We start from the raw sequence: 984438 nt of genomic DNA, 5'->3' as shown, positions 1-984438 counted from the left end.
CTTTACGCGGGAAGAGGCACCCTCTACGTGTGAATCAAAGGAAAATCAGAGAAAATACAAAGCAATCGCAAAAGAACTGCTGCCTTCTTTCCAAGATATTTCAGTAACTGCAACGAATATAGAAATAAAACTTACATCACTGTGTAGAGGAACATGTGCCCTTTCAGATGACACCTCGATTGCCTGCTTTGGACCATTCTCAGTCATTTTAGAGTCACAAATATGAAGCCAACTTTACATGGGAAGAGGCTCCCTCTACGTGTGAATCAAAGGAAAATCAGAGAAAATACAAAGCAGTCGCACAAGAACTGTTGCCTTCTTTTTCAGATATTTTAATAACTACAACAAATATGGAAATGAAACTTAAATCACTGTGTAGAGTAACATGTGCCCTTTCAGATGACACCTCGATTGCCTGATTTGGACCATTCTCAGTCATTTTAAAGTCGCAAATGTGAAGCCAACTTTACGCGGGAAGAGGCACCCTCTATGTGTGAATCAAAGGAAAATCAGAGAAAATACAAAGCAATCGCACAAGAACTGTTGCCTTCTTTTTCAGATATTTCAATAACTACAACAAATATGGAAATGAAACTTACATCACTGTGTAGAGGAACATGTGCCCTTTTAGATGACACCTCGATTGCCTGATTTGGACCATTCTCAGTCATTTTAGGGTTGCAAATATAAAGGCAACCTTACGCGGGAAGAGGCACTGTTACGTGTGTATAACGGTAGAAATCCAACAAAAATAAGAAGCAGTAGTACAAAAACTACTGCCTTCTTTCCAAGATATTTCAGTAACTGCAACGAATATAGAAATGAAACTTACATCACTGTGTAGAGGAACATGTGCCCTTTCAGATGACACCTCCATTGCCTGATTTGGACCATTCTCAGTCATTTTAGAGTAGCAAATATCAAGCCAACTTTACGCGGGAAGAGGCACTGCTACGTGTGGATAAAGATAGAAATCCAACAAAAATACGAAGCAGTAGGACAAAAACTACTGCCTTCTTTCCAAGATATTTCAGTAACTGCAACGAATATAGAAATGAAACTTACATCACTGTGTAGAGGAACATGTGCCCTTTCAGATGACACATCGATTGCCTGCTTTGGACCATTCTCAGTCATTTTAGAGTCGGAAATATGAAGCCAACTTTACGCGGGAAGAGGCACCCTCTACGTGTGAATCAAAGGAAAATCAGAGAAAATACAAAGCAATTGCACAAAAACTGTTGCCTTCTTTTTCAGATATTTCAATAACTACAACAAATATGGAAATGAAACTTACATCACTGTGTAGAGGAACATGTGCCCTTTCAGATGACACCTCGATTGCCTGTTTTGGACCATTATCAGTCATTTTAGAGTCGCAAATATGAAGCCAACCTTACGCGGGAAGATGCACTGCTACGTGTGGATAAAGATAGAAATCCAACAAAAATACGAAGCAGTAAGGCAAGGACTCCTGTCTTCTTTGCAAGATATTTCAGTAACTGCAACGAATATAAAAATGAAACTTACATCACTGTGTAGAGGAACATGTGCCATTTTAGATGACACCTCGATTGCCTGATTTGGACCATTCTCAGTCATTTTAGAGTCGCAAATATGACGCCAACCTTACGCTTGAAGAGGCACTGCTACGTGTGGATAACGGTAGAAATCCAACAAAAATACAAAGCAGTAGGACAAGAACTACTGCCTTCTTTCCAAGATATTTCAGTAACTGCAACGAATATAGAAATGAAACTTACATCACTGTGTAGAGGAACATGTGCCCTTTTAGATGACATCTCGATTGCCTGATTTGGACCAATCTCAGTCATTTTAGAGTCGCAAATATGAGGCCAACTTTACGCGGGAAGAGGCACCCTCTACGTGTGAATCAAAGGAAAATCAGAGAAAATACAAAGCAATCGCAGAAGAACTGCTGCCTTCTTTCCAAGATATTTCAGTAACTGCAACGAATATAGAAATAAAACTTACATCACTGTGTAGAGGAACATGTGCCCTTTCAGATGACACCTCGATTGCCTGCTTTGGACCATTCTCAGTCATTTTAGAGTCACAAATATGAAGCCAACTTTACATGGGAAGAGGCTCCCTCTACGTGTGAATCAAAGGAAAATCAGAGAAAATACAAAGCAGTCGCACAAGAACTGTTGCCTTCTTTTTCAGATATTTTAATAACCACAACAAATATGGAAATGAAACTTAAATCAATGTGTAGAGTAACATGTGCCCTTTCAGATGACACCTCGATTGCCTGATTTGGACCATTCTCAGTCATTTTAAAGTCGCAAATGTGAAGCCAACTTTACGCGGGAAGAGGCTCCCTCTATGTGTGAATCAAAGGAAGATCAGAGAAAATACAAAGCAATCGCACAAGAACTGTTGCCTTCTTTTTCAGATATTTCAATAACTACAACAAATATGGAAATGAAACTTACATCACTGTGTATAGGAACATGTGTCCTTTCAGATGACACCTCGATTGCATGATTTGGACCATTCTCAGTCATTTTAGAGTCGCAAATATGACGCCAATTTTACGCGGGAAGAGGCACTGTTACGTGTGTATAACGGAAGAAATCCAACAAAAATAAGAAGCAGTAGTACAAAAACTACTGCCTTCTTTCCAAGATATTTCAGTAACTGCAACGAATATAGAAATGAAACTTACATCACTGTGTAGAGGAACATGTGCCCTTTCAGATGACACCTCGATTGCCTGATTTGGACCATTCTCAGTCATTTTAGGGTTGCAAATATAAAGGCAACCTTACGCGGGAAGAGGCACTGTTACGTGTGTATAACGGTAGAAATCCAACAAAAATACGAAGCAGTAGTACAAAAACTACTGCCTTCTTTCCAAGATATTTCAGTAACTGCAACGAATATAGAAATGAAACTTACATCACTGTGTAGAGGAACATGTGCCCTTTCAGATGACACATCGATTGCCTGCTTTGGACCATTCTCAGTCATTTTAGAGTCGGAAATATGAAGCCAACTTTACGCGGGAAGAGGCACCCTCTACGTGTGAATCAAAGGAAAATCAGAGAAAATACAAAGCAATTGCACAAAAACTGTTGCCTTCTTTTTCAGATATTTCAATAACTACAACAAATATGGAAATGAAACTTACATCACTGTGTAGAGGAACATGTGCCCTTTCAGATGACACCTCGATTGCCTGTTTTGGACCATTATCAGTCATTTTAGAGTCGCAAATATGAAGCCAACCTTACGCGGGAAGATGCACTGCTACGTGTGGATAAAGATAGAAATCCAACAAAAATACGAAGCAGTAAGGCAAGGACTCCTGTCTTCTTTGCAAGATATTTCAGTAACTGCAACGAATATAAAAATGAAACTTACATCACTGTGTAGAGGAACATGTGCCATTTCAGATGACACCTCGATTGCCTGATTTGGACCATTCTCAGTCATTTTAGAGTCGCAAATATGACGCCAACCTTACGCTTGAAGAGGCACTGCTACGTGTGGATAACGGTAGAAATCCAACAAAAATACAAAGCAGTAGGACAAGAACTACTGCCTTCTTTCCAAGATATTTCAGTAACTCCAACGAATATAGAAATGAAACTTACATCACTCTGTAGAGGAACATGTGCCCTTTTAGATGACATCTCGAATGCCTGATTTGGACCAATCTCAGTCATTTTAGAGTCGCAAATATGAAGCCAACTTTACCCGGGAAGAGGCACCCTCTACGTGTGAATCAAAGGAAAATCTGAGAAAATACAAAGCAATCGCAGAAAAACTGCTGCCTTCTTTCCAAGATATTTCAGTAACTGCAACGAATATAGAAATAAAACTTACATCACTGTGTAGAGGAACATGTGCCCTTTCAGATGACACCTCGATTGCCTGCTTTGGACCATTCTCAGTCATTTTAGAGTCACAAATATGAAGCCAACTTTACATGGGAAGAGGCTCCCTCTACGTGTGAATCAAAGGAAAATCAGAGAAAATACAAAGCAGTCGCACAAGAACTGTTGCCTTCTTTTTCAGATATTTTAATAACTACAACAAATATGGAAATGAAACTTACATCACTGTGTAGAGGAACATGTGCCCTTTCAGATGACACCTCGATTGCCTGATTTGGACCATTCTCAGTCATTTTAGAGTCGCAAATATGAAGCCAACTTTACGCGGGAAGAGGCACCCTCTACGTGTGAATCAAAGGAAAATCAGAGAAAATACAAAGCAATCGCACAAGAACTGTTGCCTTCTTTTTCAGATATTTCAATAACTACAACAAATATGGAAATAAAACTTACATCACTGTGTAGAGGAACATGTGCCCTTTCAGATGACACCTCGATTGCCTGATTTGGACCATTCTCAGTCATTTTAGAGTCGCAAATATGAAGCCAACCTTACGCGGGAAGAGGCACTGTTACGTGTGGATAACGGTAGAAGTCCAACAAAAATACGAAGCAGTAGTACAAGAACTACTGCCTTCTTTCCAAGATATTTCAGTAACTGCAACGAATATAGAAATGAAACTTACATCACTGTGTAGAGGAACATGTGCCCTTTCAGATGACACCTCGATTGCCTGATTTGGACCATTCTCAGTCATTTTAGAGTCGCAAATATGAAGGCAACCTTACGCGGGAAGAGGCACTGTTACGTGTGTATAACGGTAGAAATCCAACAAAAATACGAAGCAGTAGGACAAGGACTAGTGTCTTCTTTGCAAGATATTTCAGTAACTGCAACGAATATAGAAATGAAACTTACATCACTGTGTAGAGGAACATGTGCCCTTTCAGATGACACCTCGATTGCCTGCTTTGGACCATTCTCAGTCATTTTAGAGTCGGAAATATGAAGCCAACTTTACGCGGGAAGAGGCACCCTCTACGTGTGAATCAAAGGAAAATCAGAGAAAATACAAAGCAATTGCACAAAAACTGTTGCCTTCTTTTTCAGATATTTCAATAACTACAACAAATATGGAAATGAAACTTACATCACTGTGTAGAGGAACATGTGCCCTTTCAGATGACACCTCGATTGCCTGTTTTGGACCATTATCAGTCATTTTAGAGTCGCAAATATGAAGCCAACCTTACGCGGGAAGATGCACTGCTACGTGTGGATAAAGATAGAAATCCAACAAAAATACGAAGCAGTAGGACAAGGACTCCTGTCTTCTTTGCAAGATATTTCAGTAACTGCAACGAATATAAAAATGAAACTTACATCACTGTGTAGAGGAACATGTGCCATTTCAGATGACACCTCGATTGCCTGATTTGGACCATTCTCAGTCATTTTAGAGTCGCAAATATGACGCCAACCTTACGCTTGAAGAGGCACTGCTACGTGTGGATAACGGTAGAAATCCAACAAAAATACGAAGCAGTAGTACAAGAACTACTGCCTTCTTTCCAAGATATTTCAGTAACTGCAACGAATATAGAAATGAAACTTACATCACTGTGTAGAGGAACATGTGCCCTTTCAGATGACATCTCGATTGCCTGATTTGGACCATTCTCAGTCATTTTAGAGTCGCAAATATGAAGCCAACTTTACGCGGGAAGAGGCACCCTCTACGTGTGAATCAAAGGAAAATCAGAGAAAATACAAAGCAATCGCAGAAGAACTGCTGCCTTCTTTCCAAGATATTTCAGTAACTGCAACGAATATAGAAATGAAACTTACATCACTGTGTAGAGGAACATGTGCCCTTTCAGATGACACCTCGATTGCCTGCTTTGGACCATTCTCAGTCATTTTAGAGTCACAAATATGAAGCCAACTTTACATGGGAAGAGGCTCCCTCTACGTGTGAATCAAAGGAAAATCAGAGAAAATACAAAGCAGTCGCACAAGAACTGTTGCCTTCTTTTTCAGATATTTTAATAACTACAACAAATATGGAAATGAAACTTAAATCACTGTGTAGAGTAACATGTGCCATTTCAGATGACACCTCGATTGCCTGATTTGGACCATTCTCAGTCATTTTAGAGTCGCAAATGTGAAGCCAACTTTACGCGGGAAGAGGCACCCTCTATGTGTGAATCAAAGGAAAATCAGAGAAAATACAAAGCAATCGCAGAAGAACTGCTGCCTTCTTTCCAAGATATTTCAATCACTACAGCAAATATGGAAATGAAACTTACATCACTGTGTAGAGGAACATGTGCCCTTTCAGATGACACCTCGATTGCCTGATTTGGACCATTCTCAGTCATTTTAGAGTCGCAAATATGAAGCCAACTTTACGCGGGAAGAGGCACTGTTACGTGTGTATAACGGTAGAAATCCAACAAAAATACGAAGCAGTAGTACAAAAACTACTGCCTTCTTTCCAAGATATTTCAGTAACTGCAACGAATATAGAAATGAAACTTACATCACTGTGTAGAGGAACATGTGCCCTTTCAGATGACACCTCGATTGCCTGATTTGGACCATTCTCAGTCATTTTAGAGTCGCAAATATCAAGCCAACTTTACGCGGGAAGAGGCACCCTCTACGTGTGAATCAAAGGAAAATCAGAGAAAATACATAGCAATTGCACAAGAACTGTTGCCTTCTTTTTCAGATATTTTAATAACTACAACAAATATGGAAATGAAACTTACATCACTGTGTAGAGGAACATGTGTTCTTTAAGATGACACCTCGATAGCCTGATTTGCACTATTCTCAGTCATTTTAGAGTCGCAAATATGAAGCCAACTTTACGTGGGAAGAGGCACTTCTACGTGTTGTAGAAATCAAACAAAAACAAGAAGCAGGACTACAAGAACTGCTGCCTTCTTTGCACGATATTTCAGTAACTGCAACGAATATAGAAATGAAACTGACATCACTGTGTAGAGGAACATGTGCCCTTTCAGATGACACCTCGATAGCCTGATTTGGACCATTCTTAGTCGTTTTATAGTCGCAAATATGACGCCAACTTTACGCGGGAAGAGGCACTGCTACGTGTGGTAGAAATCCAACAAAATTACGAAGCATTAGGACAAGAACTCCTGCCTTCTTTCCAAGATATTTCAGTAACTGCAACGAATATAAAAATGAAACTTACATCACTGTGAAGAGAAACATGTGCCCTTTCAGATGACACCTCGATAGCCTGATTTGCACCATTCGCAGTCATTTTAGAGTCGCAAATATGAAGCCAACTTTACGCAGGAAGAGGCACTTCTACGTGTGGTAGAAATCCAACAAAAACAAGAAGCAGGACTACAAGAACTGCTGCCTTCTTTGCACGATATTTCAGTAACTGCAACGAATATAGAAATGAAACTAACATCACTGTGTAGAGGAACATGTGCTCTTTCAGATGACACCTCGGTAGCCTGATTTGAACATTTGCAGTCTTTTTAGAGTCGAAAAGAAGAAGTCAATTTCATGTGAGAAGAGTGACTTATACGTGTGAATCAAAGGAAAATCAGAAAAAATACGAAGCAGTCGCACAAGAACTGTTGCCTTCTTTTTCAGATATTTTAATAACTACAACAAATATGGAAATGAAACTTACATCACTGTGTAGAAGAACATGTGCCCTTTCAGATGACACCTCGATTGCCTGTTTTGGACCATTCTCAGTCATTTAAGAGTCGCAAATATGAAGTCAACTTTACGCGGGAAGAGGCACCCTCTACGTGTGCATCAAAGGAAAATCAGAGAAAATACATAGCAGTTGCACAAGAACTGTTGCCTTCTTTTTCAGATATTTCAGTAACTACAACAAATATGGAAATGAAACTTACATCAATGTGTAGAGGAACATGTGCCCTTGAAGATGACACCTCGATTGCCTGATTTGAAAAATTCTCAGTCATTTTAGAGTCGAAAATAGGAAGCAAACTTTACGCTTGAAGAGGCACTGCTACGTAAGGATAAAGGTAGAAATCCAACAAAAATTCGAAGCAGTAGGACAAGAACTTCTGCCTTCTTTCCAAGATATTTCAGTAACTGCAACGAATATAAAAATGAAACTTACATCACTGTGTAGAGGAACATGTGCCCTTTCAGATGACACCTCGATAGCCTGATTTGCACCATTCTCAGTCATTTTAGAGTCGCAAATATGAAGCCAACTTTAAGTGGGAAGAGGCACTACTACGTGTGGATAAAGGTAGAAATTTAACAAAAATACGAAGAAGTAGGACAGGAACTCCAGCCTTCTTTCCAAGATATTTCAATAACTGCAACGAATATAAAAATGAAATTTAAATCACTGTGTAGAGGAACATGTGCCGTTTCAGATGACACCTCGATTGCCTGATGTGGACCATTCTCAGTCATTTTAGAGTCGCAAATATGAAGCCAACTTTACGCGGGAAGAGGCACCCTCTTAATGTGAATCAAAGGAAAAACAGAGAAAATACGAAGCAGTCGCCGAAAAACTGTTGCCTTCTTTTTCAGATATTTCAGTAACTGCAACGAATATAAAAATGAAACTTACATCACTGTGAAGAGAAACATGTGCTTTTTCAGATGACACCTCGATAGCCTGATTTGCACCATTCGCAGTCATTTTAGAGTCGCAAATATGAAGCCAACTTTACGCGGGAAGAGGCACTTCTACGTGTGGTAGAAATCCAACAAAAACAAGAAGCAGGACTACAAGAACTGCTGCCTTCTTTGCACGATATTTCAGTAACTGCAACGAATATAGAAATGAAACTTACATCACTGTGTAGAGGAACATGTGCCCTTTCAGATGACACCTCGATTGCCTGCTTTGGACCATTCTCAGTCATTTTAGAGTCACAAATATGAAGCCAACTTTACATGGGAAGAGGCTCCCTCTACGTGTGAATCAAAGGAAAATCAGAGAAAATACAAAGCAGTCGCACAAGAACTGTTGCCTTCTTTTTCAGATATTTTAATAACTACAACAAATATGGAAATGAAACTTACATCACTGTGTAGAGGAACATGTGCCCTTTCAGATGACACCTCGATTGCCTGATTTGGACCATTCTCAGTCATTTTAAAGTCGCAAATGTGAAGCCAACTTTACGCGGGAAGAGGCTCCCTCTATGTGTGAATCAAAGGAAAATCAGAGAAAATACAAAGCAATCGCACAAGAACTGTTGCCTTCTTTTTCAGATATTTCAATAACTACAACAAATATGGAAATGAAACTTACATCACTGTGTATAGGAACATGTGTCCTTTCAGATGACACCTCGATTGCATGATTTGGACCATTCTCAGTCATTTTAGAGTCGCAAATATGACGCCAATTTTACGCGGGAAGAGGCACTGTTACGTGTGTATAACGGTAGAAATCCAACAAAAATAAGAAGCAGTAGTACAAAAACTACTGCCTTCTTTCCAAGATATTTCAGTAACTGCAACGAATAGAGAAATGAAACTTACATCACTGTGTAGAGGAACATGTGCCCTTTCAGATGACACCTCGATTGCCTGATTTGGACCATTCTCAGTCATTTTAGAGTAGCAAATATCAAGCCAACATTTACGCGGGAAGAGGCACCCTCTACGTGTGAATCAAAGGAAAATCAGAGAAAATACAAAGCAATTGCACAAGAACTGTTGCCTTCTTTTTAAGATATTTTAATAACTACAACAAATATGGAAATGACACTTACATCACTGTGTAGAGGAACATGTGTTCTTTAAGATGACACCTCGATAGCCTGATTTGCACTATTCTCAGTCATTTTAGAGTCGCAAATATGAAGCCAACTTTACGTGGGAAGAGGCACTTCTACGTGTTGTAGAAATCAAACAAAAACAAGAAGCAGGACTACAAGAACTGCTGCCTTCTTTGCACGATATTTCAGTAACTGCAACGAATATGGAAATGAAACTTACATCACTGTGTAGAGGAACATGTGCCCTTTCAGATGACACCTGGATTGCCTGATTTGGACCATTCTCAGTCATTTTAGAGTCGCAAATATGACGCCAACTTTACGCGGGAAGACGCACTGCTACGTGTGGTAGAAATCCAACAAAAATACGAAGCAGTAGGACAAGAACTCCTGCCTTCTTTGCAAGATATTTCAGTAACTGCAATGAATATAAAAATGAAACGTACATCACTGCGTAGAGAAAAACGTGCCCTTTCAAATGACACCTCGATTGCCTGATTTGGACCATTCTCAGTCAGTTTAGAGTTGCAATTATGAAGCCAACTTTAAGCGGGAAGAGGAAATGCTACGTTTGGTAGAAATCCAACAAAAACAAGAAGCAGGACTACAAGAACTGCTGCCTTCTTTGCACGATATTTCAGTAACTGCAACGAATATAGAAATGAAACTAACATCACTGTGTAGAGGAACATGTGCTCTTTCAGATGACACCTCGGTAGCCTGATTTGAACATTTGCAGTCTTTTTAGAGTCGAAAAGAAGAAGTCAATTTCATGTGAGAAGAGTGACTTATACGTGTGAATCAAAGGAAAATCAGAGAAAATACGAAGCAGTCGCACAAGAACTGTTGCCTTCTTTTTCAGATATTTTAATAACTACAACAAATATGGAAATGAAACTTACATCACTGTGTAGAAGAACATGTGCCCTTTCAGATGACACCTCGATTGCCTGTTTTGGACCATTCTCAGTCATTTTAGAGTCGCAAATATGAAGTCAACTTTACGCGGGAAGAGGCACCCTCTACGTGTGCATCAAAGGAAAATCAGAGAAAATACATAGCAGTTGCACAAGAACTGTTGCCTTCTTTTTCAGATATTTCAGTAACTACAACAAATATGGAAATGAAACTTACATCAATGTGTAGAGGAACATGTGCCCTTGAAGATGACACCTCGATTGCCTGATTTGAAAAATTCTCAGTCATTTTAGAGTCGAAAATAGGAAGCAAACTTTACGCTTGAAGAGGCACTGCTACGTGAGGATAAAGGTAGAAATCCAACAAAAATTCGAAGCAGTAGGACAAGAACTTCTGCCTTCTTTCCAAGATATTTCAGTAACTGCAACGAATATAAAAATGAAACTTACATCACTGTGTAGAGGAACATGTGCCCTTTCAGATGACACCTCGATAGCCTGATTTGCACCATTCTCAGTCATTTTAGAGTCGCAAATATGAAGCCAACTTTAAGTGGGAAGAGGCACTACTACGTGTGGATAAAGGTAGAAATTTAACAAAAATACGAAGAAGTAGGACAGGAACTCCAGCCTTCTTTCCAAGATATTTCAATAACTGCAACGAATATAAAAATGAAATTTAAATCACTGTGTAGAGGAACATGTGCCGTTTCAGATGACACCTCGATTGCCTGATGTGGACCATTCTCAGTCATTTTAGAGTCGCAAATATGAAGCCAACTTTACGCGGGAAGAGGCACCCTCTTAATGTGAATCAAAGGAAAAACAGAGAAAATACGAAGCAGTCGCCGAAAAACTGTTGCCTTCTTTTTCAGATATTTCAGTAACTGCAACGAATATAAAAATGAAACTTACATCACTGTGAAGAGAAACATGTGCTTTTTCAGATGACACCTCGATAGCCTGATTTGCACCATTCGCAGTCATTTTAGAGTCGCAAATATGAAGCCAACTTTACGCGGGAAGAGGCACTTCTACGTGTGGTAGAAATCCAACAAAAACAAGAAGCAGGACTACAAGAACTGCTGCCTTCTTTGCACGATATTTCAGTAACTGCAACGAATATAGAAATGAAACTTACATCACTGTGTAGAGGAACATGTGCCCTTTCAGATGACACCTCGATTGCCTGATTTGGACCATTCTCAGTCATTTTAGAGTCGAAAATAGGAAGCAAACTTTACGCTTGAAGAGGCACTGCTACGTGTTGATAAAGGTACATATCCAAACAAAATACGAAGAATTAGGACAAGAACTCATGCCTTCTTTTTCAGATATTTCAGTAACTGCAACGAATATTAAAATGAAACTTACATCACTGTGTAGAGGAACATGCACCCTTTCATATGACACCTCGATTGCCTGATTTGGACCATTCTCAGTCATTTTAGAGTCGGAAATATGAAGCCAACTTTACGCGGGAAGAGGCACCCTCTACGTGTGAATCAAAGGAAAATCAGAGAAAATACAAAGCAATTGCACAAAAACTGTTGCCTTCTTTTTCAGATATTTCAATAAGTACAACAAATATGGAAATGAAACTTACATCACTGTGTAAACGAACATGTGCCCTTTCAGATGACACCTCGATTGCCTGTTTTGGACCATTATCAGTCATTTTAGAGTCGCAAATATGAAGCCAACCTTACGCGGGAAGATGCACTGCTACGTGTGGATAAAGATAGAAATCCAACAAAAATACGAAGCAGTAAGGCAAGGACTCCTGTCTTCTTTGCAAGATATTTCAGTAACTGCAACGAATATAAAAATGAAACTTACATCACTGTGTAGAGGAACATGTGCCCTTTCAGATGACACCTCGATAGCCTGATTTGGACCATTCGCAGTCATTTTAGAGTCGCAAATATGAGGCCAACTTTACGCGGGAAGAGGCACCCTCTACGTGTGAATCAAAGGAAAATCAGAGAAAATACAAAGCAATCGCAGAAGAACTGCTGCCTTCTTTCCAAGATATTTCAGTAACTGCAACGAATATAAAAATGAAACTTACATCACTGTGTAGAGGAACATGTGCCCTTTCAGATGACACCTCGATTGCCTGATTTGGACCATTCTCAGTCATTTTAGAGTCACAAATATGAAGCCAACTTTACATGGGAAGAGGCTCCCTCTACGTGTGAATCAAAGGAAAATCAGAGAAAATACAAAGCAGTCGCACAAGAACTGTTGCCTTCTTTTTCAGATATTTTAATAACTACAACAAATATGGAAATGAAACTTACATCACTGTGTAGAGGAACATGTGCCCTTTCAGATGACACCTCGATTGCCTGATTTGGACCATTCTCAGTCATTTTAGAGTCGCAAATATGAAGCCAACTTTACGCGGGAAGAGGCACCCTCTACGTGTGAATCAAAGGAAAATCAGAGAAAATACAAAGCAATCGCACAAGAACTGTTGCCTTCTTTTTCAGATATTTCAATAACTACAACAAATATGGAAATAAAACTTACATCACTGTGTAGAGGAACATGTGCCCTTTCAGATGACACCTCGATTGCCTGATTTGGACCATTCTCAGTCATTTTAGAGTTGCAAATATAAAGGCAACCTTACGCGGGAAGAGGCACTGTTACGTGTGTATAACGGTAGAAATCCAACAAAAATAAGAAGCAGTAGTACAAAAACTACTGCCTTCTTTCCAAGATATTTCAGTAACTGCAACGAATATAGAAATGAAACTTACATCACTGTGTAGAGGAACATGTGCCCTTTCAGATGACACCTCGATTGCCTGATTTGGACCATTCTCAGTCATTTTAGAGTCGCAAATATGAAGCCAACCTTACGCGGGAAGAGGCACGGCTACGTGTGGATAACGGTAGAAATCCAACAAAAATACGAAGCAGTAGTACAAAAACTGTTGCCTTCTTTCCAAGATATTTCAGTAACTGCAACGAATATAGAAATGAAACTTACATCACTGTGTAGAGGAACATGTGCCCTTTCAGATGACACATCGATTGCCTGATTTGGACCATTCTCAGTCATTTTAGAGTCGCAAATATGAAGCCAACTTTACGCGGGAAGAGGCACCCTCTACGTGTGAATCAAAGGAAAATCAGAGAAAATACAAAGCAATCGCACAAGAACTGTTGCCTTCTTTTTCAGATATTTCAATAACTACAACAAATATGGAAATGAAACTTACATCACTGTGTAGAGGAACATGTGCCCTTTCAGATGACACCTCGATTGCCTGTTTTGGACCATTATCAGTCATTTTAGAGTCGCAAATATGAAGCCAACCTTACGCGGGAAGATGCACTGCTACGTGTGGATAAAGATAGAAATCCAACAAAAATACGAAGCAGTAAGGCAAGGACTCCTGTCTTCTTTGCAAGATATTTCAGTAACTGCAACGAATATAAAAATGAAACTTACATCACTGTGTAGAGGAACATGTGCCCTTTTAGATGACACCTCGATAGCCTGATTTGGACCATTCGCAGTCATTTTAGAGTCGCAAATATGAAGCCAACTTTACGCGGGAAGAGGCACCCTCTTAATGTGAATCAAAGGAAAATCAGAGAAAATACGAAGCAGTCGCCGAAAAACTGTTGCCTTCTTTTTCAGATATTTCAATAACAACAACAAATATTGAAATGAAACTTACATCACTGTGTAAACGAACATGTGCCCTTTCAGATGACACCTCGATTGCCTGTTTTGGACCATTATCAGTCATTTTAGAGTCGCAAATATGAAGCCAACCTTACGCGGGAAGATGCACTGCTACGTGTGGATAAAGATAGAAATCCAACAAAAATACGAAGCAGTAAGGCAAGGACTCCTGTTTTCTTTGCAAGATATTTCAGTAACTGCAAAGAATATAGAAATGAAACTTACATCACTGTGTAGAGGAACATTTGCCCTTTCAGATGACACCTCGATAGCCTGATTTGGACCATTCGCAGTCATTTTAGAGTCGAAAAGAAGAAGTCAATTTCATGTGAGAAGAGTGACTGCTACGTGTGAATCAAAGGAAAATCAGAGAAAATACGAAGCAGTCGCACAAGAACTGTTGCCTTCTTTTTCAGATATTTCAGTAACTACAACAAATATGGAAATGAAACTTACATCACTGTGTAGAGGAACATGTGCCCTTTCAGATGACACCTCGATTGCCTGATTTGGACCATTCTCAGTCATTTTAGAGTCGAAAATAGGAAGCAAACTTTACGCTTGAAGAGGCACTGCTACGTGTTGATAAAGGTACATATCCAAACAAAATACGAAGAATTAGGACAAGAACTCATGCCTTCTTTTTCAGATATTTCAGTAACTGCAACGAATATTAAAATGAAACTTACATCACTGTGTAGAGGAACATGCACCCTTTCATATGACACCTCGATTGCCTGATTTGGACCATTCTCAGTCATTTTAGAGTCGCAAATATGAAGCCAACTTTACGCGGGAAGAGGCACCCTCTTAATGTGAATCAAAGGAAAATCAGAGAAAATACGAAGCAGTCGCCAAAAAGTGTTGCCTTCTTTTTCAGATATTTCAATAACAACAACAAATATTGAAATGAAACTTACATCACTGTGTAAACGAACATGTGCCCTTTCAGATGACACCTCGATTGCCTGTTTTGGACCATTCTCAGTCATTTTAGAGTCGCAAATATGACGCCAACCTTACGCTTGAAGAGGCACTGCTACGTGTGGTAGAAATCCAACAAAAACACGAAGCAGGAGGACAAGAACTGCTGCCTTCTTTGCAAGATATTTCAGTAACTGCAAAGAATATAGAAATGAAACTTACATCACTGTGTAGAGGAACATTTGCCCTTTCAGATGACACCTCGATAGCCTGATTTGGACCATTCGCAGTCATTTTAGAGTCGAAAAGAAGAAGTCAATTTCATGTGAGATGAGTGACTGCTACGTGTGAATCAAAGGAAAATCAGAGAAAATACATAGCAGTCGCACAAGAACTGTTGCCTTCTTTTTCAGATATTTCAATAACTACAACAAATATGGAAATGAAACTTACATCACTGTGTAGAGGAACATGTGCCCTTTTAGATGACACCTCGATTGCCTGATTTGGACCATTCTCAGTCATTTTAGAGTCGAAAAATATGACGCCAACCTTACGCTTGAAGAGGCACTGCTACGTGTGGATAACGGTAGAAATCCAACAAAAATACGAAGCAGTAGTACAAGAACTGCTGCCTTCTTTCCAAGATATTTCAGTAACTGCACCGAATATAAAAATGAAACTTACATCACTGTGAGAGGAACATGTGCCCTTTCAGATAACACATCGATTGCCCGATTTGGACCATTCTCAGTCATTTTAGAGTCGCAAATATGAAGCCAACTTTACGCGGGAAGAGGCACCCTCTTAATGTGAATCAAAGGAAAATCAGAGAAAATACGAAGCAGTCGCCGAAAAACTGTTGCCTTCTTTTTCAGATATTTCACTAACAACAACAAATATTGAAATGAAACTTACATCACTGTGTAAATGAACATGTGCCCTTTCAGATGACACCTCGATTGCCTGTTTTGGACCATTCTCAGGCATTTTAGAGTCGCAAATATGACGCCAACCTTACGCTTGAAGAGGCACTGCTACGTGTGGTAGAAATCCAACGAAAACACGAAGCAGGAGGACAAGAACTGCTGCCTTCTTTGCAAGATATTTCAGTAACTGCAAAGAATATAGAAATGAAACTTACATCACTGTGTAGAGGAACATTTGCCCTTTCAGATGACACCTTGATTGCCTGATTTGAACATTTGCAGTCTTTTTAAAGTAAAAAAAAAGAAGTCAATTTCAAGTGAGAAGAGTGACTTATACGTGTTAATCAAAGGAAAATCAGAGAAAATACGAAGCAGTCGCACAAGAACTGTTGCCTTCTTTTTCAGATATTTCAGTAACTACAACAAATATGGAAATGAAACTTACATCACTGTGTAGAGGAACATGTGCCCTTTCAGATGACACCTCGATTGCCTGATTTGGTCCATTCTCAGTCATTTTAGAGTCGAAAATAGGAAGCAAACTTTACGCTTGAAGAGGCACTGCTACGTGTTGATAAAGGTACATATCCAAACAAAATACGAAGAATTAGGACAAGAACTCATGCCTTCTTTTTCAGATATTTCAGTAACTGCAACGAATATTAAAATGAAACTTACATCACTGTGTAGAGGAACATGCACCCTTTCATATGACACCTCGATTGCCTGATTTGGACCATTCTCAGTCATTTTAGAGTCGCAAATATGAAGCCAACTTTACGCGGGAAGAGGCACCCTCTTAATGTGAATCAAAGGAAAATCAGAGAAAATACGAAGCAGTGGCCAAAAAGTGTTGCCTTCTTTTTCAGATATTTCAATAACTACAACAAATATGGAAATGAAACTTACATCACTGTGTAGAAGAACATGTGCCCTTTCAGATGACACCTCGATTGCCTGTTTTGGACCATTATCAGTCATTTTAGAGTCGCAAATATGACGCCAACCTTACGCTTGAAGAGGCACTGCTACGTGTGGTAGAAATCCAACAAAAACACGAAGCAGGAGGACAAGAACTGCTGCCTTCTTTGCAAGATATTTCAGTAACTGCAAAGAATATAGAAATGAAACTTACATCACTGTGTAGAGGAACATTTGCCCTTTCAGATGACACCTCGATAGCCTGATTTGGACCATTCGCAGTCATTTTAGAGTCGAAAAGAAGAAGTCAATTTCATGTGAGATGAGTGACTGCTACGTGTGAATCAAAGGAAAATCAGAGAAAATACATAGCAGTCGCACAAGAACTGTTGCCTTCTTTTTCAGATATTTCAATAACTACAACAAATATGGAAATGAAACTTACATCACTGTGTAGAGGAACATGTGCCCTTTCAGATGACACCTCGATTGCCTGATTTGGACCATTCTCAGTCATTTTAGAGTCGCAAATATGACGCCAACCTTACGCTTGAAGAGGCACTGCTACGTGTGGATAACGGTAGAAATCCAACAAAAATACGAAGCAGTAGTACAAGAACTACTGCCTTCTTTCCAAGATATTTCAGTAACTGCAACGAATATAAAAATGAAACTTACATCACTGTGTAGAGGAACATGTGCCCTTTCAGATGACACATCGATTGCCTGATTTGGACCATTCTCAGTCATTTTAGAGTCGCAAATATGAAGCCAACTTTACGCGGGAAGAGGCACCCTCTTAATGTGAATCAAAGGAAAATCAGAGAAAATACGAAGCAGTCGCCGAAAAACTGTTGCCTTCTTTTTCAGATATTTCAATAACAACAACAAATATTGAAATGAAACTTACATCACTGTGTAGACGAACATGTGCCCTTTCAGATGACACCTCGATTGCCTGTTTTGGACCATTCTCAGGCATTTTAGAGTCGCAAATATGACGCCAACCTTACGCTTGAAGAGGCACTGCTACGTGTGGTAGAAATCCAACAAAAACACGAAGCAGGAGGACAAGAACTGCTGCCTTCTTTGCAAGATATTTCAGTAACTGCAAAGAATATAGAAATGAAACTTACATCACTGTGTAGAGGAACATTTGCCCTTTCAGATGACACCTTGATTGCCTGATTTGAACATTTGCAGTCTTTTTAAAGTCAAAAAAAAGAAATCAATTTCAAGTGAGAAGAGTGACTTATACGTGTTAATCAAAGGAAAATCAGAGAAAATACGAAGCAGTCGCACAAGAACTGTTGCCTTCTTTTTCAGATATTTCAGTAACTACAACAAATATGGAAATGAAACTTACATCACTGTGTAGAGGAACATGTGCCCTTTCAGATAACACATCGATTGCATGATTTGGACCATTCTCAGTCATTTTAGAGTCGCAAATATGAAGCCAACATTACGCGGGAAGAAGCACTACTACGTGTGGATAAAGGTAGAAATCCAACAAAAATACGAAGCAGTAGGACAGGAACTCCTGCCTTCTTTCCAAGATATTTCAATAACTACAACAAATATGGAAATGCAACTTACATCACTGTCTATAGGAACATGTGTCCTTTCAGATGACTCCTCGATTGCCTGATTTGGACCATTCTCAGTCATTTTAGAGTCGCAAATATGAAGCCAATTTTACGCGGGAAGAGGCACTGCTACGTGTGGTAGAAATCCAACAAAAACACGAAGCAGGACTACAAGAACTGCTGCCTTCTTTGCACGATATTTCAGTAACTGCAACGAATATAGAAATGAAACTAACATCGCTGTGTAGAGGAACATGTGCCCGTTCAGATGACACCTCGATAGCCTGATTTGAACATTTGCAGTCTTTTTAGAGTCAAAAAGAAGAAGTCAATTTCAAGTGAGAAGAGTGACCTATACGTGTTAATCAAAGGAAAATCAGAGAAAATACGAAGCAGTCGCAGAAGAACTGTTGCCTTCTTTTTCAGATATTTTAATAACTACAACAAATATGGAAATGAAACTTACATCACTGTGGAGACGAATATGTGCCCTTTCAGATGACACCTCGATTGCATGATTTGGACCATTCTCAGTCATTTTAGAGTCGCAAATATGAAGCCAACTTTACGCGGGAAGAGGCACCCTCTACGTGTGAATCAAAGGAAAATCAGAGAAAATACCAAGCAGTCGCACAAGAACTGTTGCCTTTTTTCAGATATATTAATAACTACAACAAATATGGAAATGACACTTACATCACTGTGTAGAGGAACATGTGTTCTTTAAGATGACACCTCGATTGCCTGATTTGGACCATTCTCAGTCATTTTAGAGTCGCAAATATGAAGCCAACTTTACGCGGGAAGAGGCACCCTCTACGTGTGAATCAAAGGAAAATCAGAGAAAATACAAAGCAATCGCACAAGAACTGTTGCCTTCTTTTTCAGATATTTCAATAACTACAACAAATATGGAAATAAAACTTACATCACTGTGTAGAGGAACATGTGCCCTTTCAGATGACACCTCGATTGCCTGATTTGGACCATTCTCAGTCATTTTAGAATCGAAAATAGGAAGCAAACTTTACGCTTGAAGAGGCACCCTCTACGTGTGAATCAAAGGAAAATCAGAGAAAATACGAAGCAGTCGCACAAGAACTGTTGCCTTCTTTTTCAGATATTTCAGTAACTACAACAAATATGGAAATGAAACTTACATCACTGTGTAGAGGAACATGTGCCCTTTCAGATGACACCTCGATTGCCTGTTTTGGACCATTCTCAGTCATTTTAGAGTCGAAAATAGGAAGCCAACATTCCGCGGGAAGAAGCACTACTACGCGTTGATAAAGGTAGAAATGCAACAAAAATACGAAGCAGTAGGACAGGAACTCCTGCCTTCTTTCCAAGATATTTCAATAACTACAACAAATATGGAAATGAAACTTACATCACTGTGTATAGGAACATGTGTCCTTTCAGATGACTCCACGATTGCATGATTTGGACCATTCTCAGTCATTTTAGAGTCGCAAATATGACGCCAATTTTACGCGGGAAGAGGCACTGCTACGTGTGGTAGAAATCCAACAAAAACACGAAGCAGGACTACAAGAACTGCTGCCTTCTTTGCACGATATTTCAGTAACTGCAACGAATATAGAAATGAAACTAACATCACTGTGTAGAGGAACATGTGCCCTTTCAGATGACACCTCGATAGCCTGATTTGAACATTTGCAGTCATTTTAGAGTCGAAAAGAAGAAGTCAATTTCATGTGAGAAGAGTGACTTATACGTGTTAATCAAAGGAAAATCGGAGAAAATACGAAGCAGTCGCCCAAGAACTGTTGCCTTCTTTTTCAGATATTTTAATAACTACAACAAATATGGAAATGAAACTTACATCACTGTGGAGACGAACATGTGCCCTTTCAGATGACACCTCGATTGCCTGATTTGGACCATTCTCAGTCATTTTAGAGTCGCAAATATGAAGCCAACTTTACGCGGGAAGAGGCACCCTCTACGTGTGAATCAAAGGAAAATCAGAGAAAATACAAAGCAGTCGCACAAGAACTGTTGCCTTTTTTTCAGATATATTAATAACTACAACAAATATGGAAATGACACTTACATCACTGTGTAGAGGAACATGTGTTCTTCAAGATGACACCTCGATTGCCTGATTTGGACCATTCTCAGTCATTTTAGAGTCGCAAATATGAAGCCAACTTTACGCGGGAAGAGGCACCCTCTACGTGTGAATCAAAGGAAAATCAGAGAAAATACAAAGCAATCGCACAAGAACTGTTGCCTTCTTTTTCAGATATTTCAATAACTACAACAAATATGGAAATAAAACTTACATCACTGTGTAGAGGAACATGTGCCCTTTCAGATGACACCTCGATTGCCTGATTTGGACCATTCTCAGTCATTTTAGAGTCGAAAATAGGAAGCAAACTTTACGCTTGAAGAGGCACTACTACGTGTGGATAAAGGTAGAAATTCAACAAAAATACGAAGCAGTAGGACAGGAACTGCTGCCTTCTTTCCAAGATATTTCAGTAACTGCAACGAATATAAAAATGAAACTTACATCACTGTGTAGAGGAACATGTGTCCTTTCAGATGACACCTCGATTGCCTGATTTGGACCATTCTCAGTCATTTTAGAGTCGCAAATATGAAGCCAACTTTACGCGGGAAGAGGCACCCTCTACGTGTGAATCAAAGGAAAATCAGAGAAAATACAAAGCAGTCGCACAAGAACTGTTGCCTTCTTTTTCAGATATTTTAATAACTACAACAAATATGGAAATGAAACTTACATCACTGTGTAGAGGAACATGTGCCCTTTCAGATGACACCTCGATTGCCTGATTTGGACCATTCTCAGTCATTTTAGAGTCGCAAATATGACGCCAACTTTACGCGGGAAGAGGCACCCTCTACGTGTGAATCAAAGGAAAATCAGAGAAAATACAAAGCAATCGCACAAGAACTGTTGCCTTCTTTTTCAGATATTTCAATAACTACAACAAATATGAAAATGAAACTTACATCACTGTGTAGAGGAACATGTGCCCTTTCAGATGACACCTCGAGTGCCTGATTTGGACCATTCTCGGTCATTTTAGAGTCGAAAATAGGAAGCAAACTTTACGCTTGAAGAGGCACTGCTACGTGTTGATAAAGGTACATATCCAAACAAAATACGAAGAATTAGGACAAGAACTCCTGCCTTCTTTCCAAGATATTTCAGTAACTGCAACGAATATAAAAATGAAACTTACATCACTGTGTAGAGGAACATGCGCCCTTTCATATGACACCTCGATTGCCTGATTTGGACCATTCTCAGTCATTTCAGAGTCGCAAATATGACGCCAACCTTACGCTTGAAGAGGCACTGCTACGTGTGGATAACGGTAGAAATCCAACAAAAATTCGAAGCAGTAGTACAAGAACTCCTGCCTTCTTTCCAAGATATTTCAGTAACTACAACAAATATAAAAATGAAACTTACATCTCTGTGAAGAAGAACATGTGCCCTTTCAGATGACACTTCGATTGCCTGATTTGGACCATTCTCAGTCATTTTAGAGTCGCAATAACAATTTCAATGTGTAGAGAAAATACCAAGCAGTCGCAGAAGAACTGTTGCCTTCTTTTTCAGATATTTCAATAACAACAACAAATATGGAAATGAAACTTGCATCACTGTGCAGACGAACATGTGCCCTTTCAGATGAAACCTCGATTGCCTGATTTGGACCATTCTCAGTCATTTTAGAGTCGCAAATATGAAGCCAACTTTACGCGGGAAGAGTCACCCTCTAGATGTCAATCAAAGGAAAATCAGAGAAAATACGAAGCAGTCGCAGAAGAACTGTTGCCTTCTTTTTCAGATATTTCAATAACAACAACAAATATGGAAATGAAACTTGCATCACTGTGCAGACGAACATGTGCCCTTTCAGATGACAGCTCGATTTCCTGTTTTGGACCATTCTCAGTCATTTTAGAGTCGGAAATATGAAGCCAACTTTACGCAGGAAGAGGCACCCTCTACGTGTGAATCAAAGGAAAATCAGAGAAAATACGAAGCAATCGCAAAAGAACTGTTGCCTTCTTTTCCAGATATTTTAATAACTACAACAAATATGGAAATGACACTTACATCACTGTGTAGAGGAACTCGTGCTCTTTAAGATGACAGCTCGATTGCCTGTTTTGGATCATTCTTAGTCATTTCGGAGTCGCAAATATGACGCCAACCTTACGCTTGAAGAGGCACTGCTACGTGTGCATAACGGAAGAAATCCAACAACAATTCGAAGCAGTAGTACAAGAACTCCTGCCTTCTTTCCAAGATATTTCAGTAACTACAACGAATAAAAAAATGAAACTTACATCACTGTGTAGAAGAACATGTGCCCTTTCAGATGACACTTCAATTGCCTGATTTGGACCATTCTCAGTCATTTTAGAGTCGCAAATATGAAGCCAAATTTACGCGGGAAGAGGCACTGCTACGTGTGGTAGAAATCCAACAAAAACACGAAGCAGGACTACAAGAACTGCTGCCTTCTTTGCACGATATTTCAGTAACTGCAACGAATATAGAAATGAAACTAACATCACTGTGTAGAGGAACATGTGCCCTTTCAGATGACACCTCGATAGCCTGATTTGAACATTTGCAGTCTTTTTAGAGTCAAAAAGAAGAAGTCAATTTCAAGCGAGAAGAGTGACTTAACGTGTTAATCAAAGGAAAATCAGAGAAAATACGAAGTAGTCCCACAAGAACTGTTGCCTTCATGTTCAGATATTTTAATAACTAAAACAAATATGGAAATGAAACTTACATCACTGTGTAGAGGAACATGTGCCCTTTCAGATGACAGCTCGATTGCCTGATTTGGACCATTCTCAGTCATTTTAGAGTCGCAAATATGAAGCAAACTTTACGCGGGAAGAGTCACCCTCTAGATGTCAGTCAAAGGAAAATCAGAGAAAATACGAAGTAGTCGCAGAAGAAATGTTGCCTTCTTTTTCAGATATTTCAATAACAACAACAAATATGGAAATGAAACTTACATCACTGTGCAGACGAACATGTGCCCTTTCAGATGACAGTTCGATTGCCTGTTTTGGACCATTCTCAGTCATTTTAGAGTCGCAAATATGAAGCCAACTTTATGCGGGAAGAGGCACCCTCTACGTGTGAATCAAAGGAAAATCAGAGAAAAAACAAAGCAATCGCACAAGAACTGTTGCCCTCTTTTTCAGATATTTCAATAACTACAACAAATATGAAAATGAAACTTACATCACTGTGTAGAGGAACATGTGCCCTTTCAGATGGCACCTCGAGTGCCTGATTTGGACCATTCTCGGTCATTTTAGAGTCGAAAATAGGAAGCAAACTTTACGCTTGAAGAGGCACTGCTACGTGTTGATAAAGGTACATATCCAAACAAAATACGAAGAATTAGGACAAGAACTCCTGCCTTCTTTCCAAGATATTTCAGTAACTGCAACGAATATAAAAATGAAACTTACATCACTGTGTAGAGGAACATGCGCCCTTTCATATGACACCTCGATTGCCTGATTTGGACCATTCTCAGTCATTTCAGAGTCGCAAATATGACGCCAACCTTACGCTTGAAGAGGCACTGCTACGTGTGGATAACGGTAGAAATCCAACAAAAATTCGAAGCAGTAGTACAAGAACTCCTGCCTTCTTTCCAAGATATTTCAGTAACTACAACAAATATAAAAAAGAAACTTACATCTCTGTGAAGAAGAACATGTGCCCTTTCAGATGACACTTCGATTGCCTGATTTGGACCATTCTCAGTCATTTTAGAGTCGCAAATATAACGCAAACTTTACGCGGGAAAAGGCACTGCTACGTGTGGTAGAAATCCAACAAAAATACGAAGCAGTAGTACAAGGACTGCTGTCTTCTTTTTCAGATATATCAATAACTACAACAAATATGGAAATGAAACTTACATCACTGTGAAGAGAAACATGTGCCCTTTCAGATGAAGCCTCGATTGCCTGATTTGGACCATTCTCAGTCATTTTAGAGTCGGAAATATGAAGCCAACTTTACGTGGGAAGAGGCACTACTATATGTGGATAAAGGTAGAAATTTAACAAAAATACGAAGAAGTAAGACAGGAACTCCTGCCTTCTTTCCAAGATATTTCAGCAACTGCAACGAATATAAAAATCAAATTTACAACACTGTGTAGAGGAACATGTGCCCTTTCAGATGACTCCTCGATTACCTGATTTGGACCATTCTCTGTCATTTTAGAGTCGCAAATATGAAGCCAACTTTACGTGGGAAGAGGCACCCTCTACGTGTGAATCAAAGGAAAATCAGAGAATATACGAAGAAGTAGCACAAGAACTGTTGCCTTCTTTTTCAGATATTTCAATAACTACAACAAATATGGAAATGAAACTTACATCCCTGTGTAAAGGAACATGTGCCCTTTCCGGTGACACCTCGATTGCCTAATTTGGACCATTCTAAGTCATTTTAGAGTCGCAAATATGAAGCCAAATTTACCCGGGAAGATGCACCCTCTACGTGTGAATCAAAGGAAAATCAGAGAAAACAACGAAGCAGTCGCAGAAGAAATATTGCCTTCTTTTTCAGATATTTCAGATATTTCAATAACTACAACAAATATGGAAATGAAACTTATATCACTGTGTAGAAGAACATGTGCCCTTTCAGATGACACCTCGATTGCCTGATTTTGACCATTCTCAGTCATTTTAGAGTCGCAAATATGACGCCAACTTTACGCGGGAAGAGGCACCCTTTACGTGTGAATCAAAGGAAAATCAGAGAAAAAACAAAGCAATCGCAAGAGAACTGTTGCCCTCTTTTTCAGATATTTCAATAACTACAACAAATATGAAAATGAAACTTACATCACTGTGTAGAAGAACATGTGCCCTTTCAGATGACACCTCGAGTGCCTGATTTGGACCATTCTCGGTCATTTTAGAGTCGAAAATAGGAAGCAAACTTTACGCTTGAAGAGGCACTGCTACGTGTTGATAAAGGTACATATCCAAACAAAATACGAAGAATTAGGACAAGAACTCCTGTCTTCTTTGCAAGATATTTCAGTAACTGCAACGAATATAAAAATGAAACTTACATCACTGTGTAGAGGAACATGCACCCTTTCAGACGACACCTCGATTGCCTGATTTGGACCATTCTCAGTCATTTTAGAGTCGCAAATATGACGCCAACCTTACGCTTGAAGAGGCACTGCTACGTGTGGATAACGGTAGAAATCCAACAAAAATACGAAGCAGTAGTACAAGAACTACTGCCTTCTTTCCAAGATATTTCAGTAACTGCAACGAATATAAAAATGAAACTTACATCACTGTGTAGAGGAACATGTGCCCTTTCAGATGACACCTCGATTGCCTGATTTGGACCATTCTCAGTCATTTTAGAGTCGCAAATATGAAGCCAACTTTACGTGGGAAGAGGCACCCTCTACGTGTTATTCAAAGGAAAATCGGAGAAAATACGAAGCAGTCGCACAAGAACTGTTGCCTTCCTTTTCAGATATTTCAATAACTACAACAAATCGCAAATATGACGCAATTTTTACACGGGAAAAGGCACTGCTACGTGTGGTAGAAATCCAACAAAAATACGAAGCAGTAGTACAAGGACTGCTGTCTTCTTTTTCGGATATATCAATAACTACAACAAATATGGAAATGAAACTTACATCACTGTGAAGAGAAACATGTGCCCTTTCAGATGAAGCCTCGATTGCCTGATTTGGACCATTCTCAGTCATTTTAGAGTCGCAAATATGACGCCAACTTTACGCGGGAAGAGGCACCCTTTACGTGTGAATCAAAGGAAAATCAGAGAAAAAACAAAGCAATCGCACAAGAACTGTTGCCCTCTTTTTCAGATATTTCAATAACTACAACAAATATGAAAATGAAACTTACATCACTGTGTAGAAGAACATGTGCCCTTTCAGATGACACCTCGAGTGCCTGATTTGGACCATTCTCGGTCATTTTAGAGTCGAAAATAGGAAGCAAACTTTACGCTTGAAGAGGCACTGCTACGTGTTGATAAAGGTACATATCCAAACAAAATACGAAGAATTAGGACAAGAACTCCTGCCTTCTTTCCAAGATATTTCAGTAACTGCAACGAATATAAAAATGAAACTTACATCACTGTGTAGAGGAACATGCGCCCTTTCATATGACACCTCGATTGCCTGATTTGGACCATTCTCAGTCATTTTAGAGTCGCAAATATGACGCCAACCTTACGCTTGAAGAGGCACTGCTACGTGTGGATAACGGTAGAAATCCAACAAAAATACGAAGCAGTAGTACAAGAACTACTGCCTTCTTTCCAAGATATTTCAGTAACTGCAACGAATATAAAAATGAAACTTACATCACTGTGTAGAGGAACATGTGCCCTTTCAGATGACACCTCGATTGCCTGATTTGGACCATTCTCAGTCATTTTAGAGTCGCAAATATGAAGCCAACTTTACGTGGGAAGAGGCACCCTCTACGTGTTATTCAAAGGAAAATCGGAGAAAATACGAAGCAGTCGCACAAGAACTGTTGCCTTCCTTTTCAGATATTTCAATAACTACAACAAATCGCAAATATGACGCAATTTTTACACGGGAAAAGGCACTGCTACGTGTGGTAGAAATCCAACAAAAATACGAAGCAGTAGTACAAGGACTGCTGTCTTCTTTTTCGGATATATCAATAACTACAACAAATATGGAAATGAAACTTACATCACTGTGAAGAGAAACATGTGCCCTTTCAGATGAAGACTCGATTGCCTGATTTGGACCATTCTCAGTCATTTTAGAGTCGGAAATATGAAGCCAACTTTACGTGGGAAGAGGCACTACTATATGTGGATAAAGGTAGAAATTTAACAAAAATACGAAGAAGTAAGACAGGAACTCCTGCCTTCTTTCCAAGATATTTCAGCAACTGCAACGAATATAAAAATCAAATTTACAACACTGTGTAGAGGAACATGTGCCCTTTCAGATGACTCCTCGATTACCTGATTTGGACCATTCTCTGTCATTTTAGAGTCGCAAATATGAAGCCAACTTTACGTGGGAAGAGGCACCCTCTACGTGTGAATCAAAGGAAAATCAGAGAATATACGAAGAAGTAGCACAAGAACTGCTGCCTTCTTTTTCAGATATTTCAATAACTACAACAAATATGGAAATGAAACTTACATCCCTGTGTAGAGGAACATGTGCCCTTTCCGATGACACCTCGATTGCCTAATTTGGACCATTCTAAGTCATTTTAGAGTCGCAAATATGAAGCCAAATTTACCCGGGAAGATGCACCCTCTACGTGTGAATCAAAGGAAAATCAGAGAAAACAACGAAGCAGTCGCACAAGAAATATTGCCTTCTTTTTCAGATATTTCAGATATTTCAATAACTACAACAAATATGGAAAGGAAACTTATATCACTGTGTAGAAGAACATGTGCCCTTTTAGATGACACCTCGATTGCCTGATTTGGACCATTCTCAGTCATTTTAGAGTCGCAAATATGACGCCAACCTTACGCTTGAAGAGGCACTGCTACGTGTGGATAACGGTAGAAATCCAACAAAAATACGAAGCAGTAGTACAAGAACTGCTGCCTTCTTTTAAAATATTTCAGTAACTGCAACGAATATAAAAATGAAACTTACATCACTGTGTAGAGGAACATGTGCCCTTTCAGATGACACCTCGATTGCCTGATTTGGACCATTCTCAGTCATTTTAGAGTCGCAAATATGACGCCAACCTTACGCTTGAAGAGGCACTGCTACGTGTGGATAACGGTAGAAATCCAACAAAAATACGAAGCAGTAGTACAAGAACTACTGCCTTCTTTCCAAGATATTTCAGTAACTGCAACGAATATAAAAATGAAACTTACATCACTGTGTAGAGGAACATGTGCCCTTTCAGACGACACCTCGATTGCCTGATTTTGACCATTCTCAGTCATTTTAGAGTCGCAAATATGACGCCAACCTTACGCTTGAAGAGGCACTGCTACGTGTGGATAACGGTAGAAATCCAACAAAAATACGAAGCAGTAGTACAAGAACTACTGCCTTCTTTCCAAGATATTTCAGTAACTGCAACGAATATAAAAATGAAACTTACATCACTGTGTAGAGGAACATGTGCCCTTTCAGACGACACCTCGATTGCCTGATTTGGACCATTCTCAGTCATTTTAGAGTCGCAAATATGAAGCCAACTTTACGTGGGAAGAGGCACCCTCTACGTGTCAATCAAAGGAAAATCAGAGAAAATACCAAGCAGTCGCAGAAGAACTGTTGCCTTCTTTTTCAGATATTTCAATAACAACAACAAATCGCAAATATGACGCAATTTTTACACGGGAAGAGGCACTGCTACTACAACTACACTACTACAACAAATATGGAAATGAAACTTACATCACTGTGTAGAGGAACACCTCGATTGCCTGATTTGGACCATTCTCAGTCATTTTAGAGTCATTTTAAAAATATGACGCCAACCTTACACTTGAAGAGCCACTCTTACATGTGGATAACGCTAGAAATCCAACAAAAATACGAAGCAGTAGTACAAGAAAAATGAAACTTACATCACTGTGTAGAGGAACATGTGCCCTTTCAGATGACACATCGACTGCCTGATTTGGACCATTGTCAGTCATTTTAGAGTCGCAAATATGAAGCCAACTTTACGCGGGAAGAGGCACCCTCTACGTGTGAATCAAAGGAAATTCAGAGAAAATACGAAGCAGTCGCAGAAGAACTGTTGCCTTCTTTTTCAGATATTTCCAGAACAAAAACAAATATGGAAATGAAACTTAAATCACTGTGTAGAGGAACATGTGCCCTTTCAGATGACACCTGGATTTCCTGATTTGGACCATTCTCAGCCATTTTAGAGTCGAAAATAGGAAGCCAACTTTACGCGGGAAGAGGCCCTGCTACGTGTGGATAAAGGTAGAAATCCAACAAAAATACGAAGCATTAGGACAAGAACTCCTGCCTTCTTTCCAAGATATTTCAGTAACTGCAACGAATATAGAAACGAAACTTACGTCACTGAGTAGCAGAACATGTGCCCTTTCAGATGACACCTCGATTGCCTGATTTGGACCATTCTCAGTCCTTTTAGAGTCGAAAATAGGAAGTTAATTTCATCCGAGAAGATGCACTGATACGTGTGAAAAATAGGAAAATCAGAGAAAATACGAATCAGTCGCACGAGAAAGGTTGCTCGATTGCCTGATTTGGATCATTCTCAGTCATTTGAGAGTTGAAAATAGGAAGTTAATTTTACTCGGGAACAGGCACTGTTACGTGTGAACAATAGGACAATCAGAGAAAATAGGAAGCATTAGGACAAGAACTGCTGCCTTCTTTCTCAGATATTTCAATAACTGCAACAAATATTGAAATGAAACTAACATCACTGTGTAGAGGAACATGTGCCCTTTCAGTCTTCCTTCAGTTTAGTCTTCCTCGTTAACTTCATCAGCACTACACTTTCAATGGTATTAGTCCGCCGGCGTGTTTCTTAATAAAAACACTGCAGATCCTACTACAGTAGATCCATTATGGCGGCGTCTTTTCTTTCTTTTCTTTTCTTCGGTGTCTCTGCTTGGCCTCGTGCTTAATTTCATTTACATTTCAGCTACATTTTTGCAAGCACGTAATAATGATTGATGTATTGCATCTTAGAATGGATTTCCAAGAATTATTAGAAAACTCAGAATTAGATCAGGAAAAGCGTAAACATTGTTGTGGCTGACGTTAATGATATATATTTCCTGAACACAATGCTGATTAGTCACAAAGCTCGTTCTGATTAGATTTGATTTAAAAGGAAAGGAAAAGAGTTTTATTCAACAACTGAATCTTAATGAAAACACAAAGTTAGAAAGAATCCACGAAAAAGAACAACAGAATTAAGTTCTGGTACCTATGGCATGTACTGTGCAAGCACGGGCCGGGGAAGGAAATGAAAGAAAACAGTACAGGCGCCCTCTTTAAACACCATGAAGCTAAGGGCGACAGCACGCCGACGCGTCGCGTCGCGTCGTGTCGTGCGTCGTGCTTCAGGCGACGCGATACACGACACGATGCAACGGGCGACGGAAGGGTCGTCGTTTAGGCGGAAAAAAAATGAAAATGCAACAAGGAAAGGACCTAAGACAGCACGACGCGACGGGCGACGGCACAAGGCAACGCATGACGCGATGCGTGTGTAAAAACGAAATGGCAAGAAGGCGACGGTTCGACCCGACGGCACGACGCAAGGGAGCCGTCGTGCCGTCGCGTCGTCTAGTTGCATCTCCTGGAGGGAGGCAAGAGAGAGAGAGATAAATGTTTGTCGTAAATACTACACCATAATTTAGACTTTTCAGTCTGTAAAATTTTGTGGAAGAGTCTTTCAGGTTGACTTGACACGTAAAATAACATTGAAAAATAACGGCAATTTACCTCGAACTAATGTACCTGCAATGGTCGTATATCTGCATGTGCAGTGGGCGTGGTTTAAACTGAAGTGGCGTCAAGCTTGCGAACCCGATACTGCGTGTACTGTGTCGACTCCGCCGAAGTTCAACACAGGGAGCCTCGGTCTCGATGCCGATATGCGCAGACGGCGCTAATGTGAAATCCCTCTATTTGGAAATTGGGGGAAGAGACATAGCCCTGATAACAAACGCAAACACGAAGCCCTGACGAGCAACGTGGGGTCTGGGGCCCCACAAAATTTCTGGGTATAGGTGCTCTGTGGCGTGATCCAAAACTATTTTTTGCCACTTAAGTCAGTTTTAGAATAAATACGTTTGCAAAGTTTACAATTTCATTTAGGTTTTGAAAAAGGGACATGCTATCCACCCTAAAAAGTTAGGGGCTTACCCCCGTCCCCCACCTATTGACGCCCGTGGGTAGGAGAAATAAGTTCAAATAAAGATTATAGTTTGAGTCACTCGCACCTCCTATTTTTCCATTTCCACACGTATGCGTTACTTGATATTCTTCGATGGAATTAGTTGGTTCAGGTATCATATCCATGTATCATATCCATGTGCACATGCACGATATTGTACACGCTGATTAGGGCGTTGGCTCCATGGGATGTCGGGGAACGATATTTTCAGCATAATTCTTTCTTTCATAATTCTTTGAAGTTGAAGAAATGTCGTGAAAAATATCATGTTATAGTTAGTCAGGAATCCTAGTGTTCACACGTAACTTGGTCTGTTGTTCGATCAATGTTACATCTCTGTGAGCTTAAACAAAATCTTGGAATCAGCTGAAGGGGCACTGTTTCTGTGTCCACTAGTGCAAGTTTCAATTCCATATTTAAATATCAGGAATAAGCAGGTTTGAGGGAAACACAGAGCAACTGCGAATGCGCAGTACTTCAAAGACATACACTATCGGTCGTGTCGAAGGTTTACGGTTACTGAGTGCAACGTTTGTGTGAACATGTGCACATGCACGATATTGTACACGCTGATTAGGGCGTTGGCTCCATGGGATGTCGGGGAACGATATTTTCAGCATAATTCTTTCAAATTGTTCTAAACTGCACTGACGAGGAGCATATCAATAACATCGACCTAGCACAAAAAGCACGTAGTGAATCGAACCTTCAGAAGTTCACATGATAGCAATCACAATAATATTACTTACCTGGATTGGTTCTGTGGAGGGACGTCGCGAGTTAGTGGTTCAGGGCAGGGAGTAACTCCGTTGAAACTCCAGCATATTCAGCATAGCAAGCGGGAATACCACAGAATTATATAATCGAATACCAAACATGCCTGAAGAGGGTTGCTCGCGGAGACACCCACTCGTTTCACCATAAAATTCGTGTTATTATTAGAGAAGGCAATAGCTCGATTCGACATATGTTTTTGAAGACGAAAAAAACCAACCTGGGAAGCCGGAAATTGAACCCAGTTTGCAGCATTCTAAGGTGTTCTGAAGAAATGCATATTATCCATAGGACTATACAGACCCAAAACGACGACAGGCCGTAATTTCAAATACTAACCTTACTCTTGTGTGTACATCAAAAAGGGCGCTGTCTATTTGTAGCAGGCTTAATATCGCTAAGTTAAGTTTGGCTGGCGGCGGCTAAATAATATCTTATGTTCATGTTGATGTAAAATTGTTCTCAATAAGGGAAACATTACAAGAAGGAGTAACAATAAAGGGCACGGGCGGCCACAATGAAAGTACCAGAAAAGTAAAAGAAATACCAGAAATGAATAAGTAGCCAACTGGCCAACTCAAACTCGGTGCATCATTCGTTGATTTTCTTTCTTACAATCGGAAACACGGCCCAGTGGATGGGCAAACGTGTCCCCATTCCCACGACACCAAGACAAGATTTTTATCATAGTGAGGTCATTTAACGTAAGATATTCAGAACAAAACAATGACACAAAAGGCCAACTACTAGTGCGCTCAGTGCCGGACTGACCAGAACTCCTTTATTCGTCGATATTTCTCTCACGTTTTGAAATATATAAATGAAACATTCTCCAATGGATAGAAAAGCACGTACCCTATGGATTTTTTGGACCATTTTCAGATTGTTTAACCTCGAATGTAGATGCGAAATTTGGCACCAAAAACAAACCTGCCGACGTGAGCGTTCAGCAAGGATTTATTATTTCTTAAGTAGACAACGAAAGAGACCATGCAAGCTACAAACGGTGAAAAATAACTCCTTGACGACAAGACAGGCCGCATTTTCATTTTGGTTAACATTTATTCGTGTCGTCTCTTCAAAAACAGGCACAAAACACGATTACATGAGTCGTCGACAAACAAGCAGAATAGAATGATACAGCTTGCAATATTCACATTGTCAAAATGAGGAAATCATTGTTGAGGAAATCTGGGTATCTACTCCGCTCCTTTCGTTCAGTGCATTAATGTTTATTAACAAAACGTGTCATAGTTTACATAAAGACATTTAGATCCCATCTTTGGATAAACTGTGGCATTGACGTTTTTGTGTTTGTAAGTCCCCTACATCACCAAAGAGAGCTGGGTAAGAGTTTGAAGTTAACATCACACAAATGACATTTCTTTATCCGGGCCATGAGCTGTGGCCTCATCCTTCATCTACAACTTCTCCTTCTGGACAGCAGTAGCAAACCCAAGCCGGTTATTTCCAAAGTCGAACTCCGAGTAGTACCGCCTTAGAAACGGATCGCCCATAATAAGCAGAGGGGAGAAGCCATCTGGTGCGAAGACAGTGAAACAGATGGAGCCATTCTGCCGATAAAAAGAGAAAACTCTCTGAAATATTTATACAAGCGGCTGGGGCTGGGTCCGGGTCCGAATCAACTGTTGTACTTTAAAGGAAGGTCTTCACGCCACTGGAAAGACGCGGAGACGTGCAGAGAATGCGCCAAGCCGTAGCTCTGGAAGTCCCTTTCTGAGACAGCCTCAAGCAAACTCAAACCAATGAACCATTTCGGTATTCAAACAGCACATGCCCAAAATAAAGCACTTTATCAGAGGTCATTCGAACGCGAGTGTGGGGTCTACCTATCAGCGTGGGTGCACGTGGACTCGAGCGCGTGCTTTTATACCGAATGGCCATGTTTTTATGAAATACCGAGCTGGTCATCATTAATTTTCAAGCAGTTGGTTGGTCTCCTTTATACGAATGAAGTTCCACATTTATGTAAATCCCTGACTTGGTACAAAGCAGGACGGCAAAACCAGGTCACCCTAAGTAAATAAATGTAACTTTTTTTGGGGGGGGGTTGTTTTTGGTCGAAACGTGGCAAGCCAGTGGTGCCGGTGTAGGAGACAAAGCTGCGGCCCATTGGCCACAGGATGGAACCATCGGATAGCGTTCCATTCCGGTTACCCATGGGATTAGTAATGTTTGGTGTCAATTTTACTTCACTTGTACGGCCTCACAGCGGTTCAGCCATAAACTGACCTTGCTCGCCATTGCTCAGAAGTCGCCACATCACAAAATATACTCCCCACCCAAAATTTTACTACGTCTATTCTGAAAACAAATCCCTTCGGAAAAGTGATGCAGTGTGTGGAGCAACTGTTTTCCACGTCTTCTTTGACAACGCTGTCCACTGACCGGCGACTGGGAAAGTCGGGGATAAAAGACTTACGCAAATAACTTTTCCTTGCACACACCCACCTGTTCAATGTATTCCTTCGGAGACAAGGGGAATTGTGTGTTGGCGATCATGAATATGACGTCCGGAAGACTGCCGATTTTGTCACAGTCGATGAAATACTGAAATTGGGAGCATAGCTAACTATTTTAATTGTTAAACTACTGTTGTGTAAAAGAAACACTGGTGGACTGTGACGTCAGAGTTTGTGCTTGTCTCATTGATGTTCAATCAAGAGAAAAACAGTTTGCAACCAACATGGTAGAAACAGAGATAGATGATTGTATTTGTTTTTAAATGGCAATGAAGACATTTGTCCCTTCCCAGGGAAATTTCTGTCCAAATGTACGGAATAGATTGTTGTAAGTAATGCAATTCAATATGGGGTACTTCATTATAAAAGAAAAATATCATTTCATATATCAGACCGCTGTTACAAAAACCGCGGCATCGGCTGGGATCTCATCGCCTTGGACAGTAAAAAAGCTGGACTTTTTTTTTCTTCCAACGCAGGGTTAGGGTAGTAAATCGTCTGTTGGGCGAACAGATTGCCCAACTGCGTTGAGTCTCTCCTGGTAAGCGGGCAACTGTTCTCTTTTACCCAATAGTTATAACAAATGTTGTGTTACACTACCACTTTTTAACTCGGTGTTATGACTCTCTAGCTTCAAGCGATTCACCTGGGTTAAAGTGTTTTCACAGTGCGTTTTTGTTTCTTGTCATAAGAACAACATGTTACCTCCAGTGGTCTTCGAGGTCACCTATTTCTGGGTCTTGTTTATTCTCATTTATTAAAACTTCAAACTTACGAGCTGCTGTTGCGGGTCATATTTGGCTCCAAATTGGTCGTTGATTTTGGCAATCAGGGAAGTTGGTCCAACAATGAGGGAGGTACCCGTGTCTGCGATAGCCTGGCACCCTCCTTGGCACAGAGTGAGGGAACTTCCGATGTTGATGCTGAAAAACCAGCAGGAAATATATTTAATCGAATTAGCTTGTGTTTTCCGTAAATGGAATTTTCCATTGATTAAGCTTAAGTCAGCAAGACTGCGAAACATCCCATGACTTACGGAAAATAAGCTGACAGCTTTGAGTGCCAACGACATCCCGTAAAATGGACGATCAATTGCTACACAAACGGCAATTTAACTCAATAGACATGTCTATACGTTCTATGGGAAACCATTGGCACACAAACATGACTACCGGGCTACTTCCCGTTAGTGATTGGGGTATTTTCTAAGGGGTACTAGGAGAAATACTTTGTGTACAGAACAAGGTTCAGAGATTACAAAGACAACCGTTGACAACAATTGACCTTTCTGTTGGAGAAAAAACTAAAACATAAAATGAGATTAAATATTCCTTGAGTAAACACCAAATCAAAACTGTTTGCCAGGATCACGTTCATGAAAGTATACAGAGCATATGTTCGATGCTTAGCCTATTCTGACCCGTTTTACATGCTGCATTTGTTCCTACAAAAGAACGAACCTGTTTAAGGTGAACTGCCAGTACAGTGGTTGGCTGACCGGCACGTATGTGAATTCGCCCGTGTAGTGGCTTGGGTCTGATCCGCCAAGAACGAGTTCCCCACCTTTGGTGCCGTTGAAATTCCTGCAGTGGATAGCGTGTCTCAAATCACTTCCCTGACCCTTTCATCAATTCCTCTAAACATTCTCTTGAGCTTTTATTCAGTGGTTAAAATGGCAACCTTTTGAGCTTGTCACGACTCCATGTATCAGTACGTGTTTATGCTTTAACTTATCATCTACAAAAAGAGAATAGTATTCTCGGGAACAGTTGGAATCAAACCTGTCGTAATTAATTACTTTTGTTCCAAGTATTTATGTATGAAATAAAACCTTCGGCTGCACGTTTTCAATAAACAGATAAACATGAAGTGTTTTAATTAATGAACAGGAAAAGATTGTTCATGAGTTATCTTGCGATGAGTAGGCCTACATGTACCTCATTAAAAGTCTTGTGGTGGTCACTACTATGTCCAAATCACAACATTCTGTTTTGTGCGATGCTCTGACTGTGAATTGGCCGCTCGTTACCGCTTGGTTGTACTTGCCCTTGTTCCTGTGTCTGTTCTTGTCCTTGTTTTTTCCCCCTATTCTTCTTGTCCTCGTCTTTTTTCTAATCTTGTTTTCGAAGTTGCAACTGTCCTTGTTCCTTTTCTTGTTCTTGTCATTGTTTTTCTACTTGTTTTTGCCCTTGTATTTTTTTCTTGTTCTTGGTCCATGCCTTTGTTGGGTTGTTGTTTGATGGGTTGTTTGTTTGTTGTTGAGTTGTTTGTCTGTTGGGGTGTTGGGATATTTGCTTGTTTTTCGTTATTTTTGAATGGCATGTGCAATATCTTTGGTTTTTATATGTATAATTTTGTTTATTTCTCTAATCTTATCTTGTAATAATATATACATCTTTTTAATCTGTTAAAAATCCCTATAATTGGCGGCTTGCCGCTGTTGGTGATTTTTTTTTTATTTTTTATTTTTTGAAATAATTTAAATAAAATGTAGGTACAACTGCATGGGCATTGACTGCCCATCTACGTACTATGTACAACATATATGTGCAATTTTTTTTTTTAATTTAGAGTTGATGACCCGGATTTACTGATTCAAAAATCCTTTCAATGAGGTGTCCAAAAAATGCAGATGATAGAAATTGATACGACAGTGCATGGCGACCATCAAGTGCACCCAATGGTAGATTCTGGTCAATTTCATACAATAGAAAGTGTGACCTTAGTTAGATCAAAACACCCAGATTTGAGTGGGTTCCAGCCTCTGTACTTACACGCTCAGAAAGAACGAGAACACGGGCTTTGCAACGAGCCCCTCCTTAACCATCATGTTGAACACGGGCGTGACCCCGCCTACAGCTAAGCTTGGGTAGGCCATGCCAAGAAGACCGTCAATCGGCACACTTGAAGCAGCAAAGTCCTTGCTCATGTACGTCGCTTCCCCGAACGTCGTACCAACCACATTTAGGGTATCAACCTGTAAAAGTGGCACCATCACAAAAGATGTACATTCTGCAAAAGCCTGTTAAAAAAGTGTTAATTGCTTTCCAATGTAAAGCAAATTGTCGAGATTTTCGGCTAAAAAAGTATACACCGGAATGTCAGATTCTAACTTTTAATTCAACAAGTCCCGAAGAAGAGCTTATTCAAAGAGTGTGTTTTGCTTTGTTTTGTTTTATTTTGTTTTGGTTTTCTCTGTCAGAGTATCGATGTTAAACCTCCTAGCGTTGCAACCACAGGAAAAGTACAGCATCTCCACTAAGTTCCACGACATCGTAATAAAATCACTAAAACGTCTTCTTACCCGAACTACATCCTTGCTCAGGGTTGCAACCACGTTTCCTGTTCCATACGTAAGGCGAATAGTGGTTCCATTGGGTTGGTATGTGGAGGACCTGGAATGGTTGTATTTGTGATGATGTGCTGGATATTAATGAAACAAAGAGCAAAAGAGAAAATTGTTACCAGCTAACAACTACGCTGGCTCCCTGCATTGTGTGCCGTGACAATCCCGATTTGTCCCGGGTGCGGTTCAGGCCGGTATGCTTGGCGCGAAAGTGATTGCGAACGCAATTTCGTGACGTAATATCACATACTATCCACAATGCAAATCTGCAATGGCTGGCACTGGACCAATTAAAAGACCTTAGGGGTGCACCACTACAAATAAATTCCAATAGACGGCAGTGATAATTCCCCATACTTCACAAATATTTTAAAAATACTCACAACTCTCACAGGTGTTCAGGCTGCACAGAAAAATGATGTTCCACATGTCCTCTTTCATTTTCCTTTCAATTTTCGGGGGGTTGACCAATGAATTTTTGAGAAATTTTCACCAGAAGCAGACCACCCCTAAAATGCAGAAAATGTCCCTGTCCAGAAAAGTAGCCATTTTGAAAAACCCTCCCTCAGCAAAATGGCTCAAATAGTGCCACTTTCAAACCCGATTGCATCCAAATTGCTCAGAATTGGAAGTCCTGAGTCCGGCCCAGAGGTCCAGTCTCATATTTCTTCAATTCCTCATTTCCATGGCTCTCAGGACCCTCTAATATAGAATATTTTGAGTGTATAACTTTATTCATGAGCTCGGCGGACATATTTCTGGCCTAATTACCAGGGTGCACCCTTAGCAATGGAGGCTCGTTTGGTCGGAACTGAGCTTCACTAGTTCACAAACAACTACAAATTAAATGCACACATTAAAGTCATATCACTACCAGCAAATTCAACGCTCCCGAACATTATGGATCTTTTCAACCGATAAGGGGGTGCTTTTGCTTGAGGCAGATAGCTGACCACATTCAAACTCGAGCAAGTTTGCTTCAAAAGTGTTCCGATGTCGAATTCGCTTTGCATTGCATTGTCTAAACGTATGAACTGGCCCTAAAGCCAGTGACGTGGACATTCGGCATGTTAACCGACTGTCCCGCGTTTTATACGAACATTTTGGACTCTTGGACGCCATTTGGTTTTAACGGAACTATTTTTTTGATTGACGTCACAAATCGTCTGTTCCCCGGTTGTCTGTAACTTGACACCTTGAGTGCAGTCGGCTTTTGTTATGACTATAATCTAAACCTTTCTGTCAAGAGAGGGTGTGTCGAATACTCACGACAACCAGGCGCTGTGTCGGGGCACATCACAGACGGTACAAAGAGATTTGATGAACCCGTATCAAAATCCACCAGGAACGGCTGAGGTGGTGTGCCAATGCTGATTGGACCGTAATAGATCAGCTGGGTAAAGATACCAAGATCACTCAGATTTTGTTTTTTCCCTCTGTTATTGCAGTAAAGAGTTTATGGATATAAAAACTAAAATTAACGTAACAGAACAAATAAAATAAAACTAACTTAAACGCGCGAACCCAACAATAAAAAAAGCTTACATCTTGGTCATTTCTAAGTTGTTCTGGCCCTCTTTTTATGGAGTGGGAACGTCTCCTTGATGGCAACAGAGGGCGCTGCAAGCGTTTTAAAGGGATTCTGTGGAAATTTACAAGGAACGAGTAAATACACCAAACAAATCACCCTGCTGCATGCTCTCCCATACCTGGCAGGAGGCGTACTAATGACCCCTCCCGACTCATGCTTTTGTTAACGGCTTTATAAAGGGTACTGCGGTAGCGCTGTTGGAAGAGCTCAAGATTGGCACTCTGCGAGGAAATATTCCACGCCGGGGTGGGAAAAGGGTACAGTCCGTGATTGACCTCGTCCCAATTTTGTGCAAGGCATCTCAGCACGACAAGTTCGCAACATACTAAGCGTGAATCACGTAGGGGGTGGAATCTGAGACATTTCAACGGAAAATATCCTCCCGTCTTACCGTATGACACCCTCCTCAGCCTGAGCTCCGTTCGGCAGAGTCATCAGCCAGAAGCAACCCAGGAAAAATAGCGTTGTTCTCATGGTGACTGAGTGAAGTTTGTCAAGGCTCAGAACTACATGTACAACCTACCAAACCGAAACCAGGATTCAAAAATGGAAGGTTTTGGTATAGTTGACTATTTATACTTACCAAGATTTTGGACAATAATTCAGACCAAAGCTCAAGTATCATTACTTCACAATCCATGCCTTAAGAGGAAAACCAACAGCTATGGAGTATTTACTTAAGCGGGAAAGGTCTCTCACTGGGATGCTTATCTTTGCTTTAGATATAACAACGAAACGTAATTTAAAGGAAGCAGTGCTTGTGTCGTTTCAAAGTTGGGGTCAGGTGATTCTATTTTTTTCCTGAATGGGTTCCTTCTGGGTTTATTTGGAATTCTCGTGACCGGGCTCGTGACCACTATGATGAAATCACAATGATTGCACAAATTTATTTTTGGACATATATCTTCGCACTTTATATACTAAAGTATGGTCTTAAAAACTTTGTACAAATATGTACATGATTGCTGAGTTTGACGTTGGATTACTTTGTTGGGGGATAAGACTGAAATGACTCTTTCTGGCGCACCAAAAAAAACATATGCCACAAGGAGAATCAACCACGTTTTAAACTTTATTGTACTACATCGTGTTAAATCATGCTTTCAACAACACGTTGACAGTATGTCATTTTCTTTACAGCATCTGACTAGAAGAAATCCTGGTAAACAGCAATCGCAAGTCAATTTTGTGAAATGTGAGACAAAAAGTACGTTGGCAAAAGCACAAAGTATACATGAACAAACACCTACATGTGTACATGTACGTGTATATACATGTAAATGTATTATGCTTCCGGCATAGTGCACATGGGAGTGACACCCTGGACTGTCCGGTTTGAACATCTTAAAATGAAATATGACAGTTGATCAACACTGGACATTTTGATTTATGACTCAGGAATTTGCCAATGGGACACCATGGAAATTAGCCAGAGCCACAAACAAGGACAGGACCGTTGTTTTCAAAAAATCAGAATGGCTCCTTGGCCAATTCCAGCTCCGCAAATTTCAGTGGGAATGAGCGGGGAACCAGTCTCCAATGCTCCCATGAAATCTTGCAGTTTCACAAGTGGCACACGTACATGTAGAATGGAGAACATTTCTCTTCACCGGCAGGGCCGTACACAATCATCCCATAAAATTAAATCAACTGCAAATGAAACCAAAATAATATGCCTCCATGTATTCATACTGTCCAGTCTTCCAAAAGCATATGATTTTGCCCTATCTTTAATTTGAAAAAAAGGCTTTTTTCTCTTTTTTCTTTCTTCAGCTTGCCACTTTGAGCATGTCACATAAACTTTCAATTATTTTGGAGTGGTTTTCTCTTCCAAATGAAGCAATGAATATCCTCCAGAATTTACAACAAAGGAGATGAAGACTGATTTTCATGCATATTAACATTTTTTTTAACTTGGCCTATTAGTTACATAGAGTTAGAACTAATACTTAAAACTCAATTTGCTTTGGATACAGGAAATTATGTATTCAACCACTGGATTTCAAAATTACATGTACATTATTCGCAAAATGATTCACAAAATATTTCAAAAAGAAATCAATGGTACAATCCAATTAACAATACAGCTGCTAGTGAACATTTGTTATTCGGGTCATTCCATGACGTTGGGGCACAATTTGTGATGGTGTCCTTGTTACATGGGTAACTTACCACCTGTCATGACCCATAAAGTATGTGTGGGTCATTTACTCTGTAAAAATAACACACACTTCTGTATTCAGCCTTACAAGATGTATAATTTGGAATCCACATGCAGGGAAATATGGACGTCACAAACTGTGACCCAACCTCATGGAATGACCCATTCACAAAAAGTGTCTGACACGAGTTGATCACAAGTGTAAATGTTTTCCATAAAAAAAAAACACAAATAAAGCGAAACAGATTGAAATTTGTGGACGAATTAGGGCACAGCAACAAGGCTACTTTGAAGGTAAAAACCGAAAATTCCAATAATTTAGTTAATTGTTTCACGATTTCAGATTGTAAGTTTTTTTTTTTCAATGTTAACTCTTGACAGTGCCCCAAGATTTTAAACAGGTCAGGCCAATTCTGATGGGGGCATGGGCTCTAGCTTTCTGTTGTACAGTACTTTATCTACATGTATTCTTAAACCTGAAATGAATGATGGAAATGCAGCTTTCAATAGGTAACATGGTAGACCAAGCACTCTGCATGTACAATGTACATGTACATTGTAAAAATGACAAACACAACTGCATGAACTGTTTGGTGGTGATCTTTGATGTATGGATGTGAACTAGCAAACTGGAGCAAACTAAACGAAACTAAAATGAGACAGAAATTGCAATCAAGGGAATTCAGTCAGATTTTGACTGTTCTAGCTGTCGCAGGCCTTTCTCTCTCAAGCAAACCTGTTCTACGGCCAGGGTTTCCGTCGCCACTGCCTGCTCAAACTCAGTATTTGATCTGTGGACTCCTCGCTTAGAGAAGACGGTGCGCTTGTCCAGTAGGTTTCTGTTTCGATCCTCGCTGGAGGTGATTGGGGGCAAGACCGGCGGTGGGGTGGGCCTCAGTGTGTCCCGGCTGTGGTCTGTGCCTTTGGCAAGGAATGGCTGCAGGTTCATTATGTCAGTCCTAGAGTGGGTGGCCGAGTTGTGATGGTGCGGACCCGCTGAGCCTGAACGCCGCGTCCTGACTATGTACTGCGGTGTGGTCCCGGCTTCTGCCACATATGATGCATAGTCCAGCAGGCCGCTGTGGTCCAAACCGGAAGGGTGGACAGCCCGCAGGGGAACCTTGACGTTCTCCAGCCCGACAGAGGTGGAGCGGACTTTATGCCGGCGCATGTGGTGTGGCTTGTCCTTGGGCGGGGTGGGCGTGCCCGCCCACTCGTTGGCCGGCCCCACCTCCTCACCACCCCTCGACTGCTGCCGCAGCTTCAGCTGGTGCAGCTGGGTGGTGAGGTACGCAATGCTGCTGGAGCGCTGCTCCAGCTCCCGGCTTAGCATTAACACTTGCTGCTGGTGCTGCTTGATCACTGCCTGGTGATGCCTCTCCTGGTCCTTCACCTGCTGTTCCAGGCGGCTGATTCTGGTGTCGCGGTGCTCAATCTCCCTCTTCACTTCTTCACATTCGGTGGCCTTCTCTTTGAGCTGGGCCTCCAACACCTTCTGCTGCTTTACATATGATTCTGGTAGACAAAATAACGCATACATATAAAAACAGCATAAAACATCACCATACACTGCACATGTACATGTACAACAGTAAAAAAATTATAAAATGGGAAAAGTGTTGGTGGTTCTTCGATTATCTGCATTGAAAAATGACCATACCCATTGCCAAACAATAGCAATACAGGTAGGTAAACTGTCTGAGGTACATGTACAGTGTACTTGCAATTATGAACTACTGTACTTAAAAAGAAAGCACCTACACGAACAACGTCAACATTGCATAAACTACATTTGGTCAGTAAATTGTATTCAAGTAAGATCTGTGAAGCTGTCCATTCAATCTTTTAATTCTAAGGACATGCATACAAATATAAATTTTGTACAGGTATATGTAACATATGTGCAGAGTAAATGCTTTCCCATCACACTGTATACTTAATTATCGTACCACATATTTGTAACTAACGTTAAACTACAGGACAAAGATCTTTGAAATTGAGGGTATCTGTTCTTTGGTTGTCAATGATAATGTCCTCTTTGAAGTACTTGCAAGCTTCGCAACCAGCTGTTTTCCTAAAGTCATCAAACTGCAAATCATTTAAAATTGTTGTGTGCGAAAAAGTACACTTGTTAACGTTAGTTACGGTGTCCACCTTATTAAGATATCGTAAAATTAGTAACAATTAACATTTTTTTTAAAGATGACTTTCAGAAAGGAGGAAAAGCTTAACCACAACAATACAACTCCACATTGTTTTTCTTCGACTTTTATTATTGCATGGTTGACTGCAAAGTGGACACCGTAACCAACTTAACTTATGAGGCCCCCCTCTTCAGAAAGCACTGCATGGAAGAAAATTTCTTGGGCCGATTATCTTCCCATTGCTATTTTCTGATAGAGGGTGGTCCATTGTCATAATTTAAAAGTAAATTAAACACCTTTCACTAGATCGAATTTTTACCCATGTGTCCCATTTTTGTTAGCCAGTATTGTGTCCTTACACGTAAATGTATTTTCACACCACATGCACATCATTGGTTGCATAATAAACAAAGAATAATATGAAATTGAGAAACAAAGCTTAGTGGTTGGAAAAATCAACTGAAAGATGACAGGACATGTAATGATCCAGTTGGGGACTGCTCGGGCAGAGACATGCATCAGTGTTACCATGGTAACCAGGGTTCTCCCCACGTACAAACTTGCGTATTGGGCCCGATACGCAATTATTTCTGCCCGATACGCCAATACCCATAACGGGCCAATACCCATTTTTTCATCCCCGATACACACAAAATAACTATGAGAGTATGGCTCAGAGTTATCTTACATAATGCAGATTGCATGTCTGGAAAATTTAGATGAAAAAACAGTTTAGTCCTGCATTTTTCCATGTACTGTACATGCATTGTGCACCGTGTGTCGGCGGCCACACTGCACTGCACACCCTCACCCTACATACATCGGCACCGAACGCTCCTCGTGGCCGTTGTTGCATGAAATCTCAACTTCCGTCATGGGCGTCGTACATGCACGTGTTTTCTCTGTGCCGTGTGTTCCATACGCTACTGGGGCTGCATTTATGAAGGGTACAATTTTATACTACACCATTTGCAGAACTTACAACATCGATCCCACACACGTTCTTTTTTTCATGGCGGCAGCCGTAGCCCAGTGTAAGAGTATTAATGGCATCTACAACGGGGACGATATTTCTCGTTGCCATATCACCGCATTTTGCTTCGCGCACAATGGCAGAAACTCAATCTAAGGCCATGTCCAAAACGGGCTTCCAGAGCTACAGCTAGGTCTATTGTCTACGTGTCTCCCCGCATTTCCAATGGAACGAAGACCTAGACCTAACTCTAGACAAGAGATTCGGATGCAGCCAAAGATAGGCTCTTTTTTAAGCCAATAACTTCAGCAGTCTGCGCTGAGGGAAACCCAAATGAAGAGCCACCTGCAGCGGGTATTCTTTCTTGCCGATATACAAGAAAAGCCTTGTTGTTTATTTTATATAAAGACCAAATCGTTTTATATTTTTATGACATTTGTTTCTTTTAAGCTAATATTTTTGCATTACAACTGAATGGAGCTCATAGTTTCAGGTTTGATCAGCAAACGGAAAGGTTGAAGCATGTATTAAAATTAAAACTGAATAAATGGGTGTTTATATCGTTGATTAAACAGCACTACATGTTGTTGCATGTCTGAAACTTAAAATGACTCCTTTTGTCATTGTTTGTGCCTACAGGCCTAATTAGTAGTCCAGAATAGAAAACTGGTCATTTGTTAAAATACTAATATCCAAAATTTAAAAAAAAATTGAATTTGTTATGTTTTTTCCTTAGAAAAAGTACTTGAAAAACCCAGGAAAAGCTCTAAAATGCAGCTGAGAGCATCTATAAAGTCCCCAAATTTTCGGGGCCCTTGGGCGGGGTGTGAACCCCATGCCATCGCTTCGCAAAATGTTGGTAAACCACAACTGAAATCCCCCACACTATTGAAAAATCCTGGGGAGAACCCTGGTAACATTCATTTCCTGACACCTGCTCTTGCCTTTGAAATGGGGGGGGGTTGGTGTCATGAATAAGAGATGCTTGGATAATGGCAAAACCTTATAATACGGTGCCATGTCGTGCAAAGCATTCATTATGTGTAGCCCCTTAATAAACATTAATTCTTCACTTGTTGCAGGATTGAGAACTACCACAGTTAATGATACTGGCTCACTATCAAAGGAACCCACTGAGGACCCTGGACAAGTAATTTATTATTCACGAACATGTATGTACATGTAAATGTACCGGGGTATACTACGCACATCACACATGAAATGGTGCCTTTTTTATCACATGGCAGTAGATATTAGCTTACACACTTTCATTTTTTAAAGTTACCTTGCAACTTGGTCCACTTTCTTGAAACAAGTATCATTATTACATGTACATGTACAAGTATAGGAGTCTTGATCGGATCTCCCTAGGCTATGTGGTCTGAGTCTCCCTGGTACCCCCCCCCCAAAAAATGTTTTTTCTGTCCAAGAAGCAAATGGCACATTCTACATACATGTCTAAAGCCCTTGTTTACTATCCACACACACAGGAGCTGATAAACATTGCATGAAATAAACATTTCTCTTGGATTACATGCATGACTGATCAACCTTTCCACCATCTTGGAATGACCAGATGACATGAGAGTATACATGTACATGTACCCATTGTCTGATGGAGGGAACACTCTAGTTTCCCATGGGTTGTACTCCCACCAACAGACGCTTTACATACATGTAGAAGCCATCATGCAGGGCAGTGTACCACAGGGAAACCTCCTTTGCACTTACATGTACCCTGTGGAACAAAAGCACTGGCCTGCTACATGCTAGCCTTGCAAATCCTCTAGTGTGCTGAGGAGTGGTCTCATGTTGAAGAGCAACACAACGGAAAACATGTTTTCTCCGATTTCATCAGCTCAAATAAATATGAAAGCGTCCAAATCGAATGCAGTGTCATTTGTCTTCAGAGCTCAACTATAACAAGCTAAACAGGGCTTTTTTTTCTGTTCATGCCATGAATTTGCCATTGCAGCCATTGTTTGTAGCCATTGTTTGGCAAGCACGAGGGTTTATCCACTACGAACACCTTGTTTTCTCTGTTTTCTCAGAATGACGCAATCTACATTCAGCATGTTCAGAATTTGCATCTTGGCATGAACAGAAAAAAAGCCCTTTTTGGCTTGTTATAGTTGAGCTCTGAAGACAAACGACACTGCATTTGATATGGGTGCTTCCATATTTATTTGAACCGATAAAATCAGAGAAAACATGTTTTCCTTTGAATTACTCTTTAACGCTGAGCAACCCACTCAAGAACAAGCAGTATACAGTACATGTACTCACCTTCATCCGGCGCTTCGCTCTTCATGGCAAGTTCAAAGGTTAACTCGGCGCACTTTTTCTGGAGTTTTTGCAGTTCTTGGTGCAGGCCCTGCAGTGTCTTGGCGTGCTCTTGCTGCATGAACAAGATGGCACTCTCCGCATTGTGCAGCTGCACGTGCATAGGAGCAGCCATGTTGAATGATTTCCCCCTCTGTTAGGGTCCAATAACTCTGTCTCCCTATTCTTTTCCCTTCAGTATCTGTAACCAAAACATTCAACACAAAAGTAAGGGCATAAATTAAAGAAAGGGCCAGGGCATTGATGCTGGTAAGGCCATTAAGAATTTTAAAACACACAACCAAAAGGAAGAACTTTCTTCTGGTTTGGATATCAGTCCGGCTTAAACGATTAATCACAGTGTTACATGTATAGTTAGTATGCCAGTCTTTACAAATAAATTTGAAATTCTGGTTTTGAATCGTTCTACATGTACAACATGTACTACTGAGGAATGATAAACCCTACAATGAATATACATGTAGATCCCAGGCTACACATGAGTGATCTAGCCGAGAGTGGATAAGAAAGACATAAAGTTTCTTAAAAGAACGTAGCGGAACATTACTAAAATTTTGTTTAATAAAGCCTTAATGTACATGTAAATGTCATTACAGTACTTATTCCAATTTAACTTATCATTTAATTCAATTAACACGACTCCTAAGTACCTTTCACAGGAAGTGGCAGTTAACACATTATTATTAATATAATACGGATGCTGCTGGGAATGAACCTTTCTTGACATATTCATAAGTTTATACTTGTCGATACTGAAATTGATCTGACCATTTACAAAGTAAATTTCAGTCGGACTGTAAAAACATCACTGTCACCATCAGTAATGATGAGACGATATAAAATGCAGCAATCTACATATATATGTAACTCAGCGAAAAGTACACCAAATATTCTTAGAGATATCTTAGAGATGCATGTGTGATAGTTGAGTCTATTCAAAGACCTGGAGGAGAAAAACACAATGGACTGCCAACTCCTACAGGCGCCCCATGCATTGCATGTATACAATGTACATGTTCTGTTGGCCAGAGTTGCTGGCACAGGAAACTTCCGGTTGACCTTTGAATACATGTAGGTGTTTATGTGCAATTAACGACTGCGACCGTCACACGTCGCTGCACTCGTAATTTTGCCTTGGAAATCTTTATTGTTAAAATAATATTTAATAAAATAAAATAGCAAAATGGAGATAAATATATGAGATAGACAGCATACAAGTGTGTTATGATACATGTATGTGTACATGTATCATAACACATGTATGCGTACATGTATTCAGTATACCATAAAAGTTCAACTTCGGCACTTCTGGTTCATGCAAGATCGACGTGCACTTACTGGATATGGCAGTCCATTGTATTTTTCTCCTCCAGGTCTATGGTTTATTCAGAAAGTTTTAAAAGGGGGGGGCGGGGCTGATGGGGCTCTAATCACACTCCCAAAGTGCAAAACCTAACCCCACTAAGCCCCCCCCAAAAAAAACATGGGGCTGCCGCTGGTGTTTATAAACTAAAAATCATGGACATACTGCATCAGTTCCATATCACACCTCATGGACATGGAACCTTTCACCAGTTTGGCCTACAAGTAAACAAACATGATGAGGTTTGCTTCTGCTGGCTTCTGCTCCCAAACATGCATACATGTATGATGTAAAGATACAAGTGAGCATCTATGTGTATAAAATAAGACTGGTAAATCATTCAGGTTTCAACACAGACAGTGCCGGCAGACCACAGCACAGATATAGACCAGACCATGAACAGACACAAACAGTCATAACAGTAGGCACACATGTACATGTAACTTATAGTTTTAAGTGGAAATATTCAACACGTTAAATACATGATCTGACCTCCTCCATCATGTCCATAGTGTTAAAGCACGAGACCAAAGAAACTGAGGGTAAATGGCGACATAACGACATTTTACAATTTATCATTTACGAGACAGAACAAAAACAAACCCTTAATTTCTGCAAAATTTCGGTTGAATTTAAGTTCACTTCCACCACATCTACCGGCTCTCCAAAAATATTCATTTGCCTTGTTAACTGGTACTACCCATGCAGTAATTATCTTTGCTGGCGCAAGTGTTTGCAATCGGACACCAGCGCTGCTCAATCTCCAAAACGACAACACAACACATAAATAAAAGCGTAGTCTTCTTTCCGTCTCTCGCATAGCGAAGTGGAATACCCGAGAGGAGACTAGTCTATAATCGAGACGTCATTGTTGCCAAAGTAGTCTGGTAACCGCATTTGGATTGGCGGTATAATAATGCTGTTCACTTTATTCGCTCCAGGGATGCGATACGGGTGAGCGCGAGAGTCTGAAACTAAACCAATTACCAGCAAGCGTGAGCCGTTTTTAGATTTGTTACGGAGCTGAATGGACACGAGGTACGTTTTAGGAGGTTTCGTTTCCTCCAAATGTCTGATGTTTTACCTGATTCACGTGAGAAATATTATTAAATCAGTATAACATGCATATGCAGGTGCTTCTTTGATGACAGACTCTAATTAATAGAGAACATTCACCGACGAAGTTAAATCGTTTTGTCCAGAATTTCCAGTGACGCCATTTTTTTGTAGTTTTACAGACATGGTGATGACAGAGCACGAAATTAGACTGAAAAAGTGCTCGCACAAAATGTCATAACACAATCAGTTTTGTTCTGCCATTACGAGTTTTTGATCTGCCATAAAAGGTAGAGTTATAACGTGGGCTAATTTTATGGCATCAGTCCTGTCAGTGGGGACGAAAGCTTCCAAAAGTATCTCTAAACGTGATGAACACCTGTCTTAATCTATGTAAGAATTTTTACATACCGCAATTTACAAGAAAATTGTGAACCAGCCAACTGGCCAACAATGTCTGTGTATCACGTGGTGAGCTAGACGGTAAGACCCGTAAACAGGGCCCAATGAATAGCCTACTCCTCCGTCTTATACTGGGCCCTGTCCCGATTAATAGGGATTTCTTTCGAAACTTTATCCAGAACATCCAGGGGCATACATGTGTAACTAAACATCCGCTTAATTTTATGAGCTGAAATTGCACCCGTATGTTTACTACTTATGTATGCTAGGTTGCTAATTCAATTGTAGAAAGTCGCCTTTTCCTCATTTGGAGGGAAAAATATTGCCTTTTTTGCCATTTTCCCACTCCGTACGAATTTTCACCTGTTTTTTACATTACGCAGACCCCTTTGTATGGTTTAGTAATGGTACATGTACCATGTACGAGAGCCTGTCTAGTTTGGACCCAGACTTCAACACCTACACTGAACGTATCTCATTCAAATCTGCAAGAGTACCTGTTGATCTAAGTACTCGTAGAAAAATTACAGCTGTTTTGTGTCGCAGTTAATATGCAATGCCCTTGGCTGGTTCCCTGTCCAGTCGCACACTGTTTGCGGCAAATGGTAGCACGCCTCGCTCTCTGTAACGTGACTTGAAAGTGATGAAACAGCCATTGCTTTTGTGTAAGTGGGATAAACTTCGTCCGGAGTGGGAAAACAGCAAAAAGGCAACATATTTTCCTCCAAACGAGGAAAAGGTGAGTTCTACAATTGGCAACCTAGTGGATATTTTACAGCGTATTTTTGTGAAGTGGCAAATAGGAGAAATGACAATTGGGCAAAGTGGCAAATGGGCGAAGTACATGTACATGTAGTTGTGAGCAAAGTGGTAAATGGGGGAAGCAACTGTAAAACAGCTAGGCCCGTGGTCATGATGGTTGAACAGTCTGAAGTGTTTTTGTTTGGAATGATGTGATTGATTGACATGACCAATCATTGGCTATTGTCTGATCATGCTCCATGCGCTGCACTTATTGTAGTATTTATCAGTTGTTAATTTGCGCCGCCAGCAGTTGCTTACATTTTCTTTCTAATCAAATCCCTGTGCTGGATTGACTACTGGAAGATGGGAGATAATTTTAAAATGGTGAAGTAGAGAAAGTCTTTAATTTCTTGTAAGGTAGTGGATGTACATGCAGCGCTCAAATGTCACTGTTGCCATGGCGGTCAGTGCCCTAACAATAGGTCTTAGTGCCCTGGAAATTTCCACTTTGTCCACGGCCAAAGCTGGCCATGTGTCTCATTCTTCTTGGCAGTGGTGCCCTGAAAAAAAATACCCAATATTTCCTGTGAGTTTTCAACTTTACATTCACATGTTGCTGTCTACCGGTACACAATCGTCCTCACGCCACATGCATGACATGGGTGCATGGCCAAGGCAGCCAAGCTGGCTGGCCCCCCAGCTGCGTCACAGGCTTGCCTGTGCTACAGTTGGCTTTGATTTACAATACATTAATGTATGTGTACATTTATTTCGTTTTGAAATCCAACGTTCATTGGATGATTATTCGCTGCAGGCACTTGTGGATACGGTGCATGGTGCCAGCCAGCAAAGCCTGGCATAATGTGCAGTAACCCAGCTGGCACATGCATACATGGGCTTAAGCCGTGTCCGAAATATGCCTCCACAGCTTTGGCTAGGTCTTTTTGTCCCTTAATTTTGGTCATGTATGCATGCTCTCAGCAGACTCAACTTGGGTTGGTCAAATATACGGTGGGGGGGGTGGCTGGTAAGCTTGCACTGTGAAGTCAAAGTAGAGACGAAACATGTTGTCTTTCTTTAACCCTAACTGCCCAAAACCTGCCATACTCCAACAGCAGGTTTTGTGAGGTTTTGGCAGGTTTGGTACCGTACCTGAGGAACTTGTTGTTGAATTTTGTGAGACTTGGGATGAAAGGCCCAGGGAGATGGTGTTGGATTCTGTGTGAGTTGGGACACACAGGGTTCATTGTGTGCAGTGTCTGGCTTGCTGTACCAATTGTTGGACTATGCTTGATTTTGTCAGGTTTGGTACTGTTCAGTGCAAGTCATCCTATACTGCATAGACCCATCCATACCATATCACTCAAACTCCAACGGGCTCATTCTGTTGGAGTTTATCAGGTTTGGTACACCACCCTGCATGTACAAGTACATAGACAAGTACATGAACCTGTTGGATTTTGTGAGGTTCAGTATGCTTTCTAGTGCAGGAGCCTAGGAGGTTAGGGTTAATAAATGTATATGGTTTAATTCATTGGAATTCTAATTATATGAATTTCCTCTAAATTAAGAAATCCTTTGTTAGAAAATGTGCCTATTCCCTCCTGTGATATGATGTTTTGTCATTTGTAATAAAAATTTAAACAGGATAGCTCAAGCAACCACATAAAACACCAGTTTTCATTTTTCCAGTTTCATAACTCGTTTTGGAGAATATTTTACACCTTTGCCTCAGTGCCTTTCCTTTGCACAAATTTTGGCCTTGTTGTCCCTGTTACTGGCTAGGCATGGGCAGTATTGCCTTTTTCGATACCGCGATATCCATGAAAAATATACCAAGGTATTTACTAATACCGTGGTAATGTATTTGTTGCAGAAGGCATTACATCATCAAAAAGCAGTGGCAATGCTGACACTCAATAGCAAAACACAACCAGGGGCCAGCATAAAGGGGTTTTTAACGTCACAAAACCCCTAAACTTAATAAATATTATAATTTATATGTCCATTTGATGTCAAAAAAATAGTGTATATGTGAAAGAATAAAATCGTTGCTCCGTGATTCCTACATGTATCTATGTGGCCACTCATACATGTACTTTGTGAAAATCTGCATGTGTACTACAGTCAAGTTGGTACTCACCAAGACAGTTGTTATTGTAATGATTATGTGCCAGTCACCAGTGGCTGCTCCTCTTACATGTAGCTGCACCCTAACACTGCGCTTGTGCAATAGTAAGGTGGCTACCAGAAAACTCTGCAGCGTGGCAGTCAACTCTCGTTATTACGAAATTCGTTGTAACGAAATTCCAATTTTAACAAACTCAAAATCTGTTACAGCAAAATCGCATCTTACGAAATTCCTGGTATAGTGGTACCACGAAAGGTTTTCGTGACTCCATTGCCTGAAAACCATTGTTGATGGCCCATTCATAAAGCGTTTGCAAATCGCAGTGGTGAAAACATACATGTATGTGAGGTGCACCACACTGGTTCCCGCCAGGCCGAACCGTTGCCATTGAAGTCATCATGGAAATGCGGCAGCCAGACAATGTACAGTTTCTGCCAAAAAAGGGTCATACATATGTTCCACTGCATCGCATGCAACTCTATAGTTGCAAGTTGAAAAAACAAGTGATTTTTTATGTACTAAATATATGCAAACCTGACATCATCAGATGCACTGATTAAAATGAAATACATATTTTGGGGGGGCCGGCCATATTAGTAGTTATTATTAGTAAATGTAAGTCTACCTGATTAATAAATGTTTGCACGGTTGGCAACCACAAGAGCATTACATTTCTTTATATCTGCTCAAGTTTGAAAAGGTGGGAATAATATCCTGATGTGGGTGGCTCTGCAATATGTAAGAAAGATCAGCAGGAACTTGATTGATTTATTTTTTTGGGAGGGGAGGGTATTTATTTATTTATTTTTGGTATTCCATCAATCTACCATGCATACATGTACATATAGGTGATTCCCCCTTTGCAAGATGGCAACCCTCGTCGGTGGCTATGCCCTGGCTCCACCAGGCACCTATCCACCCCAGCCCAGTGTGGTCCCTCAAGAGGTGCCCAGCTACATGATGGAGGAGAAGCTTCAAGAAAAAGGTAGATGAATGCTACTTCCAAATTTCCAATAACATAAATTGTTCAATTGTTAGTGTAACTTCTGGTCTTTCAACAGAGTTTGAACACATGCTACATGTACTGGGCCTAACCTTCCCTGCTCTGTAAAATCCATGTATTTGAAAATTTTGAAAAATTTTTGCAGGATTTTAGAGAGTCCACTATGAAGGTAAAAATTGACAGTGATTGTGCCATTGGTTTTTTGCTCATTGCTGGATTTTGGCAGATTCAGTAATGTTTAGAACACAACAGCTGCAGAATGTTAGGGCTTATTTGTTTCTCAAAGCTAAAGCTGGTTTTAATATGTCAAACAAAAAATAGTGACACAAATTTTCAGTTCATACCAAAAAATTCTGGAAAAGTAAAAAAAAAAAGTTCTGTTGGGAATTTGTCAGTAATTGTTATAATTTTCCCTTAAAGTTTGTCAGTGATGCTGTGAACTGATGAATCCTGTTTACATCATGAGTGATATACCCGTATACATGTATTCATGTGTGTGTCACCCTATTACAAGCTATAGACCTTACATGTATGTGTATGACGTCACATTGGAGAGTCTTTCTTCCTCTTGAATAGGCTCGAGTAAACACATTGTGCCTTCATTGTAATAATATTGAAATAACAAGGGACAACCTCTGAGACGCCAGCAGCGCATAACCTTCATACATTTCTGTTCACAAGTGGTGTGACCAGGCAGCTGAATGCTGCAGAGATGTTTCACCATGTTGAATCTTCTTTGGCCTTAGCTCGAAAATGGCAGCAGCTGCAGTCCAAGCGTTATGCCGAGAAGCGAAAGTTCGGCTTTGTGGATGCCCAGAAAGAGGACATGCCCCCTGAACATGTGCGGAAAATCATCCGTGACCACGGCGACATGACCAACAGAAAGTTTAGACATGACAAGAGGGTATACTTGGGGTGAGTAAAAATAGCTCAGCACTGTTCAGTAATGAATACTGAAAACGAACATGATGAATTGTATCTGTTTTGTGGAGCTTCAGAAAATAACAAATTTCCATGTATAATCTGTTTCTACATCTTCTTTAAAAGTTCATCGGTATTTGCTTTACGTCTGTTCACTTGAGTCAAAGAGATAAGTAGTAAAAACGTTAACTGTACATTTTAATTTTAAACAGTTCCTCTTTGTGAAATTCATTTTTTACAGGGCCCTGAAGTACATGCCTCATGCCGTTCTCAAGCTGATTGAGAACATGCCCATGCCGTGGGAGCAGATTCGCGACGTCAACGTCTTGTACCACATCACCGGAGCCATATCATTTGTCAACGAGGTGGCCAGGATCATTGAACCCGTCTACATTGCACAGTGGGGGTGAGTTTTAAGATAACTGGCTTCTTCTTTTTTTTATATAATGACTTTCCATTCTGACGCTTTTGCCCTTGATCAGGTTGCTGACTACAGAGTCCACTTTTACAGTACGTTCCATTTTGTTGCTTTCATTGTAAATGTGTTGCCATTTCGATGTGTAGCATTTTGTTGCAGTGTTTCCATTCTAACAACATTTATGTTGCATGTTGGAGCATTTAATAGTTCACACATACTTTGATCATTTTCAACAAGTTCTCATTTTCAGTGTTTGACGTCTTGTTTCAATGTCATATTTTGTGTTCTCACAGAACCATGTGGATCATGATGCGACGCGAGAAGCGCGACCGTCGCCATTTCAAACGTATGCGCTTCCCACCCTTTGATGACGAAGAGCCGCCGCTGGACTATGCAGACAACATTCTGGATGTGGAACCACTAGAGCCAATCAACATGGAGCTTGATCCAGAAGAGGACGGGCCCGTCTACGAGTGGTTCTATGATCACAAACCACTAATTGACACAGTGTGAGTCAGTACAGACGCTTCTACTCCTTTCTGCTCACTTGTAATAAGTTTTGAGTTTCTTGTAGTTTTTACCAGTCCAATAAGTTTGTAGACACAGTTCTTTGTTTGCTTTGTCAATTTATGTCACTTCAGCAGGCTTGTGGAGCTTTCACACTGATCCTATGACATTGCCTTGTCAAACTTCCTTTGTGGAATGAATTTCCATTGGCATTGTTTCCTTTCTGTTTTACAAAAGGCCCCTCAGTGTAAAGCCACCTTTCCATATGCACGACAGCACTTGCGCCAAGCATTGAGTATCCGTTGCATCTCCTGGGGCGATTTTGGTGGCTGAATGCAACGCATACATGTGTTATGTTAATGGAGTCAAGTTTTGTGTCCGTGAAAGTGAAAGCATGAATACATCGCACATGCATTGCACCGTAAAACCATACATTATTGAAAGGTGCCTAAATGAGTTAAAATTTTGTGACATTTTACCCAAAATATAAAAATGCATTGCACTCCAAGTTTCATTAAATGGTTGCATCATAACCTGATAGTCTGACAGGAAAACAGTCTTCAATCCTTCACCAGTTTGAGCACTGAGGACTCTCAGGATTGGGTTCACAAACCCCATTTATTACCGCAGAATTTTTACAGCAACTCTACACAAACTTGCAAGCTGTGCTGAATTTCATATATTGTTTTGTACATGTAAGATTTAACCCCTCAAGCAGACTCTTAATTTATTGTTGAACTATTCAGCAATGTGAATGGCACCAGCTACAAGAGTTGGCGGCTGACCCTGCCCATGATGTCCACCGTCTACCGGCTTGCCAATCAGCTGCTGACTGACCTCATGGACGAAAACTACTTCTACCTATTTGACCTCAAGTCTTTCTTCACCTCCAAGGCCCTCAACATGGCCATCCCCGGCGGTCCCAAGTTTGAGCCACTTGTGCGAGACGCCACCCTCCTGTGAGTAGAGCTGTCTGTGAAGCCTATTCAACAAAGTTGTAGCCAGAGACATTACTTTTTTTTCTCACAAACATAAAGAAGTGTGATTTAGAATAAGCAAAAGAAAATTGGTGGTGGTAAAAAAAGGAGTTTTCCGTGTCGATAAAAAGTAATTTTCCATTTGTTACTTGAACTTAACCCTCCAGCATCTTTGAAAATCCATCCACCAGGTTTTGGATGGTTTTTAAAAATTTAGAATCATAAAGCGCATCCATGTTTGATTGACACTGGGCATGATTCTCTGTGGAAGTTGAATTGCAGAGAAGTCTTCCATTGGCTGCCCACATCTTTCAGGATTTTGTGGGATTCAGGAAAATTCATTGCAAGAGTGCCTAGAGAGCTATTAAACTTTTGTTGTGAACTTCATCAGGTCTTATTTGTGAAAACTCAATTTTCCTAAGTGATCAGTGCAAAAACTATTTCAAAGTTTCACCTACAGTGCTTCAAAGTAAAAACCCTCATGCGTCTATTGTTCATTGCTATGATCTTGATGCAGGGATGAGGATTGGAATGAGTTTAACGACGTGAACAAGATTATCATCCGCCAGCAAATCCGTACAGAGTACAAGATAGCTTTCCCGTACCTCTACAACAACCTGCCTTACTACGTCCAGCTGACATGGTGAGTAATACTGAACTTAATCAAGGCCAGCGAAGGCCAAATTCAGTCAGCAACTGGTTAATGACCACTGGTTGATATTTCCCTGGTAATCTGTACACAAACATGTAATCAATGTACCGGGCAAAATTGACCAGTGATTGATGGATTGTCGCTCATCGAATCTGACCAAAGGTTAACCATTAGTACTTAATACCAATAGAAAAAAGATGTTCTCCAAGAAACACAGTTAATATTGCAAAACAGTTTTTGTGTGGAATTTGATTTTCATTGTTCGTGTTTGCTCTTGTAGGTACCACACCCCAAGTGTTGTGTTCATTAAGACAGAAGATCCTGATCTACCTGCCTTCTACTTTGATCCCCTTATCAACCCAATCTCCCACAGACACAGCGGAAAGGTAAAAGCCAGACTATCCACTCACTTTGGGTGTTTGGCTTCTGGGAGGATATTAAACATCTGTTGATGTTGTTGATTAGTTAGAGTCGATAAGTGTGTGTCAAGAAATGTAGTGTCACTGAACTTAACTTGTAATAGTTGATAAAGAAAACTGCAGATAGTAAGTTCATGGTCTAAGCAAAATTCAGCTGGGATCTATTCATGAGCAGTGTACTGTTGCTAGTTTTTGCTACTGTGACACTAATTTTGTGCTTAACAGCTGTCTGGTTTCACCCATTGGTATCAGGTCTTGCCACATTAAAAGTAGTCATTTTTTTCTCGGTGTCTAGGTGGTTGAGCCTTTACCGGATGACGATGAGGAGTTTGAGCTGCCTGACTACGTCCAGCCCTTCCTGCAGGACAGGCCGCTGTACACAGACAACACGGCCAATGGCATTGCTTTGCTGTGGGCACCGAGACCCTTCAACCTGCGCTCTGGCCGGCACAGACGAGCAGTGGATGTACCGTTAGTCAAATCCTGGTGAGAGGTTTACCTCAAAAGAACAGTGGTCTGGCTACTATTCTGGCCCTAGTTGTTGGTATTTAGAACGTAATTCCTCCAAAAAAAAAGCCAACAATTTGAACACATTAAATCTCTTTGGGTAGCTGTCTTCATTCAACATCCAAGGTTAGAATACATGTTCATCTGCAGTGCCTTTGGTATTTAGTCAGAATTACTAGACAGGAATTTTATACGGTATCGTGCAAGTTAGGTGTCATAAACGTTCACCGATAGTTGAAACTTCATCTCTGCCAGGTACTTGGCTGTTGACAGACTTCTCACTCAGTTTATCACTATGATTGTTCCAGTGTACATACAGAATCAAATTACCTGAAACTTGAAAGGAAGAAATCATTACTTTGCAGCGAGACATGCTGGTTTAAACTCAGAAGTACAGCCTGTCCGTCATTGCCTATTCTTTCCATTTATGCCATGTTGTTGCAGGTACCGCGAACACTGCCCAAGCGGTCAGCCGGTCAAAGTTCGCGTCTCGTACCAGAAACTCCTGAAGATCTATGTCCTGAATGCCCTCAAGCACAGGCCCCCAAAGTCGCAGAAAAAGAGGTGGGTTAAAACTTTCAACCTCTGGATCTTGACCAACGTAGTTTGATCTAAGCATATCAGTTGTGTCTGTTGGGGCACTAAGCGCTTAGTGGGTAGAGATATTCAAGTATCACTCTAGTTTGCCGAACTGAATTTTCATCTCAGAGAAATTAAGCTTGCACAGTTTCTTTTTATCAGAATTTTGGAATAATTTGTAGGTAAATAACAGACAAACAATAGACTGCAGGCATGTATTGGTGCCAGTGCTACAAGACCAGTGTTAAAATCACTGGTTCAGATTAGTGTTGGGGCGTTCCAGAATTCTCAGAGCAGGCTCTGGCTCCGTCTAAGGACCGTGATTTTGAGTTAGAACCAGCTCCCAAAGATATAAAGAAAAACATAAGGTATAATAAAACACATTAAGAATCTGTCGCTGCCATGCCTTGCATATCACACCGGTGCCACTGCACTCACCAATGGCACAACAGACGGGCTTTTGGCCTTTCATGGGCTTTAAGATTATCCACAGAGGGTATTTTGAGTTTTATTTTTACCTCTTCATAGACTAGTCATGGCTGGAATAAATCTGCAACATGTATGTACAACCATGATACAACTCAGTACTGCTTTCTCCTGCACTAGTTTCCACTCTACGTACATGTATAAAAAGATTTTAATCAGAACAACCGATTTGCCGTTGCCAGTACATGTAACTTTACCCATAATACAAATGGAATCGTCGACCATGCCGTGGAACTTCATGTATGGACTGGATCACGTGTACTTATTGAACATGTGCCAACTTATCGTAAATGGCCATGGACCATGCATAAACTGGTCATTCGTCCACAATGGGCACATCAAAAACTCTGATACATCCACTATCTTGTAAGCTATGCCGTTGCATGGAATCAGCTCTGAAGTGACAAGTTGAGAACCGAGACCCTCACTGGTTCGGGCAACGGCTAGGCTATTTCTTAACCACGCGGCAATTTCACCTGGTGTCATACATGTATATGCGAAAAGTACAACACGTCATACGCAAGTACCAGGCAAAATTCACCAATCTTAAAGTCACAGCCACATGTAAGACATTCTTCGAGCTTCATGGCTTCCGGTTGTCAAAGCTCCGCTGCGCCGCATTTGCAATAACCAAGTGGTTTGGTACCCAGACACAAGGGTATTTTACAGTTCATTTGTGTACGCATTTTCCCTTGTGTGGAAGGGTGCCCTGCTAAATGTACAGCATGCTATACACTTACACATGAGAGCGGCGGTAACTCGGCTTTGATGTTTGGAGTCAGCTCTTCGAATGTGGAACCACCAATGGTGGGTACCCAAAAGCAGAGCAGCAGTCGATTCCAATTTTTTTGTGGAACCACGGTTCCACTCGGAACCGGGAGTACCGCACAAGCCTAGTTCAGGTCCACTGATCTTTCGGCTGTGTTGAACCCCATGGTGAGCATATGAGCCCCGATCTAGACCAAGAGATGGTGCAATTTTCCTCGCAGTGGAGGCTCTTTTGGTGGGAACTACACTTAACTGGTTCACAAACGACTGTGAAATGCACACATTGCAGTCATGTCATTACCCACAAAATGAACACTTCCTGCCAACATGTCTCTTTTCAACCGACGAGGGGGTGTTTCCACTCGTGGCTGATAGTTAAAAAAATTAAAATTAAGAAGCATTTATTTTGACTTTGTTCCTTTTCAGGTACCTATTCCGTTCCTTCAAGGCAACCAAGTTTTTCCAGTCCACTACATTGGATTGGGTGGAAGTGGGCTTGCAGGTGTGCCGGCAAGGCTACAACATGCTTAACCTGCTCATCCACCGCAAAAATCTCAACTATCTCCATCTGGACTACAACTTCAACCTGAAGCCTGTCAAGACGCTGACCACCAAGGTAGGCAAAAATGAGAAGTTTTTATGGATTTTTTTTTAAAAAGCTTATCAGATTATCTACCAATAGTTGCATAGGACAAACTATGTCATGGCTGTCAGAAGAAATTGGATCTGTATTTGACAAATGTGACATCCAAGTCTGTTGACTTGAGCAGTTTTTCTAAGGGGGCACGCCGAAACCCCTGACGGGGCCAAGCCTTTCAAAAACTGGTCATTGCCGAGACTATGCAGCCTTTGAACCTGTTTGTTAAACTTTAATCTGCGAACAAAAGCCAAGCCTGACAATCATTTATTGGGGGTTTCCATGTCCTACCCGAACGACCTGCCCAGCCACAAAGAGCTCATTCCAGGCAGGCTTTTGTCCATGGTTTATTGTTCACTAAAAAGGATTAAGTTGAAAAATTCCTTTGAGGAGCTGGCAATGGCAAGGCTGAAGGGACCAGATGAGAAAAAGAATATACACGTGTTCTTGCTCGGTTTTGTATGTGTTCGAGGAGACGTCAGTACTAGTAACTGATGTAAAGGCACAATGGACAGATATCTGTAGTAAGGCTTCCTTTGTCGCAGGTTTTAAAATAGAGACACTTTCTAATTTTCAGGGGAAACACCAAAGTTCTGTGAAACAATTTTTAAAAAGGCAATTTTACATGAAAGGAATTTCACGACAGCCATGTAGCCGTGCCGTTGATCGAAAGCCTTCAATTGCTGCAATGTCTCTTGAAAAATAGCTGTTTCCAGGGCCAGCTTTGTTGCATCCTCTCAGGAAATTTGGCTGCAGTGCCCTTTCATTAAAAGAGGAATTTAAAACTTTTTTGTCCATCTACGCCTACATTTTCCACAGTGCTCTTCGCGATCGCGACGGACAGCCACAAATACTGTAGCTTGTGTATTTTTTGCCCCAGCCCTCCCTTCACCGCAACCGCGACCGTGTGATCCCCAAAAATGCAATGCAGTATGATTACTGTGCTGCAGCCTACCATGCCGAAGTACATGTACGTGTACAATGTACATGCATGGTGCGTAAATAATGCATCCCACACTCGTTGTTATGAATCGGCTGTAACAAAATTTGGGTTATAACAAACGTGCATCTGTGGTCCCGGCGAAAATCTTTGGTTTCTATATAAATCTGTTACAGCGAAATCGCATTGTGCAAAATTCCTGTTACAACGAAAGGTTTTTGTGACTCCCTTGTCTGAAAAACCATTGTTGACGACTCATTCATGACAAGCGTTGTATGAATCGCAGTGGTGAAAACATGTGCTCAATGCAATTGAAGCAATGTTGCACTGGTTCCCGCCACGTCAAACCATCCGCAAAGAAGGCTTAATGGGAATTCATTAACCAGTCTTTGTACGTATCTCAGCCGGTTCAAGTCGAAAAAACACCGCCATGTACTGTACAGTGATACGTAGCTAGCTGTGGAGCCTGGCTCAAAGTGCAATCCTTTTGTGTTATATCCTTGGGCCACCCGGTTATTGTGATTGGCTGCCAGTGAAACATCAATATTCATGTGGAGTCAGTGGGACTCATTACAGCCGTTTCTCTGTGAGCGGAGGTTGTGACTAACAATCTCCACTGTAACTCATGTTAGCACACACGAATTTACGACTTGAATAAGGTTAGTTCATTTTGGCTTTCGCCGATTCAGGACTTCACAACTGGCGCAGGGCGCGCAATGTAATATGTGCATCATTTTGTACGTGCTATTGAAATATTATTGCAACACAAATGTATAATTGTTCAAAGAGGCGTTTACTTCAGATACAATCTTTGTCAAGATCAATCCTGCAGTTACAAATCTGCGGGGATAAAACAGTGGATGGAACACACCATAGACAGGCATTCAACACAGTCCGCGCCCGGAAAATCCAAGCGCCTGGGATGCAATGTGCATTCTTTGTTGTACCGAAGAATTGAAATTTTGAAATGTGGTTGGATCAGGTGGGAAAAGGGCCAGCTCACTCTACAAACCTCTACTTGACCATAGATATTACATTCTAGTTTTTGCTACTTGTCATATTCTAATCAAATTCTTTCTTACATAGCTAAAAAAAAATCATGAAACATCAAAATCACTTTTGAATTGAAAAAAATTTTCACCCTGATTGTTTTACCAAAACACTTCTACCAAGATACTTCCCGCCTACCCAACCTATTTTGTTTTCAGTGTAATAGGAAGCACAACTACTATTTTGTTTGCCCTTACATTCCGAGATAAGGTTTAATTTTGTCTTTAAATGGGCAACGGCTGATGTAAGCCTGCAAATTTACTACCTTTCTATGGTGACACTCGTTCCAATGATTCTTGCATTAATTATTCAAGCCAAACATGGATGTTGAAAATCAGTCAGACATCAGCGACTGTGTAAATTTCTTTGAATATGATCATTTTTAAATTTCACTACTAAAGGTCAGTCTCGATTTTTCTTTTAAGTTTCCAATATTTGGGTTCAAAATTCAAGTTGGGATTGTAAATTTTATTTCTAACACCTGCTTTCTAACTTTCACATTTTCTATCAACATAACAATCGTGACGTGTTCCTTGTATCTTTGATTTTTTTATGAAGTCTGGTGACCAATGTACAGCGTTTCCTCTGAAATCAGAAAAAATAGGAGATAATGTTTGAAGTTGTATTAAATCCATCTGAAACACAATCACATCATGTTTGTTTTAACCTTCATGATTTGGACAAGAAACAGATCTATGAGAAAGACAATCATAAATAGGGGAAAATGAATGATCACTGAAAAAAACAAACTAAAACTGCTTAACCCCCTCTCGGCGGGAATTTCTCTCCGAAAGCCGACTCCAAGAATTCCAGCCTCACTTGGCCACCTCCCAAACCGTGAATTACACAGTGAAAAGGCTGATTGTTTGGTGGCACGCGGCTCTACTCAAGCTTCCACATTCCTGTTGCCTCTTTACAAAGTGGGGACTGTTGTGAAGCTGGTGATTGTGATGCAAAATCGGTCTTTTCATTTCTGGGCTTCACACAAAGACCAATTACCATATACACAAGAGCCGAGAATAATAGCTGAAAAGGGGGCTGAGGATCTTAATTTTACGGCGGCTATAGCTGCCTCCCGGTGCAAAGGGGTTAAAAAAAAACCACAAAAACAGCAGACATTTGCACCTGGTAACAGCAAACAGAAATACTGCCATTACAGTGACAACATTATTAAGACTGCGGCAAGGCCCTCCTTTTCTCCAGCCCAACCTACTTGCAAAACGTCGTACATGTATCTGCCAGAATGAATCAAAAGCAACAGTGACTGCAAACATCAAAGCCGACCGACAATGGGCACCATGATTATTTTTTGTTGAAGTGGAGTGCGGCGGATGGGATTGACTCTGGAGTTGGAATGCCAGTTATGCGTGACTGCATCCAAAGGGGTGGGACTACCCATTGTCACTTTGATCAGGATTAAAAGGCCCACACACCAAGGCATATTTTATGACCAGTCTTTTAAAGGCTTGGCCCATCAAAGGTTTCACTGTCTCCCTAAGGTAACGAGAAATTTTAACAAATTACCTTTCTTTGCCCCCCCAATTGCTCAAATTCTTGTAAAAATGCCAACTAAAATTACAGACTGCGCTGTGGTGATCAAAGAAAAAGTCTTCTTTGTTTAAACCAAGCTAGTTAATGCAGTGTCTCTGGACAATGGGTATCCCTTTTTTGTCCTCAGGAGCGTAAGAAGTCCCGTTTTGGCAACGCCTTCCATCTGTGTCGTGAGATCCTTCGGCTGACCAAGCTGATTGTGGACAGCCACGTGCAGTACAGACTGGGCAACGTAGATGCATTCCAGGTACAGTTACATTGTTTCATCGCAGCTCCTCGACTCGAATCCTCCTTCCAAACCAAGTCACCATGTTAATGAAACAAGAGAAAACAGTGAAGGGGAAAGAGTAAAAAGGACCAAATGGCCAAGCCTTGGAAAAGTTCCTCCTGGTTTGGGCCAGCAGGCCTGAAATCTGGCTTTTGTTAACTTAAAAATTCCATGAAACATATCAGCTACCAATTAATAGAGCCATGTTTACAGAGACATCAAGGCTGTAGCCTTGCTGATTTTGTCTTGTTAATGCCCAAGGGTGCAGGCTTCCTTCAAGCCTGGCCCAGCTTTTGAAGACCACATTAAACCAGTGAAGTTTCCTCTTCTGAGTATGTGCCATAAATACCTCTTTTGAACCTGAAGCTTGTTTGACTTTCCCTCTTGTAACCATTTCAACAAGCGAAGGCAATCGGTTGCCCCCTCTCTCAATGCTTGGCCCTTCTCTAATTTTTTTTTGCTTTGTCTACATAGCTTGCTGATGGCCTACAGTACATCTTTGCCCACGTTGGACAGCTGACTGGCATGTACCGCTACAAGTACAAGCTGATGAGACAGATCCGGATGTGCAAGGACCTCAAGCATCTGATCTATTACCGCTTCAATACGGTCAGTAATCTGTAATCTGCAAGTGTTCTATTGACCTTTTTCTTGAATCTGTCATGTTTATTCTGTTGCACTCGATGATGCACTTGTCTCTTCTTTGCCATCACAGGGCCCGGTGGGCAAGGGCCCCGGCTGCGGGTTCTGGGCACCCGGCTGGCGCGTCTGGGTCTTCTTCCTGCGTGGCATCACCCCGCTTCTGGAGCGCTGGCTGGGCAACCTACTGTCCAGACAGTTTGAGGGACGGCACTCAAAGGGGGTCACCAAGACGGTCACCAAGCAGCGCGTGGAGAGCCACTACGACCTGGAGCTCAGGGCATCGGTCAGTAGACTGCTCACGTGAACACATTGCTAGATTTCATCACTTGAAATAACATTCTGGTCTCTTTATACACTCCAAAGAATCACTTGATGTTCCCTCAAAATAGGCTTGTGGAATTTCATACTGTCAGCCACAGTACCAACAGGACTTGTATTGGACACGTTTGAAATTCTGGCTTGAAATACATGTTTGAATTTTTGTTGTACTTAGCCTGTTGCTAGTCTTGTGTATTGCTATTGAAGTTCAGTGAAGTGAAGTTAACTTATCGAAGTACATTTCACTTCACCGAGTCGAAAGTATACCCTTCATCAACTTGTGTAAATCTGGAATACTGAAGCTTTGATTTTTTTATTCCTGGGAACATTTTTTAGACTTTTTACTGAATGTGTCACTACATGTATGTTGGTCCTTGCAGGTGATGCATGACATCTTGGACATGATGCCAGAAGGGATTAAGCAGAACAAGGCTCGCACCATCCTGCAGCATCTCAGTGAGGCGTGGCGCTGCTGGAAGGCCAACATTCCCTGGAAGGTGAGCCGGACAACTTCAGAATTTGATCAGATCTTTTCTTTGAAACTTTGATTTTGTCTTTGTTTCCTGCCTCACAAAAGAAATTGTACATGTAGAAAAGGCATGATGTCATTAGCACATTGGCCTTGAGGCTTTAGATTAACCTGGGTAAAATAGAACCAAAATTCAAGTCTTAACCTTTCCTAAGTCCATTCTTGAGTTGGGTCACAAGTAGTGGAATAAACAACAAAAAAGTGGTTTTTTTCACAGTTCATTTTGATAGTGTGTTACTTTGCCCACAGCTGCATGGCATATGACAGCCTTGTGGGTCCACGTACGTTTCATTCATTTGTTTTTTGATTTGAAAAACGAAAATAAAAAAACTACTCATTTCCCGTTTTTTTTTTTTTTAAAAACAAAAAATGAAAATTGAAAAACACGTTGTCTCTCGTTTCTCAAATTGAAAACCCCCAAAAAATGAAACGATAATCACTCAGGTCGGCCAGCCGACCCCGGCAAGCTCGGTGGTCGAGTGGTTAAGACATCTGCACTAGTAAGCAGGAGGTTGTGGGTTCGAGTCCCACCCGAGTAAGCTTGTGAGGTTTTTTCGCAAGCTCTCAGACAAGCACTGAGCATACAGTGCTTATTAATATACGTTGGGTAAGGGCAAAAAACCGTTATGTATATAATTAACATCTCCCCAACGCAAAAATACATCTTGAAAACCATTATAGTCTATTGCTGCAATATTTAAGAATGAAAAACAGTTCCATTTTCTATCGTGTATTGTAAGAATCATTTTTTCGAAATGAGTGATCAGCAATATAGATTTCATAGGGTTAGAAGACCTTATGTATCAATAAATCACAGTCAAAAGTTACATTTTTGTTTCAGGAATGACTCTACTGCAACTGATTTTTGGATCCTCATAATAATATACAAAGGTGATGCTGTTATTATACCAACTTGTTTCTCCCCAAAACTTGTTAATTAAAGGACTGTTCCTCTAATTTTGATATTCTCTCAGGTTCCTGGCTTGCCCACACCCATCGAGAACATGATCTTGCGCTACGTCAAGTCTAAGGCTGACTGGTGGACTAACACGGCCCACTACAACCGAGAGCGTATCCGGCGGGGGGCCACTGTGGACAAGACAGTCTGCAAGAAGAACCTGGGCAGATTGACTCGGCTGTATCTGAAGGCGGAGCAGGAGAGGCAGCACAACTACCTGAAAGTAAGCAGATTGTGAAAAAAAATTGTGCTTGAACATATCAGGATAATGATAGCAGTATGGCCTGCTTAGTAGGCAGGATTTCAGAAATTCATCTCTGAAAGCATAGTTGAGAAAGGGAGGGATGTGAATATGAGCACCAAGTAATTGCTAAGTGAGAATGTTGGCCGAAGATAAGCAGGATTTGGAGACTTATAAAATCTACCTGAAATGGATGTGAAAGAAACTGGGGACTTGAAAGTGAGAAAAAATGACTTGTGAATCAATGTGGGTTGGAGATGAATAGGATTTGAACCCTAACCTCCTAGGGAGCATCGAAATCCTGCATAACCTTGTCGGGTTCCGCATGGTTAGGACTATAATATAGATAATATAACATAAGGACCTGAAAGTAAGCAGCAATTGACCTGTGAAAACAATGTGGACTTGAGATAAGCACAATTCAAAGATTTTTGAAATCTCGCTGAAGCAGGTAGTGCAGCGATGCCACTTTTCCGATTTTAATCGGAAATCCAACTTGTTTTTAACATTGACAGAATTAAATAAAGAAGAAAAGACGGGAAGCAAATCTATGATGTGCACGTAACCTGCGCTGCGCGACTGGGTATTTAATCCTTAATGCAGTCGTCAGTATAGAGTGCTTACGTGAGTCATATTGTGCGAAATACTAAGGACAGTGTTGAGTGGTGTCGTCAGTGACTGGAAATACGTTGAAATATTGACCTTTAACGCGTACTAGCTCAATGCATGCGAACTGCACGTTGGTTGATGAACACGTGGATCGACTTCATGAGCGAGGGCCGACAAAATGCAGCATCTAATTGTCAACAGAAACGAGGATCTTCATGATATTGAAAGAGATGTCAAGGACAAATTTCAGTGGAGATGGCTCGAAGAAAAGGATAACAATCAGAGCGTGAAATTACTGTCGGACATCGGACATTTTCCGACTCCGAGCACTTACTGTGTTTGTCCAAACAAAATAAAAAATGCTCTGACAAATTGTGCAACATATCAATAACAGCTCTTAAAATATCAACTCAATATTTGGGATTGTGGCGTCCGATTTATTATTTGTTTTGTGTTAAAAATACACCCAAGACATTAATCAGGGCTGATCACTCATCCCCAGCCCATTTTAACTAGCGCTACGCACAGTCACAGTGGTGAAAACACGTGCACGAAACTCTATGCATTAAACATGGCTGCTCTGGTTCCCGTCGCACCCATGAAAAAGAATGCGTCATGCAAATGTAGCAATCAGTACCAGTCTGTACTTTACGTGTACTGCATGTACTGTACATAACCACTCTTCATTAGCCGTACGCGTCAGGCCAGAAAGACATCGATTGCTACATGTATGTTGTAAGTTTTCTGCAAGTTAATTCACAGAACCTGGTCTCTTATTCATGTATGTATTTTCTGTGTTCATGAGAAATATGAGGTTCTGCTCATTTTAGCGCCCGCCGGCCTAGATGCATCACGCATGCTTACCACGCGATACACGGACATTGTTGGCCAGTTTGCCGTCGTGATTGCCGGAATTGTTTATGATTTTCTTGTGAATTGCAGAAATTTTTACATAGATTAAGACAGGTGTTTTTCACTTTTTGAGATACTTTTTGAAGCTTTCCTCCCTACTTATGCCATTCAATTAGCACTAAATTGCCCCCAAACAAAAAAAATGTTCCGACCCACCGATCCAATTTTTGAGAGGCGTGCACAGCACAACAACATTACATATATTTTTTTGGCCTAGTAAAAGACTGCATGATGTAGACCTTAAATGAATCTTTGGCAAGTGTTGATCCAATTTGATCAAGCAAATTTTTGACATTGCCTGCCATATCGGGCAAACTATAGAAAAAAATAAAGTACATATCTTTTTGAGTAAAAAACAGCAGGCAGCCTACCCGTAGGCTGCAACTCGACCAGCAATGATCAAGAAAGAACTTTTTGTTTTTATGGGTGACTACATGATGAAGATGCAAGTTGTGTACATGTGCATGCACACAGACCCATGCATTATTCCTCCGACACTGTGCAAAGCGCTGTGGATATGTTGATTTTCAGATTTTTTTTTTGGCATAGGCTAGTGGAATCTCTGGTAGTGAAACAGGCTTTTGGAGAACTGGCAACCAATTGGCCCTGGGAAAAGCAGGATATGTAGACATCAATTCTTTTTTTTAATTCAAAAGCTGAAAGGCATAAGCACTATTTGAAATTGAGTATTAACAAAAAAAGCTACAGAAACAAGTAGTTACGACCAATTTTGCCAACAAGTTGTCTTAGTTTAACACTTCTGTCTCTGACAAAGATATTTGCTTTACTGTATTACTAAGCTTCAAAGGTTCTCTCCCCTTCCAGGACGGACCCTACATCACCGCAGAGGAAGCCGTGGCCATATACACCACCACCGTCCACTGGCTGGAGAGCCGTCGATTCTCCCCAATCCCCTTCCCACCTCTCTCCTACAAACACGACACTAAGCTGTTGATCCTGGCCCTGGAGAGACTCAAGGAGGCTTACAGGTCAGAACGATGAAAATCAAGACCTTCTTGATAAACAAATTTGATAGACTCTCTGCCTGTATTTTTACTGGAAGTTTCTTCACCTTTTTTAAGAGGCTGACTAAACAAGCCATTGTTTCAGTGCCAAAATTCAACCTAGTTCCCCATTCCGTGTACTTAATTAATTATGCTAGGAGGTTTACAAGGATTTAGCATGATTAAGGAAGGTTGAGCCTAGCCTCTGTAACTTTAGTTGGGAACTGATGCCTCTTGGAAGTTAATGCCCAAAACTTCCTGTGGGTTTAGTGCACACTGGGGGATTTTGGAAGATTCAGGAAAGTTCTCTGCAAGAGTGCGTAATGTTAAGTAACTCTGATAAGCAACTGTTTGTGTATTGAGCAGAACCTGAACAGCAGTCAAAGATGCAGGCTGCATACGGGGCCTCAGCCTGGTCTGGTTATTTGGAAGCTGGGCTGTATCGACTGGGCTAGACCTTTGAGGTAGTTTGGTCTAACAGTAGTATAGCTTCCTCATAAGATACCAAGTTCCTGGCGTGGCTTGACTTTTCAAAGAGTCACTGGCAAATTCTTGAAATGCCGGTAGGGTTTTATTGTCAGGAAACTGATTTGATTTGTCTGTTTTTTAAATGCAGTGTCAAGAGCCGGTTGAACCAGTCACAACGTGAGGAGTTGGGCCTGATTGAGCAGGCGTATGACAACCCCCATGAGGCCCTCAGTCGCATCAAGCGTCACCTCCTGACCCAGCGTGCCTTCAAGGAGGTAAGAAGCTCCACTCTATCGTGCAAATCTCTTCATTCTAACCCTCCACCATCCACACCCTGTCCATACAAATTCATGGAAATTTCATTTTTGTCGCAACTTTGCCGGTGATGTCGGATTCCCCTACCTAAATGTGCAGTATTACAGCACCTTGAGGAAAACCGTAACCATGTATACTGAGGCAAAGTTGCAAATAATCAACGTGTACCCGTTTTTGTTCAAAATTAACATTTTTGTTTTGAAAATCAAAATGAAGTGACCGCTGGTTGAGCCCCTTGTGATTTGATTTGACTCTCAATTTGTCAAAGGTTTGCAGAGTACTGTAGGTTCCTTCCACTGCAGGTTACTTCTGTCGTTTTTTATATCAACCTTGTCAGATGTTTTACGGCTAAGGCTGTGGTTTATGCTATGAGCTACTGTGGTGGATAACTGCAGCTGTAGGCAGCAGTGCCCTATTTTGGAAACACCCCAACGTAAATAATGGCAGATCAAAATGGTTTATAGGAAGTGTGCAAAATTATTAGAAATGTGAACCATTCCTGCAAAATGAGTGTCAGTGCCATTTTTTTCAGTAATTTTTGTTGTAGATTGCATTAGAAAGAGCAGAGATGTTTTGTTTGTATGTTTCACTCAGTTCAGCATCCCGAAGATAATGGACATTACGTGAGTGAAAAATGTGGAGATGTTTCATTGACTTTATAATACAATGTAGATCACCTCAAAGGCCTTCAACTGAAAAGTGACGACTTACTTTGTATTTTAAATCAAATTCCTGACAGGTCGGCATCGAGTTCATGGACCTGTACAGTCATCTGATCCCTGTCTACGATGTGGAGCCTCTGGAGAAGATCACCGATGCCTACCTGGACCAGTACCTGTGGTATGAAGCAGACAAAAGGCGTCTCTTCCCCCCGTGGATCAAGCCGGCTGACACCGAACCCCCGCCACTGCTGGTGTACAAGTGGTGCCAAGGTACAAGTCAAAAGAGATGCCTTTGATGTAAAGTTCAAGAGAACATGGAAGGTTTTGTAAATGGTAGAGCAGGCTACTGTAATAACTTTATGTATCAAGGTCCGACTTTGGTTGTCTTTTGCAATTGTGTAAAGTTGGAAACCCTCATTTATGTTGTCATTATCAGCATAGACTCTATGGAACATTACAAGCATGCAACAACGTGGAGCTTAATTTCAATTTTAAATTAAATTTGCCCATGAAGCCCTCAGCTGTCTGTGTTTCATGTGGTGCTTTTTTGTCTCGAAAGCACACAAATTAAAATCTTTATTGATATTATGCCTCACACTCAGAACATTTTAACCACTTTGTATCGGTGGCATTTATCAATGTTGATGATGCTGGGGTGGGATAATTATCATTTTTTTCTGTTTTCAAAATTCTTTAAAAATTAATACTGGACACTTACACCCACACTGAAGGACTGTCTGGTTCTTCTGTAATCTGACAGACAACATCTATTGACACTGATTTCAGCCAAAAGCCCAGATTTTGCCGTGTTACATAATTTTCTTTTGTCCATGAAACTGACACAGTGCGCTGCTGACCTCTTTTCAATAGGGGCCAGATTAGCGTGCAGTGGTACAATGTGGCTCATCGCTGCGGTAGGGGAGCGCTTTTGTCCCCGATGGTAATCCACTCGCGCTAAATCCCCCAAACTGTGGTATACTGTTTCACTACAAGGCTGGACTATCTCCACTATTGAGAGTGAAAAAATGTTGGTAATGCCCTGCAGCCTGGTCTTTTATTACGAGTACAGTTTTTTGTCATAAGGCCCAGTTTCGGAGACCCCAGCCACACCTATAAAGAATACGTGTCCGGTACTGGAAACCCCGGCAGCAAGTGGTTAAAAAGAGGATCTTGCATGCTGCTTTAAATGGCATTGTTAGAGCAAATACTAATACATCTTGGCATGGAATTTTGGTATTGTGTTTTCCAGACATATGTAAGATATCTGTATAAAGTTTGTAGAATTAACAGCACTCAGTGTTGCTTTAACACTGATTTTTTTTTTCTGTTTCAGGCATCAACAACTTGCAGGACGTATGGGACACTGCAGAGGGCGAGTGCAACGTCATGATGGAGTCACGCTTTGAGAAGATGTACGAGAAGATCGACTTGACCCTGCTCAATCGACTCCTGCGTCTCATCGTGGACCACAATATCGCCGATTACATGACGGCCAAGAACAATGTCGTCATCAACTACAAGGTGCAAAGTGCATTGGTGAAAAAAATAAACTGCTCTACTCTGTTGCCAAGAATTTCCAGCAGCGTCAGGTTTTGCCAGAATTGTCATTTATAGTGTGAAGACTCTGACTTGTGCACGCAGCTTACAAGTTTTTTTTACTGGGAAAGTGCCCTCAATCATCCATGCAGAGCCAACGGCTGTGTTGCCTGTGGTACATGTATTTTGCATGTCTTGTTTTTGTCTTTTCTGTAGGATATGAACCACACCAATTCCTACGGCATCATCCGCGGTCTACAGTTTGCTTCCTTTATTGTCCAGTACTATGGTCTGGTACTTGACCTCCTGGTGCTGGGCCTCCACAGGGCCAGTGAGATGGTTGGGCCCCCTCAAATGCCAAACGACTTCTTACAGTTCCAGGTAGGTCATACTCAACTATTGGGAACAAAGTATCAAAAGTCTTTTAAACAAAGATGCAGCTTTGAGATTTACAAACAGGTGACATAAAATAATATGGATCAGACGTGTTGTTTCTGCATACAATTCTGCTCGTGTTTACTTTCAGTAGAGTGAAAAAAAAAATTGTTCTGCTTTTCTCACAGGATGTTGCCACGGAAACGAGCCACCCAATCAGACTCTACTCTAGATACATCGACAGGGTTCACATTTTCTTCAGGTAAATAGGTGGCCTGGGTTTTTTTAACACCAATTTTGACCACAAATTTTCTCGTAAAAGTGTGGAAACTTAAAAGTGCTTTCATGTACTGCCACGAAGATGACATATTTTCAGAGGTAAAGGATTACCTTATCAAATGAATTAAACTGTCGCAGAAGGAAATGCAGTTAGTTTCAAATCTTTGCCGTAATTGCTGTGGAATGTGGCCGGTGCTTTTCTCTTTTCCATTGGATCGTGTCCACTGGAGCTTTCCGTTGAACAGTTTGTTGCATGCAATGTGTAGTAGCTGCAAGCCAGTCTTGTACATGACTAGCTCGGTCCGTAAGGCAGTGCTACAGTTATCTTATCAGGTCTTTGCATCGTTGGACGGCAGCATCTGTCCATTGCAATTCGCCATCCAGGAAATAATGTGATACATCTAAAGACTGTAAAAACAAAACTTTAACATCACCCTGGAATTTAAATTTGTTTGAAAATTTTGGATGATTAATTTCATCAGTTTTACTGATTCTGCATTTTTGTTTCTGTAGGCAATGTTTTTATGTTTTGCACAGCACAAATGCAGTATTCGTGTTTTATGTTTCATCCCTTTTTATTTCTTCAAAATTCTTATTATGCACACTCACGTTTATATTGCACATTTCTCTGGATTGAAAGAAGTAGTTGTTGATGTTACAAAGCAATTAACTTTGATAGAACCTTTACATTTATCGTCATTTTTGGTACAGATTCTCAGCAGAGGAGGCCCGTGACCTAATCCAGCGCTACTTGACGGAGCACCCCGACCCCAACAATGAAAACATCGTTGGCTACAACAACAAGAAATGCTGGCCTCGAGATGCCAGGATGAGACTCATGAAACACGACGTCAATCTGTGAGTGTCAAACAAAGGAACAACCCTTGAAGTTCACCAAAAAAGGGTTTAAATGCCCGGGTCGTGAAAAATTACCAATTATGTAAAAGTTGACTGGACAGTCAAGCAGCACGATAAGAGAAAATGTTAACAATGTGAATTACAGATATTGAATAATGTTTGTATAAACCTCATTTAAGAGGCAGATTTGGGTAGAAGGTGCACCCAAGGCTGCTGGAATCTTTGCTGTTTTAAAGAGTAATTTTAATAGTTAGATTTAGTTGTGAAGACGTTGAATCTCAACAATCTATATTTAGGGAATTTAGGGAAGAGTGCAACATTAAACCAAGGAGTAACTTGAGTTTTCCCAAGGTATCCCACAAAATCCTGTTGACCCGCGCAAAACCTCAAAGCAAACCTCGAGGTTACCCCTTGTTAACATTGAATTCAACAAGATTTCTACTTGACTGATGTCATGAAAATCCCTTCTCCCCCCTCAAGTGGTCGTGCCGTCTTCTGGGACATGAAGAACCGTCTGCCCCGTTCCATCACCACCTTCCAATGGGAGTCCAGCTTCGTCTCCGCCTACAGCAAGGACAACCCCAACCTGCTCTTCAACATGTCTGGCTTTGAGTGCCGCATACTGCCTAAGTGTCGGACGACTTCGGAGGAGTTCACCCACAAGGATGGAATCTGGAACCTGCAGAACGAGGTTTGCATTCAATACACAATTCACAGCAGAAACAATGTTCCATATTCACCGCTACGTACTATAACAGAAAGTCTTGGAACAGCCATCCAATCATAACCTACTAGAAATTCCATGTAGATCAGTTGCCAAGGCCAGTGTCACTAATGCCAAACAGCCTCAAGAGGCCTAGCCTAACAGTGACCACTTGATCTAATACAAGCATTCAGTGATTCTAGTTGGTACTTTCCCAGAATTTAGCATGTAACATTTCTACTGCCAAGCTTCTACTATGCACACTCTTTGCCCTGTCAGCTGAAATTTATTCCAAAATATCTTCACATGGCTTTTCACCCCTTAAGTATTTCCTTTGTCTGTACACTGAGTCCTACTTCATGATATTCCAGAAATTTTGTGTAAAGCACGTCAGATAGACAAGTTTCTTTACAGACAAAATGCCAAGTGCTCTGCAGAGGTCAGCACTCTGTTTTTTCCTCTCAGGTGACCAAGGAGCGCACTGCCCAGTGTTTCCTGCGAGTCGATGAGGAATCCATGCAACGATTCCACAACAGGGTCCGACAAATCCTCATGGCATCTGGGTCCACAACCTTCACCAAGGTAGGTGTAAATCTGAGAAACCTTATCAACCATTCTTTAGGTGCAAAAGACTTTCAAAAGAGAGATGCTTCTTCCAAGTTAACAGACATTTCCAAGCTGAAAAGGCTATCACAATTCCTGTAGGTCATCTGGTAAAGATATTCAAATTTAGTACTAAACTTTGAGGTAAACCTTGAGTTATCTCCTATTTAACTTTGCATTCTTGCCTCTTTATGCCATTGAAATGTGGAGAAATCTTTTCCCTCCCACTAGATTGTCAACAAGTGGAATACAGCCCTGATCGGCCTGATGACCTACTACCGCGAGGCAGTGGTCAACACCCAGGAGCTGCTGGACCTGCTGGTCAAGTGCGAGAATAAGATCCAGACCCGCATCAAGATCGGTCTGAACTCCAAGATGCCCAGTCGGTTCCCACCAGTCGTCTTCTACACACCCAAGGAGCTTGGTGGCCTGGGCATGCTGTCCATGGGCCACGTGCTGATCCCCCAGTCTGATCTGAGGTGAGGTCCCAGGGAAAATACCACTTTTGTGTTCTGTAGCTGGACAGTTCAACACAAAAGTGGAAATTCGATCACAATGTTACTGACCTTAAAGTAGTGATAATTTTCAAAGAAAGAAAAGTTTTATTAAAAACATTAAAGTGGAATTAAAATTGTTGTACTGCACATTAAAGAATTCTCTACGATCATTTAAAAATGTCAGGAAAGGGCGGCCAACGGAGGCTATGGCCCCTTACAAGGAGGGAGGGGGAGGACTTTTAAAGCCAAACATCTCGGTCTGTTTTGTTTCCCTTCAAAAAGTGTATAAGAAGCACCAAAATGCAGTCTCACCTTAACCGCAAGGATTATCAAGGCTTTGGCTTATCAATTTTCCAGGTGGTCCAAGCAGACAGATGTCGGCATCACCCACTTCCGATCTGGTATGAGCCATGACGAGGACCAGCTCATCCCCAACCTGTACCGCTACATCCAGCCCTGGGAGAGCGAGTTCATTGACTCGCAGCGGGTGTGGGCTGAGTACGCGCTGAAGAGGCAAGAGGCCAACGCTCAGAACAGGTAGGAGAAGGAAGTCCGGTTGACAGACCAGCAGACACCGACAAAGTCGATCCGGGCCAAGGAAGTTATGAATTTAAGAAAGCTGTGGCACAGCATGCATTTGATGGGAAGGCAGCCCACAGAAGTCTTTCATAGAACACAAGTTGACCTGTTGTCATCCTCAGCAGATAGTTAGACCTGACAAGCTAATAAGGCTTTGCAGTCAACCTCACAGAGTTTAAAGAACTATACTCTTCAATCCAAAAGCAAGAATTGGTTTGAAAAGACAAGTGTGAGCATTAGTGTGTTGAGGTACAGGTAAAACATTGCCATACTTAGTACTTTCTTTGGAGCGTATAAAACACAAACAGGTTCTTTAATAGCGACATTTAGTAAGTTCTATGTTTTTATTGTTCTGATCTTCTCAGGCGCCTGACTTTGGAGGATCTGGAAGATTCGTGGGATCGTGGCATACCTCGCATCAACACGCTGTTCCAGAAAGACCGACACACCCTGGCTTATGACAAGGGCTGGAGAGTCCGCACGGACTTCAAGCAGTACCAGGTCAGTATATAAAAAAGGAGATCCCAAGGTACGCCCTTTAAGTTGGATAGTTAAATATGCCTTTTACAAGGGACTTATTATCAGATATCTGCATTTGGCCTTTGGAAAAGCAAATTGTACCCTACACTAGAAGCTCAGCATACAAAACTTACAATGAGTCTGTTCAGTATTTCACAAAAGCAAGGTCATTCGGGAACAAAGCATGCGCACCATTCTGCGTGGGGCTGCACTGATAGGGCAAACCTCGCACACGCGTCTGAATGACCTCGGACTCGCTTCATTATGGGTGTGCATGGTTGGAATACTGAACTGGCCCATTGTGGCTATCTATCTTGTAGAATCCATGAGCATCACACGGGTCATATTTGCGACAAATACCTTCCTATGCACTGACCAATCACAATTTGTGATGCATACTGACATAGCTGGCAATCAAACCTTATAAACCTTTTCAATACTGGTGACTGATCTGCACAATAGTGCAGTTGCCTGCCCAGCTTTCTGTCATCAAACCAACTGCATCATACAGAGTTGGGGTGGTCTGGTACCCATTTGGATTGGTGGAAACCAAGTTTCTCTCTCTACACAGGAAACCTTCTTACATGAGTTAGCACATCCTAGTGCCCTGTCCTTGCTCCTGTTAAAAGGCCATGCAGTGCCCTATAGTCCTTCCACAGAGCCAATATTCATGTTGTACATCTCTCTCTCCTGCCTGCTACACCAGGTCCTGAAACAGAACCCCTTCTGGTGGACCCACCAGCGCCACGATGGCAAGCTGTGGAACCTCAACAACTACCGGACTGACATGATCCAGGCCCTCGGGGGCGTGGAGGGAATCCTGGAACACACACTGTTCAAGGGCACCTACTTCCCCACTTGGGAGGGTCTCTTCTGGTGAGAAGCCACAAGTTGTCTTTCCTCAATTCGGAATATTGCCATTGGCGGATGTCCTTGCTAAAGCTTCAAAAGTTTCAAAACTTCATTATGAAACTGTATTATACTGACTAATCCTCTATTTGGCATTTTTCCTGGTAACCTTGTGAATCGACCAATCTCCATTGTACAGGAAACCAGTGGCACTTTCCTTTTTAAACGTTTCACGCATCATCAAGTCTCAATTTCCTTATTCCTTAAATTTCCCTGCAAAAGCTCCCTTTGGAGTGAAGGGTGAGAAAGAGACAGAGTTGAGTACGGCCAGTTGGGCCATGCAGCAGTTCCTTTTTTTTTACAAATGATCAGTAAAATAGTAAACAGGGATAACACAACCACAGTGGATAAAAATGAACAGACACACAACACAACTTGTGAGGTGTAAATGATACACGTCTGTTCAGTGCCTCTGGAATGGCTTCCTTCATTTCCAATAAGTGTAGAGTGAATGTAAATGGCAACCAAGGAAAACATGCCTGCCTTGACCCCATGCCTGGAGCGCTGCGCCGCTTGCATATGTGGCCAGTCACAGCAGCGACCTGGGTTAGGCTGCGTTGAGGCATGATTTATTCTTCAAATATATCCATATAAGCCACCTGGAGTATAAGTCCCAGGGACATTTTTCAGCATGAGAATCAATGTATAAGCCGTGGCTTATATTAAAAAAATAACGGTTTTTCTAATTCTAAGATTATAGCCCCTCAACAGGAAAACTAATAGTCTTTCATGGATTTTGTTTTTTTAAATGATTACACGTCCATTTCTCTTACTGTCAATTCACCTTCCTTGTACGCAGGGAGAAGGCCAGCGGCTTTGAGGAATCTATGAAGTACAAGAAGCTGACCAACGCCCAGCGATCTGGTCTGAACCAGATCCCCAACCGTCGCTTCACCCTCTGGTGGTCGCCCACCATCAACAGAGCCAATGTGAGTTAACCCCTTCACTATGGATGACTGCTACTACACCACCTTTGTGTGAGCATTAGTGCATACCACACATACAGTCTATTCACCATGTAGCTGCTGGTTCAATGGGGCCTGCTGCTGGACAAAGCCCTCCATTCATGGCATGCCACAGCCCAGCTGTCGCAGTCAAAATAATCCCGCCGTGAAGGGGTTGAACAGGTCGTCAGAGGTCTTGTTTTCACTATGGACATATCACTGTTAAGGTGCTTTTTATCGGACAGGGACTATTGCTTCTCTTTGCATTCAGTTATCCTGCTTACCACCTTTACGTGACCTCACCAGTTTTTTTTATTTTGGCACTGTTCGAACACACATGACTGCATTGCTTAGATCTTTTCCCTATCCTTTTTCTAAACTGAAGCCCTCCCCACTTCTAACATCACATCCTACTCTTTTTTGTGGATGCATGTTAGTCTCTAGGTACCTCATAATCTGACAAGCAACTTCATTGATAGCAAAAAGTTTAAATCTCCATCGCAAAGATCTTCCCTACCACAGGTTTTGTCATTTTTTTCTCTCACCTGTCTCTCCCCAGGTCTACGTAGGTTTCCAGGTCCAGCTGGACCTGACCGGCATCTTCATGCACGGCAAGATCCCCACTCTCAAAATCTCCCTCATCCAGATATTCAGGGCCCACTTGTGGCAGAAGATCCATGAGAGTGTGGTCATGGACTTGTGCCAGGTGAGTCGGTAATAGCCTTTCAGGCTTGTACAAGCAGATCTTGATGTCTGCTGTCAAACGACATCTTCCCTCATCACCTTTTATCCCTCTCTGTCTTTGCTGTCGTGGAGTGGATAGTTGTTATTTTGTGCGTTGTTCTGTGACAGGTTTCAAGATGTACTCTATCCTGGCACTGAGCCTTAGGTCTGTGGTTGAATGAAATTCTTTGCTAATTTTTTGGCCCAGAGTACAAGTGATCTTGATCAAGGGTTTTTACACCTTCGTCTTCTCTTGATGGAACCCATCCAGGTATTCGACCAGGAGCTAGACGCCCTGGAGATTGAGACGGTACAGAAGGAAACCATCCATCCAAGGAAGTCATACAAGATGAACAGCTCTTGCGCCGACATCCTCCTCTTTGCCTCCTACAAGTGGAACGTTTCGAGACCATCACTCCTAGCCGACAGCAAGTGGGTCCACGTAATTGTCTCTTGAAGCTCAAAAGAAGGAAAGAATTTGTACAATTTGGGAGATACCTATACTCAATATGTTTACGTGTTCACAAATCCCAAGGGGCTGATATTCGCATTGGCTTATTTGAAACGAGGAGCCATCTCTCATGCAACGTGGATCAAAGAGTGTGTTATTGGAAATAACTCCATTGAATGTACCGGTATCTTTGTCTGTAGATGCATCTAGATTCAGTACACCAGTGAGGTGAAATATCTTTAACCGCAATCCATCAGGGAGTTTCAGAAGTTATGTTGGATTTGGAGGATGAGGTGATAGGGTTAACAACAGTCACCTGCTGCTATTTTTCCGTAATGGAAGTATCAGAAATGATGTGCTTGAGTGACTTTGAAACAGGGATACTGAAACTAGAATGCGCATATTTAAAGACACTATTCTTAAATAACCATGGAGACCTTCCTCTGTGTTACCTTTAAAAGTCACAGATCTGATCCGATTTACTTCCTTGCAGGGACATGATGGACAGCAGCACCACCCAGAAGTACTGGCTGGACATCCAGCTGCGTTGGGGTGACTACGACTCCCACGACATTGAGCGCTACGCCAGGGCCAAGTTCCTGGACTACACTACGGACAATATGAGTATCTACCCCTCACCCACAGGGGTACTCCTGGCTATTGATTTGGCCTACAACCTCCATAGGTGGGGTGATTTTTATGTAGAACATACATTTTACTTCTACAGCTTGGCTCAGTTATTTCCATGTTCTCCATACATACTCCATCACAGTTTGGTATGAAAATACTTTGACCTTTATCTTGTGTGTGATGTTGAAGTGGCATACTTTGTTGAAGTCTTTGCTTGTTTTGTCTACAGAAAGATGGAGAAATTTGTCTCTTTCCAAACTATGTGCATAAGAACTGTTAGCAGACATTTTGAGTTTTCTTTATTTTTCATTAATACAGGTCAGGTTGGCTTTATTTTGCTCTATTTCAGAGTCCTAAGTCTGCTAAACACCTTCACTATTTAGAAAAAATACCTTGAAACAAAAGCAGGTATACCAGCCAAAGCACTATGTTGTATGCAATACTTTGCATGGTTCCAGCTTTTTGGCTACTTAACACATAAAACTGCTGAGCTCTCGTCCTTGTTTACGAGTTTCATCTCTGAGCTGTGATTGATGGAATGGAATATGCAAGAAGTTTATTTTTCCCCCTTAAAAAATTCTCCTTTTAAATTTTTTTTTCCTAGTGCATTTGGGAACTGGTTCCCAGGTAGCAAGCCCTTGATCCAGCAGGCTATGGCCAAGATCATGAAGGCCAACCCTGCCCTCTACGTTCTGCGAGAGCGTATCCGCAAGGGTCTCCAGCTCTACTCCTCGGAGCCCACCGAGCCCTACCTGTCCTCCCAGAACTACGGCGAGCTGTTCTCCAACCAGATCATCTGGTTCGTGGATGATACCAATGTGTACCGAGTCACCATTCACAAGGTACATCTGTTCAGTAGAAATCTTATTACCACAGATGCCAGCAGAATGACGTTAATAGTAAATCTGATCCTAGAATGTATTGTTTGCCAGCCCTGTTTGTCTTATTTTGAATTTGGACATCCTCACCTGAAACTCGCAGAATGTGGAGGGAATGAACAGCTGAAAAAATTCAGTAGTGTAATTTAGATTTGTGGAATAAGGTAGATAAAATTATTACCTTTGGTAAGGAGGTTTCATAAACTGTGACAAGTAATTTCGAATCTGCTTCCACGTGATTGCCAGTTTGGTCAGGTAAAAAGCTTAAGGTCTTGTGAAAAATAGGTGGCAATTTCAAACTTGGTCTGATTAAGCCAGTTATATGTTTCAACTTTGCACGAAATGAGTTGCGACATGAGCCTGTTGGAATAAGCAGTGTATGCGTTCAAGCTTGGCTTATTCTGTGCATTCGTACACTGACTCACAAGGACTGAGTGATGCTCGGTGTTATCCTAAATGACCATTAGGTTGTAGGATTTGGTGATTGTAACCTCTGCAGTTTACTTGATTCCTTGGCAGACTTTTGAGGGCAACCTGACCACCAAGCCCATTAACGGAGCCATCTTCATCTTCAACCCTCGCACCGGCCAGCTCTTCCTGAAGATCATCCACACCTCGGTCTGGGCCGGCCAGAAACGTCTGGGCCAGCTGGCCAAGTGGAAGACGGCCGAGGAGGTAGCTGCCCTGATCCGCTCCCTGCCTGTGGAGGAGCAGCCCAAGCAGATCATTGTCACCAGGAAGGGCATGCTGGATCCCCTGGAGGTAGGCTTGTCATTCACCCATCACTTCAGCCCATTATCACTCCTAAATCTCTTCTTTATCCATTGCCAAGCATTCTACCTTGTCACACAATTTTCACAGCCCCCATCCCAAATCTTCATCTTTAGGCTACAAGATACCAGCTGACAGTTAAAAAAAATCCAACGTCTTAATTGAGTATATGTTTTGGGAACCAAATAGTTGTTGACACTCTGCTGCTACAGTTTTGTTTCTCCCGACTTGCTGAGATTTTAAGGAATTAGTTTTGCTGTTGGGTGAGAGTGGCAATAGACCACCAAACAGTAAGAACAGGACCTTGATCCCATTCCAAATTTGGCATACTAGGCCCTTGAAGGTGGTGTTCATGTCCACCTCTGATCTTCTGTCATCTCTCCCTACTCCTAGATCTTTTGCTTCTGCTATAATTATCATGCAGTTGATTCATTTTGATTCTTCTCTTTCAGGTTCACTTGCTGGACTTCCCAAACATCGTCATCAAGGGCAGTGAGTTGCAGCTGCCCTTCCAGGCCTGCCTGAAGGTGGAGAAGTTTGGTGACCTGATCCTTAAGGCGACGGAGCCCCAGATGGTGCTCTTCAATCTCTACGATGACTGGCTCAAGACTATCTCCTCCTACACGGTAGGGATTTCGTTTTTCGTTATAGCCAAGCAGGCTCCATTCCATTTCCTAATCACTGTACAATATATCCTCATCTTTAACTCATTAGCAACTGCACACATTCTTCACTGTGGTCATTTACTCACTGAAACAATTTAGGGAAAAATCCTGAATATGACAGATGTACAAAACAACTCCTGACACTACTTTTGCTGTCCACAGTTTTGTGTTGCAAGTTATTTTTATTGGGGCGATAAGAAAATAATCTTTCACATTATATGCAATTTATTTTTCTTCAGTGACCTGTATGTGTGACCTTTGACCTTGGAAAAACATAGAAGTTATCAATTTTGCCAAAATTAGCTAAAATTGGTTTTCATGGTGCTTTTTACAAATAAATAAGTATCTAATATAAATCATGTATCTAAAGATTTAATTTCTGTTAAGTCACACCTATGGAATTTGTTTTACCTCTAGTAGTTTGACCTTTGACCTGTGCAAAATATGACAAGGACTACACAAACCATTGCACACATTTATATGTAGTTTTATGAATGGTTGTTTAGTTTCAGTAAGCTGATTCGTGTGTATGTACATGCATATGCCAAAGAAAATGACGTTTAACGTTATTACACTATGACCTGTCTTGTGGCCTTTGACCTTTCAATACTTTTAGAGGGAAAAAGGATAGAAATGTGATATTTTGGCATTCTGCTACCAGTGCATGCATATACAAATTATTAAGAAACATGTAAAATAATGACGTACATGTTCAGTGCCCCCCCCCGTCCTGTGTACACGTGAAATGCCAAGCAATACTCACTTGCAGTGTCACAGAGGAACTACAATTTGATTCCCCATTTTGTGGCCTTTTTCGGCATTTACTGTTTCCATGACAGTCTTCCATTGTACCTTATCATCGCTTCATCTACTGACAAACCTTGGCCAGGGACAAACATTTGGTGAAGTGTTTGATCACGTTTTGTTACAAAGTTACGCACTTTGTGGAGGCGATCGTCTTTATCGTCATTATTATGCAGCAGGATTGCTGCAGTGGAAGTACTGTGAGAGTTTTTCGTATTTGTTTTCAGACATGATGGATAAAACGTAGCTGTCATTCAGAGCAGAATCATTACTCCAGTAGTTGTTATACCCTGGTGCTTGTTTTTCTTCCCATCAGAATGTTGATGCCTACCTACAAAGGCCCTCATTTCGAGAGCATTTGTTTTTGTCCAGTATCCATCTGATGTTGCAAATCTATCGTTGGGATCAACTACATCTGGTGGTTTTTTGACTGCAACGTTCATATTGGCGTTGTAGGCCAACATTTCGAATATTTCATCCCCAACAAGGCAAAGGAGGTAAACGATAGCAGGAGCATTGAAGGGAAGCCCACATTTAGGTCCGGGAGTTTCCATGTACGGGTGAACTATTGGAGGTGACAAAGTGTTCGTCCAGCCAGGTGGAGGAGTTACATTTTCGTTCTTCTTTCTTTGCACTCTGCGACTTCTCTGCTGGCCTCTACCTTGTGGCTTGCGTCTTAGCTAACTTGGACCTGGAGTATTTTTGTCACTCTCATCACTAGTAGGATGGTCATCCCCGTCCCCATCATCACCTTCATCGCTGCTGCAACTAATCTAGTGAAACAAAAGAAACACAAACATTGAATACAGCTTCTTTTCAGAATCAACTTTCGTCTTCACATTGCATTTGGGAAAGACAGAGCCAAGTAATGCCTCGAGGAAAAAGAAAAAAATGTAGTTTGAAGCCTGGTTTGCAAAAACAATTTAAAAAAACAAGAACTGAAACAAAACAAACAAATAAAAAACAAATACAAAAACTGGAAACTGAAACAAGAACTGAAGGACAGCTGACAGCCCCCCCAAAAAAATAAAGGACAGCACTGAAGGACAGCAAAAGCAAACATTAAAAAAAAAAAGACACAAAATGCACAAAATTTAAAAAAAAAAAACCAGCGTAATAAAAACAAAAGCACAGAAGCGTACAAAAAACGTTGCTTACACACTTGTCCTAAGAGTATGACAGTTTACTTCAAGAAAAAATCCACAAGGAGCTCAAAACATAAAAAGAAACGTCTAGACAGTTGAGGCCAGGCCTAGAGTTACAGATAAATCACCAGCTGATCTGAGTCATGTCAGAGGCCTAGAACAATTATTCATAAACTAAATTGTGGTACCATATACCTTTTGTAAGGGTCATGAAAATGGTATTTATCAGTAACCCCCCCCCAAAAAAGGGGGAAAAATTGGACGTTGAGAACACACTAATAAATATAGTCGCCATGACTACAACACGTACAAGGTCAGAACAAACGCTCGGTGAATGAGGTCACACGGCCGAAGGAATGCCATTTGTGAAATTCATGTTTCACTTTCTCAGTTCATTTTCTTTCCCATTACAAATTTTTCAGGCCTCGAATTGTCATTTATCCACAAGACAGTACATGTAGTTAGGCCTACCTGCGAAACTTCAATATCACTTTCGTAAGTTTGATCATCCAGTTCATCAACTCTAACATCAAATGCGTGCAACACTTGCTGCAGCGTATACCTCGACACCATGTTGAACGGGTTTATCAAAGATTCGGAAGGGCTGACCCCAGAACTTTAACAGCCAATTATGTCTTTTTTTTATAGCATGAGTACATTTTATCCATTGCATTAGAAAGGGAAAATCCCAAGCTGCCTGGCAATGTGCAACACTTTAGGTCGCTCTTTGAATTCATCGCAGTAAATCGATGCTGAAAGTACGGTGCGTCCTCGGGCGGTACAGCGAGTAATAGGCCGGGCGGTTTTGGGCGGTACAGTGACTAAAGGGTTAAATGAAACAGATGAAAATAGTCTATTTTGAAAAGAAGAGTTGGACTCTAAATGTCCCTAAAGAAAATTGTTGCATATGACATTCAGTCTTGAATACTATTTCCTGTCTTACAATTTACCTGGTTTTCTGGAGGGCTGTGTCATCAGATTTGCCACACAGATGTGCAGCAGCCTTTAGAGGTTGTTTCCCAGTTGACAAAAGAATTGCTTTAATCTGCTTCAAAATTTCCCAATATTCTCCCAACCTTGACTGTTTCTCTTGGTTGTCTCTGTCTAGGCCTTCTCACGTCTGATCCTGATCCTGAGGGCACTGCACGTCAACAATGATCGCACCAAGGTGATCCTAAAGCCGGACAAGACCACCATCACGGAGCCCCACCACATCTGGCCCACACTGACTGACGAGGAGTGGATCAAGGTGGAGGTGACGCTGAAGGACCTCATCCTGGCCGACTACGGCAAGAAAAACAAGTAAGTAAGACGTAGAACCTAAAACTCATCATGTTTGAACTACTAACAACATTATTACAGAAGAATGCAAAGTTACGCAAGGGATAACTCGAGGTATCAAGTTGTTTTATCCCAAGGTTCCCACAAAAACACCTCCTAAACCTCCTAAAATTACTTCAAGTTAAACCTTGAGTGTACCTCCTATTTAATTTTGCAGTCTTCTTTAGCCAGCCTTATTTGTCCTTTTTAGCCAACACACCGCTTGCTGATGGCAGTTATCAGTGATTTTGCATTTCTGTTGGCAACAGTTTTAGTGCAGCAGCTCCCTTCTCTCATTACTGATTACACACACTTGAGTCCATACACACTTTGGAGAGTACCGAAAACATGCCCTTAGATATAAGAGAGATTGATGAGATTTGGGGATAACATGAACACACGAGATGCCATCCACTGTCACATATCTTGCATCAAACCAGGAGCCTCTTTTTTTATAACAGAAAGTACTCAAGTGAACAAAGGTTAACATACTCCTCAATGTCTTGGCTGTATCTCGTGGTTACACATCCTTTCACCCTGTGGTAATCTATTGTCTCTTACCTTCTGCCTTCTTCAGTGTTAAGGTGTTTTCCCTGATTCAGTCAGAGATTGGTGACATCATCCTGGGAATGGGTATCTCAATGAATGCTCCCAAATCAATCTGCTGATGATCCCTTCTTGGTACATTTTCTTTCCAAGAGTCATAATCTTCTGTGTTATGTTCGCTATCCTCTCTCAGTGTGAACGTGGCATCCTTGACCCAGTCAGAGATCAGGGACATCATCTTGGGCATGGAGATCTCAGCGCCCTCGCAGCAGCGTCAGCAGATTGCCGAGATTGAGAAGCAGACCAAGGAGCAGTCACAGCTGACGGCCACCACAACCAAAACCGTCAACAAACATGGTGAGGAAACCATTATCAACCTGTTCCCAACTGTAGAGGCCCCCTTCTGAATTTCAGCAGCCACCAGACCAACAAGAAGTTTTCAGTTTCTTCACTTTGCAGTTTTGGTGTTAACGAGTCATTAGTCAGAATATCTTGAGTTCTAAACGATGTTTTTAAAAAACATTGGCTCGAATAAATTTGATCGTCCAGAGTAAATTTGCTGTTACTGTTCTTTCAGTTAATCTCCTTAGCCTGGAATGTTTTGGGTTTTTGCCATTTTGAGCTGTCTTTAGCTCTAGGCTTCTGTTCATAATACTTGAAAAGCTTGCTGAAAATATTTTCTTTTCCTTGTAGAATTCAAAGTTTGAACTCTTACTGAACATAATGGAGAATTCAAGTGACTTGTAGATGGTGTATTAGGACCAAGCCCCTTTCATAAGATCATCTTTGAATAACAAGGTCTCTAATCCAGAATTTCCTGATTCTATCCGCAGGTGATGAGATAATCACCTCCACAACCAGCAACTACGAGACGGCCACCTTCTCGTCCAAGACGGAATGGCGGGTGCGAGCCATCTCGGCCACCAACCTCCACTTGCGTACCAATCACATCTATGTGTCCTCAGATGACATCAAGGAGACTGGCTTCACCTACATCCTGCCCAAGAACGTTCTCAAGAAGTTCATTACCATCTCAGATTTGAGGGCCCAGGTGAGGATCTGTACTGCAAGAGTCTGTTGGCCTTTAAAGCGTGATTGAGGGCACTGTGTAGGTATCCACCACGAGAAGGCCGGTCCTCAAGACTGCTTGTGAGTTTGCATATCAGCCCTGCACGTGAACAGAGGGTGACATACTTGAAGAAGTTTCAGCTTCATGTACACAGAGTTACTTCATGTTCATTCCTTGTCAATATGTGTTCCTTCCATCTTGACACAAGTTCCTGTTTGCTTTGTATAATGGAAGGATATGAAGGGGGCTTCGTGGCAATTGATACGCTTGTGAATCAACCCTCCACAAGAATGGAGAGCAGTGTACTGGTATAGCTTTTCCTTCAGTTAGCACAAAATTGCAAAATTTCCAAATCAGCTAAACATTGGATGATTCCTTTTTATTTTCATTCTAATTGCCTAACCCTGTCCTGCCCCATCAGATTGCCGGCTACCTGTATGGCGTCAGCCCCCCAGACAACCCTCAAGTTAAGGAGATCCGATGCATCGTGATGGTCCCCCAGTGGGGCACACACCAGACTGTCCATCTACCCAACCAGCTGCCTGATCATGAGTTTCTGAAGGTGAGTGTGATCAAATTCACGCCATATCTTTATTTTGTTTTTCCCGGAGAAGGTGAGTGAGAGGGTGATTTAGATGAAAGCATGGCTTGATGCTGTCTTTGCAGTTAATGAAGTATATCTGGCTTGCATATGGGATGTTGTGCCCATCCAGTAAGTACTTTGGATTTTCTCGGCAGATACTAAAATGTCCTATGAATGTGTGATATCCCTGCCATCAAAAGTTGCTTTGGCAATTTGTTTTTTTGAAAATGTCCACAATGTCAGACACTTTGAGTGTGTTTTGTGCCTGTTGGAAGAATTTTATTGAGCTCAAGATTCAGTTGTGGAGTTGCAACCACCCTTGTGATATCAACATGCCGACGCTTTGTCTCTCTTGCAGGAGATGGAGCCCTTAGGTTGGGTGCACACCCAGCCCAACGAGCAGCCCCAACTCTCTCCTCAAGATGTCACCACCCACGCCAAGATCATGGCTGACAACCCAACCTGGGACGGCGAGAAGACTATCGTCATCACTTGCAGGTAGACACTGGTCATATTTGACTGTTGTTTGTTTTAATCCTAATTGTTTTCAATCCTCCGAAGTCCTCTCAGTGGCTTTTGGAGGGTTCGGAAGAATGAGACTGGAGTTAAAAATTTGTGGCCGGTTTGGAAGGGTGCATTGTGTCAAGGTTTGACATTAGACTTTGGGTTGTTTATATGCTGCCATGAATAAGTTCAGGCCTAGATTGATTCCACACTGCCCCAGGATATCTCTGCCTTGACATAATGACAAGATCAGCCAGAGGATTTTGAAGGATTGAGATGGTAGTCACCCCTTTAAGGAACACTTGTAAGAAATAAGGGAGGATTTGGTGGGCTATGGCTTTATCCATTTTGACCTGGAGACATTTGGAGAATGTTGAAGGACTTAAGATGCATCCTAGCCCAGTGAGACTGGGGGATAGGGTTATTGACCAAGTTCAAGCATGATCCACGTATATCTTGACATATTTTTGATTGTGCGTGCCATTCTGTCCAATAATTCGAGTGCCCCATGTGAAAACAAGAAACACACTTTCTTTTTTACTTCCGAGCAAGACGCCCCATGTACTTGCTTGTTTGCATGTGTCCAACATGGTGCATGCACAAGAAAAAAGAAATTCTTTAAGTCTTTATAGCACGTTTCAGTTAGCGCTCAGCAGTCAGCACAGATGGTAGTCAGCTGTCATGCTAGCCTTCCATTATGGACAAAGCGGATTGCAGTATCTCGTTTTCACTTTCTGAACACCACATCTCTCCCCTGCAGCTTCACCCCCGGGTCCTGTTCCCTGACCGCCTACAAGCTGACGCCCTCAGGCTACGAATGGGGCCGCTCCAACACGGACAAGGGTAACAACCCAAAGGGCTACCTGCCATCGCACTATGAGCGGGTGCAGATGCTGCTGTCAGATCGCTTCCTGGGCTTCTTCATGGTCCCCGCCCAGGGCTCCTGGAACTACAACTTCATGGGTAGGCTTTTCCCCCTCCTCCCCCCCAAAAAAATTCCGGCTTCGCCACTCTCTCTGGTTTTATCTCAGATTCTGCAAACAATAAATTCCACACAAGGTGATCATCCTTGCAGCGATGAGGCTGAATTACAATGAATGCAGCTACATTGCAGCCAAGCAGAAGTTATACAAAGTTGGCCGCCAAAAGACCCACATCTGACCATTGAAAAAGCAGCCAGAAATTCAAAGTGTTAATTTTTATGTTTCAACCATCGAAACTGATTGAATATACTCCACATTTCAAATGCAGAGGCACTACCAACCCAACCTGGTTACATGCCTGCCCCTAAGTGCACCTTTGGCTCGTAATGGGTACTCAGTGACATTTGATTTGGAGGATGCTACACAGCGTTGGTTAATAGTGATATCATTTCTGTCCATTTTTACCCATTTCCTAGGTGTGCGCCATGACCCCGGGATGCGCTACGAGCTCCAGCTGGCCAACCCAAAGGAGTTCTACCATGAGGTCCACCGGCCATCCCACTTCCTCAACTTCAGCTCCCTGGAGGAGACCAGCGACCTGATGGGCAGTGACCGAGAGGACATGTACAAGTGATAAGACTTTCGAGAAGAGTCTCTCTGAGTGGAATGGACAATTACAAGTGGAGGCATGTAAGTAGGTGGGTTGGTGATTACAACAGGGGTGGGATGGTGAATGGATGAAGTGGTTCAATTCCAGCAATGGTTGCATTCTTGAATCTTGTTCTTATAAAACTTTCATCTGTTTGGGATGTGTCTTTTGTGGGCAACACGAGATATAACTCATTCCTTAGAGTGGGGGAATTACAGACTGAGGACTGTAAGCAGGTGGGTCGGGATTTGTAAGGAGGGAGGAATCTGGTTCAATTCCAGCAATTATCCTACTCAACGATTAATATTTTGGCAGTGAAGGGACTTTCCTGAGCACCTCTAGGTGGGACTCGTTTCTAACAGTTTGCAGATTACAAATGAAGAATTGCAAGTAGGTGAATAAGGTTTCTAAGGGAAGGGTTAACCAAAATGATGGATAGATATCAGTAATGGCCCAAACTTTATGAAATCTTAAATCCTTTGCAGTGCACCAACTTTTATGGGAAGTCTCACAAAGTACCTCATTCCCTGTAGAGGTTTGGAGAAATAAATATTTTAAGTAATTGTGTACAGAGCTTACAGCCAACTGATAGTATGATGACAAACCTGATGGAATGGAATTAGAAGGGTGGGGTTTCTTTATCTGTGTTGTTTCTATACAAAAGGCAAATGAGGTTCAAAGCCATGAGAATTAATGGAGGAGGTAAGATCTTGTTTTAGTTTTGGGTGACAACTGGTCGCACTTGTAAAGCTGTCTCTGTCAGATTTTCATTGTTAAATTACCAGAGTTTCTTGTATGTACTTTAAGGGCTCTTTTTCAGCTGCTGTTATTTAAGAAATCAGTTTTTAAACCTTTTTTAATATTCTGAATAGGAGTTTGTAAGCCATTTCCGAAGGAATTAATTGGATAATTACTGGAGGAAGAAGAAATGGCTCTCAGAATTAGATTGAAATCATTAAAGGCAGCTTTCGTCTAGTATTCTCTAAACATAATGAAAAAAATGGTTTTGGGTTGATTTTTTAAATAATGAGTCACTGATACATAAATTGGAGGCTCCTGTGTTTTGACGTTCGGAGTTCCGGATAGAGCAGTAGGAGTGTTGTACTGTATGTCATCTTTGAGTTTTCTAATTAAAGGAAATACTACATTTAAAGCTGGATGCTGATGCTGGTGTAAAGTTTGACTAGAAATGAAATAGAAAACGCTTTTGTAAATCGTAAGATTTGGAAAAAAGATAAAACCAAAACGTTGCCATGCATATTTCAAATTGTCACAATAGATTTACGTGTAATAACTCGAGGCAAAGGTACATGTGGGTCGTATCAGATTTTTTTGCTGTGACAATTTTGCTGTTAATTTTGTTTCCTGGAAGTTGTCATTTTCGTTATTGTACTGTTTGTGTTTAGTGACCTATTGTGAGGTTTTCAGTTCATTGATTTGGATTATTTGTTTTGTTTGGTCCTCGTCATAGTTTTACAACATACTGTAGTGTATGTACGTTGTAGAAGCATTATGATTTACTTTGGAAATTAAACGCCTCGGATGTGTACTCAAAAGTTTGATAAATTTTGTTTTATTTCATTTTTTTCTGTTCCATTATTTGTGTGTATTTAAAAAGTTAGATGTGGCAGTTTTAGCCTGTGTTGAGCATATCTCCGATTCACAGCCAAGGAATTATGTACTCTGAATCGGTTGAAGAACAATGTTACTTTCACTTCTATATATAGTCGGGAGTTTCGGCAAATACATGTGCATACCGTGTGTACGTTTATTAGCTGCCAGACTTTCATGCGAAAGTGTGTCGACGCCCTGGGATGGAAGGGTTTTCGATTTCAGTCTGAGGACTGACCCTACTGCAATAAAATTGTATATGATGCAAGATGTAGGGTGGAGAGAAACCCCCCCCCCCGGTCTGTGTTGGTCATTGTTTGATCGGAATATCAAGAATTCTTTACATGCTTCTAGGGGGGGGGATGTGTGAGGTAACAATAATCTAGAGTGTGTATAGGGATTAGACATGGGGGTACCCATCAGCCCCATAGCGTGCATGGTATCTAAAATTGGTACTTACCCAAGCCCAGGCAGACTCCCTGACCGTACTGTGTTCAGTCGTAATGTGATGAAGACTGGCGTCCAAAATGAGCTTGATTCCCGATAAGAAGATGGGGTTGACCGGAACCTTTCTCGTCTTTTTCGTTTAACTAATTACTTATTACTGATTACTTAAGAGTGGAATGGGAAGTGGTAATGGAAACGTTTATAGTAGGGTGCCGGAACTTTAGGAAGGAGCGAGGGGTTTAAGTTTGGATAACTCGGGGAATTGTGTGTGGGATAAAGGGTCTGTGGATGCTGAGGGATTGAAGATGAAGATTTGGGGTATAGTATGAGCTTATCACGTGTCGCTATTGTAGCACAAAATTACTGCGCGCCTCTGTCCGCGCGCACATCGTGCCTATGCAACCTTGTCGCGTCTTTTAAAAAACAACGAAACGCGCTCGCGACAGCAGTAGTGCTGCGTTTGCACACGGTCCGCGCGTCTGTCTTCCAATCGCCAGTGTTCGAATGACTCGTTCGCTCATCGCTCTACTTGATGAGGTTGTACCAGATTTCTTGTGTTGGCGGTACAGTTCTGAAAATCGCCATGAAAGCGTAGACGGGCTTCTTTTGTCCAGGAATTGTTAATCAGTCGAGTGGAATTGTTTGCAGTTGGATGCTGAATGCGACACATCTTCTCTTCCATACTTTCGAAACTTGGAGGAGCAACAAGATGGAAGAGTCTTGAAAATTTAATCTGTAGTTGCTGAAAAACGACAGCGCGTTGCCTTTGCAGCGGACTTAGCCTAATCCTTAAAGAAGTAAAACTGGACTTTACAAGATATGAGTGCTTCGGAGGCGCCCTGCCAGACGCGACAGGAATCCCCCGCCAAAGAAACCCGGGGGTATCTCTCGGCATTAGCCGGCGGGAAAAGCCCCATCTCCATGCCGCCCATTCCGGCATGGATGCTGAATACCCCCATGTACAGTAAACTGCCGATGATCCCCGCCCCCAAGGGGAAGATCACCCTCTACACAACTGGACTTGGAGAGAAGGTAAGCCGCAGGCATGAGTCGTTCTTGGCCAAGTTGGTTACTGTTGTCTGTTGGGCTTTAGTTTGGATCGTTCTGTGATCTTTGATAATAAATTCTAAGATGCCTAAACGAACTGCACGACAAGAGCAGTCCTGTGTAGAATAGCGCCTGAAGACTGTAGGGACCTACTGACTTGTTATAAATTTGGAGAGACTTGTGATGAATTCAGCTACAACACCGTTTACGCAAAGTGGTTCGGGTAAAAACCTCGGTGAAATACATGTAGTGCCAGATTGAGTGAGCAATTATGTTTATTCAGTCAGTATTAATGAAAGATTCCAATATTGTTTTTTTTTTTTTTTTCAGCTGTACCCCACACCGGTCGGCCTGGACTTTGACCCCAGCGCTGAGGGGCTTAGCAGCGAATACAAAAGCCTTCACGACCCTCACCTGAAGAGCCATTACACACAGTCATCCACCTTCCACGGGCTGATTAGGAAGAAATTCATCACCCCAGAAGGAAAAGTGAGTTTTGAGCTTTGAAAAAAGCAACACTGAAATGACGTACGCCCGCTCCGCATGTGGAACGAACTTTAAATATACTTTTCCGAAGTAAGTGTACACATTTTCTGCCTTTAATACAACCGAGTTGAATTTCCATATATTATAATATATATATTGATAATATTCGTAATATATTCATTTTCTCTTCTTTTCTGTTAAGGTAATTTGCACCCTCAAAGAGTTCAATGACTACCACCAGTATCTAAAACGTGTCAACATCGAAAAACTTGCGCAAGACCGAAAAAGTGTTGTGAGTATTTTTAAGTAACAACCTTAAGTGGTTGGCCTCATCATGAGCCACGTGACAAGCCCACTTGATAAGTGGAAATACCTTGGTTAAATGCGAATGGTGAAGCCATAGTGCTATATATGGCTCAACGGATAAAGCCGGCCTCCTAACTAAAGGGTCAGTCCCAGTTTAAGAGCGAATCCAGAGCCAAATGTTTGGGACCAAACATCATTTATAAGGGGGCCGACAAATTCCAAGTAATCTTTATGGCCTTTCCAGTGGATTTAGAAATGATGCATTTGCTCACCTAACTGTAAAATGAACCACAGTGAGGTCCCCGTTTGTGACTGAACTTCACAAAAGCGATGTGCGTCTCGCGGCCCTAGTCCCGGTCATGTAACGCTTCGGTATTTTCGCTGTTCTCTTGAGACCAGCAATATCGAATACGAGAATAAACACGCCACATGATAAATTAATACGTTGCGTGTTTATGCCCATAATTTATGCGTCATAAATCAGTATGGGTAAATTTAAAATCGGAGGTTAGGATAGCATGAAGTTCACATTTGTTTTAAAAGTTGCACCTCAAGACAAACCCCGTTTATAACCATAAGTGCAGTTACGTTTAAATCTTGTGATCCTGTAGCCTCAAAAAGGAGTTGGTAGGAATCTGCTCTGTACTTTTCAGGCCACCAAAGAGCGCGAGGAACGACAGCGTCAACGCCAGGAATGGAGCAACAAGGAAGAGCTGAGCCCTCACGATAAGCAAGTCTTGGAGACACGGATGCGCAAGAGAAAGATGCTCAAAGAACATCATCGACGGTAAAACCTCTAAACTAAACACATCCATCTTGCTTGATATGAACTGAGCAATTTCTAAGAAACACGGAGTAAGGCATGCTTCTGAATATACATTAAACAAATCTTCGAATTAAGATACCTCTTTTGAAAAGTGCGTATGTAGGGGGGAGTAGGGGGCAATTTGTCTCCACCTTCCAACGGATTTTGAGGAAAACTTGATATTTTTCTCCCCCAACATCATGTTGAATGAGCCCGAAGCCGCATTCGCTTTTGAATCCTCCACACCAAAAGCTGGATAGGCTGTTGCTTTTGAGACAACTACCCATGTTTCCTTGTCTTTGCTCCATCCATAAAAATATTGATGACACTACCACTGGAAAAATCCCGAGGGTTGTGCCAGTCGGCCAGAATGGGAAAGGGAAATCAAACATCTGCCTTTCGCAGTGCAATTCCTTTTATATATATATATATTTATGGAGTTAATAGCAGTGGCGTATCCAGCGGAGGATACGCCACAAATGTAGGGGGCGAGTAGGGGGCAATTTGTCTCCTCCCTCCAACGGATTTTGAGGAAAACTTGATATTTTTCTCCCCCAACATCATGTTGAATGAGCCCGAAGCTCAAGCTCATGAGTGGGAACGAAAATATTCGGTATCGAATATTAGCACCAAATCCCTAAGACACACCAGAAATCAACACCAGTTTATTAAAGGATGTGGAGGTAAGGCTTTTGATTTTTTTTCTCCGTCATTTTGAATGAGGCCTAAGACAAATTGGCTTGTGGATTCCCCCCCCTACACACCAGAAGCTGGATACGCCGCTGATGGAGTGATGAATGGTTTTAACCTTTTTGAGCGCTGTTGCTCCTCTTTTTGAGAATACTATTACGAAAATAATGTTGAACACGTTTTGTGTTCCCTTACAGTTTGTGCCATCACCTTGAGGAGGACACGGTGAGGCACCACCGCGTTTTGGAGGAGAAACAAATGAAGCGGAGCATCGATAGGGCGCGACGCAACCTAGAACGGGAGAAGAAACGTAACAAAATACTCAGAGCGGAGCTGGAGGTATGTTGGGGTGTTTACTTCGACTAATCGGAGAGGACAGAATCCCCTTGAAATTATTCGCGTTATCTGCTGCTGTTTCATCCGTGGTAGTCCTTAACAATCTGATTTCAAAGTCCTATGTAAGGCAGCAGAGACTGGCTGATTTTTCTCGATGTCTGTTCATCAGGAGCATATCAGAAGAGCGACAAAGCGAGTGAATCTCGCCGAGGATGAAACCCGCCACGCCGAGCTGCTGAAATGCTACCGGATGAGTGTCAGTCAAAAACGAGAAATGAAGGTCATATGCCGATACCAGTTTGCAAATTTACCTTTGTTAGAGAAGAACACCGATTAGTTAGATGAGTTTGTTGATAGGATATGCTTGTATTTCCAAAAGTGTAATATTGCAGTTCAATTTTTATGCAGCCATGTTTTAAACGTACATTTTGAACTAAACATCTCACTGCCTTCTTGTAAATGGGGTGTCAGCCTAGGAACAAGTATTACTTTTTTTCAAACCAACTTTGAAAAGGGGTCCTTATACTAGCTTTTCTTTTCTGGAGCCAAATTGAAGAATTTGAAAGGTGTTAAAAAAAACGATGTTTACGTTCGTTACTGATAGGACCAATGGTCGAGCCGCATACCCATGCCGTCACGAGACAAGCGAAATTAAATTAGATTATTCAAACATTTTTACATTTTTTTGTCAACATGTCTGGTTTCCACCAGTTGGAGGAGCAGTGGAATCGCCACCAGAAGATACGCGAAAAGCACCGACTGGAAGCAGTGAGGAGACGCAAGGAATTACGTGCCCAGACAGAGAACAACATTGATACCAGGGAGCAGGCGACATCTGACAAGTGGTCTAAGCAACTCAGTGAGCATTTCCAAACTGAACATCAAGACACGCTAACCTTAAAACTAAGCGCCTTTGTGCAAATGTTTTTACTCAGCGGAAAATAGATTACATTTACTCACTGGAGAGAAATAAATATAACGATTCAAGCGTTTGTTCATATAAAATTGGGTCTAATCAACTGCATCGTGCGGAGTTGTTAGGCTGACACAAGCCGTTATTCATTACAGCAACCTTTGAAAATATTCGCGATGCGAGAGCCCTCAAGATCCAGAGGCAGGAAGCCAAGATCCAGGCTCGTCTTGAGAAGAAGTTGAAAGTTGTGCGCAAGCTTTTCGAACAACGGCGAAGGAAACCGGTCGGTCAGTGTAAATATTTGGATTGGATCAAAATATTAAGAAACTTGAAACGGTTGGTACAGCATTAAGATGATGATTATTCGATAATCTTCGGTAAATGTTGCCCCTTTCTCCATTTTTCTGATGTTTATGACCTGTCGGAATTCAAATGAAGTGCAGTTTTGTGCGTCAAGATCATGATGCCAATCATAACCATAGATCAACTGTACAAGAATAATTTTATGAATCTTAAAACTACATGCTTATCACGTTAGCTCACACACCGGTAGTCTTTAATACAAATATTAAACCAAACCGAAATAAAAAAAATGAAACAGTCCTTTTTCAAATTTCAAATAAACAATGCAATATAAAAATAATATAATGTCTTTGTAACATATTATGTAACACTGATTTGATTAAATTTAAAGAGTTAAAGGGTTTCATAACGAGAGAACTGGATTCTTCATCACCTTAGCGATCTCTGTGTATTTTGTTAGGTGGTAGGCGTCGCAGACCACCGCGCCACGGACTCGGAGGGCCGCGCCACTATAGCACCTGGCCGGTCGAGCACGTACTAGGCCGCATCGAGCTATCGCCTGCCGACGGTGTGTGGAAGATCGTGGACGACAGATACCTTACGGTGAGAAGTCTGAATTATTTTGTCTAAGTTCGGCCGTTTGAGAACAATATAATTAGCTCGAGCAACGTCTCCTGTACAGTTTATCAAAAGTAAATTTGAACAATCCCGACACCTTCTAATTGTTTAACACTGGCAAGTTTGTGCAAGCGAATCTGATATCAAACCTGACGATCAACCACGCCATGTAGTCATCGTGGAGAACACTCAGTATCAAACATTGATTCGGTGCTGGAGACAGAAGGGTCGCATTTATCACATAGCAACCTTTGCTTTAAATATCTTAGATGTATTTTTACAAAATGTAAAATCGAGAAATTGATCGCATAAAAATGTACAACTGTAAGTTTGCTCGGTATCTCCCATGTTCTCTGTTTTTTCTCCCCTCGATTAGACGGCTCAACCGACAGAGTTTCCTGCACCTGTATCTCCGACCACATTCCTGGAACCAACCGTTACCATCGAAACAAAGGAAAGAGTCCCCGAGATTGAAACAGTTAGCAGAGGCATCTTACAAAAGATAAAGGAAGAGGAATCTGTCGCAGATATCCAGGAAGATCGAAGTATAAGTTACAATCACGTTTTTCTCTAGATTTTTAGGCATCGTCCAAAATTTGATTCACATGTCTTCATGATTGCAGTGTGGGTGATGCTGAGATATTGCTTAAGAAAGTGAATGACTTTTCTGCACCTTGTCTTGTCTAGATAATTGCACTCCGACTTTAAAAGTAAAATGCGCTCTTTTGCTTGTTTGTTTGCTTTGGAGGTCGAAAATGGGTTAATTCTGTCACCAGAAATCTGATCGTCCCTTAGTTTTCCCTTTTACCGGAAGTTAGCAAAATATTCTTACAAACATTTTTTTCTTTTTCTTTCTGTTTGAAGTGTATTCGTCTATTGAGCTGGCTGCTCTCTTTGGGGACCATTACAGTTCATTTATCACCTCTGCTCGAGACCTCGTCAAAAATGTTTTCAATGCACTTGAGAGTGACAAGCGGTCAATGGAGCATGTTTCCAAAGAACTTGATTTTATCGAGTCCGGGATGGCAGTGTCCAAAGAGACTAAGTTACCTGATGTCATGCGGCGTAAGAGCGTGCTTCAACTGACAAACAGCACGGTGGCCCGCCTTGTTCTGTCAAACATGTTCAAAAGAGCAAGAGAGCAGATAGCAGCGGAAGGAGGATTGCCTCACCTACCAAGCGTGACGCCCACGAGAGAGGCGGTATCCGATACGCTTGCAGCTGCTGTAACGAAAAGGCCCAGTATCGGTAAGCAAACCAGCGTGCGCGAACTCCACCCACCTAGTCCCATTGCCAAGAGCGGCGTCATGCCTGATGGATCCATAAGACCAAAGGAGAAGCCGTCCCCGAAAGGCACTAGCAGCAGCCTCCTTGCGGCTGCCTTGGTGTCAGAGGCACTTGGAAAGGTCACACGAGAGCTTGAAGAAGAGGCTCAGCGCTCCGAAACGCATGTCCTTGCCGAGGACTTGGTGTGGGACACCATAAGGAACGTCACCAGCCAACTTCAGAAGGAACTGTCGGAAAAAGTCTCTCGGGAGCTTGAGGAGGAATCGAAGCTCTCCGACACGAGCATTTTGGCGGAAGATGTAGTTCAGACTGCCATCACAAATGTGACCAGCGAACTTCAGAAGGAGCTCATGGAATCGGGAATCACCCTCATCGCAGAGAGAGTCGTATCAGATGCAATCAGCAATGCAGCTAAACAGCTCAGAGAGATGCGTCTCATGCATTCCAGTTCCAGTGTGCTGGGTGCGGAGTTAGCATCAACAGCTATACGTGATGCCACCAGACATTTACAGATGCTTCTCCCTCAGTCCAGCTCCAGCATCATAGCAGAAGCTATTGCAGCTGACGCCATGAAGAATGTGATACGACAGCTCGGAGCACAGCCACCCCAAACCAGCAGCAGCATCTTGGCACAAGCTTTCACTGCAGGCGCTTTGAAAAATGCGGCCAGACGACTTCAAGGTGAGCAGATTGGCTACGCATTCCATCCACCTGCTCACACTAGCAGCAGCTTGTTAGCCCAGGCCATCACCAATGACACGCTCCAGAAGGTCACGCGGCAGCTCCAGCAGGAGTGCGAGGCTCTGCAGCCGCACACCAGCAGTAGTCTCTTGGCCCAAGCCGTCACTAATGATGCTCTGGCAAATGCAGTGCAACAGCTAGAACGGAGAGTGCCATCACCTCATTCAGACACTAGTTTGCTGGCACAAATTGTCACGAGGGAAGCACTACAGAACGCTGCAGTTCAGCTTCGAGTTGAAAAGTTGCTGCAGAACCCTCAAACGTTTAGCAGCACCGTTGCCCATGAAATCACGATTGATGCTTTACAAAACGCAGTAGCACAGCTCACTACCGAGAGAGCACAGCTTCACAGAACGAGTAGCAGTAAATTGGCTCAGTTAACTGTAGATGAAGCCCTGAAGACGGCCAAGGAGCAACTGTGGACGGAACGTGCCGGTAGCAGGTGCCAATCTCGCAGCGCGCACTCTGCAAGCCCCTTCTCTCCGGAGCTTGCTAAGAGTGCTGTCAACCAGACATCTCCAGAACTGACTCAAAGGGGGGCCAAAACGAGGGCTGTAGCCTCTGACATAATCAAAAGAACAGCTCTTGATGTGGAGTCTCCACCACCGACCAAAGACGTCAAACCACTTTCACCCTCACCTGCACAAGATGCCGCTGCATCATCAGTCCTGCCAACCAGTGTGGATGATGGTCTTGAGAAGGTGAGGTTGTATGTGTTCTCTTAATCAATTATTTACCAAATAATTTTGCATAAGCATGTAACTTTTAAGTTTATTCCCCGTTCGTAGTTCTTTAGTACTTTAGTGCACTTTTTGTCTGATTTTAGGTGTCACATGGCCTTTCGTGCCAAGCACAAACGGTAGTCATGCACGTGTTTGGGGGAGCTCTCGCCTCCTACCAACTCATAGACGACGAAGCAACTAAAATGAGCGAGGGAAATGATGGTGAAGAGAAACCCTTTGGTGCACGCAGGAGCAGCCTCCTCCTAGAGGCTGTTAATGAAGTGTTTCGAGAAAGTGAGATCGATTTGTCTCATCACCAGCACCACCCCCACTCAGGGGCCTGTGAAAGTGAAGGCAGTGACTCAGAGGAAGAGCCAGAGGAAGACGACAAAATAATCGGTGTCATAGAGAACGAGGTTATTGCCAAGGAAGAAAGCGTCCATTCTCTCGCTGAATGCCTTGAAGGGTCTCGAGTGGAGGGGCTAACCTCCGTCGTGAAGAAAAGCCACGACAGGACAGTTTTTGAAGGGGCCGTCATCCCACACGATAAGGCGCACGAGTCTGTCACTGAAAAGGTCCTCTCGGTTGAGGAGTTGCACAAGAATGGCTCAGGTCATTTGGTGCATGATGCCAGCAGTAAATCTATCCATAAGGTTGCAGAGAGTGGCGAGTATTCCCAGGAACAGATTCACGCAGCGAGGCATCACTACAGCAACATTGTCCCCGTCTATCACAGTCATCCTCTCAATCTAGATGAGGAGATCATCTCCCACAACCTGTCTGCCATCTCCATGAAGCCTGACAGCCAACAGAAGGTACCGTCAGCCTACTCGACAAGTTCTCGCAACTCTTTCCGGAACGTGTTCCACCCAGACTTGACGCACTGCCAAGGTTCAGCAAAGTGTTTAAAAGACACACTGATAAGGGAGCTTTCACACCCCCACCATCGAGAGCATGATCAAATGTACAGCGTCCTGGAGCAACCCCATGAAGACATCACTGCCCATTACTCAGACGAGGAGTTAGTAGGACAAGAAGAGGCTGGAGGAGTCTGCTATTTGCCGCAAAGGAAAGTATACAGGGTAAGCTCGATATTACACTTTTCCCTAGAAATGCTTCTCTTTGAACTAACCGAATCAATGCAAAAACCTAAACTAAAATGACCCTACATTTGGACTGTTATTTTTCACAGGTTCACGAAGTTGTGGAAGACGTATTACCAGAGGAGGAGGGCGAATATGTGGAAGCGGACAATTCAGCCTTACCACAGGCATCACCAGATGCCAGGGATACCCCTGCAGGTGGCGATTTTTGGTCACCCAATGAAGAGGAAATTGAACATACAGCCCCCTTGTCTCGTGCCAGTACTAGATCTATACGAAGCGGTAAATCGAAGGAAATCAAAAGTCTACACAGCAAAACTGGATCTCAAGAGGCAAGTGTCCATCTTTCTCCCAACAAAATCCAGTCTAAGTTAGGTGGGAAATCTAAAAGTACGACAGAGGCGGGTGTGTCCAGTCACGTGCCCGCATCCCGCAGCGTCATAGGAGCTGTAATAGACCGGATCAGTAGCATCTTTGGAAGGAAGCACTCAACAAAAGTCCATCCTGGGTCAACGGATAGCCACGCCGCTGATGCCACGGGCAGGCAGCCTCCATCCAGAGATCAGAGCAGCACCAAACCAGACACTTGGAGCAAAGCTGTTCTCAAAACACATCCCGGTGACAAATCTGACGTAAAGTATGAACCTTGTGATGGCAAAGAGACAGGTGTACGAAGCACTTCTGCACCCGAAGATGATGCACTGAAGCCTCTGGACGTAGATCCAAACCAAATTCAAGGCATGGAAAGTAGGAAGGAAGAAGATTCAGTAGTTCAACCCTGCACAGAGGAAATTACTGAGAGATCAGAGGATGACACTGTTCAAAGACCTGGTGAGATTGACTCTGAGCCGCCTAGAGAAAAATCAGAGCCAAAGAGTTCAAACAAAGAGAAAGAACAAGAAACGACAGAAGACCAAACAACTGTCGATATTACAAAAATCGTGCAGAAAGAGGCTGTAAAAGACGGCGAAGAAGAGGCGGTAAAAGCAGACGATGAAATAACAAAATGCACTGAACTGCATGAAGTGCATGTTGAAGCACAAGGTCCGTCGTCCTTCACTGGTGCCGAAACTATGCAGTTTCAATGTGGCAAAGATAGAGAGGATACAGAGGATAGAGAGCCATCTTCAGTACAAAAGAGACCCAGTTTTGCAGACGGGAATAAAGTAGACAGCAAGAAATCGTTTCAGACAGCTAGTGAGGTCAGTACAATCCTCAATAGTCAATTATGCTTAAAGATAGTAGGTACATATATTACTATCGTAGCTTCCTCGTTACAAAGCGCAAACAAGCTTTGCTGATATGGTGGTCTGTGAAATAAATTTTCTGCCGTTTTGCTTATTTTCTCCTAGTCGAGTCTCAAGGAGATGCATGCTGGTAAGAGTCGAACACTAAAGCCATATGTTAACTCGTTGGGCACAATATCACGGCCAGCCAAGTCATCTTCGGCTGCTTTGGGTCGTCAATTTCAACAAAGGTCACCTACTTCAGCTTCTCCCAAGCCAGGAGTGTGTACGTCCTCGCCACTCACATCCAAAGTCCACCCTGGTGCTACGAAATTGTCAGCGCACAGCTTTAAGAGGCCGATCTTGGGGAATGAGAAGCCATTATCTCCAGCCAAACCTTCTTGTGGTTCCTCTTTGTCAAACGTTGATCGGCGATCCCAGGTCACTAAGCCACCGTCGACTGGATCAGTCCGCCTGATTAAGGTCAGCCCGGCGCCCTCTATGTCCAGGGCCAGGCGTCGGTCGGGGAAGTTGTCGTCCTCAAGTGTTGGGAAACTGATGTCAGATAGGGCATCAGGCCGTTCCGTGCGCCTCATCAAAGTATCGCCCGCTGCTTCCACAGCCATAGGTCCTCGCAGGTCATCACGGAATTCACCTTCAGAGGCCATAGTCAAAGGTTCCGCCCTATTCCGTTCCAGTTCCACCTCAAACAGAGTGCAGCAGCTGTCCAGAGATAAATCAGTATCGAGACAGGCATCCAGTGAATCTGTTCAGAGTCAATGGAAAGACGCAGTGCTTAGTGTCAGATCACCACAAGGCTCTGTGGGGGATGAGGTGCGACAATCTCCAGCCAGCCGTGCTGAAAGTAGACCCCCTTCAACCAGATCGTTTGTCACAATCAGCACCAATCCAGAGACTACATCTGCGCTGCACGGCACGGTTGTTTCTTGTCCACCACCTACCATCACAGAACCTCTGTCAGATCAACAACAGTTAATTGAACAAGAACAAAGCATCAAACCAGATTTAGCACAACAAACCCAAGGAGTCCGTGCTGTTTCAAAAGGGGGCCTCCAGGAAGAGCACTCCGGAGAACTGCCAAGAGACAGCGGAGATCTGGGTATGCAAATAGAACAAAGTAACACGGACCAAACGCAAAATCTGGAAGGAACCATGGCCTCAGGAGAGGCGTGTGACGAAATGAGGACCCCGGTAAATTCGCCTATGGGGGGTCAATTTGGCGAACATTCTTCTCATTCTTCGGGTAGCCATGGGGCTAAAGCGAGCCACCGCTCAAAGAGCATCATCTCTGCTGTGATCGAGAGGCTGAGCAGGATGTTTTCTGGAGAAGCCGGTGGGAGCAAGACGAACACCACGGAGAGGCATCGCAGTGATGTCCAGATTGGAGCCGCGAGCAGCGACGCTGTGTCAGGAATGGAGGAAAGAAAGGTTCAGCAAAGCCAGTCATCGGGTGCGGTGCTCCACCAACTGTCTACTTGTCGTGATGTGCAAAAATACAAGTTGAAGCCGCAACTGCGACAGCGGAAGGCATCAAATACAGGAGGGGTAAGGCAAAGAGGATTTAAAGGTGGTGTATAGGATTTGCATGTACTGCAATTTGTCAAAGTTTGCCAATTTGGGGGTCTGTGATTTACTTTTTGTATCATTTCAACGACCTGTTTCATTTTTAAGTTCACTGCGGAGATGAAAATCGAAAAAACCCTGTTCATTTTTAACATTAAAAGCCAAGCTCGTGTAGTTTGTCTCGCAAAACACCATGGGCCACAGGACGTTCCTGAGTGCCTGGACAGTGCACAGGCGAGGTCGATCTGGAGATCAGTTATGGCCCTCAAAATACATCTTTTTTTCTATAACTTTGCGCAGGAATAGTGGTTGGCAAATTTACCTTCAAGTTTGTGTTTCCTCTTCAGCAATGCAACGCTGAGAATTTGTCAAATAAGCACCGTGTCATTGTGCAGTGAATTGACTGCAGTCACCACAGTCAATGCGTGACCAAAACCTACAATGTAGATGTACCGTACAACATGTGTACATGCACGATGGACCGGACTGTTCACTCTTCACACATAGCCTCCCATGTCGGTCAAAAACCGTCCACACACCGTCAGTGCCGCTACAAACCCGCGTTGACAACTCTGTGGCGACTATCCTTGCATGTTGGGTATAAGAGTCACTGTGATTAGAAAAACAGAAAGCTAAATGTCTCGAAATTTTGAGCAGCCATCTGGATCATACCGTTATCTTAAGGGGTGATACCGCGGTGATATATTCACGTGAGGTAAACTTCTACAGTTTCAGAAAGAATCTTTGATTTGAAACCAGTCCAAATTATTTTTTAGGCTTTTATGATTATATGTTTATCTTATAAGTTAATACTGAGTTTAGGCGTACCGAAGGTGCGTTGGAGATAATGTACCTTACCTGTTAATACAGACTCTTGCAACAGCTCAATGCGACACCCACATTTCATTGCGCCTGTCAACGGTTGCTGTATTTGAATGATTTCTTTTTTTAAAGATCTAAGAGAAAAAAAATTAAAAATTATCTTTTCTCGAAAATGACAGCATTCCTGGCGGTAATATTTCAAGGATTGTCTGACAATATTATGTACAGGTACTTACTTTACAGTGAGAAAGTTCATGATAATTCAGCAGTCCCGTGTTTGAGATCTTGCAAATCCTATGCACAGCCCTCATCAGGGTGTATGTAAAATCATATTGAAATCGGAGAATTTCAGAGTGTTAGGGTTGAAAATTCAGATCTGTTCCAATTGTTAATAGAGGCTACAATCATTTTGAGGATCCTCACTTTCTAATATAAAGGGATACGTGTTCTGAAATTCATCTTCAGTGTGAAACAGTTTTTGGCTCAATGCAGTAAATTTTTTAAAACATTTTGTCAAATACAGAAAGAAATGGATGGCACAATGAGCTGCAAACCCGAAACTTATGACAGGTATGTACAATTTGTTTGATATATCTGATTCGTAATATAAATAACATGAAGTAATATAAAATGTAGACTTACAGCATTTTGTGCAGATTTAAGCGCAGTTTCATTGGGCTTGCAATGATTTTGGGGGAGGGGGTGATGTTTCAATAAATTTTATTTGTTGGTACGTGTTGATAAAACGAAATCACTGAATTTTCAGAGAAGCGCCACTTGCTATCGTACCAAAATCTTCTGTCTCCGACTCTACTGCTCCGGCCGCTGAACAAGGAGCCCAAGTTATTATCACACACTCCGCTGAGCCATCAGAGCCCGGGCCCCTCTCCGCGAAGGACCCCGGCAATAGCAGCTTGCCACCCGTGGAAGCTGTAGAAACGCCGACCCAGACATCATCCTTCCGTGACCTAACGGTGTCTCCGAAAGAAATCTCGGATAATAATTAAAGGTGTTTCAACAGCGGTTGAAGAAAATGGTAAGACCATAATAATCGTGATCAGACTTACCTATCCCCTCCGAGCGGAACAAAAGAGGGCGTGTTTTGTTTTGTTTCGTTTCGTTTCGTTTCTGGTTTTGGTGGTTTTTTTTTTTTTTTTTTTTTTTTTTTTATTGTTATTCTCCGCATAGGTGCGCAATGAGATGCGCAAGTCCAAGCGCGTTTGACGCGGAGCTTGCTGAGTACTCGAAACTAATTTAATTTTACTCCTGCATGTATGGTCTTTGCGTACACTGACGCACTTCGCTTACAAGAACCAGCCTGTAACCACCTGTCTTTCTTTTCGCCGATTGGGGGTGCACTTCAACTCGTGGCGGATAGTTGCATGAAATAACATAAATAGCGTTGTGTTTGGCAGTATGGTTCATCATGTGAGACATTTAAAGATATGTAGTTGTTGATTATTGGGTGTTGTTTGAAACTCTGCTGGTAAATCTTGCATCACGAAGGGAACATCAATGCTAAACCAGCTCTCATCACATGCAAATTTTTGCTTTCAGGAAAAAAGAATGAACCAGTGCAGTCAAACTTAAGACAATGCCACTGAGCATCCATTTTACATTGGGCTGTGACAAGGTTTAAATACGGGAAATTGCGGAATTACTATTCTCAACGTTGCAGATTCAGAGCGAACAGAAGGAAAAAACGCCCCCTGTTGTCGGTAGACGTTTAACTGGCGGATATGACCTTTTACTTGATGATTCCAAAGGGCTCGCAATATTCAGAGCGCAAATATCGGTATCAACTTTCTCCGCCCCTGCGCTCACGTTTTCAGAACCTCCTCAAACACAATCACCTGAGTATTTTACAAAGGCAAGGTCATTCAAGAGCAATGCACCTGACGTTTCACCAGCTCGTATATGTTGTAAGTGTGTGGGTCAGCCCATGGCCATGGTGATAATGTGTATCCTCGCAGGTGCATGTTGATTTTCTCGAATGACCTATGCGATGCGCTTCACGTAGCTCTTGAAGTGAAATACCAAACTGCCACATTCCAAACCCTTTGAAGAGTTTCAGTCCGCGGAGAGGCATATCTCCACCCTTTCCTGACTTTATATTTTGGGAGGCAGCAAGACATTCAAATCGGACAGCGAGTCACAAAAGAGAACTGCAATTTCAAACTGGGGAATTTCAGTGCATAAATATTAGAATTTAAAAAATGCGGGCGGCAGCACGTAAAGGATAAGCAAAACAAAATTAATTTCAAAAAATTGGACAATATTTTAGATAATAAACATTTTTAAGTGGCAAGATTTTTTAACTGTAAATAATCTAGGTTCATTTTCATGAGCATGCGATCCCTCTCTTTATACATTGCTTCTCTAGGAAGCGGAGATTCTGTAGATACAATAACTGTTAGTTTTTTTAATTAATGGGAGACACAAGAAAATGCAAGCAAATGACATCTGGAATGTTTGATTTTTAATGGAATTACCGTCAAAAAAAGTTACGATTTGAGACACGGTGAACCGTTCAAATGAATAAAGTTAGAAAATGGCATATTTATTGTTCCACCGTTTATTTTCATTTCTTTCAACAACAGATTGAAAAGTTGAGATGTTAAAGCACTGCGATCAATACAATAAATAAATAAACAAAAATGAATCTGTGAATTCATTACAGAAAGTCATTACTCATAGAGTACTGAAATGTGACTTCACTGTGAACCAAAACGTGCAGTGTAAACGAATGGAGTACGTGCACGTGTTGGTTCACGCGCTGGTTCACGTGCTCATGCCTTTTACACACTAATTGTGCGCGTGACGTATTCATTTCGGTACTCTATTGCAACAATTCAAATTCAAACATAAACGTTTATTAACAACTCAAAATATTATTTACCTTCTATGCCAAAGATTTTGAAAAAGATACATTCTATTTATCAGGATCAAGCTTATTCTCTGGTTCGATAGAAAGCTATTCCGTAATCTTCCATGTATTTTCTCCCCACTACACATTCTTGACCTTGTGTATCATGCGCTTTAAACCTGGCAGGAAAAATAACATAATCAGTCTTTTGTTTTTTTCTCAACTACGAAGCCTTTCTTTCACTTCCAAGACAGCACATGGTTTTTGATTTACAACTGCTCTGTAGTCTACTTTCAAGAATTTAAATGCCACAATTCAAATGGAAAGAAAACCGTAAAGATAGTGGCGTCGTCAGAGTTCAAAAAGAAAAAAAGATCAATACCCATTTTTCTAAAACAAAACAAAACAAACAAAAAAATAAATAAATAGTTGCATGTATATACCATAGAGCCATTAAATGATTAAATATGCACATTTAAATAGATCAATCTCGATTGGTCAAAATTTTGAGATCTTCTACCCACAGCAATGGTATATGTGGCAAATGTTTTCCGAATCCAACTGTATTGATTTATTTAGTCAAAATCACACTTACATGTAGATTTGCTTAGAAAATAATCTGAGTAATTATAAAGCTTAAACAATCACTACCTTGAATCAAAAGGATGGGCTATCGGAGCACCGACTGTTGCTTAAAGACCAACTTCAACGGTTTCAAAAGTTTTGAAAATAAAATAAGTATTGTGTTTAGTGTGTAATAAACCATATATTCATTACCAAATCATGTCTGTATTGTGTATGTATTTTTTGTCATTTTGCCGAAAGGTTTGAACGGTGTATTCGAGTTTTATGAAATATTTCCACTCTCTGACCACTCGCAGCGCTGTTGAGAAACAAAATTTGTATTATACCGGAGAAAACATTGAAACTGGTAGCCGTGGCACGACTGGTTCCGCCACAAACGTACATGTACAGTCTTCCAAAATGTAAAACAAAGCAGTAGGTATTTCATTTTCAACTAAAAGAATTCAAACCAATTTTGTATCCATTCTAAAATCACATCCTCTTCAAAGTTACTGATACAATGCGACAAAGTTAACTACCAATTAGCGCAATTTTGTTTCTATCTCAAAACAACGATATCCTATGTGGGAAAACGCGACAAACATCAATCGTTTTCTGTGAAGAGTCCTCGCTAGGTATGAACAAAACCATAATATTTACAGAAAGAAAAAATCTTTGCCGTCAGAATGGAAAAATAACTTCCCAAACCAATAACTTCAGAAACTCACAGCAAACCTTTTTACCCTCAGATATTTCAAAATATATTTTTTTAAAATGGTTATTTTGCCCTAAACGTCACAGGTTGGACTCAAGGGAGTGCTACTCTGCCGTAGTGCAAACCCGCCTTAACCTTCAAAGTTAAACTGCGCAACGCTAGCTAGACCAGTAAATTTTTACTACAAAGATCCCTTGTGCTTGTGCGCAAATTAAAAGTGTGGCCATTTCTGCTTTGGGGCAAGATTATGGAGGGTAAATACCTTCCCTCACGCTGTGGGCTAAATTAGGCGTAGCCCTTGGAATGGCAAAATCTTCGGACAAAGCCCTGTTCTGCCAACGGTTACTGTTTTGCAATGGTGGAGGCTGCTGTTGGCAGGTGATAAAGGAGGGCTCGGAGTCGGCAAAACTGGCATTAATGCTGTATGGCAATGACTGTGACCGATGAGGATAGTATGAGGCGGTGGTGGGCGTTCAATTGGCCCCGTCGACGGTAGATGGATACGGTCCTATGAAAAATGCTCTCCCCGGACTGCCGTGTGGGCTGTTGGCGACGCCACCATCTCGCAGATTTTCGCTGCAGTCTGTCCCTCGGTGAGTCTTCACAGGAATCGTGAGCAGGAGGAATACCGGTAAGAAGAGCAGGCCGTGCAGCGCCCCCAGGGAGATCACGAGGAACATGGTCTTGAAGAAGGTGCGGAAGATGTAAGAGTCTGTGAAGGCGAGTACTACGACACCGAGTATGGTGGAGAGAGACCCTTGAACGATTGGCATGCCCAGAGAGTAGAGGCTGTGTACAACGTTGCTTCGACGGGAGCCTGTGTTGGCAGAGATGTAAGCATAGCTGATGTGGGCGGAGAAGTCCACGCTGAAACCTATGCAAAGAATGAGATTGGTCATGGCGATAGAGTCGAGGTTCACTTGCCACAGAGTCATGAATCCCACCACCCCTGTGACGATGGAGGCTAGGGAGAGAGTGACCAGCAGAGAACAGATGAGATTGGGAATCATCAACAGGGCCACGATCAACATGGCGCCCACGGCAATCCCCATATTCTGCAGTGTGTTGGGCAAAATGGCGATATACTGATCAAAGAAAATGAAGGCTGGGTGGTAGGCTATAGTGGGTAGCTCAGTCTCCTCGGCTATCTGCCTCAAGTCTGTCATCATATATCGCTCCTTTTCGGTGGAGTTTAAGTCTTTGGTGGTGACAAAGAATCGCGACGCAGCGATATCGGAGTTGTCAGTGTTGAAGACAACGTCCATCGAGTACTTCTTGAAGGCGGGAACCTTGAGGAATGTCTCGCGCAGCGTATCGATGAATTGCGCCTGGGTTGGGTTAATAAGGTTGATGGTCCGAAGAAAGTCAAGGTAGTCGCGCAGCCACGACACAGTCAGATTGTGATCCTTGCTGTAGGTGTATTCACTCGCCTCCATCTTTGCCAAAGTGTCCTCCATGAGACCTTGCTCCACGGGATTCCACACGTCTCTGGGCTCAGTGAGCACCAGAGAGACCTGGGGACCGTAGGTAGTGAAGAGCTCCCCCTCGTCATCCAAGAACTCAGCCGCGTAAGAGTTATCCCGGGCAAGGTTTCTGAGAGCGAGACCTTCTCGAACCTGGGTACATCCGTAGATGGCGGTGCCCAGATAGGCTAGAAACAGTACTATTGTCAGGGCCACCATCCAACAGCGTGTGACGAAAGGAGCGTAGTAATTTTTGAAGAACAGCATGAGGGCGTGGTCATTGGTATCACCTTCGTCCGTGTCAGAAGCTTGCTGGGATGAACCACCAGCGCAGAATATGGTGTAGGCCGTGGACGAGGATTCGCTTTTGGGTTTGACTTTGAGGCACGACATGCAATGTCGGTTAGCTGCCTCACGTCGGCCGGTGAGCACCATGCAGGCGCCGAAGAAAGTGATCTGAAAGACGTAGTCAAAGATAACAGCCACGCCCGTGTACATGCAGAATATGCGGACGGATCTGAAGAAGGCGATGGCTCCAATTCCGAAGGCCAGGGCATCTGTGATGGACGTGATGGTAATAGACATGGCGGCCTCAGAGAAGGCATGGCGCATGCGCTGTTCCACTGACCATCGGACGTCAGTCTGTCGCCAAGCAGCCAACATGATGAACATATCGTCAACTCCAATACCTAAAAGGATGGAAAGAACGAAATTATTAGTCGTATCTCTATCTTAATCACTCGTAACTGCAAACACTTTAACTGTCCTTTTTCCACACATTGACACGAACTTTATGCATTTTAGCGTCAGTGAGACACCAGTTCCATTAGTGTTCCCGTGTGCTTCCCGAGTGTAATGCAAGTCAAACTAAGTATACAACAAATAATTATTATTTTTTTTTATTTTATATACATATATTTTAATAATGTTGCATCAATTTCTACTGTTTTCAATTCGGACGATGAAATATTTTCTCCCGGGGAATTAAAAAAAGAAGGGAAAGAGTGTTTATTAAGGTTAAGGTTGGAAAACAACGATGGTAAAAATTATACTGCACACATTGTCCACTACACACAATAGTGTCAAACTCTTACTGACTATCAAGTTAAATGGTGATTTTGTTTTGCAACTGTTTCGGGAAATTTGTGAAGTAACATGTAATAACGACATATTCGTCCCAGAAAGGAACGGGTCAAAAATTCTTGAGGTAATTCATATTGTTTGAAAACTACACAAATACATAGACCCGGCAAACTGGGCCTATTCTTGTACGCTACGCCAAGTTTGCCCAAGAACAGGGCGACATGATGTCTTATATACTGCCATGTAACGCGCACGAGATTACGCATTGCAGACCGCAGTCTTCAACGCACATGTTGTTTGAGTATAATAGAGGGCTGTTGAAGTAATGCGGGCTTGTGGTGATATTAACCCCTTGCACTTTTTAGTAAAATGTCGTTTCATAAATTTTGCTTAAAGATAATATGACAAAATACATACTTGCACATTTACTCTTGGCGACATATTTTGGACACCAAATAGGATAATGCCCTGTAAGGATGGATTGTCTAGCAGGCGCAATAATCACAGTGAATGGCCCTATACGATAAAAGAAATTGCAACCAAACGGAAATACCACAGCCCCCAAAACGCAGGCTGTCATTAAAAAAATTCTCATAGATAGATTGTGGGAAAGCTTTGAACAAGCGTGTGTACAACCCAGCGTTTAATGGCGTTGTTAAACCTTTACTAGTGCCTTCAGCGGAGTGGAGCCTGGTGCGAAGTTCTTCAGTTTTATTACCCGGCCCCCGGTGTATTGACCAGGAAAACTGCACGTTATGACTTCTCTTTTGCCCATTTTTTAACAGTCTGCCAGCAAAAGTAATACAGGGGATATTTTTAATATAGAGTCTAGCATGTTTAGGAAATTGTATTTATTCGGCCATTCAGAGCATACTGGTAGGACAATATTCAACAAACATAAAAATCAATGGACTAAACAAAAGGGCATTACAAATACATGTAACAAGTACAGCCCACTCAAAGCTGGCAAGGATTGACAACAGTATACTTGACCATAACCCGAAAGCCTGTCAATCAAAATTTGAGGTGTTATTTGCAGATTAATAAACACCAACGATCCGACAGCTAGCCTTGAGTCATTTCTGTGCATTTTACATAAGTACATCTTTAGCCATACGCACGTACTAATCAAATAGCTTGCATCTTGATTTACACGGTCGGTTTGGGAATTTGTGTGTAATAGCATTTATACACAATCATAAATTTGTGATTTTTAAAATTTGTATATAATCAATACTTGTTCAGTGAATTCATGGGGATGAAATCTATAACGCGAATTGCCAGGTTATAACTACATGTATGTCGTACTGCTTAAACAGTATTTTGATGAACCCAGTATAGTGGCGATTTCAAGTCTGAATATTAGTTTTCCGCCACGGTATTTTCACGAAACTGCGTTGAAATTACTTAGATGGCTTTCTACGTGTTTCTCTAATGGTTTGAATGAGAAGTTGATGGACGGCCCATCACCTGCTGAACACTCTCCTCTGGAAGACGTAGGGGAACGTGGGCTTGCTTGGTCTTTCTCTAAAATGAAAACTTACCCAAGATGAGAAATGGTGCTGAGCCGACGACATTAATGTACGGTATGCCGATGTAGCTCATCAACCCGAACGATGACAGCACGGCCAGGCCGGCGGAGATTACGCCGCAGCCGGCCAGCCACGGCTTGCTTCGCACCCAGTCCAGCATCACGCAGGACCAGATGCTGAACGTGATCACGACGGTGAAGGTGATAGTGAAATCCTTGATCACACTGGAGCTAGCTCTGTCGAGCTCGGTTTCCAGTGTGGAAGACACCTTCCGAGTGACGCTGACAACGGATGAAGTGAAAGCCTCCGAGACTTCTAAGAACTTTTCTTCCCACAAGGCGCTTCGCTGATCCTCTACGTCGTCTTGGTAACGTAAGAAGTAGGACAACCGGACAGCGTTGGCTGAAACTACCTCATCTTGAGAACCCGATTCGAATGTCACGCCTCCTAATCCTCCACCAAGAAAATAAGGTACAGTGTCACCGACTGGTGTATAGAGGGGAAAGGTTAGAGAAGTCAACGGCACATTAGAGGCGTTGTAATCATATACGGCTAGTATAAGGTTCTCGTTACAAGTACCGTCCCATTTTATGCAGAGATTAGTGAATTTATATTCTTGGTTGTCGTGTTGGATGGTAATGTTCATGATCTGCTCGTGTAGATTGAAGATGTCCTCCATGGCAGCTTGTGTGAGGATATTGTGGCCATCCTTCTGCCGTATGATCACACTCCCTTCCCGAGGCAGTCTCGACAGATGTGACACTAATGTGTCGTTGTCGCTGTGTTCGGCAAACAGTGTTTCCACCGTGTTCCTGTCCGTCTTTGCCAGCCCATTTTCCGGAGTGTACAGATTCTCTATGTCGTTTTCTTCCGTCAGGAACATCATCCCGGCACCCAGTGCACCGGCCAACAGCAGCGGAAGAACAAGAAAGGGATACGGGTGTCTCGCGATGAAACCACCGTAATTGAAGAAGAACAATTTGACGATTTTCTCGACGCAATCAAACGCCATGTTTATTCAGCGCATCAAGGTACTGGTACGATGTTACTGTAAACGTTTAATTGCTGTTCGTGCGTTGTGGTGCTAAGGCCGCTTCCCACAGTAGATGACAATCACAGATGTACATGTGCAACAATCTCAATAAAATTCGCTTAAACATGGAATTATACCTGCAATCTTTATTACACTTAATAGCCGTCTACACACTACTGAGAAAATTTGTCACTAGCACGACTTCACCATTCATAAGCGCAGACCAGTCGTGTACGTGTACACACAGAGCTGTAAACAGTGAGGTCATCCGCTCAGCCTTCATGTCGTTTCGTCTGTGTTGTGCTAGAACATTTGTCATGCGCAGTAGGAAATATCAACTGTGACGCAGGTACTCTAGTTGGCATGCACCACGGGGAAACAAACACTTCCCACTCCAGGTTCATTCTGACTGCTGATTATGGGTGTATGCAAATTAATGTTTACTCCCGGTTTTACGATCTTTCTCGAAAGTTAAATTTTACTAAAAACTCCCAAATGTTTTACAAATTGATGTTCGAATCTAAAGATGCCGCAGAGTAGACACACCTAACTTTCGTTTGGCATCAGATTTTATCAAAACATTTTGAGTGTTTTTTGTTGTTCAGGAATGAGAAGCTATTTATTCATCTAGATTTTATTTAATTTCCTTTGAGTTAATAAATTCAAGTTTCCTTTAAATGAGCGTTTTTACAACGTGTGTAATTCATAACTAATCATCGCATAGTATTTTCGGTCTCATTCATTACAGTGAGTATTTCTGAAATAATGAATTTCCAAATAAAGCAATCTGTTTAGATTCTGTTTCTTCGAGTTGTTATCCAGGTTGGTTTAAACACACTACAATTTCGCTTGTTTTTGGATTTGTCTCAGATTTTTTCTTGTTAATACATGTATGTACCGGTATTTATTTACTAAGAGCACCTCGTGTTATTCGTACAACGTCAACTCATGTCTGATATGGTCGTGATCAAAGTCTTTTTTTCCGTCTTACTACCAAGCAGTGAAACCTCTGCCTGTAATGCTTCTTTGCGTGTAATGCTTCTCACTGTTTAAACCTTGTGTCAGTTGTCATTTATACCAGAATTCAGTGAAATACCATGAAATAGTTAGATTCATTACCGGTCGTTTGACACGTTACGGGGCAATGCTGTATGTGCGCTGACTAAAATATTCTGGGTCCCATACGTTTGTGGATTTCCACAAAAACGTTCTTCGACCATGACTTAAAAATAAGCACTGACACCATATAGTGGGTAGACCAGGGCCAGTTCCCTCATTGTTTCCTCATTTTATGTGTTTCTCTTTACGCCAGACTGAGCTGCATTTAAATAAAATGTGTCCAGGACACAGTCGCAGGAGAATTTTTCTCAGGCTGACACAAGTAAAATCTCCTATTGTTCGGGGTTTTTCAATCGCAAAAACAATGGGTCGTATGAATAAAAAGCACCGCACCGACCGCACAGTTGATGTTTGGCGGTTTGCTCTTGAGTGCTTTGTCCCCTCCTGATGACGCCCATGTAAAAACAAGACGATCTGTTTTAGTACGCTAGAGAAAGAATATCTAGTCTCATGACCATGGGCGTAAATCCTGGAGGATGGGGTGTATATTATAAAAATGCCTTTCTGGTGAATTATTATTGACATCACCTCCCTAGATAGTGTCATGTGGTGTCAACCCCCCCCCCTTTTTTTAAATTGTCATGGCTGGGCAAATCACCCACACACACGCAATCAACTGTGTATTAGCCTGCAACTGGGGACCCCCTATTGTTCCTCTTTTGTTTGTACTTTAACTTTTTTAGAAGACCACCCATATGTTTTGTTCACAGTTGTCAATCGGGGACCCTCTGTCAATCGGGGACCTTATTGTCCTCTATTGTTCAGGGTCCCCAATTGCATGCAGAAACAAACTCACGCACACACATGTACATGTGTGATATTACGTGGCAACGTGCGTGCATGTTCCAGAAATTACAAAAACTGCTGCTTGCCGATAGTAACCTAAAATACAAATTACAAAAGTGGGAGGGTCTTACGTTTCGAATCTTTCATCAAATCTTTCTCAAAGACAAATGATAAATGGACGGAGACATACACGCAAGCAAGGAGAACTGGACTAATAGAACAACGCCCTCGGTTGTCCAGGAAAGCAGGGAAAAGTTCAAGAGTTAAAAATGCACTTTTCAAAGCATTTAACCAACATAAAAGAGTTTTCATGAATTGAAGAGGAGTACAAAGTTGCAGAAAAGTTGGGTTTGAAAAAATTTCATTGTGGCTAACCTTTAGGTTTATCGTGCAGGCTTGCGGACCAAAAGGGCTAGGTTCAAGTCCAATCCATCTGGCCCTTTGCATTTCTCATCTTTTTGCTAACTCTAACGGGAATAAAGTTCTTGGTCCGAGTACTAATACGTTTTGTCCAATCTTTTTTTATTTGAAAAGAAAATGCGAAAAGGAAAAACGTTTGTTTTTTCAATTAAAGTAGGAAAACTTAAAATCGAGACGAGTCATTTCTCGTTTGTCAATTTAGAAATGAAAAATGTGGAAAAAGAAAAGAAATTAGTTTTCGTTTTAATTCTTGAAACAAAAAGGAATTGCTTCTGAATTTCGTTTTAATCAGAATTTGGCTTTACATGACACACTGGATGCTGGTTCCCTATCTCAAATAGAGCATTCAGCAAAGTAAAGGAAGGGCAGCATACTACTCGTCTGTTGTCTTTTAATATCCAGTGTAATACAGTTGTGTAAAACCTGAGATCTTTAAGCATAAAAAAAATTGAGGAATTGTTTCAGAATTGCCATGCATGTCAAGAAATCAGCAAAGCGAAGGAATTAAATTTTACACTCTCCCACTATTTGTGGTTAGTATCGCCAGCGTACTTCCCAAAACCCAAATTACACTCAACCACGATCTTACTCAACAAATGGAAGAGCGTGGCAAATCGTGGTTAATATTGTACACATTGGTAAGAACTCGGTGATAGCAACGTGATAGGGTCTTTTTGAACAGGGAGGTAGTGCCAAAGTGTTGAGCAGGCTTCGATGCTAAAAATTCACGCAGCAAGGTCGAAGTGGCTTGAAATTGCAGTGACAGCGTATTTACGCCTCAATTTTCCAAGCTTTGTCCCCTCCTATCCACGTTTAAATGCATTTTTATAACGTAGCGGGCCTTCCTGGTCGCCTTCAGAGTGTGATGGGGTCGTTAGATGGACGTTGCTTGTTGAAATGTAAAGATTTTTGTGCTTTGCTCCTGCTCCTTTGTACTTTAATTCATCGTTATCCTCTGTTGCTGCCATTTTTACTTGAAGACTTGTCTCATGTAAACAAAATTTAATTTTTTTTTTCTAATCTAATCAATAGATTAGATTAATTCGTTTTCACATGAAATACAAACTAACTTTCGTTTTTGTTTTGATGTTTCGATGTTGCTCATTATTTTGGTTCAGATGACTAAGTGAGAAAAGACTCAACGTGCTTTTCTTTTCCAAATTGTTAAACAAAAACGACGGGTTTTTCAATGTCTGCTGTTCGTCTTCAAATCAGCACTAATGTACGAAATGTGTACAAGGGCCAATTTCCTGTTGATTTGTAAAAATGATTGCTATGGTTCATTTCTTTGCTTTCCTGATATTTAGCTTTGAATTATGTCTTAGATTTTTAAAAAGACAAAATCTAAATATGTCTGTATATAATATAAACATATGCGATTTTTCTCGTAGCAAACAATGCAGAAAAACCCCACTTCTGTTGAAACAGACAACATCCAAAGGTTTTCTAGGCTTCCTCTTTAAGTCACAAAATCGTTAAAAGTTCTTGTTTCTTCGACGAAAAGGTTTGTCTAAAAGATGAAAGTGGCTTTTGGAAGAGACCATAAAATTGAAAGGTGTGGCAGATGTCACGGCCCAAGAAGGACACAGTTTGTACGTAACACAAACATTTATCGCCGAAAAAATGTGGCGATTCTGACTTGTTTAATTAACAAAATAAGATGATACAGGTGCAGTAAAAATATGGCAGTTATGCCACATTGCAGATTCAAGGGTCATTGTTAGTTTTAAAGGAAACGTGCGCGATCAAGACTTGTTTACCAGAAAACACATACAAGCGCAATTTCTACAATGTTGCGGTTCATGCCATTTTGCAGTTAAGTCATGGCCATTTGTAAGCTGTTTGTAACGGTGAGTATGAGCACGATTGGGCCGTTTCCCGAAAAGTAATAGGGATTTCTGAAATGCCTCCCGACAGATTTTTTTCTTTTAAACGTCATGCACTGTATTTATTTCACCTTTCAAAGTTTTTTGTCTATCGCCTATATACCAGGGTTGCCATTGTCTGTTTCTGTATTACCCCATTTTCAATTGGCTGAATTAACAAAGGTGACGTGAGTTTGCAAAAAACGCAAAACCTTTATAGGATGTTTCTGGATTCACCCCTGCTGAGGTGCCCCTGATGTTTTGTGATTTTCTTCACATTTAAATCGCAAAATGTTCTTAGACAAACTGCAGAGTGAGCCCACAAGATAAATTATACTTCATTCCGAGCCAATTATTGCCACATATACAGACAGCGTGAACGACGTGGACACTGACTCTAGAGGTTCAATTTGTTAACTTCTGGCCAGAGCAGTTCATTGCCGAGTCAGACTAAAATATGAGTTGGTTCCAGGTCGTTGTTCCCCTGTGGAATAACATAACATGGTATCTCCAAAGCGTTTTTGATCTGGCATGAATGATTATAAACTTGTGGGGGGAGAGAGGTGTTTGGGGGTCCCAGGCCGAGCGCCCCTGGAGAAACTTGAAAAAGTTGCCCTAACACAGCTCTCTTTCATCCCGTCCAAAGCTGCCCCACAGAAACTGGCTTAGCTGGGAAGCCAAATGTACAAATGAGTCACTGACAACCCGCACAAGAGGCCAGTGGTCTGCTGGCGTGGGAAAGAAAAATACTAAAAAGAAAAGTAGCATATGATACTGCACCTCAATCCAACATTTCGTAAATTATGCCGCTACAAAGTTGTGCAACATGTGGATATATCGGCGGTTAACGCCTGAAAGCGAAAGGAGTTCGAAGCCCACAAACTGCAGGCGCGCTTTACAACAGCTGTGAATTGAAAACGGGTCACAGGATTCCATGTAAATGAAACAGAAAATGGATGGACTAACGAATGTGTTGCTAAAAATGGACAAGCTGAACTTTCTTGAGAAACGACTGGTATTGCAATAGTGCAACCCTGACCACATTAGTCAGTTTCTCAATATATTTTTGTTGATTTCATTTTTTGTAATGAAACCAACAGAAGAAAACAACCATTTATAGAATTAAATCATAGAAAATATGACAAAATTATAATTAGAAATAAAAAATAGATATTAGTCAATGTGAAATATATCTACATAGTTATAACACATCAAAACCACCAAAAAATGTCAGTTGCAGAGGATAAAAGACACCTGTAAATGTCCCCTGTAAACGGAAGCAGTTTGGTGAGGAAGCACCCTTACAGCAAACATGAAGTTCAACCATGTCACCACTGGCAATATTCCGAAGTGTGACGTCGGAACGCCGTAAAGGGACTCCCATTCCGGGATGGGCGCCGTGATTTCATCCACATGCAAGAAACCATATACGACGCAATGCTGGAGGGGGCGAGCCCACTGACAGACAGAAAGACAGTAAAGTTAATAATCTGCGATGACCATGGGCGCTGTGAATATTCGGTAATGGCGTACAACAAACCATCAAATCCATTGTCAAGCACTCCGATAAACTGAATGTCTACGTGGTGCAACCGAATCAATAATAGCCCATGAACTTCTAACTGAAGTATTTCCAAAGGTCTACAGGCACAGGTGTCATGACAGGGTCTGCCCCGTGCGTCAGTTGCCGAATACGAACCAACTGAAATTGGGAAAGAGCATCAGCAATACTGTTATCGATGCCAGGGGCATGCAAAGCCTTAAACATTTTGGATGTTCTGCCTGAAACACTGTAAAACAAACGTGAACAAATTTCATGAATCAAGAGCAACGGGATGTTTGGTGATTGTTTCTAGATACGACGGCCTCACCATCACACCAAAATATTACTCACTTATCCAGGACATTGCAACCCCATAATTGTAACGTTAGCAGGATGGGAAAAAATCCCAGAAAGGATGTACTGGACAGTCAGAGGGAGCGAATTTGCTCAGGCCATTTACATTAAACCTAACTGCCGTTAAAAAATGCACCATTACTAATTACTGTTGCAGAAGTGTGTGTATTCAAGTGCATGTTATTGCTTCAGTGCAAAACTTCATGGGCCACGCTAATATATCGGCCCCGTGCACCTGAGGAAATACAAACACGATAATGCGGTCGCTAGTCAGATCAAATAAACGACGAAACGACCAGGCAGCTAGCTGCCTCACAAACAAAACCCAGGCTCACCTGAACGAAATGCAGATCGTCAGTCTTTCAGTCTCAATTGTCATGAGCTAGGGAAACACCGAGTCCTAAGTTACACACTACCCCCAAATGAAATAAGGGCTCGTGCACGCTTTGACAAATTGGGATGACCGGCAAATAAGAAGTCATCCTTATAATGATCTGAGCTCAATACTGGAAGAAAACGTTCGACGTCACACAAGATATGGAACTGCCCATACACTTATCGTACAATAGAAATCCCCTTTAACAGAAAAGAAAAACACATCAAAGTAATTTGGGTGAACATGGAGTAAACGGAATGCTGATTTTTTATATCACATTTTGGTCAACAGGCCCCTGTATCAAACTTATAAACCAGTGCAACTGCAACGTCGAAACTCGTGTAAAAACCGCTTTATTGACTGGGTCAACGTTATCATTGCCAGAGTTACCCAACAGGGATGATGGGTTATTAAGCGAAATTCCACAGTTACTTGCTTGGGCACCAAACAGACAGGTGAGCAATGTAAAGTGGAAAAGGGTGAAAGGGGCTAGCAATCCGAACCAACCACAATTCCTTATCAATTGTTTGCTTTAAAATGGTGGGACGTTCACCGCACACCAAAACTAAATTGCGGGCAGTAGAACTAACTCTTGGTCCTTCATAACCAAGCCGAAAACCATATGAAAAACCTTTACCATAAAATTTGTATCCTGACTGTTAGGATACAAATTAAGAAAGGGAACCATCCTATTTATTTGGAGCGTTGTTGGCAGGTGATTGTGGGCGGACTGGCTTTTAGGCTGTGACGCGGTTGAAGGTACGGCATTCATTAGCTGAATGGGATTTGCAAGTCGCCAACTTGGGAACAACACGACACCCAACTCTGATGTAGCCACAGCTACTGAAGTCGAAGCAGATTTCTGTGTCCTGAAAGCGCTGGACCTGACATCGCGACCAGCACTGCAGTTTCCTGAGCCGGCATGCGTGTGCAATTGGCCGTCCCTTCTGGTAGAGAGACAAAAAGTAGGTTTCTGTGTTGGAGTTCCCAACAGCGTAAGCCACAATTCAGCGTTCATTGAAACCAAGAACGGGTCGGCGCACGCGCTTGTTTTAGGCGAAACTGAACATAATGATCAAGCGATCCGAATCCTGTGTGCCGGAATGCCGCTGAACGAATAATGTCAGCGGATTTGAGCATTTGCCGTTCTTTAGTTGGATGTCGAGTCAAGTAAATTGAGGCGAAAAGTAGAAAAGCTTAGGTTCAACGCGTAAATGATGTTATACGGAGCGGATGGTAGTGGGACGAATTTGCCAAGCCGAGGACTCAGGCGATGCAGTAGCTAGCGCGGAGACACTTCGGTGGGGACGCAAAATCAAACCAAAGCCTACAGATTCCCCATTCCATATTCTGTCTTTGATATGCTGGAGAATCTCCGAACTCAGATCATCGCAAATAGTAGTGAGGAGCAAAATGCAAGCATTGGTCAGTGGTGAAGAAGACACGGACAGAACTGACTGACCCACTGACTGACCCACTAACCCAATTGAAGTGGAGCAGTCCCTTAAGAGACCACTTTATTCCAATTTCATAGACAATGAAATGTACTGGCATATGGAGCAAAACTTTGTGCTTAAAATTTGTGTTATTGTAAGCAGTGAACCTCTTCTTTGACTTAGAATGTTTTAGATGGGATTCTAGAGTACTCAAGGTATTCTTTTCTGTACAACAAAAAGCACTAGGTGGAAAGCCAGACTGGCGGACGCGCGACCCGACGGACGGATAGGAATCCGTAGGCTCGCATTGCTTCGTATCTCGCCAAAAATGATTATTGGCTTTCCTACAATATTTTTGGCGCAGTGGATTTTGAAAATATCATATACGTTTCGGTATTTATGTGATATGAATCCAAGTCCAACTCCAATTGTCCGCTGGAAGGGCAAGTTTTTGTGGAAATAGACTGACGACGAAGTCACTGATTCAAAGCAAGAACGCTTTACCGTCTCATGCATGAAAACTGGTAAATATGATATTGTCGCTTTTCGCATTCAGTGTTTTGTGCCAGTATGTGCAAAACACGACTGGATAGAAGTGCAATAGAAGTGTTGGGTGGTTTATGCCAGTTTAAAGTTTAGTCGGGCCAACTGTTAGTTACAGGCTACACATTTTTGGGTATTTGATGTGAATCAAAGTCTAACTCCCCTCTCTCTGACTGGACTGACAAAGAAGTGTGATTCAAAGCCGCTATGCTTCATTTTCTCGTGAAAACGGGAGAACACAATAAGAGCATTTAGTGCGTAATGCAATAAAACATTTCCTCCACGCTCTCATGCAGACCTCACTCAACATACACTGATTGAAAAAAAAAAGCATATGGAATCTGCGTGAACGTGGCAAGCAGACTCAATAAAGCCACGAAAATTTTAAAAATAAAACAGCCGAGGAAAGACGTATCCCCTCCCGTGAAATTAGCAAGAAAAAAAATCGGGCGAAGATGATCTCCATTGAGCTGCAGGCAGAAAGAAGTTTGCCATATGTAAAAAATCTTTCCAACGGTCAGCTCTCTAACATTGAACTAATTGCTTTAGATCAGGGTTAAACTTTATTCCCACACCCAGAAAACCTACAAGATCAACTAGCCTTCGCCATTCTCGATCTTTCCTCAGAAAAATGAGACTACGACTGAAGATAGCAGGGAAAGTTAGACTCTCTCATCCACCCCGTTCCAACTGCCCTCAAACCGGTTCCCTAACCCACCTTCAACTTGAATCATACCTTGTTAGTACTTGGAGGAACTATCCCAATTTATTCAAAATGTGCAGTTTAACATGACAAAAGCAGAACGCATGGCTTTGGCCGGCCTTAAGAACAAATGAGACCTTGTCGTTAAACCATTTGATAAAGGCGCGGTGTTTGCGTTTTGAATAGACAAGCCCACACTATGAAGAGATTGATAGAGACATGACATGGGAAACTGCAAAACTGGTCTCTCAAGGCCTTCGCAAATCGTGAAAGAACAAATTCCAGAAAACAGTTGAATTCCACAGTCATGACAGCCACGACATTAAAACCCCATGCCTCTACCTCCTATCAAAAGTTCAGAAGGAAGCACCCAAAGGAACAAGGTTTGTGGGGAGGCCAATTATCAATGGTTACGGAGGTCCAACTCAATCGATTTCAAAATGTATGGACTACTTCTTGCTTCCAGTAGTCAAACAACAAAGCACATACACACGCGATCCTGCGCATATGCTTAACCTTGTGAGGCGTTACGTAACACTGTTTTATTTGAAGTCACAAATGGCATCTACCGGCTGGTCGCTCTTGTGACAGTGTATATTTTTTCGAAGGCATTTATGTTGCTCCGTAGGTGTCTTCCAGCCCCTACAACTATGAAAAACCAGTCTGCTGAATTTGAAGTGCGGGGGGGGTCCCTAGGAACCAAGCCTCCACCATTCATCAACTGCCAAACCACAGCTGTCCTTTCCCAAAAGCCAGTCAATAATTGTGAGACATCGGAGAATGCCGCTGATCTGCCAGACATGATATATGGCAGTGAAGCAAGATAGCCGACTTATCACATTGGATATTGCTTCCATGTATACAAAGTGCCCACAAGAAGGTGCAATTAAATCGGTTTCCAATGCGCTTGAAGAAGCCGAAACCCAAACCAACGAGAGCAGACGCACGGTGTATGTAGGAACTTGTCATGCATCGATATTTGAGTTCAAAGGCAGGTTTTTCAAACAAAAATTGGCTTGGCAATGGGAAGCAAATGCAGTCCCGAAATATGCGACATAACCCTGTTCAAAAGTGAAAAAGAAATCAATCTCCCTCGCAATCCCTCAATTTTGAGCGACATGAGATACAGAGACGGTGTTTTCGTAATATTTGATGTTAGTAAAGATCAAGCCGTTGAACTGGTTAGAACTCTAAATCAAATTCACCCAACGCTCAAGTTCACGCCAGAGATTTTACTCCCATGCAGGAACCTGTAAAATGTAATGCATGCTATTACCTGAAGATTTGGTGTATTATCTGTGGAAAGAAGAAATATTGTGAAATTGTATATTTGTTTCCTTGTTTCCTTTTATTTGGGGATAAATCTGCTTGACAAAATAAAAATATAATACTCTATTTCATAAAAAAATTATAATGACGACATGTCGGTCATATGACGTCATTGTTTGTATGTAAACTTAAAGCCGCAACAACACAAGATAAGTTGGTCTGATTGGGATGAACTTTGTATGTGTAGCATGAAGTGGTTTAGATGAAAATGTGGGCAAAGTCATGACGTCATAAATTGCTTTCCAATAAATTCTTTTATTTTCACTATGTTGATATTATTTTCATCGTGTATTTCGATTTAAAAAATATATTTTCAAATTCTTTTTCAAGACCTTAAGTATGCCACGTGGATGTGTTGGTAGTATTGAAATACGGCTTTTTCGGTTTTTAGTTTAAGATCATATCTGTGACGTGACATTATAATGACGTCATTACGTGGTTTTGTATATGTTTTTAATATTTATTGACCTTGCACAGTTTTCAAGGAATCACTTTAGTCATTTTTGCAATTTCACATCTTCATCAGATGCATATCTAAAGCAATAACTTCACAATGTCCCAATTACGTAATTTATTACTCAGTGGTGAATATTTTGCTAAACCCATTTTTCACAGGTTTCAAGAGAAAACTTTGTTCACTTTGCTGTGACAAGTGTGAAAATGTGTTTGACGACTCTATACACAGTTTTCAGGGGCCCCTTTGCAATGTTGTATCTTCATTAAGCACATCTTACACACTACTTAAAGCTACATCAAGGCACTACATCAGGGAGCGTTTTTGCAAAAGACCGACCAAGAAATATGACGTCATGATGACGTAATTAGGTGATATCATTGTAATTTTTTTATGGCTCACTTGCTTTGTTCAGATTTTTGAGGGACCGCTTTGTTCATTTTCCACTCATGCATAGATGGTCCTAGACATATGACGTCATGAAGTCTAGCTCTGAAGTGATTTATTAAAAAATTTTGAATATTTATTTAAGCCAACTAACTGTATACACACAGTTTTCAGGGGCCCCTTTGCAATGTTGCATCTTCATCAAAATGCACCTAGTCCAACGGTGTGAGTACGCGGGTGTCTTGGCTCAGAAGCTGGTTTTTTGGAGGGCATGATTCGAATTCACTTCAGTATTCTAGACTTGATCTTATAGCAGTGGGATTGAGATGATGACATCATAGGAGGCCACGTGACATGCTGGCAAAGTTGAACACTGATATAAAATATATAATACTTCTGGAGCAAGTATTCTGACTGGGATGAAACTTTGATACATTCCCAACCAACGTCTGTTACATGTGGCACTGGGGTGGTGTCATCCCGTGTCGTGACGTCTTCTTTCTTACTTTTATTAGAGACTTTAAATGTGCAGAAGCCAGGGAGTACATTGCGTTATGACCAAATTGACGCGTGGACCAATGGTAAATGATCAGGCTGCCGACCAATGAGCCAGATTAGATTCAAGTCATTTCTCGTCTTTTTTCCAACCCAAACAGGGTCAAGGTGTTCCTTTAGATTTTTACAATTGATTCCTATAAGTCATTGCTTTCCCTCCTGATGTGCAGCTTTGAATTGTGGCATACAGTTAAAAGCAAAATTTAATATGTACGTATTCAGTTTGAATATTTTTTTTAAATTTTTCTTAACAAAACGTCTCAAAGAGCCTTATGTTCTGTTAGAACAGAAAAAAACCTCCAGTTTTTTTTCCTTGTTTTCTCTATAAGTTAGAAAATTGTTACCTCCTTTGACGAAAAGGTCAGAAAGATGAAAGTGGCTCATGGAATAGAGTATAGATAGTAGAAACGTGGAGATTTCACGGCCTTAAAAGGAAACATTTTTTATTTTGGGAAGTATTTTTCTGGGAAACGTGTAGATCCTGACGTGTTTATCAGTAAAACAAGATGCAGGTGCAGTAACAACAGTGTCACTTTTCAGTTTACGACTGTATGGCTAAAGGTCTGCCAAATCTGCCATTAATCTGGTGTATAAAACTACCGAAGTCCCGTCAGAAAAAATGCATAAAATCTAAGGGGTAAAAATGCACCTTCAAATTCTTGTCACTTGATTTGCGTTTGAATCGAGAATTTAACGAAAAAAAAATTGTTTGATATTTTGAATCCTGGCTATATGTGTCATTAATCGAAGACAAAAAAAATACGATTTTGAGTTCTCATAGTAATCTTCGGCTGAAGTTAAGAGCCGCCTAGTTTAGGTGCACAAAACCTACTGAAACATTTAATTCAAAAATCAATAACAAATCATATGATCATGTCATCACTACGCGAGTGTTCTAGGACCATTTATGCATACGGGTCCTTGTGTGATGCAAGTTTGAGGGAGACCCATATAAAGCAAAGGGGCTAAAATGATAGGTGGAAAACCTGTACAAAGTGAACTTTGGAACAAAAGAAATATTGAAAATTCAATAACAAGTCACGTGGTGATGTCATTGTTCTAGGACCACCTATGCATAAGGGTCCTTCATTGGTATAAGTTTAGTGAACATCCAAAGTTGCCCAGGTACCAAAGTTGAGGGTAAAAGCAACGAGCACAAATGGAATGGGCTTTTAATAGAGGAGGAAGAAGCCAGAAGAAAAAAAATCAGAACCAAAAAAAATGTCTTGTTTTGCAAAGTTGCCCAAAATCCTGAAACCGAACGAATCGAATCCCTTTTTTGCTAAATTGCGAAAAAGCCAAAAACACCACAACTAGAAAGACATTTTCGCAAAATTCGAGAAAGCCAAAAAGGCACCATTGTCGCGTTTCGTACCATTTGGAAGTTGAGTCAGGCCATTTGTAACGGTGAGTATGAGCTCAATTTAGCCTTTTCCCGAAAGGCAATGGGGATTTCCGAAACGCCTCCAAACGGAACACTTTTTTCCCTTAAACGTCACTCTCTGAATTTATTTTTTCATCATTAGTTGTTTGAAAGGGGTCTGTACCCAAAGCTCCCCCGATAATTTCGAGTAAACAAACCTCATTATTTTCTCACTCACGTTTCCATTTCATTATACCGTTAAAAATATGTAAAGAGCCACCTTTCCCTTCAGTGGAATTGCTATTAAACAAACATTTCCCAGTCCCCAGCAAACAATTTTGGACCGCCTTTAAGGTTTCAGGTAACTATAACAACATGGTGTCCTATTCGAGGTTTTATGATTTTATGTCACATTTAAATCACAAAATATTCTCAGATATTTTTTTTAGTCTGGGAAGATTTTTTTTACAGGGAAACGTTCAGTGATCCCGACTTGTTTATCAGTAAAACAAGATGCAGGTGCAGTAACAACAGTGTGGCCGTATGCAACATTTCGGTTTATAGGGTCATTATAAGTTTGAAAAGGAAATGTTGTGATCATGACTTGTTTACCAGTAAGAAAAAGATAAGAGCGCAATAGCAACAATGTGGCGGTACATGACATTTTGCAGTTCAGTCGGGCCTTTTGTTAGCTATTTGTAACGGTGAGTATGAGCACAATTGAGCCGTCTGCGGAAACGCATTGGGATTTCCGCACTGCCTCCCGACGGATTATTTGTTTTTCCTTCAACGCCGTGCTCTGTATTTATTTCCCCTTTAGTTGTTTGTCTACCGCCTATACAACCTGGGTTGCCATTGTCAGTTTCTGTATTACCGTCATTTTTCATCTCTTTGTATTTTACAAGGATGGCATGAGTCCAGGGAAATAGAGAAAAAAATGGAATGGGAGAGTTTTTCTTAAAAATGGAACAGGATTTGCATTGAAGAAAGGGGTCTGTACCCAAAGCTCCCCCAATAATTTCAGAGTAAACAAACCTCACTATTTTCTTGCTCACATTTCCATTTCATTATACCGTAAGAATTAAGTACAAAACTACCTTTCCCTTTAGTAGAATTACTTACAAATATTTCTGAATCCGCAGACAACAATTTTGGACCGCCTGTAAGGTTCGAGGTAACCAGAACAACGTGGTTTCATATTCGATGTTTTATGTTTTGTCACATTTAAATCAAAATATTGTCGGACAAATTGCAGAGAGACCTGCCATGTTTTTAAGAGAGAAAGATGAAAGGGGATATTGGAGGAGAACATAAATATAAGCATGTGGTGATTCTACGGCCTATTAAGGAAACATTTTTTTCGTTTGGGAAGTATTTTTACAGGGAAACGTTCAGTGATCCCGACTTGTTTATCAGTAAAACAAGATGCAGGTGCAGTAACAACAGTGTGGCCGTATGCAACATTTCGGTTTATAGGGTCATTATAAGTTTGAAAAGGAAATGTTGTGATCATGACTTGTTTACCAGTAAGAAAAAGATAAGAGCGCAATAGCAACAATGTGGCGGTACATGACATTTTGCAGTTCAGTCGGGCCTTTTGTTAGCTATTTGTAACCGTGAGTATGAGCACAATTGAGCCGTCTGCCGAAACGCATTGGGATTTCCGCACTGCCTCCCGACGGATTATTTGTTTTTCCTTCAACGCCGTGCTCTGTATTTATTTCCCCTTTAGTTGTTTGTCTACTGCCTATACAACCTGGGTTGCCATTGTCAGTTTCTGTATTACCGTCATTTTTCATCTCTTTGTATTTTACAAGGATGGCATGAGTCCAGGGAAATAGAGAAAAAAATGGAATGGGAGAGTTTTTCTTAAAAATGGAACAGGATTTGCATTGAAGAAAGGGGTCTGTACCCAAAGCTCCCCCGATAATTTCAGAGTAAACAAACCTCACTATTTTCTTGCTCACATTTCCATTTCATTATACCGTAAGAATTAAGTACAAAACTACCTTTCCCTTTAGTAGAATTACTTACAAATATTTCTGAATCCGCAGACAACAATTTTGGACCGCCTGTAAGGTTCGAGGTAACCAGAACAACGTGGTTTCATATTCGATGTTTTATGTTTTGTCACATTTAAATCAAAATATTGTCGGACAAATTGCAGAGAGACCTGCCATGTTTTTAAGAGAGAAAGATGAAAGGGGATATTGGAGGAGAGCATAAATATAAGCATGTGGTGATTCTACGGCCTATTAAGGAAACATTTTTTTCGTTTGGGAAGTATTTTTACAGGGAAACGTTCAGTGATCCCGACTTGTTTATCAGTAAAACAAGATGCAGGTGCAGTAACAACAGTGTGGCCGTATGCAACATTTCGGTTTATAGGGTCATTATAAGTTTGAAAAGGAAATGTTGTGATCATGACTTGTTTACCAGCAAGAAAAAGATAAGAGCGCAATAGCAACAATGTGGCGGTACATGACATTTTGCAGTTCAGTCGGGCCTTTTGTTAGCTATTTGTAACCGTGAGTATGAGCACAATTGAGCCGTCTGCGGAAACGCATTGGGATTTCCGCACTGCCTCCCGACGGATTATTTGTTTTTCCTTCAACGCCGTGCTCTGTATTTATTTCCCCTTTAGTTGTTTGTCTACTGCCTATACAACCTGGGTTGCCATTGTCAGTTTCTGTATTACCGTCATTTTTCATCTCTTTGTATTTTACAAGGATGGCATGAGTCCAGGGAAATAGAGAAAAAAATGGAATGGGAGAGTTTTTCTTAAAAATGGAACAGGATTTGCATTGAAGAAAGGGGTCTGTACCCAAAGCTCCCCCGATAATTTCAGAGTAAACAAACCTCACTATTTTCTTGCTCACATTTCCATTTCATTATACCGTAAGAATTAAGTACAAAACTACCTTTCCCTTTAGTAGAATTACTAACAAATATTTCTGAATCCGCAGACAACAATTTTGGACCGCCTGTAAGGTTCGAGGTAACCAGAACAACATGGTTTCATATTCGATGTTTTATGTTTTGTCACATTTAAATCAAAATATTCTCGGACAAATTGCAGAGAGACCTTTCATGTTTTTAAGAGAGAAAGATGAAAGGGGATATTGGAGGAGAGCATAAATATAAACATGTGGTGATTCTACGGCCTATTAAGGAAACATTTTTTTCGTTTGGGAAGATTTTTTTTACAGGGAAACGTTCAGTGATCCCGACTTGTTTATCAGTAAAACAAGATGCAGGTGCAGTAACAACAGTGTGGCCGTATGCAACATTTCGGTTTATAGGGTCATTATAAGTTTGAAAAGGAAATGTTGTGATCATGACTTGTTTACCAGTAAGAAAAAGATAAGAGCGCAATAGCAACAAAAATTTCTGATTCCTCAGACAACAATTTTGGACCACTTTTAAGGTACCAGGTACTAAAACAACATGGTTTCATATTCGATGTTTTATGATTTTTGTCACATTTAAATCACAAAATATTCTCGGACAAATTGCAGAGGGACCTTCCATATTTTTAAGACAAATGATACCTCAATCGGGTATTTCAATATTCCAAGTCATTCGTAGGCATTTGCTACCAATTACAACATGCTTCTGAAATTTGGAAACTCCCGCTACACCAATAGTCTGTTTAGTGAAGTTAAATCAGTCACATACAACGTCTCTATGAAAGGTTCAAAGGTACAGATAAAATTCTATGGACCTGTATAGCAAACAAGACGGAAGACTCGCAGCCAGCCTATGGGAAAATTGGTACAAAATTTCACTCAATCGATACCGCTAGAAAAAAATTCCCGTCACCCAGACAGTGATTGACCTCTTCGCTCCGTTCTTTATCCAAAACAGCGACAGAATAGTTAGTTTTGTTAGTTCCTTTGCCACGATAAGTGTGCAGCCGCAGAAGTCTGCAGTCGACTTAATTTTGTACAAACCTTGGCAAATGCGTGAGAACTACGGTTTGGCAGTGTGGAAAAGACCGTTTTGCTCAAGACAATGTGCACAGCTTCTGTGCAAATCCTTGTGGACAAATTTCGAGACATTTATTTGTTTACTATTTATACCTCCTATTTGCCTATCATTTGGGTTCACAAGTGTATAAAAGTCAAGGAAAGTACCGAAGAAAATTTAGGTTGAGCAGTCCCGTATTCCGATTTCATAGACACTGAAATGTACTAGAGGAAAACGTTGTGCTCATACTTTGAGTCTCAAATAAAGTTTGTTTTGTTGAAAGCAGTGAACCTCCTCTTTGACACAGGTTTTTCAATACATTCTGCCATCAGAAAGTTTAAGATGGGATTATACTGTATTCAAGGTCTTTTTTTCTGTACCACAAACATTAGACAGGTGGGAGGACGGATGGACGCCCTTTGCGATGGGCAAAGGGATGGAGGGATAGGAATCTGTCGGATTTGCTTCGCAACTCGCCCAAAATTATTGTTCGATTTCTTACAAGATTTTTATGTGCAGTGTATTTTTAAAAATGCCCTATACGTATCAGCATGTATTCAACTCCAATTGTCCACTGGGAGAGCATTTTTTGTGTGTAAAACTGACAACGAAGTCACTGATTAACATCCACTACGAATTTATTTTCTAGGGAAATACGGGTAAAAAAGTTGTTGGATTCTGCATTCAGTCTGTTGTGCCAGTGTCCGCAAAATAAAACCGGATACAAGTGCAATAGCAGCAAATTGAATGTGGAGGCTTGTGCCAATTTGCGATTCAGTCGGACCAATTGTTAGTCATAAAAGAATTGTGTTGATCATGGCTTGTTTACCAGTAAAAGGTGATACAAGTTCAGTAACAACAATGAGGTGTTAATTTATATTACGGGTTTTGCCCTTACCCAACGTATATATTCATAAACACTGTATGCTCAGTGCTTGTGCTTTTTTCGCAAGCTCCCGGACAAGCACTGAGCATACAGTGTTTAATAATATATACGTTGGGTAAGGGCAAAACCCGTTTTATAAATTAACATCTCCCCAACGCAAAAAAAATACATCTTGAAAAACAATGGGGTGGTTGTGCCGAATTGAAATTCAGTCGGGTCTACTGTTAGTTATAGGCTATTGACCTGTATGTATTGGATGTGAATCCATGTCCATCTCCGTTCGGTCTGACGATGAAGTCGCTGATTCAAAGTTGCATCGCTTTATTTACTGGTGAAAACAGGTGAACATAGGTGTTGGCCTTAGCATTCCCTACGTTGTGCTAGATGTATCGCCATGAATGATGTTAATCCGAATGGCCTTCTAGTACTTGGAAAATGAAGAGATTGTTTAACTCTTTCGGAGGTTAGTGAAAACATTAGAACTTATGATGAGATTAAAAAAAGTAGCCATGTACAAAGAGAATAGGAAAGAACATGAGGCTTTCAGACTTAAGATATAACAAGAACACAAGCAACTACGAGACGAAAACAAGAGACAGGCAAGACATAAAGACTTGACAATACAATACCGGTAGCCGACCACAAAAAGTTATGAAAGTTTTAATATTTGATGACAAATAAAAAAACTAAAGAAAGAAGGAAATAAAACTGTGTTACATAATGGGAAAGGAGGACTCTTTAAAATGAGTCCACCAATGACCCACCAATGACTTCATTCTGATGTGATTTTGGATTGCATTCACTTAACGGGGACCGAAAAACTGAGGGGTGTTAAGAGAGAGCAGACAGTGCAATTGAAGGGAGCATGTGTATTTTTATGGAAGAATCTAGTCGAGTAACTGTGACCGATGTAAAGAACGATAAAGAACAAATTGCCTACAATTTGCACAATTAATGCATTATTGCATAATTAAAACGTTAATCAAATGTATTTACAATATCTTGTAAAAAATACTTCACAGGTTGAAAATTAAAACGTTTTAGTTTTACGATGTTGTACTAATATTTCATTCGGAAAAGTATTAACATTTGCGAATTCAAAACATGTTTCTTTTAAAATCTATAAATCCTATATAACAAATTAAAGTATTTCAGTGATTGCATCTGTAAAATGTTTACAAACATTACTCATTAAAAGTTTGCATAATATATATACAGTTTATAATATGACATACTGAAAATAGTTTCCTCTCAGTTCAAAATTCTGTAACTATGTTAAAAATTTAATTAACAGAATTACATTTAACTATGTTCTTAAAGAAAGCTGTGGTGAAACTTGTAATCATTACGTATTCAATGAATACATATTTAACAACAATGTTAATTTAAGAATTGTTATTTGAAGTTCAAGCCTACACATGTGCCAGCCCACGTGTATTGAGCACCATAGTGGAAAGGTACACGTTATTCGCGGACCTATATCTAGGAAAAATGGGTGCTGTGCAAGAACTTTCCACAAAAGGCTTGATTTTCACACGATTGGTGTGAAACTAAATGACTGCAGGTAATACATGAAAACTACTTAAGGCTCCTAAACTCCTAAAAAAACACAGATCAGTTATTGGAACAAAATTGGACGGGTTGCAGATTTTAGCCCGGCTCTGTCAGAGTTAAACAATTACATTTCAATAGCATTTTAAATATAATGAAATAATCATTACTAGTCACGTTTTATCTGGGTTTTTTTTCACGTTTTGTTAAAATCACCAAAATATTTTCTTAATACCGTAACAATACCACCACAATATGTTTTGTGGGTGGCATTTTAAACATTTTCTGGTTGTTATAATCATGTTTTTTGACTTGCTGGGTAGGTGCAAGGGTTTGTGCAAGAGAAAGCCATACAACATAATCAGGGGCGGCCTCTCTCAGAACATGTGAATTTTAGAACAAAATACCTTCCTCGTTTGTATGGCTAGACCACCGTAACTCCGTTAAACCTAGTCAGACTCATGAATTAATGTACGTCATTGGTACACCTTAGTACCACCCAAAGTGGGAAGTCCCATCACGTGCTAGTGTTCAGAGGGTATAAATAAAGGTGACGTATTTGTTGGACGAATGTCCGGCGTTTGTATGTCAGAAAGAAACTTCACACTCATTTTTGTAAAAAAACCTACGGTGAAACTACTAGATAACGGTAAGATTTAATGTCTGAAGAAAAAATGAAACATTTAGTGAAGATGCTATTCCGGCTAGGTTAATGGTTTTGAAAGAGTATGCTTTTGTGAGATTTCTTTATGAAATCCCTTTTTCATTTCAGTTTTATCCACTTCAATTCAAGTTATTTTAGTGCCGAATTTGAGTTAATTTGTACTGTTGGTTCAGACTCACCGTAACATAATGAATGTAGTATACCTTGAACATATCAATGGCGTCTTCGTCATTGAAAGATAAAATCTTGATTTCATACTTCACCTTTTTATATTTTTATTCATATATCATTTATTGAGTTTTTAAAAGAAGTTTCTCCAATTTAAGGGAAGTACTCAATACAGATATTATTTTTCTGCATTGAATTTTACTCACAGTCTGGTTTTAAATCAGGCTTGTTAACTCCATCTGCCTCTCACTGATAAGAACCATGTCATCCTACGGGATTTTATGTGCGTGTATCTTTTTCCGTGATACGCCCCAAATCAAAATTATTTGCCTTAGTCATACATTGCAACATTTCTCGCAATCTAAGTGCTGTAACAGTGGGTATTATTTCTGTATAGTTCTTGTATTTAGGCAGCGTTGTCATCTACAAAGACTGAAAACTGCAGTTTTGTATTGAAGGCATGAACAATAAAGCCCTTGGTAATTTTTGGAAGTTTGTTGTTTTCAGTGCAGCGTGCAGTTGCTAACTATACATATAGAGTCAAGACAGCGGTTGGTCCACAGTGGTTAATATATTTGAAGCTCTTTCTTCTGAAGAATAATATCATCCGATTTAATGTTTAGATAAATTACTGGTGGTTAAATAAAACGTTGTTTGGTAAAAATGTACCCCCTTTCTTGAATTTTCCAGTAATTACAGGCAAAAAAGAAGCCACTTCTGCCTCAGATGGTTGAAATATGGAGGCAGGACGCTCCTGGGAAAGCCAGAAAGTTGCCATAGTTGGCATAGGCTGTCGCTATGGCAACGGTGTGGACAATGTCAAGAAGTTCTGGGAGATGTTAGTGAAGGGGCTGGACTGCACAACGCCCATACCGCCAGATCGTTTTGACGCTAGCTACTTCCTGAGTCCTGGGGAGAAGATGGCCGGCAAGATGTATATCCAAAATGGCGGTTACATCTCTCAAGATCCGTACATGTTCGACAGGCAGTTCTTCCACATGCCACCTGGTGAGTTCCATAAAAGCGTGATGTTCAAAAATTCTTATTTACGAAGTCTCGTGATATTCTTGAAAGGCATATCGGTTAAATTACACCGAAAACGGCATTTGTAGCGGTTATGTCAAAGTCACGAAATTCAATAAAACCACATAAGCAAGTCACGATGTCCACACAAGATTTTAAATACCCAACAACATGAAAAGCGTCCTGCGAAAATATTGTATCAGTTAAGTCTACTTTAAAATTTCAGCATTGGGAAACTACACTACATGATTATGGAGATCTGAGACTGGCTACTTTTTTCAGTGATTACCGGAGTCACACATTGCATATGCAAAAGAGAAAATTTCTAGCAAATTGGGATGAAGTACCGGTACATATTGGAGCAATGCTGTTTTAAGATAAAATATTACATGAAATTACAAAGAAAAAAACGAAGAAAAACAAGGCAAATATGTCAAAGAGCATTTAGAATTTCCTGAAGTTTATCCCGCACCTCTCAGGGCTTTATCCTCGTAGGCAAACGCCTTAGTGTCACTGTATTTTGCTCCTTTTCTATTTCTTAATCAACAGCTTGCATATATTTCCACAAATATTGAAGTCATTTGTGTTCAAATTAGTCCCAACAACAGACTTGTTAGTACTTTAGTCCCTCTGTTGTTAGCGTTCAAAGTGGTTCTTTACCTGGAATGCCCTAATAACAAAAAAGGACAGATAAACTTTAGAAAGGCTGAAAAGTGAAACTTGACAAACCTATGTAAAAGATGTCTTCCATAGACAACCTACCAGTACTAATGACACACCTTCTTTGCACATTCGTCGATTCTGCTCCATCCACTCAAAGTAATTTGACCAGGAACACGCCAGAGTTCCTACGTCAGTTGCTCCCAGGATCATGACTTTACTGGCATCTCACTGTACTGACCGTATGCGCCCTTCGTCCGTGGCATATGGGTTAATAGTCATTATGTGCATGAAGTAACGTTGTAATGTCGTCATCTATTGATGTTAAATTAAGTTTCATTGTTCATTTTCACTTTATTTTCGTCTACAAGTAATTTGGGCACAATGCCAAGTCAGATTCGTTTGAAATATCACAGATGTTAAGTCTTTTAAAGTAAGGACGTTATGATGACATCAAGTGTTTTTTATAAGATGTTTACATGTTTACCCGATCTCCGTTTACTTTGGTCACGTTTACTTCACGTTAAAATCTTTAAATAGTAGGTGTGATTGCCATCAAATTTGTGTGTCAGAAATTCAGTGAAAATAAGTGATTTTTAAGTTTCATCAACATAAAAACCATTAGCAAGGTAAACGTCCAACTCCTGGTCGTACTTTTAATGTAACGTCATGTCAAGATGATGACTGTATTTTATTTTTTCGTAAATTTTGAATATTTTTCCTTTTTATCACTCGTTTACACGTTTTTTTCCAACCAAATGTACTTAATTTTAAAGTATCAAGATTCATAAAGCATTTGTCCCCTGAAGTGACTTAATGGTGACGTATTCCTGGAAAATTTAATAAATTGTTACACCTTGATTGTGAAAGTTGCACGTGAACCGTACACTGTACATGTACTTCAGCTGTATCTTTGTGTGGCGACTCGTATGCTTTACAGTAGGTTTCGATCTTGACTCCACTCACTATGCATTGTTAGAAGCTGTCTGGAAGGCCAACTCCACAGCCGTACACCGGCCTGGCATTAGGGGAATATGGAAAAAAATGTAAAGAAAGTAAAGGAATAAAGGATTTGAATCATTGAATTGTAATCAAACCTGGACATTTGAAGCCCCAAAAGTTGACGTGTAAATAAAACTCTGCATAATTTGAGACAGTTGCATTAGTACTCTCTCTGCACGTCTTTCTTTGCCTATGCGTCCTGAAACTAATCATTCGAGCGGACTTAAGCGGATCTTAAAAGATGGCCTGTCATTACATTACTGTCGAACCATTTTACGCGAAGGTGGTCTTAATTTGTCCACGGAAATTGGAAAGACATGTTACTTCCATTAATAGACCATTAATACAATAGGATGATTAGTAACATTCGTCACTGTATTCTCTGAAGGTGCGGAAAAGGTGTCCCTTTGTCTGAATGCAGACAAAATTAGAGATACGAGAAGAGCTGAAAGATAGATTGGTTACCGAAAAACAGAATTACAATCGGTTCATCGACCAAAAACGGGAACAAGAACACTCGGACCAATTTGGGGCATATGCCTGCTGCAGCAGGCATAATATGCAGTATGCATATAGCCACAAGCAACACTTGATTCATGTGGTTCCGATGCGTCTAGTGAAACCAGTTAAGATTAGTTAATAAACAATTCTTTATATGATCTTGCAGATTATTAAGTATTGCTATTTTCAGTCAGAGTAATTGTGATAGCATATGCTTCGAGATAAAAGACATAGAAATCGTTGAATGCTGTTGTGGTACTTGAGAAAACCACGTAGGATTACACATGTGCATACAATGTACATGCACTCTCGTTTGACAACAATCAAAACAATGCCAAAAATAAGCCGGTTAGTGTAGCGGCATCACATCCACTGGTTTGTATCTATTTGGGTGGCCATGCTTGTGTGAGCTTGTTTCAGATTTCCGTGTGTTTGATCAAATTTTGTCGCTAATTTAGTGATAAATGTGTCGAGTGAAAGTTTCGATTGATACGATCCATATGGCAGCAATGATCCACTCATTGATGTCGAGTATGACTGTACGATACCAGCTGTTAAGGATCATGGTGTCGCCGCCGTAGTGTTGGGGGACTCGCTGTACTTGGAATTATCGCTATATGAGCGCTCTGCCAGTGGCACGATCCCTGAGCCAACACAATGGGAAGGAGGGAGCTCTTTGTGGGTATTCGCCATAGTTTGCTTCCACTAATTCCCGTCACCCCAGTTGCCTCTGCAAGATGCATAATTCATCAAAGCAATCTTCCGGAAATGTTTTTGGCAGATCAGCAACCACGGGGAAGTTTTGAAACTGCCTTCGTTGTGTTAACAAAAATGTCCAGGACGCGTATCATTTTTTTTTTTTTTTTGGTCTCTGTAAATCTGAAGAACACCACGTCCAAGTTTTTGTGGGCATTTCTGTCACAACCATTGGGGTTGGGGCACAAGATTGGGGCATGTTTTACTTCATCTCTAAAATGCAACAATTAGGCCAGATAAACTTGAAGAATCAAGCAATTGGTAAAGAGAACTAGGACACAATTATCAGCGTCCCTTCGCTGCGGCACGTGTATACATCCTTACAAGCACTTATGCACACTTACAAGTCGAGTGTGCTTACTCTCTGTGTCTCCCAATTACGTTACGGAGTAACTTGCATACCGTTAATACACAAACGATTTTACCATAAACAAGAAAACGTTGACATTTTTTCATGTTTATTTCCGATGCTGGTCTTGTCACCTATTGAAAACAATTATCGCCAGGGTTTCCTTCATGCCTGTTAAAATTAAAGTTTGTATTTTTTAAATGTTACGTGATAATAAAAACAATTTTGAGCTAACGCAGAACTAACACTGCGATATTTCAACATATTTTTCAGAGCAAAAATACTTCCTTGAAATATTGTCATCAATCGTTCATTAGCCCTCTTCGACCATGGACTGGAAAAACAGAGATTATGGAACATTAAACCTTACATTTACCATACACATAAGGGAGTGGATTTAGCAGTAAGTGGAACGTTTCTTGAGTTTATCCATAGAGCAAACACATAGAGTAACTGTTTTTACAGGGCTTTGAAACCTTCTTTGTTTACGACCTGCAGACGAAGCGAGTCATCTTGATCCACAAGTTAGACTGCTTCTTGAAGTCACCTGGGAGGCTCTCGAGAATGCCGGGATACCAGCTTCCTCTCTTCGGGGCTCTAACACTGGTGTCTACATGGGCGTAACAGCACAAGAGTACTTATCACTCACCTGTAAGCCGTATCACAACATAAATCAGTACTCTAACTCTGGCACCAACTCATGCATGGTATCCAATCGTATCTCCTACGAGTTTGACCTCCGTGGGCCGAGTTTCTCAGTGGACACAGCTTGTTCTTCATCCCTCTATTCAATCTATTTGGCGTGTGAGGCGCTGAAACAGAAATCCTGTTCAATGGCTCTTGCTGGCGGGGTCAACTTAATTCTTACGCCTGTCACCACTGTTGGGTTTTGTCAGGCTGGAATGTTGTCTGCAGACGGAAAATGCAAAAGTTTTGACCAGGCAGCTGATGGATATTCCCGAAGCGAAGGTGCTGGAGTTTTGGTTCTGAAACCTCTTCCTGTGGCTCAGAGAGATGGCGATCGTATTTACGCTATCTTGCGAGGAGGTGCACTGAGCAACGATGGCCGAACACCGGGCATTGCAAACCCAAGTTTTGATGCACAGGTTGATTTGGTGAACCGCGCCTGTCGCAACGCAAGGGTAGATCCCCTTCATATTGTCTATACAGAGGCTCATGGTACAGGAACACGTGTCGGCGACACTACAGAAGCTGGAGCTTTGGGTGAAGCTTTGGGACAAAGGAGAGGGCCTAAACATCCTCCACTCTACATTGGGTCTGTCAAATCTAATGTGGGCCACTCTGAAGGCGCGGCAGGAGTGGCTGGCATTATCAAGACTGCTCTGTGCCTGTACCAACGAAAGATTCCACCCGTCGTGCACTTCAAAACACCAAGTAAGAACGTTGACTTCAAAGCACTTAAAATCAACGTTCCTTCTGCGCTGATACCTTGGCCGGATAAAGAAGGCCGGCTTCTATCCTGTTGTAGTTCCTTTGGCTTCGGAGGAGCGAATGCTAACCTTGTTCTCGAGGGGTGTTTCAGTTACCACGTGAACGGTCATTTTCAAATGAAAGGCCCACGCTTGAGTTGTCTCCTTCTTTCCGCAACCAGCTCTGATGCCCTCCGACAGAAAGTCAAAGACTGGCTCAACTTTCTTTCGGAAGATCAACAAGTGACAGACACCACTTTCTACTCGTGCTTATATACGGCTGCCTGCCGTTATCAGCACCACACTCATCGATTAGGATTTGCAGTTGACTCTAAGCAAGATGCAATCCATCAACTTCGAATGAAACTCTCCGAAGAAACCCAGCTGGCGTCGTCTCAATCTACTGAAGGTGTGGCTCCGTCAGCCCCTGGCGCAGAACAGCAAATCGTGTTTGTGTTTTCTGGTATGGGGACTCAGTGGTGGGGCATGGCGAGAGAGCTGATGTATTCACAACCGGCATTTGCATCAAAGATAAAGGTGAGCAGATCGTTCAGCTTGCGCCAATGGCCTCTGCGCAACAATCACACAACAGCGTTGCGAGTTAAAAGCGTGAGGGGTGCGCTGCGTACGTGGATTCAGCCACTCTTATGTAACATCATGTACGTACTGTGCTTTTACACCACAGAACACACGAACTAGTTTCACTGCTAGGATATAAATTCTTTCAGGTAATATTGATTAATTCTGCAGATTATTGACAAGTTACTTCAGAGCTGTGGAGCTAAGTGGTCTTTGGTCAGCATGCTCTCTGACGAAAAGGACCGTGATAGAATACAACAAACTGGTAAACAATTTTTCGATATAGTTTTTGTTCAGCAAAGCAAACGTTCCAGAATCTGTCTCACAAAATAATATCAAAGTGTCAAACTGATAATCAATTTTATATTTTGTCTTCACAATAGAAGTCAGCCAGCCCTGCCTGTTTGCGGTTGCAATAGGTCTTCTAGATCTTTGGAGGTTGCGTGGTGTGGTTCCGGACGCAGTGGTCGGGCACAGTGTGGGTGAGGTTGCAGCAGCCTACGCAGCAGGTTTCCTCAGCCTAGAGCACGCAGTAAAACTGATCTACCGTAGAGGAAGGGAACTTCGCAAGACTAGTGGCTCAGGGAAGATGGTGGCTGTCTTGCAAGGCGTTGAAGACGCTCTCCAGTATGTTAAAGGAAGCAAGCATGGAAAAATGCTTGATGTAGCGGCTATCAATAGCCCAGGTCAAATAGTCTTCTCTGGTGAGAATACCGCGATTGAGGGTTTAGCTAACGAAATGAAATCAGATGATATTAAATGCGTAGTGCTTAAGGTAAACAATGCTTTCCACAGCAAACAGCAAGAAGTGGTAAAGCACACATTTGTCAAGAACGTAGGTAAGTTCCTGAAAATTCAAACTGCAACAGAGAGGAGACACACGATTCCAATGATGTCCACCGTTACAAAACGGTATTTGACGGCCGAGGAGGCTCATTCACCAGACTACTGGTTTCGAAATGTAAGATACCAGGTCTCCTTTATGAACGCCATTCAGAATCTAACTAAAGATGGTTATCGGGTGTTTGTCGAAATAGGTCCTCATCCATCACTCTTACCAGCAATTCGAGACACTTTAGATGACATTCAGACTCCAGATAAAAAATTCATCATGACTAAATCTCTACTAAGGCCAAGAGACACCAGCATGGTAGCCAAAGATTCCGAGAATCTGCTCTTGTCACAGATACAGCTTCATGTAAATGGTATACCCACGAAGTTTCACAGTCTGTTCGATTCCACTGTTCGTCGAGTTATGTCGATTCCACATTACCCGTGGCAGCGGGAAAAATGCCTTGACCTTTCTCATTCAGCGAGGGAAGAGTTTCTCTTTCCTGTTTCGGTGGGTCAACACATGCTTCTTGGAAGACAGTGGGAAAGCTTCTATCTGCGAGGAAGTCCGGTGAAGATTTGGCGCGCTGACCTGGACGCGTCTCGGGTACCCTGGGTGAAAGATCACGTCCTGCAAGGTGCCGTAGTTGTCCCTGCTGCTGCTTACACCGAGACTGCTCTTGCAGCAGCTCAATCACTAAATGGCAAACGCTACCCAGTAGTTCTCAGTGGGCTGATGTTTGATCGGTTTATGTTTGCTCCAAACGCAGAGGGCTGCCTTGAGACAACAGTTGAGGAGAAGGCACCAGATCAATTTCTCTTCACACTAAGGAGTCATGACGTTTCCAGACACACTTGGACCCAGCACTGCCATCTCAATATCATTCCTCCTTCAGCCAATCAAAGTGAGCTAAAAACATCAGGTGACACGATTGACGTAAAGAGTATCCTCAAAAGGTGTGAAATAACCAATTCATTTGAGGACTTTTACGCGAAGGCAAAAAGTTCAGGCTTTGAGTTGGGACCTACGTTCAGAGGTGTTCAGAAGATATCAATGTCGGGGGATTTTAGAGAATGTCTACTGTATGCAGAGGCTCCTGTTAGTGTTCAGAGAGAATTCCATCATTACGTGTACCACCCAGCTTTTATGGATAGCTTCTTGCAAGCCTTTGCTGTTCTTCTTTTGGTAGCAGCAGAAGCGGCAGAGGGACTGCTCGGTAAATCACCCCAAACCGTCTACAGAGTTCCCAGAAGCATCAAGACATTTACCCTCTCCGGACCTGCCTCACCACTTGTATATATTCACATGAAGATCAGCGGAAATGATGAGCCCCGTTGCGATATTGATGTGGCAGATGCAAACACAAAGAAAGTATTTTGCTCAGTTGGGCAACTTGCATTTGAAACCATTCAAACTGACAGAGTGGAGCCTCAGGTTTGGAGTGTAGCTTGGAAAAATGTTGGGTCTCTAGCAATCACAAATGAGCCAGCTGAACTTCGAACAGCCAAGAGGAAGATAATTATCTTCCCGGATGACACAGACATTAGTTCGTCCTTAATCGGGTCCTTGATGAAAGAAGAGGTCTGTGATGTAACTGTAGTAGATGCAAAAAAACCTGAAGCTTTGCAACTAGCCACTAATGTTGTCGCTGCCAATCAAGATACTGATGCACTCCTCATCATGATGAAAACGGAAGCATCTGAAATTGATTTGGATTCTGGATCAATCATGTCGAGAAGTGAGTTTGAGGAATGCCAAGAAGGTACGCTGTTTTGCTACTACATCCACCAAGCCTTGCAAAAGGAGAGGTTGAAGGTCAAGTTTCTACTCTTCACAAAGGGCGCGCTTTGTGCAAAAGACAAGGACAATGTCAATCCATTCGCAGAGATATTAAGTTCTGTTTCCGTGACTGTACTGCACGAGGAACCTTTAAATCGAATGTTTTCCTTTGACTTGCCGGTGACCAACAGCAGCACAGAGTGCGCCCAGCTCGCAAAGGAAGTTATTTACAATGAGGATTTTTACACAAGAGCTGAAGATGTAATCGCTATACGAAGCGCAATGACCACAAACAACCACAACGATACCACATGGCACCTCTTTTCACCTCGCCTGTTAACGAAAAATCTCTCTAAAGTTTCTGGAGTTGTGCCAGCAAGATTCTGGTCAGTTAGCCAACAGATTTTATCTGATCGCACTCGTATGTTCATCCAAAAAGCTCATCCAAAGGAGTGTAATCAGAGTGACTTAAAGTATACTTTGGTGAAAGTCGACGCTTTCAGCGTTTACAAGGAGCACAAAGAAAACCCATCTCCTTCACAAAATGAGGGCGGGCAGTCGGGATCGTGCATATTTGTCTACGCTGGTAATGTCAACGGATCAGCTTCCAAAGATGTTCCTGGTTTATACTTAGGACTAACTTCTTCTTACGAAATTCAGGCCGTCATGACATCTCCCTCAAAAGGTTTAACAGAAGTGCCTTCCCATCTCACGGCGAGCGAGGCAGTCAGTATCGTCAACGATTACCTTCCTACGGCCATCTTCTTCAAGCAGAGTGTACCAATATCTGCAGGGATGTGTATCAGTTTCAGAGTTGATTCTCTCGACACTTGTAGTCTTGCAACTATGCACCTATCAACTAAAATGGGAGCTAAAGTATTCCTGTTGAAAGATGGTCTTGATGATCGTGATTTATCTCATACGGGGATATCTGTCAAGTTCCTGAATGAGTTGGTTGATGCATCCGTTGACGTATTATTTCTGTCTCTGACAGAATCCTCCTTGGATCATGCACTGCATTCGCTAAAACCAAAGTTGAGAAGAAACGTTACCGTTGTGATCATGCAGAGACAAGGATACAAAGGAAGACTTTCTGTGCTCCCTTCAAAGGTGAAGGTTGTTACGTTCGATACTGATCTCCCATCAGCAGTAGATGGATTATCCAGTGCTGAGATTTCAAATACTTTGTCAGAACTCTGGAAGATGTTTCACTCCGGACTTAAGGATGGTCATCCGATATGTGAAACGCACAACCTTAAGAAACTGTCTTCTCTGGCAGCAAAGAACGTGGACATTCCTACAAACGAAGTTATCGATGTTCAATCGACCGAGATACTGCTACCACCTTCTCCAGAGAATGACTGCTTTGTTGCTGATGGACAATCGTCTTACTTCATTACAGGAGGAACAAGAGGATTTGGTCTCCGCCTTTTAGAGTGGTTGATATCAAGAGGAGCTCGATACATATATACTGGTTCAAGAGGGGAAATGAATAACGACTTGAAAGAGGTCATTCAGAATGGAATGAAAGTCGGTGCGCAAATCCAGCACATTCAGATGGATATTTCCAATGCCTGTGATGTTGAAAGAGCTCTGCAAAACATGAAGGATGGGCGTTGGCCTGCCCTTAAAGGCATATTCCATTGTGCCGCCGTCTTCCAGGACGGCTTCCTCCAAAATATCACTGCAGAGTCTTGGAATAGAGTCATGGCTCCAAAGGCCTATGGAGCACTTCTGCTACACCAGCTGACTCAAAAGCTTGATATCAAACTCGATCATTTCATCATGACTTCTTCTATTGTATCTCTCATTGGCAATGCGGGACAAGGCAGTTACTGTGCTGCCAATGTCTTCCTGAATGCTCTCGCTCATTATCGTCACAGTCACCATTTACCTGCCACTGCGGTACAGATAGGTGTGATTAATGGTGTTGGGTTTGCAGTTAGAAGCCGTCTGGTTCAAATGTGGGAGAAGATGGGAGCGGGAAGTATGAGCCCAAACGAGGTTCTGGCTGCCATTGGCTGTGCCTTGTCGGTTCGTCAACCGCAGTTTGGCATTTCAGGTTTCTTTAATCTGAAACTTTGGGCAGATAAGCACCCTGGCCTCATGACTCAGCACTTCAGAGAACAACATGGAACCGTATCCATAATTAAAGAATTGTTTCATGACAGAGACCCATACCTTTCTGCCAATAGCGACAACTTTCTTCAGTCAATTGAGAAACTTCCATTCCAGAAAGCCAAGGACATGGTAGTCAAAACTTTGTCCACACTTCTCAGTCAGCACCTTGGGTTATCTGACGAGATTCCTCACGACGCGTCTCCCATTTCTCTTGGCTTAGATTCTCTCATGGCTGCTGAAGTCAGTCAGATAATAAGTCAGCAGTTTGAGGTCACTGTTGGGGGCTTGGATCTCCTCAACGACAAGAACACCATTCAGGAACTTTCAACAAACATCACGAGACAAATTCTTGGGAAGGCTAATTCTCAAAAACCTGATGGTTTGGAGGGCGAGGAGTCAAAACGAAAAAACTTTGTAGTTGAAGGTGAAGTGCCAAAATCGTTGGCAGTGAAGCTTGTCTGCTTTCCTTCAAACGGCGCTGGACCTTCACTGTTTACGCACTGGATACAGCTGTTGCTACCATTTGGCATCCAAATTTTGATGATTCAGCTGCCGGGATGGGAAGGGCGTGAAGACGAAAAGCCACTCACCAACTTGAAAGACATCGTACGCCTTGTTCACAACGAGCTCAAACCACATCTGTCAGACGGACCCTTCGTTCTTTTTGGCCACAGCATGGGGAGCCTGATTGCATTTGAGGTTGCTCATCTCTTTTTGATCGAAGATAATATCAGCCCCCATCATTTCTTCGTGAGTGCATGGTATGCTCCGACATTACCCTATCCTCATCCAGAGGAACTCAACATCTCGCCCGAAACCTTTGACAAATTGAGGAAGACGCTTAGTGACTACCCCAAGCTTTTTGCGAATCTGGTGAAGATTACAAAAGTGAAGTTCAGTTTCATGGATGACAAGGCCGTCTCTAACACTGCTTTAATGCGACGCTTGTTACCCTGCTTAGAGGCGTCAATGGAAATGGTTAAGGCCTACGACGGAAACCATAAGAATCCACTGCAATGCAACATCACAGCTCTCGCGGGGAGGCAGGACGATTTTGCTCAACCAGATCTACTGGATGGCTGGGGGCAACAGAAATCGAGGAAGCACACGTTTAAGAGGATGACCTTCCCTGGCAAACACATGTACATTCTGACTAACACTACCGAAATTGTCAAGGAAATTTGTGTTACCTGCAAGAAGGTGCCTGCTAAGTGAACGATGGTGGAACCAAAGGGAGTTTTTAAAGAATGTATTACACTGATTCTCGACATGCTTCCCAACTGTGTATTTGTAATTTGCAACTAATAGTTGGAGTTGGGACTTTTTACGAATATCATATACGTGTTAAGCCTGGTTCCATATTGACTTAGAGAGACGCAAAAAAAAAACATTTTGTAACAGTCCCCAACGACAAGCAATCACAGACGCAAATACGGACGTAGCAAGTCGGCAACTTGTCGGCTGTCTGCGGCAAGTCATCAGAGTACGCCCTTGGTGATTCGCACGATAGCATAAAAGTCGTTTGCCAATGTCCCTCTTGGCTGTGTACATGTATCTAGTCCACTTTCATAACAGACATTGGACATCGATTGTTGGCAAAATTGCTCTCCACAACTAAATACATGCACATCAAAAATACCACTGTATCCTCAAGAAATTTTTTTTGTTTTGAATGCCATTTTATTTCTGTTATTTTCGTCTTGTTTCTCACCGGTGTTCCACACGTTTTGGGCCTCAAAGTGCGTCTTGACATTTTGCACACTGTTGGCGACCGGTGCGACCACAAACAAACTAGACTTTAAGACAAACCTAGAAGGTTACTGCTCTTTGGTTGCTACAAATCGGTTTGGGTGGCTCTTTCTTAATGTTAACGAACTAGTGCAACTTATATATTCTGATCATTGTGTAATGAGTTTGTGAACCCATCCTCAAAAATCATATAAATACCTTTGTTTTGATGACAAAAAAATGAAAATTTTAACTAAAGGCTATAAGATGTCAGCCAGACGGCATCAGCACTTAATGCAGCGTCAGTGGTTATAATGCTTGTAGTTTAGTATTCTTAAATGCTAGGAAATTTAAAATACAATTAATCTAAGCTTACACGTAACGCCAAAATTATTACTTGAGCAGTTATTAATTTCACGGTAGATTTGTGGTCTCAAATGAGATATGCTACTATTAACAGTGAAAATATAACTAATTAAATTAGCAAATGATCTTAGAATGTGTTCATCGAAATATGAAGTCTTTCAATGTAATGAAGAACTATGGCCATTAGAAGTTACGTTTTCAAGAAATCTTTAAGACTGAAAGCATCCTCTATTTGGTAACTCCACTTAAGCATGACTATTTTATTTGTTTGTCTATTTTTATTTATTTTTTGTTTTTAATAAATCTCAGACGTGCATCCGGTTCGGTTGGTGGTAATCCGCTCCCGCAGTTGATTAACAAATTTCCTTTATTTTAATTTGAATATTGTTTTTATTTATTTTTAGTGACGAACGTCTACAGGTTGGAAGACAAAAGGCACCAACCATGCAGGGGTTTTATTTTGCGTGTACAGTTATAATTATAAAGGTGATTAAATGACTTCGCCAATGGCCACAAATGCACGTACTAACCCCCTCCTCCCCCCCCAAAAAATAAAAATAAAAGTTGAAAAACCCCTTAGCAAAAGATTGTAGATCCGTCTCGCTATCTCGAAGCAAAACAATAAGCATTTGCATTTCTTTTTACTCAAGAGTCTTTTTTTATAATTTCTTAAGTCAGAAGGGAAAATTGATTGCCAAAACTATATGCCAATCCATAAAGCTTATTTACAATTTGGTAATGTATATGGAAGGTTGGAACAAATTATCAAATAGAATATGCTTTGCTGTACCTTTCTTTAAAACACATGTGTATCGTAACAGGTTATTGTTTTTTACTGATTAACAGTTAACTAAATTTTATTCATAATTATTTACTACTGTGGCCAGCAACAACTTTACAGAAGGTTTGTTTTTGGGAAGACCGCTGCCAGTACAGCAGAGGCATTTTTACGCCTTTTTTACCCGAAAGACTAAAATATCGAGGAATCTGTATTTCAAGTCACAATTTGCAACAGACATCTAATTTTCACAGTGACAGCTGAACGCGCAAAAATTAATTATTTCACATTCAAATGAATATTTTAATACTTGCGCCGTCTGTAGATGGATACAATTAGTATAAACACCGATCCGAGACCACAGACATATGTTTTAGAAATTAGCAGGTGTACACACATAAAATGCATGCAGCGTGGATTTTACACGGTCATGACTTATCCTGTGTGGTGTGGTATTAGCCAACAAAACTTGAATCACATGAAGTATCCCTTATTTGAAAACGAAGTACATATTGGCTTTTGTGTTGTTCTCGATACACAAATCTTTACTCATACTTTTTTTAGTCGCTTTTGTTTATGATTATATTTGAGAATAAATATTGAATTCCCCGAACGGACAGAATGAGCACTGCTAGGGAAGAAGATTGTAACAATTACTTGTATCACGCAAACACAATAAGTTATAGTAGACATTAGTTTGAATACAATAGAGCCGATGCCAGATGTTTCTAAGCTATGTGTGGCACCAAAATTAAACAGAAAGCCAGCTAATTTCTAGTGCATCTACTTAAAGTTAGGAACAAAGTAGAATAATATCCTCAAAAAGGGATTTTTAGTTCTTATTTGAGAGTTCTGTTATATTAAATTGACTGGATTACGAATCCCTAAAATACTGTGGTTAGTGATTGATTATTGCATCGTACATCTAATCAATACTATTCAATTAAATGCTACGCAAATACGCACTCCATACCCACCACTCCTTATCCTTTGTCCATATCCGTTGTCCGTCCTCCCTCGTCCTCTTTTCTTTCGTTGTCCATGGAGGTACTACAACGAAAATCTTTACACTTGACACAAAGGTCTTGTGGCATATAAAAGACAGTTTTCGTTTTTACTTTTGAGATTTACTTGCCACACCTGCATGAGAGCGGATGGGGGCATGGTGTTATAACGCGATGTTATGTTTGTGAGTTTTCAAAATAATGATACCATCATCACGGAAGTTGTTAATAGGAACAATTTCGAGATCATCATTTTCCTCTTGATCTGATTTCGTTGTTTAGTTTACTTATGCTTCAAAGATATTCACTTAAGTAATAGTCCACTTCTCCTGTCTGGATTTCAACTGATACTACTAATAAAATTAATGTCACCCTTGGGGATTTCAGTTGGTGAGAGACAGTCATGTTAAATCCCAGAACTAGGTCCTGTAAAGGGGTATCTGTGTTTGCTGGAGTCCAACCAGAATCTTTCCAGGATAGCAGTAATCCAAAATTTAGCTATGCTAAAGGAAAAGGGGCCCTGTGAGAATATAGCGTTCCTCCATACGTTCGCATTCAATCAACAGTCTGTGCCTCGCTGGGGCACGGCTGATGGGTAGGTAGCCATTCCACTGCAAACAGCTGGCCATTAACGTAGGGATTTGCGTATTAATTACTCTCGATGTTGAGCCTGGGAGGGCGCTCTTTCAAACTTGCCTCTTCCCCTTTCTACTGGAAGTGAACGCGGGCTGGCCGAAACAGTTCGGTAAATTACTCTTTCTTTCACTGTTTTCAAATATGATTACTGATACAAACGGTAAATTATTAGTGTGTTGAATGGTTAGAGAATCGGCTGGGATTGATGATTACCATTAACGTGTGTAACGTGTGTAACGTGCGTGTACATGCATGGGTGTGCTACGCCCGGTCTGCCACACGTGGGTGAGTGTGTGCCGGCTTATGGAAATTTCCAGTGGCCTTTGGGTCGCGTCCATGTGCGTGCAGCCTGGCTTGGTGAACGCTGATTTTGGTAGTGCACGCTGCTTTAGCTGTAATTTTATTATCATTTGCAAAGCATGATTGCAGGTTTTATATTGAAATATGGTATGTTTTTCCAAGCTTATGTTATGTGTACACAGGGTTACCATTTCAGCCCAGTGCAGTGGGCCACACCACACTTACCTATAACTGTAATCCCATGAGTGTTGGGTGAGTTGAGATACTAATTATGCAAATGCTAATGTACTCCATCGCATATTAATTACACATGTATTTTTATACTTTGCAAATTCTATCTATTTATTGAACCCTAACTCCCTAGTGTGCAAAATTATATTAAAATTGGAGGATTCCGGGCTGTTAGAGTTAATGTCAATGTCATGAATTGTTTTTCAGGGATACGAAAAGAAATAAATCAAGATCAGGAGGTCTGTTTCGTCCCTTATTTATTTTCTGGGAATTCTCTTACCGGAGGACACACGTCCTTCACCCTGAAGGGTACTAAGTAGCTCCTTCCCTAAGGGACACTGATACCTGGCGTTTGCCCACAAGCTTCCAATCTTACATTAAGAACTTTCGGTTCTGTATAATTGGGGAAGTCCGACATAGGTGAAAAGTGGGCATGGACCTAGACATGGGAGTTAAGGATGGACCTTTCCCCAGGAAAGTAATCAAATATAATAAAGCGAACAATGAAACTTCTCGACTTGCTTATAAAAAACTTACCCCCCCCAAAAAAAATTAACCCCCATGGATTAGAGGTTTGTTACTAACGAGTACTTTGGCCCACCAGAATCAACCCGATAAAAATACTTTGCCCACCCCCTTGCAAAAAAACAAAGTCCTGATGATGCCCGTGGACACGCTTTACCCAATGGAAACACGAACCCACTGGGAATTTTGACAGAATAAAGTCCCAAAAGTACAATGATAAATATTCAAAATTTAATTTCAAAAGCCACAATGATGTTGTCATCACGTCATTTCATTTTTGGCTTAAGTGGCTACAAAAGACTTTGATGATCACATACGGTCTAATGTGGGAATCAAAAATCCACTTTATGACGTCATGTGACCTCACAGAATTTTAAAGCATGTCTACTTGAATTAAAAGTTCCTGCAAACTAAATTTGAAAATATTTTGCTCCTGTTGAGAAGATAGATTCAAAAAGAGTAATAAACGTAAGAAACTTTTTTTAATCATTAAAAAACCGTGATGGCTTCATATTGACATCACTTTTGTTATGTACACCTTGAGATCAGGGCCAATATTCTCGTAAGTTTCAAGTTAGTACGTTGTACTCTGTGTCCTTCCTCTGTGGCTCTACCTTTTAGAACAACGCCACGGAGAATTCTTCTACAGCAAATAAAAGAACACGAGACAGGACGCGTTTCAATAGCAAACACAGGTGATCGGGCAATATTGTTTTCTGGTTGGGTGAGCATCAAAGAATGAGCCCGATCGTAGAGGAAGGACACAGGAGGGGTTATAACTCCGGCAATTCAAAGTGTTTAACGATAGTCGCCGCTAGTCAGACAAATAATAAAAACAGGGCCATTCTAAAAATTCAGGGTCCAGAAGTGTGACTGAAATATCACTGATATTTAAAAGAAGTTCACTTGTTTGGCAGGTCATTCGCAGTAATTCATCACTCTTTGATATTAGAGAATGCATTCTGAACTTACAAAGTCATATGTCAGGTGTGACAGGGACAGGAAAAAAATGGACCCCTCATTTACAAAATGACCCTGCGGCACTAGGGGGACTCGCACGCATGCCTTGTTCCCGATTGAATATGCTTTTTGGAAACAGCGGACAGGATCTGTTTTTTTGGGGGGGGTGTTTGTGTGTGTGTGTGTGTGTGTCATCAAGGAAAATTTAGTTGGTATAATCAATATTTTTCTGCAAGACAACCTATTAAGCGTAGCTACATTTTTTTCCAAACGCACAGATGTTCCCAAAGTTAATAGCCAATGTAGCATTTGATATTTTTCATGTCACGAAACCGCATTGTTTGGTTTCGAGTTACGAAAATCATGAATGTACATGTATTGAATTCAGTCAACGTGAAATGAATATGGAGTTGACGTTTCATTTGGGGACCAAACTAAAAAGTTAAGTTTGTTACAAACTCACACCGGATTACACTTACAAGAATTTAAAACTTGTGATAAATGTTTTAAGCTGCAAGTTTAAAGTGAGGCTTAAAACCCAAAACAGATTAGCACTAACCCTATTAAGTTAATTATGTGTTACTTGACTTAAGTTCCTTTTCAAAAAGTCTCATTGACTTTATATGGAACAAACCTGTAGAAAATCATTAAGGGATGGTCTTACAACAAAAGCAACACGATGACGTCACCTCGTGATTAATTTTTGAATTTTGAATATTTTATTCTTCCCTCTCTAATTAGGTTTTGTATACGTTTTTCAAATGGAAAGCTTTCGCACTGTTATCGATCAGAGTTCGTGTAAGGGGCACACACTAACGACACGCTAGAAAAGGTTCCTGATGTGCTAGTTCTCGAAAGTCACTATATCTCGTGAAGTACATATCTGATTGGGTTGAAACTTTGTGTATTGCTCGAGGGGGAAGGGTTTTAGGGCTAGATTGACCTCTTGATTCTGACCTCACCGGGTGAAGTCACATGACATTAAAGGGCACCTCTTCAAACAACTATATCTCGTGAAGCACATGTCTGATTGGGTTGAAATTTTATCTATGGCTCAAATGGGAAGGGTTTTAGACCAAGATTGACCTTATGTCATGGTGAAGTGATCACGTGAGAAGTCAAGTGTTATTAGAGTGGCACTCTTTAAAGTGATATATCTCTTTAAAAACATGGTCAATTGGGTTGAAGCTTCGTGTATAGCTCAAAGGGGAAGGGTTTTAGACCCAGATTGACCTCATGTGATTCTGATGTCAGCGGGTGACAATTCACATGACATTAAAGGGGAACTCATCAAACCACTATATCTCGTGAAGTTCATGCCCAATTAGGTTGAAAATTAGTAGAGAACTAAAAAAGGAAGGGTTTCAGATGGAAACTGATTTCGTCTGTTGGTGGTATCACTATATAACAAGTCATGTGACATACATCGACATGACATGGATTTAAAATATTTCACTGACCAATGTGTTTTCTGTATCGTCTATCGTCCAGGGCCGAAGCGTTTGTCCACAAACACCCTCGTTTAAAAATGCAATTCTTGTAGCTGGTATCACATCCATGCGTGATGACGTCATCAGTCTAAGAAGTCGAATATGTCATCTTTTAGTAACTATTATAATTTTCAAGCAATTGGGCGATGGTATTTAAGGTGCAAATTTCAGAGGCCTATATCTCCTGAAAAACATTCCTGATTGGGTTGAAACTTTGCAGATATTCGAAAGGGATGTACCAAAGACGAAAACAGACCACATGTGATGATGATGTCATCAGTACTAAGTCACGTGACTTTAAAAGTGCAGTCTTGAAAGCCCCATATCCCCTGAAGTACGTGTACCATCCGGTTGAAAGTTTGTAGATAACTAGAAACTTATGGGATATAGACAAAAAATGTCGTGATGTGATGATATCGTCATCAGATGACAAGTCAGGTGACATTAAAGGTGCACTCTAAAAACCCTATATCTCCTGAAGTACGTGTCCCATCGGGTTGAAACTATGTAGATAACTAGAAGAAGAAAGGCTGTAGACGAACATTGACGTGATGCGATGATTACCACATCAACTGCCAAGTCACGTGACATTAAAAGCGCAAAGCATAAAGCCGTATATCCCCTGGAGTCCATGTGCGATTGAATTGAAACTTTGCAGATACATGTAAATGAAAAGGGAAGTGTTTGATTTGGCATTTAACGTCCATTCTTTAAAGTCCTATTCTCTTTTCCATAAAAATCTTTCGAAATGCGGAAAAGCCTTATATATAATTTGTTCTCGAACAGGCAGACTTTTGGTTTGTTTTCTTTTTTTCCCCCACTTTTCCCCCATAGAGATAACACGGGGTAGTTCTACACACGACTTGTGCCCCTTCCTTTAGTCCCATCCCAGTCAGACTGAAGATGTATGCTGAATCATGACGTCATCACCCGAATTATTATAGATTTTTTTTCCCATAGGCCTATGTTGTGTACACGTTTTTCAACGGCAAGACTTTGGCACTTAAATCGTTCTGACCAAACACATATAAGTGCACACTCTTAGTCCACCATCTGGAGAGGGTCCAGGAACTAAACCGTCGTAATGACGTCATCAGGTGTCATGTGGCATGCCGTCTGAGGTGCAAACGTCAAAACTTTATCTCCTGAAGTGCAGGTCGCATTCGGTAAAACGTAGCAAATAGCTAGAAAGGGAAGTGTTATAGACGAAAATTGACATCACGTGATGATGTCGTCATTACGTGAAAAGTCTCCTCGAGAACATTTCCCAATTGTTTGAAACTTTGCAGATCGCTAGAAAGGGTAGTGTTATAGACAAAAACTGACATCATGTGATGATGTTGTCATTTAAAGACAAGTCACTTGTCATTAGAGGTGCATTCTTTAAAGCGCTATATATCCTGAAGTATAAGTCCCACTGAGTTTATACTTTAGAGACAGCTTCATAGGGGATAGTTATAGGCCGCAGTTGACATCATGTGATGATAACGTCATTGGACGACAAGTCAAGTGACAATTAAGGTTCATCGTTTCAATCATAACTTCTACAGTGCAACATTTCAATCATTATATCTCTTGAAGTAGTACTGGGGACTTGAAGAGTAGTGTTTGATTGCTGCCAATTTCAGCCTCATTTTTTTTCTACATGGTGTTAACATAAAAGTATACCTAGATAAAAATTACTTTATATATGGGAAAGAGAAATATATTTCTAGAAAAGGCAGAATGCCCTCTTTGCCATGGTATACAAGGCATTTGGTATTATTCACACTTGCATGGTCCTGCCATGTTAATCACATACGCAAACTTGTCACAGTGCCGATTTCAGTAACCTCAACGTCGATCTAGTTTGTTCACTCATCTGTGTCAATAACATCACAAGCTGTATGTGATGGTTACTGTGCCAGGGTACTTTAATTCTGGTTGTAAAAACAGCACTGGGCACTACTTTTTTTTTCAATTATTATGAATAAGAACTTCAACTCAAAAATATAAATTTGACAATAAGCAGGAATAAAAGGGATTGTAATACAACAGGCGGGTATAAGTACTTTTGAAAGGTTGTTTGAAAACACAGTCAAGTATTGTATTCCTTTTAACGCAAATGTTGTGTTCTTTTTAACGCATGAATACATGTACCCTTTTCAGTTTAAAAGGTTTCTTGATTATAAAAGAAGCTAATAAATTTTGAATAGTGGCTTGACCATACAGAAGTATGCTTAATCATGCGAACGTTTTTAAAACGCGTTTGCTTAATAAATTTTTGTGTTACGATGCACGGAAGTATTTCCAGAAGTATGTTGGATTATTTTATGTTTAAGTTGATCGGTTGAGCTTGTCGAAAAAGTAATCCTTTGCCGACAGTTGTACTTAAACGATTATCCTACACAGGATGACTTATAATCGAAAAGTGTGTCAAACACTTCCCTCGCTATGTATATAACCAGTTTCAACCCAATCAGCAAATACTTCACAAGGTATACTACTCAGAAGTGTGCAACAATAATAAGGCGTGCCGTAACACCTGATGAGGTCATCATTACATGATGTCAGTTTCCATTGTAGCACCTCCCTATCAGTATCTCCCAGGGTTCAATCTCGACACATTTTTCCGAAGATACAGTGCTAGGAACAGTGCAACTTTAGTGTCACTTGGCTCGTCACCTTATGACGTCATACCGTGTGCTATGTCAATTTCCATCTTTTTAAATACTTAACAGGACTCCATTTCACGCCTCTGCTTAGCGCACAATAACAAAGGCTCCACGTATTTCATGCAGACCATGAGCCTTAAGTACAGCCAAAGCGTGCTAACCTCGGAGGAAAGATTTGCTGAAATTTAGAGACGTTACAAAATAAATCTGTATGTGTGCGTAGTCCTTAGCAGAACTACGCCGAGCAAGTACTCGGAGTATTTTAGGTTAGACATTTCTTTCTGATATAATTAGCACGACTTTTCTACTATTTATCAAGCAGATCTGTGTATTTGGGCCCAGGTTTCAACCTGTTTGAACTTGATGTCATATCACATGGCACGTGATGACATCAACATGACGACTTCTCAGAGACCGTCTACGGCTCGTGGATTTACGATGAACCTAATATGATGCCAGATTGATAACACTGCTTACATGTTTGGCTTTAGAGAAACGCATATAAAGCATACGAAAAAATCTTATTTTACATGACCCCAGATGACGTCATCGGTATGAATTCCTTTTAGGGCCATCCTTAGCTGGTTGTCTGAGGGTCTGTCAATTATGAAGAGTCACCAAATTTAATTTAACTACCAAAGTAGAAAAACTTAAACAAACAAAAGAAGAAAACTAGAGATCCTTTGTCTGTTTGCAACATACCAGAGGCCTTTTCCGCATCCTGCATAAAGATGCAAGCTGCAGGTAATTTTTGACTTATTTTTTATTAATGAAAAATTATTTTTGAAATATTGAAATATCTACAAATTATCACTTCACTACGTCATCGTAAAATCACAGGAATTGGTTAACACAACAGAACTCTTTCAAGAAAATAAACTTGAAATATCCTTTGTTCTAATTTAATTTATCATCGCTCAACAAATTTGTCAATATAACGGAAACACAAGAAAAAACAATGATCGATTTGATGATATCGTTATGACTTCATCCCTATTTTAACATACATAACACATACTTGTTTGGCGGTCCATGCAAAGCGTCCATCTTAGTGGGATTAATGGTTGTAGAGATATTGGCCTGCCAAGAATTCAATTTTGGAGGCATAACATGTTGATACTATCACGATTTAACTATACCAGAACAATCTACGCACAAAAGCTGTTCCTTGATGTCACTTAGATGAAAAAGAAAAACTGCAATGTGACCACATAAAATCCCTAAGAAAACTGTGCACATAGTCAATGTCTTTTATTAGTATTATTCATTTAAAAATAAATTGCCTGATGACGTTATTGTCACGCATCTGCATGAAAATGATCGTGCTGATCGGATGCTGTTTATAATGTGTTTGAAAAACCGTACTCGTGCCTTCACAAAATATTATAAATTACCCACAGTTCCATTAGGCATAGTAAGCGTCTTGCAAATAGAATTGTAACGTTATCTTGTTTAGTTACAATGTATTTTGACAGAAAAGTGAAAATTACGAATAGAACATTTTATAAAAGCCACTTGATGACATCATCATGACATCACCTTAATTTTAATAATAATATATCTACAAACAAAATTTTATCCCAATCAGACCTACCGTTCATGAGCTTGAAATTCAAACATAATGGATGACTTCACAGGACCGATAATCACGTCATCATGTTATCATTTTTCCAAAGGACTATTTCATCTATTTTCTACTAAAAAATTAAGATCCAAAAAGGAAAATTCTATTTATACGATTTATGGATGTTTCCCCGCTTTCAATTTCGCTACAGATATCAACTCCAAATACCTCTGTATTTTTATCCTGCAACCAGAGGGCTCAAATATTGCATGATTTCACGGACTCACGTTTTGAAAAAACTTTATGCTTGGGGACAAGCACCGTTGAAAGTAAGTTCATATTTGTTACAAATTTTTAATAATAAAACATTTTCGGTTCCCACCAGCAAGGGTCACGCAATTTTACGTACACGAGATAAAAATGAAGACCAAACTTTATCACTTCCGCAGAAAAGATGATGCCGGAAGATATGGTTGATCAAATTGATTGGTATTGATTAGAAATTTTAGAATAAAATTGCTTGTACACTGTCACCTAATGAGGTCATCGTGATATCATTCTATGAACATCTTTGTATCAAAGGCTTTGCTTCGTGTTACTTTGATGTAGATGCAAGACAGCAAATTGATAAAACGATTTCAAGAAACTGTGAACAAAGTCAATGGAGGTGTAATGACAAAAATCTGTATTGCATAATAAATCTGTAGAGCCATGTATGCATATATTTATGGGTGTTTCTCCGGTTGAACTTTGGTGATGATACGAGATTGCAAATGACAAATCTGGCTTCTAGAAAATCGTATACAAAGTCGAGTGGCTTTTTATAGGGACTTTAGGAAACAAAACTTGTGTTTTTGCGAAACAAACACAGCGTTTTGTCGGGAATGTTTTTCTTTGAGCCTTTTACTACTGACTGACAGGGATCGAACCCAGTACTCATAACACATTTTACCCCGTAATGGGTAAAATATATTACACTCGACGCCACCTGCTGAAAAGGCTAAAATACAGTTTAACCCAGAAGCGCGCATCGTTGAGGGGCACCGCTCGTGTGAGGGCAGATGATTTCTAGACTGGTCCTTTGGATTGGCCAATAAGAGAGAATATTTCTTTCTGCCGTGTGCAAGCGGCCGCCTACAGCGTCTGATTGTAAACTTTGCGGACGTGATATTAGCAGCCAAGGAGCAGTGCAAAAAACCTAGCGCTAACCAATCAGCGTATGGGGTTCAGTGGGAGCGCGCGAAATGAGCTAGGGCCAGTTCTGGGAATGCCCCTTTTTGTCTCTGATTCACGTATTCCGCATCAGTGGTCACTTGTAATAATTTAATCCCGTTTTTCATTAGCGTCTCTTGTCGAAAGATATTTCGGGTGCATATATGTAACTTCGGGAGACATTAGTACACTTCATAGACGGACTCGGAAAATCGTCTATTGAGTTATGCGAGTATATTGAGGAATTCTCCGAGAGGGTCCTGATTAGTAATACAGCGAAAGGAGGAAATGCCGCGTGGTAGGCCAAGGTGCAAACGAGCAGCTAGACAGCCTAGTTAAAGCAGGACCACAGCCCCGCCAGAGACCTCGCAAAACCCCGGGTGCCACGCCAGAGGGATCGGCACGTCAGGAAGGACAGAGCCGCGATGTCCCAGGTGGGAGCCAAGGCGGGAAAAGTGCCAATGATGCATCACGTCAGGAATCAGCGGTGGCCCAGCCCTCAACGCAGGCGACAACGGCGCTCCCTGCACCTGTCGGGTTAACAACTTAGGCTGCGATGAGTGCAAATGTACAGTACATGTAGTCCAGCATGCGCCAGTGGTCCTAACCATCAGACTACAAATGCAGTGCCGCATGCATCGATGGGGACGACGAGTCAGTATGGAATTATCAGCTAGCATGCAAATGCAGTCAAGCGTACACCAATGCGGATGCCTTGCCAGCTTGCCAGCGTGCTCCAGCCCGCACCGGAACAAGGAAGATTGAATCAGCCCACACATTCTGCAGCATTCTTGACCAAGGCGATGGCGCCACTTTCGGTCGCAGCCAGGAATGGAGGAGTGCCTGGACTTTAAACTGTATTTCAGCTTTATGCCTCGTGCGGTGTTGTCCTACCCCTGAAACCAGCCAGAGGCAGGCGGCTCAATCAGTCACGTTGCCGGTGAGTTCCGCCAAATATTGAGTAATGCGCCATTTAAAAGTACATTTAGTACAGATTATAATTCGGGGGTGGGGGGGTGGTAGTAGTTTCCTGTAGCCCTGTCGTTAGTTCTCCATCGTTTACGGCAGGTGGCAGCTCGTGGACAGTTGACCAGAAGTAGTCGCGCAACTGAAGTTGCGCTTGTCATTGATTATGATAAAATGTTCTTGCGTTTGACTGGGCCTAAATTACCCGGCAAGGCAAATTTGATTCATGGGACAATTGGGTCTCAGCCTTTCATACATTCGTGTTTACTTGATGATGTTTCCTCACTGGGTCAACAAACTTCTTAAATATACAGAGATTGTGTGCACGGCGTTGGTTCAGTTCCCAGGCCGCGGTTGGCGAAGTATTGTGACGAACAGTTTCGTCTGCGGCTAGAAACTCGGCCTAACAGATCATGAGGCGAATAAGATTTTGAATTATGGCTGACAGTAGCTTCCTGTGATGCAACTAGGGTAACACTAGCAAGCGGGGTCCGTCACGGGTGGGGAATACCAGCGGCTTGTGGTTTGCTTTTAACAGTCCGAACTGATGCAATTTAGGGGGGGGGTGTAAATATCAACACAAATGCGCGCGTTCCGGGCATGGGGCATCCGTTTGCCGAATGCAGAACGGTCAAAGGCGTTACCAATCAGGAGTGGAGAGAGGGGGCTTGGCAAAAGGATTAAGTGACTCCCCGCTACAAATGTCCCTATTGGTACCCAAGAAGGTGCAATTACGTCAAATAAAAATTCAACATCTCTCCCAACTGGCAAAGCCAAATTTCGTTCTTCCAACGCCAATTAACTTGACGGTCTTGCTTTCGCTACTGAGCGATGATCATAACATTTCAGATAGAGCATTTTTTATTGAGGGGTTTTCCCAAGGGATTTCCGATTGGGTACACTGGCCTTAGAACGTATAGAGTCTCGGACTGGCTGCGATCGGCTGCATTATGACCCGAAATGGTACAACAGAAACTTGCAAAAGAGATTCAAGCAGGTAAAATCGCAGGACCCTTTGCGTGTCCCCCTTTTTAGAATTTGTAGTGCTCCCCTATTGGACTTGTGCCAAAGAAAGTGCCAAGGATTTTCAGGTTGGTACATCATTTTTCATTTCCAAACGGGGGTCGATTAACGACTTCATTCATTGACGAATGATAAGGTAAAGTATGTGTCGTTCGATACAGCGGTCAAGTTAGTCGTTCAGACGGGCAAGGGCAGGTGACTAGCTAAATCAGATATCCAATCAGCCTTTTGCCTTTTACCAATTTGCCTTTTACCAAGTGTGCCATCGGAAATTAACTTTCAGGCTCTAAAGGTGTCCGTGACCTCCACCCGATGTGGACGTCCCATCATGTGGGAATTATCAGATTTGTTGTCCAAAACGACTTGCGGGAGAACCACTGATAAAAGGCTGACATCCCCAGAAAGATGTATGGAACATTTAGTGGAGAGGCGCATGTCGTAGGTTTATAGCTTTTAAAACTGTATTGTAACGTCGGCGCAGGATGACGTACCGGTGAGGGCGCTAGCACGGATCCATGATAGAGCTGTGTGGTGGGCCCCTAACGGTCAGCCTGGGAGACCCGTTACCGCAGCACTGGCGCAATACCGTTGTGAGAAACTAACTGTAAGATGTCAATATATTAATGTTGATATTGAAAGCTTTCATTTCAACCGTGTAAGACTTACAATATACAACATAAGAATGCTACTTAGTTGGAACATATCATTGACGTCGTCATCATTGAGAGACCAAAACTTGATTCCGCGTTTGCAATCGTTTTGGTTCATCCTCTGGCAGGGGAGGTGAAACCACGATCAAACACTCACTAAATCTATTGCAAAAAATAACTACAATTAATTTGAAGTGGACCTGTGCTTGTCAGAGTCTCTGTCATGTTGGCTTGATGTATTGACGGATGATCTCAAGCAAAGTGTAACGACTTACACGCTCGTAAAGCTGATCCTTGCTTACAGTGGTTTGGTAACACTTTCGGTCACGCCAGTGTCTGTGATTGCGAAAAATATGTTTGCAAATGGATTTCACTAAAGAATATGTGTCACCGCATTAAACCGGCCTTGTATGGAAGGGCACATTATTTTTTTAATTTGACCTTCGTTAATAAGTTTCTATCGAAGTTTTTACAAGTCCTACATACAAATATTGTTTCTTTAATTAAGATTTACTGTACGTCTAATTTAAAGCAGCACTTGACCAATAATAAAATTCAGTTTCGAAAACAATTTTCATTGATAAAGGGCCATTCTCATTATACAAGAGTATGCATATCTTTTGAGTGAAAATACCTACAATCAACATTGCTAGCTTGAGGCTTACAAAAAACCTTTTCCGCAATCTTACTGCTGCAGTCTATCGATATTACTCTGTATAATTCTTGTGTGAAGGCAGGGCGTTTGTTTACAAAGATATTTTATTGAAACCTGGAAACGACAGTCTTGCACTGAAGGCACATACAATAAAGTTTTGGATAGTCTCTTGGAAGCTTAAAGTTGTCGGTGTTGCTTATTTCAAATGTTACGGTCAAGAACACTGGTTACTACACTGTAGTTGATTTATTTAGAGCCCTTTCCTCCATAGAAAGAAAAGCATCGATTTTAGGTGCCCACAAATTAACTGATACATTGTTTGGGGATATATACATCCTTTCTTGAATTTCCCCGGTAATTTACAGGGCGACTGAGAAGCCAATTCTGCCTCAGATGGTTGAAACATGAAAACCGACAGGTTGCCGTTGTCGGCATACGCTGTTGCTATGGCAACGGTGTGGACAATGTCAAGAAGTTCTTGGGCATGGGCTGGACTGCACCACGCCCATACCGCCAGATCCTTTCGATGCCAGCTACTTCCTGAGTCCTGGAGAGAAGATGGCCGGCAAGACGTGCATCCAAAATGGTGGTTGCATCTCTCAAGATCCATTCGTGTTCAACAGGCAATTCTTTCACATGCCTCCTGGTGAGTTCTTACAATGTTCTTTTCAAAATTTCTTATTTCTGGGGTCCTATGAAATTCTAGAAAGCATCGTCGCTTAAAAAGATCTTGAAACGATTTCTGCCGTGCTTTAAATTTCCCGAAATTTAATGAATCAGGACAAATATCAGGATAAGGATTTAAAACAACCAAACAGCAAACGAAGTGTCCTTCGAAAATATTACAACAGTAAGTAGGCATAGGAAACGAATAAAATACATTGAAAACGAAAATCAAGAGTTCTTGTTCTGGAATGCACTCCTGACAAAACAAATCCAGATACCCACTAGAGTGTTTCTATTTACAGTGTAACAGCGATTTGGAAACTGGTTTATTATTAAAACTACAGTTTACAACAGTGGGTTCCATTTTTCACGGGTGTTCACCCATGGTCTTGCAACTCTATTATTATCGAGGTCAGCTTTGATTTTTGTGCTAACTACACTGGTCTGCTCCAGTGAAGATCGTGGATTTTTAGAAAGTCTTTCTTTCCCCAAACCATCAAAACCCAGCTTAAACCCAAATGTGAAACCATCCATTAGATACTGACAAATTTCCGGATCGTATCCTTTTAACAAGGGTTGTAACATTGTTTTGTTTACTGGAGTTGTTGGTTTGTCCATGGGTGGGTTGGCCCCGCCCTCTTGAAGCACCACCCCTTGGATTGAATTTTTTGGGTACCGTTGTTGACAAATTTGGATTGCTGTTGGCCGAATCCGGCCATTGTAGGTTTTGTGAATGATCCCCTTCCTGGTGATCTACTTGGGAAGGATTGAGGCCGTGCTTGCCAGCACCGCGCTGCAGAATGATTGAAACTGCATGGCCCGTCGCAGTATTGCCCTCGAATGAACCGAAAGCAGAAACCCTTGAGGAGACTTGAATTAGTGGCACGAAAAGCAAGTTTATGACGAGCGTTGTTGTTTCCCACACCGTCAGTGAATCGGAGTCCCCATGGGAAGGCTTTAAGGTATAGCTCAATGTGGAACAGATCGAATGAAAGCTCTATGGTTCGGTGGAGCTTTCGAAATGTCACGTCACCGTGGTTAAAATTGCCCCCTCCGCTCTCAGTTTGGCGGATAACTTCACCATACTTCAGGAGCTTTGCTACTTCACCGGGGAATTTACTTGTATGTACTGATCTTTTCTTATCGCTAGTTTGCTGCTTCGGCTTCATTGCCGAAACAGATACATGTATTACTTTCGTTAAAGTTTTTTTCCTTTTCAGACATTTCTCCATTGGGTTTGTACACTTAATTTTTTGACAGGGGACTCTGATAGTTTCATACTTCTTTGATAGTTCTTTAATAATCTTATCAGATTGATTTCAGACTTAGCAGACCTTTAGATGATCATGTCAGGTGCGGTTTTGCGATATTGAATTGGCAGACGCAAACACAAAGAAAGTATTTTTCTCAGGCAACTTATTTTGAAACCACTTAAACTGACAGTGTGGAGACTCAGGTTTGGAAAATAGCTTGGGAAAATGTTGGGTCTCTGACAATCACAAATGAGCCAGCTGAGATTTAAACCGCCAAGAAGAAGCTAGTTTTCTTCCCGGGTAAGCAGGAAGTAAATTCATCCTGAACTTGATGAAAGAAGATGTCTTTGATGTAACTGTCGTAGACACAACAAAGTCTGAAGCTTTGCATCTTTTACAGTTTTCCATGGAGTCGGGGCCATACATTTGTCTACACTGGTATAGTCAACGGATCAACTTCCAAAGATATTCAAGACTTATAATTAGGACTTAAGCCGTTAAAGCATCTCTCTCAAAAGGTTTAACAGAGGTACCTTCCCACCTCAAGGCCAGCGATTGCCTTCCAACGGCTATATTCTTCAAGCAGAGTGTACCGATATCTGAGGGGTATGTATCAGTTTGAAGGTTGATTCCCTTGATAGTTGTAATTTTGCAACTATGCACCTATCAAATAAATTGGGTGCTGAAGCATTCCTGTTGAAAGATGGTCCTAATGATCTTGATTTATCTCATACTGGGATATCTGTCAAGTCCCTGAATGAATTGGTTGAAGCATCCGTCGACATATTGTCTCTGTCTCTGACAGAATCCTCCCTGGATCATACACTGCATTCTCTACTGCCAACGTTGGGAAGGAACACTACCGTTGTGATCATGCAAAGAAAAGGATACGAAGGAAGAATTTCTGTGCTCCCCTCAAAGGTGAAGGTTGTTACGTTCGATACTGATCCTCAATAAGCAGTGAATGGATTATCCCAGAGCTGAGATTTCAAATACCTTGTCTGATCTCTGGGAGATGTTTAACCCTAGAGTTAAGGATGGTCACCCGATAGCTTAAAAACACAACAACTTGAAGAAACTGTGTTCTCCGGCAGCAAAAAAGTGGACATTCCTACAAACGAAGTTATCTATGTTCAATCAACCGAGATACTGCTACTGCCTTCTCTAGAGAATGACTGCTTTGTTGCTGAGGGACAATCGTCTTACTTCATTACAGGAGGAAACAAGGGGGTTTGGTCTCCGCCTTTTAGGGTGGTTGATATCAAGAGGAGCTCTATATTATGTGGGTTCAAGAGGGGGAATGAATAACGACTTGAAAGATTTCAAGCAGAAGGGAATGAAAGTAGGTGCTCAGGTCCAGCACATTCATATGGATATTTCCAATGCCTACGATGCAGAAAAAGTGCTGCAAAACATGAAGAATGGGAGTTGGCCTGCTCCGAGAGGCATATTGCATTGCGCCCAGTCTTGGAACAGAGTCACTGCTACAAAGCGCTACCAAAATATCACTGCAAAGTCTTAGAACAGAGTCATGGCTCCGAAGGCTTATGGAGCACTTCTGCTACACCAGCTGACTCAGAAATTTGACATAAAACTCAGTCATTTCATTATGACATCTTCCATTGTATCTCTGGTTGGCAATGCAGAACAAGGCAGTTACTGTGCTGCCAATGTCTTCCTCAACGCTCTCGCCCATTATCGTCGCAGTCACAACTTACCTGCCACTGCGGTGCGGATAGGTGTGATTAATGATGTTGGATTTGCAGTTAGAAGTGGTCTACTTCAAATGTGGGAGAAGATGGGAGCGGGAAGTTTGAGCCCAAACGAGGTTCTGGCAGCTATGGGCAGTGCCTTGTCGGTTCGCTAACAGCAGCTTGGGTTTTCGGGTTCCTTCAAATTAATTTGAAACTCTGGGCAGAAAAATACCGTGACCTCATGATACAACACTGCAGAGAACATAGTTACGGAACCATATCCATGATGAAAGAATTGTTTCAAGACAGCGACGTGTACCGTTCTAACAGTAATGACAGCCTTCTGCAGTAAACTGCGAAACTTCCGTCCCAAAAAGCCAAGGGCTTGGTCATCAAAACTTTCTTCACACTTCTCAGTCAGCACCTTGGGTGCCCTTAAAACAGCGCAGGACCTTCACTAGTTACGCACTGGATAAAGCCGATGCTTGTATTTGCATCCACGTTATGATGATTTAGCTGCTAGGATGGGAAGGGCATGAAGACGAACAGCCACCCGTCAACTTGAAAGACATCGTACACCTAGTTCACGAAAAGCTCAACCCCATCTGTCAGATGTTCCCTTCGTTCTTTTCGGTCACAGCACGAGAAGCCTGAATGCATTTGAAGCTGCGCATCTCTGTCTGAACGAAGGTAACATCAGTCCCCATCATTTCTTCGTTATTGCATGCTATGCTCCGACATTACCCTACCCTCATCCAGAGGGACTCGACATCTCGCCCGAAACTTTTGACAAATTGAGGAAGACGCATGATGACTATCCTAAGCTTTTTGCAAGAAGATCACGAAAGTGAACTTCAGTTTCATGGATGACAAGACCTTCTTTAACACTGCTTTAAAGCGACGTATGTTACCCTGCATAGAGGCCTTGATAGAAATTGTCCAGGCCTACATGGAAAACCATGAGAACCCTTTCCAATGTGACATCACAGCTCTTGCAGGGAAGCAGGACGGTTTTGTTCAACCAGATCCTCTTGATTGCTGGGAGAAACAGAAATCGAGGAGGCACTTGCTTATGAGGATAACGTTCACTGGCAAACTAATGCACATTTCTACTAACACTGCCGAAATTGTCAACGGTGTATGTGTTACCTGCAATAAGTTACTCGCTAAGTAAACTATATTGGAACCACAACGTCTTCTTAATATTTTAGTACACTGATTCTCGACTTGCTTCCCTTTAATGTGCTTCTAATTCGCATCTATTACTTGGAGTTGTGATTTTTCAGGAGTATGATGAGTTAAGCCCAGTTCCATATCGACATTGAGAGACTCATAAAACATTTTCCTGACAGTTCTTTATGATAAGCATTGACAGACGCAAATTCAGACGAAGCTATAGTCGGCAACTTGTCGGCTGTCTGTAGCACGGACGTGTATAATAAAATCTGGACTCGCAACGCCCTTAATCAGCTTATAGAGTCATTGAATCCACTCGCAGCCATTTTACCGAGCCGAATACAAAGCTTTCCTGGTAATGCCCGCCTTTGTTCTTCCTGACGTCAATAGTAGGGAGCCAACCCACGCCTTTGTATTCGGCTCGGTAAAATGGCCGCTGGTTGGCTTCTTTTTCATACAAAGGCGTTGCAAGTCCAGGTTTTTTTTATATACGTCCGTGGTCTGTAGTAGTCAGAAGTATGATCCTTCTGATGCCAAAGAGAGAGGTGTAGAAAGCACGTCTACTCCCGAAGATGATGCACTGAAGCCTCGTGATGTAGATCCAAACCACATCCAAGAGATGAAAAGTATTAAGGAATAAGATTCTGTAACTCAACCCTACACAGAGAAAATTACTGAGAGATCGGAGGTTGACACTGTTCAAGGACCTGATGAGACTGACTCCGGGCAACTTAGAGAAAACAAAGACAAATTCCAAACAAAGAGGAAGAACAAGAAACGACAGAAGAGCAAGCGATTCTGGACATTACAAAAATCGTGCAGAAAGAGGCTGTAAAAGACAGCGGAGAAGAGGCGGTGAAAGCAGACGATAAAATAACAAAATGCACTGAACTGCATGTTGAAGCAATAGGTCAGTCGCCCTCCACAGGTGCCGAAAGTATGCAGCCTAAAGGTGGCAAAGATGTTTATAGACAGCCATCACCAGTACAAAAAAGACCCAGCTTTGCAGGAGAGAAAAAGAGTATACTTAAAGATGATAGGTACATGTATTACCATCATAGCTTCCTCATTATATTTTGTACAAAGTACAAATAAACTTCATGATATGTTGGCATATATATTCTGCCATTATGCTTGTTTATTATAGTCAAGTCTCAAGGAGATGCATGGTAAGAGCCGGACACTAAGCCACATGTTTCCTCGTTGGCCACAATATCACGGCTAGCCGAGTCAACTTCGGTTGCATTGGGTCGTCGATCTCAACAAAGGTCACCTACTTCAGCTTCTCCCAAGCCAAGACTGTGTACTTCCTCACTGCTCGCATTCAAAGCCCACCCTGGTCCTGAGAAAATGTCTGCGCACAGCTCTTAGAAGCCGATCTCGGGGCATGAGAAGCATCAAGCTCCTGCCAATCACTGAGGTGGTTCCTAAGAACCAAACAGCGATCCTGGGTCACTAAGCTACCGTCGACTAAATCTGTCCTCTTGAACAAGGTCAGCCCAGCGCCGTCAGTATTCAGTGCCAGGCGTAGGTCGGGGAAGCTTACGTCCTCAAGCGTCGGCAAACTTATGTCAAATAAAGCATCAGGCTGTTTCGTGCGCTTCATCAAAGTATCACCAGCTGCTTCTACAGCTATAGGCCTTTGCAGTTCATCCATGCATTCACCTTCAGAAGCCATGATCAAAGGGTCCGCTCCATCCCGCCCTTGTTCCACCTCAAATAGAGCGCAGCAGCTGTTAATAGATAAATCAGTATCGAGACAGGCATCCAGTGAATCTTTTCAGAGTCAACGGAGAGGCTCAGTGCTTAATGTCAAATCACCACAAGGCTCTGTGGAGGATGAAGCGAGAAAGTCACCAGCCAGTCGTACTGAAAGCAGACCACCTTCAACTGGATCGTTTGTCGTAATCAGCACCCCACTAGAGACCACATCTGCGCTGGACAGCACAGTTGTATCTTGTCCACCGCCTACTATCACACAACCTCCGTCAAATGAATAAACTTAAAAACTTTCACTTTTTGTGTGCCACCATTTATTTTCATTTCTTCCAATAACAAATTGAAAAGAAAAGTTGACTTCCGTAATTCACCCAAGATGTTAAAACACTGCAATCAATACCAAACAAAAATAATTCTGTGAGTTCATATCATAGATATCGTTACTAATATTTCCAAAAATTCACATTGAGTAATAAACGTTTTTAACAATGCAGCAAGAAAATTTCTGTATTTACCTTGGAGCACGTTTAAGACCGGCCAAGCACATTTTATTCCCTTAGTATTCCGTTGATTTCCTTCCCATGCAATAAACCTTTCTCGACCTTGTAGAGAGTGCACTTTAAACCCGGGAGGATAATTAAGAGAATTATTTTTTTTGCTTTTTCCCACCTCCAAGGCCTTTTTTAACTTGCAGGGCCTGAAATCTCATAGTCTTGATCTGACCATTCCTTTGTCTAATTCCAAGAATTCGAATGCCAGAGTTATTGAACAAAACCGTAAAGATAGTGCTGACGTTAGACTTCAAATGAAGAAATTAAGATCAATAAAGAAATTCAGACTAATAACCATTATTCTTTTTAAAAATATAGAAAAAAGGGAAACCCAAAATACGAGTCCGAATAAAGGGATATTTATATACAGATTCATATATATTAATTTTGATTGATCAATATCAAATGTGGCTGGAAAGGGCCTCTTTTACGTGACTTTTGGGATGTTTTATCCGGCAATGGCGTACATGCACAATGGCAAAAAGTACACTTTACTTTTAATACAAGCATGTTGACATCATATTTAAATGTAGCTTTGCTTAGAAATAATTAAGCCATTGTATGTCTGTGATTGGTATCAATTGTTTAAAACGATATGGCAAACAACACTTATTGATGTAAAGTCTCTCAAAATGTAAAACAAATCAACAGGTATTTCTTTTTTCAACTGAGAAATTTGAAACCAATTCTTTTCATCCATTTCAACAACTGTCACTGTTGAAATAATGCGACAAAATGAACGTGCAATCTGTGCAGTCTCGTTTACTTAAAAATCGTTATCATACGAAGGAAAAGTGACAAACACCAATCGTTTCTGAGAAGGGTCCTTGGTGGATAATAATAATGTCATAGTTAAATACAGACATAAACGAAATCTTTGCCAACAGAATGGAAAAATAACTTCCAACACCGATTACAATACACACTTTAGAAACTCACAGCAAACGTTTTACTTTCAGCTTTTACAAAATATATCATTCAAATGATAATTTTGCCAAAATGTGGCAGGTTGTACTCCGGGGAGTGCTCTGCTGTAGTAAACCCTCACCTGAAACTGACACAGCCCTTATAAATAAATTTTTCGCAACGTAGAGCCCCAACTGTGCACGTGCCCAAATTAAAAGTGAGGCCACTTCTGCTTGCTGGATTATGGAGGGTAAATTCTCTCCCTCATACTATGGGCTGAAGTAGGCCTTGCTCTAGGAATGGCAAAATTTCCGGACAAAGCCCACTTCTGCCAATGGTCACTGTTTTGCAATGGCTGCTGGTGGCAGGTGATGAAGGAGGGCTTGGAGTCCGCAACACTGGCGCTGATGCTGTATGGCACTGACTGTGACCGATAGGGATGGTATGAAGCGGTGGTGGGCTCTCGATTGGCACTGTCGACGGCTGACGGATACGGTTGCATGGCAAAAGCTTTCTCCGGACTGTCGTGTGGGCTGATGGCGAGGCGACCATCTCTCAGATTCTCGCTGGAGTCTTGCACTCGGCGAGTCTTCACAGGAATCGTGAGCAGGAGGAATACCGGGAGGAAGAGCAGGCCGTGCAGCGCCCCCAGGGAGATCACAAGGAACATAGTCTTGAAGAAAGTGCGGAAGATGTAAGAGTCTGTGAAGGCGAGTACTACGACACCGAGTATGGTGGAGAGAGACCCTTGAACGATTGGCATGCCCAGAGAGTAGAGGCTGTGTACAACACTGCTTCGACGGGAGCCTGTGTTAGCAGAGATGTAAGCATAGCTGATGTGGGCGGAGAAGTCCACGCTGAAACCTATGCAAAGAATGAGATTGGTCATGGCGATAGAGTCGAGGTTCACTTGCCACAGAGTCATGAATCCCACCACCCCTGTGACAATAGAGGCTAAGGAAAGAGTGACCAGCACAGTACAGATGAGATTGGGGATCATCAGCAGGGCCACGATCAACATGGCGCCCACGGCGATCCCCAGATTCTGTAATGTGTTGGGCAAGATGGCGACGTACTGATCAAAGAAGATAAAGGCTGGATGGTAGGCTATGCTGGGTAGCTCAGCCTCCTCGGCTATCTGTCTCAAGTCTGTCATCATGTATCGCTCATTTTCGGTGGAGTCCAAGTCTTTGGTGGTGACAAAGAATCGTGACGCCGCGACACTGGTGTTGTCAGCGTTAAAGACAATATCCAGCGAGTACTTCTGGTAGGCGGCAATCTCCAGGAATGTGTGGCGCAGCGTGTTGATGAACTGCGACTTGGTTGGATTAACGAGGTTGATGGTCTGAAGGAAGTCAAGGTAGTCTCGCAGCCATGACACGGTTAGATTGCGATCCTTGCTATAGGTGTACTCGTTCGCCTCCATCTTTGCTAGAGTGTCCTCCATGAGATCTTGCACCACGGGATTCCACACGTCTCTCTGCTCAATAAACACCAGCGAAATCTGTGGACCATAAGCCGTGAAATACTCCATCTCGTCGTCCAAGAAGTCGGCCGCGTAAGAGTAGTCCCGGGCAAGGTTTCTGAGAGCGAGACCTTCGCGAACCTGGGTGCATCCGTAGATGGCGGTGCCCAGATAGGCCAGAAACAGTATTATTGTCAGGATCACCATCCACCAGCGTGTGATGAAAGGGCCGTAGTAATTTTTGAAGAACAACATCAGGGCGTGGTCATTGGTATCACCTTCGTCCCTGTCAGAAGCTTGCTGGGATGAACCACCAGCGCAGAATATGGTGTAGGCCGTGGATGAGGATTCACTTTTGGGTTTGACTTTGAGGCACGACATACAATGCCGGTTAGCTGCCTCACGTCGGCCGGTGAGCACCATGCAGGCGCCAAAGAAAGTGATCTGAAAGGCGTAGTCAAAGATAACAGCCATGCCTGTGTACATGCAGAATATGCGGACAGATCTGAAGAAGGTGATGGCTCCAATTCCAAAAGCCAGGGCATCTGTGATGGACGTGATGGTAATAGACATGGCGGCCTCAGAGAAGGCATGGCGCATGCGCTGTTCCACTGGCCATCGAACGTCAGTCTGTCGCCATGCAGCCAACATGATGAACATGTCGTCAACTCCAATACCTTAAAGGATAGATAGAACGAAAGTGTGAATCGTGTATACAATATCACTCGAAAGTGCAAATACGTATAATGTCTTTCTTGCATGCATAGACTTAAAATTTAAACTTTTAAACCTTACTGAGACACCAGTTGCTATGGTGTTTTTGTGTGCTCCAAGGTTGTAATTCAAGTGAAACTAAGTACAAACATTTTTTTTAATTATTTTTCCTTCAATTTCTACAGTTTGCTGTTCGGACTTTTTCATCCTTTTGGGAATTGAACTAAAAACGAAATCGTTGTTTTCATGTGCACTTCTCGGGACGAAGATGCTGCAGGCAGTATAAATTCCTTCCCAGACATTTTTAATGTCTGGGAAGACATTTTTTTTATTTAATTTTCTTTAAGCGATGCATTTGGATGTAATTATCTTCGATAGAGATCGGTGATGGCGCGCTACCGGACTTTTTCACGGATAAAATAATTCCACTTGGGGAACTGAAAAAATAAATCATTGTTTTCATGCGCAAGTCTTGGGACGAAGATGCCACAGGCAGTATGAATTCCGTCGCAGAAATGTTGAATTTGATTTTCTTTAAGCTATGCGTTTAAATATAGTTATCTTGAAGTTCGATAGAGATCGGTTGATGGCGCGTGCTAAGGTGGCATATGGGAGGCTTTCGGGGACAACATGTTGCGGCTAATTATCGTAGTGTTAGTGAAAGCTGACAGTATTTAACAAGGATAAGGTTGGAAAGCAACGATGGTCAAAATAATACTTCACACACCATTGTTGACGACACACATTAGCGTCCAAATCTTACCGACTATCAAATACATTTTGATGTTGATTTTGTTTTGTAACCGTTTCAGGAAATTTGTGCGGTAAAATGCAATAACGGCTCATTTGTCGTAGAACGGAAGTAAAATAGTCTTTAGGTACATCAGATTATATAGAAACTATAAAATATATTCATGTAGATCCAAGTAATTGAGTAATGCGTGTAACCATATTTTATGATTAGCATTTCAACGTATTCGTGATTGCTTTACAAAGGAATAACACTGAAGCTAACCACTGACAAAACAAGGATTACAAAATACACCACGTTTTAAAACAAAGTTTAAAACTCCTAAAAATTGCTATATTTTGGCTTCAGACTGGGTAATCAGAAAATGCAGCTTAAGTTCTATTCATGTTTGGCTATTATTTGATCACGCAAAAAAAGTTCATTACCGACACCACTAGACAGAAAACCTGCGCTGTCTCCACAAGTTGTAGAGAAATCAGTGTTAATATTTCCAGAAAAAAAAATTATTTGATAAATTGATTGATTTAATAAACATACGGAAACATTCATCTTTTTTATTCACCCAGGCGATTAAGTGATTGCAGCATCACTACAGTGTGGTTTAATTTGAAGCAAAGGATAGCGCAGCTAAGACCCAACAACAATGTATAGAGCAAATCGCGAACCAGGGATATAAACTTGCACAAAAATTATGAAAAATAACAAGCTTGCAACAAGTTCTCTTAACTGCATATTCTGGCACATTAAAATAGAATATGCGCCGTGTAACGTCGGATTATCCAGCACCCCAATATTCACGGTTCCCAGGCTCTCTACGAAAAAGAAATTGTGACCAATACAAAAATACCACAGTTCGCCCCAAAATGCATGCAGTCATTTAAAATACTTACGTTCCTCTTTGAATTTTAGATTTTGATGAGGCTTTGAACAACGTGGGTATGATCCAGCACTTAAATAGCGCTGCATGTAAATCCAGTATTGAAAGGAGTGTAGCCCTCGTGAAGCTAGTATTCGGGTTTGCAGTATAATTAACCCGGCCACCGGTGTATTGACCGGGAAAACCATGTTAATTTCTTATCTTTTTTCCATTTTCATTCTAGCAATAAACGTAATGCAGGGGATAATTTTATGATTACAGTAGAGACTCACATGTCTCAGGAATTATTTTGTGACACGTTTTACGTGACTTGCTCGCTAAATTTCTTTAACCTATAGGCCTAGGCGTAATTTTTCGTGTCACGATTTTTCTCTGTTGGGGTCAACCATCTCATCTTGAAGAAAAACAAATTACACCACTTGCGTATAAAAGTTCACCTTTCCAATACATGTCAAATATTAAAGAACCACTTGACCGCAAGAAAATCTTCACTCGGAACTAAATTAAAGCAAACACCCCAAACCAAGGCGTGTTTTGACACTAACACATGTTAAAGTGTAAAGGGGAAAAGGCGGCATTGATGCACTTCAACTCATGCATAAGGGTAGTTTAATGCTGTTCGATTTATTAGCGCACGAAACTCAGTTTTGTGCATCCTGAAAAGCTCGTATAGTTTCCTTTGTCAAACATCATGAGGCATGAAGCGGTCACAAGCAGCGCTTGCGTTCCACTTCTGCATGGGCCTAAGGCAAACTAGATCTTCCAAGTCCACCATTTTGATGACGATGGCAAATGTGCAATGTTCAAATTAAGGCTGCACAGTTTGCTATGCTGCTATGATGAAGGACCAACAGTTTTGTGTTATCGATCCTAAAGATACATTATCGGGATCATTGATTAAAGGTCTAGTATAAGAAACAAGTAGTTGCAATATTAGTTATCACACGAGCGCGAGTGGAACATGGAATAATGTAGTGCATCTGTGTTTCCCTCATGGCACGAGGCATGAAGATAAAGCAACTAGTATTATATTTAGGAATGATTACAAATTCATACGCAGTAAAGAAAGTAAAGGGCCTATGCGCGCTTTACATAAAAAAGAAGACAAAAGATATCATACGGCGCGCAGCAAAAACAGTAACACCGATTTACCGCAAATCTGCAATTTTATCTAGGGTGTATGGGAATCATTTGTGTTTAAACTTATTTCGGTAAGAACAAAAACAACAGGGGTTGCACTAAGAAAGAACATTGTTGGAATTGTACGTTCATATAAACACATATGACGATCAGCACGGGCAAACCCGCCGTTTTTAATTTACAGTCATGCAGATGTGCGTTTGCTTTTAGCGTAAAATAGCGCAATGCCTTGAGTTCACGGACATACATTTATCAAAGCATAGACCGCCAGTCTTGCGCGTATAACTGTGATTTGGAAAAGTATGGGCAAACTATGAGAGGAACAGTGGACGTTTAGTGCGCATTACGAGGAACGCACGTATATTTCCTGTATTTGTTTACATTTGCTTCCAAATACGTTCATCTTTTTTGCTTTTCGATACTGCTATGTCTTCTTTTCAACTGTTGCAACCGCATTTGTTTTGAATACTTATCGCCCAAATTAAGTAAATAGAGGGGTTTTTTTACAATACAAAAAATGGCTTCATAGAATTTTATGGCTGGAATTCTTCAGCTGTGCGTAAATTCCTTATACCAAGGGGTGAATTTGCTTGTAGTTTTGATTTTAGTCGGGCGCCGCGCAGATCACGAAAACCCATGTAGTTTTGAATAGGACTTGGCGGTCTGCGCGTTAATATATCTGTGGTTGAGTTAGTACAGCGCATTACGCAGGATTTGATATGAACCGCGCAATACGGTTAAATACGTGTACCACAAATTTGGTGCCATAGATCGACCAATCAGAACTGACAATTCAAGTTTGCCTGAAGATAAGGCACCTAATATCATATTTAGGAATAATTACAACCAGGGATACGGTATTATTGTTTTTCTATTACCTGTTGGAAGTGTCACTGTATAGATGAGCAAGCACAGAACGTTTGAGAGCTCCTTATGTAAAAATAAACTCTTTTGTTAAAAAGTAATGAATTTGAAAATAGATAATGTGAGAGAAGCTCTCACACATTCAAGCAGTGCATTTTCTCCTAAAGACGAATTTACAACGTGTGTCTTAAAAGATGGGTATATTTTGTGCAAAGTAGCTTGCAGCGGGCTTTTTCAAATCCCAAATTTTCCACGACTTTTCATCCACCCGGGCTTGTACAATGAAAAACCTCTACGCGCTACAATTGTAGGCAATGACAAGACCTCGTTAGTAAAACCGTGCAATTATGTACAGTACAACTTGCAGCACTTTATACACATTCACTGTCATAATACGTGACCGTGAAACTATAAAGGACAGTCTTCGTTACTGTCCTTGAATGTTACGCATGTTTTTAACGGCACTTGTGCTGCAATATTGTGAGTGCAGTTGCAAAAAAAATTGCCCTCCCTCCGCTTTGGCTGTCCCGGTTCAAATTTTACTCAATGTGCTATGATCCGGTTTGAACAAATTTTCTCATGGTTTCTCGCTTCCTGAGACCCACGAGTATCATTATGTTGGAGCTTAAAAGATGGAATGCAATATTGATCGATTTGTACTTTCAAGGTGTAAGTTGAATAGCCTCAGTGAATTTGTAGGCACTATGCAAAGGTCGGACTAAATCTCAATCAATCCGTGGCTAGTTAGTTGGAAATAATTTAATAAACGTGTACAGAGCTAGCCTTGAATCTTTTCTGTGCATTTTATAATACTTACAGCTTTCGCCATGTGCACTCGGATCACTCAGAGAATTGCATGGTCAGATTTTGGAATTTGTGGGTGACAGTAGTTAAATGAATCATTGTGGGATTTTAAAAAATCGTTTGTATATTTATTCGCTAAGTGCATTCATGCTGGAACACTGTTCAAGCAGTATTATGATATCCTTTACAGTTTAGTGGCGATTCGAATCTGAATATAGCTTTTCCGCCACACTTTGTTTTTTCACAAAACTAAGTTAAAGGAACCAGGAACAGAATTTTTCTTGGAATCAATTTTTGTGTATCCCTGCACTCTTCTTCAATGAATGAAGACTGTTTGACATCTTTTTTGAGTTACGTGAACTGAACGGTGCAGTTTTTCAAACATTAAAAATTGACCAAGCATTTCTGGACAGGTGAGGGCGCTTTTGCTTTGATGTTAATTCAGGAAGACGCGGTTCAGGTTGCATGTTTTCATGTTTAAATTGTGAGTCCCAAATTTGCTATCTGGGAATATTTCTGTGAACAGGATTTTTGCTGGATTATTGCCATATATGTACACAGCAATAAATTTCCAAAGAAAATAAAATCTGCCATAGCAGTGGTTAAAAATAATCTAGAAATTTTCTGTGCACTAATAAGTGCAACATTGAAATTCAGTGCGTTGGATGACATCACAGTTCTGCTCATGAATATGGAAATATGCATGAGCATAAAAAAACAAAAAAATCAAAATATGGGTTAAAATTGCAAAACAAAACTTTCAAACAAGGTTAATTGAAACCCAAAGATGCTATTTCAAGGGTTTTTTAGTCAAATTCATAAAAAAATATTTCTATTTCCTGATTCCTTTAATGTTCTGTACATGCCTTTTCACGTGTTTCTCTGATGGTTTGATGAACGGCCCAATCTATAACCCGCTGAACGCTGAATATGTGAATTACACAGAAGGAACAATCTGGGTTTGCTTGGTCTGTCTTGGGAATAAAAACTTACCCAAGATTAAAAATGGTGCTGAGCCGACGACATTTATGTATGGCACGCCGATGTAGCTCATCAACCCGAACGATGATAGGACGGCCAGGCCGGCGGAGATGACGCCGCAGCCGGCCAGCCACGGCTTGCTTCGCACCCAGTCCAGCATCACACAGGAACAGATGCTGAATGTGATCACGATGGTGAAGGTGATCGCGAAGTCCTTGACCACATTGGAGCTCGCTCTGTCGAGCTCGGTTTCCAGTGTGGAAGACACCTCCCGAGTGACGCTGACAACCGATGAAGTGAAAGCCTCCACGACTTCTAAGAACTTTTCTTCCCACAAGGCGCTTCGCTGATCCTCCACGTCGTCTTGGTAACGTAAGAAGTAGGACAACCGGACAGCATTGGCTGAAACTACCTCATCTTGAGAATTCGATTTGAATGTCACTTCTCCTAATCCTCCACCTAGAAAATAAGGCACGATGGTACCGGCTGGTGTATAGAGTGGAAACGTTAGAGAAGTCAACGGCACATTAGAGGCGTTGTAATAATATACGGCTAGTATGGGGTTCTCATTACAAACGCCGTCGCATTTGACACAGAGATCCGTAAATTTATATTCCTGGTTGTTGTATTGGATGGTGATGTTCGTGATCTGCTCGTGTAGATTCAAAATAGCCTCCATGGCAGCTTGTGTCAGGATATTCTGGCCATCCTTCTGTCGTATAATCACGCTCCCAGACCGTGGCAGTCTCGACAGGTGTGACACTAATGTGTCGTTGTCGCCGTGTTCGGAAAACAGTGTTTCCACTGTGTTCCTGTCCGTCTTTGCCTGCCCATTTTCCGGAGTGTACAGGTTCTCTATGCTGTTTTCCTCCGTCAGGAACACCATTCCAGCACCTAGTGCTCCGGCCAAGAGCGGAAGGAGAAGAAATGGATACGGGTGTCGTGCGATGAAACCACCGTAATTGAAAAAGAACAACTTGACGACTTTCTCGATGCAATCAAACGCCATACTATAATTCAGCGTATCAACGGCATGTCCAATAAAGACGCTAGATTTTGTTTATGTGAACGTCAGGGCCTCAGCTTGTAATTGCTTTTCATGCGTTGTGGTGCCAAGGCCGCTCCACAAAGCAGCTGACAATCACACACGTACGTACATGTATCACATTCTAAACAAAATGTACCTGTACATAAAAATGCAAGTGTATCTGCATGTCCTTTCTATGCACAGATCTCTATTCCACCGAATGATCCTCTGCACAATGCTAATTACTAAGACGACTTCACTTTGTCTAAGCGCAGATCAGTCGTATCCACACTGGGATGTAGGGAGCGAGGTCATCGCCATATTCTTTATTTCACTTCGTCTGTGTTGTGCGGGTACAGTTGTCATGCGCAATGGATGATTGTCAAGTGCAACGCCATTGGACGGCGAGTTGGCGTAAATACAATACAACGAGGGAAATAAAATAATAAACACTTCTTGTTTCTGAGTAATTCTGAGAGCTGCGTACGCATGGTAGATAGTGTTTTAAAAACTGTGTTTTTACTGATACGTCATTCACACGAGAATTCGGCGAAATAAAACAAAAGAGTTTGATGAGGTACTGTCGGTCGTTTGAAACATTACAGTAGATTTTGGGTTTGGGAAGATCGAGTGTGTTTCGGTGCTTTATAGACGAAGAACTGCGTCCATATTACATTCGCGTGGGCCACAATATTCTGCGACAGGACGTTTGGTTTCCAAAAATTATTCTCCGACATAACTTCAAACTAAAAACCAATACCATAGGCCTAAAGTTGTTGCACCAGAGGCGGTTTGCTAATTGTTTCTCCTGTTTATATGCGTGCTTCTTTGTGCCCTAAACAGCTGCTTTTAAATAAAAGTGCTTCTCAGGCTGTAACAAATAAAATCTGCATATATTCAGGTTTTCCCAATTTCATACACGTTGTGCTATATGTTTGAAGGCGGTCGGTGTCATGTCCTCCAGCCCGCAATTTATTTCCACTCGAAGCACCGTCGAATCTGATGTTTAGCACAGTATATTCAGTGGTCTGCGTCAAGACGTTGTTGTGAGGTTGATACGCGAGAGGGTGCTCACAAGACAAATAGCTGAACCGTGAATTTGAAAAGTATGGGCAAACGAGCCATGCATGCATATGCGCAGGAATAACGTCTGCTCAAATAAACAGTATCCTTTCGAACAGTGTAGGAAACCCGTACGTATGATGTACATCGCGCGCGAGTATAGAATGTTAGTCAAGGCTCATTGTTGTTAATAAAGAGCCTAGTTAAAGCAACTGTTGTTTGGCGTTAATTCAGTTCCAAAACAGAGACTAATTTTCCAGTAAATTAGCAAAAAAATAAGAAAACAAGTCAAAAATTTGACTAGGTTGTTTTAGGAGTGTATTGGTCGGAAACGTTGCAAGTTCACTTCATAAAAAGGGAACTGATTGAGTTTGAAATATAGAACTGATTGAAATGATGAAGGTCTAAGGAAAAAAGTCTGCAAAACCTGTCCCAGACAAATTTCGGGATGGGTCCTTAAAAAATTGTCGGGCCCAACGGAGGTTGTGTCTTTTCACTGAGTTCACAAGTGTATGGAAGTTGAGGAAGTTACGAAACAAAATTAGGCTGGGACAGTCCCTGGCCCTTCGGAGGTCACAGTATTCTGACTTCATGAAAACTGTGTCTTTTGCTTAATCATCGGTTACTGGGGGAAAAAATTCCAGTTTTCTCACGCCATGTTTCGCCCTTGACCTGTTCACTGTGGTTTTCATATTTACGTCAACCATTTGAAGTGGTTCACTCGAAAAACAAGACCGCCGCCTCTGTTGATTTTCAGCCATTGATGCATGGGGGGGACTCATGCGTGACCTTGTTTTTCAAGAAGAAATTTATACTGAATCTCAAAGCCAGCTGGAACAAATCTGAAGGCCAAAATGGACACTGTATCAAAAGAGTCAACCATGGTTGATTAACTCAATAAATTACCAAAATAAAATCAATTTTCAGACGAAAAACAAATCTGTTTCCATGATTCTTCTATGCAAGTACGTCATTGCAATATGCCATGATCCCAACAATTGGTGTCCATGACCTCTACCTGAAGTGGGACGTCCCATCGTGTGGGAGTGAGAGGGTAGGGTTATAAATAAAGGTGACCTCACCAGCTCGACAAATTTCCACTCATTTGGCCAAAAAGACTTGCGGAGGAAAACCAACAGATAAAGGTAAGACTGAAAAATCTTTTTTAAAGTATTAAAAATTTAGTGGGGAGGCGTATTTCGTAGGTTTATGGCGTATGTTTCTGTGAGATTAGGAATGCCTAAAAAAAATTTTCTGTCTCATTACGGGATGTTTTCGTTTAGGTTCCGGTGAGAGGTAATTTGTAAAGTTGTCTTATTGCAACCGTTATAAGACTCACAGTATAAGTGACGTCTTCGTCATTGGAAAGACCAAAAACTGATTCCGCTTCTGAAATCGTTTTGGTTCATCCTCTGGCAGGGAGGTGACCACGATCAAATACTCGGTAACTCTTTTGCGAATAATAACTGCAGTTAGTTTGAAGTGAAACAATGATTATCACAATCTCTGTAATGTTGGCTTGATGTATTGACAGATGATCTCAAGCACTGCCATGCAACGACTGATTTGCTCGTGTAGCTGCCTCTGCTCACAGTGGTCACGCCAATTCCCATTGCAAACCAATGGAAATGTCCTATGTCGAGCAAACAACATCAGACATTCGCTGTACAAACCTATGGGAATGTCAAATTATCAATATCAAACTAACTTCACTATCATCCATAATCAACATTGTTAGCATAAGGCTTACAAAGCAACTTTTCCCGCAATCTAACTGCTGCAGTATATTGATATTGTATCATTCTTGTATTAAGGCAGCGCTTTTGTGTACAAAGGCGTTTTACTGAAAACTGCAGTTTTGTATTGGAGGGACGTTCGATAAAGTTCAGGATAGTCTTTTGGGAGGTTATCGTTATCGATGCAGCGTCCAGAGCTAATTATACCACATAGTCCTAATTCAAATTCTACGGTCAAGACACTGGTTGCTACACAGTAGTTGATTTATTTAGAGCTCTTTTCTTTAGAAAACGCACCGATTTAAGACGCAGACAAAGTAACTGACACATTATTTGGTGATTTATAAATCTTTGAATTTTCCCGGTAATTCCAGGACAGATGGTTGAAACATGGACTCGGGACGCTCGTGGGAAGACCAAAAAGTTGCCATAGTCGGCATAGGTTGTCGCTATGGTAACGGTGTGGACAGTGTCAAGAAGTTCTGGGAGATGTTGGAGAAGGGGCTCGATTGCACCACGCCCATACCGCCAGATCGTTTCGACGCCAGCTACTTCCTGAGTCCAGGAGAGAAGATGGCCGGCAAGATGTATATCCAAAATGGGGGTTACATCTCTCAAGATCCGTACATGTTCGACAGGCAGTTCTTCCATATGCCTCCTGGTAAGTTTGTGCAACTTACTCTTCCAAAAACTAGGCTGTCTTCTGCTGGCGAGAGGATGTTTTGTGTCGCTGGTCCCCGTCTATGGAACCAGCTTGAAGTTCATCTTAGAGAGTCTAGGAATGCGGAGAGTTTTAAGACCGGGCTGAAGACGCACCTTTTTAAACAAGCATTTTTAGTTTCTTAGTATTGATTTTGATTATGGTACATCTAGGTTATATTTATTTATTTATTTATTTATTTATATTTTGATGTACAGCGCCTGGGAGCAGCTTGATGGATTGGGCGCTTTATAAATGTCAATTATTATTATTACTCTTATTATTATTATTAACTTCATTCTGTTCAAAATTACTCATTTCCGAGGTCCTGTGAAATTCTAGAAAGCCACGTCGCTTAAAATGATCTGAAAACGATTTTTACTGTGCGTTAAAATTCACGAAATTTCATGAATCTAGGAAACAAATCAGAACAAGTATTCAAAATAACCAACAGCAAACAAAGTGTCCTTCGAAAAAATTACAACGTTAAGTTGAACTTTCAGCGTTGACAACGGATAAACTGCAATGGAAATGAAAACTTGGCATGGCTTTTTTTTCTCGATGATTACTAAACATTTCACATAAAAAGAGGAGCTTTCAAGCCAATTTGGATGACAGGTCGTAGAGCTAGGCTGATTCAGGACTACATTGCGTAGCGCCAAAGGAAAAGAAGGGAAATTTGTTAAGAGTATTTGCCATTCATTTCGTTTGTACTGCGCCTAAACAACATTTAGTCTGAACAAGAAACGTTGTACATGCACTGTATTTTGTTTAATGGCCCAATGTAACTTGGGCCTGTTACTTCTTAGTTTCATTGTTTTTAGCGTTCAAAAGGGTTATTGCTCTGGAATGCACTCCCAACAATACATAAGAATCCGGATTACTATACACATTATATTCGCTAAATGATTTGCAATGTAAGAAAGGGTAACGGTGATTTGAAAATTGGTTTATTATTAAAGTAAGATTTGCAGCACTGATTGCCACTTTCACGGATGGTGAAAGTTCATCCATCCGTCTCATAAACTTTTGTCTCAAAACAAGCATTTTCGTGTTAAAGTCAATGGTAATACTAGTAGTGTACGAGACCCAGACAATTTACACTTACTTTACACCATACTTAAAGAGAGGACTTAAATTTTGTCCAACTGTGTCAATTGATTTAAATGTGGAATCCGATTTCAAATATTCAACACTATATTTTACTTTTGTTAAAACTAGGCCAACGTACCATAGCACTGAAACAATGAGTTACATTTTGATACGTAAACAGAAAAGGATATGCCATGGGTGATTATTGAGGGATACAATGATGACGTCATCACGTGTCACATGACACCCACAAAGTTGAATTTGAGAAGGCCAGGTAGATGCGTGGGTAATTAGGAAATTTTTGTGATGTTGCGTAACTACCCCCTCCCCTCGCCGAATGCCCATGCCCCCAGGTGCCCCCCCTAACCTGTGCAGCGGCTCAGTGTCTTTGGGTGCCCCTGGAAAAAAATGTGTGCATCCCCGAGTGCCCCCAGACTAAACAGCCCAAGTTACCATTTTTTTCCTATAAATTTTGAATATTATGTCAGTTTCTTCCAATTGCCAGTCTACACATTATCCATTTCACACTTTGGATTACACAGAAGAGGTTTACACGTATCGTCTGTGACAACATGATTAGTGACTTACTTAATCCTGTGAATATTTGTAGACTCTTGAAGTTTTCTTGAAAATCTCAGAGACTGTGTACCAGGAAAAGCCCCATGTTCTGTTGTCGTATAAACATAGACCTCTAGTTATTCAGTGATTTTTACTAGCTCTAGCCATGGTCTACCGGACATTGAGTCACTTCTTGACACAAACTGCAACCAATTACTGTCACATATCTTCGCCGTTTTAACGTACAAAGAGCCGCACGTAAATTTGAAGAAAAACTGGTTATCTTGAAAATCGCCAGAGACGTTTCTTCTAGTTTCAAAACTGCAAAACAACCGATACAAAACATGGTTTAAACAGTTTTAAAAACCTCAAATGATTCATTGATAGTTAATAAACTTTTGCTTGAACCACTGTACTAAAAATGAACACAGTGGTTAATTAGCCAAAATCAATCAATAAAGACGTGCGTCCGTTCGTGAAATCGAAACTTCACATGTCCCGGCTTTTAACCTTTCTGTTCAATGTATTTTTACATGAGGAAGGGGCACGCATGTTAATTTACGCTTGCACCACTTGTGAATGTAACAAAGACGTGTGGCTCTCTGTGAAAACGACAATTTTATTTGACCTAATTTTCGGCCTTTCCAGTCAATGTGTTTTGTACGTGTACGAGGAGCAGTAAGATTTGTGTCCCTCCGTGAAAACTCAAAGTGCAGTTATCGAGATTTTCCCCATACACAAAACGGTGTCTTTGTGACTGAATGCAGATAAATGAAAAAATACTGTAATAACATTAATTACATTTTCTGTATGTATATAATTTGATGAATTTAAGGTATAATACTAAGTGATAGGTTTACTATGCTAAAGCAGAGGTGACACTACGATTTTCAGCAACTTCTAGAAGCAAAAGTATCTTGTTGAAACATTTTCATCGACTGTGTCACTCAGCAGTCCTCTTCAACCGTGAACGTGGTAAAATAATATTTTGCGAGCATTTACATTTACCAAAGGAGGTTTCATGTCAAGGTGAGTTTGAGATTGTGTCTAGCGTTTTATGAACTCATTTTGTTGTGTTTAAATTGGCACTAACCAGTTGTTCTTCAAAACTTCTCTGTTCATTTTCTGCAGACGAAGCGGCTCATCTTGATCCACAAGTTAGATTACTTCTTGAAGTCACGTGGGAGGCCCTCGAGAATGCCGGGATACCGGCGTCCTCTATTCGAGGTTCCAAGACTGGTGTCTACATGGGCGTGACAGCACAAGAATACTCATCACTCACATGCAAGCCGTTTCACAACATGAACCAGTATTCCAACTCGGGCAACAACTCGTGCATGGTATCCAACCGTATCTCCTACGAGTTTGACCTCCGTGGGCCGAGTTTCTCAGTGGATACAGCTTGTTCGTCTTCCCTCTACTCGATCTATTTGGCATGTGAGGCGCTGAAACAGAAATCCTGCTCAATGGCTCTTGCTGGCGGGGTTAACTTAATTCTTACACCAATAAGTTCTATTGGGTTTTGTCAGGCTGGCATGCTATCTGCAGATGGAAAATGCAAAAGTTTTGACCAATCAGCCGATGGATATTCCCGAAGCGAAGGTGCTGGGGTTCTGGTACTGAAGCCTCTCTCTGCGGCTCAGAGAAATGGCGATCGTATTTACGCTATCTTGCGAGGAGGAGCACTTAGCAACGATGGCCGAACACCAGGCATTGCAAACCCGAGTTTTGATGCGCAGGTCGACTTGGTGAAAAGCGCATGTCGCAACGCCAGGGTAGATCCCCTCCAGATTGTTTACGCAGAGGCCCATGGTACAGGAACACGGGTTGGTGACACAACAGAGGCTGGAGCCTTGGGTGAGGCTTTAGGGCGAAGGAGAGGGCCCAAACATCCTCCTCTCTACATCGGGTCCGTCAAATCTAATGTGGGCCACTCTGAAGGCGCGGCAGGTGTGGCTGGTATCATCAAGGCAGCCTTGTGCCTATACCAACGAAAGATTCCACCCGTTGTGCACTTCAAAACACCAAACGAGAACGTCGACTTCAAAGGGCTAAAAATCAATGTTCCTACCACCCTGCTACGTTGGCCAGATAAGGAAGGCCGGCTGCTTTCCTGTTGTAGTTCCTTTGGCTTTGGTGGAGCGAATGCTAATCTCATTCTTGAGGGGCCTGTCAATTACCACGTGAACGGTCATTCGCAAGGGAAGGGACAACGCCTGAGTTGCTTCCTTCTTTCTGCGACTAGCTCTGACGCCCTCCGACAGAAAGTCAAAGACTGGCTCGACTTTATTACAAGAGACCCACAGATGACTGACACCACCTTCTACTCGTGTTTGTATACAGCTGCCTGCCGTTCTCAGCACCACACTTATCGATTAGGATTTGCAGTCGACTCCAAGGAAGATGCAGTCCGTCAGCTTCGAATGAATATCGACAACGAAACAGAGCAGAGGTCGCCCCGGTCTGTTGAAGGCGTAGCTCCGTCAGCCTCTAACGCCGAACAAGAAGTTGTGTTTGTGTTCTCTGGTATGGGGGACTCAGTGGTGGGGAATGGCAAGGGAGCTGATGCATTCACAACCGGCATTTGCCTCAAGGATGAAGGTGAGCACATCGTTCAGTTCTGCATAAGACTCATAAACAGCGTTGTGAGTGACTCACGGAAGGTTGTATTATTGTTTTTGGTATGCGCAATACAAACGCATATTGGGTCAAGCACGTATTACGCCATTAGCGTACCATTCACCTATCACGTGAATGCACACAAACCGAAGCTAGCGGCAATGGTGCTTTAGTCTAGCCATCCCGCTGTCAACGACTAGGGGTCCCTGTAGCGATGTTAAGAAACTCTTGGAAATATTGGAAAGCAAAGTCAATGACTTTTTTATTTACTGCGCTCTAAGGGTCCTCTAATGCACAGCAACTGAAACAACTAATTATTAAAAATTGGTTTAACTGTTAAACATCATTCAGTCTCATTGAGTGTAATTGATTAATTATTTTTGCAGGTTATCGACAAGCTTCTTGAGAACTGTGGAGCTAAATGGTCTTTAGCTAGCATGCTCTCTGACGAAAAGAACCCTGAGAGAATAAATCAAACCGGTAGGCAGAGTTTGCCAGCTTTATCTGATATAATATTTGTTTGTTACTGTCGAGGCACGCCTAGTGGTGCGTTCCCCTGGGTAAGCCTGAGTGTGTGCATCCAAGCTGGTGTTGGGTGTGTACCCGAATGTTCGGATAGTTGACCACCAAATTAAATTAGACTCAGTAATGATCACAGAGATGTGAGAGGCTACGTGCAACCTAAGTCACATCTCGAAAACTAAGTCACATGCATAAATAACGCACAACATGTAAGCAATGCATCAGAAATTCACTGTACAACTGTCAGAAAAAAAGGGGTCAAAATATCTCTAATCAGAAGGGCTACAATTTATACAAACTAAAGAACAAAGTCTACATACCCCTACACCACACCAATTTGAAAGTTTCGAATTGGTAATCCTTTTTTTCTCATCATTAAAACAGATATCAGTCAACCTTGCCTGTTCGCCGTTGCCATAGGACTTCTAGATCTTTGGAAATTGCGCGGTGTGGTTCCGGACGCAGTGGTCGGGCACAGTGTGGGTGAGGTTGCAGCAGCTTACGCAGCAGGTCTCCTCAGCCTGGAGCACGCAGTGAAACTGATCTACCGCAGAGGAAGGGAACTTCGCAAAACTAGTGGCTCTGGGAAGATGGTGGCTGTCTTACAACGCGTTGAGGAAGCTCTCCAGTATGTTAAAGGAAGCAAGCATGGAAAAATGCTTGATGTAGCGGCTATCAATAGCCCAGGTCAAATAGTCTTCTCTGGTGAGAATACCGCGATTGAGGGTTTAGCTAACGAAATGAAATCAGATGATATTAAATGCGTAGTGCTTAAGGTAAACAATGCCTTCCACAGCAAACAGCAAGAAGTGGTAAAGCACACGTTTGTCAAGAAAGTAGGTAAGTTCCTTAATGTACAAAACTCAGCACAGAAGAGACGCACGATTCCAATGATGTCCACCGTTACAAAACGGTATTTGACGGCCGACGAGGCTCATTCACCAGACTACTGGTTTCGAAATGTAAGACAGAAGGTTTCCTTTATGAATGCCATTCAGAATCTCACTAAAGATGGTTATCGTGTGTTTGTAGAGATAGGTCCTCATTCATCACTCTTACCTGCACTTCGAGACACAGTAGATGACATTCAGACTCTGGATGAAAAATTCATCATGGCTACGTCTCTACTAAGGCCGAAAGACACCAGCATGGCAGCAAAAGATTCCGAGAATCTGCTCTTGTCACAAATGCAGCTTCATGTGAACGGTATACCCACGAAGTTTCATAGTCTGTTCGATTCTACTTTTCGTCGAGTCGTGGCGGTCCCACATCACCCATGGCAACGAGAACAATGCATCAATCTTTCTTCTTCAACGAGGAAAGAATTTCTCTTTCCTGCTTCAGAGGGTCAACACATGCTTCTTGGAATGCCCTGGGAAAGCTTCTATTTGCGAGGAAGTCCAGTAAAGATTTGGCGTGCAGACCTGGACGCGTCTCGGGTACCCTGGGTAAAGGATCACGTCCTGCAAGGCGTTGTGGTTGTTCCTGCTGCTGCTTACACTGAGACTGCTCTAGCAGCAGCTCGGTCATTGAATGGTGACGGCTATCCGATAATTCTTAGTGGACTGACGTTCGATCGTTTCATGTTTGCCCCAAACGCAGAAGGCTGCCTTGAGACAACAGTTGAGGAGAAGGCACCCGATCAATATCTCTTCACACTAAGGAGTCATGACGTTTCCAGACACACTTGGACCCAGCACTGCCATCTCAATATCATTCCTCCTTCAGCCAATCAGAGTGAGCTAAAAACATCAGGTGACACGATTGACGTGAAAAGTATCGTCAAAAGGTGTGAAATAACCCAATCATTTGAGGACTTTTACAAGAAGGCAAAAGATTCTGGTTTTGAGCTGGGACCTACGTTCAGAGGTGTTCAGAAGATATCAATGTCGGAGGATTTAAGAGAATGCCTGCTGTACGCAGAGGCTCCTGCTAGTGTGCAGAGAGAATTCCATCATTACGTGTACCACCCAGCTTTTATGGACAGCTTCTTGCAAGCCTTTGCTGTTCTTCTTTTGGTAGCAGCAGAGGCGGCAGAGGGATTGCTCGTTAAATCTCCCCAAACCGTCTACAGGGTTCCTAGAAGCATCAAGACATTTACCCTCTCCGGACCTGCCTCACCGCTTGTATATATTCACATGAAGATCAGCGGAAATGACGAGCCCCGTTGCGATATTGATGTGGCAGACGCAAACACAAAGAAAGTATTTTGCTCAGTTGGGCAACTTGCTTTTGAAACCATTCAAACTGCCCGGGTGGAGCCTCAGGTTTGGAGTGTAGCTTGGGAAAATATTGGGTCTCTGGCAATCACGAAAGCACAGACTGGAATCCAAACCACCAAGAGGAAGATAGTTATCTTCCCGGATGACACAGAAATTAGTTCAGCTTTAATAGGGTCCTTGATGAAGGAAGATTTTTTTGATATAACTGTCCTTGATACAAAAAAGTCTGAAGCTTTACAGCAAGCCATTGACGTTGTCGCTTCCAATCAAGATACTAATACACTCCTCATCATGATGAAAACGGAAGTATCTGAAATTGATTTGGATTCTGGATCGGTCATGTCGAGAAGTGAGTTTGAGGTATGCCAAGAAGGTACACTGTTTTGTTACTACATCTGCCAAGCTTTGCACAAGGAGGGTTTGAATGTCAACTTTCTACTATTCACACAGGGCGGTCTTCGGGCAAAAGACGAGGACAATGTCAGCCCATTTGCAGAGATCCTGAATACGGTTGGAATAACTGTACTGCACGAGGAGCCTTTGAATAGAATGTTTTATTTTGACTTGCCGGTGACCAACAGCAGCATGGAATGCGCCCAGCTGGCAAAGGAAGTAATTTACAAGGAAGATTTCTACACGAAGGCAGAGGATGTCATCGCCATACGACGTGCAACCACCACCAAAGACCACAACGATGCTACATGGCACCTCTTTTCACCTCGCCTGATAATGGAAAATCTCTCCAAAGCTTCAGGGGTTGTGCCAGCAAGACACTGGGCAGTTGGTGAGCAAAATTTCTCTGATCGCACTCGTATGTTCATTCAAAAATCTCATCCAAATGAGTGTAACCTGAGTGATCTGGACTATGCCAGGGTCAAAGTCGACGCTTTCAGCATTTACAAGAGTCACAAAAAAAAACTTGTCTCATTTACAAAACGAGAGCAGGCAGTCGGGACCGTACATATTTGTCTACGCTGGTAGTGTCAACAGGTCTGTTTACAAAGATGTTTCCGCATTGTACTTAGGAATTACTTCTTCTCATGAAATTCAGGCCGTCGTAACATCTCTCTCAAACGATTTAACAGAAGTACCTTCCCACCTCAAGGCCAGTGAGGCAGTCAGTATCGTCAACGATTACCTTCCAACGGCCATCTTCTTTAAGCAGAGTGTGCCAATATCTGCAGGGATGTGTATCAGTTTCAAGGTTGATTCTCTTGACACTTGTTGTCTTGCAGCTATGCACCTATCAACTAAAATAGGAGCTGAAGTATTCCTGTTGAAAGATGGTCTCGATGATCTTGATTTATCTCAAACAGGGATTTCTGTCAGGTTCCTGAATGAGTTGGTTGATGCATCAGTGGATCTGTTGTTTCTGTCTTTGACAGAATCTTCCTTGGATTATGCATTGCATTCACTACGACCAAAGTTGAGAAGAAACGCTACCATTGTGATCATGCAAAGACAAGGATACGAAGGAAGACTTTCTGTGCTCCCATCAAAGGTGAAGGTTGTTACGTTCGATACTGATCTCCCATCAGCAGTAGAAGGATTATCCAGTGCCGAAATATCAACTACTTTGTCTGATCTCTGGGAGATGTTTAACCCTGAAGTTAAGGATGGTCATCCGATATGTGAAACACACAACTTGAAGAAACTGTCTTCTCTAGCAGCAAAGAATGTGGACATTCCTACAAACGAAGTTATCGATGCTCAATCGACCGACCTACTTCTACCGCTTTCTCTGGAGAATGACGGCTTTGTTGCTGATGGACAATCGTCTTACTTCATTACAGGAGGAACAAGGGGGTTTGGCCTCCGCCTTTTAGAGTGGTTGATATCACGAGGAGCTCGATACATATATGCTGGTTCAAGAGGGGAAATGAATGACGACTTGAAAGAGGTCATTCAGAATGGAATGAAAGTCGGCGCGCAAGTCCAGCACATTCAGATGGATATTTCCAATGCCTGTGATGTTGAAAGAGCTCTGCAAAACATGAGGGACGGGCGTTGGCCTGCTCTAAGCGGTATATTCCATTGCGCTGCCGTTTTCGAGGACGGGTTCCTCCAAAATATCACTGCAAAGTCTTGGAACAGAGTCATGGCTCCGAAGGCTTATGGAGCACTTCTGTTACACCAGCTGACTCAGAAGCTTGACATAAAACTCAGTCATTTCATTATGACATCTTCCATTGTATCTCTGGTTGGCAATGCAGGACAAGGCAGCTACTGTGCTGCCAATGTCTTCCTCAACGCTCTCGCCCATTATCGTCGCAGTCACAACTTACCTGCCACTGCGGTGCAGATAGGTGTGATTAATGATGTTGGATTTGCAGTTAGAAGCGGTCTGGTTCAAATGTGGGAGAAGATGGGAGCGGGAAGTATGAGCCCAAACGAGGTTCTGGCTGCTATTGGCTGTGCCATGTCAGTTCGCCAACCGCTGCTTGGCATTTCGGGTCCCTTTAATCTGAAGCTTTGGGCAGAAAAGCACCGTGGCCTTATGATACAACACTTCAGAGACCAACATGGGACCATATCCATGATGAAAGAAATGTTTCATGACAAAGACGTGTACCTATCTGGCAATAATGACAGCCTTCTGCAGTCAATTGCAAAACTTCCGTTCCGGAAAGCCAAGGACGTGGTCGTCAAAACTTTGTCCACACTTCTCAGTCAGCACCTTGGGTTATCTGACGAGGCTCCTCATGACGTGTCTCCCATTTCTCTTGGCTTAGATTCTCTCATGGCTTCTGAAGTCAGTCAGGTAATCAGTCAGCAGTTTGAGGTCACTGTTGGAGCTGTGGATCTCCTCAATGACAAAAACACCATTCAGGAACTTTCAATAAACATTACGAGACAAATTCTTGCGAAGGCAAATTCTCAAAAACCTGATGGTTCGGAGGGCGAGGAATCATTCGTCTCAAAACGAAAAAACGTTGTAGTTGAAGGTGAAGTGCCAAAATCGTTGGCAGTTAAGCTTGTCTGTTTTCCTTCAAACGGCGCTGGACCTTCACTGTTTACGCACTGGATACAGCTGTTGCTTCCATTTGGCATCCAAATTTTGATGATTCAGCTGCCCGGATGGGAAGGACGTGAAGACGAACAGCCACTCACCAACTTGAAAAACATCGTACGCCTTATTCACGACGAACTCAAACCACATCTTTCAGACGGGCCCTTTGTTCTTTTTGGCCACAGCATGGGAAGTTTAATTGCATTTGAAGTTGCTCATCTCTTTCTGAGCGAAGATAACATCAGTCCCCATCATTTCTTTGTTAGTGCATGGTATGCTCCGACATTACCCTACCCTCATCCAGAGGAACTCAACATCTCGCCCGAAACTTTTGAAAAATTGAGGAAGACGCTTAATGACTACCCCAAGCTTTTTGCAAATCTGGTGAAGATAACGAAAGTGAAGTTCAGTTTCATGGATGACAAGGCCTTCTTTAACACTGCTTTAATGCGACGCATGTTACCCTGCATAGAGGCATCAATAGAAATAGTCAAGGCCTACAAGGGAAACCACGAAAGTTTACTTCAGTGCGACATCACAGCTCTCGCGGGGAAGCAGGACAATTTTGCTCAACCAGATCTTCTGAATAGCTGGGAGCAACAGAAATCGAGGAAGCACACGTTTAAGAGGATGACCTTCCCTGGCAAACACATGTACATTCTGACTAACACTACCGAAATTGTCAAGGAGGTGTGTGTTACCTGCAAGAAGGTACCCACTAAGTGAACAACATTTGAACCACCAGGTTTTTTAAAGAACGTATTACTGATTCTCGACTTCCTTCCCTTCAGTGTCTCTCTAATTGGCATCAGGAGTTGGGACTCTTCCCGAGTATCATATAGTATGTGTTAAGCTGGTTGCGTATCGACATTGAGAGACTCACTAAACATTTTCTAACAGTCCTCTATGGTAAGCATTGTTATACGCAAATACGGATATAGCTAGTCGGCTGTCTGCCGCAAGTCGTCAGAGTGCAGCCCAGGCGATTCGGACGATAGCACAATAGGCGTACACCGATGTCCGTCTGGACTGAGTACATGTATCTAATCCACTTTTACCACAGACATGGAACCTCGACTGTCGGCAAAATGGCTGACCACAGCTAAAAACATGCACATCGACTCTAAGTGCCACAGTATCCTCGAGAAATAGTATGTCCACCTTTAAAAAAATACAGAAATTTTTGATGCCTGGGTGCCATTTCATTTCTGTTCTTATTCTTGTCTTGTTTTGTATCGGTTTTCTACATATTTTTTTGCTGCAAAGTGCGTGTTGACATTTTGAATACTGTTGACGATCAGTACGAGAAAAAAAATAAACTGGACTTTAAGACAAACCTAGAAGTTTTTTGATCTTCGGTTGCTAGAAATCGGTTTGGATAGTTTTTTAATGTTAACGAAGTAGTGCAACTTATATATGCTGATCAATATGAAATGAAAATGAAAAAATCACAAAACAACCTTGTTTTTATGTCCAAAAAAGTACTGAATTTTAACTGAAGCTTACAGGACGTCAGCCAGTCGGCGTCAACACTTAATGCAGTGTCAAAGGTTAAAATACCTGTAGTTTAGTATTCTTAAATACAAGGAAACTTAAAATACAATTAAATCTAAGGTTACAAGCCAAATTACCACCTTCGTAGCTATTAATCCTTCCTTGGATTTGTGGTCTCGGAGTAACATATAATACTCTTAACATTGAAAATGATATTAATTGAATTCGCAATTAACGGTTATCGAAAACTTGATAATTTGAAATACCAATTCTTTCCATGTAATGAAGAATAACTATTGCCACAAGAAGTTATGTTTTCAAGAAATCCTTCAGGCTGAAAGTATCTTCTATTATTAAAGTAACTCAACATAAGCTTGACCAGTTTTACTTTTTTCGTTTAATTTTCTCAGGTGCAGACCTAGTTGGGGTTGTGGCTAAATCCACCCCCAGTTGATTGCCAATTTTTCATTTATTTCACTTTTTAATATTTGTTTATTAATTTTTAATGACGCACGTCTATAGGTTGGACGACAAAAGACACAACCATATACGGGTCTTGTTTTGCGTGTACAACTAATTATAAAAGAGATTAAATGGCTTCGCCAACGGCCACAAATACACGTAGTAGCCCCCCCCCGCCCTTCCAAAAAATATTCCAACCCCCCCTTAAAGATTATGGGCCCGTCCCCCTATTTCTATCCAGAATTAATCATTTGCGCTTCTTTGGACTCAAGAGTCTCAATTTATGAAATCCTTGACACGCAAACTATGTGCCAAATCCAAAAAAGCCAACTTACAATGTTGGTAATGTATTGTTAAATGGAATATGCTTTGCTGGACCTCTCTTTGAAACACAGGTGTATCATCGTAACAGTTTAATATTTTTTTTTACTGATCAGTTTAATATTTTGTTACTGATTAAAACGTAATTAACTTTTATTCATAATTATTTCTACTGTGACCACCGACCACCTTACAGAAGGTTTTGAAATCCTTTATTGTTGGGGGAGACCGCTGCCAGTTACACCGGAGAAGTTTTAACGCCTTCTCCCCTGAAAAACTCGGATATTGAGGAGTCTGTATTCAAGTCACGGTTTACAACAGACATCCAATCTTCACAGTGATAGCGGAATGCACAAAAATTAATTCTTTTATATTTTAATGAAAATTTAAATACTTGTGCCGTCTGTAAATAGATACAGTTAGTTTAAGCAACGATCCGAGACCACGGGCATATGTTTTAACAATTTGCAGGTGTACACACATAAAATGCATACACTGTGTATTTTGAACGGTCACAACTTCTCCCGAATACGGTTTGATATTAGCCAACATGAATAACGTGACCACGGTGGAAAACATGTATCCATGATTTGAAGACGTAGCACATGTTGTTTTTTATGTTTGTCTCGATACACAAGTTTCCACTTCTAGGGTTTAAAGTCTCCGTTGATTATAATTATATTTAAGAATAAATATAGAATTCCCCAAATGAGCAGAATGAACACTGCCGGGGAAGAAGGCCGTAACAGCTACTCGACTAGGCTTTGAGGTTACTCCTTCATGCAATTAAATAACAAGAAGGGAGCATGCAAACAAATACCATAAAACACAGTAATCAACCTATAGTAGACATTAGTTTGAATACAATAGAGCCGATGCCAGATGTTTTTAAGTCGTGTTTGCCAACAAAAAAATTGCAACAATGAGGCAGGTAATTTTAGTGCATCTACTTAAAGTTATGAACATATAATATCATTATAATATATAATATTATATATATTTCCAGAGAGATGATAGATTAGAGTCTAAAGGAAAACATGCAAAGTTTGGTTAAGATGGGATTAGAGAATATTGAATTATGGGACGGTAAAGTTTGAAATATATTGTGCACGTTCCTATGGGAATGTCTCCCAAGTGACCCATTTTCGGTAAAAAGTAATATTTTGATAATATCCTGCAAAAATGGATTTTTAGTACTTATTTGAGAGCTGTGTTATATTAAATTGACTTGATTACGAATCCTTAAAATACTGTGGTCTCGTAATTGATTACTACTATTCAACAAAGTGCTTCTCAAATACTCACTTCTCTTTTTTCAGAAACGTCAACCGTGTCTTCACTTGAACATTCTCTTAATTAATGCGGAGAAAATAGAGGGTCGTGCAGCTTTTAATCTCTTTATCAACGAGGTTTAACTGTATTTGCTGTCAATGACAGAAGCGAAACGGTTTTTTGAGTCACATGACGTCATTTGCACCGAACCAATAGGTAAACGCGTTCATTCGTTCATCCACTTTTGGACAACCAATTGTCAAGATCAAGTTTTGCCGCAGTGGTCTTTGACTAGGTGCCAGTCAAGTCGTAGGCAAAATGAGAGTGGTATATTCCTGAATTCAGGATTGTACGTGAGGAGGGTACATTTTAGCAAAAATCTAAAAAATAAGTTTTTGTACTTTCGTGCTCGAGAAAGCACCCCAAATTAGCGGTAACTAATTAACTATTTGTTCAGAGTTAAAAGAAGAAAATAACTAAAGTAAAATGTAATCTGACGTGACCCCAACTTTGTATTAAGCATGACATAAAACGTTTACGTAGTTGAAATTACCGTTTGTATAGATTTTGCTTACTGTTTTGTATAGACATCAGCCCAATGTGAAAACACTGCTGCAAAAATAGGGCTTATTCATTCACAGTTGTGGCTTGCAAAAGGGATTTTACTTTATGGTCTTCAACGATCAAAAACTGGAAAGCTTTTTCTTGGTACTGACAATAACTTGTACTTCTTTCTTTCACGTTATGAAAAGCTGGATATTTTTGCAAAATGATATGGGGTTTCGATTAGATCTTAGAGTTCGGTTGATTCATAATGGATAATCCTTGACATAAACGTGATTTTCTTAATGAATATGTGTACAACCGTAAAAACCCCTTATAATCCACGACGTTGTTACATCTTGTAGGTGAAACTTGACAGTTTAGGTTCCGTTACGAGTTAGCACTTTACAAGGACTCTTGACACTGAAATAGCCTGATCTCTAACTCGAAACATTTGTAATTTATAGATTTTGTTTTATATATATATATATATATATATATATATATATATATATATATATATATATATATATATATATATATTATATAATATATATATATATATATATATATATATTATATATATATATATATATATATAATATATAATAATATATAATATATATAATATATATACATATATATATTATATATATATATATATAATATATATATATATATATATATATATATATATATATATATATATATATATATATATATATATATATATATATATATATATATATATATATATATATATATATATATATATATATATATATATATATATATATATATATATATATATATATATATATATATATATATATATATATATATATATAATATATCGATCTTCAGTATGTTTTAAAAACTCTTAACTTTTAAAACAAAGAGTTCGCAGCAAAAAGGTATCCAAAAAAGCCGGTAATATGAGCCATTATACCCAAAGCAAATACCTTTTAACAAAAAACCTTGGGTTTTTGAGTCGGCTGCCCTTTCCTTCTGACAGCTGCAAAAGATGAAAATCGTCACTACAGGTACTTTTATTACCGGCTATGCTGGTAACATTTGAGTGTTCTCAAGTTATTTTTGTCTTTAAAGTGCGTTATTTGAAACTGCTATTCAACTTCCTATTTATTTAAAAAGTTTATTTGACAACTGTCTGTAAATTACCAAGCCTATGCGGGCGCTATTTCTACTTCTTAGAGGTATTAACAACTAGGCACTGATTCCGTTCGATAACTGCATTCCATAATTCCGGGCAGATCCCTAACACCTGCACGTACCCTTTAATATCACTTATGAGAATGGTTTAATATCCAGCCTTCCGGATTTTTGTTTTTACTTTTTAATCTTTTTAATCTTACGTAGTAACCTACTTTGTCTTCCGTATTCCAATATTTTATACTAGAAAAATTATGTTAAGTCCGAACATTTTCAACATTTGTGTTCGATCCATTGCTTTGGATTTTCGTTTTATATGCCCTGGCCCTATCTTTCATGTCGTAATGTTAGATACTTATATCACAGTTCTAGTCAAATTAGATAGGTACTCAGGCCGATTTCTCATCTTTGACTGAAGTTGAAGTGTCTCCGTATTGAAAATCTAAAGCTTCGGCCATTCCTGTGAACATTTCATAGTTCAAACTATTACCAAACAATAGATACTACATTGGTCCTGATGATTTTGAAATTCAGATAATTAAGACACGTAAATACCGCTTGACTTCTCAGCTTTATCAAGTTGATTTCAGGAGACACGTGGGTCTATCATATGCAGAATTGTGAGCAAATGGGTTGCCTTACGTATTTCCTAAGAAACACCCGCTGTAATAAGATATACTTCCAAGGTTGCGTAGCAGGACTTTCTCCATGAAAATACATGAATTGCATATACGCAATGCGTTGGACACGCTCAGGAATAACGGCTATTATAAGCTTAATATTATAAGAGCAGATTATTAGTGAAGTCAGTACTACTCAGTAGACATGTTGAATTTCAAACAACGATTTTCTTATCTCCCTCCAACTGAGCGCCGCGGTGTACATTTGGGACTTGTCATCAAGTCTACTCAATACTCGGTAATACAATGAAAAAAGTATAAAGTACTTTTACAAAGCGCTGTACAGTTATTCTCTTGATTTAAAATTTTGTGGCAGGACGAAAAAAGTCACACTTAATGCTTATTTTTATCTGTCAGCATATGTTATCCCAACTTAAAAACTAAATGAATTTGAAATCAGCATATGCTTCATAAAATGCAAGGACGGGGAATGTTCCATAAACTTTTACAACAGTTTATTTCATTTTGGAGTGCCCGCGTGACTAAATAAATTGCCCGAAGCGGAATTCTCTGCACTGACCTTACTGGATAGGTCTATAGTGAGACAATTGGACCTCCCATGCACCATCCTTGTGTTTTATGCAAAACAGTTATATATGCTTATTAAAAATAGATGGCCTCGTTTAAATTTTTAGCGGGGTTGGACTGAAACTTAAAAATAGAGTTTTGACGACAATAAACGTACTTTATATGTCATAAAATTTTCAAACGATCTCACAAACTATGGTACAACCGATGGTACCAGTATTCACTCGTAATGCCTAAAGTTTTCTTCATTTTTTTCTTTAATAAGAAATATATCTGCAACCTTTTTGCTCAGTGGTCCATCCTCCTAGGTCAAAATGTCAGGAGATATCCTTTTTATATTTGACAGGATTTACACCCCTTTGGTGTCCATTACAGGCCCATTTACGATCGCGCACAATAACAGAAGGCGGTTATGCTGCTCGAAATTTGGCGATATTTTATACAGGAGCAGAAATTCGTCCGGTATTTGTATCAATAATATTCAACAATAAAGGCGTAGCAGCCATACCCAATGAAAACACCAAGTGGCCAGAATTCACAGTTTCAGCCCAGTATCCTTTTTTAAAAATCGAAGTTCAAAACAAAGTGGTTTTATTGAGCGACTGCGCAATTTTTCCGCTGGGCGTGTAAACAATCTAGCATGTGTTCTACATTTTGACCGCGAGGAATCCCGTTACCGCGTTTTAATTAAATGGTTTTTATACAGACATATGGTAAAGGCCGTTCGTGAGGCACAAAATATCGAGCACCATGGTTTCTTGTGGAGATGTTGGCACTCAGACAGGACAAATCGCACGCGATACATCCCTCTTTTTAGAAACCTGAGCAGTTTTTCACGAACCGCACTAAGAATGGTATGAACGAGCGTTTTATCAAAGTGCCTTCGATTTTTTCTTTGGGGTCGTTAATACTGTGATTGCATAAAGTCAGAGAGTCAGTAAACCCTTCGCGTTCTGTCTTGGACGTGACTGCAGACGTCAGAGGCAAGAGGCCCATACCGGTATGTCGGTAACTTTTTGTGGCGATGGTGCCCTGCCGTTGGAAACTACAGCATTACTCCAGAAAAAACGGTATGCGTTAAGCGTAATGAACCTTTCAAGGGGCTGGCAGCCGCGCCATTAATATGTCAAGCTTCATATTGCGCCCAATCAAAAACATCGACAACACAAGAGTTAAGGTCTTTATTGGATATTGTTAAAGTTGAAAGCACGTGATACTCTCATATAGAACTCCATAGTGGAGGACGTGTCACGGTAATTCTATGTGAACTCGTGTGCCAATCAGATCTCGTAAACTGCGCAACTGGTAACCTTTAGCAATACAATTTTATCTGGTTTCCGTTCGTGTGCCAGCGTTCCAAGGTGAGGCTTATAAATACGATTCCAACTGCTTACAGTAGCAACTGGCAACGCCGTGATACCATTTCGGTACTCAAAACTCAAGCAGACAATCTAACAAGAGCAACGGTTTTGCCAACGTCAAGGTAAGCCAAGTAAATTTGTGTGTGTCCGCTTTCACGACATGTATGAACCGGTCTTTACATTTTGCCGCTGAAATCCTGCGGACAGGTATGTTTACGACATCAATTATTTATGAAAATCACACCAATCACATTTGCTAAATGTCGTTGTTTTCAGAGATCGTGAAAATAAAACGTTCATGCATGGACCAACACGCGTCGATGTGTGAGCCAAAATAACCAAATAACCGCAGAAGCCAAACCTTTCATTGGATTGAATTTAAATTTTGAAGATGTAACGAAATTTTCCCTGGAAAAGCGGTATTTCCTCGCACTCAAATTCCATTGCTCAATCTCTGAAATTTGGGTACGTTAGGGCAACTATGTGATTTTTTCACAGTGCAGAATGTACATCGACAATGATTGTTTAATACGTGGAAACGCTGGATATTAAAAACAGATTATACTCTAAATTAAAATTATTCAGTTAAATGTATGAAGCCGAGACAGCAAGTGGCATTCCCAGAACTGGAACCAGCTCATTTCTCGTGTTTCCACTGAACCCCAAAACGCTGATTGGTTAGCGCTAGGCTTTGGCACTATTACTAGGAGTGCCAATATCACGTCTTTTCATCAGACGCTGTAGCCGGCCATTTGCATACGGCTCGCAAGTAATGTTTTTCACTTATTGGCCTATCCAATGACCAATTTAGAAATCGCCTACCTTGAGACATGTGCGGTGCCCCTCAATGATGCACGCTTCAGCAGCAGGGTTAGCCACATTTTAGCTTTCCCAGCAGGTCGCGTCGAGTATAATATATTTTACCCATTATGAGGTAAAATGTCTTAATTGGACTCTTGTCAGGAACAATTCACCATCTGTACCTCCCAGCTTCTTTTTCCTCACGTTACTGCAACCGCTTTTTAGTTTCGATGGTATTATTGCTATTGTACGGAGCTCTGGAAGTGCCATCCGACTTGCTGAGATCCTGACTTATTTTTTCTCGGGAAGAAGACATCATATAGGCGGGATGTCGATATCCTGAGATAATTTCTCATGGGATGCTGGCATCCTGAGATACTTTATCACAGAATGTCAACAAAGACCCTGATACAAGAATTAATGTAAGGAAATGACGTCCATGATGACGTCATCATGTGATTTGGTATTGATTTTTCAATATTTAATTTAGCCCATTGACTTTGTACACGTTTTCAAGCCATCATTTGGGTTAGCTTGAGAGGTTTGATCAACTTTTAAGTTACAGATAACAAAGGCCCTGATGACAGAATTTTGCTAAATTTATGACGTAACGATGACGTTATCACCTATTTTTAAATTAAATTATGGATATTCAATCTTCCCCCCATAGGTTTTGTAAAGTTTTTCGTCAGCCTGTCCTCGGCCCTTTGGTTAATCTGAATTATTTCGTTCAATGTACACTTGAAGTCCCTCACGAAAAGAGGCTCCCAAAGAAAAATCGTCCAAATAACATCATCAGGGGTCACGTGACATGAGCTTGAAGCTGCAGTTTTCCCCATAGGTTTTGTACACGTTTTTTTACTACGCAATATTATCGATCTTAATGAAGGTAATCCTGAACTTCGGCTGAGAATTACTATAAGAACAAAAAAAATCGTAATTTTCTTTCGTCTTCATTTGATTACATGTATACTTGCGAGTCTGAATATCAAATAATATTTTGGAATTTTCTTTCAGTTTAAACGCAAATCACATGACATAATAAAGGAGCAGCTTTTTGCATAGATGTTTTCAGTCCATTTAAGTGTACACGTTTTCAAGCCACTACTTGGAAACCTTCGCGATGTTTGATCGCTATGAAAGTGATATCGAACAAAGACCCTTGTGCAATAATTCTTCAAAAGGAATGACATTATGATGACGTCTTCATGTGATTTACTAGTAAATTTTCAATATTTATTTCAGCCCATTGACTATGTACACTTTTTCAAGCTACAATTTGGGCAATTATCAGCGGTTTGATGAACATCAAAGTTACACGCAACAAAGACCCTCATGAAAGAATTTTCCTAAAGTTATGATATCATGATGACGTCATCACCAAACAGAAAGTTCCGAAACAGCTCAGTGGTCATTCTCAACCACGTTCCTCTAGTTGTGATTTTTATGCCCAATATTGACATGTAGTAATTAGTTAGATAACTGCATTAACGCACCAAAACGTGCTAGTACCTCGCTTGCTGATATAGTTGAAGTGCTATTCATTTAGATTACACAAATTTTAGGGCTGTAAATCAAAAGATTTATGTCACTCATTTGAATCAACTTTTATTTTGAAAAAACAAGGTTTTTATCATTATTTGATATTGATGATTTATCACTCTTCTAGTATTTCAAAAATTAAATGATCTCTCAAAGCCGGGAGCATTTATGAGAAATGTTGTTCCATTTATGCTACATGTTTGGATTCGATTCAGAAATTAAAGAGTTATTGTCATGATTTAATCCACCTTTAAGTTTAAAAGAGTACTGTATCACTACACGACTATGCCATTTTCTCTCTACCTATTTGGGATTACAAAGGTTTTCTGTTATGCAATGATACCAAAACTCTGTATCAACTTGTTCTTGGAGTAATGAGTTGTAATCAGGCGGAGGTCGTTACTCATTAAATACCGAGGCATCACGCATAAACCCCGTAATAACATCAAAAAGTCACCTGAAAATTGTAAGATATATGTATTAAACAACTGCCAAGGGTAAAAAAGCCTGCCGCGATAGAAAATATTTGTACTAAACAGTCCCTTCATTTTTAGCTCTTAGCTACTGTCAAATTCTGTTAACGAGACTTCTTTTTACAAACAGTGGAACCTTTTAAAGTTTTAGCTGTAGGTTTCTGCCACGTATACTGAACAAGAAGCATATACATGTTTTGGATGGCATTTGTCACTCCTTGTTGCGTTTTATAGCCGCCGAGTAACAAACCCAGTGACCTCCATTTTTTAACAAAACTTAGACCATGGTTTAAATCTTTTTGATTTTCCCTTGGTACCTGAGAGGTATCTGGTCTACAGGCCAAAACATAATATATTACATGCATTTTATGTTGGCGTAAACAGTATAGGAGATTTTTAAGTTAAAGTTGGCCATAATTTTTGATTGAGCAAAAAAATTAATCAATATAAACTAATGCACGTACTTCTAAATTTGCTCACGTTGGACAGTAAGGCCAACTTATCTCTAAACACAAAAAATAAATTTTAAAATTTGTACTTAAATATTCACAAAATTGTAACTTTTTATTTCAGGCAATATATATTTACAATTCAGAATATTCAAAAATCCTTCAAAAATTCAAATGGACACGACGTCTTTGCAGGTCTTCTTTCTCATTTGTCTTCAACAACAGGATATTGACATGGACGAAGAAACCTCCAAAAATCAAAAAATTGCCATAGTGGGCATAGGCTGTCGCTTCGGCAATGGGGTCAACAGTGTCAAAACGCTCTGGGAGGTTTTAGTGAAGGGACTAGATTGCACCACGCCCATACCACCCGACCGTTTCGATGCAAGCTACTTCTTGAGTCCTGGAGAGAAGACAGCCGGCAAGATTTACATCCAAAATGGCGGGTACATTTCTCAAGACCCATACATGTTCGACAGACAGTTCTTCCACATGCCACCTGGTAATTTCTTAAAATTTTTTGGAATAAGTTTGGTGAATTTACTTAAACAAGATTGGCAAAATGCCCAATCCTGATTTACTGGAATTAATTCCACATGTGATCGCAAGAGGGCATGCACAGGTCCAGTAACCTTATTGTCCCGTGAATAAAAGACGGACATACAGTGTCTCATTAGGAAAGTCATTTTCACCGACCTTTTTATGCCAGACCACATTTGACACTTGATATGAATTGTCCAGCTACAGCACAAAATCTAATACTCTTTTGTACCTATGAGGTTTTTGATGTGGACGGTTTGTTCACTTTTAAATATCCTGCAGACGAGGCAGCCCACCTTGATCCGCAAGTTAGACTTCTTCTTGAAGTCACGTGGGAGGCCCTCGAGAATGCCGGGATACCACCCTCTTCTCTACGAGGTTCTAAAACAGGTGTCTACATGGGCGTGACAGCACAAGAGTACTTGTCCTTCGCATGGAAACCATTTCACAATATGAACCAGTATTCCAACTCGGGCAACAACTCGTGCATGGTATCCAATCGTATCTCCTACGAGTTTGATCTCCGTGGGCCGAGTTTCTCAGTGGATACAGCTTGTTCATCTTCCCTCTACTCGATCTATTTGGCATGTGAGGCGCTGAAACAGAAATCCTGCTCAATGGCTCTTGCTGGTGGGGTCAACTTGATTCTTACACCAACCACCACTATTGGGTTTTGTCAGGCTGGCATGCTTTCTCTCGACGGCAAATGCAAAAGCTTTGACCAGGCAGCCGATGGTTATTCCCGGAGCGAGGGTGCTGGGGTTTTGGTTCTGAAACCTCTCGATGATGCTCTGCATAATGGCGATCGTATCTACGGAGTTATACGCGGAGGGGCACTTAGTAATGATGGCCGTACTTTGGGCATTGCAAACCCCAGTTTTGATGCACAAGTTGACTTGGTGAAAAGCGCATGTCGGAACGCCGGGGTAGATCCCCTCCAGATTGTCTACGCCGAGGCTCATGGTACAGGAACAAGAGTAGGCGACACAACAGAGGCCGGAGCCTTGGGTGAGGTTTTGGGGCGAAGGAGAGGGCCCAAACATCCTCCGCTCTACATTGGGTCCGTCAAATCAAATGTGGGCCACTCTGAAGGCGCGGCAGGTGTGGCTGGCATTATCAAGACGGCCTTGTGCCTGTACAATCGAAAGATTCCACCCGTCGTGCATTTTAAAACACCAAACGAGAATGTCGACTTCAAACTGCTAAAGATGAATGTTCCTACCGAACTGATTTCTTGGCCACACAGAGGAGATCGTTTCCTTTCTTGCTGCAGCTCATTTGGCTTCGGTGGAGCGAATGCTAACCTTATTCTTGAGGGACATCTAAGTCCTTCTGGGATTGAGCTTCCTCAAATGAAGGGTAAAACTCTGAGTTGCCTCCTCCTGTCTGCAGCCAGCTCCAATGCACTTCGTCAAAAATTCAAGGACTGGGTCGACTTTCTGACGGAAGACCCGTCGATGAACGACAACACTTTCTTCTCTTGTCTGTATACGGCTGCCTGCCGTTCTCAGCACCTTGTGCACCGAGCAGGATTTGCTGTCTACTCCAAGGAAGATGCTATCCACCAACTTCGAATGAAACTTGATAACGAATCTTACCACAAGACGTCGACTCGACATGTCGAAGGCGTAGCGACGTCAGTCTCTGGGGCCAAACAGCAAATTGTGTTTGTGTTCTCTGGTATGGGGACACAGTGGTGGGGAATGGGTCGAGAGTTGATGGAAACACAACCTATTTTTGCTGCAAGGGTGAAGGTAAGAACTCTCTTTCAACTAAAGCTGCGTTTTGTCGAGGTAACGGACTTGTATTTCAATATAATTTTCTTAAAATTCAAATTCAGCGTGTAGTTTATCAAGTACGATAATTGCAAAAAACGTATTGCCTGTATTCACCTTTTAGCGTTTTCCAAATTGGACGGGCGTCAAATAAGGTTACAGACGGATTATTTTTTCCTTTTTTTTAGTTTCCTCTGCTTGTAGGCTATTCTACTATTTTTTCCTTACATTGAAGAACTTCCTCAATCAAGTCTCATCTTTTGGTAATGTGTGTACATATAGGTTATTGACGAGCAGCTGAAGAGGTGTGGGGCTAAATGGTCTTTAGTCAGCATGCTGTCTGATGAAAAAGACCGTGAGAGAATACATAAAACAGGTAAATCATTTTTTCCTCAAACACAACCAGAATAACACACCCAACTCAAAGAATATGTAAACAGTATCCGTTGATGATTGGTTTTTTTTTACTATCTTTACGACAGAAATCAGTCAGCCCTGCCTGTTTGCACTTGCAATAGGTCTTCTGGATCTTTGGAAGTTTCGAGGTCTGGTTCCGGATGCAGTGGTTGGGCACAGTGCAGGTGAGGTTGCAGCAGCATATGCAGCAGGTCTCCTCAGCCTGGAGCACGCAGTGAAGCTCGTCTACCGAAGAGGGATTGAACTAGGAAAGACAAGTGGCTCTGGGAAGATGGTGGCCGTCTTATGCCACACTGAAGAAGCTCTCCGGTACGCCAGGGAAAGCAAGCATGGACAAATGCTTGATGTCGCAGCCATCAACAGCCCAGGTCAAATAGTCTTCTCTGGTGCGAATACCGCTGTTGAGGGGCTAGCTAAAGAATTCAAAATAAATAATATTAAATGTGTCGTGCTCAAGGTAGACAATGCTTTCCACAGCAAAGAGCAAGAAGTCATAAGAAGCCCTTTCCTCAAAGAGGCGAGTAAGTTCCTTAAAGTGCAAAATGCAGAAGAAAGAGTACGCACGATTCCAATGATGTCCACCGTAACAGGGGGTTATTTGACTACCGAGGAGGCTAACACGCCAGAGTATTGGTTTCAGAATGCTAGACAGCGGGTTCTCTTCATGAACTCAATTCAGAAACTCGCAAAAGATGGTTACAGGGTCTTTGTCGAGGTTGGTACTCACTCGTCGCTCTTACCTGCTCTTCAGGACACTTTGGCTACGATCCAGTTTACAGATGATAAGTTTATCACATCAGCATCTCTACTTAGACCTCGAGACACAATAACGATTGCAAAAGACTCCGAGAATCTTATGGTATCGCAGTTGAGGCTCTATACAAGCGGTATACCTGTGATCTTTGACGGCCTATTCAACTCCACCTATCGGCAAGTCATGTCGGTCCCACATTACCCGTGGCAACGAGAAAAATGTACCAATATCTGTCCCGAGGGAAAGACAGACCTTCTCTTTCCTGTTGGTGAGGGTCAACACGTACTTCTTGGGGAGCCCATTGAAACATTCCATCTGCAAGAAAGTCCGGTGAGGATATGGCGAGCTAAAATGGATGCGTCTCGGGTACCGTGGGTAAAAGATCACGTCTTGCAAGGCTCCGTGATTGTGCCTGCTACTGCTTACACTGAGACCGCTCTTGCAGCAGCTCGATCAATGAACGGTTATCGCTACCCGATAGTTCTCAGTGGGTTGATGTTCGATCGATTCATGTTTGCCCCAAATGCAGAAGGCTGCCTTGAGACAACAGTGGAGGAGAAGACAGCAGAGCAATTTCTCGTCACGCTTAGGAGCCATGACGTGTCCAAAGGAACATGGACACAGCATTGTCACGTAAGAATCATTCCTCCATCTGCCGCAGATCCTGGTGTGATGACGACACTGGGTGAAATAATGGACGTAGACAGTATCAGCAAAAGATGTGAAGTGTCTATACCGGGTGAGGTGTTTTACAATAATGCAGATGATTCTGGCTTCGATTTGGGATCTACGTTTAGAGGAGTTCAGAAGATGTTAACGTCACAGGATTCACGTGAAAGTTTAGTATATGCTGAGGCTCCTCTCAGTGTTCGGAGAGAATTTCATCGTTACGTGTATCATCCAGCTTTCATGGACAGCTTCTTGCAGGCATTTGCTGTACTCATTTTGTTAGCCGAACAAGGAGGTCATGAAAATTTAGACAAGAGATCTCAACCAGTACAGAGAGTTCCAAGACAAATACAGACGCTCACATTTACCGGTCCGAGCTCTCCGCACGTTTGTATCCATGTAAGGATTAGCGGAGGGGACCATCCCAACTGCGACATTGACGTGGCAGACGCAAACACAAAAGCAATATTCTGCTCGGTTCGAGGACTTGTGTTTGAAACCATTCAAAATGACAACATGGAACATCAGATTTGGAGTGTCGTGTGGGAAAATGTTGGTTCTGTGGATATCAAAAACGGACCAGTTCAGTCCCAAACCGCATCAAAGAAAGTGATTGTCTTTCCGGACAATACAGATGTGAGTACTTCCTTAATCGATACTCTTGTAAAACAAGAGGTCTTGGACGTAACCGTCATTGATGTGGAAAAGGCCGATGCCGTGCAAAAAGCAGTTACCATGGTTGCTGCCAATCAGGATACAGAGACGCTCCTGGTAATGATGAAAACAGAGGTATCTGACGTCCACTTGAATTCTGGATCGGTCATGTCAAGGAGAGAGTTTGAAGGCTACCAAAAAGATACATTGTTTTGCTACTCCGTCTGCAAGGCTTTGCAAAGGGAGAGTTTAAAGGCCCAGTTTTTGCTTTTCACAAAGGGCGCGCATCATGCAATAGACGGTGATTACGTGAATCCATTTTCAGCGATCCTGAATACGGTTGGCGTAATTGTCAGTCATGAAGAGCCACTGCTTACAATGTTTTCTGTTGACCTACCGATTACAGAGAGCAGCATGGAGAGTAGTCAGATCGCTTGTGAAATTATTTACAAGAAAGATTGCCACCTTTATGAAGAGGATGTAATTGCTGCCAGAAAATCACGTTCCACGAAGCGAAACCATAACAGTAAGACTTGGGATCTCTTATCTCCGCGCGTGAGAATGGAAAATCTTTCCAATGCCCCGGCAATTGTACCAGCCAGGCTGTGGTCAGTGGGAGAGAAAAAGATGTCTGATCGTGTCCGAGTCTTCGTTCGTAAAATTCATCCTAAAGATTTGGAACTTAACACTGACCAACGGTTTTTCCGGGTGAAGGTTGAAGCTTTTGGTCTTTGCAACAACCAGCAGTTCGAAGTAGACGGCCGTTCAGGAACAAACACATTCATCTATGCCGGTAGCCTAGACGGATACAGTTCCAAAAAGCAAACCAAAACATACTTAGGCCTCAGTTGCACTGACGTCCAGACATATATGAAGTCTCTCTCACAGGACTTAATAGAAGTGCCTTCGTATCTCACTCCAAGAAAAGCAGTCAGTATCGTCATTGATTACTTACCACCAGCTGTCTTTTTCGAGCAGGCTGTACCAGTATCTCCAGGTATGCGTGTGGGTTTCAAGTGTGACTCTCTCGACAGTTATGACCTTGCAACGATTCACCTGTCAACTAAAATGGGAGCTGAGACAGTCGTCTTAAAAGATGCTCATAACGATCTTTTTGCACTTTACAATGAGATATCTGTCAAATCCCTCAATGAGTTGGAAGAAGCATCCATTGACGTAATGTTTCTGTCTCTGAAGTCATCCTCGTTGGATCGCACACTGCATTCATTGCAGCCAAAGTTGAGAGGAAACGCCACCGTCGTGATTATTCAAAGACAAAAACACGAAAAAAGGCTGCCAATGCTTCCGTCAAAGATGAAGATTGTGACGTTCGACACATATCTCCCATCAGCACTTGATGGATTATCCAGCTCCAAGATTTCGGCTATTTTGTCTTATCTATGGGAGATGTTTAACCCCAAGCTGGAGAGCGGTCATTTAACTTGTATTACAGGTAATCATATCCGACTGTCTTCCCTGGCTGCACGCAATGCTGACATTCCAAAAAATGAGGTTATCGAGGTTGACTCAGCAGAATTGCTGTTACCCCCTTCTGTGGAAAACGACGGTTTTGTGGCTGACAGAGGATCGGCCTACTTCGTTACAGGCGGAACCAAAGGTTTTGGTCTCAAACTGACAGAGTGGTTGATATCAAGAGGTGCTCGATATATATATGCAGGTTCCAGAGGGGAAATGAATGAGGAATTGAAAGAGGTCATCGAAAAGGGAAAGGAAGTCGGTGCTCAAGTCCGGCACATCCGGTTGGATGTTTCCAGTGCAAGTGATGTCGAAATAGCGCTGCGAAAAATGATGGTTGGGCAGTGGCCCGCTCTGAGAGGCATATTCCATTGCGCTGCCGTCTTTGAGGACGGGTTTCTCCAAAATATCACTGCGGAATCTTGGAACAGAGTCATGGCTGCGAAGGCACATGGAGCACTTCTGCTACACCAGCTGACTTTAAAGCTTGGCATCAAGCTTGATCATTTCATCATGACATCCTCCATTCTGTCCCTGATTGGCAATGCAGGACAAGGGAGCTACTGTGCTGCCAATGTCTTCCTTAATGCACTGGCCTATTATCGTCATAATCATAATCTACCAGCGACGGCAGTGCAGATAGGTGTTATTAATGACGTGGGGTTTATAGTTCGTCGCGGTCTCGTTCAAGCGTGGGAAAAGACGGGCGCAGGAAGTATGAGTCCCAAGGAGGTTCTTGGGGTTATCGGCTCCGCACTGTCGGTTCGCCAAACACAGCTTGGCATTTCAGCTCACCTTAATCGGAAGCTTTGGGCAGAGAGACACCGTGGCCTCATTATAAAACACTTCAAAGAAAAACATGGAACCTTGTCTTTCATGAAAGAATTGTTTCATGACAGAGATGTCTACCTGGCCGCCATAAATGATACATTTCTGCAGTCAATAGTAAAACTTCCACTAACCAAGGCCAGAGATTTGGTCATCAAAACTTTGGCCCAGCTTTTCAGTCAGCACCTTGGGCTGTCCAATGAACCCCCGCATGATGCATCACCGATCTCTCTGGGTCTGGATTCTCTCATGGCGTCAGAAGTCAGCCAACAGATAAGCCAGAAGTTTCAGGTCATCGTTGGAGCGGTCGATCTGCTCAATGACAAGAACACGATCCAGGAGATTTCAAAAAACATAACAAGGCAACTACTTGCAAAGACAGCTTCATCCAGCCCAAATGGGTTGGAGGGTGAACGATCAGCTGTTTTAAAACAGAAAACAGTTGTCGTTGAAGGTGAGGTGCCAAAACCGTTGGCAGTGAAGCTTGTCTGTTTCCCTACCATTGGCGGGGGACCTTCACTGTTTACCCACTGGACACAGCCGATGCTTCCGTTTGGTATCCAGGTTTTGATGATTCAGCTGCCGGGCTGGGAAGGGCGTGAAGACGAACAGCCACTCACAAACATGAAAGATATTGCACGCCTTGTTTACCACGAGCTCGCACCACATATATCAAAAGGTCCATTCGTATTTTTCGGTCATAGCATGGGAAGTCTGGTCGCGTTCGAAGTTGCTCACCTCCTCTATGACGAGGACAATATCTGTCCCCATCATTTGTTTGTCAGCAGTTGGTACGCTCCAACTTTGGCCTATCCTTATACTGAGGAGCTCGATATCACGCCCTCGACCTTTGACAGACTGAAGGAGATCCTGGAGGATAGCCCAAAGCTCTTCGCAAGCTTAGCAAAGCAAGCGCAAGTGAAGTTCAGTTTCATAGATGACAAGACCTTCTTTAATACTGCATTTATGAAACGCCTGTTGCCCTGCCTGCAGGCCTCGACCGAAATAATAAGAGACTACAAATGCAAACATGAGAACCCGTTACCATGTGACCTTACGGTTTTTGGAGGTAAACAGGACGCCTTTGCAAAGCCAGATCTCCTGAATGGCTGGGAGCAGGAGAGATCCAGGAAGCATTCTTTTAATAAGATAATCTTTCCCGGAAAGCACATGTACATTCTGACCAGCACGGCACAGGTTTTGGAAGCAATTTGTCTCACGTGGAAGAAAGATGAAAATAATTCTTATTAGGTCTAAAGATACAGGTTCGTGTAAAGGGTGGATTGTTTCAATTGTGTCTCAATACAGTGATTCTTGCCGTGTTCTGCTTTCCCAGCCGATGAATGGGTTCTCATTATTTTACAATGCCAATAAGTCATTCCAAAAATACATGAAAGGATTATGAGCCGCTTGGAGCAAAACACTGTGCTGAAAAGCCTATATACTTTCGATAATGAAAAGGCTGCTAGATAGAAAAAAAGAAAAGCGTCTTCGTTTCTAATGAAAAATAAAGATTTAGTCCTAATAACACAAATACCTATATATAATAACAATGAAATGGAAAGGAGAAGTAATACGGAAGGCCAATTTTTAAAAATTGGACAAGAAAGTCGTGAGCGCAAGTAATAGGGTTTAGCATTTTCGACCCCCGGTTTGTTTTGTCTAAATCTTTTATCCAGATACACATGTAGGCTCACACTGAAAATTAATAACCTCTGGTATTGTTAAAGGGACGTTTGTAAATGTTAAATCGTAATTAGATTGGTTTTAATGTTTTTTGGTAACATTTTTACGAGGTATGCAGGTGGTAATTCTTGGATGAGTTTACTTTTCACACTTTTAGAAATAGGTTTAGCTTATTGTGTCTACGGTACATTTCTGAATTTCTGAAAGCATAATATATATATATACAACCTTTAAACAAAAAGTGAGGATTTCTGTTTGGAGTGTTTTGGGAGGTTACTTGAGTGAAGGATTTTCATCAATTTTCTAAGAGCTACCAAATAGCAGATATAAATATAAGAGTTACTTTTTTTTACAGCAGCACGAATTGAATTGGTGACAATTACACAGTAAATCTTGAAATACTAGCGGACCTTTAGAGGAGTCTGGAGCTTTTTACAGTCAAAGGTTTTTGCCCTTTCTTTTAATTTTTACATCACAATCACATCATATCTTTTCTGGTGATGTCATAAGTACTTTTGAGTAAATTGATGACTTTTGGGGTTATATAGGAGTCCTTTTTATATCAACAAATCAATTGATATTGTCCCAAGGTTATTCAAACCACGTTTGAATTCACTTTATATTATTTTGAATGGATAAGGGTTTGGATCAGGTGTCACTGCTAAAGATATCATTTTAAGATTTTAGTTGCTTTTAAACCTGTTGCATTTTGTTTTGATAAGTTGAAAAAGGTTTACATACTATTTATTGGCCTCTGACACATGCACAAATGAATTGGGAATAGTTTTTCCACCCGCAACTTCGTCGACACGTAATTTATTAATAATTTCAATTATTATTCTCAATAATTCGTGTTCAGAATCTTCAAGTGATTTACAGATTATTTAATATGTACAATATTCACAGATATTGTTTGATTATGTATAAAATCATTTAAAATTATTTTACCCAACGGCCGATGTTAATTTACAATGAATTGAGTTAATTTTCACCGGCTGATATCAAAAATCGAATTGGTTGATCTGTTATAGTCTTTATATTCAAATCGGATCGAGTCACTAATCTAGCTATCTAATCATGCAAACCAAATTCAACCAGAAGAGTTACTCTTACCCTAAGAAACTTAAAAAACAATAATAATGGTCTCTTAATCAAACGTATCAGAAAGTAAAGAATGTAATCCTAATCTATTAGAAATTAAAGAATGAACTCTATAGTAATTATAATAGATGCCCAATAAATAATCCTAATCTTGCCGGCCAAAAAAATCAATGGACCCATTGTTTTTGATGTAAAATCAGTTTTTGCTTTGGTTTGTGTGCTTGTGAGGATGGTCTCCCTCTTGACTGTTCAGATGTCCCTGTACACCACCCCTAGGTAAGTAGGCTTAATATTCAGGGCACCCGTCACCGGGCTGTTGCTTTCCGTAGGCCAGTCTGCCTCGCAAAACGGATAGTCCTCACACAAGGTAGGGAAAGTTAGGCCGTTCGTGGACTTGTCTGCCTCGCCCAGTACGGACAGTGAGAGGATTGCCCCTATCTAGACAAAGTTACCATCTAATTTTCACAACTAGCAATGATATATACACCCTAAATAACCACTTCTTTTTATAATCTATTGGAAGCAAGATATTTGATCGCCTTCCATCGTTACAAGATGTCACAATAAGTGTATAATAATTAATCACTGCCGGTCAAAATTTAATTAAAAATCCATGTACCTCAAAGAAAATGCACATCATTCATTATAAAGGTTTGGTTCAATGTCCAAGTATCATATGATGCTTGATAAAGACGGGTCAGGATCTTTAGATAAAAATATAACTGACATTCAGTGTTCAAAATGACACAAACTGTACAAGAAGCCAGTCTGCAGCCAAAGATATCGCATATTGTGTCCACCGCCTGCCCACTACCTGGTCACCGGCGTTTTCATTAATTTCTAACAAGCTTCCGAAACCATAATTTGCAAGGCTTCCAATGGTAATCAGTGTTAGAGTGGCGTATTTTTATTTTATTTTTTAACTGCTGGCTTAGATCACATGACTTCACAGTTCAAAAGACGATCCTTAGAACGCCCAAGCGAAATAAAAGACCAGACCAGACCAAAGTGAACTTAAAGACCAGACAACGGCGATATAAAGATTTATCCGGAATCAGGCATTATTGGTTCTTACACTGTAGATACAGTCTGGGTATACATGTACAACGAACACGCACAACATATACAGTCTACAGACACGGGACATACAAGTAGTTTACTGAAGCATTGCGGGATCTGTTGTCGAGACAACGCTGACAGCTTCATGGAATATTTCCGTTCACTGTAATTGTTCTCCTCTTTCGTCTCCATAGCACTCTACATAATCATTACCAAAACCAACACTGTATTAGCACATTTGAAGACCCCAACACTGATAGGGGTAATAAATACCTAAAATTGATATGACAGTCAAGTTGGGCAGAGGGGGAACTGGGATATTCAGCAAATGTTTGTTTGGGGGACCGTATCCCACCCGATATGTCCTCGAATACAGTCGGTATGCACGTTTTGTGTCAGAATTTCAAGTAGTTCTTAAGTAGTATCTTCCTGATATTCTGCGGTTATTCTCTTCATCTATTCACGTACACTGAAAAACACGGAGAAGCCACATGAGAAAATGGATAAGCCTAAACAAAACAGCGTGAGGGAAATCCGCTTGGCACATGCATATATAGAAGTTATAAAAGAACAATAAGCTGAGAAGAATTGCAATAAAGTTTGACTTGTAGGCCCATGTTGACTATTTCTATATCATGACTACGGCTTAACATTTTGCCTATAACAGGGCTACATTTGGGATGGCAAGGAGGATGTACAAAAACTATACACCAAAGAAACCTGCTGATTCTCAATACGAATGTTATGTAGGAGTGCACAAAGGTGGTGGCGAGTAGGGTTTTTTTCTTTTTCTCTTTTTTTTTTAAGTTTTTGCAAGTCCAAGTCACGTCACAAGTCAAAAACTGATACAGGTCAAGCTACGTGTCACAGAAAAGCGCTTGAGTCCAACTCGAGTCCAAGTCGAGTGACTCAAGTCTACAATTTTGAGAGTGCTAAATGACTTCTCGGTGAACAGGGATATGATGTCCACGTTACAATAAATCTTTCAGCTTCACTGCTAAAAACTCAAAAGGCTACACTCATTGTACGCCAACTCCTACACGTGTGTGGGACCGGACCACTGCCTTGCTGAAAGACAGTAACGGCGTTCTGAAACAGCGCCGCCGACAAATTTGGAGGGCAAACCTTTTGCCTGTGTCGGCCCAAGGCAGAGGGAGAATCGCGTTCAACACGTCAGGGCGAATCACTTCGTTAGCGTTCTAATTCTGCCATTCAAAAATACTGCTGAAACTCGCCACTCATTCCTTATCTAGACTTACGCAAATGTCAAAAATCTTCCGATGGTGTTTGTCAATTTAATGCACCCTGACATTCAATCGTAAACTTGTTTTAGTGAACAAAAGAGAACTATTATGTTACGCGTAGATGATATAAACCATTGAAAAAAACGTAAACCAGTGTTATCAATAAAATTGCCAGACATCTCTAGGTAGGCCTATGCCTCAATAAAGAGTATACAACGAACTCAATAATGCCGGAAACGTTTGAGCTCAAAGTAAAAACGGGGTGGATGGGTCCAGCGAGGGAGCACCTACCCACACACCCACATCCACACCCTTTTTTTCACCGAAAAAAAAATTCAATGAATAAATAAACAGAAAGAAAAGGAGGGAGGGAGAAGAAAAAGAAAGGTCGTACTGCCTGAAATCGCACCACAGAATTGCACCACAGAACGCCTAGAATTACACGTGCCTAAACCTAAAACATTATTTGTGACAAAACATGCAAACTGGAAACAGTAAACTATGACCTGACAGTATTTTTATTCATCCTTGTGTTTCGCAACCATTCATAACCATAATCACATCATCGTTTAAAGCAACATCAAAATGTAGTTCTGTGAAAAGTTTGAAAAAAAGTAATAAAAATCGGACTATTTTAGGGACTGTTCGACATCCCTTTGTCCTTTGCCCCTTACCCCCATTTTTCCCCTCAAGTTGGTCCTGGATCCGCTATATGACCCCAAGGACGCCAATTCTGTGATGACCTAAATAAATGGAAGCACTCTGAAAAAGGCTTGGCACCGGTTAGTGTGAACATGAAGAGCGCCCTCTGTGTGTCCTAGCAGCCACCGGTAGCAGTTTGACTGAGGTACTGATTTCCGGAAGACAAACTAGGCCAATCCAGAGTTGTTAGAAATTGTATATTAAAACAAATTTTGGTATGTGCCTAATGCATTGAGTCTGATTGAATTATGTGGATATGTGAAACATAATTGTGCAAAATATTTTTTTCAAAGCCTATTGTACAGATGAATTCCCACAATCCTCAGCCGGGGTGAAGATGAATTCCGTGGAATTTTGATTTTAAGTTTGGGGATATGGTCTCTTCCCAATCCTAGGTCAAAGTGTGTGTGGGGGGGGGGGGAACTTTCCCCACCCTGGTCCTACAGCCGTAAGTTATAATTAATCTGCCGCTGTGATATAATATTAGTCGTGGTAACGGATGAAGTGTCAAACTCTGGGGTCCGATTGCGAATTCCCAGATCAGCTTTTGGAGCTGCGAAGGCAAAGGTGACTTTTCTCTACTATTTTAAGATAGGATGTACATCATTCATAATTGTTCGGAAAAAAGTGCTTTAATGTGCGTGCCAAGTTTCAACAGATCAGGCATGGGACAATTCTTTAGGGAATTCTCCCTCCCCCAGCTGTGAGATGGTCCCTGAAAGCCCGGTTAAAGTTTAGGGCTAAAGGTAAGGTACACCATTGGTTTTTTGTTGTAATTTCACAAGATTCGGTGCAACTTACATTCCACAGACTTGTTTCGTGTTTGAGTCAACTGGTTTGTAAAGAATCGGGAAAAACAGCGCGGCGTTTCCAACAATTAAATCGAAGATCTTATAATTTATCCTGTGTAAAATCTATGAAGCACAGGGCTTTCGCAGTCAGCGAACAATACCCGTTTGGACAGGGTGGGGAACGAGCATGACAGGTTTTTTTCTCTCTTAAAAGGAGCAGTTTTCAACGGCCAGGAGTAATCAGTAATGCTCATCCTCGATAATAAAGCATTCTTCATGAAAGAAAACTTTATCCAGGACTGCAGTCGACTCGTGTCCCTGACCCTGAAATGAGTATTATGAATAACGCACGTGCGTCACGTCACGAAAGTCTAAAAATCCGTTCTTAGTTGAATAGCTAAATAATTATAAGCAAAAAAGGAAATTATGTCTCGAAACACGGGAAAATCCTTTTGCTGGGCAACTCGGAAACAGCCAACATATTTGAACCGCATCATTATGCCCTAGGGTTGACTCAGGGTTGGCAAAATCTTCGCGTTAAGAAAATCCTTTCCATTCACGATGATCCAATCTATTTTATACTTTACACCTCACACTCAGTTCCCATGATTTCAGTTTACAATGTATTTGTGGTGTAACCCACCTTTAATGCGGATATGAGAGTTGAAGTTTAAGCGAAAAATCCATTTGGCGTATTTCACTGTCCCTAGGGAAAAACACATTTAGAGTGAAATGGTCATTGGAGTGAAAGACCTCTTGGGTTCAATCAGATTCCCCCATCTGGTCATTAAACCGAATTTCGATTGAATGCTTATCATCCGAGATGTGCGCCATCTACAAGTTAAAATAAACATTAAAAAAACACTGCAGCGCAACATCGACTGATACTGAGGGCCTGTTTGTTTCACGCGGGCCCAGATCGCGATCAGTGATCCAACGTTGGTTCACTGAGACCAGACGCCTATGGAGCGAACCAGCTTTGGGATCACTGATTCTGATCGAGATCCGTGTGAAACAAACAGGCCTTGAGCAATCGCGGAACTTCCCGCAAGCTGCTATCCATCATGTCTAAAATCCGCGAATCCGGCGATGATAACGTTGTGCGGACAATGCCCCTCTGACATTTTGGGGAAAGCCAACTGATCATATGTGCTTTTCGGGCTCAGGCGCGGCTTAGGAGCAAACACGAGTGCGACAGACATGTCGTCGGAAGCATAAATTGCCCAGTGCATAAAGTGTGTGTGGGGGGGTGATGTTGGGATCGATATAGAAATCAAAACGGCCTTCCAGTGTCAACGACCTACGACCTTTGGCTTGAAGATGAGATTATTTGTGCGAGGGAAATTGTGCAAAAGGACGATTTTTCAAGAGAGCACTGGCTTTAAATGCCCACCGCACGATAAGCTCTAATTTTTTGTGTAAATTGCTTCCTGGCCAAGGAAGTGGCTAATACAGACAGCGCTGCAATCAAAACATAACTTGGATCCACTCAAACACGGGGCAAGCGAAGTATCCTTACGCCAGGAGCGTTTTCAATTCGCTGTTGCGAAAAAAATTTTATTAAATAGTTCGAGAAACTAGATTTCTTGATTATGGAAAATATTTCTGCATACGTACAAACACTGCCATAAGCAGCACCGCAGTGGTAAAAGAATAAGAATGTGCCCTTCGCCGAGTTCGCTCGTCCTCAGCGTTCTTACAGGGCGCGGGGAAGGGCTGCTGTTACAAAATGCATGATGTAATTTTGTGGAGCACTCATTTGGATAGGACTCATAAAATAATAGACCTTTTCACTAATAAATTCATAGTATTATGCACGCAGCGCACAAATGGCCCTGGTAGCATGAAGTGTGAGCGGGGCATTGAAAATTTACAGGAGTGCAACTTTGATGATCATTTTCTTTCAGGTTTTCTGGATTGGTTCAGTTTTTTCCTTCAGAAACTCCCATTTACTCCCACGAGACCGCCGTTTCTTAGTATGGCCCCCTTCCATCATAAGTAGTATAAACTACGTTGTTAGTGTTCTTGGAGCCAACATTGTGTCTATGGTCTTGCACAACCCCAAACACAACAACTTCTTCATGTACATGTACATGTACATGCACATGTACATGTACATTGTAGGCGGCAATAACCCGGGTTACTGTACGCGTGTCTGTTGATTCGACCTTTTTTGGACGTCCTTCGTCCGCAAAATGTGTGTCAAGCAGCAGCCCTCAAGTTCACTTGTCGGACGTGTACGCTCGGAAATTGTTCCCATGGATTCCTTTGTTTAACCCAAATTGGGTATACTTTGCTTCGAAACTGGAGGCCAAACAATGTAACGGGTAAGCCTCCATAATCACAACCCCCGCGGAATTAAGGCGTGGATGACCTCAACAAGTGCTCCTTCAGTTCATTTGCCAACAATACTTCAGCCGTGACATTTGGTTGACACGGCGAGGACCAATGACACTCCATTCCGCGGAGTGAATTTGCAACACAACAACCAACCGCTCGTATGCTTGCAAACTGTGAAAGGCTATTCAATCGTTGGATGACTTGATTATCCGTCTATGCCTTGGGATAACGATGAACCTATCGTGTATGGGGACTTGGAACCGGTTAACAGCAATTACCAAAATTAAAATTCACGCCTCATTGAGTATGTTAGCAGGCCCGATCATCAAAGGAGTATTCTTCTCTTCACCAACATGACTAGAATCTGATCAAAGCAGACTTTTCGACTGGGAGAATTGTGGCACCTAATCCAGGCCTATTGGGCATGATATCATTGCCCTGTCTTAATTAAACTCTCACTCTTTGCCCTACCGACTTCCAAGCTCAATTCCCGTTTGGAATATTCTTGGCGTGCTTCTAATTCTCATCTTTCGTTTTGTCATGCCAGGTGTTTGCTCATCATCAACAGTTCTCATGGGTCTCGCCGTAGCATTTCAATTTTGTGATTTCGCCCCGCCACGCGTTACTTATTAGTCTCTGCGTCAGTCTGTTGACGTATCTGTGATTGAAGATGAAAATCTTCTGAGTAGTAGTTAATGCACCGATGTGGATATAAACAACACAGGCAACGTAACATCGTTTCGAGGAATTGTATTTCTCTCAACTGACACGATCTACTCGTTCTAAATCATCGTTCTCTCGACCTGAACTCGGCTATCGTATTTTCTGCGTTGCATATTAACAAGACCACGTCCCCAAATTAATGCTTGACAGTCCTAGCAGGTAGTGAGATATTGCAGGATCGTCTTTCAATTCACGCCTGTTTCGCTCGACCAAACTTCAGAGAACCGTTACTTTTCATGGCAGTAAAAAGCTGGCCTATGACTGCACGCCGTGCAACGAGCAAAATATATAGAGATAACAAAACGGAATTGGAACAGGACCCACACATAATTTGAAACGAAACCGCTCTGCCGGGACCGCGCAATTATGATGATTGCGCGCGCTGTTCATTTCCCTCAGCACTATGTGCCGCTGTAATGGCATACACGTATGCCTGCCGGTAGACCGCAGTACCATTAACCTATATCAGTTTTCCTGTAGGCTCCACGTGTGTGCCACTCGTCTGCAACTGCTGTGAGTGATTTCAAGTGGTCGAATTCATACCGGCCGTGGTTATCGGTGAATTCCTGGTTTGTGAATAGCTGAATTGTCGTGTGTATCTTCGGTGTCCATGCAGCATGGCCGTGCAGATCTCTGGTTCCTGCCTCACGAGTTCATGGAGGAATAAAACAGGCTGAATCGAGAGCGACTGTTGACGAGCGCCGCAACGCACAGCAGGTATTCATCAGAGCTGTTTATTAAGACGATGTTATCGAGGCAATCAACCTTGAGTGCGATATATTGCTGACTCCGTGGCTGCCGTCATTAGGCCGTCGACTCCCGTGATGTAATTTGTTTTTGAGACAGGAATCGTTTCTATCGCTACTGACGCGGAGTCTTTTGTGCACGCCCTGGTGTCAAACGGGGAGTGCGCGGTGCATCAGTTTCATCATGGCGGCTGGGCTCAGCAAGCTGCTGCGACAAAGCAACCGCGCACCACCTAGCGCCCGACGGAAGAGGCACTCATTTAGCCGCGTCAGGAAGCTCCGTATCGGCAACCAGGAGAGTACGAACTCCCCGGAGAACTCTGTCACAGGTCCCATCAGCAGTGGTGTTGGAGGGGGTGGTGGAATGGGCGGCGGCGGGGATAGTGGTGAAGGAGGGGGAGGAGAAGCAGGGGTGGGGAGCGGTGCACGGTCGAGGGTCGTCGCGCACAAGGAACCCGACATACGGCGGGAGATTAACACCGTGCGCTTTAGCGATGACTCCTACAGCCCCTCGGAACACCACGGAGTGACGCTGCCTGGCATGATTCCGGCAGACACCCCGGCGCCCCCGGCCTCTGTCAAAGCCAAGACTGCGCCAATACTGAAGCAACAAGCGGGCGCGAGCACGTCAAAATTCAAGCCGGCCGGGCAGGACATTTCGTCTTCGGCTCTCGAGGACATCCCCCAACCGACCAAAAAGTACGTGTCTAACGTGCGCACGCGGCGGGTAATGAAGGAGTTCGAGGCTACCAACCGAATCAGCCAATCCGAGGACCCCATGTTCGAGGTCAGTCTGGTGTCCGATAACCTCTACGAATGGTGTATAAAGCTACTGAAGGTGGACCCCCTGTCGCAGCTTCACAGCGACATGAAGGCGACGAACACTACCTCAATCGAATTCAACATGACGTTCCCGGACAACTTCCCCTTCGCCCCTCCTTTTGTCCGCGTGACAGCACCCCGCATCGAGAACGGCTACGTCCTGGACGGCGGCGCCATTTGCATGGAACTGTTGACCCCCCAGGGCTGGTCCAGCTCGTACACCACTGAGGCCGTAATCCTGCAGCTGGGGGCCACCCTGGTGGCTGGCCACGCCCGCATCTCGCAGAGCAAGAAGAAGCTGTTCGGCGAGATACCGTTCAATAAGCAGGAGGCTCTTGAGAGCTTCAACAACATAGTGGAGACCCACAAGCGCTACGGTTGGCTTGATCCACCTGGGGAGTTCAGCTGATCACACTTGATGATTACACAAAACTTCTTCATTGGAAACACGATGTCAGAGAAGACAGTGCAGTTTACAAAGTCTGCACCATTCACGGCGCTCTCAAGTGCAGTGCCTAAATATTTTCTCGACTGAAATGAGTCGATCAGAACAACGTGGTGTTTTCAGGCTGTGAGAATTGTAACTTCCACGTTGAAGGTACCAGTCCAACATTTACTTTCGGATACTGTCATTGACATCTGGTGAATACTATCTGACAGACTGGTGAAAGACTGATGTCACACATCTGCAACGCAGAAAATCTTGCTTACCAAACTGATGTGCTAAGTAAAGAGTGGCAATGAGCCTTTCACAAGTAAAACCAAAACCGCACTTTTTTGGCTGGCCTCTGTTTTTGCTAATATTTTCTGCATTGGGTAAATTTCCTTAAAATGGGCCATGTCCAAATTACTTGTTTGCGGTAATTTTGAAGTACACACTACTGTTTTGGGAAATGACCATAACCCTTACCGCGTGCGTAATTTCAAACTGCAGATAAATGCAGAAAAGACCTTGGAAGCTGGACATTATCCTCCAAACGTGCGCTAAATCCACATCGGACCTGCCGTGGCATCGGAGTGCCTTTATGACCACCAATGTCTGAAAATGTGCCTAGTGATTAAGTAGGGGAAAAGTTAAGTTGCATCATGGAGTTAAGTTCAACAAAAGTTCCCCAATCTGAAATTTGTAAAATCCCACTTTTTTTTTTTTTTTTTTTGGGTTTTGGATATGTGTAAAATGATTATGTATAAGACAGTGTGTTTATTCAGTAGGTAGGAGTTTGCACTGCGTCGTCTTTCGTTTTTCTTGTCGGTGAAGGCATTGAGGCGCGGGTTTGGTAAACTCGTACCAACAACGTTGCTTTCTAGTTGAGTACCTTTGAGAATTGTAAATTTGAATTTAAAAACAATATGTACGGCTCATATTTTGTTGTTCCACCAACCAACAAACCGATATTTTCTCACCTTTTTTCAGTTTAATCTCTAATCGTTGTGAAGGTTTGGTGAAGGTTTGCGCTTTATGACTGCCTGTGATCGTGCGCAACAATGAAACCAAACGGGGAAAAAACAGAAACTCGACATGCCTATTTGGAGGAAACCTGACAAATTTCATTTAAAAATTTCCTCTCAGAAGGACTTCAGCGTTTCATGTTCTGTACGTCTATTACGAGCTACTCACAGCGAGCGTTTAAAGACACAATAATGGACATTTGTACGAAAAGAGCTCAAATAAAGACAATAAGCCACTTGCATGTTAAATTTGAATAAAATCTGGTACACTGTGTTATCTGATTGCACAGAAATGTAACAGTGTGAATTCCTCAGACCAAAGACACTGTTGCTATACCTTATGATTCGGGGCAAGCTTTTGCATAGCGGCCACCATCTCTGGAATGGGCTGGCTCCTTTGTGCCGTTCTTATCCATTGAGAACAGTATATTGTTGCAAGGCGTCTCTTATGTAACTAAGCAAAAGCTTGCCCCCGAATCATGAGGTATAGCAACAGTGGTTTAGTATGGAGAATTCAAATTGTTATGTTTACGTGAATTTTAAAACTCAGTGTATCAGATTTTATTCAAATTTAACTCGCAAATGGCTTATTCCCGATACCATGGTAAAGATATCGTTGGTCATTTACAGTGATCCCAACCAATGGCTGTAAACATTGTGGTAACTATTGTGTGGAGCCATTGCTCTGCGACAGTTGCTCCTATAGAAAACCCAACGCAACACTTTCTCCCATGAAAGGAGGCTATCGCAAATGTCCACAGACTAAATAAAACGCTATATCTGTGGTGGCACCGCACACATTCTTCAGCTTAACGTGCGCGTGTATTCGGGAAATCAGGGCACTCTATTGGTCAAAGAGGCATGTAACGCGCGCGCATTACCTGTGCACGAGCTGCGTACCACTGCAGTTATGGCTTCTAATTCACACTGTCGAATTACACCAAACTGAGTGTCTTTTCCGAGGCCCAGGGAGCACCATTCGATTAATTGTTGGTTTTCCACTCATATTCAACTGCCTCAATATCATCGGCTAAAAAGTTAAAGTGTCTTCGTAACACCTGTTCACAGCTGTTGTGACTTGGCTTGATATAAACAGTGGTTTCAGTCAGTATCTGCATTTAGCTTTCATCTGCCCCTTTGTGATCGTAGGCCCTTTATATATGTTATGTTGGGTTTTTTTCCTCTCGTATCAAGCGTGGTCAACTAATTATGATAATGTATCTTGCATTAACGCAGTGGCTACACTTAATTTTATACGATCCGAGCATGTGTGGACTTTGCTCTATCGTGCTTTTGTGAAATTGTTAGCTGACTTTTCGTTTCATTAGCCAGCAATATTCCGCACGCAGCTAAAAAAAGGAAAAGCTCTAAATTGAATTGTGTAAGTTCAAGTGTTTCATTGAATAAAATCAGTTAAAATGAAATGTATGCGTCGTTAATGATTTGGCATTTGGAGCTGATGAATCATTTTATTGGGAATTGAATCGCATTTTTAACCCAAATATCTTTGCGCAGGTCGCGTAGACTAAATGGTTTGATACAACGATAAAAAGCAGCAAGTCGATTTTTAGTGTTGTATGTTATAATTCCAAATTCACAAGTGTCTTTTTTTCCTTTTATTCCACAAAAAGCCAAAATCAAACCCATGTCATGTGAAATTTCTCTCCAGGCGTGTACATATTTAAAAGAAGAAAATTGGTGGCAGCCATCTATTGTTTAATGATCAAAGCATTTGTTTAACAAGCATACAAATTCTGTCCTTCAGACATGTTGCACTAGCGTGTTGTGATAATACAGAGTTGAAGCCAGACATTAAAATCCTAGGGCCATACCTAAGATGAATAAGGTTTTGGTTTTCATAAGCCGAATGCACTACTGTGACAATACTTACTCTACCCTAATTATAATAATTGTGTTTGCTTTTCTCTCACTAATATTAATTTTAAGTGCTACCCGGCGCTGTCTCCCTTCCTACAACGAAAGGAAACGCCGATGAGTTAACGGTTCTAAGAGAAGAATGACAACAGGGCGCTCCATAATGCGAGCCCTAATGTCTCGTTGACATTAGTTGCACTTAATGTATGTCGGTAGATAATATCAACGAAGAGCTGATAAAGGCATGCACAAGTCCATTAAAACCTGGCCCCTAGCACTGTGTTCAAATTATCTCACAAGAAGGCACCTTTATAAAGTAACCGTACTGCGGGCCAGCGATTTATGAATCACTATTAAGAAACACAACTATGCAGATGTAGTGTGGACTATGTTCACAGGGGAGTTAACATCACTTTTTCTGCTCGATATCTGATTGCCATAAAACAAAATGATCTGTCAGCTCATTGAAATGTCACCATCGAGATGACTGGCATGCAGTGTGTTTGAAAAATTCCCTCTTTAGAAATTCCCTTAAAATCGTAAAAGAATCGAAAAAGCATTCCACACGCCCATTCCCGTCCCTCCCGAGCCCACACTCAATTTAACGATCGTGATTCTTGACAATATTCATCGATTCTCTCGGAGTTGACATCCTCTAATAGCCTTTCGTATGGATTTCTATTGAATAATTTTGCTGGGCATACTTTATATGTTTTGCTGATGAACGAACAGCGAAGCTACTCAACAAAACCTTTTCATACACCTGCTTCATGTCTGCGCGGCTCGGGGATACACAAGCATTTACTTTTAAAACTTGCCACTCTTTCAAATCATTCAAAAGCAGTGGCTTAAATCCTTTTGCCAGAAGTGGGGTTTTGTCGAGGGGTTGTCTTGCCAGGCCATGGAAATCTTGCACCAGAACGGTATATTTATGACTTTTTTTACGTCTTCTCTATTTTGAGTACTTTTAAATACATGTTGGTTATTGGGAAGTCCGAAAAATAATTCAAATCCGCCTTAATTTTTTTCTCACTGCGAAAAAAGTGGAGAGGGGGGCTCACTCAATAGCCAACCCCCTCCCTTGGTCATAAAGTGGAGGGGAGATACATGTATACCCCATCCCCTGGTATTTACGCCCATGATCAAAAGACAGACCCTTGCACGGGAGATCTTTTCAGAGTGTTATCGTTGTAAACTGTATCGCTGAGCACGTCGTACTGTTTGCAGTTTTCTGTTCAAAAAGAGTAGCTTTTCCAAAACGTTTAATAAGTTCAAATTTAGTTCATCAAATGGAAATTGGCTTAAGTTCAATAAAGCACATCGAAACATCCAATCTGTTTGACCGCAACGTAGCAATTGTGCTTAAAAACGCTCAATTTTGCCATGCACGTGGACCCAAACTCGGCCTCGACTATTTTTGTGCATGCATTTGTGTACTAAGACGACCAGATTACATGTATTCCACAAAACTGCTCGTCGGTGTTTTGTTTGTGTAGGAATGGATACAAATCAGGCTTAGCCAATTAAAAAGTTGCATTAACACAAGTGAAGTGATTTGCAGTTGTCTATCATTGCATTTACGTTGATTTGCCCATGGAACTTGGTGTGTCACAAGAGACTTCATTTCTGTCGTTCTGTTACCAGACTTTTTTCCACCGCACAAAAATGGCTCGGCAAACCTAGCGAAGCCAGCACAAATGACGGGGTTCAGTTGGGACAAATAAAGACTCAAAGACTTGCAAAAATGTAGTTTGGTGCATTTGAGTTTGCTTTGTACTCGAAGATGAAGTGGAAATTACTTGTCATTCCCGAATGGACATACATGTATTGCACGTACTTATTTCTTCTCTTTTTTTTTCAAGAACCCAAAAATTTTGAAGTGGAAGACATTGCAAGTGCAGTGACTGTTATGTTTGTGTATAAACTGTATAAACATTCTCAGCACCTTCGAAGTAAAGCGTACTCAACATTTCGTGGGAGAGGATGGGAAAGGACCCCCCCCCAATTTCGTCCCTATTCTCCATCATAACCTCGCCATGGTGTATGATAGGCTGAGGTAACTTTTTATTACCTACTTTTTATACAACACAGGCGAGGTGTATTTGATTATTGAACTTTATTGCATGAGGTTAAACGGGTATTTGATCTGCGAGTCGTTAAGATCCAAAAAACAAACAAATACCCTAATGGTTAATTATTCAATAAAAAAATTTTTATTGTTTTTCTGTTTTCTTCATTACATCGGTGTTTTTGATGGTGTGTTTTTGCTTTTGCGTTTTCGGTGTTCTTTATTATCATTCCTAAGCAAACCGTTCCCCGAAAAAAGTGAGCAAAATGTCACCAGACTTGCTCAGTTCACTGATATCGCCACGGGTGTTACAGAAAACAACAGTTGGGGTGCTTGAAAGACATGCAGTATTGACGTCACTTACTTTGCAACACCTAATTAAGATTTTCCATATGACGGTAAGGTAAGGGAATTGGTGAAAACCACTTCAACGGCTGCCTCACTGGCAATTAGTGATTGTAAAAGCAAGACCGTTCTTCCAGAGAAAACAGTTTTCTAGTGAGCATCGTTTTGAAAGATTACACTAAAAGTGCAAAACTTGAAGAAAATATTCCCACGCTTTTTAAGAACCGATAACACAAAATACGTAACCAAACTGAAATTGGTGCATCTTTGGAGAATCACCAATACTTAACTCCACAAAACAAAAGAATTCCCTTAAATTAAAGCATAATGTATTACATTATTTTTTAGCGATTGCATGCCGATTCGGCACCTTTTCGGTGAAAATTCCCCATCCATAACCTGATTATGCCAGACATGTTACAACTGTTGACTGCATTTTATGCAATTCAGCTAGTTTTATAATTTCTTGCCAAACTAGCACTTAAAATATGTACTTTAGTGAAGTGATATTTTGTTGGATGTCGTAATTATTGCTTTAGGGGTAAATAAGAGATTTAGACAATATTGAATCTGTGGCATACAATACCCATGTCACAGGCAACTTTTGTCAAAATGAAAACTTGTGTAAAAATAAAGATCTTCGTGCAGGCTCCGCTTTTGGTGAAAATTGTTGAATATTGTTATGGATGTCAAGTTACGTGTACTATTATTCTCACAGCCGAAAGGAATGGAAATTCTTATTTAGCGTACAGTGCTGTTTTCACTAGACTTCTTTGGTACGCTTGTATTTGGGGGGAATACCCTTTGTAAAGATGGTAGGTTCTCTTGGTTCAAACATAGGGCCTGCAGTTAACCATTGTAACGTGAATGGGGAAACATTTTTGTTATCTACATCGAAACGTGAATGGGGAAAACCTTTTGTTATCTACAATAAGGATGTTGGAGAAAAAAGTGTGAAGTAACTTTGCATTCTTTGTGTTTCTACAAATTCTATTTGTTAAAAGCACAACACTGCTGGTATTTATTTTTTTATTCAGGCTTCCAGCAGCTCTTAGAGTATTCTCTCGAATAAACGTCACGACTCAAATTAGGGAGAATTATGGGGAATTAATTAGCTAATCATCAATTAAAATAATGGAGCTTTCAGGACAACGAGCAATTAGTGCCTAATAATTGATGGGCACAAGAGACTGGCTTCGTAAATATTCAATGAAAACCACTTCATGTATTGCTCTCCAAATTAAAAGAAATTCGTTTAACGAAAATCAGTTTTATCAACAAACGTTTCCGCCTTGACCATTAATAGTTAGCAAATTTTGTCGTCTGCGTATTAAAATAAAGGTTTAAATGCTTCTTTAGAGCGTGGCATATTAACAAGACTGCAGACGATATGTGCATATAGAATCTCCGCGGGGGAAAAAACAGCCAAACTGACCAAGCACATATGGTTGTAGAATCCACCATGCATGTTTTCCAGTTAACTACATCTCAGTATAAAAATGGTATTAAGGAAAGCTTATTTATTGTTATAACAACACTTCATCTCCAAGAACCCCTTGATCAAGGAGAACAGTACACAATTATTTTGCTGAACTTTATCTTTTTCACATTTCAATTTTTAAGCCTCTCTTATAAAATACTGCCTTAAACGCATCCTCTGTTTTGGTCCAGTTCCCAGAGGCAGACAACAATGGTGAGAAAAAAGGCAATGAAAGAGTAACCGTGGCAACAGGCTGGATACGTAACTATGATATTATAATACGCGCGTGGCATATCAATATTCAACAGGCGTCACTGTGGTGTGCTGGAGATATATCGCCCGTGTGAGTGTTAGCATTACATTACCTAGCATTACATTACTATAGACTTCTCTACAGTAATTCGGAAGCGACCAAGTGATTAACCTGCAATTAGCTTCGTCTAATTAGAAGCAGTTTTCAAATTTGTGCCGACCTCTTTATCAGCTTCAGGTAAAAGTGAGCCTCGTGTGAGATTACGCACGAATTACAGATAAACATGAACGAACTGGAATATTCTCAAGCAGTCATCAGAGGCGTTCAATCGATCACAACTGAAATTTTGTGCATGCACTCGTCTTGAAATCTTAACTTAAAACCATTCTTGGTCGGTGACTTCAACATAAAAACCGTATCAAACAACTAAACACAATCTTGCCATCACTTTGTAAACTTGTAAAATCCTAAACATCAATGTCCAATAGTTACAGACTGTCAAAACAGTGAAAACAGTCAAATTTGTCAAAACATGTTTACGAACTGATGGCAAGAAAGTGCTTAAAAGCTGCAAACAGTTTTTACAGTGCACACATTGCTTGTCGTCTGTTTTCGCGTGCCCAAGATGAATAAAGCATGCTTTTAACCTTCAATTGTATTACTTTACAGTTGCAGTTATAGTACTTGTCAAAGATGTACTATAATTTTTTTAAACAAATCTGAACAAATATAACTGGAGGTAAGAGCGTTTGGCTACTCCCAACTAGACATTCGAATTTATAGCTGCCACGTCAAATATGACACATTGTTGGTAATATTATTATACCAACCTCGGTAATTTACATGAAACTCAGACACGGGCATATATAATATTAACCATTAAAATACAAGCGTCAAAATGACGCACAACTAGTGTTTGCCTGTCCAATATTTGCTGTAGAAGATTGAGTGTAGAAACAACTCCTATGTGCGGCAGCGTGAATGCTTTTGTTCGATAGTTTAATGTCATTTCGCGTCGATATTGGAAATGACGTCTTGGCCCTTTTTTTCGTACCGTCTGCTACTTGTGAAAGCTGATAATGTCCACATGTAGTATGCTGTGTGGTGTTTTGGCATATTCTATAGGCCTACCCATCAGTCACAAACGCAGCTCCCTTCATGTATTTGAGATGTTTGAAAATAAATGAATTATGCAGTTATTCTTTAAATGGGGAGGGGGAGTATTTGCTACATTGAAACAAACTCAAAAGATGGAATGGACATTATAATTTAAAATGCGGAAATGTTGACTCCAATGCTTTACTTAAAAGTTGCCACAGGCCCCTAAAGCTGTAGTTTTTCAGATTAAATCTGATCCACTTGTGGCTGTTGAACGGAGCCGTTGTGAAGAGATTTAAGCTGATATATGGCGACCGGTAAGTGCGGGAAGAAGCCTCTGGGCGTGACAACTTGTCAGCACTAATACACGTTTTCCAGTTATGTTGATTCACGGACAAAATGGAGTGGTTTACAATATCAGTCGTTTTCTTAGTGACTCAAGTAGCTGTGCATGTACATAGCATTTTTAATACATAAATCGACGTATTGATAAATGGCAAAAGAGAACCGACATATGCGCCTTTTTCGTTCTTTTTAGTGTTTTTCTTTTTTTCTTATATTTTTTTCTTTCTACAAATACAGCGTAGGCCCCTATACATTTTGGACACCGCATGCATCTCAACGTGGTGTGGTGTGAAAATTTTCCTTTTCAAGTGAGCATTCAGATTCCTCAACTTCATACAATGCAAATGAAATTCGCTTCCACTTAGTATCATTGCAAAAATCCAATACTGTCTTGCTTCCCTTTGCAAATCGTGAATACATGAATCTTCGGACGTGAGTTTCTGTGCGTGTTGTTTTTTTTTTTTTTGGTTTTGTTTTGTTTTGGTTTTTTTTCTAACATTCACTCCTAAAATATCCTGCGGAAAGGCACGGGAAATGTGGGTGTCGGGTTTGCACAAATACGGTCAGCTATTGATTATTCTATTTAACGTGTACGGCCTCAGTTCTGCTTATTTTGAAATTGTTGTCTTTTTAAAGTAATATCAATTTCTTTCCATCGAGGAATTGCATGAATGGTGGGATACGCGTGTACAGTCCAAACTGGCACTTCGCAGTTCTTACAATAAAAACACTTTCTTGAAAATAATGGACAACCCCTTTTACCCGTAAAACTGGTTAAGATTTACATTTTTTCCCATAGGTGAATTTTGAATAGATTTTACCTACAGGCCATGCGTCCCAAGTGTACATGCAGCTGAGCATTTTGCGCACAACGTTTTTGCATAGTTCAACTTTTAAATCAACAAGAAAATCAACGGGAAAAGTCCGAAGAATTCTGGTCACGTTTCGATGCTCAAGCAGCCGGCCATAAAACGCAGTGTTTAGGTCGAGTTACCAATACAGAGTTTGGGTCTAAGCCCTTTGCCGATGTGATTGAGTCAATGAGCCACTTGGGGATTAAATTGCGACTCACGTCCGAGCTCTGGACTCAAGCCAACTGTTTTGCTCATAAACCTGAAAATTGGAAAAAGCTAAAAGAAACAAATATTAAACAGCAAAAATACAAAATAGGCCCCACATCGCCCTTGCCAGTGCTATACAGTGACCGGGAATAAAAGTAAAGGCAAAACAGGCGTTTTTCATTGGTTGCATTTGAAACTACAGTTTATCACACTGGCCCTAAAAAACTGACAACCTTCATGATCAATCACATTTGACAGGATGGAAAATACCCTAATATTAAACATAGCTATCTGCGAATGAAACTTACATATGGGGAAAGCATGACTATTAGAGGCACAGATTAATGAAACAACACAGGAGAGAGTGGATAAGGCTACATTGTGTGGGCGGGCCGGTAGAACTTGTTGAATCTATCGTTTCGTCGAACAGCGAATGGCACTGGATTGGAGTGAACGCGTGGTGCGTTCGTTTTGTTGTGTGTAATAGAACTGGTATAGTGATGGTGGCCGAATGGTCAAACACTCAGATCTTTGTAGTCAGAAATTCTCAATGTTGTACCCTGGCTCTTTTTTCATAAATGTGAATTGTTGCATCGGATAGTGCCAGACTACATGTATTTGATGATTGGCTTGCCTTCAAAGCCTCACTTTATTTCTCCACAAGAACACTAAGGCATGTTTAACCACAGAAATTATTCACTAGATGAGAGAAGTACTTATTTATCATGAAATTAATCTTATTCTTATCGATTCTACTCTCAGCTTCTCGTAATTAAAGTAAACTTCGCTTTCAACTTGAAATGGCCGACTCGTGAATAACGTCACTACGATCACTGGAACCATGAAATCAAGACAGTACATGGAAACAATCGTGTTTTCTTGTCAACACAAGTCCACTTAATCGATTTATTTTGTTCGTGCAGGTGTTTTTGTTGAGAACTACTTTGTATTGAGAAGAGCCTTCTGTTACGAGGCACAATATAGTATATTTTGCTGGGATATTGAATCGGCTCCGTGGGCTGTGTCAAATGCCACACCGATGGCTGTCTTTATGACTCGTCCAGTATTCGGTATTATAGGCAAAATTCAATCTAACTTCGTCCACGAGATACGTCTGGGAACGGAATCTTGTGTAGATTCTAGTCAGCCAATATTGACATTTCACAGACAGTGATCGTAATTGGATTCTGCTGGCAGACTTCACTTCCAAATAATGTTCGCGAACTATCTGTTTTCTATTTAAAGACAAATCGTACCACATGACCAGCATGCATATTGGATGCCTTATTAGTAATGATGATAACAAATAATGTCGGCCATGCCTAGAGAATCTGTCAACTGTGGTTATTTTGTACAACAGCTGGCTCATATAGCTTCCAGCAATATGAGGTGGCCTCGAAATGTGCATTGATCGCCTGGCGGATTTGTCCATGAATTCTGCTCTGTTATTATGGGCAGGATGATGTTTTTGTGTAGTCATTGTTATATCAATACAGACCCTGAAAGTTGACCCCTGATGGCTCGCTTCCAGAACCCTCAGTTAGGAAAATAACTTGCAAAGATTTTAGAATTTGTACTGTGTTTTCGTGCAGTTACTTCTTTTTCCCACGCAGAAATGGGGCTTTGGAAAAATATTTTCTAGTATATCAGTTTATAGGAACTGATAAATCACCCACCTCAAAGATAAATATCCTGCCAAAAATTGACCCATCACTTGCGAAAATCTAAAATACACGAAGAACAGTGCAATGCGGCAGTCTCATATATTCGCAGATGAACATTTATTGTTAGCAATTTTTTAGTCTGTCGGTAAAAGCCAAACTAAAAACAGATCGTTTTATAACCTCGTTATCACGAAAGCACGGGGAGTGAAAACAAAGGTGCATGAACAAGGAGACCTAGGTACGATATCGCCGGACGTGAAAGGTCGTTGTAGAAATTCGTGTTTTACCGATCTCCAGTTGACTTTTCCTAAAAAATTACTTGAGGAAGACAAAGATAAAACTCGAACATGAGTGTTTAATAAGGGGGTTCAGTTAGGAATTAGGTTTCCAAATATAATCGAACGTGATAGGACGGCCCAATGTAATTAAAATCCCCATGGGCGGACCTTCAGGCTCTATTATCTGAAGAGGCCTTTTTTGTCACTCATTTCGCAGTTTCCTGTGTTTTCCCTTTTCAGTCTTAATTCGTGAAGCTATAGCGAACAATATGGAATATCAACCAGACTGTTAACAATTAATGCTTCACGGAAATTTGCGAAGAAAAAACATCCTTGTTTCTGTACAGGCCTGACGGTGGGTTTTTTTCGGTATAAAAGGAAGGGAATAAATATCAACACTTGTGACATGAAAACGAATCGAAAATACCAATTTTTATTTAAGTTTCAAACTTAAATAGCCCTACTTTTTTTATTCATATAACATGTATGCGATTTAGTGGAAGTTAAAAATAGCAACGATATTTCTTTCGTTACCAGATTTTTGCGTTAGTGTCATGCACGCAAATGTCACAGGTGCTGAGCACATTCGGTGCTAACACTCATTTTTTAATGAAAAGAACCATCAATCATCTTGCTTTAATGTCAGCTGATTGGACATTTATATCCTTACTAACCTTATTAACTCTGGTTCAATGTCTATGCACTCTCCATATAATATCATCCAATTCAAATTGCTTGTGTTACATTAATCGCAAAATATCGGAGATAGCAGCTGCCAAATGACAGTTTTTTGTGATATGTTTTATTAAAATAAGAATAAAATATATGACATAGTGAAACACAGATTTTGACAACCAGTACTTCCATCAACTCCCACGGTTCCCTTAGGAGAAAAAAACAACAAAGAAACATTTAAGTGGTGACCCACTGAATTCGATGAGAGTTGGAAAACTGTAAGTCAGATTTAAAGTCAGAAGATTTACTGTCCACAGAATTTGTTTTACTGACGACAAAACAAACAATAAAACATTAGCATGAGCGATACAGTTTCCCTTGTAAACGCGACAAGTGGATCACGCACTCACATCTGAGACCAAACTGAACTTCCCCCGTAGTATATATATTTAAATTCACAATAGGAATAAATTAATTCATTGCCGTCTACATTTCATTTGAAAAAAAAGTTGGAACTCTATTGAAAAACGCATCAACTTCCACCGCACAATGAAATAAGAGTACGGTTGCGGAGGGATAACTTGCAGATTTTCGCCTTTTCTGTGTGTATTCCGATTAAATTCATGCCTCCTGTGTTTAATTGGATGGTTACCGAGACACAAGCAGATGTACAGTTCGGGTATGCTGGTACAGCACTGTCACTGAATTGAAAAGAATTTTGAAATTTTGAAGAAAAAAAACAACCAATGAAATGAAAATATCTTTTAAAATTGGCACCCTCGTCTAGTGTCATATTCGGGAAAAATTTCCATTCCTCAAGACTTAAAACTGGAAAACTACATGTACAATAATTTGCCATAGTATAAGGAGAAATCGTAAATTCACGTTTTATTCCACGTATAGACAAATTTATCCATATTTCTAGTCAGTTGATTATGAAGGCATTAAATTGAAACCAAACGCATCCGTCAGACCAGTCGATATTAACAGTAGAAAGTCACTGAGATCAAAGAGCTGACTGCAGAAAATTTAAAAAATAAAAGATCTTTTAACAAACCAGTTCATTGCGGACTTTCACCTTGGTGAAAATTAGATTTAAACCATTCTGAACTCAGATTAGAGAGCTTACTGAGCTGTAAACCAATGGGAAAACTCGAAAATGTAAAACAAATCTGATTTTTTGTTGGAACCTGCATATGGCTATTTAATTTGGCTTTCAACCTGTGAGCGAATATAGTTATGCGTGGCCGTTAGCTTGTCCTAGAAAATACTATGAGGTTTTTCTTTTACAAAATTGAAGGAATGACTGAAGATAAAACTAACCCAAAAAACCCAAGCCCTGCAAACAATGGACATTGATATCATGATGGTATTTCAACTTCCATTTTTGTTTTTTTTTTCTTCGATTAAGATGTCCCTTTGGTTATCCGGGCTGGAAATTTGTTAGCCTGTTCCATATACATGTACTTGTTTACGACAGTATATTTGAATGCCATGTTTATACGGTCGTTTTGATAAAGTGTTCCTTTTTCTCGCAAGGATGAAAAGCTTAGCATCCAAACACTCCCTAGCTGCCTCCGTTGTGAGGGAAAAAGGTTGCACGGGATGCCACACATCATTCATAACGCGCTAAGCAAACTTCGCTGAGAACCTCTTGACGCTCGAGCTGCAAACAAACCCTCATACCCCGGGCTGCTATCTGTCTCCTCGCCCTCGTGATCAATCGCCCACGTGACCGGCTCCCGCAAATAGACCGCAGCGTCGTTGCCATGGGGAACGATTTGGAGCGGAGCAGACCGCATCGCCACTCCATTCCATCTAGGCTAGGCTTCATTTATATGCAGTTTCTTTTTAATCCACCATAACCGTTCTCAGACATTTGGGTGTTTTTCCAGGGAAATGTTTTCGCCAATTTAGGTATTACCAGTTAGCGGTGTCTGTAAATTTTGTACATGCTATGAACCACACAGTATTCTTTTTTTTAATTTGATAACTGAGTAACCTACGCTCCCCAAACGGCATGGGAAAGTGGTGGGAAAGATTTTCATATCAGGAGCTTAATGATCAAACCTGGAGGAGTGCGCTACCGCTGTTGAAATAAGTCGGTGATATGAGTATCGTCCAACATACTGAACGGCACATAGTAGAGACGGAAAGCATTGGTGGGGTCTAGTCTGGCAGACCCTACACGAACAATACCTGGTGTGATATTTCATTTCAGTTCCAGCGTCTGCATCCTGTTGGCCCAATATGTCTAAGCTTCATATATCAGCCGTGTGCCGTGGGAGTGCTTAATTCGTGCACGCGTATGTCACGGAGACCGGCTCATTCGATGGAAACATCTGCTATGTATAGTACCAAAAAAGATGAAAAGGAACAGTAAATTACCTTGCCTGCATGTCGTCAGAGGTGGCATTTTTATTCAGCAAATACATGATCAAAAAGGCCGGTGTATATCGTTTATTCATTATGATGCCCGAACACGTACATTTAAAATTCCAACCACATTTGCAAACATTATTAAATTTTATCTCCACCGCGAAATGATGTTGACAACGTATTTTAACTAAAATTTTAAAGTTGAGACTGTAAAAGAGAAAGGAATAAGCTCAGGCCTGAGGTCCTCAGATAAAATAAAAATGCTATAGCAAACATGAACAGGCAACATATCAGCATGTGCAATCCAACTTACTTTTATACATTCTATTTATTGGTTGGTGCTCATCAGCATTGGATATTACAAACATTTTAATCCCGGCCATGCACAGCATGGTGAGTTTTAAACTGAAACCCATACACAAAAGGAAAATAAATTGTCGGTAAAGAGCTTAAAATATAACCCATGACCGTGTACAAGTATAATATGATCTGCATGCGTGCGAGTAAAATTCTCTCCATCTCTCCCTTCGATTTGGCAAAAGACAGTTGTTTTCAAGCAAACTGAGAAAATCTAAATGACCCATTCCGGATGTTGCCGGAAATTAAGCGCATTGCTCCTCCTAGGAACTATCTATCATGTCCCACTACTACGGACAGGCAGCCATTTTGTAAACATAGTTGCCGTCTTTGAAGAAATTTAAAAACAAAAAGAGCATATCAGTGTCAAGGGTTGGTCTGGGGAACCAACGGAGGTCATCTCCCGAGAAAAAAGCCCAACGATTAAAAACAAAAAAAAACCAAAAAACAAAAACAAAACAAAAAAACGGAAGGGTGGGTTTTTTGCTTTGTCGTTTTTCTTCCTTCCCTCTTAAGCAAAGACGTCCAAGAATGTAGCTTCAACCCCCAAGGAAGGCCATAAAATGTTACATAAAAATAATGTCCCAAACTATTGGCCACCCTAACAATTTTGCCCGCGTCAAAAATTTGGTCCGGATACGCCCTCAGTCGCGGGGGGGCGGGCACCCACTGAAGCGACATCGAAAGACTTCTGGATGGTGACGCAGGTACTCATCAAACGAGTACACGTGAGGTCATAAAGACATGGATTTCACAGCTGTCGAAATTGCTCATGACAGCAGCATGCAAGGGTGGCTACAGAACCATTTGGGGGAGGTGTTGTTTCTTAGGGGCCCAAAAATTTGGATTTTTTTAAAAAACCTTTTATGGCCTCACTTTTGGGATTAGGCTACATTTGGGAGCTTCTTACCCGCTTTTGAAGGGGAGGGAAATAAGATAGACCTAAAATCGCCTTTCTCTCCTTATTTCTTTTTTTGGGGGGGTTGCTTTTAAATTTCTGGTGTGTACGTCATTCCCTTTCAGGTAGGCCTATACAGGTCAGTACCAAACAGCCCTGAAAGGGAAATAACACTGATGTGTTATGTGCAGTATGTGCGTACAATTGTCAATCATTATGTTTTCCATCCAGGCTTAAAAAAGAGATTTTAAATAACTTCAATTCTTCTCAATCACCATAACAACGCTAATGTATGTACACCCTTTGGGAATTGCTCAGGCTACTATTAGCAATCAGTTAAGCATGCAATTAAAGGCTGCATCCGCAAGAGGAATCTCCCGCATCTGAAGGGCGATGGGTCGGACGCGTCGGCACACGCGGAGAATCTCGCCCGGCCCTGCTAGCCCAGACACGTTGAGTTGGGGGCCCAGGGTGGATAGTTGAAGACGTCATACATGGGTATCGCCAGCGAGTTGATAAGGCCGTTCGCCATGATAAGCCCGATGATGTTCATCACCACTCCTGCCTTGGCCTACCCAGGGCAGAGAGAAACACAAAATGGTGACTAGTTATTTCAACGAGATAACCTGGCTACCTTGCTGTGAATATCACGTGCCTTCTACCAAGGTTGTGACTGGATTTTGAGATAGCAAACTATGTGGAATGGGCACTGTCAAACTACAGAGCAGGTTCCTTGCTCTATGGTCGAATTTGGAATCGTATATGACGTAGTAAAGAAAGTCAAAGAAATGCATTAAAATTTGTTTGCACTCCACAAATAAAATACACAGCATCTCAGCCTGTTTTCCAGAAGGGGAGTAACCCTGTGGACCTGCATTATGTGGACATCTTTTTGTTCACGGATCCACACTAGGTGTGTGAGATTGTACACCCTAACGACTAACGAATCTGTCTTCGGGTGGAGAAACGACATTACTCACCATGTCGACGACGGTGATTGTGCCGTAGGAAAACACAATAGCATTCGGGGGTGTGGCAACAGGAAGCATGAAGGCATAGGAACAAGCCAGGGCCGCCGGAATCATAATATAAAGAGGATTCACGCAGATACTTTCAGCCTGAGGAGAAAAAAACCATAACACTTTCTTGATTTACTGCCAGGAATTTCGGATATAAACTCTGAGATTGGAGGGTCCAGTTGTGGAAAGTTGTGGAATGTGCTTATTTCCTGTTGCATTTATATTTGTTCCTGCTCCTGTTGTTCCTGTTCCGGATCCTAGTTCGTTATTTTTGTGGTTCTTGTTGTTGATATGGTTGTTCTTGTTGTGTAGTTTTTGACGTTAGGGGAGGTTTCGAAGAAAATGATTTTCATCTTTTCTGAGTTTATGTTTCATAAAATGGTTTACACGTTTCTCATGCAAAACATATTAGTTTTCATCGATAACTTTATAAACTGAGTTTTTATTTTCCTTAAGAGCTAGAATTTCTCTGCTTCACCATATCCATTTTTTTAGACAACAACCACACTTATGGCGAAAATACAGGTCTCTTTGCAAAACATGCACTGCTCTGTACAAGGATAAATTAGCAATATTAAAGTGCTGTTTGAGTTACCATGGCAACGCAACGAAAGATCCACAGCCCTCACAGACATATGAAGGCCGATCCACTGGTCTGTAATAAGCAAAACAGCGTGGTGCGTCTCTTAACAAACAACCATGATGACGCAAATGAAGGAACTTTTTGTTTCAATGTTATATGTCTTCCAATTCGTGGGCGTGTGGCTTTCGCCGATGCTTTGCTTTCGCTAGGGACACCTGATTCTACCTCGCAGGGTAGACACGCTGAAATTCACATCAGCTATGCGTTGCCTTTAGCAATTTTGCTTAATCTCAACCAAGCTCGGTGAAACACCTGCTGGTATCTTTCAAAAGATACCTTTTAGCCTCTGGCGCTGAATGTCAGAACTGTTGAAATGAGTGAAACCTGACCCTGGCATAGGGTTGAAAACTTACATCGTCGGAATTTTCATGATTTGCTCCAGGAAAAACTCTGTGCTTATATAGGTCTCCCATTTTGTTCTGGAAATATTCTACACCTCAATCTGCCGAAATGACAGAGTTTTATACATTTGGTCATGTGGTCTGTCTGCATGTCGTTTTCCAAAGATCGTACTTTTGATAGCTACTGGGTTGGGACACTCCTTAAATTTCATCATGTCCCACCCTGTTGAATGATAAATGGTAGTAAAAAATGATGTGTTATATCCTGGGCTGTTTTCCAATACTCAACTTGGGCTCCGTCTAAGGCTTCAACTGTTTTTTTACTAGCTGACTTTCTAGCTGTAAGCGCAGTAATTAGTCTAATAGTGCCTCATCAAATAAGATGCAAGAGAACCAAAAAATACAGTAATCCAATGTAATTTAAACGCTTCGGGCGCACAGTAGGAGATTGGTTTTGGGAACGAAGCCTGAGACGGAGACGAAGTTGAGTATTGGAAAACGGCCCTGTATCACAAAATGATGCGGCTAACCATCATTCTGGAACTCGGCCGATCATTGAATGCATTCTGTCACGGTTGGCACTGAATGGCCAACGTCGATAAATTCTATTTAACACAAGCGCCAGGCCAAGTCGCAGTTCGTGAGAAACATGGCAACGGGTAACACGCAGAGACGGGGCTCTCGATTGTGATGCACAGCTCTACTGTAAACTTCATTTCCAGCCATAATAGCCGGGTATTTTTCGCTCAGCACCGCGCCGATCGCGTCGCGACGTGATTGGCAGATACCGCACTCTACCCATGCATTGTGTGACAGACAATCTCCAATGTGGCAACTTGAAACTCGGTATACTTGATATTAAAACTGATGTAACCAGCGCTGCGCTAGCATAGGGGCGCCGACGGACAAAACACAGCCTGCAACCTACTTAAAACCACGTCTAATGCTCACCAACGACGCGAGGACAGGCAGGAAAATGGTTGCCGTGGCGACGTTGCTGGTGAACTCTGTGAAGATGCAGATGACGATGGTAATGACGAGGACGAGGACTGGCGCAGGGATGTTCTGGAGAACTTTGAACTGATCGGCCAGCCACTGAGACAATCCGGACTCCTGGAAATTAAGTTTCAGAATGGACACTAGGAGCAATAAACTGTCGAAGTCCAAGAAGCCACAGATATAACTTCGGGAGAGAACAACAATATGCAGCATTAATTCAACAACACATGATAACAATGCTGTATCACACAATGTCAATTCAACACCAAGGGATAGCCATTTGACGACACAGGGTTTTCATACAACGCTGGGTGGTATTAATTCAACACTGCACAGGTTAATTCAACACCAGGGAGTTGGAATTCAACCCCACACTTTTTATGGGACACAACTCGTGTATTGAACGCCACATGGTGTTGAACACACGCGATGGTGACTCTCGACTGAGCCAATCCGCCTCGAGTAGAAACACCCCCCTGTATTCATTTTGTTTGTAGAGATGCGACCGTAACGCATGCATTTCATAGTTGTTCGTGCAATAGCCACACACGTGACCGAGTCAAATTTCAAACCCTTGTCGCGAACCGCGTATGTTCTTGCCCCTCACTTAGTTTGTACGCATGCGTACTGAATCCCATTATAGAAGCCAGTAAAGTGGCTCTTGACTCGGGCAGGTGGACCCCAAAAGTAATCGATCAACATCAAGCTCAGATATAGTTGTTTGCCCCTTAATTATAAACCGATTAGTATTTGACCACTCCCTTTTTGCTAACTTGCACACGATACAAAACCATTTTCTGCCGAATTTTTGCCCATCTTTCTCACGTACTTCCAAAGAATTATAGAGTCAGAAGTTGGAAGTGAAGCCAACATTTCAGAGGGGATTTTTTTTCAGTTTGGTCGGGTTTCCCCTGACATTTCTCTACTTGTGAATTAATAGTGAGGAATATCATGAACGCTAAAATGAGAAAGTATCGTGCAAGAAGGAAACCGTATGAATGAGACCGGAATGTTTTGTCTGTGCCATTTAGTCGGGCAATTTGGCGTCATTGTAGTGCAATGCAGTAAAAGTCAACTGGTACCTAAACGCTCTCGTATCCAGGGGTGAAGTGTGTGTGGGTGTGTGTGTACGTGTATGCCATGCCCAGAATCCGGACATCTCATTTTGGCCGCTGTCGGACATGTCGGACTCAGTGCAGAAATTTGAATCTGCATGAAAAGGGACTGCATTTCAGACAAATGGCTCTCGATCTTGAAGAAATGAACTAATGGATACAAACGATCCATCAGTTTTCCAGACAGTATCATCGATGACCTGAGGGGACTCAGAAAAAAGTGTGAAAATTGGGCACTAAGTAAGGTGAAAAACACGGAAAACGACGAATATTGGGTCCCAATGAAAAACGAAGTGAAGTTCAAAAAAGGTTCTTTGCCTAGAAGTAATAAACTGTTTGATCATAGGAGTTAATAGTCTTTCGTGTGGCATCAAAGTTACTTGAAGGTAAACCGGGCAAAATTGTGAAAATTAGACACATTAAAGTACGGTAAAAAGCGATGCTTTTTTCATAATTATCCTTAAAATCCGTAAAATTGACATTTTTCACTTATCTATTTTCCGGAAATCTTTCTTATCAGAAGCTATTAAATATCAATATTTGGTAGATTCTTGGCAATTCATTCACACACGAGGTCTTCAAGGGAAATGGCAGGACAAATTCCTCACATGGGTCACCACCGATATGCGTCGTCCGCGGGACTCAGTTTTCAGGCCGACGACCATATGGTACAATTGCGCATGCGCAAATACACAAACTAAATGCATACACAGTCTATGGGGAAACGAAAATAAGTGGAACTTTGAAAAGTATTGGATTTGGAAAAAAAAGCAGTCATCACAGAGGGCAAACTGCAAAGCATTTTGAATATGTGATGTTGGGTTGCCAAAGACCTATTGACATCTTACCCTACAACCGTCTGCCAAGGCAAACCCGCCACCAAGGAGCAGTACAACGTTCCACGGTAGCTTCTTTTGCACGATAGACCATGTCAACAACGGAGTGCGGGGCCCAAGTTTGGTGCCGTCTACAGAAGAAAAAGTAAAAGTGACGAATATTGTTCATCAGAGACTATTAAAGATCACAGGACAAACTTAAAAAGCGACCCCCAAGGCGAACAGCGTTAAGCATTGTAACAGCTGTATAAAAAGCGTCATCGACATGCTGTGCAGTACCTGACAAAATGCTCCTTCCATGACTGAAAGGCTCCAACATGTGTGACATGATCTTTTGCTCACAATTTTTTATTAGCGATGTTTTTTTCAAGCAACCAGTCGGTAACTGAGGTTTTTAACACCCGCTAGTTTTGAACTCCCTAGTCAGCTCTTCGTTAAAGAGACTGCTCCCCCGGTGGTTTCACGGCGTATACAAGGCTTCACTGGAAGATAAACCCTCAGACCCGAGACTGTCGAACTAACCTCGCCAGCAGAACATGTTTGGCAGCGTGGAGGGGAAAAGAAACAGAAGGAAACAAATGAATACGACCGCCGTCGCGTCAGTCACGTACCTGAAAAAGGAGCAGACATGCAGGTCAATCCTTTTCGATATTTGCTGGGGATCATTGATCATACAGTGTTTTACAGCAACCCCAGTCCTTTCAATTCAGTCGCTAGTTACTCCCTTGGCGATGCATGACATTGTAATAATTTAATGCTTCTCCAAAAGTAGCGGAAAGTCAATAGCCAATATAAAGTTTACATCAAAACCAGTTTGCTCTTCAGTGTGTAAGTAACTGGCACATAATTATATAAATACATGTGTACTTCCTATTACCACACCTCACAATATCATAAAAATAAAAATACACATAATCCAGATCAAAATTCTTACTGATCCGGTAGAGGTCTAGCACACAAGCATAGTAAGTTGTCAACAACGCGTACGCTAACATCGCCTCCGGAACATATGACAAGATGGCGGCACACATCGTTTTCCTGTGCTTTTTGATGCTGTAAAACTATAACGCTATTTATTTGGGGACAACACGATCACCTACGGTGCCTTGTCGACTACCTTCATTCAAACCAAACGTACTACAGTTATATATTATATCCAGTTTTGTCTTCTTTTCAATTTCTCCTCTCTGAGTGGGAGTATTTCGGGCGTGTGATGGCGTCATACTCACAGTGGGACTGGGAACAGCTCCGCCCATCCATTGGCGTCGGGAATAAATGCCAGTTCTTTCGTGAACCACAGGAGCGCCAAGGCTATAAAGTGGATTAGCACCCAGACCTCGGCCCACCTATTATCAAGGAAGAAGGAAACAAGGGCCTATCTTTAACACTGTTTGTTTTTTGAGGGGGGGGCAATGATTTACAGAGATAATTCTGAGAGAACTTTGAGGAACCAATCTAAAGAATGTTCAAGTGACACTTCAACTTTAATTTTATTTTTTCTTATACTTGCTAAGCAAGATAAAAATTTTACAATAAAAAATGCAAAGGCAACGTCCTAAGAATTAAAAACATTATGTTTTATATCACCTACAAGCTGCTTTGGTTCTTCAGTTCAGAGCTGTAGGAAATATACTTATTTCATGACACGCAACGGCACTGGTAGCGAGAAAGGAAGTGAACGTGACTAAAGTTCGACCGAAGTCGCATGAATGATGGATGGTTTGATTATCTTGTCGACCATTTAGAACCGTGCACTCCGCCCATCATTAGCATCGCTAGTTACCAATGGCATTTTTCGGAATTCAGCACAAAAGAAATCATCCATATGAGATACTTTTGCAAGATGGTAGAGGCAATCTCATCCTTTATTTAATAATTACAGTTTCAACAAATCAGGACTGCGCCTGTGCGTTTGGAATTCGGAATTTGGAATTAAGAAGCATCCGACCATTAACTGATGCAGACTTACGACATTGGACCGAGGGCGTCGTACTGCTTTTTAATCACCGCCCGAATGGTGGCGGCCTTTGCGTCATGATTTTTACGCGAACAGCAGGAGCGAAGTTCTCGACAGCAACCGAACAGACTGAAAGAGATGAAAACATAAGTAAATTAATTCACGCTAAATTATTCAACAAGATCAACATGTCATGGTCATTCTGGTGCCATTCAGCAATTAAGGGTTCTGGTACTCGGCATAGGCTTTGTGCGTTACGTGCATGGGCGCCAATCGGTGGTGGACGGGGGACCCACTTTTCCAATGGGGGATACTATATCACAATAGCCCCCCCCCCCAACTTTTTCCAAAACCTAAATGAAAATATAAATAGCTTGCACAAGCATTTGTTAAAACAACTAGCTAAAGTAGCCACAAATTGTCTCAGATCACACCACAGAGCATCTATAGGCCTACTCCAAAATTTTCCGGGGCGTTGAGCGCGCACGCATTTGTTCTTATCAGAGCTATGCCCCCCAACACACACACACACACACACAAGTGGGGACATTCCTTTGTTCTCCTGTGGTTAAGGAAACGTGATTAAAATGCTCCTTTTTCTCCAACTAGGACAACTCCTTCGAGCTGGATTTTTGTTGATGATTTTACCTTCTATCCAGAAAGAAAAATTGCAACCAGAACCACGCACAGAAAATGCTGAGAATCATGGCCGGCAGAGCAAAGACTATCCACGAGGCGAAGTTGATATTGGCAGCATCCCCGTACAAACTATACATCATGTGACACAGAAAAAGAAACCATGAAAAATGACCAATATTAGCTTATTTTGTCAGCTCTCAGATGCTACGGAAATTTGCACAGAAATGTTCAACACCAGGACGGGACGCAATGCAAAAAAAAAGGAAGGAAAAACTCCAAAAGAAATCAAGGATTTGTTGACTTTCATCGAAAACTGTTATGCACTAGGCGACCTTACTGCCTTATATAGATAAATATAATAAATATATAGAATTCGCACAGAATTCATCAAGAAATTGCTTCCCGTTATAAACTTCAACGTAAGGGTGACATGTTTCTGTAATTGATTGCTTCTTTTTTTACTTGGGAAAATTAGTTCATATTCAGGTTTTGCTACATTTAACTAGTTCCTAGTAGGGTAAAAATAGTGTAACTTTTTGGTAGCATGCTCACACTTACTCGCTCACAACCTCGTTGAATACCAGGTTGGTGCCCGTCCCAGTTAATGTTGCCGTGCCGCCGAAGGAGGCGGCGGCAGACACGCACAGCATCATGCCCTTGCACATGGAGTTTTCCGCAGGGGACAGGGAGGCGAAGTCAATGTCGACGTTGGCGGCGTCGTCACCCTTCGAAGTGACATCCTCCGAGGAGCCCTCCTGTCGGTCTGCATTCTTTTCGTCGGTCTCGTCAAGGTCCGTTTCTCTGCAGTGAGGAGAGCGAAGCAGTTTTCACAATCGAGTTTGAAACTGGTCCGAAAGGCCCGCTACAGAGCCTAAAGGACATGCAAACACATCCTCGAGACTGGCACCCGTAAATAAATGAGAAAGCAGACAGAAAGAAAACTTATCAAAGCAAAGTTTTGAAACTAAGAACATCGTCTGCGAAATCTTTTTTTAAGTTGTAAAACCAGAAAAAAGGGCAATGATAAAGACTGGACCCAGGCCACAAGGTTCATGGAAGCCGACAGAGGAAAGTTCGAGCAGCATCGAGTAACAGGTAGAAAATGCAAGAAAGCGGTTATAAGATTATTCAGGACATATACAAATGTACAGAAATCCATCTCTTGCGAGATTAACGTTTCTCATAAGACGCAGAATCTTCGAGTATAAAGATCTCTGCAGTAGGCTAGGGATCATAAATCCCCAACTCAAAACCCTCATACCCTTTTGGTTTTAAATTAAGCCCAAGAATGCTAAGCATTCGTCAATGGGAAGAGTTGTCAATTCAATTTAAAACCAGGATAGGAAATTTGCGTCTCACGATGCAAGAATCGAACAGCATTGTCCAAAGCTCAATGAGTTCACTTGTATTCAGTATTAATTAGCTGCTGATAACTAACAACCTTCAATACTGGCAATGATGGTAATTAAAACATAACAACGGAATGAAGGGTTTCCACCTTGTTTTATAAATCCCATTCGGTTCTTCAGTAGTTACACTCTGTGAAGAGAAGTTGTTTTCCGGCATTTGAGTTCCCTTCTCCAACTCTAACTGTACGCCGTCGCAACTTACTGCGACTGCGTCGGCATTCTCCAACGTATCGTCCTCTTTCTGTAGATATGAATATCAGGTCACGTCTTGTTAATGATGAAGTTAACGCAATATATATTGTCACGTTTATAAATTTTTTAGACAGGCCTTATAAACTCAAACAGAGATAGAAATACGGAGTTCGGCGGGCGGAAATTCAAATCCCCAGACAAGAACATGTATCAAAGTTACGGGACGTACAATTGCCTGCACACGAAAAGCATAACAGCCTCTCATCCTTTTTAAGGCGAGACCCCTCTACGGCCTCAATGGTTTAGGTCTCACATGTGTCCCAAATATGGCGACATTTAAGTTTTATTCGAGTAGGCCTACTTAAATGTCGCACTCAAAACTACTGGCACCCCTCCAGCCAGACTGTATTTATATTCTACAAACACACTTCTCGGTCATAGGGAGGTTTAAAAGTGCTGGCCTATGGTGTGGCCGCTCAGACATGTTTCCACACTGCCGTCAAACTCACCTGCCCATCTTTCTTGACCATTTGGGCCAGGACCGAGTGAACAATGGGTACCATCATGGCGGTGGTGGCGGTGTTACTAATCCACATGGACAGGAAGGCAGTCACAGCCATGAAACCCAGCATTAATCTGGCATCAAATGACAGCACTTTCGATCATCTGCTACAGGGCTATAGTCAAGTCATCAACGATCAATCGTGGGTCGATCATAAACCTTCAATTATCGAGCTTAATTCGAGAACAAACGTTTTCCCTTGACAATAATTGCGAGTTGAATATCGGTTACTTACAAGATAAATAAGAAATGCTTGGTAGTTAACATCGGTCTGATTTATGGTTGACATTTACTGCCAACTCTGATTAAGAGAAGTAAAGAGTTCTGAGCATTTTTCGTAAAAAGGAAGCTCCAGTAGTTTGATAAATAGCAAAAGTAATTCCAACAACACTCCCTAAAAACCGATTTGTTAAGACCACAAAAGATTCAAAACAGTAATAATTGGGCACAATATCCACCACAATTGGTTATTTCAACCAAATTCTTTTTAGAAAGCATTTGGATCTGAATTTATCTTTATCAATGCATTAGATACCTTCTGGGCTGGGATCCAACCAGGAGAAGGACTCCTAGTGCGATGCGACGGTGAAGGTTCCAGTGTTGGATTGCCACAGCCACCATCAGACCGCCCATGGCCAGGAAGTTGGTGTCCTTCAGGTAGTTTCGGCACACATCGTCGGAGTCTTGAACCCCCAGCAGCGGGAAGAGGAGAACGGGCAGGATAGACGTGACGGCAAGGGGGACCACCTCAAAGGTCCAGTAGCCCGCCATGACGATCACTACCCAGCCGCATTTGGCTACCTGTGAGAGCGAAAATGCAAGCAATTTCGATTCAGTTGACGCAGGTAAACGAATAACTACCTGCCAACAAGTTGGCAAAACTGTCCAGCCAGTATACCATAGCCAGCCAGTCAATAAATCAAACGAGCATGCAGACAGCCAGGCACATGGGCAGCCAACAAATAAGCCAATAAAAATACTGTACAAGCAGTTAACCACTCGCGCAACAACGCAGCCACCAACCAGCTGAGGGTGCAAGCAGATCGGGGGACAGGGGTATATACGACGTGTTCACATTGACGGGTACCGGGACATAGGGGATCCCCAATTTTTCACATTGACAAATAGAGGTACCGGTAAAACGGTAAAAGCCCGGCCAATTTTTCAGCAGAGGCCGTGTTTGACCAGCAACAATTTATTGACTACTGGTCAATTCTCCCTGGTAATCAATGCACAAAATATAATCTATGCCCAAGGTTAACTCAACCAGTGGGTGACTCAATGTCGCTGATCGAACTTGCGCCGTGTCCGAAACGGGCTTCCAGAGCTACGGCTAGGTCTATTGTCTACGCGTCTCCACGCATTTCCGATGGAGCGAAGACCTAGACCTAGCTCTAAACAAGACATTCGGATGCAGCCTTGGCCAGAGCCAAGGATGAAATCGCCAAAAAGGTGTTCATCTCAAAGAGACAATATACTTACACTATCCCCAGATACAATCAGCAGCGGTGATGCCAGTAGAGGGATCAGTACCAGCAGTATGGTGGTTCTGAACGCCCACAGCACCTTGACGACACTCTTGCATTTATCCATGTATACGGACAACTACTCAGATCAAAATAGACGTAGAGACGAAACAGTTTAAAGTGAAACCTTGCACTGATAGATTTGCAAGACAACCCTAATGCCATATATATAACGGCAACAATATTCACCTGAAACATCCATAACGCACTACAGCCACTAAACACAAACATGAAATCGATTTGTTTATATTTCGTAACCTTTGGACAGGTTCAGTGTCTACTTGCGCTCCAGATCTGCAAGTGTTCCCATGGACAACCCCCTGCATGTCCACGCCAAAAGTTCACGACATCTTAAGGTAAGGTTTTAGACTTCGTGGTGCATAGGCCTACATTCTGGCGCAAACTTTGCATCAAAAACCTGACACCCCACTTTCGCTGCAGGATACCAGAACAGTTACGTGAATTTTACATGATCGCCGTGTTAAATACCACCTCATTGCAAACCGAATTCAAAACGTTCGAGCTATTATAAACCCTGATCAATAGACCAAAATATCGATTTCTTGTAGGGCAGCACGCCGCAATCACAGTTTTCCACTTATCCATTAATATGCCTGAGTAGAGATCGCGAGGCAACCAGCTTTTGAGAGTTAAATTTGAATAAGATCTGGTACTCTAAGTTCTTTAAATTCAAATGAACATAATTTGAATTCTCCATACTAAAGACACTGTTGCTTTACCTCGTGATTCAGGGCAAGCTATTGCTTTTATTTCTAGAGATCCACTCAAGAGATGCCAATGCTTGCCCGAAAATAGAGTCTCTAGTCTGGGGAATATCAACTTAAATTGTTCAAATTTCACTCGCAAAAGGCTTAATGCAGTACCAATCGTATTTGGACCCACATACAGCACGAATCATTAACCGCTGAGTTAAGACACTGTAGTTTTTTTATTTGACTTCACGAAATGTTTAGTGAGTAACGATTTTGTGAAATCCTTTTCATAAGACCGAACTGCCTTGCATGTTTTTCTAACTGTAGAGGTGTACACCGCAGCGATGGAGCTATTATGTTTGTAAACAGGGTCAGGAAATGATAGGCTTATTTAATCTTTACCTCGATGCAGCGCATTTCAAAACGATAACAAGTTTAAGAACTATAAAAATACAAACGCCGTCTGGAAAGTAAACAAGTTAGCTTTAGTTTGCACATAGATGACATCACACATACACGCAACACGTTATCAAAAAGTAAACTGACTAAACTGGGGTGCATTTTGCAGGGACACTTGGGGGCGTTCAATTTCTTAAGTGGGCATTCAGTGGGTTTATTCACAGTTAACCCTCCAGGTGGCTGTACCAGTGGGTTTTTTCTTCTCTGATTTTTGAGCTGGGGCATGGAGGAAGCGGTGAGGGCACACGAGGGGCAGAGGCCTCGAGCAGCAGGCGTTCCCCATGCCCTGACTTAGTTACGCAAATGGAACACGTACGCGGTTGAATTCAACACCTGCCATGTACATGACTACCTTTCCGCAAGGGGGGATCGGGAACGTTTGTCCTCAGATTCGGATCGAACGACCCCGGGTTTGCACTTGTCGATCCTCCTTTAATCTCCCTTGCAGGTACAGATCCTCCTTCGTTAATCTTTACGAGATCCTGTGTAAATGCACTCTACTTGTCCCATTCTGGATCCCGCTGAGACCGACGGTGCGAACTAAAATAACCCAGTAGTTTTTGAAGTGTCGTGGTAGATTGAACGGTCTTTGAAAGTAAACAGGTCTTTTATCTCCATTATTTTATGACAACCACTTTTTATGACGAATGCTTTTATCTCTTATTATAGCTCATATCAAGATTCAGAATTTGTCCATTTATCTACAGTGAACCTGTACGGCCACCTGAATATAAAATGTATAGACTTAGCGTCGAGGTTTTTTTTTTTCAAAAATATAAAGGTCGGTGTTTCTACTGTTCAAAGATTTAAAAAGTCTCACAAAATGGAAAGTCAACGGTGGTGTGAATAGTTTGTAGCACGGTTCAATAAAAGTTTTTAAAACGTGGCTGATTCCATAGGATTGCACGGTAGGGGGCGTGATATATTGAAAGAGACCCACTGTCTAAATTTGAAATTTCCTCCTCCCAAGTACCTACTTTATCTTCCAATGGACTAGTTGGACTTTGGTTTTCTACCTTATTTTACCTGTGGTGAGAAACTCACGCTGCTAGCTTCAAAAAAAGAAACGAGCCGGGACCATGAGTTTTCTCTCATTGACTGGAGGGTCTCAACAATGTACTCGCTGGACGGTTGTAGCATGTGTGCCCGTGCAATGCCTAGAGCCGTAAAAATGTCTGGAAAAATACTCATCCTTCTCGGACGTATAATCCAGGTCTTGGGTCGGGGAGGGGCAGAATGGATTTTTTTCTTAAAACGACTGCCTTTTTTTCATTCGTAAAAGAATCGTCAACCATCGCCCCTCCCGCAGAAACTCTATCGTTTCTAAAATGCTGGCGCATTCATTTCTCTACCCCAAAGGCAACTATGTGGGGGGGGGCTTTCCCCTGCCACTCCCCCATACGCCACTGATGTAAGGAATACAGCGAAAGCTACATGTATATGCTCAAATAACTTTCCAAGCTGAACGAAAATTAACGCAGATGTGGTTTGGTCCCGTATGGACAGCCATCTTTACTTTTGAACTCCAGATTGTGAGTTGGACTGAGGCCTATGCAAAGCACAGGAAAACGCAAGGAAGCGTGGGCCATTTTGTACCACTAACCTCCGCCACACGCCATGCATGTCAAATACAGTCGAACTGATGGTGTCTGGTTAATACGGGGTCTGCAACTACTATGTAGTGGGGAAGCTTAAAGGGCTTAGTCACTGCACAAAACAATCTAAGCTTTCTCTTCCTGCTCTACATTTTGAGAAAAAAGGCCCGCGCGTGCCCCTTTAATACACTATTATAATCCCAACAGTATACAGCTGCAATTTTGCTGAGCATTCAAGTCAAACATTCAGTTGGCTATGAACTTCAGCTTGAACTCAATTGAAAGATAAGATTGGAAACTTGCAATACTTCACCCAGGCTATTCCCCAGAACTTTGGGGTCCAGCTTCTGGTTCGTGCGGGAGCGGGGCGGAAGCTGGACTCCACAGTTCTGGGGTACTATACCTCGCCCTGTGCAACACAATTGGGTGAAACTGACCATGGAGGTACCTCCATGAACTGACAGTTAAACATACCTTTGTTTACAGTGAGCCGTTATCTTTGAAGGCAAAAACCCTCGATCGTCACAAGCTCTTCAATCGTTCAACTTTTTCTTGCAAAGCTGGCTTTCGATAGAATTAACTTGGTGGGCAGTTAAACAACACGTCAGCTGAGCGGTACTGTGATTCTCACAAATTTATTTGTTGTTTGTAATCAGCGTACCGGGACCTAATTTGCAACACGAGCAGTCGCCAGGGTGTACAAGGCTTGCTGAGTGAGGGCAAAGTAATCTGAGACACACTTCGCTGGTGCCCACCTGTCTCTACATATATGTTGGTGGTCAGGCTGTCTCATGCAGTCTCTGGCCCAAATTCAGTCTGTTCGGCCATACAAAGATCGGGTTTGTGGGCAAGCTGAAGAGTGTGTTGTAACTGGGTGAAACTCCAAGGCTTGTATGTAGGTCTACAGTGTGTCCCAGGCTCATCCCCCAACACACGAAAGGAACAGACAATACTTAACTATCGGACACAACAATGACAAGTGGCAGCATTTAAAACTTTCAAATCCTACATGGTGCCAGCATCCAGTCCCCTCACCCCCACGCTTGCCAAATTTCCATGGCTGGCCATGTACGTCATTTGCCATCACCACCCACAGATATTTATGCGACTAATATTGACTTTTTGTTGATACTACAATAAATTGTTATAGACTTTTGCCGAGGTTCGTGCAGTGTAATCGAAACCAGCCCACGATTGCTGGGAAAATAAAGTTGGACAAGACAAAAGTTGGATAAAGTGCAAGGGTCACTCCATGATCCCCGGAGAAAAACTGCATTGGCAAGAGCTAATAATTTGGAGGTTTTTTCCAAAAAGGTTGGAAGATAATAGGCTTATGTTAACCTGTTCAAATATGCAACCAGGAAATACCGACCATTCTGAATGAATTTTATATCCGGCGGCCACCATGGTCCCGTGGATTTCTCCTTGTCTCCGAGAATCGATAAGAGCCGAATTTTTTCAAACTTATTTCGTTGACATTCTGGGACTGTTGACTACTGTATTGGAAAGTGTTTAACGTATACATGTACATTTGTCAATGGTTCACTTTGCAGATTTTAGCACATGCATTTCATAACGCAAAACAATTCCTCAACTTTTCTGGGTACTTCTGGGTAGATCTTCACTATTGTACATGTACAGTTTTACGCTGTCCGTTAACGGACTTAATTGTGAAGTCCGAAATAGATAACTTCAGACTACAGGGGGCGCTGTATTTGCTTGGTTCATTTACGGCCATCATGCATCCTCAACTCATATCCGGGTTGAAACCGAGGCTCTCTGTGCTAAACATATGGCACGGCCGCGCGACGTACGAAATAGCCACTGACAGTGTGCGTGTCACCGTAGCACCACTCACCATGCAGTCACAGGTACGTAGCTTCACCGTAAAAATGCAGTCTTCATTTCTTTTATCTTGTAAATCATTATTTAATGCATGAATTCCCCAACCCCTTATGATGTGCCCAGAATGGGTTGTCTGTTGATGGTTATATAGGAAATAATTCCGAAGAGTTTTACCCATTTTGTGATCACTGGTGATCAAGCTTTTTTAGCCGGTCATGTCGGTGTGCAGTGCCGCGAATGCAGACTGCTTGCCTTAGTGCGTGTTCCTTCACCTGGCCTAAAGGTAATCCTGCCAAAAATTGACCTATCCCTTCTGAAAATATAAAATACATGAAAAACAGTTCAGTGCAGTTGTCTCGTACGCAGACGAACAGTTACGGAATTATATTTCATGGTAGTCTTTGGGTAATAGCCAAAATAAAAACAGACCAAAATACATTTATTTTAACGAATTTGTAATTTAAAAGGAAATAAACTTGTAACAATACTCTGCTTTTACAAAGGATTCTAATGTTTAGTCTAACTTTGCTGACAAGATGGTCTCGTTAGGTAATTGGACTGAATCTACGGTTGCACTATACACTCCAATTGTTGAAAACAGTGCAAAACCAGACCGAAATAGCGCTGCCTGTAGACTCTCGTGAAGAGGTTGGAATCCGTTTTTTTGCTGGAAATTCAAGATTATGGCCAGACAATCACTTTTCGTTTCAATTTTATGGGGGTTAGCCACGATTTCTTTGTTCATTCATATTTTCCCGAAGATACCCTAAAATAGAAGTAAAACTACATGTATGCGCTCAGCTCTGAATGTAGCCCCTGCCTCTATCCAATAGGCCCACAATTTGGGACTTTTTGTGAAAGAAATACCCCGAACCGGAAACTGTCGGTCCCATATTTGGAATTTATAGAAATATTTCTATGATCCCTCCTGATTATGGCACGTCTTATTGTGAAAACCTGTGGGATCACAAGATAGTAATGAGCTCACGCGCAGAAATACAGCCATTTGGTTGAATGCACCCTTTAATATCACCTCGAGGGCCGGTTTCACAGTAAAAATGACTCAAAACGAAGAAAATCTATTGAAAATAGAAAATACAATTCCTTTCTGAAGAATGATAAAACAGTTTGTCCGTTGCCACTCTTTTAAAATGTGGTTGTGTTTTGGGAGCAATGAAAATCTTATTCGGTAAACAAACGAAAACTGAAAATTAAACATCCGCAAAACTGCGGGACACACAGAAGAAAGACTACCAGAAAGGTGAGAAAGAGGACAAACGGACAGAATTAATTATTGATTGAAACTTTCTAATTTCTGTTTCCCCGGCGTTCGACTTCACTCACCCAAGTACAGCCGTCGTGGCCATTCTAAAGTTAGGGAGGCGAATAAAAAACTGCTGAAAGACGACGTTTGATGCTGAAACTGAATTTCATTTCATTTATTTGCCAGATAAAAGGACATACAAAAATACACAAATTACATACAAGAGGCACACCTAAAAACATCAAAATACATTACATGAGAGATAAAAATAATTGCACAGTAACTAAAATACATGTACCAGAAAAACACCTCACCAGCCAGACTACTCTAGCAAACTATCAACACAGCACAAAAACGCAACTACCAACCTTCAGTGCAATGCAGCAATACTCACACTCTCTCACACATCCCGATCATGTCCATGAGGGAGATTACCAACAACCTCTACACATATACAGACAAACAAAAACATTCGATCTAGGAGAACCTTTGGCAGGGATAACCAAAACAGTGACAGAGACACTTTCAAAGTGTTTAAACCTAAAATTCCCCATGAAATGCAACAAGGACAACCCAAACAAGAGAGCAGTGTTGTGGCTTCTCCCTCATGGAGGAGACAGGGAAAAAGGAAAAGGAAACAAAAAGAAAAAAGAATATGAAATTATTATTTTATGCTAGTTAAAAGCTTTCTTTTTCTCTTTAAACCCTGAAATACTAAAAAGAAGTTGATCACTCAAATTTGGCGGGAGTTGATCAAAAAAGGCTGAGAACGATCGAAAGCAGCAAATTTATAACCATCAGTGTGAGCATGCATATGAGAGAGTTGAAAAGTACCAAAATATGACGTGAATCAGCAGAAAATAAAATGAAAAGAGTGAACATCAAATACCAAAAAGCACTTGGAAACAAAAATATGACAAAATACCCATAGGTATTATAAAGGGACATTAGATCTAGCATCTTAAAACAAATTAAAAGAAATAAACCATCTAAAAACTAATTTACAAAATTTTTAAAAAGATGCCTAGACATTGTAAAACAACCAGGTGGTGCTTTGCCCACGTGACCTTTACGATGAGAACAAGACGTAACGTACCCCTCCTCCTGAAAATGAGGGGCTTCCCACGTTCATCTTTTGACCATAAGGATTTGGCAATTTTTTTTATTTTGAATTGCAGCCTAAGTGATTTTGTTTTGTATTAGACATGGCTGTCCGTTCTGGGTTGACCACTCATCACTGTCTGGCTGCTGCTAACAGAGGGCGACATTGCAACATGGTCTGGTTCCAAGTACTTCTGACATGGGTGGTTAGTGACACACGCGGTACATAGAAGTGGCATCACACTGCGACATTTTCCTACCAGTATCACTGCCAGCGGACTGAGGTGCTCCCCAACCCGCAAAAGGCACTGCAGGTGATGTCCAAGTTGTACAATGTATGAGGCCCATGTCAAACGTCGTGCTTTTGCCGTGTCCAACTCAAATACTTTGAAAATCTTCAATTAAGTGCAGCAGAAGCACGACGTTTGACAGAAAAGTTTTAAATATGAGTACTAGACTACATACATGTAGGCCTACGATCCTGCCAATTCTATGCTACACGTACATGTACACCACAGCGTCTGACGTGCTACACGGTGGGGTCCGGACAACTGGACCTTTTGCCAGGGTCGTGCTATAAGCCTTATCGCAAATACTGCACAGGTGATTTTGCCCAATGGTAGAAAGGCATTGTGGGAAGAATAAAGGAGCAAGCATTGCCCCTTTTTCCTTCCTACAGTGCCTTTCTACCATTGTGCAAAATCACCCATGCAGTAGGCCTAGGGCCTATTTGCGATGTTATTTGATGCTAGTTGTATGTGTTGATGCTTGTTGACGCTAAATAGCATGACCGTTTTGCCAACTTGACTTCAGACAACTTGACCGTTGAGACAACTCGACCATCCGTGCATAAAAAGGAGAGACAAGTAGACCGTTGAGACAGGTCATCTGGTGAGACAAGTCGTTTGTTGAGACACCCTTGTCCGCTCAGCCCAGTCGTCTGCTGAGACGACGGTGTGAAATACTATGCCTTAATAATGGAAGGGGATTTCTCATAGTAGATATACAAAATCTAATTTCTGAGGTATAATAAAAATGGTGACCGTAGTAAGTGAATCCTGTGCTGACCCAGCCACATATATATATATGTATTACAGTCATTTTCCTAGTTTTGGATCTCTTGAAATAAAAACCTAGGCCTACCACGGCATTTTAGCTAGTGAGCCATGCAGCCCTGTTTTGCACGGCAAGTTTCGTGAAATCACGGCCCATTTTTTCAAGCACGGCCTGGCGGTGCAAATCAAGCCATGCACTACTTAATTTGAGTCTTGTGTAATCTAGATCCCCAAAAATATGGTAATAAAATCTGAGATAAAATTCAGTCTTTTCCCATGCTTTACACTGCAGTATTAAAAGCACGTCACGCTGGGACTACTGTTCGGACGTTTGGTTTGAACGTATCAACGTTGGTAGGTGGGTTCCCTTACTTACAAATAATGAACTGTAGCACCGTATCTATCAATTTGTAACAAAATGAATACAGGGAGTCATACTTGTTCACCAGCAATCGATCGTACATGTGATCAACTTCATTCCCATGGCAATCGTTAGCCGCCATATTGCACCCACTCACACACGAGGTAGTCCATGGGGACAAGGTTGACATACAATCGCTTTGGGGCTTGTGCTGCATGCTCACTACATGAAAATCATCCAGAATGAAACGAAAACTAACGGAATTTCTTCTTGAAGGCAAGGGCTGGCGTACACGTAATCTTTGTTATTGTCAGTAATCAGCATAACGCTTGTTTAGGTTCTTTTACCTTGACGATGGAAAACATTGTCGAACTCTTCCAATGCCATATTCAGACTCGTGCACAAGCGCGAGCACGTGGCCTGCCTGTGGCGTACGTGTGTGTGTATATAGTTAGCACACTACGCATGTACGATGTCTTTTTTTCGTCCACATTGAAGTCGAGTCTTGTACTCAATTCGCTTTTTCTTAGCCAACTTGCCAAAGGAAACATGTATGTAGGAATACTGGGATTCATTATTTTTGTTTGCTTATCACATAATAATCTAAATATACTGTATTGCAAACAAAAAGGAAAAAACGTTTGTCAAATACTGACCTGCAATATTACCTGCGTGTCATTTTTCTAAAAAGAAAATTAAGTGGTGATAAGAAATCTGTTCCAAGGTGTTTGTCATTATTTGCTTCTTTGTTTCAGGGCTGTTTAATCACACTATGTAAAACAACAATTGCACACAGTTTTACAATTTAATTTTTTTTCCTAAAAGCTGGGTTTTTTTGTTCGAAATGGCAATACTCTCAGAAAAATTGTCAGAAATTCATCAGAGACCACCAGAGAGCATCTGAAACAGGCAGAGCTTCCAGAGCCCTAACGCAAGCCTTGGATCCCGGCTGTAAGGGACTTTGCGCAGCGCATTCATATTGTGTGCTTCAAGTTCGTGCACAAATTTTGGACTCTAACAAGATTGCACTCCCTGTTTTTCAGTTTGCACTCCCACTTTTCAAATCCTAGCTAAAACACTGGCTTACCACCTTATGTTCTTCAGTTTATACAATCTCAGACAAGTTCTGTTTAAAAGGTGAAATGTAAGCATCTTGTTGAACAAAACTTGTTCTCAGAAAATTTCATGAAAACAATATTTGGCCAGATTTCTGATTACACTGTGACATTTTCAACGGTTTGTAAAAAATTGTGATAGCGGAAAAACGAACGAAAACGAAAAGCGAATAAAAACAAGCATGTTTCTCATCCCTGTCTGCTTCCTTTTTGGAGGCCGCCTGGAATTTTTTGTTATTTTCTATTTTTGCAAAATGCAGTAAAAAAACCAGAAAAAGTCCACAAATTCATCGGAAAATAAATATTTGCTAAATAAGTGAGTCAAGTTTTCAGTATAGACTCTTTCGGTCACTTTGTACACCACATAAATCGACGCGCGATTGCAAAACATGGAAGTTTTAAAAAATGCGGCTCTGGCGTTCGTTGAGTGCTTGATAAACACAATGGAGCACAGCAGTTCACATGGACCATTCGGATGATAATTGGAAATTTTTTTATTTCTTTTTCCTTTTTTTCATGTCAGGTCGATACTCACGCCATATAGTTGTATATGTTACACATAACATGTCACATCGACGCGTTCCTGCAACATCCCCACCTTTCACCCACAATGCACCGCAGTAAACACTGCATTACGTCATTATGTTGTAGGCCTGTTCTAGACAAGATGACAGGAGCTAAAAAAGTGAACCTAATCACTATTGCCAAAAGGCAAGAGCCCCAAACAAGAAGTAAAAGACAATAAGACATTCATCAATAAAAAAGTCTAATGCATTATGTTACCTTTCAAAAGATGGATAAAGAGTAAGACTGCAAAATCATCATTAATTGGGCATGTATTGTAGGAAGCCAGGCCAAAATGCCAGGAGAAAAGATAAAATAACATACAGAAAAAAGGTTAACATTATATTTGAAAAGATAAAGAGTAAAAACATCTCATAATCATTAATAGGACAAGTACATTATATAAAGTCAGGCCAGAAAGCCAGGTAAGGAAATAAAAATGAAGGTTGTTATAAGAAAGAAAATTTGACTGAGCATCAGACGAGCCAGGTTCAACTGCTGATCATGTGATTAAAAAAAAAAATAGAAATTACACATTGGTTTCGTCAAGGTATAGTTTACACTAGAGACACGGTGCTAATTAACAATTAGAACCTACATGTAGGAACACATTGTGGATTGAAAATCTCTAGTTTATTTAAACAGATAAATCAATGAAATATGACACTCATCCTTAATAGACACCAAACTGGAATTTTTTAAATCGTGTTAATTTATTTTACACCACAATTTCAGCTGGAGAGAGAACCCATCGGTAAGGCAGTTCGAAGGGTTTTGGGGAGTGTCTCCCATAGAGGAGGGAATACATGGATTGGATTATGATGTAAGCAATCGTTTCTAGCTACCAGATGAGAAAATCTTAAATTCTCAGTATGCCAGGAGTTAATATGAATATGTTCTACCACGAAACTACATGTACATGAAACTTCATGATACAAAGTTTTAGCTATAAGAGAGATCAGCAGATAGTCCCGACAGGACTGTAGAGAACACGAGTTCAACTGTTTAAGTCAATCGAGGTAGGGCATCTCCATTCTCCTCAACTCTTGTCGCCCGTCTTTGGACCTGCTCAATATCAGCAATCAATGTACTTCGTAGCCAGAATGTGACCGGTATGGGACTTGAAGGCATTTTGAAACGAATTGGTTAGGCTTGGTGTTGGGTTTCACTGGTTCCAGTCAGAGCCTCGCATGCAGTTTGGAATGGCTGGAATCAGCGAAGCTGGCAACTAAGCTTAATCCACTTGTTTTGTAAACACTCTGAACTCAGGCTCGGGCAGTGTTTAAAGAATTCACTCACACAGCCGTACTCTGGTTCCCGATACCATTTTCATCGATGCATTCGGACTTAGAAATTTGCAGGGGAAGGGGCAGGAAACAGTCTAGTGCAGCCAATGTTTTCTGTCACTCATGCATAGCTGCATGCTCATAAGCCTGAATCTTGTTTTGTTTGGTTTCATCACAGCGCAAGGCACCAAACTTGTCAAACAGTGATGGATACATTGTATGTCACAAGTCCAAAAGGTAATGTTCTTATTTACTTGTCTTTCATTTTAACATGTCTTTGAAGAGTGGAAACTCTAACTGTTGCAAGAAATTTTAAAATGGCAGCCATCTTGAAAAAAATGAAAAGCCCTCTTTCCTCCTTTTTTTCAAAAATCCGGATGAGAAACTTGTTTTTTTCTTTACTTGCCTAATAGTTGCATGGTGATTATGTGTAGAGGCCATGGACATATGGTTAGGGTTCACTGTTTGTTCCAGCCAGAGCTGTTCATTATTTATTGGAGCCCCCCCCCCTTTTTCTTTAAGTACTGTCCACTCCTGTTTGGTGCTTAGCTGTGGTGTGCAACATGAAACAGCCAGAGAGGTTCCAGCTGGTGGCCATGTGGTGGAAGCCTTTGTTCTTTGAGTCATTCTGACTCCATGCTTGAGTAACATTGACTCCACACCACAGCTCACACAGTGTTTACCTGATCTGTTTTTATTACAGGTATGTTGTGTTTCATTTATTTTGATGATGACTGACAAGAATTTATAGTATTTAAGTCATGCAATGAAGATGTATTTACACTTGCCTTGGGGTTTTTAGAATTATTTTCTTTCCATGACTATTCCATGTTTGACAGAATATGTCTTTTTGTCACTCAACTCGACAAGTATTGAGTTACATGTATACTTCCTTTTGAACTTGATCTATGCCAATGTTGTGCTTCTGGACATTCAGGATATCCAGCCATTCGTGAGTAATAATTTTGGGAATGATTTCTATAATTTTAGCACAACATGTATGTACTTAAGAAGCATACAGCCCTTGATTTGGATTTGCTCATTAGAGGTATATATAGTTTACATGTAGTTGTGAATTCATCTGAGTTAGAGTCATAGTGCATGAACTTGTGCCTGGTCCATGTACGTGTGTAGGTTAACCACTTCCAGCTGGGGGCTCCGGTACTGGAGGCATAGGCCTTATATTTGTGGCTGGGGTCTCCGAAATCGGAACTTTACTGTAAAAAACAAAAAGTTGCTGGGTGTTTCTTAAAAAGTTTGGCGCTGTCAGTTAAAAAGTCTAGGCCATCATTGGAGGTAAATAAATTGGTCTGAGGCAATAATGGGTTGCTGGGGCCGGAGAATTGGGACTTTTTTTTATAGCCGGGGTGACCAAACTTATAAAAAGCCTGTAATAAAATTACGAGCTGCTGAGAGCTGCCAGGCACCGCCAATCAACCCCCGTATTCTTTCAGCGCAGAGCGCTGCAATTAGCGGAGGTAATCCGTGTATTGTTTGTGCAGAACGCTATTGTTCGCGCTGCCGGGCACTCGCAGCGGATTATCGCTGCACTGCACTGAAGACAAAGCGCGGACTGTGCGGGCTCATTATGCACCTGTGCCCCATGAATGACCCGGCCCGGGCGCTGCTGGCCCTTGCCACCTTGACTGACAGGGCTAGGCCCTCGCTGCTTGAGAATAAAATCGCCGTGCAGTGGCTTATGTGTTCATATTGGGTATCGTGTTATCAAAACACAGACAACATGGCTGAAATTATATCCGGAGAGTCCAGTTCTTCCAGTAAAAGCGAGTTTTATCTCAGTTCAGACGAAGGTTCTTCGTCTTCTTCATCACCGCCATCACCTGCTCAAGTACAGAAATTGACACAGTGATGTGCCTTTGGCGGTATATGCCATGCGCAAGAGACAGTCCCGTACACAGACCACCGCGTCGACCAGCAGCAGTGCTGCACCGTTCCGAGGGACAGATGAAGACAGTACACTGCTGAAATACGGTTTCACCGGTAATGGTGGTGCCGTTGATCCCCACCTGCATCGCAGCTCGACCTGCAGTGAAGCCTTTGAGCTGTTTTTTGACGACGTTCTCTACAACAAGAGACCAACCGGTATGCCGTGCGGGCCTCTGCACGGCATACCGGTTGGTCTCTTGGTGTACTGTCTTCATCTGTCCACCGGAACGGTGCGGCACTGCTGCTGGTCGACACGGCGGTTTTTGAACGGGACTGTCTCTTGCGCCTGGCATATACCGCCAAGGCTACATCACTGTCAATTTCTGTATGCCGTGCAGAGGCCCGCTACGACATCGGCGCACATGCACTGATCTGAACACTAGAGGTCTGAAGGCCTTTCTGGGCCTTTGCATAATGACGGGCATTGCAAAGCGCCCCACCCTTCATAGCTTCTGGTCCACTGACCCACCACTGAAGATGAGCCTATTCCCGTCCTTCATGCCCCGAGATTGCTTCCTTGCCATCCTGCAGTCCCTGCACTTCAACGATAACACCGCCATGCCGGAGGACTGCACCGACCGCCTCTTCAAAGTGCGCCCAGTTGTCAACCATCTTGCTCAGAAGTTTGCCACTGTCTACATTCCTCGACGGGACATTTCCGTCGACGACTCCCTGTTGAAGTTTTGCGGGCGTCTCTGCTTCGCTACTTACAACCCCAGAAAGAGGGCCGGCTTCAGCATCAAGATGTACAAGTTGTGCCAGAGCACCGGGAGTGCCGCCAGGTACTGCTACAACTTCAAAATCTGCACCAGCCAAAGTAAAGGAGACCTCCCAGCAACTACACAAGTGGCGATGGACCTGGTGAATGACCTAAGCGGCAAGGGCTACAACCTTGCCTTGCCCTCAACCGGGCCTTCAGCAGTCCCGATTTGTTTCGACGACTTCACAACCAGAAGTTCAACGTCGTCGGCACCGTCATGGCGAACAGAAAAGGGACGCCAAAAGACCTGCAGTCCGTCAAGCTGAAGCGGGGTGAAACAGCATTCCGGTCAGCCGACCTGGGCGTCAGCGGTTCTCTCCTGGCCATGGTGTGGCAAGACAAGCGCAACATCCGTATGCTCTCCACCATGCATACGGCAGACATCCGTGGCTCCGGCAAGCAAGACAGGACGGGGGAGGAAAAGCAGAAACTGACCTGCATCATCGAATACAACGCCCTGATGGGGGGCGACCAACTAGCGGCAAATCATCGAGCTACTCGTAAGTCCCTCATGTGGTACAAGAAGCTCTTCTTCTACCTGCTCGACTTGACACTGGTGAACAACTACGCCGTGTAGCTGGCCGTTGGTCACCGCCTCTCCTTCCTCGACTACCGCTTGAGTCTTGTCCGTGAGCTGCTGTTGGATGAGCCCTTGCCCGAGTACTGCCCTCAGCATGATACTCTACCAGTCACCAACTCTCGCTTTGTCGGCCAACACTTTTCCGTGGACTTTGAGAGGACCAGCTATGGCGACTTCCGCTACCGGCAGTGTGTCCTCTGCGCTTCCCGTGGTCGGCAAAAGAAGACATACTTTGAGTGCGACATGTGCCACCAGCCCCTCTGCGTCGCCCCCTGCTTCAAGGAGTACCATACTGTCCACTAGTTGACACTTTGAACATTTACTTTCATGGACATTTTCATGGACATTATATTTTGTGTTTTTCATGACTTGATGCCCCACTTATCAGGTGTAAAACAATATATTATTTACTGGTGGTTCAACCTTTGAAAAAAATGACAAAATAGACAGAGTTTCTGGAAAGTACTGCTTTGAGGATGTTGTATTTTCATCTCTTTAAAAGGTGGCACATTTCCTTGTAACGGTTTTACTAATTGGTCATGTTTTCAACCTTTGAAAAAAATGACAAAATAGACAGTTTCTAGAAAGTACTGCTTTGAGGATGTTGTATTTTCATCTCTTGAAAAAGTGGCACATTTCCTTGTAATGGTTTTACTAATTGGTCATGTTTTCAACCTTTGAAAAAAATGACAAAATAGACAAAGTTTCTGGAAAGTACTGCCTTAAGGATGTTGTATTTTCATCCTTTTCATTCCTTGCACCGGTGTTAAGAGTTTGCTCATTCTTGCCTTTTTTTATGAGTATTGCTTTTTATTTGATTAGAAAGAGTGGAAATTTATTTTACTACTTTTATGAGTTCAACTATTTCAATGAGAAATGAAAAGAAAACACAAGAGAAATGACAAGAAGAAAATAAGAGAAAAAGAAGTTCTCTCCAAATATTTGTCTGTATGTGTATTTCTATGTGTACTTGATTTTATTGGTTTCTACGATTTTACTTGAAATTGTTGGGGAAATAAAGTTTGGGAAGGGAAATATCCATTTTGAACTAAAACTTACACTGTTGGAGGGACAATGAACAAGTTGGCAGATAAAATATGAGAGTAGTTTGGGGGAGATATAAGTTTGGTAGATGGGAAAATATATAACAGAAAAAACCCTAATAGCTTCAAAAAATAGCAAAAGTTATATGCGGCAGCGCCGCAAAAAACCCACACTTTGAGACCCAATTTTTTACAGCATGATTCATTTGCCGTCATTGCCCGCACTCATTGAACAGTTTACAAAGCCCAGCTTCCCATTCACTCAGTGCATATTACGCGCTGAGGTCTTGACCGTCAATCGCTCTGCATAGCAACACGGCAGTATAGCAACGCGCTGGGCCAAGGCCCGGAACAAACGTGCCCTCATGTAACACTACACAATGGGGGCTCTATACAGAGTGGGCGGCGTGGCTGCAAAACCGAAGGGTCAATGGAAGTTGCTTGTAAGGGCTAGACTCGCCACGGGACACTAATTTTATGGGGTTTGGCGTTCAGAAAAAAAAGATACGAATTTTTGAAGATTTTTGAAAAACAAAAATATGAAAAAACAGCCCGGCAGCACATGTAACGGTTAAAAAAAGCACCCGGCAGCAAGTGGTTACACATGCGGTGATCATGGTCTAGGGGTCTTATGCAGAATATTGAATAGAAATGTCTGTGGCACACAGTACTCACATTTTTCGGATCTCGATGTTGAAATTGGCATTGTCGAATAGGAAATTGTATTGTGCCAATTATTTTGATTAGGATCTTGTATTTGACATGTGTTTCTTGAATACTAAGGATCAGTCCTATTCTATATTATTGTTTATACTTTTGTTTAAGTCACCTGCACATGTGCTGTACAACATACAATGCATAGCACTTTCATGTACGTGGTCAGCACTATTACCTGGTGTAAGGACAGGCGTTTCCTGTAGTGGTATACACTCTGAGAAGAGCATGAGAAAACCGCTCGTGCATGAAAACTGTTTAGCGACTCATAGATGGACTGCATCCAGAGTAGATTACACCACAGAATCGATCCTCCATTATTTTGACTGATGTCATAAGGAGTCGATATTCTTTTTATCAATATTGGAATCGATTTAAGGGTTCTTAGGAAGTGTTTCATCATTTATTGCCACTGTTTTATCTACTAGATTTGAACGAGTCCAATAATGTTATTTTTCATTTCACATGGAACCCAAGATTGTTGGAGTGATCCGTGCTACATGTATATCTGTGGGCTCTCCTCTCTGCAGTTACATGTACCTCAAGGGTAGGGTAGAGTTCTGCCTCACCAGTCTCCGCCACGTCCTTCTGTCGCGCTATCAAGAGAAGAATGTGACGGAGCTGTACTAGCAGTTGTCCCGGCTGACATAAGAAGGGAAGGAATCTCCACAGGGTTTCCTCTTCCTGGCCCTTGACCTGATACAGAAAGTGATCTTTGCAAGTCAGGAGGTTGGATCTGGATTGAAGTATGAGCCCTTGCTAGTGCAGAACATGTTCTTACATGTACATGCTCAGCTGACTGGCCTAAGGAGTGATTCCAGTGTTGTAGGTGCTGCGGTACTTACAGGAGAAAGAAGTCAAACTGAAGCCCAGTAAGTGTCTTTTTCAGAAGGAGGTGCGGTATTTGGGTAAAATCATCTCCAGTGATGGATACAAAATGGACTCGGCAGACTTGGAAGCAATCAAAGCACTTAGGACTAAGACACTCACTACCATTGGCAAGTTACTTAAACTCCTTGGTCTTCTAGGATATTACCGCCAGTATATCAAGGAAAGCAAAGTTGCAGTACACCCTCCTAAGAAACTCGACCATGAACAGCACTCAACCAAACAGGGACAACGTCACCCAGGAGAAAGCCAAACCCAAAATGGTTCCTCATAAGAACACCGGGCAGTTGCCATCTAAACAGAAGATAGTGTGGACAACGAGGCATCAGCAAGCCTTGGAAAGCTTAGGGCCGGCGACCATTTAGACCCCGTTTGAAAAGGGCCCCCTGGTAGCCCGCCCTGTATAAAACCTGCCTGGTATTCAGGCTACTCCAGGCCGGTATCAGGCCTGTCTGCACATAGGCATTTCAAAGTCCCTAATGGAAGGCTCTCCCCACCATGCTTCCACAGATGAATAGGGTCTAAGCAGATTATTATAAACATTGTATAGCGCTGAAGGATTAAAAACCACAAGCAGGTTCCTTCTGGGATAGATTACATGTACCAGTACTTGCAAACAATAGACCCCAGGATGGAGAAGTTCGAGATCAACAACCAGTCCAGCATTCCAGGACGATAGCCAAGCCGGTATGAAAGGAGTTTTTGCAACAGGGCGAGCTTACCGGGGGGCCCTTTCCAAACCGGGTCTAAATGGTCGCCGGCCCTTACTGGACTGCCTAACTCATCCACCAGTGATGGGTTTCCAGGACCATGACAAACCATCCTGCATACGGATGCCTCGAGTGATAGACTTGGTGCAGTTCTCTATCAAGAACTAAACAGAAAAATGAGTGTGATCAGTTACGGGTCAAGAATGCTCAGCCCTGCAGAGAAACACTAGAATCTTCACTTAGGGGAACTAGAATTTCTTGCACTGAAGTGGGCAATCACAGAAAAATTCTATGATTACTTGTTCTATGTGCCCTCATTCACAGTCCTCACTGACAATAATCCCCTCACTTTATCCCCACCACTGCAAAACTCAATACTACTGGCCACAGATGGGTGGCAGACCTGGTTTACTTCAATTTCAAGATCAGATACCGCCCCAGGAAATCCAACAGGGACACACATGCTCTCTCAAGGATACCCCTAGACATTAAGGCCTACCAGGAGCAGTGCACCAGAGAGATGAACTCAGATGAGATCATTACGACTGTCCAAGCAGTAAAGGCAAGTGGTTCTGGATTTTCCCATAGGTAGCTGCCATGTCTGCGTCCACCTCCAGTGCTGATGATGGGGTGTTATGTCTCCACCAGTTAACAAAGGCAGAGCTAAGTGCTGCACAGCGTGAGGACGAGACGGTTGGCAGAGTCGTCCAGTACCTCCAGCAGAATCACCAACCCAGTAAACAGGAGAGGTCAAGAGAACATCCAAATGTTGTAGCCCTTCTACATAAATGGGATAAGCTGGAACTGATTGCACAGGCATTCTACATTGAAAGACAGGTACCACATTACAACTAGTTCTCCCCCGCCTGTATCACCATATGGTCTACAAGGAACTGCATGACGAGATGGGACACTTAGGTGCGGAAAGAGTTATTCATATGGCACGGGACAGATTCTTCTGGCCTCACATGCAACGGGACATAGAGCACTGTGTTTCCATTGTCTGTAGATGTCTGATGCACCGAAAACCAAACCGCCCCACCAGAGCTCCTTTCCAAAGTATCGTGATGACGGCACCCTTCAAGTTGATCTCCATCAGCTTGTTCATCTGGAGAAGAGTTTGAGTGGATATGGGTATATTCTGGTCATTATGGACCATTTCACAAGTTCAGCTAAGCTTACCCCACAACAAACAAAGCTGAAAACTGTTGAAGACAAGATATTCAGTGACTATTTCTTGCAATTTGGATTCCCCACAGGCTTCATCATGATCAGGGGAAAGAGTTCGAGAACCAGCTCTTCCAACAACTGCAGAAGCTGTGCGGCATCTCCCCTTCAAGAACGACACCTTACCATCCCCAAGGCAATAGACAGGTGGAACGTTTTAATCATACAGTACGTTGTTAGGGATGCTGCACACCCTCCCTGAGGAAGACAAGGCCCATCAGAAGGATTCTGTAGACAAAGTGGTACATGCCTATAATTGTACCCGATCTGAGGCAACAGGTTTCTCCCCCTTCTGTCTTCACTATGGACGCCATCCTCAACTCTCCATAAACCTTGCCTTTGGCCTTGGACAAGACACAGCATGGTCCAAGGACTACCATGACTACCATAGCAGGTGGAAGAGACAGATGAAAGAGGCTTATGAACATGCGAGACACAGTGTAAGCAAGTCGGCAACCCGTAGGAAGCGGGAGTTTGATAGAAAGGGGAACAACCCTGTCCTACAACCAGGTGACAGAGTACTCATAAGGAATCTGAACTAGACTGGGGGCCCAGGAAAGCTGCGGGTCTACTGGGAGAAGAAAGTCCATGTCGTTCGTCGGCGAGGAGATGATTTCCCTGTCTCTGAGCTTCTTCCAGAAGACAGCAAGGGATGCAGCGGAATGCTTAATGGGAACGTGCTTCTGCCCTGTGATGAACTCAGCAGCAAGCCTTTCCCAGCAACTAAGACATTTCGTCAACAGCTGGCATGACAGACTAGGTGACAGGAAGGGGCAAACATGCCAGAAGACACTGACAGCGACTCTGATTGTTCAGATGAGATCATGATCCACCCTCAGTCTGGTAATCAACAACCAGAAGGCACTTCTCCTCTAAACTTAGGAGCAAAGCCGTTTGTCCCCATACAGCACCTAGATCCCACTCTAGAACCTGCTCCTGAGACCATGCCAGAGACTGTTTCAGAACCTGCTCCAGAGACTGTTCCAGAACCTGCTCTTGAGACCATGCCAGATGCCACCCCAGAATCTGTACCTGGAGCCTTTCCAGAGACTGCCCCATAACCAGTCTGAAGCTCAGTCTAGCCCAGTTCCTCAACCAGCCCCTGACTCAATCTTTGATCCAGTAAACCCAGCCCGAGAAGGGAGGCCTGAGCGCCAGACAAACTGACCCCCTCCCTCTGGGAGCACAGACATGCACCCTTGACAGATTGATGATGGAGAATGTTTCCCGACAAGAGAGAGGAAACCACCCCAGAATTTGTCCTACGATCAGTTGGGCCAACCCCACCACGAGCCAGCACTCAACAAAGTCAGAAACAGTTACCCACTGATGAGCCTCCTTACATCACTGAGTTGGACCCCTTCGATGGCTCCATCATACCCTGCTCCAGTGTGGCCTACTTACCCCATGCAGTGGCCTGCTTGAGTGATGATGCCTTGGCAGATACCCCAGATGCAGACCCCACCATGGCAACTGGGATATGCTACACCAACCTGTCTTTATTGAATGACATTGAACTGAGTGAGATAGTTATCATTTTTGTTTGTCACAGAAATGTTGAGGGCAACATCCTTTTTTTCAGGGGAGAGTTTAGAGGCTATGGACAGATAGTTATTATTCACTGTTTGTCAGAGCCAGAGCTTTCCATTGTTTATTTGAGGCCCCCTACATTTTTTTCATGTACAGTTTTAAGTACTTTCTACCACTATTTGGTGCTTAGCTGTGGTGTGCAACATAAAACAGCCAGAGAGTTTCCAGCTTAAACACTTCTTGTGGAGGCAGGACACTGTGGCCATGTGGTGGAAGCCATTGTTCTCTGAGTCATTCTGACTCCATGCTTTGAGAGAGTAACATTGCGCCACACCACAGCTCACACAGTGTTTGCCTGATCAGTTTTATTACAGTTGTCACCTTTTGGAGTCGAAGATTTAATGTGCCCCCCCCCCCAAGTGATTCCATTCTGAGTCACCAGGGGTGCAACATATGTACATCACTCACTACAAGTGATCCCACATACTTTTTCTTATGCTCAACAGTCATATAAACTTTTGCATGTAATGTTTGTTTAATCAAAATGACTTTCAAAGTTGCTGTTTTATTGAAACTGGCCAAAAAAGTGAAGGCATATTGTTTCCTAGTCAGGATCATACATTAGAAAGTGCATGCATGCAATATATGTTGCAAACTCAACTTACTCTACGGACGTTGCAGAAATGTATGTGAGGTAATGGGTTCTCGAACTGAGCGACACAAGGTAGTATCGTTTATGGCTCATGCTGTGCAGCAGAAAAAGTTAAGTTGAAATTACTCAAGATCCCCTTTTTAATTGATTGGAATTCTTATTTATAAACAAATTTTTTCAAATTTTCTTTCTTGCATGATTACTTTCCGAAAACTGATCCAGAACAAGGAAAAGTGTCGTCGCCACTTTCGACGAACCTGTACAGTTACAATATTTGAAATTAATTTGGTAGTATCTGTAACTCACAAGGTGGACAACTGACCACATTTCACTGGAATTTGAGGATTTTTTTATGGCTGCAATGTGACTGAATAATTTTTGCAATCTGGAGCTGGAAAAACAACTATTATGTGAAGAGATCTCTTTTTCGAGTTGTCCTAATGGACAACTTGGCAAACTATTGAGTTGTCTGAACAGTCAAGTTAGCCAAAGTTAAGTTGGCAAACAGTCGAGTTGTCTGACATCCATACATAGCAGCAACAGAGCATGGTGTCAAAACGTCATGCTGTTATCATGTCCATTTAAATGAAATTTGCGCTTCGGCTTGACATATTTGTGATGCACATGCGTAGCAACATACTTGAGGCTGAAAATTTAAACTCAAGCTTACAAACATAACAGGGGTTGCAGCAGTGTTGGCCTAATTGAAAGCGAGTCATCTGATTTTGCAATTGCAGGAAAAATGAAATTAAAAGTGGCAATTTTGTTTTGTTTGTGCAATGCTTCTAGAACTGTTTAGAAAAACCTTAGTTTTTAACCTGGGCAAACTTGCAAACGGGGGAAATTAAACAGTTAACATTTTTTTGCTGAATGAAACAGAAGGGCCGAAAGATGAATCAGTGTGCATCCATAAACTTGTAGAACAGAAATTTGAAACTGAACAACAAAATGGTGAAATCGTCGAAATGGATCATGAAATTACAGAATCAAAGGGTGAATCTGGACAAACTTGAATGGTGCACACTGCACTGTCGAATTGAGTAACGATGCCTGAGAGGAAAGTAAAGTTACTGACTGGAAAGGTCCCATTGCAGGATTGAATGATGAAATTGCCAAATTACGTGGTGAAAATGATGAGTTAAATTCTGAAATTGGGGAATTGAATGGTGAAATCATCAATGGAACACGAACCTAACTGTAAAACGAAAGGTTATGATTAACAAAACCAACGCTGTACTTCTATTTGCTACCGAAGATAGCAACAGCATTCCATAAAATCATGTAGGCATCAGTCTCTCTTTCTCTTCACCAAGTCATCTTCAATTAAAAATTAAATTTAAATATGACCATCTTTCGATAATTAAATTTGACATTTGACACCAATGCTGACTCTGTTGCACATTTGCTGCACTTGAATGAATTGCATTTTACACGGCAGAAGCGTTTGACGCAGGCCTCACTTAGCTGGAGGAGATGTTGATCTCTCGCATCTGTTGTCCTGACACCATGTGGGCTAGTGACATCTATGCAGGTGCCACAGTCAGGTCTGATGCAAGCACTGAAATCTCTAAGGAGGACGAAAGCATCTTCAGGAGGATTATTATTCCGGAACTCACTGATCTGAAGATGGAAGTCATCTTTAGACTCCGAGCTAGAAGCTAGGGTACATGTACGTGCATAAGCGGAGGTCAAGGAGATGTAGCCCGAGCTTAGACCCTTCATAGAGACATGTGGCAAGGGGAGATATATGGGAGTACCATCGATCTGGATACATTTTCCCAAAATGCCCACCATGCTGGGCATCAGAAGCTGAATAGCAAGACTGTTGAGAGCCATTGTGATTAAAAGTTGCCAAGCACTAAGACTAAAGGGGTAAGAGAGTGATGTTTGTAAGGGACAGTCGAGTCTGACGGAATGCAGAGGGCATGACGGCAGGAATGAATGGAGACCAATCTGCAGTGTGAAACACTGCATTAACTAGTCATTGGCTCCCTTTGAGCTTATCCACTCAGTGGGCTGCCAGGTATCCAAAAAGCAGGATGCGCACTACTGCCAGCCCCTGTGGCTGACAGGTGTTGACTACCTGTACCCCTCAACCTGTCTGCCTCAGGTGGCCCTGCTTGGAGTATCTGCTTCAAGCAGAAGCCCCACCTCTCCTCATCAGTGTTAGTGTTCAGTACATGTAAGTGCAGTCTTGTTGGTAGGAATGCGACCGTGATGTGTGTATTGCAAAGTTGTTTGTAAACCAGCAATTGCCTTTACCACCAAGGGAACCGCTACTCTTGAGAAAATTGGGCCCTCTCTCTTGGCCCTGTGCAGGTTAGTTTGGAACTCCAGTCAGCATACATGTACATGTAGCTCTTGGGTTGAATGAAGAGGACAGACTCCATTTAGCATTCCAGAGAGGAGCAGTCCATAGCAGTGCCTTAGAGTTCTCCAGACTATCATCACTTTGCATTGCCCCCTCTCCTTGTACACAGTTTACACAGCTAAACCACAAATCTGGCAAATCCTAAGCTTCCGTAATGTATTCTGGATGATACCACTCCTACTCAGGACACTGATCTTGTAAACTCACACTACATGTAGATTGTATCTTTTCTGTGACCAGTCTTCTTGTGGCAAGTGCAGTAACTAGGGGTGAGTAGTTTCATGCTTTTGAGAGCTTTATCAGTTGTCATCTTGCTCTTTGGCGATTTACCGTACCATAGTACAACCAACCCTACTTCATATTTGAGAATCTTATCTTGATCTCCCCTGGATTATATGAGTTTAGACAACCATCATCCTTTGCGGCATCACTGATGCCTCCCAGCAGTTCATCATCCCTTAACTCAATTTCTTCTTGTTGGCTGCAGGCAATGGCCACTCATTCAGTTGGAATGTCCAGCTAAATGAACTCCAAATCTTGGGCCAGAATTCTCAAGCCATTTTCTTCTGTGTCGATGTTTTATCTGAGGAAGGAAAATCTACAGGTGTGTCACTTGCTTTACTAAGATGCCAATCTTTCATGACTGTCGCCAACAGCTTGCCATCTGCATGTATTGTATACTCTACCAGGTCTTTTGCATGATTGAAATTTCCCATTAACATTTTTGTTACTGTCCCTGTGGCTAAAATCCTGCAGAACGTGAAACATTGTACCCCTCTCTGCCGTATCGTCAACTTCAAAGAAACGGTTCATCATATCTTGAAGAGGGCCCCACTTGTAGACTTTGCGAGGGTTCAGTATAAATCCTTCAAATCTGTCTTGAGGGTGCCGTGCACTAATTCAAGATCTGCTGAGCTCATGGCCATAAAAAGTGCCCCGACAGTTTTTGAAAAGGAGATTGTTTTGCCACAACAAAAATGGAAGGATTGTAGAAATGTAGGCCAGGATCAACACCCAGGGTTTGGGGGCTTCCATCCAGGGGTAGAGTTAAATTAAGGATTGAAAACTGTCTTCAGTGCCCGAGAAAATAGAGGAAATCCCTTTTTAAAAGATCGCTGTGACTATATACATGTAGAACTATTGCTTTTCAGGGGTGTGTGAATCATGGACGTTGTAATTGGTTACCAACCCAAAGTTGAAAAAAAAGTGAAAATACTGCAGACAAAAAGTGAATTAGTTGTTCCAGGAACACCAGTTCATGATAGTTTGCATGTTATTGAGCCTTAATCTTTACGGGCTTGGATGAATTCATTTCACCTTTTGTTAAATTGATACTGTTTCCAGTAGAGCTTGCATGTAGATTAGTGCTCTTCACCCTTGAGGCATCTCTCCAGCAGCCCTTGACCTTTTGTTATCTGTCATTTGTTCAACAGAGAGACACCATCCCCAAAGCCAACTACAGCATGCATGTCATCACCATCCTTTGATTGAGACAAACCTGTAGCTGCAGATTTTTTTTTGATGTGTCTTGTACCAGCTGTCCTCATTGGATCCTCTTCCACAAGTCCAAGGTTGCCAATCTCTTCTCTTGTTTGCTCTTGATTTTTTTTTTCGAAGTATATGTGAAGTGGGTGGGTCAACCAGCATTTTACGGTACACTCTTCAGAAAAGGTAGGCGGCACTTCAAAATATATTCTAAGGTGTAACACAGCAATATCCACCTTTCAACTCAGCGTCAGCAAGTCAAATTTACCAGGATACAGTCAGACATTGATTTCATTAGTTATCACACAAGCACAAGTGGAACACGGAATAATGCAGTACGTCTGTATCCAGTATGTGGAACTCAGACTACATTATTCCTTGTTCCATGAGCGCAAGCATGATAATAAGTTTATCTTGAAGCAAACTTGACGCACAGTAAAGAAAGTAAAGGGGCCTAGGCGCGCTTTACATAAAAAAGCAGACAAAAGATATCACACGGCACACAGCAAAAATAGTAACACCGATGTACCACAATTCTGCAATTTTATCCATGGAGTGTGGGAATTATTTGTGTTTTAACTAATTTTAATAACAATAATGACAGGGCTTACACCAAGAAAGAAAATTGTTAGAATTGCACGTGCTATTAAACGTGACGATCAGCACGGGGCAAACACACCACTTTTGAATTTACTAGTAATGCAGATGTGCATTTACTTTTGGTGTAAATATAGCACAATACATTGAGATAGAACAGCTCATTATGCAGTGTTTGATTAAACTGTGCTATACAGTTGTATATCACACTGTTGCGATGGATCGACCAATCAGGACTGAGAATTCAAGTTTGCCTGATGAAGGTTAATTACATTATCCTGCTTTATAGCAAGATAAATTGTAGGTTTCCTTACATCTTTTCTTTCTTTGTTTTCAAACAATATGAGGTCCCTGTTACAATAAGGTAATCTGTAAAGTCCCAATAGCCTTGTTTCTTGTCTCTGCCGCTGGTTACATCGTGAGCGGACCTACATGTACATCATGAATAATTGCTGTACCACAAACTGCGGGTATTGTGTGTACGAACTCTGGACAGAACGTCATTCTGTGGTTCACCAAATAATTTATACACATCACTACGCGATGCACTCAATGATACAAGGGCATTCGATTGTACCTTGAGCCTCGATAATACCGGTTCAGGTTTATGATTGGAGGGAATTCTCTTCTGTGCTGGAAAGGTTGATTACCCACAACTTGAATTTCTTATTACGTTCACAGCACTGATGCCATGACTAGCGTGACATGATTGAGTATCCTTGCTCATCAACCTCTGTGCCTGTAGTACTAGCGAATATCCAGATGCTCAGGCGTGGCAGGGCACCTGTTGGAATCACAAAGCATTGTACAGTAGCACACAGCAAGGTGGAGGGGTGAGATTTTTCAGAATTTTCCTGATTTCTGGATTTTTTTTAACGGTCTCTCTCAAACTCTACAAAATCCTGAGTTTAGCACTAGGGTTTATTTACATATACATGTAAAAGTTGATATATGGGCAGTTCCACGGTGTTGGACGTACATTTTGGACACTTCAACAGTGTGTGTTATTATACTTATAATCCTGAAGCAGATTTTGATTTTGATAAAAGACATCAGCTAGTTGGTACATTCATTTAATAGCAAAATTTCCCACTCAGAATTATTATCCTTGTAGAAACTGACTCATAACATGGTATCGATGTACTCAGAGAAAGTTAATTTTTTGAGTTTTTATTTTTGTATCACAAACTCTGTGAATTGCTACATGTAGGACCTCAAGAAGTAGTTTTCCTGTGTTTAGTTTTAGCAGACCCTTGTTAATAAACTTCAAGCAAGATACATTTTTATCTTGTTGTGACTTTCAGATAAAGCATTTATTATATTGGTGTCGGACGTACATTTTTGGTGTCGGACGTACACGTCCAAACTGACTTGTCAGAATAGAAGGTAATCAGTTCAAACCCAAGCTTGCCTCATTTTTTTACCTTCATGTGGCTTTAGTAAACTTTCCAAACCAAAAGAAAATGCCATGCCATGCAAAAATAATCAAAAGCAACTAGAAAGGAATTGGATGATGGTGCATTCAATGAAACATTATGAAGGAAAATATTGTCTATTTATGCAAATTTTGCTCATTTAAACAAGTCATGTACTGTCAAACATTCAATCTGAAAAATATTTTCTACAGTTGACAATACTTTAGAGAAATAAATCAAATTAAAAGAAATTATTTTTAAGTTCTGTAAAGCACTTTTCTCCTAAGAACGGGCTTAGTTTCATGGCACTGCTTAGCAGCAAGCAAGTTGTGCTGACAGTTGTAACTGAAAAGTTGAACTACATGTAAGTTGAACAAATTTTTTGTCGGAGGAACCGGAAGTGTGTCCTTTGCTATGCTTACTGCTCACAGTCTTCATTAAATAAGCGGAGCCTTTTTCAGCATAAAATCATGTGGCAAGCAGGCTAGGAAATCGTGCCTTTATCAAGAGAAAAACGGGGATTTCAGAGATTATCTGTGAACTGTCTTGTATTTTATTTATTTATTTATTTATTTATTTGAGCTATTAACTTGTCCGATTTCACACTCTCAGACATAAGTCTAGAGGCATTGTGTGTGGGGGGGTTGACATTTTATTCCATTGTTCATTAGAAAATGTACATTGTACAGAATGCACATCTAAAGTTTCAAACAGGTATCTGACTCATGCGCACCTGTACGCAATAAGACTTTGTCAGGTTTGCATTCACGGTTGTATAATACATGCAGCAAAACTGAAAAGGTTGTAGTTTCTCATGTTTTGACCCAACCTGAACTTTTCATGTTTCTCGTGTTGGACATCCATGGAAACGCCCATACGTGAGAGACAATGCACAGGAAAAGATGACGTCAGCAAAAGTCCACACTTTCTTCATGTTCACGTTCATGTAAGACATGAACCTAAACCTCTTTATTGATCTGTGTGATTGCTTGATTGTGCTTCATTATCATTTGATCAATCCTTTACAGAATCTTGTGATCCTTCCAAGCTATCACTAGTCAAAAGTTGTAGCGACAGTATAGTTTTTGGAAATCAAGGTTGTGGAAGATCGTTTCAAAAAGAAATTATGCTTGAATTTCCTACAGATGAGACTTCCTCCATCCATCCTATCCACCAATAACATTTAGCTTTCAGCCATGTACAGGTACATGTAACACATTAGATTAAGAATTTTGGTGACAATTAATATTTTGCTCTTGGTGAATTCTCAAACCCCTTGACCATCGGCAGCCATATTCCCCATTGGGGCCTGCATTCACTTACATCCATTGCCTTTTTACTTATTCCCGGTTCCAGTGTGTGCACCTTAATGGTGCTACTGCTCTTCACATTGTTAACATTGATGACTCCACTGATCTACAATAGCCATGATCTCAAGACCATTTTATAACCATAGGCATCTACCATAAACTGAAAGAACTACATGTAGGTATCTGTGCTGTGAAACCCACACGATGGGGCCACAGATCATGGGCCAAACAACAGAAAGGCTAATTCCTGTCTTAGTACCATCATTTTCTAAGCAAGAAAGTAAACAGCACTCGGAACAGTATGGTTCTAATCCTACCAACCTTGTGCATATTTCATCTGACACAACGCTTTCATCTGACTGTAATTTTGCTCTTTGGAATGCCCGGTCAGTGAAACGTAAGACTGCTATGATTTATGATATGATAGCACACAACAGCATTGATATCTGTGCTATTACAGAAACCTAGTTGAGTGGTGATCATCGTGATCACCATACTCTAGCTGATCTTAAGAACACCTTACCTGACTTTCAATTTTATCACATCCCTCGCATGAACAGGGCTGGAGGAGGGGTTCTTGTATGCCTAAAAACGGGTTCCATGTTTGTCAGCATAAAGTAACAGTATATGATGCCTTTGAACACATCAACTTGTCCAGTAACTCACCTTCTAATGAACCTCTCCAACTTATAGTTGTATACAGACCCCAGAGATTGTTCAACCAAAAGCCAACAGCTACACTTTTTATGCAAGAATTTTCTACATTGCTGGAACATATTGTCTATGATGCCAATCATTTAATGATAGTAGGAGATTTCAACTTTCATATCGACAATCAATCTGATAGAGAGGCGTCTACATTTCATGACCTCCTTGAATCTACAGGTCTAAAACAGTACATGTCTGGTCCAACACATCATGATGGTCACACATTGGATCTTCTTTTAACAAGGTCTTTTGACGGTTTCTATCTCCCAGCTGACCACAAGTGGTTATCTGCCATCTGATCAGGCTTGTGTCATCTGTAAGTAAGGCATTGGTCACCACGCTGCAGCCAAGGTGGACGTCCAGACGCACAAACTCCATGACATTGACTTAGATACATTGTACATTTCATCAGGACATCTTGAATTCTCCAATGTGCACATCCTCTTCCACGGATCTTGACACATTGGTTACTCAGTACGGGCAAACTCTCAGAGATTTGCTTAATAAGCACGTACCCCTACAAAAACTTCAAATCACAGCCCATCCTCATGCGCCCTGGTTTAGCAATGACATATTCATTCGGCCAAGCGTGAGCTGCGTCGTCATGAGCGACGTTGGAGGTTCATAGGCAGATTTTCAAAGAGCAGTGTTGTCGCTATAACCAACTGATATCTGCTACAAAATCTAACTATCATAGGAGCCAATTGAAAAACTGCAACTCAAATTGTCTGTTTCAAATTATCAATACAATGAGTACACCGACATCATCATCGCAAACTCTCCCCTCCGACATAATGTCTGAACTGTTACCTGGTAATTTTGCAAACTTTTTCTCAGACAAAATAGAAGTCCTGAGAAATGAACTTGACAACTCAGATACAGATTGTGCTCCTGTCCATGATCCTGGTCCCAGTGCATCATTTTGCCAATTCAGCGCGTTGTCTGAGAATATAGTGAGACAACTCATTATGAACTCGAAATCCAAATCATGCAATCTCGATACTGTACCTATCTGGTTGCTGAAGCATTGTTTGGATGAGCTCATTTCAACCATAACCAACATTATCAATTTGAGTTTCCAAAATGGCTGATTTCCCAAAGCATTAAAGTTTGCCAACGTCATACCACTTATCAAGAAACAGAATCTAGATCCTGACAATCTGAGGATTTACCAACCAATTGCCAATCTATCTTTCCTCGGGAAAACCATACAGCGTGCTGCGGCTTCACAAATACAATGCTACCTTGCTACTAACAATCTTACAGGTAAAATGCAGTCAGGATACCGTAAATACCGTAGTGTGGAAACAGCTCTTTTAAGTGTTTACAATGATCTGCACTCCCTGCTGACAAGGGTCAAGAGGCGGTTCTTGTGCTTCTTGATTATTCGGCAGCTTTTGATATGATTGATCACCATATCATGCTACAACGCTTACATCATCGCTTTGGCATCAACGGTTCTGCCTTGGAATGGTTCACTTCATATTTTGCAAATCGTCAACAATCTGTACTCGTCAATAAGATTTCATCTCCCCCTCATAATGTCAACACTGGCCTGCCTCAGGGGTCTGTCCTTGGTCCACTATGCTTCACACTGTACACATCCCCACTGGAAGAACTCATTACATCATATGGCGTTAACTGCATGATCTACGCTGATGATATTCAACTGTACCTCACCATGACAGAACAGCTTCCTGATGCCATTCAGTGATTGGCATCATGCCTCACACACATACATTCTTGGTCCACGGCCAATAAGCTGAAATTGAATAGCGACAAAACTGAAGTCATCCACATCACCTCTCAGTTTAAGCAACATACTCCAATTGAAAGTATCTGCATTTCTTACTTCTGCACCGGACCTGTTACTAGCGCTTGTGACCTTGGAACCATTGTAACGTCAAACCCTCAAATGCAAAACCAGGTCATTAAACATATGTCACTCTTCTTATTTAGCTCCTTACAAGATTGGACAAATTTATAAATTTCTTGATCAACAAATGATGGAAAAGCTTGTTCATGCTTTCATCTCTTGCCGCCTCGATTTCTGCAATAGTCTATTACACCGTATTCCTGATTCTCAAACTTCGAAACATCAGCACATTCAGAATTCAGCTGCCAGACTTGTTACACGTTCATCATCTAGGCAACATTTAACTGCTATGCTTCGTACTCTTCACTGGCTACTAGTCAATGAGCGAATTGCTTTCAAAATTCTACTCCTCACTCGCAAACACATCCATGGCTCAGCACCAGCATACCTTCGTGAACGTATTCAAGTATACCAGCCACGACGCCGACCTCCGACGACCTCCGTTCTAGCTCAACATTGCTGCTCGATACACCGATCACTTTCACTAAGACTTATGGACATCGTTCCTTCGTGCATGCATCACCATCGCTTTGGAACTCTCTTCCTCACTGTATCCAAATTATCAATAGCGAAAATGAATTTAAAGCAGTGCTCAAAACTTACTTGTTCCATTAATTGTTCTTAATTGTTGTTTCTTGTAAAGCGCATCGAGACCTTGGTGTGGTGCGCTATATAAAAACTGTGTTATTATTACTATTATTATTATTATTGGACACGTATCTGGATTCTTAAACTGGTTGTCCAAGTTTCCAAGTTTGTTTTGAAGAATAGCAAACATTGGCAAATTTGCACAGTTTGAGCTCATCTGATTCAAATCCAAAAGGGACCGACATTTTAAACAAGCAACCAAAGCACAAGGTTGGCTGATGTCACTCTTTCTCTGGTTAAGTTGGAGTTAATTGTTGTAAGAAGTATTTTACCCAGTTGTTTTACATCTTTCTTTTTCTTTTTCCTTACCAGAATTTGCTTTAAGTCTTCTATTAAAAGTTTCTTTCACCAGCAAACCATCACAAGAATGACTGTCCAGATGTTGTGACTTGTATGTTGCTGTAAGTATCTTATTTCAGTGTCATGAAGAGTAGTGGTGAAAGGTCTTGCTCATGGACACAAGCTCAAACTAGCAGGTTAACTTGAGCCTCTAAAACGATCCAGGCCTGAGTGTCAAATCCTAGCTCTAGTCTCAACAACATGAAACATTAGGTAAATTTGAGCCTCCAAATAACTGAGCTTGACTGATCAGTCCTAGTTTTAGTCTCAGCAGCATGAACCAGCAGGTGGACCTGAGCCTTTAACCATCCAGGCTTGAGTGACCAATACTTGCTCTAGTCTCAGCAGCATGAACCAGAATGTTGACTTGAATCTCTAACCATCAAGGCTTGAGTGACCAATCCTAGCTTCTGGCAGTTTCATGGAGAGTTCAAGAGATCAGAGTTGTTCAGAGTTTAACTTTAAAAGCACACCCAATGAATTTGGAACTACATGTATGAGCTCAAATGTCTTGTGTTTCTTCAGTTATTTGCGAACATCATGAACACGATGGCTTGAAATTGAGAAAGATTTAACAAATTTGATTGTTCTTTTATTCCTTTCAGTGCTGATTTTACTTTGGTCTGCTTTAATGGAGATGTCATCGACTGGCTGAAGGAGCATAGGTGATCAACAATTTTATATGCAAACCCTACAGAACAGGTCACAATTTTAGCCGACACACTATCACGATCAGTGAACCTGACACGCTGTTCAATACATCCTTTGCAGTTTTCACTGTGCATTGCTGGGCCAATGAACGATAAGCCTGACCCCGGACCTCATTATCTTGGCAGGGCTTGTGACCGCAGATTGCAAAGGTGACCGACAACGTGTAGTGAACCACTGCACACGCAGGGCCATCGCTCCAGCTTTGTGTATGCGTGTACAGTGTACACTGTATGGCATAGCAGTGCACTGAATAAATGAAATCATGTAGTGCAGTGCCTGTCTGGCAAGAAGGCTATCTTGAAGTATTAAAATATGTATCACTATCACAGCCATTTTCTTTTTGTCTTTGATCGCGAAAGTTGTTCAGTCGGATTACATCTGGAAAATGTCAAATTTCAGTGAAACTGGCCAGTAGTCCACCGTGTTTGTTTAGCTACTACAAACTTTTTCCCAAATGTAAGCTTTGAAGTTTAAACTCACTGGATCGACTGGAGTGACAATGACACTTTTCTCGCCGGTTCTAATGCTAGACCGGTTTTAAGCGCAAGAACTTTTTCACAAATAAACAGTGACCACGAAAGAAATCCATTCCTCAGCCAGAATTATTATAACAAGCTGATTTACAAAGAGTTTTTCTAATTTTGTGGAAATTTAGTTCATGTGTCAGAATTCCAGTAAATTAAAAAAAACACCCACTGAACTTGCGTAAATTTTAACTTGACTTTTTCATTTGCTGCCACATGTGCCGCGACCATGCAATCACGAAACTACAACCACTCCAGTGCTTTCATCACAACCACCAATCATAAATTGAAACAAATGTAATGCATATTCATTTTCATACTGCGCCGACAAATGCAAAGCTGCAGCCCTTACACGTCACACAACCTGCATATTTAAGAAGTTCACATGGGTGCTACATTGTCCGTCATGTGCAGCCAGTGCATTCATATATGTCACTAGCACTAGTGCAGACCCAACTTCCTTTCATTTTGTTACGATCTTTGCCATTCAGTTTGGTCCTAATATTGTCACAATCAGAGCGATTTTTTAAGGTAGGTTTTCCAACTCAAAGGTCGAAAACTGAAAGGAAAAGTCCCCACCTCCCATCGACTTTATATCCACGCAATTTTGAACACACTGAGCATGAGTGTGTATGCTAGGATCGCCGCTGTGGGGGCCGTCTTGACTATTGGCTGGCGGACCAGCGAGGTCAAACCCTGTTTATTTTTTGTGGATTTCTTTCAAAATAGTTTTCTCTAGTTTAGGAAATACTTTGTCATAAAAACTGCTAGTTATAGTTGTTTCGGTTGAAAAATTGATTTTACGCTCGAATATTTTCTGTGCCTAATTCAGAAGTTTTGGGAGAAAGTCAGACCTAAACCAAAAGTGTTGCCTGCATGTCACTTTCATTGATCTTGTATGGACAAGCAAAACGCTTTTATCTTCGAAAATGATTTTGTGATGCCTGCAACATACAAGGTAAACTACTGACAACATTTCCCTGGAATTTGAAGATAACATACGTGAGCTGCAGTCAAACAGAATACTTCGTTGTGGGAAACTAGGAAAATGACTGCTGCGGTCAATGCAGGCCTGGCTGTTCTGGAGTTTGCGTGTAGCATGTGCATGTTTATACTTGGCAGATCGGATTGCAGTGTCGTCGTTCTCTAATATGCAGGGGTCAACGTGTTTCGTGTTTGCAGTTGTGTCTGTTTGACTCGATACACGCTGACACACTAATCATGTTTGTGTGTCGGCTAAAGTTCTGACCTGTACTGTACATGTATGTTTGATATTGTGAATAGTGATAATATCTTCCCATATGTTCAAGTTACAGATTATCATTTGTCTGATCCTTTGTGCATAATATTCCCTTGAGGCAACAAAATTGCTCAAAATCTAAAGAAGGTTGTCTAAGGCATGAGGTCAAAATACAAATGCTTTTGAAAGCATTCAACGCTTAGTAAACGCTAAGCCCCACCGACGGTCAACATGGAACAGACTAACGTTTCAGCAAGGCTGGCCAAACCGTTCACAGTTGAGTGCAACACGCACTCTTCAGCTTCCAGTAAACAATGGACAGCTTATCGCATTACCCCATCATGGGTTTCTGCCGTCTGGTGGATTCATCACAGTAGCTCTTTACTTTGCAGCTCTACAGGAGGATTTAGATCGGCAGACTGTTTTAACTTCCTGGTAAAGTATATGTATCGAGTAGTTTTGTTGCAAATAAAGTGTGAAATATCTGCGCTGTCGGATACTAGACCAGTCTTTTCAGGTCTTGATACCCTGTAATCTTGATATTTTGTATCAGTATCGTGAGTCAAACATACACCTAATTGTATACCTGTAGAATCAATTCTGCTCACTCAAAATAGTATTACCTGAATCGTACATGACGTAGTGTTCTATTCATTAACGTATAGTTACAGATAAAACCTCTTTTTTTGCCCCTGTGTGCAAGCTGGGACTCGGCATTACGCACTTGCAGGTTTTCATGTGTAGGATCGAGGAGATACGTACGCACTTTCACTTTCACGTATGCACTTTCCACTTCGTGGCTGCACCTGCTCGATTTAAGGATACATGCTTTTTCTTCAAGTCAATAGTACATGAATAAACGTTGCATTTTGTTTTTTATGGATCTTTTGTACTTTTTTACACTTTGTGGCTGCACAAAATTTGAAAACAAACATGTCAGATTCTATACTAATTTCTAGTGTTTGACTTTACCTATTAAACTCTAATGCACAGTAAATAAAAACAAACACAGTTTAATCTGCTGCAGCAGGCGAACTACCGAACCAAACCAAAAATCATCAAACAAGGCACTTTCGAACCGAACCAACCCAAATTGCGCGGTTCAGATGTTCGGCTTTAATATGGCATTTCATTGAGGCACGCGGGAATGCATACAAGAAAACTTAATAAAATTAAACACAACAAAAAATGGATAACAAGTTGTACGGCATGCCCCAAACGTGCGTGAACATTCTAAAACTTACAATGGCCCCGCATCATGAGATGGTTGTAAAAAGCATGTGGTGAGAATCACTCAAAAATCAACCTAGAACATGCAACATACTGCATTGTTGCTGCATAACAATTTTAAATTCTCATGACAATTGTGCTCATGTATATTCAGATTTAGTATCATATTTGCCTATCTCCGGTAGTCGCGCTCTTACATTCCATTTTAGGCTAATGATGTCGTAAATGGCCATGCCAAATGAATTTTGATTGGATGCTGATCAAAGTCCGACTCCTGCTTGATCGAAGGCATCTCCGGAGGGAAATTTTGCCCAGTGGTTCAGTGCATGCAGTGCTTCAACCCAGCGCACGAGAAGAGTTTTGTTCGCGCGGTGGCCTAACTTGCTTTCATTTGATCATGAAGGGTCTGATTGTAGTGGGAATGCATTGTAATGGAACTTTTGTAAATAACAAAATGCTGTTATCCCTCCGAAAGAGGCTGATGGACAATTGCCCCTTTGGTCACATGGGCGCCGTCCTCGGAAAGGTTCCTCCTCAGATATGCAATAAAAGCCATATTTCATAGTTGAATCTAATTTGCAAAAATAATCAAAACACAATTTGCTCGAGATCTAATTTGATCTTGTATCCTGTACTGAATGAGGAAAGTCCTAATGGAGCATGTTTTTTTTTTTCTATTTGCACATATCTTAAGATCATTTTGTTGAGTCAAGTGGGGTCCGAACACAACCACTTCTGGCCGGCAAAACATGGCCAGAAACTGTCACACCTCCGGCAGCAACTTTATATAGAATTAACTCGTAAACAAACTCTGGGAAAACAGTTTTGAAAATATATATTCAAATCAAAGTTGTTCATGGATGGGGAGAGATAGAAGATTCATTACTTGTATGAACATATATTTTATACGCAGAAATACTTTATAGGCCTATGCGGCACATTCGAAGCGTGATCTTCGATGTCTCAGTGTGTGTTGTATTGTACATACCCAAACTCTAACCAAACCGGAGTTTGGCAACAAATTTCCGAACCGTGTCTAACCCGAACTGAACCTTGACACCTACGTGCAGCACTACATGTATTTGATATGGAGTTTGACTTCTTCTATTACTTTCAAAGTATATTGGTAAACCTGACTGAAGTTCAAAATGAATTTATATTGTGTCTGTGGATACTTCTCTTCAGAGACGATAGATCAGGTAGTAAAATAGGTAACTGTGCTTGGCAATTCCCGTGTTTCCCATATAAACTTCTTCATTCCCAGTCTAAAAACACTAAAGACGAACATTAGTCTTGTGGTGCTGTCTTTTTGTCATGAATTACCCACTCAATGTCTGTAGCCTAGAATGCAGAAGATTTTGCATCTCATCTCAATTCTTACGGCCAGCCAAGGAGGGCTGACTCGGGCCCACTGAAGATCTCCTTGAATAGGATATATTGTTCACAACTAGGGCTGTGTAAGCCACGAACTCCATTGTTGTCAAGGTTGCCCGTGCAGCTAGACAGTCCAGGGCAGACGGTTCTTTTTAAACTGTAGAACTGTCCCACACCAACTGACAAACAGAATGAAGGGGGATTAACAGCAACCGTTGAACTGTTTCTAAACCGTCTGTATTTTGACCTCACGCTTAAACCTGATGAAGTTTCAACTTAGTAAATACCATCTATTCCGAGAAAAACAATATCCTAGGATTTGGATTCCTAGATAAAAAGTTGCTGAGTCATGTTTTAAATTGCACCTGAATTTTAGCATCTGGGACACATTTTCACATTCACTTGAATACAGCTATGAAGTGTCACACACTGAACTGACAAATTATAGTAAAACTAGCACAGGCTTGTGTCACGCCAAGGTTGATGCATTTTTAATGACAATTTTCCAAAAAATTCATCTTCAGATGCTTTTTTTTTTTCAAAATGACAGCTCACCGTAGAGAATAATTTCACATGGAGTTTAATTCCCTAGCCATCTTTCAACCAAGTATGTTTTTCAACAGTAATTTCATCAGTTCCTTTTTTGGATTACTGCAAATGATGGACTGTGACTTTAAAAGAAATATGTAACCCTCCATTCTTAGGCAGGCACAGGTTTGACAAGAAGATTCCTGACAAATTAGCCAACTGTAAAAATACGGGTCTCCTGCATTCACATACCCCTGCCCAGCCTACATGTGCAAATTGCCCATGTGCCTTTAACAATTCGCTGAAAAGACTTGATTATGCATACTGCTCCGGATCCTTGACCCTCCACAATGCACTACGGTCCCGCCGCCATGTTCATTCGTCCTTTGCTCAGCACCTACATGTATCATTTACGGATGTGTCTTTATGGCATTTTCGGAGTTTCGAGTTCAATACCTTTTGCATTTGTGAATTGACTTGATTCCTGTTTACGAATAAAGAGTGATTTCTTATCTATTGGTAAGAGTGCATATTTTTTTTATCATCTATTTCGTATTTTTTTGCTCTTTTTGCCCCTTTTTTCTGTGCATTATCTACAGGTTTGGGTGTGACCTACCATCGTAGTGTGTTGTGTATGGCCGTTGAACAGGGCTGGGCAGCCCTTAGTTCTCTGTGTGCATTCGAATTATAACGGCTTTGCGCTGTATGGTCTGTCCGTGGAGCAGGGCTTGGCAGGCTGCTCCACTCCTTGGGGGTGCGGTTTATCTGAGATTAACAGCCTTGATGGAGAGAGACCTAGTGGAGGGAAGAGGCAAGGGTTGAGCGTGCTATGCCACAACACAACCCCGGACCTTTATGTACATGATTGGGTTGAGCGTGCTATGCCGCAACACTACCCTTGACCACGGTTGACCAGAGCATAATGAGCTGTTCCTTTCTCCATGCTGCAGGTACTGGGCGTCACTACTTACCACATCCCCGAGCAACTCTACTGACCAATGGCCCAGCGGGGCTAGCGGGGCAACGGTCCTCCGTATGCCCCAGGTCCCTCACCAGCTTCTCAACTCCGTCCAAGCGGGCAACAGGTTCCACAGTGGGTTCACCACACTCCACTGCTTCTGCCACAGGCGAGTCTGCCATACAACACGGCGCTCAGCCTCCCGTTGCATGGGACGATTTTAGCACTTTTGGAATGCTACGCCACCAGGGCTTTCATCCGCCTCACCCCATCTGCAGCTCCGGTCTGCCGATGGTCTCTGGCAATGAGGCCACCAATCCTGACCTGGGACGCTCCTCGCAGAATACGACCAACCATTTGGGGGACCCCCACCCTGCTGTACCACCAACCGTCCCAGCCTTTGGCTCCCCTGTATCAGTGAAGGCTAAGAAGCACAAGGCCAAGTCATTTTCTTCAGCTTCTTCCTCATCCAAGGCTTAGAAGAAACGCTGCTCAGATCCGGATCCACCCCGTGGAAGATGACCCTCCAGTCTCTCTCGGAGGCCGTCAACTGTCTGGCCCGCAAGGTAGACTCCAAGCCTCAGCCACCAACAATGGCACCCTACCCGGATCCCCTCCCGGCTGTCCCTCCTCACTCGCAAGGAGCATTCTCAGAGGCTGAAGTGGTTTCTGTTGTCCAGCCAGAACCACTTCCCGAAAGGGACCAGGCTCCGGATCATGTCCCGAATCATGGTGGCTCTCTCCGTTTGGAACATGGTTTGGCTCTACCCTGCGTGAACCTTCAACCTTTCTCTTCCAAGGATGACGACATCGACTCTGTTGCTGGCCTGACTCAACCCGATGGCAGCCTCTGCCTTCTTGAGCATGATATGATCCACGTCCTTGGGCTTCCTGTCGCCCAACCCTACACCTGCAGAGCAAGGACACACTTCATTCAAGCGTCACCCTTCACACCTCAAGTTGGCTAAGCCCATCTTCCCAGAGATGCCCCTGCATCGCTCCTGCATGGAGATGATGAATGTTCATGTGAAGGCTAAGGGCTGGTGCACAACTCCTCTGAGGGCTATGTCTTACTACCGCTTTCTCCAGGAGGACGTCTCTTACTTCTTATCAACCCGGGATATTCCTGACGCTGCCAGAGACTAGATTTTGTCGATTCTGGCAAATAAAACACCTTCATGGATAAGAACAATGCCAACTTTGACTCAGTTCTTGGTCGCCTAGATATGGCTTCTTGCCACAGCCTGCAATGTTCAGCCTTCCTCCTCCTCTCAGAATATATTGCCCGGGCCTGCGAGGAGGAATCTCCGGTCTCACCAGACTTTGCGGCCCTTGCCCTACAAGGGCTCGACGAGGGACTTAACTCTGTCTTTGAACAGTTCACCCACATTTCGCTTCTTGCCAGTTCCAGCTGCAGAGCCAACATGGTGGATGCCATGCACATTCCTACAAGTCAGTCAAGAACAAACTGCTGGATCTGCAGCTTCTCGTAGATGACTTGTTTGCCAGGAAATGTACTGAGGTCCTTGAGTTGGAGGTGAAGCGCATGGAGACCACCAAGAAATTTCACTTCATGAACCTGTGGCTCCCCCACACCAGCAGCCACCGCTGCCACTGAGACGACAAGCAGGTACGCCCCCAACCTCAGGCCACTCCTTTAGTCACCAGCTCCAGTCAGCTACTCAGCCATCAGACCCCCCTCGAACTCCACCCCCAACTGCTCCTAGAAGACTCCAGCCACATCTCACTGTTTGCAGGTTTGCGGACCGTGCCCCTGGCCCCTTCGGGGGGCAGTGCTGGTGACTACTCCCCTTCACCTTCAGCAGCTGTCATTTCCAACCCATTGGCAGCCATCAGGGCAATTTCATTGGGTTCTTGCTGGAAATCACCGCAGACAGCTGGGTTCTCCCCTCCATTGCCCACGGCTGCACTTGCGAATTCAAGAGCTCCCCACCATCCAAGATGGTTTTCCATTCTACTCTCCCTCCATGCAACCATTGTAAGCACCTGGCTCTGGAGGAGATTTCAGCATTGTTACGCAAGTGAGCCATCACACTGGTGCACCCAAGCCAGTTATCCACTGGCTTACTCTCGTCATTATTCCTGATACCCAAGAAAGAACCGGGAAAGTGGTGACCGATATTCAATTAGAAACCGCTCGACAAATTCATCAAGCTAAAATGGTTTCGGATGGAGACCCTGAACATAGTCTTGCACTCCCTACCGGTCCCAAGTTGGGCCGCCTCCATAGATCTGCGGGATGCATATCTTAATATCCCAATACTTGAACAGGACTGCAAGTTCCTTCGCTTCAAATATTGTGGCCAAACTTACCAGTTTTTAGCTCTTCCATTCAGCCACTCCACTTCACCAAGGGTCTTCACCCAGTTCGCCAAAACACTCGCCGCCCATCTACGACAATGCGACATTCTCATCTTTCAGTACCTAAACGACTGGTTTAATAATCATTGGCCGTTCCCCCGACGAGGCAAAGGCCTGCACTTCTCTCACCCTCAACATCACAATGCGCCTGGGGTTCCTCATCAACTACTACAAGTCGACCCTCAATCCATCACAGAGGCTGACCTACCTCGGAGTGATCCTTGATCTCCACAAAAGCATTGCAGCTCCAACGCCGGAGCGCATCCTCAACCTGCGTCAATCCGTCCTCCAGTTTCAACGGTCCAAGGCTCCTCCAGCATAAGCCTGGCTTTGTCTCCTCGTGTTAATGGCCAGCCTGGTCAATCTCGTCCCATGGTGTTGACTGCGGATGCTGCCACTTCAACTGCATCTCCTATCACGGTACCGTTCCAAGAATGACCCGACTACTACCTTGGTCCCCCTTCTGTTGGATATTCGCAATCACCTTTGGTGGTGGACCATGATCAAGCATGTGTCGGTTGGCCTTCCTTTTGTTCCTTCAAGTCCGGACATGACTGTGACGACAGACACATTGCTATTCGGATGGGGAGCCTCCCTTCCTCCACTCCACGCCTTCAGAGTCCGGGACACTGCCTTCCAAGGTAAATACATCAATATGTTGGAATTCCAAGCATTGTTCCATGCTCTTTGCTACTTCCAACAGCATTTAGTAGGCTGCCCTATTCAAATATAGAGCGACAACTTCACAGCAGTGGCATACATCAACCACCGAGGTGGCACTCGCTCTCCTCAATTCTGCATCCTTCCATTGCAGTTTTTTATGTGGACGAGCAATCAAGGGATCACCCTCAAGGCTGTCCACATAGCAGGAACAAGCAACAGCATAGCAGACACACTCTCTCAGGCCACTGTCTTCCCAACACAGTGGACTTTCCATCGGAGTGTGGTCAACCAGATTTTTGCAGATATCGAGCATCTTCATATCAACCTCTTTGCATCTGCTGACAATGCCCATCTTCCGACATTCTGCTCCAAGTTCCCTATCGCATGAGCAATGGATGCCATACAGGTCAACTGGTCGGGCCCTCTGGCATTCACTTCTCCTCCAATCTCCCTCATCCAACAGTTCCTGTCCAAGATAGAATGGGACCCATGTCAGACCCTCCTCCTCGCTCCGTTCTGGCCTCGCCAACTGTGGTTTCCAAGACTGTTACCTTTGGCCGCTAGTCTCTCCAGTCAGGGGGGACATCCTTCGTCAACCCAAGTCAGGGATCCTCCACCCAGCACCGTAGGGTCACAGTGTTTCTCCAATCGAAGCTCCTGTGAGTTCCATCACAGACTTCCTCATGTATCTGTTTCACTCAGGCCTTCAGGTTGCCACCATCCACAGCGACCGATTGGCCTTGGTGGCTGTTCACTTCGTCTTCAGCGATGGATCAACTGTCTTTGACAATGCTGCCATCCACCATCTCCTTCGAGGAATGTTTCTCAAACGTCCCCAAGTCAAACACCTCATTTTATCCTAGGACCTTGTAAGCGTCTCACGTGTTCTTGTTAGTCTTCCCTTCGAACTGCTGTCTGACATCCATCTCGGCATCAAACTGGAGTTCCTCCTTGCAGTCTGTACATTGAGACGAGGTAGCGAACTGCATGCTCTATTGATTGCTGATGGTCACATCCACAGGGAGCCACATCGGGTTCGCCTTATCCCAACCTTTGGGTTTTGGATGACAAACCAGATGTCTCCCAACATAGCCAAACTCTCAAGTGTTATCTAGCCAGGACCAAGCATCGCCAAGAATCTAATTCCCAGATCTTCATCGGCGTCAAAGGACACTGATGTCTGATGGATGGCCTCGGCCATTTTCTTCGCTGAGAATGGCCGGCACACCATGATGAGATGACCCAATCTCACGTCAGGGTCCACGATGTTCAGGCCACCTCTGCATCCTGGTCGTACTTCAGAGGAATTCCTCTAGCTGAAACCTGCCAGGCCGCTTGCTGGCAATCTACCTCCACCTTTACCGAGTGCTACCTGAAAGATGTTCCGCAGAGCCCATGGCAGAGCGACAGTCCACACAATGTCGAGTACTGCTCTGGCCAGGCCGGATGGTGGATACTTTAACCTAAGGGTTTCTCCTGGTGAGCGCTTGCTCTGGTGACACCCATCTTATGTTTCTATTAGTAACTACACTCCCGTCACTGACCCACCGCCAGGATACGGTGCCACTCTGCATATGTACATGTAGGCCGGGCAGGGGTATGTGAATGCAAGAGACTCCTCCCCCACATGGATTGGGTCGGGTCTCCTAGTGATACTCACCCCTGCTCAGCCGCTCCCGCCCATCCTTCCCCACTTTTTTACTGCTTTGAAAAAGAAGACGAACATGCTGGCAGGATCACAGTGCATTGTGAAGCGTCGAGGGGCGGTATGCATAATTAAATCTTTTCAGCAAATTGTAATAAGCACGTGGGGAATTTGCATATGTAGGCTGGGAAGGGGTAAGTATCACTAGGAGACCCGACCCACTCCACGTGGGGGAGGATTTTGACAAGTTGGCGCGGTTTTGACAAGTTGGCACAACTTAACCAGATTTTAGATAATTTATTCAGTGACCTTTATTTACAAGATGGCCATTTTGGATTCCAGATTCACTTTATTCGTCATCCACTCTAAAATCAGAAGGAGCCTGACTATTGCACTTCCGTTGCAGGTAAAGCCTTTGTTCTTTTTTTTTAATCAATAATAATTCATGACTTTGAATTATTAAGGCCAACCGAGATGAAATTTTGCTTGTGCATGACACGTACATGCGGAATCCGGAAAGAAAACACAATCTCACCACAAGAAGGCACTATTACCTACAACCTCAACGTGAGACACAAACTTGGCCAACGATATTGCTACAAAACACTCTTCTTAGACACTAAAGCCTTAACTACAACACATTGAAATAAACATTCCACACCTGGGTATGGGCAAGAATAAAGTGGATGAAGTAACAGTGAAGGGACCGAATAAAAGGCCCAATGACAGGATAATTTATGCTCAAGTTCCACAGAAAATACGCATTACAAGGTACGTGTACGTAAACCGGTTATGATACGTATCCCATCCCGCTATGAAACCTTCCCCATTTGTCCCTTAAATTATCCCCCCACATCTACAAACTAATACAAATGTCTGCTACAAACGAGTAATAACAAAATGGCTTACCGCTGGTTTTGGATCAAGGGTCTTAATGAGCTCCAAATGACGGATTTGATTGATAAATTGACTCTTAAATGTGCAATAGCTTTTTGGGATCCTGATTGCGCGCTAAGTCTAGCCCCTTCTGTCAAACTTACATGCACACTTAATAATCTCACAACATCCCGGCTCCTTAAATTCGGGACCAAAGGTCAGGAGCAATTACTACAACAACTACAATTATTAAGCTTAGTATACTAAAGTAATCATAAGACAAACACTGGTTCAAGGTTTCTGCAAAAACAGTCTGATCTGAAGCACTTGGATCTGAGGGTGGCTTGTCTGCTTCCAGCAAGAGGCACAACTTGGTGATGGGCCTCCTCAGTTTTGATGACCCTGTGCGTACTTTTGCGCTTCTCACCAAACCATTCTCACTCAGAGAAGCCTCAATGATTCATCCCATAGGATATCTGTTCCGTACGAGGTTGCTGTCCGCGACGAGGACCACATCTCCAACCTTCATGTTCTGAGTCTCCTTGTTCCACTTCTGCCACTCCTTTAAATTGACCAGGTACTTGCGGCTCCATCTGCACTAGAAGATGCCTATCAGGTACTGCACCTGCCTCCACTTCCTCTTCAAGTACAGGTCTTCCTTAATAAAGATGCCAGGTGATGGTCTTTGGTAGGAATCCGGGCACAGCAAATGGTTGGGGATAAGTGCTTCTTCATCTTTATGGTCGTTTGAAGTCCTGGTGATGGGTCTGCTGTTCAGTATGTCCTCCACTTCGCAGAACAGTGTCTGGGAGGCCTTCGTCATCGAGCTTGATTGGCTGTTCCTTCATAACGCCATACAGCACCTTCCATGTTGAGCAGATAAGCCTCCCCAGGATCCACCGTGGTGAGAGGCTAACAGGCAGTTGAACTCCCACTGTATACATATCTGCTTTAGGCTGGAGTCAATCTTGTCTTGGTTCCATTTCTCTATCTCCTGCCTCATATCTCGCTCTGCACCGACCAAGTTAGTTCCATTGTCGGATCTCGGGAACTTGACGGTTCTTTGTGCTGCAAATATTCTCACTGCATTGATGCAAGAGTCAGTGGAGAGGTCTTGTGCTACTTTCAGATGAACTGCCCGGCTAGCCAAGCAGGTGAAGATTACCCCGTAACATTTCAAAACACTGCGCCATCGCTTGATGTCAAACGGCCCGAAGAAGTCAACACCAGACTTCATGAACGCTGGCTGGTCTGGTTCTCAGGTAGGTTTGCCATTTTCTGTACTTGAAGGCGCCCTCGGTATCTACGACACAGCACGCTCTGGGCAATAATGCTGTGCACCAGTAGATTGGACCTCGGGATCCAGTACTTGCGTCACAATTCTGTAAGGGTGCTGTTGGCTCCAAGGTGTCCAACTCTCTGGTGGGCACTAATGAGTATCAATCTTGACACATGAGAGTCCTTGGAGAGGATTATTGGATGCTTGACATCTGCTGGCAGCTTGGAATGCCTCAGCTGTCTGCCAACTCTCAGTAGTCCTGTTTCATCTGTCACAGGGTCAAGTTTTCTTTTCGACTCGGCGTGGGCAGGACTCTGCTGTACGTACTTGATGATCTCAATGCCTGCAGCCTCTAGCTTGTCCACGGTGAGCGGATTTGGACTCTTTTTTTTCATCTCCTGCTGCTTTCGGCTGGACACTGGATACCTGGCGCTGTTTAAAGAGCATCTTTACGTGCAGCATCCATGCCACTGTGGTCTTCAGCTGCTTCCAGGATGAGCATCTATCGATCAACTGATCAACAGTCACAGAACCTTCCTTTGACTTGAGATTGGTGGTGTGAACTTGCTTGACCTCTGGGTCCTTGTCTAGCAGCTCCCTGACAATTTCCAACCTTGGCCATCTGGATTCTGGCTCCCCAGAAAATGACGGCCCCTGAAACCAGAGGGTAGGATTCATCTTCGGCTGTATCCCCCTTGAAGCTATGTCAGCCAGGTTATCCAAAGTCAGAACATGCCTCCACTGCTCAACGCTGGAGCCCTCTTGTATGGTAGTGACTCGGTTTCCCACAAAGGTGTGGAATCTGGTCATCTTGTTGGCAATGTACCTCAAGACAGAGGTACCGGCAGTCCAGTAGTAGACGTCAAAATGCAACTCCATCATTAAAGTAATCCATGCGACAAACTTCACTGAGAGACTGGCTGCTGTCAACTCCATCCTTGGGGTAATTACCCTCTTGAGAGGGGCCACCCTCGACTTCCCCATGAGCAGGTTACAGAAGACTCTGCCTGAACTGTCCTCAAAGCGTGTGTAAATTGCGATGCCGTAGCCTTCATCTGATGCGTCAGAAAATGCATGAAGTTAGCAGGTCTCAACCTCCACAAAGTCGCTTGGTCGCAGACTTCTTGGTACCAATATTCGCTCTAGCTTGATAATGTCCAACAGCCACTGGTTCCATAACACCATTTCTTTCTCTCCCCAGTTCTGACCATGCCCCATATTATCCATCCAAGGACTGATCTGGCTCCATGCGGTTCATGTACTGGTCCCGTTCTCGGCTCCTGTGGTGTATAGGCAGCTGGGAAGTTATTGCCTATCAGCAACTCCACCTCGGCCCGAAATAATGGAAGCTTAATCCCTCTAAGGTGTTCATACCCATCAATGTCTTCTTGGGTAGGCATTAAGTTTCTGATGACGGGCGTCTCAGATTTGGTGTAGACCACTGGGAGCTTCACGGCAGCTTCTGATTCAAGTCCATAAACTTCTAGTCCCGAGATACGGTGTGTGGTGAAATCCTGGGTCTGTCCCATGGTGCGTAACTCCATGGTAGTGGCCTTGCCAGTTACTCCAAGCTGCCGGGCAAGGTTCCAAGCGCAGAAGGTCATGTTGATACCTGGGTCCAGGAATGCGTAGGTCTTCACTGTGGTATTTGTGGATGGAGACCTGACTCTTTCTGGTATTATGGCCATAGTACAAAGGCCTGTGCCGGCTTCCATATCGGAACTAGCCGTGTCCTTGCCTGAAGTCATGAACGTGGAACAGGAAATGCCCTGGTCTCCAGTCTTGGGGGTTTCTGATTTTGCTGACTCGTCATCCTTTGTGTCGTGCTGCTCCCTTTCTTTGTGAAGCACGGCCGGGTGCGGGCTGCTGCACTCTTTGCATTTGGCTGTGGCTTTGCATTGTTTGCTCAAATGGCCATACTTGAGGCAACCAAAGCAAAGTCCCTTTGACTTCCAGAAACGGCAATCTGTCCTCGATTGACTTGGCTCTTAACTTTGGCACTCTTGCATTGTGTTTCCTGGTCTTTGACAGAAACTGCATGGTTTCGAACTTGCCATGTTGGGCGCTGACTTGGTGCATGCATCTGTGTAGACACGCTTCTCCTGTTTATGGAGGTTGGTGAACTCAGTTGCCCCAGAAGCACATCCAATCTTTCTGACTGGTGGTTTGGGGTGCCCTCCCACGACTGCTTAGTGTCCTTTTACTTGCTTGCGAGTGCAAGTCATCCATACACTGGATGAGTCCCCTTCTTGGCCTCTCTTTGTATGAAGTCTACCAGATAAGTGAAGGTCACTGGTTCATCGTTTTTTCTTCTTGCTCATGACATTTTGCCATTTCTCTTGAAAATAGAAGGGGAGTTTGGAGACCAGCCGCTTAATGTTCTCATAATACTCTAAGACTCTTGCTGCATAAATAGCGTGTACAGCATTTTTACGCTCCACCAGGAATATTGCAAAGGCATCCAGTCGAGCTGGGTTATCAGATTGGATCTCAGGCCATCCAAGGGCTCTCTGCACATAAGCATTGGCCAGAAGATTGACATCACCATAACATCTTTCCATTGCTTTTAGTGCAGCTGGGTAGCCTACGTCTGCAGGAAGACAGCTGTACCCATTCATAATATGGCGTGGCTCTCCCTCAGTGAACTGCTCTAAGTAGTTCGTTTGTTCATCATCAACTGTATTTCCGACTACTCTGGCCTTAAACTGGCAGATGAATCTTTTATACTCAAGGGGATCTTCTTTAAACTTTGCGGGGTCAGAGGTCAGCTTTCTGATTTCCTTCACTAGGTGTGTACCACAGAAATGGTAGACTCTCCCGAATGGGTCTGACCTTCACTGTTCTTGTGATTGTCACCATAGTGGTCAGTTATGACTTGATCCTCCATCTTGGTTTTGTCTGCCTCAGCTACTGTTTCAGTGTTAAGCCTTTTCATTTCTTGCTCACAAGGGTGTTCAGGGGACATCACCACAGCACTCATGGAGCCATCTGATAGACAGGTGGGGTCCAAATGATGTGTTGTAGTTTGACTGGTCGCTTGGGATTGAGGTGACGCGTTGGGTGAAGCGTAACTTATGCTGTTACAGGGACAAAATGAGCTCGAGCTCTTCTTCTTTCTGTTTGAGCTTGAGTTCTTCTGTCTTCCTGGCTTCAGACTGGAGTCTTTCTTCCTCCAACTTTCCTTTCTCTTGGAGGGCTCTCTTCTGGCTAACAGAAGCAGTCTTCTGATGCTCCATTGCTCTGGCCATAGACAAGGAACTGGAAGTATGGCTTGTAGCAGAGAGAGAAGTAGGTGACCTCACTGACCTTGTGCTGTCTCTATCACATACTCTAGTATGATACACCAGCCACTGATCCACTGTAGTCTTAAAGTCCTGAAATCTGTTGAGCTCAGGCTGCAGTTCTGCCTCTACCATAGGCCTCTCGTGTTCTGTAACCAGTGCTATGTATTCACCGTGATGAGTCAAAAATCGTTCGTATTCCTGAAGCCATCTTGGGTGCATAGCTCTGACTTCTTCAACATGTTGTGGAAATGTTACAGCAGAGGTTGTATGCTGTCCTTCATTTCATTCAACCCCTTGGCAGCATCTCGCCGACTCTCCATTGCTGACTTTACCTGAGCCTGCGTAGCCGTACTCAAATTCCTCCACAAATGATCATGAAAATGACTGTTTCTTTGGTTCTATTACTCTGGATTAATCCTCAACGTTGACTGTAATGTCGGTTTTTAAAAGAAACACTGTGCTTGTTTATTTCTTTTCTCTCAGTGGACACCAACATACAACTGTTCTCAATGATGCCACTACAGCTGCCTGATGTCACATCAACAAAAATAAAGAAAAACCGAGAAAGAATAAACACCAACATGTAATGAACATCCAACCAAATACGGTAAAATCTCTATAAGTCGAAGCCCATTACGTCAAAACTCTGTTTACCTCGACGTCTTTCTGTATTCCCAACAAAAGAATAGGCCTTTATGTACAATAAACTATTCGTAACTCGAAACGTCAATACCACTAAAGCCGCTTATCTCGAAGTTTTGGCAGGTCAATTAAAAAAAAACACTGAAGAATGATGAATAAAAAGTGATGAAAGAACGCTTGCCTTCATTATGAGTCATCACTGTCACACGCACGGCTTTCCTTTGATGAGCCGAGCATTTTCAAACGGGCTGCCATTGTCATGTCGACAAGCACTGGGTGGGCATCAACCGCAACCGTAAAGGCCGTGTCCGAAACGGGCTTCCACAGCAACGGCTAGGTCTATTGTCTGCGCGTCTCCATGCATTTCCAAATGGAATGAATACCAAGACCTAGCTCCAGACAAGAGATTCGGATGCAGCCTAAATCAGGCACGAATGATGCGCCCTCAAGCGCTTTGTACATGTATCACGTGACCCAGCATGGAAACCCTGACCGACTGGCCCGCGCACTGCATTATGCGGTAACAGCCCAATCAAGCAAAGCAAATGAATGAATTCTCAAGACGTAGACACAGGTACAGCTACATAACTTCATTGGTTTATTTTTTTATTAATGTACCACATAAAACATGTTTAATGATGATGTTTGAGGAAATCTTGCTCAGTAGGAATAGCCTAAAATCCACTTCGTGTTCGACTCAGCTTGCAGGACAACTGGCATAAGCCAGTAAGGTTGCATTTTCACTGAAGCATGTAGCTTTCGATAACTCGAACGTCGGATATCTCGAACTTTTCGTCCATTCCCACTTATCGAAATTTTACTGTAATCACAACAATAACTGAATCCGAAAAAAAACACAATCTCACCACAAGAGGGCGCTGTGACCTACGTTAACGTGAGACACAAACTTGGCCAACAACATTGCTACAAAACACTCTTCTAAGAAACTAAAGCCTTAACTACAACTCAGCAAAATAAACATTCCACACCTGGGTATGGGCTAGAATAAAGTGGATGAAGTAACAGTGAATGGACGGAATAAAAGGCCCAATGACAGGATAATTTATGCTCCAGTTCCACTGAAAATATGCATTACAAGGTACGTGTACATAAACTGGTTATGATACGTATCCCATCCCGCAACGAAACCTTCCCCATTTATCCCTTAAATTATCCCCCCACATCTACAAACTAATATAAATGTCTGCTACAAATGAGTAATAGCAAAATGGCTTACTGCTGGTTTCGGATCCAAGGTCTTAATAAGCTCAAAATGACTGATTAGATTGACAAAATTGACTCGCAAATGTGCATTAGCTTTTTGGGATCCGGATTGCGCGCTATGTCTAGCGCCCTCTGTTGAACTTACATGCAAACGTAATAATCTCACAATGACAGATGACAAATGTATATGTACATATATTTTCCATATTCCTTTATTCATGTACAGCGGTCCATGATGATAAATGTTTTAACACATTACTCAAGGATAATGGACGCTTCTACCAAGATAACATAGAAGAAAATACAAAACAAATTTTAAAATTCGGACAAAAATTAGTTAAACGAAAAAGTTGCTGATTTGACAATCACTTGTGATTTGTGTTCCTTATTGCTGCGAATCTTGCTCTTTTCGAATGATTAAATCCAACAAAATTGTGACTTTTAACAACCCTGCACATTTTTTGTTTTCTGTATTGCCACAAATCTCTTCAAATAATTTACTGTAACATAATGCCCTGAAAAAACTCTTTCCATTTTTTTCATCTGTGCAGGTTAAAGAACGTCAGCGAGCCAAGCAGGCTGAAATGGTTCCTGTCTACTGTGGTCCTTGGAGGGGCGTTACTTCACAAGCTTGGCCAGTGCAAACGGTGTTCCAGAGCTCAAAGATTAGATTTGCAAAATTAAAGTATCCATCATTGCCTTGACGCAGTAAACATGGTTTCAGGTTTGCAATGTAGATGCTTTTTGTCAGAAAAAGTAAATTTTGCAGACAGCTGTGGTGTCAAGGGTGTTTTTTGTCTAGGAAAAGAAATAACCTTAATTTAAAGTCTAGCTGCAGTGCATTTTTCTTTGAAACAAATTTGTCTGGAACTTTGAACACTTATTCTATGTGTAAAAACTCTTACATTCCTATTTGAGTACATGCATTGAAGAGTGCACTTTTGAAACACTTAAAATTATCCATGCCTTCCTGGACAATTGATGAGGGCGCTGTTGCTGTAATGTCGAGGGAAGATATTTCAGCGCATAGGTTTTTAACATTTCTGAAAAAGGGACTGATGTTTGCTTATTGCTATAGACATAAATAAAAGTTGAATCAGCAGAGAAGAAAGTTTTGTCGAGCAAAATCTACAAAAATACATCACTTTTGTGAACAAATTAATTTAACATAGGGCTTTCTTCTCGGGATGACATCACAGTTTTGCTCATGAATATGAAAATGTCATTAGCATAAAAACCCAAAAGGCAGTAAATTGCCCTTTGAAACTCTGAAACAAAAGTTGAAAATCACGTAAACTGAGACACAGAGGATGCATGTTGAGGTGTTTTAGTCAAACAAATTGATTGCAGCCACCCTTGAAGTTGGTGTCCAATCGAATTCAGTATTTTGTGCATTGGATGGACTAATTTCGGTTTCAAATTTTTTTCTTCAGATTTTCCTTTTTTCATCAAAATACAAAAGCAGGCATTGTAAATTCCTCTCATATTCCAAATCACAAGTAGCTCGAACATGAGGTTTATTATTTCCATCATAGTTAAAAGTTTCTTTTTCACCAATTGATTTTTTTTGACGGATACTTGTACATAATATCAAAATGAATACATGTAATTTTGAAGCAGTTTGTATAGAAGTGCTTACCCACTTGATTGACGCACAGTTATATTAAACTGAAATACATCAAAGTCGGTATTTAGCAATCCATTTCTACCCTCATTGGTATGCTGTCTCTTCCGTGTTTGCATATTCAAATTTTGCTTATTTAAATATATGCAGATGACCTGTGTCCTCTGACCTTTTTCTAAATTGCGCAATACTAACCTTTAAATATAAGTTCCGAATTCTTATTTATCAAGAAGCAATTGGCCTGGTGGTTAGCGAGCTGGCTGCCAGGCCAGGGGATCCCGGTTCAATTCCCCGGGGTCCCCGGAAAAGGAGGTTTTTTTTTTTTTTTTTTTTTTTTACTAAGTTTTTTAACAAAATTGTGCATGCCCACCTGGGATTGAACCCAGGTCCTTGTGCATTGCAGCTAGTGTCCTTAACCGCTATGCCACGGCACTTTCTTGAAGAAATGTGCTCGTTTCTAAATGTTAAACCTTCCATTGTTTGGACTTAGAATATTTTTCAGCCAAACTCTGTACTGGAGATGGGCAAGGGTGGAAGTCCTAGGGGCTGGAAGTCTGAGAGCTGAGAGGAAGGGTAGAGTGGACGGCTGAGGGCTTGGGACTATCAGTATTAGAGCTCTAAGGATCCCATGGGGTTGAAGGACATAGCTTCTTAATGTTCCATATTGCTAGTGGGTTTATTATAATTCTTATAGGATCAAGACTGAAAAGGCTCCAAGAGGGAACTTTATATAAGGAGCTTGGAAGATGTTTGAGACTGCTTGGAAGATGTTTGAGACTGGCAGGGCTTAGGATTAGACTGCAGTGTAAAAAGATGGGAACAGATGTAACTCTGGCAGTGTAACATGATTGAGAATGGGCCAAGTGGCAAAGTACTACATTTTCACAAACAGAATTTAAACAGTTCTGTCAGTTGAAACATTTATTTCATAAAAAGCCCAAGTAAAATTGAAATGGTTCTGAAAACAATAATTTTGATATTAAAATATACCTGGAAAAGGCGTATTTCCACAGTAAGCTAAAATTTGAAAACCAAGCAAATTTCTGATTTAGAATGTTTATGATAATTACAGTTGGAAAGGCTAATTAAAAGACATTAGGAGAATACAAGGGCACATGGAAACCATTTCCGTGGGGTGATAAAAAAAACTTTTAACAGTGAGGTTTGGAATGGAAATTGGTGAGCTGATCAGTGTTGATGGGTACAGAATTGGTATTTTGATTGTCTGAATGGGAAAAGGGAAGATGTGAAATTTGCAGTACACTCTCCATTTTAAAAAGCATGCGAATTCCTAGCACACTAGGCTGTAGTCTTTTTAAACGGGGACTGTTTTATGGCACATATCCGTCTGGTCAGTGCTAAAAGGTCATTACAGCAAAAATAAAATTTTTGAAAACTCTTAGGGCCTTACTCTGAGCACGAAGATAATGCTGTATTGAAAAGACAACATGCGTTTTAATTGTATTTATCAAACTAGTTTTTAGGGCCAACATATTTAAATTTAAACAAATTTTCTCATCCAATTTCATGTTTAAAATAAATAGTATTTTCCAATAAGGACCATTTAATGCAGTTTTTCAGAAGGGACCTTTTAGCACTGACACAACAAATACATATAGTTTTTAAAGTAAGGCATAGTGATGAAGTTAGGAGTTTATTTTATTTTGGGGAGACAGGTTGGCACGGTGATACTTTCTTCACCTTCCACCTCAGCAACCCAGAATCAAATCTTGTCCGAGCTGATTTGTGGATTGGGTTTTCAGTCTCTACTTGATTCCTTGATTTTCCCCTTGAACATTTATCTGCCTTTTTCTTCCCACCTCTAAAAACTTGACACTAGCCCCATCTTACATATAAAAAAGTGCAACATATCTCCTCACACGCTCCACAGTTGACGATAATGGTCCATTGAAAATCATCCAATAGAGATTACTTATACATGTACATGGCTGCCATTAAGAGTTTACTGTTATTTATTACTATTCATTCAACACACAATCAGCAGGATGATTATGAATTGTAATGAAGGGAAAATAAATCTTTAGTTTTTAGAGGTTATGGGCCTAGGTGGGATTCGAACACAGGCCGCTGAGGTGGAAGATAAGGAAAGAAACACCACACCAACCCGACTCCCCCAAAATGTTTATAAAGTAAGAAATATCTATCTATATCTATCTATCTAAATATGAGAGTAATTGTACCATGATGAAATCATTTGGAATGGTTGAAGAAATGCAATCCGTCCAACTGTTTATTTTAACTTTAATAGGAAAATACCTTTTCAGTCATGAATTTAGATGAAAGTTATCACTGACATGGAATGAGTTCCATACACGGACATCACTATTTTTTCCCTGTGTGTTAAATCAGCCATCGGAAAGTAATAACACACCCTGAATATTTAAATTTAGCAGCAAAAATATTGCAGCATTTAATTAGACAATACTTTAAATTTCGTAGACCGGCCTCATGGGGTTTGAGCACATGATGTCAAGTGATGCTCATGTATGGGACTCTTTCCTCCTAATATACAAACGCACAAAGACTTGCGCATAGGGTGGCTGGGGCATAAATCTAAGGAGCGGGCGTTACAGTCAGACCTTGTTAATAAGAGGTTTTTCATCTGCAGATTGCCTTGTATTCATAGGAACCTTATATTATCAGGAATGAAAACAATGACGAACAAAGACATTGGGACCAAAAACTGTCCTTTTAATGAAACAAAGTTGTATCAACAGTGCCCTCGTTTATGAGGTTTGACCAGATACCCCCCCCCTGCACTTTTTGGAGGATGCACTATTACTGATTCAGTTTTGGACAGTGACAAAAAGGCAGACTTGGAGGTTTTATTCAAATTTCCCAATGGCTAAAATGGGAGGGGTATCTTACGCGTACATTGTACCATGCCCAGTGCCCACTAGTGTCCAGCACACCCACCCACCCCCACCCCAGCACAGATTAACGTCACTGTAAAGCAGAAGCGAGGAAGCAGTCTTTTCCTTTTTCCTTGCCTGTGTGAACCACTGCTTGAGATCCTGCTGTGGAAATCTTCCTCGGTGAAGGAGGCGAGGACTGACATCTCCTTGATGTTCTCGGGAATCATCTCTGGGAAGTCCCACAGGATACTGTCCCTCCATCTTGCTTCTCTCGTTGAAGCAGGCAAGGGCCTCCTCAGAAGCTTCATAGATCTGGTTCTCCTTGAATGGGCATGTGCACAGCTTCCGAACGACAATGTCTGGGGAAGAAATCAATCACAGAAAAATTATAGTACAGCTGTATGAGAAACAGACGTTTTGATAAAAAAGTCACAAACAGAATACATGTATATGTCCTTTTACACTAAAAATTGACCAAACCTTCATATCAGAGCTACTGTAACAACTGAGGGGGCTGTTAACCACTTGCTGCCAGGGGACCCGTTTTCAAGCACATAGGCTTTATACACGGAGCCAGGGAACCCGAAATGGGACAAAGGGAGCTGGGCCTTGTAACAAAAGACCAGGCTACTGGACATTACCGACATTTAATAGTGAAGATAATCCTGTTTTGGAACAGTATACCACGGTGTGGGGCATTTAGAGCGAGTGGATGACCACCGGGGACAAAAGCGCTCCACCACTACAGCAATGAGCCACACAGCACCGCTGCACGCTAAACTGGCCCCTACTGAAAAGAGGTCAGCAGTGCACTGTGCCAGGTTCTTGAACAAAAGAAAGTTATATAACACCGCACAATCTGGGCTCATTTAACAAGGATGCAGGCCTGGCTGAAATACTCGGGTGTCAATAAATTTTGTCTGTCAGACTAGAGTGGCCACCAGACAGTAATTTGTGTGGGTGTAAATGTCCATTATTTGAAATGAATTTTTGAAGACTTTTGAAAACTGAAAATCTTGGAAAAGTCCCGATTACATGTGTGTGTGCACTGCATTTTTTAAACCACCCGGCAGCAAATGGTTAAAATATCTAGGAGGAAACACTCGTTTAATTTGACTCCATATTTGCTATTGGATTCTAAATATTACAGGTACAGTCCATCATTTGTAGGTTTTAATTAAAACCCTGGGAAGAGGGAGCGGCCTCTTTTGGCGAGTCCATTGGAGCTAATTAACGTTTAATTTTTTTTTTCGTCCAAATGCAAAGACTACTTATCATATCCTACCCCTGTACATGCTGAAAAATCTGGTTTAGTCACTTTACAGCCAGGGCCTCCCCTAGCCAGAAAAAATGAAAAAAATCCAGCCGGCCTTGAGCCAGCCTCTAGCCAATTCCCATAGGACTGTGTGCTGTGTACAATCTAATGGGTTGTTTACAAAACGGTACCCGGGGCAGGCAGTAGAATGTTTTTTATCAGTGACAGCTGTCTGGAACTTGTCAGAGGCCTCTTTCAGCTGTCTTTGAAGTTTTATTTTTGTTGGGGGGTGTGGTGGTGGTGGTATGGCTTGGCTGGCGTGTGGTGAGTCCCCCCTCAAATTGGGATAGCCTGGGAAAACGGCCCCCCACGGTACTGTGATGCACTTTTGGTGGTTTTTAAGAGCTGTAGAGGCTAGGGGACAACCACTAAAGCATTAATATACCTTTAGGACGGACTCAGGGCTTCGCAACCCTGAAAAATGAAACAGACTCAACAGAATAGTCTGCTCCAGCCACCATGCGAGTAAAAATTCGTACTGCCTCGCAGGGAAAAATTAAATGAGACCTACATGTACTTAGGTGTTGAAATTTGATTGTAGGTCTATGCCGCTCTCTGGGGGCAATATTAGGAATTACATGGGTATACGTTACGCATGCACCAAGCCAGACTTTAACAAATCCGTGGGTCTGGTTCAGGAAAATGTACCAAACCCTACCATGTACACTATTTTGTATAGTTGTGTTCAAGGACTGTTTACTGTATAAGACTTAAAGGTTTTCGTGGTGAAAGAAACTAGATCTATAGTAAAGATTGCGGTAACACCATGTATTTATCTCTTCTTTGAGTATGTGTGGTTCTGAGAAGAACCGGGGAATAACTCGACGTTTCGAACAGTGTACTCTGTCCGTCTTCAGGAGACTGCAGGATTCTAACTGGGAGTGGAGCTTATATGGTGTAGAGAGGGATCCAGATGTAGGGATTAGCTCGGTGAGGCGTTAAGGCGGGAACAGTGATGGCGGGAACAATGGATGCTGCACTAGATCCTGGGGCTGCATGCCCTGTGTGTGTGTTTACCGGAGCGTGTCAGTTGGAGTTGGCAGTGGGAGAGTGAATAGCTGGGTGCCAAGGGGTATAGAAGAGAGGAGCCAAGCTGAACTTATCACCAGCATCGAAGGATGGTATCCCCGCCGCATTAGAGAAGCCATGGAAATCATCAAGCACGACACAGTTCCCCAAGACATCGGCTTCAACATCAGCGATATCTGGCGCCCCATCCTCACATCCCAGTCCAATGGGTCTCCTATACCCTAGGACTCCCTAGTTAGGTTTCCCCCTCAGTCAGCCTATGGGTCTTCTATACCCCTTGGCACCCAGCTATTCACTCTCCCACTGCCAACTCCAACTGACACGCTCCGGTAAACACACACACACAGGGCATGCAGCCCCAGGATCCAGTGCAGCATCCATCGTTCCCGCCATCACTGTTCCCGCCTTAATGCCTCACCGAGCTAATCCCTACATCTGGATCCCTCTCTATACCATATAAGCTCCACTCCCAGTTAGAATCCTGCAGTCTCCTGAAGACGGACAGAGTACACTGTTCGAAACGTCGAGTTATTCCCCGGTTCTTCTCAGAACCACACATACTCAAAGAAGAGATAAATACATGGTGTTACCGCAATCTTTACTATAGACTGTTTACTGTGTTAATGTCAGATCCAAGATTTTTACCATCATGAGAAAATCATATAACGTAGACTGAGGGTGGGATGGTGGGCATGTAATTCCTAGTAGAGCCTCCTGACAGCAGCATAAAACTACAATCAAACTTCAACTTCTAGGTACATGTACATGTATGTCTCGTTTAATTCTTTAATTCTATACTGCCCTCTGGAGGGCGATAGGGAATTCCATAGGACTTCAAAGCTAAATACTCTGGGCCATGGATCCAAGTAGACAGAAGTAATCAATCAGCTCCAAACAAGTGAAAAAACTCTTTGATTTACTGTCATAACATTGTACATGTTCGGTGATACAAGCCCAACTTCTGAGCACAACGTTTGAATCGACACTTATACATGTTTGTAAACATAAACCAATTTGTTCTGACTGTAAGCCCTAAGCCTGCAACTTTCTTTTTTTTTTCTTTTTGTTTAACATGAAATCATCAACTTCTTGAATTCAGTAAGAGAAACCAAACCATTGGTAATGACTTGTAGTTGACTACAAAGTCCTTTACTGTGATGAAGTAACATTAAGCTTGATAGGCCATTGATGCTGTATTTCTACCTCATTTAAGAGCTAAGGATCTTTGTGGCCATGTCATGTTGTAGTATTTAGCACAAGTACATGTAGATGCACACTACTCCAACCTACTGTGCTTAGGATATCATCCAAAGAGACTCCTGCTTTTTAGTGCTTTTGAGAATGAAGCTGATCTGACACTGTGCTGTGTACTTTGATGTATCGGTACCAGCCTTACTCAACATACTTGTAGTCTTCACCCGGTGAGCAAGTGTTGAAAATGTCATGGCTTTGTGTGGTCACACAAAGCTGATGAAAAGCCTTGTTTCTCCTTGGCGATGAGGCATTATTCCTGGTGAAATATTCGGACATGGCCCTGTGCACACAAAAACCCCTGTTGACTAAATATGCCCTAAGGCAAAGGGGGATAGCCCGGTCTGCTTTGTTTAAGATCGGCTGTTGCAACAGTGAATGAATATGCTGATTTGCTCTGAGTCATATTATTCAAGTCTAAAAGACTGAAATTTTTTAGCTCTAGCCACCAACAGTATGGCTACAAGAGAGGCCATCTTCAAGGTCAAATCTTTAAGAGATAAATACCTCACTGGAGACATGCCCCACAATATGTAAAGCAAATCAGCTATATCCCATGTATCAATGTATCTTGGTGTAGGGGGGTCCGAGGGTATACACTGCCCTCAAGAATCTTATCACCCATGGGTCGGACCCAGTCTCTTATAGTATATCCTCCCAGGAAATCCTAGAAGGGCAATAAACCTTGCTCCAGACTCGTTTACACTGAGTGGAGAGCCAGGAGGCATTCAATCCTGGGCTCTGGCAGTCATTCAGGGCAGTGAAATCACTCCACAGTGGCTTGCTACACTGTCACAAGGGGGAAGGGCACTTTTGTACACAAACATATGGGAGTGCTGGGGACTGGGTATCTTCCCACCAAACATTTGGCAATACCAAACTGACCTGGAGGGTGAAACCCCTTCTTAAAGGAGTCGCTGGGTCCAACTTGCAAAGTCAGGAAGTGTGGGCCAGCTGCTGCGTTGGATTTTTCTCATGTGATATAAATCATGTGATTGCGGCTCAGAGTGAGTCACGCTCACTCCACGGAGGGTTTCAACACAATGAAAGTGCCTTTCAGTGCAAAAGTTGTTCCATTTGCAGATGTAAACACCGTACTGTTTATGAGTCCCTGATTTCCAGGCACTGAGCATGATTTCTGAAGTTCTCTCTGAAATCTTAGATTGTCTGAGTGTTTTCCCGATACATGTCCTGCTATCAGTATCAATGTTTCTCGTAGAGGATGAAGCTTCTGACTGAATCGCAAGGTTAGGAGATTGACTTGTGGTAGCTGCACAGGCTCCTTGTCAAGCAGTTCCAGGAAGGGAACAAACCATAGCTGGGTTGGCCACAGTGGTGCTACCATACACGCCGACCCTTGGTCGCACCATTACTTTTGTAGGCATCTGCCGATCAAGGTGAAAGGGGGGGGATATATGCATGACATTCTGACCATGAACGCAAGAAAGGGTCAATAAATTCAGCTTCAGAGTCCCTTCGCCAAGCAACATACCGTTGGCACTTTGCATTCAATCTAGAAGCAAAGAGGTCAATGTCCATTGGACCAAAGCCTGAGTAAGGTTATGAAAAACATGATTATCCAGGGATCATTCGCATCTATCATTAAAATACCTACTTTCAAAATCAGCAACTACATTATTGGCACCAGGGTTGTGTGATTTCGATAATACTGTTGGTAAGACACCAAGACCACCAATTTTTGGTTATATCTTTGAGGTAAGATTGCTTTCCTCCCATATGGTTAACTAAGCAACAGCTGTTGAATTATCCATTAAGAGCTGCTAATGTTTACATGTATCAACAAATTTGTCTTGGAAAGACTGTAAAGCATAAAAGACTCCCAGTAATTCAAGGTAATTAATATGACATTCCTTTTCTTCCTCATTCCATCAACCACCGGTTGATTCATTAAGACATGAGCCACCCCAAGCTTCTAATGAAGCATCCAACATAATGCTTACTTCTGGGTTTTGGTGATTATAACCTTGCTTTGTATGTATTATCTATCCACCATTGCAATTCTTGTTTCAATGTGGCTGTTACGGCCATGGAATGTTCAAAATTACCGGTACCTTTCATTCTGTCCCGTTTTCGAGATTTCAATAATGTAGAGGGCTTAGCTGTACAGCTGTGAAACTGGCTACTGCACTACAAATGACTTTAGCCATATTGCGTATAGAGTCCTCAGATTTCTGCAGCAGATTCTTAGCTTACGAAACAATTTTGGGTGTTTTTTTTCTTCAGGTAAGGTAACCATCATAAATTCTGAATCTTTTTCAAATCCCAAGCAGGTAATCCTGGTTGTGGGTTGTAGTACTGATTTTTCAAAATTGATTGTAAATCCCAAAGTTTGCAACATTGTTAAAACCTGTTGCATAGAATCAAGCAAAGCTGCATCAGCAACAACCAATGTACTCTGTATCATAAAAAAAACCAGTTATATTGTGCCCCATCTACGTAGTGTAAAATATACTGGCTTGGTATATTTTCTCGGGGCACATGACAAGCCAGTAGGCAAACAGGTAAACTGCTAAAGCTGTCCAGTCCAAATGAACAAGAGGTATTTTCTGAAGCACTCATGAATTGGGACACCACAGTAAGCATCTTTGAGATATATTGATGCCATCAGGCATCCTGGTGTTATGAGATTCAATGCCCCCCATGCTGCTGTCAGAGTTTCCATTTTGAAATGACAGTACTGAACATTCCGATTGAATTCTTTCAAATTAACGAATTGTTCCATTCTTGTTTGGGACAAGAAAGACAGGACATATAAACTCTCCTTGCTCTGAGCTTGCCAATTCAAGCACCTGTTTCTCCATAACTTGTATATCTCTTCTCCATCACTTAATGTGATTTTTTAAATCTGGATATCTGAACATTTCCGGTTTGTGCTGGGACAGTATCATTTCTGAAAGGAATGGTGCAGCCTGCAACTGTTGGCAAAATGTCCTCATCTGATGTTATTTCCTTCCAATTTTGGATGAATTGTTTCAGGTTTCCTGCCACAAATTTACATGTAGGTGTAGGCCTATCACTACCTCACCTTTGGTAACAGTTGAGCTCGAGGATTGTCCTGATTTGCCTTCATGTATAGGTGTGGATGCATATGAAGGCACTCATCGGTAACCTGACATGGAATACGATTGTGGCTGCCACCTCACACGTGCATATCGATGAGCCCTGGCATATGGATACAAGTACCCAGGTCCACACAGACGATAATAAACCAGGCCACCTCTTGCCCTGCCTCCTGTAAAGGGTGGAGTGGATCATGGTCTTGTGCTAGGCTTCAGCTGACCCTACACCTGATTTATATTTCCTATGTCCTTGATCAGCTTTTCTGGCTGAAAAGAGAAGGCCATATTTCCATGCCACATGGGGCTTGTGCAGTTCACCTCTCCTCAGGCACAGATTGTGGAAACTATGGCCTAGCATGGCAAGGCCATTCATACCAAGGTCAGTTACATGTAACTTATCCAGGTCATTGATCAAATCCTGTTTGCCAAAGGTGTCTACCATCTGGACGATGCTCAAGGCAGATTTCGCCACAGCAAATTGTACCACTTGTATTCACTCGTCAAACTTTTTGTTTGGCTCAGAGACAAGAAATTCCAAATGAGTTCATTAACTCACACTTGCTGTAGTTCCTTGCAATTTTCGGGCTGCCCTACTTCAGAAGTCGTAGTTTTGAACTGGTCATAATCCATGCCAGATGTGAACATGTTGTTCACTACGATTGCTAAACTTGGTTCGACTGGATCGGTGATCTTTTCTTGATCCTTATGAAACTTCTTAAGGAGTTTGTCGAACTTGCCTGGTGGCTGCGACATCTTCCAGTCTTTTGCACCTTCTGCACTGACATCGTCAGTGTCAGGGAGTGCCTCCGCCACTGATTTCCTCTTTTTCTGCAGGAGGTTCATCGGCTTCATTGTTGCTTTTGCCGAAATAGGCACCGCCATCTTGTTCTGTCATGGAAGGTGCATAACCTTCCGTAGCGCAGGGAACATATTTCTGCTCATAAGGGTACTCGTAGTGCTCTGCATCATACCAATTCATGGGACTATAAAGACTGGGATTTTCCTTCTGTTTTTTGAGTTCATGTACTGTAACTCTGCCATCAGCTTTTTTAGCTCATTCATCATTGTTGTTAGAACACTTTTGTCCTTGTCACTCGTACTCTTTGAGCTTGAGTTTGTACGAGAAGTCGACATGTTACATTTCTGTTTCGCTTGTTCCAGTCATACATGCCCAGAACGCATAGCACTGGTGCTCGCATCACACAGAGCTGCACTCTTGGCAGGACTTTTGATTTCGGATTTTTCCACATTGGGGTTTCTTCTATCCCTTTCTTTTGATGTGACAGCGCCACGGTCTTGTGCCATTTTTGCCTTCTGAGTTTAAGGCATAATCCGTCAAAGATTTGGGTTCAACTCCAAAGGAGTTTAAATAATTCAAGATTTACAGCGAAAATCTTATGAGAGATGTTTTACCCGCTCAGGCAACAAACGTAATCTGGCGCATGTGCAACGTATACATGGAATTCCATATCTCATATAATGAAAAGCATACTTGGCTTTGTGGGACACTCCCTGCCAAATTATTTTTCCAAGTTATTATTTTGAAATAAACAATGCAGGAGGCCATTTATGGAAACTGCTCTGACAAGTACGCGTGCGCGATTACTCTCATTTGGTGGTTCAGTGCGTGACATCACATAGCTGCATTCAACTGAACATTAACATGTGTCCCAGATGCTGAATTCGGGTGCAATTCAAATAAGACAGCAACTTTTGATCTGAAATCAAAATCGAAAAATATTGTATTGCAAAATATTGTTTTGCTCAGAAAATGCACTGAGCTAAAACTCAGATTTATTCTAAGGCGTCCTTTCTTCAATTTGAGTAATTTTCTGGTCTGAACCCTCAAAGAGCCCGGTTATTTTAGCCCACCATCTCACAGCTGCCAGAGGGTGGGGAGGGTGCACACATTCCACTCCTTGTCATTACAAACTTGAAGTTTGAGGTCAATCTGGCGTCTGGTTTTGTTGTTACAGTCATTTGAAGTTCAAGGCTACATGCGCGCCAGCCCGGGTGCATTGAGCTCCAAAGGGGAAAACGCATTCAACTCTAGCTGACCGATCTTGGAAATATTGGCGCTGTGCAAGAACAGTATGTTTAATTTGTACAAATGGGTGTCAAAATAAAAAAATATATATCTCCGCTATAATGTCGAAGGGGGTTTACCCATTTCACACCGAGACATTTTTCAATGTTGATGATGCTGAGCCGGCATTACTATTATTTTTTCCGTTTTCAAAATCCTTCAAAACTTCAACATTTCATTTAAAGGTCGTTTATAGCCGCACAAAGTAATCTTTAGGCACTACTCTAATAAGACAGGTGACTTTCATTGACGCCCAAGTATTTCATCCAGGCCTGCAGCCTTGTAAAAAGAGCCCAGATTTTGTGGTGTTATGCAACTTTCTTTTGTTCACGAACCTGGCTCAGTGCACTGCTGACCTCTTTTCAATAGGGGCCAGATTAGCGTGCAGCAGTGCTGTGTGGCTCATCACTGCGGTGGTGGAGCGCTTTTGTCCCAGTGGTAATCCGCTTGCTCTCAATGCCCCAAACCCTGGTATATGGTTTCAAAACAAGGCTGGATTATCACCACATTTGAGAGTGAAAAATGTCAATAATTCCCAGCAGCCTGGTCTTTTGTTTGGAGTACGGTCTTTTGTTACAGGGCCCTGTTTCCTTTGTCCGAGTTTGGAGACCCCGGCCACGCATATAAACCATACGGCTCCAATTCCGGAGTCCCCAGCAGGAAGTGGTTAAAGGTTCCAACATAATGCACAACTGACAATTGATGGACTGTACCTTCAAGTTTAGGGTCTTCCCCCCCAAATGTCGATGCTTTCTTTCTTATGATGTGCATATTTATTGTTTACTAGCCAAAAGACACTCTTACCTGCCATCATTCATGACGTAGCCTGCATCTTCAAATTTGGAGATTTCATCCCTGGTCAATCCACTAACACCACGATGCAAGATATCTTCGCCAGCTTTCAACACAGGCACATCTGACAACAGAAAAAATCAACAAAAAAGACAAAGAATGATAACCTTTAGCTATATCAATGTCACAGGATAAAAGGCACAAAATAAGCAAAGGTGTCAACCGAAGGGAACATCCAGCAGCAAATATTCAGAGTGGAGGGGCAGCAAACTTGTCTTTTTTGAAGGGGCTCACCTTTTAACATTTTTTAGATCATGTAGCCTTTTATGGCCCCTCTGGGGCTGAGAATTCATTTGAGGAAAGATAACTAAAATAAAACCAACAAAAATTACATATAAATTTTTCTGTTTTAAAATTCTCTGGCTCTTTTTGGGGGTGGGGGCTAGACCCCCCCCATCTGCCTTTGCAACTGTACTCTGTATACTGTAACTATGTTCTTTCGTATTATATTATAGGGTGTGCATATCCAGGTATTTTACCCGTTTTTTGTCAACATGGGAACCCGGAAAAGAGATCACTTAATAACACATGGCATTGCGTGCAACCCCGGTGGACCATGTGCCCGTACATAGGAAGCAAGCAGCACATTGTTTTAAAGGTCGAAGTTAATCTCTCCTACCTTTTTATCAAACGAAATTGTTACGTTCAGGTTACAAATTGTCTTTTTGTGGGTATATGAAACAAAAAAAAAATTCTCACGAGGAACATCAAAACAAAGCACAGAGCTGCAAACCACTTATGCACCAGCAATCGCTCAAAGGAAATGTCCCGGATGCTGCATGACCACGTAGACGCAGAATGCACGTGCGCAAATGGTGAGCGCTGGTCGTGTCACGTGTGGACCAGATCAGTACCTCGGTACGTACCACTATGTCACGGGTTAAAAGGAGTCATCACTGTCAAGTGCATTTCTTTTCTCATGGGGACCAGTTGTATGCGTGTTGCATAAACCAACTTTACCTTAAACTGCAACAAATCCTGGCTTTCAAGCTACTGAAGCTATAACCTGATTGCTAACACAGACCCAATTGTAGTCCCCTTCAGGCAGTCCAATCACCGACACAGCAGCGGCCATGTGACCGCAAAAGGAAAGGTCATGTGAGAGAAAAAAAATAAGACTACCGGTATGTGCAGCACTTCACCTTGTAAACAAGACCAAGCAATACCACAGTTTTGCCACACCAAGGTACCACGATAAAGTGGTTTAATAAATAATTTTTTTTGATAAGTCCATTCCCCTGAGGTATGAGTTGTTGAAATTTTAATGTATAAGTACTTCGACAAGTGACTTTTGATTGGCCGACTGTAATGAAAAAATACTTATATTTGAAATGCTTTTGTACATATAGAAAACATCCTTCCTTTGTGTTTTGGAGATACCTCAATTTTTTTCAAAATCTAAGCTTTTATATTTGGACTCACAGGATCGATCGACGAAAGAGACGATGACACCCTTCCTAGTTCTGGATCGGTTTAGGATCGAGACAAAAACGTCTCCACAAATAAAAAGTAACCATGCAAAAAGTCCATTTCAGCAAGAACCATTGCAAAAAGTTGCTTTTCTAATGAAGAATTTCTTAATTTTAAGAAAATTTGATCCAAAATAAGAATTCCAATGAATTAAAAAGTAGAAATTAACTGTACAGCGAGCTATCAATGGTACCCTCCCCCATGCCGCACAGTTGACAAACCCATTACGTCACATACATTTATGCTGCACCTGTGTAGTTGAGTTCGCAAGGAATTTGCGTGTTAATGTCGTGCGATCCGAAAGTAGGGGGAAAAGCTTTCAGTTTTCTGTCAATTAACAAAACAATGGAAACTCTAAAAGTCATTTTGATTAAGCAGACATTAGATGCAAAGGTTATGACTGTTCAATCTAAAGAAGTACATGTATTTGAAATCACACATAGTGAGTGACCTATTGCCCGTGAATTTTAGTGGGTTTTTTTCGCTCTTGTGAACTAGTAAAATGACTACAGTACAATGGGCGAAGTGGATAACAAAAGTAGCTGTTGATCTCTGAACTGAAGTTTCATGTATGACCACGGGATCAGGTTTTCACCGGCACAGTGATTTTTTAGCAAGTCTGCCCTTCGGAATGAAATTTCACAGACATTTTTTACATGGATGTTTGTTTATAATTTATTTACAATTTTATTTTTTTTACAGGTACCCGGCCCGAAAAAATGGCACCAGGTTTTTATATCAATGGGGGGTACCCGGGTACCCGGCACAGGCCTATTATATTACGTGGCTGATACATCCAGAAAACAGTGCTTGGCAGTGCAGGGAGTAACCGGCTGGGTGGGTTCTAATGGGTACAGGAACTGATAGGCAAAAGCAAACTGCTGCAAGGACCAATGCACCCATGGGCGGGGGACCAACCACACTGCTATTGCCTTACTCTGTCAGGGCAGTGATGCCAGAAGATGAGCCCACAGGCACGGGACCAACCACGCTGCTATCACCTTACTCTTTCACCTTACTCCATCAGATCAGTGATGCCGGAAGATGAGCCCACAGACAGGGGACCAACCATACTGCTATCACCTTACTCTATCAGAGCAGTGATGCCAGGAGATGAGCCCACAGGCAAGGGACCAACCACGCTGCGATCACCTTACTCCATCAGGGCAGTGATGCCAGAAGGTGAGCCCACAGGCAAGGGGCCAACCACTCTGCGATCACCTTACTCCATCAGGGCAGTGATGCCAGAAGGTGAGCCCACAGGAAAGGGACCAACCACGCTGCTATCGCCTTACTCTATCAGGGCAGTGATGCAACAACATGAGCCAAAAGACAAGGGCAGTGATGCCACATGAGCCAAAAGACAAGGGATCAACCACGCTGCTATCACCTTATTCTATCAGAGCAGTGATGCCAGAAGATGAGCCCACAGGGGACCAACCACACTGCTATCAGGGAAGTGTTGCCAGAAGATGAGCCCACAGGCAGGTGACCAACCAGGCTGCTATTGCCTTACTCTATCAAGGCTCAAGGCAAGGTCTGTCTCAATCAGATGACACATATACGAACAGGAGATGGTACCAAGTGACTGTTTTCTGTTCTCACACTGCAAAGATGGCAGCTATGTGATTTGAGATTTCAAGTAGGCTCTTTAACAAAAGGCAAAGGATATTAAGCCATCACTGGCAAATGTCACTGAAAGGACTTTTGCCAGAATAGCATGTGCAGTTTCTGTTTTGGGGACTTAGAAATTCTTACCACAACAAATCTTTGTCTGGTTCTGTGGCAACATAGTCATTGTGATTTTGTGTTCAATCACACCATTTTGCAATTTCTCACTTTTTCCAAAACAAAAAAAACCTCTTCTTCTTCGCTGCATTGCGTATTGTGTCTGCATTTTTCTGAATCATGGCTTTACACAGCCTTTGGATGTTATCTACTTTTTCTGTAGGTAATGCTAAAGTCATTGAATCCGAGTCAATCTCAAAACCCAAGTGGATTAGCCGTTTACAGGGATGGAGAACTGATTTATCCCAATTTATGGCAAATCCTAATTGCTGCAGAGTCTGCACGACATATGAAACTGAGGCTTGCAATTCCCTCTGCGTATTGGCTACAACCAGCATATCATCCAGAAAAGCCTCTCTCTCCCTGCCCTGCTTCATCATTTTTGTATATTTACGAGGGGCACAGGAAAGCCCATTTGGTAAGCAGGTAAACTGAAACACTTTGCCATCCCAGATAAATCTGAGGAATTTTCTGAAATCTTCATGCACCGAAACACTGTAATAAGCATCCTTTAAATCGATTGAGGCCATCAAACTGCCTGGCGACAGCAACTTCAGCACTACGTCAAAGGTGTCCATCTTTAAATGGATATAATTAACATGGATGTTGAAGTTTTTGAGGTTTAGAATTAACCTGAATGTTCCATTTTTCTTTGGCACAAGGAAAATTGTGGAGAGATATTCCCCATCAACATGAGAGATTTCCTCAAGAACTTGTTTTTCTAACAAGTGTTTAATCTCGGCGTCCACAATTTTTTCTTCTTGACACTGAATTTTGATGTAGGTTTGCCAACCTGTTAGGGAACAACATGTTCAAACTCAATAGTGCAGCCTGTGACCGTTTCGAAAGTCTCTTTATCTGAAGTGATCTCTTGCCACTGTGCTACAAAGTGTTTCAGTCTTCCTGCTTCAAATTGAGTGGCTTTAAAATTAATTAAGGCAGCATCACAAGAAGTCAAATCTTGGGGGTAGCCTACCTCACTTCTGGGTGCTGAGCTCCGGGCACTGCCACGACTAGAAGCTCCTCTCATGGTGCCTCTTCCCTTGGGAGAGGGGCAGTACTGGGGTCTTCCCCGATACATGGCACCACGCCTGGACAGATGGGGCCAAACCTAGATGGTCCCCAATGGTAGCTATATCCATCAAAATGGCCCGAGTACTGTCGCCTCGGACCCTTGGGGTATGGTTTGCCACCAAGTCGAAGCTGGCTGCTTTGTTTTACGTCTTCGATGACCTTTTCAACATTGTCCTTTCCCCCATGGAGGTAGTTGTTGTGTGGAACATCTGTGGAAAACAGGTTGTTGTACTTCCATGCAACCTCTGGTTTGTGTAATTCACGCCTACGGAGGCAAAGGCCATGGTAAGCATGACCCAGCATAGCCAAACTAGACATGGCCATCGTGGTCAAATCATCCACCCAACGTGTTCCTGTATCTTGGAATTCCGGTTGAAACTTAACAACTGCGAGGCTCTTCTGCATTTTGTCAACCAATTTAGCGAGGTTACAAGCGGCCTTAACCACAGCCGCATGCACCACTTGAAGTCTCTCATCAACTTCTTGGTTGGGCCTTTCAGTAGGTTCCACACAACTTCATCCACCTTGACAGCAGTAAGTGCCGTGCAGTTTTTTGGGCGTAAAATTGCCGATGTGGTTAACTTTAACAAGTCGTATTCCATCCCAGAAGTGAACGTTTTGTTCATCCCTTTTTCCAGCAGCTCAGCAATAGGCCGTCCGGTTTCTTCCTGGTCCACTATGTTCAGTTCACTTAAAAATCTATCGTATTTAGATACGTTTGGGTCTTCGCTTGTCCCTAGTGAAGAAAATTGGTCACAATTGGTCGCTGTCATGCCTTTCAGTTTCATGCTCCTGACGTTCACGTTGTTTGTGTACATCGCTAGTGCCTTGTGAGTCATCGAGGTCACGGGTCATGCTTTGCGAAACCGAATGGCGGTCACCATCGTATTCATCCACCATGTGCCAGCCGGCGCCGTAAGTGTCATAATCATCACGAGGACAAAAGTAGTCCTCTTCATATTCCCGAAATTGTGTGTACTCCCACTGTTCTTTTTCTGCAATCTCCAGTTTACCGACTTCATCAGTCAACTGCAAAACATTTGACGTTAAGAGACTCAAGTTCTCGTTCAACTTATTGGCTGCTTCTTCAGTCCTTGATTTCTTCAGCGTGTCTTCGATACGCACGGAGCTTACCAAGCAGTGGGAACACTGCCAGTACCAGTGAGTTTCTTGCCATGTGAACTCACGTTTTGTTTGGCGTTTTCATTCTGTTTTTCTTTCACTTTGGGGTCGCCATCGGCACCCCTGGGTTCCTTATCATGTTCAACACCCTTGACCATCTGGCTCGGGTAAAAGGGACTGTAAATCCCGTAATAAATCACCAAGTCAAAATCTCTGACTGGACGAACTCAAATGTTCGACTGTCTGCTCAAAATTGCAATCGCAATCTGGTCTGCGCATGCGCAGTCGTCTCCCATGGAATTCCATTATCACAACTCTAGAGGGCAGTGTAGAATAACCTTTATAGGTTTACTCATTCAAAGGGGCACTGTCTACTCGTAGCTGACAAAATACACTTTAATTAAATTTGCGGATAATGGCTACATATCCACTGCCTTTAATAAGAGCACATCAGAACTTTTAGACCTTGGAAAATTCCATGGCCAAACGTACCAGCAAAATTCATTTCTAAACAGACGGCAAACATGACTGAAAAGTGATAGCTTCTCTACCTGCTGTTTTCTCCATCCACTGTTCTTGTTCCTTGTCACATCTGAGTTGCTTTCACTTGGGTCTTAAATGGAACTCACTTATCTCTTGAGCCTGCTTCTTACACTGTCGGAATACAAAGGAGATCCAAAAAACAAATTACTTCATTGAGTCTACGAGTTACATGTAACTTCATCCACAGTTATAATGAGTCACTACACTTTGTAACTCCAGGCCAGTAAGTATAAGACTGTGACTCAAGTAGTAAGTTGAACATAATTACTCCGGTCAAGTCCAGTCAGTGTACATGAAGGTATATACACGTACAAAAGTCGAGTCTACTGGGTATCTACAAGTAGCTGGAGTTAACGTGAGTCACAACTGAGTACAATAAATAAACACAAGACTGCTCGTTTCCACAAGCCACAGGTGTACTTCAGACAGATTCCCATGGCCTACATGATAGTGGATACCAAACATCAACAAACATGATGTCCTTCCCTAGCAAAGTGTATCATAAGTGTCAATTTACTACAAATAAAGCTGACGTTCAGCAAAGTACTTAGACTACTGATGTGCTGGGAACTATACAGAGAATCGGCTTCAGTTTTAGTAACACTTTGCTATGGGAATATGTATGCCATATTTGTTAATATCGGATACCCACTACAGGCCACCTGACTTTGGTGGGTTTAATTGATTCTCTTCAAAACCTACAGCACACTCTCCCCCAAGTACTGGACCAGATTGCTCAATTGGCAACTCTAAAATGGCAGTAGGAATGCTGAAGATTTGTCTTTAAAAGTAATCACACACATTTCAATTGGGCAAAGATACATGAAATTGATCTCATGTACTGTGTAACAAAATACTAACACACACCTCTTTATGAAGTAAAGTTTGTGATATGCTCTCTCTAGGGACCGAGCAGTGAGATTATTCTGCTATGGGGACTATGAGCTCCTTGCAAAGCTGTATGGAATCAGTGGATGAAATGATGGGTTCATGTTGCAAAATTGGCAATATTGATATTTGTGAGTAGCACAGTAAATGCATAGTTAACAGGTGTACCTCTTATTTTCATAGCAAGATACTGCTGCATCTATTGCCACGCCGACAAGCAGGAATACGAGCAAGGTCCATGCTAAGCTGGAACACTGGCTTCTATTACTGCCAATCTGAAGGCATTTCATGCAGACCATGGGGGAAAACACAGAGCCAAAGAGGTTTCTTTCAGTGTGGTTCATGAGTCAATTATGCTCACTGAAATTGAGCATGTAAGTTTAAAATAGTGATTTTTAGGGAACTGGGAGCACAAAACTTATATCTGATTAGTCTAGTCATTCTTTGCCGGGAGGTAATTCTGAAACTAAGAAACGGTTTTGACGTATCAGTGTCGGCTCAACATAAAGCTAAATATCTAGAGTTGGTCGAGTTACTTTGTTTCAGAAACATAAATTTTATTCTCTCTTTGCTTTGTCATTTTACAGGTGGTTATGCCTAGTCTCCACGTCTCGCTTGGTGTCCACAAGAAACTCTTTGATGCATTTGAGCATTCATGTCACAAGCCTGACCATCAGTTGTGTCATAATTAGGCAGAGCATAAAATAGTGGAAGAGGCCTTCCCAACTCGTTTCAGGAACAAGTTATTGCTGAAGCCAAATGGCAGGAACTGATCCAAAAGTAGCTTACCCAGAAATGTGAATGTCTTGAAGAAATCAGGGAGGAACTACCTCTCCATATTCTTCAGAACAACCCAGTCAGCAGATGAGCAAGCTGCAGACCATCGGCACGCAACAAATGAAGCCCTTCAATTGAGACAAGAAATCGAACAACATGTAACTAGCACAATAATGACAACAATCAAGATACATGTACATGGAAATGCCTGTGCATAGAGGTATCAAATCATCCATATCAAATCAAATCAAGTGGCTTTGTTTGAAAATCTCGGATCACTTCACTTTTTTGGGTCATCTGTAATTCCTTTCTACATGTACATGTACAGTGTATGTGTGTATTTACGTTACAGGAGACAGACGCAGCAACAGTAGGCCTGACATACACGTACATGTACATAGTCAACTTTCTGAATCTACAGACAGGCATGAGGGAAAGTCCTCTGTGGACAACCACCTCCAAGAGTGTGGCAAGGTAATGAATGATTACATGTACTGTACCCACATGATCACTGCGTGTGTTGTCTTAAAATGCATCATAACATTGCAATACAGTTCACTTTTTGTTTCAATTTTTTATTGGGGTTAGCCACGTAATTTTTTGCCTTTCCCCGAAGATACCCTCAATGTAAGTCACAATTTCAATTACTGTCTTAATTCTAAATTTGCGGCTTGAAGTAATAGAGGGACTGATATCTGTTCCATGACAAAAGGTTGAAGCCCATCTGAGAAATTTAGACAATGTCCCTGTGGCAGTGCAGACGCAGCTGCTTCGTAAGGCATCAACTTGCAGGAGTAATTTCACAAAGTTGTTTTGTGAAATTTGCAGGTGTGTATCACGCCATCAACCATGCAGAATACATTTGAGGAAGATGACATCCGTTGAACAGGTACTGTACTCATAACCCGAAAAAGTACTATTTTTCAGAGCCTTTAATGCTTTATTCTTATTTGTTCCCCAAAGCTACAGAGATCACCATCAGAGACTTCATGTATGCATACCGGCAGTTGCTCAAGGATGAAAACATCACACCCAAGCTGCACTTGCTTGAGGACCATGCCACTGAGTAGCTTCAAAGATTCAAGGTGGGCTTTGACTTTCATAATTAACAAGGGGGAGAGCTTATCCACACAGAGTTCAACCGGACAGGTCGAGCTGTTCATGGCATGCATGACAACCTTCAGAGGTTGATGACCATCCTGAAACGTCATCACATCAGTACAGCACCTGAAGTTTTATCAAGAGTTGTCAAGCCTGCCTTAAAGCAAAAGACAAAGAATTGTTATAATTAACATCGACTGCAAAAATAGTTTTCAGCTTCTGGTTTCTTTAATAGCATGGCAGCAGTACAAGGACAAAGTGAATATTTTTGGTTTTTTCAGAAACACAAACATCCTACAGTTAGAGTTTTCATGGATTAGCAGATACATGTAAATATATGTTTGATTCAACTGTACTGCTGCTCCTTTGCAAATACACTAAATCAAATATTCAAAAAGTTGAAGCTTAACTGGTCAAGAATTTCATACAAGTGCCACTTAAACTTAGCATACCACAGTCGTTTTGTTTGAAGAAATAACTAGGCCTACGGTGCATGTAAATTGTTGACAATATTTTGGCATGTTTTTAGTTGCTTAAGTTAAAGATGATTTGGACACGCATATCTCCAAGATAATCATGACTGTCAGGAAGTTACACATGTACAGCAGTTCATCTTTTCTACTACTCTTTTTTTTCCCCCTGTTTTGTTCTTGTTTCAATTTCTTTCTGTCCTGTTCCGTTGTATTATTTGTTATATAGTTTTGTTCCGTTTCGCCTTTTTAGGGCCTTTGTATTGCTTTTTTTTCTTCCATGGCTACACCCTAAATGGAAAAATAAAGTTAATATACACAGACTGAGTATAATAACAGAGTATAAGAGAGCTATATACTGTAGAGAGCTGGGCTGTTCTGGTGTGGGGTGTGGAGGTGCTTGGCCCGCCGACAGAGCTCTTTTAGCCATGGCACTGACTGGGCAGGGCCTTATTTTGTCCTTGTTTTGGGCTCGTTAAGCTGATTATGCTTGGTCGAATATAATTTGCCTCTTTGTCCGTTAACATGTTTTTGCCGGCTGGCTAATTTTCATTGTATAACTGTGCTTAGCTGTGCTAATGTAAATATATTTGCTTTTATGCTTTTGCTTGTCCAAATTTACGGTGTTTTCCATGAGAAGTTTAAGTTGCAGAAAACCACTAGATTCACTTTGCTTTAAGGTATTGTTTTACTGGTTTAAGTTTATGATTAAATGTTATTTGAAATTAGTTCCTTTGCCATCCTTTGCCCTTATTTTAGAGTCCTTGTTCCCCTCTTTTGTTTTTCTTCTGCCGTACGTTCTCCGCAACAGAGTATAATAATCTAAAGTTAATAATGTAGGCCCTAGCCTCATATAACTCCATAGCTTAACAAAGTAGGCCTCATCTTTCACAGCAATTCCTTTCTAAATTGATCAGTATTAATCTGTATTTGTGTGAAATATGTCAGTCTGAATTTTACCTTCACATGCATGCATCGGCAATGATCGGCATGAGTATTATTAAGCAGGGTCTAATTAATATCAACACGAGCAGTTAAATTTTAAATGGACTTGGGCCGATCGGCTTGGCACGCGTGGTTACAATACAGCCTCTTCGCTACGCCGAGAACTGTGGGGTCCGACATCCGTTCCTCTCCCACGAACGTTCATGGGAGGGGGTTCTTTACCATTAGCACCCTGTTCCTATAATAAGGAAACAAAGCCCACTTTCTCAAACCAACTGACATTTTGACCTCAAGGAACTAAATTTTGACAATATTTAAAAAAGCAAGAAAACTTCAGATTTCTAAACCAAGTTTGGCAAAAGACAACCACTCAGTCGAATGATGCCATTTTGTTTTTGTCTGGATACCCGACTCAGGCTTTTTGGATTCATTAAGACAAATCTTCATCCAGGTCAAGGAACCAGACTACATTCCCTTATTTGTTGTGTACAGCTCTCTCCGGGGCAGTTACCTATGTACGCTGCCGTTTTACCCCAAAATTTCCCTCAAACACCAAAATCCCTGTTCTCTTTTCTTTCTGATATGAAAGAGGACATCACCAACAACTTGTTTAGATAAATTATTCATCTCCCCCATGGGAGAGGAGCGGACGTCGGACCCCACAGTTCTCAGGGGAATGTTGGTCAAGTCATCCCCTAGTCATGTCGTCCCCTAGTCAAGTCGTTCCCAATATATATAATTAAATTACAATTTTACTGCGGAAATTTAGTTTGGGGGGGATAATATTTTTTTTAATTACTCCTCAAGTTTTTACTGCAGCAATTCATATTTTGGAGGGGTAATTTATTTATTTCCATTTTTACTTACCAAGTTTTTACTGCGGCAACCTACATGTATTTTCTGGAGGGATAACTTATTTAATTTTTTACATATCAAGTTTTTACTACAGTAATTTATTTGGAAGGTGATTTATTATGACTACTGGAAGATTTGAAATTTAAAGATGTTCAAATTATTTTCAAGATATATTTTTGCGTTGGGGAGATGTTAATTATATACAACGGTTTGCCCTTACCCAACGTATATTAATAAGCACTGTATGCTCAGTGCTTGTCCGAGAGCTTACGAAAAAAAAACTCACAAGCTTACTCGGGTGGGACTCGAACCCACGACCTCCTGCTTACTAGTGCAGATGTATTAACTACTCGACCACCGAGCTTGCCGGGGTCGGCTGGCCAGTCAGAGTCAAATGAAGCAGCCGGTACCGCGAACTATATTTCGCAAAAAAAATGCAAAAAATACATCTTGAAAATAGTTCACGGTACCCACTACGTGATATACGTTGAGTAAAGGCAAACCCGTTATATAAAAATGTTCAAATTACATGTACTTTGACAATTCAAAGAATAAGCCTAAGTGCTGTTAGTGTTACATTGGCACACACCAGGAATCACCCTTTTAATAAATGTATGTGGCAAGTCTTGGTCACCATAGATTTCAAAAGCCGCCAGCTAGCTGCATAGAATGAATGAAAATTGTGGATACATGTACGAGACTCTCTCTTGTTTTCCTTCTCTTCTAGCTTCTACATATGGTTGATGCACCTAAAAAGAAAATTACATGCACAGACAACACTTGTAAAAACCTAGTAGTGGGGGGTGACTTGACCCTGGGACGATTTGACTTGGGAACGATTTGACCCGGGGATGACTTGACCCGAGTATGACTTGACCAGGGTTTCAATTTTGGGGGACGACTTGACTCTGGGAGGACTTGCCCCAAGGATGACTTGACGTTTCCTTAGTATCTGCATGTTCTGGGGGGTACTAATTCGCCCCACGCACCTCCATGCACAGAGGAGGCAATGAACAACCAAGTAACAGACAAGACGGATGTTCACGACCAACTTAACCTTCCCCAACCAAAATAAAATGTCCAATACTTACCACTTGTACATGTGCATGTATTACTAGTAGCGTCAACATGGTCAACAAGCGCACGCGTCAACATGGTCAACGCCCTCTAGGCCTATGACCTAAGTAGGCTATTACTAAAGTAGCGTCAGCCAAAATCTTGAAAATATCCCCTACAGCTTTCAAAGTGGTTTTATCTGTGTCTTATCGTTCTTGTAGGTTGTACTGTCCTAACCAAACTAGACTGAAATCTGAGGTTGCACTTCACCAAAACAGTGCAAAATCCACACACATACATGTAATTTATTTATGTCTGTTAATATTATGGCTATATCAAACCGAAATAGCGCCCTCTGTTGACTCTCGTGAAGCGGTGTAAGATCGCGCAAGGCACGAGAGGACGCAATAGAAATCGGCGCGCGCGGCGTTGCACCATATAATAGAAAACATGCAAACTCAGACCGAAATAGTACCGCCTGTTGACTCTCGTGAAGAGGTTGGCAGCTGTTTTTTCACTGGAAATTCAAGATTATGGCCAGAAGATCACTTTTCGTTTCGATTTCATTGGGGTTAGCCACCAAAAAAAAATTTTTATTCGCCTTTTAAGGAAGATACCCCCAAAACAGCAATAAAACTAAGCGCTCAGTTCTGAATGTAGCCGCCCGCCTCTATCCAAAATAGGCCCGCAATTTGGGGCTTTTTGTGAAAGAAATACCCCAAACTGGAAACTATCAGTCCCAAGTTCGGGATTTATAGAAAAAAAAATCTATGATGTGGTCGAGTTGGAAATCAAAGATGGCTGTTCCCGCGCTTGTCTGGGCCAACGCGTGGTTTTATTCCTAAGGCTAATTACCAGCAAGGCCCGGGTTTCGTCGACGCAAATCACCAAATAGCAACCAAAATCCACCACAAACGGTCACAGAAACCCAACTTCTGCAGACCACACAGATACAGACAAGCAGATACAAGAGGATAGTCACTGTGCGCAGACAAGTTCAAAACAAGTTAAAAACACACACAAGATATGCAAGACGAGAGCACGACAACACATCCGTCCCCAACGCGCACAAATCACCAAATAAATTGTAATAAAATGTATGTTGTTTAAATGAGATACTAAGTCGTTTAAACGAGAACAAAATACACGTATGTTGTTTAAACAAGATAACTATGTCATGTAAAAGAAGATCCTTTGAACGAGATAACTCGAACGAGATGAAATAAATTTTCGCGCGTTGGCAGCAACACATTGCCGTAAGAACCCAGCCTTCACGTGGGAAATTTATGCCTTATCGAAAGAGGACTGTTGGTATTTATACCGTTGAATCAAAGCTGAGTTGCGACCTATTAGGGCCTATGCGTCAGTGCAAATGGACAATTAGCACACAGTAGCTGCATGTTGCACTGCACGCAACAGCTGATTCGGTTCCAAAGTCTGCAGTCGGTGCTTCTCTCTCTATAAACAGCTGTGGATTGAATGTTAAATGTACCCAAAAATGGCCAAATTAACTGCGATCACAATGCTCGCCCACATCGATAAGGATCGATGCACCACACTAAATATGCGCTAAAAGAAAACAGCAAAATCGGACAGAAATAGCGCAACCTGGTGACCCTCAGAAGCAGGGTCGTCTCACGTGTTTCACTGGAAATTCAGCTTCAGACAATGGCCACAACAAGATAAGTTTTCTTTTCAATTTCATAACGGTAGCCACATTTTCAGGCTACCACGATCCCCCAAATTACCCTCCAAATAGTAGTAGAACTCTGCTCTCCGGTACGTCTGAATGTAGGCTCCTGCGCCTTCAAAATAGGACCACAAGTTGAAGGTCCAAGCCTCAAATCTCAAATTTGTAATTTATAGAAAACCTTTACGATTGATTCAATATTGGTACCTCTTATGGCAAGTAACCCGTGTAATCACGAATATTAATGAGGTCGTGCGCAGAAATCTAGCCATTTAGTGGTATGCACCTATAATGGCCGTGTATATTTTCTACGGAGCTCCCTGGGTGCCATTAACTATTTAGATAACAAGATCACGTCGTGCTGGCATATCATGGGTAGCACGACAACTTATGGACACGACCTATTTTGCCATGTCCACTTTGCAACAGTAAAATTGGCGTCTTGTTATGATGAATCAAATCGTCAAGCCGATTTCCTGAAGTCAAAATTACAGCTCAGCTGTAAATGACGACTTATTTATTAAGACTTGTCAAATGGTCATGTCGGCTATGGTAACTCGACTGAACAACATCATGCCCCTGCTGAAGTAGTCATCTAAATTTTAAGGAGACTTGGCAGGATAGTTCATATAAGCACCTTGCTTTCAGCATTACAATAGCATGAGGTGAGAAATTGTTTAGTGTCTAACGACGTGGATGGCATTCAAGGAACATGGTAGTTTCCAGGTTTGGCACATAATTAGAGTCACTGCGAGCCAGACTCTCCGCGGGCAAAAAATGCATAATTATAACGACGTTCGTTATTCAGCCGTCAATATGCTGGTTCACAGGACGTGTGTGGATGATTCCCTGACAAATTTGCCTTCATGTACCGGTACAAAAGCCCTTGAAGATTTTATTTGTGCACCGGTGATGCGCTCTGAAACAGCATGTTTACTTATGGTCTTAAAACTCACCGATCCGTGCTGTGTGTTGTATTGGGACGGAGGCTATTAATGTGCAGTACACGACTCTGAAGACATTGCCACGACAAGCAAGGAGGTAAGATGAAGGTCCGTATGTTAATGCGCAACGTGCAGACAAGTGTTCAGCTCGACTGAAGAGTTTGTAACCATTGAATGCACAATTCAGACTTCCTGTTTCTGCACATCAGTGTTTTGAAAGGAAAGCTTACCGACTTTACACATCTTTGGGATACATTTTGATGCTTTTCTTGCCTAGAAATTTCTGTGAAAGATATGCAGAGGTCGGAAGTTTAGGTGAAGATGATGGATAGTCTCAAATACAATGACCAATGACAAAAGTGTCGAAGCAACATCACCAGATAGATTTTTCCCAATCGTTTTATAAATGTCTTCATTAAATATTCTTTTCTGTAAGGGAGGTTTGCTTTAAATTTGCTGGTACTAAAAACTCTAAAGGAAAGGTCGCCGTCTGTGCAGTAAATTTTCAAGGAGAGACCACTCTTCATGAGTAAATTTAACTTTTTTACATTTTATTGACGGGAACGGTTGAGTTTTACTCCTGTCTAATTATAACAGAAAGTTCCAATGAGGTAAGTTTAAGTACTCAGCCAACCGGGCGAGTTGATTAGGTGAGCGGTATGGGTTGGATTGGGTCTTCCTTATGAAAATGAGCCTGTATAGTCGCCAACTATGCAGGTAATTCATGAGTGCAATATTGAGTGAAGAAATCGTTACTTAGGCTACTGAGTACACTGCGTAGATGATGGCAATCCTTTGACAAACGGATTGGGGCCTCGAGGCGTTTGCTGTGAAGGCATATGTGAATCATGGTCCATTCGTTTGGGCGCTGTGTGCATGTAACAAAACCTTTACAATCACTTCTTTATTTCCTTTGACGTGGAGAACAACATTCAACACACGCTGAGATGTCTGACTTAACTCTGCATGGGGATTTAAAAAAATGTTATTTTTCCTTTTTGGTTTGGAATTCAATAGAGTTTACCTTGTTGGGTTACTATAGATTGATTAAGCCACGTAAGAAGTACACAATACAAGCACTGAAAAATTCATTCACACAGCCGCCGATACACACTGAATGTCCAACGAACCGGAGTAAGCCAATATTAAACTGAGTTTGTTTTTCCCACTTGACAGAACACACACTGAACTGCCTAGCAAGGACACAACGAAATTAAAATAAAAAATCTGCGCCAGGAGACTTGTGAGGCAACGGCAAGTTTTTTTGCGTACTCCAGTGCCAAATAGTAAGATGGCGAACAATTGCATCGAAAAAGTCATCAAGTCATTCTTCTACTATTACGGGGGTTTCATCGCCCGACACCCGTATCCCTTTCTTGTCCTTCCGCTACTGTTGACCGGCGCACTGGGTGCCGGGATGATGTTCCTGGCGGAGGAAAACGACATAGAGAATCTGTACACTCCGGAAAATGGGCAAGCGAAGACGGACAGGAACACAGTGGAAACACTGTTCGCCCAACACGGTGACAACGACACGTTGGTGTCACATCTGTCGAGACTGCCTCGGGAAGGGAGTGTGACCATACGGCAGAAGGATGGCCAGAATATCCTGACACAAGCTGCCATGGAGGACATCTTCAATCTACACGAGCAGATCATGAACATTACCATCCAACACGACAAGCAGGAATACAAATTCACCGATCTCTGCATCAAATGGGACGGCGTTTGTAACGAGAACCCCATACTAGCCGTATATGATTACAACTCCTCCAATGTGCCGTTAATCTCTCTCAAGTTTCCCCTCTACACACCAGCTGGCAAAACCGTTTCTTATTTTCTTGGCGGAGGACTAGGACGAGTAACATTCAAATCAGGCTCTCAAGATGAGGTACTCTCTGCCGATGTAATTATGTTGTCCTACTTCTTACGGTTCAAAGACAGCATCGAGGACCAGCGAAGCGCCCTATGGGAGGAAAAGTTTTTAGAAGTCATGGAGGCATTCACCTCTTCCGTCGTCAGCGTTACTCGGGAGGTGTCCACCTCCATCGAGACGGAGCTTGACAACGCCAGCTCCGGAGTGGTGAAGGACTTCGCCGTAACATTCACTATCCTGATTGCTTTCAGCGTCTGTTCCTGCGTGATGATGGACTGGGTACGAAGCAAGCCCTTACTGGCCAACTTTGGGGTGGTATCCGCCGGCCTGGCTGTGCTGTCAACGTTTGGTCTCATGAGCTATGTCGGCATTCCTTACATCAATGTTGTCGGCTCCTCACCATTTCTCATCCTCGGTGAGTACTTTTTGTGACAAGACAAAAGTGGCAAGGACTGTGCAAATATGTGAACAGTTCTCCCAAGAGTTTGAAGAATGAATTATTTTTGTGAGAGATAAATTCACCTAAATGACAATTTGCAGCGGTAAAAATTTAGCATTTGCTGAATCGGTCCAGTTCCTGCTTTCTTAAGTTCTTTCCCACTACTAGTCCCTGCATCTTCGGTTCTCTTTTGTTGTCTTTTTCTGTTTCGGATAATCATCCATTCAATTGTGTGCAACCGTTTTTGTATGCGATTAAGCATGAGTAACAACAATGCTAAAGATTTGTGATAGTTAACGCAGAAGCAAAAATGAATGCACTGTTTATTTTGATAGCCCTCGTGAGGAATACAAATACAACCACTGCTACATGTATGATGATTATGCAGAACTACGATATGTTGTCATTTCTTTTCATTTGTATCTACAGGTATTGGACTAGATGACATGTTCATCATGTTGGCTGCCTGGCGACAGACTGATACCCGATGGCCAGTGGAAAAACGCATGCGCCATGCCTTCTCTGAAGCTGCCATGTCTATAACCATCACGTCCATTACAGACGCTCTGGCCTTTGGAATTGGCGCCATCACGTTCTTCAGATCCGTCCGCATATTCTGCATGTACACGGGCATAGCTGTCATCTTTGACTACGCTTATCAGATCACTTTCTTTGGCGCCTGCATGGTACTGACCGGCCAACGCGAGGCAGCTAACCGGCATTGTATGTCGTGTATCAAAGTCAAACCCAAAAGTGAATCAAAATCCACAGCCTACACTGTATTCTGCGCTGGTGGTTCCTCCCAGCAAGCTTCTGACAGGGACGAAGGTGATACCAATGACCATGCCCTCATGCTTTTCTTCAAGAATTACTACGGTCCCTTCATCACACACTGGTGGATGGTGATCCTGACAGTAGTGCTGTTTCTAGCCTATCTGGGCGGCGCCATCTACGGATGCATCCATGTCCGCGAAGGGCTCAACCTTCGTAACCTCGCTCGGGATAGCTCCTACGTAGCCGCTCATTTAGAAGCTGAAAACACCTATTTTACGGAGTACGGCCCACCTATCGCATTAGTGTTCACGGAGCCAAGAGACTTTTGGAATCCGCTCATACAAGACTTCATGGAGGAGACTTTAACAAAGATTGAGGCAAGCGAGTACACGTTCGGAAAAGATCAGAACCTGACCGTGTCCTGGCTGCGAGACTATCTAAACTTCCTAGACTCCATCCACCTCAGTAACCCCACCAGGTCCCAATTCATGGACGTCCTACGCAATACGTTCCTGCAAATCCCAGCGTTCCGACGGTACGCGCTGGATATAGCCTTCAGTGACGACAACCAGACCATTCTGGCGTCGCGCTTCTTTGTTGCTTCAAAAGACCTGGACTCTGAGGACAGGAAGAGGTACATGATGACCGATCTGAGGCGCATAGCGGAAGAGGCTGAACTACCAGCCATTGTTTATCACCCGCTCTTCATCTTTTACGATCAGTACCTGCAAATCCTGCCCAATACGTTCCAGAATATAGGCATCGCAGTAGGGGCCATGCTCATCGTAGCTGTGCTGATGATACCCCATCCAGTCTGCTCCCTCTTGGTCACTCTTTCTATTGCCTCAATTGTCACAGGGGTGATTGGACTCATGACTTTGTGGCAGGTCAACCTCGATTCTATCGCCATGACTAACATTATCATCTGCATCGGTTTCAGTGTGGACTACTCCGCTCATGTCAGCTACGCTTACACGTCAGCCGACACTAGCTCCCGCCGCGAGAGCGTCATCCGTGCACTATACTCTCTGGGCATGCCCATCGTGCAGGGGTCTGTCTCCACCATACTCGGCGTGCTGGTTCTTATCTTCACAGACTCCTACATCTTCCGCACCTTCTTCAAGACCATGTTCCTGGTGATCTCCCTGGGGGCGCTGCATGGGCTGCTCTTCATCCCTGTGGGCTTGTTTCTTACAGTCCCCTCCAAAACTCGTAAGAAGGCTTCCTGCAAGCGCAGGAATCGGCCAGATTGCCCTGCCACCGACCGACCCAGAGAAAGCCAAACCAGAAGAACCGTCACTGGACCTTTGTATTTAGGGAACAGGCATCCCACCCGTTACCAGCGAGGATCCGACCCGTTTAGCATAAGTAAGAAAATGAACAGTTTCCAACCCTCGCTCGCGAACGACAGGCATCAATCACGGCCATATCAGGAGAGTTGTTTAGGTTTGGAAAAAGCTTGACTGTAATCAAAGGAATTCTGTGATCGTGATAATGAACAGGTTTGCTTACAATACCCGGAATGGATCTTTCCCATGAAATATGCAAATACAGCAGGCGCATGCGCGCTACTACAACTGCTTGACAAAGTTGCTTAAAGTGTAGCTGCAATGATTTTTTCCTCGACACAACTTTTCTGCATCTATGTACTTTTCTTCAGTGTATGAAAACTCTTCCACGCTTCTATTTGGTTACATGCATAGAAAAGTGCACACTTTTAAACAATTAAATTATCCATATTTTTCCAAACAACTGAGGGCACTGTTGCTGTGAAGTCATCTAGAGAAGACATGGTTCAGTACATAGTTATTTCCGTTCAAATTGTGAACCCACAATTTACTAATTAAAAGCATTTCTGAGGAGAGAGGGATCGATGGTTTCTTATTGCTGTGCACATAAAAAACAATGAATCAGCAAAGAAGAGATAACCTAGTCCAAGAAAATCTACAAAAACAAAGAACTTTTTGTGTGTACAACCCAATGTAACATTGAGGCTTCTTCCTGAGGTGACATCACAGTTTTGCTCATGAATATGGAAATATTCATTAGCATAAAACCCCTGAGCATTAAAATACCCTTTGAAATAATGAAAATTGGAAATAAGGTTTGCTGAGGCACAAAGTTTTCGTTTTACAGGTTTTCAATCAAGCACACTGATTGCAGCTACCCTTTAAACCAATGACGTAACTCTGTACTAGTATGATTTGACACGAGTACAAGACAACAAATTGTCACTTTCTAACCTCAAGACATGGCCGAATTCATTTAGTTTCGAGAAACGTGTGCTGAATTATCAGAAAAGGGATATACTACAGTCTTGATTAACCTTCAACGCACAAGGTTTAATGGTTACAGCAGTTCTGTACACCGTGCCCGCAGTCTTGACGGCTGCGTTTAGCATGCATGCATGCACCTCTCTAATCTGCACATTTAATGGAAAAGGCCCTTTTTTGCTCTTCAGCTAAAAGAGGGAGTCTTTTTCGCTCGCATGCATTTATTTATTTACTTGGAGTTTAATGAGCCGCACATATTACCGTAGCGTGGGTTATAAATTTTCATGTTGAAAAGAGCACGTAGATTCTCATATTGTTTTAAAAAGGTCAGTTTTGACCAAGTGTGTCCTAAATTGGCGTAAATGTATCTACTTCCCAACTTCTGGTCACAAGGTGTTCAACCGTTGGGTAAATCTGTTGGACAATGACCAACTGTTAGGAAATGTCTGGACAGTTTAGTTTTACCCAACGTCTTTTGCCCTACGTTTTAAGTATCTGTGTGTGTGGGTTATATTATATGTACATATAGTTTGTTAATTTTAAAATTACAGTGTAAGTGGCAATATAACCCAGCTTGATTACTTTGCAAATACATGAAACTGCATGCAGTGAGGAAAATATCACAATACCGTTTGCTAGACTTCTGGCATAATGGCTCTTTGAGGGTCTCTTTGTTGGCAAACAGACAACCTTTCAAATCAAGTTCATTGCCCCCGTGAGGGACTCCAAAGAAGTTTAGGTATACATTTCCGAATGACCTTTTAGCATACGTCTGGGCTGTGGATTGAAACCTGTGTCTTTCATTCGATGCACAAAAGCTCTCATTATGAGGTATGAGGAAGTAGCATGAGGAAACTTTGCAGGAACATCTGCAACACCACCTCCGATCTAATTGCTTCAGCAGGGGGTCCCGTTTCGCAGTGCCACTGACTTCTCTCAATTGTTCACCCCGGTGAAAAGAAATCTTTGTTCCCAGGGTAATTGCCACTGCAGACCAGCTGAGCTCAGGTCGGCAGCACTTCATGAAGAATGGGCAATCTGCGATTTTACACTGAGGAAATTATTTTAAAAATAATGTATTTCTCATTCAGTGTGTGTATGTTGATGTTTTGTGTACATGTGTAACTTTTGTTCCCAGTTTCCTGCACTTCTCACAGCCCGCCACAAAGTCAACAAACACGATCGGCACAAAGATAATCTTTAATCTTTGTAAAGAATTAACAAAGATTTGCTTGCCATTGTATTTCAGATGCCACTGAAATTGTTACCCTTTTTTGGCATAAATTATGTAACATGGACAGTCTTGTTCAAGAACTGATAACCCTTTACACTTGTCTAATATTAAGCACATGATAGTTTTAGTGGCTCTAGTAGCCGACTTTCTTGACGTACATGGCGGCAATCTGAGATGTCGGTTCTTGGTATTTTCATATTCTGTCTGTTTGTGGTATACCAAAAAGGTATATGTTGTAAGCTTTGTTGGGGTCTGTATGATTAATGTTGACAAAATTTGATGAAATATAAAGTTTTTCGAAAGACTTGTTGAATAATTATGTCTTAGTCTACACAGTAGAATTAAGTAGTGGCAAGCAAAATACACAGTTTTGTTTATTTAAATAAAAAGTACAAAGCTTTCAATTTGGCGCTTTGTCTACACTTCAAGTCTTAAGCTTGTTTTTAGATTAATTTCTTGACGACATTTTCCTCCGTAATGTTTGACCCCAGACCGTATCCCCCCAAAAGACACTGTAATCTACGTGGTGTCAATTCAAATGCCATTAATGGCAAAGGGTAATGGCAAAAGACGAAGCCCCAACACTCGCAACTCGGACAAGGCATGGCATCACAGATGGGAGGGCAGCAAAGTATTGTGGGGAAAGTTGACGTTTAGTGCAAATGATCTCTACCCTGAGTTCTGCCATGATTACTCTTGTTGCAAAATGATATCAAGCAAGCATACCAATGATGTTAAAATAAAGATACTCGGAATTCAGTATAGCATTATTCAAAAGTGCTTCACAGGAGGGGAAATTATGCCTGATATTGACCACTTTAATGCACTGTGAAAATTGGCGTCTCCATGACAGCCTCTTGGTGACGCATGTACTGCATTGTTAATTAATCACCCGTATTTACACAGATAGCAATGACTGCGACGGCAATGACGGAAATTGTTATGCAGCGTGATATGTGGCGAAGCTGAAAACTGCTCGATATGGTGACTGCTCAGTATGCTGACTCTCCACAATAACAACAGCCCAAGACGAGGAGGCATTCAAGCTGGCAAGTCAATCCGTGACGTCATACTTGGCGAGATTACTGATTTGTCTCAACGTGTTTTCCCAGCGCGATATATTTGTGATATCGCCCAGTGTTTCCACCATGCCACACGTATTCTCACTACACGCGAAGTGATTCATCGACGGTCGAGCGAGTGTCCAAAAATTAACTGCTCTATTTCATCTTTTTAATTGGCAAACCCTATGTTAAAATCGTGTTATCGCGCAGAATATCATTAATAACCCTTTTGACGTTCGCAATGCACTATGAGTTTGGATGACAAACAAGAAATGTATTTTGTGCACAACCCTATGGGGGAAGTGAATCAGTCAGAAATCAAATTACATTTTTCTACTACATGTAAATGTTTTTATGTATCTCCTCATCAACTCATCAAGTTTTCAAATGTTTTAAGAAGAAGAAATTACACTTACTTGTCTTTTTAAGGGCACCAGTCACTCCACAGGCTGAAAATGAACATGACTGGTCAATGCGGGATGAATGAGCTGCAAGTCGTGATTTTGATTGGACAATACCAGAGCATTAATATTCAAGATCTTGGTCTTGCCCCCCCCCACAGACTTTTAAGTTAAAACCTTTCTGCCGCTGTTGGTTTGCAAAATCTGTCGACCCTTTCCAAACCCGCATTGAGTCGACAGATTTCGCGCATTGTGGTTGGCCAACGCTTTGCAAACTCTTAGAGGCGCACTGTTGTGAATCGCCCGTATTGACAGACAAGACACTTCCTTATCTGAAAACTTACATTTCACTCGTGACGAACCTTGGATAACTATGTAAATTAAACATTTAATCTGTAAGCGTCAGATGCCATTCCACAAAGTGGACTTAAGCTTACAACATGGGAAAATATGACTGTCCAAACTCTTTATCTGTTTATTTTTCCACTTCAAATGATGTTAGTATAACCACTGTCATAAGGTGTACGTGGTTGTGCAGTTGTGTGGTTCACTGTAATAAACCAACAATCTAACAAACCGAGATTTCAACCCTATACGTGTACACTACACTTTAAAGCTCTCCAATAAAGTCTGATTCTATGCCCAAATATTCATCCAAATTTACACCTTTAACCTCGCTAAATGCCCCAAGTACACTTGAATTGAACTCTTCAAGGTTTATATTTTATGATTTCTAACATTTTGGACCTAATACATACCGATTGTGTCGAGCGGGGGAAATTACACCTGTTTCTGGAAATTAACGTTAACCCTTTTCAACCATGACAAGAAAGTATAACATGCGCGGCCCTTGGCCTGAATCTTGTGACTGAATAAATGGGGCATCCTATCAAAACTATGATAATTACAAATCTGGCAGGTCAACGTTACATTCCCAGCCCCAATGAATCAGCTGGTAAGATGTTCATTTCCAAAACCTCATGTAACATCCTGACACAGCTTGAAAGCTCAGGCTTAGTTCTTGGCACAATCTACGAGGCACAGCTTGGTGATCGGTCGTCTCAGGTAGCTCTCCATTAGACGCTGCCCTCATGGTCTGGGTAGGTTTGGCTGATTCTTCCCAAAGGCCAACGACCGCGAGACACATTCTCATCAGCCACCAGGACCAGATTTCCAACTTGAAGATTTTGTTCCCGCTGGGTCCACTTCTGATGAAGTTGCAACAAAGGCAGGTAGGCCTACTCAAGCACCAAGCGTCTCCAAAACTGATCAGCCAAATACTGAACTTAACGCCAGCGTCGACGGCGATGCATCTTCCTTCTGGAACAAACCTGGAAGAAACCTAGGACTACCCACAACAGCAACAAATGATTCGGTGTCAGATGCTAACTGTAACCTGGACCAGAACTCAGCGGGGTCAGCGGCCTCGCACTGAGAATTGCCTCAACCTCTGCCATCAAGGTAAGCAAAATTTCATCGGCCATCACTTGCGTGCAGATCGTATCGTTCTCTCCCATACAACACCCCTATGTCTTGCTGCTGGAGGATTAAATCGCCTCTTTATAGCTTTCTGCAGTAGAGGGTCGCTGACCTTCTGCTGGTTCAGCTTGTAAAAACTCTCTCTCAGCTCGAGCTCTCCCCTGATGAAATTTGTCCCATTGTCACTCATTATTATCTATGGTTTGCCCCTTTTTAATCGTCAAAGTGCATTGATGAAAATATCAGTGTCGAGAGAATGAGCAACTTCAAGGTGGATAAATACGTGCAAACACACCTGTGTCGTTTAAACACAACAACATCCTTATTTCACGTAGATGGGCCCAAAATAGTCAACTCCCACTGATGTGGATCATCTGGTGTTACTCTAGCTGCTGCTAGGTCTGCCATGAACTGATGTCTCAGCGGAGCATTTCTCTTCTTGCACTCAAAGCAATTGCCAATGGTACGTCTGACAGTTGCACCACCTCTGATGACCCAGAACCATTCCCTCAGCGACGACCATGTTATTCCTACACCAGAGTGACCAACCTGCAAGTGATGATGTATGATAATCAGCTCTGTCACCTTGTGGTTGCTAGATAGAATGATTGGATGCTTGTTCTCATCATCAACTGGCGCATTTCTGAGGCGACCACCTATTCGCAAGATGTCACCCATCAAAACAGGTTGTATCCTGTGGAGAGAGGACTCTTGCCCCTTGCATTTCCTTTCGCTGTTGGCACGACCTTGCCTCTAGCTCTGTGAGGCAAGAGCATCTATCTCCTTGGGGAATGCTTGATGCTGCACATACCGAATTATTCCCCATTATGCAGCCTGGTACTCTTCCAATGTAAGACTTCACTGCTTCAGGGTCTCTCCTCTTGCCCTCCCCTTGATGTGAAGGTAGTCTAGTCTAGTCTAGTCTAGTCGGTCCCATGACAAATACTTGATAAGGAATTTGTCGATCCTTGGCTTCTCACACACTAAGGCTGTCCGGGTCACAACTTTCTTGACTTCAGGATCCCCTTCAAGTGCATCATTTACTGGCGGGACTTCAGTTGGGACTGGTACAGTCCCCTGCAAAATAACTGGAGGAATTGGCCAGTGATCCTCATTCAATATCGAGAACTGTGGCCCCTTCAGCCAGCGGCCTTCTTTGATCATCTTGTGAGCACTCATTCCCCTGGATCCCTCATCTTCCAGGTTTGACTCCGAGTAAACGAAGCGTCACTGTGACTCATCAGTGCAGTGGCATCTTGGATTCTTGCAACTCGATTTGCCACGAAGGTGCGGAAGCGCCTATTTTCATTCCTTATGTATTGCAGAACTGAAATTGAGTCAGTCTAGAAGACGACATCGGTAATGCGCAATCTAAGTTCTTCTTGAACCATCTTGCTAAGCTGGACTGAGAGAATAGCCGCTGTTACCTCCAAGCGCTGGATGGATGTGGACTTCTTGGGGCACAGCCTTGCCTTCCCCGCGATGGAAGAACACGTAGCACTTCCTGTACCATCCACTGTCCGCAGATAGGCAAAAGCTGTGTATCCAAGCTCCGAGGAGTCTGAAAAGAAGTGCAGCTGACTGACTGCTGTGCCGTCTAACTCCCCTGTTAATTAATGGCGAGAGCTTCCAACCTTGGCAAATCGTCCAACCAGCGCTTCCACCTGAGAAATTTTCGCTCTTCGATCTTCTTGTCCCATCGTAGCCCTTTGCAGCAGACATCCTGAAGTAAGATCTTGGTTGTATGGGCGAATGCTGCGAGAAATCCCAGCGGGTCAAATAGTGAGCTGACAGTTGACATGAAAGTATAACATGCGCGAATCTTCACCTGGCTTTTGTGACCGAATAAATGAGGGCGCCCTGGTGGGTCGACGTTACATGGCCTTTACCCTATGGAGGAGATTATAACAGTCTGTGCTAATCAGTATGGCTGAAGCGAAAAGAAATCATCATTCCACCAGGGTATTTCCACCATTATGAAGAAAGCTGCTTAGTTTTGACAAATTCTCAGGAAATAACAATGAATCTTTACCCATTCGTTTGTGATATATCAAAATCCGATATCTTATTCACTTGCTCAATAATGCTTAGTCGTGAACTGTGTGTCTTATGGTCTGTTTTTAATTATGTTGCTTAAATGGTAACTTGCCATTTAACTCTTCACGTGTGATACGTTTTTAGTGGATTTTAATTTTTTGTAATTAGTCTTTTGTAGTTCATATGTTTGATGTAGCTATATTTTTTCTTAATCTAATGCACTGTCTGTAATATACTCTTCTTTTAAGACCTTTTAAATTGTAAATCATGTTTAATTAAGCTGTTGCTGCGATTCATGATAATAATAAACCAAATAATAAAAACGGTAATTACGATATTCTGGTTTCTCTGAAGGTCGATGAGCAACCCATCAAAAACCCGAACGCCTAGGTCAGTGCGGAAAATGTTTTACCGAATCGTAGGCCTAATAATCATTAACAGCATCTGTTTTATTACTGTGTAACCGCCATCTGTTTGGCTGTATATGCCGCCATCATGGATATTGGTTGCAACTAGTTCAGACTTCAAAGCAACTTAGGTGGGGGTACATCTGATATCATCAGACGGAAGAATCTGTTCCGGGATAATCGATATTCATCATAAGTATAGCTCGGTCAGCTCTAAGTGTTTCTAGGAGTGTGGCGTCGGCGTAGGGCCAGATTTCTGCATGAATTTGTAGCGGAGGATGTGTCCACACACGTTGATTAGGAGAAATGGCTGGTCGCATCAGCCCTTCATCACAATATTCATACACAAGTGTTTTGAACCAAACTAGAACTGATGATTCCGCAAGGTATAGTGTTTATAATAGCGGCAGTGCAGGTGCAAAAAAACAGAGAGAATAAAGAAATTGAATAGGGAATCGTCCACGTCATTGTTAGAATTGAACGGGGTCCACTGAGGTAATACAAGAAAGCTTACTAGCACACAGTTTTGGCATGGGAACATGTTAGTTCTGCAATGAACAGCTACAGCTCTCCCCACCCCCCGCCATCATTGGCATGGTTGTCCTTTCCCGCCACAAGTGGTCGATGCAATGAATGAATTTCTCGGGTGAATTTTTTCTGGTCATTATCGTTACACAGTGACCAATGTAGAGAGGCTCTCTAGGAAGAACCATCTGCAATTCGATTTGTCAGAACCCAGTGGCTCTGGTCTGCCCGACAGGTAAGTAATGTTTCCCTTCCTCTTCTTATAAACTGTGACCTTTTGCTGTAGACATCACGTGGTGCAGAAACTATACATTCCATGCAGTTCTGCCTTGATTTGACCGTTCGATTCACGCGCCTAATTCTCTTCAACTAGATCAGTAGGACTCCACAAATCCTGATGCATCCCTGCGACTATAGGCTACACCTATACAGTCCGTCCAAATATCCCACTAAACAGATGTTTTCGTCTTGCCTTGGCTCTGTCATTCCATACCACTGCAGTTTCGGTGTTGATGAGTTATACAGAAGACAAACTCCGTATTGCTTATACGGCGATGCAGTTGTGTGTTTCTACGAAGGACTTGGTCGTGGTGATGTATGTGTGTACTCAAGCTTCGCATCCCGGCCGCCATTTTGTGCCTGCCGAAATAATGGAGGACCATGGTACTTGACAACTACAAGGTAGGCCTAAGTAAAAAAAAATACAGGCAATGGAAATGATGCAGTCTCTTTACGACCAAAGTGCTCAGTTTCGGTGTTTGGATAGTGTGGGTTTTAAGTTTTGAGATTATAAGTATATCGCTGGCTAAATTCTTTGGTTTTGGAAAAAAAATTTGCCAGGGCATCCACCTAACAACAATAGCAACTATTGCAAAGTCTTCAGTCCAGTTGACGCAATCGACTATGGGTGATCACATGAGCAAACCACAGCGACTGCCTCTCCCACGACACCGGGTGGAGAGCACACGACAGCAGATAATCAGGTAACGAAGACATCGGGTGTACAACCGGGGACTGCCGACGAGCAAACAACACCTCCGGCCAGTCCATCAAACGTCATAGCCATTGTCATTGGAGTTGCCTCCTTTCTTGGCTTGCTAGGACTTTTCACCGTACTGGCTGCCTAAGAAGAAACGGCGTGCTATGCCAAGGCCCGCAAGAGAAAAATAAGCGAGTAAAGAGATAGGGCACTTGACCTCTATGTCGATCTGTGAAAGTTCTCTCGGACCGTCGACCCTCATCGTAAAAGTATATTCCCCTTTTGACTCCATTTGTGTTGAGTTGTCGACATGTCCTGTTTCTACTGCTACGTAGGACAAACCGTACAAAATAGACAATAAGCAAGGCGTGCGTCAAATCAGTGGACATACTCCGCCTTGAGCAGAAGCAACCCTCATCGGTTGAGAAGAGCCATGCCGTTGAGGAGTGTTCGGTTTTTTGATAGCGATGCATACGCAACTCCTGTGTATCAGTCGTTCGTGAACCAGCGAAATGGAGTTCTTTTCAAAGGAGCCTCTGTTGCTAAGACACTCGCGCCCTCTCTTGGTCCCGCTGTAAAACAACTCAGGAGAAAGGGCAATACGAAAGGGCTGCGTAGCACCGTGATCAGAATATCGACAAGAATATAATATCAAATAAGCGCTATGAAATATGTGATTGCCGAGCTTTCGTTAACTGAGTACCTTCTTCAAGGCAGGCACATTCAGTTCTGAATGAACGCGGAAAAATCCACGTTCATTCCCCCTTGATGCAGCGTTCCGAGTTCGAAAATGACGCGCTGCTCCAGTTCCTTACGCTGTACATCAGATGACCCTTTCCGCAGGATGCAGACGCTTACGTCACCGAGGGTACGTGGCGGCGCACACAAAAGTGCTGCGCAACAATGAGACCAAGTGTTTGTTGGCGCACACTGCCCAAGTGTTCCGCGAAGCGGTCACCAAGGCGACGCTTGGTCTCTCCGATGTACAGTTTACCACAGCCACGACATGTAATGCAATAAACCACATTACTAGTAGTGCATGTATGATCCCCGCGTATTCTGATCTGAAGCTACCGCGGGGGCCGACGACCGACGGGCTGTTAACTATGTATGGGGCAGGTGTTACATCTGGGGCGCTACTGTGACAAGGGGATTACTGCCTGCTTTTGACGGAGAAAGGGCAGCAGTCCTCAACTTAATATATGTACTATGTAGAGAACTTTTGCTTGAGCCAATTTCAGACGCTGCATCTAACTGAACCGAATGGGTCTATCCGACCTGAGTTGAAGTGCATTCTCACCTGCGATTGGTACAAAGTTTTCCAACCGGGTTCTTGCACGCATTCGGCGTGCAACATATATTTCCAAAATAAATTCGTTGTGCGTATTCAATGTGCTCCGCGTCATACGCTCATAAACGTGCGCGCCTATGTGGTGAGTTTATACCAAAGACAGAGACTTAATTCATTTGAAAACACGCCCTCCCCTCTTTTGTTCCCACTCGGAGCGGATTACCACGTGCATTGACATTTAGGACGTCATGTTTTCGAGACGCGCATGGGCTACGGCGTATTTCAAGGATATTTGGATAACCGCACGCGCGTGTAGAGCATATTTTGCACACTGTCTGCATACGCGCCTGATGGTATTGAATACGTAGCTGTAATTTCTTACGAAGACAGCATCTTGTGAGAGAAATCTACATAATAAAAGACAAATGTAGATAGATATCAGTGCATACTGTCATATAAATGAAAAAGCAAATCCCTAATATTTGTGCATTACAAAAACCAATTCGGTCATCTCTCGAAAACATTTCAAGACAGAAATTTTGACAAGATTTTGATTTTTCCAGCGTCCTGTTGTGATTTTTTTCTTTCAAGTATGCTAATTTTGGCATAAAATTGCTTTAAAAATACACGGTTTATCACAACCGGTTCTACAAAGTTTGTGTTTTTGTTCTTTATATCTTGTTTTGTGAAAAAAGAAAAACTGGCCAAAGCTCTGCTAACGAATTGGATCAAGACTGTAAGTTATAAAAGTAACCTTTCAACTCAGAAAACATTTTCGAAATAAATTATACAGAATTGTTTAATGCCAGTGGTGATGTTCCTGAATGTTTAACTGAACCCTTTAATGTTTCCAAAATGCACATTATCATTATACAAGAATTACTTTTTGCACCTCTTTAAGCGCTGAGACAAAAATACCAGACTTGAGTTCAAACAGAACTGTTTTGTACAAGTCAGTGTCGTCAGCATCGTATCACACTTTTTGTACATGGTGTTATGTCTGTTTGAGAGTGCATATATTGTCATTATTTAGAGTTATATACACGTCTTAAAATTCTTCACTTTAGATGCTAAGCCCGAACCCGATATGCAGCTTCACGTTTACGAACAGCCAGCTTCCGACAGCCCCGAACACGCTTATTCGTTGCCTGAACTGCCAGGGCGGATTCCGGCTGAGGTTCTCCCGGGGGAGCCGCACACGTACTCCAACGTAAACCGGAAAGGGAAGGGGAATCAGGCAAATGGTTGGAAGGGGAAATCGGAAGCTTTGGTCCAGCAACGTGGGGCCGCTCTGAGCTACACAAGTGACAGGGCCAGGAATAATTTGGAGCAGGAGGTGTCCGACAACCCGGAATACGCTTATGCATAATGTACCCGCCCGGCCCCCGCAGTCACTGGCACCAGTCAGTTTTCCTTCGGTAGAGCCACACCGGTACATAAATGTGAAGAGCCCAAAGGACTAAATCAAATAATATGGGCCATCTTAGGATACTGCGAATTTGGAAAGTAGTATTCGTATGGAGGTCATTTGCGGGCCTTTAATGTTGGTGTTAGAATGTACAGTGTACTTATCTACTTTAAGAGCTGCTTCAGCTAATTTTCAAACAAATTACAAAATAACATTTTGTTTATACTGAAAGTGGCTTGATTTAAATGAATTGATATGATCACGAGTATGAAAAAAAAACCTTGCCCTACTCATGTACATGCTGCCTCGGGCTGGTGAAAATGAACACCTTTAGCACTATGTACATGTGAGTGATGCAGAGTGCACAAAAATGTTCGATAGGGCGGAGCCTTGAACAGAAACCATACCAAGTGCAGTTGTTTGATTTGAGGATATTTTTTTAAATTTACGTGAGGTTGATATGAAGTCAGGAAATTTAATATGGATTTATAATCATTTGTTACCATTTTAAATAAAGGCCTTTGCAGTAATGTATCTTCTCTTACTCTTAGAGATAGCCAATCAAAAGATCTCTTAAAATAGTCGGCGTTGAGGCATATTAAATTAGTCCACCTACCTTCCCTTTCGCTCCACGAGTTTAAGGACACTTCATAAGTTTCAAGGACTGCACAATTTAAATTTAGTGCCAGATTGAAAATACCCCCTTCTGGGTTTAAAACTAGCGCCCTCTTAAGGTTTAGTGAATCACTGACACCACTGTTTAAAAATTCCAGGTGTGAACATCAAAGTGGCTTGGAAATATTGTTAAATATGACCTATACATGTACTTACAGAAAATAATGGCACCTGTGGTGGTGGTGGGGACATCATATTCTACATCGGTCATGTCATAGGTATCACATAGTTGTAATGCCTGCATTAAAAAGGAAGAGTTGTAACTGAATTTCACTAACAAAAGCTTAATTTGTGTAACTTTTAATCTGTCATGCAAATGAGCTTAGCGGTTTCATGTCACTCGCACGTGTTGTACATTAAACGCGGCAGGTTGGGAATTTGTCTTCGATGTCAGCTTTCGATTCTTTTCGGTTCTGCGTAAGCGCGCATCTCCGGACTCGAAGAACCTGTTTTTAAAATATACCGTGCTGTGTAGCGTCTCTCGTTCTCTCCCTTGTTCCTGCTCCCGAGTCCAATTTGTGATGGAAAAAAGGCTTTACACAATACGGTACCTGTTTATAATTGCCGATTCCCCTTTTTCCCAATATTAACTATTATTCGAGTAAACAAGCTGCCCAAGTCATTTTTTCAATTATTCGCGTGGATGAAACATGTCTGGTCGGATCCAAAGCCAATTTTTTCCCCCTTGTTAAAATGCTACCAGCAAAGAAATACCACACGTATACATCAAATTGCGGTAAAAATTATACCCTTAACTGGTAATAATTTATTCAGTCAATTCACAAACTGTTGTACGAAACCATCCAATGCATACTTCAAGATGTATATCATAACACGCCGTTTCAACAAGCCTTTCTAAAGATTTTGAGAATGACTAAACTGTTTACCGAAAAAGCGCTACAAACTCGACAAGGCTCAGTAGAAGAAAGCCTAATCGGACGTTAATACCTCGGCAACTGATGCACCGGGCTCACCTAATATTTCGGTACAAACAGGAAATGTTAGGTTAAATGCAATATTAACTAGTCGCGCGTAAGCACAACAGTATGACAAGCGAGAATGTGAGCTGTGCAACTCACTGTGTCGTGTTCTCTCAAAACGCCAAAACTGGTCCTTAGCGCGGCGTACTTCTTATCCGGTATCGATGGCTGATGTCGATAGGTGAATAAGCGGAAATGATGCTTAGTCAACATCATCTCACAACAACGCAAAAGCGATGAGCATCGTGGGTGGAATCCTCTGCTTTTATAAACTTGTGCGCTCTCAGCAACAATACCAGTTATTAAAACAAGCTAACAAAGAACAACCTAATACATGTACACACGTTTGTATTGCTGAGTGGGAGTAATTTGCCGAACAGACATAAACATAAACAGCACTGACGACATTAAGTTGCACATTCAGCTTCCGGTCAGGGGACTAACCAAGATGTGCACTGTGTACAGAATACACCACGCATGCATCAAACCCGATAGTAAATACGGCTGCATTGTGTAGAGATATATTTGCACGTGCAATGGAGAGACTGTGCGTCCTGTGTACACGGACCGCCAATTCTGCTCTGCATTTAACGAGAATGGGCGCATGATCTGGCAAACTACCAAACAAACTACATTGTGAAATTCTATACTTTCCATAATCAAGCATTATATTATAATTATTACAAAAGATTATTTTACAACTCAATTACAGTCAACCTCGATCATGGCCGCGTGCTAGAAGGAAATGCTACGCAGTACCAGTGTCGAAGTGATTTGTCTCTGGCACTAAGATTAACAATCCACATTCAAATATCACTCCGCCCCAACAAATCGCTAAAATAAAAGACCATGTATACGGTGAACGAAATAAACAACCACTACTATGTACAAACCAAATACACCTCCCTGATGTGGCCAGGAAAAAGAAAAAACAAGATGAAAACATTAAAATGTGATAAATGAAACATTTCGTAAAATGTGGGCCATGTCATCCCCAGCTTAAAATGAATCGACCCGAGGGTACACGTGTCCAATCGAAAATCGTGTGTTAAACAGCGTTATCAAATCAAAAATGAATACAGCGGGGGAATTTTTGCATAGTCCAGAAGCTAAGGCGTGTAAGGTAAGCCAGAAGCGCGGATGGATACCGACAAATTAGAAGAGGTTTGCATGACTCAAGTAAGAGTGTATGCAATTTGACGTCTGAGAAAGTAGGGCCAAACTTCAGCTATCTTGGAAGCGCCCGCGATGTGCGATTGAGTGCCTGAGTCCCCCTTGGTAGCAGTATTAAAACTTAGAAAATTGTAGTCTGGGAATGCGCAAAACCCTGTTAATTTTTAAACAAACCTGGCCTTGGCAACCACATCTTCTTCCGAAAAACCAATGCACACCCACCTTTGGTCTGTAACCGTAGCAATCAAGGCCGTGAAATTAATATGTACAAAAATTACAACAAAACTATACTTCATAAATCGCAAGTCCAGCAAATGACACTAATACAGAAAATTATATGAACACTTTACACAAATTCAGTAATTCCAAACAAAATTTTCGTGAAATTTCTACGCGAAGGTGCAACAAACGTATGTTTTTCAATGGAATAGCATAGGCTAAACACTGCCAATACCACTTAGATGAAAACCGTTAAACCACGGAACGTGCGACTAGGTTTAAATGGAACTTAATCATGAGACTGAGACATTCAAACAAGAAGGAAATAATTATCTCGATTTCCTGAATCAAATTTATCGTTTACAGTCGATCCAACAAACGAAAAGACTTTGTTGAAGGCATGAAATGGCTTACCACCTTTTCCTCTTTCAAACTTAGCACAAACTATCAACAGAGACAGGCGAGTGTTGGTGTTATGTGAACACTGCGCATAGGGTGGTTTCATGCGGATATTACAAGGTGTAAAGTAAACGCCACGGTTTCTATGGCGTTTCAACTCCTCTGCCAACTCCTCTGGCGAGAATTTACTGTGTAATTTGGTCATGTTTGTGCTTTTTAAACAGACAATAAAAATTAACTGAACAAGACTGCAAGACTATCTAAAACCCAAAAAAAAAACACTATCAATAAATAAACACTCTGTAGTAGCGCGCTATGTCGATCGGGGGGAGTAGAAATTTCTTAAATTAAAAAATCTTCAATTTTCAAACAACACGTTACTGTTCCTGAAATGAAGCAGGAATTTATCACACTTCCTTAAATAGCCTTTACGTTTATGTACATTATATACATAAACAATTTATGCAGGCCTTTGTTAAAATATCGCAGGGCCTCTAAAACGCAAATGATGTTAAGTGGTTCTGCTGGTTTAACTCGTATGAAAAGGGGTTTATTCCAACAAATTAAGTAATAAGGCGATTTGACAAGTCAAATTATATCAAAAACAAGCTTTCGCCGTTTGATACGAGAAACACAAATTTACACACATATTGGTATAAACAAACTGGTCAGCCGAATTACTTTGACAATTTCGTGGGACATAAAACGAAGTACGTAAAAAGGAATATGACGACTTTACTAGTCAAGGCAGCGGCTTGCCGAGGATATTTGTTTAAGACGTCTGCTTGGAATTAAATTTCTCACTTCCTTTGTTATCACGATGGCTTTGGAGAGCATGAGAATCGGTGCTGCGATTATGATCAAGACTGGTTGCAGAGTCGCTGCTGACCACTTTTCTCAATGTATTTCCAACGCGTACAGATGATTTCTGCATGGTGGTTACGAATTCACTACCTATCGTTGTCTTTCCCGGTCATATGGACTTCGATGAACAATGGACACTAATGCTGCCACCACGTTAGGTTTCAATCAGCATAATGGCTGAAAATGGATGCCAGCTTTTCGATGTAAAGTTTAACCAAAAATTAACGCGAAAAAAGAAACCATTTGATACTGTTCCTCAGAGGCAAAAATAGCACTAGCGTACAAATTCCATTTTTGAACAACGTTAGTACTCACTCAACTACAAAATACCATAGCACCTCCCCACTCGTGATAAGTCCATTAAACCCTATGTTTGTGGTTAATGATGGGCTTTGTACACTGTTTAAAAAATACCCACATGTTCCCGAACCACACACTAAATTTCTTGTCAACATACAAAGTGATTTTTTTAAAAAAGAAAACGAGCATCTGTAATTATAATTACCAACCCAAACACCTAATATTGATTTCCCGAAGGCTACGGAAAAAGTGATTCTCCTGGATCAAAAAGGCACCTTGTGTGACCACTGGCTGACGTCCATGGTGATGTCATCCAATGGATGAACTCGTTATGGATAGCAAAATACCAGTGAAATTAGCTGGATTCGCGGTCCAACTCTCACGTTTCGGCTTGGTTTTGACCACGTGTTCAGTTCATGCGTAATGATGCCAGCTCCCTCAAGTGCATGGTGAGTTGTACGAGCTCCCTCTGGTGCACGGTATCTTGTATCCACGGTTCGGTCAGCGATCGTCGTCAGCGATCAGTCGGTCTTACTGTGCAGCGCCGGTGCTGTTTATACAAAGCCAGGAATACATACATACCCACACGCGAAAACCAAGTCAGCCAACCTGCAACAAACTCAACTGGCCCCTAACACGTTGCTTGGTGGCAGCAGACTAGTCTATCCAATTTCCCAAGCGTTAACAGCAAAATTACGGAAGTTGGGACGTGGCACCGGCTTTAGTTCAGTTTGGAAATTTGGAGGCCTAGCACATTTTCAAGGGGTACTGGCTCAAACCTTCGACACAATTTGCAGGAAACAGGGTAAGTGCTAAAAGGTCGTAACTTTCAGCAAGGTGGGGGGGGGGTATTATACTGAGAACATAAAAATATTTCAAGCTACAGTCCATTACGACCTTGGATGAATAGTACTCTTGGGTTTGTTTTGTTGATTTCTTTACACTCCATGCGAACTTTCAATAACGTTTTAATCTCTGCAGCTTCACTGAGTTGCGAAATTATGGAATTGAGTAATTGAAATGATTCTGGAAATGGTTTCCCGGAGTCAGCAGGCAACAAGTGCCCATAATGAACGCGTTTACAATTACGGTCACTTCGATCCGGCTGAATTGGTGAATACCGTCGGTTTGTGAAGCTGTCGGAGCGGAGTGGCGTGTTCACGCCTGATGAACTGCGTCTTCACGGCGCGTCTGCAGCATGACAAATCCAGTAAACCTCGGGAGCCCTGCTGCACTCTGGCAACATGGCTCGGCAAGTTTAGCAATTGCAGTTGGCTATTCAGCCGGAATCTAGCCGAAAACCCATTGCCCTTTGGAATTAATTTCTATCTGGGAAGATTTCTGAGCAGTCTGGTCAGCACATGTAGTCGAGTCCACAGCAGGTCATCCAGTCTCCAGCCAATAACAAGCTACAGTCAAATGAACTGTAACAAAGGCAACTCGTCGAGTGGAAGACTTCTACTGGACTCGACTACAGTACTGAAGATGGTCCAAGTCGGACTTTATTTTCTCTGCCGTTCCGGCATGCTCTTTCCCCCCAAGCTTTGGGCGCAATTTGATAGATTGATCGACGGGAAACGAGGACAGTCAGCGTTGTACACAGGAAGTGCTCATTCTGCAACGTAAACATGCATATCTTTCATACCGTGAGAGGGTTTAGCAAAAATTGAAGTGATTCTGTGTGTGCTGGGATAAGTTTACCTTAATGTAAACATAATGTCAATCTACGTGTACTCATCAACTGCACGTACTGCTTGAACGATGGGATAGTCTAAAATTTGTTTGCGATCAAACATGGCGACGTTTTTTGACAAGAGAGAAATCCATAGTGAAAATATTAAATGGGTGGAAAGTCGAGAAAAATGGAGTTATTATTTTATCGGGGGCGGATGGTGTGAATGAATAAATATCACCCAAATGCTGAAATCTAATAAAGCCTTCCATTTTGTGGGAGACAAAAACAATAATTCAGTTTAACAATTGGGACATAAATTTCCATGGAAAGTTCAGGAGACAAGCAAGCGAAACAGGGAGGTACCGGTAAAGAATAATTTCAGGAAAGTCTGATGATGCAAAAGAAAACTGCGAGGCTACTTTTACAAGCTTCAAGCGTTAGCCTTAAGTTTTCCATTCTCGGGGATACGCTTTAGAAGTGGACTTTTGAAGCAAAAAAATGCAGGAACTGAAAGAAAAAGAAAGTGTCGTTTTCTTTGTCCTCCTATAAAACAAATTTGTAACAGTTGTGCCGCGTAAAATATGCGCGTATCGTGTCCATGCCATTGCGTGCAACTGCAATTATTGTGCACTTTTTTCCTAAAAGAGAAATACGTATTTTACTTTCGTTCTTTCGCTAGGAAAACTGAAATAACCTATACATTTAAACTTTAGGTCCTATTATCAGAAGGAAGCGTGCAAGTCGGCCAAGTATGGGACTGGGTTAGATTTCTAGCCACATGCAGAGCTAGATGTGCAGTGCTCAATTTAATAAAAAAACAAAAAAATGAAAAACAGAAAATTAATCTGACAAGCCGAAAAAGTTCATTAGCATGCATTAGGCGTATGAATATTTAATATAGCATGCAAGTACATAAACAGTTGTTTCTCCCGCATAAATGGGGTTGTGAAAGTTAAAAAAATGGCTACCGGGTGGAATTCGTGCAGATGGAACAAAGAACTATGACGTCACAATCACAAAAACACACACCTGTTTTCTTCTCTTCAAAATCGTTTTCTGTCGATTCTTACGCGTAACCGTTATGTATTGACGCAACCGGTGACAAATGGCTAGAATCAACCAGTTAAGTTGTATTACATATAACTGGAATTTTTGCCACGGTGCTTCAATTATCGGCAAATCACTCGCTAGTTGATACAAACATCTTTGGGAGAGCATACAGCTATTACATAACATTGGTTTGGGCCCATCAGCTACGTCGCTGGTATGCAACACAAACCAAAAGTTTTAAAGGTCACACCACATGACTATCTCTTTGCATCGAGCAACAAATTACAAGCAGTTTTTCTCGTTCAAACTGACAAACTATGAAACGGTTCAGTCTTGTGTTTCTGCATTCAGCGCAAAAATGTCTACACAAAATACACATGACTGAACTGCAAGTTACCGCTTTGCTATTTTACATACCAATTATCCCAAGTTCAAATCAAAACAATTCACTAAAATCTCGTTTTGATTATTCAAGATACAGCAAGGCTATGAAGACTAAACACACCAAATCGGCATTGTTAATTGCCCGCAGGCAATTTTACTTCCACCTTCTCTTGATTATAAAGTGTCGTGTTAATGTTTCTAAAAAGTACTATGTGCAGTAAGTTTATGCCACCAAAGGTTAAGTTGTCGTGTAATGAAAACTGTACTACATCCGAAGGTAACTTTGTAATGATATGCTGTTGATAAGCAAAACAAGACTTCAAAACCACTGGCCTCAGTTGCCCACCGGGCAAAGTACACGACCCCAGACACGCCATCTTGCTTATGCAGAAGTGACGAGTCCAGTTATAGATTTTGATTCGTTATGTGTGGTTTGAAAATGAAACGATGGTTCAAATTAGTAACCAAAGGTCTGCATGCTCTTGGTTGAACTAGAAAACGAAAACATCCATTGCTGTTTCAACCTTTTAGAGAAGTCTTGTCAAACTAACGTATTTTGCAGTGACAGGGATGGACTTTTTGTGGTTCAGTGTATACCGTTAGCTACAATATTAGAGAGAACTTTAGGAGAGGTAGAATATATATTGACCTCGATACGACCATTGAACGAGATAGGTATACTGCCAGTCTGTTTAACGATTCTGAATGAAACCCTCCTACAAAAACATCCAACACTCCTCGGATTTCCCGACAAGCTCACTTGATAGGAGGGCATGTACCCCATAATGAAGTCTTGTATCTGAGCTGCGGAATTGAGTTGCTGCTTACTCTGTAATGGATTAATAACTATCAGTAGTGCAGTATGGCATGGTGCAGTCTATGCTACTGCTGGGTCATTTGACCAATGATGGGAAAAGCTGAGCTCATCTCTACTTTCAAGGCGACTCTCCCACAAAAAAAGCGAGGTCAATAATAGCTTTTCCTGATAGTGTTAACGCGTGCCAGGACTCCAAGTTAGTCTCTCTTCGGCCCGCACTTGCCAATCGGCGTATATGCAAGCGAAGGGGCTTTATAACCAAGGACGTGTTACACGTGTACCAACTCGACAAGGAACTGACTGATGAACGACAGGGTTAGAACGAGAATGGTTTTATGTGTACATAAAAACAATCAGTTTTTTTTTTATTTTCAATAAAATCAACTGCAATCACAGCACAGACGAAACGACATTTCTTTTTGTCTCACAGGGAGGGGACTCGACCAAATTCACAACTATTGAAATGTTTCTGACTAAAAAAGAATATTTCCTGCAATTGTCTTCCATTTCAGGGTGATATATTCAGAAAAATGTCTTTCAGAGGAAATCTGAATGACTTGCAAGGATTCAGGTTCTACTATAAAGGGTAACTAGTCAAATACATTTCTACATCTCCTTAATTATTTACCGCCCGCCATCGAAGAACAGAACAAGGAAATGATAAAAATAAATCGCAATAAATAAATACCTGCATGTGTGAACCACTCAGGAAAACTGTAAATTCTAATCACCTAGGGGAACTTCATTCATTTCTTTGTTTTGAGATTTCAAAACTATTGACAGATGCCAAGTCAAAAGATATTTGTTGATTCGATGCCTAAATAACTACTGGAAAAGGGGGGCAAAAACCAAAATCTGGACACTTACGAAAGTTGTCCAAAAAGCCCAGAAATATAGAATGGTAAATCTACGTAGTGCACCATGTTGACTGCAAGGAAAAATAAAGGGTCTCCTTCCATGTTGATATCCAGCTAAAGCAAGTTACAGTGAGAAAACATTGTCAATTTTCAGTTGACGGAGACGCCTCTTTGGAAAAAGCCATCAAATTTACAGCATTCAAATGTTTTACTAGAGGTTTTGAATGGAACAAAGCCAAGAATAAAATGTATCATTACCGAGTGATTAAATAACAAGCCACATGTGATGGTATGCTGCTGTACAACACGAACCATATTAAAAATCTGCACTTAACAGCTTCAAATCCCTAACTTTCCTTGTCAGAAGAATAAATACTAGAATTACTGTTCTCTTATAAAATCTTACCTATTAAAGCAGATATCAAACATTAACAAACATACACCACCAGAACGTCCTTACATTCCCAAAACCCAGGATTACCCACTTAGCTTTGTGATTATTTTTCCCCCTGCGCTGTCACCTGTCTCTCTACACCAAAGGTGAACCAGAAAAAAAAAACTTGAACATCGACCAAAACCTCGGCGACCCCTGAAAGGCTACCGATCAGCAGCTGTTCGAGCTTTGGTCAGTGTTCTGAAAGCAGAAGCTACAGAAAATGACAAGAGAGTGTGGCGTGAGTACACGTACAGACAGGTACACAGCTACGGTGCTCTGTAGAGTGAGGGTGAGGTGACCTCCGTCTGCCTAAGTCAGGGTATCAAACAGCTAAGCTTGCCCTGGAAGGGACTATGAGTGACAAAAAAATGCCTTTGAGAAGTTTACGCCTCGAAACTGCTGTCGGAAGCTTTTTCTCTATTCATTTGTAATCATCTATCAAAGTCGGTTAATCCATTTCTTTTGAAGACAGGCTTTCCAGTACAATTATCAGTCATAACTGTGGGTTGGTTTAATATTTTGGTTAATGTGCAAACATTCCTGCACTTAAGGTCTAGTACCCTGTCTTACGCAGTCAAAGAGCCAATGGTGTAAATGATTAGGTGCTTCGTCTACCAGGTGTGGGGAGGGGGGGAGATGGCCCCTCTTCTTGTCAATCTACCAAATTAATCCAAAACACAATCACCCTCATGCAAAACAAACCAATGAATCCAGCGCACCACAAGTCTGTCTCGGTAAGAAGCGATAGTGAGTCTGTGGTTCAGATTTTTTGGGAGGCACCATTATCTCCAAGGATAACTTTCACCTTTCCCCCTTTATATCCAATCTGAACATAGCCAAGTATTTTTTTCTCCTTTTGGGAGAATAGGTCCTTTTTCTGGTCCACTTATTTGCTCCCATCAATTTCATTTGTGACAACCTCAGACATTTCCTGTGAACAGCTTTTTACTGGTAAGACCCAATCATCTAATTACATTTCTGAAGTGTACAAAAAATTGATTTCATTGGCATGCTAGCTTGGGGGATGAACAAGGATGGCTTCTTACCGTAACTTCTCTCGTGTGCAAAATGCAAATCACACACACCTTGGCAAGCCACCCACCCACAAAACAAAGCCCACAACAAAAATAACTCAGAGAAAAAAAAAATGATGTGAATGACAAGAAGTTATGTGATTGCGGCACGGCAGCAAGAGAGCAATAAGAAGATGAAAAAAGAACAATCTTAACAAAAATAAAATGGAATAAATTAAAACCAAAGTAGTAGTATGTGAGGAGCAAAACATCCTCTTTTTTTTTTTACATGGGGAGGAGGTAGAGGACAGCAAGGGCTATGGCCACACCGGCCACCAGCCCGTGCAGGCCCACGGAATAGCTTTTACCGTCATTGGTGCGGCGGGCCACAAACTTCAACATCTCGTCAAGCAGGATGACAGGGAAGGAGATTTTCAAAACAGCCATCCACTCGGTGAAGTCCAGGGGCGTGATCTGGAATACGGTCTGCCAAGCAAAGATGGTAGTCAGTGGTATTAATCAGTCGAACAGTTGACTTTGTTGCCAGTGTCTCATGCAGCCATTCAGGGCCTGCAGTTTTTGCTGGTACAAGATTTGTAAACAACCATCTATTTCACAAATCTTTAACAATGTGAATAAATCTTCATAACTCAATCCACGGCGTTAGGCACTATGGAAATAGGGGCTTATATAGAATCAAGGGTATCACTTTGCTGGGAGAGAACAGGTGGATTTTAACATTGTAAGAGAAAAGACACGTGCATATTTGAATCCCAGATGAAGCCCTGTTTGTTGCCTTCAATACTGATGGCTGAATGAAACGGCTCCAGGCCATTTCCCAACCTTCACTGAGCCATCTGGGCTGTCTGATATGTTGGTAAGCATTCTATGCACTACCCAAAACGTAATGAAGTCACACTCTGTGTCCAGCAGGTTGACTTCTGGATGCCAAAATAGGGGGTGGAAGTCAGAAAGAAGACCAATGGATAAACAAGTCCATTTCAAAATAGCTTGGGACCATATACAGACACTTACGACTATCAAAATACAACTGCCGACCAAATACTGGGCAACATCACTGTGTCTGGTCCTCAAAAGCCAATGCTACACATTTGGACAGTCACAAAACATTTTGATACTGTTGAGCAACCATAAAACAAAACAGTGTTTGGGAACACAACTTAAATCATTACTGGTAACATACAATAAAACCCACATTTACATATAACTTTTAAAAATGCCTGACTTTACAAAGAATTCAATGTGTACATCTATTGAAACAGAATATTTTTAATCCATGTCCTTATCATAATACAGAAGGTTTGAAAAATTCCATACCACGATTCTAAACAAGATTAAGTCATATCACTTGTAGTTCCATTTTTCTATCTACTTATATAATAATACTGGACCGACTACTTACAGACATGATGTCAACGTAGAGGATGACAAAGTGAAGACCCATGGACAAGATGATGGCTCCGATCAGCCAAATGTTGGACCAGGGCGGCATGACCAGAAGTGACTGATTCTCACTCAAACTGTAACAAAAACAAAATGCAATGTCACCAGTGTTGTCTTCGAGTCCATCACAAGTCGTTCAGTCTGAAGCCAATTCACAAGCAATTCAAATAAGCTGTGACAAAAGCATTCCTTTGTCATTGTTCACCCTACTTACAACTGGCCTTGTGAAGGGGCTTGTGAAAGGACTTGTGATGGACTCAAGAACAACACTGGATGTCACATCCTCCCTCACAAAAAAGCGAACACGTCCTTTATCTTTTTGCAGGGCATGAACTTTTACATAACATGCACAAGCCTGTGCCTAGTAATTGTGCTCAGCACCTTCATCAAATTGGGTGTCCAATAACTAACCTGGACTGACCTCCACCTAAAACCACATTCCCGCAATAGACTGATTGTGCCCACTAAATCATGTGACCTATGGTGGGTATCAACCCCATAGCAACGTGTGTTTTGAGTGCAAGTGTTGTTTATAAACAATACAGCCAAGTTGCAATATAGTACCAGCACATCAGTAGTCCGAGTGCAGTACCTACCGTTGACTTTATTTTTGGTAAATAACACTTATGACGCACTTTGCTTTTGGTGGACGCCATGTTTGTTGATAATACCCAGTGTAGGTCGCGTGACTTATCGGGCGCAATCAGTCTGCATTAGGGCTGTGATCCTATTTGTCACAATTCCATGCAAGTGAACAGTCATCCGGTCCCGGTCGAAGCCGCAAACTATCAAAACGAACTCTGACATAAGCACTTCCTTTGTCATTGCCTTCAGCTGACAATTGTGACTGGGCTTGTGGAAGGACGCAAGAGAGGACTTGGGACTTGACAAATCCTCACTTAAAACAAGTTCCCCAATCAATCTGCGGAACCACCCGGATGGAGTGTCACAGAACAGACAGAAATCACAGGAGAGGCACCGGTGCGACAAACAGGATGGGGCTAAAACATCACAGATTATCCTACCAGATCTGAGGCCAGCATACCTGTTTAGCGCATTCAGCATTTCAATGGTGACTAGCACGGACAGGGCCATCGTCATGTGGTGAGGGTCGTCGAAGATCTCGCAGTCCAAGCCCTTGAAATTTTCCGGCTCCAAGGGGCACTGCATGTGATGGGTCTGGCAAGAGATGAACAAACAAGAAATGTGACTGCAACAGAAAAAAATGGTCCGAGATGAGACTCAGCTCGTGTCAACTGACTTGGCCACCGGACGGCAAGTGACAGGTACTTACCAGCTGCCAGAAGGACAAGCCAGGACCATTTTTGTGGTACATGAACCACCAGGCAGACGCACCGACTGTTGCAGCACCAACGTAAACTATAAGAAACAGAAAAGTCAGAGAACTTTTAACTGAAGCACCAAAAAATCCACACAAGTTTTCTTTATAAAAAAGTATTTTGGAGAATGGAGGAAGACTTCTATTAGGGCGTTATCGAGAAAAAAAAAAAGCTTCAAACACTGACCTCCAATGGCCATGTATCTGAAGAACAGCAAGCCGCTGATAAGGGGCTCATTGGCCTTGCGAGGTGGCTTCTCCATGATGTCAATGTCTGGGGAGTTGAAGCTGAGGGCAGTGGCCGGCAAGCCGTCCGTCACCAGGTTGACCCAGAGGAGTTGGACCGGGATCAGAGCCTCAGGCATGCCCAAGGCGGCCGTCAAGAAGATGCTGTGGGAGCAGGAAGGGTAAGGGAATAAAGTCCAGATTGGTTTCGTGAACAGAGTGGATCACTACGAGCAGTGTTGGAATCGCGTTGGAGTTGAGAACTGTCCCAGTCCCACAGCCCGTCCATCCCAAGTTGTGCAGTCGTACATCAAGCCACAAGCTCTTCAGATTAGCTTGGTCAAAAGCACTCCTTGATCACTGTGTCGACCTGTTAGTTGTTAGGTCTTGTAAAAAGGACTTGCAATGAACTTGACAAAACTGTCCCCAAAGGATCATAAATAGTTTCTCAAAGAACTTAATTTGAGGGAAGCCATCGAAGAGCTTCACCTTTGCCAGAAATTTTGCACAGCTCAGTAAACCAAGGCAGAGGTGAAATCACTGCATCGGGATGCAAAATAACAACACATACATATAAGATGCGATACACAGCTAACCGAAACAAAACGAGCAGAGTTGCAGTGGTACCTACGACTGCAAAATTAAACAAACGGTTAACTCTAGATTTACCAACAAATTTTATGAGGTTTAACAGGCTTTTTCTGAGGTACCCTGTGAAAACAACCTTAGTGAACCCTTGTTTTATTAGACATTCTTTCCTGTGACTTTGGACTAGACTTTTTTTTCTTTGGGAAGGGGAACAAACCAGATATATTTGATTCACATCAAACTTTCCAGGAGGGGAGATAGAGAGAGGAAGCAATTATTCAAGACTCCTGTGGTTTTTTTACCTGACCACTTCACCGATATTTGAGGAGATGAGGTAACGGATAAACTGCTTCATGTTGTTGTAGATGGCACGACCCTCTTCCACAGCCGTCACGATGGTGGAGAAGTTATCGTCGGCCAACACCATCTGTGCTTTCAGGAGTCAAGGATCAAGTGCTTACATCCTGAAATCTAAGCTCACTGGACATTTTTGGTTTTATAGAACCCATCCTGAATCCTCCAAAAACCAGCAATACAAGGGACCCACATGTTCTTGCTGTCTATTTATTCTTTTAAAGAGACCAACAGTTTCAAGTCATCAGGTACTCTGTGAGCCGTACCTCCATTTTTGCAAAAAAAAATCCTCACAAACCAAATTGCCAATTTTGAAGGATCCGAAGTAAAGGGTGAATATATACCTCCAAAAAAATCTGTTTTATGGGTTTCATGCAAAGGATATCTGAAGCACTCTTGGCCACTGCTGTACCAGAGCCCATGGCAATGCCAATCTCAGCTTTCTTTAGTGCAGGGGCATCGTTAACACCATCACCAGTCTAGGCATGGCAAAGGGGGAAAAAAGAGGTAAAGACTTCATGAATTGTTATGAACTGGATGCCAGTACAGCGAAAAGTAATCCAGTCACAAGCTATTAAGATGAAGCACAACAAGAACAATTCCCTTGCCAATGTTCACCCTGTTACTTGAAGAAAGTCTTGTGATTGGTCTTGACTACAACACTAATCAATAAAAAAGGGAACATTTCCTCCTGATGTTCTCTCTGGGAAAAACTTCTTCAAACCAACAGGATCCAGTGTCATGAGTGCTGTTACTGAATTCAATTCAACTCCAGCAAAATCTCACTTCACGTTCTTGTAACGGAAAAGAAGCACTACTGATATCAATACACAAAATAAGAAAGAAACAGAGTTTCGGTACTAGTTTTCCAACTGACCATGGCAGAGATTTCGCCCTGTGCTTGCAGGTACTCAACGATCTTGCTCTTGTGAGCTGGCTCAACTCGAGAGAAGAGCCTGGCTTCCCGGCAGGCTTGGCTCTGGGCCTCTGGGGTTAGGTCATCAAATTCCCGGCCAGAGTATGACAAGCCTAATCAGGCAAAACAAAAAAGAGCAGGAAGAAATTGCGATCATTATCCTGAACCCATCCTGATCGCCTCACACAACAGAGAAGGAAAGTGAGTAAAATCACTTGACATCAATACTTAGTTGATACAAAATACGACAATGACTGAAGTAAGGTCTGAACTTCCAACAACTACGAAAAAAGTACAAGTGTTCTTTCAAGAGTTGTCAAGCCATCCCAATGTTGTTGGAAGCTATAAAACCCCATGCATGTATAGTGTTCAGCCAAATACTGCTCCACTAACGTAAACACAAATGTCTCTCATTATCTGTGAGCCTCAGAAACGAGGAATTCGTACAATCTTCTTCCGCAAAGAATTGCATCTGAAGGGAATAATCATCACAGGCTCTCTATTTCCCTTGGGGGTGGCTACCCCTGTGATTGTGTGTGAGAGTAGGGCGACTTTGGGATTAATGTTCAGATGAAGCTCTAGTTGAATTTACAAACTGTGGTTTCCACCTGATCAGGTGAAAGCCAACGTGTCATTTGGGATATTTCTGAACAGCAACAACTGGTTTCCATGCCAAATAGCTCACTAGAAGCACATTGTTTGTGGCAGTGATTTGTATCAGCTAATTTTGTCCAGTTACCAGACTGACTTTTCACTACTGTCTACTAGTGCCAAGACACTGTGTCATGAATGCTGTATTAGTACATGGAACGCCACAGCAGAGGGTGAAACATCAGCCAGACAATGACCACTTCCTGGCCGCAAGAGTGCACCTTATTTGTCCAACAAAATGGAAATGCTTGGTCGTAGTGTGCTCACGGCACACAAAGGTGACTTCAAGAATCTCTTGAACCCATCTCTCCGATTCCTAAAATAGATCTGGTAATACAGTAATAGCACACAACACACAGCTTAACACTCTGAACCTGGAAGTTAACGCGACTTTGATACAGGGCAGACTGGGCAAGTGTGATCACATCCAATTACTTTCTGAGTCGAATTTTGCCCACTGTGGGGTGCACTCAACCTACCGGCCGTGCTCTCGGTCTCGGTGAATACCCCAATCCTCCGGCAGATGGCCTCCGCCGTGTTCTTGTTGTCACCCGTGATGACGATGACCCGGATGCCGGCCTCATTGCAGGCCTCGACCGAGTGGATGACCTCCTTGCGGGGTGGGTCCAGCATGCCCACGCAGCCCACGAAGGTCATGTTGGTCTGTAGGTGAAAAACCCGACAGAGAAATGACAATACAGTAACACAAGAGTCACAATAAGAAGGCAGACGTAGTGCGAGTGCAGTTGACAAAAGAGAAATTACTTCATCCGTTCCAGAACCAAGTTCCGACCTATCCTAGATATCACATCAGGTCTTGAACTTCAAGGCAATTCAAAGTTACAAGAGCTAGGAACTCACCTCATACTTGATGAAGTTGTTGGCATTTTCCAGGTCCATGTCCTCCTTCCTGGGTGGGTTGTCCACGGTGGCCAGACCAAGGCAACGCAGAGTGTCACGGCCTTTGGACAGGCAGGGAAGACAATTGGTAACTGACTACTTCTCATGCATACTACTATTAACCACTTCCTGCCGGGGACTCCGGATCCGGACACGTATGCTTTATATGCGTGGTCGGGGTCTCCGAACTCGGACAAAGGGAACAAAGCCTTGTAACAAAAGATGGTACTCAGAACAAAAGACCAGGCTGCTGGGCATTACGGACATTTTTTCACTCTCAAAAGTGGAGAAAATCCTGCCTTGTTTTGAAACAGTATACCATGGTTTGGGCCATTTAGAGCAAGCGGATTACCACCGGGGACAAAAGCACTCCACCACTGCAGCGATGAGCCACACAGTACCGCTGCATGCTAATCTGGCCCCTATTGAAAAGAGGTCAGCAGCATACTGAGCCAGGTTCGTGAACAAAAGAATATTACATAACACCCACAAAATCTGGGCTCTTTTTACCACCAGACATGCCTCCACGTGCTTGTAAGTGTCCAGTAAATGAAGATAGGAATTGTTAAAGAATTTTAAAAACAGAAAAAAAATGATAAATATCCCACCCCAGCATCATCAACACTGATAAATGAATGCCCCAGCAGGAAGTGCTTAAAAAAGATGCCACAGTTCTACTGGTTAATATCAAACAGCTTTGGGCACACACAAACATATATATCTAAATATTTCACCATCCAAAACATACTCAGAACATGACCCGCCTAAAAAGAACAGCAAAGTTTTATGACCTTAAGATTAGACAAGGAAACAGCTTTCATTACCATACCATGCATATTTAAGAGTTGAACCAGTTCTTTCATTTATCGATCATCTAACAGATCTGGAAATTACAAAAAGCTCAGTATATAACATCCTCTCTTTGCATCAACCCCCTGGGTTGGAGAACTTTTCTGTAGTCAAAAGATTTCCCTGCCGCTTTAATTCATTGAATAGAATTAGACGGGCAGGAGAAAATATAAAAGGCCCCACACTTGATATTTCGAAGAGATACGGCATTTCATGTAGGGATCAGACGGGGTTACCTGTTCCATATTCAGTGATCTTCTCGATAATCTGTTGCTTGGCGATTGGGGTGAGGGGCACCTTGTTCATGCCGATGCGTAAGTGGGTGCATCGATCTAAGATGCTCTCTGGAGCTCCCTGGACAATCACAGAAACAGCGTTACAATCGTTACCTCAGTAATCGGCAACAACTACATAACTTTATTGCAGGAGTTTTGATGATTAGAAAGATTCAGCCTGGAACCCAACCCTCAAAGTTAAAATCATACAGAATCTTGTTGATTCAGCACAGTTAGGGTTAAAACGTTAAACAAAGGCTTACAATTTGATAAAGACCTTCTGTCAATTTCTGGGTGCTTATTTTCTGAGGATTTCACCTTGCCAGCAGTAAGTATCAAACACAAATCAAGCCCAATTTAAAGAATAAATCAAGATTGTGGGTTGTTTGAGAGAGAAGTGAAGATGGCTTTGAAATATCATCAATCCGATGAGTTGGTAAAGGACGGTGAGCCTCAGAAACGAGGAATTCATGTGATCCACAGCGACCGACCCCGGAGGGAGGGCATAGGATGGGAATGAATCATCACTGGCTCAGCTTTATAACTTGGTTCAGTTTGCAAAAAACCAACAACGTCGGCCCCCTTGTCAGGAGTAAATAGGCTGTGTTTCTCTTGCAGACTCTTGGAGCATGACGGCTGAATGGCCAAAAATATGTGGTTGATTTAAAGGATGCACCATGCCAAGGTCCTGGAGTTGTCTACGCTCAGTCATACATAAATTTAGGCCTACTTCAAATCATATACACTGCTCCAAGATCTCATTTGCATCGTCTCAACGATTCGGAAGGAACAGCCACAAGACTAAGGTAAGAACATCTAAGAAAAAATTAGGATGTTAGAGGAACAAAGCTGTATTCAATTTTTAGCTAGAGGCAGATGGAGGGTTTTGAATGATTGAGGATGCATCTTGGTAACAAGGACCTACAGGGCTAGTATTGGTGTCTCAATTTCTCATTGAAGCATGTTCTACTGAACTAAATTTAAAAATCGAATCAAAGAGCTGAGGTGATCTCTCACCTTGACAAACATCTTGTTGCCGCCAGCCGACCTGGTGATCTTGGTCGGCGTGCAGTAGCAGCTCATGGACTTGCGATCGCGGCTGAACTCCAGCGTGAACTCCTTCTTGTACTGGGAGGTGATGGCCAGGTTGCAGGCGTTGGACAGCCGGTGCTTATCCAGGCCGGCCAGGTCAGTGTTGAAGATGTTCATCTTCTCCACCAGGACCGTCAGTGCCGTCTCCGTGGCCTCACCCACCTTCTCATAGACATTCTTAGCCTTTAAGAGGATGACGACGAGAACAGAGAAAAAAAAAAATTAGTTTTACAAATTACTGTCAAATTATTCTTTCTTTGCAATCGATCCGCGAGGCTTTGTGTGGCTTATGATGGCAAATGTGAAAAGTCATTTTTGATGGCATAAACCACCTAAAGTTAAGTGTTCCACCGTTGGGCACTTATCAGCACATGGCTACTCAATGGACACAACATGGCAGCATTGCTGTCAACAGCTTCCCAGTGGGGGCACAAGAACAGAACCCCAATGTGAACAAGCTAGAACCAACTGTGCACTAACAGCAACACAAATGAGGACACAGCAGAATAAAAGAGTGGACAGACACGATGAAGAACCCAAATGTGACAACACGAGAGCCCAACTGTGAATACACCCAGTTGGGGGAACAACGTAGCCAAACTGTGGATACCAGCCAACCCCAGTGTGGACATTGGAGAATCCAGGTGTGTCTTCCTTCACAGTCAAATTTATTAACAATTTATTACTGGGTTACACTTGAGAGTTTGGCCAGAAACAAGGAATTCATAGGATCCTCAACAACCACAGGGGTTTAGCATCAGATGGGAACTAATCATCACAGGCTTTGGGCTTTGATCACAAAACCAGACATCTGATTTGCAGCGCTCTGAAAGGTTTATAAATAACCACAAGCAGTAATGATGGATATATTCAGTTTGATGCTTTGAACTATTAAAGCCGTACCCAAATCAACCACTTGTGGCTGTGCCACAGATCTATGGCAAGCAGCCACAGCCGCAACCACTAATCTGTGGCTTCTCACAGGCATACATGTCCTTGCTATTTCCAGCCTCAGCCGCAACTTTTGGACACAGCCACAGGCCGCGTCTAAATTACAACGCTGTGACTTGACTCTGCGGGAACTGGCTGCAGCCACTGTCATAGACTTGTGTGTAATTTCTAGCCACAGCCAAGTCTGTCGCACAAGGCTTTACTCATTTCCAACTTAAACATTCCGATAAGGGCCATCTGAAACAAACAGCTCCACAAATGCGTAAAGTGATATTCGAATGATTTATTTTAGTTTAATACCTCATTGTAATCAATGCTGGACTCGTTGCACAGGGCACATATGGTAGCCAGCTCTTGAAGGGCTTCATAATTGGCCAGGTTGGCCTTGCTACCATTCATGTGTCTGCAAAAAAAGGAAAGAATCATACATTCATTCTCTTTATTCGGCATTTGACTTTGAGTGACAACGAAGAAATGTTCAGTTTTAGAAGTGGAACGAAAACTCTGGAAAAATATTTCAGGAAAAACCCATAGGGTAGGGAATGAAAACCCAATCTACATGCAGACCTAGTACCTACATGTAGGTGGGATTCAAACCCCAGCCAAAGAAAAGTAGGTATAAGAAAAGTAGGTATATAAGGAGCCTATTATCAGCGCACAATGCAGTGTCACAAAGAATAACTTTGCATATGTAACATCTGAAATGTACAATATTACCAATTTTGTATGCCATGGGTCCCTAATAGGGCAATATACATGTACATATTCAATGACATTTCTAGACCTTTTTCATGACAGCATAATGAATGTCTATGACCTCAAGGGTTGTTCATCAAAGTGCAGATCACAAACTGTAAAACTTATTCCATAAAAAAACTGCTTCGGTCTTTACTGCTCAACCTCAACGCTTGCTGCTGGTACCCTGAAAGGCAGAAACTACTAGTAGTGTCCAATTAATACAAAGATCTCCCATCAAACAGCACCTTATGACTTGTTTTTCCCCAAATCAACAGCGCCTGTGAGTCATCCCTCCGAGGACTACAATCCTCAGACAACAAGGTCCCTAGAACATCTTGAGAAATTCCGAGGAGGAATAACTTCAACCGGAAAGTTCATCACGGGCTTGTAGTGTCTAACGCTGGCTCATTAACCCCTTAAAGTTCTTGTGGATTGGCCAGGAGCATTTTTTGGTACAGTTTAAACAATCATTAATAATACTGTCATGGGCCACATTCCTGACAATGAAGCTACCCGGTACAGTATGTGCAGTACACAAACACATATTTTTCAAGGCTGAAAATGAGCGGGTGCTGAGACAACCGGCGAGGCATTTGTACAGTTCTGGATCACTGCAAAAGCCAGCCAAAAGATTTTCAAACGTTTATTGTAAAACCTACTTGCAAAACCCTGCTGTCAAGTGTCTTTCGGCATTCAAAGGCAATTATTTAAGCGGGAATACAGAAAAGGCAAGGAAATTACACTACATCAGCACAGGTTTTCAGGAAAATCTACCCCCCCCCCCCGAAAAAGAAATGGGGGGAAACAGTTTTCATTTTCTGAACAGAACGAAAATTACTGAAGCATGGAGAGCCTTGTTAGAATACTTACACCTCGCCCTTGGGTTCGTAGGTGACCCCGCTGACCTCAAATTCATGGAAGCTGGACTTCTCACCAAGGATCTTGTCCATGACAAACAGCTGCAATGGGAGAGAAGAAAAGAAACAATTCTTTAGAAACTCAAGTCAGGATCGAGTTGGACAATATTTGGCCTGGGCCTATCTCCGCGATGTGTTGTTTAAGCTTTGTGTCTTGAGAAACTTTCTTGTTTGCATGCAGAGACCTCAGAACGAGGAATTATAGAAATCTTCAGGATGTTCCGAAGAACAGAATCGGATGGGATGTTCATCACAGGCTGCAAGCAAACTTTCCCAATCATTTGCCAAAGAACCTATAACCTACAGTGGGTGCAAAAGTCTGATCCTTTTGCAGTAAACACCCGGAGCCCATTATGACATCAAAAACAATGTACTGAGTATTTGGTGTACTGTTCATTTATTTTGGAAACCATTTTGTGACGAGAAAGGCTTCCTTTCAGAGAGCTCATGAATGCATAAAACTATTCATGCTTAAAGTCTCAAATCTGGACCATGCAGGTAAGTAACTCTTTCCAATGAGAGAGACAACAACTCATAGACTTTAAAATCTGGTTGAAAGGTACTGATGATGTGCAGAAAAACTGACGCTATTGGCACCAGAATACAAAACCAAAAACCAGCAAACATACGTAAAAGATTTGAAGTTTGATTCAGTAAGAACTGTAATCAAAAATCTGGGCACACGCTCCCACATGGCAGGGTTAAAACAAAAACCAAAACCAACAAAATTGGCTACAATGCCAATATACTACTCCAATGTTCCTGTCTAAGTCCTAATTGTTCAAAAGTTCAAACCAAAATGGCCGCCACTTACTCTGCTGACAGACATCTGGTTGGTGGTGAGAGTTCCTGTCTTGTCGGAGCAGATGACTGACGTACATCCAAGGGTTTCAACAGAGGGCAGGCTTCTGACAATGGCATTCTTCTTCGCCATGCGACGAGTACCTACACAGCAATGACGACAATATGAGGTGTCATTTTCATGACAGTGATAATGAGCTTTGACTCTGACCAAAGGTTCCAGCAAGAATCAAAGGCAGGCCATATTCCTGATCAGCACAACATCTTACCATTTTGAAACATTTCTAAACTGTTCTTATCACTTAAAAGCACTGCAAAAGATCAAAGTTAGTCACGGTTTGGTTAGTTACATTAAAGCTTGCCCATGTATCTTGGAACAAGTCAAACTGTACATGTACATACGACACTAATAAACCAAAAAGCTCCTTTGGCAGCGAATATGAACCTTTCTAACCTAATGGCCAAAACTTTTAACAGCACTCATGTCTTACATGTTAATCCCTTCACACCGGGAGGCGGTCATAGCCGCCGTAAAAATTGAGATCCTCAGCCCGCTTTTCAGCTATCATTCTCGGCCCACGTTCGAGCGAACAAAATGAAAGAAGGCAGACCCTGGCTCTTGAGTATATGGTAATTGGTCTTTGTGTGTAGCCCAGAAATGACAATAGCCCCCACTTTGAAAAGAGGCAATGGGAATGTGGAAGCTTGAGTAGAGCCGCACGCCACAGAATGATCAACCTTTTCACCGTGTAATTCAAAACGTGCAGAGCACGCTGGGCCACAAACTGAGAATTTGCAGTTTGGCAGTCGGCCTTCGTGGCCAAGCGAGTCTGGAATTCTTGGAGTCGGCTTTTTGGAAAGAAATTCCCGCCGAGAAGGGGTTCAAACAAGGTATCAAATGATTACCAAAATCAATTCTTTTGGGCTCATTTTTTAATCGAAAAAATTCCATTGGAAGGCATTCAATTTCATTGGTTTCCCTCTCACGTTTACTATTACCGAGTACCAGGGGTGACCAATAACACACAGACACCAAATAATAAACATTGCAGGACTCAAAACAACAGAAAGAAAGATTTGCAACTCACCAAGGGCCAGGCACGTCGTGATGACTGTAGGCAGGCCTTCTGGGATGGCAGCCACGGCTAGGGCCACGGCGATCTTGAAGTAATAGATGGCGCCGCGCACCCAGGACCCACCATGGGAGGGGTCGGAGAAGTGACCAATGTTGATGGCCCAGACAGCCACACAGATGATGGAGATGACCTGAAATGAAACCCACACGTTAAATACACCTTAACATTTCAGTCTTTGGGGACCACCACATCATCCAACAAAAAATTAACTGCCCCTGTCCGATTAACATCAGCTCAACAAAACTTTTGGATGTACATATCAGCCTCAGAACGAGGAATTATGAGAAATCTTCAGATATTTCCAAGGAGGAACGACATCCGAGGGCAAGTTCATCATGGGCTGGTACATGAAAATAAACGAACAAACAGCACACCACAAACAATGACACAGGCTAACAAAAATATGAAACAACACGGAAATAAGTTGAGTACTGATTGGTTCGCTTAGGTTGCTCTATATGCACTGGTACATGTACCGGTGCACTGTACATGCACAATGATGGTTTTGCACATCCGAACATACGTAAGAAATTTAAGTTGCAAATTCTGCATACCAACAACACGTAAGCACTAGGAACCCAACTTCGGGTAAAACCAGATTCAAGGGTCAAGAAGTTTTCTGGAAGGTCAAAATATTTGGAATTTTCCAGAAGGTAACATTATACAGCCTTACAGAGGGGTGAGAAGAAATTCTGGATCTCTTTGGACACTTAAGGAAAAGAAATTAAATAATCTGAAAAAAAATCCATGACTTTTCACGACTTTCTAGGGTTATAAAGATAGCTGGTATGACAGCTTCCATGACAATGAAAAGAATTTTGAAAAGAAAAATTGTTTGGTGTTATGAAGCGCAAGACTGCCATAGCCACTACTATCGACTGACATGGATAGCTTGTAAATTTATCATTCCTCCGTACACACAAGTGGCCCATCAGAAGAACAGGTAGCCTTTGTATGATTTTCATTCCTATGACTTTTTTCCCTCAGACAAGAGGATTCAAGGGACACCCTACTTTTAACAAATTTTCCATGACCTCCCTCGACAGCTTTTTTCCAGAATTTCCCTGTAACCGCGGGAACCCTGAAATCCCCAACCCCCTTCATTTTTACCCCCTTATTGCACTAAACGACACCAGTTGCACCACCGCTTATCACAGCAAGACAGGGAAACACAAACTGCTTCCCGGACAGACGGACTGCCACAGTATGTGATAAATCTGCTCAGGTGGGAATTACGTGCCATTCTGAGAAGAAACGTCAAACTAAATATTTCAAACAGCCCACTGTTTGTTTCTCTGAGAGTGTCTTGATTTAAAGCCAGTCAAAACTCCCGCTGGGGGAGGAAACAAGCACAGATCAAAAGACAGATTCAGGACTGCAAGAGAGGTTCATGGCTTTGTAAAAATAAATAACAATTCAGCTCTTTTATTACCCAAAAGTTTTGGCTATTGATATAATTGGGTTTTGACCAATCCAACATGACCAACAGAATCCAAGGATAAGAATTACGTCGGTAAAATGAACGACCAAATTCCTCAGGATGCTGCTAACTGTGAAGAGTTGGATGGAGTAGGGCTAGGGGTGAAGGCGAGACAGGCGCGACTGCCTTTCTAGGGTTGACCAGCTCCAGAAACTAGGCCAGTTACTCCCTGAAGCTGTAAACCCAAGCCGCAGATTACATGTAGCTACTGACATGAGTCTAGGGGCAAGATTTAACTAACGCACCTTGGACAGCTGCTCGCCAAACTCATCCAGCTTCTGCTGCAGCGGGGTGCGCTCGGTCTCGGTCTCAACCATCTCCGTCCGAATCTTGCCTGAAATTAACAAAGAAAAACAGGGGGCACTACTTTTAATGACTACATAAGGTATTCCATCACCACATACCAGTGAAAACTGACATGCATAACTGCAATGCATGAAGCCTGTACGATTTTTTGCTTTCTTTTTCTGAATTTTTGGGTGGTAAGACCAACTCTGCAAAAATTTGGCCCAAACATACGTATATGTACATGTGCATACACATGTAAAAGTACAGGTATATGGACTGGGGACCAGATTGAATTTAATATTGTGCATACATAAACATTCAGCATATGTATTGCCTATGGTGTTTCACACAAGGAGTACCTCGACAAATACATTCTGGCATACATGTACATTAATGTCAACATTCAAAATGTAAGTCTGACAAGCATGGTCAGTTATTTTTTCAAGGTACCAGTACACCAAGTTGCTAACTACGTGTTTGTGCACGAACCTTATGATTGCAAGGGATTTTGAGTGTACCCAGAGGACTACATCAAAGCCTTCTGCCATGCTGGGTGCCAACTGTATGGGCAAAAGTGGGATGGCAAACACTGCACGGATTGGAGGGCCACTTGCGGCCTTTACCCAAAACTTTCAAGATGAGACAGTCTCTTTAATCATTCTACCGCCTACGTGTAAGCATCACTCCCTCAGATTCAACCACGCATGCATGCATGTGCGTACACGTCCCAGCGATGCACGCACACGGACGAACACCTGTTCCCAATATCTTTCCACCGTCAATCATCATTATGATCGGTTTGCATGTTTTGTGAGCCATTATTGACTCGGTTTACGGCCGACAGCAGAGGCCAGTGTTCGCACTTGACTCTGGAAACAAATAAAACCTTAAGCATTATAGGTTTTGACGTTAACACGCCGGCTACTGATGCCAAATGATAACGTCACCCCAACACCTGCAGGAACAACTTATGGATTCAAACACACTGTGTGTATATTCATCAACATCCACATTTTATTTTCTGTTCCCTTGCACCAAGTTCCAGGAATTTTATTCAGTTCATATGCACTGTATTTTGTGTTTATGTATTTCAATCCTAGGGAGTGTCAACTTGGGTTGTGTCGAATATTTGAATATTCACTCCAACATCAGCATTCAAATATCTATCTTTGGAATGTTTAGAAGTGACATATACTCAAACAAGCCCATTTCAAACTTGGCTGTTGGAAAATTAAAAGAAGCCAAGTGATACATCCAACACAAGGGACAAAAAAATTTTCTTCTCCAACTGACTATGCTGGGTGACCTGATGTTCACCAACAGGCTTTATGGAAATATTAACAACTTAACAAAAAAAGGCAAGATAGGAAGTTGACTTCTGATTACACAACCTGCTATTAAAAATCTCAGCAATTGTCATGATAAAATGCTTTGTTGTATTTATTTTCCAATCTTCCATCATTCTTTTCAGATGCCATTTTTCTACATTGTGTTTTCCCACGGTATCATCAGGGAATTTGGGAAATCTAATATCGCACAATATTCAAAGTAACCAAGGAACTTCTAGGATGGAGTTATTTGCCAATTGGACTCACTCAACAGAATAAAGATGGGAACAGCTCATGATGGCAATAAGACCTTATAAAACAATATCCACTAAACTGAATTCGTGTTATCCATTCACTCTATCAAATCAAAAGATTCTCCCTTCACAATAAACTTCAGGAACATGTACATGTGCAGGCTCTTTCATGTTAATTAGACTAAGCAGAAAGCGGTCGTGTTTGGTTTGTCAACATGAGGAGACTTGAAGAAGATTGCCAATATCCTGCCCTTGCAACCCTTCCTTGGAGTACGAGTCTTTCATCTTGAAATATGTCGTTCCAAATTGCTGCAGCACAGCTTACGCCTTCGCTTGCTGGGAAATGCCTCCCCTCTGTGCAGGAGTGACGTCGGCTATCGCACAAGCCGTCAATGATGGAGTTATTCCATGAAATGGCCTTGCCTTCCGAGCACAAATTTTGATCAAACTGACCAGTCATTAACCTCTGACACAAGCAGCAAATATCAAGGAAATCGTGTCATGTGCTCATGTATTGAGGCCCTATAACTAGTGTTGTTTTAGGAATTTCCGAGTAAGCCTTGTCAAGAATAGCATAGTGGGTCATTCTATCAATTTGGGATCCAACATGTGACACTTTCTATCTGACTTTCACTCAAACTTTGTAATTTGATATGAGCTAAATCACTCAAATTGATTTCAAACAATTTTTATTTGTTTTAATAGGGAATCTATATTACTTAAGCACTCTTGGAAGTTAAAGAACGTGTCCTAAACCTTCCAGAATTGTACACCAGATGTAACAGGGACTGGAAAAAAATTAGACCCCAAATTTATACAAAGACCCACGTTTTAATTAATACAACAATGAAATAGGTTTCGATCTTGACAAGTACATGTATAGTATACTTTCATATTTTCAAAGCTGTTTCAACAAGTACCAGAACATTTTTTTGGAGCGAGGTGTGCTTTTTCACAACAGAAAATGCATGCGACATGCACAGGCCTGAACTGGTTGAGATGAGGTATGAAGTGTGCCCGTACATTGTATAATCGGTATGTGTGCATGTACTTGACTGTTGACGACCACAGCCGTGGATTTCCTCCATGATTGCGGCTGTCTGGTCTCCATTCAAAATAAATACTAAGAGGGGGAAATATAAACGAGCGTGTTGACGATATACACGGCTGGCATTGGGCAGATGGGTTGCAGTGAGAGAAACGTCGCATATCATCACGTAAATTTGAACAGATTGATTTATCAGTGCATTAGAGAGATTATCAGGCAATCTGTTTGCCTCATAGGGGTGATCTTGAAACCTACTTTTCAAGTCTCTTTCTCTCTTTCGTCCTTTTTGTTTTCATTTTTCGACATAACCTTTCCTGACAGTAGGGTGACCCGAGATCCATTTCAAGGAATTGACACATGTGGCTGCATCATATATGTATTTGGAAAACTCAGATGAAACTAGGAAGTATCATAATTTCTGGGTTTTTGTTAAATAAGACTACGCAATATCTGGGAGACTCGTTCGCCTCAAACTGTGTGCAAAATTTCCTCACAGAAATGGATTCTTTTTCCAACCATTTCTGTGAACAAAGCCTATCTAGAACACTCTCAGCATTAGTACTAATGTTTTTAACCCCCCCTCCACATGCACACACACACCATACAGGTACATGTATGTCCACTGTGTCTGTCCATTTTCAGAGACATTCTGCCACGGCTGATAAGCAGGATTTTATTATTGCAAAATAACTGAGGCAGATCCTAAAATCACAAGTTATGCCTTTACCATCCCGGATCCATCAAAATCCTCACAGACATTTTAGTAGAAAATTAGCTCAACCACCACTACTACGTACACTGTATATGTACAAGTACACGCAAGGCTTGATGCCACATGTTCTTGGATTTTTTCATAGTTCTGAACAAGTGCCATTGGTTTCCTGCACAGTGTGGAATTTTGAGACCCGTTAAGAGGATTTATACAGAAAGGTTACACAAAAGGATGCTAAGGGAATTGTACATGTACACGTATTAATCAAACAGATCGCGCATTTAAATCAAAATCTGCATCATTTCCAGGGGTCAGGAGTTGACAGAAGATGAATTTAAATAATCACAGCTTGGTGTCAGCACAGACATCTTCCTTGTAGCTCATCAGGCTCTTCCACTGCGACAGTTGTCATCGTGCAGACTGATGAGCTGTTGCACCGACGGTAACACCCCGTCGGCCCACTGCCATCGGTATGTCCGCCTGCTGGCAATCTGAATACGCCGTGCTGCACAGGCCAAAAATACGGTACTCGGGGGGGGGGGAGGAGTGGACATTAAGCAACCAAACGCACTGCAGCATGCCGACGCGACGGACCAGCCGTCCGGGTGACGTGAAACAACGCTATGTTACCATCGTGTGTCAATATATGCCGGCCGGCGACTGCATCTGGAGTGACTGGGTGCATACCATAGGGGAAGGGGGGAGCTTAGGGGACCAGAAAGCAGGGAGTTGACGGTATCAACCACACAGCTGTGCACCTGTGTCAAGGTTTTGACAACTGACCAACTGAAGCTCAATAGACAGAAGGGAGACTACACATTGTACTAGGCAAAAGTTAAAAAAAGAACAAAACCCTGTCGGTGATTATCATTCGTCCATGACAGCGAATAAACCAAGTGGGAAACTGGCTTGACACCAGGATTCAAACCTACAGCCTCAAATTGTCATAGCAAGAAACACTGCTAACCAGTCCGGTCTCCCATTTTGTCAGTAAGTTTGACTCAGTTGTGGACTACTGTAGCATTTACATTCACCTAGTAGAACAGTGTACATGTAAACTGTACATGTGCACTAATGAAATTGCACTGAGGACATGTAAGAAAATGAAATCAACATACATGTACTGCTCTTCCTCTTCTTCAACAGAAGACAATTTTCAGACCCAAAATATTCCTCCTTATGAACTTGTGGGCCTTACTTGGCAAAAGTTATGTTTTGGGGGTCTGTTGTTCAGAACATACATGTATTTCTGGGCAGATGACGCCGGCCTGTGCTTTGGGCCTTATGAACCCTAAGGAAGTCAGATATCCAGCCAGTAGCTGGCAGGTCACTGACCAGCTTCTGGCTTGTTTCTCAAGGCACCTGGACAAATCCACATCAGATCCCAAGTTTGGTTCCAAGGATTTTGTCTTCATTCAAACACGGGGATTATTAAGGAATCCTTGCTAGCCCAAACCCCAGAGTGAGGACATCAAGCGCATCAGTCCTCCAAACTCATCTGCTCCCAGTTTATCAATGCTATCACTGTTTGTTTTTAGCCTCCGCATCCATTAAGCGAGCTTATCAACCAACTCAATGATTATTTTTATCTTTTGGTCAGTGACAGGTGACTGGTGACACTTCTCCGGAAGGAAAGAATAAAAGGAAACGATATGGCTCTTGCCTGAAATCTCGTTAACTAAAGGTCCCTGAAATGCTATCAGATGGCTCTTTTCAAGTAGAGGGGGGAGGTGCCAATGCAATAAACTGCAGAGTAGAGTATGCATGAGATTCTTTCGGCAGGCGATACGTACATGTAAATTTTGTAGTTGCACTTGCTTGTAAATTTAAGGCACCATTTCCAAGACAATTAAATGTAGCCTTCTATTCTGCCCTCTTGAAACAGCAATTCAATACTGCTGTCTCGTCAACTACACTTATCCAGAAGTTGATATTTCTAAAGACTTCCAAGATGAGAAATATGGATGATTGGCACTGTTAATGTATGCTGTTTGAAAGCGATTCTTTCAGTAGTGACTGATTAACCGGTTTCTCTCATCAAAAACTTCTTGCATGTGTGTGCATGTATATAATCAGGCAAGCATATTCCAAGTCTACAATGTGCATTCTCTATGGTGGCCTGCACCTGACTGTCCAGAGTCCAACTCCCCTCCAGCCACTATGGGAGTCTAGCCAGATTTGCACCGCGAGAGCGCGGCGCACAATTATCCGAGACTCTTGTGCTCTCCCCAGTGGATCATTAATCATTCTTGCAAACGATGGTCTCTTTTCAAAGGGGCCAGCAAGATGCTGGATGGGGCAATCAAACAAGGACAAAGAAGGAAACAGGTAAGGTCACCGCTAAACACTGTGATTAGATGATGGGGGAAAAAAATTAGAAGATGCTTCCTACCCGCAGTCAGTGCAAAGCCCCTTGGGTGTTTTGAGGCAATTTGAAGGCCTCTGTTTCCACAGCAACTGGTTTGATTTACAATTTTGATCTTGAAATCGAAGTGCTTAAAAGCAACATCAAAGTTCCTTGCAGTTACTCAGCCCAAGCTAAACCTGTGCATAATCTTAGGGAGCATGAAGTTTTACCTTGCTTGAAAATGAACACACTGCCTTGCCAATGTGCAGGTACATGTACATGGATTTAGTACATTGAGTCATTTTTCGGCAGAACACTGCAATACCACCTCTTCCTGACTACAGCCTTTACTGCAACAAGCCTTTTGTGAGTTAAATTTGAATAAAATCTGGTACACAGAGTTCTCTACTTGCATATTAACATAACATTTGAATTCCTCAGACTAAGGACATAGTTGCTACACCTCGTTTATTCAGGGAAAGCTTTCACATGGTGACCACCGCCTCTGGAATGGACTGATTCCTTTGTGCCCTTCTTATCTATTGAAAAATGTGTACTGAAGCAAAGCGTCTCCAACGTAACTAAGGAAAAGCTTGCCCTGAATCACAAAGTATAGCAACAGTGTCTGTAGGGTGGAGAATTCAAATTGTTATGTTCACATGAATTTCAAGAACTCAGAGTACCAGATTTTATTCAAATTTAACTCGCAAAAGGCTTATTACATGTACATATACAGCATACTTTTGAAATGCTCCCTTAAGTCAATTTTTAAATTCTACATATAACATTACCGCAGCCAATATCATCTCTGATTTTCTTTCAAATCATACCTTCATTCACAATCTAATATCCCAACTCCTCGCTCCTACACAAATATCTGATATCCAGTGTGGATCAAATTTCAAGAAACAGCAATACAGTTCTGGAGCCCCCAAAAAAATCTCCCAAAGAAGCCAGCACATCTTTGCATTGCCAAGTGCCCGTAGTAGCTTGGTTAAGTTGTCCACATGTTGACATAACCATAAGAGCCTCCCTCTAAATTCCTAGGAACCTTCTGAGCACCGACAGCCAGGCAACAAAAAAAAAACATCTTTTTTTGGTTGAATGAGGCCACTCACCTATCTCTGTGCTCAGACCTGTTCCCACCACAACGCCAGTGCACTTGCCAGAGGCGATGTTTGTTCCCTGGTGACACAAATAACGGAGAGAGAAAAAGAAATGAGATGCTGAGAGTTATAAACTTCAGGCTTGAGAGCGGTGATACATCAAGCAACAAAAATGTGAAACAAATCCCAGATAGAAATCATCATTGCAGATGTTAAGCAGAAATATCGGCGGTAGCACTTAATGGATCAGGTTAAAATCATTTGCTTTTAAAAGCTTAAGGCTCATTTTAGTTTGACATGTTTAAAATAGGACAAAGGCAAGCCCTCTTTTTTCAAGTTTTATTCCAGTACATATCTAAGCGCTTAGAACAGATGTAAGCTGATGAGGACAGCTTCATAAATGTGTATTTAAGCCCACACTGAAATGCGCCCCAAGTAAAAAAAAACCAAGTTAAAAACTGACTGACACTTAACTGAAATTCATAAAATATTGTAAGTCTGGAGCACATTCTAAAGCAAACTGCCTGCCCACTAAAAAAAATTCAAGTCAATTTCAATGATAATTTTTTTGTAAAATTAAACAATTCAGTCTAGCATCAACCCATTTAACAGATTACATCAAATACGTGTATAATAGATTCAGGGAACCAGACAAAAAATGGATTTGCCGTGAACAATGTTTATCAAAAATTTCAGATGTAAGCAGACCTACCGAGAACAGCAGGTTCTTCTTGTCCTGGTTGACGGCCCTGGTGTCGGGGATGGTGTCCGTGTGCTTCATCACGCTGACGCTTTCACCTGAACACAAAAGTGACAAAATAAGGAAACGATCAGAGACAACAGATACATGTACCAATTTACTCCACGCACAGTCCCATTTCTGCAGCAGCAGGACTATTCTTCTCAAATCCTGGTTTGAGATCTGGCTTCTGCTTCACCTCTATGGTCATCTTCACTCATGTACCATTGGCACCATGCTCAGCCTAAAGGTGTCAGATGAGGGGACTGTGGCCAAGCCCGAGTTGAACAAGAAGCTTGAAAATCCTCCTGGCAACAAATTATTTTCAGGGCACATTTTGTTACTGTTCATACATGTACACAATCTCCGTGGTTCCTTGGGCTTTGTGTCACATTCCACGTGTAAAAGATTTCAAAATTTAAGAAAATGGGGGGAAGGGGGAACATTTTTTATGGGTACATATGAGAAGTCAAAGAAGAGGAAATCAAAGAAAAGGCTTTGATGCTTGATGCACAGCATTTTTCAGTGACAGCACGTCTTCCAACAATTTCCTGGCTAAGCAAGTTTAAAGTTCAGTTTAAAGACTGACGTCCACCCTGACTACCGATACATGCATACATGTACCGGTACAACAGCAGCAACACACGCCGACACACATACCGGTACATGAATTAAAAACAGAAATTTCTTTTTTTCATTCGAAAAGAAACCCAAGCATCTACAATTTGCATTCAGAGAATCATTGCACCGAGACTAAAATTGGGAATCAATCAATTTCCCATAAAATCTGATAGAAAAGGCACGTTAAAAAAAATCTTTTTTAAAGCTGAGGACTTTAATTCTTATCCAAGCACCCGTATGTGCATTTTTTATGTACGTACAATGTACGTCTCTTACACTCAAGACAAGCACTCAAGAGAGAAATTTGATTAAAGCATCGTGGACCTTAAGAATGAAACTCTCCTCGAGCGCTCAGATCCTGGGGCGAGTAAATTTACTGCGAGACTGGTTGCCAGAGAGATGTACATGTATGGCATGTTCAGTCCTTGACACAAGTGGGTAACGGGTATTATTATTAGATTGATGAGGAACGTTGCTGAAAGAAATAGAGAAATATACTCAACAGATTAACAAACAAAAGTGTATGCAATTTGATGATACTTGGAGTTTAATTTCCTAACTTGCGTCTCGAGACTAGATTTATGAAAAAGGAGACCTGTCATTGGGTGCCGCAATTATCCCCTACCGCATGGTGGTTCTGCTGAAATCTAGCAGAGATCTCTACAACGAAGCAAAGTCATCACTGCTTTACTTGAGGACTGAGGTCAACTTTGGTTCTGCTACAAAGAATGTATATGTTCATTCATGTACATGTCTGGTATGTGAATGTAGAACTGGATAGCAATACTGTTCCCTCTAGCTGGATTCTAAAGATAATGGAGAATGCCTCAGGGTTTTAGGGTGATGGATTGATCAATAACTTTATAAATGCAATCAAATGTTCACTAAGCTGAAACACACTCAGCAAGCAGTGTTTCCTTAACATAAATGTCTGTGGTAACAAAAGTTCTTATAACTGATTAATCAATGACACAGGTAAGTGACTAACTAAAACCACAAATGAAGAGATTGATGGATTAATCAAAGATCAATCAATATCACAGTAAAAACTGGTTAGAAAATGCCCCCCCCCCAAAAAAAATTAACTGCTGGTTGTCAAACATGTACATGTACATATGGAGAGATTTGGCAAATGACATTGGAACAGGCATACTCTTGGGCATATCCCTAAAATCTGTACATCAAGTGACAGGCTGCATCGCAACAGATCACAGAGATGCGCTGGGTTATCTTGTCACTTGGCCCAATGCCAATTCAGTTGAGTACTGTATCATTCCCGGTAAAGTCTGGAGTGCGTGGGTTGCTTTACTTTAGAACTCCGTGAAGAATTGCAGCGGCAAATTATACAAAGTGCGACCAAGTTGGACAGGGGAGGGCGTTTGTTTTCTGTTTTTATGTCCAAGACATTGGTCAACGAACCCGTAATCCAAAACCAGGCCGAGGGCTTTTCCATTAGGCCTTTGAGGGAGAGAAATGTTAAATCAACCATCAACAGATGGGGACATTCCTAAGCAAACATGAAGATGACGGGCCATACACAGAGAGATACGTGTACCTGTGCAGTTGATTTTCTCAGACTTTTTTTTTACATTTCATAATTTTGATTGACTCATCTACTTGTACTAGAAACAATGTGACGGCTGAGAAAGGGCAAACCAAGTGTTTTATTTCACAAATATTATTGGCAGAAAGTTTATATAAACTGCCCTTAGTATTCTTAAGCCAACTGGCAAGAAGTATTTCAATTCTAACACTCGGACTTAGCACAACCCTTTGAACACTAATCTGTTACTCCAATATCTTCACCGATTCTTCCCTTTTCTAACAATGTTAACAGTTGTGAAATTACACATGGACTGGACTTCTTCACCTTTTGTAGCATTTATGTCATTAGTACTTAAACCAGGAGCCTGACCAACATTTCAATGAGTTTCGGTTTCAACCAAAATAAGGAGTGGAATGAAAGATCAGAACAAGTCATTCAAAAAAGAATTCCTTTGTTCCACTTCATATCTTCTTCACCTGTTTGCACTGATATTCTTACAGAAATTCAAAGAATCTGTTTTCAAAAGTTTAGTTGGCCTTTACAATAATCGATTGTTTGGTTATCAGGACTTTGATTGACTTCTGAAATTGGACTGTGAAGATCAATGAATGAAAGCTGTCTGTTTGGATTTTCTAAAGGCGAAGAGATTTCTTTCTTTTTTTTAACCGTAAGGCATGTTTGGACTTGATGCAGGACTTGAATGAAATGCCAGCAATTGCAAGATCGACATTTAGCATAAGAAGACAAGACGTACGTGTACAAATGTATATGCACATTGATAGGGACCTAACAAATACCAGGCATATCAACTGGTCTCCACGACTCTCAGACGAGCACACACATCAGAGATTACGCCAAAGGCCAGTTAGCATCCTGAACGGTCCAAGCTGTAAGCACAGAGGGCAGCCGTCTTCCAAACAGCCAGCAACATTCCTCACGGATGATTGGGAACATCTCGGCACAGGGAAGTTTTTTTTTTTTTTAGGCCAACCAGCGCAAGAGAAACCTCCCATGGTTTCAGTGAAGCTGATATCCCGTACATCATACCCCGGAGGCGGGGGGTGCCGGAATGGCTTTTAACAACTAAAAAAGCCAGCTCTGTCAAATCCAGCGCATTCAGTGCCTCATTAGCGAATCATGCTGCCGAAGTACAGGGCTGCCAAGTCTTAATGAAAATTTGAGCCTCATTACTTGCATCCAATGCTCAACGTCAAGAAGGGGTTCAAGAATTTTTTTTAAAAAGCACAGCCAGTGAAAGGAGCAGCTGAATATGGAGCTTCCTCTTTGTTGTCAGAAAAATGTGGTGTGATATTCTTAACGTCTTAAGGAGTCCCCCCCGCCCCGAAAAAAATCCCTGAATGGTAGTCCAGATCTGAGATTCCCAGTGGAGTTACCAATGGAAGTCATATCAGAGTACTGGTTCCCTTCCATGTTTCCTCGGTGGACCAAGGCATGTACATACATGTAAGTACATATACATAAACAGGTTAAGTGGCAAAGCATCGGTACAGCTCAACGGCACTGACAAGATCGGGAGCCCAACCCTCTGAACACAAGTCAAATCAAGCAACGGTGCACGTACACATAAGTAAGCACAAGAAATCCCACTCAAAAAAAAAAGAAGTGTTGTTGATCAATTACCAACCTGTGAGAAGAGCCTGATCCACACGTAACGTAGTGGACTTGATTGTGGATATCCGAATGTCAGCAGGAATTTTGTCACCAACTGCAAGAGAACAGAAAAAAGCAGGCAAGCTTGTCATTAATCATGCAGTTGGGATTTTTCATATTCTGTCAGCAACCAATCTTGCAGATGTTTTTCACAGAAACATTTCCATTACATCTATTGAGAAATACTTGAAACATCTGAAAAACATGGGTATTTGTTCTTTATTCGGAGAAAAAAATTACAAAATCAACAAGGGATCATTCCTCATGAAATCACGAAAAGCTTAGTGTACAAGAGCCCTTATGATTTAGATTCTTAGAACAACTCATCTAATTTTCAATTACCGCAGTATGGCAATGTTTTTGTCAGATATGACAAAATATTATTAAAACTTAAGACTTTGGTTCACTTTCTTTTCCAATATTACAAACACCTCGATCCAAAGCTGCCTTCATGCACAAATTACACACTCCACATGAATGCATACACATTTCTCTAACTTGACATTTCTTTCATTTGCCTCTGTAGGACACCACCCATTCTGAGACTTCCCAATAATATCTAAGCCCATCCCATTTCTTTTTGGTAACATCGGCACCCTGAAAATGAATTGTTTTTAAATGAAGTCCCTTGTAATAAGCAACATCTTGATACCAGCACTTTGCCTAGTGTGTATACAGTACATCGCAATTGAAAGTGTACACTGTGACTTGAAATGAGACATTTTGTGAAAGGATTACATGTATGTTGACATTCACATTTCACAAGGCATTAAAATCATTTCCCACTTGAGCAAAAAGGCATGAAAATGTTTCCCCACGGGTGTGAACCCTGTTAAATGTTTCCATTGTGTAGAAAAAGTTTCTGGTGTTATGAAATGAACATGAACTCCTTGGGAAAAGACGGGTAAAGAGAATTTCCTATTCCCAGGTTAACCTTCAATTGCAATGCACTGTACGTCTGTCAAGTGTATCACTGCACAGATCAACAGATGCTCAATACAGCAACCATGACGTCCATGGGCAAGACAATGGAATGACGCGATAGAGGCCAGGATACACACAACTCCCCCCCCAACAACTCTGTGGTGGCACGCTGAGCTAACCTTTAACATTTCAGGAATGACTTTGGAGGAAAAGCCACCATAGCAAATATTTCTGTCTCTATGAATGGGGCTCAAAATATTATACAATGTAGTGACTTGTACATGTACGTATGAGAAATTGTACAGTGCAAAAGAGGCCATAATACATTTGTTCATGTAGGCCAAGAAACTTTGCTTCGCCAGAAACTGTTTAAAAAAGGAAACTCCAATAAAACAAATCAGGCCAAGAAACTTTGCTTTGCCAGAAACTGTTTTAAAAAAAAGGAAACTCCAATAGAACAAATCAGGCAAAGAAACTTTGCTTTGCCAGAAACTGTTTAAAAAAGGAAACTCCAGTAGAACAAATCAGGCCAAGAAACTTTGCTTTGCCAGAAACTGTTTTAAAAAAAGGAAACTCCAGTCTACAGCAGTTTCCAGAAAGTAATTTTGTCAATTCCGTGTTTCAACCAGGATGCTTTGGTCATTCTCAGGAGAGATGTACGACAGTGCTTACATATAAATGTACATGTACATATGTATAAATTTGTACTGTACATGTATCCAACATTTCCTTCCTTCAAGTGTGAACCAGGGCTTCATTTTAAATGAGCGCACTCACGCTCCTCTGCGCTCCTTAATGTTTTCCAAGGAGAGCAAAAAAAAAGCGCTCCTTAAAAATTTAAGGAGTACATGTTTTTTTCAAACCAGCAAATGTTGATTTATGACAAGCCCCTTGAATCTCGTTGGGTCGACAGTAGCAAACGAGTCCAAAGATTGGATGTGTTAAAACACAAGGGCTGGTGATCAAAGTCTTTGAGTTGTGCGCGCGTGCTTGAATCCCGCATCGCAACACACAAACATGACAGCACATATGGGCGGGCCTAGTGCGTGTGGGCGAGCCTATGGAATTCCATGGACGCACTTGGCCGCGCCCGGCCGACCTCTCTCCCAGAACGGGTCGAGTTCAGGCGCTACATTCTCGGCCGTTTGTGAACAGCAGAAGTGAGTTTGTGAAAAACCCTGTCGTGGCTGGAGTTGGTGTGTGATCCTGTTGCGTGTTCATGTGTCGAGAACAGAAAGTATGTCACAAGAAAGAAAAAAGTCTCTGGCGGGTAATGTGCTCAGTGTTCTATATGAAAATGCACTGGTCAAAGTAGTATTGTGAGCGCAGGAAGGGATGATGAATACAATCTGCAGTGGACGTGCAATACGTTTTAAAATACCAAAAAGAAAGGATGCACATGCACAGTATATTCAGAGCCCCTCTAACGGCGAAATGGATTGCCGGGCGAGCGAGGAGACTAGTCAAGTTTTGCACCCACGTCCACCAAACCAATGTACGATGAAAGACTACATGACGGACCCACATGCACGCCCACAAACAATGCAGTAGATGCCATGGATCGAGCAAGTTCGCACACAGAGCGAGTTCAAACGGGAGCGACATCAGAGGCGGATTTTCCATAAAATTTTCTGCAAATACGTTGACCATGGACATGTTTACCAATTCATAACCACTGCATTGACTGATTTTCGGCATAAGGAACATTTTGACGAAATTTCAGCAAGCTCCATCAGGTGAAAAAAAAGTGGGAAAAATGAGTAAGATTGTAGAAATCCATATATTAACCCTAACAGTCCAAATCCTCCAATTTCAATACAATTTTACATACATCCTGGGGGTTAGGATTAATTTTTCATTATTTTCTTCGGTTTATAAGAAAATGGGTGCACCAGTCTAAGTCACAGGCTGAATGTTATCTTGGAGCCCTCTAAGACTTATCATTCATAATCACAATCCAAACTCCATTGCATCACATGTTGTCTGAATATATGAAGTGAGAAGAGAGATGGTTTAACTGATTAAAGTTAACTCATTGTATTCAGTAAAAGAAGTTAAATTGTGTTAATTTTATTGAGTTTGTTTACATTAACTTGGTTTTTGTTAGCAAGAGCAAATCACTCCCCTTAATTCACTTTGTTGATTTAAGGAGAGCACTTATTAATCGCTCTCCTTAACCAACAAAGTGAATTAAGGAGCAATTTTTAGCTCTCCTCGTATTTATTAAAATGATGCCTTGGTGAACCCCCCAAAAAATTAGGGAAAAAATGGGTGGTATGGTAATACAAGTCAGAAGTGTAGATATGAAAACGGATGGCAAAAACCTGACCAACAAAAAAAATTTCCTGACATCTGTACTAGCAAGCTTCCTGGAAGCATTAAATTCGACCCGCTCATCACTGAAAGACATCACTGACTGATATCACTGAAGGTCAAAATAATACACTTGTGGCTGGGCTGTGCGTTCACGAATCTGTCAAAGTAATTACCAAGTCAGCCACGCATTTTGATGGATCTGAGGAACAGCCCACTTTGATGGATCGGAGGTGTATTTAACACTGATTAAAAACCACTGTTAAAGTCCAATCCCAGTGCCTGTGCTGCTGAAGGAAGAGCACCCTGCCTACATTGAACACAGTGAACACATACAAATGGAAGACAAAAGGAACAACATAAACACCAATTTGAGCTCTACATGTTACTCTGGATACACCTGATCATCTGGGCTTAAAGAAGATCAGCCCTCCATTTAGACCATGGTGGACACTGCGAATTTACACTGTAAGTCTGTATGGTGCATATACATGTACATGTGCAACCTTAATCATGTGCATACATGTAGATATGTGTAGCAGGTACATATACATGTACATGTATACACAGTGCACCATGTACATGTACACTGTACCATACTATACATGTACATGTTAACTCAATTTCTCTGTGTCTCCCAACTACACAATGCTACACTTGGTTAATTCCTGCTTGCTCCTGCTGGGTGTGAAAATCAAACACTTTTTTTACGTTCCAAATCAGCTAATATGGAATCGTACAGGTACATGTACATGTATCTTGAGCTGTTTGCACAACCCACATTAAACAGGGCATTTGAGGGTATCCAGGACACACCTCTCAAATATCCACCCTTCCCTGTTTGTTGATCCCAATCCTCACGGAGAGCACACAGAGTACATGTGAGCACACTACAGTCCTACGACACAAATACGTTGACATCAGCAAAATTGGTAAGAGACATTAGGTATACATGTAAAACAAACTCTTCCATGTACATGTAGAATTTCCAACTGAATCAACAGACGGACTGCGCCGCAGTCCGTCTAAACGGCACCAAACCATTACGGCATCTTTACTGCACATTATTAATTAATACAAGCACAGGTTGGAAAGTAATTAATGGCTGCACGGCCAGCACTCGTTAACAATCCTTTCACAGGTGGTCCTACAGTATTCATGAAATGACATGTATCAACATCATCAATGTGAATACCGTACATCAACTAAAATTCAAATATGTGTGTCTATAACATATTTACATGTACATGTACATTACAATGCATACTGTACATGTGCATATTGTACATAGTCGATCTTACAACAAGGCTGTCCAAGTGTGAACACAGTGCTCATATTGTGTCACGTTACTATGCCTAAGTGATAGTTCTGCTCTCTATCCGCTCCGAGCAGAACAAAAGATGGCATGTTTTTTGGTACTCGCTGCATAGGCGCGGCATAAGGAACGCAACGATATGCACATTTGACTCAGAGCACGCTGAGTACGCTGAGTTACTCCGGCATGTACATGTACGGTCTTTGCGTACACGCAGAACGCGTGCAAGAACCCCCTTGTAACCACCTGTCGTTCTTTTGGCCGATTGGGGGTGAACTTCAGCTCGGGACAGATTACATAGACATGACACTTGAAAACCAAGTGGGTGCTGGTACAATTAAGTAGGGATTTTTTTGGGGGGGGTAGATTTCTTTGCATGGAGGTACTGATTCAGTATGCAGCTTAATGTTCACTTGCTAAAAAAATAACAAGAGAGGTCAGGTGGCATTTATTTCAAATTAAATGAACACATTAACACGGTATTGGTTGCATGCATAAATACAATGTCAGTCCATTCCATTATGCCTTTCTGCACCACATTCAAACTTCAATGGGCACATTTTCTCTCTCCATTTCTAATTTCATATTTTCCAAAAATCCCCCACCCCCCCAAAAAAAGAGATCAAAGGTTACACTGTCAGAACAGGGTACATGTACATGTACCTACGGTGCATGTGCAGACCAGAATATTGAAAGCATATGCAAGTTTTCTCCTTGCTTTTTTCATCCGATCATGCATGCAAGTATTTAACTTTAACCCATGTACGCATACAAGGTATGTCCAAAGCAGATGGAATGAGTGAACATGCATATTTACATGAATTTTGCCTTGAAAGCAGCCAAGAGTAAATGAGAAAGTAATCTGCGTGGCACGCACTGTACTGAGGTTACTCTGTTGCCTCCCAGAGAGCTCTCGAAGAAGTAACCAAAAAAAAAATGCAGGCACTGGCAATTTCAGGGGGAGGGGCGATAGATCTCCAATATCTTTACACAACGGTTGTCACCTCTATCATGGCATGGCACAAGGGCATCCCGTTGCCAAAGCAACGGCCATAAAAGTGGCCACAATGTAAGCCAGCACACTGGGCTCCCATAATTATTATCTTTCTGCCTGGGAGGGGAATCACCATTACATAAATGCCCTGGCCTTGGTTAGGGGGAAGGGTGAATGAAAGTAGAGAAACACACACGTAGGGCACAGCTTCAACCATCCTTATATACATGTACCATAACGCTTACATGTAAGTAAGTACATGTACATGTGCATCAAATGATGTGACTTCATCTGGATATTCTTGTAACAAATCTATCTTTTCGTTTTGTTTCAACAAGGAATATGTGCATGTATGTTTTTTTCCAAGCAAGGACAGCACAATGTACATGTAGAAAGAGTGTGTAATCAGCATACCAGCCACTACGGGAAATGAAAATATAGGAACAGACATTTATAATGTGCATACATGTAGTTTCAACATTTACTTTTCATCACAAAACCCCCACATGCATACTTTATGTACATGTACACTGAACTGTAGAAAGGAAGACTGAACAACCGTGGTGTCAATATATATGTACATGTACTTGCACATGTTCCTTGCTCTGCGCACTAGTAAAGTCTTTCAAACCTTGGCAAAAAAATATTTGCAAAGTGTCAGTAATTTTCCTGGCCCTGTACTGAAATACTTTCTTTCCCAACACCCTGAGCTCTGCTACATGTACATGTAGTACAGCGTACATGTTTGCTAATCACGAGCTTTCTGTGAAATGTGAGATCAAAAAAATTCACTCCAACCCAATGAGAAGCAATGTAACCTGTATATATGCCTTGCTGTAACTTTTATGTTCATATATTCAAACCTGACAAATACTGTCTAAGTAAATACTCTGATATACTGTACATTACAGACATGTGTGCGTTGTTTTTTTGTACATGTACATGTACTGTACAGTGGAACAATGTGTCTGCGAGTATATTCACAGGTTGTGGGGATATTCGTGTATAGTACATGTACCAGTAAGCTTGTCTTTTCACCTAATTCATGGGGAATGCAACAATGCTGTGAGTGCTCGTTTTTGTCCCAACAATTCGAACCCACATTTCCAAACAAAAGAAGATGTCCCCTTAACCCTGAGAAGCCTACCCCCCACAGACCGTACTGTTTATCTGCTTGAAAGAAGGCATGCATCAAAAATAAGACAACCTTTTAGTTTTTTCCACATGTTCTGAAAGACACAGGAGAATGACGGGTCATGTAAAAAAGCTGTATGACTTTAATAAGCAGAATGGTTCCCCCCCAAAAAAATGGACGTGATTGCAAAGCTAAGTACCATCGATTTCTCAAACAAAAAAGCTACCCTTATCTATTAATACACAATTGGACAGATTTTCTCCTAACCAGAGTGCCAGTCAGCCATTGTTGTGCCCTGCCGTGTCATATGATTTGGGCTGTGCACACAACAAATCCTGCATTTTTCACCAATCTGCATTTTGCTGACACGTCCTTGCACTGCACCCAAAATAATACCAGAAAACTGCCTTAACAGGACACTGACCCACACTGCAAAAACAACAGACATCCCTGGGAAAACGAAAAAAGGAATGTGTGTTGACAAAAATGCCAACCCCCTCTCCAAACAAAACATGACAAACCCTACATAAACCCAATGCTGCAATGACGTCAATGTTGCCCCTGGCAACCAGAGCAACCCCTGGGTCTTTCTGCCAGGAAACCTGGTCTGTGTCTGAATGGGAAAGGCCCTGCAGAAGCACAGGTCTGTGGAAACACAAGCGGCCATTGTTTATCAGCGGGCCGCCTGTTGATAATCTAACTCTTTCAATTCTGGGGGAGAGTCCAGTGAAAAAGAAACACATCTATTATTGACGCAGAAATACCAAGCCCTGGTAAATTTAAGCCATTTAACAACACGCCATTTTATACCCAGAGCAAATATGTGTAACACGCATCATGCACAAAAATACATGTATTAACCCTAACAGCCCTGAATCCCCCAATTTTAATATGATTTTGCACACACCCTAGGGAGTTAGTTAATTTACATAGGGACTTTAAAACCCCAGTTTATGCATATGAAAACCCCATGCACTCTCATGCACATTTAATTGCACATATTTTAAGTGATATGACTGAATGTACCAGGGAAAAGGAATTGTATACTCTGCACATCGATTACTTCTTGAATGAGCTATAAACTGGGGCTTCTACACTTAAGCCGTGTTTGTACTTAACTTTTTTCTGCTGGTTTTACCGAGCTAACGGTCAAGCAAAAAATGGATATTGTTTGATATTGTTGGGTTCAACATAGTTAGGGTTAAATCCTATCTAGTGCAGTACTCCCATTGAAATGATGCATGTACATGTACAAATATATATGTATACGGTGTACACGTAAATTTGAGTTTTCACAGAACCTAGAATACAAATCCAATCAATGCCACGTGTGCTTGTTCAGTTCTAGCTCCAGTTATCAGAACGATGACATGTATAAGTACAGTTTACATGTGGCCTTTTCTCAATTTGACAGCAATCTCTACTTTAATTCAATATTAGTGAGCGACTGAGCGTTAAGTCTTTCCCCTTGCTCACGGTCTGACATTTATTGCAATTGCCCTAATACAAACAAAATAATGAATGGCCCGCCTCCTTGACAAGTAAAAATCTGGGTCAAATCGAAGGAGGGAAATCACTATTGTGAGTGCTTGACAAAGCTCCCCATACTTTATGTGTACAGTTCAAGGTACATGCATATTTTACAAGCATTGTCACATTACCAAAGAGAGAGCTGGTGGACACGTGCTGTGTACGTGCCAACATTTCAGTACACGCACATTTTACAAAGCAAGAAAGAGAGGGTCCCAGCCAACGTCACACGTGATGCTTGTTGCCAACAAAAACACGCAAAAACTCGGTCGCGCAACATGATTTTTTTTTTCGCCTCATACCTTCTGAAACCTGGTCCCTGATGGCAGCTTTACAAAAGAAGGCCCTGAGCAGTACTACACCTAAATAGCTTACAAGCTGCCCACCAGATCAATTATAATATTTCACCCCCCCCCCCAATAAAACCTACTGATTTCTTTGATTTCTTTGAATGGCATCTACAATAACAGCCACCATTCAGTCGTGCCCGATATTGAGGACGGTTGACAAGGACGGGCCAAAAAAGCCAAAGAAGCCTTGACCCATCAGCAGATTAAGGATAAAATACACGATTACCTAATGGACCAACCTGAACACAGCCACTCCAGTTTGAGGAATACATGTACGGTATTCTCCGCTTGGCTCCCAGGCCATATTTTGATGCTGAAAGGGCCACTCTAATTTTGATTGAGTACGAAAAGAGCACGGCCAGGTATGACTGGCCCCATTTGACCACCTACATGTACACGTACAAGTACATGTATATTAGACATCCATTAGATTGTCGTAAGCGATGTATTTCAGTATGCTGAGGTAATTCTGTATAGACTCAGACTCAAGTGCACAAACAAGAGAGGCTAATTTTACCTAGAAATGATGTCCTGTTAGGACTACTCAAACATCTCACATGTATTTTTAAATACATGAAAGCAAGGGTGATGTTCATGTACATGTACACGTAGGTCTATAGTGACCGTTTCATTCATGCGCATGTACATGTACCATGTTCAAGGCCCTGCATGTATATGTGTGTATGACCCACAATATATACGTGTACATGCAGTGGTACCGGTAGGTCTGCATAACAACGCCACCTGATAGATGATATTTGCATGTAGTGCCACTTTGATAATGCCAGTAGTGGTCCCTGATAAGGCCTCTGGATCAAATGAAAGTCAGCCATGTCCAATTCAACCATAGAGGAAGGACACAGAAGGAGTTTGAACTGCCCGGGCTGTAACATCTGGCCAATTATCACTTTTTGGCATGCCTGGTATGTCCATAGCCAGAGCGCAGCAAATGCTTGCAACACACCATCTGTTTCACAACCATGAAAACCCTTTGTACCTATGATCGCCGTCACCATTTGTCAATGGTAATCTGCATCCTTAAAACTTTGTGTACTGAGGTATAAGAAATTGAATATTCATGCCTTTGTTGGTGCTTGGTATGATCTCATGGCAACATCAAATTTAATGCTTGCGCAGTTGCTTGCATTATGCTGTCTGCCCTTAATCAATATGTGCATTCATTGCCATGAATAAACTCTTTCTTCTGGAGTTATTTTGACAACAAATGGCCCAGTTGTTTACAAGATTTTGTGTTTTGTTTGAATCGTTTTTATTATGCCGTTTGTAAAAAAGCGTATTTTATGAGATTTCACAATCACTCCCTGTGATGAAATAGCACATTTTTGTTCCTAATGAACTAAGCTTTCCAGTAGTAGTGAACATTTTTGTTGGCTTGTGTTAGCCAAATTTGTACAAACTCTTTGAACATTGATGGATTGGATGGAGGAGAATAACATTACAAACTTTGCATGGATAATGAAATAGAATATCAAAATTTAAAAAGTTTATTTACGATGGCAAAAGTAGGTCTTATATCAGGAATTTTTCTCTCTCTCTTTCTTGGTCACATCAATAATTTGTATTAATCGCAAGCAAAAATCTACAAGTATTGCTGGATATTACTGGCCCCGCTTGTTCGGCTAAGATGCAGGCAGTAATCAGGCATTTTTGGAATGTTTTCTATTATTTGTCTGACCCGGCGGCGACCATCATTGAACACTTTGAAGTGCCTGAGTTGCAACTCCTTCTGTGTCCTTCTCTCTATGATTCAACTGGCTAAGGCCAGCAGTAAGAAATGTGCATACTTTATATACATGTACTTGTACATACACCTAGTACATGTACATGTATGTCTATGGACAGTTGCTGCAACTACATACATGCACACTGTACATGTACAGCACAAGCCAATGACTTCCCATGCATTTTATCTATGTGGGTGCACGTTGCTTCAAGCTGGTACAGCCACAACTCTACAATGTACAGTACATTTAGGCTTACATACATGTACATGTACAGCCTTGAGCAGCCGGATACCAGACTGATCAAAGTGAAGGTTAATAGCACACTACTGTGAGGAGCACGGTGTGTCTTGGTTGGCTGAAAGTTTTCTTTGCCCAGCAACGCTCCAGCAATTTTAAATGTGCCAAAGCATGTGACATACAGTACAAATGAAACAATTTTTGCATTGTTGCCAGTTGCACTGACAGAATGTTCATGTACTGAGCATGTAGGGTGCTCTAGAGCAAAAACGTGGAGAATAGACATTTTAATAATACATGTACTTGTACATGTACACCCAGTTTAACACCCTCAGGCCTTCGAATACGCAGGCTCAAACTGAAGCAGAAATAATAAAATAGTTTGCAAAAAGGATCACGTGTATAATGGTACTTTATGTGTGGGAAATGATAGCCCATTTATTGGACATTTATCAAAATAACTTCACTGAAAGCTATTGGGACAGATCACTTGACAGGACTCAATTCAAGAATGCTTTCCAAGTCAGAAAACAGAAACATGCAGAATCTACTTCACAAATCCGGTTGGAGCAATGGAAAATTTGGTAATCAGTCCCTTCCTAAAGCTGTGGGTTTCACTTGGAATACAATTCATGTACCTACACTGTACATGTACAAGTATAGATTTGGGGGGGGGGTTTATACCATCTTTGACACAAAACATGCCGCCATCATCACCTCTCTGCACTGCAGGTTTCTTCAGGCTTCTGAGCCAGCATGACATGGGTATCTTTGAGAAAAGCTTGACTTCCATTCAACCAGACATACAGGATCTTCAAAAATGGCTTTTGGGGGGATGTTTTTGTTTCAATGCTTTGGAAGCAACTCTACAAAATGAGTCTGGCTAAATCTCACTTCGGCAGGTCACTTTCCTGGATTGCATGCACAGTCAGATCGGTGAGACGACAAGCCTAGACGTGAAGCATGACAGGGTATGATCTGCAAAATGTGCTGGTACCGCAAGAGAAATAAGTGGTAATCCCTGGATTTCTGGTGGGTCAGATGCTACATGACAGATGAGCAAACACTGGCAACAATCTACCGAGTACCGATGATGTTCAACAGTTCTCACTGCTCTTTAATGCTGAAAGTATCAGTGAGTGGTGGTTTTTTGTTTTTTTCCACATCAATGAAAATGACTGGATAAACTGATTGAAAAGGACCGTTGATCATTGTCGGATTTTGAGGCAAGGAAAGAACCTTTAACACTTCAATGAAATCATTTATAATTCAATATGAAGTTTTCATCACATCGGTCTGCATGAATCGAACTGCACTGCCGGCAGAACGCTTTGTGCACTGATTGCCACCTGTGAATTAAGCCCATTCAAAATTAAGTGATTATTATCAATGGGAGATGCTTTTTCCCTGTGCACGAGAGTTGCACAAGGCACTTTGATTAAAGTAACATACATGTACTTCAAAGTTATAAATTAAAAGATCAAAAATTTATCAGTTCAGTGATTAAAGTGTCAATTAAACGATACCAGTAACAGTTAAAAAAAGATTAAGTGATATATAAGTACCCACAAGTGCCCACTTCTCCTACACGTTTGGTGATGCCTTTGGCCAAGTAAATTTGTGTGTGTCTCTCCATCAGTAGTCTTTATGAATATTATCTTTCAATGTGTACATCTGCCTAATACCGGTACATACATGTACATTGTACATGTACATGCACGGCACAGAGTCAACCTTTACCAGTAGTTACAAATATGCAGAAAATTTGCAAATCTTACTAAGTGAACTGTACACCTACCTACTCGTACGAGTTATGGTACAGGAAAGCCTGTTCAAATTATTATATACATGTAACCACTTCTGAACACCATACAAAAAAGTCAGATGACATAACAATTGTAAAAATACATGTACATGTCGGAAGTTCACATTTGCTAGACTGTCTGCAAAGAGACTGTATGGGGAAGGTTCGCCTGGGCCCAACCAGCCAACCAGCGTGTCTCTCATATTTCACATGCCCATATCAAACATTCCAAGCCAAGGGACTGCCTGACACTGAGGCTCTGCTCCCCATAAGGCTATGCCTGCATCCATGTGGGTCATCTCCGTGTGAGTCTAAGACTGCTTGCCTGTCTGCCTGCACTATGCACTGCTGTGTCTTACTGCACTGTAATCAAAGTTTGCCCGCCTGCCAGCCAGCATGTCTTTACAGCGAAATCAGCTCTTTGTCAATGTACCAGTACATGTGCATATACATGTACCCATATAACACGCCTGATTTACAAGACTGCCCCACCAATGAAATCCAATCAAAATGCTGGCTTAGAGTTCAGAGACAGCTCTGCACAATGACAGAGACATTATATCTGTCTGTATCTGTCGGTGGGCATTTGCTGAAGTTTTATGACAAGGCACTGGAGTAAGAAATGTACAAAAAAGTTCCATTTGATGACACTGATGTTACATATTGAATATACTTTCAGAAGTCTTAGGCCATGTCCGAAACGGGCTTCCAGAGCTACAGCTACTGTCTTTGCATCTTCACACATTTCCCAGACCTAGACCCACATGAAGCTCTAGACAAGAGTTTGGGATGCAGCCTTATTCTTTTCTGAACACTGAAGCATGTCTTCCCTGATGACTTCACAGCAACAGCACCCTCAGTTGTCTAGAAAAGCATGGATAATTTTAATTGTTTAAAAGTACGCACTTTTCAGAGCATTTAACCAAATAGGAGTGTAAAAGAGTTTTTATACAATGAAGAAGAGTACAAAGATCCAGAAGAATTGTGTCTAATAAAAATTCATTGCAGCTACATGTATACTTTAAGCATATAAATGTTTGTACAGACAGTTTTGTATGCACTATGCCAGGTCACATCCTGTGGCATGAGCAATAAACTGGTCGGAGTTCTGTGGAGGAATAAGGTTGATGAGACAGCAAGGACTCCAGCATCAATACAAGTACTCTGGGGCCTAGCTGCATGACAATCCCTACTGATCGCAGTCATCGCTCGCAGCGGGGACGTGATGGAACGGCATTTGAGTTGGGCATGTCACTTGAAAGAGTGGGCAGGGGAGGAGGCAGGCAGGAAGGGTCGGGGATAATGGAGGGAGAGAAGAGATGATGGATGAGGAATCAGTTAGGGATCAACCGATGATTGGATCGGATCGGACACCAGATCAGGTCAATGTTCGGCAACATCGGTAGAACATCGGATCTGCAAAATTTGACCTTCCTTGCTGATATGAATGCCAATTTTAAATTGAAGAAAGGGACAAACTCCGCACTCAGTTCTAGCAAACGTACATGGTACATGTAAAACTCATAGTTATTTGAGCATGAACAAAAACGGGGGTGTTTTTCATTTGGTGAAATAAATGAACAGTTATACCATGGTTAAACCCATGTAAAGTATCCCCCCAAAATTACATCTGTGTAATCCGCGCCGCAACATCTCATGCACGGCCCGCAGACCCAAGAAGCAGTCAGTGTACACTGTACATGTTTACCATTTGTATTGAAAGCCATGAAGAGAGCCAGGGAACTTCACCACATGTGGCACCACAAGGTGCTGTGTGACCAGTCTGAAGGGAGCCCGCAATTTAGCCTTTACTCAAGGCGTGTGTGGCTACCTGGACACACCGCATGTACATGTACCTGTGCCGTTTGCACAACAAAGACACCAATGCGAGTGATAAAGCCATGCGCCCAGCATGGCGCATTAGTGCCATGTGCGCCCTAACTAAGGGCTAGCCGTGATTCAGCCCGAGGTGCTTTGTGTCTATTATGCATGTATGCACTACGCGCGTTGGATTTGAATACAATGGAGCACTATATCGTGTGAGCAGCGATGTGATTATACACAATTCTCTCAACTCAGTGACAGTACATGCAAAAGTTTAGTTTTTATAACTAATCCTATTACCGGTAATGTGTAAACGTACATTCTAAGTTTTAAGGGAAAACACTGGTTTTGTGTTGTTAGGAGCAGGCCTACAGGTACACGCACATCCTCTTAAGGTTACGTTTTCAGTTATTGTCAGTAAAAACATCAGATTGGATCGGTCATCTGACGATGTTCCGATTAAAGCACTGGACATCGGATCAGCAGTTAAAACCTACAGTGCATGCACACTTGGGGAACTGAACCGCTAAACAGATTAAACCCTACACCTCAGAGCTAGTTTCACTGCAAATACATGTACATTTTCAGGTCTGCCCCAAACTGATGAAAACTGAAAATTTTGTCCCGTTTCAAGATTATGCAGTGGGTGAATGCAAATGTACATCACTGAGGGAGAGACAACATTCTTCCCTTTTCAAAGATCTCTTTTATGGGGTCCAAACTTGGGGTTCATTGTTTTCATGCCCTGTCACATCTGACATGATTGTGTAAGTGTAGAACATGTTTTTAATGCAAATTACTGCTAATTACCTACCAAACAAAAAAAATTGAAGTTAAGTTTTAATGATACATGTACATGTATATCTATGTCAAATTTAAAAGGTCAGCAAGGTGTAACAGGGACACAATAATGACACACTTTTGAACCCCGGATTTTATACTGGTACCCCAGCACAATTTTTACGTCGTCATGTCAGTCAAGTCCTCATCGAAATATTGCATTAAAAGGTCCATTTACTTTAAACATGAATCTGGCAAGAAGATTTGGTAAAGTTTAAGTATACATGTAATGCCGCCCAATAAACTAGCTGTACAAATGTTCTGTTTCTATCAATCACAGAATGAGGCCCAAAAACATTATACATGTAAGTCTACAATGTAACACCCTGCATGATACATTTTAGGATATAATAACAATGTATTACAATGTGTGCATGTGTAAATTACACTTGTATATATATATACATGTATATGTAATGCACAGATAAGATTTGCTACTGTCTTGTTCCCCATGCAAGCAAGCACCAAATGCACTGTGCAGGTACAATGCACCTCCTGTACATTGTTTGTGTATAAAAGCCTAGCTACCACTTGATTTTCTATTTTGTCCGGCACTAATTGTAGAATAATTGGTTTTTGTAAAATGCACGAAGGACCGTGGCGGGCCCAAAGTTTGCAGTGGTGGATGGTCGGATCGATACCTGTCATCCTCAGGTTCGTTGCCTGCCAAGCTTGGATATACTGTATGCACCATCAATCCAAGGTTGGATGAATTCTTTCAGCACTCGCGATCAATTTGGCAGGAAAGATCAAGGCTTTTGGGGAAAGGTGACATGGAGCACCAGAGCCTCCATATTCAACGTCCACAGGACAGATGTTTAATTTGATGGAAGGAGGGGAGACGTTCTGAACATCCCCCCAACTGCGTACTTGTACATGTACACAGCAGTTGGCTGATCACAAAGCATCACTACATGTAGAGGGCCATTTTAGTAAATGAAGGGTCAGTCTCTGACTTAGGATCATAGAGCTAGGGTATATATAAAAACTAGAGCACTAACTTCTTTCTCCACACAGAGAAATTTTAACGCTGTCCTGGGCGCACACATTTTTAATCCATGTGCGAGCTTGTAGAACAGTCAAAATCAGACAGAATGAATATTGAATAATGTATTCTAAATGCAAGGCACAAGTACAACATATGGGAACGTCAGTGCATCTTTAGAATAAGACACACACACATACAGAGCAATGAAGCATGTTTATTTACATCCATAGCTGATTATTTTAAAATGATTGTTTCCCTAACATTCCAGCTACCGGTAGGTTGTCCGATTTCACATGCATGTACAGTATTTCAATGGTTGTCTTTCAATGAATACCGTTCTGCTAAATTAAAAAGTCTTTCCCTTAATTTAGTCAGTATTAAGCGAGTTGACTGCTCTGGGGCAGCAGATGTCGTGCGTGCACATCGGGTACTGATAAAATGCAACTTAAAAAGAAAGGTCACATCAAAAATCATGCGCAGCGCATATACACTCGCATTTTTTGGCGCGGAGCAATTAATGAAATGCTCATTTACTGATTGTGCATTCAGGTTGTTGATGACTGGCTTTGCTAATGTACCAGCATCATTTTAGAATACAGACGCACACATGTACGCAACTAGCCGTACAAAAGCCATACACAATGTCAAATTTTCCACAGGTTTGTGTCAAAACATGGATGTGGCCAGCAGGCATCATTTTGTACATAAGTCAGCACTATAGTTTTTATATATACATGTAGCTCTATGCTTTGGATTCATCTTCAGCTCTAACTAAAAAAAATTCCCCCTCAGGATATAAAAAACAATTCTGGCCTACCAGAAAAGGGAGAGGGTTCCCTCGTTTTCTCAAAATGGCGCAATCTAGATTCAGAATTCGCATCTTGGCATAAACAGAAAAAAAGCCCTTTTAAGCTTGTTATAGTTGGGCTCTGAAGACAAATGACACTGCATTCTATTTGGATGCTTCCATATTTATTTGTACAGATAAAATCTGAGAAAACATGTTTTCCTTAGAGGTGCTCTTTAAACCAGGGCTTCCAAAGGAAGGAGTGTAAAACTCATGAAGTTGGACACCAAGGCCAAAGCCTGCCTTTGGTTTGGAAAAATCCCACGGACAAAGCAATGTGCACACTGTTCATGTCATCCATTATGCCACGAAATGACATACATGTATACACCGTACATGTACAATGTTTTTCGGTGTACCGTCGACAGACTTTGTACACCCGATACAACAGCTGATGGTGCAGAAACTATGCACAAAACATCAGTTGTGATGCAACCTACATGTACGTGTACACTGTATGATGTGTACACGTACACATATGCACTGACAAAACTATTATACACGTAGGTTTCATAACACCACACAGGCAGCTATGATTCCTCCCTCCTGCCTGTCTCAATTACATCACTCCATTCAGCCTGTTGAGATTTCACTGCGTAGGTAACGGTACATGTGATTTGGAAATGCAGAAATTCATTTACCTATATACTGTACGTAATGTATACTGTATGTACACTGTACATTACTTAATATAAAAATGAACAAAATGGGTCTGTAGAAAAAACACTCCCTTTGAATGGAAACCATCTTCATGTACACCTTTCTGTTTAGCAACATGTACATGTATGTATAAAATACATCTGGATCATTTCCACGACAGCCTCAGGTGCCACTTGCCAATATGACTAGCAGTACTTGCACTGTATTCCCAAGAGCCAAGAAACGTGTGCCCAGCTACGTACACAGTATCACACGTACGACTCTCCGCAGCGAGAGGTGATCATGGCAACACACCGAATCAATGGCAAGTCCCACCTGGGGAATTTGCTAATCCCTCAGTAAGAGCAAATAGCAACGTCTGTCAAATATCCGTCAACTGATCAATGTTAAATTCACAGTGTACATGTACGAATATGACGGTAGTTTCCATTTTCGTATCTGTTTACTTTTTTTTATTATAGTACAATAATAGCCTACACTGTACCTTGTAATGAAATGTTCTTGCACCCTGTTCAAGTTTTATTTTTCCCTGCAGTGATGTCTGCAGTAATATCAGGAATACGGGTACATTTTAATCTACAGTAAGCCAAAATGCCTGACGCACTGTGGAGAATCATGACTATTCAGATATATTTAGAAAGGATTTTGAAAAGAAAAAAAAGTATGACACTGAAAGTGGCTATCTGATGAACAAGGTAACAAACACGATCGATATCCATATCAAATTTCTAGTCAACTATACAAAGTAAGTTCTCATTACAGTATCAAACAGATACCGCAGACACATAAATACATGTACACGTGCCTAACACATATCATATTCCAAGCAGACAGATGCATACTACATGTAGTTGTATGGCAAGTTTCATGCATTGTATGTGTACACGTACATGTATGTACATGTATATGAAAGCAGCTACAATTGCCAATCTCACATTTGCAGGCAGGATACGTGTAGTTTACACTGTTCATTTGGCAATCTCTCTTTGTGCTTGAATCTCAATCAACAACTGGCAAACAAGACTTCCCTTTCCGAAAACAGTAATCTTCTCACACGTGCTGTACAGTACATGTGATTTTCCCGAACTTCTTGGTATGCTCGGTACAATGCACATGCAACACTGTACACCTCTACATAACATGTCCTGCACTCTGCAAAGATACATGTAAAATATGGCTCTGTTTCCAATTACTTATGGCATGTGAAAACAGGGTCGGTGCACGAAGTACATGTAGGTACATGTAGGAATTTTTCACATTTTAATACCGATTCAGCATGCGGCTAATGAAGGGCTCACTGGTTAAAAATAAAAACAGCAAAAGAGGTCAAGTGGCACTTTGTTTCAAGTGAAATGTGCATAATCATATTAAAGCTCAATGTGAACATTCAAATGCAGTTTCATATAAATCACAGTGGCTACAGAAAATACTAATCCTCCTACTGCAAAAAAAAGGGATGTGTTGGAAGGACACCAGCCTAGCTGACAGTGTGAATGTTTGTTTGATCACCAGCACTACAGAAGGGTACATGTACCGTAAGTGTGATGCATCATGAAATTATTAATTTAAAAAAACAAGAGATGCACTCCAGTATAAAAAAAAAAATTGCTTGACATACACATATTTGCTCGTCACTATGAAACTGTCACTTTTGTGATAAATGTGGGTAGGGGCTGTGCGGGAGAAAACGGAGGGAAATACTGGAACCATTCCCACCGTAGCCATGCCTCAGGCAATCACGCGTATGGACCAGAGAGTGCCTGGCCAGTTTCCGACAGGATGAGCACAAAATGCAACACCACGGCAGCCACTGTGTGCACATTCTCTCTTCACATTAGCAGATTACAAAAGGTGTGCATCTAAGCATAAAATGAGAAGAAAGGTAAATGTACCACTGCTAGTGTACAACATGGCTTTTACTGCTCGAGTAAACGTAACGGTGCTCGTCGTGCATAATTAGCATAAAATGTATACATGTACATGTAGGGTCATCCTACAAAGCCACATGTACATGTACTAGGTACATACATTTTGAGTAATCAGGCACTGATGTAATTGTCCACCCATGACAATATGCAACTCTCAAAAGCATTTATTAAATCAAATAGAAGGATCTGGGCGTAATTGTAATATGAAGCAAGAATAAAATCAATCATCTGGTTTTTCAATACAATGTTTGTAAGAATCCTATACAGTACAATATGAGAATGCTGTAAAACACAGCAACTAGCAGTAAGTGTACCCGGTATGTCAGACCATGCTACACAGTAATACATGCATGTATGTACCGGTATGTATGTATGTACTGGTACGAGTACAATGTGCACCAACATATGCATGAATTAACGTCAACACTGAGGTCACTTTTCCAGGAACCATCATGAAACCTCTACAAAATCTTCTGCTTTTCACGACACCGATGGCACATTCTCTGTACTTCAACTTTTAAGGGGCACCCAGCCCCAAGATAAAGAAACAGCAGCTGGGTTCTGCCTGCCTCGGTCCCGGAAGATTCTCCTACATGTACCAGTATGCTGCACAAACACATTATGAAGACTTGCAGAGACCTGGGAAGGTTAGTATCAAATTGAACGATTCTGCTGGTTGAGAACAAGGCCAAAGAATTTGGGCATTACAAGCTACGGTACGGGCCGTACACTACCATCAATATCAGAGTCTGCATAATGAATTCAGGTGGACAAACTTCAACGACCATCTGGACTTGGCACAGAGGAAAATGCGTACCGGTTCCAAGTCGCAATGGCCGTTTCCACGACGGACACGCACACACAATTGTTGTAGAATGTGCCTGACCACACTGCAATTAACCTCAATTACTACTGTAGATGGGGTTTGGCACGTTCACACAGGTCCACTGATACTTTGATTACACTGCATACATGTACATGTATACAGGTACATGCACATACTGTACACGTACATGGAGGAACATGTCCATGAATTTACACATGCACAATGAGGAAGGAACGGACAGATTACTTGTAAAATTATGCATTTATCAGTACATACACAATGGTTACCATTGAATGACAGCACTTTGTCCAAGACAAGAATACATGTATTTCTATCCTATAAGGGCATCTGTTGTATTTTCTATGGTTCTCATTTCCAATCAACCCTCATTTGCGGCTCTGACTGAGGAAAAAAGATTTTTGTTTTATGCATCCAACAGTGTCTGGAATTGACCACCAAGGAAAAAACATCCGAATACAATGACAAATTTAGGCATTTCTGGGCTTAAGAAAGTAATTTTTTCACTCCCTCCCCTTTTCCCCTGAATTACCGATCCTCCCTCAAGGCAAAAAACATATGAAAATCATTAAATGAACTACAGACACCCTAATACAAGGAAGCAATGGGACAATGAGAAAAGAAGCCACAAGTGAAGTAGGCAACAAGGAATGAAGAAAGCACAAACAGACTGATAAATCAGGTTGATACATGTACATGTAAATCAAAAGCACTGCAGAAATACTGCACTGGCAAGATGCTGGCTGTCATTTAACATCCCAGCCCAATTAAGAATCATACTCTTACAACATTTTTATCAGGTACACCTGTCAGGTAGGAAATTAAACAAACAAAAACAAAAAAGACAGAGAAAAAAGAGAGAAAGAAAAGATAGAGCTGGCCATACCTGAAACTTCTACGACATCGCCGGGCACCAGGTCCCGGGCGCGTATTCTCTGCACGCCGGACTTGTCCATGCGGATCACCTTGGCTATCTCGGGCTCGTATTCCTTCAATGCTTCGATGGCGCTCTCCGCGTTCCTCTCCTGAAATAGTGATGGAAGTAAAAAGCTCAAGTCAGTGTTAGACACAGTGACCTGTCAAGTACCCAGCCGTATGAAATGAAAGAGGCAACTTCCATCATACTTTTCATAGGAGACTGAGGTTTCAGATGGCAGAACACCAATAATGCTCTCTGCAGGTTCAAAGCTCGAATGAAATGAAAAAGGCAACTTCCATCATAGGGGACGGAGGGTTCAGATGGCAGAACACCAATAATGCTCTCTGCAGGTTCAAAGCTCGAATGAAATGAAAGAGGCAACTTCCATCATAGGGGACGGAGGGTTCAGATGGCAGAACACCAATAATGCTCTCTGCAGGTTCAAAGCTCGAATCCCAATACAGTCATTTCTTGTTCACTGAGATACTGATTACACTGAACCCAAGTCGGTCTCCCATTGTGGTTAATGCTGATGACTTGACAAGCACTTTAATGTCTCCTTCTGACCTTTTGTTAAATAGTTGGAGAGGTTCATCTTGACCCTTGGTTGGAATACCTGTACTTCACCCTTTAGAACAGCCCCACCTTTGTTGGGGACAGAGATTTACATCTACACAAAATGCATGGCACGACCAATTTTAAAAAATGCATGTACATGTAGAAACCTAGGATTCTGAATGAGTATGTTGATTTGTCAAGAAACCAAAGTCCATGTGCCTTTGTACACAACCTCTCCTAGATAAATTCTTCCCAATTCACAAAGTTCAGTTTTGACTTCAACAACTTCTGGAATTCTACTCTACACCACACACCAACACATTCGATACTTTGGTGCCATTGGTTACCATGGGTACGACTATTTTTCCCTTTTAAAAATACATATAAGCCGCCTCTATTTTTAATAAAATTGCTGTGACACATCACACTTGCATTAGACGTACAAGAAACTCTTCTTTCATTAATGGCTCTTCGTGAAACTCTACCCGTAAACATTACAAGCCTTTCACAAGCTCGACATTCAGATGTGCCTGATCGGAGTGAACAATCGCACGGATTTTCATTAACTTGGGTAACCCGAATCCCAACTAGGATTTCTGCAACAGCAAATGCATTGTAAACGTAGCATACAAGACCAGCACACAACGCATTTACTAATGAAAAAAAAAGCATCTTATATTTCAGCGAGCAGCTATGCTGACCTTGAGGAGGCATTGTCCACTTTTGAGTGCTGCATATTTTTAATGGTTGCTATGAAAATTATTGACTTCATTCAAATGCGGGAACAAAAAATGTGAAGGGTGCAAGAATTCAGCCATTAAAATGAACGGGTCAGTGAATATCAATTAGGCACTCATTTGAGACTACACGCACACATACAATATAGCTGGTGAGAATAATGCAAGGAAAGACCATGGCCACGGAGCTGATGAAGGCGAGCAAGTTCCTGTACATGTACATGTAACTTAAGTACCACCATTCAAGAATTGCGATTATAATATACATGTAGCATCTGGTCAGATGTCTTATATGCAAGGTACGCATATACATACATGTATTTTTAGTTATCACACAAGTGCAAGTGGAACACAGCAACACACACTTGCGTGTAGTGCATCTGTGTCCCGTAGTCCGCTCAGTTTAAGAGACAGACGCTCTACATTATTCTGTGTTTCACGAGCATGAGCGTGATAATGCATCTATCTTGAAGCAAACTTGATGCGCAGCGAAGATGGCCTATGCGCGCGAACACACCACCTTTGATTTTAAACTAAATTTAGCAGTTGTGCGTTTTGCTTTTACTGTTAAAAGAGCGAAATGCATTGAGTTAGAACGGCGCATTACGCGGGGTTTGATATGAACCGTGCAACACAGTTATATGTCACACCGCTTGTTGCCATGGATCGACAATCAGAAATGAGAATTTAAGTTTGCCTGAAGATACAGTGTACACTCACTCACTACGAGACTACTTTATAGTGTATGCAAAAATACCATTCAAATTCCTACACGGAAAAGTACCTTGAAGGGACGACATCAACAATATGTATGCCCTCAAATCATATACTGACAAACTCTGAAGTGGCAAATGTACACTCACATGTACATGTGTGCCATGTTTTTGTGTGGAACAAGTTGAAAACCTATCAACAGTTCGATTGGAAAAATGTCCACCAATCAAACGTTGCACGCATGAAGGGATTCATCCCTCCGAGCTACATGTGCAGTACCGGTACATGCAGGATGTATTTCCAGGAATGTATTTTATTAGTCTATCTTGCATCCAATTTTAATGGGGCAACAAAATGAGCTAAATATAAAAAAAATCCATTGTGATAACAACAATGTGATTCAATCTCATGACCTGCACAGAGCATCACTGCTGACAGAGCGTGAAATTACATGTAGGTGAAACAAGTGGTCCAACTTGAATGTATTAAGCACAATTAATTCCATTTTGCCCTTCTCCGCTTTTAATGTATGTATACAAGGTCACATGAGAACACATTCTCAGTTGAAATGTCATAAGCACAAAACCCAAAGTACACACATGAACAGGATTGGGGGGCAAATACATGTACCAAGAGCGGTCAGAAAATGCCTAATGTCCCACTGTTACTTCAAGCTCTGTATACATGTACATGTACAATGTATGTATATGATCAAGAAAGAGTTCTGCTGGAACATTTCCCCCCTCTCCCAACCTAAAAACAAAATTAAACCCTGCCAGCACAGGTTGTACTCTTTGTGTGCACCGTGCAGTGTGAAAATATCGAGCTTCACCAACAGAAATTCTCAAATACTCATGCTGTTCACAATGTCACGGAATGCGGTAATCAAATCTTTTCCAAACGTTTCAAGGCTTACCTGCCATACTCCGACTATTGCATTAGCTATCAGGATCAGAAGAATGACAAAAGGTTCTACAAACGCTGTGACTTTCTCGTCTTCGTCCTCCTCAAAAATGGCTAGTATCTGGTCAGGAAGACATGAGACGGAAAAAAAGTTGTAATACCTTCACTCCAAAGCTGTCGTGGGCAGTTAACAAAAACCTGTTCTGATTGGTCAACGTGTTCATTCTAATGAATTCAGATGGCTTCACACTGCTGTTATTTGGTTCTAATGGAAACAGAAGACTACCTGGCCCAGACTTCTAGAAATGAAATGCTTTGAAAATACGCCAGCCAACCTGCTATTAAAAAAGAAAACACAAAAAAAATGAGCAATTTATTTGTCTAGCACTGAAACTCCTGCAAAGTTTGACGAGCAATTCTACTGAACCAGTACATGTGGGGATGGTACAACATGTATCGTACATAACTGTACATACATGTAAATGTACACTGTAGGCATCAGTCAGTTTTTTTTTCTGTGTTTGGCATAAATTGAATCTGTTACACATATCTGTGGACGTTATCAGTACGAGGTTCCCATTACAAAGTACATAAACATGTACATGTACAGTGTACATGTAGAATCCAACACAGTACCAGGACAGTCTCTGTCAAAAAATGGGTGTCATCTTACAGAGCTTTTTGCTCAATAAATTCTCCTTCAACGGGTATTCGGGGGATTCAGCGGGGAAAAATGAGGAAATTCCCAATTACACGAGATCTTGTGCATTGTTTTTCAACTTGCAACGGCACGCTTGTAAATATATGTTCACAGTTAAAAAAATACAATAAGGATATAAACTGATCCAAGTAAAAAGTTGCATCCTGATAAAGGAGTGCAATGCAATGATTTAATGTGGATCCACAGTCTTTAATTTTAATGCATATGAACCCTCAGAGCCAGAATACTGTGTGGCCCATTCACAGTTGGGGGGTGGATTCTGTGCCCTCCCCTTCCTAAATTCAGCTGTGCCAGACTTGATATTTTGAAACTTGGCAAGCCCGTGAAGACACTTGTTATCATTATCAAAATAAAGTTTGAATTCAACCAAACATACATTTTTGTAGTTTTTTGTAGTTGCATGTACCTGCATGCCAGCCTATACATGTAGCTGTACCTACATTGTACATGCCAGCCTGTAGCTGTACCTACATGTCAGCCTGTAGCTGCACCTACATTGTACATGCCAGCCTGTAGCTGTACCTACATGTCAGCCTGTAGCTGCACCTACATTGTACATGCCAGCCTGTAGCTGTACCTACATGTCAGCCTGTAGCTGCACCTACATTGTACATGCCAGCCTGTAGCTGTACCTGCATGCCAGCCTGTAGCTGTACCTACATTGTACATGCCAGCCTGTAGCTGTACCTGCATGCCAGCCTGTAGCTGCACCTACATTGTACATGCCAGCCTGTAGCTGCACCTACATGCCAGTCTGTAGCTGTACCTACATGCCAGTCTGTAGCTGTACCTGCATGCAAGCCTGTAGCCGTGTATGTATGCCAGCCCAAGTGCACTGAGCACTGCAGTACTGTGGAAAAAGTAGTTTTGGTTGACCAGTCTTAGAAAAATGTGGGCTGCACAGGAATGGTATGTTCAATTTTCACAAACTTGTGTCAAAATGACTGCGAGGAGTTGACTCTAAAAACTCACAAAAAAAGGCTCAGCTCCTGGCCAAAATACAAGCCAGCAATATTGGAAAACACATGTACATGTATGTCAAGAGGAGACAGACCCCCCTCCCTTCTTAAAGGGTTAAATCTTTCATACACTGCATTAAAGCAAACGAACAGTTTCACAAGTCCCCAAAACTAAGAAAATAACACCTGCGCGGTATCAAACTGCATGAACATGATAAACACATGAGCCAGTACAGTTTTCAAGGGCACACAAAACATCAGACTTGTTGACAGCCATTTTACAGGTTGGCCAGTTATATGTGAATTTCTAGAACAAGACCGGTTCTGTGCAGATAAATCAGTAAGAAAAAAAACCTTAACAGGCCTGCCGCCCCACACATCTCAAATGCAAATGTATCTGCCAGGCATGGTTAAGGCGCAGCCCTTCAACCCAACTTCCTGATTCTGGTGTGGACATTAAAACAATTTGCTGCATCACCCTTGGAGTGGGGCGAGGGATTGCTTTCAGGGCCGCACGCCTTGGCCCAATTTGCTATTTGATTTGCCAAAGGAAAGCTGTAGCCACTGCATGGTAAACAGACAGGCTGCCATGGCAACGAGCTGTTCCCTGTTTTGCTCTTTGGGCCAGGGAGCCTTCAGGTATAAAACCAGTATACCATTTCTGTGGATATAGTCGAACCTCGTTAATAAGAGGTCTTCAGACTTGGCAAATTACAATGTACCTTGTTGTAACAGGAACCTTGTATTATCAGGAATGAAAACAATGAAAAACAAAAGATAGGGACCCAAAAGTTTCCTTGTTGTTACAAGCAGAATCTTGTAGTAACAGTGCTCTTATTAATGAAGTTCAACTGTACAGACGACCGTACATACACGTACAGTATGAAATGTACATGTGTAATGCCATTGGATACATGTACACTGTAATTCAAATACAAATCAACATCAAAGGGTACACTGTACCGGTGTATTCTACTGAAATCTTAAGAAAGATTTGAGATGGAAAGAAGTTCTCTGGAATTATTTAACCCCAAGTGTCCAGGTACACGTATTTAGCAGTACCATCAGCAAAATCATTTTGTCACAAGCACACAAGGTCCCATGATACAGCACAGAAAAAACCTTGCTCTATGGATACAGCATGTACTTATGTACATGTGCACAATGGATATTATGTAACTGTAAACAGAAGAAAACATGCAGATCTAATCAGCACGGCTTCTGTCATGTTAAATGGCATGTAATTACATACACATGTACATGTACATGTATGTACTGTACATGTATACATATACAAAATGTACAGTACATGTACTGTATGTGTGCAATGCCCAGATGTGACTGTGCAAATGCAGGAGGGAAGGTAATTACAGGCAGATTACAAAGCTGACAAGATGGTCACTGGGCTGGAGGGTAAAAGAAACCTACAGCTGTCAATTACATGAACATGTTGGACTGAGGACAGTCAACTAGACAGTGATAACAGTAAATGGTACATGTACATGCGCTAACCTTACATACCTACTGTGGACTTGTGAACAAAAGATGTCCACACTATGCAGGAAAGGAAGACGTTCTGTGGACTAGTTACATGTAAACATGTCCACAGGAATAGTCAAGGAAACCTTGTACAAAAAGCCAGCTGAAAATCGTGTTCTCAGTTCAAGAAAAACAAGTGTTTTCACTGAGTTTTCTTAACTGCACAAAAAGAAAGGAATGTGCACACCAGGTATGTAAGGTAAATGTGGTGTACGCACATGTGCATAATGAAAAATGCCGCAATGATTAAATGTATTCCGCCAGTTTTGTTTCATACTCAATTTCACTCAAGCGAATGTTTAAATCATTTGTTCAAAGCACACAAAAAAACATGTGAACAAATACCTACATGTACAAAGGTAGGCTTCAATAATTTAAATGTGTAACATGATGGTTTAGAAGAGATCCCCGGAACACTTGAAAACTTGTGGAGACTGCAGTCACTCAAAACTGGGGTAATTCCCTTACAAACCAAAATCAATATTGCCAACTAATAGTGCCTACGGTACGTGTAGAAATGTTCTTGAATTCCACCTCAGGAAAATAGACCATCTACAGTGTACATACATAGGATGATACAAGACAATGCATGCACAGTACGCGTACACCGAGTCTAACACAACAGTCATGGATGCTTCAAAGTCCTTCATCCAGAAAAGGGTATCAAGTGTCCTGTTTAGTGACAGTACTGTAGCTGAGATGCGTATACATACATTGTGTACATGTACAATCTACATGTGCTTTCAGCAATCCTACAATATAACCCCAAACCTCCTAGGGGATTTTTAAAGATCAATCCCAGAATGTTTATGGGTCAGGAAAAGAAACATAAACCCGTCAGAGATTTTATGAAAACGTACAAGGAAAAATGGGCCTTTTTCTTTCCTGATAAATGTTTTGTCATTAAACCAGCATATCATTTTATTTTAAAAAACAAACACTAAGAGCCAAGCATTTTTCTGGATTTCCTGATTAAATTGACATAAATCAAACCAACAAAGCCGATCAGTCTTCCAAGGGTTCATTTCCTCCTTTTTTACACCAAAGCGGCATGCAGGAAAACACTTCTCAAACAGCACAAGCCCGCGGGTCTGCGCTGGATAGGCCGAGAGCAGTTCACACCAACACCGTGCTGGTGGTGTCACGCCCACATGACAAGATATCACCGAAGTAGGAGATTTCACGCCCCCACATCACCTCTCAATACCGCTCCCATCGCTGATTCAATGAGCAGTACCGTTAGGTCAAAGGCAATAACACGTCCAGCGTACAGGAGGCGCACTTAATGGCAAGGGGCCTGCATGAAGGATTTTCTTCCTCTTCAGTAAGAAAAAAACTGAATGGCATGTAGATGTATGCCAGTTTTAAAATGCACCAAACCCAACACGGACATTTGACTTCCTTTCAAGCCATCCAAAAGCTCTTTAGGGATGAGGGTGGGCTGGTGTACAATGTATGGTACACGTACATGTAAAATGCTCGCAGTAACTTAATTTTATTTTTTTTATTTTTTATTTATATCTGTTCATTCAGCAGTGCATTTTGCGCCAATTACAGGATGGCAATGAGTGAAGAAATGAAGAAATATTCAGTTTCAGAGGTGGGAGGAAAACCCCAGAAAAATGTTTTAGGGAAAACCCACGGACTCAAGTAGGGACTGAAAACCCAATCCACATGTGGACCAAGCCGAATTCAAACCCAGACCTCAGAGGTGGAGGCGAGGCAAGAAACACTATGCCAACCCGACTCCCCAACTTTTGCATGGAGTAAGAACAACCCTGCTTTGGATTTCAATTTCAAACACTGACTCTTGTGGCATTTCTGCTAGGAACCACCCCTAAGTAGTCTTCCAAAATCTGTCACTCTGCAGGAAACCAATGGCGCTTGCTACTTTACTTAACTTCATGAGGGAAACAGACCCTCATCATAAAGTAACCTTGGCCAAGCTTTACCTGTCGTCAATCCTGCAATTTCCCCCCCCCCTTATGGATTTGAAGGATCTTGGTGATTTAGGGACAATTTTATCACAACTTGGCTAACTCCCCTAAAATCTGACACATTGGCATGTTATCGTTCAACGGATTAGGGACTATCCGGCCTAGCACTATTGGACGAAATCGTAAGGCTATAGCTGGAAACAACCTGCCTGTGGCAGCTGAGCTACATGTACTGTACATTGTGGCTGCCGCCATTTCCCATAGCCTTGTGCGCATTATTGTGTGTCATAGCTGACGGCTTCACTTCACATGGGACTTTGTGTCTCAACCTTGGTTACGTACGCTGTGCTAACATGAATGTACTAAAACTGTGCCATTGGCAAAATGCACGACTTGGGCAGATCAAGGAAGCAAAACTGCCCGTGGTGTTAGAGTTAATCTCCAGCACTGCACAGCTGTTGGGACTACGTTTTAACCCCGTCCTCGTCTGATCACCTCCAAATGTCAATCCAACTGATAATGCTGGCCCAGGGCTCTCCCATGTGCAAAAGTCATAATAAAAAATGTTGCCCCTCACAAGCCAAAACATGACAATGGGCTTGATATTTAGGTGACGAGGAACCACAGAGTAGTGAGTGGCTTTTCTTGAGGAAATGTCAGAGTGGAGTACATGTATATACTTTTCACAGCCTTCACTCCACAGTGTAATCGTACTGAGGTGGACAAAAGGTGAAATGCATTCACTGCCTCTGACGCAAGATGTATTCAGATACATTGGCAGAGGAAGAGGGGGCCTACAAATGCAGAGCAGACAAAGGAGACGTTACCTGTATTACATTAGGGACAAAGCCACGCTGGTACATGTAAATGCATGTTATATTCAAAGTGGGGTGGCCATTTCTCACTGTGCTAGGGCTTGCCAAGCTCATTCGATTTTCTTAGATTACAAAAAATTAGTGCTTTGCATGGAGCAAAAGAAAAAATGTTGGCACTCGTAGGAACCTTCTGCTCGGTAGCTTGCAGTGACACCATGTCATAAGGGAAATTTGTTTGGGGGGGTGGTCTCTAATCTGTACCATTTCTACAACAGTTCCAGTTTAACTCTTCCTCATGATGAAACCAAGGATTTTTCACAGCCCCACCGGGCAAATATCACAACAGAAGACAACAATGATCCGTTTTCAAAATACTGGAGATCCGCTATACCGTATGCCACAAAGAACTTACCAGGGAAGGTTCAATTGTTTTGCAGTGCACTGTGGGAAATGGTTGACAAATTCTACTCACTGGTTGCACACTAGGGACTTGAATTATTCCAAATGTTTGTGAGGATAGAGGATTCATAATGTGCACATTCTTAAACAGCAGTTTTAATTAATACCTTCTTTTTCCTATTGCACAGAATGTTTAGTTTAGTTTATTTATTTCCATATCTTAAATAAAAAATCACATGACTTTAATATCAAAATAACAGAAATGATATGAGGATTCCAAACAAAAAGTGAACGCTTGTAAGAGATCTGGAACCTGTTTCTAATTATTTAAATAATGGGCTATTAATTGTATTACAAGGTCAGAAAGAGAATAAATTATCCATGTTTGCATTAATAATCCTGTTTCATATTAACTAAATAAGAGTCTACAACAATAACTACAAGGGATGGAGTGAACTACTCAAGTAAGAAATAATGTCTAAATTTTAAAAGAAAAATTCCCAAAGTTGATTACTGACGTACGTTCAAATGCTTTTGTCCACCGTAAATTCGAAAAATGTCACTGTTAATTGCCTCTGTTGGCAAAAAATCATAAAGTGACATTTTGGGGAAAGCCTGTAAGATCAGACAGGGCCTAAAAGCCCAATCAACATGTTGACCTGGGTGGGATTCGAACCCCCACATAAAGATGTGTGTTGAATGCACCACTAAACAGTCAGTGCCAACCTCTAGACTCAGCAGGTTTCAGTGACAAAGAGAACAGTCTGTTCTGAATAGCCAATTAACAAATTCTTTAAGAACAGCTACACGTGCATGTATGTCTCTTCCTGGCACCTCCAAAACACCTTTCCTGCATTCAACTATGGATGAAAGAACCTATGACGTCAAAAAAAGGTCATCAGCATCCAAAGATGTCAACACACTGATTCTAACGTCAAACTGTCTCGCCCGACCCGACCCGACCCAGGCAAGACCTAATGAAAGAGTTAGCAGAGAAGGCAAAACATTCAAGATGTTGTCTGGAGACTCGTCTCCTTTTAACTGTACTGTACATGTGCAGAGAATTTTTTTTTTTTTAACAAGACTGGTCCAAATTGAATGATAGCAATAACAGGAAATACAGTTGACATTTAGCTCAGCTCAAGTACTTTATACCTTAATCACTTGGCAACAACCTAGCTTTGAAAGTACATACATATAACCTCTTTACCTTTCAAACTCTCAAAGTGTATAATTGGTATCAGACATTGAAAAAATTGGCTAAATAGTGAGACTCCACGGCACACTGTCTTTTAACAACACCAGACAAAATTTCATGATGTCCCATTTGTAAAAATACATGTAACAATGATTATTCAAAATGGCCTACATTCAGAAATCAAAAACATGCAGAACATGAAAAAAGTGGGGGATCCTGCTGGACCTGCACATACCAGACATTTTTTCTGGGGCATGCCTCACATTCTACCGAGCCCAGGGACTTAAATGTCATCTAAGTGCAGGGCCAGACCCCAAGCGGCTCGGTATGAGCTTTCTGCAGCCCAGCTTAGCGCCCCGATAAATGTCAAAGATGCAGATGCTGATGGGTAGTAGCAGACTGCCGCATTCAACAGGGCCCGATCCCGGGGTTTTGAGTCTGGGGAGGAAATCTGACATCTTAAGGGGGGGAAGGGGGAAGGTCGCCTGTCTATGCCCCGCTATTGTTTGGCAGCTTTCTGTAATGGCAGCATCTTCTTTTCTCCCCGAAGGCTAAGAAGGAACACTATGTTGATTGATGGCATCAAAAAACAGAATTGTCTATCTCTGTAAGACTTATACATGCACATGTACGTGAAGGTGTTCAGTAGGGTCTAGGGCAGGTGAATTTAACCTTAACTCCCCAAGGGTTGCTAGCCCTAACCTTCCCCATTCACACAAAGTTAAACACCCATATGGGACTTTGTGCACAGAGGCTGTTGGACTTCGTTTTTCTGAGGTATGCCAAACCCAATGCAAAAGCCAACTGTTACGGGCCTATCCGCACAGAATTTAACACCTTACCACTGTTTAATTCTGTGTGGTTGGGGAAGGTAAGGGTTAAAGCATACACATGTACTGTACATTCATGTACATGTATACACCAGAACATACACACTGTGAGAGGACGTTGGTTTGCAAATTTTACCCCAGAACTATATGTACAGATTAATAGCAGTTTGACTTCAGAAAGAGAATCTCACTGCTGCATGTTTAATAACCACCGGCACTGTGCACATCTGTAAATGTCATTTATCCACCAGAGAAACCATAGCCTCCTTAGGGAAGGGCATTAAGTCTTGTTTTCAAATTACTATTTCCACTAATCATCATTATGATATAACACTTATTTCTTTGATTTCATTGCTGCAAAGAGTGTCACTTCATGAGCTCCGCTTCGGGACCAGATGAATGATCTGTAGAAAGTATACATACTGTACTTCTTTTCCTGTCATCCCGTGTAAAATGCTCATGTACACCCTGCCAAACCTCTGAAATACTAAAATGTCTTTCAAGCTAGTGCAAAACCATACCACAGATTCCAGAGGAATCAGGAAATGGAGACTGGTCTTTGTTGACAGAGAGTTCGACCGAAATACATGTACTGTAGATGTATGCTACTTCTGAAAAGTTGAGGATACCGACATCAATAAATGTAAACCGTGAATGCAGCAATGCTCATCAACTCAAGCATCAATACCGCGAGATGTCGGCAGAGAAACAGCTTTGCAACTGAAAGGTTACGGACTGTTGCATTTTGCCTCTGTAAGGCATGCTTTGGGCATATAAATAGAGCCTTGGTCTATGATCAGTGCTCTATAGGAAGGTAGGAAAAAATATGGTGTAATTGAAACACAGTATTTTGTCCAACACTGCACAGCTGGCAAAGATCTGAGTTTTTACATAGTTTCTTGACATCACAGACAAGTACATGTACTCCATTAGAGCAGCAGAAGAATGCAAGAACATTTGCAGTTCTGTCCTCAGTGAAGGAGGAAAAGTGTTTACAATTTGAGGCACTGGGAAGACGAGTTACTTAACTCAAGATACAGGGTCCTTTTTTTGCAAACTTCTGTTGCATTCTTTTGTATCCATTGGTAGAAAACTTTAATGCATTTCAAGCAGTGTTGTAGTCGAGACCTTTATGTCCGAGACTGAGACCAAGGCATTCGAGACCGAGACCAGCTCTTTCAAGACCGAGACCAGAACTTCGAGACCGAGACTTTTGCAGTTCGAGACCGAGACCTCAAAAAAAGGTCTCGAGACGGTCTCGAGACCGAGACCAGGTCTCGAGACCTCCAACACTGATTTCAAGGCGACAAGTGAATGCAAAGACAAAGGGAAGCAAGAAATGAGATACTTACAAATGAAATCACAGCTGCTAGAAGTAGAATTTTAACCAAAAGATCGTCAAACTGTTCTAGAACGAGTTGCCAAAGAGCTTTCCCTGAAAAACAGTAGGATTGATAATGACTAGTTAACAACACACACAGGTAATGGAGTGTATCAAAATTATCTAAGAATTCTTCTCTTAAATACAATACTTTAAAGACACAATATTTTGATATTCAGTCAACTGACAGTAGCAAAATCATGAGACAAACTGTTTCTCCAGGCAATGACCTCTGTGTTTAATTAAGTTATTAATCAACACCCTAATACAGTACAAACTTCATGGAACACAACCAATGAGTGAAGCTTTGTGAGAACAACCTCTGCCATTCTACATGTAGCGGTACATGTCTCTGTTGAGACAAAGTTTCTCCCTGTGAAAATGGCACTGAGTACTGAACATTCTGCAAGTGCATGTCTTCAATCTGCTACAATCCTTTTGACCAGTGTACATATGCAGTTCAACTATGACTCCGCCCAGTAATAAGTCATATATTCCATTACACTCTGGCAAAGACACAGCAGGCTGACTTACTCTCTTCTGCAGGCAGCTCTGTTGGGGAACACAGTCAGATTGAGAGAAACAAGAAGAAAACAAAGGTTAGAAGTTGAAAGAAGTCAAAATGGAAAAAAATGTTCAACAAATTTTTGAGGCAAATCAAGAGCATTTTGTAGGAGTCAGTTGTGACCATTTGGTAATCTTCCTTTCTCTATGACAAAGTAAATGCACATGGGTAGAGATAAAATATGCAAGTAAGCACATACATGTATGTACGTGTAACTGGTACATGTTGGTGCCCAGTCATATCATGAATAATCAGGCAAAACATTCAAACAGTCAAAAATCTGTGTTTACACGTAACAAGTTAAAACTTCAAACTTCGTCTGTAATTTGGACTAAAGCAAATACCAAGCACAAGGAACACGCAAAAACAGTTTGGCATCCAAAAATACATCTGCAGTAACTATGGTAACATTACCAGGCCACAAAGGCCAGACTGGTAAAATTGGGAAATTTACCTTAGGAACACAAACAGCCTGACAACTGAAATAACAGACAATACCAGAACATTAAAAGAAATATCCAGGCCCTGGAAAGAAAGAATTCCATTTACAAAGCCACAAATTCTTCCCTGCAGTGATTTATTAGTCCCTTGAAAGCAATCAACTGTCCTTAAAAAGTCCAATTTAGCAGTGAAAATATTGAGGTATGCACATTTAGAAACACAAAGGTAGACATTTAGAAACACACCAGTCTTATGTGTTCATGTACAGTGCGACAAGTGATGTCCGTATATGGAATTCTTTCCCTTTGGAATTACACTATAAAACAGCACTAATGGAAATTTCTAATGAAAACATTATTATAAATCAATGACAAAGTTCACAAAAGTCAGAGTGAAAGAGAGGAATAGGAACTGACCGTTTGGGCCGTATTTTTCCTGGGCAGCCTTGACTTGTGTTTGTGACAATCCCTGAGATTCCTTGACATTGAAAAACTGAAGCGTTTCCGCTATAGTTTTTGTATGAGCCAACTCCATAGTGTCTCTGTTAGATTAGATCCTAGTCTTGTTTAATTCCACCACTACAGGTACCTCTGCAAACAAAATGAAAAACCTGTTTATGGAGACAGTCTGGAAAGAGTTGTGAAACACTAACAATGGTTTAACTCGGCCCCAGCAATGAAAATCTCCTCCCTTTTTTATAATAAAATAAGAAATCCTCATCTAGGCAACAATGAGCAAAATATTTTTCGAGTCAAGTTTACAGGAACAGGCATAGGCCAAGGCTCTGGGCCTACTAGATTATCATTCTTGGTGAAAACTTGGGGCAAGGCTAGTCCGAGTAAGTTGGACCCTACAAATCGCCATTGTTGCCATCGAGCTCAAAGTAACCATCTTGTCCAAAAGAGATTTGAACTGTATGATAATGTCGTGGGGACGACGTCACAGCGCGCTGGCCTGTAGCGGACCATTCACAAAAAGCATGCTGTGTCGGCACACGCACACTGCCGACTGATTCCCGAGTGCCGCAATGTCCGTCGCACAGTTTCGATGTGATCATAGCTACTGGACATACGGTGCTCAGGAATCAGTTGTCAGCACGTGTGTGCCAACAGCATGCTTTATGTGAATGGTCCGCTAGAGGCCGGCACGCTGTGACGTCGTCCCCAGGACATTAACATACAGTTCAAATCACTCCCTGAACAAACGGATGACATCGTACTCGCAAACAAGACCGTTTTCGATTTGAAGGGGAAATTTCTCTTTTCTTGCCAAATGAGAGTAAACCTTTTCATTATTAAAATCTCTGATTCTCATTTGATCCTCACCCGGGCGCATTAGACAGTAAAAGGACCATTTTGGAGGTGAATTCGGAGGATTTTGATTCGGTACAAGCTATTTTGAGTGAAATGAATTAATGGAAGCAAAAGCCTATGGAAGGTACTTGGACCCTACTGTCGCCCGACCATGTCCAAATGTTGAAAAAAAGGCGATTTGTAGGGTCCAAGTTACTCGGACTAGGGCAGGGCTAAGCGCCCTAGGCAGTATTGCCTTTTGCGTATTGAATAAACATTTTGTAAAAACCACATGATTCAATCGTTATATTATCAATTGCCATTAGCATCCTGTTCCTTTAATAAGGAAACAAAGTCTACGTTTTCGAAACAACTTTCATATCAGAAAGAAACGAGGGAAAGGCTTTGGTTTTTAAGGGAAATTACAGGGTAAAATGGCAGCGTAAAATGACGCGAGAAAGAGCTGTGAACAAAGACGAATCCGCGCATGTAGTCGGATTCCTTGACCTGGAACCATAAAAGTTTCTTTTAGGGTACATTCCAACAAATCATTGTATTTCTGAGCGCGAGCTCATTAATATTTTGTGATCGCACAGGATTTTTACAATAAAAGAGACCATAATCAGGAGGGTTCATAGAAATATTTCTATAAATCCTGAATTTGGGATAGTTTCCAGTTCAGGGTATTTCTTTCACAAAAACCTCAAAGGCCTATTTTGGATAGAGGCGGGCGGCTACATTCAAAAATGAGCGCTTAGTTTTATTGCTGTTTTAGGGGTACCTTCCTTGAAAGGCAAATAAAAAAAAAATTTGGTGGCAAACCCTCATGAAATTGAAACGAAAAGTGATCTTCTGGCCATAATCTTGAATTTCCAGTGAAAAAACGCAAACCAACCTCTTCACGAAAGTCAATAGACGGCGCTATTTCAGTCCGATTTTGTACTGTTTTCTATGGGCACGTATTGGTGTAGTGCAACCTGTATGAAATTCAGTATCACAATGGCCGAGTCAGTTAACCAGACGTGAAACAAAATGGCGTGATGCGGTCGTCTTTCGCCAACCTCAGATTAAAAAAAAAATAGTTTTCTAGCTTAAAATTTAAATATTGTCAAAATTTATCAAAACTAGAGCTACTCTACTAAGTACTTGGTCTAGGATCAAGGAATGGATCCTCAACATGGTCTGAATGTCACTCAGTTGAAAAAATTGACTTCGTTTTCCTTATTATAAGAATAGGGTTTTAATTGTAATGAACGCCCGTGTACACTGTTGTGTAATCATGAGACGGCATCCATACTATCACAGTATCAGTGTCACGCGATGCCACAGCGCAGATTCAATCATTGAACATGCATGAGTGAATGAACGTGGTGGCCAACCTATGTACACAACTAGTACTAGTAGTAGCGCCGCAAGCGCCACGCAGCATGTGTGATGCAAGCCTAGCGCCTACACGCCGTACTTAAAGAATACCGGTGAATTTTGGAGCCATTATTTCACTATCTAAGCGCGACAAAATTGCAATACAAACCTTCAGATCGATTGATATGAATCCCCTCCACACGGACCAGTCGTTCCTTTCGACCCTGCCTTGATAAAGAAGAAAATTGGCTCCAAATCATCCACCCCGGCCGCGCATTTCGACGACATCCATGTGTACACAACTGGCAACAGACCTGCTTGCAAGCATGCAGTAGTATAGTTGTACGATCAGCATATGCGCTGGCAAGATTGCTGTCCCAGCATGCAACGTGGTATTAGCCGAAATGTTTAGTGTGGCTTTTTCTGATTGGTTAGTACAGTGCGTGTGCGTTTCATTATCGCTTTTGACCAATTGGGAAAGGTCATAGTTCCTAGTGAATGACGTCAATGAAAATTTTGGGCGAGGGATATCCTTGCGTGATTTGCGTAACCACGTTCCGAACTTCCGACCTATATCCCCAGTGTCAATTTTTTTAAACATCGATAGGCAGATTGATTGAATTTGTTTCCCACTTGCAACAAGTGGCAGTGAAGAAGTATCTTTCAACGACTGTAAAAAAAAACACTTATTTATACTCCTGGAAATTTTTCTCAGGACATAAGGGGCATTTTTTAAAAATAATTTAGCTCCTCACCTCATTTTTCTGACAACTTTGATAAAATGGACAAAGTTGAGTATCATTGTTGATTACACTGAGGCGTCATTGACTTTTTCTGGAATTAATAAGTAAGATTTACGTATCATTTAGGGCAGAAAAAGCTTGACAAATAATGTTGTTGTCATGTGGGGAAACTCAACATTATCAACGCGAAATAAACAAATTATATGTGCCTTATGATCTTGGCAACAGCTAAGTAAGACATTACCAGCACTTCAACAACTGGACTAGATTTTTTCCTTTCTTTTCTTGTTCATATTAGTTTCTCTAAAAGCCGATGTTTTTGCAGCCTTTTAAACCAGGCATATATACATGCACCTTAAAAAAAAGTCATTGTCGGATTTCAGAATTTTGACAAGAATTATTAGGATTTCGAATCGAGAAGTTTATAGTACTTACATGCTCCCGAATTAAGATGTACGGTAGGCTGTTCTTGTGCTCTTTGTGGAACTGCTGTTAGCTGGTCCTTTAACAAATAATTATGCAACCTGACGGTTGATAGCCTAGTTGACGTGTACTAGCTGCACCTTTCACTGCGCATCGGTTTTATTGCCTCCATGAAAACCGCTTTGCAAACCGTGACCCACCACGCACGGGTCGCTCCATCCGTGATTCACAGGGCATGGGGGGCGGTCTGTGTAACCTTAATCAACTCTTTCATCATCTCTATCGGTATTGATTGCTTCTCAAATTATTCGAAGGAATTTCGGTATTATTCCTTTACGTGGTCTTTTTGGCAGGAATTGGAACTTGATTCCAGGGTTGGGGGAGGTGCAAAGTTCAACTTCCAGGTCACTCCACGAAAGTTTCCTTCTATTTCTCGGTGACCTTTAAAAATGTACCGTATAGACATGTCCTTCAAAACTTTGGGCCTGAGTGATTTTTTTCCAAGAATGGACCAGTTACCAATATCTGCACAAACGTCAAAAGTAAATTCCAAACCTACTTGCAAATAGTATTCTACCAAGATGAGACAAAAAAACTTAATGTTCTCAGCTTTAGGCCGCAAGGGGGCGCTACAATCAAACGGGGGCTTGAAATTACGGACACGTTCGGGGAAGGAGCAATTCTTGTTTAGTAAAGCTGCCATCTTTCCACTTTAATCAGTTTCGTTGCAAAGATGTAATATGCACTTTATAGACACAGATGTATCGGAGGTCAAAGCACATTGATTTTGTAGCGAAAATGATTCCTCCGGCACACAATTCTCATCAATATTTACCAGTTCTTTACTGTTTATACTGAAGAAAGTTTACACGAACTTTTTAAAATAATACCAAACAGAGAGATTTTCCACAGATTCAGATTTTACGGGGTACATTTATTTAACAACGGATCATCCCACATAGCCACACGACTGCACTGTTTCAAATTAATGTCTACGTGATTATAATTCGCAATAGATATAAATATACAGGGCCTGCTGCAGATTGGTAACGAAGTGTCCGCTGATCTCCGGCTGAGGTAATGACAGCGGTATGGGTCAGAAAAGAGCACACAGTGGCAAAGGCCAGAAACATTACTTTTACTGCAGCGAGGATAAGGATTTTGATGCGGCGATTCCTCTAGTTTTCTACATTCTTGCCAAATTTCAATAGTTGGTTGTTTTTGTCCGTATTTTTTTCCATTATATCAATCCGACTCTGTGTAGTTTGATCATTCAAGTTTATCTTATTCACAAAAAGTGGCTTGAATTAGAGTTTTCACAGACCTTTTCCTTACTACCCAAAATAACCTCCTTACTTTATAGTAACCACTAAAGCATAAGTAATAACCTTTTATATGCAATCCAAACCATTACACAAAGGAAATACTTGAACTTTGTATTCAGGTGTGTAGAATAAATAAATATTTCAATAAATAATCTTCAGTTAACTAATTCTTCATTAAACAAATGCAAAATAGACCTATAAAGTGCCGGATATCCCTATTCATTTATTTTTTTGTTTCGTATAGACGGTAACCTTTTATCTCATTGAGTAGTATTACATATTGGAAATAGATTGCCTTTTCTTTCTTTCTTTTTTTTATTCGTGACCGTGTTAATGTAATAGCATGACAGAATCTCTAATAAAAACGAAGTAGGCCTATAAACAGCGCGATCTTTTTATGCTAAATAATGAGTGACCCGTACGATAAAAAGTGGCAATAAATCTGTGATTTCCTTCTTAAAGAATCCTTATCTCCAATTGACGTTACTTCAACCACTTTTTGATATACCCATGCTACCCTTTTGGAAGTAATTAAGGTTTATGCATGCATAGAGTTTTGTTTGCTATTTCAATGATTTTCCCCTGTGGTTGATGACTATTTTATACTCTCTCTTGATAAACTACTGCAGAATTTGGAGCAGTGAACAACTTAAATAACCTTAGTATGTACTGAGATTGGCAAAGGGCGGATTTGGGGAAGGGAGGGGGGAGTTGTTTTCATAGGCCGAAAAACTGGGGGTTTTCCTGTAACCTTTATGGTCCTTCTGCATGAGGGGTGAGATTTGGGGGTTTCTTTTAGTTTTTTTTTTTTGAGGATGGAAAAGAAAACAGACCAACAAATCGCCATTCTCTCATTTCTTAAAAAGCTCTAGGGGGAGTATGAGTACCATTGCCCCCCCCCCGATCCGCCCTTGGGATAGACCCATTAAAACCCATGGTAATGATACATTCAGTGCGAGAAAAAATACTTCCTTTTAGTGTCCGAACTCGCTGAACGCGATACAGTCTCGATTCCAGTCTGCCGAACGAATTCAGTTAACCTCCCCGTCAAACAACTGTAATGATCGCTATCAGCACCACGAGCGCCAAAACTCCAATCAAACAACCGATCAGAACTTGTTTCTGTAAGTAGAACACAGTTCGACGGATCGACAAACAGAAGAAAAGGAACATAAACAGACGGTGAGGGGAAGATGGAAGGAGGACAGTTGACAGAGAGGGAGATATTTAGAAATATGATTAGTAATGGAAGTGGTTAGTAGGCCTATTTTGTTAAAATAAAAAGAGAGCCCAAAACGTGTAACGTCGCAAAAAATTAATGTGACACCCATGGCAAGTAATCAGTCGGGCCCGGCCAGGGTGTGCATTGCCAAGAGGCAATTTTCCTCTTTTCTTCGGTAATTACTGGCAATTACTAAAAATTGGTGGTTACTTTTCTTTATGACGGGCTATATAATGTTCGACAACGCCTCTATTCGTCCCCAAGAACTTTGGTCTCGCCCACGGCAGCAAAATAGCGGGCCAAGAACACGGGATTTCAAAGAAACGCCACAAACATTACGCTTTGAGGCTTACACGAGGATGTTTTTTATTTTAATTTGGGTGAGGGCAAAATCAATAGTTTGTTGATTTCCAAGGCTGTGTCTGAAACCGGCTTCCAGGGGCTACAGCGTTGTCTGTCAGTGAGTGAACATTTCTCAACCCATGACGCTCTAGACATGCACAGCCTGTAAAAATGGGGCACAAAATGTCTTTGATCCATTCACTTCGAACATTACAGGCCTCAAGCGGTTTTTTGATGTCTGAGACGACGAACGTGCGTGGTTCGAAGACGAAATTAATTTGTGTCCTTGAAAAACCTTAAATTCAACTTGGAGTGTCAACAGAGGGCGTTTGGATATAACTGGTCCATTAGTCGCATTATTGGTCCTCTTGTGCATAATTAACATTTAAGAAACTTGGGAAACTGTTTATTTGAAAACGAATACAGAAATTCGGTTTATGTACAAAGGTGTTTATCAAGTCAGATCTGACACAGAGTGGAGGACGCAGAAGACAAAACACTGAACCTGGCCTCAGAATGGCTTGACAGTGGGTTCTCTCTACGTGTATATATTTATTATAGCACATCATCGTCGTCATTTTTTTATCAGCGAACCACAAAAATTTCATGAACGATGAAGTCATTCCTATACGAGTACTGTGATGTGTCGATTACGAATTAAGGAATAACCCCCCCCCCCCAAAAAAAAATCAGTTTCGACAACAATGGTAAAAACACGGGAAGATAACAGTCATTAGCTGTCCTGCCAGGCATAAAATAATGCTCTCTCGTCTAAAATACTCTGGGCACAATAACCAAAATTCTTTGTTTTTGTTGCCTGACCTTCTAATAATTTACCTCACTTCGACAAACACAAAACGTTGGCGTAGTAAATTTAAACAACTGAAAAAAATTGGCTTGAAAGAAATCAACTCAACTTCTTATTTCAACCCGTCTGTCGAAATCTGCAGGCCCACGTTAAGTTTTGGACCAACCACAACGGACATTGTTTAGCGTAAGAAGTTTGTCACAATGTGCAAGCCGTGTCCGAAACGGACTTGCAGAGCTACGGCTATGTCTGTCGTCAGTGGGTGCCAAGTATTTGGTGACAGACAAAAACCTAGCCCTCGTTCCAGATAAATTTACTAATGGGAAGTGGCTACAATTGACTACACACTGAATCAGTGGACGCTACAAGCACAGACGCCACGTCGTAGTTTTGTGCCCTATTTATACCCTAATATATAAAAATATGCATTACACAGGGAATTTCAATAGAAGTTTGTCATTTTGTGCCATATTCATGTTTCAGAATTAATACCAAAGATATCGATACCTTTTCTACAAAGTAATAAATCGATTGAATGTGTACATCACATAATGTCAATGACTTCGAAAATAATGAAAGGAAAAATTAACTATGTAACAAAAGTAATTTAAAAGTCATTATTTACTATAATACAAATGAAATACATACATGTATCTTTGTATTTTACATATAATCTGTCAACATAATGATTGAAATTGTCTTGCCACGAGCTTGTGACATAATGGATAACAAAACAACTGATGCTAAAATAGTTACTATTGCTAAAAGATAAACAAACGTCAGCAAATGTCTGTTTGTTGGCTTTAGGTTACGTGAGCAATTTAAAGATACAACAGAGGCATCTAATTCTGGTGCCTGACAGTACTGAATCGCCAAATGTAGGGTAAATTACCGCACCCTAGGCACCTGTCTGAGTACACGTGATCACAAAACCAAGACTGCCGATACACGAAGAAAATGCCCACAGAAGTCATTAGCAAAATAACCATTTCCTAAACTTTGCATGGTGATTTTGCAAAGTGCTTGCTGGGCCTTTATATTCAAAAGACTTTGATTTAGTGTCACTTGTTTCTTTGCAAATTTGATCAGTAACAAACCAGGGCACCACCTAGAATATTAAACACAGGCCTAATACTAGCCAGCCTGTGGTGAAAACCTGGTAGACTTCGAGAAGTTCTAACAATCGAACCCTGGGTCAAACCAACAACGTGATAGATATCCAGGCAACAGATTTGCTCTTTGGGATTTTTATCTTCTACACTCCAAATCGCACCAGCACCAGATAACAGTTTCAGAGAGTTACATAAGTGACAGCTAGGTTACCATCTGTGCGCTCCCCACCTCGCATTAGTTGGGTGTTGTGGCACCGTGTAGCAATAATTGAACCTGTCCAAACAAAATAGGGCAACCCATCTGTCACGAGGCAGATGGTCCAAACAAGGTACATAAAAATAAGCCTTTTGCAAATTAAATTTAAATAAAATCTGGTACACTGGGTTATCTGATTACACAAAAACATAATTATTTGAATTCCCCAAAGTTCTATACCTCATGATTCGGGGCAAGCTTTTTCATAGCAACCACCATCTCTGGAATGGACTACATGTAGTTCCTTTGTGTCCTTCTAATCCACTGAAAATTATCGGTGCACACTGTCTTTTAAACTAAGCAACCAGTTGCCCCAAATTACAAGGTAAAGCAACAGTGTCTTCAGTATGGAGAATTCAAATTGTTATATTCACATAAATTTAGAGAACTCAGTGTGCCAGATTTCATTCAAATTTAACACACAAAAGGCTTATTCCATCTTCATTTTTTCTTTAAAAAAAGACCAAATTTCACAGCCACAAGAGGACTGGCCAAACTAAATTTCACTAACAAGTTTCAAATATTCAAATTATCATTTATATCAACAAAATCACCAAAAACCTATTGGTAAAAAAAATATTTATGTACAGTTACACATTGTGAACAGGTAAATTTTGTGGCCAATTGCGCGTATGCACAAATTCGGCAGTTTCTTGTTTTTTTGACTCTGAGTTTGGGGGCTGGTTAAATGAAGTTAACACAAGCAACAACCACAAAGATGGTCAAAATCCATTTAAATACTGCAAGTTAAACAAAGAAAGAAATATTAAGCTGAAGTAAGTTGCAAAAGTTTCTAATGGAAAAAATTATGTTTATTTGTGAGACAAAACTACTCCGACAATTTAAAGTCAAATTAGCAGTGTAATTCAATTGCACTAGCAAAATTGACACTCACAAAAGCTTTTTGAGACATTTTACAAAACCACATTCCTACATGGACACGTAATTTCCCTACTGGGACTGACATCTCAGAAGAAAGAGGTTGACAGTGATCCGACACCAATAAAAATCTACCATACAAACTAAGCCACAAAAACACCAAATAGACACTGTGACAGGAAATGGCACTTCCACCTGATAACTTTTACAAGCACACTGCCTTAAAAAAGGGGACAGTAAATTTTGAACTGAATATGTACAAACTTGTATTGGCATTCCGTGGACGAACAGACATTTTCATGTGAATGTGCATAAACCTGTAATGGCTTGTACGGCAAAATGGGAATCTTCAATCTTGATATTCACCAACGTATAATGGTTTGCACAAGGCAAGAGCAACTTTCACCTTAATGTGCACAAACTTATACTGGTTTGCATAACAGAAATACAGGCAGTAATTATTAGCGGCTTGTGCACAGACCAGTTCCATCTTTTGCCTGAGAGGAGCATAACCTGTGCATTCACGTTCGGTGGAAGTGGTATTTTTCCTGCTGCGGGTGTACAAGCAGCTGCGCATAGAGGCCACGGGGCTCATGTGGCTTTCCAAATCCCGGCATAAGCTCCAGGCTTCAGTCTCATGAATTTGGCCCCCTGAAGTTGGGACCCTTGGGCAAAACACACAGCTACATTTCCTGTGACTGAGACGGTCAACTGCGTCACACGAGGCAAAAAATTTGGAGAATTTACATTTGGCCACAACAGTGTAAAAATTCCCGAGAGGAATTGTTGAGCTGGAGACGAAGCCCTCACAGAGACAATACCAAGATGTGGAAATAGCCATTCATGTATCGCCTATGAAATTACACTGGAATGTAAATGTATTATTTGACTTTACCTTGCAAATCTGAGGAATTATACCACTTAAACATTGACATAAACCTGAGCATGCACTACTAGTGGTGGCAAAACATGAGGAGGTAAATTCACAAATATTCCTCCATTGCTTTACAATTAACAAGAAACCTTTATTTCAACTAGTCATCCGGCTCATCCCACAGACAGCGTATGTTCTGTTTACAATTCAACTCTGTCAATTTAAAAAGCTGCTCTGATGAGCTGTCAGAGGATGCCTCTCAAGAGGTCTCATTTTACAAGTCCCTACAACCTTAAAACTACACAGGTATTATTATATTATATTACTGATGCTTGATGCAAAGCTTTGACGCCAAGTTTTCTGATCAACTGATTCTCAAATTGGTGCCATTATATGGGAAAAAGTCCTGACATGTCTGTCATTATATGTTGGCCACAGTCACACAAGTCACACCACTAGCAGCACACACTGTTAAAAGATAAAGTGTGGTGTAACATAATAGCCAGTTTCTTTTAAGTCAATAGAACAGTGGTAAACCACGTGCACAAATGACAGTTTCTGAAAGCAGTTGACAAGATCCTACACGGGAAAAAACCGGGGCAAACACCCACGGTGTGATCAGAGGACCATACCAACACTTTTCACTGGTGTTATTTTAGTGTTATTTCAACACTCTTGGTGTTACTTTTAACAACTTCCAGTTCATTGTAACACATGAAGGCAAGTAAAGTAACAGCAGTGGTGTTAAAGGAACGGACATAGGTGTTGTCATCCGATAACACCAAAAAGTGCTGTTTTAACACCACAATTTCTGCAGTGTAAACAGAGTTTTTGCAAGATGTACACACTTGAGTGACTGACATTTTTGCAAACCCCTCAGGAAAAAAATGAGTCAGATGTCAAAAATTAAAAAAAATTTCAGTGGATTAATGATTTAAAATTTTCAACTGATATCCACCAAACTGCTGTCATTTCCATCTCTTTATGATTGAGTTATTGAAATATTGTGGGATTTTTGGCAGAAAATACGCTGTAAAACTTTCCAGTGAGTATTACCAATTAACCCAAGTTTTAAAGTTTTTTCCACTAACTTTATTCATTTGAACTTTATCAACTTCGTTATTTTCCGATGAATCACTTGGACTTCAAAATCACGATAGCTTCCATAATGTAACAGGAGAATCTTTGACAATGTATCAATGAATGGAAAAGCCAATCATGCAACTTGTGAATTTTTTACACGAGGGGTTTGCATGTCCAGCAATTTAAAAAAAAAAATGGCATAGTAATTGAAATCTTGTACTGTTTTCTCTTCAGAATGCACCCTTTGTGTCTCAAACTTGATGCCTGTTTGTCTTTCCCAAGCTTGTCAACCAGTGATTACAGTCGAGCAAGAAACTGGGGGGGTGGAGAAAACGAGGACAAATCCCTACTCCATGGTGTGCGTGCGACTGACAGCATGCAAGGTCATTGGTGGGTGTCCAACGGACCCCTGAAGACGGGAGGGGTGAGGAGATTGACTGGTGCCCCAGTAGAACCGATGATCGTGTAGGCGGTGTGCACCTTACCCAGAAAACAATGGCCCAGCCCCAAGAGGTCAGAGGCCAAGTTTATACATTTGGGACTATCGAAGCTACAAGAATTACTACCACAGCTATTAGAATGCCACAGCATATGAGAATGTATATCTTTTTCTGTAGACGGGAAAGACAAAAAAAAGCAAAGAGAGATATTTAAAACAATTAGAACAATGTGCGTGACATCAAGGTTGTGAATGGTGGGGGAGGGGGTAAACGGAAAAAGAGGGTGATAATGGGGGGGGAATAAATCAGATGAAAAATTTCAATACGGTTAATTCACAAAAGTGTGCCTCCAAGAGTTTGCAATGTGTTGACCAATCACAGTGCTTGAAATCTGTCCACCTGATACGCATTTGGACAGGGTCGACAGATTTTGCACACTGTGATTGGTCAACGTGTTGCAAACTCTTGGAGGCGCACTATTGTGAATGGCCCATTTCAATCTATATGATGACATAAACTGTGCTGAAAGGAACATTTGAATGAGTGTTCCCAAATGGAGTGAAATGGCCTGCAACATGGCATAACTGCAACTGAATCATCATTATTTTCATAAATGTCTATAAAATATTTCCCACTTAAAAAATGTCTCATTTTTCGTGTGATTCATTATATCACGTACAATGTACAAAGAACATTGGGTAGAATATACAAATCACACGTTGCCTGAAATGAACCGAGAACTGAAAACTAACTGATCAAGGGGTTTTACCTGCAACTTGGTGACAAAAATATCAATAGATAAAAATATGAATGCATTTAAGCCCTTGAAGGTGAGCCAACAATTTTGCAGAATTGATTGTCTTCACAAATAATTTAATCTTTGCAAATCGTTTCTCTCGTAATCTCTAAATACCATCTACTTCACGGTAGAGGATTAATTCAACATTTTGGATTCAAACAACCACCACTACCACCAAACCAGTGCTGAGAATCGGAAATATAGAAACAGATATCACTTCAGTGCATATGCTAATTCCCACATAAATGTAATGCACCATTGAAACAAGTCTACTTCCATTAGCAGAAATTTGCCAAAAGTGCTCCTTTTGTATGAGGTGAAAACTGGTGAATTGACAGCTTTTTTTGTCGGGGCAGGGAAGGGGGCGCATGCCTAAATGCCCTTCAAGTTGGGGTTCTGTCAGCATGGAGGAATAAGAACACATTCCTCCATGCTGTCAGTGTACGGTGATGGATTTTTATGCAAAGGGCTCCCAACTGCGTCAGCTGTATATATTTTTATGGTATAGCATGTGAATAGGGATGAGATTGGGAAAGGATGAGAAATCCTCAAAGCATACAGCAGAGGGCATGGTACAATGATGACAATTGAATATGAGGACATTTCACTGCTTTTAAAATCTATCAAGGCACATCCTAAGGTTTGCTTTTTTCCAAATGGCTGCAACAATGTGAATCTTTCATTTTTTTTTCTTTTTTGGAGAAGTGTGCCAGAAAGTAGCAAACACACAAGTGTTTTCAACTTTAAAACTCCAGAATTGGAGTAAAAAATCAAGAAATTAAAGACAAACCCTCAGAAATCGTGTTCCTGATAACATAAAACAATAGACAGATGATAACAAAGTTACGGGACAACATGTGCAGGAAGTCCATTCATTTTGAAGATGTACTGCATTGTGAACCCCTCCTCCTAACACGAACAAAATCAAATGAAAACAAGATCATTGAGAATAAAATGAGTGATAGATTACCGGGAAAAAAAATCTGGAGGGAATTAAAAATCAAATTAAAAAGAGCAGGACACCTGCTGGCTGAGAAGGGTGGCATGCAATGTGACAAACTGAAAAATCCCTCTGCCAAATTCCAGCTTTGAGAAATTAAAAAAAATTGCTATGAACGTGTGATGTTTCCCGACAGATGAAAGGTGTAATCTAAACATGTTTGGGTGTTACGAGGTTCAAATGCTCCTGTACATAAAAAGATAATACATGTACTTTTACAGGAATATTTCAATATGGATGACTAAAATTTTCAACATTTCAGTTGTTGGTGACTTGCAACTTTAGAGGTAAATCAAATCATTTATCATTACATGTAGGCCAACATGCATTCACATCTGACACAGAACACTTGTCTGTAATGTTTGCGATAACAAGCATTTCAGTTATCTTCATTGGCTGTGGAAACTTTTTGACATTTGTGACTGAACTGACACATTATATAAAAAAACCAATCTATTATGAGAAATTATAACTTGTGACCTTGTTTTAACAGATTTACCAAACACATGTTCAAAAAAGGGGGGTTTTATCACCGATGACACCAAATCAAAGTTACAGTAAAGCAAGTTGATTACACAAAAGAAAAGTTCTTGACAATATTTCGTAGTATTACTTGTATAGTAGGTACAGCATTTGGTGCAAAGTTGGTGTGGAAAAATACAATAGACACATCTATCTCTGAAACAGTTAATGCCCAAACAAAACTCAAGCACATGTACAATGTTTGTCAATGGTCTGTTGACTAAAATATGCTTGTTGCTGCAACAGGACCAAATATTTTCCCTTTAAGAGGGTAAACTTTTGCCAACATAAACATGTTTTTGTGGGAAATGACGCAAATATCATGGCATAATTCACACTTGGAGCAAATGAAGGGACAAGAGATTAATTTGACGTGTGCTGCTTGTTTGTGACTTAGGCATCTCATTTCAAGGCCCAGAAGACCTCACACGTAAATGGTGAGGCTGCAGAATTCTTAATTGTTGAGAAATCGCTATTTAAAGACAGTGACTGGAAAAAATGAAACCATGCAATGAGCCTGAGTGGGAGGACTAATTTCTGATTGAGAAAAATGAGAGGATGAATAAAAAAAAGGCAAAAAATGGCTAATGCGTGCTATCAGAAGTTTACTTTGTCGCCTCGATCAAGTTAGAGTGGTAACTAAGATAATGATGAGGATTCCAACCAGGACAGCAATGCAAATGCCGATGACAATCATTTTCTGCAGCAGCAAAATAGAAATGGAAAGTTGGGGGAAGGGGCAAAAGAAGGGTACAATATCAATTGCAAAGACACATTATCGCAAACACAAACAAGCCAAACAAATTACGTGTATGATGAAACTAATCGATTTCTTTTCAAAAAGGGCGGCAGGCCCTTCTTGCGTGGCGTCCAGTCAACATAGTGAGCTGTGCGTGGTAGCTTTGCATGTGCCGCAGGCTGCACACGGGCAGATACGGACTGCCTTTTGTGATTTTCTCCCTGGTTGTCATGTGTTCATAGTACTAACCGCTTTTCCAAAAGAAATAACATGATTATTAAACATGTAACACTCTTTGACAACCTTTCTGACTTTCTCCTCTTGATTTCAATTTAAAAAGGTACATTCAAACAAATTTTGAGAGATTATGGCAACTGTGCGGCTAGACATGTACATGACATGCATGTACATGTTTAATTGGAAACTTCAGACTTCACAATAAATTTTGATGCCCTGCATCTAGGCTTGACATATCTGACATCCATACTTTGTTTTTCTGACATTTCAAAAGTTTGAGAAATCATGGGTATTGAAATAATGTTTAGAGCAATAAGCTTTTATTCATTTCTTTATTTTTAGTGGGAGGACCTCATACATCTAACTGTAAGTTTAAGCATGGTTGAGCAGAAGTTTCCCTTTGTGCTCAAAATTTTCCAATAATTCCCAACGTTCATTCATAATTGGGATTGACTGGAACAGTACTGGTAGTTAATTTAATAAAATCTACGAATATGTTTATAAATTCTGTTAAACTTACAAAGAAATTGAAACAAAACACTTGATGCTCATGCATCAGCAATGCTAGATGTACATGTAGGCCCTAGCAGTGTAATGTATGTCAGTGCACTAAGGAAATTGAAAATTGCTGAATATTCTACGTTAACATTAATTTTGTTTTGCTTTAAATACTAGAGCAAACGAAAATGACTTAAAAGACAGATCACTTTTGAGGAGGCAATAACACTGTCAGAAGAAATTTGAAAAATAGAACTTTGCAACACCTGCCTATCAAGAGATTGGTCAATTCAAAATCAATGTAAACATATTTGTAAAACATAGTGAAAATAAAGAACTTAGTTATTTTTAAATCTGTAATGTGCAATTACGAGCGAAATGCTCAGGAAATGCTCTAGAATGCACCCGAAAGCATCTGAAGTTCAACCCTATGCCACCGCTTCGCAAATTTGTCATTGTGCAAACACAAAAATTCCCCACACCTCTGAAAATTCCTGGGGAGAACCCTGCTGAAATGTAAACGGAAGTCTGCAATGTGAGAGAAATCAAAATGATGGTAGAGATTTCAGGACAATCCGAGTCGGAGGATGCTGGCTGCCTCGGAAGGAACTGGCGGCAGCTAGGTAAAGTACATGCACCTATGGGGAGCCACTAATTCACAGCTGAAGTCCCTTCCCGCAGGCATATGTGCTGCCTTCAGCCACAGCCGAAACGTTTGGATGTAGCTTCGCCACTCTGACCGAAGCCACAGTAATGGCATGGTACCCATTGCTGTGTTGACAGTAGAAAACATATTGAGGACGACATACACGTATATAGAAAACTTTGTGATTAACTTAGATTAATGCAATGGAAATCTAAGCAATACATCACAAAGTGATGCACAGACCTTAACTAACAAGAGGCAAAAGAAACTAAAATATTTTGTCTGCCGAAATCAGATCAAATAATATAGCCGACAGCATCTGGGTAGAGTACTTAATATTTTATTTCAGAGAAATATGGTTCCACTGAATATTCTACAATGCCTTGGGAACAAGCAGGGCAAATTTGCTGATAGCTTCAGACTACTCTCTACATGTACAAGAAGATTTAAATAAGACATCGTTAACGACTTCGTCTATTTCTTTTTTTCTCCTGCTAGGCTACGGTGAAGTACATGAATACTCCAATATACAAACAGTATACAACATTTGAACACTGATAAAACATGTATGTATTTATATTTTGACAAAAGAAAAACAGTATTTTTATAATGGTTCGCGACCACAGATGGGAATAAATGGATGCCAAATAGGATAAATGTGGAATGTATTTTTTACAGCGATGTGAACAACAAATAAAAGAAAGGTCAGTTTGGCTCAGCTTCGGTTTTCAATTCTAAAACTCTGATTTCATGTAGAAGACCAGAGTTTTAGAGTTTATCATTAAACCTTTATTTGATTTTCCTGATAAAATAAATTCTTCCCTCTTTTTATTGGGGGAGGGGATTAAGAGAGAGAATCACAGAATCAAACAGCCCCCTCTATTGGCTAAAATGACTTGACTGTTTCCAAACAAGACTGAAGAATTCCAGAAACTTTCGCAAAACATTCCCGCAGGAAAGTGTGTCTCTTTGGTAACAAACTAAAAAGAAAAAGGAAACTTTGTAATTTCATGCACTCACTACACTGTAAGACAAAAAATGGAAACAACTGCTGGAACTTTGTTCTTTAAAAATGACAGGTTTTTACAAAAACTCTGAACCCCTATCTCAATCGAGCTTACGCTGTACCAGGCTCAACTACTGCTAAAACTTCCAAAACGTAAACGGCACTGACACCTTACATGTAAAAAGGTTGAATATATATATATAAATATCAATGATTACATACTGTAAGTTGTATTGACAATAAATGCTTATAATATGTACAAATTCTTTTTATCTTCAATCGCTCTTCATGCAACCATACTAAGAATAAAACGTGCCTCTAGCACACACACAAAAAGTAATGGCAAATTAGGATTGGACTGATACCAGTCTTCTGTCCTTTTTTTGGGTCTTTTCCCTGCTTTAACTTTCATGAAACATCTGCCAGCAAGTTTTTTCACTACAGCCATGCATAATCTGAGGGCAGATTTTGAGGAAGGCGTGTCCTTGACCCACCCCCAGCAACTGTCGTTGGCTTTATATTGCACGTTCCTATCTGATGGAACTAAACATGCCCTTTTTTTCCCAAACTAAGACATTGTATTTTCTCACAAAATGTTATCCGGAATGGTTTTAGAGTACTCGGTACCCAAAGATTTCTGACACTGTGACGGCTTTGTACCGTTCACTTTACACAGGTGTGCGTATTTATCAGTTTACACAGTGGCATGGGAAGATTACCCCATCCTCTTCTGTATGATATGGGCCACTTCGGTATTTCACAAAGCTAAGGTCTATCGGGAATAAAGCGCTCACATGAGTCAGCATGGGGCTGTGCTGAGAGGACAGACTCGCCCCCATGCAGCTGTTCCTGAATAGTCTCATATTAAGCATGTGCTGATGGGAGTAAAAAAACTGGCTCAGTCCTGACTCCAATTTCACAGTGTACGACTTACAAGATATGGGTAATTCCAGATATTAGGGGTCCGTTTTTTTTCCTGTGCCCCTGTCACATCTACATGTAACATAGGATTTTTTCAGTTCAGAACAGACTTTCTAATTTCCAAGAGTGATGAATTCATGGAAATTTACCTACCAAGCTACCAAATACTAATAGTTAGAAATCAATGCTGGTGATATTTCCCTGTCAAATAACAAAGGTCAGATGTAACAGGGACACAAAAATGTCCCACTTTTGTAACCCTAATTTCTGGAATTACCCATATGCAAATAGCTCTCCCACGATGCAGCAACGTGTGCTTGAGGAATGTGTGTCACAATTTGGTTGAGATGTTTTTTGGATCAAACTTACTCCTACGTGTAGCCTTGAGGTCGAATAGGGTTCGGTGAGCAATACTCATGCTGACGTGATGGGTCGATCTGTGTCAACGATCAAGCTCTGCGAGATCAGCAGATTTTATTCCATGCTTTGTCAAAAATTCTGTGAGCAGCCATCAGCCTTTTCTAATTTGCAGATGTGGAAGATTGTTTTGTTTTCTTTTGTTTTTTTAAGGAAAGTAAAGTTGGAGATTTACAACAGGATCTGCCAATCACACAGCACGATCAGGTAATCATGCAGATTGTCAAATCACGCTCCATGCTAATAGTGAACTTTGGCCTTTGGAACCAGTTGGTTAACTTCCAGCACCTAAGGGAGCCAACATTGATTATCCATCCCAGAAGGAAAAATGTAAGATGGAAAAGGCCCATGCTCAGTTGTGTGTATTAGCCCAAAGTGATTGGTCAAAGATTGCTATGAAACGTGTATGCAGATGTGCTACATGTAAACTATCACTGTAGGCAACATCCACAAAAAAACACGCGTTCGTGTGCTGTTTTTTTAAACCTGCACGAAAATAGCGAGAATGGCAGTTGGCAGGTGATGGTAAATGGACAAACAAGACAAATAAGGATTCAGCTCTCAACTGTGAATATGCATGAGGAACAGCAATAACATGTACTCTGCGTGTTTGCACTCTGAAGGCACACTTTTAAATGTGTTTCGGTTGTACAAACTGACAGGGTTTTGGCAGCTTTGTGTCCTTGCTGGTACCTGACACTTTAGGACATTTCCATTGGTTGTACTAAATCTAGAAGCGAAGAAGATGTGCCTTACTGCAGCAGACAAGTCCTTGCCGATGGTGGGTGCATCTCAACGGTCAGTGAGGAGTATGAGATTTGCAGATTCTGCGCTTTCGGGGATTTCTTTGCAAGAATGATGTGACCATAAAAAGCCCAATTTCTGTGGTTAGCATAGCCATGACACTGGGTTCCACTGTCATGAGGCACTCGAAAATGTTCTCATTGGACATCAGCTAGTTCAACAGAGGGCCAGTGGACAGATGTACTCTAGTCCATCACAAAGAGTAATCACACATCACGCCCAGTTTGCCTACAGGTACATGTCTAGCTAGTCATGCCACAAGTGAAGTCAGGTGTTTTGGGAACGAACGACAACAAAAGGAGGCCTTCACCATGGTTCATGTGAACTGGTCACATGATTTGGCATCAGATGAATTGTGACTGTCTTGCAGTGACGAGATCGCAACACCCACTGCGCATCTGGCTGTTCATGATTTGATTCATCATCGATTTGATTAGCGATCAAAAGTTTTGTGACCAGAGAAACAAAGATCAGCCTAGTAATTCTTACGAGGCCAAATACAAATTTTTTCCATTCATAAAAAGAAGGCCCAACCTACAAGTACTTTGTTCCATATCAATGAGGCGATGGGGTAAACACGGGGGGCAGCATCGATACACACATCTCAACATCTTCACGCCAAAACAAAACTTTTCTGATAAGAAATCCCAAACAATCAAATTCTTCATTTAAACGCGACACTGATGCTCACTTTGAGGGGAGACAAAAACTTCCCCACTTGCATAAATGATAACAAACCTGGGGTTTCTCTACGTGGAAATACAAATCGGCTACTGAGTAAAATTTACACTGTATTTTCACTTTTGATTACAAAGATGGAATATACACTTTCCATGTGTAAATGTAGGTTACACAGTAACAAACACGTAGTGTTTGTGAATTCTACAACTTTTCACCTCAAAATGTTCGTTTTTTTTATAATTCACTCATATTTCAATCACTGAAAACTATTTTCTACATGCGTGTATGACACATCCTTACAAAACTCAGGCCAACTGATAAATCATAAATGATTCTCTCATATATCTGAGAATCAAACACTGAAAATTATGCAGATATATATATATTTAGGTAAAAATGTCCAAAGCAACTCCACGATAAAAAACCTAAAAATAATCTCACGGCGCATCCAGTACTTAAGCAAAAAACTGGAGCAGGATCTCTTCTGAGATGGATGAAAGAATCGACAAGGAAAAAAAAGTGACAAATCAGTAACCTCACACACGCTTAGAAGGATATCCGATGAATATACATGTATGTAGAACTATTTCTTCATAAATACAATTTAAGCATCTGTAGAATATTCTACTTTGTAATTCTAAATAGTTTTACGACTTTATTTCTCTGAATTACAAGCAGCCTTTTATGTTTCCTTTGATACCTCTGCCTCATTTTGTAGGGCATGTCGGTTTGACTCCCACAAACTTGGCAATATACATGTATATGCACATCCAGACGTATTTATACTTGAGAAAGAGTCACCAGTCTGTACCCACAGAAAAGGTACCGGACAGTTCGCTACATTGACACGCCAGGCGGGGCTTCAGAATCCAAATCTGGATGACCTTACACAGTTTAGCCAACTCAGGAGTAGATGATACAGTTGGTTGTGGGTCACAGTTTTCCCAGTAAAGTCCTACTTCTAGAATGACGATCCTGCCAAAAATTCAAGACCATGGAGGCATCCTGCAAACGTCCGTGCAGTGGACACAGTGGAGCGAAACAGATCCTTACATTCTAATCCACATGAACATATTCAACCCCCCCTTTCCTTCCCCCCAAAAAAAGCAAAACAGCCCCACCAACCCTTCCCTTTGGTCTTCACATTTCCTAATGGTATCATATACTAGTCTACATGTATTTAGAAAGTCAAGTGGAAACTGATATTACGGTAAGTTTCATAAAGAGAGTCTCATTTTACAGAATAGCTACAAGTAGTCATGTGATAGTTACTTTCTTTCCCATTTTGCTTGTTAAATATTCCTGACCTCAAATTTTGCTAGCTTAAGTTTTCCTGTTTTCTTTGTCTTTGCTTCATGTTTTACATTGTACCTTCAAAATCTCAACCAGTGCCACCATTTTCCACAAACTTTTCTACAGACGTTACGGCAACCACCCCCACTGGGGAAGGAATGGAATGATGGTCTAGTCCCCCCCCATGCCATACCGACCCGCACAGTAACAGGTACAGTGTCCAGCTGATTCGGAAATGGTGCAGGTGCCACTTGGTCCCACAAGATGGAAAGAGAGGAGGTGGTCAGATGAAGTGCGCCCTCATGTGGTGGGAAGCAGTATCACGACGGAGCAACCGACGAGATAATGACAATGACTATGATCGTCAGCAGGACCCCACAGCACACCATGATACAGATCTTTTTCTGTAGGGTTTTCATTCAGGCAGACCAGGGAGGAGGCAGCAAGCACAAGAGCAAGGGAGAATGGAGCACAGGAGCAGGTTGGGAGTGACATTTTGGTGGGGCAGGGTATGGTCCAACAGGGAAGAAGGGTGGGCGAGGACAGGAGCATGAGGTACAATGGAGGCAAGGTATGGAAGAGTAAAAGGGGTGGTGAAGCAAGGATGGGTGTGGTCAAACACGGGTGGGGTTGGCGATGTATTGGATATGGCAAGGAATGGGGTGTGGCAGAGGGTGGGAATGTTTCAGGGAGGGCAGGGAGTGGGCATTGGGGAACAGACAGAAACAGTTGTTCAAAACAAAAAACGGAGTGGCGTGCCAACAAGCGGTTGAAGAGGGCGTGGCAAGGTATGGCGGACATTTTACGCAGAATAGCGGTGCGGCAAGGATTGTAACAGCAGCAATGTCACGGCAAATCATCACAACACAAAATGGAGGTGAAGTTAACCAAAATAAAAGCCAAAATGTCAAACCAAAATGCCGAGAAGAGGTTTGCACACACAAGGAGGCGGAGCAATGGGTGTGAGAGAAGATGGAAAAAAAAAAAGAAAAGAAAAGAAAAACACCCGTTAGAGCCACCCTGGTTTGAATGAGATGTGAAAATGCAGGCAAAAGCAGTGTTTTGGTGAATGCAAGCCACGAGTGTATTGAAGGCCGACTCAATCATGGCAGAATTTCAATATCAAGAATTAATGATGGAATTTCTGTCCACAGCCCTTTGAGGTCACCGTTTGGCAGGGTGTTCATAAGCAAAAAAAGCATTACAATACAGGTGATTCACAATACAGTGAGGTTAAGAGGGGAGGGCCATTGTTCACAGTTCCTTTTGGGAAATGGCCAAATTCTATGCGTGGGGAACTTGAATTGTTTCCACTGTTTATTCGTCAGGGGAGAAGACTTGTAAGTTTAGTTTGAGTGGCAGTTTGTATTAACGATTTCTTCTTTCCATTGCATGGAATGGCCCAACCTATCAAATATTTCCCCAAGTGTCTTCTGGCATATGCTCAAATGCAATGAGCGGCAAGGCGGCCATGTTTCAGTCGATGCTAAACTTGAAACCTGGCCTCTCTGTGGCAACCTCTTGGTGGCGCTTGGTATTATGAATTGCTTCTAATCTATCAGCCTGCCAAATAAGCACACGATGGTGCTGAACACCATGGCAACTCTTCAAGTGATTGAATCAAAACGCACTTTGTCTTCAAGAGCTTGCAACTCGAAACTGGGATTGGCAGATCCACTTTGTGCAATTGGATTACAAATGTCGAATTAAATGAAAGCGGATGGAAGCCCTCCTATATTGTCATTACCAGCATCAATACACTCTCTGGCCTGCATCTCCAAACAGAATCATCGGCAATCAATAATCGTAATTAACGCTTCTGGAGAACTGCTGGTATTAATGAATGGACCCTTTTGCTCTCTACGGCCAGCAATGCAGGTCACTCAAAACGAGTCGCTTCGTCTGTGCAGCTAACACTACTAACGGGACCCTCAACCTTCCCTTCACAAGCAGGGCCCAATTTCATGGCATAGCTTAACAGCCAGCAGAAAAGTCGTGCTTGCTATAGCATAAAATTTTGCTAACCGTGAAAAGTATTCTGTGGCGGTGCTTGGCATGGTCATCCTTACACATGGGCGCTCAGAGATTCATAGCAAAGAGCAAAGCGAATCCTAGCAAATTGTTTCCTCTGCGGTAAGAGTGCCTTCTGCCCTGCTTACTCTCTGTTAGCACAAAATCATTTGCTCATAGCAGTGCCATGAAATTGGGCCCTAGTTTTAAAGCCCTATATTGCTCTCTCTGATGACGCAATGAATACATGTCAGTGCCCAGGAGGAGAGAGGCAAAGTGGCCAGTGAGGAGATGGGTCAAGAATTGCTATCATCTTTAACCAAATGCCAATTTTTTCCCTTAAGAAAAGCTGGTTCATACTCAATGTGAGCTACTGCTATTAAACTTTATCAGGAAGAAATTGCGGCAAAAAATTATGCCACAAGGTTCAACTGTCTTCCACTTTTGCAAACTCGCCGTACAAATACTTGTCACACTGTCACAAATTTTTTGGCCTTTTCTCACAGAGAATGAACCAACCTTTAAACTTAGGAAAATGGACAGGAAGAAAGTCAAGCAAGCACATAAAGCAATGACAAATTACCATGGTGCTGTGGAAATGATCATGGAATGATTAGCAATAATTAACGAAATCAAGGATTGCTATTCGTGGATATGAAGAGCTTTTCCTTCCCATTTTTAAAAACATTTCACAGAGAATACAGTTAGTTTTTGATTAGAATGAGTCAATGAATGATTTCTTTTATTGTTAAATATGCTGCTGAACTGTTTGTTTCCAGCACAGTGCAAAATACGCATTGAAGCAGTCGGGAAATATTTGAAAGGAAAAATTCTGCGGGGAGTAGGGGTTTCTGGAACCTCCTTTAAAATGGAAAAGAATCATTGTTAATAAATATGTTAATATAAAGATGTCCACGAATAAGCATCAAATGCATAATCAGTACAGTGGGTCAGTTGATCACAGCATATGTATGAATACGGAAACAGCGCACAGGTACATTGTGACCACTTCACCACTCTCCACACAGAAAACCTCTCCACAAAAAAATACATCATCATATAATACCAAATTCACACACAAATGTCTATATCATGAGAACAGCGTTTCCCATTTACTGGAAACCTTCATTCTGCATTCTTTCACTGTCACTGGAAAGCTTGAAATGTGTTTTTTTCCCCTGGATTATTCCAGTTGAGATTTGTGGGCTAGGTTAAAGACATTGCAAAAGTTTTCATTTCGTTGGCTGCACCAGCAAGTGGCACAGGTAGGGTGCATGTTTCCATGCACAACAAATACGACACTGTGTGGTTCAACTAATGATTAGCAGGCAAGAAAAGAAGTTTACATTGTGGAGAGTTTTCCTGTGCTTATGAGACTATTGCACTCACAGACAAGCCACAGACAAGCAAAATCAAAACAGTAAAATGAAACACCAAACAGCAGTACATGTACATGTATGATGCAAAAATGGCATGCAAAAACAGAAAAAGACATCAATGATGTGACACCCAGACAACTGTTTCCTGTGTGTCTGGCATGGAAATTAGTGTCTTTCGTGTGACGATTGTGTATTTTGGTCATTGTCAACTGAGTAGCTGAGATTTAAGAGAACTGCCTAGAAATACAACTAAACTTCTTGGATTAAAAACCCTGAAATCAAGGTCTCACTGGTGAAAAAAAACACTATGCAAATACGGTAGCTATATGACCAGTAACAAAGACGAGTGCCCTTCCATTGCAGCATGAGCTAATCACACCATGTTTGGTTCAACCTCATACCCAGGGCAGAATTCTCAATCGTCCGCAGCTGAACTCGGGGCCAATCTTCTTGGATTCCAAGATGGAAGATGCATGATATTCCTAGTTGATAATGTCGGATGCAAGTACAGGAAGCCCTTCCTTTGGGTTAGCGTCTCATTGACGCATCATCAAAGAGACAACAGCCACGCCCATTTCAGATGACCTTCAGGTCCTTTCCACAATGTCAATGTCCCTATCCCTGTCAGTAAACTCTGTATTGCACTGTTATCTTACACATGTACATGACCCCCAAAATAAACTTTGTTTGTTGTCAAATGTCAATATGCATGAATGCATTTCCTAATTTGACTTGCATAGTCAAACCAAACTCAACTACATGTATGAAATAAAGTATCAGTTTACTACAGTTATGTACAACTATTAAAACAGAGATAGAAGGAAGCGAGGACTAATGTGTTTTGGGGGAAGACTGGGGAAAGTCTAAGATTGCATAGATGTGTGCTAATCTGTCAACTACTACTGCATGTTCATGTAGAAGCCATTACTGGGGTGACATTACGCTCGCAAAAGGTCAAACATGAAGTACCCGCTCAAGGTTAGTACTCCAAAAGTGCGCTTTTACAACTTTCGTACATATTACTCCGATTTGAAGTGCCGTGTTGTATGCACACTTTGCACAGGAAGGGCATGATTTTAGGGTATTTTAGGGTTGAGGATTCTAATTTTGTTGGCAGGATATCGGGATTAGTTTTTCACAACGCACAAAAAAGCCTCAGATTTTTCGTCATTAGAATCAGAACTCAACCTAAACTGTCTGTCTTTTTAGTTGAAAAAGGACACACTGTCTGTATACATGTAATTGCAAAAATCTGCAATTACTCTGAAAGGCAGATGTTGGTATTTTGTTTTCAACACAAATGTGCACAAGAGGTCACTACCAACACATACAATGTAAATATTACAGATTCACCAGACAAAATCAAAAGAAATCTACATGTACAAAATAAAATCACTTTTTCGATCCACAATGCTGATACCACAGTGCTTATTACAGCAAAACATCGACACAGATGTTAAAGCAAAAATAGCAGTCTAATAAAAGAAATTGTATGTTCACTGTTGATGAGTATGTCTTGTATCTAGGAGACACGGTTACAAAATCACAGCACTATTATGCCGTGGCATGGGCGGGATAAGCAGAAAAGGATATGACAGTGTTATGTGATGCGTTTGGTAACGTGTATAAAGTATCCTTTGGTAAATTCCACACTGCACTGGGTGAAACTTTTTACTCCAAGATTGTGAAGTCATTTTTTCTATTTGAAATTCGCAATTCTATGTGAGTGGAATTGGTATTGAAACAAAGGGGTAGTCATTTGGCGACACTACTGAAGACATTTACTCGCTTAGCGAAACTGAGCTTACAGAAGCCACATCCCAACACACATTCACACCAACTTTTTTACTGAGAAAAATGCTTACCAATTCAACATCGTTGCAAGGTTACCAGTTCTCCAAAATTTGGCTACCATGTATTTTACACTCATCCAATGCAAAATGCGATACCTACCCACGGCGGTCTGGCACCCAAAGTACTTACACTGTGATGAATGACTATTAGTAAAAATGAGAGTAGTCTGATTGCTTACCCGCCTAGCTTTGCTTTGATACTTGACAGCTTTCTTGGTGTCCATCTTGGCTGTTTCTACGTAGTCCACTGATTGCTCTACGTTGTACTCAATCCTGTCAATCATTTCTCCCTAAGGAAACCAGACAATTTAGAACTTAAACCTGAAGCATAATTTTTCCCTTCACTGAAGCTGTACTTGAGCCAAATTCCAAACTCCAAAGCAGCCAACTGCTTAACATGTTTTCAAAAAACCCCAGAATGTCTGAAATGCATGCAAAAGAATTCCAAAAGCTCATTTACACAGACTGGAGGTAACAGACTTCCGCGCAATGATAACATATCAAAGTCGGTGGTTTTGTCTGGGTTTGTTCAAGCCCAGGGAAGATAAACTGTAACCACTACTTTCAGAGGCCTGAGCGAGTTGAAAAAGATACTGCATGAAGATCTTCATTCTGGCCAATCAGCGGTGTCGTTAGGTATGATGTCACAGTCTGACAGGTATGGTCGAGCACTTTCTTGTTATGTCTTCAATTCTTCCTATGGGATGCCATTGTTACTGTAGAGAGTCTTTAACATGGGTTTCCAGGTGTAATTGTGTATGACTGTGCAACTTGGTGCAACATACGATTTTCCACAACCGATTTCTGTTACTGTTCACGACCATATGTGGGTCCTATGCCCCTAACAGTTGTGTTCTGGATCCTTGAAATCTTACCAATGGACACAGGCAAAGCAATGCCACCAGCTCGATTTGAACCCCGAGTTTGGGGCATTTTGGAATCCTGAGACTGAAGCACAAGACAGTCCTACCCTGTGCTCACCTTGACTAACCGAGTCACACACGTACATCACTGGCTAGTAGAGTTACCTTACACAGACAAAAAGCGACAAAGCGCCAAGAGTGTTTACCTGACTTTCTACCAACATGGCCATGTCCATGAACATGTCGTGCAACTCTCGGATGCTGTTCTCCAACTTGATGATGTCGTTGTGTCGGGCTTCGATATCGCGCAGCGTCTGTTTAGCCTGCTGCGTGTCCATGATGATCTGGGGAGAGATTAACGGACAGAACGACCGGCTGAAAGAAATTTGCCGTGATCTGGAGGCATCCAGCGTTACTAAAACACTTCATACACAGGGTACTTTTACTTAGTAGCAATATCCGATCCTGATTTCTGGAAGCTTCTTACTCACTCAATAATTTCAGTCAGTTTTGACACTTTTTCAAAGCACATCAGATTTTCAGGCAGCATTATTTGAGAAGTTTGACTGTTCAATTGCATCATTGGCTAAAAATAGAAAATAGAATTTTGGGGGAGCGAAGGGGCGGTCAGCTTACACCAGATGTAAATATCGCAGGGTTCCCGCTCTCCAACATGTCTTCCAGCTCTTCGTCTGTAGTGGACTTTCCAGCTGCAGAGAAAAAGAGAGACAAAGTGCCATGGTTTATAGTGATAAAACTTGTTTGAGAACGTGCAGGGGTAGTTCTAGCACGAGTGGTGTGGAGCTACCACATTTCTGGACATGTCTTGCAGGTGGCTGACTGCGTGCGGGTGCTGAAAGTGAGCGGTTTGCAGCTGCAAAAACTGAGCACCAGACTTGGACTTCAAAAGGATACAGGCCATACGCACTTGTGGCTTGAGACTAAACTTACTAAAGTACATATGTTTATTCAATCCGGACATCCCGTCGATCACAGATCTAGGGGTTTAGGGAGTGTGACCTGAAACCAGACTCAGAATATTTTGAGACTTCAGGTCGAAGCAAAAGCCTTAGTAATTGTGTATCTACACTGTTGTGCGTATGGAGGTTTGTGACTCACAGGCTCAAGCCTGGACTCAAAATGAGTGTTTTAAGACTTGAGGTCAAACCAAACTCCTTAGCATTTGTGGATCTGGGGTTTAGGAATCAAACACCCCCATCAGCAAAAAATTTTTAAAAAAGGAAACAATTGTGTGAGTATGCATGTTAACCCCCTCCCCTCGAAATGCTTTGATGGGGACTCTACTAGTACGGCCAGCAGGACCGAGGTCAAAATTTTCACAAAGGATGGAACACACGAACTCCACTGATACAATGTACATGTACATCAATCCCACGATCCCTAGAACTCTGTAGCCTCTGCCCATACAAGCTACAAAAATTGCATGGTTCCTGCAAAAAAAGGTAGATTTCTTTGACCTGTGCACAAACATTTAGAACTACAAAAATTGCCATAAAAAACATGCCAGAAGGAAAACAATAACAAAGTTAAAAATCTAACTCTAAAATACTTGAAAGATATAAATATTGAGGATTGACACCACAGTACATGTACACCATTGGTAAGAATTCTCTATAAAGCAAGTAGATATTTCTTCTGCTTGGATATCTTCCCCCTCTCCTTTTTATTCTTTCGATCTAAAGGTTCTTCAACAGTATTCATGCCTGTCTACATAACACAATGTTTCTGTACCACAATCCAAAACTATGCATGCACTGTAATGTGCTTAATAACTCAAGTCATTACTTAAACATGTGGCACTTTTATTCGCTACACTCCTCGGTAATACTTATTCATTTAGTATTAGAGATACATTCCATCTCATAAACTTTCTGTGCAGAAAAACATTAACAAATATTTACTTACAAAAATCAATATTATTCTGAAATATCATTTTTCATTTCCTTTCTCCTCAATTTGGATTATTCAAAATCTTGTGGCAAGATCCTAGGTACAAGACTGGAAGCTTTACATGCAGGTATCTGCAAGTGGAATTTCTTTAAAATATGACTCTGTGGCATTGACATTCACTTTCCAAACTTCAAATCTGCTCAAACTTGAAAAAAAAAAGGGTTTTCTATCCACACTTACTAATAGTATACATGTACTACTGCCATGGCCAAGTGGATAATATTCCAAAAACTTTGTCTAAAAACCTGAGAAACTGCTGAGAAAAATCATTTTCCTGAGCACTGTACAGAAGAGGAACATGTTGGTGTCTGAAAGCAAATGTGTGGTTAGCTACATGTAGAGCTCAGCTGGAACCCTGCACGTACATGTACATGTACAAATGTGCTAAAGTATCCAAGGAATTGTGAGACCGAACGAGAAATTCCAGGTGATTTTCATTTACCAATGGTGTACCGTGTCCAGAGGTTGGAACAAGCCAATCTGGGCTGCAAGGAACTGCAAATAAACGGGGTCACATGATCTTGCGGAGACATGCGAGGGAGATTCAAAAGATGAAGAAAAAAATGGTCACACATATTCTGGAGGGGTATCAGAAAGATAAAAGGGGGGGAGTTCAGGATAAAATGGGGTTTATGAAATAGGCTTTTTATTTCCAAAAATGTGTAGTTTGAATTAGTTCTTTGCTTGGTAAATTGAATGTTGTTAGACAATGACATTATTGGAACAATATTGGATAGCTTGATGATTCAAAGGATAGTGAGCTTAACGTTTTGCACATCATTTAATACAAACAAGCCAACTCATTTTTCAAAGATTTCACCTGTCAGTGAAAACCCCAAACATTTGGTTAGTGTTGTACAAGGACAAAAGAGTGTGCTCCGATTTGTTTATATGCATACTGCAATACTTCACTTTGCCACTGTGCACAGATGATGTGTACAAACTTTTGTTCACTGTTGTCTGTGTATGTACATGTACCAAGTTGCAGAAAAGGTTTGGCTCATTTTGCACACATGACAGTAAAACTTGACAGTGGGGCACAAAGTTTGGCTCCAACTTGTATAGGTAAAACATGGTTGGCTACATGCTGATTCTTTTGTTTGGACATGTGATTGATTTAAATACAAATTTTGTTCCTCAAACAACAAAACACTGTTTTGTTTTAAGTGCTTGCAGAAAAACTGTGCCAATCTTGTATATCTAGTGTGGACTCGTTGATAAGCTTAAAGGTCTGCATAATGCAAACTGTGCCAACCTTGCATATCTAGCGTGGACTCGTTGATAAGCTTAGAGGTCTGCATAATGCAAACTGCGCCAACCTTGTATATCTAGCGTGGACTCGTTGATATGCTTAGAAGTCTGCATAATGCAAACTGTGCCAACCTTGCATATCTAGCGTGGACTCGTTGATAAGCTTAGAAGTCTGCATAATGCAAACTGTGCCAACCTTGCATATCTAGTGTGGACTCGTTGATATGCTTAGAAGTCTGCATAATGCAAACTGTGCCAACCTTGCATATCTAGCGTGGACTTGTTGATAAGCTTAGAAGTCTGCATAATGCAAACTGTGCCAACCTTGCATATCTAGCGTGGACTCGTTGATAAGCTTAGAAGTCTGCATAATGCAAACTGTGCCAACCTTGCATATCTAGTGTGGACTCGTTGATATGCTTAGAAGTCTGCATAATGCAAACTGTGCCAACCTTGCATATCTAGCGTGGACTTGTTGATAAGCTTAGAAGTCTGCATAATGCAAACTGTGCCAACCTTGCATATCTAGCGTGGACTTGTTGATAAGCTTAGAAGTCTGTGTAATGCAAGCTGTGCAAACCTTGCGTAGACTAAGCTGGTCCGCAAAAGGTTAAATCCTTTGTGGAAAATACCTTTATTTTGGAGGCATTTCGGGCAGGGGGTTTCAGGTTACGTGTAGCAAAGGAAGAGGGATGGTCAAGGAAACCCTCTATAAAATTCACACTAAGAGAGTGTCGTTCAAAGTGCCCAAAAAAACCATTATTTTCACAAGGGCTTGCCACACTGCTCAATTTTGTGAAAAAATGACCACTGTAACATTTTGTGCATTTGCATCAAGACAGTTGTTGCTCTTTGTGAAGACTCGCCAACACTTCATCATACGTGCGTTCAAATCTCTACAGGTGTACAAAGTACAAAACCTTGGTCAAGGTTGTGTGTGCGTTTCACATACATGTACCCACAAATGTGTCCATATGCATGTAACTGCGATGTATTTATACATGTGTCAGGTATTTGTATGGGTAATTTTGGCGCAACTCCATGTTGTGGAAACTGGATCTGTTTAAAAAGATCCACGTTTGCTACAACTTGCAAACCGAACTGTGTTTGATGTGGGAACAAGTCAGGTCAAGAGCTTGTGTCATCTTGCACACAAAAGTAGAAGAACGAGAATCTCTCTCTCTCTCTAAAACATCAAAAATGACCACAAGATAGAGCTGCTTCGGAGGGGAATGGCAAAAGGTCAAAAAAGAAGATGAAGAAGCAAGATCAAAGAAATACTTACTAGCTATTTATTTGAAAGCAAGGCAAGGAAAGAAAAGTAAATACTTTGTAAATAGGGAAAAAAATTGAAGGTGTGTATTGGGCGAATCAGACTTGGAAACTCAAGCATGGCTAAGGTATGGAAATAAAGACACCATTATTGCAAATGGTGGAGACAAAGTAGATATCGTTGAAAACAATTCGATTTTCTGACGGTGTGTAAAAGAAATGGAATCAAGGAATTTATGAATAGGGAAGAGGAAAATTTCTGAAATGTCAGATAATATTACAAAATGGAATGGAAAAAAGTTACACCAGGTAGTGCAGAATGTGGGGACCACTGAAAATAGCAATAGAGAAAATTGGTTAATTTAACAAAGATGCCAACTATCAGCCGCAACCATATTTTGCATATAGGTGAACTCAGCTCAATGTAATTCCAGCATGCATGCCCAAACTATTCAACCCTTTCTACCCTTCTTTTTCTATTGGTATTGTGCATGAGTATTCCGCAGAAAGGAGAGCCTGGGCTTGAACACAAAACCTTGGCTTTAAAAAAGAGAGCATAATAAATCTGGCAAACCTGTGAGCACAAAATGCACTTCATTAATTACACTTGCATATCTGACCACTGGCCACGGTAGGTTGTCATGAGATGGTGACTGGCCATGCGTGATACTGGCCAACTGACCCTCAGGTCAGAGTGACCAGCAACTCTCCGAAATACTCTCTCGCATCTGGCACGGCCATTTGGAGAACCCCCTCGTATACTTACTGATCTCCAGCTGTCGTTGGATGCGCCCCTTACACCTCTCTCGGTAGTCCGTCTGTGTGTTGTTGTAATCGGTCATCACTTCTACAAACTTCCGCGAGAGCGTTGAGTGCTGGATGGGATAAAGGAAGAAAACAAATAATGAAACTATCCAACTCGCTGGGGACTCATCTATGCGTGAGACAGAGGTCACATGACCAGTCAAATCAATTCACAATTTTCCTGTTTATCCCAAACAGTTTATTCCGAAGAAGGTCTCACCTTGTCCCTTGTGCATAATTAGAAAATCCATGCACACTTGGGCAGCTTAAGGCTTCCATGAGTTAGGTTTTTTTTTCCTTTCTTGTCAGTGCAGGCTACCCGACCTGTAATTATTGTAATTACTATAATTTATTAAGAGATGTCTGAGATCATCGGGTCAGGGAACTAGACTCAGATAGTCACAGACAGTTGCTCGTGCCCACTGCTCATATATACAGCATTCTATGAAAGAAATAAGGCTGCATCCAAATATGTTGTCTACAGCTAGGTGCAGGTATTCACCCTATTGGAAATACGAGGAGACACACAGACAATAGACCTAGCTGTAACTCTGGAAGCCCGTTTCAGACACGGTCTAAGTCTCAGTGACGGACATGCAGAACAATGTGGGTTACTAGCTGTCCTAATCTTCCACTCAGTACACAAGCGGTAGAACCTTGTTATCTTTCCAACGGGTAACCGAAAAGAACTACATCCATGCATCCTGAGAAAGTCATCCTCCCACTGGGTAAAAGCAAACCCTGACCTGTCCAACCTGTGACCTCGGTCAAGTTTTTGGAATTCTGTGCCACTCAAAGCATGAAGACCAATGAGAAGAAGCTACTGCTTAGCCCTAACTCCTACAACATTTCTGCCAAGCGGCTTCCTAACCCCCCCTCCAAAAAAAATCTTTCCAAAATCTCAGTGTGGGTTTTGAAAGAACTCTGAGGACTAAAACTACCAGTACTACCAGTAAAAGGCAATTTTGTACCTGGGTCTTTCTTATCCTGACATCAGCCGAGTTCATCTTAGAGTTTTCTTCCTGCTCGATACTCTGTTCCATAACTGAAAAGGGAACCCACGCATGAAGCAGGTCAGTGGGTGAATGCACACCACAGAGAGGTTAACTTGTTGTGTCCACCATTACGTGGAACACAGCATGATTTACAGGCCTTCCAAAATGGCCTGTTAGATATAATTTAAAATCAAATTTAAAGAGCACCTCTAAGGAAAACATGTTTTTGAAGATTCTATCTGTTTAAATAAATATGGAAGCATCCAAATTGAACGCAGTGTCACTTGTGTTCAGAGCTCAACTGTAACAAGCTAAAAAGGCTTTTTTCTGTTCATGCCAAGATGCGAATTCTAAATGTACAGCAGATTGCATCATTCTAAGAAAACAGAGAAAACGACAGGAACCCTCGCCATGTGTTCATTGTGGATAAATCCTGTGCATGCCAAATAATGCACGTAGCCATTGTTTGGCATGTACACAGGTTATCCACTACGATACAGACAGAATCATAGAAGACATGTTTTCCTTAGAGGTGCTCTCTAATGTAAGAATTCGAACAGCATCTGCTCGGCCCTCACATGTTCAACAAGAAATTACTGATCAACAAAATGTACTCAGGCCTTCTGAGATTGCTGGGCCTGTCATTCAGTACCCGCTGAATGTACCTCAAACCAACAGCACATTCCGTCCCTCCCTGGAGGTGCCTCGCCCAAATCAGATCCAACCTGATTGGTCAACTCCAGACAAATGTGGCAGTTGAGTGGTTTAAGACATCCCCAGAACTAATAAGGAAGTTATGGTTTTCTTGGAAGCTGTCAGATTGTGCCATGGGCACTGCGAAGGGAGACAAGGGAGACAATTGACCCCTCCCCATTGAAAAAGAAAAGAATGAACAAATTTTTAAAAGACGGAGGGAGGGGATGAAAATCACCAGTTTGGTCGAAAATGCATGTACCTTGGAATTGACCAGCGATAAGTACTATGCCTGGCAAACATTCAGAACTGTCATAAGTATGTCTGTACTTACAAGTACATGTACTTCTGACATCTAGCAGGTACCGGTTAATGTCCCGGTAAAACAATATTATGGTAGAAATGGTTCTTGCCCCGTCCCCTGGAGCCTCGTCCAGTGACTCTGCCCCCTGCGAGTAAATCCCAATGTGGTGCACTCTGCATGCATACATGTACCACAGCGTCCAGGCCACTCACCCTTTAACTTTCCCCTGACTTTGTTTGCCGTCTTCTTGATGTCGGCCATTAGTTGCTCCAGTTCCTCCTTCACCTCTGGAAAGACAACAGCGAAGGAAAAAAAAACACACCAGACATGTTTGGTTAAAGCCAACTGCCAATTATCATCTGTTCCCAGGAGCACTGTTGACTCACTCATCAAACTGCTGGAAGCCTCACCTCCAAGTTTTTCTGTGCGCGAGTAAAGATGTCAATTTGTAGAATTTCAGAATGAATCTTGTTTTTGATAATTGGTATAATTTAACTTTTTTGATATTTTCATGTTTGAACTGTTTATCTCCAAACTAATTGGAATCAATTTAGTGGGCCCTTTAACTCTTCCTTTCACTTGACCCCTTAACCTCCCTCAGCACCCTTTGGATGATATTCAATGTCGTGGAACAATTTGGCCTATTTCTTTGTTTACAGTCAGTCCGTTTGTCTGTCTGTCGGTCACGTGTCATGGCTGTTAGGCTGTTTGCATTTGTGCCATTTGTGTCTGTTGATTTGTATTTCATCTGCCCCTCTGTCCATGTCTTGCGTTTCAATGTCCGTTTTGATTTTGTCAGTCTTTTATGAACCTGACCTAAGTGTGTGTCCAATCTCATATCCATCCAACTTAAAATAGTACATCTTACATGTACCTACTGTTTTTCTATTATTTGACTAATGTACACCTATTTAATTATATATTTTCTAAAAAAATTTTTTATAGCATATAGATCAGATATTTATAATTTCTATTCAATAATACGTGATGCCTTTAAATCTTTATTTAGTTTTATTTATATTTCTGTGAAATGCCTTGAGCGTCGACCTTTCATGGGTTTGGTGCTTTACAATAATTATCATATCATTATCATATCATGAGTACTGAGAGCAAAAACAAAAAAATTAGAGCCAAAGACAAACAGGAAGTAAGTAACTGAGATTTGAAATTTGGGAGAAATTTCAGGTGAAATTTGAGACCAATACTGTATTCAAAACAAGTTAATGCTCATCAACAGTGTCAATAAGTTACCTAAAATTTGAGGAGGAAAAAAAATGAAGCCAGCCCAGCATTTGCAAGATTTCTGGTACGTGTACAGTGGACACGTACATAAGTTGTACATGTACATCCCTGAACCACAGGATAACAATGACAAGAGAAAGTACATGTACGTACTAGTACTTGTCACACTTCAGTTTGTGACTCCGCTCGCTCGCTCACTCCCTCACTCACTCATTTATTTATTTATTCATTTAAGGGAAAACCTTTCAGTGGATCACAGTTTTCCAAGGGTGCCCAGCTAACACAAGCAATTAACAATAAAAGAATAAAAATATTAGATAATCAATTAATAACAACAAAACAGCAATGATAACCATTGAAATAACACTTAATTGATAAAACACTAAAACAGATTAAACTACTTAATTGGTCGGTACATTGGCAGTAAAAGCAATATCGGCAGCCATCGAGGAGATACATCCCCATTAGAGGGGGAGTGCATGTATATACGTACATGACATACAAGTGTATACACACACTTGTGCACTTACACAAATATACATGTACATATACCCATAGACACAAACATGCACATGCTCACATGTCCTTGTAGTCCATATGTACCGTTAATTCTTTAAAAATCAAGTTTTTGTACTGGAGCTTGAAACTTGCTGAAGGGAGAGGCAAGGGGTGTTTAAGTGTCGCAGGGAGATTGTTGAACAAACTAACCCCACGAGAGGCAAATTTACGTTTTCCTGAACTAGATCTACATACAGTAGATACTGCGGGCACCGAAAACTTGTGGTACCAAAGGCTTGTGATAGACTTGCAGTGACTTTTGACAATTTGCGGACAGATGGACTTTTTGTCCATTTGCAATTTGCCTGTGTTGCAATGTTACTGAGTGTACGCACACGGTGCACTGGCTCTGATGAGGTAAAAACTGGCCGGCTTGCACATTTCGACACAAGGGTACCCATCACGTGCGCGTGTGCAAAGATCTCCCGACCAAACTGTGTATCAGTACCCATGCTGTGTCTATGCCTCATATTTCCCCCCCCCCCAATCAGCAGAGTGGAAGTTCTGCGCAGCGTTCCAGCGGAAACGTAATTTGCCAGATTACGACTCCCTGTTTCCTTGTTGGATGCGGGGCAAGTAAACCGATTAAAATCAATGCTCTCTTTGGACCCTGAGGAAGATGCACGAGAGGGGCTTGGGAGTAGGGAAATGATGCAAGTGTGGAACAGATGAGTAAAGGTCAACAGTGCAAAGACAACACAATGAATAGGATGAAACTGGGCTTTTAGATGACACATGAAAAATAAATGATTAAATTTGTCTTAGATTACAAAAATCAAGGTGTCTGTGTACAGGGCCAAGTTTTAAGGCACTGCTTACTCCAAGTAAAAATTGGCGCTTGCCATAGCAGAAAATTGTGTGCTTATGGCAAACGTATTTCACAGGTTAGTGAGGAATTTTGGCTTGCGTGCATGCGTACATCCCGTAACTAAGGATTCTGTGCTTAAATGGTTAGCACAGAATTTTTCGGCTAGCGCGGTTAGTGCAGAATAGAGATCAAAAGTCCAGAATTCTGTAGTAAGCAGTGCCATGAAATTGGACCCAGGTGCGCATCACGGATGTGTGTTTTGAGGGGGCATCTCCCTTCCTAGAAAGTACACAAATTGACAACGTACGAACTGTAAAAGACACTTTATGCTCTGTGCCTCTGTGCTTAACGTAGGTCCATCATTATCATATTTGATCTTTTAAAGGTGTACATACGGGTACATGTACATTACACACAGACACCAATCCCCCCCCAGCATAGTTTGTACGTACTCTCATCAGAATAATGACAAGAAAAAAGGTACACATGTACATGTAACCCTTTAGCATGGTACAGTAATTTGCAAAAAATGGATCGGCAGTGTCCAAAATGGCCTGCAAGGTGTCCGCAAGACGCCAGGCACTCCATGGCGGAAAAAGTGCAGTGAAACTGCATTGAACACTGACACTCCTCAATTTCATTACCTGAATGAAGTGAGTATAAAATCGTCCATTCTCACCACTATCACTGGGCATGGCCAAAATTGCACACATGTACTGGTACACACACACCATGTCAACAGCAGAACTGAGGTCTGTGTATTGTTTTCTTTAGTCCAACATGGACATCTATGCACAAATGCACGGGGATGTGTTTGTACGTGTACATATACCTGTACATCCACAGTAAGGAAAATCTCCCAGTGGCCAGCTGACGTCTTTGGCGTCATGAAAAATTAACGGCGCATTTGTTCTATTGACTGTGCCTGCCAGTAGGTCAATGCAGCACACCCCTGCATGCATAATTTTGGCCAAAAGCTGGTGGTGTTTTAATTTCACATCGCCCCGGACCCTTTAACATGCATTGTGTGTACACAACTACTGTACATGTACATGAACTGAGCTACATGTACAATGTACAAAGTACATGTGCATGTACACTGTACTGTCACGTTCTGTGTATCTTGAACTACGTGTATGTACATGTACATGTAGTTACATGTACAGGCACACACACACATCCACTCTACATGTACATGTACATGTAGACCTGTATTAACATGTACAGTATACGCCATGCGTACCCGTAAATAAATTAATGGCAATAACATGTGCATGTACAATGTATGTGTAAGTGTACATGTGCCAGTACGTGTTTATGAATGACAGCCATGGGTGTTGGACAGAACCAATCAACATTTTTATTGGTGCTGGGCAACTGCAATTTTACTATAATCCAGACATGCACAAATATGAGATCAGTACCAATTTCTCCAACATGTACATGTACTTCATGTACACGCTACATACATGTACACATACATTTGAATGTAATTAGAAAATTCTTTTTTGGCAAAAAACTTAACGCCTTAACCATACGTGTACAATGTTTGGCTCGTCTTGTAAGTGTACATCATGTATATTTAAAGACAATGTACACATGCACCTACCGGTACGTACCGGTACCAGTACATGATATGCAATGTACAATACATAAAATGTAATTTACATGTATCTTAAGATGAAAATATTTATTTGTGTGAAACATGTGTGTGTGATCATACTGATGTCATCAGCAATGGAAAAGTCAAACATGTCTTAGGGGTCATGTTTGAACAGAAAAACATCTACATGTACATGTAGGTCCCACATGTTATTTTAGTCTCCCAGTCTGATAGAAAATGGCCTGCACCTTACATTTAAACCTACATGTACGGTACATGTACATGTAAGTGCACTGCTTTCCAAATCAAAGTGCTGAAGTTGTGCTGCCCAATATTTACGTTCTGGCTGAAGCCTTGTGGCAGTGAACTGGCTACCGGATAGCTCCCTCGAACCGGGTACTAGGCAACAGGCCAAGTGAGGAACACACTTCCCCTTTCCTCACTTTCTACACATGATGCCAAGTTTTGGGAGTGAAATTCTAGTTCTGTGAGATACTGTGGTAAATTATACATTGTATACAATGTACACGTAAATGCATCTGTACCAAACACATCATGCATGCAGGCCTACGGCCAAGTGCATTTTTAATGGGCCTTGTCAACAATATGGCCATTTCAGATCATTTCCTTGAATCAACTTCATTTATTGAACATGATGAAATCGGCTGGAGCATGACTATTTGCTACCAAAACAGGTATAGTCTCACTCTTTGAATTTTTACGCCTGCGGAATATAAAGGTGACATGACTTTTTATTCATGATTTGGAATTGCCGGTATGAGCACAAGGGTACCCACTGGAGTACAAGGGTACCCACTGGAGTACAAGGGCACCCACTGGAATACAAGGGCACCCACTGGAGTACAAGGGTACCCACTGGAGTACAAGGGCACCCACTGGAGTACAAGGGTACCCACTGGAGTACAAGGGCACCCACTGGAGTACAAGGGTACCCACTAGAGCACAAGGATAGTAATCTATCATTTTCCCTATTGTATCATCTGCATTCCCACATACCGGTATAACAAGTCCTCCAAACATTTTAACAGTACATGTACCAATACTTGAATCTCCTAGCTTTCGATTAAAGATGGCTGGCTCGAGATATAGGGCCATTTACCCAGTATGTGCAGAACTGATATGGCAAACATCCTTTGAGACAAGTGGGCAGATGGATGCAAATATACATGTACATGCATGTGGAATATCATAAACACCAGATTTCCTGTTGAGAAGAAAAATCGCTAAATACACAACACAGACTATGACTAATGCAAAATTTAATTTGAACTGAACACATACTGTGTACTGCATGTTACTTAGTTGTTAACATTAAGGAGTTTTGGGGTCCATGTTATAATTCAGCTACAACAAAGTACATGTGCATCCTTGTATACATGTACATGTGAATGTGCATGTACAAACTGTACAGGCATTGAAACTACAATGAACAATTCCACTTACGTGCATTTTGGTACATGTATTCATGAACATGTACACATTTCCATGTACATCATACATGTGCGTGTATACACACTGTACATGTATGTGCCAGTCACAAAATCATGCCGCATTATGAACATTACTGTACTTCTTTCTCCCCACGAAATCCCTACGCACACATGTAAGCACACACTTGACTGTACCGTACTTTAGCTGGCCAAGTTGCATGGCAACGTAAATGTCATTGCTGCCCTACATTAATAAACTGATCGTCAAGGTTACCGCCCAATTGGCCGTGGCCGTAACCACATCTCAAACTGCCGACACTAATCCCTGCCGGAAATAAAAAAGTGTGGAAGTGGTGTCTGCCTTTTAAAAACAAATGCCATCTTGGAGGAAAAGTGCACAAAAAAACCTAGGGGCGAAAAGTGTTTATCCATTCATGTACAGTACATTGCAATTTACAATGCAACGTTTACTGTGTTTACCAAAAAAACTGATCCGTTAATTCAGTTGAACAAGCCAAGTCCAGCATTCATCAATTAAGAAAGACTGAGACACAGGTGCATTTGATTGGCTTTAAAAAAATAAATGCAAAACTACATGTACCGGAGCATCTCCTCAACTAATCTGTGCAATAACTGATCCTACTATTTTATGACATTTGTCACAGACCAACAGAATATTTCAACCTTACATGTACATGTGCTTTATTGATATCGACCACTGGGACATGTATTTTGGAGCCTTCAATGCATGTGAACTTGTAAGATACATAATTACATCTTATAGTACATGAACACAGCTAAAACACGTGCTTTGGAAAGGTCAACGCTGCATAATTTTTCAATACGGTTATTTCCCTGCACAGGTACATGTACCAGTACGTATACATGTACATGTCGTCCGGCAACTTTACTACATGTAAGTGCTGATGGGGGCGGAGACAAAGATGGGAGTTGGTCGACAGAGGATTGTATACATGTTTCCTTTCTACTTTCTCATAACCCACCCTACAAAGTCATTCTTGCTGGGAATTTTCCTGTATCTTTGAAAATCCTTCCAAAAAACCAATTAAAACCAATGTCCTGTACCTCATGCACGTGTGAATTATGTACGGTAGGCCAGTTCATATGGTGCTTATTGCAATTTTAAGTGAACACGAATGCCACGTTGCGATGTGGCATCAAATGTTTGTGCTGTGAATTTGCCAAAGTTGAGCACATTGCAATGAGCCTGTTCGGTATTTCATCAAGGCACGGTCAATTGAGAGAACAAAGCCTACGTGCAAAGCTGGCGTGAGGCCACCCTGATAGGACGAACATACAGTACATGTGTACATTTGACATGGGTATTGCTTTTCCTAAATGACCTCGGACTTGCTTCATCTGAGCATGCGCTGTTGGAATTTACCAAATACATGTCCGCTCAATCATGTGAACTTCCCTCCAAATTCTGCATCTAGGTATCCTTTATCCTGCCAACTCCTCCAAAACCTCTTGGTGAATTTTGAAAGAATATGAGTCACTTTACATGTACATGTACAAAGAAGACAGGTCCATTCCAGTTATTTTCCTCCACCATTCATCACAGTAAAAACTGCCCATCAACATACTTCACGGCTCATAATTTAACGCCAACTCTGGTCTCTCTAATTAACTTCTACAATGATTGATTTCTTTCAATTTTTCTAGCAGAGCTTCATGTACAGTACTCGGCTTAGACCATCCACAAATTAAGTCTAAAATGCCATGATCGACCATTCCCCCCACCAACATTGTTCAAACAGCCGTCTCACCCAACATGGTACATGTACACAGGACAGACCAACAGAAATTGCATGACGTGTACATACTAACTGTTTGAACATGTATGGCGTGGAGCCATGTACATGTACATGTATGTTACATGTACCGGTACATACATGTACACATGTATAATGTACATATGCATGGTATGACACTGTGTCAGATGACTGGTACATGTACATGTATGTACAGTGTACACGTACTGTACCTGGTTCAGCCAACCACATGGCTATTTCATTAATCATTTTAATTAAAACTGCAGACAATATACATTGTACATGTATGACACCAGTATATGATTTTAAACAAGAATGTCAGGCTGGCATACATGTAATATATATCATGAGACTTGTGGGAATTGTAATTTTTTCATCAATCATACAATGGCAGTATAATTATTTTTAGGTTCAAACTTTGATTTTGCCATTATTTTGTGCATACATATTGTGCACATTTTGTACGGACTGTGGGTGGCTGGGCTTATGCATGATGAATGTCAGTCATCAGCCATGTGATTACTCCTCGACCAATCAGATTTTGCATTTTGGGAAGGCACATGTACCGCTATACATCAATACAATGTGCAGTGCACTTGTACAGATAAGATACTGTGCAGTGCGACCTTTATTCAGCAAATATGAAGAGTTTAAACAATTAAAATCGGAACCTGACTTGTCCATTGAGATCCCTACAAAAAAAGAAGAGATACACGTACATGTAATAATGTAATGGAGATGTACATGTACCAGACTACTGGTACAGTACATGTGATGGATATTCAAAACACTTCAAAAGTACATGTACCATACATTTTCCAGGCAGACTTCGTCATTTTTCCATTGCAGCTGTAGAACTTCACAATTTGATTCCACTGGGTAAATCTAAAAAAAAACTGTCTGAACTATTAACTATCATAAATATCACTGTGGCAGCGATAACAGATGTTGTCTTTGGAGTGTAATGACAAGTGTCATTTACCGGGGTATGTACATGAATATATATGTCCTAATCTTAATCTCGACAACGATGTCAATTAAACTGGGGAGGAGGACAAACGCCAGTACTGTTAGGACCTACATATACATGTACCTAGGATATGGGCTTTATTCACAAACTGAACTCAAAATGTAAAGAAAAAGCATACACGAAAAGGCATTCCACCTGGTACAGTAGTCTTGTCTTCCCAAAAATGCTCATATCAGCAATCTTTGGGCATTGAAACTGAATCTCTAGTTGTACAGTGATACAGATGGAAACTCCTATAAATATCTTCTTCATTGTCTGAAAAAAATTACTAAGTAGTTTTGAACAGTTGGTTACGGGTACCTGGTACTATAATTTAGACCTAGGTCCTGACACCAATGCGCCGGTGCTCATATTTTTGATGCACACCCCTACAAAAAAGTGCGTTACATATACTGTACCGTACTTTAAAGTCAAAAATTTTGTGCTTTTGAAAGTCAAATTCTGCTTTCTTTCGCTTTACTAAATTTTGTGTACAAAAAACTGTATGTACAGTGTAACTGTACAGTACTGTAGGCCTATATTTACTGTACATCTACAGGTATCTTTGGCATAATGATACGTGTAGGGCCTACACGCACCATGTCACTGTGATCTTGGACTGGTCCCTGTTCCCATTGATTTATTCATAAGCTGTGAAACGTCTGGGCACTATGTCAGGAATGGGGACCAGTGTGATCTCCGCGGTGCAGAGCCGGAGGAAATCAATACCAAATTCGAATTCTGCGATTTCGCAAAGGAAAAACAGGAGGGGAAATGCTACCCAATGTTGCTTTCAAAGTGAGTTAAACAGTGAAATTGAGTTGTCATTCCTAATTTGGGTTCATATTTATTTGATTAACTGTGCAGAAACAATCAAAAATATTCATTTGTTTTTTTTTTACGAGAATTGCGTTTTCTGCTTTCTACCCGCAAATCCGCAATTTTTGCAGATTTTCCGCAAAGCCGAAAACTCTGGACTTTACTTTAGCGACTGCTGAATCTGGACTTCATGTATAATGAGACAAGCCACACTGTACTCTACTAGTACATGTAATTTTGATGTTCTAGGGAGATTGGAACACTACTGTCCAGGATAAAAATTATCTAAAAAAAAACCCAAAAGTGTCATTCATGTTACAATAGGGGAAGAGGAGCGCTAAGGGCCTGTGACGTACCAAGGAGAAAAAAAAAAGAAGGACCCGCGGGAACACACAGCTACGGTTTGCAGTCTCTGGACAGAAAATCAATGAGGCAACATGAGCACCCGGCCTCTGCACAGCCTGTCTGCTACCTGCTCCAAGCACACCACTGCGTGACTCTGACACCCTGCGCATAATGTGGCGGGCAAGCAGTGGCATACACTGCACACCCACACACACTGCAAGTACATGCAGCTCCCTGTGCCATCACGGAGGGCCTTTTTAAAGAGAACTGCTAGCAGATAGAAACAAAAACCACAATCGATATCGGCAATCAGCCTGTGACTCCAAAAGTGCGACTGGCAACGTCAATAATTTTCAATTCAATTTTACAAACCTCCCAACCTCCACCCCCCCATCCACCTTTTCTTCCCTTGTGACAAAATTATAAGATCAGGTCCTGGGTCACTTTACTAAGTGGGGAAGACGCTACATGTATATGTGTGAATGGCAAGATACATGTACATGTATGCACATGTACATGTGTCCATGTACCTGTGTACTATAAATGTATATCTGTACTATGTAAATGTACATGGATAGTAATGCAGGGCAGCAGGACTCGGCCATCAGTTGAAATTTCAATGTAAATTGTTGATACCTTTTAAAGAAAATTCACTGGGTTCCAGTAGTTTAATCATGTGGTCTACCTCCATGGTTTAATTCAAGTAAATTCATTTAACTTCGAAAGTTACTGGTACATGTAGGTATGTCGATGACAACTGTCAAATATGTACATATAGGTGATGCACAGGACTGCTGTCAGCAGCTGAGAATTGGGTACACATTTCTATATGATTTCAACAATTTCAGTGTAATACCGATATTAGTTGTATGTAAATTGTGTCTGTAGCCTGGCCCACAAGATGCTCACAAACCCACAGGCAATACAGGGTACACTATGGGCAGATGGGAGAGTCTCTTTCAGTTTCACACAGTACATGTGCATGTACATACTGTACATGTACATTACATGAACAGGTACAAGTACTTGTCCCTGCTTAACAGCTAAACTGCAGTAAGTTTCACGCATAGATCTAAAATATATATGTACATGTACATGTAACATGTACAGTGTTCATTTTTAATGTACAGTGTAGATACCTGCAGAACACACACAAAAAGCAACTGCATTAAGGGTTTGAAGGTACAGTGTGTAATGTACATCACTACACTGAAGTGCATGCAATCTACATGTACATGTACGGTATGGGTACACACAGTGTTCATGTACATGTAGGCAGAAATATTCCAAGTCCCTACATGTACATGTAAGAGTACAGTAAATCTCATATGCTGGGTCATCTTTCAGCATCATACATGTACATGTACATGTACAGTCATGTGTACATGTACATGTTTGTGTGCACTGGCAAAATAACTTGAGCGTTCAGAATGCTAGGAATACTTGTGCATGCACATGCAGTGTAAGAATGTCGAGTACCAGTCCGTACGTGTGTGTGTACACGTACCCAACATGTACACCCATTCAATATTCCGGCACATGTACATGCATGTATAGTGTACCTGTATCTGAACTGTGCACTTGATTATCATGTGTAATGGTATGCACATTCAGTGCTCCCCATGCGCGCACAAACAGACACAGACTGTACCGCCAATACTAATGATGTACATGTACCAGTACTGGTGCAGGGATAAGCTGTGTACCCACTGTGAAAGGTGGCCATGACTAATTATGAAATCATCGCTGATTCACTTCTAATGCGTAAAAAATTCACAATCGCCTTCCGACTCCCCTCCAACGCCACAGGCAGTCTATTTATTTTCTGGGCGGTTGCATAACAGCCCTGGGTCGTAAGAAACTGCCATGGGTGCAGTGTCATCTCACGCAAAAGGTTCCTTAATGAAGACTGGGAAACGGGGTGACGGGAAACCCGAACTTCTGAGAAAATTCGGTCTTAAAGGGTACATGTACATGTACAGGTAGCTGCAATCAATTTGTTTCACTACAAGCCTCCAAAATGCACCTATGTGTCTCAGGTAACCTTATTTTCAACTTCTGTTTCACTCTTTCCAAAAGGGTATTTTACTGCCTTTTTGGATTTTATGCTAATGACTATTTCGACATTCACGAGCAAAAATGTGATGCCATCCCAGGAAGAAGCATCAATGTTACATTGGTTTGTACAGAAAACAGCATTTTTGTAGATTCTGCTGGACTCTGCTTTCTCTTCCTTGCCGAGGCACTGTAAGGTAATTTATGTGCATAGCAATAAGAAGGCATCCCTCCCTTTCTCAGAAATGTTGTCAGTTAGTTCTGGGTTCACAATTTGAACAGAAAAGCCTATGCACTAAACTATGTCTTCCCGAGAGGATTTCACAGCAACAGCACCCGCAGTTGTCCAGGAAATCATGGATTTATTTTAATGGTTCAAAACAGTGCACCAAATGGGGAAGTAAAATAGCTTCCACTGAAGAAAAATACCGGCACAAAGTTGAAAAAAAATGTGTCCACACGTAGGAAAACTTCACTGCAACTACACTTTATGGGGTGCACAAATCTGAGTGCTACTTTGTCTGCTCGTCCAACTTCCGCTGCAGGCTGCCACCCCTCCCCCCCCTCCCGGATCTTGGATGTCCCTACATGTACCCCATCTTCTTGACACTTGGCACGCACGTCCCACACATGTACACGTACCAGCACTTACAGAGTTTCATCTTGGATTAAAATATCTACATGTCCATGTACCTGTCCTTTCTTATGCAATGTTTAAACTGCCTATCCACTCCCAGCCATTTTTTTGGAACTGTTAACCCCTTGATGCTGTCTGAGCGCATATGCCATTATGCTGAATACTTTAGAAAAAATTATACAGATTCATTTTGAAGAGTGTACCGGTATTAAAGATATATGCGAAATAAATGGGGGCTTTTAATGTGCAAGCAAAGACTACCGGTACCTGTCCTGAATAATTTTGACTCAAGACTGGTGGACAGGTGGCTAAATGTGGCGCTGCATGTACAGTGTACCGGTATAATGCACACTCAATTGCGTACAGTTACATGTACGCACATTTGCAGTCTGGAGTATTACCATATTTGGACGGCCTATTACATGTATATCACAAATCTCGCACAATCTGACCAATCACAAGGCTTGTTCTATCAGCCTACATGTACAACAGAATGTGTGGGTGTTTTCATGTTATAGGATACTTTTCTTAAATGTTGCAGCATACATGTATGGAACAAAACACGAACAAAAATTGCTGTACCGTACATCAGTAGGGAAAGGTCACTATGCCCATATGTGGTACTAATCTAGACTGACCTATGACGTTTCAATTCAGTCGAATGTCACCAGGTTTTGCTGTTACAGTCATTTCAAATTGACACCTTCACACATGTCCGCCCAAGTGCATTCAGCATGTCAGTTAACATTTTAGAATGACCTGACTTAGAAAATGGAATATTTTATAAGAATGGTAAGTCTGATTTTTTTTCTAAAATTGTTATCAACATGATTGTACATGTACACTGTGCAACGTTTTTTACTGGAAAAACTCCTACAAGGATTGGAACCAAAACATGTGCACTGCAACAATATCAGCCATGACATCCTATCCATCATGAGTTTATTGCCTGTCCTCATATTCATGTGAGGTTCTGATGCAAGGAGGTCAGGTGACCAAATCCATCAGCGACCGCACACTTTCTGCGGTAATGGCTGCCTGTACATCAGGTCACACTGTCAATATTTATATTCATGCACCTGGATATCTGTAGGATGTCTTGGCCATGTAGGGGTAGCACTACCAGGAGAAACTACATGTATATGTATGTAGCAAACAGGCAGTGTACATGTACATGTAGTGCCTTCCAGGCTTAGGGATGCACCACCTGTTTATATAGCGGTACCTACCTACTGTCCATATCATGTATCCAGATTCTGAACCAGTATATTTGTTAATGCATGTATACAGCTGTTTCACTTCCTTTTTCTTTTATGAATATACATATACATGTATGCTGTACACATGTACGGTCATTACAATGTCCATGTGTGTACACGCTGTATACAAATGCCTGCTCTGAAATAGTGTTTTTTACACTGAATGTGTACACATGTATGCATTAACTCTATCCATCAATCCAGTGATTGTTTTACTGTACATGTACATGTACGTACTGTCATTATTCTTTCAAATTTCTCTTGCCTGTTTTGATCAATAAAATTCATTCCCAAACCTCCTAAATGTACTCCATGGACCAACATTAAACTTTCAATGTAAAAAATCGTGTCATGAGAAAACACAATCACTGGAACTGTACTAATTTATTCTACTGTCAATTTAACCCTTCATGATGTACGTATACATGTACCCAGTAGCTGGGTAGCAACCCAGTAGCAACTGACAAAACGAATTACAAACAGAAGCAGTGGAACAAATCTTCTAAATTTGAAGTCCTGTTTTAAAAACTCAAATGGACAGAAACTAGCAAATATAAAGTAATTATGCATACACGTACATGAACTCAAACTTGTGCAGCAATTTAGAAAACAAACTGGTAAAGTAACGTACATGTACATGTATGTGTAGGCCTGTAACATGAATGGACCCATGGTGAAAGAAAAGAGGTCATACTGTCAACTTTGACAGTTCGAAATGTGTTCATGGCACGTGTACATGTACCTGTGCATTACATTTGTGTACATGTACACTTTATCTCCATATCATGTGAGGTGTAACTTTACAGAGCAGGCACAGATCCCCCGCCATTTGACAAGCAGTTATATGTAGAGATACATAGGCAGCTTAAACACACAGTACATATTGGCTCAATATTTGGCAGGTGGGGCAGAGTAAATGTCATTCCGGTGAGCAGACAGGACGGAGGCTGAAGGCCAGTTGGGGATGAGGAAAATTAAAATCAGCCGTTTCGTGGTACATGTGCATAAATACAGCTACCATAGTTTGGACACATGCTCATTGTTCAGTGACTTAGCGGTACAATTCCAAAAGAGCTGGCATTTTACTACCGCTATACACTGTACCAGTGTACCCGATAGGCATGTACATGTACCACAGATGTGAGGACTGCACACACAGTAACAAGTACTGTAGTGTACCTTGGGGGTCAATTCATTGTGGGGACAAATTTCTGTCCCCAAGGAAATAGTCCCCTTGAGGCAAGGCATGGCACGCCAAGGCACATGTACATGGACTGTATACATACATGTACCGGTATCCGTCCGTGCAAAAACAGCTTAAACAAAATGTGCATGAAGGCCTAAATTTAACATACAGGTACATGTGCCAGAAGTCTATGACATGCATGGATCATGGATTGTCAATTGAAACAAAGTATTGTATAGTGTGCAGTGTGCACAATGATTAGATGCAAGAAAGTACAGTCACATGAACAAGGCAAGGACAATGAAAGTACCTTGTATGTACATGAACATGTATGAATACATCTAGTGTATTCTGACGCATTTTGCCCAAACTTTATTTCACACAGCAGTAAAATGACCCCTTGGTCGGGTACGACTGATCACAGACAATCCAAACTGGCCATAATCAAGATTGGCTTTGTTTACAAGAGACACACCTCCCCACAATCCCCCCCCATCTCCCTCACACCACCAATCCCAGCCCACATGCACACCTGTCCTCTGCCCATCCACCATCCCCACCCCCCATCCACTGGCCAGACATGCACACTAATTCATGTCATAATGTCATTACAAATTCCAATATCTGCAGCGATACTCGACAGATGTTAGATATGACAGATGTTGGATGTTGTGCTGTTGTTGTAAGGGGGGGGAGTGGGACATCACAAAACGGTTCAGCGCGGCTCACACAAATGCACATACACTGCACACTGTGCATGCAGGATTAGGCCCCGAATGCGATCAATACAGCCTCTTGCTTTCAATTAATAAAAAGCCTATACACTGTATATCCATTACATTTTATGTAGGGCACACATCTACTGTCCGATGTACATGTACATGTACAGTGTAAAAACATGTACACTGGTAAATGTACATGTACATGTATCTTTCTTTGGAGACCTGTAGTATAGTAAATTTGAACAAACACGAGCACAGCAAATATCTACAATGTTCAGTACCAGTGCTAAAAAGTATCTAAACAATTTTTGCATACATGTACGGACTTGTACATGTACATGTACATACATGTCCAGTACATGTACATGTATACATGAATTACATACCGGTACAAGTAGTCACAGAAATGTATACACGTTTACAATGTACATGTAATTCAGTACATACATGTATATACTACACTGTACATACATGTACATAATTACGGTACATGTATGTACATGCATACATGTATCGTACATGTACATGAACGGTACCTGTACATGTATACATGTATGTACATGTACATGTATGTACTGTACTGTGTAGAAGTATACAGGTACCGGCACGGTACAATAGACCACAAAGGAGTACATGTACATGTACATGTACCGGTATGCCTACTGGCATGACCAGTACATAGGAATGTACACGTACATGTACATGTTTTACTGTGTGCATAGAAATTCAGGTACTACATGTACATGTACAGTAAATCTTGTACAAAAATGTATTGGTATCGGTGAGTACATGTACATGTACACGCACTGGTAACACACTCGTACATCTGGCTAACATGTACAATGTAAACACGGCAATGTTTTGCAAGCAGGAAAAGCAATAACACCATACGGCACACGAAAGTTTTGCCAAAAATTAACTCAATGCACAAAATGTCACAGCGCTATTTACATACACGTATCAAGCGACAACAGTTGGCTAACCTTTCCATTAACCGACAGATTGAAATATCATATACATGTACATGTTTATGTATGTGATTGTATTCATCATCAACATGCTCATCGACAGCCCCCTACATTTTTTTCTAAACCGCAGAAATATTTCGAATAAAATGAAACGAGCAGCCAGGAAAATATTAATTTCAATTGATTTTCAAGGGGATAAGAATACCAAATGCTTGGATAGAAGGATGGAAATACATTTTTTGTAAATTATATAATTTTTGTATCAAGAACATACATGTACATGTACCGGTACATGTGTACTTTAGGGTGTCCTGGAGGAAAAAACTTTATCAATATGCGCATTTGAAACATCTGATAACAAGATGTATCAAGCCACTGATTACATTTAATAATCTCATATATTCGAATTTGCCATTACATATCCATAGTGCGAATATCATTTAATTCAAAGTACCCATACATGTATGTGTGTTCTGTTGCCTGAAGAGCCAACTGATCTGGTGAGCGCAAGATTTATGGAACACACTGTACTGGTATTCCATGATTCAATGTCACGATGTACATGTATACTGTATTTTATACTGGCATGCTTCAATGCACAACTGCATAATGTGTAATATACTGTTACATGTACATGTACATAAACATGTACACATGTGTACATGTACACTGTAGCTGGTAACAAGATGTGTGGATATGTGTACATGCACATGCAGGCAACATGTCCTTTCTCTATGTTCCTTCACATACATGTACAAAAATCCCTGTACATGTATGTTTTACACAGTCCCTTCCCCGTGGTTTATCACTTCTCGGTACGCAGCGTGTGAGCAATGAGATGTGAAAGGGTCGGTGTGCCCAGCCACCCAAGCACCAACACTCGTGAGGTTTTTTTTTTTTTTTTTGCACATCACTGCTCCCTCCATCATGCCGCGCATAATCGCTTGCCGTCACAGTAGTTTCTCGGCTGAGAGCAATGAGGAGAGGAAACGTGAATGAGAAGAATCGGCCCAGATTCCTTTGCTGCCCTGTGCTGCATGCCTACTGGAAGGAGGTCAGGGTTTAGTGTGCCTTTATTTTTCAAACCGAGACTTGGATTGATTTATGTATTGAGATGCGTACAATCACTGGGTATGAATATGTCTGGGACTTAGCACGACACGTACAAAGTGTACGGTGTACATCTGTGCATCAATGCACATGCATACATGTACTGTACATGTACTGGTACACTGTAACTTTTAGTTAGGCAAAGATTTGTTTCAGAAAACCTAAAATCAACAATACATGTACCCTTTAAATGGAAAATTTTTTTCAGGTTTGTTGCGTTTCGTTTCTTTAATGCTGTTTGCTGTGTTTGGTTTTGCTACTTTGTTTTGTGTTAGTTTTTTTTTATTTTTAGTTCTGGGGAGATCAACATACATGTATTTGGATCAATTTGGCTTATTCACATACAGTGTAGATGAGAGAGACTCTGCTACACGAACACATACCGGTAAGATTAAAACATCAAACCCTCTTTTTTTGATTTCTGATATGTTTATTTTACTTCTAATGTATTAAGATTTCTCAAAAGAAATTGTCAAACAAAATCCTTGCACACTTTGATAATTTTTTCCTTTGACAATATACAGAGTCCAAAGACGTACATGTATACATGTACCAATATTTGCAGTGAATAGGATTTTTACCTGAAGCCTTCAGTGGAACTCCCACAATGCTGTTCTGCATTGCATTGTCTTATTAAATAAAGACATCTTGGGATTATTTAAGAAGTCAATGAGTCTGTCAACAGATATGGTGTGCAGAATACCGGGGTATCTCATCTGCTCATTAAGTTTGTATGTACTTGTACAATAAACATGTTTTCCATCGTTATAAAACATATTTTACAGGACTACAATATGCGTCATACCCCTTCAAACAAACAATGATGCCTTGAAGTCCAAATCTTTAAAGCCAAATGAAACTTGACATCAAGAACGTTTACACGGTGCACACAAGGTTCTCGGTAGAGGCTAGAGCCCATACCGAAGAAGTCAGGGTGACCAACTATGAATTGAAAACTGAAACCTCACTTACTCTCATCAGGCTGCGGAGCTGAGAGAATGTCGCTGTGCTTCTTCTTGACCTCCTCAACATTGCTGGCAATCTTGTCAATGTTATTGCGAATTTCTTCCACCTAACACAAGAAAAGGTACCGGTAGTTGTAATAAAGCACCTCCACAGGCAGAAAACCATCTTTGAAATGTTTTTTTTTTAACTAGAGAAACCAATTCTCAGAGCTCATCTTAAACCATCCTAGCAGGACTGCCAGATTTTATAATTAAAATTTCAGGGTAGTCAAAGAAACCTGTGCCAAGTAAGTTTCAGTTTCAGGAAAAAATTGTTGATGCAAGTCTGCATACACATAGCGGGCAATCTTGCCTGACATTTCCGGATTACTTGTAGTTCCAACTTAACGGTGGTTAACTGACTGTAAACTGGGGATGTTTCAAATCAGATGTATCAAAATACATGTACATGCTTTCAATAATTGACTAAAGATTCTAGATACATGTAAATGTGTACACATGTGGGTGACATCTATACAAACTGTAGTCAATATGGCATTGCCTTGGCACTTATAATTTAGACCACCTGATCAAAGACAAGATGTGGTTTGGAGAGACTAACTGGAATATGTTCACTTACATGTACAGTAACATGTACAGTATGTACATGTATATGTAAATTGTTTGCATACTGTACTGGTGCGTGTATTTGCAATTACAGAGAATGTGTGATGACAGGTAGACTTAAAATCTTTCCATGCCTGACTCAGACTCAACAGTTGGCATTGAGTCTTCTCAGGTCTGAATTTGTGAAGGTGCCTCACATACAAAGGTACATGTACATGTATGTACAAGAACTGAACTTGGCCTGCTTACTGTAGACATCACTTTGTACATGTACACGTCTAATGTGTACGTGAACATTAAACACAACCCCCCAAGGGTTGCTGGCCTTAACCTTCCCATTCACACAAAGTTAAATAGCCATATGGGACTTTGTGCACAGAGGTTGTTGGACTTTGTTTTTCTGAGGTATGCCAAACCCAATGCAAAAGCCAGCTGTTATGGGTCTACCAGACCTATCTCCACAGAATTAAACACTTCGCTGCTGTTTAATTCTGTGTGGTTAGGTAAGGTTAGGGTTAAGCTGGAGTATCATATGCAAAATGGCACTAAGTGCAAGGATCTCTTGCGAGGCAGACATTAAGCAAGACTTAAAAAACACAGTGACGTCACGCTTTGTGTACCTGTGCGCATTCCTATGAGGGTGCCATGGATCGTGTCCCACTTAAGGAAAGCGTACACATAAACAAAGCGTGTCATCATAATGTTGTACAGAAGGTCTCCTGACCTTGGCCAGCTTTGGACTTGAGAAGGGATTAAGCAATGGAAGCGTTTGGAAATTATTACCTGCTCAAAGAACTCATCCATGTACCTCTCGCTGTCCACGTTGACCGACACATCATCTGGCCCCACATCATCTTCATCCCCCTGCAAAAGAATACAAACACTGAAGAGTGAAACCTGGGAATGAATCCAACAACCCTGGGCCGAATTTCCAAGGGTTGCTCCTAAAGGAGGCGGTACTACAGAATAAACAAAAGTGATGAGCAGAAATGAACACGGAAGCTGTCTGAAGCAATTACTCTGGGTTCCTAGACCAAAAGATTCTGGCCAAATACATGTATTTCGAAAATTTTAAAAACTTAAATGTACGCAAAACTGCCTTTCTTTCATTACAAGTATTTCCCAACACACATACAGGTGCATACTTAATTTTGATAGCCTTTTTCCAGTTTTCTTAATTTCTCAATTTGATCTTGACTACGGTACTTACTGGCACTTTTGTATAACTTCTGACAATGTTGACTTTTAAACTAACAGACAAATGCATCCTGTATCCCACACACATGTATTATGCGACACACCATTGTGTCATGTTCTACAAATACTGTCAATAGTAGCTACATGTACCAGACCTACACTGTACAATTTATACATGTCTGAAGAATGGTCAGGTCAGGGAACCAGACTAAGAAGTGATATGCTCAATGTGCACACTTGTTCATGAAATTCTACATGTAGCTGGTAACCCAATTCTCCAAAAGAATTCATGTACATGTACTAGTCAATGTACATGTATTTCCCTTGCCCAGCAGATTTGCATCCTCAGCACAGCCATTTTCTTTTGAGCAACTACCAATAGCTCTTTTCAGACTCAAAATACATGAAATATTGGTACTATGCTTACATGCATGTAGTTTAGCATAATTTTAATCCATGTCAGTACAAGTAAGTTTCAGACATCTGTCACTTTCCATTATTGCAAAATGCCAAATATTTAAAAACTTAGGCTATCATCCAAAGCAAAATGAAGGGCATCTGTGATCATGGAATAGTCTGCGAGTAAGGTCTACCCTATGAGAAGGCCGTATGCCAACTCCCACACATGCTCTGTTCCCCAATGACCTTGCCTTTTGGAAGTACATGTACTCAGTACTGTACCAAACTGACTCATCGGCAGGAATTTAAAAAAAAAACAAAATGAACATGTACTGTACATGTACCGGTGCATGTACACCATGTACATTTAGTGCATTACATTTGATACACATGCACTGTACATGTATGTATTTTGTTCCAAAAGAATTTCCCATTCAACCCCACCAGAGTTCCTGCATTTCATAATTTCTAGTGTTTAGATATTCCAGGGATTTTTTTATTCATGAGACTAACAGGCAATGAAAGCAGGCCAAAATTTGTAAGACACCGTCCAAGTTTCAAAGTACATGTACCAGCACACTGCTCTTTTCACTTACTTTCCTATAGTTCCACATGTGCGCACGTACATGTACGTGTACAATGTACACGTACGTTTCGGTACATGATGTACATGTGCCTACACTAATGTACACAAACAAAAGTCTACATGTAAATAATAAGGGGATGGGCAGATTAATTCAATACTACTTTTGTCCTTGCTCATATAATAGAAAAAAAATTGCGTATACATGTACATGAACAAAAGTATACCTGCAGAATGTACAACGTTCGTGAATGAATACATGTGCGGTCTTCCTATCACAAAACAGACAGCTAAAACGATGTGACTTCACACACATGTTACCTACATGTACATGTACTGTAGGTACAGTACTGTACCGGTACATGTATTGGTACTAACATACATGTAAATGATACCGGTATGTTAATGCATATTTGCATATTTGCTTAGTCGAAAGAGAGGCCAGAACAGCAAGCTGTGGCATAATGCATGTATTCTCAGCTTAGCAACATGCTTGCATCAATGCACTCGTAAACAAGGTAAATGTGGAGTGTACTTGTGCATGTACATGTACAATGCACATGCACGGAGAATACTGGTACCGTAGGAGCGCCCATTACATGTACATGTATGTATGTGTACATGTACACATATAGATAGCAACTTCTATCCAAACAAGCGCTAGATTCCCTACCCCAGCTGATGCTATTCAGGCATGGCCTAGCATCGCAATAAGCCTTTTGCGATTTAAATTTGAATAAAATCTGGTACACTGAGTTATCTGATTGTACACTCCGTACACTAAAGACACTGTTGCTACATATTACATGTACATGTACCTTGTGATATGGGGCAAGCTTTTCCATAGCAACCACCATCTCTGGAATGGACTGGTTCCTTTGTGCCCTTCTTATCCATTGAAAACAGTGTATTGGTACAAGGTGTCTCTTACGTAATGAAGCAGAAGCTTGCCCCAAATCATGAGGTATACATGTACAGGTACACTGCAACAACAGTGTCTTTAGCATGGAGAATTCAAATTATTATATTCACATGAATTTAAAGAACTCGGCATACCGGATGTTATTCAAAGTTATGTTTACATGTAACTCGCAAAAGGTTTATTTAGTAACAGGTCTGTGAACATCATTTGACACCCTGTGCACAAAACCTATGAGCAGGTTTCCCTGCTAAATGTGACCTATCAGGACTTATCACTTTCTGGTGGCTGATATGACATTGCAGGGAAACTCTCCTCAAACATTGTAAGGTAAAATTAGTGAATGTCCATGTCCGGAACTCTTCCCAAACACATTAGCGAGGAGTTAAGCACATGTGGATGTGATCTCGCCGAAGCTTGACACGGACGGCCACTCTTTAAGCTCAGCATGCATGCTTGTACACGAAGCCCGCCTTGTGTCATGTGTGTTTTCTCAATTACTTCATGCCTCATAAATCCAGCTTCAATTTTTCAGCAGGTCTTTTCTTTCGAACAGCACGGAAGAATATTGCAGGTACATGTACCTCTAGGGTTTGTTGCAATGAATTAGTGTGGATCTCTGCTTTCTACATGTATTGTTTTATATGCGCATGTACAAAGAGTACATGTACCTGTACGTGTACTGAGCATAAAATATTTCTGAAGTACCCAAAATCAGGACATGGCTTTAAATGGAGACATTGCTCAGTGAGATGAGTGAAGATGTTGATTTAACATGAAGTTGATATTACACACGTGTAAGTGCGCATCATGAAACAAACCCTTAGGTTTGTTATTCTTTTTTTTTTTCAGATGTGCCAGCATGGCACTGAACATGTGCACTGGGTGTTCTGGGGGTGTGCAGAGGGTGTTCTGGGGGTGTGCAGACGGTGTTCTGGGGTGTGCAGAGGGTGTTCTGGGGGAGAGCTTTAAAAATTTCACCACCAAAAATTTTTGTCTGATGCCATGCTTTCATTGTCATTGTGAATAAAAAAATTTGTATTCACGAGATGTGATTCAGACCTAGGGCAAATTAAAACTTGACCCACAAGAAAATCCCCCAAAGTGGCAAATCATAAAAACCGTGCAACATCCTGTAACTTACTTTACATGAATGAACATATTCAAACATTTTTAAAACCTTGAAACTGTAATCTAGAAAAAGTATATCATGATCCATGAATCCAACCCAGACCTTCATGGTACTTCCAGAGCTGTAAGGTTTATACACATGTACCTTAGAGTTCTGGAAGTACCTTCATGGTATCTGATGCTACCAGTACATACATGTATACATCACAAAATCCCTCAGGTTACATGTATGTCAGCATGGTTTAACACGTTTAACCCTAACACCCCAGAGTGATTTAGGAACCACACCCATTCAAACAAATTCCAACACCATATGGCAAACTGTGCACAAAAACTGTTGGACTCTGTTTATTTTGGGTATGCCTTAACCCATGTTAAAGCACAAGCAGTTTATGGGTACAGTACCCAGTGTTACAAATTCACACACTTTACTGGTGTTCAATTCTGCGTGGTTAGGGAAGGTTAGGGTTAATGCTCAATGCCGACTGCACACAAAACATTACATGTAACCTGTTCACTACTCATACATGCAAATGGAGCTGGCAAATACATGGCACACTTTGTAAGAAAATATCCAAAAGCCATCAACTGGCAGATTTTTCAGAAGTATGGCATTACCGATACCCCATACAATGACATTTGCAACATACTCGTGCAAATTACGGTAATGTAGGTTTTATGACAGACGATCCAACCCGTTTGCAGACGACATTGTTCCTCTTGCTTTGGTGACATCCCATGTTCTTCATATTATTTCATATAGGGTTTTACTCAAGCTACTAAAACATTTAGTGTAGGCCCCAGTTAAAGAATAAATTTTGGTCAAAGTAGGCCGTACTACATGTACCTGCACGAATTAAGGGGATGAGCCGACATTAGCGTGATCACATGATATTTCACATACTGTTACATGTAAACATGTAGGCCTATGCTGTAATCATGGCCATAATGGTCATGATGAAACTGCCAACACAGTCATTCAGTGTACAGTGATGTACCGCACACCTAAATCATATGCATTGCAATCAGATGCACAGGCAATGGCTAGCATGGCTAGTGTGGGGATTTTTTTCTTGACACAAGCTCAGTATATTACCCTCTTAAACGATCCCAGTCGGTCTCTCATCTTGAAGAAACCACAGTAATATTCCTACAGAGATGATCACGAGTGTATCTTCCGAGGAAAAGCAGCATATATCCGGCGATGAAGGTTTCCCCGCCCGTGCCCACACCTAACGATTTCACCCAGCGTAAACCCAACGTCCGCCATTCATCTTCGGTGAAAATTCGGTGTAGGCGTAGTGCTCTGATTTTGGCAGTGTAGTTGGTGCTAAGCGTGTTTTTGCATCAGTAGTGTGGGGAAAACAAAATGCGGGTAGGTTGGTGTATGGCAAGCCATGCGGACTAAATTCGGGGCAGTGCTAGTTGACAAAGCTTTCGGGTTCTGTCGAGAGAATAAGCTTGATATGCCATGATGAACCCATGCCACAACAGGTATGACGTCATAGATAATGAAAACGGCCACTTGTCCCAATACGGTGATGTCGAGAAAATGGCAAAATCAAATTTTGTGGGCCAACTTCAAAAAAAGAATAAACATTAATAATGCTCTGTAGGCATCATCGGTCTACTACCGTAATAGCTTGTCACTGAACACCAAAATCCTGGTCACGCGCCAGTGCCATAGCGAGGTCATTTTGACTGGGGAGTCAAGGGTAAAATAAGATGGGGTGCTGTTTCTTGCTTTTCTTCTTTCTTAACTGTTTCTTGTCCTTGTTGTTGTCGTCATTGTAACCACCTCCACTTGATCTTTTCCTCGATCCATAAAATCGAACAGTGGGGATGGGTGGTCAACATCATGTTTATTATGGCTGCACTTTTTCATGGCTGCAAAATTACTGAAGTCCACACGACGCTAAAGGCAAAAAGTCAGTACAGGGTAAACGGACGCTCGGGAAATAATGGGCACTCGTGGGTAAAGTGGGCGGGGGCGGGGTTAAAAAACACCTTCCCCCAATGGTTGTTACGCCACTGACTCTGAGTCTAGAAGACCTATTCTTTCAGAAGCAAGAACGCATACAGTCCGTCGCGCCAATCTCTTGCGTACCCCACACCTTTTGTCAACAGTTCAATTACGAGGGGGGTATTGATTTCATTACGAACAAGATTATTCTGAACAGAAGAGTGGTTATAATTCAGTGTTTATTTGCAATAACCCGGATGAATAGCGACCGTGACTCACGGTGGGAAACAACCCTTGATTCGGCTGCACCTATCCAAGTTTGATGGAAAGCAGAACGTGTAGTTGGTATTTTTTTTCCTAAGAGGCCCTCTTTCGGCCCTCTTCGGTCAGTCCGAGTACCAGCCGCTTCGGCGTGTCGGTACAACAAATCGCGAATGGAATCAACTTAATTGTTCATCGGAGAAACTATCAACAGAACGATCAACAAGTGACTTGGTCACAAAAATTGCTTGTAAAAACTCTGAATAATGAGCATCATTTCGAGCTAAGAAACTGATGGGAATTTTTTTCTGTAAATACTTCAAAATAATGGTCAACACTGTTTAACTAATTGTATACACATTAAACGGTTTGATTAACCCTAACACTCCTCAATCCTTCACCTGTTGGAGGACTGAGGAGTGTTAGTGTTAATGGTATGACACTTGTATGCCGTGGTCACAAATTTCAGGATCTGAAAACTCCAGATTCTGGCTTAGGGGGAAAAACAGTCATTCCTTTCTCTGTTCTTTCTCTGTTAAACTTCTTTATGATGTGCAGTATTTTCAGCAAGTCGACGAAAGAATACATAAATACCACCAGACTTTGCAAGGCTCTTTGTATTGAAATTACACAACATTACAGATAATCAGGAAGTTATTGAAATAGCAACGGTAAATTAATTCTTTCATCCACCAAAAAGAGAGGTGACAGTTACGCCTGAACGAAAATAAAAGTGTAAATGTTTTCTAGGTTGGAACGAGAACGGAACGTGTTAGAAATTTCAACATGTGAACCGGGACGCTTAGGTGAACTCGAGACGGTGTTGTGCAAAATAGACCGTGAAAGTACAATTGAGGTTGTAAAAATATGCAATAAAACATAGAATACTGTAAAATTCTGGAAGTATTCCTAAATTAACTATTATCATTAAGGTATTTTCGTGGCCTAATTTTGTAATTCATTCCAAACAGGACTTACATTTCGGGCGAATAACAAACAATGACTATATACTTGCTATTCTCTCCTTGGCCGAAAGCTCGAATCAACCGATGACTAGAACTATAAAAATTCAAAAGCCAGTACCTAAAAATGACAAATAAACGATGTGAAAAAGGTGCCTCACTGGCAACGGTTAATATATACATTTATTTTTGTCAAATAACAAGCTCTTCGCTGTATTATGTTCTAGAGGAAGGACAAATTCAATCATCGTCTGGGAGATCTGCGTTTGGGGCATCCTTTAATAGATATGAGGGATAATAAAAGGCATCAACAGCAGCTCCATCGGTCGTCGACATTTTGCCAAATATGTAAGGAGTTCTGGCGAAATGACAGAATTGAGCAAAAGCCGAAATTCTGTGGTTTTATAAAGAGAATAAGATTCTTCGCAGAGTGCCGTTTGCTGCATTTGAGCAGTGCTCTCTTTTGAAATCTTCCGACTGTTTAAACGACGCAAATAGCGATCCACCAAAGAAATATATTGACAATTTCAGGAAAAAGACTTCCTGTCAAATGGAGGTTAGCAGTTTAAAAAAATGAATTCCCCTTTTTAAAGTCAGGTCGTTTCACATGTAATCGCACGAGCGATCTGTGCATCTGTATAATGAGCAGCGCCCTCTATTGTATGTCCATCCGCCCCGGTACAGCCGGGCAATTTATCCTTTCTCTCTCCCTCCCCCCTCCATTCGCCGGCACAAATTTATGCCACTGGATGTGATCGAGCTCTGCTCGCCTTAGAGCCTCGTTATAGTGATCGTTTTTTTTTTTCATACTGAGTGCACTTTCACGTTGGGGATCGCAAAGTGAACAAGTTACATTCAGGAAACCAAAGGTTGAAGGTATACTTACCTCGATGTATTTCTCCAATTCTATCTCAAAGCTTGATCTATGGAGACTGCAATGGCTCTACACAGACTCAAGTTTGGGATCTCCCGCCAGCCTGAGCCTGTAGGCCCGGGCAGCAACAGGACCGTGGATCCAGTGCAGAGTCAGACGCAAAGAGTTTTTAAAAACCAGAGCTCCTTTGCTTCGGTGATTATTACTTTTATTTATAAAGGGTGGCCTTATCAGTTACAAAACTGCTTTCCACGAGGGCCCTGATTTGATTTGAAACATAAATTGATTAATATGTGGTAATATTATAAATAATATTATTGAAGATAACCAAGTAAAAAAAACGGGTTAAGTTTTAAAAGAAGGGGAATAAACACTGTAAAGCACAGAGAACAACTAAATCTAGCAAATAAAATGTTAAAGGCAATACATTATAATGAATAAATATTACAAACCACAATACAAAACATTAAAATTCCGTTCGCCCGGGATGTAAAATACAAAATAAATATATTTAAGAATAAAAGTGGAGTAAAAACATGGAGTACCGGTGAAATACGGAAATCAAAAACGAACTTCAAAACGAGGGATAAAAAAAACAAAACAGATAAATATCTTTAAATACCACGTGACAAAAATAACTCAGAAGAAACTGTTAAATATGTTAAGTTGATAAGTTGAAAACTCCCTCAGAGTTCGTAAAAGCAGGAAACTGCTGTGAAAAGTTTGATTCAAAATAACGATATCCGAGACTCGGGCAGCGTTTTTACTTCTCATCTTGGACTTGCTCTGTTATTTGGGCCGGTAGTCATCAGGCGTCTATACGACAAGTGACTGAGGAAACCAGAGAAAGTCATCGCCTTTCACATTATGTCAGGCCTGTTGCCCAAGATCTCCATACATACTAACTGGTGGTCACGTCAAAGGCTGAAGTTCGTAGGTGGCGTCTCAAGTCCCAAAATATTAGAATTAATTTCCTCGTTCAAAAGTTATTGATTGTGTTATCCAAATCATGAGCTCTGAATCACCATTGGCTGTCGTATTATGAATGTTACAGGCCGTGGAGTTAATATTCTACGCCAGCGTATGCATCTTTAACCCGTAAATTCTTTAGTTATGCAACAACTCGACTCCTTAACTGGTCGCGAAATGTTTTTAGTAGCGCTGAATTTTGAGTCTCAGTAACCGAACTCGAAGCAATCGTCCTGGCCCAAGTGCACGGACAATTCAGACTTAAAAGAAGTCTTTGTTGACAAACAGAAGTTGGTTAAGAATACGAGTTTCTTTTATTCTCAAAACTTCGCCTCATGCCAAGCTCTTCCCAGTCAAACAGGGTGTTGGTGACGAATATCCTCCTGTTTGCCAACAAGTATTTCACCGCAGCAAAATACTTCACATATCAAGTATTTTCTCAACATGAAGACACTTCACAGGCTCAAAGCATCGAAACTGGTCTCATCAGACTTTAGCTCTCTGCTCGCAAAGTTCCAACTCGATTTCTCAACACACGTTCAGGGTTTTTATACTCTACAAATCTACTATATTAACATAGTTACTGAATGTAAGTCACAAGTAAATTATGCAGTAAGGTTACATCACCCTGCTCTAAATTGATGACTAATTCCATTGACCAATCAGAATAAAAATGATGTAAACACATGACTTATATCAATTTCTTAATAATGCTGAACATTTAGACACCACAACATCAAGAAATCAAAATATCAGGAATCAGGATAACGTGAAACCAAGCATCAGCATATTGCATGAGGATGTCACTTCATCAAGATAATGATGAGGCTAATTCGAAACTGTGCCTTTATTTTGATTTGTGTTTTCATTATTCACGCTATTAATATTACAACACTAAGAACTAACATTACAAGACGGTGTTTCCAACGTTATTCTCTAAGAATAATGCTCTGGAAATGCCGTTCACATTCCTGCGAAAGACAAGAGAAAAGAAAATGAGTGCAAAGTGGACGCGATTCATAAATAAAACAACATCCATATAATACTGCAACCCTGGGGAGGCAGGTCGGTCTTTGATAACACATCAATACAAACATCATGTCAGTTTGTTACAATTTACCATTTATCTGTGATTAAGCATGTTACCATTGTCTGTGATGACGCTTCCAATACATCACTTGGCAAAATGTAGCTCATTTCATCTGCTATGTGCGACTAAATTATTGGCTAACGTTTAAACGGTGTGTAATTGTTCCACTGAACTTTTTTGACCGAAATGAACGCAGGCTACATACAACCTTTCGTGCGGGCGCGTGACAGCTTGGAGAGTACTGCCGAGAAGCGGTTACATACCCCTTAAAAACAGGTAAATACGTCTGAAAGTTGTGTTGTGTGCGCAAATGATTCAGTACAAAGAGTGGGTCATGCGTCCATGCATCTAGAAAGTCTTTCAAAGTTATGTCATGTGACTTCGAATTGTCGAAATTGTTATATGCTGATTTCCTCATTAACATAAAACCGTCAGGATTCCTCAGGAATTGTTACTTGCTACCAGTCTCTACTTTCGGAGGATGTTTGTAAGACGTCTGGAGACTACGTACAAGAGGGGAACGAGTCTATGTGCCACCGCACTATATTGGTTGCCGAAATTACACTTTACGCGCCTTCCAGTCTCACCTGATCTTGGGTCGTAGTTGATCATTATTTTCCATCCTCTAGTACAGTTTGGGGAGGACTGGCTGGTATGTCTTGCTGAGTGAAACAACTTTAAATACACTCAGCCTGAATTTTGAAGGGCACTCACCCCACAAAGTCTTGCTCCCATTTTTTTAAACAGAGATTAGGGAATCGTGACCTCGGGTGGCTCCAAAGCGGGTACATCTACGAACTAAAGGTCGGGGTCTCCCTCCAGCCAGTTGTAGCTAACCTTGTAGCGCTGACGTCGAAATACTGCAGTGTTTCAATAGAAGATAACAATTAACATGTCATTCATATTTCCTTACCCTTTCATATCAGTGATCCTGAGTACTCTAACATCTATTACTCTGTAGTAAAACGACATGATATTGACTACATGTTCCAGATTTCACGCCTGATGTGAAACGGTGACGTAATTTCAGACAAGCAACGGCGTACAGCTTGTTTGGCGCTTAACGGCTCACTAAACACATCACAAAATCCAGTCCCTTTAATTTGATTGGAAAGTTTTTTAAGAGGTGTGGGAAAATTGCAAAGATTACCAAGGCAAGAAACCGCTTTGGAGAGTTTCAGTGAATGTTTTGTGTGAATGGCTAAGGGCGAATGTCACTCTTTTGTTCAAAAAGGAAATCACTCAGAGCCAGGGAATTATCGTCCACTCTCACCATCCATACCTCATCCATACCTTGTAAATTACTGGAGCACATCATCCATTCAAACATGGATCTAGAAAACTGGGATGCCTAAATGATCAGCAGCACGGATTCCGCGGGAACTAGTCATGCGAATCTCAACTTGCATTGACCACTGGTGACCTTACTAATAAGATCTTCAACAACAAAGGCCAAGTGGATGTAATTATTACGGACTTTAGCAAGGCCTTCGACTACGTTCCGCACGAAAGACTCTTAGCTATAGCCATTGCGGGAATAAATGGTTCAGTCCACACTTGGATTAGGACATTTCTTACTCAGAGATCTCAACAAGTTGTCCTACAGTGTGAAACTTCATCTTCCGTTCATGTATGTAACATCTGGCGTCCTACAAGGTACAGTCTTAGGCCCTATCTTTTCTATACGTGAATGACATCTCAAATGGAATTACATCGACAGTACGTCTATTTGCAGACGACTGTATCCTTTACAGACAGATAGACAACATCAACGATACCCAGGATCTTCAAAATGATATTAATTAACTACCTCTGCACATGGGAACAACGATGGCGACTGAAGTTCAACAAGTCTAAATGTTACACCATGCAAATTACCCACAAAAAGAAGCCAATTTAAGCAGAAAACAAGTTGGGAGATACGACACTTCAAACTGTAAACAACAGCAAATTAAGCTGGGCAACTCGTATCAAAGTATTAGGCAAAAGCTAACCAAATTCCAGGTCTGCTAAGTAGAAATCTGTACAGCCGTTCTTCCGAAGTAAAAGCGAGGGCTTATAAAACACTAGTCAGACCTCGTCTAGAGTACTGTTTATCAGTCTGGCATCCCCATCATAAGGAACATAAATTGCAACAGGAAGGGGTTCAACGACGATCTGCCAGATTTGTCCTCAACAACTACAACAACACAAAGAGAGAGAGCGTCACCAAAATGCTGTCTCAACTGGAATGGGAGCCCTTGGAACATCGTAGAGCTGCCCAGAGATTGACCCTCCTCAACAAATCTGTCAAAAAAATCGTTGCCATCAATACGGACTCATACGAAGTCAAACCATGGTCAAACCAAACCATTCAACAAGACAACAGGTAACAATCTCTTTCATCAAACCATCCACAAATAAAGATTGCTACAACAGTTCTCATTATTTCCAAGAAATTTTGCAGAATGAAATAATTACCACAACATGAATAAGCTGCTGTGCCGTCTTCTCTGCAGCAGGAGGGGAAGTTTAAGCCTTTTCTAGCATTGCTGTAACAAAGCTGGTCCTACTTTAATGTTGAATGGTAGTACGCCCTGGACAGCCTCAATCTTGTCGATGTGTTTCTTTGTATGCGGAGCCTATACAGAGCTACAATACTAAAGGTGGGGTCGAACGAGACTATTGAAAGCCTGGGCTTTTTAATGGACTGGAGCATTACTCGGGTTTCTAGGAAGGAAGAAGATGACACGTCCATTTACTTCTGCTGTGACAATATCTATATGTTGATTGAATCAACTTGATTCCGTTTCATGTCAAATGAAAGGGTAACACCAAGGTATTTATGATGGTTTGTTCCTGATAGCTTATTACCAGACAGTGAATAACTGTAATGAGTTGGAGACCGTTTTCTTGTGAACCGGATGATGCTACATTTCTCGGGTTTGAAGTTCATCTGCCAGGTCCTTTTCCATTTTTCAAGCTTATGGAGGTCTTTCTGGAGGGCAAGGCAGTCATTTCTGTCTTCAATAGGACAACAGATTAAGCAACCATCTGCAAACAGGCAAACCTTGGACGATATACCATCTAGAAGGTCGTTTATGTAACACAGGAAAAGGAGCGGCCCTAGCACTGTGCCCTGTGGAACACCTGAGGTTACAGGTTTGGACGATTTACCCCAAACAACAACAGTTTGTTCACGTTTTGTGAGAAAATCTGATACCCAGGAGAACAATAAGCCACGCAGACCATACAATTTCATCTTGTGAAGCAAGCGTCGACGTCTGTGGGGAACTGTATCAAATGCTTTGCGAAATCTAAAATGACGGCATCTATACTTGCTTGACTTTGTCTGCACCGCTAAAAATATGATGAATGGTAGATAATACTTAGGTTTCGCAGGAGCGATGCGACCTGAAACAGTGCTGGTGGTCGCTCAGGATATTAAATTTCTCAAGATGATTCATAACATGACAGTAAATGACGTGTTCCAATAATTTGCAGATCATGTGAGCGATGTGGCTGGGTCTTTCCTGCTACCCTTTTTATATAATACAAGTCTATACATTGGCACATCGCCAGTCCCTTGGAAGCTTCCCGATTGTGATGCTTTGGGTGAACAGGACCTGAAGCATCGAGCAATCTCTTCTGCACACATTTTCAGCACATGGGGGCTGATTACATTTGGTCCAGGGGCTTACATTGAGCCCTTTTAGAAGCTTTGTAATACCGGTACCATGCAAGCTATAATTGTGGGACTTGGTATTTCTGGGAATGGACTCTTCCCAAGAGGTGGGCTGTGAGAGGTGTCTTCCATGGTGAAGATTGACTCATAGTGTAAGTACCTCGGCTTTGCTGGATGCATCGCTCTCCAACGAACCTTGGCTCCAAAGTGCGGTGATACCACATGTGTCCCGTCTGCGGTGTTTGATGAAGCACCAAAACCTCTTGACATTTGTCTGTAGTGACTCAAAGATAGTTGAAGAGAGATACTCCTGTTCAGCCTTCTGTAAGACACATTGGACTTGTTTCCCGAGTGCTTTGTACCGTTTCCATAGTCGATCGGTGTTGGATGATTTTGCAGCACAGAAGGTCCTATTCTTCTTTCGTTTCGATCGTTTGAGTGATCTGGTTAGCCTAGCCAAGGAAGATTGAATATTGAAAACTTCAGCGAAGAGGGTACATGTTCATCAACTGAATCTCGTAGACCTCTCACAAAACTCTGCAAGTTTTTATTGATTGATTTTGGGGAGCATTTATTCTCAAAGCTAGTTCTAGACTGGTTCAAGCTTTCCTTTAGGCCATCCCTGTCTGCTTTGTGCCAATAATAAATCCGTCTTCTCTCACAACTCTGGACACAAGGTGTAGCTTCAGCATCTGCGGTGACTTTGAAATGATCTGAAATACCAGGCTCGGTCTTGAGGGGTTGGAAGCAGCATGGATTTAAAACACAAAACTTGAGGTTGAGGGTATTCTGCACATTAGGTGATCTTGTTTGCTTATTATGATTAGGCTCATGTGCAAATTAAACAAGGGAAAAATCAAGTAAATTCAGGGGCTAAGTCGTTAATTCAGCTGGGTGGTTGCATTCGGAGCTGAACTTTCGGCAAGGTACTTCCCAGTAGGCATCCGGCACATTAATATCACCCCAATCCAAACTGTAGGGTTCTTCTTCCAGTCCAATTTTTCCAGTGAATTTCGGAGTTGTTGGATAGGATCAGATCGTTGGTTAGGTGGATCGTAAAAACAGCAAATGTAAATTGGCTTCGTGTTGGCCATCTGGGTAGAAACTCATATCAACTCTGCCTTTACATAAAAAACTCAAGGTGGGTTGCGATCAAGTCTTTCCTTACAGCAATGGAGACACCACCTCCCATTTTCCCTTCTATCTTTCCTGTAGATTGTATGGTTATCTGAAATGCACTTATTAGGCTATCATTAATACCAGGTTTAAGCCATGATTCCGTCACTAAGATGATATGGGATTGGAATCCTTTACCGTCTCTACAATTGCCTCTTTCTTCCCAAGAAAGCCATTACAGTTTGTGATCATAAAACGCATGTTGGTGTTTATTTTGGAAGCTGTTTGCTTAGGGAGTTAACTGGCTGATTTAGGTACTGGGGAGGAAGTGGCTTTAAGCCTGCTGAATTTTCCTGAAGACTGAGTAAGCTTGTATTTAACAGGCTTGTGATCATAAAACTGCAGTGCAGTCGCTCAAGATGGAAAATAAGTTTTCATCAAAGAAACTGGATGAACTAGATTGCCAAAATAAACTGGAATTGAAATTGGGGATGCCGCAGGAGAGGCATGTCCATGATAAACTGGAGTGATCAGCAAGAATCCGATACATGTCCTCACTCGTGGGGATACGCTCGCGGTGCATACATACGTTACAGTGATCACAACATGCAACATTCTAGCCATATTTGATAGCTTTGTTGCAGATACCACATGGATACTTGCAGCCGGGTCCAGGGTTAGGATGAACATCACCAGACAAGGATAATATCACACGTACTTGACATCATAGACAGCTTACATGGGGATGATATGGAGTTATTTTTCATCAAAACTTTTAAGCGCGTACTGATGAGTGTGTAACTTAGGGAAAGAATGTCACATCCCACGAACACGTTTCTTTTGCCAAGCTTTTTACTAAGTGCAGGAGCAGTTGCGAGATTGCCTAAGAACGTAGGGACTGATGTTGTAAAAACACAATTTGTTCCCCACATAAATACTTGCAGCTAAAAACATTTGAAAACTGTTCAAGTTCAGCTAAGCACCGCATATCACTGTTATCAGAGACATCATCCTGGTCATGACTGCAAATAAAGATATGCCTGCTTGTCATGCTTGCAGAACACAAAATTGCATATCACGAAGGTAATTGAACAGGGAAAATTATTAGGAAAGGTCCAACCTGATACATATTGCTGGACGGTCAATACTGGGCTAGGGATACCACAGAAGTTATGATAAGTGTTGTGCAGACTTGTAGCTAGGAGCACACAGAGCACTCAGTAACACAAATGTCCATAAGTGTACGCCGAATTTTCCCGCCTTGCCGGCCGCCTTGAATGGTCCAATGTAGCCCAGGCTCAATAAAACGCTCTTAAAGAAGGTTGAAATATCCGAGACTACGTTCAAACGAGACACGATAAAAAAACTACTTCAACGACGTAAAAACTACAAGATCAGAAAAAAAGGAAGTAAGAATAAAAGTAAAAAGCTGCAAAATGATCGCAGCGGAATGAACAACACGTCCGTCGTCCGGTAACACACCCTTCATTTCATGTAAATATCTGCCACCTCGCGCCTGCACAGTACATCCCTGATGAGGAGATTATGCAGTATTCCACCAGAACCACACCAAAGCTGTGCGTGACTGGAGTTGCTGCTAAACCACTTGGCTACGAAAAGTAGTCTTACAGTAGCGTATACAAGAATTAGCTACACAGACGTCCCCGTCAGTGTGTTCCAAAGAGCCGGCCCAGGCGTAGCAAATCAGACTTCCAGATGCAGCCCGATCCCCTGCCATATGATTGGAATTATAAAAGACCTAAGGAGAAGAGACTCACTTTGTAATGTTAACCTATATAATACGGTCTGATCCACCCTTTAAGAAAAAAATGAAATATCCCTTCATTGATAAAAATGCTAAAAAAGCTTCATAAAGGACAAAAACAGGCTTGTGACCTTTGTCGGTCCCTTGCCTTGGAGGGATTTTGTGCGCTTAAGATACTCATCAAGCGTCTTAACGATACTGTCTGCTGTCAGGCGAATAACTGTGCACAGCAACAGTTTGAACTGGTTTAGATGCAGTGGAAAATTTGGATGGTCAAGATGGAGACAAGGTGTAACCGTCGGCAGTCCTCTGCATAAATTGCAAGTCAAATGTCGAAAGAGATGAACAGCGCCTCTCTGTGACTTGCGCAAGTAACATGCACAACTTCAGCGCCAACAACCGCAAAGGCAGTTTGCCATTTGCAGGAAGGGAACGAAGATACCTCAGGAAAGTCCCCGAGTCCCAAGTTGCCCTACACATTGTACTTGGGTTGTGGAGGACGGACATTGAAGACACTCTTAAAATATCTTGTCATCAATGGCACTGACCAACAGAAATACCATCAACGGGATCATGAGCGGATGAAATTGCTGATTGATAAACGTTAAGTGTTCGATATTGTTCAAGAGACTACATGTACGAAGAAATTCAAGGACATCAGCTAAAGACGCTTGAACTGAATTAAGGCGTCGCAGAAAACACCAGCTGTTCCGTCGCTTCCATGCAGAGTTGATTTGAGCATTGTCCCCTGGCGCCAAGAGAACAACATGACCGAGGCCACTCCATCTGAAAAACCACTTGCTGAGAGGGATCGCCTGATAGCATCCAGCCTGCTAATTGTAGGTCTTCCACACTGGATGGCCCTGATTGTTGTGATACAGGGACAGAATGTCAGGTCGACGAGGAAGTAAACCGGACTCCGTATGGCGAGTTCCAGTAAGCGAGGGTACCAAGGCTGTGTTTTCCACACAGACGCTATGAAAAGAACTGTGGCCCTGTCTACTGATATTTTTTGGAGGCAGCTAGGGAGAACAGCAACGGGAGAAACAGGTAGCACCCAGGCATCTACTTGCCACACCGGAGGATCTGGATGCCACGACACATGCTCTGGGAGTTGACTGTTCTGACGTGATGCAAATAGGTCGACTGATGGCTGGATGCCCATTACTTGAACCAATTTTGCGAACACCTCGAGATGCAGGTGCCATTCTATTCTGTCGTTGAACAGTCGAGACAACTTGTCTGCTGCACCGTTCTGTAGCCTTGGCAGATATTCTGCTACAAATGTTATGTTCCTTACTAAGCACCATGTCCACAATTGTACCGCTACGTTGGACAGTTCTGGGGAATGCGTACCCCCTTGTGCTTGATGTATGGCAGGGCTGTTATGCTGTCAACCTGGAGACGAATGCATAAGTTTTGGCGATGGCTTACCAATGACCAAACAGCATGAAAGACTGAGAGCAACTCCAGATGATTGATGTACAGAGATTGTTCCTCGACTGACCAGCGGCCCGGCATAGTTTTTCTCCAAAACAGGCACCCCGACCTTGGAGTGATGAATTTGTTTGGATGGTGATGTCTGGAAATGGGTCAAGCAGAGTCTGACCGTTCCACTGCTTAATACAGGCCAGCGTATCCATTGTCTCCAGTTTTAGTTGAGATGCATGCGACAAAATCACCCGAGTCTCGTAGGAACGTTGCCTGTGAAGGGCAATGTTCTTGACTTGTTGAAGGTGACTATAAAATAGTGGTGCGGGGAACACAGCTTGGATTGTCGATGACAGACGGCCGAGACGTTTTGCCAAATACCGCACTGTATAAAACTTTCAGTTCCAACACTTCTCGGTTGTGATTGATAACACCGAGTATTTTCCCTGCTGGCAAAGACAGAGTCATGGTTCTGGAATTGATGAGGAAGCCGAGATATGTCACCTGTTGCAATGGAACAGACTGCGATTTGTCGTGATTTGTCACAAATCCTACCTGCTGAAGAAGGTTGACTTGTCAGATTGCTCCTGCATTCGTCGGACGATTTGTCGAGAATCAGAATGTCGTCGAGGTAAAAAAAAAACCACAACAAATTCCCATCTGGCGGAGGTGTGAAGCAACCTGCTTGAGGACTTTTGTGAATGTTCTGAAAGTCTGGAGAGGCCGAACGGAAGGCAAGCAAACTGGAATACATGTGTCTGATCTTTCCAAAAGAAACGTAGATACTTGCAATGATCCTTGTGAAGTGGCATCATGAAGTATGCATATTTGAGATCTATTGACCCCAGAAAATCCCCAAGATGTAATAGATCTTTTACCAATTTTATCCCCTCAATCTTGAAGTGATGATAAGCAACGAAAGCATTTAGAGGATGCAAGTTTATTTATAGGCCGGAGTTCCCTGACTTCTTGGGGATTAGGGAAGAAATAAATTGGCCATCTACTGGTGCTTCCAGCGTAACGGCGCCATTCTGTAACTTCTGGGCCTCAGTATGAACAATATCTTGTTTGGTACTCTTTCCGGTAACTGAAATGGCGGCTGAAGAAAATCTATTCTGTGGCCTTGAACAGTCTGAAGAGCCCTACTGTCTTAAGTGAGAGTTCTCCATTGATGAATAAAAAATATGAGACGACCTGTCCGAGGAAAACAATCCACTTTTTTGACTTGTCTTCAGTGGTGCGGGTGGCCTTCAGCTTGCTTCGAGCCAGACCACATGGGCCGTTTGAAATTCCCGAAACAGGACGGAACACCACTTGAGTGCCCACTGTGAAAGGAGCGCCCACTGCGAAAGGAGCGTAACCCTTGGAAGCGTCGGTTAACTGCTGAGTAGTACGGGGACCCCCCCCCCTCCAGGAAAGGCTTGACGAAGAGGCCCCTTTGTGACCTTAGTTTTCAACTTGCCGGCTCTCTCAGCCTCCTCAATGTCTTTCAGAAGATTTCCTCCACAGAAAAACACCATAGAAGGAGCTTTCTTCTTCAGGGATTCAAATCGACAGTCCACAAGATCATCAAAGGCATGCTGACGAGCCAAGGCGTGGCTCTGACCAGCAGAGCCCAAGAGAATTAAAGCTGAGGTGACATATTCCTTAACCACAGCCTTGTCAACCCTATCGGGTCATGATGAAACAACAAGGGCATCAAAAAGATGAAACTTTAGGCAGTGCCGATTTCAGGAGACGACCATGGGCATCTTTCAGTCAGTCAACTTGTGGAACCAAGGAAGATCAAGTTTCTTTAAAGGTTGGTCTCACCTGGCTGGGAATTTCTGGTGCCTTGAAGAACTTTTCTTGCTCGGCTGGATGAGATTGTTGGCCAATTCTTCCTTCATTGCCTCATGGCCCAATATATTTGAGCGAAGCTCTCCCCACGATGACAAGACTCTGTCAGTAACTGGAGTACCAACTGACTTACGGTGCGGGATGCAAAAGCCCTCTTGACCATCCGGGATGCTAAAGTCATCGTCGACCACGTTAACTTGAATGCCGAATCTAAATGAACCTTACAATGTCGGAGTTGGCTTGCTTGTTCCCATCCAAAGATACCGGACTTCATAGGGGCCGTTGGGCCACGTGACTAACGACAGGATCTGTTGGACTGGTTGCCAGTGGCTGTTGTTGAAAAAGAAGCCACTGCTGAGCGGCAGGAAACCCAAACATGTAGGGCGACATACCGTAAAATGGCGGTTGTGTGGAAGTCACCATGATGGAATGCTGCCCTCTCGTGTCGGAAGACATGACCGGTAGATTCCAAATTGGCCGCGGCGGAGGCTGTCGGAAATTTATTCCCCGGAGGACCTGACAGAGAAGGGGCAACCCAAGGCGAGGTTAAACAGAAGCTGGCGCCTATTCTGAGTGAGGTACGGGCGAGGGGAGGCCAAAAGTTGACCGTCATACATAGTTTCAAACTGCGAATCGCGCGGCTGATGTGCTGAACTCCTGCCCGAGGCAAGGCAGCTTTTTTCCTGCAAGGTCGGTCAACCCTAGGCCGAAACCGACACGGAAACATTCCGAAGGCTGGAATCTCCACCATTAATAACACTTGAAACTGATTTATCCTCAAGAATTGCTGTGGTTTGGGTCGTGGACTGCTTCGCTTTTTTGCTAGAAAACATTGGAATCACGAAGGTATCGATAGATATGTCGATGTATGAAGAGTGGAGCGTGGACTACACGCGACCGTTTCAGACCGCACCACTTAAAATAAAGAGGTGGGGCTCATTTGCATTTTTATCAATGAAGGGATATTCCATTTTTTCTTGTAAAGGGTGGATAAGACCGTATTCTGTAGGGCAATGATACAAAGCGAGTCTTGATGATTAGAGCGGAACATACATGTAATTATGTGGCCCACCACTCGAGAACTAGGCTGAAGGCTTCTTAGCGACTATATAGAAAACGAAATCAGCGTACAAATGATCACAAATTTCCACAAGCCTCGTGCAGACCAGATTGATTGATCACTTTAAAATACACGAATTAGCGGCGAGGGAGAGGAACTGTCAAAACATGAAAATCTCCTACTTCAGCCTCGTTTTTTTGGGGGGGGGGTCAATAAACATTTTTGGGCCAATACTAATCCCTTTTTGAGCCGACTGAGAATTGAACCTTTTGTGGGCCAATATGCCAAATACCACACTATTTAGTGCTTTCCATCACCGCATTCGCTCCGTCTGTGTAAATTGGGCCAAACACAGGAGTTCAAAAGCCCAAATTGTTGAACTTTCTCCAACTGGTTGTAGCTCTTACAAAATATCCAAAAAAATTAAAAACTTGGGCAAAGGAGCCTGCACTGTCATTTATTTAATTCTTTATTTTATTTGCCATCTCCTTTTCCATTTTCGAATATCCAAACACATGACTGATTGTCTACACATGCCATCCAGGGTCAGGTGTGGAGCCCAAACAACACCTACATGTGGCCGACTCGAGAAAAGGATTAGGTCTAATTGTGTTTGATTTCAATTTTAGAGCATGTTGGTACTGTCAGGGACGTCTGGAGCAGAGCCCATGCTAGGATGAAGTGGATACCATAGATGTATGGTATTTGGATACAATGAGAAGTAAAAAAACAGTCTTTCGTGACTGCACTGACTTTACACAAAAGACATCAAGACTGTCTTGAAGAAACACGGGTAGGCCTTATCCTTTATGTTACTTTGTGTAAGCCCACAAGTTTCTTTGAAAAGTTACAGACAAACCACACTGACAGTCAAAGGAAACGCACTGGTATATTAATTTCAAAGTCAGTACCTGAAATGGTATCAACTCACTTTTTCTTAAGATGGGTTTTGGGGACGAGATTAACCAGGCAATTAACCAGACGATAGGCCTTTTATCCACATTACTTATCGGTAATACAGTTGAACCTCATTAACGAGGTCCTTTGGACTAAACAAATTACCTTGTTATAACAGGAATCTTGTATTAACAGTGCTTTTCTTGATGAGATTTGACTGTATCTCCAAATGTATTATTGCGGATCCATTCAGCAAAACCGACTGAGTGAAACGTGCCATATTTAGTTTTGCTGTTGTAGACCTTAATACAGCATAATTTCTCAGCAATTTGACGACCATACACCAAACTCCACAACTTTTTCCCAAAACCATCATCAGATTTTAATAAGATTTTTCCCACTTATTCTGTGTATCGAAAATTACACAATATTACAAGTAATCACTAAAGTATTTATGAAAGTATTTATACGGCCAAAGAGAAGTCACCTTCGGAAAAATCTTAAATACGTACAACTGTCTAGCACTAGTCACTGCTTCTATATGAGTCAATTACAGGGGTTTAAAATTTTAGAGATATTTGTCTTTGTTTGCATGGCTACCAACACTGCATTTGAGCTTTGTACACATAGAAATAAGTCTACGCAGCAAGTACATGTAGTTTTTAAGTGGGTTTAAGTGCATTTTTAAAAAATGGGCCACACAGGATGTACTACAAAGTTGTGTGCACCTTTGACCCCTCCCCCAAAAAACACAATTCAATGCAAGTATTCAACCATCACAACACCCTTGTTTTGAGTACAAAAAAAAGACGCAGGGTATACAAATGCATGTTATTTCATTGACAAAACTAACAAAATGAAACAAAAATTTCTTTTAGGGGTTTTTGGGGCTATTTACATGACTTATTACGAACATAACCCCGAATTTCCTTTTTGTGAACTTGAGAAAAATCCCAAACGTCTAACAGCATGTTATACAAATTTTTTCTATCTTAATCTAGTTTGGACGCTTAAATGTGTGGCTTTGTATCACTATTCAAAAGGGTCAACTTTCAAAGCATGAATTACTGGTAAGGCGGGAATACCATTTTTTTACCGAACAAATATGGCCACAGTTTCTTTATTACACAATTCCTGAAAAATGAAATCTTCATGCTATGTACAACACCATCTGCAGGTCTATCTGTGCTTGCAGCCTGCTTCTAGCTAACAATGACATTCTGTGCCGTTCAGTGCCAACACTGTCAGCCTGGAAATTTGGTTCCTCCTTTGAACACAGAATTCCTTACACACATAAACGTGTGGTAAGACAAAATTCTTGATGAGCCACTGAAATAAACACGTTTTTATCCCTGATTTCTCTGCCATTTCATGCAACGATTATCAAGGATCTACCAGTATACATGTAAGCAGCCACAGCAAGTGGAGACAGGCCCCTGTCCACGATCAATTGACTGACGACCAGGTCAATCAATCACATCAATCATTCGCAGGCAGTGTTCAACATCACCTATTTGCCCCTGTATAATTCTTGGAAACCACTACTCCCCTTGAATTGCGAGGTTAAGTTACTGAGGTTTTTCTTCATTTGGTTTCATTTTAACAGTCTTCATGCACGTGACATGGTACGCCAAAATCAGGTATACCTGGGCAAGGAGTCAAGTTTGAGAAATTGCGTTGAGCTCTCTTTTCAAAATTGAATGGTCCAGGAGTCCAGATTGCGTTGAGCTCTCTTTTCAAAATTGGATGGTCCAGGAGTCCAGATTGCGTTGAGCTCTCTTTTCAAAATTGGATGGTCCAGGAGTAAAATATTTAAATGTTGGAATAAGACTGATCGAAATGCCAAAAATGAGAAATAAACTTTCCAAATTTGAATTTAACCCCTTCACGCCGGGATTCTTTTGACCGTGACGGCTGGGCTGTGGTATGCCCGGTATGCAAAGCTCTGTCCAGCAGCAGGCACCATTGAAACTGCAGCTGTGCCCGATTCCTCCTGGTTTTGACATGCCACACCGCATGATCTTGGGTCAGTCTATGTTCATATGATAACCATGACCCGTAATAACACAACATAAATAGTAGACACCTCCTGTGCATCAAAAGTGAGTATTCAGGCTTCAAAATGACTCTCAAACAGCCAGGCCACAACAGAATTTACAAAGTTAAGGTTTGAGCGGCATTTCCATTAGAGAGCTGGACTACGACAACAAAGAATCACTGTCGCTCTCTGTGTGGAGGGTGGTCCATTTCGCTTATAGCCAAACTCCAGAACATTTCAAGAGAACTGAAAACGCCGGACCAAACGACATGAACAGGGAAAGGTTGTCCCACTAATATATGTAACAGTTTTTATTTATCTTTCGTTTTGTCCTTAACCGGATCAAAATAATATTACAAAGACCTGCTTACAACATTATTCTATTAAGAAGTGCCCACTTGTTTACAACTCCTCCTCGTCATCTGGAAGAGCTGTTCTTTGAGCTTCCTATAAAAGACAAGAGAAGAGACAAAAGAAGACAATAACTGTAACTCTTTGGTGTCTTTTTTACTAGGTACTGGACCAAATCATCCACATCCAACACTGAGACACTCCCCGTGCAATCTAAATTGCTTGCTAGAAAGTCCACCACTGGCGTGATGGCCATTGTTGGTGGATCTATTACACACGGCTTACATGACATCATCAGAACTGTTGCCATGGCAATGAGCACCGAACGCCCTGGCAGTGTTTCAGGCTCCTGGACTAAGTCTATCAGGATTCATCAAGAGTTGGTCACTTTGGGCCTTCTCGGCCAAGTCCATCAAAAACCACCAATAAGTGGAGATTAATTTTAATGAATTTGGGGTGGTAAAGGTTAACGGCTGCTTCACCAGACCCTTCACAACACATCAGCATTTGCCAACAGCATTCACCCCTAAGAACTACATTATCAACAACTGCCATGTTATAGGGAGGTCAATGATGCCATTCTTATTCAAAACAGCGTAGGCATAATTTTGTCGCTGCCCTTCCTAGACTTTCACGACAAGGCTTGTGAACCGACTTCATATGTCGGTACTGGACTCGACCTGAACACTAAAGGGCATCTCAGCTGTGCATGGTGGTATTAACACGTACAGTTGAGCGCACACCATCATTTTTCACCAGAATGAACATAATCCCATTAAGCAATCCCAAAGCAATGAAACTGTATGTGGCTGCCCAGCCACACTGATGGACACGTTTATAGGAATATGGGAAGTAAAACCCAAATTTTATCTGAATTGCACAACCCCTGTGCTTCCCATAGTAATGCATCTGACTACAGGTGCCCTGCAGCAATGATGCACTTACTGACATGTATATCATCACCCTTTCACTCAGAGACAGAAGTCCCACCAGAGAGTAAAAACAGAAAATACCCATTTGTGAAACGGAAAATCATTGGCTCTACACACTTGTCTGTGAAAAGGCTTAAATTTGTGTTACTTTTTTTCTCTTTGTGAAAGACACACACAGTACACCCATTTGCCAGGTGAAAAATTGTATCAAACATTTGTATACATTTCCAGAGTCAAATTTGTCTCTTTCTTAAAGTGGCAAAACAAATGTTGCCCATGCTTTTGCCCTTTTTGCTGATGCGAAAGCTATGGAAAACAACTTTCTCTCTTCGTGAAAATGAAAAATGCGGTTTAGATGAATGTTGTCCCACGGAGATTGTGATTTGGCTGATTTCAGCGAATTTGGTCACCTACTCACCTCAAGGTCTTGGCTGTATTTGAGGAGGGTAGCTGGGTCAATCTTGACCTCGGGTGGCTGCAAGGCAGGCATCTCCACAAACATCAGGTTAGGGTCTCCCAATAGCTTGCGGGCCAGCCACAGGAAGGGCTTCTCAAAGTTGTAGTTACTCTTGGCGCTGATGTCATAATACTGGTGGGGGGTTCAAGGGATGAGAACAGCTTGAACGCATGAACAGCTTTTCGGATTTCATGGATTCCGCGGCAAACACAATTCTTTCCCGGTGACATGACCAGCTGGGTTTACAAGCGCCTCGGTGGCAAAAATCATCCAAACAAGGAAACTGACATTTGAAAAGTTTGAGCAAACTACTTGACTTGCAAGACTGAACTGTGACAATTTCCATGATCACTGCTGTCATTTTGAAGAAAATGGTTGCTTGGTATTATGAACTTCAGGGCTGCCACAGCTTCATCTGTAGACCGACAAGGATAGCCTTCAAGTTTAACTATTATTTTGTTATCACAAAAAACCCGTCAAAATAACCCTTACACTTTTCTGTGACATTAAAGGACAAGAATTTCCCCAGCATTTCTCAGGATATTCCATGATTGTGCAAACCCTGCCAATGACCCTTTCCCCCCACCTCTCCCGTAAAGCCTTACCTGCAGGTTCTTTTTCCGGTGGAAGGTGATGTTCTTGGCTTTCACTTTCCTGTCCTTGATGTCCACCTTGTTCCCACACAGCACAATGGGCACGTTCTCACAAACCCTGGCCAGGTCCCGGTACCAGTTGGGCACGTTCTTGTATGTGACTCTGGACGTGACGTCAAACATGATGATGGCACACTGGCCTGTGAAATATGGGAACGACGTGTCTGCACTCAAAAATCCCTCATGATGAATCCCACAGAATCTGTTTAACTTTCTGCACACCAATGGATCGGTTTCAATTCTTAACGCTCAAACAATTTGATGGACTCGGTCATATACAGAGCGCACACCTAAATTTTAACCTCAGAAAGAGTCATGCTGACGACCTGAACAGCACCCAAGTTGCTCAGACCACCCATATGAACCCGACAAGGTTATGCAGGATTTCAATGGTCCCTAGGGGGTTAGGGTTAACAAGAACCCTGTTGTACTAGGAATGGCAAAGCAAAGTGAAACAAAAGCACCAAGAAACTTCGCTTTTAGAATATGTTCTTTATAACCGTAATGCATTATAGGCATCTTGATATTAACGATTGACTGTACCACATCTGCACTGAACACTTCAAAATCAGGCAAAATCCTGCCACGCCGCCTGCAATACTTATGTATGGCTATTCCAGCAAAGGTGACTGTACAGTAATATACAGTGCTTTTGATGGGACTAGCCAATTAATCTAGCAAACTGGTTCCACTCTGATAATGACAAATTCACATTACCGAGAGGTTTGTATTTGCTGGCTGCGACGAATTTCTACCGCAATTTAGATGAGAACCATCACCCCCAAAATGGCAAATACTACAATTTTTTCCCCTCAATTTTTGGTATCACCTACTTGCTAAGCCTTCAATGCTAAAAGCATCACACAAAATCCATGCCACAATATAGTTTGGCATTTTCTGATGATCAAAATTATGCAAAGTTTCTGTAAATCCCTGAATTCTGATTGGTTGCCATTCCCCTTTCATGGAATTCTTTGTTTAAACACCCGGCTGCAAGGCAAGCAAACAGATGTTCTCTTTGGGGACTTTCTTCTCACCTTGAATGTAGTAACCATCACGTAAACCACCAAATTTCTCTTGGCCCGCCGTGTCCCAGACGTTGAACTGGATGGGACCATGATTCGTGTAGAACACGAGCGGGTGCACCTCAACACCAAGGGTGGCTATAAGACAGAAATATGGGGGGAGGGGGGCATGGAAGGAAATGAAGATTACGTTTGATTATTTTTGTCTAGCTGAGGTACTACTGTTTTACACCATTTGAGATGCTAAGAATTCCACTACTTAACCCTAACCCTGCCAGACACAGCCTGCGAAATCAACAGCAGCCGAACTAGCCATGTTGAGAAAATGGGAGCTAGTCCCATTTGGACAATACCACTGTTGGATCTTGTGGTGACTGGCAACCACAGACTCCCAGGCTGTTTGGCCTTGGGGAGAGTTGCCCTGTTGGATCTTGTCACACTGGGCAGGCAAGCCACTTTGACAAATGATACAGACTGATGTGTCTGGCACGGTCTCTAGCCAAAGTACACTGGATGGTTAGGGTTAAGACTGTGATATCAACAGTGTTGTAGATGAGGCCGTCACAAGACCAGTCACAAAATGATTAAGAGGACAAACAGTGACAAGGGAATGCTTTTGTTACAGTCTGTTTGATTAGGGTTACATTTTCTCCAGAACGCCGAACACAGTAAGACTCACCTACATATTTTTTCTCAAACTCTCCTGATAAGTGCCGCTTTACGAATGTTGTTTTTCCGGTACCTCCATCACCTACTAACACAAGCTGTAAAGAGAAAAAAGTGAATAAATATCCTATTTCTAAAACGTAATTTGTATGGCACTGCTAGCCTCAGCCATCTCTGCTATGTACACAGTTCGTGGCTAAAGTTCATGCCCTTAGTTCCAATAGAAATGTTCCTCCTTTGCGTTATATTCTTTCAAGCTTCAATCTTGAAAATCGTCCACCAGCGGCCACTGCTGCGATGCTCCAGTGAATTGCCGTGATGCCCCTTAAAAACAGCGCGTACCTTTCGGCCACTTGGCCAACATGCCCCTTTTCAATGATCACTAGGCGCCTATTTGTATTTTAAAGTTGTATTCAACTTTCAAGTTACCGTTTAGCGCTAGCGTTTCTGTCAACTGGTTTTGCATCGCCCTGTAGACAACATGGTATAGCAACCATATCAACGTAGTCGAGTTGTGTGCTTCTAAAAACGTGGCACCAGACTACTTTTATACATAGACTGGCTACAAGTCGCAGCACAGAATTACACATTCTGCACCAATTGGATTCTGTGCGCTGCGCATATTTGAGGCGGAATCACTATTATTTTGGGATTGAGGACCGGAATACGACTCAGTCTATTTTTTTTTTCCTTGCTATTTTACTGGTATTCACGTGGGCACTGGACATGGGCATGATAGCAGGCTTCTATTGGATAAATGTTGGTGACCCAGTGACCGACTTGCTTGAATTGCATGAGTAATTACATTGATTTTTGAAATACAGTGTTAATTTCATGGCATCATGAAAAGTGATGAGACACAACACCAAATGGTAAATTAAAGTTAGTACAGTATTATTTATTTTTACTTTTTACAATTCACGCAGACTGCTCAGCATGTAAACAGAAACAAAGAAACTAACAGGTTGACAGTTCAAAACCATGTTGAAATTGAAGGAAAGTCTGTTAAAGTCACCAACAAGTCAAAAATTCGAAATGGCCTTGGTGCCCTTTGGTTTATGGGAGCATTCAACGCCAAGTGGCCTTGACCCTCTGAAGCTTAACCCTAACACTCCTCAGTCCTCCAACAGGTGAAGGACTGAGGAGGGTTAGGGTTAAGGTTGAAGCCTCTTCTTTGCCAATATCTTCTCAGCTGATGACCAACTACAAGTACATGTACACTACACCCAGGTATTGCAAATCAGATGAGTTCCTAAGTCCAGTTCTGTAGTCAACCATAACCCCAGCCCAACTCAAAAGTTCATGTTAACTTTGGGTTGATTTGCCAAGTCTGGTTCATGAAAATGTGGAAAGTTGGTCACGTTGTTACCCATCCCATCATGTATATTCTTAAGAGAGGTTTTCTTTTTAGATTTGTTTTAAATTGTTCAATATAGGAAATTCAAAATACCACGTGCCACTAAGAGGTTGTCACAGAGAGCCCTTTCCTGCAGTGCATTGTGGGAAAATGGTCGACAAAGCTCTGTGTGCAAGCTGCCCATTTTTTCTCAGACTGTCTACTGACATCTGCTCAAATGCAAATTATGGCAAGTCGGGCATTTTTTGAAGACTGTAAGCTTCAAAAATGGCCTCTCTCTAACAACCTCTTGGTGGCGCACTGTATTGGGCATTGCCCGTACCACCTCAACTAATTCAACTTTCAATTTTTTTTTTTTGAAACTTCTTTGTGAATTACAATCCAAAATGGGACTGGCAGCTAAATGAGCAAATATCCACTTTGTTCAACGTCAACTCAAACCTTCCCAAATCATCCGAAAATTCTCTCAGTAGTTCTGGAGGATTGAGGCTATATGGTGAGACAAAAGAGCCTATTGCAAAGGACGTCCTGTGTCAATGTCTTGGAATGGGCTGGGCTTTGCATTTTATGCACCGCCATGCACACGTCCATGCCTTAGATTATGTGTGAAATCATCGACACTGCTCCAGGGTTGCACAGGGACTGCAGTAGGATTTTGAGGGATTGGGACAATGGGCTCACCTCCAAGGGACACATTCGAGACGAAATGGAGAATTTAGGAGGACTGAAGTCATCTCCAATTGTTGTGAGGCAGTTGGAAGATATTGCAAGACTGAGGTTGCATCACAGCGAAAATGTCTAGGGAATTAGGGAATTACTGCCAAAGAGTTCAGTTGTGTTCAGTTTTGATCCATCTGACCTGAAAATGTAGAGATTTTCAGTTTAACTGGAGCACAACGTCAAGTAAAAAAAGCCTCCCCCTCCAAACATGCCTACCATTTCTGCCCTCATCGTTTTTCAGGAAAATGGGAGATGGACCATTTACTGTGGCTCGGTAGGGGCAAATCCATACTCATGCTTACCTTGAAAGTAGCCAGCGGAGCCTGTTTTGTTGCAGAAGCATCCTGTGCCAATGCCATGGCTTACAACTGCAAAGGACACAGGAGAACCAGGTGTGATAAGGTAAGCCAGAGGCAAGCATGAGGGGGCACTGTACATGTGATGTGTCAGTTCAAATAAGATGTGAATTTTTTTGGTAGTAAAAAAAAAAACAGTTTCAGGGTCACAGTCTGCATGCATTGTACAAGACAAATATGTATGTACCAAGATTTGTTGATGATGTACATGTACCAATAAACAATGAAATATGGCACAGTTCATGGGAAGTGGCAAATGGTAAATTGGTGAAGTGACCGACATCAATCACAAGTACAACACAACTTCATTGGTCGTCCAGCCTTGAGCCAAGTCTCAGGCTAGTCAACTAAATTGCAACACTAACAATTTTCCTTTGTTGCTTCGTTTTTCATGAATGAGTCTGTGTACATTGCGAAAAGACTTGTGACTGTCTCAACTGTAACAATATGAACGATGAACACTATATAATAGACATTATGAGAAATGTTTCTACTTCTGTTGGGCATGATCGGTCTATCAGCACAAGCACAGTGTGCTATCAGTTGAAATTGTACGAAATCTTTGAATTTACTTCCCTTTCTTGAAACAATCTTCCACAACTGCGAGACAGAGGTGAATGGGTGATGGTAAACTTACCAGCAAATTGAGCGTAAAAATGAACAGATTATGCAAAGATCAAGATTGAACGATTGCACCAATCATTTGCACTCCAATGGGTAGTAACTAACAGGGTGAAAAATCACTGTGTGTAAATGGATAAGTCCAAGGCATCTGTTACTGGGGCAAAGTTTCAAGTTCCGATTCAATGAAACATGGTTCACAAACATGACAAAGAAAGCCAAGGAATGTTTCAACATTTTAATAACATTTTTTTGAATGCAAATAAATACACACAAGTACTGGCATGATTGGACTTATTTTCATATGGTATTCATATCTTGGTAATATTTGGGATGCTCAAAAAGGTACACAAATAACATAAATATTGTAAGACATATATTAGGAGTCCATTTTTTTTCTAGTAGGCCCTGCTGGTTATTATGCCTAGAACGACAAGAAAGGCAAGTGGCAAAACAAATAACCCTTTGACTTAAATAAGACATCATCACAAATAACAACACCACCACCTATGTTTCTCTTACTTGATGGATGTTTAAGGATTTGATGGATGCAAATTGTAACGACAGTTACTAACACGACAAACACCTGGGATTTACGTCTGCAGCAATGAATGGCAAGGTAACGTCACTCAGGTGGCGCAATAACCACACAGTCTGACCAGTTCAAACCGGTACATTCAGTCTTCAACAATAAAATCATGAAAGAAATTTTCCTATTGATATTCACTAAAGTCTTTTACGTCAAAGAAAACAAAAATATTAATTGCTTCGCAGTGGAGAAAGATACAAACCTTTCCAAATAAAGCGGCCAGTAAAAATTTGAAGAATAAACCCGGTTCCTTTCCCGCGGTTCACGAGTTTTCCCAACTGTACAATGGAGATTGGTATGGTTCCTGTCTCATAGTCACACCTAGTAAAGTAGATGCGGCCCTTTGGCGTGTTAACCAGACTGTCCTAAAAACGTGGGTCAAAAGAAAAGTTGGATTTAAGAGGGCGCTATTTGGGGTAATATTTTTCCGCCGTACGCGGGGGGCGCAACCTCTTGATTTCGATGGTGAATATCTTGATTGTAGGTCCCCGACTTAGAATTTATCATCTCAAATTGGTCCCATGGCAGCGTTTGGTGGGGGGTTCAAAAGCGAAAGCGGCTTTGGCTTCATTCAGCATAACGTTGGGAGAAAAACAATATCAAAATCATTGCTCAGTGCCAATTACTTTCTTTCCTACTCACCTATGAAGTATTACTTGTAAAAAAAAAATCCATCGGCGAGGGGAGGCCCCCCTGCTGGATATACCACTGGCTCATGGGCTTCATGTGGGCAGTTACCAAAGTTGAAACATAAATAAAGGAAAGGGTGGGCCAAAGATATGGAAAAAGAGATAACGGAATAAAAATTACCACTGTGCTGGAAAAAAAACTTCAAAATTGCCCCCCCCCACAAAATTTCCCCTCTGGAAAAACATAGTTAGCCCCCTCAAACAAATCCTTGCAATGCCCGTGACTGGGTCAGCTTCTTGGCAACTGGAACATCACATTGTAAAATTAAACTGAATGGGTCTTTTAGATGAAAATCGAATTTGCGTCTTGGCATTATAAACATGAAAATTTTCGATTTGAGCCCAATTACTAAGCATACATAACACAGGAAAACGGTGACAGGAAAGGCAACTTCAATCCTTCAATTCAGAGGCATAACCTTTCAAGTCCCCAATCCAATCTGGTTATTTTTCCTCCATAGGCCCTTATTGCTTCACAAAAAGAAATTCCAGACCAACTTTCCATGGCAGAAATTCCAGACCAACTTTCCACGGCAGAAATTATGACAGGATTTGCTCCTGTAGTAAAATCCAAACAAGTATCCCTCATCAACACACAACATCAAAATTTGCATTGGACAAAACAGATGACAAAGTTATTTTGGCAAAAACAATTAGTTAAGCCGACACCCTAGAATGAAGACCATAGCTCAGACTTCTTTCCTTATGGTTCTTAACAGCCATAAAGTTTATTCAATTCAGAATTTTTGAACTATTTAGGATTACACTGACACTTCATGAGATTTGACAAGGGTACATGGGTTAAGAGTGATAGGCTGTGAACTGGTAGTGAATGAAAACATTCACAAGAATCAATCACACATATTAATCTAAACAAATTCCTGATCAAGTCTTGCAGACCAATCACGTAATTCTTAATAGATCATTTGCACTTCTGCCAATGATTATCCATCTCTGTGAACCTCTTCAATCTGCTGTCTTGAATGAAAGGCCAGACCAGATAATGACACTTTGGTCATGCCAAAAACTGACATTACAGATGTCAGGTCATGTCAGAACTGTGGATGTCAGACGATGCCAAAACAGCACATATTTGGATGTGAGGCAGAGTCAGCAACTGAATTGACTTTTGGACATTAATCCACATCAGAAACTGACATTTCTAGTGGCTTTTGTTAGAAAGAATTAATGATGCAAAAATTACTAGTTCACTTTACATTTCCAATTCTGCTTTTTGAAGAATATACATGTATGTGGCAAAACATGGAAAGGTTTTATAGTGGCTTCAGCACAATTAGGATTTTCTTTTGACACAAGATTTTTTATACTGTATGTGGGGTCGCACTACTCTCGCGAAATACTTGTATATAAATCTCAGCCTAACAGTGGCATCTGAAACGAACCACAATTTAAAATATTTCATCAAATTTATAGTAAACTTTTGAGCCAAAGCAAACGTGTTGATTTCATCTATAGGGTGCTCTTGTGCTATACTACATGTTCAACATATGAAGGTCACTGGACTGTAATTTCTAACGATCACTGATTATTCTGTGTCTTGCCGTGCCATACTTGCAAGCCGCCCTCAGAATTTTCCCGGTCTCCGCCTACCAGTGTATTTGGAGTCTGGTTTGACATCCCTACAAAAAAGCATTGATACCAGCAGAAAAATTTAAAATTGATAACAAGGATGAAAGTCCACTTTTTACTGAATGGATTCATGAGTTTTGTTTATCAAATACCAATAAGCTTGTCTCTAATTTAATATTTTATGCAGGTTTAAATGTGGTTCCGAAGTTGAACTTCATAATTTATTAGATACAAAATAATTTCAATAATTTAAGAAATAAATTAAATTTCTTCATTCCAAAACTAGTTTTCCTTTTCAACAAATTTCAAGAATTTCATTGAAGGGTGTTTGAAAACTTGGAACCCAAGGACACTCTTAGCAATCTGAGAACAATTTTATAAAAATTTCAAAGGTTGGACAGAGTTTGTCATTGAATAAGTTTTTGTAAAGTCACACAGAAACTCCATTTTGTAGCATTTAGTAACACTACTTTGATGATTTTATTAAATCATTTTAAAGGTTGTGTTCATGTCTGGGCAAAAGCCATTTTCCCTACTGCACACATATTTGTGGTAATCAATTCATGGAGCTGGTGTGCTTGCGAGCCATGTGAGACATTTTTTCCTTGACTTTAAAAGCTAAATGCTGTGAAATAATTCCATCCAAAAAAGCAGGTTGCCAAGCCAAATGCCATGGAGTTGATATTGCTGTTGGTCGGTTCCAACCTGTTTTTTCCTCTTATCCAACAAGAACCAGGTTGGGGTAGGGCAGTAAGTTTAAAAGTAGTGGAATGGAAATGGGGGAGGCAGAAAAACAGAAGTCTGGTTCCCATACCAAAGATCCAAACGTGCGCTGCACTTAGGAACGGAAGGGAGCATGCCAGATATTATGTCAATCTGAATTCTTATGGTTGACGACTACCTGCTATGATATTATTAACGACAGGAAACCAGCTTGCAAAACGCAGTATCTGACTAGGTCTTACCCTTTTCCTTGCCGACGCCTCCTCTCCTTCTTCTCCTTTATCCATTCCCTGCTCTTCTTGGGGGGTTTGCCTTTCATCTGCTTAATTCGCTGCCTGCTGTCGCTGTACTTCACCTCGGTGGGGATGCCCCTGTCCCCTTTCCCAGTCCCGAGGCCCTGGAATTGACAGTTGAGAAAATAAAAGGTCGAAAATTCGCAGTAGATTACTTCCACAGATGTGCTTTGTGTCACAGAAATGTTCATTACTATTGATCTTTTTTTTTGAAGGGGGGGGTGGAGTTAGACTCAGACCATCCAATCGACCCGGCAAGCTCATTGGTTAAGTCCCACTTGAGTATTTTTTGTGTTATGAACATAAATCGGTGCAAGGGCAAAAAATACATGAAAACTGACACCAGATTATCAAATTATTTCTATCCTAACAACTTGCTCATTTGCTACCGTTGGAAAGAAACAAAAAACGGGAGAGGGTAACCCAAAAGATTTAGGTAGAAGGTTATCTAGGTTCTTCCTGGACACTATTAACAATATTTGGACATGACATTGTTATGCAACCACTCCTAAACCTCTGCAACTCGGAGGCCCACTTTTGGCCAATCCAAAGCAAATTTGGGATGCTCAATTTTCCAATTGCTGGCCAAAACGCTGGCACATAAATTTCAACTGCTCCCCACACAACCTCCCAAGACACAAACCATTAACCCTCAAAACTCCAAAAAGCATGTGAACTTGTAAAAAAAAGATGAAAAAATCCCAGTAAAACTCATTACCTTCGGAATCTGTGGATTTGCCAGCCCAGCAAAGAGACACAGAAACATTCTGCAAAAACAATATGAATAACAGCTTTCTCCATGTGACCATGACAATAATGACACACAAAATTATCTGTACTGTCCATACTTAAATTTCTTAAAGTGAGATTTTGGATTCGCTGGGTAAGAATGTCCTCTATGCATTCATGTAATGCAGTTGGAATACATCCATTTATTTACATGTACATTGTACGTGGGTATTAATCAAGGTAGCCTCTCCAATTACCACAGAACTGCTCTCACTGGAAGCAGCAAGGACAATTCAATGGAGAAATATTCAATTTTAGGGCGGGAGGAAAACCCAGGTGAATGTTCTGGGGAAAACCAATGAAATCAGGTGGGAACTGAAAACCCAATCTAAATGTCGACCTAGGCAGGATTCAAACCCAGAACGCAGTGGTGCAAGGCGAGGTAAGTCCCACTCTGCCAACTTGGCTGTTCATAACCTCACAACTGGGGTAGTGCAAATACGATGAACGTAGATGTGACCAAGTGCACTTGAGTAAGTGTTTGATTTTATGGGGAGTTGGGTGGGTGCAGCGTTCTGTCCTTGCATTCCACCTCTGTGGTCCGGGTTCGATTCCCAGCTTGGTCTACATGTGGATTGGGTTTTCAGACCCCTATCCAATTTTGTTGGTTTTTACCCAAAATATTCCTCTGGGCTTTTCCACCAAATTCTAAAACTGTAACTGCTTCTCATTGTCTCTTCTCTACAGGTTTCTTCAGGACTGTGAACTACGATATCCCAGGGCACTTTTGAGGAATCCTCGATGTCATTACCAGAAATAATTACAATGTAATAATAAGAAGAATAATGTTTAGTCAGAAACACATCTCTTTTTTTCTCCATTTTTTTTTTCATACTTCTTCGCCCTAGTGCTGTTCGGGTAGTCCACCACAACACCCCCAGTGAAACCGGCTTTCATTGCTTGGGACGTGATGAGTTCCAACTGTTGTGAGTTCTCAGGGTAGAACTGAAAAACGGCGCGGCTGCCGCGTCTCTAAAAAACAACATGCAAAAGGAAAAAAGGTCAACCAATAAGAGATAATTCTTAAGCTTTACCCTAACCCCCTGGGACCACTGAAACAATGCATATGCTTGTTGGATTCAGAATGGTTAGGCTTAACAACGGGCAAACAAGACAGAGACTTACTTGGGCATATTCCCAGTATCGAGTTCCCTCATTTTAACCCCTTGGTGATGGGATTTTCTTTCCGAAAGCCGACTCCAAGAATTCCAGCCTTGCTTGGCCACGAAGGCCATCTGCCAAACTGCAAATTCTCGGTTTCTGGCCCTGCGTGCTCTGCACACTTTGAATTACACAGTGAAAAGGCTGATTGTTCGGTGGCATGCGGCTCTACTCACACTTCCACATTCCCGTTTTCTCTTTTCGAAGTGGGGACTATTGTGAAGCTGGTGATTATGATGCAAATTCGGTCTTTTCATTTCTGGGCTACACACAAAGGCCAATCACCATATGTACAAGAGCCAGGGTCTGCCTTCTTTCACCGTGTTCGCTCGAGCATGGGCCGAGAATAATAGCTGAAAAGCGGGCCGAGGATCTTAATTTTTACGGCGGCTCTTGCCGCGTCCTGGCGCGAAGGGGTTAAGGGGTACTGTAGCAAATTATTCACCATGCTGTCAATGCAGGCAAACTTATAACGAATCATATTGATGGAGTTAAGGAATATTGGTCAGCAATAAATCTGTGCTAAGCAAAAAATTAGCTGATATCTAGCTTTAGACAATTCAATTGACTAACATTTATTCAACCCGCTCTTGTTCATTGCAATACTTTCTGTGCTTATCCGCTCTCTGCATTGGCTCTAAGGATGTAACAACCAAAATCCGGCAAAAAGCCTTAAAATCTAATAAAATCCCATTCACACATTTTCAAAGGTAATAGCCAGAGGATTAGGGTCCTCGCCCCTGCAAGAAAGTTTTCAATATTTCAGTTGACACGATTTCAGGGAACCTGCTCCTAGATCTAAGTGTAAAACTTATTAAACCTATTTTGCAGACACAATTTAAGTGAAAATTACTGGGATGCTAAGAAACCTTTTCTTGTCATACAAATGCCTTTTCCTTGTCTCCAGACAATTCAGAAGTATGGCATTTTATTTCATTTTTCAATGTGGTTTTTGACATAATGTGAACACAGTCTCAGAGAATGACTTACAGTACATGCGCCTAGCCTGAATTCAAAGTCACAACATGTCACCTTCTGCAACAGACACAAAAAAAACTGACGCTCACCATTGCACTATACAAGGTACAGAAAAACCTATACAGCCTCTTGGGTGGATGATGGGACTTCTTGTCAGCGTTGCATAACCACTGAAGTGCTGAAATGCTGAGGAGAGATATGCCTGAGTATTACCATTCAAAACCAAAGTGAACAGGGCAAATTACATACAGCTGTTTAATTAAAGCAGAAAATATTGCTGAGCAAACTTTCATGCTGGGCGATATGCAACAGAGGGCAAGTCACAAGAAAAAGAAAACAAGAATTTTACACAGAATTTTCATCAGAATGGATACAAAAATGTTGTTTGGAACCCTGCAAATGCTGCACAAAGCGCCTATGGGGAGTATGGTAGATCTTCAGATCAAACGCTCTTTGGGGCATTACATTTCAGTGTTTGTTTCCCAGACATGCCAGATGGATTAAAAAAAATCTGCAGTTTTTTTCCCGATGTTATCTTTGGTACCTGATTACGCCGTCAAAAGTTCCTGGTTTGAAGAAAACACCCTGACCCATGTCGCTCACAAACAAGTCCCCTTCCACCTCCCGCTCTAAGGCAATATCTGTTAAACAAAGACAAACAGACCTAAAAGTTATGTCCAAAGCTGTATTACACTTGCTAAAAATTGATGGTTGGGGTTCACAGTAGGGTAAATTAAGAAGATACACTAGAAAAGCAAGGTTGAATGGGAAAATGAAGATAACCAGAAGCCAAAGTTTTTGAACAGCGCGGACCACCACAAAAGGTTGTTCAGCTGAAAAAATTCTGCTTAGCAAAAACAGGTTACATGACAATAAATCCGATGATACATACTGGTAGTGAATGGTTCTCTTTCTCTGCTTTCTTGTGCCTGGTCTTGTGCCTGGTTTTGGGACTGGTCTTGTGCATGGTCTTGTGCCTGGTTTTGGGACTGGTCTTGTGTCTGGTCTAGTGACTGGTCCTGTGACTGATCCTTTGTCTGGTCCTGTGTTTGGTCTTGTGCCTGGTCTTGTGTCTTGTGTTGCGACTTATCTTGAGTTTGGGCTTGTGACTGGTCTTGTGTTTGGTCATGTGACTTGTCTTGTGTTCAGTCTTGTGATGATTTCAACTACTGCACTGGCTTTCACCGTTTCTCACCTAGCATATTTGTACTGATGTCAAGCCCCATCCAGTAATGTCCCTGCTCCGTTAAAGTTTCACCACTCAGGCCTGACCCACAGCTGTAAATCAAAGATGAAACAAAGCTCTTTTGTTGTACCAATATTTGAACATTCAAATATTTGAATGATTATCAAACATTCAAAGTTGAATATTCAGAGGTGAAAAGTGGGAGGAAAAAATTCATTATTTGGTTAAAAATTGCATTCTAACGACAAACTTTAAGATGAAATTTGCCTATTGCCGAAACCTAATTTTTTTCTTTTAGTATGCGTATTGTACATATTTTGTTTCTGCTTTATGGCAATTTGGTTCTACTGAATATTCAAATATTCAGTTGAATTGAAGGTGAATATTCAAATATGCAATTACTATTCAAATTTACTTAGCATAAAGCAGAAGGGGTTTCTTTTTTAAGCAACATACCCTACATCCAATACGTATGACGGAGTGTCCTCTGGAAGGTTGAGAAGTTCTACTGCACGCTCTGACATTGTCATTTGAATTTCTATCATTCTGGAACTGGAAAGCATATGTTATCAATATCAACAAACTGTTTCAATTATCACTTATTGTTCAATTATGACAACTGATTTTCAATAAAGAAAGCAAATCCCTGATATAAAAAGTACCCTGTCTTGGTGTATTAAGATGTTTCTACGAAATTGTACAAACTGAACATTTAAAGACAATTTTGAAATGACTTTGAATAAAAACTGATGATTATAACATTGGTAAACAGATCTAATTGAAACAAAGACTTACTTTGATGTGTACTTTCTTGCTTCTTCTTCGTTGTAAAACTGTAGTTATTAAACAAAATGTAATGGTTCTCTGACAATAAGGTTTAACCAGTCACAAAGTGACCTTCATAGGAAAAATTCAAACTATTTGAAGATGCCTTACAGGAAAATTATGTAACAAAAGTGATCCTGGTGCACTAAAATTCACAGATAATAAATAATGGTGATTAACCCTGACAATCCTCAATCCTCCAAAATCCTGCATCCTGAGGATGTAAGACAAAATTGAGCGGCCGACTGCAAAGGATACATTGTGTCAAGGTCTTGGATTAGACCTTGGATTGTTCACGCACTACCATGCATAAACTCAAACCAAGACGCGTGAAATTATGAATCTCGACTGCTTTAGGCATGTCAGGATATCATTTGCACTGCCTCAACATAATTTGCTGGAGGATTGAGGCAGTGGTCACCCCTCTCTGGAGTAAATCTTTATATCAAATAATTAGAAGGTTCCTTGATGGCCTAACACTTCATGTGCCATTTACAGTCAAAATTGTTCTGATTTTTTGTCTATGACCTAAGTAGGAATGCACTTTCCCTTTCTAAGAATTCAAGGTATTCGTGTCGGAAAACTTGTGCTTGTTATACATGTTTTACATACATATGCTTGTAGAACAAGCATACACGTATGTAGGCCTAATGGGTAATTCCAGAAATTCGGGCTCCAAAAGTGTGACATTGGCACGTCCCTGTTACATCTGACCTTTGTTCTTTGACATGGAAATATCACCGGAATTGATTTCAAACTATTATAATTTGTTTGGCAGGTAATTTGCATGAATTCATCACACTTGGAAATTAGAAAGTGTGTTCTGAACTTACAAAACCATATGTCAGAGGTGACAGGGACGCAAAAAATGGACCCCTAATTTCTGGAATTACCCTAATACAATGAACTTAGAATTTGAAACACTAATGTTTCTGTGTACTTTTCAATGAATTTTTTATGTAAAAGTGTCAATGTGGCGGACGCCAGTTATTTTTCCCTACAGTGACCTATTAGCCATTAGAAAGCAAAAACATGACCAGAAAAGTTCAATTTAGGAGGAAAAATACGAAGTCATTTACTTAGAAAACACAATTTTTCAGACCAGTTTCATACGGTTTGTGCACGGGGTGTCAAGTGGCGTCCGTATATGGAACTCTTTCTAACATTTGCATGCTACTTAGTACCACAAACATCTTAGGCAGTATCATTTGGTCGACATCCTGACAGTGATAGTCAAGAGTCAAACATGTCAAAACAAGTAATAAGCCTTTTGCGAGCTAAATTTGAATAAAATCTGGTACACTGAGTTACCTGATTGCACATGAACCATATAATAATAACAATTTGAATTCCCTAGACTAAAGACACTGTTGCTATATCTTGTGATTCAGGGCAAGCTTTTGCATAGCTAGGCTAACACCATTTCTGGAATGGACTGGTTCCTTTGAGCTCTTCTTATCAATTGAAAACAGTGTGTTGGTGCAAGGTGTCTCATGTAACTAAGCAAAAACTTGCCCCGAGTCACAAGGCAGGCCTATAGCAAGTAGCCTAGCCTGCCAATGGAGAATTCAAATTATGTTCACGTGAATTTAAAGAATTCAATGTGGGCCTACCAGATTTAATCAACCTTTTCGACGTTTGCAATGCATTATGGGTTTGGATGACAAACAAGCAATGCATTTTATGCACAACCGTATGGGGGGAAGTGAACCAGTCAGAAATCAATTTACAGTTTTCTACTAGTACTAAATATTTTTTAAGTATCTGCTTATCAACTCACAGATGCATGCGTATTATCAGATTATACAAGAAACATATTCAAATAAGTTTTCAAATGTTTGTAAGAAGAACAAATCACCCTTAATTTTTTTAAGGGCCCCAGTCACTCTACAGGCTGAAAATGAAGGTGACTGGTCAATGCGGAATGAATGAGCTATAACTTTGTATAAGTCATGATTTTGATTGGACAATACTAGAGCATTAATATTCACAATCTTAGTCAAAGTACAGTCCATGACAAAAAATCTGTTGTTGGAAGGGATTCTCTGAATTTTCCTTTTCTGCCAAGCTTTAATTTGAACTTTAAAATTTGTGAATATCTTCGTCCCAAATCAATAATGCAACACTGTGTCAGAAGGGGACGACTTGAATTGGACTATGAAATAAAACGGAAAAAGATTAACGTTTTGCAGGTACACTTCTCCCATAGGGTTGTGCATAAAATGCAATGCATGTTTGTCATCCATATACCCATAGTGCACAGCGAACGTCGATAAGGTTTATTCAAATTTATTCGCAAAAGGCTTATTTTTATGTATGCTAACTCAGAACTTTAATACTGTACCATCTCTGGGGGAGCCTTGTGCTCCGGTCTTCGGCAAGACGCCATGGTGGTGTGAATTACACGGGAGTTGATTGCCACGGCCGATAAACATAAACTCGTTTCTCTGGCGCTCGATCTGAAGTACAGGTTGCGCGATCTGAGTTGCTGGTGTTGAAATCTTACCAACTTCAATTTCCACTTCTTAAACTCTGACAAAGAGACTTCAAGACTTGTCCAACTTTTCCGAACTGGAGCTAGAGAAGTGACTGATTTACAGGAAACTATCAATCTAAATGCCATACACGGCAATACTCATTTCTAACCCAATTTCAGACATGTCAGAGAGTGCTCGACGTAATGTTACCATCAAGTACAGTACATCAAAGTGGAACAGTGCACATGGCGTTTGGGAAGATCCACGTATTCTGATTTAGGGAGTAATTTTTTTGTAATTCTATTCAAGACGAAATCATTCAAAGGGTCGGTTTCAATATTTGTTACTTTGGTCCTCATTAAAATTGTTACAAATTATTAAAAACTTCTATCTTGTTTTAGCGGTGAACATTTGGTATATGCATTCAATAGATTAATTTTTTCCACTCTTACGGTTTGGGAACTCCCATTCTAATATAGACGTACCCGGAACCGGAGTAATGAAATAATTCGCGAACAAATATATCGTAAATCATGATGTCAAGGGTCAAACCGGTGTTGTGATGGTAAGGGCTGGCTGCTTTCGTCAGAATTTCCCCCAATTTGCGGGTTTTAAATAGTCACTAATGCCTCCCCTGATATTAACCTAGGCGGTCCCTAGTCTTACATTCCAAGAGATCAAGTTGTCTTTCGGTTTCATGGGATTTTAGGCAGTGATTAGCCAGTCAGAAACCGGGCAGATGGAAATCGGCCTGATGAGCGATGACATATCATCATCATGCAACCATTCTAATTTAATTACAACACACACAATACCGGCACCACACGGTCACCACACCGTCAATGCCTCTATGCCTCTTTTATGTCTTTAAGTTTAATAAGCCAATTTTCTGTTCCGTCGCCATGTTGATTTTTTAGCGTCTCCGCACCAGTAAGTGAACAAAGCTAGAGGGGAACAAATTGTCTACAACAATAACAATCACGAGTGTCCATTTGCTAAATGTTACGCAACGTTGTCATGAATTTATTTTTGCACATATGTGCTTGAATAACTTGTTGACGCTTTGTTGACGCTCGCTGATGCTTGTTGATGCTAAATAGCATGACCCTCTGATTTAACTTTTTAACTTGAGTTAGGGCTAGGCTAAGCCAACAAATGGCTGTGTGGATCATTAATATATTAAGTCCTATCTGTTATCATGTAATAATTTGAGATCACACATATCAAAACGGCAAGTTGATGGTATTAAAACAGTTCAATTCTTTTAATATAACAGTGAATTGACATGGCTTTAAACTGACTTATTCAATAAGTTTTAGCTGAGGTAATTTCAAATCACCCAAATCATTAAATATTTTATTTGATTCATACTTTTAGAGTGTGCCAAAGGATAAAACAACCAAAACATTTTCAACACAGCATAATCATGTGTTTTTTTCTGTGCAATACAGTGTTCAGGATTGTCATCAATCATGAGGGTTGCTTGGTCCAGGCCAAGGCCAAACCAGTTCCTGTCTGCTGTCTCTCTGCTATGCTGCCGGTACCAAGTGAGAGGCTACAAACATCACAAGCACAAGAAGGCTGAAGCCCGCCTGAATTTCTACACCGTTCTCGGAGTCTCCCCGAAGGCCACCCAGTCCCAGATCAAAGGGGCCTACTACAAGCTCTCCAAGATCTACCACCCGGATGTCAATCAGGGCAGTAAGGCTGCTCAGGACCGGTTTGCCGCCATCAGCGAGGCCTACAGCGTCTTGGGCAACGTGAAGCTGCGACGGCGCTATGACCGTGGAATCTTCTCCGAGCGGGACTTGCACAGTGAGAACAAGGAGAAGGTTTCCCACCAGGAGAAGGACAGCTCCAGGAAGTACAGCGTCTACTACAACACCCACGGGGAGCGCATGTTCGACTTTGATGAGTTCTACAAGGCGCACTACGGCGAGGCGAGGCTCCGAGAACAGCGGGAGCGTGAGGCCCGCAAGCAGCGCTCCGAGGAGTGGCGCAAGGTACAAGAACAGAATAAAACGCCACTATGGGTGCTTCTGACTTTATCTTCTGGAGTGTTGGCATTTTCGTCATGGTTATTACGGAAATGGTGATCAGGACAGAATTCTGCCATATATAACCGTTTTAATTTATGCGTGATGTAAATCTGTTTCAATCTATAAAGCCACTTTTGAAGTTGAAATTGACAGGTTGCTGTCACAGTAACAAGCAGCTGATTCTCAGGTTGTCTGGAAATCAACAAGGGGGCTGATTTCACAGGGCTGCAAAGTGGTCAGCAAAATGTAATTCATGTTTACCAGAGCAGGATTATGCTAACCACACTAACCCCTTCCAGGCTCTTTCAACTGTGATACATCCTCAGTTTCTAAAAATCCAACATTTTCCTGGTAGAAATTGGCTGCATCTTCTATCCTCCAGAATCCTCTGTTTTGTCTTGAAAGTGTTCCTTGGAGGGGTGGTTACTGCCTTAATCCTTCAGAACCCTCCATCAGTTTCTGAATTATCACATCAAGGCAATACGCCTGATACATTTATCTTGGAGCAATGGGTGGACAACATGCAGCCTTCAATATCTGCCTCCAAGTTTTGCCATAAACACTCTGCCTCAGTCCTCAGACGTCCTCCAAGGATTTGGAGGATGAAAAATTAGAGAATTTATAAGCCTGCATCACAGCTTAAGTTTTAAGGGCGCGTCCCCGCAGGTATGAACATATTCTGTGCTTTGCCCTGGAAAATGGTCCCAATCACCCTGGTGAAAAGTTTTAACAAAGCCTTTTTATTCAAATGTTGAACGTTGACCACAGAGTGTGCAAGTAGTTGACCAGTTGTTGAAATGATCTGCAGAATTACAACAGCTCATAAGTGAAATGTAGCAAAGTCTGCCATGTAAAGGGACTTTTTTGTGGTTCTCTTGTAACTTTGACAAACCCAAGATCATGTGAAATTATTATGGGTGTCAGTCGCTTTTCATAAGTGGGGTGGGGGGGGACATAACCTTGATCAGAACTAATGTGAACAGGCAGCCCTAACTGCATGGGTCCGGGGCCTGAAAATTTTGCACTCTCCATGCTGTGTGACTGTGGTGTGATCAGAGACAATTTCTGACCTCTTTTTTTTAGCAAATGCTTGGGCAAGATTTTATTAATTATTCATTTTTAAAATAAGTAGTTTCTTTGAAATTTTATGCAAGTTTGGAACCCTTTTTTTTTTGGTCGTTACCACTTTTTCCCAGTCACCAAGAGAGAGGAAATATTTGGCATATATAAACAGCTGAATCTGAAATATGAATCAAATGTAGGCCCACTTCCCCTGCATTTTTTATTTAGGGTCCAGAAGAAAAGGGGGGATGGAAGGGACAAACGATTTAATAACCCCCCCCCCACTGTAGAAGTAGAAGGGCATGTCCCCCACAACCCCCAACGATTAACATCCATGGGAATGATTTATCTTTGCATCATGTCCTCCGTTAATCTCTTACTTGGATGGCAACCAGTACATGTAGTTTGCACAAGAAATTTAGGCAACTCTTATTTTTTCTCCACAGGAATCTCGCATTGATATGATTTTCCAGATGTGACCTGGTTGGAATCAAGTAACTCTAGCATTATGCGTCCTGTTAACAAAACTGACACTTTTGGCACCATCCATGTAAACTGCAAGCAAGCAAATCTCGTTTGACCTTAAATAGTACTCTAAACTGCAAAAGTCATAAATGTACAAAATCATTCACCTTATCATTCACGCATATTATGAACCAAACAAATTTTACGTATTTTTTTAGAGTGAACTGTTCAAATGTACAATGCTGAATCCATTTTAATTATAACTTTAGTGCTCTCAGGATGACTGAATAAATAACAAATGTAAGTCAAGCTGTGTTAAATTTCCAAAGAATATTCATTTTATTTACAACGTTTACTATCACATGTATAAACAATTTGTTTTTCAATGTACATGATGCATGCATTTCAACAATCAAAGGAATATATGACAGTGAAGCAAGTTCCTCTACATCAGTGAAACAAGTCAAAGAATGATCGTGACCACAAATCTGAGTCAGGGAAAAATATCTAAATAAAAACACAAAAGGGAGTATCTGATGAATTACGGAGCACACACCATACGAAATGTTACAACTTTGTGGCCATGCTGGTCATGTCTAACAGAAATTCACTTTTTAATCATATAGTTCGGGACCTCCAGATATGACCACTTTGCTTGCATGGTTTTTGTGGCAAGTCAAACGTGGTTGATTCAGTAACTCTAGGCCTCCTCAAAAGAAAAAAAAATGAAATGAATGTAATTGATTAAAATGAATTTCCCATGTTGAATTTGTCATTGTACTGAAAATACAATTACTGTGATTTCCTGTATTTTGGTGAATGAAAGACGGGAAAAGTTAAATACGTATACCTACATGTCAATGAAATTCCCATCTGATAATTAATTTTTCAATCCGATTAAAAGGGCAACTTCCTTGCCATAAATGGAGCAAATACAGGGGCACTGAATCCACACTATCTTTTGGAAATCAACTACTTCCAACCATTATCCCATGAATAAAATAAAATTCTGCATGCACACTTGGGCCAAATTCTATAAACAAAGTTATAAGAGTAATCAGCCCCAACAGCGAGATGTTGATGAACGTGCACAATATCCGCTACACATTCCTAATTCTAAACTGGAAAAAAACCCACTGAAGTAGATGCATGCAAATGGTGCACCCACTTCAAATGAGAAGGGGGAGCATGGGGGTGGAGCTTAAGAGTTGTCTCCCCCCCCCTTTGGAAATAGGAAAGGGGAGGTTGAGTTGGGTATTATGCCCGAACCCATTGCCCCTTCCACAGAAAGGTGTCTCTCCCCGGTAAGCACTACCCAATTTGCAAATTTTTAAGAGTACATACAATCGCGGCATTTTCTACATCTCTATGCTGCTTACTACAATGCTTACAAAGGAAATCACCTCTAACCAGACTGGAATAAAGCTATTATGTTTTGCTCACTGCAGTAGTTTAGCTTGGCTTAATAAATCAGATTACATGGCGATTTTGAAATCTGGTCAGAGTAATCAAACCACGAGAATTCAGGGAAGTGGGCTTATTTCTTCCAGATTATGGTGCTGCGGAGCATGTGAAATTGCTGATTTTCGATAGTGTTTTCAAGATGTAATTGAAAGTGTGGATGAGATTGCCGAGGCAGAAAGCAATCTGCTGAGCTGCGACTCAGTGTTGTTGTTGAGACCTCTGAAGACCACCACAAGACCAATTCGAGACCTCCAGTCTGAAATCAAGTTGCAAGCTTTTCAATTGAGCAGCAACAAAACCATTCCGCTGGTCTTTTTTATCCTGTAACTTGCGTCTGGTGTTTTGATGGCCTCGACTGCAACACTGCTGCAATTGTGCACCGGGCAAAATGCCAAACAGTGCATATTATTTCTGCCTGGTGCTCCACTAAGCGCAGAAATCTGCAAAGCACATGAACATATTACCTGCAAAGAAACATTCTACCAGCCAAAAAACTGCTTGTATATATTGCTTATGACCGGTTCCCTGATAACTTTTGCTTGCAACAGAAACTTGCTCAGCAGCTCCACACAGACTTAGCCCTTTTGATAAAAATCTTTGCTTGGCAGCCAATCAATTTGGCTTTCCAGGGTTGGGGAATTACCTGCCGCATAAATGTGCCAGAGAAAATAAGGGGCTTGGTGTAAGTTAGTGAAAAAATCTACAAGACTGCCAAGCATGTGCTAGGTTTTTGTGTCTGGGCCCAGTTTTGTGGCTTTGCTTACCGTGGCACTCTGCCCTCGTATGATCTTCTTTCTAAGGTTACAGCACATGCCAGCATACAAAATATTGTGCTGAAACCATAAGCATGGAATCCTCAGTTACATTTAAGGGACTGACACGTATGCATGCGTGTAATCAATGGAATATGCTGCAGGGATACCAGAGCCTGCAAATACAGCCAGAGGAACCTAACTACATGTATACAGGTACCTTGTAAAGGCCTGAAATTAGTCCGTTTTATATGAAAAAGCCTGAAATCCCCGATGCTGCCGTTTTTTTAGGCCCTGGTATTCCTGCAGCGTACATACATACGAGTGGAAATTCTTCACTTGTGGTCAACCAAAGCCACCATATTGGGGCGTGGGCATGCCTGAGCTTAGCTTTAATTTTCTGTGCACACACACACACGAGGAAGAAAACTGGCATTTAGTGCGGATATGAGCCCAGCGTGGGCATCCTGGGTGGGGCCCCTGGACCGTAGTTGGGACCCTGGTAGGGTAATCTGGGCGCTGGCCTCTGTGGTTGGTAGCTGTAGGGCGGGGCACCGTGCGTATTGTGCGGGTAGTGGGACATGGAGGGCGGGGCATGATGGGGTTGACCGTAGGGCGGCATGGATGAATGTTGAGAAGTGGCACCTACCAAGAAAAAAAAAAAGCATGAGATTTAGAGACACACGTAGTTCTCATTTTGTCAAATGAAAAAAACAATTATACAGACACGCATGTTCTGTAGTCCACAAACCTTTGATTCCAAGGCATGATAGATGTACACAGCACAGATGACTTGAGTAAAATACCCCTTGCTTTTCTTTGTCAGTTTAGAGCAACAAAGACAACGTGTCACTCCACACTGTATGCCTAAATTCTTTGCACACAGCACATGCAGTACGCCCACACAATATTTTGTGCAGGAGTGGTACGTAAGTCCGTAAGTCACACAAATGTGTTATGAACCACCAAACTAGCAAAGACCAGATGCCTTACATAAAGCGGGGTCAAAAGCAAACAGGAAATGCAAGGATAGGCAACAGTGTTTTGTTTCATCAATTCCACATGCAAATTGGCACCTGCTGAACAGTTCAGCGTGAAATCTGTACTCATTTGTTAATGGGAGGTAGATGTAAGCATACACTGTGCTATCTCTATTCCTTAAACAGGTTGCACTATTAGTCGGTAGTGTGGCAAAATTCTCAGAAATGCAGAACACTTTCCATCTAAAATTTTTCCAGAATTCCCAAAGGGATGTTGGGAATTGTTGTAAATTTTGGGAAAAACTGTTGGGGTATTTTTAATACCTGCTGTGTCAAAAATGTTCCTAAAATTCAGCTCACCACGTTTTAAGCATTTATGGATTGGGGAGTTTATAACCTCAACAAAAACCGAAAATACAGATCATTCGCATTCAGGACACAAAAGACTATCACTTGCTGATGAAGCATCATTTCAAAGTAAATCTCAACCCATTTGCGTGCACAGCAATATTGAAGTCAAAACAAAGGTTCTTTCATTTTACGTATAAAGAGAAAATATCAGCAAAAAAGTTCTTTCTAAGGGGTAAATTACAAGTAGATTTTACCTTTACAACACTAAAAGCCCTCAATTTCTAAATCCCAGAAAATTCCCCCCACCCCCCAAAAATGTATGGAATAATACCCCTTGGTAAGTGGTTGAGAATATATTTTAATGCTGATCAAATTTCTGACCCTGGCAGATCTGGTGAAATCGGAAACCCTGCTCAACGTACCTTGTGGGGCAGAGGAGGTGGCAGTCTGTCCCCGCCCCTGCTTGTTGAGTATCTCCTGCATCTTCTCCGCCTTGATGTGCCGCAGATGGGCCGTCTGTCGCATGGGCATGAACTTCTCAATGAAGTCCTCTACCGACAAGTCTCCCTTTAGGAAGTCATCGGCGATTTCCTAAGGAGTACGACACAGAAAGTTTAGAAATCCAAACACAGTCAGAGTAAAGGCAACCTTCAGGGCTTACTCTTGTTACTTAGAGGGGTATGGCCTAGTTGTTGGGGTTTGCGAGTCGCAAAAATGGGATCGGGGTCTGAAATCTAGCTGCTGGACACATGTTGTGACCTTGGACAAGTCACTTTATCCACACTTGCTTCTCTCCACCCAGGAGTATAAATGGATACCAGTGAGGGTAGAAATGGTGGTTGGCACCAGGAATGCCAACATCGAGTGGCATACTCCCAAGGGAGCTAAGATGGCTTGAACCCTAACCCCCTTAAGGTGTATGTAAAATCATATTGAAATTGAAGGATTTGGGACTGTTAGGGATGTTAGGGCTATGAAATGTTTATTGATCCAGTGAGCATGGTTAATAATGATAAAAACATAACATATAATCAGTGCTCAGAACTGTGTAATTGCCGAGCTCTCGGTAACTGAGTACCTCCGTCATGACAAGCAGATTCAGTTAATAATAATAATACTGGTAAGCACCTTGTTCCTGTCAGTTTGGCATTCTACAAACACACAGATATGAATGTGACCTTGTATTGTTCTACAAGTGCTAAATCCTCCAGTGCATGTAATCATGACTTTTGTTTTTTAAATGTGTTTCTTTTCAAGTTAACGGCACTGAACAGTGCTTTCTACAGCTTGTAAAATTCAATGGAGGCTGGAGACAAGAACCTCTGGAATTCTGTTGATTTAACATTCTGTTAACATTTGGGGTATTTCAAAACGCTGGTATTTGATACACATATATGTAGCTCACTTTTTTCAGTTTCACCGTGCTTGATGCCTGTATGCACACTTACACTATGTATTCACACTCACGTGCATGATTTACACTGTATGCTATGTACATGTCTTCACACTTCCTGATAATATACAATGTTGTAATTATTGATTGTATTGACTGGTCTTTCATACATGCAGCAGACAATGATTCTTAATTAATGCGAGGAATTAATTTCTGCATTTCAAAATTCCTATTAATTGGTTTAATTCTTCATGGTGACGTTTTGAAAGGAAAATGTTACGTTTCAGCCAAGGCCATTTGCTTCATTTTCAATCAACAGTGACAGGTTACGACCAAACGGTACTTGTACCTGCTATGAGTACATGTATGTAATCAATTTACAAGGATGTTTGCTTTCTATTTTATTGTGCATTCCATCCAAGTTAACCGATGTTCTGTCCGGGGTGATCAAATTAACCTATGTTCTGTCCGGGGTGATCAAGTTAACTGATGTTCTGTCCGGGGTGATCAAGTTAAACGGTGTTCTGTCCCGGTAGATGTTGGTGAGCATTTGGCACTGACTAGATGAAACAGACTTGGTTCATTTTTAATTACAAAAATCAAAACATTTGAGATACATGTAAATAAACTGCATACAAATCTTTTACTTTCCCTTCATGTTGGAAAAAAAAATTGCTTATTGTAATCTACATGTGATATGGTCAATTGCAACCTTCCTGATTTGGTATACACGACCTATTTTGCCTCCACTGCTGAAATTTTCCAACTGTGGTTTCTAAACTACAAACAGGGGTATAGCGATCGGGGAGGGGGTATGTGAGGGTGCGGTGCCCCCCCCAATAATTAATCCAGTCGGCAAATAGAACTTCGGTCGGCACATGAATCCAGGAGTAGTATGTAAATGATATATATTGGCTGTCGGCATTTCCTCTGAAGCATGACATGTAGCGTACCACAGAGCACTCTGTGAATTTTACACGCCACAAGGCTGGCGAACAAGTTTGAAGTTGGCATCTTGTCTCTGACACACCCACCCCACAGAAAATGCCTTCGCTACGCCACTGGCTACAAATTCCAACCCACTACATTTTTTGACTCAGCATCGCCCAGCTATCCAACTGGATTTAAGCTGCATTTCCAATATTATGTGGCCAACAGGGAACTTGAACATTATCCGAGTTAATTCTCAGCGGAGAGATAAATTGGTGACCCTAAGTTCTGTCATGTACATGCAGACCTGTGTAAAGACGCTCCTTCAATGGCTTCTTTGTTCACTGAGTTTACGTGTTTGGAACTCTCAACAAATTCTATAATAGAAGGTGAACTCTCATCTGATCATAAATGCAGCTAGGGTTATGGCTCATTTCAAAGTGATGAATGCAACAATACATTAGGTCCTCAAGTTTGGCTAATTTTGGAAAGGACTTCTGATAAGGGCTTCTCATATATCAAAGCCAGACGGAGGTTACTAGATATTTATGAAACAGGGCATGACGTGTTAACAAATGAGTTTATATTACAAGATATCATTTAGCCTTCCCTGAAATAATTCATTCAGGACTCACTGGTCCATTCCACTTGCCTAAGATGAACCCCATTGTCGGCAAAATTTACGTTCACTTTGCAGGATAATCTTACTGGGAATAAGACCTGGACAACAGTTTATTAAAATATATACAAATGCACCATGTTTACAGTGTGAGATTTTGTTCAAAGGCCAACAAGTTTGGCATGACAGTGGTTCTAACGACTTATTCCTCCTTTTGTTGGGTGGGGTCTTCATTGCGTGTTTGCTTATTGATGGCATGGCCAACTGAGACCTACCGCATGGTGTGCCAAAATCCATGTTTGTTTGTGAAACCTGCAAATCTCTGCCATTTTTGCCCATAAACTACCCATGTATTTTGCGAATGCAGTTCTCGTTTGAAGTTAATTCAACACACCAAGCCTACCTCCGAGTCGTCTTCCGCCTTTGCCGTGTCAGCTTGCATCAAGGCTAGTGCTGCGTCCAATGAAGTCTGTTCTCTCACCGACTCTAAAAATCAAAAGGAAAGCAGCATGTATTGTAAATAAACAAGCATACAGATGTATTATTTCCCAGCTGAAACAGTACCATAACCTGCCCTCCTACTTCCAAATCTTCCCAAACCTTCAAGTTTCAAAGAACGAGGAGAATTAATCCCTGCATGATGCAACAGGACTGCTTAGCTTGGGAATTTGGTAAGCGCATAATTTTTTTCACTGAGCAAGAACAGCTGTCCAGCAACAACTCACAGTAGGCATACTGCTTTAAGACTGGAACTCTGCTGAGTTTTTTTCTAAGGACTTAAATCTGCTACGCAAGATTTTCTGCTAATGTCCAAATTTTCACCCAAGGTGTGATGGCCAAGTTTTGTGCATAAAGGTGTCATCTGCTTACATGTTGGAATTGGAGTTTCTGGTAGGTTTGTACACTTGATTATTTTTTGGATCAATTAAATGTTCCCTTTTTGATTACAGGCTTGATAAATTTGACAGCAGCTTTCTAATGTGCTCATTTCCAAGCTTATTTCCAAGGTTTAATCAACAATAATAAAATAGTACCCAGTCTGTCTTAAGGCTTTTTTTTTTCAATCATTACAAGCCTTGTCATTCAACTGTAATTTTCAGTGACAATCTTTCCTTGTTTTCACTTCATATTCTTTGCTTTAGAACACAGAACTTGAGATGTTTGGTTCAAAAAGTTTTGGGCCATTCTGCCTTCGGAAAGGAATACTTTTAAACAATTTACAAATAATCGAAAAGCAGAATGTTACCACAGAACGGATTCACATTTATCAATCCATTAATCAACAGACTAATACTTCCAAGCCTAGTTTCTGGCAAAAAAATAAATTCCAAACCAAATTCTCACCGAGCTTGGCTTTCCCCATGATGTAGGAGTCTCTGATTTTCTGTGCCTCGTGGAGGCGTTCGATGAGCTGTGCCCGGCCCTCGTTCAGGCGGGGCTCCCTTGAGAGGTTGAATTCGGCCAGGCTGCGGTTCTCCGCCATCGCCATCTCCTTTTCCAACTTCTTCTGTTTCACCTGGAAAAAAAAACCCTCAGAGGTCTTGTAAATGTGGCAAAACCATGAATCTAAATAGACTGTATTCATGTGTCGGCCATCTTGAATTGAAAGTGAGGCTAACTTTTCATTCTGGGAACCTGAAAGCAATGAAAATAAACATTCATTTCAAGTGTATGCCAGTTTACGTTTAAAATAATAGTCTGGCACCATCTCATTTAACAGACTGCACTGAATGTGATAACCTCAGGGCACAAAAATTGAAAATGGCTTCCCCGGGAATGAGGTCTATTCACTTTTTTAGTTTATTTCCAACAGTCAATAAGCGTACATGTTGTATGTAGGATACAGCAAATGATTGAGGTATACTGTTTCTATTCGCTCATAGCAGGAACAAGAGAGGGTGTATTTTTACTTGGAAACTGGAAACGACAGTCCTTTGGTGGGCTCTTGCTATATGAGTGTGCAGATTTATGCAAGTCTGGCATGGGAATGCCGAATTCGCACAACCAAGTATGTACAGTTTGAGCTTGTGGTCTAGTGGTTAGGGTTAGTAGCTTCTGATCACAGGGTTAGGGTTCCAATCCAGCTGGTGGCAGCATGTTGTGATCTTGGTCAAGTCACCCAGGAGTGAATGGGTACCTCAGAGGGCAGACACGGTTATGTTTAGCCGTTTGCGCCTTGTTTGCAATGGCAGCATGGGACTAGCATACTCCCCTAGGAGTGAAGATGGTTTCAGGAATGCTTAGATGAGGTGAGCCCAACGTGCAGGGATGATAATAGTGCATTACATTCCATGATATGTGCTTCATAAGAACTACACCAGGAGTGTCACAGTGTAACAGACATGGTGCATTACAACATACAAGTATATGTCACTATGTGTGCCGAAAGCATGCACGAGCTGAGTTGAATGACTAACGACAAAACCCAGTGTTAACATCCTCGATGCAATGCACTACTAATGTCGTTCAAGCCAAAAGTAATTCAGACACGGTCCACGTCCTGTACCTCTTCCATGTTCGTGACCACCTCACTGAATTTCTCCTCGTCTTCCAGGAGAGCGCTCAGTTCCTCGCTATCCATGCTGTACAGCAGCACAAACCGCGGGTCCCCAATCTCCTGGCTACCCGGGCTGCGGTCTGGTTCTGACCTCTGCAGCAGGGGCATGCTGACGGGCACGTTGTCTACGGGTGTGTGCTGAGGGTAGCGGGGCGGCTCCGGCTGGGACGGGGATGGAGTGGGGAAGCTTGGGGGCTGAGGGTATTGCAGTTGGGGTTGGGGAAAGTGCGCGGTCGGCTGTGGCGTGTAGGAACTGTACTGCGGAGGCTGTGCGGGCGGCTGGTGACTACCTATCTGGTATGGGTAGTTATGGCTGCTGTAACTACTCATTCTACAAGTAGTACAGGCAGACTACCAGTGACACTGCCAACTTTTGTACAACTTCCTGTGAATGAGACACAATATGTATAAATCAGTTAAGCCCTTAAAATCTAAAAGAGAAATTAACGGAAGGTAAAGCTGCTTGCTGGCCCACTAGAAAATCGATACATGTCAAGTGTGACCCATTGGTTATACGCAAGTCAGGTACATGTATACATGATCTTCATTTCTTAACGTCTTTCACTAGTTGGCCTCCTGTGACATACAGCAGTATAAATTTTTGAAGATTCTGAAGGTTTCAGTGCAGCTAAAATCACACAAGTTGGATCCATTCAAACCATCCACGCCATAATTTGCTTCACAAATTTTTGTTGCACATTTGGAAAGAGTTCAATATTATACGGATAACACTAATTTTCCCTTCAAATGTTACAACAGCTGTTGGAAAGGTATAACATGTCCGAACAAGTGAAATGACCGATATTTTAAACAAAAAAAACATAGATTCATTAAGAAAATGTGTTAAATGTTAATCATTACGTGCAAATCAGTTGCACATGATTCTTCAAGCAGTGTAGCTCTACTGAGTGGAGCGTTAATATTCCTCTTTTTCAAATTTTGTGCTGAATGGGAAATTTCGAAAAAGAGGAATTTATTGCTAGCCATGGCCATGCTAAATGCTCCACTCAGTTGAGCTAAATCTGAACTAGTCCGACTAACTTGGACCCTACAAATCACCTTTTTTAACATTTGGACATGGTCGGGCCCTAGTATCGGTCATAGGGCTAGAGGAACAGATGAAGTGTCACATTTAAGTGTGAGACACATTGACTTGGATAATGTTGAGACATTTCCCACCACTGCCCACAGACGTAGACATTGGTCAACAATACTTGGGCCAGCCCAACTGCAGCACTACAGTTGGGACTGTCCTAGCCCAGGTTGGACGTCTACATTGAATTGCGATGCAATGTAGACGTCATCCAACCTGCGCTAGGACTGTCCCAACTATAGTTGGGACTTATGCTATGGTTGGGGCGTAACAGTTGTTGTACTACCTGTATTATAGTAGTAAGTACTACTACAGAAGAAGAAAAGTCACGTTAGCTATTCTCATTTCAATGTTGATCAATTTAATGTGAAATAAAGTACCTACAAATTATTAATTTTCAACCAGCCAGTTGCCTACCAACGATCTGTATCCTCGAGTTCAAATTAATTCCACAGAGTCTGTCAAACATGTCAAAATCGACGACAAAATAACATTTTGCAATGCAATACAAACAAAACCAACGCGAAGTAAAAATAGAAATGACGAAAAGCTAGCACAGTGATATAAAAGTGCGCCCTCTGTTGATTTTTTTCTACTAGCAACCAAACAATGTAGAATCCATGTACTACAGTATTACTCGCAGTCTGATACCCTCCTTATTTCACATAGCGAAAGGTTCAGCTTCTACACATTGTCGGGTGCAGTACCTGGACTGCTGGCTTTTATCATGGAGGTAGAATCACACATGCAGCAAGCGTTGACCCGGGCGCCCGGGCGCGGGAGGCCTGACGCATGGCACAAGACAAATACAGATATATACACGCGCAATCGACGGGCGCGGGGCGAAACGTGAACGCTCGGTTGTCTGCATCTCGCATCATAAATCTTTTCCTACTGGTCAAATTCTGACAGCTTGTAAGACAATGGACAGGCAGAACCACGACAAAGCCAAAGTAATGTGGACGCCTGATCGGAAGAAGCAGACAAACATGGATGCATTTCGAGAAGACGTGAATCGAAATTACAAGTTGAACCTGGGTGAGTGGGTCCATGCTCTATGGTGGGTCGTATCAGCATGTGGGTCATGGTTCGAACTTTTTTATTAGCAGAGAAAACGACTGTCTTTAATTTTCCTTGTTTGTTTTTCCCCAAAGCTTCATTTCAAACAGTTTCCAGACTTTTACTTTTAATTGTTCCTTAATTGAAATCATGAACCCTTCCATAAAATTTCTCCTTCGGGTCTTTTTATAGCGCAGGGGGACGGGAAATCACGCCACCCATGGGGTGACTGATGATTTATTTATGTGGGTTGCTGAACCGTGGATTGGTAAGCCAATCAAAAGAGAGAACTGCGTGACACACCCACAAGTTTGCCTCTTTTAGTTTATTGACATTATAGACTTGTTCAAGTCGTCTGTGTATACTGTGTATCACGATAATCATCCTCTTTTCGCTAATTGCAGGTTTTATAGCTGAGAAAAGATGATATTTTCCCTTAATTTGAATGGTGGATAAACACTTGTGAAGTCATGCAGGAAGTTTTGGATTTGTTTTGGAATGGAAAACATTTGTTGGAGCAAGTTTGCCTCTAGTTCCAAAAATAATGCATTTTTGTTGACTTTTGGAAAAGAAAAATTTTGACCTTTGATTTTGCTTAACTTCAAACTTGCCCTTGATAAGTTTCAAGTCAGAGTAAGTTGCCCATTATAATTTTTGTTGTTTGGATTGACAGTTTTGCATCTGGCTATAGGAATATAGTCAAGATATTCAGTCTTTAATTTGTTAAATTAAGTCTTGCACAGTGAAATGCATTTTGCAAATTCTAAGGTACATATAGGCACTGGGATGGTGTAAATGATATTGTATTGAATTAAACCATGTAATTAAATCATGTTGGTCAAAAAGTAAAACTAACTTGTTAATTTCATTCTGTATTTCTCCAGCTAACAATTACATGTAGTTGAATTATTGTGATAGATTGTGATTACTTATTTTTATCTTGTATATAAATGTGTCTAAATGTTTTTTTTTTTACTTTGGCAGTGGTTTATTGTTTCTCAAGTTAGTTTCACAGACTGAAGCAGAAGAGTTTAGTGCATTTAATATTTGTGTTTGGCAGTGTACAAGTAGTTATACCTTTCATTTTGTTATCAAAGGAAACATTTACAAAAAATTATTTCGGATCTTTCTAAGTTAATGTTTATCGTAAAAAAAATCTCTGCATCGGTGCGCCAAATGGCAGTCCATGCTGAAATGACCTGAAGATGACCCAGCCTAAGGAGTTACTCATCTATAAATTTATGCATTTATTCATCAGCACACGTATGTTTAAACCTAACCTTCCAAGTCTTCCATTAGTCAACCAGGTCGCCTGAACCATTTAGTGGATTGAGGCCGTGTGTGCTGCACGTTACTTCAGGATTGGGGAGGGGGTTAAAAGTGCACCAACGGCAAAAACTGACTGCCGAGAGGGTTTGGGGGACTTTCCTATTGAGTACTAACAGTCCACAATTTTTCCTTTTTTTAATATTTGTAACAAACCCAAGGGAGGTTCAAGTTAATACTTTGCTCGTTGTAAATTGCAGCAGAGGAAAATGAATTGTTTTCAGTACATAAATCCATTTTTTTTTCCAAGAATGCTAAAAAAATGTGTAAATCTTACTTTTTTAAATTGTGTATGTTTCTATGCACTGATAAAAACTGAAGGCCGTAAACATTATCAACTTATTTTCTATTGTTAAAGAATGACTATAAGCACTGTACACCCCGGATAATTATAAATGAGGTCTCCATTTGATTCTGCATATTGCTTAAAAACCCAGAACACCCTGTACTGAAATGCAGCTGTCAATATTCAACCTACGAGTACAGTACTTAACATGTACATTGATTGGTGTTGAGTGTTGCGTTTGTGTATGTCACAAACGGGAAGCAGATGTGCATGGTTTTATTGATTTTTGCTCTCTCAAAATAATTTGGCTTTCATTTTCATTCCGCTTAATCGAGGAGATTCTAGTCCGTTCTAATTATGGAACATGTGAAGATCAATTAAAATTTTATTATTTTTGGAACAATTAATTTCAAGTAAAGCTTTCAATTGATAATACATTTTACATGTACATACATCTTGAATGAAGTGCAGAACAGAGGAGGTTTTAAAAAGTCCTTAAAACGGTGCAGAGGTAAAAGAATGTTTCTCTTGAGAGATTCAGTCCCTGCAGTCATACATTACATGATGTGCTCACACATGTACATGTATGCTGTTATTATTTGTAGCTTCTTACTGTGACAGTTAAGATGAGATTTCATACAAGCACACTGTTAGGGTTAAAGTGAATACATGTATTTGGCTTCATCATTTAAAATTTTGAAAAGATCCGATTTGTTACACGTATATTTGTTGTAAAAGAGGGCTTCCGCCCATAAATCTGCGTGCACTTGAGGAGCTGGTATGCATACTGTGCAATGAAGATACCAGCACTTTCTCAATGTACCATTCCGGAAATCTGGTGTGGGATCCCTACCATGTGAGAAAATCAATCCTTACATGCTGATGGCCTTTTTTACATGTGCATCCCCCCCTCTGTGTACCTTGGGTAGTAATATTCTCTGCAAAAGAAATTTCAATAAATGCTTTCCAGAGAAGGTTGGCCAAGTCACAGCTTTACAGCCATAGGGCATTCAGCTTAAGGAACATATTAAGGCGAAACCCAAAAATAGCTGTGTGTTTGTATTTCAACAACCAGCTGCTTTACTACTCAATCAGGTCAAACGTCTTTCAATTAAAGTCTTTCAGAAATCGAGTCTTTCATGAACACGGTTCCAACTGGCAAATGAAAAAAAAAATTGAAGTATTCAACTGACTGTTACTGAGGTATTTTGCCATATTTGTTTCATATAAATTTACCCAGTACAGTTACTATCAGAATTGTAAAAATGAAACAAACTGGCTGTGTTACGGGAGTGAGAAACTCACATTTATTTGACCATAGCATATTAACATGAGATGTAAATTTATACAGCTTTGCATTCTACAAATACTGGTCTCTTGTGCAGTGAAGTATTACACGACCTCACACAATACAAACTGTCTGGGGTGGGGGGGGTTCAATTCCCAACTTAACGTGTGTTAAAAGCCCCCTAAGTCAGCCTCACTTTTTAGACAGGTTACATAAAGATCTCCTTTTTTTATTTCTTTTCTCTTTTTTAATGGGGGCTCCAAACGATCAGCTCCTGCTGGATGGGTTATCCTCAATAAAGATGGTTTAAATAAAAAAACAAATAAAACGAATCACAGTGCTGATATGTAATTTTGACGTGCACATGTGCAGTATTAATCTGACACTGACTTAGTACCTTTTACAAATACACCCCCCCCCCAAAAAAATACAGACCATCATCCGACCCTAATTTTTTGGGCTATAAAAATTTAGAGTCAAAAAATATATTACCCAACCAGCCACCCTAATTTGTTTGTCATTGTAATAGGAAACACAACTAATTTTTTGTTTGGCCTAATGACAATCACTTTGAATTTCAGGTGTGCCGTGACTGAAACCTCACAAACATTTTGAAAGATTTAGAAAGTGAAATACTCCAACATTCTCCTTGAGGCAGGAATCCAACACCATTCATATGGCATTCTTTGTTTTATTTTTAAAGCATTAGTCGACAAGTACCATGCAAAATACTCCTGATAGTGGCTTGAATTTTATGTTCCTTCTTCAGTTCAACAAAATCCTCAAAGGCTGAAAAATTATCAAGGATTTGAGAGTTATAGGATTATAAATTTGGATGTTTTTGATACCATTTGACACAAGAATGACCAATTCAAGGTTCCATCTTCAAGGAATTAATTTACGATTTGAAAGATGGAGGTTCAATTCAATGGGGATTTTTCTTCAACATTTCAAAACAAGGGAGTCATTCCTCACAGAGTAGGGAGCAAAATCCACATTTGACCTTCTTTGCATTATGTATTTATTTAAAATATTTCATTGCCCTTTTGTCATTCTCAGAGACTTATGATGAATTGTGGAGGTGGTCAACTGAGAATTATGCCGATTTCTGGGAAGCTTGTTGGAAATTCGTTGACATCATCCATTCAAAAAGTTATGATAAGGTACAGATAAACGAAAGTTTAATTAAAGCTCATTAAAAAGAAAAACCCAGATTTATTTGGAAGAACTTTTACAAGGTTTTAACTTCTTTTTACGGAAAAAAAGCCAAATGTTATTGTTGGATGAGCAGCTTTACTGTGGAAGTTTAGAGCCAGTTCTTTGACACTCAAGCAAACATTCACATGGTTTATTCATAAAATTGATCATATATTGGAATTCCCCCGACCCTGCCATTTGATATAAAGGTTTTTTTTATTATTTCATTTTGGAATGTTCAGTAATGTTTAAATTCACTTCTAATCCCCATTTGGCATTTTCACCCAAAGTATAAAAATCCATTCACCTGAAAGAGAGATTTGAAATTTTGGAGTTGCGATCCCCTCAACATTTTGTAGCCTTTTGTTTCCACGTTCATTGTAACTGACATCGAGACTATTTGCTTTCTATTACATTGCCTTCAGGTGGTGGATAAAGACAAGATCATTTTGGACATCCCAGAGTGGTTTGCCGGGAGCAGGCTCAACTTTGCCGAGAATCTGCTTCGCCACACGGACGACAGAGTGGCCCTCTACGAAGCAGGTAAAAATAGTAATGACCTACATTGCTATCAGTATTCAGAACACAAAACAAACAAGTCAACACAAATAAAAACAAGAACAAAATAAAACAAAAACAAATGCATGTTGCACTTTAGGTATGTGTACTTTAAACTTATGAAACAAAAGAGAATTATTACATTGGGAAAGTTGAATGTAGATGCAGAACTTAACACCGCTTGCATCCTCATCATCAAGATAAGTTATAGTGAGAGATGCATGCACATAATTTGAGCTTGCTTGCATTAATATATGCTAGCATTTTGTATCAACACTTGAATGCACTGACCATTTTTGAATCAGAAATCTGGAAACCTCTCCACAGCTCTAGTTGTCCATTGCATGGATAACACAAAAAGCTTGTTTTAACAGTGGCTGTGATCAATACAATTATGCCTGACAGCACGCAATACCATGAGTGAGTGAAACAGTACAGTGGTGTAGTATTCACCACCCTGCATATTGACCAAAGTTTGGATGGGGAATATATGTACATGTGATTGTAAATGCATATAATGAAGTGCAACATAACAGTACATGTATGTAACTCACAGAATGCTAGTAGAAGTCACTTATCAGTTTTTCAGTGCTTTTTAACTGCGTATTGCTTTGTCTCGAAACAATTGTAAAAACTGGAAAGCTTGATTCCTTCTGTTTGTTGACAGACCTGCAAACAGGCTGAGGAGACCTGAAAATACATATACCGAGTGGGCATTAAATGTACATGTTCAGTGTATCACTAGCAGTAAACCAAAAAGCAAGGGACAAAAAATTATTGCTGAAAAGCATACTTGGGTTGAAGATGATCTGGGCATTGGGACTCAACTCCCTGTGAAATAGTTCTTTCTGGCAAGCTGTTATTTTGAAGAAGACAGTGAAAGAAAGCCACAAAGGTCCAAATGATGGACTGTACCTTTAAAGTTAGAGGGCTTAACTTGTTGGTCTTCCATGCATTACATTAATCTTTCTTAAAAGGCGGGACTTTGATATTGACACCGTATTTTAAAAAAAAGCATCAGACTCTAGGCTGTGCCCTGTCAATTTGGTGTCAGTCTTGTAAAATGTTGTAAAATTAAATACTTGACAAGTCCATAAGTCATGTACATGTAAGTATGGTCTTTTACTGCCGTTACATCAGTTTGCTGTTGGCAAATCACCATGGTTACGCAACGGTGATATCTTTTGTCCAGCATCACTGTTGCATGACATTTGTGCTATACACTTTGTACAGAACCCAGCAGCATACTTTCTGCTGGGGGGGGGACATTGGGAATGAAACGTGGCTGGATTTTTGTCTGCATATCGAAAACAGCTGAGCTGTTTTCTTGAAAAGTTTATTTCAGTTCAGTGGATTTTATGATCCACTTCACTGGTGATTAGTGATTTTTTTTCTCAAAATTTGAACCATGGGATAAAAATGTCCTGCCATGTGACTTTTTTACATTGAACATTTATAATCTTTATACCTAATTATTAAAAAAATTCCTCGGACTTGATACAGAAGTTACAGTTTAGTCAGACTGGAAGACAAAAGGTAGTCTTTTAAAACTGAGTTGTTCAGCTTTCTGTTTGTTCATTGCAGCGGAAGGTAAAGACAGTGTTGAACGCATCACCTACAATCAACTCAAGGACCGAGTGGCTGTCTTGGCCTCAGCCATGCAGAACATGGGAATCAAGGCAGGCGACAGAGTGGTTGGTATGTATGTGTACATTTTGAGCCTATTCCAAATATCCCAGATGCAGCTTAGAACGGCTTTTTTCTCTTTTCTACTTAACCTCAGTCCATTGAGGTCGTGGCCTTGTGTGATTAAGGTTTGTGACTCGTAAGGAAAGTGTTCGAATCCAGCCACTGGCCATAGGATGTGGCCATGGGCAAGCCACTTCACACCCCCCCTTCAAACGGGCACTAGTGTTGGCTTGGAAGCAACCCGTGATGGTCTGGCATCCCATGTCAGTGGAATAGAAGTATTCTCTGTCATTTCATACCGATAATTACAAGGTTACTTGAAACAGGCTAGCAATTGAGAGTTGTATCTAGAATTGATTCCGGTCCTTTAACATGATTACAGTGTACTATATAGCCTTAAATTATATTCCTAGTGTAACCTTACAATTCGAGGATATCACATGGTCATCCATATTTTTAGAAATACCGACTTCATGGTGCACTGGTGGCATTTCAAAACTTGGCCACAGAGACAGACAAGGTACAAACTTGCATCAATGTACCGGTAACTTTCCCACAGAATTTTCCCCACAGGCTCTTAACACTCAAGTTGGGGATATAGCAAATCTGTAGCAAGTCAAGTAGAAAGACCAGAAGCACATTCCAGGAATTCACTTTTATAGTTCTACTTCCAGCAAGACTTCTGTGGTCCAAAGTTAAAACTTTGGCAGACCCTTACAAGAAAACCGATAGCAGCTCAGCAGATTCACCCAGACTGCACCTTTTGATATTTTACTCAAATCCTCCTTTTTTTTCACTTTGCAGGTTACATTCCTAATTGTGCCCTCGCCATAGAAGCGATGCTAGCTGCGGCCAGCATCGGCGCTGTCTGGAGCTCGACATCACCAGACTTTGGCGTCATGGTATTCAATATACCCTATCATTCTTGATATTACTGTAAAATTATACTGTTATTGATATGAAACTTTTCAAGATGAAATATTATTGCTAGATATTGTTCTAATTGAGTTCATAACGAGTTAAGTCAAGTCCTTTGGTAAGTCCGGTGAACAGGCTAAGTGGGGACAAAGGAATTTCTCAATCAAAGTTCATTTGAGTAGCTCATGAATTTGACTCAAAATTGGATGTCTTGTGATGAACTCATAAAGATGTCAACTACCAGTGTTGTCGTCGAGTCCATCACAAGTCCCGGCAAGTCCATCACAAATCAATCAGTCTTTACGTGCTATTCAAATGAACTGTGATAAAAGCATTCCTTTGTCATTGTCCACTCTGTTACTTAAGAGTGGCCACATGAAAGGACTCGTGACCAGACTCAACTCCAACACTGTCAACTACATTGTACAACAGTGGTTTCATAGCCCCACCTCTTCCTCCATCTTTACCTCAGGGCGTCCTGGACCGCTTCAAGCAGATCCAGCCCAAGCTCATCTTCTCGGTGGAGGCGGTTATCTACAATGGCAGGACGCACCCCCACGACAAGAAACTCCAGCAGGTGGTCATGGGACTGCCGGAGCTGGAGAAGGTGGTGGTCATTCCCTACGTGAAGCAAGAGTCCGAAATCGACATCTCCAACATTCCAAACAGGTAATAATGACGAGGTCCTGTTTGAACAAGCCAAGATCATTCATTTGTTCCACATTTTGCGCGTGCACCTCTAAACCTACCCGGGTATGATGACACTATGGGTAAGCACGATTGACGTTATCAAACATGTTGATGTTGACCAAATTTCCTTTCCTCAACGCGCAGCATATTCCTCTCAGAGTTCCTGGCATCAGGCCAATCAGCTGATGGCATCACACCCCCTCTGGAATTCGAACAGCTGCCCTTCAATCACCCCCTGTACATCATGTATTCATCCGGAACGACTGGTGCGCCAAAGTGTATGGTCCACTCTGCTGGGGTAAAAAAATAATAAACAATTCTTAATATACTGATGAATACTTAACAATATAAAATGATAACTGGAATTAAACACAAGTGCTTTCATATTTTCAAATAAGTTAGTTTTGACAATATTATATAAACAATGCTCCTGAGTCTGCCATATCAAGCAAAAATCAAAATAACTCGGTCTTATTTTACTGTTGTCAGGGAACACTCATACAGCATCTAAAAGAGCACATTCTCCATGGCAACATGACAAGAAAGGACAACATCATTTACTACACCACTGTAAGTAGAGGTTTAGTTGTACTTGTAAAAATATGCTTGTTTTTTTAAGAGGTGGTTTTTTGTTTTAAAACTGAAATTTTAATTCATTTTAAGTAAAAGTAACACTCTTATGCTAATTCTCATGTGAAGCTGTTATAATAGTCCATTCCAGTTTGAAGTTGATTATTAGGGACAGGAATATATTATTGTATGGAAATGGTTTTCAATACAACTTTTCATTGGATCACCAGATTTTTTCTTCCTTCCTAGTTGCCTTTACGTTCTGGGATGGGGAGGGTGTCTGGTGTCTTTCAGGTGATGGCATTTAAAAAAAAATGTATGGCTTTTATTTTGGCCACCGACTTTTGACCTCCGACCTCCATTGTCTCTTTCACAACAGACAGGTTGGATGATGTGGAATTGGTTAGTGTCTGCCCTGGCCGTGGGTAGCGGAGTGGTGCTGTACGACGGCTCACCTCTGGTGCCGTCTGCCAATGTGCTCTGGGATCTGGTCGACCAGTTGGAGTGAGTTACCTTCTAGTGTTAATTTCTTGTACTTAGCAGACATGCACTGATTATTACAAAAGGTTAACTATATATTCTCTCTCAAGCCTTCAACCCCCCTCCCCATTCAGGGGTCAGTTTTCAGAGAGATCCTTAATACCAAATTTCTAACCAAAAAAGGGTTTTTTCCTTATATCCATGAAAATTACAAGGGAGCTGTGTTATTTTTAAAACTGTTTAATACACGATTCAAGGCTGTCTACAACTTGAGTTATGCTCTCGGGCTTAAAGAGTTTAAAGACTACTCAAAATTGACGGACCAACACATTGAAAATTCAAGTTGATAAGAAAAACTCAAAATTGTCAAAAAACTGAGGGACTATTGTGGCATTATCTCCAGAAGCAGTTTGGCGACATCCGACGGGTTTTCCAACATTACATCATTCTCACCAACTGTGCATAAGTCATGAGAGAGCCTGGTGGAAACAAGACATGGCCATGTCCAAATCAACCGGTTATGGCTAAAATTTACACAGGTGTCTATGGGAAGTGGTCTAGCCAGTGGCTAGCAAGTAGACATACACATGTTATTAAAGCCACCACCATAGCATTCAGACACACTTCATTGAATGAAGTTTGGTGTAGATCATTCTTGTGGTCACACATCAAAACATGTACTTGAGTTTAATTGTTTTTTTTTTTGGTTCACTGATTTTAATTTTCAGAATCAGCATTCTCGGGACTGGTGCCAAGTGGCTGTCGGTGTTGAATGAGAAGGATGTCCACCCAGGTCAGATTTAAGGCCGGTTCGCTCTTCACGTGAAAGCGCGGCGACTTTGAACACCACCAGACATTTGCAGCAAGATTCTCCTGAGTTGAAATATGCTGAATTTTTGCAAATTCGCAGTGCAAACATTTGAAAGGACGTCACAGTTTCACATTGGTCTATGCTTTCACAGCTAGCATGAACCGGCCTTTAATGTAATAGCCACTCCGCCTCAATTCACAATATATGACTTTCATCAGTTAAAGGTTAAGTTTAGGTAGAGATTCCCTTGGTAATTGAAAGTTGCAGCATTTTTCTCCTAACACTGAGCACCGGGGGGGTATACAAGTAGACTGAAATGTGTATTAAGCAGGAGTGACTTACAATGCAGTCCCATGCCACTGGATTGGCATCTGAAGGTTTCTTTTTATTGTATAGTTTTTGTCTTGTGTCATAATCCCTCCTCAGCCAGTACACACAGGCTGACCTCCCTCCACACCATCCTTTCCACTGGCTCGCCACTGACTCCAAGCTTGTATGACTACGTCTACTCCAAGATCAAGGGGGACGTCTTGCTGGGATCAATCACAGGTATGGTGGTAAGCTAGGGACGAGCCCGTTCTAGGCAATCGCTCACGGGATGACATAATTGCAGACCAGAAAAAGCTGGAGAAAAGGGTGGAAAGAGACATGCCATCTGCTCTTGAAAGAAGTGGTAACAACATATCTTGCACCTGCACCCAAATATAGAAGGAAAACCTCTGTACTTGGAACTGTAGTCAGATGTCACTATGGCAACCCATTGTCCTGGCTCCCTGTAGTACATTTTAATATGTGCAACTATTGATAACCAGTGATGTGATTATATTAAAAATAATCTTTGATTATTCCTTGTTCCATCAGAGTCGGTTGAATTTAATGTGAATAACAGCAGTTCTTGACAAATGTGCTTAAAACTTACTGATATTTGCTGATTTTGCCAAATCATTGAACACTGCCATAGTTGAACATCACATGCCACATTTGTGCTTTCAAGTGTTCTTGCTTTTTGATATTAGAAGCCTTATTGCCTTGACGTCAAGACGTCAGTGAATTCTTTCTTTTCTGTTCCTCTCCCAGGTGGCACCGACATTGTCTCCTGCTTTGCCGGTCAGAACCCCACCCTGCCAGTGTACAGAGGGGAGCTGCAGAGCCGCAACCTGGGCATGGCCATTGAGTGCTGGAATGACAAAGGTTGGGCAAAGTTAGAATTTAGTATTGGAAAGTCAGGGAAAGTCATGAATTTGGTTTTCAGATGTCCATGGGAACCCCAATGAAAGACCAAAGAAAATTCAAACTTGTTGTTTTGGACTATCAAAGAAATATCAAGTTTTGTCTTGTGTCTAATTCAGGCAAAGCAGTTTACAACGAAAGTGGGGAGCTGGTCTGTCTCCAACCGTTTCCCTGCATGCCAACGCACTTCTGGAATGACCAAGATGGGGTCAAGTACAAGAAGGCGTACTTCTGTAAATACCCAGGTGAGAAAGTCTTAACATAGACACATCTTGTGAGCATGTGAGAAGTTGGCTGTGCGGGCACGCCATTTCCATCTGAAATGTTTACTTTCATGCACAGATTTGTATGGAAAATTATGACTGAGGTGGTGTTGTGAGCCCTGGGCCCTGTGTTAAGTCTTGCTTTAATCAAGGCATTTATTATCACCATTCTCAGCTAGCACACTTCTTCATTAGCACAGACAATCTTCACCAATTTCCTACAATCTTCAAGTCAGACATCACTCTCCTCCCATAAAATATGTTGTTTTCCCCTAAAATTTAGAGGGAAGAATTTCCACTTAAACTTTGCAAAAAAACTCACAAAAACTGGGCCCTGATCAGTTTTATTTTCAGTGAAATCAGATTGCTGATCTTGATAAAATGTAGTTTATTTATGTAAACTGCAGAGAGATTTTTTTGTACATTTCTGTTGGATTTTTTTAAATGCAGGTGTGTGGGCACACGGTGATTTCTGCTTGATCAATCAGGAGACAGGCGGCATCGTAATGCAAGGGAGAAGGTAGGAAACCCCTCTTTTTTCCAACCCTCCAATCAGTCCAACTCAGGAGAAGATGTAGCCTTTTGCAAACCGAAAGTCACTGATGCTAGCCTTAGCACTGGAAAGCATTTGCAGTACATTCTGCAACTTTGTCTAAGGAGGGGCAGGGGTGGTGGATCTCTTCCTAAGCCTTTCCAGTGAACAGAAGCGGACGTATTGGGGAAAAAGAGATGTTGGAGGCACACAGGGCTGGTATCTCTCCGTTGCGCCTGGTAAAGTTGGGAGTGTCTTGAGTCCTAAAATGGACCAACCAGCACAGACTAATGAAGGATGTGCAGGCGGTGAAGATAGAAGGTCACACAACACATAGCCTGTGAGACTTTATGCATATTAGACCTTGTAGATGGTGTCAGTGCACAACCTGAGTATTACAAGGGGGATACAAAAACCCTGCTAAACAATACCAGTACCAACTGTAGTAACAAATATAATAATTAATTCTTCATAGCTATGCAATATTTTCCTGACATTTGGATAATTGATTCCTGGGTCTTTGTTCTAACCTTTTTGTTCCCTGTACAGTGATGGGACCTTGAATCCAAATGGAGTCAGGTTTGGAAGTGCAGACATCTACAAACTGGGTAAGAAAACTACCCTTGGGTCATTTTCATTTGTCATTGAGTCATCGATGAAGACAGTGTTTGCCTCTTTAGACTTTGCTAGGTTTTTTCCATGTTAACCTCTTATCTAGTACACATGATTTGAGTTTATAATGGATTGAGATACCACATGAATTTAATGTACCAAATTTTTACAAAAAGCTTGATGTTGAGATGAAGCACTCACTCGATGAAAAGAAAAAAAATTTAAAAATTCCAGAATTGATTTAAACGAGGGGGAAATAGGGTAAATAACATTCTCAATGTGAAACAAGAGACGGATGAGGAATTGTTAAGCAGTAGATTGAAGCAAGCAGTCAACCAGTCTCAAGGGGTGTACAATGCATGGAGATTGGCTGGTAGTGCCGCTTTAGCTGATGAGCAATGTTTCTGCATGAAGAGCCTTGTGCTTTGCAATAGCCCTATGTACTGATGACATACCACAGCTTTTACTGCAGTGCATTGTTTGGCTAGAATGTGGGTCATCAATTTATACACTGCTATCATAAGTGAGCACGATTATCTCTTTCTATAAGGTATTTTTCGAATCTTTCAAGGAAATTATCCTCTGCCACTGGAAACAGTAAGATTGCGACTTTCACTTTCTTGTTATCAAATGTGACTTGACATGCGCTATTTCTCCTACTTGTAGCATACGAGGATTTCTTTCTGGCCCACCATGCACTGCTGTAAACACTGATTTGACATTAGTACGTATAGGGCTATTCTTGGGTTAGAACACGACTACTACTGTCAGATTTGTGACTTGAAAAATTTCTGCCGACCAGTGGAGGACTTCAAGGAGATCCAGGACAGCCTGTGCGTCCCCCAGCGCAGCACCAACAACGAGGAGCGCGTGGTCCTGTTTCTCAAAATGGCAGACGGGCGCGACTTCAGCCCGGAGCTGGTTCAGCGGGTCAAGGTGGCCATCAGGTCGGGCTTGTCAGCCAGGCACATCCCAGAAGTCATTCTCGAGACCAAGGACATTCCAGTAGGTTTTTTTTTAATCGGAAATGGAAAGGGAGTTTTCAGCCTTCAGTGATCAAGTTGGCAGTTTTGACAAAAGATTGAATTATGGGCCTGTTTGTTTCCCGTGGATCTGGATCTTAATCAGTGATTTGCTATTGGTAAAACTCACCTATGGAAGGAGATCTAGTCAAAGCAGGTCCATAGTAATTGTCTGGAGAAGGATTTGAACCTGTGACCCCTCAAAAACTGCACCAGGACTCTGCTAAGTCCATATCCAAATGACATGGCAGACTATACCCCCTGTGTCTACAAAAAGCTTTCTGCAGCCGTTAGCCCTTGACTTCCAGGTGCACATGCTAATCCAGTCCACAAAGAAGAATTTCATACAAACCTTAACTTGGCCACCCAGCCCTTGGTTGAAATTGACCTAATTGCAGTAGAATCAAGTCAGTGCAGCTTGTGAAATATTGTCCAAGTACCTAATGTACAAAATGGATGTGGGATGCACAGAAGCTAAGACAAACAAAACTTGGCTTGAAAATTCTGCAGGGTTGTCTAAGGGGCGTGGCTCACTCGCAAACGGTGAAAGTCAATTCTCTTCAATGACTATTTTTTGCTCAAGTACCACTAATCAGAAATTGCTTGATTTTTTTTTAACAGTACACCATCAACGGTAAGAAGGTTGAGGTGGCTGTGAGGAGGATTATCTCTGGAGAGAACGTCCAGCAACGTGGAGCTCTCGCTAATCCCAACTCCTTGGACCTCTACTCCAACATCCCACAGTTACAAGGTTACTGAAATGGCACTGTGTGTGATTTACTAATGTCCAGGGTCGTGGTCAGGTCTGTCAGAAGTCCATTCACAAGCCCATTTGCAGGTAGCAGGTTTGAGGAATGACACGAGAATGCTGTTGTCACAGTTCAGTCGGATAAATTCTCTTGATTTGAGGCTGACTGATTTGTGATTGAAGATCAGGGACATTTGAGGACTTGCGACAGACTTGACCACTGCACCATGAAAGGCAGAGACAGAACAGGAGAGCAAAGAGACAAAAATGTGTTGCTCTCAGTTGGAGAAATCAACTGTGTGTCAGTCTACAATTCAGGTCATTGTTGAGGTCAAAGTTACAAAATAATTTCATATCTGCAGAATACAGGTGATTCACAATGCAGCATGCCACCAAGAGGTTGCCACGGAGAGGCCATTTTTGCCGCGCATTGTTTGGAAACAGTCAACAAAGTTCTACAGTTGTTCCCAATGTTTGTTTTTCTGGGATGAAGATTCATACATGTTTGAGTATTGGTATCTATTAATCAAGATGGTGGTTTCCGCGAGGCAAGGAATGCCCTGATTAAGCAAAAATCTCCTCATGTTCTCTACTGACATTCACTCAATGCAAATCATGGCAAGTCAGCCATGTTTTATGTTGACCATAAACTTGGAAAATGGCCTCTCCATGTCAACCTCTTGGTGGGCTGCTGTATTTGGAATAATCCATATACAGCATGGCATGATGTCCACTGGCATAAAGAGTGCTGTTATGTAATCTAGAAGATGTACTTGTTCCCAGGAGCATTGCTAATGGGAATATGTAGGTGTGTGACACTCCTTACTCATTTTGTTTTCTCCTCAAATTGTCCTAGTTCTCATTTCCTTACACTGTCAGGTTCCTTGCGCCAGCACTGTGAATAAACACAGTGTTAAATTAACACTGTCTCTTGTGTAGCGCTTAGAAAAAGGGCATACGTTTGCACCTGTCATTTTGAGCTTAGATCAAACAAACGGTGGAAAGGTTTCTTCCATACTTCCAAGAGACGCAGAAATGTCATTGTCCTATGTATTTCTTTTGAAGGGCACAATCCGGAAGCAAGTTGTCCATGCTCAAATAAGTTCACTCTCAAAGCTTTATCATATAGTTTGATTGTCTGCCTGGTTATGGATATCATGGTATCAGAAAGCTGATTGAAGTGAGCTTTTTAATCAGATTTTCGTTACTTGTATTTTCAATTGAAATAATGAAATTGGCGTTATTGGGGAGATTTTTAACTAATGAACAGCGCTGCTGGTAGTATGCATTGGATAAATATTGTTAATAGATATTTCACCAACTGTGAAGACAAACTAAACTAATTTTGCCTAGAAATTCCAAAAAGTCAATTTAGTACCTCTATTTTTGGTTGATATATACTGCAACACTTTGGCCATATTTTTTGGCTGCTTCATTATGGAGTTGACCTCAGTAAGTGGACTGTATTTAATAGTTTTCAAAATGTTTCCTTGTTCTATGTTGCTTGGCTGCTCATGAGCCTTGATATGAGGTAAGTTTGGAATCGACTACCATTCTCATTCACATTGTCAAAAATCTCTACATACCTGCATCATCTTCAACCAGACATGTTGTCCATAACATCCAATTCTCATGTCATAAAATGTTTGGTTTTGTGAAAGGTATGGTGTAATGTCATTTAGCACAAGAAATATATCCACTAAAAAATTGCATCCATCTATTAGGAGCTGAGTGTGGGCAGATTGTTTACATTTCACAGGTACATATACAACAGCTACATTTGTTATGTCAAGATTTGAAATCCCATCTCTAGCTCATGATAGTTATAGAAACGCTTTCACCAATCCTCACATTCTCCCCAATCTTTATTCTGTAACACCCTCAGTTGAGCTTTTTAACTATTATTTCAACACCCCATAGTATCCAATTTCTGTCAACCGCCTTTCCTTCCATTTGCACAAGAAACTTTGAGAGACAAAAATGGCCAGCTAACAGTTCAGCCCACCACCATGTATAGATCCATCATCTTTAAATTACTCCAGTCAAACAATAATCAACATAATCAACTAAACAATTGAAGTTAAAGTCAGGCTATCCATGCGTCATCTACCATACTACTTGTGTGTACTTGCTTCATGTTGGTGGTGGGGATCATCACTTGAAACAACACCTGTCATCTCGAAATCAGATTACTCTGCTGTTCTCAACTGGCATGTTTTACATTTGATCTCTCTTTCCAAGTCAGACTGTTGGTTTTCAAGTGTGGGTTTTTGTTTGTTTAGCTCCTCGGAATGTATGATGGGACAAAATCAAGTTCACATTTTAGCTCCTCAGAAGTTTTACTTGATGGAGTTTTTGTATTGAATTATAAAAATTGGTTTATCACCCAGCCCCGGAAAATTACAGCGCTACTAAGCTTTGGAATTTGTTCATCACAAAAATTCTTACAGAAAAATAGAAAGAGAAATAGAAACATAGGTCATCATTTATTTTACTTTTGTCACGTACGTGCAGCTCTTTTTGGTTGGTCCCGAGCAGAGGAATTCTCTTGTACTGCAACATGAGCCATTGGAAATTGTGTGCATTTTACGTACACAATTTGTGTTGTGATATGTTGTTAACACAAAAATTGAATCTCTTAAGACCGTCACAAGATAGAGTGATAGACCAACACAAGACCTCCAGTCTGAAATCAAGTCACAAGCTATTCAAATGAACTGTAACAAAAGTATTCCTTTGCCATTGTTCACCCTGTCACATGTGCCTGGTCTCATGACTGGTCTTGTGATAGTCTCAACTACAACACTGCAAAGCAGTGTGGAGTAAAAGAAGGCATTCTTTTTGTAATAATATCCAACCATTGTAATCATCCATCCAAGAAAGCCAAGTTCTGATGGAATCCTTTTTTTCCCCACTAAATCTGTTCTGTTCTTTTTCTTTTCTTGTCCAAGGTTATGAGGGATCTCGCTCTCTCAAGGAGTTCCAAGTCGTGGGATCCCCAACCAGATCAAAGGCGCAGCATGAGCCACCAAGCCCCAATTCAGGATCACCGTCCAAGAGACATCAGGTTGGAAGCCCGACTGAGAAGGGTGACCAAAGCTAGAGGCAGAGGGATTAGTTGACATTGCCAGCTCTGGTAAAGGCCAGATATTGTGGTTGAAAGCAAATGGCCGATCTGTCACAAATTGTGTTGTGTCTTGGCACAGACAGGTGCGAATTGGCAAAAAGTTTGATTAGCTCTATCACATGGGAATTTTGCAGTAAATGCAAACTTGCTTCATGTATAAGACTTGTGTCAAAATTTATGTGTTCTAAGCCATTGGTCTGAAGACTGTTCTGGCAGCTATTGTGACATTAATTTTATGTCAAACAACAGGTTTAAACCCTTTATTGATCCACATACTTGAAAGTTTTAATTTTATTGTTCAGTAATTTCTCACCCTTAGACTGATTTTTCTAAAGTTTGTCAAATCATCCAATGCTGCACAAGCATTGGTAAAGTGGGGAAACTTTGCAAAATAACAGGGAATCTACTTGTCTTAAATCAGATAACTTCTCTGCCTCTGTGTGCCATTTGCAACCTTTTTTGAAGAAATCGCACCAAGGGTGCCAATGGATAACATTAGTTTGAGCATTGTAGAAATGAAACAGGATTGCCGCTAACCGTCCTTGTCAATGTGCCTTTTCGAGAAACTACAGTACTTTGTGTACTGTAAGCCACTGTTACACATTTTGCCTCACAAATGACATCAAGGGTTATTATTACTCACATTAACCCACCAATTGGCATAGTTATCATCAGTTACTATAGTATTGTCAGTCATCCATCAATAAGTGATTGGCTTTCAAGGCTTTTTGATTACAATTGTGCAGTGATAAGTGCAATATCATCATTTTCTTTTGAAAGCTCCATCAGACTGTGAATCTCAGAATAAAATCCTTAAGTTTTGAAATTAGACTTATTAATTACGGGTGACTGTTTCCATTCATCCTTGGCCCCAAGTATTCGCTTGTGAACCTTTCAGAGAATATTCCCCATTTTCAGTATATAGCAGTATTTGTTAACTTCCTCTAACTGTAGGTAGTCCTTTAAGGCTATACCTTTTAAGGTCAGAGGTCAAGATCAGAGGGCATTGATGAGATTGCAGAGAAAACAAGAACGCTTTACAAAGGTTGAAGCCAGTTAGAATGTTTCCATGAAGTTCTAGCCGAGTTCACTTACTGTCTCAGAAAGATCTGAACTTAGTTCCTGATGATATGATAGTTCCGCTATATTTTTCTCTGCCATATCCAGAATCCTTGGAATTCTGTTTATTATTGGTATCAGTTCGGCAGTGCATGTGTATTGCGTGTTATTTGTTCTCACTTCATTTAATCAAGATTTTTCCACAAAGCCATTTAATTTTTCAAAGAAAACGGTTGGTTTAAGCTGCATTAAAATAATGTAGACATATCCATATTCTATGATATTTTTGTTGGAGTTATGGAGTAATATGTAACTACGGTTTACAACAGACTTTTCCATCAGTAAGAAATAGTGTTGACATTTGGAAGAGAGCATATCAGTTTTGTCCGAAGGTATATTAAAACCTCGTCTTGGTGACCGTGACTTTTTTAATGAATCGAAGTTTCCCCCTACATACGAGTCATTTCTTCAGTGTGAAGGTATCAGAATTTAACGGAACTTGACATGCATTGTGTGTATTCAACTAAATCAGCCAGCATAAGAGTCAAATTCAAGCGAACGTTGTCGTCTGAGTCGTTTAAAATTTACGTTCATTCAGCCCGCGCGGGGTGTATGCTGTGGACCACTTTGATTGACTAAACACTACCGTTGAGGGCGCTATACTTCTTTGCTAGGCAAAATTCCCGAAACGGCTTTCAGGGGCTACGTCAGTCGTCAATTTTGACTGACGTGCGCAACCGGCGTATCCGCTCCGTGTACGTGTGTGAACAAGTTCACGACGCGGCGGCCTCATTTTCATCAAAGAATACTGCGAAGTGTATGAATTCAGGAAAAATGGCCTTTGTGGCAATATGTTGGCGTGTGCACGGCGTTTCTAGTAACACTATACACATTTTGCAGGGAAAAGAAGTGAAATCAAGTTCATCTTAAAGATGTGATGAAGGCAGGATGCATTAACTCAGCACCTATAGTAGAACATGCAACATGATCTTTCGCCCAACGTTCCACATACTTGTTTGCAGCCTCATTCAGTCTGAAAGTAGAAGTGACACAAGTCATAAACTTTTTCGATAGCTACCGGGGATTTTTTCGAACAATCTTTTCTTGATTTTTGCATCTCGCTTCTATAAAAACAATTAGTTGAACAGCTGCTATTGACTTTTTTGACAAGATGTTCAAAATCACTTTGTTTCTTACTCAGGCTAATCATGTGGAAAATGTGAGATTCAAGGGCCAATTACCATACCCAGCATACTTTTCAAGTCTTCCCATTTCACCCATTGCTTTCAAAAACTGTTATCTGGGCGGAAACAATTTGGGGCACTTGAAATAAATTAGCCATAATGAAACCCTGGCATAAAGCTCTGTATGTGCCGCTGAATGCGCGGCGAGTTTTAAATTCAGCCACAGTAGACTAAAAAAAGTATGCCTGCAAAGCTTTCATTTAAAGAGGGCTCCGAACAAAATTCTTCGCCGTAGCGATAATGTCGGTGATATATCATTTATTCCCATATAATAAGCTGCCGTCCGCCTCGACAAGCCCTAACGGCAGCGAAGGCGTACTCGACCACCACAAAAGACATGAACTGATCGCCCAGATCCAGTCCAATCAATTTATTTTTCAATCATGCCTTCCTCCCGGCAAGTGCACATAAATATATGCCCCGGAAAGGAACGGGAGGGGGGATGTGTATCGCCAGAATGCCATTTTTGTGAGAGAATAGTTCGTGGTGTTTTTGTCGGCTTTTCGGCGTGAACACAGTCACAAAGCGATCGGATTACAAAGGTTGAATTGAAAGCCACAGCTTGGCCATCCAATTACGCTGGATGAATGGCTTTCTCTCTCCGCCGCGAGAGGCCTGTAAACCGTGGCCTGTCAAGTGATAAAATGTGTTACATGGGCCCATTTTGTGCCGTCGAAGATTTTGGCTTCTTTCAAAAAAATAGAACAAGGTCACAATTTTCACCCCAAACGCTTGACTTCCCTGTAAAGTTGTAAAGTGAAAAAACGTCGAAAATGCAACGCTCTTATTTTCTTTATGTGCCTCTTAGTTAATGTTTGCTTAAGATTAATTTGATTTGAAAGCAGAATACATAACCCAAGATAAAAGGAATCGGATAATTGCTTTATTGCATAAACAATACAAGAAAAAAGGTACACAGTCCAACAATATTGACGCATTAAAATAAATTAACGCTGTGACAATGTTTTATAACATCGAATTTGAAATACATGTAGGCCTATTTCAGTTTACCTGTGAGGTTCACCAATTATCCTTCGATTTTCTAATTAAAAAAAGAACCTCTACAAGGTTCTGGAAAGATGGTTTTATTGCGGTGGGAACGGCGGTCTGCTTTGATCTCCGAAGCAGAACTGTTCCATTTGGGAGACTTGATAGTGTGCTAATTAAAAACTCAATAATTTCTCCTTCTATCCCAAATTGTTGATGTCACTCGGTGTCCTTTGAAGGTATTCGGTTATTCAGTTGCAATTCAGTCTCAGTTAAATAAAATGATAAAAAGTAGAATAATATATCCTTCGAGGGAGGTGATTGAAATACTGTGTACATGTTTTTTTTTCTCTGCGGGCCTCGCGCATGCACAATGTGTATCCCTGAGTGAATCAAAACGCAACACCGCATTTTGTACACAGACGTATTGTACACAGAAATCGGTGAGCACACAAATCATACATTCACGCACGCGTACATGCGCTACTCGTGAGATAGACTAGTCGCTCATCCAGCACGGGACTCTAATCAGGCCAGACGGATTGCAGAAATGCTCCCAAAATAATTGCTCTTCCCCGCCAATCTCCGAATTTTCTCTCTAAAAGAAAGGAAGGCAGGGATCATCGAGGATCTTTTCTGAGTGTCTGATTGTCCCCCAGCTCTTGGATTTCTCTCTGTGTGGCGTGGTTTAGCCGTCAAAAATATGGCTGGACGAGCGAGCTGGTGGTTTATGGTTGGGATCGTGGTCGTTACCGTGCACGGAGGTGAGTGTTATACCGTGTAATTTCCAGTTATTTCGGTATGGTCGCGGCCCTTAACGCAGTGGCGAGTAGTGCCGCGTGTGGGCAAGTTGCATGCCGTACCGTGCACAGAGAGTTCAGGTGTACGTGTGGTCTCGGTTATTAAACAGCTCATTAGTGTTTTTGATTCTTGAAATTCGACGTCAGTTGTGTAAATTTTGTCAACCTTGTTTATTGTTGAAGTTCTGTGTGAGTTGAGGTGTGTTTTGTCTGTGATCGTTCAAGTGTCGAGAAACAAAGTCATACCTTACATTACAGTTACATGTACATGTACAGTCTGATAAAGTTCTTTTGCAATCTGGATTACCAGTTTGATTCAGAATAAATAAGCCTGTGATATAAAATACAGAAGTTACAGAATAACATGAATTGCTTAACTGGTCCCTCCTCCAAATTTACATCATGCATGTGTGCATTTTCATCATCTTCCATGTCTTCAAGAGCTAAATGAACACTTTAAAATATCTTCCAGAAGAATTTTTGTGCAGAAGAAAAGTCACTGCATTTCTGCCTAGAGGTATCGAATATTAAAATCAACTGTAAGAATAAAGACAGCTGTGCCAACTTTATGTGCAATGACACCAGTACCACCACAAAGAGCACTGTGTCAACATTGTTTGGTAATATTTTGGTAATGACATTTAATGCAGTCTAATCTGGTAATTTTCACCTTTTTTCAAGAGATTCAGTTCAGTGTGAAAACCTTTAGTTCCACACCACTTCACTATTGTGATCTTTTTTATATACATATTTATGAAACTGGCATATTTGCCAACACTTATTTGCCTTGGACTGAACTTCTGTTGGAAATGCATGAACACAGTCAAGGTTGTAAAAATTGGACCTTGCCACACATTGATGCATCATCTCCTGTCAACCCTCTAGAGAAAGCGCGCCCTGCAATCGTGAAGTTATTCAAAGTAATTTCCGCTCGGAAAGACACAGCGTCTATATGTCTGCCCCTCACCCAACTCTCTGGTGGAAGAGAGATTCAGGCAATGCCTAGGTGGGTGTCTTGTTTTCTCTGCCATGATGAGAGGAGTTTCTTGTTACATCTAACTCCTCCCCCCTCAAAAAAAAAGTTAAGGAAAGGAAAAATGCTTCTTGCAGTGGATTGTGGGGATTTAACCTTCCCTCCAGGGATTTGGAGTGGAATGTATCCATACTGGTTATTATTTCAGGCTTGTTTTGGATCCCCTACCCCTCTGAGTCATTAAAGGTACACATGTCTTCAACTGCATGTACATGTACATGTATTCACAAGGTGCTCATGCATACATGTGGACTTTTGGGGTGAACTTTCTGTCCTAACAAACACAGTTTGCAAACATGGTACAGCATGTTCTGGGACTTGCTCTAAGTAGACAGGAAACTTGAAATTAAAAACTGAGTTACAACTTCAACTTCAGTGTGTATAGTCTTGGCTGACATGTAAACCTTCATAAGTTAAGTAAGCAGTAGTATAACTACAAGGTAGTTATATTCACGAGCAAGAATTTGCACTCGTAGCATTTTGATTGAATCCTTTCAATTGGAGACATTGGAAATTTGTAGAATTTAGTTGGTAAAAGGTTTTTTAAAATGGCCTTTGGAAGTTGATTTTCCCCAAATTGGTATGAGTGCTTTTCAGACTTGGGAACAAATTGTTAAAGCCAGTGTAAAGGGTTTTTCACATGTGAATTTCTTTAGAGAATGGTGTTTTTTTTTCTTTCATGTTTCACATAAGAAAGGAAGATTATGTATTCTGCACATGTTTTGAAGTCAGCTGAGTTGAGTTCACTGGTGCATAATCTTCATGATGTGGATTTAATGTAAACTACCCTGATGTTTAGTTTTGAGTCTAATCAAATATGTCGTGATGCCCTCTCCCCCTAGAATTTTAATGAGATTAGTCGCCTGCATAGAAATAGGAACCATTTCAGAGCTCTTTGTAGACAAAAGAGATCTACCTGGGCAAGAGGCTCTCAGCTTAAAGAAAATTCCCCCTTGGCCAATTGATCAATGTGAATTGCACCCCCCCTCTCCCATCCACTACCAAGTTGGCTCATTCTTCCTGTGAGAAGCACTTGGTCATTCATGAGGGGATCTTGGGGCAGTGAGTGATATAATAAATAGTGGGAATCAATACACTGTCTCAAGTGCCTGGAGCTCTGAGAAAAGGGCCGGACAGTTGTCCTGAGGGGAAAAGACATTATCATAGTACATGGACAGTATTAGAGCATATTTACTGGCCGATTTTGCTAGAGTAAAAGTCAGGGATAGATAAGATTTGTGATTGCTTATTGGTTTGTGTACAAGGACAAGACAAAGAAATAAACCATGATTCGTGCATGAAAGCTAAAGACAGTCTTAGTCATTGCAATTTATATGAACCTAGGCTACATGTACTCTATTGTCCTGGTTAATCTTAAATGACATGGGAGGTCACCAGAACTTTTGAAATAGACAGTGGAGGCTCTGTGGTTACAGGTTTGTCCGAGAAAAAAAGGCTGATTCAACCTCAAATTTCTTTATATTTGAAGAAGCAGTTTGACAGTGTTGAGACCTGTACTTGTGCTTGCAGTTTTTTTTCTACATAGTAACTAGCATATATCATTGTCCTGTGTTTTGTAAGCATACATGTGCATTGAGGGATTGCTCAAAAACGGTTTGTTGTGCGCCACAAAAGTACATGCACCTTTTGCTGTTGTTGCTTTCCTTTTAGCACTATTGACATTATTAGTTATCACAAGCACAAGTGGAATATGGAATAGTAAAGTGCATCTGTGTCCGTCATACCACATGTTCGAGGACCAATGATGGGTGGGACATTTTCTTATTTTATTTATTTATTCTGGCAAAAAGACAATTTATAATAACAGTCACAGTACAAAAACACAAAAATACTAAGAATAGTAAAAGGCAGAAGCTGTAACAAACAGCTTATTCCCCTGGGGTTCCTCACAAAAAGAAAAACATTGATATAATACTAAAAATATTAAAAAATACACTGGTGGTTAACATAGATTTTTTTTTGAAAATGTATAAAATTTTGAAAAATAACCCACAAATTCAAAATTTAAATTCTTTATCACATGTTCTCATGTGATAAAAAATTGATTTTAAATCAAACTTCATGAAAATAATAATGAAATTATACCAAATGTCAATATCAGTGGACGAGTGGTTTGCAAAACATTTTAGAACAGTTTCATTGGCAGTCCTCCTTGCATATGCCATCCTGCAAACAGTCGGAAATTGCAAGCAACCCTAGAATCGTAATGAGGTGTGCGGGCATTTGAATGCGTCAATCAGCATAAGAAACAAACATCCCACTTTTGAATAATTCACAGTGAATTCCGCAGCTGTAGCATAAAAAGCATTTGCACAGAATAAGAACAGTGAAGCACATCAGGTGTGATATCGACCGTGCAAAACACTATAATATCACACTGGTGGATCGACCAATCAGCATTGCGGATTTAAGTTTTGCTTGAAGGTAATGGAAAATGCATGTATCCACCTCTTAAATTCTCCTGTATGTTGCATCATACTGTGCAGCTTTGGAACTGGTTCTTTCTGCTTTTTTTTCCTTGAGCAGTTTGACTGGAAAAGGAAGTCCTTGGTAAATTTAGGGGTCAGCAGCTGGCAGGCTATCTGCCCAGAAGAAACTTGGTCTGGTGCCATAGTCACTGCAAGGAAACTGACACCTTTTAGGCCGTGGACAACACAAATGGGCAAAGCAAAGTGGGTCATGCAGTGGCATCACAAGAGCAATCAGATACCAGGATCAGATCCTGATCGGTCCCATAGGAATGGCAGAAAATATTGAGTGGTTGTGGTTGCAGATACATACACAACCTACTGGCCAAGACCTGAGGCTGTAGCCAAATCCCATTTTTTTTTCACCATTGGCTTACTACAGTGAAAGGCCATAAGCCATGCTTTCAGTGTCACTGTCAGACTTGGCTGATGGAAGTCTAGAATCCAATTCAGCCTTCTTGGTAATAGACATACAAAATTGAGTTGGTGAATATCAGCATTTGTCATCTGTATAATTGACTTTTCTATTTCCATACAAGTGTGATTACATATATACTGCACATACTGTACATGTACCTTTGTTGCATTGAGGAAAACTACTGAATCATTCAGTCTTGTTTATAGTCCCTCCCTGGGGGGGAGGGTGGGCTTGGTTTTGCTTCCATCTCTTCCATCAGGGTCCCCATAGGGAGGCCACTACCAGGGCAGATAAGATTTCAGTAGGACTGTCAAGGCATGATAGCTTCCAGATCCCCAGGATGCTAATGTGGGCCACACATTCAAAAATAATGTCCCCATTGCAATGTTGAGGGAAGGTGCATAGTTTTAGGACGTGGATCATTGTATGTGTTGCAGGGTCATCCTTGGCCATTTTGTAATGTTTTGATCAGACTGTCCCTACAGAATGCTCTGCATTAGATTACTTTGAGGTCTAGGCTAGATGAATAATACAGGCTTTGCGTGGCAGCCATCTTGCAGGGCAGCTTTTTTGTTCAGACAGAGAAGCCTCTGTTGCACATACTGGTGAACAAAAACACTGGCCCGCAGGAATTGGCAGCCATGCAAACCCTCTATAAGACAGTGTCGGTGTCTTGAAACTTAGAACCTATTTCGTCACATATCCCAGAGGGGAAAGTGCATGGCGATCTTTCCAACTTTAGGCAAATTGTTATCTCTTTGGCTGCTGTTATGCAGACAGGAAATGGTATTTTGTTTCAGTACAGATCTAAAGTTTGCATATTGGGGAATGACTTGTCAGTCTGCACATTTCAGCCTTGAGTGAGGAGTTGTACGTGGGCTTGCCATTAAGTTACTGATTTCTTTTCATAAACTTTTAATTTCGGTGATCGTTAACTAGCTTAGGATGCTTGGGGGTGGGTTTTGGGAAGGGTGATATTTGGGGAAATATATTCAATGTTTTGTGTAAATGATACACTTTGCAATGGGTCTCAGTCAATATTTCTGCACAGCATAAAACAATTTTTAAATATTTTTGTTCCGAACTTTGAGTTTGAAGTTTGTGGCTGCATTCCAACTCAGTATGAACTCTGGTACTCATTGAGAGAAAACAGCCGGTTTCCCTTTTTTGCAATTTTGGGCTGAAAATTAGGCCTGAGATAATCGAATGCATCTCACAGTAGAATTTATCCTGCGGTTTGTGGCCAGAGTTTGGTATGCCATGCTTACTGCGGAGTTGATGCTGTGTTGGCAGCGCACATTCTAAGAAGCGTGTTGCAACATGTTTTATGCATAGCTCACGTCATTGATACCTGTATCCTTTTGCTCCACTGACTAGTTGGAGACTGCCCGGTCAGCTATCAGCAGGGGACAGGTGCCAAAGCTGACACTGTCACCAGCTGAGAGGCTGGTACTCTGACACCTTCCCAGACACACAAAAAGTGACAGGTTTCTTATTCGTTTTTTTAGGGGGCGGGGTTACAGTCCATACTTTTTGAACTCTGCATGGATAGGCACCAGGGTATTCTCTGCTCTCTGGGTGTTTGACACCAATAATGCATCGATTTTTTAGCGATGGTTTGTCATTGAATGATGCTTGTTGCAGTCTGCTGATCATGAAAGTCAGCCAGTCTGGAGTACAGCCAATCATTCACAGCATTGATCTTGACATGAACTGTAGGATCTGAGCAAGTGCAAATATGTATACATTATGTAAGACTTCTTCAGCTTCCTTTAGTGTTCAGAGGAATTTGGTTTTCCGTGGTGGTTTTATTTTTAAAGAACTTTTGTGGGCACTTGCAAAACAATCAGACCATCTGCATCTTAAAATTGCCAGTGTTTTCTAACATCTGATGTACACCAGTTACATACATGACCTTGTACACTTGCTTGCTTGTAATTTATGATCTACAGGCAGCGTTGAGACTTCATGGCTATGTTTTGTTCTTGTACATGTACTGTGTCTGTTGTATGCATTGCCTTGTCAGCAAGTACTTATCTGTTCATCTCAGTCTTCCATTTTCCAACTTTCCAAGTACATGTACTTATTAAAGTAATAGACCCCTTGTACTTGGTGACCATTCCTTTCACATGGCGTGGAACCACTGAAAAACCATTAAGTGTAATCCCTTTATAGTAGGCCTTACATGTACATGTACATCAAAGTACATGTACTACAATGCCCATATATAAAAATTGCATGTACACATAGGACCTACCTGTTGTGGAGACAATTTGCATGAACTCGAAAACCTTTACAAATCCCCTTTTTATTCATCTCCAGTCAGACACTTGGAAACTGAAACGTTGAATTGCTTGCCGGTTGACCCCAGGGTAAAAGCTATTCCCTTGGCCATCCAATCTTTTTTAAGGTCGTTGGCAGTATTAATGATATCAACCTCAAAGCGTTCTTTCCTCCTTGCTGGCTCAAAGGTGGCCCTGCATCAATCCATTACAGTCCTGAAAGGGGGCTGATGGACAGAACGATAATTCTGACAATGGTAAACCATCAGCATTTATTAAAGGGAGGGGGGCTGGTTTTATTTCCTACTCCCTCCCCCCAGTACTCATTGTGATGGTTCCCAACTTCCCCCTCCACCACCACCAAAAGAAAAGAACTTTATTGGCACTTAGCTTGACTAATGCTTCAAGGTTTTTTTTTCCTGTCTACTTCATCCTTCCCCACCTTCACTCCCCCCCCCCCCTTTCCTCACTTTCTTAAAGTTTTCACTTCAGGAGTGCAAATTGCCTTCAGGATACAGTCTTGGCAGACACAATGGTTCTGCCGTCATGCTCAAGCCACGTTGACAAAAAGACAACCCCCGTCAGTGCCCTGGGGTCTAGAAAAGCCGGGATGTTGGGAACAAGAGGCAAGACCCCTTCATCCCTAGAGCAAAATCCGGACAGTTATATGTTCTCTCTGTTTTGTCAAGTGCACGCATAGTTTGGGGGTGTTTTTTAGGAGTTTTTTTCACCCCAATGTCTGTGTTGTAGGGTTCAGGATTGGATATGATTGAAGATCTGCCAAAAAAACTGACAGCGCCAGAGAAAATTGATTTGAACAAATCTCCGACATTTGTGTGTGTCTGTGTTTTTTTTTTCCTTCAACTCTTGCATCGATTGAATGGAGGAAAGAAACTGGCGCAGGATTTTTTTTTTTAGCTTTTGGCTTGATTTAGAATCCGGGTTCCAACAATCCTAACTGATAATGCCCACCAACAAAAAGAGTTTATGAACTCCTTTTGTTAGTGTTTTATTGAGCCATTTTTCGCAGGGGCGCCTGTGGGAACAAAAATGAAGAATGGAGCAGTTTAGGATAATTGGAAACAGTAAAAAAAAAAGTAATTTAGTAAAGTGAATAGTGGAATGACTGCGTGGCCTTTCCATTCTTTTCCAGGGAGAGTTAGAGGGACTGTTTGCAAAGGGCTTTTGTGGGGCCCTTGAATGCTTGGCCAAGGAGGTTTGAATAGGAGGGTCAGTGTGCCGCGAACAAAGCTAAGAAATTGCCTTGTTAATAGGGGATAGGTTGTGTGAGAGGTTTTTTTGGGGGGGGGGTTGTGCAGAATTAGAGGGAAAGTATCAAATAAAAAAAATTCCAGCCTATTGTAAACTGGTCTTGAAGGGTCAACCCTTGTGTTCTATTTCATTTCCCCTCAATTGACACCAGCAAGAGGGAGGATGCTCTGTGTGAACACCCTGCCATTTGGGGGCTAGCACTGATCGGTGACAATGGCCCACGAAGGCTTGTGACAGACCCATTCACCAGCAGGATTGCCAGTGTTTAACAAGTGTTGGCCTTGGATTGAAACATATCTGCAGCCAACTGGCTTATAGGTGGTTTGACACAGAGAAAAAACAGAAACTATTATGTTGGACTGTGTGACAGCCAGTTCCCCACCTGTTGTCGGCATCCGGGACAAAGTCATCTCTCTCAGCTATCTCCAGTGTAGTATGAAATTGGAAAATCGCCGAACCATGTCACTAACTGCCTTGCCTGGAAATTATGGTATATATCACAAAGTTGGATGAGCTTTGAAAACAGAGGGTCCTCTCACACTGTTCAGGATCCGTGTGTTTTAGTCCCAAGTCAAGTGTGGAATTGGTGACCCCCATCTCTGCTCTGGTTATAAAAACCCAACCTGGATTCCCTTCAAACACATAGGCCTAAGACTCGCTAAATGTGTACTTGTGCTAGTTGTAGTTTCTCCCTTATTATATTGATTGCACTGGTGTACTAAATGGTCGTATATTGTGTACATTGAATGTACTCGTACTTACACATGTACATACCCACAGCCAGCAGCCGTCCTAATTTTTGGAACAGTCCCATGCAGTCCCACAATTTTAGGATCAGTTACACTTTGGGGGAAGAGCTTGAAACAATCATTTACATAGATTTTCTCAGACTGTTTAGGTCCTTTTGATTTGAACATTGGACTTGGCTGTAGAATGTTTTGCTGGTCTTTTCACTTGACATATTAATATGGTTATACTCTGAAGCCTTGTGTTTTGGAAGTCTTTTGGGGCTACACCCAAGAAAGTGCATGTTTAAATGCTCACTCTTGAACCGAAAATCAAGACTTTGAAAGGGACTTGGTCCTTGGTCAAACATTATTTCATCCCATCATTATACATGAAAAGGCATCACCATTCTCCAGTACACATCAGACAGCATTAACCCCTTTAATCCAGTAAGCCTTTCTAAACAAGAAACCTATCCCTTCTCCCTCAACCCCCCCCCAAGCAAAGACACCCTCCATCTTGAATTTCCAATGCCCTTCCCCTGTGTTTGAACAACCTCCACTGTCTGGAGTGGGAGCAGGCCTGGCAGTAAGTACTCTCACGTGGCCAGGAAAAAGTCCCAGACAGTAGTGAAACTTGAGGCTAGCAGATGTTATTGGAGGTTTTTTTGCAGGTATATAACCCACCCCCCATTTGTCAGGGCAGTGAAAGACCCACCATGTTTCAAGGTTGGCTTTTTTGTCCATAGGTTATTCATAAAATATCTTTAAAAACCAAGGACTGGAAAATAGACTGGGGGTGGAAATAATGTAGACTGCAAGTATAGATGTATCTAATTTGCATTACATTGTTGCAGTAATTATTACAGTGTTAAATTTCACATAGAGATGTTGTCGGTTTTGTATTTTGATTTCCTGAAAGCCATATTTCTTACAGCCCTCACTATTTTGTCATGTATCTTAAAATGACGAGTGTTCCGTATTCATTCTCAAAAACCAGTTTAGGTAGTTATATTTGATTTTTGCCTTCAAGAAATGTCACAAACCACAGAATTTCAAAGGTAGCTCAGTTGGTAGAGCACTGGTACGGTATTCCAGAGGCCGCAGGTTCAAATCCCACTCCAGTCAATTTCTTTGTTCATCTTTATAATTTCAAAGGATGTTCATAAAAACCATGACGGACATGTATATAAGTATGCAATCTTCTGTGTTGAAAGAATTGTGTAGTTTTTTTTAAAGGTGTGATTTTTAAAGCCCAAAGCACTCCAGCACACATAAGGCAAGGTTTCACTCAGAGGGATGTGTGGGTAAAGGAACTGGTATAAATGTGTATACCCCAAAGTCCATATTTACACCTAGTTATTGTTTTGAAAATGCCTCACTTGATTTTCAGTTCCAAGTAAAATAGAATGTTAAGTTTGCACATAATTAGAACTGTGGCTTGAAGTTGTTATTTTTTTTTTCAAGCCTGCTCCTACAGATTCCCCATTATCCTCTCAAGAGAAAAACCTACAGCTTAATTTCATCAAGAAGACAAAGAACAAAGCCATGCTCTTCCCTGCGGGAAAGTGGGAGGTGTCAAAGTTGGCATTAAATCACCGTTTTTGTAACAAAACCAGCGAGAGCCTGATTGACTTATACAGGTTTAGAAATTCAGCGCTCATCCTCCAGTCTTTGTAAGCCCAGGATTGTGCAGTTATGCTCCACAGTTATACTGCCCTTCCTGGGTGTAATAAAACGGGGCCTTGGAATGGCCAGCCATAAATTTTATGGCCCCCAGGTTCTGCAAGTTTTTTTTCCCCTTCCCTTTTTTACTCCAATCACAATGCATTTTACAACTTTGTTTGGCCAGAGTGTGTAATCACCAATTTAGTCACATGGTTTGGGATGTTCCATTTATTACCTGGAAGGGTGTTTCCTGAAATGGCCAAAGGATAATGTAATAATTTTATTCTTCTGACAAATCTGTATGTATAGTCTGGTTATTTATCATTATTTATTTTCAGTGAAGTTAAATGGTTGCTTTGATGAAAAGGCAGGTTAATTTTTAAAACTTCTTTTTCTCAGATATTATTCAGGAGGCTTAACAAGTACCTGTACGTGTTACACGTTTGAAGTGAACCCAAGCAAATTTTGCAAGATTTCCTTGATTTCGGGCAGTCAATCCTGTGAAATAAAATTAAATGCATGCCACGAAAAAACCCAAAGATCTGAAAAGTTGAAATGATCAGATGTATGCATACAGTAGTTTAAAATTTACAGGTGTTCTGCACGCATTCATATACAGTGTACTTGGATCTTCAACTTTGCACTGGATAACAGCATTCCCTTCATTCTTCTATTAAAGAAAGTGCAAACTTACAACAGCCAGCAGGACTCAACCCTGCCCACCAGACAACGATGACAAACCAAAATAGAATTTATGTTCCTCTGGCACCAGCCACTAAAGACCGGTAGTAAAAAAAATCTTCCACTTGAGAAATCCAGCTTTCAAATAGTGCACTAAACCCGAAACGGCAAAATGAAGACTAAAAAGAGAAAAGAAATTAATGAGAGATACAATAAAATGCCGCAGTTGGGTCCGGGAGGGAAGGCGAAAATATAATTTGGCAACGTCACCATCTCCAAGTCCGACCTTTGGTCATATTAGAGTTGACCACTTTGCTTACATAGGGGAGGGATGGGGGGTGGTTTGGAGCATCGATAAAAACTCGTCTGAAACTACAAAGGCAAAGAGTCGTTCGCCGCCCCACCATATGTAAAGACATCAAGTACGGCGTTAGTCATTTATTTTCCTTTTCAAAAGGTTCACAGTCCTATTCATTGTGAACCGTTTTGTGTTTCCCCCTTTTTTGGGGGTGGCACGTTTTCTTTTGTGGCACAACCCAATAGTGCAGGTCATTATTAAGGCCACTGTTGGTTTTTTTTTTAATAAATGCCCATCAAGGATGCATTCATTATCTTTTGCCCTGCGACAGTCAAGGAGGATTGTATCCTCATTGGCAAAGTGCAGAACCTATATTGCTTTTAACGGCTCGTTGTGGCTTTTCACAAAAACTGAAATCTGTGAATTATTTATAAATGCTGTTTGTCACCAGCATTTGGCAGATGGGTGCGAAAATGAAAGTAAATGCATCTGACCCTTCTGAAAAGATTATCTTTAGTAGTACAACACTTAAGTCAGCTGTTCCTCTCAGAAATTAGCATACATTTAAAAAGACTGAGACAACAAGTTTTTTCTCATTTTTAACCATTCTAAACATTTGGGGGGACCTGATATATCTTGACAGTTGTAAAGTAAATGGAAGAAATACAAGTCTAGTTCAAATACCATTTGTTATAGGATTCATGCCAGTCACGAGCAGTATACATGTATGTGTGCACACATTCAGATGTGCTCCCCCAAACGAATATTCAGTTTTCAAATTAGATGTACCGTGTATATTCAAATAGAATCATTTTTTCTTTTTGTAATCATTTCTTTTTAATATCAGAGAAAAAAAATACAAACAACCTACTCCTATCCCTCCCCCAAAGAGGGTGGCAAAATATTCGGCAATGGAAGCAGCTGGGACTCATCATCGTGACAACGAAAATTTCTCATCGCCAGGGCAACCTGGGCTGGCCAAGGCGACAGGAAGAGAGATGCCCCAGAGCTAAGGGGAGGGGGGGAGAGAGGTTCAGTGCACGGCAGAATATTCCACTCCACAGGGTCATCTCACTTCTGGCTCGTTGAATAATTTGTCACCGTCAGGCCCCTTTGTTCTTGCTGCACTTGGGTCCACCAGCTTGCATTTACCTCATCATTACTCAAAATGCTGCCACAATATTTATTTTGAGCATGGTTAACATTTTGAAATGTGATAATACCATTTACCAACATGTAGGTGTACACTTAGACTATACGCACATTCAGTACATTATGAAAATTGAGAATTACAATCTGTAAATAAAAAAATTCTGTTCAATTTTCCCCCAACTAAAGGAAATGAACTTTAAATTAAAGTCATTTTATTTCCTGGTCCCAAGTTCACTGAGCTGCTGAGTAGAGATTGTTGCTGAGCACATTTTCTTGCTTTCAGAAAATGTTGCCAAGAAATTTTGACTGGTAACCATGGGCTTTTATTGTACCATGTACATTTTTTTTCAAAATTATGTTTTTCCTGTAAAATCCGCTGGATACATAGCACCTTGTTAAGTCCAGTTTGCAGAGATGGTCTTTGGGGTGCTTGCCCATGTGTTCAAAAGGGTGTCTCTGAGTACATGTACATGTACATGCCTAGACTTGAATCAAGTTGGACTTACGTTGCTCTTCCCTAGTCAGCCATCCCTTCAGCCGATGCGGTACATACTACACGGTCGTCACGCTCGGCCTGGCAGCTCGCATAACCCTTATAAGGTGCCCTTATTTGATAGCCGTTAATGCACAACGTTCACCAGTCAGTAAGTCCGACTTGACGGATAAGCCAATCAGAACCCCCTTCGGTGATGTGTAATTATTCATAATTGAATATGAACGACATGATCTTGCATAATGTATGCGGAATTTCCACCAGTCAAAGTAGTCAGACTTGTAGACTTGTTCATTACAATGCAGGTATGAATGACGTAAAAACAAGTCCCGCAATTTGATTGGCTGCTACCACTAGATGAGCCCATTCGCTGTGTAAAAACAGTTGGCAGATTCGTCATGTTGGAATTTCTGAACTGAACTCATAGTAATAAATGAACACAAGAGGACACAAAGCAAGCAACGACGCGCGGTCTCAATATGTATCCAAAGCAGAAATGAAGACGTCACTGATATCCCGACTTGAGTCAAATGTGTCTAGTAGTGTACATGTGTACATTTTGCACATCTAGAGATGCACTTGAATTCAGCCTCCACATGTAGAGACAGTAGATACATGTAGTTACAGTAGATACTACATTTACTCATAAGTGCTTTCTCTTGTGACCTTAATGCATATGTACATCATAACACAGTTTCCTTGTACATGTACTGTATATGTACAGTGTACATGCTAGCTGACTTTAATAGGGCTTCACTGTCCCAATATGTCAGATGGCTCAGATGGTAAATAAATTACTCCATCCTAACCATTTGCATAAGTACATGTACATGTATGGGTACCTCTTGTACTGTGCATTCCTGGACAGTCCTAGGCTACAACTTTATGCATCTTGCAGATGGCCGGCAACCAGAGGTCAGGGGTTAGAGAATTCCTTTAGAGAGTCCGGTTGTTGCCAGACTGTTGGCTGCCTGTAATCCATACCCCAGCAATTTGTTTTGTCGTGTAACCTTTTTCTTCTCTGATTTTTTTTTTCTAGTCTCTCTTTTTTTCCCCATCAGCTTTGTAGGAGTGCATTTTTGAAGTAGAATAGCATGTGCTAGCCCATTTCTTTGTACGAATTATTCGTAAATTTCTGGAGACCAGGTCGTCAACTGAACTTGTGACGAATTAAGTCTTGTTAGCTGGTCCCAAAGTCTTCAGTATGCGTAATTAATGAGCCTTTTGCAAGTTAAAGTTGAATAAAATTTGGTACACTGAGTTCTTTAAATTCGCATGAACATAACAATTTGAATTCTTCATACTGAAGACACTGTTGCTGTACCTTATGATTTGGGGTAAGCAAAAATTGCTTAGTTACAAAAGAGATGCCTTACCACACTGTTTTCAATGATTAGGAAGGGTACAAAGGAACCAGTCCATTCCAGAGATGATGGTTGCTAAGAAAAGTTTGCCCCAAATCACAAGGGATAACAACATAAACTTTAGTCTGGGGAATTCAAATTGTTATATTTATGTGCAATCAAATAACTCAGTGTACCAGATTTCATTCATATTTAACTTGCAAAAGGCTTATTGCGATTTGTAATAGGGTGTCTACGGACATTTTCAAAATGACTGGATTTGGGTTAGACTTTGGTTTCGCTGGCTCCGGCCATTTCATGCAGCGTTGAAAACCACATGCTCTCACTGGAACCAACAAAACCGAAGCCTAAGCTGAATCCATTCATTTTGAAAATGCTGTATGTGCTTCAAAACAAAAAGGTACATATACGTATTCATGTGAAGAAATGAAAACAATGGGGTGTACATATGTTTTGTGTGCTTTAAAAGGCTATTGAGCATTCTTCAAGTAGACTCACAAATTTCTGAAACGATGGAAACCTCATGTAAAAACTGTCAAACTCTATTTTAAATCCTCGTAACGAATTTGCCACTTTCTGTCAAATACAATTTGAATCAGTTGGTTACATGTTTGACATCCTTGCACGGTTTACGCTTTATTGGTAATCAAAGTGAATCAAACATGATTAATATTTTATTCCTCAGACTCCACAAGAAGCCAATTTGGCACGGCCAAACTGGACATAATTTTTTTTCCTCCCATTCGCTCGAGCGTCAACAACCAGCCGGCTGTTCTCGCAAAAGAAAAGTGCAGTACCCGCGTACAAACACTCAGGCACTTGACACAAACCAACACGCTAGCCATTTTTATCCCCCCGGTGCGACACAAAGTAGCACTTTGCACAAAAGAGCTTTGTCGTGTGCGGTAGCGCTGCGGGGACCAAGGGCCGTTCCACACAGGTCCATCCCGATTCGTGACATCACATTTTTAATTTTTTTTCTTCATCCCAACAGTTTTGTGTATACACACAGCAGCAGCAACGGGTACCCATAAACCAGATAAACTCATGTTCGACAAGCCACCCTCAATGAAGAAACGCTGAGTGCGTGTTTGAGGTCAGATGGAACCACTGATTAAAAAAACGAGGGGCTGGGTGCTTGGGGAGGCCTGCGAGCTAGGGTGTGTTGTTGATACCGAAAAGTGGTGGCAATAATCAGTTGGCGGTTATCTGTATTCCAAAGGTCGAGCCATTAGTAAGGTTTCTTTTGACTCATGGCTGGTGTACATATGCACTTATGTTGAAAATGCACACGGCCATGTTCATTGTATGTGTATAATTGCATTGACAGAAGAGCTGTCGTGTGCACAGCGAAGCCTGTCACAACAAATTTGCCACAAAAAAAGACCTTTTGTACCAATAAAGGCGAGACCCACATGGTGACTCTGAAAACTTCATGTGAGGTTTCACTGCAGATCAATAAGGGATTTTCCTTGATAGTATAAACCCTTACATTCAGCACACCTTCTGAAGAATGTTCGCACCAAATAGACTTGCTTTTTCTGAAGAGTAAACACAAATTCCTGGCCACAGAGAGCACAGCGATGACAAACAATAACACTGGTACACATTCCAATATTTATGCTGTCGAACTAGGCCTGGATTTCAAAGATTGTCTCTTTTGATAATGAAAGAAGGCGCTGGAGCAAGATATAAAAAAAAAAGAGAAAAGACTGTCTGCTGCTCTCAGAACAAAATAATAAAATTTACGATCCACAGCTTTTGGCTGTGGGTCTGGGCCAATCAATCACGTCAAACCTTGGCCATGTGTTTGATATCACAACTGGTTTAATTGGCCCAGCCCAACTCCCCGCTATTAAAAAAAAAATGGCAAAGTTTACCTGCTGCTCTCTGGGCAAATAACGGGCGATAAATTTCCTGGTTCCTGCCGCAAGCAGGTCTTGCGACAGTCGGCTATCCTCAACTACACTTTGCATGAGGATATGTCAACTGTTGTTAAAAAATGCCTCCCTCAAAGAACTTGGGGAGGGGAAAAATAATGCAGCTACGGAAATCGTGAACCAAAGGTAACAAGCCTTGTACTTTTTTTTTTTTCTGAAAAGTACAATCGACCCTTCTCTTCATATTTCTCCCCTCAGTGTCCCCTGTGTACTTCCACGACACATGCAGATTTGACGGCTCGTGCGTGTTTATTTAATGTTTGATATTTAAAAGAATGACAAATTACCGTTACTTGTTTGGTCGCATTTGAAGCATCTGTGACGCAACGAGGAATTCTTGTCATCTACGAAAGGTACAAGTTCACTAAAATGCAATAAATAGTCTGTTGTTGAAAATTCAATTGGGTCAGGCAGACAGGTACATGTAGAACATGTACATGTACACTGTATGTTACAACACCCTATATAATGAATTTTTTTTAACATGACTAAAGCTTCTAGAGAATGTTTCAAGGAGACAGACCGAAGTGGTTTTTTTTTTCGTGCCAGTTTCAAGCCAGTGAAGAAAGATCGAAACATTAAAAATGGGCGCTTCCCTGGTTTACTGCTCGTGCTACATGTAAATGGGCTAAATACATGTAAATGCAGTGGAACCAGTGAAAGGAAGAAAGAAATGCTCTTACCCTCTGTAGACATGCTGCCACCTCCTTCTTTACAAAGTCATTGTGGGACTGAGAACCACTTACAGCCCAATTTCATAGAGTCATTATTAAAGTAGAAACATTACTCAGCAAAATTGATGTGCTAAGCAAAACTTAGCAGGCAACTGGTCTCAAGTAATATATCTGGTGTGCCTTTTGCAAATAACCAGTAATTTGCTGAGCAGATATATTCTGTGTTGAGCAATTTTTGAGTTAAATAGCTCTGTTAAATTGGCTCCAGCATATTGTGGGCTTAGTGTGCTTTCAGTTACATACAACAGTGCCCTCAATTAATGTTCACTCTGGGTCCATTAGAAATATGTCATAAAGTATGTACATTACCAGTTTGTTTGACACGTGCAGTGCATTAGGGCCCAACCTGTGGCTTCAGATTTTTTGGGGGGGGGATGGGCATTTGGTGGGTTATGCTGTAATTCTTTGGAGAAACTGCAAACAGAGTCATCCACACCAGCACTTTGATGACCTTGTCATGCTTCAGTGCACAACAAAGATTTACACTTGACCCCTGACCCCCTGATCCATCACCGGGGCCATCAGGCGGCATGCACTTTGCTCCTTGGCAGGTGTGCCTAGTTTAGTATGAGGGTTTGACAAGGAGTTTGGAACTCTTTGAGTGTATCAGAGAAATTCTGTGGGTGCAGTTTTCTTCAATGCATCAACCGTAATGCGTGCACTTGCATTCACTCAGCATACACTTAACGTAGTCTAAACCTCGTGTACTGGACACAATTTGACTAATATCATTTGGGGCCGGCAACGTCATCTTTGTAATAAACATGTTTAATGCAGAGTTATGCTCAACTTATAAAAAGTTTTGTAGCAAAAGTTAACAAGTTTGGCTATTTTGGGTGGTCCCCAGTGTAGGGGGTCTGCAGTATTCAAGAATGCAGATTTGGCAGTCAGTTCGCACAGTGCCCGTGTATGCACGCGTACTGTAGAGCACGTTTCATGCATACACTTAGGAAGTGTTAGTACTTGAACTTACTACCTGCACCTTTTGGTGTCATCTTTTCAGCAAAACCACAAATCCAATTGACCAAATATGAGCAAAGTAGGAAACGTTGCAGAGTTCAAATCAAGGAATGCTGTGATAAAAAGTCATTGCAGTTCTCTTTGTTAAAACTCTTAAACCCTATGCACATAGGCGTTTTTGGGTGTCGTCTCTACCTGCTTTGCTGGGTGCATGTTTATACAGTACTGTCAACCTTGCCCGTATCATTTTACCCCATCCCAAAATTTATTGGGGGGAGGGGAGGAAGAAGCGTAACAATCTAACAATCAAAACTGGGTATAAACGGGTGGCAACATAACGGCAGAAAGTAACAGTGTACATGTACATGTACCTGTTTTCCATAAATAACTGTTTACACAATGACAGCCTAGGCGTACACAGTATTCATTGATATATTACGATGTGCTTTGGCAACTTAAGCCGATTTTTAATATCATGCGTGTAAATCTGTTGTTGCTGCGCTTTTTTCCCCCCAGATATTAAATTTTTTCAGTTGACGTCAAGGGGGAGAATTTGTAAACACCATGTTACGACGCCATATACACTCGCCAAGTGTGAGAGATTTGTCGCAGATAGCATGGATGCTCTGCTCTGTACCTGGCTAATGTTTTGGGAAGTACCAAGGGCTTGGCAGGTGTGGAATTGTTTGGGACAAATTTACGAGCAATTTAATGCTTACCCAGAGCTAGCAGTCCCCTCTAAGTAACCTTTAGTGATGTGATGTCAAGGCTAGGGTAATGGTCTAAAACTGGGTCAAAATTCTTCAGCTCATGCATGTAATGTAAGATCTAAGAATAAAAGAATGTAATATTTTTCAGAATCTGAAAAATCAACAAACAAGGATAGAGCCTGTACACATGGTGTGATAAATTGTTGAAATGGAAGATTTTAGGGACACACCGAAGAGGCATTGTTTTTCCCCAGTATTTTTCAGCTTCCTCAAATCTCACCCCGTGGTTGAATTTCAAGTTTCAACAGAATACCTCTGACTTTTAATTTCTATACTCCCTGTATTACAGCTTCCCATAGACCCCATCTGCAGTAGCCCCTCCATGTATACACTGGGTACTTTCATTCTCCCAGAATTTGTTTAAATGTGTCTTAAATTTCCCATAACATCAGGGTTTGAAAAAGAAAGATTTACTCATCGCATAAATGTTCAAAAAGCTAGGTGCAGGTAACCTTTCTTGTCAGTACAGTGAAACTTTAAGCAATCTGACCAGTTCACCGAAGAGAGGAAAACAAAGAAAGATTGACTTCTGTCGCAGAAATCAAGAATAACACAAGCTGACAGCCACATCTTGTAAACAGCCTCCAAAATCGTTGGCGGGGCCCCAACATTTCCAGATAAACGAGTGGTCGAAGCTCGAATCGATTAACTGCAGGGAACAACCAGACAAAGTGGCATTGGCAGGCCTGCCAAATGTATCTGTCCAGTAGGAAATATGGCTGCGACCGGTCAAAAGTCACAAGTCATGGAGTTCAACAGAAACTTACCCAGGGACTGGTAGGCCCATTGTACCCGGTCCGTTGGGGTTTCTTTTTTTTTTAAATGGAGACAAGATCTGGAGAAAAAAAAACTGATGCAGGGGCCGATCCTGCAAATTGCAGTCTCCCAAAAATGATCTATTGGTGTTCAGAGACCCAAAGTTTGGAGAGGTTGGAGTCTTGTCCATTTACGAGGGGTTTTAGGGGAAAAAGGAAAATGTAATATCATAAGTGCAGAAGGGAATCAAGAATTTTGTGTGCCTTGAGTGGTGGATGAGTTTTGATTCATACATGTACATGTAGGCCTACCTGTCTACATTTGTTTAAAAAACTGGAAGAACTACACTGTACATACAAAGAATTTGTGTACCCTTTTCAGTGCTTTCTCTTCTCTGAAACATGTATATAATCCAATATTGCACCCTAGCGTTGACGTCCTCCAACATTGTCTCATTCATGTTTTTCTGTGTTTGTGCTTTCGCAGATTGCAAAGCAATGAAGGGTAATGGGACAGCTTCTTTTAGGATTGTAACATAATTAATCAGTAACCGAGACAAATTTTATGATTGAAGTCTTTCAAACTTTTTTTTTACTCTTGCCTGTTCAGGTAACGTGGAAGCCAAATTCCGCCGTAGTGACATCCAGAGTGAACCTTGGGCTGAATTTCCGGTTCACTTTGCCCCGCTGAACAGCCAGTCCGTACTCTTGTCCAAGATGGCCTGGAATTCCTCCAGTGTCTTTCCATCCGGGCCCAAGCCTGGCCAGGGCGGACTCTATGCTGACCAGATGGTGGGTGTAGTTGGACCCCATTCAGGGGCCGTGCGGGCAACCTACGGCCCCTTCGTCGTGGAGGGCAGTCTGGAGAAGCATGATAATGATTCACAGTCACTTAGCTACGACATCATGGCTGAGCTAGCCACACAAGAATTTGTCTCGCCCCACAGCTCCCGCATCCAGGTCCTGTTCCTTGTGAGACCGAAGCATCAGAGTATGGGGGAACCGAGGACTTTGCCCTGTCTGAGGACAAGAGCCTGGTACGGTGAATCTGAGGCAGGGGCCAGCTGTTTGCCATCTGCGCAATCCCTATCCTGTTTAGCCCAGATCGCAGTCCCACCAGCATGGTGGCGAGATGTGGAATCAACTGGTATCCAGTCTCTCACAGTGTCTTACTCTGTGCACTCACCATCAAGCTGCTCGCGGGGGACTGAGGACCAGCCATTGTTCCCCGAGCACAGCTTGGGGAACGTACAGTTTCAGCAGCGCCAAGAAGTCCTGACTACCATCAAGGAAGACAAGAATGTTTGGCTGTATGTGCCAAAGACGGACGTTGCTGTTGGAGAACGTTTTCAGATTTCAGTGTCTATTCATCAAAACTTTACAGCCCCAGGTTGTGTGATCAGGTAAGTCAATCACTTGCCTTTCGTCTCCTTCAATGTAAATCAGAAATACAGATTTCTACCAGTGACATAGTACCATGTACATCACATACATGTACTTAGTTTTGGTTTGGCTTGAATGGCAATTGCCTCATTTAAAGCGTGTGGGGCTTGACTTGGCAAACCCACCGACCAGCCATTCCAGGATCAGTACCGGTAAATCCAGGGCCAAATTTTTGTGCAAGTGTTCATGAAGCAGTAAACAGGGGGAAAAAGGCATGCTTACCTTGGAGGAAAAAAATCAGTGACAAAACAGTGGAAATCTCAATGAGTACACAATTACAAGCACAACTGCTCTGAGCCATGCCACGGAATAGTGGTTACGGTAAACAAACCTTTCTGACTTTTCTGCTACATGTAACTGTTAAGTACATGTACATGTAGCACCATGAAATTTGGTCCTGGACCTGCCCAACTGCTTGTTGACATTGCCACAGGAAGAAAACGTCTTTTTGTCAAAGCTGGTTGAAAAAAAGCCATAACAGCATTTAGATCTGAGAATAGTCTAGTTATGAGTTACCCGTACCCTCCGAGCTTTGAGGATTGTGAAATGGTGCCTCAATTCTCAACAGGTTCTCCTCTGTGAAACCATTGCCCGGAATCACCTCTTGTCATTTATTTCTGCCAAGTTGGCTCTCCGGTGCAAGCCTGGACCTGGACCGAATTAGCCAGAGCTTGCTGGTTACTGTTGCTTGCCTACCTTTGATGAATTGGTGTGAAGTAAACAGGACTGTCTCAGCCAGTGTACCTATGAATGAATGTGCCTTGCCGAGCACATACACTCCCCTTTGATGACTGGAGGTGTTCAGTTTTCACATGTCAAAACAACAGTGGCATAGAATGTCACCACTGTGCCTCAGTATTGGACTAGGTGGATCACAGGCGAAAACATCCCGCAGGACATCAAATGTTTCTCTGAAAGTCGGACTTTATTTTCTCCTTTATCCCCAAGTTCCATCCGCAACTCTGCATTGTGCAGAGCCAATGGCTGCAGCAGTAGGAGCAACTTGCAAAACTTGGAGGCAAATTGCATTGCTGAATTTGTTCACTCAATCCTAGTCCTCACAGAGCCTTTAAAATCCACCTCCAGGGTTATTTTTAAGGGTCAAGGAAGTTGTAGAGACTGGCCATTGGTGCTTACTCTGCAAAGGACTTTTTGCCGCATGAAGGTATTTAAATATGAATTTGCAGTTTGGTTTCCTGCGCAATCTTAGTTTTATGAGGATTCGGGAAGGTTCCTTGCAGAAATTCCTTTTTCTTTTGTTGGTTATGAAATAAACCAAACGCCTCATAACTACATGTACATGTAATGCACTGCTGTGTTGAATAGCTCCTTTACAAGAACAACATCAAATCAACATTTTACAGGGTTTCCTTAAAGGGTCTATGGTTTTTTCTTGAACTCTCTTTTTGTGCATTAATAAATTCTTTGTCAGTGCAAGAAAACTGTTTGAAATCTCGTTGGGGTTATGCGTATTGAAAAGTGCACATTTTTAAAACTTTGGAAATCGAGCATTTCCAGACGAGTGAGGGCACTGTTGCCATGATGTAATCAGAAAAGATACTGTTCATTGTGCATGTTTTCACGTTCAAATTTTTAAACCCAAAAATTAATCTTTGAAAATGTCTCCAAGAAAAGGTTGCTCACTGGCTGTTTGCCACACACAACAGTAAATTGCAAAAGGAACAGAAACCTGTGGCAGCTAAATCTAAACAACTCCAGTACACAGTTTGGTGCACAAATCATTAAGGTTCAGATCCTGGGAATCATGAATATGGAAATTCACATCGGCAAAAAAAACCCCAAAAGGTTGTTCAAAATACAGATTAAAACAACAATGCAAAAATTGAAAAGATCAACAGATACACTAAGGTGAGTGTCAAGGATTTTTGTAACATAATTGTATTGCATAGTCCCTTTAACTTCAAGTCAGCAGCAAGTTAGGGGAACCTCCTGTATTAAGGCATGTTGCATGCCTGGTACTGGTAGTGAGCAGTGCTGGTAGTGTTTATTTTCGTTAAGTTTACAGGCTTCACTTCAGAGCCTCTTATTTTGTTTGGTAAATCAACTCAGTACCTTTGGTAAGTGTCCTTTACTCCTACTGATATTACCTTACCAGTAACTGCCTATTCTTTGCAGAGGGAGGCAGGACGCAGACCAAAAGGGCACTTTTCTTTCTTTCTTGGACTTTGTCTTTGCACATACATTCGGACTTGCACTGAAGGTTTTCAGACTTTGAATGCTGCCCCAGAAAAGATGCACAAAATGAGATGGAAATCATTGTGGTCGTGCACAGAATAACTTCAGCCCTTCCTTTCTTGCGAAATACATTTATGAAGACTTGTATGATTGCAGCATCATGCCAAGAGCCAGTGTCAGTTGGGAAAATTTTGAGATGTTTTGCCCCTTGAAGTTTCTGCTACATGTGTACGCACATGTGCGTGTGGCACTGTTGTGTTGAGGCTTTCCCAGTTGCTAGTGCACAGCATCACCACTTAGCCTGGATCTATTCTTAACTGATCCCTCATACTTCAAGGGCCAAATGACTGAACCAGTCATCTCTCCACCATATGCAGTGTTCATATTTTGGAAGCGATTTATGGTAATTGCAGTGCCATGTTGTAACCAAGTCATTTTTTTTTCTATAAGTTTAGTCACGAGTCGTTTTTTTGTCAAGTTCAGTCGCATGTCTTTTTTTTTTCCAAATTAAGTCTCAAGTCAAGGGCCAAGTGACTGCCCTCATACTTCAAGGGCTAAATGACTGAACCAGTCAGCTATCCACCATATGCAGTGTTCATATTTGGGAAACAATTTATGGTAATTGCAGTACTATGTTGTAACCAAGTAATTTTTTTTTCTATAAGTTTAATCACAAGTCGTTTTTTTGTCAAGTTCAGTCGCATGTCTTTTTTTTCTTCCAAATCAAGTCTCAAGTCACAAAAGTTGTGACTCAAGTCCAACTTGAGTCTGAGTCAGCAAATCAAGTCAGCAAGATAACTCGGTACGCGGCAATCACTTTCTTAGCTATTCTCCTTGTACGTGGGGTATATCTCATTGTACATCTATTGAGAATCCAGGCCGCTCTGGCATGGCGAGAGTGGCAATTATTGCTGTGTGGGCCCGGCCCCTTACCAGTTCAACACAAAGGAAGCCTGGCCATTAAAAAAAACAAGACTAGTACAAGGGTGAGTTGGACCACCGTGGCCAGACCTACCCAGTGGCTTTCTTCTCTAAGCAGCGTGTGTGGCTGGCTTCCCTTGGACCAGCTAGAAACAGTGTTGCGATAACAGCAAAGTCTCTCTGGCTCGCTCCCCACTGTTCTCCGCCCGCTGCGCTCGGGAATGTTGTTGTTTTGCACCCGTGGTGAAATGTGACCTGAAATTGTTTGTGAATGAGTTGGGTTTCAAGAAAACACCCTTTCAGTTTAGTTTTTTTTCCTTTCATTTTGGATAATCATTGCTCTTTGTTTGCTGTTACACGTAGGTTTGCTGTCAAGAAAATAAACAAAATGTTTGAGGTTCCCTTTAAAGTTTTATTCCAAATCTGATCACGTACATGTACCGGTAAATTTATCAAGCCCAGTTTGGAGCCTTTTGTTTATTCAAATAAGAACACATGCATATACTGTAATTGTACTGGTTTGAGAGGGCACAAGTTAAAAAAGTACACCGACCTTGTTTGCAAACATCAGTGATTCCAAACTGTATATTCTAAACATGGACAGGCCAACAATTTTTCTTCCTTTGCTACACCTTAAAAAGATTATTTTCAGCAAACTTCCACGAATCCCACCTTTCCACTGTTTATGCAGTCCACCAACGGATATTTATTTAAGCATACATTGGCATGTGTATGCAACCCAAATACGCAGTCAGTAACAGAAGAGAGAAAAAAATTCAGTGAATCAGGTCCTTCAGGAAAGTTGAAAGTGACGGGAAAAAAAACCGATGTCACGAATAGAAAGGTCTTTGTAATGGACAGTGCACTGTATATTTGTAGATCAAAATCTTGGCCTTGCCTCAACTGAAAAAATTATGAGACGGGACTGTAAATATTTTGAATGTAAAGATTCTTTTACAAAGAACATTGCACTGTTCAAATTCTCGATCTCTGCCAACACAGCGCAAATGCACCAAAATGAAATAGATGTCACTTAAAGCTATGCGACTTTCAAAACTGTTTCCCCGAGGAAAGGTTATTTTTAGGCGTGTGAAATTCTGTGATAAGCCAGTCATGCATTGGCATTTTTTTTCTAAATCCTGGAACTGTGTTGTTTGGAAGATTATATTTTTCTGTAAGTGCAGGATGTACTTAAGCAACTGAACTATGTGTGGAACCATTTATTTTTAAATGAGGGGCTGCTTCAAAATTGAAATCAAACTAAAATTTTCACATGAATCATGAGCATTTTCTGAAAGTTTCTTAAGAACCTTTTAAAATATTCATAGCACCCAAGTCCTGTATCTGAACACAGAAGGAACATGAAGGAAATGCTCACGTACATCTGTAAAATTGGTAAAAATAGACCATGTAAAATTTGTTACATGTTTGATGAGATAAACTCTGAAACTCCAAACCACGTCCTCTGCCTTCGACAACTTTCCTAAATTTGAAGTAATTTTGCATGTTCATAAAAAAGAACCGGAATTTAATATGAGATATTTTATGTAAAATGAGTAATTTTGATTGTATGAAGATTTTCTGGTAACAAAAACTTGGGGAAAAAAATGTCCCTTTCAACCCAGAGGCTAAAGATCCAGAATCCTTGGCAGTTTGTTTCTCTAATAACTTAACCCAAAACCCATTCACGGGAGTAGACTACCCAAAGTTCACAGAACTCTTGCAATTTTTTACCCTCGTTTTTTGGCCAGTTTTAAGTGAATTTATGGTCCTCGGCTTTTTTCCCTTGCCTTGGCTACTCATGATCTCAGTGAAACAAAAACAGAATCCTTTTTGTTCTTCCAGGCCCTTCCTCCGATTAGTCGACCTAATCAGTCTGTCAGGAGAAATTTGATCGTAAATAATTCACAATGATAAGAAAAAAACCTCCCTGGCCAAACTCCAAGGTAGATTGGATTTTTATTCTTATTAGTTGTATTTGACAGACCCCAGTCCTGAAGTGCGGGACTCTGGTTTGTTCTAACCTGGGGAATAACTTCCTCTTTCTTGAGAGGGTTATTAGCTTCTGGGTCCATGGTGTGTGGCTTTCACTTCTCGTTGGAATCACTCCTCTGAGTTTAATTTCTGGCCCCCTTTTTTCCCTCCTTGGAGAATGGGGAACCCTGTTGTCTTCAATCAGGGAATAACTACATCAATCAGTTCAGCTTGGTAGACAACACCAGTAATCAAAATTGTGGTTTCAGGAATTTTTTTTCAGCCTTTGGTTCCTGTAGTCTCAGCCCAGCCTTCATCCTTGCTCATTTGACTCAATCAGGAAGCACACAGAAGAGATGTGTTCTTGTGTTTTCATTCACCTCGTAATTTCCTTTGCTGGAAATAAGCACAAACACGCTCGGGTTATTTCCCAATTAGGCCTCGGTGATTGGTCTGAACTTATACGCTAGCATTGTGGAAAGGCACTGCTTTTTTGAAAGACAATCACCAAAGAAGAGAAAATTGGGGCATAAGTGAAAAAAAAAGGAGAGAAAAAACTCCTGGCCTCCCAGGAGTGGCGAGAGTTCCTTGGCGGTCCCCTCCGTCACCGGTCTCTGGCAATTACACGGTGCGAAGGAAGCAGCAGGTGCAGCAGCAAGGCACGGGGAGGGGGTCTGGGCACCCCACCACCATCCGGGACTCGACCGCATCCCTGCACCAGCAAGGGGCAAATCTGCGTCCATCAACATGTAATTTGCCACATTTTCCCCTCTCCTATTCAGTAATGCATGCCAGTTTTGTTTTTCAGAAACTGTTACACTTCTCTCCCAGTCTCTCTCTTTCTCTTTCTGTCTTCATTTGTTTGTGCTGAGGCCGTCAACGGCGCCCCGCTTCTCGAGAATGTTGCCTGCTTTGGCAAATATTTGTTATTTGGACTTGCCCCTCTGGTGATAATCACAAGTGCATTTGTTTTGATTCAATTTTGGAAATTACGGGTGAATGTTGGTGGGCAGAAACGGCAACACTGCAAGGGATCTACATGTCTCCACTGATGCTTAGACCATCAAAGAGCATGAGAACCTCCTCCATACACAAACCTGGATTTGCAGCCTACACGAAACTTGCTCTGCGGTCACACTCTCTCCCCTTGGTCACACTCTCTCCCCTTGCCGTAAAAGCCACCGGCGTCTCTTTTTGTTGAGCCTTGTTGCTTGGAATGACAGCACCAGACTGTTGTGTTCCTAGACCACTCCTGAGGGTTTTTGAATGGGTTTTACTTGACCAATTACTTCAGTGATTCTCATTAACTTGTGGCCACCGGCTAGCCAAGCATTGTTGTGGTTAAACTTGTCGTAAAAAGAGAGACAGCTTAGTGGGTACTGGATTAATAGAATTAGGCAGAGATGAGCCTTTTGATCCCCTTTTTAATTTCCTACAGTGTACTTAAGGAGAGGATGTGTTTGGTCTTTTTACATTTTCCAAGTAGGGGGATTCCTTCCAGGTTGATCACAGTTGGAGGCGAAACCTTGGCCACCTGAGTAAGAGGTTCTGTTTCCCTATGTAAAAGCAAATGAAAGAAGTACACAATTAGGACACACTTTCTCACGATCAGTAATCAAGTGGAATCTTTTTAAGTTCTTGATGCAACTAAATGTTGTTTATTTTTAGAAAATCAAATGAATGAAAGAAGTCAATAACTGGAAGGTACTCTCCCACAGACTGTGAACTGTCAGATTGAATTTGGAAGCTCTTGATGTGACTACATTATTTGTTTGTTTTTTTTTACACAAAAAGACCCCCCATCATTGAATCGCTTGTAGTTAAAGACAATTTTGTTCTCCTTGGTACTGGACCTTGCTAGAAGTTAAACCGCTGATGGCGTTGTAACCCTCACCATTCACTTTACACGGAGTGTGCACTGAGAGGACATGGTACTTGGTTTTCAAGACGCATTAACTCCCATGCAGAGTAACTGAAGAAATTGGCAGGCTGCATCTGTCTCAATTCTTCCAAGCTGTCCAAAACCTGCTAATGAATTTTGAAACATGGGGGGAACACAAATGTTTGAGGCGTGGGCTGCATCCAGTTTGCACAGTATGTTCCAGATAATGGCACAGCTCTTGGCCTGCATGTTGTGGAAACACTTGTCGCCCACTTCAAAGATGAGTCAAGTGCTGTCCACTGACAATGAAAACACAATCCTGTAATGACCCCCAGCTTCCCCAAACCACTGAATGGTCAGTTGCTCAGGGACTGCCTTTGATGTGGTCCCTCTTTTGTAGGGAGAATGTGGTGTCTATGGGTTGCGGCCAGGGCGCACAGGGCTAGACCATCATTACTTCTGTAGACTTACCATGGTCTAACCATGGGGGGCAAAGTAGATTTCAGCTCTCAGCAGGAAAATCAAAGGACACCCCCTTCTCACAATATGTAGCCCTCTTGTTTGTCCATCTGCCCCACTTACTGTTGACTCATTCAAGGGGATTATGGGATAAACCCCTGGTCACCATTGTGGAGGCAGGAGGTCTTGTTGGAACACCAGTTAGTGTTGACTGCATGCTGGCCTGAATGAGGAGACGACCTTTAACCTCTTGTCCACAGGCAACCTCAAGGTGGTGTTATTTTGTGTCTCCCATTGGGTGGGTTCTTCATCAAGGCTAATGCAATTGTGTATACAACAGGTCCTGTTCCCTTCCTGCTATTTAGGGTCAACAAGTGTCAACACACATAAGTAGCGTCAACAAAGTATCAACAACTTGAAAATATCCTCTTAAGGTGTCAAAGTGGTTTTATCATATTTTACAGACTCTAACATGTTCCACTGTGTAAGAAAAACAAGGTATTCCAGATTCACGCAGGAAAATGAAAATTTTTCGCAATGTAAGGGGGCCGCCATCTTTCTTTTCTCTGCCGTCCACATGATAACAAGATGGCAGCCGATTTGGTCGCGTGAGCAGAGAACCGACTTTGTCTCTCAATTTCCACACTCAAATATTTAGGTATGTAGACGTCCAGTTAATATTGTATCAGTACGTATAATTTTTTTGCATAAGTATGCTTGAATAACTTGTTGACGCTTTGGTGATGCTACTTGATGCTTAAGTTAAATAGCATTACCCTCTGTTCCTGCCACTTCCTGGGGAAAGAATTTTTGCTGGGTGACTAATACTCTTTACCTTGAAATAGCCTGTGGTAATGGATGGCCAATTATAAATTAATGGATTTTTAGTTCCATGAGGTGAACCAACAGCATTGAAATTACTGTAGCAACATTAACTTCTAATCAGCATGCAAGAAAACAAGGTCCACTTGATAGTTACAAATAATGGACCATGACCCATTTTTTTTTCCTCTGTGCATTTCACACAGTGCACTTTACTACATACATGTGATTGTTTGCTCCAGAAAACTACATGCATAAAACTTGATCCCTAAATTCCAATTTTGGCGACTGTAATTTCATGGCATATTACTGAAGCATGTGGCTTTTTTGGAAAGCAGAAGATATACGTGCATTATCAGATGTACCAGCATAAAACAAATTGTGAGTTTCAGATTAATGCTATTGTCACAACATTATCATGTCATTGTTTATACATATGTATTATTTATTGTTGAAATGATGGGGAGACATTTTTCAATGGAGAAAACAACGTTATTTTCAGATGGAGACAAAATCTGAACTTGTTTTTGTCAGATGCTGCACCCCATAACCCTGTGCTTCTGCTTCTGTTTACATGCCTCTCAAAAGTAGGGTCTGCAGGTGAAAGTTTTCTTTGGTCATTTTTTTCTCCTGATTGAATGGCATGAACGCAGCGCTGACGAAAGCTTGCCACAAAAAGTGATAACAATTGCCGTAATCTATGTAAATATTTCTACAGTCGACAATTCTTAAGAATTATGAACAATTTATACCACTATGCACAATGCTAGTCAGGTAATTGTGACAGCAAACTGGTCAACAATGTCCGTGTATCTTGTAGTAAGCGTCCGTGATGCATCCAGATGGGGGATAAACCTCATGCCACGGTAGGAATTTTGCGGAAGCAGGCTCGCTTCAAGCACAAGCAAAACAATCTCAAAATAAACTCGTGAACATAGAAAATACGCACACAGACAGGAGATTAAGTTCTGTCAATTAACTTTCAGAATATTCTTGCAACATTGATGTTTTTCGCAGTGTAGCTGTAGAGTTGTGTGCGAGTACGGCTGCTGTAGCGTAACGACAGCTCTTTGTGTAGACTTGTTGCCACATTCCGTCATGCGTTTTTGCATGCGCGCGGTGCAGCGGGAACAGACAGCATTGCTTTAATGCATTGAGTTTTGCATATGTGTTTTCACCACTGTGATGGCAAAACATGAAGGAACTCGTGAAATAATGGAAGTTTCTTTTCAAAAGTGGCAAACTTGTAGCAAAACATATATAAAAGCATTTTAACATGAAAAAAGGTTGTTAAAAGGGCATTTTGCAAAGACAGGAAAGACAACAGGATTTATTTTAATTTTTTTAATTTTCTTAAATTCATTTTTCTAACTTTCCAATAAAATTTTTAGGGTGCACTGAAAAATAAGGTTCAGTCAGGAAACCAGAGGCAGAAGTATTGGGGCGGGGGCCTTGCATGTATGTACAGTACCACAGCCATATTATCAGGCATGTTAGTTACCACACAGGTAGTAATAATAAAAGTGAGTCATGCTGCCCAGCTGAAACCCAGGTATTTATGACCAGGAGTTTATCACTTAATTACCTTTCCATATCTTGTCTGCACCACAAGAGCAAATGCTGGGCTTTTTACCCTGGTCAAAGTGAAGAGGTTGGCAGTCAAACTGCTTGACTGGCTGAGAATGTATCCATGTACATGTACAGTGGAAGTGCATTCTGGAAATTCTTTGTGGTATTAAGAAAGGAAGGCTTGGATCAGTCCATTTGGGGAGGCTTATGATCCCATATGACCCCCTCCCCACTCATTTTCTACTACATATTTCCATGGATGCCATGCAAAATATCTGCATGCCTAGAGCCCTTATCCGGCCCACGTAGGTCATTGAAGCCATCAACGGCCATCTTACTGTGCCCAAAATAAAGGTAATTGAAGGCTTGCTTGCCATTTGTCACTTTAATCATTTGTAGCAGCAACAGTTACATGTACAATGGCATGTAAGCCAACAAGGCTGTGTATCTAGCAGGATAAGGTGGCCATTGATGGCTTCAGTGTTATGAAGCCATCTGTTGACCCCAGCTGACTACCCCATAGAAAAATAGGAAGCCAGTTGCATCAGTCACCATTTCCTCCCCAATCCTTGGCTTTTACCCATTTGGTCCCCCACCCCACCCGGAAGCAGTTATTTCTGTGATGAAATTATTACGTTTTCTGACATTTCTTCCTGCACCTCCTATTTGTCATCAGTCACCTCCTCTGCCTCCTCTGAAAATCAGCAGAGCAGGAAGAAATGAACCAGTCACTATATTTGAAGTTTGCCTAATTGGACATTCAAAAAATGTCTCTGCTGGCAACTCATACTTTGGATTGTGGGTCCATCTCAACACACTCGGGGATCTGCATGTAACTTGGGCTCAAGGTCAAAGAATTTAACCTCACACCAGGTTAAGGTTCCATGCTTTTTTGTGTCAGGGTCCAACCAGAGTTTAGTTGACCAACTGGAACTAATCACATTTGTGCTTTTTTCCACCGCTATCTGTTTCATCTTCAGGGCTAAAGCAAGGCGTGGCCTTCGCGTCATCAACGTCCACCCAACCAATCAGGACGCCTGGGTCATCTCATACAGGGTCAAGCAGAGGGGCGGCTCTACCATGGTGACAGTACAGAGGGGTGAATCCACTGACACCCCACCCACCGCGCACAGGTATGCGAAGAGGGAAAAAATCTCATTTTCACACCTCATAATCTAAAGATCTGAAGAAGATTCTGGAAGGATCAAAGTGCAGGCTCTCTCATTTTTTGATTGGCATCATATTTTCACCCAAAACAATCCAACGACTGTTCCCAAAACACACTGACCAAAGAGAATCTTGGCATTACAGCTCTCAAAAGTGAAGATACATGTATTTGAGAGTTTGGAAAGGAACGAAGAGAGAGAATTCAGTGGTAAGATGAAGACAGAGAAAGATTTAGTAACATTTGAGTCATCTCATGCCTGTGTCTGTGACGTCGATCAAATTTTGATCTAAGTGCATGTAGTTCTTCGTAATCTCCATCTCACAACCTGCTCTCCGGTTACACGGAATGGGGCATAGTCCCCTTCGATTTGCAGCCAAGATCCGGAGCGGGTCACCCCACTAACTGAAATGGAAGTAGACCCGTTGGCTGATGCAATCATCTTCAATTTCCTCTCGCGAAGGAACGGCGTGTACGGAGAGTGGAGCATGGTTTTTATTTTTAACTTGACTGTCAGCAGGGCTGTGCAGTTACTTGGCTGGGAAACATGATGTCAGAGGATCAGAGATTTGGAGAACTAGGGTCGGGAAAAATATTTTTGAAATTGGTCCTGTCTGAGTATAATGAGTCAAGCAGAAGTATAATTGTAGTGAAGCTCAGATTGCAATTCATAAATTGAACAGCGTACATTGTATGCAACTCAAAAATGTAAACTGAGTAAATCTTAGGCACCACCCAGAGAAAGAACACACGCAAATTAAAAAAATATCAACTTCTGATGTTGATTCTGTGACACTATTCACTTTGTTGGATTAACTCTACAATCAAGTGTCTTTGAAAAAGGGCTTGGCTTGGAGTGCCTAAACAAATCTGACGAAAACCTGTCTGGGAATATTTCTCAGAGATTTAATACTTTGTTGTTTGGATTCGCTTAAAAATGAATTCGAAGTGGGTTTTTATTTAAGACCCCACTGGGATGCTATAAATACTTCTTATGTCTTGTTAGTTCGGTTGGTTTGTACTCACCAGACAAATGAAAAATAAAGGGGAGAGCAAGTCCTCAGATAAAGCGACGCCAGCGCTCCCCCAGAAGATTTAAAGGAGGGCTTAGCTAGAAAATGAGTTCAGCTGAACTTTCCATCCCTAGATGAAATACCGTCTTTATGCCTCAGACTGCATGGCACTTAAGGGAAGCCAGCTGTTTGTAACTTGGGCAGCAGGAGACTGAGATTAGACATGGGCTACCAGACTGAGAAAAAAATTACATCACAGTGGAATACACAAGGGGGCAAGCATGTAAGGGGCAGAAATTCAGGCTGGCTTTTTCTTGGGGGAGGGGTTGATTTATGCCGAATGCAATCAGCACAGAGGTTGAAGTTGAAGCTGTCTGAGTATTTAGCTTTTTTTCTTCTTTTGCCAGTTCAAGGCTTGAAACATTGATTTCATGGCAGTAGCCAGATGCTGTAGGAGCACAGTGTTTCTTGGAACCTCGGTGACATTATGAAGCAACAAAGTCTGTCGTAAATCATTCCCTTGCAGCTACTTTGCAAATCGTAAAAAGAAAAAAGGAAATAGCTAGTGGCACGCTGATAGGACCATTTGCTAACGATAAAGTTTAAAAGTGAAACAACCTTTTTGGAGTCTACAGAGGGAGACACAAATACATACAACTGTTAACTGGTTCCATTAGTTTAGATTCTGATAACAAAAACTCTTGAAACTTAGCCCTTCCGTTTGTAATTACACTCCAAGTTCCCGGAGACCCACCTCCGTCAGGTTTTTTTCTCCCCAAACCAAACTCAGAGTGGAATAGATTGCGGGAACAAACTGGGCCAATTGCAAGGCGATCCTTTCCAATTTGAGCCACCCGCACTCGGAAGCTTGCTCCCCTGATCTTAGAGCTATAGACTTTCATCCGGAGTACCTTCTCGTTTACCTCAGCCATAACATCCGATCTCTGCACTGAATCCTCCCACCCAAAAAAACCCTCGGAAATTGGCTAGAAGAATTGAAAAACTCCGAGCCGGTCTGTAATCAAATCAGAGTTACATGTAATATAGTTCAAGAAGAGTAAATCATACAGGTACGTGGCCAGATGCAAAAAAACACTGTATAGTTGCGGGGGTACCATGCAGCTGGTTTGCTACTTTGGTTAATTTCCTCAAACCAACGGTTTGAGGAAATTTGTTGTCATTCCACATTGGAGTTATCAGACATAAGTATTTTCTTCATACAGTAAACTCTCGATAACTCAAACAGCAGGGGAATAGATAAAAATTTGAGTTATCCGGATTTCGAGCTAATGAAAGTTCCCATGTCTTGCCCACACATACACGCACAGTGCACAAGTAACCCTACTTGATGCAGTGGCAGTTGGAGACATGATAAGTGGTTATTTCCTTATATCCAAGAATAAATTTCTTCTAAAAATCAGTTTGCTGAGATTTCATGTTTTTGTTACATATACTTTTCTATTCTACTGATAAGTAAACTGTAAACCACCAAAACTCTGTACCTTTTTTGTGCAGTGCGAAGTGCACAGCCCTTTGCTTGCGTGCCCTGGGTTTTCCTGTTTGGACACATGGTCTTTCCTTGTTAATCGCTTGAGGGCACACCATTTTGCGTTTCAAAACGTTTGAGTTTTAAAAAAACTGAAGAAAATTTATTTGTGTGTGTTTGTCTTTAATTCCCTTATTATTACCTTTCCTTTTTTAAAAATCGGAGTGAAATTTGGCGATGCAAAACAGCATTTCCAGCACCGTGCCAGGAATGCATGTTAGTCAGCATGTGAGTGGCACACAAGTGCTGCAATTGGGCAGGCAGCGGCAGCCAGGCTTTAGCCGTGGCACACACAAAGCTTCCTTCAAAGTGATCACATGGCCACCATAAAGAAGTAAAGGTTGGACTGCTTGTGTGCGGGCTACATTTGGGCCGCGATGGCAATCAGGCTTGCTTGAAAGCTGGGATTTGTTTTGGTTGTGGTTGCGACGAGTCGATTACAATGGCACTGGCGGCAAGCATGCTTGTGTCCTCATGCAAAAAGACAAAGTGCGGTTTGCAGAAATGACTTGTAATGAAAGTCTACACTTTCTTTTTCTACTCATTGTCAGTAATTTGGCACCAGTCTTTTTGGATCTGCCTTTAAAAACTTTGAGTTAAGCAGATGTAGTGGTGTGAGCATTTTGAGTTTGTACATACATGTAAAAGCCTATTCCTTGGGCAGGAATGAAGAATATCATCGAGATAACCGGAGTTTCGAGTTAACCGACTCTGAGTTATCAAGAGTTTACTGTAATTATGCCATATCTCAACACATGAGTTTTAAAGCACAGTAGAGGGAATTACATGTACAACAATTACCTTCATTTCATGTACAGTTTCCACGCACCTTTTCCAAATAAAAAATTTACACACCAAACTGCCCTTACAAGTTACAACTCATTTCATTTTCAATAACTATTTCAAGAGAGATGCCTTCAAAAGTTATGCTAATTTGAATCAACCAAGCAACCCATAAGGTGTCACTTTGATAGGTTTCCTAATATACTGTATACTCTGCATTGACACCGTATCCTTGAGATTTATTGTGTTAGAAAATATGTAAGCAGCGTTACAAATTCCTGACACAGGAGTAGGAAGAAACATGGATACATTTCCCTCAAGATTGCCGCTGAAATGAGCAGTGAGTAAAGATTCAGTAAACAAAATTGTTTTCTGCGACCAAATTACGCGAAGTATTGAAGTTATTCCCTAAAATACCCCCACTCAAATCCCTGTTCTCAGTATTTATCTGGTTGGATCAAACCCTCAGAGGGTCCAAGAAGACGGAGAGAAAATGAAAACAGCCTGTGGAGGTCAAATGGGGTCAAGTGTGCTCATGGCAGTTAATTTGGTGTGATGAAAGAAATCGTCCTCCACTCTTTGGGGCATGTTCTCCCTCTTTGGTGTTCTTTTCTGCAAAGACCAGAAATGCCTCCCTATTTTTTTTTTTTAATCTGGCCTCAATGTAACCCAGGGAGACTGTGATTACACAAATAAATTGGTGAGGGTAGAATTTTTCCCCAAACCTTTTTGGTTTGGGGGAAAGATTTTGAAATGTAATCACACAAAAAAATCTATAAAAGATTGTCTTCAGCGATAAGATTGCGACAGATAACAGGACCCACGATGATAACACATGCCTGTGTTGTGTGATCATTATCAGACATTTTCAAGTGAATAAAAAAAAACATGCGGCAACTCTGAGCTGGCACAGCACAATCATTTTATTTTCCTGCAGTTCTTTTGTTAGCCTCCATTTTTTAATCCTTCTTTTTCCCTCACTGCCTTTGTTGCCACGGCGCCATTTATTTGAACAGGGCCATGACAACTTCAACTGTGACAGATTTGTCTTGACATGTAGGTTAAAATAAGGTTCTTACTAGTTCTGCATGACAAACTTCAGTTTCCTGTAACTGATGTTCGATTCTTTCACTGAAACGTGAGAAACAGGGCATATAAACAGCTGTTTCTGTCGGAGGATATTGGAAAAATCCAACCAGCTCTACTTGAAATTTTATAAATTCTTGTCAAGAATACATATATATTTTGTGAATAAGTAGGACATAGGGCAGAGAAATAGGTCTGTCAGTCAGTGAATGTGAAGGGAAAACTCAGTAAAACTTATTCAAACATGGTATTTCTCTCTAATAACTACAATGTAATGTGTATTGGCAGTGTAATGTTGCCGTTAGCTCCATGCAAGAACTATACCATATAGTTGCCATTTGGCCAATTTACAAGGTCTAGGTAGGACATGCTGTGTTCACACACACATCTTGTTTGTGTCTACAAACAGCACACACTGCATTTGTTCAGTTTTCAGTTGAATGTGTACAGACAGGCAGTGTCCTTTTCAGCTTCATGCATAAAACCAATCTTCAGGAGAATGTGCAAAACTGGTAACACCTCTTTTTCCTCAAAACCTGAGCATGAAGCTTCATTCATCACAGTCTTCAGCCCTCCAATTTGCTGGTGTGTAGAGTTTCTTCCCAGACATTATCGTTTTCCGTGTAACTTCAAGGAAACTGAATTTCCCAATCTTTTTTTTCCCTCCTTCCTAATTCAGTGAAGCCTTGGCAGATGTCCCCGCATTCACTGTCGAGTTTGAAGTGGAGAACACCACCTCCAGCTCTCGGCTTGCCAACTGGCGCATTGACTACGAACAAGAGCAGCACACTACCACCATCGTCACAACAGTACCTGTGGCCTCCACTTCTGGGCAGTCTGTGATCCCCGTTGTTTGGGTAAAAAAAAATCCCAGTGATGTCTTTCATTCTTTTGTTGTTAAAATGTAGGCGTCAGGAGCAACCCCTAATCTCCAGACACGAGATGCGGGGTTGCCAGTTTCTTTAGGAAGGTGAAATCCTCTTCAGGAAAATACATCTGATACCAGCATAATCCAAGGAGAGGCCGTCACTACCGTGGCATTACACCCATGTACTTGTAGACATGTTCTCGTACCGGTATTTTTGGCAAGATGCAACACCGTATCAGTCAAAACTGTATTGAATGTGCAATTGTGACCTGTACGTGAGCATGTGTTAATGCAGCACCTAAGCAGCCAGTTCAGTATTTCCAAAAAAAGTCAAGGTCATTGGAGAACAGAGAACACACGCATCATGGGAGTTGGCGTACGGCGACACAAGCGCATATCTGTTCCTGAATGACCTAGGACCTGCTTCAATGTGGGCACATACTGATGGAAAACTGAACTTGTCCATTCTGATAACAAGATTTGCCTACACAAGGGGACAATCCAGGTTTTTACGAGAGCTTTGCTGAATGTAATGAAGTCTTTGGGAAATGTTTTTTCATTAAAAAAAAGGGAAGGCGTATGCGTACAGACAGAACAGCTGCCTATACCATTCGAGCCTTGTAGTGTGAGCAAGCTTGATGGTCAAATGGTTAAAGTGGCAAGACTGCATGTGCCTTCTTGAAAATCCTATTGTAACAAGCCTTTACGATTCCTCCTGGTGGGATTTCAGGAAACACTTGACATAGAGTACATTCAGTCTATAAAGGGCAACCTGCACACTGTATATTTGAATCTCGGCAATCCTTAAAAGCTGTGTCACTTCCTGTGTTTGCATATAAACATGGAGATGACCTTTCTAGTTGTCAAATTTCAAAAGTACATTGTCTGGATGAATACATCCCCCCTCCAAAAAATGTGAAGGGAGAAAATCCACCATTATTAACGTGGCTTAAACATTGGCGGCCGGCTGGGCTGTCTTGTGATTTAGGTTTGTGGACAGGCACAGGAGCTGCCATCACTGCATGTGCTAATGCGGAACCAGACTAGAACATGGCATTCCACGGGCAAGTTCAGGAGGAAACTGCAGCTCAACCAGTAGTCAGTTGCTTTTCAACGCTGCACATGTGCATTTCAGTTACACAGCGAATGACCCTAGTCAGCCTATTTTTTTTTTTAAATCTTGTTATTCACATTTCACCATTGGCTGCGACTCTCGCAACGTACATAGTTATTGAAATCTCGTTCAATTATTTTCACGTGAATGGTTTCTCTCAGTAATGATAAATGAAATCGGCTATTGATAACCAGTGATGCGACCATACCCCAAGGTCTGGTCTAAATGGTCAACTGGATAGTCCAAACCATCCATCATTCGGGTGGTGTAAGTTGAACTGTAGTTTAGTATGATCACTACTTGAACTTGCCTTACGATGCCCAGCATCATGAGGCAGTGACCAGATTAGCTGTTGAAGGCCGTGCTGCTCGTAAAATACAACCCTTGTCACTGCCTTCACCTTCCACGGTGCCAGATTTTTATCAGCTGCAGGATGATGATGATCAAGTGTTCAAAAGACGGTCATGAGATGTTATAATTTTTTGTTACCATAATATCAAACCCGGTGTTTCAAAGTGACCTTCACCGTTCCAAACACTGACACACCCTGATTAAGAGTTTCCAAGTCAGTCTGCAAAACTTAGACTGGTTTACTGTATTTTAGACAAGCTTCCAAGTGCTCAAGTCAGTGTTAGCTTTCCTACAATCAGGCTTGGAACTTTGACTTCTGCATTTAAATCCAGGCACTGGACTCCCTAATCCTTTGTGGCCACCAAACCAGTTAGCACCTGACCACAGGTGTTTACGGTGTGGTGAGTTACCCTCCAAAATATCCTTCCTTCCTCTTCTCCCCTTCCCCTTCTCCCCTCCCCCAAACTGACGAACACTCAGTCGGAGACTCGGTGTCTATCCACCCCACCCCACACACCTGTTGCTGATCTTTGTGTGCACCCCTCACCCAAACTTATTCCCCTCAACCAATAAAACCTACCTGAGGTGCATGCGGTGGCGTCACACTTAATTGCCCTGCTGCCAGAACGTCTCGCCAGAAATGTGACACAGCGCTTCTCTGACCAACAAGGGATAATGCTGTAAGGGTGTCCAAATTTCACAGGGCATAGGTGTTTACGAAGCAAAGAAAACACTTTCAGCAACAAGTTAAATTAAGCAACCGTGAGGTATTTCCAAACGCCATACTCAAAGCCCCTAATGAAAATGATACAGATTTCCCACTCTGTTTGTCTTCCAGTTCGAAGGACAACTAGAATGTGTCGTGCAAAAGCATGCCCAGTTGAACTTGTTCAGGGTCAATACTTGTATGTACCTGAGTTGTAATAAATGCACGCTGAAACATCACATGCAGTTTGAAAAATGAATGACATATTCTCTACACTTAATCATCACTACTCAAAAGTACATGACATCTGCCTGAAAAATATCTCCCAACACTACTACACGTACCTTCCTTTGTCAGGCCAAGGATAATTTTTAGTTCTCATTTTTGCAAGATTTGACATCAAAATATTGGTGAACATTTATTTTAACATTGTTCAGCCAAACAAATGTACACATTAATAAAGCTTGTTTCATTTTCAAAACCTGTTTAACAGAAACTTTTCTTTTACATTCTGGAAAGAGAAATCTTCATTTCGCATTGAATGCGATGGAAGTTATGAATGAAACTCATTGAATTCATTGTTGAGGCATGCCAAAATTTTTGCCCAAGGAATACCCTTACGCAACCTGGGATATTCTCGTTGTGAATGGAGATGCTGCAAACAGGCTTTCCTGTGCATTAAACAGATCATTTCTGAGCCGCTTGCTTAATGCCCCTTTTCCTGTCTCTCTGTTTCACAGGCGGATGACATCGTCAACACGGCCGTCCTGGACGGCGAGAGGGTATCGCTGCCCATGAGCGTTGTCACAGTGACGCAGTCTGGACAGGTGCAGAACATCACCGCCTCTGCGCAGTGTACCAGTCTGGATCCTGATGTCCTCAAGGTAACTTGCTGCAGTTAACAACATGACAAGGCACCCTGCTGCATAGTTTTTTGGCTCTGACTAACTTCATTATAACATCCATAGTTATCCAAGTCACGGTTTCATCTTCTGTGCAGATCCTTTGCACACTTCATGTCCCACAATCCTTTGGGGTCCTCCATTTTTTGATGTTATACAGGGCATTTTGTGTCAGTGGCTTTGCTTTTTGCCATTAGCTCAGCATGGAGAGTAGCCCTAGCCATTTGACAGCAGTGCCTATTTCACACACAGCCTGACTTCAAATATGAATCAAAGATGATCTTGCAAAGTGAAAAAGGTTTTCCCTCTTGTGGGCACCACTTGTACTGCAAATTTTTTTCCCGAGAAGGAAGAGTTTCTTTAGGAGACCATGGGCCTTTTGAAACCACTGTTGCTGTCCTACCAACTGTGTTTCCCAGCCCTGTGCTGATGGTTTCCCCCCATTTGTCAGTATCTTTGTTGGGGGGGGTATTAGAGGCCTCTAGAAAAGACCTTTGTTTGGTCAGCATCATGTTTTCCCTGATATCTAACAACTTGAAATGGCCCTCCATCAACAACTCATAAAAAACTTTCTGGAGGTCACCAATTTTGAGCCAAATATCCGAGTGTCCTTCAGCGTGAAATTAGCTTGCAGCCAGTCAAAGCTTTCCGAATTTGGACTGTACAGAGCACCATGAAATAACCCTTTTAATCATCAGGATCGTAAAAAAGAAAAAAAAACCTATCTGACTAAATTTTTTGTTGGAGGTTAATCCAAATTGGTAATTTCACAGTAGCTGATGTTGGAGGTTATTCAGATTACCTGAGAGGAAATTTGTCTCTGTGATTGAAATTCACTGGGCATTGGCCTGGATGGTTTATTGATGAAACTAATAATCATAAAACTAGTACAACATTTTATGATCTGGGTGGTAAATAAAAATTAAAAGACAGGTGTTCCCTTTAGCGTGTCCATAGGGAGATTCAAATTGTGGAACATTTCCATTTTATTTCCCCTCTGCTCCAACATTAAGATTATGAAGGTTTATTATGCAACTCTTTACTGACTGTTAAGCAATCAAGTTATTTATTTCCTCTAGTGTAGTTTGTTATTTTTTGATGAATGCTCTTAATACGTATTATGCGAAAGGTCAATCAGAGGAATGTCTTTTGATCTGGCCTGCAATTCTGAGCGTCATATTTGCTAGTGAAACTAACTGAAAAGGTCAGGTGTCATCAAATCACTGCTTGTGCTGAAGCTTAATTTTATTTTCATCAAAAGTTGCTCAATTCGATTGCACATTTCCATGTGGACTCAAAGGGTCCGTCATGTTGATGGATTATGGTTAAACATAGAGGAGCCCTCTTGTGATTAGTTTTTGTACAGTGTGTATGTTCATGAAGGGTTAACACATATTTTTTTTAGGCTGACTTGAATTAATAAACTGTGACAATCACAAGATAGTAATTTTTCTCCAAGTCACTCTGTAACTTCATCGTAGACTTTCCTGCAGTGTGAGAATTGACTCACATCATTTTTTGCCCACAGGTCAAGCAGGACTGCAGTGCCCTCTATGTGGATGGGACCGAAACGGGCGGTGCGGTCGGCAAGAAGATTCGTGTGTCGTTTGCCGGGCAGGAGGTGTACAAGGCATTCAACGTCTGGTACCCTGAGTTGCCGCTGGAGGTTGTGCTGTCCGACCCCAAACTGAGCCTGATCAGAGGGTGGAAGATCCCAGCTGCTACTCAAAATCGGTGGGTTGGACAAGTATTGCTGAAGATAGAAAACCAAATTGCTAGCGGGTTGCTGCCGTAAAAAGTATAAGAAGTGAATCAGATAAGATACCATTGCTATGTGGACTAAGAAGGGAGCTGGATATGTGGCAGCGCTCTCGGTATGACAAAAGCATTCTAACATTAATGGTTTTCCGCTATAGTGAGAATGATGATATGAGAGCAAAGAATTTACAGTTACAAGTACAGAAATGCAGAAATTGAAATTTTGCTCAGGTATAATATACAGAGAAAAGGATAGCATTTGATTAATGAGCCTTTATCAAATCTTGTCAGTACAAAAGAAATAAGTACACCACAGAAGTGTTCATTCAAGAAAAGGTAAAAGTCATTGTAAATGACACGTTTTTCATGTCAGTAGCTTATCTTTGTCAATAGAGGGCGGCATGAACAAACTGTAGTTTTCACATTTCCACATTTCATTCTGATTTATAAAGTTGGAATCCATGCAGAATGGACTTTCTTCCGATTTACTGTTGTCAATGTGGTGAAATGTAGTACAGTACAGTTGTATATTTCCACAAGTCAAAATTAAGCAAAGAAGATTGAGAAGCTTTGTTGGAAATTGACATTCACTGTTTTGTTGTCTATCTTGTGAAATGAATTTCAGGTCCAGACGGGATGCCCAGCAAACGTTGGACTTAGGGGCGGAGACATTGGGGTTGTTAGGTCCCGGTAACCTCCAACCAGACACCGGAAGGGATAACACTGCTAAGGGGAAATGCAAACTGCGGTACCAGCAAGCCAAGGTGGACGTATACACGAGGTTCTATGCTCCGCAAGCAAATACAGGTGAGGAGACAACTCGTCCATTACAGAGTTGTACACTCAGACTTCCCATGCAGACTTCCCAGGCAGATTTACAATGCAGACTACCAATGCAGACCACCAATGCAGACTCCCGATGTGGACTTCCCATGTGGACTTCCCATGCAGACTTCCCATGTAGATCTCCTACACTGACGTGCATACTGTACAAACCTGCCACACATTTTTTTCTACTAAGTGGAGTTACGCCATTGTGTAAAGTTTCGTGAAATTGGCTGCTGGCTCAACTTAAGCTCCAGCTTTGGAGTCCTCTGAAATATTTAAAGAAAAAAATTGAAAAGATTTCCATAGTACGCCAACTAAAATAGGCCAAAAAAGTAGGCCAACTAGACCTTCACTCTTTTTCCCCAAAACTAAGCTTCTGTTGTGCATCCATGCTCTGAAAGTCCTTAGTGCTAAACATTTTACTTGACCCAGTCAGTCGGCATGCCACACATTGTTATAGGCCAAACCTTTTATTTCACTACAAGATATTGTTCTCTTCTGTATGTTGACAGTCCCGCGCCTTACCGGTCTTAAGCAGTACTTGTACGGGGACGACATACGCCATCATGTGACTCATCACACCCGACACCAACTACAAGCTGTAGATCAAACCATCATTCTTGTGGAAGGCACAAGGGTCACAGGTCTGGCAGAAGGGATGACCCAAATCCAGGTAAGACGTGAGGAAACCTTTTGTACATGGAGTTTTAGTCGTTGAATTGAGCTTCAATGACATTTTTTCTAAGACACAGCATTATACTCTACTTTAGGTGTATGAAAATTATTTGATATCCTGCCAAATTAAATAGATTGAAAAAGACCCTCAAAGTCTACAATTTTGCTGAGCTGCTGAACTCAGAAGTACTCCTAGTATATCTGATCCCTGTACTTCCCATATATCTACTGTTTGTATAGTCCTTGTTCTTGTCCTTCCCAGGTCGGGGTACAAAAGCTTTTAGCTTCACCCACTTGCCTAGATATTGCCCTCTGTTTTTGTGCTTAAGTGTTAATATTATTTGTAATAATTTAATTGTTTAAATGCCTTTTGAATCTAAATACGTGCATTCTTGTCTTTTAGTATAGCAATGTACTACCTATGTGTCTTTGTAGGGCAATGTTGAAATAAATGTTTTTCCAAATTCAAATTCAATACTCTGCTAAGCCCAAAAAATACCTTCTCAGCAAAAAGTGGTCACCACCTGTGCTTTCTGTGATTTGTGATTGGTCCCTAACCAAGTTTTGCTCAGCAAGTAACTTCCCAGAGCAGTTCCTGCTGTGATTGTCTTGCCTGACTGCTATAGCAGTGACGATTCTGATCCCTAAGTAATGCCCATGTATACCGCCCTCTCTAGTCCACATGTGAAAGTGCAGGTTTGTGTTTGCTGAGATGGTATAGTTCGATTAACCCTAAAAGAGCTGGGATCCCCACTCCGCCCAGAACTCAGCTGTCCAGTGCACAATCCTAATGAAACATACACATGCAGACACTATCAGTGCAAATTTCGACTAATTCAAGCTTAAGGTTTTGTTGTTACGGTCATTGGAAGTGCAAGGCCTCGTGCATGTTGGCCCATGTGCATTGGGGAAGTCAGTGGAATAAGTATGCAGTTTTGCTGACCTGTCTCGAAAAAAATGGGCATGGCGTGAGAACTGAATGTCTGACTTCTACAGAATAGACCGATTGCGCCCGCTAAGTCACATGACCAAGAGTGGGTATCAAACATCAGCAAACATGGTGCCGTCCCATCGCAGAGTGTGTCGTCAATGCCTTTTACTAAACTAAAGCCAACGGTCAGTAAAGTAATCAGACTACTGATGTGCTGAGCACTATGCCAAAATTCGGCTTTATTTTTGGTAAACAATATTTATGGCACACTTTGCTATGATACCCACTAAAGGTCATGTGACGTAGCTGGCACAATCAGTCTGTTGATGTGCAAATAACCACAAGATGTTACTTCCAAAAGATGACTAATGAAGACTTGGTGGATGAAAAAATACACTAAAATGACATTGGAGGAAACGTCAAGGTGGGGTGTGCTGATTTCGTCCTTGTGATTTAACCATAAAAAAGTTGGGCAGAATCAATCCCCTTTCCCCAACTCTTCTATGGTTAAATAACAAAGACACAGATTTTCAAGGCATTTACCAGAATGCCAGCTTTCTGGAAAGGGCTTTGGCTTATTTCTGTCAGCACAAATTTTATGTATTCTTCTCATTAATTTATTAACACAGAACTTGTCATTTGGAATACCCAAAATGTTGAATTTTTTTTGTAAAAACAAACCAACACATTAGTTGCCTCTTTTCATCTCCTTTGGCACAGGTCATAGGTCAAGACGGCCAACAGGTGCTGGGCGAGGCTACCATTGCAGTGTCAGACAACAAAGTGGAAGTGTCTGAGCTCCACGTTGGTCTGGTCTCCGGACTCGCTCTGCAATCGGTGCCTCTTGCCCCTGAGAACAGTGGGAGAGACCGTAGCCTGACCAGGGTCTCTTCCAACAGGGCACTCTTTGCTGAGTTCCAGGTGCGTGAATTGTCAACTCTGTCTCAATTAGCCTAGAGTGCATCGCACAGAGTTTTGTCATTCAGTTTAGAACTGCTGCCTCATTCTGAAAAGTGGTACATCCATGGCAACCAGTTCACAGTTCAGTTAACATCCTGAATTGCTTATCTGAATGACTGCACACATGCACATACATTAGGAGTAGGTTTCTGGCACAGATCAAAGGCTGGTTTATACTTCAGGTAAAAGCGAACGAATTTGACGTCACAAAAAATTTGTAGCAAAATTTTGAGTTGAAATGTGTTGAACTTTTAGGAATTTGCAATATTTGATCTGACGTCACAAATTCACATTCATTTCTGCTTTCATGCAAAGTATGAACCAGCCTTAACTTTATGCTGCCAGGGAGCCTGGTTTGGGCACTTACGCTTTATACACAGAACCAGGGAGCCCGAAACCAGACAAAAGAGCTAGGCCTTATAACAAAAGACGGTACTCAGAACAAAAGACCGAGCTGTTGGGAATTGCTAACATTTTTTCAGTTCTCAATAGAGGAGGAAATCCGTCATTGTTTTGAAAGATTATACCTCTGTTTGTGGCATTCAGCGCGAACGGATTACCAACGGGGACAAAAGTGCTCCAGTGCTGAGCAATACAATACTGCTGCATGCTAATCTGGCCCCTGTTGATAAGACACCAGCCGCGCACTGTGCCAGTTTGGGGAACAAAAGAAACTTATGTAACACCACGCAATCTGGGCTTTTTTTACCAGACGGCAGGCCTGGCTGAAATACTCGGGCATCAATAGATGTTGTCTGTTAGATTAGAGTAGCCACCAAACAATCATTTGTGTGGGTGTAAATGTCCAGTATGAAGTTATGATTTTTAAAAGAATTTTGAAAATGGAAACTGTCCCAGTTTCACGTCATTCAACTTCAAATTCCACCCGGCAGCAAGAGGTTTAAGTTGGACAGAAATGATTTTAATCCAGATAAAGTTTGGAAGGTGTATTTTGATAATTTTGATGTTTAGATACAAGTATGTTTCCAAGCATATTACTTCCGTAATCATGACCAGCTCAGTGCAAGGCAAGGGGAAATGCAACAAAAGATATCATATTGAATTCTGTTCTTCCTTACATTCAATTTTTTTTCCCCTGGACTTTGCCCATCAGGAAGCTATAATGGATGCGAGATTGGAGTTTGATGACGGCACGGAAGTGGCGCTGCAGGACGTTGACATCAAAGACTTCGAGGCCGTCATCACAACCTTGAACCCAGAGATGGTCACTAAAAGCCCCGGGTCCACACCCCACCACCCCGCGGTGATCGCTGTGAGGGAGGGCTCTACCACACTCATGCTGGAGGTTGCGCTCCCGCCTGAGTGCCAGCGTCGCAAGCGCAATGGCGCCCTTGCCTTCGACGTCATCCCCGTCAACGTCTCCTTTGCCGACCGGCCCAAGCAGTGGTGGCCGAGCAGCATGGACGAGGACTTGCTCGGAAATGCAGACGGCAGCCACGGACGGATCCGGCTCACTCCTGAAGCAGCTTCTGTGGATTATGGTGTGGTACGCAGTGACTATGACCCAGACAAGAAGAGACCAAAGCATGGTGGAGGAGGGGGCGGAGGCACAAAATCGGAAGGTGGGATCATATCCATCCCCATCGACATTCCATTTCCTTACGATCCCGTCGATGAATTTGATCAAGCTGACAACGCTAACATTGATGGCTCTGAGGAAGATACCAGTGATTATCCTTACACAGAGGAATCCCTTAGCCCCTTAGAGATTGGCATGTACATCGTTTTGGGCATCTTCTGTATTGCCATCCTAGCTTTTATGATCAACTGCGTTCTCTTCATGGCACGCTACCGCCGATCCAAAAAGGTTCCTGATCCCTTAGGGGGTACCTATCCCCAGAATTGGGTCCTGTTTGGGACGGAATTTGACGGGCGAACTATGCCTGTGCCCCACCACAACGAGGAGAGCATCCCAATGAGGGACTTCCGTGATGACAGTAACCATGGCGATTGTGGCAGCCGGGGTGAGCACACCTGTACGGAGAGCGAGGTGAGCGTGGAACGGCACAGCGTGGAAGAAGACGAGCAGAACAGAGCGTGCCTGGAGGAAGGCGTGCTGGAGGGAAAAAAGATGGCTGCCAGTGAAGGCAGCATTCCCCACTGCCACCACGCCTCCTGTGCTGACCTTGATGACCCGGACTGCTGCATCACAACTGACAGTCACGAGACTGCAGCGTTCATTGCATGCCAGTGTCAATGCCAATGCTACACTGACAGCGATCCCAACGTCAACAATGACAGCACAGCTGAAGAGCGGGACGACGAATCTCAGTGCACAGACACTGAGAGGACACCGTTGAACCCTCCAAACCTCCCTCAGGATCCAAGCAGTACGCCCCTGGCTGGGGCCTGCTGTGACCTCCCAGGCGGGGATAGGGACACACACAGTGACACACTGGGTGATGCACTCACTGAAGCACTCTCAGACTCAGAGCTGAGGATAACAATTAATCTTGGGGAGGGGACTGAATCTGTCCACAGCAGCTTGAAATCCCAGGAGGTTGAGGATCTAGACCAAACCTTGGATTACCTTGACGATCACCCCAGCACTTGCTGATAGACAAGCAAGATTTGCCACTTCGAAAAAATGGCCAGTCTGTGCTTAGTGTAAAGATTTGTTCACCAAGTTTTGTGTCAAGAACTTAACACCACTTTGGCAAACAACAACTTTAAACCCTGCTTTACAGTTGCAGTTTTTTAAGATCTATGTCATGTGCGGCATTATTGAGTGTTTTGTCACATTGACACCAACATGTGGTGTTTTCAGTTTTTCTTAACTCTAGCCCGTTTTTCCCCAAAAGCAAATTTTAACCGATTTAGTCTACATGCTCAGGGGGGTTCCTAGATTTTTAAAATATGGCCTTAATGTTGGTCATGAGAGGAAGGGGGCATTATTCATCCAGGCAAGTTTAACGGTTACTGTTGGTTGAGCCTCAGGCACATTGTCAATATTTTAGGCAAAGGGGAAGCCACTCCTAGTTCTTTGGCCAGGGCTAGAGAGGTAAGTGATTGAACAGGGGCACCTCAAATTAGTAGAAAAAAGAACTTGGATCTCTGTACTCGTAATCAGGCCCAGTTTTTAGACTAAGACTTTGCATGGGCTCCAGGTGTTTGTTTTTTTTCCTTCAAATTTTAGACAGTCATCTCTTAAAAGACACTTGGTGTGAATTTTAAAATTAGTTGTTCTCACTGAACCTGGTATAACTGTTAAACTTACTGTCTTTAAAAAAAAGTTAACTTTCTGTCATTTAGCAGCATTTTCAAAAGTCAGTTGACAGAGTAAATTATTCGAAATACGCCTATTCCATTTGAAAATGTAGGTTTTTTACACTTTGTAATGAGTATTTGGCACGCTGTATCAAGCCAGTATTAAAATTAATCTGTATTTAAAAAAGCCTGTACAAAGGTAAATAGTGTAAATAATGTACATATTTATTATTATAAAAAAAGAAACCATATATAATTAGAATTTAACCAATCTTAATCAAGGAATGGATGAAAACACAAAGCATTTAAATATTTTTAAAAACTTATAAATTGTAGTAATAAATTGGAAAGATTTAGGATTTTTTTATTCTGCCGAAAATGTTTTTTTAAATGGTGCTGAGGTAGATGTTTTTTCCACTCCTTATTTTTGAAATTCAAAGCATTTTGTCTTGGTGAAAGGAATAATACTTGCGGTTAGTATTCATCATGTAACATTTCAAGGCCAAACATTCATGAAAGATTGTCCATATTATTTGGTTATGTAAGACTAAGTCACATGTTCTCATTGCTTTTCGTAGTCACATCCCAAAGAGGTTCATTTGAAACATAAGTACACAGAACGCTGAATCATAAATCCGTGTTAAATACACAGTGTGTATTTTGCATTATAAATGGAATCATGCTAATCAAATGAATGTGCTACATTACCAGTGTTTTTTCTGCTTTGAATTTAGACTTGCAGAAGCACAATCTAGTTATTAAATTTGGGAAATTGTTTTATTATCAAATTGACTCAACGAGCAGTCCAATCGCTACAATGATTCTCCCGACTGAAACAATTTAGAGTCACTGCAAGTGTCTGAACAGGTTAAATATTGATGATATGAGGAGTAATTGGTTGGAAGTTACCGCTTATACAGCAGTATAATGTTTAAAAAGAAATCAAAACTTACAAACCTTCTCGCAGTGACATTTTGTAATTTCAATTTTTTAATTCAATTTCAGTACCCATTGTTTAATTCCTCTAACTGGGTTATGAATATTTTGAAAGGATTCGCATTCATGTCCGCCGAGAGCAATAAGCTTGTGTCCTAGTTGCAGACTTCGCTCGTTGATATTGTTGGAAACACTTCCATTTTGTCCCTCAGGTTAAAATGTCGGACAAGTCGTAATTTGATTGGATATCCATTTGAATCCGCACTCCAGATGAGATGTTGCCTCTGGAATGAATTGACAAAGTTAAAAATGCCAGTTTTGACGTAAAAAAGTTTTTAAGTTTTGGTATGTCACAAAATTCAACCAACCAAGTCACTTTTTACCCGAGATATTTTTCTTGCCATCTGATCTTCGCCTAATGCGTATTGTTTCAATATAAATTATGCTATCTCGCCTTGGTTACTATTACTTTTATTATTTGTAACCATGTTGTACAAAATGCCATGTCAATTTGTACGATAATCCACCGTTGTGTAATTTTGTATCATGGACGAGAATATTCAGTTGTAGGATGTGTTTTCCGTGGACACCATAATGGCATTAGTGAATAAAATTATTCGAAGAAAATGCTGTCTGAACTAATCGATGCTATTGTGTGTCATGCGGATATCGTGCTGTGGATTGAAAACATTTTCCTGGCATATGATGGCAGCGGTACTCTTCAAAAGTGCAGGTACAATTCAAGGTTACTCGCGACTATAGTAAGTTATAGTCATTGTACATGTACAGTACTGTTCAGTACGCTGTCGTGTGATTAGTTGAACCGCCGTAATTCTGGTTTGTAACCGCAAGAGGGCGCTGTGGTTTGTTACTGCTTTAATTTAAAGCAGGGGCAGGAAATCAAATTGTAGAAAGATAAGGTCCGGTTCAAGGCGGGAAAATTATTATTTCCTGTTGAAGAATTGTGGTGGAACGAGAGATTTTCGAAATAAAAAGACATATCGAGGACCATGGTCTTGAAGTAGACCCTTTTTGTCCCACCTAAATAATTTCTGCAATGCCAAGTTGTCAACTTGTGTCAGCCTGGTATTTTGTTTCCAAACTCACTGTGACTGCCCGTCTTTACTTTTAAAAAGCGCAGCCAAGATTTTGAACGCAGATTTTGCTGAAGACAAAGCAGCCGTTCAATATCACACTCTAATATCATATTGAATATTTCATTGCTTGGGAAATGGACATTTTGTCTCCAACGGGCAGAAATTCCAGGGGAAACTTCGTGTCATGAGCGATTGTCATGAGAATTTACACCTATTTTTTCCGCTCTGGAAAATAAATACAAAAAAGTCATGCAATGCACGATTTGAGTCAGCGAAACTTGAGTTAGGAAGTGCAGTGTTCAGGTGGTGCACTCTATTTCACGGAATTATTCGAGGAAGTGAAATCTCACCTTTGTTGGTCTGGAATGACCGAATGATTTAGTAATCATGACATGCAAATAATTCATCTGTGGACTCAACTTATGTTCAGGAAATGCTGGAAATATATGCTGTGTCACATGGTTGCGCAAAGGCACTATGAAATGGCATAGTTCGGGCCAGGGCTCGGTTTATTGATGAGGATATAGTTATGTTTCCAGATTTGGGGGGTATTGTTCATTGTTCTCCGCACAGCTGGTGCCGTGGACTCATGCTGATGGCGGAAACTGATTGCACTATTATCTCTTCACCAATCTGTGTCGATTTTGCGATGGTAAGTGCGCTTTGTGATTACAGCTCATTAGCATAAATATTACCGTAGAGGAATCTTGGGTTTAAAGGGGCAACACCAAAAAGTCTTTACAAAATTCAACAGTAACTAACAGAGAGATCATGGCCAAGTAGAATGCTTTGACTACATCGAAATAGCCATAATGCTAAAATGCAAATTTAGCTTAATGCAGCACACTGTATCCTCTGAAAATTTGGTTTACTCGGAAAAGAAAATGTTCAGTGCATTTTTTGCGACTATTTCAAATACGATAACCCATTAAGCAAAAAAAAACCACAATAAACAAAAACATTATTTTTCATATCATAATTTAAACTGTTTCCCATTCAAGTTTTCTCCTTTTTCTCAATCTCAACTGAATTTCTTTTCGGTGAGCACTTTCATGAAGAATGAATAACATGTAAATTAAACATTACAACATGCAATGTAATTTCAATACGTACTTTTCCTGTAATTCATTCACAACACTCTTCATGTAACCGCAAAGATTTTTCCATGCGATGCTGCTCCTTTAAAGCAGTGGGTAAGCGGCTATTTATAGCGCGCCACGCGAGAGAGACCTGCATTGCCTTTGTTCGGCCGCGGCAAGTTGGGAAGAGTAAAATTGCACGCATCTTGCAGTGGCGCTCGTAGTATAAACAGAAGCACGTGGTGGACGAGTGCACGCGAACAGAGCAGACGATTCCAAGTCTGCACTCAGTTTCTTGCACAAAAGGAACTCTCTGGTTGTTTGGAGTCCCTGCATTCAAAATACTTTTGTCCAGTCGGTGCTTTCTGCCCAGTTTCTGTCGCCAGAAATGCCACATTCGGAAGCCACGGCTGCTACTTTTCAGTAGAATGAAATGTCGTCTGCACTGAGATGTTACTGACCCAGTGGGCAGAACCTAATCACAGTGTGTGTCGCCTTGTCTTCACCAGAAGTATTGACGATTGAAAGCAGCACAGTCTAGTAGAGCTGAACTTCAAGCTGCAAGTTCACTGCTGAATTTTACGAGGATCTTTTCTGGCCAAACTTTAGAAGGGCCTACTTCCCTGAGAAACCAACTGAAGTTAACATATTTTGCAGATATTTTTCAACTCATCTGGAACTTTTTAAAGAAAACATCAAGATGGTTTTTCTTCCGTTGCAGAGGTGCATTTTGAAAATCCGACAGGTAAGAACGTTGTTTTTGTTTTTACTCATGCAATTCTTAGGAAAAATACTCGAAAATATTAAGCGGTGAAAACCTTTAGTCACAGAAATGCTTTGATAAAGATATTACTGAAACAGATTTAGGGATTTGATTTTGATTGTGTGAAGTAGACATTCACCGACAACGGTTGATTATTTAGCAGTATTTTTGTGTACATGACATGTATTAAGTTTCGTTTCATTAGGTTATATCGAGCCATGTCAGTCTAAAAATTAACTGGTATATGATTTCATCGACACTGAGTTTCGGGATCGAGTTGGCTGTAGGCCTATATCAACATGCATAATGGAGTTCAGTTTCATTATTGGGTGAACAAATTAATGATTGAGGAGCGCGTTCAGGTGGGGCGGTTGTGAGGTGGAATTTATGCTTTTGTCGGTGTTTGTGTTTTAGTTTGGTGTCAATGCACTCTTGTTGCTGTTCGAATAGAAGTTTGAGACAAACGTAACCGGGAATACCAGTAACTTTCACATTAAGTCAAAAGCAAAATAGTATCAAACCATGATCGAACCAACAAAGATAATAAAACCTGGTGTAAACGTCTGAGGACGGAAGTCGTTGGAAGGTTTGTTCTAGGTCTAGGAAAAAGAGCTCGTGCACGGTCACTTGTTGCGGTCATGACTGCATCCGATATACACAAGGCCTGTTCAGTTTCGGTTGTCGTACTATGTGAAAACAGGTCTGCTTTCAATAGTGCGGTGTCTGTTCCTTTTTAATAGCTCCACGGTTAAGCCCTCGAATGCTTAGCACTGATGATTTTACCGGTCACAACCATGGACTTTACGGTGGAAAATGCATGTATCTTCTATAAACGCACCTAAGTTGCCCTGAACGTCTGGGGCAGGTTCGTGCAACCATGTGTTCCTTCCTCCATGGTGCAACAATTTAAATTTGAATTAACATCTGTTCTTGAGGAACCTGTATGGCGAATTAACTTCATGCTAGTGTGTAAACTGCTTATGCTTCATCTGTAGTCATATGGTTGTTTCATATTCACATCAAAATAATTTTTAAAAAATCTACTGGATTCGTGCCTGTAGTACAGACGTCTAGGCCTACTTCTCCAGTGTAAAGTATTCTCAGACCTATAACAAATCCCCCATCGTAATGAAGTTGCCAAATGGACGGGAAAGTTTTCGTTGCAAATGCTTTACTGCCAACAAGCACGGTCATCTTTGCAATGATTGGGTCACATGCCGAGAGAGGGAAGGGTCACCGGGTCATAGTTTGTAATGACCCCAATATACCCACTCACCTCAACGACCTCACATTGTACAAATCCATTAGCATCTGCATGTACATGTACATGCCACGCTTATGCCAATCCAAATATCCCCAAGGCCTGGGCTAGTCAAAGGCCGATGTCTCTCACGGAAAAAAATCCACGGAAATCTGTTTTCCATTTTTAGTAGGCCCAGAATCCTTTTCCATGAAAACAGTTTCACAGAGACCCTCTTCATTCTAGGCTTCCACGCAGAGCCGTGATCCAGAACAGAATGCTCTCTATTTTTGACTGCCCCGGATACCTTCCTTGTTACGGGACGATTTTTGTCATGGCCTCCCACACACTCATCCCCTGGAGAACATGGGGAAAAGCCCGAAGATATTATAAGTCTATACGTTTGCGGTTTGCCATAGGTACGTGTTCAAACGGACTCCACTCAAGATAGCTCGATGCGTGCATAAAACAAGAGCCTGAGCCCAATTTCATGGACTTACTAAGTAGCTTGGCAGTGCATTATTGCAATGAAAAACTATATCGAAAAATCAGTCAAAATAATATAGAACATGTGACATCTTAACTGGTAACCTATTTTTACGAGGCAGATTTTTTTTGCTATCACATCAGTGTACTTTGTTATTGCGCCGTGAAAAAGGATCAGCCACAGTACTTAGCTGTATACTGAGAGATACTGCTCCACGAGGGAGATGCGAAATTAATTTTCTTTTCCCGGTACGGGACCTCTGGTAGTCGTCTCTCGTGACTGCTGTACTTACTGCATGGTTATTGCTTCATACAGCGTAATTGTCAATCACGCGAGAAGTATATCAACTGCAACGACACCTGACACCGCCTGTTGCTCTACTGTTACCTTGAACACGGAACCTTGAATGACATTTTAATTACCTATGGCCAGATAAAAAGAGAGAATTTTAGCCCCACCAAGAGTAGGCTGATATCCATGTCCCGTGGCCCACGGGTCCGCCCAGGATACGGACGGCAAGAGACATGCTGACCATATATGGAAATTTAAGAGGAAGCAATTGATATACGGCCCAATGAGACAAAGGGCCGGCCTTATGAGAGAAAGGGTCGGTGCTTCCATGTAGCAACTGCAAGGGTGCCTGTAAAGTCGTGGGCCATGCGTGGAGTATTCGTAGACAAAAAGGATTTGCAGTTTCATTCGAACAAGTAAAGACAAAGTGAAGAACTCATAAGATAAGACATACACATATTCCTTGTCATTAAAGGTCTTTCTTTATGACGAAAGAAATGTTCTCAAACAGCTATCTTTGTGTTCTGTTTTAGTAGTAGCACCAAAACGAAACAAAGTTTGTCGTCTGCATTTAATTATTTTATGCCAGACAGGTGATGAGTTAGTTAAGTGTGGACGACTGTATATCTGTGTATCCTGTAAATGTAAATCTTTCCGTCAGTTTACAATAGACAATGAAGGTATTAAAAACGGGACAACACCTGCTCCCTGCACCTTTATAGGAGTCAATTTGAATCTGCAGTTACAACGTCCAAAAATCCCTACAACTAAGCCAGCTACAGGTGCAATACCGCCAACCGAATGCGTATACCCTCCCCCAGCCTACCCTCTGCATCCATGTCCTCACGCTTTCTCACGTCCAACCAACGGACCGCTGAAACCGAACTCAGATTTTTTGTTCGAAGTAACCAGGATGTTCTCAATAATGCTTTCCTTGGTAAAAGGCTTTGGACAACTGCCGAATTTCCCCCTTAGAAGGCTACAAAAATTAATGTAACCCATAAGCTTAAAACGCCAACAGCTGTCAACCCTCATATGATCAGTGTTGTTACTCTACTTGATCAGGTTTGACAAAAGCTAATTGCCTTTGATGTTTTATGTACGAAGCGTTGGCTTTATAGTATCGTGGTTACGAATATAATTTTCCAAACTTTTTGTCTGTGACAAAAATTGACAACATGCATTGAAATGGCACTCTCACTCCTGTACAGCCTTACAGGAGTGACGCGCGCCCCATAGACTTGAAGTTTCAGCCATATAATTTCCCCCTGTGTGGGTTCTTGACTCCCCTTTCTGGAGAGGCTCCAACCGCAAATGGGGCACGTCATAATTCTTGATTGGGCTTTTGAAAGAGAAAAAAAGTGATTACAGGAAGTGCACAATTTTTGGCTTGAATGGGTTTGCCACGCGCTGGCATCGGCGCATTGCCAACTCCGAACGCAAATCAAGACCGGCCACATTTTGGGTTCAACTTCCGAGCTTTGGAACTCTCTCAAGTTTCCGCGTTTTGTGCAGAACCTGATGAAAACAGATAAGAGGTCGGTCGAGTGTTGTCAAAACACTGATTGTATGACGTCATGTCACGTGTCCAGCTTTCTGGCTGTTCACCATGACCGAGCAGTTCGAGATAACTCTGGAGGAACACAGCACACTCAACTAATTCCAGGGTGCCGTACGAAAAAGTGACATAATACGATTCAAAAGAATGTGTTTAATTATGTAAGAATTTTTTTTTATTATAAGTTTCACAATGACGCTAGTGAAATTGAATTTTATTCTGAGTAAACATCAAACCTATGCCATTCTTTGTTTTTGAAGTGCAGTTTATATACAGCTTGGTCTTTCGCCAATTGAAGCACCTTCCACAGTTTAAATTGGCATGTCACTTCCCACAAGGAACCGTTGAACGTCTTGTTGCTGTGTAATATTTGCAAAGTTCGGGAAAAAGAGTTCAGACTTTTTTAACTACCGAAAATACACATAATTCAAAGATCCCCATCCCACCAATTGTATTCCGGTACCCTAACAAGAAAATTTGAATTTATTGTCGCGATGTATATAACGTGGCAGACGTGTTCTTGACATCCAATCAGTCACTGAACCACGTTTTCATTTAAATCTTGCACGCATACTGATAGTCCGTAGGTTTTATTCCCTTTTTTGCAATATTCTTTATTGCCGCCGAACAGACCATAATTAAATTACTCTTGCGAACTGTTTGCATTATAGTGATTTAAATCAGATTTCTCTGAGTCGAAGTTAATGGATTTAAGCAGATTATTGACTAAAAGGCTGAGGAGCCGCGCAACGTTATTTAGGAGAGACAGGAATGGCAAACATGTAGATCGAAAATACAATACATGTAATGTGTTCCTTGCCAAGCCTAGAAGTTGACACGACAACGGACCCGACTTACAGTGTTTAACTCCAGAAAGGTTTACCATTCAACATGCACGCATGTACCAGTATTTTGTATCCTGCAAATGATGTAGATGCATAAACAAAGTGAGAAGGGGGACAAAGGTCAAAAACGTTTCTCAAATATTACACTTTGTGCAGTATCGACCTTACATGCTTTAGTAATACTTATGTTACAGATATTGCATATATGTCAAACATGCTTATACCATACGTTAAGCAATCACACGAGACAATAGTCGAACTCCATGATTTCCGGTTAAGCATTGTCTTGGCCGTTGTTCAATACTAATAATCCAACTACACGACCGAGTACAGATTATTGTTCGGCATATTTGACTGTGGACTCGTGACCTTTGCAAATGGGCTTAAATTATTTTTCGACTCGGTTAGAAAAAAACAGCTGATATTGCAAGACGAAACTGCAAATAATGCAGGCTGTGAGAGATTCCGTAAATGAAGCTTTCTTCCATCAGTTCGGAACCTTGTCCCCTTCCCCTTAAAAAAGTGAGCCCCCTCCCGGAAAAACTCCTGGTGACGCTACAGGTGCCCAATACAGCCCATTCCTACCCCCTTCTGTCTTGCCCCACCCTCTTCCGTCTTGCCCCACCGGAAGTTACGAATTGGCAGTGCATATATATTCCCTTGCCGTTGGTACTCGACAATAGTTCCTTTGACGTGACAAGGAACCATTGAAGTGCAGTCCCGCTTTTTATTTTGGTCCTTTGTTTCCCACCCACCCCCCCAAAAGGGGGGGGGCATAGTGAAACCATTTAGATGATGTAAGGTCAATTGCCTGGGTAATGTTTCATTTTGATAACCTCTAGCTTCATATTCACTTCCACTGTAGTTTCTAATGGGATGACACTGTGGTTTATACATATAATCGATAGTTTATTCGTTTCAAAATCTCCACGGCAATTTTTAATGAAACTTCCTCCCTGAGGAATAACCGTCAACGTGAAGAGATCGTTAAAGAAGGCTCGACATTGGCCACAACAAAACAAAATCAAGCGCAAACTCAACCTCTTGTCGACTATTGCGTCGTCGTATTGCGGAGTATCACGACCAGGAACAGCCATCGACAACTAAAGGCACGCCGTTCTTTAACACACAAGATCTGGAATGCGAATGTTGAATGCGGTTTTCCGGTTGACTTTTGATCCATTTCTGCTGCAGGAAAACGATCTGCAACCACAGTCGTTTGATTATTTACCTGCCGTGTCCACCTCATGAATTGTCTTTTCAATTACAAGTAGCTTTGTATATAAAAACACAGGATTGCAAAATCAGTCTTTAACTGCCAGTTAAAATGTTCCAAAGGGCATGTGTATACTGTTTTTTTTGGCAAACATTAATAGGCATTTTAAGTCTGACCGATCTTGGAAACGAATTTAATGGAGACTAGCCGACATTATAACGAACACGTGGTAGTGGACAACGTGACTATCGTTTTGCGCTTGTTCGTTTCCTTGTTCTTGTTTTCTGTCTTGGGAACTTGTCTTACTCAGACACATGCACGCGCAAATAGGGGAGGGTTGGTGGTGCGTCGTTTTGGGGTGGGACGGGGTAGAGTGGGGATGGAAGTTATTTGGAAATCCAATTATTTGTCTTCATGTTTTTGATCCCTTACTCCTGCCCGGACCCCCACCGTCCGGCGTTGGTTACCGGCCATATTACACCACTGGCCGCATTGGCCAATTACCAAAGGCACACTCAGGAAAAGGGGTTCATCATGTATCCTGAAAAGTCCCATTGTTAAATTAACTCTCAAAAATCAGAGTTGACCTAGTGTCCATCCCGACTGTCAGACCCAATTCTTCTCACGAGAAAGGTCAGCTTGACCTGTATGTGTATAATTTGTGCTTAGTTCTTGGTGCCGGTTACGTCACACTGGTATTAAATTATAATGAATCCCTTGATCCCAACCTTGTGCCTTTGACGTGGTAGCTTTCTTACCTTAATGGCGAATACCCTGTCTTTGCTTGTCGAAACCAATCAGGGCCAATTGGCGTATAAACAAGAGAAGGATGGAGACATCTCGAACCCCATTAATCGCGCGCGAGGAACGTGGTAACGCGCGAAGGTGGCAAATTAAGTAAAATGTTTGCAGTGGGTAGCACCGTCCTAGGATATCCTTGCATGGTGCTACTGCGAACTAAATTTAACTCAATTAACAACGAAGGTTTATATTTTGACAACAGCAGAATTGGCCAGGTTGGGATACAAGACAAAAGCTGTAAAGTATTTTAAAAAAAACAATTAAAAAGTAGATTTAAAAATGTAGGAAGGTATATGCATTGTGGGAGTACACAGAAAACCAAGTGAGTAAAGTCGCTCTTATTAGCTTCAGGTTGGTACTCTTTCACTGAGTCAGTAGTACAGTATAGGCCCGCTTTCTTAAATGAGTTCTGAAATAGGGTTGTGGCATTTGGTCATTGACACCCCTTTGTTACATGTGTTCATCTGCGCGGGATATCTGATATCATTTTACGGGGTACAATAACAGCAGAATGGGGCTGTTGACGGGTTGTTTGTCGAGTGAACACAGCAGACGGAATACCTGGGTGCGTAGCATTCATTGTCAGCGAGTTTTGCACAGGTACGTGTGCCCCGGACACCAACTGATAGTGGACATTGAGAAGCTGCCTTTAGGGGGCGTGGCTTCATCCCTTCGTTCCAGTACCATGCACGCACGACCGTGGCGCACCACTTTTCATACCCGTCAGCACGAACATTGCATTCGACCACGATATAATGGGGCAAACTGCGGCTGTAGAATCTCTGTCTTCTACGGTTTGCCCTGTGCAACCTCTATCACAAATGCGGGTACAAGAAAGATTAATCGGCTGGTCTGTGGTGTGTACACAGTGACGTAAGCCGAGTAAAACATTAATTAATGTTTTACGCTCAGTTTCTGGACAAGGGTGTTTGCAATCGTCGGTCATTGTCATGCAGGGTTGGTCCCAACGCTGTCTTCGTACCAGCCGCGGCGTCTGCCTCTCCGCACGCTTTATCCATGTTTTGCCATTACGTGATGTAACTTGGCTTAAAACTTCAAGTAATTTAATATTTTAGGATACTGTTGGTTATGCACTGTGTGTCGTCTCCATTGTGGTTTGCAGAGGTTACCTGTCAGAAAACAGGAACTCACCATAATGTCAAGTTGAACCGTGTATACAACAAGAGGATTAATTCGTCATCCTATAGCATGATGACGAGGCAAGATGGGACATGCTGTCTTGTCAGTCAGGGTGTGACAAACTGTCACATCATGCATGTAACATAATGAAGCCTAACCCGTCTGTGCGCGTATTTCCAGTACACTTCAACGTCTCTGTAATTAGACTTGACCGAATCGGGATCCTGTGTGACGTTTGTCTGCGTCAACGTTTATGTCTTTATAATATGAGATCAATGATATGGAGGTCGCGTCACTTGCTTCGCGCCCTCTTGTGTCCACTTATTACTGTTTGTGGACTTACCTGACTGTTGGCGTATGGTATAAGTTGTAAAGCTATCAAATGAGGGCTGCTGGGCTGAGCACGACGACCCTGTACTGTGTACAGGCTGAAGGGATGGCTGATTGGGAAGAGCAACGTAAGTTCGACCTGATTCAAGCATGGAGACATGATTCAAGTCTAAGTTTCCTTACATTTTGGGGGTTCGTATCCCGCAAAGTTTTATAGCGCAATTCTCACGGAAAACGAATAAATAGGTGTCTTTTACAAGCGTCTGTCATTTCTGTCTTATTCAGTATGAATTACACGAACATTTTAGGAATTTGTGATTTGATGATGAACGATCCCCACGCTATTATGTAAACAAAAGCAATTCTATATCATCGAGGAACCTATAGCCACAGAAAACATTACATTGAACTTTCATACTGTGCCAGGTTGACCTTCGACTGCTTCGGTGTTTTTTCCGAAGTCCACATTTCGACTCCATAAATTTACCCACTGCAGGTCAGTCCTTTTTAGTGTCGTTTATCTCCTCAACGAATCTGTAAACGATAATCAAAGAGAAAAGTACACGTAGTCGGGTAAAAACGCTCAAGTTCAAATTTGTCGTGTGACTGACGATATGCATGACCGACACATTAAAAAATGCCATATTTTTTTTAACGCCCGCACCGGCTTCTACTGGTCTGGAGACAATGCACATAATCAGCCGGTCTAAAGATCGTGCGTGGATCTCGCAGGCTGTATACCGGTGTTGCAGTGCAGATCACGATTTGTCTAGGTGTGGCTAATACCAGAAAGCGTGAACGGGTAGAACACATACCGTGCGCAACCCTGTCACGAGTCCCGACGCAGTGTCAGTAACGTACTCGATCCCCATGCTATCGCCGTTGATTTCCACATTAATTATTACGTGCATGTGAAATTTTCCAATTATCCTTTCTGTACATTCGCACGCTTCGTGTATGCGAAATATGTGGTGGGAGAGGTTAATTCGGCGATTAGCAGTAATCTCCCTTTTTTTAAATCTCCCATTTTTAAATTGAGAGAGGACGAGCATTGATGTTGGAGGTTTCATATGGTCTGTGTGGGTGTCTGAATTTGCGGATTACGGGTTCCCACGTGACTGAGAAACAGTTAATAAAAGGAAACGAAACGGGACAGTGTGCCCAACCCCAGAAGAGTAAGTTTAAAACTCATTCCAATAAGTCAAGAATTAAAGGAAACAATAAGAATTTAAAAATTCTTTACATCTACACACAAGACACACCTTTGTCATTTTCATTTTTTCTTGATTCATAGTCATTAAAAAATTCCAATCATAGAAACTGACATTCCATTAAATTGGCATGCTGAATTGTTTTCATTGCGAAGACAGGATTTTTTGTCGTGATTGATTTCCTAACTGAAACTGGTTTATGAATAACAACTATTAACAAGGGACCACACGGAAGTCTACACATATACAGTGTGCCGTCATCATTGGGAAACACCCAACTGAAATTATTATCGAACAAAAATACCACCCACATATTTTAATATCATTTCTCAAAGCTTGAAATCTCAAAACGGTTTTGCATAATAATAGTATACCCTCACATGCATGCATCACCATTGGCTCAACCCAAGGACGGTTACAAACCGCTGGTCCATAGGGCTTATCATATTGCACGTGTATAGTCTAAGCTGATTGTCTCCATGGTTCAAACACGTGGTTATCGCTCTCATTATCGATGCATCACCGCTTAGCGACGTCAACTGCACGGTGTTATTGTGCCGGCGTGTTAGTGCGTGATTAACTGTGAGCGCGTGCTCTACACTTGCCTCCCCAGTGCGCCCGAAGAGGATGGGCACTGCGCACATTGAGATCTCGCCGGATGAGATGCACGCTGGAACAATCCAAGGGAATTACGGTCCTGTTTTTCATTTTTAAGAGAAGGACCCTATTCGATCGCAAAGATGGTCTTCCTTGAGGTGCAGCGGACGATCGTCGTCGTGCGAACGGTAGGTACATGCGTTGAGCTTGATGTCTCAGGCTGGCAAAGTCGATCGTACTTTTAGGAAGAGGGCCTCGCATAATTACCGTGCGCTACGATAGACCTCACCGTAAGGGCCGTCATTGATTCCGTATTGATCAAAATATCGTCTGGTGTAGAAGTGGTTTGAGAAACACATCGTTTTTCATTCATGGGGCAAATGTTGCATTGATTACCTGTACTATCACCCTTGCTTGTTTGAATACTGTCTCTTCCTTCGTGACCTGCGGTGATGCCTGATGCTCATAAGTCATATGGACGCCGTGTACATGTATTTAGCACGCCGCTGCAGCGACTGTAGCTTGTAAAGTTGTATACCTTTTGTTTACACACTAGACGGCCAGCTAGACGGCCACTTGTTCCTTGTTCACCTGTTTGCTTAGGCCAAGTATACCAGTTTTTCCTTGACCATTTCGCATGTAGGGATTTGTCTGAGCAGCAATATATCGTGATACGATAATGCTAGTGCTTTGCTAATGTTAAACTGTGTGGTGGGAATGATATTCAAGACCACTGAACATTGCAGGAAGTTCATAGAGCCTAGGCTGTAGGCCTACATATGCGATAACAAAATACTCTCTGTGGATTTTTTTTATTTTGTAAAGCGACAGGAAGCATTTTACGAATATGACGTTATATTCATCAGTGCACAAACTCCTGGAGGCTTAGCGAGATACCAGTGCATTCCAAGATATAGAGGCTTTACGCGGTGGCCATCTTGCAGTGCAATGCTTTTGCTCTACAGGGAGACCTCCGTTGTGCATACCCCTTGAAACAAACACCGGTCTTCAAGATGACGGGTATGCATGCAAACGCTCTATTGGAGAAACTGAACAAGGACAGAGTCCGCCGTTGATCTCTGACGTCAGCGAATAATCAACAATACATTTTGAATTGTCATAAAATGCATAAAAATAGCTACTGAAGGTAGGCCGAATAGATATTACAGTAGCTCCGCAAACGAATGTAATCTTCCTATAGAAATGTTAATTTTTACGGACAAGGGACTCGTAGCAGTATACTACGCGTGAAAACATTGCAATGGCTTTAATACATGTAGGCCCACTTGCGCGCAACGTTGTCGCATCACAACTACCGGCAAATGCTAGATCATATATTTACATATTTTATACTTCTCTGGTCTTGTTTCTTTCTCCAATATACTCATCAGTGAAAGAGTAATGTGTATCCATCCGTCATCGACAAGCGCTTATCAAGCTGGAATTAGTCACGCGTTTCAGTCCATACACCATGTGGTTTGTAGATCCTAAAATCACTCGCTCGTGACCGAACTAAAATGGACTAAAAAGTACTTTCAACCCATGTAGGAATTTTCCATACAGTGGGTAAGTAAACCGTCTGTTAATGGTGTTAGCACCGTCATTGTCGCATATTGAATTTGAACGACGCCCAGTGGTATTTCCGATTGGTGGGCAAATATACTATAGTGGCAGGTCTACGGGATAGGAGTTAGTCGTACCCTAGCCCTGGGCCCAACCCAAGACTACAGGGGTGTGCATGTATATTTTAAAATCGTGTTTTGTCCATTTAGAGGAAGGAGTAAGACTTTTTAGATATGCACTCATGAGGAAGAATTATTCTACACAGTTTTTTACATTTCACCCTTTAGGGAAAATGGGTTTGAAATTTTTGGAGAAAAAAAAGCTGAAGTGCAGATTCATATGATGTAGCCTACACTTTCTCCTCTTTGCCGTCCGTAGTCTTGTTGGAACAAGTCGAGGCAAGCCTGCCTTCAGAATAAACTTTTATAATCATTGCCATAATAGGTTGGTTATTATTGCTTGTTACAAAAGAAGCTGGCCAGCATGTCCCGTGTAAAATCGCTTTCAACCGACCAGTGCCAAGAACTTCTACCCCTGGGCCTAGCAACTGGGTCCCCTATACTGCTCGCGATGCGGGGGGAGCCCTTCTGTAGCGCTCTCTACAATCTTCTTCTTATGACTCCCAAAAAACAGAACTGCAGGTTGCACTACACCAAATGCACGCGCCCATAGATTACAGTGCAAAATCGGACCGAAATAGCGCCGCCTGTTGACTCTCGTGAAGAGGTTGGCCTCCGTTTTTTACTGGAAATTCAAGATTATGGCCAGAAGATAACTTTTCGTTTCAATTTCATGGTGGTTAGCCCCATCAAATTTTTATTTGCCTTTGAACGAAGATACCCCTAAAATAGCAGTAAAATTCATTTCTGAATGTAGCCGCCCGCCTCCAGTTCTATCCAAAATAGGCCCGCAATTTGGAGCTTTTTGTGAAAGAAATACCCCGAACTGGAAACTATCAGTCCTAGATTCGGGATTTATAGAAATATTTCTATGATGCCTTCTGATTATGGCCTGTCTTATTGTAAAAATCTCGTGGGATCACAAATTATTAATGAGCTTGCGCGCAGAAATTTGGTGGACGATTTGGTGGAATGCACTCTGCAGAATTAGGCTGTATACGGATCTCTTGTCTAGAGCTAGGTCTAGGTCTTCGTTCCATTGGAAATGCGTTCGGAGACGCGTAGACAATAGACCTAGCCGTAGCTCTGGAAGCCCGTTTCGGACACGGCCTTATTTTGTGCAGTGCAGCGCCCTCTTCAGTCGGGCACTGTCTCTTCTTACGTCAATGTTTGAGGGCGCTTGGTTTAGATACACGGAAGCGGACTCGTTGCATGCCATGTCGCAACGATGATTTCAGATAGTCGTATGATCGTCCATGGGTTTAAACGAGATAGTAAGCCATTCAAACGAGACAGTAAGTCGTTGGGGTTTAAGCTTTTTTTTACCTTGGCAGCTTTACGCTTCCGTAGTAGTATACGGTGAGATCAGGGTGTCAAAATCTCTAATCGGCAGATTAGGACCGGTATGGAGTAAACCTGTTCCAAAGTATTAAAAATATTTTGTTGTTTTGGGGGGAATACTGGTAAATTCTTGCGCTGTGGAAGTGTCCACAACTACGGACTTGACTGTCGGTAAAGGGATAAAGAGACACTAAATAATAAAGTGTGAACAGTATCTTCAAAATAAATGTCTTCCCGGTACTTTTTTTGTTGTTCAAAATTCAAGTATTTCAGCTCATCAGATAGAGGTACCAGACTATGAAGTTTGAGGTTGCTTGGAGAAATCTCATAGTTGTAAGTAATACATGTATATTGTTAAATTTAGAGCAAGAGTTTGTTTTTCGAACAGAAGACATTTACCCTGTGCAACGATATAACTCGATAGTGAGAGTATATTCTGGTTTATATCTGTTACATTTTATCAGCAACTCAAAAATGCATCACCTCAAATATTTCCTTTGATAAGGGGTAATGGCTGGCTGGATTAAAACAAAACCGTCCTCCTCTAATGTCTCATAAAACCTGGCTATGGAATCCGGTTGTGTAAACCAATTTCGGTCCCACAGGGTCAAGTTGTGAGCGTTTCACCGACAGTGATGTGTAACTTTATACGATAACTCGGGGGTCAAGTCACCACTTGATAACCATCCGGGGGAGCGCCCGGCCGCTTAGTTCCCCAGCGCCCACTGCGCTGCGGCGTTGATGAAGTGCGTGCGTTCAAGTTTAGTATTTAGATGTACAGAGTAAAAGACGCCGAGTGCAGACGACAACGTCGAGTCCATTCCAGAACCCATTGTTTTCGTGCGTCTTCCCGTCTTTGGTATAAAGTTGACGAGTTGTTGTCTTTGAAGTAGTGTCTTTCGGAGTAGCAGAACCTTTACAGGATAGGATGGATTTTCTGCATAAGATGGTAGGATTCGATGTTCTGTTATGTAGATCATGAAGTGTGTGGATGCTGGTTACTGCCTTACTGGTTAACTTAAATACGAAGCTTTCGAATTAAATTTTGCTTGAGTTGTATTTGTTGAAGGTGATTTTGTACTTTAGGTTCAGATACGAATTCTTTGGTTAATTCATTAACGTGGAGTCTGAGACTGTAGCTTCATACTTCTGAGACAGTGCTCTTCTCAGTAGGCCTATTGCCACCGCTATCACGTCACTGAAGTTTGCAGTTATGACAATAGGCTAACGTCTCTCACTTTTGACTTAATTAACAGAAAACACTGATGATTATACATTCCAAAGACGACAGAAATTCAACGTGCTTTGCCTCATTAGCAAACGGAATTGGTCAATGATGCACATGTGTATACAACCATGAATCGTTCATGCAGGAATTCACCGGAACCACTCTCCTTTTTTATAAGTCAGGTATAAACTAGATGTAAGTGAGCAGTAGGCGTCACATAAATATCCTGAAAAATGGCATGGTGGTTAGCAGAGACCGACGCTCGCCGTTTTGCGTTCAATAATTCACCTGGGCCGCGAGCTACTCTGTTAAAATGAACGACTGCTGCTGTAAATCGTCATCTTGCCAGTCCATACAACTAGGATCAGGTTGAAGAATGGTTTTGTGGTTGGTGATTAATAGGTGTCTGAAGATTGGTTGTGTTCAATCAATCACCGTTCTTATATATCTTCAAGATGTTTTTTAACAAATCAGATTTCGTAGCGCCCAAAATGCATACTTTTTGAATGCTGCGGGAAAATACAGAAGGTGAAAAATATTGAAGGCTGATTTTGACCGCAAAGAAAATAATTTAAATGGACCAAGGTTTCACAAATTTTACTTGCTTATAATACAATTCTAGTGCCTTACTGGTACAAAGGAGTGAAAACCTTCTTTTTTTTTCAACAGCGCTGAGCCATCAGAAGGGCACAGCGTGCCACGGCAAAACAATACGAGGCCTCTTTCCATAGAGCCTGCATATTATTTGACCAACAGGATGACTTATTTCGAAACGTTTGCCTGGTCGAATAATAGCTGTCTGTAAAACACGAAGCAAGTCAAACGAACCGAGATCCGTGTACATGAAAGCTGTGTATAATATATCATTTTTTTGGTTTCAACCTGTGCTGGTCACGACCCAATGTTGAGGGGATATTTGGCAGATGAATAGAAAAGAGAATAGGGAAGCCGTTTGTATAAAAGACGGTGTGGCTCCAGCTCACGGGCTGAAGACTGACTGCACTGAACAGGAAAAGAAACGGTTGGGCAAACTTGTCTAGACAAATCATGGACTTCTCGTTTCCCCTTGCACACATCAGAGTTTACATAAATCGCGCGCCCTTTGAGGCACGGTGACGAGACACGAAAGGTAAAAATGTGTGGCTCCTGAAAGTCGGCTTATTGGCTGTCAGGTTTCGGTATTGACGTCACAGCATTAATCATCCCGATTTTTAAGCAAAACTAAAACCTGGGCAGCACAGACGGATGATTTTTATTTTTCGAAACCGGCAGCGGTGTGAAGGTTGATCCATCCGCCCCCAACGGCACAGGGGTCCGAGAAAAGGGGAACGTCGTGCTGTTTGCCCTTGTCGCCGCGTCACACCACCCGCTGGCAAAATGTGGATTGAATCGCTTGCTTTCCGTATTATGACGTCATTCTCGGAGTTCAAGACACTGTGCATACTCTTTTTTTGCATTTGTCCGTTAGCAAAGCATGATTGGGCTGTTCTGTACAACTGAACAGCATCTTTTGCAAATAAAAATTGTTGGTTTACTTTTGTTTGAAAATAAGGTATTCGTGGAATCAAAATTGCGCATCACGATCAATTGATCTTGCATCAATCATAGAGCAAGGAACAGATTCGTAACTTGTCCCTCCGGCCCCTTCAGCCTTTCCACAAGCACCCTATTCTTAGATCCATCGACACCTGTTCAATTCTTAGTTTTGTTTTCAATAAATTCCAATGCAGCGAGGAAAAAAAGTTGGCCTCTGACCCCCCAACGCGGCGGGGAACTTTTTTTTCCAATTTTCCACCTTTTGATCTTTTTATTCAATTCGGCTTTATGCCACGGAATTTTTCCTGGTACATGTAAAACGGAACTGACGTCCGGACAATGCCGCGGGCTGAAAGTTATGAGCAACATTTTTGACGGTTTTGCTGAAGAGAAAATATGTTCACGCACGCATAAAGAAGAGTTGGTTTACCTCTTAGGTTTGAATGTAAAGCCCAGTTTCGGGATGTCGCCCATCCACAACTGTATCGACTCACATGTTTCTCTTCATAAATTTGGTTGTTTGCCTGGATGACAGCTGTGCCACGCCTTCCAGGAAGGGTCGTTTAGCGATCCCAGTGTCTCCATCAACAATTTGATTATGTTTGCTACAGCTAGGGGTTTGAATTGTGAGTCCTGATTGTTTGGACCATTTTGTATCGTGAGGGTTTTCGTTTGGCTCTTTTAAATTCTGACTTGTTGCTTTGGATCTCGTTACTTAATGTAGAGGCTGTTTAATTTTGTTTGTGATGAGAAATAATATTCACAAGACGACTGTGTTGGGTTTGGCTCCCCGAATCTATATGTATTTTATTCATTATACCCCCATGATTTGGGGAAGTATCTGACTACATCATGGATATATACAATTTTTGTAATGATTGCAGGGATCGTCTCGCTGTTGATACAACATGGCCGATTTGCGCATAAACAGTCGTGGTTTTTCTCTTTCCCGCTTAATATTTCAACAATTAAACGACTGCTCCTTGTTTGAGAGAGGCTCGTGCCGTGTCTGCCGCAGAGCCCCACGCCTTGTTGTGTTTGCTTGATGTCTGCCACTGGAGGACTCCAGGCCCCGGCCCTACATAAAAGACAATGAACACTCGCGGATGCTTTCAGCGCAGAGGTCAAGTTTGTCACTCTCGTACTCGTTTCTGTTTCCTTGGTAACGGCAAAAGAAAATAAATCGCAGGTGAGGAGTGTGACGTCAACGCAGGCTATTCCATTTCTAACAGTCTCTGTTTTGTGGAATAATCTGGTGGGTGGTGTGAGCTTGTAGCTCGCAACACTCTGGTAACATCGATTATTTTTTGTCTGTGCGTGAGAGATTCTTTTCACGCGCTTTCGATTTGCGCCTTTTGTGACACAAACGTATGTCAACAAGTGCGGGAACGCTGGTCGCGTGTAAGAGGGCATACCAGGAAGTCACCGGTTTTTCAGTGCAGTCCGTGACGAAGCATTAGAACGGCCAGCACTGCCCCAGCAATCGGGCGCGAGTGTTACAGGAGAGCGCCACTTAGCGCTGATGCCACGGTCGAGTTTTTTTTATTGGACATTTCCGCCAGTGTTGATTGCAGCTGAACATCTTGAGGCGAATCATGGACACATTGAACAAGTATCAGGTAGGTTCGGTCAGTTCATTTGGCCAGAGGTGTTATTATACCCCCGATGCAGTCATAGCGCACCTGTTGCTTCTTGTAATAATTCTATCCGTCGTTCCGCATCCCATGGTTATCGAGAGGACGCTTGATCAAGTTTGATGCGATATCCATAATCTTACAGGCATGCATAAAATTGAATGGTACATGTACACTTTGTCTGACTCGTATTTCCGTGGATGTGGACAAACGACAAATTTCACCAGCACGATGTTGAAAATCACCGTTTGCCCGCGCGATCCCGCTCAATAATTTTCTGTAAAGGTACCTTCATTCTGCATGTGTTGTTTACACTACCTCGACTGCGCTGCGCCCTATCCGATATTTGGTCGCGGGGTGGGGATCTGGGTCCTCTTTTCAGCCAATTTTCAACATCTTTTCCAGTGCTGCAGTACAGGCAATGGTATACCACGGATGGTATTGACAGTAAGTAACTCACCTATAGGGTAGAGTAGCCCGAGACGGGAGAGGGGAAACAGTCAATTAAAAGATGTGTCAAGGAAATGGTGGATGGACACTTCCCTTGGCAAATTACCCTGTCGCTGAAGTCTGAAGAGTCAGGTCGTATCATATAAAAGATTTGCATCTGGTCAGACAAAATTCGTTGATGACCGATTCGGAAGTGGCTCATAAAGGGTATTAATCTGTGCGCTGGCGAAATTGTCGGTTTAAGCACGTCGAGCGGCGTTGTGCTGTATGGACGGACAAGCGGCATGGAATAGCCTCAACTGCGGAATAACACAGCAAAATAGCCAACTTTGGTCGCAAATGGCTAAAGAGCGTAGGCGGTATAAAAGATTTTAGCCACAAGTGTGTTGAAAAAGCTTAGCATTAAACTGTGAAGCAACAATTGCACGTTTACAGCGTGTACAGAGATTGCTGACGCCCAGGTTGGGTAGGGTGGAAGTCCCACTTTTGACATGATGAAATCCTCGGTGCAGCTTGGTCAGATGTTGGTGCACAGAGAGACCTCCAGCTTTTCTTTCAGCCCCCCCCCCCGTGTTCCTGCATATGCTTTCGATCATTAGTGTACAACCTTGATCTCGCATAATTGCCGATTAAATGTGTGTCTGCGTACCGTCGTCGTTCTGCGCTGCTGGGTGTACACGAGCCCCTAGCTTGTTTACCGCCTGCAGTGATTATCGCTGCAAAACGACGCTGTCTCGTTGTCTTCGCCGGTGATTACGAGAGAGACATGACGAGCAGTGGGTTGCCTTTGCTCGTCTTTTGGCTTGTCTGGAGCCGATGGGGAAAGCTGCCATCTGAACACACCGTTAACAAAAAGCCAAAAATTGCCACACTAGCCAGATTAGTCAGGGTATCTCATATACGTGGCAGGATTTAAATTGTTACCTCGAGAAGATACTGTTCGTCAGACAAAAGTGAGGCACATTTATACGCGACATTAAATCAACTTGTCAGGACGATGAGCGCAATCCTGTCATGGGGGTAATCTGTAAACTTTGTCAACATGATACATTCTTGTTGCGTTGAACAAACGACGAAGACTGCCCATTTTTTGTCTGTCGTCCTTACACATTCCAACGAGTGGAGGCGGTGACATACAGCTGGGATAGATTTTAATGTTCCATGACTTTGTTGCTCTTCGCATATTTAAAAGGTTTATCTTCTTAATTCCCACCAGGAGGTTACGGAGAAGGACATTGATCCAGCAGACATCCCATTCGGCCGTCCAAGCTCCGCCCATAAGCGACTGAGCTACGGCGAGAGCTTTTCGGGCTCTTCTTACTCCGGCTCCTCCTCAAGCTACTCACGGACAGATTCGGGCTCCGAGTCGGACTCCTGCTTCTCCGAGGAGGAACAGGACGAGGAGAGCGGCACTGCCCGGCAGGCCTACAAGCTGCCATACCGCCGCTACACGGAGAGCGTCTCGCTGACCGAGCGCCCGCCGTACCAGCGCCGCCACTACGGCCTCGAGTGGGTGATCCGGGACAACCGGCGTTTCCGCGAGGAGGTGCGGCTCCACCTGGGCGCCAAGCCCACCACTACTTACAGCACCACCACGCAGTGCTTCCCCAACAGCAAGTTCCGGTGGTACCGGGACGCTGTCTACATGATCCCTGGGGCCGCAGCGCTGACGCCCCCGAAGACCTTCACCACCACGGTGTTCGTCTTTCCCAAGTTCCCCCAGAGGAACGTGGTGAGCAGTCTGGAGCATCACTCGGCCAAGATGGTCAAGAGGTACCGGGTGGCAGTCGAACTGGAGGCCAGGGACTTTGTCTCCGTCAAACTTGTCCACCTCAGCTATTGATCCAGGACTGCAATCGCCTCACAGAACAAAAACCTACTGTGTTCGAAACCCCCTGCGGATTTTGGCTGTACAGGTTGCTGCCGTACGTTGTGTATAACCATTAGCCCACGAAACAACTCCACTGTAGTCTGCAGAATTCATTTCCAAGGAGCCGGTAAGCAGGGAAACCAGCTAACTATTATGGAAACTGTTAAGTTAGCACAGTTAAGTTAGCATCAGTCAAAAGTTCATTTCTTATGAATGGTTCTCAGCGGGAGTTCGCTTGCTAAAGCAACATCGTTTGTCACGGGGGAGAATCCGCATAGCAGTCGAATTCTTGTGAAGATTTACAGGCTTGCCTTAGTTTCCAGCGACCAATTTAAAGAGGCACGACGATTATGACGTAGCTATGCATAACCTTTCCTCTCTGCGCGGGAAATTCTGGCTGCTTGCATGAGCACATCCGATCTCGAAGCCAGAACACGCACAACTAAGCCATCACAACCTTGCTCCGGACATCTTAGAAAGTCTTCCGTATATATTGTGTCCGTATCGACAGTTTAACAAACTAGTTTTTATTTTTTATTTTTAGTAGGGGGCGGGCAGAAAATATTGCCCACGGTTATGCATTCCTTATCACAGTTGGGGGGAGGCTGAATCACAATAATCGAAGCTATTGCTAATTAAAATTTCGCTTTGAAAAAAATTAAAATGGGAATCCAAAACAGCCATATCTGAATAAATTAGAATGTTATGTGTTGTGTATGTAAATTTGCTGTGTTTCTATGTACACCATATCCTACAATAGGCAGAGTTGAATTTGACTTTTTAGCAGTAGATATGGTACTTCATTTACATATTTACCTGAAGTTGTGTAATATAAAAAGCGGAAAAGACCCTGGATTTTTAGTAGCACGTCTTTGAGTCAAATCAATGCCGAAAAATACTGTAGTGAAACAGAAAAAATGGAAACGCATGTAGTTGACATGTACTCAGGTAACCGTTTCAATTCTGAGACCTCTGGAATAATTTCCATTTTATCATTTCTTCAGTGAACAGTAGTTATATTTATGAAGTTTACAGCGCCGCCTGTGGTTGTATCTCACTACTAATTTTTGACAGGTTATTTTGTTTATGGGCCTACTTGTTTCACACGGATACGAATTTCGATCAGTAATCTGTCGTTGGTTCACGATCACTTTCACCAGAACCCGCATAATGGAAGGACCGAGCCAGTGTTGGGATCACAGATCGAGATCCAGATCCGTCTGAAACGACCAAGTCCTTTATTAAATCGTATTTTGTTTTAAATGATGAACTAGCTGCAAAATATATGTAAAATATTTACGATATAGGCTTGGATTGGATGAAGTAATTTTCAAAACGACAGGGCAAGCAGGCCAGTCTATTTACAGGATAGGAAACTGGACTGAAAGGGTGGCAGCCGTCTTGCTGGCAGAAACAGCCTGTGCTCGGAAGCGCAAGCCAGAGAATAAAATTCGTGCTTGTCTCCACTAAGGTGATGTTATCAATCGATCCGCTATAAAGCCCCGCCCAATGCGCGTCTCCATTAGATCACTTTCATATGCACAGGACACATGCACAACCCTCCTAGAAAATTACAACTGCGTATGCAACGCATATAGAGATCTATGGATGCGTTCGATTAGCTTACGAAAGCGTTCGTTTAGCCATCACGTGATCTTCGTGCCTGCTCTGGTGTCAGCCACCACTACCCCGGCTGGCGAGCAGGTCTGTGGGGGCTGTCCGAGTGTAATGACGTCACGGATGGACTGTTAGAGCATGGATGTGTTGGAACTGGCGAGGACTTGACCTTTTTCCCAGAATGCCTTAGCGAATACACTGCAGCGTTCCATTAGCCTCATTTCGAGGCTTCCCTTGCGTATGACGCTGGTGTATTCAGGGAAGCTAATCGAACACACCGATAGTAAGTTCTTCTTATGCGTGATCTCTTTGATTCAACGCCATTAGGTGCGTGTACGTGCGCGCAGTACGCGCTGTACACCCTTACGTGTTGATCAAAATACGGCGTGCCACGTAAATATGACGTCCAAAATGCCGACGCACGTGGCAGTCTGCCAGAGAGGAAGTAATGTCATTCGAAACCGTACTACACATGTATTCTTCACAGAGATGGAGATCGGTGTAGCTATGGTACTCTCCATTAAACACTCTATTAAACGGCAGAGATTGGTCAGTGTTCAAATGCGACGAGGCTTCATGGATCCTGCCTAGTGGGCCAAAGAGATGATATTGCTGCAGTTATGACATACCCACACCCTTCATTGAAATACAAGGTTCCCCCCCCAAAAAAACGAATTTCACGTATTGTGATTGCAGCGCTGTTGACGTATTTGTTTCGTCAAATACACCCTTTTCTTTTCTTTCCCTCAATTTGGAAAGCAAATACGGAAGTACATGTACACTACGGCATGCACATAAACTTTAAAAAGAGTTTTCTATTTTAGGTCAGGAGACTAAAATTAATAAATCCCCGCTACGTACGTAGGCCATTTCTGTTTCGAGCTATTGACAGTTGTCTCAATTCTCAATGCACGTACGTACATGCCAATCCGTCGACATTTGACGATGGGAACCAAGCACAAGCAGGTCGAAAAGTCTTTTATTTACGGATTTGCAGGCGCAGATTTCTTACAATTTCTCAGAATTCCGCAGCAATGGGAATGAAAATGTTCACGCAAATGTAAATGCAAGGTATAAAAAGACCCTGTTTGTTATTTATGGGTGCTATGTAACAGCTTGACATGACATGAACTTCCGCAATGTTTCGCATTCCTTCAATTCCTAACTTCAGCCTGTATCACAAATCAATACAAAGATGTGGCTAGTCTGTTGTCAATGTTTTATCAGCATTTATCAGAGTGACCTTCTGAGAAAATTGGGGGTACACCGTGGAAAAAATACATGTATGTAATTTTATTTATTCAAATAATTATATGTTATCAGACTATTTTATGATTTTTCTTGAAGGTAGAGATTACTGATTGGTTAAGATTATTACTAAATACAGAGGGTGACCTTGCTTTGAAAAACAAAGACAAGTGTTTAGCTGTCATTACTCTTTCATGTTTTACCCATCCTGGCAACCACAGTGATGCCATTTTCGTTTTATTTCCTGTAAGAAATCCTACCTAAATCATAACATTCCTGATATATTTGCAGCGGTTTTTAGCGTCGAAAATTGGCCATTCCAGATATAACCGGCTTGTGAGATATTTTGTTTTAACGTACATGAACATGGTTCCATGTTCACGTCAGTAACAGTTCCGGTATCGAAGGTTGTCTTAAAAAGCCTTACCTTAAATGCTACATAAAGAGTTTATTCACACTTGGTGTGCACTAGTTTACATGTACTGCGTATATATGGGGCATTCCTTCGTCCATGTTATGTGTGGTTACCAAGATGTTACATGTGTATATTCCATGGCTCCTTGAAGAGCATTTTACTTGATTCAGGCTTCAAACCTAAGCATCAGTTCTGGCTGTGGCTTCTGCCTCGTGGCTTCTGCATCATGGTACCCCTGATGAAGCCAGGGCTAGGAAAGAAGATGCGGTTTAGAAAAATGGCCTCGGTGGCAAGGTTTGGAGATTTCAAAGGAAGGTGACCACTTCACACTGGTCAGCAATTACCAGTGAAATGTTCTCCCTTCAGTTTTTTTTTCTCATATGGCATCATCATTGTAACATTGGCCAATCACTCATCAGATACTGTCTTCACACAAGACAATTCCCCTTTTACAAGAAATGCATAAATCAATGCATGATAAAAGTCGATCGAATAGATGTTGTCATTATTGTGGTTTGTACTTTTATATGTATGCTGTTTTGTATTGTGTATTGTTCCAGGTGACAATTAAATTATTAGTAAAAAATCCAACATTATCAGCCTGCCTTGTATTTTTGTTTACATGATGAAAGAAAATTCAATTGAAACTCGGAGAATTTTTCTGAATGCATTTATTTCTTTAACAAACACTTCTGTATGGATTTCGAAATATTTCACATTTACCCTGTTTCCAGGAAATGCTTTCAAATTTGAAATTCAATAATTACTCTAAATTTCTTGAAATGCATATGCATTAGAAGTTTAGAGACCTCCTTTGAAGTCTAATTTCAATAAATAGACATTTTTGGTATACACCATCTGACAAAACAATAATGCTGGAAATTAAGAAGTCTTCATTTTGAACGATTGATAAAAAAGAACTCTGCAAAGAAAAACGGGGGCAAACAACAAAGTGACCGACATGTATACACACACTGTAAAAGTTCACAAGCACCTAACTGAACTATCTGTACTGCAAATCAGAAAAAAGTGAACAACCTCAAAAATTTCTGCCTTGTCGCCATTTAGAAAGCTAGATTACATGTACGGTATTTAGTGCAGCCACAGCAACTCATGAGAGGGCATTGTTCGGAAGATAATTATAATTATGAGATACATGCAATTAGGGGACGTTCCATCCACTTAGCTGCGGTTTGAAATGGGAAATGGCTGTAGCCACTAGTGTAGACTCATGCATAATTTCAGGCCATAGCCGAATGACTTGGACATAGCTTTGTATGGGACTTTTAACAATGCCTGTCTGCTGAAATGGAATCATGAAAGACACTTCAAAATGCACATCTCACATTACACACATTTAAAAAAATGCACAGCCTGCAGCCAGCTGTGCATGAACAATGGCTATCTCTTTATGGTTTCATGCAGAAACTAAGATACTTAAGCTATTTAAAAAACCTTGCACTTTAAATATGAAAAAGCACTTTTGAAAATGAAAGCACTTTCACAGAAGTACTGAAACATTTTGTTCTTTTTGGCAAATGTGCAGGTGTGTAGTTAAATTACCTTCAGACTGTGACATCTTTGTTTTGACCTGTTTGTTTTCAAACATCATAAATGTACCAGTATTGAAGCTGCCAAAGCTAACCCAATGTCAGCAATTCAGCTGCTTACAAAATCACTTCTTGTTTTATTTCATACAAGCCCTTTTCTCTCAATATTACAAAAGTATTTCAGCCAAAAAAAAAGAAAAAAAAAAGAAAACTTCTATCACACAGGGAAACTTGTCAACTAGAAATTCAAACACTTCAGCGCAGGAATCTTTTGTCAAAAGGACTACAAATGTTCAGTTAATGTCTTCTGAGATAAAAAGCATATTTGATATGCCAATTTTCAATCTAATGAACATAACACCTGAGTTTTGCAAAGAAGCATTTTTTCTTCTTCCTTTTTAGGGGGAGATGCCCTTGATCTACTGACATACATGGACATGCATGAGCAAGATTTTAATGTCAGGATTCAACACCAGCCCAGTGGAAAGAATGTGGATAGTTCACGAGGGGACAAACAAAATGCAGATTGAAAAGAATGTTCGACTTTGAGTAGGACATAGACAACACGGTAAAAATTATAAGAGCACACACAGTAAGAGGTTCCACACTTCAGACAAAATGTGTTTCATGTCACTCGTGGCATTCCCACCCAGCTCATGTGTTTACCGACAGGGACCCATCCCTGGCACTTGAAGTGTTTGTTACCCCCCTAAAAATGAGATGGTGACTGAAGGGTCAAATCGGAGTGATAGGGTACCCATCAATCACTGCATCTCTTGAACCCTGGCACTCATATTCTTGATCAATTTTTTTTTTAACTCCTTGAACATTCCAATCAACAGAGCAAATATGCTGCTAAGACACCCTGCATTGACTTGTTTATATCTAATTTGGATTGAATGATGGCCACCTATCAACTCCTGGGCTAGGCTGGCAAGTGCACTCAAAAAGATGAATAAATGCGCAATGAAATTGGAGCATCCGGAAAAGCAGTTAGTGTGTATTTAAGTACCCTGGAAACCCTACAATCGGTAAATGGGGGGGGGGGATACCTTCCAGTTAGAGGGGTGTCTGTCCATTGTTTCAGTACCCAGCAGGCCATTTTGGTCCCCATATGTATGCATACATGTAAGCATAAAGCCTAATTGGTTTTAAACGCTGACCAAAACAGAAATCTTTACCAGGGTCCTTTTCTGATCGAGAAATACAAACCTGCCTCAAACCCCCTGTTGTACAAAACCCCAAACTCCTGATGATAAACTTTACCCAGGTTGCTGACTTAAGCTCAGAACACATGCATTGAGGTATACATGTACTTTGAGCACACATCTAATGCTATTGCTCATTTACCGGTACCTGGGAAATTCCAGACTGCAACAAGGGTAATCTCTCTCTCATTCACTGCATACCCTACCAGTACATGTACATAAATCCAATGATGCCTTGACAGCATGCAAATTTCCCTTGTAAACAGGTGAATAATGGCTGCTTCAGGAAAAAGGCGCCCTCTGCTGGTTATACACAGCAGATGCTAGCTGAAGTGGTGTGGGCTGCAGCAGACATATATGCCTGGTTCCTCTAATCAGCTTCAAAACAGCACAAAACCGACTAAGTTCTTCCCTGAACTTCCAATCTACGGCTGTCTTTCACCGGTCCTCACAGGCGGCGATCTCCTTGGCAAAGCTCAGCACACTCTCTTTGTCCTGCCTCTTGCGCAGCGACTCAGCCAGGTAGCGCTTGCGGCGGTTCATCTTGTAGACCCGGATCCGCTCAGCCTCCTGCTCAGGGTCTGAGCAGACGTTGTCCCAGCGCAGGCTCTCGTCGATCTTGGAGGTGGCCTCACCAAGGTCCGATTCAAACGAGGTCTGTGAAGTCCGACTCTTCACAGTGCCAAGCGACTCCTGGCTGGTCTTCCGGGGTCCATCAACCTTGTTTTCGCTGCCGTCGCCCCTACTGTTTCTCCGCATGCCTCTGACCGGTGCTGAGGTAGAGCCATTTGTGTTGACATTGGTCAGACTGATTTTAGTTGTGGTTTCCAGAGTTCTGGGCTCTGCAGAGTGGTTAGCATGCTTCTTTGATTGCCGCTTGGCTGTACCAGGAATGGAGAGAAAGGCAACAAAATAATTGCTCATATAAAAGAAACTCGTATAAAAGAAACTCTCCCAAAAAAGGCAAAAGGTAAGCCAGGTTAAACCAAGTTTATTGGTACACAGTGGAGTCCATCACTCTTCCTTTCACAAGTAATGTCTGCTCACAAGTCCTTTCACAAGACAGGTCACACGTATAAGTAATGGGGTGAAACGGACAAAGGAATGCTTTTGCCACATTTCATTACATTTGAATGGCTCGTGAGTTGGCTTGAGACTGAACGACTTCTGATGGACTTGCAGGACTAGCAATAGACTCAACTACTGCACAAGACCGAAGTTAACTGTGAACAGTAACGCATGTTTTATTAAAACTTATACATATACTTAAAGTAACACATGTATTCTCTAATTCCTTCCCTGAGACTGATCCTTTATTGACACAGAAAACAGCACCAGTCAGTTCACAGAGTTTTTTCACAAGGCTTTCCTATTCTGGACGCAGGGCTGCATATGTACCACTGCATTCTTACACGAACAATGGGGTGGAAGGGGTCACCACAATCCCACACCTCTTGTAAGTTAGAATTTTTGAGGCTCTTCAATGGGAAACAACAAAGTCACCCCTGAAGTCAAAAACACCTGCACACTCTTGTAATATGATCATACTGAGCTCCTTTCTGGCACATCTCTGGGGTCGAGTGGGGAGAGATGTTTCCAACTGGCCCACACTAGCATCATCTGAAATCATTCAGATGACAGAAAACTATACAATTTCTACAATTTGTCTTCTCTCAAATTGACTGCCTACTTAGTGATGGGGTTCAGAATGCATCCCCTTTGACACCACTACGGGGTGTGGATTACGTATAACTACCGTCCTTGACAAGAAACGAAATGGGAATTTCCATATGTCAGCCCTACTAACACTGGTACATATAACAACTCTCCCAGGGTGGGGGACAGTTCTCATTTTATCAGAACAAAGCAACACACGTCCTCCATGCAAAGTTTTTAGTGTACAGTGTACACACTCCCACGCATTTACATGTTTGCATTACAGGTACCTACTGCACTGTACTATGTACTTTGGGCATTCCTTTGATTTCATGCAGTCAAGAAAACTACGTGAAGTTACTCATTCTCCCAGCACTGTTGGCATCTTTTAATCTGGATTTTTGTCAATGGTACTTCTATTCTTTCATGGTGGTTAACTGCTTATCCTCTTCCTTATGCCACAGATATCCCTACAGTGTAACCCCCCCTCCCAAATACCTCTAAAACTGTTGCAGGGATATAAAACCTTGCATGGACCTGGCTTGGTCCAAACAAGCATGCGAGCTTAGCTGCTGAAAACAAAAAATACCTACACGATCTGGGAGGCGGGTCGGAGCGAGCCCTCTCGGGCACCCCCTTGGGGGTAGGCTGATCGAGTTTGGGCAGGTGGAACGGCCTCCGTGGGCCCGCTGCCGTTGGCTTGCTGCTGGCCCTCCGGAGCCTGGGAGTGTGTGAGGTGACGCTTGTCATGAAGACAACCACTCAGGCTGTCACTGCATTGAAATAACGTTGTCATCAATCACCAAAATCCCCAGGAAGGAGTTCTCCATGTTGCTAACTGAGAAATGTACATGTACTTTGACTTTGCCAAGTCTTTCCAGAATTGGTTTCAACAGTACTGTGTGATTAACTTTACTGAGGAGCAGTACAATACACTGCCGATTCATGTACATGTACCTTCCAATTATCCTTATGTACAAACAGCAGTGCATGAGATGAAGCGTCAATATTTAAGAAGCACTCCACTCCCCCTGACACAGTTTTGAGCGTCTCATTTGCTTTTCATCTGAGTATCCCCTGCCAAGTACTGTAGAAGGCCATAACGGTTCCACAAACCCTATCCTGTTGACCCCAAGACCTTTAAGACAAAAAACCTCTGTGGATTGCCACGGTTCTTGACAAACAGAATCGCGAAGGTCCAATGTGCGAGACGCATGGAGACAATGGTCAATTTACAGAAAAATCAGACCCTACTTTGCAAACTCAATCTGTCATTCCTTAGGTGGGTTGAGCAAAGGGCATGACAGGGTGCTAACTGCCTAGCTGCAATCTAAATCGGCCCACATTCCATATGCACAGTCAATTCTGCAATTAGACAGGCTGGTGAAATTCATACAGCCACCATGTATTGGTGACAGCATCTGTGACTCCTGATTCCAAAACAGTGTCAACTGATTAGGGGAAATGTCACCTTTTCAACCCTGTCAGTTTCAACAAACTGTTAACATCTAGCAGTAGTGGCCTGCACTTGTTGATCCAAAGGGATAACCTTTACATCTGGATAGTTGCAGTTTCATTACTTGTTTTTGCTCCACTCACAGCCATTAACCCCTTTTCCCCGAACTGGAACCGGCTTTGCTGGCTGTTCTCAGACAATGCAAACCAAACCCAGTGCTGTTTCTCAAGGCAACTGATGCAGTGAAATCTTCATCTTGTTCTCCCCTGTGCCAACTTTGGATGGCCTGCAGGTGTTGTAGGTCTCCCTCGGTATGAGCTCCACTGTGATTAAACCTCTATCGGTGCTGGAGCTTCTTGCACCCAATGGCATCCACTCAATGAATGAATTTTCCAATTCACCACTTGACACTGTATCAGTTCCTTTGAATTCCTGCAGGGGTGGAGTGCTAAGCAGTGAATGATTAAAAGAGATGAAGGATTGATGTAACAAATCTTTCACGACTGGCAGCCAATACAGTTATCATCCACACTCTCCTGCCATGGATTTCAAATGGTCAACAGCATCCAAAACCAAGGCTTAGACAAAGTCGACTACAGATTCTTCCCAAAAAGGAAATGTTGCATCGAGAACAATCCATCATCTCGGCACCAAAAGCGAGGGAAATTTAAACTCCTGAAATTGTACAACTTCCTGAACTTTCCCTGAGAGGAACGGCAGGCATTGACCAATTTGTGTGCTCTCTTCTTCAGACAACCTCCTCTCCATTCAGGCCATGAGTGGCCGGGACAATGGCTAACGGTATCATTGATGGTGGTCGGCAATTGAAGACCACAAGGGCCAAGCGGCCCTTTGACTTTAAGTGGAGGGTGTTACGCAACTTGAGCTATAAGCTGATTATGAAGCAGGCCTGCTGTGTCTAGTTTCCATTGGAGACCTGACCATTGAAAGTGTGTCAACTTAGATTCGTGCCGGACTGCAGCATTCAATACAGAAACCTTGTATGAGACAACGTGTGAAATATTTAATGACCATGCATTCATTTGACACTTGTCCACCAGAGCTGAAGTGTCCTTTCATCGGGATCAATATTATATGACTTCAATGATACATCGTGTTTCCATGAAGCACAGAATGCATCATAGCCATCGCATGTCCCTGATGGGGGGGGGGGATGGCTAGGTACGCTCAATGACATTTGGTTTAAGGGATTAGAATTTAAGATTAAACCATTCTCCTTGTGAATAATCCTTCTCAGACCAGATAAAGGTTTATACAGATTCGGTCTAACTGTGATCCCCTGTTAAGTGTGTCATTGGGAACTTCTTAACGTGCACAGTTCTATTCAGGCAAAGAATAATATTTGAATTTGCCAGTAAACCACTGAGAATTACATGTAAGTTCTGATTATGGGTGGGAGCAGATCCTCTTTCAGGGTGGAGCCTTTCATGACAGACTGAAAGTCAAAAGAGGGAACAGTTCAGTGCTGTAGTCAAAACCATCACAAGACCAGCCACAAGTCACAGGGTAAACAGTGAAAAAGGACTGCTTTTGCAGTGACTTGAATTCAGACTGGAGGTGTTGTGTTGGTCTTGTGATGGTCTTGTAGGGTCTTGTGCTGGTCTTAAATGTCTTGACTACAGGTAAGTGTTGTTGTGGCTGATGTATACACAAAACTGTCCCCTCTTTTATCTTTTCCACACTCTCAAAATGATACGTCACAATTTACAAGGAAAACTAGTGTAATGTAAACTAACTTTCTGTAAAGTTCAGCAAGGCAGAATCCCCCCCACACACAAACCCTCCCAAAAAGAGTACTTGTATGGCTAATGAAATCAAGTGATCATCTTCATGTACAAGCAACAAGAATTCTATCATTAGAAAAAGAATATGGCATACATGTATTTACAATTATACAGTATAGTATCCCGTGTATTTATATACGATGCGTGAAAAGACTTATGTATATAAATAGCCTTGTGATTAACATTCCTACATGAAAAATGGATCTTGACAAGCCAAGTCCTGCCCTTCCAGAAATATTACATGTTCCAGTGTCTCCCTCAGTATACATGTACATTACACATAGTGACAAATAAGGGGATGTCCCTCTTTGGGGGAGGGAAGTTACATGTACATGTATGTTTTTGAAGGCTAAAATCATAAAAGGAAAAAAATAAATGGAATATAATAAAGTTATTCATACATGCAGTGTATACATGAAGTACAAAAGTTGCTGTCCTTAATGTTCACAAATTATACTATAGTATGTACATTTTTTAATAATTTTTTATTCAGTCTAAATCACATATTCTGCTCGGAGATTCCATGTGTCCCTACTTTCTATAAAGTCATCCCAGGGGACCAAACCGTACAATGTAACCTACAATTCTTTTCGTGATCACCTCTGCATCACAAGAATATACATGTACATGTATATGTTGCATGCATAAATTTTTGTATGGAAAATATTATCTAGAAGTGGAAAGACGTTGCACAATTGCAATCGATATGTAATCTGAAAACAAGCAAGGCGCATTCTACACCGCACATTACCTACAGTTACACTGTACATGCGACAAAATCCGCCCCAGCATACAGTGTACCCATAGGATGGTGTGTACGGACAGGTATGCATACCTTTCCAGTTTGGATGTACACAGGAACTGCCCATCTGCTTCATGTCTCTGCATTGGCTGGGGAGCGTTCAACAAATGGTGTGCCTCAGGCAGCAATGCGGCATTTGTCAAACTCAATTCCGCTTCAATGTCCCCCTTCATTTCCGGGTGGTTTCATGTCCAATGTGAATGGATGGATAGTGCAAGCCATCTAAAACTGCTGACAGCATGTTTTTTGATGGACTCTCTGAACCAGGGCAAGTCCCTTTAGGTGATACACACAGAGTGTTTACCCCTTTTCCCATCATTCAGAACACCTCTTATTCATCATGAACCTAACTGGGTGTAACCTTTATGGTGTCCCTGCCAAATTTGACATGACTTTGTTCTTTAATTTCCAAAAGCGATCAAGTAAATTGCAAAGTACCTGCCCAACAAATAAAAACAGTTTGAATATACCGGTATTTTACTGATATTTCCATGTCAAAGTACACAGGTCAGGCGTAACAGGGACATGAAAGGTCACACTGATGGACCCAAAATTTAAAGAATGACCTATAACACATACATACATGTATAGGTACACACATAAAGTTTGAATACTTTGTATTACTCCCAATGGGAAAAATTGATTGAAAATAGACCGTTTGTCTGCAAATACTGCAAAGGTCAGACAAAATGTTGTAGATAAACAGTAATTGTAAAAAGACTTGAATAGTGCACAGGTTACCAGATATTCTGGTGGTTCATGGGGTAACGCTGAACAAAATTTACAAGTATCCTCTGAAAGAAATCAAAATGTCAGCAATCTGAAAACAAAGACTTAAACAAACACATGCCAAGTACATCTCATCTGCACTGAGGATTGTTTGAAAAATATGGTAACTTCAAAAACATTTTGTCTGGCCTGGACAACGGTTTCCTTCACATCAGACAGTTTGTTTTCTTTATACATGTTCAGACAATATCCAACACGCAATACAAGTCCCAAACCTACATGTACATACCGGTAGATACAATATGAATTTTAGGCCTTTGATAAAATGGTTTTACTATTTATTATTTGTTTCTCGGCAATCATAATGCTCATCATGCTCACGGTATACCCAAGAACTGTGGGGTCAGACGTCCACCCAGCTCCCATTCGTGGGAGTGGGCCGACGTCGACCCTACAGTTCTGGGGGTACATGTAGCTCACGGTAGACAACATTTTAAAAGCACACTGACTTAATAAAAAAACACAGTAGGCCTAGGCCCTAGATGTTTAAAACTTGATAAGCCAAATTATCACTTCTAAATTTCATCTTAAGAGTAAATTTAGGCAAAAAATTTTCTGCATGGTTAAAATATGCCGGTCAAAACCTTCCCACGAATACCTGAGAGCATTCTGAATTGGGGCTACCTACAATTTGACACAGGCTATAAATAGTTTAAGTGGATACAATTTCCTAATCAAATTTCCATTGTTCCATCCCCACAACAGTTATTAATCCCTTAGAAGTTCAAGCACTGACTCACCAAATTCCAGCGCACTGTCTGAGTTTGTCTCGTCTGGGCTTGAGGACTTGAACCCCAGGTGATGTTTGCCAGACGGCCGCTTGCGTTCGGCTTCCCGGTCTTTGTGCTTCACCTTCCTTCGTTTCTTTGATGACTTTTTCTGCTTATCTCCAGACAGTTTCCTGGCAGATGATTGCTTCTCATCCATGCTTAGGTCATACGTTTGATATAAGTACGATAATTGTATGTTGAAATTGCTACTTTTCTGCGAAATAATGCGACATATGTGATCAGAAATTGAACGAAAGGGGACATATCTCCAAGGTGAAAAACGCTCGTTAATTATGCGACCTCTGACCGAGTGACACACGACCTTTCTGCACAAGCTGCCGAAACACTATCGAACTAACTGTAGTAGTCTGCCGCCGCTAATAAACATAGGGCTACAAATCAAATTCATTTAACCTTCCTGATAAATGAGAATATTGTATTACAGAATGATGTATTGAACTTTTCTTTATAATGCTTTAACGCTAAAAGTAAGTTCTTTCCATCGAAATACTAGATTTGTTCTGCGGAAGAATACACCACAGACACAACTTGCACAGTGTTGCTTTCGAATTTGCGGGAATATCAAGTGTGCATGCATGCTGTTAACCCGGAAGCAAATTGATTTCTTCTTCTTCCAGGACTCCAGGTGGTGCGTCAACTTCATAAACTTGAAGTTTAAGACTCAGGAACAGACAAAGGTCGGTTGATAATCCTTGGTTTTCCCCCAGGCTAAGTGGTGGGTGGTGGAAAGCTGATACTCATCATGGCAGAAGAAGTTCCACGCCCCCAGGCTAAGTGATGGGTGGTGGAAAGCTGATAATCATCATGGCAGAAGAAGTTCTTCGCCATCAGCAACCAAAGGTATGACAAGCAAATGCAAAAAGTACTGACAACTTGACCGTTTGCCAACTCGACCGTTGAGACGGGTCATTACTAATCAGCGTCAACACACCGTCAACACATTGATAGTAACGTCAACACACCGTCAACACTTACAAAATGCATTGAAAACAGAAAATAGACGTATCAAACTGTAAGGTATATGCTTGGGAATAATTTCTATTTAATCGAGTTTACATTTTACTACATTTCAAGGGAGTTTTTTCATGCGAAAAAATTGTCTATGAATGAGCAGCGCCACCGTTCACTGCCATCTTGCCTTCTCACAGCGTTTGGACCGTACCATGGTTTACTGTATAAAGGTGACCCCCCGTATCATAATGGTATGGTCCATCTGACCGAGAGGCAACATGTGTACCGTCTTTCGTGGCTGTGCGGAGGGTGTTATTTTCGTGAAATAAAACGGCTTTTTCCCCACTGTTATTAGCCAAATTGTATTTTAGGCATTATATTGCTATCGAATTTAGAACGTGATTTGGGTGTGTTGACGTTACTATCATGTTGACGCTGTGTTGACTTTAATTAGTATGACCAGTTGAGACACCTCGACCGTTTGCCAAGTCGTCTGTTCCCTTACGACAACTCGACTTTTGACAGAGCTATACATGTAACTCGACCAGTGAGATCTCTACACATATGCCTAATGCAGACGTTTTCCCAGTTCCAGATGGCAAAAAATGTTCAGTCAGACTGCAGCTACAAAAAATCCTCAAAATCCAGTTAGGCCATAGTAAATGTGGTCAGACAGTAGGCCACCTTGTGTGCTTGAGTAGCTCTACTAAGTGGAGGCGTATGACAATCCTGTCCAAAATCATAAAAGAGGAATACTAACACTCCACTTAGTAGAGCTAGTGTTTGAGATACTACCAAATTAATTCCAAATTTTAAAGTTTTAATTTAGATGTACCTACAGGATCAAAAAAAGTGGCGACAACACCTTTCCTCGTTGTGGATCAATTTCCAGAAAGTAACCACGCGAGCGGCAAATCTATTTTCAGCCAGAACCATTGTAAAGAGCTGATTTTAGTACTGAAAAATGTCTTAATTTAGAGAAAACTAGTAGAATTCCAGTGAACTAAAAAAGAGGATCTTGCGTAAAGTTTGATTCATTTTTTTCAGCTGCACAGTGCAAGCCATCAACGATAAGGTTTCGAGTCAACTCAATACCAACTCGGACCCACCCCGAGTCAACTCGGACCCAACCCGAGGAACGTTTAGTTATCAGAGTGTTCTAAAGGACACTTTTCGCCTCTATTTTATTCAACCTTTCATTATTTTATTCAAATTTTAAAAAATCTTAAGTTTTAGATTTCATTTGTCCATATCTTACTTCATTATTCCATTCCCCATAATTATGTACACTGTATTACTGTGAAAAATTGCGATCAGACCTTAGCCATGCTTAGAAGTAAACACTTCATCATGTACCGGTATGTAGTGAAAATCTGCAGCTTTTTAGAAACTTTCAGACATTAACTGTACCAACAAAAGTCAAAAGTAATTAAAGTGCTGTCTTCTGATTCCTGCGTAGGCAATGAAGTTTGATGTCCACTGGAATGTGAAAATGCTTCACATAACTCAGTCATTAGATTGATGTCTAAACAGTGCGGTACGGTACAAAATTCTTTATGAAACAAAATTTAACGTTAATAAAAATGATAAATTATTATCTTTTACACTGCAACTTTTCAGTGGATACACGTGTACGTAAACCCCAGCTTTTAGAAACAGGAATGATTAGATTTTGAGGAAGGTTTTACATGTACATGTAAAGGATTATCTAGTATACTGCTTAATTAAAAGAATTGAAGTGCGCAGAAATCGTCTCGGTTGCAAACTGGAACATCTCTAGAAGCAAGACTATTTTGGGATCCACGCTGAAAGCCTCGCTACTGGGGCTGTCAGGCTTTGCTTGTTTCATTTATTGTTACAAATTTGCCAAAATAATTTAAGGCTCGGTGGGCCCAAGGTGACTCAGGGTGGGTCCGAGTCAATTATGTGTCCGAATTAGTTGTGGGTCGGAGTTGGCATGGGTCTGATTTGGCAGTCCAAGTTGGTTTGGGTGCAAGTTAAGCTGATCCCAATGATCCTACCTTGCGCCGCACACTCCCCAGTTGACAAACCAAGTTACTTCACTTAAATTTCTGCAACTCGGCACCTCGGCAACTTGTCACCTTTCAAACTTGGCACCTGGTCGGCACCTAGCCAACTAGGCACCTAAATTTTGCCTCCGGTCTGCATTTTCCAACTCAGCACCTGACCGACTCGGCACCTTCACATGTAAAAGGGAAGATTGAAGGAAACCATATTTGAAATAAAAGTCCGGTTTTAATTTTTAAAAGAAAAGAAAAATAACCCTTGCCTTATCCTGGCCATTCTGTGAAAGTTTGTGATTGAAGTTGCCACCGCTTCCCTGGTTCAAACCCCAGCCAAGTGGCTACTAAGCTCCGACAAAACTTTTCCTAGTTCCAGATCGGGGTCGCTTCATCCAGTTCTGGATCAGGGCCAAAAACTTTGCGCGTAAAAATACACCAGCAAATAATTTTTTATTGAGCTAAAACCACCTAAACAAGCAGATTTTCCAATGAAGCAGCATTTTCTGATTTATAGGAATTCAGTCAGTGTAATAAATTTGTAAATGTCCAGATGTTTAAAAGAGAACTTGCATTAGGTAGAACTAGAAGCACGTGCACCCAAATTGCTTTAACAGCACCGAAAGCATCATCACCAGGCACAAATTATGAGCATGCTATAAGTACTGTAGTAGTTGGGACATACTTTACATGCGCTATCCCAGCCAGAACTATGTGAACGAGGAAAATGTACGTTTATTCTTGGCGGATTTGTAAATAATGGGAATCCTAAAATTTGATAGTGATTTGATTCAAGAACCTTGATGACTGTGGAGTACATGTATGACAAAACATATTTCAAATTGCTGTTATGTTGCAAGTGAAGCTGTTAAAGTACTGCCCCCAAATTTGTTCGATTCACGGCCTTCCCCAAATTTTTGCAAACGATACTATATTTATGATATTACGATATCTTGTCTCCCTTTTATACCCCAAATGGATTACGATAATTTTTCTTCCCCTTTTTCCTGTTTTTCTCACTGTTTGGACGATGTTAAATGCCAGGGAGGTTTGTTCACCTTATATCATTAAAATGGTAAAACTCGCAAGCATGGTCCCACAAACAAAAAGCTGGATGATTAATTTTATTTTAACACTTTGATTTTGATTTCAATTCTATTTGTTGTTTGTTGTGCAGGGACCATATTACGGAAATTCCCTAATCCCTTTGTCCAACCCTTTGATGGTAATGAACAATCAGGAGCTTGGTGATGTGATGATCAGCACGCCCGATCAGTGGGTGTTTCTGCTTGTTGTACAGCGGTGACCTGTCCAATCTTCCGCCCACACAAAGCAAACCGTCATGTAGAATGAGATTCGTCCTCCCCAGACCCTTCAAGAGATTTTGTGACCTCTTCTTATCCCCAACATCTGACTGAAACTCGCTTGGGAAGGACTGCCTCTGCACGAACTTGATTATCTGCCTTTCAGCTGTCTTCAACTCTTGAACAGTAGGTGACGTAATTCAAAACACTAACAAGAGGTGCAAGTTCATTTGCAAGTCCAAGCAATGCGCCCGCCCCTTAGGCTCCCCAAAAGAAGCTAACCTCAAACACACACATTTGATCAGAGTGTATTCACTGATTTTATTGAACATCTGGAACACCTGTGTTCAGGGGGCGCTGTAGTACGATGCCATTTATGTCCTACTTACTAAACACGGTGGGGATTTTTCAATGCAAAATTTGACCCATTTCGCTTTTACTATACCTGTGTAATGTCGTAGTGCGTTAGTGTGGACCGATCTAGTCCAAAATTTGAAAAAAAGGAATACTTACGCTCCACTCAGTAGAGCTAATGTTGGCATGAGTGGTGCGATCAGCTTCTTCTTCCAGGTGGTGCGCCAACTTCATAAACTTGAAAACTGAGGCACATTTGCCTTGTAAATCATCATCTTGTTAATTCTAGCATGTCCAGCATTTCATTGGTTGTATGCGGTGGCAATGATCACAAATGTTTATTTATTTTTATTTCTAATGAAACAGCAGTTACCCGCCACTTACAAGCATCCATAGGCCCCTTTATTATAGGCTTTTAACTGTTTTTGTGTCCATCATTTCTCATGTTTCTTCAAATTATTATTTGTAATGCCGATGGCCATCAACTATTTTGGGCTGGTGTTGCACTTAGCATATTGCTGTCAACAAAGGTGACTGAATCTGCATTCGCCAGCACATTCATGTAACTTGTCAATCAAATGCATTAATTATACCCAGTCCGAGTAACTTGGACTCTACAAATGGCCTTTTTTAACATTAACCACTCCCTGCTGGGGTAGATGGGGCTCCTTAGGCTTGGTCGGCAATCCATCTAGGAGAAGGAAAACTCTGAATTCAAACCTCTGCTGCCTTGTGGATACCTCCAGGAGGAGGAAGGGCTGAGGAGTAAACCCAACAGAAATCTGGTCCGGAGCACCTAAGGCAGATGGGCGTCATTTCTGACTTCCTTCTGACAGCTCCTGCAGCCAACCTTGTGCCAAATGTATTGCCCAACTTTCCTTTGAACCACATCAGCGAGGCCAAGAGGGGGATTTTGGAGCATGGGCAGCCCTGAATCTCCATACATCTTGCCCAGTTCTGCGCCCTGGAGAGGTCACTTCGGTGCTGCTGTATAGCAGCTAAATCAACACGGGAGGCAACAGTTTACAAGTGATAAGTCCAACCTGATTGTCGTAGGGTAGGACGCTACGGGTTGCCTCCGCCGGTGGGAGGGACCATCGTGTCCCACTGGTCTGCTACCGCCCGCCTCAAGCCGGGCAGCCCCCGGCCAGTAAGGTAACGACCCGCCACGGTCTGCCTGCTTCAGTGGGGGCCTGGAGCTTAGAGAAAACTCGACAAGCAGACGGGAACATCGCACCAAATAAAATAAGAAGAAAAGAAACTGCCAGCCCTGCGACTCGCGACCTGGAATGTCAGGACCATGCGTTCTGGCTTATCCGACGACTTGCATCAGATTGACGACTCTCAAAAGACGGCCATCATCAACAGTTAACTTCTAAGACCCTGGCCCTGCCACTTTCCACCTCTGCAGGTTCCACCACCATACCGAGCGTCTACGGGCCAAAGCTCTGTTTTGCGCCAGAGGACAAGGATCAGTTCTACGAGGAACTTGGTGCCGCTGTATGCAACATCCCAGGCTCTGAGCACTTGTTTCTGCTTGGGGATTTCAATGCCAGAGTGGGAGGAGATCATGACACCTGGCCTGATTGCCTTGGACACTTGGCTAGATGAAGGAGAACGGCCAGAGACTGCTGGAACTCTGTTCCTACCGCAAGCTGTGCATCACCAACATGTTCTTCAGCACCAAGCCATACCACCGAGTGTCCTAGAGGCACTCAAGGTTGCACAACTGGCACCAGTTGGACTTGATCATCAGCAGAAGAGCCCAGCTGCTCACACGCAGCTTCCACAGTGCAGACTGCGACACAGACCACTCATTGGTTTGCAGCAAAGTACACCTCTTGCCACAAAAGATCCACCACTCCAAGCACACAGGACCCCACGCATCAACACTGCTAAGACGTCTGACTCCGAGTTCTGCAGTGAGTTCACTGATGCTGTTTCAACAACCCGCGGGGACGAGCCGGCATTGAGACTGCAGAAGAGAGATGGAACTTCTTGCGAGACACCATCCACAGCGCAGCCCTGTCAACGTTCGGAAAGAAGGAGCACCGAAACACAGACTGGTTTGAGGAGAATCTCCTAGAGATGGAACCTCTTATCAAAACCAAGCCTGAAGCTCTGATGAACTACAAGAGGGAACCGTCAGCTAGGAACCTCGCTGCTCTGAGAAGTGGCAGAAACAATGCTCAGAGAACTGCACGTCACTGCGCCAACCAGTACTGGCTGAACTTGTGTCGCAGCATTCAAGAGGCTGCTGATAGAGGGAACACACGTGGAGTCTATGAAGGGATGAGGAAAGCCTTCGGACCTACTGCGAGGAAAACAGCTCCCCTGAAGTCATCCTCTGGTGAGACCATCATCGACCACAGCAAACAGATGGAATGGTGGGCAGAGCATTACCAAGACCTCTACCTGAGAGAGAACGTCGTCACAGAGACGGCCATCAACAGCATCCCCAGTCTGCCCGTCATAGAGGAGCTTGACAACTCGCCAACAGAGGAGGAGCTCAGCAAGGCCATTGACTCCCTCGTTCATAGCAAGGCTCCTAGAAACGATGGCATCCAGGCAGAGGTGTTGCAGTGTGCTAAGCCCACTCTATTACACCACCTCCACGAGCTCCTGTGTCAGTGCTGGGAGGAAGGCTCCATACCCCATGACATACGCAATGCAAACATCTTGACCATCTACAAGAACAAGGGAGATCGCAGCGACTGCAACAACTACAGAGGTATTTCGCTGCTCAGCATCATGGGGAAGGCATTCGCTCGTGTTGCACTGAAAAGGTTGCAGCAGCTCGCTGATCGAGTATACCCGGAGTCCCAGTGCGGTTTCAGAGCACAGAGGTCCACCATCGACATGATCTTCACAGGGAGACAGCTGCAGGAGAAGTGTCGGGAACAGAAACAGGCCCTCTACATCGCCTTTATTGATCTGACCAAGGCTTTTGATCCGGTCAGCAGGAAGGGTCTCTTCAGGCTCCTGGAGAAGATTTGATGCCCTCTGAAGTTGCTGAGTGTGATTTCGTCCTTCCATGACGACATGCGGGGCATAGTGTAGTCTGACGGCTCATCCTCTGCCCCATTCCCCATCAAGAGCGGAGTGAAACAGGGATGCGTCCTTGCCGCCACACTCTTTGGCATCTTCTTCTCGCTGCTGCTCTCGTCAGCTTTCAATTCTTAGGAGGATGGGGTCTACCTCCATACACGGTCAGACAGCAAACTTTTCAACCTTGCTTGTTTGCAAGGTAAGACCAAAGTCCATCAGCTGCTGCCACGTGAGATGCTGTTTGCTGATGATGCTGCTCTGGCCTCTCACTCAGAGGCAGGTCTACAGAGACTTATTACCTGCCTTGCACACACCTGCAGCGAGTTCGGCTTGACCATCAGTTTGAAGAAAACAAATGTGATGGGTCAGGATGTCAGCCAAGCGCCCAGCATCGGCATAGGTGACCACACCCTGGAAGTGGTTGAGGAGTTCACTTACCTTGGCTCAACAATTGCCAGCAACTTGTCCTTGAATGCTGAGATCAGCAAGCGCATTGGCAAAGCAGCCTCCACCATGGCACGCCTGTCAACGAGGGTGTGGGAAAACAGCAAACTCACTGTCAACACCAAGATTTCGGTGTATAACACCTGCGTGTTGAGTACACTACTGTATGGCAGCGAAACCTGGACAGCGTATGCCAGACAGGAACGGCGCCTCAACAGTTTCCACCAGCGTTGCCTGCGGCACATCTTGGGCATCTCCTGGCAGGACAGAGTACCAAACACTGAGGTGCTTGAGAAGGCACCCAAAGCATGTTTGCGATGCTGTCCCAGAGACGTCTGAGGTGGCTGGGACATGTTCGCCGGATGGAGGAAGGACGTCTGCCAAAAGACGTCCTCTATGGCAAGCTCGCAGCAGGATCCAGATCAGCCGGTCGCCCCATGCTGCGCTTCAAGTACATGTGCAAGAGGGACATGAAGGCTGCGGAGATCGACCCAAGCTCATGGGAAATGGCTGCTGACGACTGCAACAACTGGCGTCATGTCGTCAGAACAGGTGTCAAGAGAGGGGAGGAGAGAAGGAAACAGCAGTGGCAAGACAAGAGGGAGCGACGTAGAGCAAGAGGAGCCCCCGCACCTTTGCTGCCCAGTGCCTACACGTGCAGGCATTGTGACAAAAACTGTCAATCCAGAATTGGACCTATCAGCCATAGCCGGCGCTGCTCCACAACAAACTGACTTTTTCCAGCGCAGATCCATTGTCTTTTAAGACAGAAGGAGAAGAATACTACTACTGCTCCCTGCCGATGATTCCGGATCCGGACATGTATGCTTTATATGTGTGGCTGGGGTCTCCGAACTCTGACAAAGGGAACAGGGCCTTGTAACAAAAGACTGTACTCGGAACAAAAGACCAGGCTGCTAGGAATTACCAACATTTTTTCCCTCTCAAAAGTGGAGATAATGCAGCCTTGTTTTGAAACAGTATACCATGGTTTGGGGCATTTAGAGCGAGTGGATTACCACTAGAGACAAAAGCGCTCCACCACCACAGCGATTAGCCACACAGCACCGCTGCATGCTAATCTGGCCCCAATTGAAAAGAGGTCAGCAGCACATTAAGTCAGGTTCCTGAACAAAAGAAAGTTATATAACACCACATAATCTGGGCTCTTTTTACAAGGCTTGCAGGCCTGGCTGAAATACTCAGGGATAAATAGATTTTGTCTGTCAGGCTAGAGGGGCCACCAGACTGTCCTTCACGTGTTTGTAAGTGTCCAATAAATGAAGATACATGTAGGAATTGTTAATGAATTTCGAAAAACAGAAAAAAATGATAAATATCCCGGCCCAGCATCATCAACATTGATAACTGCCCCGGCAGGAAGTGGTTAACACATGGTTTGGCGATACATGTGGAGTCTAAGTACTGTAACAGGACAATGTACCAATCTGATTGTGAAGTGCATTATGGGAAGGCAAGTCTCATTGCTTGTCAAGATGGCTCTTGTGAGTTGATTATACGCAAGGGTAAATGTGACTGTTGTTGACTGTAATTAATGAACCTCCCATAATGTCTCACATTGCCCACATTGCCATCCAGACCTGCAGATGGTGATGGTATGCATTGTTACAGTACCTTCCATATGTTTTTGCTTCCTCAATTCATTTCACTAAAAATGTAGCTGGTGCACTGTCGTACCCCGAATCAAAATCCTCTTAATTCACCTCCAAATGCCCCTGGCCTAAGATTAAGCAAGAATCGGAGGTTCCAATAATGATGGTAATGTTTACTCACATTTGAGAAGAAAAGAAAAATTTTAGCGATTCAAACTGTTTGCAAAAGTGTCTGAAGATTCTGACCAAAGATGGTCACAATGCACTGGCCATGTGCCGAGCCAGCTGACAATTTCACAAAGCAGTGTCGGCACACACATTCTGACAACTGTTTCCTGAGCAATGCAATGTCCGCTGTACTCCTCAATGTGGTTGTCAACTGAGGAATAACATTGTGGGTCATTTCTCTCTTTTCAGAGAGAAGGAAAAAGTTTTAAAATCCAAACAACGGAAAGACGGACGAAAAATGAAGGAAATGGAAGTCTATCCCGTCTTTTGTAATTGGTTGTATTTCTTTTATAAAGTCATTGGTATGTTCTCATTGCGGAAGTCAACTCTCAGAGTCAGTGATGACATATGGTTTTTTATATCTCATTTTCTTCTTCTTAAGAAGCAAGCGCAGGAGAGACTCAAGCTCCAGTGTGGACTGTGGTGATGGGGATGCCGACTCTGACAGTGATGAGGAATAAGAACAGTGGATGGAGACAACAGCAGGTACACAAGCTGTCACTTTTCAGTCATGTTTGTTTAGAAATTAAATTTTCGCTGATACGTTTGGCCCTTGCACTTTCTAACGTTGTAACACGAAAAGAGCTGGTTTTTTCTATCATCTTATAGCCAAGGGAAGGGGGGGGGGATAATGCCCTCAAGAACTGGACTGTCCAGTTCCTGTCCAAGGCAGGCTTTCCTCCCCCCTCTCAAGAACTCGGTTGTCCCATGGCCGATTTTTTAAAATCCAGTATGCATGTAAAGACATTCCATACATGTATTAGTACAACATTAACTCAATCTGCCATAAGGGTTTTGTTAGAGTCATTGTAAGTTGAAGGCCACACACGTGCTAGCCCATGAGCATTGAGCACAGCAGTGGAAGAGTATACGTTTTAGGTTGAACCGTCTCAGAAGAAAGAGTGCTGGGCTAGAACAATTTGTGGGATTTTTCACAAAAATTGTGTCAGAATGAACACAAAGAATTACTTGTAAATGTTAAGGGTCCCCACCCCATCTCCTTTAAGAGGGAATTGATTTGTTGGGTTGGGTTGGTTGCTGTCGGGCCAAAAGGAAACTTTGCTCGACGTGGTCGGTCAAATCGGCGACCTGGTACATGTACATGTATACACCCCTGTCCAATGGGGCAACTCTGTCAGTCTTTGTTTGGGCGAGTTGCCCAGCATGCACGTGGACTAGTGCTCGACCGACAGAAAGTGTCTTTTTTAGGGTCAGTCAGTTTATTACTATCACTGCACAGTTGATAAAATAGAAGATATGAAGAACAATTCTCCTTGAACAGTTAACAAAAACTAAGTAGTGGATGAAGCTGGCAAAAATTAGGTAGAAGACATAGGAAAATTCCAGGGAGAACACATGTGCGAAAACAATATGGCATAGAAAGAAGGTCATTTGCATAAATGGTCATTTGTTAGTGTGACTTTTATAGGTCATGGGTCGCTACAGATCTATGAGAGGTTCTTCGAGAAACCCCCCCTCACAGTCACAGATTTCACTATTTGTACAACACAGAAGTTACTGGGTACCATCTTTGTTCGTTTGGTTACCGGCTTAAGATACACCAAATCAACTGGCTAAGGCTGATAGTAGTTCATAAGTCTATGGGAAATGACTGAAAAACCTTAAAGGTAACCTTTTCTTGTTATTTTTGTCATTTTTCCCCACTTAGATTTGGGAAGACCTTGTCTCCTGTTGAAGGTGGTGCAGTGGCTGCCTACGTTCAGACCGGCTAACGTATCCCGCATCCTGGTGCAAGTTGAAGGACCAGCGATGAAATCCCCATAGCTGCAGACATAAGTTATGTCATAAGTAGCACAGGTAAGAGTCATGTGTTGTACATGTATGTGATGGCTTTCAGCAAGGGTGTATCTGGGAAAAGGGGCCATACCCCCTCCCCACAAAAGGCAGCCCAAAAGGTAATGAAGTTTCCCTTTCAAACTGTGTATAAATAGGCCAAACCCCTCAAAAAAATTTCAAAAGCAAAACAAATCCACTCCCCACTACGAAATTGTGGTCCTGGATCCCCCATTGGCTTTTGGTTAGCAAAAAACAACGAGTTCTTTTGGGTTGCTTTAACATGGGGTAACCCTGACCTTGGGATGGCTGTGTATGCCTTGTCAAGCAAGACGGTGGGGACGAGATTCACTTGTCACCCAGTGCCTGAACAGGGTGCCGGGAAGGGCTGATTGAATAGCACTTTGATTGGCTACATGTACGTTCTACATAACCTTTGACCATGAGGTTATCACTTCTGTTAAATATTTTGGTTAGGGCAAAATGTCAGCTATATGATAAAAACAAGGCCTTGGTACAATCACAGTGTGGTATTACGGTATCACTGATCATGTGTCTTTTGGCAATATTTTTACAATCATTGGTTATCTTGATCAATTTTGGATGAAAATATTTAGTAGTGAAAATATTTTCAGCAATGAGGAAGAAAAAGAAAAAATATTGAATTGATAACTTTCCCTTGTATTTCAACGCATTGAGTGAGCTCGTGCACCTCGCAGAAATCTACCCAAAATTCTCTGCACGTCGTTAGCTGTGACCCCTTGTAACATATTTCCTTCACTACATGTAGAATCTTTGCAAGGCCATGAGCCCTTCCCAGTGCCCTGTTCAGTCACTGGGTGACGAGCGTAGGGACAAGACAAAGATTAAATCCTTGTAACCAGGGCAAGCTAGTTGAATGCACCGACTGTACTGGAATTGTTCTCATTTCCTGGCCTACGTTTTCTTTTCCTCGCTGTTTCATTGCAAATTACCAAAGATCAATGGTCAACATTTCCTGAGACATGTTCAAGGAGTAAATTTTGGTTTCAGAGTTTTGATAGAAAAACTCATAAAAGAAGCATCTTCCCTGTTGGCATAATTAAATGCCGAAAGATTGAGATTACAGCGGCCTCAGTCGTCCAGAAAGGCATGATGTCACTTTTTAGTTCACTTCACTCCAATGGAATATTGAAGTTTTCAAGTTTATGATGTGCAATGCTAGTTTAGTCCGTCAGCTCCTATCATGAGTAACAGAGTCTTTACTTCATTGTTCATTTTCTGACTACATGTACTAGAAAATGATAGACTTACAGAAACTTAAGTCGAGTTTGGGCGGCCCACTCTTAATGGCAGCCTGTTCTTGTTCTCGCACTCCAACGGCAGGAAACAACCAGAGAATACTGTTCTCGGAACAGGATCACACACCACCTCCATGCAGGGTTGGCTGATTTACAAGTAAATCACCTTGATTTCAATCGCCGATTTTAATCGCGATTTAAATCAAATGATTTTTGTAAAAAAAATTACTGATTTAAAGCAACATGTCTAATTTTTTTTGGAAAAAGGCAAAATGTTTCAATCTTTAAATTCTTTTTAACTGATTGGCATGGCATCGCGATACAAAAATGTGAGTTGCAATATTTGGGGGAGGTGGGAATTATGATAAAATGTGCAGTAAGTTGAAAATAAAGTTAGCCCTAATAAAAATTTGAAATATATAGCTTTATATTTTCAATATTGCCTGTACTGATTACTCTTACATGAAATAGTTTGGATGGGTTTAGCATCACGGACAAATTGCCACACGTACATGACATAGGCCTACCTGGCAATAGAATGCACAAGTGATGGTTGGGCATGCATCATGCCGCCAACCTTCACACCAATCTCAGTGTCATGAGGATATTGAATGCGTATCAGACTTTATCCTTTCATTTGTTACATAACCTTTTAGGGCAGGACAGAGAGAAATACCGACAAATGATTTTTGTTGTTGTCTTGATCAGCTTTTATTGTCTAACAATGATTTTGTTTTGCCAAACAATTCAGCAAACTTACAATCACAGTTTAATTGAAAAAGGATATGATCCAACTGGTCAGTCAAGGAATACATAACAATAGGGCCTAAGATTGTGTAAATGATATGGCTAGCCTGCAAAGCAAAACAATCTATATTCAGATGTCTTTGGAGACTGAGGTCTAGTCTGGACCTCCAGTTCTCTACTGTTGTCTGGGCTGAGAACTCCCACAGGGTCAACTTGTCCAGCACCTGAAGGTGGGAGCAGTCCCCGACTCCTTAACAGGTTCACCCCACTCCAGCAGTTGTAGGCACTATCTCTGACTAGACTGGTCAATTGCAGTGGAGTTTGCTTCCACTAGAAGGCTGCTAGCCGACATCAACTGCTGAATGTGTTCTCACATGTGAACATGTATCACTATGTGAGATCTGAGAGCCAACAGTATGCTGAGCAGCAAAGATGGATTTTTTAAACGCCTATCCGTCGATTATTTGAGCAAAAACCAATTTTTTGATAGGATGTCTCAGAATTGAACCTGAACACAACTTTCAGCGATAACTGACTTTAATGAACAGTGAACGGCAAGCTGAACTCTTTTTTTATCACTAGAGGGCACTGGTGACTTTTCTGTACACAACTCCTTGAAAGCAGGCTAATACAGTTAAACTGCACCAGTTTATCAGGTTTAGACAGGTTTTTTCTTCCTTGCATGAGTGCTGTTTTTGTACGTGGTGCAATACAATCTTTGGTTCGAACACCGAACAGTACCAGAGCTCCGTAATGAACACAAGTGAATCTACATCAAAATTACTTTTTAATTTTAAAAAAAAATGTCTCAGGATTGAACCTGCATCCCTGTTTGGGGACTCTAAAGAAAATGCAACATTAATACATGGAACACCCACACTCCCGACTGTTTCAGTCTTGTCAGAATCATTGCTAGTAGACTGAGCATTGAGGTCAGCGGCTTCACAACAGGTACTATTAACTGTTACCAGAGTGTCCGCGGGATCTACAACCCTTATCTCTGTGGTCTCCGGCAGTTGCTCGTCTACTCCAATAGTTAGGGAGCTGCCATTTAGCTCCTAACTCATACGTGATTCCTGGAGGAGAGATTTGGGAACAAAAACTTTGGCATCTGCTCTCAAGTCACTATCTGTGCTCGCAACAGACCTGGGACAGTTTGTTTCAGGGATGGTTTCTTCAGTTGCATTAAGGTCAACCTGGGATTCAACATCAGGGTCAGGATTTTCAATATTTGGCCGAGTAACAATCAAGTCTGCCTCCTCATCAGAAGCTTCATCTACAGTGTATCTCTTCAGTCTGGGAAGGAATCTCATCTGATGATGCTTTCACTTTACTTCTCTGGGCCTTTGGGGTACCTGCCTTGGAACCTTCAAGCCCTCTGGTAGGAGTGTCAGCTTTAGCAGCAATACTGCCAATGGGCAGCATCATATTCCTATGGAGGGTTCTCACAGTACCAGTTCCTGTCTCTGGCTTAACCCTGTATACTGGAACACTACTGTCGGGTTGCCCAAGAACAACAGGAACCATCTGATCCCATTTGTTCACAAGTTTATGCGGACCTTGGAAACCAACATTCCTTAACAACACCAGGTCACCAGTCTGCAATTCAGTCCTTTGCACTTTTGCATCATAACGACTTGTTGGATTCATTCATTGCCAGCTGCTAAGCATTCTGCAAGTTGTGCTTGAGATTCTCAACATACTTGGAGTGCTGTTTGGTTTGTGTGATACACCATGGGGAGTTTTGCCAAAACACACATCGATGGGTAGTCGAGCCTCCCTCCCAAACATGAAATGGTAGGGGGAGAAACCTGTGCTGTCATTTCTGGTGGAACTGTATGCGTGTACCATACATGTAGGTGTAATGAATCTGCTCCATGTATACTTCTTTTCAGCTGTTAGAGTACCCAACATGGTCAGCAATGTGCGATTAAACCATTCAGGCTGTGAATCGCGGTGCAGGTGATAGGGAGTTGTCCTTCACTTAGACTCAGAAGCGAAGCAAGTTCCTTGATAAGGTTGTTGTCAAACTCTCGACCTTGGTTTGAGTGGACACATTTTGGTAGTCCATAGTGCAGGAAAAAATGTTCCCACAACACCCTCGCAACAGTTCTTGAATATCTATCTCTCGTTGGAACAGCTTGGGCATATCTAGTGAAATGATCCGTTATGACTAATATGTATTTGTACCCACTCTTATCAGGCCCCAACTTAAGAAAATCCATGCACACCAACTCCAGAGGAGATGTTTACCAAGGGCGCAGCTACTTTTTGTGTTGTCTTTCAGGCTACACATCTGATGCACTGAGAAATCTATTGTTTTATCTTAGAGGTCATCTTGGGCTCGTAAAATCATTGTCAAGCCAACGCAACTACATGTATCCTCTCTGCTCCCATGTGATCAAGTTCATCATGAAGTCCTCGTACTGCCCGCTTCTGAAAATGTTTTGGCAACACCAACTGGAACATCTCTTCACCACCTGAACTGATGATTCGGAGATACAAAAGATAGACTGGCAGAGACAGCACAGATGACGTCCATATCACAGTGCTTTTCAATGTCTCCATTCTCATCCTGCAAGCAAACCTCAAGGATATGAACCTGGTCCCTCTGATTATCAGCATTTATTTCTATGGGATGTGGCCTCCGGGACAGTGCATCAGCATCTGTGTTACAGGGTCCGGGCTTATAGTGCAGTGTGAATTCGAAAACAGTGAGTGCCACTAGCCAGCAGTGGCCCGTAGCATCCAGTTTGGCTGTGGTGAGTACGTATGTTAGAGGATTGTTGTCTGTGAAAACTTTTATCCTCCTTGCTGTGTACAAGAAGTCCTTTAACTTTTCTGTGATTGACCATTTGAGCACCAAAAATTCCAATTTGTAAGCAGGGTTGTTCCATTCAGTAGCTTGGATGAGGTACCGGACGTAGCTTACCGGATGATTCCTGACACAAGACAGCGCTTAGTCCATCCTTTGATCCATTGATATGCAAGATGAATGGTTGAGTAACATCAGTAAAGGCCAACACAGGAGCAACACACATCTTCCCCTTTAACCACTTGCTGCCAGGTGTAATATGAAGTTGCATGACGTAAAACCGGGCGACTTTCAAGATTTTCCGTTTTCAAAATTCTTTAGAAAATCATAACTTCATTTGATGGACATTGACACCCCTAAGAATAACTGTCTGGTGGCTACTCTAATCTGACAGACAATATCTATTGATGCCCGAGTATTTCAGCCAGGCCAGCCGCCTTGTAAAAAGAGCCAAGATTGTGTGATGTTATTTAAGTTTCTTTTGTTCCCAAAACCGGCACAGTACCTGGCTGGCGTCTTTTCAATAGGAGCCAGATTAGCGTGCAACGGTATTGTACTACTCATCACTGGAGTTCTGGAACATTTTTGTCCAGGGTGGTAATCCACTCGCGCTGAATGCCACAAACAGTGGTATAATCTCTCAAAACAGTTGTTGACAACTAAAAAAAATAGCAATGCCCAGCAGCTCGGTCTTTTGTTCTGAGTACGGTCTTTTGTTATAAGGCCTAGCTCTTTTGTCCTGTTTCGGACTCCCCAGTTTCGCGTATAAGGCCTACGTGGCCAAAACCGGGTAGCCTGGCAGCATGCGATTAATGTGAGAAAAGTATCTTCACACTCGACAGTCCATGAAGGACCAAGTGACAACCTACTCTCCCTGTAATTGTTGGGAACAGAACGGGACGATGACTCCTGCCTCTGGAATTCTCCAGTGAGCTGATGCAGAGGTTTAGCTATTTTGGAAACCTTCAGTAAATTGGCAGTAGTATCCACAAAACCCCAGAAAAGAGCACAACTGCCTAACCTTGTCGGGATGGGGCCAAGATTTAATGGCATCCACCTTCGCAGAGTCAGTCCAGACACCTCCTGTGACACAATATGACTGAGATATTTCACTAATATGCAGCACAGCTTACACTTCTCTGGTGCTACTTGTAAGCCATACTGAGCAAGACGGTCAAAGGTTTTCCCCATCCATATCTCCATTTCCTTGAGTGTTGGTTGCAAATACTATAATGTCGTCCATGTAGACCAGGACCTCCTCAAAATTTAAACCAGCCATACACCACTCCATGAACAGCTGGAACATCGCAGGGGCCCCTTTGATTCCTTGAGGCATTCTCTCCTATTGGGAAAACCTGGCAGGGCACACAAAAGCAGTCTTTTCCTTGTCCTGAGACTTCATTGGACTGACTGAGAACCACTGACTCCCATGCAGGCAGTCAAGGACATCCTGCACAACAGGAACGGTATACTGATCTTGCAAGGTGCGAGAATTGAGAGTCCTGTAAGACCAACACCCCATTCATTTCTGGAAAATACTTCAGACCTACGGTAGGCTAGTTTCTCAATTCGGTACTGCCATTCTTTGTTTATAGGACCCTATACAAAACTTTGGCAGTTTGGCCAACTCCGCTTCGGTAATAGATGGTTTACAACTATTTTTCCCTGGTGGAACTGATGTACCGGTACCCACAGAAACTTTGCTACACTTACCACTCTCACTGCTCCTGGTCATGCTTGTCCATGCAGGTATGAATGGCCCTCCCAAGACACGCTTGTTTGGCAGGGGTACGCTTTGTCCTGTTGAATTCATCAAGTACACACTGACCTTGTTGAACCCGGCATCAACAGGAAGAAGAGAACTCACCACCTTCAATCCACCAGGCAACCTGGGCAGAGAGGCAGCGTCAATTAACACAGTAGTCGGTGTCCCAGTTCTACATTTATTTCGAGGCGTGCCAACAACAATCTTCATAGAATTGGGTGGAACTTCCATTGTGCCCTTGCTAAGTAGACTTATCAATCCCGCATGCCCATCAGGTCGAAGCTTCTCTTGAAATGCAAAATTATTGTAGATTTTGGCACGTTAGGTAAACCTCTCCATCATTCGTCTGAGCACCTTGAAGAGAGTCTTTCCCCAAAATAGTGTGATAACAAATTTGGCAACACACCAGACTTGGTTCCCACCACCAGCTGATGCCTTCTAAATCTCTGACATCTGGCACCACCAACACTAATGTCTGGCAAGACTCCCTTGTGCCACAGAACTCTGCATCCCGTCTAATTTCAACTTGGGTCCAGCCAAGATACAGCATTGTGCCACTTCCACCATGCCACAAAACTCAATCACTCATTGGATACAGAGCCCTCTGTAGTTGCTGAAAGAAACTGTCACATGTAAGTGTCACTTGTGACCCTGTATCCGACAAGCAATGGGCTATCTTGCTGTCAAGATGGCTTTTCGTGATCAGCTGTCCAATCAAGCCATCAGGAATATCAGTACCACTAGTACAACTGGATTTGGGCCTTACTCTTTGGGCTTCTGAGCGGCCCTCCTCAGATGCCCTTTCTCGTTTCCCTGGATGAAATTTATCAACAGACCCTTTACTTTTTCTACGTTTGGCTCATTGGTGCATTTGGCCTTGTAGTGCCCTTCTAGACCACACTTGTAGCAAAACATTTGGGTTGGCTGTTTGTTGGAGTCTTCTTTTTTCCCTGACTTCCTTCACACCTGCAGCCTGATGGAATGTCTTTGCCTCCCTTACTGGGGTATTGACACCACGATGAGACATTCTTACCATCTGCTCTGCCTCCTCGCGTCTCACCATTTGCAAAAGTCAGAGGTACATGTAGGTGGGAGGTTGCGGCACTTTGCTTTCAACTGCAAGATAAATAAGAGCTCTTCATCATAGAGGATACCCTTGATGAACTGAGAGAGTAACACCCTGTCTTTCTTCTCTTTCTCTACTCCACCCTTTCTTATTAATCGACGCAGAATATCTTGAAGGTGAACTAAATACTCTGATGGTGTCTTCCCTTGTTTCTGGTGGAAAGCATGGAAAAGCACATTCAATTCAGTTGCTGACTCAGTTCCCCGCAAAAAGCTAACCCAAGTGCAGCCAGGTAGTCTTCAGAGCTTGCTGCTGGTTGATCTTGTCTTAAATCTGATATTATGTGGGCTGTTGGGGGGCGGAGGATTTCTGTTATTCTCTTTCTTTTTTCCCGATCATTTTCTTCTTCAAGTTGTCCCTTGGCAAGTTCAATCCAGACATCAAAAATATCTTCTTCCTTTGCCAATGTCTTACTTCCAGAAAAGGGTTGTAATTTCCTACCACTATTTAGTGTGCAACGTGCCAGTGCCTCAGTTATTTGACTTCTAGACTCCCCAGAAGATGGCCTTTTCTCTTGGGCTGGTATTAACCCCTTGGCAACCAGTTCTTTTAACTCTAACCTTACTCCGAAGGATGGGCCCCATTCAATGAACCTTGAGAATTGTCCTGCCAGAGAGACCCACTACAACCTGACCCAAAGGGGGCAGTGTCACGTTGCAGACACATTTTTCGAACTCACACAAAAGTTGGGTACCTACACGTAGATTTCTCTCCCCATGCGAAACACCAATTAAATGCTGAACGCTTTGGGCCAGTGTGACTGCAATGTCTTCAGCGGCGTCATCAAGAACTGTTGCTGTGCCAAGGAGAGCGTGGCTAGGACGAATATCCTCCTCCTTTCACCACTCCAGTATCTCAGTTTTCAAAAGAGCTTCGCTTGCCATTGCTTACATATACTTGCTGCTAGAACTGAAATTAGCGAATTGAAATATCAAGCTAGAAATACACTCTACTAACAGCGAAAATGAGAAAATTGCAACTGTTGGCTCTCAATACATGTGAATAAATTTCGTAAATTCAAAGATTCAAAGCTAATTATAAGGCAAAAGAGACATTCTCTGCTTTACATGTATAATTCCAACCCTAAACAAATGTGTCGTGGCAAAGTCGCCAAATACGTAACCGTTTAGGGCAGGACACAGGGAAATACCAACAAATGATTTTCTTTTTTTTTTTTTTTATCAGCTTTTATTGTTTAACAATACTTTTGTTTTGCCGAACAATTCAATTAACTTACAGTTTAATTAAAAAGATATGATCCAACTGGCCAGTCAAGGTATACACAACAATAGGGCCTAAGATTGCACAAACGATATGGCTGGCCGGCAAAGCAAAACAATCCATGTTCAGACAGTCTTTGGAGACTGAGGTCTAGTCTGGACCTCCAGTTCTCTACTGCTGACTGGGCTGAGAACTCCCACAAGGTCAACTTGTCCAGCACCTGAAGGTGGATGCAGTCTCCAGACTCCTTCAACAGGTTAACCCTGGAGTGGGGTTAACCTGTTGAAGGAGTCAGTCGTAGGCACCATCTCTGACTAGACTGGTCAATTGCAGTGGAGTTTGCTTCCACTAGAAGGCTGCTAGCCGACATCAACTGCTGAATGTGTTCTCACATGTGAACATGTATCACTATGTGAGATCTGAGAGCCAACAGTATGCTGAGCAGCACAGATGGATTTTTTAAACACCTGTCCGTCGGTAATTTGAGCAAAAACCAATTTTTTGACAGGATGTCTGAGGATTGAACCTGAACACGACTTTCAGCGATAACTAACTTTAATGAACAGTAAATGGCAAGCTGAGCTCTTTTTATATCACTAGAGGGCACTAGACTTTTCTGTACACAACTCCTTGAAAGCAAGCTAATACCGTTAAACCGCACTAGTTTATCAGGTATAGACAGGTTTTTATTCCTTGCGTAAGTGCTGTTTTTTCTACGTGGTGTAATACGATCTTTGGTTCGGACACCGAACAGTACTAGAGCTCCGTAATGCACACAAGTGAATCTACATCAAAATCACTTTTTGATTTAAAAAAAATTCTCCACCCTACAATTTTTGACCCAAAACTTTAGAAACAAAAGAGATACTACCCACCTACCCAACTTATTTTTTCAATGTAATTGGAAGCATAGCTATTATTTTGTTTGACCTCATGTTCATAAATCAGAAACACTTAGAGAAATAAATGCAGTTCTGTATTTAATTTTGTGACTCACCTAGCAGAAGCTTCTTGTCCTCATCACCTATAAGCTTACCATTGGTGAGTTACTATTGGCAAGTTACCATTGGCTGGTTACTATTGGTAAGTTACCATTGGTAAGTTACCATTGACAAGTTACCATTGGCAAGTTAACATTGGCAAGTTACCATTGGCAAGTTACCATAAAAAAAATAAAATTAATAAAAAAAAATTTTATAAAAAATCCCCAACCTTGCAGGCTCGTTATCCAGGTTTTACAGGAACAGACGGAATAACTCGTAAGATTTTGGATTTTGAACAACTGCACAAAATAGCGAGATGGCTTACAAAGCCAGAGACAGTGGGAAGTTTTGCAAAATTAACATTACTAATTTTGCATAAGACAGAAATGAATATTTTTAAATAGAAAAGAATTCAGGACAGTTATCCAAACATTAACCATTGGAGAGCATACATGGACGCCTCCATGTTGCTCGCCACCAACTACCAGCGATAATCAGTTGTCTGTTCCCAGCATTTGAGTGGCGGACCCATGATTAACAACTCAAGCTGTTTGTGAATATATGAGTGCAAGCTGCCCAAACTCAGCCTTAGTGTCAAATCCAATTAATAATTATGTATGAAATAAGGTGTAAACTTAAGGACTGTACAAAGATCCTTTAATGTTTGTCAGAATGGTCTCAGTACTTTGCTGTAACTCATTCTTCTGTGTTTAATTTCATCCTAGACATTGTTGACATGGAAGCTGTGCATAAGAACTAGATCTACAGTGCCGATGAGAAGAGTGCCCTCGCTTCCTTCAGCAAGGAGAGAAGCAACATGGAAGACAAGATCCTGTAGGACTTCCCAAGGATGATCCACGAGCACATCAAGAAGAGGAAGTAACTCAGATAGATGCCAGTCTTCACCTACAGGAACAGTTTCCAAGACTGCATGAGGGATCCTTATCAGAATCGTAGGCATTGATTCCAAAAGGCAAGGAAAGGACTCAATCTTCTCAGAGATGCTTTGCTTCCATCTTAGTACGTGATGGACCAAGTCTATCAGCATTTGTACACTACTCAAAAGGGATAAAAAGACCAACATTTTAAAAAAAGATTCCCATTGTAACATGAGTGTCATTTAATGTGGTTACGTCTGGCAACAAAACAAAACCTGTATTGGTTCCAGTCCAATGCAAGCTTTCTATACAGAGTACTGAAGTCCAATGACACTGAAAAACACTTTGGTCAGCACCTTGGCCAGGTCTCCTACACAGCCCTAAAAATGATGAAAGTGGAGTTTATGGAGAATATGAGTTGCTAGAATGATATCCTAATAACGTGAGGGCGCTGTTTATGAGTTAGAATGATTTCCTGATAATGTGAGGGCGTTGTTTATGAGTTAGAATGTCATCCTGTTAATGTGGAGAGCTGTTTACGAGTCAGAATGATATCCTGATATCGTGAGGGTGCCATTTATGAGTTAGAGGCTGAGTTCGGGTGGCTTGTTCTCGTATGTTCACGAACAGCTCGATTTGATGTTCGTGGGTCGGCCGCTCGAACGCCGTGAACAAACAACCGGTTACCAATGGTAGTTAGTGACAAGCAACGTGCTCTGTTTGTGAGTTAACATGTTATCCTGGTAATGTGAGGGCACAGTTTATGAGTTAGCGTGTTATCCTGATAATGTGAGGGCGCTGTTTATGAGTTAGCATATTATCCTGATAATGTGAGGGCGCTGTTTATGAATTAGTATGTTATCTTGATAATGTGAGGGCGCTGTTTATGAATTAGCATGTTATCCTGATAATGTGAGGTTTGCTATTTATGAGTTAGAATGATATACTAATAATGTGAAGGCACTATTTATGAGTTAGCATGTGATCCTGATAATTTGAGGGCGCTGTTTATGAGTTAGCATGTGATCCTGATAATGTGAGGGTGCTATTTATGAGTTAGAAGGATATGCTAATAATGTGAGGGCGCTATTTATGAGTTAGAACGATATCCTAATAATGTGAGGGCGCTATTTATGAGTTAGAATGATATCCTGATAATGTGAGGGCGCTGTTTATGAGTTAGCATGTTATCCTGATAATGTGAGGGCGCTGTTTATGAGGTAACATGTTATCCTGATAATGTGAGGGCGCTGTTTATGAATTAGTATGTTATCTTGATAATGTGAGGACGCTGTTTATGAATTAGCATGTTATCCTGATAATGTGAGGTTTGCTATTTATGAGTTAGAATGATATGCTAATAATGTGAGGGCACTATTTATGAGTTAGCATGTGATCCTGATAATTTGAGGGCGCTGTTTATGAGTTAGCATGTGATCCTGATAATGTGAGGGTGCTATTTATGAGTTAAAACGATATCCTAATAATGTGAGGGCGCTATTTATGAGTTAGAATGATATCCTGTTAATGTGAGGGCGCTGTTTATGAGTTAACATGTTATCCTGATAATTTGAGGGCGCTGTTTATGAGTTAACATGTTATCCTGATAATTTGAGGGCGCTGTTTATGAGTTAGCATGTTATCCTGATAATGTGAGGGCGCTGTTTATGAGTTAGCATGTTGTCCTGATAATGTGAGGGCGCTATTTATGAGTTAGAATGATATTCTAATAATGTGAGGGTGCTATTTATGAGTTAAAATGCTATTCTAATAATGCAAGGGCACTGTTCATGAGTTAAAATGATATCCAGATAACGTAAAGGTGCCGTTTATGAGTTGGCATGTATCCTGTTAATGTGGGGGTGCTATTTATGAATTAGAATATTCAAATAATGTGAAGGTGCTATTTATGAGTTAGAATGATATCCCGATAATGTGAGGGCGATTTTAATGAGTTGGGATGTTATCCTGTTAATGTGGGGGTGCTAGTTTGTTTCTAAAATTATTACAGCTGAGAAACAAAGCAATTCTGAGATGTATGCATCGCAACATGAAAAAAAAACTGTTTAGACCTTGTTTTTAGAAAATTGATGCATACATCTGTACCACATACAAATGTATACCACAAATCCCAAGTACTTACAAAAATGACAACTGATACATTTCCTATTAATGAATTATTGTGACCAGCAAAGTTCATTTCTGACCAGAGGACCCTCCATCGCAAAGAAATTGGGCCCTCTCTTGGTCTCGCTCAGTGGACTCTGAATTATACTCTTGCATACTTTGAAAAATTGAACGGTAAATTATGCAATTCACATCTGTTTTCTATTCAGGCAGCCAAAATACCTGCCCTGTTCAGCCAACCTAGTGGCCATTCTAAACCACACTTCAACAAGTATTTCCTTGGACAAAGTTCTATGTGCATTATGTCTTTTCCAAGTTGCACATTGCCAGAGCATTAGAAAAAGTCTTTAACTTTAAAGTACATGCATCACAAAACGGTAAGTGATAAATTGTTGGCTCAGTGCTAATAGGTCATTACTGAAAAAAAAGTAATTTTTGAAAATACAGCCTCGGTATGAAGATATCTTTTATTGAAACAACCATTTTGTTAACTGTAAGTCATAAAACTAGTTTTTTTTTCAGTTGATATATATAAATTTCAACCAATTATTCATTCTCAAATTGATGCTTTCAACAATATTTTTCAGTAAGGACCTTTTAGCACAGACACAAAATTTGTTTCATTTGAAAATATTGCCTTGCAAAAATGCCTTTATTTGTATGTTAAACAATCACCATTTATTGCTATAACCAGTTAATTTCTATTTGCAAGTGAAATAAATGTTCATTTATTTAAACTAACAGAACAACTTTTGTTTGTATAATCCATTTGTGAAATGTAGTACTTAGCCCTTCCACCAACCACCACTTACATCTGTTTCCCATCTTTATATTTTACATTGCAGCCTCATCCTAAGCTCTGCCAGTCTTAAACATCTTCCAAACTCCTTATATAAAGTTCCCTCTTAGAGCCTTAGTCTCAATCTTACAAGGGCTACAATAAACCCACTAGCAATATGGAACACTATTAGAAGCTATGTCCTTCAACCCTATGGGATCCTTAGAGCTCTAATACTGATAGTCCCAAGCCCTCAGCCATCCACTCTACCCTTCCTATCAGCTCTCAGACTTCCAGCCCCTAGGACTGCCACCCTTGCCCATCTCCAGTACACAGTTTGGCCGAAAAATAAACTAAGTCCAAACAATGGAAGGTTTAACATTTAGAAACGAGCACATTTCTCCAAGAAAGTGCCATGGCATAGCGGTTAAGGACACTAACTGCTATGCATAAGGACCTAGGTTCAATTCCAGGTGGGCATGCACAATTTTGTTAAAAAACTTAGTAAAAAAAAAAAAAAAAAAAAAAAAACCTCCTTTTCCGGGGACCCCGGGATTTGAACCGGGATCCCCTGGCCTGGCAGCCAGCTAGCTAACCACCAGGCCAATTGCCTCTTGATAAATAAGATTTCGGAACTTATATTTAAAGGTTAGGGTTGCGCAATTTCAAAAAAGGTCAGAGGGCACAGCTTATCTGCATATATTTAAATAAGAAAAATTTGAATATGCAAAAGGCAAGGATTAGACAAAATATTCAGACCTTGCATGTACTTCAGTATATTGTAGGTCCACAATATATTTGCAAGCCTTTAAATTATTTAAACCTCTTCAAAATATCCATTTCTACACGTAAATTATGTTTGTCACAAAAAAATTCAACTGTGGAACATATGAGATCGAGATTCTGCAGAACTGAAATTTCAGGGCGTCTGAATTTTTATCTTTTGGGGGCATATATAAGAAAGTTTGGTACTAAGCCCCTAAGTCTATCTTACGATATGCTTTCTAGGAACATGATGGGCATATTTGAATAAGAAGTTCCTACAATTTGAAGAAAATTATGCATAAAATCTCGAAAATTCAGGCGAAAAATAAAAAGCAGTAAAATGGTAAATCTGCTAATTTCTCCAGGTTTCTCAAGAATTTATGAGTCGTATTTCACAGCTTAATTAAAGGGATGATAGTGATTACTTTGTGCTATCATGAACAGTACACATGATGGACATTTTGAAATGTCTCCACTTGAGTGAACAATTTGTCTAATGCTTTGTAATTTTTATTTACTCAGATATGACATTTAGAAAAAAATAACTTAAACATGCTTGATTTCTTTATAGACAAAAATACACCCTGAAAAGCAGTTCTAAAAATATGGGACTGTTATGTAAAACAAAGTTGTGTTATGTTCAACAAAAAAAATCTACTCGTATTCCCGGTTCCAAAAAGCCTAAAACTGTTCCAAACAAGACAAAAGCCTTTAACTATGTTTACCATTGGAAGATAATCTGTAAACTTTATTTCTGCAAATCTAATCTTTGAGCATTGTAGCATCTGGTTTGAGCTGTCTAGGTTTGTCATGGGATGCCCCGGCTAACACCACAGCAAACAGGAACCACTTCAGCCTCCCTGATGTTTTTTGCCTACAGGGATAAGAAAAAAGCAAGTGTTTCAGGACATTTATACACATGTAGGACAGTGGATGTTTAGTCACTGTCATTAGAAATTTAACTAGCAGTATTTAGCAGGCTACAAGTAGACAGCGCCCTCTGTCCTACATAATTAACCACTTGCTGCCAGGTGCTTTTTTTAACCGTTACATGGGCTGCCGGGCCGTTTTTTCATATTTTTGTTTTTCAAAAATTCATTTTTTTTTCTGAATGCCTAAACCCCATAAAATGAGTGTCTCGTGGCGAGTCTAGCCCTCACAAGCAACCTCCATTGACCCTTCGGTTTTGCAGCCACGCCGCCCGCTCTGTATAGAGCCCCCAATTGTGTAGCGTTACATAAGGGCTCTTTTGTTCCGGGCCCTGGCCCAGCACGTTGCTATACTGCCATGTTGCAATGCAGAGCGATTGATGGTCAAGACCTCAGCGTGTAATATGCGGTGAGTGAATGGGAAGCTGTGCCCACATGCACTGGGCTTTGTCAACTGTTCAATGAGTGCAGGCAATGACGGCAAATGAATCATGCTGTAAAAAATGGGGTCTCAAAGTGTGGGTTTTTTGCAGCGCTGCTGCATATAACCTTTCCTTTTTTTGAAGATATTGGTTTTTTCTGTTATATATTTTCCCATCTACCAAACTTATATCTCCCCCAAACTACTCTCATATTTTATCTGCCAACTTGTTCATTTTTCCTCCAACAGTGTAAGTTTTAGTTCAAAATGGATATTTCCCTTCCCAAACTTTATTTCCCCAACAATTTCAAGTAAAATCTTAGAAGACCAATAAAATCAAGTACACATAGAAACAGACACAGACAAATATTTGGAGAGAACTTCTTTTTCTCTTATTTTCTTCTTGTCATTTCTCTTGTGTTTTCTTTTCATTTCTCATTGAAATAGTTGAACTCATAAAAGTAGTAAAATAAATTTCCACTCTTTCTAATCAAATAAACAGCAAAACTCATAAGAAAGGCAAGAATGAGCAAACTCTTAACACCGGTGCAAGGAATGAAAAGGATGACAATACAACATCCTTAAGGCAGTACTTTCCAGAAACTTTGTCTATTTTGTCATTTTTTTCAAAGGTTGAAAACATGACCAATTAGTAAAACCGTTACAAGGAAATGTGCCACTTTTTCAAGAGATGAAAATACAACATCCTCAAAGCAGTACTTTCCAGAAACTATGTCTTTTTCATCATTTTTTTCAAGGGATGAAACAATGACAACTCCTAAACCACCAGTAAATGACAAATAGTTTTACACCAGATAAGTGGGGCATCAAGTCATAAAAAACACAAAAATAATGTCCATGAAAATGTCCATGAAAGTAAATGTTCAAAGTGTCAATTAGTGGACAGTATGGTACTCCTTGAAGCAGGGGGCTGAGGGGCTGGTGTCACGTGTCGCACTCTAAGTGTGTCTTCTTTTGCTGACTATGGGAAGCGCAGAGGACACACCGCTGGTAGCGGAAGTCGCCATAGCTGGTCCTCTCAAAGTCCACGGGGAAGTGTCGGCCAACGAAGCGGGAGTTGGTGACTGGTGGAGTATCGTGCTGAGCGCAGTACTCCGGCAAGGGCTTGTCCAACAGCAGCTCACGGACAAGACTCAAGCGGTAGTCGAGGAAGGAGAGGCGGTGACCAACGGCCAGGTACATCGCGTAGCTGTTCAAGAGCGTCAAGTGGAGGAGGTAGAAGAAGAGCTTCTTGTACCACATGAGGGACTTACGAGTAGCTTGATGATTTGCCGCTAGTTGGTCGCCCCCCATCAGGGCGTTGTATTCGATGACGCAGGTCGGTTTCTGCTTTTCCTGCCCCGTCCTGTCTTGCTTGCCGGAGCCACGGATGTCTGCCGTATGCATGGTGGAGAGCATACGGATGTTGTGCTTGTCTTGCCACACCATGGCCAGGAGAGAACCACTGACGCCCAGGTCGGCCGACTGGAACATTGTTTCGCCCCGCTTCAGCTTGACGGACTGCAGGTTTTTCAGCATCCCTTTTCTGTTCGCCATGGCGGTGCCGACGACGTTGAACTTCTGGTTGTGAAGTCGTCGAAATAAATCGGAACTGCTGAAGGCCCGGTCGATTGCAAGGTTGTAGCCCTTACCACTTAGGTCATTCACCAGGTCCATCACCACTTGTGCAGTTGCTGGGAGGTCTCCTTTACTTTGGCCGGTGCAGATTTTGAAGTTGTAGCAGTACCCGGCAGCACTCCCGGTGCTCTGGCACAACTTGTACATCTTGATGCTGAAGCTGGCCCTCTTTCTGGGGTTGTAGGTAGCAAAGCGGAGACACCCGTAGAACTTCAACAGGGAGTCGTCGACGGAAATGTCCTGTCGAGGAACGTAGACAGTGGCAAACTTCTGAGCAAAATGGTTGACGACTGGGCGCACTTTGAAGAGGCAGTCAGTGCAGTCCTCCGGCATGGCGCTGTTATTGTTGAAGTGCAGGGACTGCAGGATGGCAAGGAAGCGATCTCGGGGCATGACGGACGGGAATAGGCTCATCTTCAGTAGTGGGTCGGTGGACCAGAAGCTATGAAGCAATGCCCGTCATTAAGCAAAGGCCTAGAAAGGCCTTCAGTTCTCTAGTGTTCAGATCAGTCCATGATCGCATGTGCGCCTATGTCGTAGCTGGCCTCTGCACGGCATACCGGTCGGTCTCTTACACTATCTTGTAGAGAACGTCGTCAAAAAACAGCTCAAAGGCTTCACTGCAGGTTGAGCTGCGATGCAGGCGGAGATCGACGGCACCACCATTACCGGTGAAGCCGTCCTTCAGCGGTGTACTGTCTTCATCCGTCCACCGGAATGGTGCGGCACTGCTGCTGGTCGATGCGACGGTCTGTGTAGGGGACTGTCTCTTGCGCTTGGCATAAAAATACCGCCAAGGCTACATCACTGTCAATTTCTGTACTTGACTGTACTTGAGCAGGTGACAGCGGTGACGAAGAAGACGAGGAACCTTCGTCTGAACTGAGATTAAACTCGCTTTCACTGGAAGAACCAGACTCTCTGGGGATATAACTTCAGCCATGTTGTCTGTGCTCTGATAACACGATACCCAATATGAACACACAAGCCACTGCACTGCGATTTTATTCTCAAGCAGCGAGGGCCTAGCCCTGTCAGTCAACGTGGCAAGGGCCAGCAGCGCCCGGGCCGGGTCATTCATGGGGCACAGGTGCATAATGAGTCTGCACAGCCCGCCCTTTGTCTTCAGTGCAGTGCAGTGATAATCTGCTACGAGCGCCCGGCAGCGCGAACAATAGCGTTCTGCACAAACAATACATGGATTACCTCCGCTAATGTCAACGCTCTGTGCTGAAAGAATACGGGGATTGATTGGCAGTGCCCGGCAGCTCTCAGCAGCTCCCAGCAGCTCGTAATTTATTACAGGCTTTTATAAGTTCGGTCACCCCGGCTATAAAATAAAGTCCCAATTTTCCGGCCCCAACAACCCATTATTGCCTAAGACCAATTTATTTACCTCCAATGATGGCCTAGACTTTTTAAGTGACAGCAAGAAACTTTTATAAAAACACCCAGCAACTTTTTTTTTTAATAAAGTTTTGATTTCAGAAACCCCGGCCATGAATATAAGGCCTATGCCTCCAGTATCGGAGCCCCCGGCTGCAAGTGGTTAAACCTTAAAGATCATCAGATTATCACAAAATTAAACTATGTTCGGTAATCTGGTGAATAGCATGCACATCTAAAATCACAACATATTCTCACAGCTGGCTGAGTTCAATCCAAAGCTGTCATCCTTTTTCATCCCGGAAAATAAAGAATGTTTTCGGTTATTTTTAAATTGACTACAACATTTCATAACAGAGGGTTATATTTTCATGTAACCAAGTCTTAAGGAAATTTTCTAGTAATATCTTTCAGTCACTTTGATCCCAATTTGGTGAAAATCAGACATATTTGTTTCTCGAGCTGCACCTATTTTTTCAAGAGAGCTCATCAGCCAACAATTTCAACTTTCCCTGCTGATGTGCATGGAAACCGACACAAACATGGTCTTCAAATGACAGCAACAATAAACCCATACATCAGATGGACTTGACACTTCCCATCTGTGCTGATAATGAATGCGTCTATGTGCATGCCAAGTCTAAAAAAAGATTGGGCATATAAAACTCAAGTTCAAAATGGGGTGTGGGGATGAAAAGGCCAATAAAATAGTCTGTGAAATTGTCTGAAAAAAAAGCTATTCTGGGGCTTAATAATATTTTCAATTGCAAAATTTTCCAAAAGATTTTCTTACAGCACCTTTGCCTGTGAATTCAGTGTTGCTCATTTGAAGAAATAATGAAGCCAACATAAAAGTTGCAACATAATAGACACAATCTGTTCCTTACTTCTATTAAACATTTCCCAGAGGTTTGTGAAAGAATCTATCACTACTCACCCACAAATCTTCATCAAGAAAATGGACTCTTCAAGATGGCGGACCACTGTAAATGCAGCACCGAAAGAAAGAAGGGAATAACAAATTTGGTGAAGTCCTCAGTAATTTGATGCAATCACTAGATATTTGTAAATAACTCATACGAAAATCTTCAAATTTACTCTGCAATGTGTGACTACAATGCATGATATTATTGAGACTAGAGTAAGGTTTGGTCTCTCAATTCGGGGTGGTGTCAGACTCATGGCTACCTGCCCTTTTTTGTTGCTAGAGCTAGAACGAGGATTGGTAACTCAAGCCCGGAGTGGTTAGAGGCTAACATTCACCTGCTGGTTCATGTTGCTCAGACTGAAGCTAGGATTGGTCAGTCCAGCCTGGATGGTTAGAGACTCAAGTCACCTGCTAGTTCATGTTGCTGAGACAAGAGCAAGGATTGGTCAGTCCAGCCTGGATGGTTAGAGACTCAAGTCACCTGCTAGTTCATGTTGCTGAGACAAGAGCAAGGATTGGTCAGTCCAGCCTGGATGGTTAGAGACTCAAGTCACCTGCTAGTTCATGTTGCTGAGACAAGAGCAAGGATTGGTCAGTCCAGCCTGGATGGTAAGAGACTCAAGTCCACCTGCTAGTTCATGTTACTGAGACTACAGCTAGGATTGGTCAGTCCAGCCTGGATGGTAAGAGACTCAAGTCCACCTGCTAGTTCATGTTGCTGACATTACAGCTAGGATTGGTCAGTCCAGCCTGGATGGTTAGAGACTCAAGTCCACCTGCTAGTTCATGTTGCTGAGACTAAAGCTAGGATTGGTCACTCCAGCCTGGAGAGTAAGAGTCTCAAGTCCGCCTGCTGGTTCATGTTGCTGAGACTACAGCTAGGATTGGTCACTCCAGCCTGGATGGTTAGAGACTCAAGTCCACCTGCTAGTTCATGTTGCTGAGACTACAGCTAGGATTGGTCAGTCCAGCCTGGATGGTTAGAGACTCAAGTCCACCTGCTAGTTCATGTTGCTGAGACAAGAGCAAGGATTGGTCAGTCCAGCCTGGATGGTTAGAGACTCAAGTCCACCTGCTGGTTCACGTTGCTGAGACTAAAGCTAGGATTGGTCACTCCAGCCTGGAGGGTAAGAGTCTCAAGTCCGCCTGCTGGTTCATGTTGCTGAGACTACAGCTAGGATTGGTCACTCCAGCCTGGATGGTTAGAGACTCAAGTCCACCTGCTAGTTCATGTTGCTGAGACTACAGCTAGGATTGGTCAGTCCAGCCTGTATGGTTAGAGACTCAAGTCCACCTGCTGGTTCACGTTGCTGAGACTAAAGCTAGGATTGGTCACTCCAGCCTGGAGAGTAAGAGTCTCAAGTCCGCCTGCTGGTTCATGTTGCTGAGACTAAAGCTAGGATTGGTCACTCCAGCCTGGAGAGTAAGAGTCTCAAGTCCGCCTGCTGGTTCATGTTGCTGAGACTACAGCTAGGATTGGTCACTCCAGCCTGGATGGTTAGAGACTCAAGTCCACCTGCTAGTTCATGTTGCTGAGACTACAGCTAGGATTGGTCAGTCCAGCCTGTATGGTTAGAGACTCAAGTCCACCTGCTAGTTCATGTTGCTGAGACAAGAGCAAGGATTGGTCAGTCCAGCCTGGATGGTTAGAGACTCAAGTCCGCCTGCTGGTTCACGTTGCTGAGACTAAAGCTAGGATTGGTCACTCCAGCCTGGAGAGTAAGAGTCTCAAGTCCGCCTGCTGGTTCATGTTGCTGAGACTACAGCTAGGATTGGTTACTCCAGCCTGGATGGTTAGAGACTCAAGTCCACCTGCTGGTTCATGTTGCTGAGACTACAGCTAGGATTGGTTACTCCAGCCTGGAGAGTAAGAGTCTCAAGTCCGCCTGCTGGTTCATGTTGCTGAGACTACAGCTAGGATTGGTTACTCCAGCCTGGATGGTTAGAGACTCAAGTCCACCTGCTGGTTCATGTTGCTGAGACTACAGCTAGGATTGGTTACTCCAACCTGGAGAGTAAGAGTCTCAAGTCCACCTGCTGGTTCACGTTGCTGAGACTACAGCTAGGATTGGTCACTCCAGCCTGGATGGTTAGAGACTCAAGTCCGCCTGCTGGTTCATGTTGCTGACACTACAGCTAGGATTGGTCACTCCACCTGCTGGTTCACATTGCTGAGAGTAGACCAAGGGTTAGTCACTCTAGCCTGGATGGTCTGAGGTTGAAGTCTAGCTATTTCTGAAACTAGAGGTGGGGTTTGTTATTGAAGCCTTGATGGTATGAGGTTCAAATTCACTCAAGTCTCATAAAAGGCTAAAGAACTAGGACTGGTCAGTTCTGGTCAGGACTCAAGCCAAGAGGGTTTGAGGCTCATTCCAACCTGCTAGTTCACAATGCTGAGACCAGAGCCAGGATTGGTCACTCACGCCTAGATAGTTTGATGCTTAAACTTACTCAAGTCTTGTAAGAGGCTCAAAAGCTAGGACTTGTCACTCAGATCATGCCTGGATGGTTTGAGGCTCAAGTCCACCTCATTGTTCGTGTTGCTGAGACTAGACCTAGGGTTGGTCACTCAATTCTGGATGGTTAGAGGCTCAAGTCCACCTGCTGGTTCATGTTGCTGAGACTAGAGCTAGGGTTGGTCATTCATGCCGGATTGTTTAAGGCTCAAATTCATTCAAGCCTTGTAAGCTTAGACTGGTCACTCAAGTTTGGATGGTTTGAGGCTGAAGTCCAGCCATTACTGAGATTAGAGCTATGATGGTTATATTCTCAAGTCCATCGGCTGGTTCAAGTTGCTGAGACAAAAGCTAGGTCTGGAAAGTTTGACACTCAAGTCCTCCCGCTGGTTCACATTGGATCCAAGAACAAGATATTCATCATTTGCCTCAATCCAAGCTTGTAATGAAAGTGTAATGGATGGGGCTCTTTACTGCGATACTTACAGAAATGTAATATAGATGATCACTCGTCTAGTCAAGGATTCACGAACAATCATGCACTTGAGCCTGGTACTACCAAGGTTAAGGTTCAAGATATCCCACAGAGTCCAATTTCCCCCAGTGACCCTGACTGGGAGACATGAAAGCTAAATGCTGCCGTGTTGTGGAACACATTGTGAATGTTGCCCCAAGAGTACGTGGAATCTGAAGTAAAACTGAAAACGTCAACCTTAGATTAGTGGGAGAGGAGTCATCTAGTACAACTGGTACCACACATCGTATATAAGCATCTTGGAGTGGATGTGAAAGTTTGTCACAAAGGATGGTAATACGTCCCAAGGTTTGCTTTGGGGATGGTCTCTCTCTTGAACAAATGACAGATGCCATACAATAAGGAGCTGCTGAGGAAATTCCTTATGATAGATTTGAAGATTTAAAACAGTGCCCTCATGAATTCCACAGATGGTGCTGCCTTCTTCAAGATTTGACAAACTGTTTCTTCAAGGGTTCCAGTGCAAAAGACAAGGATACACCGTTTCAACTTTGGCCACATTTCAACCACGGGTCAGTAAAGAAAAAGTTGATGGAAAGTTCAACCATGACGACCTGGCAGAGTTGACAACACATGCATAGCACACTGTCAATGATGTAAGCTCCAGGTGGGCATCTCAGTAAAAGAAGTGATGACACACCTGTAGATTTTCATTCCTTGGACAATTCATCAGAACTGTAAGTAAATGGCTTGAGACTTTAGCATACAGATGCGGTACAGGTTCTTTGGCCTGACATTCCAACTGAAGGGGTCACCATTGTCTGTGGCCAGCAAGAAGACACTGAGATGCACAAATCACAGGCATGGTTGGTACATGAACTACGTGTAGCACTACAGTTGCATCAATGAAGATAACGAATGGTGATGCTCTCTCAAGCGTGAAATGACATATTCCCACAAACATGTACATACTGCACCTGCCGCTAGAAGACTGGTGAGGGGAAAGATGTGATCTAGTGCAGGGCTTCCTCTGCCCATTCAAATGTATAAAGCATCCAATCTCATTCGTTTTAGTGACCATGCACCTACCGGTATAAGCAGTTAATTTCTGGCCAATGCTGCCACCTTGCAAAAAAAAAAAAATTAAAAGCAAAAATTTGGAAGGGAAAACAAATAACTCCAGTCTGAGGCATTCATGGAATGGTTCTCTTTCACACTGTCCTGAGTGGCTAAGAAGGTCACAAAATGCAAGATTGGAGGAAATGAAATTAGAGTGAATGTTCAAGGAGAAATAAAAAGCCATTAATTCCAGTCACTTTGATCACAGTAATTCGTCTCTTTTTCACAAGTTCACACAATACTGGGAAGAAATAAAGTAAAGACAAGCTTGCCTGGGGCTTGACTTGAACTGACTCGGATGGAGCTCCTTGATGTCACAGAGGTTAATATCCTGGTAGTCACAAAAGGGAAGGGCGGTTGTTGGAGAGGTGAATTGGATTGGCTCCATCAAGGTAGACCTATGGGACATCTTGTACTCTGTATCGACAAAGCACAGGAAATATGAGGTGATAGTAAGAAGTTAAAGACAAAGCAACTTTTGGATATTCCACCCGCTTCCTAACTCAAATGAAACTACGAAGCAAGTTCTTTGAACTTAAAAGCCATTTTTGCTTTAATATCTGAGAATCAATCATATCATAAAATACAAGAGTAATGCAGATGAAATCCTAAAACGGTATGGAACTCTTCTAAAATGAAATTCCAGTGGTTCAGTTCTGTAGCAATTTTCTCTCCCATTCCAACCGGAGTTGCAAACTGGACTGGTCATCATTTTATTTGTCATTATTTTTATTTTCATTTGTAACTATTTCTGGTAATAGACACCTCAAAAGTGCCCAAGGCACTGTACATGTAGCTCGCAAACCTGAAGAAACCTGTAGAGAGGAGACAATGAGAAGCAGTTACAGTTTTAGAGGTGGGAGGAAAACCCCAGAGGAATATTCCGGCTAAAACTCACGGAATCAGGTAGGGACTGACAACCCAATCCACATGTGGACTGAGAATCGGGAATCGAAGCCGGACCAAAGAGGTGAAAGGCGAAGAAAGAACTTGGCAATTGACCATTTGTATTTCTATCAAATGAAAGATTTCTTTTGTTCACCACTGTCCTAAATATCGTAGCACTTTTGGTGGCACTCGCTTGTGTTCAGGCGGTTCGAGAGCCGCCTCAAAGAATGTCTATGTTCAGTACGGGAACCGCAAATGCCTATTGTTCTCTCTCTTTCAGCACTGGACACAAACAGCTTGATTCGGTGAGGGAAAACCGCAGCACTGTTCTACTGTATATGCATTAATTACGGAAGCACCTTTCAAAATTGAATGGACTGGCTGATTGACAAATTGCCTTAAAAAAAGCTTGTGCTAAATAGACAGATAACAATAGATTTGCACTCAGCCAGTGTGCAAAAAAAGGTCGTCTTAACCGAAATCTTGTAACATCCGAGCTCGTATTACGCATTTTGTCCCTCATAGGAATGTGTATAATTCAGTCGGGACTGGCAAATATGCACATCTAAACCGGAGTCTCGTCTACCCGAGCTCGTAGTACTGAGAGTCCACTGTATTCACAGCGCTCTTATTAATGAGATCCAACTGTATTTCCATATTTTGTCAAAATCTGTTGCATGAAATACACGTATATCATGAAATTTTAACTCCAAACCATGCAAGGTTACGTTGCAGCATGGTTATAGACATCGATCGACAGCCTTGCGCGGTCTGCCAAAACACACATGCACGACCGTGGAGCAGTTGGTTCCCGACTTGCTATGTACAATATTCCTATTCATACAACCACTGCGATCGGGAACCACTGACTGACATGATAGACTTGAATTCAAGGCTATGTGATAAATGACCTCAGCATGCCCTAAAAGCCCACAAAAGGTGCACAGGGCGGCGAAGTGCAGCAAGCACAAATCGACTCATACACCCACACAAGGTGCGTGTTTAGACAGTTCACTGTGCTGTGCAGTACTTGGTATGCATGGAGCTGCTGGATCTCCGGCCCTTTCAACGATCATGCAGACCAAAGCAGCCTTGTTTTTAAGGCTACTACAGGAAAAGAACTGTACACATGCATGCCGCGTGCCACTGTTATTGAACTGGAATTTATAGAGGTAGAACTCCATGCATTCACGTTTGTGGTTTTTTTGGGCCTTTTGTTTTGAGTCAGAAGGGAAAATCGGAATTTTGGAGGTCTGTTTGACAAAAAAGGGAAATCCTGATAAAACTGAAAAAGTGGCATCTCTGACTATTACATCATCCATTCTGCCAATCTGCAAACGGCTACAAAGAGAATGACGTACCACTGTACCGATGTCGACAGATCCTAGTCATGCAGTATTCTGTGCACGGCAGACTCTGCAGCCCCTGGGGTGGTTCCTGCACAGCCTTGTTCTCAGGTCAACTGCATCAGTTTCTGGACAAGGAAACACAATGGATATTCTTCCTGCCACGGTTGCTATGGGAAGGGAAACCAATCAATGCCATCCTTCAGTCAACTTTATTTCCATGTTAAAAAATTAACACAAAGTCTTCACGACACTCCTATGATTGTCGTCACACTTAAAAGTCATTAGGGTCAAGTAATATCCCATGATCCCCGTTGGTTTGAGTAAAATCTTCAATTTCTGTTTCCTGACAACATTTGCCTAGTGGTTATTCAATAATGCAAAGTAAGCATGTTAAGGCCAAAAGAGAAAAGTCTCCAGGTTTCTTGTCAGGGGCTGGCTCCAAAAGTGGTGAGGCAACACCTTTTTTTGGCCCTCACTTTTTTTTCGTAGAAGTGATGTACGTGTAATGCACGAATTGCGACTGCATGCGTAGGTACTGCCACTACCAACACTGAAATAGACTGGCCCCCTCACTAATTACTGCTTAAAAGCATTTCCAGCTTGTAGATGTACACAGGACATAAGATCATCTCGTTTGTGTGGTTCCCAGATATAAATGTATAACACAGAAATGACGTAATCTGAAAAAAAATGCCGGGCTAAATGTATGGGGGCCTAGAGGGCTCCTTTACTGTACATATTACTGAACCGTACCCCATCTAAAACACATTAAAAATACACAGTAGCAGGATTCCAGTCAATCAAGCAAGTTTGGCAGCTTTTGGACTTCGTATTAGACCAAATTAAAAACTTTTCATTATGACGATGTGCAGGTCTACGATGACATGCACGCTGACCAGAAACCAAAGATTTGGGGGGGGGGGCCTTAGAGGAGTTCCCTGAAAACAAACGCCTAGGGAGAGCCAGTCACAATAGCGGGTTTGCCGTACCCCAATGGTTGCGTATTTCACCCCGCAACATTTATGTACATACACTGGCATGCAGGTTGTAGTTTGAACATAACAGTAGAGCACTTCACATGTGCATGTATAGTGCATGTCTTTCCAAAGTTGTTGGTCCCCTCTGCAGTCAAAAATGGACAGAATTTACCAGTCATTTTCGGCTAAGAGTAGGTTTGCAGGTACACCATGTGTAGAATCAATCTCCTCTATAAGAAAGGTGGTTCTGGCAGAGAGTAGGTTTGTGAGTACACCATGTGTAGAATCAATCTCTTTTATAAGAACAGTAATTCTGGCTGAGAGAAGGTTTGTGGGTACACCATGTGTAGAATCAATCTCTTCTATAAGAACGGTGGTCCTGACAGAGAGAAGGTTTGTGCGCAATCTGCTGTATTTTTGGCAGCAAGTTTAAAAGGAATGCAACTGAAAGTGCTCTGACGTTGTAACCAGGAAAGCGGGCAACTGCAATATAGGGAATTAGTTGGCCTACTGGAAGCACACTTTGGTCCGGGCCAAATGGCCAAAAATTATTTGATGGAATTGCAAACACGAAGACAGGGACCAAAGGAATCCCCAAGAGAACTGGTTCAAGCAATCCCTGAACTCGTGGCCCTGGCATACCCTGAATTGGCTGAGTGTGGCCGTGATCGTTAGGCATGAGCCAACTTTGCCAACGCAATTGATCGGCAGTCAGTTAGAGAGGGAATTTAGGGCAAGACCCCAAAGCCTTGATGAAGCCATTAGGGCTGCTTAACAAACGGAAACTTTTGAGCAGATGGAGGCCGAGAAGGATCCATCCCCCAGAAAGGCTAAATATTGCAGAGCCAGTGGGAGTAATGGTGGTTGACTGGTCAGCCTAGTCAAACCATTACGAGTTTCGCCCCGCGACAAATTCAAACGCCAAGCTGTGAATAATGCGTCCATCCAGATGGATGTGCAGCATGAAACACAAACAAGTGACGTGTCACATTCCGAACTGACTTGTTATAATTGCGGGGGTTGGGGACACTTCGCAAGACAGTGCCCTTCCCCAAGAATGCAAGGTATACAAACTTCTTCAGGAAACAGAAGGCAGTCTCCTGTGGGACCCACTGACAGACTGCAACTGCAAATGGCGGGTCCGAAGAGTGCTTCCCAGAACAGCAGCCCAAACTAACAGTAAAACAAGTAGAGAGGAGAAAAGTTAAAGGACCCAAAGAAGGGTTATACGTACAAGGTGTGGTTCAGTGCGTCGATGTACAATTTCTTGTTGACACTAGCCCTACAGACACCATTATGTCAAGGTCCATTTATCATAAAATCTCTTTGGGTAGGCGACCGAAATTGAACACAGAGAATATTCAAGTCTGCCAAGCTGAAGGCAGCCCAATGGGAAATATTATGAGTATGGCTGACTTGGAAATACAGGTTGGTCACACGGTTGGTCCTGTTAGAGCAGCTGTTGCTGATTTACCAGTACCAGGAATTCTGGGAATGGATTATTTACTCCAGACTGGTTGTGTTTTGGACTTTGACATATTGTTTCTGCACTTGCGTGATGAGACAGTTCATTGTACAAATTGCATTGGGTCCTCTTCCTGCTACCGTGTAGTGGTAGGTGCCATGACAACCATACCGGCAGGCCACAAGGCTGTAGTGCCCAGGTATGTGAAAACTAAACCAAGACCACATTTCACGGCTTGGAATAGTAGAACCAGTCCCAAATGGTGGAGAACTGATGCAATGGGGCCTAATTTTAGCAAGGACACTTGTCAAAACCGATGAAGACAAGTTGGACTCGGGGTACTAACCCCAAGTAGGAGTAAACGTGTATTGCGTTCTGGGACCACAGCGGGCATCCTCACAGCGGTAAAAAAAAAGTGACATAGAACCCGAGTCTGCTGAAAGATCTGCAGTGGGAGTGGAGGTCCCATCTCATCTCAAAGAGCTTTCCGATAAAAGTATTGAGAATTTGGAACCCAACTTCGAAAGTGAGGTCAAGCAACTGTTGGTTGAGTTTGAGGATGTCTTCTCTGAGGGTGAAGCCGACCTAGGTTGGACAGACCTCGTTAAGCACACTATAGATACTGTCAACGCCCGACCGATTAAACATCGGTTGCGGAGGCAACCCGAAGGCAATCAAGAAGAGATCTGTCGACAGGTGAAAAACCTCTTGGATAGAGGAGTAACAGAACCCTCAGAAAGACCCTGGGCAGAAAATGGGATTCTTGTTATTAAGATGGCACAAAAAGATTTTGAATGGATTACTGAGGGTTAAACTCGGTTACAATAAAGATGCATATCCTGTCCAAGGATAGACGACTCCCTAAATGCCCTGTCTGGAGCAAAATGGTTCTCGACGTTGGACCTACCGGTATCTTCTGGATATTGGCAAGTTGAACTCGACAACGAGGCAAAACAAAAGACTGCATTTGTGGTGAGGGGAGGCTTATACCACTGGCGAGTACTGCCCTTCGGACTTAGCAATACCACATTTGAAAATTAATGGAGTGAGTAGTCACTGGGTTGCAATGGCAGACACTGCTGGTATACCTTGATGATGTGATTATATATGGGAAAACAGTTACAGAAGAGACTGACCGCCTTAGGGAGGTACTTAGCCGCTTCAGAAAGGCAAATCGGAAGCTGAAGCCGGCAAAATGTTTCCCGTTTCAGAAAACAGTGAAATACCTAGGACATGAAGTATCGGAGAGAGTGGTATCACCACTGACCCTGACAAGATTAGGGCAATTCGAGACTGGCAAACCCTACCAACGTTGAGGAGGTTGGAGGTTTTGTGGGCCTCGCCTCCTATTATCGGCAATTCATCTGCAATTTCGCAGATGTAGTGAACTCCTTTCACAGACTGACCGAAAAGTCTCGAGATTTCCTGTGGGACTTGGAACGTGACAGATCATTTGAAACCCTCAAGAGGTTTTTGTAGGAGGCACCAATATTAGCCTACCCTACGTGTAAGTCAGAAGACCAGTATATACTGGACCCTGATGCCAGATGTGTTGTGCAGGGCATGGGAGTCTGATGATGGCAAAGATCTGAAATGGAAAATTATCCTCCCCGAGTCCCTGTGGAGAACGGCAGTAGAAGAATTACATGCTGGAAAAACAAGTGGACACCTGGGGTTTAAGCAAACACTTTCCAGAGTAAAGAATCACTAATAATGACATGGCATGCATGCCGACGTCCGTTCCAACCTCAGGGCGTGTGAGCAATGTGCGAAAAGAAAGTCGCCACCCAGGCAGAACAGAGCCCCTTTATATCAAGTTCCAGTGGGATATCCAATGGAATGGGGGCACTGGATATAATCAGCCAGCTACCACTAACAGACAATGGGCACCGTTGGATACTTGTGGTGGGTGATTACTTTACCAAGCGGGTGAAAGCTTACCCACTTTGTGCTACGAAAGTTGAAGCAGTCACAGAGGTCGTTGTTACCCAGTTTGTATTCCGGTACAGGGTTCTAGCAGAATTCCAGTCTGATCAGGGCAGAAACTTTGAGGCAGATGTGTTTGGTGAAGTATGCCATATCCTCAGCATAAACAAAACCCGAACGATGCTTTACAATCCCAAATCCGATGGCCTAAAAGAGAGGTTCAATCAAACCCTCATCACCATGGTCGCCACCATGGTAGAGCCAAATAGGTAGCGAAAGGATTGGAATTTGCAACTTAGGTGACGTTTGCCTACAGGTCTACCCCACAGGAGAGCAGTGGGGAGACACCCAACATGATGATTAACCTCATGACTGTTCCCTTCTAACAGCCTGTAGGTGGTGGACTAGACTATGCAGAAGAGTCTCTAGTGCACACAACAGGGCACGTGACCACTTAAGGACCAGTACCAGGAGACAAAAGAAAGGCTATGACAGAAATGTGTCTTGCAAGCCACTGAAGAGAGGTGATTTTGTTTGGGTCAATGACCCAACCAAGCACAAAGGAGTCTGTCCAAAAAGTGAAAATCCAAACTCAATCCACGAGATTGACGGTAGGCGGATAGAAATTCCTCCTTCTGATGATATGGATGCAGGTGTGGATTTGAGCACTGGTGAGTTTGGGGACAAAGGTGTAGCCAAAGGTGGGTCAGATGCTGTCACCTCTGAGAAGGTAATGAGTGCAGACGAGGTGACTCGAGAGATTGACTTGGAAAATAACATGGTGTTGGTGGATGAGCGGGTGGAGACCCCTCTAAAATCTCGTAAAGATGTGATGGGTGATCCAAAACCTGTAGATTTCCAAGATTCTATGAAACCCTCCAACATAATGAGGGGTAGGTCACGAGTGAAACAACGGCACTTGCCGTCGAGAACTTGTAGATTGCCAGTGAGGTATAGGGATTAGAGGGTAGCAGTGTTGTAGTACTCGTACTCAGTACTCGTACTCGAGTACTACTCAAGTACCGTTTTCAGAGTACTCATACTTGTACTTGGACGTCCAAGTACTCGTACTCGAACTACAGTTCTTGTACTTGGGCTACAAAATACTTGGAACTCGACATCCAACAATTGTACTCGAGCATCAAAGTACTCGTACTCGATTAACAGTACTCAATAAAAAAATCCTTCAAGTTAACTTACCACGGCCGTTAAAATGAGGTACAAAAATATCGACTCCAATGACCCGATATTCGATACGGTTCTGACACAGAGAAGGCCGAACGTGAGGCCATTAATGTATACGACCCATTCGCCGTCTGTGCGCGTACTTAACCAATCACGTACGCAAATTATATTGTGGTACTCCAGAATGGTCCCGCGATTTACTTGGGCATTGGTAGTCTGGTTCCTGGACCCGAAAATTCTAACAACGAACCCAGCATACAGAAAATCACAGGCATGTGAATAATTGAGTCTGGAAAATAGACTTCACCGCGCCGTGCACGTTGTGTCAACTGCTGCAACGCACGTGTAGTGACCGTGACATTGCTAGCCAGATCACTTGTTCTTGTAGCCATGTCATCTGCATTCGGTGTTTCTTTTACACAGTGGCAGGTCTTAGAGTCTCTAAATTAAGATAAAACTACTTTTGAATTAGAAGTACTTGTACTCGGAATTAGAAGTACTTGTACTCGTACTCAGAAACCAGTACTTGTACTCGGCTGGCAAAGTACTCGACCTGTCTTTGTACTCGGCAGTCAAATACTTGACAGTACTTGGTACTCGGAAAAAGTACTTGACTACAACCCTGGAGGGTAGTGTTTGGTTACCACAATCCCTCTGTTCTTGTGTCTTGTTTCAGACCTTGCCTGACTATGACTACCCCAGAAGACCTGGATACTACCAGGCTACTTCATTGCAAGAAGTGCCCGAAGGTATTTCTACAAAAGAGGAGTCCCTACAGGCACTTTCAGGATTGTCATGGGCCCCCAAGATACCTTGCCTGTCATCAATGCACTTCCCTGTCCAAATGCCGGGATAATCTGCGAAAGCACTACAGGAGGGCTCATGAGCAGTTCCTGGGTGACCTCCAGACGGACAACCATCGGCAGCTCACTGGTCAGCATGGTCAGGTGCAGAGTGCTGAAGTCCCTTAGAGCCCAAGGGCACTGTCTGCAGCCTCTGTGGGCTATCGACAGAGGGGGCAAGTTCAACTCTTGGTGCCACCACCTCCTTGGCCCATACCACATAAAGTCTGGAATGGAGTTGAGATCACCGTGGCTGAAGAGGCAGTCATCTCTCCATTAGCGTCGATGTCACTCCTGCCAGCAGAAGCCGCTAACGAAGGCTAAACCACCAACAACGAAATCCCCGTCACACCAACTACCAAGACGGCTCTAGTGCCAGCACCAGTGACAGGCAAGCCACTAGCCTGGCTGAGGAGCCAAATGCTGCTGTCACCACAGAGTGGCTCCAGTGAAGAATCTGGCGAGAAAGAGATGCTTGAGAAGAATTCCTTCATCACCATTGCCTTCGAAAATGACCTCAACAGAGTGACAGATGTTGTCACAAAGACGAAGTTCCAGGCTGGAGAGAAGATTTTAGAATGGACAAGGACCAGGACCCACGAGGCGGGAAGCAAGATTTTGGCCCAGTGCTGTTTGTTTTTGAACAGTTGAACTGTTTATATCGATTTAAATGTTCTTGGTGTTGCGGATTCACATGGACTCTAGTGCCAACTGAAAAGAGAAAAGAGTCAACAGTTTCTTCCTACTTGCTATATCTATGTAACGTTTAGTTGTTGTGGATGGGAAAATTCTTTCTATTAATATAAGTCAGTTGTTCAATTTAACTTTATCAAATGTAAATTTTGTTATTCTAGCAGTGCTTCCGCAATTTAATTCTCACCAATCATTTCTTGCCACACAAATTTGCTTTGTATTCATTTTTAGCCTGTATGAACAGGGACCGTTTAGGCCTTGAGCGGGGCTATGTAGCGCAAATTGGTGAACACTCATTTCATGCATGCACAAAGACTCTCCCATGTAAACAGTTTCATGTATCGTTCAGCGTAGGTCACGCATGGCTCTCTCCATAAAGTGTTCGTTTGTTTGTTTTGTTTGTTGGGTTGTTTGTCGGGTTGTTGGGGTGTTTGTTTGTTTGTTTGTTTGTTTGTTGGGGTGTTGGGTTGTTTGTTTGTTTGTTTGTTTGTTTGTTTATTTATCATGGTAAACCTAGTTTTGTGCACTTTAACTGCTCCCTTAAATGATGCATTGGGCTGTTTTTTGTGTGTGGAGCACAATCGGGCGTATTAGCGATCCTATGATGTTTCGAGCACCCAACGGGCTATTTCTGATGCCCAAATTAGAGCTTGTCATTCAAAGTTGCTAGGTGAAATTTTAGACTTGTTCACTTGCTGTTTTGTTTATTTGATACAGGTTACAGTGCACCGAACACGACAATTGAGCTTTTCAAACTGTAAGTAAGCATTAGTGTTATTTCCACTAAGACACTTTTCAGAGCTATTAAATTGAGGCGAGTCTGGCTTGGATTTAGCTCAGGCAAGGTAATTTGTGGTTCTGTAGTTTTTAGTTGGTTTTAAGGAGGAAAATAAACTGACAAATTGTGGATTATTTTTTTCTGGGTCATTAGCGGAGGTCCTATTGCCTCCCAAGGTAACTGAGGCCACAGTATAGGAGGTCAATGTACCTCCTTATGTTTCATTGAATAAACAGATGAGATAAGTTATTCCTCGTCTTGTGTGCTAGTTACTTGTCTGTCCGATAGGGTTGCCTGCAAGTGTGGATATACTTTCCACAAAAGGACACATCCCCCCGGGTTGTTGAGAACCCACCGCCCATAGGAATTCCCACCGTGCGTGGAGCTGCTCCAGCGCGCTACTTTATTACTCAATAATTTATTTTGTGGGAAAAGAAAAATGCCACAATATGTATGGACAACATGTCACCTTTTAATTACCATCTATTACCATAGTATTAAGTCGACGTCACAAGCAGGCCCTAATTACCTCATGCTACATGTACGTGTATATGTACGTACAAATTCCATGCAGACATGTAAACCTGTGCTGGCACTGTGTACTCATTTGGGCAGATGACATCAAGCATACCTTGATGTGTACTTCAACTGATGTAAGGAGATGTCCGCTATCCACCATGTATCGTGTAGTGGTCTGCATTTGCACTTGGCTGTGGCGCAATATCCAACTGTAGCAAATATTGCTCCATGATAGGGCCTCAGAATGCAATCAAGTACATGTCTGATCCTCAAGATTTACTTTGTTATGTGTATGTCTGGTGAGATCGTGACCTCGCACCACGAGTATACATTTGTTTAGCTGAACTTCATTTACTGTGTCCGTGAAGAGTGATTTATTCACATCATTTACAGTTTTACAACAAATGCCTACATTATATGTAACGGTTTTGCCCTTACCCAACGTATGTTAAAAGCACTGTATGCTCAGTGCTTGTTCGAGAGCTTGCGAAAAAACCTCACAAGCTTACTCGGGTGGGACTCGAATCCACCACCTCCTGCTTACTGGTGCAGATGTCTTAACCACTCGACCACCGAGCTTGCCGGGGTCGGCTGGCCGACATGTTAGCCCACGAAAACTTAAAGGTACACATGAAGCCTACATGTACATGTATGCCATGTGAAACATTATTTGAAAAAAAAAGAACATGGCATGAGATTGAGTCCAATCATGGTGGTGAAGACTGGCTGTACATTCACGATATTTTGAGAAGCACAACCAGTGATACGGTTTAGATAACAAAAAAAATCAAATTGTTCACAACAGGTCAACCAACCCAAAGTCATAAGCTTGCGAATGTTATTTATTTAGGCCATAAACTAGGCTTACGACTACAGCTGCTCGTGGAGCGCTAGCCCTTATATGCCTGAAACTTTTTCTGTTTTGTTTTGGAAGTGGTCTTGAAAGTTGCAGAGGACGCCAAAAAATTAAACATTTGGAATTGGATAGACTAGGCTAAAGTAAGTTAGGTAAACGGTGCGAAACGATCTTATTTGTACCAAGCACATTCACATATCACAACAATCATCAACCGAAAATCAAAGTCAAGAAACAACCTAAGCATGATGTTAGGTTTAACACATCTACAGGGTGTACATGTGCATGCACATTTACGTACATACAGTCATGTATGCAATGTTGGTGCATAATTTAAACACATGAAAATAATGAAATTTAAATCCCAAATACCAAAAACAATCCCGCTGTAACTCGCCTTATTTTTTCTCCAAGAGACTGAACAACTTGCCTTTCCCAATACAGACTGGCTTTCTTTTTTCAGAAAAAAACTCAAGTTTTCTTTTTAAAATACTTCTTACTCGCACATCCTGACACTTTTTTTCTGCAAGCCTCGTGGAAAAGGATGTACACACAAACTTGCTTTGCACCGCACGCTGGCGAAGTACACAAAGCACTAAATATCGCCACTGAGGGCGCGCCATTTTTTTCTGTGGAAACTGATGTGAATCCTGAGGGTAGAATTAATATCAACGTCTTCCTCAACGCTTGAAAGGACAACTTACAGTCACTCCAGGACAGACAGCACATGTTCCTTCCACTCTCACTACCGTCTCTGCTTCTATCCACTTGCCAACAAGTGCCCTAACAATAAAAACAGGAAAATTGGGAGGGAGAAATAAAGCTACCAATTCTGGCAATTAACATGAATGATTCCAAACCAATTGTCACATAATTAAAACAAGCACAATATTGTTTAGCCAGAAACATGCAGACAGGACAGACTGCATCATTTGTCAAAGTGGCTTGCCTGCCCAGTGTGTAGCCTGGGAGTCTGTGGTTGCCAGTCACCAGAAGATCCAACTGTGGCATTGTTCTATGGGACTAGCTCCCATTGTCTCTACATGGCCAGTGCATCTGGCAGGGTTAGGGTTAAGGTCAGTATTTGCAAAGTGACAGTTTTTAACTTTTTTCTCCTCATCCTCCAATTCTGAAGGAAGTAAGATGCAGGCCCTCTTGATTCCACAATCTGACCATCTTGATTGATCCTTAATCAATGCTCCAAGAGGAGGTACTATCATGGCAACAAGGGGATTGGTGTGTGGAGTAAAAATAATCATAAAATGGTTAAAATAATAAAAAAATTTGTTACAAAAACAATGTGCAATCAGATAACTCAGTGTACCAGATTTTATTCTAATTTAACCTCGCATGGCCTTTTAACACGGAACCAAACATTTTTTGACTGGCTGCACCAAGTGGCAACTTCAACTTTAGTTTAAAAATGGAAAGGTATTCAATTTATACCTGATCTTCCTGACCCAAGAGGGGAGGGGAAAGGTTTCCCTTCCCCCACCACACAGTAACAAAATACCCCCTTGCCACATCAAGCAGCCCCCTTCCCCCTTTCAAACAATTTCTTCCCCTCTTTTTTTCCCTTTCATGGGTGGAGCGTGAAGCCACCACAGCTGCCTAGTTACGATTAAATCAGAAGGGTTAGCAGGTGTCAAGTATGTATGCATGAGCATTATGTCATGTCTTGACTTACATGTACGTACCTCCATCCAGTCATCTCTTACCTGAATGAGATGCATGTTCATTACACAGCTGCACGTTATGTGCGCAGGCAGAGTCCAGCATCAATGTCTGCCTGTGTGCAGGAGAAGTATAGGACGTGTTCAATTAGCAAATGTAACTTGCAAAAATGGCACGCTACGAAGGAGGAGAAACTCAATCTGAATGAAGAATCTTCAAGGGAAAAGTTGCAGGGAACTGAATTAGTAAGGACTTGGACACCATTCTAGATGTACATGTATCAAAACCAAAACTATCAATCAATCAATACCACCCCCCCCCCCAAAAAGACGTAACCCGAAAAATTAAAACAGGTTAAAAAACCAAGCACTACAAACTATAACTACAAGTTAAATCATAAAAAGAGCCGGGGAAGGGGGCTGTGGAATCTCCCTACAACATATTTTCCAATATCTCTGCAGTGGTTTTTCTCATGAGCTGAACCTTTAGGCATTTCTCAATAACTCTTTGTGGTCATTTTGACATCAATTTTGTGAATATCAAACATTCCATTCTTGTGCAGTGCCCATTTATCCAAGACAGCTAGATCAGTCTAAATTTAAACTTCTCCACTACCACACTCAATGAAAGCGGCCAGCACATACATGTATGTGGTCTTGAACTCCAAATGACCATAACAACAAAACCATACCTGTACGTTGAACTGACTCTGAGCGCATGTAGTTTCAAAAATGTGGTGTGCTTTAATTAACATTCTCTGACATCTCCACAACTGCTGGCGCCTGGAGTTGTAATGTGTTCATCACCAGTAAAGATCTTGAGCAAATCACTGTAGAACGGTGTCAAGATGACAACATTATAAAAAATTCACCAACAGGCACTATGGTCAGAGAATTTCAGTTTGGGCAAATGAATTAACATGATAAACTGCTGGGTGAATTAATCAAAAAGGCAATTGTAAAATGTGTGTATGTTGCTCATACCGTTCATGGCTGGGGAGCTTTTTCCCAATGTTTAAGCCTTCCTCCACTTGTTTCCAGTTTAAGAGTAGGGCCAAGGATACGGAGGTACCCATAGTTCGCTAGACTGGCCCTAGTATAGTTGAGTCCTCCAACATGCCGCTCTTTGACCTTTCCTTGACTTTCCTCATGCATCCTTGCCACATCTCTTTGCTGAAACACTTTAAATTCATTCAGTTAAATAATTATATTATAACCTTCATAACACATGCTCCTGATCACCTCTGTCAACAATTTTGGTGTCATGAAATTTAACAGCCTAATATTAAAAAAAGACAGCATCCTGACAATTGGCACAACTCCAGCTGAGTGTTCCCTAATGCGGTGCACTAGAACGAATCTCTTAAAATCCCATATACCAGGTACATGTAAGAACTTCCTGAAAATTGATAAATTATAGTAACCCTAATACATACAAAAATATTTTTGTGGTTACAATTTAGAAGTGTTTATTTTGCACTTAAAAAAGGGGGAAATCAGGTCAACAGGCCTACATATTGATGTAATTGCAAAGGTTTTGGAATCAGTGGCAGGTGTATGAACTCATGTATGATGTACATGTAGGCATGATGTATATTCTCCCGGTCGCAGGTTGTTCCATAAGCCTTTTTCACATCTCATGTGCACAAACTCAGAAGACTTAACAGAGGGGAACAAATTCATGAAAATGTTGCATAATGTAATTTAATGGCTCCTCATGATTGTTATGGTAGACAATTTGCTCCCCTCCAGCTTTGTTTACTTACTTGCGCAGGGGTGCTAAGACCAACATGGCGACGGAACAGGAAATTGGCTTATTTACTGCAATCACGTCTGAACAAAGAGGTAACTTTCCATTCACTTTGTACAGGGATTTGCATTTTTTCCTCCTTTTTTGGTTTATTATGATAATAATAACTGAAACCTTTTCGGTATACTGTGGGAGAATCACAAAAACAGTGAAATTTCAAGCATACTTGATAGAAAGGTTGCGAGGTTGCGAGTTTCGTCAAAAATTCAGAATTTCCCCAAAGACCATGACACTACTTTTGCCCCTTTGAGTTTCGAGTGTGAAACATGGAACAGCCACCAAATGACCAATCAGAGAGAGGAATCAAGATGCAGTGACGTCATCCCGACCACGAGAATGTCCATGAAGGCCTATGGACCAATGAGAGGGGATGTCGGACAACTTGACCGTTTGTCAAATTGCCTGTTAGTACAACTCGACTTTTACAGAGAGACGACTCGACCAGTGAGATCTCTACACCTAATGCAGTCGTTTTCCCAGTTAAATTATTCAGTCAGACTGCAGCAACAAAAATCCAGTTAAATGTGGTCAGTAGTCCATCTTGTGTGTTAGAGACACTACCAAATTAATTTCAAATTTTAAATTTATACAGGATCGACAAAAGTGGCGACGACACTTTTCCTCGTTCTGGATCAGTTTCCAGAAAGTAACCGGGCGAGCGGCAAATCCATTTTCAGACATTGTAAAGAGTTGATTTTCTAATGAAAAAGTTTTTAATTTAGAGAAAATTAGTTTATAAATGAAAATTCCGATGAATTTTAAAAAGTGGATCTTTCGTAAGTTTTGACTCATTTTTTCAGTGGCACCAGTTACCAATACCTTCTTGCACTGCACACTCCTCAGTTGACGAACCAAGTTACATTACGTACATTTCTGCAACGTCCGTATAGTACGTTAAGTTCGCAATGTATATTGTGTGCATGCACTTATGCGCGATTCAAAACTAGGAAAAAATAGGCCGGACGTGTTCTGTTTTTGGCCAGTTTTAATAAAACAAAAACTTTGAAAGTCATTTTGGTTAAACAGACATTAGATGCAAAAAGTTTATTTGACTGCTGAGTATGAAAAAGTATTTGGGATCACTCGTAGTGAGTGACATGTCGCCCTGTAACTATTTGTTGATTTTTTCCTTGCTACCATGATTTTTGACAAAGCATTCAAAAATATCAAAGTGTGAATCAGATATCTGGCCAAAATTTTCTTTCCTAGAAATTTTCCAAGAACAAGTTTTGTTCAACAAGAAACTTACATTTACATTCACCTTTTAAACAGAGCTTGTCAGAGACTGTAGAACTGAAGAACAACACTGGCGGTTGCAGATCTTATTAAATTCACAATGTGTGTCTCGTGCAGAATGTTCAATCATTAGCTCTGTGATGTTCACTTTGTTTTTTCACTTTATTCCATTGTTGCTGCTCAACTGATTTATTACTGGCTCTTAGATTCACAGAATTACAAGGTTCAAAGGTTCGAGGGTCATAGGACACAAATCGCCCACAGATCACATTATAAATCACTCATGGATTACTGGCAGATCAATGGCAGATCACTAACATTCATGTCACAGATCCCGTAAAAACTGCAACCAAGAGAAGCACAAATAATCCTAAATGCAAAAAAAAAAATACTCAAATTACTAATCTAAGTGGAGAACTAGCTTTTTGACAATACGACACCTTCAAAGATCTACATGTAAAATATGAAACAGAAGTAACTCAAACGACACATTAGAATATGAGGTCAAAGGTTATCTCAACATGGCCCCACACTGGGGTCAGTCTACTGGATGCGGAGGGTTACACTACACCAAGTAAGCGCCCATAGAAAACAGTGCAAAATTGGACCAAAATAGCACCGCCTGTTGACTCTCATGAAGAGGTGGGCCTCCGTTTTTTTACTGGAAATTCAAGATTATGGCCAGAAGATCACTTTCGTTTCAATTTCATGGGGGTTAGCCATGAACATTTTTTTAATTTGCCTTTGAACGAAGATACCCCCCAAACAGCAATAAAACTATGCACTCACTTCTGAATTAACCGCCCGCAAGAATAAGTCTGCAATTTCAGGCTTAGAGTTATTTCTATGATCCCTCCTGATTATGGCCTGTCTTTTGTAAAAACCCCGTGGGATCACAAAATGTTTATGAGCTTGCGCGCGGCGCGGAAATACAACCATTTGGTGGAATGCACCCGGAGGGAGTCCAGTAGACTGGCCCCCAGTGTGGGACTATCTCAACAGTGAAACATGCACACTTGTGCATACAGCAATGATTATCACGTGCAGATTATGTCATGAAAATTTGGTCTAAATAATCGCCTTAAATCACACCTTTATGTAAAGACAATTATCATGTTAGATTCTACAATAATTAAACTCTATTTACCTGTATCCCCGGGTCCTTGGGTTGAATAGTTATCGAATTATACTGGCAAAAGTACATGTCAAGCCTTCAGGCTTTTGCACAAGTAAGAAATGCGATAACAACGTGGTGGAAGTGAAGAGCGCCCTCCTGCGACAGGGCTCAGACATTCTCATCGGGGAAAAACCTGCAAGAAACTAAGATTGTATTATTTATATAGCGCGGCGCTTAAATTTGGTTACAAACACAAAGACGACGGAGGTAACTGTTTTGAGCTGTACATGTATATGCAATCACACGTATGAAGCCAAACCACGGCGATCTGCTACGAAAAATCCGGACGAGAAAAACGACTGTAATCACATATACGTGGCTAGGTCAGTGCGGGTGCAAGATCGATTGATTGCAATTTGCACAAAGATTTGTTAGTATGACTAGGCCCTACTACTGACAGTACTGTACTAGGCCTAGGCTACCTCAGATATGAGATGTGATGAGCTTGTCAACTACGTGAAATTCCCTTCCATTATAATCAAGGGCACCGCATAGTATTCCACACCCAGCAGACGACTGGGCTGAGTGGACAATGTCTCAACATTCGACTTGTCTCTCCTTTTTACGCACGGACGGTCGAGCTGTCTCAACGGTCGAGTTGTCCAAAGTCGAGTTGGCAAACAGGCCAGTTGTCCGAACCCCCCCTCCCCCCGATGATGCAAAGATAAACACAAACGACTGTGCAGATTCAATGCCATCTTGTCCACCAGGGGCAAAACGATTCAAGCCCAACGTGGAGAATGATGGGCAGGAGAAGAGTGATCCTGGAGCAGTACAACTACACGAGGTTTTCAAGTGTAAGGACATTATACAGCAGTCCTTTCAGCCTTAGTGTCAATGAATGTGAACAGTTTAGCTTGAAGTTTGCCTGGCTTACTCAGTTTGAGTGCGAGCATTATAACTTCAGCAGCCTATGACATGTACATGTATGATGTACAGCGGTAGGCCTACTGTTGTTTAACCTATCGATCCTACTCATGCTGGTCGTAGTACTCCTCTTTTGCGGGTTCACAAATGTGTAACCCGATACACACTAAGGGCCAAGATGGTCCTGGTTTATGAAGAGACATGATTATGTTAGTGCTAAATGATGGCGTGTATAATGTGAGGGATCAAATCCAAACTAGGCCTGTATCACTCAGAGAAAAAGTTGCATTCCATGGCATGCCATTAGCATAGTCATAATGTGCAAGAACTAGTCTACTCTACACTTTGACAATGTTTGATGATGGATGCAAATGACATGAATGAAGCAATTAACTTTGGGTCTCAAGATGATGCTTTGTTTCATCAGGCTCTTGACGCCCTCGAGATGATGGATGAAGCAGGCCCAATGAATGTCAAAGATGCTGGCGATTCCCAAGAATCAATATCTGAGAGTCAAAACAGAGCTTTGCAGCATGCCTATGAAGCAAATGAGCAAAGTGCTACTCGCATGTCCAGTGTTAAATTCAGTGACCATAATATCGGCTCTGAAAATTTGACTTGTGGACCTTCATGTAATGTCTGCTCTGCTGGAACTGGTTCCACCTCCCCTAGTTGTAACACCAAAACTGTAGATTCTGAAAGTTCTTTGAATGCCTTCAGTGAAGTTGAGACGGACCGCAAGCAGAAGCTGCGATTGGGGAACACCTACTTGACTGTGTCCAACCTGGTAGCGCAGCTGTGGTGTGAGCAGCAGATGGTGTATAACTTTTGGAAGCCCGACTTGGAGCTGATTGTGGAGTCCACGTCCACCATGCCTGCCGAACACAAAGCTGCTGTGAAGGCAGTGGTGGCTGCAGCCAGCAGTGGGAGCAGAGTTCATGAAAAGCGAGGTGGGTTTGTGATGTGGAAATTGTCGCAGGGCATCTGTTACTTCGTCGACCCCAACAGGGTTCAGCCAAAGGTATATCGGGGTGGGGGGTAGGAGCCCTGGCCCCCCTCCAAGGAAGTCCCCCTTGGGGGGGGGAGTAATGAGGGGCAGGCAATTTTTGGTTGGTTTTCGTCTATTTTATTTTCTTTCCTTCAAAAAGTGCATGAAAACTAAAGCCCCCAAATAAATGTAGCCTCGCCTTAACCCTCAGAAAGGCCAAAATGTTGCATAAGAAATAAAATATTTGCCTCCCTCCCTCAAAAGAAAATTAGTGCTGGATCCGCCCTTGGTTTCAACAGCAGAGAATCTTGATCAGATTCTGTTGATCTTGGCAGGTGGGAAAAATTGGCCTAGATACGCTCTGCCACCAGAGGTAGCTCTGTAAGCTTGAGGTCAAGTGAACTTCAAACTACAGTAAATGCTGTTGTTCAATGCACTGTGAATGAAGAGTCCATGGAGGAGTCTGGTGGCATACATCATTAACCCTAACCCTCCTCAATCCTTCACCTGTTGGAGGACTGAGGAGTGTTAGGGTTAACAACTGAAAAAATACACGTACAGTATTGTAGCAATAGAGACGAGGTGCCACATTTTCCTTTTTACTGTTAATTGATTTCAATGTCCCTAGTATACCCATGTCAGTGTTCAAGATACATGTATATCTTTTGATCTGCAGATCATGAAGTTAACAAGTACATTCCAGTCAAAGTCAAGACACGAGAGGATAATTATGGCATTCGACTCGTCAACATCATGGTCTCCTTGAGGGGGCTGCTCCTGAGGGGTGAACCCTGTGCTAGAGAGATCCCCGTCTTTGGGTTGCCCCTTGGCCATGGATTTGTAGTAGTGGGTACTATCGATGAGCTCCGGTTCGACAGTCAGGGACGATTTGAGCTGGTCGAGTTCAAGACTCGGGGAGACATTTCGCGGCCGATACGCAGACAGCAGATGCAGGCCTACAAGATGCAGATGATGATGTACAAGAAGATGCTTGAAGACCTGGGGCGAGGGCACGTTGATGGTCTAGCAGTACTCCATGGACTTAAAATGGATCCTCATCAGCTCCTTACTGATGAACTACTCGAGTACGTTAGGCAGCTAGGCGATGCAAGCAGAACGAGTGTCACGCTCGGTGAGCTGATGAGTGAAGTGATGCAACAATTTGAGTTCCTCCCGTATGTGGATGTCCTTACTCTGGAATTCAGTAGCCGGGATGACAGCGCAACCATCACCACGGAAACGGTAGACTTTGATGCCGACTGGCTGCAGCAGCGCCTGGACCACTGCCACGCATTCTGGGCAGAGGAGAGAGATGCGGAAGGCGTGGACATTGAAGACACGTGGAAGTGCGGGATTTGTGCATTCTACGACAGGTGCGAGTGGAGACAAAGGATGAACGAGATCTGTGCACAAAAAAACATTGCTAGAAGGCTGCAGGGAAAGTAATTAATCTTCCCAAACCCTTCCCAGTCTTTGTGCAAGGTTTTGAAAGGTTTACGTTATTCAGGAAGGGAGAACCCAGCCTCTACACGTGTAGTATGACATGAGGCTTGATGCCTCTTGAAAGTTTGAGAATGCACCGAGAATGTGCCATTCTGTTACAGCACACTGGGCGATTTTAGACAATTTGGCATAGCCATTGACAAAGTGCGATACAGATAACTTTTTAATCCATATCTTTAAGTTGCACCTTTCAGCACAGCACTTTGAAAACAGGATATTTAGGCTGCCGTTTAAATCTGTATTTTTGTGTAGTCTTAGCCTAAGACTCTCAGCGCAAGGACATACATGTAACTGGATAGATCCCTTGGCACTATCCAAACCAACTCATTGTATCATACTACCAGGTCATAATATTTTTGAGAGAAGTTCACACTGCTCAGGTGCTGTTCAGGTTATAACAGAATCAATTTAATATTTTCTGCAGCATTTTATACATTAGCAGAATTTCCTTATTGTGGCTCTTGAAAATCTTGACATGTCTGAAAAACAGAAAATTTCTCAGCAGATACAATATTTTTGCACAAGGCAGGTGTATTAAATCATTTGACACTGCAGTGTAGGTGTGACAAAACACTGCTGTGCCTGGCTCACTGGTGTACATCTTGGGGCCTACCCGGGATTTTCCTAAAGGGGGGGCGTGAACTAAGGCAATTATGGTAAAATGGCTGTACGGTGTGGGGTCTGGATCCATTTTGGGTTTTAGGCGCTCTGTGGTGCGATTTCAGGCAGTATGACCCTTCTCTTTTCTTCTTCCCCCTCTTTCTTTTTTTATGAATTTATTTTTTGGGGGCATAAGGGAGTGTGCCCCCCTCCCCCATACGCCCCTGTACAGGGTACATGTACATGTATTGGATAATTACAAAGTCAAACACGGACATACATGTACGTGTTTGACTTTGTACATGTACTTGAATACAAGGTTTTGAAAAGTGAAAAAACAATTTTTTGTGCGCTACAAAAAAACTGTCACTTTTCTTGCTGGCCATATGCAGTTTCATAACTGGAAATCCCTCTTTCACGAGGCACTCGTGAATTCAGTTCTTCTTAGAGCAAAAATCTATAATACATGTATCTCTATATCTGATTGGTGTAATCTAGAGCAATTAAAGAAATGCATATATTTTTCACAACTCCTCCGGTTTCGACAAATTTAAAATTAGTTGGTTTTAAAATGAAGAGATGCTATTTCAGTGAAACAAATTACATGTCTTCTTTAGAAAGCCTACAATCCATTTCATAATTACAAGGGTCAGAAAAGATATATCATTTTAAGTAAACTTTACATTGAAATCCTCGCAATTGCATGTATGTACCAAGGGTGTAAAATTATCAGTAAATATTGCTCATTTGCATCAAAGGAACTGTAGTTGTGCAGACTCGTTAGGTAAAACTCGTTTGAAAACAAGTTTAGAATTGTCATTGAAAAAACATGCTTTGTTTTCATAAATTTGAGTTTAATTAAAATCTTTGTCCCTTCCAACCTCTAAGTGACGTTATTTGTACATGCAATCCATGAAAACGTTTCCTTTTTTTCAGTGGAACAAGAAAACAAACACAGCATCACCTTATCCACATTCGTGTCATAACTAGAATAAAATTGATTTCCAGTGATCTCCACCTTGTGTAGACTTGATGTGATTGTTTAACGCTCTGCAGGGCCAACCATCCATTTTATTTTTTTGCAACAAGATCACTCAGGATTGATCCTTTGAATCCGAGGTTGTCCCTCGGAATATCATGGAAGATAATGTACATCCTGCAAAATAGTTTCATAAAATGGAAAGAGTAACTGGTAAAAGCTCCATCAACAAACCACACTGTTCACATACTGTATGATGCAAGATATGTGGCAAAGGGGGGGACCCCCTTTATTGTGTCTTCTTTTGTGTTGATGGAATTTCTGGAATTCCTTTCAGATTTCCGAGGGGGGATGGAGTAGGCACAATAGCCATAGGGTATACAGCTTGTGCATCACGTTGGGGGGGCCCTTTCCCACATATCGTGCCGGGTATTACTATTCATGGGCAGCTTAAATTATGAGGGGCAAACTGAGTCAAGAATTTCTGGTGACAATCATCTGAATCATTTAATTTTGTCGGGAAATACAGTCAAATTTTAATAGTCTACCGGCTACTTGTTTTGGTTTTTTTTTGTATGACACAACGGCTACAGTTCATTTTTACAAACCTGTCAGGGGGGACACCCAGCTTTCCCATGATTTGTGTGATGAGTTTGGTATACTTGATGTTCTCTTCCGGAGAAATCTTGCCAGCACTGACAACGTTGACAAATGCACAGGGTTCATTGGTACCACCGAAGGCCATCAGTTGATCTGGCCGTAAATGCACCGAGATATACTGCACAGAGGATGGACAAACAAAACTACATTTAACTTAGTAACCCAAAAATATGAACTTTCAAACTCAGGACAAAACTTTTTCCCGATATCTGCAAAATATGATTTTGATTTCTCATCACTCCAGCTTCTCTTCAAAACAAAAGCATTTGGTTGTGAAACTTACAAAGACTTTGTTTAAAAGGTACATGTACTTGTAAAGCCCCACCTCCATTGGTTTTCCAATTGCCTCTTGGAAGAGTTTGGACGTTGTCACCAGAAAGTCCGGTTGGATGTCTTCCTCCTTGAGATTGGTATTGATCTCTAACATGGGCATCTTGACAAATCTTGAAAGATGGACATACAGTATACTGAATATGGACAAGGCGGATCTGAAGCCAATTTTTTGGGGGGGAGTTGGAATTTGGAAATTATTTCACATGTGACGTTCTAGAAGCCGAACCTAAATTTCAGGGCTTTTTACTTGCTTTTGCAAGGAAAATAACATTACATAATTACTACTACTAGCACCCCCGACGTTGTTTTTCCCAAAAAATGCTATTTCAAAGGGACCCTGGATCTACCAGTGAACATAAACAATTTCATTTAAAGAAACTGGAAGAAAATTCGTTCGTTCTCCTGTGGGTTGATCCGGTTAAGGGGTACGAGTGCAGAGAAACAGGGATTTAAAGTCCCCATATAGACCCCTGAACATGAAGGCCATTTATAATTAGCACAGTGACTAAGCATCCCTGTATGGTCAACGTGCATGGTCAATGTTCTTCAAGTTCAAGGAACAGATGATGTGGTCACTGGACAGGGACCGTTCCAAAGGTTTGGCAACTCACAACAAACCATGTAAGCTCAAATCACGCCAACATGCATACAGCTTTTCCCGAACAATCACAAAAATCTGGGAAATTACCTATATTTCGGCCTCAGTAAAAACAGCAAAATCCGCAATGCCTACCTGATTAGTTTAATTGTGTCCAGTGTGACACGGTAAATTCCACTGTTACAAAGGGGTGGCAATTATTTAATAGTGAAGCTGAGAACTTTATCATGACCTATGTATCAGAACAGCGTACAATTTAATGATTAATTACTATGATAGATTTTTTTACCCTCCCCTTCCCCCCAAAATTGTTAGACTTATGATTGTGTTCTCATATTTTACAATATCTTTTCGGACTCCCCTATGTGAAGATTTAGACTTGGCTTTCGAAGGTCAAAGATTATGCTGAAAAAATAACAACATGACTGACTGCAGCGGTACCGGCAGCGATGCAGATGGCTTCACATTTGTTGCAAGAAAAAAGAGGGGCAGTCGGCCCAGATTTAGTGAGAAAAAGAGTGGAGGGAAAAGGAAGGGTAACCTCGAGGTAGTCCAGTCTACAAAAGAAAGCAGTAATATCGACAAAGTGGCCATTGAAAAGAAAATTTTTCTTGCGAGGTATAACCTGGTCGTGCCGGTTGTAATGTTTATGTTTACTATGTCAGAATGTGAATAACGTGCGTACACGTATGGTACTGGCGGGATGGTGCAACTCAACTGTGTCATGCCCAAAGACCTAATAAGCCTTATCGCAAATACTGCATGGATGATTTTGCACAATTGTAGAAAGGCATTGTGGGAAGGAAAAAGGGCAACGTTTGCTTCTCCTTCTCACGATGTCTTTCTACCATTGTGTAAAATCACCCATGCAGTATTTGCGATAAGGCTTATGCGTAGACCATGGCCTGGAGGAAGGATGCCTTATCCTTCCTCCACACATAGACCACCGGATCTTATTCAAAACTAAAAAAGTGAACTTCGTATATGGAATTCTTTCCCAAAACTACAAAGGTTTTTCGTGATCTGCGGGGCGCCCGACAAAAATCAAAACTAGGCCCTATGGACAAATTCATCCCTAGGCCCACAAAGGGAATTTACGCACAGTTGAAGAATTCCAGCCGTAAAATTCCATGAAGCCATTTGTATTTTTTTACTAAATCTGGCTCATTCTAGATTCAGAACAATGCAGTTGCAACATTTGAATAGAAGAGATAGCAATAACAAAAATAATAATAAATCATTTAAAAAACGCTTTCCATGTCAATGACATCACAAAGTGCTGTACATTAAATATTCAGAAATTAAATTAACTAAAAAATTAAAACAAATGATAATTAAAACAGTCATTGAACAAGACAAAAAAATTAAACGAGAAAGTACGAGATAAATAAAAGTACATTAAGCAACAACAAAGAGCAAAAAAGTGAACGTATTTATAAGCACATGTAAACAAATACAGGCAGTTTGTGCACTGCACGTAATACGCACTGGATGTGTGCTGTCTACCGTGTCGCCCATTGTTTGCCCATACTTTTCAAAATCATGATTATACACTCAAGACTGGTGGTCTGTGCCTTTATATGTCTGTGGTCATGTCCAAAGATCATATAGCACTACATAGTGGCGCAAGATGGAGAACTTCACTGTGAATGCGCATAAAACGTTATGGCATGGGCGCGATTTGGGTAGGAATACGCTATGTTAACACAACAGGTGTAGGTCATAGTACTTTTGAGAATGAAGAGATACAATGACCTGGAGTTGTTGGGGAAAACAGACTACCCTGTGCCTGGCAACTTGGCTACAAAGTCAGAGTGTCTTGAGAATGACATTGTGGGTAGGAAGTCAACCGTGACTCTGTAGCCAGCTACTTTGTTGGATACTTGAGTGGCAGGGTATTCTGCAATTGTATCCTAATATCTTAGACATAATGAAAATCTGAATCACAGAGCAGGAAGAGCTGGTTACTGAGCAAGGGCTGCTTGATTGACCAGCGTTTACCTCCATTGATATTAGCTAACATTTTCTCATAAAAATAAATGAATGAATGAATTTAAAGTAATTCCTAACTTTTGTTTTCCAGGGAGGAATTGCAGATAAGTGACTTCTATAGGAGTTTTCAAGGTACAGTAATTAGAATGATTTCAAAGATAAGAAACACGTTTGTTGGGCTGTGCTTTTGACTGGAGACAGCCTGTTTCTGTTTTTATTAAAAGAAATAAATAATATAAGGGATTTAACGAAGAATTCACCAGTGATTTTTATTTGTTTGCAAGATCATATACAATATCTGGGTCATTTAGTTTGAAAACTTTATCAGTATCACCTTAGATGCTTTTTTTTGGGAAGAAAAGTGAACTGAAATATTTTATCTGTCACTACTTGCTTTGGTTCTTTATGTACATTTATTCATGTGCATTTGAAATTCTCAGTTTCTTTTTAGATGAATTATTCTTAATTATTTCCAGTAACGACACCAAGGATTCCTCTTAAGCACCCCAGGCAATGTAGCTCGCAAGCCTGAAGAAACCTGTAGAGTGGAGAGAGTGGAGCAGCAGTTACAGTTTTAGAGGTTAAGCTTTCTGACTCTTTAAATCTTTTTGCTTTGCAGAGTCACTCTTTGCTGCTTTGAATGAAAAGAGGTCATCTGCAGTTGAAAAAGACAGTGGAAATATTACGGTAGTAAATCAACAGAAGGCAAGCTATTCATCTTCAGAAGCAAAGGCCCCTGGAAACTACAATAAGAACTTACAGGATACTCCAAATGGTGGAACAGATTTGAATTCAAAAACAGCAGAAGATGGACCGTGTGGGATCAGGACTGAACACGATGATGATCCATGCAGTGCTCGCCAAGACAGTTCAAAAATTGACAGCAAGAGCTCCGAAGATGACTTTGTGGGTAACCAGAGAGATGAAGTCACAGAGATCAAGGGTCCAGCCAGGGATGGGGTTGTCAGCGGGTCAGTGCACACTGTGGTGTGCTATGGACTTGGCAACTTCACAGATTGCGCCATTGCGAGGTACCAGCTGGCATTGCTGCTGCTCATTTGTGAAGGACTGAAGGTAAAGACTTTAGGAAACCAGTGTAAAAAGAGCATTTTCACTTTTTGCATCTGGATACTCAAATGGGACTGAGGAGGGTTAAGGTAAATTAGAATTGTTGTTCTTGAAGTGGTTAAACCTAAAGAAAGAGATATTAAATGTACAGGTCTCTGTATTGTGTAATTGATTGATATTTTATCAACAGATCAAGTCCTCTGAGTGTCATGTGTATGATCCCAGATTTACGGCTGAAGAGATGCAGATATTGTCAAGTCTTGGCTTGGACATCATACCACAGAATGAGGTAAGGATATTTGAAAACTATCGGCCTACGTACATTGACATTGGTAAGATGGAGCGATTACCTTTGTCTTTAGAGCACATTTTGTTGATCAAAGGGTACATGTCTTTTTCCAAGACAACAGGAGCTAGATGTGTGATCTTTGAGGAAAGAGCAGTGAGTTTGATTGGATTGGTAATTCTTAGGTTTGTTGCTGACCTGTGATATTCAGCGGTTAGTCAACTACCCTGCATAGAGTGTGGTATCAGTGCCTTCTTGGTAACTTGATCAAATCATTGCCGTGTGTCCACTGCAAATATGGTCGATATTCAGAAGTTGTTGCTCATTAAATGCACACAAGAAAGAGTGATAGCATTGACAACGTCTGCCCATTGTGTAGATTGCTGTCCTCAGCCCAACATCACCGTGCCTCTAGGCACTAAGAACTTGCTTGGGAAATTTATTTGCTTGACAGAATTCAGCTGGGAACCAGCCACTACCAGTTCATGTCACACCTTTTGGCTGGTCACATGTTTTTGCTGAGGAATTTTGTCCTTCGCTAAGCATGTTCCTCTGGTAAGCAACTCCAGGAAATTGTACCTAGGTATAGTGTTCTAAAATGAACAGGCAATCAGGCTTCAGCTTTTCAAACATTGTGCTTCGGCTTTCAAGCTTTGCCCAAACATCTTGGTTCAACTTTCAAATGTCGCAGGTCAACTTTTCAAATACTGCAGTTCAACTTTCAAACACCACCTGTCAACTTTCCAAAGACAAGGTTCAACTTTCAAATGTCGCAATTCATCTTTTCAAATGCCATGTTCACCTTCTGAACGTTGCCGTTCAATTTTCAAACTGACATGCATAAATGCATAGAGCAATAAACCAGAATGCCAACTGGTAATTATGTAGGTCCTGTAGGTATACACTGAATATTAAACAACACCCCAGCAGTAACTTGAAGTACAGTGTGATGTTAGGAAGTGAAACCCCAGTGTTTATGAGTGGAACCACGACATTTGAAAGTTGAACTGCAACATTAGAAAATGTTTAAAAAGTTGAATTATGACACTTGCCTGTCCATTTTAGACCACCATACCCAGGTGGTAGATTTGGGGAAACTAGAGTTTCAAAAAAATCCGTTCAATTTCTCAATCAATATCACAGGAGTGCAAGAGAGTAGCTAGTGAGCCAACGCTCTTCTACATGCCTCATTGCGGCAAACCACTTTACAACAACCTGCTGTGGGCTAACTGGAGTGTGGAAGGACTTGCAGGCATCACCATCATCGGCAACAGCTTCAAGAATATCCAAGAAAGGTAGGCTACACTAGGGTTTCTTCAGATTTCCTCTAGTCCTTCAAAATGTGACTTTTGATTGGTTCTTTGAAAATAAGTTGTTGAATTTTTAGGGAGCATACTCCCCCTCCTCTGGTTTTCCAGCAAATCCAGAAATGTTTCAATATTTTTGACGATCAGTTCCTCAATTCAGAAAAACTAAACACCACCAATTTCAAATATAGGATTCTTACTCATTCTTACTTTTTTGTTCAAATTTCAGATTACCAAGCAGAGTGTTGCAAGACTTTCGTTACTTACAGCAGGTATCCTTTCAGAAGGCTTGAGTTGGTGTAAAAGGTCTCCAGGTGTTTTGAGATGTAATTTAGGGCTAAAAATAATTCTTATAAATGAACTAGTTTTGTACGTGTGTAATAACCTTCAACATATTGAAATTATATTTGTCCATTTACATTTTGGTGTATGCATCAACATGGGCCTTGTCACAGCACTTTTAGCTCTGGCTTTCTGTTTGAGAAAGTAAAATTTGGTAGTAGTCGGCCTTAACTCAAGCACTTTCCAGATTGCCCCACACGTGAGGGAGTTCTCCATTGAAAACAACTTTCGTTTTATGGACATTTTCAACGACACGTCCATCCACGTCTTTCCGCAAGAGAGGCTGCGGGAAGTTCCCTGCGCATTCTGGGATAGTCAGGACAAGCCGCACTATGATCTAGATGCAGCGACTGAGATCATCCTTTGCAAGGATGGGCCACCTTGATCGGTTCACACACAGCCTTGGGGGAGGTGCCGTGACAGCACCCTCATGGTGATTCAAACTGGTTGTTACTCAGCAGCTGCTCATTGGAGTCCGGCAGGCTGCGCACTCGACGCTCCCTCACACACGACTAAAGACAGACGGAGCCATCACCCGCGTGCTGTGGTCACAACACTCGGGCAAAGACGCTATTGGTTCTTTTGTTTGTTCGCCTTGTCAAGTGAAAATCAATCATGGTAACTTTGCAGAGTAAGAATGCGATCAATTGTAGGTATGCTGACCCAGGGGAAAATCTTTGTTGGGAGAACGGTAAAGGGTGCACTCTGTCCCACGTATTGGAACACCGGTCACGCGTATTGCCATGTTTGGTAAACCAGCTACACTGATTATGTAACATCAACATGTGCATACATCATGTACATACCAACAATGGTATGCCATAAGGGTCCAGCAGAGTTCAGTCACGACAAAGTGTCAACAATTATATCTCAGAGATGTTTCTGTTGGGATTTATTACTCATATTCAAGCATCATCAAATGATCTCGAAACAAAGGAAAATGAAAAATACATATAAATATGAATTATATAAAATCCTCACACTGGTCACGTTTTGCATAACTTTGATAGTTATCTACAGAAACTGGTAGCAGAATAAAAGAGATTTTTTAAGAAAATGACAGAAAGGTTGCAAATTTGACAAAATCAGTTCACTAACGCATAATTACATGTGACTTCTTTAAGCAGAGCACCCCCTTGAAATTTTGTTCGAATGTAATGTAGTACCTACTAAAACATTGTGCAGCATTTCAAACAGCAAAAAATATTTATTTCTTTTAATGGACAACAGAACCATTGAAACTAACCTCCCATAAAAACAATCCTTAACTCCAGATTGCCAAAATGGACATCAACCTGGTTGAACAAGTCAAAAAACCGTAAAAAAACAAATCTCTCACACACGTTTGTTAAAGATCTTGAAAGTGATGCAGATTTCCCAAAGACGTTTCAAAACTCTTAACACACCGGAAAATTGATAAATACCCTCTTTGTACTTAGTACACCAATCAAGGACAGTTGAGGATGACATTTTATTAAGTCACTTCCAAACCGGAAATGTGCATATAACACAATGGACTTTCCAAAATGTCATATTCCCAAAAGGAACACCTTCATGTCAGAAAGCGTTATTTCAATATTTGCTGCTCACATTACTGATACTATTCAAACCATAAACACTTGCTCAAGCCCTCAGAAATGTATAGAATACATGTGTTTTGCTGTGAATTCTACAGACCCCCACCAAGAAATACAGCAGTCATTTTTCTTTAATATTTTCTTTAAATTAGCAATACCACGCACACATCACTTGCTTTGGTTTTTGCAGATGAAAACCAGTAGGTTTTTTTAATTACTTAACCTTAAGCCCAGTTCACACTGAAATACAGAGCAGTCTTTATCATGAAAGCAGAATCTAAGGGGAAGGGTTAATGTACATGTACACCACGGAAAATCTGTCCAAGTTGATCATCGTGAGAAACTACAGAATATATACGGGTATAGGATGTTAGAGTTGCTCCACATTTACACTTAAATAATCTGTGATTAAAATCTGTCCAAGTTGATCATGTGGAGATCCAGTATGGACTAATCCAGCGACCAGGTAGGAAATAGGAAGTCATTTGTGTGGCCATCCTGTTCGCACGCAGGTGGTAGGCCCGCATTTCACTTCCTCATGAACCAATAGGGTGCTGAAATTGCCGAAGTGTGCGCGCACGCCCAAGTTAAGACCTGCGCGTGGGTGTGATGACCCTGCAAGAAAGGCATCTCCTAAGATTTGTCTATACCTAACAGGATGTAAGATTTGCTCCACGATGCAAAAACCCAAGACTTTACAATGGATATCTCACAATCTAGTTTTCCCACAGCCTAGGGACTTGAAATTTCTATACATCTTGAACAGCACAGTTCACCGGCCATTCAAAAAAGTAAACCCTCGCTCCTTCAAAAGTGCTGTGAGCTATAACTGATTCAAAAAATGATTTATAGGCCTTACGAGCGGGGGTAAAAATACTCTACCTTGATTCTGGGGCCAAGGATGATCACCACAGTCTTCACAGCACAAGTTTTCAAATTTGCAATCCCTTAAATACCCGTAGGTCTTCCAGGATTAGTTTACTTTATAACTTTCAAACAATTCAATACCCTTATGAGAGGAAACCTGAGGCCTATGTTTTTAAGAGCCCTCGTAAGTATACATGAAATTACTGAAAGCCTACATTATATCATTTACTGGTAAATAATATACTCGCTCAGCCTGTTATAAATTAAGTCTTTATAAGTTACATATTTGATGAAACAAACCTCATAAATACTTTGTGAATACATTTTATAAACCCAAACTTGCCAAGTAATATACCCATGAGTTGTGTACTATGCTTCATGAGTTCCCTGAATGGTGTTATTTAAATGATTGGACGTGGATATTACCCCCAGCAAGTCCCTACGCCGTGCCAACCACAGAATGGTTCAAACCTTACCCATTTGACAATTCCCAAACTTCAGGTTTGGACCACAGATTTTGTTCCTATCGTATTGGTACATGTATGGTATTTCCCTTAACAGAAAGGTCACTGACTCAGTTGAAAGATCATTATAGGTTTTTTCTTTTTAAGGAGAATAACCTCTTAAGCTAAGTTATAATCGCTTTGGGTTTGTTTTGGATGCAAAACCTAAGTCAGTTTAATTTGGCTGAATATCAAAATGTTGTTACAGAAGCACGCATCATCATGCCTCTGTGGGTATACATGTACATGTACCGTTGTGTCATTAATGTGTTAGTCCCCGGTACAAAAAATTGCACACCATTCAGTACATTTTCTCATGATAAATGTGTTGTCAGTCGTTCAACAAATCCGTCATACTCTGAGATTTTCATCTTCATCAGTATGGTTTACAAGGTAGTTTCAAATGGATATTTTTAGTCACAAATGTCCCCCCAAGAGTGCATGACCAGTGGGGCTACAACGTTAACCACGTTTGAAGAGTTATAATAGACAATGGCCTCCACACTTCTATCATGTGTCCATGTCTATCATGTGTCCATGTAGTGACAGTACAGACGTTTTCTATGCATTCTGGGGCACAGGGAAGGCCATCTTGTGTCGAGATACAGAAAAAGGTGATTAACGTAGCGACTCGGTCCTCTGCCCGGCAAGGAAGGCACCGTTACTTCTTCCATCAGATTTCTTCGTGCCCTCGGTGGGCCAAGGCACTTGCGCACACCCAGGGCCAATAAGACACAGTATCATCAATCTGACGTAGCCTGGTTGGATTGCACGGCCACGGAAATCCCATCTACTTTCTCCCAAATGGACAGGCAAAAGTACCTTACCACTCATCGTCTTGCAGAAGAGCCCTACGTGTAGAACTCAAGAACACATCACCGAAGTTGTATTTTGCCTTGTTACTGTACGCTCACACAAGAAATGGAAATGCCAAACTGCAGTCTCAGACTGAAATTGTTAGATACGAGAGCATAATTCTAACACACCAATCTTATGAGAATTGGGAGAGTTGATGGACAATATGCGACACACTCATAAAAATCCTGCTACTTTTTTGGCGCAGCAGGTCAGCCAGCAGATGCATTAACATTTAAAGGTGCCGGCAGCAAACATTCCACAGAGCTGAAATTACTCGATAGTCTTGCACTGAAAAGCTTGGCATCTGTTAGTTATTTTGATAAACTCCCTAAGTTCAGCCGTCATCATCCCAGTCCAAACGTGATGCCAATCCCGACGAATGAGGCGGAGGGGCTCATGTGAGGCGAGTCCTTGTTGTCCATCATGCTCTTCAGCTCTGTCTTGGGCGTGTGCTCGAAGAGCGCCGCCCGGTTCTGGACCTCACCCTTCTTGACCCAATGGCCGTACATGCCGAAGGCGCAGCCATCGATGACCTTGCGGATAGCCTTCACCTTGTAGGGGTTCTGGCGAGCCCGGCGGATGGGGATGGCGCGCTGGGTGCTGTAGCGGGACAGAGTGCAGATGACGGAGACAGCTAAGACGGCGGCCTGTGAGGGTGGAAGAGACAGGAAACTAGATCAATATTGTCCCATAATTGTGGCCATTGTAACTTTATCCTAGACACAACATTTAAACTTTTTACATTATGAGTCTGTGACCAAGTCCAAGACAGACCAAAACAAACCAAGTCTCTCAGTTCTAATGCTCTGTGTACAGGCGTGCGACAGTCCTGTGACTTTGAATCTCATATTTAACATGTTTTATGCATGCACTATTTGGCTAAAGAATAGGGCTGTGCTGGATTTTCGATCGATTTTTGAAAATTCAAATATTATTTTTCAAATATGAATATATGAATGCAAAATTCCCAAAAAGGAAGAGAGATTTTCTGTTTTAGATGTGAAAAATGGCAATTTGGAGGTTTGTTTCAAGCAGTTTCAAATGAAAAGCGTCAGAAATCTCACGATTTAAAAAGTAAATTAGTCATTAAACAATTTAAAAGGAAGAGAAATTCTCAACAGGGCAAGAAGTCTTGTTCATCTCTTAAATCTTGCTAAATCGTGGCTGGAAATACTCCTTGATGTGAGAAGCTATTATGTTGATCATAATGTACAAATGTGTGTGTTAGTGCAATTGATTTTGTATACACTTTGTTCATCAACAATCTGCCGGTCGGTACAACTGAATATTCAGTTATTCAATTGAATTGAAGGTCACATAGTGAATTATTCGAAATGACTCAGCCTTACTAAAGAAAATGTCATATCTATGTCTGTCGTCTGATGCAGTCTTAAAAGCTTGGCATTCCTTGGATTGTGTGATTGAAACCTCCACTGAAGTCTTCAGACCAACTGGTTTTTTTCTTAAAGCATAAAGTGTAGAAAGATATTCCTCACCCTAAACTTCTTCCGAGGAGTGAAAACCATTTTGGACGGCGAGTCTGAAATTTGGAAGAACTGATTTTGAAGCGCCTCTTTTGCCGTTAACCTCTCTGATGGCTGTACGACAAGAAGTCTTCTTATCTAGAAATAAAACATGATACATATCAATCATTGGCACACATCTAGCTCTAAATCTGACTCCATCTTGGAACAATTGAAGGAGCCGTATGGCATTCACGGAAGTTGTACCAGTGTGTTTGTGACCCAAAACAGAAGCCATTTTGGTTCCTAAGTCCGCATTTGTCATGTCACCTCAAAGCACTGTCATTTACCATTTTCCAACAGATCAACATAGTATGCCCAACAACCTAAAATTTTCAACTTCACATTGTGTCTCGTACCACATGCCACGTCTTGCGTGCACATGACCTTATGTTGCAACTCTCTCAGTAAAGCTCTCATCCAAGGAGTGTGTCGCGAGAGACAGATTTTTATAATTTTGGAGCCAAGATTTGCTGCGGGGATGGGTGGGGGAGGGGTTCAGGTTGGAGGGCTAGGAATCTCACCAGGTCCTTGGCTGCCTCACTGACATCCTCCCACTCTGGGCTGCCAAAGGAGTACCGTCCCTCCATGATGGTCCGCAGCATGATCACCTGACGCCGATGCCAGAAGGGCGGGCAACCAACAAGCCTAGGAATGCGCAACACAGAAACAGCTACATGTAACTCCTGCATGCTAAGCTACCTTCCAGCAAGATATGAAGTCCCCATATTCAGGTTTGTACTCTAAAACCGAACTTTGTTGTTTTTTAACTTCTCTCCTAATGGTATTTTGGTATCTGGAGCAGCGATTATGAGCAAAGTCACAAGTCCCATGCCACTCTGACATGCATCGACAGAATACTGACCGTGGAATACCTTTGACCGAGTTCAAAATTTGATTCAGTGCTGGATCCAGTGAGGGAGTTGTCATGCCCCCTCTCCCCAGAAAAGTCTATTTTAAGAGAGGGATTTCACATTAGCGGCGTCTGCGCATATCCACATCGAAACCGAGGCTCTCTGTGTTGAACTTCACCCCGCGCGCCCGCGGAGTCGACACTGTTTAAACAGTATCCCGTTCATGTGACACCACGTCAGTTTAAACCACACCCACTGCACAAGATACACGACCATCACAGGTACGTTAGTTCACGGTAAATTGTCGTTATTTTTTCTTTGGATTTTACCTGTCGAGTCATCCTGAAAGACTCTTCCACAAAAATTTGTAGCCTGGAAAGTCTGAATTTAACATACCTTTATGTATTTTGTATCTCGACTCCTTACTTTCAATCGTCTGATTGTATTAAGAATTGAAACTGACACATACAGCCTCGTTTTCAAATGTGGAAGTGCGCAGATCAACGCTAAAAGCGTCGTATTGGTATCCCTCTATTAACCCTAACCCCCAAGGGTGTATGTAAAATGTATTGAAATTGGAAGATTTGGGAGTGTTAGGATTAAGGAATTGAAAAAGCCCACACTTGAAAACACAAACTAGCAATGTCCTGAAGGGACATGATTCTGTTATGGATTAATAAAAAATTGACAAACATATTCAAGTTTGCCCCCTCCACCTTGCTCCGACCCAAAATGTGGATACGACCCTCATCTGAATGACCTGTTACTTAACTTTAAACTCAATGACTTGCCTGACCTCTGATGTCATCATTGTTATACTGTATTTCTTTATAAGCTTGCTATGTACAAACCACAGCCACTTCTGTCCATTATACTCATTTTATTCCCGGATATAAATACACCAAACAAAAATGCACTGAGACAGCCCACGACCAGCGATACTCACAAAGTGTACATGATGACCCCACAGGCCCACAGGTCAATCTCCTTCCCGTAACCTTTGACACCATCCAAGTTCATACTGCATTTCAGGGCCTCTGGGGCCATGTACCCAGGGGTGCCACACAGTTCTGATGTGCAAAAAAAAAAAGGATCACAGACAAACTTCGTGAAGTACATGTACAGCAATTCCTGGAGTTTTGATAAGCTTCTGATAACGATGGGTACAAAAACCAATCAAAGCATCAGTTATGGTCTGTTTGTTTCACTCCTGTTTGTTTCACACGGATCTGGATCACAATCAGTGATCTGTCGTTGGTTCACTGACACCAGAAATCGCCTTATGGATGAAGCAAACAAACATTAAGATCACTGGTTGACTCGATCCAGATCCGTGTAAAACAAACAGGTCATATGACAGATTTCCAGATGTGTCTTTGAAAGACATTCACCATGGATATCGATTTCATCAATGCCACTTTCTTTGTTGTTTTTAGAAAACCTGGCATTTTTTGTAAAAACTATGAATCCCCAAATACATGTACCAACATCTAAGTAGAAATCCAAGGGCACTTTCTTTGCACCCAAAGGTTGGGGCCTCAACTCAAACTGAGGCAGATCTAGCATTCAGGAAATGGGCTGATGGGGATTTAAGGAGGATGTAAGACATGACCCCCCGGCAATATTGAAAGAAAATGTGGTGCTTTCTCCTACACTCTATGGCAACACAAAAATGAAATCAGGAACTACAGCCGTCAGTTATTTCAGTCCCTCCATTATTCATGACCCTGTTTTACTGGCACCTGCTGGGTGTGTGGGGGAATAGGACATGGGGGTTACAACCCACTATTACACATCTTTCTAATTTGTTACTGTCTTATGGTGGCTACTGAGGACAATCAGTCGTAATACTGCATCATGACTTCATGGGAAATGCAGGAACGGGGGTTAGCGAGGGTCAGCAAGTACGGAGGTGGCAGCAGTGCAAGGGTGAAAATTCTGCAAGGGAGGCTTCGGATGTTTAGTTTCTGAACACTGATTTTTGTTTCTATTCTCACCTGTTAGTTGCTTTCCGTCTTGTACGATAGCCGCCATGCCAAAGTCCGATATCTTCACTGTCAGATTTTCTTTGAGCAAAATATTCTCCGGCTGTTGGGAAAAAAACTTACATTTTTAACCCTAACTGCCCAAAACCTGCCATACTCCAACAGCAGGTTTTGGCAGGTTTTGGCAGGTTTGGTACCGTACCGTAGGAACCTGCTGTTGAATTTTGTGAGACTTTGGATGAAAGGCCCAGGGAGATGGTGTTGGATTCTGTGTGAGTTGGGACACACAGGGTTCATTGTGTGCAGTGTCTGACTTGCTGTACCAATTGTTGGACTATGCTTGATTTTGTCAGGTTTGGTACTGTTCAATGCAAGTCATCCTATACTGCATAGACCCATCCATACCATATCACTCAAACTCCAACGGGCTCATTCTGTTGGATTTTATCATGTTTGGTACAGTGACCTGCATGTACAAGTACATAGACAAGTACATGAACCTGTTGGATTTTGTGAGGTTCAGTATGCTTTCTAGTGCAAGAGCCTAGGGGGTTAGGGTTAATGATCCGTTTTAAGCTTAATTAGTGGAGGTAATGCATATGCAGAGAATTCATGGCTGTTGAATGTTTCAAACTAGTTGAAAGGAAAGTTTACCTTGATGTCCCTGTGGACGATGTCCTGGCTGTGGATGTACTGTATTGCATCTAGAATCTGCCTCATGATATTCCTGGAAAAACGACAAGTTAAACCAAAGATCTGATTTCAGTGTAGGGTGCCACGGTGCAATTTCCCTGCAAAGCGCTCTGTGCCAAACTGCCGTACTAAGTTGCTTCCCTGAGCTCGGTTAAATCAAACACGACCAGAAGTTGTTTGAAGACAATCTTCGGTGAAAAAGACATTTTTTTAAAAATTTCATTTTCAATTGGCAACTCGTGTGAGACATTGCTGTGTTTTCAGAGAGGTTGTTTCGACATGTGTGATGGTATCGGGAATACTTGTTTTTTAAACTATAACAAGGAATAGCCAAGTTTGGTCCTGTATGTGGGTATTCAATACAGCCACAAAATTGGACCCCACTTCAGAGTCCATCAAGGTATGAAACTTTTGCACTGACCACTCAATAACCAGATGTTCTGATGACCTGAGGGTTACATAACAGGCCTTTTCTTTTTTGAGACCATAACCTACATTGGCCAAGAGATTATGCACAATGTTTGAAGTATAAGGGTTTTGGAGAAAGAAGAATAAATGCTTCTCACCTAGTTTTCTTTTCCGAAAGTGTGACGACCTTGGTGAGATAGTCAAATAGCTCACCCTCGGGACACCTGACCAAAAAAAAAGGACAAAGATGGACCGAAATTCTCAAAAAAAAAAAAAAGATTTTCAAGCGAAGAATGGGTCTGTCCATTCGTTGTCTACAAACCAACTACAGTCCCACTCCTGAGTTTACAGGTCTGATTGTTTCACATGGTTGTGGATCATGATCAGTGATCCCAGGGCTGGTTTGTACAATCAGGCAGGTTCTGGTGTTGCTGAACCAATGATAGATCACTGATCGCAATCTGGATCCACACAAAACAAACAGGCCAAAGAAAACCTGTATGTCCAAACTCTGCTGCCCCCAATGCAAATTACCACAATGAAAAGAGAAAGTCTCTTACAGAGCACCTCTAAGAAAAACATGTTTTCTCTGATTTTTCTTTTTTTCTCACGCCAAGATGCGAATTCTGGATGTACATTGCGTCATTCGGAGAAAACATAGAAAAGCGAGGGGAACCCTTGCCCTGTGTTCGTAGTGGATAAACCCTTGTGCATGTCAAACAGTGCATGTAGCCATTGTAGCCACGGCGCTACGTACAGAATTCAATGCATTCAAGATTCACATCTTGGCATGAACACAAAAAAAGCCCTTTTAGCTTGTTATAGTTCAGCTCTGAAGACAAATGACACTGAGTTCAATTTGGATGCTTCCATATTTATTTGAACAAATAAAACCAGAAAAATACAATTTACTTAGAGGTGCTCTTTAACGCAACAAAATGAGCAACATCAGGACCCTTCAACGAAGAATGACTGTTTGGCTTCACAGAGGTATATTCAGCTCAGTGCAGCACAGTTGTGTAGCAGAATTAGAGCTGTGAGAAGTAACATTACATGTACGTTCTAGTTTATATTACGGACGTGTGCCAAGTATGATGAGCAAGAAATCTGCACACTCCATCAAAATGAGTAACAGGAGGAGACAATAGAAATGAGTACTACAGGGTCTGGTGTTCCTGACCTGCTCCACCAAAATGAGGAATACATTGGAACGGACAGAAATAAGTACAAGTGCCGCCATTTCCCATCCACTATATCATAATCAGCAATAGAGTGAAGAAAAGTGTTGGTCCATTATCAGCCTGAATGAACAATGCTCAAATGTACAGAGCAACTTATCCAATCCATTGAAATGCATGCAGTTACTGCAAGATAAAATCATATTTTAATTACCAAGCATATCCATGATTACACTCAGTCAAAGATTCCGGCACAGTAAGGAAATCCTTGCATGGAAAGCATACTTACAGTTCAAAGACCATGAAGAAATATGTTGGGGTCTGAATGAAGTCAAACAGCTCAACTGGAAAGAAACCAAAAAAAAATCCCACATGAAAATTACAGTCTCTAGGGTTCCTTACACATCCACTGCACAAATGATATGGTGTTCAATTTTCCACCTTTTGAGCTATACATCTGCTGCACGATCACCATGACTTCATCAAAACAGACATCACGTGCACACTGCTTACAGTGTCTATCTTAATCACCATTAGCATCATTTCCTAATGCAGACCTCATTTCCTTTTTTTTCAGCAACTGGGACCTGAACATCCTGATTGCCCGGGAAACGGCATGTCACATTTTCATAACCACAAAAATCAACACAGTGTGCAAAGTGATACATTCAGCTACCACGCCATGATGTAGCAGGACTGTTATAGGATGAGATTGGAAGAAAGTGCAATATCCACAAAATATTCACCAGATTTTGATGGCCCCATAGGGTCCATGGTATGAGTTTGCCTAAATACTCACTTCTTGTGTATCCAGTTTTACACGGGTAAACCACCTTCATGGTAAACTACAGCACTGCATGTACTGTGATTTTCAACTGAATGAGCACAACAAAGGTAGTGTTTCCACATCATGTGCTTATTTGGGAAGTAGCACTTAAAATGCCTTCTCTTGACAGTTACAGTATCTTTTGAACATGGGCAGGGACATTCAAAGATCGTCTCTTAAGAATTAGGAAAAGATGTGTCTTGTTCCTTTTTTAGGGGGATGGTTGTAAGGAGTGGGTCTGACACCCAGTACAACATTATCAACATCCACCTCCAAGTACACGTAAGATGATGATATCCACTTTGTTGCCATGTAAGCTTTCATAGGGAGCACCGAATCAGGTATCTATCGCTTGCTCCCATTTAAAACAACACATGTATATAAACTATTACATCATCAGTGCATGGGCCTATTGATGACATCTGCCTGCCACTGGCCAAAGTCTGCCAGCAGAAGGCACCCCTTACTGATGTTCTTGTGCTTGGGAGGGCCCGACAGCTGACGAAGGATGGCCACCTCGTTGTTGTACTCCTCCTGGATGGCCTGGGTCCGGTCCGTGTTCTTCTCCGACGTGATGTCGATGATCTTGACGGCAAAGAACTGGGAGGTGTCACGCATGATACACTTGCGGACGGTACTGCTGATGCCCCTGCCAGAGAAACATTGGCGGACAAGCTCATTGAATATGATCAAGGCACTATTTCAGGTGGCAGAAAATTCATGCTTGTGCTTAGCATAAATTTCTGCCAACCGTAAACATGATTTCATGGTGGTGCTTGGCGTGGTTGTTCCTGTCACAGCAGTACAACACCTACATGTATTCCTTCCACAGCAGCCCCATTGCCCGCTGAATGCTTCGAAGGAAAAGGTTGATGGTTGATCAAGCGTTATACACCGTCTGTACACCCCTCCCCTCCTTGTGTACATTTTGTAAGCTTGAAAAAAAAAAGAACCTGTAACCCGTTTCTGCCATTCACACATTTTCTTTTTTTCCTCGAACAAACTTATGTGCTTCTCAGTGCTTATACACGTTTAACTCACCTCCTGGGCTTAGGTTGGGACAGGCATTGGCATTTGAAGGCACCCGTCCAAATTTGCCAAAAAATTGTAACCACTGTGTGTACACTTTCGACTCGGTAAAAGTTTGCAATGAAATCCCTTATATTTCAGGCCAGATGCAGAAGCAAAGGTTTTATAAAAAGAAAAACAAGACTCTTTGCTTACTTTCCAAGCATTTGCTTGGTGATGTACTTGCTGGAGAAGACATCGCCGTACTGTTTGCCCAGAAGGATGTCGGTATCCGTCTCATCCATGCCGATGGTCGGTGCCATCAATGCCAAGCTCTCAAAATCTGAACTCCCTGACTGTGGTAAAGATGTCCCGGTATGGCCACCTAGCCTTCCAAGAAATTACTGGTTCAAGATACTCCTCCCAGAGTCTTGAGATTGGAGAGTTACCGGGGAGGGCGGTCTCCATGGCAACAATCTGTCATAGCAACAGGGCCTCACATTGGGGTGACATCTCCCACACGGAGATCAGTTCTTTTAATCAATCCTAACAAGTTTTATGGTACTGCATGTGCTGCTGTCAAATCACGGCTAATAGCAAAGAGGTACCAGTACTACAGTTGGTAGCAAAGTCTCCCTTGGAGTGCAAGTCTTGGTCTTGTTGAGGGCCCACAGAGTCAGTCACGATGTAGTAACAGCTGTGAAAAAGATAAAAATGATCCAGATGAAACATCAGCACATTTCTTTTGGATGCTGCATGAATCATCCCACTAAATGGTGAGCATATTTAGGGGATGCTTTGAGACTGTGCCCTAAATCAAAGGTTCAATATTGGCATAACTACGGTGTAAGTATGCAGAGACTGTGATCAATGCCTCATACACCAAACAATGATACCTTTACCTGTAGTCTTGTCCATCACTAGTCCCTGCAAGTCTATTACATTACAAACACACCACATGACATGCAGTTGCAAATCAAACTATATGTACATGCTATTCAGCTGAACAGTGGCACAGGGCAACCACTTCCCGTCACTGTTCAGCCAGTTACTTGTGACTGATCTTACAGTGGGTCTTGTGATGATGACTAGTGGAGGGACTTGCGAAGGGCTCCACTACAACACTGCCTAGCTACCCCAACTCTCTTGAATCCTCCAAAAAGTAGAAGGCAGGAATATTTTTGCAGAGTTCCGGAAGATGGAACCCAGTGAGGATAAGTCAATGTGTGACCTGTCAGCTTGGAAATTTGAAGTACAAAGACAGTCCACAACGGCACATTTCGGACAATTGTTTTAAATTTGTCCAAGTACAATGTATATGTACTTGTAACGTCAAAATATGTTCAATCAACTAGTTTCGCTTATTCCCCTAAAGTGGAAGGTGTTAATTATTTTGCTTACTTCATAACGTTGGATCTTTAATATCAAGTATTTAGTGAGGTTTGAAGAACGAGGTTAAAAGCAAGGAAAGACAAGCTGACACTGTTGGAAAAAAGAGTATTTCAGTGACAACTTAAGAAAGGGTCCAAACAATGGTACTGTTGGTATTATCGGCATTTTTGAACGTGTAATTAGGTAGGTTTTCTTTAACGTTCACGCCAGGTACAGGTCTCAGCCTTAGCACTACACCGGCATACAAATTCTAGAAAAAAACTGCTGCATGCTGGTAAAAATGCATTCTTTGCCCACCAGGCCAATTAAAGCATGTCGCCGGTCCTGGTTGAAACCATCATTGGTTTTATTTGTAAAAATGAATACAAGAAAGATTACAGTTTTTTTTATTTCATGCATTGTCTATGATCTGTAACGGTTTTAAATCCTCTGCTTTGAAGCCTGACTCCACTAAAGGTAAAAAAACAAAAGAGTTGAAAAAAGCCAGTTCAAGTTGGTTTTGCTAAGTAATGGCCAGTGGGCCAGTGAAACAAATAAGCTACCGTAACTTTCCCAGCAGGCTAAATTAATTTTTTAAAAAAGCTTAAGGTCAAGGCCTGAAAGTAGGTTTTTTTTCTTTCACTGAGCCCTCATCTTGAATACTCATCATATCACGCTGAGTGTCCTTTTATGTGTAATGCCAGGACTCATAGAAGATCAGCGCATGGAAATAAATGGGCCAGCCTGTTAGGTGAGAGATAAAAGCAGAATAAACAAAAACAAAAATGCATTTAGAGGAAAATGAGGTCAAGTCAAAGTGTGCGTGTACATGTAGGCTTTTCTACCCTTTGGACTGTTTATTAAGCAAATGACCACCAGCACCCAACTAAGTACTCTGACCAACTAAGTACTCTGCAAGAGTAATCACTTTTAAAGCTGTTGAATTCCCATACAGCAAACTGAAACAGAGACAACATCTAAGTTTTGAAAGCCGTGAGAGGCTAACCCAGTCAACTCCCCTCCCTAATGGGGAATACTGGGCTGAAATGCAAATGTTTACACCATATACATGTATTGGCACATAAAATAAACACTTGACTTACCAGAAGCAAATATAAGATATGTCTGGTCACTCAAGACACTTTCCTAAGATGGTCAAAGAACATCAAACCACCTTCCACAAAGACAACACACAATCCACATCATCCCCCTGGAGGGTCTGCGATTTCTCTGAACACAAAAAGACCAGGCCATAGCACACATGCTACTAACACCACCCAGCCTAAACCTACTATTACATAACAGGATTCCCAAAATTAGCATATAACTGGCAGATAAGCTGCCGGTGCCTTGCCTATGAGCCAATGCAGCTCTGCCATTGGTCCACTTCTGACAGACCTGGGACACACCCCTTGAGGTAATACATAAGTGGTTGTTTTTGCAATTACACAACACCAAGGCTTGTGCACATGGTCAGACACGTGTTGCATGGAAGACTTCAATAAGTCTTGGTGGTTGTTTATCCTGGATTTGAGGGACACATACCCCAGCAACTTTCAAATATAAATCAAAAATGCTGGTACAAAAATACAACACAATTCCATTTGGTTTTTAAGTTTAAGCAAAATGGTGGAGAAAACTGTTCCTGTGGAAAATCATGTGAGAAGAAAACAAATTAAAGAAACATCAGTATAAATTGGACACAGTTTAGGACAATTTGAATATTAAAAATGATGCACTTTCTTTTCAGTCTTTTCAATAACTTCGCCTTCTTGACATTTTACTACTGCTGCGATATTTTCAAAATCAGTTTTCTAGAGGAAGAAATTCTGGCAAATCTCGCAGCAGTCCAGCTTTGTCCCATGAGAGAAAGGCACTGAGACATTCTGAGGCTTCTCAACAGGCCCTCGAGGATGATGCCTTGAATCACACAATTTCATCTCTAGATGAAAACTGTGGAGTGGTGGAAATGTTTAGAACTGTGTTTAATTGCTATGCACCTTTTTTAGGCCGGGCAACTATCCACACTGAGGAAACGAGGCTACCTCTGTCCCCATGCCTAAAATTGAAAACTTGGTCCCATGGTCAATGTCACCTCTCTTAGAAAATCATTTTCAGATGTGGACATTTGATGTCTCACTATAAAGTGGAAAGGCAAATCTCACATGTATGGACAAAAAATACCTACATGTGTGTTATTTATGTTGGTTACACATTCCAAGACTGGCATTCCTTTGTATTTTAGTTGAACTTTTTGAGACACACTTTATAGTACATACTTGTACACCGTACATAATGATGCTTGAGTGGTACACTTCAGCGGCCATACCAAGTCAAAGTCATGCATAATTGTGATCCTCAGGCATGTGGATTACAATCACACCATGCGACCTCCTGTGGCTACCAATACAGTTTGGATCTCTGAATCTTTGAATTTGTGCTTAATATCAATATCAGGGAAGATGGGAATTTGAGTATATTTACAGCCGGCTGATTTTGACAATTGCTCATTGGTATATATATATATTGATTAGCCATTTTTTATAATATTGGTTTTTATGTTTTTCAGTTTCTCGTGTTTTAATTAATTGTTATTGATCTTTGTTTTTCTACATGTGTTTTTTATGGGGGAAGGTTCGTTTCTATTCTGTGAGGCATATCAATAGTTTCTTGTTGCTCTTTTAATGCACTTTTGTAGTTAATTTTTCAAGTCTTGCTCTTGTGATTTTTATCGGTGGTTTTTAAGCTTTTCTGCTGTTCTGTGATACATGCCCATAGTATATATTTCACATTTCATGTTCTTAATTTTTTGGGTTTTTTTGTAATTGCAATACTGGTTGATTGTAAAGCACCTGGGAGCACTGATTTTAAATGGATTAGGCACTTTATAAATCGACATTATTATTATCATTAGTATCTCCCAACTCCTCCATTGCAATTGGGACTGTCCCAGCTGGGACTGTCCAAACATGGAGGAAGGAAAAGAGCGGGACTGCCCCAATAGTTCATGTACCGTAGTTGAGGTCATTACAGTAGTTGGGAAATATTAATACTGAAGGAGGAAGTCCATGCAACCATAATTCAATGAACATTAGAAAAAAAAAATAAGTCTTACTCCAAACTGGTAAACAAACAAAATGGTCAAACAAAGAGAAACAAAAAAAGCTTAAACAACATGAGTGTGGTGGGCAAATCGGTCAATCTACCAGAGGCGGGTAATTTAGAAAAGAAAGGTGATTGGCTGATGGTATCACAAACAAAATGACAGCACAATCAACCAGCAGTGCAGCAAGATCAAGCAATCAACCAATTGCGCAGATTCACCATTTGTGCATAACGAAAAGAGAGCAAAAAACCAGTTTACACCACAGTCACACAAACACCTGGCTCAATGTTGTTTTTTCAACATGTTTTTTACATGTTCTCTCAAATACTTTTGTACCTAAACATTACTAACTTACACTGTAACAGTCAATGAGGCCCTTCGATATTCGATACGATATGTTTTTTACATGTTCTCTCAAATACTTTTGTACCTAAACATTACTAACTTGCACCTTAACAGTCAATGAGGCCCTACGATATTCGTTGAAATTTACATGCAATCTTTCTTTTTACAGGCAAGCAACTTGGCCTTCAACAAAAAACAACGAAATTCCAATCTCTACAAGACGTTGTGCATTGTTTTTCAATTTTCAATGGCAGGGGTGTGAAGTGAAAAACAAGGACATCAGCTGATCACAGGAAATGTTGCATGCCTGTTTTTAGGACACCGGTACTTGTTGGTGCGGTGAGCAAGCCGTAACTACATGTATAAGATGTTCAGAAAAACAGGACTTCTTACACAACTTGATCACCAGACACAACCCATACAGTCCGTCTCTTGGTTTCTAGCGCCACTAGTGTTTCCATGATAAAAGTGGGGCTAGGTTTCTTACAAGTGCATGGTCTTTTGTGGTTAAAATTACTGTGGTTTACTAGTTTGAAATTCTCGCCATTTTGGCAAATGAAGAGCAAGAAGTGTGTGTTCGCTAGTAATATAATAATAATGTTGTAGGCCTAAAGAGGTTTCCTAAGACATGTAAGACTAGGATTGCCACATTAACCCTAACCGCCAAGCATATTGTTTGACTTACACTACACAGTACTACAAAATACTACGTAATAGTCTGAGCCTGAAGGACCTAGCACTACAGATTACTACTTCTGGCTAGGTTACTTCCATTGTTACTCGTACAGAGCACAATAAAGCCATGCATTCATAGTGCCACAGCACTGTATGGTACATTGTCTTATCTACTGCACTTTATGGCTTCAGAGAACAATGAGGTTATGTCCTCTTACAAGTGACAGCACTGATTACTACATTTTACTACTAGTCATGACAAGTAGTAGGGTTAGGGTTAAAAACAAACACTGTTGGAAAGCTCCTGCTTCATATCTCTTCTGTTATCACTGTTGCTTATTTGGCATGTCCAGCTTACATGTCCGGCTTTACAAAACATAGGGCCTACAAGTACGATGTAAACATTATGATGTAAACAAAACATGTCCTGCTCAACATGTCCAACGCAACTAACGTCAGGTCCCAGCTGACATTTAACTAAAGCTTCTCGTCTTGAACATTGTCGAAGCTAGTAACAAATGCACAAAAACATACACGTTCACTTACGCGAATCTCTGAATTGTCGTCTTCAACGCTGCCGTACCGATTCTAGCTAAATCTTAAGCTTGGGTCGATCAATTTCCTGATTTCGTGGACTTCTCAGATAACCGGCAACAACATACGAGTTCATGACTTAACTGCGGACATGATGGACTTTACCGTCTGACTACTATGCTCACCTCTAGAGTTCCATGCGAAATTGATACGGAGTATATAGTACATGATGTAGTATGTTTGGGGGGAAGTAGTGCACCCTCAACGACCAAGAGGGGGCAGGTTGGACATGGTCCGTCTCAACTTGGCGCCCTCTCCATCCACATCAGAGTTTACTGTCCCAATTCAAAGAAATTCTCCGCCAGGGGGAGGCGCTTAAAAAGTTCCCCTGCAATTTTTTTCAGAAAGATGAGTCTGTGTGGGTCAAGAAATTGTGAAAATATGGCCAAGAATTAAGTCTCTGTAGATTTAGGGGTACCCATCTGGGGGAAAAGCAGACAAAAATTGGATTGAAAATTTGTCAGAAGAGCCTAAAAAAGTGACGAGGGGTGTCATTTGAAAAATGGCTGCTGAGAAAACTGTCTTGGGAGCGTTCACTTTTTTGGGGGGTGAGTTTTTTGGGGCGAATAGTTAAGAAAAATTCATTGGGTAACCTACTAAAAATTTGAAAAGCAAATGAAATCTGAAGGACCAAACAACACATTGTTTTTTGTTTAAGAGGCCTCAGGGACTTCAATTGCCTGCCATGGGCCTCCAAACTTTGTTGATTTTACACTGTTTCCAATGGAGCTTGAATTAAGGTGGAAAGCTTGCGGTAGCACCATGCAAGGATACGATCTCTTTGAGAGTCTATATGGTTCTGAAAAGAACCGTGAGGAACTCAACGTTTCGGACAGTATGCTCTCTCCGTCGTCAGGAGACAGAAGAGATGACGACATGGAGTGGGGTTTATAAGCTGACTGGGAGTACTGGAGTGAGACGGATCCTACTGTGTAGTCAGGTGGAACGAGTATGCAGCTGGTGGATCCACCTGGGTACTGATGCATGTCAGTTGGTGATGGGCTGTGGCGGGGGGAAGGTTGCCTGGTATAGGAGACCCATTTCTCTAATTCGTCTTGGGTACCATTGTTCGATGCTAGCGATGAGTTGGGCTTCTTCCCAGTGATGGTGTGGTCTTCGGCGTGGGAATGCTTAATGATGACTGACTTCTCATAGTCTCCCTTCCTGCCATGGGCTTTGTGCTCTTTGATCCTGGTAGGGAGGCCCCTACCAGTCTCTCCAATGTACACTTTGCCACACTGGCAGGGGATCTTGTATATACCTGATCGGCGGTGTGGATCTTGCCTGTCCTTACGGGAAGCCAGCATCCCGTGGATCTTGAGGGGAGCTGTGTGGAACACCTTGATGTTGTGCTTGCTCAGGATACGCTGGATGTAGTAGGAGGTATGTCCTAGGTAGGGGAGAGTGACAGAACTAGGGGCTTTATCTAGTTGGCTTTGGGTATAGGGGACCCCACGGCCGGAAAGGGGATTTGATCTTGGGTCTTGATCAGTCTTGATCTGCTTGGGCTGGTATCCGTTGCGTTGGAGTGCCGTGGAGATGTGGTGGATTTCCTTGTGTAGGTGCTTTTGGTCGCCGATGTTGTAGGCTCGGCGGATGAGGGCTCTGTTGACCGGGTGGTGGAAGGAGGCGCTGTTGAGGTATCGGTCGGTGTGGGTGGGCTTGCGATAAACCCTCTGGGCAAGACTTCCATCCTCCCTTCTGGACACCTCAACGTCAAGAAACAAAATGCTGCCATTCCTCTCTTGTTCCATGGTGAATTGGATGCTGCTGTGAAGCCCGTGGAGGTGGTCCAAGAAGAGTTGAAGGTTTTCTTGCCCGTGCTCCCAGATGACGAATGTGTCGTCCACAGGCGGAGCCAGATCTTGGGGCGGCACGTGGTCTGCGGTGGCAATGACGGTCTGCTCGAACTCTTCCATGAATATGTCAGCCAGAACCGGGGATATAGGGGATCCCATGGAGGTTCCAGCTGTTTGTTCATAGAATTTATCCCGCGACTGGAAGCTGGCAGAATCGACGCAGGTGGGGAGGAGGTCTTGAAGCTGGTTGGGGGTTAGGTCGGTGCGGTCCTTGAGGCTGGTGTCGGCCTGGAGTCGGTCACTCGCTACAGTGCTTGCGTCGGATGAACGGAGGTTAAGAGTGACACGACATCAAAGCTGACCATGATGTCGCCTGGCTTCAGCCGGAGGTCTTGGATGATGGACAAGAATTCATCTGAGTTCTTGATATGATGCTGGGAGTTGCCAACTAGAGGGCGAAGGATCTTGGCCAGGTGTCTTGCAGTGTTGTTGGTGGGCCCTCCTCTAGAAGCGACGATGGGGCGTAGTGGGGTTTCCTTCTTGTGTATCTTGGGCTGGCCGAAGAATCTTGGGCACCTGGAGTTGGATGGACGTAACTGTCGGTACAGCTGTTCTGTGATGTTCCCAGAGCGGTGGAGGGAGAGAAGTTTCTGTTGCAGCTTCCTCTCGATGGCTGCCTTGGGGTCTATCCGAAGTTCACGGTAGCTGCCGGAATTGAGTATATCCATGATCTTTTGATCATACTCAACCCGGTCCATGACCACCGTGGCGTTGCCCTTGTCAGCAAGGAGGATGTGGATGGATTTGTCTTGGCAGAGGGACTTGATGGCTGAACGGTCTTCTCTGTTGGTTTTTGGCTTGTGGTTCTTATGTTTCCGGAGGGCTTGGCTGATGTCGACGAGGATCTCATCGGCGGTGGTCTTGTCTAGGCGGCGGAGAGTGGGCTCAGTGGCTTGAATGATCTCTTCCTTGGGCAGGGACCGGGGAATGAGCTTAAAGTTCAGGCCTAGGGCAAGAACTTTCTCCTCGCTAGAGGACAAGGAGCGCTTACTCATGTTGACCACGGTGTGCTTGGTGAGGGACTCCCTGGACTGAAGATGCCGACATGGAGTGGGCATCTCTTCAGTCTCGTGACGACGGACAGAGCATACTGTCCGAAACGTTAAGTTCCTCACGGTTCTTTTCAGAACCAGACAGACTCACAAAGAGATCGTATCCTTGCATGGTGCTACCGCTAGCTTTCCACCTTAGTTGTCTGTCACCATGAATAGCTTGAATTCCCATCGGAGCTTGAATTAGTTTAGTGCACCCTTTAAGGGTTGCAGACCACTAAATAAGCTGTCATAGACAACAGTGATAAATCTGGAAAATACTCACAAGTTTCACAGGTCACGGTGTTCAAGACACATATCACTCACAAGTTTCACAGGTGTTCAAGACACAAATCAAATTAAAGCTCACTTCCTCGTCTTTTATTTTTCTTTCAATTTTTAGTGGCTTAACACATGACTTTTGAAGATATTGCTCTCCAGAGAAAATCACCCCTCAAAACAGTCATGGGACCATCGCCGTTTTGAAATTGATGCCTACACTCCATTGCAAAACAGAGTGATTTGGAGGGCCCGTTTGGTCCAATACTTTCAAAAATACAAGCTGACAGTCCTGCCCCTAGATTCCATCCTCCTTCTTAATAAACCACCTAGTCCATGTGCCACGAAATGCTCTAAGAGCAGAGAATTTGAATTTTGGACCTACAGTATTTACTGGCCTTCAACCCTAAAGTTTGGCACGTTTTAGCTTTCTTTGTACCGACGATTCTGACGGAAATTTTCACATTAATACTGGTAGACTTTTTCTAATTTTCTTTTTTTTTTCGGTAATTGAAATCATATTGTATGCATTGTTAAAATCATATTCAACGAGAGTGGGTGATTACTACTTCCTTCAACTCAGTCGGTCGTGAGTGCAGTTGTTACTGGTCGATTCTCATGATATTTTGATAAACTTCTAAAAGCCACATGTGAAGGGTTAGAGATGAGAATTGTAGCTTGTTTGATATACTTTATGGGTTTTTATCAGTATATTTTCAGTTAATCTTAATCGATATTTTGATTGGCTTCAACCGTTCGATTATTTAATTGTTCCTAAAAACCTAGGGAATCTTGATAAAGTAAAAAAAACGAACAAATTGTATTTAATTTTTTATTTTTGTTGTTGTTTTGTTTTGTTTTGTTCTGTGAGACTTACTTAAGTATTTGTGAGCGACTTTTTTTGAAAAAAAAAACGCAAACTTTTTCCAGCTTCATAAACAAAACAAAATGACTACCTTTCTGTTCATATATTGATTGAGGAAGTTGTACAAAAGGCATCCTTAATACGGATTCTTTGTCAGCCCGTTCCAAGTTTACCCCCACCGAATACACAGTGACGATCAATCTGTATTGCCTGTAAACTTGACATTTTAGTCATAAATTGGATATATCCTAATTTAAAATAAAGATAATTTGGGGGATTAAAAGTCACGTTTGCACCCCAATGGCGTAAATTTGTGCCTCGGAAATCGGGAAGGGTGGGAGATGGGGAAAGCTGACTTGGCCGGCCATGGAAATTTGGAAAGGGTGGGTCCTGACACCATATTTTGGGGCGATGTACATATACATTTAAATACATTCATGCATAATGTAACATAAAAACGGCACATTTATGTTTTTATGGTTGTCCCTTTTGAGTGCTATTACATTTTAGTCATTGCTAAGTCCAAGAAATTCTTTACAATCCGCCTTAATGTTTTTTCTCACCACGGGGAGATCAATATCGCATCCCAAGTCAAAAGGAGGGGGTTATACCTCCCGTCCCCGGAATACACCCATGGGCTTTTTACACACTTTTGGATGGATATTGGAAGATAAATGAAAGAGATCAAGAAAGTCTTTCTCTCATTATTTAAGAAATAATTGTGTGTTTGGAGGGGTCCTCTGTTTAAGGGGGGGGGTCGTGACCCTTTCCCCCCGACACTACCCCCAATCCCACCCCCTGATCCGCCCTTACTTCGCAATAAGGAATTCCTGTGCCAAGTTCTTAGACGACAGAAAGGGGATATTTCACGTATTAAGGACACGGAACCCGACTATACTTACTTTCACGAAAGGCTGAACATTAACGGTTCATAATACTAGTCCGGGCCAAGTTGAAGGTTTTACCGGTAATTTTTCACACATCAACGTTTCACCGCGGGCACGCTCACAGCGCAGGTGGAGGTGACATTGTAACGTTGGGTGTATATGTACATATATGTTGTTTCGAACATCAGCTTTGCTTGGTCCAAGTTTCCTGATTCGAGTTCGGCTTGCAGTTGCACCATCAATAAAGCAGATCAGAAGAATGGCTGGTAAAGTTTTTCAGTTTCAGCGAGTGTCAATGTGTGACGTAGCCCCCCTACCCCCATTAACTGTGGGGTCCGACGTCCGCCTCGCTACCAGACCCCACAGTTCTGGGGGTAGTAGCCCCCCCCCCATGATTGCAATATTGTGGTAGACATGATCAGCCGATTCTGCCATGTTATCTTCAACTTAATTGCCTTTATTGAACATGTTGAAACATCTTTCACAATTGGGAATTATAACAAACGGCTACTGGCTGATGGTGCAATCATCGACAAATCGTGCAGTAAGATTGACTGATTGCACTAACATTGAGCAATCACGCATATTGACCTTTCGCACCCCAAATAATTATTCAACATGATTGGATGATGATGGAACTAAATTGATATTGATGGTATGATAATTGATGGTGGATGTTACTGTTATTAATGTTGTGTTCCACCATCACTGTGAGCATGGTGAAGTTTCATCAGATGGTTTCCTCATTTTAACCTTTTCTCAGAACTGACAACGGCTCAGGTGGAAGCTTTTAAGACAGAGTTCGAGGCAGACCCCAAGAACAAATTGGCACAGAATGTAGCTTGGAAGTTTGATCCCTTGGAGGTCTGTGTGGATCCCAGGCTACTTCAAGAGGCACACCATGCCTTCAGATACAAGGTCTGTAGTTTTCAAGCTTAAATTAATATTTCACATTTTTGGTAATTCTTCAGGTAAAACAGCCATACTAATTGTCCCTTGCATTGCTTTTTCAGCTATCAGAAAGTGATAATATGTCCTAAAAAGCTAACTTTAGCAGAGACAGTTTTGAAGCACTAAATTAAAAAACACTTAGACTTTTTCAGACCAGTCTCATAGTGTTTGTGCACAGGGTGCCAAGGGATGTCTGTGTACGGAACTCTTTCCAGTTCTTCATATCAAGCGAGTGGAATGTCAGCACATGATAATCACATTTCTTGCATTTGATGTTTCTTTCTACGAATCATTGAACAATTTCTGGGGTAAGTAAGAGTCTAACTTGCCCCAGGAATGGACCTAGCTGCTGAGAATTGTTGCAAATATTGTGAGTTTACTCCGTCACCTGCATAACCACCTGTACAAAATAAGGGTTGGTTTTTATAGACTTTTCCATATATCCATAAACGGCTCCCTAGCGGGCTTACCATACAAATCAAAGAATTCTTGGAGGTCCACATTCTGTGTTCCATCTGATTTTAAAGAGCAATTCCACATAATTTTTAGGTAAAATTCCACTGCAGACAAACCTTGACTGCAAATGTCCAGGAATGCCCGCATTGTTTTGTTTTGTTTTTTTCCTCCTTAGCAGTAGATGGTAAATTGTGCCTGGGAACCAGATATTAACTTGTAAAGCAGTCCGTATTTCAAGCACAAGTTAGAAAATATGAATTCTTGCTAAAACGCTCAGGTGACCAGGGAGCAGGCTATACATGTAGAAGTAATCATTAATGTGTGTACATTTATATCCCCATGCAGTGGAGCAAAATACACGTATAACTTTGACAGAATCTCTTCATGTTCCATGCCACAGTTTGGACTTAGCTTGTCGGTATTGTCCTCAATAGGTTTGGTTTGATTCCGGCAGAACGATCAAGTAAGCCCCACTCACTACGCACATGGACACTTGGCAAGTGCTGTTCTCCAGTGCCACACTATGTGCTCCAGCCATGCACGTCATACGTGTGTGCACGCTTGTCAGACCTTTGTACATCCATGTCGGACATTAATCCCGGCTGTATTGGAAAACAATGGGGGTGGGGCTTAATGAATCAGTCTATTGCGAATTCTTGGGTCCCTTGTTTTGGAAATGGAAATTGCAAAGCTGAAACCTTGGGTGGAACAGTTCCTAAGCATTAGTCTGAATAATATCCAGATAAATAAGGCATGAAAACCATCCTTTACCACCAGATTACAGACACCAAGCCAATGACAAACCAGAAGAACAGTGGTCGATGCTGGATCTTCGCCTGCCTGAACGTGGTGAGGGTCCCCTTCATGAAGAAACTCAACCTGGAAGACTTTGAGTTCAGCCAGTCATTTCTGTTCTTCTGGGACAAGGTGAAAATTTTATCTTCTTATTCAGGCATGCAACTTTTCCTCGGATCAGCTGATTTCCTCATTTTTCACTTCACACTCCTGCCGTCGAAAATTGGAAAACACTGTACAAAGTCATGTAAGATTGGAATTTCCTGTTTTTGTCAAAGTTCAAGTTGCATACCTGCTTTTATATTGCAAGTCGTAATTTTGAGGCGGTAAGGGATTTTTTATTGCCAGAGTTATCCTCAGACATCAAGACATAAGTTCAGATTTGGCACAGTTTCCGAATATTCACTCCTCATTTCATCATTTGTATTCCCCCCTTGCCCCCTCCCCGTCACCCGTCCCCCAGGTCGAGAGGATGAACTACTTCCTCCACACCTTTGTAGACGTCTTCCGCCGTGGCGAGCCCGTGGAAGGCCGGCTGGTCAGCTTCCTGCTGCAGGACCCGACCTGCGACGGCGGCCAGTGGGACATGCTGATCAACCTGGTCAGCAAGTACGGTCTGGTGCCCAAGAAGTGTTTCCCGGAGTCACACACATCCAACGCCTCACGGCGGATGAACCTCATCCTGAAAACCAAGGTGCGTTCCTCCCCTCAGTTTGGTACCTGAGATATCCTTGGCACTGCTTTGCACCTCACGGCGGATGAACCTTGCTCTGAACCCCAAGGTGCATCAATCCTCTCCGTCTAGGTCTAGGATTTCCTAGGTAAGGGCTCCCACTTGACAACAAAGATCCAACAGGTCGACTCGCCCCAAGGCCAAACGGCCTTGGAGTGTGTGGTTGCCAGTCACCACAGGATCCAATAGTGGCATGGTTGAGTGGGACTCAACTTTCGGCCGCTGTTGATTGCCCAGTGCAACAAAGTGCACCAGACTTTAACAACCGTACTCCACTGCATCCGGCGGGGTAAGGGGTAATCTTCTGGTTCGGCACTGGGAGTATCCCACGTGATTGTATTCATACTTTCTGTCCCCCAGTGGACGAACCTCACCCTGCGAACCAAGCATTGCTTCGATCCCTTCGATCCAGAGCTTGGGAAATTCCGGGCGACAATTCTCACCTTACTGCAGGTGAAACTAAGGCTGAGGAGAACAGTTCAATGATCCTTTCTCGTACCTTCAGTGTAGGCACTGCTTTACACCCAAATGTTAAGGATGAAGTGTCAAGTGTTAAGAGATGTGCAGTTTTCCCCTGGCATCTGCTGTTGGCCACAGCTAACGGAAAGAGTGCCAAATCTTTCAAAGCATTTTAAGAATGCAGGGAACTTTGAAATTAAACCTGACCCACTTGGTGCATTGTTGCTTGTGTAAGGTTAAAGGGATTGAATTGCTTTGATGAATGGTCGATGGATGTCTTCTGAATGGAATGTACGTTCTTATTTCCCTAGGTGCGGGGATATGCCAAAGAACTTCAATCAATGGTAAAGGGCAATGCCACCGATGCGGAGATCAACAAAGAAGTCAACAAGATGGTTGGGGAGGTACATAACATTGCATTTCTTCCATCACTTTGTCCAATACGGGCAATTCACAATAAAATGTGCCACCAAGAGTTTGCCTAATAGACAGGCCACTTTTCAAGTTTGTGGTCGACACACTGCCACAATTAGGCAAACTACCCAACACGCATTGGCAAAAAGTACTTTCAAATATTCCACCAAGATAAACAAACATTCGGCAAATTTCAAGTTTTCCCCACTAGGCACAGTTAGCGAATGAGACATGTTGACTATTTATCCCATAATGCACTACGAAAAGGCCTCTCCATGACAACCTCTTGGCGGCGCACTGCATTGTGAGTTGCTGCTATTGTCATATTCTGCTTTGAAAAAAAAAGCAGTAAGGCTCGTATGACTGTGATTAATCCAACTCAGTTAAGTAACTTCTTCAAGCTCACTGGACAAAAGATCTACATCAGTTGCTTGCAGTGACTTGCGTGTATGTGATTTTTTGTATTTTATGATTGGGTCTCCCATTTTGTCAATACAACATCTATATTCAAACTGTTATTCAAATTTCCCCATGGCTGCCACCGTGTAGGTTTACCGTATATGTGCAGTATGTTTGGGAACCCCTCCCTCGACTATCATGTGGGAATACCATGACAAGAACAAGGCCTACCACAAGATTGGACCGATCACCCCCAAGGCGTTCTACGAAGAATACGTCAAACCAGTCTACGATCTGGAGAATAAGGTAAGCTACTTACAATCAAGGGTTTCTCAAGGATGGCAAGTGGTCTTTACGTGTAGCTTGCAAGCATTAGAGGAACCTTAGGAGGGATGACTGTGTGTACGACGAAGATCCCTGACACAAATTCAGTGGAAGACCTACTGAATCAGGTTTGGGCTGGGAATCCAATCCTCTGATCAACCTGGATGGGATTTGAACCCGCGTCACTGAAAAAGAAGGCCAGGAAAGTGCAACTTGAATTCCATAATTGACAGTGTCTTCCGAAATTTCCAGATAGATATTTAGAGCATTGCTTCACTTTGCAAAAAAATTCGACAAGATCTTCTCAGTGTTGCACTGTATAATGATTGTCACATTAACCATATACAGACTGGGGGTTCCTTCCCGTGGAATTTTGCCACTACTCCCCAAATACATTGTCCTTTCATGACATGTTTTCTTTGAAATCTTGTGCAACTTTTGGGTTGCATGGCAATGAAGGGTCAAAGGTCATCTAGAAACTGCATTTTCTATAATGTGTGTTTATAAATGAATGGAAGTGTCCAACAAACTTGTTGAAATGCATTTGTTGTGTCACCAAGTTGTACAATTTCAATGTCATTATGAATGTCATTGTGTCTGAATTATTAGCTGTGCTGCCGTTATTGTCTGCCCAAGGCAGCAAGGTCCCCACAGAGTTGTTGCGTACCTTGTTGCACTCAGCGATGTAAGTTTAAGGCCAGAATGTGTCATGACAATTCATGTCTCTTGGATTCTGTTCTTCAAGGTCGCACCCCATTCGTGTGTCTAAAGCTCTTCGCCAGTTGCAGATTTATAAGCGCGTGCTGACCGTAGATGTTGCTACATGTTGTAAAACAATTTTTGGTCATAGTCTTTGTCCAGCTTCACTCTGTGTTGTCAATTTGACTTTATTCTTTGAGGTTTGCCTCGTCAACGATCCTCGACCGACCAGCCCCTTCGGCAGGGCACTGACCGTGGAGTTCCTGGGGAATATGGTCGGTGGACGCAAGACCATCTACAACAACCAGCCCGTGGATCTGCTCAAGAAATTCGCCATGGAGATGATCAAGTCCGGAGAGGTAACTGTCCCTTAAAGATCAGATCTGGATTTCTCTGTCTTCATTTCTGATCCATGTAGTAATTTTTTCTTAAACAAGTGGGGGCCCTTTTTGACACCAGAATTCAAGTGCTATTTTTGACTGATTCCAAGGTAATGTTGTTGTCACATTAACCCACTCAGGTACTTTGCAACACCACAGGTGGCCAATCCATCCGTCTCGCATACATATGCCGTGCTTGATTTGCACACAAAACATTTTTATTTTTTCAAGATTGGGTATCCTTTTTCTTTCTGTTTCGTTTAGCCTGTGTGGTTTGGCTGCGACGTGGGCAAGCATTTCAGCGGCAAAACTGGACAATTAGATACCAATATGTAAGTGGCCAATTGATTTCTTGGGCAAAACCGTGCAAAAAATCAAGGAATACTGGCTTGGCAGGAGTTTAGGGGACACATTTTATCCATCTACAGACCTGACTTCATGCATATTCATTAGGACCTCTCAAAGCCTCCGACTTTGTACTGGTTGCTGACTTGCTGTATAACTTCAGGATGGTACTGTCCTGTAATCTGATTGGTGTAGTTTTACTCATACATATGCAAGACAGAGTGCCTGTAGATGCCCATGTTATTATTTGCATTAAGTTGACCTCTCATGAGGGGTAGTGTAAACGTAAAGATGCATTTGCCATTTTTTAAGTCTTGTTTGAAATGTATTTCTCCATTCCAGTCGAGCATACCTACCTCCTGAGGTTGAATAGAACATCCTGGTCAAAATGTCAAAGTCAACTCACATCACCGGTTCTTCTCAGAGCCACCACACTTCCTGAAGAGATTAATCCCACGTGGGTGTAACCCACAAACCTTTTAGTCTAGCCTCCACGATACAAAGTTCCAAATCTTACTTGTGCGTATATTTCTCACGGCCCGTTCTGGGATATTCTTGGTTTCCTGCAGATTGAACTTTGACCTCGTATTCGGCGTGTCCATGCTGGATCTGGGCAAGGCCGATCGTCTGATCTTTGGCGAATCTCTGATGACTCACGCCATGTCCCTCACAGGGGTCACCACCGAAGTAAGCCATTCCAATTACCTGGCTGCTGCGGCACATAACATGCAGCCATACGGCAGCCGCTGGCTTACTGCTAGATCTATTTCCTATAGATACGTGTGTTATTGTCAGCCGCTGCAAAAAGACTCTCAAACACAGCCTCAGAAGTTCATTGACATTGGGCTGTACTGTTACACAGCAGATACTAACGTCCCTGACTGTATAGTCGCCAGCAGCCGATTTCATGAAACGTGGCCTAAGTTTGAACCATGCGTAAGCCTTGCACCACAGACTTTTGCCATAGTTGTGCAATATACTTACGTTCCATTTCACAGAAAGTTGCGTAGCTGTGCCACCTTTAAACAGTATTGGATTTTTTGGACGAGGACAAAAATGGCCTTTTATGACGGCTGTTCCTTTCTAATGTAACAACAGTCATCAGTCGTTGAATCACCTCCGGCTGCCATTTTGAAAGAGTTTTCATCTTCTCTTCATTAGAACCGGACAGAAAATCTCACATTTCTCTCACACACCAAACAAGTTTTTCATTACCTTCTACAAATGAAGTTGTATGTGTTTCATTTGAGCCTTGTTAAATTGTTCATTTTCACTTCGTTTAACGCAACTTGCACCACCTAAATGACCATGCAAGTTACACCATAATTTGTTGCGCAAGTCACGGACTTGCATAGTTTCGTAAAATTGCTCTAAAAATGTTGTGCAACTTACACAATAAAATGTGTCGTAAGTGGGGTTATGCCATCGCATAAAGTGTTGTGAAATCTGTTGCATGTTCCCAATGTTGTCACTTATTGTCAAATAAGATTGGTTCTCACGGTAACTGGTGAATAAGGGACCTGGTGACTACATGGTCACAGATGTTACTTGCACAACATTGTCAGTCTGTTTGTCTCATATTTGATCTGTTTTTGGTACCCAAGGAACAGAAGGAAGGTGACACTACGACTACCCGACCCACCAAATGGAGAGTGGAGAACTCCTGGGGTGAAGAGAGGGGGGACAAAGGTCAGTAGTGGTCAAAGGTTAATTGGCAAACATGCAAATAGGTTTTACTCTGCTGTTTTTATCTTGGTAGGTTATGTGAGGAGTCTCACAATTAAACAGCCAGGGTCTAGGTTCATAAGAGAAGAACTCAAACTAAAACAAAGGTACCTTCAAAGTACCTAAAAGAACCCTGTTGAACCTTGTAAAACCTCAGGGTTAGTGTCAGGTCACCACCTGTTAAATTGTTTGCCTTGTCCATTGGAAAAAACCTGCATCCTCCATAGGATTTGGATTTCAGTCCTTGGCAAAGTGCAACAATTCAATTTAATTCCCTGGGTTTTCAGTCCACTCCGAAAAGGCATATTTCAGTTCTTCTCGCTTCAAAGCTGGGATACCCTGGGTAAACAGCAGACAAACTAGGGTCTAGTTTTTCAGGGCTCTGTGAATTCTTGGTCGGTTCTTAGGCTACCTGCTGATGACGGACGACTGGTTCTCGGAGTTTGTCTACGAGGTGGTTGTGGACAAGAAGTTCGTCTCGGAGGAGGTGATGGGAGTCTTTGAGCAGAAGCCGCTGGTTCTACCCGCCTGGGATCCCATGGGGGCGCTAGCATAGGTATTCAACGGTCTTTAAAGCTGTCGGATTTGTTTTTCCCATGGCGGGGGAGGTGTGACTCCACCCCATACTCTCTTTAGCCTCTTTCCGTACTACTTTTTAGTACAATGGCATTTCAGAGATTTATACAATGGTAATTCCAAGAATTTTTCATCACTTAGTGAGCAAAACTTGCTCAAATTTTTCTCCATACAATATAAGTTCCGTGAAATTGTGACTCTAATCTTTTACCTTGTCAGTGTCCAAATTTTAAGTTTGCCATCATGCATTTTATGAATTGTATTACCAACAGTAGTTACTAGATCCAAGACGCATGCATCTATCGGGAATGTGGACCACACACCATATTTTTCAACTGCAATACAGACGTTTAGCTTGTTCATATGACACAAACTCACTTGGAGTGTTGTTGAATGAAAGTGTCCATCACTGACTGACCAAGCACTGAACTTTAGTACATGGGGATGCTTCATGCCAGGGTGAAAGGTTCTGTGTTGCTGGCATCTCCATGGTGTCAAAGAGGCTGTTTTCGCTGTTGTAATTTAGTTACAACAAATGCATCAAAGGTTTACTTGAGCCTATCCTAGTGATACAAAGCTCTTGCCCTCTTGAGGACGCTTTACGCGTAACCTCTAGTATCACTGAGATTCGGTCATAAAACATGATTTTCAGAAAAGGCAAGCTAAAAATCCAGCCCAATTTGATAATGAAGTGGTATACTACGAGTGCGGTCTCCCGAGTCGTTATGTTTGCACAATAATTCTCTCCCATTTTGCTATCGGTATTTGCAACGAAGCAGGCTGTCTACACTGCCTAGTTTCAACACTCGGTCACCTGTACTGACACATATAAAACAAATAAGAAGTCTTGAATCACCCTAAACTGATAATGTGCACCAGCAGAGGATGGTAGCATTGCTGTCAACGCTGCCATAGGAAAGTTTTATGTTTAAAGCTGAAGTTGAACAATTATGTGCAAACAATCAGTACTCGACGTTCCCAGGACTCATAATGTGTTTTAATCAACAACCGGCTTTTACCTCGTATTGTTATTCAAGTTTTTAATCATTATCCTATGTGAGGTTTGTCTGAAGATTTTCCTAATGTAATAAGGAGAGATGTGTCACAGTAATTTAGATTTTGTAGTTTAGCGGAAATGTTTCAATAAATTTGTGATATGACAAATCAAGTACCTTTCACATGTCACTTTCTTTTTATTGTATGTACACAACAGCCTTGGGACTACAATAAAATTTTGGAAAATTAAACGCATGGAAATCAAATTTCAAAATGAGTCATTTGTCAGCATGACGGGCGACATCAAAACAATAGAGTAGGTGATGTTCAGATTGGCAAAATTTAACCCTAATAAAAGGACAACTATTAGACTATGCAAGGACATCTGGCCCAAACCACAGTTCATCTCTCCACTGCCCCTAAAAAAAAATTGCAATATGGCTGGTAACTAGAATATAACAGAGCCTGATGTTTGATTTTTCAGGGATTAAATGATCCATGCTGAAGTCTGTATATGCTAAATTTTACAACTGATGGTACAAATGGTGTAACCTCAAGAAATATCAAAGAGACTGCAAAGTGCTAGTCCCTCGGACTTCATACATTTCGTCTTTTTATTTTTCACTTTTTTATAAGCGTGCATCTAGGGGCCTGCTGATGCTTTGAGATTTTCCTGTGTTTTTTTGCCTTTCAATCTGAATGTCTCCCAGGAAAGTTTGAATGAAATGCGACTGAAATCCAGCACCTGCGGGGTACTATTCCAGCACGCTACCAACAATGTTTTCTTATTTCTCATGCATTCCCCCCCCCCCGGGTTCTCTTTTCTCATACCTTAAGAGCAGGATACTGAGACTGCTGCCTTGGGATGATGTCACTCTTCACTTCATGAATATTCAAATTTCTGTCAACTTTTAAAATGGCTGCAGAAAGATTGAAAGTGAGAAACAGATGCATGACATGCATTTCAAACATTGTTTTGACGTAAGACAGTGGGCTCTTTGAGCATAAACTGGAACATTTTCCCCATTTCCGTGGCGAGAGGAAAGTTCTCCGATCATCTCAATCGGCTGGAGGTCATCGAGTCTGTGCTTCTTTCGGAGATCGTCGGGACGATGAGATCCTCCATGATGGAACGGAGCCAGTTATGTCCGTTGATCACCATGGTCGTGGCGATCACATACTCCATGGGTCCTGAGGTGGAGTGGAAAAGCCAATGACAATTTGTCTCCCCAAAATGGTGCCATACATATTTACAACGTCATGTCACAAACACTTCGATTTCGGTGGTCTTGAAAAATCGCAGGAAAGTTTGTGACCACTTCAACATAAACATTAATCAAATGAAGTCTTGCAAACTGCATCACTAAAGTACACTTATGCGAGGTCAGAGGAAGCACACTGCAACACGGGAGGTGGCTTGCAACAGACTATTTCTGTAACACCTTTCATCAGTTAGGAAAACTCACAGTCCAGCAGGGCAAATTGTACTCGACGGCAGTGGCGTACGATATGGGTTTTTCACCCCTAGAGGACACACACGTGGCAGCCATATGGTTAACCATACAACTTTTCCCTGTGTAACAAATCAAATTTACCTTCGTCCTGGCTTGAGAGGAACCGCAGTGCGGCGATCTCGGCGTAGGTCACGCCCCCGAGGAAGAAGACCAGCGTCACCTTTTGGTTGTCGCCCTGACTGTCGCCTATCGTCCCTGGAGTTAGGAAAAGGAAACAGTCAAGAGATGAAGGAAGAATGCTGCCACAACAGCAGAGATATTCAAATGGTTCAAGCTGTTTAGATGACTCCTTGAAAAAGCAAAATAAGAAGTAGTTTTCAACTGTCACTCTTCTGCATTCTCTTGAACACTTGCACAATAGGCCACATGGAACAGACGCAGTTAAAGCTTGAACATAAGTCCCTGGCTCCCTGCTGTATGTTGTAATACATGAAGCTACTGATCATGTTGATAACCAGGGATACAATCAAGCCCAGAAGGTCCAACCCACAAGCATAAATAAGACACAGTACTTTGATAATACTGATATTAATACTTTTTATATTAATGTTTGTTACCCCAGCAATGCCATCAAATAGGATGAATACCTTGGCTCGTCCTGTTGTCGCCCATACTTAGGCATAATTAGCAATAATTTTAAACTGAATATGCACAAATCTACCAAGTCCTCCCATGACATGCATAACTACACTGCAGTGTTGGTGTTCGAACACAAGCCCGGCTTCTCTTTTTGTCATTCTTGAGGGAGGACTTGTGCACGGAGTCTACAGTTCGAAAAACTTGTCAACTACTGCTAACTACTGTATGTCTGACGCATTTAGTAGCTTAATCGTGCTCGAACATTCGTAACTGAACTTGCTTTGGGCTGAATTTCGAGGGGCTTTTACAAGTAAGCTGGAAATATTTGTTAGCAGGGGCTGAGCAAAATCTGGCAGGGAAATCATTCATCGATGAGTGCAAAGAGTATGACACCTTGGCTGGTAACCCACTTTGCTAAGCTAATGCTGTCAGTGTTAAGCAGATTTCTTCGCTTAGCACTGTGGACCCTGGCTTTGATTTGACTGTATTAAAAGTGGCTTACTCTTTTTCAGCAGGCCGTAGGGCACCTGCTGGGTCTCTTCCACTGTTGGTCCAGGCAGGAGCCTCAGCACCTCCTCAATACTGCGCCAGCCTGGCCGGGCGAGGCACTGGGCCAGCCGCACACTGAGCGGGGCATAGCCGCTGTACACGTAGGAGATGTCGTGGGGGTTCTGGGAACAAGACCGGAGAATGTATTTATTTGAATAAGTGTATTGGCAAGACAAATGGATCCACTCCTTTGACAAGACCCTGTTGGGGATTCACACTGTAGTAAGGTAGCTTATTTATGCCGTGTCTGATGGGGCTATGGCTATTCAGCATAGTGTGCTCATTGCAAAAGCCAAAGACATAGCCACACAGTGCCTTATTTGGACAGTCTAACACTTACTAAGTATTTAAGGGGCCGTTCCAAATTTTTGATGTTTTAAATTTCATTTTTTTTCAAATATGTTTTGACCCACCCACCCCCCAAATTTCGATTTAAAAAAACCCTGATTTTTGCTCTTTCAATATTTTACAGTGCCCATGGTGACGGCCATGTTGAATGCTGCGCTGCGACTCCATGTACAATTCCCATTACAGCACTCTCTGATACAGTGTTTTGGCTCTTGTTTTATTGCATCTGTGACTGTTCTCCCATTAACTATGTGCATTCATTTTGTTTCAGCGCTCTCCTTTAAAGTATTTTCACGTCCAATTATCATTTCCCTGATGAAAACATGCAAAATATTGACGTGTGATTTTTTTGTAGTATGCAGCGGCACATAAACTGCTTTCGTGGACTAGCCATCGCTTCCGGAGTCCGGTGACCTTCCAACAGAAAATTGGGTTTCAGTAATCCCTGAAAATTCATGCACTGAGACCTCGAATAAATACATGTACTTGACACTGAAAAATACAATCTCTTTTTGTCAACTAACTTGCGAAAATACTTCTAAAGTGTTTGATGATTTCTTGTTGTTGGGTTGTTGAAGATCGGTATATATCATTTTGTCACGGGAGTCACTGGCTCCCAGCCATTCCATGTCGTTCTCGCTATTTCTAGTGGTATGAACCAGTTTACCATGCATGCTTCTCCTCGTGTGCTTTTACCACAAACTTGAGCAATGCAACTTGCTTCACGTTTGCATAAAAGGTACGTACTTGCGGCCATCTTATATTTGATTCAATGCACCTTCATCTACGCAAATATTTATGAAAAAAATCATACAATTTTACATGACGCATACATGTGTTTGCCGTCAGATTAAGCCGAGTATGCTGCACAGTGTGGGTGCACCTACCTAGCCTGTGCATTGGTTTTAGGTACGTGATTACGTTGGTTTTCTGCATTGCTCAAACAATGCTCAAAACAAGGGCTTCCACAGCTACGGCAAGGTCGATTGTCTGCGCTTCTCTATATATTTCCAAGGGAGTGGAGACATAGACCTAGCTCTAGACAAGAGATTTGGATGCAGCCAACAAGTCTAATGAAAAACCACCTTCACCCATGGAGTTTCACACCATATACGATACATGTGCACCAGTCTGTCACAAGAGGGCATTGTTTATTTCTTCTGCATTAATATCTATGCTATACAGTTGGTTCACCCAGCCATAGAAATGCTATACAGTTGGTTCACCCAGCCATAGAAATGCCTAGGTTATATGTAAACAAGGCTGGAGGCGTTGTTTGTGTTTTTCCAAAAAAGGCATTGGCGCCAAGTTGGTAAAAGAAAGAGTTTTTACTTAGTATATATGGAGAATGTGGCGGGGTTCCTTGTGGCAAGAAAGGGCGAATAGATCTGAGATTCTCGATGGGAGAGCATCTGCAGGTTGTGCAATAGCACCAGAGTGAGCCATAGCTCCATTGTCAGGGGAAAAATTTAAGGTTTTCCCAGTCCTCCGGTGATAGCCAAAGACAACGCTAGCTGAATAATTTGAAACGAGCTGATTTGATTTCTGAGTCAAGAATTCGCCATTTCAAGCCAGGGATTTTTGTAAGACTTCGTCCTCAAATAGTACTGCAAGTTTATATTAATTGCTATAAATTATGTGTTCTGATAAATACCCATCGTTGCTATTCTCTGCATGAATGTCAGGAGGCTGGGAATAATTTAGTTTCTGCCTATTCAATCATGATGACGAGTAGATCCTCCGATATTCCGTTGTGCCCCATGATATTGGACTTACGCAAACGATCTGCCTAGATTTGTATATTTGTAAGTTTTCTTGATATGGAATTGTCCACGTATGCGTTCGGTATGGAATGATCAGACACCGTGAAATTTGCTCCCTAAACTTGGTTTATTAGCTGTATCAGATCTACGGGTTTTTTTAAATGACTTAGTGGATTATTTTCAGGGCTTCCTCTTTTTTTGCGGAGAGCTCGGTACTTGAGCAAAGGTGGAGGTACGAGGTTTGTTGCAGTCACCCGCCCTCATCGGGGACGGCCACCGGGAGGGTTGACTACGCCCGCCTTGGGAGACAAGCTACCGTGGGGGACAAGCTGAAAGAAAACTACCTGGGGGATGCGTTCAAGACTGCCAGGGTCAACCTCCTCTGCAAATCGTCTGAAACGCCTCCACCGAGTAACAATTTCGGATTGAGTTTTTGAGGCCGTATTTTTGACACCTCAAATTGCAAATTGAATGTCTGAGGGCACTGTGAGTATTTCTAAGTACTTGTAGATAGTATAAATAAATTACTGCGTGCTGGGTAAATAGAAATTGGGAATTTTGGAAAGTTTTTTTTTTGTCAGTTGCATGGCTCGATTTAGCATAAGTAGACTAAAAAGGGAAACTAAAGAACTCGGTCTGTGACACAGTCATTCTATCCATAACTTGGGATGAAGTCTGAAAAGACCGTACTTACAGAACGCTCACATGGCATGCGTAGTTGACGCAAATAAAAAACCTGATTTCTTTCCTTGTTTTATATGAAAAGTGAATTTCAATTTTGAAAAAATTCACCTTGACCTTCCCACCCACTATTTTGAAAAAAAAAAATCGACATTCAAATTAAAACCATCGATAATTTTAAATGGCCCCTAACCTGGGGTGAATTATTCTGTGAAGTGCATACCAGCTGTGTCATATCTGTGGGGATTCTGAAGAAAAGGTATCAAGATGATCCAATCCATTTTGGGGGGAGAATATGTAATGTTTATTCTCTGGCTGAACTGTCAGGCTTTGCATCTTATAGTCGTTATGTTAGCCATTTTAGTGGAGAAATCCTATAAATCTGGGATCCAAAAGTGTGGTTTTGGTGTCCCTGTCACACCTGACCTGTGCAATTTAACAAGGAAATACCACTGAAATTGACCTAAAAGTGTTGTTATTTGTTGGCAGGTTATCTGCATTGCTTAATCAAACTTGGAAATTAAACAATATGTTCTGAACTTTAAATAATCACATGCCAGATGTGACAGGGACACACACAAACATTGGACCCCAAATTTTGTACTCCCAGTTTGACCCTGAACACAGTTAGATATCAGTGACGACTTGTATTTGCCAAGTGCTACGCACCGGATGACTGATACCCTGCTTTTGGTCGGTAACCACATTTCTGTTGACTGAAGCATTACTAACACTATCATTTCAAGCCTTAGGCTTTTTGTTTCCAACTGAAATCTTCTCAATGGGGGAAACTGCTTTAATTAGGATAAACAGTTGGTCCTTGCAGAATCGGATTTGTAACGAACGTTCTATCTAGAGCATGATATAAAGAAGGGCTGCAAATGTATTTCGTCGGTGCTTACCTGTTCGTTGACGTCTTCCACAACCAGCCTCAGCGTCTTCCTGATGGTGCCGTACGTCTTCTGGCCTTGCACCTTCAACAGACCCACCTTCTCCAGGTTGTTGAGCGACACTATGTGCTCAAAGCCGTAAGTCTGTTGTCGGAAAAGTGAGAAGTCATTCATGATGCATCATCACAAACCAGAAGCTGAACATGCCAGCACATCATTATGGGTAACTTTACTGGTTGAGAGTTTGGTTCTGGCGCTGTCCTAGCAACGAGTTTTAAAGCTTTACAATCCCCGTGTTCAAAGAAATGATTAAGCAAACCACAATGGGCAATGCTGGGTTTGCTTTCAGTCAACATGAAGCTGAAACTAAATTGAAATTGACTGAAGCACGATTTTTAATTTGCAACATCTGAAACAGTCTGTTGGTGACCACAAACGTGACTCTTTGCTTGGCTGAGAATCAAACTGTAGGACTGAGGTGACACCAACTCTCCAAGATCTCTCTTTTTGAGCTGGGAAAGATGCGCCCAAGATAATTTTGACACAAGGCAACGTGAGGAGGGACTGCTCAAAGTGTACAACACTGGACAATATCTGATAACACCTGGTGCTGGGCACGGTAAGTCTCTTTTGCCAAAAGGGGAAGGGGCACAAATTTGATGACAAGAACCAATAATTTTGCTGATGATAGCAAATGGGGGGTGTTACACCTAATCTGCCCCCCCAAGCAACGCCGTCCTTCAATAATGACAGTGAAGCCCACCTGTATGATTTCTCTCTTGTAGAAGTCAAGTATTTTGGGCTTAAAACCGTTGTTGGTGACCGACTGCATGCAGAGGAGGCGCAACACCTGAAATAGAAATCAAACCGTTTGGGGGAAATCTAATGATACAAGGTTGCCATCTAAACATAAGCTGAAACGCAATATATGAAGGGTTTTTCCTACCCCTGCCCCTGCCTCTGGCCTCCAACTTTAATTCAACAAAGTTCTGCCCTTTGGACTCTGCCCCCAGGTCAAGGAAAATCCATTTTTGTCTACAAAGGTAACACAGAAAATAGTCTAATGCAACGGCAAAGTCTAAAACAATTTTTATCTGACTTTAATGATAAGACTTAAAAACTAAATCAGGGGTCGGACAGGTAACCACGGTCAGAGACGAAGCCGAGATTTCGAATCGGCTTAGTGCAGTGTGTCATGCCCTGTATGTGTATGCCAAAAAAGATGGAGAAGTATGCCACAAAGTGTACAGTGTTGCCAGAGTTTGACAGCGCAGTAGTCCGTAATCAGCCAGAGATGAGCTAACAGTCATTCTTGAAGTAACTCCCAGACTAATCTTCACCTTGATCAGCGGTTCTCTCTTGGCGATGCATTCCTCGATGTAGTTGTTCACTTTGTCTGTGTCTACGCCATTCATGAACTCTACGCGGAAATTGAAGAAAAAAATTAATCACGACAAGTGTACGATTTGACTGACACGACAATATATCAGTTTGAGAAAAAGCAGGCGTGCATGCTCGACTCACATACCAAGTGTGGACATTCCTTGTTTTCCTGAAGTTAAGAAAACTTGGGGTGACTTGTTATTTTTTTTTCCTCCCACTATGGTAACTACCCTTAGCTGGATTTCCGATGATTTCCTTGTCAGTTTCTTTGCATTATGGCACGAATTACCCTGACCCTAGCTCTGAAACTGTCTTTCTGTGTGAGTTTACACGACATGTGCAAGTTTACATGACGTCTTCTAACCCAATGTACATCATGTGGAAGTCTTTTGTTTGGAGGTCCACACTTGGTATGAAGTAAAGGAGTGTACATTGTTTGTGTACACGATGCGTTCATGCGTTTCACTGTCACGGTCACAAAAGTTGACTCCATTAATACAACAAGCGTATGTGTTGCGTTCGACGGTCAAAATTGCACTGGGAGCAGTTCTGACGGATGCGCAACAGTTGGCTCAAATGGAAAGGCACCTTAAGACTGTCACGCGACTTGCCTTCATAACCTTGCAACAGAAAAGTGTGAGAGAATCTACTGGGGAACTGTTAGCAGTAATTCTCACCCTGCTGTGTTTGGAGTGAGTCCATGAAGGACTCTAGATCTGTCCGTTCCTTGACCAGTTCAGCAATGGAGGTGTCTGGGGATTTTGAAAAGCACAAACAAGAACTGAAGCTGCCAAGTACACGTACATACACATTAATGACAATTTTCAAAACTATAAATAGCAAATACGGTAGAATTCAGACACTTTCCAAACTGATATTCAGATATCATTCCTTTAATGAAATTAGGCCACGGATAATGAAATAGGTTTTCCAAACCTGGTACTTAATTTTTTCAAAATGGATTTAGAATGTAATACGTGTCTTTTAAATTACTATAAAGTACAATGAATAAATAGATATTCATAAATGTATTTCTAAATAATATTCAACAGAAGAAAAGTTCCTCAAAGTAATTTCAGCGGCTACTCAAGTCCATTGTTTGCCTTGTGTTTGGTGTTTTGTTGCAAGGATGTGACTTGTTTTTTTAATATGCAGAGTCTGGATTTGCGGGGGGGTCTTATGCACACTAAAATTATTATTATTTTGAGCAAAAAACTTAGGAAAGGTGGAGTTTCTTACGAGTTGCAAGGGAGGCCTTGGCAGCCTGTATGTGGGGCAGCTTGGAGACAAACTGTTTGATGTCGCGCACCGTCTTGGCATCTTTACGTTCCTAGGACGACAAGCAGAATCATAAAAAGCATTTTTGCAATCTCAAAAATCTGTCGTGAACGCAAAATTTGTGACAACCACATAGGGAAAGGAGCACTCGCTGGTTTTTCTGGCCAGTTGCCCCTCCACAAAAGTTGATCAGTGACGCCTTTAAAGGGACTGTGCAATACAATTATTTCACTAGAACCCTGAAACTGATGACTTCAGAAACTCCATTTTGAAAAAATTAGGTTGCAAGGAGAAAAGTAAAGCTGAGTACTTTTCTCTAAAAACTTGCTTTTTATTGGACAGTGATGGTCTGAAGTCATCCTTTTTTTCTACAATCTTACCTTTGGGCATTTACTGTCCACCATCCATGTTTTCCAGCTTTGTTCCTTCCTAACCTGTTTGGTACTTGAAATGTTCTCGAATAAGATACCTGTCAAAAACAACAAATCGGCCAAGCTTACCTCGTACTGCGCCGAGAGTATCTTGGCCTTCTTGCTAAGCTCCGGCCCCACGGCGTTGAAGTTCTTGTCGCGGATGACGGCAAACAGTTCGTCGGAGGAGTTGAGCTGGATCTTCTTGGGCTCTGTGGGCAGCTCCGGCTGGGGCTCATTCTCGTTCTTCCGAACAAACTTCTCAGGAGGAAGTTTCACTGTGGCTGTGAGATGGAAAGTGGATTTTTTTTTTAGTTGAGGATATTTAAATTGCACCGATCAACCACAAACAGACTTGTCCAGTTCTTACAACGGTAAACTTCTTCAAAGTTGGTAGCTTCACTTCAGTGGAAGGACTACACTGCGTGGCAGTAAAGTGTCGAAAGTAAAGCAGAAACTAAAGTTTGAGCAAGATTCCCAGGATGAAACAGGAAAAGCTTTTCCACTCACTGTTGTGTATGCCGTAGATCTCGTCAATCAGGCCCTCATAGGTCAGCTGGGTGGCCAGCGGGGTCAAGAGGTCCACTGTGCGGTCAACCAGCAGGAGGGTGTCAATCTGGGGCGGGACCTGGCGCTCGTTGCCAGCCATCTCCCGCCGCATTCGCAGGATAATATCTGCCACGTGCTGTTGGTATGTTGATACACAAAATGTTTACTACGCACCACAAAGGAAACAAATCTGCTTGCTGGGACTGCATCTTTACAAAAATTTCAAAATTGAACTTTTTATCTTTTAATGTTCAAAACTGTGACTGCAAAATGAGGTGGAGAAAAGGATATAAATGAGATCAAATAACATTCCAAGATCACTTTTGTTAAGGACTTTATGAATGAAGACAAATTGTGTCAACAAAACCAGCTCAAAAGCATATCATGAATTCAGTCATGATTTCCCAGTGACATACATACGTTGAATGCCACAAGTGACAAATTCAACCCTGACTCCAAAAATACTTTCACCAGGAACCTTAGCTTCCCCAATTCATCCAAAAAAACATCCATGGCACCGGGATCCAACGGTTTGTTCTCTGAACTTCAATTATGCAAAGTTTTGCCAAAGACCAGAGTGGATTCGGAAGACTCTAGGTGTGGGATGATTCAGGTTTATCAATGCCACCTAGTGCTACGCACACACACAGGTCGGCCATAATGAATTGAAACTGAGGTCAATTGTTTAGTTTGGGAATCTGAGAGAAAGGAAAGCAAAGATAAAAGTTCATCACAAATTAATGTCATTTATGCTGATGAATAATTTCAAATTTGTGATTAATCATTTCCAAATGGTTTAAGCCACATTTCAAAGAAAACGAAAGTGAGGCACGCAACTCAAAATAGTCTGGCAACCAATATTAAACAGATTACAGTGAATAGGAGATTCAGGAAACATGGTCAAAACTTTTTCCAAAATTTGCCAAAGCCTACGGACGGAGCGGAAAGTTAGGCCCGGAGGAACAACTCCAGCGATTTGCTTCACCGTGCCAATTTTCCTCACCTTGGACAATGGCCCCTTGCCATAGATCTTGGGTATGACACCATACAGGGCCTGAATCTTCATCAGTGCCTTAGCCACATAGAACATTGTCGTAAAGTCATTCTGCAAGCAGCATTCCTGTCAACAGGGCAAGTTCAGGGATCAAAGATGTTTCCTTACAAGTTTCCAACTTTGTCAGCAAGCCAGTGGACCTACTCCTCAATGGGAAATCAATTTTCACGGTCTCATATCTCACTACTATCGCCTGTACTTGACCCAATTTCCCCCTAATAAACAAAACACACTATAAATAAGGGCAAACTAACATTGGCGATAAAATGCTAAAGATTCCAGAAGAAACACAGAAGCATATGCAGTCATTTAAATCCCTATGGAAGGCGAAAAGTGTCAGTACGCATGAGTGTTCTCATTTGTGGCCAAAGTGGTTAGAAATGTACAACGTGGTAATGTCAAAAGTGACTGCAGAAAGCAAGCATGCAAACAGTGTTTTCTTCAGATACGACAACTGAAGGTTTTTAAAAATCCACCTAGCGGATGTTAACCCTCCTTTGGTTTTACAGCACAAATATGCACGAGTGCCCAACAGTCACTCTTGTGCATGTATTTTCTATGTGGAACTCAAACATGCACAGGTCCAGTGTGTACACAGTAGATTGCCAGCACAAAATGACCCAGGGTCTTTTGTGCCGTCCTCTTCACTGCATTTGGTTTACTGCAAAATTATGCACATGAAACAAAGTTGTTGGGCAGCACAAAAGTGCAATCTGATATTCCTGTGAGGGACTGTTGGTGCAGTGCACAACACAACACAGCTGTGCTTCTTTGAGGTGTTTACCAAGTGACCCAAAGAGTGACTTCAGCATAGGAGGGTTAATACAAGATTACAGGTCCAGCGGTTGCGACATCATCCACAGAAAGCAGAAGGAAGCGTTGGTTTCCAATCCCACTCAAGAAAAAGCCTGATCGCAAAATGCTTCTGGAGAAAGCAAAACGCAACATGCAAAACTGATCCCACCTTGAACGATTGTTCCATTTCCATGGAGAGCACGTCGCTGTCAAAGGGTAGCAAGTCAAGGGTGTACTCCCCCACGGTGGTGAGCGTGCCGTAAACACCAAGTTCCTGTGTCAAAAGAATACACCAACATTACAAGAGGCATTCCAGTTGCTGCTACTATGGGGATGTCTCTTATTTCGAATAAAATCTGCTGTATACCTAACAAAAGAGAAGTAATCTTGCGATGCAGAAGTATCAGGTTGGTTCGTCTTATCTGTTACTTTTTACTACACTTGAAATCTGACAGTGATGAAGCCTTAAGTTTTGGCACACATTGTTCCCCCATCCTAGAACGTTTAGCTTAAGAATTAACTTCTTGTTCACAACCTTTCCAAAGTTATTCATTTCCCAGCCATTTTGAAGATCTGCAGTGTACCTGTAATGGACACAAGCAGTGTTGTTTGCACTGAAATGTTTTCCCCACTCTTCAAATTAAACTCTCAAAAAGTAAGACCCTTCAAAAGTAAGAGCCCTAAAAGTCCAGGTATTTTTGAGGGGTCTTTACTGAAAAAAATCTGAATTCAGACGGTAAGTATTTGCCAAACTACCCTTTGCAAACCGCAATGTGCCTAATTTTGGAATTATTTGGGCCCCAAAAGAACGTGTTTTGTGTATTTTTGGGGGGGAGGGAGGTGGGGGGGTTAACGGAAATGAAATTGGATATCGTACATTAGCATACTGGGTAATTTGGTGCACACTGACCATGTTGCAGTTAAGTCCAACACAAGCCTAGTCACAAGTACATCACATAACAAAGGAAAGCTTCTGTCTCCATTCCTTTTGAGGAATCCCCCACCCTTTCCCGTCCTGGCTCCGCCTATCCTGTTCTCCCTTGGGGGAACCTACCGTCAGCTTCCTCTCACACAGCAGGCTCCTCCTGGGCACGAAAAAGATGTGGAACTCCATGTGGAAGCGGCCAGCCGCCTCCTCCGTCCGCCGGATGGCGTCGGCCACCACCTCCATCAGCTCCAGCCGCGGCCGGACGATGAAGATGATGTTCTGGATGATCATGCTCCCCGGACCCGAGCCGGCCGCGATGGGCAGGCGGCCAGGCCGCAGCGGGAACATCTTGTCCACCTCATGTTCCTGTGCAAACCAGAGAGACCACGTCAGCATCGGCAACAAAGCAGCACCAATTCCAATCTGAAATTGGACCTTTTAAAAGACCACAGTACCAACCACCAGCAGCCAGTCACTGATTTGCTTACTGTCCAAATTTGCTTAGCCTGAAAGTGTTTGTTTAGGCATATTGCTCTTGGTCAACAGGTGATAACCAACTGGCGAGAAAGATTCTTTTAAGGGCTGTCCACGAAACTGAGCCAAGAAATGACATCTCCATAGCAGCAACTTCAAAAAACTGTACAGATTTGAAAATCTTTGGCTATGCCGATATCAGGTGTTTTGGTTTTTCAATAGCATGTTACACACACTTGTAACCATACACAATGCCGGAGGTGGCTAGAGCCTGATAATAGGGTTGAGGCATCTATCTGTAAATATCAAAGACAACAAATTAAGTCAAAAGGTCTGAAAATGTTAGGTTTAATTCAAGGCTGCTGTCTTGAATCTTTTAAAACCTTAATGCACTCAATCGTCTCATTTCAAGTTTATGATCACACACACCAGCGGACCGGGGATAAAATAATACCTTCAACAGTGAGTACTCAGCTATGAGGCCAAATGGACCGGTCAAGTGGTCATCCCATACCACAGCCTACAGAGCAAAGAAGAAATTTCTTGAAGTTTTTATACTAGTAATACAAGTGCTGATATAGTGCAATGCCATTATTGATCATTGCGCTTTACAGGATAAAATGCACAAGTTAGCAAACACAAACTTGTTTCAAATGTTTGCTTTCCACCTCCCCCTCCAAAAAAAAAATTCCTCCCCCCAAATAACTTTTGCAATGATATCTGGCGTTTTGACTTGAGTGGCATTTGGACGACTTTATTGTCAAGTGCTCTTGTACGAAATAGGGCACAGTTATAACTTACGTGTACTTTCAAAGTTGTCACATTCTGTTTTTCTTTACTTTCTTTCAAATTCAAACTAAGACATAGACTTGTATTCGAGTCACAAAAAATCAAGTCACATCTCTCAAGTCCCAAGTCATCCAGGTTGAGTCCAAGTCCCAAGTCACATTTTTTCACCACAGCTTTTCTTTGATTGAATGAACTGGAAACATGCATATGTACGTCAAATAAACCATGGAAAATAAAATATAAAAAAAGTCTTTTGATTATGATCTGTATGTCCTGTCCTTTCTATATTTAACAAAAAAATAAACTTCGACAAATAAGGGGCTCAGGGCAGGCCACTTTTGGAGTGGATGCCATCATCGATCTTCGTGCTTTAACGTACACACAGACCGTACTGACGTCAGATCGTCAAACCTGTAACCAGCTGCAACTGAGATTCTACGAACAGCAGTACACGTTATTCAGCGATTTTACTTGGCAGGGCACCAGTCTGCGTCCGACAAGAATAGTCTGATACCAAATACATCATCGTGTATCGAATACTGGTGCATCATTTACGCAGTATCAAGTTTGGTCAGCAGGGTACATGTTTCGGTACATCGATTTCCCTAATCAATATACATGCATCAACCACGTGTGCACCACAGTCGCTGCATCAAGTGCTGTTTTGCTCAGTGAAAACACAATGCAACAATATAATTGCTGCTGAGTCACAAGTCATGCAGGTCGAGTCCGAGTCATTTGTCAAAGTGGCTTGAGTCTGATTCCAAGTCATTAAAATGTGATTCGAGTCAGACTCCAGTCCGAGTCACAAGTCATATAAGTCTGCTGTGACATCAGCCTTTTCTTTTTTTCTCAAATTCAAACTGAGACATCAGACTTGGTTAGACCAAGATCCGACTTGAGGACACTTTCATTCATCTTTGCTGAACTGCCTCATGAAAACTTGGAGAATTTTGATGGCGGACGATCAGTAATATAAACATCAACTCACACTGCCAAGGTTTTGATCATATCTGGTGAGGCTATGGATACATGGAAATGCTGTCTCAATATAATATATATCGGGGCTTTCAGTACAGAGCATAAGAGTCTCAAAACGAAAATAATGAGAACATGCAATACAACAAAATACGTACATGTATATTAGGTCATGCAATAGCAACCTTTCAATATCAATGACTATCATCAAGGCCCTGCACAATACTAACCACTGTTTTTACACACTTCTCTGATAGTTATGCCGATGGCACAATGAACACTGGTCAGTTTTTTCAAAATTCAGGCCATGTGTCAGTCTAGTCTGAAGGTAGCAACTTTTTAAACTCAAGTAGGGCCTAGACCTAAGTTGAGTGAACCACAAGTTGAATACACTCTCAAGTAAAAATGCTGCATGAGAGTGCAAGAAAAAGTGAAAACTGGTTGGGAAAAACCCTGAGAACCCTGGCAATTTTGGAATCTAGGGGGTCTTCAGTTCAGCTGGCACATGCCTGACCTTCTTTTTAGCACAATTTTTAAGGTGAGGCTGTGAAAAACGACGTGACAATGCATCCGCATTTTCCCTGCTTGAAAAAAGCCAACAACATAACATTAACTACTACTAAAATCGAACCAATTCAAAACAATATGACCCCGCCCCCTTTTTGTTTAACGAACTCAAGGAAACCTGACCACTCCAGTCGTTAATACAGAATAGGCGCTAGGCCCTAGCCAGATAAATGGAGTTTTCCAAATTAATTCACCATAGTTATTTCAGCAAGCTATACTTGCATGGTCCTTACTTTACTCCCGACGCACTTGTCCAGACATTCAAGCAATTCCCTTCTTGCCACCTCCCTCCAAACGGCCAAATTTATACGACCACCGCTCAAATGAGCAGCCATCTTTTCTGCACTCACTTTTCCTTTTCTCGAGACCTCCTTTTCTCGTGACAATACAGATTAGTCTGTTATCTCAACCATTGCCGCTTTGATCCGTTGCACAGCGTTACCGGGAGTCAGGGAACACATGCATTAAGTTTGAGGGGTGAATTATGTGACCATTGGAGGGCGCCAGATCCACCGTAAATAACCCAGAGATAATGATAAACGCTGAGGAATAACCTACGGCAACAGTGCGCGCAGTATTCATTACTCAAAAAAAAAAAAAAAACGGGCAAAATAGCTGAAGCCCTTATAATAGTGCTTTACATACCACACTGTATGCAGTAAATTAGAGCCTTATTCATTTTTCTAGATGATTGTTTGGCACTGGTGCGATTTTTTTGGGGGGGAGGGTACGTAGGAGCGGAAAAATTTTCCACGAAAGACAGGGTACACTGTGTCTTATATTAAGGGGGGGGATACAACCCCTGTTCGGCAAGAGCGGGATCCAGGGAGACAACAGGGGCCATGCAGCAAGCCCCCTAAAGGAAGGAACCCCCCTTTCTTTGAAAAAAATAACAAGAGAAAGGTGATTTGCCTCGATGTGTTTCATTTTTCGTTTGTCAAAAAGCGTGTAAAACGCCCTAAAATGTAGCCTCACCCCTCACTAAGGCCATAAAAAGTTATATGGAAAACAATCCACCCCCAACTTGGTTCTTGAACCGTCTTTGCCATTTAGCCGACTGTAGTGTTATAACCTAAGTTAACTTGGGCCAAAATTATCAATGGAATACATTAAACTATTTTCAAATTGTGCAAGGATACAGACAAAACATTTTCGAAAGTGATATCTTCTAGTGGTGTATCTCACCGCGGTGAGATAGCTCTTTGAAACAAAATCCTGGGTCGCGACCCTCCTACGATTCCGTACATTTTAATATATTTCGTGAATATACGTGCAACTACGGAGGAAGGAACACCAATGGTACAGAGGAAGCTCGTCAAATAGACCACAGGATCTGTTGGCATTCATTTCATTGCCCCACCAGCTCCCTATTCCTACCGCGGGGGGGGGGGTCCCTGTTTCCTGAAGGTCAGATCTGCTCCAGGACACGAATTACGCTGCGACTGACAAGGACCACTGGGCCTGGCCGGCTGCTTTGGGAAGTAAATACATGTATAAATTGGGGGAAATTTTACACCATGAAAAGTCGCGCAGGCTTACAAAAGAACATTTTCACTTACTTTATAGAATGGAACAAGATGTATCAAATAAAGGGTGATAAGAGAGGGCAAAGGGCAGTGGTGGGACGTGACTACGGGAGGGGGAACGGGGACAAGTGCCCCCAGCGAATGCCCGTGCCCTGGGTGCCCCCCCCATTTGAAATCCATGCTCCATGGTTCTAGCCATTTTGAAGCAGCGTTCGAAACCACCGTGTTCAAGCTCTGACTAGAACCAGTTCTAGTGAAACCGACATCTAAGCCGAATCCACTCGTTTCGAAAACGCTCTTTAGCGTAACCATATCGGTGTCCAAAGATCTTATACGGCGCTACGATCTTTGTTGATGACTCACAGAATTACAGGTGATACTGAACATTATTGTTGATGCAGTATTGGACACAATAAGGGTTGTGATCGCACTGTGAATCAGCATAAGCGAATAGTCCCCCAAATAAGCAATAACTGTTATATTTTTGTTTCAGGATTCCGGAAGATCCCTTGGGTACGATTTTGATTGGTGCAGCGGCTTTTCTTGTTGGTGGGCTACTTTTGCCACCACACTTCTTCACTTCAGAAATCTATGATTATGGCAAAGGCCATCCGATTGTGAATGCTATGAATATTCATGAGTCACTTGTCAACCAAACAACCAGCCTAGGTACGAAGCAGAATTAGAGTTTAAAAAAAATTGGAACTGTTTTTTTTTAAATTAAACAGTAACGTTACTTAATAGCCCCATAAATAATGCTGATATGCTGGACAACCTGTTCTCATTGGTCTATCCGCCATGGTTACACACCCACAAAAACCAACATGGCATATTTTCTGAAACTTAAACCAAGTGGTAATTGCCCCCTAACAATACATTTAATAAACAGTTTCTTATCCACAGCACTGTCTAGTATTTCTGGATGGATTTCAAGGTGAAATTGAGAGGACAAAATGGAATATCTGTATCGGTTGGCAGATTTCTTTCTAGAATCTGATGAAAACAAGTCGGCACATTTTTACAGTATGTAAATTAGATTTAGACTGTGGATAAGTTGGCCCGAACATTTTTGCTGAAAATGTTTTTCCCCAAAAAACACTGGGTTGAATTCTCAGAAAGGCGATATTTTCTTGTCAAGGGGCAGGGGTAGTCCATCATTATTGGCATTAATTATGGGACTAGTATATGCTTTGCAAGTGAGACTTTTACTTGCCTCACTGGGAAAAGATCCTTACAAGTGAATGGAATCATCACATAGTCATTTGTTAAACCCCGGTTGCTGAAGGTCCTTTGCAACCCATTTGACGGGCGACGCACGACGGGCGACGCGCGACAGGCGACGGCAGATATGGAATTCCATAGTAGACCCATTGGCATTAAATGTTTTTCCATGAACGAAATAAGGAGGCGAGTGTTGCCAGACTGTGCTGCCCCTTGATCTGTTTCTCTTACACCGTCAATACTAAACATTCACTATACAGATACTGTTTATTTTTTTCCCCATTGAGATCACTAGGCAGAAATGGACCCGAACACGGTTGAAATCGGTTTTATTGTCGAACATTTAAGAAATTAAGAATATAAATAAAAAAATATCCATGTATTCAACCCAGAAAATCGCCCTTGGAGTTTTGCACTCACGAAATTAAAAAAAAAAATAGGTGAGGGAAAAATCTAAAAGTTATGTGGTGTTGACCAAGCATTCAGGCGCACGGACTCCTGAAATTCGCTAGGAATCGCAGTTACCGGCTTCCATATAGGACTCTTCTGGGATCTCGGGGTTCCCGGCCCACCACACTTCCTCCCCTGCCCATCCATTTAACCCCAAAAAGGGTTCGAGCGACCATGCAAGGGAGGAAACGAGACAAGCCCCTAAGCCCTGGCCACCGAGGAGGCCATAACGTCTCGAACCTGTACTAAGGCGCTCACCTGGACTTCGCGGACAGTCCCAGCAGAAGAGCTTACCCGGTTGGCTAAGGTACTGTTGGTGTTTGGCGGGGGGGAATTAGAGTCTCTTATAGCTACTGACTGACAGCAAGCTTTGGGAAAATAAAAGTCATCAGTGGGATTCGAACCCACCGCCTGATGATCTGATGAGCAGTAGCTTAACCATCTGGCAATTTCCGAGAATTGCTTTTGGCCGTTCATATTACGACGAAAACAAAATCATTAACCAAGTTATAATGCACAGAATTTTGCTCTGCAAAGACCAAGTGATTAAAAGGCTACAATAGTGCATCATGTAGCAAAAATGCACAAGGGGCCAACACACAGTTCTCACTGGCAGCTTTTCCTTCGTAAATTAAAATTAATGCGCGCGCATCAGTATGGTAAAGGCCACGGACTACACGTCCGTCCGGACACGTCTCAACTCTTGAAGGTTGCACTACACCAATATACGCGCCAGTAGGAGTGCTCTGCCCAATTCAAGGAGAAATCTTCGCCAGACCAAGGCGCTGAAAAGTACCCCAAGAGTTTATTTGAAAAAGCAGAGATTGTGTGGCCCAAGAAATTGTGGGATTGTGGAAGAATGGCCCTGAATGAACTCCCCAGATTCAAACGCTCCCATCCCAGGGCGAAGCATAGAGAAATGCTACTGAAAAATTGTTCCAAGAGACTGAAAAGGTGGAGGGATGTCATTTGAAAAATGGCCGCTGATGACAGACTTCGGAGCGTTCACTTTTTGGGGGGTGAGTTTGTTTTGGGAGGATAATTAGAAATTTCAAAATCAATTGAAAGCTGAATGACCAAAGAACACTTTTTGGGGGTGGGGGTGGGGGTGGGGTTGAGAGGCCCGAGGACCTCGGTTGCCTGCGCAAAGCACGGGACCGTTCCGTAACCTGAAGTCCCCCCCCCAAAAAAATGCAAATTATGCAGGACTAAAAGTGCCATCAGAGCAAATGACACTGAGTCCTGACATCTCACATTATTACAAGCAAGAAATGGCCACTTTGAGGTAAAGAATTGCCGTGAAGGTAAAATATCTTCAGGGTATCGTCATCTCCTGGTGAGTAGCAAAAAGATGTCGACATCCTGGTTGCAGGATGTCATTATCCCATGATTAATTATATCATGGAAGATGTGTTCCTTCCTCCATGATTATATCACGAAGGCTGCCATCGTGTGATAAACTATCTCGGGATGTCGACTTCATATACTTTAAAGATCCTGTAATAACTTTTTGTAAAAGGATGTTCTTATGCTGTGATTAATCAACTCGAGACGTCAACATCTTGCCGATATGAATGTGTCGTCATCCCGACGAAAAATTGTCAGGATCTCAACAAGTCGATGGCAGGTCCAGGGCTCCGTCAAACAATGCTGCTCCCCAAAAATAAAAACCGCTGTCAAAACTCAGTTAAACAAAGGATGGCAGTGAAAGGCGTCCGTACCTTTAAATCGGGATGTAAACGGACGATTTTTGTAAATACTTGACTCGTGATCTAATCTGTTGACAAAATTTTCTAAATTAGCAGAGAATTACTTACCGTCACCGAAGAGGGGAAAGGTCGCCTGGGATCAAAAGCACGGCCTGCTTAAGTTTAGCAGGTGGTGATATTTACATGCCAAGTTGTCTCGCGTCTCCTACTGCGTTCGACCGACCGTCTCTTTAGGGATGATTCGTTAACATGGATAATACAAGCATTTCGTGGCGTATCCAGGTAAACATTTCTACCCTGAAAAGTGGAAGTGTTAGTGCTTTCAATAAAAAAAAGGCAACATGTCTCCAGGAAGTGGGAACGTTGCCGCTCTGCCCCGCTAGATACGCCACTTGCAGTAACTGCAAGCGTCTGCCTAAACGGAATCGGCCGGTGCAGGGTGGGGCTGGAGTGGGGAAGGCTTCTTGGAAATTGTCACATCTGCTGCTCCCATTTGCATCATCGATATCCCTTCCTACATCTTAGTTGTACTCGAAATAAAACATATACTTGCAAGTCAACTTACGATTGTCTTGGTATTATAGCCCACACGATAAAGAAGGGTAAAACGATGAGGCAAGTCAGTTGGTTTTCATTACACTTCTGGAACGCAGGTGTGCGAGAACGCTGAGGTGTGTTGTGTAAGACTGGAAATGATAAGCCGAAAAGGAGAATAGATAGTACATGTACTGGTGGTATATGCCTACTTCAATTTCAATGGGACAATTTGTCGCCATGTGTCTTCTCCAAGTACAGTGCTTCTCTTTCGAGTACTCTTAGCGACACCAGGCGGAGTTCATTGCTACTACATCCTCCAGTTTTGGTTGCCATAGTGGTGTATTACTGATTCATTTCAATGAAAACCTGAACAAATTACAGTCACGGCCTGGGGTCATTTGTGCAGCAGTGAGTTTGACGAGAAATAAGCCAAACTAGATCATCCTTCGCTTAGCGGTAGTTACCTGGGTCATAAATTTGTGTTGATGGTAATTCAATGGATAAGAGTCAGATATTTTTCCATTTGTTGGCCTGCGGATCTGACAAACCATCAAAAAGAGAAACAGTCGACACTGGAAGTATTTTCGATCCAGTGCGAGAGTAGTACTGGTCTGCAGACCACACTGAAACCTTTCAAGTTCACTCGTGAGACACTAAACCCAGTTGTCACGGTATAGACTAATCCGATTAAACGCCAATGCAGTGGCACCGCACTCACACGCACATTCTACAGCTTGACGCGCGCGTGCATTTGGCAAATCGCGACATCCTATTGGTCGAACAGGCCCGTAACGCGCGCGTACCACCTGTTCATGAGCGTTGTGCCACCGCAGTAATGGCTTCTAATTCTGCTGGTCGAATTACACTATACCGCCACCAAATCAAATTCCACACCAATGCCAAGACACTGTAGTAGACACAGCAGACGACGCCAACAGTCCCCTCTCGGTTGGGCCTGTCAGCGTTACTACAATTTACCGGGGACAGTCTCTCCGAGGTGATCCAGAAATTGAAGAAAAGCTTCTGAAACTCCGTCGTCACGGATCGCCAAAGTTGCCTCCACCAACTGAATGAGCGCCCTCCTGGTATTGAAAGGCAAGCGCAAGTGGGTTGAGGACGTCCCTCGGCACGAATGAACTGGTCAAATTGAGCTACCTCTCAAGCGATGGGATCCAAGATGGCCTGGCCAACAAGCCGGGAACAAGCTCGAGGGGAACAGCAAGTATTATCATGAGTATCTTGAAGTTGGGATTATGATAATCAACATGCATTGCAAGAACGCCACCGCGGAAGCCCTGAACATGAATACGTTCATAAACTCTATTTTGAATTATTTGGATACCAAATACCAGACAGCATGAAAGAAAGTCTCAGTAGTATAGAATTCCATATCTGCCGTCGCCCGTCTTGCGTCGCCCGTCGCACATCGCCCGTCGTCCTTTCGTTTTTTCACACTTGCGCTTTATCGTTTCACATGTACATGTACTTGTTCGATCGATCCATAATGCCTGACTCTCATTTTACCATTAGAACTAGGTGATGTATTCGTTTTTGCCGTTGCGCCGAACTCCACTTGAAAGAAGAAATAATATCCTTTCATTCTAAAAAGACTGACATGGGTAAAGTGGCGTGTATATGACATAATACCATTTTTGTTACATAAATAAAAGAACAAAATAGACTCTTGTTAGGGTAGGCTGTTTTTCTTGGTAACTTAGTTACTCTAGACGTAACTTTACTCGTTAACGGCCTGACGTTACGGCTATAGCCTATGTAATATTTCTGTCTCTCCCTGGCCCTGCACGAAATCCCACAGAACTGAATGTAAATAATAAATGATTTACAATGTTTGATTCCTTAATATTTTTCATAAGAGACGAACTGATTCAACATTATTTTGAGGGCGGGTCTACCTATGATGAAATCTGCTGTATACCCCAAATTAGACATGACTTGAGTTGCAGGTAGGCTCACAGAAGTCTTTTAAATGTTTTTAAATCTGATACATTAAAAAGGTGTTGTTAAACGTCGAATGTACATTTCCAAACCGAATGAAGTTTTACGAACAAACCATCCCCGTCGTTCGAACTCATTTTCCCCGACATAAAACATAGGTTTCGAACTGGCACATGCATTTCATCACACATCTTATTTCATCCGCCTTTAAAATACATTCGATTCACTCGAATGCGTTCTGTTACTTCTGTTCAGAAAGTTTCACATCCGGAGGGGCACTTGTACTTATGATGATTTACACTTACGTCACTATTAATTGGCTCCTTGGTTCATCTGGCGTCACTGCGAAACATGAATTATGCATGTCTCTTGGCAATGGCATCGCATGATGCCTGGCCGCACGCACTCCCACCCACCATGGAAAGACACTGTGGAAGATCACAGAGCAGCTCCGGTCCATGGGTGCATTGTCCCAATTCAAGGAAAATCCCCTGACGACATGTACATGTATAGTGTGAGATAAAATATTTCCACCCGAAATAGGGAGAAACTTTAAAAAGTCTTTTAACTGACTACTTTGTTCACAAGTGGGCCACAGCTGTGGTTTCTGCCAAGTCGGCTACATGCCAATGAAGGGATTGTGCAATCTGGGACTTACAGCACGATTATGGGATTTAATAATATTGTGAAACTTAGACTGTCTTTGAATGCACGAGGGGGGGGTTCTGTGAGGCCTAAATGTATCAAAGAGGTGGTGCAACTACTTAGCAATGGCGGCTTCTTTGGTGGGAACTGCATTTTGCTCGTTCGCAAACGTAACGACTCTGCAGACGTTATTAGTAGTGGTTCCGTCTTCAATCGTAGGATTTGCCACGAAGTAAGACGAGTTTCGGGCAGTTGACCCTATGAACAAATCTTAGAAGAATGGAGGATTGCATGCTTTTTAGAGGGTCTCACGGAGGCTACGATCTGTCGTCAGTTCTCCATGATGAAGTCAACTTTTTCGATCTTAGTGCTCAGGAAGTCACTGTGAAGTAGTCGCCAGATCATCGTGCTGTTGATGGCCAAGATCACCGGTGGGATCAAGGGAGCCAGGAACGCCAACGCCCGCGGCATCTCCGGGTGGACGCCAGTTGCCGCCAGGTAGCAGTTGAACACTATGGGCGCCAGGCGACATGTGATGGCCGTCGCGATGTTGAGGACACGGTGCATGCGGTAGAGGGAGGAGTCTTTGGAGAACCCGTAGATCAGCAAAACCTGCCGAGAGTGCAGGAACACGGCGCTGATTTCGGGCAGCAGCGATATTATTCCCAAGCCCATTTCTGCCTGGTACGTTGCCATCACGTAGTATGACAAAGCTACCTGAAAAGTATTTTCAAAACAACAATTAAAACCTCTGCAAGGTCATTCTACTTTACCTTAAAAAGCTATTTTTGTTTTAATGAACTACGGAAATGTGGCCATTGCAGGTACCACTGCAAGCTTATTTGAAGTATGGTGGACACAACAGGAGGGCGCAATTTGAAGTGAGTAAATTCTAGCAAAAGATTTTACCCCAAACCTTATAGCGCCTTCCTATTGTGTCCGCAATACTTCAATAGACTTATGCAAATTTACGCCCCCAGCCAAGTGATATGAGCCCCTAGCCGTACCAAGAGAAGGCGCAATTTCACAAGCAGTGGAGGCGTCTTTGGTGGGAAATGCAAACCTTACAATCGTATCGCTGCCAACAAAGGAACATTTACGCAGAGACCATACATTAAGGAATAAATTCGTTAGCCGTACTATTCGCCTGTGTGGCGAGTACCAAAAACACACGCCCTCTTTTGTTCCGCTCGGAGCAGATACACTTAACTCCCGAAGGATTCAACAGTTTCCATACACTGAGGAAGAGTACAGAGATGCAAAGAACTGAAGGTCAAACAAAAAATCGTTGCATGTTTCCTGCAACAAGTTTAAGATTAAAATCAATAGAATTTGAATATCAAGGCTATGTGGGAGGTCTGTTGTGGACATGGGCTGGATATCGGACAAGACTGTTTCACATACATTTAATTATTATGAGCCTCAAACTGGACCAAGAGGGGCGCACTTTTCCTAGCAACAGGCCGGGGCTCCTTTGACAGGAACTGCACTTAACTGGTTCACAAACGCGTATGAAATGCAAGCGTTATGATCACGTCACTAGTGTTAATGTTCGCTACCAACAAAAGTACACTCCCAATCTCGACCGATAAGGGGTTGCTTCTTCGAACAATGCAGTAATGGGAGCGGATGCACTAGCCGTCAGGTTTGGTGAGTTTACTTACAAGAACGTGATGCAGAAGGACGCCCCACTTCTTATATACGCCAGAGTGGATCAGAATGTCCCACGTGTCGTACAAGAAATACCCTGACGACAGGTAGAAAGAAGAATGGATTATGTCAATTTAAGACAGACTGCTCTCCTTACAAGCAAAATGTAAAACAAAAATAACATGCAGACACTGAAATGGCACACTTGACACAAGGAACCTTTTGGGGGGAGGGGGTTCTTTTTATGGGGAAATATCAAGTCTTCTCGGCGTGCCAATTTATGCTCCGAGTGTAGACAACTAAAGACGCCGTTGATGCACACAAGCGTAAGACGTAAAGACTAGTCTCCTCTCAAGACTGGCAATAAAGCCATTTTCCCCTTCAAAGTGCATTGTGTATTCCCAGACAGTTGTGTACATGTAATTACAAAACAAACTCCCTGGTTACGGTGCTGAGCAGTTCAGATACAGGGCCGTTGTGTATATGGAAACTCGAAGCAACATTGATGTCAGGTACGCCAACCAATTCAATTTTTACGTGTGTAATCAACCGTGTAAAGACAGTTGTCGGAAAATAAAAAAACCTATATATCACCTCCGTCAGTGGAGCATAACACCCACAAGGTAGCAAAACTACGCTTATTGCATTGAGTCAGGGTTAGCGATGAAGTGGTGATTTTCGGAGAATAAATATACCAAAAATCAGTCTTACCGGTTGCAATAGCCAGACTGGCTTCGGCAGTGCTTGCATAGTATGTATGGCTATACAGCAAGAGTTTGGGCTGGGTGAACAGACTGAAAAAAACATAAATAAGATATGTTTGGGACAAAACAGTGTTGTCTTTACCGCAGTCAAGCAATTAAACATAACCTTTCTACCAACATGCTGAGATTGTCCAGTTCCTGAACAACAGTTATCAGTGGCTACACAACACATCCAACAAACCTCTTAATATACGTTTAACATTTACGCCTGTTCACAACTGAAAGCGAGTTGAAGTATCTAATCACTTTAACACGCATTATGAAAATAGTACATAGGCTTCTGCCAGTGCGTATTTATAGGCAAAAGGGGGCAAATGCTTGCCTCCCAACCGAATATAGAAAAGAAAATGAGTATTGTTTTGCTGATTCGGGTGAGAGTACAAAAGGGGACAAAAGAACCCATCCTTGCACACCGTTCTTTGTAGTTATTGTCAAGCTTCCTACAAAACGTGTGTGAAGGCCCGGAGAGAAGCGGGTCAGTGCATTACCAAGCTAACTTGTTCGATTAGGGGTTACGTACCGTGAAATAAGAAAACACACCATCGACTGCAGTACAGGCGCAGGCATGTACATGTACGTGTACATGTATAGTGTACATGTACAAAGTTGGACAGCGTGCACTTCTGGCCATTGTGTAAGAGCTTGAACAGTTACCAGCCTGTCGACATGAGTTGGTTCATGAGCATTAAAGGACTGTCAAAAACCGATCAGTCCCAACCGAAGTCGGTCAATATTTGCAGTTGTCTGTACGTTTGGAAACAGTACAAGTTCCTTGTGTCATATACATGTAAAACATCACGTTAGACCTACTTCTTAAAACTCGTTCCCTAAAGTGTTAGACCTTCTTTCTTTGCAAAAATTGTCCTAAAATTCAAAAGCCCTTCCTCGTGTATGATACTCGAAAATTGTGATGTTCCGGTATGGAATTCATGCCCTACACAATCGGACGCCTGCATATCGTCTGTTTCACGCCCTTTTAAGTGTCTTGATGAAAGTTAATCCCCCCTCCCCGCCTAGCTTTATTTCACAAGAACAGAAACCGGGGAGTCAGCGCAACAGTGTGTCCGGCTGACAATATAACATGACCCATGGCAGGCACCACTTTAGTCCATTTCTTATTCATGCTTGCGACGCTGGTGGCCCTAGTCAAATAGCTCAGACATGGACCGGGCAAAGTATCGCGTCACTGCTAATAACCATAACCTACCAATACACAGCAAGGACGGACAGAACGAAAGCGCTGAAACACGACGTGGTTGCGTTCCTCCACCGGTGGCGGTCCGTGCTGGCGTACTTCCCCGGCGGGAGCGGCACGAAACCCAGGTCCAGTGCCGAATTGAAACCTTGGTAACCAGCAGCAGAGACTACGGTCATGGCAGCAAAGAACTTGGACATGACTGCGACTCAGATTTTAACAAAAAGAAGCGCTCACCGGCGCAGACGACGGCCGCTGCCTACGACGGGTTGGCCACAGACTAGTACCTTCCGGCGGACCGTGAGGGCGCAAGTGACCGCTTCAGTAGTTAAAGCATGCACAATAGAGGCTTTTCGTGATAGCCATCTTGCAAGGCAAGTCTTTTGTTCCATAATGTTGCAGACCAGTAAATAAGCCGCCATAGACAACAATGATAAATATCCCCACTTCAAAAATTCAGGAAAAATACAAGTTTCTCAGGTGTTCAAGACACATATCAAACTAAGGCTCACTTCCTCATCTTGCATTTTTCTTTCAATTTTCAACAGCTTAACCGTTGACTTTTGAAGATATTTCTCTCCAGAGAAAATCACCCGTCGAAACAGTCATGAGGCCCATCGCTATTTTGAAATTTATGCCTACACTCCATTGCAAAACAGAACGATTTGGAGGGCCCCGTTTGGTCCGATACTTTCAGAAATCCAAGCTGACAGTCCTGCCCCTAGATTCCATCCTTTAACAAACCACCCAGTCAACGTGCCACGAAAGGCTCTGATAGCAGAGAATTTGACAACCTACAAATCGTGATTCGGACCGTGCAGGCGATTTTGGACCTATTTACTGGGCTGCAACCACAGGGAAACTTCCCTGTGGAACAATTGAAAGCATGGGTCTGCAAGATGGCAACCACATACACCTGGAAACCCTCTACACTTTGGTTTTCTACACGTGCACCGCATTGTTCCAGAAAGATTTCAAACACTTATCTTTTAACTTGCTCTCGAAGTGAAACGCAATCCTTTGTGGAGTAGAATATGTTTTCCACAATTTTAAGAGCGTTTTACAGGGAGTACGTTGCAAACGAGTTGCATGTCACAATCAATCACTGAAAACACATTTCGCGCCAAATATTACAATGTAACTCGCGTCGTATGAGGGAGCTCGGTATTTCAAACAAGCAAGGTCATTGTGCAGAAGCCAGTACAACAACCTTTTAAATGGTAAAACAGAAACAGAAAAAGAAGTTAGACCGAGACTAAAAGGTGTATTTTGAGGTTTGTATTTTTAAAATTCCATTGCAGGTACCCTTTAACAGCATGTCAATATCAAATGTAAATTCCCAGCAAAAAGTACAAAACATTAGAACACTCCATTGCTGCTTTTTCACGGATCATTTAAATTTGTGCTTTAGAATATCTAAACGTTTGAGACAGAGCGTGGACTGTCTTTTTGAAAGAACGCTGAAATTGCAACTCAGTCCCATTGACATTACGTGCAACGTCTAATAACACAAGAGTAATTTTGTAGAAGTACCGATATGTTCCATGTAAACATAATAATAAAAAAATATAACACACAAAATACCCACCCAGAGGCTGCTCAAGGCGCTTCCCATAAGTCTTACCCTGCTCATTGGGCCCACAAAATAATCCAAATACAATTTGGAGTATATTTGGGAGTAGACGGCTTCATGCAGCCATTGCTGCGCAAAGCAGCTAAATCAACCACACTACCCATCTCTGCCCTCACAGGGTACCCAATTACTCCTGGGTGGGGAGAAGCAATGAGTTACGAAGTACCTTGCCCAAGGGCACACGCACCGTGATCCCAAGCTGGATTCGAACCCGCAACTACTACGAATCCAATACTCTTAACCACGAGGCCATGACACTCCACACTCCACAGTTAATATATACACACAGCACCACAAAACAGTTCAAAAGAAAACTTCGAAACTTCAGACAGTAAACGAAAATGCCCAAGTCTGTTTAAGAACTAATTAACTCCAACCTGCACCACTGAATAAGAATGGAATCATGCCCCCAAAATTTTTGTCGACAGCTAAATTGTTTTGGAGTCATCCATAGATAATCTCAGAAGTTACAAAAAAAACCAAACAAGGGTTGTTATCCACTAAAATGAAAAATTAACGAAATCCCCACAGAAAGATGTGCATGTAAGTCTGTGCAACAGTGATCTTCTTTTAATTAAACACAAACATTCAAAAGGTACTGTAGAAATGTTTGTATAAAAAGCGTTCATAACAAATATTTATTATTACGAAAGGCTATTAATGCCATTTTTATTTTTCACAGCAGCTATTCGAATTTTCAAAAGCAGCTATTTTTATTTTCAAAAGTACGTGTAGGTGTTTTTATTTTCCTGAGGAGCTATTCATATTTTCAAAAACTTTACGAAACAAGGTTTTGGTCGCGGGCTGTGGCTTATTTTACGTACAATGACAACAGCTGGCCTGCAGCCGAATGGCTGAGGCTCATTCTGCAGCCCGTTTCAACAAGGCCACGCAAGTCTGTTTTTAATCACTTTTCCAGCGAGCTCTTGAAAATATATTATAAACAGCTGCTCACGAAAATAAAAATAGCTGCTCACGAAAACAGCCGCCTTTGAAAATATAAATACCTGCTCTGGAAAATAAAAATAACTACTCACGAAAATAAAAATAGCTACTTTTGAAAATATATATATCTACTGTGAAAAATAGGGGTGGCACGAACAGGCTTTCGTAGGTTATAATGTGCGTAGTGTAAAAAAACTGAGTTATCTTTGAGCGGTTGAGCGCGTTGCCAGTAGTTTCATTCGTGTTCTTGACCCAGTGAACGTTGGGCTGAGAAAATTTCTTCTCTGGTTTGATGGAGGTTGCAATCACACAGGTCTAGTTACGGGGGACTGTTTACCACCGAATACGTGGGCCTTTAAATGTATTTCTCACAGAGCACTACGCGTTAGTACATTCCCTCCTAATAACTAAAAAAATGCCGCCCCAATCATCAACAAAATGGCTGACCATGAGCAAAATACGTAGAAGTGCAGCTTGCTTTCGCTTGAAAAAAGTATCACCATCTAAAAAAGGCATCTCACGCGAAATTTCTCCGAGATATTCGACGCCATTTTGGTTATTTCTTTGGTGGAATAATGTCACGCAGCGTCTCTTCAACGACTGTCTTGACATTTTGCGTGCCGTCGGTGTTCGTTACACGACCATAGGGATACTAAGCTTAAGACAGCGGTTGGAACGAGCAAATCAAAATGTTTACCCACGAAGCCGCTGGTACTGTAGCCTATCCCCAAAGGAGATGCAAAAATAAGCTCCATTTTATGCCTAGTTTTCCAAAATAAAGTCAACTTTGTCGGTCTTCGTGCTAAAAAAATCACTGCGAAGCAATCGCATGAGCATCATGCAATTCATCACCAGCGCAGAGAAAGTTAGCAACGGAAGAAGCGTCTGCAGCGCGACCGACGCCTGGCCGCGGCCGCCAATGAAGAATGACATAAAGAAGACGTAGGCCACGGGCACCAGACGAAAGAACAGGCCGGTCGCCAGATTGAAGGCTCTGTGCACGCGGTAGATGGGGGAGCTCTTGGAAAAACCATAGATCAGCAAGAGCTGACGGGAGTGCAGGAACACGGCATTGACTTCCGTCAGCAAAGCGATCATGCCCGAACCGAATTCCACCCGATCCCTGCTGAGCATGTAGAAAACCAGTCCTACCTGGATTGTAAAACAACATAATAATACATGTATAGAATAGCGCCAATCAATAAAACAAAGTGAGCACGAACGTTTTGTGATAGCACACACGTCACACCTCCGGGGATTAAGCCTTGAAACAAGCCAGGGTTATTTTCTCAAAGCTAACTAAATCTTTTGAAATGTTGCGACCGAATGAAACTGTTACAAACGTATAGGCCTCACGCCAACATTAAATTGGAGTAGTGGGACTCATGAATTTATGAAACTGAAGCCTGAAGTTTATGCTGGAATCTTACTTTATAAAGGCACAAGAAAGAAGAGCTCACTCTCAGCAAGAGCGAGTCCTTTATAAATCCACTCAAAAAGAGTGAAAATCATTCTAAAAGAGAAGCCATGAAAGGACAGCTCCTTGGGGAAGCGGAGAGTTCACTTTTTTGGAATGGTTTTATGGAAACCTTGAAACCATTTTCCAGCTGGTTTTTTGACCATTTTATTTTTCGGGAAAAGTTTCTTTATACCATTATGTGGTTATGCTCTGTGATTATATACTGTCGTGAATGTGTTGAATTCCATTGTTGAATCATTTGTGGATCTCATTGCACAGAGTGCAAAAGCGGCAATATAACTGCAAGGCTCCGTCATTCTGAGTGCTCTTTCTAAGATCATTGCACGTTGTTAAAGGGGCCTGTTTGTTTCACACGGATCTGGATCTCGATCAGTCGTCCTGACGCTGGTTCGCTCCATCCACTATGCGGGTATTGGTGTCCGTAAACCAACGACGGATCGCTGATCGTGAGCAAGATCCGTGTGAATTAAACACGGCCCTCGATTATACAACCCCCAAAGGGGTGCATTTTGAGCGCTACGGCCATCTACTTACAATAACATGGTGAAGCAGGACTGTCCACTGCTTGAACAAACCTGTGTGCATTATGATGTCCCATGTATCGTAGATGACATAACCTATGTACAGAACAGGCGCAAAAGTATACATAAGTTTGTCGATTACACTGCTTCCGGTAATCTTCCCAGGGGCGGATCCAGGTTTTTTTTGGGGGGTGCCATACAACGGGATTGCTACAAAGTTGTCGCCGATGCATGGTAAATGCATTTAATCTCTTGTTTGTTTCCTTAACCAGATACGAGAAAACTAAGACCCCTACATGGTTTGCGCTTTCAGCGGTGTTGGCATTGAGAGTGGGGGAGGGATGATCCCCGCCCCCAATCTCGGATCTGCGCCTGCTTCAATTCAAGATGTTTTGCTTTATTACAAATAGTAAAATTCTGGTGCTCAGCTTTCCAGAAGAGATACATTCAGCAAACAAAGTACACAGAGAGCGAATAATCAGCAGCTTTTAAATGCACATTACAAATTCCTAGATGTTTTTAAAAAGTTTAAATTTTAATGAGGCATACAACTGGAATGGTTCCATACGCCTAATGGAAAAAGTGCTCATCAAAGTTTATATCAAACATTCTGTTTTCCGGCGCGTTTCTGACACGTTTTACCGTACAGTTTTCACAGTCAATCCGCAGGGTCTTTTTGAAAGAAACAAAACAAAAAAACAAAAAAACTCCTTCACTTTGTGATCAGGGCTAGAATAATTTAATGACAACAGCCTGTCACCGCACGACTCAAACTGGAAGTTGACCGCGAACATACGAAAGCCAGTAAAAAGTATCCCTCGCCACAGTAGATGTCTGATGGTTGAAACCGGAATTTCGCCAAAACCAAGTGCGTACTGACTGTACATGTAACACGTTTAATGAGTCCAAATTCTCCTCGAAGATAGGACAAACGAGTTTACACCAGCCTGAAAGAAAACATCCAGTTACCAAAACTGCAAAAATGTTTCGTGTGAAGGACGTTCCCGTGTTTGTCGACAGTTATACGGTGAATGTACTCAGTGGCACTTGTCCAGTTGCTTCAGCAATCACATTCTATTGACAAATCCTGCCGCAAATAACACACTCGTCACACAATCTCTATGCAAAGTGAACTACTGATCCGAATACATATACACTGAAGAGTGACCTCTACGGTAACTGCCTCGACTTGCGTAGGTTTAGTCTCAGTGCAAGACGCTATTGTCTGCGAAAGGTCATAACCCATCACTGACAGACAGAGCTATTACGTCACACTATCTCATGCGAACCATGCGTCAACAAGTTCTTCGTGTCTGATCGTGCCGTCTTTCAAGGACGGGTTACAATCCAACCCCGTCTTGCGCGGAGACTAGCATGCGGGTATACAGCTTATTCCGAGTCTAATATAATATTGCACTGAAGTTATTGTGTTGCGCACCTACTGAAGCATCTGACCTTGACAAGAAAGCTGATCGAGTCACGCCTATTGAAAGACACACACATAACTCACCAGTCATCACAGCCAGGCTAGCCTCCGCCAACTCGCTGTAGTGTGAATGAGGGGAATGCCAGGCATCTGGATAGCTGAACAAACTGAAAGGAGGTCACGCATACATAATGTTAAGTTTAGAGGAAGATTTCAGTGCAAAGATTATTATAATCAATTCACTACAGATGTTAGATTTCAAAGAAACCTGCAGACGTACAGATAGACGGCCACCATATGGCGATAAGCAAGCCAACTAGCGAGGACTACAGACTTACAAAACAGTGGGCGTCCTTGTCCTTTGATTGGCCAAAATATTTTCACCCACGGAGGTTCAGCCATAGAGCATCTACTCTCCGTAATCTCACTGCCCGATGATATTTCACAGAACCCCTTGTAAAGTGTCAAACTGGACGGTTTTTGAAGTTCGAATCACAGAAGAGGAATATACTCTATATGTTTAATGCCTACACCAGACCAAGTTTGGACGTACCAGTGCAGCGTAAGGACAGACACGACGGCTGCATTGAGGCACGACGTAGCCGCGTTCCTCCACCGGTGGCGATCGGTGCTGGCGTATTTCCCCGGCGGTTGCGGCACCAATCCCTGGTCCAGCGCCGAGTTAAAACCCTTGTATCCGACGGCAGCGGCCGCAGCCACGGTGACGAACAGGCCGGACATGTCCGCGGCAGGGGAATGGCGAGCCTCGTGGCAACAAGGACAACCTTCGGGATGTAAAGTCACTAGGCAAAGTAGACAGCGCTAGCGCGGAACAGGTGAACGGGGAGGGCGCACTGACTGCTACATAGAATATGACTTTCTCGAGCTCCTAATCTAAAATCAAGGGCGGATCCAGAACAGTTTTAGGGGGGTGCTGTTGCATGATTTTTCAGTGTAACCCTTAAGGGCTAAGGGTAAGGCTACATTTGCTCCTTGTAAACATTTTGGGGATTTTTCTTTTTTGGGGGGGGGTTCCATGCCTCCTGGATCAGCCTTGATGGAACTCAGCGGCCGTTTTGTGCACGTTTATTTAACTGTCTGATATTCCATTAGACTGCCCCCTGAATGCCCAAATCATATAATTAAACCAGTGGTATAATTAAATAACTATACCAGTTTCAGAATGAAAAGACCACCGTAGTTGTGGGGACATACATTCGATATGATACGATAAGAAAATGTCCCCACAACTCATTCCAAATTTGCGTACCAGAAATTCAGCGTGTCCTCACTCCCAGACATGCACTTACTGCAATAAATAACTGTAAGTACACAAGTTGGTGCACGACACGCATACGTAACGTTCAGGCAACGTTCATGAATATAGCTGATTGATACTTCATTCACTCACTCCGAAGGTCTATATCTGAAGGTATTTAACCAATAACCTTCCCATCAGCATCCGGACAGGATGCCTATCATGATTCAAAGGATAATTTCTTGACATAAAGGCAACCTTGAAACTTGTCGGTCCTGCAGCAGCGGAAGCGTAGAGAGCGGGAGTTCTGACAACCAAAGCACCCGTACTGAGTGACGTTTTACTCCACAATGAAATGAACATGACGACCAAATTATAATAGTCAATTAATGATACATCTAGCCGCTTTTAAATGTTCAAAAGAAGTCAGTAATCATTTACGACAACCTAAACATCCCATTCGACTCAAAGTCCCTTATTTTCAGGGAAGTAGGGAAACTTTGAAATATGCTGATCGCACTACAGATTGTACGCACCAATAGAGAACTAAAGCCGACATGACGACGGCATTGAAACGCGACGTGGTTGCGTTCCTCCACCAGTGGCGGTCCGTGCTGGCGTACTTCCCCGGTAGGAACGGCACGAAGCCCAGGTCCAGCGTCGAGTTGAAACCCTGGTAGCCGGCAGCAGAGACAACGGCCAAGGGAATGAAAAAGACTGGACATATCTGCACCTCAGAAATGAACGTAGAAAGGCTTATGATTTTTACATTACTGTCTTTTGTAAGAGGATTGTAAAAATGTGTATTATACTGCCAAAAGTACCAGACACGTGAGAAATGGCGCCCTCCTGTTCATTATTTTTATTGCCTTGAGAGGTTGATATCTCAGTTCGGCAAAAAGTTAGATAAAGGTCGTTTATTGTCTTGAGGAAAAGAAAAAGCCAACACCCAAGTGGAATCAGATCTTCGCTGAAATTCCATGCAACATGTTATTTTACACAAAATGGCGAAATGTGTGTCTGTATTTTGCGCAGTTTACCATTAGATTTCTGTATGAGGCCTACTGATTTCCACTTTTGCACGACATTGGTTATGGAAAGGATAGCTTTATATAACTCTAAGTAGACACAGAGTACCTGCACATGCAACACACTGTCGTCAATGTCAACAAAAATCAAAACGCTCGTAAAAATTGCTTCACTTTGCTAGTCTTAGGAAGAGACTAATCTCGCCTTGTGGAAGCTTCTTCTGCCGAACTTCACTTCCCTAAAAAGAAAGCCCCCAAAGCCACTATTATAGCCTTTATTCAAGTCTGCAGTTCCAGGGTTTTATGTAAAAAACAATTGCGTCCAGGCCCCCCCCCAGCGTCATTCATGCATGGCCAACGTCCATATGCCTGGTTCTCATCTCAGTACATAAATTTATTACTACCGAAACACTCTTATCAAACCGTTGTTCGGTGTTTAACCAGCACCATGATTCCTCACTTCCTTCGCATTGCTGCCTGCTCTGCCCTGGGATTCCAGCTCTTCAACTCCTCCCTGGACTGGGGCTGCCTACCGCGGCCGCAGGGTAAGTACGCCGGCAGGGAACGGCACCGGTGGAGGAACGCTGTCACGTCGTTGGTCCACGCCACCATGGCTTCGGCATTTGCCGTGTATTGGTGAGTCGAGTCGCCCGATGGACAACTACTCTGTATTGCGTCTCTTTCTTTGTTTTATCGTATGGGAACAATGATGGCTAACAATTCCATGTGTGTTTTGTTTTGGTTTGAATCGGAGGACGTTTATTTTGAGAGAAAGTGGAATGATTAAAAACGCAAAAATGCACACAGTTGTTGTGAACAAGCAAGACAATAGATTTTCGTCTGCAAATACAGAACTCACGTATGTTTCACCCCAATTCTACGTGTGGAAATTAACGACTTCGACCGTGCGCGGCGGTTACTTGACCGGACCCTCATGAACCATAAGGAAATGTCCTTAGCAACTTACCAATCCTCTGTTGAACTTTCTCGTTTTGAAGACTTCGTTTGCACAAAGTTAACAAACGATCACATTGAAACTCTTTGTATGTGCTCTACAAGGCAAAAGCCGAGTAAAACACTACAGAGTCGTGAAAAGAAATGCTACTTAAATATGAAATTTAGCCTCAAAGTGGTTGCTACGATGAACTGATCTGGGTCACTGGGTCTTTTTTCCACTAAATTTCTCAGTTTTAGAAGTTTTCCCAGTACAGTGAGACACTGCGTTCGACAAGCCATAATGGCAACTACACAAAACAATCAGTTCTGTTTAGCTAGATTTTTTTGTTCGACTTTCGTGGGTTATATTTGATACTTGTGCGCAGCGCGATATGTGTTTTACATGCACAAAACCGATCCAGCCACCTGGCCACGTATACCGCGTACCGTGCACGGCACTGTACTGCGGCCTGTTACACGCGTACCGCGGCGTACATGTGCATATACAGGTACATGGGAATTTTCGACAGAGCCGATGTACATGTTCATGTGGTTCATGTAAAACTGGGGATATATACCGTGAATTTCAATATTTTCCTGACAATTTTATAATGACAGATAGACCTCGGTTATAATAATAAATGTTATGTTAACTTACTGTACTTTTGTGTTCGTCTTTCGTTCCTGAGTCAATGAATTCTTACGCTCGTAAGGCCGTACTGAGTCAGGTCGATATGCAAACGTGTCCGGTCGGGAAAGGAAAAAAATCTAGCGCAAAACCATCAGCAAATCTAAAACCTTCACACCTTTCTCCACCACAGCCCACTTTGGAAAACTTCAGGAAAACTGCGAATTCTTTGTTTCAAGCCTTCAAAAATCGCATCAAAACGTGAACAAACTACGGCTTACGAAAAGAGGTTTTCACAAAAATTACTAGTTTGGACCACTTTGATACTATTTCTCCATTTTATTTTCACAAAGCACGTTAGAAAAAGGCCTCATCTTACCATGAAAATATTTTGGGCAGGAATTTTTATTTCCAAAAAGTGAAAATAAGACGTAAATTTCATGAAATGAAGCAGCTGTTGCCTGGCACAAGTTCCCACTGCCCTCATTACGCACGCAAATGACCCCCAAAACGAGACATGCACAGTTAATAATTTCCCTCTGAAACGTACGGGAACTGTTGGTCATTAACACGTCAACTGATGTAAAAGCTAAATACCACAGTGCCATCGTCGGCATGACATTTTACCGCCGATGATTGTCTTTAGTTATACCAAATTTTAGCTAGATCAGATTTTATAATATTCTGGATGATGCCTATTTGCAAAGCCCTGTCAAGCCTGCCAAACGATTGTACAATTGAATGGTCATCGCGATTAGAGATCTGTCCACCTATGTCGTGTTTCATTCCGCTAGAAATTTAGAGAGAACGCAGTGAGTGGGCAAGTGTGTCAATGTTCCAAGCACTCATAATTGTAGGGTGGTGGCGCTCTTCTGCCAGGGCCCAAGTATACACAGTAAGCTAGGTAAACACTCTACCTCAATTTGGGGGCTTACAAAAAATTCAGGTGGCTTGGAAAATTTTGAGGGTCTCTGAATATATCACAGAGTGATACAAAACAACCATCCACATCAAAGACCACGCAGGTGCAAGAAATGTTTTTGAGGCGACGATGGTTTTGTGTTTTGAGTTTTGGCGTCACCCTTGCCTTTTCGATTTTTGGGGAGCTCCAAACTGGCTTAATTTAAAGCTTGGTGAAGTCGATCATCGATAAGACACGCGAGGGTGCAGCACGTATGTTCCAGCGCTGTGAAATCGGTACTCTATTATGTCCAGGGTGAGAGTTGGGACGTTGAAACACCGGTGTGCACGCAGAAACCACGCGGTCCAGCCTTCGCGTTAGGCCTCCCCACCACGGACGTATATAAAAAAACCTGGACTTGCAACGCCTTTGTATGAAAAAGAAGCCAACCAGCGGCCATTTTACCGAGCCGAATACAAAGGCGTGGGTTGGCTCCCTACTATTGACGTCAGGAAGAACAAAGGCGGGCATTACCAGGAAAGCTTTGTATTCGGCTCGGTAAAATGGCTGCGAGTGGATTCAATGACTCTATAAGCTGATTAAGGGCATTGCGAGTACAGATTTTATTATACACGTCCGTGCTCCCCACTCCAAGCATGCGTCCATATCAGAATCAGCCACGTTGTCGACACATGAATTAAAATTTATTCATGATTGGCTTTCAGTTTTTGCATGAGCTTATTAAGGTCATTTTCCTGCAATATTAAACTTTCAAGATGTATTTTTTGCGTTGGGGAGATGTTAATTATATAATTAACATCTCCCCAACGCAAAAAATACATCTTGAAAATAGTTCGCGGTACCCGCTGCTTCATTTGACTCGGACCGGCCAGCCGACCCCGGCAAGCTCGGTGGTCGAGTGGTTAAGACTAGTAAGCGGGAGATCGTGGGTTCGAGTCCCACCCGAGTAAGCTTGTGAGGTTTTTTTCGCAAGCTCTCGGACAAGCACTGAGCATACAGTGCTTATTAATATACGTTGGGTAAGGGCAAAACCTGTTATATATAATATTAAACTTATTCACGTTTTCCTTTTTTGTTTGAACTCTCGCTGTTCAGTAACCTAGAAGTTTTTCCATACCCTTGCATTTCGATTCAGTTTTCAATTCAAGCAGAAAATGAATATGTATTGAATAGCAGACGGTGCTTATTGGTTATGCATAATGCATATCATTTTTAATGGAACCATCAACATTGATGGCAGAGCAGCCGTATGGAATTGCTGCTCAAACGCAGAAAATGTCATGGGCTGCACCGCTCCCTATTTTAGGGTATGCAGGATCCCCAGTGTTCGGCTGCTGGCAGCAGTCATTATTGTGTATTATAGACCCACAATCCCTTCTAATGGCATTTAAATTGATCAGTGATTGCCATCCAGCCCCTGCAAATATAAAAACCCGCAGAAAAAGGTCACAATAAGATCGGAGTAATTCCGGGGGGGGGCCTCAACGGCAAAGCCACAGTCAAAAACAGTAATTCAGAAGCCGTCATCTTTGACAACCATCCACAGCCACGGTGGCATTACTTCTGTGTGGTCATGTTCATAAACTTTTACAAATCCTCAAGAAAAAGTCCTGTGTGCTGAGGAAATCCTACGATATTTTGCACATAAATGTGGGGAGAGGAAAGTGTAGAAACTTTCACGTGTCGCGTGATTGGTGCGTTGGTTTGGGTAGCCAGAGGAATATTCAAGAAAAACTCCCAATGTGATTTGTAATTTCGCCATTTTTCGGTACAGTTTGTCCAGCACTCCAGACCTGTGGCGTTATCCTGAAACCTTCTACTCCTCATCAGCGGACGTTTGCTTGGCTATTGTTTCTGGTAAGAGTTAGTTAAATCTTTCACCTTGCATCTCCTTGAACTTTCGTACCCAAGTTGTGCTGAGTGCAAAATAACAGCATACGCCTTGCTAAAAAATTCAAACCGTATCGTTTAAACAAACGCAGCACGGACTAGAATCAACAAATTATTAAAATAAAAACAAAAACAAAAAACCATGGGCTTAAGACAGTAACTGGTATTTATCATGTATGTATTTTGAAATTGGGTGTGCTAGACTGTTGGAAAACACCACGACCCATCACGGAATCAAACGCATCGCAGCATTGACATTCAAACTCAGCGCAGAAAATGTACAACGGGCAATCGAGTGGAACGTTTAGCAAAATTAATAATGGTCAACGTTGATAGAACTGAACAAGTGTACGCCTTTGAAATGAAAAAAAATCAACGACCATACTTTGCATACATGGACGCCTATTAAATATTGCAGGAAGGTGGAAACAGATGTTTCTAAATAACGCTGGTATAGAGAATATTTCGGCATCTTTTTCGAAGCGATGTTATTAACCACTGTTGTAGGCAATTCCCCTAAACGATATTAGTTTTTCGTCCGGTACAGCCATCACTGACTTCAAAGAAGGTGGAGTGTATGTTTCTTCCCCATTTCAGAAGTGCCATCTTCATTTTTTTAAAAGAAGTCTCTAGGTTGTCAAGGTTCAGTAGCAGCTTTTGTGACCTTTGAGGAAAAGAAAGAAATCTCTAGCCGGTTTCATTCAGTGCCAGAAGGAATTAAATAAATCAAAAGTGATTTTTTAGAACGGTTTCAAAGTGCGACTCATTTTAAGCGCAAGTAATTTCGCAATTTTGAACTTTTTTCTACACTATACAGACGTTTTTCCACATCTGGTAAGAATTCACTACAGGAACTTCAAATTTACAAACAGTTGTTTATCATTTTCTTAGTTTTAATACTGTTTTAATTATTTCTTAAAATTTCTTTGTTTTTCCCCCACTTTTATATACATATGTATAAAGTGTGGAGTCTGCTCCAGGAAGGCTTTATTTTAACAAACTACTTTTTATTCCTCTTTCTATACTTTTCCCACAAAATTTCACAGGGTACACAATTTACGATGCCTACGATATGATAACCAACAACCACTTTTTCAAAGTCTGGTCTGTTGTTATACATCACGTGTGTGTAAGTAACACTATCTGCAATGTGTTTTTAATTGCAAAGCCTGGGGTGTTAACTGAACTGTGCGTGTAACAAATATTGTCAAATATATAATCTTAAAGATACCTTGTATTTCCTCTATTTTTCTGTATTTCTAGTTTTAAAAAAATCAAATGATCGGTGTTAATTTAACGCCTTGGGCGTTAAATTAACACCACAGATTTTGCAGTGTATATTCTGTCCTTTTAAAATAAACAAGTGGTTCTTTGTTTCTGTTCTAGATGAGTTGTGTGTTCATGATTATGAATAAGGAACGAGGCGCATTGGGTGCAGGCATGATTTCACTACTGTCCGAATTCAACGCCATCTTCCTCCACTCCCGTCTTCTCCTGCTAATGCATGGTTTCCCGAAAGACTCCTTGGTCTACGGTATCCACAAGGTCTTCAATCTGGTAACTTTTGTGGTCCTGCGGCTGGTTCCTATCGGGTACGTGTCGTACATAGCATGGACCAGCAGTCACTTGCCCGCCTCCTTGGTCGTAGGCTTCCCACTTATGGTCACGATTATTTTCGTCCTCAACTGGTTTTTGTTGTGGCGGTTGCTTTACAGCGATTTCTTAACAAAAGGTGATCAGCACGCTATAATGGATAACTGATACATAACGTTTTCGCATCCACGTATTAAAATTTTCTTTACCCTAAAATGTTTAGGACACAATCTAACCCCTCGAATTTTTTCCGATATCGCCGTAGTGCATTTTTTTCAGGAGCCGAGCCGATAGGGTACCTTCGAGTAACTCTTTCCGGTCATTTCAACACTAATTTTGTGAAAATCGAATGTACCGTTTATATGCAACAGCCATATATGCGAGCGAGACAGGCCAGCCAAAAATGTGTATTTTTCCACAGCGGTGTTCAAAGCATGCAGGCCGGCACGCGTGCAGCCTTGAACTTCAAATGACTGTATATAACAAAACACATGGGCGTAAATCCCTGGGAATCGGGGTATATACCCCCTCACACCCTTGTTAAGAGGTGGATGGGCTATTAAATCATCCCCCCGAGAACTCGGCTGTGCCTCTCTTGATTTTCTATTAAAATGTGATATGCATGTAAAGACCCCTTTTATCATTACAAAGTTGGTATTTTCAAAATTGCTTCCCCGTTTTAGTGATATTCGTTGGGAAATCCTGAAACCTCTTCACAATCCGCTTTAATTTTTTTGCTCATCACAAAATGTGTGTGTCTATGGGGGGGAGGTGAATCTGTCCCCTGGCTGAGAGTAGCCTTGGTCAGGGTGTTCGTCATTCGCCGCATCGCACGCGCAGCACACACCGGGCTATTTCAGGGTTAAACGTTTCGAATATAAAGTCGACACATTACGAATTTCATACAGACCTACATATAAAATGCATGGGCGAAATATTTGAGCACGATCAACGCGCGCATAAAATTAAAGTTTGGTTTTTGTAAATTTCTTTTCAAGTTTTGGCAAGTCATTCTTGATGAAATCTCCCTGCAAAGCTGATCATCTCAAACAGTAATCCAGCAGCCCCGTCACAACACTTCCCTCCACTTCACTGCAAAATAGTTCATCTAAAGGGGCTCATTTTGGCCAAATATTTCGGAGTTACATACATGCATTATACGCAAGCTCACAGTCCAGCTCAGAGCTGAGACACAGAGGTTTAGTGTTGCTGACTTCCATGTACCTGAGCCCCCCCAAAACTCTGTAAGAATAACCGTGATTCGGTGGGCGAGGGTAACTTTGGGCGAATTACATTCCTAAAACCACGGATCTTTCTGTTTTGTAAAGGCTGAATCTGAATGTTGTATGCAGCCTGGTCTAGGTCTTTGCTCCATTGGAATTACGCAGAGCTGAGATGTGCTGACAATTGACGTGGCCGTAAATTGATCGCCACATAAAATGGGAGCCATAGGCGTCGCCGTGAGTTTTCCCTGGGGAAAAGCACCTTTTCCCAGGAGGAAAACATCCAGCGGGGTGTAAAGAACTAATCAACCATTAAAAATGGAAGGGGCTAGATTATGAGGATTTGTTAAGCGAATTTACGGTTGACTTTCCCTGTCATATCTTTTGTTTATTTTTCTTTCACTTTTTTCTCCTTTTTATTTCTAATTTCTTTTCTGAGGGGCAAACATCCCCTGCGACGCCAAACATATCAGCTTACTTTATCGATAAGAAACCGACCGGGATTGGACCAAACTTCACCGATGTGATCACCGCCCCTTATTTGTTGTATAATTATTAAGCCTTATTAATTGCGTGATATATATTTACCAAGGTACAATAACTTGCCAAAGTATTCATTATTCACTACGCCCACCCCCCGGTCAAAACGTGGGATTTACGCCCATTCCCTAGCCCTCACAAGCTTGTGAAACAACTTTAAAATACGAGACGTTATCTTGAAACAGAATTCAATAAAGACCTCAAAAGCAACTTAATCACAACTTTATTCAATTTTAGTGAAATTCAATGAATTACGAGGAAAGGTCACGTGCGGTGTAGCAAAAAGGACAACGTAACAGTTGCACGTTTTCAGCATCCATACGTATTTCTCATCCATGACACATGCGTATCATAAATTCGCTTTTGCTATCCGTGAAATGTACGTTTTTAACAACTTGTAGTGCCTTGTAAATAATGAGCAAAAAATAACATTGGTAAATTATTTTGGCTTTGAAATTGGTATTAGTTTTCTTTTTCTGGGATTGTCTGTGATAGCACAAGTGTTCTGAAACCTTACATAATTAAAGCTCAATAAAGAGAAACTATGAAAAAAACACAGTGACAATTTCTTTTGAGCATTTCCTACACAAAGTAAGGTTAAAATTAAAGTGAAATTCAAAAGGGTGGCAAATCTCACCAAAATTCTTCCTCTAAGACGAGGAGCACGATTATGAGTTACACGACAACGACAGTCAACCTAGCAACAAGCTACTAGGCAACCAATGAGCGACCGGCAAACTTACCAGACGTCCAAACAATAAGAAAACAACCAAACAAGCAGTGACGATGAGAAATGGATGATAATCAACGATTAGTTAATGCGCCATCTATTCAGTCTGCATAAATATTGGCTGTCAACAACTCTTAGCTAAAGCCTAAACAATTCTCGTTTTCCTTCCTGGACGCATAAGCACGATATAAACACATTAAAGTGGGGTTCCTTTTTAGCCTGTCATGCTAAACTTCATCTCTGAACGCTTGAGTGAGTAGTTATAGCCCTTGAAGTCATGCCATTCGATCCCATCTCCGTCATCAGCACCCTTCAGATATTTACCATTCAGGTTGGAAACCGAGCAGGAATTGTACCACCAGGCGCCTGTAGCCAACTCGGCACAGTTGGAACTCGAGTTGTCGTTGTCCTGGTCTTTGGTCGTGAAGCGGTTATTGCTGTGGTATCCAAGTGAATCTCCTGCGAGAAAGATTATTGTCGAATTAAATTAACACATGAAAAAAAAATCTTAAATCTGGCCTCCTCTAAAAGCGGCCTTGTCAATCGTTTTATCATATTCAGTGGCGTAAGTTTGTGCCGAGAGCTGGAGGGATGTGGGTGGGGAGAGTAACTTGCCCGGCCATGGAAAGTTGAAAGCGGGAGGGTGGGGGGGGGGTTGCTGAAACCATGTGACACTGGAAGCGAGGTCCATGATATATACACCTGTATTGCATTACACTCGTGCAGAACCTCACATCAAACCAGCGTATTTGAGGCTTTTAAAACTTGGTTTTCCTGTTTGAATTCTATTAAAGACATGTTAGTTGTTGGGAGGTCCCAGAAATATTCTTCACAATCCACCTAAATTTTTTCTCACCATGAAAAGTTAGAAGGCGTGGATTCAATAGCCCACCCCCCGTCAAAAAGTGTTGGGATATATATATACCTCCATCCTTCCCGAGGATTGACGTCCATTAGTGTGAAAGGAGAAGGTGATGGCGCGAAGTAAATAGTTGCCTCATCAAAATCTTCATTTGCTTCCTGGATAATTTCAGGAAGCAAACTGAAACGACCTGCTGACTTACCGGCCGTTCCTGAACAGCCTCCCATCCGGTACTGGTCGCCCCCACCAGCTACATGAAACGTGCTATACACGGCATACCTCGAGTTGCCCTCGAAGTCCTCGAGATCGACGCGCAGTCGGTACGAGTCGCTCTGAGCAACGAGCCGGTGCAGGGCATCGTTGCTCATTATATTGCATCATTACATAGCAGCACCAAAGACCCTTGCCACGGAAACAGCTCTAGTAGCATTTCGCTACCGTACCGCTTCAACATGATTTTTCACCAGATAATTGTGTTCCACCAATTGCAATGAAGTGTCTGCCGTGACGTAATGGATATCTTCCAATCAGAATGAAGTTTGGCATATATGGCACGAGTTGGTTGTCATGCCAACTCTCCTGCAAGATTCAGTACCAATGACAGCTGAACAAATCCTGGTTCGTTTGAAAAATTCACAAATTAGCACTATTAGCTGTGGAATCTGGTTTAATTTCTTGAGATAAACAGCTGAACCTGGCAGACAGATGGCAAATTACCCTCGTTTGTCCGAGTTTCCCTTCATCGCTGGAGATCTAACAGTAGTTTAGTATTATGTTCATGTTCACGCAGTGGTGTCAGTAGTATTTAACAGTGTGAAACGAACTTTTTTCGCACATTAAGAAGACCACTTTCGTAGCATCCCGTTTCCTGCAGTGCTGTCTTTCCTTCTGATAAATGTCTCCAAATGAGACTTATTGGTAAACGACTGTGAAGACAGTTGGGGCAAAGTGCTTTCGCTTTAACAAAATGTGTGTGCTTTTTGAAAAGGGTTTTAAAATATGTTATGGAAGGCCTATTGACAGTAAAGCATGCATGATACAACAAAAAGCGTGGTTTTAAATTCAACATGTTAACTTTGTGGTGTACGACTGTGACTGCCAAAAGGATAAGGCGGAAACTGTCTCAGTTTTAAAGTGTTCTGGTTTACAACTGTTTTATTTACAAAACTTTATACATAGGCAAAAAAAAGAACAAGATTTGATCAAGGATTTTATCAGGTTGTGGGCAAAGAAATGAAGTTTACAATCATCTATTAAATTGCCTCTTTGTTTCCTGATTGTCAGCTATCCCATTCAATGTATTTTGTTACTAACAAAAATCAAATTCAAATTCAATCAGTGAAATACAAAATCACTTTGACCTTTTACAAGTCATTTCAGGCTCTTTACAATCACATAGAAGATTAGAGTTCGTTGTCATAAAAATGCACAAAAGGTTTTATTCTTTCTCATTGAGAAAATATGCAGTTTTCAGTGTATACATCCCTTATAATTAAGTGAACTTCCAGCTCCCACGATATGTCAACTCTCTGCTCAATTCTCAGCACTGCACTCGGGTATTGGTAGGGTTTCTGTCATCCAGATCGGTTTGTGACACCAGGTAGCACGGGTAGTGTGGTTGACATCAAAAGTGACCACTCACCATCTAAATATAAAGAAATGACCAAACCGTATAAGTGCTACATTTCTAATTTGGAAATAAAAGGTAAGTTCCTGGCTATAATTCAAACTTCAAAATGATCATACTAGCTTTTAAATTAAATTACATGCTGAATCCTTCACCCTTGACAAATATGACTGTAAAATCAGATCAAATTGCATCTATAAATTCTATTGATATTTTCAGTGAAGGAAAGGAACTTCATCTTATCACAACATCAATGAACGTTGTAGAATAATCTGCCTAAATAAATAAGGTATTTACACTTGGGAGTTTCTTCAGTGAGAAGTACTTAAGGTGGTTGGGTTCTGCTCCATTGCTGACCTTCACAATAAAATCTGTTTTTTCTCGATTCTGTTCTAAGCGTGGTAGATTATTTCTGGCATGAGGTACCTGAATTTGTGCCTACTGGGCAAAAGTGCCTCTAAATTGTGTCTCGTGTCCAACGAGAAAACGCTTTATGGGAGCAACCCAAATGTCGCGCTGACATACCAGAATCATCTGGCATTCTGACTCTCAGCCTAGCTATGCTACTTTCCACATCACTTCCATTTCACACGTCACTCCAATAAGCTCAAGCTAATTTTTAAATAATAAAAGAAGCAGCTTTTTGCCAGAACCTGGCTAACCTAATTTACTAAGGAAAAAGGCACAGACACAGGTTCACCTTCAATAATGGTTTGGAGTGAACATTTAATCAACCAGTCAGGAGAGGGAAAAAAACTTCCTAGTGGACTCCCACCTCTAATTCAGCTCTAAACAAATTGGGGGAAAGAACATTCCATTAAAATCTGAGGAGTTAAAGCAACTGATCAGTACACACGCCAAAACCTAAAAAAAAATTAAAAACATGTTACATATGGGAAAACTGCCTGTTTTTTTTCCTACAGATACAGAGCATGTCAGTGCTTAAATTTCCTCTTGACTATGAAATCTATTGTTAAAGTTTACAAAAAAAATCATCGTAGGGGAAAATTAATAACAATGAAGACAGACTGTTATAAAAATACAGAGCAATTTGTTTATGTAACTGTATACCTATTCCATCCTAAGCTGGACATGTACCATTATGAGCCGCAAGCTGGACCACGAGAGGGCGCAATTTTCCCAGCAACGAAGGCTCCTTTGGCTGGAACTGCACTTCGCTGGTTCACAAACGACTATGGAATGCAGGCGTTGCGCTACCAACACAATGAACACTCACGAACCAGCATGCCTCTCTGCAACCGATGAGGGGGTGTTTTTTCTCAAGACAGTGTTCGCTTGAAAATAATGGTGTCACCAAGTCATAGACTCAGTTCTGAAATTCACGAACACGAACGCGCGGGGAACATAAGAACAAAAGATTTTAAATTTAACAAGTCAGTGATCACAAATGCACTTTGTTGAAAATCCCTCATCCATATTTATTCTCGATAATAAAGTTGAGATATTTGAAAACATCAGTACCTGGCAATCTTTAACATAAGTGACATTAAAAAGCTTTCAATTTTATGTTTTTCTTATACTGAAAAAAAACTTCAAATATAAACCCTTCAACCCCAAACTAATAAATCGCAGGAGTTTCTTTGAATGCCAAATAATTACTGTTCCCTAAACCCGACCGTCAAAGTTGCTTCGCTGCTTCATTTGCATGATGTATGAACTGACCTTGAATTGACCATCTGGCTGTAAAATGGATCTTGGGAGTTATTAGAAAGAATTGCTAAGCAAAAGCGAATAATCGACATACGCGTACTATAATGCTGTACCAATTATCCACATCCGTTACCACAGAATATAATTATTACAGGCATCTTCTGTCATTCGTCATTGGAACAGTGAGTAATCGCATATCCAAACCAAAACATGAACATTAAACTTTAAAAAGCAGAAGTGAAATATTCCGTTTAATAATTCCTTCACCATGATGAATGATGTTTGTATTTCAAAACTGAAATACCTAGCTATGTTTAAAATCAGTTAAATTCAAATTTGAAGTTTAGAATTCATTTTTTTTTCTGAACATAAAAAAAAATTAACGATGGAATTGTTGTTTCACCGACGCATGGAACACAATTCTAAAGCCGGGCTTGAAGTCGATTCGATGACTCAAAATAACTACATGTCCACTGAAATCGATGCTTCTAAGATTGTAGACTATTCTGTCTCTTTACGTCTCCCAAATAAACCTTTAAAAAAATCCTTCACACTCACAGCAATCAAAGGTCTGGTCTCTGCTCAAAAAAATATCTAAGCGTTTTTGGCGCAATTTGTTGGTGTTTAACGTCTCTGGAATTTGGCCTAATGACTCTTCGACGTCGTTTTTATTTTGCTGGCGACTCTGCTGATTATAAGGAACAAAATTGAAGGTTGGACTTGCATAATATTTCTAGCTTCTGGTCTTAAACTACCTCTCTCCGGATTTCGTGAAAGTTAACTAAAATGTCTAAGGTTAAGTTACAACATCCCAGGAACCAGTGAGCGCAGCTATTTCATATTCATCGCTGTAGGTTTCGGATCGATAGTAAACATGCCGGCCGTCAGTGCCCCAAACACCAACCTTTCCCGCCGAAATATCTATCAAGTTCAGCTGGTCGTTGTCCAGGATCCATTTGGATCCCGTGGCATCGGGATCTTCGCCAGCTCCCCGGCTCACTTGGTTAAACAGTACCGCCCACATGTTCCCCGCTGGCGAAACCGCAATCCCTTTGATCATCTGGGGACTCCGTACACTCTCACGACTGTCGTCGTACAGCTGCCACAGCCCAAAGTTGGTGTCACCCATTACGGGCAGCCTGAAGATTTTGCCCCATCTGTCAAGAAGCCACACATTGCTCGGACCTACACATAACTTAATGATAAGCGCCATCTTGGGAAGACTCTTCTGAGACCACGCAGTGATCCTACCGTGATTACCTGAACCACCATACGAGCCTATTCGATGGTACAGCCTCTGCCCAGACGAAAAGAACTGTACCACCCAGAGACCAGACTTCCCCGCGGCAACTTTATCCGCCCGCAAGGTCCCCAACGATTTCCAGTTACTACCCTCGGGTTTGTCATCAGTTATTCCTTCTCTGCGATACACGAAATTATTGTTGGTACCAAGTGCCCAAATGTGCCCGTTAGGGCCGACAGAAATGGCTTGCTTGTTGGACCAAGGTTGCTTAATCCACTCTCCATAGCTGGTGGCGCTGATCACTTGTCGACTGAAGATTTCGTTATTGGTGTTCACAGCCCAAACGTGTTCCGGCCCTGTTGCAATCTGCTTCAGTGTGCCTAACTCGGCATCGCTTCCAGCAGAAAATCTGACATTAAAACTTAACAGGCCAACCAACATCAAGCTGCAACAAACGGAATAAATTTTTAAAGTGTGGTGGAGTTATACTTAACTTACGATCGGTTTACACAATGCCTTATAAAAGGGTGAAGCTCAAAGAGCACAACTAAGGAAAACGTGTTTTCTCTGCTTTCTACCTGTTCAAATATATGGAAGCGTTCAAATCGAATGCAGTGTCATTTGTCTTCGGAGCTCAACTATAACAAGCTAGAAATGGCTTTTTCTGTTCGTGCCAAGATGCAAATTCAGAATGAAGATTGCGAAGATTTCAGAGAAAACGACGGGAACCCTCGACCTGGGTTGGTAGTGGATAATCCCTTGGGCATGCCAAACAATGCATGTAGCCATTGTTTGGCATGCACGATGGTTTATCCACGATGACAAATGACACTGCGTTCGATTTCAATGCTTCAATATTATTTGAATAGATGAAATCAGAGAAAACATGTTTTCCTTAGAGGTGCTCTTTAAGTACAACATCCAGTTGCCATAATTAGCACAGGTAAAGCGTTTTTGTATTCCGTTTATTTTAAAGAAGAAAAAGACCAAACGAGCCGAACAAATTAAATATCAACATACCAAGTTGAAATAGCCTCCATACTGCTTTGCTTGCAAATGTCCAATCGGTTTCTGCAAGTCTGAAACATGAGTGACGAAAGAACTCCTTACAGACCATCCCGAAACCGAATTCATTTTGCCCTACGTGTAACCTGCTTGTATTACCAACGTATTACGTACGTTATTCACGGATTTCAAGTGAAAAAGTGTTCTTAGAGCTATGCGGATATTTAGCACCTAATTTGTCTGAACAAAAATTGAGCATCGTTTTGATCTTTTCTAACGAGGCTTTGCCCCCTCCCCAAAAAAGCATAATTACGTACACGTTTGCTCATTAACAACCAAAGGAAACTGAAGGCTTTTGCTACTCACGCACAAACGTGCTTTTTCTGCGCTGTCTGCAACAATACAATTTTACTTGTGGGAGTGGCCGACTAAACACTGGGTGAAGCTGTGCAGAATAACTGGAGTTGGCTGGTGAAGAGTGAGTCTTCTATCTTGCCTACAACCTTTTATGATGGCCGAAACTGCAGGTTATTCATACCTATTAATGATAGTCAATGACCGGCAAATTTATGCAGATAACTAATTGTCGATTATAAATGCAATGCACCATCTACGGATTTTTTTTTCAATATTTTAAATGGCAACGGTACATCGTGTGCTGAATGGAGATTTTAGATTTGATAAGTCAGTGGTTACAAACGCAGCTTGTTGAAAATCCCTTCATCCGTATTTTATTTTCACTGGTTGTCAACTGTAATTTTCCGTGCTCTTGACTGATAGGAAACCAGCCCAATTAATCAATTCACGTGGACAATATAAAAAATGACATTACCATAATCGCGGGGATTTCTTGCAGTAATTGCACGACATGCTGACTTACATTTAGTTCCCGAAAGCCAGATATGATTAATGATTTCTCATACATCAAGCCTGCTGCTGTTTTTCTATTGTCCTTCGTAGAGGCGGGCACATTTTAGTCAGACAATTCATCACAAAGTATCGACTGACGCAACTGAAGAACAGGACCAAAAACTTCAGAAGGAAACGAGGACCTTGAAATCAAGATGGTCGACCATCATTATTTTCATACGAACGATCCCAGGAGGACAGGTTAGAGTAAAAAACCACGTTTTTATTCTCGTGAAAAGGATGCCAAAAACAAAAAAAAACGGAGGACCTCCGAAACTTTCAAACTAGCCCTACCAACATGAATGTGTACGATTTCACTCTGAAATTTATGATCTACGCAAAAGTTCTGAAAAAGTGCATCTATTGCATGAATAGCGCCCCTAGTGTTAGGCCTACGTGTTGTCAGCACGTGTTACACCACCCTCATCCCCCATCCCACAGTCCAAGTATAATGCAGGGACTGCTATTAGACCAGATTATTCTCGTACTCATTTCCTGTGCAACTTTCAACCCATACGTTTAAAATACCCGTAGAAAGGCAGCGGCAAAATAGTAATCAGCTCTTGGAACATTACAATACTTCAGTGGTTGAAGTTGTTTTGGAATATGTTCTTCGTATATTAAAGGTCCTTTACATACTATCTACTGAGCTTGAAGACACCTACAGATTCTCCTCCAAAAATGGTTAGTAGGAGAAAAGATATTGCTTTCGAGCAAAACACGTGCGACCAAACACGGCGACGTATCGAGTCCTCGGCTCTGTTTCTGTACAGCTATGGATCCGAGACACTCGTTGCACTGGATTGAATTCGAGACACTTCAGGTGAGGAAAATAATGCCAACATTCAAAACCGGGGTACTCGTGTCGTGTAAGTGTCTGCCAAAGGTTACACTATACCGATGCGTTTCCGTATTTACTGTAGAACCTTTTTATTTTAATCCAAACTGCAGCTAATACATATACACTTGTAATACAGGGGTTTCACAAACGTGCGCCTCCAAGAGTTTGCAACGCATGGCCAATTACAATGCGCGAAATCTGTCGACCAAATGCGCGTTTGGAAATGGTCGACAAATTTTGCGCGTTGTGATTGGCCAACGTGTTCAAACTCTTGGAGGCGCACTATTTTGAATCGCCCGTATTCACATGTGACGTGAGTCTTCAATTAGTACAAGCGTGAGAATGGGGGGAGGCATCAATGGAAATTGTTTATTTTTCAATACCGAGAAATGGCATGGCGTAACCACTGCATGCTAAGCGCAAAAATTTTTTACAACTGTCGTTCAGAGCGGCCTCGAACCCGGCACGATGGACCCGCTGGATTGATGCCGCAACTGTAATTTGGAAGTGGAATTATTAACGCCTCCGTGACTGCATAGCCACTTCGTTCAAGGAAACTGCCATATCAGTCACCAAGAAATCGTGCGTCTGAAACCGCAAGCAAAGCCAACGTTTTGAGCTAGAAATGCGCTAGTTGTCCATGACATGTCGATGTTTTCCATCCTTGGACAAGAAGTCACTACAAATTAACCGCCACAGGAGGACGAAGTTAATAACGGTAATGGCCGTGGTCATGAACGGTAAAACGGCCGCCAGATAGGCAGGTAAGTGCTGGGTAGTGAAGTACGAGCAGTAGGTGGCGTAGATCAGCGGGGCCAGGCGCAGGAGAATGTAAGTCGCCAGGTTAAAGAGGCGGTGGACGCCGTAGATGAGGGTGTCTTTGGAGAATCCATGCATCAGCAGGAGCTGGCGCGAGTGAAGGAAGATGGCGTTGATTTCACTCAACAGGCCCAGGGTCAAGATGCCCATTGCTTTGTGCTCGATACTCATGACGAAGAAAGTGGAGGTCATCTTCGGGGAGAAGCACACAAAATACACACACACTAGATTTAAAGAATGTTTGTCATTAAAAACAATTAATGCCAGAAAAAACAGTCTCCGTGCATAATGGATGCGCGAAAAGGCTTTTAACCCCCAAAAGAGCCAGGTTATTTAGGTTTAAAAGTGCACGAAACACTCAGATATTTCATTGCATTTGTTTGCAACCGCTCCTCAAATCAGTACACCTCAGCCGGCAGGGCATTTCAGTGTAAGCGAAAATCCATCCCGTTTGCACTGAAGGATTAAACTTCTTGCATAATTTTACAGGAAAAGAGAAACAGTGGCATAGAGCTGAACCAGGGAGAGACAAGGTTCGTGGCCAGACAGTCCCGACACTGTGGATACGGCCTGCGATGACAACTTGTTGAAATGACATTCGCAAAAATGTAATAACAAACAGTTTATTCCTTCAATCACTCTTATGATGACGATGCAAGGGCTGGAAGAGAAGAAAAACCGACAACAAAATAATGTGCCACTCTGAAGTTTGAGCGCTCTTCCATCTTCAAGTGCCTGTCGAAGTCACACGAATTTATGGGGGGGGATACCCCATGCATTAGAAGTGCAATGTGAATAAACGTGGCTCCAGGTGGGATGCGTGCTTTTGCCATTACACAACTATCTGGGGATACACCATGTACTTTCCTAAGGGGAAATGGTTTCATTTCCGGTCTTGAGAGGAGACTTCTCCCCTCGTGGAAGCTTCCCCTGTCAAAATGTCGGACTTTGGTTCCCTTTGGACAAATATCCTTCAGAGCCACGATTAAAGCCTTTATCCAGGTCGAGTTTCCCAGCACGTTATGTAAACAAAAGTAACACTTACAATGGTATGGTGTACAAAAAGTGCCCAAACTTTCCCGAAGCCATTGTGAGTCAGCAAATCGTATGTGTCGTAGATGAGATACCCTAGAAACAGGTAAGAAAGGGGAAAACTTAGTACCGAATATTTGTGCCGGATATAGGGGGTGGGGAACTATGGGGGGGGGTGACTTGCCCGGCTATGGAAATTTGAAAAGCAAGGAGGTGCTGACACTATAAGACACTAGGGGGCGATGTTTATGACACAGATGTACATTCGTAACTATGTATTACACTGCTGCAGAATCTTGCATCAGAATGGCATTATTTATGGCTTTCATTTTGTGGTTCACCCTTTTCCGGTACTATTGAAATACATGTCGGTTACGTGAAGTCCGAAAACTTCTTCACTGTCAGTGTGCATGTGGGGGACTCAGTCTCCTCTTAAAAAAAAACCCAAAGAGTATTCCCCGGGATTCACACCCATGGGAAAACTGATCCCCTGCGCATCGTGTCGATTGTCGGGGTGGTCACATAGAAAATAATACATGTGAACATAACAATTTTACCAGTGCAGTATGATTTTAAAGAGTAGAACACATAAGAGAAATACAGGGAATGCCATTTTTCCTGCAACCCCATCCAAAAATTGTCATTTTTTCACACTATTATCAAAATATCTGAAACGCTCAACGAATTGATAATACTACTGCATTATCAGTTTCTGTATTGCATAAAGTTCCGTACCCGAAACTACTGCGAAGGTAACTTCGACCGACACAGCGTAGTGAGTCACGGGTTCACTCCAAAGTTCCGGCTGGGTGAACAAACTGGAAAGAGACAAGGGAAATCATGCCCCCTAGATAGAATATACAGACAACTCAATCATCAATGCAATGCTGTAGTACCCACTCCGAGGTGCTTGTGTTATTGCTTTACCTCGAGTAAGTTGGTACTTACGGTTTAAAAAAAACAACAAAATAGAAAAAAATCTACAATAATGCTGATCCTGAAAGGGCATAAGTATGCACAACTTCTTGGATGTACACGTACAGGTATACATGGCTTTTTGAACACGTGTAGAATGCAAGACGATGCTTGATCCAATTTCTGCGCGAAACAAGGGTCTAGAAATTCGACCATCAATGACATGGTCAGTATGCCCACCTTATTCTCCATGGTTCGTACGAAGAAAGTTAGGCGTAACACGCTTCAAAATCAGGGACAAAAATACAGAAATACACGCCAAAACTTGAACAGTGAACACCACAGATTGTCCACAAGTTTGACAAGTGACAGTGGGGCGTGGCCCGAGATAAAGGAACCATGATTAATTTAGCCACACATGTACGCGACTCCACAGGTCGATTATACACAGCCGTTGAGCTACAAACCACGATACAACATTGTGGTGTTGGGTCACTCTCTATGATTTGACCTGACCACTGAAAACCTGACGACTCAACAACTGGTCTTTATGGGAGGCTGTAGGCTACGGATGTGTAAAAGTACATGCTACAAAATACGATCCGTCCAGCGCACGTCTTCCCAGCTAGTTCTATGATCTGACTCACCAATACATGACGAGTGCGGCAACAATGACCGCGTTGACCAGCGACGTTGCCGCGTTCCGCCATCGGTGGCGTTCCTTGCCTGCGTACTTATTGGGTGGGGACAGAATGTCAAAGTCCAAGAGCAAGTTGAAGCACTTGTACCCCAACGCAGAGGCCACGGTGATGGGGATGAACGAACGGATCATGGTTCCAAACATAAACCATGCATACACCCAGCTTGTAAATTCTGTCCACAACGACTACAGCATTACATAGCATTCAAGGCTATAAAAGGCACACCAAAAGTTTACGAGTAGGCAGTTTTGTGTGGTCGAAAACTACATGCACATTGTGCATGTAAATGTACATTCAAACAGCAGGTGTGGGAGGGTATCACAGGGGTATGGAAATGCGGTTTCGTTCGGCAACCTTGACTTAACCAACTCGTTTATAGAGTGTGACTTTGGGCATTTTGGGCAGGATTATTCCTATGGTGTTCCCGAAAGGACAGACTAGACCGTCGTAATTGTCGGAATGCATACACTCTGATTACGCTCTATAAAGTAACCCTGGCTTTATTTTGGACTAAAAGCATCCTTTTTACTTCATCTTCATCGTCTTTTTACATTCGGCACTCAAATTGAAAGTAATAAGGGATGCTTTTACTCTAAAAATTGTTTATCAATTAAACGCAATAACCTTGATACATCATGAGTTTTGAGTTTGCAGACATGTCAATTAAGACAGTCAACATTACAGAGTCAATAGCAAATGGACGTCACAATGTTGGATTATTCTGAAACACTATCCGTCGATCTATGTAATACATTCGGTACTTCAACCTGTTTATAAACTGATGGCAAGAAAGTGTTTCGAACAGTTTTTTGCGATGATATTTTCAAGTTTAATGATCGGCGAAAAAACTTTGGTTTAGCGAAATAAAAGGCGGGACTGGTACCCTCTTTACTTTCTGTCGGGCTTGCTCGACACAGTCATAACATTAGTCAGGCCCACTAGGCCAAAATTTAGCCCTCACCAACGTACGCGTCGTCTCTTTTAACTTTTTTTTTAATACACATGTATTGAATTTGCATGAGAAGGACGCATATTATCAAGCGATGTGGGTCGATGTACATGTACATATACGTATGGCATACACGTACTTGCGCTGTCGGCCGCTGCTCGCTCATGGTACTAACAACACTCTGTTTTACGTGTTTTCGGGTTAAAAAACTATTAGCTATGAGCATAGAGAATTTGTACAAAAGATCTGTGAACATCCACAAAACGAACTTCAAAATGTGATTTGTATTGAATGTGTCCCGGCCTGGAAGGTTTTTTAATAGCAGCCTGGTTGCATATTGTTATTTATGGACACGCGTTTTCCGAATTACTCCGTAAATATTTGCATATAATATTCGACGTATTTAATAGCCCTTCGCGTCACTCCGAATTTAAAAATCAACTTGAAAATCCGTTTGATATTCTAAGTTGAGTATATGTTACTCTGAGGAGAACTGGTATGAGGCGCGGTGGCCAAGTGGTAAGGCGTCTGTCTCGTAAACAGAAGACCGAGGGTTCGAATCCCTCTCGCGCCTTTATATGTCCCTCATGTTAATATGTTTTTTGTATACTAAGGTTTACCTTTTGTTTTTTTGTGTGTGTTCGTTTGTTTCCTCTAGGTGCCTCGTTTGGGTTTCAATTTCTACGTGGCTGTCTCGGATTAAATAACAGATATGTCTTAAAGGAAAATAAGTATTTTGTAATCACTTTGAATAATCGTGCGCAATATGAATGTTATTCATTATCATAGGTGAACTGAGCTAGCATTAAGATAATGAATAATGGTGACTTCCGTGTCCGTGCGTGTGTTGTGGTTGCGCTGTTTTGTCAGCGCCAACACTAGAAACTACTAGATAAGAGAGTAGGCCCTATTGCATTTGCGGCACACCGTTGCTATCTTCGGTGGCCCAACAAAGTACCGCATTGGCGACTTGAATTCTTGAATTCCATCATTTCGTTATACAGTTTCGCCTGTCCATTCAATGATTTTTTTTACCATTTAGTTTGGCACTTTCCCCATTCGATTTACCATTTTCGACACTCAATTCGTCAATTTCATCATTCTGCAGTAGCTCATTAATTCACCGTACTACCCAGTAATTTTGCCATTTTAATCTCGCAATTTCACCTTTCCATTCGGCGATTTCGCTATTCCATTCAGCAGTTTCACTAATCTAGGTGGTGATTTCGTTCATTCAGTTCTGCTATGAGCCATGATTCAATTTTGTAGATTCACTATTCGATTGTGTATTCACTATATCCAATGCGGCGATTTCGCACCATTCTGTTCTACAGTTTTATGCATTGTGTATCGTCGATTTCATCTTTCCACCCTGCAGTTTCAAAATTCCATCTGCCCAGTTCGTCTGAACAGTTTGTAAAAAGATTATTTCTTTTTTATCTATTTTTTTCATAAACATAATGAACTCTCAGTGACACACAGCAAGTTCAGTGTACCATGAAGGTAGGGGTTGTACATGGCCCGGGAAAATAAGATGACTACATGTAAGTAACGTCAACATTTTTAAATCTATACATAGACATGGGCAGTGATGATTCAGAATTTCGACAGTCTTTTCTAAGTGTCTTGCCAGTGTTTTTTTTTTCACTGCTGTCGGTTATTATGACATGAACGACTCATATACTCAATTATCAAGCCAACCGGCAGTCGTTGCACACCACAGACATAAATAACCCAGGTTATTTTTGTCCATGTTGCGCACATAATGCTGCGCAGCGCCACCACCGTTCGTTTGGAGTGAGCACGGTCGAAAACGCATGTCGTTCGTTCGTGCGTGACGTTGCAAGCAAAACAAGTGGACTTAATACAGTATATCAACGGTGTTCACGATTTCAAGAAAACTAACCCGTATTTCGTTATTCTGTCCAGTTATGCTGGATGTGAAAGTCTCGGTAAGTCATATCTGCTTCTGTTCACAAGAAATTTGCATGTCCGGCTTGGTAGTGTCACCCATTTTGACATGTTTTGATGTGCCCAGGTCCAGGAAGGTTGTCAGTCGACTAGTCTGGCGTATTATTGGTTTCCCCGTATATTCATGTCACTGTCACTTTACTGTAGCTGAACTGAGTGGAGCGTTCCTCTTCTTCGAATGTTGAGAGGAATACTAAAGCTATGTCATTGGTCAGCATGGTACAGTAATGTCATCAGTCATAGAGCAAGCAGTTAGGCCTGGGCCTACATGTGTGTGAGTCATACATCATCGTCAGATGATGGAGGAAGGAACATCCTCCGCAAGTACAATGAAATGAGGTCATTTGCGCCTTAGGCCTATGCTTAATTCTTTTCTGACCTAACTGCAGTTCTAGCCCCACTAGTGTGGCATGGAGTCTCACCCCCGCTCCATCCTTAGCCACACATCCATAAATGCAATTTTGTGTCAGCGTACTGAAAATTTTCGGCTCGCCCACTTATCGTGGGCACAATTTCTTTTGTACACAGAGATGATCCTTAGCTTCTCCGCTTTCTTAGCGCCATTTATTGAATGATTTCACTCATGTTGTTCTGGTATTTTCCGGTCTTTTTGCCTTCACCCATTCAGTCTCACGGGTTCGCTCTCACAGTCGCCATCTTTAAAATAAGGTAGTTGAACATTACGTCACTTGACCCCTCATCGTCTCAACGGCTGTTCCATGTCAAGACATGTCTAATACAAGGACTGAGCGATAAGATACTACATGTACCAATGGGTGCTTCCAAAACTTTGGCAGCAGTTTAGATGTGTCTTGAAATGGAACAAGATGGAACTCTATTCACCAATTGTGTTTAGCGTGACATGCCACAGAATTTCAGCTTGTTTTCATTTGGGTTTTCTGATGACATCACTTTGTGTGATCACATGGATATTGGAAAGAGTCAGTAATTGGATTGTCCATGAATGGGTCTGCATTAGCAGTCAGGATAGCCCGAAAGCAGGAGTTGTCATGGTTGCAGTGCACAGGGTGGTGTACGTGTGCCGTGCAGCATGCATGCAACACACATGCAGAATAGCATGGCAGTGATGACTTGAAAAGAAAAAAGCTGCCGAATTCAAATTATTCACTATTGGAATATCTGACCTTCAATTTGATCGAATATTCGAATACATGTATTCGGTCATACCATAGAGCTACAAGTCATACCTACCGGCAGATTGTTGATGAACAAACCTCATACAAAATCAGTTGCAATAACGTACACAATTGTACATTATAATCAATATAATAGTTTCCCACATCTAGGAGTATCTCTGGCCAAGATTTAGCAAGATTTCTGTTCCTTTAAAATGGTTTAATGAATAATTTACAGTGTACTTTTTGGCACGTAAGATTTCTGTCGCTTTTCATTTGAACCTGCTTGAAACAATCCTCCACAGTGCAATTTTTTTCATTTAAAACCAAAGAAAATTTTCCCTTTTCATGAGTTTTGCATTCAAATATTCAAATTTGAAAACTATTATTCAAATATTCGCTAATCAATCAATTATTTGGATATTCGGCACAGCCCTAGGACCCGGGAATGCACACACAGACTGGTGGGCGGAATGTCGTCCTTCCCAACCATCTTGGTGCAAGGCCATGACGGCGATGCGCCATACACGGTGGCCAGGCACACCATCTGCAGCACCGGCGGTGGAAGAGGAGACCTTCCCCCTTCACTTTTTTGTGCTTTCGCTAGTTGCTAAATGAGTTACAGAAACCTAAAGAAAGGCTCCTAGCCACCGAAAAGATACTGTGATTTAAGTTTTAGTGTCGTTAAAAGCAAGGAAAAAAATCTGTAAATATTAAATAATGACTGCAATCATTTTCCTCTGTCAGACCTTTTTCTGTTTTTCCTTTGTCAGCAGGCCACTTGTTAAATGCCATGGCGTTGGTGAAAGTGGGAGGCAAGACCCTTCGTGCCCATCAGAATCACACTAAAGATGAGTCTAGCGATGCCGACAAGAAACCAGCCAAGAGAGTGTTGGATGAAGAAACCTTTCTGGAGGTACGTCATTCCATTTCGCAAAAGAAGTCCTCTGTGCAGAGGTTATGTACTTTCACCGCTGTAAAGTTTCATATAACTACGGAGTATGATTGATAGCTCTTAATTGTTTTGTCACAAAGTTTTATCCTTCATTTTTTTTTTCTGTCGCATGGTTCGTGTGTAATCACCGATATATGGAGGCGGTTAGAAATCCCCACAAACATATTTAAAATAATGAAATTTCAAGAATGTTTTCTAATAGAAGTCTGGACTGAAGGTTTCTTGCACAGCATGCATATGTACACTGTGCGTAAGTCTGGACGTTTACTTGCTGTAGCCAATGCTAGTGCAGTGTTTTGGCACAAGTCCATAGAGTTGGATATAACAAGTCCAAGATGTCGATCGTACTCGCTGCCCCATACACAATAAAGGTTTTACCCTCAAAGACATGCATGGATTCCATTGTTTTTCACTGTACTTTCAGGCATCTGGGTGGAGAATTCTCCTAAGAATTTTCACGCTTTTAACCTTAGGGTCAATGGCATTTGTGATGATTGTGTGTTTAAAACACGTGGTTTGGTGCACGGGAAAACATTCACCCATTTAGCTGCCTAACCCTTCGTCGTTTTTCTGTCCTGTGTGCCCACCCCAGGATCTTGAGAAGATCATCCAGAGAGATTTCTTCCCAGACCTGTCCAAGCTGAAGGCCCAGAAGGAGTACTTGGAGGCCCGGGAGCGCAACGACCTGGTACGAATGAGAGAGCTGGCCCTGAAGTACGCAGGGACTGGACAGACAAGAAGACCTGACGCAGACACGCCTACCCCTTGTAAGCAGGGCCACACGTGTGGAGTTCATTCATTTTTTATATTAGCAGAAAAAAACAGTAACACAGTTGCAATGAGATACAGTTAAAAAAAAAAAAATTAAAGAAACCCATATTCAAGTAATATTTAATTTAAAAAGACAAGAAAAAATCTAGCATCCAAATAAACCACGCTTTTGTGGGATTGGTTAAAGTGAACTTACTTGCTATCAAGTAACTCCAATTAGCACAATCATCCCATGTTGATCTTGTTCCTTTCAAAGATCATTTATCTAAAATTAATCAAGACCCAAAGGCAATGTGTACATGTATGTAAATAATCTGCTTTAAAGTTCCATTTTTCCTGTGATTTCATTCTGCACAAAGAATTTACTTTGAGGCTGCTAACCTAATTATGCCTTTTTCTCAAAACTACTCAAAACCGAGATAATATGTTTTGGCATTGAGATAAAATCACAGGTATGTAAATTGATTTATTGAATATGTCGTTGATTTTTTGTTGTCATTGGTACACAGATGCGGAAGCTACACCGGCCACCTTTGAGACACCGGATGTTAACCCGAGGTTGCAGACACCCTCGAACCAGAGAAGAGAATTCCCAGTACGGGAGAGATTACCAAGGGGACAGAATGCAGACCAAGGAGAGGACAGGAAAGGTCTGTCTTTCGTCAACCTGTAAAGGTTACCTAAGTGTCATCCATGCCATTAGAAAAATTGAAGTTGGTATCAGGGTTCTTAGTCCACCCACAATAATGTGATAGGATCTGGGGAGACCCTTCACATGGTAAATTTTGTCAATTTTGTGTTCTATACATATTTAATGAAGATCTCTTGTTGTTGTCAAAACTGCTCTATGCCCAAGTATAAGATGCCTATAACTAGACTTATGCTTTCACTATCAATTTTAAAGTTCCAACATTTTATTGAGTTTGCATGAAAATATACCTGATGGAAGATTACACATGTTTTCATATAAAAGTAAAGGAGTTTGTACAAAATGGTTTTTCAGTACACGAGGTTGACTGTGCATAACAGTAGGCAGCCAACGATCACCTGACATCTGAGATCCGAATCATTCATTGGGCTGTGGCTTTAAATTACACGTTGACAAATTGGGAACTGGCTGCATCCTCTCTACATAGACTCGCGCGTAACATCAGGCCGTAGCCAAGTTATTTAGACCCAGCCTAGTTTCCGATAAATACGTCCTCCTGCGTTAAGGAATTTCTACTTTAATAAACTGGTTCTCAATGCTACTACATTTTGGAAATGCATTATACTGGAGGAGAGGGACCATGCAGTCTACACCAATACACATGCCTTACATAACGTGACGTCACATATAGACTCATGCTGCACTCAACTCTTGGTGTTCCTTGTCATTGTCAGTACATCATAAGAATCGTTGGTAAACTCAAACTCGATCCACAAACTGCGGTAAACCTCTTTTTTAGTAAAATCTTGAGAAAGTAGACATTCGGGGGAAAATACACTACTCAAAAAACATAGCAGGGAGGCACAAATTTTGGCAGGGCGGCAAAATTTTAGCGGGGCGGCCCAAAATTTTGGCAGGGCGGTCCACCCTGCTAAAACAGCCTGTGGAGAACACTGGGTAGGTATGCGTAGATATACTCATTTTGGACCCTTTTACTGCTGTATGAATTAGGATTTGAAATGGATTTTTTATTCCTGCATTTTTCTGAATGTGGTGAAGTTTTTTTTGGAAATAGTGAACTTTTTCGGCGGGGTGTTTCAGACCATGCGGGCGGTGGACGCAAATCTAAAATTTTCATTCTCACGGCCCCAATAGCGGAATCATGCAATACGATTTACACGTCGTGTAAAGATCATGCAGCTTGACTGACTCAACTGACTCCATAAGCTTGTCTGTACTCCAGTCACCGTTTTTCTACAAAAGGCCCCCTGAATGTCATAGCACAAGAAGGTATTTTTTGTTACTTTCTAGCTCAGTGGAAGTTTTTAGCATCGAGGCAGGTGAACTGTAGTAATGCCGGGATACTTGCAGAGTCGGATTTTGTTTTGCCGTTCAGATAAGAGTGATACTTCCCTCACCCTGGACAAGTACCTGGCCAAGCACACCAGCGAAGACAACGCCTCCTTCGACGATATCATGGCGGCGGCGGCCGAGAAGCACCAGCAGAAGCACGCCTGGCTGTACGAGGCGGAGAGAGTCCACGGGCAGGAGCAGAAGGACATGCTGGCTCTGGAAGGACCAAAGGCCGGCAAACCTGCCGAAGGTTCCTCGGTCACCACCTGGGGCTATAAGGCCAAGAACGCTGTGATGTACGTCCCTGAAGGTAAACATGCTTACCCTAGCTTTTGTGTTAAGTAGCCTCTGGTCATAGAGTGTGGGCCCAAATCTGTAAAGCTGCTAACCAGAAATGTAAGCCTAAAAAGAGACTGACATGTTAAACGATAAATCTGTAAGCACCTTTTTTATTGTAATGATATTTGTTTAAATTTTTTTTAAATGTGTCACAAGGTGCATACCATGTTTGATTGCGAAAAGGCCACTTTCTGGTTTCAGACCTTCACTTGTGCTTCTCGTAACAGTTGCTAGCAACTTTAGAAACAAAAATAAACTTTCAGAAAAGAGAATACACTTTGGTTGTGACAGTAAATTCTCATTTGGGCAGAATGGACCTGAGACCAGTAAAAGAAATTTGCATAAATTGTTTTAATGTGATTAGTCATACCACAGATTTCATTAGCATTCTATGAGGCACTGTAAAATGGGATGGAAAATGTGTTCTTGGCAGAGGGGGTGTATCTTGTGCCAAATAGTCTTTTGTCAAGCGACGTGTATATTGTATGTGTGGACTGACTTTATCATCACTAGCGCCTCGACTGGAGCCTAATAAAATCTGTCAAAGTTCAGCCCAGCTTTATAAGTAAAGCTCAGGTTACGAACCAAATCCATTTTTCACCTAACTTTTCTTCAGGACTGGAGGAAACGCCGGAGGAGCAAATCTTCAAGAAGCCCAAGGTGCAGCAGGTGGTGCACAAGAACACCCACTTCCAGGCCAGTCCCTTCAGCGCCGGACCCGGCCAGAGCTCGGCCCTGGCCAAGTCGGCCGCCCTCAAGGCCGCCCAGAAGTCGGGCCGGGTGGGGCACGATGGGAAGGAGATAGCCTCGTCCTCCGAGACGCCCAAGGTGAACGGGTACAGCTTCGTGGGAACGCCCTCGCCTGCACCAGGTATGCTGGCTGACGGCCTCGACCTATATTCTTATTGTGCGATAGCACTGTAGTAGAATCCTGACCCAAGTTTGAGACCAAAATTTAGCACATTCACTGATAGTTTTGTCAGGGATATTGCACTCTCAGGAATTTTTTCCAGATTTCGGGATTTTTGACCCCGAACTCTGGATTAGAGAGGTTTACTCCTCAAGTTCTTGTGAGGTTTTAGCAGTTCATGCAAAAACGAGTAATTTTCTTACAATATTGCCTTGTTAGCTGTAAAAGCCCTTGGAAAGTTTCAATGCCGTCATTGTTACATCCTCCATGCTGGTTTGAAGTTTTGTTGATCTTTCTTCCTCCGTTCAATTTTGCCCATGTTTTGACGGCGTTGGATGCATATTGCGACTCGTGCATACATGTAAATCCTGAATTCTTCCCGAATCCTTCAAAATCCTACAAATTGTGGTGGATTTAGAGGGATCAGTCAAGTTCATGTTTTGTTCATAAACTTGGTTAATTTCAAGTACGGCAGTGTTGTACGAGAAGTTTTTCTACTCACAAGTTTTGACATTTTTGCATTGGTCGGCAGGCGCGTACAACGAGTCACCAATGATGACATGGGGCGAGATCTCAGGCACGCCGTTCCGACTTGACGGATCGGACACACCGGTCCGCAATACAAGCGGCCCTTCTTTCAAAGTGAGTTGTCCATTACTAGCAGTTTTAGGTCAGACACGTGTAGAGCAGGCCATAAAAACAGTGTACCCGCACATATCTTCATGTGTGGGAACTTGTGCATTTCTTGTGTAAACTTGCAGCATTTAGCACTCAAAAAGTCCAAAGCTAAATGTATTTACTAAAAAAATCTGTGATGTTTCAGTTCAGTCGATTGTTCGCCATGTCAGAAAAACAGTGGAAACTCATTCGTTGAACCTTGCATAATTTCATTTGTAGTTCTCTGATAGGCTGTCTATACTTACACTCCAGATAACATCACCGCAGAATAAGTCAGAGCACAGCGATACCAAATAATTTGCCCTTGACAGTTTTTCTAATCAAGTGCTGACACCGTGCACCCGATTTTCACCATGATTACCAAGGGTCTGTTGTTTTTAAATGTCGTTAAGATTTTGTTTCTTCAAAGAACAGTCAGTTGGGTGCAACAGGTGTTAAATACGAGCCAATCTTGATAGTTGTAAACATGACAGATTTCCGTCTGGGTTTTTCAATTGTCTTAAGATGGCAGATGTACCCAGGAAGGAGCGACTGGGGTTATCCTTGGTGGAGGAAGTTTCAAAGAAACACCGCGCCAAGAAGGAGAAAGCGTTGCAGAAGGTCACCCAGTCACTGGTCAGGTAGGCAGAGAAAACCCTCCAAACGTGGCATCAGTGCCGTAGGCGATACCCCACGAGACCATCACAAGACCAACGCAAGACCTCCAGTCTGTATTCAAGTCACAGTTTATCCAAACGAATGGCAACAAAAGCAATCTTTTCTCATCGTTCGCCTTGTTACCTTTGACCGGTTGTGTGTCTGTATTCAGTGGTTAAGACATCCGCACTTGTAAACAGGAGGTAGTGGGTTTGAGTCCTGCTTGAGCAAGCTGGAAAATTTTTTTTTCCCTAAAAACCTCTTGAGAAAGGAGCAAATATGCTGTGATTTATAAATAACAAATCAAGCATCCAGATATCTAGGGCAATGTCATCAACAGTTAATTCTCTGGCTGTCGTTCATTCCATTCATAGCTGCTTCATTAGTGCAAGTGCAGTGGTGATTTCTATACAGATGTAATAGTGATTTCATAAAAAGTAAGGTGAAAAATCAATATCTGCGGTAAGTAATGACTCTTTTCAGCAAGCAATCTTGAATACTGCAGACTTGATTGTGTAGTCAGTGCAAGGCTTTATGTTAATCTGTCGTTACTTTTTCTTAAACTTGTCAGTAAGTAACATCTTAACTGCAAGATTTTTTTGTTTTTAAATCCAATTTATAAGTGGAAGCATTTTTAATTTGAGTTTGATTTTTGTATGTAATTTTCCTTCTGAACAGCCCGTCACCAAAGAGACTGGGTACACTCGGGACCACTGAGAGATTACGCACTCTGACGCCTGCCGCCCAAAAACTCGTCAACAAAAGACTCTCAGGCTTCAAAACGGACAAGGCCCTGAGGCAGAGCTACACACCCTCACCCGCCAGAACCCCTGCGGGGGACAAGACCCCTATCCTGAGAAGCACTCCACGACAAACCCCCTCCTGTACGCCCGGCCAAATGCCCTTGGGGAGTGCCGGGGACGTGTCGGAAGAGACCCTGACGGACAACTTGCTGGACCTACCCAAGCGGAGTACCCGAGGCCGTGCAACAGCGGCAGATTTCTTCTGAGGGGAGGGGCGGCAAGTCTTGTGGACATTTTCAGGGGGAGGACACACACGGTGACAGGCATGCCTGTTCCTTAGTTGTGAGAACCCCATGTGTTGCGCACTGGCGATAGTTGCGATGACCTAAAAAAAGTTGCCAGAACACACCGAAGTCCCCACAATCCAATCAGATTTCCGTAGCAAAAGAAAAGTTCCCCAGAGTGCAGTGCCAGGTACCAGTTCATTGCCGTAAAGACACTTGGTTACCAGGGGTAGTGGTGCTTAGTGGCGAGAGTTTGTAATTCCCCGTCATGAGGGTCAGGGGTTCGAATCCATTTAATGGTGACACGTTGTGGCCCGGGTCAAGGCACTTTAAACCCTACTTAATACCTCTCTCCAGCCGGGAGTACAGATGGGTGCCTGTTGAGGGCAGAAATGGTCTTTGCATTTCATTGGCAGTTTGCAGTTAAAATAAGCAGAATTGACCTGTACACTACCAAGAAAGCTGATGGTTTCAGAAATAGGTTTACAGGACTGATGTACTGGTGGATATGTGCGTTTTATACTTGTAGGTAACATTATCAATGTTATCGATACAGCATAGGAGATGATATTATTGCTCTAAACTTTCAAAGGGCAAAGCAGTGTTGAAGACTAACCTTGTTTGAGTATCCTGACTTTATTTTCGCACTCGTGCTAATGAAGTACTTTCCGGTAGGTTTACATTTTGGATCTATGGAAGCGGCCATTTTGTAGAAACGCAAACAAATACATAATAAAAATGCATTTATTGAATTGCACCTATTGGAATAGTCTCTCAATTTGATCTGAGTACGTACATGCTGGACGAGGAACTAGAAGCTGGGAACATTTTAAAAAACATCATAAAGTGCTTTCAAAAACTGTAACTTAAAATATTTTGCTGAGAATAGCAGTGCATTCTTTCCCTTGTCAGTTTGTATAGGTCCACAGTGTGCCAGTGTAGAACATTTTATCTGAGCCAGCCATATTTGAGCTGGTATCCCAACTTGTAATCAGTGGCATGCTATGTGTCTATAGCTGCAGCTTCTTGGAACCACTCTCACATTGTTCTCAATTGTCGCTGTGACTCTCCTCCGGATAGAGCCTGTATTACCATCGATTCCCCTTCAACAGTCTTTCATCAGTTGTGACGGTACCAAAGTCACAATCACACCTGTTGGACAAACCACTTACCACTCACGAATTGTAGTTGTTGCAAAGTTATGTCCAAAATATATTCAAGTTTCTTCCCACATTCTGAGCTTCACAGTTCCCTGCCTCATCCTGCTTTAGGTGCCCAACTGGCCGTGATCTCTCCCAGTTTAAGTGCAGTGTAAACATCAAACTTTTACCGTGAATCTTTTTGCCACAACCTTGAGAGACTGTTTGATCTTGTAATGGGAGGTGATTAACTTTTTAAAAAGTGAACCCAACAGTTGCCAACTGTCAAAGAAAAATTAACTGCTTCAGTTTCAAATGAGTTTATTACAGTCCTAAACAGGTTGCTTGACATTCATAGAAAGAGTAGTCTAACTTTCCACAAAACCAGCTTATGGTCAAGAAAAACTCTAGCCTAATTTGCCATCAGCAAGTCAACAGTCAAAAAACCCCAGACTCTCCACTGAGCCAGCACAGTAAAACCTTTTCCCGAGTGCAAATTGTATTGTTTAGTTCTCCTCTTTTCTGAGTGGAACGCGATGTAGTTCTGTTGGACGCACACAGATACGTTCTTCCGTGTTCCACGAATGAAAGTTGGATACTCCATAGTAGACATGCACAAGAGTGAAAGGAAATTCATCTTGATAAATTCACCTAAAATGTCAGAATGCATCTTTTCAGCACTTGTTGGGCAAGCTTGTCAAAAATTATAGCTGTTACATATCTAAAAACAACATCTCGCTGGCACATTGTTTAGGTTTCTTTACTCCCAACTGTCCCCCCCCTATGGAAAGTTAGCCAAATGTTGTTAGCTGCCTCAGCAGGAAGGATCCAGGTTTTTTTCTGGGGGAAACTTTGTTGTCCCAGATGTTGAAGCCATTTAATCTTTCTTTTGTCCTTAACCGATCAATATGCAAATAAGACCTATCCAGGGTTTATCCTTTTCAGGGGCTCTTGCAACCTTTAGACGGAAGCCGCTAAAAAAAGAAAGAAAAAAAGGAAAAAGAAAGCTCGGCAATGGAGGTGTTGGTTTTGAGCCCAGTGGTGTATCCAGCGGAGGAGGGATCAGTTGACCCATCATCAATAATGCCTTTTTAAAGTGCCAAACCTTTTGAAGCCAACAAGTAAGAAACGATACTAGGCTAGGAGCACCTTTCTTTGGGGATGATTTTTCTTTTAACACTCGTGGATGAAAACAACTGGATGGTCGTTTCAGAAAAAATAAATCCCCGTGTAGTTTTCTTACACTCAAAACCTGGATTCACCAGGGCCGCCGGGATCCTTTGAATCAGTCGCCGCTGAATTGTATTCACAGCAAAGAGGCGTCAAATAGCTTCAGTACCGGTACAGATTGTTGACTGCTTTCAGATCAGACTTCGTTTCCTCTGATGTCTACGGCTCATGTGTGCCGATGTTAAAGTGGCTACGATTTGGGATTAATCATGGGCGTTAGTCGTTGCGAGACTGGGGGGGGGCGATAAGTCCCCTGACTTTTGGGCACTGAGGAATATGCCGTTAAATTACTTTTCAAGGATGACAAACATCAGTTGTGAATTTCATTTGGTTGTTGGTGGTGTAGGTCAGGTTGGCACTTGTGGTAGACTATTTGCCCTGTGTGCCACAGCTGTAAAATATACCTCAGAGAATCGAATGGAAAATTGAGCGGTTACTGCACCCGTGCCGTAACCGTCCAGCCGCACATTACAGTGTCACAGAAGGGCTCCCTCTAGGGCCGAGCCGTCTCCTGAGCAGTTAAAGGCCCATGCTCACATAGCATGGGTGATGAACGTAAACACAGCGCGGCGTTATACGATCTTTGCTGCGGACCAAATGGTCACAGACGCAGAACCCGTACGTGCCTCAAGCACAGTGCACATGCCCATCTTATTCAGAGGTGACTTCAAGTTGGTCAGCTAGAATAGAAAAATTTCACGAGAGAGAGAAAGCTTAAATTTTGATTTTATAGGCTTTTTTGTAATTCAGTGTCATTCAAAAGTTAGATTTTTCCCCTTACAAATTTTTAGGAACATTTCAGAGTCAGATACGTTTAGTACTTTCTTAAGTTGTTTTCTTTGAGAGTGAAATTTTGAGCACTCAGTGAGCAAGTGTTAAACATTATCTTTAACAGCAGATGAATCACACAAGTTACCGGGGGATAAGTTCATTTTATGCAAAAAGGTCTTAAGATACCTACACATGCCAGTGCGAAGTCAGTGAAGGATCATGATGACTTCATTCCATCTGCTAATGCCCCAACCGAAGATGGTGAAAGATGGTTCATGAGAATCTTCAATGAGGAATATGTCATTCTTTCCAGTTAATGACTGTTTCCAGTTTCGTTTGAGGTCAGATTTGAGATTACCTTTACTTTCTGATATTGATAATGGGACGGAGGTAATCATTTGAGCTTTTGGGGGGTTGCTGATTTAGCAAGATATTAGCTTTTTATTATCAGGTATTCCACAGTGACCTGGGATCCATTCAAACATTACCACAGTTCTTTGTTGTATGTTTTTGTATGCATAGAGGATGTTGCAAGCTATCTTATTTTGATTTATGAAATAGCCTGCAAATCACTATAGCAGCCAGTAAAGGAATTTCATTTAGACCGGCTGCCCAACAATAAAAATGCACAGAACACGACTTTATCATGACGAGCGCCCTCTAACGTTATACCCCCGTTTTGAATTTGCACGGTCGGGCAATTGTTTTAGGACTTATGATCCCTTCCCCACTCCCCAACACTCTACTGGTTTCATTTGTGTCAACTTATAAGAGGGACAAGTAGAAATGTATAAGTTTGAAATAGAATGTCCCGGGCCTCTCATTAGTGCTTGTTATCCTAAGGGCCCTTGAAATTGGCTCAAGGCTTACATGTACGTGAAATTGTGGTTCCATACTATATTACATTATGATTATATTTGATTGTTTTGGGGAGGTGTTGTTCGGATGGGACGGTAAGGTAACAGTGCTGGTGTAATCATACTTTGTGCATCTTGCACAAAAATGTACCAAGCCTGCACCAATTCAAATCATATTTACTACATTCCCGCACACCTTTCATTTAATTCATTATTTGTCATTGCCCTTTCAGTGTCGGAAGGGTTGTTGTTTATGTTTGTCCATTTTGTTGGTCAGACTCACAAGGATACACGCTCGGTTACTGTGGCAACGACTGACATCACCAAGGTAGGCATTAGGCCTTATGGCAAGAAAAAAACCCAAAGAACTAATTTAATGCAGCTGCTATTAATATTTGAGCTACTGTGAAAACCGAAACGAAAACTAGTGACGCATCCCCTAAGCTTAAAATACAGTCTTCTACTTAGCCGGAAAAAACCGCAAAATCTTAATCCCAAAATCTCTCCCATCTCGATTTAGTTTTTAATCGGGACGAAAATATCTGCAAACCACGGTGTGACGTCATACTTGACCCGACATCCAATCTACACAATTTGTACGTGGCCGACGCTCATGTAATACGACCCTGTCAGGATACTTGGCTACGGCCGCCCATTGTACACAAGGATATGGGAAATGGCTGCTAGCGGCTTCCATAGAACACGTCTTTTTGAAAGTCGTAGCCGTACTATTGTTCGTCGTGCATGCAGTACGCGTGCTGCACTGGTTCATTGAATCGCAGTGTCATGCACCGGGACAGTAGAAGCGTAGACGAAAATTGAACTCGGTGCGCGAAAAAACTCCCTTCAAAAGCCAAACTCTGCAGCTTTGCAGAGGCCCCCGTATTTCCACCCCTTCCAAGATGGGTTCCGACCCACGCCTAGACGTGGCCAACTTCAAGAAGTTTCTGCAGGAGTTCAGCTCGACCCACGCAGGCACGGACAACCTGCCGTTTTCTAGCCTGACTTGCCACATGACCAAGGAGGAGATCGAGGGCGAATGTTTAGAGTGGGTCACCAATTGCCTTGTCGGCCAAAAGTGAGTCGAGCTTTTTCTTTCTAACTTAGCCCTGACCTAAAAGGCGTGCATTTTTACCAGAGTGCTAGACATTCCCGCGAGTCTGTTGAATGCTACTAGAGGACATGCCAGGTCAAGGTTGAATTTACTGCCCCAAAACATGAGTTAGTAAAATTGGTTGAGGAAACTCAACTTTGACTAGTTTGAGGAACACTTGATTTAGTCAGAGTGGAGGTACTGTTAGTGTTTACAACAAACCCGTTTACCAGTGGTGATATGCTGTGTACTTGCTTGCTAATTGTCATGCTGCAAACTTAATACTACGGTTCCTGTGTTGTGTTCAATTTTGGCTTTGTAAGAAAGGTCTAATTTGCATCAATATGCGATAGCAATTGTGCACGTGTACTATGTGCATCGTGCATGCATGTATTAAACATGTTAAAAGTGGCGAAAGGTGGAAATGGTCGTCTTTCATTGCTCTCTTCAAAATGACAGCTTGCCTGTTGGAAAGAATTACTCCATTGGACGCTTGGTTCCAACTTCCATAATTATATCTGAAACAAATACTTATCAATGTGGTCATTTTGTCACTTTCTGGACAGCTGCAAATATGAGACTACCTTTTTAATTTTGTGCATGAGTGCAATTAGGCAACTGAGTAGTACATATGTTTATCTTCATGTATCTTTCCAGGACTGTTTGCACTTCATCAAGGTCACAAACCAGTGATTTTTCCATACCTGTTCACAATCTGGATAGAAGCCAGTTCATACTGGATTACTGGATTACCTAGAGCACAGGTGCTTGGTGCACCTACATGTTTTTTTTGCAAAGAAGATTGGTCAGAAATGAGGGAAACGGCTCAGCTTTCCTCTACATGTACATGTACATATGTACAGACTGCCAGCAAAGGGGTGCAAAACTGGTTGTGGTATTTTAGCGTCAACGAGCGTCAGCACTCACAATTAGCATCAACAAAGCGTCAACAACTTGAAAATACCCTCTTAAGATTAAAAGGTGGTATTTTCATGTTAAAGAGATGCTTACATCTGCCACTATACAAGAAAAATGGTGAATTTGCTTCCAGATCCTTGTAGGAAAAACATTTATGGCGAGTCTGTGGAGAATTTTTACCCAGGTTATGGGATTTTTTAAGAATTCCAGTTCAAAATGCCTTTTAAAGCAAATATTAAAATTGACAGAAATATTTTATTAATTTGTTTTTATGTAGTTAACTTACCGTATGTATCAAATAAAAAAGACCTTATGTACCACATGTGGCTAAACTTCTGCTGGTCGTTTTTTAAAATTCAACTTTTTTATTCACATTTTCAACAGCGCTTCCAAACCCTTAAGGTAGTTCAGTGAATGTAATTCCTTTTGCTATTTACCGTTATGTGCATTGTTCAGTAATTTTTGCACTCGTACAAGTACATGCACCGGTATCTTGTAAGTTTTTATTAAATCAAGCGGATGCCTGGGTGATTTTGACCCTCATGGGCGTTTTAACCCCAGTGAGTGGGAGTTGGAAGCCTGTAATTGCATGCACACATTCCATATTCATTGTCAAAAGCAAAACTCACTGGAGTCTGCCACTAACGTGACATACAAGTAGAACCAGTTACCAGCACTCCTATATGTACGTGTGTGTTTTATTCAAAGACTCATATCTTTATTGAAATCCATAATCCGATAATGTACATGTATACATGTACATGTAGTGCTGTACATTCTGTAGGCCTTATGCGTACATGTTCATGTACTGTACATATGTCGTAGCTGTGTAATATGTGCTGAGTAATGTACTGTACTGTATACATGATGTACATGTACCGTGTACGCTTACAAGTACACTGTGGTGAGGGACTTTGTCAGGCAGTCACCTGTGGGATCTGATTTAGCTTGTGAGCCAAAGTGGGCATGATAAGTGTGCGTAGTAGTGGGGGGGGATTCCATACTACGATGGGGCTCTGGATGTCTTTGTCACACTTCCTGTCCTCGGTCAGAGATCACCGTCATGTTGTGGGTCACCAGCGAGTCACGGAAGGGCTTCCTCGTTGGCTGAAAATTGTGCCTCATACATGTCATATGTGACATACAGTATCAGCAATACAGGTGGGGGGGGGTCATTTCAGGGTTTGCTGGGGAATTTGTAACACGGCAACAATCATGTTCAAGTCGGGTGCAGTCTGCTGTGCTGTTGGACAGGTTAACACAGTTTTTGCGTAGGAAACAGGTGCGCTACCGGTATGTAATTTATGAAGGTTCATGCCAATCAGTCAAAGTCAGGTACATGTACATTTCCCCTGATGGTGCTCAGCACCAAAAAAGCTCAGGATCTACTTGTAGCGGTATATGACCTACATTATAAATATTGGTACATCTGTACATTGACGTGATCCATATTTCGGTAGGTCTACATACATGTACCCGGTATAACGGTGCGTTAATCGTGGAATGAGCTGGTACCAGGACAGTGCTTTCTCAACTGAAAAACCACATCCTGTGCATTTGTAATGATCACAGTGATGGTGCACCGTTTCCTTTATCGCATACTACATGTAATTTCTGTTTTGCACAAGTGCACATGATGCATAAGGTATTGAAAGTTAACACCATGAATGGGACATTTTGTGAAATGAATTTGCATTCACATTCCCCCCCCTTGGGTGACGGTTTTTTCTCACTTGTGGAAAAAAGGCATGAAAAAATATTTTCCCAATTGTGTGAAAAGGGTTGAAAAATGCTTTCCCACTTGTGTGCACTGAAAATGCAGGAAAATCATTTCCCACGTACTGGAAAAGATGTGAAAATTTTTTCCCTCTTGTGTGAAAAAGTGTAAAAATATTTTCTCCCATGTGTGAAAAGGTGTGAAAATGTTTTTCCAAATGTGTGAAAAGCCATAAAAATCTTTCCCATTTATTTTAGGTATGAATTTTTTTTTCTCCCATGTGTGAAAAGGTGTAAGGTGTGAAAATCTCTTCCCCGTTATCATGAAAAAGTATGAAAATCTTTTCCTGCTGAAGGAAAAGTTTTCAACATTTTGTGAAATGAAAATGAATTCCAGAGGAAGACAAAAAGAGTGAAGAGAATTTCCCATTCCCAAGTTTATTTCAATTGCAGTATAAATACCGATTACTGTTGGTACTGGTATGTACCGGTACCACAGCACATCAATTGAACTGAGTTTGCATAGCGGACATGTACATGTACGTCTGATCATAGACGATAAACTTCATTTTACATGTGTAAGTACATGTATAAACATGTACAACATGCACATGTATGTATGTGAAAGCACAAACTCTCTGCCCCAAAGATGTGCTCTGCGACCTGAGCATGCACACTGCAGTTACACATCAAAAACTCCCTTAAGTAAACAGACAGAGGCTTCCCTGAAAATCCAGGGAAGTGGAGCTGTTGGTACAGATAAGGTCACTGGATCCCACTCACTGTCCTGATGTGTTAAGGCACTCAACTTTCCCCCAAGCTAACCAAATTACATTGTACATGTACTTGCACAGATTTGGTGCAGTGTCTCTCTCCTCCCTTTGGGGAGAGTTGATGGTGAGAAAACGTCAAGGGAGTATCTCAGTCTGTGAGATGTGAAGAAAGACCATGATATATCATACTTTACATGAACCATTGCGACACCATAATCAGTCAATATCAGTGCACAAACTGAATTTGTCACACCACTGTGTGGCCCACGGTGCCATTGTGTACGGAGTACTCTGTTACAATGTCCCCGTGTCAGTAATGTACCCGGTATGTACCGGTACCACGGTATTTTTTTGTGCTTTTTGGAACATTTGTTTTATGTACAGTACATGTACATGTATGTAGTTGAAATTAATTTACCCAGTTACCATGGTTACATGTACATGTAGATGAATTTACATGTTAAAGTGTATCAGGAACTGCAGTGAATTTTGCACTTTTTAAAACAGTTTAAATTACTGGTACATGTATCTATCCTGGACAACTGAGGGTGCTGTTGTTGTGAAGTCCTCTAGGGAAGACATAGCCCATTGCATAGGCTTTTCTGTTCAAATTGTTAACCCAGAATTAACATTCCTGATGAAGGGATTGATGCCTTCTTATTGCTACGCACATAAATGACAGTAAATCAGCAAAGAAGAGAAAACTGACTTTAGCAAAAGCTACAAAAATGCAGGACTTTTTTGTGTAGAAACCATTGTAACGTTGAGGTACATGTATTTTTCCTGAGATGAAGTCACAGTTTTGCTCATGAATATGGAAATCTCATTAGCATAAAAACCAAAAAAGGGTAAAAAGTACCTTTTGAAATATTGACAAAAAAAAGGTTGAAAATAAGGTTAACAGAGACACAAAGGTGCAGTTTGAAGGTCTAAAACAAACTGAGTGTAGGGTTTGCAGACTACCCTTTGAGTGCAAATCTACACTTGGAAGCTACTGGTATTTTGGTTGACTTCAGTCTGTGGTGATCAGCTAAAAGTGGAGCTCCCACACCTGACATCCGCCCGGCAAATTGTGAGCCAACAACTGAGAGATTCATGCCTGGCTGCGACATTTGATCGGTCACAATAAAAGGGAGGAGGGGGAGTTATCATGCAGCGTGCATGGAACATGACCTGGATGGCAAAGCACAATGGCCCGATTAGAAATTGGATAATATCCTTTCATTACACCATAGCTGCTACATGTACAGATTATTTTCAGTTGGGAATACCCTTGAATAATAGTCAAAATCTGAATTGGTCACACCAGTGCAATTTTTCTGTTTAGATCTTGATTGATTCTAGAAACCTGGCTACATGTGCGTGGATGCTTTTTTTTTTTTCATCATTGTTATTAAAAATCCATTGCATGGGCATGTATGCACGGACCCTATGTAGTTTACATACATGTACATGTATAATGTATGTACATGCACAAACATTTCATAGTAAATTGTTGATCGGGTATTTTTGACAAGTTTATGGCATACTGCCTTACATGTACACATACCGGTAGATGTACATGTACATTGATGTAGAATCTCAGGGATGTGACAGTACACGTACATGTACAGTACATGTACTCGTACATGTATTGCGTTCAGTTGGTGGAGAGCTGTTTCAGGTTTACAATACATTCATCATGTACATGTACTGTGTATTTAGAGACCGCAGCTTGGAATCCTGCTGTTTGGTTCAGACACACTACATTGTACACCAAGGCAGTGAAGACTGAGCCAATTAGAGTCTTATCTCTCCAACCCACCATTCTGAGGATAAACACATACTGTACATGTACATGTATGGTGCCAGCACAAGTTCTGTGTACACTGTACTGGTATGTGTACTAACAGCGATGGAATGGGGTTTTTTTTGGGGGGGGGTAAACCCTGGCCATTAGATTGAAAAGAATATGGTACAATATTTATGAAGTTGCAATGCATCTCCAATGGCTGGTAGTCCTATAAAGTGGAAGGGGGGACAAATAACTACGGTACCTTTTCAAAGGTGGGGGGGACAATGATTTTTCTGGGACGTTTCTTTTTTTTACTGATTGGAACTCGCCACTGGATGATTCAGGGGGCTACATGTACGGACATGTACATGGGCACAGCGCGTATGGATGATGTACAGTCACCTCCCTAATTCCGGATCTCAAATACAACTCCATGGTCAGATTCCAGCAACAAAACCATATAATTCTGGTGAAATACACATACTTGTACATGAATGGTCAGTAGTCCACCTTGTGTATTGGAAAAACTACAAAATTACTCTCGGAGTCTAAGCTTTTAATTTGGACTTACCAGATCATCAAAAGTTTAAGGCAGACTAAGCTGTATGCATTAGATTACCAATATAAATATTTACAAAGGTATACCTTAATATTGGTGTATCATTATACTGGTACATCTACACTAAACATCGTGGAGGACGAAATTACGTTTTGATGTACTTTAGTCTTTATTCTATATTGTGTATTATGTAACATGTAAACAGGGCGGATGGACAAGCCAGAGCTGCCCTTTCAGTCAGAATCAAGTCATGTGTGATGTACATGTATGCATGTCTATTTAATGTAGGGCGGGCAGTGGATAACATTTTTGGCTGTCTGTGAAGTGTGACTGGAGAAAGGTACATTGTACCGGGGTATGTGTTGTACGTATTTGTGCCTTGTACGGCTGTGTGTCTGTACACTCTGTATGCAAATGTATACCCAATTCTTACGTGTTCATATCCATATATGCAGATGTACATGTACATGTACCTGTGGATTCTGTACCTACAACTACAAAATCCCCACCTGCCCAGAAGAGCCAGCCAGTGCTGATGAGAAGGCAGAAAATCAATATAACAAGTGGCTGAGAAGTGGCTTTTTTTTTTTTTCAATCTGGCAGCAAAGAGATTAAAAGAACGTTACATGTTAGGTAGGGATGACCATGAAATACACTGGTCAATAGGATCTGGAGATCAATAAATCGGAGGCCACGTAGTAATGTGCAGTGACCTCGGTCAACCTGTCTTCTCTGTACCCCCCCTTGCTGTTGTCCTCAGCCCTGACCCCAGGAACAAGGTGAGCAGCGGATCTTGTCCCTAGCACTGTATGTAGGCGATGGCATCGGAAAGGAAAGCTGGGGAGGATGACTGCTTGAACATCTTGATCCCTCCTCCCCAGCATACAGGTAGCTTTCAAGGGAAATACGGGGTGCCTGTGAGAGTAACCACAACCGCAGTGATTAGCAAAAAGTTCAGGTACCGCTATGATATGAACTGGGGTCTTAAAGAGCCCTGTAGACATTGCACTGATTGGAACACCCATACCTTACAAGTGCCCTACATGCATGCATACGTGTGCATGTGCTTTTTACAATGTTAGGTTCCATGTTTTTATACAGGTCTGAGCATGTACTAGAGCGGTAATGATACCAGCACTAATTTGCAATTGTGTACTATGCATTGCACAGTTTACATGTGGTGTGCATTGTACCTACGTGATGCTGGTATGGAGTCTGCATGAACATCAGTACAACATGCTCAGCACATACATGTACATGTACATGTATGCCTACGGTACATGTACGAGGTACCGGTATGCATGGCATATGTGCACATGTACATTTATTAGGGTTATAAAATGTATGTACATTTATAAGTATCTCAGGCAGACTTGAATTCTCAATTCCGATTGGTCACTCCATGACAACAAACAGTGTGATTTATAACTGTATTGCATCGTTCATATCAAACCCTGCATAATGTGCTCTTTCAACTCAACGCATTGCATTTTTTAACGCTAAAAGCAAAACTCGCAACTGCAAAAATTACTTCAAATTCAGAGGTGGCGTATTTGTGGGAATAGGCCCCTGTAACATCCGCACTGTACGTCAAGTTTGCTTGAAGATACATGTAATTGGTTATTGTACCTGTGGAACACAGAATAATATAGTGCATCTGCGTCCCGTGTACCAGTCGGCCTTCTTCTCCGAGGCATACAAGACACAGATGCACTACATGTACATTATTCTGTGTTCAACTCGCACTCGTGTGATAACTAACAATACCTGTACCGGTGCTTGTCCTTGCATACATACATACATGTACGTGTATTGTACACGTGTGCACACATGTAGGGTAATTATAACTGGAATCACTTTCTCATGTCTCAGACATGATGGAAGGTACAGTAAGGTAGATTATCTGACTTGGGGCTTGTCATTCAAGAGTAATTGCTGGGGATATTTTCCTAATTTACAACCATAATGACTTCCCCGTACAGAGTGTATATTGCAGTAGTATATGTACAGTATACATGTACATGCACATTACGTTGTACTCTGTACACCATCTAGAGTGCGTGCACATGAACATGTGTGCTGTGTACATATGCGTGTACAAGTACAAAGTACCTGCCTACGTGCTGCATCAACACCTTGATCTATGCCTGTACAGCCTGTGCCAAGACTCTCACTCCCCTGCATCTCTCTAAGTCCCTAGCCACTGTCTTCTTTCGTTCTTTCTCGGTTCAGGGCAAGCGAAAAAGTGCTTGGGGCAACAGGGAACCTTTCCAGAGTTCAGTCCATGGCGTGGGCTGTAAAGGGATAATGGGGGGGGGGTTGGATCCGAGTGTGGCGGAATGGATTGACATGGGGGTGAGAGTAGGGGACTGGCTATGTGTTTGAGCTGGGAATTCAGAAATGGAAAGTGACAGTGGGAATGAAGATGGATGTCAAGTCCATTTCAGGTTTGCTTGCACAGCTCTGATCCGTACATACCGACCTGCATTGTATGCAGTTTGCAATGTGGGAGAGAATTTCTCTGCAGTACTGAAGGCAGATGATTATTGCTGTGTGTACAGAGCCCATCTTATTTGCACATGTATACAGGTACATGTACAGTCCATGTACATATACATACCACACATACATGTACTTGCACATTTGTGTGCACACGACATGTACGATACATGTACATGTGCTGCAAGAAAACAAACGATCCAGTCCTGGATGTTAACCAATAAATAAATGCAGTGGCCTACCCAGGATTGGGGGAGGGGGTTGGACTGGGATTTACTGGTGCCTCCCAAAATACATGTAGCTCATGATGCTCAAGGTCTTTCCTTCCCCCATTGCACCACAGGGGACTAGGATTTATGACAGCCATCAGAGCTAGTTATTGACGATATTGTACTGGTACATGTATTCTGTACATGTACATGTAGATACCTGTATCTTCAAGTTCCAGAAAGTAAAAAACATAAATTAATACATTTGAATCCCGTTCCTTCCTTTGGGTCTGGTGCACAACTGAATAAGCTTGTACTAGCGTGTAGATAACCTCACTAATCCTTTAGTACCGGTACATGTTGCCTCAAGCTACAATGTACATGTGTACGTAAAGAGTATTCAACACATGACCCGGAGACCCACATTTTTTTATGCAGACTTTAGAGGAGTTTTGGGGTCAATCCAAATTTTCTACCATATACAGATAGAGGTACATGTACGTAAAGTCAGCCCTGCCACCAGCTTCAGGCATGAACTTAATGAAGGGGGCCCGCAGTATCAGCTGGGGAGGGGGGCCATATCACAAGAACACAATATAGTTGTTATGCTTGTGCTTTTTACCAATGGGAGGACAGCTTCCCACCAGGGGGATCCGATCCCCTCAGGTCCCCCTCCCCGTCCCTTGCCGATGGGCCTGACTTAAATACGTGTAGAGATTTGAACGTGGCAAGTTGTGCAGTGTGAGCATGTGCCCTGCTTTAGGGTTGAAACAGGTGAAAATGCATACATGGATGCATTTGGATGGATTGGGTTGACGAGGGGAGTTCAGACTGAGTAATGCTTATGGCATTTTAAATACATGGTGCTTACATGGACATGTAGACATGTTCTCTGTACACTTGTATACTTTCCTTTTATTTCTTATCAACACATGCACAGTACATGCATTTCTTGTGCACATGTCATGAACCATCAAAAATACATCCTTTCTTGCAGTGCCATATATGCCTGCGAAACTGTCATCCGCGCCCATGAGAAAAGTTCATTGAAATATGTTCATGATCTTTCCTAGCCAAAAGCCTATTGATTTGATTGTACACGTTCACATGCATGCTTTGTACATTGACATGTACTCTACATGTACTTTGATAACCTGTGCAGAATTATATGCATTGATTTATTAGTGCACTGTTGCACTTTGGTACTGGACTCACATGCTTGATTAAGCAGGCACTGTAACAGGTATTTGTGGTCTTGTTGGTACTGTGCAGTCATTGAGGTAGAAATGTACAGTGTGCTGGTAGTGTACATGTGCATGTTCATCTGCAGATTCACTGTACAGACTACTCCATGGTAGACTGACACCAGTACATCTATGGTACATGTACCATCATCTGCCGATGTACATACAATTTGTGAAATTTAGAGCGTGTGACATAATTTAACTCCGGAGTAGTCTGGTACCGGTACATGTATTTCATGCAGCTCTCTGTTTGTCTTCAGTGTTTCGTTGGTCGTCTCAGAAGGCGCACTGGTCTTTTAGAACATGTATGCAAAATTTTCCCTTAGATTTCCTGACATATAAGGACGCTGTGGCTGTGAGTCATTGTAGGGGGACACTGTTCATTTTCGAGGAGTTTCTGCTCAAATTGTGAAACCAACATGTCGATGAAACCTCCATGTACATGTACGTGCGGTAGATTTCGAAGGGCTTTAAGGGTAGCTTTTCCTAGATACATGTATATTGTACCAGTAGGTGGACCACACTCACTAAAAAATTGAAAGCAACGCATGCAGAGTGCATTATGAAGCCTTTCACATCCCAGTGCGTGGTGCCTTAGGTTTTTCAGAGGGATTACAAATCTACAGACAGGACAAGGACATTGTGCTGCCAAAAAAATCAATAGAGATTGTCAAATTGGCACACCATTAAAGTTGGACCCTAATTCAGGTGAGGTGATGTAAATGTACACTGTACATGTGGGGTACGTCATGGTGTAGATGCAATCTCACCCTTACAAATTATTCACATGACTTTCCAGCAAAGGACATTTGACCACAGATCCTCTGAAAAATGCCAGTCCAATGCCAGAAGGACTTGAGAAAGTCTGTCCCAGAGTCCCATGTTGATTGTAGCCTTGGCGACCAGGCCAGGGCTAGAGCCAAGGTACATGTAGGGGTGTCTGTGCCAATGTGCCAGATAGTCAATAATCCTGACAATAGGGCTCTAATGATTGCAGTAAACAGACAACATGAATGGCATTGGGGTGGGGTATCGGCACAACACGTGCATGGGGATGCGACAGTGTACATGTACATGTAGGTCTGTGGTGGAGATATGGGACTCGAGCGAACTTTGGAATGTCTGTGTTTGAAGTTGAATAGGTGTGATTATTTGGCATTGTTGCAAGCACGCAAAATTCTTCTCACATCAGCCGATTTTTTCATTTTCTTTCAAATCTTAATCTTACCATCCCAAATTGAAAAACACTTCATAAAATTAGAATTTATAGTTGCGCGTGTGTTTCAGTCAGTTTCTGACAAAATGGAATTGTTTTCAAATTTAGATCCAGACACCATACATGTGTACATGCAAGGACATGTACATGTACTTACAAGAGAGACACGCATGTCCAAACTGGTATTTGACTTGAGGTTTAAATCAGCTGAATCATTGGAACTTTAATGAGTTCCTGTATCATTGGAACTTTAATGAGTTCCTGTATCATTGGAACTTTAATGAGTTCCTGTCACATTTTTGGTCCCCGAGTTAAAGTTTCATACACATGTGTGGTAGGCCTACTTGTGCTGTATTTGTGTTGAGACTGCTCAAACTAGAAGAATTTGGGGACAAATGCAAACGTATTAGGGGTGATTTGCAGTACATGTACGTGCATCACCAAGAGGTTGCCATGGAGATGCCATTGTTCAAGTTTACAGAAGCAGACAGAAGCAGGGCTGCCTTGCTGTGATTTGTACAACTTGAGCGAATGTCAGTCGCCAACCTAGGGAAATTAATGATAGATTGAGACATCCATGCGGTAGACAGAAAAAAGGATTATAGCAGCCGGCTTATAGATTTTGTCAACCATTTCTCACCATTCACTGCAAAAAATGGCCCTTCCATGGAACCTCCTGGTGGTGCACAGTGATATTATGAGTCACCATACATGTACATGTGTATTGTTACATGTATGTGTACCGTAGTTGCGTAAGATCACTGCAATGTTGTTTTCAGAAGATTGATGATTTGTAGCAGTTTTACAGCTGTTTACATGCGTGCATGTACTTCCAGCACCAACAAACTTTTGCCTTTTATAAAGATCAACTGTATATTTTTTTTTTATTTTTTTTTTACCCAGTAGCCTTCATGTTCAATTACTGGAACATGGAGGCAACTACACCAGCATGCGTCAGTCTAGGTCATGGAATGGAAATTCGAGTCTCGTTCATTCGCAGTTTTTTTTTTTTTTTAATTGACATAAGTTTGTTGACACAGATGCCAGCGCTGCAGCGGGAATCGGCCGATATTAAAGTGAAGTTGCCGGCACTCAAAAGGGCCGGACATTCCCTCGTTCTGCGCCTGGCCGCGAAGGCTGTCAATCATCTGGAGGTCATCTCGAGCATCTGTAAACGTGCTTGCGGTGCAATCTTAAAGGCGTCATGTCACAGAATTTCTCTTTAATGGATGTGGCATTTAAGCGTTTAAATGTCAAAATAAAACAAATTCTAAGTCTGTTCACAGTTTGTGCCAAAAGCAAACAGAACACAAATTTTGTAGCACCATGGTCTTGTACATTTACGGAATGTAACTGGTATGTACATGTATTTCAGACATACGTTCTTGTGAAATGTGCCAGTTAAATCATAGGTTGTAAATTTCCCCCATCTTTAGAGGCACCTTGGTACCGGGTGCCGGTATTTGATCAGATTTTAGCCTCAAGAATGTTAATGTGCTTTGAAAAAAAAGGTACATGTACATGTATAGACATGTGTTGTATATGCCGTAGTACATGAATGGTACTTAATGGTACCAGTGCATGTGCATGTACATGTAGACTGCACCTCTGTAAATTATGTATATATACATGTGCCATTTTGATGTTTTCAGATTGCCTCGGGCCCAACTTTTTGCTAGCTGTATACATGTGCATTTCCTGCATGCGATTAAAAGTCTTACCGAAATGGCAAAACAGGGTGTGAATTGCTTTTTTGTATATGTATTTGAGATACATTAAAGTACATTTACATGTACATGTTTCAAAATTGATGTTGGACAGTAACAAACATTCCCCAACTGCTTTCAGTGAGCTGCATGTACTTTACAGTTCATAATTTATTGAGCAAACCTCCCCAACCCTGCAATGTCCGTCTGAGGTAGCATCATATTGACAGTGTTCTCCTTTACCACAAACGGCTTGGGAATTTTTCAGATGTTGAAAAGAGGGACAGAGAAACAGAAATCAGAATGAGTTGTCCCACCAGCTTGAACGGTTTCATCCTAGACGGACTTCGACAGAGCACAACAAAGCAAAACAAGTTGTCTCATCAGTTCTTCCATACATTTTCCTTAGGACTGAATTTTACACAAGACACCACAAGAAATCAAGACAGCGCCTGCAGGTCTTAATTCTTTCTTGATTTTTTGTTACCCTCTCCAGCAAAGCTCCTTACGTTTTGGCAGCAGCCATTGCTCGGGCCACTGTGGACATCGTCCTCAGCAAGGACCTCACGATATTCGTTGTGGATGACGAAGGAAGATACGGTGATGATGATGACATCACATGCACATGTAAGGAAGTCTTTCATCTCATTTTAAGAGAGTCAGTGTTATGTTTTGTCGTCGTGGGAATTGTGACAAGTTCTTGTGGTCATTCCTTGAGTCATTTCTAAAGCCACTGTTTGCGCGTGCTGTGCTAAACAATTTTACCACCACCGACTGTCCAGATGGTTCATAATCCACCAATGTTCATAGAATTTGAAAGGGGAACTCCACTTAATGCAACAAAATGAAAAAAAAATTGAAACGAAATGCAACAGAATGCAACAAAGTGCAACAGAATGCCACAAAACCCAACTGTGGGTTTTGTGGCATGTTGCATTGTACTGGATAAATCTCAACCTGAGCGTGATGCAGTTGCACAGCATGCTCTGCCACTCATCTGGCCTGCTGGATCCAATCCGCGTTGAGCGGAAGCATCCCCCCCCATCATCTGTTGGGAAGAGCCATGCTGACAGGGAGTGTTCATTTTGTTGGAAGCGCCGCGAACGCAACGCATGCATCTCATAGTTGTTCTTTTGGTCATGCTCGGGGCCCATAGTGTACAAAAACCTGTGACCATTGTTGCATTTAGCATGGGAAGGGTGGATATGATGCGGATAACCGATAAATTGATGAGGAATCTAAATACTACAGCATTAAGGAAGTCAGGAAAGAGACAGGACAATATGCAAAAACTTGTACAACCATATAAGGTTCGCTGACACGCCGTACAAGAAACAAAATGAAAAGAAAAACAAGCCGGGAAGATGGCTACATGTGCTGATACATGCATTGTATTTAGAAGAACATGTGATGTACATACAGTCCCTGAATATGATACGATCGTGAAGGTTAAAAAAAATGAATGCACCTCGGTGGTATTGTTGAGAAACAGGTTATTTAAAGGTTTCAGTGGATGGAAATTCCTGTGAATTTCCACAGGTCAGCATTTCAACCCAAAAGTAAGCCTGAGTCATGACACACTGTGAACATGTACGTGAATGAGCGAAGAAAGTGCAGATGGATAAACATATACATGTACTTTGAAGTATAACCACTTAATAGTACATGTACCAGTACGACATGTAGATGTAGATTTAATACTGCCTGCACCCTGATGAGAAAAATCACCTCATCTCAAAGCTGTGAAAGCTGCACTTGCTCACACAAAATGGAAATCATTCACCCACCTGTACACTTGCTTATGTTTTTGGTTTCCTTTGAACTGTCTGACGCAATTTCAGTTTCACAGTGGTGTCAAGTTTAGTTCTGAGTCATGTCTCCTCGAGTATTTCAGTTTACAGCTGTCTGAAAACCTCCCACAATGGAAACCAGCCTCCCCCCCTTGTTTTTCCATTTTTAACAATTTTCGGCAACAGTGTACGATGCGGGTCAGATCTTCCCGTTGGTGTGGACCACTGTCAATGACCTGTGCGAGCGCTGGAAGACGGACCTGCCCGACCTGCGTCTGCCCCCGCGCCTCCACCAGGTCTCCCTCTACGCCGTCAAGAACACCCGCAAGAGGATGGAGGATAGGCACGTCATTGTGCCCGACCTAAATGCGCTCTTTAATCTCAAGGTTGGCGGGTCCACTTCAAGATTTCCATATTTGTGAGAAAAACTGTAAAGTCATCCCAGGAAGAACACCTTTTTTTTTTTTTACGCTAATGAGATTTCCATATTTGTGAGAAAAACTGTGAAGTCATGCCAGGAGGAAACCTCAGTGCTGCATTGGTTGATGCACGAAAAACTCCTGCACTTTTATTTAGATTTTGCAGGCCCAACTTTTCTTTTCTTTGGTGATTCAGAGTTGTGGAAGGGCAGAGCAACAAGCAAGCAACTATCCCACAGAAACAATATCAGCAAGTAAATGTACTGAACCATGTCTTCCTTGGATGACATCACAGGAACAGTGCCCTCAGTTGTCCAGGAAAGCATTAATAATTGAACAATTTAAAAAAAACTGCACTTTTCAATGCATTTAACCTTAACAGGATGCCAAATAGTTTTCATTCGTTGAAGAAGAGTATTAAGGTGCAGAAAAATTGTCTTAGAAAACTTCATTGCAGCTACACTTTAAGGAACAGTAAACTGAAGTCACATACATTTTATATCAGCGCATCGAGCACAACCTTTTTGAGGGATTTACTTTGTTTCAACTTTCTGATGCCTACCAATTCAAGCGCAGGTATGCAGTTCTTCTCCCAAAGGGGGGTTCAAATGCATTTCCTGGTTCATTTTCTGGGCACGTATCTTTAAATCCTGAACAAACGTGCACCCCTAGGTTGTACTGTTCATGTACGCATCAGTGCGTCCTCACAGACTTATTAGAAACAGCGTGGGTCTCTTTGAAGTCTGGGCTAATTTAATTGCGGCCTGATGGACCAGTTACAAGAAATGACGCACTTGTGCAGTAATTCCAGCCACAAGGGGCTACCCAGGAACACATCCTACATACATGATGTATCAGCGCATTAAATTGCATGTGACACAGTACACAGAGTGGATCACCTGTTTAGCTCATTAGTGACATTGCAGATAAGCTGGGCTCTGCACTGTGGGCAGTACCTGCCTCAGCGTACTATGACATTGATGCTGTTTGTCCCAGATGAGCAATAACATTGGTTTGGGGCCCTCGTTGCACTTTGTACCTTTTGGAGAAGATTCTGAATCTGCTTTTTCAGGATACGGATTCTAGCTGACCTGGGGAAAAACGGATATCAGCTGAATTCAGGACACTACTTCACGTGTAAAACTGATACTGTAGATCGAAAAGCTGAGTTAAAGAATATGATTTCACTTGGGTTTTAGGAAACCGTTTCAGCTATTTTAGAAAGCAACTTCAAGGAAGCTTCTTTAACTTGATGGTGGTAAACAAAATCCAGCTTTTAAGGTTGCACTGTCTCAGTGTTTACGTGGAGGTGCCAATATCTCAGTGTTTACGTGGAGGTGCCAATATTGTAATTTTCTTTGTGACAGTTGAAAATAAAGACTGGAAATCTCTTTATGATCATATTGTTGAAAAATTTGGAGCCAATAACTCAAGACAAGATTTTGTGACAGTGAGTTTGTCACATGTTATCAAGCGTACCACATGCCAGCTAACCAGTGTCACCATTCTCCTTGACAGAATGACAAGGAGAGGTCTTTCTATGCCGTCTATGATGGCCACGGGGGCACGGACGCTGCCATGTACGCCTGCCAGCATCTCCATGGCAACGCCATCCGGCAAGACTGCTTCCTGGACGACCCCTCCAAGGCGCTGGCCAAATCATTCCAGATCACCGACGAGGGCTTCCTGAAGAAAGCACGTAGGGAGGTACGCAACAAGCCCCACTGAATTTCCCAGAGCTGCTGCGCTTAGAATTTTGCCAAGTGTAGAACAAGTTTGCTCAGCAAAAGCTGGTTATCCGCCTGAGAGGCACAGTATGTATATTGCTTGTGCCTGGTGCTGTACAAATGGTTGCTTAGTACATAAATTTGTTGAGCAAAATTTGTTTAATGATGAAAATGGATCCAGTTTGGAAAAGAAATGCTCTAAAGTTTGTTTCAGAATAGAACTTTTGAAAAGTGGTACAGAAATCTTGTTTTCATTATGAAGTTCAAAAGAGAATGAGGGCCAGCTCATACTTGGAGCGAAGGCAAGCACGGGCACGATTTTGTGAAGTTAGGATAGTTGTGCTGTGAATTCATAGAAGTTTCAACAACGCAATCCAACTTTGCTCCAAGGGTTGTTTTATGGTGTCAAATTTGCTTTCCTTTTGCATTCACCTGAAGTGTGAATTGACTTTCGAGGACGATTTCTTCATTCCTGTTTGTTTATGTACCATCTACCCTTTTTGCCATGCGCATTGTTGTAGGGTTTAGGGAGTGGCACTACAGGTGTGGCGGTCATCATAGAATCGGACACGCTGCACATATCGTGGCTGGGGGACTCCCAGGTGTATCTGATGAGAGAGGGTCAGCCTGTCACGCTCATGGAGCCGCACAAACCAGAACGACCGGTAAGGCAGGGTCACCAATCCCTGTATACTGACTGGATCGCGTTGGCACCTGTAGCTAGGCACAAGAGATGTTATTTGATCCCCAGTGTGCGCGTGTAGCCCAGCATGTGTCATTAACTTATGAGTTTGGTGCATAGATTGCTGTGGTAAAACAGATTGTAAAGTGGGAGAGGGGGGCAGACCATCAGGCATCAGCCATTCATAGACTGGTCCAGTAATCCCAGCTCCATTGTAGGACCTACCAAAGGGGGTCCTCACAGTCACAAAAGGGGGGGGACGATTGGTGACTTTGGCCCACTGCTTCCACCGTCAGTGTGTATAGATCTAATTACATGCGTTTCCTAATCATTTCTAGATGTAGATGTTCTATCCAGTCAGCATTTTGGAGATCACAAACCTAAAGATATTTGGAATGTTCTGGAGGGAAAATGACAGTTCTAATTGGGAACTATTGCTCTTCCTAACTTAGAACAGCTGAGGACTTCCTGGTGTGTTATATGATTCAATCTTGGGAAAGCCTTCAGAGTCACTGTTGTATGTGATTTGCCAGCACCCAGCAGTCTAGTCTTGTGACTTTTGAAAGGGGGGTGAATTGATTTTTGTCATGTGAATTACTCAACAGTTCCAAACATAATTCATTTTGAGTTCGAAAAAGTGTGCCGAGTTCTTAGAAGACCACAAGTTCCATATCCACCACCATCTTGATACTTGGTCTCAGGAGTCAAAAGACTCAGAGTTCTAAAGAGAATTTTGAGTCCCTAGCCACCCTCCCCACCCCCCAAAACGTAGAGTTCTTAATAGAGCACCAAGTTCCAAATATAATGTGAAGTTTTTTCGCTGTTCCGTGAGGAGGCAGCGATGCTCAACTTTCTGCTGTTCTTGTTTCAGACTGAGCAATATGTGGCTTTATATTTTGTGTTGATTTCCGGCTGTGAGCCATAACCTCTGTGGTTCTGGTTTAGAAATTGATCAACAAGGAAGGAAATGCATGGTATCATGGGGGAGTCCCTCATGAGTCACCCCCTCCCCACAACGCACCAAGGAAATAATTGACAATTTTTTCTTAGGGCTTCTTAGGGTTATGGGATTTCTGAAGCATCCTGGAAAAAGTTGGCCTAGGAAGTCATGGAAAGTCCTGCAAGGGCTATTTTTGATGGGCTGCTTTGGGGATGTGATCATGGAGTAATGATAAATCTACAGGCTATCCTTGTGAGTCCATAGTAGTGGCTAATGCAGTCTTCCAGTTCAAAATTCCAAACAACTTTTCTCTGCCAAATGGTAACAAATGTCTTGGCAATTATTATATGTTGGTAAAGTCAGTGAATTAGGTTTTCAGATTTCGTTGAGAGTCACACAGTCAAAATTATTCTCATTCTCAACAGAGTCAATAAATACTGAGTGAGGCCATTTCACTTAAAACCATATGGGCCTAGAAGTTTCGTTATTGTGATTTTTTTTATCGAATTTCTCCATGCTGGGCTGAAGTTCGTAACTCTGATTTTGACAATTCCCGTCACCCACTAATAAATTTCACACATCAAAGGGAACATGTTGTCTGTGGAAAGCATTGGAAGTTGCAGGCAATGAAACTGGCAGAATGTGCATTTTTCCAGAAAATAGGTCTCTCTCATTGGATGCCGTCTTTGCAGGAAAATTACAGCTGTGTAAACAATGCCAAAAGGCGCACGTGCAGAAAGCGGGCAGATGTTCTACACACGTGCACGTGTTGATCCAAATATCTCTGAAATATGACACAGCCAACGCGCGGCACAAAAATTTGAGGTCCAAACAAACGTTGCAGTCTTCAGGCTGTGACGTCATTTGAGAGAGACCTGTAGCTTGCGATTCATTGGTCTGGTTTGACGTTTCTGATATTCTTGCGGCAGTCTATTTGAAGCGGTAATTCTGCCCCTTTCTGAATATCTCAACACAGGACGAAAGGAGCCGGATCGAGCAGCTGGGCGGTTGCGTCCTGTTCTTTGGAGTCTGGAGGGTCAATGGAACACTGGCTGTGTCAAGGGCTATCGGTCAGTATCAACCAGACCCTCCACCCAAATCCAATATTTTTGTGATTTTGAAGGATTCTGGCATGAAAGGCTACATTCTGAATTAGGGGCTGTGGCTTGGAATCACATGCAAACCTGTGGAAGCCACTCTAGTGGCTGTGGCTACTTCCTGTAGACATGTATGTCCCTGTCAGCTACAGGAAAGACTTGGACACTGCCATAAGAGCCCAGCCGACATTGTATCAGCTTAGGGCAAAACATTATATAAAAACTGTTGCCGTTACTGGCTACGTACAGGCTCAGTGTGTAGCTTTTAGCAAGCGTGGAATTGGGCATAGAGTTTCCGTGCAGTGGAAGTGCAGGTTTGTGATATTTTTGGTCAAAGTTTCCGAGCCCCATTGCATTCGAAGAAGCTATGGACAGTTGGCTATATTTTATGACCCAGAGTGAATCGAGTTACAATTTGTCATAGCCGTGCTGGATATTTAAGGTGTCAAGAAGAGTCTGCCTTGATGGAATTTAAATTGATCTCCCTCATAATGTCCATTTTCATCAGGATGCCAAACTGAGTGATGCATCAAAGCAGTGAGCTCAATTTGCTCTCTCTAGAGCGAACTTAAAACTTATTGAAAAGATAGCTTTAAGACCCATGTTACAGGGTCTTGTCAAATTTGGTATTGATGAAATGTACTGCTCCTACTGGAGATCAGAAAGGCATAAAAGATTGTTAATGTCATTGAAACTAATTTTCTAAGGAGTTGATTAATTGATGCTGTTTTTGGCGTATACAGGTGATCCCGACCAGAAGCCTTACATAAGCAGTGATGCCGACATGACCACCATGCCCCTAACGGGCAACGAAGACTGCATCATCATTGCCTGTGACGGGCTGTGGGACGTGGTGGAGCCCAAGGTCGTCTGCCGCATCATCCAGGAAAGTATCAACGGGGCCAGCGACATGGACTCAGTGGCCCACCGGCTCGTGGTGGAGGCCAAGACCAGCGGATCCAATGACAACATCACCGTGCTGGTGGTGTTCCTCAACCCCACCCAGCGAGAGATCAAGGACGAGGAGGAAGAGGTTGAGATGGACGGGGCGGCTGACCCGGAGCAAGTTGATGAGAAGGAGGAGGAGGGCAGAGATGAAGACGAGAAGAAAGGGGATGGAGACGAACATCAGGACCGCATGGATTCTGAATCGGGCAGCCAGGATCCCCAGTCAGGCAGTCCAGATCCCCAGTCCGGCAGCCCGGATCCCCAGTTGGGCGGTGGGGACAGTACGCATGGCACCAGCCCTGCTGAGCCCTCAGACTCTGAAACCAATACAGACAATGACAATCGTTCCAGACGGGGAAGTGACCTGACAACTCGTCGCCGTGCAGGGTCCCAACCCACCAGCAACGTGGCCATCGGGAGCAGCGTCAGCCCCAGACAGGGGGAGGGGAAGCGCTTGGAAGCCCGGCGGCGATCCGGCTCGGATGACTCTGCCTACCTGTCAGGCTCCTCCCCTCTGGGCTCTCCCTACAGCATCACCCCCAAAGCCAAGAGCAGCACCCCGAAGAAGTCCATCAGCATCAATAGGCACCAGTCCTTTCCTTCATCGACAAAACGGCTCGGTAAAAACACCTGTCGAATTCGCAAGGCCCGTTCGGTAAAAACCACCAACAAGACCAATGCAGCCATCAGTGACCTGGTCACACCCACCTCCAGTTTAGAAATCTCGTCGCAGGTGCAGCAGAAGGAGAACAACGCCAAACGGACTGCACCCGCCGTGTCCCACAAGTCCATGCCTGTCACCATCAAGCCCAAATCAGTGCAGGGTGCCAAGTCCATGCCGCGGCAGTCCGAAATGGTGGGAATGCTGAAGAACAAACCCAAGTTCACCAGCAAAAGTCGCTTTTCAAATCTGGACCCCTTGACCTAGGTGGTCCCCTCCCCCCTCCCATTTGTTTGTGCACCCTGTGGCCTCCCAAAATCTGGTGTCCTGTCTTCATTTAGAGGTGTCCATTTGTTTGGCAAGGTTGTGGTGGTGAGGTTCCCTGTCCAGCCTGGAAACAGTGAGGTGCGGTGTCTGAAACTGCTTGTATAAAAGGGTGTGTCTTTGTCATGAGGGTTGGTCTTTGACTGTGAGGGTACCTCATTGGTGTCATCACAGAGGCTCTCATCTCATGAAGACTGCCGTCCTGATCATAGCACCTGGCTAAGAGTTGACACATGAGTGGGAGACAAGGTGTCCTTGCAGATGATCACTCCTAATCCCCAGGACTTTCTTTGAGACAGTTCCCTTGCAACCCCCAGAATCCAACACAATCTTGGTGTGTCCTGATTTTGGTTAAAGTACACGTCCTTGCTCTTTACCAAAATCTAGACATATCAAAGACCCATGTATAAATAAACATAACAGTGTCTGGCTGGGACAATCCCAAACCTACCAAAATACTACATCAAGTACAGGCACTTCAAGTGGGCAGAGTAGAAAATCTGCGTGAGATGGATGTACTCGGGCGAGATTTAAAGAGGGGACAAAACTGTTTTGGTTGACTTCTGGTAAATTGGATCCCCGACTTCTCCAAGAGGTGTTCATGTATTCATCGTTGGTGGGACCTGTCATGAAATGATCATGTCTTGTGAATGTTGAGGTGCCTTTTTATTTTCCCAGTTCCTGTAGGGGATAGGAGCCAGCCAGTGTCACATGGCTGATCAGTTAATCTGTTGGATCCTAAAATGGACTTAGTTTTGCCACCTGACAGGGTGTAAAAGGAAGGATCAGTGTCTGGTAAGATCAGATACATTCACAGCGGAGTGAAGTGTTTCCTGATATAATACAAAACCCAAACGGTCTGATGTTACATGTTGCACAACTCTTTATGGAATAGTTATATATTTTTAGGTGGATGTGCTAATTTTTTTTTTATCGGTAGCAAAAACACAAGAAATTTAAAAGTGTTTCCAATCTTCGAATAGTCGAAGGATCACATTCCAAAACTTGACAAAATGCACAATTTTTGAAGAAACATTCAACGAATACATTCGAGGTATTTCCATATTGCTAAATACTTTGATATTTTTATCTCGCAACTGAAGCAGGTTTTTTATTCTCGTGTTCCTTTTACAGATCATTTTCTTAGATGGGTCCAAGGTCTTACACTGTGTCAAAATTACCAAGGGATTATTATACACGTCTGAGGCAAATAGCTGTATCCACTAACCAGTGGCTTTCATAAACGTGCTATGAACAGTTGTAGCCAACTAATTTAGACATGCTCACCCAAGTTGTAACTGAGCCCATCACAAGTCAAAACAGTCCAGGGATGTGATTTCTCCGTTTTTGTCCCGGTATTTTGGGCCTCAAAAGTCGACCCTCGTGAATCGCACAAAACCGTTGAGAAAATCAGGGGGGGGTTACAATATGCTAATTAAATATTCATATCACGCATGCATGCCAAAATGAACCGAAGAATAGACTTACATGTACTTGTTTATTCTTTCTTCTCGAGGATCAGACACGTCGGACTACCTCGTACGTCTGCGTTATATTTACAATGTACACTGTACTTGTATACAATGTACTGTACGTACAACGTACGTTTGCATTTCTCACACGTCCTCATACCTGAGAACGAGGTTTTACAAGACTGGTATCTCGCGGGCATTATATGTGAGTAAAATGTGAGACCTGGCGCTCGTATCGAGCCCAGCTGCGCCGTACATACGCACACTGCTGTGTAAACCGTACGCACACGATTTGACTACACACACTTATAAGAACGATGGCAACACACGCATGCTTCGTTGGCTGCAGGCTTCTCCCATAGAGACGCATGCTTCGTTGGCTGCAGGCTTTTCCCATAGAGACGCATGCTTCGTTGGCTGCAGGCTTTTCCCATAGAGACGCATGCTTCGTTGGCTGCAGGCTTTTCCCATAGAGACGCATGCTTCGTTGGCTGCAGGCTTCTCCCATAGAGACGCATGCTTCGTTGGCTGCAGGCTTCTCCCATAGAGACGCATGCTTCGTTGGCTGCAGGCTTCTCCCATAGACACGCATGCTTCGTTGGCTGCAGGCTTCTCCCATAGAGACGCATGCTTCGTTGGCTGCAGGCTTCTCCCATAGAGACGCATGCTTCGTTGGCTGCAGGCTTCTCCCATAGAGACGCATGCTTCGTTGGCTGCAGGCTTCTCCCATAGAGACGCATGCTTCGTTGGCTGCAGGTTTCTCCCATAGAGACGCATGCTTCGTTGGCTGCAGGCTTCTCCCATAGAGACGCATGCTTCGTTGGCTGCAGGCTTCTCCCATAGAGACACATTCTCAGTGTTGGTCCGAACGTCGGCAGGAGTAGTACGGTTCACATTGTTTATTTTATTCATTTTGACATAAATGTCACGGGTCGTGGAAAGGTCGTTAAGACCCATATTCAAGCCACTACCCCGTAAAATACTAATATAAATTTACATAACAGGATAGAGAACATGAGAAATTAACTGTGGATAAAGACAAAGAGTGCAAAATCACATTAAAAGTTGACAAAAATTTAAAAGTAAATTGCAACAAAACAGAAAAATGAAGTAAAATGGTGAAAAACGGAAAAAAAAATACGTAGTCATTAAAATATACGAATAATTAAAACCATAAGCAGCAATCCAAGTAACTATAAGGAAAAAAAAACAAGTAGATCATAAAATTAAATGAGAATTATAGAAAATATATTTTAGAATAAAAATAATGCAGTAAAAAAGGAGAATCTAAGCTAAAAGGAATTTAAAAATGAAGATTTAAAAATATTTAGGGAAGTACTGTTAGCAACATCGTCAGGGATGGTGTTCCAATCATTTGTATTATGGATATAAAAAGAATTCTTAAAATAGTCGGTTTCTGCCAAAGGTACCTGTACTTTCAAGGTGTGGTCATTTCTGGAGATTCTATTGGCAGGATTAAACATACAAGTTCTACCAGTATCGGTAAGGCCATTCATAATTGTATATGCCATAACCAACCTTGGGTACCTTCGTCTGTCCTCTAGAGATGACCCTCCAAGTTCTTGAAGTAAAACACTATAATCTGTAGTCCAGTCCCTGCCAATCCTTCTGGCACCGCGTTTTTGAATTCGCTCAAGCCAAACACTTTGGGTTCTTTAATAGGGGTCCCAAGCCGTGTGCGTACATCCACGTTGCATTCTGGGCTCGGTACATGTACCACTCTATGTAGCCTAGTTCCTGCAGACATTGAATGCGGTATCGGTAACGTAATTCAATTGTTTGAGGATCAGACTAACATATATTTGTGCGGCCTCGCTTATGTGTGCGTTTACATTCCTGGTATCGTACCATGCGCAGATGTACAGTTGTACATATGCGTACGTGTACATTTACAGTACGTCAGAGCCAACATGACGCTCTCCAAGTTCAACAGGAAAATTCTCTCAAAAGGAGACTTGTCAGTAAGAGAGCTAGATAAACACGTCACCCATAAATGTAAATGGAATCGGTCAGGAGAGCATGCCATGGTGGACGGCCTGAAAGTGCAGTGAAGCCAGTGTTTTGTCAAAGCAGCAAATCGCAGGAAAAGTACTCTGTGGAGTCGTAGTTATTTTAAGCCCTGTTTTGTTTCTGTGAAACTTTTATGTGCAAAAACAACTTTGAAAAGTTCACAGTTTTTCTTAAGAGTGGACTGAGATCCTTGAACAAAATAAAATAAGAAATAGTAATGTTTGATTTGTCCACAGTTGCTATAATTCAATACAAAATTAACTTCATAAAGGGCAGTAATTTCAAATCTTTTTGCTTAAAACATGCCCCAGAGAGGCTTAGAATGCGGGCTCCGGACCCCACACCGTAATGGGTCACTTCGCACTCGCAGTTTCAGGTATTTTTACAATCCTCAAATCACATCCCTGAGTTACAGAAATTGCAATCCCCTCCATAACGAACAAAGGGTGAACAGCCGTAAAAAAGTGCCTCGGATGAGGTTCATTTGAATGCGCAGAGAGACCAGACTTGTGCTGGACTGTGAACGGATTGGAATAGACTTGCCAGATATTAAGTACTGGATCCCTGCGGACTTCTGTTAAAACTTGGCATGAGGGAAAACGGGCTGCTTTACAGCTGCGGCCTTGATTTCTGGCACTGGGATGCTGCAGTGGAGAAGCTGTAGCAGCTTACAAAAGTCAGAGACTTAGGTTGTGCGCTACATAACACAATGAAAAAATCAATCAGAACCGTGGAAATGGCATTTTACCGATCAAATTACTTTAGTGCCAACCCACTTACCACTACGTTGAAGCCTGACGGATGGAGCTTACCAGAGCCCTAAAACAAACGGAACTCAGTAGTCCTCGTCAGTATTTCCCCCCACTTACGAAACATTATTGAATTTCAACAGCTCGATGCATAGAGCTTCAAGCAATTGCTTTGTTCTTACCTTCAAAAGGGCGAATCTTCATGGTCCGAAGGTCCCACTACATGTACATTTGAGGGCCCCACCTTGTCCAAAAAAAGAAAAAAAAGAAGCACCCTTTCACCTTGAATTAATCCCAAATACCCGTTAAATTAAATGTCTTCATGGTACCATATTTCTGTTCCTGCTTATCTCCATTGTATGGATACTCAAGTACATGTAGTATTACACAAAAATGTAACCTATTTTCCCTGTACATAGGCAGCCAGCTGTTCTGGTGTATATTCAAGAATTGATGGAATTTACTGAATGAATGTATTACACCTGAAAAAAAAAAGGAAACAAATTTTAATAACTGCAAAAGCAGAGTGGTCAAATATCAGCTCGACTGGCTTTTTTTTAAAACAGCAATAGTCACCAGAACAAGTTGTGAAAATTGTGTTTATTGTAAGACGGTGTGTGAAATATAGTCGGGTTTTTCCCTTAAGGACACTATGGTGTTTTATGGTATGGCCCAATGAAACTCTTGATTGGCTCTATTATTTCTGGAAGAAATGGTTGTACATGTAACTGCCCCTTTCTCCATCAATAACCAGGGCTATATAAACAAAAGACAATATTTTTATGCTGCTGCCATCTTGGTCTTGTTCACCGAATCCTTGATCAAAAAATGAGATCAAAAACTTGCTGTAATTCCTTTTCTACAGCCTCAACCTGAGGCCTCATGTCTTACTGAGGACATTTTCACATCTCCAGAAGGAATTTTATCTTGAAATTTGGAATGATTTAAATGTGATCAGACATGTTCTCACTCCTTGGATTTAGTATGGATGCATGCACTTTAAATTATCATATAATGTATTCCAGGTTATGTTAGTTTATACAATTGTTCCTGAGTGGTTATTTAAACTATTCAGCCCCAAACTGGTGTATTTAAACTTTGTCGTTGGGGAAGGGGTGTAATTTTGTTCATTAAACTCTAAAGGAACAGTAATGGGCATCTTTGCCCACTGTGTGTGCGTGTGTGTGATGGTCGTAGAAAAGTGGTGGTTCTCGTAGAAAGTTCAGTCTGCATGTTAGCAGCGTAATGCTTGGTGACTAACTTTTTGTTCGTTTTGATGACTTCTTGGAAAGTCCCACTTGTTTTGCAGTTCATCCGTTTTGTAATATTTTAATGCGAAGGCCAGACTTACGGATCTCCAGTGCTCACCTTAGGAGCTGTGTTTTAAATACCTCCACAAATTTTGAGTTCAATTTTTTTTCAGAATTAGTGGTGATTTTTCTTTCTCTGTGCTCAGTACAACTGGGTAAGATGTTCCACTTTTCTTGACAGAATATATTGTATCATACAATAAAGACAATGACCCTATACATTTTTTAACCCAGACTAAAAGTGTATATTCCCACTCCTAAGCCTGTTATTTTAGCACAGTATTTCACTGTGTATGAAATTGAGAGTTTGAACTCAACATTGTAAATGAATATATTTATTTTTATTAGCAATTTCTTTCTAGGGAAATATTAAGCTCTTTCGTGTCTTCAGAAGTTATATCTCTGAAACATTTCCTAACTTCTGAAATGTTGTTACTGCTCAAAATGAGACATAAAACAGTGTAACTGCTTTTAAATTACATGCATTTTCAAACTTAATTGATGATTATAAGCGTCAAAGAGTAACTGTAACCATATCCCCGATTTACTCAAGTCTGCAGTCACACAAGGAGTAACAGGAGGAATACTGGAATGAAATAAAGTATAAATACAAGGTCATCACAAAATCTGCATGGTAAAAACAGCCATCAACAACCTTGATTCTTGTGCAAGACTTTTTATATAACCTGAAAGATGTATAAAATTGCTATCGAGTTAAGATAAAAGAAACTACGGTTGTCTGTTGGGTTTGTTAAGAAAGTACACCTGCCCCTGTGGAAACTTCATTTCTCAAGAAATTGACTAAGTTGTAAATAACTCTGTGGATGTGGTATACTTGTGGTGAAATGTACAGAGGACTAGCAGAATGGCCAAGCAGCGGAATTATTTTAGCCTACAGGCCAGTTGGTACTCATAATTGAAATGCAAATGCTAACTTGTGATGTCACGGCAAATACTGGTGCCCCGGATTCCCCAAAATCTGAAGACCTTAAACTTGGCTAAATTTCTTTGCCAGGGTTGTGTGATGTGAAATGCAAGTAACACCTGCATTTTTTTTTGAAATGGAAACCGGCCATTCAGCCCTGGTGAGAGAGATCTAAACTGCCAAGACGTGACTGTAGAACACGAATCCTTCAAATGTTGTGAAGTACATTTCCTTGCAGTGTACATGGATATACGTATGTTAGGTGCAACGGTTGGATCTTTGTGATTGGTTGATAGTGCTGTAGCTGCACAGTGCTATCAACCCTGACAGTGCAGGGCGGTAGATCAGACACATTGATCTGCTTATCAATTTGTCCTGCAGTCCTGTTGAATACTTCTTTCTTTCCCAGACGTGGCTCTGGAAGTTTTTCACGAAGGAAGTTCAGTCCAAAATTTCCTGCTGCAGTTGATTGATCACGCAAACGGCATGCCAGCACTACCAACCAAAAGTGTGTTCCCGCGATTGCACCTATCTATTTCCCTGATACACGTATCTAGGTAAGTCAGCCCTGTAACTCCTGGCTTCGGATTTCTTTGTAGAATGATTCTCAGACAGAGAGTCGACTAGTCAACTTGATTGCTCTCCAACTATCCTAAATTGTATCCGTTTTATGTGCTTACATTCAGAGACGTATATACATTTTTGTGTCCTGTTGTTTCAGTGCAATGGAAAAATGAACAAGAAATGCCGGTTTAATTCCTCGTATATTGGCAGTGTAGTTTTATTTTAGCAGTTGCTTTGGATGTTTTAAAGTAAAAAGAAAGGCAAACTAGAATGTGACCCATATTGTGTTGGAGCTAACAAGTGTGAAATAAATACATTAAAACGGAAATCAGAAAATGTGGTTTAAAAATGTTATTCTTGTGTAAAGTCATCTCCCCTGCCGTCGACTTCCCCCCCCCTATTGTTTCCAGGGAGCTGATAAGCGTACCAGCCTATCATTACGAGGAGAAGCAGGCAGGGTGGTTTCAAGGTGTACTGGGATTAGTGGATTGATGAATACAGGTATTGGACTTGGGCTCGGAAGACAATGTACGTGTATATGGAAGGGTGTGTCGCCCACACAATTTGGTTTTCCAATCAGTAGTGCTCGACCATTTTACATACAATGTGGATAAATCCAGGAAGATGAAAGTATGATTGAACATCGGACATGTTCTGACCATTTGTGTTGTGTGGCCACACAAAGTGGATGACACTTTGTACACGACAGCTCATCTGACCTTGATAAATGACAGACTCAAAACGGACCATGACTAAGCACTTTCTGTATGTAATTCTACCGTCTGGAACCAATCAATGCACAGTGCCTCTGCATACAAAGGATAAAAGCTGCAGTGACGTCCTCACAGGTAAGTCCATTACAAGTCCTTGTAAGACCCAACAAGTAACATGTCCTCAATGGTTTATCGCCTGTCCTCTCATCAATGACAAACCATTCAATCTCCAGTCAAGGTCACAAGCTATCCTAATTAATTGGACTTGACCACAAATCTGCGATGAACACACCTGAGCGTTGGGACACGACACCAGTGGCTTTCAGGTGTCCTGAGGTAGTTGGCACTTTTATCCTTTTCTTCAAGCCAAGGGAAAAAAGTAAGTATCAAGTTCCTGAAAGACACATTTGATGGTGCAAGATTCCTGAGGCATTGATTCGAAAGCAGAGTCATGCGACCTGAATGCGTGGCAAGATGCTGCTCAGCCGTCCATCAATCTTAAGTTTGGCCAGCTGGTCAGCTCTCGTCGGTCCAATGTTCACTATTCCTAGAGGTTTCTTTTGCTCTTTTGCAGCCAGTGCAAAACGGAATCCGGAATAGACCTGCGGCGAACAGCAAGTAAAATAAAAGGAGTGCATGGTTAAGATGTCAGAAAAATAAGTGTCAGTCGGTTTAGTCTGATAGATTTCTGTCTAACACTGTCGGCACCAACCTCGAGAGATGACCCTGCCACCAGAACAGCGTCAGCCTCAAGCAACCGGGCAAAGGCCGATTCCCTGATGTCTCGCGGCACGTTGTCTCCAAAGAAGACGAGGTCTGGTTTCAAGATACCATGGCAGGAGCTGCAAGAGGGAACAGTAAATCCGGCTACCGCCTCATCTGAGAGAACGACATCACCGTCAGGAGCGATCACCTGCCAATAAGATGGGTACGTGAAAAGAGTAAGAAATGATTTGGGCTTAATCTTTAAGCTTTCCCTGCTTATCAATTTTGATGAGTCGTGGCTATGATCAAACAACCAAATATAGGCCCAAAGCATCTTTGCTTCATAGGCTCTTGGCACCATTGTTAAATAGGCCCAAGGCATCAGTGTTCCATAGGCCCCAAGCACCAGTGTTCTAAGGCCCTAGGCACCATTGTTTCATATGCCCTAGGCACCAGTGTACCAGTAACCATAGGCCCTAGGCATCAGTGTTCAGTAGGCCCTAGATACCAGTCTTTTGTAGGCCCAAGGGACCAGTGTTACATGTATGTAGGCTCTAAGCACCAGTGTTCTGAAGGCCCTAGGCACCACTATTCTGTAGGCCCAGGGCACCAGTGTACCATGGGCCCTAGGTGACAGTATTCTGTAGGCCCAAGGCAACACTATTCTGTAGGCCCAAGGCACCAGTGTACCATAGGCCCTAGGTGACAGTATTCTGTAGGCCCAAGGCAACACTATTCTGTAGGCCCAAGGCACCAGTGTACCATAGGCCCTAGGTGACAGTATTCTGTAGGCACTGGTGTTCCAAGGTACCAGTGTTCTGTAGGCCCTAGTAATGCATGTTAAATCTCCGTGATGATTTGATCTTAGTGTAATCATTTGATCTAATTTGCCAATGGTTCCACCATCAGCCAAGTGATTTTTCTTTCTAATTCACATTTGTGAAAACTGTTTCAAAAAGGTAAGTAAAGTTGGAGATTTTATAACGGATCAACCAATCAGAGGGCCAATCAGTTGGTCATGCAGAGTAGCCAATCATAGCCAGCCATTTAGGAGATATGGAGACAGAGAATGTGGTCAAAAAAACGATATCTTTGTATGCTTTCCTCTTTTACCTGAGATTCTACACTAAATTGCGGGTTCATCTCCTTCATGCGTTTCTGCAGCTTGTCTCTGGTAGTTTTCTGTCCGCACGACAGACACACAATCCACGCTGAGCACCCGTGCAACTCGATCACCCTCCGACTCTGGGCCTTGGTGTGCAGTGCGTCCACATTCTGCGTGACTAGCCAGTGCACCTTGCCGGCCCGCTCCCACTCTGCCAAGGCCCAGTGGGCAGCGTTGGGAAGGACAGAGCTGAACTTGGGCCAGCCAACAAAATTTCGGGCCCAGTATCGCCTCCTCTTGGAGGCACTCTTGAGGAAATCCTGGTACTGGATTGGTCGGCTGTCACTCCGGGCATACAGCCCCACACCCTCGGACCTGTAATCAGGTATTCCCGACTCTGTCGATATTCCAGCTCCAGTCAGCACGAATAATCTCTTGGAAGCAGATACAAAATCTTGTAGTTTCTCTAGAGCAGCTTCATCAACTGGAGAACTTTCTGGAACACATGATGTTTCTTTAACCACACTGTCGTCATCTGGCTTGAATATCTGAGGCTGTGTGGACAGGTGTTCGATATGTGTTCCAGATGCAATGGTTGCAAACGTGACCTGTTTCAATGGCACCTTAGACGATTTTAAAATAAAATTACTTCGTCTGCATGGTCTGTTAGCTAAGGAAACTACATGTAGAATAATAGCTGCCATTCTGCACCGGCTTATGTTGGAGATAATCAGTTTCTGTAGAGATCAAGATTCAGAGTTCATGATCAGAACTGTGTAACAGATAAGACGACAAATTCTACATGGTATCATTGTATTTACGCCGGGCATTGTCAGCGTCAGGGATTGGGTGAGCGCAAACATCACTTCCAAATCATTGCCTACAACAAACTATTTACGTGAGCCTTCACCTTCCTACTTACGGATAACAGTTCACTGTAAATTTACACTCGTTACACGTAATTCTCTTGAAGCATATTCTTATATTTTGTCTAATAAAATGCCAAATTTCTCGTTTCCAAATGATCACAATGTAAACATCTTTCTTACGCAACTTCACATTTTAACTATAGAGGGCGCCTTTCAAAATACGTGGAGGGCGCAAAACTCGACTGACCACGGTGGTCGAGTGTGAGTGAGACTCGTCATAAGCTTGTCGTGTTTTAAGAAACAACCATTGAATCAGATCTACGGACTACATCGTTTGGGGAGACAATATATCGCTCAAAATCACTCTCATGAGTTGTGTGCAGAGAGCTTTAGGGATTCGATTGCTCTTTCGATGTTTTTGGGAAGAGTCGAAGTTGAGCTTGGGCAACTGCAACTTCACGTCTAATGCATCTGCAACAAGTGACACGAAGTTGGCAGGTCATAATTTTGTCATACCACCGTCCCTGCACAGTCGATTTTGGCAAAGGACGTCTTCTTCGGTATGCCAGGTGGCTCGATCAAACAGCACTTTGTCTAAAGGCATGGATCTGAAGGAAGTTCTGCGCATTCTCTATCGGTTTGCGCCGTGTTCGCTCGCCGAAGATTGGGACAACGTGGGGCTGCTTGTCGAGCCCACGCCCCCGCATCAGGTGACGACGATGTTCCTGACCAATGACTTGACGGAGGAGGTTCTGACGGAGGCGATTGACAAGAGATCAGATCTCATCCTGGCCTACCATCCTCCAATATTTGTGCCTTTGAAGAGATTGACCATGGCCAACGCGAAGGAGAGGATCATTGTCCGAGCTATTGAAAACAGAGTGGGCATTTACTCTCCTCATACGTGTTACGATGCCCTCGAGGGTGGAGTAAATGACTGGTTGGCTGAAGGATTAGGTACAGCATTGTTCCTGAAACACAAATTTATAGACAGCTTATCTATCAGCAAGACATGTTTTGAAATCAAGATGATTTTGGATAAGTGATCTGCATGATCGCCCAAACATTCTGCAGATTGGTCAATTCTGCATGAAATGTCCAACTTCTTTAACTTCCCTTTTTCAAACAATATTTCACAGCCCTGAATCAGGAAAGGCGATTGGCTGATAGCGGAATTATTGACAAGTCACGCACTAAGATCAACCAATCGCGCAAAGTTTGGGCTATCTTGCATATCCACCAATCGCGCTGAAAAATACCTGCCAAATTTTGGAGTAAGGGGTTGATGGATCTGCACGATTAGTCGATCTGGCAGCACAATCTCCTGGTGTCATCTGTCGATTGTCTTTTCTTTTGGGTGTATTTTTTTGGGTACTCACTGCAGGGGCACGCCACAAGATGCGCAGGTGTATACATGTGCGTTTGACGCAGAGCACGCTGAATACACGCAACTTATTTACTCCGGTATGTATGGTCTTTGCGTACGCACAGAATGCGTGCAAGAACCCGCTTGTAATCACCTGTCTTTCTTTTGCCCATTGGGGGTGCACTCCAGCTCGGAGCAGATTCAGAATGCTATAGGGTTGTCTGAGGGGCATGGTTAACTCACAAACAGCCAGTAACAGGTCAATCAGCAGCTCTTGAAGATTTTTTTTTTATGGGCATTGAAGCATCCCGTCTTCGGTTGAAGAGAGCCATGTCGGTGGGGTGTGTTCATTTTGTTGCTTGTGACGCACACATCGACGTGACATAACGCACGCACTTCACAATCATTTGTGAACCACCAAAGTGCAGTTCCAACCAAGGGAGCCTCCGTTGGTAGGAAAATTGGCGCCCTCCCTCGGTCTCGCTCGGGGCAGAAAGGGCTAGAGTCCATGATTTTCTGCAGGACCAAGTGACAGCTCAGCACAATCGACTGCCCAGTGGCCGCATTGTTTCACAGCTGTTGCAGTAAGCTCGTTTGTTCACGTCAGAATTAGAAGTCACACACCGTGGCACCGCTTGCCACGCAAGTGTCATTTCAGGGGGAATTTGTATATATGGTGATTGGCCTTTGTGTGTAGCCCGGAAATGAAAAGACCGAATTTGCATCATAATCACCAGCTTCACAATAGTCCCCACTTCGAAAAGAGGCAACGGGAATGTGGAAGTGTGAGTAGAGCCGCATGCCACCGAACAATGAGCCTTTTCACTGTGTAAATTAAAGTGTGCAGAGCACGCAGGGCCACAAACCGAGAATTTGCGGTTTGGCAGGTGGCCTTCATGGCCAAGCGAGGCTGGAATTCTTGGAGTCGGCTTTCAGAAAAAAGTTCCAGTCGGCAAGGGGTTAATAGAGTTAACTTCTTCCCTTGCCTCAAGCAGGTACGTGCAGCGTGGAACCCCTGACTACCTCTAGGAAGCCCTTAGCCAATGGATGGACCCATAAGATAGAATACCTGGAGACCGATTCAAGCGCGATGTCGCTCCCACCAGATTGGAGTGGGTCCATCTCGCCAGTGACAAAGATTCAAACCACAACGGGGTAAACAGGAATATATTGTAAATCCTTCCCAGACTTAATTGTAGAGAAACAAGTTTAAAACTTACCTCTTATCAATGCTTTTGGGGTAACAATTTGACTTCATTTGTTTAAAACACCCGTCTTGCCATGTTATGGTATGTTCTGGTCGCAAGCAGTCGTAAACAATCGCTCTGTATGTGGAGATCTGTGCACGTGGCAAGTACTGCCTGAGGTGGTGCAAGCCAGTCAGTGCTTTATCAACTGTTCAAGGCCGGTCACGTGACACACTCTGGACCAATAAGAACGCCTGAACTGTCTCATGGTAGTTATGCTCATATTTTAAAGTGCATGCATCTTTTTCTCCCCGCAGGATTCAGTGCGTAGTTACTTGCAGTGAACAAGGGCTTGTGTCAATCATGAAAAGTATGGAAGACCAGCCGGACATTAAGAAAACTTTCCAGGTCACAAAACTGGAAAAGGTAAGTGCTTCCTTAGAGCGTCCCGAGATCAAAGACACTGATGTGGGTAAATCTGGAAACTGCCAACGCAGTTGTAGAGTATTGTTTTGTTTTCTTTAGGTGAATGGTTTGAATTCCGTTTGATTCCAGTGTTTGTCATTCTTACATTAATCTTTTACAACTTGGTGGTTGTACTCTTGAGTACTCCGCTTGGGAGTTTCAGTAAGAGGCCTTGGAGAGTGGCTTACTTCGAAATTAATTCTTTGAATTTGTGGTGTTAAGAGCATCAATGGTATCTTGAGGGAGTTTTTTCCATTTTCAAACAGATCTTAGTAAAATGGAGTTCATATAGCAGTTAGTTTTAGCTGCAATATTTCAGAGAGTTGGAAGTTATTTCCTCTTCGAGATATAGGTATCTTTGGTAAACAGGACTCTAGTCTAATGGGTAAGTAAGTAAATAAAATAAATCTCAATTTCCGTGGTCCAGAATACCAACAATTTGCCGCAGGACAAATGTAGGAAACTTGTTCTTGAAGTTTGTGTCACATGTGTTCAGCAGCAGGTTGACATTGGATAGAACGGTTCATGTCAGTTCACCCTTTGGAAAAAAAGTGTCATAAAAACAGAAAACCCCCAAAAGAGCCAAGAAACCAAGATGTCAAGTATTAATTCCAAAGAGAATTTCAGACTTGATGGTTTAAGTTGATTGTTTCATTTTCAAAAATTTCCAGCAGAGTCCAGCTCTAATTTTTGAGGGCTTTGATTTCGTTAGAGGGCAAAGATGGTGTTGGAGCATTCTGTTCACTTTTCATAGATTTTAAACACTTCTAAGGAAAGCCCAGAGGAATTTGGATGTGTTAACACTTCCCACTGACAGTATTTTAATAAGTTTGTTATAAAACATTACATTTTAGTAGAGTTTGCACTGTATTGTCTCATTTTGTTTCATTGGTTGTCGTTTTAGCTACCAATTCCAGGTACTGGCACTGGCAGAATGTGTAAGTTACAAAATCCTGTTCCTATGGCAACATTGGTACAACGTGTCAAAGAGCATCTCGGCCTGCAACATGTTCAGCTAGCTCTTGGAAGTCAGAAATCACAGGGTATGATTGTAAGGTTTTTTTTTCTGAGAAAGGCAGATTTATACCTTACCTCTCACCCTTCCAGATTCTTTGAAAAACCCACAGAAAGTTTTTGGAGGATGATGTACAATATAGGAAGGTAGAGCCCAGCCACTGTTGCTTTACACGGGGCTTGGTGCCCATTAAAAGTGGAAATGCAAAGAATATGCCTTTAGTTTCCCAAACGGGGAGAATTTTAGAGGGTTTAGGAAAGTACATTTATATTGGCCTTGCAAAAGTGCCTCAGAAATTAATTGGACTAAAGCATTGCCTTAAACCTTAAGCTTTCCTCTGACGTATGAGCTCCACTACACTTTTGGCAAGAACCCTAAGAAATAACCAGAAATAACTAAATAAAAGGCAGTAAGAATGGAAATTCACTGATTCATTTCTCTTCATCCAACAGCGCATTCAGCGCCAATCACAGGATGGAGTGATAATTAACAAACGATGAAGAAATGTTCACTTAAATATTCCAGGGAAAACCCGGGGAATCAGGTAGGGACTGAAAACTCAATCCACCTGCTGACCTTGGTGGTATTAGAATCCGGGCCACTGAGGTGAAGGCAAGCAAAGAAATACTCTACCAGCCTGACTCCCCTCAATAATAAATGAATAGATCTGTCATCTTTGCCCATTGAGTTTTAATTTCTCTTCGTTTTGCTTGCTTATTTGACATACAGGGCCCTTTTTTTTATTTTCTCTCTTTTTTCTTTTCTTTTTTTCAGACTCGGAAGTCAAGACTGTTGCCATTTGTGCTGGTTCAGGGGCCAGTGCCCTGCGCCGGGTACCAGCCGATGTTTACCTCACAGGGGAGATGTCGCATCACGACATCCTGGCTGCTGTGGCCAGGGGAACCAGTGTGATCCTCTGCAACCACAGCAACACCGAACGTGGATATCTACACGTCCTCGGGGCAAAATTGACGGACCTGCTAAAAGGGGCCGTAAATGTTGTTGTATCGTCTGTCGATGCCGATCCGTTAAATGTAGTTTAACAGCCAGTTAAACTATTCAACATTTCCACTTTATCTTGTTGGAGTAAGAGAAATGCATGCCATGAAATATTGCAAGCCAAAATCTAAACAGCAGAAATTACAGCATAGATGAACTTTGATTTTAGAAAACCTTATCTGAAAGTCCTAACTTGTTGAATTGTGCTTCTCTTACCTTCTGACGGTTGAGAGGGGTGTATTCTAACCTTCCCCACCCTAATCCCGAACAGATCTGAGACACCCAATGCCAGATGTTTATTGCATTTTAAGTTCATGTGTTTTCCTTTCTTCCAAAGACCAAATTTAGACTGGAGGAACCTTTTCACCAACTGTTGCTTCACAACCAAGCACATCATCCTTCCAATCTGGTGCAATCAATTTGTTTAAATACAAACCTTTAAAATGCCCCTTTGTGTCTCAGTCAACCAGATTTTCAACTTTTGTTTCACTATTTCAAAGGGTATTTTACTGCCATTTTGGTTTTATGTTAATGAATATTTCCATATTCATGAGCAAAACTGTGATGTCATCCCAGGAGGAAAGCCTCAGTGTTACATTGGTTTGTGCCAGTGTAAAATTGTATCTGTTTTTGTAGATTTTGCTGGACAAACGTTTTCCATCATTGCTGATTCATTGCTGTGTATGTGCAAAGCAGTAAGCAAGCATCAATCCCTTAACCAGTAAATTCTGGGTGCACGGTTTGAACAGAAAAACCTACGCACTGAACGTTTGTCTTACTTGGATGACATCACAGCAACAGTGCCCTCAGTTGTCAAGCAAATTCATGATTCAATGCATTTTGTTCAAACAGCAAAACAGTACAAAACAGGAGTGTAAAAGAGTTTTTATTCATTGAAAACTCTGTAAAAGTTGCTGCAAAATTGTATCTAAGGGAAATTCACTGTAGCTACACTTGAACCACTGCATTCCCACTCACACTTCCATTTAAAACCGAAGATGAAGTGTTGGGGGGAGAGACCTCCATCCTGGCTTGTTTCAGATAAAAAAGACTTCCAACAGTTTTCGTCAAAGCATGTATCACAAAAGCTTGATCATAGTTTTACACTTCATAGTTTAAGACTACTGCACCGGTTGTGAACAGTCCTAGATTAACAATTTCTCTGAATAACTGCATTTGATACTGAACACTATTATAAGATGCCTTTTACCAATTTTTTCTATACCTAGAAATATTTTCTCAAACAATTCTATCACTTCAGTCATGTGAATTTTTCAAAATAATTGTCTGCTTGAGTGGTCATAAGCTGTATACATGTACCAAAAATGTAACTTTGACCTTAATTTTATTGAAATGACAGAGCCACTTTGCAGGTCCATGATGTGGAAGACACAGAATAAACTTGGGAATTACCAAGCTTCAAAACAAAGTTTTCAGTTTCTTAAGTGTCTAGTTTTAAAAAGCTGAAATAAGTTTGCAGGAATCATGATCAAAGCATCGGAATGAAGAAAATTATGATAAAAATTGGAGTTAATCGATCTCCCACTGTGGATGATGGTAAGGACTTATAGCCTGTATGCAATCAAATTCACTGAACACCATTCCCGAATGTACTGTATTTATGTAATCGAAAGTACCACTGACTTTTAAGCTTTATTTTCCACGCCCCTTTCTTTAAAAAGTTTCCCTATATTATTAGAAGTATCTCTATTGATGAAATGAAGTTTGAGCGCATTCTGCTGATGAACTCGAGAGGAAACTTCTGGTCGTGTTAAAGAGCGCCAACTGTTGTTGTGCATGTTACGGTTGAATGAACGACTTCACGAGTCTAAAGTGCCGTGCCCACAAAAAGGGGGCGGGCCACTCGCCTTGTTAATATTGTTACCGTACAGAGGCATACAGAAACGACACGGATTACTTTCCACTGAGGTTGCAATTGATAAAACAACATAAAACTGAAAAATTATTCCTTTTTTGTCATAAACGACTTTACTTTTTATGAAACGGGGAGTTTGACAGGTTTTGATGGGATAAAATTGGGGAACCTTAGTGAAAATGGAAACACGCAAGTTTGGTTTTCGGTAGTGGTCACGTGATCCACCTGTTTCCGAAGTGAATTCCTTCGTCTGGTGCTTGCACGATTATCACTAGCAGTGCTCTTTATGTGTTGCAGGTACAAGTACCAGACGTGATACGCTAAATGTAATTTGAGTGCGTGACTAAACACTGAAACTCGTGTGATATAAATCTATTTCTCTGAGGAAATACATCTCTCATTACTCACGACTGCACGAGAGAAAGCTTGTAGAGAGAAACACGTGCTTGTAGCTGATAGCTTGGAACAGGAGGACACCCGATAATGGATGATTTAGGTGAGTATGCTCATATGAACACGGCTAACTGCATTCTCCCTGCACAACTGTAGCACTAGACAAGCCTACCGCCTAGCGTGACTAGCACGTAGTAGCAGTGACAAGCCACCCAGGCTTTGAGGCTAGGCCAGCACATGTCACAGCAGGCGAACTGCCAAACTCGGCCTGCCGTTGTGTGGTGATACAGAAATGTCCAGATCTATTCACATTATTTGATCATTATTTTGTGGGCTGCTGGAGCGAGACAAACAAGAATGTTCACGAAGAGAAAGCTGTATCACCACAACTTGGCTTAGGCCTAGCCTAGTCCGAGTAACTTGGACCCCATATCACCTTTTTTAACATTTGGACATACATGGTCGGGCGATATGCAATAGTAGGGTCCAAGTACCTTCCAAAGCCTTTTGCTTCAAAGTTCCATTAATTCATTTCCTCTTCCTACCCCAAGTCAAAATCCTCCAATTCCAAATTCACCTCCAAAATGGTCCTTAAACTGTTTAAGGTGCCCGGATTAGGATCAAGTGAGAAACGGAGATTCCAATAATGAAAGGGTTTACTCACATTTGGGAAGAAAAGAGAAATTTCCCTTCAAATCGAAAATGGTCTTGTCGTCGAGCGTGATGTCGCCATCTTGTTCAGATAGTGATTTGAGCTGAGCTGTATGTTAGTGTCTAGGGGCAATGTCATGGCGCGGCGGACCATTCACAAAAAGCATGCCATGTCGGTACACGGGAGGCGACGACTGATTCCTGAGCATTGTATGTCCGGTGTACAGTTTCGATGTGATCACAGCTAGTTTTGTTTGGTGCGATTGGCCAATTTGCACAATCTCCTGACCTCTCAAGTCTCATTGTGATTTGTCAGTCCTATATGAAATCCGTGGAAAGAGTTCCATACATGGACATCCTGATACCTTGTGACACTAGTCTGAAAATTTTCAATTTTTTTTCTTACCATTTACATGATTTAAAGCAATTTTGATATCTGAGGATTAGAGGTGTCTGCCTAAAATTCAGGGGATTGCCCATTTTACTTGTTAATGTGGAGTGCCGTGTGGCCTTGTGGTAAAGAACATTGGATTTGTAGTCAGCAGGTCAAGCCGCAGATTGCGGGTTCGAATCCAGCCTGGGGTAGGCCTAATCTGCTAATGGTGCGTGTGCCCCTTGGGTAAGGCCCTTTGTCACTCATTGCTTAGTCCCCACCCAGGAGTAATTGGGTGCCTGTGAGGGCAGAGATGGTTATTGTGGTTGATTTAGCTGCTTTGCGCTGAAATGGCTTCATGGAGCTGTATGTACTCCTCTGGGAACTGAGTGGTGGGCATATTTAGAATGTTTCATGGGCCCAATCAGGAGGGGTGATAATTGAAAGCGCTTTGATCTCACTTAAAAACATGATCTAAAAACCTGTGCCAAATTCACAGGCTCAAGTAGGCTAAATCAATGCTCCTTATTCAGCAGTGGATACCTGTATGGTTTGGGTGATCGAACATGTCAAATGATGTGTACTGGTAGGTTTATTTGTATTCCTGGTTTAAAGAAAATAAATGCATAGATAATTCCAGAAATGAGGGGTCCAAAAGTGTGACATTTTCGTGTCCCTGTTACATCTGACCTTTGTTATTTGACATGGAAATATCATCGGAATTGATTTCAAACTATTACTATTTATTTGGCAGGTAATTTGCATTCATTCATCAATGTTGGAAATTAGAAAATGTGTTCTGAACTTACAAAATCATATGTCAGATGTGACAGGGACACCCAAAAAATGGCCCCCTAATTTCTGGAATTACCCATATATACCGGTGCATGTACAGTACATAAGAAGTTAGCATGTTTAAAAAATGAAAACACTCGTCAATCTCTGAACTCTGAAAAGTGTACATGCGCTGTTTTTTTCATGATACAGAAGGAGGATATTCATTGCTTTGTGAAGTCAGCCAAGGTAAATTTATTAATGAGCATCGATACTGCATAAGTTGTGAAATGCCAGAGGTCTTTGACTCAATGCATCTTGTTGCAATAGTATTAAGGCTGGTTCATACTCACTGCGGATTCACTGTGCACGCAGCGCGAAGGTCTATTTTGAGGCGTCTGCAGTGTGTGAACGAAAGTGCAGTGCGTAATGAAAATGCACGCCCTTGCACGCAGTTTGTGAAAGTAATGAATAGTGCGTACGCACCAAATGTTTGCTTATTCGGACGAAATGAAATTTTTAAAGTTTTGTCGGATACGCACACACAGCTGAGACTTGAGAAAAGATGAAAGTGCGAACGTCAAATACGGCGTTCACGTTACGCGCTGCGTGTGTTCAAATGCAGCGAGAATGAACCAGCCCTTACTGTACACATGCAGTGTATTCGCAGCAAACGTTCTACACTCTGCTGCATTGTGAATTTTTTAGTAGTCGTTTGCAGACCAAATCAAGCACTAGTACTTGAGAATCACCAAAAAAGGAAGATTTGTCTTGTCCACAATACAGTCCTGCAGTTTTTCAAGTTACGTTACATGTACATGTATAATCTTCCACAGTCGCCATTAGAGTCCAACATATCCATTGATGACATGTACCGGTACATGTTACACACGACACGTGCATGTACATGTACATGTATACAGCACATACAAGTACATGTACATGTACTTGTACATATGTAGGATAATGACAACTGCAACCACATATATACATGTACATGTACATGTGCCGGTAGATATCGGTTGTCATCTGTTAAGCTGAACAGAAATTTAATTTTGCATGAAATTTGCACCCTTTTTGTTTACTCTAATTTCAGTCTGCCTTCTGGATAACACTTGGCATTGGGGAGGTGTACCAGTTTGTTCATTTTCAATGCAGATTTTTTGCTCCTCAGCGACATAAACATGGCATTGGAACTGTGAGTTGGCAGGCCAACAACTTACTCTTGGATCAGCTGATTTCCTTGTGTTTACAAATTTCATGTAGTTACACATACACTGCATGATATACCGACATAGTATACTGTACATGTACGTACACTGCATCAGTGCACACCAAAATGACCATTAGTACAAACTACGTACAAGTGCATTATGCATGTACATGTACATTCTGGAGCTTGGAATTTCCTCTTCTCTTCAGGCTTCCTACATGTAGCTGCATGCATCATTGTTTGTGAGAGGAACAAGAATTGTTGGAATCTTCAGATAGTACATTGTATTATTTTTTGGATGCATGTACAGTATTGTATGTATGCATTATGTATTTTTTTTTAATACTAACACACATGTAAGAAAATGTTGGGGCATAAGCCTTTCACGGACAGTGTCCTACAGGGACTTTGTTCTGCCATAGCACCCCATTTTTCCAATGCACAGTTTCTGTAAGTGCTGGCGAATAGAGGGATCCCAATACAACGCTTTTAGCGTCGATCTGCGCACTTCCGCGTTTGAAAATGAGGCTGCATGTGTCAGCTTCAATTCTTAATACGCTCAGACGATTGAAAGTAAGGAGTTAAGACACAAAATACATAAAGGTACATGTACATGTATGTTAAATTCAGACTTTTCCGGCTGCAAATTTTTATTGAAGAGTCTTTCAGAATGACGCTACACGTGAAATCAAAAGAAAAAACAATGGCAATTTACAGCGAACTAACGTACCTGCGATGGCCGTGTATCTTGTGCAGTGAGCATGGTTTAAACTGAAGTGGTATCACACTTACGAACCGGGCACTGCATGTACATGTACTGTGTGGACTCCACGGGCATGCTCGATGAAGTTCAACACAGAGAACCTCGGTTTCGATGCAGATATGTGCAGACGGCGCTAATGCGAAATCCATCTATTGGAGTTGCCATTGACATTGTTTGTCTGCATGTTTACATGTAGTTTCTTTATTGCCTAAAAGTGCCCTTTTGGGTGTAAGAAAAACTATTTGCCTGATTAGATTGCTGATTTACAGTACATGTACATGTACTATGTAAAATGGCATGTACATGTACAACGTATGCTTGTACAGTACATGTACATGTATGTGCATGTCTGTTATGCTGATGGCTACTATACGGTACACTGTACATTATATTGTACATACTCCATCTACATGTATTTGCCTTGTGCATGTTGTGATGCAGTGCCAAGTGCATGTAAGCATTATTAACTGTGCATTTTCCTTGATGGTTTGTGGAACCAGATCTTGCACTCAGAGTGGGCACTGTTCTTATGACCATTTTGTCTGATAGTTTCAACCAAATGACATGTAATGCCAGCTTCCTACATTATCAACATTATTGTGCATGATATTAAGCACAACTATTAGAATAATATACCACTTTTAGAAAGCTTGCAAGTGGGTCGCTATCACAAATGAAAGTGCCAAACTTCAATCAGACAGTACTTTGGAAAGTCCCAGTAAACATGAACAATGTATTAAGTGCACTGTCAAGCTTGAGGTTTACACGTATTGGTATCGGTCACGCCTCCATGAATCGATAGGGATTTACATTTCCACTGCACAATGCCATTTCCTTGAACTGTATCATAAACCTACATGTACATGTAGGAGTTTGGAAGGTTCGGAATGGTTTCTAGCAAAAAATACCCTGACAGTTAGAATTACATTTCTTTGGGAGTTGAGACTCATGTAATGCACAAGCTTGTCAGTCTTGTAGACCCCTAAGTTCATCAACTGAAAAATTGTATTCGTTGACTGCACGTAGAGGTGAGGGATCCCTACCCGACATTTGTAGTTAGTTGAGAAGAACCTGCTGTGCTCATGTTTTGTGTACAGCGGCCCCCCTACCAGCATGTGTTCAAAGTGGGTCTGGGGACAGGGGGGGGTAGATATTGATGATTGAACTGTTGCCCCTGCGGTTTGTTACAATGGGACATTGTGCCTGCCCCGCACGCAAGGTTGTGGGCACAAAACCTGTCAATCACCCCTAAACAATGTGATAAATGCCCATGACTAGTCCAGACCATAGGCTTGTTGACATCATTCATGAATTAACTACCGGTACACCATAGTAAGCACCTGCACTGTTCATGAACCCCTGTACGTGCATGAACGTCTGAAGTTGAGATCTGACCAGAGATACCTCTTGTGGAAAAAAATAATGAAATTTAATGTTACTACAAGTAAGTCTGGTCTGAGCCAATTTGGCTCATCAGGCCGGTGTTTATCTCCAGTTTCCTTGGCATGAAACTACTGAGAATATTTCTATTCCCCCCTGAATGGGATGCCAGTCCATCGCAGGTTGCTTCCCCAGCTAATGCTGGTACCCATTTATACTCCTTGGTGGAGAGAGGAAAGCAGGGGTGAAGTAGCTTGCCAAGGGCCACAACATACTGCCAGCAACTAAATTCGAACCGTAAACCCTGTGATGGGAAGCCACAGACCCTAGCCCCTGGCCACATGCCCCCTTTTGTCAAATGAACCCTCAGAAAATGAAGTGTACCAACTGGTGCACTCTTTCAGTAATTGAACATTGCAGGGTGATGGCAAAATATTTGAATATAAAACTAACTATAAAGACAATGAAAAACACACCATAATTCAGCGAAACAAACAGCCTCAAAATGTGTTCATTGTTCACTTCATCATGGGCATGTACCGGTACGCTTGTAGGATATGCTCGAAAGTCAGCCAAGATTGGCAAAGGAGTGACCACGCTAGTTTTTTTTTTTTTGTTGGCAAACGCAGACAAGAAGTAAACATGACCTAAATTCCACACCAGGCACAGGTTGGGCATTGTAGTGGGGCTGTTAGTGGCAGACAATGGGCAAATAGTTCTGAAGATTAAAAAATCTTTCAGTCATGGAACTGATTGCTACACCCACAACTTATATGAACCCACGCTTGCATAGCGCACTGTTGGCCTACATGTACAGTGTACATGTACATGCACATGCACAAGCAGGTGTACAGTGGGTGTACATGTACATTGTACATGTACTTTGCTGTCAGTGAATTATTTGTAGGCAGTAACAAAGGTTGTAGAGAAACACCTGTACATGTACAGTACTATTCACATGTACAGTACATGTATACATACAGTACATGAACATGTACACTGTAAAAGTTCCTATACAAAATTGTTCATATTGTTTCAGATTGTGAAATGAGACACGAAAAGTGAGCAGACATTATCAGCTCTGAATCTCCTGTATATGTACATACATAAGGTCACAGAAAATTTCACGTGCGTGCACACATTAATATAATAATGTATTCATGTACTGCACTGTTAAATTCTTATGTGTACACATACGTACATGTGTATATGCCTGAAATAGGCCTACGGGAATATACTGATGGCATCACAGTTGTTACATGTATATCCCTTTTTCTATGGAGCTTTCAATTGTGGTCAGTTTGATTGCCTCTTAACAGGAAAAAGAGCTAAAGAGCTCAAAAGAGATAAAGGCTCACAATTTATTATTAAAACTGCAGTAATCGTTACAGCAGTGCTATTTGTCCCTTTTTAAATTCATGGTAAGCAGTTACCGTATGTACCACTGCATGTACGGTAACATGCATATGTATAGTAGCAGAGTTTGTCCATTGCCACTAGTGTTTTCTTAATGTTGACCTCAACAGCTACAATCTCGACTGTACCCCTGCCCCCATCTAAATCCATCTGGCCCAAACTGTCCAGCTCTTGACTCACTCTGTTGTTGCTTCTCTTGAAATCATTTCTTTTTGAGAAGCTACAATCCCCTGAACTGTACCGGTACCTCACTTTCCTGTGTTGAAAGTGTTGATTACCCACATCCTCACAATTTCTCTTCCACTTTCAGAGAGCGTTAATTTTTCTTCTTTGTGTCCAAGCATAACGGAGGCTCATCCGGTGTTGGTAGTGTTACGCTGTACAACAGAGTTTGATTGCCATGATTTAAGCAAACTTTTTGAAAGTTTCTTAAAGTATCGGTACAGTGTACATGAAGAAGGGACCCCTGTAGGCTTCCGTGCCAAGTTTATCAGAAATTGGTTGGTCTTCTGTTCTGGAGGCAGGAAGTTTTGTCTGGGATCAGGAACCCAAGTGCCGCATATCCTTCCCGCAAAATGCTTTATATTTCCACGAGGTTCTTCCGTCCTTTGCCCAAAATATTCAAGTCATCAGTTGTCATCAGTCCGGCGAAGTCAAGGACACTGACCTCGGAGACTGTTTGTGGAAGAACCGGCACATCAGAGACCATTTGTGGAGGTACCGGTGCGTAGGTGAACGGGAAAAGGCTGCGGTCATGGGTTACCCGCACATATGATCCCCACATCATGGTCAGACTTACCATATCATGTATGGTACACACATGCTGGAATTCACTTTAAAAACTGGTTCCCACTTCCACCTTCCACGAATCAAGAGTATGATTGAAAGGAATGGGAACCGGTGAAGGCAAAACATATCTTTGCTGTAATTTGTGAATGTGCATGGGTAAATATCATGTGAGAACCAGGCATTTGTAGCTTTAGCATCCTGTCATTTAAATCATTTAGCATCTTCTCCAGTTAATTGTGCAAGGGGCCACACCATGTAAGCAGGATGTCAACATGTAATTGCATCTCTTACCAGAATGAAAATCGTTAAGAGCAGCATTGAACATTCCAGTTAACTCTCAATTCAAAAGTCACCAACTTTGTTTCAGTTTCAAATCATAAAGACAAGCAGCAAATACGTTTCCCAGGATTACTCTTTCCACCCCTTTTTAAAATGTTGCCAACGCATTGTTGAACTCTGAAGAAGAGGATTTTTTTTTTTTATTTATTTTTTGAAATTGATTTGAATAAAGCCAGTTCATTTTCGATTTGACTTCACCGATTTGTCTGGATATTACATGTACCATATTACTACTGCTCTAGAGTGAATATTTAACTTCAGTCTTCCATGCTTTCTATGGATAGAAGGGACTGTATCAGGAGAAACAAAACTTGAAAATTAAATTTTGGTAGTTTGGCTGTGAGAAACAAATTTCCTCATTTGAACAGCCCCCTTCCCCCCATTTCTCAGATATTTCCCCTCAATTACCACACCCCCGAGTGAATTAATGTTTTGTGTTTACCCCAGTATCAGATTCCCTTCTTCGCTGTTTCAATTTAACAATGTGATGACATCTCAAGGTGTTTTTCCTTTTTTCGACTCGCGGGTAAGATGCCGTGCTGCAATCTATGCATCAGCAGGTACGCGTCCGTGAAAGAATTTCAAGCTCGTTAAAATAGTTCTCTCGGTCTGATTTCACGTCATCTTGACTGGGATGCTCACCACTGACATTTCGACTTGTCACCAGCTAGATCACAAATTCACAGATACAGCCTCAGTCCTCTAAAATCCTCCAATACCGGAAATTCTTGCCTATGTTCTGTGGAGGCGTGCTCACTGCCTCAGTCCTTCAAAATCCTCCAGCATTCCCCTCATTATATATTGAGGCAGCGTGAATGGTATCTGTAAGCAGTATGGAGGATGTCACATACTGTATGTAGTGTGGGCATGAATTTATGCATAGCTGAACATAAACAACTCAAGGTCTAACCCTTTCTCTATGGTCTAACCCACAACCTTGAGACAATGCTTGCTATGCAGTCAGTAATGCAATTTTTCCGTGCAGCCGCAATCCTCTGAAATCCTCCCTAACCGCCCAGAGGATTTTGAAGGATTGAGGATGATTAGGGTTAAGGGGGGCTCATTTTGCTGAACTGTGAAGTCAAAAATTAATACACAAGTTAAAAATGATATTTTTAATGTTACATGTACCATGTACAATGTATCACTCCTTAGTATCAGTCGAGATAGACCTGGATATCGTTTCATTTTGCCTGCGGATACACATACATCCAATTAATAACCCATTGATCCCTGTGTTGAGTTAACTGCTTTGTCCATGGTGTGTACAACTACATGCACTGTAAAATGTAAAGTATTTCTCCATTTACTGCAAATTTGAGGGCTGTGCATTCTGCACATGTACGTACATGTACATACATGTACATGTATATGTACAGCGCTTAGTCTTTTTCCCTCAGCATTTTTTCGTGGGAAAAAAAAACCTTCTGTAGTTGGTCATTTAAAGGGGGGGGAGCCTCGAGGATCTTCAAATTGCTGAAAATATTGGCAGTCATCAGCTCGTCCAATGAAGCATAAAAAAGATGCCACTTTTTCTATTTGTCCTCTGTCCCTTGACACAGTAGGATTTTATTTACGTTGCAGGCCAACATTAAAATAGGCCCAGTATTCCCTGCCGGACCAAATCAGGATTTTGCCAGAGCATTTTGTGGCACTCAGACTAGATGGTTTGTCAAAAACAGGGTAGAAAGCTACCAGCAGGACTGCCAGATGGAGTCTTGCAGTGGAGTGTTAAAATGGGCTTAACAACTGGGTCTTTTTGTTTGTGGGCGGTTGATCATCTCTGGATAGAAGTATCTTCATATTGAAAAGAAAATGAAAGATGCGCTTTAGTTTGATGCGTTTAACACCTGAGAAACTTGGATTTATCCTGATGTTTTGAATAGAGACTGCCATGTATTTTATCACTGTTGTTTAGATACGTGTACATGTGGTAGCTTATTTACTGGTCTGCAGCCGAACTGTGCAAATACGGTACGTTACATTGAGTAACCGGTAAAACACAGCACATTGCAATGTACATGTACATGTGTTCTACCTCCCACATGTATGTATAATCCTGTACAGTATACCAGTATGTACATGTGTACGTGCATGTGCTCCTAGGTTTCTTTTTTTATTTCCCTCAGGACGGACATCTGGTCGAGCATTTCAGCTTTCAGGCGACTCACTCATCACTGTCAGGCATACATGTATTCTCACAAATTGAGTTCAGCAAGCGCTATTAGATTCCCAGAACAAATTGGCCAGGGAAGAAATTGATCAGTGTTCTGCCATAGAACCTCTTTCTAATGGTGTTGCAAAGTAGTGAAAAAGCACTTATTGTGTAGACCCTCACCGGTAACTGAACAGTACTTGTTGACATTTCCAGATTTTGCGTGGGGGGAATAGCGTCCTAGCTACATGTACAGGTATTTTTTCGTCCATAAAAGAACAATCCCCTCCCCCAAAGGAAGGTGCTCGTCCAAGTGTGGGTACCTTTTACATTTCAAAATATTGAAATGGTTTCGTACGTGTACGTATGTCCTTTGCATCCTCCCTTGATATATGGTTCTGTGGTACCGGTATTTGTTGAAAAGTTTCTGCAGTGGTCATTGATACAGGTACATGTACATGTAACAAGTTTTACCATGGTGGCAAAAGGGCATTATTCTACCTGTACGTGAACTGTATGCGACTGTACATGTATGTGCAAAGTGTTAGGCAGAAGTGAAGTCTATCACAAGTTACATGCAGTCACACCCTTTTTAGTTTTAAGTGCATGTACCGGTACATGTACAATGTACATCATGTCTATACACATGTACTGGTGCACTGTACATGTACATTTATACTGAATTGATGTACATTATGCAGTTGCTACATGTACATGTATGAAATTGTTTGTCTCACTGTACATGTACACATATGAGTAAAGGCCTACATGAACCAGTATTCATGTACATGTACATTGTGCGCGTACATGTCTATGCATGATTTGACTTCCTATAATTAACTACAGTACACGTACATGTACATGTATGCCAATAGCATTTTGGGTGTGTACATGTTAACCTAGGTATTGGTACACATGTACGCAAATGTCACGTAACACGTGTGTGGTCCCTACAAGTATGGTACAAGAATGTATGCACAGGGCATGTACAGTACTATACTGGTACATGTACATGTGTTTCACGCAATATCATGTTCCAGTGTTGAACACATTAGAGTTGAGCCAACATCCATAGCCAGGTGTCTTGAACAGGAAAGGGATCATTTGCTCACGATTAGATTATTTTCAAACTCAAAGCCCTGGACAATATATGCCAGCTGTGGATTATCTTGCGAGGTTTAATTAAGTTTGCGTGCAAGTCATGTGGATCGAAGGTTTTGACCATCACAAATATGATGTGACAGACAAGCCATTTGTTTATTCTGCATTGTGGAAGGCTCAGTTCACAGCTGAGAGAAATTAAGACACTGATGTCAATATACATGTACATGTAAACGGTGGACTGTGGCCAAATTCCATGAGAATGCTGAGCACTTGTACAAACTGTTGGTTGGTATATGCAACAGTGAGTTTTAACAAGTAAGTAACAGTGTACCAAAATACATGTACATACATGTACAATGTAGCAGTGTTCCATCTACATGTATCACCAGGTTGCCACATGTAAATCAGTGAGTTGTTCTTTATCTGTGAGTGTGGTCTTACCAATTACATATATGTTCTTCTGATCACATAAAAATTACATACATGTACATGTGGTGCTTTTTAATGTTGATTTTTTTTGTCTTTCCTGGCTCTTTTTGTGGTTGTTTTTACTTTCTATGTGGAAATATTTTAGTGGTCTGTTTTGTTTTCCTCTTTTGATGTTAACAGTTTTAATATCCAGTTTTTATCATTTTTACTATGCCCCACTTGCAGTATTTTTTGACAATACACTGTATGTTTATTTGTTATCAATAAGATGTGACTAGTACAAGTGCACTTCAACCTTTGGCTTGCCATTCTGTACTAGACAATTTGATTTGATAATAATAAACTGATAATAGTAATAAATCAATGGTTTTGGAATGTTGCAACCAAATATCATTTTGAAATGGAAATGCTGGTAGATGAGCCTCAGTGAGTCCTCAATCCTATACAGTAAAGATCCTGTTAATCTCAAATTTCCTTTGAGCTCCACCAGATATTAAGATGGAGGATGATTCTCTTCACACCGTAGAACATGTACATGTGTTCATGTACAATACTCACATGTACATGTACTTCCCAGCCTTGAGAGTTTGTTGACATGAAGCTTATTGAGTTCAAGTTTGCTGTTCCAGTGTAACTGAAGATGTGCACATGTACATGTACCGGTACCCGAGAGTGGCAGAGTTGGAGTATTCATAGAGTCTGTGCACAAGTGCTTCAGGGCTTCCAGGGAACTTAATTTACATTTCAAGATTAGTTTTTTTTCCCCCCAATTTTTTTTTTCCAACTCTATCCCTATTATTAACCGACTCATGATGCAATGCTATGTTGATTTGTTTGGCTTGTATTTGCTGGTATTGCACATGTACATATGTACGTACTCGTAGCTTTAATCATAGAGCAAGGTTGATGAGGCAGATGGCCCCCTCCCTCTGAGATGCCCAGTCTCCTCACGGAACATCCTCAGCTTCCCCGCCCTCCCAGTGGTACAGTCCGAGTGAGTCCAACCGGAGACCGGGCATAGCATTACATAGCGCAGGGGTCCTCTGGCCGGCATGCATTGCCAGTGACTGTACCATTGTTCATATATGGGCATGGCAGCGTGGGTACAGACGGTCCGCCCCGCTTTCCATTTTTCCCCTGACAGCTGGAGTCGTCCCACCGTCAAGTCAGGCTGGTTTTTGGCTGTCATTCTACCCCAGTAAGGAATTACCTTGTGATCTTCTCCATCCTGAGATTTTTTTTTCTTCTGTACAAACTGTTTGGGTCGCAAGAAAGCTCAGTTTACAAACTCCACATTGGGCTCAGCAGGAATGTCAACTACGTCTTTGCCTGGGTTCACCATTCCAAGTGTCTTGGAATTTTAACACACCGCACCAGTGACTTTATTGCAAATGGTATCTGCTTAGAAGAGGTGTGTCAGTCCCTGGTAGTGGAATATTTTCACGTAGTTTGGGTACAGCTGTGAGTCTTTTGGGAGAAGAAACGGTGAGTCGAATCATCACTCTGAAACTGTAACCATGGAGACCGAAAACTGTCAAAAAAGTTTGGTTTTGTGTACAGAAAGAGTGTACATCCCGGTTTTCACTTCACCTGGGTTGAAGGGCAAATAACTTTGGTAGGCCAACAGCAAATGAATTAGGGAACCTTGTTGACGGTTGACCTCATCAAACACCTTGCCGTTAGTTTGTACTTGTATGGATTTCTGAACAAAACAACTTTTGTCAGTCAAACAGCGAATGAATTATAGAAAGTTACAGTTTGACAAGTTGACACCAACATCACCAAATTCATTTCACTTTACTTTTGCTTTACAAAAATGTAAAGTACAGTTTACATGTGCATCGTACCTACATGTACAGTATATGATCGGACACTTGGAAAGGGAAACTCATCTGTTGTTATCTGTTTAAATTAATATTTGTATATTTCATGGATATCATGCGTTGAGAAAGACGATGTCAGATTTGAGCCAGATAGTACATGTGTGTTTAATAAAATGAAATGTGGGTTGTTGTTTTTTTGTCAGTTTTGTTTACTGACATGGAGCAGCGTTGCTCTTTTCCTTGTACATAGATCTGTAATTGTATTGATAATTTATTTTGTGATGTCGTTTGTTTGAATTGGTAATAGAAAATACCAGTAATTTATAGGGACAACACTTGATGCCCCTGTGCACAAACCTGTGAGACTTGTAAAAAAAAATGCTTTCTAAGTAAATGCTTGGGAAGTTTCCCAGTTAAAATTTCACTTGTTAGGACATGGCTGGAGGGAACCGGCATTGGGGCCACTCATCAAGATCCAGCTCCATGTGAACCAAACAGGCCTTCCAAATCAGATTTTAGTGTGAAAAAAAAAAAAAAAAACTTGGCCGTTTTCCAACACTCAACTTGGTCTCCGTCTCAGGCTTCATGTAGGAAACCAATCCCCGATTGTGGGCCTGAAGCGTTTAGATTAAATTGAAGTACTGTAACATTTGGCTCTTTTGCGTCTTACTTGATGTCTTGTGGCACTATCAGACTTACTATTGCACTTACAACCTCAAAGACAGGAAGTAAAAAAAACCAGTTGAAGCCTGAGACGAAGCCCAAGTCGAGTATTGGACAATGGCCCTTCATTCTTGTCTGCGTGTGACGATCACTGGTAGCCATGATGCATGATACAGGTGACTGGAGGGACTGTGAAGTGAATGGTACCGGTATTTCAAGCTGTTGTTTTTCTCTGCATTCTCAAGTCAATCTCACAATCAGTTTTATTGAATCGTTACTCAAATGTTTATTTCTAATGTCTTGGTGGTGAATTTTTTTGTCAGCCAAGTGGAAGGACACAGTTGGAGAGTGCATGATCACACAGCAAAGCATTACAATTTTTTGTACTAGCCTACCGGTACACGCACCAACACAGCTGTGGGCGTGTGGAATCACTTCTGAGGTTGCTCAGTTTAAGTTGCTGAAATTGCCTCGCAAAACTGATACGTCTATGGAAATAGATTTTCAGCTGGAAAAAGTGAAAGAAGACAGATAATTTTAAGTCAGTCAAACTTTTGTTCTGATTGATTGAATATGCAATGAGAGACTGAGCTGCCTCCAGGATGGCAGTACAGTGTACATGTATCGTATATAATGTACATGCAAATGTATTTGTATTCAGGTCCTTGTGTTGGAATTTACCGGTATTTGGGTCAGCGGTACAGTGTACATGTACATGTACATGGACCTGTAATGTAGCTTACCATCTTTTTCTACAATGGTTTTTCCCTTTTTTTCTGAAGTGCCAATTCTCCATGGTAACTTCTGCACTAAAGGAGATCAGTCTCTCAAAATGAAGTCAATGTGAATGACCTGGGGGGGTCAGTTGCCTTGGGAATACCCTGTCTGTTTACAAACATTTAGTCTCCCTTTGACTGCTGTTATGGCTGCCCCTCCCAGAGGATCAGGTGGCTCAGGGTCAAGCACCTTACATTGCACCATTGCACCTGCGAGTGCCCACAGTATGGGTACCATGCAGTAGTTACCCTGTGGACTCACGGTGGTATGCCTTGAGAGAGAGCATCTTCCCTGTAGTGTAAGCATCAACTGCCTTAAAAATTGGAAAAGTCAGTGTTAGTGCCTGGTAATCTGAAGCAAATAAACACACAAACTACCAGCCAAACAAAGAATTAAAAATCAGAATTCTGAATTTTGTCACCCTGTTGATACCCGTAGAAGTGGATTTCTTTGAAATTCCACTTCTACATGTACCGTGTAAAAAGTACATGTATGTACACGCACATGTAGCAAGTGACCGATTAAAACTAAGCCGTACTCAAATGTTGCAAAAACCCAGGCAAAAATATTCCTTGTACAAGCATACGTACAGTACTTGTAGGTGTAAATGTACATGTACATGGATGTGTGTGTCAATTTGATTAGAATTTCATGTTTTGTTCCTTAACTTTTTGGCAGTTTTTGTTGCGTGATCAAGAGGCTGTTATCTACACGTTCAAGGCTCTGGTTTCCTACAGAGCCCAACAGTACATGCCTTTTATCTACATGTGCATTCCTGTGCCAGGATTTGATTTGATTTGTATTTTTGGGGGGGTTTCTATAGTCATGGTTTTCCACAGTGTTTGTAAAGACCTTTGGAAACAAATCTGATACTGAATTGAAATGGAAGCAACTTAACCAGTACAAGAAAATCTTGGAACTACATGTAGTTTACATTCTGGCTGGCAGAATGGTAAAGGTCGCATACCAGACGAATAGATTAAATTGTTTTTAATCGGCATATCTTCCAGGGTGAAGGTCGAAATGCAGGCTGTGTTGATAAATCAGGACGGGGACAGTCTTCACATCAACACATCGTTTGTTCTGAATTGAGTTTTTTTTTTTTATTTTCAAGTCTGTTTTACTTTTCACTGGGAATCACTGGTTTCACTGAGAATTTGATCAACATGTACATGTACTTATACATGGATAAAACACTGGTACCGGTATGTGCCGGTACCTATAGTAACCTGAGGTCAGAGAAATTGTTCATATGCTACAATGTAAACATGTATTTCTAATTATTATGCAACACTGCTGGGCCCCAATTTCATGGAGCTGCTTAACAGTTAGCAGAAAAGTCGTGCTTACTATTTGCAGAAAACTTTGCTAACCTTAAGCACTACTTGGCCTGGTTGTGCTTACAGTCATGCACATTCCGAGAATTCCATTGTTTTGTGACTTCATGTACATTAAGCAAAGAGTTCTTCCAAGGTACAGTTCGTGTTAGCATGCCTTTTGCTGTATGCAGTGCTTACGCTCTCCATGAAATACACGGAGCCTCTGTTAGCATAAAAATGTGTGCTTAACAGCGCCATGAAATTGGGCCCACGTCATAAAAGTGAGGGAGAAATCAGACAGTTGTCAAAAATACTGTCGATGTTAAGGTCCTTTCAGTGTACATACATGTACTATGTATTTTTATATTGATGTACTGTACCCTTTACCCTGTATGCACATTGCATCCTTCTGGAACCTTCAAAATCATCCTTCCTACAAGAATGCAGTACACTTCCACTTGGTGTACGTTTCATCCCAGCTGAAAGCAGTGTGATTGAATTCTACATGTACATTTGTACTGGTTCCTTCCCAGTTCTTTCAAAATTCTCCCAAAAGTTCCAGGTGCGGTTTTTGAGGAGCTGCTAGATTTGAACATGGAGGAATGTGTTTTTGTTCCTCCATGATTTGAAGGTGAAACTTTAGTGCAGCATCATTGAAAAAAATAATAACCTCCATTGTTTTTTGTTAAGGGATCTTGAGGGATTCTGCACATCAAATCCATGTTTCTATGGCTCTCCATACAGGTACATGCACATTGTACATGCTGGGACAAAATAACCCAATCTGATCAAGGAATGAGTGCTCTGCAATATCAAATTTTGTTACATGTGAAATTGCAGGAAGGTTCTTTGCCAAAAACGCCCAAGGGGTTTGGTTTAATTAATCCAGTACTAGTGAATAAACATGTTGTCAACAACACCAAAGACCCACAAGCAATTCCTGCCTTTACTCCTGTGCCAAAAGGGCAAGGCCTGTGAACTCGGCCATAAAAACCTGATGACCGGGATAACTTTGATGGGCCCCTCCCCTTCAAACCGCCAGCAGCAAAAAATATCTCTGTACTGTGTGCTCATAGAGCTAGGAACACAGTGTTCCTAGCTTTGTGGTGTGCTGTAGCTAGGAGCAGTCAGCCTCCTAAGGAATGCACCCCCTGTGAAGTGACAGGCAGTCTTCAATCAGGGAATCAGATTCAGAAAATACATGTACATGCACAGGCAGTGAATGTGCAACTAGAGGCTCCCCAGAAGCACAGCCTCTGAACTCTCACAACTGTTTGTCCAACTAGTTTATGGTTTGAGGATTCAGTCAGGTACAGCTGATGCACTTTCCTTCAAAGGGGAAGGGGGAAACAACGTGTGCCCCGGAGACATATGAAATTTCAAGGGCTGTAAAGGCACTTCATGATCGAGACTTTGAGTTTCTAAATTGGTGTCAAAGCTGGTGGCCTACATGTTATGAATCTTGAATCTTCTCCTGCCTCCATGCTTGAATCAAGTCTACTGAATGACCTTCATGTCATCATGTGACAGATATTTATGTATAAAATGGACATGTAGCCTAAAATGAAGTGCGTGACCTCCAATAACCTCAGGAAAATTTGTGACTGGATCTGATATGCATGTACAGTAGGGAGTACATGTACATCCTATGTACATGTAACAAATGAACCGTTGGGATACCTGTTTAAGTATGTGTACTGTACGGTACATGCTTTCTTAGATAGGAAGAATGGACATCCAGTTTTACTCTTTTATAATCAAAGCAGAAAAGTTGATAACCCTCAAATTGAAATGACATTTCCACTGAAAAAAGAAAATGCCATTTTCTTTTTTTCTTCATGCAACTATAAACATTCGGCCTTTTCGTTAGATGGTCAATAAGCCTTTTGCGAGTTAAATGTGAATAAAACCACTGAGTTATCGGATTGCACATAAACAACCATTTGAATTCCCCAGACTAAAGACCCTGTTGGTATACATGTACCTTTGCATAGCGACCACCATCTCTAGAATGGACTGATTCCTTTTTGCCGTTCTTATCCATTGAAAACAGTGTATTGAGGCAAAGCATCTCTTATTTAACTAAGCAAAAGCTTGCCCCGAATCACAAGGTATACATGTACATGTACCAACAGTCTCTTTAGTATGGAGAATTCAAATTGTTAGGTTCACTTGAATTTAAAGAACACAGTGCACCAGATTTTATTCAAATTTCACTTGCAAAAGGCTTATTTACTCTTTGTCAGTTCTCAGAAATAAAATGGTCTGGATTGGTTGAACTTTGATTGCAAATATACTGTGTAGCCTTGGGTGTTTGTACATGTAAATCTCACATTCATCTCAGACTTTGGCTTCAGTTTCCTGAGTGAAATGTCCCATGTTTAGACCTCTTGCATATTATTTTCCACCGCAAAACATCAAATTGTTGAATGTGAGGTCAAGTTTTAATATTGGGCCAGTGGTATGCATGAAATTATACTTGGAAAGGATTCTGGAGCTTGAGGTGCAGCTAAGCCACATCTGGAGTGAAGTACATGTAGGATTTGAAAAATGGCCTAGGATATACATGTATTACAGATTTCATAGACGTGAAAGGTCACTTCGGATATCCACAAGAAAGTGGCCACTATGATAATGATTTCTGGTTGGTGTCATTGCAGACAGACTATTGGCCGACCTCGAGGCCTCCACCTCCCAGTTCAAGACCCCAAGTGGCAAACCAGGAGCCACGCCCAACGACACCCACTCCACCACCCCAGCCCCACCGCCGACCAACGCCAATCCCCAGTCCCCTCTGTCTCCGATCTACTCAGAGATCCCAGCCAATGTGAACGGGAACTACCCCTCGCAACAGGTGAGTCCAAAACAAATTTTTTTCAGAAGCCAAGTTTTTTAAATTTTAAACTCTGCTTTGAGGTGTTCGGTACTCTCCTAAAGTCTTTTGGTCAGGTCTTTGACAAATTTGATTTGTATATTGTGTTCTCCTTGTTTTTCCATGGAGATCATGCCCTGCTTTGTCTCGGCAAGTATTCAGATGTCTTGGATACTGTGTGACAGGTCTCTGGCATAAAGTACATGTGGGTAATTCCAGAAATTAGGGGTCCAAAAGTGTGACATTTTTTTGTTCCTGTTACATTTGACCTTGTTGTTCGAAATATCACCGGAAGTGATTTCAAACTATTACTATTTGTTTGGCAGGTAATTTGCATTATTCATCACTCTTGGAAATTAGAAAATGTGTTCTGATCTTACAAAATCTCATGTCAGATGTGACAGGGACACTAAAAAATGGATCCCTGATTTCTGGAATTACCCATGTACCAGCCAATCTCAGGCCCTGTCTTCAAGATGAAGCCAGCTTTCAGACTAAGTTCTTAATGCCTTATTTTTTGTCAGTAAAACTGTCCAGTTGGAAAGACGTCATACACTAGGGCCTTTTTCAGCATCCTGTTCAAGTTCTAAATACTCACTGCAGTAACTTTCTTAACTTCAGGGTGAATTTGAGATTCTTTTCTCTCTTCCTGTCCAGTCGGAGCCCTTGTACGAGGAGCAGCCGAACCGCCAGCTTCCCCCGGGCCAAGGTGTGGCCCACCTTTACGCCAAGCCCCACCAGCAGCAGGCGTTTGCCCAGCCCTCCCCACTCTACAACAGCAGCTATCAGCCCCCGGGCCCCAGTGCGACCGCCCCAGGGCCTGGCAGCAGCAGCAGCAGCCAGGCACCTCCACCCAAGCCGGCCCGGACGCGCCCTGCCCAGCAGCCCGCCACGGCCTACCCATTCCCGGAAACGGCCGGCTACAGCAACCGGACGTACCAAGACGCCAAGATGGACAACCTGTCTGAGCTGGACAGCCTGTTGGCAGATCTGGAGAGTGCCCAGGTCAAAATTCAAAATGGTGAGTCTGTCAACGAAAACTGTTTCAATCTGCTCATGGCCTATCTTTTTCCTCTGTGCATCATGTACATGTGTAGTTAGTATAAAGTCATCATGCAGCCCATAAAGAAAAACCATCTGAAGGCTGTAACCAGAGGTGATCCAGGGGCCCAACGGGGGCTTTGGTTTCCCTGAAAGAAAGAGATCCAAATTTTAAAAAAAGATTGCGGGAAAGACCATTTTTTTGGGTATGTTTTATTTCCTTCCCCTCCAAAGCTGCAAACTGTCTCCAAAAATAGTATCATCCCTCAGAAAGGTCATATAAAGGTGACATAAAAAAGTTTCCAAAATTCTCTCTTTCAGAAGCACACCCAAGGGTTGAGTTTTAGGTTGTATTTGGCGCTTAGCGTGTTAAGTGTGGGTGGCATTTTAGAATGTTTTCTAGTACATGCATATGGCCAGTTCATACGATCTTAGTCCTACATTGTTCTGACTTTACCTTCTTTTCCATTTTACTTTTAAAAATACCAATTGCAAACTTTTGAACCAATGAAAGAACGTGCAAGGCAAGCCTCAGGTAGGTTGAATGCAGAACTTTGAATGAAGTCATCAGTGTCTCCGCCCTTGAATGTTTGCCTTCCTTGTAGCATGGGCGTAAGAGAAGTTGTGCCACGTCATTTGCATGTGAGTTTGCCCAAAAGCTGAATGCGAGTCTTGGGTGACTCACTTTGAGAGACTCGCTCAAAATGCACCCAACTTTGTGCCAGTTTGCATGGCTTGCCGTCTTGCGTGTTATCGTGATGGCATTTTGATTAAGAGAAGAGGGCACAGTGCAGTACCGGTTAGGTTTGTATGTCGATAACGTTCTTCACATCTTCTCTCAAGATTTAGAAAAAAATAAACACATTACTGATGTACAGAAAAACCCAAGTTCTTCATTCAGAATCATTTCTCGGAGTAACTTTGGCCAAATGGCCTCGTTTATAAAAGCCAACCCCAAAAAAACATTTTGAAAAACAGTGTGAAAAGTTACGATGTTTGGAATTTGAGATTGTGAGGACAAAATAATAATGAACACAAAACAATCTCTCAAGCGAAACCGAAGCAATGCGCTGCTGTGCTCCTTTAAAAAATGTTCAACCCACAGAGAATTTTTAGGTCTCTCTGCGGGTAGGATGCCGTATGGACAAGTGTGCGGGCATGATTACCCCCCGTGTCGGTTGCAATTCGTGCATCGAATGCTCGCCAAAGTGGAAAAAACAACTATCACTTTGCTGAGAGGATGTGGCGAACATGTACTTATGTACGTGTATTGAGTTCATGTGCATGCCATGGATTCAGCTTGCCTTTGTTTTGTTTCGAGTTTGCTGTTGCTGCATTTTGAGCCTGTACGCAATTTCCTGTTTGCCTTGCAAAATTGGATTGTGAAATGTCTGTGAAGTTTTAGTCAATGTGTTTTCCATTTCAGTACATGTACCTAATATGCATACAGTACAGGTACATTTACATGAAGTTGTACCCGAGTTGTGAGCATTTCGTGTGTCGGTGCACTTCTTGGTCATAAACCTTTCATATTCATGAACTGCGCTCATGTGCTCTCTGTAATACATTTTGAATTCTCATGTTAGACAGAACGCGCATCACACATCCCGCAGACATGCATGAGCCAGGCTTATGTCTGGTCTTATAAGTACATGTACATGTACGTACTGTACATGTACACGAAGACTTTTAGGCCAGGTTGCAGTACCGTACATGTGTTTAATAGCCAAAGGTCTCTTTAAATATGTATTTAAAAACTTTGAATTTAAATTTGCAAATGCATGGAACCTATTCAACTGGCCCAGTTTTTCAATTGGTGGCAAATTTTGGGATATCCTGTATTCAGCAATTCTTGGCTGAAACTTTGTCACTTCTGCATTCCCAAAACAGCTCAAAGAGTAAAACATTCAAATGTGTCAAAATTGCGGTACAGTGCCCTAGCCGTTGCTACCCGTTGTCACACAAGCATGGCCCATGTCTGATATATGTTAACCAGTGAAATGAGTCTTTGACTATCAAATGCTTGCATATTGTCTCACCTTTCCAGCCAGAATGGTTGCTTCCCGTTCCCCCAAAAGTTCTTCACTTACTGAGCTGAGCAGAGCATTTCAAAGTTTGTTTTCAGGTTACAAAATTACGGTACCTCAGTTTCATGAGATCTCTGCGTGTGGGTTGGTCATCATTCGGTCAACTCACACTGTGCCCTTCACTCTGTCGCACCTTTGAGAATCCAGTTTTGTGAGTTGGCTCTGGTACATGTTGCTTAGCCTGCATGGTGGCCTCATGTTGCATGTACCTGTATCTCATAGCATACGTGTTCCTGTGTGTGTTGCTTAAATGTTCAGAAAGAATAGTAACATTTGAACCCCCTCTCCTTTGCCGAACTGATTTTTGAATTGAAATCAACAGTTTGATGAAAAACTTGATTCCTGTTTCTTTCTTGTAAAATGCCAATTTAATTGAATTTTTTGCATTCTGATTTCCTGTAATGCTTATGTTGCTTTGAGTGCCAGTTTTCCTTCTTGAGATTTTGAAACTCTAAAATTGCTGCAAGAAATGGCGTGTACTGGGAATTGCATAGCCAGTAAATTAGCCAAGATCTTTTAGCAACCATACACTGCAAGTCAACCACTGGTTGATAGATTGCATGTATGTAGGTAGGGAAATTGATCAGTGGTGGACATACATGTTTGGTTGCAGATCGAACTTCGCCCGCAGGTGCAGTGGGTTTGCAGTCCACAAGTTGGACAATTTATTTCCAGGCCTTGTCCATTCAGTTCTGCCTCAAGAGATGCATTTTGTGGCCCAGGTCACAAGATGTCATTTGATCAAATGTAACCAATCAGATATGTGTATTAATTGGTTCCTTAAATGGAAGAACCAGCCTGAAGTAAGCCCTCTTGTGGCACTGTTTCAAAGGGCTGTATTATTGAGGCCCCTCAAGTTGCCAGTTAAACTGATTATTTCTCATAGATTGTCCACGTGTTTGTAAAATGCATTTAGGCCTAGTCATAGAGCTGCTATAAGCACAGAAATTTCCCTATCGAAGAAAATGTTTACTCACAGGTTACCAGCCAAAGTGGTATGTAAATATTGTAAAGTGTTTGACTGGTACGCAGCTGATTTTTACTTACCATGTCATTTTGCTTTAAGCAGCCCTGTGAAATATTGGCCAGGTGTAGCAGTGTACTGGTAAGAGCAAACATACATGTAGGTTGTTTCCAAATCACTTGGTTTGCGGCTTGAAATTAGGCATGACTGTATGGGACATGGCCACAGCCCAAAGTATAGACTGATGTTTAATTTTGAGCCATAGCTAAGTAATGTGGACACGGCCTTAGAATCTGCACAGTGTTTCAGCGTCGATGTGCATGTAGCTAATCTGTCTGCCGTACCAGTTTATTAACCCTATTCTCTTCCGCACAGCCACGTCATCTCAATCGCACACGCCCCCTTCCCCGACCAAAGCCCCTGCCCCCGCGACAGCGCCCAAGCCCAAGAGACTCGATGGACCAAGATCGCCCACTGGGTAAGCCTTTTAAGAAACCCACCTATGCGTTAAATCTTCAGTCTGTGGGGATCGGTATTTTCGCCATTTCAAGATTTCACATAAAATGCTCCTGATGAAGAAGTGGCCCCTGTTTCTTGAAAACCTCACGAGTAAGAGGAGGAAGCAGTGGCGTGAGTTTTCCAGACTTTTCCCGATTTGGTGATTCTGGGTCTTCAGAGGTTGAATTGTTCAGTGCATGATTCACACAGTGATAGCTGTTTTGGAGGGAACTCAGGCTTGTTACCGTGGTTACCTATTCAAAGCCCGTAAAAGTCACTGCACTTTATTGTTTTCTTTGTGCCAAGAATAATGTCAGAAAAAAAAATCAAGGTTGTACTTGTAGGTTCTGAAAGTTCTCGGAATAGTTACAGTTCTCAAACAGTGACAGTTTGGTATTTCAAAAGGTGAAGGTCATTCAGGAACAAATCAACTGATGTTATACCAGTTCAAACATGTTCATTGTGCCTGGGTGGGCGTACGTACGGCCACACTTATACTGCCAATCTCGCGCGCGTGCATTGCGGATCTTGAAAAACCTACAGTATGCTTCATTTTTGAGCATGTTATATCGAAATACCAAACTGGATCAGAGATTGAATTTTTCAGGCATGGCTATTGAAGTTACTGCTTATGGCTGGATGGAAGACCTTCACTAAAACAGACTCATTAGAATGAGAAAAGCAGCATTTCAAAATACCCTTGCTCTTTAATAAACGTGTGACAGATTTTTGTTGGAATTTTTTTCCCCCCCGTGTTGTCTAGCCCCGCTCCAGGCCCTCAGTACTCACAGCCTCCTCCTCCGGAGTCCGCTCAGCTTCACATCAGTCAACCTCCCACCCGCAGTGCGTCATCAGCTACCCAAGAGCTAGACGAACTCATGGCCTCATTATCGGACTTCAAGGTTGGTTGGGAACGAAGAGTTCTAATTTTGTTGTCAACATTGTTCCAAAGAGATGCCTGATATGTCAAGGGGATTTTTTTCAAGCTCTAGTGCACCCTTTCCCCCCAAAAAACAGTTTATTCTCCCTTCACCTGATTTATTGAAAACAAGTTTGTTTTGGAATGAAACAAAACCCCAAATCCTTTTGTTTAATGTTTTTCCACAACATTGTTTTCACCATTTGAACAATAAATAGATAGAGAATTGTAATACTTGTAAAAATGACCATGGAAAAAATAAAAATGCTTTCTCCAATAAAAAGACATGGAAGTGGAAATTTGCAAAGTGTCAAATATACTGTTAAATTCAGGGTTGGGATTTGCCAGGATTTTTCCTAATTTCTGAAACTTTTTCTCATATTTTTCCTGGTTTCAAGGTTTTCCAGACAATCTGTTTATAAGTCTGGAAAATCCTGAGTTTATCATTCAGGTTTTTGGACATGAAAAGTTGGTATAAAACACAAGAAGTGGGTATTTTAAGGGGTGCCAAAAGGCAGACACAAATGTATGCCACAGAACCTATGCTGCTGTGGGGCTCTCAAGTTTCACTTTTCTCCAGTTTCACCCCTGTTCAATTTCTTGCAAAAATATTTCATCTGCTTCAAGTTGAATATGAATTCAACCCCAACCTGACAAAAAAATTGTAAAAAAAACCCTTTAATCTGAAATTCTTTGAAGTCTGCACCGTTTTACACTAGGTTCAAAGCAGTTGCCCCAAACCAGAAGACATGTACAGATTGAAAGCATCTCCTGAGCTGTCAAAATGACTCCACCAGCTGTGCCAAACGTAGACGGCTGTTGATACCGACAAAACCTGATACCCGCCACAACCGCAACATGCCAGACATAGTCGGCACGTGAGCACATTGACCCCCAAGGGGTCAGGGGTCGGGAAAGGTCGGCAACATGATCAAGTGGCTTTTAAATGGGTTTTGACAGGCTTTGGTGAGGAATGTTCAGTGGGAACAATCGGGGTAATAACGTTCCCTGTTGCTACGTAATGATGTACAAATACAACATCAACTGTTGCCAAACACATTCACAAATTTTTTAATGTTCCAAACTTGCTAATGGATGACCTTCAAATTTATAACTGCCTGTGACGTGCATGCAAGCATTGGGACTCTGTGGTAAAGCTTTCTGGTATTGTTCAGTGAGGCCACCAGTATTTCTCTACCATGGAGTGATGCTTTAGAAAGTGCCTATTTACGAATCTTGGCAGCGGTAACTGGGGGGGGCATTGTGGTATCATGATTCACTGGTGTACTTGAATGTATGGGTTTAAAATGGATGATTTGGGCAGTAATTGTTAAGGTGTGCCGGAATCTGAGACGTTGATGGGAAATTGAAATGTAGATTTGAAAGTCAAGGGCAGGACAACTGACATTTGACTGTATAAAGACGTTTTTGGATCTTTTTTTCAGTGCTTTCCTTGAGAAGGAAGACTTGGGCCCTGAGTATGAGTTTTAAGCTGAAAGTTGTCAAGATGTGGCATTATCTTGCCAACAGCACAAATGCATCCCAAAGAAAATCTGTGGGCAGATTGGAAGCAATGATTGGTCTGTATTGTTTTTTTTGTCATCAATTAATCAAGGCACTTGCACCAGATGTTACAGCCCACGATAGACAAAATTTTATTGACGTATCACAGATCAATTTCAGAAGTCTGACTCTGTGCACAGCAGGGTTGAGATTTGTCAGGGTATTCCTTGATAGAGCGGGTTTTTGTTTTCATCGGGATTTTTCCAACAATCTCTCACAGGATCTGAAAAATTCAGTGTTACCTTTTTAAAAGGTGGTTGTACTTATAAAAGTCGAAATAGAGCATAAGAAATTGATATTTTAAGGGGTGCCTTTAGGCAAACGAATTTATGTTCTTCTATGCCATTGACCCTATGCCGCTGTGGGGCCTGCAAAACCTTTGGTGAATATTTCGAGGATATCTCACATTCGCTCAACCCCATCCCGGCACAATAAGAAAGATTACTGGGACTGTTACCAAAAGTTCTGCCTCCAAGCAGCTCATGCCGCCCTATTAAGTGAATGTTTATCCAGCAATTGTGAAACCAGCATTGCGTTTGTTTCCCCGCGGCTTTCATGAAGTTGAAAGATAAACATCTGAGCGTCCCAGCCAGTACTTCTAAATTCTACTCCTTTTGTCTGAAGTACTTTACAAATGGGAAACAGTACATGTTGCTTTGACAATAGAAGCATGGTCAGAGTTTTTGTGTGTTGCCCAGAGGCGTTTGTGGTCATGACTTAGTGTTTATTTCCTTCCCCACCCCGGCCTCGAATGAGGTTTTTCTCTTTTGGTATACTTCCCGTTATCAATACCAATCCTTGTCCTGTTTCCTGTCCATGTGGTTATCAAGTCGTGGCATGACGTTATTCCCTCTTTGCATTTTTGGCGACTCTTCTAAAGTTGTTTTCAGGTTTGAGATTTTGTGTTTTGGGGGGAGGGACTGGATTAGATCGATTTGGGACGATTGCATTATTGCCATCGACATCCCCAGAAGCAAGGACGTAGAGTGACTCTGTATTGCTTTCTTCCATTGGCACTTTGCCAGTTCGGACGCCTTTGAAGGATTTCACTGCCCTCTGTGCCAGTTGAGTCTCTGTGAAAGCAATAAATGGATCATGACATGTTCACTGTAGCCAATGAAAGTACAGGATAATGTAAACATGTTTGACAGAACCAAGAACCAAGAGACAGTTCAATTCACAGTTAATTCAGTGGGTTTGTGTTGGAGGTTTTGGCTTACAGAATTGAACGTGGAACTTTGTGTCAACTTTTCATTCAGAGGTACATGTACAAGTCTTAAAATAAACATAGGTTTAAGTTCCTGGCTAGAACTTTGATCAGAGAACATGGGCTGACCAGTTGACATGGGACTGTCACCCCTGCATGTACCGACTTGTCATACTCGTGTTCCAATCCTACCGAGGCTGACATGGCAGTGCATAGATTGAGTCTTCATTCCTTGAATTCCCACCACCAGTGTCATGTTCTTACATGTACATGTATGTAGCAGAAACTGTTATTTTTATTAACATGCTGAGCCAAACCAAGCCGAGAACCAATTTGAAATAGTGTAGACTCCATGGCATTTTTCCCTGGTGTCCTGCTCTTGTAAAGAAATTGAAGCCTGGGGGATCCAATACTTGGCTTCATTTCAGGCTTCACCCCGAACAGTGATCCCTTGAAAGTACATGTACAGGTACATGTACATGTTGGCTTAGTGTGTGTAAATAGAAGTGCTTTAAGATTTGGCTCTCTTCCAGTGGTACTGTCTGACGTGTTTAACAACTGTGAAGTCTGGGGTCTAAAATCAGACAAAGCAACTAGCTGTGGATTGTATGCACTGCCCTCAACAATTTGCCTGTCGCCCATATTGAGAATATGGAAATAATTCTCAGGGTCAGATTTTTTCCAACAAATCACTGAAGGGAGGAAATGTTGGAATCCTCCTTTTTGTATCCAGGTGTCCAGCCCCCAGCCGGCTCCGGCTGCCGTCCGGGGCAGCAACGAACCCAGCTATGCCAAGCCTTACCAGGTGACCACTGCTGCTCAGCCCTCCAATCCGGCCCAGCCAGGCAATGCCGCGCCCTCGGGCACTCAGCTGGACTCCATGCTGGGCCACCTGAAGTCGGACGTCAGCCGGCAGGGCGTCAGCACGGTGGCCAAGGGCTACTGCGCCGCCTGCACCAAACAGATCATTGGACAGGTAGGCGTTGCTGGTACCCAACTGCCTAGGGCTACTAGTGCACATTTACAGATGGTACGGATACCAGGTATTTTACTGGAGTGAAACATGGGCTGCATCCGAATCTGTTGTCTAGAGCTAGGTCCAGGTCTTCACTCCATTGGAAAAGTGTGGAGGCGCGTAGACAATAAACTTAGCCGTAGCTCTTGAAGCCTATTTCGGACATGGCTATGGTTAACCTGCAAAGACACAACCCCAAGATTCAAAGAAAAAAGCATACATGAAAAACGCTTGGAGGTTGCCTTTTGTTTAAAGATCTCTCTAAATAGACGCCATCTTTGTAGGAAAATTGCAAGTGCGTGTACAGTGCCAACAGGTGCATTGCGCACAGTGTGCAAACTGTTCTAAAATGGCACGCGTGCTGATCCAAATAATGTTCGAATATGGCGCAGCCAATACGCGTCACGAAAAGTGAAGTACATGTAAAAGATGCCGATGCACGTGGTAATCTGTAGGAAGTGACATCATTTGAGAGAGACCTATAACCCAAAACACTCGGGAAGTAAACCACAAATGTCATGCTGCGATTTGCGTATTGGTCGAACAGGTTTTAACTTTGGTAATTTTTGTCTCGCGCTGCTCAATTTAGAGCCATGCTTGCTTTAACGTCACTTGTGAACTGTCTACATTGTGGTAAAGTTTGTTTTAGAGAAAGCCATTTCGGTGAAACTTCAGGGTTTAGAAAACAGTCTTTATTACAGGATTTTAGAGGGAGAACTTTCTCCAGTGGCAGTGGTCGTGACACAAGTGAGACTGGACAACTTATCATTATTAGGATGAGGGCTACCTGGCACCACATAAATGCTGCATCTGCCACTCCATCCACGGATTCAGCCCAGTGGCTTGACTTTTCCGTCTTTTTATCCAGATTGTGACAGCCTTGGGTCGGACGTGGCATCCGGAGCACTTTGTCTGCTGTCACTGCGAGACGGAGCTGGGCGCCAAGAGCTTCTTTGAGCGGGACGGCAAGCCCTACTGCGAGACAGACTATCATAACATCTTTGCCCCTCGCTGTGCCTACTGCGACGGCCCTATACTAGATGTAAGTCGTCACCGTTTTGGCGTCAGTGTTGAGGCCAATTTGCACTCTGCGCAAAAAGCAGATGCACGTTTCCTGGCAAGATTTTCATGCTGTAATTTTGCAAACGTTGAACATGTTATAACTTTGAATTGGAATATGGCAGAATTTTGCTGCAGTTCTGCCCTTGATGCCCCTTTGTGCTGTGTTCTTGTGTTTTCACGAGATCTGAAGTGGCTTTATATTCAGGTTGTTTGCTTGTCTACCATGTCAAGTCAAGTTTGCCTGACAATCATGTTGACACCTTTGTTTTTCAAAAATTTCAAAATACCTTGCATCTCAGTGGAATGTGTTCATACATTTAGAGACGTAGGATAGTGTCAAATGCAAATATTTATACCAACAAAACCCCTCATTTGATAGGATCGAATCATTGCAGGCACACAATCATAATGCACGTCTTTACAAGCATGCATATGTAGAAAATCTGTCATTGGACAGCCAGGTTTGGAAAAGGGAGGTGTAATTTTTTTTTTTTCTTTAAATCTCTTGTATGGCTTAACGAGAGAATGGTTATAGATAGGATGGGCAACACGACATGTAAATTCTCAAAAGATGACAAGTACAGTGTTCTTCACGCATTTTTATCTGTGCTAAATGCAGAGTTGCGTGACGGCCCTGGACAAGACCTGGCACCCGGAGCACTTCTTCTGCGCCCAGTGCGGCCAGCCGTTCGGTGACAACGGCTTCCACGAGAACAACAACAAGGTGTACTGTCGGGACGATTACTTCAGCATGTTTGCGCCCAAGTGCAGCGGCTGCCAGAATGCCATCATGGACAACTACATCACCGCCCTCAGTGGGCATTGGCACCCGCAGTGCTTCGTCTGCTGGGTGAGGTCAAAGTTTATTATAAACGTGCATGCCTTATTCTTGAGAATTTCTCCAATGGTGGCCTTGAGGGGACACTATACTTTCACTCAGTGATGTGAATCCAGGCTCAAGGCAAATACCCCCAAGTTGGTCAAATGGGTTATGACAGAAGGCATTCTTTTCTTATCTTTCATCCTGTTACTCATGACAAGAATTGTAGTTGACCGATTTTTAGACTTGTCATGACTCAGTCCTACCTTCAAATGAATTGTTCTGACACGGTCAGTCTTTGAACACCATCAATTCTTTTATGGACAAAAACCATTTCATTTGGACGCCTATTTTTGTAATTTTTTGGGGGGAGGGGGTGTTTTAAGGCATGCATGATAAATTTAGTGTTCTTGAAACTATTCTCAAAAGGGAATCACTGTGATGTCCCTTGAGGGCCTCCATAAAGCTGTATTTGTGCTTTCATGCACATGAATAACAAGTAGTGACTGCTGTGTTGACATTTATTGCCGTCAGTGTGAGGCAGATGTGTGTCATGCAGTGATGCATGTTCCAAAGGTGACAGTAGCAGACTTAAATCAGAGAGGCTCATGGAAGTTCATTTCTATCTAGAGTGGTCCTCTGTCCTCATTGCTAAGGGCTAGAGTCAGTGGAGTTCAGGCCACCACATGCTCAATGCATTTCCACTAAGTGCTGCAGGAACAAGATGTTGTCTTGTGTGAAACCAAATGTTGCCAGTGTTAAAAAGTTTTAAATGATTCCGGAGCCTAAGGAGACATAGCCATGATTCGGTCAGAAATTAGACAAGGAAAAATCAGGGGGATATCCTGCCTTGGTCAGTCCTTGACTGAACCCATTGAGTGCCCCCCTTCAGAAAATGAAGAACCTCCAAACACCTCCCTGCCAAATGTATTCCAGTGGTGGATGCTGAGAATGAACCACACATTTAACAATATCCTGTAGCCCATGTCCAATCCTCCGGCAGCGGCTATGAGAAACACACCGATCTATGAGAAGCTTCAGCCGCTAGGCAGTGCCTTCCATAGGCACAAGTGTTACTTCCAGCCGCAGCCCTCATTATTAAATCTTAACACCGCCCTCTTCAGTTCATGCCCCTTCCACATGTGTGCATTTCTAAGATTGCAATTCGCTCTTCAGCTGTACATGTGACAGTGCCGTACGAATTGAGCTGAAAGGGTATTGCTGTCCTTTATCAGTTTTATGAGCATTGGAAAGACCTTGTTTTTGCTCATCAGTTCATAAGCCAGTGTTGTTGTCCAGACCATCACAAAGCCTTTCACAAGACCAGACACAGATGACAGGATGAACAGTGACAACGGAATATTCTTGTTGGAGTTGATTTGAATAGCTGATGACTTGAAGGTTTTGTGTTGGTGTTGGGATGGTCTTGTAATGGTCTTAACAGCAACACTATTAGAGCATCGGAAAGACCTTACTTTCACTCATCAGTTTGTATAAGCGTTGGAAAATGTGTTTTCTCTCATTAGTTGCGGAGGCTAAGAACGAATATCCACATCGCTGAACACTGATACCTAACATACAGATAGAGACTTTTGATGGATGAAAATGAAAATAGTTTCTGTTGATGAAAAAAGCCTTTCACTCAAAGGAAGGTGTGGCTTTGTAACTCGTGCTGGGCGGTGTCGCAAATAAGCATGAGTGTTTCAAACACTGTTGACATTCAAGATGCCCCATTTGGCTTTCAGGAGTGCCGCCAGCCGTTCAATGACGGCAGCTTCTTTGAACACGACGGCATGCCCTACTGCGAGATGCACTACCACGCCCGACGGGGCTCGCTGTGCTACGGCTGCCAAAAGCCCATCACCGGCCGCTGCATCACCGCCATGCACAGGAAGTTCCACCCGGAGCACTTCATCTGCGCCTTCTGCCTCAAGCAGTTGAATAAGGGCACGTTCAAGGAGCAGAACGACAAGCCGTACTGCCACACCTGCTTCGTCAAACTCTTCAACTGAAGGGGGGAAGCAGATGCGGGAGGCAGGCTTGAAAACTTTTTTTTTTTTTAATGAAAGGTGGGTGGTTGCCCACGCAAGATCTCCTCGTTGGAGAACATGAGAAAAGTTGGGCACATGATTCCAGGTGCGTAGTCTGGGGACGTGTACTGTTATTGGGTAACCAAACCCTGGCTGCATCATGATGTCAGCCGTGAGGTTTGTGGCTCCCAGCTTTTGAATTGTGGCAATTAACAAAAAAAAAAGGAAAAAAAAAATAGGCACTGGGGATAATAAAAAAAGGAAAAAAGTCCACTTTTTTCTCTAGAAATCCAAAACTTTCCCCACAGGGTGTACTTGATAGTTAAATATGGATAGGAACAGACTTCCACGAATTCATTGTACCAAGGGTATTGCTGCAAGAATGTAATCGCGTGTTACATGTTCCCACAAGTTTTTTTTTTTTTAAATAAGCACAGCACTTGCATGTACCACTTGCACAAAAATGTGCTTCACTTCCACGGCAAATGTGATCCCCTCCACACCGATACACTGTACTTTGTCAGACATTCTCTGGAAGAGTTTGTGTTGTGGTGCTAAACTCATTCTTAACTCAGCACATAATTTCACCAAATGTTGTAAGCCTTTTTTCTTTTCACCAAAGTACAAAGCAGTGGATTTTAAAAATGTATGTGTGTGTGTGTGCGAAAGTATCCGAAAGGTTGTCGGTTGTATACATTTTGGCCCAACTCCCTGGGACTTATTTTCATAAATCCTTCAGTGTCTACCACTGTTGATGATAAAATCTTTGTACTTGCACATTAGGGCCTGTTCTGGAAAGTCTTTAATCAAAATACACGTACAAAACAACTTTAAATGTGTGGAATTCTGGTTAGTTGGGAAAAAATGCCCCCTCCCGCATTATTGGGAGTTCTTCTCAACCACTAATCTCCACCAAATCCTCAAATTATGTCATGAAAAAGAATTTCTGTCCAGTGGTTGAAAAGGATGTAAGAAGTACTAACTGTGTTCGGTGTAGCTTCTGTATAGAAATCCTTTGGGTTTTTGACTGCCATTGGAAAAGTGTTGCAACCAAAACTTTTTCTCTTTCTAGTGAAACGGAGAGACTTCTCTTTGTTTAAAGCCCCATTAAATTATATGAGAGTAGTTTTCAGTAACAAGGCTGGATCAAAATTTCATTGAATTTTTTTAGAAAATTCTTTTTTTTTCATGAAATTGCTGGGGAAAATTGTAGGACTCTCCAAAACAAGAATTAACAGTTTCCAAGCATCCAACGCGTCATTGATATTGTACAGAAAATTTAAATTCTAACGTACAAGTTTTTATGTGCAACATAAGGCATTAAGTCCTTCAAGTCATCAAAGTGTACTCACACTGTTTACTAACATTTTTGTTTCACTCGCTCTACTAATGATACTTTGTTTAGACCTAATCATGCAATGATTTGTATTAATCAGTTTAATTAACTATGAAAATTCTTAGCCCATTTCAAAAATATTTTTGTATAATTATGTAAAGTATACATTGTATTTAAATGTTCTGTTGATTGCAAAAGTGCCTTTCAAATTTTCTCTTAAATTGTGCACTTGAGGCTATGTGTTTGTCGTATCTTGTGGGAGGAAGTGCTTTAACCATTGAATAGTCTGTTGCTGTAGTTACGAGCACTCAGCGAGAGCCAATGAGAGTACTGCATTAGGGCTGCTGCGGTGTAGTTGGCAAAATATTTTGCCATATATATGACATGGCTGCACTGAAGTACATGTACATTTAGGCAAATAGCAATACATGTACATGTACCTTCAGAACAAGTGACAGTAACATACTCGGTGAATTAATACATGAGGGGTTCTTGTTTTTTTTCCTTTTTTTACAATTTAATGTGACTATTCAGAGAGAACTTTGAAAGGGGAAAAATTTCAAATTTCTTGTTTTTTTTTAAATTCTCATCTCGATGTGGAGTAACACAGTGAAATGCCTTTTGAGTAATTTGTCATAACATGCGTTATTTTGTGTGGAAAATGTGCATATCCTTTTGCTTTATGCATATGCTTTTTATGTGTAATGCTGGTGTTGTGTCCTTTTTAAAAGGCATACATTCATGTACATGTATGTTACAGATAAAGCATTCACATTGTTCCTGTACCACATACGACAAAACACCTACGTATGGTGTACCTTAATGGCCACATTTTGGCACGTTCCCCAGTGATAATACATTTGGCCATTTAACGTATTTTTACATGTTAATCAGCATGCAGGCTATAACTCGAAGGTAGACGATATTTTTCCAGTTCTTTTTTTGGCTGTTGAGGAAGATAGATTACACTTACACTTAAAAAAGGCTGCTCGCTGAGGCATCTGCATCGGAAATGTCCAAGAAGTGGCCCAAATCATTTAATGCCATCAGGAAAAGACATTTTGCCCTCAGAAGTTGCCATCCTCTCAACAGGCATGCAGCTTTTCCTCGGCTCAGCTGATTTCCTCATTTTTCACTTCACATTCATGCCATTGAAACTTCAAAAGACACTGCACATAGTCTTGTGAAGATAGGAATATCCTCGTTTCTGTCAAAGTCCAAGTTGCATGCCTGTCTTGAGGCCTGCTGATCGCGTCAGTCAGCAGAAAATCTTGTGCTTTGCAGCGCCCTTGAAATGTTGCCTGGGTATTAAACGAAAAGATTTTCACCCGGAACACAAATAGAACAAGCCGTTCTGTATGTTGCGTATTTTGCTTGTGGTTTGTTGTTGCAGAGATATATGTGGTCATGTGTGTTTTTATCTTTATACTAACTGCACCGAAAAGTACTTTGCGGCATTGAATGTCTGCCGGCAAATTTTTCTGGTTGTAAATAAAAAAAAATCTGATTTTAAGGTGCTGCTCTGTATTACAATTGTATAAGTATAGGGTTATTTTGTGGAAAATTACATTTCCATGGGATTTGAATGACTGGGAAAGGTATAGATAGCATAGAGTCCAAGTAGCAATTATTTGGATAATACTGAAAATTATCCTCAAGCCACTAGCCGGCCACTTCCATAGTTATAGCCAAGTGAATTGGACGCCCCCCCTCCCTGTAACAGTCTTGTGAAATACATCACAGGATTGACAGCTTTTCTTTCCGTGCGCAGTTGTAAGACGGAGAAACAGTCTGTGAACCAACACTAAGCAGTTGAGATTATATGAGTAGTTACAATGTAGGCTGACATTAAGGTGGTAGGCAGCCGTGTTACTCAGGCAGAGTCACATAAACAAGTGGGGTAGCACTTGTAAAACGTTACCAGAGTAAACATTTTTGACACAACTTTTGTAACCAGACTACTTCATCAGATGCTGCGAAGGGAACATATTCATGAAACCACAGACATTGGTTGGTAACCCACTACAAGTGTTATACCTTACCGCATTCTTCCATTCTTGGTACTCTGCTACATGAATATTCATTTGACATTCACTACACTGTGGTTTTCAAACTGTATTTTTACAGGTTGGTATGTCAGGACTTCCAAATTTTATCAAAATGTCTGGCTGACTCACTTCTCTAGAATGGTAGTTATTCCCGAATTTCTAGTGACGAGCTTCATTGGAAGACGGATTGGTGTAAGAACATTCGTACAACACTGTGATCAACGTTTACCAATTTCAAAAACTTGTTCGTCTGCACCGTAGCACTTGATATTTTTGCTTCACATGATTCTAGGAGTATTGTAACAATGTAAGGTTTAATATCCTGAATAAGATTTTGAGATGAAAACTACAGAATGTGTTATACCATTGTCTATCTCGATGTCGGCTTCTAACACAGCTTAAACCACTGCTGTTTTTATTTCTCTTCAAAAGACATTGGGCAGTCGGGAGATAATCAAAGTTGGACCGGAGTAGTTTTAAAATGCAAGGTTAACCCTTGCAACTTTCAGTCCTTTGGCGAAAACTCCTCCCCACGTGGAGTGGGTCGGGTCTCTAGTGATACTTACCTCTGCCCAGCCTATATATGCAAATTTCCCATGTGCCTATTAAAATTCGCTGAAAAGACTTGATTATGCATACTGCCCCTTGACCCTCCACAATGCACTGCAGTCCCGCCGCCGTGTTCATCCTTCTTTTCGAAGCGGTAAAAACAACCGGAGCCAAAGTGGGGAAGGATGGGCGGGAGCGGCTGGGCAGGGGAAGTATCACTAGGAGACCTGATCCACACTAATGTGGGGGAGGAGTCTCCTGCGTTCACATACCCCTGCCCTGCCTACATATGCAGAGTGGCACCGAACCCTGGAGGTGGGTCGGCGACAGGAGTGTAGTTACTAAAAGGAACATAATGCGGGTGTCGCAAGAGCGAGCACTCGCCAAGAGAAGCTCCTAAGTCAAAGTATCCACCACCCCACCCAGAACAGCGCTGGACATTGTCAAGACCACTGAGTGCAGGCTGTTTCGCTCTGCAGAACATCTTTCAGGGAGATTTCCAGCAAGCCGCCTGGCAGATTTCAGCTAGAGGAACTCCTCTGAAGTACGACCAGTACTCAGAGGAGGCCTGAACATCGTGGGCCCTGATGTGAGAGCGGGTCATCTCATCATGTTGTGCCCGCCAGTCTTGGCTACCGAAGATAATGTCCGAGACTGTCCATTGAGCAATGGTGTCCTTTGACGCCAGGTGAAAAGGGTTTTGTTGTGGTGACGAGAGCTGGGAATTAGATTCTCGGCGATGCTTGGTCCTGGCAAGATACCACTTGAGAGTCCGGACTGGACACCATCTCTCGTCAGAGTTGTCTCCCGAAAGTGAGACTGTGTCGGGAATGAATATGTCGGGAGACCAGAAGGTAGGAGTCTGGTTTTTCATCAGGAACTGATGGTTGGGACAAAATGAACCCCGAGTGGCTCCCAGTGGATGTGACCATCGGCAATTGACAGGGCATGTAGCTCGCTACCTCGTCTCGATGTAACCGTGCGGAGGAGCACCAACTTGATGCTAAGATGCAGGTCAGACACATCAGCCAGTGGTTTGAAGGGGGGGGGACTGGAAAGAACTCCAGGAAAGCTTCCGAGTTCCCAGGATAAGAAGGCTCTGAATGGGCCGCCCCCGGGGACAATGGGGCGTCGGCCCGAGGCATTGTAATGTCCAAGTCACGTCTGAGTGAATCACTGTGGAGTTCATTTGATGGCTGTAGTTCATGGCATGTAGCGGTCATTGTAGCTGGCCCTGGAGGCGGGGGCTGTTCCGATGTGTAGCCTGGTGTACCATACCGATGAATAGACGTCTTGTACGGTAGGCGCTGGTAGTTGGGAGACTGCCAAAGGACTTCAGAGCACGGGAACTGGGGGTGAATGTCAGCCGCCCAGACCTGGCTAGCGGGAGGGTAGGCTTACTTGCCTTGAGTGTAGCGCCACTCCATACTATTGTTGCCTGCGATGCGATCTGGTTATGACCACGGGATATGAGCATTAGCCCAGTGAGGTGCTATTATTCGAACGCACGCCCCACATTGAGAACAAAGGGCTGCCCGTGAGCCCTGTTCAACAGCCATACACAGCGCACTACAACAGTAGGTCACACCCCAACCTGTTGATAATGCACAGAGAAAAGGGGCTGAAAAGAACTACAAAATGCAAAAATAAGCATTCTTACCAATAGAAAAGAAATTACTCTTTATTTGTAATCAGGAATCAAGTCAATTCACAAACGTGAAAGGTTACGGAACTCAAAACTCTGAAAATGCCATAAAGACACATCTGTAAACTATAGGCACTGAGAAAAGAAGGACGAACATGGCGGCGGCATCGCAGTGCATTGTGGAGGGTCAAGGGGCAGTATCCATAATCAAGTCTTTTCAGCGAATTGTAGGCATATGTAGGCCGGGCTGGGGTATGTGAATGCAGGAGACTCCACATGTTCTAACACAGCTTTTAAGAGAAAGGGTTGCCTTAACTGTACAAAAACAAAGGAATGCCCATACTATGTAAGTAAACATCATCTGGCTTACGTATCGGTAAGTGACAATGAAGTTGTCTTCTTTCATTATACTCCCTGCATTGTAAAGTGCTGTATGGTTTTCTAGATTTAGCAGTAATTGTAAATATAATCTGAAACCAACGGGTGCGAGGGTGAATCCAGGGGTGGGGGGCATTGGGGCTTCGTTTCCCGTCCAAAAGGGAAATACAATGACTGAAAGGAATTCGATAGGGGCTTAATTTCAGTTCTCTTCCTTCCAGAAGTATGTTGAAAGCCCCAAAATGTAGCAAAATGTGTAAATGAACCTACAAGTTTCAAAAAGTTGTCCAGCCCCCCCCCAAAAAATAGTTCTAGATCTGCCCTTCAGTTGAAACCTTCACTCATAACCTTTTGATTTAAATAAAAAAGTAAAAGGTCAACTTGACTTGACATTTTTGGTAATTTTTTCCTGTGTTTAGATTTGGGCAGACCTCCGTGCCCCTGCCATAGCTGCCTACGTTGAGGCTGACTAACTTATCCTGCACCATGGTGCGACTGGACTGACCAGCAATGATATCTGCAATGTTGAAGACGCAGGCCTTACATCGTGAATGGCAGCAGGTTAGAGTGGCATGTGATTTATGTCGGCTTTTAACCAGTAAACAATAGAAACATCACAGAAAAGGATCAACAATTTGGGGAAGACCCTACATTTGAAGGTACAGTCCATCATTGGTCCGATCCTTTGTGGATTATGTTCCTTTGAGGGAAGAAATTTACTCAAAAATCTAAAGGGTGCCTTAGATCAAACCTGAAGTTTCAGCTCAGTGAAAAGAGTGTATCTACCAAGAAAGACAACATTCTAGGATCACGGTTTGCTGAGTGACGTGTTAGATTGCACCTGCATTCAACGGCCCGGACACATTCTTACATCCAATCAAGTGAAGCTGTAAGATGTCATGCACTGAACCAACGAATTATACATTGAGTAACGCATGTGTCATGTCACAATGCTTGGATATGCTTCTTTGGAAACAACCTTCTTTCATTATTTCTTCATAATGACAGCTTGCTAGAACGACTGATTTCACAGGGAGTTCATAGTCCCTTGACCATCTTTAACCAAGTATGCTTTTCAACAGTAATTTTGTCAGTTAATTTTCGGATAACTGCAAATGATGGACTGTTCCTTTATTACTTAGAATCTAACAGAAATTTATTGAGTCAGATTGAGGAAGTGTTTCCTCCTTGACGTATTGATAAAGATGTGGCCATTTCAATACAGAAGGACAGAGATTCTATTGGTGAACTTAGACCTATCCAAATTGAGCAGAAGCACCCCCTCATTGGCTGAAAAGAGCCATGTTGGTAGGAAGTGCTCATTTTGTTGGTAGCAATGCAATTGTTACGTGCATTTCATATTTGTTTGTAAACCAGCAAAGTGCAGTTTCCACCTAAGGAGCCTGCTTTGCAAGGAAAACTGCGCCCTCTTGGACCTGCTCGGGCCTCATACCCATCCATAGAAGAGGATTTTTTTCCATAACGTCTGTTTCTGCGATACCTGAGCTAATTCTTTTGTGAATGATTCCTTCCCCAGACCTCGTATGAAAGCTATGCACATGCCCTAGGAGAAACCAGACCATAGTGCTGATGAGAAGAGTGCCCTCGCCTCCTTCACCAAGGAAAGAAGCAAGATGGAGGGCGAGATCCTACAGGACTTCCCCTGGGATGATTCGTGTAAAGGAGAGGACATCCTCACCTCTGTCGCTGAGGAAAAGTTTCCACATCAGGATATCAAGCAGTCGTTCACACAGGCAAGGAAAAGACTGCAGTTCCTTGCTTCTGCCTTGCAGAGAAGTAAATCTGTGTGGGGACCAGGGAAGAATATGCTTGGCATCAAAGGACACTAGGGGGCGCTATTCATGATGTACAATGTACACCACAGACACATATAAATGCACAGACCATCAGTCTCGCATGTATATCTGTGATTTTAAAAAGTATGGGCAAACAATTGGCAAAACGATGGAAGGTAGCGTGTTTAGTGCACATGCGTTACTCACAATGCACGTATAGTGCCTTTATTTGTGTACATATGTGACCCACCTTGCCAAAAAGGGTATTAAGGGACACTGCTTTTTCACACTAAGGGTGTTTGTATGTGGAAAGGGTGATTTTTTTACTTCTTGGTTTCTTGGCGTCTATTACATCAATACTTTCACAATTCATACCAGAAACCTAACTGTTGCAGTGGGTATTAAGAGACTTCCTCCTTGGCTGATTTTTTTCCTCTTCCTGTGATTAAAGGGCTTTATCTCTGAAAGCAATTCTGTAAACGTGTATGATATGATTATGCAAAAATCACTGTATCTCCAGATTACAAAATGCCACAGGGTTCAAACCTACACCAAATTAAAGCTTATAATGTGACCAATTCAAATGTGTCCGTAACTCATTTTGAAAAAATGTCCCCTTATACCCATTTTTGTGGAGCTGGTCACATATGTGCTTCCAAAGTACGTTAACTTTGTTGCTCTTTGGCACTGTTATCTCTTCTTTTCAAGTGTTGCAATTGCATTGTTTTGACTCTACATACATATAGGCCACATTTATGAGGATTTTTTGCTATCAAAAAATGGCTTCAGACAATTTTCCGTTGGCTGGAATTCTTCAACTGTTTATAAGTTCCCTGTACGTATAGTTTTGATTTTAGTCGGGCACCACACTGATCACCAAACGTCAGTTAGTTTGGAATGTGATCTGGCGGTCTGTGCGTTTATATATCTGTTGTGTGTACACTTGTAAATCTGTGTTCGGGATTGAGCAATATGAATTATGGACTCAAGGTGGGGGAGTTCATGGATGCTATGGAACACTAGGGGGCGCTGTTCATGATATGATCAATATACACCCTGCAGCCATTAAACTTACATCCAAACTGAATGTTATCTGCCATTTGAGTACTACTGAATACATTTTGACTGTTGGGGAGTTTGAAACATACATCTACCTCAGAATCTGCATTTTTGTCACTGCCAAAAAATTCTGAGTAGGAGATGATCCAATCATCAGCCCCTCCCCTGATCAAAAATTGCCAGGGGGCGGGGCACATAATTCGGACCCTGTTAATAGGAACATTGTAAATACCACATTCTGTTTGTTTGAGGTCCCAATCTCTTTGTTCTTCACTGTTTTTCATTCCTGATAATGCAAGGTTCCTGTTATAACAAGTTAACCTGCTAACTCTGAAAGACCTCTTACAAGTGACGTTTGACTGCATTCCCCCCCCCACAGATTTACGCCCCTGCCACCATATGATAGTGTCTATGTGCATATGTATATTAGTGGGAAAGAGTTCCATGGACATCACTTGACACCCGCTGTACTGGGCCAGGAAATTCTAAGCAGTAAATGCTTCAATATTTTCCCTGCTAAATTTGAATTTTTAGGACTGTATTGCTTCCTGGTGGCTGATTTATATTTCCACTGAGGGCAGAAATGAGCAATGTCAGTGTATGGAACTCTTCCCATAATACTTTCATCCAAATTCATGACTGAAAAGGATATTTTCCTATTTAAAGTAAATACTTAGTCAGATTACGTTTCAACAACCATTCCAAATAATTTGATCATGATACATTTATTCTGATTTTTCTATTGCATATTTCTTGCTTGGAATTCACTTTTTGGGAGTCAGATTTGCATAGCAGCTCTTTCCTCATCTTCCACCTCAGCAGCCCGGGTTTGAGTCCAAGGCTCACAACCTCTAAAAACTGAAGATTTATCTTCCTCTTCATTGCCACTCATAATCATCCTGTAATAAGCACTGAATGTGCATGAAATGAATACATGTATCAATTAATAATAAACTATTAATGGCAGCCATGTACATGTACACTCTATGGGATGATCTTCAATGGGTCATTATCAACTACGGTCCATGTGACAATACGCATTACAATTTTTTGGATGTGAAATGGGGATAGTGTTACGACGTGGGAAGAAAACCCCAAATAAATATTCAAGAAATCAAGTAGGGACTGAAAACCCGATGCACACATCAGCTCGGACAATTCTGAGTTGCTGAGGTGGAAGGTGAGGAAATTATCGCCGTGCCAACTTGACTCCCCCCAAAAAATAAACACATAACGGTATCACAATGCTACACTTCAAAAACTGTGTCAGTGCTAAAAGGTCCTTACTGAAATTCCATTAAAAGGTCCTTATTGAAAAATACTTTTTTAACATGAAATTGGGCAAGAATATTTGTTGAAATTAAATATATTGGCCCCAGAAAACTAGTTTAATAAATAAAAGTGAAATAAATGTTGTCTGTTTCAATACAACATTCCCTTCATGCTCAAAGTAAGACCGAGAAAGTATTTTCCAAAATTTTATTTTTGCTGTAATGACCTTTTAGCACTGGCCCAATGAATTTGTACGATTTGGGAAGACTGCAGTCTAGGGCACTAGAAATTTTACAACTATGTTGCCTGCTTTTAAAAAGTGACCAATTTATTGCACATTTCACATCTCCCCTTTTCTCGTTCAGACAAAATACCAGTTCTGTACCCATGAACACTGTCTAGCTCACTCAGTGACCATTCCAAACCTCATTGTAACAAGTTTTTTGTCATCCCATGGAAAAGGTTCTACATGCCTTTGAATTTTCCTAATGGAAGTCCTTTCATTATTAGCCTTTCCTATTTTCATTTTCACCAAAATTCTGAATCAGAAATTTGTTTGGTTTATAAATATTAGCTTGCTGTGAAAATATGCCTTTTCCAGGTATATTTATCAAACTTTACTTTACTATGTATCAGAACCATTTCAATTATACTTGTGTTTTTTATGAAATAAATGTTTAAACTTACAGAACTGTTTTAATTCTGTTTGTGAAAATGTAGTACTTTGCCACTTGGCCCATTCTCCCAATCTCAACCATTTTACACTGCCAGAGTTACATCTGTTTCCCATCTTTATATTTTACATTGCAGCCTAAGCCCTGCCAGTCTTAAACATCTTCCAAGCTTCTTATATAAAGTTCCCTCTAAGAGCCTTAAGTGTCAGTCTTACAAGGGCTAAAATAAACCCACTAGCAATATGGAACACTATTAGAAGCTATGTCCTTCAACCCTATGGGATCCTTAGAGCTCTAATACTGATAGTCCCAAGCCCTCAGCCATCCACTCTACCCTTCCTATCAGCTCTCTGACTTCCAGCCCCTAAGACTGCCACCCTTACCCATCTCCAGTACACAGTTTGGCCGAAAAATATTCTAAGTCCAAACAATGGAAGGTTTAACATTTAGAAACGAGCACATTTCTTCAAGAAAGTGCCGTGGCATAGCGGTTAAGGACACTAACTGCTATGCACAAGGACCTAGGTTCAATTCCAGGTGGGCATGCACAATTTTGTTAAAAAACTTAGTAAAAAAAAAAAAAAAAAAAAAAAAAACCTACTTTTCCGGGGACCCCGGGATTTGAACCGGGATCCCCTGGCCTGGCAGCCAGCTAGCTAACCACCAGGCCAATTGCTTCTTGATAAATAAGATTTCGGAACTTATATTTAAAGGTTAGGATTGCGCAACTTCAAAAAAGGTCAGAGGGCACAACTAATCTGCATATATTTAAATAAGCAAAATTTGAATATGCAAACACAGCAGAGACAGCATACCAATGAGGGTAGACACGGATTGCTAAATACCGACTTTGATGTATTTCAGTTTGATATAAATTCATGCCTCAATCGAGTAAGTATAAGCATTTCTATACCAACTGCTTCAAAATATTCATTTTGATATTATATATACGTCTCTGTCCCAAAAATCATTCAGCGGAAAAGTAACTTTTAACTTTGAGAAAGATTCTGCTAGGATAAAAATTTCAGGTCCTCTTGCTTTCAAACGGCCATCTTTGAGAAAATCTTGTAGAAACAAGCCTCTTGTTCAAGCTCCTTGTGACTTGGAATTTACAATGCCTGCTTCTGCATTTTGGGAGAAAAAACAATTTAAAAAAAATTGAAATGTCTGAGAAATACCCTGCATTTTTTATCTATCTTACTCAAGAATTAAAGAGTTATATACAATCCCCACTTATATGAAAGTAAAAAAGGCATAATTATGATTTTGTGCTGTCATAAACAATTTCACAGATACTTTGAAACTACAACTTTGAGTGCACAAATCAGTCTATCTAATGCACAGAATGCAAAATACTTGTGAGTTTTTTTTTAATGAATTGGAATTTGAAACCAACTTCAAGGGTAGCTGCAATCAATTTGTTTGAATACAAATCTTCAATATGCATCTCTGTGATCTTATTTTGTGGCTTTTCTTTCACTATTTCGAAGGGTAATTTACTGCCTTTTGGGTTTTATGCTAATGTTATTTCAATATTCATCAGCAAAACTATGATGTCATCACAGAAGAAAGCCTCAATGTTACACCTGTTTGCACACAAACTAGCACAGAGTAACATGTACAAGTACAATGTATGTCTTCCCCGGACATCACAGAAATAATGCCTTCAGTTGTCCAGGAAAGCATGGGTAATTTTCAATGCATTCAACCAAGAGAAAAGACTTTTCAAACATTGAAGAGTGTAAAGTTGCAGAATGGTTTCTCAGAAAGATCCCCTGCAGCCTTAAAATAAGATTACTTCTTTTTCTAGGGACAATACCGATACCAAAGCTGTCCTGCAAAAAATTTCCTTCTTCGTTTGACTAAAATATCTACAACGCAAGCCTGAAACCACTTTTTACTGTGTTTAAGACAATGCTGGACACTTTTTTTTGGGGGGGGGGGAAATATAATCTTTATGCTCAGGAGCACCCTATTTGCACTGGCCAATCTTGTGAAGTGACGCCCCTCCAAGGACCACAGTAGACAGGAACCACTTCACCCTGCTTGGCTCACTGATGTTCTTTCACCTGCATAGATGAGAAAAATGGCAAGAGTCTCTTTAGGGCATTATGTTACATGAAATCACTTGAAATAAAGAGCAAGATTCATGGCAATATGGATAACAACAAAATTTGTTGTTAAAAATCATCCTTTTTAAGCTAAAGTCAGATTTATCATGTAAAGCAGATTTTTAAAAAATTTTTGTGACTCGTATGTCCAAAACATTTTGTTCTCGAATTAAATGTGCTAATTTATTCAAAACACTCCTTAAAACAGACCACTGTATAGAAAAGGATCGCCATGGAAGCTGCATGTAAGTTTGTCATCTGGCGTTCTGCACAGTGCATTTTAGTCTAATTTCTGATTTCTTGGTTTTCTGTCTCCTTACCTGACATTCCTTCTTTACTCTCAAAAAATACAGCCATAACGAATCTTGCTTTGGGCCATTCATCTTTTCAAGTTTCAATGCAAAGCTTCAGGTTTCTTTAAGTTGATTTGTGCTGACTTTTCAACTGTCTTATTTGAAGACTTAACCTATAAATCACGAGAACCCTTGGAGATACTGTAACATCAACCAATGTCCATTCTTATGCAAATCATATTATATGTTATATCATGCATGTACTATGAACATTTTATCTTAATTGGCCTCAATTAATCAAAGTAAAGTCACCTTGATTTTATAAATGAGAGAAAAAAGGAGGTTATACCTGCAACTTAACCAGAATAATCAGGATCCGTCTGATTTTAGAGTGAATGATAATGAAGTGGATTCAGGGAACACAATCCAAAATGGCCATCTTGTGAACAAAGCCAAGTGGGCACATAATAGAGAAAAGTTATATATGTGCATGAAAACTTCTGCCTGGCTACGGGTGGAGTGTTAAAGGTACAGTCCATCATTTGCAGTTAGCCCAAAAAGTAACTGATGAAATAAATCGTTGTTGAAAGACATACATGTTCTTGGTTGACTGATGGCAATGGAACTAACTCCCTGTGAAATTACTCTTTCTGGTAAGCTGTCATTTTGAAGGAAACAATGAAAGAAGGCGATTTCAGACAATGCATCTGAAGACACATTTTTGGAAAATTGTCGATGAAAATGCACAAGCCTTCAGACGACAAAGCCGCATGTCAGTAATTCGTTGGTTCAGTGTGTGATATTGCATAGCTGCATTTGAGTTAATGTGAGAACGGATTTTGAGTAATTGTTTTGCCTCAAAAGGAACACAATGCATAAAGGATCAGACAAATGATGGACTGTACCTTGAAACATGAGAAGCTATTATTCTTCATTCGCAATATCAAAAATGCATGGACAGCTGGCATATAAAATTTCTGATGTTTTTAACCTCTTGCTGCCGGGTGGATTTTTCTTGAGCAAGACAAGATGCTGGGTCCTTTTTAAGATTTTTTCGTTTTCAAAATTCTTTAAAAATTCATCTTTTCATTTAATGGCTGTTTATATCCAAATGAAGGACTCTTTGGGCACTACTCTAAAGCTGACAGGTAACCTTCATTGACTCCTGAATATTTCAGCCAGGCCTGCTGCCTTGGAAAAAGAGCCCAGATTGTGCGGTGTTACATAAGATTCTTTTGTTCCCGAAACGGGCATAGTGCACTGCTGACCTCTTTTCAATAGGGGCCAGATTAGCGTGCAGCAGTGCTGTGTGGCTCGTCGCTGCGGTGGTGGAGCGCTTTTGTCCCCGGTGGTAATCCGCTTGCTCTGAATGCCTCAAACCGTGGTATACTGTTTTAAAACAAGGTTGGATTATCTCCACTATTGAGAGCAAAAAAATGTTGGTAATGCCCATGCCCAGGGATCTAACCGTGCTGAGCATGGTCTTTTGTTATAAGGCCCAACTCTTTTGTCCCAGTTCCGGGCTCCCCAGCTCTGCATATAAAGCCTATGTACTCAAAAACGGGTCGCCCAGCAGGAAGTGGTTAAAAGAATCAATCATGGCTCACCTATGCTCCTTCAGCCAGGTAACTGCATCTCCATGAAAAGCCACGACAACCACAACACTGAAAGGAATTCAAGAAAAATCCAATTTGCTAAATCCTTGGCAATTTCAAGCCATCATGTTCATGATGTTTGCAAATAACTGAAGACACACAAAACATTTTAGCTCAAAGTTCCAAATTAATTGCAAGTGTTTTTCAAGTTAAACTCTGAAAGAACAACTCTGATCTCTTGATCTCTCCATGAAAGTGCTTAGAGCTAGCATTGGTTACTCAGGCCTGGATGGTTAGAGGCTCAAGTCCACCTGCTAGTTCATGTTACTGGGACTAGAGCTAGGATTGGTCACTCAAGTCTGGATGGATAGGGGCTCAATTCCACCTGCGGATGGATGTTGCTGAGACTAGAGCTAGGATTGGTCACTCGAGCCTGGATTGGTTACTCAAGCCTGGATGGTTACATCGGAGAGACAGGCAGGGATCTAACCACTAGACTCAACGAACAACGAGCCCATGGGCGACGAGGAAACTACGAGAAGTCATCCATTGTTAAACATTCACATGAAACAGACCATTCTATCAAGTGGCATGAACTCATCGCCAGCATCGAGCAATGTAACCCCCGACAAATCCGCAAGGCCATTGAAATCTTCAAGAACAAGACGGTCCTCCAAGACATCGGCTACATTAGTGATATTTGGCACCCCCTCCTGTCCAAAGGGTCCCCTACACCCACAGACTCCCAGCCTTCAGTGCCACATGGGTCCCCTATACCTGGCACTCTCTCCAGCACTCCAACACCAACTGACACGCACCAGTGAGCAGCCACAGCAGCCCTCAACACAGTTCAGGCCTTCATGCCCCAGTACCCAGATAGCTTGGATCCCAATTCCCACGCCTAAGTGATCACCCACAGCATATAAGCAGCAGCACAGTTGGATCGCATCAGTCCTGAAGACGGACAGAGCACTCACTGTCCGAAATGTCAAGTAACTAGTTCTTTTCAGAACCACACATACTCAAAAGAGATATTTTCCACATGGTGTATCCGCAAAACCCTCTACCTTATCGTATTCCACCATGCAAACCTTCGAGAGCTACTAGGATTGGTCACTCAAGACTGGAAGGTTAGAGGTTCAAGTCCACCTGCTGGTTCATGTTGCCGAGACTAGAACTAGGATTGGTCATTCAAGCCTGGATGGTTAGAGGCTTTGGATAGGAATAGACTTCCACAAATACATTGTACAAGTATATTGCTGCAAGAATGCAATTCTTTCCCCACGTGGAGTCGGTCGGGTCTCCTAGAGGATACTTACGCTGCCCAGCCTACATATGCAATTTTCCATGGGCCTATTACAATTCGCTGAAAAGACTTGACTATGTATTCTGCCCCTTGACCCTCCACAATGCACTACGGTCCCGCCCCCATGTTCGTCCCTCTTTTGGAAGTGGTAAGGTCACAAGAGCCAAAGTTGGGAAGGACGGGCAGGAGCGGCTGGGCAGGGGCAAGTATCACTAGGAGACCCGACCCACTCCACGTGGGGAAGGAGTCTCCTGCGTTCACATAACCCTGCCCAGCCTACATATGCAAAGTGGCACCGTACCCTGGAGGTGGGTCGGCCATGGGAGTATAATAACTAGGAGAACATAAGGCGGGCATTGTGAAAGTGGACACTCACCCGGCGAACCTACTAAGGCTAACTATCAGTCCCCTGGCCCGGAGCAGTGCTGGATGTTGCCTGGACTGCCGAGTGCAGGGTCGCTCTGCCATGGGCTGTTTCACTCTGCAGGACATCCTTCAGGTAGCATTCAGTGAAGGTGGAAGGATACTTCCAACAAGCCGCCTGGCAGATTTCAGCTAGAGGAACCCCTCTGAAGTATGACCAGGATGTAGAAGCGGCCCGAATATTATGGGCCCTGACATAAGCGTGAGTCATCCCATCATGTTGAGCCGGCCAGTCTTGATTAGTGAAGATAATAGCCGAGACCGTTCAATGGGCGATAGTGTCTTTAGATTGACAAAAAGTTGAGAATCAGATTCCCGACGACGTTTCGTTCTGGCAAGATACCACTTGAGAGTCCAAACAAGGCACCATTTCTTGTCAGTGTCGTCTCCCACAAGTGAGGTTATATTGGGAACAAATATGTCGGGAGGTCAGAAGGTAGGCGTCTGGTTTTTAGTCAGAAACCTGATGGATGGGATGAAACGAACCCTGCGAGACTCCCAGTGGATGTGGCCATTGGCAATTGATATGGCATGTAGCTCGCAACCCCGTCTCGATGCAACGACCGCTTGGAGGAACGCCAGCTTGATGATGAGATGGACGTCAGACGCGTCAGCTAACGGTTCGAAGGGGGGCCCAGCAAGAACGCTCTACATGTTCTTGTTGGGCTTCTACACATTTCCGAGATCCCAGGATGAGACGAGGCCTTTGACATGGGGGCACTCAACAAACATTCCTCGAAGAAGATGGTGGATCACAGCATTGTCAGAGACAGTCGATCTATCACTGAAACCCGAGTGTACAGCCGCCAAGGCCAACCTGATAGTTGCAGATAGTGGAAAACTGGAGGCCCCAGTGGAACAGGTACATGAGGAAGTCTGCGATAGATCTCACAGGAGCTTCAGTTGGAGAAACATTGTGGTTGTCGCACCATCTAGTAAAATGATGTAGTCGATTGTTGTAAATCTTGCGAGTGGACAGTCGTCGACCCCGGGCCGCCATGGACGCAGCGTCTGCAGAAAGGCCCAACGCTATGAAGGATCGTTGGACAACATCCAGCACGTCAAGTGAAGATCCTCCAATGCTGGGTGGAAGATCCCCGACTTGGGCTGGGTGGAGGATCCCCGACTTGGGCTGATGGAGGATGTAACCAGAAGGATTAACAGCGTACCAGGAGTTTTGTCAGTCTTGGGAACCATGGTTGGAGAGGCCAGAACGGGGCGATGAGGATTCGACATGGCTCCCATTCTATCGTGGACAGGACCCGTGTGATGAGGGCAATTGGAGAAAAGGTGTACACCAAAGGGCCCGACCAGTCAATCTGTAGGGCGTCGGTCACCCATGCCTGCGGGTGAGGAAACCTGGAGCAGAACGTCAGGAAATGGGCATTGTCGGCAGATGCGAAGAGATTGATGTTAGGACGCTCGATCTCCGCAAAGATCTGGCTGACCACATTTGGATAAAGAGTCCACTCTGTCGGTCTGATGGCACCCCAAGAGTGTGTCAGCCATGTTTTGTTGCTGGTTCCCACTATGTGGACGGCTTGGAGGGTGATGCATTGGTTGATAGTCCACATGAAGAGCTGTCACGCAAGGGTGCAGAGTTGGGGAGAGCGAGTGCAGCCCCGATGATTGATGTACGCCACCACTGAGGAGTTGTCACTCTGGATTTAAACGGAACGACCTACTAGGTATTGACGAAAGTGGCAAAGAGCGTTGAACACTGCTTGAAGTTCCTACCCGCTGATGTGCTTTTCCCGAGAGGCAGAGTCCCTGACCCCGGAGGCATGGAGTGGAGGCAGAGAGGCTCCCCATCTGAACAGCGACGCATCTGTCATCACAGTCACGTCCAGGCTTGGAGGGACGAAAGGCAGGCCGGCTGACAAGACACTCGGTGACGGTCCACCAATGAAGGTGATTGCATATGTTGGGTGGAAGAGATACCGGGGTAGTAATTCTGTTGCTCTTGGGATGGTACTGAGAAAGGAGATGTAGTTGAAGTGGCCGCATCCGTAGTCGACACCATGGGACAAGGTCGATCAGGCTGGCCATTAATCCAAGCAGACAGAGCCGGGCTAACGCCCAAGGAGCCTCAGCCGTTAGAAACTGGAAGACACACCGACACAGGTTGAGGATGCGCTCTGGTGTCGGAGTCACAATACCTTTGCGGAGGTTGCGCACCACACCAATGTAGACTGGCCTCTGTGATGGGTTGATGAGATTGGCCTTGATGTAGTTGGTGAGAAACCCTAGACGTACCGTTGTTACAGTGCAACCAGTGCATGAATTGAATGTTGTGTTTTTCTGATTATGTTTTTACTGTGTTCCGTTGATTGTTTTTATTCCGAGTATATATCAATCTACCCCGAAGGTAATGGAATCGTCCAAAAGTTGTAGCCAATCAATTGCTCGTCATTCCCGCGTAGATGTAACTCTGCCATTCAGAGAAGGTGTTCACGAAGTGGGAAAACGCCTTCCCATCTTACGCAATGGTATTTTGTTCAGGCCGTGGTAATTGTCAGAATGCCCATCGTATTATTGTGAATTAAATCACTCCAGTCGATGAAGAATCAGTCACATTGTACAATCGGACACAATTAGAATCTTTGGGTGCATGTTGGAATTTTCTTATGTGAGAGATTTCGAGAGTGAGGGAGGTGGAAGCCCTGGTCTTGTTGGGGAATGGCTGATGATCAGCCAGTCGTCTAGATATGGAAAGATGAACATGTCGTGCTGTCGCAGTTGAGCGGTGAGTGTCTTGGCAACCCGGGTGAAAACCCTGGAGAAGTGGACAGGCCAAAAGGAATAGCCCGAAACTCGTAGATCTGGCCTCAATATTCGAAACGAAGGAATTTGCGGTCCCGGTCATGTATTGGGATATGAAGATATGCATTTCGCAGGTCTACGGAGGCGACCCAACACAGAACTGGTATAGAGCACAAGACCATGTTCAGGGTCTCCATTCGAGACCACTTCGGCCTGATAAACTTGTTGACGAGCAGCTTCAGGTTGATTATTGGTCACCATTTCCCCGGCTCTCTCTTGGGTGTCAGGAAGAATGACGGAAATCGGTGGATGACTTGAGTGTACTGGTATAATGGCTCGTTTGCGTAGTAATTCTGAAATCTCCTCCACCAGAGCCAGATGCCTGGAATTGTCGTGGGGAGGGGGAGTAGAGCAGTACAGACCATCTCGGACGGTGGGGAGCTCATGAAAGAGGGTGTAGCCATGGGTGATGGTGATGAGGACCCAGCTGTCTGCGGTGATTTCCCGCCAGAACCTGATGAAATTGCCCAGACGGCCGCCAACAGGTTCGGGATCGGTGGCCATCGAAGGTGAATGAGAGCAGTCACCGGCGCCGCCCCCCAAAGGGACCGGGGGTGCAGGGCGTGAACCTACGGCTGGCGGGTCATGGCTGGAACCTCCTGGAAGCAGTCGAGGGTGGAGCTGGGCGGGGGTTTGATGAGCGAGCTGCTGGCCGAAACAGACGGCTAAAGGGATAGCCTGAAGGAGGAGACAGGCCCGGCTGCCGTCTTGGTGGCGGTGGTGGCTGCCATAACGGAGGAGCCGCAGGTTCACAGAGTGAATTTTTCTTGGCGGTCTCCATGCGCTTCACTTCCGACTCGAGGACATCAGTACATCTACCGGCGAACAAGTCGTCCCCGAGAAGCAGCAGATCGAGAAGTTTGTTCTTGACCGACTCGTAGGGAATGTTCATAGCATCTACCGCACTAGCCCTGCGGCTGGAAGTAGCTAAAAGGGAGATGTGGGTGAACTGCTCAAAGACGGAGTTAAGACCCTTGTCGAGCCCAAGCAGGGCAAGGGCCGCAAAGTCAGGTGAGACGGGAGAGCCCTCCTTGCAGGCCTGAGCAATATACTCCGGAAGGAGGAAGGCCGAACATCGGGGCCGAAGCAACAAACAAAGAACCGACTTGAAGTTGGCCTTGTCCTTATCGGAAAGTGAAGCGCTTACTGGCATCTGAAGAAATCTTGTCTCTAGCAGCATCAGGGATGTCCAGAGCTGACAAGAAGCGAGAGACATCTTTCTGGAGGAAGCGGTAGTAGCACAGAGCCCTGGACGGCATTGCATGCCAGCACTTGGCCTTCATGAGGACATTCATCGTTTCAATGCAGGAGCGATCCAGTGTGATCTCCGGGAAGACAGGCTCAGTTGACTCAAGGTGTGAAGGGTGACGTTTAAATGCTCTGCCGGCGTAGGATCTAAAAATGGAAGACCGAGAACATGTACATGTACCAAGTCACGCTAAAGACGGCAAAGGCAGCCCTTGGGTTGGGTCAGGCCAGCGATAGGCAGGCTTTGATCTTTACAGCAGCCACTGCCACAATGCACCAGTGAACTTCCGTGATGCCCTTTAATGAAAAGCACATACCTTTCGGCCTCCTGGCTGACGTGCCCCTCTTCAATGATCAGTAGGCTTAGATGTATTTGAAACCTTCACGTTACCGTTTCTTATATCAGCTGTATCTTTTGGGTCAACGGCCTGCCGCATGGCCGCACAAGCACTGTTTTCTTTTTTCACCGACTGTATTCGTCGCCCGTAGATGTGGTATTGCAACCATGTCAACGTTGTTGAGTTGTGTGATGCTAAAAACGTAGCACCAGACTACTTTAATACAGACTGGTTATAGATCACAGCACAGAATTACACGCAGTGCACTGATTGGATTCTGTACATTGCACATATTGAGACTGCATCAATAATATTTGTGGGATTGCGGACGGGAATACGACCCATGCAGTCTATTTTTCCCTCCCCATTTCACTGACAATCACTTGCGCGATGCAACGGCGGACTATTGAATAAATGTTTCTGACCAGTGACCAACTCGACTGAATAACACTGTTGTAACTTTGTTGGTCGTTTTGTATTTGGTGTGAATTTCATCAATTTTTTCATCCTACCAGCCCATCATGCCTTCCCACAAAAGACAAACAAAATCATGCAAGCAAAATGGCCGGTGTAGCAGCCAAGTGCCAACGTTTGGATACATTGCATTGTTTAGGCGAGATTGGTATTTTAACAAGGCCTGACGTTACACTGGTCACATGCATCTTCTGAAGTTAGAGCATGGAATGCAAGCCAAATTATTTGGCGTGCTGCGTACACATGGTAAATGGGGCCTTACCCTTGGGTGGGAATTCGTGTTTATTTCATATCCGGTATTTAATAAAACAACTGTTTTCAAAACCACATTTAACTTGAAGGGTGGAATTTCAGTTGGGCATATGATGTTGGACTTGAGGGCCAGGAATTTTTTTTATAGGTTAGGCTAATAATACTAGGTAGGGGTAGACCTAGATATCGTTTTTGAATAAGCACGTGGGGAAATCAATATTTTTATGAATGATTTTCGTTCAAGAATCTTGTTTTCTCAGGCCTTTTTTTCGAAATGTGCAAGTGGGAGTCATCGAAATTACGATAAATGCATGCAATAAAAGGGGTGGGGTGAAAATAGATGAAAGGTTCAATAACTAGCAATGCATGTGGCAGAAAAAAAATTCAGCAAGATATTTGAAAACTTAAATGATTCAAGTGAATGCTGCTTTTAGATTGCTGACACTTGTATTTTATTTGATTTCAGGCCATAATCACTCCCAACTGATAACTAAACTACAACATGTTTAGCTGTAATACTGGTAGATGCTTCGTCCAATGCCTCTTCCATTGCTTCGTCCAGTGCAAAGAGCAGGAAGACAAGGTCTGACACAGTCAAGTCCAGGAACTTTGGCAGCTGGTTAGACTTCAAAGAAGGCGGTAGCTGTGTGTGCAATGTTTGATGTCGTACTTGCAAAGACTACTACTCTGCTTCAAATGTACATAACACCAGGAAACAGAGGTTGAACTTGAAGTGTGACATGGATGCATATGGCACAACAAATGTGAAAACAAGACACAGCCGTTTCACACCGCAAGTTCCAGTTCCACTTGAAAGCAGTCGAGAAACTTCAGGGTCAATCTGAAACAGCCACAACAAAGATTAACGTCAAAAACACAGTTACAACACTCAGTGCAAACAATAATGAGAAGATGTGCAAACTGTTTGACCTGGCCTATGTTGTTGCAAAACGTGAACTGCCGTTCACTGTGTACAGTGCACTTGTGGGAATTGAAAAGAAACATGGTATTGCCCTTTGGGATACATATGCAAATGGAAAAGCATGTAAGATGTTTATTGATGAGACAGGACGTACCATGGTTGATGAAATGAACAGTAATTGGCAGTGCAGGGGAGAAAACCACACACCATTCTATTTTTCACTCATCTTCAATGGAAGCGCCGATAAGTCATTCTCTGAAAAAGAAGTGATCTCGGTCAAGATCATCAAAGATGGAAGGCCAGAGATCAAACTGCTTGGGTGAGTATTGTGGGAGATGGAGATTTAAAATCTCACTGTAAACTATTCATTGTCATATCAATGATTGATTCTTTTGTACACATCTTGCAAAGACATTCACTGACAAATGAATACTTGTGTGCTAAATCATTGAGTGCATAAGTGACCTTCAACAATTACTCTTCCACCTTTTAGGATTGCAGAACCAAAGGGAAGCACTGCAGAAGCCATTTACAGTTCAATAGTTGATAAGTGTGATGAACACCGGTTGGAACTTACCCAGTCTTTGGTAGCATCAGCAGCAGATGGGGCATCTGTGAACACAGGTGAATACAATGGAGATTTGGCCACACTGACTCAAGCTGCATGCTCTTGGATGGTGAGAATCCACTGTGTACCTCATCGCATGGAGCTTGCTCTTAAGGATGCATTTTCCAACACATACTTCACCCAGGTATCACAAATAATAGTGCCCACTTTGCCTCTGTTTGACAACTTAGACTTTACAAAATCTGCGATAACCTACACGTAAATGCAATATGATTAAAATTTGTAACTGTATTACATTTCCATTGTTTTTACTTCTTCTCACAGATAGACAAGCTGCTGATGGACATGTACTATATCTTCAAGAGATCACCCAAGAATTGGACGGAATGTCAAAAGCTCTCACAGGCACTTCAGACTCATGTCATCAAACCTGTTAGGGCGTCTGGAACACGTTGGATTACCCACAGAAAGAATGCAGTTGAATCTCTTGACAAAGATTACACAGTCCTGGCTCAGCTTTTCGAGGACATGGCGTCAGATCAGAGAAAGGACACAACAGCAGAAGATACGGCTAAATTGAAGGGGTACCTCAAGACACTGAAGTCCGCCAAATTCCTGTTGAATTAAATCTTGCATTCTATGCCGACATCCTGCATGACCTGGCTCAGCTTTCCCTTGGCTTTTAGTCAAATGAAGCGCTTGTCTATCAAGTGAGAGCTAACACTGAAGCAACATTGGATGCACTTCAGATGAATAAGACAAAGCCTGGGAGACTGACAAGTGCAGCACTAGAAGAGGTTAAACGGGATGACAAATGGACATTCAGAGGACTTGAACTCACTGTGGGTACATTCACAGTGGAAGCATTCAACAAGATGTCCAGAGCTACCATCAGTGATATCATCAGCAATATTGACTCTCGACTGCGATCTTTTACTGAGGATGAAGTTTTGGTGGCCGCCGATATCCTCGATCCGACTAACTTACCCACCAAGCTCTGACAAGAATGCGCTCCATGAATATGGAAATGAACATGTAAAAAAAAATCTGACCCACCATTTCAAAGAAGTCATGATTAAGCAGGGATGCCAGCTTCAAGGTATCAATGCTGAATGGATGAAATCAAGCTTAACATTGCACGAAACCATACTCACCTCAGATCAGTTGATCTGTGGCACAAAATGCCAACTCAGAAGCATGAGGAATTCCCCAACTTTCTGCATGTGGTCAGGGTTCTTTGGGTGTTCCCAATTGCATCTGCACAAGTGGAAAGGCAGTTCTCTGGTATCAAGCAAATTCTGGGTGATTGTGGAGATCACGTCTTGGACTAAGCATCACAGAAACCCTCTTACGTATTTCAACAGAGGGTCCAGAGCCTGTACAGTTTGATCCACAGCCAGCAGTTTCCAGACGGTGGAGAAGCTGTAAACACAAAAGTACTGGGTCAACGGACCTCTATGCGGCAAGCTGAAAATGCTGATGAGTCCAAGTCACCAGGTGCAGGATCACTAAACCAGTCAGATGAAGAGAGTGGCACAGAACATGAGAAGCAACAGGAAGATGACGAGGATGAATATGAAACTGACTCAGATAATTAAGGGGATGTATTTTGAATTTGTGAGTAATTCCGTGTAGGCGTGTACAATGACTTTCAAAATATGGCATCATGAAAAGCAATGACAACATCGAATGGAACCAGCACAGTATTATTTGTTTTTATTTTTTTCAATTCAAGCAGTGTCACTGCTCGGCGTGTGAACAGAAACAATGAAACTTTCATGTTGAAAGTTAAACACCATGTTGAAATTGAAGGAAAGTCTGTTAAAGTCACCAACATTCAAAATGGCCTTAGTGCCCTTTCAGTTGGCCTTGGTGCCGTTTGGTTTTTGGGAGCATTCAAGGCCACATGGCCTTGACCCTCTGAAGCTTAACGTTGAAGCCTGGAGAGAGTCAATGTGTTCATCCTCAGAAGAGAGTGGATGAAGGCCCGCAGGAGGAGGGGGAGGAGCCGAACTGTGGTCAGAGCGAGTCGAGTCGCCACGATCCAGGACCGTATCCCGCTGGAAAAACTGGTCTGGCTGGAGAACAGAGGCAACTTCAACCTCCGAAGGGCACCCCTTGCGAGGGAGGAGGAATGGCCAGAAGGGAATCCCGGTCAGGCTCTGTTGCTGCTGGCTGAGGCTTGGAGTCTATGTTGCGGGCAAGAGAAGGCCTCCAAGAGGGACTGAAGGGTTGCTATCCATGGGGGCGGATCCGGATCGGAGCGGCGTTTCTTCTCAGCCTTGGATGAGAAAGAAGAAGCCGAAGAAGACATTATGGCCTTATGCTTATTAGTCTTTGCCGGTGCAGGGGAGCCGGAAGCCGGGACAGATGGAGATGCAACTGGGCGAGGATCCCCGAGTGGTCGGTTGTATCCTAGGAGGAGTGCCCCATCGGCAGGGCAGAGGTCATAATAGAGCTGCAGACGGAGTGTGGAGGACAAAAGCCCCAGCGGCGTAGCAGTCCAAAGGGCTAGCATCATCCAATGTAGCTTGAGGCTGGGTGCCGTGTTGTAGCGCAGGTTCGCCCGCAGTTGAGGAGGTGGAGCGTGGTGAGCCAGCCATGGAACCTGTTGCCCGCTAGGAGGGGGTTGACTGGCCCAGTTTCCAAGAGGACGTCACCCGGTGAGCAGAAGCTGGTGAGGGACCTGGGGCAGACGTCGCCCCGCAAGCCCCACAGGGCCATCAGTTGGTAGGGTCGCTCAGGGATGTGGCCGGTAGCAACACTCAGTACCTGTAGCATAGAGAAGAAACAGCTTGTTAGGCTTTGGTCAATGATAATCGAGGGTAACGTCAGCTCAGCCCAACCAGTAGGTGCCGGGAGTAGTCTTCAGTGATCAAGGGTAATGTTGCGGCAGCTGCTCGCTCAACCCTAGCCCATTTATTCCACTGGGTCTCTCCCCGTCACGGCCGTTAATTTCGGATAACGCAAACCGCACCACTAAGGAGCGAGGCAGCCCTCCAGCCCCACTCCACTGCAAGACCCATACAGCGTTGGGCTGTTATTTTTCGAACGCACGCACCACATTGAGAACAAAGGGCTGCCCGCTAGCCCCGTTCAACGGCCATACACAGCACACTACAACAGTAGGTCACACCCAAACCTGTTGATAACGCACAGAAAAAGGGGCAGAAAAGAACAACAAAAGTACGAAATACAAAGAAAAGCACTCTTACCAACTGATCAGAAAACACTCTTTATTCCTACTCAGGAATCAAGTCAATTCACAAACGCAAAAGGTTACGGAACTCAAAACTCTGAAAATGCCATGAAGACAGGTCTGTAAATTAAAGGCACTGAGAAAAGGACGAACATGGCGGTGGGACCGCAGTGCATTGTGGAGGGTCAAGGGGCAGAAGTCTTTTCAGCAAATTGTAATAGGCACTTGGGAAATTTGCATATGTAGGCTGGGCAGGGGTATATGAACGCAGGAGACCACGTTACATGTTCCCACAAGTTTTTTCTAAAATTAGCACAGCACTTGCATGTACCACTTGCACAAAAATGTGCTTCACTTCCACGGCAGATGTGATCCCCACCACACCCCAGCGATACACTGTACTTTGTGAGACATTCTCCGGAAGAGTTTGTGCTGTGGTGCTAAATTCATTCTTAACTCGGCACATAATTTCAGCAAATGTTGTTAAAGCCTTTTTTCTTTTCACCAAAGTACAAAGCAGTGGATTTTACAAATTTGTGTGTGCAAAAGTATCTGAAAAGTTGTTTGTTGTTTACATTTTGGCCCAACTCCTTGGGATTTATTTTCATAAATCCTTCAGTGTCAACCACTGTTGATGATAAAGTCTTTGTACTTGCACATTAGGGCCTGTTCTGGAAAGTCTTTGATCAATCAAAATACACATACAAAACAACTTTAAATGTGAGGAATACTGGGTACTTGGGGAAAAATCCCCCCCCCCCATTATTGGGAGTTCTTCTCAACCCCATAATCTCCATCAAATCCTCAAATTATTTCATGAAAAAGAATTTCTATCCAGTGGTTGAAAAGGACGTAAGAAGTACTGAATGTGCTCGGTGTAGCTTCTGTATAGAAATCCTTTGGGTTTTTGACTGCCATTGGAAAAGTGTTGCAACCAAAACTGTTTTTCTCTTTCTAGAAAAACGGAAAGACTTCTGTTTGTTTAAAGAGCATCTCCAAGGAAAGCACGTTTTCTCCGATTTCATCTGTTCAAATAAATATGGAAGCATCCAAATTGGATGCAGTGTCATTCGTCTTCAGAGCTCAACTATAGTAAGCTTAAAAGGGTTTTTTTTTTCTGTTCTTGCCAAGATGCGAATTCTGAATGTAGATTGTGTCATTCGGAGAAAACAGAGGAAATGAGGGGAACCCTCGCCCTGTGTTTGTAGTGGATAAACCCTTGTGCATGCCAAACAGTGCATGTAGCCATTATTTGTAGCAATTGTTAGATTTTGTTAGAAAAATACTATTGTCTATGTTGATGTCGTGTTCTAACACAACTTAAACCACTGCTGTTTTGATTTCTCTTCAAAAACATTTGGCAGAATCAGGAGACAATGTTGGAGTCAAGTCCTCAAATCCAAGTACAAAGTACTCCGAGTACTTTAGGGGCTAAATCCTGGTCCGAGTCTAAGTACACTGGTGACGAGTCCAAGTGCATCAAAGGCCAAGTACTGGGCCAAGCCAAGTAACAAATAACTTAATTATTAAAATTGAATAACACAGGCACGTGGTCTTCTTGCAACACAAATCTGTATTACCATGTGGATATTCACACCTTTTATTCATGTGAAATTATCAATGCATAACTGGCTATTATTATTTTTACCGTTTCTAAACAAACAATGTGGCTTACGAATACCTGTGCAGAAACCTTTACCAAAGATTTAATTAAGTACATAAGGAAACCCTGAGATATCAAAACTGAGTAAAAAAGCAAGACAATATAAACTTAATAAAGATATGTACTGAAATAGAAACCTACCCAGTCACCTTATAATATTACCTAATGTTAAAACCCAATGACCAAGACAGAGACCCAAGCGTTAACCATAACTGATGCCAAGACTGAGACTAGACTAAAATCTTGTAGCTGAATCACAAAACAAATAACACGAGCGTTGAAGAAATGACTTGAAAGAATTCTGAATGCACCTTGAGAATCCTTATTTTCATATCAATAGTAATAATGCCCTTTGAACTGGAATGATAAAAAAATGTCTCCTATTACAGGAAATGCTTCACTCTATCGTCTTGTAAACTAAAAGAAATCAGTTTTTCTGAAGTTACACTTCAAGAAAACAAGACTGGAGAGCACCTTGCTCGTGAGGCGGCTGCAATGGGGCTGCAGGAAAATACCACCTGTGCTGAATACCCGCTGTTGAAGATGGACGTCATCCCACTCTTCTCCGTTATTCTTGTTTTGCAGAAATTGCACACTGTGTTGCTTTTTCCCACTAATGCTGAACTCGCGGTATTCTTCATAGCCCCATTTAATTATATCAGGAATCGCCGACATATTCAATGATTGAAAAGGCCAAGAAAAGTGAAATATCTGTGGCCCACGTGCTCACGAACTTCGGGAATGGTCGGTGCACAGAAACACATATAAATGTATCATTGTCACGTGCATGCACAACGTACGGTTCACTGTAAAACGTGGCCTGAACGTATTGATTCTAGCCCGACTAATAATCCGTGGCGTGGAGACAGGAACTAGACTAAAAACTTTAAGGGCGTCGTCCACTAAATCAGGGCCCCATTGAAAACAGTGTAAAATCTGCATTGTTCGGGGACCCAATACTGAATATGCGTACCAACATCCCTGAGGCATCTGAAACATACGTTAAATTACTGTATGGTCCATAATCTTTCACTTTCTTTTGAATTTTCTGTGGGTTAACCAATTACATTTTGAGTTATCATCTCAAAACAAAAGTCCCCAAAAAGTGATTTTTCAAAAGTCTTCCTGCAGCCTTTTCAAAAGGTACTGTGGGGGGGGGGGGACTTTTAATGCTTATGAACTGGCCAGAAATTCTCTCTTAAATTAGTGGACTGCACCCTTAAAGATCAATCCTTGTACCCAGCATGTGTTAAGCCGCCATGCCCAGCACTACGATGCATTCGAGAGGAATAGATTAAGCGCTGTACTCGAATTATACCCTGGAGTACTGGGGCCGAGCACCGAGTATCCTTGACGTTTGAGTACACGCAAAATTCGAGTACAAAGAACAGAGTACAGGCCAAGTCCAAATGAATTTTGAGTACTGATAGCTGAGTACGAGCTGCGCCCTTACATGTACTTGAGTTTTTCTCGAGTACGAGTACTCCAACACTGTCAGGAGATAATCAAAGTTGGACCGGAGTATTTTTAAAATGCAAGGTTAAGAGCTTGCAACTTTCAATTGTTTGGAGAAAACTCCACATTTTTTAACACAGGTTTTTAGTAAGAACTGCGTTAGAAAATGTGTACTGGGTTCTTTTCTCTTTTCTGAAAAATTGAAAACATCAGGGGGTTAACCTTACATTTCAAATTCACTTAGGTCCAAATTAGAATTTTCGTCAATTTCTCCAAAATATTGGAGAGAAATACTCATCAAAAATACTAGTGATTTGTCCTGTTTGATAATCTCAAAACCTGAAACCTGTATTAAATTTTGAGGAAATGCATCATATACCCAAATCTCTTGTGAGCACAAAATCAATAGTAACTGGGCCCTTACACTTGATGGATGTCCGTCTGAACAAAAGAAAGCTGACTTTCGTCACCAAAATTGAATTAACATACAAGGCTAAATACCCTTGTGGTTTTTCAATTCAAAGATTAAAGAAGGCTGAGGAATTCAAAAGAGTCTGAGACAATCGAACAGGTTAAATGATTGCTTTTAGCAATAATCATTTTAGTTTTTGATCATTACTTCAGAATCATATCACACAGATTAGAGAAAATTCAATTTTGACCCCAGCGAATTAAAAAACAAATGCAAGGTTAACCTCTCGCTGCTTTTTATCAGTTGGGGACAAATGCATATTTTCTTCAGATTTATCAAATGATACAGTGTTTAGCCCTGTGTTAGTTTTTACTGTTCATTTCAGAGTTTCACCGGTATTTAAAAAAGTGCAAGGTTAACCCTTTTTAGAGGCAGATTCAGGAATTTTTTCCAGGGGAGGTCCGGCCGGAGATTGTTTTAATGTCTCATTTTTGTGGATAAGTGGAAATGATGAGGAAACATATTACACAACGTACATTGTTTACAATGGTTGTGGTGCACTTACCTTCGTACACTAGTTATTTTTTATTACCTTCCCCATTTCCAAACTGCTTAAAAAGATGCTCTGAAATCATAGCAGTTACTATCCACAATAACAATTGCTCCCAATGGGCAAAACAAGAGACCATGCCAGTCAGTCCATGATGTGAAACCCATCCAGACTGCTGATTCCGCAGAATGCATCGCCAGCACCGACATCTTTCAGAAAATGCAGTGAATCTTCGTTCTATCACGCAGTCCATCAGGAAATCACCCATGTCAAAGCCACTGAGATGACCCTTGTTTACAGTTGACCTTTGGCCTTTAACCTAAAGATTCTGCAGTCCTGTATTTGTTTACACATACATGTAAAACTGTAAATTCAGCTTAATCCCGTGGTAGCTACGTGCTGAAACTATGAATGATTAACTCCTCAATACAACAAATAAAAAAGAACAATTAGACGACCCAGTCAATGAATCAAATTTATTTTTAAGAACAACATTCTTTTATACTGGAAGATGTTAAGCTTTCACACAGCCTGTTAAAACACTACTGTCATCATTGACTCCTGTCGCATATATTCCACTTTTAACAAGTACATTTGTTTTCGTTCCACTAGCACAACAAAAACAGAATCTGAGGTGCATTTTGGTGTTTGTAACCAACTGTTGGTTGATTAACTTGATTGGAGAGTTGGTATTTTCTTGAGCAATGGTGGTCTTCGGTTCCTTTCAGAAAAACGTGAAATGCACCCATGGAGAAAAGAAAACTCTCATCAACAATGAGCATCATATATCATCTGACAGAATGCTCAAAATGTGTTCTTGTGGCATTCTGTTCATCAGGCTTACACTGCAACCAACCAGAATGGCCCAACTCTGCCATATTTTTTTCTAACCCGCTTGTCAAAGAAAATCCAAGTGCCCAAAGTTGGATCTTTTTTTCATACACACCATGGGATGAGATACTACAGAAGTAAAAAACAATTCCGACTGCAGAATCTGTCTCCTCTAGTTTGTACGCACATAGGAGACCCTTGTATAAGCAAGAAATCAATTTGACCACAGTTGTGAGCTGGGCCTGTCTATCTTGGGCATCTATGTAACCCAGGTATTAAAGTGAGTTGCATACCTTGGGTGGACCTGATCGAAAAGAGGTCATTGCAATTGAGGTTATGTGAATTGTGCGCGGACTTAGCTCAGTCCAAAAATAGCTCCTCTCTCTGTCCCAGTTTTAGTGGTTTCTGGGGAGTCAGGGAAATCTGCCACAAAATGAAGAGGAACAGTCAAGGAAACCCATCGACAAAAATCCAGCTTAAAGCACGTGTTCATTGTGCAAGAAAAATAAGTGTTTTCTTCGGGTTGCCTTAACTGTACGAAAACCAAGGAATGCCCACACTATGTAAGTAACATAAACATTATCTGGCTTACGTATCCTATCGGTATAAGTGAAAATGAAATTGTCTTCTTTCACAATGAAATCGAAGAAAAGTACATTATGTATCTACAATGTTAACACTGATTTATGGAAGTCGTGATAAATATACATTGTATCAAATTTACAAATATACACATTTATACTCTTAATAGTTATTTTCCCACACAGTAAGCTTGAATCTTTTGGCATAACTCCTCAAACGTCCCGATGTACCTGTGTAAACACAATTTCGTGAGGAAAGCTGGACATATTAAGTGTCTTTTAATTTCAGTCGTGTTTTTTTTTTCTTCTTTAAAGTGCTGAAAAAAAATAAGCTTGAAATTACAAAAGTGCATCGGTGGTTAATACTGATTCTGACTTCTCACATTTAACTTCCTGTTTGATGATGGACAAAATATCGTACGAATACCCAGAGTCACTTCCATCTTGTTGTTAGAGAAACTGGGCACTCATACTACGTCAGCGATAGCGAGGAGATGAAGGAATTGGATGTTTAACTGAAAATATTTTTCTGGCAGCTTCAAGTTTAACGGTGCCCTCTTTGGTCAATGCAACCCATGTGGCTTGACCATGGGCTTTGCAAGGAAGGGCCATATGGCTCTATCAGAGAGTGGACAAAACATATGTTAGTGGCAGGCTGACCAACACTGAATGGTGGAGGGAGGTCAATTCTAGATCTGAGGCATTTTCAAGGAAAGTGGCAATTTCCATCCTCATCTATTCTTCCCTGTTATCTTTTCTCCCCCTCTCCCTTTTTCTGGTGAGGGGAATGTCCCCTCTTGCTCCCCCCTCCCAACACCATGTGTCAAACTGGTTCCCAGGGGTCACCATTCTTTGTGCCATCTCTGGGGGCCAAAATACACAGTGTAGGCAAATTTTACACGTCCATGTTGGACCCTACTCCCACTGGCTCGTTTCTAGCTGACTACATACAGTTGTGACGTGAGGTCAGAGTATGAAGCCATTTTGTTTCCCAAATGGAAGGCTATTGACCCTGCTGCTGCACAAATTGATGACAAAAATGTTATGCAACAGATCAAAGTTGGACTGTTGATTGTTTCGCGCATGCATTTATGTCCATTGGGGTGCACGTGGCAGACTTTGGAACCAAGATGGCTTCTACTCCAAAGTTGTCACAAAATCTCTCGATATGCAGCTCTGGTGTATTGGTGCGTGTGGCACCCTCAAGAAGCCATACAAGGACATCTTGGTCAGTACTTGCATTCTGAGTCCCTTCAGAATTGGAGAGACTCAAGAGGTACATGTAAGGATGCTTTGGCATCACAACCTCTGCATCTCCGGCAATTAATAACCTGGAACTTGATATCAGTTACATTTTGTATCATAAACCACAGACAAAATAATATTTACACTTAAACTTTATGGAAGAATGCAGCTTACATGTATAGGTGGTATTCTGTATACATATATATATGAAAGAAAACACAAAGTAAATGTTAAGCTTTTTTTTCTCTTCAAGTGAAAACTGACAAATATTTGTACATGTACATAATGTCTGAAAAGTCTTGAGGCCACAAACAAAGTTGTCAAATACAAAAAACACTAAGATATCTGTTCAATTTTTGTATGTACATGCACGCACAAAAATGTTCAACAAAAGTGAGTACATTTGATTCATTTCTTTTTAAATGTGAGGTATCTTGGATGAAGAATTGGGGACTGTAAAAATTTGGTAACCTTTTGTACCAGCAGTTGTTCAAACTTTCTCTGCTCCTGACATTCCCTCCAGAATGATTGTTCATCCAAACACAAAAATCAGACAGCACTGCAGATTTTCAGTGGTATAAACTTCAGGCAATCATTGCCATGGTTTTGTCTGTTGCCATAGCAACCAGGGATGGTTTAGTCAGTGACTGGACTCTGTTGCTTTTGTTCAGATGATGTTGTTGATCTTGGAGCAATCCACCTCCACCTTGATGAACATCGTGTCGTTCTTGATGTAGTGTTTTGTCTTGAGGAAGGTGTGTGAGACGAACGTCGGGTAGCCGTAGCCCAGCGTGTAGACATCACGGCTGGGCCTCTGGAAGTTCTTCCAGGTGGGGTCCGGCGTGAAGCACTCCTTGACGTGGGATGGTTTCTGGCCATCTTCAGCCTGGTCTAGGAGAGTGAAGGATATCGGGTGGGTAAAGGGCCAGCGCAGGAGGGCATCATTCTCCCCACTGACCGTCCGGATGTACACCGACAGGTGGGTGCCCTCCCCGGATCCGTTCCCATTTGGGAAGGCCGAGACCTGCAGCCGGTAGCCATTGCGGCTGGTGGCGAAAACAGGGCTCCGCAGCTCATATTCGTCCTCCAATTTGGATTTGGCAAAGCGGGCGGCATAGTCGGTGATCTTCCACAGCAGCGTGCCATCCATGCTCAACGACAGAGTGTCCAGCTGTGCCCGCAGGTCGTGGATTTGTTTCTGTTGGCGGCGGACAACATGACACATCAGACCCAGGTGTTCCTTAGTGTTCTCATTAAGATGTCTTTCCATGGAGTACCTCGGACCCTGGTTTGACACAAGACATCAAAACAATTTTTTTCATTATCTTTCTCCATGGCTTCCATAAGCACAAGCGTCATTTAAAGCCAAGAGCATGTAGTATTTGCAGCTTTACGTTAGCAAACGCCAAGACCCAATGTGTGACCCCGTCTGTAACAATGAGGGCGCAAGTCGCCTGAGCCACTTGTGACTATCAGGCCTTGAAAAGAATGTGAACACAACACATTTTATATATATAACGGTTTTTTGCCCGTACCCAACGTATGTTAATAAGCACTGTATGCTCAGTGCTGTCCGAGAGCTTGCGAAAAAAAACCTCACAAGCTTACTCGGGTGGGACTCGAACCCACGACCTCCTGCTTACTAGTGCAGATGTCTTAACCACTCGACCACCGAGCTTGCCGGGGTCGGCTGGCCGGTCCGAGTCAAATGAAGCAGCGGGTACCGCGAATTATTTTCAAGATGTATTTTTTTTTTTGTCACCATCACAGTGCCCACTGTCATCAGGTTGCCACAATGAGTGACATACAAGGTCTACTCTTTAAATGTCACAATTGTCTTTTTTGGGGGGGATGTGACCCCCGGAATCTCCCCCGGGGGAGGGGGGGCTATGCCACTGCTGGCCATTAGTACAAAAGTAAAAGAATAACTCACAAAATGTTAAAAATTCCATGCAGCTATCAAAACACTACAATAATACATATTCCATTGACTAATAAATGAAAATACAAACCTTTAAAATTCGTGGGACGAATGTACATTTTGCAAGAATGTGAGACAATTATCGAAAATCAATCAAAAGGCAATTTTTTCTGCAAACTTTGCCCTCCATACAAATTGTAGGTAAAATGAGAGAGGTCTATATCAGAACCGAGTGCTAAGCTTGCTCTTTCTTATGCAAACTGAACAAAAATTATTGCAAAAAAATATGGCCTTGTGACTCATTCTCAAAGTACAGGTCTTATACCCAATAAATCCAGAGAAATTTGCACTTTAATCGTTTGGGTTGTAGCAAAGCTTCACCAACAGCCGATGGTACGCCGTTTTCTTAATCACCCAGTGAGAGGGTCCAGGCACAGAGGTTAATTGGAAGGGTAGCTGCAATTATTTTTTTCTTTTAAATACGAACCTCAAAATGCACCTTTGTGTCTCACTGAACATTTCAATTTTTGGTGCACTATTTCCAAGCATTTTTTTTGCTGCTTCTTTGGGGTTTCATGCAGAGAATTTCCATATTCATGAGCAAAACTGTGATGTCATTCCAGGAAGAAAACCAAAATATTACTATGATTTGTGCATAAACACTCTTGCAATTCTTTTAAAGATTTTGCTGGCCTGAATTTTCTCTTTGGTGATTCACTGTTGTGTAGTGAATGGCAAGTGCAAGCAATAAACCTTTTCTCTGAGATGTTTTCAGTGACTAAGTTCTGGGCTCGCTATTTGAACAGAAAAACCTATGCACCAAAGCATGTTGTTACAGCAACAGTACCCTCAGTTTTCCAAGAAAGCATGGTTGATTTTAAAAGTAAAAAAGCGCACTTATCAATACATTTGACCTGACAGATATGTCAAATAGTGTTCATATGTCGAAGAGTAACATATTGCAGAAAAATTATGTCCAAGAAGAAAGTCACTACAGCTACACTTCAAAGATCTTACTCTGTGTTTGCATCCGTGCTGGACAAATGGGCAGCTTGCCATGGAGGAGGGGCAGGAATCCTTAATGTGCTTGTCAACTTCTTCCCTGGCTATCTTAGCCGAGTCGCAGCGGTTTGGGCAACAGACAGGGTACCGGGGACACTGATGGAGATGGCTCTGCAAAGTGAGAGATGAGAGATGATGTTTGAATATTTACTTCAAGATACCCACACTTGACCATCCAGAATTAGAGACCTTTTGTACTTAATAATGCATTTTGTAAAAGCATTTTCCTTTTCTTAAGTGGTGACCTATAGTGTTTATGTTTCAACTTGTTTATGTTCCAACGTAAAACGTGTCTAAAAATGCAGAAATTTTCTTTGTTGAGACTGTGGTTTCCATGTTGCCCTGAAAATCATATACAGTACGACCTCTTTAATGCAAACTCTTTTGACGAGGAATTGTTTGAACTAAATATCTGGTTTACCCATACTGAAAAACAGATGGACTAACAAATGAATATTGTGCCAGGCCTGTCGGCTGGGGGGGTTCAAGGGATTCGAACAACCCCCCTCCCACTCGCTTCTGAGTTCGGCTTGTTGGGCTTTTTCTTTGTACTGAATATTTTAAATAGACCGTAATATTCAGCACCGTAATATTCGGCATACAAGCCACGGCTTATACGTTGATTCTCAAGCTCAAGGTGACCACGATTCTGCATATTAATTGAGTCAATCTCCAGTCATATGTACCGTCAGGAAGTTCCGGCAAATATCCCCATTTCAGGTGTTTCAAAGGGTTTGAAATCAATGTATTTTTGTTAAGTTAATTCAATATTGAAAACTGCAGTGCACAAGTCTTACATGCAACCTTCAGTTCGCGACAGACGTGAAACTTTTCAATGTTGTTTTCCAAAGCACATTGTGATAGGCCTTTGTATAAAAATATGTATTCACAGTGCCGAAAGTTCCACTTTTGGGTTTGACAAACCCCCCCCCCAGTCTCTGGTCAGGCAACAGGCCTGTGTGTACACTTTAACAAGGAGAATTTTAACAACAAGAGGGTACGTTCACATCATTTTGACAGAGACCAAAACTTTTCCGGTATACCATTTCTCTGTGATAGTTATATGTTCAGGCCAATGGTCCAACCAGACTGGCAAACGGACTGCACAAATCGTAGAGCTAACGCTATCAGGATACAGGTAAGTCTTATCACTGTTTATTTGAAAAAGTCAAACTTTGGGGGGATCTAAAGTTCAGATCTGGTATGTGAAAGAGAAAATTACAGTTAACGATGCCGGTTTTGGTTCAGTTCCCTCTAAACATTAGTCTCTGTCAATGTTACGCCTTCGTGCTCGCAGACACAATGCAGTCAGATCATGGACTACATACGCCTGTGGATACCATTAAAAGAATCTAAAAATGGGTCATTATGTGAGGCAGCTGGGGGTCTCTCTGTGGGGGAGGGCGACTGACAGAAGAGGACTTTTATTATCACTTCTTTTCAACCAAACAGGACCACATTACATCTTAGTCTGTCTACATACACGTAGGCAACAAAATGCTATGTGCAGTTGGCAATGTGTGTTGTGCTTTAGACTGAAAAATGTAGTTTTTGTTTACTTGTTCACATTTCTAAAATTTGACAGAATGTGTGCTCCATTTCCTTCAAAAAACAAGGTCATATGAAAAAACTTGCCACATGGCATCGCACGAACTGCATTGTTGTGGGACTGGAGCTAAGTAAACTGTTCAACATCAAAGGTTACTTGTAGACAATTTTGAAAGTACTGTACAAACTCGTAACCAAAAATTTGGAGGTATGTCATAGGTTTATTAAGCTAATTCAGGACTGCCAGACAAAATCAACCGGAATTCGCTGCAAAATTTCTTCGACTTTAGACCAGCAAAAATCTGTATAGAACACATTATAAATACTATTGGAGAGCCTTAACTATGCTCTGAATGCTCCTACTTACATGCACATCCCCCTAGAATCATCACAGGTACACACATCAGCCACATCTGAAAGACTGGCTGTGGCTATACATGATGCGTGCCACTATGGAAGCCACTTTATATCCCACAGACACACCTAGCTGTAGACTGAAGTAATACGGCCTTACCTGCAATGTGTCAAAAATGAATTCCTTGGCGCAGTACTTGCAGGGGACCTGTCTCTTGGGACATTCGTTCATCATGTGGGAGTTGATGTATCGCTGCTGCAGCTGTGCCCCACACTTGTTCTCACAGAAGACGACTTCCAGCTGACAACGCCCTGTGTGGTGCTGCGAGATCATGGGACCAAAGGAAAGACAGATAAATATAGACTATCCCAGTATCCCTTGAGGACTGGCTGGTTTGTTGACCAAAGAAGCTGGCAAAACAGCCAGCCAAACACTTTCACTAGACTGTATCGATATAACTACATTATACCAACACTTCTATGTACATGTAGCTAATAGTGTGGAAACCAGCTAAACCACCATCCAGAAAATTAAACTTGCTTATCTTCTGACTATACCTTGCTAATCAGCCACTCGCCTGACCAACAAAACCACTGAACCACTGACCAATCTACTGCCAAACCAGTCCATCCAAGAGTCAATCCACAGGCCAACCAGCCAATCCACAGGTCAACCAGCCAATCCATGGTCAACCAATGACCGAGCAGCTGATCAACTGGCCTAGTAGCCGCTGTTTATCCCAACTAGCCAATGTTCTAGCCAACAAAATCAACATGATGGGTAACTATTTAACTCACAGGTCAAGTAGCCATTTCACTGGCCAGCTTTAACCAATCCACTAGCCAGCTGCCTATTCAGTGGCCCACAATCCACTTGACAAGCCAATTGATAAATATTGTGAAAGCGAGATCTTTCCTTACATCCATTCTCTGTCCTGGAAACTGGCCGCCACAGAACTCACAGGTTGAATTTCTCTTGGGACAGTCAAACTGCCTGTGATCCTTCAAATGGTTCCTAGCAACCATTGCCGAGCAGTCTGTGCAGGCGGCCATGTTGTATGCACAGGACTCCAGGTGGGGCTACAATGAAAACAGAAAACAAAAGCGAGAAGATGAAATGAGCTTTTCTTAACCAAACTCTGAAAGCAATAAATAGGGTAATCAATATACTATATTAAAAATGATGTTTTGCGGCAACTTTTCTGAAACACTTAGACATTTAAGACACTGTGATTTATGCGATGAAAAAACAGAGTTTCAACAGCCAGGACTGTCAGCTCACAACAGTTTATTTCCTCCTGAAATTGGGTAGAATGAGCAACTGTACCCTGCTTTCAATTAACAACATCCCACGAAGAAGTACAAAGAAAATTTGAACATAAAGAGCCTATAATTAAATGGTCAAAGCTCTCTCATCACAGAACAGTTTGCGAGATATCCAATACCAAAGAAGAAAGCCGCTTCAACAGAGGGCTGTATGCAAGCACTTTCATATGCTCCAGTGATTTTTACGGCATGTCTCATTTTTTATACCTACCCATTCATCTCAACCCATAAATATCCAGGAGTGTATATTTACTATGCTTTCAGCTTCAGCGACCATTATTTAACGAGGTCTCTAAAGGCACATGAACGACAGCATAGGAAACCAAATTCAAGGCTCCATAATCATTTCTACATGTGTGCATGTGTATGGCAATATGTGGCAGTGTGCTTGAATGACCAATCCAAGTCTGTCGATGCACGCTTGGGTGACTTCAATTCTTTCCTTCACCACTAACATCTCATCATTCAATCACAGCAAATCATTACATCCATGATTGTGCAGTCCACCGCCAGTGTACTTTCGACAATGATGCCTAATGTACACACAGAAAATTATGCATTCCAAAAAACAGTTTCTGCATAAACCTGATGCACCACTCTGTGTATAAACAAAGAAATTCTTGTTTAGTTTTCTGACCCACTTAAAAGGGGCTTCACATTAAGGTAACCATGTTAGAAACATTCTTTGGACAGAATCATTTCATCACATACAAAATGTGCTCCTATGTTTTGGGACATACAATAAATTAAAACTTCCAAGCCACTCTGTGAATGATACCTCTCAAGTGTTACATGTTTACATAAGGCAAACTGTGTAAGCATGATGACAGTTCCCTTTCCAGCTTTCTCCACTCAAAAAAAAAACACACACACACACTGGCACAGGAGCAATAAACACAGAAATGTGGGCTATTGTAAATAGAGAAAAACTGTCACTGGGACCGTGAATGTTTGAACTGAAACATGGATGACAGGGCTGCCCTGCTTTCTCAGATCAAACAGTGACAGGCTGTTTGAAGAGAAACACGAGATGGTTTGCACAGCGGAGGAAGTTCAAAGAAAGAGAACAATTTTTATGGGCAGACTGTGCGATAATCTTGCCTTCCTGACAATTTTCAAACAGGAAGAAATACTTGGTGGGAAAACGACCTTCTTCCACAAATCTTTCGCCAGTAACTGCTTGCCATACAGCATTTCATGAATTACAGAAAAGAAGACACTACCTCACAACCCCTGTACACAAAACAATTCAAAGGGTGATTTTAGGGAGACAAATTAAAGCATAAATCATGGTACTTTGGTGTGACTCATGCAAGGCTTTTGTGTTTTAAAAGCACTATATTGTGCAATAACATTAGTTTGTTGAACAAATGTTAGTTTCACTTTTAATTTCATTATGTTCTATTGTATGTATTTCAATAAAGTAACAGAGTGATAAATCAAAATCATCGCCAATTTGTCTTTTGTCTTTTGGGGCTAGACATGACTCAAGTTGAGCAACAAATGTTGAAAATGCTTTGTAAGGTTCCGTTCGAGCCATTCTGTCATTCAAGCCATTCATGTCTGAAGTTAATCTCACCCATTTTCCAATAAATAACTATTGTTAGCTCTCCCGTTCGTCTTATAACATTATTTCTCCATTTTGCCTTGGACGTAATTCAGATTACTGAATATCAAATACATGTATACATTTTTATTGTACATAGCCTACTAACCTATTTTATTCATTTTCATTTTTATACATGTATATGCTTTCATATTTGTGTTTATATACGGATTTATTTTTAACGGTTTTATGTTTGTTTTAACTATACCTTTCTCGTAAATTGCAATTTCCCTTGCTGTTGGAACTGGTTAATAAATAAATAAAAATGAATACATTTTGTGTTTCAAGTACAAACTTTTCGCTTACAGCATTTAGTAGTTATAATCCCTTTATGATAAGGGTATTACTTGTTACGGAACCTCAACAAGACATGAAGCACCCCAGCAATGGTGATTAATCTAAATATACATACAGACCATTCTCAGTTTGCCAACGAGATGTATGGGTGGCTCAAGTTTTCCCTTTGGTTAGTTTGGATTTCACCTCAATTTTGTTTGAAATTTATATTTGTCCAATTAATATTAAAGAGAGTTGTATTTTCATCTAGGGTTACGTCATAAATGATGGCAAGCCCCTAGTTTTAGGAGCCACTTGCAGGCAAAACACAGCTGTGTATTAAAAAGGAGACGATCCTATTGGGTTGGAGTACAATAGCTCTCAGAAGAGATTTTGACAGAAGGTATCAGTGAATAACCAAGATCCACTCAACCTTACAACATGCCATGCATGACCACGACACCTCCTTATCCAACCACACTAGGGATCCTTACTGCCTCCTGTACCTCGGTCCCCCTCCAACCCCCCCTCCCCCATCAGACAAGCTGTCGCCCGAAGACACCAACCCGCACATAATGGTGTACAGGTCAGGTACCAAACCCAATTACAGACACTCAGGGGTCCTAATCAGATCTGCCAGCCAGTGGCGTCTAGCCGCTGGACTGTGCAAAATGAATCGGAAAGGAGATGGAGTGATACCAAGTGCGTACACACTCAAGGCAAGTTTTTTTTTTCATTTCAATAACTTCAAACATGTTTATTTTTTCATTAGATACAGCTGGGTATGCAATCAATATGCGGAACCCTATAAACTCAAACAGCCCTCTGAAGTAAGTACATGAAGTTGCGTCCATGTTTTTTTCTTGGCTGATAGACTAAGCTGGGGGGGGGGTAAAGTCAGACACCACAGTACAATTTGAAGGCAGAGCCACATGTATCGCAGATATCGTCATAGCAGTGCATGACAAGATGAAGGTCACATGATCACATTTTCTCCTTATGGAGGGCCATCTGCAAGGGGTGCACACATACATGTTTGTCTTTCCACAGTCCCCCCTCCAATCCAGATTTGTCCCGCCCCCATTCATGTCAGAAAAATCATTTTCAATGTTGGTGGCGTGCACGTAGTGGGATGCTGTTTACGTAAAGGCCAAATAAGCATGCTCCTTCGAAGAGCCCGCTCATTGATTAATTGACCTGCACCAACACTAATGGCTGTGCCCTTTGACACAACGAAGCAAATATTCCCAAACCGATGCATGCATGTATACACATCATTCTAGTTTGAAGACATTGTAGAAAATATAACGGCACAATATGTACAGAGCAGCATACTGAGGCATTGGGTCATATGGTGAAGGATACAAGAGGCTGGGTTAAAATAATGCTTTTAAATTTCCATTGTTCGATCCCAGTAATGAGTGTTTACAACAGTTCAAATCTGTTATTATGCAAATCAATTCACCTTTTCACCCAGATCATGGGTAATCATGTAATAGTTATCCTTTCACGGCATCACGCCCACATTTATCCTTGTATCAAGCACAGCTGTTTGTCAGTGCTAAATTATTACACTTCATAAAAAAATGATGGAACTATTGTTATCCCTGTGATGACTGAATTGCCTAGAGAAGTGACTGGCCGTGACATCAAGATATGCTGTAAAATTTGACAGCTTTAGAAATAAAAACTAGTGATAAAAAATAAAACTGCCAATCATCCACAAGAAATATTGTTGATCAAAGCTGACACCTCGACAGGCCAGTGGATAGCAGGGGACTTCAGAACTGGGCATATTTCTCTTGAAATGACATTGGACATTCTACCAGACCCCAGGTGCTCAAATCCCCCAAGGCAGACAGGGTCTACAACCACCCAGGGACGGGAGAATGGTGGGATCATTATCAGTCACCAGTTAATGGGCCTCCTTGGTCAATGTGACAGGAACCTGTGTAGGCTGACTAGGAGGTTGGAACGGGGAGTGGTGCATGGACAGATCCTGAAGTAATTTTTTTGGGGGGGGAGGGGAGATGTGTTTTTGGGAGGCCAAAAATTTTGAATTCTTTCAATGACACCTCTAATGGCCTTTCAGAGGGGTGAGGCTACATTGGTAGCTTTTTACCGGAAGGGAAAAGATACGGACTAAAAAATTCTCCTTTCTCTCACTATTACAAAAACATGACTTTTTATTTGAAGGGGACAACAGGACAATTTTTACTTTCAGCAAAGAACAGATTACCAGCGTAAATGACATGCTATGTATGACTTGTGACCAGTTTCCCCAATGAGTTTTATGCTAAGGAGGAAAGTTCTCTCTCATAGCATAGCCTGGAGTGGCTTGACCATGGGCAGATAAACTTGAGCAAACAAGAGCTGAAAAGATGAAAACTTATCTATATAAGCTAACTTATAAAAGCTTTACAATTTAGACATTTGAAACTGCTTGGACACATTTCCAGGCTTATTTGATGATATTTATCTCGACAACAGCTCTTTTTTTAACCATCAAACTTCTACTGATATCATGAGGCTGCATTTTACTGGATGTGAAGTATGACTTTTTGAAAAAATCAAAAATCGGTACAAAAACTGCAAAAATAAGAGTAAAATCACCCTTCTCCAGACGAGTGGAACTTTCCACGATATTTCAAGATTTGTACGTACATTAACATTCGAAAGAAAAGGATAAGGAGTCAGGCAGCTTCACACAACAGAGAGCTGTGCTCATTCAAAAGAGACGATGGCTACTGCATACAACCTTCAGTTTTTTTCCAGGCATCCATATGTAGACCATAAGGCTGATGATCCAACACTGTCATATGATATACACAGACTCCATACAGTAACAAACCATTAATATTTTAGAAGCACTCGGCAAGTTATTACAGTCTGACAGCTTATTAGAATAGAGAACAAGACCACACACAAGGAAATAAGCTGCAAGAAAATGGATTGTCCGTTTTTGTGTACACTTTGATGTACAGCGTGGCCACAGACCCCACGACTCCTGTGTGCCTTTTGCGGGTAACCGAGGCGTGAGTTTCGCAGATGACCCTCCGTGCGGGTGCTAAATCGCATCATTTATGCATGAGATTTTAGAGATGGTGGAAACTCCAGAATGCGCCGACAAAACTGACTCTCTTTGGAAAGCAGCTAAATTGAAAATTAATCTGCTCTTTCCACACACTTTCATGCCATCATTGCGACCAAAAATATCCTTCTTGGAAATGTTTTTGTGACCTTTTAGGCTGAGAATAACTTCTTTCTAGAATTGTTGGCACTTATATTAATTCCCTATATAACCACTACAGCACCAGCTCTGACCAAATAAAGAATGGAGGTTTGTAAAAGCAAGTTTGAAAAACTAAGGCTTAGGTGAAGTGTATTAAATTTGTAGAAACAAAGTACCAAGTTATGTTTTATTTCACTGGTTAACAAACAGCAAAGGAAACCAAAGAAACACAAGTGATACCAAAATATAGCTATAATTCCCATCGGAAGAGAAATCTCATCCAACAAAAATGAATTACGGACTGCATCTTGCTCCGTGCTGGAAAACACATCCCATGATGTCTGGGAAATATTCTCGGATCTCTTTACAAATGAACAATTTCCAGCTGAACAAAGGAAGTATTGTTTTGACAATTCCGTCCTTGCATACTGCATGAATAAGGTACATGTACAGTATGGAGAGCTGTGCTTCATTATGAAAATGAACGAAGGGCTCAAGGGCTGATGGAATAGACATTTAGATCTTTCATGATATGCAGCAGATATGCCCATTTCGGAGGTAATGCAAGATCCATGTGCATAAGTACACAAATTAGGGGCATCACACACACTATGAACTTGCATGTACACTGTACATGTACATGTAAACATATGTATGTGTTCATTCACCGTGACTTTGTAAACACCGATTCCTCTTTCACCTGATATGAATGCCGGTCAGGCTCCACTGCTCACAGGAAAATCATCTGCCAAGGTCATCACAATCCAGGTTTGATTACAGATGACAAAAACACAACCAACAGAAGAGCAAGTGTGAAACAGCCTTTCTTCTCCTTGTTATTGTTCCGCAATGTACAGTCCATACCATGGAGTTCCATAGTAAAACTGAATCAAATACGACTCTCTCTGAAAAGGTATACACAAGTCACAAGTATGACAAAATCAGTTTATGTGCAAGGTTGGAAAGCCCACAATGTTAGCTTTCATTCAGTGTGTGGCAGATCTCAATTTCCCATTCCATTTCAGGGATATGCTTTGTCTTCATATCAATTGTTTTCTACTCGTATTAAACTTACAAGTGAGAAAACAGGCTTTGAAAATTTTGAGTCGGATATGGACTTGGGCTGGGAGGATACACCTTAATCCATCCTGGCAACCAACTTGCTCATTTTGAACACTTCTGTTCATGGAACCTGAAACTCTATTATTGAAAGATGTCATTTCTGACAAGAAATGGCATTCCGCAAAGGACTTTGTCATATCAACTTTTGAGCGGGCTGTTGCACACAAAGGCATAGCGTAACTTATACCACCTTTTCCTGGAGTGGGTTGCAAATTAGAAACCAGAAAACACCTGCTCCATATTTCGAGAACCGGATAAAGCAAAATGATAACAGGCCAAGGAAACGAACAATCAGCGGTGCATTTCTGTACCTAATTTATCAGAAGTGTTGAAAACAAGAACGGAGTCAAGTCCTAACAGATGCCAGGTAACAATATATTGTAATGACATAAGCTCACACCAGAAATGCTGTTTTGTTGTCCCAAGCTGTCGCCAAATGAGACCAAGATGAATGATGTTTAGGAAGATGTTTCCAATACTGTCCAATTCCAACCCTCCTCCCCCTTTGTATATATGCAATCCTTACTGAGTTACGTGTTCGCTCATTAGGGGTAATGCATGCCAACAAAGATATGATATCCAGATGAGCATGGGGAGGCTGCAGGTGAAATTAAAAATGGCTGCTGGTCTCCACAAAGCGTGAAGTTACAGTTTGTTCCTCTGAACAAGAAAACCCGCTACAATGGGGTGTGGTGCCCACGTGTCCACTGTAGCTTTCCGCGATAGTAGCCAACCCACAGTGTGTTCATGCTGTTTAATAACAACCGAAGTAATAACACAATCTTTTTGTCTAATATGAGATGAAGACAGTATTGCATCTGGTGAGTAGCCTTTCGAGTGACTTGTAATCAAGACTTTCATTTGAAATGGAAACCGCACACAGCTAAATGAAACTTCTTTTCATCAAAATATCAAGCGCTGGAAATGTGATGCCTGCATTTCAGTCACTTCATAACCTAGCAAGTTTTGGTTACCCTAGCTCAAACCTTCCACCATCCTCCAAAACTCGCCAGGCGATGTGGGAGGATTTTGCAGAATCGAAGGAAGGCACAGCCCAGCTACTGTAACTTGGCCACTCTAACTGGTTCAGCAGTTCCACCAACAGTGAATGAAAAGCACAAAACAAAGTCACTGGTTTCCTGCACAGTGGAGAATTTGGAAGGTTCCTACGTGTAGCATCAATCCTTAGGCAGACCATTTTTTGAATGACACGTCCACAAAAGCAGTGATCAGCACAGTTATAGGCATACAGCTTGCTTCGGCCATTAAAATATGTACTCAAACTGTGCATTTCAAATATCAAACAATTCTGCAGCCATTTCTCAATTTCAAGAGGGTGCCGAGGAAAAAAAAACCAGATACATGTGCAGTCAGATACATTACGGAAACCTGCTGACCAAAAGTACACAGACAAATTAACATTTCAATAAGGATGACATTCCCATCACTCACTTGTAACCAAGTCCTGTTGCCAGGGCAACTAAAGGGAGCAGGAATTATCATGCAAATTGTTTTTCCTGTGCCCCTTATTCTCACCTTGAGTATTTTCAGCTTATCCATCCACTTGCAGCCGTCCTTGTAGAAAGAGCAACGGACAGCCAGTGACATGATCTCCTCTGACATCTTGTCATCAGGGTAAATCTGTCAGATTTATCAAGACAGGGAAACAAAAGAAATAAAATGCGCACCGGTTGAGGGGCTGGTGATGACGTTCCACACAGGGAATTGCACGTGCCATAAGTCTTTGTCCAAGGGTTGAAATATATTACTAGGATTAAATTTAAAATCTGTGTGGACACAACAATGGCTACTGCAGAATACTATTTGACACACTGAAAGCAAAATATAAATGCATGCATTATTCCTAACCATTTGAACGATTTGAACCAGAAAAAAACCAAAATCATTCGGTACATCTTTTATTTATAAAGCAAACATTGGTCTTGTGCTATATCTGTTGTAAATGTCAAAAAGGCATATGCATTGAATAATAACACGTAGATTATTACATATATACAATTTCCACAGCTTCCGAAGCTCGCTCCGAGGCTGAGCGTGAGGTCTGGTTACTCGTAGCGGTAGTCAGGGTTTCAGGCTATGCATTTGACAACTGACGAGCGTCCACATTTGGCCTCAATGAGAAAAAAGGGCCTCCAAGGTGATGACAGTTTGATTATTTTACATGCATTTGTGTGACAAACAAAAAGTGTCCAAAATTGCCTGTAATATGCTCAAAAAGATGCAAAGACGTACATTGCAAGTAGCAACAATCTGTCTTAAAAACAAGAGCCAGTGCTGAACTGCATCATCATTTGTTGTATGTTCTGTGGCCTGAGTTACACGGCTCCGAAGAGTGACATCCGATGTCGGGGTAAAGCCGCAGCATCAACCTTCAGCGCAAGAGTGTCTCAAGGAGGGCGTGGCAAAAAAATACACCGACGACTGACATTGCGCATTAGGGACAGGACAAGAGAGCGAGGAGAGAAAAGAGGATGAAGTCAGACTAAAAAAGGAGCAGGAGCTGAGTGATAAAGAAGCAAATAAATTATGTGAAATCTCCTGGCAAAGTAAGATGGAAATGGGCACAAGCTATAATGGAAAAAAAAATGCTAAAAACCTGAAGGGGGGAGAGTTTTTTTAATTTTCAAATTTAATATTCGATACATGTATCTAAACATTCTGCAAGGATCCAAACATCAGGCCCTCTGACTTTTTGATGGAAGATAAGCGTTAAGGAAAACATTTGGCATCTGCCATTTCACAAATACAAAATTGACACTTTTAAAGCCTCTTTTGGTCGGCAACTTTGCTTTTTCACACATCCATAGCCACAACTTGTCAAAGGAGCATCTGACAGGAACTCCAACAGTATCATTGAGGAGACTTTAGTCCGCTATTCTCATACCAGCTAAATCTCATTTCAGCCTCTGTCCAATTTCTGACTCACTTTGCCAGGAAGGAACAGGAAGTTGAAAAGTCTGGAAGATGAAGTAAAGATAAAAATCTGAATGCTAAGATAGGGTTTCTCTTACGGCTCTGAATGTCGTGAGCTCTGCAGTTGGCACTTGCATCACAGCAGATAAAGAAGATGAAGGCGAGGAAAACAGTCTGTGAAGTAACCAACAAAATTCTGCTCCAAAGCAGAGAGTGCAACCGTCCAAGTGACGCGTTAACGAGATTACATCGATCTTGGCCTCGAATCCAGGATGTTCCTGAGTGCAAGCGGCACCCCGGCAAAGGAGGAATAATCTTGCTTATTTGTTCAGGCCCGGGTTGGTCTCTGCGGTTATATGTCGGCCACGATCTTCCCAGTCACCAGGGCCAACTTGACAAATGATGTGCCGCTACGCGGTGGAGGGACTTCTCAATGAGGCAGGCACGAAAGAGGAACGGGACCAGAGAGATGGAAAAAAAATTGTGTTTCTTGACAAAGTGCATCTGCGGGATGATTTTTAATATCGTCGAGCTCCGTCAGGCGCAATGATGGACCTGGCGGCAGTTCATCATCGCAAATTACACAACTTGCAGTGGTGGCATCGAGGAGCTACATGCGGCAAAATGAAAGGAGAAATTGGACGAATGGAGCGTGGCCAGGCGACGTGACCACACGCTTCCATTTGCATATTTGGTAAGTTAACAGCTGGGGTAATAAATTTTCAGGGAGATGTATGGAGACTGGAATGTGGATAGCTAACTTTTTTTGGTGGTCTTCGACTTTGCTCCATTTGGCCGGAGCTAGGAAGACTTCAAGTGGTGTGAATCTGCGTAGGGGACTGAGGGAGACGGGAAGGGGTGGGGATGTGGGGAGATGTACGGAAGGGGGTGCTAAACATCACAACACTTTTAAAGGGGCACGCCCCTTAACCTTTGGCTGCATTCGAATCTCTTGCCTAGAGCTAGGTCTAGGTCTTCGCTCCACTGGAAATGCGTGGAGACACACAGACCTAGCCGTAGCTCTGGAAGAGCGCCCGTTTCGGACATGACCCTGCATCAAAATGGTTTATTTTGACAAGCTTTGGTATTTTTTCTCCTTTTTTCACTACTAATGAATACATTTTGCCTCTAGGGAAAATAAACAAAACCCTATATACCGCTATCCCCCCCCAATGATTATGGTCCTGAAGGATTCAACTGCCATTACAATTGGCATTTGTACATTCAAAATGATCAGCTGAAAATAGAGATTAAAATATGTTAAGTTTATTTCGAACTTTGTTAGTTCCTGACGATGAGTTTGGGTCGTAAGTGCAGTGTAGTGGACACATTTGATTTTTTTCCTTTGGAGCAACTTTTTTTTCCTTTTTGACAATGAACACAGTAACAAATAAGATCCTGGCTGGAACACCAAATGGTAAAATTTCAACCTACTGAGATCAAAAGCAGAAATAGTCAAATTGAGGATTTTTTTTTCTTCTTTTCATTAACAACCTGCCAACTACACTGTTTTATGATCACATCCAACACATCTTGAAGGACATGCATGATTGATGGGGCACATATGGACAGCAATCAGCAAGGCTTAAGCAAAAAGTAAACATTCTAATGCTAAACGGTCATCTCCTACATCTGCCTTATGCAACTTTCAGTTTCATGACAGGACGGGACTTAACCCCCCATCCCTATCTTTGCCAGGCTTAAATCTGTTAGATTTATGTGGCGACGTTGCTGTGGTGCAACGCAGGTGCCAGCTTTCATCAAGTTGATAGACTAACGAGACTAGCCCTCTAACATATTCATTGGATTAACTGATTTCAAAAATGGACAGGATCTGGGTGCGGTCCATTGGAAAAATAATCAATTTATGAGATGCAGATTAGTTGGAAGGGACGATGGCAGAGGACATCTTTAAGAGATGACAAATACGCCAAAAAGCGGTCATAAAAATTTTCTTCTCTACATCATGTTGACCCACAACAATCCCTTCTATAATTAAAAAAAAACCACATGGGACAAAAGAGCACAAAACACTTCCAAAGGCAAGTAAAGATGAAAATTCCATTCTTTGAACCAAAGAATACCCCGTGCTGATCTCTGATGTTTCCTAGATTTTACCAATTACAAAGCCTCAGCAAATGCTTTCATCCCCCTCCCCCCCGAAAAAAAGAAGAATCTTTCATTAGAGGCAAGAACTACCCCATGCCGACCCCTTCATCCTGTAACGGTAATCATTAATACCGAGAACAAAACGTCAAGACGCAAAATCATCCGTACTCATTGAAGATTCAAGGACATGCTCTCTGCAGTGAGGACCATCATTGGATAATCACGCCGCGGCGCACACAATAGCTGATACGATGCCTGAAATAGTTTCCCATCACAAGGGGAAAATGTTCGGAGCACTAGAAGAGAGGCCACTTACCTTAGCGTAATCTAAGGGAAGCCGATCTTCAGGACACTCAAAGACACCAGCACTGCAGGAGGGAAAACGAGGAAAGAGAGGGGAAAAATTAGGGTTGAGAATGCAAGGCGGGTTAAAGAGGCAGGAGCGTCTGAAGTGGACGCTGGAAAATGAGGCTGATAATGATGTCATTGACCAACGACTTGTTGGAGGACCTGGAAAATTGAAATCTGCTGGGTGATAAAGGAGAGAACAATATCTAATGGGTCTTGGAGGTGTGGGCTTACAACAACAGGGTTTGCAAATCACATTGGGTCAGGGCAACCATCTTTCCGGGGAAGCTACCTGAAGAAACAATTCATCAACTATCTTACCCTCCATATTTACAATATTCAAAATTATACAAATTATCTAAATTCCCAGGCCACTTATCACACTTCATGTACCCATTTTCTAGAGTACCAAATTGCACCAATGTCAAATACAGATTTTGTTTCCAACCACTTCATCAGTTACTCCTTGAACAAAGGTTATCTTATATATGAATGTTAATAATAATGGCACAACATACAGTGGTGAATCTTGTTTTATTGAATATCTCTTGTGAACAGAATCCCTGACATCCTAAGCTTATCCCATTAGATTTTAAGGGTGAGAAAATAAGAGGAAAGATTCTGGTGCCAACTGCATTGACTGAGATAAATAGGCCTTGAAAAATAAAACAATAAAGAAACCCAATCAAAAACAAATACTGTTCTAGATACCAGACCAGAATTGGAAACTCCTTCAAAGTTCCATCACGGACAACCTAACCTACCAGGATCAGACCAGGGGACACCATATGCACAGTATGCAAGCCACGTCCAAGTTGTCTCAGGCTGAGATGTTTCAGGACCGATCTGCAGAGAAGTTGGCCATCCTCCAGACAATAATCGCAACCCAAGCTCTGCCTGAATAAACTAAAAACCTTCAAGGCACAATTCGGGGCAGCTCAGTGTGTCCATATGGAGCTGAACATACTGCTTACCTCATCACCATGCCCCAAGGCACAGCCCCAGCAGATCAAACCCCATGATCTGCCGCCTGTGACTGATAAATGCCCAGAGGGGAGGAAAGCTCACTGGCTGGGAGCAAATTGCTGACAGCTAATGATATAAACCTACATCATGTGGAGGAGAGCCTGCTGGACAAATGTTACTACCCTGCAAGAACAAAACTGAACCAATACAGGGGTATACCCCATGTATACCTAATCTTGTCAGAGCTGTTATCTGTGATGACTGATGGGAGGAACTGTTATCCCTGGCTGTCATTTGGCACTGTTCAATTCAAGGACAACATATGGTTCCAAGTTGAGGGGTGCATGCTTACCCATGGAAGAACACAAAATATATCCATCCTGGTCGGTCTTTGTAAACCTTCATAGGGGTACCAAAAACATGTACCAAATTACCCTGCCCTGAATCCTGCACACAAATCCTGTTCAGGTTCCAGGGTTTACCTTTTACAATATCAGCACAACTTGTTTAGAACGTCAAGATGTTTTAAAATAGTCATACAATTTTATCACAAGGAAAATTTTATCACCGTGGAAAAGCAGGATTGAAGGCCTAAACCCTATGTGACTCTCAATGGTGCTAAGTTTTTTAAGAAAGGTTTTGCTGCTAAAGTTACCACGCCTTTCAAATTTAAATTGAAGTTTTCTCTTGCCATTACTTCTTACTTCTTTGGTCTTCATTTGGGTGTCCAAAAACTAGAGGGGCAATTTTAACCATGGTAATCTGAGAGGAGTTATGATTTTCAACTGAAGTAAAGACGTGAAATACTGGAAAACGAAATCATTACCTTTTCGATCAAATTATTAAAACTTTGATGATATAAACCCAATATTTTTAACTAGGAAGCAGCCTAGTCTTCTTTGCTCAATGTCAAAACTGAAACAGTGCAAAAACCTGACCTTGCAGTGACTAACTGCCGCCGGCAACAAACCCACATGATAAGGATGGTCACGTCATCATGGCCCGGCAATGGCATAAATTTTTGAACATTCCCCGGCTAAGAAATTACCCAAGCTCTCGGATTAATTATGCATAGCTTCTGGTGATGGCAGCTGCTTCCAGCTCCATGCCTCGAGGCAATGTGGAAGGGGCAAAATATGACCAAGCACTGGGGCAAACATCCGAAGACCATGAAATTACTCTCTGTACTTTGATAAACCCTCACACTAGTGAATAGGGTCCTGCTAAAGTTAGGACTGGCATGACAAAGTCCAGGCGTGAGGAACCAACCGAGGATGTTTCAAACCTTCGAATTTTGTATAAAAACCACTATAAAAAGCTATAACTTACTCGGATTGCCTGTGAGGTTTCCATGATAAAAACTTATGTATTCATTGCTGTAACAGTCAGAGACAGTCAAATATTCCTTACACTTGATTTGCCACAGTACACACTACATAGACACACAGGGGTCATTTGACTGATTTTGACCGATAGGACAGCTTTGACAACAATGCATTTCTGTCTACATGTAGCTGATATAACTGTACATGTAACAATGAAGCCAGGTTTGGGGGAACACTTCACAATAATCCAGGTACAGCCTAGGGGATAGTTTTGGGCCAGAAAATCACCATCTAAAAATGGCAAGATACATCGGCGAAATTTCAATATGACGTCAAATCTCACACATAATGACACTTGAGAGTTGCTTGTCACTTCATACATTGCAACACTCTCTGAGATTGCCACAGAGCGATGCAGGATATTGGTTGCAACAGGGCGTGTACAGTTCAACTCCACCATCTAGAGAATGTTTCTGTACCTCCATGGAATTGCCTAGGTACAGAATAAATGAGACATTTGATAACTGAATCTGTCATCTGGCAAGTCATGTTCACATCTTATCCTCGTGTGTTAACAGGTTCATCAGCCACCCAGAGTAAAAAAAAAATTATTCATCCACAGTATTGAAAAAATCAACAATGACATCCATGATACACGTAAGAGCCTCACTCTACGATACTTACCACTTTTGTCTCCATATAGAGTAGCGTATCATTCGTACAAGCAGCCCTTTTGCATCAGGTCTCGTGTCTAATCCAACAATGTAAACCAGCATATTCTCCCCAGAAAGTAGGAAGGCAGTGCATGCCTCAAGATACTACATGTATTTTACCAAGAGAGAAGCTGTGTGTTGATTTTAATGGCTGAACGTGCAGACTGTGTGACTGGTATCTACTCAGAGAATTTGCCTCATATGGGGCAAACGTGTCGGCACTAGTTGATTAATATTGGCGAGTCAGAATTCGGTAATGATAAAAAAGTAACCGACTTGATGGTGGTTTGACTTACTGCCCAGCAAATCAACCAGACCTGGTCTCAATTCCTGCTATGGCATGAAAGGTTTCGGCTTACAGTAAGCTCAACGGAAAACAGGACGACTTGCAAGCCCAAAGACACGAGCAACTCATGATGCCTGAGAGATAGCCGGTTGGCCAGTATCGCCTTCCCAGAGAATCTACGAGTCACGTGCAGCAGACGGCGTCAGACTTGAGTTGATTACTGGAGGAGTCTGTGAGGATGGCACGCAACAGGACTTGGAAGCTCGAGTTCCTATCACACCAAGTGGCCCCGGCCTGATTCTCCGGGTATAGGAGAGAGTTAGAAGGTTGGTTTGCGGTTGGCTGAATACAAGGCGGCAAGACTGATGCAGTGATGTGAGCCACCGAACAAGCCAGGCAGAAATGTCCATCCAGAACAGGAAGTCCTTTGCATGTCTTTGTTTATAAGCTACGGTCGATTCATCGACTGGGTCAAACAGACATACACACGAAAAGGGGCCATTCATGTTAGCAGTGTTTCTCCTACGGTTAGAAATTTCTGCAGGTGTTTCAATATCCCAAAGCAGTTTATTTGTGAATAGACATTCAGGCTGCCAGTTGAATGAAACAGCATAGCACTTCATGTTCTTACAAAGTTGACGTTCCCTTTTGCAGTTCCAAAAAAAAAATGGACGGAACAAAATTTACATTTTATATTAAAACAGGACAGCATTTCATGTTCTTACAAAGTTGACCTTCCCTTTTGCAGTAAAAAAAAAATGAACGGAACAAAATTTACATTTTACATTAAAATGGACACTGATTTTTTTTATAGCCTCCACTCGTCTGATACACATGAACAAGCTGCAGAGCACTCAAGATTTTGGCGAAAATGTTCAACCATCAGGGAAGCACTTCTAACGTGACTGTAACTTACTGACCCTTTTTACTGTGTTTTGTTCCATTTGCCAACAAGTTCAATTCTTTGTTTCCATTTACTGATCTCACTTTGAATGCTGCTGGTTGATCTTCTTTGTCGGCTCCTCAAATTCAAACACCCACATACATGTAGGTCCCTTGTGGTGGATTTCTCCATTCCTGATTCGGTAGTTGTGCAAAGTGTTGACTGGTTTGGTGGAATGCGTGCGACAAACAATTAGCCACACAGCGGTAATTTTGAAGCGGTTTGAAGGGGAGGGATCAAAGAGAACGCTGTTTGTGCGGCATATCTGACCTTACAAGCTTGGTCGGCAAACCAACAAACAAGTGGACAATGGCGTTTATCATCACGTTGATATGTCAACTTGCAAAAGGTTCGGTGTTACTGTTGGTTTTTATTGAGTGGAAGAAAACTGGCAGTGTTGGCATGCACAAACAAAAATCGAACGAAAACAATTGGGGGGGAGGGAATTTCTCAACACTAGCTACAACAGCAAAAGATTTAAAAGCTCGTTACTTTATGCATAGTTTTTCATGTTGAAATGAAGCAGAAAGTCCCTCTCTACTTGGCAGGCATTTTGTCAGGCAATAATTATGCCACCTGTTGGTCTGTCTGACCAAACATGCCCTATCACCTCCCCCACCCCTTCCTGGATTTCAAATACATGTATATTCACCTTACCACTTTGATTGGATGACGAGGGGAACACACGCAAAATGCAGCCCAATTAGACAAATAATGACCCAACTTCTACTGACCCAACTTCAACTGACTTTTGTGAGCAGTGTCTGACACCCAGCATAAGAAAACCTCCTGGTGCTTTATTTGGACAGTGACAGAAGGTTTCCAGGCCCTGCCAATCAGTAACCGAAACTGGTAATAAAACCCCAAACCAGCCTGCAACAATGTTATATGTACCAGTACACAGTATTTTGACAGCTCTGCCAGCTGAGAGAGGGACAGGTCACCGACCCCCTGGACCCTACCAGCTGGGATCTGAATACAGCCCAGGCATTAAAGGGGCTTGTCAGACACTTCATGGTATTGTAAACCAGTCACCAGTCACCATGCCCTGGATGTTAAAACTCGAATGAAAATATAGGTAGATTACATGTACATGGGAGACATGTACTACATACAGTAATGTAGCAACTTCTACCAGAGGGACCTTTATAGGAAACCTCTAACAGTTTTGGCATGTATAATGTACGTGTATACTATCACGTAGAAAAACAAGTACTGTGCAATAAATAACAACCCCAACACCATCAAACTCCATCTCTCCATTCAAGCAGATTTTGATGGAAATGGTCCAGCAGGCCCGAGGTGACCAAATGTTGATCAAGTATGACCACAGTATGATGGACTTCAACACTGCGGAGGCCTGCTGTGCTTTCATTCTGGTACTGATGTCGGTGGGTGGATGACTGCAGGAAGCAATGTGGGTGCGCAGGGAGAGTTCAGAGATGGATTTGGATGGATTTGGTCCGGTGTCTGGTCAAAATTAAAAACGGGGATAGGGCTGCCTCTACATGTGGAAAATCTTGAATGCACATCAAAACTAAAAGCCCCAAAACTCTGATCATTACTAAGCCAGAGAACCTGCAGGCTGTCATATTTTCCTCTCCTGTTTTATGATCTGATTTGTCTGATAAATTCAAGCACACGTCTCAAGAACAAAATGTACACATCTTTGACATGAAATCAATGCACAGTTAAAAGTAGCATTTCAAATACATCTACTATTTATCCTTACACAATCCCATCCTAACTATACCAAATTGAGAAATTACAATCGCCAAATCAGAAATGACTGTTACCCACTTTGACAGACATTTTACCATGTCTCCTCCTTTAAACCATAGACCCTCAACTGCACTTTCCCAACAAATTCCTAGGGACCATTCTCCCCTCTGTCTGGCCCTTTATTGTTTTTTCTCCAGGGGCAGTGGATCGAAGGAGGAGTTGTAGAGGGGGGACAAGTGGTAGGGCTGGAAGGTGAGAAAGGAAAACACCTGCTGAGCAAACACGAAATTGACACCTGGGTGCGAAACATGCTACTGGCTCAGGCAAAGTCACAACAAGATGTAAATGGGCAGAGAATCAGTTCTTCAGGAGAGATCATGGAGACAGGGGAGAGGATTAATGTTTGCTGATTGGCTTCTCCACGGAGGTACATAAAACATGTAGGGCTGTAGTAAGGACTCTTCACTCTCAATTCCATTACCTCTGTTCCCAGAAAAGGGTCCACATCCAATTGCAGAGCAGAATATTTGACAGAAGAGTGGACAGCTTGGCATGCAGCTATCTACCAGGGCCAAACTGAAAAGATCGTTGAGACAGGATGACCCTAAAATGATTCACTGGATAATGTAGATATCCCTCTCATCTCATTAACATCCAACACCCTGTAACAATGTTTTAATGTCTTTTTTAGTAAATCAAACACTTTGGTCCCTCAACATGGCAGTCTGATCATTTCTGCGCTGGAGAGAAAGCGACATATTAAACTTGGCTCAAACTTGCTCGGTAAACTTCCAAGCCAAACAATGATCATAATGAGCACAAGCAGGCATCTAAAGAACTGATGAAAACCTGAAAAAGTAGCTCAGAGCAATACCACACTAGCTAGAAGTGGGGCAGGCCAATTAATGGGAGAGCCCAGAGCCGCCTCCCCCCCCCAGCTGGTCCCATTTAGCAAAAACCACAGGCATAAAAATTACCAACAAGATAGTGATGTGCTACCCCTCCCCAGCTGGCATTGTGGCTATCCCCCCTCCCCCCATGCCAGCAGCTGGCAATGGGGCTAGGGTGGGGAGGCAAGGGAGACATTACACAGCAGAGCAAATGGTAATTGGTAGAGGGATTGCCAATTTGCCATTAACTAAGTTAACTTTTGCCAAGAGTAATCACCACTTCAAAATCAAAAATTGTTCACAAAGGCTTAGAAAAAGCAGAGAGTTCACGCGTCGAACTAAAAATTATTTGACTGAGGGTTATCAACATTAAAAATACCACTCCTTATAGAAAAAGCCTGTTCAAATGGTTAAATGGCATAATGAACTTGTACCTTAATTTAATGAAGGTCCCAATGAACAATCATCCAGTTTGGCTGCAATGCCAGTTAAATTAAGATTAGCCTGCACAACGCTGGGTCAATTTCTACAACTACACACCACCCCATTCAGGGTGCACTTCAGTTGTGTTTGCAGAGCCCAAGAGTTCAACAATCCCTCCAAGGCCCACCTCTCCAGTACCTCCCTGTTTGAGGAGACCCGGGGGGGCAGTGAAGGGTCAACGATTGTGCCAGGATTATACTCAAACAATGTTCCTCTCATCCCTCCCTCCACAAGTTGCCCCTGTTATAGGACTGGAACAAGAATAGCCCCACTTGTATGAATGAAGAAAGAAAATGAAGCCTGATGGAAGGTGATTTTACATTCAATCACAGCTGGGTCACTTGGGTCTTGTTTGCCAATGGACTGTGAGTTCACTGTGTTTATTGTTTGTTTTGACTCATAATCTTACCAATTCACTTTCCAAGGGATCTGTGCCACTGGGCATGGCTCTGTTGACAAAATGTCCCCCCCCTCCTTTCTTGGCTTATCCCGATTTACTAACTGGTCCGGAATTTGGGGAAAGGATTTATCTCTAAAAAAAAGAGCTTTGACTGGTGCGTAAAGATAGGTGCAGGATGAAACATACTTCCAAAACAGTAAGGGGAGGAGGAAGAGAAATTCTACTGCTGAAGAGGTGTACTTTGGTCTTCAGAAGACCGGAAACAATAATCCCAGATTCTAGAGTGTCGTCTTAACCGTGATTTGGCCCCACCGGAAAATGAAGTCCATTGTGGGGCTGGGAGTTTGTCTAAGTCATTACAGAGCATTCTTCTCTTGAGAAGAGGGCGATGCTCAAGAGGAGTCAGAAGATATAAGGAGGAATTGTCCTGAGTAAGAAAACTTCTGAGGATAAATGGGACAGCAAGAGAGAAAAGGGGATAATGGTAGTTAGGGGTTAGAAGGGAAGGGAGAGCTTTTCAAGACAAACACAAGCAAGAATCTGGGAATCTGTTTTTGTGACAAGAGTGGTTTAAGTTGAAAAAAAAACAGCAGCCATAAATTACATACACCTAACACCACAATATCACATTACTTCACGAGAGTAACATAATTTTCTGGAACAATTTCAGCTGGGAAATGTCCAAGCATAAACAAGAACTGCATGTGCATGTTTACTGCACAGAAAGACCTGCAATAAAATGACATTAATTATGAAAACACCTATCCAACAGTCATCCCTCCGGTCCATGTTAGAACAGACCTCAGGAAAGCAAACTTTGGAAATTAACAATTGTGCTTCCATCTCCGATGTTGGAACAATATCATATACATGTGCGGCCTAAATAATACCGCATCTCGTCAAGTCAATGCAAATAAATGCACTCTCACCACCAAAATTCACAGCAGATTCGGCCCAATTTTGCAGATTTTCAAAACAAAAGACCCCTTGCAGCCAGCTTCGAATCTCAGTCCCCCAGTTCTCTCCTTCGACCAACAGATCTGCCTCAGTGCAGGTTATATAACCTTCAAGTGCAGTAGGTTATGATGCCCTGGTGTTCCCAACTACCCAGCCCGCTCTGTCAGTGGGCTCTTTTTCAACACTCCCTGTCTGGTTCAAAGTTTTGACAAGTTTTATTGACAAGACCCAAACAAACTGCCCGACTCACACCTACATCCCCAGCCAGTCTACCCCCTCCTCCTCCTTAGCCCATGAATCACTGGCTCTCTGACACAGGTTAGCAAGGGACCACAAGCCAGACTGACATAGTGACAGATCCACCGCCATTCCAGGCATTGCTGACATTCTGGGCAAGTTGCAGGGAGAGTAACTGCCAATGGTCATTTGGATGAAATGACCACTCCACTGGTCTTTTCAAGGGGGTATTCTGCTTTAAAAAAACAAACTCCAGTCAGTCATTGGTGAAAAAAAGGGGCATAGCATTGCCAGGAATTTCCAGGATGTAAAGTGTACAAGTAGAAAATTTGATGGGGCGTAGGCTGAGTCAATGAATCTGTGTTGCTGCATTGAATAATTAATGTTGAAAGAATTTAAAGCTGTGGTGCTATTTTTTCTCTTTTCAAATGTTGATCTATGATCATGATGTGGAACTATGATGGCTCAACAGTCAAGAGATGTTCCTTCACTGAACAAGCTTACTGAAAAAGAAGACAGCGTGAGTTGCAGATGTGCAGTACTGCAATCACAAATGAAACTTACATTCCAAAACGTGAAACTTCCGATACAAGTTTATGCATTAACGGACTTAGACACTAAATATTTGAGACACGTTTCTTGTGGCTTAAAATCCCAACAAGATCTTGTCCTCTAGGAAACCTTGTATTTATGAATCAATAGACTGATGTACATACAAATGAAAAATAATTTCCCAACCTGTGGGGAATCGAGTTGGATTCTCCCCCCAGTGCGTACCGCTGTGGCCCACCCTATCCATCACTCCAAAACCCTTTCACATGAACTCTATCCCGGAATGATAACAAGACATCTGAGCTAACTACAAGTAAAAGGATGCCATTTTGCCAATTCAGCAAAAGAGTCTGTGACCGCAACACGCCTTAAAAAATATTCCAGGACCTACAGGGAGGCAATCTGGCTACAGGATGCTCCACAGATATCAGCAAATGCACTTCTGCTGACGAGATAAGACTAAACAACTGCCAACCTTCCCACTAAAAATAAATCCCAAGGAGATAGGTTTAGCGATGACAGACTGTCGTCAGATAACTACTGCAGCACATTTGTACATGACAGTTATAATCTACAAGCCATGGTTTACATTCCATGTGCTATGCATTCTTGAGTTAATCAAACACCAAAACAGTGGTCCCTATATGGACTTGGCTGCTTGGTACAAAATTCCCTGACTTGATAAGTCCATTGGGGTACCACAGAAAAACTAGCAATGAAACAAACTGATCGCTTTATGTCATGAAACACAGCTCTTTACCAGCAACTGGCATTGCACTTTTGTATATTTCACATGCTAATCTTAAAATTTGGTATAATGTGATCTGAAGTCATAATTTTAGCCCAAAATATTTGGCCTGACCATCCGTCCACCACGCAGAGTAACTTAACATGTAGGCTCTGCTCTAACAAGCTATTCGCTTCCATGCAAATGTTCACGAGCAATTTTGGAACAGGTAGCAGAACAATATTCCATGTACCGAAAACAACATGTATGTACACTTTCACTAAGTCTACCATTACATGTATGTATAATGCACCAAAACCACATTGTATAAGGCGTCTCCAAATTTCCCAACCCATTCAGTGCTGATGCTAAAAAAAAACTCAATTAGTTATCTTTAGACTCTACAAGATCACAGTTTCTAGCTTCTTTGTAGATGTGCAAAGGAGGTTCTCCATCCACGCTCAATGGCGTATCAAGTATTTTCAATTTGGTTTGAACAGTGAAGACTGTGTTACGTCTGAGTCTGAGCTAGCATTGAAGCCGAGGTTTTGGAAAACAGCCCTTTCTCTGTTAAAAAAATTCTATGACCTCACACTGAACAGATCCATAATTGCTCTGGTGCCTGGTGTAATTTGCTCAAATGCCTCAGACACCGTTTATTTGCAGAAGCCCTAGAACTGGCCCATTGTTGAGGATGAAGGTCAGGACTAAATCAGACTGGCAGGATAAATGAGCGAGGACATTTAAGAAGTAGTCTAGCAGGGACAAAAGTGCAGTTATCCTCTACTGAAAACTGTCAAAAGAGTAATTAGCGAAACAGCCAGGGAGTAAGACTGGCAACATTATTTTTTTCATCCACGGCAAAAAAGTTCACAAGAAGACCATTAGCTGAACGTGGCCTACCAATTTGATCTAGGCAAACAGTACATACTTCCTGGCAGGATTAAGGCCTAATGACGCTTTCAGTTCAGGGTTTTTTGGCTCTTGAATGGAATCAAAGTAGGGGGGGCATTTCCATTATTACCAGTTCTGGTCCAAAACAAACAGAAAAAGCTCAAATCAAGTAAAGCTTTGTTAGAATTGTACCACCACTTATGCAAACTCTGCCTGAATAACTTTCCTGCCGACATACAGTCTGATCTGGAGCTCAAGGAGATTTAAGTCCTGAAAAAAGTGGCCAGCACTCTTTTTTTTGCCAGGCAAGTTCTTTGGGTTTTCATAACTGTAAAAAGACAAAACCCACACTGCTCACTATTGACTGACCCTGCCTTGCACTTACAGCCACTCCTGAACAGAAAATGCCCGGAGTAACCTCATCTGCTGACCCCTGTGTTTTATGGGGCAGGGATGGAAAAGGGGGATTATCCAAAGGAGGCCTGGCTGGGATAATTGATAGGGAGTACATTAACCTTTCTGGAGGCACTAACTGTATCTGTTTGATCACACCCTGACCATAAAACATTGCTAATAGTTTTAACCACCTCATAAAATATCCCAGTCAATGGTGCAACCTTGACCTGGCTGGCAGAGCAACAACAGTTAGCTGGGCCTGCTAATGGTCAGGCCTTGCCCTGTTATGCACTTTATATCGTAAATAATGCACCAGGGCAGACCATGAGCAGACCAAGTTTTATTTTCGACCCTTAGAGAGGCTGGTTTTATGGACTTTGCCCAGGTGAGGGGAGAAAAACGCATGTAAAATAGATTTGAATAAAAAACTTAGCCTTCATTTCATCCACTGAAATATCTGTGCATGATTTTAAAAGAAAATCTATTAACCAATCTATTAAAATCTATGGGAAGAGCCACCAATGCAGGGCTTGATAGCTCAGTAGGTAGAGCACTGGTACAGTGTTCCAGAGGTTGCAGGTTCAAATCCCGATCCAGTCATTCTCTTTGTTCATCTTTATAATCTATTAAAATCTGTTATTTATGGCTATGTGCATGGATGCTTGAGGGCAGTGTTCTGTATTCAGTCTGCTGATAGGAACAAAGAGAAGACATTTTGAACTTCTGCATCTCTGAATCAACTACAATGAGACCAATCTAAAAATCAAGACACAGTTAGTATTATTCTGTCTGTCCTCAAGTCAGTGTCATTCTTGAACTTTACTTCCTGTTCAAAACTGACTTGCGGTTTATGGGCACACTCTGGCTGAAATGCAGCTAGAAGGCTCAAAAAGAACACAAAATAACAACCGCAATCCCTCTTGGACAACAGAATTTTCCGGGTTTTCGGCACTAGCTTCGGGCATTCCGGGGAGGGTTGGACACCGGCACAAAGGAATCACAAAGCCTCGAGCTGGACAAATTGCAAGGAAGGGCAGGCCAATATCTCACCACAAAATTGCCACTTCCTGAAACAACCAAATGAAAAATCGACAAACTGCCTTTAGGCCGGTGAGTCCATTTTGAATCTTACGCAAATCACAAGTACACCAGTGTGAGACTTCAATACAAATATTTTATACTGACAGCCAAAAGCGCACCCTACAAGCAACAAAGGCTTACTTTCAGCTAAGCATTGTGATCTGTCACACAGGTGTGACAAATCAGTCTTTTGAGTTCCATTGCCAGTGGTCGGTATGGAAATCTCCTTATGGCACAATACTCATATTCATATTGCAGCTTACAACTGATGCGTATCTCACAAAAGTACTAGAGATTTTACTCCAAATACAGCTAAACATGATTTTTATTACAAACCTACATTTTTATGATCATAAAGGTGAAACTCGGGACAGTTTTTTGACCCAAAATCCGGCAACTGTGTGGAGAATTCTGACAACATATTTACAGAAATGTGAGAGATGAAATGGGATGACACAGAGTACAGAGACGTGCAGGTATTCACATTTTTGACCAACTATATTAACAGTAGGAATAAGTTAGAATGAGAATCCTACATGAGAAATGACATACCACTGACTACAAATTTTTAAACAAACCCTTTGAGGGTGGCTTTACAAAGGCAAAGTCAAATTCCAGAGAGTCTTATACTTGGGGGCGACTTCCTTCTGTTAGATGGAGTACTCCTAAGGCAAAACACCTATAGACCGCCTATTTAAAATATATCACCGCAAAGCACCATGCAGGTTCCAGAGTTTACACATTCTCCAAATCAGTCTGATTACAGCCTAGATGATTATGATAACCAAAGAATAAAAGGTCACTAAATCAGAGAATGGTGTCCGGTGCTGGTTGATAATTGAGTTCAATCCATCCCAACAACCCCTTCCCTGCCTGGGTGTGTATATGTCCGAGGTGCCACCCGTAGGTTCTCCAGGGTAATAGTGGTGCAATACCCTGGCAGTAGGCTGATCCAAAAGAGTCTACTCCCTTGGCCTTCTCAGTTAGACCGCTTGCTGACGTTGGTTGAGGACAACTGCGGGTTGCCGTCCGCAGAAAGACTGCCACACAATGCTGACTGGTACTTGTCACTTGTACTTGTCAACTGATGCCAATGACCACTTCCCGTTATTTTCAACTTCAACATGAGGTAAGGTGCACTTTGGTATACTCCAACCTGTGGTCAAGTGCCCACACACCGGTATCTGGATATTTCATTCCTCATTTGGACAGATTTTTTCCAAGGACTTTTCAAAGGTGGATAAGGCGACAAAGTCAGCATATACAGAGTCCATAGCTGATTGTACAAATGCAAAGACAGCTTCAGATTCATCCGGTAGGTCGATTAATAAACAGGCCCGTAGGCTGGGGGGGGTTCAAGGGATTCGAACAACCCCCCTCCCACTCGCTTCTGTGTTCCGCTTGTTGATGGTCTTTTTTTGTGTGTACTGAATATTTTAAATAGACCGTAATATTTGGCATACAAGCCACGGCTTATATACGTTGATTCTCAAGCTCAAGGTGACCACGATTCTGCATATTAATTGAGTCAATCTCCAGTCATGTGTACCATCAGGAAGTTCCGGCAAATACCCAGTTAAGTTTATTCAATATTGGAAACTACAGTGTACAAGTCTTACCTGCAACCTTTGGTTTGCGACAGACATGCAATTTTTCAATGTTGTTTTCCAAAGCACATAGGCCTTTGATAGGCCTTTGTATAAAAGTATGTGTTCACAGTGTCAAAAGTTCCGCTTTTGGGTTTGACGAACCCCCCCCCCCCAGTCTCTGGTTAGGCAACAGGCCCGACAAACTACCCCCAACTCTGTCCTTGAGATCACACTTTATCCTCATTTTGATAGACTGCACTGACAGGGAATAGTTCTAGGTTCAATGTAGGAATGTGACTTACGAGGCTAATTTTTTTTTCAGTTGTGTTTCGCAGGATTATTATGCCCCAATTGCAACCCAAACTAATGGCCAGGCTCTGCTCAGTGGGGCAAGGTTTGACATTCACATTTCTTGAGCCCGACAGTGATTGGGGTATCGGGAAAGAATTCTTTTCATTGAGTCACTCAGCATGCTTTCTTTCCTTCAACAGCATACTGCGAGCATGGCATCCACAAAGTCATCTAGACCAGAAAGAAATTTCAAATAGTTCCTTGTGGTTTCAAAAGGGGCACGGCACTGTCATAAAATCTAGGGACAAAGTCTGTATAGCTGCTCTGGCGAAGAAATGTATTTGTCATCCACCGCGGTGATTGTTTATCTCTTCCAAAGAAATGTTGCTGGGTAAGTTTACGGGCTTAACAAAAGTTACCAGAGTGCCCCCCCCATAAGTCAGGGATATCATGTGGCAACAATCTGCTTTTGCTGAGCAAAACATTTCAGCATTTAGCACAATAACCTGATCAGACAAGATCCTTTCAACTGGTGAAATCAAACAGTGCTCTCCAACCTACAGAAGTAGCCCACCAGCCCAGGGTTCGCTTGTCTCCAAACTTGTAGCCATCAAAATTTAAAGGCGAACCACCAAGTTCCACATTTCGGTTGCGACACTTAAATTCTCAAATATTTCAACTTACACAGCATAGTCAAGACTCCAGACTGAAAATACCGGTATGTCAAGAAATAAACCGGATTTTCAACAAGGTATTCCATGCTCCCCCCCCCAAAGTTCATTTGAAATGGGGCAACTGGGCAGACATGTAGTAAATATGTACCAATAACACCCAGCCTTTTGAAGAGGGGCCTGGGCAGCGGCGTATCCACCTTTTGGTGTCGGGGGGGGGGGAGGAATTGAAAAGCGAATGCAGCTTAGGGTTCATTCAACATGATAATGGGGAGAAAAAAATATCAAAAGCTTATTTATTTGATTTAAATAAATATACCGGTTACTTTCTCTCATATTCACCTATGAAGTATTCTCAGTTTTAAAAAAAATCCCGGGGGGAGGGGGCAATTTCCTGCCCCTTCCCCCCCCCACTGGATATGCCACTGGACCTGGGACATTTGAGTGAAATGATATTTCTACAGTATTAGGAAATTCACAGGCCGAGTGTGACTCATTTTTCCACAACCAAAGGAACTTGCAAGGAGCTATCCCAAACCCTCCAAACTCTTAACAAGAAAACCAATGACACCAGTATTCTTCACACTTTAACACCTGAAAACAGATGTACATAAATATATATATGTAAAATTCTTGAAGCCAGATTCTTCGACAAAAATGCACAATACTTTCAATTCCGAACTCACCTCTCTGTAGTTCCCTGCATCCAACTGGTCTGGTCTCCTCAGACAAACTGAAAACCTTACAGTTTACACAGCTCCCGGTCTGGCAGAGTTTCCCACGAGCCAGCTAATCTCATTTCCTTTCGATTCACACACTTATGATAGATAACTCAGCACAGCTCCAATCTGCAGGATCCATTTCCCCAGTGGGTCGGGATAAACAAGACGTCTGTCCCTCTGAAGTCTGTCTCCTGCATTGCTGTTGGAGTGTCCAGCATTCAATACCACAGATCTTTCAAAGTTTCATTACCTGGGTTTCCAGCACAGTCCCCATGCCAGCTTGATTTTGAGGTCATCTTAAGGTCACCAGGGCCTTTTGGTTTCAGTTTCTTGGGATCCAACAATTCAGCTGTAAATTTCTCCTCCCCACCCTCTACAATAATCGGCAGGCTCGGCCAAGCGTGCGATCCACTTCAACCTCTTATTCAGATGTGCCAGCATGGACTTTGCTGGTGGATTAATCCCAACAACAGAACAAGAAGAAGAAAAACAGGACTTTTTTTTGATTTGGACGGAACTCTGCGGCTGGAATAGCCATCGGGCTCATCGCAAGTCACCGTGAAGTGTGGCCTGATCGGCTTTCCCCCAAGTGATTTGACAATCACTGCTCTTTATTCCCACGGGTCATTAAACTGGCAGGAAATGGCCATTTCAATTTTTTAATATACAGGGTCTTGATTTCTCGTGTATTTTTCTTGGGAGTTAGATGAGTTTTCCTCATTTTTGACCCAATTCCATTTATGAACAGAACCTCTGTTGTCTGTTCTGCAAAACAGAAGCCTGTCTCCCCTGACAATGATGCTATTCACGTTTCGTACTAAGGAAAAGCCTAAGATAAGACACTATAAACCATGTCAGAGACAGTTTGGTGAATATATCAAAACTGCTTGACCTTCATATTGGTACATCACAGAAGAACATAGATTATGCATGTTACATGTAATTTCTACAATCTTCCTTCCAACTCACAGCAAACTTCATCCTGGACACAGGCATGTTTTATCATGTGGATGCCGGCAGATACTGGGAGGAGACAGAATGGCATTTCTGCCCAAAGTACAACACAAGAGAATCCACTCTTTGAAAGTTTCAAAGTTGCCATGCTGATTCGTTTTCCAGTCTTCTGTAGACTAATTTACCACAGCACAACACTTGTGCGCATTTCTTATCTTGAGGCGGGCACATGCAGAAAACCACAATATGCTATTGGCTGAAGCAGCATGTAATGCATGCATACTACATGTACATGTACCTGCCAACAGGGTGCTCCTGCAGAAATGGCTTAAAACTAATTCTGCTTATCAGCTGAGCCTGTACAAACACAAATATAAATATCGCATCATCATTCCAGAGAGGCACCCGCTAAAGTTAATCCCAGATCCAAAAAGCTGTAATGTCAGATGTCAGCCTTACCTTTTCAACGTTTCTAGCCCAAGGAACCGCTGTGCAGACTTGAAGACATAAAATTTGACAATGGCACCACCATAGCGGAGACAAATTCGGTGAAATATAAAAAGTATTGTCTGTCTTATCAGTGCATGTTCCAAACAAGACTCAAATAATCTAGATTAAGAACTTAGCTATCGGGAGGGGTGACACCACAAGTCAGATGATAACTTGAGAGACCTGCCGATTCTTTTGTCTGCCTGGGGAGAGGACTACTAACTCAAAGTCCTTACACTTCCTGTTAAACAAAAATACCGGTTCACCTGGAGGCCAGTAACCTGAATAGAAAAAAAACACTGTTCTGGGGGATCATATTTGAGTTTTGAAGAGTTTAAATAGTCCGTCCCTGTTCATTACTAACTTGAAATCCGCCTCGAAGTCCACCCATAAATGCACATAAACAGATCGTATTATTTGCATTACGTGACTGACGTGCCTGTTCTTATCAGCCTAAATATCCCGATGATTTGGCAATGTAGGTGAGTTTGAAAAGAGACCCAGAGAAAAAAAAGCTCAATATAGTTTGTTATATTTCTGTTCAATAACACAAGAAGCAAGAAAGGACAAGCATGTCTAGAGGAAGAATTTTTCAGCAGTTTTTCAAACAAAGAAAATGTCCAAAAAACAATTGGTGTTATCATTCACAGGCTTCTGTTGGGCATAAATGTATAGGTAACTCTGAAACAGGTCAAGTTTCTGGCATACATGTGTAAAGACAATTGACTGAAATGGGACCAGAGAATATATCTGATCTCAAATGCTACAGAAAAGCACATTCACCCAAAACATTCACCGTCTCCTTCCATTTGAAGATCTGTGATGGTATCACTGGCACCCGCCAAAACAAATCTGGGAGATCCCAGTGACAGAACTGTGATCTAGTCTCATTGCAAGTCATATCACAAGTCAGGGTTAATAAGCTTTGAAGTGACAAGGAGTCAACAACGGCAGTGGAAATACCTTTGTTATAATAGTTCATTTGGGTAGCTTCCAACTTGAATGGAGACTTGATGGCTTGGGATTGGCTAGTGAGGACTTGAAATTGGCTAGTGATGACTTGTCATTGGCTAGTGGTGACTCTGGATTGGCTAGTGATGGCTGTGATTGGCTAGTAATGACCTGTGATTGGCTAGTGATGACTTGTCATTGGCTAGTGATGACTTGTCATTGGTTAGTGATGACTGTGATTGGCTAGTAATGACCTGGAATTGGCTAGTGATGACTGTGATTGGCTAGTAACGACCTACTGTAGGATTGGCTAGTGATGACTGTCATTGGCTAGGGATGACTTGTCATATAGACTAGTGATCATGATGACTTATGAGGGCCTGCAATTGCCCAGCAAAGATTTGACTTTTCCGCAAAGGAACCATCTTGTCTCAAAATCACTCCTCCATTTTCTGACATCAACCCAACATCATTCATCTCCCATCAATACCATGTACACTTATCAAAACCTTTCTGGTATTTACACGCTTATCTTCTCTTATCATCCCATTTCAATGGTTAAACGCACTGTCATTATTACAAAAGCCTGGCTGTATAGCACAGTGCAAACATGCTGAAGCTAGCTACATTCAAACATCAGATCTGTTTACTCTTTGATTAAAACTGAACATCTGCATCATACATTTAGTAAATGTATGGGCTGCTTTCTAGAGAGCGGGTTTATTCCACAATTTTACACATATAACCAAATCCCTTTCCTCCAAAAAAAGTCCCTCTGAAGTGACACACCGTGAATTAAAAAGCTCTAACATCAGCGAGAATAGTGGTGGTTCCGACTGATTTTTATCATAAGCAAGATTTGATTACAGAAGCAAACGGCTCGGGTGATTCAAAAGTGCTTCTGACGGCTCGCGACTCAATTTGCTGGACTGGGTTACAACTGAGATGGTCTACTATCTAATAAGTCAGTAATTTGGGCCAAGACAAGCAGAAGAGAAAAAGCACTGGAAATTGTTCAAGGTCAAGAACGGGCGGAGGAAGACAGGTGATTACGCAAAGTCGAAAAAGCCGTGAGCACAAAGGGCCCACAGGCATAGTCTCTAGGTCGGTCCATCAGAATCCCTTAGGAATGATTGCGCTGTGCTTTTTGTCACAATGTCCGGTTGGTAATTTTTGATCAGGGATATCTTGGATGCCCGAGTGCATTTCAACATGGAAGGGAACTTCCAACAGCTTGGTTAAGCACAAATACTTGTCCATTGGTTTTGTGGCTCTCCTCATTTCAGTCCTTAGAAACATACATACATTTTTCCAATTTGGAATATAGATACGAGGCATGCCCCTACGTAACAAATAAAAAATGAAATTCCATCATGCCTCCATACTAATAATGCTAATTCACTCTTGTGTTGATTTTTGTTTTGAATATTTGATGGAGATAAACGTCACTGAACTGAATGGAAAATGGTGTCTTCAAATTATCAGGTAGAACCTGGGTCCGATATGAAAGTTTCACCTCCAAGCATGCATATGCACAGGTATGACTGGGTCAAATTAGTTCAGCACCTGGTCTGATGTCATCGTAGAACACAGAAGGCCCCAATACTGCCAGGATGAAAGCAAGAGCTTCTGTGCTTATGAGCAAGAAAGACAGTCAAATGTTGCTTCCCCCGGGCTAAACAGAGATGAGAAAAGCTGAAACATCAACAATATGTTTGTTCCTTCAGTACTTCATCTCATTTTGAATGACAGGTTATCTCCAGCCTTACCAGTGGTTACTATTTTTGTCGCTCATATTCGGTGGGGGAAAGCTTGCTGATTCCCCTGTGGACATCAAAATTCAAACAACTTTTCTTTTCATTTTTAGTCCAAATAAGTTCAACAGCCTGGCGGATGTTTGTCTCGTTTTTGTTAATCCCCCCTCACCACTCTTCTGAATCCTTCCTCTGGATTTCGTCCTAATGGCATGCCGTCTGGGCAGATTTATGCATTGATTTAAGCACGTTCCCCATTATCCACGTGCAACAATAGTGCAACTCCACAGGAATGTGGCCATTCAATTATTCATGTGAAGCCCCATGCAGCTGTACACTGTGAATATTGTTGTTAGTTTTCAGAGGGTGGGAGTTTCGTCAGCTGAGTAACATTTGCAAGGTTGCCCGTGCCCAGGGGTGACAAATGGTTGAGGGTGTGAATGACCGAGGTGTGGGTTCGTGAGGGCCCGCGGATGGGCCATGGAGATAATGTATGAAGATGGGCTTCGTTCTTTGTTGCAGCGGCAACCTCATCGGGGGCACCGATGACAACTAACTTCTCTGAGCTCTCATTGGCTAGATTTTGCATTACCTGGGGCTACTTAAAAGGAGCCGATTACTTCGATATTTGCTGCAAACAGAAAACGTCATCAGCTTAGCTGAAGCAGGTTACCAGCCAAATATGCACATGATGTGTATGTGTAACTGCCTCTTGGTTCCTTGCTTGTTTTTCCTTCCCACCATATGTAGAGCCCTGGGTACATTTATGGTACATGTGAAGGGTTCACTGACTTCATTAGCACTAACCCCCTGGTAAAATCATATTGAAATTGGAGGATTGAGGACTAAGCACCAGTCCATGAAAGAGGACCACACAGTCCTCACTATAAGCTGTAAATTCAGCATTTTTTTCTGTACAAGCTACACAAGAAATCCCAGTTCATGTGGGTACAGCATACATGTACACGTACATGTAGTCTTGTTGATCGGTGTATATTTACCAGTCCACAAGACAACTTGAAAACAATTTTTTTTTCTTACAGGCAACAACAGTTTTCACACATGGTTGTATTCTGGGCTATACAGCAAAATCTTCGTCATTTTTTCCATTATGTACACATTTCTTTCCGTCTAATCTGGATGGAATAACTTCTGAGCCAGTAACCTGCTGTAAGTCTACAGATTCGGCTGGCAATGTACATGTAGTTATTCACTGCAAACTTTGAAGAAAATCTCCCATGCACACACGAACGTGCACATGTAACTGACTCCCGAAGTTCGGACTCTGGTGGGCGTGTAAGGAATGTTTGACACTGGCTGCACAATGGATGGTACAAAAAGCAAACACGTTACGGTGCAAGCTAACACACACACAGTATCTCTATGCCCTTCCTGGCTGAATTACCGAGTGAATCACCCAAGCGAACAACGGGGTACAAAAGAAGTTGGAAAAGAGGGTTGAAAACAAGGGGAGAACAATGGAAGACAAAGCAACCAGAGATCGTGGGCGGTGGATCACAGTTTTAGGCACACAAGAGAGCGACTGGACAGCATTTGTGTGGGAGTATTTCAAAGAAGACACTGTATCGTAGGGATGTCAAAAAACAATTCTTAAGTTCCAAGTGTGGCTGTCCATCAAAAACCCACACAATTTGAAGGCAGGAAGAAGCCCACATATGATTCAGGGGCCTCGCCATCTTTGCTTTGAAGAGGGAAGAACAGGATGGAATAAGTGGTCAGGAATTCAAAGAATTTGTACGCAGGTTCTCCAGACACCACGTCAACCACATGCTGCTGAATGCAGTTCACCATTTGAATAGCTACATTGTTCTCTGTGACATCCATGATCGGCACCCAAGGTTTAATGTAGACATTCACTCTGAGTAAGGATTTTCTCTTGACAACTGAAAAATGATTCTGTTGTTTTGTTTTTTTCTTTGGGTTTATGAGGTCCTCCCCTTACATAGCACACATGCCTGTGTACCCTCCTCTTAGAGAACTCTAAAATCGACAAAAACTTGAAGTAAACAGGATGACAAAAGAAGAGGGTTGATGAAACCAGGACTGGTTGAGTTCATTAACATTCCTCGGGTGTTCCTGTTTGCAGGGGTAAAGAAAATAGCGGCAACCTGCTTCACTGAAAGAGTATGGGAAACTTCTCAGAAAATATTTACAAATTTCCCCTCACCTGCATCAACACCAATTACTGGTAATTGAAACTGCACTGGCAACAATAACAACTGGCTGGCAAGCCATCCACTGGCTAATATGGTCAGCGTTTATGAGGTGTCAAGTGTTTCTGTGTTGGATCTGGAGGAACCCTCACAAGCTAGCTTGTTGGCTTAGAAAAATAACATTAAACAGTTGATGGTTTGGAAGGTATTGTCACACTCAAGCCCAGTGTGGGCTAGCTGTTAACAGTTACAAGCTCTGACACCACAAAGCCTCTCTTTCTGAGTGACATATTAACTGTGACAAGAGCTTCAACTCTAGACCATCATGGTGTGGAAAAGAACCTTGTTCAGCAAGGCCAGAGCAATTTATCAGAAAAGGGGGAACCATTGAGGACAAATGTCAGAAATTACAAACTGAGCACTTAAGGTGGTCATTCCCCTCACAAGAACGAATTTCAAACCACTGAGTGATAATAATGACTTTGAATATGAGCTAATGGATAATGAATGACCAGGACAATACACCCTGCATGAACCTTTGCAATTCATGTTTATGGACTTGTTCAATTTCTCCAATGAAAAATTAACATGATAAATCTTGTTCGTCTGAATCCATGAAGCATCTTTTTTTGCTATAGTGTATTTGATAAAAACCTCTATGATAATGTACATGTAATTCAGTAAATTTCAATGTATTTTACTTATTAAAATAGCCTGCTCAAGTACAGGGGTCGTCGACCCTAGGTTCACAGACCTGGGGGAGGAGGGGTGGGGGGTAATTATTCCCAAATTGGTTCAAGTTATAAATCCAGGGGATTACCCTATCATACAGTCTAGCACACACACAGCAGTGTCTGGCAATATAACAGCATGCAGTAAACACTCACCAACAGAATAGGCCAGGAAGTTCTTGGAGCTTTCCTCCTAAAAAGCTGTGCAAAGGTAAGGGGGCAAGCAGGGACCAAATTTGGATTCGCTTGATGTGTGATATGGTACCATGTTGACTGGCTCCCCCCCCCCAACTTTTACTCAATGTGCACAAATACTGCATTAAGCATTTTCTGCTCTGTGAAACTGGCAGCAAAGGCCCAGTTCAGTACTGGAAGCCTGCAGTTCCCTGTGGAATTGTTTCCACTTTTTTGAAGTTTGTAAGCACAGATGATTCAGAGTGGAAGCTAGCCCCAGGTACACGTATAAATAAGCATGCATACATGTACATGTACACTGGCTTGTGTATGGATATCATGGAGTGAATTTCATGAAGCCTTACATTCAGGAATTTGCTATGCACAAGAATATTTCCTCTTCCCTGACCAGTAGTCCATAACGTCATACAATGTACACCTCTTGTAAACAGTTCTCAGTTAATTTGGGTCAGTGAGTGAATTTCTGCCGAATATGTTTTCAGCTTTTAAGCTGTAGCAGCCCTATTTGAAATGGATAACATCATAATCACAACTTGATTTTTCTTTGCTTTCAATCTTCCACAAGATAGTGTACCATTAGGTTAGTCCATAAACAAACATGTTTACGCCAAGCCAGCTAATTTTGGGGGGATTGGGGATCAATACCTAATGCTCCTAGTAATGAGTGGCGATTGCCAATTAATCAATTCCAATTCAGTTCCTGATTACAGGTGACGGGACGTGTTCAGGCGGCAGAAAATCAATACGCTCCAGGCACAACACAAAGTCAGAAGGGAAACTGTCCATGTATGTACATGTACACAACGCAGGCCAGCATGGAGTGGTTAAGATGTCAATACAGGATTATACAAGATGAGATCAAACTGCGGTGAACTAACATGTCGGCCTACAGACATGCCGAAAGAACACTTTGCATTACAACAGCATGGAATCAGATAAAACTTCTTTTTAAAAAAAAAAGGGTAGGAAAATTTCATAACCAGCATCTTTTTGAAACGCCCATTACATGTTGGTCATGTACATGGATGACCTCCGCCTTAACCCTGCATTATCCATCAAAATCTACGAGGAGAGATGGAAAGATTTTACAAGATTGAGGGATGTACAACTCTAGCACATTATTAACTTATGCACATATGCAGGTGTGCGTGGGGTTTGAGTGTGTTACTGGTTTCCAGCAAAGTGAAAAATTTACGAGTCGGTAATGTTTCAAGCAAAAACGGACAAAAAAAGTCGAGATTATGAGGTCACTCAAAATTGATACAATAACCACATGTTCTGATCAGCTCATTGGTACACCGATCTGTACAAGGAAGACCAAATGCTGTGAACGAAAGGAAAATTTGGCATTCACACCTTTTTCTGCCGTTTGGCTTTAAATATGGAACTCTCTCCAAATAATCATAAGAATGCATCATCCCTGAACCACTCTTTGAAAACTGCTCTCAAGCAGTGCTTCATTGTTGAATTCATGGTTCTGTGCTTATTGAGGATTTTGTAACCTTTGGAAAAGGCATTTGGAAGTGTAGGCTCTGGTTGACATAACTCTGTTCATTAACATCCTGCCAGCAAAATATTGATGACTACGTTTTGAAACTCGAATCCGAGAGTTTCAAAATATTCTTAGCTGGTATTTTAATTTTGGCTTCTCCCTTAAAGCTAACTGCCAGGGCAGTCATTCAACAGTCAACACAGCATAACAACGCCGCTTCAGGCCTAAATAAGATCGCCAATGATTATTTGCATAAAAAGGAGAATTGATACGTACTATCAGTTATCAGAATATGACACTGGTATCTTTTTAGGGCCACGGACTTGAATTGAACTGGCCAAAGGTAAAGTGATGCCTTATCAAATATTTTCGTGTCTGAGCAGCACAAAGGCATGCTTCCGAGTTGGATTTCAGCGTTGAAAGAGAACTCGCAGCGTGCCCACACCACGAACATGTTCGATTCTCAAAAATCTTTAAAGAGCCATATGATCAAAGAAGCCACTGCTGTGCTTTAATGATGTTATTATGGTGGGCACCCTTTTTTAAAACTGTTTCCTTTTAAGTACCAGACTTTCTGAGACCAATTGACAGGATTTGAGATACACTGTAAAGTACACAACAGCAAAATGAAATTCATGTTTATACATGTACCTCTGATAAGACACCGGAAATATCTCGGCCGATTTTTCATTTGAAATTTTCAAAAAAATACATTATTGGCATCATTTCTTACCGTTTTTCCTTTCAATTTGAAAATCAGCACAGATCCGCTTGATGTAGCACCTTACGTTTATGTTATGTGATTGCATTAATTAAAATTTCAATGATGAAATCCCAGCACGTGTTACTATATGACATTGGTGAAGGTTGCTTCTCGAGGATATGTAAACAAAAGTAATGTATTTGCACAACGGCAAATACGTTACATACAATACATTTGGAAGCTGAGGGAATTTGATCGGTTGTACAGTTGTAATGGTAGTGTTCAGTAGCTGTGTCAACACATAAAACACTTGGACATGAACCTCAAATTTTATGCACACTGAAAACAAAAGCATCCACAGCTTCTGTGTAATTAATACGCGGAAACCTAACTACTTGTAACGTGGGCTGGCTGAAATTTACTGTGCCACTCTGAACAAGAAATCAATCTGGACAGCGACTCAACGGTGGGCCACTGGGGAAATAAATTTGTTCCCTGTCCACAGCAAAAGGCACTTGGGGAGAGAGACAGCTCTCCTGCAATCGCAGATGGCATTTGATACTGATCAATATCTCCTCGTTTAGGCCGACAGGGCAGGCATGGGGCTAAAAAACAAAAAACAAAAAAAAACACAGATGGCATCATAGCAGCAAGACAGATGTATTAGCCCAGAGCACACAGCAGGAAGATTTGCTCCCTTCAAATCATCAGAATTTCTTCACTCACTCAGGGTTTGTCCATTCGGGCGATCAATTTTTTTTTTTCCCGAATCGGTTCTGGCAGGTGGGAGCCAATGTCAAGGGAAGGATACTGTGCACGGGCCTATTCTCAATTGGTCAAGGTGCATCGTTCCCAGTCACCGGCTGTAAACACAAACACTGGCATCTGGTGAAAAAAATAAGCCGGCTCGTGGAGGCCTGGGCGAGGGAGGTCAAAGCAAACTTGTTTGTTTTCACCCGCCCATCTGTGACCATTAACACCCAATGGAAAGTTTCAATAAGAATGACAAGCTGCAATTGGATCTACTTTTATAATTACAAGTCCACAAAATATTTGTGGACATACTCATGTCTCGCAATACTGGGCAAGTTAATCAAGGACCATAGTTAACCACAGTTCAACTAACTCTAATCGAACTCAGGCTAGTCTACACAATGGTTGGACTAGTCGTGTCAACTATTCGCGACCAGCCTACCAAGGTTGGTCACATCGTTGGTTGCCATAAACAGTTTTTAACAACACAGTGCAGAGAGGACCAGTTATGAGAAAAATGCCGGAAAAACAGTATGTCAGTAGTAAACGACCATTTTCAGGTTTAGTTTTGCTACTATGCCCTTCCTGAGGCCACCCTTTCTCCCCTTCGGCCTAACGGCCTGACAATGATGAACTAGGGTCGCTCGCACTTCAACTTCACTGCACATGGGCTAGGTACATGTATGTCACAAACCAATCACTAGCTAACTAGTTATCTTTGATCGAATTTGTCCACTGACTCGGACTCAGTGTACTTGAGTATCAATATAGTTTGCTTTGAATCTGTCTTGTGAGGGAACTATTACCTATGATATAAATATGCTGCACACTTTAGCAATATAATACAAGACAGGCACTTCATACAATTTGATATAGGTAAACGTCAAATTTCTTTACCACAATTTGCCTGGATAAACTATAGCCATACAAACAAATGGTCTCAATATGTCCCACAACCAATCCTAATTTTTCCCCCTTTGCAACATCAAGGAGCTACTCATAGAACAAATCAGCCATCAGGTACATGTATGTGCTGGAAATACGCAGACATTTTTAGTCTGATCTCTATAACATCCAAACTGTGTACATGTCAGCACGTAATCTAGCTACCTGGATTTCAAGCAACGTACCATACATGTGAAAGTCAGAATTGGGCATGCACAACACACTGTAGGCCTTTTGTGCTGTGAAACCTCTTTTTCAGAAATAAGAGAAAATTACACAAATGTGAGGTTACACTTGATTACTCAACATTTATTTGATATAAACAGTTTTTCTGGCTGGTCTTGTATCACATTCTGTGTAATCATGCACATATGTATTGTGTAGTGGGGCATATTCCAAGGGTGAATTCCCAACCATCACCGCACACAGTCAAAATGGCCTTCAAGGCAAATAAGATGATTGGTGACTTACATGTAAGCGGTTGTGCACGACTTCATAGAAAATCCCTAGCTCAGCATACACCTGCAGTAATGATTTGTCAAGCCAGGCCCTCCAAGGGTGGAGAATGAAATATTTAAGAGTCCATCACTAGACGCAATGCTGAAGTTTGTTTAGTCATGCTGCTGAAGGTCATTCCACACTAATAAAGCCGATAATGAGTCTTAAAGGGTTTTAGCAAAACCAATTTTTGAAGGAGTCATCTATGGATGACTCGAGCCTAATTAACAACTGCACACAGAATGCATTGAAGTGACAAGATTTAAAACAGCCAGTGAAGTAATCCCTGCATGATGAGGACATGTATCAAAAACTCTTCCAAGACTGGAAAGTGGCAAAGTGGCAAAACCTATCAAGTATATTTCCTCTGCAATAACAAATTCTTAATTGGAATGAAATCTGCTTGTCGTAATCCCTTCATCAGCTCTGATGCATCAACATCTTACCCTATCCCCCCCCCCAAAAAAATTTGAAAGCTTTAATGGGCAGAGCCGGAATGCCTTAATCAAAATCCCTTACAATAATATGATAATAACGATATTGAATCTTCCGCAAGGAAATAGCCGGTATTAGATTCCTGGGGTAGTTGGGATTGTAATGGTTAAAACTGTTCAATTATCTTTCTTTAATGGACATTACATTTTTTAAAAATTCCTTTTCAAAACATTTTCCCCTGGCATATGTGCCAATATAATCATCTAAGAAAGTGCCATCAAGCGCATTAATTTTAAACCTGCCTTCCAGAAAGCATGCTCCAATGAAACTTGCTTGCACAGGAAAAAAAGAATGTCAAAAAACTGTGGTAATTCTTCATTTCTGGCCCTTAAGGAAGTCCCCTAGGCAAACTGGCCGATATCTTTCTTAGAACTGACTTGAAAACGAGGGATTACCCCTAAACCTCACAGATCCTTTCAAATCTCCCTGAAGGTTTGTAAGATTATGCAGGATAGAACTCAAGGAGATTAGATCTTGGTCACCAGTGGTGTATCCACTAAGGGGCAGAGGGGGAAAGTTGCCCCCACCCCCAAAAGAAATTGGCCAATTTTTTTTAGCAACTGAAAGTACCAAATTTTCAAAATGCTACTTCACCTTTCTGGGGGGGGGGGATTTCTTTAGGATGATAAGAACTGGACCCTTACTTAAAATAAAATCCTATTCTGCCCCTCCCAACTCAAAACCTGGATATCCTAAACCTCTGTCCACTATTAAGTTTTAACGTACACTGTGCAGGAATTGGTGCCCCTCAAAAGTCAAAACGCATAGAGTCTGCTGTTTGCTTCAAACACAGTGGAGAATTTTCGATGAACTGAGGAAGGTTGCCATGGAAACAAATACCTTGGAAGTCAGGGCTCAGACTGGTAAACTACACGTTTGTATTCAGGTCAATCCCCTCTCATTCCACACATTTCTGACAAACAAGCTTCAATGATATTATTTGTGCTCATAAAATGTTTTCAAAATCTACAGCTGTAAAGGTAATAGTACACACTGCACAGCTTGACTGAAAACTGGCCTCTGAATTTCACATCTCAAACGACAACAATGTAACGTAATGACAAGGTGTGAGTTTCCCTAATCCACTGGATCATTCTGGAAGCTCTGTAGGGCCTTCGACAAATCCACTACGACGGCCCAACACAGCAAAATAGCTTAGCTCCCCTTCCCTTCGTGAAAAATCTGTCCGGTTTCGCCGTGATCAATGACGTTTACTGTCCTCCTTTCATCGCCAACTGCTCAAGTGGGGATTATAATAAGGTATTGTCGGCATTGTCTTCCGTTCAGGAACGGTCGGACAGTGCTCCCACTGTCCCCTTTTGGGATTGGGGCGGCGCTTTTAAAGGCCCAACATGATCGGTCGGCCAGAGAGCAACAATGGGTCGATAAGGACGGGCCCAAACTGGACAACAATGGGGGGAAGGCCATGTTTTTGGAATTGCTGTTTTTCCCCCTCCCCAACGGGTTATTCAAGGTGGTCATTGATGGGTTTGGAGAGTTACTCTTGACGGATGTTGGAAAGAATCAACTTCAACAAATTAAAGAATAGAGGAGCCCTATAGATTGCAGGGGCTGCAAAAAAAGCCATAAAGCCTGTTTCAAATCAACCACAAATAAATAACTTCAAATTTTAAACTGCAAGTCAAGAAGGGTGTGCATACATTTCCATGTAACTTTGTAAGGTCGGGAGCAATGTCTTGTTCCAACTTCTAACAGTTTTTCCTCATTTATGAAAAGAACCATTCTTGGAAAATGGAGGCACAGCTTAGTAATAGCACAGGATACCCTGTCTAGTGTAACCATGGACGAATGGTCCCACCAATGGAATGCAAATTTAATCACAGGCCTTTCTTTTTTAGTCGATGAGCAAAAAGTATGGTGTATTTCTTGTAGTAAAGAAAATTGGTTACCGGGCATGATGTCACAGATATACACATATGCTACTGATCTCAGCTGGGCTTTGTTACATATTTTCCACTTGGCAACTCTATAGATTTAGGCTCTGGTGACTGGATAACATGCAGGTCTAATAGGTGATGGAAATGACAATACAACAAAAAAGTAAGTTTAAAATAAATAAAAAAGTGACTCTTTTTACTTGGTATTCTGAGAAGTACCATTGGCATTTTGTGTACTATTCTAGTTCAGCTAGCTTGGATAATAAAATGATTTTAGAAAAGAGATTGAACATGAGCACTTCAGTAATTAAATTCACATAGCCATAACATCGTAAATCTCACAAGGGGGTTGTCAAAAATTGGCAATGCCACCAAATATAGTGAGCCACTGAACTCAGGAGTGTCAGCAGGGGCCCAAAAGCCACACGGGAATAGGAAATTTTTCCCAAGAGAAACACAAAGCCCAACCCTCGCCTGTGCAATAGGTGTAAAACTTGTCAACTTTTCAACAATTCGGGTACACTCGCCTCAACCGGAGCAGAAAGTTCCCCCTGCCAGCACAATGCCGGCAGTTGTTTGGCAGTAAATACAGGGTGGTGTGGGACTATAAAATGCCCAGCGTTGCACTTTTGTCAATGCCCGTTCTACTTTCAAACTATAAATCTTCTAACCTAGAAACTGCACCGAAGCCAATATATATGCCAAAATACAAAATAAAAACCGAAGAGAAGTACCACTAAATTTCAGGCAAAATATAACCACAAAACTGGAAAGAGTAAATGAAACTCCCAGCCAGTAGACTATACATTTGACAAGAGTTTAGACATGAGAAGAATCCTCGCATCTGGATCAAGATTCTACAGGCCTGTATTATAGTTTTATGTGCCATTTGAAGTCCCCTACATTTACCAAGACAACACTCATTGCCAGACTCTGTTTCACCAGGCCATTTCTGGCATTTATCGGCTCCACTAGATCTTTCAAAATCCACCCTATCCGAGGATTTTGCAGAACTTAGCCAATACTCACTCTGTCTCCATACAGAGGTACACCGTGGATGCCCCTCTAAAGATGAACTGATAGACAATGGTGGATTTTGAAAGCTTTAGGAAAGTTCCAAACAAAAATTCCCTCGTCGTTTGTGAGTGCAGAAGATGTGAGGGACTGGACTAAGTGGATGGCCATCATAGGAGGAGCCAAGGCCAACCCAGCGCAAACTGGACGACAGCCATAAAATGGACGATGATGCAATGAGTTAAAAGCCTCCTTTTGCAGTAACTACAGTCTAAAGTTTTTCCCACTTGATTTGCTACAGTAGACAGATATATAGGGGCTTTTGACTGATTTTGACAGAACAACTTTGTCAAGAAAGCATCTTTGCATAGGAGGGATTAAATTAACGGAATGAAAACAGAACGGTACTGTACAAATCAAAAGTTCATGCAGTAAGTTACTAACAGATAATAATTTTCAAACCCTGGTCAAGACCAACCACACTTCTCAGCTAGACTTGTCTCTTTATCTGCCATCTTCTTGCTCAACAGAAGCAAAGAAAAATGACCTCCAGTAACGATTAACTGATAATCCTGGCTGGAAACCAGAATTTAATCCTTCTAAAACCAAATCAAATCTGGTATTAAAGAGTGCAGCTGTCTGAAGAAGGACTGTAAAGCTATTTCATACAGGAGGGAGACACACCTGCAGACCTGAGTGCCTACCAGTACACGGGATGCATGAGTGCTATTGACAAGGGCCTGTGTGTGTGTACACTTTAGGCTTCAGGGGAAAACTGCACACTTTGTAGGGCAACAGGGCTGGAAGTGACAAGTCTGAACAAGTTTTGGGTTGGAAACAAGAGCAAAATATCAAAGAACGGCTTCAGCAGCATAGAGTTCAGTGTGTCACAATTTGATGATCAAAGGATTTGTACATGTAGTCTAAGCTTATGACGCCAAAGAAGGGGATGCTTACATAAACCAATCACAGATTCGCCACATCCTCCAAATGAACTGTGGCCTTGTCATCGTACTAACTGCACGATATGACAACCAGAATTTATGCTGAGCAAATGGCAAGCTACATGTACATAATTCAAACACCGTTTTGACGTCATCAGTTTGGTGATCATGCACTGTGACTACACTGACTTAACCAAAAATGACAACAAAATTGACTGTGCCCCCAAGCACAATGCAATGCCCCAGCAGAGTGGAAGGACACAGTGTTGAAGTGGAAATTGAAACGCGACAATTCAAAATCAGTGTGTTTAAAGTCAATGGGAAAAGCAATCAACCCTGCACATATACTAATATTAATGCAAAACAGAAACAGATTCGCCATAGTACAGTATGTGAATCATGTATACCCCATACAGAACTAGTTATTGGGGTAAGTTGTGCTAATTTTTGCCAGAAGATTCTATAATTCAGTACCATCCAAATATTCACTGATAACTGATTAATGGAGGGCAATGATATATTGAGTGTTATGTGTTATTGACACTTCACTTTAAACAAAACAAAAAAAATCTGCATCATTTTACCATAACAAAATGTATCTCATAACCTTTTAAAGTGGCCAACTATGGCATCATTGTTAAAAATATTACATAATTTTAAAAACTCATTTAATGATAAATGACCGAAGACGAATATCTCAATACTCATGTAGGCCTACTCCTGAACATGAGGGAATTGCCACTCCCATTGGATCACTAAACTTCAGCGTACCACCCCCCTCAAATACAAACATGACAATTTGTACATCATTAACAAATTAAAATGACACATAATGACAAGGGAATCCAACAAGTTCAGCTGTTGTGCAACTTCACAACCCCGAAAACCACTGATCATAAATCAAATGCCCACAACAAACCCACAGGAAGATGGAAATCTTACCTGAGATACTCCTGCAAACAGGTGTCGCAGTAGTGGTGACCGCACGTGGTGATCTGCACCGGCGCATTCATCGGCAGCCGGCACAGCGGGCAAATGTACTGCCGCGCTACCTTCTCGTGAAAACGAAACTTGTGCCCCGGCATGGCGACTGGCTTTATTTAACCAAAATCCTCCTCCTCAGATGTTTCTGTATTTTCGAATGAAGGATTGAGTACAAATCTTCGGTAGGTATGGACAGAGTTCAGGGAGTCAGCGAGTGGCGAACGAAACCGATTCAACCACTTGACAGCAGTCACACATCACCACCGAATGCCGTCCACTATATGTGAAAACAGCTGATTTTCGCTGCATGCATGCTTCGTGCATAATGCATTGCAGTGCGCGAATGCAATGGCATATCGGAATCTATATCACATACTTCATGTGTTTTTCGGCTGGCTCAAGAAAGTCGTGTAAGGGGTCTAATTTTTTTTTATTTTTGAAAAGTACAATCGTAGTAGTTGTCAGAACAACTTCTGTTCATTTGAAGACCAAATTTATACCCACCAAAAACATGAAGAACTTTGACATGAACTACATGTTCTGCCAAAGCACCACGTGCAGGTTGTTTTGTTATCGCTCACTGGTCAACCCGCGTGCATTCGGACCGTTCCATTCTGGCAGGTGTAGCGTAAATGGAAGAGAATGTAAAGTATATCTGGGGAAAATAATCTTAATACCTGACCCCTGTGGCTCATTACAGATGAATTGCCTTGTTCGAGTGAACATCTGCTGGTTCGGTATTTCGTAAGGGTAGAAAGTCCTGAGATTACGAAGTAATGGCGGTTTTTGTTTGACTGATCAAAGGGGGGTGTACATATGTTACGCAAAATGTAAAAAATTGGCTTTCGCGATTGTGAAGGAATAAAAAAAAACACGACAAACAAGAAATATTCGTTTTAACAGCTGATGTTTGTCGTCTGTTTATACCTCAATGATCAAACCACCGTCGCCGTATTTTTTTGTCTTTGCTGTCACATGTCAGTCTCGTCAGCGCTGGCGATCGATATAAGTTTGCGAAGTCTAACCGCAGATTACCAGACTGGCGTGACAAAAAAGCTACCCTGGAATTTCGAGAGGGGTTAGCGATGGAAAAACAAGTTAAAGACAACATCCACAAACCGTGAGAAAATATTGGCATAAATGAATTCAGTTGTATGCTAATTTCCACGGGTGTGTCTGTAAGGGCGGATCCAGAATAATTTTTTTTTGGGGGGGGGGAGCTTGTTTGGGGGAGAAGAAACTTCCCATTTCGCTCATTCTTTTACCCAAAATTTGCTCCGGGGGAGCCTGATCGTTCTCCCCCCCCCCCCATTCGCCCTTTAGAGTGTCTGTGTCCGTCTTCATGATGTGTCCATCAGAAGGTCCCATCATTAACACGGTTTTCATAACTTGCAACAATTAAGTAGGGCATGGATTACCACCAAAGAAGAAGGAAAAAATGAATTCTATTTCACAAAAGCAATTAATATACAGGCTACAGCGACAGAAGCAGCCGCAATTGAGCAACAGTTACAAGCGACACCAACCATCGCCGCGGCCACTCCAAAGCCGCAGCCAAAGCACGCTAGTGACTAAGCACGCCAGAAGAACCAAATATTAGGGGCTTTCAGCAGCCACACCAAGAAGTTTGCTGCACTAAAAACAATATGAATGGCACGAAAATTCAACTGCTTCTCCTTGACAATGTAGAGCTCGCCTTGAATTATAGACTAGGCCAGCCTTGATCACAGTTTATAGACTGAGACACGGGGAGCCTGTCATTTTCTTCCACCCACCCCCGTTCTGCTGAAACATTCAACTTGGCCCTTTCCTCAACGAGGCAAACCATATTGACATTATTTCTTCTCTCCCAGGAGCGCTTCTGGTCGATCTCCAACCCTCTTTATTAGATACAGTGGGAGTAATATTTTGTGTAGTCGGCAGAAATATTGTGCTTTGTTTGTATCCAAATTCCCAACGGTTGACTATTTTTGTCTGTCCCGAATTCATGAGAAGCATATGTAGTTTTGGCACGGAACCACACGGGAAAACGCTAGGTTTATTTCGTACATTACCACTGACTTTATCAACAGAAACATTAATGACCGACAAAACCACAGCTTTGTTTTATAAGTCTCACTCCCCAGACGCAATTCTACCTTGGGTTCACTTTTGGATTTGGACAAGGAAGGCAATTGTCCATACAGGAATATCCCCCAGAGAAATGAGGAGGGAGCCTACAAGCATGACTCGAACTTACTGCCTACCACTGGGGGTTGAAAACTTGTCAAACAAAAACATGCAGGTTTCCACTTCAAGGAACCACGGGTGACCACATAGACAAATTATTCCAGTTAGGTTTCAGATAATAAATCAAGCAGTACCAGAGCCGACAACAGCCACATAAAATCAGCCATTTAACTAAATTACTTCCATAAATTCCAGAAAACAAAGCAAAGTCTGACGTCTAGAAGCAACGGAGAAGAGAAAATTCAATTCCCTAATGGATTGAACCACAACAAAGGTAGAGTAGAAACTGTTGAAAAATCAAATGAGGGCCTGGCAAAAACACAGCTAGACAACAAGGAACATAAAAAATCCCAAATTGCTATCTTAAATTTGTGGGAGACATAAATCATCCTATACGGTGTCCGAGAACTACCATAAAGAATGCGTCCCCATTAATAGGGCCAAGCAATCATAGTGATTAATGGTTACACAAGGAGGGAGAAGCCCCCCCCCAAAAAAAAAAAAATCATAACACTAACCAGAACTTATGCAAAATCTGACTGAAGCGTAGCAAATATTGATACAATATCAGTCGTGACATGAAGAGACTAAGAGACTGACGTCAAAGCCAGAAGTAAACGTCGTTTATCATTTCATAAAGACAAGAGGCCTATGCAGGAATTGGAGAGTTTGTTCTTAAGGGAATGAAGACATGTGTTTGGGAACTATATATGTACATTATAAGAGTTGAATCACAGCCATGTCAGTCTAGAGACTGACAATGCGAAATTTGTTGGTTGCATCATGCATAGTTGCGCACCAAAAACTCATGTGGCGAGTTGAAACTAGTGTGATACGATGGACGATTACATTTGTGTTATTCGTTTCGATTTTCTCATTTTGCGGAAACCACAATTTAACACGATTGTCTTCTTTGTTTAAATAACAAATTTATTACAAAGAAAATAAAATATTAAATCCAACCAGTTTAATTCAATTCCGATTTCCTTGTTCAGAAGCCAGTTTTGCAAACCTGCGGAGCCTGGGGTTGTAGAGGGTGCTGTTTAAACAACGATAAAAACTTCCAACGGAAATTGCTCAACAGAGGGCGGTGTTATTTCATTCACGAAAGGGCAGTCGAGGCGCTTTCTAGTTCTCGACAAAGAGTCGAGTTCGACATTCATCTGCTGCTGACCAATAAGCACAACCATTCACAGAGACATGTCTGAAATAAATCCATCAGTTGTCATTTTAGCGGAGTGGACCGACACGAACTAGAGAAAGTCAAGGGATTTTTTTTATTGCTCAAATTGTAAGAAAAACTCTGATACAGTGTATTTGGAAAAAGTCCCGTAAACTTACAAAGAGCAAAGTGGTTAAAATAGCATTATACCTGACACTAATATTTACAATACTTTTATTATTGTTTAACAAGTATCATTTTGATAAAATATCCCTTTGAAAACAGTATTATAAAGTGTTGTCGACTGTAAGTAAAATCTACGCGAATACGGGTATTTCACAATAGTGCACCTAACAAGATTTTCAACGCCTTGGTCAATCAAAATGCACGAAAATTAACTGTCGAGCCAATGCGCGTTTGGAAAGGGTCGACAGATTTCTTGCGTTGTGATTGGCCAACGCGTTGCACACACTTGAAGGTGCACTATTGTGAGTCACTTGTATTGTTACAATCTGGCAACTATACGGTTCTGAAAACGTGCAAGATATATTACGTTAAAAGTGTCATGAGTAGCGACTCTATACATACATCACCAAATAACACCATTATGTACACCACATCGAAATTCCAAAGCTTTAATTCTGAAATGGTTGTCGTTTCTTTTCGCATCCAACCCATACGAACACGAAGCTAGTTAGACATCAAAGAGCATAGCTGGTGTGGCAGGGCCCGACAAAATCTTATTGCCTTGCAACCAATAGTCTAAGTTGACATTTTTAACCCTAAACAACTCCATACTCGGTGCATAATTTCTATGCACAGGAAAAGGTCAAAGTGTACCGACGAGGCGACCTAACTACTAACCCCAAGCACCGAATTTGTTTTCGCCTTTTACAAAAGGCAAAAACGCGTCCAGTCGGTACATGCCAGTTCTGCAAATATTGCCCTAGTGGAAATGTCAATAAACGTACTTGTAAGGTAAGTTTGAAGACAAGTTTCTCGTTTGTTGTAAATGAACGGCATCCCCTCATTAGATAGCCGCAGGGACATGGACGCAGCCTTTTCACTAATGATATACACGAACACAGAAACAACGAGCATTTAACTGCCTTTCCAAACTGTCAAGCATCCTGCAGACATCAAATTAATTTAGAACATATGTGTAAAAAATAAGGCAGCCGCCGTTTTTTGTGGGGGCGTTTCTGAGCCTGAAGTGCATTGCTTGTATTACAGGCAAAGGTTTCTCTGTCCACCCAGTCGGCCCCATCAAATGCAAATCAGTAATGCTTGCTTGTTTTGTGAAAAAAAGGTTGGGGAATCTCTAAGGGAGAGCCTTATTTAGCTTCTACCAAGCAGGTATTTGAATATCTGAATATCTCATTTCCCCTCTGACATTTGAAGTCTTTCTGGAAGGACCTGCCCTTCCTCCAGTCCACAACCCATCCAGTACAGGGCCTTGGAGCGCGGGAAGTCCCGCCCAACCTTCAGCTTGGCGTCATTGAACCGCCAGTAGCTGTCGCCCTTGAAGAAGTAGGTCCTTCCGTTGCGCCACTGGAGGGCGCCGTCGATCATGACGGGGACACCAGGCCACTTCGTGGCGATCTTCAACGGGGAGCCGACGATCTTCTCCCGCTCCGGGTTGAATTCGTAATACCGCGCCCCCTGGGAGCCAAAAGGTACAGGGAATAATGAAGAGCCTTACACAAGCCCGAAAATTAACGTATGGGAGCGTCTGATTTCTTGGCTGAGGCTTGAAACAACTGTAAGCCCATAGCAAACCAGCTACAGCCATATTAATTTGGACACGGCTTCAGTGCTAGCTCGCTGAGGACGGCTAGCTACCAAGCGCAGGTTTGAAGTCAGCCACACACTTGGTGGCAATTATCCCTCTTTGCGACTTCGCCTAGGTATTGAACCGATTCAGAAAGTTTTTCATCGGATAAAATAAAAACAATACTTCAAATATCGATATTTTCCCCAAAACATTTCCAGTAACTTGTTGTCGTACCTTGAATATGTACATCTGACCGTTACCGCCCCAGACGAAGGCCGCGTTGGGGCTCTGTGGCACGCCGCGAGGGGCGGTCTTCTTCGGGTAGCCAGGGTCCAGAACGAAGTTGGTGAATCTCCACATTCGATGCCCTGCGAATTCAAACCGTGAAGGAGAGGATTGTGTTGGTGTGAAACAGGAATGAGGAACAAAGGACAGGCAAAGTGGAGGAAAGCTGTGGAAATACCTCTGAATTTGACCCAAAGAATGAGAAAGGATTACTGAGCCTTTGAACACAGAAATGAAAATGGAAAAACTTATCCTGTCGACAAGATTTACATGGTTTGCAAATGACGTGATATGAATTAACCGGTCAATTTCAAACATTTGTCAGGCGAACAAAATAAAACAGCTTGTCGTCAGAATGACAAGAGGGATCCAGTCATTATGGGCACTCCGTAAACAGATTTCACCAATCTTACTTTATCTATTATTGTAACCAACGTAAAAGCTAGGGCGGGTGCAATTTCACAGAGCAACTCGAAATAGGGCTTGAAATATTTTATGCAATGAGCAAAAATATGGTTGAGAACCATCAAGATTTACATACATTACGCAGCAGTTTAGCTGGTAACTTGTTTTCCGCCCAAGTAAAAACTACTCCACGCTAAACATTATTTGTGTAACAACCCCGCACGGGTTTAGAGCTAAATGATACCCTTGAAGATGTAGGTCCTAGGCTGGGAGTAGGCAAACGTGGTGACGGCAGCGTGTATATTGCTAGGGGCTCCACGGTACACAAGGCCGATCTTCTTGGGGTAGCCTCGAACCACGCCCACGTCATTGATGGCCCAGAGATAACGCCCCTTGAAGGCGTAGGTGAGCCCATCCCCACCTGCAAACCCGAAAATAAAACAAGATAAGTCTTGTCCATTGCCCCCCCCGTTATGAAAACCAGTGAAGATCAACAATAGGCATGCCGAATGTCCGGCTTGAATCGAGACTGCGTGCATCGCAGCCGGTGCAGTCCCTCTGAGTTGGGCTGCGTCCCACCAGCAGTGGCTTCAGCTAAAGACAGCACGTGTGTACACAGGAAAAGTGCAGAGCGTGTTAATTTTGGTTGCGGCTAATTGATTAGGATACGGCTTTACAAGACGAGAGACGGTAATAGAGTTGACCAGACTATAAAGTACATAAAGGTTGTTGAAGGAAGACTCGAGACGTACATGTCTTTATGTCAATTTAATTCTTGAATAACAAGGTTGTGATGCTCCCTGGAATTCGGTCGTGACACTTCGAGCGATTCAAGCTAGCTTTACTATCGATGCAATTGACGGCGTGAAAAAAGACTAACCAAACATGTTGAATGTGACATTATTTTACCGTTGAAGTGCCTGGGCTGTTTAAAATAGATGTCAGTGGCTACAGCAACGCTCACCCATTGTTACTGCATCCCAGTCGCTGGTGCAGGTATTTGGGCGCCCGGGCTTGATGCGAGGCCCGAAGCCATCATCCATCGGCGTCCCCGGCCGGGCTACGTCAGGCTTACCTAGCGGATTGAAGAGCACAAACAAATGCCATGTTATAAAGAGGACGTTCGCGTGCATGTAGGCCTACCGAGGGAGTTAATGAAAAGGGAAGAAACAGTGTAAAAACGGACGATAAAATGGAAATATCCAATACTTAAATCACGGTATCTTCCATTCCAAGTTCTCATTACATGAAGTACTTTGCATTGGTCATGCTATCGAAGGATGACGTCTTTGTCAGAATTCCTGGGAGTGGTCTTACGCCCTTTGTCAGAAGTATAAGTATCCTACCCATCCCAAGGGATGGTTACGCCCTGGCTATTTATACAAGAAGGGACAGGCATATTGTGTACATGTAATAAAGAGTGACGTAACTTGAGGGGAACTGGGTATTTCTACAGGGGGTGGGTCCCTTCTGGGCTCTCATTGTCGGGGGGGGGGGGCACTCAGTGGGTTTGGTCACTGTTGAAACACTGACCAAGACGGATTATCGCCGGGTTTTTCCTTTTCCAATTTATGAGCAGTTGGGGGCACACGGGGCACAGGCCTTGGAGGGCTGGGGTGTGTCCCCTTACACGCCCCTTGTGCTAGAACTTGTGCACCCTCCTCGTCTAAAGACTGGAAAGTTTGGTGTTCCAGTGCCAGACCCCTTGCCTTGAACCCCCTCAAGAAAGTGATCCCGCCCCTCCCCTTCAAACTGGAACACCTTTTTACGCTGATCAGAAACGCACCATACAGTTGCTGTATGCCCAAAATGTCGTCTCGCGGCAGCTGGAAGTCGGGCACATAGCCCTGGTACCAGGGGTACATGAGGGCGCCCTGCTCACTGGAGTGGGCCAGCCCTAGGCTGTGGCCGAACTCGTGGGCGGCCACGATGAACAGGTTGGTCCCATCGGGGGAGGCCACCGTGAACTCCTCGTCCTCGTCGAAATGGGCGTCGCCGTTCTCTGGAAAGTAAGCGTGGGCTAAGGTGCCACCTTGGAGTTAGAGAAAAAAAATTCACGAGAAAAGGATCAAAATGATATTTTTCCTACATTAACACGTCGGGTCTTTAATACAAACTAACTTTTCAGCAGTGAGGCTTTCGTGCTCAGTGGGTATTAAACATAAGTTCAAAACTGCAACTCAGGCTATGACGTAGCTTCAAATTCATGACCTAGGCCGTTTTCCAATATTCAACTTCGGCTCCGTCTTAGGCTTCAACTGTTTTTTACTAGCTGACTTTGAAGCTGTAAGCGCAGTCTAATAGTGTCACAGAACATAAAATAAGATACAAGAAAGCCAAAAACTACAGTAATCCAATGTAATTTAAACGCTTCAGGCCAACAATCGGGGATTGGTTTTGGGAACGAAGCCTGAGACGGAGACGAAGTTGAGTATTGGAAAACGGCCCTAGTTGTCATGAGTTGCGACTCCCCGAGCCTCACTTATCTGCCACACAATCCGTGTTAACTTTGAGTCAGTAGTTCGAGTGCTTCCAAAACGTTTGCAACTGTTTCGGGAGCCACAGATGAATGCGAACTACAGACGACTTGTGATGTGGAAAATTGCCCACCCTGAACTAGGCTTTGCGGGGTTAATAAACAGCGAGAATTCTAAAGGTAGCCAAAAAGTGCTCCCAAACTGCAACTTGAACATAATTTGGCATTTTTGCAGTGCGAGGAACTCAACCCCTCGGTGTGAAAGAATGTATCACCTGGGCCGTCGAAGGCGGCGTACTCCCCGTCGCCGTGGTTACCCCGCGCGAACTTGATGACGATGTGGGCCTGGGGCTTGGCATCAACCTCCGTGAAAGTCAGCGGCGTGACATCGGACCAGACCCTCCAGGCCCTGCTGATGACGTCCCTCATGTCGCTTTGGCTGATGTCCTCGGCGTAGTTCTCATAGTAGTAGTTCAAGTTGGTTGTGCTCCATTTTGCTCCTGTGGGAGGCATTTTCAAGTGACAGACTTAATTTTTGAGAACTTTGTTGTGATTGGCAGAAAGTTCTTTGAACTGTGTGGAACTTGTTCTGGCTTTTTAAGGCCCGTGCTAATGATTTAAGGTGACAATTGGGTGCAAGTTAATGTCAGGATTGTCGGGTCAACTCATGAATTTTGTTGGTAGATCAGACAGATGACTCGACGAAAGTGATGCTTCAAAAACTGCAATGCACAAAAACGTGAAAAAACTAACTTTCTTACCACTTTTCCTTGCCCAACTGAAATTAATTCATGCCATCCAGCACTGCGCTAACGGCCACCTACGTAGCCAGAACCCATAGATCCACATAATGCCAAATCATTCAGCTTGCCAAATCAATCATTCAGCCAATGATTTAATGGTGCATTTTTTCATTCGTGATGTTAACTGCCGGAGTGAAAACAATTCCTGACAATTTAGGTACAGTGATTGAAATAGACCAAGCCATTCAATTACATATGTGTTCATTGTTTATTTACTAACATTATGAACATCGAACAAAAGAAAAAATGGTGCACGGGCAGTGGACGCTCATTGTAGTGAACTGTGTTTCTTTTGTTAGATGTTCGTAGTGTGAGAGTGCGTGTGGTAAAAATTCCCGTGCAGGGATTACATTTACAGAAACTAAACAGTTTAGGGCTGCTGACTATAAAGCCAGAGCCTGTTCAAATTCTACCCCAAGTTTCTTTGTTCTTTTTTTTTTTCATTTCAAACAGCGGAAAGACCTCACCGTCGATGTTGTACCGCCTCTCCCGCTGGGCCGTGCTGTAGCGGCTGAAGCCAGGCTCGGAGCCCCGGCGGAGTTTGGCCTGCATCTTAGCCGAGCCGATGATGTCCTCCACCCCGCATCGCTCTTTGCCCAGCAGCTCGACGGTCGCGTCGTCCAGGATACCCGTCTCCTCGATACCGGCAAATTTCTGGAGTGTCCTACAGGACAGGCGGTTTTCAGTTTGGGTCATTTTATAACTTTAGGGGCCCAAAATGTGACATGTGACCCTGTTACGACTGGTCTTTGTAATTTGACATAGAAATATCACTGACTCAGTATCAGTTTGTTTGACAGGTAATTTTCATTACTTAATCACTTGTTGAAATTGTTTGAATGTATTACAGACTTAAAAAATCGTGTCAGATGTGACGGGGACATGAAAATATGGACCCCAAATTTACAGAATGACCCAATAGTAAACTGCATTTGTTTTAATGAAGTTTTGCATGTATTTCAAGCTCGAAATATGCACAAATTTATATTATTCTTGTTTGAAAACGAATATTAACATATTATGTGAAAATCACAACAGGATTGTCATTTTCATAACCGGGATTGTTTTTTTAAAAAAAATCCTGCCTCACTCTACCACAAAATTTAATCCCTATTTTGAAATCACAATCTAGGAGAATGTGGATCGGGTAAGGAAGTGTAGCGGCACTTGCCGAGTGACATGGGCGGGATAATCTTACTTGAGTGCCCGCGGTATATCGGCCGGATTGCTCGGTGCACCGTCGGGTCCTTGGGCAACGTAGCCATACTTCATTAGGTAATTCTGCAAGTAACGATTGGCCGATAACAAAGGTTCATCAGTTCGTTCCGATAGTGCATCGATGGATTACTAATCAAAAAATGATAAACGTTGATCGAGAAGCAATCGACCTGATTAGGTACTTTAATAATTTTATTGTAACATCTTGGTCGATGGCATGTCAACAAACATTAGCGGGAAGACATTACCTCCGTTTTAGGCAAACTCAGGAAAAGTTTGACCAATCTTTTGGAAGGATATATCCTTGTCGGGGCAATTGAAATTCTTACAAAAATTTGGCAAATGATGTTCAGCAACATTTTTCATTGACTGGAAAACCAAAATGAATTTTAATTTTTTTTTAAAACTAAGAATTAGATATTATTGCCAGGGCCGAAAAAAATACAAAGTCAAAACATATAGAAAATTGGAAGGCAGACGAAATCAACTATAAATCTAGGCCTATTCATCATCTTTCCCGAAACATTTTTTTCATTTGTCCAAATGATGAGGATAAATTGCGGGGGTTGAGCCATCACGTTGCCTATTTGGCGACTGATTATTCAAACTCAATCAACTAACTGTAATTACATCTTATCATCAAAGCTACAGCTTCCAAGACCTTTCAGAGTTTCAAGTGAAGGCCACGCGAAGGTCGACAAGTCGCAAGACCGGACCACAGCAAGGGCAAAAGGCTCGGGATTGTTCAAGAATTACGGAAGCATTTAAGTGAAGCCCCACCAAGGTTGGGGGAGGGGGGCTGCTTAGCGGGCCCAATTATCACTTAAAAAGTCGCTTTGTGTTCCCGAACCTCCCTAACAGGCTTAACCTCATAATTGTGCAGGCGAGTTCGATTTTGGTCCAGCAAATCAGACCCAATTATGATTGGCCGAAGGTGGTGTCATTGAAGCCTCGACGTGGTGCGAGAAAGGTCAAAATGCTTGGAGCTGCTGATGTGATCTCGGACATTCTGAGAGACGAATCATTTTTGTGTGTGTGGATTTTTGACGTTTTGACTCCTATTTTAAAGGGCGCCGAGGATAATAAGAGTTTCAAGAGAAAAAGCAAAAGAGCTTGAGACACGCAAGTCATATCACCCAACAAATTAACACAGCCCAGAAATACCCAAACATACCAAATTTTGTCGTTTTGTACCACATCCTAGCCGATATACACTGTACATCACGACCAATCTAACCCCAGCCACGCCCCAGCCAAGTTTTCTCGGACGGAATATAATCTCCTCAGCTTTATGTTTTGTCCCGTTATCACATTTTTGGTGCCGAACCAAACATTACACGAATTAAACATGTGGATTCGGCACCCGTTGCGTCATGAAAACTTTTCGACCATGGACCGTGCCGATTACGGGCGACGATGTGAAATGTCAGTGACCAATAACCGCAAAGAGCAGGTTTTGTCACAGTCAATTTGAAGAGGCAAGATCCTTGTGGAGATGCGGAGTCCGTCCCACCTGTGTGATGGGGAAATACCCGGATAATTGTAGTTGGGTGAATTTATAAGTTGACCAAATGTTTGCTACAACTCAATATTCACAAGCCTGATCATTTTAAAAACAAGCAAAGGGAAAGCAAACGACAGATTGTCTGGGAACGTAACATGCCAGGTGCATTGGTATATCTACACAAAAAAAAAGAATTAAGGGTAACAAATATCATGCACACTGTATTGGATTTCTTGTTTTGTCGTGAAGCTATTTGTTTTTGGCGGGTATAGGCCTAGACAAACCCTCAACAAACGCATCGATTGCTCAAATCCCAAAAATCTGTTAAACTCTTGGGCGTGTCCGACTCCTGGTTTGATGAACTCTGTTGTAGGCTTAAAGCACTGCACATGATGCCTGGTATGTGCAACCATTGCTCTGTGGTGCGACCTTAGTGACGTAGTTCTCGGCCAGATGATCTTTCCCACGACCTAAAAGGAGACACCCTCTGCGACGTGAACTGGATCAACTCAGCAAGGACTCGAATACAGGGATCGCACACCGCTACAACACGGATCAGCACAGTCGACAGGACATCGATCAAAACGGCAAGAAATCTGGCACCTGTCAATGTTTCGCACACGAGATGAAAACTATGTGGCAGGAAATGAAAGAGCCACGGTGTAACGACAAACATGGACTCAACGGAAAAACGGACTTGTTGGCTGTAATGCCCATGAATGATAATACCACTACGAATGCGAGGCTAAGAGTCAGTTGTAGGGGATGTCAAATTTCAAATAGCAATGGCAGATGGATGTATCATCTCGTAGGTGGACAGTTACATCCAGCAAGCTTTAGAGGGGCCGGTGTATAACCAGATATTGGGTGGGATGGGGGTCCCGTCAATATTAGTGGTCCTCCTTTCCTAAACCAAGATCCGCCCCTAAACACCGACGGGAACTTTATGACAGGAATGACTCGGCCATGTCGTGAAAAGCACCGACGTGTTTACACGTAGAGCTCAACTTGTTTGTCATTTGGTGAATACAGTCCTTGACCAGTCAAACACGAACAAATAAACACATACGTTGTACACAGACTGACGAACACTCACATAGCTGAATTTATCCTTCACGCAATTATGCCAGCTTTTAACATTTTTAGCAGCGAATATTTTCTGTCGCACGTAACACAATTGCACTCTGCCAGTATTTTTAACTTTTAAAACTGTCACGCACCCGTAAAGATCGCTGCACTTTTCGGCAAACGTATGGGTAGCGTGGTGTCATATCAACATAACAGAAGTACACCAGTATTAAGCTTTCTTGCAAAGAACTCTAGTCCGCGTGTGCAGGAGACACAACGATTATCACATCAGTAAGATTGGAGAAAATTACCCTATCTTCAAACGAAAAAAAACTGCCAACAGGAAACAAGAAAACTTCTTGTTTGTCAAAGATGTTAGGAACGATCATACTCACAGCGACATTTGGTAGGTTTTCCCTGCCTTTTCCTTTCTTCTTTTTGTTCCTCGCTCGGGCGCACGCAGTTTCATGGACGCACACCAGCAGGAGAAGCAGTATCAGTGAAAATAAAGTTCTGAGCTCCATCCTCGACCCCAAAACTGAAAATATTTGGTCGAGATGTGCGTCGTTCGTAGTCCAAAAACCCCCCAAAGAACAAACGAGACTCTATTTGTGGACCACTTCCGATGAATTTGAAGATGTCACCTCGTCCATGCAACGAACGCGGTGTCTAAATTCCCAATGTCCTCGGTGACGCCGAAGCCGATGAGGAAACCTTTCCTTTCAGAGCGAAAACTTCGATTTGTGGTGTGCCGGATAATGACAAACTCCTCCGGGCGACACAACTAACGCTGGCCTCGCTTGGCCGGGATAATTCGCCCAGCCGATCAGGCGAGGTCGGTGGAGATTAGGGGGTTGTTACAATATGATGTCAAGATTACTCCCAAAGTAATGCAGCTTCATTGTCCAGACTGACTGTTCCTCGACTTAGGGTGCCCGTAGCCGTTTTTATCCAGTCACGTGACCAACGCTGGCCTTTGCAGCAGATCCTGACCCGTAGAATAACCTTTAGCCCCCAGCTCGAAGAATCAACAAAGTTCCATGCAAACAGGAGCTGGGCTTGATGGCTGTACAACAGCTGAATATTTTGTGTCAGGTGTGAAGCCTCGTCAAGGAATCACTCTGAAGTCTGATTTGACAGTACTATTGTTTATGCCAAGGTGGAATTGGACATGATGACTCTTATGCCATGTATGCCAATGATCACCTACGTGTTCTCCTCTCATATGATGCTACGTGACACAAACTCCAGTGAAACATTAACATGGCGAATGTGATGATCTCAGAGGGAAACATCATTATTTTATGCAAAAATAGATTTTTCAAATTAAAAGAAAATGAATTAAGTGCAGCATCAATTTCCTAATACAACCTATTAACTGCAATGCTATTACAGAAGGCGGTTTTGTGTGAAATCATGTTAGACACTCTGGTGAATGTGACGCAGGAGGGCGCAAAAATTTGGAACTAAGAGAGCAGGGTAGTTTGACCACCTCAATGCCAGGTCCTGGCCAGGGGAGTTCTGTCCCATCTGATCCTGGCTGCTAGTCAGTGTAGTTTATTGAAACTTGGCAGAGTCTTAGTCAATATGTGCTTATGAATTGAAGTCAAAACAATTATTAGGGGCGGATACAGTTTTCAGGAAACGGAGGAGGGATTTGAGTTTATAAGGTGTGCCTCTGCATCAAGATAGGGCGCAATTTCCCGAGCAACAGAGGCTCCTTTGGTGATGATGGGAAATGCACTTCGCTGGTTCACAAGCGACTGGGAAATGTGCGTGTTGCAGTCACGTAGCAACAACAAAAGGAACTCTCCCCACCAACGTGGCTCTTTTCAACCGATGTCGGGATGCTCCTGCTCAAAGCAGATAGGAGGCTCAGACATGATGCTTTCTGCTTCCCTCGAAGGCATCTTTGGGAATTTAAGAATTTTAAGAAGAATGTTGGCCCGTGTATAGATTAATTTTGGGTCCAGTGCTACATCAGTATCCTGAAATTTATCAGGGGTTGAACTGGGGAGGGGTTAACTTCAATCTGATGGCCAATTACTGGTGACAAGTCTTGCTTGTGAAAGGAAAGTTTTCGATCGTCATAAGCTGGAAACTTTTGCGGTCCCAGTGTACTCTTCTTCGGCAGTCTTATATTGCAATATTTAATGCTGTATATTTTGATGATTCACAACGTATTTGGAACCCCCGGCATGGAGGTCGTGATTTAACTGTGTCGCGCTGTGCAAGTGACATTTCCGACTTGAATTAAGCCTATGCCTTGGGTGGACACTATTATGATTGGGTGTAACATAATCATAAAATACAATAGCTTTGATACAGAGCCCCCATGGTGCAAGTAGACCCATGGGTGGATCGGATGACTCACTTAATGGAAACCGAGTACTGCATCCCACGGAGTCTGATTCCGGAATCTATATAAGAGACAATGTCGTCCTAACAGTATGACAGGTGTTAGGGTGCCAAACTTTTGCTAAACTGAAAGAAGTATTCATTTTATTTTATTTGTAGAGCCAAATTCCGAAAAAAAATTAATCTTGGAAATCCGCCCTGAAGTGACATGGGTCTATTTTGCAGCTGGGGGTAGGCCTAAGGGTCATTTTTTAAGTGCATGTGCAAAATTTGAACAGTAAACAAAGGATGGCGAAATAAGCTTCAGTCTTAGGTATGTCTTAAACAATCGAGGATGTAGATTATTCCTGATTCAATGAAGTAGTGGGTATTATCAATGTTGTCTGTGGAGGTTTATTGATAAAGGTTCTGCAACCCGAAGGTTTCACGCCAGTAAATAGGTCCAAAATTGCCTGCGCGGACCAAATCACGATTTGCTATTAGAATCTTTCGTGGCACGTGGACTGGGTGGTTTGTTAAAAAGGTAGATGAAATGCAGGGGCAGGACTGTCAGCTTGTATTGCTGAAAGTATCGGACCAAACGGGGCCCTCCAAATTGCTCTATTCTGCCATGGAGTGTAGGCATCATTTTCCAAAATGGCGATGGGCCTCCTGACTGTTTTTAGGGATGATTTTCTCTGGGGAGAAATATCTTCAAAAGTCATCGGTTAAGCCACTGAAAATTGAAAAAAAAAACCGAAAGATGATGAAGTGAGCTTTAAGTTGACATGTGTCTTGAACACCTGTGAAACTTGTGAGTATTCTTCCTGATTTTTTTTAAGTGGGGATATTTATCTTTGTTTTCTATGGCAACTTATTTACTGGTCTACGCCCTATAAGCTTGTTGATGCAAGATGCCTAGGTCGAGTTTGGTCGCCGTGTTCTTGACACGGGTTTCTTGTTCTCGCGCTCGAACGGCAGGAACACGACTCAAGAACACTGTTCTCGGAACAGGATCACACACCACCTCCTCGTCAGGGTTTTACAGGAACAAACGGAAAAACTCGTGAGATTTTGATTTTTGAACAGCTGCAAAAAATAAAGAGATGGTTTACAAAGTTGGAGACGATAGGAAGTTTTGCAAAATTAACATTAATTATTTTTCACAACACAGAAGTGAATGTTCCTGTTTGAATAGAAAAGAATTCAGCCCAGTTGTCCAAGCATTAACTCTCGAATAGTTTACTACGATATGGACGCCGCCATGTTGCTTGTCACTAACTACAGCGATGACCAATTGTACGTCCCGGCGTTCGAGCGGCCGACCCAAGAACGACAAATTAAGTTATTCGTGAACATACGAGAACAAAGTTTCGTATGTTCACGAACAGCTTGTTTGTTCAACAAACCGCCCGAACTCGGCCCTGTAGGGTGCAGTCCACTAATTCAAGCCCCATTGAAAACAGTGTAAAATCAGCACCGTTCAGGGCCCAATAGCATGCACGCCAACATCCCTGAGATTTCTGAAGCACAAATGAAATTCTTGTCTGGTCATTTATCTTTCAATTTCTTTTCAATTTTTTATGGGTTAACCAATTACATTTTTAATTATTCCCACAAAACAAAATCACCACCCAAAAAGTGAATTTTCCGAAGTCTGATTCCAGCCATTTTTCAAGTGGCAACCCTCAACTTTCTTGGGCACTTAGGACCATTTTCAACCGTAGTTTTTAGCCCTTCTGCTCTCATATGAAAGCTCAAAGACCCAGGGAGTTGATCCTGGCAACGATTTACACAATCTCACCATTTTGGGGGCCAAACAATCTCCTTTTTCCAAAGATGCTGTGGAAGGGGGCACTTTTAATGCTAATGAGGTGGTCAAAAATTCTCAATTGAATTAGTGGTCTGCACCCTTTAGTTCCCCAAAGATCACGGGTAGAGCGCCCCCTTCCTTTTGAACCGCAAGAGGGCAGCAAACACAACACGCGCGCTCCTGGTGTCTCCAGTTACCTAAAAAAACTGTCCGGTTTGTAAAAGTAAAAAGTTGAACGACCCAGAGGGACGGGGTGTTGCGAAATTCAGCGAAACCAGATATTTCCTATTCCGTGCAATTTCATACAAGCCCATCAACCGATTAAGCACGGTTCAGTGCTACCATTGAGAAAAAACTATGCCACCTGTTATTTTACTTGTTTTGCTTTATTATAACAAATCGTCGTTCGAACTAAGAAGTGATGTATTTCCTTCTTACTCTTAGGAATATACATTGTAGGCCCTAGATACAGTTGCAAGCGTCTATGTCAGCGTTTTGTGTGGGCATCGTTACTTCAGTACTTAAAACTAAACTCAAACAACACTGAGTTGCCGAATGATGCTTATACATGAGAAAAATTATAAGCTGAAAACATTCAAGCGAAAGGACCGAATTACAAGGCACTATAGTGTCTAGAGATAACAGCAGCTAAGGTCAGACTTGTTCGCATTGTTTTTCCCGTTGACCGAGTCTTGACAGACGTTAATATGACCGGAAAAGATCTGGAAACTTGTGCTGTCCCGCTCGGCCGGCATGGGGCCGTTCTGGCCCCGATCATTTCCTCGGTTCAACTGAGGGTCAACCCAAACGCTGTAGGCATTCGTATGCCGCCTGAAAATACTTACTGTACATGTTTTAAGGGGGAAAGCGACGACTTCATTAGAATACGAATCCACTTCAACAAAAAGATAAGCTATCCACAAAGCGTACGCAAAACGCATTTGTAAAGTCAGAAAATTGATAATCAACGGATCTTTTCAGTTTAGAAAGTTGAATTCATCAAAGCCAATTATTAAAACAATTTGGTTGTCTGAAAATAAGTAAGCTATTCGAAGCACCTTTTGAATTCGTCCTAAACTGAGATTTATCTTTGGTTTTATTTCCTGGTTGATGCTTCGAAAAGGGAGCCGCTGTTCTACAAAATGTGACCAAAGGGAAACTCTCGCGAGTGAGCAAAACGTCAAGCCAACGATAAAAAATGTTACTACACCAAAAGTTTCTTTAAATGTCGCAATTTCAAAGAATGCAGTAAAACCGTGATGTGATTAAAAAGAATAGAAATACCGCGTAGAAATTAATATTCTCACGGTCGACCGGATTTCTGATAATGAAAGGCCTAATATGACAAGTAACACAAGTTCCATTTGAGATTTCACTCCAACGAATCTTGACAAAGGGTTAGAGAAAAGTGTCTACGTGTAAATTTCTATGAGGTCACTGTAGTCATGCTGTAGTTGAATTCTTTTTGGAGAATTCCCTCTTGGCCTTCTTGTGTAATAAGAAACAGTCCATGAAAGTCGCGGTGAATGTTACCCTGGATTTCCCCGCAGCGGTGCTTAAAAATACAATAGCAAGAATTGTACAAGCTAAGCGATGAGTCATGAAATCCGAGACAGGGTATAGAAGTCGTGGGATATACCAGAGGTCGGGTGATGTGTAAACGGTGAACTATGCAATAGGTTAGAGTGGCGAACGGCTGTTTTCGGTAAAAAAAAGGAAAAAATACCTAGGCTGTAGAACAGCTGACTGCTGACGATCGACAAGACAGTATCAATTTTGTGCATTCAGAACACCTTTGTTTCAGGCAAAGAGAGACTTAGCGCAGGCCTGAAGTTGTGTTACTCCTTGGCTCACTTTAATCATTTGTCCTCACAAATTTCGTACAAGAGGGGCGTGGCACAAGCTTGAGATAGGGCGTGGGAGAATAACTGAGAAGATATAAGGCTGTGGCGTAGCTAGAATTTTACTAGTGGGGGGGGGATACCAGCCTCTTATGGGGGGGGCACCAGCTTCCACTCGTGTGGTTTTTTGGGGGGCAAGTGTTTGTTAGCCTTGTTCAATATCCATTCATCCATTTTTTGAGTGGGGGGGACCAGGAATTTGTGGGGGGAGGGAACGTGCCCCCCCCCGTGGCTACACCACTGTTGTAAGGCCTAAAATTTAACAGCAATCAATTCCCCCTTCATCAATCACATACATTAATCACATAATCAAAGTAAAATTTATCAAAATGCAGTGAAACTTCTTTGTGGTTTTTCATCAAACTGCATACGAACACACACGGTAACTTGAAAACTGTCGCGTACATTACTGGACTGAACATTTCAATTTCAATTCAATTCAACAACATTTGTTTCCATAATGCAATGTATGGAAAATGACGAAAATACACCTTGAAAATGATGACAAAAATAAATCCAAGGAGAAATGATGACACTCTGGGAAGAACTGAACATACAGCAGTCGCTTGTAAGTTGTAACGTGCGAAAGCTCATACAAGAAAACCACTGATCCAGTTCCACCCGTAGGTACATATGCACCGCAATTTAAAGCAAGTTAAGGTTTCAGATGTCTGTCCCCATGTCGATGTTAAATCACATTTCAATTAAGGTCTCCCCATAATAAGTCACCGTGCAGACCTGCAAAGACACCTAGAGAAAAGGAGAGCGTGTCTATTAGGCCTACGTCCATTGTATTTCCATTCTCATTCGTCTGTCTTAGTATGCTGTGTTTCACACATCATGTATAAAGTTTAGTTATACTATCATTTTTAGACTTACCGAGTGACGTGCCCAGCCATCTACTTCAAGTTTAAGTCACTAACATCATCCGATTATTAGCAGAAAACAATTAGTCTGGTGGTTTCATGTCGGACCCTTTTCAAGTTTTACAGAGCGAGGGCCTTAACTGGAAAAAAGTGTGTCTATTTGAATGGGTTTTGCCTTAGCAGCTTAGCAATTTTGAGAAATTGTTCTGCGAGTGTGGCATCGCTTTCACTTCAATATTGCAGTTAACGGGTCAAAGACTATACTGCTGCCCCGTACTCTTTGACGGACGAAGCCCAAGACAGCCTGAACGAATTCAGCGAAATAGGGTTCACTGAAATACTGGGCTAATAATGTCCTGTTCGTTTCAATTCGGCATGGTGACTACGACCCCTTTAAAATTCCCCCTCCAAGTCAGGCCATGTCTACCGTTCAGGAATTGTTGGCATTCGCTAGGGCTTAGTCGTTACCCGCGTTCACCGCAAATTAATGATTAATGAGGGAACAGTTCGACTTTCGTTTCCAAGAAAGTAATCAATCTTGGGGGACTTAACTTGTCAAAGTTATAGGAAAAGGTTACTGTAGATTTTTTTTCGAATTGGGTATTTGAAATTAAACTTTATAAAAGGAACCAGGAAATAGAAATCTTTTTATAAATTTAACTAAAAACCCTTGAAATCGCATCTTTCGGTTTCAATTAACCATATTTATAATTTTTGTTTTTTCAATTTTAACCCATATTTTGATGCTTTTGGTTTTTATGCTAATGCATATTTGCATATTCAGGAGCAGAACTATGATGTCATCCAAGGCACTGAATCTTAATGTTGCACTGATTAGTGCACAGAAAATTTCTAGATTTTGTTAATCACTGCTATGGCAGATTTCATTTTCTTTGGCAATATATTGCTGTGTAAGTATACGGCAATAATCCAGCAGAAATCCTTTTCACAGAAATGTTCCCAGATAGCAACTTTGGGGTTCACAATTTAAACATGAAACATGCAACCTGAACCATGTTTTCCTGAATTTACATCAAAGCAAAAGCGCCCTCACTTGTCCAGAAATGCTTGGTCAGTTTTTAATATTTGAAAAAGTGCACCGTTCAGTTCATGTAACTAAAAAAAAAGATGTCAAACAGTCTTCATAAATGGAAGAAGAGTACAAAAATGCACAAAAAGTGATTGTAAGAAAACTTCATTTTCTGGATCCTTTAATTGGTGTTAAAATTGGTATGCTTAAGTTACAGTAAAGGAATTGTAACGTTCAGTTAGTCCCTTTTAAAATGATTTTAGCGATTGAAAAATCATCGAATAAAATGTAGACCATAATTTTAAAGACATTAACGTCAAATCTTTACTATTTTTGTTGTTATTTTTCTAACAAGAAAAATGAACTCTAGGATCTAGGATCGTCAGTTTTTGCTCTTTTATTCCTTGCTATTTTACTCGAAACGCGTATATTGAATCCCAAAATGGACACAACTATTTTTTTCTTTTTGATCCCATACTACTTTTGGGGCGATAACATGGACAAGACATTTGCTGTCACAAAACGGGAAATATGAAAATAACACAATGTCACGTTTTCCTCGTATTTTTAAAACATTTCCTAAGAGTCTCCCTGGCAAGATATGTCTACGTGATAGATAATTGTTGGTCATTATATTCTTGATCCATTTATTGCCACACTAGACACAAATGCCATGAATACGCTACTCACGCACGCCTACAAGGTCCTGATAGCCTTTTAATTTTAGAGTCCTGCATTCGGGCTTTATAAAGAAAGGGGGGACGTCCGGACAGGACAGCTAGCTTGTATTTCTGAGAAGATTTTGTTGGAGGAGGGACCTCAAAATTGCTCTTTATTGCGAAGAAATTTTTGGAGAATTCTTTCTTTGCTTCTTTCTTTTTTCTCTTTCGTTCTCCACTCAGGGATCCTTATGGAACGCCCTATAAATCTGAATTCTGACATTTAATGTGCATATGAATGAAAATGATGAATTGACAATAAAATGTATGAACTTTACACATGGAGGATGTTACATCATAGAGTCGGGATGTCGTGTCATCTGTTTGCCAACAAACACTTACTATTCACAGGAGGAAAAACAATAAAGGATTCTCTGTATCCGTCCGGATCCCGTGTCTAGAGGTGACGCTACACTCCAAACGATCGGGATCAACTCAGTAGGGTAGGTTTAAAAGCTGATCAAGTTATAAAGTTTACCATATCTGAGACTGATGCGGGATGTTTAACGGGATGCTGAGAGTTTATACGAGAAAGAGTAACTTGAGGAGGTTTATGTCAGTGACCTTTGAGTTTTGAAAGTCATTAAAACGACCGCATGATACATCCGAAGAAACTTCAACTCTCTAAAAAAATTCCTCCTTGATAGACACATCCCTAAAATAAAGACAAAATAAATCACCTTTGTTTATTGTCACAAGCTGAGCTATCGATATGATACAGGAAGTGACAACGTGCAAATGTTACATGCAAAAGGTTGTTTAGCTACATACATTTTAAAGAAAATATTAGAATGCGTTACCTTTAAGAGATGGGCGTGGTTCTCGGCCTTTTGTGGAGTACAGAGTGATACGTAGTTCTCTTGAGCACCTTTGAAATTTAGTTTTAATTGCATCGCATTTGTAAATGGATAAACAATCTCCTTTGGTTAGAAAGAAATAAGGTATATTTACACTGCGGTACAATTGGTAGAGCTACCTTTACAATAAGAGGAAATTATTTTGGCTTGAAATAACAAACATCACAGCCCACCCAATTACGGTTTTTAAATAAGTTTACTTTCAAAACATTAAGTGAGAACAGAAATGTTGATCAGTGCCATGACAAACAACTTTTCCATTCATGTTCTTCGGGTTGTAAATTTCGGCCGTAAAAAAAACTGTATTGTAATAAATAAACAGTTGAGGAAGCTCACATTCCAAAGCGCTCAATTGCGACATAATTACGCTTACTTTTCAAAGTGTGCTGTGACACCAAAAGTATTTGCCTTAGTGGTCCAGCTCCACTGGCGTAAATCGCGAAATATTTCGCGGTCAGTTCGGCTGCTGAAAAGGGTCTCACTGAAGTCCCGAATGGATGTCATAAAACTTTTGGCAGAGAGGAGAAATGTGAGTCACTGAAATCCCTCAGACCTGATGACGGAGTCTTGCGGTCAGTGAAAAGGGCTGCACGACTAAAAATTGGCGTACGAACACCTCAACATTTACATTACACTTTACCTAACTCTAATAATGGGTCAACTGGGAAAACAAGAAATGTATGCACGAGTTACAGTGCGTAAATCATGCTGAAATTAAAACCTTCCATATTTCCTGTGGGATTATCGTAAAAGGTCACGACTCCAAAACACTGAATCTGGCTAGACTCATTATGCATATTTTACCCATTAGTAATAGCAGATTGATCGTAAATTGGCTTTAACATCTGATTTTTGTATATGTCATCAATATACAATATGTCCCAATTCATCACAGATTTAAGCATTTCCACTTCATACCAGCCATGGAGGTAGGAAAAGCAGCCAGGATAAATCAATGTTTTCAAGGACACCCCCTTTTCACTTGGACTCTTAACAGCTAGTCCTCGATCCCTCAATTTTATTATTTCAATGTTATTTTCCTTCGTAAACCCTGCATATGGACATCGTGGGTTAAGGTTAAAGGCGAAAGACAAGACGGAGTCATCGAGAATCTTGAATTCAAACCAACAGTTTATGCCTTGGTATTCTTCCACTTCAAGTGACATGCCAGGCTGCAACCCTATCTGGAAAATTGTACGCAAGCTTTTCCAAGTTGGAAGGAGTCTCGTCCAACATCGCTCCAAGCTTCAAACGGTGGAGCGTGAGTCATCTTTGTGTTACATTTCTGTCCCGAAATGGCAGCAGCGGTCGGGCTGGAGAAGGTTCTATAAATCCGAACCATCGACTGCTGTCCTACACACTACGGGTGGGCAAAAATTGTCTGTCGCCACAGGCAAGCCGTTCCTGAACCACACCGAAAAGAGGACCTACCCTGGCCATGTTTCTCAGCCAGGGTCCGTCGGCAGATCGGGTGCACCGTCCCGTCGAGCAGGGATCAGACTGTGCAACTGGTAAATAACGCAGTCTGGTAAATTGAAAGTTGAGACGAAAGTGGCTTCTACGGCCGTGCCGTTTAGAGGGAAACTGACGCACATCGCGGTGGACTAAAATATGGTAACACGACCGTCAAAATGTTTTGTAGCAAAACATCTTCGTAACCTGATCACCAAAATTGAAAGGGTGGCTTAAATTAATAGATTCCTACTAGCCTAAATGAGCTAAGTATACGGGATACAAGACCAAGACAGAAAGACAACAGTCATTTCCACTTATGCTCACATTTCATAAATACCGGCGCAACAACTCTTTAATCTGAACATTTTCATAGCTCAACTTGGTTGATAAGGTCAAAATCGCCCATTCAATGTTCCTTTCCTTCTACATGACTTGCTTGGGAAAACAGAAATGCACTTTTTATGTTTCCCCTGAATAGTTCAAGGCCTCACGAGCATTCTCTGGAAAATCACTTCTCTGGAAACAAGCCAGCCGGTCGGGATTTC

At 41.9% G+C, this 984438-nt stretch overlaps 43 protein-coding genes, 6 long non-coding RNA genes, 1 other non-coding gene and 1 pseudogene across 116 annotated transcripts; 24 read left to right on the top strand and 27 right to left on the bottom strand.

Moving 5' to 3' along the window:
* Window positions 1-33147: 33147 nt before the first annotated feature.
* Window positions 33148-40374, bottom strand: LOC110980673 (cathepsin D-like). The gene is made up of 9 exons (XM_087141556.1): window positions 40215-40374; window positions 39778-39874; window positions 39502-39625; window positions 38191-38309; window positions 37661-37863; window positions 36347-36469; window positions 35662-35809; window positions 34876-34974; window positions 33148-33977 (listed from the first exon to the last, which is right to left on the bottom strand). The coding sequence occupies exons 1-9, from the start codon at window positions 40295-40297 to the stop codon at window positions 33825-33827; spliced, it is 1149 nt and encodes a 382-aa protein (XP_086997682.1). The 5' UTR covers window positions 40298-40374; the 3' UTR covers window positions 33148-33824.
* A 503-nt stretch (window positions 40375-40877) lies between these two features.
* Window positions 40878-49551, bottom strand: LOC110980674 (coiled-coil domain-containing protein 92-like). Of its 2 annotated transcripts, none has more exons than XM_022237572.2 (3): window positions 49411-49551; window positions 47388-47625; window positions 40878-43499 (listed from the first exon to the last, which is right to left on the bottom strand). In XM_022237572.2, exons 2-3 carry the CDS (start codon window positions 47557-47559, stop codon window positions 42667-42669), a joined length of 1005 nt encoding a protein of 334 aa, XP_022093264.1. In that variant the 5' UTR covers window positions 47560-47625; window positions 49411-49551; the 3' UTR covers window positions 40878-42666. The 2 variants fall into 2 exon arrangements, with proteins under 2 accessions (XP_022093264.1, XP_022093265.1); XM_022237573.2 differs by having other exon boundaries at window positions 49300-49460.
* A 152-nt stretch (window positions 49552-49703) lies between these two features.
* prpf8 (pre-mRNA processing factor 8) lies at window positions 49704-92500 on the top strand. The gene is made up of 43 exons (XM_022237567.2): window positions 49704-49845; window positions 53989-54125; window positions 54890-55058; window positions 55306-55470; window positions 55776-55991; window positions 56736-56948; window positions 57484-57609; window positions 57899-58004; window positions 58333-58523; window positions 58989-59108; window positions 60804-60993; window positions 64683-64802; window positions 65298-65432; window positions 65539-65748; window positions 66164-66280; window positions 67287-67493; window positions 69858-70021; window positions 70653-70779; window positions 71559-71751; window positions 72815-73002; window positions 73234-73398; window positions 73581-73654; window positions 74383-74529; window positions 75010-75220; window positions 75698-75814; window positions 76067-76314; window positions 76690-76869; window positions 77277-77412; window positions 78137-78306; window positions 79139-79268; window positions 79843-79989; window positions 80278-80438; window positions 80951-81142; window positions 81692-81929; window positions 82485-82727; window positions 83189-83362; window positions 86459-86652; window positions 87410-87573; window positions 88050-88267; window positions 88707-88847; window positions 89227-89366; window positions 90133-90335; window positions 90772-92500. The coding sequence occupies exons 2-43, from the start codon at window positions 54008-54010 to the stop codon at window positions 90927-90929; spliced, it is 7026 nt and encodes a 2341-aa protein (XP_022093259.1). The 5' UTR covers window positions 49704-49845; window positions 53989-54007; the 3' UTR covers window positions 90930-92500.
* On the bottom strand, window positions 84757-93386 carry LOC147798112 (uncharacterized). 3 transcript variants are annotated; one of them, XR_015426528.1, is made up of 3 exons: window positions 93016-93386; window positions 86301-88384; window positions 84757-84978 (listed from the first exon to the last, which is right to left on the bottom strand). It is a non-coding gene; the product is annotated as an uncharacterized LOC147798112 (long non-coding RNA). The 3 variants fall into 3 exon arrangements; XR_015426527.1 differs by lacking the exon at window positions 93016-93386 and adding an exon at window positions 90761-90850; XR_015426526.1 differs by lacking the exon at window positions 93016-93386 and having other exon boundaries at window positions 85822-86464.
* An 84-nt stretch (window positions 93387-93470) lies between these two features.
* On the top strand, window positions 93471-109638 carry LOC110980670 (uncharacterized). Its single transcript, XM_087141555.1, has 16 exons — window positions 93471-94034; window positions 94380-94538; window positions 94738-94827; window positions 95495-95628; window positions 96534-96675; window positions 96842-96952; window positions 97384-97531; window positions 97741-97872; window positions 98349-98491; window positions 98883-99051; window positions 99371-101235; window positions 101361-102338; window positions 102449-103561; window positions 103712-105151; window positions 106515-106561; window positions 106758-109638. Exons 1-16 carry the CDS (start codon window positions 93822-93824, stop codon window positions 106996-106998), a joined length of 7125 nt encoding a protein of 2374 aa, XP_086997681.1. The 5' UTR covers window positions 93471-93821; the 3' UTR covers window positions 106999-109638.
* Window positions 108551-115535, bottom strand: LOC110980672 (patched domain-containing protein 3-like). The gene is made up of 2 exons (XM_022237568.2): window positions 114227-115535; window positions 108551-112288 (listed from the first exon to the last, which is right to left on the bottom strand). Exons 1-2 carry the CDS (start codon window positions 115224-115226, stop codon window positions 110610-110612), a joined length of 2679 nt encoding a protein of 892 aa, XP_022093260.2. The 5' UTR covers window positions 115227-115535; the 3' UTR covers window positions 108551-110609.
* A 19745-nt stretch (window positions 115536-135280) lies between these two features.
* On the top strand, window positions 135281-150592 carry LOC110980712 (uncharacterized). The gene is made up of 5 exons (XM_087141316.1): window positions 135281-135535; window positions 136409-136726; window positions 140508-141976; window positions 142190-142283; window positions 142402-150592. The coding sequence occupies exons 2-5, from the start codon at window positions 136456-136458 to the stop codon at window positions 147963-147965; spliced, it is 7398 nt and encodes a 2465-aa protein (XP_086997442.1). The 5' UTR covers window positions 135281-135535; window positions 136409-136455; the 3' UTR covers window positions 147966-150592.
* A 9626-nt stretch (window positions 150593-160218) lies between these two features.
* Window positions 160219-214753, top strand: LOC147798110 (uncharacterized). 2 transcript variants are annotated; one of them, XM_087141540.1, is made up of 6 exons: window positions 160219-161138; window positions 163858-164138; window positions 204923-205199; window positions 205520-206991; window positions 207295-207388; window positions 207495-214753. In XM_087141540.1, exons 2-6 carry the CDS (start codon window positions 164076-164078, stop codon window positions 213059-213061), a joined length of 7473 nt encoding a protein of 2490 aa, XP_086997666.1. In that variant the 5' UTR covers window positions 160219-161138; window positions 163858-164075; the 3' UTR covers window positions 213062-214753. The 2 variants fall into 2 exon arrangements, with proteins under 2 accessions (XP_086997666.1, XP_086997667.1); XM_087141541.1 differs by lacking the exons at window positions 160219-161138; window positions 163858-164138 and adding an exon at window positions 201462-201554.
* Window positions 170298-180928, bottom strand: LOC110980640 (patched domain-containing protein 3-like). Its single transcript, XM_022237516.2, has 2 exons — window positions 179066-180928; window positions 170298-173599 (listed from the first exon to the last, which is right to left on the bottom strand). Exons 1-2 carry the CDS (start codon window positions 180060-180062, stop codon window positions 171699-171701), a joined length of 2898 nt encoding a protein of 965 aa, XP_022093208.2. The 5' UTR covers window positions 180063-180928; the 3' UTR covers window positions 170298-171698.
* Window positions 181804-191705, top strand: LOC147798111 (uncharacterized). The gene is given in 6 exon segments (XM_087141222.1): window positions 181804-182287; window positions 183253-183539; window positions 186360-187759; window positions 187761-187829; window positions 188234-188327; window positions 188754-191705. Coding segments are annotated over 5 exon segments (4653 nt in total). The 5' UTR covers window positions 181804-182287; window positions 183253-183268; the 3' UTR covers window positions 191573-191705.
* A 6560-nt stretch (window positions 214754-221313) lies between the features above and the next one.
* LOC147798109 (uncharacterized) lies at window positions 221314-228587 on the top strand. Its single transcript, XM_087141511.1, has one exon. The coding sequence runs from the start codon at window positions 222387-222389 to the stop codon at window positions 223431-223433; it is 1047 nt and encodes a 348-aa protein (XP_086997637.1). The 5' UTR covers window positions 221314-222386; the 3' UTR covers window positions 223434-228587.
* Window positions 228588-237999: 9412 nt separating this feature from the next.
* On the bottom strand, window positions 238000-254290 carry LOC110980641 (Na(+)/citrate cotransporter-like). Its single transcript, XM_022237517.2, has 14 exons — window positions 253729-254290; window positions 250444-250566; window positions 249497-249762; window positions 248909-249035; window positions 248297-248448; window positions 247357-247599; window positions 246808-246927; window positions 246172-246288; window positions 245432-245548; window positions 244725-244813; window positions 244215-244333; window positions 242204-242365; window positions 240230-240367; window positions 238000-239820 (listed from the first exon to the last, which is right to left on the bottom strand). The coding sequence occupies exons 2-14, from the start codon at window positions 250552-250554 to the stop codon at window positions 239689-239691; spliced, it is 1893 nt and encodes a 630-aa protein (XP_022093209.2). The 5' UTR covers window positions 250555-250566; window positions 253729-254290; the 3' UTR covers window positions 238000-239688.
* A 560-nt stretch (window positions 254291-254850) lies between these two features.
* On the top strand, window positions 254851-302590 carry LOC110980701 (uncharacterized). Of its 23 annotated transcripts, none has more exons than XR_015426393.1 (13): window positions 254915-255125; window positions 257567-257778; window positions 258812-258873; window positions 261295-261382; window positions 262024-262082; window positions 262395-262548; window positions 274755-274871; window positions 275701-275938; window positions 277031-277182; window positions 282619-282707; window positions 283251-283310; window positions 294243-294306; window positions 301757-302590. It is a non-coding gene; the product is annotated as an uncharacterized LOC110980701 (long non-coding RNA). The 23 variants fall into 23 exon arrangements; XR_015426376.1 differs by adding an exon at window positions 278910-278968 and having other exon boundaries at window positions 254953-255125; window positions 275701-277182; XR_015426382.1 differs by lacking the exon at window positions 262395-262548 and having other exon boundaries at window positions 254870-255125; window positions 275701-275838.
* A 1133-nt stretch (window positions 302591-303723) lies between these two features.
* Window positions 303724-324120, bottom strand: LOC147798108 (NKAP-like protein). Of its 3 annotated transcripts, XM_087141020.1 has the most exons (6): window positions 323982-324120; window positions 322993-323108; window positions 321324-321426; window positions 319553-321088; window positions 315271-315382; window positions 303724-306064 (listed from the first exon to the last, which is right to left on the bottom strand). In XM_087141020.1, exons 5-6 carry the CDS (start codon window positions 315278-315280, stop codon window positions 305715-305717), a joined length of 360 nt encoding a protein of 119 aa, XP_086997146.1. In that variant the 5' UTR covers window positions 315281-315382; window positions 319553-321088; window positions 321324-321426; window positions 322993-323108; window positions 323982-324120; the 3' UTR covers window positions 303724-305714. The 3 variants fall into 3 exon arrangements, with proteins under 3 accessions (XP_086997146.1, XP_086997147.1, XP_086997148.1); XM_087141021.1 differs by lacking the exon at window positions 319553-321088; XM_087141022.1 differs by lacking the exon at window positions 319553-321088 and having other exon boundaries at window positions 323034-323108.
* Window positions 322557-324329, top strand: LOC147798107 (uncharacterized; annotated as a pseudogene).
* A 5468-nt stretch (window positions 324330-329797) lies between these two features.
* LOC110980680 (patched domain-containing protein 3-like) lies at window positions 329798-337065 on the top strand. Its single transcript, XM_022237575.2, has 3 exons — window positions 329798-330138; window positions 331218-332332; window positions 332786-337065. Exons 2-3 carry the CDS (start codon window positions 331333-331335, stop codon window positions 334591-334593), a joined length of 2808 nt encoding a protein of 935 aa, XP_022093267.2. The 5' UTR covers window positions 329798-330138; window positions 331218-331332; the 3' UTR covers window positions 334594-337065.
* Window positions 337066-341620: 4555 nt separating this feature from the next.
* LOC147798106 (uncharacterized) lies at window positions 341621-343914 on the bottom strand. Its single transcript, XR_015426515.1, has 2 exons — window positions 343400-343914; window positions 341621-343189 (listed from the first exon to the last, which is right to left on the bottom strand). It is a non-coding gene; the product is annotated as an uncharacterized LOC147798106 (long non-coding RNA).
* Window positions 343915-344543: 629 nt separating this feature from the next.
* On the top strand, window positions 344544-347280 carry LOC147798105 (uncharacterized). 6 transcript variants are annotated; one of them, XR_015426513.1, is made up of 3 exons: window positions 344544-344733; window positions 345516-345556; window positions 345888-347280. XR_015426513.1 is itself a non-coding variant. In XM_087141497.1 (3 exons), exons 1-3 carry the CDS (start codon window positions 344573-344575, stop codon window positions 346187-346189), a joined length of 408 nt encoding a protein of 135 aa, XP_086997623.1. In that variant the 5' UTR covers window positions 344544-344572; the 3' UTR covers window positions 346190-347280. The 6 variants fall into 6 exon arrangements, 1 of the variants encoding a protein (XP_086997623.1); XR_015426511.1 differs by having other exon boundaries at window positions 344544-344838; XM_087141497.1 differs by having other exon boundaries at window positions 344544-344637.
* A 3937-nt stretch (window positions 347281-351217) lies between these two features.
* On the bottom strand, window positions 351218-421336 carry LOC147798104 (calcium-transporting ATPase sarcoplasmic/endoplasmic reticulum type-like). 2 transcript variants are annotated; one of them, XM_087140993.1, is made up of 27 exons: window positions 421124-421336; window positions 418717-418890; window positions 417829-417846; window positions 417266-417348; window positions 407529-407636; window positions 404571-404709; window positions 383381-383461; window positions 379542-379627; window positions 378842-378908; window positions 371992-372080; window positions 370219-370396; window positions 369144-369274; window positions 368283-368371; window positions 366975-367077; window positions 365649-365906; window positions 364593-364710; window positions 363469-363569; window positions 363087-363270; window positions 361918-362069; window positions 361426-361519; window positions 360989-361115; window positions 360061-360263; window positions 359829-359914; window positions 359580-359713; window positions 358494-358611; window positions 357439-357556; window positions 351218-351388 (listed from the first exon to the last, which is right to left on the bottom strand). In XM_087140993.1, exons 2-27 carry the CDS (start codon window positions 418832-418834, stop codon window positions 351360-351362), a joined length of 3012 nt encoding a protein of 1003 aa, XP_086997119.1. In that variant the 5' UTR covers window positions 418835-418890; window positions 421124-421336; the 3' UTR covers window positions 351218-351359. The 2 variants fall into 2 exon arrangements, with proteins under 2 accessions (XP_086997119.1, XP_086997118.1); XM_087140992.1 differs by lacking the exon at window positions 351218-351388 and having other exon boundaries at window positions 355096-357556.
* A 1697-nt stretch (window positions 421337-423033) lies between these two features.
* LOC110980631 (syntaxin-like) lies at window positions 423034-478096 on the bottom strand. Of its 4 annotated transcripts, none has more exons than XM_087140919.1 (10): window positions 477884-478096; window positions 473342-473422; window positions 471960-472059; window positions 453632-453706; window positions 452399-452472; window positions 451390-451498; window positions 446766-446839; window positions 446336-446473; window positions 445446-445556; window positions 423034-424567 (listed from the first exon to the last, which is right to left on the bottom strand). In XM_087140919.1, exons 1-10 carry the CDS (start codon window positions 477911-477913, stop codon window positions 424493-424495), a joined length of 867 nt encoding a protein of 288 aa, XP_086997045.1. In that variant the 5' UTR covers window positions 477914-478096; the 3' UTR covers window positions 423034-424492. The 4 variants fall into 4 exon arrangements, with proteins under 4 accessions (XP_086997045.1, XP_022093190.1, XP_086997044.1 ...); XM_022237498.2 differs by lacking the exon at window positions 423034-424567 and adding an exon at window positions 425542-430632 and having other exon boundaries at window positions 477884-478095; XM_087140918.1 differs by lacking the exon at window positions 423034-424567 and adding an exon at window positions 433293-433482.
* Window positions 478097-481048: 2952 nt separating this feature from the next.
* On the bottom strand, window positions 481049-493320 carry LOC147798103 (uncharacterized). Its single transcript, XR_015426557.1, has 3 exons — window positions 492695-493320; window positions 483621-483766; window positions 481049-482787 (listed from the first exon to the last, which is right to left on the bottom strand). It is a non-coding gene; the product is annotated as an uncharacterized LOC147798103 (long non-coding RNA).
* Window positions 493321-494232: 912 nt separating this feature from the next.
* Window positions 494233-504802, bottom strand: ran (RAN, member RAS oncogene family). 3 transcript variants are annotated; one of them, XM_022237597.2, is made up of 7 exons: window positions 504646-504802; window positions 503180-503245; window positions 500814-500898; window positions 500147-500272; window positions 499062-499249; window positions 498418-498588; window positions 494233-497163 (listed from the first exon to the last, which is right to left on the bottom strand). In XM_022237597.2, exons 2-7 carry the CDS (start codon window positions 503234-503236, stop codon window positions 497119-497121), a joined length of 672 nt encoding a protein of 223 aa, XP_022093289.1. In that variant the 5' UTR covers window positions 503237-503245; window positions 504646-504802; the 3' UTR covers window positions 494233-497118. The 3 variants fall into 3 exon arrangements, with proteins under 3 accessions (XP_022093289.1, XP_022093291.1, XP_022093292.1); XM_022237599.2 differs by lacking the exon at window positions 504646-504802 and adding an exon at window positions 504377-504521; XM_022237600.2 differs by lacking the exon at window positions 504646-504802 and adding an exon at window positions 504430-504489.
* Window positions 504803-506151: 1349 nt separating this feature from the next.
* LOC147798102 (18S rRNA (guanine-N(7))-methyltransferase-like) lies at window positions 506152-515390 on the bottom strand. The gene is made up of 10 exons (XM_087141589.1): window positions 515022-515390; window positions 512648-512685; window positions 512309-512404; window positions 511862-511944; window positions 511211-511307; window positions 510756-510852; window positions 509363-509499; window positions 508457-508505; window positions 507688-507842; window positions 506152-506772 (listed from the first exon to the last, which is right to left on the bottom strand). The coding sequence occupies exons 1-10, from the start codon at window positions 515298-515300 to the stop codon at window positions 506718-506720; spliced, it is 1086 nt and encodes a 361-aa protein (XP_086997715.1). The 5' UTR covers window positions 515301-515390; the 3' UTR covers window positions 506152-506717.
* Window positions 515391-515685: 295 nt separating this feature from the next.
* Window positions 515686-519029, top strand: LOC147798101 (dnaJ homolog subfamily C member 30, mitochondrial-like). Its single transcript, XM_087141420.1, has 3 exons — window positions 515686-515719; window positions 516606-517157; window positions 518702-519029. The coding sequence occupies exons 1-3, from the start codon at window positions 515717-515719 to the stop codon at window positions 518732-518734; spliced, it is 588 nt and encodes a 195-aa protein (XP_086997546.1). The 5' UTR covers window positions 515686-515716; the 3' UTR covers window positions 518735-519029.
* A 6-nt stretch (window positions 519030-519035) lies between these two features.
* On the bottom strand, window positions 519036-529426 carry LOC147798100 (vacuolar protein sorting-associated protein 37D-like). 3 transcript variants are annotated; one of them, XM_087141418.1, is made up of 6 exons: window positions 529277-529426; window positions 527716-528151; window positions 526554-526725; window positions 525613-525695; window positions 522690-522858; window positions 519036-521581 (listed from the first exon to the last, which is right to left on the bottom strand). In XM_087141418.1, exons 2-6 carry the CDS (start codon window positions 528094-528096, stop codon window positions 521373-521375), a joined length of 1014 nt encoding a protein of 337 aa, XP_086997544.1. In that variant the 5' UTR covers window positions 528097-528151; window positions 529277-529426; the 3' UTR covers window positions 519036-521372. The 3 variants fall into 3 exon arrangements, with proteins under 3 accessions (XP_086997544.1, XP_086997545.1, XP_086997543.1); XM_087141419.1 differs by having other exon boundaries at window positions 529240-529411; XM_087141417.1 differs by having other exon boundaries at window positions 529244-529410.
* Window positions 529427-529653: 227 nt separating this feature from the next.
* aacs (acetoacetyl-CoA synthetase) lies at window positions 529654-548760 on the top strand. Of its 2 annotated transcripts, none has more exons than XM_022237629.2 (18): window positions 529654-529897; window positions 533878-533981; window positions 534441-534558; window positions 536158-536271; window positions 537067-537164; window positions 537653-537849; window positions 538015-538168; window positions 538360-538440; window positions 538820-538944; window positions 539649-539713; window positions 540158-540280; window positions 540809-540922; window positions 541081-541206; window positions 541675-541744; window positions 542306-542364; window positions 543171-543373; window positions 544012-544141; window positions 547090-548760. In XM_022237629.2, exons 1-18 carry the CDS (start codon window positions 529783-529785, stop codon window positions 547239-547241), a joined length of 2148 nt encoding a protein of 715 aa, XP_022093321.1. In that variant the 5' UTR covers window positions 529654-529782; the 3' UTR covers window positions 547242-548760. The 2 variants fall into 2 exon arrangements, with proteins under 2 accessions (XP_022093321.1, XP_086997638.1); XM_087141512.1 differs by having other exon boundaries at window positions 529655-529897; window positions 544012-545669; window positions 547090-547228.
* Window positions 548761-551001: 2241 nt separating this feature from the next.
* LOC110980689 (transmembrane protein 132E-like) lies at window positions 551002-601132 on the top strand. Its single transcript, XM_022237587.2, has 10 exons — window positions 551002-551319; window positions 571000-571792; window positions 582636-582788; window positions 587928-588105; window positions 591028-591171; window positions 592718-592923; window positions 593573-593754; window positions 594288-594448; window positions 596102-596302; window positions 597456-601132. The coding sequence occupies exons 1-10, from the start codon at window positions 551259-551261 to the stop codon at window positions 598917-598919; spliced, it is 3543 nt and encodes a 1180-aa protein (XP_022093279.2). The 5' UTR covers window positions 551002-551258; the 3' UTR covers window positions 598920-601132.
* A 1724-nt stretch (window positions 601133-602856) lies between these two features.
* On the top strand, window positions 602857-660702 carry LOC147798099 (refilin-B-like). Of its 7 annotated transcripts, none has more exons than XR_015426565.1 (6): window positions 602857-603426; window positions 636856-637078; window positions 640388-640700; window positions 646587-646687; window positions 647871-648019; window positions 658658-660702. XR_015426565.1 is itself a non-coding variant. In XM_087141749.1 (2 exons), the coding sequence occupies exons 1-2, from the start codon at window positions 603382-603384 to the stop codon at window positions 622872-622874; spliced, it is 672 nt and encodes a 223-aa protein (XP_086997875.1). In that variant the 5' UTR covers window positions 602857-603381; the 3' UTR covers window positions 622875-625178. The 7 variants fall into 7 exon arrangements, 4 of the variants coding, with proteins under 4 accessions (XP_086997875.1, XP_086997876.1, XP_086997878.1 ...); XR_015426566.1 differs by having other exon boundaries at window positions 646584-646687; XR_015426567.1 differs by lacking the exon at window positions 602857-603426 and adding an exon at window positions 636553-636705.
* LOC110980663 (uncharacterized) lies at window positions 629149-636509 on the bottom strand. Of its 2 annotated transcripts, none has more exons than XM_022237553.2 (2): window positions 636188-636509; window positions 629149-629820 (listed from the first exon to the last, which is right to left on the bottom strand). In XM_022237553.2, the coding sequence occupies exons 1-2, from the start codon at window positions 636372-636374 to the stop codon at window positions 629378-629380; spliced, it is 630 nt and encodes a 209-aa protein (XP_022093245.2). In that variant the 5' UTR covers window positions 636375-636509; the 3' UTR covers window positions 629149-629377. The 2 variants fall into 2 exon arrangements, with proteins under 2 accessions (XP_022093245.2, XP_022093246.2); XM_022237554.2 differs by lacking the exon at window positions 636188-636509 and adding an exon at window positions 631189-632754.
* Window positions 660703-661570: 868 nt separating the features above from the next.
* LOC147798098 (uncharacterized) lies at window positions 661571-689313 on the bottom strand. 6 transcript variants are annotated; one of them, XR_015426568.1, is made up of 9 exons: window positions 689177-689313; window positions 685968-686164; window positions 685676-685813; window positions 685029-685099; window positions 684015-684093; window positions 674082-674236; window positions 672105-672249; window positions 667792-667837; window positions 661571-663354 (listed from the first exon to the last, which is right to left on the bottom strand). It is a non-coding gene; the product is annotated as an uncharacterized LOC147798098 (long non-coding RNA). The 6 variants fall into 5 exon arrangements; XR_015426570.1 differs by having other exon boundaries at window positions 674082-674194; XR_015426571.1 differs by lacking the exon at window positions 685676-685813.
* A 198-nt stretch (window positions 689314-689511) lies between these two features.
* LOC147798097 (exonuclease V-like) lies at window positions 689512-694181 on the top strand. Its single transcript, XM_087141748.1, has 2 exons — window positions 689512-691023; window positions 691738-694181. The coding sequence occupies exons 1-2, from the start codon at window positions 690432-690434 to the stop codon at window positions 692505-692507; spliced, it is 1362 nt and encodes a 453-aa protein (XP_086997874.1). The 5' UTR covers window positions 689512-690431; the 3' UTR covers window positions 692508-694181.
* On the bottom strand, window positions 692951-695973 carry LOC147798096 (macrophage migration inhibitory factor-like). 2 transcript variants are annotated; one of them, XM_087141755.1, is made up of 4 exons: window positions 695870-695973; window positions 695129-695246; window positions 694752-694921; window positions 692951-694320 (listed from the first exon to the last, which is right to left on the bottom strand). In XM_087141755.1, the coding sequence occupies exons 2-4, from the start codon at window positions 695234-695236 to the stop codon at window positions 694236-694238; spliced, it is 363 nt and encodes a 120-aa protein (XP_086997881.1). In that variant the 5' UTR covers window positions 695237-695246; window positions 695870-695973; the 3' UTR covers window positions 692951-694235. The 2 variants fall into 2 exon arrangements, with proteins under 2 accessions (XP_086997881.1, XP_086997880.1); XM_087141754.1 differs by having other exon boundaries at window positions 695825-695919.
* Window positions 695974-696129: 156 nt separating this feature from the next.
* Window positions 696130-701567, top strand: LOC110980693 (SRR1-like protein). The gene is made up of 7 exons (XM_022237591.2): window positions 696130-696352; window positions 697818-697858; window positions 698346-698800; window positions 698985-699083; window positions 700224-700375; window positions 700617-700659; window positions 700917-701567. The coding sequence occupies exons 1-7, from the start codon at window positions 696156-696158 to the stop codon at window positions 701112-701114; spliced, it is 1185 nt and encodes a 394-aa protein (XP_022093283.2). The 5' UTR covers window positions 696130-696155; the 3' UTR covers window positions 701115-701567.
* Window positions 701568-701599: 32 nt separating this feature from the next.
* Window positions 701600-719267, bottom strand: LOC110980692 (phosphorylase b kinase gamma catalytic chain, skeletal muscle/heart isoform-like). 2 transcript variants are annotated; one of them, XM_022237588.2, is made up of 11 exons: window positions 719053-719267; window positions 713226-713706; window positions 712469-712650; window positions 711465-711519; window positions 710156-710221; window positions 709551-709623; window positions 708909-708999; window positions 707858-707981; window positions 706582-706705; window positions 706031-706156; window positions 701600-705181 (listed from the first exon to the last, which is right to left on the bottom strand). In XM_022237588.2, exons 2-11 carry the CDS (start codon window positions 713330-713332, stop codon window positions 704879-704881), a joined length of 1251 nt encoding a protein of 416 aa, XP_022093280.1. In that variant the 5' UTR covers window positions 713333-713706; window positions 719053-719267; the 3' UTR covers window positions 701600-704878. The 2 variants fall into 2 exon arrangements, with proteins under 2 accessions (XP_022093280.1, XP_022093281.1); XM_022237589.2 differs by lacking the exon at window positions 719053-719267 and adding an exon at window positions 715484-715627.
* Window positions 719268-719508: 241 nt separating this feature from the next.
* Window positions 719509-721058, bottom strand: LOC147798095 (uncharacterized). The gene is made up of 2 exons (XM_087141150.1): window positions 720362-721058; window positions 719509-719522 (listed from the first exon to the last, which is right to left on the bottom strand). The coding sequence occupies exons 1-2, from the start codon at window positions 721056-721058 to the stop codon at window positions 719509-719511; spliced, it is 711 nt and encodes a 236-aa protein (XP_086997276.1).
* A 2964-nt stretch (window positions 721059-724022) lies between these two features.
* LOC110980695 (bleomycin hydrolase-like) lies at window positions 724023-733445 on the top strand. Its single transcript, XM_022237594.2, has 11 exons — window positions 724023-724287; window positions 724785-724939; window positions 726206-726355; window positions 726687-726917; window positions 727727-727819; window positions 728379-728534; window positions 729452-729610; window positions 729896-729963; window positions 730546-730663; window positions 731581-731665; window positions 732109-733445. Exons 1-11 carry the CDS (start codon window positions 724191-724193, stop codon window positions 732255-732257), a joined length of 1461 nt encoding a protein of 486 aa, XP_022093286.2. The 5' UTR covers window positions 724023-724190; the 3' UTR covers window positions 732258-733445.
* Window position 733446: 1 nt separating this feature from the next.
* Window positions 733447-749174, bottom strand: LOC110980694 (vacuolar protein sorting-associated protein 33A-like). The gene is made up of 15 exons (XM_022237592.2): window positions 749036-749174; window positions 746923-746988; window positions 746121-746360; window positions 745236-745340; window positions 744221-744337; window positions 743179-743353; window positions 742759-742952; window positions 742220-742310; window positions 741658-741732; window positions 740938-741017; window positions 740361-740447; window positions 739610-739741; window positions 735869-736037; window positions 734869-734982; window positions 733447-734464 (listed from the first exon to the last, which is right to left on the bottom strand). The coding sequence occupies exons 1-15, from the start codon at window positions 749135-749137 to the stop codon at window positions 734328-734330; spliced, it is 1884 nt and encodes a 627-aa protein (XP_022093284.2). The 5' UTR covers window positions 749138-749174; the 3' UTR covers window positions 733447-734327.
* Window positions 749175-755945: 6771 nt separating this feature from the next.
* On the bottom strand, window positions 755946-760758 carry LOC147798094 (TLC domain-containing protein 2-like). The gene is made up of 4 exons (XM_087141680.1): window positions 760468-760758; window positions 759208-759290; window positions 758511-758593; window positions 755946-757563 (listed from the first exon to the last, which is right to left on the bottom strand). The coding sequence occupies exons 1-4, from the start codon at window positions 760653-760655 to the stop codon at window positions 757177-757179; spliced, it is 741 nt and encodes a 246-aa protein (XP_086997806.1). The 5' UTR covers window positions 760656-760758; the 3' UTR covers window positions 755946-757176.
* Window positions 760759-761718: 960 nt separating this feature from the next.
* Window positions 761719-767277, bottom strand: LOC110986272 (TLC domain-containing protein 2-like). The gene is made up of 4 exons (XM_022248019.2): window positions 767014-767277; window positions 766545-766627; window positions 765048-765130; window positions 761719-764185 (listed from the first exon to the last, which is right to left on the bottom strand). The coding sequence occupies exons 1-4, from the start codon at window positions 767199-767201 to the stop codon at window positions 763796-763798; spliced, it is 744 nt and encodes a 247-aa protein (XP_022103711.2). The 5' UTR covers window positions 767202-767277; the 3' UTR covers window positions 761719-763795.
* Window positions 767278-769163: 1886 nt separating this feature from the next.
* Window positions 769164-775771, top strand: LOC147798093 (TLC domain-containing protein 2-like). Its single transcript, XM_087141149.1, has 5 exons — window positions 769164-769382; window positions 773007-773089; window positions 774169-774251; window positions 774509-774714; window positions 775714-775771. The coding sequence occupies exons 1-5, from the start codon at window positions 769195-769197 to the stop codon at window positions 775769-775771; spliced, it is 618 nt and encodes a 205-aa protein (XP_086997275.1). The 5' UTR covers window positions 769164-769194.
* A 1651-nt stretch (window positions 775772-777422) lies between these two features.
* Window positions 777423-778438, bottom strand: LOC110986301 (ficolin-2-like). The gene is made up of 2 exons (XM_022248066.2): window positions 778273-778438; window positions 777423-777667 (listed from the first exon to the last, which is right to left on the bottom strand). Exons 1-2 carry the CDS (start codon window positions 778436-778438, stop codon window positions 777423-777425), a joined length of 411 nt encoding a protein of 136 aa, XP_022103758.2.
* Window positions 778439-780969: 2531 nt separating this feature from the next.
* Window positions 780970-789222, bottom strand: LOC147798092 (TLC domain-containing protein 2-like). 3 transcript variants are annotated; one of them, XR_015426553.1, is made up of 6 exons: window positions 788780-789222; window positions 787953-788035; window positions 787231-787313; window positions 783983-786377; window positions 783632-783690; window positions 780970-783056 (listed from the first exon to the last, which is right to left on the bottom strand). XR_015426553.1 is itself a non-coding variant. In XM_087141679.1 (4 exons), the coding sequence occupies exons 1-4, from the start codon at window positions 788974-788976 to the stop codon at window positions 785997-785999; spliced, it is 744 nt and encodes a 247-aa protein (XP_086997805.1). In that variant the 5' UTR covers window positions 788977-789222; the 3' UTR covers window positions 783711-785996. The 3 variants fall into 3 exon arrangements, 2 of the variants coding, with proteins under 2 accessions (XP_086997803.1, XP_086997805.1); XM_087141679.1 differs by lacking the exons at window positions 780970-783056; window positions 783632-783690 and having other exon boundaries at window positions 783711-786377; XM_087141677.1 differs by lacking the exons at window positions 787231-787313; window positions 787953-788035; window positions 788780-789222 and having other exon boundaries at window positions 783983-786001.
* Window positions 789223-790284: 1062 nt separating this feature from the next.
* Trnat-cgu (transfer RNA threonine (anticodon CGU)) lies at window positions 790285-790356 on the top strand. The gene has a single exon. It is a non-coding gene; the product is annotated as a tRNA-Thr (tRNA).
* A 1227-nt stretch (window positions 790357-791583) lies between these two features.
* LOC147798090 (splicing factor ESS-2 homolog) lies at window positions 791584-800958 on the top strand. 2 transcript variants are annotated; one of them, XM_087141544.1, is made up of 9 exons: window positions 791584-791734; window positions 793663-793805; window positions 794437-794611; window positions 795125-795265; window positions 796661-796927; window positions 797573-797827; window positions 798399-798508; window positions 799049-799164; window positions 799859-800958. In XM_087141544.1, the coding sequence occupies exons 2-9, from the start codon at window positions 793683-793685 to the stop codon at window positions 800187-800189; spliced, it is 1518 nt and encodes a 505-aa protein (XP_086997670.1). In that variant the 5' UTR covers window positions 791584-791734; window positions 793663-793682; the 3' UTR covers window positions 800190-800958. The 2 variants fall into 2 exon arrangements, with proteins under 2 accessions (XP_086997670.1, XP_086997669.1); XM_087141543.1 differs by having other exon boundaries at window positions 793666-793805; window positions 799859-800957.
* A 3980-nt stretch (window positions 800959-804938) lies between these two features.
* Window positions 804939-833886, top strand: LOC147798089 (protein phosphatase 1F-like). Its single transcript, XM_087140933.1, has 7 exons — window positions 804939-805282; window positions 818408-818538; window positions 819888-820087; window positions 821639-821827; window positions 822369-822512; window positions 824446-824539; window positions 825310-833886. Exons 1-7 carry the CDS (start codon window positions 805107-805109, stop codon window positions 826440-826442), a joined length of 2067 nt encoding a protein of 688 aa, XP_086997059.1. The 5' UTR covers window positions 804939-805106; the 3' UTR covers window positions 826443-833886.
* On the bottom strand, window positions 833738-837137 carry LOC147798088 (NAD-dependent protein lipoamidase sirtuin-4, mitochondrial-like). Its single transcript, XM_087140936.1, has 4 exons — window positions 836996-837137; window positions 836082-836810; window positions 834976-835176; window positions 833738-834865 (listed from the first exon to the last, which is right to left on the bottom strand). The coding sequence occupies exons 2-4, from the start codon at window positions 836775-836777 to the stop codon at window positions 834713-834715; spliced, it is 1050 nt and encodes a 349-aa protein (XP_086997062.1). The 5' UTR covers window positions 836778-836810; window positions 836996-837137; the 3' UTR covers window positions 833738-834712.
* A 41-nt stretch (window positions 837138-837178) lies between these two features.
* Window positions 837179-843403, top strand: LOC147798087 (NIF3-like protein 1). Of its 2 annotated transcripts, none has more exons than XM_087140935.1 (5): window positions 837179-837899; window positions 839304-839463; window positions 839813-839921; window positions 840865-841003; window positions 841750-843403. In XM_087140935.1, the coding sequence occupies exons 1-5, from the start codon at window positions 837311-837313 to the stop codon at window positions 842016-842018; spliced, it is 1266 nt and encodes a 421-aa protein (XP_086997061.1). In that variant the 5' UTR covers window positions 837179-837310; the 3' UTR covers window positions 842019-843403. The 2 variants fall into 2 exon arrangements, with proteins under 2 accessions (XP_086997061.1, XP_086997060.1); XM_087140934.1 differs by having other exon boundaries at window positions 839301-839463.
* A 754-nt stretch (window positions 843404-844157) lies between these two features.
* Window positions 844158-877158, top strand: LOC147798086 (leupaxin-like). 2 transcript variants are annotated; one of them, XM_087140709.1, is made up of 10 exons: window positions 844158-844346; window positions 862872-863065; window positions 863741-864104; window positions 864639-864659; window positions 867551-867653; window positions 868437-868575; window positions 872096-872338; window positions 873246-873419; window positions 874059-874289; window positions 876005-877158. In XM_087140709.1, the coding sequence occupies exons 1-10, from the start codon at window positions 844334-844336 to the stop codon at window positions 876269-876271; spliced, it is 1749 nt and encodes a 582-aa protein (XP_086996835.1). In that variant the 5' UTR covers window positions 844158-844333; the 3' UTR covers window positions 876272-877158. The 2 variants fall into 2 exon arrangements, with proteins under 2 accessions (XP_086996835.1, XP_086996836.1); XM_087140710.1 differs by lacking the exon at window positions 864639-864659 and having other exon boundaries at window positions 844159-844346.
* Window positions 877159-877197: 39 nt separating this feature from the next.
* LOC147798085 (uncharacterized) lies at window positions 877198-887072 on the top strand. The gene is made up of 2 exons (XR_015426307.1): window positions 877198-882806; window positions 883783-887072. It is a non-coding gene; the product is annotated as an uncharacterized LOC147798085 (long non-coding RNA).
* Window positions 887073-887910: 838 nt separating this feature from the next.
* Window positions 887911-960468, bottom strand: LOC147798084 (TNF receptor-associated factor 4-like). Of its 6 annotated transcripts, XM_087140713.1 has the most exons (11): window positions 959950-960468; window positions 927142-927193; window positions 923319-923423; window positions 915142-915300; window positions 914381-914542; window positions 912274-912429; window positions 904736-910620; window positions 900554-902171; window positions 891058-891114; window positions 889018-889115; window positions 887911-888170 (listed from the first exon to the last, which is right to left on the bottom strand). In XM_087140713.1, exons 1-7 carry the CDS (start codon window positions 960090-960092, stop codon window positions 910003-910005), a joined length of 1395 nt encoding a protein of 464 aa, XP_086996839.1. In that variant the 5' UTR covers window positions 960093-960468; the 3' UTR covers window positions 887911-888170; window positions 889018-889115; window positions 891058-891114; window positions 900554-902171; window positions 904736-910002. The 6 variants fall into 6 exon arrangements, with proteins under 6 accessions (XP_086996839.1, XP_086996837.1, XP_086996840.1 ...); XM_087140711.1 differs by having other exon boundaries at window positions 887911-889115; XM_087140714.1 differs by lacking the exon at window positions 959950-960468 and adding an exon at window positions 942982-943173 and having other exon boundaries at window positions 887911-889115.
* Window positions 960469-963987: 3519 nt separating this feature from the next.
* Window positions 963988-973988, bottom strand: LOC147798083 (matrix metalloproteinase-28-like). The gene is made up of 9 exons (XM_087141569.1): window positions 973311-973988; window positions 970324-970406; window positions 969593-969789; window positions 968598-968822; window positions 967633-967878; window positions 966811-966921; window positions 966091-966267; window positions 965391-965524; window positions 963988-965044 (listed from the first exon to the last, which is right to left on the bottom strand). Exons 1-9 carry the CDS (start codon window positions 973437-973439, stop codon window positions 964760-964762), a joined length of 1587 nt encoding a protein of 528 aa, XP_086997695.1. The 5' UTR covers window positions 973440-973988; the 3' UTR covers window positions 963988-964759.
* Between the last annotated feature and the right edge of the window lie 10450 nt (window positions 973989-984438).

The sequence above is a fragment of the Acanthaster planci genome, linkage group LG09 (assembly GCF_054643075.1).
Source record: "Acanthaster planci isolate LZ-2023a linkage group LG09, COTS_SCS, whole genome shotgun sequence".
NCBI classification, from domain to species: Eukaryota; Metazoa; Echinodermata; class Asteroidea; order Valvatida; family Acanthasteridae; genus Acanthaster; species Acanthaster planci.
This window is presented reverse-complemented; position numbering and strand designations above follow the sequence as displayed.

Bases quoted from the DNA above. Each gene is read 5' to 3' on its own strand.
- LOC110980663 (XM_022237553.2), bottom strand. From the start codon at position 636,374: ATGGATGAGAAGCAATCATCTGCCAGGAAACTGTCTGGAGATAAGCAG. The intron at 629,821-636,187 runs GTGAGTCAGTGC...TTCCTGGTACAG, and splicing joins AGACAGTGCGCTGGAATTTG to CCAAGCGGCAATCAAAGAAG.
- LOC147798105 (XM_087141497.1), top strand. From the start codon at position 344,573: ATGATCCCCGCGTATTCTGATCTGAAGCTACCGCGGGGGCCGACGACC. The intron at 344,638-345,515 runs GTATGGGGCAGG...TTGTGAAAAAAG, and splicing joins ACCGACGGGCTGTTAACTAT to AAAAACTGGCCAAAGCTCTG. The intron at 345,557-345,887 runs GTAAGTTATAAA...TCTTCACTTTAG, and splicing joins TAACGAATTGGATCAAGACT to ATGCTAAGCCCGAACCCGAT.
- LOC110980692 (XM_022237588.2), bottom strand. From the start codon at position 713,332: ATGGCACCGACCATCGGCATGGATGAGACGGATACCGACATCCTTCTG. The intron at 706,157-706,581 runs GTGAGATTCCTA...TTTTATTTCTAG, and splicing joins GTGAGGCAGCCAAGGACCTG to ATAAGAAGACTTCTTGTCGT. The intron at 705,182-706,030 runs GTGAGGAATATC...CCACCCTCACAG, and splicing joins CTCCTCGGAAGAAGTTTAGG to GCCGCCGTCTTAGCTGTCTC.
- LOC147798087 (XM_087140934.1), top strand. From the start codon at position 837,311: ATGAGTTGTGTGCAGAGAGCTTTAGGGATTCGATTGCTCTTTCGATGT. The intron at 837,900-839,300 runs GTACAGCATTGT...CCTTGCCTCAAG, and splicing joins CTGGTTGGCTGAAGGATTAG to CAGGTACGTGCAGCGTGGAA. The intron at 841,004-841,749 runs GTATGATTGTAA...TCTTTTTTTCAG, and splicing joins TGGAAGTCAGAAATCACAGG to ACTCGGAAGTCAAGACTGTT.
- LOC147798084 (XM_087140711.1), bottom strand. From the start codon at position 960,092: ATGCCGGGGCACAAGTTTCGTTTTCACGAGAAGGTAGCGCGGCAGTAC. The intron at 927,194-959,949 runs GTAAGATTTCCA...TCCCTCCTGCAG, and splicing joins TGTTTGCAGGAGTATCTCAG to TGCTGGTGTCTTTGAGTGTC. The intron at 923,424-927,141 runs GTAAGTGGCCTC...TAAATCTGACAG, and splicing joins TTCCCTTAGATTACGCTAAG to ATTTACCCTGATGACAAGAT.
- LOC110980640 (XM_022237516.2), bottom strand. From the start codon at position 180,062: ATGGCGTTTGATTGCATCGAGAAAGTCGTCAAGTTGTTCTTTTTCAAT. The intron at 173,600-179,065 runs GTAAGTTTTTAT...CTATCCTTTAAG, and splicing joins AGCACCATTTTTAATCTTGG to GTATTGGAGTTGACGACATG.
- aacs (XM_022237629.2), top strand. From the start codon at position 529,783: ATGGACAGGCAGAACCACGACAAAGCCAAAGTAATGTGGACGCCTGAT. The intron at 538,945-539,648 runs GTGAGTTACCTT...TTTAATTTTCAG, and splicing joins GATCTGGTCGACCAGTTGGA to AATCAGCATTCTCGGGACTG. The intron at 540,923-541,080 runs GTTGGGCAAAGT...TGTCTAATTCAG, and splicing joins TGAGTGCTGGAATGACAAAG to GCAAAGCAGTTTACAACGAA.
- LOC147798086 (XM_087140709.1), top strand. The intron at 868,576-872,095 runs GTTGGTTGGGAA...TTTTGTATCCAG, and splicing joins CCTCATTATCGGACTTCAAG to GTGTCCAGCCCCCAGCCGGC. The intron at 874,290-876,004 runs GTGAGGTCAAAG...TTTGGCTTTCAG, and splicing joins CGCAGTGCTTCGTCTGCTGG to GAGTGCCGCCAGCCGTTCAA.
- LOC110980712 (XM_087141316.1), top strand. From the start codon at position 136,456: ATGGAGGCAGGACGCTCCTGGGAAAGCCAGAAAGTTGCCATAGTTGGC. The intron at 136,727-140,507 runs GTGAGTTCCATA...TACGACCTGCAG, and splicing joins GTTCTTCCACATGCCACCTG to ACGAAGCGAGTCATCTTGAT. The intron at 142,284-142,401 runs GTAAACAATTTT...TCTTCACAATAG, and splicing joins TGATAGAATACAACAAACTG to AAGTCAGCCAGCCCTGCCTG.
- LOC147798100 (XM_087141418.1), bottom strand. From the start codon at position 528,096: ATGAGTAGTTACAGCAGCCATAACTACCCATACCAGATAGGTAGTCAC. The intron at 525,696-526,553 runs GTGAGAATTTGG...TTTGATTTTTAG, and splicing joins CATGGGGAAAGCCAAGCTCG to AGTCGGTGAGAGAACAGACT. The intron at 521,582-522,689 runs GTACGTTGAGCA...TTTTCTTGGTAG, and splicing joins CACCTCCTCTGCCCCACAAG to GTGCCACTTCTCAACATTCA.
- prpf8 (XM_022237567.2), top strand. From the start codon at position 54,008: ATGGCAACCCTCGTCGGTGGCTATGCCCTGGCTCCACCAGGCACCTAT. The intron at 55,471-55,775 runs GTGAGTTTTAAG...GTGTTCTCACAG, and splicing joins GTCTACATTGCACAGTGGGG to AACCATGTGGATCATGATGC. The intron at 82,728-83,188 runs GTAGGCTTGTCA...CTTCTCTTTCAG, and splicing joins GCATGCTGGATCCCCTGGAG to GTTCACTTGCTGGACTTCCC.
- LOC147798110 (XM_087141540.1), top strand. From the start codon at position 164,076: ATGGTGGTTGCATCTCTCAAGATCCATTCGTGTTCAACAGGCAATTCT. The intron at 164,139-204,922 runs GTGAGTTCTTAC...CTTCAACAACAG, and splicing joins ATTCTTTCACATGCCTCCTG to GATATTGACATGGACGAAGA. The intron at 207,389-207,494 runs GTAAATCATTTT...TCTTTACGACAG, and splicing joins TGAGAGAATACATAAAACAG to AAATCAGTCAGCCCTGCCTG.
- LOC110980694 (XM_022237592.2), bottom strand. From the start codon at position 749,137: ATGGCTGCTCATTTGAGCGGTGGTCGTATAAATTTGGCCGTTTGGAGG. The intron at 742,311-742,758 runs GTAAGCTTGGCC...TTGTCGTCCTAG, and splicing joins TACTCTCGGCGCAGTACGAG to GAACGTAAAGATGCCAAGAC. The intron at 741,733-742,219 runs GTAAGAAACTCC...CAAAATCCCCAG, and splicing joins CAAGGCCTCCCTTGCAACTC to ACACCTCCATTGCTGAACTG.
- LOC147798109 (XM_087141511.1), top strand. From the start codon at position 222,387: ATGGCGGCTGGGCTCAGCAAGCTGCTGCGACAAAGCAACCGCGCACCA.
- LOC147798094 (XM_087141680.1), bottom strand. From the start codon at position 760,655: ATGTCCAAGTTCTTTGCTGCCATGACCGTAGTCTCTGCTGCTGGTTAC. The intron at 759,291-760,467 runs GTAGGTTATGGT...TGTTTTTTTCAG, and splicing joins TCCGTCCTTGCTGTGTATTG to TCTGTTCACCCAGCCCAAAC. The intron at 758,594-759,207 runs GTAAGACTGATT...ACCTGTCGTCAG, and splicing joins CAGTCTGGCTATTGCAACCG to GGTATTTCTTGTACGACACG.
- LOC147798090 (XM_087141544.1), top strand. From the start codon at position 793,683: ATGGCGTTGGTGAAAGTGGGAGGCAAGACCCTTCGTGCCCATCAGAAT. The intron at 794,612-795,124 runs GTAAGCAGGGCC...ATTGGTACACAG, and splicing joins CGCAGACACGCCTACCCCTT to ATGCGGAAGCTACACCGGCC. The intron at 796,928-797,572 runs GTAAACATGCTT...ACTTTTCTTCAG, and splicing joins TGTGATGTACGTCCCTGAAG to GACTGGAGGAAACGCCGGAG.
- LOC110980672 (XM_022237568.2), bottom strand. From the start codon at position 115,226: ATGGCGTTTGATTGCGTCGAGAAAATCGTCAAATTGTTCTTCTTCAAT. The intron at 112,289-114,226 runs GTAAGTTTTCAT...CCATCCTTTTAG, and splicing joins AGCACCATTTCTCATCTTGG to GTATTGGAGTTGACGATATG.
- LOC147798095 (XM_087141150.1), bottom strand. From the start codon at position 721,058: ATGGGATCCCCTATATCCCCGGTTCTGGCTGACATATTCATGGAAGAG.
- LOC110980674 (XM_022237572.2), bottom strand. From the start codon at position 47,559: ATGGCTGCTCCTATGCACGTGCAGCTGCACAATGCGGAGAGTGCCATC. The intron at 43,500-47,387 runs GTGAGTACATGT...TTTGTCTACCAG, and splicing joins GAGCGAAGCGCCGGATGAAG to AATCATATGTAAAGCAGCAG.
- LOC147798097 (XM_087141748.1), top strand. From the start codon at position 690,432: ATGATGGATGCAAATGACATGAATGAAGCAATTAACTTTGGGTCTCAA. The intron at 691,024-691,737 runs GTGGGTTTGTGA...TTTGATCTGCAG, and splicing joins CAGAGTTCATGAAAAGCGAG to ATCATGAAGTTAACAAGTAC.
- ran (XM_022237597.2), bottom strand. From the start codon at position 503,236: ATGGCATTGGCACAGGATGCTTCTGCAACAAAACAGGCTCCGCTGGCT. The intron at 500,899-503,179 runs GTAAGCATGAGT...TTCTCTTTACAG, and splicing joins CTCCGCTGGCTACTTTCAAG to CTTGTGTTAGTAGGTGATGG. The intron at 500,273-500,813 runs GTGAGTCTTACT...TCTGTCTTATAG, and splicing joins GTTTGAGAAAAAATATGTAG to CCACCCTTGGTGTTGAGGTG.
- LOC110980695 (XM_022237594.2), top strand. From the start codon at position 724,191: ATGTTGTTTCGAACATCAGCTTTGCTTGGTCCAAGTTTCCTGATTCGA. The intron at 726,356-726,686 runs GTGAAAATTTTA...CCCGTCCCCCAG, and splicing joins TTCTGTTCTTCTGGGACAAG to GTCGAGAGGATGAACTACTT. The intron at 728,535-729,451 runs GTAAGCTACTTA...TTATTCTTTGAG, and splicing joins TCTACGATCTGGAGAATAAG to GTTTGCCTCGTCAACGATCC.
- LOC147798104 (XM_087140992.1), bottom strand. From the start codon at position 418,834: ATGGAGTTGGCTCATACAAAAACTATAGCGGAAACGCTTCAGTTTTTC. The intron at 369,275-370,218 runs GTGAGTTGCAAA...ATTGCTGTGTAG, and splicing joins CACGACGTGCCTGGCCCTTG to GTACTCGTCGCATGGCGAAG. The intron at 361,520-361,917 runs GTCAGTTGGAAA...TGCCATGCCTAG, and splicing joins AGGGCGAAATCTCTGCCATG to ACTGGTGATGGTGTTAACGA.
- LOC147798099 (XM_087141749.1), top strand. From the start codon at position 603,382: ATGGTTTTTCTTCCGTTGCAGAGGTGCATTTTGAAAATCCGACAG. The intron at 603,427-622,247 runs GTAAGAACGTTG...AATTCCCACCAG, and splicing joins GCATTTTGAAAATCCGACAG to GAGGTTACGGAGAAGGACAT.
- LOC110980631 (XM_022237499.2), bottom strand. From the start codon at position 477,913: ATGAGAGACCGACTGGGATCGTTTAAGAGG. The intron at 446,840-451,389 runs GTAAGTATACGA...TTTTCTCTGCAG, and splicing joins CCAACGACAGCTGGAGATCA to CTGGAAAGTCCACTACAGAC. The intron at 446,474-446,765 runs GTAAGCTGACCG...ATCTCTCCCCAG, and splicing joins CTGCGATATTTACATCTGGT to ATCATCATGGACACGCAGCA.
- LOC147798088 (XM_087140936.1), bottom strand. From the start codon at position 836,777: ATGGCAGCTATTATTCTACATGTAGTTTCCTTAGCTAACAGACCATGC. The intron at 835,177-836,081 runs GTAAAAGAGGAA...TCTTATTGGCAG, and splicing joins AATTTAGTGTAGAATCTCAG to GTGATCGCTCCTGACGGTGA. The intron at 834,866-834,975 runs GTTGGTGCCGAC...TGTTCGCCGCAG, and splicing joins TGGCAGGGTCATCTCTCGAG to GTCTATTCCGGATTCCGTTT.
- LOC147798083 (XM_087141569.1), bottom strand. From the start codon at position 973,439: ATGGAGCTCAGAACTTTATTTTCACTGATACTGCTTCTCCTGCTGGTG. The intron at 968,823-969,592 runs GTGAGGTCTTTC...TGCCTCCCACAG, and splicing joins GAGGCGGTACAACATCGACG to GAGCAAAATGGAGCACAACC. The intron at 965,525-966,090 runs GTATCATTTAGC...TTGAATTCGCAG, and splicing joins TAGGACCTACATCTTCAAGG to GGCATCGAATGTGGAGATTC.
- LOC147798096 (XM_087141755.1), bottom strand. From the start codon at position 695,236: ATGCCCATGTTAGAGATCAATACCAATCTCAAGGAGGAAGACATCCAA. The intron at 694,922-695,128 runs GTGGGGCTTTAC...TCCTCTGTGCAG, and splicing joins CAATTGGAAAACCAATGGAG to TATATCTCGGTGCATTTACG. The intron at 694,321-694,751 runs GTTTGTAAAAAT...ACTATTTTGCAG, and splicing joins CTGGGTGTCCCCCCTGACAG to GATGTACATTATCTTCCATG.
- LOC110986272 (XM_022248019.2), bottom strand. From the start codon at position 767,201: ATGTCCGGCCTGTTCGTCACCGTGGCTGCGGCCGCTGCCGTCGGATAC. The intron at 766,628-767,013 runs GTACGTCCAAAC...ACCTCCTTTCAG, and splicing joins TCTGTCCTTACGCTGCACTG to TTTGTTCAGCTATCCAGATG. The intron at 764,186-765,047 runs GTAAGTAGATGG...TTTACAATCCAG, and splicing joins TCCTGCTTCACCATGTTATT to GTAGGACTGGTTTTCTACAT.
- LOC147798089 (XM_087140933.1), top strand. From the start codon at position 805,107: ATGGGTTCCGACCCACGCCTAGACGTGGCCAACTTCAAGAAGTTTCTG. The intron at 805,283-818,407 runs GTGAGTCGAGCT...TACCCTCTCCAG, and splicing joins AATTGCCTTGTCGGCCAAAA to CAAAGCTCCTTACGTTTTGG. The intron at 822,513-824,445 runs GTAAGGCAGGGT...ATCTCAACACAG, and splicing joins CGCACAAACCAGAACGACCG to GACGAAAGGAGCCGGATCGA.
- LOC147798101 (XM_087141420.1), top strand. The intron at 517,158-518,701 runs GTACAAGAACAG...TTTTCTCCACAG, and splicing joins GCTCCGAGGAGTGGCGCAAG to GAATCTCGCATTGATATGAT.
- LOC110980673 (XM_087141556.1), bottom strand. From the start codon at position 40,297: ATGAGAACAACGCTATTTTTCCTGGGTTGCTTCTGGCTGATGACTCTG. The intron at 36,470-37,660 runs GTAAGTACAGAG...TATCCACTGCAG, and splicing joins TTCTCGTTCTTTCTGAGCGT to GAATTTCAACGGCACCAAAG. The intron at 34,975-35,661 runs GTAAGTTTGAAG...TCCCAATTTCAG, and splicing joins ATGACCCGCAACAGCAGCTC to TATTTCATCGACTGTGACAA.
- LOC110980693 (XM_022237591.2), top strand. From the start codon at position 696,156: ATGACTGACTGCAGCGGTACCGGCAGCGATGCAGATGGCTTCACATTT. The intron at 698,801-698,984 runs GTAAAGACTTTA...TTTTATCAACAG, and splicing joins TCATTTGTGAAGGACTGAAG to ATCAAGTCCTCTGAGTGTCA. The intron at 700,660-700,916 runs GTATCCTTTCAG...AGCACTTTCCAG, and splicing joins ACTTTCGTTACTTACAGCAG to ATTGCCCCACACGTGAGGGA.
- LOC110980680 (XM_022237575.2), top strand. From the start codon at position 331,333: ATGGCGAACAATTGCATCGAAAAAGTCATCAAGTCATTCTTCTACTAT. The intron at 332,333-332,785 runs GTGAGTACTTTT...TTGTATCTACAG, and splicing joins CTCACCATTTCTCATCCTCG to GTATTGGACTAGATGACATG.
- LOC110980641 (XM_022237517.2), bottom strand. From the start codon at position 250,554: ATGGATAAATGCAAGAGTGTCGTCAAGGTGCTGTGGGCGTTCAGAACC. The intron at 248,449-248,908 runs GTGAGTTTGACG...TCATATCTACAG, and splicing joins TGGTCAAGAAAGATGGGCAG to AAAGAGGACGATACGTTGGA. The intron at 240,368-242,203 runs GTGAGCATTAGA...TTTTCTCCTCAG, and splicing joins TGCCTGTCCTCGCGTCGTTG to GCTGAAAGTATCTGCGTGAA.
- LOC110980670 (XM_087141555.1), top strand. From the start codon at position 93,822: ATGAGTGCTTCGGAGGCGCCCTGCCAGACGCGACAGGAATCCCCCGCC. The intron at 96,676-96,841 runs GTATGTTGGGGT...TCTGTTCATCAG, and splicing joins TACTCAGAGCGGAGCTGGAG to GAGCATATCAGAAGAGCGAC. The intron at 97,873-98,348 runs GTCAGTGTAAAT...GTATTTTGTTAG, and splicing joins ACGGCGAAGGAAACCGGTCG to GTGGTAGGCGTCGCAGACCA.
- LOC147798092 (XM_087141677.1), bottom strand. From the start codon at position 783,651: ATGGAGGCTATTTCAACTTG. The intron at 783,057-783,631 runs GTATGTTGATAT...CGTTTGTTGCAG, and splicing joins ATGGAGGCTATTTCAACTTG to CTTGATGTTGGTTGGCCTGT.
- LOC147798093 (XM_087141149.1), top strand. From the start codon at position 769,195: ATGATTCCTCACTTCCTTCGCATTGCTGCCTGCTCTGCCCTGGGATTC. The intron at 769,383-773,006 runs GTGAGTCGAGTC...TTTTCGGTACAG, and splicing joins TCGGCATTTGCCGTGTATTG to TTTGTCCAGCACTCCAGACC. The intron at 774,715-775,713 runs GTACGTGTCGTA...TTTCTTTTCAAG, and splicing joins CTGCGGCTGGTTCCTATCGG to TTTTGGCAAGTCATTCTTGA.
- LOC110986301 (XM_022248066.2), bottom strand. From the start codon at position 778,438: ATGAGCAACGATGCCCTGCACCGGCTCGTTGCTCAGAGCGACTCGTAC. The intron at 777,668-778,272 runs GTAAGTCAGCAG...TCTTTCTCGCAG, and splicing joins AGGCTGTTCAGGAACGGCCG to GAGATTCACTTGGATACCAC.
- LOC147798102 (XM_087141589.1), bottom strand. From the start codon at position 515,300: ATGGCATTTAGATTGATAGTTTCCTGTAAATCAGTCACTTCTCTAGCT. The intron at 511,945-512,308 runs GTATGTTGCTTA...TTTGATTTACAG, and splicing joins TCATACGTATTGGATGTAGG to CTGTGGGTCAGGCCTGAGTG. The intron at 506,773-507,687 runs GTAAGACCTAGT...GCTTTTTTGTAG, and splicing joins AGGCGTCGGCAAGGAAAAGG to GGATGTCAAACCAGACTCCA.
- LOC110980689 (XM_022237587.2), top strand. From the start codon at position 551,259: ATGGCTGGACGAGCGAGCTGGTGGTTTATGGTTGGGATCGTGGTCGTT. The intron at 593,755-594,287 runs GTGAGGAGACAA...GTATGTTGACAG, and splicing joins TGCTCCGCAAGCAAATACAG to TCCCGCGCCTTACCGGTCTT. The intron at 594,449-596,101 runs GTAAGACGTGAG...CCTTTGGCACAG, and splicing joins AAGGGATGACCCAAATCCAG to GTCATAGGTCAAGACGGCCA.